Source organism: Trichosurus vulpecula, chromosome 6 (genome assembly GCF_011100635.1).
Source record: "Trichosurus vulpecula isolate mTriVul1 chromosome 6, mTriVul1.pri, whole genome shotgun sequence".
NCBI lineage: Eukaryota > Metazoa > Chordata > Mammalia > Diprotodontia > Phalangeridae > Trichosurus > Trichosurus vulpecula.
This window is the reverse complement of record NC_050578.1, coordinates 226,488,068-227,617,199: the sequence shown is the minus strand read 5'-3', so window position 1 is coordinate 227,617,199 and position 1,129,132 is coordinate 226,488,068. Positions and strand designations below refer to the sequence as shown.

Genomic DNA, 1,129,132 nt, shown 5'->3' with positions numbered 1-1,129,132 from the left:
ATTAATTAGGATGCCTGCGATGTTCAGTGCAAAATGTAGAAGTCAAGATAAAATGAATAGGAAGTTTGGAAGAGGACTAGGGTTCGGGAGAAAGCTGAGGGTTCTGTGTTTGGGGCTTGCTGAAATTTGAGATTTGTCTGGGCTATCCAGTTGGAAATGTCTAATGATAGTGATGCAGGCCTGGAGCTCAGGAGAGCTATCAGGGCTGGGTATGTACATTCGAGAGTCATCTACATGGAGATGATAATTGAACCAATGGAAGTAGATGAGGTCATCAAGAGAAAGAGGGCTTAGAATAGAGTTTAGGGATTCACACATAGTCAGAGGTTGGGACATGGATACGTATATTATAGTAGATAGGCTTCAAACCTCACCACAGACACTTACTGTCTGGGTAACCTTGAGTAAGTCATTTGCCATTTACCCTCTATGCCTCAGTTTCCTCATCTGTAAAACGAGGAGATTGGACTCAGTGGTTTCCAAGATGCCTCTCAGCTCTAAATCTATGATTCAGCAAAGGACAGTGAAGAATTACATAGGAGTATAATCAAGACAGAGTCATATTATGAAACCTCAGAAAGAAGAATATATCCAGGAAGTGAGAGTGACCAACAGTTTCAAAAGCTACAGAGAGGTCCGGAAGGATGAAGACTGGGAAAAAGCAGTTGGATGGGGTGCAGTTTCAGAAAATGCCGCTACCCTGGGAGAGAAGGAAGTAAATCTCATGCAGGGCTGAAGTTGGCCGAGCTCTAGCGTGTCCAACAATGCTTCTCAGGTACTCCTTGTCACCATCTCATGGAGTCAGCTCTCTCTCAGATAGGCTGCAGCCCTTGAAGTCACTGACCATCTTGCTAGGTCAGCCTATTTCCCCCTTCAATCTAAGACTGAGCTTCCTATTGGTCTCTGGAGGGCCAGGGTCCTCTATTGTCTGAGTCTCAGGTCTATTCCCTTTCACTCCTGTCTATAACTACTGTCATGGCAGCCACCTGTCCTACTGATTTGGCTGGTGCACCTCTGGGAGCTCTGCGCACCAGAGCTTTGGGTTCTCTCTAACTCTTCTTTCCTGAACTTGCCTTTATACCTTCCTTGTGGCCCTTCTGTGATGGATCAGCTTATCAGAGATTCCCCAAAACAGAGTCCACACTCCCACCCCACCCTCCCTACCATTTCCGTGACCACCACCCTTATTCAGGCTCTTTAGCCCAAACTATTGTTATGGCCTCCTCATAAATCTCCACACTTCCTGTGTTCTTTCCACTCCTACCCATTCTATTCACATTGCTAGACTGGTTTCTTGGTGGACAGATATGACTGCATCACTCCACAGCTCAACAACCTTCAATGGCTCTCATTTGCCTATCAAATAGAGACCAGACTCCTAATCTTAGTCTGACATTCAAAACTCTCCACAGGATGGCTCCTGGCTACCCTTCCAGATTTTTTCACACTATTCCCCCTCCCATATTCTATAATCCAGTCAAATTGGGTTATTTACTATCCCAAAAATACCACCCATGCTTTTATAATTCTATTTTCTTTGAAACAGAAGTCCTTACCCATCCTTACCCTCTCCCATCCCCATTCCCTGTCCTTTAAGGGCAGGTAGGTGGTGCAGTGGGTAGAGTGCTGTGCCTGGAGTCAGGAAGACACATCTTCTGGAGTTCAAATCTGGCCCCAGACACTTGTTAGCTGTGTGACCCTGGGCAAGTCACTTCACCCTGTTCACCTCAGTTTCTTATCTGTAAAACGAGCTGGAGAAGGAAATGGCAAACCATTCCAGTATCTTTGCTGAGAAAATCCCAAATGCAGTCACAAAGAATCAGACATGATTGGAACAACTCAACAACAACAGTCCCCACCCTCATCTTGCCTACTAACATCCTACCCGTATTTGAGGTCAAGGTCAAATGAAGAAGAGCAAATCCATGAACCATCCTAAGGGAAGGAGGATCGCTGGGCTGTAGGGTATGAAGGAGAGGGAAAAGTCAAGGCTGACATCAAGTTTTCTATCTTGGGAGATTAGGAAGAACCATGACGCCATGAGTAGAAACTTCCATACAGGAAGTGAGAAATGTTCACTATCTGCAGGAGTCACTCAAACGCCATCATCAGCTGCATTCCCACAGTCCTGCCACAGACGTTTGGTGACCTTGTAAGGCGGCATCTCGTGCAATTTCTCCGGGAAATATATATAATTTCAGAAGTCACAACCAAGGCCTCCTGATCTTGTGAGATAGGCTTTCTTTATGATCTTATTAAGTCTCTGTGTAAGCATGGCTGCTTTAATAAGCATTTATATGATGCTTTAAGTTCTGCAAAATATTTTACAAGCATCGGCCGTTTTGATCTTCACAACAACCCTGTGGGGGAGGTGCTATTATCACCACCACCACCGCCCCCCCCCCCCCCCGCCCATTTTACAGATGAAGAAACTAAAGGTGAGAAAGGTTTAGTGATTTGCTCAGGGTCACACAGCCAGTAACAATATAAGGCAGGATTTGAATTCAGGTCTTCCGTATACCACCAACAGCAGTCTATCCACTGTGCCACCTAGCTGTTCAAGTCATACATCACATTATTGGATCACAGAGTTCTAAATTGGTGACGACGTTCAGTCGTTTTTCAGCAATGATGATAACAATATTTATGTAGCAATTTAAAGTTTGAAAAGCACTTACATGTGCTGTCTTATTTAGGTACTATTCTTCTCCCCATTTTACAAATGAGAAGCTAAGGTACAGGAAACTTGTGACTTGTAAGTGTCTGAGTACCATAGTAAGTGTGGTCGTAATTACTGGCCAAGCCCAGTACACTTTCTACTACACTCCCTAGTGGCCTGTTGCAAGGTAAAGAATGCTTTCATGTTCTAAATGACCTCCCATTCCATTGTTAGACAGCTAATTGTTAATAAGCTATTTAGGGGTAGCTAGGTGGCCCAGTGGATAGTGTACCAGCCCCGGAGTCAGGAGGACCTGAGTTCAAATACAGCCTCAGACACTTAACACTTACTAGCTGTGTGACACTGGGCAAATCCCTTTCTCTCCTTTCTGTCTCTCTCTCAGAGCATTTAGTTAAGAGTTGGAAGAAATTTTAGAGGCCATTGAATCCAACTACTCTTACTTTACAGATAAAGAAAGAGTAAAATAAGTAAGTAAATAAAGAGTAAATAAGTAGTGGCCAAGCTGGGATTCAAACCCAGGTGGTCTGACTCCAGGTCTTGCACCCTTTCTATCCCACCACACTGCTTCATGCCTCATGGTAAGTCAAAATTTACCTCCATGTAACTTCCAAAGAAGAAGCGGCCAGTCAAACAATTGCTGAATATAGTGAGAATGTACTTTAGAGTTCAGAAAAGCAGATTTTCTGCCACCCCTGCCTTGATTTCTCAGATAGGGATCAGTCAGCCCAGGCAGAGCTGCCCTGTTGCATTATTGAGGCTATGGGCATCAAGGTTTAGAGAGATAAGTAACTATTATTAAGGCCAGGATGTAAGATGTTAATGTGGGGAGTACAGCACAGGAAGTGGAACGAAAATATTTGCTGTAGAAATCGAGACTTTGAGGAGTTTCCCCTTGGGTGAGATCTGGGACTCTTGGTTGATCTGTGCTATCTTGCTCCCAATGGGAGAGCTCCTTCTCTCTGTGTCGTCTGGTATATATTCTTGTATTTCTACTTTCTCTGATTTCTGTTTTACCATTGCCTTGGATCAATGGTTTTCTTTGCTTAAAAAAAAAGTAGCAGGTGGACAATGTATAAAGTTAAGTCGTACCTGGATTAATATTTTTCTCTATGATTACAATAGATTATATAAAGTATTTACTATGTGCTAAATAATAGGGATTCAAATGCAATCTGCCACTTAACACTGGGCCTAGTACATAGGAGGTGCTTAATAAATGTTGATTGATATAAAAAAGTAAGACAGTCTCTGAACTCAAGAAGCTTACATTTTAATGGGGGGAAGACAATATAAAAAAGAATTTAAAGATGGAAAAGTCTGGTGAGTCGGGAACTGAGCCAGGGTAGAGGTGAGCATGGCCAGTCTGGGAACTTCTTTAAATGGAGGTCCAGGGAGGAACTTAGCAATCAGAGGAGGCCAAAGCATGAGGTGGAGGCTAAAAAAGGGGAGGATGATAAAACTGAAACTCCTAAATATGATGAATAAGAAGTAAAGTGTTTTTTTTTTTTAAGTTTGAGAAATATCCATCATTTTTGCTTAATTTATAAACTGTTAAAAAAAAAAGAATGAATAAATCTGGCCAACTAGACGGAAATCTTTGACAAACACTAGGAGGAACTGCTGACCTCAGAGCTGCTGGCAAGTGTTCTGGCTGTTGCTTATCTGTAAATAGGCTACAGTTTGTTCCCTGGGTACCTCTCCAAGTCAGCTTCCATTTTATACGGTGAGTAAGTAATTTGAAAAGTTTTTTTATTCTTGTTTTCTTATTCTTTTTCTTTTTTCCTTTTTTTTCCTTATTCTTGTTTTCTTCCTTTTTTCTTTTTTTCTTTTTCTTTTTTTTAATTTTTGTTTGCTTCTCTTTTTGTATATTTATTTTTTCTTTTTTTTCTTTTTTCCCTTCTTTTTACAAAAGCTTGTGTCAAGGGCTGACTTCAATAGATAATTTGAAAAGTTTTACCGAACACTGTTTTCAGGGCTGGATTTCTAAGGATACATTTTTCCCCTTTGCCCAACACCAGCAATCTGTACTTTCCTTGACTATACAACAGTGCCTCCCAATCACCAAATTTAAATTTTCTACCTTAACCCCAGTGCAGGCTGTAATGGATAAGGATGTTTCCTTTTGTTTTTCTAAAAGGCCATGGTTGTTTTGAAGGCAAGGTTATCAGGTGTAAGCACTTCAAGGCTTTGCTCTGACTCTGACATCTGGTCTTTTCTTTTTTTAGATAATTAGTTTTATTGATGTTTTATTTTTACATTAAATACATTTACAGATTGCTCTGACTTCCTAAGAGGTCTCTTGTAACAAAGAAAAATAGTTAAGTAAAACTAATTATAGTCACTTCATCTGAAAGTACGTGAAACAGTTCACATCTATAGTCCTATGGTACCCCACCCCCCCATTTAAAAAAATTATCAGAAATCTATTTTCTTTCCTTCCCATTTTCTACCGCATGGCAGGGCAGGGGCAGGGGTGGGGGCACGGTGGGGGGGGGGGGGGAGGAGGGGAGTGGAGAAGGAAAGAAGAAAAGCAACTTTCTTGTAACAAATATCTATAGTCAAGCAAAATAAATTCCCCCCAATGGCTGTACACAAATATAGATGTGTCTTATCCTACACCCTAGATCCATCACTGACCTGTAATAGATAATAAGTTTCATCATCAGTCCTTTGGAATCATGAATTGTATCATAGAACTTTCAAAGTTGTTTTGCTGTTGTTACTGCGTAATTTGTCTCCTGGTTCTGCTCATTCCATCCCTCATTAGTTTATTGTCGTTGCCATTCAGACATTTTCATTTTTGTCCAACTCTTCATGACCCCATTTGGGGTTTTCTTCTCAGAGACACTGGAGAGGTTTGCCATTGCCTTCTCCAGCTCATTTTACAGATGAGGGAACTGAGGCAAACAGGGAGAAGTGACTTGTCCAGGGTCACACAGCTAGTAAGTATCTGAGGTCAGATTTTAACTCAGAGAGATATGTCTTCCTAACTCTGGGTCTGATGATCTAGACACTGCACCACCTCGCTGCCCCATCAGTTTATAGAAGTCCTCAAAGCTGTTCATTTTTATAGTATTGGTGTTATAGCATAAGTTGCCCTTCTGGCTTGGCTCACTTCACTCACACCATTTTATACAGAAGTCTTTTGTTTTTGAAGCCACCTATATCCTCATCTCTCACAGCACAACAGTACACCATAACCTATTCAGTCATTCCTCAACTATCGAACTTCCTTTTAGCTTCCAGTTTTTTCACACACACACAAAAAGTAATTACAAATATGTTTGTATTTAAAAGACTTTTCTTTTTCTTTTATCTCTTTCTGTATTGGCCTAGCAGTGATATAGCCAGGTCATAGGACACAAATAATTCAGTAGCTTTTCACATATAATTCCAATTGCTTTCCATTTGGGCTGCTAGGCCTAATCACAGGTCTACCAACAGTGCATCAATATGCCCATTTTCTCACTGCCCCTCCATTTATCATTTTCAATCTTTTTGTCTTCACCACCACTCTGATCGGTATGAAAAGAAAAATCTCAGAATTGTATCATTTTCATTTACTAATTAATAGTAATTTGGAACATTTTTTTATATGGCTATAAATAGCCTAGGTTTCTTCCTTGCTAACTGTTCATCTACTTAGACCATTTATCAACTGGGGAATGGCTCTTCTTAATCTTGGAAACAAGACCTTTATCAGAGAAATTTGCTGCAAAGATATCTCCCTCCCCTCCAGTTAATTATTTTCTTTTTAATCTTAGTTGTGTTAGATTTGTTTGTACAATTTTTAAAAAAATTTCAGGTAATAAAGTTATCCATTTTATCTTCTATGATTCTATTTATTGTTTAGTCAAGAAATTTTTTCCTAGCCATAGATCTGATAGGTAATTTTTTCTATGTTTCTCTAATTTACTTATGGTGTGAACTTTTTTTTAATCTAGATTACATATCCATTTGAAGCATATTTTTGTGTAAGGTATAAAATATTGGTCTAAATCTAATTTCTTTTGCATTGCTGCTCAATTTTTCCATCAGTCACTAGTTCCTTCTTACCACAGTAGCTAGGATCTTTGCATTTATCAAATAGACACTCTCATGCTTCTATGTGTTGTATGCCTAATCCTTCCCACCAAAAGAATTCATTTGGAGGACAAAAGGTCAAGAATATCAAAGTAATCAACATCTGGGCAATTTTCTTAAATAATTTCTTGGAAATATGATGTCCAGGTTCTTTTTTTATCACAGATTTCAGCTAATCCTATGACTCTTTTACTATCTCTCCTTGATTTATTTTCCAGGTCAATTGCTTTTTGATATGTCATCTTACATTTTCCCCCAGTTTCTCATTCTTTTCATTTTGTATTAAGAAATCTTGTTGCTTCCTGGGGTCATTAATTTCCATTTGGTCCATTCTGATTTTTAGGAAGTTTGTTACTAGAGTAAGGTTTTGTCTCTCTTCTGTCCATCTGCCGATCTTTTTTTTTTTCTATTCTCTCCTCCATAGCTCCCATTTCTTTTATGATATCTTTTTTAAACTCTTGTATCATTTCTTCAAGAATTCTAACTGTTCTTTGTACATAATGTTTTTGTTTTATTTGAGGTTTTGACTTTAAGCATTTTTGGATTATTCTCTTCTGGCCTGTTCCTTGGTCTTCCCTGGCATTATAAAAATCTTTTTTTTGTTTGTTTGCTTATTCATTTTGTCGCTGAGGCCTCAGGAGTAGAGTTCTGGGTCTCCCCTCCTTTTGAGATCAAATCAAACTGAAAAACTTTTTTTCTTACTCAGGTGGTCATGTTACAAGTCTATTCCTTTGCAACAGACACCAACATCCTCTCCTGTGATAAGTCTTAGCTGAAACTCTTTCCTTTTGGATGAAGAAAGAGAGAAAGGATTTTTCTTTAAATACTCAGTTAATTCTCAGATACTTTCATTTGGTATGAGAGACCTCAAGACTTTCCCTTGGTAACTGAAGTGAGTTTTACTTAAGTCTATTGGGAGATTTCTTCCTGCTGAGGCCGGTGAGGATTTAAAAACCAAATAAACTGCCAGCCTGAGTTGAGGGGTCCTTTACTTTATACTGAGGTATTTCCTTAGCGAAGGTTCTTTGTTTTTGTTTTTAATCTTACAATGTCAAGTTTTACCTCAGTCCTTCAGGGTCTCAGCTGTCAGCAGAGACCTTTAATCTTTTATTTTTCCTTTCGATTTTCTCTGTGAGGAGATTTCTTCCAGCTGAAAGTGTGAAGTCTTTTACTTTCATCCCTAGAAGGATCTGAATCTTATCTACTGCTTGTCTGAGGGGTGAGTTGTTTATTAATCAGATTGTTTAATGGTGGGCAGCTAGGTGGCTCAGTGGACAGAATGCTGGGCCTGGAGTTAGGAAGACCTGAAGTGAAATCTGGCTTCAGACACTTAGTAGTTGTGTGACCCTGGGCAAGTTACTTCACCCTGTTTGCCTCAGTTTCCTCATCCGTAAAATGAGCTGGAGAAGAAAATGGCAAACCGCTCCAGTATTTTTGCCAAGAAAAGGGTCATGAAGAGTCAGACATGACTGAAATGACTGGACAGCAGCAGAGCTGAGTTGTTCTCTTTCCTCCTATTCAATCACCTTTGGTCTTTTCATAGTTGTCCATTCCTAGTTGTATCAATATGAGTTCTGAGCATCTCTCTAATAATGGGCTCAATGCATGAAGTGACTAGATGTTCTAATACTCGGCAGTCTTCCTCTTCCTTCCTTCCATTGTTGCACAGAGGTGATTCTTTCAAGCTCGGAATAAATTAAAGATGCTTCAACATTTTCAAGCTTTATTATATTTTCATTCCTTTCACACACTCTACAACATACTGTCCTTCTTCCCCTTTTTGCACACAGTATTCCCCATCTTCCATCTCCATGACCTTGCCCAGGCTACTGCTCCATGCCTGGAATGCACTCGCTCTTCATCTCCACCTCTTAGAATCAATCTCCACTTTCCTTCTTAGGTCGCCCCAGTAGCCTCCTTCTACATGAAGCTTTCCTGCTAAATTAGCGTGTAATAGAGGTTTGAGAACTGACATCACAGGAACTACCATTCCCCCCCCCTACCCCCACCCCCAATCTCTTCAGGACTATCATAGTCTTTGAGATGGAAAGTGTAATTGAGTCACACCCTTTTCCTAAAGAGAAACACATTGTTTGGGAGCGACCTACTGAGAGGAAGTGGTGGAGACCTCAACAGCGACCCAGCCCCTTCTGGGACTTAAACTAAGCAAGAAAGAATTGGCAGCAGCAGGGAGGCTGAGGTAAGGCAGAGAAAGGAGAGATTGAGGAGGTTCATCAGCCTCAAAAGGCATATTAGAGCAGAAGACTCAGGCTGAAGGACCCGTTGTACCTACCTATTCAAGGACTGAGGAAAGTTCCAAGAAAAGGTCTGTTTTTTCACCTACTTCCCCTATGAATGCCTAACTATAATAGATACTCTAATGTTCTCTCATTTCTTTACTCTAACATTTCCAGTAACCTGAATTTTTGTCGCATCTATAAAGAGGACTAGGGCTTTTGTACCAGAAGCGAGTGAGACACGCCACAGAGTAAAAGTTTTAAATGGAGAATTTATTAGCCGGCGGCCATTGGGGTCTTGCTACCCAAATCAATGGCTCAGTGTTGGGGTGAAGGTGTGGCTTTTATAGGACATACTGGGGTACAGTGGTTAATTATCTCCTGGAACCTACAGGCCAGGTCACAGGGTGGGGGGAACAGGAACAAAGGGTCCTGACTGATCAAAAGATTCTGATAGGTTATCGTTAAGTGGGATAATCTTATTGACATTCCTTGGTGGAGTAACGGAGCCCCAGGGATATCTACTAGACAGAAAGGGTCTGCTGGGTTATCCTTCAGTGGGATGGTCCTATCTATTGACATTCCTTGGAGGAGTCACAGAGCCCCAGGAATATCCGCTAAATGCCGAAGAGATCTGAGTCCATTCTTTCTGGGGGTGCTTGTCAGTATCTAGGGGGTTTCTCAGGTGTTCCTAACAGTAACTGAAAGGGATTTTTCCAGTATTACAGGGCTAGCTTGAGGTAAATATAATTTTAAATTCAGGAAGAGCATCAAAATTCTGCCTAAATATTAGGAATTTTCCGAAACTGGGAGCTCTAGGCTATTGTAATTGTGCTCCTAACTTTTTATTTAATATATAAACTTAATTAAGCAGCATAGAAGGGGACCCTGTGGCCCAGAGGGGCCATTATATTGCCCCAGGCTTAAAAATGAGCCAATTTTTATAACAGCATTTGGCTGATTGAATCTCCTGAGACAAAAAGGAGATAATGAGGAGAGGATGGCAGTAACATGGTGAGCATAGACATCCGGCAGACAATTGCATTGCCTGAGTCAACATCCTACAATTGCTGATTTTATAAATGATGAATTGCCATGTGCTGAGTACAGCACTCACTGATTATACAAATACAAAAGTGAGACGGCCCCTGCCTTCAAGGAACTTGCATTCTAACTGGGAAGACAACTGCTAGTGAACCTCTTCTCCCCTATTGCCTTGGTTTTTTGATCCAGATCTCATTTCATTTGCTACTGGGAACACCTGATGAGGAAACTCCCTGCTTTGATAAGGATGGGTGGCAGCTGTCCTGCAAATTAGTCTTAAGAGTTGTGTAGGGGACTGGAAGGTTAAAGGACTTACTCCAGGAGGAGTCAGAGGCAACCTAGGTCTTTCCAACTTAACAGTCAACCCTCTAGGCCAGGGGTAGGGAATCTGCTGCCTCAAAGCCACATGTGGCCCTCTATGCCCTCAAACTATTTGGATTCAGTCAAAGGGCTGGACTTGAGGGCCTAGAGGGCCACCTGTGGGCTTGAAGCCAAAGGTTCCCCTGTTTTGGCCACCCCACCATGTGACTTCTCTTATTTTGTATGTGAATATTCTCTACATAAGGGCAGCGAGATAGTGCAGTGGATAGAGTACTGGGCCTGGAGTCAGGAATACCTGAGTTCAAATCTGGACTTCAGATACTTCCTAGCTGTGTGACCCCGGGCAAGTCACTTAACCCTATTTGCTCCAGCTTCCCTATCTGTAACATGAGCAGAGAAGGAAATGGCTAAACCACTCCAGGATCTTTACCAAGAACACCCCTAATCGGGTCACGAAGAGATACGACTGAATAACAACAATTCTGTATATACTTATACATGTGCGTGTCTCCCCAGTAGAATTCAAACTCCTAGAGGTTAAGACTTTTCATTCATATGTTTGCGATACCCAATGGAGAGCATATGGCATATGGTAGGCTTAAAAAAAACTGCAGGGGCAGCTAGGTGGCACAGTGAGTAGCCCTGGAGTCTGGAGGACCTGAGTTCAAATACGACCTCAGACACTTGACACACTAGCTGTGTGGCAAGTCACTTAACCCCAATTGCCTTGCTTTCCCCCCTCCAAAAAGGGAAAAAAAAATTTAAAACTTACGGAGTTTTTTTTTTTCAGATCCACGGGATAGGTTCTTAATAAATGTTTGATTTGTACTATTTTTCTGCCAGCAATCGAAAGATCCAAAGTTCACAGCTGATACTGGCTTCCTCTCTAGCAGCTGCAGTGGAGTGTTGCTTCTGAGGACCAAGGGTCTGGATTCCAATCCTAACTCTCTGCTTCTTTTGTGACCTTGGGCAAGTCCCTTAGAGTCTCTTGGACTGTTTCCTCATCTGTAAAATGAGATGTTTGTGCTGGATTACCTGTAAGGTGCTTTCCATTTCAAAATCTATGTTCTGATAAGGCCTCCTCAAATGAAGTTCCTTCCAGTTCTAAAAACCTTTGAACTTTAAGAGGCGGGAGGGGCGCTTTCTCCTGTCACCTGAGGACCTGGTGGGGAGGATGGACTTGATGAAAAAGGTGCGTGGCGGGGAGCGGCGGCACCTTTTCCCGTTTTCTACTGGATAAAGAACGCCCAGAAGCTTGGGGCGGGGGAGGGGTGGGGTGAGGAGTAGCCTTGGCGTCTTTCCCTTTTACCTGGTAACTGGGTGGAGAGGGCGGAGAGGGAGGGGGAGGAGCTACGGCGCCTCTCTCGTTACCTGGCAACTGGGTGGAGAGGGCGGAGAGGGAGGGGGAGGAGCTACGGCGCCTCTCTCGTTACTTAGCAACTGGATGGAGAGGGCGGAGAGGGAGGGGGAGGAGCTACGGCGCCTCTCTCGTTACCTGGCAACTGGGTGGAGAGGGCGGAGAGGGAGGGGGAGGAGCTACGGCGCCTCTCTCGTTACTTAGCAACTGGATGGAGAGGGCGGAGAGGGAGGGGGAGGAGCTACGGCGCCTCTCTCGTTACCTGGCAACTGGGTGGAGAGGGCGGAGAGGGAGGGGGAGGAGCTACGGCGCCTCTCTCGTTACCTGGCAACTGGATGGACAGGGCGGAGAGGGAGGGGGAGGAGCTACGGCGCCTTACCCGTTACCAAGCAACCGTCTGGGTAGGGGGCGGGGCTGGCGCGCCACGGTACGTCACTGAGGCGCGACGGGGCTGAGGTGGAGCTGCCGCCGCCGCTACGGCCGCCGCCGCCGTCGGAGCTTTCGGTCTCGGAGCTGCCGCCTGCGGGTTTGGCGGGGCTGGTGCGGGCGGCGGGACGGTCCCTAAGCGCCGTCTACCCCGCGGGGACCGCGATGCCGTGAAGCCGAAGTGAGTGCGGGGCACGGGAGCCGAGCCACCGGACGGGCGGCAACGTCCTTTCCCGGGGGAAGGGCCGAGGTCCAGGCTGAGGCTGGGGGGGTCCGAGCCGGGGGTGCGTCGTTGTTCTAAGATCCTCATCGTTACGGCTTTCCCCAAACCAAAACCCATTCGGGGAGCCGCGGCGGTGACCCACTTCGTTGTACTGGGTCCTTCGTTGTAAGAACCTCCCCCGCCAGATGAGGGGGAGCCTAGTCCTCTCGCCCCTCCCCCCTTTGGTTCTCCGCCTCCCTGCCCGGTAAGTAAAAGAGGAGTCCGGAGGAATGAGTAGCGGTCCCGTTGTCCTAGGGCGGGGCGAAGAGCCACGATTCCGCTTCGATCCGTGATCGATGACACTCGGGGAGCAGAGGAACGGCCTAGGGCAGGCTCAGGACCACGGCTTCTGGTGCCCCACCCCGCCCCTCTCTGCGAATGCGGCCCAGCCTAGGGTCGTAGATTTCGAGTTGGAAGAGACTTTAAGGGCTTTCTAGAACTGACGTTTCATTCCCGAATTGTACAGACGAGAACACCGAGTCTCAGGAAGTGGCTTGCCCTCTGGTCACAGAGCTAGTAAGTAAGTCAGGATTTGAACTCGGGTCTCTCTGATTCCAAGTCACTTATAACGTGCTGAGCCCTTTCATTTCAAGAAGAAAATCCAGCAAAAGTTTGGTGTTTTTTTCCCCCATAAAACTTCTCATCAGGGGAATCCTCCCAGCGAATAAATGTGCTATAAAATAACCTTAATACATATTTAGTCATTTATCTCATGTCACAAAAGATGGAGTTCTTGTTACTAATGACATGTACATTTTTTTAAAGGTATTTGTCCCCATGCACATGTGATTCCCCTATTACTGTGTCAAATACCTTTGGTTACAAACCTGGAGGAGACCGGTATACCCCACTTCTTTTCCCCCCATCTCACTGGCAGCTTTATTTCTTCCACTCTTCTCTTTTGTTCTTGGTGAGCTCCTTCCCTTCACCATGTCATTTTATGGGTTAGTCTCACTGCTGTAGCCAAAGAAGAGGGACTGCCACACCACCCCTCTAAAAAGAGGTGCTCTCACCATATGGAGCTTGAAGTAACAGTGGTTCTTTTATTTCCTCAGATAAGTCACAGAAGAATTTCTTTTCCAGAGATGCTGACTCTTAGTTTCAGAGTTGTTCCAGGGACTTCCTACTATTGCATTTCAGTTTCTAGATCCTTTTCTTCTAGATGAATGTATATTTACAAAATATATTCTTTGCCATTTGATGTCCCATATTTTACGTGTTTTACTACTACATCCTGCTCTCAGAGGCTTTGTAGCATATGAACAGTAATCACCCCACAAAATGAATGGTGTTTTCACGGGCTAGATGATATTATAGCAGCGTACCCAGCTTACTTTGTATAAGTTTTATAAAGTACTTTCTTCACAAGTCTTCTAAGGTATATAATATGATCATTATCCCCTTTTTACAGAGGAAATAAAAAGCTCAGAGGGGTAACATCTGCCATAGTTACATAGTTAGGAAGTATGGGAACCATGGATAGCTCACGGGCTTTGGGATAAGGAATATCTGAGAATCTGACCTCAAACACTTAACTTGCTTTGACACCCTGGGCAAGTCTTGTAATACAATTCAGTAAGCATTTATCACCTGCTGTATACCAGGCACTCTGCTGTGTGCTAGGCTTCAGGTTCCTCCTCTGCAAAATGGGGCTGATAATCATACCTACTTCACAGGGATGTTGTGATAATCTAATGAGATACTATTTATAAAGTACTTCGCCATCCTTAAAGTGTGATATGCATGTGATCTATAACATTAATGTCATATTTGGATTTCAGCAAAGATTTTGACAAAGTTTCTCCTTTCCTTCTGAACAAAGTTAAATGCTATGTTTTCGATGCGAGGTAGTACATCTAAGTGCATTTGGAAACCGATTGAATGACTGGACCTCCCATGTAGTGATAAATGGATTGGTGCCAGTGTAGAGGTCTCTAGTGCAGTTTGAAAGGCCTCTGCCCTTGACCCTGTCCTGTTGAACATTTTTTGTCAGTGCCTTAGAGCAAGGGTTAGAGGGCATGCTAATTAGATTGGTGGAAGACACACAACTGAGAAAGATAGGATAGGATCCATATCAGTCACAGATGTGACACTGATCCAAGTAAAGAGAAGTTCATGTAATCCTAGGCCTATCAGTAGAGACTCCAAGTACAGAATTGGAGGGGGCGGATAGTCCTGTTGTCTTCTGCCCTGGTCAGACCACATCTGAACCATCATGTTCACTTCTGGACACAACTTCTGTTCTTTAGGAAGAACATGGATTGAGATTACCCAGAGGAGGGTGAGAAATTGGAGGGGATGCCGTGAAGAAAATGGAATGTTTCACATAGAGAAGAATAGGTATCGGAAGAAGCATAGTATAGCTGTCTTCAGGTATTTAAAGGGCTATCTTGTTGAGGGAGGAGTTATGTTGTTTTTCTTGGCTTCAGGGGACCCAACTAAGGGCAGAAATTAGAGAGGCAAATTTGAGCTTGGTGTAAGGGAAAACTTGCTAACAGTGAGAGCTCTCTAAAAGCAGAATGCACTGCCTGAGGAGGTAACAGATTCTCATTTGCTAGAGGTCTTTGGGCAAAAACTTGAATGGCCACATCAATCGGTGGTGCGGGAGAACAGGAGATGCTGAAAGGGGCTTCAGGGACCACTTAGTCCAGTCCTCTCATTTTACAGATCAGGAAACTGAGGCCCTGGAAGCTCGAGGGACTTGCTCCAGGTCACACAGATAGTAAACATCAGAGGTGGAATTGGAATCCAGGTCCCCTGACTCCAGAGGCAGCTCTCTTTCCACCAGCCTTTGGAGTCCAACCCATGGCTTCAAAACTAGGTCGTGCCAACCTTATTTCTTTTATTGACAATGTTAATACACATATATAATGATAGTAACTATTTTACCTTAGGGTGATATTGTGCATATATTAGTGTCTAGACCACAGCAAAACATTTGCTCAAGTATCTTATGCCTCCTTATGAACAAGATGGAGAGATGTGAGCTAGACTTTTGAGTGGATTCAGAAAGGCTTTAATGAGGAGACACAGAATGGTCTTAATGGTTTGATTTTATCTTGAGGGAAGTCATTAGGAGAGGGCCTCAGGGATCTTCCTTTGGCCCCATATTTAACATTTTTATTAGTAACTTGGATGAAGGTATAGACAAAATGCTTGTCAAATTTAGATGACACAAAGCTAAAAGACATAGCAAACATGGGTGTGGTCAGGAGCCAAAAAAGAACTTGATAGTCTGGAACAACAATCTGATTCTAATATGATGACATTTAACAGACTTTTATATGGCCCACTACACAGATGGAGAATGTGTGGTTAGAAAGGAGTGAAAATGGATAAATATAAATATAATTACATTGAGTTGGGATGTACATGTAAGAAATACCAAGATCTGGGGGGTTAGGGCACTATAAGCTCAATCTAGATCAATAGGGTGTTAGAGTGGCCAAAAAAAATGCCCGCATCCTAGAATACAGAGAGGGGGATTGGGTCCAGAATGAGAGTGTCAATGGGCTTCCTGCAGTCTTGGCCCTCAGCACTACATTTTAGAAAGGACATTGGCATCATCAGGGAGGGTTGCTAGGACAGGATGGGGACTGGACCTCACAGCATATGAGGAGTGGTTGAAGAACCTGGAACAGAGAAGACGAATGAGGAAATAGGCCTTTGTGCAAGGTTTCCCCCATCCTGGTTTGTTCCCACCTTTGGTTCTTGGAATTCCTAATTTACTTCAGAGCTCAGTTCACTGTCTGCATGAACCATCTCCTGATTTCCCAGCTGCTTGTGTCACATACCCCCACATTACTTTGTGTTTTGCACATACTTATATATGTGCACATTATCTCCCCCCTCTTTGAGGGCAGAGCCCCCATTTTTCATTTTTGTCTTTCTCCCCCCAGCACCTAGGCACAGGCTCTTAATCAATGCTTGTTGGCAACTGATTGATTGCTAGACGAGATGGCTGACATGTCAGAAAGTGGACTTGTTGAACAAAGAGCAGGGAGTGTGGATGCTGCTGAGAGGCAGCTTTCATCTCTGTGTTTCCTCTCACTTGAAGTCTTGAGATCCTACAACTGGAAAGGATTCGAGAGATTATCAAGTCCAGCCCCATCATTTTGCAGAGGTAAAGTGGCCTATCCTATGTTAGAGTCACAGAGTTCTCAGACCCCTGATACTTGTGTGACCCTGGACAAGTCACTTACCCTCTCTCAGCCTAGGCTTCCTCATCTATAAAATAGAGACAGTAATAGGGCCTGCCTCACACAATTGTGAGAAACCGGTGGGATTGATACAAGTAAAGCACTTTGTAAACCCATAATTAGTAGTATTAATCATTTCCCAGAATTTATTATTAAGTGCCTTCCATGTGCCAGGTTTTTTGCAGGGGAGGATATAATATTCAAGTTCTTGCTCTCAAGAAGTTTACATTCTTTTCAGATGAGCCAGTCCAGGGTAGCTGTAAGATAAATAACACAAAAATTTGAGAGACGCTCACCCCTGGGAAAGACTGCTTGAATGAGATAACACTTGAACTGAGCCTTGAAAGGGGATAAGGGTTCCTTGAGGGTGAAGTGAAGAGGGAGAGCACTCCATGCAGGGGATACAGCTTGTGCACAGCCAAGGAGGCAGGAGATGTGGGCCGGTTTAACTGGAAGTAATGTGTAGCCATACTGGCTGAAGATAGGCTGGTGTTGAGTTGTAAAGGGTTTGACTTGTCAAATAAAGTTTCTATTTTTAGCCTAAATGCAATTGGGGAGCCACTGGGGCTTCTTGGAATGAGTAACATGATCAGAGCTGTCGTGTGGAGGGTGGGTTGAGGAGGGCAGAGACTATTCAGGGAGACCAATGCAGAAGCTGTTGTAGTAGTCTAGGTGAGAGGCTGATTGTGGGGTGAGAAGAGGGTGATGCCAGAGACTTCAATGGAATGGGCTGGACAAGACTGAGAATAAGTACACAGGTAGTCCCCTCAAAGTCTTAATTTTATTATTTCTGTCACTAATGTTTTCAGGTGTGATTTGACAATGAAAGCAGTTGATTTAATGGTCATTTCTGTGTTCAGACATTTTCTTTGGCTATAAATTTGTTGATGATGTAATCTAAAGTTGAATATGAGAAAACTTTTGATTTGAGAAATTATTAATCTGTTTTTTATTTTGTAGCTGTTTTTAGAATGTTAATTTTGTGAAATGGATTACTTAATTTTTTCAATGGAAATTTTATCACTATTCCTTGGCATGGTTCTGCTGTTTTTATTGAATATTTAAATTACAGCATTACTTTGTTACGAAATGAATATATTAGTACATGTACTGAAATTTCTTCTACCTACCACCCACTAATAAATGTGGAATTTTGAAATTCTTAGTATTTAATGTGGGTTTCTAAACAATAGTTGCAGTCATTTCAATAAATACTTTTTGTGGTTTTTGAAATCATTGGAATGTTTATACAGTTATTCTGTTGACAGTTTTGTTTTTAATAAGACTTTTTTTTAAAAAGTACTTTGGAGCCTTTTGACAAAGCTATAGGATCATTTGTAGGGAACGTGTAATTAGGACACCCTGGATCTCTCTTGGGGTAGGTAGTCTTTGGAGAGGCATCTCAGCCTAATGGAGGGAGCACAGGTAGGCCTCAAAGACTGGAAGACCCAGATTCCTATTCCCCTCCAGACCTCTCCTGGCTGTGTGACCCTTGGCGAGTTCCTTAGTGTCTCTGAGCTGGACTGTGGTTGTGAGTCGTGCTTCCTACGTCATGGCCACAACCTGCTTGAGAAGAGGTTCTTGTTTTTAACAGGGTTAACATTTAGTAGACTAAAAGTTCTAAATTAAAGTAACAGCTCACGTGGATGATGATATGCAATTCTTACATACATCTAAGAACACATCTTTCAGTCTATAGTACTGGAAAGATTCAACAAAAATCACTGGGGAATGATTGCCTAGTGGTAATAGACGGAGACTAGATAGCCAGTATTGAATTTGCTTTTTAGATTTTTACTTATTTTTACATTTATAGCGCTTTCCTCACAACTACTTTGTGAGATAGGTAGTTGAAAATATTATTCCCACTTTACAGATGAGAAAACTAAGGTTCTAGTTTTTAAGCTTGCAGTTAGTATAGGATGGTAGGGTAGAACCTGTAGACTAGCATCATTAGGATCTGGAAGAGACCTTAGAAATCATCTTCCTAGTCCATCTTCCTGTCAAAAGCCAGGATCCCATCTTCAGCATGATTGTCGGCCAACCTTGCTTGAATATGTCCAGTGATTGGAAACTTAAACTTTTTCCTCAAAGTTCATTCAATTTTTGCACAGATCTAATTACTTAGAGTATTTTCCATTGAGCCATTAACTGCCTCCTTTTAATTTCCATTCTACTGATCCTAGTTCTCTTCTCTACATGAAAACCTTTCCCATACTGGGAGACTTGGCCTCTCAGCACTAAATTCCCTCTTTCTCAGACTGTCTCCAGGTCTTTCTTCTGATATTCCCTACGTGACCTAAGTTGAAACCTATTGTTCTGCTCTAGGTTTCTAAAATAGGGCACCCCAAAATTGAACACATAGCTCTAGGTATGGCTTCCTAGTCACAATACATTGGGAATATTGTCTCCCTTATAGATCTGGACAGTATACTTCTGTTAATACAGTCTGAGTTAGCACTGTTCATTTGATAGTCTCATTGCACTGTTTTGATCAAATACAACTCCCATTTCTTTTATTCATGAACTGTGCCTACACCAGATTGCCCTCCCCCTTTACCACAGAAATGGAGGACTTTTCATTTACGCATTACATTTCATCCTCCCCTCCTAGCATCATGTAGAATCTTCATTCTGTCATCCAACATGTTAGCCAGCTCTTCCAGCATTGTGGTTTCATGCTTCCATCCAACTCTGATAAAAATATTGAAAAGACAGGACCAAGTAGTACCACCACACTGTAGATTTCCCTCTATATTAGCAGCAGTCGTTATACAGCTTTGGGATACAGTTCAGTTAGTGATTTAGTTACCCCACACCTAGTGTGCTTTCCACTAGGCTATACCATCTCTCCTCTTGTACTTCACTCCATTTGTTCAGTTGATCAAAACATCTAACTACATACACTTTGCTAGTTTTGGCTTCCTTCCAAAGCTGGTTTTTAAAACAGCCTGGGACTTTCTCAACAACTTCCGCTCCTTTGTCTTTAGGAATAGGATATCTTGGCCTCGCATTCAGTGCAGATTAGTGCTTTTCTGAGCTTTAGGGCAATAAAATTTAGAAAATTTTCTAATACCCGCAATATTAACAGTCTTTATAAATGTTCCTGATTAATCAGACTATGCCATACAGGATGTTTGAAAAAATACTTCTTCTAATACATTTTAAGTTATAAATGTAATTCTGCTTGGCAAAACTGGAAAACTCAGTAAGGCCCCCCAAAAATGGTTGTGATATAGCCATTTGCAGGAACGTACTGGGCCTTCCTTATTGAAAAGAGTTTGGCAGTTCTACATCAGGCTAGAGGGACAAAACAACTTTCTTTAAAAAAAAAAAAAAGATCAAAGCAATTAGATCTTTTTTTCTTTAATTGTTCAAATACTTCTGATTTTTTAAGAAGGGAGGAAATAGTTTTAAGTATGAAAATTCTAAAGTTCAAGTATCTCATCCTGCAAGAAAGAATATAACTTCTAGTTGTATGGAGTAGGTCACAGGCCAGCAAAAGGCATGGGTGTGGTCCCTGGTGACCTGTGAGCCTCAGGTCATTTTCTTACCAGTATCCTAAATACTTGATACCCTATGACCTGTGAGCTTCAGGTCATTTTCTTACCAGCATCCTAAATACTTGATACCCTAGTCTTGAGTTGTTTAGAATATGAGTAACTGTTAGTGATATCACTGACATCACCTTTGTGATTGTAAGACTATATTTTTAAAATATACATTTAGTAATGAGCTTTAAAAAAAACTGTCTTGACTTTTAAAAGTCAGTTCCTTGTGTTCTTGGATTCATTCTGGTTATTAAAGTGATAACCCAGTTAAGTAGTCACTCCTATAGGTTTAGAAAGATTTTCAGGAGGACATCTAAATTATGAAAGCTTTAGGCCACTGAAAAAGCTGGAAAAGCTTGATTTTCTTTGCTTATACAAGCAAAGTGGAAGTAGGAAGAGGTACAGGAATCTGAAAGAAGTGCTAGATTTGGAGTGAATATGGGGTCCAGCCCCATCCTTGCCAAAGATCTTAACCGCTTAAGGCCTCAGTTTCCTTATCTGTTTATTAAAACAAAACAAAAGCAAAAACAAAACCCTCCTGTATTATAAGGATCAAATGAGATAATTTTATAAGTACTTTGTAAACTAGTTAGCACTATATACATGTCAAGCGTGCTATCCTATTTCTTACTTGTGTAAGACCACATTTTACACGTGAAAATAAAATGAGCAAAAAACATTTCAAGGAAAATATCTAGGATTCAGCTCATTTTGAAGAAAGCCTGTTGGTTTCAGTGATACTATATTTGGTCCTCTAAGTACAGCATGCTCCAAATGTAACTGTGATTAAACCATTGAATTAGAAGATGGTTCATCTCTCACTGATTTCGCAAATGCCTGCTTCACTTAGCTTTGGCAAGTATGAGTTTTTAGCTTTCTGGTGAACCTGAGGAATTCATCTGAAAATGGCAAACATAAATCATTGGTTTTAAAGAGATGGTAGATTTATTTAAGTCAAATCCATTCCAGTTTTGTGTATATGTCATTCTAATTCTGAAGAACTACTGAACACTGAAAATAAAAACATTTCTAGTTTTTGTTTCATAGGAAGGATTGTTTTTATTCTTATAGAGGATAAAAAAACTGAATTTCCATATATGCAGATCAAATTCAACATGTCCTAAACAAATATATGTTATCTTTCCCCCAAAACCCATCCTTCTTCCAAACTTAATGATTTCTTTCCAAAGCACTACCATCCTTCCAATTTCCCAGTTTCGCAGCCTCTGCGTTACCTTTGACTCAATTCTTTCTAAAATACCCAGACCCATAGATCCATAATATCCATCCATACCCAAATATCCGTATGTTCCACAACTTGCCATATCTTGCTATTTCTATCTACCATATTTCTCAGGTTTGTCAGGTCAGCCAGGCTCTAAAGTCTGACCCCTTGAATTGGACCCATTGAGGCAGGGATAGCTCTACCCCCACTGCCCCCAGGAAGAAGTTTCTGGAGACCTTCACCGCTTACCCCAAAGATTTTGAGTCCCATTTGTTTGAAGTGGGAATGATGGACCTGGATCCCTAAAAGGAAAAGATCATGTCTTTGAAGACAGTCCAGTCCCTGAATTTTCCATTACATTTCAGCAGCCCAGATCACTGGTGCTTCTATCCAAGGCTCTTGGTCCACCTAGATCACCTGATTAGCTTACTTGATGTTCCTTTCACTGCTCACTTGGCCCACCCTAGACTCCCGTGCATGTACCACCATTCCTTAATCCCATCAAGATCACCTAATAAGCCTACTTGATAGTCCTGCCACTGCTGCACCTGGCCCACCCCAGACTGCTTGCCACTCCTTAACCCCATCCAGATCCTTCACTGTCCCCTTTAGTGTATAAGCATCACCTCCATTAAGTTGCAGGTTCACTAGGAACCCTGCCCACTTCTATTGGCATTACTATAAACCTTGCCACTTGACTGGAAGACAGTTTGAGTATGTGAATGCATTCCAAGGGATGCTGCCCTGAACCCTGATATTTCAGAGTTCCCAGCAACCCCAAACCTTGTCATCACTACTCATGCAATCACAGCTTTAGTCCAGGTCCTCATTACCTCTCCCCTGGACTCTTGCAGTGGCCTCCTACTTATTCTCCCTGCCTTAAGTCTTTCCCCACTCTGGTCTAGCCTCCACACAGCAACCACAATGATTTTCCTTAAGTGTAGGTCCCAACATTGTCCCTACTCAACAAACACCATTGGTCCTTTTGCCTTTAGGATCAAATATAAACATTCTGTTTGACTTTTAAAGCCTGTATAAACAGGCCCCAATCTATGCTTCCAGCCTCATTATATATTACTGTCCTTCTTGCAGTCTTTAAGCTAAACTGGCCTTCTAGCTCACACTTGATACTCCCATCTATCTGTGTACCTTTGTGTTGGTCTTCCCTTGTGTCTCCTAACCTCCATCTTGTAGAATCTCTTCCTTCTAGACTGGGCTCAAGCATTACCTTCAACCAAAGCTCTCCCTGACCTCCCCCCAACTCTTAATGCCCTCTCTCCCCCTTACCTAATGAGAGAGAGAGAGAGAGAGAGAGAGAGAGAGAGAGAGAGAGAGCGTGTGCCCAGTGAGGACATGAGCTTTCATTTTGGTTTTCCTATCCCCCTCCCCTTGCACTGTGCCTGTCACATATCAGGGGCCTAATAAATGCTGCTTGATTGATTGATTACATAAAGGTAACTTTTACGTATGTGTACTTCACAGAAACGTCAAATGCGAACGAAACACCACCCTTACTGGATTTTGAATTTCATTCACCATGGGACAGCAAATTTCCGATCAGACGCAAATGGTGATAAACAAGTTGCCTGAAAAAGTTACCAAACACATCTCTCTGTTTCGAGAAAGTGGTTCTCTTACCTATGAGGAATTTCTGGGGAGAGTAGCTGAACTGAATGATGTGTAAGATTCCATTTTTTTATTTGGTTTTCCTCTTAGTATTTATGCTCCCGTGTAATGGCTATATGATAGATCATCCAAGATGCTCTTTTCTGAAGACCAAAAGCATTGTTTAATTGCAACATGTTTAATATCATTAATTAATAAATGTGATGTAATGTGCAAAACACTCTACCTAGTGATGGAAGAAAAATTCAGTGAGATCTGGGAAAGCTGTGGCATGTGGGAGAAAGGGCATTGATAATAATCTAGAGCTAGAAAGGATTGTAGAGGTGAGTCATGGAGTCCAAGCCCTGACGTGAGGCCCAGAGGGGTTGTGGGACTTGTCCTAAGATCCCACAGCCCATCAGTGGTAGTGCTAGGCTTCCCTTGGCTCCATACCCAGCATACTGCCCTGCACTGGATAGGGTCCCCGGGACCTGGGGAAGCACTTAACCTCCTGGGCCTTGGCAGCTTCTGCTTAGAAACCAGGGCTTGGGGTTGGATTATTGGGTTACAGTGTCTCTTCTGGCTCCAGATCCTATAAACTTAATTAGTTCATTAGGTGGCATAGGAGGTGCTGCCTCAACTCACAAAGAACTTGAAGAAATTGAAATAGACCATGTGTATATGAATAGACTTGAAATAGATTTTGTATGCAAGCATATCAATATATGCAAATTAGTATTAGCATAAACTGACTTGTATTGGTTGAGTTTCTTAATTAAGAGTTTCCCTATTCCAACAAAATCATAAGTCTGATTTTAAAAATAAAGAATAGGGGGCAGCTAGGTGGCTCAGTGAATAGAGCACCAGCCCTGGAGTCAGGAGGACCTGAGTTCAATTGCAGCCTCAGACACTTGACATTTACTAGCTGTGTGACCTTGGGCAAGTCACTTAACCCCAATTGCCCTGCCTTTCTCTCTCCAAAGGAAAAATAAAAATAAAAACAAAGAATAAACGTAGTACCAAATACAAATACCAAAGGAGTAGCAGCTAGTTAGTGCAAAAGCCCACAAAGAGGCCTCTGTGCATTAACCAACTCAGCTGGTTCTGCCAGATCCCCATACATATACATTTGTTTGCTGGCTTGCCACTTTGGTAGATATGCTTTAAGAAATATCGGTAAGGGGCAGCTAAGTGGCATAGTAGATAGAGCACTGCCCCTAGAGTCAGGAGGACTTGAGTTCAAATTCAACCTCAGACACTTGACATGTACTAGCTGTATGACCCCGGGTGAGTCATTATCTGATTACCTCTCACCAAAAAAAAAAAAAAATCAATAAAATAAGACCTGACGTCATAATTTCCATATAAATTATTTTCTAGCTAACAGAAATTATTCCTTTTAAACACCAAATTCTTTTTGGGTGGAAAATCTTCCTAAAATAAGTAATAGTCTTCCATGCTTTTTAAAAGGAGGGTATTCTGAACATGAGGTGTCATGATTATGAATGTCAAATGTATTGACCTTCAGGAGCTATTGAGGTTTTCAAGACTATTAACCTATATGCTAGATGGCCCTAGACTGAATTTTACCATTTTTCTCTTCTCAAGCATGTAGGTGCTATCAGCTGACCCACATTGCTGTAATTGTTCCTTGTTCATGCCTCTACCAGAACCTGACTTTTAAATTTGCTGCATCTCATCCTCTATGACACAGAAAAATAGCTAAGTTTCATGGAATTGTGCCTAAAATGGAGAGGTGATCTGGGGGCCTCTCCCATGCGTCAAGTTTGGGATTAACATCCCTTTTGACTGCTTAGAACTCCCCCTACTCCACCTTTTTTGCCTTCCTTTCCCATGTCTTGCCTATTTCCTGTATAGTTGAGGTTGCCAGATAGTAAATTCCTTTGCAAATGTAGGCATATTTATCAGATATAAAGAAAGAATACTTTAGAAATCAAACTCTCTAAGGAGGCTACTTTTAAGTCCCAAAGACCTTTAAGCTTTAATTTTTATGTTGTCCAAAGTAGTGGTAATTAGAGCACTTCACAAGAGTCTGGGAATTTTCCACGAATTGGAATGTCTTTTTATCTACAATGCTTAAAGAAAAGGCCTCCCAAAGGGTGTATCCTGCTTGCTGAAAGTAATCCATTATAGGTGCAGTCTTTTAGAACCTTAGAAGGGATATATGTAAATCCCTTCCGGTGTGTAGAAAGCCTTGCCCTTGGGGCACAAAGGAAAAAAAAGACAAAATAAGTGGTATATAGTCTTCTGGAAATGTTCATCAGCTGAACTGACTGCTTATGATGTGGGTGACATCCACTGAGAAGTGGCTTGGTTTTCTGGAGCAGAGGAAGGCTGGTCACATAAAGCCCATTTCCAAGGTTGTCTAAGGACTGACTGTAAGGTTAAACCAATGAAGGCAACTCTAGCTGGATGCCAGGCCAGCCTTCTTTTCCACTGACAGGCTATGTTACCTGGGCCTGGCTCCTTACTTTTGATGGCCTCATTTCTCTTGTCTGTGAGGTACTTAAGAATGCCACCGACTATGTGATGCCTAGGGATTGCTAAAGAGTAGATGAAATTGTGGAGGGCCTTTCAGGGTATTTCTTTTTGTAAGTAAGTACTTTTTAGGTTAAGACCTGCCCTTTCAGTTGGTGCTGGAGGCATATTCAGCCTCATAATAAAAGTCTTATACTTTTCACTTCTCACTGTAGGGCATCCTAGTACAGTGGATGGAGAATTGGCCTTGAAGCCAGACAGACTCAGGTTCAAGTCCCATCTAGGACCCATCCTGACTATGTGACCCTGGGCAAGTCACATAACCTCTCAGTGCTCTGGGAAGTTTCTTAAGACCATAAGTTGCTGGCCTGTATTAGTGGTTTTCTTATTGGAGAATTTCATGTACCAGTGAAATCACAGCTCCAGTCTCTGTCTCATCCCCTGTTTGCACGTTAAAGTACCATAACCAGCAGAGATGGGCATAGTTTTAAAAAGCTGCTCCAAATGAGTTTGTTTTGCTGGCTCTAACCTCTAGTAAGGATACAAACGAACTGAAAAAGCCAAGGCAGGTCCTGGCTCCTTCTGGGTGTGATGAAGTCAGAGGTTTGGGTTGGGGTTTCTTGGCTTTGTTGGAAACACTGCTCAAGGCTGAGGGGGAGGAAGTACATTTTCTCAACTGAAAGCAGTATGTACAACCTGGGAATGTGAAGAGTTAAACTTTTTGGTTGTTTTTTAAAAGTCATATTTGAACTTCTTGAGCTTTTAAAGTCTTTACTAGAATAGCTGTAGGCGATTTTTAAAGTGGAGCACCTCCACTGCTCAGTGAGCACCAGGGGCTCCCTGTTTTCTCTGGATCTAAGATAAAAGTCTTTCCCTTCCCCCCTTTCTAGTCTTCACACTTGACTCTCCTCTGCAGGCCTTATGATCCAGCTGCACTAGGCTCCTTGCAGGGCCTCCAGTGCTACATTCATCTCCCCTCCTCGTGCCTTTGCATGGGGGCTGCCCCCTTGCCAGAATTGTTCTGCCCCCTCACCCCTACTTTGAGGTTTCCATGGCTTCCTTCACCATTCAGATCCAAGCCCACCTTTGGCAGGAGGCCTTATCTCTGCAAAGGACCTGCAAAGGTTTGCAGCTGGTCCCCTTAGCTGATTGTGTCTTCCCTTCTAGTTACCCTGTAATACGTCTTGTTATTTTCATGCCGCCTCTTTGAGGGCAAGAACTAGCATGCCTCCCTCTATCTCCCCAGTACTTAGCACAGTGCCTGACTTACAGCAAACACTCAGTAAGTGCTTATAAATGGACTGATGGATTTTAAAAAACAATCAGGGTTAGGTACAATTAAAAAGAATTTACAGAAGTTATTCCCCTTTGCATTTTGATAGCAAAATTCTTTCTTTTCAGAACTGCAAAAGTAGCTTCTGGCCAAGAAAAGCACCTTCTGTTCGAGGTACAGCCAGGATCGGATTCCTCTGCCTTGTGGAAGGTGCTCGTACGAGTGGTATGTACCAAGGTGAGAGTAACTTTAAAGCAGGCTTACAGAGTACAGTTTGGGCTGCTATTAAGGCCATTCCAGTTCATTACTTGGGCATTTTTCATACTGTACCAACAGAACTTGCGCCAATGCCTTGGTGGTACATCAAGGACCTCATTGTCCTTCCATAGTACTTTAGGCTTGGCTTCCTTTTCTTTGCTTGAATCCCCAAATGTAATCATTCTAGTAGGTAAAAAACTGACTCCAAAACTTTACTTAAACTAAATTATTTACCGTTTCTTAATTTTACCATATTTAAATCCTTAAACTAAATCATTATCTGCCTCCCCTGGCTTAGTCATTGTTAAATTGCCTTCATAAGGCACCTCTGCCAAAAAAGACTCTTTAATCCCAGCATTTGCAAAAAAAAAATCTAGGTAGTCTTGTTATCTTCCACAGGGAGGTAAGATTAGGAGGTTTTCTCTCAAAAGACGGATTATAGTGAACATTCAAACAACATGCCATGTATTTTTAATATGTTGGTCCCTGTAAAAGTTTAAATGCAAGAAACTTGCTTTGGGTAATTTAATCTGAATTGAAAAGCTTTATCCAATTCCCTATTTCAGCCTCAGTAATAATAAACTTTAGAGAAGACCTCAAAGGACAAAGATGAAGGAGTGGTGGTGATTCCTAACTTGGGCAGATGCCCATAGCTAGGAACCCTATTCATTCCTAACTGACAAGGGTATAATCTTAATTGCAACTGTCAGAAATTTATCTGGCATCTTGACAGTGCTGTCGCCGTGATGTCTGTTGAGGAGCAGCTGACCTTTGCAGCATTAGGTTCACGATGTGATCACTGCTTACAATTACATTAGGGAATGTGCAGAACACAATTTAATGCCTTTCAGCTGGATTTGTCCATGTGGAAAATTGGATTGGCTGATGAGGAAAGTCCAGCGTTTTGAGGAAAAAATACTGTTTGACAGTATTATTATTTATTGTTGTTTATCAGCCCAGGTACCATTATGACTTCGTGGACTATGAAGATGTTACAAGCCCTGGTAACAGACTTGCTAACAGGACTCAAAATAGCTTACAAGTTTATCCCAGAACACATTATTGTCTCCTAAACACTAGTATTTTACACCAACTATTTTTTCCCCTTTTTTGGTCTCTGATGGATTCAGGTATTGAGGTTTTTAAATTCATAAAGAATTCATGATTTATGTGTAGCATCCAGAATGATTGTGGCCCTTTCTGGCCATTGCGGATATTTTTTTGGCAAAGAAATGAGACAGAGAAGACATCACTCTAAAAGCACACTTAAGGTCAGCATACAACTCTCCTTCTCCAGAGAACTTTTACTCTGCATTCAAGACTTGTTGAGAGTCTCTTTGGAAGCATATAGAGGTGAATTTTTAGGACACTGTAATGCTAGTTTCTAAGTTCATTCATTTCATACATACCTTCATTCTAGGGCATGTGCGTTGTTCAGAGAGAACTAGCTCCTCCGATGTGAGGGCTTGCTGAGTCCTCTTCAGGACTGCTTATCCATCTTTGGTGTCCACCTGTCATTCAGCTGTGGCTCCAAGAAGCTGTAGCATGTTCAGTGGCCACACCTTGCTAAAACAGATAGTTTTACCCTCAGCCAGGTTGAGGGTAGCAGACAGGCCTTGAATTTGTCCTTGAGTTAGGCGGGGTGTCTACCCCAAACAAGTGAAGACTTCCCCTGCGGAATAAGTGGGTGAGAACTGTTTGTTCCAGCGGCCACGAGGGCAGGTGAAGCAAGCGCTGTGAAGCCCTCAGAGTCGGTCAGGCACAGAAAATGCCACGGTCTTCCACTGCGTCCTGGGCCGTCACCAATATTCCTGACTTTTGTTTTGCCACTGGACTTTGATGACTCTGGAAGAGAGAGTGAGGCTAACAGCTTGGTGCAGCCTTACCTCCCTTACATCCAGTTCATAGGCAAGTCAAGATATCACCCTGTGATGTCACAAACAACAGCTTTCCCTCCAAGCAGTTGAATCAGGGTGAAGCCTGCCTGCAGTTGTCTCAGTTTATGCTGTCTAAAATTCCTTTCCGCTCCTGATTTTATTTCTACCAAATAAACCAAAACTTTCTACCAAAGTGAGGAAAAATGGCAATTTATGATCTCAGAACATTTTCAGCGTGAAATTTATGTCGTTTGAATACACTGCTTTTTCAGTATATGCTTCTCTTTAGCAAACACTAAAGCATATGCTCTTACGTTAGATCTTTAGTTTTAAATATAAGTAACCACTTGCTTTTGACCCCATATCCGTTATCAATACATATTTCTGCAATTAGTCAGAAGTTGGTCTTGAAAAATACATGACTAGTGAAGAAAACTGGCAGTCAAGTCTAGTGTGGGCCTTCATTTGAGTCATTCTATTGATTTGAGAGATTTCTTGTATTCCCAAATCAGGTAGAATGTATGAGAACTCACAACTTTTGTATTAACACTGGGCTTCTTAACCTGTATTGTGTCATGGACCTTTCTGGCATTTTGGAGAAACCTGTGAATCCCTTCTCAGAATGCGTAAACTAAAGTACATAAGATTACAAAGGAAACCAATTATGTTAAAATTCAGAGTGTTTAAAAACATTTTTAAAAGGTCATGGACCCCAGGTTAAGATTCCCCGATCTAATGAATGTCCCTCCTAGAAGAGGAAATGGAGACGCAGAGAGGGGAAGTTACTTGCTATAGTCGTGCATGAGTAATAGTAGAGCTGAGATCGAGTGTTGACATGGTCTTTATGTTTTTAGATTAACAAAAGCAGTGGAATTGTAGAAGCTTCAAGAATCATGAATTTGTATCAGTTTATCCAGCTTTATAAAGATATCACAAGTCAAGCAGCAGGGGTGCTGGCACAAGGCCCTACTACTTCCGAAGGAACTGCCGAAAGCTTGTCGTCGGTGTCTTCCTGTCAGGCCAGCATTTGGATGGGAAGGTATTTTCCTGCCTTGGGGCACATTGGGAAAGGGTTAAATCTCTGAAAGACTGAAAAAGACCTTTTTTCAACTGTGGCTGTTGTTTTACCTTCATTCAACAGGCATTGGTTAAGTGCCTTCTGTATGCCAGTTACTGTTAGGTGATATGGTCAAAAAGATAAAATCAAGTAGTTCCTGCCCTGAAGGAGGTGACAATGTTACTTCTGTTGTTGGTCCACCCAGATTGACAGGATATTCTGAACTAAAAATTGGGACATGTGATTTGACAAAGTGGATTCTTTTTGTAAAACCACCTTCCAGTCTGGAGTGTGTGCTCTCTATAAAAATAGCCATAGTCAGTGTCCAGAGGTTCCTTATCCTGCTCAGGGCATATCTGGTGCAAGGTGTTCGGTTCTGGGTGCCATGTTTTGAGAAGGACTTTGACAAGCTGGCACGTGTGTGAAGGAGGGCAGTCAACAGGGTAAGAAGACTGTGGAACAGAGCCTGGGCTGGGAGAAGGAACCAGGGATAATGTATGAGGGCCTTGAAGGCTCTCCACCTAATTTAAGGGTATTCCTGTGTCAGAAAAGCCCCATGTTTTGCCTGACCCCAGTGCACAAAACCAAGAGGAGCAGGAGAAGTTGTAGGGGCACATGCTTCTTAGTGTGGGGCCACACTTAGACTCTGAAGCCTTCAAGTTGTTCTGGACCAGGAGCAGGGAGCAGGTTCTTGTGGGACTAGATGACCCCTTCAGGGTCTAAGAGCCTGCTCCAGGACTCTTCTCCTTGTAGAACTAATGGGAAAAGCCCTTCAGGAAGTTACATAACAACGTGTAGCATTTTAGGGTTTGCAGCACTTTTTACATTGTCTCATTTGGTCCTCACAACAAGCCTGGGAGGTAGGTGCTGTTATCTCCATTTTACAGATGGTGAAACTCAGGCTTAGAGAGGGTAACTGTCCAAGATCACGCAGCTAAGTGTCTAAGGCTGGACTTGAATGCAGACCTTTCAGACTCCAAATCTGGTAGTCTTCATTGCTGCCTTTAATATAGTAGAAGTACTTAAGGGAGAGCATCCTTACTCATCCAAAAAGGTCCTTGGATCAGGCTTTAAAGGAGCTTGTCAGAGGACACACCTAATTGTAGGATGGTCCTTGGAAATTCTCACGGAAATGGGCAGGGAGCCAGGGCACAGAGTTGCATTGACTCCATTCCTGGGGAAATAGAATCAGCCCCAGTTTGTTTTGGCTTGTGTTTGGGTTTGGGTTGGCCAGTGCTTACATATGCAGGTCTGTTCTGGAACGGCTCGTGGAGGACAGAAACTGTTTCATGTCTTTCTTTGGCCCCAGACCCCTAGAAGGTGCTGAATAAGTACTTGGGGACTGATATCATTGATATCCTGGAGAGATGGTTACTCTTTTAAAGCTTTCTTTGCCTTCTGTCTTATGCTTCTAGGGAGAAAAAGTCTTCCCAGGTTGCCACTTGACAACTTTCCAAACTTCGGTTTGTAAATGCCTGGAAATGACTTATGTGGGCTCAGACCCACTGAGGTCCTGCCTTATTGTTGCCCAGAGGAAACCAAGGAACAGAAGTCATCACTGACAGGACCTCTTACTGCAAAGTTCAATTAACATTTCTCCTCTCATGGCTTTATTTTAGCATCTTTTATGGGTCTGTTCCTTGAGTGACTTATTTTCAAATAATACCCCTAGGGAAATTTGAACTGGGAGGCCGTGAGTAACATAGAATGTTTCCCTACAGCATGGCCCCATTCATCACATCCTGTTTACATTATAGAAGCTCACTTAGCATTAAGGTTTTGGCTCTACTAGCGTTACTGCAATGCCAGATGTATTTTAAAAACATTGTAGGCAGTGTTTAGGAAGGGCCTTATCTTTCTGGCATTTTAAAAGGGTCATTCTGTCAAAGACAGGTGTCTGCTGTGAACCACATGTGAATATTCATATTGAGTTTTTTGCTCCATTTATATTTTTTTCTTGTGACCATCAAGGGAAGTGGGTGGGGTGGGAAAAAGAATGTCTTTCTTAGTAGTAGATGAGCACTTTTGACTGCCCAGAGATATTAGTCAGTAAACATGAATTATATACCTACCATGTTCCAAGATAGTGAACTGGGTACTGAGAATTCAGAGACAAAAGAAAAACTGATATAAGACATTTGAGGGAAAAACTAATACACGAAACCTAGGCCTAAAGAGGGCCTAGAGGTTTTGCGCAGAAAACGGCTCTTGATCTTGGAGGAAACTGGGGGTCCATCTGGGAGGAGCTGACAGAGTATATTCCAGGTCTGGGGAATAGGGGGTAACCGTGTGGTGCAGGAGGTGGAGGAGCATATGAGAAACCCAAGGCCAGTTTGTCTGAGCCCTAGTGTTTGTGAAGGGTGTCGTGGGGAGGTAGCAAGGGGCCAGGTGGTGGTTTGAAAGCCAGAAGCTTTATATTTGATCCTAGAGGTAATAGGAAGCCACTGGAGTTTACTGAGTAGGGTAGGGAAGGGGGTCACATGACAAGGCTTTTCATCAGTGTGGGGAGAGCCTGGAGACAGCAAGGCCAGTTGAGAGGCTAGTGCAGCGGTGAGGGCAAAAGGCAAAAAAGGGTGGGTGTGGAGAGATGTGAGAGGTGTTGGGGAGGAAACCAATTGGGGTCAAGGATATCCTTGAGATAAGGAACCCAGATGACTGAAAAGACAGTGGTGCTTTCCCCAGAAAGCTTATTTGGAAAGGGTGGGTTTTGTAGAAAAGGTAAGGAGTTCTACCCACTGACCTCAACCTTCCATGTGGAGTGACAGCACTCCCTTCTGACCTCTATTTCTTAGGATTCCTAGCTTCCTTCTAGGCTCTGCTCTGGTTCCTTTTCCAATGCCAAGCCTTTCTTTATCTCTCCATTTTGGTTGAACTCTCTGGCAAATCTATTTACTTATCTATGTACGTATCATATCCCTCCCTCCATAGAGTATTCTCTCTGATTGTAGGCTGTGGAGTTTTTTTTTCCTTTGTGTTAGTCGTTCAGCAAACATTTATTAAATGCCTATTGTGTGGGAGGCAAGTCCCCCCAAAATGAAAGAAGCAGCCCCCTTCTCCAGGAGTTTTCTTACCCCAGTGTTGGTTGAAATTTGATCTTTGATCACTTGGTTATAATCTTACTCTTCTGTCTCATACCTGAAGGTCTTATCTTCCCAAAGAAACTAGGCTCCTTGAGGCCTGGAACCAGCACTTGGAATAGTACAGTAACATTGGTCTCAAATTTTAGTAGGAGGTCAAAGTGAAAGTGTTTTCTTCCTTGTCTCCTGTCAGGGTGGGGGTGAGGCAGGGACTGAATAAACTGATTAGGAAATAATTGGCTGGATTTTTCCTCCTCACTACACAAACGTCTAAGAAATCAACCTTTTTTAGTATTCATCTAAGGTACCAACGGCAAAATGTGCATGTCTGATTTTGTAGACAACCTGCTTTGTGTAGTGTGCCGGTGGGCAGGTAGTTTAAAATAACAGTGTAAATAGTCTAAACTTGACACATAACCAGAGGCAAGCACATCCTTGTGCCAACAGCTCTTTGTCCGTGTTACAGAGTGAAGCAGCTGACCGATGAGGAGGAATGTTGTATTTGCATGGATGGGCGAGCCGACCTCATTCTGCCCTGTGCCCACAGCTTTTGTCAGAAGTGCATTGATAAATGGTAAGAGATTAACATAACTGCTAGAGTTATTGTGACCGCTGAATGAAACAATAGATGTGAAAGCACTGTGTTCATTTGAGTTACTGAGACAGGTGAGAGATTGTAAGGACCCTTAGGGACCATTGGAAAACTGCCAGTTTTACAAATAAGGAATATCAGAGAGAAGGGTGGGGAGAGGTGGCCAAAGTTCCACAGTGGAAGAGGACAAGGAGCTTTGTTATTAATAAGTATTTTGGACCTCTTTTGTAACAATATTATGTAGTTGATAAGAGGCTTCTGGTTATTTTCACAGTCTCAACTTGAAAAATTTGACCACTGATAAGTGTAAGAGAACATTGGGGTCAGGACACCTGGCTTCTAGTCCCACTTCGGATTCTGTCTTTATGACCTTGGACAGTGACTTCTAAGTCTCAGTTCCCTTATCTGTAAGATGAAGGAGTTGGACTAAATGATCTCTAAAGAACCTTTTGTCTCTAAGTATTCTGTGGTAAACTTATTTTGAAATTATTTCTCTTTCTGGTAAGGAAAGAGCCCTTCGTATTTGATCCATATTTAGAACCAGAGGGCTTCTCCACCCCACCCTACCCCCAGGCTTTCTGACTTCCATTTGAGAAGGGTGGGTGGGGTACTAGGGTCATTGGATGATCTCTGAAAGTAAGAAGATGGGGATTGCCCCACCTCTGCCAAGTCAGAGCCCCATGGCCTTTTTCGAGTCACTCCTTTAATTTCCCCATCTACAAAAGGAGGAGGTCCCTTCCTGCTCCAGTTCTTTGCTTCTGTCTACTTCACCCGTATATCAAAGGTTTCTCTGGCTTAAATGTGGATTTCTTCTGGGGACCTAGAAGAGGTTTTGATATTAAGGAAAGGAGCTACCATTTGAAGTACGTTCGTTGTTTAGTCTTTTTTCTTGTTGGCTTCTCCTGCAGGAGTGATCGACACAGGAACTGTCCTATCTGCCGCCTACAGATGAGTGGGGTCAATGATTCTTGGGTTGTATCTGATGCACCTACAGAAGATGACATGGCTAACTATATACTTAACATGGCTGATGAGGCAGGCCAGCCTCACATGCCATGAAACTGGAGACTTTTCTTGGTAACCTGGGTTATAAATCCCATTTGGAGATGGAGTAGAGAATAGGGGCATCAGTGTCATGAACACATGAAAATCGATTCCTCCCTTCACCCCATCTCTGTATTTGCCACTCTTTCCCACAATTTATTCCATCCCTTTTGATAAATTTCATGAATCTTTGTTTTGTTTTGATCGGAATCTAAATTACTGTTTTAAATCTTTGTACATGAGCCAGTCTTACATTGGTAGGTATCCCGGTAGGTCTGTGGTGTTCCCTGAGAATGCTTTGGCTGCTAGTTAGAGAAGCATCGCTTGGAGAAACTTCTGAACACTGGGTTTAGGTAGGCAGGTTAGGTTTTGATCAATCCTTAGCGTTCAGTAGTCATAGCTTTCTGACACACAGACTGAACCCAATTTAAAACAACTGAAAATAGAAAATAAATCCAAGTGCTCGTTACTACTAAGCTAGTCATTTTACTGGAATTTAAAGGGTTGTTGTTGCCCCCTGCTGGTTAATTGTGAGTGACTCCATTAAATGATCTCTGCATGAAGTAACCACAAATGCTTCCTGATCAAGCAGTTTGTGATTCAGAGATAATAGATGATAAAACCTATATATTTCAAAGGGAATAAGAAATCTAGAGCTTCTGAAAATATTTTTGCCACAAATATTTTGTGGGGAACTCACTGTGGGTTGCTTGATGGTTTCTGACACCCCTTGTGCAAAATCCTGGGGTTTGATAGGGACATTTTTCTTAATAGAAAAGCTCCAAATTCTATACTTTCAAACTCTACATACTGGAAGCAAATCTCTACTAAATGACAAATTACTCAGTATTGACCATGGTGCTTTTTAGTTTCATGATTTGGTAGCATCTTCCTGAGATTGCAGAATGCTCACACTTAGGAAGTTAAAAGGACAAGAAACCACTGGTCCTGCTTCTCCCTCGTAAATGTAGGACCTTCCTGAAACAGAGAGGAAGTTCTGACTACTTGGATTAGAATATTCAGAAAGAAAGGAGTAAGAATGCAGTCATAGGCAGTGTCCTAATAGCAATTCAGCCTCCTTTGCGAAAGAGGAAAATGCTCACAAAGAAAAGCATTTGTTTTGTCTTGACTCTTAGCAGTCAGCACTCATGAAAGTTTTCTTTAAAAACAAATATATTGAAACCTCCAAGGAAGCCATTCTGACCCATTTAGTTAAAGTTGCAAACATACAAATTACCATAAGCACTGGGGCAGATGATTTATGTTGCTATTTCAGGGAGTGGCTGCAGGATCACGTGTGTAAATAGAAAGTTCTTCGATTTTTTTAGCAAGTGTGCAAATAAATTTAATGATCCATTCATAGAAAAAAAACTTGTTCCTTTCTTATTGGTGTTATTTTACCCTCAGCTGTAGGGAAAGGTTCTGGGGAGCGGCTTACACAGATTCTGCCCCTTTTCAGATTTGTGACTCAATTACTAGGCTGATGGATGTTTGTGGGCTGAGTACCCTAGAGCCAAATCTGAATTTGTTTTCTGAATTTGACTTGTAGAAGTGGTCTTTGTAAACCTAATTCAAGCTACTTTTTAATATAATCACATTACATATACTATATAATACTTTGGCCTTGTTTAAAAATAGAATTTCCGAGAAAACCAAATAGTTGCTCTCTCAGTTTTAAAGTGAACCATAGAAAACACATTCAACAGTGGTGCCTGGACATTATTTGGATTTCAGTGGCCCCCATTGAGTGTGTGTCTGGAAGTGAGTGCCTGGCTTGAGAAATTAGGCAGGCTGTGGTTCTAGGGCATTCACATCTTCAAACATACTTCATCGAATTATGAGATGCCTCCTTTCCCCACTCCCATTTTGTTGTAATTGCATTAAAGGCCAGGACGTTTGTTAGGAATCTGTGAAAGGGACTACAATTGTAAGGATGAGGGTGGTAATGAGAACCACAGCCATAGAATGGGATGAAACCTGCACGGGTTTGCAGGCCCCACTCCCCAACTCCTTCAGTAAAATTCCTTGTGTCTTACTAGGCAGCGAGTGAAGGGGATTGATGATCGTGATAAGTGATCTAGTGGTTTCAGTTTTCAAAGCGCTCTATGTACATTATCTCATTGGAGCCTTAAAACAGCCCTGCAAGGCAGCTCCTCTAAGTTATTACCCTTATCACGGGGATGCTGAGGTTCAGAGAGGGGTCACACAGCTAGTGTCTGAGGCAGGACTGGAATCAAGTCTTCCCGAGTCCGCATGCAGGACTCTCTCCAGTGTCACACTGACAGCATCCCCTCAGCAGAAGCACTTTCTTTGGCCGACTTTCACTGTGCCATCTCTGCAGGCTGGCCTTACACCATTTTGTTCCACATATCTGTCTCTGTCAGGGAGTTAATGACCAGCCAGGATCACTGAGGAAATCTGATATTAACAAAACCTCTCCCATTTTGCAAAATGTGTTCCACCCCAAACACTGACCGACTGCCATGCAGCAGCATCACATGTTGTCACTAACCTCATCAAAATAAATGGGAAACTGACAACCCCATTTCTTTGCTGACTACTAAGCTTTGCAATTCTTCCTTTGCATGTGAATGAAATAGTTTCTACTGTAGGATAAACTAATGCCCAAAGTTGTAATTTTGCTCAAAGGTGAAGATCTTATACTCTTAAATCTTTTGTAACTAGAAAGTACTAAAATGCACTTGCTGTGCCAAGAGGTAGGGACTGTGGAGTAACTTGTGCCTTCCAAAGCTGGTGATCATCTCTCATGCACTCACTCTAAGGGACTGGGTTTGTTAATTGACAAAATGTCCTTTTCTTAAATGCACTAAAAGGGTCTCACAATCTATTGATAACTATACAATTTTAATGTGCTAGGATGACTTTGCATATGAGCTGCTTGCTTTCTTCTACACTTAGATGCAAATAGGGGAGCTGTTTAAAATAGAAATGCTTACTTATTAAAGTGACTTTCCTAAACTTCCCAAAAGGAAAGTCACATCTGAGTTTGCAGCTAGGACAGATGGATAAATTGTGCAATAAATAATTTGGGGGGGGAGGGCCAGAAAAGTCAGCTTTTGACAATTGTTTTTTCTTACAATTGTGTGGTTTACTATTGTTATTATGTGATGTAATTGGTTGGATCTGTGGATTAACTATAAATTGGTATTCCTTAGAGGGCTATTATTTATATACTGTACATTGGGTTCTAGTGGCATTTCTAACTGATTTATGACCTTTTCTCGCTACTGTTTTTAAAAAATCAATTAAATTCACTTGCGCCGGTTTTTGAACCAGCCTTCCCCGTGCCCAGATTGCTTGGGGTGATAAGTAAGGTACTGACAGCAGGTGGTGAACCAGCTGCTGCTTACCACCCCTGTCCCTGTTGTGAGTGGTTCTAAGTGGTATTGGTGAATAATTGGAGCACTGGGGTGGATCAGGCTTATTTCAAACAATTCAAGTTCCAATTTTGATTTTCTTAAGCCACATTTACTACATTTACCAAAGAATGGGGAGAAAACCATTTAAAACACAGCGAGAATTAGCTAACCATCTGTGTGGTGGGCACGGAAGTAGAGGTATCTGTGAATGAAAACACAAGGGCAATCTCTTGTACAAGATTGTGGCTTTTGATCATATTTGTGGAAAGTAGTAAAGATAACCGCTACACTATGCCTTGTTGTTGTGTTTGATTTGGGTACCTTGTATATCTTTTCAGAATGACTAGGAACTAGGGTGAAAACAAAGATTCACACTTCTGGAGTGGGAAAGATTCAACTATCTCTGATTTGCTCAGCATAGGGAAACAAGGGCATGGGAATTCAGATCTCTTCTGATGAAGATTAAAGTTAGGTGCCTTTAAGGGAGGATCACACATCTGACAAGTGTCAGAGGTTGTCATGTCTTTCTCAAGTCAGAAAAACTCATTGTCTCTGGAGACTCAGCTTTGCTGGTGTACTCTAAGTTGTAAAGCTAGGTGCGTGGAGATCATTGCAGAGGAGCAACCTGTGATGTTTTTGTGAAGAGGTGTAACGGGTTGAAAACCATCGATTCAAAGCTGGAAGTCTTGATGGCCATTTCATCCAGGACCCCAGTGGAAGGCCCTCTCCTGATTTTTAGGGTACAACTTTTCTCCTGCTACAACACTTATCCTGGGTGCTTCTAGAAGGGAAAAACAAAAACAAAACCGCAAAGGACCAGATTCTATGTAGTTAATATTCTTTTTAATGTAGTTACCACTGTCCTTTAAAACATTGTTCAAGTAGAGTGGATTGCTGACATTATCTCATTACCCTCAGTTATGTCCATAAGATGAATGAAAAAGATGAACATGATTTTTACTCAAACAGCAAGAAGTCAAAGACAAGGCCAGTCCAAAAGGATGCCGCCTTGCCGCTGGATCCCCAAGAGTAGAAGGTAAAGGGCAGAAAGAATGGTGGGTGACTCAGGAGGCAGTGCATTGTGTTCATAAGGCAATAGAATTTGTAGCAAAAAGGAAAATGTGTTACTAAGGCTGGTTAGGTTAGGGAAGAGAGGATAAATCTCCAGAGCTGTCTTTGAGAAGGCCACACCTTGGAAAAGCAGCATATTATTGTGCTGCCAACCCAGCCGACGCAGATTTGGCAGTCACCAGAACAAAAACCAGTAAATGCCACTGGACAGAAGCACGCTGGTACCAGGAACACTGGGGAGTGACAAAGGGCTGTGTAAATGATCCAATCTAGAACAGCCCCAGCAGAGCAGATGAAACAAGTACTCCCAGGCATGTTGGAGGAAAGTGCAAGGGAAAAGAAGAGAAAGCAGCTAGCCATTCCCAGCAGAGGCTCTGTGACCCTGGTGAAAAACCAGACACTGGTGATTGCCTTTGGCTACTAGTGAAAAACCAGAAGGCCACTGCCAATGGGCCCTGTCCTCTGACCCTGCTTACAGTGGATATTTTCCAAGCTTGTCTTCCAAGGTTAAGAAGAGCATTCACCTGCTGCATTCCATTAATTTAGGGTAATGCTTCCTTCTAGTCTTAGCTTCTCCCCCGCACACACTTTATTAAGGAGAAAATAAGGGAGCTCTAACAACGTTGATATCTGCAGACATGTTCACATGATTGAGCAACTGTCTCAACAAACTTTAATTCCATTTCTTTTAAACAGGATGCCTCTAAACACCTAAAATCACACTGTGCAATAGTTATATACATTAGTGCAAATGCATACAATTGGGGCTTTCCTAAGAACGTTACAGGCCAAAGTGGGCAAGGAGTTTTGACTCAGGAAATTATTTTGCTGCAAAAACCAACAGCTTCCATATTTCCATGGCCAGAGAAAGTAACAAGAAGGATCTGAAATCTAGTAACCATTTTTGTACACAAACATAGGTTCCACTAAATTCGTAACAGCTTCTCCAGGTCTCTATGCACCTACAGAAATACAGGGGACCTTACTTGCAAGCTCAAGCCACTCTAGTTACCATATGCACGTGACATTAAAACATTGGCAGGGAGTAAGTTGGGAGAGTTTAAATTCAGATCTCTATTCTAAGAATCACTTCACTACCCTTTACTAGCCCAGTTAATTGTCCCTCCTTGTCTAATCACTGAGGTCACCAGCTAAAAGATCTCTGGTTGGTTACATGAGGGGAAATATATCCTTTGTTGTTTAGGGAGATGGTGATAAACCCAGATCTTTATTGTTTAAAAAGAAAAAAAAGGGACGGAGGATCCTGGTTTTTTCTCACATATGAATTACAGAATACAAAAGTAATACTGGAGAGGGAGGCAGTATGGTGTAGAGAACGGTCCTAATCCTGACTCACAAGCCCTCCCTGTGGGATGTTGGCCACCACCTCTCCCCAGCCGACCTCACAGGTTCCCTTTAGCTCCAGGGTTAGGCCTTTACATTTCCCCTTGTTTTCCTAAGTGGAACTAAGTTTTCTGGTTTTAGGTCTCTCAGAGCCAAATCCTTGCTCCCAGAAAGACATTGTTCATTGGTGAAAAGGGGCTTTCAGAAAGCAAGCCCATATATTTCATGGAGGCAGCATAGTGTTGTGCAAGGACTATTTATTGACCAGGCTCCATGCTGTGACCTTCAGCAAGTCCTTACCTCCCCTAGTCCTCAGTATCCTCATCTCTACAATGAGAGGGTTGGATGAGATCATCCCTATGGTACGTACCTGTTCTGTGATCCTATACATGAATGTTCACAATGGTGCATGGAAATCTGAACAAAAGTGATTAGTAAAAACACCTTTTAAAAAATAAAGCAAACCTAGACATCCTGGTGTCAAAACTTAGTGGATGTATGTATCTCTTACTCCACCCTCCATTTAGGGCCAGAGAGTTGATTGGCAATATGGTGTGGCCTCTCACAATGGAAAGTACAATTCCTTTCATGCAAGTACTGGCCATCTTCCAAGAAGTGTCTGGAAAACTAAGAAAAAAGTACAAAGCAGCCCAGCTCCCCAAGGCAGCCTCCAGGCCCCACTGCACACAGACAGTGCAGTGTTTTGACGTCTTGGGTCCAGGTAGAATGAGGAAGATGGAGGTCAAAGTGAGAGGCCCCTGAGCAGCATCCCAAGCCTCCGCTTCCAGGGAGGCCCTATTGGTCCTAAGCAGGCTCCCCTTCACCAGCATCCACCACAGCAGGCCAGGTTAAAACCAGCCAATTCCAGGGGCATGTTCCAACAGCGAACCTAGTTAAACAAAGTTGTAATCTCTTCCGATTTCATGGCATCAGATAGAAAGCTCAGCTCATTGCACAAGGTCTCATATCTAAAAGCCATTCGGATCTGGGCAACGTTTGTCTTTCGAATATCATTTCCTTCAGGTCCTTCTTTATAATAATTTGGTCCCAAAAATTTTTGCTTTTCCTGCGGACAAAGTAAAACACACAAACACAGATTAAGCCCAAAGCACTTGCAAAGTCAATTCAACGAACGTCAAGTCCCCACTACTCTATAAGGCACTATATCAGGGGCTGGGGATACAAGGACAAAGACAAAAAAAAACCTGCCTCTAAGCAGCATAGAGTCTGCTTTCTCCTGTATCCTATATGACACAGACGTTAGTACATCCATCCTGGCATCAAAACTTAATGGAATTTTGTGCCTGCTTCACCTGGCATTCAGGGTCACAAGAATGGAATGGCCAAAGATGGTGGATACAGATACGTCCTGGAGGCAGCTTGAGCTGCAGCTATTCTGACAATGATGGTGATAAACTAATAAATACTATTTCTATCCTGTTTTAAAGTTTGCAAAGTGCTCGATATATATTTTGTATGTCATATCACCCTATTAGATGGTACGATATGATAAAATAAACATCAAGCGCCAACTATGTGCCAGGCACTGTGCTAAGCAGTGGGGATATACATAAGAAAAAGCCAGTCCCTGCCCTCAAGGAGCATATAACCTAATGGAGGACGACAATGTACAAAAGGAAGCTGAAAAGGGTGAGGTTCTCTGGAGAAGGTTCCAGGGGGCATGATGATGATGACCATATAAAATAGGAAGGGCCTTGAGATCTGGAACTGTCTTACTGACACTCTGAATCTCCGCTATCATCCAGCCCAGTGCCTTTTACACAGGAGGTGCTGAAAAGATTATCATTAAAGGTAAACCTTGTCTAAAGAGAACATGGTGGCAGAGACCTCGATTGAAGGAAACACTTGGGAGCTAAGGCAAGGGGCTGCTGCTGAGGATGGTGTGGAGCTTCTTCACCCTCCTGATAAACACTCACATCAGACTAGTCAGTCCCAGAGATCAGCAGGCTGTATGCCCCCTGCCCCCCAAGCTGGTCAGAAAGGCCTGCGGGAGCCCAGGCAGCTGACCATCTTCATGACTTAGTGGTGAAAAGGCTGCATATGGGGTCAGGAATACCTGGGTCTAAATCCTGCCTGAAAAATCTAGCTCTGAGATCTTCAGCAAGTTCCTTCTTGTCTCTGAGCCCCAGTTCCATCTATAAAATGGGCTGACTATCCCAGCACTTCAGGTGAGGCTCATGAATGTAAACTACTTTGCAAGTTTGAACATGCTGTATGAATGACAGATATTGTTATCTCCAGGACATGGAGCACAAGCCCACACTTCCTTCCACTGCCGGGATCCACACCAAGCATTCCAGAGGGCTTGAAACTTTCCTGTGATTTGCCCTCCCCAGTCCCCCTCCCAGCTGGCAGACCCCACTCACTTTGTGGGACAGCCCACTCTGGAGCACACTGTTTCGAGCGATCTCACACAGGTCACACGTGCTGAGCTTCCACACTTGGGCTGCAATTGCATATTCTTCCATGAGGGCTTCCTGTAGAAACACCCCACCAATCAATCCCCCAAGAAAAATCACATTCGTCAGGCTGTGGAGCCTGTGGGAGAGCCTGAAGCCAAAACTCAAGTCAGAAAGACTTTGCTGGAACCATTGAAGCTCCTGAAGAGAAACTGGGAAAGGAAGCCTTCTGGCTTCCAGACTCACAAAGGCCTTACTTAATTCCATGGCTTCCTGAAATTCAATTAAATCCATCAATATTTATTAGGCACCTACAGTATGCCAGGTGAGAAGCAGCATGGTATAATGAAAACAGATGGCCTGGGAGTCAGGAAGTAAGATCTGAGTTCAAATTTCATTTCTGAGACATCTTGGCTGTGTAACCCTGGGCCTGTGGCAGCTTTCTAAAGCTTTGTTTAAGCTGCAGAACATGGAGAGAGGGAGCCCCCTTGGCAACCAAACACTGCTCGTTGCTGAGAATACGAAGCCACTTTTCTACTGAGGGGTGGGGATGGGAATGGAAGGGAGAGGCCTTAGGTTGAGGAATCACCAGCCATATGGCTCCTTACGTACTGGACTTGGAATCCGCTTCCCTGCTGTCAAAACCAGGGCAAAAAGTGGCCTTTCAAATTATACCAATGGCCTAACTGCCAAATCCAACAGCCTTTTCTCAGTTCTGACCTTCCTTGACTTCTCTGAAGCGCTTTACACTATTGACCCCCCTCTCCTCCTGAATATTCTCTCTTCCTTGGGTCCTCATCCCACTGATCTCTCCTGGTTCTAGCCCTGCCTCCTTGCCTCTTCTTACTTGCCTTACCATGGGTGTCCCCCAAGGCCTGGCACACAGTAGGCACTGAATAAACAATAAAGTTCATCCTCAATAGTTTAAGCCTTACTATAACTACTACGGGAAGGAGCTGAGACAATCGGGGGGGGGGGCACACACAAGTATTTATTTGACATCTACTATGTGCCAGGCACTGTGCTAAGTCAGAACTTTACAAATATTATATCATTTGAACCTTACAACAACCCTGGGAGATAGGTACTATCATTATCTCCGCTTTACAATTGAGGAAACTGAGGCTGAGAGAGGTTAAGTAATTCGCCCAGAGTCACCCAGCTAGGAAGCATCGGAGGCCACATCTGAACTTGGGTCTTCCTGGCTCCGGGTCTAGTGCTCTCTGTCCATTGTGCGGCCTCAGGGAATGAGCTGTCACTGCCTGGGTCTGGGGAATCTGGCCAGGGGTGAGAAGCCCCTTGCCCAGTGCTCACTCACCTTGGTATAATGGAACTGCATGGGGTCATCCGTGGAGAGGGAGACATGGAGTCCCTTGTGCAGAAATTCTCGCAGAGGGTTTTTGGAATATTCTAAGAACAAGCTGTTGTTGCTCAGGGGAGACATGGCGATGGGGATCTGGGCAAGGTAATAGAGGTACTGCAAGACCGGACTCTGGGGAAAAACAGAAGAGGGATCTGTCATCGTTAATCAAGGCAATTCCAGATAACAGGAAAAGAAGGATTTCATCAGTGGAAACAAAGCCTTGACTTGCTGTGTCTGGGCAGTGTTTGTTTCAAAAGGATATGTGAGGTCCCCGTCACACCTCAGGTATGTGACTCCATGGGAACTGGGAGGCTCCAGCCCAGAGCCCTCACTGCTGGGGGGGTCCTCTCAGTCCCCACCCTCCATGTGCCTGAATGTCTGGGTCAGCCTCCCTTCAACCACAGCACCTGCCGCCTGAACCAACATAAACATTTTGTTCCTTGGTTCCTGGGGATTTCCCAGCTCGCTCTGGATGTAGCCCTTTTAACCTCTGTCCGAAGGGCATACATAAGAGGAAGCCCTCCCCAACGCCAAGCTTCCCAACAGGGGCCTTCATTGACTGCTGAGTTGTCCCAGTTCCAGGGGAGGAAGGGTTCAATAAAAGGTCCTTGCAACATATCCCAGGAGCACAGTTCAGCCCCTGTGGCTTTGATTATCTGTGGCAAGATCAGCAGCCTTAGACCATCATCTTGTGGGGCCAGACTGGAATTCCAGTCATCAAGGTGAAGGATCTCACTATAGACATCATCCCACTTAGCCCTGGAATGCCATTGACCATTGTCACCAAAGCCCAGGTCCCTTGCACAGCTAAACTCTGCTGAGCCTCATGGGAAGTAAGCAGATAAATAGGAAAAATTCAGAGAAACTTGAGAAAACTTATATAAACTGATGCAGAGCAGTTAGCAGATCCAGAACCCTGTCCATAGTGACCACGAGAAATGAAAACTCTGTGGTCAGCACAGTGACCCTGCCTGACTTCAGAGACCTGGCCATGAAGCAAACCACCCTTCTCTCAGAAGAGAGGTGGTCAACCATGAGGGTGGAATGAGGCCCACGTTGCCAAACACAACCTCTACGTTTCTGTGTTTTGCTTAGCTGTATCTCTCTGTTACATGGGAGAGTTTGATTGGGGGTGAAAAGGGTAGTTATCAATAACATTTTTTTAATTGTCCAAAAAAAAAGAAATGGAAATTGTTGAGACAAGAGGTCACATGGGGCCAGACCCACGAGTGGGCAAGGGTTAGGAGAAGAGAGAAATTTGAGTAACATGTACAAGTGGCCCATGGATCACAGGATCTTCGAGTTAGAGCTGAAAGGGATGTTAGAGATCATTGAATCCAACTCCCTCTTTTTACAGATGAAGAAACTGAGGCCCAGAGAGGTCAAGGGACTTGCCTAGCAGTCACATGTTTGGTAGGGGTTTGAGGCATTGATCAGACTCAGATCTTCTTGATCCCAAGTCCAGCAATTTTATCCACTATGTCATACAGACAGACAAAGCCCATTCACAGGGTATCCACAACCACTAAACATGGACCAGCTCAGACTTAGGATCCCAACTGGAGACACCCCTCAGGTTATCAGGACTGACTGTCTGCCAGCAGTCCCTCTGACACTATCCTCCTTCCTCCCATATCAACCCAAACTTTCCAGAGCTGGTGAGGACCTTAGGGTGTGCTCAAGACACCCCCAAGAAGAATGGCTTCCCAAGGGGCACAACCAAGAAGCTCTGAACATTGAAAAGGCAAGGTTGGCCTCGCTGCTGACCTGCTTAGCATCAGCCAAGGGCACAGGCACCTACCTTCTTAAGCAGCAGTCCGTGGGAGATATTGTCGGCAGTCAGGAAGGCAGAGACCAGATGGGTGATGGAACCAGCCTCCCCACAGTGAGGCCTGAACAAGAAGGTGCTCATTCCCCGCTCCCTGTGGGACAGAAGATGGGGCTAATTCAGCAGGAGCTACGTAGGACCAGAGGGGCAGTGGGGCCCTTCAGCTCCAGCTTTCTGTTACTCCCCACATGGGAAATTGCCCCATCTTCAGGAAAAGGAGGAGAATGGGGGCCAGTCACTGAACCTAGGGTGTTAGGAGAGACCTCAGAGGGCATCTAGTCCACTCCATACCTGGACACAAAGCCCTTGTACAGTGTTATTGACAAGTGGTCCAGAAAAGTACATGTTTCTTCTAACAGAATACAAGCTCCTTGAGGGCAGGGACTGTATTTTTGCCTATATTTTGTCTTCCCAGTGCATGGCACATGTTAAGGGCTCAAATTCTTGTTGCCCTGCCTGCCCTCTGTCCAGCACCCTGCAGACTAGCACTGATGTCTCTGAAGTCTATCACCGGGCCACCCTCTCTGCCATCAACACCAGCTCATCCTAGCTCTTCTCATCTCGACTCAAGACCCTTCTCCTCCCACCCCACCCCCAAATCTTTAATCCTCCTGTGCTTTGCCTACATGCCCTCTCCAGGCTCTCCAAGGATGTCCCAGGCAGCAGGTTGTTGTGTTTGTCCTTCGTTCTTGAAGATGACCATGATATCAGGGAAATGATGCCATGACTTGCACTTGCATTTGATTTGAGTGAGGGAGGGCTATGCAAGGTCACCAGCCTCACTTTCTCCTCTAGAACCATCTGGGTCCAGTGGCCTAATATTCACCAGGACCCCTGGAGATGACCCAGGATGCACCAGGAGACCCTGCCCTTTTAGGCTAAGGTCTTTTCAGGTGCTCACTATGAGTGAGGTAACACCCATTCAATGAATAGGCCTCTTTAAGAAGTTAATCAAGGGATGGCCCCTTTAATCAAAAACTCAAAAAAAAATCAAACTGGGAGGGGAAGACCCTCAGGGTTCCTGGCCAAAAGAGAAACAGTTACTATTTAGTATTTACATTCACTCTGTGCAAGGAGGGCCAGGACCTATGGCCCAATCTATGAGCTCCAGAGTGAGGTGGGTTTAAGGCTTGGTTTTTGAGAAAGAAATCTAGCCAGTAAACCCAAAGTAAAGGAGGCAGCTCAGGCAGCAACAAAGGGGTGAACAGCAAGGTCCTGTGTCCTACAGGAGCCTGGCTCAGGGCATCAGGAGATGTTGCCTGGCCATGCCCCAGGGACTTGCTCTCAGCCTGCCTCATCCTTCCCCCCTGGTCTGGGGAGAAGAGGTCCTGACAACCCTGGCCTTAGCTCAGACATCCTCCACCCAATTAGGTCAGGGTGCTTCTCTGCCGACTTGTCTGCAGATTTCCCACAAAGATAGAACACAGGCCTCAAAGGTCTGTGCTTGGGCTATTTTGTTCATCAAATACGCACAGTAATTAAGTTGGAGAGCTCCTGTGGGAAGAGGCTGACCTTTTAGAGCCAACAGGGACCAACCACTGACTTCGGGAGAGCCAGGTATAAAGAAGAGAGGGAGGAAGGGAAAAAAGGCAAAAAATTGTTTTCCTGAGGACCAGGTGTGACAGAGGGAGAGAGGAAAGAATAGAAGAAAGCATGCCCATGTCTTCCCCATCCTTAAAAACCCTGCTTTGATCTGTCCATCCATCCCTGCTAGCTAGTATCCTCTCTGTCCCCTCTTTTTCATGGCTAAACTCCTTGAGAAAGCTGTCTATAATTGGGGCCTCCACTTCCCATCCTCTTCCCCTCTTCTAAACCCTCTGAAGTCTGGCTTCCAACTTCATCATTCAAATGAAACTGCTCTCTCCTAAATCACCAAGGATTTCTTAATTGCCATGGTTAGAGGGTCAGCCTAGGAGCAAGGGGAGAGCAAGGTTAGGGATTAGGACTTGGAAAGAACAGAAGGCAGAGTTCTAAGTGTTTAACTGGGAGCAAAGGGCAGGCATGGGGCATGGTCCATCTGGAGAGACTTGTGTTAGGGTCTAAACCTGGGAGAGGAGGGTTAGGGTTGGCAACGTTTAACTCTGTGAGTAGGGGAGGGTGGAATGTAAACTCCTTGTGGGCAGGGACTGTTCATGAACAACGTGAATCATTTTTGTCCTTGTATCCCCAGCCCTTAGCATAATGCTGGCACACAGTAGGCACTTTAATAAGTGCTCATTGATTTTTGGAGGAAAATGGAGGCTGGGAAGAGAACAAGGTTAGTCAGGCCCAGGGATGGGTTAAATTATGAGCAAAGGTGGTTAGAAGACAAAGTTAGGGGTTAGGCCCAAGAGGGAACGGAGTCAGAGGATGAGGTTAAAGCTTAGGAAGGGAAGAAGAAAAACCAGAGGTCAGGGTAGGAAAGTTGAGAGAGCGATAGATCTGGAGTCAGAAGACTTGGGTCAGAGTCCCACCTCTCTCACTTATTAGCTATGTGACTTTGGATAAAGTAATTCCACTCTGTGGGCCTCAGTTTCCTCATCTGTAAAATGAGGAAGTTGGAGTAGATGACCTCTAAGGTCCCTTCAAGCTCCAGCTGGACAGCCGAGGATGATCTTAGGTCAAGGGGCAATGCCCCGGGGACCTACTTGCGGAGGTTGTTGAGCACCATGATGTTGGCATACATGTAGTACAGGTAGTAGCTGTAGGGCGGGTTCTGCTCACTAGTCCAGATGTCTGGGTTAGGGCTCTTGTCAGAGAACATGTGGTCACTATGTTTGGACTCATCATCCACGCTGTCAAAGCCTGTCACCTAGTGGGGGAAAGAATAAATCCTGAACACCAAACACTAAGAAGGAAGAAGGAAAGCCAGGACGTGTCTCAGAGTTTAGACTCCCCCATGGTCTAACTTCCCAACCAGTGGTTTCCTCTGCTAAAGGGTTACCCCCAAGCCCTAGGAGAAGCCCAAAAGAGCCACCCAAGCTGCAGAGCCGGGAGCCATTGTTTGTTGGTGTGGGCATTGAAGGCAAAGCCCTCCATATCTCTCTCCCTCTCTCTCTCTTCCTCTTCCTTTTTCTCCTTCCCTACACCTCACCATCCCACCTCTCTATCTCTTGTCTCTGTCTGTCTCTCCCCTTGTTTTCCTCCCTCCCCCACCCCACACACTTCTTCCTATCTTCATTTCTCTTTCTCTGTATCCTACTCCCAGGCCCATGATGCCAGCCATAATCTGGCTGAAACATAATTTGTAGCTGCCGTATTTACTGAATGACGTCTTTTGTTGCTGGTGCTTGAATTAAAGTCATTGAGCTAGCATTGTCTATCTCTAAGAAAGAAAAGGAATCCTGAGCTTTTTCAGGAGGAAACTCTGAGCAGACATTTTCCTGTGCATCAGTGGCCCTTGAAAACAAAGTTTCACATTCCTGCATCCCACCCCCTCCTCTTTTGGGCCAGCAGCCACATAGGAAGGTCTGCAAAACAAATGGAAACCCAGTAAACACATGTATTTCTTTCATGTGAACACTAGGGGGCGACCATAGCACTAGCCAATTTTTCATCTTTAGCGAGCTAAGGGTTCAGAATGGCGCTGTTTCTTTAGAAGAATGTGGATCCTTCACTCCTGGGGCATGGACCAGCCAGAATGGTGGGAGAGAGAGCAGCAGGCCAGAGTTGGGGGGGGGGGACCACTAGAGTGTGTGATGGCCATTAGCTTTATTCCTTGGTCTGGGAACCAAGTGTGGGCAAGAAGGGGGATGGCCCAGTATCAGGATGACCCCATGGTCCCTGACTCTTTGAGAGGAGCCCCGCAGCAGAATGCCCTGACTTACGTATTTGAGGAAGAGGTGAAGTTCCTTGTGATCCCTGGGGTTGATCGTGGCTTCGAAAAGAGGCAAGAAGATGTTCTCCAGCATCTTCCCAAAGCTTGGAAGCAGCTTTTTGGATCTAAATATGTCGCTGGGTGACAGAAAAAGACACGAGTCTGGACTCTGCTACCCACTGCCCTTTACCTGGGGCAGAAGAGAATGCTTGAGTAACCAACCAGCCACCTGCCCAGCAGCCAAGACCCATCTCTGAATGTGGGGTGGGAGCTACCTCAAGGCTCATCTAAGCCAAGAACAAGAATCCCCTCTAGAATATTCCCTGACAAGTGGTTGTCCCCCCAGTGAAGGAAAGCTCACTACTGCCTGAAGCAGTCACTCTCTTCTGACCATCTGTGATTGGTAGGAAGGTTTTCCCATCACCAACCCCAAATCTTAATCTCTACAACTTTCCACTTATGTATCTGTATCTCCAGCACCTAGGACAGCGACAGGCCTATACTGAGCACTTAAAAATGTTTGTTGATTGACTGACTGAAGTCTATTAAAGAAAAATGGCTCTGTGTGTGTGGCAACCTCCTCAGGAATCAAGATGAGGACACTCCTGGCAGCCTCATCTCTACCTGCCCTGAGATTCCTCTCCTCCTAACCTGCTACCTTGGGGAGCACTTCTGACCTCTAATTGCCATTCGGTCTCTACTCACCTTCATGTGACCTCTCCCTGCTTAATTTCTCCCTTATCCTTTGCCCTTTTCTGATCTCTGCTTCTCCCCATCCCTAGTTGTCCTCAACTTTGCAATCTAGCAGCTTGACTCCCCCAAGCCAACAGGCCTTCTCCATCCCTGGGAGTACAAATGGAATCCTGGTAGGTGGCCCCAGGTCCCTGTACATTCCTCTGCCTCCAAACCACTGACTTATTCTGGGAAACTCAATCTAGTCTTTGATGTTTAGCAATCACAAATTACGGGACTCCTCCCACAGGATCTTTGAGGGAAGCATCCCTAAAGAAAAATCCAAAATGTCCCCACCCAACAGACACCTGCTTTCTCCAAGGAAAATCACTGGTATGGAGGAGAGGGATCTACGGTGTCACCTGGGAACCATCATGTGAGTGAACAAAAAATCCAAAAAGAGTCTGTAGCAAAATAAATAAGATGATAATAGATCGTAGAATCACAGACCTAGAGTTGGAAAAGATGTTTGAGGTCATTTAATACAACTCACTCATTTTACAGTTGAGGAAACTGAGGCCCAGGAAGTTTGAGTGAGTTGTCCAATGTCATACAGATAATAAAGATTTTTTTAATAAGCATTTGAACCCACGTGCTCTGACTTCACAACCACACTAGGGATCATCCTCACACCAACCCTAGGTAGGGAAGAAGCCTTAAGGCCAGAGCTAGAAGAATGAAGTACACAACCAAAGCTTAGGCATGAAGAGGAAGGGGAAAATGAAAGAGGAGAACATAGTGACAGATGAAGGAGAACCCTGTGGTGGCAGTAAGAGGAGAGTGTGGAAGGAAGGGAGGGATAATCACAACTGGAGGAGTGGAATGCTGGGGTGAGAGATGGGGAAGCCCAGGGAGCAGGGCCCTCACTTACTAGATTCTGGGGACCTGGATGATCCAGCGCATGTTTGGGGAGTAGACCTTGTGATTGATGAACCACCTGGCCAGGTTGAGCCATTCCAGGGGGGAGCGCCCATAGATGGAGAGGCGAGGTTCTGTATACTGGTATTTGCTCTCTTCCAGCTCCCGAGCCACTTCCTGTGGCCAAAAAAGAGTTTCTGGGTCAATTCAAGAGCATCCTTAGCTTTGAGCGGCACCTAGATGGAGCTAGGCGGATGGACTATAGTATCTATGTCATGGGATCCCTGACCTAAGAGGAATCTAAAGAGGCTGACTCATCCAACCCCCTGCCACCCAACCATCTTAAGGGCTTTTTTGGTTGGTGTTTGGTTGTTTCAGTCATGTATGACTATGACCCCATTTGGGGTCTTCTTGGCAAAGATATTGGAGTGGTTTGCTACTTCCTTCTCCAACTCATTTTAGAGATGAGGAAACTGAGGCAAACAGGATTAAGTGACTTTCCCAGCGTCACACAGGTAGGAAGTACCTGAGCCTGGATTTGAACTCACAAAGATGAGTCTTCCTGGCTCCAGCCCAGTATTCTATACTGTACCACCTTTCTCATCTATCTAAGCTAAACTATCTATCTAAGCTTAGGTTTAGATTAGGTTAGATACCTTTCCTGTGCTGAAAAATCACCTAATATGGAGATTCCAAAGCTCCCTTAGCCACTTAATCTAATATGCAGAAGTACTTTGTTAGAGCAAACCTAGGTGCTTCACACTGTAGCTTGGTTCATCTGCTCTCTTCTCAGTGATATTGGACTAAAGCATCATCAAAAGCTTCCCTGGGCACCCCTAGCTAGGGCACAGCTGCAGCTTTGGGAGTGGGCACAGCAACTCCTGGGGATCAGAAGTCTCAGACCCAACTACAAACTGTAGCCAGAAAGGTTCTGAAGGGGAAAGAGACCCATACTGGGAGTTACCAAGTCTGTGATCTGGTTCTGGATCTGCCATTGCTGTACCAGACTTATTGTGTGATGCTGGGCAGGCCAATTCATCTCTCTAAACCTTGCTATTATAGGGGTCTGCACTTGGTATCCTCTAGGGCTGCTTCTGGCTCCAAATCCTGTGCTTTTATGAGGAGGTTGGACAAGAACACTCTGAAGAACTCTCCTATCTCTGATGTTATGCATCTGTGGGCCCAAGCTCTAGTCTGGGTTTCCATGATCTCTGACTGGCGATAACCTGGCCTCCCGCTTTTCTTCTTCATTTGACTGGTAAACACAATGTTGTTTGCCCTTCATTTTCGAAGACAACCAAAGACATCACGAAGGTGATATCCTGACATGCATGTGAATTAAGTTGACTGGTAATCAGAACAGAGATCACAAATGGAGCTGTGATAGGTGGGTAGGGCATTTGGCAATTGAAATCAGCCCATCCTCCCACCCTAGGCTAGGAAGAGGGGGAATGGAGAGAAGAGGTCTGGCCATGCCAAGGCTGGCCCATCTTCCAGACCCCAATCCTCTCCCACTCTAATCTGTAACCATCGTGAGGGGGAAGGGCAGGTGGTAATAGAACAGGGAGGTTCCTGACCTTGACCATCCGTGCAAAGTATTCTCCACCTAAGTAGTTTTCAGTTTTTAAATACAGGTCCCGAAGCTCGCTGGCTCCCACTGGGTTGTACTTGGAGTTGAACTTGTCAAACCTATGGAAGGTCTGCCGGCCCTGGAAAGAAGAGCCCCAGTGAGTGCACACTATGGATGCACAGGGAGCCTTAGATTGAGGGTGGGGAGAGGGAGGGAGATGCCCTTTAAAAATAAAATCAAAAGGTCAGAGAAGCTTATTCCTTCCCTACCACTCCAGTGGGGCCAACTGTGAACGTGGGGATCACAAGTCATATGAGATAGTAAATATTGTGGTGCCAAGCCAATGTGGGCCTCTCTGTAATTGCCACCATGTCTGCTGGCAGTACCTGGGTGGATCAACTTACCGCGTGGACATCCAACGAGTCCACGGTGAGGTCGTAGGGGTCCATGTGAAGACCATCAAACACCTGCCTGAGCGTAATCTTCCTGCCCCTCTTCTCAGTGACAATCCTGTCGGGCTCCGTCTGGTATGTGTGTTTGATGAAGCGTAGCAGGTGTTTCTGGTTCATGCAGGCTGCAGCATGGATGTGAGTGTCCACCTGAAGGCACAGCCCAACCCCCTCTCCATCAGATTAGCAGGAGGCAGGAGTAACCCGCTGCCTTGTCCACTGACTGCTTGGAATCTCTGAGATGGAAGGAATCATCTAAACCAGAGGGGCTCTCTCATTCCTTTGGACAAACTCACAGAGCATTTTGTCTGTACCCTATATATATTCATTATCATATTTCCCTTGTATTATTCATGTGCATGTCATTTTCCCTAACCACTTTCTTTCTTTTCCTTTCCCTCTCTTTTCTTTCTCTTACCTTCCCTTCCTTTCCCATTCTATCTGATCCCATCCTATCTTCTTTCTTCACACAACACATGGTAATAAGTCAGATTACAGTTTTTGACTTTTAAGCACTGCCTTTTGCCAGTTATTCACAGATATAAAGCATTATCTTAGGATCGAAGATTTTTACGTCATTTAGCCCTTGGACCTTATTATCCAGAAAAGGAAACTGAGGCTAAGAGGTAAAGCTATTTACCCAATCCACAATCAGTAAGCAGCAGAGCCAAGTCTCCTGGTTCCAAATTCAGGGCTCATTCCAATATACCATGATACCTCTTCTCAAATGAATAAACAGCTTATTAATTCATGGTGACCTTGTTTGGCCTCTCCAATAAACCACCGTCCCTCAGAATTCTACATAGGTAGAATTCTTAGCTCACAGGGCCATTTTCCCAGGGAGGCCAAGTAACAGAGAACACAGGACACAAAGGTATAACTTCCACCTGGTCCTGACTCCCATTTCACTTAGTGATACATAGAGAATCACTCCTTCATTTCACAGATGAAGTGATCTACCCAAGATCACACAGGGCACAACCATCAGAGCTGGGATTTGAGCCCAGGTCTCCTGACTTCCGAGTTAGTGCTCTCTGAAATTCCTTCCACCTCCAGATCTATGTTAAGTCTTGACAAATCTAACTCTGAAACCTCTCTCTCATCCATCCCTTCCTATCCACTTCTTCTCCCACCACTATGGTTTAGAGCAGACACTCATGATTTCTTGCCAAACCTAGTATATGTCCCAGATGGGCTCCCTGCCTTTCCCTTCCAATTAATCCCATATAATTCTCCCAGATTACTTAGTCTTTTTCTCACCTTTATTCAGATCTATGATTTTAGGAATGTGGGGAGTTCCAGGTATGGAAACTCCCTCCACTGGTGCATATTGGCAATTTATCTGTAATTGTGGTCTGAGAGATCACCATATCTTAATGCCCAGCCTGGTGCACTAAGAAGTGACTTTACCAAGGTCATGCAGCCAGTATTATCAGAGGCAGTGATGTGAACTCAGGTCTTCCTAATTCTAGGGTGGGCATCCTATTCATTGTGCCATATGCTTCCTTGGAGTGGCAGAGCCATATAATTTTAGGATTGGAAGACACTTGGAGAGGCAGCAGAATATCCTAAAAAACAAAGCATTTTCTCTAAAGTCAGAGGACCTGAGTTAAAATCTGGCTTCTGTTTGTACCTGAGTGACCCAATGGTGGAAGGTGGTAGGGTTATCCTCCACTACCTTCCATTAATGGGTAGACATTCCCCATCCCATTTATTATGGGCTGGTCACTCAGCTTCCCAGGACCTCAGTTTCCATTTCTGTAAAATGAGAGGGTTGGATTGGTTGGCCACAGAGGTCCCTTCCATCTCTACACCATCATCTAGCTCAGCTCCTCTTTATAGATGGAGAAACTGAGCCCTGGAAGGGGAAATAGCTTCTTGAAACACAGTTCTAATCATGTCATCCTCTTGCTTAAATGACTTCCTATTCTTTACTGAATAAAGTCCGACCTCTTTGTCCTGTCATTCAAGGCCCACCACGATTTCTTCCCTGTTTCCTTTTCTAATCATCTCCCATTACTATGTTTGACATATCCTATGTTTCGGCCAAGTTGGACTTAGTCACCTCCTGAGATTACCATGCTTTCCTGACTGAGCCCCAGCTGTCCAATTCCTACCATCCTTCAAGGCCCAGTCCTAACACCACCTCCTCTATGAAGCCCTCCCCCACCCCTTTCTCTGGACTCCCATAGCACTTGACAGCTTTCTTACTGGATATTCACATTCTACCTTGAAATGCACTTATTTTATATATACATATATATGTGTATATATATTTGCCATCTCTCTCCTTAAATGACTATGACCCCAACATGGGCAAGGCCTGATTCTGATCATTTCTTGTATTACCCACAGTGATCACCAGAGAGCCTGACATAGAATGGGCTTCTTCTCTCTTCTCCCTTCTTATCTTTCTCAATTATCTAGTCAAGTTCTATCTCCCACTGTCTCCATCAGTCTTTAGCCCAACACATGCCCATTTTCATCATCCAAAACTGTTGGGACAGCTAGAAATGTGAGACACCCAATGGAAAAGGCTATAGGCAGTAGCCAAACACATACCACCCACTCCCAAGACACATACATACACGTACCCACATACATGCATACATACACTCACATACATATACACTCCGCTACCCCATACCAACTTCTGTTAATGGGGTAGACCTCTACCAAAAACCATCAGTAAGTATTATATGTAATGGGGATAAGCTAGGAGCATTTCCAATAAGATCGGAGGTGAAACAAGGATGTCCATTATCACCGCTGTTATTCCATATGCTACTAGAAACGTTAGCTTTAGCAATAAGAGAAGAAAAAAATTGAAGGAATTAGAATAGGCAAAAAAGATTCAAAGCTATCACTCTTTGCAGATGACGTGATGATATACTTAGAGAATCCTAATAAAACAAGTAACAAACTACTTGAAATAATAAACAACTTTAGCAAAGTTGCAGGATAGAAAATAAACCCATGTAAATCCTCAGCATTTTTGTATATTACTAACAAAGCCCAACAGCAAGGGATAGAAAGAGAAATTCCATTTAAAGTTACTGCAGACACTATAAAATATTTGAGAGTCTACCATTAATGGGGTAGAGACTCCTCATCCCATTTACTACGGGCTAGTCATTTAAACTCTTTGATCTTTAATATCCCCATCTTTAAAAGGAGGGTAACAGCACTTTTGTTACTAGCCTCATAGAGCTGGCATGAGATTCAAGTGAAGAGAAACTTTAAACAAGTTTTAAACAAGGCTTTTGCAAGTTTTAGTCTATTGTAAAAATGTCACTACTTGTTGATATCACCCATCCCAGTGCTCACAACTGAGCAAGGGATTGTTCTGTTTGGGGCTGGTGGGACCCAGAGCAGGGAACTGTTACTGAGGTTCCTACACAACAGAAGGTGCTCCTTGGCTCAGAGAACACGGGAGCCTGGCCCCATCACACCCATATAACTGCTCTCTTCAAAGCCGCCAACGACACCCTGTTACCAGATCCAAAGTCCTTTGCAGTCCTCATGGTCACTGACCTTTCTGTTGAATGTGACACCACTGATCACCCCTTCCCTGACCCCCCCACCCACCACCTCTCCTTCACCTCCCAGGATATCACACTCTCCTGGTTCTCCTCCTACCTCCTTTCTGTGTGTTCTCTTCTTTTCTCTTACCCAGTCCTCTCTGCCTCCTTCAACCCTCCCCTGTCTTCAGCTAGCACCTCCATGCTGATGACTCCTAAAGTGAAACCTCCAGTCATGACTGCTCTCCCTAGTTGCAAACTTCCATTTCCAGTTATCTTTTGGACAGCTCCACCTGAAAGGATGGTAAGTTTGATGTTTCCCAACAGCACAATGGGGAAAAGAGCCCTGGATTTGGACTGATCAGATCTGATTTTGAATCCTAGCTTGGGTCCCTACTACCCAAATGGCTTTGGGCAAGTACCTTGACTTCTCTAGTCTCAGATTGCTCATCCTGGAAAGGGAGCATTGAGCTGGACGATGCCCAAGTCCAGTGATCTTAAGCATGAATAAATATTGCAAACTTTAATGTCTTTTTTTTTGAGGGGGGAGGGCTAAAATTTTAAAAATACTACCCTTACCTTTAAAATAAACAGGCCACTGAGGAGAACATGAGGAAGAGAAGCAGAAGGAAGACAAAGCATGTCATATCATGAGTGGGCTCTGAGTATCACCACAATTAGTGGGAAACCTGATTTCCTGTTTCAGAGGAAAGCTCCTCTCTCTACTTCCTCTTTTCCCTTCTGATACACAAGAATTTTCTTCACCTGACATCATCCTTTGAGAGCCACAAACTCATTACAGACCTGATGCTGCCAATGAGGAAGATGAGGCAAGCTGTGGATATGAGCCCCAATAATAAACAAGAGAGCCAGGAGTGACCACATCACCCATCACTCCTCCATCAGCCCTCTGCCCAAGACTCACCTTCCTCACGTTATAGAAGTCCCGGTGAGGGTTACTCTTCAATTCTTTGAACTCGGACATTTCATTCAACATCTCGTGTAGGCTGAATTTGGATTCCAAAAAGTTAAGTCGCCGGTGACAGTAGGTTTTCCTGTAGAATAATATTAATACTAATAAATGATGATGATGATGGTGATGATGATAGAATCACAGATTCAGAACTGGAAGGTACCTTAGAACCCATATTATGTAATCCCCTCATTTTACAGATAAGGAAGAATATTAGTAGCAATAATAATTTTAATGAAATACAGGGCCCATCATCCCAAGGCAATTATAGAAAGATTAGTACTACCTCATCAAAAGGGAGGCATCTGGGTGATGCAACGGGTGACAGTCAGGACTGGAATCAGGAAGCCCTGAGTACAAATTCAGCCTCAGACACTTACTAGCCGTGTAACCTGGGGCAAGTCACTTAATCCTGTCTACCTCAGTTTCTTCACCTGTAAAATGGGGGGTAAATAGTGCCCAGCTCACAGGGCTATTGAAAGGATCAAGTGACATACTTGTTAAGTGCTTAGCACAGTGCCTGGCACATAGTAGGTGCTCAATAAATGTTTGTTCCCTTCTCCCTCTTCTTTTATGGCATGATAAACAAGCTGAAAACTTATAGAATCCCCCTCCCCCTTCACAGTGCAACAGGAAAGGCTGAGAGTGGGTACACACCACTGGGCTTGTTGAAGGCAACCAATTATTGGTTAACCTCTAGATGGGGCCCATGAGATAACTGAGATCCAAGAGCAGAACCAAAAGGCTTGGGTGACATCCACATAAAATCAACCAACAACCTGCTGACAAGGAAGTAGGTGGCATGGTGGATAGAGTGCCAGGCCTGGAGTCAGGAACACATGCATTCAAATCCGGCCTCAGACACTTACTTAGCTGAGTGACCCTGGACAAGTCATTTAATCCCCATTTGCCTGTTTCCTCATCTATAAAATGAGGATAATGATAGCACCTACCTCCCAGGGTGGTTGTGAGGATAAGATAATAGTTATATAGTGCTTAGCACAGTGCCTGTCACAGAGTAAGCACTATGTAAATGTTAACTATTATAGTATTTTAGTAACGGCTCAGACATGCTGATGGGTGGACAGAAATGGAAGGTCTTAGAAAGCAATACAGGACCAGATCATTATGACCAGAAATTGCCAAAACTTTGTCATTAAGGAGCCTGGACTTATTCACTCAAGTAAACTTTGTAAGGAAAGAGTAGAAACTGGGCTGTGTATCACTAGTTTCCAAAAATTGAGCCTCTACCAAAATGCCTAGAAAGTTGCCAGAATTATTCAGCAGGTGCTCACCATCCTTTGTAGATTAACAGATGACAGCTCCCCACACTACAAACACAATCTTGGAAATATCCCTGAGAACACAACATATGAACTCTACTGGAATCTGAGAATCATCACAAGCCACAACTGTTGTCCACAGTTGTCTGGATGTAACACTGATCTGTAAAAATTCAAGAACAGCATTTCTAATGGAGATCACCGTGCTGAGTAATCATAACCTCCCCAACTACAGGGAGACTGATTTACAATGTGGAACGAACAGCTCTCAAAATACAGAGATCTAGTAGAAGGAATTAAAACCAGGTAGGAACAGGATAAGGTCTCCCTTATCGTCATCACCCTTTCTGCTACTAAAGGGCCCAAAATGCTTTCAGTGAGCCTACAGAAGATGAGTATTACACCTCAACATTTTACTCAGTTAAAAGAGCAATTATTTTATCCACCTAGGCAATAAGCTGCCAAATGTTAAACAAAAAAGAATAAACGTGGAATAGTGACCTGTTTCTTTCTCAACTCAATCGAATATAAGATGAGAACAATGATAGGGATAAAAACTTGATTTGTGATTTCATTAGTGTATGCAATTCTCCCTCTTCTAATGTGACTCTGGATCTTTTCCTCAACTTAGGATCTTTTTTTCCCTTAATAGTATTTTTTTCCAATTACATGTAAAGATAGTTTTCAACATCCATTTTTGTAAAATTTTAAGTTCCAAATCTTTCTCCCTCCCTCCTTTCCCTCCCCTCCCCCCAAGACAGCGAGCAATCTAATATAGGTTATACATATACAATCATGTTAAATATATTTCCACTTTAGTCATGTTGTGAAAAAAAGAATCAGAACAAAAGAAAAAACCACAAGAAAGAAAAAACAAAAAAAAAGTGAAAATAGTATGCTTCAATCTGTATTCAGACTCCATAGTTCTTTCTTTGGATGTGGTCAGCATTTTCCATCACGAGTCCCTTGGAATTGTCTTGGACCATTGTATTGCTAAGAAGAGCTAAGTGTATCATAGCTAATCATCGCATAATGTTGCTTTTGCTGTGTACAATGTTCTCCTGGCTCTGCTCACTTCACTCATCATCAGTTCATATAAGTCTTTCCAGATTTTTCTGAAGTCCGCCTGCTCATCATTTCTTATAGCACATAGTATATTCCATTACATTCATATACCACAACTTGTTCAGCCATTCCCCAATTGATGGGCATGCCCTCAATTTCCAATCCTTTGCCACCACAAAAAGAGCTACTATGAATATTTTTGTACTTGTGGGTCCTTTTCTCCTTTTGTGATTGCAACTTAGAATCTTAAAGATTTGTCTAGAGCACTAAATTAACTAATTAAACAAACTAGAGGTTAAATGACTTGCCCAGAATCTCACAGCCAGTACAAGACTTAGACCCAGGTCCTCCTGGCTTACCCACAATGCCATGCAGCCTCACAAGAATCATAACAAAACCAACAGCAACATACGTTGGACCATCTGTGATGAGGGCCAGGATATGACTGAGGTCCACTGTGTAGGTCTCCAGATCTGGGTATGGCAGGCTTCTGGGCTCATTGCATTTCAGCATCTGCTCATTGTCGTACACAAAGAGGATACCACCCTGCATCCTGAGCATGTAGCCCAGGTTTGGGGGCGTGTTGTCCAGACAGTAGGGATTTTCATGCGGCTCTGGGGGTGGGTGGAAATCTGTAAAACATAACTGAGGTCACAGAAAGGCACAAAAAAGGGTACATAGGTATTGAGCCACCAGGCATGATGCTCCTGAAGATGAGGTATTTGATTCCTCTCTGTCCCATGACCATCTAGATTTAATCTTCCAAGCTGACTGTGCTTTCAGGCTACCCTACCAAGAACCAAGTATATGAAAGTCCCATTTGCAGTATCCATGGATAGGTCGGGAAAACATAGTGAAAAGAACAATAGAGATGGAGTCATGAGACCTGGATTTGAGTCTTACCCCTCTCACTTAGCAACTGGTTTCATTCATTTATTCACTCCATTCATTCATTCATTTGCTCAACAAGCATTTATTAAACATCTGCTATATTCCAGGGTAGGTGCTGGGGATATAAAGCCAAAAACACAATAGTCCTTGTCCTCAAAAATATAATATCCCTTGCCCTCAAGGGTTTCTACTCCATTAGAGAAACAACATGGAACCTAGGTAAGTAAATATAAGGTATATGCAAAACAAATAGAAAGGAACTGGGAGGGAACAGAGACTAGCAACTAAAGACCCTAGGAGAGGCCTCGTGTAATGCCATGTTAGCTGAGGTCTGACAGAATTCCCTGAGGTGGGGGAAAGAAGGGAGAACTTTCCAAGCATGGCGAAGGGAGGCACACCTGTGTAAAGGCACAAAAACAGTGGCTTGGGGCCAGTCCCTTCAATTCTTACGGCCTCAGTGTCCTCATTTGTAAGTAAACAATTGCCCTACCCTTCCCCTAAGCACCAACTGTGTACAAGAGATCACATAACTTGAGATTAGGAAAGAAATGTAGAACTGATTCCTGCTGGTTGTGGGCCAGCAACGTTCCCTCCAAATGGGAAGGCAGGGGCCACATCACTGCTGGCCTGCCATGGACTGTCACTGGCCAAAAGACATCAGAAACCAGACCTAAAGAGTGCTATCCTGAAATTTTTTTCAAAGAAAAGAAACGAGGCAAATGGCGGGGGTGGAGGGAGGGGGGAAGAATTACTGGGTAGAAAATCTCACCCCAATCTACAAGATGTTCTCCTAAATTAGATTATAGGATCATAAATCTAGAGCTGGGGGTCCTGGGGTCACCTAGCCCAGCCCCCTCTTTTGACAGATAAGGTGACTTGAGCATCATCACACACATGGTAGCAAGTAGAGGAGCAAAGATCTGAAGGCGGAATCCAGAATTCCTTCCACTGCCCAAGAATGGAAAAGGCTGCCCTCACAGGTGGTGAGCTCCCCATCACCAGAAATGGTTAAGCAAACAGAGCATGACCGCTTTTCAAGGATGCTGGAGAGGGGACCGTCTATTCTGAGTAGTGGGGGAGGGTGAAACTAAATGATATCAGAGGGCCCTTCCAAGTCTGAGATTCTAGAAGTGTCTAAAGAATAGATAAGAGCTATAAGGACTCCAAAAAGCGTTCTGGCTTCCAATATTAACAACAGCAATGATGTTAGCTAGCATTTACATAATGCCTGCTACGTGCCAGGCACTGTGCCAAGCCCTTTACTACAAGTATTATTTCCTTTGAATCCTCACAACAACCCTGGGAGGTAGATGCTAGTATTATCACCAGGAAACTGAGGCAAACAGAGGTTAAGTGACTTGCCCAGGGTCACGTATCTAGTATGTGTCTAAGGCCAGATTTGAACTGAGGTCTTCCTGATTCTGAACCTGGTGCTCCACCCACCATGCCACCAGGCTGCCTCTAGGACAAAGACTCCCAACCACTCTTTTGTGGCAGACTGGTGAAGCCTACAGATCCCTTCTTAGAATGATGCTTTTAAATGCATAAAATAAAATACTTAGCATTATGAAGGAAACTAAAAGTTAGTGAAAATACAGATGTAGGGTTGTTTTTGCTTTTTCCCCCCAACCCCATCCAAGTTCACAGAATCCCTGACATCTATCCACAGAACCCTCAGGGTCCATGGACCCCCTGGTAAGAATCCTTGCTCTGGGATGACCTTTCATTCTGGCTAATGGCGGCCTGTGAATTTTGCTTAGGTTATCAGAAGAAAAGGCCTCACTTCATGCTTCATCCTTCTAGGGTGAGTTCCCCACCCTTGTGACCTAGGCCTCCCTGAGTCCCAACTCTCAGCACATTCTGGCATTTCCTGGCCAGTGGAAGCACATTCTGTAAGCATACCTGGGCTTACCATCTGCCTTCCAAAAAGCACAACATGCTTCTGCTATATCATTGAATTGATCTTTCCAACATTCCTGAACAGAACCAAGTGGGTCGTTCCTTACAGGAAAACAAAAGCCCAAGGAGGCTTGAACTGTGGGTTTGAAGGCTAAGACCTGGGTTCAAATGCTACCTCTCTTACTCCCTACCTAGAATAGTTAATTAGTTAGACCTACGACCTTCTGCTGGACCTTGGCCGAGCCCCCAAGTCTCACTGAGACTCAGTTTCCTCATCTATAAAATGAAGAGGTTAGACAAGATCAGGGGTGGGGAACCTGTGGCCTCGAGGCCACATATGGCCCCCTAGGTCCTCAAGTGCAGCCCTTTGACTGAGTCCAAGTTTTATAGAACAAATCCCCCTAATAAAAGGATTTATTCTGTGAAGTTTGGATTCAGTCAAAGAGCTGCACAAGTCCAAGTTTTACAGAATAAATCCCCTTAATAAAAGGATTTATTCTGTGAAGTTTGGAATCAGTCAAAGGGCCACGCTTGAGGACCTAGAGGGTCATACATGGCCTCGAGGCCACAGGTTCCCACCCCTGGATAGATAGTCTCTAAATTCTCTCCCATCTCTATGATTCTCAGGCTGTCACCAACCTTCAGAATTAAAACCTAGGTCTCCTGCTCCTCCATTCACTAGTTTACATGAACTACTGCCCAAGGTAAACAGCCTATGGACAGGTAAGGAGCCTGAGCCCCAGGTCATCATGCTGGCCTGCACAGGCCCATGCCAACAGCACACAGCTGGGCAGAACCAAGTGGCTTCCTGAAATCCTCCTGGGCGGAAGCTGGCACTGAGCTGCCTGCCACCAGGGCACTACACCATTCCACCGGGCACGAGTTCAACCAACCCATAAAAGAGCTCTTAAGAGAGATGTTTTAGAAAAGGCTTGCCCCTGCCCTCGATTTTTCCATTTAAGTTATTTAGTCTCAAATCTCTAATTGGAATCCTGGGATCATCGAAGAAGCAACTCAATACCTCCCCCAGAGAGCCTTCCCTGTCCACCCAGCTCACACCAATCTGTCTTTTCTGGCCCTGAGAGCCAAAGAGAGGTGCCGATGGGCTCATTTCTGTGCTCATTTGGATGCTCAATCATCTACTGTCTTTTATTTTTATTTAAATGTTTCCTAAGTGGATGTTGTGGCTCCCAAGCAGTGAGTTTCCCAAGGGCAGAGACAAGGGTTTATAAGGCTCCATATCCCAACACTGAACCCAGAACAGGGCTAGCCACATCCTGGGCACTTAACAAATACTTGTTGAGTAAATAGAAATTCAGAAGCTACAGCAGGTAACTTGGTACAGGGGGAAGGGCAGTGTCTCTGGAGTCATGGGACCTGAGCTCTAACCCACTGCTTCCTTGCAAATCTCTTAACCTCTTGTGATCTCAGTTTCTGCATGAATAAAATAAAGGTTGGACCCAATGGCCCCCAGGGTCCTTTCCAGATCTAGGAGTCCTATAGGGAAATATTATTGAAGGGAATCAACTCTGGCTGGTGAAAGGGTCTCACAAAGTCAGCTTCCCTTCAAATAGCCTACGCTCTGACCTAGCTGGACTACCCACCATTTCTCCTGCTTGTCCTGCTCTTTCCTACCTCTGGGCATTTGCCAATGCTGCCTGAATGTCTGGAATGCCTTCCTTCTCCCTTTGGGGAGTTGGTGCAGCATATAGTGATGGGCCTGTAATCATGAAGACCTGAGTTCAAATTTGATCTCAGATACTTACTAACTGTATGACCCTGGGCAAGTCACTTAAACTCAGTTTGCCTCTGCTTCCTCAACTGTGAAATGGGGATAATTAACATCACTGACCTCACAGGGCTGTTGTAAAGACAGAACGAGATAATATTTGTAAAGCTCTTGGCCCAGTGCCCAGTACACTGTTGTTATTGTGCATCCTTCATTCTCCAAGGGGACTGATGGCATCAGGAGGCTGATGTCTTGACTTGGAAGTGAATTGGGTTTAAGTGAGGCAGGACTGTGCAGAGTCACCAGCCTCACTATCTCCTCCAGAGTCATCAGAGTCCAGCGGCAAGACGTAGGTCAGGACAACTGGCAATGGTCCTGGATGTAGTGGGTGACCTTGGTCAACACCCATTCAGTGATTAAAGGCTAGGCACATAGTAGGTGCTATGCAGATGCTTCTTCCCTTCTCCTTCCCTTCAGAAGTTTGCACTGAAATCTCACCCTCTTTCAAGGCTCAGACTCCAATGTTATCTTTTCCATGAAGCCTGCCCTGTTCCCCTCAGCTGCAAAGGTCTCTGCTTCCTCTGATTTCTCCTAGCATTTGGGGTGGACTTCTATCTGTACTTGTATTCTGGTATGATAAGAATTATCGTATAGTATTAACATCTTATATTATATTATGTTAGGCATTGTATTATATGAGGCAGTCAGAGGTTAAATAATTTGCCCAAGGTCACACAGCTAATAAGTTTCTGAGGCAGGATTTGAACTCGGGTGTTCCTGACTCTAAGCCCAGCACTGACAACACTGCCTTGCCATCTACTGGTATGTCTTAGGCTATCTGTATACATGTCATCTTATTTCCCCTACTGGAGTCTAAGCTCCCTGAGGGCAGATGTTGTTGTTGTAAAGCCCATTTTAGTCGTGTCTGACTTTCTGTGACCCCATTTGAGGTTTTCTTGGCAGGGATACTGGAGTGGTTTGACATTTCCTTTTTTTTTTTTTGCAGATGAGGAAACTGAGGCAAAGAGGGCTAAGTAACTTGGCCAGGGTCACACAGCTGGTAAGTGTCTGAGGCCAGATTTGAACTCAGGAAGAGGAGTCTCCCTGACGCCAGGCCCAGCTCTATCCACTGCACCACTTCACTGCCTGAGGGCAGATACTACGTCTTATTCATCTTTGTATCTCCTGCAATTCCCAGCACACACACAAAAAAGTGTTTAATAAATACTGAATTGATCTTCTTGAAGCAGCTCTGGCCATAGCGGGATCCTTCCCTCCCTCCCAAAACAGTCAGTCATACCTGGAAATACCTCATCCCCAGGGCCCCACTTCTCAGCCCTCTGAGGGCATAGGTACTGGGCAGTGGTCCTTGGGAAGCGGTGGTAGGCAAGCCTCGAATACTTCTCCCGAATCATCAGGGCCTTGGCCAGGCTCTTGGCAGCCTGCTCGTAATCCTCCACAGTGATCTACAGGGAGGGAGCAGAGAGCGAGGGCATGATGGGAAAAGCAATGGCAGGACCTTACAGGTAGGTCCCTAAGGAAGGGAGAGGGTGGCACCTTTGGGGTGGGGCACCAAGGTGGGAGCTGGAGCTGGAGAGATGTTTTTAGGATAGGTCTAGGTATCAGACCGAAAAATGGCCATCCTAACACCAGAGTAAAGATCAGCAATGCAGGGGGGAAGCCTGCTAGGGGAGACTGTGGCAAAGAGACAGGGCATGCACGTGGACATGGACACAGACAATGCTATATGAAACACAGAGGGGACACAGCCAGTCCCAGAGGGATCCTTATCATTTTCCCCATAACCTTCCTTCAGTCCCAAGGACCATTTCCTTTTGTTTTGGGGGGTGGGGAAGGTAATAAGCTTCTGAATTTCAGTGATTTGAGTGACATTCACCAGGGTGAGAAGTGATACGTAATGGTTAAAATCCAGGATTTGATATCCTGAGACCTGGGCAGGAATTCTGCCTCAGACACTGACTAGCTGTGTGGCCACGGACAAGTCACTCAATTTCTCTTGAGCTCCTATTTCTTCAACTGTAGGATGGGGCTCCTAATAACCACACTAAAAACCTTGTGGTGATGTTGAAGACAAATCTGAGCTATCATAATCTCAATGCTTTTTCCCACTGACCAGATGACATCAGAAGAGAAGAGGAAGAGATTCCTTTCTTAGGCATGAAAGTGACACTTTGCTATTGTGCAAATGAGTGACCACAAGACATCAGCAAGATAATGCCCTACATCTGTCCTACATCTGTCCTCTGTCAGCCTTGAAACTATGTTTATGAGCCTTGAAATAATTTTTTTCCCACTAACCTAAGGTGCCCTTATTTTCTGCCTGAAGGATGCTACCAATGTAGTAAGGAGCACAGGACAAAATTCCCAGGGGCCTCTCAATGAATTCTCAAACCAGTTAACAACAGAGAAGCCTTAGGTCTCCAAAGCATGTATTCCTTCTTTAAGAAAGGAACTAGGAAATATGCAAGCATCAGATAACATTTTAAAAATATACACAATTGTTTGTATTCTAACATGCAGAAAATGCCAGAAAAAGAATCATTGATGAGTCAATGGATTGCCTAATATTAGGCCATGAACTTGTTTAGAACAAAGGTCAGAGTCAATACTTAATCAAATAAAAAAAATGGTTCAATTAAGGCCACTCAAACCTGAGCTATTGATGCAAATAAATAAATAACAGGAAAAGGCTAAAAGAACAGATATTGACACAACCTCTCAACCATGTCTTTATCGCCATGTCTTTATAGACTATCCAGTGAAGAGTCCAAATGGTCAAGAGATTCCCTACTGGTGGTGAGGTCCTCAAAGTGTTCCTTTTTGTAGATGACAATGGGCTGAATGCATCGAGCTCTGGAACACTTCAGAGACTCCTCCAATCCATAATCATTAAAAAAAAAGTTTGAGCTAAGTATTGTAGTAGCAATTAGATTTGAAGATCTTTCCCATGTGACCTGTTTCTGTCACAGGAAGCCTAAGTTATGTATGGTGGGAGGAGCTTCCTGACAGGAAAAGGAAGTTATGTCACAGAAAATGCTGAGAGAGAAAGATGAGAAATGTCTACTAATGGTTGCTAATGGCTGCCCTCGTGATTGTTAGAACTGAACAGGCTGACTTAGCTGTCCTGTGAGTTTGTTTTGGGGAAGACCCCTGCAGGAGGTCTTTGGGAGAGGTTTTGGGATGGCCAGGCTCCAGGCTGTGATATGGTGTTTTAAGTTCTTTGCTGTTATGATAAAGTGGGCTGACTAGCTGTGGGAGCTGAACATTTGGTTATGGGATATGGTTTTCAGGTGTCTGAATAAATGTTATATTTCTTTTTCCTTCTTTACGGAGAGTCTCTCATACTTTGCGATATAGAATTACATAGGCATATTCATGATTTTCATTGATGTTGTGTTTATTGCCTTACTGTTTCAACTATCCACATAGGAAAAACCAAGTGGATGAAGAACGTGCCTATTGTCCAGCCTAGAATGTACAGCTAGATGGTCAGGACCATAGAGCCGAGCCATTCATAAATAGATGTGTACTGGGTACATATGTACATTGGCTATAGCTATATACCAATATATACATGCATATTCATATATACATATATTAATATGTCAGTCAACAACCATCTATTAAATGCCTATTAAGTACCAGGCACTGTACTAAACACTGGGATACAAAACAAACCAAAGGAGAGTCCCTGACCTCAAGAAGCTCATAGTCTAACTGGGGAGACAAAAAGAAAACAAATCTATACAAACAAGCTATATGCAAAATAAATAAGAGACAATTAAAAGAAGGAAGGCATTAGAATTCAAAGAGGTTGGGAAAGGCTTCATATAGAAGTTGGGATTTTAGTTGAAACTTGAAGGTAGCCAGCAGGCAGAGATGAGGACAGCATTCTAGGCCTGGGGAAAAGTGTATGTAGATATATATGTGTATCTGTCTATATACATATATGTGTATGAAAACACAATGTGTATGGGCACATGTTCCGTGTACACATATATGTGTGTACATGGGTATGTTCACGCATGTATGTGCATTATATATTTATCATGAACAGACCTTTCAGATGGACAATTAGTTGTGCATATAAAATTTGCCTAACATATAGACATATTAGTGAGGTAAATAACTGGAAGCAACAGAGCAGGTTAGATTACATTTGGGAAATTGAGCAGTGCTCTCAATTATCCCAAGCTTCTCTCCAAAATAAAGACCCATTTAAAAAAACACATCAGTATTCTTCTGAGGAAGCTTCCTGGCTACAAATCAGAGAATACTGCAGTCTCTGAGGAATTCAAATTGTGGGTTGCCCAAGAGGCGATGGAGAGATGTATGGTAGGGATGAGTAAGCTGCACCATAGTCTCAATAAAGAATTGTGCAGAAGCGGCCTGAAGGATATATCCCCAGAAGAGCCAATAAGTGGAAATGGGAGTGGGCTTGTTATGGAGATAATTAGCAGATGGCCCTTGGGCTTTGCTCCTGCTTGTTATCCACACAAAGTCAAGAGGAAGGCACCCAGCATCATGAGTGGATTTGCTGTAGAGGATATAGAAGTGACTTCAGACAATAGCTCCACAGAACAAGAAGGCATGAATGCACTTGTGGGCTGTACAACTGGAGGGGGTACACAATGATGGAATCATATCCGCCAAGGTGGGAGCAAATAAACATGAAGTATCTCATTTGGATCCAAAAATCTACTGCACAAAGTATGGGCTGGTAAGCTGGCACACTAGATGAAAAAGACCTGGTGGTGTTAGTGAGCCATGAGCTCCTTTTGAGTCAACAGGATGAAACAGAGGCCAAAAACTCCAAAGGGAAGGACCTCCCCTGGCACTAGTGAGCAGCCATAGGCTCAGGCCTGCTCTTTGTAGGGCCAAATGAGGCAAGAATGCATCACCGACCGGAATGCAGGCTGAGGTTTGGAGCCAGAGCCAGCAGCCATTAGCAGCCTTAATGAACAGCGTTGTCTCCAAGCTGCTCAGCAGTGCCAGGAACAACAAATAGTTCTTGAGGATGCCAAGGGAGCCCACCACACTCAGCATTCCAGATAACTGTCTGAGAGTCCCAAGCACAGCTGAGCTGGAAGAAACACTATGTTCTCTGGGGGCAGGGACACCAGGGTCCGGGCCAAGGGTCCTGCCTCAAACATTCCCATGTTGGCTCTGGGACACCTTGATTCTGGTGAAAAAAATGTCAACAGGCTTTCTGTCTTGCTGTTATCCTTCAAGCCCTGCCTACCTATCAATCTATATTCTCCTTTCTCTGCTACCCATGCTAAGGCAGAATAAAGAAGGGGACTAAGCCTGAGAAGAAATCAGGTCCTCAGGAGGAAGCCAGACATGGCTACCTGTGGCAGGAAGGGGCCACACTATAAGCCTTGGGCAATGTGATGTGACTCTGACCTGCTGATGATGTGTATTTTTAAGAGAGAGGTCTTTGCACAATTAAGACATTGACCAATCAGGTGAAATGAATACATTTAGAATGACTAAGCTGAAGTGGCAAGGTCTGGGTACAACTCAGCCCATTAACTTTCCCCCAAGATACTATCTCTCATTCTACATGGGCTTTCCTGAGATTTAGCACTTGGCATACCAGAGTTCCTGAGTTGGAATGTCTGGGCACTGGACTTCACAGTGGGAGATTTTCCCAGCATTTTGCTCCTTGGAGTAGAAAGAAGACCATTAACAGAGGATCACTCAGAGTCTTGGAGGCTGCTTTGTGGATAATCTTGATTGTCAATATCTAGAGTTTCTAAGAGATCAAGAGTTGCTGATTCAAGCATCCAGGAGCCAAGCTTGCTGGAGGGAGAGGTTTTCCTCAGCAGCCTGTTTCATGGAGGAAGAAAAGGACCAACAGTAGAGGAGAGTCCAGTAGCTGGCAGACTGATATCATCAAGAGAGTGAATGGGGGGAAGAGAGACAAGAGTCATGGAGCCCGCCACCCTTGCTACTGCCATGAGCTGCTCATCTGAGATGAATAAGGGGCATTTGTTCAATAGCCCCCCAAAATGTCCCTCTTCCAGATAAGAGTAAGAGACTAGAATTTATCTGGTTCACAGATTCTTCTGAATCTTTTTTTCGGGCAGCTAGGTGGCACAGTGGATAGAGCACTGGACCTGGAGTCAGGAAGACGTAAGTTCAAATTCAACCTCAGACAACACTTATTATATGTATGACTCTGAGCAAATTACTGAACCTCCGTGTGCCTTGATTTCTCAACTATGAGGATAATAACAGAGTTGTTATGAGGAGCAAATGAGATAATATTTGCTTGGCACAGTGCCTGGCAGAGTAGGTACTACATAATGCTTATTCTTTTCCCTTTTGTGTCTTATACATTTCAGTGGTAGATGAAAGAAAGGCTGTCCCCATACTCAATACCCATATTATATACCAAGTACTGTGTGAGAGTCAGGGACCCATTATGCATATTTCAGGTAAAACTAAACATGGGCAATTATTTCCCAGAGAAAACTCTGAAAGGGGAGTGTGAGCAAAAGAAGAGATAATGATCTCTCTGGGGTCCATATTATGCCCAGTCCGCATGAACCCAGTGTCCTTGGGGTGGACCCCCGGGAACTAGGAGAGATTTTTTTTTTACATCACTGTCACTTTCCAATGACTTTCACACCCCAGCCTCTTCGAGAGATCCCTCCCGTATATAAAAAACAAGCACAGCTGAGGAAAACAAATCATCCCCTGGACAATGTCTGGAAAGGTCTAGCCCGGTCTTGCGCTCAGAGTCCACCACCTCTCTGCTGAGAAGTGGGAGGCCTGCAGGCCTCTGAAGACACTGCTGCTCACCCCATTGATCCCAGATCTGAAGGTCATCAGTGTGATTTTCTTTTACGTTGTCATGTGGGCATGACAGCCCTGATGACTTCCAAGGCTCTCCTGTACTGACACCCAACCACCAATAACCAGTCGTTATTTGGCTGGGCTCTAAACTAGCCCATCCCCAGAAAGGAGACCTCATGGCTTCCTGATGAAGGCACTCTGTCATCCTTTCGGTAGGCACCATGTTGCTCTAAATGCAGTAGGCTTATTCTTTCCCTCCATCCAGCCAATTGTCTAGTTTTGGTGCCTCTGATCCAGGGCCTCTCTCTTTCCTGTCCCCCCCTCCAATCCAGAGTGAGAGAAGGAGCAGTCTAAGACTTCTCTCCCTGCCCTCTGGGAGGCTGCTGGATCTCTGCGGCCAGGCTCAAACCCCCTCAGTAAGGCACTGGTCCCTGAACTGAGTTGTCTCCAGGCCCATGTCAATAATCACAGTAAGAGCTAGCATTTATATAGACTTTAAAGTCTGCAAAGCACTTTCCACATATTATCTCATTAGATACAGAAGGGACATCAGAAGCTGTCTGGCCCAAGTCCATCATTTTGTAAATGAGGAAATGAAGGCTCAGAGAGGAAGCCTGACTTGCCCATGGTCGCATAGGTAGGAAGTGGTAAAGCTGGGATTTGACCCTATAAAGTAATATGTGTATTAAGTGACTGACTATATCCAGGGCTGGGAGGAACCTCGAAGCTACCTAGTCCACACTCCTTATTGTACAGCCCAAGATCCGAGGCCTTGGAAGGTTAAATGATTTATTTTACCCAAAGTCACTCGGGTAGTAAATGTCAGAGCCAGACTTGAACTCAGCTCCTTGGACCCCAGAGCTGGTAATCCTTCCACTGAAGTACCCTGTCTGCCTTTTCCTGGGTGTAAGAGCCTCCCCCACATGCCTGGGGGCCAAGGGCTGGAGCTGGGGCAGAGTACAGTGCTGTGCACCGCACCGCTGGGTTTAATTCCAGAGGGAGGAACAGAAAGAAAGAAGGGGGAGCTCTTACCCCCGCACAGTAATCTCCGCTGATGGTGACGCGCTGAAACTCCGGCATAACAAATGACCCAGGGGCTGCCTGGGAAGCGGCTCCTGCGGGGACTGGCGTCGGGGGCGACATGGCAGGGCTGGACGATGGCGGGCCCTTCCAGTCTTGCTGGGTTGGCATTTGCAGAGACAGAGACTGGGATCGAATCATCTTGAAGCTCTTCTTTCTAGGAGCCAATGATAAAAGAAAGCAGTTAATTAAATCCAGGGAAAAGCTGGCCAGAGGGGCAGGTTTTCTCTGCAGGGACACAGAGTCTTCATTAATGCTGAAGACTGGGTCATTTTGAACAGATTAATCACTGGCACTGGCCGGACCATTAACAAGCTGAGAAATTATGGTACCTACGCTAGCAATTTCCATCCTGTTGTGTGTGACACCGGGACGCACTGACTCCATGACCTCTTCCATCCCAGACATTCAAAAGGAACCTGGGTCAGTAATGGGTACCAACCTCCACCCAGGTGAATCCCATGTCATCCCTCACCTAGACTATTGCAACAGCTTCCTAACGGGTCTTCCCACCCAAATCTCTCCCCACGCTAATCCAGCTTCCACACACCTACCAAAATGATTTTCCAAAAACATCATCATGACACAGTGCTAGACTTGGAGTTAGGAAGACTGGAGTTCAAATTGTGCCTTGGATACTTCCTAGCAGTGGGACCCTGGGCAAGTCACTTAATCAGCCTCATTTTCTTCATCTGTAAAAGAAGGGGGTTGGACTAAATGGCCTTCCTTGGACTAATGGTGCCTTCCCAGAGCCAAATCAATGATCCTTATCATTCATCAATGGACTTTTGAGAAGGGCTTCTTGACTATTATTGGGAGATTCTTCTTAAGAAAAGGGAAGGCCAGCCACAGTATGCAATGACTGACTTTGATGGACTTAGCCCTTCTCAGCAATGCAAGGACCTAAAACAACTCCAAAAGACTCATGATAGAAAATGCCATCCACATCCAGAGAAAGAAATATGGAGTCCGAATGCAGAACGAAGCAGACTATTTTCTTTTTTGTTTTGTTTTATGTTTTTCTTTCTCATCGTTACTCCCATTCATCCTAATTCTTCTATACAGCATGACTAATGTGAAAATATATTTAATAGGAACGTATATGTAAAGCCTATATTGGATTGCATGCCATCTTGGCAGGGAGGAGGGGAGGGCAGGGGAGAAAATTTACAACTTATGGAAGTGAATGTTGAAAACTAAAAATAAATAAATTAACTTATTGAAAAAAAAGAAAAGGGAAGGCTTGAGAAAATGCTAGAGGAAAAATCTCAAGACCGAGAATCGTGGGGGCTGGGCGCGAAGCCAACCTCCACCATTTACTGTCTATGTGATCTTGGGGGCCAGGCCCACCTTCGCTGAGCCTCACTTATACAATTCTTGCCTATCTTCACTGACACCCTCCTCTGATGGATCACAGTGGAGACTCTGGGTTCTCAAAGCCCTACTAACCTCCTAGACAAGTCTTTTCATTAATGGGCCATGTAAATGTTGGCCAAGGAAAGATAGTACAGAAAAATTCCTCACCAGAAGGTTGGCTACCAGATGATATTTTTCTTCCATCACAAGACCATATAAAGGTCATCTACTAAGGAATGTTTATGGACAGAATACCCCCTTCTTAAAAGGCAGCATAGCAATAATAATAAAAGCTGGCACTTATGTAGTGCTTAATCAATATTCTCATCTCATTCGATCCTCACACCAAGCTGTTAGGCTGGTTCGACTATCCCCATTTTACAGATAAGGAAACTGAAAGAGGTTAAGTGATTTGCCCAAGGTGATACAATTAATATACAAGGGAGCATTTGAACTGAGGTCTTCCCGACTTCCAGTCTAGCACTGCATTCACAGCGGGGGCCATCTCCAGCCATCCTGACCTATATCTTGCCACTAGACCCAGATGGCTCTGGAGGATAAAGTGAGGCCGGTGGCTTTGCACAGCCCTGCCTCGCTTAAATCCAATTCACTTGCAAGTCCTGGCATCACCTTCCTGATGTCATGGTCCTTTCCAAGAACGAAGGACAAACAACAACCATTCACCGTGCTACCTAGCTGCTTCAAGTTACATAGCAGATAGACCCAGAGTCAGATACTTACCAGCTTTGTGACTCCGGACAAGTCACTTAGCCTTAGTTTCTTCATCTGTAAAATGGAGATGATAATAGTGCTTATCTCATTGGGTTATTATGAAGCAGGGAAAGCCCTTTGTAAATGTTAAAGAATTACATAAATACAAACTATTCTTAATACTTGCAATGAAAAATCATATCACATAGTCTTGGAACTGCTAAGGAAAAGTATCTTGTCAGCCCACTGAGGGCACAGTGGGGTTGTGGTATTTCCTTCAGTGACCGCTCGGCTGGCTTGGGTTCACACCCCACACACACACTGAGCTTCCCACTGGAGCCGTGTTCGGTTCTGGGACATTCTTACTGAGAGGAATATTGGTTCCTTGAGACCATTTTCTCCACATTGCAAAATACAGTGATGCTCAACTCGAAGCATCCAGTTGGACCTGAGGCTATGAAGGGAGTGAAAGAAACCACTCATCCCTGCTATGTCATCTCCTGGCCTGGCTTCTATTTTTAGAAGGCTTTTTTCACTGCTGCCCTGGCTAGAGAAACCCACTCATTCTCCACAAGCATCTCGACTGACACTGCCTGGACCAGCAGGAAGTTCAGAGAGAGCACAGAAGATCAGGAGGCTGTCCCTTAGTTCCATGAGCACGATGCCGGTGCTGAGGGAGGCGGCAGCCAAGCACAGGCCACTCGGTATGCAGGGTACTACGCCGTGACTGAGTTCTCTCTCTGTGGCAGGCAGTTCTTGCCCCAGAAGGGCAAGTGCCCAGAAGGGACTCGCCTAGGAGAGTCCCAAGATGGCTTCAGTCTCCATCAGGATGGATGTTAGCAGTGCTAGCTGGCCGGGAAGAATAGCCCCTGCCACCAAGGTCTTGGACTCTGCATACTCTGTACATGTATAGAAACAACAGAAGGTCTAGGCTGTCAATGCTCAGCCAAGCCAAGATGTTTTCCTGGTCAGATAGCCTAGAGATTCTCCACCAATGGAAAAGAAATAGGAGCCAGCACCATGCCAGGGTAAACCATGAGAGTCAGAGTCAGGTGCCAGGCCTGCTACTGACTCACTGATTAACCTCACCTTGCAGAGGCTCGGCCTCCTCTTCTAGAAAATGGGGATACAGTGGCACTTACCTCAAAGGATGGTTCTAAGCACCAAACAGGATAATGTCAGCAAAACACTTGGTAAATGCATGATTTTTCACTGTTAGCCTTACCAGACAAAGAACAAGAACAAGAACAAGGACTCTCAACCTGGGGTCCCCTAGTTTGGTTGTTTACACTGTGATAACTGCATTTCAGTATAATTGGTTTTGTTTGGAATCCAATGTATTTTATTTTGTGCATTTAAAAATATTATTCTGAGAAAAGGTCTGTCCATAGGCTTCCCCAGATTGCCAGAGGGGTCACAAGCAAGGTTAAGAAGACCCAAACTAGCCCATGTTGTGACATTAGGGTTACAAGTATGTTCAGATTGCATAACAGCAGACTGCTTCTTTCTTCCTCTTTCATTCTTCTTTATCACAAGGGATGGCTCTTTGGGAAGAGAGATTAGACTCATAGCTTCCCTGAGGGCAGAGACTGTCTTTTGCCTTTTTTGGCATCCCCAATTTAGCATAGTGCCTGGCACTTGGTAGGCCTTAACAAATGTTTGCTGATATTTGATTGGGTGAGTGAATTGGGGAACAGAAGCAGTGGGAAATGTGGGTGATGTAAAAACAAAAGATTTCCAAAAAAAAATTATTTTCTTAAAAGTGTGCCATTGGGGGGCCACGGCCAATACGTTTTGCTTAAATAGTTGTATTTATAACGAGTTTTGTTTTTCCTTTTCTTTTTTCCCCCCAGAGGGTGAAGGTAGAGAAAATAAATGCTAATTAAAAATTGAATTTAATGTTAAAACATGTTTAAGTGTGTTCAGATCCCAGTTAGAAGCACTGATGGAAAAGAGAATTTACAGCTCCCTCCTATCCCCTCCCCCTCTGCCAAGTAAAGATATCGACAATTAGGGGGCAAATCGAACCCTGGGCCTGACTTCACCTGGTTTGTGCTCTGGTCACTGCTGCTATGTGCAATACACAGACTAATATCCCCCGGAGAGCTATTGTGGCTTCAACAAACCAAGGGGATGAACCAAAATTCAGCAGTTGAACAACAGTTTGTTCATCATTTCACCTGGCAATAACATAGGGCCATAATCTGCTCTGAATCCACAATGTTAAAAAAAAAATTCATTTATTAAGGACCTACCAGATGTGTGCCAAGTACTATACTAGGTGCCGGGGATACAAAAGCAAAAATCAGACAGTCCCTGCCTTCAAGGAGTTTACATTCCACAGTCCAAGTGAACAGCTGTGTGGGGCCTAGAGAAGTCTAGTTGCCATCAATACACTTCAGAGTAACGGAAACACCAATGAAGGCCCTGGAGAAGACATGACAAAGCGTGTCTTCTTCCTCAAGGCCGAGAGGTGAGGGCCTTCTAGGACAGAATATTGTATACATTGTCAGACAAGATTTAGGGATGGAACAAGGAAATGACTTCAGGAACATCAATAAAATGAATTTTTCAAAAACATGTCAGATTCAATCCCTGAGCCTACCTAGGTTGTTCCCCCAGCTACCTGATTTCCACTTCTTCCTTTCCACCTCCCTCTTCTCTATGTCTTTCTCTCCCTTAGTGTTTCTCCCCACCCTGCCTTTTTCTTAAATCTCCTTCACTCCCCTTGTAGTGTAAGGGTTGCTTCTCTAAGTATAGGAGCTTTCACGTTTGCACTTCGAGGCACTCATTTTGGCCTAGACAGAGACTTTTTGGCTTCATTGCTATGTGTTGGCTATTTCCCAGGTCAGTTAGGCTGCCAAGTGGGAACGCCTTGCCTACACAGACCTTACCGTGCATCTGAGTCAGAGGGAAGAGTTAGCTTAATGGGTCACCATCAGGGTTTTCCTGGCTCAGTGCCCTCATCCCTGAACCAGGCATGGATGCCTGGACAGGCCTTCCCTCAGTCCTGGAGACTGATCAGCCCACGCTCCTCCTAAGGATCTAGGAAGTTTGCACCAGATCTACCATCCTGAGTCTCAGGCTCCTTATACTTCATCAGTACTGGAGTCCAAGTCCCACTCCGATGATTCAAGCATGATCCGGGGCAAGGATGCTAAATCAGACCTTCATGGGGCCAATATTCACTCCATAACCCCAGAAGGAGATAACCAGGAAAACTGACAGTCATACCCTTTCATCCCACTCCCCAGCACCACCTCCTAAAAAACAACACTTTTGAGAGGACTCAGTGGTCTCGCTCAGAGCCTAGCTTTTCTACCTCCTGTTTGGTCTTCATTTAAGGAACCAGTTATTTCTCAATAGTAATTATGACTTGGGGCTTCCCACTGGACTTACAAAAAAATGTGTTGTTGCCATTCACTCATTTACTGGAATGGTCTTCCATTTCCTTCCCCAGGTTTTCTTGACAAAGATATTGGAGTAGTTTGCTACTTCCTTCTCCAGCTCGTTTTAGAGATGAGGTAACTGAGGCAAACAGGGTTAAGTGATTTGCCCAGGGCCACACAACTAGGAAGTGTCTTGAGATGGGAATTGAAGCCAGATCTTCCTGACACCAAACCCAGAGCACATGGAAAGAAAGTCCTGCTGCAAATACCAGGGCTCCCCAGAATTGTGAGAGTAGATGCTGTAGGAAAAGACTCCTAACAAACAAGTTCGAGAGGCTTAAGAACACAAGGACCACCCACAATTCCTGAGGGATGATAGACTCAAGATGCAGAATGAGACCCTCATCTCTGGACATGGCCAATTTGGAAATGTGTTTGCCTTGACCAAACACACTTATCATAAATGCAGGTTTTCTTTTTTAATTTTCTCAATTAGAAATAAATGCTTATTAATTTTAAAATGTAGTAATATTATATCATATTACTATATGTTATTACAAAATGTTATAAATATATTACCATATATTATTATATAATACATAAGTATAATATAGAAAATATAGTAATATGAGGGGTTTTTTTAAGCCTTTAGAGTCAGGAAACCTGGATCAATCCTATCTCATCCATCTTACTCTCACGAAGCCTGCTTCACAGAATTGCTGAGGGGACAAAATGAGAGAAAGGATTATAAACCATGTAAATCACCTTGCAATTTACAAATATTATTTTATTTTATCCTATCCTAACAACAACTTTGGGAGGTAGGTGCTATTATCCCCATTTTACAGACAAGGAAACTGAGACGGACAGAGGTTAAGTGGCTTACCCAGGGTCACACGGATTAATTAAGTATCAGAGGTAGAATTGGAACCCAGGTCTAAACTGACTTTAGGTTCAGCACAATGGTCTTGTGCATTTTCTATAATATTCTAAGTTTGCAAAATAAAATCTTCAATAACCAATGAAATCATATATTCAGTACAAAGGTATTTAAATAACATGTATGCATATATGTGCACATATGGATATGTATATACATATATACACAAACATGTACTCAAAATCTTAGTGTAGTTTTAAGCCTTAATAGCTTAAAGCTTTAGAGACATCCTGACTATGTGTGGGCATATAGATTTGATATATTTGCATATATGTATAGATTGGACTTAGGAGTAGTACAGAAGAAGTTCCCAGTAAAGCTATGAAAACAGATTAGCACCTTTCATTCATCTTATAGTCTTAAAGAATTGCCTGGGATACTTTTTCTGGCATATAATTTTATTTGCTTATTTATAAGTTAGGTGAAAATTTTCACCATGAAATATAGTGTTTTGTAGAAATAGAGATGATTTATGAAATGCAAGCTAATATTCAACATAACTCCTATTTCAGATGATTTCCCCTCTTTTAAAATGATGAATATGCATACCTTATTCAGTTTTAAGGCAACAACCTTAAAAAAGAATCCTAAGACAGATTTTATGCCCAAAGCAACACCATCCTGTAAATTTTTTTTATTTTAAATGAGAAAAACCTTCAACGATTTTCCCCACCCCAAGATATTTACTCAAGTCCAAAAGGATCAATACAATCTCTTCTGTCATTCCTCAATACAACAAGATGTATTTCTTCTCTTTATCTTCAAGTATCTGATCATTTTTAATGTTTTGTCTCAAGATCTGCTTTCCAAGATAAGTGGTAGCTATACTTGTAGAGGTTAGAAGGAGGATTTGAAACCAGGTCATCCTGACTCCAGGGCCTGTTCTTTACTCACTATGCCATGCCTAATGCCATGACCTAAGGCTATATATTGGAAAAGCCAGAAATGAGCATGACTAGACTAATTTCTGGGGCTAAGATCATTTTCTTTTTGATTTCAGCATTTTATGCATCTTTGACGTGCTCAGTGCAAGTTCTGCTTTCCCAGAAGTGGTTTAATACTTGGGTTTCATGAATTTGCTTTTGCTAGGAAAAAAAAAGAAGCTGTTTCCTGGTGCCCACCCTCTGTTCTTAGCTAAGCTTGTCCATGAGAAGAGGGGAGGTCATCTAACCCAGCCCTCTTAGCTTACAAATGAGGAAGTTGAGGCCCAGGGAAGCAAAAGATTTGCCCAAGGTCACACAGATAGTAAGCATTTTTGTTGTTGTTCAGTCATTTCAGTTGTGTCCAACTTTTCATGATCCCATTTGGGGTTTTCTTGGCAAAGATACTGGAATGGTTTGCATTTCCTTCTCCAGCTCATTTTACAGATGAGAAAACTGAGGCAAATCGGGCTGAGTGACCTGAGCAGGGTCACACAGCTAGTAAGTGTCTGAGAACAGATTCAAACCCAGGAAGATGAGCCTTCCTGACTCCAGGCCTGGCACTCTATCCACTGTGCTTCCTAGCTGCCCTAGTCCCAATCCTAATTACCACTAGCCTGCTAAGTGACCTTTGGTTGAATCTAGAGTCAGAAGACCTGGGTTCAAATCCTGCCTCTGATTCTAGTTATCTATGTAAGCCTGGGAAGTCTCTTAACCTCTCTAGCCTCATCTATAAAATGAGAGTTGGACTAGAACACCTGAGATCCCTTCAAGCTAGAAATCTATGATTCTTCCAGCCTGTGAATTTTTCTGTGGGCCTCAGTTTCCCTTTCTGTAAATTAAGAATATTGCACTAAACAATTTTCGAAGTCCCATCCAACACCAACATCCTCTGACTCTAAACATCACAGATCCTAAGAATTAAGAGAGACATTTTCCCCCCAACCTCTCACTTCCCCATGTGAAATATCCTGGGAGAGGGGGGAAGGCTTGAATAGCAAAGCCCCAGACTCCGGATGTTTGGGCACTAGGAGGCCCGCGTTTTATTATTTTCTATCTGGAATGTGAAGAAGATGCCAGGAACAGAGGAGAAGCTGGGGAGAGAATGTCCCAGAATAAAGTGTTGGACATCCAGACAAAGAAGGCTTCCCTTTGCCTCAGTATGTAGCAAAGGAGAGAGTAGAAAAAGAGTAACTATTACGAGTTACTGTAGTCTGAGAAATGTATACACTCATAGACAGTGTGTGGGAGGAGCCTCAGAGCAGCTTTGTAAATTTCCCTCTTTAGGGATGGGGCGCTATGGATACAGAATGCTTCCTACTCTGTCAGACACAGTTGTCTCGTTGGTCAGTTTTGCTCAAATTTTCTTCATTGCAAGGAAGGGTTCGATGGGGCCACGGGGTTCAGAGATACTGCCTAGGTGACCCTGGGCAAGTCTGTCTGGCCTCAGTTTCCTCATCTGTAAAATGCAGAAATTGAATTCAATGACCTCTACAGTCTCTTAAGGTTCTAAATCTAAGATCTTATGACCTTGTCCTTTCCGCCTGCATGGTCTGTCGGTTTTGTCTTGAGTGGTAATAATAGAGTAGAGAAGAGAAAGGAGAAAAATAGAAACACTGTAATGTTAAGCTTCATTTATTCCTTAAGCAAGGAAATGATGGCTGCTCCTTGGGGATGGCTGGCATTAATGTTTACCCAGAGCGATGGCATTAATGTTTACCCAGAGCAATAGCATTACAAGGGCAGCTAGGTGGTGCAGTGAATAGTGCCAGGCCTGGAGTCAGGAAGACTCATCTTCCTGAGTTCAAATGTGGCCTTAGACACTTTAGTAGCTGTATGATCCTGGGCAAGTCGCTTTACCCTGTTTGCCTCAGTTTCCTTATCTGTAAAATGATCTGGAGAAAGAAATAGCAAACCACTCCAGTATCTCTGCCAAGAAAACCCCCAATGGGGTCACCAAGAGTCTGAAATGAGCTGCCCCAAAATGCCCATGGCCAGTAGGCTGGCTCAACTGGGGAGTCCTCTCATCTGAAGGACTGAAAGGCACAACAAGGTCAGAGTGGAGTGAATCTGAGGAGGGATGCTAAGAACCACAGAAAGGGCTTATTTGAGTATATTGGGGAAAGAAGGGAGAGGGTAGATGGGAAAATGAGAGGAAGGCAACATGAGTGAAAGGATCTGGGTTCAAATCTTGGCTCTGACACTTGACTATTTCAAGCTAGAAATCTATGACCCTTCAAGCCTACAAATTCCTCTGTGGGCCTCAGTTTCCCTTTCTGTAAATTAAGAATATTGCACTAAATGATTTCTGAAGTCCCATCCAACACCAACATGCTCTGATTCTAAACACCAAGGATCCTAAGAATTAACAGAGACATTTTTTTCAATGTATCCCTGAGCTAGTCACTTAATCCCTTGGGGGTCTCAGTTTCCTTACCTGTAAAATTACCTCGTTCTTACTTGGGAAAACAGAACCCTAGATTTAGAGCCGGAACTGACCTCTAAGGTCATATAATGCAACCCCCTCACTTTACAGTTAAAGAAATCAAAGCCCAGAGAAATGAATGAACTTATGCATGGTTTAAAGATTTGAACCCAGGTCTTGTGCCTCTCCACTGCATTGAGCTGCCTTAAATATGTACATATTATTTCCCTCCATCTAATGCAAGCTCCTTGCAGGCAGGGACTATTTTCTCTTTCTCTTTGAAGCAAGCCCCAGTACCTAGCATATAGTCAGCACTTTAAAGATGCTTTCTGCCTGGAAGATCCACTGGAGGATAGAATGCTAGGGTTGGGGTAGGTAACCTCTACATTCTCCTCCAGCTTTAAATCCAAGATCCTATGCTGAAGCATGGTGAGGAAGCAGATTCAGAGGGACAGTGACCTGTCCACAGTCACCCAGCTAAGGGTACAGCCAAGACTGGAATTCACTTCCCTGATTCCTAGTTCCAACACCCTTCCCATTCCACCACACTTCCAATCAGCTATAAAAGCAGCAGGGAGAATAAAGATTTTAGGTCATTTCAACCAGATTTAAAATTAACGAGTGTTGCTCATTCCAAAATAAATCCAAAGCCTTGAGTCTGGGGCCAGTCTGTTTTTAAAGGCTCCAGTACCTAGATAACAGGACCGAGTAGATCGGCAGGAGTTTCTCTGCCAATGAGAAGAGGCCACAGACCCACCTTTTGGCCGTCTCCACGGACTTCTGCTCAGCCAGCTCCTTCTCCAGCTCTCGCTCTTTGGCCTCTTTCTGCCCAATGGGGCAGTCCTCGGGCACAGTGAACAGTGATAAGGCATCTTTGCTGTCTTCCTCCCGGAGCACCTTGGCAAACACCTTTTCGGCCAACAGTCGCACCTGCTCATCCACCTCCGAAATGTTCAGCTTGGGGAACTGTCGAGGCATCTCAGCTAACAGAGAGAACAAGAAATTGATCTTCATTAGGTGGAGGGCAGCACTGGTTATTTGCAGGGGGATCCAAGCAAGATCTTGACCCCCTCCAATCTCATGGAAGCTCAGCAGGAGGGGCCCAGGCTGGAAGCTTGCTCCCCAAACACAACTAGCAGCCTGATGCCCAGAAGCCAACCCTGGGAATAGATTGCTTTGACGCATATGGCTTGGTTATACTTCTCTCATGGTGACATGTGAACCAGATTCCCCTGCATTTTAGCTGATCCTTCATTGTGTTGTTCCAAATAGCATAAACACAAACTCTGGGAGTGTGAGTGGATGGAGGAAAGCTATAGACATTTGCTTAACATTTTTTTCATGCAAAAGGAAAATGGCAGTGTTCCCTGGAATTGGTTGGCCAACCCACTCCTCCCTTGGTTAGGTCTGCTATTTCCACATTCGAAATACCCAGCCTATGTCTCTAGCCCTGGACATCTCTCCATATCACCTGAAGTTTTAGGCACACATATTCAGCTAACTATAATGTATCTCCACCTGCATTTCACTTCATTTCCACATGAGTACCTACTATTCTAAGATTCTATGCTATGCTAGGATACAAAAGACAAACCCAAAGTCATCCCCACCCTTAAGGAGTGTACATTCTATTGGGGAGAACAATACGTAAATATATACATAATAAGTTTCTATGTGTCTATATAGGCTTGGCTGGGAACTGGACCAGGAAGCTGGGTAGTGCAGTGGATAGAGTGCCATCTTCCTGAGTTCAAATCTGGCCTCAGACATTTACTACCTGTGTGACCCTGGGCAAGTCACTTGCTCTTTGCCTCAGTTTCCTCATCTGTAAAATGAGCTGGAGAAGGAAATGGCAAACCACTCCAGTATCTTTGCCAAAAAAACCCCAAAAGGGGTCACAAAGAGTTGGACACAACTGAATAGGAACGGGACCTGTGATTTTATTGGCATAGGGAACTCCCAGGTATGAAAACTTCCTGCATTGGTGCAGGCAAGCATCTACTCGGAAACTTATAGTCTTAGAGAATTTCCTTAAGCCCTGAGAGGGTATCTTTCAGAGATGAGACTTGTACCCAGGCCATCCCGGCTCTGAAGCTAGCTCTATCCACTACACCAGGGGGCCTGTCATTAGTGTGTATATGTGTGTATGTGTCTATCTATATAGACACTCAAATGGTAATTTACATAGATGCCCTATAAATGTCAGCTTTTATTATGTATTTAATCATACTCTAATTTGCATTATATTGATCATCTTATCTCCCTGTGATGATTCAGAAAAACTTCTGGGTTTTCTGGCCTTGGCCTTTCTAATCACAGGCCTCCTATGTGATAACCCCTCCCTCGCCAGGTAGCTAGGTGATATCACAAAGTACAGACCAGGGAGTCAGGAAATCTGAGTTCAAATTCTGCCTCAGACACTTATGAGGTGTATGAACCTGGGCAAAGCATGTAACTATTCTCAGCCCCAGTTTTCCCATCTGTAAATTGGGGACAAGAATAACACCTTTTTGATAGAGTTGTTGAGAGACTCAAAGGAGACAGTATATGTAAAGCACTTTGCAAACTTTAAAATGCTTTATAAATGCTAGTTACTCTTATTGGTGTTGTCCTGTCCCTTTTCTGGAACTGCCCCGTATCTTCCTAGCTGACCCCTATTTCACTATGACATCAGAGACAGGAAACCAGTCAGATTCCAAGATGATAGCTCTGGAGATGGAAGGGAACCCGGAAGCCATCTGGTCCAACTCCTTGACTTTACAGATAAGAAGCCTGAGGTCCATAGAGACCAAATGACAATCCCAGCTTCACTCAGATAAATGTCAGAGGGAGGATTTGAATCCAACTCCTCTGAATGCAGAGTCATTCCTCTTTCCCACTGTACCATACTTCTTCTAAGGGTGCCATGACAATCAAATGAGATGGTGATAATATGAGTACCAGATGAACTAGAGTAAGACTCCCTCCCCTCTCCCTCTAAAACTCCTGGTGCTCTGCCACAGGGCGGAGGGACCCTATTTCATGGGACTGACCCAGAGGTGCTCACAGCAAACTGGCACAAGCTGGGTATCAGGTTCAGAGGGCTGGAATCCACACATCAGATATATTTGGACATCTCCAGTTGTCCTGATCTATATCTGGCCACTAGACCCAGATGGCTCCGGAAGAGAAAGTGAGGCTGGTGACTTTGCACAGCCCTGCCTCACTTAAATCCAATTCATTTGCAAGTCATGGCATCACCTGGTGTCGTGGTCTTCTTCAAGAATGAAGAACAACGGCTTGCATAGACTTCTATTTGTGTTTGTTGCCTCCCCCATTAGAATGTAAGCTCCTTGAGGGCTGCAACTATTTCATTTTGCTTTTATATATAATCTCAGTGACTAACTTAAGTCCTGCCACAGAACAGGCACTGAGTAAGTGCTTTGCTAACTGACTGATTGATCATCCATCCCCTTCCTCCTCCTGCCATGGCCTCGAGGTCATCTCACCCTAAGTCCCTCAGTGAAAGAATCCAGCCCTTCTGGGTATTCAGTGGTGTCCTCGCTCCCTCATTCCTGCCCTTCTCCAATTCTTACCAGTACCTCGAGGCAAGGGCCTTCCCTTGTGGGAGATCAAATGGACCTATAAGAAACCTATTGCTTTTAGCATCACTAGCTGGTTTTGTTTCTTCGGGCAAATCTTCAGGTCTTCCTAAGGCAGCTCCCATGAACTACGATACTCACCTTCCTGTGTATGCTCTTTGTGGGGCATACACTAGGCTTACTTTACTATGTGTCTCCCAATGCCTAGCACAAAACACTGTATACAGTAATTGAGTAATAAATGTTTCTTAAACTGAAAACCCAAAACTGACTTCATCAATCAGAATTTTAATGTGGAAGAGACCATAGAGCTCATCTGGTCCAAGGGTTCTTAACCTTTGTTGGGTCCTTGACCTCTTTGGCAGACTGAGGAAACCTACAGGTCCCTTCTCTGAATAGTGCTGGTTGCCCACATTCATAATTGAAAGAAATGCTGGGAAAAACTTTCATGGATAATCTTGCAGATAGGATGTGATTGTGTGGGAATATTGCCATGATGTAAGAAACAATGAGTTGGGTGATTTTGAAAAAACACAGAAAGACTCGGACCTATGAAGGAAGATGATATCCACCTCCAGACAGCAGAGGACAACTGGAAATAAGCATAGTATCGCCTTACATATATGTGTATGAGGGTATATGTGTAAATAGGTGGATGTTTATAGATATCTCTGTGTGTGTATATATAGCTCTCTCTGTGTGTATATATGTGTGTGCATGTGTGTGTGTGTGCATTTAATTGTAGCCTTGGGGAGGGGGTGGATAAAGTAAAAAGCGCATAGCAGAGAACAAAAGAAAACCAACAAGAAAGCAAAGAAAAGCTGGGCAGCTTTGAAAGCAATGTGTAGTATTTATTTTCTTGAAATGGAAATTTATTGTTTTGTATTGAATCCTCTCATGTTCTGTTGTGTACATGGCAATGTTCATTTTTATTTTCTCATGTTGTATTTAAGTTTATAATGAATAAAATTTATGAAAAAAGAAATACTAAATTTCACTTAGAGGCTAATTAAAATTAAAATGTAATGTTTTGCCCATATGAGGTCATGAAATTTATCCACAGACCCCTTGGGGTCCCCAGCATCCCACGTTAAGAATCCTTGATATAGTCCAGCCCTTTTATCTGACCAATGAGGAAAGAGTAACTCAGAGATGAAATATCCTGCTAAATGGATTTCAGTTTCCCCAGACTCAAAGATTTGAAGATCCCATGATCCTGTGATATTTCCCAGATGCAAAACCTTCCTGATTATAGGAATAATTCCTCTGTTGCAAACCCAGGTAATTTTCCACTGTCATCACGGCACCATTGCAGAGACAGTATTAAATTAATAGAATGGGAAGGAAGAGAGGAGGGATTTCAATACAGGGCTGGTTGCTAGGAAACCTGAGTTCTAGCCTCAGCTCCATGATTAACTTGCTGCGTGACCTTCAACAAGTGGCCTTGCTTCCCTGGGCCTCAGTTTCCCATACTGTTAAATCCCACAAAGGGATTTGAATTAGATGATCTCCAAGTTCTGATATTCTGTAATGCCCTAAAAGCCCAAGTGTCAGAAGTGAGTTAATGATGCACCAATGATCATACCTCAAAATATAGACCCTAAAAAATGACTCTTGTGATTTCCACAAACATTAGGTCCTCAGAGAGCAAGTGTTTGCCACCTTACTTTAGGGAAAGGTATCGCAAAGAGCTTAAGTGGTTTGCTTCAGATCACAGTAGGTCTAAAGAACACCCAAACCTGTAGTGATGATTACTGCCCAAGACAGCATGGTCCCCTGAGAACACAGGAAGTGTGATCAGGAGTGCCATGGAGCCCCAAGGAGGGAGCAGAAGGCAGCCAAGGCAGGAGGAAGGGGGTCTGGGTTCTGCTTTTAACTAACTAGATGATCTTAGGAAAGTCACTTCCTCTCTTGGGGAAACCCCTCTTGAGCTTCAGTTTTCTATGTCAAAAGACAAGGGTTGGGACTAGAGTCCAGTGGAATCGATTCCAAATTAACTTGGAAAACCACAAATTAACATTATCTATGCCGTGCTACATTTTTTATTTATTTTGTTAAACATTTCCCAATTACATTTTAATCTCCTTTGGGCAGCACTCCAGAGGCTAAGTTTGACACCTCTTTACTAGAAGATCTCAGAGGTCCCTTTCCCACCCTGACAGAAACAAGAGATTTAGATGGGGGAGGCAGGGGAAAACAGAGGCAGCATGCAAGCAAAAAATGATAGTAGAATGAATTCATTCTATCTCTGAATGAACAAAGCAGTCCCAATAGATGCTACTGGCGGAGAATACTTGGGGTTTGCAGATTAGCCAATTTATTTAGAAAAGGGGAGAGGAAGGAGCCATTAAAGGCAAAGAGAAAAAGACAAGGGGAGGTAGGATCAAGGTGGGGGGGGGGGCACCACATTCGTAGTGAGGAAAGTGGACCTTAAGTGGGAAATGAGTTATCTGCCTAGAAGGTCAGAAGGCTGCCTGACCACCGGTCTACTGCGTTGCTGGGGTCAGTACAGGAACAAGAAAGAAATAAGCAAACATTACCTAAATTTACATTCTAGGTCTCTTGACTTTTCCTTCATTTGCAAAACAAACCTATCTTACAGAATGAGGTACCCCTCTCCCTCCTTTCCCAGGTACCTCAGGGGCTGATTAAGCAATGGCTAGGCTGTGGGGAGGAGGCTGATGGGCAAAGGGAATCTTGTCCCCAGGTGGGCCACAGAAGCAGAATGGGATGGGAGAAGGAAGAGAGAAAAGGTTCTCTGGGAAGCAAAAGAGGCAGAGTTAGCTATTTGTCTTTGCATGTCTAAGGGGCATTTGGGAGCCCTAAATTCAGTTGGTTCTGAAGAGGAAGCTGGGAATCTAAGGGGAATAACATCAAAACATAGGGAAGACAAAGGCGGAGAGGACAAGTCCAGATGATAGAACCGTACAAGGGAGAAAACTCTAGATGTGCTGAGGCGGAGTGGTTCCAGGGCAGGATGCTGAGGATGGGAGCTAATGACACAAAAGGAAGGAAAGGGAAGACTTTAGCTTGGAGAATAAAAGAAACATAATGAATTCAAATCTAGCCTCAGACACTTTCCAGTTGTGTGAACCTGGGCAAGCCCCTTAACCTCTGTCTGCCGCAGGTTTCCTCATCTGTAAATTAGTTACGATAATAGCATTTACCTCCCAAGGGTGTTGTGAGGCTCCAATGAGATATTTGTAAATCATTTAGAGCAATGCCTGGTATACAGTGAGTGCTATGTAAATGTTAGCTATTATTATTATCTGTCACATGGAAGGAAGATTAAAACTGGGATGAGTGCCTAAAAGTGACAAGTCAGCACATTCCACCTGCATATAAGGAAACACTTAACAATTAGGTAGGGATAGGGATAAACTATAAGGAACTCCCAGATGAGGAAAGTCTCTCTACCAATGCAAATGGGCACCTTCTCTGCAACTTCTAGTCTCAGAGAGATGTCTAGAGCACTGAGTGGTTAAGTGACTTACCCAGGACCACACAGCCACTGTGTGTCAGCAGGGGGACTTGGCTGTCTCATGAGACAGTAACCTCCCAATCACTAAATATATTCAAGGGAAGACCAGGTGCCTATTTGTCAGGGGCACTGCAGAGGGGTCTTTGCTCAGGTTCAGATGACTTGTGATGTACTCTTCCGATTCTGAGCTGATTCTGAGGTGTGCTAGCACCAGTTCGAACCCAGCTCAAATCCAGCTGGCACTCTTTGTTACATTTTTGAGTATTATTTATATCTCTGAAATTAGTGAAAACTAAAAACCAGGGCTTGATTTATTGTTTTTGATTGTCTAGACTTAAGAAAGGGATGGAAAAGACATTAGTACAGATTAAATTCAAAAGTGTGTCTTGTGTGTATTAAGTGTTAAGCATTTCCCGGCACAGCCCTGTCTCTAGTTCATCACATGACTTTCTTTCCACAAGTCTCTCTCTGGGCCTTTTTCCTCATCTTTTAAATGAAAATGGGCTGAATGATTTCCAAAATCCTTCAAGGGATATTACTCAGAACATTTCCAATCCTTATTAATAAAACACAATAAACTGTTTTGAAAAGAACAGATTGGTTTTCAGAGAGCTTTTGATTAAAAAAAATGAAAATCAGAATCTAGGATCTCAATTTCAGGAGGCTCTGTGGCAGTTTGGGGCTTGATAAAATCAGAACAATGTAATCAGCAAGCAGAAGCATTGGGAACCCTCACCTTGGTCAGTCAACCAATTAGCAAGCATTTATTAAGCACCTCCTGTGTACCAGGCACCACACTGGGTGTGGTGGGTGCTGGGCATACAAAAACCGAAATGAAATGAGGGTTTACAACACTTCTGGGGACCACATGTATACCTATAACTAGCTACCAGATAATCTGAGGGAAGGCACGAGCGTACAAAGGAATCAGGAAAGACTTCATAGGGAAAATGATTCTTGAGTTGGGGTCTTCAAAGGAAATGGCAAGTTTTAAGTGGTGGGGATTCTAGCAGTAATAAGGAACCATCAAAACTTACTGAGGAGGAAAGGACAAACTTGGGCAAGATTTAGGAAAATCATTTCAGCAGCTGAGTGGACATTTAGATGGAAAAGGGGAGAGCTTGAAACAAGGAGACCACTTAATTGGGAGACTTTTGCAAAAGTCCAGACAAGAGGGGATAAAGCCTTGATTAGGGGGTAGCTGTTTGAGTGGAGAAAAGAAGAGCCATGCAAGAGATGTTGTGGGCATAGAAATGACAAGATTTGGCAGTTGAGTGATTCCATGGTGGGAAGGTCAGTGAGGAGTTGGGGGTAACACCAAAGTGATGGCGGTGCCCTCAGCAGAAACAGGAAGCTCCAGATAGGACAGGGCTTGGGGAAGAAGATAATGTGTTCTGTTTTGACATGTTGGGTTTAAGACATCTAGGGGACATCCTGTTTGAAATGTCTAGTAGGCAGCTGGTGAAGAGGGAAGGAACCCCAGGGGAAGAGACTAAAGGGCATGAAATATAGTCATTAGCATAGAGTTGGTTATTAAAGCCCTGGATCTGATGAGCTCCCAAAGAGAGAAAGTATAGAAAGAAAAGAGGGCCCAGGATAGTCTTGATACATACTCACAGTAGCCATGGTTGGTGGGCTTCCCATGGATGATGATGGAGCAAAGATCAGAAAAGTAGTCAGAGAGGAAGGAGGAGACCCAAGGGAGGGCAGTGTCCAAAAATCCCAAAACCAACCGGCAGAAAAGAAAGACCATTCTAGAGATGACCAAGAATGTCAAGTGTTGCAGAGACGTGGAGAAGGATGAGGATTGAGGAAGGGCTGTCAGATGTAGCAAACAGATCTTTGGCAACTCTGGAGAGAGCAATTTCACCAAAGTGAAAGGGCAGAAGCCAGATTGCAAGAGCTGAAAAGTGAGTGAGAAGAGAGGAAATATAGTCACTGAAGGCAAGAGAGGTTCTTCAAGGAGTTTGGCTGGAAAAAGAGAGATCTAGAAAGATAGCTGAGGGGGTGATAGCGTCTAGGCATGGGTTTTTAAGTATGGGTGAGAATTCAGCTTGTTTGTAAGCCCCAGAGGACTTAACTGAACTCTGGCATTGGGCCAAGCCCCCAGGGAGGAAGGTTGGCCCCCCACTTACAATTCTGGAGCCATGAACAAATCCGTACTGTCACTGCCATTTGGGCTCCATTGACCATCCTTCTAACTTTGCACACCAAAATATCCTTCTCTGATGAGAAGGGGGTCAGTGTAGCCCAGGGCTTGGCAAGTAGTGAGTACTTACCTAATACCTTTTCATTCATTCTTTCAGGGAAGGTACTGATAGAAGAACTAAAAATTAGAGAGAAGGAATAATTGTGGGGGGAAACTGAAGGGGAAGAATGGAGGGGATGGGCTCAAAGGGAGAGGTAGAGGGGATGGTCTGGTCAAAGAGAAGGGCCACCTCTGGGTGGTGGGATGGGCTCAAAGGTAGAGGTAGAGAGGATGGTCTGGGCAAAGAGAAGGGCCACCTCTGGGTGATGGGATGGGCTCAAAGATAGAGGTAGAGAGGATGGTCTGGGCACAGAGAGGGGCCACCTCTCTTTGAGACTAGAGTGAAGGAGGAGAAAGGGGGATAACACCAAGGAGAAGAAGTTCATATTGAATGAACAGCCTCTATTTTCTCAATAAAGAATGAGACAACATCTTCAGCTATGAGTGAGGGGAGAATTGATGTGAGAAGCTTGAGGAGAGAAGGTATGAAATGTCCACAATGATTCTGACCTCCCTACAGCAAGGAGGATTTGGCATGAGTGGCTGCCATATTTGTAAGAGAAGTAGGTGATACTGAGGGATCCTCAGGGACCCCAAAGGGGCAGCCTCTAAGCCCCACCTTGAGTGAGAGCTGGCTCTTGTCCTATCCTGCCCATTCACTGACAATCTTTCTATTGAGTTTTGACATCATGCCAGTCTCAACACACTTGCTGAGCACCCAACAGCCAACCCCAAATTTTAGATGCCAGGAGAAAGTCTTTTCAGCTTTCAAGGAAAGCAAACAAAAAGAAACTGAAAAGGCAGATCATCACTATGGTACTGGTAGAGCCTGAGGCAGCCAGGTGGTGCAGTGATTAGAGTACTAGGCCTGACATTGAGAAGACTTGAGTTCAAATCCAGCCTTAGACACTATACTAGCTGTGAGATCCTGGGCAAGTCATTTAACTTCTGTCTGTCTCAGTTTCCTCAATTATAAAATGGGGATAATTATAGTACCCATCTCACAGAGTTGTTGTAAGGAGGATCAGATGAGATAATATTTGTAAAGGGCTTAGCAGAACACAGTGCCTGTCACATAGTAGGCATTATCTAAATGCTTATTCCCCTCCCTTCCCCTGAGAGGCAACCTCAAGTCCATGCAGGTCATGCTGGGGTCTCCAAGGATCCCTCTGGAAGGTGGCAATCTGCCCAAGACATTTCCTGAACCATATTATGGCCGGCAAAACCCCCTTGGTCAGCAGCTGGCCTCCCCCCAATCCTCCCTGTTTGCACTCATCTCCTCCCCCCTGGAACAGAGCCTCAGCCTGAGCTAAATCAAGGGATGTGATGTCAATGGATCCAAGAGGGAAGTCCCCACTCCAACTGGTGCTGCCTGTGAAAGAGATATCTTCTATTCAAGTTATAGTCAACAAGCATTTATTAAGCCCTTACTATGTGCTGGCTCATAGGATCATAGGCTTAGAGGAAGAAGGAGCCCCAAAGGCCCTCTAGTCCACCTACTTATTTTAGAGGAGGAAACCAAGTCAATTAACAAGAGAGGTTCATTGACTTGCCCAAAGTCATGTGGGTGGCAAATAGCAAACAGGATTTAACCCCAGGGCCAGTGTTCTCCACAGTAGCATGTCGATTCCCTTCGCCCACCAACAAGCATCAGCAGGCAGAATTAAGGCACTTCTTGTAGTTCCTAGCACAATTCGCTAAAAAATCCAGGCACCCCAATAAAAGATCCAGGGGCCCTGAGGATCCCTCCGGTGCCTGGGACTTCTGGAACCCTGCACTGGGCACAACTATGGAAATGACTTTCCACCGTCAGGGGCTCTGGCTTTTGCCATCCATGACTCATGCATCCGTCTCCACCCCATCCCCCCCTTCAGATCCTGGGAATAAAGAACCCATTCCTCCCATTACCATGTGGCATTTTTAGCTACATTATGGATGAGGAGGTACTGTGCCAAATCCAGCTACCATGAGCTATAAAAAGAGTTTATGTTTTAGTTTCCTTAAGTCAACCACAGAATCTAGAGCATCTTTTCTCCTAATCTTGTCTCTGAGATGTACTATGTATATGAGTCTAGGCAAGCCACTCTGGGCCTCAGTTTCCTCATCTGGAAATGAGGGAGCTGGACCAGACAGTCTCTGAGACCCCTTTCAACTCTAGATTTCAACTCTATATACAGTTTATGAACTGTATACAGTACATGACTATGGATAAGCAATGGAGAATTAATTCTGTAACAAAGACAATTGTATTGTCTAGTTAGTATCTTCTGTCCGTAGGTCTCTACTAATAAGAATGGTGGCCAGACACGGCGGATGTGGATAACATACGTGTTAGATCTGCTACCGGAAGAGGCTGAAGCTAACGGATTCCTTCAGTTTGGGAGTTCTGAGCTTCTGTAGGGCTACAGCTGATTGACTGGGGGTCTGTGCTAAGTCTGGCACTAATAGAGCCAGCCACGAAGAACAGCAGGGTTACCAGGCCGTGTAAGGAGAGTGAACCAGCCCAGGTCAGAAGAACAGAGTAGGTTAAAGCTCCCATGCCAATCAGCATTGCGAGTCTGGCCCTTACAGTCTAGGCGAGATGGGGAGACCCAGTCTCCAAATCCTAAGTTTGTGCAATTATGTAACACTTTATATACCAAGTATCTCCTTTGGTCTTAGAGAGCCAGGAAGGACTTGAGAGGCCGTATGAGACAATCAAAACTGAGGCACAGAAACGTTATGTTATTGACACAGGGTGACACAGCTCATAAATGTTGGAGTTAGGATCCGAAACCAGGTTGTCCCGACTCCACATCCAGCTGCCTCCCAGACTGAGACCCAGAGACTTGAAGTGGCTTTTCTAAAGTCTTGCAGAGTTAGAGTGAAAGCCACAATTTCAAGCTCAGCCTCCTAACTAAATTTAATAATAATACTAACCCTTACATAATGCCTACTCTGTTTCAGGCACTGTGCTAAGCACTTAACAAATATCATCTGATCTTCCCAACAACCCTGGGAGGTAGGTGCTATTATGATATTATTTTACAGATAAGGAAACTGAGGTCACAGTATCTGAGGCTAGATTTTAACTCAGGTCTTCCTGACTCCTGTTCCAGTCAGTACTCTATTCACTTCGACACCTAGCTGCCCCAAAACTGGTCCTGACTCCAGGACCAGTGCTCTTTCCACAAAACCACAATGCCAAAAAAAAAAACCCCACAATGCCTCTCTTCATAATATCTACATCAGGAAGATAAGACACGTATCATTATCCCCATTATACAGATGAGAAAATTGAGATTCAGAGAGCTTAAGGGACTATATGTGGTCACAGAGCTAGGAAATGGCAGAGCTAGAATTCAAACTCAAGCCCCGTGGCTCTTGATGCAGGGGTCTTTTTACTCCCTATTCACCTCTCAGGCACCAGAGCATTCAAAGCACTCATAGCCACTCCTTTAGAAATCAAGAAACTCAAGCATAGTAACACTTTCAACACACCTGAGATTCACCCCCACCCACACACACAAAACCAGTGGCCAACGAAGAGTATGAGTCTGCACCCAGTTGCTGACCTCAGAGGGTCAAGTTCTAACGAGGACAGCTCATTCTGTAACCTCCAGAGAAGTTAAATCCCTTCCTATTTGCTCACTCCTGTCTCTTGATGACTTATTGGCCAGCAATCGGGAAGGAGGTTTCAGTGGATTGTTGATGCTACTTTATCTCAGCTTCATGTATGACACAGGCCATTCTTTGAGAGCCAATGCTCCTGAGAAAAGACCTAGAATGAACCTCATTTCCTGCAGTTCTTCATTTTAAACTCCAGTGTGGCAGCCCAGTTTAGTACAAAGAAAATTAGAGCATGGGTGAAGAGGATCTGGATTCAAACCCTCCCCGTGTGACTCTAGGACGAACCACTTTATTTCTCAGTACCTCAATTTCCTTGTAAAATGAGGAGGCTAGACTAAATGACCCCTGGCCAAGCTGCCACAGAGCCATGATCTCTAAGGTCCCCCCATCCTAGTGAACTTTCAATCCCAATGACCTCTTTGCAAGTCTCTAACCCCGATAGCAGACAATTCCACAGAACTCTTCATACATTCTCCTATTCTTTGCATACGTTATTTCTGAAACCCTCCCTATCCATCCGAAATTGTAACTAAATTGAACCAACCTGAAGAGTGAGCGCTGCCTGGTGGCCAGGAATCCATGACCAGTCAATCTCAGCAAAGCAGCCCAGAGACTTGTTCTGGGTCCCACTGCTACTGGCCAGAAGACCAGAGGCAAGCAGAGCCTGAGAAAGCCAGAGCAGAACAGACCCTCAGAGAGAGGAGGCCGGAACACAAAGCACCGTGGGTAGGCAAAAACACCTTATTGGACTCAGTGGGAGGCCCCTGCTTTGTATATTTGTGTAAGAATGAGCGATGGCAGGAAGAGTCCTGTATGGAAATTCTCCAATTAAATTCGAATGAAATATTTGTAGGGCTCCTCAGGTCCGGTAGGTGCTGTGACCAGAGGCTGTGACCAGGGAAAAAACTTCCCCAACCACTCACTCTCCAGGCTTCTTTTTTTATTCCCAGTCCCACCCCACCCCACTGCACCCTCCCCCTCTTCACTGGCCTCCAATAAAACATGTTAGTAATGTCCCAGCCCAGCCAACCCTATAATAAAATGTGCCTACCAAGCCGGAGGGGAGAGAAGTGCCCAATGCCTCTAAGGCCTAAACACCTCCTGGAAGCTTTTGAAACACAGAACAGAGCAACAGCTCAGCTTTCTCTGCTGATTTCACACTGGAGTCTTTAGGCTTAAATACAGAGCCTGAATCACAGATGGTGGGGGGAGGAGGATCTCTAGAAGAATTTGTCCAACATGGTCCAGAGTTTGGGTCTTAGAAAGCTCACTCCTCTGCCCCTCTCCCCTGCTGCCAGTAAGTCCTGGACCACAGCGATGCTTAATGACTGCGGCACCTCCCTCAGAGGTACTGGGGGTGCTGGGGCTTCCCTTTCAAAAAGGGAACTCAGAGACACTGAACTCATCTCTCCTCTTGCTCCACACTGTGAGGGAGGTGTGGATTCCTTATTGCCCAATCAACTGAAACCCAGAGAGAGCCAGGCGGAAAGTGGGCCACGGTGAGGCCTGGTGCTACTGCCCCCACCCTATGCCAGCATGCCCCCATTCCTGCCGTCATTACAGCCGCACAGGTCTGCCCCGGCTTCTCTCCTCCAGTGGGATTTGATTTAGCTCAGGGTTTCATGACTTCCAGTGAGTCCCCCTCCCTCTCCCTGAGGCTCCCTGCCAGCACTTTCTGGTCTCTGAGAAGCTTTCCCTGAACCCTTCTTTAAACCCTTATATACACAGTAATGAGCTAATGCTTCCAACCCTCTTAGGTCTCCTGGTCTTTGGATCAGTTCAAGGCAGAGGCACCAATTGCCTTCCCTGAAGCAGAAGCCAGACTATTCCCTCTGGTCTCTCCAGCAGCACAGGCTTAGTGCCAAAATCCAGCCTGGCCACCTATATTTCTTCCCTTTCTTTTCTTGGACTGGATCAGGAGAGTCAAAATGGCATTGTGGATAGGGCATTGGACTTAGACTTAAGAAGGCCTGGGTTCAAATTACACCTCAGATACTTCCTAGCTATATGACTCTGAGCAAGTCACAGAACCCCTCTGTGCCTCAGTTTCCTCACCTGTAAAATGAGGGGATTGAAATCAACAGTCTCTAAGATAGCCTATAACCTTAAATCTATGATCCCATGACCCATTATTTTATTGGTACGGGGAATTCTCAGTGAGAAAATTCCCCATCTCAATGCAAATCAACTACCTCTCTCCAATTTAGTTATAGATGTTTGCCCCTATTAACCGAAAGGTTCTGTCTCAGGCTCACTTTCCTTCTCACTTTATATTATCTCACTTGGTGATCTCATCAGCTCTAATGGGAAGGGAAGATGGACTTATATAACACCTACTATGCACCAGACACTGTACTAAGAACTTTATAACATCTCATCAGTTATTATCTCTATACAGATGATTCTCAAATCTATATATCCAAGACAAATTGTCTCTCCTGACCTACCATTTTGGTCATCTTAAAATGAATGTCCTGTAGGCACCTCAAACTTGAACATGGAGGAAACATAACTCATTCTTTCCCCCCAAATCTTCCCCCTTCATAACTTCTCATTTTCCACAGAAGACACCACCATCATTATAGTTAGTTACTCAGGTTTGGAACCTCCATGTCAACCCCAACTTCACAAACACTCCAAATATCCAATCTTATTTTTACCTTCACGACATCGGTCTTATACATGCCTTCTCTCCACTAAAACAGCCATACAGTCTTAGTATGGGTCCTCATCACTTGCTGGTTGGGCTCCCTGCTTCCACTCTCTCTCCACTTCAATCTATCCTCCACTCAGCTGCCAAAGAGATTTTCCTAAAGCAAAACCCCAAGTTTGACCATGTCACCACTTCCTCCCCTCAATAAACTCCAATGCTTCCCTAATATCTCCAGGATCAAATATAAAGTCTTTTATTTGACATTTAAAGCTCTTATTAACTTGGCCGGTGACTACCTTTCCAATTTTCTTAAACTCCACTCTCCTCCACATACTCTGCTGATCCAGGGATTCTAGCCTCCTTCAGGTTTCTCAAACAAAATATTCCATCTCTGAACTCTGACATTTTCACTGGCTATCCCCCATGCCTGGAATGCTCTCCCTTCTTGTCCCCAACTCCTGGCTTCCTTCAAGACTCAGCTCAAATGCTACCTTCTTCAAGATACTTTTTCCATCCCTCTCCATTGGTAACATCTTCCCACTGAGATTACTTCCTGTTTACACTGTACAATGCACAGTGTCCTCACATTAGAATGTGAGCTCTCTGAGGGAAGGGACCTTTTTTTGGCCTTTATTTGTATCCCCTGTCCCTAGCACAGAGCTTGGCACATAGTAAGCACTTAATAAACATTTGTTGACTGGTTAAATGATTTGCTCAGAGTCAAACAACCAGCAAAAATGTGTCAGAGTTGGAACTCAAACTCAGGTCTTCCCGACTTAGTGGCAAGCTCTCTTTCCACTGCACAACACTGCCTCCCATTTTTCCTTAATATAACTCAGCTCTCTGATTCAAATCACCCTTCTTGTGCTTATAACCCTGATCTTCACTTGCCCTTGAAGCAGAGAACTGGCTTGAAAGAACAAAGGAGAGGCACCGTAAAGTACCCTGCTGGCATAAATGACTGCAGGGTCTGTGTTCTAACAACCCAGCGGCCAGCTGGTTCTGTGGTGTGCAGCTGGCATCCAAGACAGCAGCCAGTGGGGAAGGGGAGGAAATGCAGGAAAGGGAGGTGTCAGGTGTTTACGAAGGAAGCCCCAGCCTCAGCACTGCCTGAAGCCTGAGTCACTTCCCTGTGTCCAATCAGGAGGCCTCTTTTCAGGCCTCACATAATCATTTTTGAAAACATGCAGCAGGATTAGAGGGCGTATATGTGATCCTCATGCCTCTGCCTTGCTTCATCCACCAGGAGATTACTGTCATCGGGCTCTCCCAGCTGTTTCAGAAACAGTTTGATTTGCAGACAACAGGCAGCTGGGAAGTGGGGGAGGGGGAGGTGTTCTATTTATTCACTCAATAATTTAAAATGATGCATCGTCATAGAAGGAGGCCATCCAGCTCTACCCCCTCATTTTACAGATAAGGAAAATAAGGCTCAGGAAAGTTGAATGACTTGTCTAAGATCAGAGAGTAAAGTGGCAGAGCCAGGATTTGAATTTAGATCCTGTGGCTCCAAGGGAAGCCCTCTTTCTACTGCCTGTCAGTCAGTAAACATTTATTAAGCACCCACTATATGCCAGGCACTGCCCCGTTTTTTAGTAATTCAACTCAATAACTACTTATTAGGTGCCAGGCACTGTGATAAGCCCTGTCCTACAAAGGTACTTTTTGGTAATTCAATTCGATAACTATTTATTAAGTGCCTACTATGTGCCAGGCACTGTGATAAGCCCTGTCCAACAAAGGTACTTTTTGGTAATTCAATTCGATAACTATTTATTAAGTGCCTATTAGGTGCCAGGCACTGCGGGAATCATTGAAGATACAAAAAGAGGCAAGAGACAGTCCCTGCCCTCAAGGACCTTACAATCTAATGAGAGACAACATGCAAACAAATATATACAAAGTAGGCTGTAGACAATATAAATAGGAAATAATTAACAAAGAGAAGACACTGGAATTAAAAGGGGTTGGGGCTTTCGGTAGGAGGTGAGATTTTAGTTGAGACTTAAAGGAAGCCAGGAAGGTCAGTTGTCAGAGTGGAGGAGTGAGAGCATTGCAGGCATGGGGGACAGGCACAGAAAATGCCCTAAGCCAAGAGAGGGAGAGTCTTGTTTGTGGAACTGCTTGGGGGCCAGTACCATTGGATCAAAGAATATGTGTTGGGGAAAAATGGTATCAGAAGACTGGAAAGGGGCCAGGTTATCATTGGGTAAGGACAACAGGAGGTCTGGGGGAGGAATTGATTCTCCCTTTTCCTGATGTTGGGATTGCTGGACGGAACCCAAGATCAGACAATAGTCCTTTAATCATGTCCAACTCTTCATGACCCCATTTGAGGTTTTCTTGGCAGAGATACTGAAGTGTTTCGCCATTTCCTTCTCCAGCTCATTTTACAGATGAGGAAACTGAGGCAAACAAGGTTAAGTGACTTGCCCAGGGTCACACAATAGTGTCTGAGCCTGGATTTGAACTCAGGTCTTCTCCAGCTCATTTTACAGATGCAGAAACTGAGGTAAAACAGGGTTAAGTGACTTGCCCAGGGTCATACAACTAGTAAATGTCTGAGACTGGATTTGAACTCAAGTCTTCCTGACTCCCAGTCCTGTGCTCTATCCACTGAGCCACCTAGCAGCCCCTTCAGATACCTAGAAACCTGAAGAAACGTAATTTCAGCTTTTCAAGTCATCAGTGCAGGAAATAAAGCCCTAGATTTGGAGTCAGAAGACATGGCTTTTAATTCTGGCTCTAACACTTTTTGTGTGACCTTGGCCAAGTCACCTAACCATTTCTAGGCTTCAATTTCCTCTACTATAACATGAGGAGGTCCCTTCCAGCTATAAATTGGATTCTCTCATCCTTAATACCCACTGTATAGCCTTAGTCTAGCCTCTAGACCCTTCCCCTCTCTGGGTCTCCATTTCCCAGGATTTTCCCAGAATGCAGTCCATGGAGTTACCAATCAGTAGATAAGCCTTTATTCTAATTAACATGTTTGTAAAGAACAGGAAAGATTCACAGCTAAGGTAACAGCCACCGAACTGTAAGAGCATTTCAGCCTCGCAGCCAGGCAGTAAGCAGCAATGTTGAAAAAAAAAATACAGTATTAGAATAATGCCCATGTGTCTGAATTTAAAAGGCAAATGTCCCTGCCTGTGGTCCTGGATTCTTTTTCTGCCCCTCAAGAGAGCACAGAAAGCCAGGAGCTACAAAATGCAGAAAAAGGTATCCCAGAGACCTGCTTTCCACATCTCTCCTTTTTAAGTCCCCACCCACCCTCCTCAGTTTCAGAAGCTGTTACTTATGACAGGGGGCGCCAAATAATTACAGGACTTAAGGGTTTGCCAAGCACATTCCATCTGCTCTCTCACTTGGTCCCCACAATGGTACCCATTTTACAGATAAGGAAATTGAGGCTAGGAGAAGATACATATTTTGCCCAGGTCACTCAACTATTAAGTGTCTGAGGAAGGATTTGAACTTAGGTCTTCCTGATTCTAAATCCAACATTTGATCCACCACTCCTGAGAAGTGGCTGGCTGTCCTCCATGCCCTCCCTCTTCATCTCCACTTCTTGGCTTCCCTGGCTTCCTTCGAGTTCCAACTAAAATCCCATCTTCTACAGCAGCAGTGTTAAAATCAAATAGAAACAGATCCTTGCGGCAACACAATGACTTAGAAAAGCACAAATGAACATTATCTATGTTGTATTGCATTTTTATTTATTTTCTTAAACATTTCCCAATAACATTTTAATCTGGTTGTGCCACACTTGGGAGTCTTGCTGGCTGAATTTGACATCTCTGTAGAGTCTACAGGAAGCCCTTTCCCATTCCCCCCTAATTGGAGGGATTTTCCTCTGTTGATTATGTCCAGGTCATCCCATAGGGAGCTTGTTTGTACATAGGTATTTCATGTCGCCTCCCCCATTAGATTGTGAGCTCCTTGAGGGCAAGGCACTGCTCTTTTTTTTGTACCCCCAGTGGTTAGCTCAGTACCTTGCACAAAATAGGTGCTCAATAAGTATTTATTGACTGAGACGGAGCAGCCCCAAAGTTCTGCATCTTCATTCATTCATTCATCCTATCCATTCATTCATTCAATCCATTCATTCATTCACCCTATCCATTCATTCATTCATTCGCTCATTCACTAAACAATGATTTACTAAATTCCTGCTATTGTGCCAGGTGATGGGGACACAAACATTGTCCCTTGAAGAAGCTTCTGTGTAGAAGGAGAAGTAAAAACAAACACATCCAAGCAAATCCGAAGCCGCTTAGGGGACATAACAACAGGGAGGATCAGGATCCATCTTCCAGCTGAGTCCATGATTCCCCATTTTGATAATAAATCTATCTATTAAAGGATCACAGGTTTAAAGCTTGAAGAGATCTTGGAGGACACTTTATTTCACAGAGGAGGAAACAGACCCAGAGTGGTTAGGTTCCTTAGTCGAGGGATGCAATGGATAGCACACTGGGCCTGGAGTCAGGAAGACATGAGTTCAAATCCAGCCTCAGACACTTACTAGCCTTGTGATCCTGGGCAAGTCATTTAACCTATCTGCCTCAGTTTTTTCCATTGTAAAATAGGTATTATAATAGACAATATTTGTGAAGCCCCTGGCACATACTAGGTCCAGTAAATAACTTGCTGGGTTGGGATTCAAACTCCAGATCTCTCTTTATACTGTGCCACCTTTCAGGCCATGGACATGGGCTAATCTGCACCTCCCACTTTGTCACTAGCAAGGCCATTCTGATGGGGGGTGAGGAGAGGACAGGGACAGAAGGAAGTTACAGTAAACAATAGCTACCTTACTGCTTCCATATGCCGTTGTTGAGTTGCTTCAGTTGTGCCTGACTCTTTGTGACCCCATTTAGGGTTTTCTTGGCAGAGATACTGGAGTGGTTTACCATTTCCTTCTCCAGCTCATTTTACAGATGAGGAAACTGAGGTGAATAGGGTGAAGCGACTTGCCTGAGGTCACACAGCTAGTGTCTGAATCTGGATTTGAATTCAGGCCTTCTTGACTCCAGGCCTGGTACTGTGTCACAGCAAAGGAAGAAATATACCCTGAATGTGTCCCAAGTGCCACCTTGATTGCGCCTTCCCCAGTATGGCAGATAAGAGATCTATTGCCATTCTCATCCCCTAACCTACCCTCCCTCTGGGGTGAATAGGGTTAATATATAACCTCTCCTAGAAAAAAGGGGGAAGCTCCTCACTTCTCCCATATGTCCATATCATATGGGCCACAGGCTTAGGTACACAGCTGTCACTCTGGCCTCTGAAGCCCCAGAATGCCCTGGTAAGAGGACAAAGAAACAATTTTTAAGAATGAAGAAAAAATAAGTAGAAGCTGCTCTTCTCCTGAAAACGCCCCTTCTGGGACCACGCTTCTGGATCCAGGAATTTCACTCAAAAGCAAACAGCCATGTTTCTATCACCCATTAGGTAAAGGAAGGAGGGAGAGAGGAAAGGGACAGGAGCCATCCTTCCCTCTATATCACACCCCAGTAGGAAAATGGGGGATGGTGGGGTGAGGGAGAGCACATGAACCTTACTCTCATCAGAACTGGATCAAAGAGGGAATAATATACATACTCAGTTGAGTGTAGAAATCTATCTTACTGGACAGGAAAGAGAAAGGGAAAGGGATAAGGGGGGGGCAGTGATAGAAGGGAGGGCAGTTTGGGGGAAATAAAAGTCAGAAGCAAAACACGAGAGTGGACAGGGTAAAAGGAGAGAGAGTAGGATAAATGGGGAAAATAGGATGGAGGGAAATACATAGTTGGTAACCATTACTGTGAAAAAAATTTACAGCGAGTTTCTCTGATAAAGACTTCATTTCTCAAACACATAGAAAACTGAGTCAAATTTATAGAAATAAGAACCAATCCTCCATTGATAAATGGTCAAAGGATAGGAACAAGCAGCTTTCAGACAAAGTAATCAAAACTATCCATAGTCATATAAAAATGCTCTAAATCACTGTTGATGAGAGAAATGCAAATTAAAACAACTCTGAGCTACTACCTCACACCTGTCAGATTGGCTAATCTGACAGAAAAGGAAAATGACAAACGCTGGAGGGGATGTGGGAAAATTACAACACTAATGTACTATTGGCAAAGTTGTATACTGATTCAACCATTCTGGAGAGCAATTTGGAACTATGCCCAAAGGACTATAAAACCATGCATACCCTTGGACCAAGCAATACCACTACTAGGCCTGTATCCCAAAGAGATAAAAAACAAAAAGGAAAAGGACCTATGTGTACAAAAACATTTATAGCAGCTCTTTTCTAAGGGCAGAGAACTGGAAATTGAGGAGATATCCATCAATTGGGGAATGGCTGAACAAGTTGTTGTGTATGATTGCGACGGAATACTACTGGGCTTTAAGAAATGATTAGCAGGATGCTTTCAGAAAAACCTGGAAAGACTTAAATGAATTGATGCAAAGTGAAAGAAGCAGAACCAGGAGAACATTGTACACAGTAGCAGCAATATTGTATGATGATCTACTATGAATAACTTAGCTATTCTCAGCAATACAATGATCCAAGACAGTTCCGTAGGACTTATGATGAAATGTGCTATCCATCTCCAGAGAAAGCCTTAATGCAGATCAAAGATACTTTTTCTTTACTTTCTTTATTTTTCTTGGTCTTTTTTGTCTGTTTTCTTTCACAGAATGACTTACATGGAAATGTGTTTTTCATGACTATAAGTATGTAACCTATGTCAAATTGCATGCCTTCTCGATGGGGGGGAGGAAGAGAGAGAATTTGGAACTCAAAATTTGAAAGAAAAAAAAAGAATGCTAAAATTGTTTTTATGTGTAATTGTGGATTCTCCACAACTTTCCTTGGATCCATCACACATACACATATATACACATATATGTATATGTAAATATGTGTGTGTGCATATATAGAAATAATATATGTGTGTATGTATGTGTATATATATACACATGCATTATATATATACATAAACACACACACATATATACATATACACACACACACACATACACACACACACACACATATATATATACACACACATATATCTTGACTCCCAAGGCTAAAATCCTAGTTCAGGCCCTCAACATCCCTTGCTAGGACTACTGAAATACCCTTCCTCTTGTCCCCTTGGTCCCCTTTTCCCTTCTCTTTTCTGTGAACAAGCTCTTCCCTCCCAATAGAAACATAAAGCCATTAAGGGTTTGGGGGCTTTTTTGCTGTTATTTTTGCCTGTGTATGATGCCTAGTATATCAGAAGTGCTTAATTAAATATTTGTTGAATGACTAAATGATAGATCTCAGCCATTAAGTTTTGCCCAGTAGAATTTTGTACTGTCTCATTAGCCAACCAAGGTAACTTTCCTTGCCCCAAGGAGGAAGGAACACTAGGGCAAAAGGATGTGAGGAGATTACCACAGGGAGAGGTAGGCATTGAGACAAAGTGAACGGAGTGCTGGACTTGGAATGAGGAAGTCTGAGCTTCAAAATCTGACTGATCTTTTCTAGCTCAGTGGCAATGGCAGAGCCATACTAACTGAGCCTCAATTCATCTGTAAAACAGAATAATCACTATAGCAGCTCCTTTTCTGACCATTCAGCAATAGGCCGAACCTCCATTTATCCATCTGTAATTTGGGGATGAGGGGGCAGCTAGGTGGTGCAGTGGATAGAGCTCCAGTCCTGGAATCAGCAAGACTCATCTTCCTGAGTTCAAATCCAGCCTCAAACTCTAACTAGCTGTGTGACCCTTGATAAGTCACTTCACCCTGTTTGCCTCAGTTTCCTCATTTGTAAAATCAGCTGGAGAAGGAAACAGCAAACCATTCCAGTATCTCTGCCAAGAAAACCCCCAATGGGGTCACAGTGAGTCGGACACATCTGAAAACTGACTGAACAAAAAATTGGGGATGGTAATAACTAGTACCTACTTACCTCTTGGGGTTGTTGTGAGGCTGACACATGGTGACGATGAATGTAAAGAATTTTACAAATATAAGTGTTATATTGTTAATAGCACCTAAGGGATACATCTCTCCTAAAGAGACAAGCATGCCCATATTAGGCACTAGGGTTGCAAAGACAAAAGTGAGGCTGTCCCCTGCCCTCAAGGAGCTCACGCAATACAGAAGCATGCAAACATCTCCAGTGAAGGAGAGTTCAGCACCTAACAGGGAAGCTCATTGCACTGTTGGACAGCTCTTACTTGTTATAACTTGGGAAATGAGATGTTGCAGAGCAGGCAGCCATTCATTTTACAGAATAGGAGACAGAGAGGGCAAGAGATTTGACTGAGAGGGGCAGAGCAGCCAGATGTTGGGAGAAGCACAGCTGTCAGGAACCCAAGAGGTAACAGAGAGAAATTCAGTCTAAAGGGGAAGGGGAAGAGTGGGAAATCAGTTTCAAAGGATTAGGAATCACCTCTTAGAGCTCTCACAAAGAGCTAGTAAATAAGTTTTAACAGGGATCTCGTAGACTTAGACAGACTGAGAAAACAGACAGTGGGTAAGTCACAGGAAGTGACTACACTACTGTACCCCTCCCTTATCTAGGGAAGCTGCTGCTTGGGAATGAGGCAGAAAGGAACTGCCTAACATCATCCAGGTCCTGAAAGCTGGGTGTCAGAATGACCCAGACACCCCATCATTTTTAGAAAGGCACCCTGCCCCCGCCTCACCAACACTACGCTGGTCCCACCCAGGGTCAAGCGCCTTCTTCACTGTCCTTCCTAGCCTGAGTATGTCAGTTATGCCTAGCCCCATGCACACCACAGGGTGACTCCTGACAAAGGCACTCAGCAGCACATTTTAATAACTTAATTACCTCCCAGCATTAACACTTGAAGGGCAAGGGAGGAATTTATCCTCCAGTGAACTCAACTGCCTCATCTCTATTTCAAATGAATACCACACATTTATTAAGTGTGTACTATGTGTCAGGAAGCCTGCCAGCTCACAGGAAAAGAGTATTGGATTTGAAGTCTGAGTATTTGGGTTCCGGTCCCACTGTGGTCAGTTACTACCTAAGTAACTGGGCAAATACCATTAAGCCTCTAGCTGGGCCTCAGACTCAGTACTAAGTTGGGGGGGGGGGGTGGCAGGGAGGCGAAGCAGAGAGGGGTCAACCAACTGGCCATTAAGGATCTAGGATCTGGGGCAGCTAGATGGTGCAGTGAGTAGAGCACCAGTCCTGGAGTCAGGAAGACCTGAGTTCAAATATAGCCTCAGACACTTGACACGTGTACTAGCTGTGTGACCTTGGGCAAGTCACTTAACCCCAATTGCCCTGCCAAAAAACAAAACAAAAAAAAAAAAGAGAGATCTAGGATCCGTCACATGGAGATAACCTAAAGCTAGTCATCTCATCTTCAAGGATATAGTATCAGACAGGATCCACAAAGACTCTCAGTAGTTCGGAAAACCCCTCCCAAGGCCTCGGTTTCTCTTCGTTTCCCCAAACTTGCTTAATGGTAAGCAGAGGCCAGGCTTCCAATCACACCAGGGGTTCTGCAGCTTGTAAAAAGCAAGACTTAGCCAACAACAGCTCAAGGCCAGCTTCCTCAGGCTTTCAGGGCCAGCTTCCTCTGGCTCTCAGAATTCCCACTTAATTCAGTCACAGCCAGAGTGGGAGTCAATGAGCTAGAGAGGGCTGTGGGCAAAAAAGGCCAACGAGATATTCAAAGCTGTGAATCTTTGACTGTCCAGGATGTGTAAGAGGAAGGTGAAGGACTCTACCCACACTAACACCCAAGTAAAGAGGAGGCCATTTGGTCCATGACCCGGCCTTTGGGTAGGCTTACATCTACACCATCTCAATTCGGCCTCTTCTAATACAACTCCAAACTTGAGCTTATTCAAATCAGACCCCAGATCTCACAGGCTTTACGCAAGGTATGGATGAGTGCTCCCTGCACCTGGCAGACCTCTCTGGGGGTCTAAATGTTACTTAGCCCCAGACCCCGCAGGTGCAGCGGCCTGCGGAGGGAAAGGGGCGGGGCGCGTCTGGCCGCAGGATCCCGGCTAAAACCGCCTAGGCTGAGGGAAGGGCTTGGGGATCAGAGGGGAAGAGGAAGGAACCTCTACTTTGCGGGGCCGCCCCGCACCCAAACCCTGACCTCAGGCATCTCCAACCTGGGTTGCCACCCCACTCACTGCCACCCCACTCACTGCCAGCCGGGACTGTGGGACTAGCCAAGAGAGCTGTGATACCAGAGGGTCCTTCAGCCTTCTATCGGACAGAGCTGCTCAGCCTCAAGGTCGGCCCCCCTTCTCCTTTCTCCCACCCCGCATCCCGCACCGCCTTCCTTCCTCGGTTCTACCCCCCCACCCCAGGCACCATCACTTACCGGGCTCCCACGACTGGGCCATGCCGTCTGATCAGAGGAAGGCGGGAGGCAGTGCGGGCCGAAGGAGGAGAAAAACCAGAAAGGGGAGGAGAAGAAGGTGGAGAAGAAAAAGGAGGAGGAGGAAGAAGAGGGGGAGGAGGAGGAGGGGAAGTGGAGCGGAGCCGCCCCGGCCGGAGGCAACGACTCCAGCCTCGGCTCTAGCCCTGGACCCCGCCCCGCCCCAGTCCAGCGCCCCACTCCCGGCCCGGGGCTGCTCAGTCCAAAGCCCCCAGCCCCCAACCAGGTGCCGCTCTCCCCTTCCTGGCCTCGGGGCTGCACCTTGTCCCACGGCTCCCCGGCCACCCGGCGCCACGCACCACCCCCCATCAAATAGCCGAGTGTGGATAATAAGAAGGGAGCCCAAAGCCTGGCCGGGCTCCGGGGCGCCCAGCCTGGCAGTGCGCCAGTTCAGCAGCGAGGGCGCGGAGGAGGAGAGTGGCCTGAGCCGGCCCTGCCAAGCCGCTCAGCGCCCCTGCCCTTGCCTCTGCTCCCGTCTGGAGATCCCGGCCGCACCTCTGGGCCCCGGCACTGCGCGCCCTCCCCGCAGCTCTTTCCCGCCCAGCCCCCGCTTCGAGCCTGGGCCGCAGAAGTGCACCCCTGCTTTTCGCCCACTACCTCCCCAGTCCCTTTGGCCGCCCGATAGGCCCTGGGCACCCTACCTGCGCCCTGGAGGGTGAGGACTCTGCGCGCTACGCAAAGCTGGCTTGGCTGTGTGGCCTTTCCCTCCCCTGCGGCGGCTACCTGGGCTGGGAACCCGGGCCCTGCCAACAGGAAATATGAGAGTGTGCCCGAGGGTGTCCAGAATTCCTCCTTGTCCCTCTGCTGGAAAGAGGCTCTCACTGCGTCCCGGAGCGGCCGTCCCGGGCCCCTGGCGCCCCTACCTCGGCGCCCCTGACTTCCGACGTCGAGCCCCTGAGGCCCGAAGAGCCCTACCGGGTCCGGAAAAATCAGGGCTATAGAAGTGAGTTCAGACCCCTTCCTTCTATACTACACTTCCCACTTTTCACCTTCACCCACTCTTCGACCCTTCTTCTGGAGATTTTTCCCAAGGGGTGACTCCTGGGAAGATCCCAGACAGGGCATGTTGAAAGCACCCTGGGCAGAACCCGTGCTCCTGCCATCTGGGTCAGTGCCACAAAGCTGCAATTGTCTTATAAAAACAAGATGCCACCTGTTAAGAAGGGATATAAAACTGGGCTTTGGTACAGTTGGATGAATTACGAACCAGAAAAAAAGGATATTGATTCTACTGTGGTACTGGGGAAATCGAGGAGAACCCTGCCCCCAGCCCCTAACTAGAAACCCAGTTTGCATAAGAAAAACAGACTTAGTTCCTGCCGTTTCGAGTTCAGCAAGTGTCCTTGGGCCCCAAGAGGGAATGTAAGCTAATTGACTAGAGGAAAAGCCTGATGTTAGCAGTCTGCCTTTGTTTCACTGAGTGGGCTCAGAGATGTCTCTATCTTGTGTCAACAGACCAAGCTGAAGAATCCCTTGGTCTGTCTATGGCCATTAAGGATGAAAGCCTCAGCCCTAGACATTATCTTGAATTATATGACTTTTGCCTTATCTTCAGCCTACCATGTTGTGGGAAGTTATGGCAAGTTGGACCAAGAGATCCTGGGTTGTAATTTCAGTTGACACTTTGTCAGCTATCTGATATGTTGTATTTACAATCTATTCAGGAGGTTCCTTTTATTATATCACGGTCATAAAAAGTGAAATAACACAGGCTTGCCGAGTCTGCAAAATAACATATGTAAACTTCAAGAGATAATTAACCACTGCACCTGTATTTTCTGTATAACCTACTTCTTTACCCCAACCCGGGGTCATTCTGATTTGGGTTGATCCCCGAATGGACGCCGGTTAATAAATTCTCCATTTAAAACTTATACTCTGTGGAGTGTCTCACTCGCTCTCGGTATAACGCTACTAGTCCAGGGACCCCAACCTCCCTCTGCAAAGGAAGAGCCCTCTGGCAGGTAAAGAATTCACATTTCTCCTTTAGATCCTCAAGTACAGGCTTCCCACAAAACTACTCTTGGCACTCTTCCCTAATCCCTCCACATTCTCCCTGGGAAAATTCATCCAGCCCATTGCTTCATCTTCGGCCACTTGACTCCCAAATCTCTCTCCACCCCTATCTATCCAGTGTCCCATCTCCAGGCCCACATCTCCAACTGCTTGTTGGATATAAACTTGGCATGAGCCATGTGTCCTTCCTTCACCTGAACTCAGCATGTTCAAACTGACCTCACAACTCCCCTTTATGCCTCCAAACCTATCCTTCCTCCCAAGATGCCTAGTGCTGTTGACGATCCCAGGCTTGAAACTGGCGAGAGTCTAACTCCAATATTCATCATTGCCACTCACGTCTAATCATTTGCCAAAGTCTAACCCATCAGTTCACTCCTCACTTTCTTTCATTCCTCATTTCATCCTACAAAACACTGACTTTGGGGATTCACCAGTAAACATAGTTGTAAAGATAAAATGGTGTATAGGAAAGAAAACTGGATTTGGAATCAGGATGTGTGGATTTGAATCCAAACTCTTCCACTATGTGACCTTGGGCAAACCACCTAACTCTAGGGACATCGGTTTCCTCACCTATAAAAGAAGAGGGTTGGTAAGTGAATTGTAAAAAGGTCCCTTTCAACCCATTTTCAATCCATTATCCTATAATCTAGGGCTTGCAGTCTAAGAGGAAATAAATTCTCCTGGGGGTTAAAACTGAAGAGAAAGAAAGCTGAATCATCTGGTTAATGAGAAAATTTAATTTTGTTTCCATCCTTTTGGCTGAAAACTCTTCCACGATATCTTGGGCTACACTTCCGCCTTCATTCAATGAGCAATTAGTAAAGGTGCACTATATACAATAAAAGCCTGTACTTAATGAAGTGATAGAAGATGAAGATAGGACATCATCTGGGCTTGCTCAACAGCTCAGCCATAGGAGAGTGTGCCTCTTTCTAACCCAAGGAGAAATTCTCTTAAGTCTCTAGAGTGGTAATTGGTGCCAGAGATGTGTGAATTGCAAAACTGCTTGAAAGATCCCAAGTTTTCCATAAAAGACCTGTCTTTGAAATATCAACATTCCACTGTTGTGTAGCAGTGAAGCATGGAACACAACAGTCTTTGAAGAATTAAAAATGACTGCCACACAGAAGGCTCACAGTGTGAACGGGTCGCAATATGCCTCATGTTCTATAAGTCTTAGCACTGATGAGAGAAATAATTATCTCTCTCATGTTAATAATTAATTATTTGAATTAGGACCAGGATTTTTTCAGAAGCCCATGGGTTGTTCAGTCTCTGAAGAATGTTGCTGATAATGAGATTGACTTAACTTTCTCCTCCAAATTGTTCAGACCCCAGCCAGGTGGAGAAACCCGTTGTGCTCTACACAAGTTTGGGTGGGGATAAATTCTTGGATTAGATTGCCCAAGGCAATCTAAGGCAACTTAGAAGTAAATGCCATAATCAAAGTCCACCTCATTGTAATATTCACTCTTCTCATTAATTGTTAACCAATTAGAGTTGATTACCACCCTCAAGAACACCTACTTTTCCAAGGGCATATGAACCATAAGCCCACCACCGTGATTCACCTTTGGCATTCAAGAGTATCACTGACTCATTTTATTAGTAATGTGCTAGCATTGTTAATAAAATGATTAATTACCCGGAAATGATGTCTCTCAGACTTTTTAAATGTTACACTACTAAAGCTTAGAATTGCCCAGAGACATTTGGGATACCCTATGGGTACTTCAAAGAAGAAGAGGAATAAAAGATGCCATCAAGGAAATTGTATGATAGGGAAGAAAGATGGCCTAGTTGTGTGTCAAGGACCTAGGGGATGACAAGTGAATACATATTCTGCTCCACTCCAAGGAGAGAGTAAGGAAGGTCTTCCTGCATATTGAGTAGATTCTCTGTGGCAAAACATGTACAATTCTGCAAGATGGGCAGGTAGAAATGGTGTGTGATCTACATTATGGGAAGGATCCATGTTAAGGGAAAATACTGTAAATTTTGTATTTATTTATCTGTGAATATACTGTATCTCCCAAATAGGATGTAAGTTTCCTGAAGAAAGAAATGTCTCTCTCTTTCTCTTTGTCTTCCCCTTTCCAGGGACTAGCCCAGTTCCTGGTGCTTCATAAATACTTGTTGATTGGTTCTGAATCCACATCTAAGAGTCCAATGTAAGTCATTCAAGCATATTTATTCAGCACCTACTTTGTGCAGGATTCTGAGCCATGGTCTAACTTGGAGTTACAAAATCTACAAAATGGAAATGATACTGGTAATTAGCACCTATTTCTCAGGGTTGTCGTGAAGATCAAGGTCATGGAGCTTCCGATGGGATCTGATGTTCAGAATGACAATCGGGTGGCTTGCAAGTTCATTGACCATCCATTTCACAGCTCTCCCAACGATGCATTAACATACCTGTTTTCCCACAGCCTCTCCAGCATTAGTCATTTTTCTTTTTTGAAAACTTTACCCATTTGATGGGTGTGAAGTAGAACCTTGGAGTAGTTTTAATTTTCATTTTTTCTAATTGTTAGTGATTTGAAAGGATTTTCCACATGGCTTGCATTTCTTCCTTTGAAAACTGCCAATTCATACCCTTTGACCATTTGTCAATTAGAGAATGGTTCTTAAAGCTCCTTATCCGTCAAAGAAACATTAAGTTATGTTCTAACTAAGGTGTGTTGACACCCTCCAGGGGTGGGGAACCTGCGGCCTCGAGAACAAATGTGGCCCTCTAGGTCCTCAAGTGCAGCCCTTTGACTGAATCCAAACTTCACAGAACAAATTCCCTTAATAAAAGGATTTGTTCTGTAAAACTTGGACTCAGTCAAAAAGCTGCACCTAAGGACCTAGAAGGCCACAAGAGGCCTTGAGGCCGCAGGTTCTCCACCCCTGTAACCCATCCTCCAAAGTCTAGATCAAATACTACCTCCCCCAAGAAGCTTTCCAAAGGCCTGAATTTGGGTCAAATCCCAGCTTAGCTACTTATTGCCTATGGCTTTGTGTCTCCATAAATATATGGTTGATTGAAAGCGCCAGCTACAAGGCTTGGTACTAGGTACCAACTAACTTTTGGGAGGCCTTGATTTCCCTGGTTGTAAAATGATAAGATTGGCTAGATGAGCTCCAGGGTCTGAATCCTACTACTATTCCGTGATCCTTCCTTGAGACCCTTTCCCATCTCCTCTCTCCACACAGCTGTAAATGGTCTCTTCCTTGTTAAGCGCTGGGTATTCTCCTTGTACTTCACAACTTAACAGATCCACAGTTTTTACAGTGTAAATTCAATTTGGTAGTTCATCCAGAGTTGGTGAGGATGAAAAATTTGTCTTCCCAGTGAGGAAGCTCTCCTAATTCAGCTAGGCAGGTCCTAGGACCATGAACAAAAGGCAGTCACTGGGTCCCCTTCCTACTTTCCTTACAGAGAATGCCAAAATAGGTTAGGGATCGGTGATCTTGCTAGTGTGGGAATCTTCTCCACCAGAGTGTTTCTAAGTTCTAGGGAATTGGCTGGAGCACTGAGAAGTTAAGTGACCTGCCCCGGATTACACAGTCTCTATCATAGGTGTCTCTTGAACCTAGTTCTTCCATAATCCAAATACAGTACATGCTGCTGGGGCAGCTGATCCTCCTCCTCCTCCCTACTACTACCACTTCTACCACCACCACCACCACCACCACCACCACCAGCACCACCACCACCACTACTACTACTACTACCACCACCACCACCACCACCACCACTACTGTTACTATTACTACTACTACTACCACCACCACCACCACCAGCACCACCAACACCACTACTACTACTACCACCACCACCACCACCACCACCACCACCACCACCACCACCACCACTTCTACTACTACTACTAATAATAATCAACCACAACAACAGGAACTCACAGGTTGAGTTACCTTCTGAAAATTGAAAGATTCTTTTAATAATCCCAAGCTTCCCATGAAAGCATTTTAAGATTTGCAAAGCAGTTTACAAACATTATCTCATTTTATCCTCCCAACAACCCCAGGAGACACCCGTAAATTATGTGGGCCACACCCACACACCCCTTACACTAATACAAACTTGGATTTGATATCAGGTAAACCTGGGTTCCAAACCAGCCTTAGACATTTACTACTCAGGTGACCCTGGCCAAGTCATTTAACCTCAGTTTGCCTCAGTTTCCTCATCTACAAAATGGAAATGATACTGGTAATTAGCACCTATTTCTCAGGGTTGTCGTGAAGATCAAATGAGATGGTAATTGTAAAGCCCTCAGCACAGTGGTTGGCACACAGCAGGCACTATATCCTTGTGAGCTGTTATCATTATTCCTAGTCATGTGATCCTGGCCCAGTCTTAACCTCTCAGAACCTTAGTTTCCTCATCATTAAAGGCAGGATGCTAACGTCACCTGTCACCTACCTCACAGGTTTGCCCTCAGGATAAAGGGAGATGACGGACACTTGTGTTCATTATTATTGTCATAACTGTCATCATCTCATTCTTATTTTTTTGCTAGAGGTCAAACAGAATAGTCCTGGGACAAGTTGGCTTTCTGCTTTTCTTCCTTATATTTAATGTTCCATGGGCTATTGCACAGATGCATAAATGTGTTGGGACACGAGCTCATCTTCTGTAGGTTCACTGAAAGCTTCCTCTGTACGGCCTCAGCGGCAGGGCAGTGGCAGGGCAACATTGACAGGATGCACCTCGTCCTGTTCCCACGCACTTTGGATCACCTATTTCTAAAGCTTTGGAGTCCGTGTAGATAGGAGAATATGACCACTGGAGATGATGACATCTATCCAAAACATTGCTTTTGAATTTTTGTGAATCTATATTATGATGGGGCAACTGTGAACAACTGTTCTGTCTGTGAAGATGATTTGATTCTAGTACGATGTATTGCTTGAACCCTCTGCGGTATTTTTCCAGAGGTTTAGAGCTGGAAGGAACCTTACAAGCTAGTGAATCCAACTCTCTTATTTTACAGAGAAAGAAACTGAGGCCCAGAGAGGTAAAGTGACTTGTCCAAGGTCACATAGCCTATAAGCGTGAGACAGGATTTGAACTTGGGTCTTCTGAACTCCAGGCCTAGTGGGCTAAGTGCTCCCTCTAGAGCAGGGATTCTGAAATTCTTACCACAGTCCCCTTCGGCAGTCTGGTGAAGCTTAGTCCTGCTTGGGTTTGTTGCCTACATGCCTAACTGAAGGAAATGCTAAATTTCGGTTAGAGGTTAGTAAAAGTAAAGATGTAATTTTTTTCCCATCAAGTTCATGGACCCCTAGAAATCTATCCAGGATCCCTAGGTTCCTAGTATCTACTTTAGGAGTTATTTCATATATGAATATATACATGTGCGCATATACATATGTAATATTAATAAAACTACTCTCTATATGTGTAGATATACATATGTGCATACATATATATGTACATACACATATCTTCCAGGGCCTAAAACAGGGTTTGACACACAATAGGTGCTTAATCTGGACTGCTAGATTGAATTTTTTTCAGTTCTAACAATAGAATGTGAAATTGGAGAATGGAGGAGGAAATGCTCTCAGCTCCCCCTCTTCTATCCTAAAAGAGTCTCCAGTTTTCCCCTCAGTCCAAACATTGAGGCAACCATCCGCTGCCTCCACTGTCAATTATGAATAAACATTGACATTCTCATGGAAGGAAAGAGGTCAAGCTTGAAGTACATCCTGAAACCTGACCATCCATCTCCCCCATAAGCCTGCTGTCCTTCGAGGTCAGTATTTGGCAGCCAGTGAGTCTCACCATCCACCCCCACCCCCGTTTTCTCCATTTTCCTCATTAACACCTTGCTCACTCAGTTATACACAATTCTGCAGCCCTTTTCTCTTTTTTCTGAAATTCCTAGGGTGACCTAGAGCCTGCCCAGATAACACAACTGGGCAATAGCCTAGGGGCTTGCGGAGAGGGAGGGGCTGCTTGGAAAGCCAGCTGCTTCCTCCAGTTTATGTATGAGAATGAGCTACAGGAGGTAAGACAGCCTGCAGTTATGGATTAGGGAGGGAGGGCAGAGAGATGGATGAAATCCATAAAACCAAATCCTCATTTCTACCTTATGTTTCCAATTTAGACTCCTAGGACCTTAGCCCTAAAAAGGATCTTGCAGTCCAACTTCCTCATTTTATGGAGGAGGGCGAGGGAAAGGACTTAGCCAGGGTCACCCTGCCAAGGCTGATCACTGATCCAGGCTTTCACTGGAGCTACTGAAAGAAATTTCTCCCATCTTTTGATTCTGCCCTTGTACGGAAGAGCTATGAGAAGCAGTGTCCAAGAGGCAGGGGACAGGAGGGTCTTGGGAGGGGCTGGTCACTGAAAGTAGCCTGGCCTTTGAGGCATAGACTGCCCATCAGGGGCATGACTAGGAGGCTTTTTCACTTAAGGCAAAACTTGTTGAGGGTGGCGATGGTGGCCGCAGAGAAGAGATTGGGGTTTTGGGGGTGCTGACAAGCTCAGAGAATAGCCCCAGTATAAGTGCAATGGGAGGGGGTAGGGGAGTAGTCCATCCCCCATGCCCCTCCACTCCTGTCTTCCCATAGCCTGTGACTCATTCCCTCATCCTTTCCTGTGGCCCACCTTCCCTTCCTTGGTAATGGGGACAAAGGCTAATGGATCATCAGGGGGTTAAGTGATCTCTGTGGTCTCTGAACTGCTGCAGGGAGGAAACATCCCCTAGTGATGCCTCTGCAGCTCCCAGTACTCTTCACTCATCATTAAGGACCCTCTCAGCTCTAACATTGTGAGTCTAAGATCAAGGGATGGGGGAGTGTGTTGGTAACCAAAAATGGGCTCCTTAGCACTTAGTCAACAAGTGCCCTTGAATAGTTTGGCTTTTTCCCCTGAACTGACTGAATGCTGGATTAAAGTAAGCTTGGTGGCCCCTTCACCTTGCTTCCCTTGATTAGGCAGATCAAAAGAACCTGTGCTTTCCCGGTCAACCCCTTCACCTTGCTTAAGCAGATTGAAAGAACCTGTGCTTCCCCGGCATGCCGGCTACACCCCGCAGAAGCTGCTAGCCGGATGGTTAAAAACAGCTTCTGTAGGAGCCAGAGGCAGCTATACCCGAAGCTGAAGCAGGAGCTGTCGGTAGCAGAGCTGACCTATGTGTGGACCGAGGAGTGCTGAGCAAGGACTTGAGGCCAGTGAGTAATCTTTTTACCGTAGAGGGAAAGCATGTATATGATTTTGCTTTATACCATCATGCTTCTCTGTGCCCTCCTGGTTACTCTTGTGAGGCGGACTTATTGGGCCTGGAAGCTTTTGATCAATATATCAAAATGGGGATGCTGGTTTGTGGGTTTGTTACTGTGGAGCTTAAATATATGCTTTGATTCTTCTGCCTCCTACTTTGAGAATTCCTTATATCCTGCAGTTCCAAACCTTTCAGACATATATATGATCCTCTGTGAAATTATAAATTCTGCCTTCATACTACAGGGAGCTAAATATTTCGGGGAGAGAGATTGCAGCCTAATTCCCAGGATATGTAAAGAAAGTGTTGAAAGCCAGATCATGAGGCTTGGAATCATTTTCTGACTGTTATTTTGACCTGTGTGACCTTAGACAAGTCATCTGTCCTCCTAAAGCATCACTGATTCTGTGGATTGGAGTGGGACTGGTTTAGATTGAAACAGCTGTCTTCAAAGTTACCAGCAAGCTCTTAACTGCTAATTCTAGTAGCCTTTTCTAAGTCCTCATCCTACCTGACCTTTCTATGAGCTTGTCTCTTCCCTTGGTTTCCATAGTAGTGCCCTCTCCTAGTTGCCCTCCTACCTGTCTGACTGATCCATTGAAGTCTTCATCATGGCTGTTGTATAGCAGCCCTTTTTGTGGTGGCAAAGAACTAGAAACTAAGAGGATGCCCACCAATTAAGGAACAAATTATGGTACCTGAATGAAATGATGGAGAAGATAGTTTCAGAGAAGCCTGAGAAGGCTTGAAGGGAAGTGAGAGAATCAAGAGAACAATTTTCACAATAATGCACGTTGTAATAACAAACTGCTTTGAAAGACTTAAGGACTCTGAGCAACCACAGTTCCACAGAACTCATGATAAAGCATGCTCCCTAATCTCCAGATGAAGACATATATTTTTGCAACATGAGCAACGTGGGAATCAGTTTTGCTTGACTATGCATATTTGTTACAAGGGTTTTGTTTTGCCCCGCCACGGGGGCATAGAGGTTGGAGGAAGTAAAATAGATTTTCGTTCATTGAAAAAAATTACTTTAATCTTTAAAAAGTTCTCTGGATTTGAACTGAGATTATCTAAATTCCAAGATAAAGGCTAAGGCAGGGGTGGGGAACCTGTGGCCCTCTAGATCCTCAAGTGTAGCCCTTTGACTGAATCCAAACTGGGACTTTGTTCTGTGAAGTTTGGATTCAGTCAAAGGGCTGAACTCGAGGACCTAGAGGGCCTCAAGGCTGCCACTTCCCAGCTGTGGGAGCTTGAGGAAGTGACTTCCTTTCTCAGTTTCTGCACCTGTAAAAGAAGGCCTAAAGCACTTTACCCCCGATTTCACATGTTGGCTGGGATCAAATGAGATGATTTGTGTACATGTTTCCTGATACCATCAGTGTTGGTATTGAAAAAATCAGAAGTCAAAAATGCAAATAAAGAGCCTGGCTTAAGGAATGAAGTAGGTCTTGAAACTGCTTCTGGGACACTGTCAGCACACCCCTCCCTTGCACCAGTCTACCTCACCTGACAGAGACCATCTTAGGACCAAACTCACGAGCCAGTCTCTCTGGGCAGCATCACATTTAATCAAGGTCAGGTCCCCTGACCTTGGGGACTCATGCAGGAGCAGAGCATCAGGAGGCCTGGGTTCCTGGTTCTGCCATTAATTTACTGCTCCCTTGGGCAAATGCCTTCCACTGTTTGGGACTCAGTTTCCCAAAATGAAGGGGATGAATTAAATCAGGGATTCTTTACCTGGGGATTACAGACTCTCCATGGATAGATTTCAGGAAGTCTGAAAAAAAATTAATCTTCATTTTCACTAACCTCTGAAATTTAGCATTTCCTACAAGTATTTTAAAAGATTTATTTTGAGAAGGAATCCATAGGCTTCTCCAGACAGCCAAAGGGGTCCATGTTCAACGACAACCAAAAAAAAAAAAAAACTGGTGACAAGCCCCTGAGCTAAATGATGTTTAGGGACCCTCTCAACTCTGACAGTCTGAGCCAAGGATTCAGCTCAGTGTGCCTAAATGTGTCTCTTTGGCTGTGTGTGTGTCTGGTACAGTTGGCCTCCCCTTTTCTAGCCCCATTTGCATTCGTGTACTTTTGGGCAACAAACCAATCCTATTTTTAAACTCTGTGCTTGAGAAGCAAAATACCCAGGTAGAACCAGCTCCCTACACTGGCACTGAGACCAACAAATCCACAGTATGTGTATGTGTGTGGCCTTTGAGGGAAAGCTTTTCAGATTCACATCTCCACATCAGATGCAGGGGTAGGTGTTTGTCCTCATCCTAGGAGTGACCAGCAGTCAGAAGGGAACCTCTGAGAGAGGGAGGAGCAGTCTTGGTCTGTGCTGTGAAGGGAAAGGGAGCTGGCAGCAGTGGCAGCAGGAATGGGGTGCAGGGCCCTCCTGGGTGAGGAGAAGAAGGTGGGGGTAGGGGAGAATACTGAATGCTGACTCCAGGTTCTTAAAAGGAAAAGGGTGCCACTCTACCACTGAGAGTCGGACCTGCAGAGAAGGAGCTGGCACTAAGGCGGGGGTGGGGGTGGGGATCATGGCTATTTGGGAGGAAGGAGAGACCAGGGAACAGTTCTACTGAGGCTCCTGAGTAGAAAGACTATGAGTTCTAGGTTCTCAACTTAGTTCTGTAGCTGTCTTACCCTGTGAGTTCAAATAGGATTAGAGTGGAGGACTGCAGAATGGGATTTCCCCATGGGCCAAATGGAATATCAAGCACAAAAGAAGTGGAGGAATGTATGTGATAAGCTTTGAATATATTGCATACCAGATTAGTGTATCTACCCAATTCATGAATATAGTTGTCAGTTCATTTCTACTTGGGTGTGGCCTTTGATTTATTTTTTTCCCTGTTACCTGTGATCTAAAGACTGAGGCTGATCAATTTGAAAAAAGAAAATTAAAAAGTCTGCAATTCTTCTTATAGCCTACTGAGGAGCTCCCCCCTGACTCTGTGATCAATCAGCTTCTAGGAAGTCCCATCATGAGGCCCAATCGGAAGTTGCCAGCTCATGAATATGCTTTAGCCAGGAGCCAAAGCCTATTTCCCCCATAGAAAGGGTCCTGAGCACATTCCCAGCTCCATTGGAAATGACCCAATCCTCCCTACTGTATTTCTGATGTAAATGTACTTCTCCTTCCATTTGGCCCTCTGGAAAGTGAATTTCCAAAGCATAAATTAATAACAATAACAGCTCCCATTTCCATAATACTTTAAGATTTACAATGTACTTTCCTCACAACAACCCTGTGAGAAAGAACGGGTAAACCACTCCAGTATCTTTGCCAAGAAGACCCCAAATGTTTATCTGGGAGGTAAACAGGGCATATTAGCAGCCCCATTTTACAGATGAGGAAACCAAGGCATGAAATGACTTGTCCTAAGTCACCCAGCTAGTGAGCTTCCAGGACTCAAACTTGGGTCTTTAGACTCCGTGACTTCCCATGACATCATGCAAACCAATTCAAGTTAATGAAGTTTAGTGGAAATTTTTTTTTTAAGTTTTGAGGCAATGTGGAACAGTAGAAAAAACATCACATTTGGAGTTGAGCAGCAGCATAGAGAGGACACTGGATTTGGAGTTAGGAATACCTGGGTTCATATCCAGCCTCAGGAGTTTATTAGCTATGATGGTTTTGTTGTCATTATCGTCTTCAGGTCATTTGGGGTTTTCTGGGTGGAGATACTGAAATGATTTGCCATTTCATTCTCCAGCTCATTTTACAGATAAGGAAACTGAGGCAAGCAGGGTGACATGACTTGCCCAGGGTCACACAGCCAGTGAGTGTCTGAGGCTAGATTTGAACTCTGAAAGCTGTCTTCCTGACTCCAGTCCCAGCACTCTGTACACGATGGTGCCACCTAGCTATGCGGTCAGGGTCAAATCCGTTTCCTCATCTGTAAAATGAAATCAAACATGGTTTCTAAGGTCCCTTCCAGCTCTAAAACTAATTCTATAACTTAGGCTTGAATATAATACCAGCTTTGCCACTCTCTACCTCTGCTACCATTTGCCTGCTCTGGTCCTCAGTTTTCTCATCTGCAAAATGAGAAGATTGGAATCGATCGGACTGATACCCCTTTTGGTTTCTTTCCCCGGTGCCCTGGACTAGGAATCAGACCTCAGTTACAATCTCAGCTCTGAAGCTCACTAGTTGAGTGACTCTGGGTCTCAATATCTTTCTTTCTAAATGAAGGAGCTGGACTAGCTGACCTCTCAGGTATTTGACAGCTCTGATGTCTGGTGAGTCTGTGATCCTGTGTCCTCCCGCTGGGGCAGAGACCTGTCTTACAAACCAACAAAGCATCCCCTGAGCAGGTAACACACCAGAGTGGGACAAGGTCCATTTGGCTCCAGGTGTTCCCAGCTCCATGTAGTAGGATGATGTATGACTTGCCAGTCAATCCTGAGCCAAGAGTAGATGCAGGCAGCTGACACCTGAGTTATCCCAGAGCTGCCTCCTGCATTATTCTAGCCTACAGATGAATCCACTTCTTTTGTGACTCAAAGTCTGGCAGGGCCTCGGGAGGAGGAGGCCACTGCTAATCTTCGTTGTTGGCAGGTAAAGAAATAAGACGGCCAAAATGATTTGTCCAAGGGCAATACAAAGAGAAAGGGGCAGAACTAGAGGTCAAACCTAGATTTTGTTTTTGTTCAATCATTTTCAGTCATATCTATCTCTTCATGACCCCATTTGAGGTTTTCTTGGTGAAGATACTGAAGTGGTTTGCCATTTCCTTCTCCAGCTCATTTTACAGATAAGGAAACTGAGGCACACAGGGTTAAGTGACTTGCCCAAGGTCACACAGCTAGTAAGTACCTGAGGCTAGCTTTGACTTAGGTCTTCCAGACTCCAAGCCTACTGCGCCACCTAGCTGCTCCTATCTAGATTACATAGAGGTAGAAAGGTCTTTAGAGATCCTCTAATCCAGCTATCTCTTAATCCAGTGTTTTTGTTTTTTTTTTTTCCAGTTAGGCTTCTTTATATTGCATCAAGATATACCTCCCTGGAGCTTCATATTCTTCCTAATTTGAAGCTGTATGGGATCTAAGAGGTTATCCAATTCAACAGTTGAAGAAAGTGAGGTTAAGTGATTTACTTAATATCATACCCTGATAGTCTGCCACAGGTACTAGATTCAGACTCCAGATTGGCTGTCTCCAAATCTGCCATGTTCCCTTCACTGTATTTGGTTGCCCCCATGGGGGCCCAGCAGAAATTCCCTTTTTGACAATGGGTAAGTGGCTACATATCAGTTTGCTCTTCGGGAATAGGGGTGTCTGGAAAGATAGGGGCATTAAAACTAGAACACAGAGCAAGACCTAAAAACAAAAGCCCGTTTGTTAGGAAGAGAGAAAAGAATAACGCTCCCAGGAAAGAAGATAAACTATTTTGGGGAACGGGGTGGTGTGGAGGAGGAAGTTGGAATCCAAGCACGTAGAAAGATGGGTGAATTGTGTTAAATGGATAATTTCATGGACATAGCCATTCCTAAAGGATTTGGCATCTCGGGCTCCAGTCCCTAAGGAAGGAATTATATATTTCATCCACATTACTTTCATCCACAAAGCATAAACAGGAGCAGAGACCAAAATAAGTAGGTTTATCACCAAGCTCAGAGGGCCTCAGCTTAGGTCTTGCCATCTGCTTGATAGAAGGATGAATGGATGGATGGATGGCTGTGTACACACAACACATTGTATATCTGCTCCTTGAAAACAGAAGGGCTATGAAATTCATAAGAAGATTGCTCTTGCCCAGACACCGACATTCTGCCTATTATAAAACACTCCAAGTTTATAGGAATAGAACTGATATGAAAGAAATTGAATCAATGTCACATATGTGATAGAAAGACTACTTGAAGGAGAGTCAGAAGACACAGGTTCAGACTCTGGCTCTGGCATTTGGTATGTTCATGGGCAACTCATTGAACATCTTTAAACCTTCAGTTCCTCATAGATAAAATGGGGGTGGTACCCCTTGTGGTGCCTATATCCCAGGGCCATTGCAGAGAAAACTATAAGAGAGGATTCTGGGAAGATGGCAGGGTAGGTCAGAAAATTCCAAGCTCTCCAGATTTCCCCCACAAACAAGAAAAAATAGCACCTCAGGGCAAATGTAGAGCAGTAAAAATAAACAAGAGTTGGGGCAGAATAGATGCTCCTGGGACTACTGGAAGAAAAATCCCAGGACTGAGGTTTGGTCCCTGTGAAGAATAAACACCTCCAGGCTAGTTCTGCTGAAACGGCAGGCCTTGGGCCCTGGGGCTAGCTGGGTTGGGAGGTACCCTGGGCCCTAGCCACAGGAATTTTCACCTCCTAGACAGTGTGGAGAGTTGGGCATCTGAGCAGGGAAAGACTGAGAGAACTTCTGCTGATAACAGACACCAGACCCAGCTGTGCCATGGAGACAGGGCCCTGGGTGAGAAGGAAGCACACACCCAGTAAGTACAGAAGCAGTGGGTCAGGACTTCACTGGCTATGGACACTTAGAGTTCTTGGTTTCAGTTCCAGGCCAGGGGGGAGAACTGAAGGATGACCTGAAGCCAGAGGCACCATTTTCCATACCCCAGGACTAGAGGTGATTACAAGTTGCTATAAAAAAAAAATGAGCAGTCAGAGGAGAAAGAACCCCAAAATAGAAAGTTACTATGGGAATAGAGAAGACTAGGGTTTATCCTCAGACAAGGATACTGAAATTAAAAAAAAAAAGCCTCTCTTACCCCAAAGAGTAATGTCAAATGGTCAACTGCCCAAAAAGAATTCATAGAACTCAAAAAAGGTTTAAAAAAATCAAATGAGAGGGGGCGGAGCCAAGATGGCAGCTGGAAAGCAAGGACTTGCATGAGCTCCCACCAGGTCCCTCCAAAAAAGGGCTCTGAACAAATTCTAGAACTGCAGAACCCACAAAATAGCATAGGGAAGCAAGGCTTCAGCCCAGGACAGCCTGGATGGTCACTGGGTAAGGTCTATTACACGAAGCTGGGAGCAGAGCTGAGCAGAGCCCAGCCTGGGTTGCGCCCAGACCAACCAGACCAGGAGCCAGGCAGAACAGTCTCTAGCGCCCTGAATCAGTGAGCTGTGGCAGTTAGCAGACTTCTCAACCCACAAACACCAAAGACAACAGAGAAGGTTAGTGGGTAAAGCTGCAGGGACAGAGTGAAAGGAGTTCGCAGTTTGGCCACTGCCCCCGGGGGTAGCAGAGGTGGTGCAGCTCTGAGGACAGAACTACAGCTGCAGTTGCTTCCAGCCCCAGGCCCACCTGGTGGGAGGAATTAAGTGGCAGAGCAGGAGTGCAGAGCCTGCTTAAGATCTGAGTTGCAGTCCTGGTTGGTGGTTCTTGGAGAAGAAGGAGCTCTGGTATGGCAGAGCTTTCTGTGTAGAAATAGCTCTGAAAACAACAGCACAGCCCCTCAAGCTTGGGACAAAGTACTCTCTACTCTACAAGCAGTCATAACCCCATGAAAAACTCAAGAGTCAAGTAGTTGGCTGGGAACATGAATGGGGCAGCAAAAACGGACTCGGATTCAGACAAAGACTTTGGAATCCTTCTTTGGTGACAAAGAAGACCAAAACATACAGCCAGAAGAAGTCAACAAAGTTAAAGAACCTACATCAAAAGCCTCCAAGAAAAACATGAACTGGTCCCAGGCCATGGAAGAGCTCAAAAAGGATTTGGAAAAGCAAGTTAGAGAAGTAGAGGAAAAATTGGGAAGAGAAATGAGAGTGATGAGAGAAAATCATGAAAAACAAATCAATGACTTACTAAAGGAGACCCCAAAAAATACTGAGGAAAATAACAGCTTAAAAAATAGACTAACTCAAATGGCAAAAGAGCTCCAAAAAGCCAATGAAGAGAAGAATGTCTTGAAAGGCAGAATTAGCCAAACGGAAAAGGAAGTCCAAAAGACCACTGAAGAAAATACCACCTTAAAAATTAGATTGGAACAAGTGGAAGCTAGTGACTTTATGAGAAAACAAGATATTATAAAACAGAACCAAAGGAATGAAAAAATGGAAGACAATGTGAAATGTCTCACTGGAAAAAAACACTGACCTGGAGAATAGATCCAGGAGAGATAATTTAAAAATGATTGGACTACCTGAAAGTCATGATCAAAAAAAGAGCCTAGATATCATCTTTCAAGAAATTATCAAGGAGAACTGCCCTGATATTCTAGAGCCAGAGGGTAAAATAGAAATTGAAAGAATCACCTCCTGAAAAAGATGCCAAAAAGAAAACTCCTAGGAATATTGTCACCAAATTCCAGAGCTCCCAGATCAAGGAGAAAATACTGCAAGCATCCAGAAAGAAACAATTTGAGTATTATGGAAACATAATCAGAATAACAAGATCTGGCAGCTTCTACATTAAGGGATCAAAGGGCTTGGAATATGATATTCCAGAGGTCAATGGAGCTAGGATTAAAACCAAGAATCACCTATCCGGCAAAACTGAGTATCATGCTCCAAGGCAAAATATGGATTTTCAATAAAATAGAGGACTTTCAAGCTTTCTCAGTGAGAAGACCAGAGCTGAATAGAAAATTTGACTTTTAAATGCAAGAATCAAGAGAAGCATGAAAAGGTAATCAAGAAAGAGAAATCATAAGGGAATTACTAAAGTGGAACTGTTTTGTTTACATTCCCACATGGAAAGATGATGTGTATAATTCATGAGACCTCAATATTAGGGTAGCTGAAGGGAATATACATATATATATATATATATATATATATATATATATATATATATATAGACAGAGGGCATAGGGTGAGTTGAATATGAAGATATGATATCTAAAAAAAATAAAATAAAATTAAGGAATGAGGGAGAAATATATTGAGAGAGGGAGAAAGGGAGAGATAGAATGGGGTAAATTATCTCACATAAAAGTGTCAAGAAAAAGCAGTTCTGTTGGGAGGGAAGAGGGGGCAAGTGAGGGGTAATGAGTGAATATTGCTCTCATTGGATTTGACCTGAGAAGGGAATAACATACACACTCAATTGGGTATCTTACCCCACAGGAAAGAAGGAGGAAGGAGATAAAAAGGGGGGACGATAGAAGGGAGGGCAGATAGGGGGAGGAGGTAATCAAAAGCAAACACTTTTTAAAAAGGACAGAGTCAAGGGAGAAAATTGGATAAAAGGGGATAGGATAGGAAGGAGCAAAATATAGTTAGTCTTTTACAACATGACTATTGTGGAAGGGTTTTGCATAATGATACACATGTGGGCTATGTTGAATTGCTTGCCTTCTTAGGGAGGGTGGATGGGGAGGGAAGAAGGGGAGAGAATTTGGAACTCAAAGTTTTGAAAGCAGATGTTCAAAAAAAAAGTTTTTGCATGCAACTAGGAAATAAGATATACAGGCAATGAGGCATAGAAATCTATCTTGCCCTACAAGAAAGTAAGGGAAAAGGGGATAGGGGGGAGTGGGGTGACAGAAGGGAGGGCTGACTGGGGAACAGGGCAATCAGAATATATGCCCTCTTGGAGTCAGGTGGAGGGTAGAAATGGGGAGAAAATTTGTAATTCAAACTCTTGTGGAAATCAATGCTGAAAACTAAAAATATTAAATAAATAAATAATGATTTGAAAACAAAAAAAAAAATCAAATGAGAGAGATTGAGGAAATTTTTTTTAAAAAATTAAGAACAATCCAAAAGAAAACCAAGAAGATTATGAAAAGAAAGTTAATCAACTGGGAAAGGAGATCCAGAATCTTAAGAAAGAAAATGACTCCTTGAAAATTAGAATTGGGGAAGGGGAAGCCGGTAAAGTTATATGAGATGAAGAAATAATAAAACAAAATATAAAAAATTAAAAAATAGAAGAGACTGTGAAACATCTTATAAGAGAAACAAATGATCTGGAGATCAGATCAAGAAGAGAAAACATAAGAATAAACAGACTACCTGAAAGCTATGATCAAAAAAATATTCTTGATACAATAATACAAGAAATAATTAAAGAAAAATTGTCCTGAAATGTTACAACAAGAGAGGAAAGTAGAAATAGAAAAAATCCACTGATCACCACCTTGAAGATATCCTATGAAGAGCACCTACAACAACATCATAGCTAAATTCCACAACCCCCAGCTCAAGGAGAAAATGTTACAAGAAACAAGAAAAAAAAACCAATTCAAATATGGTGAAGCCACAATTAGAATTACACAAGACCTAGCAGTGGCTGCACTGAAAGACTGCAAGGTCTTGGAACACTATATATTGAAGAGCAAAAGAACTGGGGTTGCATCTGAAAATATTATACCCCAGAAATTTAAGCATAATCCTGAACCAAAAAAAGAAAACAACAAACAAACCACAATTCAATGAATTACCAGACTTTCTGGATTTTATTGCAAAAAGACCAGAACTTAATAGAAAATCTGACATACAAGATCCAAGAGAAATATAAGCTAAACATCAAAGACAAGTAAAGTAGACAAGAAGACGAGAAGTAAAGTAGAATAACTCCTCTACTTTACTTCTTGTCTCCTCTACTTAGAGGGATAGGAAATAAGAGATACACACAAACATTAAATAAAGATCAGGAGTAGAATTTATCAAGGAAAAAAAAGCAGGGTTGATAATCGTGATCTCACACAAAATTAAAGCTAAAATAGATTTAATCAAAAGAGAAAAATAGGGAAACTACACTATGTGTCAGCCACATTAATCAATATTGTTTTAGACTATTTAAAATAACTAGACAGTATAAGGTTGGAATATTGCTGTGGTGTAGGAAATGATGAGTTAACGGGCTTAGAAAAATATGGAAAAACTTGGACATGTGAAGGAAGATGTTATCCACCCTCAGAGAAAGAGGACAAATATAATACAGTCTTAACTTGATGCATATGAATGTATATTTGTATATATGTGTATGATTATATATATGTATTTGTATGTGTATGTATGTCTATATGTTTGTATGTATAGGTGAGAGTGTGTGTATGTATATATGTGTATCCATCTATCTATGAATGCGTGTGTGTGTGTGTGTGTGTGTGTGTGTGTGTGTGTGTGTGTATCCTCACTTAATTGTAATCTTCTTGGGGGGGAAGGGGTAGGAAGGGGAGAAAAAAAAGCAAAAAGTGCACAGCAGAGAACAAAATAAAACCCACAAGGAAGTAAAGAAAAGATGGACAGCTCTGAACACATGTATGGTATTTATTATATAGGCTTTTTTGAAATGGAAATTTATTGCTTCATATTTTGAATATCCTCTCTTATGTTCTGCTGTGCACATGGCAATGTTTTTTTTCCCCTTTCTTATTTTGTATTTAAGTTTTAGTATTTAAGTTGGTTTCTTTTTTCTTTTCTTATTTTGCATTTAAGTTTAAAATTTTAAAAATTTACCAAAAAAAGAGAAGACTCTTCATAAGATATCAGGCATTGAATTGCAGGCCTGTTGACCATAACATGCCAACTCCTAGAATAAATAAAAAGCCTCTGACAAAATTAAATAAATTAATTAAATAGCACTAATTTATATTAAACATACATACACACACACAAAAGTAAGGCATAAATGGGTATTTATTTAATATGGTAAATAGTTATCTATAAAAAACAAAATCTAGCATTATTTTTCATGGTAAAACATGGGTAGTTTTTCCAATAACCTCAGGAGTAAATTATGGTAGTCCTTGTTGCTACTAATATTTTATAGAGTTCTAAAAATGCTAGCTGTAGCAGTAAGACAGAATAAATTAGTGGAATAAACACAGGCAAAATTTGAAGATGATCTGGTTGTTTATTTAGAAAATACCAGAGACTGAACAACAACAAAAAACTAACAGGAAAAGGTAGAAAATATGTTCCATTTAAAATGACTACAAAATGTATAAATGTTCTGGTAGTTGAACTACTAAAAACACTCACAGCTTTTATGAATACATCTACAAAACACTCTTTACAAATCGGCTCAGCAAGCTTCTTTGGCTCCCATTTAAAGCCCTTCACAACCTGGCTACAATCTACCTTCCTTGGTTTGTTACACATTATTTCTCTTCACATACTCTCCTGTCCGGCCAAATTGGAATATTGCTGTTCTGTACATGTGACGCTCCATCTCCCACCGCTATGACTTTGCACAGGCTGTTCCCCAAGCCTGGGACGCATTCTGAGAATGCCCCTTAGAATCCCTTGCTACCTTGAAACTCAAGCAATCATCTCCTACATGAGGCTTTTTCTCATTCCCCCAGCTGCTAATGCTTCCCCTCTCAAATACTTTGTATTTCCATTGTATGAATGTTTACTTTATATACACACTTATATGATACATACTATTTCTCCCATACAATGAAAGATCCTTTAGAATGGGAAGCTTCACTTTTACCTGCATATCCACACAACCTAGCAGGGTGCCTAACGTACAGTAGGCCCCTAATAAATTGCTTGTTGTGGTATATGAATGTAATGGAATACTATTGTACCATAAGAAATGATAAAAGGAACATGTTCAGAGACACCTGGAAAGACTTATATGAACTGATGCAGATGTGAGAAAAACCAGTACAATAATTTGTATAATAATAGCAACATTGTAAAAACAAATGGAACTCTGAGTAATGTAATGACTAGCCATGATTCCAGAAGTCCAATAATGAAGCATATTACCCATCTCCTGGCAGAGAGGTGATGGACATAGGGTAAAAAGTGAGAGAGTTTTTTTGAACATGGCCAATTTGGGAATTTGTTTTGCTTAACTATGCATATTTGTTACAAGTTTTGTTTTTTGTTTCTTTCTTTCCAGTGGAGCATGGGAGGTGGTAGAGAAAGAAAATCCATTTTTCATTCATTAAAAATGTAAATTTAATTTTAAAATTTAATGCTTGTTGATTGAGAAACTTGCAGCAATAAAGGAAGACAAATAAATGGGGAGATAGTCATTGTTCCAGATGAACAATTAGATGCACAGATCCAATATAATAAGAACTACTCCCCAAATTAATTTACAGGTCTAGTGCCATACCAATCAAATTACCAAGAACTAGACAAAATAATGACAAAATTTATCTGGAGGGACAACAGATTAATAATAGCACCTGCCTCATAGGGTTGTTGTGAGAATCAAATGAGATTATGTATGTGAAGAGCTTTACAACATTAAATTGCTGTATAAAATGTTAGCTATGCTTCTAATGCTGAAGCTCCTGAGCCCCCACTGGTAGGCCTACAACTAACAATCAGCCACTAGCCTCAATTAGTGTTAAATAATGGCCCTAATTTAGATAGTAAGAACAGTGGGTATAAAATATTTCATCCCAAAGCCTGGGGTACACCCTCCTAAAAATACACAAAGGATCCATGGGAAGTTGTGTGTATGTAAAAACTTGGAACACAATTGTAGTGAAGAACACATGTGGCAAAGGATTAACTCACAATTCATGGAACTAGAAACCCTCTATCCTTTCTTAGAGTCCTTAAGTAACTCCTTGTAGGTGTAGTTATCTGATGGTCTCTGAGGGTCTATGTCTTTATAGAGTTCAGAACTGGCATACTTCTCTACCGTGAGGCATCATGCTCACCGAAGCCATTTGTCCTTAATGTTTTCTTTGCTCCTAGTGTGGATGATTCCTCTGCCATTTGCTGCTGCAATGACAGTGAATACTGTTAATGCCTTTGCAAATGTAGACCTCCAGACCTTTAGAAACTCATGAGATTGGTGTCTGAACATTTTCATGTTGGGATACTAGTTTGCTTAAAATCAGAAAAGAGCAAACACAAAAAAATAGAGAAAACCATATGCTCATGGTTGCTGTGGCCAGGTGGGAGACAGGACATTCCCCATTGTCCTTTCTGGAGAGGCAATTCAAAGTAGTCCTGGTGGAAAGTAGCATAGGTGGAAAGGAAAAATTGTGCCCCTTTTACGTATTTACCAAGTTCCAGTTCAACAGCCTCTGTGTCATCAGTTCTGGCTCAGCAGCCAATTAGAGGACTTTTGGTCATCATACATTACAGGGCCCATGAGTCAAATGTGGACAGAAGTAGCCTGTCCAAATTTTTCGTGGTAGATTGAAACCAGATAGATTTTGCCTGCTCTGTAGAGCAAATTCCAGCTTGCTGCCATGCCTATTATATATCTGTAGAAGCATTTTTTTTTGTAGTAGCAAAGAACTGAAACTGATGGGTGGTTGCCTGTCACTTGGGGAACGGCTAGACATATTTTCATATATAATTAAAATGGGACATTATTGTACAGTAAGAAAGGGCAAATACAAAGAACTCAGGAGAACTTGTATGAACTGATGTGGAGCAAAGTAGGCAGTCCTAGGAAAACAATGTATGCAAGGAACACAATAAAGAAAAACAACATTGAAAGTTATCAGCGTGCTGGTCAATGCAATGACTAATTGTGACAGTACTGAAATGTTAGCAAAGTACAGCTCCACCCTCTAATTGCAGAGATGGTGAAACTGTAGGTACAGAACGAATTATATATTGTTAGACTTGCCAAACATAATGGTTGGTTTTCGTTAACTGTACTTTGTTACAAAGGAAGATTTGTATAGATAATAAATGTAAAACATTTCAAATCTTCAAGGTACTATGTAAATGTCAGTTATTACTATTACTAATTGGCATGCTAACGCTTGTTCATTAATGACATTTTATCTACTATCTCCTTGTCTTTGCACAGGCCATCACCCTTGTCTCAGATGCGTGTCCTCCTTACCTCTGCCTGTTAGAATCCCTAGATTCCTTTAAGGTACAACTTGGGTACCTCCTTCTATATGAAGCCTTTGTTAATTTCACCCAGTTATCACTTTCTCCTTTTTGAATTTACTTTGGGTAGCTCTGAATATGCTTAATATTTACTTATCAGTGTAGATGTATCAGTATAATTTCCTTGAGGTCAGAGACTTCTTTGTTTTTGCCTTTGTACCTCTTTGTACCAAGCACAAGGAATTACTGGATTGAACTGGCAGTCATGATTAGAACCTAACTCTGTTGACTTATAGGATCAACTAGGTATTCACTTTTTTAATTAAAAAAATCTAATTTTTTTGCCTCCTTAATTGGGGGGAGGGGAGGGACAGTGGGAGAGAGTTTGGAGTTTTTTTTAAAAAAAGAGTGTTAAAAGTTGTTTTTACTTGCAATTGGGGAGGATATTATATAAATAATAAATATATAAACGCAATAATGCAAAAAAACCCCAACAACCTAGCATTTTTTGAGTCTGATTAATCTAAGCTACCTTATTAGCCATCTGTGAAGGGAATTCCCTGTGGCCATTCAAGAGTCATCATAGACAGAGTGTTTCTCCTGTGCGGAGAGTACAGGCTATAACTATGTGTAGGGTAAATAAGGAAGTAAGTCATAGTCTCTGCCCTTGATGCATACATTCTAGGTTGAAAGACTCATTTTTGCATTCTCAGACAAAAAGAGGGAAGTATGTGTCATGAACCAAGCATCAAAATCACACAGTCATCACATTGATCAGAGTTCTGATGTATTTCATCATTCTTTTCGTTCACGTTATGGTGGTGATTGGCTAAATTGTTCTTAGTCCTACTTGCTTGGCATCAGTTCACACGAGTCTTCCCAGGTTTCTGCGAATTCTTAACATTTGTCATTTCTCATGGAACAAGAACATTCCTTTAATCAAGGAATCAGCAAAGATTAATCTGAGCCACTGGCATTAGCATCATAAACACTCAGGATCCCTATGAGTCTATCTGTAAGAAATGGGAGGAGGAGTTTTGTTTCCACAGAACTGAAGGTGTACTTCCTCCCCCTCCCCCACCCAAGCTTTAGCAGAAACCAGACCTTGAGGTCGGTCAGGTGAGAGGTGAGAGGCTTGTACGCATGCGCATGCTTTTTGAGAAGGCAGGGGAATTAGAGAGGCCAAACCGCTTGAACCAGTTCAAGCTTATCTAGGGTCTGGTCTTGATCAAGAATCCAGGCCTACTGATTTGCATAATTTGCATATGTTAAAGAGGGAAAGTAGGGGAAGTAAAAAATGTAGTTTAATTCTAAGACAAGGAACATCTAATTAACTTCACTTTTGCTTCTGTATCCTTATTATCCTACCTGTATAAACTGTATAACCTAGGAAAACTATGTAAAAAATAAAGATTGTAAACTAACCATAACTCTAGCAGAAGTGGAGGGAATGGTTACCCCTGCTCCTACAGCTGTATGGGTGTAAGTATTCCTGTGAGTACCACACTTGCTCTCTTGAGGAGTGTAATAAAATGCCTTCTTCTGGCCACTCTGGTCCTGAGTTCTGTGGGTGAGAATGGGCAAATCACATAGATCTTCCTTAAGGTTAAGAGAAGGGAAGCAATGAGCAGTAGGGCTTACTTCTGCACCTTGCCTTGGGGTGTCCTGTGATCCCCACTGCGGTGTTTAGAGGGCTACCACTCAGAATTCCCTTGGGGAACCCTGTGGTCTGCACAGCCTTCTTAAGGGGACATCATTTGGGTCTTACGGCCCTGGGACTTTGTGATCTTACTGCCGTTCTAAGGGGCCATCACTTAGGTCCTCCTTAGGGTCTGACCCTAGGAAACCCTGGGATCCCCACAGATTAAGGGGGGTGGCTACCACTTGGTCCTCCTCTGGGAGTCCTGTGGTCTGCACAGCCTTCCTTAGGGATTATCGCAGGGTTCTTCCTCAGGACTTTGGCACTGCCTAGGAAATCCGGTGATCCCCAAAACCACATTTCTCACAATTTGGGGAAGTCTAGTAATCCCCAAAATCGTGTTTCTCACATACCCAATATGGCAAATCTTTAATAAACTCTGTTTTTCTTTGGCTGAGAAGGCTTGAGTAGAATTCATTTGGCAGGACCCAGCATGTCGGTATTTTGGGGTCTCAAGCATCCCTTAACCATATGCTAGGTGTGGGGGATACAAAGACAAAACAGAATAGTCCCTGTCCTCAAGGAGCTTGTGCTAATCAATTGGAATAGGGACTGGACCTGGGATTTTATTAGTTTGGAAACTCCCTCCACCAGTGCAGATCAGCGCCTTCTCTGCAACTTATTGCCTCAGAGAGTTTCCTAGAGCACTGAGAGACTTAATGACTTTCCCAGGGACACACAGCCGGTATTGAAAGGTCGACAAGCATTTATTAACCACTAACTGTATGCAGGATTCTTTGCTAATTGCTGGGGAGGGAAATGAAGGTGCCTAGCTCTGGGACATGATTTTGAAGTGCAGAAGTCGGGAATGGGGAGGTATGAAGGCTCGCTTGGGCCGTTCTACCAAATGGAGGTCCTAAGATAAACTAACCAATGGGAAAAGGGGGAAGGCCTCAAAGACGAATATTAGAGGTTGAGGAGGCCATAGGGATGGTTGGATATCCCAGGGAGGGGAGGCCCCAGGGGCTGAGGGAGGTTCAGGATGAAAACTTGGTTTTGAAGTCTGGAAGTCAGAAACAGGGCTGGGACGGGGGGAGGGGAGAGAGAGAGACAGAGACAGAGAATGAGAGAGGAGGTGGGAAGGTGGGATTCATGTCAAGGAAAGATAAATGGAGATGAGTTTTTGAGACAGCCACCAAAAGGACTCTTGAGATCATTGATGTGAAGCTATCTGTAATCATTAAGCTTTCTCTTAAAGTTATTTGTACATCAGTTTAAGATCCTGTCCATTACTAAGCACAATGCCTTACACATGTAAGAAATGCTCACTGGATTGAACTGAACTGCTTAGACTGACAAAATGGAATTGGGCATGTGTTGTTAGTGGGAGGGAGGAGATATTTTGGTCACAGAAGCAAGAGCCCATAGGTCACATGAGGGGGTGGCAAGCAGGATAGCAGGACAATTGACATGAAACAGAGGGAACAGAGGGACCATGGAGGGGAGGGGATAGGAGGAGAGAGAGAGAGAGAGACAGAGAGAGAAGATGGAAGGGGAGGGAGAGAGAGAGAAAAGGGAAGAGGGAGAGAGGGAGGGAGAGAGGGAGGGAGAAAGGCAGGGGGAAGAAGGAGGGGGAGAGAGAGGAGAAAAAACAGGGAGAGAGAATATTGGAAAGGTTATATAATACATGCCAGACTGAGAGGTTTAGATTGGTAGGTAGGCAACAGGAAACCTTTGCACCTTGCGTGATTAAAAATAGTGTTTCCAGTCAATGATTCTGGCAACACATATTTGAAGGACTGGAGCCAAGAGTGACTGGAGTCAAGGAGACCAGTTAGCAGAGTGGTGTGATATTTGAGGGACATGAAAGAGTGATGGACTAGAGTCAAGATCGAGGAAAAGCTGTGTAAATGAACAAATGGAGCAGATGTACTTAGGTCTAAAGCAACCTTGTAATGAAAGACAGATCATAGGAATAGGAACTACAGACTTTTAGGACTAGAAAGAACCTTGTTGCTGTTCAGTCATTTTTAAGTTGCATTTGATTCTTGGTGACCCCATTTGGGGTTTTCTTGGCAAAGATACTAGAATGGTTTGCCATTTCTTTCTCCAGTTCATTTTATGGATGAGGAAACTAAGGCAAACAGGGTTAAGTGACTTGCCCAAGATCACACAGCTAGTGTCTGAGACCAGATTTGAACTCAGGTCTTTCTGACTCTGGGCCTGTCACTCCATCCACTGTGCCACCTAGCTGCCCTTGGAAAGGATCTCTAATCCAAAATTCTTAGTTTTATGGCTGAAGAAACTGAGAACCAGAGAGAAGAAATTTGCCTGAGGTCATTCATCTGGAATTTGAGCTCAGGTGTTGGGTTCCTTCCCCCACACTGCAATGAACTAGGCAATACACTAGACAAGCATATACTCCATGACACACCTGACAAGTCACCATCCAACCTTTGCCTGAAGAATTCCAGTGAGGGGAAGCCTCCCTACGTCCCAAGGCAGTCCATCCCACATCTGAATAGGAATTCCACCATTAAGAAGTTTTTTTCCCTTTTCCACACATCCAGCCTAATCCTACTTCTCCTTGACTTTCACCCACTGTTCCTATGTCTTCCCTCTGAATTCAAACCATACAAGCCAAATCCCCTTCCATATCACAACCCTTCAAATACTCGAAGACGTGTTCCCTGATCCTTGTTCTCTTCACTAAGTTAAACAGTTAGAATTGGTCAGCATAGACCTGGAAGGGACCTTTGAGGCCTTCTAGTCCAACCCGCTCATTTTACAGATGAAGAAACTGAGGCCCAGATCAGTTAAGTGATTTGTCTGAGGTCATACAAATAGTAAGCATTAGAGATGGAACTTGAACCTTCCCTGACTTTAGAACATTCATCCCATTGTACTGCCCTCGTTCAACTGACCCTTATAGGTCATGATCTTGAAGGTCTTCCCTCATCCTCCACTGAAGGCTTTATAGTCTGTTGGTGTCCTTCCCTCATACCCGAAACTGACCACAACACTCCAGATATGGCCTGGCCTCAGCAGAAGACAGCAGGACTCTTACCTCCCTGGCGACGGCCATTCTGCCACTCTTAGACTCTTTGTTGTGAAATTATAGGAGAGCTTCTCAAATATTTCTTTTCTACTTTATGCTTTTGTAAACAGAAGCCAATGGGTTGTCTCATCTCCCAGTGTAATAATAGACAGTGTTGTTGAGGGTACTCAATTGGTCTATTGACCCAAGAGATGGAATCCTTATGATTAGCACTAGAATCCAATTTAGATCCTCATATTACAAGAAATTTAATAATGTTGTTGTTCAGTCCTTATGACCCTATTTGGGGTTTTCTTGGCAAAAATACCAGAGTAGTTTGCCATTTCCTTCTCCAGCTCCTTTTACAGATAAGGAAACTGAGGCAAAAAGTGAAATGGCTTGCTCAGGGTCACACAGCTAGTAAGTTTCTGAGGCTAGATTTGAACTCATGAATATGAGTCTTCCATCATCTAGCTGCCTGTGTTTGTAACATGCTTTGTATCCATTCACTCATCTGATCCTTGTGATAGCCCTGTGTGCTACGCAGTACAAGTACTTTTATTATGCCATTCACAGCATGGGAAAACTTTACTAGAAAGAAAACAAAGCTGCCCCCAAGACCTGATTGGCTCCAGCTTTCCAGATGCAGCTTCCTAGTTTTCTATAGCCATACAAAATCCCAGCCAGAGAGAGGATTCTGGGAAGATGGCAGAGTAAGTCAGAAAATTCCAAGCTCTCCAGATTTCTTCCACAAACAAGACAGAATAGCACCTCAGGGTGAATGTAGAACAGCAAAAATAAGCAAGAGTTTGCTTCTGATTCTTCTCTACAACATGACTAATGTAGAAATATGTCTAATATGACTGTACATGTATAGCCTATATCAGATTGCATGCCATCTTGGGAAGGGGAGAGGCCAGGGAAGGGAGAGGGAGAAAATTTAGAATTCAAAATCTTATAATAGTGAATGTTGAAAACTAAAGACTAATTAATTAGTTAGAAAAAGAAACAAGAGTTGGGTCAGAACAGTAGTCCTCCTGGGACAGCTGGAGAATATCTGAAGAAAGATCCCAGGATGGAGGTTCAGCCACAGGAGAACTGAGTTCTTAGTCTTTGTTCCAAGTCAGAGAGGAGAACTAAAGGTCATAGCCACTGGAGGGTTCTCAGGGAGCAAGAGCATTCCTAGCATAGTGTGCTGGGGGGCCCTAGCTGTGGTTTGAAGTGGGAAAGGAGTGCAGGGATTGGGCCCAGCACAAAGCTCAAAAAATAACATCAAGAAGAACTTGAGGCCAGAGGCACCGTCCCCCATACCCTAAGATTAGAGGTGATTATAATAACAAGCTGCTAAAAAAAACTTTTTTAAATGAGCAGGCAAAGGATAAAGAACCCAATCATAGACAGTTACTATGAGAATAAAGAAGACTGGGCTTTGTCTTCAGATGAGTCTACTGAAGCAAAAAAAGTTAAAAAAAAAAAAAGAACTCATAGAAGAACTCAAAAAAGACCAAAAGTAAAATAAAAGAGATTGAAGGAAAAATTTTTTTTAAAAGTAAGAGTAGGGGCAGCTACGTGGCATAGTGAGTAGAACACCAGCCCTGGAGTCAGGAGGACCTGAGTTCAAATCCAGCCTCAGACACTTGACACATTTACTAGCTGTGTGACTTTGAGCAAGTCACTTAACCCCAATTGCCCTGCCCCCCCCCCAAAAAAGCACGGATAGTAATTACGATCTCAAAGTTTAAGCTAAAATCAGATTTAATCAAAAGAGAAAAATAGGGAAACTATACTATGTGTCAGTCATATTAATCAAGTTTTAGACCATATAAAATAACTAGACAGTATAAAAAAATAAGCCTATACTTGCCAAAACAGACACAAGAACTATATGAATATAAACACAAAACACCTTTTATATAAAGTTAGAGATAAATAATTGAAGTAATATATATTGAGCATGGGTAGGTAAAGCTTATATAATTTTAATAACTGACAATTTTACCTAACTAATCTATTTATGTAATGCCATCCCAAGTAAATTACTAAAAAATTATCTTACTGATTCAGGAAAAAATAATAATAGGTTCCATTTGGGACCAGAGGATCAGGAACTTTAAAGATACTTGGGAAAAAGATTTGAAGGAACTAAATTCAGTAGTATCAGACCTTAAACCATATTATAAGGTGAGAACAGTGTTAAAGTATAAAATGATGATTTGGGTTATTTTGAATTAAAATTTTCCTGTATAAATAAAATCTATGTAGCCAAGGATAGAAGGAATGCAGAAAATTGGGGGAAAAAAAACTCATAGACAATCTCCCAGATAGAATGTGATTGGGTAGGAATATTGTGGTGGTGTAGGAAGTGATGAGTTGGTAGAATTAGAAAGATATGGAAAGACTTAAACATATGAAGGAAGATGCTGTCCACCTTCAGAGAAACAGATGACAAGTGGAAATAAACATAATATGGTCTTATGCATATATGTTTGAGTGTATATGTGTATGTTTATGGATAGCTATATACGTGTGTGTGTGTGTGTGTGTGTGTGTGTGTGTGTATAAATATATATCCGCACTTAATTGTAGCCTTCTTAGAGCCTGGGGGCGGGGGCAGGGGAGAGAGGAAAGGGAAAAAAATAAAGTAAAAAATGCACAGCAGAGCTCGAAAGAAAACACACAAAGAAGCAAAGAAAAGATGGACAGCTTTGAAATTACTGTGTAGTATTCATTATGTAGGTTTTCTTGAAATGGAAATGTATTGCTTTATACTGAATCCTCTCTTATGCTCTGGCAATGGTTTTGTTTTTTTTTTTCTTATTTTGTATTTAAGTTCAAAATAAATTTTAAAACTTTAAAAAAGAGAGAAAGACAAAAAAAAGTCCCAGCCATATGGGAATCTGGGCCCCCAGATTTGGTGGGTTCTTAAGGCCACATGAATTACCATATTCTGCCCTGATACATTTCCAGATAGAGACAAGGAGGTCCATGTCCCAAAAAGTTAACCACCATTGTATCCTTGTACCATACTTACTGTGTTAGAGCAAAGTGAACTTCCTTTGTTAAATGTTCGATGACTATAGTGCTTCATTTTGTCCACATATTGAACCTCAAACTAAGGAGTGGACATTAGAGCCAGGCCTCGAACATATGACTTGTTGGTGTCATAAGCAAGTTTTGAACCCAAATTACTCCCTCAAAGTCTGTTGTTCTTTCCATGACTTCAAAGTATCTCTCTCTGTGTCTTTAAAAAAAAAGGCAAAAAAAAAATGCCCTGAAGAGAAATGGATTAGGGAATAAACATGGGTTTTGTGTATGATTGTTCCTGCTGTTAAATGCTGTTTTTCTTGTTAGAGGTGATGGTTCATGTCAGTCGGCCCTGGTGATTAAGTGTGTGTCCTGAGTGATGAACCACCTCAGCAGATCACTGTTGCTAAGGAAACCTGGAGGCACTACCAAGGACCTGCCATCTGGATTATTTTGCAGAAGCCATAGTGCCTGACAGGTCATCTCCTCCCCACAGATCTGCAAGGAAAGAAAAGGCCTTAGGAATGACGCAGGGCTCCAAGTCTTGAAACAGTGATTGGGGGAAACCAAAGCCAACAGGAAATGGGGCTTTTACAACCTCAGAGGGGTGGCCCTAAGATGGGAAAGGAAAGAACAGTTTATACTACACCTGCTTAATGCTCTAGAATTTACTGGCTTTTACTGATCTAACTGAGTTGCATGTTTAGAATTATAACAACAGCTGACATTTACACAGCCGTGTAATGCTGTCAAGGCACTTCCTACATTGTATATTATCTCACCTGAGCCTCACAACAATGCTGTGGGAGTAAAGTAGAGGTGTTATTTAACCCCATTTTCCTGATGAAGAAACAGGCTGAAGTAATTTGCCCAGTCACACAGCTCATATATGTCAGAGGCAGGAATTGAACTTGGTTCTTGACTCTAAGCTAGGGTTTCTTAACCTTGAATCTATGAATTTTAAAAAAATATATTTTTATAACTACATTTCAATGTAATTGGTTTCCTTTGCAATCCCTTATTTTAAAAAAAAGTTATTCCAAGGAGTCCGTAGGCTTCACCAGACAGTCAAGGAGTCTAGGATACAAAAATCATTAAGAACCCCTACCATCTCTAATCTCAGGGCTATGTTCACTAACCCAAACTGCCCCTCAATTATGACTTTGATCAAAGGTGATAATGGGAAGAAAAGGGGTGGGAGAAGAGGCTCAGAGAGATTGAATGATTATACTCCAAGGATAGATAAGGCAAGATCTGATAAAATAAGGGAAAGCCATGGGGTTGTGTTGGTGTTCCATCACTCCATCCATGGTTCCACATGGTCTTTGGACCATACAAACATACTAGATCACTCATTTAGTACATCTATTGTAATAATATCAGGGGATTTAAATTTCCCCTTTATCATTATTACATCCTCAAGATTTAAACGTCAGGTGTCACAAACACATACTGCTCTGACTTGGAAAAGCTAAAAGGCAGAAATGAGATCACTGGTCCTGTACTCACAACAATATGACAGTGCCTGGAACTCCCTTGATGAGGTTACCACTTATAATACTAACTATGCCTGGAAGAACATTAGCCACGCTAGAAAATAATACCAGTGGCATCAATTGGTCCATTCAGGTAGCCTGGTGCAGTGGAGAAAGTTAGAAGACCTGTATTTAAATCCTTGCTCTAGTACTCACTAGCTACATGAGCATAAATTCACTTAAATTCACCACTCCTCAGTTCTCTCTTCCATAAGAAGAATGTCATTGTAATGTGAGTAGTAGGCAAATACATATTTAGAAAACTCTCTGGGTGTTATTAAAAAAAAAAACTACTAAACTCTATATGAGCAAACCTCCCTCAACAGCATCTCTGTTGTCGCAGTGGAAAGAGAGTCAGAGCTGGAGGATACCTACAGCAAGTCATAAAGTTGTTGTGACACAACACAAAGTGATACATAAACAAAACAGGGTGCAGTGGGAGGAGAGGTAGGTTAGAGGGTATGGGTTCAAAGCCCAATTCTCCTGCTTACTATGTGACCTTACTACCTGTATAAGCAACTAGGTGGTTCAATGGTTAGAGCTCCAGACCTGGAGCGAGGAAGACCTGAGTTCAAATCCAGCCACGGAAAGCTGTGTGACCTAGCTGTGTGACCCTGGGCAAGTCACTTAACCCTGTTTGCCTCAGTTTCCTCATCCACAAAATGAGCTGGAGAAGGAAATAGCAAACCATTTCAGTATCTTTGCCAAGAAAACCCCAAATGGGTTCACCAAGAGTTGGATGCTACTGAACAACAACGACCTCTCTGAGCCTCCAGAGTCAGGAAACCCTGGGTTCTAGTTCCTTCTCTGACACATACTGGCTGGGTGTCCCCAGGAAAGTCACTTATTCTTTCCAGTCAATTCTTTAAGAATAAGTTGTAGACATGATTAATATGGTAATATGTTTTATATGCTTGAACATGTATAACCTATATCAAATTGCTTATCATCTTAGGGAGGAGGGAAATGAAAGAGGGAGGAGAAAATTTGGGACTCAGATTTTTAAAAAAAATGAATGTTAAAAAGTTGTCTTCACATGTAATTAGAGAAAAAACAAAATATTATTCAATTTTTTTTAAAAAAGAGTAAGTTGTAGAACAAACAGTTGTTGATCTGCTTTTGTTGGGGGAATTTCCAGATTAGGAGTTTTCTACTCTGATGAGAGCAAGGAAACTGTTTCCCTTCCCTTCTATTACCCCTTTCTTCCCCCAAAAGTCATGTGACCAAAAACCCTTGTTTCCAACCTCACTGGGTTATTGTGAATAAAGGCACTTGGAAACAAACCTGAAAAGTGCTTTAGGAATTAGTTGTCATTTTTGTTATCGCTGGCTATGTGCCCCTCTACACAAGTCACTTAACTTTTGTGTGCCTCAGTTTACTCATCTGTAAAATTGGGATAATAATAGATATAGGACTCAACTCATAGGATTGCTGTGGAGAGAGGACTTGGCAAACCTTAGGGTGCTTCAGAAGCATCAATCAGTGTTATTATTCATTCATTCAAAAATATTTTAATGAGAAATGACTGTGCAAGGTCTCAGGCTCAGGCAGAAGGGGAAAAAACGATCTGATTGCTGCCCTTGAGGCTGAAAGGCAGCAAGACTGAGATTCACATGAACTTGAACTCCAGTTCAAAGTACTAGGTGGCATTTAGCATCATCGAGTTCAGTGGAAAGAATACTGTTCTTGGAGCCAGAAGTTCTGAGTTTCACTCCATATTCCAGCATTACAAACTACGTGCCTCTAAGCTTTAGTTTCCTCATCTACAAAATAAGGATCCTTTCTTTCCCTACCTCCAAGGAAAATGCTTTGTTTCAAATTCTATGGGAATGCAAGTTATTATAGATGTAAATTTCTGTCTGATAAGTATCTTAAGATAAGTACAGACAAAGCCCCATAAGTATTCAGAGGAGGAGAGACTTGTTTTGGCTGGGAGAAATCTGAGATTTCATGGAGGGGATGACATTTGAGCAGGGTGGTAAGGTGGTAAGGATCCCATCTTCTCTCTTTTGTCTCATAACTTATGATGGATGAGGATTGATGGGGGAGAGGAAAACGTCATACACCTCCATTTTCCTGCTGTGTTCATGTACCCCAAACTCTACCTCAGGTCTGCCACTCTAGCTCCTGCTTGGGGTCTTTGAGCTTCTGATCAGTAAGATTTCACAAGTCTCTTACCCCAAACCCATGCTCATGTTACCCCACAATGGTCATACCAAAGCACCTCATAGAACAACATCTCTCCCCATTTCACCTCTACTTCTGAGGATAATAATCAAATTTACACTACCATCCCCGGAAAGGGCGTGCCAACCAACTATTGTCTGACTTCACTCGCCATCCGCCATCCCCGTGAATAACCTGATTACAACATGCCTCCCTGGCCATCTTCCCTTATATGTGTTATCTTCCCCTATTCAAATGTAAGCTCTTTGAGGACAAGGACCATCTTGCTTTTTCTGTTTGTATTCTCAGCTCCTAGCAATGCCTGAAATGGCAAATGAAAAGACTTTTTCATTCATTCACTCTTTTTTTCTTCCTTTATCCTTTCTTCTTTTTCTTCTTCCTTCCTTCCTTTCTTTCTTTTTTCTTTTTTCTTTCTTTTCTTCCTTCCCTCCTTCTTTCTTTTTTCCTGCTTCCTTCCTTTCTTCCTTTCTTTCTTTCTTTCTTTCTTTCTTTCTTTCTTTCTTTCTTTCTTCCTTCCTTCCTTCCTTCCTTCCTTCCTTTCTTTCTTTCTTTCTTTCTTTCTTTCTCAAATCAAACCAAACAGCTGAGATATCTTTAAATATGTTTGGAATCTAGACCTGGTGTTCTCAAACCAGGGTTGATATAGCACAATCTCAGATGACTTTTATCATGGATGCTACCTGAGACTGTGTTAGGAAGGTCTTATCAGCATAGACTTGCCTATATTAGTAGTCTGACCTGTAGCCATCAATGAGACAACAAGCAACAAGCATAGTGAAAGCACACAAGATGCCCAGAAAAAGAGAAATTCAAATGTGTATGTACATGCTCATGAACACACACACACACACACACACACACACACACACACACACACACGCACACACACACACACACACACACACGCACACACACACCCCTCACCTGAGTCTGATTCATTTTCCAAGAATCTTGTACCTAAAACCCCCACAGACCTCCCCTGTGGTCACCAATCTATTACCGTTGGTATTTTGTATCATACCTTTTTTCTCCTTTAATTCTCTACTATCCTCCAACCTCCTTCATCTTTGATAACAGGGTCCCCCAGCTGAGCTGGGAGCAGCTGGTTACTATTCTATTCCGTGCCATTGACTCAGCTCTCTGGCCACAACTTGGGTGCTGGATACTGGCAGCATTACTATCTTATGGTCCTTTATATCTCTGTTCCAGGGAAAGTAATTAATGCCACCTTCAAGTATGAAATACAAGGGATGGGTTGTATCTTCCATGTTTGTAGCGTATAGGTCATGCAGTGCTAGGTTTAGTTCCTTAACAAACTGGTGGGTGGGCCCAGAATGTCTATTGTCTAAAGTCCAGGATGGTCTGCATATGGGGAGGAGTGTGTGTGTGTGTGTGTGTGTGTGTGTGTGTGTGTGCTCCTGAGAGAGAAAAAGAGAGAGAGAGAGAGAGAGAGACAGAGACAGAGACAGAGACAGAGACAGAGACAGAGACAGAGTGATCTTGTGTCTAAGGTCACACAGTTGGGCATCTGTTATCATTGATTTCCCTGTAGCCTTTCTTAAAGCTAGGTAGCACAGTGGATAGAGCACTAGAGTTGGAGTCAGAAAGACCTGAGCAAGTCACTTGACCTCTCTCAGACTCAGTTTCCTCACCTGTAAAATGGGGATAATAGCACCCACTTCACAGGGTTGTTGTAAGAATCAAATGAGATAACATATGTAAAGTGCTTTGCAAACCTTAATATGCCGTGTAAATTCCAGCTATTACTCTCCCCATGCACACATTAATGTTTGTCAGGGGGCCTGGTTCCCCCTCTCTAGTATTCCTAGATCACCAAGACTGGCATTCGTTGAGGTGCTAGCATATTCTCTGGCACCTAGGATCATAGATACAGAACAAGAAGGAAAGGTGGCATTTCCCCTGTTGGTTGAGAACAAACCCCAAACTTAAAAAAGATTTTTTGAAAGAATTTTATTAAGTCATTTGATAGAGGAAAGAGTCAGAAAAAGGTGTGGCTCCCTCTCAAGTCTCTGTGAGTTTTATATTGTATAGAGTTCAAACAAGGGTACAAGCTGAGTAGCTTGCTTGAGATATATGCCAGCAATTAAGTGTAAACATTCAATAAAATTTGGATGAAGTCAAAACAAAAGTGTTTTGAATGGACCCTAGATCTGGGTGGGGTTCAAGAATTCCTTGCAGAGACCTTCCTTCAGGATCTTTGAGGTCAACATGACCCGCTCCTCCAGTCAAGTAAAGCTAGGTTTAAGCCATACTAACAAATAATAAAATATTCTCCCCACCTCCAATTCTCACAGTAATAACTAGAATGACCCATCCTCATATGGGTAGGGTTGAGAGATGAGTATGAAGTATGGAAGATTTCAGATTGCCAAGAGAAGAGGGAAAAACAATGGTATGATTTGGCTCCCCCCTACTTTCTCTGATATCCTCCTTCATGCCAGACCTCTCTTTCTGCTCCTCTGAAGCAAATTCGGTCATGTCACAGCCACCATTCCTGCTGCCGTTAGTCTATGACCCCAAAGTTAAGAGATGAACAATATAACCTCGTCAGGGCCTTCCATTTAAATCTTCCCTTTTCCTGTTTTTCCACCTTCCTCCTTAGTCCCAGCTGCATTTAAAATATAGCAGCAGCTTATAGGGGCCATTCCAAATGGGATCCAACCATCTCCCTCCTCATTCTCCTCACTTTCTGGGATCATGACAATGATATCTGGCCGGGACACTGTACATTTCTCCTAAAGAGTTCAGAATCGATTTACACATATTTCCTTTGTCTTTTTAACAGTCATGGAGACAAAAAAAGGATGAGGTTAGTCTTCCTGTTTTACGGAAAAATGGAGGCCCCCAAAATGAAGCAATTTATGTGTCAGCCATGGTATGGATTCTAAGGTCACATGTAGTAATTTTGTACAAATGAGTCCTCAGAAATAAAGACAGGGGCCATACAAATGTTAGCCCTAGACTCTGCAGGAAATCTGGTTTCCAGCCATGTTTGAGCCCATTCACTTCTCTGTAATATAAGGCAGGGAAGACTAGCTGAAATCTAAGGTTCCTCCTGACTCTAATGTTTTGTGTTTTAAATAACCAGGGCCAGTGGGGGAGGGGAGAAGACTGGGGAGAAAGGAAGAAAATACACCTGTGAAATCACAGCCCAATTCTTTTTGTCAAAGTCTAGAACAAAAGCCCATTTCTGTTCAAGTCAGGAAAGTAGGGGATCATCAATAAATAAATAAACAAATTAATTAATTAATCTTGAGGCCCAAGAAAGTAAAGTGATTTGTCCAAGGTCATGCTGGTAGTAAATATTGGAGACAGAACGGAATCGAGGTCCTCTTATTCCAGAACCCTAATAGCAGAACCTCTTTCCATGGCACCGTGTTAGATGAGACCAAGAGCTCATCCTGAGGTGATGGACTAGTCAAAAGCCCAAGTCTAGGCAAGGAATTAGGTTTGAGGCACAAGAATCAGGCTTAAGAACTGGCCAGAGAAATCAGCAGGTAGATCTGGTTGATAGTAACTACCAGACATGGAAAGTTGAGCCCTTAGGTCTTTAAGCACATGTTGCTGAGAAACTCCTTTAAGAAGGCTCTCAGAGTTCATTTGACCAAACCCTGGGTGAGATGACTCATTGTGTTTCTCTGATAAGCATGCTGGAGGTAGAGATATCATTAGACTTCAGGGCTTCCCCCAATGAACTCTTCACATTCTCTACAGGGCAGATAACAGCCCAGTGAACTTTTCACATTCTCTACAGGGCAGATAACAGTCACAGCAACTACCACTTACTCCCTGTATGATCTTGATTAAGCTACTCGGCCTCTCTGAGTCAGTTTCCTGATATATAGAATAAAGGAGTTGGATAAGTTGGCTTCCATGGTCCCTTCTCCATCCAAATCTATGACCCTATGACCTTCAGATGTTTCCAGTTTTTCTGGTTCCAATTCATCATTACCCATAGAGCCAAACTTCCCATTCATATCAGTAAATCAACAAGTATTTATTAAGTACCTATTGTGTGTCAGGTGGGACAACTAAGTGACTCAGTGGATAGAGCACCAGGCCTGGAGTCAGGAAGACCTGAGTTCAAATCCAGCCTCATACACTTGCTAGCTGTGTGACTTCAGGCGAGTCACTTAGACTTGTTTGCCTCAGTTTCCTCACCTGTAAAATGAGCTGGAGAAGAAAATGGCAAACCATTCCAGTATCTTTGCCAAGAAAACCCCATATGACATCACAAAGAATTGGACACAACTCAAATGACTAAACCATATGTGTCAGGTACTGTGCTAGGCAACAGGGACACAGGTACAAAGAATGAAGCAATCCCTGCTCTCAGAGAGTTTACATTCTGATGGAGGAGACTGCAAGTACATATAAAAAATATATGCAGCATAAATATAAGGTTTATAAATTATACATAAATATATGCACATATACATGCATATATATATGTATACACATATATGTTAAATGTAAGGTAGTTTGGGAGGGCAGAAGGGAGTGCCTTCCAGAAAGGTTTCACTTTACTGATATATGTATGTATGCATGTATGTATATACACACATATACACGGTATATATATATAACATATGTATGTGTGTTTGTATGTGTATATACGTGTATTGTGCATAGATAGATGGTAATTAAAGTGAGGTAGTTTGGAGGGAGTACTTTGTGGGGAAGGGCCTTCCAGAAAGGCTTCACTTTACTCCAGCCTAGTCTAGAGGTGAGTCAAACTAGCAGTGTCCCAGAACACAGCACATGAAGGGGGTGAGCCAATGAAGAACATTGTACAATATAACTTTTTGGAGCATTGAATCAAACCAACGGTAGAAGATCCTGCTCTCCCTGGCTTTGGCAGGGTGGGGGGTTGCTTTTGTGAGTGGTCAAGTCACACGTGTTACAATGAAGGTGCAAAGCATCCCAGGAGATTAACAGCCACGACTTTTTTCAGACCTTTTTGGGGGTCCATTCGATGCCAGAAATCTTTCCCTTCCATCAGATCTAATCTACGTCTATGCAAGTCCCATCCATTGCTCCAAATCTAATCTCCCTTGTAATCCACCATGCTTCAGATATTTAAGACAGCTATTACGCTCCCCGACCCAGTATTTTCTTCTCTAGGCTAATTATTATCTTCAGTATTTTCAATCAATTCTTTTTGGGTGTGGGCGCGTGGTAATTGGGGTTAAGTAACTTGCCCAGGGTCACACAGCTAGTGTCTGAGGTCGTATTTGAACTCAGGTCCTCTTGACTCCACTGTGCCACCTAGCTGCCCTTTGATCAATTCTTAAATAAAATCTCACCCCACCCTTTCTTCCTTTCAAAGAGTAAATAAACGGACCTTGAGGGACACAACTAATTTCCATAAGGACCAGAAAGGTGAATCACAAAACTTGAGGGCTTAATCTGGATGCACGTATTTCACAGACCAGGGAAAGGAGAAACTAAGGAGGGAGTAGAGACTTGTCCAGGGGCGTATAATCAATGGGGAGGCGAACTAAGGCTGAACACCAGGTCTCCTCACTATTTCTTGTCCTCGTTTGTTTATTTGACCAATGGCATTATGGGTGATGTCTTGACTTGCTTGTGAATTGCATTTAAGTGAGGCGGAGCTTCACAAAATCATTCTAGCCCACAGCAAATTGCGAGGTGGGAGCTTTCCTTGTCCCCCTTGGTCCTGTCTTTTAGTAAGAAAGGAGCCAGAGCACCAGCTGCTTACTACTCTGGGGAGAAACAAGACTTCAAGAGGTCTCTCTTCCTCTTTCAGGAATCTGGACTCCCTCCATTTCTCTAACTATAGGAGCCAGTCCTTTGGCTTTCCTGAACTCCAGGAGTTCTCCCAGCTCTGATATTCCAGGTTTTAAGGTTTCTTCCTGCTCTAACCCTGTGTACATCTGCTGATAACAGGGTCAAATGGTCCATGTAGTGCCCACTGTTGGAAGACATAGGTGATTACACAGAGTAGGTAGGTAGTACCAGCGATGGATCATGGAGGGGACACATAGGGTCGCCGATTATCCTATGCAAGTTTTCAAGGGATTCCTTCCTCTTCCTGGGCTTCACTTTCCCTATCTCTAAAATGGGGAGAGTCCTTTTAAATGATGTCCAAGGGTCTTTGAAGCTCTGAAGTTCTGTGAATGGACAAAACCCCAGCCCATGAAGGGGACAGAAGGAAGAAGAGGCAATAAATCCATGGAGAGCTTCCCAGGTTGGGCAGGGTTAGTTTCCTAAAGGATGCAAATATGTATATACCTCATTGTCTTCTTCATAAGCTTTATTCATTCCAGCTTCTAAGACTTGGTCACCCTCTTCTCCCCAGCTGGGCTGGCTTCCCAGCTCCTCCTCACCTGCCCACTAAGTCTACCCATTCTTCAAAGCTCAAGTCTCCCCCACCTCCCAAACACTCCCCGAATTCCAAATAGGAGGGACAGCACAGTAACAACGTGTCAGGGAAAGAGTCCTGGATTGGGAGTTGGAAGTCCTTGGGGCCACAAGGGGCTGCAGTTCACATAAGGTGTAGAAAGTATTTTGCAAACTTTAAAGCACTTTTTAAGTGATCATTGTTGTTAGGCAGCACCCAATACAGTGCTTGGCACATGGTAGGCATAAATACTTGGTTTTAAACTATTAACGATTTTTGTTACTATCGTTTATTAGCTCTGTGACTCTAGACAAATGACTTCCCCTTTAAACATCAGTGCCTTTATCCATAAAATGGGTACAACTCTGCTTTCCCTGTCCTGTCCTCACTTCAGCTACAAGAGAATGTTCTGCTGCCTCCCTGTGGCCAGCCAGGAGCTCCAAAAAGCTGCTCTCTTCCCAGAATGAGCAAGACCTTCTTTCCTTCCATCCTTCTTTCCTCCCTTCCTTCCTTCCTTCCTTCCTTCCTTCCTTCCTTCCTTCCTTCCTTCCTTCATCCCTCCCTTCCTTCCTTTCTTCCTTCCTTCCTTCCTTCCTTCCTTCCTTCCTTCCTACCTTACTTTCTTTCTTTCTTCCTTCCTTCCTTCCTTCCTTCCTTGCTTTCTTTCTTTTTTTCTTGCTTTCTTTCTTTCTTTCTTCCTTCCTTCCTTCCTTCCTTTCTTTACTTCTTTCTTTCCTTCTTTCTTCCTTCCTTTCTTTTTTTCTTTCTTTCTTTCTTTCTTTCTTTCTTTCTTCCTTCCTTCCTTCCTTTCTTACTTCTTTCTTTCTTTATTTCTTCCTTTTTTCTTTCTTCCTTTTCTTCCTCTTCTTCCTTCCTTCTTCCTTCCTTTCATTCTTTCTTCCTTCCTTTCTTACTTTCTTCCTCTCTTTCTTTCTTTCTATTTTTTTTTCAAACCTAAAACCAGAACAGCCTGGGAAAGACCTGATAGGAGGTGAACTGGCCTAGAGGATTTTCAGAGGCCCTGCTAAATAGGAAGCTACCATTTCCCAAACTAGCAACCCTGGTCCAGAGAGTGAGTGTTTCTTAACCACAGAACCTTTGGCTTGGATGTGGCATGAGAGTCACCATGGTCAGCTCTTGGGCTCATTTTCTGACCTCTCTCTATTCTCCAGAGGTAGGGTCATATTTTCATGCTGGGTAGCTCCAGGCCAGTCATCTCAAAGACACTGGAGAACATTTGGATTTTCTGTCTCCACACTCAGCCTTGTTTTCATGGACCACCCATACTGAGTCACACTCAACTCTCCCAGCCATACTGGCTTGGTTCAGTTTCATGGAAAGTTACAGGGAAATTCTCCCTATAAAATTGCATGGAAAGTTACATAATTTCACTGTGGGAAAACTACAACCCTCAGGAAGACATTGCTTGGCAACATCACTACCCAGGGCACTGCCTGCCTGATATTCTCCTGTCCTAAGCTGCCACACTCCCAGGTGAGCCAGCTCTCAAAGCACCCTGGGTGAATTGGAGAACTTTCTTCCCATTTCACAGAAGAGAAAGGTGAGATGTCATAGAAAGTAGACTTGGGAATTATCTGCCTTTCAGTCAGATCTTCCCATTTGTCCTACCAGGCTAAACTGTTCTTGGAAAACTTTACCAAGTGATTCTTATCTTAGTGGTTTCCAAAAGAATTCAAGGCTGCTTATAATCCTTTATTAATAATCCTGGGAGTACAGAGTGGCAGCTGGTATAATGAGTTAAAGTCTTATTTCCAATACATCCTGGCTGTGTGGTCTCAGGCAAATCACTTAAGCTCTCAGTTTCCTGGGCAATTCTCTAAGACTGGAAAATAAAGACCATGTGTTAATCTACCTACATTGGTAGGGAGAGTTTCTCATTGAGAGATTCTTATGTCAATGAAATCACAGGTCTGGAGAAAGAGAGAGAGAGAGAGAGAGAGAGAGAGAGAGAGAGAGAGAAAGAAGGAAAGAAAGAAAGAGAGAGAGAGAGAAAGAAAGAAAGAAAGAAAGAAAAAGAAAGGAAGGAAGGAAGGAAGGAAGAAAGGAAGGAAGGAAGGAAGGAAGGAGGGAGGGAGGGAAAAAGGAAGGAAAAGGAAGAGAGAAGAGAAAGAAGGAAGGAAGAAGGAAAAAAAAAGTGGAAAGAAGGCAGAAAGATAGAAGCAAGCAAGAAAGAAAGCTCTGTGCTCTACAGCTTTGAGCCGTTTCAACCTCATTGATTCATTTGATCATCACAATGACTCTGTGAGATGGATAAAGAAGCTATTTTATTTCCATTTTTCAAATGAAGAAAGTGAGGCTCAGCCTTGCCCAGGTAGACTTGCCTATTGTCACACACATCATCAATGGCAGATCCAAATTTGAACTCAAGATTTCAGACTCTAGATCCAGTGATCTTTCCACTCCTGCTATAACATCATCATTGAAATCAAATGAGACACTCTAACCCCTGCATGCCCTCGGGGCCATGTAGTGGCAGTAGAAGAGCCTTGGCAGGAATTAATAGGAGGACCTGGGTTTTAGTCCCTGTTTTTTCAGGACCTGATAAGCTCAGTGAGGGATGAGACTCGATGTTCTTTGAAGTTCATCCAGCATTCTATGATTTTGAAACAATGAAAGTCTCAAAATCCTATCACATCTGTTTCTATGGTGGAATCCATGGACTCATGGTGATCCATGGGAGCACCAGCCTGCTTCCCATTCCACCCAAGCTGGAGATGAAAGATGATAATTATCTAAACCTTGGTGTGTGAATCTAAACTTGGCATCTTTAAACATTGCTTAGCGCTGACCACAGGTCCTCTGGCTCAGTCTTAGAGGAAGGGGTGGGGGGGCATGCATCAACTGATGAGAACCAAGGCTATAATTTCCTTGGAAATTTAAGGGCCCAAAGCTTCCAAACAACCTCTAAATTGGGGATTGGGGTCCCTCACACAAAGTTTTTTTTTAATTTTTTTTTCAATGAACTAAGAATCTAATTTCTTCTTCATCTTACCTTACCTCCTCCCCATTGGAAAAAGAAAAAGGAAATGTTGTAGCGAATATACTGAGTCAAATCAAATTCTTCCATTGGCCGTATGTCTTGCTGTGCACTCTGTGTCCATCACCTCTCTGTCAGGAGATAGGTAGTATGCTTTACTATCCAGTTTCTGGAATCATGATGGCTCATTGCATTGATCAGAGTTCTTATGTCTTCCAAAATTGTTTGTCTTCCCAATGTTGTTACTGTTTAAATCCTTCTGTTTCTTCTCACTTCACCCTGCATCAGTTCATACAAGCCTTCCCAGGTTTCTCTGGAATCATCCATTTTGTCATTTCTTATTGGACAGTCACTCCTAAATAGGTGGATACCCTCTTAGTTTCCAGGGTTTTGCTACTATAAAAAAGTTTCCATAAATATTTTTGTACATATGGGTTATTTTCCTCTTTCTGTGATTTGTGGAGTATAGTCCAGATAGTTGCATTCCCAGTTTAGTAACTTTGGGGGCATACTTCTCATCCCTCATATATACTCCAGATAGCCTCCTGAGTCCCCACCCCAGGCACAGAGAAAAGCTGGAAGCTCAGACCCAGCACTCCAGTCTCCCCTTTGGCTACAAATGTGTCCCTGCTCGTTGGACTCCAAACCCCTCTAGGATGCTCCCACGCAGCCCTTTCCACAGACGTCCCTCTACTTATAATTCTGTTTTTCTTTTATTGTTGTTTATTGTTCAGTCGTTTCAGTCATTTGACTTTTTGTGACCCCATTTGTGGTTTTCTTAGCAAAGATACGGGAGTTGTTTGCCATTTCCTTCTCCAGCTCATTTTACAGATGAGGAAACTGAGGCAAACAGGGTGAAGTGACTTGCCCAAGGTCACACAGCTAAGTATCTGAGGCCAGATTTAATTCAGGAAGATGAGTCTTTCTCACTCCTGGCCTGACACTCTACGCACTATGGCGCCACCTAGCGCTCTTTTCCTTCATTTCAATCCTTCAAAGGAATGCTTGGTGATGAAGCCCCGAAGGAGACCTCAGACTTTTTAGCTGTGAGCAGTACCAAGCTGCGCTCATCCCTGAGGCGTGTATTGTGCCAGGCTTGTGAACTTGAGATTGCGAACATGGAATGGCATCTTTTAAAAATGCATTTGTTGCTAGGGAGGCTAGTAAGCGTATGAAGTCAAATTTGAACTCTGATCTTGCTTGTCCAGGAGTCTGCACCACCTCTGCTGCACAGCATCTGCTACACCCCCGAGCTGCCTCAAATTAGTCACAAGGAATCAATGTCTGGGTCTCAATGACTCTTGAAACAAATGGCAGTGTTACTACTTTTCAGGCGTTGCTACAATCAGTTTTGTTTTCTAGAGAGTTTTTCAAGTATTTGTATTTATGTATAAAGATTTGTGTGTAAAGCGTCTTTATAAACTTTGAAGCATTGTCTAAATTCATTATCAACAAGTTCCTTAACTTTATCAACCTCAGTTTCCTTACCTGTAAAAGGCGATTAATAATAGCACCTACCTCACAGAGTAGGCAGCTGGGTGGTGCAGTGGATAGAGCACTGACCCTGGAGTCATGGGAACCTAAGTTCAAAATCTGTCCTCAGATACTTACTAGCTGGGTGACCCTGGGCAAGCCAACCCTGTTTGCCTCAGTTCCTCATTTGTAAAATGATCTGGAGAAGGAATGGCAAACCACTCCAGCATCTTTCCCAAGAAAACCCTAAATGGGGTCATGAAGAGTTGAACATGAGTGAAATCACTCAACTACACCACCACCACTACAAATGAGATGACACATACAAAGGGTGTTACAAGCCTTAAAGCTCTATGTAAATGTGAGCTGTTATTATTATTTGGTCCTTTCCAGTTCTGATCTCCTGTGAACCTTTCAGCATTCGGTGGTCGCCCAGATTGGCAGGTTGCAGGGACGAGTGATGCAGCCTGGGGACCTTAGAGATCTGGTCTTGCCTGATGCCTCAGAAGTCAAGATGATGGTCAAAATCAGCTGGTGTGCCTGGAAGTTGGGTCTGCTGGCTCCCTTAAGTCACCAAACACAGGGAGAGACAAAGCAAGCTTTCGCTCTCCCGAGAGAAGCAAGCTTTCAGCCTTGCCTTTCCCACAGCAATTATCACACTCTAGCCCCCAGTGGCGGAAAGCTGGGAGTTGAAGGAGTCCCTCTCTGGAGAGTTCCAGAGATGGAGGGGTGCTTAGTCTCTAAAGTTCCCTAAGTCCCTGGGGTTATGGAAGAAAGCCATAAGAAAGAGCGGGCAGCAATTTTCTCCCTGAGAAAAGCAGAGCTGTCTCTTCCTCAGAGACTTGCAGGAAATGAGCCAGCCCCTCTTGTCTGGCATCCCATCATAGGGTCGCTCTGGCCCCAGGATCAGGAACTTCTGGAACAGCATCCCACCAAGGGTTGTTGTTGTTGGAAAGTGCTAGTCTTTTGGAGGTTGGAATAAGGAATAGAGTTGGGGGGCAGCGGGGGGGGGTGGTGCTGTGACATTATTGGAATAAGAAAGAAACAAGCATTTATCTAGCACCTATTCTCATTTGACCCTCAAAACAACCTTGTGAGATAGGTGCTATTATTCTCCCCATTTCACAGTTGAAGAAACTGAGGCTGCTAGAAATTAAGTGACTTTCCCAAGGTCACGCAGCTAGTATCTGAGGTCGGATTTGAACCCAGGTATTCCTAAACTCCAGGTTCTATCTACTGCACCATCCTGCTACCTTTTCTTTAGTCATTTTCACTTCCTATTTATATGTAAAAAAAGAGATCAGTGTCTGGCCACAGAGGCAGAAAGCTCTGGTTCCAGATCCTGCCTCCGACACAGACCATCTCGTTGACTGACCACTGATTGGTTGACCATGAGCTCTGCGACCCTGGGCAGGTCACAACCCCTCGGAGCCCCAGGCAGTTCTCTTAGGCTTTAGGTTACTGGTCCACTTGCCAGGTCTGCATGGGTAGAAAGTTTCCACACCAATAAAAACCTCAGGTACAGAATGCTCCCTAACCCTCTCTCCCCCTAAAAAAAACGTCCCAAGATGCAACTAGCAAGCCCAACCAGATGTTTCATGTCCATGGGAACCAAGTCCTAGTGGGACCTCCTGGAGTTGACCTGCCCCAAGGAAGTCTTCCTCCCTCACCCCACTCCCCAAACTCCCCCGAGAGGCCTGTGGTGGCCTCTGGCAGCTGGACTCTGTTTGTGAGGTGTCGGGGTAAACTTGAATCATGTGTGATGGTTCTCTGTCTTCCTTCCCACGTTGGGAAAGAGGGAGGAGAAACATGCAGGACTTCAGCAATATTAGCAGAGCACCAAAAGACTCCTGCTGTCATAGGCTCTGAGATTGAGAACCACAAGGAACCTTAGAGGCCCTGGATTCTAGCCCTCTCATTCTAGAGATGAGGAAACAGGTCCAGAAAGGCCAAATTACTTGTCTAGGGTTACAGAGTTAGTTATTGTCAGAGGCAAGATTTGAACTGATGTCTTTAAGTCCAGTAAGGCAGCTAGGTAGCACCATAGTGTACAGAGCTGCAGGCCTGGAGTCAGGAAGACTCATTTTCCCGAGTTTAAATATGGCCTCAGACACTTACTAGCTGTGTGACCTTGGGCAAGTCACTTCACCCTGTTTGCCTCAGTTTCCTCATCTGTAAAATGAGTTGGAGAAGGAAATGGCAAACCACTCAAGTATCTTTGCCAAGAAAAGCCCAAATGGGTCACAAAGAGTCAGACACGATTGAAATGACTGAACCACCACTACAAATGACAACTTTCAAATCTGATGCCCTATCTACCAGGCAATCCTGCCTGACTGAGAATGATCGTGAGGCATTTATTAAGCACCTTCTATGTATCAGGCAAAATGCTTTACACATATCATCTCATCTGATGCTCACAACAGCTCTGGGAGATAGGTGCTATTGTTATCACTATGTTAGGCAACTGAGGCAGACAGAGGTTGAGTGACTTGCCCAAGGCTACACAGCTACTAAGTGTGTGAGGTTGGATTTGAGTTAGTGTTCCTGACTCTAGGCCCTGTTCTCTATCCACTATACCAGCTAGCTGCCTAAGGTTAAGGAGAATGAGTTAAGAAACTTAATCCAGCTTTCCCACATAGGCTAACCCCCTGAATCAGTTTGGGATTGTTTTAGGGTTAAAGATGTCACTCCTTTTTAAAATCCCAATCTTTTTTTTAATTTAATTTTTTTTTATTTATTTGAAGTTATACATGTACAATCACGTTAAACATATTTCCTCATTAGTCAGGTTATTTTCAACATTCGCTTTTATAAGATTTTGAGTTCTAAATTTCTCCCCCTCCCCCCTCCCCAAGACAGCAAGCAATCTGATACAGGCTATACATGTACAATCATATTACACATATTTCCACATTAGTCATGTTGTGAAAGAAGAATCAGAATGAAAGGGAAAAGCCACAAGAAAGAAAAAACAAAAAAAAGAAAAGAAATCTGCTTTGATCTGCGTTCAGACTCCATAGTTATTTCTCTGTATGTGGGTAGCATTTTTCGTCGTGAGTCCCCCAGAATTGTCTTAGATCCTTATATTGCAGAGAACAGCTAAGTCTAGCAAAGCTGGCCTTCACACCATGTTGCTGTTACTGTGTACAATGTTCTCCTGGATCTGCTCACTTTATTCAGCATCAGTTCATGTAGGTTAAGAATGTCACTCCTATTGCCTAGAGAGAATGATGACTGTTGGAATACAGATGTAAAGCTGCAGTGGACATACCTCAGAGGCCTTCTAGTCCAGCCCCTTTATTAAAAAATTATTAATATTTTTTCAGCTTATTAATACGGTATTTATTTGTCTTCCCCTCTGTCAAACCCTGAGCCCATGGCTTTCCCCAGGGCTGCCTGGTAAGATGGAGGGGCAGGGGGATACACCGGCTGAAAGAGACATGTTAGGACCAGGAGGACAAGGAGGAACATTCAGAAAGGTTGGGGGACAGAAATGGCTCCATCATATGATGAAGAGGATGAGGAAGGCCACCATCAGGCAAAAGAGCCCCATGGCCTCAGACAGGGCAAAGCCCAGGATGGCGTAGGAAAAGAGGTGTTGCTTCAGGGAAGGGATCCTGGCATAACCAATGATGAGACTTCCAAGCATAGTTCCAATCCCAGTTCCAGAGCCGGCCACCCCCGCAGTGGCAGCCCCAGCCCCAATGAACTTTGCTGCTGTGTCAATGTCCCTTGAGACGGCGCTAGTTTGGAAACCACATATGGGGATAAGTGAGGTCAAGGGACCTGAAGCTGCCAAAATGCTGAGGTTCTTATCTGTCTGAACCTCTGGCCATCTCAGTACCACTGCAGTTAACGGTGTACTCAGCAGCTGAGAGCTGCTCCTCACAAGGGCAGAGGTAGAGATGAACTGGGCGCAGGTGTACATTCTCAGTGGGTGAGGGGCAAAGCTGAAGAGCTGCCGGCAGAGCAGAGGAGACAGAGAGGGGGAGGGGCAATTTATTAATATTTTTGACATCACCTTAATTTCCAAATATATTCATTCTTCCCTTGCCCCTACCCATCAAGCCACTCCCTGCTACAGTGAGTAGAAAAGAGAGAGGGAAAGAAAGCAATTTAGCAAAACCAACGAATGCCTCAAGTGTGTCTGACAGTATCAGTAATATCCATACCCAGAGTCCCCCACCTCCCTGCTCACTTGCAAAAAAGAGAGATTCATTTCCTCAACTTTCCTGGGGTAATCTTTAACTACATCATCCCACAGGGAAATTGTAGATGGACAGTGATGGATTTGGATTCAGGAAGACTCAAGTTTAAATTTGACCTTAAACATTTCTTAGCTGGGTGACCTTGGGCAAGTCATTTGTCCTGCCTGCCTCAGTTTCCTCATCTGTAAAGTGAGGATAATAATAGCACCTACCTCCTAGGGTAGTTGTGAGGATAAAATGACATAATATATGAGGAGGGATATATTAATGTTAGTTATTGTCATCATCATCGTCATTATTAGCTGCCAACAAAGAAAGCAAGGCTTGTAACATTTAAGGGAGTTGCCATCTCGAAAGCTCCAGTTTATATGCCCAAAGGGCTATAAAACTGTGCATACCCTTTGATCCAACAAGACCACTACTGTGTCTGTATCCCAAAGAGATCAAAGAAAAGGGAAAATGAGCCATATGTACAAAAATACTTATAGCAGCTCTTGTTGTGGTGGCCAAGAGTTGGAAATTGTGGGGATGCCCATCAATCAGGGAATGGCTGAACAAGTTGTGGTATATGACTGTAGTGGAATATACTATGTGCTATAAGAAATGACAAGGGAGATGGCTTCAGTAAAAACTTGGGAAGATCTCTACAAGCTGAATGAAGCGAGCAGGACCAGGAGAACACTGTACACAATGATAGCAACATTGTACGATGATCAGCTGTGAATGACTTAGCTACTCTGATCAGGATGAAGATCCAAGACAATTCCGAAGGACACATGATAGAAAAAGCTCTCTGCTTCCAGAGAGAGAACTGATGAACTGAGGATAGATTGAAGCAAAAATTTTTATTTTATTTTTCTTCCTTTTTTTCAACATGGCTAATATGGAAATGGGCTTTGCATGACTTCACGTGTATAACCAGCATCATATTGCTTGCCTTCTTAATGGGTGAGGGAGAGACTGGAGGGACGGAGAGATTTTGGAACTCAGAACTAGAAAAAAATGTTAAAAATTAATAATAAAAATAAAGTCTCAGTTCATGAGATAACTCATGAGAGGTCTTCTAGTCCAGAGCTTCATAAACTGTGGGTTGCAACCACAGTTTAAGAAGTTCTGTTGGGGTCAAGAGTGGAAAAAGTTTAAGAAGCCTCATCCAGATTAAATCTAGCTACCTATGGACCCAAATCCTGCTTTCTACCCGATATTGGAGCAGGTGTCAAGCCATTTAGTCTCTGAGCAAGTTGTTGCCTGCTAATTACCAATTACTAGCTGTTATACTGACTTTCCCCTCTGATGGTCAGAGAAGTTATGGGACTTGCCCAAGGTCATACAGAGAATTAGCATCACAGGTAGGATTTGAACCCAGGTCCTCTGAGCCCAAGCCAGTGCTTATTCCACTGTGCCATACTGTCCTATAATCCAGTAAAGGGTTCTGCTTTGTCCAGATCCTTTGTTGCCCAAGACCATATGGATGTCTTAATGGACTGCCTTAGCCAGGATACTCCACTTGAATAGTATAACTCCCTTGAAATTCATTATGTTTACAAACCACCAGACCACCGGAGGGGCAGGAGTGAAAATCCAGAGGCTCACAGTTCTGCAGAATTCAGGGATGTCCAGAGAGAACATCGAGGACACCTTGGGATGGCCATGCCTGCAAGAGTCAGCCACTTTTCACTTCAGAGACACCTGCCCCCACAGGGGAATTGGGGTCTTGCAAGGCAGAAAGAACTCAGAGTGTTTGCGAGACACGAGCAGGAGGAGAAGGAGGAGGAGGAGGAAAAGGAGGAGGAGGAAGAGGAGAGGGAGGAGGAGAAAGGGAGAATGACAATCTGAGGGGGATGAGTGAGAATGAGAAGTAAGGATACTCTCATGATCTTCCTGTCCTCTGACCTCATTTGGCACTTTGTACCACTGTGCTGGCCTGGCCTGGCCTAGTTTATCCTAGGCAAGTCTAGTTTATCTATTCTGTGCCATCCTATGCTATCCTATGCTATGCTATGCTATCCTATCTACGCTATCTTATCTCTTCTCATCCTGTCCTATGCCATCTTATGCCATCTTGTGCCATGTTACCCTATCAGATCCCATGCCACGCTATCCTATTCTATCCTATCCTATGCCATGCTATGCTAGGTTATACAATCCTGTGCTATGCCATTCTATACTATCCTGTTACCCCATCCTATCCTTTCCTATTCTGAATTATGGTTGCTGTACCGTACTATATACTGGTGAATGTGTCAAAGGCAGCCAATGAGTATCTGCATGCTCAACTAAAAAGACCTACGTTTCCAAGCTTCTCGCTTACTGGAGAGAAGTGATAAACTCTAGGTACAGAATGAGATGTGCATTTGCAGATATCACCAATCAAGTACAAATTTGTTTTGTTTGACTATAATCACTTATTATAATGGATGGCTTTTATTGGAGGAAGATAATGCATAGAAAAGAAGAAAAAATGAAACCCAAAAGAGCAACCATAATACACAATGAGAGCAGTAGTGACATCAGAGCGGGGCACAGACAAGAGGAGTACACTCTTGGTATGAGGGTGTTAAAGCTGACGTATAACTCTTTAAAAATAAACTGTACATTGTGGATTTGGGGTTTTATATACAATCATTTGTATGTTCACATTTCTCACAGAGTTTTGAGGACCAAATGAGATATAAATGTAAATCTCTTTGCAAACCTTAAATCACTGTATAAACACTATTATTTTTTAAACTAATTAATTAATTAATTAATTTTTCATTTTCAACATTAACTTCCATAAGCTTTTGAGTTTTAAATTTTCTCCACCTCCTTCCTCTCCCCCCTTCCCAAGATGGTGTGCAATCTGATATAAGCTCTGCATATACATTCTTATTAAATATATTTTCACATTAGTCATGTAAAGAAGAATTAGAATGAATGGGAGGAACCATGAGAAAGAAAAAACAAAACAAAAAAAGAAAGCATAAATAGTATGCTTCAATCTGTATTTAGACTCCATAGTTCTTTTCTGGATGTGGGTAGCATTTTCCATCATGAGTCTTTTGGAGTTGTCTTAGATCCTTGCATTGCTGAGAAGAGCTAAATCTATCGAAGTTAGTCATCGCACAATGTGGCTGTTACTGTGTACAATGTTTTCTTGGTTCTGCTCACTTCACTCAGCATCAGCTCATAGAGATCTTCCCAGGTTTTTCTGAAATCTGCCTGTTTGTCATTTCTTATAGCACAATATTATTCCATTACATTTATATACCACAACTTGTTCAGCCATTCCCCAACTGATGGGCATTCCCTTGATTTCCAATTCTTTGCTACTACAAAAAGAGCCACTATAAATATTTTTGTGTGGGGGACCTTTTCTCGTTTGTATGATGTCTTTGAGATACCACCCCAGAGGTGGTACTGATGGATCACAGGAATGCTAACTATTATCGTGGCTATTGTTATTATGCGGGTTTGTCATGTGGCTCAGACGAGGTAATGTATGTAAAGTTACAAACCTTGAAATACTATACAAATGTGCATGATTGCATAACTACATCCTCCCTGTTAGACCATGAGATCTGTGAAGGCAGAAGAGCACATCTTCTTTACCTCTGTATTTTCCCTAGAACCCCCTAGCAAAGTATTCTGTATATAAAAGGATATGATAAATAATTGTTGAATTAGTAATGGCAATTAAAAAATGAAAGATCACATGGTATAGAGAATGTAGAGCTGCCCTAAGAGCCAGAAAGACTTGAGTTCAAATATTGCCTTTAACACATAATGATTGTGGCCTTCAACAAATCACTTAATATCTTCTCAGTGTTCTAGGCAACCTTCTCAGACTGTAAGTAGAAGAAAAGATATGGATTTGCATTGGCAGAAGGACTCCTATCATCCCTTTATCAATGAATCACAGGTTCAGTCCCTATTCCTAACAACAATAATAACCTATTTGTGTTACACTTTTTGGCTTACAAAACATTTTCTCCATTATAACCTTGAAAGGTAGATAGTGTAAGCAGTATTGCCATTTTCCAGGTAAAGAAACTGAGACTCAGACAAATTAAGTGATTTGTCCAAGATTCTGAAGCTAGGGATCCAAACCTGATTCTCCAGATTCCAGATCCTGGATAGATGGATGGATGAATGGATGGATGGATGAATGGATGAATGGATGGATGGATGAATGGATGAATGGATGGATGGATGGATGAATGGATGGATGGATGGATGGATGGATGGATGGATGGATGGATGCTGCTATAAAAACGATATCAGAAAAAGGCAATGTTTACAATGAGAGGAAAAAAGTACATACTGTATCTAGGTGGCCTGTGAGCTACAACCTGAAGCCTACAGAACCCGGGACCATAGAATCATAGTAAATCTAATGGTCTCATTTTACAGGTGAGGACCTGACACCAAGAGAAGCTGGCAAGTGACTTGCCTAGGAGTGCATAGCTGGAATGATGTACTGGTGACAGGACAGTTGGAGACAGTCTCCTGTGAACACAAGCAAGATAATAAGATATCCTCCCCAGAGGAGAATCAGGTATTTTGTTCTGGGAAGGACAGAGGGAATAAGCATGGCCTGCATTCCTAATACCTTCCCAGTATGTTTGGGTGAGTTTTTTAAAAATTAAATTTATGTTTTCAATTAACAAAAATCCACTTTCTTTCCTCCTCCCCCCCCCCCCCAATGAAAAAGAAAGGAATACAAAACCTTTGTAATGAATATGCATGTTTTTGTTCAGTTGTTCCAGTTGTGTCCAACACTTTGTGATCCCTTTTGGGATTTTCTTGGCAAAGATACTGGAGCAGTTTGCCATTTCCTTTTCCAGCTCATTTTACAGGGGAGGAAACTGAGGCCAAAAGGGTTAAATGACTTACCCAGGCTCACACAGCTAGTCAGTGTCTGAGGCCAGATTTGAACTCAGAAAGATGAGAGCTCAGTGCTCTATCCACTGTGCCACCTAGCTGCCCATAAATGCGCACAGTCAAGCAAAATTAATTCCCACATTGGCCATGTCTCAAAAACATATGTTTTAATCTACATCCTAAATCCATCACCGCTCTTTTAGGAGGTAGGTAGCATGTTTCATCATGAATCCTCTGGAATTGTGGTTGGTTATTGCATCGGTCAGAGTTCTTTCAAAATTGTTTGTCAAAGTCTTTTGAAGTTGTTTATCTTTCCAATGTTGTTATCCCATAAATTGTTCTTCTGGTTCTTGTTTCATTCTGCATGAGTTCATATAAGTCTTCTCAGCTGTCTCTGAAACTGTTACTTTTGTTGTTTCTTACATCACAATAATATTCGACTATATCCACATACACCTATATGCTCAGCCATTCCCCAAATGATGGGCACCTTCATAGAATCTTGTTCTTTGCCACCACAAAAGAGCCACTATAAATATGTTTATACATATGAGTCTTTTTCCTCTTTCATCTCTTTGGGGTATAAACATATTAGTGCTATTGCTGGGTCCAACTAGATGACAACTTAATAAATCTAGGTGCAGATTATTCTCATTACTCATTAACCAGTCAGAGTTGATTTCCACCCTCAAGTAGAAACCCTTTTCCAATGGCTTTATAAGTATCGAAGGTTCCACAGGTTAGGTCTCTTTGCTCGCCGAGAGGAACAAATGAGCTTATTTTACTGATTATTTGCTAGCTGTAATAAATAAAATCAATTATAATTTACTCAGAAACTTTGTTTCTTGGAAATTTTCAGCCACCACAAAAGGTATTCTCTTCCTTGCTCCTCTGTTTATGATCACATCTTTCATGTCAAAGTCATGTACCCATTTAGAGCTTATCTTGTATGAAATTCTAGACTATACTTTCCCAACAGCTTTCCTGTTTTCCCAGTAGTTTTTTCAAATAGTATGTTCTTACCCCCTAATAGCTGGCATCTTTGGGTATATCAAAAACTAAGCTACCATGCTTATTTCACCCCTAAATGATGTGTACCTAATCTGTTCTACTAAGTAACTTCTCTATTTCTTTTCCAGTGGCAAATAATTTTGATGATTACCACTTTATAATATGGGGCAGCTAGGGGGTGCAGTGGATAAAGTGCCCTGCTCATCTTCCTGAGTTTAAATATGGTCTCAGACACTTACTAGTTGTATGACCCTGGGCAAGTCACTTAACCCTGTTTGCCCCAGTTTCCTTATCTGTGAAATGAGCCGGAGAAGGAAATGGCAAACCACTCCAATATCTTTGCCAAGAAAACCCCAAATGGGGTCACAAAGAGTCAGACACAATTGTGAAACAATAATAACCACAACACCTTATACTCCAGTTTGAGATCTGTCCCCTTCCTTCCCCACTTTTGCCCTCTTTCCCTTGAGATTCTTGACCCTTCATCTCTCCTCACGTTAGAAGCCATCTTTGCCACCATGCTTCAGCAGCCTTCTAACCTGGAAGATCCCTTTGTCCATGGGACCCCTTTCCTTTGATTGATCATCTCTTCTTAGAACCTCCTTGAAGGAAGGGACCCTCAGGCCAGCCATATTCACTACTTCATTCCTCTCTAGGCCCTGCTCCTAACTCTCTGAACTTTTCTGCCATCCTTCCCACCCATGTCCCCTCGATTTTTAGCTTCCTTTGTGTACTATCTTCCCTCATTAGACTATAAGCTCCTTGAGGGCAGGAGCTCTTTCACTTTTTGCTTCTATTTGTATCCCTAAAGCTTAGTGCAGTGCCTGGCACTTGTAAACACTTAATAAATATTTTTTGGCTTGACTCCAGAAGAATTTTGTCTATATTTTTTCTAGGTCTATAAAACAATCTTTTAAGAGTTTGACTGTAGAAGTTTATTTATGGCTTGTTCAATTTCCTTTTCTGAGGTTCTCTTTTATTTCTTGTTTTGATAATCTGGGCAGTTTATATTTTTGCAAATATTTATACATTTCATTTAGACTATCAGTTTCATTGATATATGTTAGCAAAATATTATCTAATAATTTCCTTCATTTCTTCTTGTATTATACATTACCTTTTTCATTTTTGATACTGCTATTTTGATTTACCTCTTTTTTTAAAAAAAATCAAATTAGTTAATAGTTTATTTGTTTTCCCAAAAAATCAGCTTCTTGTTTTATTTATTAATTTAATGGGGTTTTTTTACCTTCAATTTTGTTCATTTCTTCATTGATTTTCAGGATTTCTATTTCAGGGGAATTTTAATTGGGGAGGGTATAATTTGTTGGTTGTCTAGGTTTTGGGGTTACACGCTAATTTGTTGGTCTGTTCTTCCTCTCTTTTATTGATGAAAATGTTTAGAGATAAATTTTCTCCTAAGAACTATTCTGGCTGTATCCCAGAATTTTTGGTATTTTGTCTCATTGTCATTATTATCTTTAATGAAATTATATATTGTTTCTAGGATATGTTCTTTGACCTACCCTTTTTTTAGGATTAACTTACTTAATCTCCAATTCATTTTTAATCCTTTCTTCTGGGGCCCCTTTATTGAATATACTTTTATTTTACTATAGTTCATAAAAGATGTGTTTAACGTTTGTGTGACCTTTTCAGGGAAGCCTGGCTGACCCTGTATTATTGGTCAAAAACAAAAACAACAGGTCTTTAGGACATTCCAGTGTTTCAGTGAGACAGAAAAGTTTCCTGATGATAACTTTATAGCTAGAAAAGTCCCCAGGGATCATCCAGCCCAAACTCACTTTGGAAATGAGGAAACAGACCACACAGATAGATAGTAAGGGGCAGAGGCAGGGGCTCCCGTTCAGGTCCCCTGACTCCAAATCCAGAACTCATTTTGCTATACTAGGTGTCCTCAGAACAACAGCTTACATTCATATGGTGCCTTCCCTGCACCAACCCCTTAACTTGGACAATGCAAGTATTATTAAGACCATTTTACAGATGAAGAAACTGAGGTCCCGATGGGTCAAATGATTTGCCCAAAGTCACATAGTCAACAAGTATCAGACATGGGCCATGAAGCCAAGGAATCCTGTCTGTCAAACAGATAAATAATGGCTCCTCTCCCAGAGCAGGGAGCTTATCCAGGGCTCCTCCTCACTTGGTCCAGGAACAAGGAGCCTAGCCCTCTGGACACTGTGCCCATAACACTGAAACTAATCATTGATGAGGACTGAAACTTGGGAAAGAGGGACTTCCTGCTCAGCTTCTCGGGGTAGGACAAGGTGACCTCCTGGCTCCTTTCCATCACCAAGATTCTGGAGCTCTGTGAAAGATCAGAAACACCAGCTGGATCTGAAATGAGAGTGAAGCGAGTGAAAGTTTTTTGATTCTCTGATGATAATCATGAGGCTTTTTTGCTAAACAAGTGAGAGGCTAAGACAAAGTTCTTGCTATTCCTGAAGTCTTTGAAGACTGTCCCCTCCCCTGCAAAATGCCCTCTGCTCTATGATCCCTGCTTTTTTTTAAATCCACCGCTTCTATCAAAGCCCAGTTTACAGGGTGTCCCTTCAGGGATGACTTCCCCAGGAAGATATAAAGATATATTCTCTCTCTCTCTCTCTCTCTCTCTCTCTCTCTCTCTCTCTCTCTCTCTCTCTCTCTCTCTCTCTTCCTCCTCCTCCTCCTCCTCCTCCTCCTCCTTCTTCTTCTTCTTCTTCTTCTTCTTCTTCTTCGTCTTCTTCTTCCCCTCTCTACCTCTATCTCTCTTTTTCTGTCTCTCTTTCTCTCTCTCTGTCTCTCTCCTTTTACTCTCTACCTCTCTCTCTCTCTCTCTCTGACCTTCTCCATCTCTCTTTCTCTCTGTGTCTCTGTCTCTGTCTCTCTGTCTGCAACACCAATACCTATAGAAGCTTTATCTGTACCTCCATCCGGTTATTCAAGTCCAGTCTATTCCACAGATTCCATCATCTCTTCTCTACCTAGTTCCTAGTTTCCACTCCTGATCCAGGATGACCAGTTCTCTGGTTTCTTAAGGAAGAAATAGTTTCCCCAAGTTCTTCTCTATTCCTAGTCTGATGCTCCCTCCCCTAGCTCTGGTAGCAAGGATCCTCTGGTGTCTGGCTTCTTATGCTCCTCTTCTTCTCACCTGCCTTTCCTTGCCTCCTTTCGGCCTCCCACCCAGGTGCCCAGGTCCTGATTTTCCTCTACTATCTTAGCAGATAGCAGAACATTTAGTTCTCTGAACAAGCTCTTATCTGCTAATTACCAGTTACTAATTGCTTTGTTGGATTCCCTCTTTGAAGCTTCATCTGTGGAACAGATATAGATTAACACAGCCAGGTGACATCATAGGTGAAAAGCCAACATTGGATAAGTGTGCTTGGGGCCCAGATGTCACTGAGTATTCTGGGAGAAAGAAGGGGTGTGTGTGTGTGTGTGTGTGTGTGTGTGTGTGTGTGTGTGTGGCTTAGAGGAGCTGAACAGCAGGTGGGACTCAGGATCCTAAGTAGGAATCACTGAGAAGCTTGGACCAGTGGAAAGGCCTGGAAGCTCTGCTGTTGCGGGGAGGCTAAGGCTGGTAGATTGCTTGAGTTTGGGAGTTCTGAGCTGCAGCAGGGCTAAAGCTGATCGGGCCTGAACAAAGTCTGGCACCACTATGGGGAGTGACCCAGGGAAGCCACCAAGATGCCCAAGGAACTGGTCCAGGGTGGAAAAACCAAGCATGTTAAAGTTCTGGGATGATCTGTCCATATTGGGATGGGGCCCCAGAGTGGCCGATGTACTTCCAGCTCAAGTAAGATAGGAACACTCAATCTCAAAAACAAACAAACCAAAGCAGTGAAAAACCAGAGAATGTGGGTGGGGGTGTCCTGTGATGAATGAAAAGAACAGATGGGAAGGCCACTGTGGTTTTTTTCTCCGTCTCTCCCACTCTGAATCAGTTACTTAGTAGTCCTTCATACCACTTCCATGACTGTGTTCCTTGGCACTCCCATGTCCCCCAACCAGATATGTAATGGCCAGTTTGCACTGGCGAAAAGCTACAGCTCCTTCCATGATTTTTAAAAATAAATTTTATGGGTAACTTTTTATATCACCTTCATTTCTGAAAATATCCTTCCCCCTATGTGTTACCTGGCAAGCCATCCCTTGGAATAAAGAATAAAAAAGAAAGAGGAAAAACCAGTTCACCAAAATCGACCAAGACATCGGTAGAGTCTGATAATATATCCAACATCCCACATCTGTTATCTCCCACTCTTGAAAAGAAGGGTGCCTCCTTTTTTTCTTTTTAGATAGTATTTTCTCCAATTACATATAAAGACAGTTTTTTAACATTCATTTAAAAAATTGAGTTCCAAATTTTCTCTCTCTATCTCTTATCTCTCCCTCCCTAAGACAGCAAGCAATTTGACATAGGTTATATCTGTACAATCATGTAAAACATATTTCCATATTAGTCATGTTGTGAGAGAAGAAAATGACCAAAAGCAAAAAACATAGAAAAAAGAAAGCGAAAAATAGTCTGCTTCAATCTGCAGACAGATTCCATCAGTTGTTTCTCTGGATGTGGAGAGCATTCTCCATCATGAGTCTTTTGGAATGGTCTTGAATCATTGTATTGCTGAGAAGAGCTAAGTCGATCATAGTTGATCTTCATCCAATGTTGCTGTTGCTGTGTACAATGTTCTCCTGGTTCTGCTCATTTCATCTTGTATCAGTTCATGTAAGCCTTTCCAAGTTTTTCTGAAACCTGCCTGCTTGTCATTTCTTATAGCACAATAGTATTCCATTACATTCATATGCCACAATTTGTTCAGCCACTCCCCAGTTGGTGGACATCCCCCCAATTTCCAATTCTTTGGCATGACAAAAAGAGCTGCTATGAATATTTTTGTACATGGGTCACTTTCCCTTTTCTTTGATCTCTTTGGGATACAGAACTGGTAGTGATGTTGTTGGGACAAGGGGTATGCACAGTTTAATATCCCTTTAAGCATAACTCCAAATTGCTCTCCACGATGGTTGGATTAGTTCATAACTCCACCGACAGTACATTAGTGTCCAATTTTCCCATATCCTCTCCAACATTTATCATTTTTATAAGGGTTCCTTTTTGATTCACCAACACACGCCCCATACTTGATTACTGGTAATTATTTTTGTTGTTTTCAAAAAGGAAGATTAGGAAGGATTTATCTTTGAGGCAGAAGCTCTAGAGACATGTTAATTCCATTCAACAAGAATTTATTAAATGTCTACTATGCATCAGGCACTGTTAGACATTGGAGATACAAGACAAGAATAACACTTCTACTTCTCTCTTAGAGCTTATATTCTTTTGGGTATGCAGGGAGAGAGGAATGACAAAATGTACACAGATAATTCATTAAAATATGTAGAAAATAAGTACCAGGTAATTTGAGGAGACAGGGAGAACACTAATGATTAGACTACTCAGGAAGGGCTTCTTACAAAGGATACACTTGAGATGAGGCTTGATGGGAGCTAAGGGCTCCAAGAGGTGAGAAGGGAGAACATTTCAAGCAGGGGAACAGAAAATAGAAAATTCTTTGACTGAAACATAGATGAATGAGAGAGAATAATAGGAAAGAGAAATTGGAGTCAGATTGTGAAAGGCTCTAAATGTCAAACATGCCAATTCATGCCTGTAACTTCTGCCAAGATTCACCCCATCCTTCAGAGTCTAGCTCCTTTTATAATCTTCCCAGATCAGCCAGTCAACAAACATTTATTAAGCACTTACTATATATCAGGCACTGTGCTAAAAACTCTGTTCTCAGGATCTCACAGTCTAATGGGAGAGACAACATGCAAACAAATATGTACAAACAAGATAGATACAAGATTAATTGGAGACAATCTAGAGAGGGAGGCATGAAGATTAAGAAGGACTAGAAATGGCTTCTTGTAGATGGTGGGTGGATTTGCAGGGTTTGAAGGATGCCAGGAAGCCAAGAGACTGAGGTGGGAGGAGTTCTTAAGAGGGGGCTGAGTCATTGAAAAATCACAAAATCAGAAGATGGATTGCCTTGCGTGAGAAAGAGACCAGTATCACTATATAACAGTATGTTGGGGGGCAGGGAGAGGGACGATAAAGTTTAAGAAGAATAGAAAGTTAGAAAGAGACCAGATTATGAAAGGCTTTAAAAGCCAAGTAGAGCTTTTAAAAAAAATTTGGTCCTAGAGGTAATAGGGAGCCACTGGAGTTTAGTAAGTAGGGAGATAACAAGGTCAGACAAATTCTCCCCTTTTGCTTTAGGAAGATCAATATGACAGAACAGGTGAATAGAGGTTGGACTACAGAGCAGAGGAACTTGAAGAACAACCATCAGGCTATTATAATAGTCTAGGTGTGAAGGGACAAGAGCCTGCACCAGGATGTTGGCAGAGTCAGAGAAGAGAAGGGTACATATATGAGAGTCATTATGAAGGTAGAATTGACATTAGGTAGAATCCTAAAAATTGATGGCAAAAAATTGAAATCCTCATTAAGAGTTCTGGTCAGTCAGAGTCCAGTAAATCATGGCTTTATTTTCATCAACTTGTCCTTTATGAGAGGGGTACATATGTGAGAGACATTATGAAGGTAGAAGTAACAGGACTTCACAAGTGATTGAATATGGGAATTGAGGATGACATCTAGGCTGTGAGTCTGAGTGACTAGGAATATGGTGGTATCTTCTACTACAAGATGTCTATGAGCTATCCAGTTCAAGATAACCAATGGGCTGGAAACTGAGGGGATGCCCATCGATTGGGAAATGGCTGAACAAATTGTGGTATATGAATGTAATGGATTTCAGGAAAACCTCAGATGACTTGTATGAACTGATACAAAGTGAAGTGAGCAGAACCAGGAGAACATTGTACACAGTAACATCAACATTATGTAATGATCATCTATGACTGACTTATCTCTTCTCAGCAATACAATGATCCAAAGCAATTCCAAAAGACTTACGATGGAAAATTCTATCCACATCTGATGGAGTCTGAATGCAGATCTAAGCATACTGTTTTTACTTTCTTTGTTTTTTCCTTTTGTTCTCTTTCTTTTTCCACAATATGATTAATGTTGAAATATGTTTTATATGATTGCACATGTATCATCTATATGAGGTTATTTGTTATCTTGGGGAGGGAGAAGAGGAGGGAGGGAGAAAAAATTGGAACTCAAAATCTTATAGGAAAATGAATGTTAAAAATTATCTTTATATGTAATTAGAGAAAATAAAATACTATTTTAAAAAGATATCCAATTGGCAGCTGGAATGCAAGACTGAAGATCAGAAGAGAGGTTAGGGCTAGATAAATGTGAAAATCATTTGCACAAAGATGATAATTGAATCCATGGGAACTGGTGAGATCACCAAGTGCAATAATATAGAGGGAGGAGAAGAAGGTCTAAAACAGAGCTTTAGGAGCATTTGGTTTAAAAAAAACAGTGTTATCTTTTATCTTTATCTCACCTTTTCTGAATATGTCTGTTTCAAGATGTCCTATTAGCCATCAGAGATGCAAGTCTGAAGGCCAGGATAGAGGTTAAGTCTGGATAGTTAGATCTATGAATCATCATCTCTCTCCCTTTCTCTGAATTTCAATAGCAGTTTATCAGTACTGTTGCCCAGCCATTTCCAGCCTAATCCATTATGGACCCTGAACGAACCCCTTGACTAGATCCTATCTTCAGTGTCTAGTTTCCCACCCACCTGAATACTCTGAAAGAGCTTCAGCTGTGGACAGCTCCTGCCCTCAACAGCTATGAGTGTTTCTCCCATAGAAAGCAGTTGCGTTTGGGCAGCTGTACATGCCCTTCCTCTAGCTTGGGTGGCCTACGCATCTGGCCCCAGTGTCACATAATCACGGCACAGACCCAGGTCCCGGGGCCCCACTCACAGCGCACCACTCAGTCCTTCCATTTTCTTCTAGCCCATTTTCAGCAGCATTTTCCCACGAGCATGAAACAAACTTCTCTGTTATGACTTCCCCCCTCCCTGCTCTAAGCCCCATAAGTATTTAAATCACCACCAAAATGATGTGGAACAACTGATTTGTTTAGGAGCCATGAAGTCCAATGAAGCATCCAGTGGAAGGTGAATCATTTAAGCCACACACATTGTTCCCAGCACTTTGTGAGGGGCAAGGGTGCCCCTGGGAGTCCCCTCTGCACCACAACAGCTGGGAAGCCCAATGAATGCTCTTTCTGCCTTGGCCATATCCAGCCCCAAGGTGGTGTATCAGTGATTTATCATTTCCTGAAGAAGAAGGCATTCCTATCAAATGCAACCGTTTATGGTACAAAGTTACCTCAGTTGCAAAATGGAAATGACACCTACATCATGCGGTTGTTGCGAAGCTCAAACAAGATACAATTTGTAAAAAGCTCTTAGCACAGTGTCTGGCAATAGTAGGTGCTGTATAAATGCTTATTCCCCATTCCTTCACGTACTTAAATGTAGCCTCTGAATCCATTGCTCTTTCTGCTACACCACAGAACAAAGAACTGTGGGCCAAAAATCCTGGGCAGTAGTCCTGGCTTTGCTGCTCACTGACAGTGCTACCTTAGGAAAATCATTTTAATCTTTCTGTGTCTCAGTTTCTTTCTCTGTAAAAATGGACATAATAGTTGATGCGCTACTTACTTCACAAGTTGTGAGGATCAAATAGAGATGGCAGCATCTTATAAACATTTCTTTCAGTGGAGACATTATTTCATTGATACAGGGAATTCCCAGTAAGGAAGTTCCCTCTGCCTATGCAGATTGGCAATTATTCTGCAATAGTCTGAAAATTCCCTAAGAGGTCAAATGATTTGTCCAGAGTTACTCTGCTAGTATGTGTCAGAGGTGGAAATTGAACTCGGGTCTCTCTGATTCCAAGGTCAGCACTTTAATGCATTACTGCATGCTGTCTCCATTTTTGTAAACATAAAGTGGTCTATAAATGCACGTTGTTGTTAGTATCATTAGCTGTGACAATCACACTAGAGACAGCTATCTAGAGAAGGTCACACAATAAATGAACTCATTTTAGGACTAGAGCAAAGACCTTATCAGGTTTTACCTCATCACATGGAAGGGTTTTGGAGTCCCCTTTTCCAAATTCTTAAAACAAAATTTTTAAAAAATTAAGATTTAAAGATATCACGTTGCTTTAAGTATGACTCAACCGGATAACCGGAGGATAGATCCAATGACCTCTCAAGGGCTGTTCTGCTTCCAAGAGTTCATGACCCACTGTGAGCCATGGACTTGATCTGTGATGTAGAATGACCAAGGCTTTGCGAGCTTTATTTCCATTAACCCAACTGGAAACCTGGATGGTGCTCAGGATTTTGCTGAAAACCAGATGCTGTAACTGGTCTCAGGTTTCCTAGATAAACACATTGCAAAAATATTCACCTACCCATGAAATGTTCTCCACAGCACAGCAGTGTAAAAATCAACTTTCCAGAAGAGACACAATGTAATAGTTGTTTCCTATGTGGCTGCCCACAAGCTTCCTACTCCTAGGATTACAATATTGCTCAAGATACTAGATTTACTCTCCATCTCTCTCCATTCCCCAAGCTGTAGCTTCCTCATCTGTAAAGAGGGCAATTATTGGATTTGCAACTACATTTTGAAAGGGTTCTCCTAGATTATTCCAGTACATACAACACAAATTCCAATGACCAAATTGCAAAGATATTAAGTGTAGACTGCCATGATGGACTGAATCTTTGATGCCCAAGGTCCAGAGGTGGGAAACCTGAGGCCTCGAGGCCACATGTGGCCCTCTACATCCTCAAGTGCAGCCTTTTGACTGAATCCAAACTTCACAGAACAAGGCCACAGGTTCTCCACCCTTGCCCAAGGAAATTCTCAACACTTTGGCTAGAATAACTACTAACTTACAAAGGCATAGCAACGTTGAGGACTGTGATGAGTACCTAACTTATGAAATTATAAATTCCTGAGTTTTTGAAGTGAAAACAAAACAGATTTAGTTAGCTTTCTAATATAAGCCATGAGGAACTCTGAATAGAAGAATATAAAAGAAAAAACGCCTTCCCACGTAGATGATGCATCTTTTGTCTAAAATAACAGATGAAACAAAAGACAAAAACGCCTACTTTTCAAAGTCTTACTTATCTTTCTGCTACCTTGGGCTTCCACAGGCTATTGTTATAGCTTATATTTGTTTTTGCCTATACTAAAGTTGACACTTAGGTTATAACTGCTAACTGTCTCCACTTAAAACATAAGAGCTCTAGCTAGGAAGGGCCTCACAGAAGAGCAATTCTCAAAGGGTGGTCCAAGGACCCCGTTGATTCCCTGAGACTATTTCAGGGGGCCTGTGAGGTCAAAATTATTTTCATAATAATACTAAGATGTTCTTTGCCTATTAAAATACTCTTCCTTTCTCCAATTCCATATCTGTGTGAGGCCAAATTTTCTTCGTATAGTTTAACCAAAACAACATATCCCAATGAATTGAATGCAGAAGCAGATATGAGAATCCAGCTGTCTTCTATTAAACCAGACAGTAAAGAGATTAGCAAAATATGTCAAACAATGGCACTTTTCTCAATTTTTTTGGAAAATATAGTTATTTTCATAAAAAATATGTTATTTATTTTAATGTAATGGGTTTATTATTATTTTAAATGAACTAATTCCTTTTTAAAATTATCTGTTTTAATTTCTAATGCAATAAATATTGATGAAGCCCAAATAAACAAAAATGCTTGGGGCCTTCAAATAATTTTAAAAGTTAAAGGGTTCTCTACATGTACAAAAATATTTATAGCAGCTCTATTTGTGGTGGCAAAGAACTGGAAATTGAAGGGATGTCCCTCAATTGGGGAATGGCTGAACAAATTGTAGTATATGAATGTAATGGAATACCATTGTGCTATAAGAAATGATGAGAGAAAAAAAAAAGAAATGATGAGCAGGAGGACTTCAGAAAAACCTGGAAAGATTTATAGGAACTGATGCTGAGTGAGGGGAGAAGAACCAGGAGAACGCTGTACACAGTTACAGCCACATTGTATGATGACAAACTTTGATAGACTTGGCTCTTGTCAGCAATGCAAGGTTCTAAGACAACTCCAAAAGGCTCACGATGGAAAATGTTATCTACATCCAGAGAAAGAATTACAGAGTCTGGAAGCAGATTCAAGCATATTATTTGCTCTCTCTCTCTCTCTCTCTCTCTCTCTCTCTTGTTTTGTTTTGTTTCTTATTTCTCGTGGTTCATTCCATTGGTTATAGTTCTTCTTTGCAACATGACTAGTGTGAAAATACATTTAATGTGAATGTATATGTAGAATCTACATTAGGTTGCATGCCATCTTGGGGAGTGTGGAGGTGAGGAAGGGGGAGAAAATTTGGAACTCAAAAGCTTGTGGAACTGAATGTTGTAAACTAAAAATAAATAGATTTTTTTTAAAAAAAAGAATTAAAGGAGTTCTGAGAACAAAAAAGTTTTAGAATCACTCATCTAACCTTTTTTAAAAATAATGTTTTATTTTTCCCCAATTATATGTAAAGACAATTTTTAACATTCAATTTTTTAAAATTTTGAGCTCCAAAATTTCTCCTTCCCTCCCTCACTTTCTCCCTCTGTAAGATGGTAATCAATTTGATATAGGTTACGTATGTACAATCATGTAAAATATAGTTTCATATTAATCATTTTGTGAAAGAAAAAACAGACCAAAAGAAAAAAAACATAAAAAAATAAAGTAAAACCAGTCTGCTTCAATCTGCATTCAGACTCTATCAGTTCTTTTTCTGGAACTGGACAGTGTTTTTCATCATGAGTCCTTTGGGATTGTCTTGTACACTAATCTAATATAATGCCCTCACATGTAGATCCTCTTGGCATAAAAGTCTCAGCCAACTCAAATTCATAGAATCACAGAATCTCAGAGTTGGGAGGGACCTCCAAGACCAACTAGTTCAAGCCCTGCCTGAACCCTTCTACCTAGGAAAGGCCAAATGACCATTTGGGGGGATGTTGTTGAGATTTGGAGGTTTAGATATCCATCAGCTGTTTTCCAGTCTCCTCTGGCTCTAAGATTCTGTGATTCTTTGCTAGGTGGTCCTTCAAGTCTCCTCCTGTTATGACTTTCTGTGATTCTCTCTCCCCTTATCTCTGTCCATAGGTTTCTTAGGATCTAGGAATGGAAGGGACCTCAGAGATCCTCCAGTCTGAGCTCCTCATTTTCTCCCCACTAAGTTTATTCTCCATCAAGGACACTATTGTGGCATGCTGCCCATGACCTTGGTCAGAGCTCAATCAGGAAAAAGAATCTGCTATAGAGAATAACATTACAAGATGGACTACAGAGCAAACACGAATCCTGCCAGGAGTCATTTATATTTCTATTGGAAAGAGAAGGAGGGGGAAGTGTCTCTTGGTGTATGTGTGTGTGTGTGTGTGTGTGTGTGTGTGTGTGTGTGTGTGTGTGTGTATGTGTGTGTGTGTGTGTATGGAGAGTTCAGATGGCCATAGACACTTCAGAAAGTTCAATTCTCTGGTTACATTCCTTGTAAAATATTTCTACTTGGGGTTAAAAGAAGGATCGTTATGTTGGAATGGGGGGTGGGACTTTTCAAGGTATTGAACTTGAAAGATAAACACACAGCAGATAAATGAGCTTCCTCTTGCTTCTTGATACCACCTACCACTTTCTTCTTTGGCCCTGAAGATTTCTGGCCTGGAGTGGCAATCCTTTCCAGGGACAGTCACAGCTGCTCCAGACCTTGTAGAGAGCACAAGGAAGCTGCCCCTTGAGCTGACAAACAGAGAGGGTACCATAATAAAATTAGTGCTAAAGAGCGTCATCTTTGGGAATCCAAGTGAAAGAATGGAGGTAATATGACCTGGTAGTAAGAACAGGGGACACACAGTTTGAAGACTTGGGTTCTAGTCCTTGTTCTCACAGGCTCACAATGTATCCTTGGGAAAATCATATCCTTTCTTTGGGCTTTAATTCATCATCTTTAAAATAGTTCAACGATTTCTAAAAAAATCTCTTCTTTAGACACTCCATGCCTCTCTAGCATACTGGGTATCTGTAGGACCTGCCTTTAGGTAAGGGCATGGCCACCAGGAATTATGCATGTAAAACCTTTTGGGGGGGGGCACAGAGGGACAGAGACTAAATGGGCAAGTCCTAGAAGCAAAAGGACATAGTAACCAAGTTTTTGACAAGCCCAAGAGCAAAACTATTTGGCAAATATTGTTTTTAAAAAAACCCTGAAAAATAATTTGGTAGAAAATGGGTTTTTAAAAATCTTCTACTATACCTCATTTAGCTCCAAGTGGACCTACTTTAATTATGAAAATATCTTATCATTAAAAAAATAGATCAGAATAGAAAGATATGGATGCAGTTCTGGTTAGGGGGAGAATTCAAAATCTGACAAGGTAATTAAAAAAGGCAAAACAGACCATATAAATTACTTAAAGATTTTTGCACAAACAAAACCAATGCAACTAGCTTAAGAGATACTACAATACGGAATAAAAATCTTTGCTACCAATGCCTTTGAGATCTAAGTTTTGTAGGGAAATTGACACAAGATCAAGAGTCATTCCCCAATAGATAAGTGGTCAAAGGAGATGAATAAACAATTTTCAAATGCAGACGTAAACAGCAGTTATATGAGAAAATAACCTAAATCACTAATAATTAGAGAAATTCAAATTAAAAGAATGCCGAGGTATCCCCCCACACTTTCAACTTGGCAAAGATGACAGAAATAGTTGGTGTTGTAAGGTCTGTGAGAAGACAAGCTTACTAATTTCCTGTTGGTGGAGTAGTAAAATGGTCGAACCATTCTGAAAATCGATTGGGTATTAGACAAGAAACATTACTAAACTATTCAATGAATGATTCCACTTGTGAGTATATATACCCCAAGGAGGTCACTGACTGAAAGAAATTTCCCATGTGTGTTCAAAATAGTCAAAACATCTAATAAACTGAAAATCAAAGCATCTAATAAAACTGGAAGCAAAGTATGTGCTCATCCATTGAGGACTGACTCAACAAACTGATATGTAAATGTCATAGAATCTTAAGAAATTATGAATGGGAAGACTTGTATTAACTTATTCAGAAGAAAATAAGCAGAATCAGCTGAAATACATACATAGGGGCTAGAAGTAGGTAATTGAAAACAACACTAGAGGACAACAGAAATCAGATCAAATATCATGATCAATATTCCTTAAGAGTCAGTTCCATGGGGTTGCCAAGGTAAAGAAGGGGGAAACGTGATCTTTAGGGTCCACATAGCTCCTACCTCTTGGCTGCTTCCCCCAGCATGCATATTCTTTCCCAGATGTAGTGGCATTCCTTTTCTCTCCCATTCCACTACAAGGTGTAGAGAAATCAATCAATTAATCAATAACCATTTATAAAGCACCTACTATGTGCCAGGCACTATGCTAAGTGCACAAGTCAAGGCATAATAACCGGCCAGCCACTGTGGCCTAACCCTATGAACTGGATTTACCTCTCCTATCTAGTGAGCCAATTCAATATTAGGGAAGTAACCTAAAATGGCAGAAGCCAAAGTTGCAAGCAGAAGTAGTGTTGAGATTCTGGTACAGACACAGTTTGAGAAAAGGAAGCCAAGGAGCCCCAAGCCACTAGGCTGACCAGGTTGTAGGGAGGGAGGGAGTAACCAGAGACAGATACTAAGGACACCAAGCCTAGGGATGAATCAGGAAAGATACCAACATTAGGTTGCAGGGTCTCAGCCTACACCAAGCTCTCTTGCAGCCACCCTAAGTTATTACAGAAGTAGGGGCTTTTCTTGTCTGGACCTTTTGGCTTTAGGTCAAAATTGCCCCTCCCCACCCCCACGCCTAGTAGGCACCTGTCCCTTTGAATCAGCTGGAGTCCCCTGGGTTCCTGCCCAAGGAGCTTCTGATGAACACAAGATTTAGCCCCTGAGCTAAATCTGCCACCATCATGACAGTTGCTCATGGACACATGGACACAAAAACCCTGGGGTAGAGTAGCTGCTCTATGGACCCATGGCCTCCCAGCAGCGCTGGCCCTCTAATGTCTGCATTAGTATCACATTGGTATAAACATGGTTCATATGCATTATGATTCGTAAGCACTCATTTATTCAGCAAATATTTATTAAGTCCCTTCTAAGTGCCAGGCATTGTACTGCTTTGGGAATTCGAAGACAAAACCAAAACAACCCCTGTCTTCAAAGGGCTTTCATTCTATTCAGGTGTCTCCTTCCCTCCCTGCCCCCACCCCCACCCCAGACCTGCACAGTTCTTGCTGGACAAGTTTGATGTTAGTTCTGCAAATACCCTTCCCGACCAGGCTCTTGATACCCTACCAAGTACCCTACTAAATGAGTGCTTAGCAGATAACTGCACCTCCATCCTCTCCTCCCTCCTAGCCCCTCATTCATGCTGGCCTAGGTCCAAGCTCAATGGCAATTCCTCAAAGAGAGAAGCACTCCATGTACTTTGCGGGGTAGGGTCATCTTTGAAGGCTCCTCCTCAGAAGTCTCACTCCCTACAAAAGAGTTGAGCATCTCCCCACTTCACATTCTTGAGACTCAGTTTCCTCATATTGTACATTGAGTTCCTTTTTTGTTCTTTCTTCCCGTTTTAGGAGAGTTAGTCAAGAGTGAAACCAAAGCTCTAAGTAAATTTTTCCTGGGGGCCCCAGGCTGGGGGTTAATGAGCCAAAGAGTCAGAGCAAAGGGAGCCCAATTTTTCCCTTTAGATGCAAGGTGGCTGCCCTAGGACTAAATCCATCCAGACAGTGTATGTGTCCAGAGAAAGAGGAAGAAGGTATATTGCCCCAGCGCCTTGGGCCCAACACCAGCTTCTTAATGTTAGCATACACAGAAGGGCCTGTTGTTTCCCTCATTGGGATGACAACCCCTTGAAGGCTGGGACAGTTTCGTTTTTTCTTTGTATCCCTGGCGCTTAGCACAGAGTCTGAAATATCATATTTAATAAATGCTACCCTGAAGGACTTCTCTAAGGTTTTTTAGCTATAAAATCCTATGTATCCATGCTTCTCCTTTACTAGTCCAGAAGCCAGCAGACCTTCTGCCCCTTACAGGCCTTGGGTGGAACAGAGTTTAGTCAAAGATTCTGGTGACAATCAGTCTTCCCTCTAAGCAAAACTGTACCCTCAGGAGCTATTGGAAATCCTGCCCCAGGAACCTGCCTGCAATTCTCCCACATGAACACAAAAGGGAGCCAAAGCACATGATTTCTGAATCCAACAAAAGGGGTGAAATACTAAGTAAAACATGTTTTTAATACCCTACATTTCTATTTCATCAGCTCCATCACTACTCAGGGTCACCCTTGAATCCACCACCACCATTCTTTGTGGGAAGGGAAGGTTCTGGCCATTCTTGAGGAGTCCAGAATTAAAGATTGTCTACTTCTCATTGGGACACAATTGGACCTTTCTTGGAGCATTCTCTGCCCATAGGCTTATAGAACTGGAAGGGACCTTAGAAGTCACTTAGTCTAACCCTCTCATCTAACAAGCAAGGAAACTGAGGTCCAGAGGGCTAAAGGTGTCCAAGATCACCAAGATAGCAACTCAGCTGAAATTTGAACGCAAGTCATTTAACTCCAAATACAAGGCTCTTTATACTTTGCCACACTGAGTTTTTGCCTGATAATTATTTGATAAAGTAGCTTTCATTTATTTATTCATTCATTCATCTTTAAAAAGGAAACTCAGGGACATCTACTCTTGTCAGGACCCTGAGGGGGATACAGAGATGAATACAGCATTGTCCATAATTAATTGTAAGTTCTAACTTGCAGTGTAGTTGGGAGGGTGACATTCAAATAACTGTGCTAGAAGGCAGAATGGGATGAGAGGTGCAAAGTCTCAGTCTTCAAAGAAAGGAGATAATACTTCTGGTTGGGAAACAAGGAAAGCTTCATGGGCAAGCCATGAAGTTGGGCCTTGAGGAATGAGAAATAAGGCAGAGATAGTGGAAGGAGAAGCATTCCAGGAAGAGCCTAAACAAATGGAAAGAAGTGGTAACTCATCAGGCGTGTTCAGAAAAAAGAAAGCTGTCTAGCTCAGCTGGTGTACAGGGTATGCAAAGCAGGGATAAGAAAGGAAAAGCAGATTAGGACCATATCTTGAAGGGCCTTGAATGCCAGGCAAAGGGTGGCCTTGATCCTGAAAAGGGATTAAGAAGAAAGAGAAGAGCAGATAGAGCTTGAGTGCCTGGGTGATGGCAGCAGAAGGAGTGATGAAGATATGTAGCCTAAGTCCAACAATTAGATGCCCAAGTCATCCAACCCACGTATTTGGGTTCAGTCAAAACAGCAAAGGGACCCCAGTACCGGTCATGGAAACTGTTCCTGGGAGATGAGGCCAGGAAGCTGGCAAGCCCAACCTGCAGATGTGAGTTATTAGGCCTCCATGATGGGCTTTATTTGAATTGGATGTCACTGTTCCTGTCCAGATCATGACTTGGCCAACAAAGCCAGGGCAGGTTTATCCAGACTGAATGCTTGACCCTGGTTTCTGGGCCTCTTCTGCCCAGCTGGCCAGGCCAGCAGTGATCAGCAGCTGGGGAATGGCAAACACAACTTTACCATTGGCAGAGAAGAGGGCCCTCCTGGGCAAAGACACAAGTTCTCTCAGGCCCTGACCTGCAGAATTAAGCTACATTCCCCAGAAATGAACTGGGCTGCGCTTCCATTAAATTCTGCAGAGGGGCCAGAGCTTAAATCACTTCCATTCAGTGGTCAAGGGAAAGTCGGTTTGCTACACCCCCAAGTACTTTCTCTCCTGGAATGGTGCTCACATCATTTTGGCTCCCCTGAGTAGTGTTTCCAGGAAGTAAGACAGCAAGGAAGATCAAGAAGAATCATCGGGCTGGAAGAAATTTTAGCAATTGCCTGGTCCAGACTCCTCATTTACAGAAAAAGAACCTGACCCCCAGAGAGGTGAACTGACTAAGAATTAGTAGCAGAGCAGGGAGAGGAACCCAGGTCCTCTGACTCCCAGGCCATGGCTCTTTCCATTAGAAGCAAATGTTGAGGTTAAGCTAGCAATGAACGGAACATCCACGTGGAAATGTTTCATAGGTATTTGGAGCTTCAGAATTTCCACTTGGCCGAAAGGACAGGAGTAGAGGAGATAGGGAGGGAAAGGGAGGGAATGATGGATTTGGAGTTGGAGGTCTTAGATTGGAATCCTCCGGGGGGGGGAGAGGGAGACAGAGAGAGAGAGAGAGAGAGAGAGAGAGAGAGAGAGAGAGAGAGAGAGAGGACAGATGGAAAGAGAAAGACGGGAAGGGAGAGATGGGAAGAGAAAGACAGAGAAGAGACAGAAAGAGAAATGGAGAGACAGAGAAGAAAGAGAGAAAGAGAAAAAGGGAGAGAGAGGGGGAAGAGAGACAGAGATATGGGGAAAGAGAGACACAAAGAGAGAAAGAGAGAGACAGAGAGAAAGAAAAACAGGGAGAGACAGACAGAAGAGAGAAAGAGAAACAGAGAGAGAGGGGGGAGGGAGGGAGACACACACACACACACACAGAGAGAGAGAGAGAGAGAGAGAGAGAGAGAGAGAGAGAGAGAGAGAGAGAGATCTCAGCCAGTTCCCCAAAGTTTCTGGTGTAGCAAGGTGCAGATAGGAACATTATAGAGACTGCTATCTCCTCTCAGGTCAGTTTCTTCCCAGAACCTTTTCCTTCAGCAACCCGAAGTGAGGTTGGTACATCCATTTTCTCTCTCAAAACTGGAAGCCAGAAATATCTGAAGCAAGTGCAGAGTTCAAAGAGACTTGAGCCCAAAGAAGGTCCAAAGAAAACTGAAGAGCTCTCCTCTTTCTTTCTTTATCTCTTTCTTTCTTTCTTCCTTTCTTCCTTCCTTTCTTCCTTCCTTTCTTCCTTTCTTTCTTTCCTATCTTTCTCTCTCTGTCTCTATCTCTCTGTCTCTTCTCTCTCTGTCTCTGTCTCTGTATCTCTCTCTCTCTCTCTCTCCCTGCTCGTTCTCTCTTCCCCCCTTATTTTGCTCATCCCAGCCACTTAATGCAGGCATGGGGCATTGATCTCCACCAATAAGGAAAGGGTTCCATACCAATGGGCTTTGAGCCTGGGGTTACTCTGACCCTGAACAGGTCCCCTAACCTCTCTGAGCCTCAGTTCACTTACCTGTCACATGACGGGGCTGGATCAGAGGGCCTCTTAGAGGTCCTTTCCAGCTTTAGCTCTCAGATCAGGTAGTCGCATGAAATTTTCAGAGGAATGGGGTCACTCTTCACTCCACAGGGAGAAAGTCTAGGTGAAAAGCACTCTGGCTAAGAAGGCTCCTTCCCCCTTGTGCCCAAGAACCCCTTGTTTTCCCAGTACAAGAAACTAGTGAAACCATGGTGACTGTCACCAAAGTTGAGCTCCTGGCCCTTCCTCCCAAATCTATGTATCTTCCTCCAGTCCCTTCTCTCTTCATTCTGAGAAGGGAATATTTAATTGCTCTGTTATTCACAAATATCATTCTATGGTCTTGTCCTTCCAGTGCAAAACATTAACCTAATTCTCTGTTCTAAGGGCTGGCTCTCTGGAGAAAGGAGAGGAAGAGAAAGGGACACAGTGACATTTAACCCATTATAAAAACAAAAGAGCACAATAAAAATTTACTTTAAAAAACATTGCCCTGTGTGGTCTGCAATATCAACTCTTCCCTTTATCCCACTCCCTCAGTATACTTTCCCGATGAGCTCTAGGCCTACAGAAGCAGAATGGCATAATAGAGGAAGGGCCGGCCTTCAAGTCAGGAAGGCCTAGGTTCGGGTCCTGCCTCAGCACATTCACTGGGGGGCTCTGGGCCAGTCACGTAACCTCTTCGTGCCCCCATCCCCAAACCCCACAGTTCTCTAAGACTAAAATGAATAGAGGAATTGCTGCTATGCCAGGTGGAAGAAGCTTCTACACTGATGAAATCACTGTTCTGAACCTCTTCCTCACCTCCCACCCCCATACGGGTGTACATACATCCACATTTGTACAAAATATACTTGTACTGATATCACCAACCTGAAAGAGATATTGGAAACTTTACAAACCTCATTTAACAGAGGAAGAAATTAAGGCCCAGAAAAGGGAAAGGACTGGCCCAAGGTCACCCAGCAAGTTAGTGGTGAACCTGGGACTAAAGCCCAGGCTTTCTGACTCTCTGTTCCTCACTCTTTCCACTACATAACATTCTCTCTCTGTTGAAGGAGACCTTTCTCTGGTGGAACAGTCCTTATCAGACAAATACTTTCATGAATAATTGCCCTGTTCAAGAAACTAGTTATGAAATTGCAAATGTACCATGTGATCCTGCAACATGCCCTTGGGAGAGATGCCTGCTGCTCCCCCTCCTGACCTGCCAGTGTCAGAGCTGACCATGTGGCTATACCAGGACTGGCCTGGTTGTCCATCCCTGCAGTATGCCTGGAGCAATTGGTGTTCCCTAAGTGGCCCTCTGACCCCGGAGCTCCTCTCACCAAACAGAGCAGGGATGGGATGGAGGCCCTGATGATGAAGCTGAGTTGCCCAGAAGATTTCACACCAGGGGGCTGACAGCCAGCTGAATTCCATCCCCATAAAAATGTACTTTTATAGCCAGAGCAGATTCAGCCCTCTGGATGAAGCCCATGGAAAAACAGGCCCAAGCAGCCAAGATTCCCTCCTGCCCTGGGGCTCACACTGGAGCAGCAGGGGAGAGTGCACCCCAGAAACAATCCAGCACTTTCATGTAGCTCTGTGATGCTCCCTCCCTTGCCCTCCTGGAAGGAATCATCCCCGCAGCATTGGGCAGCTAGTTCGGGGGCACTAGTGGACCCTGGGGTGATTCCTCTGGGCTGCATCCTCCTCCTCCAGAGCCTTTTTCTGAGCAGTTAGCTCTCTTCCCCCTTGCCACATTCTGTTATTTGCGGTCAAGCTTCTGGGTTACAACTGGGGGTCCATGGCAGAGCGAACAGTAAATCTACCCTCCTCCCTGCCCCCATCCTCATCCCCAAGCCCATCATCTTCGGCCAAGTTCAGCTGCACAAACTCAAGGCTAACATTCCTGAAGATGCCTTTTGTAGCATCTGGGGAAAACAAATGACATCAGAACAAACTCTCAAGCCTCCCAAACAGGCCAAAGGGTGGCTTTCTGATAATGAATCTGTGCAGTGGGTGAAGCTTCTATTGGATCTTGCGTGAAGAAACCCTGCTTAGAGTGGAATGGAGCAAAAGTCTCAGGCTTTTTTTAACTCCAGGAAAACTGGGCAGCCATGGAGCACTTGCCCCATATGGAATCTGGTACTGAGGCAGGCCCAGGGTGATGATGATAGTCTAGGGATGGGGGTTGGAAGGAGAGGGAGGCAACCTGCATTTATTAAGTATCTACTATGGGCCTGGCAGGAACAGGGGTGTCAGGAGAACAAGGCAAGAGGGGGAACCAATGGAAGAGATTTCATTGGTGTGGGCAGTAGGTATATAGCAGACATGCTGTACACTGCTGGAGACACTGACTGGGAGAATTATTGCTTGGGGATGTCTCTGGGCCCCATAGGATCATAGATTTAGGGCTAGAAGGAACCTTGAAAGGTATCTAATCCAACCTCCACGTTTTGGAGGCGATGAATGAAAGTGGAGTCTAGAGAGATTTTGTGACTTGGCCAAAGTTAATAGGTAATAAGAGAAAGAGCAGATTTGAACCCACATCCTCTGATTCTAAATTCAGCTGCTTCCTCTATACCACTTTGGCTCCCACATCCAGTCTATCTCTTGGTACTTTCTGGCTGGGCCTATGTAATTTTTTTTTAAAGTAAACTCAGTGGAAAAAAAAACAGTCAATTTGGTGGAAAAATAACCATTGCTTGAAGACTTGTGTGGAAAGATGTGGGTTTGTTTGTTTTTTTTTAGTGGACGGCGAGGTTAATATGAGCCAACTATGTGACATGGCATCCAGAAAAGATGTGTAGTGCCAGACTGCATTGACAGTCATGGTAACCAGACCAAGGGAAGGGGGAGTCCTATTGTATCTCATCCAGATCAGACCTTATCTGGCGCAGTTTTCTGTTCTGGGTGCCGTATTTTAGGAAGGAGACTAAAAAATAGGAGTTCATCCAGAGTCAGGCATCCAGGATGATAAGAGGACTGGCTGATGCCAGAAGGGCATCAGCTGAAGGAACTGGTAAGTTTAGGCTAGAGAAAAAGAGACTGGGGAGGTGGGGGAACATAATAACTCTCTTCAAGCATTTAAAGGGTTGTCATGTAGTAGAAAGATTAGCTTTGTTCTGCTTGGCCCCAGAGGGTACAACAATGAGTGGAAGATGTAGAAAGATAGATTTTATCTTACTGTAAAGAAAAACTTCCTGACAATTACAGCTGAATGGACTAACTTGGGAGGTGATGAGCTTCCCTTCCTTGGAGATTTCAGGCATCAATTAGATGATCCCTTCTTTTAGAAGGTATTTCTGCTCAGCTCCAGGTTGCGCTAGATGGTTTGGGTCCTTTCCAATTTTGAGATTTTGCAATACATCTGTGCCACTACATACTTCTATAATAACAATAATAATATAATGCAATACTAATAACGTAATGTAACTTACAGTTCCATAGCACTTAGAGGTTAATAGAACGCTTGCCTCACAACAGCCATGTGAGATATGTAGTACAAGAATTCTTTACTCCATTTTACAGATGGGGAAACTGAGGCCCTGAAAGTTGAAGTGACTTGTCCAAGTCACGGCAGCTGGGATTCAGACACCAGTCTTTGTTTGCCAAGTCCACTATGCTCCTCTTTCCACCGTGCTCTATACTTTATACTTTCCAAAGTGCTTTCATATATATTATCTCATTGGATCGTCAGACTCCTGGGGGGTGGGGCAAGACAATCTGCAGTAGTAACAGTGCTGGCATTGAGGAGCGAAAAACAAGAGGCTTGTGGGTAATGGGATCAGGGTAGAAAGCAGGCAGGAGCCAGAGGCAAAGAGACAAAATCAAAATTCAGAAGTCTAGACCACGAAGCGATGTTGAAGTCCACAGGGCAAAGCCTGCAAGAGTGATCTACAGTCAGGAAAAATCCAGGAAACCAGGTGTCCAAACAGATTCAAGGTCACAGAAGAGAGTTATTTTCCACCCTAATTCTCTCACTGTGGTGAACCTGCAGCTTTTGTACCCTAGTGTTTGGGTTAAACCCAATTCTTTGATCTCCTGAAGAGCTTCAGTTGTGGATAACCCCCCACTCTCTTTCCCACATTGGAAAACCACTGTATCCTCATGGTGGGTGGCTTCCATTTTTCTCTTGCCTCAGATCCTGGTGGTTTGGCTTGATTGGTTCCATGCCCAAAAGAAATCCCCACTGAAACAAAATGGGAAAAAGCTACCCATCTCTAATTTAAAAGTTACAATGAGAAGGAATCACTGATAGAAGAAGTCCATTCCACTTTGAGATAGCCATAAATGCTGGAAAACTTTTCTTATGTTAGCCATAAATTGACCTCTTTGTAGCCTCCATCCATTGTTCCTGGTGTTGCCTTCTGGGACCAAACAGAAAATGCATTACTCCTCTTCCATGGAATAACCCTTCAAATACTTGGAGACAGTTGCCATGTCTCTCCACTCCTGCCTCATACCTGCCAAGTCTTCCCTACTCTAACCATCTCCAGTTCCTTCAGCCTCTTTGCTGTTCCTCAAACAAGACACTCCATCTTCCAACTCTGTGTATTTCCAGTGGCTGTCTCCCATGCCAGGAATTCTCTGCTTCCCCATCTCTGCCTCCTACCTGGCTTCCTTCAAGTCTCAGCTAAAATCTCACCTTCTGCAAGAACCTTTTCCTGGTTCTTCTTAATCTTAGTACTTTCCTTTTGAGATTATCTCCAATTTATCCTGTTTATATGCTGTTTGGACATAGTTATTTGCATGTTGTGTCCTCCATTAGACAGCAAACTTCTTGAGATCAGGGACTGGGTTTGGGGTGGGGTTTGTTTGTTTGTTTTGCCTTTCTCTGACTTAACAACGGCAAGCAAAAAATGAAAGAAAAAAATTAATTTTCTGAAAGGACCATATGAATACCTAAAAGAAATAAAGGAAAGGGTTAAAATGAAATAAAAGTTCTCAAGAGAAGAATTGGAAGGAGAATAAATAGTTTTGAAGAGAAAAGTGGTAACTCTTGCCCAACTAAAAATAGAATAATCCAAACAGAAATTAACAATCTTATAAGACAGAAAGAAATATTAGACTAAAACATTGAAAAAATAGAAGAAAATGCATGAAAGCTGATTTCAAAAGCAACTTACTTGGAAAACAATTCAAATAATTTAAGAATCATTCGACTCCCTGAAAATTATAATTAAAAAAACCCTGGATACCATATTTAAAGACATTATAGCTGAAAATTTCACCCTTATTAAAACCAGAGAGCACAATAAAAATAGAAAGAATACATCAATCACATCCTGAAAGGAGCCCTAAAAAGTTTCTAAGGATGTCATAGTCAAAATCCAGAACACTTTTGTCAAAGAAACCATATTACAAGCATCCAGAAAGAATGTCAGGTACCAGACAGGATCACACAAGACCTCACAGCTACAGCCATAAACAAAATACAATATTCCAAAAGGCAAAAGATATAGGTGAGCAACCAAGAATAACCCTGCCAAACTGAATATAGTACTAAATAGGGGGAAATGGACCTTTTAAAGATACAGTAGAGAGCTCTCAAGCATTTTTAATGAACTTTTTAAAAGGAACTTTGAAATACAAACATGAGGTCAAACACATTCAGAAAAGAGTATATTTGAGCAATTGGAAAGGAGCTGTATGATGATAGAGTGTTAATATTATCTGGAGGCCAAGAACAGAATTCCAATATCTTCAAAAGGAAAGTTAAATGAGAAAAACAGAAGACTTGAGAGTATATTGGTTCTGTTCCAAGGGTCTGAAAGGGGGAAAGAGAAGAAAAATAACATAAAAAAGGAAAGGGAAGGAAAAAATAAAATCTAAGGAACTCTAGATGTCTCTCAGACAGTCGGGGAATGGCTAAACAAATTGCAACAGATGAATATAAAGGAATATTATTGCACGGTGAGGAAATACAAAAGAGGTGGGTCTTTTTTTGGAGGGGGGAGGCAATCAAGGTTAAGTGACTTGCCCAGGTTCACACAGCTAGTAAATATCTGAGGCTGGTTTTGAACTCAGGTCCTCCTGACTCCAGGGCCAGTGCTGTATCCACCTAGCTTCCCCAAAAGAGATTATTTTAGAAAATTCTAGGTAGTATGAATTGATGCAGAATGAAATGAGCAGTACTAAAAGAACAACTTATATGACAGCAGCATTGTAAAGAAAAACAACTCTGAAAGACTTAGAACTCTTACCAATGCAATAACAAACCATTTTTTTAAAGAAATGTGATGAACCACATTAACTGCCTCCTGACAGAGAGGTGATGGATTCAAGTTGCAAGAAAGAGATAAATATTTTGTGGCATGGCCACTGTGTGGATTCATTTTACTTGGTTATGTTTATTTGTTACAAGGTTCCCCCCACCCTTTTCTCTTGGTATTTAATGGCGGGGGGAGATAAAGAAGGGCAAAGAAGTAAGCAGTAGTGATGCCAAAAAAGAGGACCACTGAAATATTTTGTAAATGCGTGTAACGGAAGAGAAGAAAATTCAGAAGGAAGTACAAATGTACAAGACAATTTTGAAAGTAACATTTGGAATTCATTGTACCCTTTTTAAAAAAGCAAGCACTCCGAAGTGTTAATTCATGTTTTCAAATATATTTGTTCCTTTTTATGTTCTGCTATGCATATGGAAATGCTTTTTTGGTGTTTAAATTCCTAATAAAAAAATTAAAAACAAAAGAAACTAAAAACAAAAAGCAGTTGATTACTGTGACTGTCTTTCTTTCCACAACCCTTCCAATATGGATCATTCACATCTTTCGTCATTTTTGCCAATTTCCTAGGTATAAGGTTATTGTTTGTGTGGATTTTCACTTTTCTTATAATTAATTTTTTTGGTGGGGAGGATTCTTTCATATTGTTTTTAATCCTTTGCAGTTCGTTTATACCCTTTGTCCATGCATCTATTAGGACAAAACTTTTTGTTCCAATAAAACATTAAAAAAATACAGGGTAGGGGCAAAGATCTGACTTAGAAATAATTTGTATAAAAAATCTGGTTGTTCTAGTACATCACAAGAGGTTTTTGCATATGTTTTGATTTGTTTTGTGTTATTTTGTTTGTGTGGACTTGACATTTCACCAGTGTGGGGAACTCTAGGCATGGAAGCAGATCAGCATCTCATCTCTAACTTAGTGCTTTAGAGAGTTGCCTTAGCAAGGCCAGCCCCCTCTTCAGTACTATATACTGACTCACCAGTGTTGAGATATGAATATTTATTCCAAGGGGGACACAGTGCCCTGTGCTTCTGAAGGCCTTCTGAGGCATATTTGGGGGTTGGCAAATGTGCTGTTTTTAGTCAAGCTGGACTGATCTCGAATAACTTATTGAAACTGCATTTGCTCCTGTTTCCCTGCAGGCTTCCCGGGAAGTTCAAGGAAGGAAGGGGAAAGGAGTTGAAGGGAGAGGGGGAGTTTGGGTAAATGAATCCTTGCTTAAGGTCCTTTTTGTTTCTTGTAGTGCGGTCAGTACAAAATGCCCAAGTTTGCTTTTCGGCAGCTGCTGTTTTTCCTTCTTGTTGAAGTCTTAATACAGAGTATCAAAAGATCCAAGTGTCATGATGAAGAGAGACCAGTCTCTCCTAGAGGATTTCTGGGATGTGCATTTAAGTAACTTAATTGTTCATGGTCTTGGCAAATGGGATCATTTTCTGATAATATTTAGACTCTGATGTAAGTGTGAACCAGCAAATGACCTTTAAAGTACCAGCAAGAGCAAGATGTTGTGTTTAAAAGCTTCCAATTCTCCCTTGGAGAATTTGCAGACTTTTACCCTTTTCATCACTGGCTAAATGAGACTCTCCAAGAGTACTGCCAACTCATGGAACTTAACCCCAGACTCTCCCAATTGGAAGAGGTCATTGAGTCCAATCTGTGTCTAGACAAGAATGCCCTCTACCATGCACCCAACAAGTGGTCATCTCACCTTTGTCTGAAGATGTCCAGTGAGGCAGAACCCAGTACTTCTGACCATGTCAACTTCCCAACTCAATGAACTCCTGTGATTCCCTATTACTTCCAGAATCAAATAAAAACTCCTCCATTTGACCTTCACAAACTGACCCCTTCCTGCCTGTTCATTCTTCTTATACTTTCGACCCCTCTACATACTTTGCTGTTTTTCTAAAATTATGCTTCTCATGTCTTCTGCGCTGGCTGTCTTCTGTGCCTGGAATGCTCTGTCCTCTCACCTTCTTTGGGCTTCCTTCAAAACTCAGCTCAAATCACACCTTCTTCAAGAGGTATTTCCCAGTTCTCTCAGACGCTAATGACTTCCCCCTTACAGACCATCTTCTATCTGCTCTGTGTATCTACATCTATATCTATATATGTGTGTATTATTTGTATTTATCTAGCTATTTACATGTTATTCCCCCCCCCCATTAGAAGGTAAACTCCTTGAGGGCAGGAACTACTTTTTGCCTTCCTTTGTATCTCCAGCCTTTAGCACAATGCCTGGCACATGGTAAGCATTTAGTAATGCTTGTTGACTATGAATGAGTGAATGAATTCCCTTGGTAGTTCATGCAACTAATTATCCCAATTATTAGGAAGTTTTCTTATATCCAACCTAAATCTAACTCACTGTAACTTCTCATTGCTTCTAGTCCTCCTATCTAGGAGTAAGCAGGAAAAAGAAATCTAATCTCTCTTCCATACTATGGCCACTTTTCAGATAATTGAAGACTGATGAGGGTTTCCCCTAAATCTTCTCTTCACCTTGCTAAATATCTCCCAACTAGTTTCTTCAACCTATATACTTATTGAATGATTTGGAGGTCCCTCCGTACCCATTGTTGCCTTATAGATGCTCTTTATTTTTTTCTCTCTTTTTAAATTTATTTAGTATTTTACTTTTCCCCAGTTACATGTAAAAACAATTTTTAACATTCATTTTTAAGACTTTGAGTTCCTAATTCTCTCCCTTCCTCCCTCCCCACCTTACCCCCATTGAGAAGGCAAGCAATTTGATATAGGTTATACATGTGTAGTCACGCAAAACATTTCCATAATAGTCATGTTGTAAAAGACCTCAAGAAAAATGAAGAAAAAAAATACGCTTCAATCTGTATTCAGACACCATCAGCTCTTTCTCTGGGGATGGAGAGCATTTTTCAGCCTAAGTCCTTCGAAGTTGTCTTGGATCGTTGTATTGCTAAGAATAGCTAAGTCATTCACGGCTGATCACCTTACAACATTGCTGTTACTTTGTACATAGAACATTTCACTTTGTATCAGCTCATATGAGTCTTTCCAGGGTATTTCAGGATTTCTTATAGCACAATAATGTTCCATCATAATCACATACCACAGTTTGTTCAGCCATTCTCCAACTGATGGGCATCCCCTCAAGTTCCAATTCTTTGCTTCCAGAAAAGAGCCATGATAAATATTTTTGTACACATAGGTCCTTTTCCTTTTGTCTTTTTTATCTCTTTTGGGATACAGACCTAGTAGTGGCATGGCCAGGTCAAAGGGTGCTCATGGTTTTATGGTCCTTTGGCCATAGTATGGATGCTCTTTAGACTTACAAAACAATAGAGCTGGAAGGGACATCAGACATCCCTCAAGTCCCATTCCTTCTTTTCACAAAGGTCAAAACTGTGATTTGTCCAAGATTAAATGGAAAGCCAGGGCTTGAACCCAGGCCATAGACAGAAAGATGGATAGGACCTCCCAGGTCATCTAGTTCTTCCCATGCAGCACTTCCCCTCTATCCCATACTATATCCAAATGACCCTGATTTCATGGGATTTAGAACTGAAAAGGACCTGTCTAATCTTACCCCCTTGGTTTACAGGTGAGGAAACAGAAGCTCAGAGAGATGAAGTGATTTTCAAGGACACATAGCTAGCATGTAGCAGAAATGGAATTTGAATCCAGGTCCTCTGACTTCAGGTTCAGCATTCTTTCTAATGCAGTAATCTGTCTCTCCTAATCTTCAGTGAGTATGCTTTCCAATATTCTATACTACCCGCTATAGCTCTTCAGAGCCTCTTAGAACAGACACATTGAACAATGGAAGGAAGCCCTGGCCAGATTAAAATGTAATTGGGAAATATTTAACAAAATAAATAAAATATAATAGAACATAAATAATGTTAATATGTGGTTTTCTAAGTCAATATGCTGCCCACAAGCATCCTTATGTAGGTCTTAGCACCCCTTCCCTTTCTATTTGAGTTGGACACTACTGTCTTAGGATATTTGTGGTGGGGATTTAGGCCAATGGAATTCTTTTTCTTAGAGGCATAAATGGTGAGAATCAGTGAAAACGTCTTAGAGCCAACATAAACAAGTCGACAGCCACTTGCTGTAGGACAGTAAAGTAGAAAACCACTTATCCTACATGCCCAAACCAACAATAACAGAATTCTTCCAATAGGTAGTTACTAGAAAATGGTCATCAGCTTTGGCTAACATTTCAGGGCCTTTATGTTATCAACTGTGCTATTGACTGCAGACTAGAAACTCATTTTCTGCAACCTTACGTAAGGCATTTAGCCTTTCTGGGCCTCAGTTTCTTCATCTGTATATGTAGAGATAGGACTAGGTGATTGCTAGGGTCCCTTATAGCCCTGCATCCTATGAGTCATTCCTGCTTCACTTACCCATGGTAAACTTAAAACTCCATGAAATATCATACAAGATGTTCACTGGTCTATGCCCCCAAAGCTCCTTTGGGTAAAAGGAGAGACAAAGGTAAGGACAACAACTGTTTCATATGACCAATAGTTGTCCTCAGAGACTGAGAAGATGACAACCCCCATTTTCATTTGGGAGAAGCTACCATTTATTTCAAAATGACTGAGCATGGTCATGTCTGTGACTTCTGCTCCCAGGGAGGCTGGGCTGGCAGATTGCTTGAGTTGGGGTGTTCTGGGCTGAGCAAAAGCTAAAAAACGTTTCCACAGTAAGTCCAGTACCAACATAGTGAGCCCCGGAGTGGAAGGTCACCAGGCTGCCTAAAGAGGGGTGGACTGGCCCAAGGTGCAAAAATGGAGCAAGTTAAGGATTCTATGCTGATAAGCATTGGGATTGGTGCAACATTTGTGTTTCCAGCTGGGGCAAGATAGGGAGACCCAGTCTCAGAAAACAAACCAACCAACCATGATTTCATCAGTCCTCTCTCCACCAATGTAGACAAAACCCCCTGCAAACCTTAGTAAAAGGTACCTCAAGAGTTGCTGAGGCCAAAAGATTTTGTTTCTTCTCATAATGAGTTTCTCCACATTTAAGCTGGGTTTAGGGCTGACATATTATCCTTTGCTGAGCCTGTAAAAATATGCACATTTGTAAAATACTCAAATTCTTCTAGGATCTAGGGTCCCTGAAGTACCCTCTACAATGATACAGGTCATAACCTAACTTCAGTTTGGTAGATGGTCTTTGAGGATGGGAGACAGCAAAGAGAAATATTCATAAGAAAGGAATGGTTGATAGATATGATTAGATACTCCCCCCTTGCAATGATAGTGAAATTAATGAAAAAAAGCCATAAAATACTGATTAAGGAGTCATTAGGTGCAAAGCACCAGGCTAAATGGCAGAGACACAAGTACAAAAGCAAGACTATACTTACTCTCATCTTAATAAGGAGACACAACATGGAAAGGTTTCAACTACTAGTCAACTGGAAAGGCCTCATCGGTCCCTAGCGGGCAGTAGACTACTATCTACTAATGCATATTCCTTACCGTCATTTCCGCTTTAAAAAAAAGTATCCATTTCTGTGCTGTACCATTTGATAGTGCCTGCCCTCAATCAGCTTATCGGCAATACTTTTCCTAGAGCAATTTCAAGGATTATCATTCCCATCTTACAGAAGAGGGAAGTAAAGCTTAGGTGAATTCATGACCACATGTCTAGTGAGTATCAGAGCTTGGATTTGAGGTCAAGTCTTCTGACTTTTTCCACTAGAGCAGATTTCCTAAACGAATCAATAACCTTGTACAAATAAGGACAAATCAAGTGTTATAGGGACAAACTGGTGATTTCAACAATACAGGAAGCTTCCAGGTGAGGAACCTCACTTTACCAATGCAAGTCAGCACCTTCTCTGCAACTTAAGCTTTTAGAGAGTTGCCTAAAGCAGTGGTGACAATTGTCGAGGGCCACTTATTGATTTGGAAAACCACAAATTAACATTATCTATGTAATATTATATTTTTGGAGGGCAATTAAGTGGAACAGTGGATAGAGTGCCAGGCTTAGAGTCAGGAAGCACTCCTTTCTCTGAGTTCAAATCTGGCCTCAGAAATGTATTAGCTGTGTGACCTTGGGCAAGTGGCTTAACCCTGTTTGCCTCAGTTTCTTCATCTGCAAAACGATCTGGAGCAGGAAATGGCAAACCACTCCAGTGTCTTTGCCAAGAAAACCCCAAATGGGGTCATGAAGAGTTGGACACGACTGAACAACAACGAAAATATTGTACTGTATTTTTGTTTTGTTAAGCATTTCCCAATTACATTTTAATCTGTTTCAGCTGCAGTGGGGAGTTTTACGGGCCCTGCAGCAAGTTTTACACCTCTGGAGAACCCTGAGAAGCAAAGTAACTTGCCTAGGGTCAAACAGATAGTATGTTAACAAGCATTTATCAAGCACTTACTGTGTGCCATGAACGGAATTAAGTGTAGGAGATACAAAGAAATGAAAAAACACAGTCTGTGACCTCAAGGAGCTCACCTTTCAATGGGGGAGACAAAAAATAATGTACATACAAGATATATACTGTACAAAGGGGGCAGAGAATGGGAAAGGCCTCTTACAGAGGGTGGGGTTTAAGCTGAGGCTTGAAGGAAGCTGGGACAGCTAGGTGCTATCAGTGGATAGAACACAGGGCCTGGAGTCAGGAGGGCCTGAGTTCAAATCCAGCCTCAGACACTACCTGTGTGACCCTGGACAAGTCGCTTCGCCCTGTTTGCCTCAGTTTCCTCATCTGTAACATAAGCTGGAGAATAAAATGTCAAGATGCTCTAGTATCTCTGCCAAGAAAACCCCACATGGGGTTTTGAAGAGTCAGACAGGACTGAAATGACTAAACAACTGATTATGTATGGTCAGACTTTTACTTTGGGAAAATCAAAGACAGGACTTGATCCCAGGTCTTCCTGGATACACGGACTTAAGTTCAAGGAAAGTAATGACAGTAGTGAGTGTGACAAAAAATAAGTTATAAAGGCAATCAAGACTAGAAAAATAGATTAATTTTCTGACAAGGAAAGAAATTTTGAAGAATCAAAGGAGAGACAAACAAAATTGGAAAAGGACCATTAAACTCACAAAACAAAACCTTTACTTAAATAGCTGACAAAAATCAACAAACAATAAGCTAACTTCATTTTTTACAGACAGAATTTACCTAGATAAAAATTACAGAGGAATTCACAGTAAATGGAGAGGAAAATTAGAAAATTATTAGAAGCTTGTATACCTGAGTGCACAACAAAAAGGATGAATGCCTACAAAATATTATATTCTTAAATTAGCGGAACAGAAAATAGAGAATCTAAACAAGTGGATCTCACAAAGAGAAAATGAAGAAGCTATAAATTAACTCCCAAAGAAAAAAACCTCCTGGTCCAGACAGATTTATAAGTAAATTCTGTGAAATATTTATATAGCGTATAAGCCTAAATCTACACAAACTATTTTCAAAAATGGAAAATGTCAAACTCCTCCTGTCGGATAAATACGGCCTCATATAAAATGAATCATAGGATCATAGATTTAGAACTGGAAGAGAACCTTAGAGATCATCTAGTTGAACCAACTCATTTTAAATAAGAGTAAATTGAGGCCCAGAAAGTTAAGTCACTTGTCCAGAGTTATGAGATTGTAGGTGGCAAAGTCCATATTCAAATCCATATTCAAATCTTCTGACTATAAAATCTAATGCTCTTTTTACTATACCAGGGCTTTCCAATTCCAGCCTGAAACATTCCATAAGCTGCTGTTGTTGTTCTTCATCCTTCATTCTCTAAAAGGACCTATGACCTTAGGGAAAGGTAGGGTAAAGAGTCCTGTGTTTGGAATTAGTAGAGGGCTTCGGTAGCATTGGGAGAAAGGGGTGTGTGGTCGAAGTACAATGCTCTGGGAGAGTAACCAATAAATAGCCCTAAGGTCAAAGTCAGAAATCTATGAGCAGATCCAAGGGGCTCCAGAAGAGAACAGAAATGTGGCCTGGGTCCAGGAGCAACAAGTCCAAAGCCAGGGCAGTGAGAGTCCAGGAGAGGGTGTGTATCAGGAAGGGAATTCACATTGAACTAAGTCAAGAAAACACCGATGGATAGGAGAGATCATACGATGGAGATTTAGAACTGAAAAGGACCTTAGAGGTCATTGAATCCACCTCCTTCATTTTATAGTAGAGGAAATGGAAGAAAAGGAATGCTAAGGGACCTGCCTAGGGTCAATACAGTTAGCAAATACCTCAGGTGAGATTGGAACTCAGGTCTTTCTAACTCCACAACTAATGATTTGTGCCATTCAAAGAATCAGCCTAAGGACTTTTATAAGTAAGGCAGGTAATACATTTACAGAAAAGAGAACTGAAACTCAGAAATTTGTCCACATTCACATAGCCAATAGGCAATATAAAGGGAATTTAAACATAGATCTTCCTAAATTTAGGTCCAGCACTCTACTACATCACACAGTCTCTTCAAAGCCAAAGCAAACTACACTCCCCATACAACATTTCGAAGCAGGGTATCCCTTCTTTAGGAGTTGGCACTTTGTTCATCTTACAAAGAACTTCCTAGGGTCATAGATTTAGAACTGGTAGGGGCCTTAGAGGCCATCAAGTCCAACCCCCTCATTTTACAGATGATAAACCTGAGCCTCAGAGAGGTTAAAGTGACTTGTGTAGGGGCACACAGCTAGTAATGCCCAAAGCAAAATTTTAACTCAGTCTTTCCTGATTTAAAGTCCAGTACTGTATCTACTACCACATACTGCTTCTCTGTCACCTCCATCACTCAATGGTCCCTGGATGACCAAACACATCACCATGATACCCTCCCCCTTCTCTCTCTCTCTCTCTCTCTCTCTCTCTCTCTCTCTCTCTCTCTCTCTCTCTCTCTCTCTCTCTCTCCCCCATCCCCAGAATTAGAAGGGAATGTTGTCTCCCTTAGAATCAGCACTTCATACATCAAGGATTTGTCATGTCATTGCTATGGTCAGTCCCTCCATCAATGTAGAATGCAACCCTTCCCTCCATGCCTCAGTACACAAATCTCATGAATTTCTGTGGCAATAATAATAAGAATAGGAATCTATTACCTATGTTATGTTTGAAAATTAAGGCAAACTACTGCTAGGTCTATATCCCAATGAGATTTTTTTAAAAAGTAAAAGGGACCTATATGTGCAAAAATATTTATAGCAGCTCTTTTTGTGGTAAGAAAGAATTGGAAATTGAGGGGATGCCCATCAAGCTGTGGTATATGATTGTGATGGAATATTATTGTGCTATAAGAAATGACAAGTAGGCAGATTTTAGAAAAAATCTAAACTTACACAAACTAATGCAAAGTTAAGTGAGCAGAACCAGAATATTGTACATAGCAACAGCAATATTGTATAATGAACTATGAATGACTTAACTATTCTCAGCAACACAGCAATCCAAGACAATCTCGAAGCACTCATGATGAAACATGCTATTTGCCTCCATAGAAAGAATATTGTCCGAATACAGGCTGAAGCATACCATTTTCTCCTTCCTTCCTTCCTTTCTTTTTCTTTCTTTCTCTTTCTTTCTTTCTTTCTTTCTCTCTTCCTTCCTTCCCTCCCTCCTTTCTTTTTTCTTTCTTTCTTTCTTTCTTTCTTTCTTTCTTTCTTTCTTTCTTTCTTTCTTTCTTTCTTTCTTTCTTTCTTTCTTTCTTTCTTCCTTCCTCTCTCTCTTTCTTTTTTTAGTCTTCCTGTACAAAATGTCAAATATGGAAATGTTTTACATGATTGCTAATATATAATCTGCATCAGATTGCTTACTGTCTTAGGGAGAGAGGAAGGGGCGGGGAGGAAGGATAGAATTTGTAACTCAAAACTTTAAAAAATTGTTTTAACATGTAATTGGGAGAAAATATTATAAAAAATGTTTAAAGAAAATTAAGGTAGACTAAGAGACAAAGTGCAAGGCAGTTAGGTGGCAAAGTGGGTAGTGTGCTGGGCCTGGAGTCAGAAAGACTCATCTTCCTGAGTTCCAATCCAGCCTCAGACACTTACTAGCTGTGGGATCCCAGGCAAGTCACTTAACCCTGTCAGTTCCTCATCTGTAAAATGAGCTGGAGAAGGAAGTGACAAACTCCAGTATCTCTTCCAAGAAAACCCCAAATGGAGTCCTGAGGAGTCAGACATGACTGAAACAACTGAATGAGAGATGAAGTTCTGGGCGTGATCAATTTATTAGTTAGGCTAGCAGTGACCAATAAACTGGATCTATGGCCTCTCAATAACCAAACACCTTGAGCGAGGGCTAACAGGGTCTTTTATAACAATCAGCAAGATGACAGAGGAAAATCTCAAGCAACATAGGGGTCTTCTTCTTCTGACTGGCTAGCGATAATATAGTCAGAATTGATTTTTTATCATTTGGACCTCATCTTCTGAAACTTCCTTAAATGCAGCCAAGACATGTGATTGAATCGCAAGTCAAAGGTTCCCAGGTGATAGGAGTTGCTACCATAGTTTAAACTGATGACCTTTTGGGTTAGTCAGGTTTTTCTGTCAGGGTTACAAAGGTGGAGGTAATTGTAGGACAAACACTTGACCTTTACTCAAGTTTTTCCAGGATGTGGGTGGTGGGTGAAGTTTACTCTAGAAGGAGCCCTGAAAAGGAATATTAAATCTAGCTTGATTGAGTCTTAGCAAAAGAGACTTAAAATCCATTTTCAATTTTACACCTGGTGGTCAGCCTTTTGACTGGGAACTTCTTCAAACCTGGCTAAGCTTATCCTCAAATACTTCCTCATTGGACTCATCCTCAAAGCCTTTTCACCTTGATAGAAACTATAGAAGTTTGAGCTTCATGGCCATCACCTTGGAGAACCTGGGAATTCTATCTGCACCAGGATGAGATACGAGACCAAAACATTGCATTTACCTGAGATGTCATGGTTATAAAACATTTTACATCCGCCTTCTCTTGTGATCTGCACAACAATCCTGTGAGGTGGGGGGTGCTAGTGTTCCTGCTGTTTGCAGAGAAGGAAACTGAAACTCAGAGGGGAATAATGGGCCGAAGGTCACACAAGCTAATAAATATTGGAGCTAGTACATGAATTCTAATGACTCCCATGCTCATTACTCTCCCTCACTGCTCCTTCACCTCAGGACTCAGCTGCTCCCAGAGTGGGAGTAGGGAATAGGAGTTGGGAGGGGCTGCTCAGTGGGCAGCTAGGGGGCAAAGAGCCAGCAATTCTCATCTTCCTGAGTTCAGCCTCAGATATTTACTAGCTGTGTGACCCTGGGCCAGTAACTTCACCCTGTTTGCCTCAGATTCCTCATCTGTAAAATGAGCTGGAGAAGGAAATGGCAGACCACTCCAGTATCTTTGCCAAGAAAACCCTAAATGGGGTCATGAAGAGTTAGATACAACTAACAACAACAGGGGCAGTGAGCCCCTACTTTAAATATTTTTCACTTGGAAGGAATCCATAAAATTTGAGTTTGAAGGAACCTCATAAATCATCTAATCCAGCTGCTACCTGAGCAGAAATTTCTTTAACAACATCCCCAACAATTGGCCGTCCAGCAATGGAGTGAAGAGGAAAAAATGCCAGAAGACCTGGGTTCAAATTCCAGCTCCACCACTTACTACCTATGTGAAGCTGAGTAGGTCAATTAACCTCCCTGGGCCTCAGTTCCTTCATCTGTAAAATGTGGGCATTGGATTGGGTATATATCTTACTTTAGATATTAAACTATGTATCTTTATCTATTGACTATATATCATACATATATATTAAACTATATTATGTGTAATATATTAAACTGTATGTCGAACCTTAGATATTAAGCTACATGTCTTTTATGTATTAAGTTTAGATATTAAGCTATATAACTAGATATTCTTTCTCCAAAGTTTTGACCTTATGACTTCTTGAAGACCACTGGTGCTTGGGGAGCTCCCTCCTGAAACAGCTCAACCCATTTTGCTTAGCTCCAACTATTAGGAAGATTTTCCTCTTAATTGAGTCAAAATCTACTTCTTCAGTCTCAGTTGTGCCATCCTGGGCCGAACAAAACAAATCTAATCCCACTCCCAGGTGACATTCTTCCAAATATGAGAAGACTGTCATGTCCTTTCTGTGGTTCCTCTTCTCCAGAATGACTATCCCCTTTCCCTGAACAGATCTGCCAGGGGCTTTAAGTTCCTTCATCCTGTTCACCCTTAGAATGCATTGCCCATTTGTTTCCCAAATGGGATGCCCAGATTTGAACACAATATTCCAGAAATGGTCTGACAAGAGCAGGGTGCATCAGGATTTAAACATCCTACACTCTGGGCAGTATGCCAATTTGAATGCAACCTAAAAACAAATTTTATGAGATAGCTGGATAAAGTAGTAGCATCAGGAATACCTGTGTTTGAATCCTTCCTCAGACATCTAGCAGCTGCGTAACTCATGGCAAGTCACGTAACCTCTCTTAGACTCAATTTCCTTATCTGTAAAATGGGGATAATAATGGCATTTACCCCATAGGGTTTTTTGAAGATCAAATGAGATGAATGTATACAGCATTTTGCAAACTTTAAAGCACTATATCAATGTTAGCTACTCTTATCTTGGCTGTTGTGCCACAATGCTGATTTATTTAAAGATTTCAGTCTACTAAAACCCATGGGTATTTACTTTTTTCTTTTAAATTTAATATTGTATTTATTTTCCCAATCACATGTAAGTAATTTTAATGTTCTTTTTTTCAAATTTTGAGTTCCAAATTCTCTCCCTCCATCCCCTCCCCACCCCTGCATTGAGAAGGCATGCAATCTGCTGTAGGTTATACATGCATAGTCATGCAAAACACATTTCCTTGTAAGTTCTCAGAGGTATTTTTACATGAACTTCTATCTAACCAAGTCTCTCGTCCTACTGAACAATCTTTCTACTCTACTCTTATTCACTATCTAGCTTGTTACCTGGAACAATTGCTTCAAACCTTTCATTGTTTACTCTCATCTCCAATGCATCTTCCCACACTAACTTTAAATGACCTAGCCTGTTATTTCACTGAAAAGACCGAGACCAGCTGATAGGAATCCTATCAGCACCTGTCCTGTCTCGCTCTAACCTTCTTAGCAGCAGCCTGTGCTTTCTCCTCTTCTCATCCCATCACAGAAGAAGAAATATCCCAATTCCTCTCCTGGTCCTCCTTCCTCTTGTGATTCAGGACGTTTTTCAGAGGAGACAAGAATTCCTCTCCCCTATCATTCCCTGTCTTCTCATCCCCATCCAGCTCAGTCCTATGCCATCATAATCCATATCCTCTGCTTCCCTCCTTTTTGATTTAATCCTCTGCTCTGTTGTTAATGACCTTTCCTTCATCCTAAACATCATCCTCTCATGTCTTTCCATCTTCTTGCATTCTCAGAAACCTGGCTTCCTCCAGAAGGAGCAACTGCATCCCTGCTCACCCACTCTGGCATCAAGAGCTGCTCTGATGCTCCCTGTTTCACGGGTCAGAAGCAGAATAAACAAAATCTTCGGTTCTTGCGGTCACTCCCAACCCTGCCTCTCCCACCATCACTCAGCAATCCTGCCTCCTTGGAGTTCAACCCCATTTGTCTTGATTACCAGATCCAGATTCTTCCTGTAGTCAGTTACTGGCCACGAGATCATCCCCACTCCTTTCTCAAAGAGTTCAGCCCTTGGCTCAAAGACTTATTCTCCTTCCCCAAGTCAGACTTCAATATATGCATTGAGATCCCCTCAAATGCACTGGATTTCCAGTTCATCACCCTCCTCAACTCTTATGGTTTATATCTTTATTGCACCTGAGCAAGCCCCAGGGATGGGTATACTATGGGGTTCACCATCACCATATCAGTGTCTCTGTTGTAACAACAAACTCTGAAATTCTTCTCTCCAATCACACTCTCCTATTGTTCCATCTCTTCTCTTGAATCACTCTTCCTCAATTCATTTTCCATCTTCATTATGATTTCTCATCCCTGGATTACTCCCTATACTTCTAGGCCATTGCCTTGCTGCGGCTTCATTCTCATTCTTTCCCAGTATCAGTTCTATCATTAATCAATTACAGCACGCCCTCAAGGCTCTCTCTTCAAGGCCCATTCACAGTGGCAGGTTGGGTCCCCTAAAAGTCAGGGTTCCAGGGGTAGGCTTGAGGGCTTGTATGGTTTCTAATACCATCACTCATGGTGTGCTCTCTAATATTGATCAATGCATTGATAGCAAGCAGCTTTTAGAAATGATTTTTTTGCTGAAAAGACATAGCAAGGATAAGAGGTATTAAAACACCCCCATAAATGAGGAGGCACATTGTCTCCTTACACACACACACTTATCTGAGGCATAGTGAGATACACGTAGGGACCAAGCAGTTCCTCCCAACTCCTGGCCCTGGGCATCCCCACCAAGTTCACCTTAGAGCATTGTGTTAAGGGTAGATGAATTGCTCCCTTACTTTTCTAGGCTGGTTATTTGAAGGATGCTTCAAGAGTGCCTCAGCTGATGAGTCAATCCCCCACTCAGCTGGCTCAAGCAGGTCTCTTGGCTGCTATATGGACTGCTGTGGCTGTTATCACATAATACTAACTTTGACTAATCATGACTGTAATTGGCTTCCAAAATTCCACCTGTTGGATTTGCAGCAGGCAGAGAGTCTTGTCTAAATTCTTGTATAAGTAAACTACCAGGAAAGGCATGAGTCAAGGACCAAGCTCTCATTGTCCAGTCCCCCTATCATATAGATACATACCGTATATATTATGCACCGTATTCTACCTTTGAATCTCTTGTCCCTTTGTCCTACCAGCCCCCATACCTTGAGAAACCGCAAACCATCTACTTTCTCTCATTCTACTCTCATACTCCTAGATACAGCTGGAGGAGATCATTCAAACACGCTGATTGCATCCACTACAAATTATATTTAATTGCTACTGGACTCAAACTGCAGCATGGAAGTCCTGTTATTTTTCCCTGATCAACTCCCAGGGTTTTTTCTTTCCTGGACTTGTTTCTTTTCTCTTTCTCGGTGATTTTAACAATTCCTTAAATTAAAATTTCTATGCAGATCTTCTCCAGACTGAAATTGCTAAATATCTCCACTTGGGGGCGTCATTGACATCTCAAAGTCAACATATTCAAAATGAGATCATTCTCTTACCCAATCTCCCAAGCCTACACACTCTTCCAAATTTTCCTGTTTCTGTCAAAAGTACTACCCTTGTCCCAGGTTCATAACCTCAGACACATCCTTCACTCTTTCTTCTCCCTGAACCTTCACAGTCAATTATCTGCCAATTCTTGTTAATTCAATACCTAAAAGAACTCTCCCATCTACTCCCTTTTCCCCACTCCCAATTTTGAGTAATTTCCCTCATCTCTCACCTGAGCTGTTGTTATTCAATTATGTCTGACTCTTCATGCCCTGTGGACCCAGTTCTTACTAATTCAACTCCTAAAAGAACTCTCCTATTTATTCCCTCTTCCCCACTCCCAAGACTACTATCCAATTTTGAGTAATTTCCCTCATCTCTCACCTAAGCTGTTGTTATTCAGTCATGTATGACTCTTCATGACCTGTGGACCATACTGTCTATGGGTTTTCTTGGGAAAGATACAGGAGCAATTTGCCATTTCCTTCTCCAGTGGATTAAGGCAAAGAGGGGTTAAATGACTTACCCAGGGTCACAAAGCTAGTGAGTGTCTGAGGTCGAATTTGAACTCATGTCTTCCTGAACTCCAAGCCCAGTGCTCTATCCACTTAGCCACCTAGCTGCCTCTTCTGAGCTGTCATAATAGTCTCCGGATTATGCTTCCTGCCTTCACATAGCTGCCAAAATAATCTTCTTAAGGCATAAGCTTGATCACATGACTCCTCTGCTCAAAAGCCTTTATCGACTCCCTGTTACCCCTCAGACAAAATATAAATTCATACTTCTGGCAAATACATCCTTCTACTACTCCTTCCTGGCATTTCCTCACACTGTTCCTCTTCACGTACTTCTTCTTTCAGCCAGATAGTTGTACCCTGGACTTAGCTTTCCACTCCTTCCTCAAATTGCCTTGGATTTTATTCATCCACAGGTTGTATTCCCTTGATAAAATTGAGGGCAGGGACTGTCTCATCTTTGTATTTGTATCACCAGAGCCTAGACCAGGGCTTTACAGTAGCAGGCACTTAATAAATATGTGTTCAATTGGATTGAAATTATGATTCTTTCATTTGACCTAAACAAGAAAACACAGGAAAACAGCAGGTGGCAGCAACGTTTTAAAAACAAAACCACTTGGGTTCTAGTGAAAAAAAAAGGCACGTTATGGAACAATCCTCTCATCTCAGAGGCTGCCAGCTGGTCCTGGTAGAAAGTATGCAAGGCCCTCAGTGATGGGCCAAGTTCATTAGTCGGGAGAGTTCATCACTGGAAGAGTCCCCAATGACCTAAAAATGACTGGAAAGGGAAGGAATTTCCTCCCTCCCCTTCATCGCACCTTCATTGCTCTCCATAAGACTGGGTCACAAAGTTTTAGAATCATAGGCCCATAATTCTGGAACTGGAAAGGACCTCAAAGGTCATCAAGGCCAGTCATTTTACAGATGAGGAAACTGAGGCCCAGGGACTTGTCAAGAGTAACACAACTAATAAATGTATGAAGCAGAATTCAAATCTAGGTCTTCCTGACTCCAAATCCAATATTCTACTCATTATACAACTAACTTCTTCCCTAGAGAAGTTATTTTAGGATACTGGGAATAGCCTATTCATTAGCCAAAAAAATACAGGGCCTTAGATAAATCAATTGGCATCTCCTTCCCTTCTATATAGAGATGGTGAAGTATGGCTATGGGACGTTGTATATACTGTCAGATTGGATCGATGTGTCAGTTCCTTTAGTTGAATGTTTATCCCCATCTATTTCATTCTTTGGTACAAGGCATGGCACAGTGGGTAGGAGAGGGAGAGGGATATATTCATAAATGAAGATGATGTAAAAAAATACCTAGGAAAATTTTTAATTACAAATAATCAGCCAGCGGGGGGCCTTAGGATTTAAGCTGGGGTTCTTTGAGGGATAGAAGAAAAGGGTAATAGTTCTTTCTCCTATACAAGGGCAGTTAAGCCAAGAGCTGCAGAGGTAGAATCTGTTTCTCTGTCAATAAAATGGGATTTAAGGACCATGTTTTTTTTTTTAAAAAAAACAACTAAGCCTATATATCATCTCCCCCAAAAGTTACTGAAGTAAATAACCTATTATGCTTAATATCCACAGCCCAACAGGAAAAAGAATCATGAGATGTTAAAAGGAAGATCCCTCAGAGATCATCTGGAGTCCAACCCCCTCATTTTAAGGGATGAAGAAATTGAGGCCCAGAAAGGGGATGTTTCTTCCAAGCACTGGAACCCAAGTTTCTTGTGCAGAGCATCATTACACCATGAGAAGTAATTCACGGTTGGGCTGGTCTCAGTTACCTCTTTTCCAGTGGGCCAGCTATGTCCTCAATGAGCCCAAACTCAAATACCTATTTAAACAGTTACTTAATTACTCAAGAAGCATTGAAGTACCTACTATGTGCCAGGCATTGGGGACATAAATTCAAAGAACAAAGACATTCCTACTCTCTATGAGCTTGTATTCTAATAGAGGAGACAACAATTGCTCATAGAAGTTTGTGCAGAATACATACACACGGGATATGCCAATTTTCTTCCTTTTCTCTTTAAGAGTATGTAAACTGGATCAAAAAATCAGCTACCAGAATGTGCTTAATTCTTCAAATCAAAGATTTTCTTCCCCTCAAGTTATGGAGCAATGGCCCTGCAGTGATGTTAAGAAGACACAGAACTTCAATGAGGTTACTTGATCTCCCACTTGGATGAAAAGCCCATATTTGTTAGAAGGGTTGGTTAGAAAAGAACAATGTATTGATTAGTTCAGGGGCAATTTTCTCCATTTTTCTCCAAGATGCTTGGAGAATGAAAGGCGTAACACCATTCTATTTGCTCCAGGACCCAAAATAACCCTCCTTTGAGGTAAACAAAGGCTAGTTCTGTAACTGGAGATTCTCAACTCAGACCCAAAGACATGCTCTTTCTCCTTCTGAGAGCAAGTGCCAAGGACCAAGGTCTTCCACGCTGAGAACTCTTTAAGCTGAAAGAGCCTTTCAAAAATATCTTGTGAAGAAAACATTCTAGAATTCCTCTGCATGCAATAAACAACATCTATTTGAGCAATTAGGGACTGATGTTCCAGAACTCTTATCAACATTTTATGTCCCCCACGACTCAAAAATGATGTGAAATCAGAGCAGAAAATTGACAGCACCAGGAAACTATTTGGATAACTAACTGTCTGGAGTTACCATTACTGGCTTTAATCGTGACCTAGTGGCTCTTGGGTCCTGAAGCAGCCAGAAAAGGGGCTGCTCCATGCCAAAGCATTCATTAGCATCCCCTTTTGGTTATCTATTTCTGAAGAAAAAGTTTCGCTCTGGGTCCTCCTGGAACTTTTTCTAGAGAGTCTTATCAGTGTCCCCAGATTTTTAAGGCATCCATCAGAAATTGTGATTGTGTGCACAATTTCTATTTTCAATTAAGAAGCATGTTGTGGGGAAGAAGTCAGATTGCCCTTGTCTCTCACTGCCTAACTATGGAAGAAAGAGAAATGTATTTTTTTTCCATTTTCTAGGTTAGGTAGGTAGACAAGCATTTATTAAACATTTTCTATGTGTCAGGGACTGTGCTAAAATAAAAAAGTTTTTAAAAAGTTTAAAAGTTGCTGGCTTTCCCTACCATATGAAGTACAGCTGGCCTTTTCACCAATCACCCATCTTTAACCTGGTGGACCAGAAATCTTGGTGGGGGATCTTGGTTTTCTGAGAGTACAGATTGAGGAAGAGGTATGGACATTTGAATCTCCCTCTCTCTTGTCTCTAAACAGAGCAACATAAGTCAGTGCTCTCTTCTGGAAAGAAAGAGGAATTAAAAGTGACTGCAGACTTCTTGGAAGTTGCTCATAGTCTAGAATTGTGCCTTTCCCCCAGCACATTGGGTGGACCCTGTGTGGTGAAATGAGACATGCATCACTGGAGGGAATGTCCACATCACTGAGATCACAGATCCATTGGATTCTTTTTTTATTTCGTATTCACTTATATGTGTACATGTGTTTCCTCCTACAGAATGTATCGGCACCTCCTGGCACAATGACTGGTTCATAGAAAGTCCTTAATAAATATGCGATGAAAGAAAAACAGTGAAATGCAGAAAAGATGAATTGTGCCTTTATTGTTTTTGGACCATAAGATATGACCAATACGAGAAATTAGAGAAGTATAGGATGGTATAGTATGCAATTCTTATGAAGGTATAGATTTAGATTAAATGTCACCAACATACTCTTCTGAGACCGAAGAGCTGTCTAGGCAGTTCAGCAGGGCTCCAGGGGCATAGAATTGGTAAAGAGTGGAAATAAGTAGAAGTAGGAAAATGGCATACAAAATGAATATAACAATGAAACTCCAGGCTACCTATTTAACAATCTGCAAGCATGGCCCCAGAGAAGAGTTGAGAAAATGTACCTCCTTCTCTTGTTTGGAGAATGGGGGAGGGGGGGTATGTAAAAGACATGGTTGGTGGGCTGGTTGGTTTTTCTGCTCTCCTTTTTTTCTGCTTTTTGTTTTTATTCATTGTTACAAGGCATGCTAGCTAGGCAGAGGAAGGGTGGGAATATATTTGGAAATGAAGTTGATACCAAAACAAATGATATCAATAATTTTCTTTAATTGTGCCCTTGCCTTGTGGGTGGGTCCATCTGGATAATGGGTATATAAGGCAATAGTAGGTAACGGAGCTGAATCTATTCAAGGTTAAGTGTGGCTGGGTGAATAGCTCTTACACGATGGAGTACTCTCCAAATTTAACATTGAGCATTTTCAAAAGTTTCTTTTCTTTCTTTCTTTTAATTGGAAAGATGATGGCAGAGAATTCGGGCAAATCATTTTCTTTGGCAGGCTAATCATTTCTTTTTTTTTTCTCTGAAGGGGCAGAAAGCATAATGAACAGAGGAGGCAAGAGTTAGGTAACTTCACCTGGCAGCTGCCTACAGTGGCTCAGATCATGGGCTGTTCCACAGGGATCCTGTGGATGGCAATCAGAATCCCTTTCTGATTTTCAGACAATCACAATTTAGATAAAATGAGAAAATCATGACTTCTAACCCTGCACAGCATCATATATCAAATGCAAATATAAAACCTAACTATGTGAATTTGTATATATGAAATATGGAAACTCTAAGACTATTCATCTGACCTCTAGAGAAAAAAATGTGTAAATTGTTCACTCAAGTAAGGGATAAATATATTGCTCATTTACAAAGGGACTAGGCAGGCTCAAATGGCTCACATCCTACCTCAGTGTGGCTTCACCTCTTTGGGCCTCAGTTTCCAGATCTGTAAAGTAAGGGGGTTGCACTAGATGGTCTCTGAGGTCTAATTCTGAATGTAGGATCTTATGAACATTTCTCCAATCAGAATGTCTCTCACAGTGACCCCTAACCAGGAATTTTTGTACCCCATGGCAAGTAGTATAAATCCTGCAAAAAAGGGCAAATGGCATGAAGCATGCCCTTATTTGGAAGGGGGAGGGGGCAAAACACCAGCTTAGAGTGGAGGAAGACAGGGATCTCAGGACACCAGTGCAAGGTCATTGCTCAGGAGGCTGCCACAGAACCAGGTAGAGAGCAAAGCACCACGGACAAGAAACTCACCCCAGTTTGCCTACCGGTATTTTCCTAATTTAAAGAATCATTTTCACTAGGTGCTATAATTGCTTAAGGACCGCATGTGTTGTCAATGTCTTCTAAAATCAAGGCCCTGAGGCAAAACTCTGGTTGCCAGACCATAGTTATGGCTCTGTCCACATACTCTTCGACTCTGTCAGCTGGATAACCAACAAGATGCTTCTATAAGACCAGCAGGTGGAGATCAATTCCAGCTTAATCCATGGAAGAATTTTCTAACAATCAAAGTTGCCCCCGAATGGAATGGATTTACCTTGTAATGTAATGAGCACCTTGTCTTTGCATGTGTTATATAGAGGCTAGGTGAATGCCTACTGGGGAGAACCTGGAGTTCCAGATGGGACCTGATCATTTCTGAGATCTCTTCTAGTTCTGAGAATCTATGAATCTACCTCTGTATGAGACTCAAGGTTCTTCTTCCCCACCCCTCATCCCCAGATGATTTTCCATTGTTCAGGACTTAGTGACCTTGGACAAGTCACTTAATGTCCCTAAGCCTTGGTTTCCTCATCTGTAAAAGAAAGGAGTTAGACAAAATGACCTCTGAGGTCCCTTCCAGCTCTAGATCAATGAACCTATGAGGAAGAGATACTAACTTCTAGGTTCTGCTCTTCCTAGCCAACTCATTTTACTTCCTCATCTAGAAAATGAGGGGGTTTAGATTATACATCATGTTAATGTTCTGGTTATTTGTACCCATGTTAAAGTTCCTTCCAGCTCTAAATCTATGAAAACCAAAAGCCCTGCCACTATTGTGTCTGGGTGACTTTGTAGGTTTAGGGTGTTCTCCAGGGCCAACACTAGCAACAGCAGGGAGCTGTGCCTTAGACGAGGAGAAGTCTGAGAGACAGGCCTTTCCCTCCCACGCCAAGCCTTGAAGTCTTTAGTGTATGTGCTAACTATATTTGGTCATCCGAACCAAAGTAAGAGCTCAGGCAGGGTACTCAAGTGAGGGAAAATAAAGTGACTTTTGATTTATGAGGTCTGCTGCAAACAAGGACCAACTGGCTGCCTTTATTATAAATGTGCTGTGTGAAGGGTGAACAGCTCCTAAGCAATGGTTACTCCTTAGGTAAATGCAGAGAACAGTTTCAAATAGGCTTTCTCTCATTCCCATAGGAAATCATAAAACATTTTCCAGAATCTTACCCAGGTGGCCTTGACATCACCAGGACCTTTTTAGGTATTTTTTACTCCAAGGCTCCAAATTGCAGTTTCAACCTAGGCTTCAGCCACTGTAGATGAACTGGATGAAAATAATGACACCCCCTCCCTTGGCCATTCAGACTTTTGAGTTGAACTAGGCTGCTCATTTCTCAAGACATCACTTGGTCACCTGCTTTAGGATTAAAGCCTAATGGGGAGGGTGCAAAATGAGCTAACCTTAGACCATGACCTCACTGTTAGGATCAAAACTAACCACAGGATTTTAGAAAGAAAGGGACCTTAGAGATCATCTAATCTAAACATATCATTTGAAAGATGAGAAAAGGAAGACCCAGACATTGGTAGTGACTGGTCCAAGGTCCCACAGGTATTAAGTGGCACTAATCTAAGTTTGATTACAAATTCAGTACTATTTCTACTCTGCCATACTATTATATACTTCCTCCCCACAAAAGTGCTTTATAAACATAATGTGATAAATAAAATGTAAGTTATTATTAGCAGTCAGTAGCATGTTTTAATCTTCAAGTACATACAGAATTCTCCCTTCATCTTAGCGGTCTGTTATTAGGGCTTAAATATGAGCTGAGCTAGTTAATTCTGAAAGCAATAAGTGATTTATTTGGAGCATTTTCCTCCATTGAAGGAAATATGCTTCAGATGTCTGGGGGTAGGGCATGGAGTGGAAGCTGAGGCAACAGGAGAAGGACAGTAGTAAGGAAGGAGAACAATCAGGGATCCTACCAGGCCAGGGTTTTCAGGCCAAAGCAGTAAGGAGGAGCCCTTTACAATTCTTTGAGAGGAAGCACTTAGGTCTTGTTTTTGTCTTTTAGTCATGTCCACAACCCCTTTTGGGGGTTTTCTTGGCAGAGACATTGGAGAGGTTTTCCACATGAGGAAACTGAGGCAAACAGGGTTAAGTGACTTGCCCAGGGTCACACAACTAATAAGTATCTGAGGCTGGATTTGAACCCAGGGAGATGAGTCTTCCTGACTCCAGGCCTGGCACACTGCACCACCAAATGACTGGAAAAGTGGAGCACACTGGAAAGCAACTAAACAACAACCCCAGGCCTCCCTGAATCATTATACAAAATTCTCTGACTCCAAATCCAGCAATCTCTACTCTTCGATTACCTTTTTTAGACTTATACTTTTAAGAACCGAATGGTACCCTGCCATAGGAGTAGCATGTTTGATTCATGGGATCCATAAATGGCCAGTAAATTAATTTGACTAAGAGGGGCTGAGGCAAAAAAAGACTTAAGTCTATTTGCCCTCCATGGTGACAAGATCATAGCTTCAGAACTGGAAGGGGATCTTAAAGTTATTTTACAGATGAGGAAACGGAGTCTCATAGAGGTTAATTGACGTGCCTGAGGTCACAAAGGTCACTTGACAGAGCTGGGATTTGAATCCAGATCCTCTGATTCCAAATGCAGAGGCAGTTCCCTGGTATCAAGTGCCTCCCAGGTACTAGACTCTGTTTCCCACCTCCCATGCCCTCTCAACTAGGAATCTAATTGTTCCTTGTCTCCCCAATTATCAGCCTGAGTGAGATGGTAAGAAAGAGACCGGGGAGAGAGACAGAGAAAAAGGGGTTGAGATCTTGGCAAGGGCCACTGTAGTAACCAGACAGCAAGATCCTAGGGATAGAGAATCCAGCAGCCAAATGGAAACGTTTCTTTTTCCAGAGATCACCTTTCTTTATCCCCAAATTACCTAAAGGTTGTTTTTCTTTTCTTTACCAACCTAGAAAGGTTTCTGAGGATCTTTTAAGACCAATTACGTTTCGGGCCATCAGTGAAAGGCAGGGAAAGCTCTCAAGGTCGGTGGGTAGTTCTGGGCAGGGATAGGGCAGGGTCCCGAGGGTGAAGGTGGCTGGGTACGGGTTGGGGACTTGGGACCCCCCAGGTCTGGGGTCATTGGTTCCCCTTATCCACCCACTTGCTCCGCCACGGGTAGGGGCAGGAACTTGGCGATTTTCCCCTCCAAGCCTTCTTAAATTTTCTCGGTCACCTATCCCCGGTCACACAATAGAGAACGGAAGGCCTGCTTCCATTCTGGAGACTCAGGCAGCACTCTGAAGTTAAAATCCCAAAGGAAAATGAAAAGATGAAAAAAGGAACAGGGAGATAGAGGGAGAGAGAAAGAGTAAAGAAGAAAGGAGGAAGAGGAGTCGGAAAGAGGAGGATCAGGAGGAAGGCAATGGAGCAGACAAAGAGAGAGAAGACAAGGCATGGGGGGGGGGGGGCAGCTACTGCCAGGTGTTTCTGGGGGACCCCGCGCTGCTCCCAGGCACGTCCCATCCTGTCCCATACCCTCCCGCCCCTGGCCGGCCGAAGCAGCTGCTCAGCACAGCGTGGGGCCGCTGAGTCACTGTCCCAGCGTCGGGAGCTGCTGCACAGGGCTTGGGGAAGCCGGCCTCGGTTGGCATCCGTGAACTTCTTTCCTCCTTTCTTTTCCTGGTTAAAGTTGTGTGCTGACTCCCACGTACGAGGCTGGATCAAACCGCACGTACCGCATGACGGCTCGGGCTAAGGTGTCCGCCCCGCGGCCACCAGCAGGCGGCGCTGCAGCCCCGTGCAAGCCAAGCTTCCGCGGGGCTTGGCTCGGCCCGTTTGGGGGGCGGGGGATGTTCTGTTTTCTGCAGCTGCGCTTTCCCGGAGGTACGCGGTCAGGACGCACAAATCCGGTGCCTTCTAAGTTTTCCTGTGACCCCCGGCCCGGGAAAACCCCTCACTTAGAGATCCTTGACAACCACTGCCCCCTCTCTCTTGGTCACTTCTCTTGGTTCTGGGAGGGCTAGGTCCCTCAATCCGGGCTCTGTTGCGCAATGGTGAGTCTGCTTCGCGTCTGGCCTCTCCCCAAAGACTTGCCGCGCAGCAGCACACCCCACCCGAGTAGTCCAAGTTGTGACAAAGGACCGTGACCTTGGGCGCCTCTAAGGCGCCCGGATCCAAACCACGGAAGGAGCACGTGCCGGGGAGTGGGGAGCGAGAGGAGAGGGCGCCCTGGATTGATCCTTGACCTTGTGATCCTATGAGCCATTATGATTTCTGGGCTGGGCAAAATGAGGCTTTTGGGGCAGCGTGTCACTTGACCCTCGCAACAGCTCAGGGTCAAACCCCGAGAAAACCAAGTACCAAATGTACCAGGAAAAATATTTCTACCTAATCCATGGAAGGGGGAATTGGGAAAAGGATCTCCACTTACACCCCTCCACTACCACCCAAGTCCAGTTCTCTACAAAGACAATTGAGTCCAGAACCACGTACGTCAGTATTGTAACTGTTTATTAGTTTTGCTATTCGCCATATCACCACCCCTTTTAAGAAAATATAATATACAGAGACCGGGAATTTTCTTTTTCCACTAGGACGGAATGCCATACATTCACACTTTCTCTCTCAACACACTCATTCATTTCACACACACCCCCAACATGGCTGTGAGAGGGTTATACCAGGCTGAGACCAATCTGTGACATTCTCATATTAAAATTAACACAAGGGGGGGAGATATACACTATTTTAAAATGCCCTTATACAATATAATACAATATATAACGTACAAAAATAACTCTGAATTTACAAAAAAAAAAAACCTGACAGCAAGATAAATATCAGATAGTTACCTCTCTATGAAAATGCATTTTAAAAAGCCACCATTGCACTTTTCCTCTGTTATGAAAAGATCAAGTAGTTCCGAGACTCCGGCCCGACAGCGGGGAGAAGAAGCCGGCAGACTCTCAGTTTGGGCCCCTTCGGTAAGTCCAAGTTCCCTAGATCTTCGTTCTTCACACGGCGCAAGTCCCAGGCATCTTTCTCCCAGCCCTAGCCTTGTCTGAGTGATTCCACCCTAGGCCCTGCCTGGGTCCCCGGAGCTTGGATGCAGGTTGGGGTCCCGGTGAAGCCGAGGGCGTGAAGGCAAAATGCAACCGCGGTCAGTTCCCACTTGGAGAGGACACATTCCTCCCCAAAGAAAGGGATGAGGGAGACTGCGGGAGCTCCTCTAGTGGACCTTTCGCCTCCTGCCTCCGAGTTCTCCATCCCGCAGGACTGGCCCTCTCCCCGCTCTCACGGAGGCCGGCCGGCCGGCGCCCATTGGGTGCAGTGCTGTGGTTTCGCCGCGGCTACCGCCCCCTACGTCCAGAGGAAGGCGGCCCCTCGAAGTGGCGCCGGGCGCAATCGGCTCGCAACGCAGGCTGGCTCGCTGAGCTGCCAGAGGCGCGGCTGCCACTACTGCTGCTGTAGCCGTCCTGAGGAGGAGGAGGAGGATGAGGAGTAAAAGGATGAGAGTGTCCTGGCAGAAGAGCCCTCCGCAAGCGAGCGCCGACGTCGGCGCCCGTAGCCCTGGGGGCTGATTTTGTTGGGGGGCGCCGAATTGTCCTTATCTTTGTCCGTGAGCTGATAGATCTGGTGCGCCAGGTTCTGCAGGGTGCATGTTCCAAAACGGCAGCCAATGCGTAGGCTCTGGAAGTGCGGGAAACTGTTCATACTCTGGCGGTAGCGCTTGACGCGTATGCGTGCTGCGTCCAGACTGCTGCGGGACAGGAGGGATGGAGAGGAGTTAGACAACCCGAAGGGTCCCTAGGACCTGGATGAGTTAGACCGGAATCTTAGCCTAACTAGGGGAGCCTGGGCGAGGAACAGTGACTATGTTGCTCCGTCGAGGCACCTTTCTTAGCCCAAGCCCCTCCTCAGCTCTGGACTCGAGTTGGGGCCGGGGGTCGGGGGTCGGGGAGTAGCACCTCCGGAGAGGAAAGAGATTCCCCAGGAGGAACCCAAAAAGTTACCTGGGCTGTGGATTGCGGGAAGCACCCTTCACGTCCTGGGTCCGAATAAATGTCTGGACAGGACCAGCCTTCACTTCGGCTGGGCTAGCGAGGAGATTGCCCGGCACTCGTAATTCCCTCTTTCCCCGGCTCAGAGCCCATTTGTTCCATCTGGAAAGTAACCAACAGCAACGCCATTAGTACGGTATGGAACGAATCCCAGCGCCCTCTCCCCTTGGTGAGTGGTAGCATCAACCCTTTTCTCCTGCACCCTGAATTAACGGAGGATTCCCCCCTACAAAGTGTCTTTTAGCTCCTGACCCAACTACTTGGCTAGAGAACGTTGTCTGGACTCACTTCTTTCTGAACTCTGAAGCTAAATCGAGCCGCGCAGTGTCCGCCCCCAGGAAGGCGAAGGAGCCCAGGTAAATTAGGGCGACTGGTACCAGCTGCATTCCGGCGGCGATCCGGTCACCCTGGGATGAAAGAGAACCGAGAAAGTCAGTGTCTGGCTGTAGTCGTGGCTTCGGCCCTAGCCCCTTCCTTGACCCCGCAGCCGCGCCAGCCCCGGCTGGCTGAGCGCCGAAGACCAGTGGCCCCAGAAGTGTCCTAACCAAGTCCCCGCTCTTGTTTGCTCAATCGCTTATCGCACCAGGGCAGATAAAGGCGCCTGCAGGCTTTGCATCCGTCAGCCGGCTGAACTGGACAGGCTGAACAGGGAGGGGGTAGGTTCCCTCACCTCACGGGGCAGCACTCCCGCAATTCTGAGCTTCGGACTCACTTTGAAACTTTTCTAGGAGCTTATTCTTATGGGATAGAAGAGGGAGACTTTCCCTTGGAAGGGGTCCCGTGCTCAGAGTAGCCCCCGAAGCTCCTTCTCAAGGCATGGCTCCCTTGGACTAGATGAAGATTCAATCTCCCCCCGTCGCCCATTCTAACTACCCTTCACCTCCACTCCCCCACCCCCGCCCCCTGGCCAGATCTCGGCTCCAGCAGCTTCAGAAGGGTTGTCTGGAAGAGGCACAGGGAAAGTTGGGGCGGGGACCTGAGTTTTCCAATCAGTGACTTTGGAGATAATTAAAGCCCATTCCCCCTACCCGAACTCCACTGCCACTACTCCAAGCCCGAAGGTCCACCCTTACCTGCTGCTGAAGGTAATCCAATGAGAGAGTCAAAGATCCCCACCCCCGATGACAGAAGTGCTATTAAGAGGCGGAGGTAGGAGACGAAGAGAAGGCGCAGGAGCAGCAGGAAGTCTTTAGGTCCCCAGTTAAACCTCTGAAATGTCCTGCGCTTGCCTCCTACTTTTATAGGAGCTCAGCGGGGGCGGGGCTTGCTGGGGGTTCCTCTGCGGCCGCCGCTGGCGCTGCTGCTAGTACAATCATTTTCCTCTCTTCCTTTTGCGCCCTGCGTCGAGGGCGCCAACACTCGTACGTTTCTTGCCTCAGGGCCCCCCAGTGTAAGGCGAACGAGCTATCCCTCTGGGTTACGGTACGGTGGGCAGCAACGGGACGTTCACCCAGTGCTTCCACAGCACCCAGACTGTAAGAATTATCACTGATGGCTGCCGGGGCTGCGCGTGCCCTCTCTCTCCCCACCAAATCATCTCCTTTTGGAGACCCTGCCTACTCTGATGCCCCGGCGAGATCCTCGCCCCCAGCCAAGGCGACAGGGCTAGCCCACAGGAGTCAAGGGTTCAAGGTCGCTGGGACTCTCCTTGGGTCTCTCTTTCCTCCCACCTGCAAGGCTCCTGCTCTAGGAAGCTGCCGCCTAGGGAAGCACTTGAACTCGGCCTCAGGCGTGGTAATGAGGGGAAGGGATGGGAGTGAGGGAGGTTTGCCAGAACTATCTAACAAATGTCTGAGACACCGGAGTTCTGGAAAAGATCAGATGGGTTTGGCAATGGGCGCGAGATCAGGAAAGCTTGAGCAGGAGATTTTTCTAGGGGGAGAGCTTGTTGAAATTTCAGATGTTTCACTCTAGTGTGTAAATCCAAGAGAGAGAGAACTCCCTGCCTTTGTATATATTAAACTTGTGCTGTCATTGTTCTGGTTTTCTTTTCTTTTGAACGTTTAGGAAGGAACTCGTTGGCCTCTGGCCAAGAAACTCCTGACTTCTGTTGGAACCCCAAAGCCACCCCTCAAGGTAAGGGCGAGATGGGCAGCAAAGCGAATACCGCATTGCCTGGGCTAGGACCTCTTTCTGACGGCTGGGGCTGGGGTTGGGTCTTTGTGAGGACGCGAAGATCGTAGCCAGGGAGTTGAGTACTTTTGCAGACCACTGTAAGTCTTTATAAAACCTCTAAAGGCTGCCTCCTGATGTAATGGAAAGGAAGACCGGGCTCCAAGGCCAACTCCAGTACTTCTCAGCTCAGTGACCTTAGGCAAGTCATTCGCCTCTCTGAATCCCTACTTTCCTCTTCTAGAAAATGGTGGTGATATTAATAGTGGCATCCTCTTCTTGTCTGTGAACTCTAAAGTACTATTTATATACTTGTGTACTCCTGGTTCCTCACTTTGCTTTATTTCTATCTTCTGCAGATGCTTTAGATAGGAATCTCCGACTCCTCACCTCCTCTCTCTGGCTGCCTGCCCATCAGGGCTTCTGAGCTCTCTGGTTGAACAGGTGCCTCTGTGGTCCAGAGCTCTGGGAGCCTGGGCCACTCCCGACCCCTCCAGGAGTGGCCAGCCAGCTTGTGGCGGCCGCTTTCCAGACCTCCTTTCATGTCCCTTGCTTCTAAGGTGTGAATGGAAAGGCCAGCTGGATTGAGGTTACGTCAGCGGAATCACCTTGGAGTGAGTCACTTGCGCCCGGAGCAAGATTTGCGGTGGCTGTGGGAAGGTTGGGATGTCCCCCAAACCCTCGCCCTCCCGAGCTAGCTAGGCTCAGCGGCAGCCTCAGGATTCCCGCCGCAGCAAAGATAGAGTGGCTTCCCGGGTGCACCCGAGGCGAGGGCTCTCTGGGCTGTCGACTTATTAGCTTGGACCTGACTCAGAAACGCGCAGCTGTGCAGGTGGGGCAGGGACAATACTCACGGTTCAAATATTTATTGACTGCCTACTATGTGTTAGGCGACTTCGTCCCTTTAGCTTTTGTCTCTTTGCTCATTTTCCTCCCTTTTAAAAATATCTTTCACTTCCTTTCGCTGTATCCCTCCTGCTTTCCTTTCTCTCTCTCTCTCTCTCTCTCTCTCTCTCTCTCTCTCTCTCTCTCTCTCTCTCTCTCTCTCTCCCTCTCCCCCCCCCTTCGCTCTTCCTCCCCCCCCTCCTCTTTCTCATCACAGTACCCAGAGCTTAGCACAGTAACTGGCACATAGACTTTTAATAAACATTTATTGAACTGAATTATAGAATGTTAGAGTAGGAAAAAAAACATAGAAATCATCTAGCCCACCCTTCCCCCCACCTATTTTACGGAGGAGGAAACTGCAGCTCGAGGAGGTGAGGTGCCGAGCCAGGATCCGAGCCTAAGAATAGCGATTGACTCCAAATCTCTTTGTCAGTTCCCTATTTCTTTTTCCTGCTTGCATCTGTTTGTCTCATTGCTCCAGAACAGGTTACTTTCATTTGTCCCCTTCGGTTGTCTCTGTTCTGTCGTCACCCTTGGGAAAGGAAACTTTTCCTTTGGGGAACGAGGTGCCTGGACATAGGCAAATCTGACTGCCCCAGGAAGAAGGGTGGTCCTATCCCCATGTTCCAAGGAGGTTGCTCCTTTGCTTTGCTAGTGAGGAGCGGGTAACACTTAGGGTTGAGCTGTCAAAAGCCCACCTCCCAACCCCACTCCCCCCACCCGCGGTCCAGAACTCTTCACTCGCTTTCAAACCCTCCACACAAGGGAGTGGGCGAGAGCGTCCAGCTCGCCTCGACTTAGAGCGAGTGCGACAGAGAAGGTTTGTGGCCAGAGGTCGTGTGAGCTCTCTTGGAGTTAGAAGAGTCCCAGCTCTGAAACGCGTTGGGCGATCTTGGGCTAGTCGTTCCATCTTTTCAGGTATCAGTTTCCTCATCAATAAAATGGGGATAACAGTGCTTGCCCTGGTTGGGAGACAGCGCTTTTTAATTAGGATACAAGGACGTAAACTATTTTTCTGCCCCCAGCCCCCGAAAGGGGAAGGAGTGGGGGGCGGGGAGAATGAGGTCTTTTAGGATAAATTACGCTTTTAAGTGAGAGCTTCCCCTCCCTTTCCCGCCAAGAGAGCCAGGCTCCGGTTGAGGCTCAGGGCAGGCACCCGCTTCCCGCCCCACTCCCCAGCAGGGGGTCGGCCGTCCGGGAATGCCAAACAGCAAAACTGAAACTTGGCAAGTTTCTTATCAGTCCAGGTGCACTTGGCTGCTCCTGGGACTTTAGATCTAACGCTAGGAAAACACTTCGCCCGCCCCGCCCGGTCCCCGTCCTGCCCTCCGTCCTCTAATTCAGATGCTTTCCTGCTCCGAAGAGCAAACCAGCTCTCTCTGGTTTGTTTGCGGGAGCTCCCGCTGCCTTCTGGAGTGAGCGCGTGTTTTCCAAAACGCCCTGGAATTTACCTTGGCAAAACAGGCGCACCGTGTGGGATCTATTCCTCTGTGGACATTCAACGAGTTTAACCACTTCATATCCCTCCTGTTCTAGGGAATCTATGATAGACAGTTTGTTTTGTTTTGTTTTTTTGTTCACATCCCGACTGAAATACTCCTTGGTAGAATTCAGATCTTTGTTTTTCACGTGTACCTGCTTTCATCCATTCAGATTTCTCTGGGTGTGAATTCAGATTGAGGAAAAAGTCTCACCTGAGACTGCCCAGGGCTTGGGAAGTGCAAAAAAGGAAGACAGGTAAGAAGGAAGGAAAAGTTGGAACCCAAAGAATGTTTTTCAGATTCGCGTAAAGAGCCAACCGCTAGTTTATATATATCAGACCGTCAAGCAAATTTAAGAAGAAATCCCAAGAAGATTCCGCCTCCCCCACATCTGTGGGGTGGGGTTGGAAAAATATTTATATTTAAATTATAAGTTCCATGAGAGCAGACCCCTGAATTTTATCTTAATGTTATTTTTGTCTCCTTTAGTGCCCACGAAAAGACTTCCTATTGGTAGTAATAAATGCTTGTTGAATTGACTTACTCTAATCAGCTAAGAAAAGAGCCTTGGATTGTAAGACCCCAAAGGCTCAACAAATCGGGGGGACAAGTTGCAACAAGTATGTATATTTAACCCTACTAAGAAGAGGGAGGAAAAGTAGCTACAAATAAGTATTTGGCCTAGACCTGTTATTTCAAGCATTTCACAAACACTAGGTATGGAAAGGCCTATCTTCAGGGCAGATTAGAAACTCCTTAGGTTTATAACCTTTGGAATTAGAGTTACTCCAGGACATTAAGAGGTAAAATGACTTGCCCATGATTCTGGGGCCAATGTGTATTAGCAACATTATTTGAACCCAGATATGTGTGAGAGGCAGGCTCTCTACCACTATAGCAGGCTGTGACATCTGTATCTAAATCTATCCATAACTATACTGACATCTAGATCTAGGCTATATTATCTATATCTATCCATACCTCTCTGTGTATGTATGTAGACACAATATAACTATACACACACACACACACACACACATATGTATACACATACTACCTGCGAAACTTTTAGAGGTGCCCTGAATGCTTCCAGGGGTAGGGAACCTTTGGCCTTAAGGCCCCGTATGACCCTCTAGATCCTCAAGTTCAGTCCTTTGACTGAATTCACAGAACATTCTGTGAAGCTTGGATTCAGTCAAAGGGCCACACTTGAGGACCTAGAGGGCCATATGAGGCCTTGAAGCTGCAAGTTCCCCATTCTTGGAACTATCCCTTTTCTCTTGGTTCCCAGACACACAGAAAGAAAAAAAAAATCTGGCCAGCACTTTTCCCTCTGTCTACTGTTAAATGGAGAATAGATGAAGGGCTGAACAGCTGTTTGCGACACTCTACATTTTCTCTAGGCTTCTCTGGATTATAAAAATATTCTTGGTCACTTCCTTAAGCTGGTTTCCAATTAAATATCGAGAACACACCCTGCAGAGAAAATTAGGCTAAATAATCCAATATTTGAACTATGTATATGAAAAGCAGAGAACAGAACATTTGCTTCTTTGAAAAAGAAGCATTTGATGTCTATTGGCTCCTCTTTTAACTTGCCCTATGACCTGGGTAGGATTTATACTAACTTTTAGGAGGCTGTTTGAAAGGTAGTATATTCAAATAATTCTATATAAAGCTCTGATGGACTTTTTAAAACTGACACTGGTCAAAGGTAGGATAGTGGATAGAGACTGGATGCCAAAAGAAACCAGCACCTCTCTGCAATTCTTTTAGAGTAGCCTAGAGCATGGAGAGTTTAAGTGACTTCCCTAAGGGCATGCCAGCCGAAATGTCAGAAGCACAAATTGAATCTGATTTTTCCTCATCTGGATCTTAAAGGCACAATAATACACACACCAGAACCATAGGGTGAAAAAAAAACCCCAAGCATTCCACTTTATATCCCCTAGTTACAATCCCCTTTCTCAAAACCCATTAAGAAGCTTACTTCCAAAGTCTGATTCACCCCATCAGTTCAGTGGACAAGGGTGGTTCTCTGAAAGTCCTGCCTAAAACAAATGGAGATCTCAAGAATTTGTCTTATTTGCTTGTGACAAAGGATTACAGAGACTTGTTCGTAATTAAACTAGATAAGGAGCCACCCTGAAAGCTTAAAGGAGACATTGTAGTTTTTTAGGACAAGTACAAGCATGGTCATTGTTGATATAACAGGCAGTCAACATGAACATATGAAATTCCTTACCCAAACAGCATAAACCAAGTGCAGATGGGGTTATAGTAAATGAGTGGATCCAGTGGACGATATAGCTTACTGAAAGGAGGGAAAGCCATTGGAGTATGCATCCCCTTCTCTTAGGATTCATTTAGGGAGAGTAACTTCCATCAGGCTATCCAAATCCACCAAATAGGCTGTCAGGGATAGTGTACTGGGCTGAATGATTTATTGATTTGACCCACTGGGGCTTTTCTTATGTGCTCTTGTCCTGAGTGTTTTCTATATGTTCATGTGTACATACAGGTGTATATTTATGTGTATGTGTATGTGCATGTGCGTGTGTATAGCAGCTAGGTGGCACAGTAGATAGAACTTCAGGCCTGGAATTAGGAAGACCTGAGTTCATATTGTGCCTCAGACACTTAGTATCGATGTGACCCTGGTCAAGTCACTTAACCTGTTTGTCTCAGTTTCCTCATCTACCTCCCAGGCTTATTGTGAGGATCAAAACAGGTAATATTTGTAATGCTCTTAGCACCTACTTCCCAGGCTTGTTGTGCAGATTGAATGAAGTAATTGTAAAGTATTTAGCACAGTGCCTGGCACATAGGAAGCCATATATAATATATATATATTATATATATATTACTACTACTACATAAATCTGATGAATTAGAGGTGAGGCTAACCAAGGCAGGATTGATTGCAGTGACTTTGCAAAAAACAGGTCTCAGCCTAGTACCTTCTGCCGTGTAAACCTCAGCTTACTAATTTGTTGAGCAGAGACAAACCACAGGAAGTACTTTCAATGATTTTAGAGAACTAGCCACTTTACCCACAAAAGGCAGCAGCTCTGCAGCAGCGGGAAGTTGGCAAGCCTCCCTTCTTTCTTTATCTCTTTGCCATTTCCGCCCTGAGACAAGGAAGGAGATGCCTTGGATCCTGAAGACTGTTGCCTCTTTCATCCTTTGCTGGGCCCTCGGGTTTCTCCCCGAGGCTCGGGGGAAACAAATCTGCATTTGTTCAGGCAGTGAAAGGTGGTGGTGTTTTTGTTGATCTCGGGGGATTTTCTGGCCTCCGGCCAACTCGACTAATCAGGCTGTGTTGTCAGACTCTTATCAGCCTCGGCCTCCAGGCAGCTGTTGGCTGGGGAGCAAAGGGCGAAGTTACTTTATTTGTATATGAAATACTTGTTATGTACCCGGAATGTGCCCTCATATTAGGTACATATGTGTATATTATGCATATATTCCGCATGCTGAAACCAGATTCTGCAAATTGTCATATAGGGCTTGTTAGAGGACCTTAATTGGTGGAGAGGGTAGTAAAACAAGTATTTTTTTTTTAAATGACACTTTTGAATTCATAAGCACTTGAGTTAGAAATAATAAGATTAAATGAAATATTCTTAATAGTGTCTTTTACAAAACAATTAAATATTAGGAGAGACTTAGAAAGGACATCATGGAAATCTTTAGAGTTGGAAGACACCACAGTGGTCATTTAGTCCAATCCACACATTGAATAAAAAAACCATCTACAGCATACACACCCAGCAAGTAAATGATTATGTAGCTTTTTGCTTGGAGACCTCTACTCAAAGGGAACCCGCTCTCTCCTAAGGCAGTCATCCCACTTTTGGATAGCTTTAATTGTCGGGAAAATTTACCTGACAAGCCTAAATCTGCAGCTTCTACCATTTACTCCGAGTTCAGAGAGTATCACTTTCTTCAAATATTTGTTATGTGGAAAACGAAGCAGACATGCTCTGTAAGCATCAAATGACCGAAGCAGAAGCTGTGGGTGGAAGTTACAGAGAGAGGGGTGGGGGTGGTGGCAGAGTCCAGCTCAATTTGTGGAATGAGGAAGAGAACCATAGTGAGCTGTCGAAGAAACCGTACGCCAGCGGAGCCAGGATAAGTGAGCTCTGTGCGCTCTGCCCCGGGGAACTCTTAGGAGGAGTGGAGGTTTGGAGTAGGTGATCCTTAAAGTCTCTTTCAAGTCTGAGAGGGAGGCTTTAAGGAAAGGCTTTCACTGATTTGGGAATAAATTAAATCAAGTCGTACCCTGCACTTGGTCAGACTCAGTCTGACAATTGCAAACTCTGCAAGTGGCAAGGTTTGGCTTAAACATCCGAGTGGCCTCAGGCTTGTCGAACTCAAACTGTTGGCTGGTGATAATGAGGAAGGGAGAAGTCCGAGACCTCAGATTGTCGGAGTTTTAAATCTGCAACCCGACTAAACCGTACCCCAAATATTCTGACGACCCCTGTCCCTTTTCTCCCAGGGAGCTAGGATCTGATGGAAGCCCCCAGGACAGAAAAATGGCCCGAAAGCAGAGGCCAGAGGCGCATGACCGAGGGTTCAATGGAGGGCGAATGGGGTGGTGGGAGGTGTGAGCTGTCCGTCCCAGGTGGCCTGCACTCGCCCCCCTAGAAGCAGGCGGGCACCCCAGTGCTGTCCGGCGCTCTGGCACGGCCGGGGACCTGTGGCAGCTCGCGGGGCCTCCCCTTGCAGCCCGGGCCCGGAACGGCGCAACCCCCCACTCCGCTCCGAGGTCTCGGAAAGCTTGACCGCGCAACGTAAACAGGAAACGAGCTGCAAAAGTCCTGGCAGGGCAGATTCCAGGGCACTAGCAGTGGAGTTTTCGGGAGCCGCCCCCCATCCCTCTCGGGTCTCGCTCCACAAGTGGGCCAAGGGAAGGAAAGGCCTGTGCGAGCCGCAGCTGCTCCCGGCCTGGGCGCGGGCGGAGGAGGGGGGGAGGGGAGGGGCGTCTGGAGCGGGCGGGGGAGGAGCACAGACGGCAGGGGGAGGGGTGGGGCCGCCGGGGTTGAGGCTGCGTAGCTCCAGGGAAGCTCTGGGAAGCCGAGGGGAGGGAGGAACCGGGAGGAGGAGCGAGTCTCGCGCGGCGCGGCGCGGCGCCCGGCGCAGGCGCAGAGCGCGCCTCGGTTGTCAAACATGGCTGAAGTGCCGCCGCTGCCGCCGCTGCTGCTACCGCCGGTAGAGGGAAAATGCTGAGCGCTCCCGGGCCGGGCGGGCGGCGGCGGCGGCGAGGGCGGCGACGGGGACTGGGTCCCGCTTTCCGGGCGCGGGGACGGCGGCGGCGATGGCGCGCCTGGCGGACTACTTCATCGTGGTGGGCTATGACCACGAGAAGACAGGTAAGGGCGTGGGGCCGGCGCGGGGCGGGCGGGCGCCGCCCCCGGCCCCTCCCCGCCTCCTCCCCTCGGCCGCCGCCCCCGCCCCCGTCCCGGGCAGAGGCGGGGGAACCGGCGCCCGGCCCAACGGCCCCGCAGGAGCACCCACCCGCGTCCCGCTGCGCCGAGCTGGGGAGGGCCGGGGGGCTCCACCTGACCGGCCCCGCATTGGGCCCTTCCCGAACGGGCCGAGGGCCGGGTCGGGGCGCAGGACTGGCTGGCTGGGCCCGGGGCTGCGCTGACCAGCTGGGGAGAGGAGGGCACAGCCTGCCCCGCCCTGCAGGGAGGGATGGAGGGAAGGATGGAAAGCAGGGGTTAGGCCAGGCCAGGTCCCAGCCTCGTACGAGGATGGGGCTGGGGGGGCGGGGGCGGGGCGGTGCTTCCCCTGCTCCTGAGAAGGAACTAGGAGATTGTGGTGGGATGGGGGCGGGCCCGGAGGGAGGTCGACTTCTCCTGGAAAAACCCGTGCCCTAAGTCCCGACTGAGTGATGATGAAGGATGCTGGGGGGTGGGGCCTTTGCTCCCTGGAAGTTCTGATGGAGCCTTGTTGCAGCTTTATCCTTCACTCTTGGGGGGCCTCGTGTAACCACTTGTGGGGAACACAGGATGGGAAGCGGTTTAAGAATGGTGGGGGGGAGTGCGGGGGGGGGGGTTACCTAGCTTAGCTAACAAACATTCCCCAGAAATGACCCCGTCCAATTCTTTCAGAACAAGGGGAAGAGGTTTCCAGAGTGAAACAATTTGAGTATCATTGAGAAGGGATAGTCAGTTGGACACTTGAACTTTTAAATGTATGTTTTCTTTGTTCTCATTTGGGAAAATATCAAACTTTTTTTTCTTTGTAAAGAATACCTTCCTAAGCATATAGCCCAGTGATTTTTTAATTCTTTTTTCTCATGTTTATACAATTTAGGGATTTTGTGATGAATCTCTTGTTTATTTTTGTGCATTTATGTCCATAAAAATACAGCAGTAACAAGTGGAACACAGAAAGCTCTTCTATTTTAGCATGATAAATAGTAGAAAAGAAACGTTACCATCTGACACCTTCCTCCCACATTTTACAGATGAGGAAACTAAGTCGAAAAGAGTTTGTAACTTGGCTTGTGGTCACCCTTAACAGGTTAAAAAGAGTATCTATCTCAGGTTATTACTTTTCTCATTGAGCTGTTTGTCCCTTGGTGTAATTTCCTTGTCAGAGCTTTCCCATTACTTCCTTGGTGGCTTTGTGGCTAGGGGGTTGGATTTGGAAGCTGGAAGACCTGAGTCCAAATCCTACTTTAGGTTCTGTACCAGCTGTGTGACCCAGGTCAAGTCATTTAATTTCTCTCTCAGTTTTTTCATTTGTAAAATGAGGATGATAATAGCATCTACCTCACAGGACCAAATGACATACCATGTGCTAAGCACTTTGCAAACCTTAAACGGGCCATAGAAATGGTAGTTATTGTTATTATTATTGGTGTTTTTAGGGAGGGAAGGCAGGGCAGTTGGGGTGAAGTGACTTGCCCAAAGTCACACGGCTAATAATTGTGTCAAGTGTCTGAGGTCAGATTTGAACTCAGGTCCTCCTGACTTCAGGGCCGGTGCTCTACTCATGGGGCCACCTAGCTGCCCCAATGGTAGTTATTATTAAGAACAATGATAGTCTTTCACCACTCCTGGTTTTCCTGACCTTTATAAGAATGTTCCCTCCTCCTTAAAAAGAAGGGCTAACCTAGTTTGCAACTGGGGAGAGGGGGAAGGAAATAACCATTTATTAAGCAACTACTATGTGCCAGGCACTGTCAACTTGGTACAGTTTGAATATGGAAGTGCTTCAGTGATAAGATAACATAAAGTGGCATCAATTTCTTTTAGCCACTTTGTGTTATCTTTCAGCAACTTAAATTCAAGCTCAAATTGGTTGTATAGTATGGAATCTTGACGTTGAACTAAATACTCCCCCTCCCCCATTATTGGTCAACTAGTTGTCTATATTTGAGATTACTTTTTCAATAATACTTAAATTTCAGTAACATGCTATTTTAGAAGGTTTAAAAATATGCTTTCTTGCCATGAAAATCCAATCCATTTGTTAAATTATTAGGAAATTATGGATCTTTTAATAAATAAACTTTAATTTTAAAGACACCCCTTTTCCCTAAGACTTTATTGCCTCAATGTTTCTAATTGCTAACCACACTTTAAAGGTTACTGTTAATGATTATATGTCAAGAGACCTTGATACATAAAGATTCTTCTGCAATTGATAACTTAGATTTTCCTAGAATTATCAATTACATTGAGATGTATCCCTCTCTCTTTAAATGAAACTCAGGTTCCCCTTTTTAAGGTTCAAATAGACCCTTTTAAGAAATTCTGTACCTTAGAGTATCAAGCATAGCAGTACTTTATGCAGGTTGGCTGTGTTTTTTTTTTTTTTTGGTGGCAGTTAAAAGCCCCCTTGAAAAAAAGGGGAATCAAGATCTCTCCTGGATGGCAGATGTGGTTTAGTTGTTGAATAGTTTTATTAATTAGAATACACTTTTAGTAAGAATCTTATTTCATGTAATATAAGGGTTACATATACTATTTCTTTTGTTTCTTATGATTTTCTTGAGTGTAAAAGCTACTATAGTTTTTATTAAAGTTTTGCATTGTACTTTTGACAATATTTTGATTGCTTTAAAATATTTGTCATTACTAATATAGATTTATTCAATTTGATGTAAAGAAATTGGTATCTTATAGAGGGAGAAAGCATCAAAATTGCTTAAATGGAATAGTTCATCCTTGGTTTTTTGTTCTTGAAAGATATTTATCCAGTATTTGAATGAAAGTTAAGACACGAATTTATGACATTTCTAATGATAAGCTATGCTTTTGAGGGGATAGTTTCCGAATGTTTGTTTACACCAATTATTTTGACTCAATTTTTTTTTCATTGTCCAGTGATTTTTACTGTAAGAATAATTTTTCTCATAATTTCCTTGAATTTTATCCAGAGTAAATGATGCCTGGCTTAGTTAATTAGTGGGATATTACTCATCAAAGAGCATTTGTAGGATTTTAGGTTTTAGAATTTAGTTTGGGTAAATGTTGCTCCTTCTACTGAAGTCCTGTTCTGGCTCATAGTGATCTTGAATTCAAGGGCTGTATGGAAGGTCCTCTCAAATTGGTAAGACTTCAAGTCTGTTCCTGTAGTTCCAGCATCAGCCTAACTAAATTCAGGAAGTTGGCCTCAGCAAATGATGACACTGTCTACTAAGTCATGAAGGAGTTTTGGTTGAGTATGTTGTGGAAATCACAGAAGTATCAAGGTTGAAGAAGATGAAGTACTTAAAGAGAGAAGAATAATTAATTCAGGTAAGTTGCAGGAGTGGGTAACCTGTGGCTTCGTGGCCACAAGTAGCCTTCTAGGTCCTTGGGTGAGGCCTTTTGACTGAGTCCAAGTTTTATAGAACAGATCCTTTTATTAAGGGGATTTGTTCTGTGAAGTTTGGATTCAGGAAAAGGACTGAACTTGAGGACCTAGAGGCCACATGTGGTCCTGAGGCCGAAGGTTCCCCACCCCTGGATGGTATGGCAACAATATTCAGATTTTTATAAAAAATCAACCCCTGGTTTTCATTAGCCATTGCAGCTGAGCAGTAACTTTAAATATAATGCTTATAATTGTTATGTATCACAATTTTCTGTGTATTTTCAAATTTCTGATCAGTTGCTATTACCTTATTATCAAATGGCCATAATAGTACCTCACAGGGGTATTGTGAGGCTTAAATGAGGTAGTGAAGGTGAAATCTTTTGTAAACTGTAAAGTGCCATTGTACATTGTTGTTATTCTCAATAAAGTCTATATAGTGAAATTTGAGTTTCCAATCCGTTTTTATCTCAAAGTACTTGGGACCTCTTCCATTATTGTTCAGTTGTCAACTACTGAAGAGTAATATATGGTTCATTTGTGATGCTATCAATTGTTATAGAACATAGGATAATTACATATTTTTAAACATGAAAGCCAACCTGACATTGATGAGTAATTACATACAAAGCATGACAGAGGTAACTTAGATTCCAGTGGTATCAAAGTCAAATAGAAACGGATCCCTGTGAGCAGCATACTGACTTAGAATACCACAAATAAACATTTTCTATGTTGTATTTTTATTTATTTTGTTAAATACTTCCCAATTACAGTTTAATCAGCTTCCTTGGAGTGCCACCCACTTGACTACTTGTAACCTGTTGGTCCAGAGTTTGACTCTCTGACTTAGACATATGTAGGTACCACTGACAGAAAGTGGGCATGGGAATCTATTTGGTGGTGGTGGGCAGGGCTTGGGGTTGCCTCAAGAGCTCAATTCTATCCATGTTAGTTTTGAGGTAAGTAGAGTCCTTTAGGTGGAAATTTCCATTAGGACACTGATCGAGGACAGGTTAGGGTTGGAGATAGAGGTTTTTGAACTGTTTTAAGCACTTACTGTATGTAGGTTTTATTTCTAGGCTCTGGGAAAGGTAAACTGTTTACATAGTCCTGCCCTCCTAGAGTTTAGACTAGGGTATAAAAAATACATGGATAGCTGAGATGTATAGCATTAGAATAATTGGGTTCTTAGCTGAAAGAATCCTTACAGATGTGGAAACTAAGACCCAGAGAGGTCACACAGGTAGTAAGTAGAAGAGGCATAATTCAGATCCTGGTCCTTTGATTCTAAATATAGTGTTCTTTTCAGTACCCCATATATAATCCAATGTGATGAACATTTATTAAGCTCCTCCTACATGTACTTCACCACTATGTGAGGTGGGGATGGGTAGAAGAATGGTAATGATGAGGGATTAGAGAAGACTTCATGGAAGAGGTGGCATTTGAGTTGAGTTTTAGGTCTGGGTAAAAATTCAACAGGCAAAGAGGGGAAGGGAGATCATTTCAGAAACAATTTGAACAAAAACACCAGAAAGGGGTCAAAAAGTACAGTTGTCTAGTCTGACCAAAGTGGAGAGTGCTTGGAGGAAAGAGATGTGAAAGAAAGATAGAAAGGTAGGGTGTCTCCAGAGTATGCCAAGCAAAGCTTCCTGCGTGTTTAATTATCCTCTTCTTTTGCTCCATTCCCTGAGAAAACTTTGCTTGCTCTCTGTTTGTGTCCTTCTTCCCATATCCTCCTGTCCCCCGTGGGAGCTTACTCCTTGAAAATTTCTTCCCTTTCTCATTTATTTTTTCTGGCTTCCTCCTTATTGCTTAACAGTATGGCCAATAGCTCCCTCATCCTTGAAAAACATTCTTAAAAAACCTTCACTGGCCCTGCCATTCTCTTAAAATGCTGCCCTGGGAGTCTCTTCTCTTTCTCCACCTAAAACTTCCAGGAAGCATGATCTGTAGAAGAGATGACAGATACGCTGCCAACACTCCCAAGTGCAGCTGGAACCAGATTAGAATGTAACTGGAAAATTTTTAATAACTTAAGTTAAAAAACAATAAAGCATAAATAACATTGCATTTTAAACCCGCGTCAGTATACAGCCACAGGGATCCTTACTTACAGATCATCGGTCCTCATTTCTATTTGAGTTGGATACTGTAATTCATTGATTTACCTTTACTGGCTCATTTCTTCTACTTCCTCACTGTGAACTCTCTCTGATGGGCTTCTGATGCCACTTCTCTATAGAAACTGCTTTTTCTAAGGTTATCAGTGATTTCATAACTTATAAACCATAGGATCATATATTTAGATCAGAAACTTCAGATAATTTAGTATTCCTCTCTCCCCCTTCTCCTGCCATATTTTTTTAATAGATGAGGAAACTGAGGCAAAGAGGTTAGAAGTTAGGTGACTTCTTTAGAGTCATACAAATAAGTGCTAAGGGAGAATTTGAACTTAAGCCCTTTTACTCTAAACTCAACATTCTTTCTACAGCAAACTGCCAGTTCAATGAGTGACCTTTTCAGTTTTCGTCCTCTGTATTTTTTGATGCTTGATCACCGACATATTTAGATATTCTCCTGAATATGTGCTCCTTCTTTGGCTTCTGTGACACTGCTTTCCCGGGTCCCTTCCCACCTGATTATTAGTTTCCTTTGATGGATCGTCTGTCTCTCCTTCCAAGTTTGGACTCTACTTCAAAGTGTCTGTCCCTCCTCTAGCTATTGCCTCCAAATTTGTCTTAGGCTCTTTTCTCTAAGTTCTCTTCTTTGTCTCATGTCCGGATCTATATATATTCTGCTCTAGTCCTGCATCAGCTGCATGCTGTAATCTCTACCTAGATGGCCTGTCAACACTTTGAACTCCACATGTACAAAACTAAACTCATATTCATTTCCCAAATCTTCCCTTCCTACCAACATCCCTATTTTTGTTGAGGGCACCAGCCTTCTTCTGGTCATCCAGATTTTAAAGCTCCCAGTTAGCTTTGACTCTTCTGTCCCTTTTCCATCCAGTCAGTTGCCACATCCTGTCGATTCTATCTGCATCCATACCCTTTTCTGTACTCAAATGGCCATTAGCCTAGTTTAGGGCCTCATTATGTCTCACTCAGACTGTTAGAATAGCTTCCTAGTTGTTCTCCCAGCTTGCCATCTCCCCTGCTAATATCCTAGGAAGCCTTTCCCAATTTCTCTGAATTCTAGTCCCTTACCTCTGATGATTACTTCCAGTTTTTCCTGTATGTAGCTTGTTTGCACACGATTGTTTGCTTGTTGTCTCCCCTTTTAGGTTGTGAGTTCCTTTGTGTCAGGGTCTGCTTTTTGCCTTTCTTTGTATTCTGGGTGCTTAGTATATTCCTGTCCCAAAATAAGCACTTACTGTTTAACTGCTTGACCTGTTCTATCCCTCATATAGCTTTGCACGTTGTCTTTCTGTGGCACACATTTCACTACGTCACTTCTCTGATCAGAAACCTCCAGTGGTCCCCTGTTGCTGTAAGGATAAACTCCAGCCTTATTAAGGCTCTTGACAGTCTGGCTCCAGTGCACCTCTAGCTTTATTCTCATTACTACTCTTCCGACTTAGCTGCCCATTGCCTGATACATGTACAGCAACACAGGCTGCCTGCTATGCAATGTACACTGTTCCTTCCTCATCTCCACCTTTGAGAATCTTTCTCTTCCTTAACTGTTAGTGCCCTTCCTCTCAAACTATCGTATATTTAACTACTTTGTATGTATTTGTATTTCTTTTCTTTCAATTTATTCAGCACATATATACACACACATATTTTTTAATCTCTCTATCTCTCTAATCTCTTTGCAGTTTCCATGTTAGAATGTAAGTTCCTTGTGAAGAAATTCACTGCGTTTGTATCTGGAGCCCCTAGCACAACATTTACACAGCAGTGCTTAATAAATAATTTTGATGGACTCCTTGATGACCTTCCTTCAAAGAGTGGTTCAATTGCTTCCTCCTCCTTGAAGCTTTCCCTAATTCCTCTAGTTTTATTGTTCTGTCTTTCTCTTCTTACGTTTTCCTCGATGATCTTTCCTTTGACCTCTACTTTCTGCCTTCTGTTATGTTAGTTTGTGTACAGGTTGTATCTCTCAATAACATACGAATTGTTTGAGGTTAGGAACTGTTTCCCTGGTGCTTAGCCCAGTGCTTTGTGTGTATTAGGAGCTTAATAAATGTTTGTTAGTTTGAATTGGACTTCTTAGGGAAACTAATTACTGAACATTTGTTAGCAGGGATGAGACTTGAACATATTTATGTATAAAGCCGGCTTCTCTTTAAAAAATAAGATTTATTGATCTCTTTGTTTCTCCATCAGTCATTTCTAGATGTGCATACCTGCCTGCATAAGATAAGTACCCAATGAGCACTCATCTCACAAGGGAAAAACTGTTAGGTAAAACCAACCAGTACAGTGGCTGACATGCAACTTCTGTACCCAATAGCCCCCACCTCTTTACTGAAAATAAATCAGTGCATTTCACCATCTGTTCTCTGTGGCCAAGACTGGTCAACATAATCATGCGGAGCTCAGTTTTGTTTTAGTGTTCTTTTCACATCCGGCTTTGTATTTACTGTGTATATTGTTATCTTCATTCTGCTCACTTCACTTGCCTTAGTTCAGACAAATCTAAGGGAAAATATTCTGACAGCAGTGTGAAGAATGGAGCTGGTGGGGAGAAAGTAGAGGTGGGTTAATGGAAAGATTTGGAGACAGAAACCATGGTTTGGAATGTCAGTTCTGCTGCTCACTGCAGTGTAATACTAGGCAAGGCTCTTCATCCTTCTTGGCTTTCTTTTCCTCTTCTGCAAAATTCAGAGTTGAACAAGATGGTTTTTTAAGGCCCCTTCCAACATCATTTCTTCTGAAGCTATTGGAGCCAGAACGTGGTAATTGAAGACTTGTATTAGAGGAGAGGCAGTATAGGAGGTGGTCTTAGGTGAAAGATGTTGGCATCAAAAAGAACTGGAAACTGAGTGGCTGTGAGAAGTGAAGGAGTGAGAAGAATGAAAAAAGAAACAGGGAGATTGGGTAGTGCCAATGCCATAGATAGAGACAGATAGTGAAGCTGGAAGAGGAGCAGGTTTAGAAGGAAAGATAAATTCACTTTGGATATGGCAGGTGTGAGGTGCTAGTGAGCATCTAGATAAAGCGATATTGTAGACAGTTGGAGAAGCAGGCCAGGAGCTCAGAAGGGAGGTGAGGTGTGTGTGTGTGCGCGCGCGCGCACATGCAAGAGCATACACTGCCTGTCTAAGTTAACTGTGTACAGGTGGTAGTTGAATCACTGAATATGCATTACAATTTTTTCCTAGCAAATACAGTACAAGAATAGGAGAATCAAGGACAACCTTAGGGGATATCTCTTAAAGAAGAAGTGGAAACAGAAAAAAGGGTTAGCAAAGAGAACCAGAGAAGATAGTGTCACAGGAACTAAGGGAGAAGATAGTTGCAAGGAGGAGGGAGTAGTTTTCAAGTGTGAGATGAAAGTTTTAATATCCCAAAGAGAAAACATTTCACGGATGAGGAGCCTGGTGCCCAGACAGATGAAGGGATTTGCTGAGTTGCTCCTGACAGCTAGTTAGTAGGAGAAGTTGGGTAAGAACCAAATTTCCTTGCTTTTAGTCATGCTCTTTAGAGGGCACTTACCCTTGCATTCTGAGAGTCCATGAGATTGTTGATGGTTTTTGTTGAAGTGATATTTAGACCAGCAGTCTTCTAACTTTTAAAATTTCATACCCAGGCATCAGCAAGGTTTTTTGAGCATGCATCACCAGTTTGTCTATTTATTTATTTACAAATGACACATGTATGTTGTTCTATTAATAAGTTGTTGTTTGTCCTTTGTTTTCCAAGAGGACCAGTGACATCATGGGTGATGACTTGCATGTGAATTGTATTTAAGTGAAGCAGGTTTGCACAAAGTCATCAGCCTCACTCTCTCTTCTTGAGTCATTGAAGTCCAGTGGCAGGACAGAAGTCAAGATGACTGGCTATGGATCAGGATGCAGTGGATGACCTTGGGGCCTTTGATGCCTGACCAAGCTCCAAGCACCCCGTAGCATCTCCTTCAGTCACCTTCATGGCCCTTGGAACAAATTGTTCTCATCTGCTCATTCTGCTGGGAAAGTCTTCATGTGCTTGGGATAGACATTCCCCTACCTCACAGACAGGGATGAGGCCTGTCAGTTACCTTCAACCTGATTTGGCTCATCTGTTGAGACTGTTTGCCAAGGTGTAGCTGCTGTGCACGCTACAGCTTCTTGGAGCCACAGGTGAGAGTTGGATGAATCAGGGAGACACCAAAGGTGGATGAGCAACCCTCACACCAGAGATGCTCATCCTCCTGAACACCCCATACACATTGTAATAAGTTATATACACTATGAGAGGGTTGAGGTGGAGCATTGTCTTTAGAGGTCAGGGTGAAGTCATCCTTATTTTCTTGGGCAAGAGAAGAGCCCAAATAGGCATCAAAGACTCTCTTCCCTATTAAATATGGCGTTGTCCTCCACCCCCACCCCCCCCACACACACACTTTGGCCCTAAGTTGTAGAAGACATATACCTTCCACAAGGATGAAGCTCTGAAATAGTCCCTGCTTCTAGGGAAGTCAGGTTTACCTGCCTGCCCCCTTGTAGGCTGTCTCTCTGTCCACCGGGTGTGGAGTGTGTGTGAGAGGGATGTTTACTAATGTGAGATGCCCAGGAAGCACTCATACCATCCATGCACCCCCAGTGCTGGTGTCTTAGAAGGGTTCCTGCTCCCCAAGGAAGCAGTGTCTGCCTGTCCCTATTGCAGTCTGGACTTTCTGAAGGCCTAAGTGTACCCCTTGTGCTTACTTTCTGAAGGGTAGAGCTAGGTGTGTGGGAGGCACACATGCCATCCATTCCTGCTTCTCCTCCTCCTTCCCCTGCCCTCATCTCCCACCATGACACCCAGGTCTGAGAGAAGCAAAGTCTGCCTTCCATCTTTCTCAGTTTCCCCCATCCCTAGCTGTGTACTCTGGTGCTTAGGTGGGAATGAGGAAAAGGGTCAGGGCCAGGAGAACAGCTGCTTGCCTATTATATCCATTTGTGTTGCTTACAGATGAAAGGGGCAGTGAAATAACTTTTGGCTAGGAAAGGACTTTATATTATTTAAGTTTACTCTCCAGAGGCCAGATTTTTATTCTGAATGTATTATCTGAGAAACTTCTCGTGGACTTCAGGGGACAAGAAGGTTGTTCGAGTATTTGGAACAGAAAAGAGAAATGACATTTTCAGAAAAAATTAAGCCTAACGCTAGGATGCACTGGAGAAGTAGTTGCTGTTTCACATAGAATATAATTACTGCCTTCATTATCAACAGCATTTGATGGACGGTGGTGACATGTTTTGGGTCCAGCGCAGTGTTGTATGGGTGAGACTGGAACAAATAGTTGTTTTGGGTTTTTTTTTTTTGGTAACTTTCACAGCATTACAAATTCACTAATACTCTTTTTAAATACTCAGGAGAGGAACGTAATACATACTTTTAAATTTTCCTTTAGGAAAATGTTACACATCAGAAAACTCAGATTGGTTCTGCTTCAATTTATGAATATCTCTCCTTTATTTAAAAACTACTTCTTATAGCAGACCCCCCAAATTGTTAGATTAAGAGAACGTGTACATTTTGGTGTGCTTTAACCTATAAACATTTTCTTTATTTGTATCCTAATAGTTCAAATATTTATTTTAATGAATATTTGTTTTACAGACAGAGTTCCTTAAAATGAAACTTGGTTTGGGCTAAACAGTCATTTATTTTGGAGCAATTAGGAGGAAGAAAGAGAGAGGGAGGGAGGGAGGAAGGGGGGGAGGGAGGGAGGAAGGGGGGGAGGGAGAGAGAGAGAGAGAGAGAGAGAGAGAGAGAGAGTGTGTGAGAGAGTGAGAGTGAGTGAGAGTGTCTCTTCTTGACCTCAAGCTACTTTTCTGTTGAATTGGAAGTCCAATAGCAATTCAGTAGCTAATGGGGAACATCTATAAACACCTACAGATTGTCTTGATGGTTCAAAATGGAAACTGTTGGCAGTTTTTTTTTGGGTGGGGAGGGAGATATGTGGCATGCTAACCTGTTAATGGAACTGTTTCTATAGCCAGAGGAACTCAACTGCAGCGTGTGATATATCCCTGAAGAATTCTTTTTCTACAAGTAAGAAGTTCCTTTGTAGAAAATTAGTGTTAAAGAATCAATGGAAAAAAAGTTTTGCTGTGTTTGAAGTTCCATGTTTTTGGAATTATATCCGTGAGCAAAATTTGTATAGGAGTTGGAAAATTCTAAATCTTGCAAAAACTTGGAGAGGTAACAAAACAACATTATTTTAGATTGCCTAAAAAACTGTTGCAGGGCAGATAGGTGATGCAGTACATAGAGCACTGCACCTAGAGTCAAAAAGACTGAACTTTCTGAGCTCAGATTCCACTCAGACACTTCCTAGCTGTGTGACCCTGAGCAAGTCATTTCACCTTGTTTGCCTCAGTTTCCTTATCTGTAAAATGAGCTGGAGAAGGAAATGGCAAACCACTCCAGTATCTTTACCAAGAAAACCCCGAATGCATCACAGAGAGTTGGGAAACGACTGAAATGACTGAACAACCAAAAAACTGTTGGCAAAAATAGGTCTTTGAGTATAAATATTTTGGATGTTCACATGTATAAATCTTCTATAGTATGTATGTGTGGCCTGTACATTTCATTGTATATTTGAAGCATAATTTGAAGCAACAAATCATTAAAATGTTACAAGTTCAATAAGTGTTTTTTGCTTTAACCCATCCTGGTGTAGGATTACTGTTTTTTTTTAAGTGGTACTATCTAAATCAGGTTGCTTCCACAGAAAAAAGTTGAGCCATGTTAATAAAAAGGCTGTTTAATTTAGTTTTTTAAGTGAAAAATATAAAATGTTCTGTTTACCTTTTAAATTAATATTAAAATTAAAATTTACCTTTTAAATCAAGAACAGAAAGCAGCAAGCTTTATTCAATAAATATAGCACATATCATCATTAAATAGATCTGTGATCTCATCTTTTTTGGTATTCCATTATGATGTTGCAGATTGCAATCAATCCATGACCTTTTACGCTATCTCGTTCTTGTCAGTGTCTTACCAGGAAGTCCATCCAACATGCTGGATCTTGATGACTGGCTTATTTTGGTCATACATTTCTTTGATGATATTTTTTATATTGTTTCTTACATGCACCTGCTTATGCCTGCTTCATGTCTCTCTGGTGCTTTTTGGGTGACCTGAAATTTTGATTCTTTGTACATGGTAGTGTGCCATTATTCCAGTCATTTAACACAATGAGATGAATGGTGATGTTAAAAAGATGGTTTTTTGTTTGTTTCAGTGAAAGTTGATATTGTTGAAAGTATGGTTCAGTTTTAAAAATTCTATCCGCCCTTCTATTTCTGGGCCTAACTCTTTGCCCATCTACAATGTCTGTTCAAAAAAGTATGTGCCAGCTCATAATACGGTGAAAAATCAGAAACAATTCTTGCCCTCAAGGAGCTTACATTCTAATGGGAAAGACAACACACATAAGTCAGGCATATAAAACAAACATGGAGTGGATGGAAGATAACTTTACAGGGATGTCACTAGCAATAGAAGGGAACCTTAAAAGGACTCCTGGGGGAGATTTCTTTTAATCTGAGTTGTAAAAAGAAGCTAGAGATTCTAATAGTTGAGGGAGAACATTCCAGGTAGAGAAAGCAAACAGTACAAAGAAATCCGGAGTGATGTGTAACAAACAGCCAAATAGGCCAAGATGGTTGGGTCAGTGAATGTATGGGGAAGAGTAATGTTTAGGTTTTTGTGTTTGCACCCTATGTATCAATTGCCCAGGCTTTAATCTGGTTTTCTGAGCCTGTCATTTTTTCTGGATTCTGCTGCTTGTCTGCCTTATTGTTTGTTCTTGTCCTTCTGTTTCCATACTTGATCTAGAACCAAAGATGTGTGTGTGTACCTTTGCTACACTCCTGCATAACTGTTCTGCTTTGTTCTGACCCTTAGCTTGTCCCAATCTTCATGTGTGTGTGGACCCATTCTCAGACTGATTTGTGTGCTATTGACACCTGGTCTGCCTCTTCTGTCTGGCAGAACTTCACACTTTGCCAAACTATTTTGGGCCCTACCTTTACTTTTTGCGCTTATATTTGCTTGCTGACATTATCCTGTGGATAATGTTCCAATACTATGCTATTATCTAGAAATGTACTTATTCAGTTGAAATTCAAGGAAGTAATAAAACATAGATCACATTTTTCCTTCTGTGATGTTGAAAAGAATAGAAATTCTCTGAAACTTTTAATTCATTGATAGTAAGAAATAAGACTTTAAACAATATTGCTTCCTTCTTGATAATAATCTGAATAAGTAATAATACTAATTCTGTTAATGAACTTAGGAAATTAATTAAAACAAGTATTTAAAAATGATTGGTTTGGGATTCTGATATATTTATGCTGATTAAACTTAATTTGTATCTATTGAATGTATTGAAGTTGTCTGTTTTCAGTTTTTAAAAAAATATATTTTATTTTGACGCAACAGGTCCTTTCCAGTCAGCACGCAAACACCCTTATAAATTATCTTTCTTTAAAAATATCTTTTCAAACAAAAACTATCTTTTCAGTTGTTAACAGAAAATAAGGATGTAACCTTTAGTGTTAGATAATTTGTTTAGTAGTCATTTACTAAGTGTATAGGTAAAAGATGCATAAGAGTTTAGATAAATTCATGGGTGATAAAGCCATAATAGTTTAAGGGAAATGAAGGCTATTTGGAGAGAATGTCACCTGCCTTAAATTTTTTTTTATTCTGAATGTAAACATCAAAAAATATATTTTCACAGATGTAGCAGAACACGTTAAAAAATCTCCATTTTATAACATTTGATTTAAAAAATATATAATAAACCCTACATGTTATTTTCAAAACTTCTTGTTTATTATCTTTGCTTCCTTTTGAATTTCCTTCTCTTATCTTCTGTGCATATTTAATAGTGTTTACCCATGGCCTATCTCATTTTCTTTTGGCATTATAGTTGCTAACTTTCACAGTCCCCCATTAACCAAGAGAAAGGAAGACCAAAAAAAACCCAACAACCAAAAAACTCCTTACAACAAATAAGCCCAATTAAATAAAGTGAACATGTACACTAGCCAAAAATGTATGTCTTTATACCTCAGGTCCATCATCTCTGTGAAGTAGTGGGTAACATGCTTCATCATAGGTCCTCCAGAGATAATGGTTGGTCATTGCTTTGATCAGAGTTCTTAAGCCTTTCAAAATTGTCTTGTTGTCCTTTAATAAAATCGTCTTTCACAGTTTTTTGGGATGCAATATTATTCCCTTACATTTATATACTACAGTTCGTTAGGCCTTTTTGCAGTTAACCAGGAGGTGCAGTGGATAGAATACTGGTCCTGGAGTCATGAAGACCTAAGTTACTGGCTGTGTAACCCTGGGCAATTCACACCCTGGCACATTGTAGATACTTGTTCCTTTCCCTTCTTCCCTACTTTTTAAAACAATCCTTCAGGATCAGAAATTTGTTTTGCTTGTAACTATTCCCTCTGCAGTATAGTATTATCTTCCCTTTTAACCTAGTGTTGCCCACCCCTGTCTTGCTTGTTTCCTTTTCTAGTTTGATGTATTTCTATACCACATGTGTTCAGCTCCCTTTATCCATTTCTGATGAGAGTGAGGTTAATTAATACTGTTAAATAAGAATCCAGTTCCTTTCTGTTAACAGGACGACTATCAGGACCCCTATATAAGTATCTCTCTTTCCCAAGGACACAAAAATAAGGACACAGTTTCCTTGGGTTAATCCCTAATGACTGGACCTATAGGAAGATGTACAATTGACCCAAATTGCAGGGGTGATAGCCCCTAGTGAGAACTATACATAGGCTAGAATAATTAAGCTTGAAGGTTAAAATTTAGAAAGACAAACAGACTGTCCTATAGTATTTCTTTCGGGACCAGTATTAGTAGCACATTCAGATGAATGGGTCAGATCTCACCCAGGATAGCAAAACTATATTCCCAAAGCTAGTTGGGGTAGCCCCAAACACTGACAGAGAGTTTCCTGGTTTGCACAGCCCTGTATCTTACCTGTGAGACGGCACAGAATTCTAGCATGGCCTCTCATTGAGGCTGAGTTGGGCAGGTAATTCAGATCTCCAGCATCAGTAGCACACTGCTGCTAATTATGACTAACTACTGCTAATGGACTCCCTTGGGAGTGGCAGATGATAAGAGCACTTCCCTTTTGGCTGCCTAAGTGCTTACTCCTATGGCACTAGTTTGTTCCTTGCCTGTTCTCAGCCTTTCTGTTTTACAGTTGACTCTGTAGGTCATGATTGTTCTGGTTCTAAAACTTATAAAAAGTTCCTTCATATTTCCTTTCAGTATCATTCAGTTCAACAGATGTTTCTTAAGTACTTTCTTTGTACAGTATGCTAGACTAGGTTTCAGGCTTGCACAAATAAAATAGTTCTTGCTCCCAGGGAGCTTATGCTGTACTAGGGGATTATACCGTGCACATATATAGATAAGGAAGTGCTTGATACATAGAGGAGGGGAAGAGGATTTACAACTGTTAACGATAATTTCATCCTCCAAACAGTGGAGCACCAGGAAGTGGAAATTCTATTATGAAATTGTTTCTCTTCAACCAGGAGGACTATGGGAACCTTGGCTAAAGGTTATCTTACACTTCGTGGGAAAGGATAGGAAACGTGGGCAGGCACCCTAGATCTTGGGAGAACATACTTCAAAAGATTCAGACTCTAAATTGTAAGATCTTTTGGACTAAATCCCCAGGAGAAGTAGACTGAAGCAGAATTGGAGGCAGGGAGGAGGAAGCGTGTGCTCAGGAATGAACTTCTAGAGACTCTAAAACAATTCTGATGAGGAGGAAGAAGAGGGGAAGTTGTTTGAAGAGACTGATGTAGCTGTGTCAGCCAGCCTATAGTGTCCATATTCTTGTATGGAAGATGGAATGGCCGGTGCAGGTGGGGGGGAATACAAAAGCATGGATGGTATGATCCTGGAAGATAGCATCAGGAATGCTTACGTTCAGGATAAGCTGAAGCTAGAAAAATTAGTTTGTGTAATAATAATAATAATAATGATGGGAATAATAGCATTTATACCAGGCCAACTATGTGCCGGGAACTGTGAAAAACTAAGGATAACCATGTTAAGGAAAATAGGAGAGCCAAAATGACAGAATTTCTGCTTGAGGTAAATAGGATGGTTACAACAAAGAGAAGACAATGCTGCTTAAACAAATGAGCTTTGAACTAGAAAATGGGGACTAAAGGTGGCTAATAGGGACTTGATACCTAAGATAAATTAAGGAGTACCTCACTGCCCTTTATGGAAAGAACTGGGGAGGTAGCCTGGGGCCATGGAAAGTGGGCTGGATTTGAGGGTAGAAGACTTGGTTTCACATTGTAGTCTGCCACTTATTACCTGTGTAACCTTGGGCAAGTTACTTGACTTCCCTGGGCCTCAGTTTTCTCAACTGTAAAATGAGGGTTTTGGACTAGGTAATCTCAAAGATCTCTTGAAATTCTGGACTTATGGTCCTATGATCTGTGATCCTACGTCTACTATTAGTGACCTTTGAAGGATGAAGGAGGGGAGATAATGCAGAACTGGAAAGTGGCCCTTGTCCAGCTTTTCAAGAGAGAGGAGAATGAGGTTGGCAAATTCCAAAGGTGCTCTGGACTTTGATTCCTAGCAAATTTTAGAAACTGCTATTAAGGGAATAGTTAGTGATAGTTAGAAAATAAAGCAGTCACTTCAAGAGCCAAAAAGAACAGGTCATGCCAAACTAACCAAATTTCCATTTTTGACGTGGAAACTGGACTGGCAGAAAAGGGGTATGTTATTGATAAAATACATGGAGTAAAGCATTTGACCAAGTCTTTTGTACAGTGTATTCTTAGACAAGATCCAAAAATGTGAACTGGATAGCAGTACAGTTAGGTAGATTTTGAACTTGGTGAATTCCCCTTGGTGACAGTTGGTTAGTAATTGGCATTGGTGGTAAGAGATTAAGAGCCCCCTTCACTACTTTCCTCAATGATGACTGCAGGAACAAATCTTGAAGCCAGGATGGTGGTGTGATGAGTACTGCTTTTCACAGAGCTTTTGGGTCCTGGGCTGTCTCCACTGGGGTCAGAGGGGAGTAGTTTGACTTGCTTGGCATATGCTGCCTCCTGTTTCTTCTTCTGGAGGGCCTACCTAGTGGATGGCAATTGATCTGCAGTTGGTAGAGATGGCTGGTTTCCTCTCTATAGTAGTTGCTTCCTAGGATGATGGCTGTGGGAGCTAGGCTGGAAGCAGGCTGAGGGGCACTTCCATTCATTCCCAGGACTTTCAAACTTTTATGTGCCCTTTGTGGCAGTTGGTCAGAGATTGGTGTGGGTGGTGATGAAGAAGGTAGAACCTTTCTCTGTCGGGATTTGGTTGTTAGAAAAGATGTTTTAAGAAAATAATGTCCAGGACATTATGCTGATAATTCTGTTATTGCACTCTGTTCTCATCAGACTTCATTTGTAGTATTGTGTTCAGTTCTGAGCTCCACATTTTAGTAAGCATTGATAAGAGAGTATCGAGAGGGGCTTGACCAGGTTGGTGAAGGGCCTTGTGATTATGCTATTATGAGAATCACTTGAAGGAATTGGGGATGTTTTATCTAGAGAAGATATGACTTAGGAGGAATGAAATCCCTGTCTTTCAGTATTGAAGGACTCTCTAGAGGAAGAGTTATTGGGTTTAATCCATTTGGCCCCAGAAGGCAGAACCTGGAGCAATGAGTAGAAGCTGCAGAGAGGCAGATTTCAGTTTGGGGAGCACTGTCCAAATGTGGGATCGGCTCTCCCAAAAGATTGTGAGCTCCCCTCCTTGAAGGCCTTCAACTAGGGAAGATGCCTATTCATTGGGTATGTTATGGAGTCCTTTTGTGAGTGGGTTAAATCAGATAACAACTGATAACCTTATGCCTCTCACATTCTTCTGTGATTCTTCTGTGGTGACAGATGGGGAGAACTAGGAATCATGAGTAGAAGTTGCAAAGAGATTAGGTCTGATGTAAGAAAGCCTTCTTATGGTTTTAGATAGTTCTTATCACAAATGGCTAGGGTAGCCTCTAGAGGAGGTGGGTTCTCAGGCAGAGACTATGTTTCCATTTGTCAGATATGCTGTAAAGGAGATTCTTGAGGTGTGGACTGGCTAGATGACTTCTCAGTTCCCTTTTAATTCTGAAATTCTTTGTGTAATTCAGAATAAAGGGCCTTTTACAGAAAGGGACATTCAGCAAATGTCAGCATTGTCCTTTAGTCTAGCATATTTTCTTTATGTTTTAAAAACAAAAAACAAAACCAAAAAAACTAAGGTAAAATGTGGGTCAGATTTTGGTTATATTAATATAGTAAAGAAAAATAATTATAAGCTGTTCTGGAACTTTCAAGTTCTGGAACTTCCTGTTTCACATAAATATGCTCCAAATAAAACTCATTAAAATATAAGATGGAAAAACATTGGAAATTCAGATTTTGTATTTAAAGAAAACATTGAATTTTTCAATGGTAAGCTTGGTGCAAAGTAAATCTTTCATGATTTGGTAGCACCTGTTTATGTCTGCAAATGGATATTCCATTTTCTTAGATTAATAAAATTCTAGTATCATTTAAAGAAAAGAATCAAGTATCCAAACAACTGTAGAAAAATAGGATAGTATGAAAATTAATTTGCAGTGGAAAATTTGGAAATGTGTTTGGGAACGGAGTGAGTTGTACTAATACTTGACATAATTGTCCCACACAAGCCTGGGGAATTTGAAAAGAATGCTGGCTTGTTTTTCTTTGAGACAGATGCTGTGCTAAATAATTATGTCCTTGCTTTTAAACATCTTATAAACCAAAATATATACAGAATTAATTATAGCAAAGGAAGCTGATTAAATAGAAAAAGGCAGAAATGAGGAAGAAAGAAGTACACAAGTTAGAGCTTTGAAAGTGGTGTAATTTTTTTCTTCACATAACCAGATTCCAGAAAAACAAAAACCAAAACAATCTTTTTAATGATGTGGAGATTACATGAAGGCCCAGTCTGGGCAGGCACATATCTAAAGATTTTTGGAGCTAAAAGTAACTTTAGAGCTAGACTAATAGAAATTGGCAGAGGAATTATTTAAGGCCTACAAAGATGAAATGAGTTAAGTTTTATACAGTAAATTGTGACACTTTTTTTGTCCTTTTTTTTCATACCTGTGATTTTATTGATTAGGGAACTCTGAGTGTGAAAACTAGCCCCATCAGTGCACAGCAACCCATTTATAACTCGGTTTCTTTTATTAGGAAGTTGTCTGGGACACTGCAAGTTTAAGTGACTTGCTCCTGTCCACAGGTCTGGTATGTGTCAGAGGTAGGACTCGAGCACAGGTTCACCTGACACCGGCATTGGTCCCCAACTCACTCTAAACATAATAACAACAGTAATAATAATGATACAATTCAGGATGGCATACTTGTTGGCATCTCCATTCACAGTATCTGGATGGTAGTTTTGTTTTTTTTTTTTTCACCTTTAGGCTAAAGGCCCCAGAGACAATTGAGTTTGTCTTTTGGACTTTTGGAGAACATCCAAAGCTGAGGGTTCCCTCCCACCTTCTAGAGGTTAAAATAAAGGGATTGCAATGAAACAGAGGCCATTTTTAACATCAGATACATTTGTAGCGTACCCAAGTCAGTTTGGTAACATGACTTGTATGACATCCATGCTTTCAACATTGTGTTAGCTGGAGATCGATAATAGAGGGGTGGGGGTGAGGAGATAATCATGGGTTGGCCTTTGCAAAGGGATCCGGAGTGATCAGAAAGTGAGATTGGAGTGGGGGTGGTAGACTGAGATGGGTGGAATATGATCAGGAAGATGAAGAGTTAGTTTGATAGGAGTGAGGCAGATGGAAGGATATCTGGGAGAGGAATTTCATATGAAAGGTCATGAGGATATAAAGACTGTGAGATCATGACCATGACTGTGCCTGTATTTGACTAAGATAGAGAGAGGATGAAGCTCATGGGATTTGAGAAGTTTGATGAACTGGGCAACCAGGATGTTTGAGGAGACAGGAGCATGCCCTGCAGTATGAGGGTAGCATGGTGTGGTGAGTGGGTAAAGAACCAGTTTTGGAGTCAGCAGCACCTGTATTCATGCCCTGTCTTTCCAATTCATTTTTCAGGAAGCTGTCAAAGTGATACGTCTAAAGCATGGAACTAACCATTCCACTCTCCAACTTGATAAACTGCAGTGATTCCCTGTCACATCTAGGATCAAATACAAATTTCTCTCTTTGGCATTTAAAGCCCTAAGCCTTTCACACAACCTGGATTCAAGCTACCATTTCAGCCTTACTACATAAGTTACTCCCCTTCAGGTTTTCTGTAGTACAGCCAATCTGGCTTTCTTGTCCCATCTGTGTGCTGTTGTGGAGGCTGTCCTCCTGTGACGCCTACCTCACCTCTGCTTCTTAGAATCCCTAATTTCCTTCAAAGTTCAGCTCAGTTGCTACCTTCTATATGAGACTTTTTCTGATTCCCTCAGTCCCCCAGCTGCTAGTGCTTCCTCTTTCCCCTCTAATACTTTATATTTATTTTATGTGTAAATACATATATATAGAATGTCTTGAAAGAGAGTGCACTTTTAGACTTTTATAGCTTTAAATTGTGCCTGTATATGTTTATATGTGTATGTGTGCATATATATATCCACTATATATATGTGTATGTATATATATATATATATATATATCCACTGTATATATGTGTATATGTATGTATGTATGAGCGAATCTAAAAGGAGGTGAGGTTATTGAGATATGGTAGCACAGAGGAGTAGTGGTTATGCTTACAGTTCCTCCTGGTCTAGTTATTGCCAGGTGGTTCCTCTTGAGAGAAGGTGAGTCCAGTGTTAGAGAATGTGACCAGGGGTGTTACCCTTTGGATGGAAGCAGGTTAAATGTAAGAAAATAGAAGTGAGATAACAGGTTGGCTACAAAGGGCAGTTTGTTAACTATATAAGGAGGTTATGGAGGACATAGTAGAAGGAGAGAGGGCAAGAAAGGGGAAACTGAGGTAGACTCAATGAAGGAGGTAGGGAATGTATCTAATGCTCTAAGTCTGTGATCCCGTGATCCCAGATGAGTATAAAAATATATAGGACAACAGTTGTTACAATTCAGTAAGACCTCAATTTAATGGGAGTACTTTTATTTAAATGCACGTTGGATCTAGATACATTTATTCTAGAAAAAATACACATTGTTAAAACCCAGTTTTCTAATTAAAATTTAATTTTTTGATGTTTTATAATCTTAAAAAACCTGATATTTTGGTTGACATGGCTTGTTTTGATGTAGCATTTTTACAAGTGTTGTATAAAATAATTTTATTAAGTTTCAAAATATTATTGAGCTGTTATTCATTTTTCAGGAAGTACAAAAGGTGAGAAATTCTGTAGTGACTATCAGGTCATCAGCTATGAAGTACCTCTGCATGTTTTTAGAAATTTTACCAGCTGTTTTAATCCAGAAATAACAAAGGGAAATTTTGTTCTGTGTTGATTATGTCCTGAGGCAAATATTTTCTTTTTATGTTGTGTGAAGGGAAATCAAGGAACATTATTTAATCTTCAGTGAAATGATCTGTGATCATTTGTATTGTCAGATACAATTAAAATAGTTATTTAGGTGAAATTCAATCAAAGGAAAATATAGGTAATTGAGTTACTCACTAGTCATCCTAGTACAATGTAGGCTCCTTGAGGGCAGGGACTGTTTTCATTTTTTTTTTATTTTCCTGGGCACCTGGCACAGTGCCTGGAACATTGTAGCCTCCCAATAAATGCTTGCTGAATGAAAGTGAACAGATTATGGGATAGAACTTCTGTTGCAGGATTAGTACCCCAACAAAATGGTATAGGTGAATCTCTTTTCTAGTCATTGTCACCATTGTCCAATTTAGCACCAAATAAAAAAGATTTTGGTGTATTTCTTAGATTTAGAATAAGGGAACAAATAGCTAGTATTCCTATCGACAGGAAAATATGTGACCTTTCTTGAACAGTGCTAGCTAGACTAGTCCTTGGACCTTTTTTCAAGTCTCTTCTGACCTTGAAGTATGTCTTTCCCGTGATTAAAAAAAAAAGATCATCGAGTGTGTGACATGAAGAAGTAATAACATTTTCTTTATACTGAGCCGGCAGGTGGTTCTGTGAGTGGTGGAACTGGAGTTAAAAAGACCTCCCTCAGTTTAAATTTTCCTCAGACACTTTAGCTGTGTCGCTGTGGGCAAGTCACTTAACCTTTGTCTCTCAGTTTCCTCATCTGTAAGATGGAGATAAGAGCACCTACTTTACAGAGTTATTGTGAATATCAAATGGGACAATATTTAAAGGACTTTGCTAATCTTAAAGTGTTTTATACACACACACACACACACACACACACATATATGCCAACTCTTGTTATTTAATTTACTTAGTTTTAAAAAAAATTCCAACAAATCTGCAAATTCCAGGAATAAACTTTTATTGTTTAGCAAATTTGCTTCAAATTTATGGTGGGTTTTTTGACTATGAAACATGTTAACTTCTTTTAGCTTAAATATCTGTAGAATTACTTTGGTAATAATATAAAAATACGTTCTATTCTATTTCCTTGGCATCACACATTTTTTCCAAGCTTCTTTTAATGGAATATTTTATAAAGTTGATTGCTTTTTATTTTTCAGCTAGCACTTGCCTATGTTCTTTCATAACTGTGGAATAGTTATTAGGTGAAATCCAATCAAAGAAAATATAAGTAATTGAATTATGTAGGCCCTAGTCTCCCCAGTACAATGTAGGCTCCTTGAAGGCAGGGATTATTTCATTTTTGTTTTAATTTCCTTTAGATTTAGACTTTACCAGCTGTTTTAATCCAGACATAACAAAGGGAAATTTTGTTCTCTGTTGTTTATGTCCTGAGGCAAATATTTTCTTTTTATGTTGTGTGAAGGGAAATCAGGGAATATTATTTAATCTTCAGTGAAATGATCTGTGCTCTAGGGACTTCCCAATGAGGAAATGACCTTTACTACTGCAGAGCAGCCCTTGCTGTGAAACTTAGTTTCAGGTGGCTGCCTGGGGCACTGAGACGGTGAGAGACTTATCCAAGGTCACACAGCTAGTGTGTCAATTAGTCAATCAACAAATATTTATTGAGCTCCTATGTTCCAGGTGCACTTGGGATACTAAAAAGGGCAAAAGATAGGCCCTGCCCTCAAGGAGTTGAACTTGAACCAGTATCTGATTCCAGGCAGGCTCATATAGATGAAATTTCCTAAACGTTATTACTGTGGTAACAATTTCTAAAACCATAGCTCCTTACTCATATTTCTTGATACAGGTGATTATGAGGCTTGCAACATGTTGTAGGTGTTACATTTTTTATGAGTGCTTATAGACATGTGTTTTGTCCTGACATTCAAAACCCAGAATAATTCCACATTATATTATTTTCATTAAAAGAAAGCTGTCAATCAACGTGCACTAACACAGTGTTTGGGGATCTACGATTTGGTCCAAACATTCTAAAAATGATTTGGAATGATTTTTTTAAAAAGTGACTAAAGTAGTTATACCCTTGGATCCCACCGCTAAGCATTGGCCACAAGGAGGTCAAACACTGAAAGAAAGGTCCCATAGATACCAGAATATTTCTAAACAACTTTAGAGTTGCTTAGAACTGGAAACAAAATACCTGCCCTCAATTAGGCAGTGGCTGTTTTGCCATTTATGTTGTGGGATGGTAATGGATTATTACTGTTTTATAAGAAATAACAGGAAGAATTCAGAGGCACATGGAGGTATTCATATGAACTGATATAGAGGCAAATAGAATTCTGAGAGGAATATACACAATGACTATGTCAGTGTTAGTGGAAGGAATAAAAAACCAAATTTGAACACCATGTATTAAGTACGCTTGGCTCTGGAAAAGAAATGAGATAATGTACCCTCTTCCTTGCTTTGCTGAGGTAGGAGGTCTTTGAGCATGGAACATTGCATATGCCATCCTGTTCAGTTGAAGTGGTAGGAGAAGGAGGGGGAAGGGAATAAGCATTTATATAGTACCTGCTATGTCATTTAAGAGATTGTTTTGTTGAACTGCTCTCCTTCATTTCTTTTTAAAATTTTTTTGTGTGTTTGTATGTAGCATCTCTTCTGGGCTAGACTCCTAACTCTTCATAGGTTGGATTCTGGAGTTGGGGAGGGAGAGGCAATTACCCCCAGTTTCCAGGGTTGGTCTGCACTCCTAAAACTAGCTCACAATGGTTTTGTAAGAACAGTAGTCACAAAACACTCCTCCTCTTACCCCTCCCTCTGGCAAATCTGGGCACACTCTCCACACATGTATACAGCGTCAAGGGTAAGGGTAGGCATAGATTACTATAACAGAGGGGCTCCACACTTGGGGAACACATTTGGTCCAGGAAAACTCACACCTCTGGCACTGAAAGCCCTTATGTCTTTTTCTTCTTGTGGAAGCCTAATGTTGTTCCCCCAGGTATAATAGCTCTGTTGGACAGCTCAGTCAGGATTCTCCAGACTGGTTGTTCTCCCTAGCATAACTCCCATTGGCCAGGGCTGGCTCTCAGTTCATAGACCTTATGTTCCCCAAAGCTGTTTCTTGCCTTGACTGATTGCTTACAATCTCTTTTGCTTTTTAAGGTCACCAGGGGCCTGGCCCAATCCTTTGGCCAGTGAGTGGCTAGGTGCCCTTTAATTCAGTCAAGCTTGACTGAAGACCTTTTTTTAACACTTTATGAAGGGGGTAGCAAAGTATAAATTCTTTCTACTTCATTAAGATCTCAAAACCTCTTTGTCTTTAGTACTTGCTCCTTACATTCTATAATTTTATTAGCCAAGCTTTGGGGAAATCAGTTAGTCATGTATTTCCTGATCAACTTGGACCCGCCCTCCCTATGTTTGTTAGAAGGAGTATTTTGCTGGATGGGAGGGGGAGGACATATTTAGAGATGAATTTGATTTAAAAGTAATAGATAACATTATTTTAAGAAAGTTAAAACCATCAATCGCACTAAAATTTTCTGTTGATGTGGCATTGATCTTAATAGGTTGGCAAAGTAACAACTCTTTCCTAACTTCAGCTTCTAGCATTTCATGTAATCAAAGGAGCATCTTTAACTATGCCCATTGCTTCATTTACCTGTGATGCAAAATACAAAGATTTTAGTTTCTTAATCACAAAGTCTTCTGACATAAGAGCTGTTCTTTATTTTTAAAAATTATTTATTTAGCATTTTATTTTCCCCAGTTATGTGTAAAAACAATTTTTAACATTTGTTTTTTAAAATTTTATGTTCTCTCATAGACATTTTATTGTAGTTTGTCAGGAATCCAGTGTTATATATCACTTCAAGTTTCTGATTTCGAAAATAACTTTTATGTTGAAATGGTAGCATTTTATAATTGTGTTAAAAAGAAAAAACTTTCCTGTTCTAAAAAGATGTTTAGCCCAACCCATTATTTTAACATTTGACTACATTGACTTTATCCTCATGCTAATTATATTGTTTTCATTCCTGAATTTCATTTGCTGCTGGAAGATTTTTTTAAAAAAGTTAACTTTTTTTCTTCTCAATGGCAGTAACTGTTCTGTATTGGGTAATTAGTAATTTTTTTAATCATTTAGTGTTAGATTATTTTGGATGCTGTTTCAGAAGGGTTATTGTGATATTTTACATCTCCATTTCAGGATATGTTTATGTTAACCATTGAAATAAATGAGCCTCTATAGGCATATTGAGTAGGTGAAATAATATTGTACTTAGATGACCTTTAACATTCCTTGCAAATTTTAAGACTGTGATTATACATTGGACATGGATAGCATTTTGTTGGCTATTTAGCTGTGGCATCAGTTTTAGACATTGGCTTCCTTGGTAGTCAGGAAAAAGAAAAAACACAACAAATCCTGTAATCAGCTGATCATCACGCTGCTATTACTTTCATAATATAGAGTTTAATAAATGTTTAAAAATAACACATGAAAGAGGTTCATTTGTTTTTTTTTTTTGGAAAATGGAAAACTCAATGTTTTTATGTCAATTACAGCTTAATTTTACAGTTACGGCTTAAGCCAAAGTTTCCTGTATTTCATCCTTTTCCCAGTAGTGTCTCTAGGATCATTAGGGCAAAATTTATTGATTTTATATTCATAGAATGTTAGAGATGAGAGAACTTTAGGACTTGTCTGGTCCAATCCCTTTATTTATAGATGTGAAAATTGAGGCTCAGAGAGGGGAAGTTCCTGGAAGTTTCCAGGTTCATAGGGCTTGTGATTTGGACCCAAGTGCTCTGAATCCAAATCCAGGGTTCTTTCTACTATTTTATGTTGCCACTATTGGGTAATCACTTGACTTTATAGATAAAGGTTCTGAGGGTGGAGAGAGGAAGTTACTTGCTCAATTAATTATTTCCACCTCCATTCCCATCTCACCTCCAAAAGCATTTCTTATCTGCCTTTGTGACATTTAGTATAAGAATAAAAATAAGATGTGATTTATTTCCCAAGTAGAGTATATCAATGCAGTTGAAGCAAGCAACTGCTATGGCATTGTATGCCGTGTATGGTGTGGCTGTAGTTATAGAAAAAACACTGGATTAGGAGTGAGGAAGTCTAGATTTTAGATCCAGTTCCACTATGTAAGATATAATTCTGGGTAGTTAACCACTGTCTAATTGGATATACTTTAGTCTGAAAGTTTTGTCAGTTGATGGTTTCAGGTTATGTGAAATTAGTTAATCTTTTTTTTTTAATTCTAGCCTAATTTTTTATACTGGAAAAATGGGTGGATGGAAAATTTCAGTTGTTTAGACTATGATATTCAATTGGATGGACAATCTCAGAAAGTTGGTTGATAAGTACATATATCTTGGACTGATACTATATGTGGACAATGAATTGGCACTGGAATTATAAGAAAAGAGAGTAGAAAGGATTCCCTTTGAGAAATTGCTAAGGGTTTTTAATGACCTCAAGCTTTTAATTGAGACAGGCCCCTCTTTTTTAGCATAAGTATTTTTCTTGATGATGCGTATGGCTTTGAATGCTGCAGTCTCCAAGAATTAAAAGTTGAAGGTCATCAGAGAGACAACAGAGAGCTGTATAGTTGGCATGAGTAGGCTGTACCACTCTATTTAATAAGAATTGCACTGGAGTTGTGTAGAAAATGACATTAAAGAGCTGTATACCTAAAAGAGAAAGTGGAACTCATGCAGAGAGTGAGGGACAACTGATAAACAGATCTCTTGCCCTGTTGGTACATACTTACTGTCAAAAGATCCACACCATGGGTTCTTAACCTGCAGTCTAAGAACCTTTTTCTTTAAATTTTGATAATTGTACTTCAATATGATTGATTTCCTTTTATAATCCTATGGTGTGTTGTGTTTTTTTTTTTGCTTTAAAAACATCATTTTGAGAAGTGGGCCCATCAGTTTCAGCAGACTACCAAAGAGGTCTCTGACAAAAACAGTCCAGAAGTTCTGCACAAGAGGAAATTCTCCAGTACGTTGAATAGATACTCCCCAATCCTAAGGGATTTATAGGAGGACAAGGACAAGAATCTAATAGGATGAGAGGGATGGATGAGTTGTGATCTTCATTGTTCAAGAGACTGTCTATATTAATGAGATCACAGACCCATTGAAGTATCCTTAACGCAGTAATATGTTTTGAAATTTGACTAGTAAGTTATTGTAAAATAAGACGTAGCTGAACATTGTCCCAGCATTTTTGAGGATATGGCTTCTGAGCTTCTTACCCACTCCTTTTACAAATTAGTATTTTCTTTAAGAACTGTGGGAAACTTTGCTTCCTCCTACAAGGGTAATGCTTAAGAGAGATGCTTCAGATTGGGGCTGGAGTTATCAGTGTTAAAATACTCAGATAAAATACATGGATACTTAGAAAATGTAGGAAAAGTCTGCAGGAATTGCTTCTAAAATGCAAGTGTGTATTGCAGATCTGTTAAGGAGATACTGTAAAGGCATATGATATATGTATTTTAGGGGAGGAATAGTGAACTACCATAGAGCCTAGTGTAGACCAGTGATGCCCAGGGTTTGTTGTGTTGCACAGTTCCCAAAAAAGAGAACTTGAGAAAGGAGGGAGAGAAGAGTAAAAAGTTTGGCCTAGAGTCAAGGGAAGGGGTTCAGAGGGGATCATATAGGACCATAAATTTTGGAAGAGATGTTAATGAACTCCCTCATTTTGTTGATGATGAAACTGAGGCCCAGAGAGGTGAATGATTTTCAGGTGCTTATTGTGTTCAAAGCTGTGACTTGTATGATTTCTCTGGTAGCACAGGTAGTGATTTGCAGAGTGGAGAATGGAAGTTGGATCTGTGAGTTCCAAATCTAGTGTTCTTTCTAGTACACCATTTCTTTCCATTAGTTCTAGTTCTTTTCATTGTAGGCGGTTGAGAATAATGCTTTTCCCTGTTCCACATGTGCTTGTTCTTTTGTTCAACAACCATTTATTGAATTCTTACTGTGTGCATGGTACAGTTCTGGTCACTGTGAGAGGAGATAGAAGTAACAGAATCCTAGAATTTAGAGCTGAAAGGGACCTTTATGGATCATTTAGTTCAATCCCTCATTTTATGGATAAAGAAATTTAATCTAGAAAGTCTACAAAGTCCCTTGATCTTAGCTAAGATCAGAGATGGTGATATTCCTGATGTTGCCGTCACCCACAAATGCATCACTTCCATATTCGTGAACTCTTAAGTTCCCTGTTCTGATCGCAAACTGTTCCCATTTCCCTTCTCTCTGCCTTGCAACCCCAGGCCTTCACTGTAACCTCCTCACCTCACTGTTCTTTGTCCTCACTGTAACTTTCAGTTTCTCAGAAGGTGTGATTTTAGTTGAGTTGAGAAGGAAACCAAGAAATCTAGGAAGTAGAGATGAAGAAGAAGAGAGTTCTAGGCATGGAGTCAACCAGTGAAAGCACTTGAAGGCTGCAGATGTGGTGGTATGTTTGAGGAACAGCAAGAGCAGTGTCACTGGATAACAGAGATGGGAAAGGTTGTAAGGGGCCAAGTTATAAAGGGCTTTTAAAGTCAAGAAGTTTTCATATTTGATCCTGTATGCAAGGGAGCCACCGGAGTTGATTGACTCAGCGTATTGACGTGATCAGATTTGTGCATTGGAAAGATCAGATTTGACAGCTCAAATTAGGCAGCTGATGGCATAGTAGGTAGCCTCTGGCTTAGAGTCAAGAAGACCTATTTTAAATTTGACCTCAGATACTTTCTAGCTTTGTAACTGTGGGCAGTTCACTTAACCTTTATTTGCTTCAGTTTCTTCATCTGTAAAGTGGGTATAATAATAGCACTATCTCCCAGGGTGGTTGTGAGTATCAGAGAGTAACTGTAAAGCACTTAGCATAGTGCCAGGAAAACAGTAGGTGCTGTACACACGTTAGTTGTTATTTTTGTTGTAGTTGTCATCTCAGCGGAAGATGGACTGGAATGGGGAGAGACTTGAGTCAGGGAAACCAACCAATGGGTTATTTCAGAAGTCCAGGAGTGAGGTAATGAGGGCTTGTACCAACATGGTAGCACTGTCAGAGGAGAGAGGAGGGCCATATGTATGTTACAGCAGTAAATTGACTTGTCTTTGCACCTGATCAAATATGAGGGGTTAGAGAGAATGAGGAGTTGAAGATGACACCTAGATTGTGAGCCTGGATGACTGGGGGATGGTGGTACCCTCCATAGTAATTTATGGATGCCATCTCCCCTTCCCTCTTTCTCCCCATTCAGTGAATTCCAGCTGCTCACTATCTCCTCCTGGATCAACGATAAAATCCCCTTTGATGTTTAAAACCCTTTATAACCTGGCCCTGTTCTATCTTTCAAGTCTCTTTATACCTTACTTCTTCCTAGGTACTCTGCAATCCAATGACATTGGAGTCCTTGCTGTTCTTTGAATAAGGCACTCTGTCTCCCTACTCTGTGTATTTTCAAAGGAATCCTCTCCCTTCTCATCTTTTCCTCCTGGCTTCCCTCAAGACCCCCATAAAATCCCACCTTCTACAAGAAACATTTCTTCATCCTCTTCAATGCTAAGGCCTTCCTTCTGTTGATTATCTCCAATTTGTCCTATATGTGTCTTGTATTTACACAGTTGTTTTTTATGTCATTTTCCTTATTAGACTGTGAACTCCTCGAGACCAAGGACTGATGGTTTTTCCCCCCTCCTATTTCCTATTCTTTGTATTCCCAGGGTTCAGTATAGCCATTGGCACATAATAGGTACTTAATAAATACTAGTTGACTGACATAGAGATATGAGATGTGTATGTTTGAGACTTTGTTCTGTTTATAAGATGGTATTAGTTCTTAATCATAGTTCTTATTTTGTTAGAGCTAAGCAAGGGTCAGAATTATAATACTTGAAACACATAGATATGTGGACCCCTTGTAATAACTTGATGACCCTTTTTTAAGGACAGTTGGCCCATAAACGGGCAACCATACTGTCCTACCTTTGCCTCACATTGTCTTTAAGGACATTATTTTTCTAGGGACCAAAAGGAGTGAGGCTGGGCCAATGGTAGGCTAATGCTGGAGACCAGTGAGGACTAGCTAGAAAGCTTATAACCTCCAAATTCAGAGTCTAGTGGAGAGGTCACTTGTCTAGAGGGGTGTTGGGGTGGTGGTAAAGACTCATAGTACCTGAAAGAGGTTGTTTAATTCTTTAAAACTTATGAGATTAATTATTTTAAACCTGTGCTAAGCTCCTTTATTACTTTGACATTGCTTGTACAGTTTATTTTGTAGATTCTATTTTATTTTTCAGTTGTAAAACACTTATTTTTTTCCCTTCCCCTTTCCCCCTTTTCAACTGGGAAAAAAGGAAATGCAAAACCCTCATAATAAATAACAGAACAAATTCCCATATTAACCATGCCCCAAAATGTGGGTGTTTTTTTTCTTCATTTTAGTCCATTACCTCTTCGTCAAGTGGTAGTTTGAATACTTCATCTTTCATCTGGAATAATGGTTGGTCATTATGTTGATCAGAGTTCTTAAGTTTATTAGAGTTGTTTGTCTTTATAATATTGATGTTAGACTTAGAGTATTAATTGTTCTCTTAGTTCTGCTCATTTTACTTACCATGAGTTCGTACAGATCTTCCTGGGTTTCTCTGAAACGATTCCTTGTAGCACAATAGTGTTCCATTTCATTTAGGTACCATAATTTATTTAATCATTCCCTAGTTGATGGGCACGCCTTAGTTTCCAGTTCTTTGCTTCTATAAAAAGAGCTGCTGTACACATTTTTGTACATAAGAGTCCTTTCTCTCTTTATTTGATCTTTTGGATACATAGGCCTGGGAATGGTATCACTGGGCTAAACTGTTCTTATACAATTTGGTAACTTTTTGAGCATAATTCCAGTTTGCTTTCCAGAATATCTGTACCAATTCACAACTTTACCAACATCATATCAGTGTACCTGTTTTCCCACAGCTGCTCTAGCATTTGCCATTTTCTTTTTCTGTCAACTTTGCCAATTTTATGGATGGGAGGTATTATAACATACTTGTTTTTGTTCAGTCGTTTCAGTTGTATGTGACTCTTTGTGACCCCATTTGGAGTTTTCTTGGCAAAGATACTGGGATGGTTTGCCATATCTGTCTCTAGCTCATTTTACACATGAGGAAACTGAGGGAAACAGGGTGAAGTGACTTGTCCAGGGTCACACAGCTAGTAAGTGTCTAAGGCCAGATTTAAACTCAGGAAGATGAGTCTTCCTCATTCCAGGCCTGACACTATCTACTAGCTGCCTCATTATAACATCAGAGTATTTAATTTGTATTTATCTAATTACTAGTGATTTAGAGCATTTTTTTTCATAGTGTTATAGATAGTTTAGATTTATTCTCTTGAGAACTGTGTATTCATATCTTTTAACCAATTATCAGTTGGGGAATGGTTCTTATTTTTGTTGAATTGAATCGGTTTCTTATATGTCTTAGAAAAATGAGACTTTTATAGGAGTAACTTGCTTCAAAGATAATTTCCCTTCTAATTTTAGCTGCATTGATTTTGTTTGTGCCTTTTAATTTTATGTAATAAAATTGTCCATTTTCTCTTTTGTGATCCTCTCTCTTCCTTGTTTGGTCACAACCTCTTACCTTATCTATATTTCTGAAAGGTAATTTCTTCCATATTCCTCTAATTTTCTTTATGATATGACTGAAGTTATGTATCTATTTGGAACTTAACTTGGTATATGGTATTGGATGTTGCTCAAAATCTAATTTTTTCCAAACTGCTATCTAGTTTCCCAGCAGTTCTTGCCAGATGGTTAAGTCCTTAACTCGGTAGCTAGGGTCTTTACGTTTAATGAACATTAAGATGCTATGTCTGTTTTCTTCTGTGTTGGGTATCTAAACTAATCCACTTATTGAACTCATTCTTTTTTAGCCAGTCCCAACCATAATTATTTGTGTTTTGTCCAGAGGGCTGAGGAACTACCGAGGCTTCATTAAAGGAGTAAAATGGTTAGACTTGCACTTTTGGAATAGCATTTTGACATTTTTTGTGGAAATTGGATTGAAGAGAAGAGATGAATTAAGAGGCAGTTGCAGTGGGCCAGAGAAGCGGTGATGAGGTTTTGGATTCAGATGGTTAAGGTGTAGGTAAAGTAAAGATGTGTACAAGAGATTGAGGAGATGGAATTAATAAAACATAAGAAGTAAGAGGGAGAAGGAGAAAGGGAGAGAGGGTGAGGAAGCGGGAGGGAGGGAGAGAGAGAGAGGGAGAGCGTGTCAAAGATTATTACTATGTTGAAAACTTAGATACTTGGAAAGAATGGTGATACCCTCAATAGAAATAAGAAATTTAAGAATAAAATACCGTCCGTCTCTAAGTCCAAGATCCTCACCTCTCTAAAATGGAGATTATACCTGCACTGTTACAGGATCAATATGAAGAGTGGGTTAGAAAATACATATGGAAGCACTTTGAGAACAGTTGTTGTTTGTGCTTCATTATTGAAGAGGATCAGTGATATCATGGGGTGATGTCTTGACTTGGATGCACATGAATTGGATTTAAGTGAGGCAGAGTTGCACAAAGTTATCAGCCTCACTCTGTCTTCCAGAATCATCAAAGTACAGTGGCAAAACAAAAGTCAAGGCAACTGGCTATGGCCTAGGATGAGATGGATGACCTTGAAGTCTTCAATTCCTGACCAAGCTCTAACCATTCCACAGTGCTTGCTTTAGCCACTTTCATGACACTTGGAACCAGTTGTTCTAATCTACCCATTCTGCTAGAAAATTTGAGTACAATAAAGTTGTATGCAATGTGATGGAGACAGAGTGCTCCATTGTGTTTGGCAAGCAGAATGTTTGGAATCAGGAAAACTATATTTGACTGTCTCCTCAAACACTTGTTGGCTGTGTGGTTGTGGCAAAGTCACTTAACATCTCTCAGCCTCAGTTTTCTCATATAGAAAAGAGGAATAATGAATAATAGCATTTACCTCCTAGGGTTGTGGTGAGAATCAACTGAGGTAATATATGTAAAGGAATTTTCAAACATTAAAGTGCCATTTAAATGTTTATTATTATTAACTAGCAGTAATAAGGTGGCATCATTTCTTTTACCAGTCACTTAAAATCACTCTATTTTTTGGGTGGTTTTTTTTTTTTTTTTTTTGCATTCTAGTCAATTTATGGAATTCTTATTTGTGGTTTATTTAGGAGCATAGCCATAGGTTTTTTGCCCTCTAGTGGTAAAATAGAGATATTTCACCTTTTGGCTGATGTGGTGCCTAAAAACCACTGACTTGGGGAAGGTTTTGGGTGTGTGAGTTGTTGGGCTGGTTCATTTACTGTTTTTGTGTGTTATTTGTCTTCCCACTTAATTACTGTTACCATTTCGTGCAGTGAGAAAACTTGAGAAAAATTAAGCCTAATAGGAAAAGAAGAGTGTTGGTTTCCTTTTAGTAAATCATGTTAGCTAAACTCATAGAAGCAGCTCTTACTTGAATTTAAAATTATTATACTCATAAAATATTTTGGTCCCTAGAAAAATAATGTCCTTAAAGACAATGTGAGGCAAAGGTAGGACAGTATGGTTGCCAGTTTATGGGCCAACTGTCCTTAAAATAAAGGTCATCAAGTTATTACAAGGAGTCCACATACCTATAAGTGTTTCAAGCATTATAATTCTGACCTTTGCTTAGCTCTAACAAAATAAGAACTATGATGAAGAACTAATACCTTCTTATAAACAGAACAAAGTCTCAGACATACACATTATACACTATTTTCCTGCCTCTAATTCACAGTTAGTTAGGCATTCTGTTTATCTACTTATTTCTTGATGTTTTTCTTTTATCCACTGAAGTTATTAATAGTTTGTGCCATGTATTTTCATGTTGCTAGTTATAAGTAAAACATCAAGTTAGGATTTGCTGATTTGGGTGTCATTTTGTATTCGCATACTCATTATAAGGAATTCAGGGTCTGACCTATCAAATACATAACTACTTTTCATAGATGTCTAATTATAGGCAACTGTATATCCCACGTAAGGTTATTCACACCAATAACACTATGGTAGCTTAATTGACTGAGTGACCCATTTTGTTGTTGTTCATTTGTTCAGTCATGTCCAATTGTTTGTGACTCTATGGACCGTAGGACACCAGGCCCTTCTATCCTCCACCATCTCCCAAAGTCTGTACAAGCTCATGTCTGTTGCTTCCATGTCAGTATCCATTTCATCCTCTGCCATCACCCTTCTCTTTTTTGCCTTCAGTCTTTCCCAACTTCAGGGTCTTTTCCAACGAGTCCTGTTTTTTCATTATGTGGTCATGGCATTTAAGCTTCAGCTTTAGTATTTGTCTTTCCAATGAGTAGTCTGAATTAATTTCTTTAAGTATTGACTGATTTGATCTCTTTGAGAATCCAAGAGACTCTCTTTTTTTTCCTTTTTTTGGGGTGGAGGGGAGGCAGGGCAACTGGGGTTAAGTGACTTGTGTAAGGTCGCACAGCTAGTAAGTGTGTCAAGTGTCTGAGTCCAGGTTTGAACTCAGGTCCTCCTGACTCCAGAGCCGGTGCTCTACTCACTGTGCCACCTAGCTGCCCCAGAGTCCAAGAGACTCTCAAAAGTCTTCTCCAGCATCACAATTCAAAAGCATCAATTTTGCAATGCTCAGCTTTCCTTATATTCCAAATCTCATAACTGTACATTACTACTGGAAAAACCATAACTAGACCTTTGTTGGCAAGGTGTTGTCTCATGGTCTTAATTTTTTTAATGTTAAGCTTCAAGCTAGCTTTTACACTTTCCTCTTTCACCCTTATCAAGAGGCTTCTTAATTCTTCACTTTCTGCCTTCAGAGTGGTATTGTCTGCATATCTAAGATTGTTGATATTTCTTCCCGCTTAATTCTGGCTTTTGTTTCACCTAGACTGGCATTTTGCATGATGTACTCTGCATATAAGTTAGATAAATAAAGTGACAACATACAGCCTTGTTGTGCTCCTTTTCCAGTCTTAACCAATCAGTTATTCCATGTTCGTTTCTAACTTTTGTTTCCTGACCTGCATATAGGTTCCTCAGAAGACAATTAAGATGATCTGGTAATCTCATCTCTTTGAGGACTTAGCTCATTCTGTTGTGATTCACACAGTCAAAGACTTTAGTATAGCTAATGAAGCAGAAATAGATGTTTTTTTTTGGAATTCTCCCTTGCTTTCTCCATAATCCCTCAAATGTTGGCAATTTGGTCTCTAGTTCCCCTGCCTCTTCAAAAACCAGCCTGCATTTCTGGTAATTCTGTGCTCACGTATTGCTGAAGCCTTGCTTGTAGAATCTTAAGCATATCCTTGCTGGTGTGTGAAGTGAATGCAGTTTATTCAGTAATTTGAACATTCTTTGGCATTGCCCTTCTTTGGGACTGGGAGGTAAATTGATCTTTTCTAGTCCAGTGGCCACTATTGTGCTTTCCAAATTTGCTGGCATATTGAGTATAGCACTTTAACAGAATCATGTTTTAGGATTTTAAGTAGTTCTGCTGGAATTTCACCACCTCCACTGGCCTTATTGTTAGTGACACTTCCTATGGTCCACTTAACTTCCTTCTCCAGATGTATGGTTTTAGATCATTAGCCTCACCATTGTAGAAATCGATGATGTGAAGATTTTTCTTGTATAATTCTTCTGTGTATTCTTTCCACTTCTTCTTAATCTCTTCTACTTATGTTAGGTCCCTACCATCTTTGTCTTTTATCATGCCCATTTTTGCATGAAACATTGCCTTGATAGCTATAATTTTCTTGAAGAGATCTGTCTTTCCTATTTTGTTATTTTCTTCTATTTCTTTGCATTGCTTATTTAAAAAAAAAACCTCCTTATCTTTCCTTGTTGTTCTTCGGAATTCTGCATTGAGTTGAATATCTCTTTCCCTTTTGCTTTCCTTTTAAAAGTAAAGTCTTATCAGACAGCTATTTTGCTTCCTTGCTCTTCTCTTTCTTTGGGATTTTTTTTTTGTTTGTTACTGTCTTCTGTACAGTATTGTGAGTACTCTTTATACCAGATTTAGTCCCTTAAATCTATTTACCACTTTCACTTTATATTCATAAGGGATATTATTTAGATCATACCTATATGGTCTTATGGTTTTCCATACTTTCTTCAGTTTGTCTGAATTTTGCAATAAGAAGCTTATGATCTGAGCCACAGTTAGCTCCAGGTCTTGTTATAACTGTGTATGTAGAGCTTCTCTGCCTTTGGCTGCTAAGTATACAATCAATCTGATTTTGATATTGAGCATATGGGGAATGTCCATGTGCAGAATTGCCTTTTGGATTGTTGAAAAAGAGTGTTTGCTATGACCAGCAAGTTATCTTGACAAAACTCTAGTAGTATCTGCTTAATTTTGTACTCCAAGGCCAAACTGGTCTGTACTTTAAGCTATCTTTTGATTTTCTACTTTAGCATCCCAGTCCTGTATGATGAATATGACATCTTTTTTTGGTGTTATTGTCTGTTGGCATTCATGTGTCTTCTGGAGCTTCTGCAAAACTCCCCCAAAATTCCCATTTAATTTCTTATGCTGATCCATGTTATATTGAAACTGGGATGGGCAAAGTGATGATATGGAGGGGATAACTGCATTTCGTGGCATTTGATTAGTCCAGGAAATTGTCTCAAGTCGTTGGCATAGCTTTCTAGTCCCCTGAAGCATAAGAACCCAACCTATGGGAAGTTGGTACTTCTTAGGTTTGGAGTAGGAGAGGATCCATGGCTGCCTCAACGGATGTTGTATCCTTAGTGATCCTTTTTATAGTTGAGTAAACTTTTCTTTGGTAAACAATATTTTGTGGTCCATGACTGTCTCATTTCTTTTTGGTCTCTGAGTCTGGAATAGCCTGAGGGAGTTCTGGCTTAGAACAAGAGGTGTAGACAATATTCACACACACAAACACAAAAATTGTTGTAAACACTAAAAATCATTACTCATGATTTGTAAGTTCATTATGTACATATTTGATTGGATTATCCAATATAATTTATGAAGTTCTTCACATTCAACAAGCATTTACTGAACACTTCCTTTGTGTAGCTAAGCCATTTAGTGGCTTAGCTAGTCTCTTAGCTAGCCACTGAGGGAATTTCTTGTTTGATTCCTTAAACACTTATTAAACTCCTACTATATGTAAGTCATGGTGCTGCATGAGAGGAACAAAGGTATATTCTGTTTTGCATGTGATTCTTGTCTATCTGTAGGCGTAGATTAAGTCAAGTCAACAAGCATTTATTCAGCGTTTTACCATGTGCCAGATGCTGTGCAAAAAGATAATTCCTGCTCTAAGAGAACTTACATTCTAATAGGAAAAGGCAACATATAGAACTGAACAAGGGATAGGGGAGGCACATGGATGGAGGGCATGGTGGCCAAGTCTAGAGAGTGAATATGGCTGGTCTGGGCCCTTCTTCAAAATGGAGGTTCCAAGAATAACTTGCTAATGGGATAATGTAGTTGAGGCCCCTAAATTTTAGGAGAGTACATTTCAGAGGATGTAGCATTCCTTGGAATAAAATTATTCGTTAGAAGTCAGCCCAAGAGATTATTATTCTGTTCATCAAAAGAAAGGAATTTTTTTTTCTTTATGAGGTAATAGAAAATCATAGTGTCTTCTGAAGGCCCCTCAAATCTACTTTGGATTACAAATTGGTTGGGCTCCTTTTACACTTGTAAGCATGTGAACCATAAATTTTTACTAGGTTATGAAAATCTTAACAGTCCTTATCTGGTGCATTTACCATTTTAATGCATTTTATTAACCAATAAACCTTAAACACCTGTTATGTGCCAGGTACTGTGCTAACATATAGGGATGCAAAAAGAGACAAAAGATAGTCCAGTATGACTTGATGTACCTGGAAGAAATCAGTAGCAGTGCTATGGACAAGCTATTTTTTTAAATTTAAATTCTTATTTTCTGTCAATCTTATTTCTCTTTAATCCTGTCATTAATTTTATCCCCTGAATTAATGAACATGCAATATTGAACTACTGAAACACTTTTTCAGAGCTCTACTTATAACCGTTATTTTTTTATTTTAATGAATGAGTTACATTTTCTTGGTCTTCTCTGCAATTTTAAAGTAAATTACTTTGTAGTTCTCTTCCAGATTCTTTACTAAATATGATTATGAAAAAATGTTCACGTTCCCCAAGTAAATCTTTTGAAAAATAGGAGATTATGCTGGAAAATGGCAGAGCCCTTATACTCCTACAGCAATTTTTAAACGAAAATTCATTTCCATAGAAATGAATGGACTTCTTTCATTATTTTGCTAAATAGATGAAATAGGACAACCTTTTGTAAAATGATTTCCTACACTTTGTTTTAGTGAACGAATAGTTTTTACTTTCCTCATCCTGTAAAGTTGGCTTCTATTGGTCTCATTACAGATGCTTATTTTGTAAAGTTCTAATTGGCCAATAAATTGTCTGAACCTTGTAATATCTGACTTCTGAAAGAAAAATGGAAACAAAATGTTTTAAATTCTCTTTTGCTGAACATATTTTATGCATATTATATTGGCTAGGAATATTTTATATTGGTAGGAAATCTTTTTATGGGCAACTAGGTGGTGCAGTGGTTAGAGTGCCAGGACTACAGTCAGGACTCATCTTTCTTAATTCAAATCTGGTCTCAGACACTTACTAGCCATGTGACCCTGGACAAATCACTTCACCCTGTTTACCTCCATTTCTTCATCTGTAAAAGGATCTGGAGAAGGAAATGGCAAACCACTCCAGTATCTTTGGCAAAATAAATCCCAAATGGGATCATGGAGAGTCAGGCATGACTGAAAAAAAAAATGACTGAACACCAGCGAAAGGTGACACAAAGCTGAATGCTGTAGCTAATAGTTTGAATGAAAAAAAAAAAGGGGATTCAAAATCACATTGAGAGTTTGCAGTGTGATGGCTTGAACCAAATTTAATAAGGATAAATGTAAAACCCTTCTCATGGATTAAACACACATACATCATGTAACAGGGAAGACATAGCCTAGTTTAATTTATTTCAACAAATGTTTATTAACAGTAATTCACATGAAAAAGACTTGGAGTTTTAGTCGCTTGCAAGCTTGTTGTAAGCCAGAAGTGTGCTGTAGCTGCCAAGGATACTGCTGGGGTATTAGGCTGCATTAATAGAAGTCGTGTCCTGGAACAAGGGAGGTAAGAGGCCCTGTAACTTTCCCTGTTTGTACTCCTCTGTCTTGTGCTCAGTTGTGGTGCCTGAATTTTAAATGTTCCTTGGACAAGCTAGTGTGGGTGCATGGGAAGACATTCCAGATAATAAAGGGGCATATATGCCGTTTTAAAAGAAAGTATTCAAAAAACATGTATTAAAAAAGGTAGTAGGCATTTTCTGTGGCTCCATTTAGCAAAATTAGGATTAATGGGTGGAAGTTGTAGGAAAGGCAGACTTCAAAATAATGAAGACTTTTCTAACAATCACTGTAGGTTTATTTTTTTAATATTCTATAGTTATTTTTAATTCAATTTTATTTTATTCTCAGTTCTGTATTCTCTCTTTCTTCTCCTTCTCCAACCCATTGAAAAGGCAAGAAAAATTAAACCCATTATAAATCTGTATAGTCAAAACAAATTCCTATATTAACTGTATCGGGGAAAAAAGATAGTTTTCAGTTTGTATTCTGAATCCATCAGTTCTCTGTCTGGCGGTGGATAGCATATTTCATCATGAGTTCGTCGGGATTTTCGTCATGAGTCTTTTGGAATCAGGTTTACTTTTAAGGTAGTGAGTTCCCTGTCACTGGTAGTGTTTAGGCAGAGAATGTGTGGCCTCCATTAGTGATACTGTATTTGTGATTTGGGTGAGAGTTTAAACTAGTTGGTTTTCCAAGGTCCCTACTAATCTGAGATTTTATGAATGTAATAATACTTGAAAGGTGTTACTACTGATTGGTACCACCCTTTGATATGAATGGCGCTAATGAAATTTCCGTGTATTTGTATAACTGGTTACTTTTCTGACCTCCAAATTATGCTAGAAGCCAACAGGATTGTTTTTAGGTTTTAGTGTCAGCCTGCTATTTGGGTTGTAGTCTCAAAAATGTGGCAGGTGGCCAGCAAATACATAATTAAGTTCCTTGTATTATTCAGTAAATTTCTTGGCAGTATTAAATGTGAGCATCAAGTTTGCCAGATGTGTAAAACATTTAAAAAGAAAGCTCTGGGAAGAGTGTATTATACATTCTTGGTTAACTTTTGTGATTTGGGTCTAATGCCAAAAAAGAATATCAGTTTTTTCTGATTTTTTAAAAAAATGATGAATTATTTATGTAACATAGTTCTAGAAAGCCTGGACTTCCCATGAAGACCTAATACTTCTATAGTTTAGCTGCTTATCTCCTAAAATATTCAATATTCAGTTGGCATTTATTTAAAACCTAGTGTTTGTGAAGAACTGTACTTGGCAAGGAATAGGGATAATATGTTTTTTAAGTAGTCACTGCCATCAAGACACTTGTTTAGTGTACACAGATGATGGTTGATACAAGTTACATTATATTCAGAGCAATAGAGATATCAAACAGATTGATATATTTGTGGGTGAAGATCACTGTTAGCTGAAGATATCAGGAAAGGCGTCATAGAGGTCTTAAAGGAAAAAAAGAGATTTCAACAAAGATGTCAGGGAGACCATTATAGGTTTTTGCAAAGGCTTGGGGACAAGACAGAACGAGATGAGATCAGGGAGTGATGAGCAGCCCAGTTTGTGTGGATCATCGAGTCTTTGGAGAGAAATATTGTAAGATATGGCTGAAAGGCTAAGTTGGAGTCTGATTGAAGACCTTGAATGTCAGGCTAAGGAATCTGTTCTTGATTCATTGGACAGCAAGGAACTGCTGGGAGTTTTTGAGTAGAGGAAAGTGATCAGGCATGTGCATTAGGATGATTTTTTTGGAAGTGGTGTGAAATAATTGCTGTTTTCTAATTTTCCCACGTATGACAGTGATTTTATTCCTTTTGTCTCATAGCTTAGAGGGAGAACATGATAGAAAAATGTTAGTATGTTGGACTTGGGCTCTGAAGAGCTACATTTGAATCTAGCTTGTCTTATCTCTGTGATTTAGTCTCTCTGCTGAAGTGAAACTCCTTCCCCCTGTATTCTCATTCCTATCCACTTCAGCTCCTGCTTCATAGTCCATAACCACCTTGGCTCTTCTATCACATCATACTGTCTGCAATTCCCACTCAGCTGTTAATAAACTTCCCCATATCTCACATTTCTTCATTGCATCCTTTGCATCCCCCCAGTGCTCACAGAAACCAGATTCCTGCTAGAAGGGACACTGTATCCTTGACTATTTTCTCTCTAATTAGATTGGTTACCCTCCTCCAATGCCTCCCAGTACATCCTGGGCCAAAAGAAGAAGCAGGCATGCTTGTTGCACCTTACCAATTTTAGATTATCCCAACTCATCAAACTCTTCTCCTTTGAGTTTTACCACATGCATCTGTATTAGCCAGTAACTTACTGGCCTCCAAATCCTTCTCTCTTCTTTTCTAAAGGAAATTCCTTATCTGACATATAGTCTTCTCCACCTGAATATTTACATTACTACTTTAGAATTTCAACCTACAGCTTGATATCCATCCAACTCCCAATTCATCAATCCCATTAACTTCCATGACCTACATTTCTCTTCTGTTTCAACCACTCACAGGGTGCTCACAACCTTATAACTCATCATTAACCCCAACTATGTTTCCTCCATGACCTTCAACTCTGAAATTCTTTCCTCTGATCATAATCCCCTATCCTTCCATTTCTCCACTCATCAAGTGGCGAAGTAGATAGAGCATTGGGTCTGGAGTCAGAAAGACCTGAGTTAAAATGTGTCTCTAGATACTTACTAGCCGTGTGACCCTGGGCAAGTTATTTAATCTCTGTTTGCCTCAGTTTCCTCAACTGTAAAATAGGGGAAATAATAGCACCTCACTCCCAGGATTGTTGAGAGGATCAAATGAGATAAGATTTGTAAAGTGTTTAGTTCATTGCCTTGTACACAGTAGGCATGTAATCAATGTGTTTTTTTCTTTTTTCCTAAAGACAGAACATGCAGAGTTCTACTTGTGCATATTCTATTTTTAAAGACAGCTAGGTGTTGCAGTGGATAGAGTACTGGGCCTGGAGTTAGGAAAACATGAGTTCAAATCTGGCCTCAGATATTTTATTGGCTGTATAACCCAGGACAAGTAATTTAACCTCCCTCTGCCTTTTTTTTTTTCAGCTGTGAAATGGGGATAATAACAGTATCTATCTTACAGAATTATGAGAATCAAATGAGATAGCATTTGTAAAGTTCTTACAAGTGGCTCGCACATAGTAGGTGCTTAATAAATGCTTGTTCTTTCCCCCATCTTCTCTTTAAACATTTACTCTTCCTTCTCGTTTCATCCTCTGCTCCTACCCTCTTGGATCATCACTTCAGCCTCGTTTTCCTTCCTTTTCAGTCGTAAGCTCATGATTACTCAATTTAACTCCCATTGATTCACTACCCGTCTAGGATCTGCTACCGTGTTTACACATTTCCAGTTCCCCAATCTTGATTTAAACTCCTCATTTGCCTACTTTCACTGCCAAATATTGCTGGAGAAAAGTTGCTTATATCTTCTCCTGTCTGGCCATTTCCATTGTAAAATCCTGTAATTAATACCTTCATAACATCTCTCCTATATCTCGACTTCCCTCTTCTAACACTTCCACCATTATGGTGCAGGCTCTCATCACCTCCACAACCTGCTAGTTCGGCTCCTTGCCTAAGTGTCTCCGCACTTCAGTCCGTCTTCCACTCACCTGTCAAATGTTCCTTAAGCACAAGTCTCACCACGCCACTCCCCTATTCAGTAAATTGCTGTGCTTCCCACTTACCTTCAGGATCAAATATAGAATCCTCTGGCTTTTAAAGCCCTTCATAGCCTGGCCCCTTCCTCTTTTTTTCAGCCTTTTTCCCCCCTTTGAGGCAATTGGAGTTAAGTGACTTGCCCAGGGTCACAGAGCTAGAAAGTGTCAGATGTTGGATTTGAACTCAGGTCTTCATGACCCCAGGGCTGGGGCTCTAAACACTGCGCCACCTAGCTGACCTTCTCTTCAGTCTTTTATACTTTATTCCTTTTACGCCCACATACTCTGATCCAGTAACATGGTCTCCTTCTGATTTCTTGCAAAAGACACTAGCATCTTCAGACTTTGGTCATTTTTACTAGCTGTCCCCTATTCTTGGAACACTGCCCCTCTGAGCTCATCTCTTCTTCCTGGCTTCCTTGAAGTGTCAGCTAAAGTTCCACCTTTTGCAAGAAGCCTTTCCTAGTCTTCCTTAATGCTTCCCCTTGAGACTGCCTTCAGTTGAATTTGTACAAAATTGTTTGCATGATTTCTCTCCCGTTAGTCTATGAGCTTTTCGAGGGCAGGGACTAGGCTTTTTTTATTTTGTTTTGTTTTTATGCCTTTCTTTGTTTTCTCAGTGCTTAGTATAGTTCCTGGCACATAGCAGGCACTTAATAAATGCTTGTTGACTGACTCTTTTGCTGAATCATTAATCCATTGCCCTAAAATATTTAACATCTAAATATCTAAAGGTAGATGTTCCCCAAGACCCCTTTTTCCTATACTGTCTCTTAGGTCATTAACTCCCATGGTTATAATTGATCCAATCTAAGCAGATGAGTCCCAGATCTGTATATTGAGCCCTGACATCCGTTCTAGTCCTGAATTATAAACTGCTTGCCTGGGCACTTTTAACTGGATAGTACATTGGCATCTTAAACTCAGAAGCCTCATCTCTTCTCTTAAGTGGCTTAATTTGCTCCCCTAATTGCCTCTAGGCTGGTTTTCCAAAATGTGGAATGTGTTTCCCATGGGGGAGAGGAAAGAGGAGATCAGAGAAGCAGTGACTAAAATTACAGGGTATATATTTTTTTAGGACAACTACTGCACAAATTGTATCCACTTTTTTCAGTGAAAACAAAATTCACAGCAAAGTCAGTATTCCAATTAGCAGCAATGCCTGCAGTGCAACAATCATTTGATATGTTATATCTAAACCAGATCAAACTTAAGTTTGGACAGATAGACTTTAAATTCTTTGAAGCCAGGGGCCAGGGCATATGCATCTTTGTATGCCCTGCAGAACATAAGATAACGGATAACATTCATTCAATAAATACTACTTGGTTGATTGATGAGAAATTATATTTCATCCTTGTCAAAAAATATTCAAGAAATGAGATTTATAAGATGTGCTTTTCAAACATTGAATTAAAGGATTGCTTTAATTGTTAAAATTTGCAAGATTATCTTCTAACTTAAAATCTTTATTGCTTGAGAATTTTTATATATTTGCATTGTAGATGTTAGTTTAAGGTTTTAGAAAAATGCTTTTTAGTAAAGCAAGTAGTAGAAACATAACAAGCTTGCATTTAAAGAGGAAAAATAAAGAGTTAACATAGCTCAGACACAGTACTATCAATAGTTTGCAAGTAAAGAAACAGTTTATCATATTTCTCATTAATTTGGAATGTAAAATGCACGAACAGTTCACTTCTGGAATTTAAAGGGCATGAAAGAGATGGCATTTTGACCCAAAATGGGACAAAGATTTATGCAAGAAAGTTGATGAAGAGACTGGGGTTTAGGAACTGATATTTCTATAAACAATGCTTAAAGTGGAAGAGTAATTTCTGCAATGGGATTGCCAAGGAAAAAGCATTGGATTTCTTACATGCTCTTAACTTAAAGGGAATTATTCTTTTGTGTTGTGAGAGCTAGCAGGGAATAATGGATAGGGAGACAGCCTGGAAGGCAGAAAGACCTGCTTTCAGGTCCTGCTTCTGACACTTTGGGACCCTGGGCAAACCACTTACTCTCTCAGTGGCTGAGGTAGCTCTTTAAGGCTGTAAGTTGTAGAAAGGGTAGAAGGAATTGCATTGGTAGAGGGAGTTCCTCATCTGGGAGTTAGTTCCCTATACTAATGAAATTACAGATCCAGTTCCTGGCCTTATTTGTTGTTAAAATTCTTTAGTTAGTTCATTTAACATATATGTTGCATCACCTGTTGGTTATCCTCATGTTCATTGGCCATTTAAAAATTTAAAAATCTTTTTGGGGTTCTTTCTAACTTTTACCCTTATAGGACTGGCCTTACTTCATGGTCAAGTAGTGTCTGTTGAAAGAATGAAAATTAACTTTAAATCTTAATATTAAGCATTGATAAAGTGAATCACATAACCCAGAAAGAGCAATTGTGGCATTACTGGACTTGGTGTCAGAAAAACCTGGGTTCAAAATCTGACTCTCCTACTTACTGGCTCTATTACCATGTGCAAATCATGGAGCTTCCCTGAGCCTCCGAGACTGCTGTAAGGCTTCATTACCTAAGTTGTAGAATGGCTGTGGTCTCAATCTGTGTAAACAGTTCCCACACCAAGGAAATCATATAACAAAACGGGGTATGATTGCCCAGTAAGATGCATTTTATGTTCTCTTTTTGCTGCTGCACACCAGGAAAAAAAAGGGAGTAGTTTTTACATGTATCCCTTGATCCTATGCTTTTCCCATTGCCATGCTGCTATTCCTCTGGCAGTGCCCAGTTACTCTCAATTTTCACCAAATGTCCAGCTAAACTTTTCTATAGTGTTAGGGAAAGTTGGACCATGTGCTATTGACATGTATGGTGCAGGTGAATCACAAATACAGGTGCTTCTTAGTTTTTGCTGGTGCAGGTTTATAACACTAAACAGTCTCTCCCAATATTCCCATTAAGTTCCCATCCCTTTCTCTTGGCCCTGATCCTTGAGATTAAGCATCTTTTACCTAGTCTACCCTACAATCCTGGGTCAAGCTATTTCCTCTGGTGCCCCCCTCTTACCCTCTTTTAGTATCTGGGATAAGTATGTATATCCCTTTTTGGAGTTTCATTAGACTCTTTCTCATTGGCTATTACATAATAAGACACTTTGCAGTCTCCTTCCACACTAACCTGATAGTGTCTGGTCTTCTTGGTTTTCTGTGAAGAATTCTATTTTCCTCCTCTCCCTGGCCTTTTAAAATAGACTCTTCTAGGGGCAGCTAGGTGGCACAGTGAGTAGAGCACTGGCCCTGGAGTCAGGAGGACCTGAGCAAATCCAGCCTCAGACACTTGGCACACTTACTAGCTGTGTGACCTTGAGCAAGTCACTTTACCCTAATTGCCCTGCCTTCTCCCCTGCAAAAAAAAAAAAAAAGAAAAAAAGAAAATAGACTCTTCTAAAATCTATCCTGTAAGGACCTGCACTTTCTGATTAGTGCATCTTGGATATTCTGTTCATTCTCTTGTCTCTCCCTTCAACCCTTTAAATTTTAGTAACTTCCCTTTAGTTCTCCACAGCTGTCTGCTGTCTCTGCTGCCCCCTCCCCTACTTCACCCTTATGTGTTTATTCATTCTACAACTTCTCTGACATATAATGTTGCCTTTTTCTTCTCAGGGCCACCACCCAATTTCAGGTCAGCATTAACTCTTCCATGGTTTATTTTAAACCATTCCCTTCCTCTCTCTAATCCATACTGTGTACTGCCAAATAATTCTCCTAAGGCACAAGATTGATCATGACACTCCCTTGCTCAAAAAACTTCAATGGTTTTCTCTTGCTAGTAATATTAAATACAGTGCCCTCAAGCAGGCATTTAAGGTCCTTTGCAGTCTGATTTCTTTCTCCCTTTCCACCTTATATTGTATTATTTCCAGAATTGGAAATATCATCATCTATCTCCATGCCCTTCACACAAGTTCTCTTTCTCTGGAATTTGTTTCCTCTTCATTTCTCTTTCATGATTTTTATCTTCTTTCAATGCTCAGCTTAGGTGCCACCTCTTCTGGAAAATCTTCCTTGAATTCCTTCCCTCTCACAACTGAAAGTTTTCTCTCCTTTTCCAGATAGTCCTAGCATACTCTGTCTGGATTTCTTCTTTATTTCCATTGCTCCTTACCACATATAATACAGTATATGTGCAGCCTGCTAAGTTATATGTATATGTGAACAGGCACACATCATAGATGAGGACTTATTGGGGAGAAATGCTGTAAGGATATCAGTCAAGAAGAAATGTAAGACTGCGAAAAAAAGGTGAGATGGTTGGTAACTTGGTCAGATCTAAGGATAACTAATGGACAGCCTGAGTGCTGCATTAGTATCTATGCAATGTCAAAAGAACAAGAGGAAGCTTCCTAATATATTAACTGAGCCCTCTGTGGCAGATTTGTGAGGTGATACGGACAAGAGTCTAACAGAACAGGCAGGCATGCATGGAATATGTTCTGCGTTACTGAAGGAAGTACATTGATAAGGTCACAAATAGGTTAGAGTTTTGGGTTTTATGTGTGTGTGTGCGTGAGCACATCTGTATTCTAGAATGTCAGGGCAATTTTCCGTGATAATTTCTTCACATATATGATATCTAGGTTCTTTTTTTGACCATGGCTTTCAGGTAGTCCAATAATTCTTAAATTATCTCTCCTTGATCTGTTTTCCAGGTCACTTGTTTTTCCAATGAGAGTTCATGAGAGTTCACTTTTCTTCTATTTTTTCATTCTTTTGACTTCGTTTTGTTTCTTGATGTCTCATGGAATCATCAGCATCCACTTGCCTATTACTAATTTTAAGGAATTATTTCTAAAGTAAGCATTTATACCCCTCCCCCATTTGAGCAATTCTGCTTTAAAAAAATTAAACTAATTAATTTTTAGTTTTCAACATTCACTTTTATAAGACTTTAAGTTCTAGATTTTTCTCCCTCCCTTACCACTCTCCTCCCCAAGATGGCATGTCATCTGATATAGGCTAAACATGTACAATCATATTAAACATATTTCCTCATTAGTCATGTTGTGAAAGAAGAATCAGAATAAAAGGAGAAAACTGCAAGAAAGCGAAAAAGAGAGAGAAAAATAGTATACTTTGATCTGTATTGAGACTCCATAGTTCTTTCTCTGGATGTGGCTAGCATTTTCTTTCATGAGTCTTTTGGAATTATATCCTTGCATTGCTGAGGAGAGCTTAGTCTATCAAAGTTGGTCATTGCACAATGTTACTGTTACTGTATACAATGTTCTCCTGCTTCTGCTCACTTCATTCAGTATTAGTTCATGTAGGTCTTTCCAGGTTTTTCTGAAACCCACCTTCTCATCATTTTTTTATGTAACGGTAGTATTACATTACATTCATGTACCACAACTGGTTCAGCCATTCCCCAATTGATAAGCATCCCCACAGTTTCCATTCTTTGCCACCTCAAAAAGAGCTGCTATAAATATTTTTGTACATGTGTATCCTTTTCCCCTTTTTGTGATCTCTTTGGGACACAGATCTAGTAGTGGTATTGCTAGATCAAAGGGTATGCACAGTTTTATAGCCCTTTGGGCATAGTTCCAAATTGCTCTCCAGAATGGTTGGACCAGTTCACAACTCCACCAACAATGCATTAGTGTTCCAATTTTCCCGCCTCTTCTCTAACATTTGTCATTTTCCTGTTTTGTCATGTTAGCCAATCTGATAGGAGTGATGTGGTACCTCAGAGTTGTTTTAATTTGCATTTCTCTAATCAATAGTGATTTAGAGCATTTTTTCATATGACTATAGGTAGCTTTAATTTCTTGATCCAAAAACTGCCATCAGTTCTACTTTTTGAAGAGTTCTTCAGTAGATTTTTGTGCCTCTTTTACCACTTGTCCTATTCTGTTTTTTAAGGTGTTGTTTTCTTCAGTATTTTTTTGTGCCTCCTTTACCAAGCTAGTGACTCTTTTTTCATGATTTTCTGGCATCATTCTCACTTGTTTTCCCCTCTACCACTATTATTTGATTTTTAAAATCCTTTTTGAGGTCTCCTAGGAATTCTTTTTGGGCCTGAAACGAATTCACATTTTTAGATCAGTTCAAAAATTTTTTTTTTGAGGCTTTGGATGTAGCAGTTTTGACTTTGTTATTTTAATGACTATGCTGTCTTCTTGTGATTCCTTCTGTTTTCCCAAGTATTCACCAGCCATTTATTTAATGGTCTGTTTTAGAGTTATGTTGAGAACTAATGCCAAGGTCATTAGTCTACAATTTTTGAAATATGCTTTTTAACAATTTTCAAAAAATGAGACATTTGCACAAATCTATTTTCTTAAGTCAAGGATTACTTACAATTATAAAACTAATTATGTAGTTAAAACATTATGGGGGGACAGAGCCAAGATTGTGACTGGAAAGCAAGGACTTGCTTAAGCTCTCCTCCAGGTCCCTCCAAACACCTGTAAAAAATGGGTCTGAACAAATTCTAGAGCTGCAGAACCCACGAAATAACAGAGGGAAGCAGGGCTCCAGCCCAGGAAAGCCTGGGTGGTCACTGGGAAGGGTCTATCACACAGAGCTGGGAGCAGAGTGGAGCACAGGCCAGCCTAGGTCGCGCCAGGACCAACCAGACCAGGAGCCGGGTGGAACAGGTGGTAGGGCCCTGAATCATTGAGTTGTGGCAGTTATCAGACTTCTCAACCTACAGACACCAAACACAATGGAGCAGGTTTGTGGGAAAAACTGCTGGATTGGAGTGAAAGGAGTTTGCAGTCGTCCCTAGCCCCTGGGGGCGTGGAAGTGATGCAGCTCTGGGGTTACTTCCAGAGCTCCAGCTGCAGTTGCTTCCAGGCCCAAGCCCACCTGGTGGGAGGAATTAAGCAGCAGATCAGAGCAGGAGTGCAGAGCCTGCTTGGATCTGGGTTGCAGTCTGGGTTGGTGGTTCTTGGGGGAAGAGGAACACTGGTGTGGCAGAACTTGCTGTGTAGAAGTAGCTCTGAAAACAACAGCACATCCCCTAAAGCTTGGGGCAAAGTATTCTCTACTGTACAAGCAGTCATTCCTTGACAAAAAGCTCAAGGGTCAGTTACTTGGCTGGAAACATGAACAGGCAGCGAAAATGCTCTCAGATTCAGACTTTGGAATCTTTCTTTGGTGACAAAGAAGATCCAAACATACAGCCAGAAGAAGTCAACAAAGTCAAAGAGCCTACTTCAAAAGCCTCCAAGAAAAACATGAACTGGTCTCAGGCCAGGGAAGAGCTCAAAAAGGATTTGGAAAAGCAAGTTAGAGAAGTAGAGGAAAAATTGGGAAGAGAAATGAGAGTGATGAGAGAAAACCATGAAAGACAAGTGAATGACTTACTAAAGGAGAACCAAAAAAATACTGAAGAAAATAACACCTTAAAAATAGGCTAACTCAAATAGCAAAAGAGCTCCAAAAAACCAATGAGGAGAAGAATGCCTTGAAAGGCAGAATTACCCAAATGGAAAAGGAGATCCAAAAGACCACTGAAGAAAATACTATCTTAAAAATTAGAATGGAGCAAGTGGAAGCTAGTGACTTTATGAGAAATCAAGGTATTATAAAACAGAACCAAAGGAATGAAGACAATGTGAAATATCTCATTGGAAAAACCACTGACCTGGAAAGTAGATCCGGGAGAGAGAATTTTTTTTTTAATTTAAATTTATTTATTTAACATATTTGGTTTTCAGCATTGATTTTCACAACAGTTTGAATTACAAATTTTCTCCCCATTTCTACCCTCCCCCCCATTCCAAGATGGCATATATTCTGGTTGCCCTGTTCCCCAGTCAGCCCTCCCCTCTATCACCACCGTCTCCTCTCATCCCCTTTTCCCTTCCTTTCTTGTAGGGCAAGAAAAATTTCTACGCCCCATTGCCTGTGTATCTTATTTTTTAGTTGCATGCAAAAACATTTTTTTTGTTTTTGAACATCTGTTTTTAAAACTTTGAGTTCCACATTCTCTCCCCTCTTCCCTTCCCACCCACCCTCCCTAAGAAGTCGAGCACTTCAACCTAGGCCACGCATGTATCATTATGTATAACCCTTCTATAATACTCATGTTGTGAAAGGCTAACTACATTTTGCTCCTTCCCAACCCATCCCACTTTATTGAATTTTCTCCCTTGACCCTGTCCCCTTTCCAAAGTGTTTGTTTTGATTACCTCCACTCCCATCTGCCCTCCCCTCCATTATCCCCCCCCTTTTATTTTTTTTATCTTCCTCCCTCTTCTTTCCTGTGGGGTAAGATACCCAACTGAGTATGTATGGTGTTCCCTCCTCAGGCCAAATCTGATGAGAGCAAGGTTCACTCATTCCCCCCTCACCTGCCCTCTCCCCTCCTTCCACAGAACTTCTTCCTCTTGCCACCTTTATGCGAGATAATCCACCCCATTCTATCTCTCCCTATCTCCCTCTCTCAGTATGTTGCTCTCTCATTCCTTAATTTCATTTTCTTTTAGATATCTTCCCTTCATCTTCAACTCACCCTGTGTCTGCTCTCTCTGTTTTACATATATATATATATATATAAATAAAAACACACACACATATATATACACATACATACACATGCATACATATACACATAGATACATACATACATACACATTCACTTATACATATACATAAACATATATATGCATATTCCCTTCAACTACCCTAATACTGAGGTCTCATGAATCATACACATCATCTTTCCATGTAGGAATGTAAACAAAACAGTTCAACTTTAGTAAGTCCCTTGCAATTTCTGTTTCTTGATTTCCTTTTCATGCTTCTCTTGATTCTTGTGTTTGAAAGTCAAATTTTCTATTCAGTTCTGGTCTTTTCACTGAGAAAGCTTGAAAGTCCTCTATTTTATTGAAAGTCCATATTTTGCCTTGGAACATGGTACTCAGTTTTGCTGGGTAGGTGATTCTAGGTTTTAATCCTAGCTCCATTGACCTCCAGAATATCGCATTCCAAGCCCTTCGATCTCTTAATGTAGAAGCTGCCAGATCTTGGATTATTCTGATTGGGTTTCCACAATACTCAAATTGTTTCTTTCTGGCTGCTTGCAGTATTTTCTCCTTGATCTGGGAGCTCTGGAATTTGGCGACAATATTCCTAGGAGATTTCTTTTTGGGATCCATTTGAGGAGGTGATCGATGGATTCTTTCAATTTGTATTTTGCCCTGTGGCTCTAGAATATCAGGGCAGTTCTCCTTCATAATTTCTTGAAAGATGATATCTAGGCTCTTTTTTTGATCATGGCTTTCAGGTAGTCCAATAATTTTTAAATTATCTCTCCTGGATCTATTTTCCAGGTCAGTGGTTTTTCCAAGGAGATATTTCACATTGTCTTCCATTTTTTCATTCCTTTGGTTCTGTTTTATAATATCCTGATTTCTCATAAAGTCACTAGCTTCCACTTGCTCCAATGTAATTTTTAAAGTAGTATTTTCTTCAGTGGTCTTTTGGACCTCCTTTTCTATTTGGCTAATTCTGCCTTTCAAGGCATTCTTCTCCTCATTGGCTTTTTGGAGCTGTTTTGCCATTTGAGTTAGTCTGTTTTTTAAGGTGTTGTTTTCTTCAGTGTATTTTTCAGTATTTTTTTGGGTCTCCTTTAGCAAGTCATTGACTTGTTTTTCATGGTTTTCTCGCATCCTTCTCATTTCTCTTCCCAATTTTTCCTCTACTTCTCTAACTTGCTTTTCCAACTCCTTTTTGAGCTCTTCCATGGCCTGGGACCAGTTCCTGTTTTTCTTGGAGGTTTCTGTTGTAGGCTCTTTTACTTTATTAATTTCTTCTGTCTGTATGTTTTGGTCTTCTTTGTCAGCAAAGAAAGAATGCAAAGTCTGAGACTGAATCTGGGTGCCTTTTCGCTGCCTGGCCATGTTCCCAGCCAACTAACTTGACCCTTGAGTTTTTCAGTGGGGTATGACTGCTTGTAGATTACACAGTTCTATGTTCCACGTTTGGGGGGGGAGGTGCCAGCTCTGCCACACCACCACTGCTCCTTCCCCAAGAACCCCCAACCCGAACTGGGCTTAGATCTTCAGCAGGCTGTGCACCCCTGCTGTGATCCGCCACTTAATTCCTCCCACCAGGTGGGCCTGGAGCCGGAAGTAACAACACCTGTAGCTGCTCCACCTCCGCTGCCCCTGGGGCTGGAAGCCAAACCGCAAACTCCTTCCACTCCCGCAGCTTTTCCCACTAACCTTCTCCGCAGTCTTTGGTGTTTGTGGGTTGAGAAGTCTCGTAACTGCCGCAGCTCACTGAATCAGGGCACTAGGGCCCCCTCCGCCCGGCTTCTGGTCTGGATGGTCCACGCCGCTCAGGCTCTGCTCCACTCCGTTCCCAGCTCCCAGCTCCCAGCTCCGTGTGGTATAGACCTCACCCAGAGACCATCCAGGCTGTCCTGGGCTGGAGCCCTGCTTCCCTCTGCTGTTTTGTGGGTTCTGCCATTCTAGAATTGGTTCAGAGCCATTTTTTATAAGTTTTTGGAGGGTCTCCGTACGGAGCTCACACTATTCCCTGCTTACCAGCTGCCATCTTCCAGGAGAGAGAATTTAAAAATGATTGGACTACCTGAAAGCCATGATCAAAAAACGAGCCTAGACATTATCTTTCAAGAAATTATCAAGGAGAACTGCCCTGATATTCTAGAGCCAGAGGGTAAAGTAGAAATTGAAAGAATCCACTGATAGCCTCTTGAAAAAGATCCCAAAAAGAAAACTCCTAGGAATATTGTCGCCAAATTCCAGAGCTCCCAGATCAAGGAGAAAATACTGCAAGTAGCCAGAAAGAAACAATTTGAGTATTGTGGAAACACAATCAGGATAAGACAGGATCTAGCAGCTTCCACATTAAGGGATCAAAGGGCTTGGAATATGATATTCCGGAGGTCAAAAGAGTTAGGATTAAAACCAAGAATCACCTGCCCAGCAAAACTGAGTATAATGCTCCAAGGCAAAATATGGACTTTAAATAAAATAGAGAAAATAGAGGACTTTCAAGCTTTCTCAATGAAAAGACCAGAGCTGAGTAGAAAATTTGACTTTCAAACATAAGAATCAAGAGAAGCATGAAAAGGTAAACAAGAAAGAGAAATCATAAGGGACTTACTAAAGTGGAACTGTTTTGCTTATATTCCTACATGGAAAGATGATGTGTGTAATTCACAAGACCTTTCTCAGTATTAGCGTAGTTGAAGGGAATATACATATACTTAAACAGAGGGCACAGGATGAGTTGAATATGAAGGGATGATGTCTAAAAAAATAAAATTAAGCGATGAGAGAGGAATATATTGAGAGAGGGAGAAAGGGAGAGATAGAATGGGGTAAATTATCTCACATAAAAGTGGCAAGAAAAAGCAGTTCATTGGAAGGGAAGAGGGGGCAGGTGAGGGGGAATGAGTGAATCTTGCTCTCATCAGAATTGACTTGAGGAGGGAATAACATACACACTCAATTGGCTATCTTACCCCACATGAAAGTAGGGGGGAGGGGATTAAAAAGGGGGGACGATAGAAGGGAGGGCAGATGGGGGAAGAAGAAATCAAAAGCAAGCACTTTTGAAAAGGGACAGGGTCAAGGGAGAAAATTGAATAAAGGAGGACAGGATAGGAAGGAGCAAAATATTTAGTCTTTCACAGCATGACTATTTATGGGAGTGTTTTGTATAATGATACATGCGTGGCCTATGTTGAGTTGCTTGCCTTCTTAGGGAGAGTAAGTGGGGAGGGAAGAGGGGAGAGAATTTGGAACTCAAAGTTTTAAAGGCAGATGGTCAAAAAAAAAGTCATTTTTGCTTGCAACTGAGAAAGAAGGTATACAGGCAGTGGGGCATAGAAATCTATTTTGCCCTACCAGAAAGTAAGGGGAAAAGGGATGGGCAGAGGGGGAAGTGGGGTGATAGAAGGGAGGGCTGATTGAAGAATGGGACAATCAGAATATATGCCTTCTTAGAGTGGGGGGAGGGTAGAAATGGGGAGAAAATTTGTAACTCAAAATCTTGTGGAAATCAATGCTGAAAACTAAAAAATATTGAGTAATAAAATATGGAAGTAAAAATAAAGAAAGTAAGAAAAAATATTATATAGTTAAACTTTTTTTTCTGTAGCCTGTAAATAGTCATAAGAACCTGTATAAGTAAACTATGCATAAACATGCTTAATAAATATTTACTGAATTGCTTGTTGAAAGTTAGTCATAAGTGGTTTGTTGAATTGTTTTAGAAATAGTTATTTTGCTAGTTGGTATTTTACGTTATAATTATAAATTTGCCTTGAATTTCTTTTACAGGGTCTGCAGAAGGAATGGGAAAAATAATCCAGAGGTTTCCACAGAAGGATTGGGATGACACACCTTTTCCACAAGGAATCGAATTGGTAAGATGTTGCTTTATCACATTTTTTTTTGTAGGGGGCAAGGCAGGGCAGTTGGGGTTAAGTGACTTGCCCAAGTTCACCAGCTAGTAAGTGTGTCAAGTGTCTGAGGCCAGATTTGAACTCAGGTCTTCCTGACTCCAGGGCTGGTGCTCTACTCACTGAGCCACCTAGCTGCCCCTCATTTTTTTTCTTTACAATAATCTAAGTCTCTGTCATTACATCTAGTGTTAATTAATTTGATCTTTCAGTTGTAGCAAACTTCATGTTACTGTGATAATTTAAAAAATGTAGTTTCATCCGTATGTATATCCTTTCTGCAGATAAAGATTGTAACATCTCCATAATGTGGTAGATACTCTTCACAAGTAGTTGTGTTTCCACATTTCAGCACCTAGTGGTTAACTTTCTGGTGGAGAGTCCTCATTTCAGGAGTTTGTTAGGACAGCAGCTCCTGGGTTCCTGTTTGTAGCTCTTCTAGGTGCAGAACCTGTCAAACTTTGTGCTACTCTAGAACTGCCTTTGAGAAACCTGTGTCCTTTGCATATCAGAGGAGGCACTGGAGAAGAGATTTGTTGGAGGATACTCCTAGTATTAATGCTAAAAATACCAAAAAAATTCATTCAGGGTCTTCTTTTGCTGCCTTGTTTTCATCACAAATTTCCCTGTAGCAAATCAAAAGCATTATAAATTGTTCCTGGTCCTTCTCTTTTTGAAACAAACTTTGTATTCGGCTGCCATGTCCTCAACATTAACAGGTTTACAGAAATACTAAATCTCAGAATTAAAAGAGAACTTAGAGGTTATCCAATCCAACCTGTGCCTGAACTACATTCCTCTCTACAGTGTACCTGACAAGTGGGCATTCACTTTCCAGTTGAACTCTCCCCACGGAAAGGAAGCAGATTGTCCTATACTATATCAGGCCATTCTGTAGTATTGTGTTCAGTTCTATGTGCCATGTTTTAGGAATGACTAATAACCTGGAGAATGTCCAGGAAAGGATAACAAGGAATGTGAGGAGCTTCTGTATCTTGCTATGTGAGGAGCTCTTTGTTGAAGGCCCTGGGACTCTTTCTCCTGAGAAGAGAAGATTTTTTTGGTGGGGCATGATAGCTGTCTTCAGATGTTTGAAGGGTTTGCATATATGGTAGAAGAGATATAATAATACTTGTTCTTCTTGACTCTAGAGGCCAGAAATAGGAGCAGTGTGTAGAAATGGAAAAGAGGCAGATTTAAGCTTAATGTAAAGACAAAATTCCTAATACATAGAGTTATTCAGTAGTGGAATGGGTTTCCTTAGGAGGTGAAAGGTTTTCCTTTATCGAAATGTTAAGAAGTGGGTTGTGGCGTAGATGACCAAACTCAGGTTCTTAGAGAGTTCGAAGGGCCTTTATAGACCATCTAGTCTAATTCAGTCCTTGAAAACAATTCCCTCTACACCATACCCTAAAAACTGGTTATCTAGACCCCTGAGACTCCATTGAGTCCAAGGAAGTGACTAAAATGTCACTACTCTTTAACTCCTAAGTCCCACTAGTAGGTATATACTCCAGAGAGTTTGTTGACAGACAATAAAATCCCTCATACACCAAAATAATCATAGCAGCACTTTTTTTGTGATAGCAAAGAACAAGAAGCAAAGTAGGTACCTGTTGATTAAGAAAATAATTAAACAAACTGTAGTATATTAATATAACAGAATATCACTGGGGAATAAGACATGACAAATAAGAAAAATTCAGAGAATTATGGAATAATATATGTGAACTAATGTGAGGCAGATAGAACCAGGAAAACAATCTACATAATGAAAATGACAGTGTAAATGGAAAGAACAAAAAAGTGAAACTGGATCCTGGGTAATTATAATGACTAGTAGTGGCCCTGAATAAGAGGTGAGCAAGTACACTTCCCTCCTCTCTTTGTAGAGATGGGGGACTAGGGGTGTAGAACATTTCACATATTTCCCAACATAGTTGATGTGTTGGTTGGTTTTACTGTATTTCTTTCCTTTTTAAACTTTTTTTCATGGAGGAGGAAGAAGTTATAGAGGGTGAAAATGAGGGTGAGGCGAAATGAAAACTATCAATAAAATTAATTTTTTTTTAAAAAAAGGAAAATGGTGGAGTATGATTTTTGATTTGTGCTCTTCTGATTGGTTTTCTTTTTCCTTCTTGTTCTCACCTTCTTACCTTTTCTGCCATGGCACAACACACAAGCAGTCAGTACAGTTTAATAGTCTGCAATTTCATATTGCCTGACTTTCCCTTCTTTACTTTTGCATGTGACTCCCTCTGTGTGTGACTTTCTGCTGAGCCTTGTTGGAATATAGAAAATATGTGTTGCTATGTTCAGTTTTTGAAACCTGTCCAAAGCATCTATGGCTGTACTTAGTGCCCCAAAGGGTCACCTTCAATTCTAGCTGCAGTGGTATGGAACACTTGCCAAATGATATACTACATAATGACACAATGCAATCACTGTTGCTTTTCTTTAGAAACTGCTGTGCTAATGTATTAGAACTCTTCCTTTCAGCTGTTCAGGCTGTCAGGAGTAGGGATATTTGCTGCTGGGGAAGGGCAGTGAAGGAGGAGTCATTGAAGTTGAGCTCTCTATAATTAGGTAAAAGCCTTCCACAATCAATAATTTTTACTTTGGCAATACTGCCTGAAGCCTGAGCTCTGCGAATATTAGTTAATTGCTATCATATTGATAGGAGGCCAGGAATTTGGGGTTCTAGGTTAGACTATTCCACCAACTAGCTATATGACCCAGGACACATGTCAGAGACTCAAAGGATTTAAAGCTGAAAGGCATCTTTTGGTTTATATATTCAGGGTTTTGTAATTTATTTTGTGTCATAGACCCCTTTGGCAGTATGGTGAAGCTTTTTTTAGATCCCTCTCAGAATAATATTTTAAAATGCATAAAACAAAAATATATAGGGCTGTAAAGGAAACCAGTTACTTTGAATAGTTATCAAAATATTACAAAAATGTTCATGGTCCTTAAGTTAAGAACCCATCATCTAGTCCAGTCTTCACATTTTACAAATGAAGAAACAGAGGCCCAGAAAAGTTGCCTCTGGGGAAAATGTCTTCCCTCTCTGGTTCTTAGTTTCCTCAATCTATAATATGAAGGATTTTGATTAAATGATCCATAAAGTCCATTCTGTATCTAACACTGTGATTATAAAATATTTTATTTATATATTTTTAAATTTTGTTTGTCTGATGTTGATTTTTCTATAGTTTATCTACCAATCTAAATTATCTGGTATCTGTTGTCAAAATAATGTAATTTTTAATCCCTGAGGTTATTGAAGCCCCAGTTTCTTAGCTAAATGAGTTATTTATCGCTAAATGTTGTGTTTCTGCTTGACTGCAAATAGTATTCTGTAAGGCCTCTATTAATTTGAGGGTTGCTTCTTTTCTGAATGTTCTGTGAAGTAATAAACATATCTATGGAATGCTATACAACCTTTTGTTTCTTTTACAGACCCTCTCCGTTCCCATGAGGGCTGAGACTATTTCGTTTGTGTCTTTCTATCCCTGGCATGTAGGACAGTACCTTTAAATACTTATTCATTGATTTTTTATTTGAATCTAGATCTAGAATTGGAAAAGAACACATAAAGTACTAGTCCAGTTCCTACCCACATCATAAAGCCCATCTACAGTATTGACAGCAAGCAGTCCTGCAGCCTGTGTGCGAGGATTTTCAGAAGGAGGGAGCTTGTTGCTCCCAGCAGCATCCCATTCCATTTGTGATGACTCTAATGAGGAGCTTTTCCAGACTTGGAACTGAAGCACATTTCCTTATAACATTTGCTTTTGGTTCAGTTCTGACCGCCTTCCATCAGGAAAAACAAATCTCGTCCTTTTTCCTGGAATGCCGATCTTTCTAATATTTGATGATTGCTAACATGTCTCTCTCAAGCTAAACAGCTTCAGTTCCTGAAGAGTTTATATTTAGTGGTAATAAGGATACACTGGAATTTATTGAATAGTTGAGTGACATGGTCAGAGGTGCTTTTGGAATATCACTATCAGCTGAGTGGAGGATATATTGGAGAGGTGAGAGTTTTGAGGCAAGGGAAGCAATTGGGGGCTTTTATATAGATCAGGTAATGGGGGTCTTAAGTGAAGTGGGGCCCATATGGGTGAAAAGAAAAGGATGTATGTGAAAGGTGTTGTGGAGGTAGAACTGACAAGATTTGGCAACAGTCTGGATATGGGGAATGAGGATGTTGTTGTCCAGTCATTCAGTTGTGTCTGGCTCTTGATGACCCATGGACCAACTGTCCATGGGGTTTTCTTGGCAAAGAGACTGGAGCAGTTTGCCATTTCCTACTCAAGTTGAGGCAGAGTGAAAGTGGAAGATGATATTTATGTTGTTAACTTGAGTGACTGGAAAGGTGGTGGTGCCCTTAGCAGTAATACGTAAATTCAAAAGAGGAGTGGGTTTGGGAGAAAAGATAATGAGTTTGATGTTGGATATGTTGAGTTTGAGAAGCCCATCGATTTTCCCATTTGAAGTGTTTAACAGGCAGAGGGCTAGAGTTCAGTATGGTCTCTAAGGTCCTTTACAACCCTGAATCTATAATCCAGAGACCCATCATGTTTTAGATATCTTTAGATGTCTGTCCTTGGGCTCCAGAAATAGAGTGTGTTATTTGAAGAATGGAATGGCAGGACTATGGCCTACTTCACCCTGGACAGTGTATTTCTAGGACCCTAGTGTTGGTTGCCAAATAATAGGTGCTTAGTCTATGTCTATTGAATTGAATTAAAGCCTTCTCTTTCATAGTCCTTAACTTATTTGCTCATTCAAAGAGGACCCAAAGTAGAAATTTAAATTTCTGTGCCCCAAAAGAAATTCTCTTTAATTCACTAGCTAGTGAAATTCTATCCTTTAGATTCAGGATTATTTTTTTGTTACTAAAATAGATACTTCCCATGGAGACACAACACTTTATTTTATTATTAATTGCTTATACCTTAGTAGGAATAAAGGATTTGATAACAGCTGATGTAAGGGGGAAGAACAACTTGTGTGAACTTCTACCTAAAGGGGATAGCTAGATTACATTTTAACAGTTTTCCCTAAAGTCAGCCCTTACATTCAAATAATTTTGGCAGGTTGAAATTATTTTTAAATGACACTTCTCCATCTCCATACAGTATATACCTGGTGTTAAAAAATTCAATATTAAATGTAAATTATATCAGTTCTCTATAGTTAAGCTGTAGGATCCAATATGAAATAGGCACGGTGAAACAGCATTTTATCCTATCACCTACCTGCCAGGGATAGAGACTATATCTGTCCCCAAGGAACTAATAAGGGGACACAATGAATATAAAGGGAACAGTGGCTTATGGAAGGTGTTTTGGTCTGGAAAATCACAAAGCTGGATGTGGAGCCATTGCCAGTAGGGCAGTCTGTTGACCACCAGCCTTTTGGGGAAAGTTGGGTTGTAGTTGTTAGTAGTGTTGATTTGATTACTGCTGAATAGTTGCTTCACTGTATTGATAGAGGGGTTTTTCCTTACCAGGAGTTTCCTATACCAATGAAATCCCAGGTTCTGACCAAAAATCTGTCTTGAAATATGAAGATGATAGGTGGATGATCTTGGTCAGACTACATCTGGAATATTGTGTTCTGTTCTTCACATCATGTTTTAGAAGGGACTGTGGTAATCTGGAGAGGAGGATCCACTGGAGGGCAATCAGAAGTCAAATTTGTATCATATGAGGAATGGTTGAAGGAACTAGGAATAGTTGGCCTATAGAACAAAAGAAGAGAGTGGGAGGAGGGGAGAGAGGCACCGTAGTATCTGGAGAATGATGGAGAATGGGTGTCAAATACTTGAAAGGCTCTAGATTGACTTGATGACCATGAGATTCCTTCCAGCTCTGAAATTCTGTGATTCTGAAGAGAAATGATTTTTAGGCTTTCAAGTTCTAAATGTAACTTTTTAATTTGCCATTTTCCCCCATAGTAATTACCTTATGCTTTTGCTTTAGTTGTCCTTTACCAAGAAATAGTGAACTTTAATTTGGTTGCATTTTAAAAATAAAAATATGAAAATAAGTTCAACCTTACATAATGACTGCTCTTCCAATTGGAAGTTATTTTTATTTTTTTTTTTGTATATTTTAGTCATACAAGGAAACCACAGACAGCCATACAAATAAATGTGAGTTAATTTTAGGGTCAGCATTCAAAGAACAGTAGAATAATAGTATTGCAGAGTCATTCTATGGCTTGTAGTCTTATTTCTGGACTATGGGAACAAATGTTTTCTGGGGCCAAGTCTTGAAGCATCAGCAAAATATTGTTGTTTTACCATTAGTTAGTGTTTAGATGTCTTGAGCTCTGAGACATTTTCTGAACCCAGCAGTTCTTCTTAGTATAATGGGGGAAAGGGGAAAAAGAGGTGATAAGGACATAATGAGTTAGAAGATAAATAGCAGGCCTCTCCTGGACTGCTTTGACTAGAATATACTGAGCATCCTGGCTCCTCAGTGTTTCATGGCGCTAGAGCTCCATGGGATAGATACACTTTAGCCAGAGCAGAACAAGACGGCCTGCTGTTTTCCATCATTACCAGTCCTATTACATTAAAATATTACACATTAATTTTATATAATTTGAAATTTTATAATCTGGTTTGTCAAAGATTCCAGTGTACATGTAAAATACTGTGCTAGACGCTAAGGGAGCGATGAAGTCTGGATAAGACAGAATTCTTCTCCTCATGCAACTTATAGTTTGATAGAGTGTGACACCAGATCTTAATAGTTAATATTTCTATAGGGCTTCAGTGCTTGCAAAACTCATTCTCTCTAAAAGTCTATGATGTAGGGAGTGTAAAGTGTATTATCCCCATTTTACAGATGCAGAAATTAAGGCTCTAGTACTGGAGAGGGTGGTCAGGAGGCAGTGTCTTTAGAGGAGAGCCAGGTTTCTGAGACCACAAGGATATTAAAGGAATATGAGAGGAAGAGGCCTAATATAAAGGTCAGTGTGTAAAAAACAAAACAGAATGAGGGTCCCACAAAGAACAGTGGAAAAGGTAGCTAGAGGTGGATTGGATTGACATGAAGGGGCATAAGGAAGTAGGTAGCGGTAACCAGGAATGGCAGCTTTGATCTAGGCAACCATGAACTCAGAATCACAGAGTTTGTCATGCTTTTTTTTTTCCAGTAGCAATGGTGAGGTTAATTTGATCATTATTCCTTGAGCAAGATTTGGAATGACAGAGGTGGAGGTGAGGGAGTATGAGTGGCATTCTTTGCTGGCTAGGCTCTAGTGTCCCTGATGGGATGAAGTTTAAATTGGGGCCAGCTGGGGTTTTGAGGTGAAGTTTGACTTGCCCTTCAATTAGAAGTTTAGCCAGTTGTGACCCAGGGCAAATATCCAAGTGTATTGGGTGGGGAGGGCAGGATCTCTAGAGGTCCTGAGAATTGTTGCTCCAGGTAGCGTGAGGTAGGCAGAGATAGGATAATGGGAAGATGCCTGTACTGGCTAGGTCATGGTGGCATAGCTGAATGGAATTTGGCAGCAACTGAATGATCAGACTCAAAGTTGATCATTAATAAGTCAGTATCACCTTGGTGAAAGGGTATGTAGCTCAGTATTTTTATCAGTGACTTGGGTAAAAGTACAAAAGCACACTTGTCAAATTTGCAGATGAGGATTACCTAGGTTTGCAATCTTAGGGTCATCCTTAACTCCTCCTCTCATGCCACATGTCTAATCTGTTGCCAGATGTTATTACTTGTACCATGAAAGCATATCCTATTTCCTCTCCACTTAGACAGCTATCACTCCAGTTCATTCCCTCATCCCTTTCCACCTGGACTATAACAATAACCTTCAACTTGATCTTCGTGCCTCAAGTCTCTCACTGCTCCAATCCATCCTCCACCCAGCTGCCAAAATAGCCCTACTCAGTACACTCCAGTGGCTCCTCATAACCTCTGGCATCCAATATAAAGTCTTTTATTTGACATTTAAAGTTGTCTATAACCTAGGCCCTTCCTCCCTTTCCCATCCTCTTATATGTCACCCCTCTCTACACACTTCAGCTGCACTATCTTACTTCCTGTTCTTTGGACACAACATTCCTTCTCCCATCTCTGGGCCTTTGTACTGGCTGGGTCTCTTACCTTAAATGCTCTCCTTCCTCACCTCCCCTTTGTAATTTTCCTGTTTTTGTTTAAGTCTCACTTCAAACCTCATCTTCTACAAGAGGACTTTTCCAGTCAGGCCCTCAGCTATTGGTTTTTCTCTTCTGAAATAGCTTCCCATCTATTCTGTATGTCTTGTATGTACATAGTTATTTTCGTGTTGTGCCTCCATTACAATGTGATTTCTTTTAAGGGAGGGACTATTTTTTGCCATTCTTTGCATTTCCATGGCCTACCACTATGTAATGGTGTTAGAAATTCTTTTTGATTGGTTTTCTTATCTGTAAAATGAAGAGTTTGGATGAGATGATATCCAATGTCCTTTCCCGCTCTAAATCTTTGATTCTATGTGGATAGCAAGTTAGGCTTCTTATTGCCTGCTTCGGTGAGTGGGAGTAAGATTAGTAAATGTTTGTGAACTGAATTTAAATACATCAGTTAGTTAATGGCAGTTAGAGAGACAGATTTCATAGGATTGCAGATTTAGAGCTCAAAGGAACCTTAGAGGCCATGAAGTCCAGTCCCTCCATTTTACAATTGAGGGAACTAATGCCTAGAAAGGGTAAGTGACTTGCCCAAAGTCACACAGCTGGGAACCCAAGTCTTCCTTATTCTGGGTTCATTGTCACAGCCACTCGGCCATGCTGCCCCTTTTTTTAGTTCAGTATAAGGAAGAAATTTCTAACAATTAGAGTTGTCCAAAAATGCAGTGGGGTGCTCTAAAAGTAGTAAAGTTCCTATATTCTGAAGTGTTTAGGAAGAAGATAGAAAGGACTTTCCTTCTGGGATTTCACAGATCCCAGTTGTCATTTACACACTTTGAACAAATCACTTTACGTCACCAGGCCTGAGTTTTCTCATTTGTAAAATGAAGTTAGACTAGATGACATCTACAATTCCTTCTCCTGTCGTCTGATGAAGGAATTACTGCACTGGTCACAAGATTAGACTCGGTGGCCACCAAGGTATCTTCCAATTCTTTTTTGTTCCTATAACTCTACTTGGTTATTTCTTTTTTTTTTTTTTGGAGAAACAAAGTAAATTTATTTTACAAACCTTGCAAGATTTGGGCACACCTCCATAATGGAGGAGGCGAGGTAAAAGGGAACCTGCCTTAATTTATACTCTTAATGAAAAAGATCCCCACCCACCCCTATCACTTCTCACCATTGGCTGAGAGGTGGACTTACAGTCTAGGTGCGAAAACTACAGAGAGGACCAAGGTTGATCCGGTCCTTTCATGTTTTTCCCTATCAGAACTCAACTGCCAGAGTGGCATCTGAAAGTCTAGGAGAAGAAATGGGGTGGGGTGGGGAGGAGAGACCTTCCTGGAGCAGAGAACAGATAGCTCACAGGAAGTTCATTATCTTCTAACATCTGAGAGAGAGGGGGAAGGGGTGCCCACAGTTCCAGGCCCTGACCTTCCAAAATCACAAAGCCAAATCCCAAAACCTCTCCTACTCCCTTAGACGTACCCTGTGAAGTCTTCACAATTATCCATCCCATTCAGTCCCCTCTCTGATTTCTTACGATTTTGAAGACTACACACATCATTGCTGATATAAATTGTCCATCAACTTATCTTCCCATCATGCTTGCGTCCCCATTACCCTTTTCTAAGGTTTCCATTCCTCAAAATCTCCGACGCATTGACAAATCAAAGGGGGCAGTCCCCTTTGTAAATAAAGATACAGAGACCCAAAGGAAAACAATGATGTAATTGTCCCTTTAAGATTCAAAAAGTCTTTTCCTGTATAGTTGTCTGGCAGGGAGCACCAAAAGTCTTCTGGTCCTTGGCATTTGCTCTCAGCACAGCATCCCAGCACCTTCCTCTTATCTTCTTATAGGAACCAGCTTTCTGTCCATCCTCCTACAAAAGTCACCTTAGCACAATTTTAAGTTACCATTTCTAATCCTTATAACCCTGATCATTTTACAGACTCAAAATTGGAACCTTGACCAGTTGTTCTGTTTAAGAAATTCACATCAGAACGCAGTTTCTTATATTTTACATTCACTCATTATTAATTTCCTCACCAGGAGGATGATATTTTGCTTAAGGAATTAACAGGCTCCAGTACATACATAAACACATTAAATAACTAATTTTTATCACAGTACATACAATATCATAAACTTTTGTCATGCCATATTTCTTTGATGGCATTTACGGAATAAGCCACAAGCCATTCTTCTTTTAACATTATTAATTGTAGCAAAACCCGAGACAAGCTTGATATTAACCGAATAGCAAAATAATATTCTCACAAGCCCTTGACCTAATTGTCTCCATACCATTACCGAGAAAAAAAACCTAAACACTACTCCCAGTCCTATAGTAATCTAAGATGTTCCATAATCAATATTTTAATAGATTTTTTACTGTACTTACAAAAGCTTCTGATTATAGAAATTTGCCACCAGGAGAGTAGGGACTCAGAGTAAGGGGACCATATTTTCCCCAGCTTCCTATCAACTCCAGTGTCAAACTGCAAACTGCATTGAGCCAGGCCTAGTCTGCCAGGCTTTAGTTAAGAGCATCAAGTCAGGAGGGACCCACCTCAGCACATGCTGAACAGTTGCCCTCTCAACTTTGCCAAGAAATCATACCTACAGCTCATGCCTGCCCTCCCACAGGGCTGCTGGCATCTTGGGTCAGCCTTCCTGGATACTCACAACTGGAGTTAGACTCAGAAAAACAGTCAGTTAACAGTCTCATTAAGTATTTGAATGGCAAGTTCCAATGAATATAATCTCACATTGCTTTAGGAACATCCTTAAAACTAGCTTTAAATAGCTTGCATGCATTTCCTCCCTTATTCATAAAGTCTTCCCATTAAGATCATAAGTTATTGCTCTAACACATTTTCATCAATTTCTCCTCTATTTTTCTATTCTTCTCTAATTATGCCTGATCTGAAAGAATTGAACCATATAACTTTATCTTTATGTTTTAGACGATGGAATGAATTCAAATCCCAAGACTTCTATAGATGAGCATTAATTCTCCAAGTACAAGGTTCTCACCCAGAACTTGGAAAACTCACAGTAGGTCTGAACTGCAACCAGTTAGCTTACAGGTGGAAATTCAGCAGGCCTTCTGAAAATTATACAAAAAGATTTTACAAAGCATTTTTCAAAAGTATTTTCCCTTCTTTAAAACAGTTTAAAATTGAAGAAAAATTATTTGGACAGCTCTAAAATGAGATGTGTCTCTCTCCTTTTTAAAGCAAAATAACCTTTAGACATTGGGATTCATTCACAAATTCCCAAAGTGCCATCACAAATTAGTCTGTAAACCTCCAGATTAACATACCTAAATATCTTTAGATGATACAAGCTTGAAAATTATACCGCTATATTTTCCAAAGTATTGTAACAACTCAATTCTTTGTTATTACAAAATTTCTAGATATCACAAAAATTCTTTAGTCAAAAAGGTGTTGTAATGGGGAGAACGCTTAATTTCTATATATTACATACCCAATTAAATTAGCTTTATCACGGTAACAAAGTTTACCAGGACTTTAAAAGCTTTGTCCATAGGAATTCCTCTAACCCTGAAAACTTTTGAACAAGATTGAATATCCAAAAGTCCTTGGTTCAGTTAACAACCTCAATTTCTTAATTAAGTACAATTCTTAATATAACAACATCTAGATTATAAGAGGAATTATTTCAATCACTAGTGGTAACATTGTAATTTCTAAGGCCCAATACTCTTAGCATTGTAAAAGAAAAGATTACTGTTTATAAAACCACATTTTTAACTGTTCACAATGTATCCTGAATTGACAGAGATTACAAGAGGACCCAACAAGGCCTTTGTATAAATACTTGATTTATAGCAAAAACAATTTCAATTGAAAGACAAAACTTGGAAGTTATAATTTCTTAGATTACAGCAATTGTCCAACTTCTTAATCTAATGCAACTCTTAACAAAATTTATCCTGTAGAAATGTAGTAATGCCCTAAACATTGTTATGTATGTAAAATTTGAACTGCTAATTTCAGTCTAGATAAATACATTTCTAAACCAAATATGACAGTTTAAAATTACCAAATTTTCATCACATCCATATATCAAACTCAGATTAAAATCACATAATGGTCTTCTCAAATTACACAATCTAAGAGAATTTTAGAAATACAATATAATTTTAGAAATATAGAAACAATAAATTTCAGATGACATCAATTGCATTTCCAGATTATCACATATAGGAATTGTTGATCCTATTACTTCTGGTATTTCTGTATTGCTACGTTAATATATAAATACATGCATAACATATATTAATACATTAATATCTTAAATACACTTTATTTATTTAGCTGTATATTCTTTAGCACCCACTACCTCTGGCCCAAGTATTAGGAATATTTGCCTGGCCATGAATGAACTTATAAAAGAAAAGAAAAACTCTATTTGTACCCCGCTTTCTCCAAGCTTCATCTTATGCATTCCAATCCCTGACTCTAATTCTTCAGTTTTTACAAAAAGGTTTGAATTAACAAAAGGCCTAAGGAATTTTAAGGTTATTTCTTTAGAAAGAAAAAGTTCCTTTATTGAGGATAGATTTCCTTCATTTTGTGTGATAATTTTGAGCAGGCCCCTACTTTTTCGTTTAAGTAAATACTGAACTGTGAATAAATTCTTAGACTCTCTTAAATCATTACAATGATTTACAGCCTCTGTGAACAGTGAGGTAGAGAGCAGGAAATTCCCTTTATGTTTTAGTGTATTATGTTGCAATAAAATGTGGGTTACTAAGTAACACTGAAAATCAGATTTTGATTAACCTTTTAAAATTTTTTTTTAAAAAAGATTATGAATTACATGACTTAGCATTTAAATTCCCAGATGAACACGTTTGGTATTCTGTTCTGTCAAGCATGAGATTTGGGGCAGGAAATTCTTTGAATTACTTCTGAGACCCCAATCTGTTGTTGGTTCTTTTTTTTTCCTCCACTTAATAGTATTTTATTTTTTTCCAATTACATGTAAAAGTTTTCAGCATTCACTTTTATAAGATTTTGAGTTCCAAATTTTTTGCCTTCCCTCTCTTTCCCAAGACAGCAAGCAATCCGATATAGGTTATACATGTACAATCATATTAATAATATTTTCACATTCGTCATGTTGTGAAAGAAGAATCGAAAAAAAGGGAAAAACCATGAGAAAGAAAAAACAAAAAACCAACAACAACAAAAAGGGAAAATAGTGTGCTTTGATCTGCATTTAGACTCTATAGTTCTTTCTTTGGATGTGGACAGCATTTTCTATCATGAGTCTTTTAGAATTGTCTTGGGATCATTGTATTGCTGAGAAGAGCTAAGTCTATCACAGCTGATCACTGAACGATGTTGCTGTTGCTGTGTACTATGTTCTCCTGTTCTGCTCACTTCACTCAGCATCAGTTCATGTAAGTCTTTCCAGGTTTTTCTGAAACCCTCCAGCTCATCATTTCTCATGGAACCATAGTATTCCATTACATTCATGTACCACAACTGGTTCAGCCATTCCCCAGTTGATAGGCATCCCCTCAATTTCCAGTTCTTGGCCATCACAAAAAGAGCTGCTGTAAATATTTTTGTACATGTGGATCCTTTTCCCTTTTTATGGTCTCTCTGGGATACAGATCTAGTAGTGGTATTGCTGGATCAAAGGGTATGCACAGTTTTATAGCCCTTTGGGCATAGTTCCAAATTGCTCTCCAGAATGGTTAGATCATTTCACAACTCCACCAACACTGCATTAGTGTTCCAGTTTTCCCACATCTTCTCCAGCATTTATCATTTTCCTTTCTGTCATATTAGCCAATCTGATAGATGTGAGGTAGTACCTCAGAGTTGTTCTGTTGTTGGTTCTTACATAAATTGACTGGTTGTTAGACATGATCAGATTTTGATAATTATTTTTACAAATGAAGTAATATTAGATATCTAAAATTCTTGGCATATTTCTTAATTGTTACAATCTATCTTTTTTAATACTTCATCTTAGAAGCTAATGTTCCAACAGCTAGTATAGTATATGATGGATACATGCAAAAGAATGAATTGTTTACATTCTTTTTTTGTGGAAGGCAATAATGATAAATCATACTTCTTTAGTGCATAACAGTCTACAAAGTGCTTTTTTCACAGCAATGATTTGAGACAGGGTAATGTTAAGTTATACTCTCTGTTTACTTCTAGTTGTTACCTGAGACTTATGAAAGTTAAGTAGCTTGCCTGCAGCAATAAATATGGAGTGTCAGATCTGGGACTCAAGTCTTTTGGTTTTGGTTTTTGTGTTCTCTCTCCCTCTACCCTCCTTTCCCCAAACACTACACCGCTTTTCACTGCTAGATAGCCTTAAGGGAAAAAAATCTTCGAAAAGTCAAGTGGCATTACCCCCTGATACAATGGACAGCACTGACCCCAGAGGCTGAGGATTTGGATTCAGATTTCATCTCTGACATTCACTGTGTGCTTGACCTTGGAAGTTACCTCCCCTCCCTGGACCTCAGTCTAGTCATTTGTTGTAAAATGAAGGGGCTGAAATAGATGGGTTTTATTTTTGTTGTTGTTGTATTATCCTGTGATTTTATGGGTTAGTCTACAGGTAGGAATGACATTGCAGTAGAATTCTGAGGTGAAAATCATTCTCAAATGTACACATATACATGTGTGGTATGATTTGGTTCCTTTTTCATCATGGCCTCATTTCATTTTGTCAGCTTCTCTTGTATGAGTTCCCAGATTCCTTTGAGTCTTGGCTATAGTTGATTATATTTATTTCATGATAGAAAGCTACAGATAAATTACGGATGAATTTTCTTAAGCATTGCTTAGGATGTTTTCCATACTGAAAGCTGAATTATATGTAATTATACCTAAAACAGAGACTCTTCAATTGTACTGGTCTCTCAGTTGGTCTATGCCGAGTCTCCTAGGTGGTGGTATGTATATAATTTTGCTTTTAAACTGAATTGGTCATTTATTTTTAATGCTTTTCATTGATGTCTTGTTAAACATAATACATTTCTTCTCATTATTTGTTATTTTGGGTTAGTGCTGTGAGTAGTAGGTGGTTTTAATCCCTCAAAGTAATTTTTGGATGGAAAAAGTTGTAGAGCTGTTGACTTAAATCTTACTCTACTATAGACATTTTCCTTGAGTGATGTTGTGATGTAAGGAATAGTTTCCAGTCGTATTAATATAAGACTCTTTGAGCAGGTGATTTTTTTTTCTGTAACTGTGATTTCATTTGTAGAGAGAGCTCTGAGGAGGACCTTCCTCCAACAAGGCAGACTGGTCTCTGTTTTGCACACAGTTGTTTGGGGGCACTCTGAGGTTAATTGGCTTGCCTTTGTCTTGACAGTCACACAGTCAGTATATCTCAGTGGCAGAACTTGACCTCAAATTTTCCTAACAGTTCTCAAAATATGCTCCCTTTTGACAGTCTTTGAGTCAAACATGATCTTCAAGAAGAAAAATATTTACCATCATTTCTAACAATGATCTAATGATAACAATTCTAAAATTTTGTTGTTTCATCATTGTGATCAACAAAGAATTGATAAAGAACCTATATACATATGATACTGTGCTAGGCTTTGTATAGTCCCAGTTAAAAACATAGGGATCTATGAGTATAGGTATCACCATTCTGTATCAGATCTGTGATCCAAGGAGCATGTGATCTGGGACAGATATGATCTTCTGGATATCTGCCTTAAAGGTTATAACCTTTGTATATCCTAATTTTTATACATGATATCCATGAAACTCATCAAATTCTCCTCTATTTAGCCACACTATGGGCCTCATCATATTTGAATGCAGTTTTAGGTAGAAGAGATGTTAACTTTGTTCTACTTCAAGTCAGTAGGCATTTACAAAATACCTACTATGTGTAAGTGCTCTATAAAAAAAAGATATGGTCCATCCTTGTTATTAAGGAGACTTATATTTTGATATATTGTGATTCAATGTTTTGAATTTATATTTTGGGGGTGTCAGAATATGTGGTATGTATACTGATAAATGTAACAGAAAGTAATGTGTGGTAGGGTTGTAGGAGAAAACCAGATAAGGTGCTCCAGGAATCTTGGAGGAGAGAAAAAGCAAAATAAAACAAAACATTTTCCACTAAGGGAATCATAAAAGGCTTCATGAAGGAAATGGGTTCTACATTTGACCCCCAAGGTCGGAAGTAGGGGCCATGGATGGAAGATGCAGGGAGACAGATTTAGATTTGTTATGAGGAGAAATTTCCTAATAGAGCCATCCCCAAAGTAGAGAAGGCCATTTTAGGAGGTGATAAATGGCTGTTCATTGGAGATTTTCAAATAGAGGCAGGATAACTGCTTCTTGAGGAGTTGAGGGAATGTAAATATGGTCATACTGTTATGGATTTAGAACTGGAAGGGATCTTAAAGTCAATCAGTAGAGACATATTTTTAAGTACTTACTATTAAGTGCCAGGCACTGTGCTAAGTGCTAGGGATCTAAAGACAAAGAAAAAATAGTCCCTGCTCTCGAAGAGCTTATTATTATGATGCCTCCATTCGAATGTACACAACATATACACAAAAAGGTGTATACAAGATATACAAGGAGACAGGACCAGAGGGATTAAGGTACATAGCCAAGGCTCCACAGGAGGCAAGCGGCAAGTGAGTCTGAGATGCAGACTCAGGTCTTCTGACACCAAATACAGTAAGTGCCTTTCTGTTGAACCATATTCCTTCCTGTGTGTGTTGGACTTAGATGATCTTTGAGGTCTCTTCAGTATTTTCCCTTTCTGACCACTACCACCACATTACTTACCATGATTTGTCCTCACAAAGTTAACAGACACTTTGAAGACAAGTCCAAAACATACCTGACTATGGATCCTTTCTCTGATATCCCGAAGAAGTAGTCTTCCTATCTCTGCTCAAAGACCTCCAGTAATCTGAACTTATGAAGGAGAAAGTTTACCTTTAGATTGTTCTTGTTAGGGTGCTTGTCTTTATGCCAAACTTTAATCTTCCTCTTTGCAATTTTCACTCAGTGCTCCTAGTTCTGCCTTCACATCGGCCAAGTAGAACAAATCAAATACCATTCTCATGCTGGCTCTTCAGAGACTTTGGAGATAGCTATTGTGTCTCCTCTAAGTCTTCTCTTTTTCTGGCTGCAGTTCTTCAAAGCATTCCTAACATGACATAACCATGAGGCCTTCAGTATCCTTTATAACCTGGTTCTGGTCACTTTTTAGCTTATCTGTGTCCTTCCTTAAATGTGGCACCCAGAAATTACTCTGACCAAGGCAGAGGACAGTTGGACTCTCACCCCTCTAGTCCTAGACACTAGGTCTCTCTTAATTCAGCATAAGAGTTCACTGACTTTTTTTTGGCTGCCATATCACATTCTTGACCTGTAGTGAACTCATGGTCCACACCCCCAACGCCCATTTTTTCCAGATGAACTGCTCTTTAACCACATCGTCTCCATCTTGTATTTAAAAAGTGAATTTCTGGAATCCAGATGTAAAACTTTACATTTATCTTTATTAAAATTAATATAATTCATAATTCAGTTCAGCAAGCATTTATTAAGTGCCTACTGTGTTCAAGGCCCTTACAAAGACAAAAAGATATAAGAACAAAAATTAAATAGTCCTTGTGAATTCTGCTGAGGAGGATGCTAGACTATATAAATAGATGGGACTTAACACAAGGCATTTGAATGTGGGGGAGTGAACATTAGCATCTGGGGAAATTGGGCCAGTCTTCAGGGAAGTGGTGGTATTGGAACTGATACTTGAAGGAAGATAAAGATTCTACAAGGTGGTTCTTAGGCAGGAAATATATTCCAGGCAGAGGGGAATGGTTCATGCTAATGCACTGGGGGACATTCAGTGTTGAGCTTAGGTCCCAGCTAGGTTCAGTTTGGATGGAATGTAGACTTTGTGAAGGGAAACAATTGAAGGTTGTTGTAGTCGTCATCATAGCATTAAACACTTACTTTCTGCCAGGCATTGTGCTAAGCAGTGGATGTTCAAAGAAGGGCAAAAACAGTCCCTTCCCTCAAGGAGCTTGTAATGGGGGAGACAGCATACATTCAGAATAAATAGAAGGTAATCTCAGAGGGAAGTACTAATATTAAGAGGAAAAGCCTCCTGCAGAAGGTAGGATTTGAGTTAAGGCTTGAAGGAAGATCTAGTAGGTGAAGGTAAGAAGGGAGAGCATTCCAGGCATGGGGAACAGAGCAGAGCCAGTGAAAAGGGACAGAGTTGGGAGAGTCTGTGCAAGGAACAGGATCATCAGAGGAAAAAGAAAATTGGATAGATAGGAAAGGTCCAGGTTGTGAAGGGCTTTAAATGCTAAAAACAGATCTTATATTTGATCGTAGAGAATGACTACAGTTTATTTAGTAGGGAGATTTCATGGTCAGACCTGCACTCTAGAAAGACCTCTTTGGCAGCTGAGTGGAGAATGGACTGGAGTGGCAAGAAACTTGAGGTAGAAAGACCAGCCAGTAGGCTATTGCAGTATTCTGGATGTGAGGCAGTGAGGGCCTGTACCAGAGTGGGGGATGTGGATAATGAACATGTGTAGGACAGATGTTGTGAAGGTGACAAGACTCAGCAATAGGCTGGGTGGGTGGAGTGAGTGAGAATGAGGAATCTAGGACAACACTGGATAACCGGGAGGGTGGTGCCTTGGTAGTAGCAGGAAGGTTTGGAAAAGGGGAGGATTTGGGGAGAAAGATAGTGATATCTCATTAGGACATGTTGAGCCTAAGATGTCTAGGTGACATCTAGCTTGAGATGTCCAGTAGATGATCTGCCTTTGAGATAAGGATGGAAAGGTAGATTGTATAGGATCTGAAATGCTAGTTTATATTTTCTCTTAGAGGCAGGGAGTGACATGATCATATCTCTGCCTTAGGATAAGTATTTTGGCAACTATATGGATAATGCATTGGATTGGGAAGAGACTTGAAAGCAGGGAGACTAATGAACTATTTAAAAAGTTCACAGATGAGGGGTCATGAAGATCTGAACTAGGGTGTTGTCATTGTGAGTATAAAGAAGAGGGCATGTAGGAGAAATGTGTGAAGGTAGAATCCTTGAGATTTGGTAATGGAGTGGGTATGGAAGTTGATGAAAAGGTCAAACCTGGCTCGTACATTATGCAGCTGGGTGACTGAGAAGACAGTGGTGTCTTCAACAGAAATGTGATATTTGGAAGGGCATGGGGGGGGGTGGTGGTAGTGGTAAAATGAGGGAAAAAGATAAGTCCTGGTTTGGATATGTTGAGTTTGAGATGTTGATGAAGCACGTAGACAGATGTCTAGTGGGCAGTTGGTGATTTTGAACTGAAGTACTGGAGAGAGCCGGGGTTATATTGATTTTGGAGTCATCCATGTAGAAATGCTAATCGACTCTTTGGTGGCTGATGAGATCCCTATTACAGTAGAGAATGTAGAGAATGAAAGAGGAAGGAAGGAAAGAAGCATTTATTAAGCATCTACTTTGTGCCAGGCACTATGCTAAGTGCTTCACAAGTATGTTCTCATTTGATCCTCAAAACAATTCTGAGAGGTAGGTGCAATTTTTAGCCTTGTTATACATTTGGTAGACAGAGGTTAAGCTATTTGGCCCGAGTCACACAGGTAGGAAGTGCCTGAGTGTTTGAATTCAGGTCTTTCTGACTCCAGGCAGTACCTTGGCCACCTTGCTGCCTTTAGAGAAAGGGGAGGGACAGTGACAGAGTCTCAAACTACTTGTTATCCTTGAAATCTTGATTTATATTTTCCTTTGCTGAACTAGGATAACATTTATTTGAAAACTCACTTCTTTATTGTCTTACAATTTGACTTTTTCATGTATGTATATTGGAATCTTCCTTGAGTCCAGATTCTATATCTTATCATATCCTCTAGCAGTTAGTACAGTGCCAGGCCCTGAGTGGGTACTCCAAAAACTTGTTAGACAAGTGAAATTTGCACCTAGTGTCTTTGGCATTTCTCTGATATATGTGCCTTATTGCTAATGTGTTGAGCGTCCCACTGTTAAAATATAACCCCTTTTGGAAGACAAGGGATATTTATGTCATGTGGATACACTACACTTGGATGCTCATTAAATATTAAAAAAACTTGCTCGTGATAATTTAAAGTTATTTTCTTAAAGTGGGTTTAAGGTCAGAGAAACAGCTGTGAAAATTACACTTCTGTTGCTTCACAGCATTATCTTTGTGGGCCTTCCAATTTTTATATGCTTAGAAGATGAGCCAAAATAAGCATTCCCAGCTACTGTCAGTGTGGAGTGAATTTAGCTATGTAATAATATAATTTGTAATATTTATATCTTCATAATCTTCCTACAACTTACATTCATGTATTTTTAATGGTTTATTAAAATACATGCAGAATAGCTTAAAATAGTGTAAAGAAATAATCTATATTTTATCTTTTCTAAAGTCAATACCCCATTAAAATTTTATAGCTATATGTAAAATTGTGAGTATCTGCTGGGGTTGTGCTGGATTTGCTGTCAGGAAGACCTAAGTTTAAGTTCTGCCAAAGATCCCTGCTAGCCTTATATAAGTAGCCATCTCCTCTCTCTCTGAACTCTGCCTTTTCATTGACTGTCTCCCTGTTGAATGCTTTCCCTTCTGGTTTGTGTTCTCTAGCTTCCCTGGCTTCCTTCAAGACTGGGCTGAAATCTGACCTATTGCAAGAAACCTGTCCCAACCTCTTATTATGCTCATGCCTTTCCTCTGAGTTACCTCCAATTTACCCTGTCTATATATTGCATGTTCATAGTAGTTTTCATGTTGTCTACTCTATTACAGTGTGAGCTCCTTGATAGTAGGGACAGTTATTGCCCTTTTTCGTATCCCCATGGCCTAGGACAGTGCCTGGAACATAGTAAGCTCTTATTAAACACCTATTTTGTTGTTGTTTATGCTGAGTAAGTAATTTAACCTCTCTCAGCCTCAATTTCCTCATCTGTAAAATAGGATTAATAATAACAAAATTTACTGGGTTTGTTGGAAGGACCAAATGAGATAATCCATGTAAAGTTATTTATAAACCTTAAAGTGCTCCATAAATGTTAACTGTTATTATTAAGAAAATCACAACAGAGTATCTGTGTACATTTAAGTATAAGTGAAATCGATAGAACTATCTTTTAAATTTTAGAGAATACGACTTGGCAAACATTTATCCAGTACCCACTGGGCAGAGAGAACTGGGCTAAATGCTCAGGGAACTCCAAAATGTAAATAACATACATCTCTTGCCCTTTTTTGAGCTGATTGTCAAGGAGAAGGATAACACATACATGGAAAACTATAATAAGTTTATATTGGCTCATATTGGTAGCACAGCTACATTGCTTCTTTAGGCAGATATCAGAAGAGTCTGCTAACTTGGTCACAAATTTATTTTAGCAAATAGTTTTATCTACAGGATGGCAAAAGCATATGAAATTTTATTTATGAGATGTTGACTTTGGAGATTCAGTGGTAGTTAGGTAATTCTAAGGGGAATGAAATAGCACATTTTAGAGGAGTTAAGAACGTTTTGGTCAGGGATGACAGAAGTAAAATACAGCTTAAAGAACTACCATTTTAATTGTCAGAGCTTTTCTCTGATATTTTTCTTTTTTAGATCCAGATCAGTAAATTCATCATTGCAGGGAACTTCCGGTATGGGAACTCCTTCCATTAATTCAGATCAGCTCTTCTATAGATTAGTCAGTGATAATTGCATGAGACAGTGAGATGATGTCAATAAATTAACTACAATTAAAAAAATATACTAAATATAAGGTATCAGGATACAAAGATAAAAGAGACAGCATGTGTACATATTAAGTGTATTTAAATAAATGCAAGGTAGTTTTGGGAGGAGAGTATCAACAATTGGGGGACGCAGGAAAGGCTTTGGGTAGAAGGTGGTGGTGAGGAGGAAATGCATTGGCAAAGGGACCAGCCTGTTCAAAGTATTGGAGATAAGTGGTGAAGTGGGGTGTTTGAGGAACAGCAAGAAGGCCATTTGTTTGGATCATGAAGAGGAGTAATGTATAGTCAATCTAAACCTGAAAAGTGGGGCAGAGCCAAGATGGCGGCTGGAAAGCAGGGACTTGTGTGAACTCCCCTCCAGGTCCCTCCAAAAATCTATAAAAATGGCTCTGAACAAATTCTAGAACTGCAGAACCCACAAAATAGAAGAGGGAAGCAGGGATCCAGCCCATGACAGCCTGGAAGGTCCCTGGGTGAGGTCTATCACACAGAGAGGAGGGGAACAGAGCTCAGCGTGGGCGGTGGCAGGACCAACCAGACCAGGAGCTGGGCAGAACAGGCCCTAGCACCCTGAGTCAGTGAGCTGTGTCAGTTACCAGACTTCTTAACCCACAAACACCAAAGACAACAGAGAAGGTTAGTGGGAAAAGCTGCAGGGGATGGAGATTGGGGTTCAGCCACCGCTCCAGGGGCAGCGGGGGTGGTGCAGCTACAGAACTACAGCTGCAGTTGCTTCTGGCCCCAGGCCCACCTGGTGGGAGGAATTAAGTGGCGGATCAGAGCAGGAGTGCAGAGCCTGCTTAAGATTTGCATCAGGTCCAAGTTGGCGGTTCTTGGGGAAGGAGGAGTGCTGGTGTGGCAGAGCTGGCTGTATAGAAAAAGCTCTGAAATCAATGGCACATCCCCTCAAGCTTGGAACAAAGTACTCTTTGCTCTACAAGCAGTCATACCCCCAAGAAAAACTCAAAGGTCAAGTAAGTTGGCTGGGAACATGGCCAGACAGCGAAAACGGACTCAGATTTAGTCTCAGACTTTGGAATCTTTCTTTGGTGACAAAGAAGACCAAAACATACAGCCAGAAGAAGTCAACACGACCTGGTCTCAGGCCATGGAAGAGCTCAAAAAGGAGTAGGAAGAACAAGTTAGAGAAGTAGAGGAAAAATTGGGATGAGAAATGAGAATGATGCAAGAAAACCATGAAAAACAAGTCAATGACTTGCTAAAGGAGACCCAAAAAAAATACTGGAAAAAATATTGAAGAAAACAACACCTTAAAAAATAGACTAACTCAAATGGCAAAAGAGCTCCAAAAAGCCAATGAAGAGAAGAATGTCTTGAAAGGCAGAATTACCCAAATGGAAAAGGAGGTCCAAAAGACCACTGAAGAAAATACTACCTTAAAAATTAGATTGGAGCAAGTGGAAGCTAGTGACTTTATGAGAAATCAAGATATTATAAAACAGAACCAAAGGAATGAAAAAATGGAAGACAATGCGAAATATCTCATTGGATAAACCACTGACCTGGAAAATAGATCCAGGAGAGAGAATTTAAAAATTATTGGACTACTTGAAAGCCATGATCAGAAAAAGAGCCTAGATATCATCTTTCAAGAAATTATCAAGGAGAACTGCCCTGATATTCTAGAGCCAGAGGGTAAAATAGAAATTGAAAGAATCCACAGAAAGAATCCTCCTCAAAAAGATCCCTAAAAGAAAACTCCTAGGAATATTGTCGCCAAATTCCAGAGCTCCCAGATCAAGGAGAAAATACTGCAAGCAGCCAGAAAGAAACAATTTGAGTATTGTGGAAACACAATCAGGATAAGACAAGATCTAGCAGCTTCTACATTAAGGCACTGAAGGGCTTGGAATATGATATTCAGAGGTCAGTGGAGCTAGGATTAAAACCAAGAATCACTTACCCAGCAAAACTGAGTATCATGTTCCAAGGCAAAATATGGATTTTCAATAAAATAGAGAACTTTGAAGCTTTCTCAGTGAAAAGACCAGAGCTGAATAGAAAATTTGACTTTCAAACACAAGAATCAAGAGAAGCATGAAAAGGTAAACAAGAAAGAGAAATCATAAGGGACTTACTAAAGTAGAACTGTTTTGTTTACATTCCTACATAGAAAGATGATCTGTATGATTCATGAGACCTCCGTATCATAGTAGCTGAAAGGAATATGCGTATATGTGTGCGTGTATGTGTGTGTGTGTATGCATATATATACATATGTGTGTGCCCATATATGTAGTTGTGTGTGTGTGTGTATATATATATACACACACACACACACACACGTATATATATATATGTGTATAGACAGAGGGCACAGGGTGAGTTGAATACGAAAGGGTGGTATCTAAAAAAAGAAAATCAAATTAAGGGATAAGAGAGGAATATATTGAGAGAGGGAGAAAGGTAGAGATAGAATGGGGTAAATTATCTCACATAAAAGTGGCAAGAAAAAGCAGTTCTCTAGGAAGGGAAGAGGGGGCAGGTGAGGGGGAATGAGTGAATCTTGCTCTCATCAGAGTTGACCTGAGGAGGGAATACCATACACACTCATTTGGGTATCTTACCCCACAGGAAAGAAGGAGGAAGAAGATAAGAAAGAGGGGACGATAGAAGGGGGACAGACAGGGGGAGGAGGCAATCAAAAACAAACACTTTCAAAAAGGGACAGTGTCAAGGGAGAAAATTCAGTAAAGGGGGATAGGTTAGGAAGGAGCAAAACGTAGTTAACGTAGTATTGTGGAAGGGTTTTACATAATGATACGCATGTGGCCTATGTTGACTTGCTTGCCTTAGGGAGGGTGGGTGGGGAGGGAAGAGGGGAGAGAATTTGGAACTCAAAGTTTTAAAAACAGACGTTCAAAAACAACAAAAAAAAGTTTTTGCATGCAGCTAGGAAATAAGATACACAGGCAATGGGGCGTAGAAATTTATCTTGCCTTACAAGAGAAGAAGGGAAAGGGGGATGGGAAGGGAGTGGGGTGACAGATGGGAGGGCTGATTGGAGAATGGGGCAACCAGAATATACACCATCTTGGAGTGGGCAGGAGGGTAGAAATGGGGAGAAAATTTGTAATTCAAACTCTTGTGAAAATCAGTGCTGAAAACTAAATATGTATTAAATAAATTAAATATAAACCTGAAAAGTTAGGTAGTAAAGGGCTTAAAATGCTAAACAGAGGAGTATGTATTTGACCCTAGAGTTGGTAGGGAACTGCTGACATTTGCATAGAAAAGTGATGTGGCCTTTGAATAACTCTGAGGTGGAGATGCCACCACCTTGGACTCTTTGTCTACAGTATAGGAAATATTGGTGTAGAATATTAGGGGAACCAATAGTAGTAAGTTGTATAATGCTTTATGCTTTACAAATCTATTTAATACAGTGTCTCATTTGATCATCATAACCATTCTGAAGGAAGTTGTAGAGACACTTATATGTAGCGACATACATTTATGCTCCCCATGAGCATAAAGAGACAGCATTTGAGTGACTTGTTCAAGATAATATAGCAAATGACTGCTGCCCCTACTAATGGGAAATTGGGAGGATTCTAATTACATCTTGGTTTATGAGTAAAATTTTTCCAGTTACTATATCTCTGTCTTTTCTGATTCTTCCTCCTCCCCCTCCCCCTCCCCCTCCCCCTCCCCCTCCCCCTCCCCCTCCCCCTCCCCCTTCTTCTTCTTCTTCTTCTTCTTCTTCTTCTTCTTCTTCTTCTTCTTCTTCTTCTTCTTCTTCTGCAGGGGGGAAGGCAGGGCAATTGGGGTTAAGTGACTTACCCAAGGTCACACAGTATGTCAAGTGTCTGAGGTCAAATTTGAACTCAGGTCTTCCTGACTCCAGGGCTGGTTCTCTACTCACTGCGCCACCTAGCTGCCCCTACCTTTTTCTTCTTAAAGTAGAATTTTGAGAGCTCTTAAGGGTTTGAATTTGAGAGTAGTTGCCCTTTTAATATCGCAGTTTTAAGTATAAGTCTAGTTCTTGCTTACCATAATTCTCAACAATAATAATAATAATAACAAATTAATACCTTAAAAAATAAGAAATCTTAAACCCTTTCTCCCAGAATGTTTTTTCCCTTATTTTTAAAGATTAAAATAGCTACGATTTCATAAAAATCTTTTTTCCAGCATGTTAATTACAATTGTTTCTGGGTTAAGACAGATATGACCTAGTAGTCTGCAATTCAAAGCTATAACTTGTTTTATTGAATACATGAAAACTATTTTCTGAAAGTGTGTTGTTTGTGGAGGATAGATTTTTTCTGTTGCTAATTACAGAGGTAGTTAAGGTTCCATAAAGATATTAGGTCATGTAGTCTGCTCACAGAGTATTATATGTTGAGTCCCTACAAAATCTTTAATAGTCTCTCATTCAATCTAGTCATTGAACATCATAGTTACTACGTGAATGTAATATATTCAAATCATTGTTTGCCTAGGATAGTAGCACTATATTTTAAAGACTTTTATGGGACTTGAACCATTAAGGAATATAGTTACCTCCTGCTTTTACCTGCTAAAAAGGTATTTACCTTTTTTAATGACCAAAAACTTATTAATATGTTTAATGAAGTAGGGTGGCTTCTAGTGGTGCTTATATTGATATGGGAATCACTAGTATCATTGCTAGGCACAAAATTTTCGAGTGAGAAGTACATTGACAAAATGATGTTAGAAAGTTTATATGTAATGAAATCAAAGTTCTCTTTTTTGTGTGAATTTAAATTTTATTCTGGAATTGGAGATCTTTCCAAGTCTTGGTAGAAGTATTATTGTGGTGGTTTGTCAAAGCTGCTCAACTTTCATCATGTTGACTCACAGAATATCATAGTTGGAAGGGACCTCAGACACCATTTAATCTGATCTGTGCCTGAACTAGAATTTCTACAGCTTACACAAAAAATGGTTACTTATCATTTTTGACTTGAAGACCTCTAGTAAGAGGGAGCCCACCATGTTCCTAGGCAGGGATAGCTCTTTTAGGAAGTTTGTTTGTTTATTTGCATGAGGCTTCAATTTTCAACTTCCATCTCTTTCTGCCAGTTCTTTCTGGGGCAAGAAGAACAAGTTTGTTATGTCTTTTATATGAGAGCCTTTTAATTACTCTTAGTTAGTTTTCATATCATAGGATCATAGATAAGGGCTGGATGTGACCTCAGAGTTCATCTACTCCAAGTTTCTAGTTTCTTAGATGAGGAAATTGAAGCCCAGAAAGGTTAATTGACATCCCTGAGGTCTCATGTTTAGAACGTGGCAGAGCTGAGATTCTAATCCATGATCTCCATATCTAGCATTTTGCTCAGAACTCCACAATCTCCGCTAAGCCTTCTTGTCTCTAGACTAAAGTTCCCTAGTTCTTCCACCTATCTTTATGTGATATGATGTTGAGGCCTTTTGCCACTCCAGATATTCTTCACTGGATACTCTTCAGTTTACCAGTGTCCTTCTAAAAACTTTACACACAGAACTGAACCTAATACTCCAGATATATTCTGACCAAAGTAAAAGAAGGTGTGATAATCACTTCTTTATTCCTGGAAGCTGTGCCTTTCTGAGTAGAGTAAAGGTAACATTTACTTTTTAGTTGCCAAATCACTTTTGACTCCTATTGATCTTGTAGTCCCCTAAAAACCCAATATCTTTTCCACAGGACCTGCTTCCTAGTTGCCACATCTATCCCCACCTTGTACTTGTGAAGCTAATTTATTTTAACCCAAGTCTAAGACTTCACATTAATCCTTGTTAAATTTCATCTTAGTAAATTTGGCTTAATGTTCTAATCTGTCATGATTAGTCAATAACTATTTATTAACATATCCAAAACTGAACTTAGTATCTTTTCCCTAAATGCTTCCTCCTTCCAAACTTCCCTATTACTGTTGATGGCACTATTATCCTTCCAGTCCTCCAGGCTCACAACATAGGTGTCATCCTTGGTTCTTCAATACCACTCACCCCTCCTATATTCAACCTGTTGCCAAGGCCTGTAGATTTCACCTTTGCAACATCTCTCAAATACACTCCCTTCTCTCCTCTAATAGTGCCACCACCCTGGCATAAGTTCTCATCTCCTCACACTTGGATTATTGCAGTAGCCTGCTGGTTGGTCTACTTGTCCCAAGTTTGGTTCCCCCTCTACCTCCCACTCCCAGTCCATTCTCTATTCAGCCACCAAAGTGATTTTCCTAAAGCAAAATTCCAAACTATGTCACCCCACCCCCACTCCTACCTCCTTAACTTAGTGGCTCCCTGGCACATCCAAGATCAAATACAGAATCAAGGTCCTTCACAACTTAGCACCCTCACTCACCCAACTTAGCACATCTAGTCCCACCCCTAACCCCCTTTGATCCGGTGACACTGGCTTTATTTCTCTTCTTAGAACAAGGTACTCCATTTCTCAGCTCTGGGCATTTTCTCTGGTTGACCCCCATGCCTGGTCTCATCTCTTCCTTCTGGCTTCCTTCAAGTCCCAGCTAACACTCTACCTTCTGCAGGAAGCTTTTCACAACCTTTTAATTATTATGCTTTCCCTCTGTTGTTTATTTCCTACTTATCCTATATACAGTTTATTTGTACATGTGTTTGTGTGTTGTCTTTTCCATTAGATTGTGAGCAGGGACTGTCTTTTGCCTTTCTTTGTATCCCCAGCTCTTAGCACAATGTCTGGAATTTGTAGACTTTTAATAAATACTTATTGAGTTGCTAACTAACTTGTAAAGTAACAGGGTCTGAATTTGAATCTAGGTGTCTTGGCTCCCAGTGCAGAGTTCTTTCCGTTACACAATGTTGCTTCCTTAGTGCCTGAATGCCATAGTCATCAGTAATGGGATTTGTAATCATATTCTAATGTGTTAGGTCAAATTGGGAAGAGTTGCTATATACTGCAGCTCATATGATCAGTGTTTGAGGCCTGGTATTTAATAAAAACTGTCAAAGACTAAAATAAAAATAATTTTTGAGAAACACAGTTTTGTGATTCAAAAGAAAGTTTTGAAATAAGTACCTTTCAAATCCCCTCTGATACTTGCTGTGTGACTCTTGGCAAATCTCTTCACCTCTTTGTAATAACTCTGGCCACTCTCTAGAACATCTTTGCTAAGTTACCATTTGATCATGTGCTGCTTTGGTGGAGGCAGTTCCTATACTGCCAGCTATTTGTCTGTTGTCAGTGACAACTTACTTTTAGCTCTGATTATAGGAACTGTTATATAAATATTTGCGTGTATATGTGTTCAGAGTGCTGGCTTTTCTCCTTGAACTGAGTGAATGATATATGTATGTTTGATTGAAGTAAGATTGTAAACCCCTTAAAGTTGCTTTCCTCAGAAGAGGAAATCAAACAACCTGTGCTGGCAGTTCTTCTGTGTGCTGGTGTTGTTGGTCTTTCACCCCCACAATAGCTGCTAGCAACATTGTTGTTACAATATGAAATGAGTATATGTGGATATAGCTGATATTTTCATTGAATAACAAGGACTATGTCAAATCTTTCCTTACTCTTTTTTCCACTAAGAAAAAAATTTTTGAATTCTGCTTTCTGGTATGTAACATGGTATGTAACAACCTGGAAAATACCTAGCTACGCTGAGAAATTAGCTATAATTTTTGCCATTCTTACCTGATTATTTGTGGTTGATGGGTTTGTAAATAAGCAACATAACCATTTAGCCTGTTGCTGCTTGTCAAACAACTTTTTAAAGGAAGAATGTGAATGGAGGTTAGGTGGTTTTTATCATCTAGGTATTTTTTATTCCACTGAAGCACACAGTAACAGGAGACTGAACCCTCCCAAATATCATGTTGTATTAGCAAAATGTCTTTAATATGAGGCACTGACAGGCACTCATTTCTTGACCTAAATCATTTCAAATTACATGTAAAACACATTATTTGTGAGAATTTTCTGTAACCTGGTGGGTCACCCACAGAGTATATGGAACTATTTGAATTTGAGGCAGTTTCTCACATATGCACCTATACAATGCAAGGAGAACAAGAAAGGGTGGAGATGTGTACAGTCAGACATCTGTAATTTGGTGTTGAGACAAGTGAGTACAAGTACAAAAATGCCATTCTATTTCTAAACTAATCCTCAACCTAAGTAATTATTTCATTGATACTAGGTGCTCAGCTTTGAGCTTATAAGGAAAGGCATATTCTGTGTACCTTGTGACAGCAAGGGCAATTTTGTTGATAATGAGAAGGTATTCAGGAGGATGAAAAGAGATTAGGGTTTATCCTTTTAATAAAATTTCTATCTATAAGCATGGAGGGAGAGCTTTAGGCAAGTCCCTGCTTTTTAGCTGCCATCTTGGCTCAGCCCCCAGAAGTAGCATCTTTCAAAGTAGCTTTAGTAAGCTAAAGATCCTAGTTATTGTTAAGTGCCAAATGGTTATGGCACATAGAATCACAAGATTTTAGTTAGTTAGAAGGGCCCTGAAATGTAATCCCATGACCCAAATGGTTAAGTGGTTGGTTACCTAGATGCATTCTGAAGACTTATGTTCATTCAAAACACTGCTGCTTAAGGCATTTAAGACCTTAGAATCTGCCCATTCAGGTGCCTTTTCACCATAGTGAAATTAAAATTAATTGCTGGTTTGAGCATAGTTACAAAGACTCTTTATCAGAATGCTTGAAAAAACAGTGAAAGTCCTACAGAATAGATGATGAAACATACCTCTTTTCTCATTGCAGAACACATTGCCTGAATTTGGATTTTGGAAATAAAATAAAATTGAATCCAAATAAAACAAAAACCCAAACACTTTGCATACTTTGGTCCCTATAACAGTCCTTTGAAGTATGTGCTATTATCTCCATTTTAAAGATGGAGAAACTGAGGCACTTAAGTGACTTGACTTATGTTAAACCAGCTGCTAATTGTCTGAGGCAGGATTTCAACCCATGTCTTCATGACTCCAAACCGAGAGCTTATCTATTATGTAACACTTCCTCTCAACTTAAAATCCATGTGATTATAGGATCATGTACTTAGAACTAGAGGAGATCTTCTGGTCAAAAGTGCTTTACAGATGAGACCCAGAGAGGTTAAGTGGCATTTCCAAGGTTATAAAAATAGTAAGTAAATGAGGCAGGATTTGAACCCAGGTATTCTGACCACAAAGCCAGTGCTTTGTCCACTGTACCAGAAAAGTCATAGCTAAAGCAGAAATTTTATATTGAATCTGTCTTCCCCTTATTTTGTAGTATTAGAAAGTTGATTTTCACTAATCATTTCAATTATTACATCTTTAATCTCTTTCTCCAGCTGTGACACTTGACCCTTTTCATAGTTCTTTATTAACAGTTATCATAGGACAGCTCCTCTTAGGTGTTAAAAATATGTCAAAACTCGAGCTCATTGTTGTTCCAAGTGACTCCACTTCTCAACAATCTCATATTTAATATTTCACTGAGTTCTGTCACTTTTTCCCTTAAAATATTTCTTGCCTTCACCCTTCTCTCTTTCCATAGTCCAAGCTCTTATCATCTTGTGCCTGGATTATAGTGACAGACTTAGCTTCCTCTATTCTTCTCATCTCGTCTTTTCTGCATACAGCCATAGGACTCATTTTCATAAAATGTGGCTTTTGTAATATTATTCTCTGTTCAGAAGCCTACATTCTGCTGCTGTAAGTTACCCAATCTTCTGACATGAAACTTTCTTGAATGTTAATAGGAACATAAACCAGAAAACCTCTACATTCTTTCACTGTCTGACTCCATTCCTTCTTTATGGAATGTTGTCAAAGGCCTGTAGATGGCGAAGTGCATAAAAGGTCTTATCCTCTGCCCTGCACCTGCAGTTAATCATCACACCATATTTTCTGATATTTTCAATATTGAGTATAAATATCTAAATGGATGTATCACCTTAATATTAAAGATCATATCATAAAAAATTAGAAGAGAAACAGATCATATACCTTTCACAGCCAAGGAAGGAGAAGTATTCTTATCTAAATAAGAAATAGAGGCAGTTCCAAAAGGTAAAACAGATAACTTTTATTACATAAAAACAAAAAGCTTCTGCACAAGCAAAATTAATGCACCTTAGATAAGGGAAAAGGAGTAATGGGAGAAAATATCTTTGTCTGAAATTTCTCTGATAAGGGTTTGTTTTCCAAGAGACAGACTCAACTTACATATATGTGTGTGTATGTATGTATAAGTGTATTATCATACAAACACACACACACTATTCTCCAGTAGATACGCGATCAAAAGATATGAACACAAAATTCTCATAATATGAGTTGCTAGGTATTAACAGCCATATGAAAAAATGCTCCAAATCACTAATAATAACAATTATAGAAATGCAAATCAAAACAGCCCTGAGGTTTTATCGCACACTCTGTAAATTGGCAAAGGTGACAAAAGATGAGAATAGTCAATGCTGGAAGGATTGTGGGAAGATAGGCACACCACTGCAGTGTTTTGGAGCACTTTTTGTGATTGCAAAGAATTAGAAACAAAGTAGATGTTCATTGATTGGGGAATGGATAAAGTACATGAGTGTAATAATGTAAAGTACATAGTATTAATAAATGGTAAGAAATGATGAATATGATGAATGCATAGAAACATGCAGAGTGAAGTAAGCAGAGTGAAGAAGACTATATTTGTATATTATATTATATATCTATACATAACAGGTACAATAATTACAACAAAAAGAACAACCTCAAAAAATCTGATGTGAATGTGGCAGAATTACAAAGAACAAACGTGGCTCCAAAGAAGAGCTATGAGAGGATATTCCCCTCCCACTGTTTTGCAGATGTGGGAGGTGTACAAGTTTGATACACAGCATGTGTTTCCAAACTTTTTTGATGTATCATTTGGTTTAGCTGATTTTTTTTCTTTCTTTGACCTCTTTTTTTTTCCTTTAAAAAATATTGTTTGTTATATGGGATGATCCACTAGAAGGTGAAAGGGGATGGTTGAAAAGTAGTTCTAGTAAAGTTATTACCAGGGGAGGAAAAAGTACTGCTATGACATACCCAGATTACCACTGACACCGTTCTGTACAGCCCAGGAAAAGAATTCTGTGTTTGTATGATCTGTAACTATATCAGAGGTCTTGGAGACCCTTTTCACCTGACTCCAAATCTGCCATATGGGAAACAGGGCCCGGAAGTTGCTATCACCTGAACTTGCCAGCTGTCATACTCCCTCCATTGGGCTAAGAGCCCTGTTTGGCTGCTAGCAGAACCCCACTCCCACCCCAGCTCTTTGAGGAAGGATCTTGCATGACAATAACTGTAGCTATTGCATCACCAAGAGAAATTTGGCACAAATGGTGAGATGGCTTCATCAGCAGACATTAGGGGAGAGACTAAAAAAATGAGGAAATGTAAGAAAATCCCGGATTCAAGGAAGATTCCTTTTTGGGGTACATCTTACATGTTCTTTAATCCTTTAGGCCTTATTCTGAATTCTTGGAATGGGTCTTTGCAATCATTTCCCATAGTTTAGGTTATGTAGAATATTGGAAATAAGGGTTCATATTGAAAGGCACCATAGAGATCCCCTGTGTGCCCCATTTTGTAATCCAACCAATTCATTTTAATAATGAAGAGACTCAAGAGGTCAGCTGGCCCTATGTTATTTTGTTGTTTAGTCATTACTGTCTGACTCTTTATGACCCCATCTGGGTTTTCTTGACAAAGATACTGGAATGGTTTGTCATTTCCTTCTCCAGCTTATTTTATAGATAGGGAAACTGAGGCAAACAGGGTTAAGTGACTTTCCCAGGGTCACACAGCTAGTAAATGTCTGAGACCAGAGTTGAACTCATGAAGTCTTCCTGACTTCAGACCAGGCACTCAATCCACTATGCCACCTAGCTGCCATGTCCTGTTTTATAATCCTATCCAATGTGAGAGCTGGGAACACACACGCACGTCTATGTGTGTACACACATGCACACACAGGCACACATAAATGCACACAATATATGAATTCTCAGATACTCTCAGAATTAATTCTTTTATACTATGATGAAAAGATCATTCAATATTTTTATTTCTGGGACTTATAAGTATCCATTATTTTTCCTGTAATTATCTAAGTTCAGCTCAACAACAGGAATTTATGAAAATGATCAACTTTTCTTTTTCGATAAGATGTTTTCTCTTTGGAATTGATGTCAAAGTAATATCTTTGTGTTCAAAGTATTTTAGAGAATTATCTGTTCATGTCAAAAAGCAGAATTTAGGCAAGAAGATGGTAATTAGCCTATTCAAAACAACCAACACACTTGTAATTTCATTTACACAGCATTGACCTCTCTATGATATACTTGTTATATAATTGACAGTGACAATAGGTGTTTTCTTAATATAGTAATGTTGTAATGTGGATACTTAATTATGATGTGGATGTGACCCCTACGCTCTTGAATGGTTTGTTTTTAGAGCAGTCTCTTTCAGGTTTTACCAAGCAGGAAAGCCTTTGTGCTTCAGCTTGGCAATTGACTGTTCAGCTATCATCTGAGAATCCACCTGGCTAAGTTTGGAAATGTTCATCACCAGATTGGATGCAATGAATTTTTTGGCCATAACTCTTAAAGACCATGTACTTAGTTGTAGAGGAATCTGTGCTGGTGGAGGGAGTACTCACATCAGTGAAACCACAGATCCTTGAAATACTAAAGTTTCTTAAACACTATAAAGGAGAGATCCAAAAATTTAGGGTGGCTTTATAATTCATAAAAATATTATTCAAGTAAAATCCTAGCAACACCCCCATCCCCAAACGAGAACAGATTGTTCTTCAAAACTAAATGTATGAGTAAACATGAGGGCAGTTACACTTATTTCTTTAGCCCAGGACATAAAATTAAATTAAGACCATAAGTCAATTTCCCCTTGCTCTCAAAGAATGTAGGACTAAAGTATAATTTTAAAAGACAAACTTTTCACTATTAAAAAATTTATTCAGCCTGCGGAATGTTCTATAGAGATATTTGTGGCTTTAGTAAGTATGGAGCTAGTTACCTAATTTCTTTCACTGATTTGAAAGAATGGAAAATGTAATCCCAACTAGTCATATTTTGGAAAATGGAACTTTTATTGGAGTAGGGACTAATGCTGTTGTTTTGTCTTCAAAGCTTTTTAAATCTCAAGTGAGCTTCTTCGTTGATAGAGTAAAATTCTGTGATGTAAATTATTTAATTGTCAACTAATAAGTACTGAGAACGTACTCAGGGTAGAATATTGATCATTTGAATAAATTTAAAAAAAAATTATAGTTCACATTTATATACTACTTTAATTAAGCTTTCTTTATAAAGTGCTTTCCTTACAATGATTATGTGAGATTGTCAAAGATAGGATCCTTGTTTCATTGTCCATCAAATTTTTGAAGACATCTATCATGCCCCTCATAAGTCATAATAATACCTAGCATTCACATAGTGTTGTAAGGTTTGCAAAGCACTCTCCAAATGTTGATCCTCACAACATCCCTTTCGAGGAAGGTGCTATTGTTATCTCCATCTTACAGATGAGAAAATGACACAGAGAAGTTAAGTGACTTGCCCTGGGTCTCTGGCAGATGAAAGATGAAAGGACTGAGGAAACTAAAGTTTGAGCATATTGACATATACGCGATGTCAGGCAATTGCCCAACAAACAGGGAGGAGATCGCCTCAGTTTAGACTTGGCTCCTGAATACATGGGGAGACAGATTTTTATACATTAAAAATAACAAAATGAGATCAATTATTTAAAAGGAAACAATACAAAATTAGACAGTCTGATTTCTAAATATATGAAAGATTAGGGACCTTTCCAAGTTGACCCTTGACAAGGCACTGAACTTCTCTCAACCGGTTTCCTCTTCTGTAAAATGAGGAAAACAGGAGCACCAACCTCCCAGGGCTGTCGTGAGGATCAAATGAGATAACATATGTACGGCTCTTGGCAACCTGACAGTGCTCTATAAATGCTATTCCTGTTGTTGTTGTTGTCATCAGTTATTATTTTTATTACTGTCATTAGATGTGATCTGACCAGGAGAGAGTAGGGTGGGACTACCTACTAATTCCTGAAAGCTAAACATCTTTTTAAAAGACTAACAGACAAATTTTATTCATATCTTTGTTTTTATGTTACCTGCAGTTCAGTATACATCCTTCTCTCCCTCTTCTACAGATCCATCCTCTATACTGAAAAATTTTAAAAAGGGAGAAAAACATTTTAGGAAAACTAACCAATATTTTTAAAAATCTGACATCATATGCCGTGTTCCTGACCTCTGCAAAGAAAAGTGGGAAAAATGTTCCTCATATTCCCACTATCCTTATGGTCATATAGTGATACAGCCTTAGAATCATCCTCTACTCATTACTTTTACTCATACACTTATCCTATAGGTTGCCACACTTTGTCATTTCTGTCTCCACAGCAGCTTTCCCAGCAACCTTTTCCTTCTGTGATGTAGCCACACTCATCTCTGCCTCATGCACAACATTGTCTCCTATGTCCATGCCTTTGCTCTAGCCGTTCCCCTTGTGTGACATTCCTCCTCACCTCTGCCTTCTAGATCACCTCTTCTCTGTCATCTACAGGTCAAGAACCACTTGAAGCCTTTCTTGATCAACTGGCAGTGCCCTTTCTTCTAAACTATCTTGGATTTAGACTCTTTTAATTCATGCTCTTTATAATTATTTTGTATATACTTATGTATGTACTTGTTGTCTTACACCTTTAGAATGTTAGGTCATTTAAAAGATGAGCTATTTCATTTTTCTGTTTGTGTCCCCAGTGCCTAGTAAAGTGCTTGGCACCAGGAAGTATTGGATTGCGGATAATTAATTGATTGCTCACATATGTCTGCCCTCCATTCACATAGCCACCACCTTAATTTAGGCCCTCATCACCTTTTGTCTAAATTAAGGATTAAGGTGGTGGCTGTTTGGGTGTATCAGTAGGTGTGTGTGGTATGTATGTGTCTGTGTGTGTATATGTATGCGCTCACATATATATATGTATATACACACACAGGCATACATATATAATTTATTTTCATCTTTTTTTACAAGCCACTAATATTCCATTATATTAATGTATCACAACTTGTATAGCCATTCTCCAGTCGATGGGCATCTACTTTGTTTCTAGTCCTTTGATAATACAAAAAAGAGTGCTATGAATATTTTTCATTATATGGGGCCTTTCTTTTTACCATTGACATCCTTGGGAGGATACACTTGGCAGTGGAATCTCTGGTTCAAAAGGCATGGACTATTTAGTCGCTTTCTTTATGTAATTCTAAATTTCTTTCCAGAAGGATTGAAAAATTCACAGCACTACCAGTAGTATATTAAAGTGTCTGTTTTTCCACAACTCCTTTAATCTTTACTATTCCCATCTTTTATATATGCTTGTCTTAAAGCAGCCTAACATTGCTGTAGCTTTTTGGCTACCATACCACACTGTTAACTCATATTGAGTTTATAGTCCACTAAAGCCCCCAAATCTTGTTCAGATACTGCTATCAGTCTTCCCTTGCTCCATCTTATACTCCTGCACTTGAGAAGTTTAACATTTGTAACCCACATGTAAAACTTTACTCATTAGATTCAGCCCAATGATCTGGCCCAGGGGTGGGGCACTTGTGGCCTTGAGGCCACATGTAGCCCTGCAGGTCCTCAAGTATGGCCCTTTGACTGAGTTCAAGTTTTACAGAACAAATCCTTTAATTAAGGAGATTTGTTCTATGAAGTTTGGATTCAATCAAAAGGCCACACTTGAGGATCTAGAGGGCCACAAGTGGCCTTAAGGCCTTAGGTTCCTCACCCCTCTATCCTGGCAGGGTGACTTCTGACTGTCAGTCAGTGATCCTCCCCATCTTTTATCATAAGCAGATTTGGTAAACATGCCACCTATATACCTTTATCCATATTCTCCATAAAAATTTTAAATAGCCTAAAGTTCTAAGCACTGATCTCTGGGGCATTCCATTGGAGATCTTCTTTCAAGTTGAAAATGAACTATGAGTCTTGCCCTTCACCCGTTCTAAATGTATCTTGTTGCCTAATAATCCACTCCATGTATTCTCTGAACTTCCCCCAAAGTAGATCTGTCTTAAAGCAGAAGAGGCTGCCTTAGGCACGGTGTTCCCCCACTTGTGGGCCTTTCGTGTGTGAATGGCTTTGCATATTAGTTGGATTAGAAAACTACTGTGGGACCCTTGAATCCTCAAATTCTGGAATTCTGTGATTCTCTATTTTCCTAAGAGGAGCATGACAGACTTTATGAAATTCTTTGCTAAAATCCAAGTAAATAATATCTACAACATTACTCTTATCTTCTAGTTTAGCTACCCTTTCAAAAAAGGAAATAAATGCTAGATTTGCAGCTGGAAGGGAGCTCAGAAGCCATTTAGTCCAGCCCTTCTCCTAGAGAGATAGGAAACAAGGCCCAAAGAGGTTTGGTGACTTGCCGATGGGCACACAGATAGTAAATTGCAGAGTTGAGCCTTGGGCCTCTGCCTCCAGAGACAGCTCTCTTTCTGCTGCACCAGATTGTCTGACTTAGAGTTGGAAGTGACCTTAGATGTCCTCTGGTCCTATTCCCACCTGTTACAGATAGAGGATCTGGCCTGGCGAAGGGCACCCCACTAATGAAGCCAGGGTTTTAACAAGTCCTCTGACTAGATCCAGAACTTTCCCCACTCCACTGCACCATTCTTTTCATTAACCATTCTAGAATTTTGTCAGCAATTTAAGTCAAACTCACTGACCTAGAATTTATTTGCAGACTCTATTCTCTGTCCTTTTTTGAAAATCAGAACATCAATTTCTCTTCCCTTACCTTGTGGCATCTTTCTTTTCCTTCATAAGTTTTTAGAGATCATGGGCAATGCCTCAGGACCTTAGGATCTAGTTCATTTGGGTCAGATGACTTGAACTTATCAGTGGCATTTAGGTCCCATTTAGGTGTTGTCAAGTCCTGTCCTGTCTAACATCTCTCATAGACACTCCCTTCTCTCCTCTGACGTTGCTGCCAGCCTCATAATGTCATCACCTCATACCTGGATTATTGCAATAGTTTTCTGGTTGATCCTACAGCCTCAGGTCTCTCCCCACTGCAGTCTGTTTTCTACTCAGCTATCAAATTGATCTTCCTAAAGTGTAAGTCTGACTAAGTCACCCCTCAGTCCCATTCATTCAACTCCACTGGTTCCTTTTTGCCTCCATGATCAAGTATAAAGGCCTCTGTTTAGCTTTTCAAGCCCTACATAACCTGACCCCTTCCTCCATTTTCATACTTCTTATTCCTTGCGTTTACATACTTGAGTTTACATACTCTGCAATCCAGTGACACCAGCCTCTTTGCTGTTCCTCTCACAAAACACTTCATCTTCTTACTGGAGCCATTTCCTCTGGCTGTTTACCATGCCCGGAACTCTCCTTCCTCTTAGTTTTATGGCTTCCCTGGCTTCCATCAAGTCTCGGCTAAAACCCTGCTTTTTGCAAGAAGCCTTTCTCAGTGCTCTGTAATCTTAGTGCCTTTACTCTGTTGATTACCTTCAGTTTATCCTGTACTTAGCTTGTTTGTATATAATTGTTTTCATTTTGTCTCCCCCAATAGATTGTAAGCTCTTTGAAAGAAATAACTAACTCCCTTTTGCCTTTTATTCCCAGTGCTTAGGATAGTGGCTGGCACATGGTAAGCACTATGTAAATGTTAACTATTATTCTTATCTCACAGTGGCTGTTAGAATTTGAACTCAGGTCCATCTCACTCTAGAGTAATCATTCTTTCCATTGTGCTGTCGATAGAGTTTATTTGGCACATGGAATTTACTTCATGATGTTTCTAACAGATTTCCCCGGGGAGGGCAGGGTATGTGGGGAAGAATTCTGCCATAAGTTAATGCCAAAGCAAATCTGGGAGACTCCAGTGGAACTGTTCTTTGCCTAAGATACCGGTTCTTCAGTAAACACGTCATTAGAGTCAGTAAGTCTAGTGAGTCTTTATTGATGGATGTAGGCCAGTGTATAGTGAATACATATTATTAGATTCTGTGAAACTATAAAAATTAAGCATCACATTCAAGCATGTGCATATCAGAATGTTTCCTGTTGATGACATGAAGTATGAGTAGGCTTCTCAAATTGGATGCTTGACAACCTTTTACATAGAAAACTGGGAGGGACCACTGAGTTTTCTGTGAGTCTTTTCAAAATTCCTAGCTATTGTCTCCAAGATGATTTCACCCCAATTCCAGAAGGTTTAACTCACCAGTGATTGTGAATTCGGATACATGGTCTCTCCATTTCTTCTTCTGTCCTTATTTGGTCTCTTGCCTTCCTATTACGTGCCTGTGCTTGTTTTCAACTCAGTGTTTACAAATAATTGCTTTAAAATATTCAAAAGTCTCCATCTTTATGGTCATTCATTATTCCCCTATTTAGTGAAAAGGCCAACATATAATTTTCTTTTTCTGCTTTTTCCTTTTCTACTACTGAACACAGTTAAACAAATTTTTTTCTTTTTAAATGTTTTTATTGATGCCTTTTGTCTTTTACATTATCATAGTTTTCCCTAGTATCCTTTTCTCTATCTTTCCAAGAAAGCCATTCTATATAGCAAATAGTATTTTTAAAGATTTAAAAAAAAAAGAAAAGAAAAAAATCAGCACAAATAACCTATACATTTGGACCTCCCATCCCCATGAAGGGAGTAATTTAGGTATCCTCTTATGTCTCTTCATTTAAGCCATACTTGATCTTTATAATTTTGTTATATTCACTTTTGATTTTTTTATGTGTGTGGTGTTGACTACAACAATGATTACATTGTTGTAGTATCATGTGTATTATTTTTCAGGCTCTGCTTACTTCGCTCTGCATCGTTTCATGTAGGTCTTCCTTTGCTTCTCTACATTCATCATGTTCATAATTTCTTACAACACAGTAATATTCCATTACATTCATGTATCACAGACAGTCAGTGGGTATCTACTTTGTTTTTAATTCTTTGCTATTACAAAATGCCTGCTATAAATATTTTGAGGCATATAGCAACTTTTCTCTTATTAATGGCTTCCTTGACATATAATCCCAGTCATTCATTCAATCAATCAATCAGTTAACTGATTGATTAAGTAATAAGTAAACTTATTAAGTTTATATATAAGTAATATAAGTACATAAGTAATGAGCAAACTTATTAAGTGCCTACTATGTACCAAGCACTATGCTAACCACTGGGGATACTAAAAGAGGCAAAAGATAGTTTTTATCATCAAGGAACTCACAATCTAATAGGGGAGAAAACTTGCAAACAAATATATACAAAGCAACCTATGTATAGGTTAAGCAGGAAATAATTAAAAGAGAGAAAGCACTGGAATTACGAGAGGTTAGGGAAGGCTTCCTATAGAAGATGGGATTTTAATTGGGACTTGAAGGAATCCAAAGAGATTAATACCCAGTAATGGAATCTCTGGTTCAAAGGGTATAGACATTTTAATCACTTTATTTGCATAATTCCAAAATTGCTTTCCAAAATGTTTATGCCAATGTACAGCTTTGCTCACAATGCATTGGTGTGCCTGCCATTCGATAACTCCTTCAAAATTCACTGTTGCCATTTTTAGGGTCATCTTTGCCAATTTTCAGTGGTCAAGATGAAACCTCAAGGTTGTTTTGATTTGCGTTTATCTTATTAATTGTTTGGAATATTCATGTGGTTGTGAATACTTTGTATTTCTTCTTTTGAGAACTTTTTGTTCATATCCTTTGACCACTTAACTATTGAGGAATGGCTATTAGTTATATATGTATATATTTGTTAATTATTTCTATATCTTGCATACTAAACCCTTAAAAGAATATTTTTTTTCTATATCCTATTCATAGGTATTATAACTCCACAAGCTACTGGTTTAATTATGAGGGTAATTCAGTACATTTACTTAAAATAGTGGTTTTGATTCAGGCTGAACTGGATATAGATAGTTGTAAAATCACTGAGAGGTGAAACATCTCCAGTGAATATTTGAGAAATACTTTTGCCTCCCTATTAGAAGAGTAATCAAGATTTACAAATCTTGTAAATGCCAAACTGAAGAATTTGTATTTTATCCTAAAGGCTAGAATAGGGAGCCACTGACAATTATTTGGAAGTAGAGTGACATAGTAAGTTCTTTTCTTAAATAAGATTATTTTGACAACTCTGTGAAAGATATATTAGGATTGGAAAAGGCTAGAAGCAGTGAGAAAGAAGAGGTTTTTGAAGTAGGTGAGAGGATTGATGATGTAAGTCTGAACTAGGATGGTAGCTTTGTGATTGAAAAGAACAGAATGGAAGGCAGAGACATAGTAGAGGAAGAATTGATGTGATTTAGCAACTGCTTGAATAGAACTGAAGGACAGCAAGGAGTTGAAGATGAATTTAAGGTTGTGATCCAGGATGACTGGTAGAATGATGGTACTCACAACAGAAATAAGGAGGTTTGGAGGAGAGGCGACTTGTGGTTAAAGAGAAGGAATATAACAGATTCTATTTTGAACACATTTAGACAAATCTTTGCCACAGTTTTATAGAGAATTGGTCTCTTACCCTCTTGATTTATATCCTTAACTAAAAGATAAATATTAATGGCAGTTAGACATAATTCAGAAAGGAATTAGGACCTGTTTCATCATGTAATCTGATGAAATGTCTCATTTAAACTGGTTGGAGAGATGCTTGATGAGGTTGGCTTATTTCCTATTCTGTCCAAGTGTTGTCAGAATGATTGGTATCAAATTTAGCAGTTATAAGCAATTGCCCAGATTGCTATCAATTTCTGAACCTTGGAACACAATTAATGAACATTTAAGTGATTATTCCTGCTCTATTTTTCAGTAATTGACATGTATTTACAGTAATATATAGTCATTGATTTCTAAAAATTTCCTTAAAGAACTCCAATCCTTTACTAATACCAAAATTCTGTGAACAGAAGTCTTTAGGAGTTTGCACTGTGTGTGAAAAGATTGAGATACTAAAATAAGTGTCATTTTTTATCCTCACCACTTCTAGAAGAAGAAAAGAAAATTCTTTCCCAGTTTTTAGGAGAGATCTATGCATACCCAAAGCCCTCACCCTGCACTAGCTCTACTGTCCTCCTTTCCCCATCTTGATCCCTTGTTGTACCAGTTCAGCTCTACACTATTTTCTTCTTTTGAGTTCCTTGCCACCAATCATATTGCCAGTCTTGCCTTGGTAGCCTCTGCCTTTGATCACCCTCACCATCTGCTGCCTTTCCTCCTATGAAAGTGCTGCTTAATGAGGGTAGAAAAAAATCACAAAACCGTGCCAAATGGATTCACTACAAATTTATATTTCATAATTTCAACTGAGTCCTCACAGCTGTTAGGCAGTCCTCCTTCGCTTTACTTATCAACTCACTATCCCACTTTACACAGCAGCTCTTCCAAATGTTTTTGTTGCTTCTCAGACCTGCCAAGGCATCTCAACCCTCTCAACTGAGAACCTTGCCTCATTTTGCAGGAAAAAGTTGTGGCCATTCACTGTGTACTCCTTCTTTCCGATTCCTCATCTCACTCATATTCCTTCAACTACTATCTCTTTCTTCAGCCCTGTCTCATATGAAGAGTTGACCTTACCAAGCCCTACCTCTCTACCTGTACAAGGAATCCAATTCTGCTCTGTCTCCTCCCAATAGATTTCCCCCTCTGTCATCTCCACTGTATCACTTGTCTTCAGTCTCTCCTTTCATCATATATTTCTCAGGCCTTTTGTGGGCAGTCTCCTTGAAAAGATTGCTTATAATGGGTGCCTCCTCTTGCTTTCCTTTCAGTCTCTTCCTAAATTTCTACAGTCTGGTTTCTGACCTCATCAATCACATTTTCAGTCTAAACTGCTCTCTCTAAATTTATCAGTCATCTTTTAATTGACAAATCTAATAGCCCTTTCACATTCCTCATATGTCTTGACTTCTTTGCAGCTTTTGACACTGTTGATCACCCTTTTCTTCTTGACACTCTCTTCTCTCTAAGTTTTTGGAAACTTGCTTTCTGTGGTTCTCTTCCTACCTATCTGACTCTTCCAGCTTAGTCTCTTTTCCTGGATGTTCATCTAGATCATGATCACTGACCATGAGTGTCCCCCAAGGCTCTGTTCTGTGGCTTCTTCTACTCCTTCTATATCATTTCACTTGGTGAACTCATCCATTTTCATGGATTCAGTTATCATCTTTATGCTTATGATTCTCAAAATCTAATTATCTAGCTCTAACCTCTCTGCCCATTTCTAGCCTCATATCTCTAAATCCCTATGTTGGACATCTTAAACTCAACATGGCCAAAACTGACCTTATTACCTTGCTCCCCAATCTCTCCTCACTTCCATATTTCCCTATCACCATTGAGGATACCGCATTCTCCCGGTCACCTAAGATCCTAATGGTGTCATTCTCTACTCCTTTCTCTCCCTCACTCCCTATATCCAATCTGCTGCCAAGGCCTGTCAGTTTTACTTTTGTAACATCCCTTGCATATGACTTCTCTCTTCTGCCACTCCTGCCAGCCTGGTGCAGGCCCTCATCATCTCACTCCTGGACTATTGCAATATCATGCTTCTTCTGCATGTCATAAATCTTTCCCCACTCCAATCCATTCTCCACTCAGCTGTCAAAGTGATCTTTCTACAGTGCAGGTCTGACTATGTCATCCATATGTCATCACTCCATGATCTTCAGTGACTCCCTGTCACCTCCAGGATCAAATGATAAAATCCTCTGTTTTGGCATTCAAAAATCTTCTACCCCTACTCCACCTCCCTTCCAGTCTTCTTATGCCCTCAACCCTTTATCTTTCAGGCAAGTAACCCTGCCCTCCTTCTGTTCCTCCCGTAAGACCCTCATCTCCTGACTAGGGCTGTTTTCACTGGCTGTCCCTCATGTCTTGAATGCTCTACCTCCTCATCTCAGCTTCATGGCTTCTTTGACTTTTCTTCAAACACCTGCTAAAGTTCCATATTCCATAGGAAGCCTTTCCCAATCCCTCTTAATTTTAGTGCCTTCCCTCTCTTAATTAACTCCAGTTTATCCTGTATATACCTTGTTTTTACATAGTCATTTTCATATTTCTCTTCCATTAGATCATGAACTCCCTGATAGCAGGGACTGTCTTTTGTGTCTCTTTTTTTTTTTAATCTGCAGCATTTACCACAGTATCTGGCACGTAACTGGAGATTAATAAATGTATACTGACCTGGTGACTGGAGATAGTTAAGGAAGGTTTAAGGGATAAATTGAAGAATGTAGAGAAAAAGGGGATATATTTATATCCCGCAACAATATTTGCCTCCCCCAACAGTATTTGAAGAAGAGGTTGTGGTGTACATGTCTCTATATTGTATATAGCGCCCAAGTTGGTGCCTTGTTCCCAGTAAATATTTACACAGTGAGTGCATGGATGACTGTCCTGTCCTTATTTGTGGGTCAGACTGTTAATTTTCCCCCCTATTGCTGATGAGAGCAGAAAAGCCTTGTGTTAGAATGTGTAGATTTTATGAATCATGTTTAGTTGAAATGTGTAACAGAAACCACCTGCTCCAGAGAGAATAGCAGGAATTGAACACGCAAGGCTCTGCTAACCCATAGGCAAATATTTGATTGTGAAAGTCATTCGTGCTTTTGTTTGCTGAGAAAACCCAGATCTCATCATTAAATTACATTCGTCTGTTGTTGATGAAGCTGCTTTTTAAACAGTATAAATTTGACTTATTAAACATTATTCATAATTGTCCTTTTAGGTTATAATTAGCTAACTAATAGACAAACACTACTTTTATTTGCCTATTTTATGTTAGGTAGTTGAGATTAATTTATATAAATTGCAGAGGATTAAATGCTAGACTTGGAGTAATGAAAACCTGAGTACAATTCTTGCCTCAGATATTTGCTAACTTTGTTACTCTGAGTATATCACTCTTTGTCTCTTTTTCCTCATTTTCTTCATCTGTAAAATGGAGTTAATAGTAACACATATTACACAGGGCTATTATGAGGATCAAATGAAATAACACATAAAGTGCTTGGCAAACCTTAAAGTGCTATATAAATATAGAGTATTTTTATTATAAAGATAGATAAATGGAAACTAGGACCACTTTACACTTTTTATGTGTTTTTTAAAAAAGATTTGCAGCCTATTAGAACCCTAAAAAACTACTAAAATATTGCTATTTATGTATTTCTTGCTTTTGAATTTTGATATCTTCATCATCATCATAGCTAGCAAATATTTAGCAATTAAATCAGTAATGAGACATGTAAAAAACCAAATCTATCTAAAGATTTTGTATGTGCAGATTAAATTACAGTTGAATACCAGAAATCAAGCTTTGGATCTGTCTGCAGAGAATCAGAATTTGAATCCAAGCTTTGCCACTTACTGCTTGTATTACTTTAAGCAAGCCTGTCTGGGCCTTAATTTCACTGTCCGTGAAATTAGGGAGCTGCGTTAGATTAATTATGAAGTCCCTTCCAGCCTTAAATCTATGATCTCTGATTCAATTTCATGAAACATCTCCCAGCTGTTAGATGTGTAGAAAACCATGGTATCCTTGTCCCTGGAGAGAAAAGAATGGTGGATTTCTCTCAAAGCTTTCCAAGTTCTATTATACATAAAAGGAAATGCACTCAGTTTGAGAAGTTTAAAAGATAACTAACTAACTAACTAACTAACTAACTAACCTTTTCTCGGTAGTCTCTTAAATATATCTAGGCATAGAGAGAGACATAAATCATTTATTAAATAAAGATAATTTATTAAGCTTTTGTAGTATGTTAAATTAAGCATTTACAGCATTCTAAATACTAGGGATACTGATGCAAGCAAGCAAGACAGTTTGTGCTAAGGAGCCATTACTCCAAGTCTCAATAAAAATACTCTATATTTATACTTTAACCACTTTAAGGTTTGCAAAGCACTTTATGTGTTATTTCATTTGATCCTCATAATAGCCCTGTGTAATATGTGTTACTATTAACTCCATTTTACAGATGAAGAAAATAAGGAAAAAGAGACAAAGAGTGATATACTCAGAGTAACAAAGTTAGCAAATATCTGAGGCAAGAATTGTACTCAGGTTTTCATTACTCCAAGTCTAGCATTTAATCCTCTGCAATTTATATAATTTAATCTCGACTACCTATAGAGGAATCCAGCACATAAAGAGGGGCTTGAAAGGAGGGGAGCTATTCCAGGTGCATGTTGCAGGGATCCTTAGAAAGATGATAGAATGATTCATTTGAAAGAATGAATTGGTTTGTAAAAGTTAAGATTTTGGGTAAATGTATATTTTGGTCTTTCAGTGGATCTGTGGCCTTGTCAATTATTGGTATTCCTATCCTCGCTATCACTTTTGCAGCCCTTTTGTTAGTTTACGAAGCATTTCACATATATTACCTCATGTGATACCACAGAGTCTTCTTATCTTCAATTTTACACGTGGGAAATCTCAATTCAAAAATGTCAGAAGTAGGATTTCAATTCGAGTCTTTCTGACTGAGTTTCATTCCCTACCCACGGTACCATTCTGAGATTCTCTTATCCTGGTCTCCCTCCTGAGCTCTAGCCTTGAATCACCATTTACTTACTGGGCAATTCCAGTTGAGTGTCCCAGAAGCATCTCACATTCAACATGATCAAAGCAGAATTTATAATCTTTCCTCTTCCCCAGCCCCACCCCTATTTGCCCTTCTTCTTAACTTCCTTATTTCTGTCAAGGGCACCACTATTCTTCCAGTCACCCGATTTCACAACCTTGGATTTATCCTCAACTCTTCCCTTACCCTTGTGCCCCATGTCCATTCATTTGCCAAATCTTATCAATTCTATCTCTGCAGCATCTTTACTCCACATCTACCACCTTAATATAGTAATTATATCAATATCATTAAGAAACACACAATCACTTACATCTGCTGAAATCTTTATCACCTCTCACCAGAATTAATGAAATAGTGTCCCAATTGGTTTACCTGCCTCCACTCTCTTCTCTCTAGTGTGTCCTCCATATAGCTGCCAAATTGGTATTTCTGTAACACAGACCTAATCACATCATTATCCTGCTCAGGAAGCTCATGTGGCACCCTACTTCTTGCAGGGTCATATACCAAATCCTTTGTTTAGCATATAATGGTCCTCACTATCTGTTTCCAGCCTACTTCTCCAGGCTTATTAGTCTTTATTCTTCATATAAATTTCAATCTAACCAAATTGGTTTTCTTGCTATTTATTCCATATACACAGTATCTCATCACCCATGTCTTTGCACAGGCTATCCCTGTTGCCTAGAATGCCCTCCTTTTTCAACTCTGCCTTTTAGAATTCCTGGCTTACTTAAAAGCTCAATTTAAATGCTACCTTCTGCATGTAGCCTTTCCTGATCCTCTCAGTTTCTCTTGCCCTGCCATCCCAAAATTGTTATTTACTTAGTTTGCATATATTTTGTCTTTATCTCTTCATGCACATATTGTTTCTCCAGATAACATATAAGTTCCTTGACAAGTACAAGGACTATTCAGTTTTTCACGTATGGCCCCAGTGACATACTTAACATATCTCTGTTATCCAAAGACTTATCTATATAGGTTCAGATAGGCTCTTCTCCAGGTTTGCTGTAGGGTGGTGCCACTTCTCAGAGGCTAGGAAATGTTATGGAGGGAGAGAGAGCCCTCTTACTGATGAATGTGCAGGTCCTTGAAGTGGCACCGTACTTTCTTATTATTGCCTGGTTTTGGTTTTTGTTTTGGTCTTAGCCAACATGAAATAGCAAATTAAATTTACAATCTACTGATAAAAAAGTTCTCATTAATTTCCACAACCTCAAATAGGTTAGAACAAGGTTAAATGTTGCTCAGAGAATTAAGGTCTTCATTAGTTTATTTATTATTTTTGCTTTAAAAAAGTTATGCACACTATACTTTTTAAGTGAGTTATAAAACATTGGCAAATGTACTGTCAATAGCATTTTTCAAAAAGAAAAAGAAGCTTCTTTGGTATTTTCATCAATTCTTATTTTATGCAGAAACTAATAACATATTTTTTGTTTCTAAGACTGACATGTTTGTTTGACTTAATTTCATTTATCACTTTCTCCTTTCTCTCACTCCCTGCCAGATTTGGTTTCTAAAGACTTTGGGGGCAGTTTTTCCTTGATTAAGAATGTTATTTCATTATTGAAAATATTTGGTCTCTGGAAATAGTGATTTTTAAAGGATAAGTGGTAGAAAGCCAAATGCCATTGTGAAGGAATGTAATTTCAATGACATTTTTAATTCTTTTACTCAACTTGAAAAAAAAAAACTGAAATCACTAAACTTTTTAGCGACTATTGGTCATCTTTAGAGGGCAGGGATGGGCAGAACCACTTCAAAAACATATTGACTGATGTGTAATTTAGTTACAAAGTCTCAAATATTTTTCACTGTTGGGCCACAGTTCTCTTTTTTTTTGTATACAGGCAATAAACTGACATTAATATGGCAATATAAGAACGCTTGGAGTTCATTATATTGCCTTTTAATTTGAATTGACCCAAAAGATACTTAGTTGTTTCTTGATATCTCATTAATTCAGTTAGTAAACTTGATTTACCCAAATGTAATTTTAGTAATACCTTTTTGTTATTGGGTGTCTTCCTCCATAATCAGAAAAGAGTAGGTATTTTATAGATGAGGGCTGATCAACAAGAGTCTTTAGGACCTTAGTCCTATCTTTAAAGTATACTTCAAAACTCCTTTCTGAATTGGTCCTGCACGTAGAAATTTAAATGGCATTATTTTGCCAAGAAATTGATGCTTAAACCTCATTAAAACTTCTAGCCCAGATTAAAGCTAAGATTTGAATCCATTTTTTTAACTGTAAAGTGCGGTGTTCTTTCTGCTCTACTACACTCCTGAAGAGCTCGCCATGAAAAGAGGTAGAATCCACTTCTGTATTGTTGGAACACTTTGCTAGACCATTGCTTCAGGTACTGCTTAATTATTATTACATTTTGGATGAGATCTGTGATTTCATTAGTGTAGGTGAGGAACTTCCCCCAGCCAGATAGGTCAGTACATCTTCTACAACTTAGAGTCTTACAGAGTCGCCTAGGGCACTAGGAACTAAACAGACTTGTTCAGATGGACACGGCCAACTTGTATCAGAGGCAAATCTGGAACCCAAGAGTTCCTGACTGAGGCCAGCTCTCCCATATGCCACGGTCTCTCACTGCTTAGTTAACACAATTAAATTCTTAATGCCTTTCCCATATATACCACATCATGTAGAAACAAAGGCATTAAGAATTTAATTGTGTTATGTGGGATGGTGAAGGGAAGGGAAGGAATGCCAAGGCTCAAACATAGGGAAGCAGTGTAAAGCTAGGCTGGATCCTATCCCCTAGTATCTGTGATAGGCTTTGAAGTTCCTTTTTCAGTAAATCTCAAGTGACCTGGCAATTCCCCCCTTCTGTTTTTAACTTTACAAATCAGTGCTAGTTCAGCTTGGAGGTTTCTTTCAACTGTGAGATGCTGTAATCCTGCAAAGTGTTCTAATAACTATCAACAAAATATCAAGTAAAGAAAGTTAGTAGCAAATGTTAAGTCTAAGTGGCTATTGTTTCACATCATTTGAGAGTGGGAAGGGACTTCAGCTGCTGTCTGATTCCATTCATAGGTGAGAGGAATCCCCAATATAATACACTCTATTATGGGTCATCCAGACTCTGCTCGAAGACCCTCAAGGAGGAAAGCTTCCCGGCCTTGAGACAGGCTAGTCCACTTTTGGACGGCTTTAATTCTCAGGAAGTCTTTCCCCAGTGTTAATCTTAAATTGGCTTGTTTGTGACAACTCCCCAATGTTCCCAGGGCATGAGAGAACAAGTCTAATAATCCCTGAACACCGCTGTCATGTCCCTTCTCCCACCCTCCAAGCTAAATATTCCCAGTTCCTTCAGTCTAGCCTCATAAGACTCAAGGCCCTTCCCCATTCTAGTTGCCCTCTTTTGAACACTTTCCAGCTTATCAGTGTCTTACGCTACAGTGTCCACAACTGAACACCACACTCTACATGAGCTCGGAGAGAGATGGTCGTCTTCCTTCCCCACTTGATAAGTGGTCAAAGGATATGAACATGCGGTTTTCAGAAGAAGACATCAAAGTTATCAATAGTCAGATAAAAAAAGCTCTAAATCACTACTGATTAGGGAAATGCACATCACCACACCTCTGAGGTACCACCTCACATCTACCAGGCTGACTAACATGACAAATACTGGAGGGGATGTGGACAAATAGGGACACTAATGCACTGTTAGGGCAGCTAGGTGGCATAGTGGATAGAGTGCTGGGCCTGGAGTGAGGAAGACTCATCTTCCTGAGTTTGAATCTGGCCTCAGACACTTACTAGCTGTGTGACGTTAGGCAAGTGACTTAACCCTTTTGCCTTAGTTTCCTCATCTGCAAAATGAGCTGGAGAAGGAAATACCAACCCACTCTAGTATCTCTGCCGAGAAAACCCCAAAAAGAGTCACAAAGAGTCAGACGTTACTGAAACAACTCAACAACAACATTAAGGAGCAAACACACTTGGGAAAGTTAAGACAAGGTTGGGGGAAGAGGAAGATCAGACTGCTTGGGCAACTTTAAATAAAAGTCAAGTAGTGTGACAGTAGTTTTGCATAGAGAGCCATAGACTCATCTTCCTGGGTTCAAATCTGGCCTCAGACACTTACTAGCTGTATGACCCTGGGCAAATTACCCTGTTTGCCTCAGTTTCCTCATCTGTAAAACGAGCTGGAGAAAGAAGTAGCAAACTACTTCAATATCTTTGCCAAGAAAACCCCAAATGGGATCATAAAGAGTCAGACATGATTAAGAATGACTGAACAAAAACAACAACAGATGGACCCCTCATGGAGCCGTGGACTGGTTCAGCCATTCCAAAGAACAATTTAGAGCTGTGTTTAAAGGGGTATCAAACTGTGCATACCCTTTGACCTAGAAATACCCCTCCTAGGTCTATATCCCAAAGAGGGGAAAGAAAAGGGAAAAGGACCTATATATACAAAAATATTTGTAGCAGCTTCTTTGTGGTGGCAAAGAATTTGGAAATTGAGGGAATGCCCATCAGTTGGGGAATGGCTGAACAAGTTGTATATGATTGTAATAGAATACTACTTTGCTTTAAGAAATGGCAAGTGGCATGTTCAGAAAAACCTGGGAAGATACATATGAACTGATGCAAAATAAAGTGAGAAGAGCCAGAAAAACATTGTACACAGTAACAACATTGTAATGATAATCAACTTCGAAAGACTTAGCTACTCTGATCAGTACAATGATCCATGACAATTCCAAATTACCGATGATGAAAAATGCTTTCCACCTTCAGAGAGAGAGAGAGAGAGATCTAATGAAATCCGAGTGCACATAGGAGGCTTAATAAATCTTTAATTGAATTGAATTGATTAGCCCAGGAAAGATTCCTTCCACAAGTAAGTAGGGTGATGATGGACAAGGGTGATTAACTCCCATTTAATACATTAGGATAATTATCTGAAGAAACTAGTAACTTTAGTTCTTGGAAGTGTCTGGGAAGAAGAATCCTAAAGGGAGTTTTCAAAGCAAGATTGAATGGTTTTGATTCTCCATAATTTTGCTAAAAGTTGTGAGTGTTGTTCTTTTGATCAAGCAAACTATTAACTGAATTTCTACCTTTGCCTGAGTTCTATTACTATGTCATAGCATATTGTGAAACTTTTTTTGTTCAGAAATACTATAAACTAGAACTTTGGAAATGGCTTGTCCAAGAAAGACTTTCAGGTATAAGATGGCTCTATCTTGTTTGATTTTTTTTTCCCTCTAAGCAGAAATGCTTAGATTAAGATAATCAAAATTAATAAAAATTGTTTCTAGAAGCCTTCTTCCTAAAACAAAGTGTACAGAATTTTCTTCCACAGTGACTTGCTCAGGATTCATAACTAGTGTTTGAGGCAGAATTTGAACTCAGATTTTTCTGACTCCTAAGTCCAGGGTTGAATACTTCGTGACCTAGATTCCTGTGAGTAGGTGATAGTTACTCTTCTCTGCCCTTATCTAGAAATGTGATTCTGTCATCACATTTTAGGAAGAGCGTTGATGAACTAGAGAATATCTATGCTAGAGGAAGGCAACCAGTATATCTCTTTACACAGACATGCATACACATATATACATATATGTACATATACATATATACATGTGTGTGTATATATATTTATTTATGTATACACATACACATATACATGACTTTTTATTTACACCACTGTCATTTCCAAAATATTTTCACTATATGGAGTCTGTTCTTTTAGTTATTTTAATTTAATTAAAACATTTGTGCAAGCCAAAATATTATATTAACCATTTCTGAAAGCATATGCAATGTTACCTAACTGTAGTCCACTGCCTTTCTGTTTAGTAATAGGAAGTGTGTTTCATGTGTGATCCTCTAGTCCCAAGACTGGTCATTACATTAAATTTATATTCTGATTTCTTTTACTGTTGTTTTCATTTACATTATTGTAGACATTGTATGTGTTGATCTCTTTGTTTTGCTTTCATTTTTCATCAGTTCGTACAAGTTTTCATATCTTTTCTGAAGTTTTCCTTCTTATCATTTCTTCTAGCATAGCAATATTACACATGCATATACCACGATTTGTTTAGCCATTCACCAATTGAGTGATACTTTGATTCTTATTCTTTGTGACGAGCAAAATGTAAAGTTAGAAGTGTTTTGTATATGTGAGGCCTTCTTTCTATATCTGATTTCCATGGGATATATACCCAGTAGTGGGATCACTGGACCCAAGGGCTTGAAGATTTCACTTTTCTTGTAAATTCCAAATTGTTTTCCAGAATGGTTAGATTACTTCACAACTTCAACAATAGAGTATTTGTGTATCTCCAGCACTAGGTAATTCCATCGTTTACAAACCCCTTTGCTAGCTTGATGCATATGAGATAAAACCTCAGAAATATTTTAGTTTGAAAATCATCTTTGATTAGTGATTTGGACCATTTTTCATATGGTCGTTGATAGTTTGCATTTCTTCTTTTGAAAACTATAATTTTTAACACTCATCTCTTTGGTTCCTAGTTTAAATATAAGAATTATTATTTAAACTTTAATGAATTTAGCTGGATTTGAAGGTAAGGAGGACAGTTTGATATTTTATTTTTTAGTTCTATAGTATTTTTAGAGAAAAGCTATTAAAATTATTTTCAAATAAATATAATACTACCACTGATGGGACCAGAACCTGCAGAGCAAGGCTAGTTTCTTAGAGAATCTTATAAATGTTTTAATAAGTAGGTAAAGATCTTGTTTAACCAGCATACTCATCAGGCATGAAGCTCTTACTGAAGTGGCTTTTATGAGAGCTCATAAAGAGCTTCATTGTCCCAGAGACTAACTATTCTCTCTGTTAACACTATTCTGAAGTTTGCATAGTAAGCTCCTTTTTATCTATACATAGTACAAAAATCCCTTAGCTCAACAGCTTAAAATGATCACAAATTCCAAATTAATTTGGCTAAACATTTATCAAATTAGCATAAATACAAACCACTCACAGTGAAATTTTTTTAGAGGGAAAAATGTAACCATACATTTAAAAATAATTATTTATGAATATAATAGAATATTACTGTGCTGTAAGAATAACAAATATGAGGAATGCAGAAAAGTATGGAAGGACTTTCATAAACTGATACATAGTGAGTACAACAATGTAAATGGAAAGAATAGCCACAAAATAATTGAAAGTGAATTTAACAGAATTACAAAGAACAAGCCTGATCCCAAGGAAATATGAGAAGATACTTCCACCCTCTCCTTTGTAGTGGTAAGAGGTATATTGGGAGAGGAGTTAAACATTGCATACATTTTCAAATTTTTTGTTGTATTTACTGGTTTTGCTGATTTTTTTCTCAGTTCTTAAAAAAACTATATAGGAAGGAAAAGGGATAAGGGTACTGGGAGAAATTTAGGCAATGTAATAATAAATGATATCAGTAAAATTTATTTTTAAAATAATATGATGTACAAGTAAGGAGTGGGGGAAGAAAAAAGAATGACTAAAAAAAATAGTCATTGGAGAAGAAGTAGGAAGAAGTCCATTCAAGGACTCTAGGACATGTTGGGAACAAAAAGGTCAGAAAGCAAACTTTCTGGTACCAGATTAAGGAGTTTGGTGTTTATTCAGTAGGAAATGGAAGAGCCACAAATCTCTTTCTCTCTCAGCAAGAAAGAGTGATATCATCCATACAGTGCACTAAGAAGATTACTCTACCAGGAATGTTAAACATAATTTTGGAGAAGAGAGAGAATGGAGGCAGAATCAATTGAGAGATATATGTGACAATGAGAGTATCAAGTTTTTCTACAAGCTTTTTACCTGTCTTCCAAATAAAATTGGTTAGAATTTTTAAGTCAAAACTTGATTTTATATATGTATAGTTTATATGAGTGCTTTATGCCAAATAGAAAATTGATTTAAATTTTTATATTTTATTATGCGTGTATAACAGCAGTTAGAGAATATTTTCAGTCATCGTTACATATCATAATATGTAGTTATTTTAATAGTTATTATATGTTGTTAAAATATATGTGATAAGTCTAAATTGTAAATAATTTCGTTATATGTTATGTCTCCAGTTGACCAAACTGAGCTGTGGCTGTCTTTAGATTATGTAGGGTCAGAGAAGGGACTTGACAGGGATAGTTTTCGTAGGTAGAGATGTCACATTTCTTTAATGAATTCTACCAGTTCACCAACTGCTTTGCCATTAGAGTACATTTGATTCTGCTATTACTTGATTTGTAATGTTAAAAGAATATTTCATTTCCTTTGTGTATTAAACTGGATAATTGTTTTCTTTCTTAAGATAGCATGCTTGGTCTTAAGCAGTGGTTAAGTAACAATACTGCAGAGCCTTGAGGGAAGATTATCAGTAAAATTTTTTTTAAATGTGCAGGGAAAAAAGTACAGATTGGTACATAAATAAAGCAATTTTTAAACACTTTGATGGACTATAAATATATATATATATGTGTATATATATATATACACACACATATATATATTTCTTTAAAAGACAATTTTCCTATGATCCTCTTCTCTCTTCGTTGTACCTTGAAATATTTGTGCTTGTTGACGATTTAAGTCTACTTAAAAATTAATTAAAATAGTGCAGTGTTTGCAGGATATTTCCTTGGAATAGCTAGCTAAGTTGTTTTGTTTTGTTTTGTTTTGTTTTTTATAGTAACCTTCCCTCTCTTCCCCTCTGAACCTCAGATGTAGCTAGAAAAGAGGAAGATTCGGGTTTTTGTTTGTTTTTGCTCTAGCAGGTAACTAGCTAGGGAAATAAAGAAAGAGGCCATCTGCTAAATGAGCTATTGTTAACTTTAGATGTAAGGGCTCACTCTTATGCTTCAGTGTTTTAGGTTGTAATCACTTCAAGTACAAGAAGTAAAAGTATTTTTAACACTTTCTCTGTGTTGAAATTCACCTGGGACAAACCATTTTAGGAATTAAGCTTTCTGTTATTGATTTTTCTTGTGAAATAAAGATAATTCTCCTTTCTATTTGAGTCCTTAGTCTTCTTTGCTGGATCTATATCCAAGGGTTCCCACCCCCACCCCCACCCCCCAATCCCCTGCCTAGGTTCTACCTTTGGCCTTCTTTTATTCTCCCTCTATATTATTTAGCTCAAGTTATCTTACCAACTTCCATGGATTCAATTATCAGCTCTATGTTGATAATTCTTTTTTTTTTTTTTGGAACTATGTTGTAAAGGCTTTTTTTAGTAAATTTATTTTTTATCTTTAGTTTAAAACACTCAGTTCCACAAGTTTTTGAGTTCCAAATTTTCTCTCCCTCCCTCTCCTTCCCCTTCCCCGCCAAGATGGCATGTGATCTGATGTAGGTTTTACATATACCTTCACATTGAACTTAGTTACATAATAGTCCAGTTGTAAAGAAGAATTATAGCCAATGGAATGAATCATGAGAAAGAAGAAACGAAACCAAAAAAGAAGGAAAAAAAGAGAGCAAATAGTTTGCCTCAGTCTGCATTCATGCTCCATAAATCTTTCTCTGGATATGCTTAGTTTTTTCCATCATGAGTCTTTTGGAGCTGGAGCCTTGCATTGATGAGAAGAGCCAAGTCTATCAAAGTTAGTCCTTACAGATATTGTGTATGTGTAATCATGTATAATGATCTCCTGGTTCTGCTCCCCTCACTCAGCATCAGTGCATATAAGTCCTTCCAGGTTATAATGAAGTACATCTGCTCCTCATTTCTTATATCAAAATAGTATTCTATTACATTCATATGCCACAATTTGTTTAGTCATTCCCCAATTGATGGGTATCCCCTTGATTTCCAGTTCTTTGCTACCACTAAAAGAGCTACTATAAATATTTTTGTACATAAGGGTCCATTTCCCACTTGTGTGATCTCTTTGGGATACAGCCCTAGAAGTGGTATTGCTGGATCAAAGGGTATGCGCATTTTTGTCGCCCTTTGGGCATAGTTCCAAATTGCTCTCCAGAATGGCTAGATCAGTTCACAACTCCACCGACAATATAACAATGTTCCAATTTTCCCACATCCTCTCCAGCATTTATGATTTTGTTTTGTCAAGTTAGCCAATCTGACAGGAGAGATGTGGTACCTAAGAGTTGTTTTGATTTGCATTTCTCTAATCAGTAATGATTTAGAGCAATTTTTCATATGCCTATAGATATCTTTAATTTCTTCCTCTGAAAACTGTCTGTTCATATCCTTTGACCATTTCTCAATTGGGGAATGACTTGTATTCCTATAAATTTGACTTAGTTCCCTGTATATTTAAGATATGAGGCCTTTATCAGAGACACTGGTTGTAAAGATTCCCAATTTTCTGCTTCCCTCCTAATCTTTGTTGCATTGGCTTTGTTTGTACAAAAACTTTTCAGTTTAACATAATCAAAGTTATCCATTTTGTATTTTGTAGCACTCTCTATCTCTTGTTGGGTCATGAATTCTTTCCTTTCCCATAAATCTGACAGGTAAACTATTCCTTGCTCTCCCAAATTGCTTATAGTATCAGCCTTTATTTCTAAATCATGAACCCATTTTGACTTTGGTATATATGGTGTAAGAAATATGGTATATGCCCAGTTTCTGCCATGCCATTTTCCAATTTTCCCACCAGTTTTTGTGAAATAATGAATTCTTAGTCCAGAAGCTGGATTCTTTGATTTTATCAAAGAGTATTGATGTCAATATTTCTCAGATTTATTTATCCAGCCCTAACCTCCAGTCTCATATCTCCGAATGCCTATTGGACATCTCAAACTGGATATACTAAAGACATCTTAAACTTATCATGTCCAAAACTAAACTCATACTTCCCTCATACCTCTTCCTCCTTCATAACTTTTCCTATTATTGTTGAGAGCACCGTCATCCTCCTAGTCACACAGGCTTGCAACCTGTTGTTTTCAACTCTTCACTCTCTCCTACCACCACCTTTCCGCCCTCACCCCCCATTCAATCTTGTTGCCAAGGCCTGTTGATTCTGTCTTCTTAACATATCTCATAAATGCCTCGTTCTTTTCTCTGACACTACCACTAGCCTGGTGTTTGCCCTTGTTACCTCACATCCAAATGACTGCAGTAGCCTGAATGTCCCAGTCTCAAATCTCTTGCCATTCCACTCTGTCAGATTGATCTTCCTAAGGTGCAGATCTCACCATGTCACTTGTCCTATTCAGTAAATTCCGGTGGTTCTCTGTTTCCTCCAGAATCAAATATAAAATCCTCTGTTTGGTTTTTAAAGCCGTTTACAATCTGGCCTCATTATTCCTTTCTAGTCTTATACCTTGCTCCTGGACTCTACCATCCAGTGATACTGGCCTCCTTGCAGTATCCAGTTGTTGTATTTCGTTTTGTTTGACAAAATTTGATTGCAAAAATAAATATAGCAATGATAGCTTACATTTATATAATACTTTATCATTTCTGATATGGTTTTCCCACAAAAATCTTGTGATGAAAGTAATGCAAGTATATTCATTTTACATATTGAGAAAGTGGACCTGTGATTTTATCAGTATAAGGAACTCTCCCTACCAATTCAAATCCTTCTACTTTCTCTTCAATTTATAGTCTTAGGGGGTTATCTAGATCAGTGCTTCTTAAACTGTGGGTCATGACCCCATGTGGAGTAGCATAACTGAATGTGAGGGTTGAGAAAAATTTGGCAATAATAAAAGGTTTCTGAACTGCAACAACCAAAACCTAATTCAAAGTCAAATGCATAATGAATCTGAGGCATGTCTGGCTGCACTTGCTTATGTTACATCTCACAACTTCACTGCAGCCTTGGTTCTGAACACAAAACATACACACTTTGCACTGCACATGCCATCAAGCCATGTAACACCAACGAACACTGCCAGAAAGAAACACGTTGGCTCAGATTTGAGACTATCGCATGTTATGAATTGCATTGTTTTTACTGTACATACAAAATCATTAAATGAATTTTGGCTTGGGATTAGCACAGAATTTCCATCAATTTCTGAAATGGCCCTAAACGTACTTCTGCCATTTTTTTACCACATATTTATGCAAAGCGGTGTTCTCAATATTGACGATTATAAAATCAAAATATCAATCAACTCTGTGAAAAACATTGAAGATGTTCTGTGTCCTGCAGTATCAAATATTCCACCAAAATTTAATTCTTTATGTAAAAATAAACAAGCACATCCATCTCATTAGTATACAAATTTGCTTTCGTCTTTAATAAATAGTAAAATTATATGTATACCAAAGAATTGTTTTAAAATAAGTTTCTTTATGATTAGTTATCAGTAAATTTTTTATTTGTGTACCTATTTTATATACTTGTATACCTGGAGTCACATAAAAATTTCTTGGGCGAAAAGAGGTCTCAAATGGAAAAAATTTAAGAAGCCCTGGTCTAGATCATGGGTATCAAACTCAGATAGAAAATGGGCCCTGCAAGCTATACATTCACTTAGAAAACTGTATGTTAACATTATCTATGTTCTATGATATTTTATTTTGTTTAATATTTCCCAATTATATTTTAATCTGGTTTGGGAGTACTAAAACCCAGTGGACACCTTTGATCCAGAGCACAGAGTCACATATCTAGTGGTATGAATATGAGACTTGAATCCTAGTTTTCCTAGTTTTAAGGCCAGTTTTTTTTTTTTTATATACATGCAACACTGCCTCTCAGGTTATCTAACTTTGATTATTTTGTTCTTTCCAGCATACCATATTGCCTCATAGCATTCAATATATTTTCTACATGTGTATATACATGAATATATGTGTATATGAATGCATGTACATACAGATATTATTATTACCTGTTCTAATTCACTCATTTTTAGGTATTAGCAAACTGAAGCCCAGAGAGGTGAACTGATTTCTCTAAGATCTACGCTGGTAATAGAACAAGGTCTATTGAATTTCATTTTACTGTGGTTCCCTATACCATACTTATAACATTCTTGAATAACTTCGTACATTTTTTTTCAAATTTACTTTTCTTCCATTTCTCTCTCTCTCTCTCTCTCTCTCTCTCCCCCTCCCTCCCTCCCTCCCTCTCTCTCTCTCTCTCTCTTTTATTTTTAGTGGGAGATTCGATCTGATAGATAAAGGCAAGGGTATTTTTTTTGGAAAGGTGGATGAGAAACAGAGTTCTTTAATAGGTCCCCCAATGACCTATAAGCTTTTCTGGCCTCTTATTTGACATGCAAGGCTGGACTTAATTCCCCTTGGACATATATTTTCTAATCATATTTTAAAGTGGCAAATAATGAAAACAGAATTATTTATTTCATTTTAATTTATATGAATGTATATGTATATATGTATGTATACACATACACACAAGGATTTATATCTCTTTTAAAGAAGGACGTAGAGAATGGGGATTTGACCTATAATCACCTATAGATGTGCGCTTAAAACCATTGGGATGTCTGACAGCTTGACTTTTTACATTTTTGTCTTTGTTTTACTCTAGTCCCTGTTGTAATCTGGAATGCAGCATGAACTTCCGGGAAGAACAAAAGTGTTACTTTAAAAGTGCCTGAATAGGAATAGAGTCATCAGTCAGTGACTAAGGAAAGCTGAATTCACCGTAGCAAGTTGTTGAAAGTTTCCAATGTCCTGTCCTACAGTGAAACAAGCATTTGGCTTTGGGGATTGTGGGAGAGGTGAAAGGAAAGGTGAATTCTAATAATGAATCCCGGCAGGAACTGAAGGAGGCTTTGTTTGTTTCTCTTACTTGTTTTGTAATGAGATCATTTGTTTCAATGAATAAGTAAGCTGGAGTGACATGAAGAATTGCACGTTGCTATTGATATGAAAAAATACCAACATTCTTTTCATTTATCATGAATTCCAGAGTGAGAAGACTTGACCAGAAATGTCACATTCTTTTCTACATGTAATGTTAGTTTTTTTAGAGGACATAAAATCCTAGCTTTTCAGAAATCCCGTTACTGCTGTATAGTTATAATCATAAAAGTGGTTTGCACAAAGAATAGATTTCCTAAACCTATTTAATTCAATAATCATTTATTGAGCATCTACTCTGTACTAGAAGGATATAAGGATGTAGGAGGAATAATATATACAAAAATAAATATAATCTAAGCTGAATCAAGAAGAAGAAAACAGTAACCACATGAGAAATTAGAAGAGGCTTCCTGGAGAAGGGACCGTCTGAACTAGATCTCAGAAGAAGCTAAGGATTCTAAGCAGAGATGAGGAGGAAGTGCAGTCTAGGCATGAGAGACAGCTGGTGCAAGGGCACGGAGTCAAGAGCTAGAATTTCAAGTTTGGGGACAGCTAGTGGGCCAGTTTGTCTGGAACATAGAGTAGTACGTAAATAGAAGAAATACTAAATTTGGAAAGATCAGTTAGTTAGAAACATATACTAAAGGCTGAGGAGTTTGTAGGTTATCCTAGAGACACTGGGAACTATTGAGCAGAGGAATGGCATGGTCAGACCTGTGTTTTAAGAATATTATTTTGACAGTTGCATGAAATACAGATTGAAGAGGAAGTATACTAAAGAGGCTATCTAGATGGCATAATAAATAGAGTGCCAGACCTGGAGTCAGGAAGACTCATCTTCCTGAATTCAACTCAGGCCTCAGGCACTTCCTAGCTGTGTGACCCTGGGCAAGTCACTTCACCCTGTTTGCCTCAATTTCCTTATCTTTAAAATGAGCTGGAGAAAGGGCAAACCACTCCAGTATCTTTGCCACGAAAACCCCAAATAGGGTCACGGAGAATTGGAGACGACTGAAATGACTGAACAACAACAACAACATGCTAGAAAAGAGACTGAAGACCAATTAGGAGGCTATTGCAATAGCCAGAGAGAGATAATGAAGGTGTACATTAGGGAATGGCTGCATGCGTGTAAAGGAAAGGAATGAGAGGAATGATGCAGAGGCAGATTGGATAAGACTTGGCAGCTGACTGAATATGGGAGGGGAAGGAGTGAAGAGATCCCAGGTGACTGGAAGGACAGTGATTCCCCCAACAGAATTTCAGAATTTGAAGGGAAATAAGATGAGTTTTCTACCAATACTGCAGATTCAGGAGATTTTACCTTCAGATAGTTGGTGATAGGCATCTGAATTTTAGGAGAGATATTACAGTTTGACATATAAATTTGGAATATATAAATATATTTAAAGTATATAATACATATGTATATTGTAGATATAAATTTGAGTATCTAAATCTGTACAAAAATGATAATTTGACCTATTGGAGTTAATGATAGGGAGAGAAATAGAGGCAGAAACATACAGAGACACACAGGTAAGAGAATTAAGAGAAAATTGGAGAAAGAAATGGCAAACCATTCTAGTATCTTTGCCAAATGAGGTCATGAAGAGTCAGACATGAGTAAAATGACTGAACAACAGTCCCATAGGAGCCAAGGGAGGAAAGAGATCTAAGACAAAGACCAAATGAGACTGACAAAAGACTGTAAGATTTTCCATTTCAGAGATCATTGATATCTTTGGAGACAGTTTTAGTTGAGTGCTTGTATCAGAAGCCACGTTGTAAGAAATTGGGAAGTGGGAGGTGAGGAGATGAAAGTAATAAGCACAGAAAGTTTTTCTTGGAGTTTGACTGTGAAAAGATATAAGCTAATGGTTTAAAGGGGTTGCAGGATCAAGTGAAGATTTTTTAAGAATTAGCAGGGAGCCTTTAGGCCTGTTTATAGGCAGCAGGGAAGGAGCCAGTGAATAAAGAGAGATTGTAGATGTTGTAGATGATAAAGGCATACAGGAAGGGATGGGATCAAGAGTGCATCTAGAGGAATTGGCACTGGCAAAGAGTTGCTTCTCCAGTCACTAGATAAATAAGGAAAGAATGAAGTACAATTTAGTGGGGATTTGAGGTAAAGAGTAGGGGTTAAGAAGGAGCTTATGATGGATAACCTCTGTTTTCTCAGTAAGGCAGTTTCTTGGATCAGAAGGGAGGAAGATACCTGAAAGAGCCCCAGGAACAGGGCCAGTGAGTGATGTGTTGGAGCCTTACTTCAGAGAAGAGGAGAATTCACCCCACCCTAGAGGACAAAACACTACAACAGGCAATTGCCCATATAACACTTAGAAGTTATTTTGTTTTGTTTTGTTTTTCTCCTAGGATATTACATTAAGCTTTGGCAGAAAGACATCTATGTAATTTAGTCATAAAAAGAGTTTGGGTCTTGAATATAGGTAATTGCTTCAGCCTGGACATTAATGCACCCAAAGATTGAATTAGCTTTTCGGACCATCACAGCAAATACTGATACTGAGCTTGCAGTCTTGCTCCTGAGACCTCCAGATCTTTTTCGGGTGAATTACTGTCTAGTAATCCCTTCTCTAGCTTTTATTGATGAAGCAAAACATACACTATTTCTTTCACTCCTTCTTACTGTGGGAGCAGAAAAATACCATGTTGAATTTGTCATTTTTTAAAATAAGCTTTTCAAACAGCTGAGCTCATATATTTTCACGTTGGTTTTGTCACTTCTATTCCTTTTGTAATTCCCTTATTCAAAGAGCTCCAATAGGTTAGGGTGGCTTTGCTTCTTACAGTGAGGGTCTTTTTGTGTGTTCTTTTGTTAATGTTACTAGATCTTTATGGAATTTTTCAAAAGTTTTGGTAATCTGTTTTACTGAGGATTGAAATTATAATTACATAGTGGTATCTGTCAGATTCTCTGTTTTATTTTCCATTTTCTTTCCTAAGTTTAAAGAGGAAAAGCCCAGATGTGTTTTGGTAAGAAAAAGTTCAATCTTGTCATGCATGGAATGTGACATTTTAGTTCATGGCTAGTTTCACTTATACTCTGTTTCTTGAAATTTGACACTTTTAATTTTGTAGTGACTCAATCAACTTTTATGGCATACAAATTCAAATTTGAATTGAGATGAAAATTTTTATTTGTTTCTTCTTTGAAGAATGGTAGGTTTTGCCTTTTTTAACAGTAAAAGCAAAACATCTGTGACAGTGTAAAATGATTTTTGTGTTTTGTTTATTTGTATTTAAAATCTGACCACAGTTATTTGCCCTACTGCCTGAGAAGAAACTGTAAGAGAAAGCTGAAGGATTGTTGGCATAACATCTGACTTGAGTGTTTAAACATGTATGGGTAAAAAAGTAATGCATTTTATAGTACAAGAAAGAAACAACCTCATTATTTTAGTTTAGTGGCCTGTATGATGAGCATAGCCTGCATCAAATGTTCTAATTTTCTGTTTACTTCACATTCTTTCAATACTCCTAAACAAAAGTGATGATTATAAAATGTGTGTTGTCAGGAAGGGGCTATCTTACACCTGAATTAAATACCCAGAAGTAACATTGTATTATGTTCTGGGCATACATTCTTCCAACTCTCACTTGCATGGATGAGTTTGGTTACTAGCAAGTGACTGACTGCTCCCATCAGGGTTCTAGGGTTAACCCTGGGAAATTGGGTTTCTAATACTAGCATTCATGAGCTTCCATCTGGTGTGCTCTTTACTACTGATTAATTAGTTCCTATCAATTAGCTTTTACACTAAGAAGGTATAGCAAGGTCAGAAGTTATAAAAATCACCCCCACCAACCAGAGGAGCATTCTCTCCATTTGGTCACTGGAGGGTGTGGGCTCCAACCCAAAGGCCAAAGGGACTGAGGCCTGCATGTAAGCGAACACATGTGGCCAAAGGGAGCGCCTTGAGATGTTTGGCGCAGGGAGTCTTTTTCTCCTTAAAATTCCTGCCAAGTCCACTTCTGGAGGTGGCAGTGCCAAAGGATTGCTTGTGTGCTTAGCTGGCCTAGCTCCTTGCTGTACTCTATTTCCTGGCTGTCAGATCATTCCATTCCTCAGCCAGGTTAAGCTGGTTGTTTCTCATTGCAGGCTCCTCTCCTCTCTACCTCATGGGCTCTGGTTTCTGAAAACGTCTCTGGAGACTTTTTCAATTTTTCAAATCTCACAAAATCATAACCTGGTCAATTTGGTTTTGGATACTCCTTCACTTAACAATCAGGAAAGAAGAAACCCAGCAGACAAAGGTATCATGTATGTGGAGACACCTGGTGGCTAGATGGGGAGATGAGGCAGCCCAGCAGCAAACTGATTGGGCAGCTGAAAGCAAGAGATCTTTGGCTAGAACTTTTTGTATGAACACTCATCTGTGGCTCAGCCAATTAAAAGATTTTGCATCACTACATGGTATGCTCACAGGATACTTGCTCCTTCTCTGAAAAGGGAAAAGGGTTATTACACATGCCTGGAAGCAGGCTCACCAAAGTTCCATGTGTTGGATTATAAGCAGGCAGAGAATATTGCATATCCTTTGTATACCTCATCAGGAAGGGTAAATCTCTGCATGCTCTAAGGACTAAGCCCTCATTGACTAGTCTTGCATTATACAGAGTTTAACAGTAAATTTTTGTACTTATAAATATATATTTGTATGTATGTGTTATATATAAATTCATATTTATACACTTGATATACTCAACATTTTTACTAAATTAAAATGAAAGCTCTACTTTATTTTTTATATTAATGTATATAAATATTAAATGCAAAAACATTTTTTAGAGTTTTTGTTAAGATTATATCAAATATATAATTGATATATATTGAATATATACATATATATATGCATCTAGGCAAACATTAGTTTGTATGTATTTTCAATTTATACTACATTAATGGCCCAATTAGAATATACATGATTACCTTCCTGATTTCCCAGCTGCTAGTACCTTTTCCTACCTAAAAGTACTTCATATTTGTTTTAAATAAATTTTGTAGATATACACCATGTGTATAATCTTCCTAAATAGAATGTGATCTTCTTGAATGGAGGACTCCACTGATAATGATTGCAGCCCACAAATGCACCCTCCTCCCAAGTGACCAATGTCATGTCCTCTCATAAGTCCTCCACAGAAGGTCCACCGAGTGGTGTGTGGGGACCTTCAACATTTCTTGACCTTTCCTAGGTACTCTAGGAACATGTGAGCTGACCACAAGTTATCTTTTACTGTCACCATATGGCAGGCCCCTCTTTCTCTCTGGTCATACATCCCTCTTATGATATCCCTTACATCACTTCTCTGAGCAGTTCTTAGAAACATGTTGCCAACTGACCATGAAAAGTGTTAGCCTTGGGGTGACCTGGAATTTTAATTTTTCAACAAGTGTGGCATCCTATGATTGGCAGCCATATAACATCACCAAAAGAATGCTGTTATTAAAAGGATGGGCCCTAAAGGGCTATAAAACTGTGGATACCTTTGACCCTGCAATACTACTACTAGGTCAGTATCCCAAGGAGATCAAAGAAAAAGGAAAGGGACCTCTGTGTACAAAAATATTTATAGCAGCTCTTTTTGTGGTGGGAAAGAATTGGAAAATGAAGCGATGCCCATTAATTGGGGAATGACTGAGCAAGTTGTGGTATATGATTGTGAGGGAATACTATTGTGCTGTAAGAAATGACGAGTAGGATGGTTTAAAAAAAAACCTGGGAGGACTTACATGAATTGATGCAAAGTGAAGTGAGCAGAACCAAGAGAACATTGTACATAGCAGCAGCAACAGTGTAATAATGATCAATTGTGAAAGACTTACCACTCTGATCAGTACCATGATCCAAGACAGTTCCAAAGGACCCATGATGAAAACAGCTGTCTAGACCTCCTGAGAGAGAACTAAGGAACTCTGAGTGCAGATTGAAGCATACTCTTTTTTTCATTTACTTTCTTTTCTTTCTTTTTATTATTGTTGTTGTTTTCAACATGGCTAATATGGAAATATGTTTTCCATTACTTCACGTGTATAGCTGATATATTGCTTGCCTTCTCAGTGGGTGGGAGATAGGAGGGAGAGGGAGAATTTGAGACTCAAAATTTTTTTAAAATGTTAAAGTAAAAGTAAAAAAAATTAAAACTAGATTAGATGGGCATTTGTCTGCAGGGAGAAGAGTGGGGGTGAGGGAGTTTGGATCATTAAAAGCACTTTGTTTTTTCCCCAAAGGCAGTCCATCCCCTTCTCCTCCTGTTTCAATTTTAAATCTAGCTCATTGTCCATTTGCACTTTTTGTCCAAAATACCTGTCCAAAGGATCCAGCACCATGGATTGTCTGAGGGATGCAAAATATAGTGAAAAGTGTGTGGTGTAGTTTTTCCTTTGTTCTCTAAATGGACCATGAGATCCAGAAGATGATGTCATGACTTGCAAATGAATTAGATTTAAGTGAGGGAGGGCTGTGCAAAGTCACCAGCCTCACTTTGCCCACAAGAGCTATTTGGTTCCAGTGGCCAGATACAGATCAGGACAACTGGAGAATGACCCAGCTCATTTGTAAAATGAGAATATTGGACTTGGTGACCTTTAAGGTCAATTCCATCTCTTAGTTCATGAATTGCATATCATAGGCTGAATAATAGATGTCCTTTATCTCCTTGAGTTTTACCAGTTAGATAATATGATCATACTCGTCCTAAAGATAATGGACACCATTAAGGAATGGCTATAATCAATGAGTGTTCTTGGGCTTGATGGGACCAGAGTAATGTTATATCTCAACAGGAGCCTTGCATTGAGTAGGCATATTTGTGGAATGTGTAAACTTTAAAACATCCTGTAAATATGAGTAGTTTGTTATGTATATTATTTGATCTTCCTAATAACCTAGTGAATAAAATTGTATCAGTAACCTTACCTCTTTCGTGCAGATAAGAAAGCTGAGCTACAGTGTTTTACATGGTTAGTAAATGGTAAAGATGATGCTTAGCCCAGCTAGTCTGGTCCAAGTCCAGGGTTCCTTCCCCTGTGTACAAGATGCTTGTTTTATGTTGCTAATTAAAGTTTGCTGTGACTCATTTATCTGTCTATAACAATTTTATCTGTAAGATTTGAACAAAGCTCAAAGTTGCAAGGTGTACTAATTAAAATTGCAATAAAAATGTCAAAATAAGCTTTTAATTGGGGACTGCAATCAGTATGATTGAGCATATGGAAGAGGATAAAAGGATTGAATTCTGAGTTCTTAATCTGATTAAATCAGGACAAATTACCCTTGCTTTAAAGTAAATTCATAATATTTATGCATTTTGCTAATAATTCAATAAATATATGCAGTGTCATGATAGTTTCTGAATAGTTGAAGAAAAATTTGTGAGATTTCCTCCTTGCAGTTTTAATCTTGGCATGTTTGTAAGTGACTAGGATGAATGAGGAGGGAAATGTTGTTTTATTTTTTCCTACATCTGGAAGAGTGAATTCACATCTGGTTCACGGATTTCCTCCATGGAGATAATCCAAATTCAGTGTCAAGACTAGAGCAAACATTTATGGGTGTTCAGAATTTTGTGTGGAATTCGAAATATTTTGTTTAGAAGCAATGGGCAAAACAATTGACTCAGATGTTTGTGTTCATGTGTTCTAATTTTAGATATATTTCTCCATATTTAAAAGTAAAAAGTTATGTACTTCATATCATACCAAGGGAATTATAAACACTTGCTGAACAAATCCTTTTAGGTGCTCCTACCCCCAAAAATATCCCATGAAAGAAGCTATAAATTTACTTTGTTTCTTTTCACTCTTCAAGTCTTTATCATTGTAGAAGTTCCCAAACTGTTCTTTTAAAAATGTACATCAAAGTATGCTTCTAGCACATAGTTTTTGGCAAGATGAATTGTCTCGATATAATTATTAACTCTCTTCATAAACTACATTAATCATTTTAAAATTTATTGTAATCTAAACCCATGTAAAATGATATTCACAAGTTTTGCATTTTAGAATGTGTCATTCGTTATTCTGCATCTTTCCCATCACTGTAATGGCTAACAAATGTATTTGTGTCTGAAAAGGGTCCCTTGAGCAACTAAAGTAAAAACATGTGTGTGCCCAATCCCAGGAGTGTGCAAACTAAAAATAGCATTATTAAACTTTTTCTGAATTACTGGTTTTATAGAGTTAGGTTGCCAAACCAAATTACTGGTCATGTGAAGTAAGCCTGCCATGGTGAGGTAAATGGGTGTGGGTTAAAAATGTCTTACTTTAGAAAAAATGCCAAAATTTTTAAACATTGTTACATTTTGGCTTGATTCTTACCATTTTACCATTATGTTCTTGTTGTCATTTCACATTTTGTTTTATGTATAAGAGCACACTTGGATATTTTCTGTGACCTCTAACTTTCTTGGTGTGGGCACTCCTTCACTTGCTTCATACCTTTTCATCGTTCACAACTCTTGTCTGTTTTCTCCCAAGTTCCCTACATTGGATTCACTTATTATATACTAGGGAACCTCTGTAGTTCTTTTTTTTTTTTTTTTTTTTGCCTTTTGGCAGGGCAGTTGGGGTTAAGTGACTTGCCCAAGGTCACACAGCTAGTACATGTGTCAAGTGTCTGAGGCCGGATTTGAACTCAGGTCCTCCTGACTCCAGGGCCGGTGCTCTATTGACTGTGCCACCTAGCTGCCCCTGTAGTTCTTTTAATATCTTTATCTTACTAATATAAAATTTGGATTTTTCACCTTCTGTTTCATTCTTGTCATAGCCCTCACCCACCTCCTTAAGTCATCATACATGTTCTGGTTGTTTGTAATGTTGGTAATCTTTGATAACGTGCTATAGCTCCTGTACCAAACGTTGAACTTTTCACTGCTGTTTGAACTGCTTGTAGTTTAAATTCCTATGATTTTTTCCCATAATATGCAGTCACTTAGAATGACCTTTGGCCCTGTGCAAAACCATATGATCAAGTTAATTCATATTATCTAGAACTGGAAAACACATTGAAGGTCATCTAGTCCACCCCTGAAAAAGACTGAGAGAGGGCACATGGTTTCTCCAAGGTTGCCCAGCACTAAGGAGCTGATCCAGGTTTAAGCCCAGGTGCTCTTTCCACTCTGCCGTGTGGTCTTATATCATACCCTGCTAGCTCACATGGGTTGCCACAACTTGACATTTGAAGCATAAATTTAGCTTTAAACTTTTTGTGGAGTTTTCTACAGTTGAAGAAAGAAGCATTTTACATGTATGTTATGTATAAGAGTTCTGTCAGCTATTATTTGCATTTCAGCCAATTTTTCAACATTCTTCTACCATTTAGGTCGTTTGACAGTCCTCATAAAAATGCCCCCCTTTAAGGTGGGTGACTGTGTTATTGTGTCTAATAACAATCAGATAAGCATTTCTTAACTAATGAATACCTTATAATGAAATAAACATTTCTTTACTCTTAGAAATTGTTATCCTGTTACTTTCATTATGATATTTTAAAGTTGCAAATGGCTTTGGAAAGCATTTCTGTGGCACGACAAATGAGTTCATTTCAATGTAGGGAACTGACTTGGGACAGGTGCGGAATGTTTAATTAGACCCAGGTGGTATCTAAGCTAGCAAATGGACTGAATTTGGTTAATTCAGGTGGTAAAGACTGTCAGCTTTCAAAATGGAGAAGAGGAATTAAGTAGGGGAAGTGAGAGCATGTAGGGAAAGACATATACTAAAGAGGCATTGTGACCAGCAATAAGGCTACAATGGTGATGATAACCAATTAGCCCCAGAAGCTGTGCTGCCCACTCACAGCTAAATCACAGCTATGTTCTATAATGTTCTAAAATAGCTCAGTCCTAGACTCTATAAGGTCTATTTCATTTTCATTCTTCAACTACAGTTCTTTTTGAAAACCCCAACTGCTGTCTCAGGTAGCTAGTGTGAGAAATTCTTTGATAGAGTATCCTTTCTTACTACCCTTTTTTCTTTGCCTTTGGAGGATCTTGCCATACTGTGTATGCTCTCTGCTTTTCCTTTGTCTTTCATTACTTGTTAATTCTCTCTCTCTCTCTCTCTCTCCTTCTCTCTCTCTGCCCTTTCCTTTTCTCTTCCAACTCTTGATGTTGGTTAAACTACTCTAATTCCCTCTTTTCATGTCATTTGACAGCTTAAAACAACCACAACACACTAATCAAGGCAGATTGGTTTAATAGTGCTACTTGTATCAAGACAACTAGGAACTATATATATATATATATATATATATATATATATATATATATATATATATATATATATATATGTATATTTATATATATACATATAATACTTAAGTTCTGACATTAATGTTGGATATACAGATATATAGCAGCTCTCCATATAAGCAGCTCTACTGTTGGCTGTCAGTGTCCTCAATAGAGTTATCAACCTTTATAGACTTGAGAAAAGTTGTAACATCAAACAGATAACATCAAACAGATGTAAGCTTTTATTATCTGTGTTGGAACTAAGTAGAATCAATCAGCCTACCTATTCTAGGCTTATCTCCTTATATTCCCCAGATGAACCTTCCAGCCAGAATGGAATGAGTTCATACTGTCTTATTCATACATGTCATGCTTTCCTGTTTTCTTACCGTTCAGTGTTCTTGACATTTTCCTACTTTACCCTTCCTCTCTATTTGTCTAAATCCTATCCATCATTTAGAGACTAGCTCAAATCTTATCTCTAATATAAAACCTTGTCTCACCATTCTAGCCTCTGATGATCTCTTCTTTCTGGGTTAGGGGGACTTATATTAGAGACAATAAAGCCTCACCCCCACCCCCTCCGCCCCACAAAGGCCTTATAGTTCTTGTTACCTCCTCTGTGCTTTGTGCTTCAAAAATTTAGATGGTTGTTATGATGCACTCTGCTAGAATAGCAAGCAGATGTGGAAGCAGTTGTCCGCTACAGTTCTATGCTGATGTCTCTTCATCTTGTGCATGAGACTGCTTTATAGGTAAGTATGTAATGACTGTGGCCTTTTGAATGGATTCTACCTTACACTGAATTTGACTCCACAGTGAATAGTTCTTAGAAGCGTATCCTACATGAAAAATTCCTAGAAATCACTGAATGTGACCCTTTGAGAACACCACTTTTAAAATGAGGAAGGTAGATTAGATGCCTATTTAGGTCTTTTCCAATTCCAAATCTATGATCCTGGTCCAAATGCTGTTACAGATGAGAAAATTGAAATCCAGAGAGGGGAAGTGAGTTGTCCAGGAACCCACAACAACCACACATCATTATTTGAATTGTAGGGGATATGTGTTTGTGTGGTGTTTCATTTGAGTTTTTTCTTTGTTATTGTTTTTTCTTATCCTTTTTCTTATCTATTTATTTTATTTCCTTAAAGGAAGGAAAGGGGTTTGTTAAGACGTATCATTTGGCTTCCTTTTTCACAGGAAGAAGTGTCTATCTATCAGTGTACCTTCAAGTTGATATAGCCAGAACTAAGTCAGGATGTTAGCTGCCTGTCTATTAATACAGGATAAAGGCATTTCTACCAGTCAAAGTCACATAGTACAAACAGTTGTTTCTGGATCACTAAAAAGACTAAACTAAGCACCAGAAGTAACTGTTTTTAAAATTCCCAAATGTCTGAGTCATATCCTGTGACATATACATTTATGTTGACTTGTAGTAGAGTTACCTCCTGTGAATATGTGAAAATTGTATAACTTTTATGAGATTATGAGTACAACCTTAGAGATAACTTTAAGTGGTCCACTGGATATTAAAATCAAGTGAGGCCTAAACCAGGAAGACCTGTGCTCATTTAAAGTATTCTCTACTGTTACAGAGGATGATCTATCCAAAGTCCAAATAAAAGAGGTATTGAGTATTCGTAGTGACATTACTCAAGTGTTCATATTCGTAAATGACATCTTGCTCATTTTATTTAGCTACAGAATGTCACAAAGCTATCCTCAGTCATAGCTATGATAATTTTAGCATAATAGGCTTAACTACCTACAGCGAAACAACAACAACCACAAAAAACTAAGCGGATAAAGAACATAGATTGACTTGTATATTGCAGTTTAATGGGCAGCTCATAAGTCAAGAAGCATACTTATCTTAGATAAGAGTTCAGACATTCTTAGCGAAGCATTCATTCTGGAGCTTGCAGTTAAGCTGAGGTAGAAACAAGAAGGGTGGTATAAAGGGAACGAATGGGAGAGACATTTTAGAGGCCAAATTTATTTTACAGTTTGATTCAATATAAGGGATAAGGTAGAGGGAAGAGTCAAAAATAACACTGAGATTTTTAACTTCAGTTACTGGAAGGTGGTGTTGTCTTTGACAGAAACAAGAAAGTTGTGAAGAGGGATGAGTGTTGGGGAAATAGAATTAATTCTGCTTTGGTCCTCTGAATTTCAGATGACAGTGGGACTGTAGGCAGAGATGCTCAGCAGGTAGCAGGTGTTTGCAAAAGCAGCAGGTAGTTTGGGAAAGAGATTAAGACTAGGTATATATATTTGGGAGTCATCTGCATAGAAATTATAATTGAACTCATGAGAGCTGATAAGATCATCAAGGAAAAGAGCAGAGATGAGAGGAAAGGAGAGGTATCAGGCAAATTTAGTGTGGAGTTCCATATCCAATGACATTAGGATCTGTTAGAGTGGTATATTGATACAGCCAAAAACAGCGTAGAAGAATATAGCAATTCAGTCAGGCATAGAGTTGTACGTGGCCTTCCTTGTCTGCTTTGTCCCATGCAGCAGTATGGTATGGGTAACGGCCTATCCAGATGAGCAGTGGGATATGCCTTCTGGTCAAAAGCACAGTTAGTGGGGGCCTGAGTTTACATAAAGTTTTCAGATAAGGCAGTGGGTTGGTGGGATGAGAGAACCTGAGGTAGTATCAAAAGGAAGTTTCTAAAAATGAACCAGAAAGACTTACTCAGGATGAAGAAGGAAGACTTATAACTATTGTCTGTTAGCACGCTTGCTGGAGATTTCCAGCCACCATTTCTAAATAGAACTGGGTACAGTACAAGTCTTAAGTGTATCAGAGTTATATAACAGGAGACAGCTCATTTTACAGAGGAGGAAACTGAGGCAAACAGGATGAAGTGATTTGCTCAGGGTCACACAGCTAGTTAGTGTCTGAGGCCGGATTTGAACTCGTGAAGATGAGTCTTCCTGATTCCAAGCCCAGTGCTCTCATTCACTCTGCCACCTAGCTGCCCCAGATTGACTTCATAGAGAGGTTCTATCTCCTGCCTCTGTCTGCCTTTTCCTAAGCTATTCCCTGTGTAGAAAATGCTCGGTCTCCTCCCATCTGCCTCTCGGAATCCATAGCTACTCAAAGCTCTGCTCAAATACTCCCTCCTAGAGGAGGAGACCCTCAGGTTTTAAAACTTCCCCCCAAATACTTTGCTTATATTTTATATTGACATATATGTACATATTGTTTTTCTTTAGTAGAATGTAAGCTTTTTGAGAGAAGAGACTGTTTTTGGTTTTGTTCCTGGAGAGATAAACAGCATCACAAGGTGATAGAGAAGGCTTCAGAGACAGATCAAGGCCTGCCTCCAATGCATATTGGCCCTGTGACTTGGGCAATGCCTTGTACATATCAGAAACTTAATAAATACTTGTTGAATAAAACTGATTGTCCTCTAGCTTGCATTTGATGTTTATTACACTCAGTGCTGAATACAACACCCTAGAAGTCATCCCACTGTCAGGTAGTTTGAGATTATCACTTGGTGGGAATGCCATTCTGCACATTGGCCTTTTGTGGTAGCCATGCTGTTGACTGGTGCTGAGCTGACAGTTAAGTAATAAACAACAACAAATGATACATTGAAAGCCTAGTTTTTACTGAACACTGTTAGACAATGGGAAGAAACAAGTTTAGCTAAAATATGGTTCTTGCCCTGCCCCTTCCCCCACCCCCATCCCCACCTTGAAGGTAGCAGTAACACTAGCTATAAGAGAAAGTATGAAAGAAATTCATTAAGACTTTGCAAAATAAAGTGCCATATGAGACCTAAGGGGGAAGATTATTATCAACTGGGTGTTTCAGAGAAGGCTTTTTAGAGATGGTATGGTATGATTTGAGTTGGGCTTAGATGGGTAGGAATCCAAGAGATGAAAGAGATAGAGAAATCACTCTAGGACCTAAGAGGCAGTATGAGCAGGAGAGGCAGTATCGTATATTAGAAAGAACACTGGATCTGAAATCCTTAAGGTGCGAAGTTTGTGTTTTTGGTAGCCTCTCCTTTTTCTAGAATTTTCTATGCCCAACTTTGTGTGCTAGAAACTTCCCTGCCTAAGGCTAATTCAGTAATTGATTATATCAGAGATCACAAACCAACCAGATGTACCTAAGAGAAACCCAGCCCCTCCTATAAAACCTTTGGTCCCCTGATTGCTAAGCTGCCTAGTTGTGTGGACAGTTTGTCTTTTCAGTGAAAAGCTCTGAACTAAAGCTAGAATATCTTATCATATATATTATTATGCTGAGAGATCTTTTATTTATCTAATCATTTTCCAGGCTTGACATTTCCATAGTGTCCCTTATGTCAGTCTATTCCTTTTACCCCACTCACATGGGCACCACCCTAGTTTAGGTTATTATCTCTTCTCATTTATACTATTTCAGTAGCTTCCTAATTTCTAAGAAATTTCTAGATTGTTTCTAATCTTCCTTTATAGTTCATCCGAAAGCTGCCAAAATAATATTTTCTTTTTTTTTTAATTTGGGATATTGACTTGTGTAGCAATCTAAAATACCCAAAACACAACTTCAATATTTTAATTTATTAGGCAAATAACATTTCAAAATTGTGATGAATTCAATTATATAATGCATGATGTAAATAGTAATAAAGGCCTACATTATGTGTACTGCTTTTCTCAACACAGCTCTCTTGCAGGCCAACTCTGCATAAACACGGTATTAAGTGCAAAATAGCTCTGTGGTACCTTCAACTGTTTGGAAAAATTAGAGGGCTGACATACAATAAACCTCTTACAGGTAGGCACCTAAATGTTCTGATGATAATTTTCTTATACCAGTTGTTTCTGCATATGTTTTCATCAGATAATCTAATGTGGATGATATATGTGATTTGCCAGGGCAGGAAAAACCCAGCACAATTTCAGAATGAGTACAGTTAAACATATCATTCTCTTAGGAAGTGCTATCAGCATAGTCTTTGCAACTAGTCCAAAGCATATACTTAAGGAATTTTTAAAAACTGTGATGTTGATATGTTTAATTCTCGTGCCATACAGTTTTCTAGTGAAGACAGCATTGTGCTTTATACAATAATAGAAACCTCAAAATAATCACCAGAAAGCTACTAATACTAAGACTTAAAGGAGAATAAAGTAGAATGGTCCACAGAGATAAGGTGAAATCTACCATGTTGGAATTAGAACTGGAAAAAGCGGCCTGGTCTGGAAAACAAGCCAAAATCACCATCAGAAGAAGGAAATACACTATGGTCCAAAGATGTATGCTTAATGTTTTGTCTTAACCCTGTGTTGGTAAGCAAAATGGGCTCCTTAGCACTTAGTTCAACCAAGTACCCTTGAATAGTTTGGCTTTTGTTCCCTTTGAGTAATTTAGTGTATTTCATTGAGCCTTACTAGGTGCTAAGCCCCAGGCCCAAACCCCTATTAGGTGTAAAACCTTAGTGGGTGTGGATTGGCAACTAAGGTGGGGCCCAAGGTGGGGCTAACTCCAGGGAGGGCCTAGTTTACATGTCTGGGAGAGCAGAGGCTCTTAGACCACGTGGGTTTAAGTCCCCTCTTTGTGACGATTCTAGGTCATGTGGGTGAGTCACATGTGTGACTCAGCCCTGACGCTGGAAAAGATATAAAACCAGGGGTTGGCCTCCTCTTCCTTGGACCTCTCACCCACAGCCGTGGTGGCGTGTGTGACTCTGGGCCAGCCCTTGTTCTGAGCTCCCGGGCTGAACCTAGATGTTGGTAACTATGAATCTGTATTTGGTCTGTCTGTTGATGTTTGTAATTTGTTTGTAATTTGCTCTGAAGTTCAGTGTGCTGGTCTCTTCCCCTGAACTAAGTGAATGATATTTGTATGCTGAATTAAAGTAAGCTTGTTAACCCCTTCACCTTGCTTTCCTTAGTTAAGCAGATCAAAAGAACCTGTGCTGTTGGCAGCTTTCTGGGTTCTGGCTGTGAGTGGATCTTATACCCCCACAGAAGCTACTAGATGGATTGTTGAAACAAACTCTCAGCCTTTAGTGTGAAAATTGGTCTTCAGTTTAGTCCAGCCAGAAGAAATTGACTGTGCAATTTTCCGTCATCTTTATTGTACAGACTGTGTATGTTCTAGAGAGTTCCTTCAGTGCTAGACTGTTGTACTTCTTGTCCCACCAATTTGAGGGCTTACAGATTCCATAGTGTCATCAATAAGAACAGGCAATGCTTCTTCATCATAATTAGATGTGTTATTTGCTATCATTATACTGAAGTCTAGAAGAAGATTCCAGGTATCTTTAGTGATTGTTAATGATGTTCCAACAAAACTTGTCTAGGTCTACGAATTTAAATATCCTATTAAGTACTAAATTACAGGAGGCTGTGGCCAATTCTAGATCTAAAGTGAACTGGTAAAAATCATTAAATCACCCTGACTCTTTAAACTCTTGGACTATCTTGGGTATCTGGGCCTTTAGCATTTTTATGTTGTCACGTCCTCATTCTGTCATAAGCTCTATCCATGAACTCCTGCTTTGAGAATTCACACTGTGTTGCTGCTCTGAACTTCCAAGCAAGATTAGTATACCGATCCTCACTGGATGAAGTGCTGGGTCATCACAAAAATGCTGTACATCATCTATACGAATTTTATTTCCATCTTGAGCATCTTTAAACAGGAATTGGCCTCTTTGTATCTATTGTAACTCTTCTAACTTCCTTCGGTCTAGTGATCCTTTAACACTTTTTTTCCTTTTTAAAAATCTTTTAATTGTTTTAGACTCAAAGGCCAGAACACAAATACAGAATAGAGAAAAGAAACAAAAACATATAATAAACTTAAATATTGGAACTGAAATACAAAGTAGGAAAGAAAATGCATGTCATGTGCATAGCAGAACGTAAGAGAAGATTCAAAATATGTAAAAATAAATTTTCATTTCAAGAAACCCTGTATGATAAATACTACATATTGTGTTGAGAACGGTCCATCTTTTCTTTGCTTTTTCTTTTCTTTTGTTCTCTGCTGTGCACTTTTTAACTTTGTCCTTTTTTTCCCTTCCCTCCCCCGCCCCCCGAAGGCTACAATTAAGTTTGGATGTTTCTCTATAGCTGTATATGTATGTGTGTGTGTGTGTGTGTGTGTGTGTATGTACACACACACATACATATATACATACATATATAGACATATACTTTCCCAAACAAATTCTACTCCTGATTATTGTTTTTATGTTTGTGCATATCTCCTGTTTCCTATCCCTCCTGCCTCCATAACACTTTCTTGTATAAGTATAAAGCTCAGGATTTTGGGAGGGGGGAGTTTTCTGTTGCAGCATCTTCCAAGACAGACAACTCACTGTCTTTTTTCACTAGATTATGTGAAGATTATAAACTGACAGACTTTATTCTTCTGCAATGATTTCAACTTGTTCATGTTGGCATTCTCCAGGCCTCTCTCTCCTTTGCCTCCTCCCCACCACCTGTGCCCCTTAAGCCACATGGCATGAAATGGAGTCTTTTAAACAAAGATTCTTTTATATAAATTTTACTTTCACCCCTTGGACAGTATTGTATCTCTTTACATTTTTTTTAACCCTACTAGACCTCTCAAACTGATTGGTGATCTTTATCTTAACGGGAGTCTCTCTGGAAACCTCTCATGGTTTGACAATGTTATATTGAGATATGCTATCAAGGATTCTCTATAGGATATCAGGGTAGACAATGAAATGAGCTGTTTGCTATATTCTGCCTTCCACCACCTTTCTACTGAGAGAATAATACATAGTGGTTACAGCTTTGCCTTGTGTGCCATTCTTGGTCCTGCTGTCTAGTAGACCAAATCTAAACCTCTTTTGCCACTTTATCTGCCTTTCATAATGTGTCCCTGCAATAATTATTCAATTTTAATCATCATCCTTAATCCTTTAATAATCATTCTTATTTCTACCTCTGCTCTGGGCTTGTCAGGCCAGGGTTTTACCAATTCACATTATGTTACATTCATTCATACCTTTGGATCATTGCGTTACTTCTCAAAGCCAAAATGCTTCACTTACTCCTTGTCTACCATTCTCTCTTTTTCAGATTGTACATATCTTTCAAAGTCCCATGAAACCTTCTCTGGGACTCTCCCTTCTTTGGAAGTTTCCTGCCTCACCTCACTTAGCACTTAATTATCTTTTCATGTGTATCAAACGTCTGAGCGCAGGAAACTTTGCCTCCATGGCTCTCAAGTACACATGGCATATATTATAGTATTAGATACATCTATATGTTAATATACCTTAGAAATATTCTGGTCCGAACCCCTCCCACTATTTCACGATAAGGAAAAGAGGGCCCATGGAGGGTAGGTCACTTGGCCAGGGTTTCACAGGTAGCAATTCACAGAGTCTGTATTTTAACCTCAGTTGTCTGGTTCCAAATCCAGCGCGCTTTCTTTCTTTCTTTCTCCCGGCTCTACAGTGAATGGACAGCAGCTGCAGCCACAGCGTCCTAGCTGCTCTCACAGCACAGGCTGCTATGGAGAGGAGGTGAAGGCAGCTCCAAATAATCTTTTCTTAATTTTTTTCATATTACAATTTTGTCTTATCTTCCCCCTACCACCCCCCACAGCCACTGGAAGAAAAAAGAAAAAAGAAAGCCTTGTAACAAATACATATAGTTAAGCAAAATAAATCCCCCCATTCGCTATTTTAAGAAAATGTATTTTTCATTCTGCACTCTGAGTCCTTCATTTCTCTATCAGGAGGAGGTCAGCATTCTTCATCACTGATCTTCTGGAATCACTGCTAAAATAACCTTCCTGAAGCATATATCACTACCATATTGAAGAAAATTCAGAGGCTTTCTTTTGTTACCTCTTGAATAAAACACAGACTCCTCAGCCTGGCATTTAAAGTCCTTCATGCCTGGCCCAAGCCTACCTTTCTATGCTTTCCCCCCAAGTTTTCCCCCATGCCTGAAATACATTCTCTTCACCTCCACCTCTTAGACGCCTTAGATTTCTTCATGGCTCAATTTAGGTATCTTTCCAGATCCTCTTAGTTGTTACTGTTCTCACAATTTTCAAATTACCATGTACTTGGTCCTCTGTGTAAAATAATAGTCAATTCCTTTACGGCAAGATCTTTTTTAAAAATTTTCTCTCTATATGCCCGGATGATGCCATCTGCTTAATAAGTGTCGAATGAATGAATCTGTTGGTATTTAAATGTCATTTTATTCTATTCGTTCTATTCTGTTTTATTCATAATCATAAACTGTCAAGATTATAGGATCCTAATCTTATCCAGTGTGTTTTCTCTTCTACCCAGTTCTGCTATTTGTAAATTTTAAAGCATGCCATTTATGTCTTTATCTAAGTCATTGACTCATATCACTGAAGTATTTCAGTGGATTCTTCCTTCCAAGTCAATATCAAATCTCTAAGTGTAGTCACTTAGAGTCCAGCCAGTCAATCAGGCCTGAATCCACCTAATTGTGCTATGGTTTAGAAACATCCTTGCATCTTGTCCACACCAACAACATGACTTTTTTGGATACGACGTATAAATTTACCTGTCAGATCTATGGATACGTTTATGACCAAACAAGAGATAGAGAGTAATACAGGAAGCAAAATAGCTTGATTACATAAAATTAAAAGGGACAGCTAGGTGACACAGTGAATAGAGGGCTGGGCCTAGAGTCAGGAAGACCTGAGTTCAAATCCAACCTCAGATACTAGCAGCGTGATCCTGGGGAAGTCACCTAATCCTATTTGCCTTAGTTTCTGCATCTATCAAATGAACTGGAGAAGGAAATGTCAAGCCACTCAAGTATCTTTGCCAAGAAAATCCCAAATGGTGTCATAGAGAGTCAGACATGACTGAAATGAATTGACAGCAACAGCAACAACAGAAGTTAATAAGTTTTTACGCAACCAAAACCAATTCAGCCAAAATTAGAAGGAAAATGGAAAAGCGAGGGAAAAGATTTTACAGCAAGTTTCTCAAATAAAGACCTTGTTTCTCAAATATATAGGAAACGGAGCTATCCAGTAGGATAGAATACAAATTCTTTAGCCTGCTGCATAAGGCCTTTTACTCTCTGGTTCCTACCTTGTTTCATGCCATTCCCTTTTAGAAAGTCTGCATTCTGACCAAATTGAATTACCAGTTGTTCCTGGAACTTAACACTCCTCTTCTCTCTCCATGTATTTACAGAATGTTTCACTATATTCATTTGAAGTACCTTTCCTCCTCCTCCCTGCCTCTAAAAGTTCCTTGTCTTTCTTTACGGTTCAGCTCAGGAATTAATTTTTTGTAAATCTTTCCGTGATCCTCCCAGTTATTACTATTTTCTCCCTCCTCAATTTCTTTTGTACTATTTTTATTTGTATATATGTAGAATCTTTCCCCGCGCCCACCTTGTAGAATGGAAGCTGCTTGAGGGCAGAGACCGTTTAGTCTTTCTGTCTCCAACATCAAGCACATAGTAGATATTTAATAAATGTTGAACTTAAAAATGTCTCCTTTTGTAAGAAATTAGTATAGAGGAAGAGGGAGAAGTCTCTATTTTTATCCTCTTTTCATCATCCCCTTACATGGAAAGTATATTTGTTTGTAATTCAACACGCTGTTGTACATTAAGATGTAGAAGAATGATAGAGGCCTAGATTTAGAGGTAGGAGAGATCTCAGAGGTCATCTAGTCCAGCAATTGCGGCCCAGAAGAATGAAGTGATGTGCCCAAGGCCATACAGGTAATAAATGGCAGAGATTTGAACCTGGATCTCATGACTCTACTATCTAACACAGCCTCTCCAAACACTATAGAAAGACAAGCGTGATGGAAAAGACTAGTCTGTTTGGGACAGAAAACAAACATTGGTAAGGAATGCTTGGCCAAGTATGGAAGGTTTATATTCTGTTGATAAAATAAACAATACATTTTTTTGTATGGATGCACAATATGACACTTATTCTTTTGTTGCTGACCACATCCCTCCATTCAGAAAACCAAGACATTTCAAAACAGAAGCTGTGTGGCTGAGTTTCCAAGATATTTAGTATTCTCAACCACAAGTGTTTGCCAAATACTGTTCTTGGAAGAGGGAATCTTTTTTTTTTTAGGTTCACATGGCTTCCTGCTAAATGTCTGGTCCACAGATAGCCGAAGAACAGCCACAGAGATTCTATTCTCGTCATAATTTTACTTTATGGTGTTTCCCTTGTTTTTCAAATGTGTGCTATTCTTTTTGAAGGGCTTCAGTGTGTTTTTACGATGCTGATTGCTAGCTGAATGGGTTTTCACTGTCCTGTTGGCTGTCTTCAAATCAAGTGACTTTTTTTAAATAGGAATTTGCACCAACAGTGCTGTCATTTATAGTCATGCCGTTACGTATGACTCTTATGGTAGGTGAGTCACGTTGAGTCAGCAGTCATATACTAAGCATTTTGTCAGCACCAGCCACTGTGCTAGTGGGTATGGGCATACAAAGGAAGAAACAGGCCCTGGTCTCAGGGAACTCACCATTTCATGTTGGAGACAACATGCAAAAATAACTGTGTACAAATGACAAACGCTGAGCAAATGAGACACACTCTCAGAGGGAAGGCACTAAGTTTAAGGAAGACTGAGGAAGGTTTCAGAGCATGAGAGACAGTCAGCTAGGGAAAATGCACTGAGTCAGAAAATGGAGTATATTGTAAGAGGAACATCCAGGACGCCAGTCGCGCTGGATTGTAGAGGAGTGTGTGGAGGGGAATGAGGTGTGAGAAACTAGATAGATGGGAAGGAGCCAGGTTATCAAAGGCTTTAAAAACTAGAGGGTTTTGTATTTGATCTTAGAGATAACAGAGAGCCATTAGATTTGATGGAATGGAAGTAACATGGTCACATATGTCAGGAAGATCAATTACAATGCTGAGTAGAAAATGGACTGAAGCAGGGAGAGACTTGAGGAAGGAGACAAACCAGAAGGTTAATACTGTTTCACATGCCGTATCAGCATGAAGTGATGAGGAAGTATACAAAATATTAGCTGTCCAGACAATTTTATATATAATATATAGATAAAAACTTTAAACACAACAAAAAGATCATTAGGCCTGTGCTTACTACAAGGATACTGACAAGAAGAGCAGCCAAATAGATATTCCTGGATCAATTTCCCAGAAAGCCATCCTGTGGTGTTTCAGAATCCATTAAGAAGATACCTATCCATATCTCTACAAAGATGCCCCTTTTGAATTTGATGACCCTGATTTAGTTCAGTTCAGCAAGCATTTGTTATCTATTGCTTCAGTATACTGCGCTGGGCTTTATGTAAGGCCATCTCTGATGACATAACTACAACAGGTAACTACTTGTTGAAGATGTTCTTTCTCCTGGTTTGTGGTAGTAAAAATGTCAGGAATTATGACAATGTGAGATAAGAACCTTGTACTCTGATGTTGTATCCCGTGGCACTACAAAGGGAATGATGACGATGATGAATATGATAGCTATCATTTATATAGTACTTTAGGGCTTCCAGAGCACTTATTTTACCTCATTTGATCCTTTCACGAGAATCTACCTGTGAAGTCGTGTTATTATTATCCCCGTTTTACAGAGAGGTAACTAGCTGAGAAAGGTAAAGTGATTTGCCTAGGGTTACACAGATATAGAATGTCTGGAGCAAAATTTGCACTTAAGTCTGTGGCTGATTTCAGTCCAACATTCCATCCATTGGGCCACATAGCTGCCTCAGAATTAAAGCTGTCTCAGGGATTAAAAATGGACTTTAGACAACTACAAAATAAATAATCCACATATATATCATTGAGAGTTTTTGTTGATTAGTGAGTATCCCTATAGGATGACCTCTTTTAAAGGATTTTCCTACTGGAGGAAAAAAGTATCATTGTTTGGGGAGATATCTGGTAGAATTTAATTTGAGTAATTTATTGTATGTCTTCTGCCAATCAGTTAGCATTTAGTACTAGATTCCTTGGTGGCTACCAACTGATCTGTGCACTGTGGAGGGATACAGAGAAGTATATTAATAAGTCATTGCCTTTCAGGATCTTGGAGCCATGATATTTATATACATGATGCAGTTGAGGGGCAATATAATGATAAAGTTTAATGTTCTAGTTTCAAAATATCTGGTGCATGTAGTAATTTCTGTGAATTGCTGGGAAGAGAAGAGAACAAAAAAGAAAGGATTGCTCCCTCTGCCCCACCATATCTTATGACTAAAGTAGATAATGATATGGAACTGCCTTGGAAAGTACCAAGCACTTTACCAATAGACAGTGTGGATGGGACTCCCAAGACCTTGCCCTTATTCCTCACCCCTAAGAAGCTTACTCTTAACTCTTGTCTCACAAATGAACATAGTCTCTATTCAGACTGTGACAAAGACTTTTGTAATGAAGCCTGCATTTTTGTCATTGTACAGGTATACATCACTTTAGATCGCTTCTTGAAATGTGTGTAAATCAATCAAACAGGCACTTATTAGACATGCATAATGTACTAGGGCATAAAAAGACAAAAAAATCCCTGCCCTCAAGATACTTAAATTTGTGTGTGTGTGTGTGTGTGTGTGTGTGTGTGTGTGTGTGTGTGTATACAACATAAAATACGCAAATAGGAATAATACAAGGAAAATTGAGGAAGGAGAGCTCTGGTTAACTAGGCATACTGCACAAGGCTTCCTGGAGGAGATGGCTCCTGAACTGATTCTTGAAGGCGAGGAGACAAGAATTCTGAGAGGTGGAAATGAGGAAAGAGTATATGCTAGGCATGAAGAGATAGCCCGTGTTAATGCATGGAATGAGAAGATGCAATTGTGAGTTCCCAGAACAGCTAGTAGTGGTACAGTTCTTCTACAAGTAGTTACTAAAGGGGAATAATTAGAAACAAGCCTGGAAAGATAGCCAAATTTTAAGTCCTTAAATATCCCTCCAAGAAGTTTGTATTTTATCCTTGAGGCAGTAAGGAGCCAGTGAAGGTTATATCAAAGCAAATGTTAGACACTACCCTTCATAACTTCATCATAGTAAGTATAATTTTCCTAGTGAGGCATATACCTGTGTCTCTTGTAAATTCACTGAATCATGGTCAATCCAAATAGGCTTTTGCCAGACCTGGCTCCATTCCTAGCACTAAAAAAACCTTTTCCCGAATGGCTTGGTAACAGTAATGATGACCAGAGAGATCTCTTCCTTTTTTCTCTTTTGTACATTACTCCCAGTGCCCATTTTACCTCTTTTATGCCTCTTCCTAGGCAACAAAATATGGCACAGTCCAAAGAACAGTGCCTTTAGACTCAGAAGATCCAGGTTCAAGACCTTTACCTGTCACACACTAGTCCGATTTTAAACAAGTCATTTAGCCTTCCTTAGCCTCCCTTTCTGAGTCTGGAAAAGAGGGGGAAATGCCTGTACTCCTTTCCCTAGAGCATGAGGTTTAAATGAGGTAAGCACAAGAAGCAAAGATCTCTTATCATTACTTTATTTGCTTTAGGCATTCAAATTAAACAAGTACTTATTAAGTTCCATTTGGGTGCCTAACCTCTGCTATGCTGAGAGGAGTAAGAAGCTGTAGTCACACCTCAGACCTCACATATGCAGCCCACAAAATTGGAAGATTTTTTTGGTTTGTTTCACATTACCCCCTTTCACTGGATAATGCCTTTTTGGGGTTTCCATTCCCTACTGTGCTGACAGGTGTACTTTGTGATTCTAGGGGATGCTACTTTGAGTCAGGAGAACTTGGCTTTCAGGCCTGGTTCTGCCACTGGCTCAGTGAGTGACTTTAGACATGACTATCTTCTCTTTGCTTCATTTTTCTTGTTGGTAAAATTGGAAGCATGCTTATGTGACCCCTGAAGCCCCTTCCAAATCTGAAATTTACTCTTGAATTCCAGTGGAACATTGCACTTCTGCCATTTACTCAACACCACAATAATGCCTTTCATTGAAGTATAAATTCAGAGAGCCATAAAAGGCTAAATGTTGAAATTTACCTCCTCCTTCTACTTTACTGGACTGTACACTTCATAAGACTAGGTACTATTTCCAGTCTCTCTCTTTGTGAAATAATTCAGTTTGACAGACATTTAAATTAAGTGCCTACTATATGCCTGTATCCCCAATATACTCCTATTTCCACAGACATGATTTTCTTCTCAGGTCCTCCTTTCTGCCTAGGAAGGTTTCAAAAAAACCCCAAAACTTCAGATTTCAAGTTTGGTGATAAAAAAAAATGATTAGTTTTATGAACTAAATTATCTCTGAACAGAAGAACTATAGAAAATACAATGACCCAAAGTGATAAATGCATGAAAATACTGAGATCTTTCTTAAGTTCTCTAAACAACAAAGCAGTATTTATTAAAAATATTATTAAATAATTATTTAAATTATTAAAGAATAGCTGATTTATCCATGAGATTTATCTTATAATACTAAGAATTTAGGAAGGGACCTTAAAGATCATTTAGTTAAGCACCTTTCATATTGTAGAGAAGTAAACTGAGGTCCAGAGAAGAGAAAGGGGTTTTTCCAAGGTCACACAGGTCATTAAAGTAAGAGTTGGAAAAAGGACCCAGGTCTCCTGACTGCCTAGTCTAGTGCTGTTTCCCCTCTACCCTCTCACCTCCAGGCTATAAGCAATTTCATTATTTCGTATTTACATAGTGACCTTCACCCAAGTATCATAAAGCTCTTTACAATAATTTTCTTTTCAAATGGCACATGAGGTAGAGGGCAGGTATTTTAGATTTGAGTAACTGATTGTTTGTGACTTTCTCAAGGTTACTGTGGTAGCACAGCCAGGAATGTAATAAGGCCTGATTAATTTTAAAGTGGTTGAAAATGAGTGTTTATCAGAAAATTATAAGTTTTCACTTATCTCAATAATGATATAATAAAAATAATGATTATTTGCCTAAATGTAATTTAATTCAAGGATTTCATTACTGAACATATTTTAAAATACAATAATATGATGTAGAATATTGTAATTTGTAAGTATTTCTGACTTTTAAAGTTTTTGATTCACATATCTCCACTTTGGAAAAATCAGGGTGTCACTATTCAAATATTTTAAAAATATTGAATACTAAGTGTTAGTATCTTTCAGTGTGTTACAATCAGTTTAACTTATTTGGAATAATTGGAGGTTAGGAGAAATTCTGTGATGGTTATCCGGTTTAATATAGAAATGGTTCAGTACTGCAAAATAACCTAAAGACTGACTGGAGGCAACTCGAAATAAAGATAAAATTAACTTGTTCAGGTATCTCGTTCGGATCTTAGTAAGGGACATTTTTCCTCTCCAATTTTACATGACCATTTTGGTTGGGACATTTTGTTCAACTATGTAATACTGCTACTATCAGATAGGAGTAATTTCTCCGCTCTTCCACACTTGGCACCTCCCGCCCCCCCCCCCCCCATCTTTGTGGTCTTTGCTTTGTTCTGGATGCCAGATATTTGTATCATCTGACCTTATTCAACTGTGTTGTTAAATCTTAAACAACTATGGGGAGATGTGTTGGATTTTTTTTTATTTCATCTTAACATTTTGCTGACATGGAACTCCAACAACATGTACTGTATATTTTATCTATGTTATTAATATATGATGGTGAGGCAGAGCCAAGATGGCAGCTGGAAAGCAGGGACTTGCATGAGCTCCCCCCCCAGGTCCCTCCAAAAACCTATGAAAAATGGCTCTGAACAAATTCAAGAGCTGCAGAACCCATAGAATAGCAGAGGGAAGCAGGGCTCCAGCCCATAACAGCCTGGATGGTCGCTGGGTAAGGTCTATTGCACGGAGCTGGGAGCGGAACAGAGCCCAGTGTGGGCTGCGCCCAGACCAACCAGACCAGGAGCTGGGCAGAACAGGCCCTACCATCCTGAATCAGTGAGCTGTGGCAGTTACCAGACTTCTCAACGCACAAACACCAAAGACAACAGAGAAGGTTAGTGGGAGAAGCTGCAGGGACAGAGTGGAAGGAGTTTGCAGTTAGGCCACGGCCCTAGGGGCAGCAGAGGTGGTGCAGCTCTGAGGACAGAGCTCCAGCTGCAGTTGCTTCTGGCCCCAGGCCCACCTGGTGGGAAGAATGAAGTGGCGGATCAGAGCAGGAGTGCAGAGCCTGCTTAGATCTGAGCCGTGGTCCAGGTTGGTGGTTGTTGGGGGAGGAGGAGCACTGGTGTGGCAGAGCTTGCTGTGTAGAAATACCTCTGAAAACAGCAGCGCAACCCCTCAAGCTTGGGACAAAGTACTCTCTACTCTATAAGCAGTAATACCCCGACAAAAACTCAGGGGTCAAGTAGTTGGCTGGTAACATGGCCAGGCAGTGAAAATGGATTCAAACTCAGACTTTGGAATCTTTCTTTGGTGACAAAGAAGACCAAAACATACAGCCAAAAGAAGTCAACAAAGTCAAAGAGCCTACATCAAAAGCCTCCAAGAAAAACATGAACTGGTCTCAGGCCATGGAAGAGCTCAAAAAGGATTTGAAAAAGCAAGTTAGAGAAGAAGAGGAAAAATTGGGAAGAGAAATGAGAGTGATGCAAGAATACCATGAAAAACAAGTGAATGACTTACTAAAGGAGACCCAAAAGAATACTGAAGAAAACAACACCTTAAAAAATAGACTAACTCAAATGGCAAAAGAGCTCCAAAAAGCCAATGAGGAGAAGAATGCCTTGAAAGGCAGAATTAGCCAAATAGAAAAGGAGGTCCAAAAGACCACTGAAGAAAATACTACCTTAAAAATTAGATTGGAGCAAGTGGAAGCTAGTGACTTTATGAGAAATCAAGATATTATAGAACAGAACCAAAGGAATGAAAAAATGGAAGACAGTGTGAAATATCTCATTGGAAAAACCATTGACCCAGAAAATAGATCCAGGAGGGAGAATTTAAAAATGATTGTACTACCTGAAAGCCATGATCGAAAAAAGAGCCTAGATATCATCTTTCAAGAAATTATCAAGGAGAACTGCTCTGATACTCTAGAGACAGAGGGTAAAATAGAAATTGAAAGAATCCACCAATTGCCTCCTGAAAAAGTTGCCAAAAAGAAAACTCCTAGGAATGTTGTCACCAAATTCTAGAGCTCCCAGATCAAGGAGAAAATACTGCAAGCAGCCAGAAAGAAACAATTTGAGTATTGTGGAAACACAATCAGGATAAGACAAGATCTAGCAGTTTCTACATTATGGGATTGAAGAGCTTGGAATATGATATTCCAGGTCAATGGAGCTAGGATTAAAACCAAGAATCACCTACCCAGCAAAACTGAGTATCATGTTCCAAGGTTAAATATGGCTTTTCAATAAAATAGAGGACTTTCCAACTTTCTCAGTGAAAAGACCAGAGCTGAATAGAAAATTTTATTTTCAAACACAAGAATCAAGAGAAGCATGAAAAGGTAATCAAGAAAGAGAAATCATAAGGGACTTACTGAAGTTGAATTGTTTTGTTTATATTCCTACATGGAAAGATGATGTGTATAATTCACGAGACCTCAGTATTAGGGTAGCTGAAGGGAATATACATATATGTATGTAGACAGAGGGCACAGGGTGAGTTGAATATGAAGGGATGATATCTAAAAAAAATCAAATTAAAGGAAGAAAGAGGAATATATTGAGAGAGGAAAAAAAGGAGAGATAGAATGGGGTAAATTATATCACATAAAAATGGCAAGAAAAAACAGTTCTGTTGGGAGGGAAGAGGGGGCAGGTGAGGGGGAATGAGTGAATCTTGCTCTCATCGGATCTGACCTGAGGAGGGAATAACATATACACTCAATTGAGTATCTTACCCCACAGGAAAGAAGGAGGAAGGAGATTAAAAAAGGGGGGGACAATAGAAGGGAGGGCAGATATGGGGAGCAGGTAATCAAAAGCAAACACTTTTCAAAAGGAACAGGGTCAAGGGAGAAAATTGGATAAAGGGGGATAGGATAGGAAGGAGCAAAATATAGTTAGTCTTTCACAACATGAGTATTGTGGAAGGGTTTTGCATAATGATACACATGTGGCCTATGCTGAATTGCTTGCCTTCCTAGGGAGGGTGGGTGGGGAGGGAAGAGGGGAGAGAATTTGCAACTCAAAGTTTTAACAGCAGATGTTCAAAAAAAAGTTGTTTTTGCATGCAACTAGGAAATAAGATACAGGCAATGGGGCATAAAAAAATCTATCTTGCCCTACAAGAAAGTAAGGGAAAAGGGGATGGGGGGAGTGGGGTGACAGAAGGGCTGACTGGGGAACGGGGCAATCAGAATATACACCATCTTGGAGTGGGGGGAGGGTAGAAATGGGGAGAAAATTTGTAATTCAAACTCTTGTAAAAATTAATGCTGAAAACTAAAAATATTAAATAAATAATGATTTAAAAAATATATATGATGGTGTAACTTTTACTGTTTATTAATCTTGAACTGGTTTTGAATTTAATTTTTTTTAATGCAATTATTTTACCATTAACTATACCTTGAAAGGCTTTTTTTGGTGGCAAAGAATTAGAAACTGAGGGGATGCCTATCAGTTGGATAATGGCTAAACAAGTTGTGGTGTATGAATATAATGGAATATTATTGTGCTAGAAGAAATAATGAGCAGACAGGTTTCAGAAAACCTGGAAAGACTTAATGAACTGATGCAAAGTGAAGTGAGCAGAACCAGAAGAACATTTTAGCTAGTAACAGCAACATTATGTGATGATCAACTGTGAATGGCTTAGCTATTCTCAGCAATACAGTGATCCAAGACAATTCCAAAGGACTCATGATGAAAAATCCTGTCCACCTCCAGAGAAAAAACTGATGGCATCTAAATGCAGATCAAAGCATAACATTTTTCACTTTCTTAATTTTTTATGGTTTTTTTCCTCTTTTGGTTTGTTTCTTCTTTCATAACATGACTAATATGGAAATATGTTATATATGATTATACCTATATAACATATATAAAATTGCTTACCATCTTGGAGAGGAAGGGAGAAAATTTGGAACTCAAAATTTTTTAAAAATGAATGTTCAAAATTGTCTGTATATATATGCTATATATAATGCTTTATATGCTATGTATAAAAGAAAAGTACTTTATTTACAAAACCCCATGACCCCATGACACAGTTTCTGCTGTAGTATCATCCATTTTCTGCCTCACCTCCATCTTGATTTGTTGCAATCTTTCTTTTATAGAGGCCCAATTCAGGTGCCACCACCTACATGAAGCTTCCCTGGATTGTATCCCATCATTACCTCCTCCCTCTCTCTCTCTCTCTCTCTCTCTCTCTCTCTCTCTCTCTCTCTCCCCTTTTCTCTCTCTCCGTCTCTCTCTCTCTCTCCTTCTCTCCCCCCCCCATATTTTTCATTGCTCTCTGCCTGGATTTGTCATTTTACATTTAATTAATTTTCCTTTGTATCATAGTTATTTGTGCATCACATTTGTCTTCACAACCCACTGTGTCTAGAACAGTACATTTTCTAGAGCACTAGAGGGCATCAAATAAATGTTTAGTGAATTAAAACAAGTTCTCTACCCATCTCTCTCTTTGGATATTTTAGTATCACTTGATTGCCAAGAATCTGGCTGCATTCCAGAACTGCTTTATTGAACACCCTGTATTGCCATTTATAGTTAAATGTGGCATTAAAGGGATGTTGATGCAACTGATTAAAAAGCTAGATATCATTGCTATGCAGGTACACTGCTCACATTCTTTATGAAGCCTAGCTACAGGCTTCAGGGAAAAAGTGGCAGACAGATAACCCTGGCATCAGACAGTCTGGAATAGGGTGAGTCCCTGCGGAAAGGCATAGCACAGTCTAAGAGGCAGAGTTGTAAATGGTCCTACATTTCAAAAACCAACTTCTGTAGTCATGAGATAAATAAGGGCTTTATGTGTGTGTACTTTGGAAAGGTCTGTTGGTCTTCACAAACACATATATAGACAACTAATTCTGTTGCTTATCAGTAACCCATATCAGTAGTAGTTCTAGTATTTATATAAGCAATTTCAGATCTTTAATAATTGTAAAAAAAATAGTATATGAGTATTTGAAGAACAGTTTCAGAGACTTGTAAAACTGTTTTTTTCAGAATACTGCAATGTGATGTAAAAAAGAACACTTGTCCAAGAGTCCTGAGACCTGGGGTCTGGGCCCTGCTCTGCTGCTCTGTCTCTGACTGAGAACAACTCCCTTTCCTTCTCAAAGCTTGTTTTTTAAAGCTAAAAGGAAAGAGATTAGACTAGATTGCATAAGAATCCTTCAGCTCTGAGAATTTGTGGTCTGTAATTCTTGCTTTGCTTGATTTTTATGTCTCCTAACTTTGAAATTAGGTGAGATGAGCAAGCCTACCTAAGCTGACATGAATATTGTACTGTCATAGAACTTGAGGCATTGGATAATTTGTGGTTAACTTATGGCAACATGGCACACTTGATTCGAAGTCAGAAACCCCTCCTGTCTTCACGCTCTGCCACTTGCTAGGTCTGTGCCCACGAGACAGTCACCTAACTGCTCCCAACCTGTTCCCTTGCTGTGTAAGGACAAGCATATGTGTGATACTTATCTCACAGGCTTATTGTGAGGACCAGTTGACATAGTTTATGTAAAGCTCTTGACAAACCTTAAAGTGTTATAGAAATATAAACTACTACTATTATGTTATTATGTTAGAGGGCTGTGATTTCATCAATGTGCACACTCCCTCTATCAAGGCGTATCATGTCAGCAAAACTTAAAAGTTGTGTCAGGCTCAGAGAGGTTGTGACTTTCCCTTGGTTGCACATTAGTATCAGAGACAGTATCTGCACCCATGTCTTTCTGATTTTAAGTTTAGCACACTCTCCATTATATTACTGAGCTGTTGTTTCTACTGCTACCTTATTCTGATCATTTTCAATAGAATTCAGATGGAAATAGTCCTACGACAAATCACTATCCTGTTACTATTCTTTTATAGTTGATGTTCTACAAACAGCAACATATGAGAGGATAAAATGACTACTTTTTAATTAAATAAAAATATTGGGATATAGGCTTATCTTCTGTAGAAACATTAAAAGCATCTGTGGGACAACTTCCATTATTATTATCAATGTCAATAGTCGTATAATTTGGTTTGTTGTCTATAGGAGAATATGGACACAAATCTTGCAAGATGAGAAAGTGTGGATTGGGTTGTAATATGCACCAGTGGAGGGAGAGTACCACATAGATGAGATCACAAATTCATTGACAGATACTTTTGAAAATTAGGGTTTGTGTGACCTTGGACATCATCACTTCTCTGGGCCTCAGTTTCCTCATTTGTAAAAGAAGTAGGTTGGACTAGAAAATTTTAATAGCTTATTTATAAAGTGCTTTATAGTTTAGAAGGGCTTTGTGGTCTGTGAGGCCCTTTTCAATTCTAAGGTTCTGTTCTACCTCTTTTTTATTAACGTAGAACCTTGGGACACATCTCCCTCTGATGGCCACAGACGGAAGTAGGATGCTTCAGACCGATTCTCTTAACTTCTTTCCAACGTCTTTGGTAAAAGAGTACCTAAACCCTACACTTATTCTTTCCAGAATCCTACTATGGTGGTGATAGGTTATAAGAAATGCGCATATACTAGGTCTGGTCTGGAGGGAAGAAGAAAAGGTGTTTGATAGCTGCTTTTCAAGAAGGGATAGGAGGTCATCTAACAATATCTATGATGGAACAATGATGACATTCTGATCTGATGTGGCTCTCCTAGTACTAGAAGACCCATAACTTTCCCAGGAAACTGCAGAGATACTACTGATGTGTAGCCAGTTTTCTTGAAATCACTTCGCTCGGATTTTCATATCTGTGAAGAATATAAACATTTTATTACAACATTTTTTTCCAGTTCTACCAGAGGCCGTTTACCTCATTGGGGATAGATTTGAAGACCACAAATAGAATTATAATTTTAATTTTTAAATATTTAACAAACGGTTTAAGATTATCATAATTTTTAGTGCAAATATGTTAAGCTGAGTGTGTTTATTTAGCTACACAAAATTGAAAGAACTACCTTAAGACTTTCTTCCAGTAGAGAAACAAAACTCCCTAAAACCCATGTGAAATGGACAGCTTTCCCTGGGCCAAATTCTTTCTTGCTTCATTAATTGTATCACCTTCTTTTTACAAACCACAAAAATGTATCCTGTATCACCTGTCAAGTATGGAAATTCCCTGAAATGAAAATGCTAAGTTATTTGTTCATTGAACAAGCATCTCTTAAATGCTTCTTTATTGGCTTTAAGGATAGGGCTAGGCACTCTTAGGGATACAGTGTTTATGACTGTTCCTACAACCTCGGAGTTTATCATCTAGAACAGGCTGTCCAACCTTAGGTTTTTATTGAAACAATAGACGATATATTTTGATTTGCCATTTTAGTGAGAGCTCTGTGGTAGCCCAGCTTCCTTTACTAAAGCATTTATGAAAATTTCTATGCTTGTAGGCAGGCCGCATAAATCACACTGCAGGCTGCATGCAGCCTGCAGGCCACATTTTGGACAGCCTTGATCTAGAACAGAATAATATAATCAAATGTCACTGACAGAAGGTTATTTCATATTATAGATGAAGAAACTGAGGTTTGGAGAGAGGACCTGCTGTTTAGAATATTCTTAAGTGCACCTTCTTTCCATTAAATTATCACTGTGCAGGACTGCCATCTAAGAGCTGGAAGATAAATAGGTACACTTCAAAGATTAAAAAGACAGTGTTCATTAAAACATGGAGGGACAGAGCTTATGAGTGGCTAAAATCATCTGGAAATAATAGTACCTCAAGAAACAGTGATTTGATCTTTGTGAGTATCCTTTATGCCAATAAAGCTCATGACCTTCCCATGCCTAAGCTAGAGTGCCTTCATCAGTGTGGCTGTCACCAAAAAGAAAGTTGTCACTTAGTGACCAGCATTCCTAACATAATTAGTCTTGTCATCAGACAATAGACATGTTGCTGATCTACCATTGAGCTTATGTTCTGCTGGCATAGCCAAAGAAAATTCAGGATGACTTCCATCAGAGGAGCACTTCAGTGGAGGTGTTTGGAATTCAATTTAAGTTCAACAGATGTTTATTAAATACCTACTGTGTTCAAAATCCTCTGTTAGACAAAAATGAGAGTCCTTGCCCTCTAAAAGTTTATATTCTACTAAAGGAATGAAACATGTACATGAAGAAGTATGATACAGTGGAAAGGACACTGGTTTATAGTAACAGATCTTGGTGCTGCTGCTTGTTACCTCTAGGACCTTGGGAAAATAGCTTAAACCCCTTTGGGCCTTAATTTCCTTATCTGTGACATGAAGCAGTTGGATTAGATGACCTGCATGATTCTTTCCAACTCAAGATCTATGATTGTAGGTATAATACAAGGTAAACTGGCAAGTTGAGAGATTAGCTACTAGTCCATTTTATCTGGAATATAGTATGTATGTTCTTGCTTCACTTAAAGCCAAAAGATGTGAGTCACAGCTGAGTGGAAGGATGGCTGACAAGTTCACCTCCTAGAGGCAAATAAAGGAGTTGGTGGAATAGGTTTCGTCATGTGCCCTAAGACAATAAGAAACATAATTTCATGAAACAATTGGTTATCTCTGCTTTCAGTATTCATGATGAGCATAAGAGATCATTATGAATTTGAATGCAACTTATGAGGCAGTATCTTTTGTTGAAGATTAGAAGGTAAAGAAATTCTATGAGAAATTCCCCAGAATCCTGCAAACTAAATCAACACATTGATTTTTGGTGACTTTAATTCGAAGGCAGGCATAAGGGAGTATGGTTAAAAAAATTCTTGGAAAATATAGCTAAGGATTAAGAAACAAGAGTCCAAAAATGTGTAGAGTACTTAGGAAACTAATGCTTCTATATTGAAATAGTATATTACAGTTCAGTGGTATATGCAAATCAGGTATTTATTGAGCCAACTATAGTGTTCAAGATGTTGTCAACCTCAGCTTTCTAGGAACTAACAATTTGGTTGGGAAAAATACCTAAGGAACAATGTAAGGAGATGCATGAAGAGATGTCAGAGATAGGTCCTTTCTTGGCTGGAATAATCAGAGAAGACTTCTTGGAGGAGGCAGCGATTAATCTAGGTTCAAAAAAAGGATGTAAAATTCAAGACATTGATAAATGAATGAATAAGCATTTGTTAAATTCTTACTGTATGCCAAACACTGCATTAAAGTCTGGGGATACAAATAAAAAACCAAAGATAGTCCTTGCCCTCAAGGAGCTCATATTTTTATGGGGGAGATAACACACATAGGAGAGTTGCACTTTGGTCTTCAAGTGAGAGGAATGGTGAGTGAAGCCTTTGGGGAGTAGATTGACACAATCCATCTGGGAACAATTGCAAAGTTGTTTTGATCACAATTCATGGCTCCAGAACTGGAGGGCAAGAGGACTGGGCAGCAAGGCAGTGGGTGAGTTTGTTACAGAGGTGACCAGAAAATAGGGAGTGAAGTGAAGTATCGTGGTCTAGTCTTTCCTGAAATTATGGTCTGGAAGATAGGTATACTCTTCAGAACCTGCTTTACATATATTTCCTGTCTAGATTGTAAGCTGTTAAGGGCAAGAAGTGTGTCTAATTCACCTTTGTATACCCAGCACTTGTCACAGAGTAAATGCTTAATAAATTTTTGTTGTTAATTCATACTTAAGATTCTGGATATGGGGCTTTCTTTCTATATTACTGTTTTCATAGCTTGGTCTTCCTGAAAGGGAACAACCAAACTTTTTAATTGTATCAACATCATATGGATCAGTTAACACAAAGGCCAGATTTCAGTTTAGTTAGGTAAGTTTCGCACCTCTGGGAATTGTCATCATGTTGGAAATAGAAATAAGAGCCACAGCAAGAAGTGACTTTACATACTTCATATACATTCTCATAATCGTCATTTGAGCTTCATAAATGTCCTGAGACAAATACTACATGTATTATTACATTAAACTCATTTGCATTCTATTAAAATCTTTTGTAAGCAGGGAAGCTGAGGTTTAGAGAGGTTAAAGGACTTGTCCCTAAGGTAACACAGCTGATAATTGTCAGAACTGGAACTTGAACTCACGTCTTCCTGTTCCAAAGCTGTCACGTGAACCCTTGCCTTGTAAGAACAAGAATAAGTAATATGTGGTGTTGGTTTGACCATATTTTAGTAGGTATACCAGTAAGTACATAGCGCTTATTTGAAGCTGTTACATTATTGTTTTATTTGTCAGGGAGGATGAAACATAAACTGGAAATCATCTCCCCTTTCTGCTTTTTGTTGCTCACATTTTTGAAGTTGTTTGAAAACACAGACATGTGAGGCATCTATAAATCCAGGAAGAGATGTTAATTATCAAGTACTATCCAGTGATTACTGACTACTGCACTCTAATAATAATAAAGTTTAATTTTTATGACAGATTTCTTCCCCTGCCTCCCCCTTTGAGACATAAAGGATTGTTTGGTTTTTGTTGTTGTTGTTTGTTAATTAGTTGTGGTTGCAGTTACTCTATGGGAGCATTTCTGAGTTATTCATCACATAAATGGGGCAAATAATAGTACTTTATTATGGAGGGAACTGAAAAATGATTGAAATGTATTTAAAAGTACTGCAAGATTGTATGGAGCCAAAAGAGAAAGAAAGTGACTGAGAGTAGTCATTCTGTAAGTGAAGGAGAAGACCAATCACAGGCTTGGCAGAGAGACACACCATAGCAGCTCAAGCTGCTGTAGAATATTGCTGGAGATCTCTCTCTACCAAAAGTAGAGATATATGATAGATAGATATATACAGATGGACGGACAGATGGACAGATAGATGGATAGATGGATGGACGGACAGAGACAGACAGATAGGTAGATAGATAGAGAGATAGATAGATAATTTGTTAAGTGCTTACTATCTGCCAGGCACTGTGCTATGTGGTGGGGATTTAAAAAACAAGAAAACAAAACAGTCCCTACTCTTAAGAAGCTTATATTCTAATTGAGGAATATGAAACTAAAAGGAAGAATGGGTGTGGGGGGGGGTTGAAGGGGTGAAGACAAGGCAGCCAATAAGAAAGGAGGTGGAACAGATTGCAGAGTCAGCTAGAAATGAAGTGAGCAACATGGCTGGGGTTCCTTATGATATAGTGGTTCCAGGCAGTGAAATCAGTATCAATCAGTAAGTAGGTCTGGGAAAGGTGAGGAGAGTACAGGAAAGAAAGGTGCAAGGCAACAGAGGTAGAACAGAGTAGAGAATGAGCTAGAAGTAAAGAGAAGCTAATAATTTATTCAGTTATAATTTCATCCTTTAAAAGATAAAAGGACCAAAAAGGGGACATTCTGTTCTGGAATGGTTATCACTAAAGGAGGTAGAAATGATGGGAGCCCTGTAAGGGAGAAGTTCCTGACTCTTTCATCTTAGAGTTGATAATAGAGGACAGGAAATTTGAATATAGTCTAACTTGAACCCTAGATTTTTGGAAATCCAAAAACAGAAATTAAGATTAAAGATAAAATGGTTCAGGGGAAGTCAGTCCAGGAGAAAGGGGAGATGCCAAAAATGCTAAAAAATGAAATTCTGAATACTCAAAGGGAAACGATTCCAATGAAGATGAAGAAGAAAACGATATAAATGCCTGGGGAGATCGCCAACCAACCTAGATTTTAAAAATAAATATACATGAAATAAAAACAACAAGTAACAGGATAAATATAAAATATAAAATAATGTCAGGAAAACTAAAGTTCAGGATAAGCTGGATCTGATGAGCGAAGCTAATGACAACAAAAATGTTTTGCTTTTTGAAGCAGTATTGGGGAGGGGAAGGAAGATCAAAGAAGGGATTACACTTTTGGCTTGGGTGGATTTGACAATAATAACTGACAACAGGGAGAAAGCAAAACTTCTCAGTTCTTATTTTGCTTCTGTTTTTTCTATAAAAGAGAATGACCTTTACACTGGAAATGATAGAACAAAAATGACTAACAGGGAATGGATACCCAGGTAAGAGGATATCTTTTTACCTTTGATGAAGTCAAGTCACTTGGCCCAAGTAAAGTACATCCTTAGGTACTGAAAGAACTGGCATATGTGAGTGCTGATCGTCTATTAGTGATGTTTGAAAGATAATGGAAAACAGGAGAGTTACAACAAGATCAGAAAAGAGAAGAGAATCTGCAAACTACAGACCAGTGAATTTTACTGCATTTCCTAGAGAATATTTCTAGAATGGACCATTAAAGAGATGGTTATTGGACATCTAGAAAGAGAAACAGTGATTACAAAGAGCCAGTATGTCTTTGAGAGGAACAGAGTATTTCCTTATTTGACAGGATTACTAAATTAGTAGATGAAAGAAATGCTGTGGAGATAGTTTACCTAGATTTTAGCAAAACTTTTGATAAAGTAATTAATATCTTTCTTTTAGAAAAGATAGATATGGATTAGATAATAATATGATCCAGCAAGATTCACAAGTCAGGAAGCTTACTATGTTCCAGTCAGTATTCTGAGCACTGAGAATACAAGTAAATGCAAAAGAACGACAAATCCCCAACTGGAAAGGCAGCTCATAAAAGGAAGCTGAAGAACAGGGAGAGGGGATAAGGTTTCTGCACAGGGCCATGGTGGGGAAGTCCAGAAAATCAAAAAAGAGCTGGGAGGAATGAAGGATAGCTATCCTGGTCCTTTCCTCAAAATCAAGCTTTTGGAAAGAACTCAATAATGGGAGAAGGGGATCTTCCAGCATCAGAAGGCAGCTGAGGCATCATGGTCAATTCCAGAGAGTCAAATGTGCAGAGAGGAGAGAAGTGAAGAACTGGTTGAATGACTGGTCTCTAAGAGTAAGAATGTTGTTAATTCAAAGAGTTAATAGCAAAAGTTATTACAATTCACTGTCATTGTGACAGGAGGTCTCCAGTAGAATACCTGAAGTATCTGGTTTTTGGCCTGGTACTATTTAACATTCTTATCCCTGGCTTTAGATAAAGGCATAGACAGTATGCACATCACATTTGCAGATGACTTCAGACTGGGAGGGTTAGCTAACGTACTACATGCAGGAGTCTGGAACAAAGAGGATCTTGACATGCTAGACCTTTGGGCCAAATCTAATAAGACTAAAATTCAGTAGGTATAAATGGAAAGCCTTGTACTTAGATACAGAAAAATCACCTTTGTGATTAAAAGATGATGGAGGTATATAGTTAGATAGCAGTTGTGAAAAAATATTTGGGGGTTTTAGTAGACTGTAAGCTCTCTTTGGGGTTTGTGTATATACACATGCACATATATGCTATATATGTATATACACATATATATTCCATATATGTATGCATGCCATATATTTACTATCAGTAAACCTCATATCTGATCAAAACCAGTTATGATCTGGATATATAAAAACCTAAATTTATGTAGAAAAGTCCAAATATTTGCTTGTCTTTTTTCTATTAAGTATCATTGATCTGAAGGGGGAGCAATTACCTGGAGGTCACATGTAAGCAAAGAAAAAATAAATTAACTTTATGTAGTGTTATTTTATACATACGTACTTATACAGGGATTCAGTTGAATGTTATATCCAGAAAGATTAAAGTGAAGAGAGGGGGAGAAACAAAAAAGAGGACTGACTTTTTTCTTTCATTGCTATAGTTTGCGAATAAGGAGTTTATAATACCTGTCTAATTATCCATTTTTTTTAACCTCTGAATTTGGTTTTTACTTCCTCCCTCTAAGAACTGACCTCTTAAAGTAATCATTGATGTCCTAATTGCTAAATCTTGTAATAGTCATATTTTAGTCTTCTTCCTTATTGAAATTTCTATAGCATTTAATAATGTTGACTACACTTTAAAAAACAATTCTCCCTTTGGTTTCTCTGCTACAATTACTGGGGTAAGGTGGGGCAAGGTGGGAGGATAGACGGGAATTGGGATGAGGGGATTTTTTTAAATCATATTATAAAATACTATATTTAAGAATACAAAAACAGTAGTATAAAGTGAAAATTCGTATTGCAATATGAAATGAGATGTTATTTCGTTTTTCTTTTTTTGAAGGGGGAAGGCAGGGCAGTTGGGGTTAAGTGACTTGCCCAAGGTCACACAGCTAATATTTCATTTATTTCAATGAATCTCATTAGTGAGGGTATTCCATATATTTTTGCAGATTGCAGACTATCCATATCTTTTTGTAAACCCATCACAGAAGATCTCTCCAATGTGCTAGTAGTTTACCTTTTGAGTCTTTTATTTTAAGAAAGTTGTCATAAACCAAAGAGATACTGCAAAACTTTTTTTCTGCATGAGGAAGGGATTGGAAAATTCTGGAGGATGAGGAGAGCTTTAGCCCCCTTCAACTTTTTTATGTTCTTACAAGGCCTTTGCTGTGGTACAAGTGGGCCAGCTAAATAGCATGGCAAAATGGATCTGGGTATACAGGGACAAGATAAAGACCCTACTCTATATGGAACACCACATGAAACACTATATGGAATAACTTTGAGATAGAAATCACTTGAAAATTGAACTATTATAATGTTTATTGCTATCATTTAATATTTAGCACCTGTTGAGTGAATTACTGTATTTTTTGGTCCTTTGATAAAACTACATAAAGAAAGTCCAATGCAAATAGTCTTATCCTTCTAAAGTTGATGCTCATAAATTGTAAGACTGTCATAGATATACCATGCACACAAGTGTGTGCATAATAAAACACAAAAAAACTTTTCCTTTTTTATTTTGAATTTTTTGTATTTTTATTTTCAATTTCAATTCTTTCCTTTCCTACACTCCTTCCTCTAACCATCGAGAAGGAAAGAAATAAAATGCCCATTATACATATGAAGTCATACAAAACAGATTTCCACATTAGCCATGTTTTTGGGGGGTGGGAGGGAGGCAAAAGAAAGAGGAAAAAAATATGCTTCGATCTGGACTCAGAGTCCATCGGTTCTCTTATCTAGAGGTGGAGAGCATTTTTCATCCTGAGTAATAGGCATCATTTTCATTTTTTTTAATTTAATATTTTTAGTTTTCAGCATTAATTTTCACAAGAGTTTGAATTACAAATTTTCTCCCCGTTTCTACCCTCCACCCCGCTCCAAGATGGCATATATTCTGATTGCCCCTTTCCCCAGTCAGCCCTCCCTTCTGTCACCCCACTCCTCCCCATCCCCTTTTCCCTTACTTTCTTGTAGGGCAAGATAAATTTCTATGCCCCATTGCCTGTGTATCTTATTTTCTAGTTGCATGCAAAAACTTTTTTTTTTCTTTATTTGTTTTTGAACATCTGTTTTTAAAACTTTGAGTTCCAAATTCTCTCCCCTCTTCCCTCCCCACCCACACTCCCTAAGAAGGCAAGCAATTCAGCATAGGGCACATGTATATCATCATGCAAAACCCTTCCACAATACTCATGTTGTGATAGACTAACTATATTTTGCTCCTTCCTGTCCTATCCCGCTTTATTCAGTTTTCTCCCTTGACCCTGTCGCTTTTTGAAAACGTTTGTTTTTCATTACCTCCTCCCCCATCTGCCCTTCCTTCTATTGTTCCCCCCCCCCTTTTTATCTCCTTCCTCCTTCTTTCCTGTGGGGTAAGATACTCAATTGAGTGTGTATGGTATTCCCTCCTCAGGTCAAATCTGATGAGAGCAAGATTCACTCATTCCCCCTCACCTGCCCCCTCTTCCCTCCCAACAGAACTGCTTTTTCTTGCCACTTTTATGTGAGACAATTTACCCCATTCTATCTCTCCCTTTCTTCCTCTCTCAATATATTCCTCTTTCTTCCCTTAGTTTGATTTTTCTTTTAGATATCATCCCTTCATATTCAACTCACCCTGTGCCCTCTGTGTGTGTGTATATATATATATATACACACACACACACACACACACACACACACACACACACACACACATATACATATACATATATATGTATATTCCCTTCAACTACCCTAATACTGAGGTCTCATGAATTATACACATCATCTTTCCATGTAGGAATATAAATAAAACAGTTCAACTTTAGTAAGTCCCTTATGATTTCTCTTTCTTGATTACCTTTTCATGCTTCTCTTGATTCTTGTGTTTGAAAGTAAAATTTTCTATTCAGCTCTGGTCTTTTCACTGAGAAAGTTGGAAAGTCCTCTATTTTATTGAAAAGCCATATTTAACCTTGGAACATGATACTCAGTTTTGCTGGGTAGGTGATTCTTGGTTTTAATCCTAGCTCCATTGACCTGGAATATCATATTCCAAGCTCTTCAATCCCATAATGTAGAAACTGCTAGATCTTGTCTTATCCTGATTGTGTTTCCACAATACTCAAATTGTTTCTTTCTGGCTGCTTGCAGTATTTTCTCCTTGATCTGGGAGCTCTAGAATTTGGTGACAATATTCCTAGGAGTTTTCTTTTTGGCATCTTTTTCAGGAGGCAATTGGTGGATTCTTTCAATTTCTATTTTACCCTCTGTCTCTAGAGTATCAGAGCAGTTCTCCTTGATAATTTCTTGAAAGATGATATCTAGGCTCTTTTTTCGATCATGGCTTTCAGGTAGTACAATCATTTTTAAATTCTCCCTCCTGGATCTATTTTCTGGGTCAATGGTTTTTCCAATGAGATATTTCACACTGTCTTCCATTTTTTCATTCCTTTGGTTCTGTTCTATAATATCTTGATTTCTCATAAAGTCACTAGCTTCCACTTGCTCCATTCTAATTTTTAAGGTAGTATTTTCTTCAGTGGTCTTTTGGACCTCCTTTTCTATTTGGCTAATTCTGCCTTTCAAGGCATTCTTCTCCTCATTGGCTTTTTGGAGCTCTTTTGCCATTTGAGTTAGTCTATTTTTTAAGGTGTTGTTTTCTTCAGTATTCTTTTGGGTCTCCTTTAGTAAGTCATTCACTTGTTTTTCATGGTATTCTTGCATCACTCTCATTTCTCTTCCCAATTTTTCCTCTTCTTCTCTAACTTGCTTTTTCAAATCCTTTTTGAGCTCTTCCATGGCCTGAGACCAGTTCATGTTTTTCTTGGAGGCTTTTGATGTAGGCTCTTTGACTTTGTTGACTTCTTTTGGCTGTTTGTTTTGGTCTTCTTTGTCACCAAAGAAAGATTCCAAAGTCTGAGTTTGAATCCGTTTTCACTGCCTGGCCATGTTACCAGCCAACTACTTGACCCCTGAGTTTTTGTCAGGGTATTACTGCTTATAGAGTAGAGAGTACTTTGTCCCAAGCTTGAGGGGTTGCGCTGCTGTTTTCAGAGGCATTTCTACACAGCAAGCTTTGCCACACCAGTGCTCCTCCTCCCCCAACAACCGCCAACCTGGACTGAGACTCAGATCTTAAGCAGGCTCTGCACTCCTGCTCTGATCCGCCACTTCATTCTTCCCACCAGGTGGGCCCGGGGCCAGAAGCAACTGCGGTTGTAGTTCTGTCCTCGGAGCTGTACCACCTCTGCTGCCCCTGGAGCCATGGCTGAACCGCAAACTCCTTCCACTCTGTCCCTGCAGCTTCTCCCACCAACCTTCTCTGTTGTCTTTGGTGTTTGTGGGTTGAGAAGTCTGGTAACTGCCACAGCTCACTGATTCAGGGTGCTAGGGCATGTTCTGCCCGGCTCCCTGTCTGGTTGGTCTGGGCACAGCACACACTGGGCTCTGCTCTGCTCCATTCCCAGCTCCGTATGTGATAGACCTTACCCAGCGACTATCCAAGCTATCCTGTGCTGGAGCTCTGCTTCCCTCTCTTATTCTGTGGGTTCTGCAGCTCTCAAATTTGTTCAGAGCCATTTTTTATAGGTTTTTGGAGTGACCTGGGGGGAAGCTCACAGAAGTCCCTGCTTTCCAATGGGCATCATTTTCAAAGGCAGGGATGAGAATCATAGAATGGAAAAAAAAAAACTCTTAAGGTTTTATTTTATTTTTCCTTTTTGATGAGAGATGATCTTGTCAAACTCCTTCATTTTACAGATGAGGAAATGATACCTTAAGAGGTTGTGGTTTGCCTAATAAGTTACAGAGGTGGACCACAAGTTCCTTTAACAAGTGAATTCCTCCCACAGAGGGGAGGTGGGAAGCCACTGACCAGAAAAATTATTTGTAAAAGTTTTTGAAGGTTAAAGAGGAACTTTTATCTAGGTTCCTAGTTCCAGTAGGTCTCAGAAAAGGGCCTGAATAAAACAGCTGGCTTAGCTTCTTCATATGTGTATCTGGCTATAGAAGTAAAATTTAGTACCAGGATAGTAAGGTCAAAATATTACAGAAAAATGCTAGAGCTATGTAATGTATGCTAATATCCATGTGAAACCCAGTATCTTGTGATATTGCCCCACCCCACCCCCCACGGAGGAAACGACGTAATTTCATTCACCTGAATCTTCTGATAAGTGCCTGCTGGAGTTTGTACTACCCAGGTGCTTCATTTCTTAATTATCCTGATGGACAAACCACGGTTTGAAATATAGATTGCAACTTTACTGTAAGGGAGATTTAATGCCCAGGTGCTTGAAGGCTTGTCACTTCACTCTTCCCATCCATCCTTTCTTCAATGTGCTTCTTGTTCAGCTTGCCCTGCTCTTGTTGCTCACAAGAGAGAAATACTTTTTAAAATTGATGATGGGAGGAGGGAATCAGTTGAGTAAATTAAACAAATTTCTGCAGCCTAAAGTGACTTATTCCTTAGTCCTTTAACCAGAGTTAAAGAGTTCTCCATCTAATCAAATCAATTAAAGGTTTAGTTCTGCCTAAGCGTGAAAGGTCCTTGTGTACATGGACTATCCTCCAAATTTCATGTAAACTCCTTGAGGGCAGGGACTCTATCATTTTTGTCTTAGTATCCCAGGTTCCTAGAACAGTGCTTGGCATGTAGTAGGCATTTAATAAGTGCTTGTCAAGTGACTAATTGAATAGTATAGAGCAGATTCTACCTCTTGCCCTCCCCCCCACCACGTGTCTCATCCCCCTACTCCCCACACACATAGCACGCTCCTTTTTTAAAGGCAACACTACTGTAGAAATTCCCAAGAAACTACAGTTGATGCCATTGCACAGATATGTCCAACTGCGCATTGTTTTGCAATTAGAACATGTTGTTCTGTTTGCAGTTGCTTTTTCAAGCAGTAGTGAGAAACAACTTAAGCAGATAGCAATCTCTTGTTACTGCTTCTAACAATAATATTTAGCAGCCAGTGGATATTCTGCAAGTGTATTTCTCAGAAGAGCTGTGTTAAGTAAACAAACACTAAATACTCTGAATGACTGATAAATGATAGAATGAAAAGACAGTCAGCTGCCCATATCAGAGTAAAACATTGTTTATATATCATGGTAAATAATACTCCTCTTGTTTAGACAGGTCTTATCAAAGACAGTGTTAACATTTCATACCAAACATTTTTATAAAGCTCACGAGAACTAAAACTAACAAATTTTGAACAAGGCTGCCTCTAATCATATTTCATCAGTTTGTATTCGTTGTATGTTTTGATCTATTTCCAGATCAGAAGTTATAATACTGTTTCAAAGGAGGGAAGATCATAACTTATGCAGTATTTGAACCAGCCGACATTTACAATGATAACTCTATTTGTGGAATACAGACTAGGTTCTTTTTGCCATTGAATTCTCAGCAGTAGGGCATGCCTTGACTTCACTTCATACAAATAATTCTATCTTTCTAAGTCATTTTGCCATATAGAAAAGAGTTCAAAACAATGAGTATTTCTCTTTAGAGGGTGTGAGTAGTGTACACACCCAATACTGGAAGGTGAAACTTGACTAAATACTTTTGAATTGATGTAGACTGGGCATAGCCCTATTAAATGATTATTTGGAAAGAAGCCTTTTACACTTCACTTATGCAGAACTCTGTGCTCTGGTGTTATGAGGGTTTCATAAGGCATAGCCAGTGCCCTCAGAGAGCTTACCCTATGTTAGGTAGGCTCCATGTTGTGTGTAAAGACTTGCCAGTACTTGTCCTTGCCCTCTGGGAGCTTATAATAGTTTGGAAAATGAAACTAATCTAGGTAAGACAGCATGGTGTGGTGAAAAGACACTGAACTAGGATGTGGGAGATAGGGATGTGAATTCCAACTCAGCTATTAACTATGTCTGTGACCTTGGACAAGTCTGGAAAATGAGGGTGGGTAGATTAGATGATCTCTAAGGTCTTCTAGCTCTGAGCCTTAAGAAATTTTTGTTCTTAGCACATTATTTCTTACAATAGTACCTTTCTAATGAGAATATATTTTGTAATTTTTTTATTGTTTCATTTATTTATCAGATATTTATTAATAGTCTATATGCCAAGGGATTGGACTCTGTTGTAGGAGCAATACTGTACAATGTACAGGGAATATAGGAAAGAGAAGACATGGGCAAATAAGTACAATCCATTGGCCGCAAAAACCTATTTCTTCCGTGATGAATCAGCTTAGATAAGAAGCACATACCGCTTTTCAGTAACCTGAGCACTGATGAATGAATTTAGGCTATGTGTTTAAATTGCTCTTAATGTGTTATCTCATTTAGGAGACATTTTATCTTATGAAAGCATCTAATATGATTCAGGTCTACTCAGCATCTACTTCTGTTTGAGAAGTTATTCCTTGTCTTGTGGGTTTAGAAATCTTTCCTTTAGGGACTATGTATTTTGTAAATATACTCTTTTTGCCTCGAAGATACAGCAGAATTCATGTATAGAGAATCCTCAAATTCTATGTTTTTGTAATGGTACCTAGCCAATTCTCAAGTCAGTAAATACAAGACTCCCTTCTTCCTTGAGATGTATTGAGGCAGTTTACAAAGATAAGAATTCAATAGTTGAATTGTCAGCACTCTTGGTGTAATTATTTATTATGATATTCCATATGTATAATGAGCTAGATTAGAAGAACTGTGATTATTTTGCATGTGTTAAAAAATTCTAGTAGAGTGGCGTGGGGATTAAAAGTGGAAAAGCCCCAAACTAGGAATTCCAAATTGTCTTTGTCCAGGAATTTAGTAAAATTCCTATCTTTATAATTTACCGGAAGGAAAGGTGACACAAAGTCATGAAAGGAAACCCACCTTACTTCCCATGTGCAAATATTGATTTTGAACATATTCTTCAGAAAAGGGAATTTTTATGACTAACAGGAAATTTCTATCTTTTAAATATTTTCTGTAGCTACTTCCTGAAGTTATTATGCAGGTATGTTTTCTTTTCCTGAAATACACTAAGTTTTGAGAAGTGAGCAGATTTGGGACACGTAGAAGAATTAAAAATGTCTTTACACATCATATCTATGGTTTCACATGAAATATATACATAAAGCTTCTATTATGCATTTCTCTCTTGACTTAAAATTGTTCATTTCGTTTTGCATGTTAAAATTGTTTTTAATTAAAAATGCCTACCTAATAAACTTGAACTTTATTATAAAATGATGCAATGATGCAGTCATGTAAAATTATGCTTAGCAGTTCTTACCATGCATTTATTTCTACCTAAGTTGTAGCTTGGTTTCAAAAGAAGCCCTCAACAAAGTCTGTTGTGCTCTTCTAAATGTGGCTATAATATAATCTGTTACAAAGTCACTATATATTGCAAATAGTTTTGATCTGCCAGATAACTTCAAAAAAGAACCAATCATAGGCTAAGGCTTTCTTGTCAAAAATAAAAATAAACCTTTGACTAAAATGCTATTATTTGCCAGAAAAACACTGGAGAACTAAGTGGACAGGTAAACCAAGTGAATATTGCATGTGCTTTCTTACTTTTGAGAGTATGTCTAGTTTAGGGTTCATTGTAGTATTTAGTTGTTAAAGAGGTACATTTATCCTGTCACCTCCTTTGTAGGATTTAGAGCTGAAAAGAACCTGAGAAATCATGTGACCCAATTCTCTTATCTTATAGATAAGGAAATTGAGGCACAGAAAGATAGATAAAGTTGTAAGTAGCGGAGCTGAGATTCCCTGAATCCAAATTCTCTTTCAAGTACACCCTAATAGCTGAGTTTTGAAATTTACTTTTCAGTTATTTGAAAATATGTTTTTACCTTTCTTTGCCTCTCCACTGCTATTTACCCTTCCCTCACCCCTAAAACATGAACCGTGTAGCCTGGTAATTAATTCATAAAAATATCTAGGTTAAGTAAGTTGTGAGGAAATTAAACATGTTTTTGACAACATTCCAAACATAAATGACTTTCATATTTCTTATTTTGTATTATTTGTATGTATTTGGGCTCCTTTCTTTTGGAACAGGTAATAAAAGGTTGCCTAAATAGAAAAACAATTTTAGTATTTTTAATGAGCACTTTGAAGATGCCAGTGCTGAGATTTTGTTTATACAAAAAACATTTTTTTTTGTTTAATGCTATTTCTTAGTCTTGCAACTATGGCATTTGCATTGGAGATTCTTTTGGTAATAACTCCTGCTTAAAGTGTTTGCAGATTAACAGCTGACCCAAGATGGGAATAGAGATTAAGAGGTTTAAATGTAAGTGTCATTCTCACCACTAGTTCATGTGGACTGATATAATGCCTGGGAGAAAGGTGTGTAGGAGGAAGAAGACCTTTTCAGAAAGAACATTGGGAGAAGCACAAGCCAGGATGAGATTGCCCAAAGTGGGCAGGGCTAGGAGAGTACTTTAGTGGAAATACCAAAGGGAGGAGAGAAGGGAGAGAGAAGCTAGGATTCCTTTAAACTGCTGAGTGAATTGTTTGTGGTAGGTAGCAGCTAGGTAAGTAACTATTAGTTTTAATAAGAAGCCAAAGGGAATAGATATAGAGAAAAAGTTTTGCTTCTTCAGAGATCACGGGGTGCTGGAAGAAATAGTTTGGCCTTTTAGACTAGAGGATAGAAATAGGAGACAGACCTTCTCTGTTTGGCATTTAAAGATTTTCACAAAACCTTTCTTTACAGACTTATTTCATATTATCTGCTCTTACATAGTCTATTTTCCAGTCAAACTGGCCTATTTTCCATTCCTTGTACATGCCTTTTATGCAGGCTGTTCCCCATGCCTGGAATGCTCTCCCTCTTCCCTTGCATGCCTTAGAATCTCAGCCCCACTCAAGGCTCATTTCAAGTGCCACTTTCTGCTTGAAGTCATTTCTGATGCCCACAAACCTTTCCTACTACTTTGTCTATATTCGTCCTTTCTTTGTCTGTCTACCTCTTGTTTTCTCCCAGTAGAATATAAACTCCATGAGGTTGGCGACTGCTTTCATTTTTGTCTTTATAACCCCAGCTCTTGGCTGGTGCCTGGCATATAATAGGTGCTTCATAAATACTTGTTTAATTCAATTAAATTGATATACTAGCAAGCTAAAAATCTAACCTAGAAGACAGGACTATGGAAGAAAAGGAGAGTGAAAACAGGCTGAGGAGCCTGAAGGCAGAGCCCCAGTGCTGCCCATAATGGGTGGAACTTTCAGGTACTTCAGGGAAATTCTCATGGCAATAAAATATCAATATGCTTGGACAAAAAGAACAAAGTACATTTTTATAGCTTTGGATAAAATTACACCCCGAATACTATATTCCATGATGACCTGGCACTTGGGAATTGTTCAGCCTTGTATTAATGAGTGTATTCTCCTAAGCACAAGTGCTCACATTCCATTAGAGAGGAGTGAGTCACTCCATTACTAATCTCCTAATCTCAATTAGAATAGTAAGATTTTTTTCAGCTGATAGGTTTCTTGAATGTCTTTGCCTGTACTGCCAAATAAGGTATTGTACTAGTTTTCTGAAAAATATTAAATTTTTTCTCATTTAAATAAAATTGTTCACTTACATAAAACATAACCTAGTGTTTACATAAAACATCTAGTATCTGAGCTCACAAATTAGATAAATAAACTTGTTTTCATAGAATATTTTATGGAGCAGCAACAATTTTAAAATACGTTAATAAACCACAGAAGAAACTCTTATTTATAAACACATTTCTTATGAAATATGCAAATATTAATGTATATCATTAACTAAAGAAAAAGAATGTCCACCAGTAAGCTACTGTTCTACATTTATAGCTACCATAGTCTCAATTTTATAACAACAGTATATTGCTAATTGTGTCTCTTCAACTCAGGGATTTACATAAAGTCTTTGCTTTAAAATATTCTGCTGCATCTTTATTAGATTCCTTGATATGGCATTTTCTAAGTAGACATCAGTTTTGCCACATTGTTTGAAGTTATTCTCCAGATTCTTTATCTTCAGTAATACCATATCTACTTTATAGCACCAGCCCTTGCTCTGTCATGGTCCATTCTTCGTGCAGATGCGTGCCATTAATCACAAGGGAGTTGACTGCCGATAGATTAAGGCCAAATCCATCCTTTTGCTTAGAAAAACAACTCAGAGCTCATGCTGTCCTTTTGGTGGGTTATAGAATCATAGAATGTTAAATCTAGAAGCATCCTAGGGAATATCTGACCCAGTTTGCTCACTTCACAGATGAGGAAATAGAAGCACAGAAAGAAGTAACTTGTCCCAAATGATTGGGTTTGGAAGTACCAGAGCCATGACAAGACATTGGTCTTCTGGCTAGCTAATTCAGTGTATATTCCATTATACCACACTGTGGTAGTTTCGTTGTAAGCTATAAAGGGTGAGAGGGCCTTGGTGTGGCACTTGGTATGGCATGTAAGTGATGGATGAAATCACTCAGGAATGTCTATGTGGTATCTTTACAGCTTTGAGTCTTTGCCCTTTAGGCGGCTGCATGCTACTGTTCTCTGTTCTGCAGACCTTTCATTTCAGTGACTCCTTGGCCCTGAACTTATAATGTTCTGTAGCATGTGCTGATAGTAACATCACAGAATCTCAGAGTGCCAGAGGTGGAAGGAACTCAGTGACCCAACATTCACTAAGTGATCATCCAGTTCTCTCTTAAAGATGTCAACATAGGGGTAACTTACCACTTCCATTTTACTTTGGGTTAGCTCTGGTTATTAGTAAGTTCTTCTCTACGATAAGCTTACATTCGCTTCTTTGCAACTTCTACCAGCTGCTCCTAGATTTGCCTGTGAACTGACGAACAAATCTAATTCATCTTCCAGGTGCTATGTATGCCCCAGTATCCTCCCTACCTACGTCTTCTCTTCTCCAACATACCCAGTTACTTCAACTGATGCTTATATGGTAAAACTTGGGGTTCTTGACCATCCTGGTTTCTGTTCTCTAAATGGGAGGGGGAAAGAGAAGGGAATAAGCATTTATATAGAGACTGTTATGTGTCAGACACTGTGCTAAACGCTTCATAAGTTTTATTTTATTCAATCTCATTTGCTTTTCAGTTTATTGTTGCCCTTCCTAAAATTTGGCCCTGAGAACTGAACATAGTATTCCAGATATTACCTGACCAGTGCAGAGTATCATGAGACTATCACCCCCTTTTTCCCAGAAAATGTCTCTCTCAATGTAGCCTAAGTTTACGTTAGCTTTCTTGGCTGCACTATCACACTATCAATTTAAATTGACCCCAGATCTTTTTCAGATGAACTCCTGAAGAATTATGCATCCTTTATGTCTGAAGGGCACTCCACTAGACCAGAATCCAAGTTGACATTAAATTATTAATGACTACTCTTTGTGTCATAACCATTCGTGGATTTATTTCTGGATCCATCCAGTCACACTATCAGGTTACCCACATTTCTTCATCCATTTCACAAAGTAACATTAGAATTTTTATCCTATGTTTTACTAAAATTGAGGTATATTATACCTGTACCATTCTTTGAATTACCTGTTTAGTAACCTGTTCTAGCCCACCCTCCTCACCCTACCAGAAAAGGAAATGAAGTTAGTCTGGCATGACCTGTTATTGGTGAAGCTATGATGAATCTTTGTGCTTAACTATTTCCTTTTGTAGATGTTCACTAATCATTCCTTTAATAATACATTCTAAAAATTAGTTTTTGACCAACATCTTACACTATTTAATATATTAAATTTAAAAAGGATATGTGATCTGAATATAAAGATCATACCATAAAAAATAGAAGAGAACAAGATCAGGTACCTTTCAAAGCTAAGACTGGGGGAGAAATCTAAACTAAGCAAGGGACAGAGCTGATCTCAAAAGAGAAAACATCTAATTTAAATGAAATAAAATAAAACTTTTAATAAAATGTAAAACTTTTGCATAAACAAAATCAGTGTAACTCAGATACGAAGGAAAAGCTTTGGGTAAAAAATCTTTGCATCATGTATCTCCAATATAGGTCTGATATCCAAGGTTTACAGAGAATTAACATAATTATGTAAGATGGGGGACTACTCCCGAAGAATGTCAGGGTGGGTCAAAGAACATGAATAAATGATTCTCAAAAGAATTGCAAACAATTAACAACCTTATGTGAAAGAGTGTTCCAAATCAGTAATAAAAAAAGAAATGCAAATCAAAGCCAACAAATTTGAGAAGGATGACAAAAATGAAAATAATATTGGAGGGGTTCTGATGTGCCTAGAGAGGCATATCAGTATGCTATTAGATCTGTGACTTTTTCAACCATTTTGGAAAACAATTTGTAATTTTGCTAAAAATGTGACTAGAATGTCTTTATCCTTCGACACAGAGAATCACTGCTTCGCATACAACCCAAGGTTGCCAAAGGCAAATCCAAAAGGTCACAAACACAAATGTTCATGACAGCATTTTTGTGTATGTGTGGTAACATAGAACTGTCACCGAGATCGCTGTTCATTGATTGGAGAAGGGCTAAACAAATTGTGGTACATGCATGTAATGAAATATTACTGCACTATAAAATGATGAATGTGAAGACTTCAGAAAAGAATGGGAACTGACTCAGAGATGTCATCAGAACCCAGAATATATCTATCTATATCTATATCTCTGTCTATATTACCACTACCACAATGTAAATGGAAAGAACAAAAGAGAGGAAAGAAGAGACAGGGAGACAGAGAAAGAGAGAGAAACAGAATGTTTGTAATAATGATGACCAAGAAGCTTGGTCTGAAGCTGGAATAAGAAAAAGCCCTCCTTTCCTCATTGGAGAAGTGGGAAATCTGTGACTATAGAACATTACAAATATTGTCAGACTTACTGGTTGTTTTATTCTTTGTTGCAAGGAATGGTCTTCAGGAGGCTTGGGAAGTGGCAGGGGGGAGGGAGGATATATATTCACAAATAAAGATGACATAAAAACAAAAGATATGAGTACAATTTTTTTTTTAAATAAAGCATTCTAGAATTTGACTAGGATTTGACGTCAAACTCACCAGCCTTTAGTTTTCAGACTTAGGATCATGGATATAAGGCTGGAAGGGGTTGCTAAGAGGCCATTGAGTATAGCCCTCTCTTTTTTATAAATGAAGAAAAAGGCCCAGGGAGGTTAATTGACTTGCCCAGGGTAACCCAGGTAGCAAGTGTCAGCAGAAGAATTTGAATCCAGGGCCTATGACTCCAGAACCAGTGCTCTTTCTATTACAGTAACACACTATATTCCATTCTCTTTTCTTTTCTTGAGAAAGAGAAATCCTTCATTAAGACAGCATTTGTCCTACTGTAGTTTTTTGGTTCTCCCTTCTATTCTCCATGTTTTTTTCAAAGATTACTGACAGTTCAGCAATTATATCTTGCACTTCTTCCAGTATATGGTTCACTTGGGCCAGGTGGCTAGAACTCATCTCTGTCTTACTTATTATGGGCATCAGTTCTCTGTTAGCCATTTTTATTCTGTCCTTTTCAGCCCACAGAGAATTTGATTCGACAGAAAAACCCCAGAAGCAAACAAGAACCGAGCAGCGATTTTCTTCTCCGGACTGTCCACTAATTTCCCGCCTGCCCTGAGCAGCAACCTGACCTCTCTTACTGTCTCGTCTGATAGTGGGTTGCCAAAAGAGGGAGCGATTTTATTGCTCTTTCTTCTTTCAAGGGGTTTTGGCTATTAGAATTTACCTGCTATCCATTGTCCTTGGATTTGAATGGCACTTTCAGAGATACGTTGTGGTGGAATTGAAACACTAGATTTGGAGTTAGAAGACTGGACATCAGTTTAGCACTTTCATTTACTGCCTAGGTGATCTTGAGTTCCATGAGCCTCAGCTTCCTCCTCTGTAAAAGCAGTGGTCCATCTGAGGTAATAACATGTTGAAAGGGCTCTTGGCCACTTCTGTAATCTATAATTCCTGCATCACTCTGTTCTCTGTTTCTTGATTCCATCCTGTCCATACCATCTGACTCTCCTTCCCTGCCTATGTCCCTCAGTCTGCCCTTTATAGATATTCTTCCCCTTCTTCTACACCCTGCTCAGGTGCTACCCAAGCTCCCCGTATCTTCTCTGATTCCAAAGTAGCTAACTTACTCTTTCCTTTTAGGACTTGTAGTATGGTATAATGTTAGGAGTTGTAGCACCTTCTGAAAGTTCCCACAATTCTTGGTACCCTCATGAGAAACAAAGATGACTTTATTAATGGAAATGACACTAAAGAAGGTGTGTTGCCGTCTGCCTGCATTTGCCTCCTGAAGTATCCTGGGCCTTTCCATCCAGATTTGTGACTGAAGCCTCTTATTTCCTTTGTCTCCCTCCATTAGAATGTGAACTCCTTGAGGGCAAGGACTATAACTTAGCACAGGGTTTCCATACATACTAAGTACTTAAATGCTTTATTCATTCATTCATTGCTATGAAGAAAGTGTTCAAGATATATAGATGTGAGGCTTTCAAGTTGTTATAAGTTTTCACTTGTTTCATTTCTTAATTTGAAACATTTTCCAACTTTTTTTATACCTTGTCATGTCCACTTTCTTACTGGAATAACTGAATTTCAAGGTATTATGTCGAATTACTTTGGATACTCTTATTAGATTATTTGTATAATTTCTCTTCTTCATCCCTTGCAATGTATTGATGCTAAACTGCAGATTTTCTTAATGGTAGTCTCTTTGCTTATGCTCATCATGAGTATTGAAAGAAGAGGTGACCAGGTTTCCTAAGGAATGATGTTGCTTGTTGCCTTTGGCTCCTGGTGGAAACCAGCTTCACCAGCTCCTTCATTTGCATTTTGTAGGAGAGCTTTTGAGCCACTTTTCCATTTAGATAGAACTTTCATGGTTTCTGATTTCAGTCATAGAGAGAATGTTACTTTGACTGTGATTTAGTTAGTTGTTCAGTTGTTCTAGTCATGTCTAACTCTTTGTGAACCCATTTGGAGTCTTCTTGGCAAAGATACTGGAGTAGTTTGTCATTTCCTTTTCCAGCTCATTTTACAGTTGAAGAAACTGAGGCAAACAAGGTTAAGTGACTTGCCCATGGTCACACAGCTAGTAAGTAACTAAGGTCAGATTTGAACTCAGGAAGATGAGTCTTCATGACTTCAGGCCCAATTCTCTGTCCCCTACTTCACCTAGCAGCACTATATAATTACTACAGAACTATATAAACTTTTTGGTCATTGGACAAAGATTTCACATTGAGGATCAACATTTAAAGTAATCTTTATAATTAGTATAAAAGCTTTTTGTGACACAGGTACTGTTTCTCACTCGCTGCTCATTTTTACTGACGAAGTACAAAGGGACAATGAAGATATTTTTGCCTATTTTAGAGGCTCTGCAGCAAAAGACTTTGTCAACTAGTGACCACACTGCTAATTATGACCTTCTTAGTTCTTAGGTAGGCCGGTCCTTACATAGCAGATAACCTTTTACTGTCACCTTATCAAAGCTTTTCTGACTTGGGAAACTTGTGCTTTGCTTTCATAGCCTTCAGTCAATTAACAAGCATTTACTAAGTGCCTACTATGTGACTAGAATTGGTGCTACAAAGACAAAAATGAAACAGTGCTTACCCTTCAGGATCTTACATCTCAGAGTCACTGTTACCATATTCCCTTCCTCCCATTTTAGGTGCAGAAATTTTATTTTTCCTTGCACAATTCAGTTCTCCACTATTAAGATGAATGACAAATTTTAGTTTTCTACTATCATATGAGAACATTGAGACAATTTGCAAAAATCTTACATAAATTAACTAAATGCACAGATTTACAATTATGTAAATGGAATTTTTTTTTCAGCTCAAGATTTACTAACTTATCCCCATGACATTGAAGGAAAATAGTGAGTTGTGGAAAAACAACAACAAAAAAGCCCTGGCCCCCGTGGTTTAGATTTAAAATATCTCTCTGACAAATTGTCACATTCATTCACGAGTTCTTATTGGTCTCAGCAGAGAAACTCTGGAATAGATTCTGAAAAGCTGAACTTTGGATTCCCCATGCATACCTGATGCTCTGCATAAGAAATTGTACAGCTGACAAGTCTCAACCAGACAGAGAACCATGTTATATTACCAGCTCAATTCTTTACAGACAAATTAATCCTTAGCATTACTTGCCACTTGAAGTAACTTGTATCAGGATTTAGATCAAAGATATGTACAAGTTTACTAAAATGTACACCAAGGGAACATTTAATTTGAATATGAGGCCAAGTCATTATTGGTTAAAAAAACTAAGAAGTGTTGATATTTGTTTAATATTAAATACAAACTTCACCAAAGACAGGGGTTTTGTTTTTGTTTTTCCCTAAAGAAGGCTTATTTGGATTTCATGAGGCCTAACGTGAGGTCTATAGTTGCCACGGCAAATTTATGAATTTGAATAATCGTGCAAATGCTATACATCTGCTGTCTGTCCATTTAGGATCATTTGTAGTAAACATTTTCCTAGGGAAAAAGCATAATATTTTATGTATAAAAGCAATTTTATTTTTTTTAACATTTTTAACATCCATGACATCTTTTTTGATAATGAGGTACCCCATCAAAATGCTGTTCTCAGTGACAATGAAGGGTGTGAGATTTTTTGAGATAGTTAGTTTTGACTGTATAGTTTTCACCATTTTAAGTCCTGCACCTGTGATAGCATATTTCTTCCTGTTTGCCAATAAAGTCATTAGGGGAAAAATCATGTTTTTATCCTGTTTGCTCAATCCTTATCATTCTGTTCACAATCTTTCAGTGACCCTTCTCTTTACCAGCTGTCTAAACATTCTTTCATATCCCTAGCAGAATCTTATGTACAGTTTCAAGAACTGTGTCATCCATTTCTTCTTCAAATATTGCACCCTTGACACATCTTTTAGGGAAAAATCTGTTTAATGCTATGGTATTTAAAGACTGCGTCCTATGATGAGTGACAATTTTGTGTGTGCGTTATGTGTGTTTTGTTTTTTGTAATGATCAGTTGGATCTTCTGTATCTAAAGAAATGATTTTGTCACTCAAAAACTCTGTCTAAAAGGGCCTTGAGAGAGAGAGTAGTGTAATACCTAAAGACATGGAAAAACCCTTGGTACAAGTCACATCTGTAGCTGTAGCAAAATATAGGGGAAGGACCTCATAGAGAGGTGCTCTGGGATACAATGACAGTATAAACTGAAACTTACACTCAAAGGAGGTTGAGGAAGCTATAACATTCAGTTATCTTTCCATATCATTCACCTTTATAAACAGTTTTAGATGAATTAGCAAATTTGAAGAGGATATAAAGCTTAAATCAATTTTTGTCCTTCTAAAAATTATTTCTGAAGCAAAGCTCTACTGCATAATGGAAAATCTTCTTTTATTCTACTGAACAAATGAGCTTGGTATCTTAAAATATGTTACTTGTATAGGCATGACTGATTTTGCCTCCATACCTTGCATACTTCCAAAGTAAACCACAAATGCATAGACTGTAAGGCTCTTACAGAAGTCCTAGCAGCAAAAATCCAGATCCAGTTTCCCAGCCCACATAACTCCTACCCTATTATAATATGGCAAGTTTTAATTTTTTTCTAGGAAAAACTCTAAATTATGTCACCACAATTTTCCCTGAAATTTCCCTTGACTCATTCTTACTGAAGATTTTATGAGCTACTCCTTATGTATTATAGAAAAGACAAAAATATATCCATTAAGGTGAGGAGTCATGGTCTGTGATGGCTAATATTCTGGTATTGGAGGCAGGATGTTCATTTTTACCATTGAAAGAAGGAATTTTGGCACAAACTTTTTTTAATTTGCAAATTCTTATATTTTTATTTTAAAACTTGTGAAATACATAGGACAACTGAAAAAACTTTGTTGGACTATAAAGGTAAGAAAATGGGTGAAGCTCTTGGGAAACCGAATGTGGATATGATATACAAAACACTTGTAGAATGATAGACAAATTTATCATTAACTTGTAAGGCTATTTGTCTTATTTGTCTTCCTCTTGAATTTATAGTATATAAAACATATTTCATGCTTTTTTATTTTATTTTTAGAAGCAGTATTGATGCAGATAAATAGTGCTGAAATATTAGCTCTATTTTCTTATATGAAGTTATTTTATGATATCTATTAAATATACCTTCAGTAAAATACAATCATTTACAGCTGTATAAATACATTCAGCTTTCCTCTTTTTAAAAAGTCAATAAAGTTTGTGCAATTTGAACAGTTTAAAATATATCCTCTATGGACTTCATTGAAAACTTGAGAATTCATTGAAAAAAAAAAGGAGTTGGCAATGTGCCACCATGGCTCAGGGTGTATCTTTGAGCTCCATGAGTCTATTAGCTCAATGGTCAACTTACCCAAGGGGCCATTAGCCTCTGAGACAGTTTATGCTCTCAAGCTCAAATAAAACTGATTGATATCAAGTAATTCCTTTACAGGGAGAGATATGAGTGAATCATGTCTTCTATGTAAGACTCCTGGAAAACTGAGTGAATAATTAGAAGTTTAATGAACACAAAACAAAGCAAAGGGAATAAGGTGGTGTTAAAAGCTTGCCATGATGAACTCTCCCTCATTAACCACAATCTAGTACACTAGAATTACTCAACAAGGTCCAAATATGTGCTGTGTTATAAAATGAGAATTCTTTGAAAGGGGAAAAATATGTGTAGTGTACATAATGTTTAGATATACACCTACGGAAAAAAAAAAAGATTGTAGATAGACTTCATCTGAGCTAGATTTGTGGAGGCAAACGGGGAGGAAGGAACATGTTCTTTCTGTTCATTCTTCTTTCCTTCCTCCCCTCTCCTCTCTTTCCTTTTTTCTTCCTTCCCCTTTTCTCTCCTTTCTGTCCCTTGCCTCCTTGATTCCCATCATTTAGGATGAACCTTTAGGATTTCATCACCGTAGGTAGCTCCTGGGCCGCAAGGTGGTGCAATGGATAAAATGCCAGACCTGGAATCAGGAAGACTCATCTTTCTGAGTTTAAATCTAGCGTCAGACACTTACTAGCTGTGTGACCCTGAACAAATCACTTAAACTCTCTCTGTTTCTGCTTTGTCAGCTTGAAATGGGGACCTCAACAGCACCTGCCTCAGAGTTGTTGTAAGGATCAAATGAGATATTTGTAAAGCATTGAGCACAGTGCCTGGCACAGAGTAGGTACTTAATAAATATTTTTTCCCTTCCCATATTCCCCCTATCCGTCATGCCACACTGTTTCACTTCTGTATTTAAACTCATCTAGTAATTTGGGACACGTTTGGACTTGGAATATATTGATGGAATCTATGGAGGTCTGAGGAATGGAATCATCCAAAGATAAAGGGGTTTGAGGGCAGGGAGACCTGGCAGTGAAATAGAAGAAATTGTCTTTTTATATTAACAACCATCACATGAAGGAGTACAGCCTAGGCAGCCGGGTGGCCCAGTGGAAAAAGCACTGGGTCTGGAGTCAGGAAGATGAGTTTAAATCCAGTTTGGTTTGTTAGCTGTGTGACTGCTTGACCTCTGCCTCAATTTCCTCATCTGTAAAATGGGCATAATAATAGCATCTGCCTCCCTGGGTGGTGAGGCTTCAATGAAGTCACGTTTATAAGGCGTTTAACTAATTAACTGAACTGCTGTGTGCTTGGCACGTTGTAAGCGCTATACAGTGCTTGCTATTGTGATCATTATGATTTTTGTTTGAAAGAGTGTTGGATTTGAAGTCAGAGGACCTGGATTCAGACTTGATTCTGCCACCAGAGCCTCAGTTCCATCGTCTATAAGATGAAAAGACTGTGCTAGACAGTATCTGAAATTCCTTCTAGCTCTAATATATTTTGATCCTAATTTTTATAAAAGCCAAAATAACCTTGTGACTCAAAATCACAACCCTCTGGGCCCGTGTGCTTTCTGGTCTGCTAATACTGACTCAGCTCACATCATGCCAGGGCTTTGGCCAGCCTGGGACTGGGAAACTCACTACCAAGGAGGCCGCCCTTTTCCAATAGCTCTAATTTTTAACAAGTTTTTCCATCTCTCCTGACTAAATTTGGCCCTATCACCTTCTAATCACCATTCCCATCTCTTCCTTCTGGGCCAGTCAGAACAGTGAAAGAAGCTTCAGATTGGGAATGAAAGAATCTGAGTTCCAATCCTGCCTCTGCACTTTCATATCTTTGTGATCTTGGGCAGATCACTTTGCTTCTCAAGGTCTCTTTTAAAAAAAAATTATAAAATAAGGGGATGGCATGAGGTGACCTCTGAGGTCCATCTCATCTCTAAATCGCAGATCCTATAGGCTTGACTCTCATGTGAGAACTTTGTAAATACTTGAAGACTGTGTCCTCACCTCTCTCTCCCCCAATTCTTCTCTTCTCCAAGCTAAACATCCCAGCTGTTGTTTTTTAACTGTTCCTCATTGGCATGAAAGCAGGTTCCTTTACCAATCTTTCTTTGGGTGTTATCCAGTCAATCAAAATCCATCTTAAAATGTAGTGCCCACAGTATTCTACCTGTCATCTGAGTAAAGTACGGCAGCAGTGGACTATTACTATCATGATAGCCTTCCAGCATTTGTACAGTGTACAGCAGTCACATCTCCCTTTAGTCATCTGTTCTCTATCCTGAATATTCTCTAACTGCTCCAACTCTTGGTTTCCATACCCCTTTATCTTTTGGTTTTCTTCCTTTTGATGGCCTCTTATATAGTATAATTCCTTTTAAAATGTAGTGTCCATATTATAACACTTTCCAGATTCCGTCTAATTAGCACAGAGTAAGGAATGATTATTACTTTCTATGATCTGGGTACTTTATTTCTATAAAATAGAAAATTCTTCTGCAGTCTAAGATTGCTTTAATTTTTCTGGAAACTATATCATTGACTCACGTAAGCCTGTTGTCACCTAAATCGCTAATTTTTTGTTTTTATATGGGCTGCTTTTTCCCCATCTTGTACTTCCTTCATTGATTTTTGAACTTATATGTAGGATTTTACATTTATTCTTATTTAGATTTGCAAGCTGAATGTTATTTGGGGACTTCCTTTGTTCATCTTTTCAGATTGTTTGTATTATATTGCGTAGCCCATAGTAGAAGCTTTATAAACATTATATTGACTTACATAAAGCTGCCATTGGTATGCTATAACCTACACCTTTACAAGGGTGGTATTGAGCTCTGCCATGAGCTGATGTTTCCTAGGTTTTCTTCTTTCTGGTTTGGGAAGAGTGGGAGGATTTCTGAGCCATCAAGGCAGAAAAAAGCCCATAAGATAACTTAGTTTATCCTGCCTGGGCTTGGGGGGGGGGTGCAAAATAGAGTTTTTCTTTATCTGAAAGCATGTGAATGCTTTCTCACAAGTAGAAAGTTTTTTTGTGTTTGGACAGAACTCTTCTAACTTTAAAAATATAGATCTTTATTTTAAGTAGCAGATAGTTATAGCTATTGAGCCCTACTTTAAGATTAAGAAAAATTAGAGATGATTAGAGCTGTATTACTAATTTATTGAGCTACCTGCAAAAGTGTTATATTAGTTAGTTGCAAATTTTCATTTCATAACTATAGCACATTGTATAACTCCAAAGAAAAATGTGGCAGTATTTTCGTTTTATAAAGAAGTGGAGAGTACCAGTGGCAGCTTCTACTCATTTTAGAAATAGGCTCTTGCCTTTGTTCTCTATAGGTTAATGCTGGGTAAAAGTGAAGAGAGGTGCTAATGGGAGTGTGTGATCAGGAATGCCAATAAAGAGAAGTAGATGGGGCATAAGGTTGCTGAGTTGTAAGGAAAGTGCTTTGTAAACTTCATAGCACTTTATAAATGTGAGCTGTTATTAGTGGGAATAGAAAGTAACTTGTGTTAGGGTATGGTTGCGCTAATGAGATCAGAGAATGAGATAGTACTCCAAAATAACTTCCAATTCTATTTTCTGGCACACATATTTTGAGAAACATTGCTAGATTATTCTTTTCTTTATGCTGAGCTGAAAATTAAATTTGTGAGCCTCAGAGTGAACTTTAGACAATCTTCTTTTTTCAACTTGATGCCCTTTGCTATTTTTATTGCAATTACTCATGAATAGCCTTTATTCCAAAACCACCCAGTTCTATCCTTTTTTTCCTTCATTCTCAGATAACAAAAAAACCTTCTCTTTCTTTTTTGCCTTCCCTCAGAATGGTATCTATGGAAAATTCAGGCTGTCCTTATAAAGCAATATACATATTCATGAACATACCAGATGTTATGAGTTTCTAAGTGAAATTTGAATTATTTCATGATGTAAGAGATAAATATAGGTCAAGTGGATAGTAAAGCCTAGGCCATTAATAACTGAGTTAAAGAGTATTTTGTATAAAAAATTTTTACTAAACTATTTCACAGAAATATAAGGAGAGATGGACATATACACATATGTCATATATGTATACACATATATGAAATTATATATCTTCACATATATGTACATATAGACATGCATGTATGTGCTCATATCTGTCTCTATGTAGATACAGAAGTAGAGATACATAGATATAACAATAAGTGTATTAAGCTTAAAACTGCACTGAAACTTTTGGAATACTCTATATGTCTCTTTAGTAATTACATAATATTAATTTTTCATTATTCTTTTGACATTACATTAAACTGCTTTTTTTCTTTTCCCCAATTAGTTTTGTCAGCCTGGAGGATGGCAATTGTCCAGAGAGAGGAAGCAGCCAACATTCTTCGTGGTTGTCCTGACAGATATTGACTCAGATCGGCATTATTGTTCGTGTCTAACTTTCTATGAGGCAGACATTAACCTCCAGGTAAAGTACCTCAATAGCAAAAATTCAACCCAATTTAATTGAATTAAAACAAGCATTTGTTAAATTCCTGCTATATAAAAGGCATTATGAACACAAAGATGAAAAACAACGGTACCTGCCCTCCGGGAAGTGACATGGGTGATGAGTTATATGATGAGCGCACTGTTTTTATTGTTGTTCGGTTGTTCAGGTATGTCAGACTCCATGTGACCCCATGGAGTTTGTTGATGGGATTTTCTTGGCAAAGATCCTGGAGTGGTTTGCCATTTCCTTCTCCATCATGTCCCCATTTTATAGATGAGGAACTTAGGCAGATAGGGGCTAAGTGACTTACCCTTAGGACCCAGGACTGCGACCCAGATCTAAGTATAGGCAATGCAACAGAGTCCTGCTCTGGTGCCAACAAAGGAACCCCTGTAAATCTCCTTCTGACCCGTTGTCCAGTCTCCTTGTTGTCTGTCAGCCAAGAGGTCTGGAAACTGCCCCTGCTACCACTGATTCACTTGCCCCAAGGCTGCTCCTGGCTTGCTGGGGCCCAGTCTTCCCTGGCACAGCCTTTGCTGAACTGTACTCCCCTCTCACCCTGGTGCAGCTAAACTTTCCTGCCAGCCTTCTAAGTTGTCTTGGGCTGGAAGATTGTTTTACTCCATCTTTTTGTGGTTCTGCCTCTCTAGAATTTGTTCAGAGTTATTATTTAAAGGTATTTGGAGGGGTTTGGGGGAGAGCTCAGGCAAGTCCTTGCCTTGACTCTGCCATCTTGGCTTTGCCTCCCTGGTGGTCCGTTTTTCAGTGGACAAGTGATCTATAGATGTGAAGAAATAGTTATCAAAAGAGTATTTGTAAACTATTAATAACCATAGAAAAGATTGCTCCAAAGCACTAATAATAAGAGAAATAAAAATCCACCAACTTTGAAGTTTTACCCCAAACTAGTAAAGATGACAAAAGATGGGAATAACGAACGTTGGAAGGACTGTGGAAAGGTATGTGCACATGTAGGCTGTCGGTGGAGCTGTGTGCTGGTCTCACCCCACCATTTCTGGAGAGCAGTTTGGAAGGGTCCTAGGAAACTGATTAAAATGATGATATTCTTGATATCACTGCTAAGCATGTACCCCAAGGAGGTCAGCGACAGAAAGTCCCTGTATACCCCACAACACATTTAACAACACTGCTGTAGCAGCGAAGAACTAGAAACAAATTAGATGTCCATCAACTAAAGAATATCTGAATTAATTGTGGTACATGACTATAATGGAATATGAAAAAGTCAAAGACGCATGAGAGAACATATGAATCAGTGCAAACCAAGTCAAAAGGCCTGTGGTGAGGTCCAGAAAAGTCAGACTTGGCAGACCACCTATCCTAGGCATTTTTGCCTGGAAGAATACTGAGAAAAAAACTGCACCTGGAAAAGCTGCAGGAAGACTGCAGAGCCAAGTTGGAGTCAGGAGAGCTGAGGTGTGTCGCTGGAGACAGTGTGCTCCCAGGGGACTGAAAGTCAGGAGCTTTGGAGTTCCCAACTTTGGCTGATAACTTATCATAAGCGAGGTGGAGAGGCAAAGCTGCCAACAAGGAAAATTATATTTGTCTGCATTTGGTTCCCAAATAATGCAAAGAAGTTGATGTTTTCAAAGTGTCTCCAGGAAATGCATGTTGTTAAAGCACCAGTAGAGTAGCCATATATAATTCTCAACCCAAAGACACTTTTAATTTCAATTTTGTGCTTGACATACTATGTGATGAAATTTTATGAGTGTTTCTTTGTCTCTTGCACATGACAGCAATCAAGTTTATTGTAAATATAAATTCTCAGCAATTCCTATTGCAATCAGATGCCTCTCAGAACACTTGACAAACCCTTGGTGATTAATTTTCACAATGAGCTTTGAGGCTAAATTACTCTCCTTATTTCATAAATAGTAACCAGAGGATAAGTGATTTCCTTGGAGTATCCAAGAAAACAGAGTTTAAAAACTGCTTGAATTCCATAGTCTAGGTTGGTGAGAGGTGGGTGATATTTCTATATCTGCTGTCTTTGTGATACTTACTAAATACCCTTTTTGTGAAAGCTTAAAAAAAAGAAGTGACGTGAGAAGGCACCTCTTTCCCTGTTCTGCAGAGTTTGGAGACCATACGTGTGGCACACTAAATATAACATCAGACCTTCTCAATACGCGCATTAGTTTTCCTAAACTGTTTATTTTCTCTCTTTCTCTTTGTTATAAGGGATATAGTTCTCTGCAAGATGGGGGGGAGAATATTATAAAATATAAGTGATGTAAAAACAAAAGATAGCAATAAAATTTTTTTAAGGGCAAACCATAAAAAGTTTAAAGTCTTCTTACATATGATTGTTCTTTTTCCATATAACAGTGGTGTTTAAGTGTGAATTTGGGGGTTAAGGAGCCAATTTGCCTGTTAAGTGTTGTCAGGCATCAGACCCAAGCTGGAATTTCCAGGCAGTTATGTCCAGGCGCCTGGTCTGAAATCTGGAACAAACAGTTTGAAAAGCTAATAATAAACATGATTTGGACAGAATTTGAACCAGATGACCTCTGTGGTCCTTGCAGTTCTGTGATCTTGTGATTCTCCAATTCTGACTTAGAAATCAAAGATATTCCCTCATAGATCATCTTGGTTTTAAGATGTTTGCTTTTCTGGCATGAACCATTTATCACTGTCCTTAAAAATCTGTTTTTCTTTTATTTTTGGACAATCTAATGAACTCAAAAATAGATACTTGAATTCTCATTTAGTTTGAATTACTTCATACCACGTATGCTATGACACACTAGTTGGAAGCCAAGGAAGGACCACCTAGGGACAGATATAATTCAAAATACAGTTGTGCAACTTTAAGAAGATATATTGTCTTTCTGATATACAGTTATACTGTCAGTAATCACAAGAAATACTTTGGCATTAAATGTGTCCATAACCTTTCCAGAATGATCTATCTAGGAAATCTGATCCCAAATTTTCTTTACTAAATAATAAAAGCTGAGTTATTTGATACACAAAAAATGTTATTGTTATAGCTTATAAAAAAGAACTTCTTGGTGTTTCAGTTACTTTAAAAATCTTGTTTTAAAGAAAGTATCTTAATACTTGTTACAAACCTAGACCTGATTGTGCAGTTGATATTTTAAGACATGAGCCTAAAATGTATTAATATTTAAAAAAAATAGATAGTGTTAACATGACTGTTTTCTGCTAAAAGCCAGTACTCTTAGCAAATTGAGCAATATGAGCCAATAAATTTAACACTAACAGCACAAAGATTTTGGGAAAACAGATTTCAAAGGGCTCAGAATGGGTAGGACCATATGGCCCAAAATTCAACAGGTCATATCAGCACAGGTGAGAGGAGATGTTCTCCGTAATGATATTCTAAAGACACAAACCACTTCTAGTGAGAAGGAAAAGAGGGAGTTGTTTAAAGAGCGTGGATATATAGGACGTGCAGCAATCAAATCGTATTTTTAAAATCTATGTACTGAAGAGGAATTGAAGCAAGGGCAGATAATGGAGAATGAATACCAAAGTGTTGCACAATCCTGAGAAAATCGTGACAGGTGTACGACAGATAAGAGTGTGAGCTGAGACTGATGAGGAAACCTCAGAATCACAAAAAGTATTGTTTTGTTTAAAGCTCTATTGGGAAAAGCAGTATTAAAGAAGGAATAGATCTGCTTCTCCAGTTGGGATGGGGGTGTGGTGGAGAAAGACAGAGAAAATGCAGAAATATTCTAGTCTTATTTTGCATCTATTTTCTCTGCCCAGGATAATAATTTTTGAATCAGAAAGGACAAAATTAAATTGTCTAATTACAGTATTGATAGCCACGATAAGAAATGAAATAGCAAGAGAGCCCCACATTGCCCATGTTGAGTTTGTCACCATTTTCAGATCATCTGCATTGTAGGGTACTGTAAAAGACCAGGAGATTCAATCTTTGTTTTGATGATTTTTGAAAGATAATAATAATAGCTCGCATGCATATTGCACTCAAAGTTTTGCAAAGTGCTTTACATATTTTCTTTCATTTAGTCTTTACAAGCATCTCCATTTTACAGATGAAGAAACTGAGAATGGCAGCTGTTAAGTGAGTTTCTTAGAGTCCCGGAGCTAGTAAGTGTCAGAGAAAGGATTTGGACTCCTGACCTCAAGTCCAGCACTCTATCCACCATGACACCTTGCTGCTTATCATGGAGAATAGGAGAGACCAGCAGACTGGAGAAGGATAAATGTTGTTCCAATTTTTTTAAAAATGGAGAGAATATGTAAACTGTAGGCCAGTTAGTTTGACTTCAGTTTCTGTAAAATTCTTGAACATACTATTTGAGAAGTAATTAGTAATTTCTAGAAGAGGAAGCAATGGCTTTAAAAAGCCAACTTGCTTTCACCAAGAACAGGTCATGCCAAACTAACCTCATTTCCTTTTTGACAGGCTTACTAGATTGCTATATTTGTATAGACATGTAGACACATTAAGCTTATTTATATTTCAGTAAAGCACTTAACTAATTCTGTGATGTTATTCTTGTGGAAAAGTTAGAGACAGAGGTGAGAGATATTTAATAGTATCATTAAGGAGGATCCAAAACAGGTTGAATGTGCAGACTTTAAGATTACTCATTAATGATTGGAAAGAGTTCCTTTTATGGAGGCTGCCAAAGATCTGTGTTTTTCTGTGTAGTTTAAAATTTCTATCAGTGACTTGAATAATAGCATAGATAACACGCATATAAAATTTACCACTGTCAAAAAGCCAGGAGAGTTAGCTAAGAAATTGGATGGAAGGCTAGAACAATAGACTAAATCTAATAAAATGAAATGTAATCAAAATAAATGTAAAATCAAGATGTAAAGTTCAAAATTTCAACTTAGTAAATACAAGATAGGTTGATATGTCTAGATAACAACCTGAAAAAGATTTGAAGTTTTTTGTGGACTACAAGCTCATAATGAATTAACAATATGATATTGTTGATAGCCAAAAAAAAAAAAAGCTGTTGCAATTGTAGCTGTATTAAGAATAGTATTATGCTAAGACTGTGGAGTGATATTATCATTCTATTCTGCCCTGGTCAAACCAGGGAGTTGGTGCAGAGTTGGGCTCCCAGGACAATCAAGGGCTTTGAAATCATGCTATATGAGAATGAGTTAAAGCAAATGGGGAAGGTTAACCTAAAGCACAGAAGACTTGGGGGTAGGGATAGTAGGATATATAGTACCTATTATGGAAAAAAGAGAATTGTACTCATTCTGCTTTGACCTACAAGTAAGTAGAAGCAGGGGTTGGAAATATCAGAGAATGAAGAGAGAGTCCTGAGCCTTGTGGACAGCCAGTGAAAATTCTGGGAGTCAGAAGATGGCATGTCATAAGCAAAGTAGGGCATGGAAACCAGTGATACTACATCTCTGTGTACACAGGAGAAGAGGCAGTGTAATTTAAGTATAAACATGAGACTGAAAAAGTAGGAAGGGGCAAGATTATTGAGGGCTTAGAAACCAAATAGAGGGCTTTATACTTTATACTGGAGGCAATAGGGAACCAACACAATTAATTAAATAGGGAGGGTGACATAGTCAGGCTTACTCTTAAGGAAGATCAGTTTGGCAAGGGAAGAAAGAAGACATAAAATGATTCCCCTCCCCCTGTCTTGTCCTTATTTCTTTTTCTCCTTCTACCCTCAGTCCCTTAGTTTAAACAAAAAATTTTTATGGCGTCATTTTTTTTAGATCGTTCTTTATTTTGGTCTTCATTTTTCTTCCTTTCTGTGTTTTGAATTCTATTATCCAATTCATGTTCTATGCTCTTACTTATTCCATAATTCTTTCTTTTTTTCCCCATGAAGATAAGAGTTTCTGAGTGAGGTAATGCCCATTCAGTGAATAGGCCTCTTTAAGAAGTGAGTCAAGGGATGGCCCCTTTAATTAGAAAAAAAGAAAAAAAAATCAAGCTGGGAGGGGAAGACTCTCAGGGTTGCCATTCCAAAGAGAAACAGTTACCATTGACATTAACTCTAAGCCAGGAGGGCCCAAAATACAGTCATTAAGTGGACTTAGCCTAAAATGGCCAGGGTCTCCCATTGCATTCTAGGCCATCTGCAGTCATCCTGATGAATATCTGGTCACTGGATCCAGATGGCTCTGGAGGAGAAAGTGAGTCTGGTGACCTTCCACAGCACTCCTTCACTCAAATCAAAGTCAACTGTGTCATATCATCATTTCCCTGATGCCATGGTCCTCTTTGAAAACAAAGAACAAACACAAGAGTTTCTGAAATACATTTTAATGTATCCCATCCCCTTTCTCTGTCATTGCATTTTAAGTGTTACTCTCCCTTTTCTTCCTGCCATACCTCACTCTTAGAAATACCAGTTCATAAAGAAATCAGTGTTAAAGGAAAGAGCATTGTGTTGTAGGAAACACTCTGTGTCCCATCTCATGATGGTCAGTCTTACCTCCTGTTCTAACCATGCTCATTCACCACTTTTTTTTTTTGAGGGGGGAAGGCAGGGCAATTGTGGTTAAGTGACTTGCCCAAGGTCACACAGCTAGTAAGTGTGTCAAGTGTCTGAGGCTAGACTTGAACTCAGTTCCTCCTGACCCCAGGGCCGCATTCACCACTTCTAAGGCCTAACTTGGCCTATCTCTCTTTTTGTCTCCTACCCTATTCCATTGATAGTGCTTGTTGCTCTTGCCCAACTACATCTGCTCTCCATGGATTGGATAGTATACATTTTCATTTTTGAATTTACTTTTTCATTACTTAACAAAAATCTACTTTCTCTCTCTCCCATTTTTTGCCCTCCAATTGGAAAAAACAAAAACAAAATTCATGTAATAAATATGTATAGTCAAGCCAAACATCTCCCCCGTCACATGTCCAAATAATATATCTCAGTCTGTACATTGAGCTTTATCATCGTTCCTTTGGATTTGTGGTTGATCATTGCATTCGTCAGGGCCCTTAAGTTTTTCACAGTTATTTACCAGATTATTTCCCCATCATTTCTCTCTTCTCCTAGTCCCAGCTCACTTTTATGTTTTCTCCTCTCCTGTCCCCCCCTCTCACCTCTCCCCCTTCCCTCCTCCCTCCCCTCTGCCCCCTCCCCTCTTCTCTTCTCTTCTCTTCTCTTCTCTTCTCTTCTCTTCTCTTCTCTTCTCTTCTCTTCTCTTCTCTTCTCTTCTCTTCTCTTCTCTTCTCTTCTCTTCTCTTCTCTTCTCTTCTCTTCTCTTCTCTTCTCAAGATCATCAAGACATAACAAAGCCATACCCAGGCCTTTTGTCTCATTTGACTCCCTCTATGACTCCCTGATGATATTGGGACTTTGGGAGATACTTGTATCATCTCCTTCTATTAGAATGTAGATACTCTTTACCAAGATGTCAGAGTAGCAGGAAGCAGTATAATGAACTTTCTGCCTCCCCCTCCCAATTCCTCTTGTATGAAGCTGAATTCTTTTGGGAAGTCTAAGAAAAAGTCACATTGAATCATTTTTCCAGGCCAGGTCAGTCTAGAGAGATGGAGATCTGTGAACAAGGGGTATGGTGTCTGGCCAGGAATGACTGCCATATTGGTCGTTCTGTCACTCAAGGAGAGGCTGTGTACCAGGCAAGAGAAAGTCACAGACCAATATCAGGGCATTGTGACAGGCTTGGGTATCACCTGACTTCCTCTAGACCTCAAAACCATGCTTCTTTTTTCATGCTGGCTTATCTTGGAGCTTCCTTCTGCACCTGGAACTTCCTGCCTCTGGAACAGCCTACCATCCCAGCCCGCTCACCTTGAACTGTTCTCCACAAAGCCTACCTTCACCCCTTCTCAGATTGGTGAAGTTCCCCTTTGATCCTCCAATTTATGAAGGAGCCAGGGTTGGCTCTTGGGCCCCCTACTTCAGGTTTTTAGCTCTATTTTGTGAGTTGTGTTTCCCTATTAGAATGTAAGCTCCTTGAGGGCAGGCGCCATCTTTCTTTTTGCTTTGGATTGATGTTCTATAGAACTAATCCATTAGTACTTTTTATCTTGAACAGAGACTGAAGAGGAACACTGATGAGTCCAGAGTTGAACAGATCCTATTTTACTGTTGGTTTGCCTTCACACTTGGGTTTTAGAATTTGTGTACAAGAAAAGATGCATCATGAATGGAGAGACATTTTAGAACCATTTTGTAATTTAGATCTGATAGCTAGACTTTTTATAGAAGGTTTTTTCTTATCCTTAAGTTGGAGTTGGCTTACTCTGGAGGCTGAAGCTAGCAGTATGATGATTAAAGGTTACAATATTGTTTTGGAACTGCTGCCTGTCACATGGCTTGAGGTATTATGTACTATATTTATTTATAGGTATAGAGTGATTACTGAGGATCCCATAAATATAACTACAGCTAACTTTTTGACATTCTAGTTCTTAAAAGAGGAATGATGTATTACAGAATTACTCCAGAAAATATAAATCAATACTATATGTTTGAATTACAATTTACAAGTAAATGCTAATAAAATGCCATTCAGTTTTGGAAAATCATAGTTTTAAAGGAACTTTTGGCACATATTTTTATTCAGTGTGACTTGGTACATCTTTTAATTAAGATGTCATACTTGGTTAGAAAGATTTATTAAATAAAAATGCTAGAATCCTGCAAAGACAGGTTTATTACAAACATTCTAACTCATTCATCTTATTTTTAAAAAAAAGATTGCCCCTCCTTATTAATTCAGACATCTGCTGAAAAATGACTAGTTCAACCCCAACTACATGGTTTTCTCTGATTCCATAATATTGTCAGGAGGTGACCCTGGGGTCTTCAAAATCAGTGAAGTTCTAGTATGTTCTACTAAGTTGACAATATTTTGAGTGTGAAACTTGCAGTAGTCTGCAAGGAGCAGCGTAAGTATGAAAATGCTCAGTAACAGAAGGTAGCCTAATAGATGATGAATTCTTGGCCATAATAATTCACAAAGTCCTCATAATAAGTCATAGAAGGATCACTATTGAAGTCTTTGGATATCATATTCAGGCTGATTATATTATGGATCTCCAAAGTATTGACATAATTCTAGCTTAAACCTATGTCTTCATATTCATAAATCCATTAGTTAATCATTAATTATTTCAACCTTATCTTATGTTGCAAAATATGAGGAGCAATTAAACCAGTCAGCCACAGTGACCTATTGATGAAGTAAATGTCTTCTACACTGAATCTGCCATAAGGACATAATTTGTGACATTTTATATTCCATAAATTTATTCCTATAAGCATAATTTACAAAGAAAAATATCTTAATAACTTGCTTGCAGAGTTAACTTTTAGTTCAGAGTGCAGCAGCCTCATAGCCTACCTCCAACAATCCTTGAATAAGAGCCTGGAAATATTGAATAAGTGGCAGAATGTTAGGACTGAAGGAGGACTTTAAAGGTAATCTAGTCTAACCCCATAATTTTACAGAATTTAAAATGTATTTTTAGGTTGGTTGAATTCTGAACTAGGTAAGTTCAGAGCACTCATGTCTAACTGAATGCTAGCTAGCCCAAAATATTCATTTGTCATGTATTCCACATATTTGTTTTTCTTAATAAAAATAAGTGAGATATTTGTTGTAAATAATAGATGTCTAGGGAAAGACAAAGAAATACGGGGGAAGAGGGAGAAGTGTGTGGATTTGCAACCAGCTTTGATAACTAGTGATAATTTTATTTCCAACATTGGAAAATTATAATTTTCTAATATTGGAGCTTTTTTTCACATGAGTATTGGTAGCTTGGATTTCTTCTTTTGAAAAATTGCTTATTTGTGTCTTTTGTCCGTTTATCAATTAGAGAACATCTTTTATTCTTTTTTTTACTTTAAATAGTATTTTATTTATTCTAATTACATGTAAAAACAATTTTTAACATTCATTTTTTATTAAATTTTGAGTTCCAAATTTTCTCCCTCGCTTTCTTTCCTCCCCCCTCTCTAAGACAATAAGCAATTTGATATAGGTTATATATATATATACAAGCATGTGAAACATTTCCAAATTAGTCATGTTGTGAAAGAAACAGAACAAAAGAAAAAACACACAAAAAAGTGAAAATAAGTATGCTTTGTTGACCTGCATTCAGACTCCCATCAGTTCTTTCTCTGGATGTGGATGGTATTTTCTGTCATGAGTCTGTGTACTATGTTCTCCTGGTTCTGCTCTCTTCACTCTGCATCAGTTCGTGTAAGACTTTCTAAGTTTTTCTGAACTCCTCCTGCTCATCATTTCTTATAGCACAGTTGTACTCTATTACATTCATATACCACAACTTGTTCAGCCAGAGAATGTCTTTTATTCTTATAAATTTAAATGTTTCTTATATATCTTGAAAGTGATTCCATAAAACCTTTTTAATTTCATGTAATCAAAATTGACCATGTTATCTTCTGTAATCTTTCTAATCCTTGTTTCCTCATTAGTGTCTTCTGCTCTCCCTAGATCAGAAAGGTAATTTCACGTTACCTTTAATTTATGATATTACCCTTTATGACTAAGTTATGTATCCATTTAGAGCTTATCTTGGCATATAGTGTGATGTGTAGGTCTATATCTAGTTTCTGCCAAAAATCATTCCCATTTTCTTAGCAGTTTTTGTCAAATAGTGAATTCTTGCCCCAGTACCTGAAGTGTTTGGGTTTATCAAACACTAGAATATTGTGCTTACTTGCTTCTATGTTTCATGCAGCTAATCTATTCTATTGATTGATTTCTCTATTCCTGAACCAGTACCAAATCAGTTTAATGGTTACTATTTCATAGTGAAGTGTGAGATCTGGTCCTAAGACCCCTTCTTTCTCACTTTTTTTTTCAATATTCCCTTATTTCTCACCATTACCACCGTGACTACCACGTCCCCTCAGACACTAATGGAAACAGCCTAGGACCATGAACCCAAGAGCCTTGGGGATAGCAATGCTTCCAGCTCAGGGCTCTCAGCCATCATTCTGGGAAACAAGCCCTGTGGAGATGCACCTTCTCCTGCAGATGCAACAGCCAAAACCACTGAAAATAAAGAGAGGAAAGTTCCTGTCACTAAAGTCTTTGGCATTGTCAAATGGCTTCCCATCAGAGATGACGTCACAGAAAAATTGTTACCATCTGCTTTGCCACTGCACTCTGTTGAATATGGGAAAACTGAAACTGTCCATGTGTTGTCTGTTCTCTTAAAATGTAAGCTCCTTAAGGGCAGGAACTGTCTCATTTTTGGTTTGTGTCCTTAACACATAGAATAGTGCTTTGCACATAGTAAATGTTTAATAAAAACTTCATTCATTCATTCATTCACTCACTATTTTCCTTGGGATTCTTGACTTTTTGCTACTCCAGATGAGTTTCATTATTATATTTTTCTAGCTCTATAAAGTAATTCTTCAATAATTTTGGGTAGTGTTGTCATTTTATTATATTGGTTCAGCCTATCCATTTCTCTAATTATTTAAGTCTGTATTTCCATGAAGAATATTTTGAATGTTTCTTTCTTCTGTACATGTCTTTATAAAAATCTGAGTTTCTGAGTTCTCAGGGTATTCTTATTGATCTCCAAACTAATGAGAGCTCGAAGGAATTAGGACAGCCAGTTGTTAATTGTGGGAATTGAGTGAACCACACTGATTCCATCTTTTTTTTTTTTTTTTTTTTTTTTTGCTTTTTGGCAGGGCAATTGGGGTTAAGTGACTTGCCCAAGGTCACACAGCTAGTACTAGTGTCAAGTGTCTGAGGCCGGATTTGAACTCAGGTCCTCCTGACTCCAGGGCTGGTGCTCTACTCACTGCGCCACCTAGCTGCCCCTGATTCCATCTTTTGACTCAAATCTAGAGTTAACTTAGTTCCCTTTCTATTCAATTATAGGTCTAATACAAATTCGATCTTGTGAGAAAACTTTATTTAGTTTTGGGAATTGGGAGAAAATCTTGTTGTATTGTTTGAACCTGACCTTATGTGGCTGGGAAGCTGGACCACCCCACCTGCTGTTTTGAGACCCTTAACTAAGAACCTAGATAATGCTGACTAGAAGCCCAATCAGATCAAAAGATTGACGTAGGGAATACATCTCAAGCAGCTCATATATCTCATCTGAAAACTGGCCCAGTACTAATCAATTAGTTATTGTTTCCATGTACCTTTGATTGAATACAGAAACCTGGGGGATTTTAGGGAATTACACCTGTTCACTCTCCCCCTCCCAATTTGGAATGTCCCTAATCTTTCCTCCAATTAGACATCTAATGTTATATTGTTTCCCTTTCATTAATTGGCCTTATTTCATTAAAGGTTTTAATATATAAAAGTCTCATTTGGGTTCCAGACCTAACCTGAGGACATCTGATCCTGGTTTGTTAAGCAGTTGCAAATCAACATGCTCAGAAGATCAAACCTTTCTTTCTTCAGTCATTTCATCTTTTACCTGCCACACTAACAAGCATTTATTAAAGACCTACTCTTTGCTATGTATTAGGAATACAAAGACAAAAGGAAAACCAGTACCTGGCTTGAAAGAGCTTATATTCTATTATTTCTTTAGACAGTTCCCTCCTTTACCTTCTTATCGGGGTTATTATTATTATCATTATTGTGGGAGGTTTTTTTTTTTGCTTATATATTTGAAATTTAATTCCCTAAGAGTTCCTCATCCTCTTTGGCCAGCTTCTCCTACAAAATACTAGTCCACAAGATTAATCCTTTCCCTGAACACTTTACAATCTGTTTTCCTCATGTAACATTTATGTCAGACTTTCCATAGCTTCCCTATCTTTTACCATCAGTTCTATGATGGAGTAGTCATTTGCTCCCAAAGTTCCTGTCATTTTTTAGCAAATCTATTTTGTTTGTAAGAATCAGATATAGAATAGCAGTTCCCGCTTATTACTTCCTCTACCTTTAGAAGGATGAAGTTACCATTAAGACAAGACATACCTTTATCATCAGTTAGAGTATACTCACAGATGCCTATGTAGTTAAAGCCTCTAATCACTTCACATAATACTTCTATATCACGTTTGTGATGTTTCCCACATTCCTCATCTCATTCTTTCACCTAGCCAAGCGGTCAGCAGTATATGTCTGCAAATCTCAACTTCCGTTTTTGCTTCCATTGAACTTCACCCAAACAGGAAAACTATGCACAAATACTACAACAACACTACAATTTTATCAATGCCAAAGTGAAGCCAAATTTTATTTAATTATTTAATTATCATGACCCATGTTAGTTTCAGAGAAGAGATGAGAAAATGCATCTTTTATCTTTTCCTTGGACAATTACTGGGGACAGTGGCTGCAGAATGTTGCATAAAATATCAGTCACAGTTCCTGTTTCGGATGGTTTGGCTTAACTCTTTATTTTTGTTACCAGGAAAGGTTCCCTAACTGAATTGGTAGTGGAGTATGTCTGGAAATGACAATAGTGGGCAAAAATAAAAGTCTTCAATAAAACTTTAATTAAAAGTAAAATAAACGGTTAGGACTAGGTGATCTCACAGGTTCTGTCTAGCTCTAACACGGTGAGTCTATGAAAACTAAAAGACTACTCCTTGAACTTAAACTGAGATAATTCAGGAAACTATTACTATTGTGTGATGCGATGAAACTTTATATTTGCAGTAACCAACAAAAAAATATAACCCATGGGAATATGGAGAAAATTTCCAGTCACATACATGGCTTATTTTCTAGTCAGTGCTCTGAGTTTTTTTAGAGGGATGTAGGCATCAGAAAACTCAATAGCACCATGTATTTCCTTCAAAGATAACTGTGATATTTCTAAAGAGAGAGAAGATATTATGTCAGAGGTGTCAGTTACTCTACAAGCAGGCTACATGTGGCCCATACATTCCCAAGTACTGTCCCAATTTTAAAATGTAATTGGGAAATATTTAATGAAATGCATTAAATGCAATAAAACATGGATGATGTCAATATTTTGTTTTCTAAGTAAATTATGTACCCATAGGGATCCTTATATATATTTTAGTGGTCCCCATTTCTATTGGAGTTTGGCACCATCCTATTTTGATCAGTTTGGCATTTAGAGAAATAATAAATTATTGCCAGAGTACCGTATTGCCTTCTCATGGACCAAACCCATGTTACATCATAGGCTGTAGTGTGTATTTTTGTCATAGAGTACATTCTGCTTGGAAACAGAGAATGGGAATTTATCTTTAAACTTGGAACATCTTATTCTCCTGGGGTGAATATTCTCAATTAAGAATAAAAACATCTCATGATTCACAGCAGGCCTACAAAATGAGAATCCACATCTGTAATGAGAAGTGATAAAGATAAAAATGGAAATGTTTTCTCCTTACTAGTTTATGGGAGTGGGTATTTTCTATTTCCTGTTATTGACTGCTCCATTGAGTGTGTATTTCATGGAAAAGGGAGACTTCTAGAACAAATTTTAAGTGCTTTATTTTGCATTGTTATTAAAGTAGGTTAATTGCCATTTATTTTAAATTGCTATCTGTTTTAGCTGACTTCTAATAGTACTCTTGGGTGTTTTTCACAATGTGGATATCTTTATGTTTTCCAGGAATTTCCATCATTCCTTTGTCATTTTGAATTCATTAATAAGCATATGAATCATATGATTCATTATTTGTAGACACCTATTGGTACATTAATGTTCTTCAGATTTTGGTATTTTCAGGGATTCTAGAAGCCATTAATTTCAACAGATGCTTTGTAATGAAGTTAAATTCCTAGAAATCGTTATATATCATATACCTCTTCCTGAAAATTAAATGTAAATTAATATTTCATTTTGGAAGTTTATTCTTATTCATCAAGAATTTCTCAGTTTGATAAAATTTACAGCTGCAAGGGAACTCAGACATTTTTTCTAACCCTGTTACTTTACAAATGAAGAAACTGAGGTCACAGTGACTCAAGGTCACAGTGGTAGTAAGGAGCAGAATCTGTCTTTAGAGATTAAATCCAGTGTTATTTGCACATTCCACCAATAGGACCATACCATCTTAGTTCAAGCCCTCATCACCTCTTAACTGGACTACTATATAGTCAAGCAAAACCTAACATGACATGACATGACAACATAACATACATAGTTAAGCAAAACAAATTCCACATTTGGATATTGCCCACGTACAACAATGTCTTCCTCATTCTGAATCTTGAGTCCATCATCTCTCTGTCAAGAGGTAAGCAGTGTGCTTCATCTTCAGTCCTTTGGAATTGTGATTGGTCAGTGCCCTCATCAGAGCTCTTAAGTCTTTTGAAGTTGTTTGAACAGTATTTTATTATTTTATAAATTGTTCTCTTGGTTCTGCTCATTTCACTCTTCGTCTGTACATACAGTTATTCCAAGGTTTCTCTGAAACTATTCATTTTGCTATTCTTGCTACACCATGGTATTTCATTACATTTACATGCCCTCATTTGTTCCACCATTTCCCAGTTGATGGCATCCTATTAACTTCCAGTATGTTGCCATTATAAAAAGTGTTACTATGTGTATTTTTGCATGTGGGTCCTTTTCTACTTTATTTGATCTCTTTGTAGCATACCTGGGTCAGAGTGTCTACACAGTTTAGTGCTTTGGGCATAGTTGTGAATTGCTTTCAAAAATGGTTGGACCAATGCATAGCTCCACCAGCAGCACATGAATGCTTATTTTTCCCTCAACTCTTCTAACGTTGGTCATTGTCCTATTTTGCCATCTTTTCCAATTGGATTAATACATGATGAAATTTAAGTTACTTTAAATTTCATTTTCTACTTATTAGTGTTGTGGTGCATTTTTTTTCATGTGCCTATTCACACCCTTTAACCATTTAGCAATTGAGGAATAGCTTTCATTCTTATGAATTTAAATCAGTTGATTATATCTATAAATGTCATTATTATTGTTGTTATTTTTATATGTCTTGGAAATTAGTCCTTTATCAGACAAATTTGCTGCAAAGGTTTTTTCCCAGTTAACTATTTCCCTTCCAATTTTAGCTGTTTAGTTTTGTTTATGGAAAAATTAATTTTACATAATTAAAATTAGCCCTTTTATTTTCTGTGATTTCTTCTATCCCTTTTTTGGTCATGAACTCTTCTCCGATAGATCTGAAAGTTAAATTCTTCCTTACTCGTCTAATTTCTTTATAATGTGACTTTTAATATATGTTATAAATATGTTTAGAATTTATCCATATATATGGTATAAAGCATTGTCTAAATCTTATTTCTTCCACACTGCTTTCTAATTTTCCCAGTAACTTTTGTTAAATAGTGATTCATTACCCCATCAGGTCATTACCTCAGTAGGCAGATGGTAGTGTATTCTGCCCCTTGCAGGAGGTATTCAGTCAGGTTTGGATGACCACTTGTTGCGTATGTTATAGTCATGGGTTCTAGCAGGTACATGTTGTATTAGATGGCATTTAGAATCCCATCCAGTTCTCAAATGCTGTGATTCTGTAGCTACTTCCCCTCTGAGTAAGGATAAAGAACAGGAATCCCTATTGTGTAAGATGCTAGAATGTTCTGTAACAGTATCTAGTGATTGTCCATCCTATCTCTACGTTTCAAGCTTTCCTTGCTTCAGCACCTGCTGTTGCCACAGCTCAGGAGTCCACTGGAAAGGTAAGGTGGGGTGAGAACTGAGGGAGGAGAAAGAGCAGGAGACCAAGAATGCAGTCTTTGCTGTTCACTCGTTTTCCTTTAACTTTCTGTGGGACTTACTTTTTTTGGACTTCTCATTTTTTTCTTTTGATTGTAGTTTTTTTTACTTCATTTGACACATTATTTTTTTTAAGGTTTTTGAGGTGGAAGTATAGAAAACTGGGGTTATGCACAACCTTTCACTGCCTTCTCATCTCAGGAGCCATAATCCTCATCCATATAGAATCTCCCCTCCTATGCCCTAATTCACCATGTCAGAGGGACAAATTTGAATCACCATGCAAACTATCGGTATATTCTCTTAACTTTGTTCTGCCCGTTAATAAGCCTGAGCCAATACAAGCTGGATTTCTTATCAGAGTAAGAGCAGCTAGAAGTGGCACAGTGGGTAAAAGAGCTAGACTTGGAGTCAGAAAGATCTGAGTTCAAATCTAGCTCCAGATTCTTACTAGCTGTGTGACCTCAGGCAAGTCACTTAACCTCTCTCAACCTTAGTTTCCTTACCTGTAAAATAGGGATGATAATAATAGCACCCAGCTAACCAGGTTGTTGTAAGAATCAACTTAGATAGTATATGTACTTTGATTTGCTATGCAAGTGCTGGCTATCATCATCATCATGATCATCATTGTTCATTTAGCCTCCATTCAACAAATGGAGAAATTATTACTTTGTTCTATATTCCAGGTACTGCCCACTCTCTCCCAACAAGCACTTGTAAAATGTAGGATCATAACTCTCCCTTTGCAACAAAATGAAATAGCGTATGTGAAAATGCTCAAAAATTGTTCAACACTTCTTAAACTGTGTGTCGCAACCCCATATGGGGCCATGAAAAATTTGGCAACAGTAAAAGGTTTCTGAATGCACAAGGACCAAAAATTAAGTAAAAATCAAACGTGTAATGAATCCCAAGGTTTTTCTGGCAGCACTTCCCTGTGTTGCATCTTGCAGCTTCACTGTAGCCTTGATTCTGAACACAAAGCATGCACACTTTGCACTGTTCATGCCCTCAAGCCACGCAGCACCAACAATCACTGCTGAAATGGGAAAAGTGGAAAAAGCTTAAGAAGCCCTGGTATAGAGAGTGACACAAATGTTATTGTTAATGTATTATTACTGCAAGCTTTTAATGAGTAAGGACACTCTTTTTAGCTTAACATTTATGTAGTGTCTAAAACTGTGTTATGGAGACATTAAGAACTCAACAAACATTTGTTGATTTTGTCAATCATACATATCCTCTGTTGGTTTTATTTTTTAAAATTGTTTAACTATACGTGCCAAAGATTTGGGGACACGAGTGAAGCTTAGAACGGGCAAAATCCACAGAATATCTATTGTCCTTAAATCACCTGAGCTTCATAGTTTATGTTTTCCTTTGCTGATACAAAATAATTATTGGCACAGATGCCATCCATACTATTAACAACCAATCTAGTAGGTCTGCCTGGAACTTTCTGAGAGATGAAAATACTGTACAGTCAAGTCCATGTGAAAGATGAGACCAGAAAACCAGAGCAGTTAGCTTCTCATTCATCCTATTCTGTTTCTAAGAATGATGACTTTTCAAGTAATAGTGTTAATTTTAATTGACTGACCTCTAAGGTGCTGTTCAACTCTGAATCTTCTGACCTTGTAAGAGTGACTATTTTAAATAAACACTATAAAACATACAGATAAATCTTATAATTCTGACAGGGTTTCTATTTATGTAATGATAGTGTAGTAGGTCCTTTTTTCTCCAACTTTATGTCTAGTTAAATGGAATTTGAGGGTTTTATGAACAGTGAATTAAGTATCCCCTATTTTGATTTTTTAAGTGAGCTGTAATTTCACCTGTCATGGTTTTCCATTATATCCTCTATTCACCTGAGTAGATAACTGATAACCTTGATGAATTGCTATTGCCAGAAAAATTCGTCAGATCACACAGTCAGTCATCCTTTGGTAATGAGCTTCTTCACACTTAGCTTAGGCTATTCCTTGCAGTCTGTTCCCTGAACAGACTGAAGTGTTTCTGTCTTCATGGGACCTTGGCATGGTCTAAAACTGACAACTCAGAGTCCTCACCAAACCTTTGTAGGACCATAGATTTAGAACTGGAACTGGAAGGAACCTCAGAAGCTATATATAGGCAAAGCTCTTTGCTTAAAAGATGAGAAAATGAAGAAGTTGGGAGAACCAGTGATTTGGCCAAGGTAACAACATTAACAACACAATAAATATTAAGTGTCAGAGTTCTATGACTTCATTTAGTCTTTTCCCCCCTTTAAAAAAAAAACTGCACCAGGCTACCTTTCTTTAAGTAACTTTCTTCCTAACTTCCACTTTAAAATTGCCTTTGTGGAGTTAAGAGAACGCTGGAACTTTGTCACATTTTCTTAGTTGGTGCAGGTTTAAGTCTTTTTATGATCTGTACCATTGACTGCAAAACAAGGACAGTACTTCTATTTGTTGATTGCTCTGTCTTCTGTTTTCTAGGGAACAAAACAAGAAGACATTGAAGGTGAAGAGGAGGTGACTGGCTTAATTCAGCCTGCGGAAGTATTTGCTCCCAAAAGCTTGGTGTTGGTGTCCAGATTAGATTATCCAGAAATTTTCAGGGTAAAGAACCTCACAGCTGTCACACATGATCTGTGCTAGTTTGCAAATCTGTTTTTAATGAATGTTGATGACAACCTTATTGGATTTTAAATGTCTCAATACAGGTTTAAGAATTTCTCAATAACGTGAATAGAACTGAATACTGAATAGAACCTTTGTCTGATGATGGAAAACTCGATAAGTTAATGTGGTTATTCTAAACTCCTGAGGATCTAATTTCATGATATGCTCTAAAAGTATATGACATAGGATTTTTTTTTGCAAAGAAATATTTACTTTTTAAAGTATTGCAAACAAACGTGACATTTGGAAGAATGTAATGAGCGTGAAGATGGGCTCTCAAGTACAAGTAAAACAAGGAGGCTGTTGGAGGTTTTGACTTGTTCTACCAGCACCAAATGTAGCACAAAGCTTACACAGTGGGGTTGCAAGAGTTTTCTTTCCTTGGACCCTGAGTATTTTTCATATCACCAGTTATTTCTGTTCATAAAATATTCAGAATTAAATAACGATGACATGATACGTGGATTAGGGAAATAATTCATATACCACAGAAATTAAATGACAATAGAGAACTAAGAAATGTTGATTTGTCAGGATTGCAGAATTGTGGACAGATACAGGAAAAAAGCAAAGGAAAACAAAAAAATCTATAAAAATTTATTTTTAAAAAGTTGAAAAAAGTTCCTAAGCATAATATTTTATCACCATTTCTACTTGTCATTGCAACTCTGTCCCAGCTCTTAGGGGAAGTCTTTTCTCATCCTAACCTGAAACATGCCGATAACTCTCTTGTTTTCCATCGGAGGGGAAGGTTGGGACTATGATTTCATTGATATAGGGATTTCCTGATGAAGAAACTCTCTTTCTAGAGTCGGATGAGCAAATGCTCTTCAGTTTACAGACTGAGAGAGTTGCCTGAGTTACTGAGAGTACCTTGTCTAAGGTCACATAGTAAGGAGCCAGAAGCAGATTTTGAACTGAGGTCTTACTGATTCTGAGACTGCTTCTCTGTATAAATGCTACTGTATCTGCGCTAAATAATGATTGAAACAGATTTAATATTCTTGTGGAACAAATTTGTGGAATTTATAAAATTTAAAACAAAAGGAAGTTTTAAAATATTTGCTTTTTAAAAACTTGGGGGGATTTTTGAGGTATGTAAAAGAAACCTAGCAATTTTCCCCACGTTTAATAAAAAAAATTAAAATTAAACAGAAAAATCTATATACAAAATTTCTGTTATAGAGTAAGATTTCATAAAATATATGACATTTCCTTCATGAAATTCATTATATATTCACAATAAAATAGACTTATTAGGCACAAGAAAAACTAGAGTTTTTCACATGTGATAGAGAAGTAGCTCTTGTGCCTCTGTGTTCATTATCTGCCCTTGTTCTATTTGCAGGCTTGCCTGGGCCTGATCTACACTGTACATGTGGATAGTCTGAATTTCTCCTTGGAGAGTTTCATTGCAAACCTCTGTGCATGCCTTGTCCCAGCGGCTGGGGGTTCTCAGGTAAATGCAAGAAAAAGGGAGATGGAGAATGGAATATTTTTCCAGTTAATTTAATTTATGAAGAAAGAAAAAAAAATTCTTGGAATATTTTTCTTAAAAAAGGGATCATAGTTCAGTTAAGTACTGTCCCCATGGTCTGCCTTGCAAAAAGAGCAAAAATTCCATCCTTTACTTAGGTCATAAGGTTAATTTTGGTGGTGGATTTCCTTTACAGCAGGCATAATAACAAATTAGGTTTTGTGTAACTTGAACTCTACCTTAAATTTAATTTTAAATATGCACATATACATAATTCTAGCAGAGCAGGATTCTCCAATTTTTCTGTCCATTTTACTTTTCTTACTTCATCCTTAGCTTCTTGTTCTAATTAGACTCTTAATAATAATTTTTGTAAAAATAAAATCTATAATCATGATCCTTTCTCACATTGTTGCTTAATAATATTTTCAAAAAGTCCCTCTATAATTTATAAATAGGGATGTGGAAGTAAAAGGAGGAAAAAATACAGGGGATAGGATGGAAGAAAATATGTAATTAAGTCATAACCACAAATCAAATGAACTCACCCATAAAACAGAAAAGGATAACAGAATTTGTTAGAAAACAGAATCCCATGGTGTGTCATTTACAAACAGCACATTTGGAACACAACGTTTTACAGAGATGAAATGAGGAGCTATAGCAAAATCTTTTACATTTTTACTGAACTTTAAAAAAAGCAAAGATAGCAATCATGATCTCAAATAATGTTACAGTAAATATAGAAAAGACTAAGAAGAGGTAACCAGGGAAGTCAAACTAAATTTTACTACTAAAAGATAAGATAAAGAATACCAACAATTAACAAAGATGAACATAATAACATAGTATCTAAATACTTTTAAAAAGGTAACTAAATTTTAGGGAGAAGTTAACATTATAATAGTGGGGGACCTTAATGTATTCCTTTCAGACCTCGACAGTACTAACCGAAAGATAAGAAATAAATTAAGGACCTAAATAGAACTTCAGAAAAAGTAGAGATGATAACTGTCTAATGATTATTGAATGGGAATAGGAAAGAAATTACATATTCCTCAGCTGACTCTTCCACCTTTACAATTTACAATATATTGGGGCATAAAGACTCCACCAATAAATGTAGAAAAGCAGAAATACTGAAGACATTATTTAATGATCATACTACAATAAGAATTACATTCAATAAAATGTCCTTAAAGAAATAATTTAAATGTAAACAATTTACAATATATTGGGGCATAAAGACTCCACCAATAAATGTAGAAAAGCAGAAATACTGAACACATTATTTACTGATCATACTACAATAAGAATTACATTCAATAAAATGTCCTTAAAGAAATAATTTAAATGTAATTAGAGACTAAATAACATAATTCTAAAGAAACTTTGAGTCAATGAAAAAATATAGAAACAACAGAAAATTCCATCTTGACAAAAATTAGGACACATGCAAAAACTTATGATATGCAGCTAAAGGAGTTCTGAGAAGAAGATGTAAATCTCTAAATACTTTTATCAACAAAAGAAAGAACAAATCAGTAAACTGACCACAAAACTTAAAAAAACTTAGACAAATCATAGACTTCCAACTAAATAACAAAGTAGAAATTCTGAAAATTGAAGAGATTTATAAAATTGAAAACAAAAAGACATTTGAGTTGATAAACTGGGGGCTTATTTTAAAAACTAACAAAATAAAGTTAGTTAACCCGATTTAAAAAGAGAAAGGAAAAGCAAATTGTACATATCAAAAATAAAAAAAAGAGAATTTGCAACAGTTGAAGAGGAAATAAAGGAAATTATCAGAAACTCTTTTACATATTTATCATCAGTTAGTCATCTAATATTACTAAGTTCCTAGAGCAAGCCAGACACACTGTGCTACATGCTGAGGATACAAAGAAAGGCAAAAAAACAAAACAAAACAAAAACAACAACAACAACAAAAAAAAACACCACAAAAGTCTCAGCCCCTGCTCTAAAGGAGCTCAGGGTCTAAATGGGAGAGACAACATGCAGATGACATTGTACAGATGTAGGATAAATTGGGGGTAATCTCAGAGGCAAGGCATTCATATTAAGGACAACTGGAAAAGACATCTTCCAGGAGGTGGGGCTTTACCTGAGATTTTGAAGGAGCCAGGAAAGCTAAGAGGCAAAGATGAGGAGATGATAGCCAGTTAATATGCTTGGTGTTCAAAGAGAAACAAAGAGTGTTATTGAATTGCATGGTAAGGAGTTAGGTATAAGAAGACTAGACAGGTAGGAGGGGGCCACCTGGCTTTGAAGGACTTTAATAAGATTTTATATTTGCTTGTAGAGATAATAGGGAGCCCTTTGAGTTTGTTTTTTAATAGGTGGTGTGAATTTTTTTTCTGGATTGTTGTTGAAGAATATTAAAGGACATTCCTCAAAGGGAGAAGAGAGTGAGATATATACATTACTTTATAAAATATTTTTTTAAAATTTTTAAATAAAAACATATATTATTTATCTCCTGGAGTACTGTGGGCAGCATCAATTTGTCATTGTGGTCTGTCCCTTATAGCCTCCTCTTTGCCTTCTTTTCCCCATTTTCCACCCTCCTCATCCCATCATCTTAACCTGCCCCCTCTTTTTCAACAGAACACATGCTGGCTGAGCCTACAGTCAGGGTTGGATTGAGCCTTGAAGGGAACCTGATTTTGGGAGACTTTTCTTTGATTAACTTTACTGTTTTTATAATCTAATGAAGTTTTTTGGAAAACCATATGCATCTTCTGTTCTTACTTTTTTCCTAAAATATCATACAAATATACAGAAATGAGGATTTTTAACAATAGATGATACTAACTTAGTTCTTTAAGCATTTAAATATGTTCATTTTCTACTAAGTTCTGTTTGCTCTCATCTGCTTTTGTGAACTGAGTCTTAGTCATATAGTTGTAAACCCTGGGAGGGCAGGGGTTGTTTCATTTCTGTGGTTCCATGCTAAACTCTGAGCTTAGTGCCTGGCACGTACAAAGCACTTTAAAAATGCTGGCTAATGCATTCATAAACACTGCCCTTGCTGCTTTAGTTGAAGCAGCCTAATGAGTGGCCTAGCATAAGGCAGAGCAGCTCCAGGGGCCTATTCCTGTCTAGTGAGTTACTTTAGTTTCTGCAAAACAGCTTGAACTAAAATTCTAAAAGTTGAAATTTCCTTGTGTACAACAGTAAAACTATATTCTTAAAGTTGAAATGTGAAACCCTAAATATGACAGGCCATGTGTTTGCAGTTATTTTCTTCTGTTTACTCTAGATAAAAGGAGTAATTTTTTTTTCCTACAGAAGCTATTTTCCTTGGGAGCAGGAGACAGACAGCTGATACAGACTCCTTTACATGATAGTCTTCCTGTCACAGGCACCAGTGTGGCTCTCCTGTTTCAACAGTTAGGTATGTCTATTCTGGGTTTCATAATGGTCTCTTAAGGAAGATGATGAGAAACTTTTCATTTTAGGTGAGATCACCTGTCATGAATCCAAGAAAGCTTATAGATTTTTTTTCTTTTAAATATGTTTTAGTCCTAATTTTATCTGCTTTCCTCCTTTCAGATTTTTGTTGGGGCTTAATTATGTAGTATGTTAGTTTTGTCATTCAATCATAAGTCAAATTAAGCTAAATGTATTGTAATTTTTATTATGATATGATATGTCCTCATATGATATATCCTTGTGTTTCAGCAATCTGGCTAGCAGCTGTTGTGGGGGGCGAAAGACCAACACAAGCCCAACAACAAGCACACTACCAGCACGCTGCAAAAGCTCAGGTTCTTTTCATCTGCTTTACTAAGGAAAGAAACGTTAAGGGGTTGACAAGTTTACTTTAATCCAGCATACAAACACCATTCACTTAGTTCAGGGGAAAAAGCCAGCACCCTGAACTTCGGTGCACAATACAAACAAATTACAAACATCAACAGACAGACCAAATACAATTCATAGTTACCAACATCTAGGTTCAGCCTGGGAGCTCATAACAAGGGCTGGCCCAGAGTCACGCACGCCACCACTGCTGTGGGTAAGAGCTCCGAAAAACAGAAAGCCAACTCCTTGTTTTATATCTTTTTCAGGGTCAAGGGTGAGTCACACATGCAACTCACCCACGTGACCTACAATCGTCACAGCGACTCACCCACTTGACCTAGAATCATCACAAAGAGGCCACTTAAACCCACGTGGTCTAAAAGCCTCTGATGTCCCAAACATGTCACTCAAACTCATGTGTAAACTAGTCCCTCCCCTGAGGCAAGGAGGTCACCAAGGATTCCCAAATCTAATCAAGGAAACAAAGGCCAAACTCTTCGAAGGCACTTGGTTGAACTGTGTGCTAAGAGCCCATTTTGTTTACCTGAGGAGGCACCAAACTTTATTTTTCCCTTTTCTCAGAAACTAAGTCAGCAAGCTTCTGAAACCTACTGCATGCCATACCCCCTTCTGTTTCCAACAACTGGAGCTGCCTGGCAGCTAGAGTGCCTACACAGCCCTGCTTTGTCCTACAGCCTATCTCAGTTCTGGGAAGGTATAGCCAGAACCTGATTTCTTACAGATAATACAGTCTAGCCTACAATCCTAGTTCCTCAGTTGGTACTATAGTTTTGTACTGTACTTTTCCCCTAGAGGCTTTCTTCTTGAAACACTATTTTATAGGCATTCAAGGCAATGTTTAAGGAAAGGGACTGGGATTTGGACAGATGAGGAACAGTCAGAGTAGTGTGAATGACTCTGAGCTAACTGTTTGGGAGGAATGGTGAAGAGAGATTCTGGTGCCTTTCAGATAGAATATATGTTCCTCTAGTCGGCATTAAAAACTCTTCACAAACTGGCTCCAAGCTGTATCCCCAGTCTTCCCCACTGTCTCGTACAGCCAAACCGTCCTTTAGTGTTCCTCACATACCATGTTCCCTCTCTTGTTGATGTCCGGCCTACTGGCTGCCACCTCTTGGAATCCCCAGCTCCCGTCAAAGCTCAGGCCAAGTGCCATTTCCTCCAGGAAGACATTCCTGCCCCACCCCTTCAATGCCACTAGTGCCTCCTCTGCAGAGTCACCTTTTATTTATTTTACACATACATAGTGTCCCTACTAACTCAGTTTGCTCGTCTGTAAAAGGAGAGGGTTGGACAAGATGGCCTTTGAGTTCCTTTATTCCTTCAGGTATATGATATAAGCTTCTGCATGGAATCTCATATGAGTGTAAACAGCAAGGACTATTTCATCTTGAACTTTGTATCTTTACCTGGCACATTTCTTGGCAAATAGCAGGTGCTTACTAAATAAAGGCTTGTTGATTGATAGGGAAGGTGGTCATACTGTGGAGGGCCTTGAATGCCAGGGCAGAACTGTTTAGATTTTGTTCTCATAGATCTTTATTAGACTAATAGATAGATAATAGATCATTAAACAGATAAGAGACAATAGATTAATCTTTATTCTCTACTCAGTGGGAAGTTATTACAAGTTCTTGAGCAGGTTGAAATTATCATTTTAGGGAAAGAATCTAGAAATAAGAAATAAATTGGCATAAGGAGAGAGAGATACCAGGTGGAAGGTTTATGCAGTGGTCCAGGTAAAAGGTGTGGAGATCATGGGCTTTTTCTACCTGTTCATTTCAACTGAAGGCTATGGTTTGTTGATTTCAATTTGTCAATAGTAACAGGATGCAACCAAATAAAAATATGCTTCTTTCAGTTATAACAAAACCACATCTTTATCATTTTAAAGTCTGTATTTATCAACACTGAAGAAAAGGAGATGTGTTTTGGGTCTGAAAATGGAAATTGATGCATGTGTTAATTTTTCTGTCATCAGACCAACCTTCTACTCCTGCAACAGTCATAAATTGTTTGTAGGAACATTTTAAAATGTGCCCCAAATAGCAAAAGAACAAGTAGTACAATTTTAAATGAAGGACAGAAGTTTAAAAATGTGTTGAACATAAGTCTTAATCTTGGTTCATTGAGCTCAAAAGGAAATAAAAACAATCAATTTTTGAGCTTCTCGGAGATCGCATTTAACATCATTTGATGTCACACTGGCTCATATTTCTCCTTTGAAAAGCCTGATGTGCTACTTTAGAATCGCATATGCTTTACTCAAAATAAAATGCTCAGATAAGATCTTGTCTTCAACAGTTTCACAAATGTCAAAGTATGCTCTTTGTGCGTTCTCTTTTTTTTTAATTAATTGAGAGAGTAGGCTTCTGGCCCACCAAAATACTAGCATTGCCAAGGAAATATGTGTCTCAGTAAGACCATAGGGCCAACAGTTGTGTTTTATTTATATTTTCAAGGCCATTCAAAGATAAAATTCATAATTGGCAGCTAGTGGCAGTGAAATACAAACATTTGTAGTTTTCTTTTCATCTTGTATAGTGGTTCATATGCATTTACAACTTGGAAAAAAATGTCTTAAATTGCCCAGGAATCTGTTTTTTTAAACAGAAAATTTATCATAATCTTTATCTAACCATAAAGAAAATGAAGTGCTTCCAAAAATTAAATTGTTTTACTTCTCTGACTAATATTGAATAAATGAAACAGCAGAAAATTGTCTTGATTTACTTAAGAATATCATGGAAGAAAATAAAACTGTGTTGCCTGAAAATATTTTTGTTAATGATAATAGGTTTTGAAAAATATTTATCCTGATTACAATAATTTTAAATTGTTTTATTTAAAACTATTTTGAAATTAACTGAATTGTTTTATTAAGAAAATTTTATCTTCTTGTATCTTGCAGTTTAAAAGTTAAAACTTATTGATGTACTTTTGCGTGGTAATTATTTTCCACTAAACACTCTCATGCCCAATACCTTTACCAACTAGCAAACAAAGACAATTAATTTTAACCGATCAAATAACAGCAACTAGTACGGGTAATGTATATAACATTCTGTATCTTTAGGGCAGTGCTACCCAATAGAAAGAAAGAAAAATTTTCAGCTTTATACATCTGGAATTGGCATTGGGTATTCTATTTTTTCAGACTTCTATTGCTATTTTCTATTGCCTTTACTTACATTATTGTATTCATTTTGTATATGATTTTCCTCAATTTGGTTTGTTCAGTTTGTATCAGTTCAGTTTCTCTTGGCTTCTCTGAATTGCTCATATTCTTCCCTGTGGTATAGGAATATTCTTTTCTACTTACATACCAGTTTGTTTAGTCATTTCTCAGTTGATGGACATCTACTTTGTTTACAATTTTTAGCTATCATAAAAAGTGCTACTATGAATTTTTTGGTTTACATAGAACTTTTCTTTCTGTCACTGTTCGAACAGTCTTCTACATTTTTACACGTAACTGTGAATTGTTTTCAATAATAGCAATAACTAGCATTTATGTAGTGCCTGCTATCTGCTAGGCACTGTGCTAAGTACTGTGCACTTATTGTCTCATTTGATCATCACAACAGCCCTGGGAGGTAGATGTTATTATTGACATTTTACAGATTAGGAAATTGAGGCCAACAGAGGTTAAGTCACTTGCCAGTGTCACACAGTTAGCAAGTGTCTGAGGCCGAATTTGAATTCAGGTCTTTCTATCTCCAGGGCTAACATTCTAATCTACTATGTCACCTTGCACACCAATTCATAGCTCCAACAACAGAGCATTTTATCACCTTTGCTAATTTGATCTACATGAGAAGATATTTCATGTGTTTTTTTTTATTATTTCTAATTTAATTTATTTAATATATTTAGTTTTCAGCATTGCTTTTCACAAGAGTTTGAATTACAAATTTTCTCCCTATTTCTACCCTCCCCCCCACTCCAAGATGGCGTGTATTCTGGTTGCCCCGTTCCCCAGTCAGCCCTCCATTCTGTCACCCCATTCCCCTCCCATCCTCCTTTCCCTTCTTCTCTTGTAGGGCAAGATAAATTTCTACACCCCATTGCCTGTGTATCTTATTTCCTAGTTGCATGCAAAAACTTTTTTTTTGTTTGTTTTTGAACATCTGTTTGTAAAACTTTGAGTTCCAATTCTCTCCCCTCTCCCCTCTTCCCTCCCCGCCCACACTTCCTAAGAAGGCAAGCAATTTAACATAGGCCACATGCATATCATCATGTAAAATCCTTCCACAATGCTCATGTTGTGAAAGACTAACTATGTTTTGCTCCTTCTTAACCTATCCCCCTTTATTGAATTTTCTCCCTTGACCCTATCCCTTTTCAAAAGTGTTTGTTTTTGATTACCTCCCCCCCATCTGCCCTCCCTTCTATCGTCCCCCCTTTTTTATCTTCTTCCTCCTTCTTTCCTGTGGGGTAAGATACCCAATTGAGTGTGCATGCTATTCCCTCCTTAGGTCAAATCTGATGAGAGCAAGATTCACTCATTCCCCCTCTCCTGCCCCCTCTTCCCTCCCAACAGAACTGCTTTTTCTTGCCACTTTTGTGTGAGATAATTTACCCCATTCTATCTCTCCCTTTCTCCCTCTCTCAATATATTCCTCTCTTATCCCTTAATTTGATTTCATTTTTTTAGATATTATCCCTTCATATTCAGCTCACCCTGTGCCCTTTGTTTTTATATATATATATATATATATATATACACCTACATATATACATACACACACATATGTGTATATATATATACACACATACATATATGCATATTTCTTTCAGCTACTCTGATACTGAGGTCTCATGAATCATACACATCATCTTTCCATGTAGGAATGTGAACAAAACAGTTCAACTTTTGTAAGTCCCTTATGATTTCTCTTTCTTGTTTACCTTTTCATGCTTCTCTTGATTCTTGTGTTTTAAAGTCAAATTTTCTATTCAGCTCTGGTCTTTTCACTGAAAAAGCTTGAAAGTCCTCTATTTTATTGAAAGTCCATATTTTGCCCTGGAATCTCATGTGTTTTAATTTGCAATTCTCTTATTAGTAATTTGGGACTTTTTCATGTATTTCAAAATAATATTTTGCATTTTTCTTTTGAAAATTGTTCCTGTCCTTTGAACATTTATAAATTAGAGAATGGGTCCTAGACTTAGATATCTGTATCAATTCTTTATAGATTTTGAAAGTCAGAATTTTGTCAGCAGTGTTTGATGTAAAGATTATTTTTCTCACTTCATATTTTCTCTTTTCCCAGCTGCATTGATTTCATTCATGCAAATAGTTTTAAATTTTAGATAATTAAATTTTTCTTATTTTTTTTTCAATTTCTTCAGTCCCTTGTCTGATTATAAATGATTGGCCTCCATCTCCCTGGTTGTGATAGATGCAACCTTCTATTCTCCCCTTTTGTTTTATGATATGTTTTATGATATGACTTGATAATACTTGCTGAAAGTTTTCACCATTACAAATAAGGAGATCCAGTGCAAGGTCCAGGTTGAAGACAATTCACTTCGTGCTAGCTGCATCAAAATCTAATCTTTTGCAGAGCCTCCTGGATGAGGGTTGTATCCTCTCCTTGTCGTTTCTCAGAAGTCTTTGGTTTTTTCATCTACACAGGAAAGATAAAGGGGATGAAGAATGTATTCTGCCTAAAGTATGACATTCAGTTGAAAAGACAACCTATGGAGCTGGTCCATCAGTATGTATCTCTGAAATAATCAATACAAATGAACGAGTTGTGCCCAGAATTAAACAATAGGGGAAGAATAGACTAGATTTCCTTGAGGAAATTATAAAACTCTTTTAATAACCTCAAATTCTATTGAAAATAAACCCTCCCCAAAGGACCAGGATTTCTAGAAATGTGACCAACAATATGATGGACTGGACACTTTCTTTGATACTGCTAACTTCTCATGCCTTTCCAAAATAGGAATCATTTTTAAGAGTTAAAGCAGTTTCAACTATTCCTATAGTTTAAGACTTCAAAAACCCTAATGAGGCAGAAACTCAATAAACTAACAGCAAAAAAAAAAAAAAAAAGAAAATCCTGAATCCCAAACATACTCACTTAGCTCCCTTTGCCCCACCAGAAACCACAGCCTGTCAGGACTGCACAAGCTGATCCATAGGCTTGAAATAGAACTCAACCCCAACCCCACCCCAACCCCCACTCCCTCTCCCTGAATCTCAGAAAAACCCAGAGGCAGAAGCTTTCTCTGGCTGGGATAACAGCATAGCAGCACTCCATTGCTACAGTAGAGCTCAGCCTGACAATGAAAGAACAGAGAGAACTGGGGCAGGATGCTAACATGTGTGGAACCCTTCATAGGTCATTAGGAAAAAGGAGTGGTATCCAGCTGTGGCCATCTCACCAAAATTCACTTGAGGCAGAGACCAAGGCCAGTAAAATATGAATTCCCCAGAGTTGAAGGAGGCTGAGACAGTTTTGAGGTCCACACCCAGAAAAACTGCCATCTAAGGGAGGGAGTTGGAAAGGGAGCAAAAGGGGATTATAATATAATAAATGATCAAAGATATCAAGAAGAAGAAAACTCAGTTAAAGAATTTATATATAAGCAGATAAACCAATAGGGAAAATATATATGTGGGTATGAAAAGCAGCTCATCTTTATTAGAAAAGAAAACATAGAGTATAGGTGGCAAATCAGTAAGATTTAAAGAAATCAGGAAATTCTTGAGGATATGAAGCGAAGACTGGTCAAACAACTGTGAGCCAGGGGGCTGGAAGGAGGAAGTGGAGACTGGCAGAGCTGGGGAGGGAGTATCGGTAATAGTGGAGTATAATGAAGTGTCTCTTTCCCTCCTTTTCTTTTCTCCAAAGCCACATTCTGAATATTTCCAAACAGATATTTCTATTACGACTGTTACTACAGTTCTGTATTTTAAAATAAAAAATCAAATGAAAATATGGTTAACAAAAAATGAATTCACCATGGGCCATGATAAAAGACCTATGGCTTTTTGCATTGTTGGTATGTCTGTTTCTTCGTTGAAACCCTTTCCAAGTCTCATAACTGCTGTTAAGGAGTGCCACACATACCATACTATTATAACCTTGAGATGTTCCTTAATGCTGGGGTTCTTCCCCTTTTTTTTGGACCTCTTTGCCATTTTAGTGTAGCCTATGGACCTCATCCTTAGAACAATGTTTTTAAAGGCATAAGATAAAATACACAGGATAATAAATGAAACCAATTATGTTGAAATATAGTTATAAAAGCTCTAAGTCCAAATATTTTAAAAAGTTCAAGGACTCCTTGAAATTTATCCATGATCCCCTTAGGGGTCTGTGGACCCCAAGATAAGAAGTACTAATGTTCCAGTGGGTCTCATCTCCACTGATAAGAAGCTCCAGTAGATGGAAGTTAATTAATCCATCTTCTACCACTTTAATGTTCTTACTTACAAAGTCTTGTTGCATTGATCTGGGCCAGGCCAGCAGGGGAGACTTTCCATGAGAGTGTGTGACTTTCATCTACGTGGAAGTTAAAAGACATGTAGGAACTGGGCTTGCACCTGGTGGTCTGGTACTTTGCAAGTGCTTCTTGCCATGAGATCTGTATTGGGCTCATTGTCTCAGGAAACTATTTGCCCTAAAGGCAATAGCCTTCAAAAGGGAAGATACTAATAACAGAAGGAAATAAAACAACAAAATCCAAGAGGTACTAATAGAAAGGAAAATCTCATTCCAAATTACTACAAAATACTTTGGGATCAGTCTACCAAAGCATAAGGAGTACATGTATACATTCAATTATAAAGTATTCCTTAAACAAATAGAGAACTTGAATACCTAGAGAAATAGGAACATTCAGCGCTCATGGCTGAACCATAACTATTTAATAGAAATAACAATACTAGCAAAGCTAATTTATACTTTAAATGCCATATCAATCAAATTGCCAAAGAGATTCTTTACAGAACTTGAAAAATATCAACAAAATTAATTTTTTAAAACAAGATATAAAATATCAAGAGAAATGATGAAGATAAGTAGGGGCAGGGCGGAAATAGCACATCCATCTCAAGCTATATTGTAAATCAGAAGTCATCAAAACCATCTAATATTGATTAAAAAATAGAGATGTAGGTCAATGGAACAGATTAGATAAGGGAGAATCAGAAACAGTGGAAGGTAATAATCCGTTGTTTGATAATCCAGAAACAAATTACTTAGGTAAGAACTCCCCTTTTGGTATAAAAAAGACTCAAAAAATTGAATAGCTATGTGGCAAAAATTGGCCTTAGACCAATATTTTACATCATATTCCATAACACGGTTAAATAGCTATATAGCTAATTTTGAAGATCATACTTTTGAAAAAAATTAGAAGCAGATCATAAAATTTTCATAGCTATAGGTGGGAGATGTATTCTTAAACAAAGGATAGAAGCAATGATGAAATTTCAAATAGATAACTTTGATTACATGAAACTAAAAAATTTCTGCACAAGCAAATTTAATGCACCAAAAAAAAGAATTGAATGAAATGGGAAATTTTTGTGTCAAGTTTCTCTGATAAGGATTTGGATTGCTGCCATCCTCCTAACATTCCTGATTTCCCACCCACTGAAATCCAGCTCAGCCAGTGGCAAGCAGCCAGTTATTGATTGTTATACTTTCATTTTAACCCTTAGTCTGGCCCAGTAAAGCTAAAGCACACTTTACTTTATGCCAGAAAACATTTCCTAGTGGAAGAACTTGATTATTGTGAAAGGAAAGACGCTTAGTGTTGTTAGGACTGAAGGACTAAAACCAACTGCTGTTCCCAAAGCCCCTGGATGTATTCAACTTAAAGGATTATGAAATAAGAATTAATTGGATCTCTTGACTGATAGGGCACAGGAGACACAAATAATGGCTTAGCATTTGGAGCTTGGATTACCAGAGGTGTGGTGAGTGTATTGAAGGAAGAGAAAGAAAGCCATAAGGAGATTAGTGGTGGCAAAACCAAAAATTAGGATTATTCAGATTGTAGTGTACTGCTAATAGGTGGACACCATTAGAAATTCATCTTGGGTCTTACATCTCATCTCTGGCTCTGGGGACTTCCCTCTGATTAGAGAATGGAGAGCTTCCTCCAGAAACTTTCTTTAAGGAGGGAAACCAGACTAGCCATCTCTTCCTTTTCCACCTGGCTGCACTCCTCTGGACTTCATCAGCATGTCCCCCTGTACTGGATACATTCCCTTTCCTACTTGCAGCTTCGATTGGTGTGTTGTCTTTCCCCATTAGAATGTAAACTCCTTGAGATCAGAGCTGTTTTTCAAGAAATCAAAAAATGAAAACTGCACAAGACAAAAATAAATCATCCCATCTTTTTGAAAAAAGAAAACTTAGTTTAAGGACAATAATAGTATGAGAACAAGCACAATAGCCTACAAAATATCTTTTCCCAGACCTAAGGCAGAAGTATGTTTTCAAAGATGTGTGCTAGCCATTGAGAAAAATAATAAAATTTGAATACTTGAATATCAATTTTGGAGAATTATAGAATATTGAGTTATAAAATATAGTATATTTTATCTGAAGATCCTCTCCAGTGTGATTTAAAAAAATTCCCTACAAAACTAGCTCAACCTACCTCTTTGCCCAATCCAGAAGGCTGTTCTTTGACTATTTGAAACTACCATCTTATTTGGCAGCGTGACAGCTAATGTATTCCTTCTGCATAACCCAAGTGTAACTAGCTTTCTTCGTCTCCAAATAAGAAATAAACCCAAAACAGACAAACAAAAAACTGGATGCATCATGCCTGATACATCCCACCACGTTCCATGACTGTATCTTCTAATGGTTCTGACATGGTCGCGCCATTATGTACCTCCCAAATGACATAACAATAGTATTACATCTAATAAATGTGTGCAATTCATTGAAAAAAAATTTTAAAAGAAGAGAAGGAAGAGGAAGAGAAATAATAGCAGCATTTCCCAACTTCTGTTGAGTTTGCCAGGTTGGGGCCCCAGAGGCCAGCTACTACTACAGTTATCTCTTCCACATCAGGAGGTTAGGGGTTGTAGCACCCTGGCAATCTGGAAAATTCACGTAAAAATTTTTGGCCCTCTCTTCATACCAGAGAGGAAGTCTGAATTATTATGATATTAAAATACAAAACATGTTGATATTAAACAATGCTGTACATATAGTTTATGCATTTCTGAGTTCCTAAACTTTTTCTGTGTCTTCTGTGGCTTTGGCAAAATTCCCAGAAAAATCTCATTTAATTTCTTATGCTGACCTTTGATATATCAACACTACAATGGGGAAGTCATGATGTGGAAGGGATAACTGTACTCTCATATAACATATAAGACAGTTAATACAAAACCTTCTAAGAACCTGGTTCGCTCCTTCCCACAAATACGCACAGCATCCATGGGAGGAGTGGGTTTAAACTTAGACCGTAATAGTACTGAGGTACACATGTAAGAAATAAGTGTAATAAGGCTTAGCTCACATTACCTGCTCTGGAAGTCCTTTCTGCATAAAGACTTCATGCAGAACCCTTGTTGTTGATATTGTTTGTCCTTTGTTCTTGAAGAGGACCAATGACATTGTGAGCATGATGTTTTACTTGCTCTGGAATTGAATTTGAGTGAGGCAGAGCTGCTGAAAAGTCATCACTCATCAGCCTCTAGCCTCGGTCTCCTCCAGTGTCATTGGAGTTAAGTGGCACAAAGGTCAAAGTGACAAAATCAGGATGCAGTGGGCAACCTTAGCCTTTCTAAATTAAGATCTTTCTCAGGTCTCAGTGTGCCTGAGGCCATGCCCATTCAATGACTAAGGGCTAGGTAAAAATTGAAACAACAGATGGCCCAATTGACCATCCCAAAGATATCAGTCAGGAAGAGGAAGACCTCAGAGTTTCTTGCCAGAACTGAAAACAATTTTTCTCTCATTTTAGGCCATCAAAAACTAAACTATGGGCCATAATAGATGCTTGGACCAGGCCTATTATTGGCCATTCAATGAAACCAGAATGATTTGAGTTTGAAGTCTTAGTCAAGGAGCTTTTTTAAAGCCTGTTTTTCCACGCCTGTCATCTTGACCTTTGTCATTGTGCTCCCAGTGATTCAGGAAGAGAAACAGATGCCGAGGACTTCGAGCAGCCCTGCCTCACTCAAATCCAGTTCACAGGCAAGTCAAGACATCATGCTTGAGTTATCACTGGTCCTCTTCAAGAACAAAGGATGAACAACTTGAGAGCAGAAACTGTCTTTCTTTTTCAGACTTTTATTCCCAACACTTAGCAGCACATTACCTGGCACCTATTAGGTGCTTACTAAATGAGTATTGGCTAAGTTCTTGGTCAGGCTATAAAATTTACTTTCATCCTTGTATACCTCATTGATTGTAATTTCTAAAAATGAAAGTTAACTAGCCTATCAAATTAACTAAAGTCAATAGGACTATTTAGTTTGAAAAGAGCTTAGACCACCGCCTATAAAATTAAGTTCTTAAAAAACTGAATTATTATGAGTTTGAGCTATTTGAAAGAAGTTGGTTACTCAAAAGGATCTGTGATCTCACCAGATTGAGAGTTCCCTCCTGTGATGCCTTTTCCACCCATTCATGCCAAAACTATCCTGTATTCCTCTTGCTCACGTCCTTCCAAAAGTTCTCCATAGAAGATCTGTCTGGTGTGAGGGAGGCCTTTTGCCCAACACTGCAAAGATATCAGTGAAGAACTCTGGTTTATAACTGTCATCCTTCATTCTTGTCACATGACCAGGCTATTTTCTATTCCTGTTGCACAATTCTTTACTTCTATTCTTTTTCCTTTTCAGAGTTCCCTAGTGGAGTATATGTTACATCTTGCTCATGCTTACCATGCGCCTTTCCTTTGCCTTCTGTGTGATACTTTAGTGGGCTGTATGAGATATTAAGGGAGGACCAGTGTCCCTGGTGTGAGGACTTGCCAAGCCCTTTTCAGGGGTGCTTATCTGTCTATGGTGTCCAACCAGTCACCCAATTCTCACCTGTGGCTCCAACTCTGCCACACTTAAGTCCAGTTAGTGTGCAAGTCAGGATAGCACTCCATGATGTCATTTCTCCTTTTCAAAAATGAAGGACAAACAACATACTCTTAGCTCTTTTAAGGCAGTCATGTTACATATCTCACTGCCAAATGGTAATAGTAATAAAATGCCAATATTTAAAAAGTGGACTTTTGCTTTTATGGGATGTGTTAGATCAGTAAAAGAGCTTTGCAACTTTCCAAAAGCAACCTATGCTGGTCTCATTCCCCTGTTCAACTCCAAGCACAGCTTATTGTCCACTTGGATTTTCTGTCCCAGATATACATGCTTTGGACAAACTATGCAAATGCAAGTTGAATTCTGAGCAATAGACATCTTCATCCACTTGGTCTTTACTCTGTGGATGGATAAACCAAACTTTGGGGGAGCTTTATATACTTAGCACAATAACATCTGCCAACAAAAGTATCTTGGTTGTCCTCACCATCTGTAGGTCCAACTGGACTTGGACAATCTCCATCAAGTGGCAATACCTTTAGCGCACATACTTCTTCCTGTTTTATCCCTGGTGGTGTTTATTGTCACATGGTCATTGAATATGATTATTTATATTGTTAAGTACTCCAAAGAATCTTGAATAGTCTTGATATGTGGGTGGAAGACATTATAAAAGAGCTTATGAGTTATTACTTGGTTCTACCAAATCAAATGCTTTTCTTAATTATCAAGAAACAGTAAGCACAATGAGATCTTATATTCTCTATATCTTTCAATTAATTGTGAAGTGTTGAAGATATATAAAGATGTAATCCATTTTTAAATGTCACTTTGTGAGAGCCTGCTTATTCCCAACTAATACCCTCAGCAAGGAGACCCTTAATTTATTTATAGTTGGTTACCATAAAGATTTTGTATAGCTGGAAGATTGGTAGTTACTGATATGTTTTTAATAAGGTCAGAGATTTTTTTTTTCCATACCTTTGCTGGTTTCTCCTTCTTTAGAAACCTTGTATGTTGATCCTTCACTGTCTTTATAATTGTATTGTTCAGAGATAGAGCCAAGATGGAATAGAGATAGGAAACAGTACAATTAGCTCAAAGCTCTTCCAAACAGATCTAGGAAATGGACCAGAATAAATCCTAATGGGAAATCTAGAAAAAAATCAAAGAGTCATTTATCCAGCTCAGTTCAGGATAGGGAGATAGTAGGAAGTCTACAGACACTAGGGTTGGGGTTGGGCCTGGAGCACCATGTATGTAAGTCCTCCAGCACCCAGGGAGAGTGTGTTCACTGGACCAGGAAGAGGTCTAGACCCATAACCAAGCCCTACTATGGCAATGCAGTAGGGATAGGTGTAAACTGGCAATTTTGTTGTCCATTGCCTAGTTCTGGATCATGGGTCCAGAGAGTACAAAAAAGAGGACCTCTGCACAGGGGTGGCATCTTTGGGTAGGGAGGCCCTGGACAATGTTTCAAGAAAGAGGAAGTTTAGAAGCCAGCAGCAGAGGTATGACTCAGACCCCAGGTACAAGGTCTAATTTTCAGCATCTAGGCCAGCCTGCAGCAGAATAACCAGGGCAGAAATCTCAGACCAAAAGGGAGCCTGTCATTTCTGCCACTCTGAAGAAACAGAGCTTTCCAGCTAGCTGTTAGGGGCTGAATCCAGTAGTAGTCTACTATTGCTCAGACAGAAACCTGTGTCAAGAACTCAGAGCTCAAACTGGGGTAGGGGTAGCAGGAGCAGCAATCAGATTCTGTCTTGATCAGAACACTTCAGGAGCACTGAAAGCTTATAGGTCCCCAGACTGCCATGAAATCCTGAAATGACATAACACTCAGTACCCCAAGAAACCATCAACAGGACCCCCTCAGACCTTTTGTTCCAATAGGCTAGAAGAATGAACAAACAAAATTAGAATCTCACCATAAAGAGCTAGTATGATAGCAGGGAAGCTCAAGACACAACTCAGAATAACTCCAAAGCATATATCAGCAAAGCCTCAGAGAAAAAATGTAGTTTGCACACAAACTCAACTAGAATTCCTAGGAGAAATGAAACAAGAATTCTTTTTTAAAGACTAAAAAATATTTTTTATAAATGGCATGAGAAAGTTTGAGGAAAAAATTGGAAAATAAATAAGAACATGAAAGAAAGAATCGGAAAGGGAATTGACAGCCTGATATAAGAAGCACAGAATCTTGCACAAGCAACAAAACTCCCTAAAAATTAGAATGGATAAAATAGAAACTAATGATTCCATGAGGCAACAAGAAATATTAAAACAAAGTCAAAAGACTTTTTAAAAGAATAGAAGATATCTTATCCAAAAACAACTGACCTAAATAGCAGATCAAAGGAAAAAACAATACAAAAAACTAAGAATCATTGAACTGTCTGAATGCCATGACCAAAAAAAATTTTTTAAAAGGGTGTAGACATCCCTCTATTACAAGAAATTTTAAACAAAACAAAACACCAACTGCGCAGATCTCCTAGAACCAGTAGGCTAAGTAGAAACAGAATCCACTGGTCCTCTCCTGAAAAATAATTCCAAAATGAAAACTCTCATGAATATCATAGCCAAAATCCAGAGTTTACAGGTCAAAGGAAAATACTGCAAACAGCCAGAAAGAAAGAATTCAAGAATTAATGAGCCACAGTTAGAATCACACACAATTTATCAGTCAACACTCTAAAAGAGTGGAGAACTCAATAATAACCTACCAAGCAAAATGGATTATAATGCTACAGGGAGAAAATGACCTTTGATGAAAATAGAAGACAAGTATTCCTGATTAAAAAAAAAAACAACAAAGCCTTGTAGAAACTTTGAAGTTCAAACAAAGTTTAAATCTTCTCTATAAGCACATTGAGAGTGTTAGGGTCCGACTCTGATAGTTCTATTCTATTTTTATTTTGTTTTTCTTCCTTCATTTTTCATCCTTAATGCCCTTGGGATGATTTTTTTTTGCTGGATTCTTAGCAGACTTTTGAAAAAATTGATTTTACCCTTCACTGCTTCTTTCTAGTTTATGAAACAATGCTGCTCACAATTGTAAAATTTTACAAATGAGTTTATATTTAACCCAGTTTAGCATCCATCTCTCTTTGGAAGGAAGTCAGCCATTTGTTGACAAAGACATTTTGCAGGCTCCTTTGGCCTCCCTATTGTGACAATTTATATAGGTTAAACTTTTTAAATGAATTATTGTAGTCATTGCCTATGTCATTTTTGTTGTCTGTTTCTCATTTTTAAAAAATTCAGTTATTTGTTCAAATAGTTAAGGGTTAAGTCATTTTAATTGTACACCATACCTTTTTTTTCACTTTTGAGTGAGTTCTTTGTCTTTGTTGTATTTCATTTTATTTCTTCAGGATAAAGAACTAACGTCAAAAATAAAAGGCAGAAAGACTGATTGTTTTCTGCTCTGACCTTTATTTTACATTGTAGTGTATCCTAGTTTTTAACTGTGAATTAGGTATTTTAAAAATTGAATGATGAGAAAGGTTTATTGTTGATTCTGTAAGATAGATTTGTCTTCCTTCTTGCTGACTCCCCTCCCTCAAACTTCTTTTTCTTTTCTCCTTTTACTATACTCCCCCTTTTATTGGCACTGAACAATCTGAATTTTTAGGGAAAACCTTATTGGAAGATGTGTGTCCCATTTCTCTATAGTGGAGCTAATAAATATGAGTGATTCTGGCTCCTGTTGGGAGTATATCAAGAGTTTTGGTCAGAGCTGGTACAGATAAGATTCAAAAATAAATGAGCCTGCAAAGAAATGTTGACTTGCCTTTTCTATACAAACAGCTTCCCGTTGCTGGAGGTGATGGAGTAGAGGCTAAAAAACCAATTATTGAGGAGAATCACACTTCTTTTAGTGTTTAACTTGATTCAGTTCAATTAATTTCAATTGTGATATTCCTATTTACACACAGGTAGTAACTTAGTGGAATTACACCTCATATCTGAGACTTCATACTATAAACTCAGCACTCTGGGGAGACAGTTTAGGAAGAGTGAGTCAGATGGAGGCCCTGGCCTTAATTCCTACTTCTGCTGCTTATGACTTGTGAGGTCTTAAGCAAGTCTCGGTTTCCCAGTCTGTAAAATGAGAGGTTTGGACTATCGAAGTCCCATTCGCTTCTAGATTAATGATCCTATGAACAAACATTTATAAAGCACTTGCTGTGTGCTAGGCATGAGTAATACAACAACAGAAACAAAATAGTCTCCTTAATAAAAGTAGTTCTAATAGGTAACATTTATGTAGCACTTACTATGTGCCAGGCACCGTATTAAGATATCTCGGGTGATCTTCATAGCAACCGTTATTTGTCCTTATTTTATAGTTGAGGAAATTGAGGCAAACAGAGCTTAAGCGACTTGCTCAGGGTCTCACAGTTAGGAAATATCTGAGGCTAAATTGGAACTCATGTCTTCCTGACTCCTGGCCCTTCACTCTATCCATTGTGCCACCTCACTACCTAAAGGAGCTTCTATTCTACTGAAGAAATGCATCATGTTTCTAAGTCAGTATTACAAAGCAGAGAGAGAGCTGCACAGTCACTTGAAGAGGCAGCTGTTAGAAAAAGCCTTGCTCAAGTAACATTTCAGTTGAACCTTGAAGGAAATGAAGCATTCCAAGAGGTGGAGGTGAGAACGAAGGGTTACCAGAATAAGAGCCAGCAGGCCAATTTTATTAGACCAAAGAATGTGCAACGATTAATAATGTGAAATGACTGCAAAGGTAGGGTGGACTCAAGATTGTGTTTGACCTCAAAGGTCACAATTGACTCTTAAGAATTCCGATTCCAAGATGGCGGCTGGAAAGCAGGGACTTGCCTAAAGCTCTCCCCCAAGACCCTGAGAACACCTATAAAAATGGCTCTGAACAAATTGTAGAATTACAGAACCCACAAAATAGCAGTGGGAAGCAGGGCTCCAGCCCAGAACAGCCTGGATGGTCGCTTGGTAAGGTCTATCGCACACAGAGCTGGGAGCAGAGTGGAGCACATCCCAGTGTGGACCGTGCCAGGACCAACCAGACAGGGAGCCGGGCAGAACAGGCCCTAGCACCCTGAATCCGTGAGCTGTAGCAGTTACCAGACTTCTCAACCCACAAAAACCAAAGACAACAGAGAAGGTTAGTGGGAAAAACTCAGGGACAGAGTGAAAGGAGTTCGCAGTTCAGCCACAGCCCCAGGGGCAGCAGAGGTGGTGCAGCTCTGAGGCTGCTTACAGAGCTCCAGCTGCAGATGCTTCTGGCCCCAGGCCCACATGGTGGGAGGAATTAAGTGGCAGATTAGAGCAGGAGTGCAGAGCCTGCTTAGATCTGAGTCACTGCCTGGGTTGGCAGTTCTTGGGGGAAGCAGAGCTTGCTGTGTAGAAATAGCTCTGAAAGCAACAGCACAGCCCCTCAAGCTTGGGACAAAGTACTCTTTATAAGCAGTCATACCCCAATGAAAAGCTCAAGGGTTAAGCAGTTGGCTGGGAACATGAACAGGCAGTGAAAACGGACTCAAATTTAGACTCAGACTTTGGAATCTTTCTTTGGTAACAAGAACACCAAAACATACAGCCAGAAGAAGTCAACAAAGTCAAAGAGCCTACATCAAAAGCCTCCAAGAAACACATGAACTGGTCTCAGGCCATGGAAGAGCTCAAAAAGGATTTGGAAAAATCAAGTTAGAGAAGTAGAGGAAAAATTGGGAAGAGAAATGAGAGTGATGAGAGAAAACCATGAAAAACAAGTCAGTGACTTGCTAAAGGAGACCCAAAAAAAATACTGAAGGAAATAACACCTTAAAAAATAGACTAACTCAAATGGCGAAAGAGCTCCAAAAAGCCAATGAGGAGAAGAATGCCTTGAAAGGCATAATTAGCCAAATGGAAAAGGAGGTCCAAAAGACCACTGAGGAAAATACTACCTTAAAAATTAGATTGGAGCAAGTGGAAGCTAGTGACTTGATGAGAAATCAAGATATTATAAAACAGAACCAAAGGAATGAAAAATGGAAAACAATGTGAAATAGCTCATTGGAAAAACCACTGACCTGGAAAATAGATCCATGAGAGATAATTTAAAAATTATTGGACTACCTGAAAGCCATGATCAAAAAAGAGCCTAGATATCATCTTTCAAGAAATTATCAAGGAGAACTCCCCTGATATTCTAGTGCCAGAGGGTAAAGTAGAAATTGAAAGAATCCACAGATCACCTCCTCAAAAGAAAACTCCTAGGAATACTGTCACCAAATTCCAGAGCTCCCAAGTCAAGGAGAAAATACTGCAAGCAGCCAGAAAGAAACAATTTGAGTATTGTGGAAAAACAATCAGGATAACACAGGATCTAGCAGCTTCTACATTAAGGGATCAAAGGGCTTGGAGTATGATATTCCGGAGGTCAATGGAGCTAGGATTAAAACCAAGAATCACGTACCCAGCAAAACTGAGTATCATGCTCCAAGGCAGAATGTGGATCTTCAATAAAATAGAGGACTTTCAAGCTTTCTCAGTGAAAAGACCATAGCTGAAGAGAAAATTTGACTTTCAAACACAAGAATCAAGAGAAGCATGAAAAGGTAAACAAGAAAGAAATCATAAGGGACTTACTAAAGTTGAATTGTTTTGTTTACATTCCTACATGGAAAGATGATGTGTATAATTCATGAGACCTCAGGATTAAGGTAACTGAAGGGAATACATATATATAGAGACAGAGGGCACAGGGTGGGTTGAATATGAAGGGATAATATCTAAAAAAAATCAAATGAAGGGATGAGGGAGGAATATATTGAGAGAGGGAGAAAAGGAGAGATAGAATGGGATAAATTATCTTGCCTGAAAGTGGCAAGAAAAAGCAGTCCGTTGGAAGGGAAGAGAGGGGGAATGAGTGAATCTTGCTCTCATAAGATTTGACTTGAGGAGGGAATAACATACACACTCAACTGGGTATCTTACCCCACAGGAAAGAAGGAGGAAGGAGATTAAAAGGGGGGGACGATAGAAGGGAGGGCAGATGGGGGACGAGCTAATCAAAAGCAAACACTTTTGAAAAGGGACAGAGTCAAGGGAGAAAATTGAATAACGGGGGACTGGATAGGAAGGAGCAAAATATAGTTAGTCTTTCACAACATGAGTATTGTCGAAGGGTTTTGCATAATGATACACGTGTGACTTATGTTGAATTGCTTTCCTTCTTAGGGAGGGTGGGTGGGGAGGGAAGAGGGGAGAGAATTTAGAACTCAAAGTTTTAACAGCAGATATTCAAAAAAAAAGTTGTTTTTGCATGCAACTGGGAAATAAGATATACAGGCAATGGGACATAGTAATCTATCTTGCCCGACAAGAAAGTAAGGGAAGGGGGGATGGGGGGAGTGGGGTGACAGAAGGGAGGACTTAATGGGGAACAGGGCAATCAATATATGCCATCTTGGAGCGGGGGAGGGTAGAGATGGAGAGAAAATGTGTAATTGAAAATCTTGTGGAAATCCAATCTTGAAAACTAAAAATACTAAATAAATAATAAAGTATTAAAGAAAATAAAGTACGAAAGGTTTAAAATTTTTTAAAAAAGAGTGAATTTCAATGCTTCTTGTATAATAGGACAGTTAATTTGTTGATGGTTACATCCCAAAACACCCTATGATCTGGAGTACCTTTTTACCTGGGTATCCTTAGATTGCAAAAGCAAGCCCTAAGCAGGTTTTACCGTGGACTACTCCTGTCATGCATCCCACGGGACAGTCTTAGATCAGTCCTAGTATTTCAAGGCACTTCCCAAGTCTGTGATTACACCATCACCCACAGTCAGAGCATAAATTATGCTAGATAGAAACATACCCTCAGAACATACACTTATTTATAAGTTTATTTATATGGTATGATGCAATTGCTAGGGAGGTTAAGATATACCAGGGACAGACCTTAGCTCTGTTCAGCCCAGAGAAATGTCTGCCTCAGAGATCTTGAGGAGGAGTGGGGTGACAGAAGGGAGGGCTGACTGGGGAATGGGGCAATCAGAATATATGTCATCTTGAAGTGGGTGGGAGGGTAGAAATGGGGAGAAAATTTGTAATTCAAACTCTTGTGGAAATCAATGCTGAAAACTAAAAATATCAAATAAATAATAATTTAAAAATAATAATAAAAAAGAATTCCCTGATTCCTATGGCATCTCATTGTTGTACTGTGGTAACTTATTAAGTGACTTTTGGCAAGTTATTTAACCTCTGTTTATCTCAGTTTCTTTATCAAATTGGAGGGTTGGATTAGATAATTTCTAATGTTCCTAATTGCTTTAATTATATAACCTACTTGGGGCGGAGCCAAGATGGCCGCATGAAGGCAGCCTCTTACCGGAGCTCTCTCACAAGGTCTGTCAGATTCCCATAAAAAAGTGAATTTGAGCAGATTTGAGAGAGTCAGAAACCGCGAGCAGTCTGCGTGGGGCAAATTTCCGAGCCGGGAGAGTCTGAAAGGCCAGAGGAACGAACCTGCAGGCGCGGAGAGTGCTCGGTGCGGAGCTGCTCCAGACCAAGGCGGAAGCGGCTGGCCGGGAAATCCACGTGGGAGACGAGCTGGGAGAAAGCTGGGCGCCCGAAACCGGCAGAGATCCCCAGGCCTCCCAACACAGGACGGCAGTCTCTGGGAGCGACGAGAGGCAGCGCAACGCCAACAGCCGCGAAAACACCCAGTTCTGACACTTGCAAAACCCAGGATCTCGGCCTCTTGAACTTCCGGAAGACTCAATGGCTAGGTAAGCGGCTCTAACCCCTCCCCCCCTCACCCAGAGAATTCCTCGGGAAAAAAAAAAAAAAAAAACTGAAACAGAGGAGAGAGTAGCGGGGCTTCACAGGACAAATACTAGAAGCTCATTAGTCCCAGAGGGGAAGAGTCGGCAGGGGGCCAAGCCAGGAGCCCAGACGTAACCTTGCTCCCCCAGGGGAAGCGCCAGTCATCAGCTCAAACAACAAACAGCTGAGACCATTGCTGAAAAGCAAGTGCTGGAGAGCACCCATAGGGAGTGAGACGCCAGGGAGCCAGACCCCTCCCCCACACCTCAGGAAACTGAAGGTTATAATTTTAGACTCACAACCCCCAGAATAAGAAAGCTGGGACAGAAAGCCCTGAGACTCACAGATAGAAATTCGTTCTAACGCCAGCAAAAGGCAATCCAACATGAAGAAGAACACAAAAAAACCGAGGACAATAGATTCTTTTTATGGAGACAGGCAGGATCAAAATATCGACTTAGAAGAAGATAGCAATGACACGGTAGATACATCAGATACCTCAAAAGCTAATATGATCTGGTCTCCAGCCCAAAAAGCACTGCTGGAGGAGCTAAAAGAGGATTTTAAAAACCAAATTAGGGAGCTAAAAGAAAATATGGAAAAAATGGAAAAAAGGGAGAAAAAATCCACTGACGAAATCAAGTCCCTAAAGAATAAGATTGGCGAAATGGCTATGGAGATTCAGAATCTAGAGAGAGAAAAGGACACCCTGAGAGGTGAAATCAACCAATTGAAAATGGAGGCTCAAAAGCAAAATGTAAACACTAACTCATTTAAAATTAGACTTGAGCAAGTGGAAGCTAATGAATCTATGAGACATCAAGAAGTAATAAAACAAAATGTAAAGAATGAAAAAATAGAAAAAAATGTGAAATATCTGATTGGCAAAACAACTGACCTGGAAAATAGATCCAGGAGAGACAATTTGAGAGTTATTGGTCTACCGGAAATCCACGATGAAAAAAGGAGCCTTGACAGTATCTTCGAAGAAATTATCAAAGACAACTGCCCAGAAGTCCTAGAACCAGAGGGCAAAATAGTCATTGAAAGAATTCACCGATCACCCCCTGAAAGAGATCCCAAACTGAAAACACCAAGAAATATTATAGCCAAATTTCAGAGCTATAAACTTAAGGAGAAAATACTGCAAGCAGCCAAAAAGAAGCAATTCAAATATCGTGGAACTACAGTCAGGATCACGCAGGATCTCTCAGCTTCCACATTAAAAGACAGGAGAAATTGGAATATGATATTCCGAAGGGCAAAGGAGTTGGGACTACAACCAAGGATCAACTACCCAGCAAAACTAAGCATAATTTTCCAGGCAAGGCGATGGACATTCAATGAAATAGGGGAATTCCAGACCTTCCTGATGAAAAGGCCAGAACTCAATGGAAAATTTGATCTCCAAATACAAACCTCAAGAGAGACATAAAAAGGTAACCGGGGGAAAAACCCCACAAACTTCATTAACCAATAAGCTTAGGTTGTTTACATCTTTATGTGGGATTATATCATCTTATGTATGTTTTTTATGTATATATATATATACATATACATATATAAGTCATTCTTGTGAATGGTACAACTATTGTGACAAATGAAAGGGATATACATAGGTTGTGAATGCCTGTATAAATTAACTGATGTAAAGATATAAAATATAAATAAGAGATATAAAGGGAGGGCTATGAGGGAAGTGGTAAGAAGGTTGTAGAAAAGGGTAAATTACACCAAAGGAAGTGGCAAAAAAACATATTATAGTAGAGGGAAAGAAGGGAGGGAGAAGAGCAGTATTTGAGCTTTACTGTCATCTGATCTAGTTCAAGAAGGGAATAACATACTCTGATAAGTTTCGAAATCTATCTTGTCCTACGGGAAGTGGGAGGGAAAGGGGGGAAAAAGGGAGGGGGGAGGGCAGAAGGAAGAGGAGAAGTAGCAAGTGGGTAACGGTAAGATAAGGGAGGGGAATAAAGAGGGAGGGTTAACTGAGGAAAGCGGCGGTCAAAAGCAAAACTTTGTTGGGGAGGAGAAGGGGAAAGGGAGAAATAAAAGCATAAACAGGGGGAATTAGGATGGAGGAAAAGACACAGATAGAAATCATAACCCTGAACGTGCAGGGGATGAACATTCTCACAAAACAGAAGCAGATAGCAGAATGGATTAAAAACCATAATCCTACAATATGCTGTTTACAAGAAACACATCTGAAACAGGGGGATACACATAGGGTTAAGGTAAAAGGCTGGAGTAAAATATATTGTGCCTCAGCTAAAGTAAAAAAAGCAGGTGTAGCAATCCTAATCTCAGACAAAGCAAAAGTAAAGATAGATCTAATTAGAAGAGATAAGGAAGGACATTATATCCTGCTAAAAGGCACCATAAACAATGAAGCAATATCATTGCTTAACATATATGCACCAAGTGGTAAGGCATACAAATTCTTAGAGGAGAGGTTAAGGGAGTTACAGGAAGAAATAGACAGCAAAACTATAATATTGGGAGACCTCAACCTCCCCCTTTCTGAACTTGATAAATCTAACCTCAAAATAAATAAGAAAAAAGTTAAGGAGGTAAACAGAATTTTAGAAAAGGCACATATGATAGACCTGTGGAGAAAACTGAATGGGGATAAAAAGGAATATACTTTCTTCTCAAAAGTACATGGCACATACTCAAAAATTGACCATGTACTTGGGCATAAAAACCTCACAATCCAGTGCAGAAAAGCAGAAGTAGTCAATGCATCCTTTTCAGATCATGATGCAATAAGAATCATTTTTAATAAAGCACCATGGAAAAATAAGCTAAAAACTAATTGGAAACTAAATAATTTAATTCTAAAGAGTGAGTGGGCCAAAGATCAAATCAGAGAAACAATCAATAATTTCATTCAAGAGAATGACAATAATGAAACAACATACCAAAACTTATGGGATGCAGCAAAAGCTGTTCTTAGGGGAAGTTTTATATCTCTAAATGCCTACATGAATAAAATAGGGAAAGAGGAGATCAATGATATGGGCATACAGCTGAAAAAGCTAGAAAAAGAGCAAATTGAAAACCCCCAATTAAATACCAAATTAGAAATACTGAAAATCAAAGGAGAGATTAATAAAATTGAAACCAAGAAAACTATTGAATTAATAAATAAAACAAAGAGCTGGTTTTATGAAAAAACCAATAAAATTGACAAACCTTTGGCCAATTTGATTAAAAAAAAGAAAGAAGAAAATCAAATTACCAGTATAAAAAATGAAAAAGGTGAGGTCACCTCTAATGAAGAGGAAATCAAAACAATAATTAGGAATTATTTTGCCCAACTGTATGCCCATAAATTTGACAACCTTAGAGATATGGATGAATATCTACAAAAACATAAACTGCCCAGACTAACAGAGAAGGAAGTGAAATTTCTTAATGACCCCATATCAGAAAAAGAAATTGAGCAGGCCATCAACGAACTCCCTAGGAAAAAATCTCCAGGGCCAGATGGTTTTACATGTGAATTCTATCAAACATTTAAAGAACAACTAATTCCAATACTTTGCAGACTATTTGGGAAAATAGGGGAAGAAGGAGTCCTACCAAATTCTTTTTATGACACAAATATGGTACTAATACCTAAACCAGGTAGAGTTAAAACAGAGAAAGAAAATTATAGACCAATTTCTCTAATGAATATTGATGCAAAAATTTTAAATAAAATATTAGCAAAAAGATTGCAGCAACTCATTACGAGAATAATACACCATGACCAGGTAGGATTTATTCCAGGAATGCAAGGCTGGTTCAATATTAGGAAAACTATTAGCATAATTGATCATATCAACAACAAAACTAGCAAAAACCATATGATCATCTCAATAGACGCAGAAAAAGCCTTTGACAAAGTACAACACCCATTCCTATTAAAAACACTAGAAAGCATAGGAATAAGGGGAACCTTCCTCAAAATTATAAATAGCATCTACCTAAAACCATCAACAAGCATTATTTGTAATGGGGATAAACTAGATGCATTCCCAATAAGATCAGGGGTGAAACAAGGATGTCCATTATCACCCCTATTATTCAATTTGGTTCTAGAAACATTAGCTGTAGCAATAAGAGAAGAAAAAGAAATTGAAGGAATTAGAATAGGAAAAGAAGAAACTAAATTATCACTTTTTGCAGATGATATGATGATTTATCTAGAGAATCCTAGAGAATCAAGTAAAAAACTACTTGAAATAATAAACAACTTTAGCAAAGTTGCAGGATATAAAATAAACCCACATAAATCCTCAGCATTCCTATACATTACTGACAAAGCCCAACAGCAAGAGATAGAAAGAGAAATTCCATTCAAAGTTACTGAAGGCACTATAAAATATTTGGGAGTCTATTTGCCAAGACAAACCCAGGGCCTATATGAACATAACTATGAAACACTTTTCACGCGAATAAAATCAGATCTAAATAAATGGAGAAATATCAGTTGCTCATGGTTAGGCCGAGCTAATATAATAAAAATGACAATTCTACCTAAATTAATCTATCTATTCAGTGCCATACCAATCGAACTACCAAAATTTTTTTTTACTGAGCTGGACAAAATAATAACAAAATTCATTTGGAAAAACAAGAGGTCTAGAGTATCTAGGATATTAATGAAAAGACATGCTAGGGATGGTGGTTTAGCCACACCAGATATTAAACTGTACTACACAGCAGCAGTCATCAAAACTGCCTGGTACTGGTTAAGAAACAGGGGTGTGGATCAGTGGTATAGGATAGGTACACAAGTAGGTGAAATCAACAAGTTTAGCAATCTACTCTTTGATAAACCCAAAGAAGCCAGTTTCTGGGCTAATAATTCACTATTTCACAAAAACTGTTGGGAAAATTGGAAAATGGTAGGGCAAAAACTGGGCATAGACCAATATCTTACACCATATACCAAAATAAAGTCAAAATGGGTTCATGATTTAGGAGTAAAAGTTGATACTCTAAGTAATTTGGGAAAGCAAGGAATAGTTTACTTATCAGATTTGTGGAAAAGTAAAGAATTCATGACCCAACAAGAGATAGAGAGCATTACAAAATGCAAAGTGGATAATTTTGATTATGTCAAATTGAAATGTTTTTGTACAAAAAAAGCCAATGCAACAAGAATTAGGAGGGAAGCAGAAAATTGGGAGAAAATCTTTGCAACTAGTATCTCTGATAAAGGCCTCATTTCTAAAATATACAGGGAGCTAAGCCAAATATATAGGAATACAAGCCATTCCCCAATTGAGAAATGGTCAAAGGATATGAACAGGCAGTTTTCAGAGGAAGAAATTAAAGCTATCTACAGGCATATGGAAAAATGCTCTGGATCGCTGCTGATTAGAGAAATGCAAATCAAAACAACTCTTAGATACCACATCTCTCCTGTCAGATTGGCTAAAATAACAAATCAGGAGAATGATAAATGCTGGAAAGGATGTGGGGAAATTGGAACATTGTTGCATTGCTGGTGGAGTTGCGAGCTGATCCAGCCATTTTGGAGGGCGGTGTGGAACTATGCCCAAAGGGCTATAGAAATGTTCATACCCTTTGACCCAGTAATACCACTTCTAGGGTTGTATCCCAAAGAAATCACGCAAGCGGGAAAAGGACCCATATGTACAAGAATATTTATAGCAGCTCTCTTTGTGGTAGCCAAGAATTGGAAAGCAAAGGGATGCCCATCAATTGGGGAATGGCTGAACAAGCTGTGGTATATGAAGGTGATGGAATACTATTGTGCCATAAGAAATGGGGATGATGCAGACTTCATAACAACCTGGAAAAACCTACACGACATAATGCTGAGTGAGCGGAGCAGAGCCAGGAGAACGTTGTGCACAGCCACAGATATGTGGATTCCGTGAGGACCAACCCTGACATACTGCGCTTCTCTCAGCAACCTAAAGGGGCAAGGACAACTCCAGGGGACTCACGATGGAGAATGCTATCTTCATTCAGAGAAAGAACTGCGAAGTTTGAATACAGACTGAGGCACACTACTACATGCTCGCCTTTTCTGCTTCTCTTTTGTTTTTGGTTTTGGGTTTTTTTTTTTTGTTTTTTTTTTTTGGTTCTGTTTCTTCTTTCTCATGATTCATTCCATTGGTCAAAATTCTTCTCCACGACTTGACTAGAGCATAAATTAATTCAATGCGAAGTTATACATGACAGTTATATGAGACTTCATGCCGTCTTGGGGAGGGAGGGGGGAGGGAGGGGAGAAAAACTGGAACTCAAAACTATGTAGAACCGTGTGTGGTAAACTAAAAATAAATTAAAAAAAAAACAAAAAAAAAAAAAAAAATTATATAACCTACTTAAAAAAAATGCAAAGCACAGTCAGTCAAAAGGCCACACTTGAGGACCTAGCGGGCCACATGGATTTGTTCTGTGAAGTTTGGATTCAGTCAAAGTGCCATACTTGAGGACCTAGAGGGTCTCGAGGCCACAGGTTCCCCACCCCTGGTCTAACCTAACCCTTTATTTTACAGATGAGGAAATTGAGTCTCAGAGAGGGTAAATGCTGTGCCTTTCCAATTAAACATTTCCTAAAGGGCAGGACCCTCTTCCATATAACCTGTCTTGTCCCCAGAAAGTAGTACAGTACCCTACAGTAAATATATTGTTGGTGGCAATAATGGTAGCTAAATATGTTTATTAAGATAGTTTTGCAGGTATTTTGACCAGAGGGCCATAATAAGAGTATAAGGACACAAGCCATTATCATGACAAACAGATAAGCATAATTAGTGCAATTTATAATCTACTATAAGCAAGGCTTTGAAAAGTTCATGAATTAAGCCTTTTTTGATGGTTCTATTTTAGTTTTTGTCTACATTTTAATTATAAATTATAATTAAATAAAGCATTTTGATTTCTTGTTTTTTAGATTTTACATGCGTTGATTATTGGTAGCACATTGTAACTCAGTTACCAGATTATGTACACCTTTAATGTCAAATTGTTCAGGTCTCCACTTAATTCCCTTCTTTAAATAGGGCAGTCTATCTTCTTATTAGGGAAAATGGTCCATATTTTCATATACAAAATTATCTTTTTGTCATTTCCAACAAGGAACATACTTACCCTCAAAAAAACTTCTGGAAAACTGAAAATAATTTTTTGTTTCCTTAAGCATGAATTTGACCTAGACTGTATCAGCTGTGCTTTTCAGAGCTGTTTTTCCTGTACATGTCAGTAACACAGCTGATGGAAGGGGGGGAAGCATTCCTATTCCTAAAGGGAATGGATCCAGATGGCAATTGTATGAAGTTGAGAAGACCTTGAATCTTGGAAAGTAGTGATCAATAACAGGAAGCAAATAAAATTGAGATATAATTGAGAGCCCTCCTGTCTTAAAGTCAGAAGGCTTTATATGTAATACTTATATTTCAGCATTAATAGAAAAAAGCAAAACTAACAATAAAGAGTAGAATCCTATGGTTCTTCATCTCTGCTTTTTTGGTCAGTCTGTTATGGATGGATGTGTGTGAGTGCCACATTAAATTTAACTTGAATTTGAAAATTTAAGGATTCTAATATCATTTTAACTGAAGAAGTGAAGGGAAAAACAATGACAAAAACTCTTGTATTATCATTATCAACTTGCATACTTAAGGTAGTGAGTAATGCCCATTACTTCACTGAAATAGCTTTAGAAACCATGTGAATTATCATTGGCTTTTTGAGATGTGGGGAGGGTTTTCATTTTTAATCGTCCAGTACAGGCTTTCCTTATATATTACCCTAACCAACTTTGCTTCACAATAACATAATTAATTCATTATAACCAAACCTCACTACAACATCACAAAACTTTTTTGTAATGTCATTTAACCATCTACCCATTTAGAATATTGTTCCTAAGGTAGTATATGACAGCCCTTTAAATATTTAAACATAGAAATTCTCCTATAAATCTTCTCTCAGCCTTACATCTCCAATTTCTTTCATCAGTACATATACTATGTAGCTATAAAAGGGTCTGAAATTATTCTGGGTTTCTCCAGGGGGTGGAAATTAGTGTGAGGCAGATTTTGATTCAGTGGAAGAGAGAGCTCTCTCATACTTCAAGGTGTAAAGCAATGGATTTTTTTCCTCCCCATCGATAACTTCTTTTACATTGTAGTTAGACTAGTTGACACCTCTACTGGTAATGTATTAGAACTAACTGTATTGCTACCAATCTTCCAGTATTAACTTTTTAAATCTTTTTTCTTCATTTTCCAATTTCATGTGAGTTAGGCAATACTTCACTTATTTTAATATGCCTTTCTCTTATTAGAGATTTGGAGAATTTTTCACAGGTTTGCTTATAGTTTTTACTTCTTCTTTGGAAAACTATTTGGTAACATCCTTCGACCATTTATCATCTGGGGAATGGTTCTTAATCTTACATATTCGTACAAATTCCTTATAGATTTTTGGTTTCACATTTTTAGCAGAGATGTTTAATCCAAATAATCTCCCTACTCATGTCTTTTTTTTTATTGTTGCACCATTCATTTTGTTCTTGTAAGAGTCTTATTTATATAAAAAAACTTTTCTGTTTTCCTTTTCATATTCTCTTGGCTGGTTATGAATCATCCACTAAATATAATTGTGAAATACATATACATATCTTTCTATCTACACACATATACATATAAAATATATGCCTATTTTGGAATTTATTGTGACATATTGTAGCATGTTATTCTAAAACAATTTTCTGCCATATTCCTTCCCATTTTCCAGGTTTCTCAGCAATTTTTGTCACATGAGGGGCCCCCCTTCTAGTCATTTCTCTTCTTGGATTCATTTAACCTGGGGGTACTCAACTTGTTAGCTTGTAGAGCTTGATTATCCACTCATCTACTTCCCTTTTTTTCTAGTCAATACCAGATAGTTTCAACAATTGCTGCTGTATAATATTAACAACAGCTACCCAGAGTCTCCACACCAACACTCTTCCAGTGAGTAAGAGCTCCAAACAAAATGCTAACCTCTGAGTTCATATACCCTTCTTAGGATCTGAAGGCTCCACATCTAATCAGCAAAAGGGTGTGGGCCTGGGACTTAGCACCTTGCAAGACTTAATCAAAGGCACTTGATTACTTTAGCATTCTTTTTTTTTTTTAAATTTAAATTTATTTATTTAACATATTTGGTTTTCAGCATTGATTTTCACGACAGTTTGAATTACAAAGTTTCTCCCCATTTCTACCCTCTCCCCCACTCCAAGATGGCATATATTCTGGTTGCCCTGTTCCCCAGTCAGCCCTCCCCTCTATCACACCCCTCCCCTCTCATCCCCTTTTCCCTTCCTTTCTTGTAGGGCAAGATAAATTTCTACGCCCCATTGCCTGTGTATCTTGTTTTTTAGTTGCATGCAAAAACTTTTTTTTTGTTGTTTTTTGAACATCTGTTTTCAAAACTTTGAGTTCCAAATTTTCTTCCCTCTTCCCTTCCCACCCACCCTCCCTAAGAAGTCAAGCAATTCAACCTAGGCCACACGTGTATCATTATGTATAACCCTTCCACAATACTCATGTTGTGAAAAACTAACTACATTTTGCTCCTTCCCCACCCATCCCGCTTTATTGAATTTTCTCCCTTGACCCTGTCCCCTTTCCAAAGTGTTTTTTTCATTACCTCCACCCCCATCTGCCCTCCCCTCCATCATCCCCCCCTTTTATTTTTTTTATCTTCCTCCCTCTTCTTTCCTGTGGGGTAAGATACTCAATTGAGTATGTATGGTGTTCCCTCCTCAGGCCAAATCTGATGAGAGCAAGGTTCACTCATTCCCCCCTCACCTGCCCTCTCCCCTCCTCCCACAGAACTTCTTCCTCTTGCCACCTGTATGTGAGATAATTCACCCCATTCTATCTCTCCCTATCTCCCTCTCTCAGTATTTTGCTCTCTCATCCCTTAATTTCATTTTATTTCTTTTAGATATCTTCCCTTCATCTTCAACTCACCCTGTGTCTGCTCTCTCTCTTTTACATATACACACACACACACACACACACACACACACACACACATATATATATATATACACATACATACATATACACATAGATATATACATACATACACATTCACTTCTATATATACATAAACATATATATATATATATGCATATTCCCTTCATCTACCCTAATACTGAGGTCTCATGAATCATACACATCATCTTTCCATGTAGGAATGTAAACAAAACAGTTCAACTTTAGTAAGTCCCTTGCAATTTCTGTTTCTTGATTACCTTTTCATGCTTCTCTTGATTCTTGTGTTTGAAAGTCAAATTTTCTATTCAATTCTGGTCTTTTCACTGAGAAATCTTGAAAGTCCTCTATTTTATTTAAAGTCCATATTTTGCCTTGGAACATGATACTCAGTTTTGCTGGGTAGGTGATTCTACGTTTTAATCCTAGCTCCATTGACCTCCGGAATATCGCATTCCAAGCCCTTCGATCTCTTAATGTAGAAGCTGTCAGATCTTGGATTATTCTGATTGTGTTTCCACAATACTCAAATTGTTTCTTTCTGGCTGCTTGCAGTATTTTCTCCTTGATCTGGGAGCTCTGGAATTTGGCGACAATATTACTAGGAGATTTCTTTTTGGGATCCATTTGAGGAGGTGATCGATGGATTCTTTCAATTTGTATTTTGCCCTGTGGCTCTAGAATATCAGGGCAGTTCTCCTTGATAATTTCTTGAAAGATGGTATCTAGACTCTTTTTTTTGATCATGGCTTTCAGGTAGTCCAATAATTTTTAAATTCTCTCTCCTGGATCTATTTTCCAGGTCAGTGGTTTTTCCAAGGAGATATTTCACATTGTCTTCCATTTTTTCATTCCTTTGGTTCTATTTTATAATATCCTGATTTCTCATAAAGTCACTAGCTTCCACTTGCTCCAATCTAATTTTTAAAGTAGTATTTTCTTCAGTGGTCTTTTGGAGGTCCTTTTCCATTTGGCTAATTCTGCCTTTCAAGGCATTCTTCTCCTCATTGGCTTTTTGGGGCTCTTTTGCCATTTGAGTTAATCTATTTTTTAAGGTGTTGTTTTCTTCAGTGTATTTTTCAGTATTTTTTTGGGTCTCCTTTAGCAAGTCATTGACTTGTTTTTCATGGTTTTCTCGCATCCTTCTCATTTCTCTTCCCAATTTTTCCTCTACTTCTCTAACTTGCTTTTCTAAATCCTTTTTGAGCTCTTCCATGGCCTGGGACCAGTTCATGTTTTTCTTGGAGGCTTTTGTTGTAGGCTCTATGACTTTGTTTTCTTCTTTAGGCTGTATGTTTTGGTCTTTTTTGTCACCAAGGAAAGAATCTAAAGTCTGAGACTGAATCTGGGTGTGCTTTTGCTGCCTGGCCATATTCCCAACCAACTAACTTGACCCTTGAGTTTTTCAGTGGGGTATGACTGCTTGTAGATTACAGAGTTCTATGTTCCACACGTTTGGGGGGGAGGTGCTAGCTCTGTCACCCCAGCACTCCTCCTTCCCCAAGAACCCCCAGCCCGTACTGGGCTTAGATCTTCAGCAGGCTCTTCACTCCTGCTCTGATCCGCCACTTAATTCCTCCCACCAGGTGGGCCTGGAGCCGGAAGTAACAGCAGCTGTAGCTGTCCCACCTCCGCTGCCCCTGGGGCTGGAAGCCGAGCCCTGAACTCCTTCCACTCCCGCAGCTTTTCCACTAACCTTCTCCGCAGTCTTTGGTGTTTGTGGGTTGAGGGGGTCTGGTAACTGCCGCAGCTCACATATTCAGGGCGCTAGGGGCCCGACTCCAAGTTTGGTTGTTCCATGCCGCTCAGGCTGGGCTCTGTTCCACTCCGTTCCCAGCTCCCAGCTCCCAGCTCCCAGCTCTGTGTGGAATAGACCTCACCCAGAGACCATCCGGGCTGTCCTGGGCTGGAGCCCTGCTTCCCTCTGCTGTTCTGTGGGTTCTGCCGTTCTAGAATTGGTTCAGAGCCATTTTTTATAGGTTTTTGGAGGGACTCGGTACGGAGCTCATTCTAGTCCCTGCTTACAAGCTGCCATCTTGGCTCCGCCCCCCTACTTTAGCATTCTAAAAGAGAAAACCATAGAAAAAAAAAGTCCCACCCTGCTTAACATTATAATTCTGTAAAGTATTTCCTTGGTAATTGGATTGGCAAAGTACTCTATATGTGAGTTCACTTAAATAGTATTGTCCTTTTTATCATATTGGTGTAACAAGCCATGAACATTGTTTCTAGACCTATTAAGTTTTTATTTCTGTAGTGTGTTTTGTAATTTTATTTGTATAATTCTAGTGTGTGCCCCATTAGATTAACTTTCAGATATTTCATTCATTCTTGTAGTTATTTAAATGGAATTTCTTTTTCTATGTATTTCTCCTTATTTTTATTAGAAATGTACAGAAATCTGTTGATTTTGTAGGTTCATATAATATTATTACCCTCTTCATTGATTCCACTAGGTTAATTTTTAAATTTCATAGGATTTTGGAGTTTGAAGAGACAATAAAGATCATCTAGTTTAATCTCCTTACTTTGCAGAAAACGAAACTGACAACCTTAGAGGTTAATTGAATTGACCAAGGTCACACAGGTACAAGTCACAGAGCAGGTATTCAGACCCATAACTTCTTATTCCCAGTCTTGCATTGTTTTCTTTATTCAGTAATACCTCTACTAGAATCTCATGTAGTGAAACAGATATTTGAGGATGAAAATTCAACTTCCACACATTTCCAGCTTCCTTCATGACTTTATACCTGGAACAGTTTTTTATCTTTACTATCTCATATCATCATAAAATACATAAATACTATTTGACTGGAAATATTGAGGATTTGTAGCCTTGCTTAGGTTGTCTCATGTATTTATATCTTACTAAGTTGTGGGTGGTAAAGGATTTATACTGAGTGTTTTAACACATGTCTTAGTAGAGCACTGGACGTGAAGTCAGGAAGACTGAGTTCAAATCCAGCCTCAGACCCCTACTAGCCGTGTGACCTTGGCAAGTCACTTACTATATTTGTCTTCAGTTCCCTGAATTGTAACATGAAGATAATAATAGCACCTACCTCCCAGAGTTGTTGTGAGGATCAGATGAGATAATAGTTGTAAAGCCCTTTAACACAGTGCCTGGCACATAGGAAACCCCCCAGAAATGCTTGATATCATTATGATTATTTGTAAATGTAAATATTTGTAGGTTGATTCATTAATCCTAAATTTTGACAATGAAAACTAAAACAGGAGCTAGGCAAGAATAGTAAGGCCTAACTGATTGGGATCTCTGCTCATCTTCCCAGTTTTTTGTTTGTCTTTTACTTATGGAAAAAGATCTTTTAGACCTGAAGGCTGCACACCCTGTGAAGAAGAACAAACCAAATGCATCAAATATTCTGTCGTACATTAGATTTTAAGAACATGATAGACATACCTTAGTGGGTTTGGGGCTAATGTGTTGCTTTTTTTAAAAAAATTGGGAAATATGGTCCCAAGTTATTGTAGAAGGTTTGACTCTCATGTGTGGTAAACACACAGTCTTTCTTTTTAATTTGACCCTTCTTTGGATGCAGGTTCTTAGACCAGTACTGGGCTGCTCATATGAAATAACATGATATCAGCAGCTTGTTCTTTTCTTTTGTTTGTTGTTGTTGTTTTATTTAAAACCCTTATTATACTAGGTCAAAAGTTCATTACCTGGGGGAAAACTTTACTGGCCCATAGACAGGAAGCAGATAAGGCTGCTGAGGCTTTCCTATTCTTGACTACTTTTCTTTCCTGTGTGTGTATCAGGATAATAGCATTATTCCAGCTCGTGGGTGTTTTCTTCTTTCTAAGGATTGCTGTGGTAGTGAATTGTTTTTCCATTTTTGAGCATTCTGCCTCTGTCAGTGGTCATTACAAGGCCTTCTCTCCCTGATGATTTCCTGTTAATCTTTTTCATTTCTTGTTCTCTATTAAGTTTTTTCTTTTTTACAAAAGTCCTTATTATTTCTTATGTGAATTTTAGTGGATTTTCTTAGGTTTTGAATATAATGCGAAGTGATAATTTTCAGTGTTTATGATATTTTCTTCATTTTAGGAATAGGACTTTATGTGACTCAGTTATTGCAATGTATTTCATACTAAAGTATTATAGGCTCTTATAAGTGGACAGAATCTTAGAGATCATTTAAGTTGCTCATTTTGTCCAAGTACAGAGGCTACTATAGCTGGCCCAGATTACCTGGCAGCAGAGAGAAAGCAGAGTCTGAACCAGACCAAGCTGCTCCCTTTTCTCAGGTTACATTAAATTCAGAGTTGAATTTGGGCATCTAGATAATTTCTTAATGTCCCATTTGTTTTACATTTCCCATTTTATGAAAAATTCTTTTGGTGCAACGTAACTAGCTATTCAAAAGAAATTTTCATTTGAAAATGTAAATTTTTAGTATGTTAGAATAGGAACCATTTCATTCACATCCATCCTTCTCTGTTTCCATTACTCCTTCCTGTTCCTACCACTTAAAATTATGTAATGACTTTTGAAGTGGGATTAGCCTTTGCAGCAGAAATAAAAGATTCTGTGTTCCTGAAAGTGAAGTTTGAAAATACACAAGAAGAAAGAACCAAGGGTTCTGACAATTGTTCTCTTAAGTAGCATCTTTAAAGAGAACATTCTGTTTCTTGGATCAAAATAGTGAGCAGCTTACAACAGTAAGTTTATGGCCATGCAAGGGTCCTGGGATTAGGAACCTCTCAAATTGTCTTTCTACTGAGGAATGAATGCTTGTAGCTATTCTTCATAAACTCAAAGTATCAGAATCTGATGCTTAAAAGCATAAATGTGTTGCTGTTAATGCCATTTTCCCTACAATATTGCTGTCACTAATCTTTCAATTTCCATTTAACTATAATTTTAAAAAAAGTAAAATAAGCCTTTTCTGTCTTATAACACATATAGTAAATATAGTTGGAGAATTTGGGGACCATAAGAAATCAGAACATATATTGTGCCCCAGAAGAAGGAAATAGGAAATTTAATTTTCTAGTACAACCATAGCCACGATTATTTTCTTGACAGTGTCAAATCCCTTCCTTTGTGAACTGAAATAAGCACCCATGGCATCAGTTTTTGCTGGAGCACCATATTTTGGAAATTACTTAGAGAGCATACTGAGGCAGGGGATCTTCAAGGGATCCTGGTCCAACTTAATTTCTCTAAGGACACCATGGAGAGGAAAGGCCTGCTGCAGCAGTTAGGAGCTGAATCTTGAAGGAGGACAAAGTTAGGATAGGCAGAAGTAGAGAGGGAGACCATTCTAGGAATGGGAGACAACAGCTGTTCACCAGTGGTATAGCTTGTGCCTTTCCCAGATCATGCGCTGTTATCATCACCTCTTTGGACGATGGCATTTCCATATTCTCTGCTGGAGACACCATCTCTGTTGATGCTACAGTTTCTTTAACTCTACTGTTTCTTTGGTCACTGCCTTTGACTCAGGACATCATTAAAAAAAATTCATTTAGGATCAAAGGATCATAAATCTACAACTGAAAGGGAATTCACAGCCCTCCTTCATTTTACTGATATGGAAACTGAGATCCTAGGAGACTGAGAATCAGCCCAAGGTCCCACAGGTAGTAAATACCGGAAGGTAGAATTTGAATCCAGTTCCTTTGACTCCAGAGATAGTGCACTTTCTGCTATACTACATCACCTATTGTCTTCCAGTATAGGACACTGTCAGTTTCTGGAAATACGAATCTTCCTTACTAGCTTACAATAAATAAGAAGGGAAGGACAAGTATGCAAATAATCTTGATAAGAGGACAAGTGAAATGAGCACAAAGTAATATAAGAAATTTGTGGGAGAGATAGTTTTGTCTGGGAGTGGCAGGGAAGACTTTATGAAGGAGGTAGCATCTGAATTCGTTCTTCAAAGGAGAGAGAAACTACAACAGATGGTGTGGAGGGAGAACTAGGTGAAGCAGAGTATGTGCCAAAGGCATGGATACTATGTCATCAGAAGAGGGGGCAGTGCTCGGTAGTTTAAGGTCAGAATTCGTCTAAGTTGAAATCTGAATGTGATTCATAAGCTAGTATTAGAAGGCTGAGAAGAAGGTAAAATGCTCTCTTACTTGACCCTAACTCTCAAATCCCATTTTAAAAATACAACAAATTATATATATATAGGAACCTCCCTCTGTGGATTGATTAACTGAGGTATTCTGTATTGAATCAAAAGTTGAAATAACTTTCTAAACTGTCTTCTTGCTCCCCAAATTATCTTAATTGCTTATCAATGTGCTTTGACATTTAAGAAGCATCCCAAATATGCTTTCATTTCAGGATCAAACACTAAAACATCCTAGTCAGTTTCAAACAACTTGCTATGAGAGTTGTTTTCTTTAATAATACCATCACTATCCAGTGGACTTGTAAAATGTGGCCACTGTAGACCATTAAATTTAAATTGCATTTTTACAGCTGCAAGTTTTTTTGAATGGAGACATGCTTTCTTTTTTTTTTAATTGTTTTTACTTATTTTTTTACATTAGTTTTTTAAAACGTTCCTTTTCTTCTCCTACCCAGTAATGTATGCTTTCTAACAAAGGTTTGTGGGGGTTTTTTCAAAAGAGGAAAAAAAAAGTTCAGCCAAACTAACTCTAGGTCTGACCATGAAATATTCCATACCCATAGTTTCCAACCATTATAATAAAAGGACAGAGATGTATTTTCTCATTTGTTCTTCACTTATGCAGTCTGAGGTTTTTATTCTTTTTATTTATATTGTTTTAATCATTGTTAATGTTATTTTCCTTGTTCTGCCTATTTTATTCGTCATCACTTCCCATAAGTCTCCCTATACTTTTCTGAATTCTTCCAAATCATTTCTTATAGCATAGTAATTTCCATTACATTCATGTTCCATAGCTAATCCATTCTTCCAATCAAAGAGAATCTATTTTGTTTATAGTTCTTTACTACTACAAAAAGGTGTGGCTGTACATATTGTGATATATATGGAACTTTTCTGTCTTTGGCCTTCTTTGAATGTATGCCTGGCACTGAGATTTCTGCAGATGGTCATTTTATAGTTACTTTGCTTAGCATAATTCTGGATTGCTCTCAGAGTGGTTTAGCCAGTTCACAGTAGTTTTTACATGTAATTAGGGGGAAAATAGAATATTAAATATCCAAAAAAAATTCAACAAGTAGGACTTCTGTGTCATATGACCAACAAGATGGCAGACTAAATGTTTTCTGTCTTCTTCAGAATCTCTCAAACCTCTTTAAAATAGAAATTATACATAGAGATAAAATAATTTCAGCTATCTTCACTAAGACTCAAAAAACAAAATATGATAAAAATTTTATGAACCAACTGCAGAGAAGGCCAAAATTTCCTAACCCCTAATGAGTATCATGCAACTCCCTCCCCCACATCGCCCAATCTGCTCCAGGCAACAGGGTTGCACAAGCTACCCACAGTCTTAAAAAATAATTTATTTCTACACCCTAACCTCCTTTCCCTCCTCCTGATGCAATGGAGAGCCAAACTAAAACAGCAGAAATTTGCTGTTTTGGCAGTACTCTGTGCCATAGCAAAGCTCTTCAGGATAGTAGAGAAACAGAGGGAAGAAGGTAGTACATATGTGTTAGTTGATAGAACTACACTCTACACTCTGACACCCTTTACCCTCCCCCTAATTTTATGAAGATCCAAAGTCCAAAGGGCAAAAATTTGCTCAAGTTGTGATAGTAACTTCATAGGACTCTGTGCCGGTGGGTTAGAGAACTGAGGAACAGAGGAAATGGGGCCAGACACATGTAGGGAACTATGCAGCATTCCACTAAAAGGCCCAGAATCAAGCTGAGGCCAGTTCTGTGCTCCCAGAAGTCACTTGAGACAGACACTTAAGGTTGGTGAACTGTAAATTGCCCAGCATGGTAGGAGGCTGAGATGATTTGAGATCCAACCGTAAAGGCAACTGCCTTCAGAGGGGAAGGAGTCAGAAACTGAGCAATAGGGAAAAATAAGATTGGGGTCGGAGGGACTAAAATCACTGAATATTTCAGGAAGAAAAAACCTCAAAAGCCTTGAGTATCATCAGATAAACAACAGGAAAGATACTAACAACAAGAAGAAATATGGGTTCTCGATCTAGTAAACAAGTTTAGGCATCTCTGAGTAAATACTACAAAACAAATGAAAATGATTCAAAATCTGATGAGATAGAGCACTCTGTGGATGTTGAAGAGATAATAGAACCACAGCAAAATATTCTTGGATGGTTTGAAACAGAAACAAAAATTGTGACAATATAATCTATGGCCTTCACAGGAATAATTATCAGAATAGAAAAATTTATATCCACAATGGTGTGTTATCAGAGAGGATAAATGATTATAAATGTAAATATGCTGAAGTGAAGAACAGCATATTCTCTTCTCAGAGACGAAGAGAAATAAAAAGCAATAACATTAAAAGAAAGCATGTTCTCCATACAAGCAAAACGTAATGATCTCAAAGACAGAATACATAGAGGCAAATTAAAGATTATATGTCTCCCAGAACCCAAGTTTAAAAACCTGAATACTACAATACAAGAAAACTTTCCAGAAATTCTGAACACAGAAAAGCAAACTGAAAATTGAAAAAATCATAGATCACCTCCAGGAAAAAAAAACCTGACTACAAATTCCAAGACATATAGTAGTTAAATTTAATAACTCCATTCAGAAATAACAAATCCTGCAAGTGACCAGGAGGAAGACCTTCAAAGACAAAGGAGAAAAAAAAATCAAAGTATAAGACTGTTCTGCCACCACCATAAAATGTAAGAGGGAATGAAATAATGTGTTCTAAAGAGCAATGGAGTTCAAGATACAGTGCATAGTGACCTAACCTACAAATCTGAGCCTAACTATAAATTGGAGATGTTGGCAATTCAATGGTACAAAGTCATTTGAAACATTTTTAGAAGAAAACCACATCTAGAGAAACTATATGCTTCATAAACACCTTGAACAACAGAAATACAAGAAGTATAAAGAAATATAGTAACAGAGGACAACAACAAAATAGCAACAGAGAGGTCATTAAGAGATTCCTTTCTAAATGTACTCAGGGAAACAAGGATGAAAGCAGAAGTCAAACACAAAAATGATGGCGGAGAAGCAGGCCTCAAATGTCATAGACTAAACCTCACAATACTTCATCTAAAAGTGAATCAGTGTTTGATTTTTTTTCTTGTTTTTGTTAGCTAAATTATAAAATGGGAGAAGAAATAAAAAGAGTAATCAAAATATATTATGCACAATTATATGCTGACAAAACTGAGAATACCTCCCAAAAATAGAAAATACGTCCAAAAATAGAAAATATAGAAATTAACAGAAAACTGAATAGAGATTTTAAATAACTCAATCTCAGAAAAGTAAATAAATCTAGCTGTGAAAAAAACTATCAAAGGAAGAAAAAACTTTAAGTAGTACTAATGAGTTCACAGGAGAATTATACCAAACTTAAAAAAAAATCACTATTTATACTGTGCAAATATTCTCAAAAACAAGAAAGGAAACACCCTGCTAGAATCCTTTTATAAGACAAAAATAGTCCTAATACCTAAATCAGGGAAGGACAAAACACAAAAGGAAAGCTATAGACCAATATCATTAATGAATATAATTTCAAAAATTTTAAACAGAATCCTGTCAAACAGACCTCAGTGATTTATCCAAGAAATCATTCATCACGATTAAGTTGGATATACCATGGGTACAAGGATGGCTAAACATTAGGAAAACAATCAACATAATTAATCAAAAATATCCATACCCACATGGTTATCTCAGTACATACAGAAAAAGAAAAGTCTTTGATGAAGTACAACACTTATTTATGCAAAAGAAAAAAAAACCTATAAAATATTGGCAGAGAGGAACCTTTTTTAATATCAAAAAATGTACTTAAAACCAAAAGCAAGTATCATATGTGATGGGGATGCACTAGAACTTTTTCCATTAAATAAAGGAGTAAAGCAAGAATGGATGCTCTCCACACTCTTATTCAACGTAGTTATGGAAATACTAGCAATGGCAGTAAGGCAGGAGAAAGAAAATAAAGGCATGAATGTAGATAAAGAGAAAATAAAACTATTCTTATTTGCTGCTGATATGATGGTATACTTGGGAAATCCTAGGGAATCAGCAAAGATACCAATCAAGACAATAAATAGTTACAGGGTTGCGGGCCTTAAAAATCACCTATATTTCTATGTAATAATAAAATCTAAGAAGCAATAATAGAAAAGCAAATCCCATTCCAAATAACTACCAAATGAATAAGGTATCTGGAGATCAGTCTACCAAAGCACACAAACAACTTGTATCGATTCAATTACAAAGGGCTCCTTAAATAAACAACAAATTGAATAGCTGGAGTAATAGTAAATGCTCATGCTAGGCTGCACCAGTATAATAGTGAGAGAGTCTCAGATATTTTCAAGCTATGAGGCCTGAGTCACTTGAGCTTCATCTGCTTCAGCTTCCTCAACTGTAAAATGGGAATCATGATAGCATTTACCTTTCAAGGCTGTTGTGAGGATCAAATGCCATAATATTTGTAAAGCATTTGGCACAGAGCCTGGCACATGGTGGACACTTAATAAATGCTTATTTTCTTCCTCCCTTCCTTCCCTCCTTCCTTCCTTCCTTTCCTCCTTCTTTCCTTTCCTTCTTTCCCTCCTTCCCTCCTTCCTTCCAACATCCTTTTTTCCATATCCTCACACTCTTCTCCTTCAATGAAGAGTATTTACTGTACAAATCATTCCCAAGGCTGCTTCTCTTTGTGGTTCATCTCAACTCTGCAGCTACTTTCTGGGCCTGCTCTGTTTGGCTCAGAATCTTTTTTTCTTTTTTAATTGCTTAAAATTATTTATTGGTTAGTTGGTCTGTTCATTTGTTTACGGTTTACACTCCCAACAAGTTTTAAAAGTACTTTATTGATTGATTGGTTGCTTGCTTGGTTTATTTATGATTTACAGGCCCAATTTCTTGTTCTTGTTGTTCAGTCTTTCAGTCATGTCTGACTCTTTGTGACCCTGTGAAACGTAGAATATTGTCTGTGGGACTTTCTTGGCAAAGTTTTGCCTTTTCCTTCTCCAGTGGATCACTTTTGTCAGAATTCTCCAGTATGAGTTATCCTTCTAGAGTAAACTAAGCTACACAAGGCTCTGCCACAACAAGGCAATGATCCAGGAGGGATACCAATTAGTTATATACAAAAGCATTAGTCATGTTGTTTGGTTTTTATTTTAAAGGCAGTAGAGAGGGATTGAAGGAACCACAATGAAAGTTTTTCAGTGTGAGGTGGAAAGGAAAAGGACCATGTTCTGATCAGAACTGTAATCTGAAATAAAAAAAAAAAGAATTGTAATCTGACAGCTGCATTCAGAATGAATTGGAACAGGAATGATTGCATGGAGAACACTCAGTTAGAAGGCTCCAAGAAAGAGATTCTAAGGTCTTTAACCCAACTGGTGGCTATGGAAAAGGGAAAGTATTTCCATCAATACTTTTTAATGAGGGTGGTTCCATTTTTTCAAAGAGCTCATTTGCATTTGTCCTTATTAAGTCCATATCTGAATCTTATCTCTTTTGTGACCACTACTACTACACATGTTTCAAAACCAAACTCTCTGGGGCAGCTAGGTGGCACGGTGAGTAGAGCACTGGCCCTGGAGTCAGGAGGACCTGAATTCAAATCTGGCCTCAGACACTTGACACACTTACTACTTGTGTGACCTTGGAAAGTCACTTAGCCCAAATTGCCCTGCCTAGCCCCCTCAAAAAAAAAAAAACTCTTATCTTCTGCCTCATTTAATCTGCCAATACCCCAGGCCTCTAAAGAAGGAAGCATCATTATTTTCATGTACTTTTTTTTTAGTAACATTGGTTATCACTATTCAGAAACATATGCTGGATTGTGGAAATTAAGTTCCAGAAAGCATAATAGAGAGTATCCAGACTATAACAAAATAATGACTGTTATGCTGATTTGAAGGATATAGACAAACCCAACTGACCATTTGAAAAAAGCAGCAGATTCATTGGCTTTCTGCCACTTACAGCTGTACTACATATTTTCCCACAATGATTCCAAGAGCACTGATCTCTCCTTCTTGTCATTTTAATCTCTCTGTTCTTTAGTGGTAATGTGTTTGAGGTATGTACGTGCATGTGGTAAAACTGCGTTCTTCTCTTTTCAGGAATCCAAAATGTCCTCAGCCTCTTTTGTGCCGTACTCACAGAAAACAAGGTTCTCTTTCATTCCACCAGTTTCCAGAGACTTAGTGATGCTTGCAGAGCACTAGAGTCTTTAATGTTTCCTCTTAAATATAGGTGAGCTTGTATTAACTGGCCCCAAAATTTATTCTCAGTTTATATATTCTTACTGACTATAAAGTCTGTGAAGGGAGTTCAGCTAAATGGTATAATTAAATCTGAACCACTTACATGTGTCTCACTAAAGGTTATGCAACAAACTGACTCATAATTTTGATCACTGTCACTGAAAATTCTAGGCCACTTTGGAGAAATTATAAAGAAAAATATACACAAAGTGAAAAAGAAAATATACTTAATGTGATTTTTCAAATATTATTCCTAGTTATCCTTATATCCCTATTCTTCCGGCTCAATTATTGGAAGTTCTGAGTTCACCAACACCTTTCATTATTGGAGTTCATTCTATCTTTCGTACTGAAGTCCATGAACTTGTAAGTATTCACTTTTACAATTACTATTGTTATTAAAATATTATGCCGTATCTATTTGTTTTCAGCGATACCTTTAATGTAGTGTTAGGGCGTTCCTAAGTTTAATTCTCAATAAAAAAGTGATAAGAAAGGACGCTAGGATCCACTTGAACTTATAACTCTATTGCCTTACACCAACTAGAATCAGTTCTACTGGAAATAAGTCTATTAATTTAAGTAATTTCTTCTCTCATAGAATAAGTTTATGGTATAATAAAATTGATATCTTGTTATCTATATCACATTTGAGTAAAGATCACAACCTCCATTAGATCCATCAAGAAAGATGGATTTGAAGTTCCTTGGCTAACTTCCTAAAGCTTACTTACTCTAATGCACAAACCCTAGGACGTAGTGAACACTTTGTATGCGCTTGTCGCCTCCCCGCCTGAGAAGAGACGCCTGCCTGTCTTCATTGGAAGTCATTACTATTTGTCAGGAAATAGTGATTTGATTGAATCTTGCAAGTGATATTAACGGAGACGGAGTAGCAATAGCAGATAACAGAGAGAAAGTAGCTCAACTCCTATTTTGCATCTTTCCGGGATTTCGAAGGTTCTGTCAAGACTTTCTTGCTGGAAAAGGGCCCTCGTACCATCTTTATCTTAAAAGTTCTTTGTGAAACTATACAACAGAAAGAGCCAAATTTAAAGCTTTATCTTTGATCAACAAAGATTTCCTTTCAAGATGTAACTTTCATATTAAGTTTGTAAATGATGCAATTATAAAAGCAGGTGGCAAAAAAACTAGGAAGACTAATCAATGTTTTAGAAATGAAAATTCAGAAAGATTTTGATAGGCTCGAATGTGGAGGAAAAACTAATAATGAAACTTATTCTTTGATACTTCACTGGATCCACAATCTCATCAATGCAAGTACTCCCTCCACCAATAGAGACTGCAAGGAGCCTGGCTGGTCATTGAGTGGTGCATACATCTTGTCTCTAGTACTGTACCCTACATCTTTCTGGCTTGGGTGAACCTGCAGAACCTTGGACTCTGTTAGCATAGCCCTCAAGAATCCAGGGTCCTTACCATGCTACAGTGAGACTCCAGAGTAGGACTTTTGTGGAGTATCTTTACATGAGGTTATCAAAATACCAGTTTGATTAATGTTAACCTAAAATACTTGAAAATTCTGTTTTCTTAATTAGGTAAATAGATTCCTTTTCTATCTCATTTATACTGCTCCATGTGCTTATTAGCAGGATATCCAGGATATTGGTCTAATTGATTAGTAATCTTGAATAATGAAGTCCAATTGAATAAATTTTCTAGTACATGAATTTATATTTTTACATTAACATCTGATCAGTTTCAGTTTGGGTTTGTTTTTGTTTCCTCCAGTTAGATGTAATCATTGCTGATTTGGATGGAGGCACTATTAAAATCCCTGAATGTATTCACCTGTCTCCACTCCCAGAACCACTGTTACATCAGACACAAACGGCCCTTTCTCTGGTATGTTATATTTTTAATGGTGATTTTGTTTGCAAAATCAGTGCAGAAATCAAATAGTTGGGAAGGTAATGGCATTGGATACCTCTTTGGTTGAACACTATGGCTTCCAGATTCTGAATTAATATTAGTAGGTGAATAATTGTGTAACACAACATGCCACAGTGGCTAGAATTGCTCTTTGGGATACCTGGATACAAGTCCAGCCTCAGACCCTTACTGTGATCCCAAGCAAACCACTTCTTTCTGAACCATAGGTTCCCCATCTGTCAGCAAGGATAATAATCACATATACCTCACAGGAATACTGTGGGGATCAAATCAGATAATATCCTGTATGTAAACACTCCTCACCCAGCACATCCAGTCTGTTGCCGAGTCTTGTCATTTCAATCTCCACAGTTTTTCTCGTACCTGGCAATTTTCTCTGTTCACATCCTCGTCCAGCCCTAGGCACTTCTCCCCTGGATTCTTGCAGAGGCTGTCTACTTTGTCTTCCTGCCTCAGTCTCTCTCCTCTCCAACTGACTATCCATACAGCTGCCTCAAGCACAAGGCCCACCGTGTTTTTTCTGTACTCTATAAGCTCTCGGGGCTCCAGAGTCCAGTGTAGGCTCCTCTCTTTAACATTTAATTCTCTTCACAGCCTGGCTCCAACTTTGCCTCCTAGCCTTATTGTATACACCTGCCCTCCATCCCCTTCTGTCACATAGTCACAATGGCATTCTTTCTGTCATCCCCTTTGCCAGTCCATCTCCTCCTTCTGTGCCTTTGCCTCAGCTGTCTCTCCTGCCTGCAGGACCCTTCTTCTGTTTCACCTCAGAGAACTTCTATTTTTCTTCCCAGCTCAGCTCCAGCATTACCTTCTCCATGAAGACTATCCTGATCCCTCCAGTGCATGGGGCTCCTCTCCACCCACACTTGAAAAAAATGACTTCTCTGCCTTATGTCTGCACCTCTGTGTGCATGTCTTCTCCCTCAATCAGGTGTGACATCCTTGGGCAGGGGACAGGGTCTGTTGTATTTTTGTCTTGATGTTCCCAGCATCCATCACAGTGCCTGGCATTTAAGAAATGCTAGGTGATGGATTTTGATTTTTTTTCCCCCAATCGTAAAGCACTATGTAAATGTGCTCTTATTTTGTGTCAGTTTTCTTAGCTGTATTTGTCAAGTGTAGGTTCTCTTCTCCCTCACCCTAGAGATGGCTACCATTAGACACAAATAGGTATGTGTATGTAAAATTATTCTCTATGTACTTCTGTTTATCAGTTCTTTCTTTGGATGCAAATAGCATCTTTCATGTTATGTCCTTTATAGTTGATTTGGGTATTTATAATAGAATTATTTTATTCACTCAAAGTTGTTCTTGTTCTCTTGGTTATGCTCATTTCACTGTTCATTATTTTCTGCAAGGCTTTCCATGTTTTTCTAACATCAACCAGCTTACCGTTTCTTATAGCACAGTAATATTTCATCACAATCATATATCACAACTTGTTCAGCCATTCTCCACTTGATGGTCATCCCTACAATTTCCAGTTCTTTGCCACCACAGAGAAAGCTACTATAAACATTTTAGAACATATAGGTTATTTTCCTTTATCCCTGATCATCTTTGGAAATAGACCAAGTAGTGGTATTGCTAGGTCAAAGGGTAGTTTAATAACTCTTTGAACATAATTCCAGATTGCTCTCCAAAATGGTTGAGGACATCTTAACAGAGCTTAGAGAGCTTGATTATTCATTTATCCTTCATGTCAAATGGATTATCATCCTTTATCATCTTTGCTAATTATTTCAGTTTCTGAAACAGGTAATCACTGTGCCCAAAGGGGCAAAGGTTTTGTGTGAGTCGTCTGAGTGACTCAGCTCTTGTTAAATTTTGAAGACTTCTCAGCTAGCAAGATGGTGCCTATTGATGAAATTTCATTATTTTCTCTGTATACAGAAAACTATTTCCACAGTATTGGGACTATTTGTTTATTAAAATATATTTATTTTAGATTTTGCACCCAGATCTAGAAGTGGCAGATTATGCATTTCCTCCACCACGGACAGCTCTATCACACTCAAAAATGCTAGTAAGTTTATCTTTTAATTTTAATTTTTTTGTGATAATTTTTAAAAGATACTTTTTCTTGAAAATATTTAAGGAATTATGATCTCACCTCCCTTAATTTCAACCAGATAACCATCACAGTGTTCTCTCACAGGGCAGCTAGAAGAAAAACACTAGCCTAGGAGTCAGAAGCCCTGACCAATGGCTATAATAGGTTGGGTTGTGATTTTTGGCATGTTATTTTTAAGCCTCAGTTGCTTTCTCTAGATAAATATCTAAGATCTCTGCTAGTTCTAAAATTCCCATGATTATTGCACATATATAATTGTATCAGATTGTTTACTGTCTCAGGAACGGGGGAGGTGAGGGTAGGATAGAATTTGGACCTTAAAACTTAAATGTGGGGGAAAATAAAATACTATTTTTAAAAATTCCATGATTATGAAAATGTAATTTACCAAAAAAGAGTCTTGGTCATCACTTCATTAACATAGGAGAAGTTAGTCATTTCATAGAGGAACTTTGACAGAATCTCTCAGTTTTTTAGATATAATATACTTTTTATTTCTAGAATTAATTTAGGATTGGAAGTTTTTAGTGTTGTTATTGGATACAAGTTGAAGGAAGAGGGGTATTCCTTTAGCCCAGAGACAAGGGAAAGAATGATGGAGCTTCTGTTTAATGGAGAATGGAGGTATAATCAGTGGGTGGAAGATGCCGGGAACCAGAATGGAAGGAGGGGCTATCTCTCCGGACTGTGAGTTGCCATCTTGGAAATGCTGAGCAGAGACTAAACCACCTCTTAGAGCTGCTACATGGGGAACCCTGCATGGGTGGCAGAGGAGACCGGATGATTCCCAGGTCCCTTCCCACTCGTTGATTCTCTTTTTTTGTTGTTCCAATAAACCCTAACGTTTCTCCCTTTTTGTTTTCAGGATAAAGAGGTGCGGGCAGTTTTCCTTAGATTATTTGCACAGCTTTTCCAAGGCTACAGGTCTTGCCTACAGCTTATCAGAATCCATGCAGAGCCAGTCATACACTTTCATAAGGTAACTAACATTAACAAACCTTTCAGCCTGTGAAAAGAAAGTGAATTGCTCCCCTTTTAGAGATAACCAGGGGACAGTTAAATGTAAGATAATACAAGAAACAGGCAGTACAATATAGTGAGGATATTTGACCACAAATCAAGTGGACTTGAGTTCTCATACTTCTGCCATTGGCTACTTGTGATCTTGGTTAAGTGATTCTCTGGACCACAGCTTCCTCTTCTGTAGAACAAGAGAGTTTGGACCGTGATGTGTGGGAAATGATTCATTTGTACTCCTACTCCATTCAATCAGTATTAATCAGTTCAGTGTGATTCTATAAGGGGCAATGATTATTAGCAATTATTAGTCATATACTCATCTAGTAATATATATTTAGTCAGTCATCTAACAATCAGTACAGGAAAAACATGTACCAATACGTATTTTATATAAGTCATACAGAGATAATTAGGTAAAATAAGTCCTTATAGTAGGCCTTTGTAGTAGGCCTTAAACTTTAATCCAGCATTCAGAACCACTTGTTTGCCAGTTATGAAACTCACTTGGGCACCCATAAGAATGCTGCCAAAGGTACCTCTACCCTGTTTTGCTCAAATTTTATGTCCATGCCTGGGTAGCATAATAAGTAAAGTCTCCCAATTTGTACTTCTGGACTACCCTCTCTGATCTGACATGAGAAGGTGAACATCTTATGACCACTTAATCATTGGAGATGACCTTTGCCTTACCCATCTTGTGACACCCCCCCCCCCCCACATACACACACCCAGATGCATCATTTCTGGCCCTCCTAGAGGGTCAAAATCAAGGTCTATCAACCAATGAGATTTTGTATTTTACTGTGCCTCTTTTGTGTGTTTGGGTATCAAGCCCCACAAAAATAAGGCCCTGTGGAAAGGAGGCATCTCAGATCATGAGGAAGATCTGAGGTCCGCTTCAGTAGAGGGAACCACAGACCCTTTAATAAAGTGCTGTTGGCCTGGAGCTCTGCCTCGGTGGTTTTTCTTGCAGATTGCACAATTTTGGACCCCACAGATGTTAATACCAAAAAAATTCAGTAATAGTTACATAGCCATTATGATTTAGAAGGCATTTATGGACTTCACCCCATTCAGTGCTTTCAGCAGCCTTGTGTGGCAGGTTGTGTCACAAGGATCCTCATCTCTATCTTAGCCGTGATCCCTGCAACCCCATCAGCTCGGACGTGTTGTCATTCCATGCCTTAGTGTGCTCCAAAGTTATCAGACCTCTGCAATGGTCAGGACTTACTTCCTTTTCATGGATATTATCCAGTCCTAATTTTTAATAACCATGTTTCCATTTTTAATCATAGTACAATTTTTTTTTCATTTGGTATTTTATTTCAAATAATCATAGCTCACATTCTGTAGCATTTTCGTGTCACTAAGGTGTTTTCCTCTTAAAAACACTGTGTCCTTGAACAGTGCCACAAAAGCCATCATACTTTTTATCTTTTTGGATCCTTATAACAAACGTGCCAGAGAATGGTTCAGCTGGTATGTTCCCCATTTTGCAGGATTACTGAATGAATCATTTATTAAGCATTTACTATGTGGGAAATGCTGTGCTCAGTGCTGGGGATACAAATAGAAAGGCAAGAAAGTCCCTGCTGCTCTCAAAGAGATTATATTCTAATGGAGGTGACATTTATGAAGGTTTCAGGGGCAGGTGAGATGGAAAGGTCTCACAGACCTTAGGTTCAAGCGGCAATGCAGATGGTAATGCCGCTTCTTTCATGACATTTCTACTGATAAAATCATATCAGTTTTTGATGGTGAACCTTTTGACAATACCAAGGATTTTGGTGGCAAGAACTTTCTTTTCAGGGCCTTCAGTAGCTGTGACTGGGCCTTAAGGTGCATCTTTCAGGGATTGCTGCTCAGGATGATGACTGAGGGCACTAGGCTGGAAGCCCTGCTGTTTCCTAAGGCTTTGGAGTGGGTCCCATGCTGGGTCCATCAGGGGGTGAAGGGAGACAGTGGTCAGGGTGGTGGTGGTTATTTGATTCACCTGGCCTCTGCTGCCTCCTGTCTCTCCCTCAGGGGGCCTGGCTACTCCAGCTAGTCTGGCTGGTCTGCCCTATGGGTGGCATTTGGTGAAACTATATTTTATAAAAGGACTTGCCTTTAATCACCTAGCTAGTAAATGGCCATGTCAGGTTCTTCTAACTTTGAGTCCAGTGTTCTTCCACAATACCACACTGCCTCTGAAATAGCATTTTGGGGATCACAACATAATGTGTAGCAACCCTATCAAATGTTCTTTAAAATGGTAGTGCTTTCTCATGAATTGAAGAAATTTGATAGTTTTGTTCTTTATTTTATATTTACATTTTGTCCATGTGTACCTTAGGAAGTTATTAATTGGTCTCTCCATTTCATATTTTTTATTCTACAGACAGCTTTCTTAGGACAGCGTGGTTTGGTTGAAAACGATTTCCTCATTAAAGTGCTTAATGGAATGGCATTTGCAGGCTTTGTGTCAGACAGAGGACCTCCATACAGATCCTGTGATCTCTTTGATGAGGTATGAATTGTCTTAACCTGAGGTCCACAGATTCCCCATTCAATTAGGAATTTTTTTTAAAACCATTGTTCTGAGAAGGGGTTCATAGACTTCACCAGATTTCCAAAGGGGTCTGTGATACAAAAATGGTTAAGAGCCCCTGATCTAATATGTCATATTTTTTTACAGAATGAGTATAACAGGTGAAAAGGGGATTTTTTTCTAAAATCTTCAGTCTAGTAAAAATAATTGCTGTAAGTAAATTAAAAAAATTATTCAGTATCTTGAGAAGGAAGTATATGACACAGTAAATATAAAGCTGCCTCAGTCAGGAAACCCTGGGTTAAAACCCCAACTTGATACCTGCTGGTTATGTGACCAAGTCATCTGGCCTTTCTTCTGACTATAAATTGCAGAGCAGCTTCTAATCTGCGTGGGTGGAGGTAGATTCCTACACCAATGAAATCACAGATCTAGATAAAACAAAATCATAAACCCTGAAGAGTTTTTACTATACATCTTGAGCATAATTTAATTTATTTTCATTTTAATTATCTGGGGAGTTTATATGACTGTTTAGTAATGAAGTATGTATTAGGAGCAATAGACACATGTTGCCATTGGGACTAATGATTTTTCATAAAAATAAATAAAAATTTAAAATTATTTGGTATAATTTTGCTTTAAATTTTAGAGCAATTTTAATACATGACCAGAACTTTTGATTTAGAAGGTCATAATAAAGTGATGATGTTACCAGCCTTTTTGGAGTGAAATTACATATTGGTATGTAATTGGTATGTAACCAACAAACTTCTAGGTGGAATCTCCTAAGCTGGAAGATCTTAGGTTCATCTACGCGGCACCCTTGTTTGTTATTCAGCAATAGCTACAATGCATTCAGTTCTTTCTTATCGAGCTCATTCCTCTAAGAGCTACTGGGGAGCCCTAAATGAAAGGATAGATCCTCTCTCAGGCTCCAGGTTTATCTCTTAAATGGTAACTTGCAACAGACCCAGTACATCATCATAACACTGTTTGATATCAGGATCCCCACTATACTAGGAGATCCAGAGAGCAGCCTCAGGTACATTGGATGGATTCCTTAGACGATTCTTTGGGAAGATATGGATGAGAATCATAACTTTAGAGTTGGAGGAAAGCTCAGCAGCCCATCCATCCTTGGAAGAGAAAATCAGCCACCAGGCATGTGACAAATGGTCATCCAGAAGCCCCCTGCCTCCTGAAGCAGCCCCCTCCTCTTTGTGGGAGGTCTCGTGGTTTACTAGTGATTCTCATTTGTCTTCCCATGACTTTGACCCATCATGGTCCAGGGCAAAGCTTTGAGCCAGGCTCAGATATCTGTCCCTTGCTGCCGGTATGACTGGGGCAAGTCCCTGAATCTCCCTAGGCTTTAGCTTCCTGTTTATAATTCAGTACAGCCCATATCTATTGTATACCTGTTATATACAGGCTATACACTAGGCAGTGAATGGAAATGCAAAGAGAAATAAAACAGGTCCTTCCTTTAAAGAACTTAGATCTGGTAGAGAGGAAATGAGAGATGTATACAAATAAATGTGATATGTTAATATAATATGAAGTAGAGGGCAAAACTGAACAAGGGCTAAAGTTTTATGAAGTTCCTAAGAGGGAGGATTTATTTCTCGCTGAGGAGATCCAAAACATGCCTCTCACCAGTTTCTAAAATAAGTACAAATTTAATTTTGAATGGCCATAGTTTGGAGGAGAAGAGATGAGAATTATAAGATGTTATACTGTTTTTCTGGAAGATTTTGAGGGTTAATGAAAATCTTCACATATTGGGGAAATGTTTAGACCTTTTAAATTCTAAGTGTTACCAGTCTTGTCAGTTTGGGGATAGGCAAGGCTCCTGTGGGCCCCAGAAATATCTTTAACAGGAAGCAATATTCTACATCATTAGAGAATGACCAAAGCCTGAATAACAACCACAATACAAAGTGGGGTAGGCTTTTAGCATCATAGCTTTATGCTTGCATTTAAATTTGTAAATAATATGAAATTTTTGTACATTTTAATAATGTAGCAAATAGATGTTGTGTGTTGAAATTGGGTCATTGGCTTTTGTTTCCTCAGTTGGTAGCCTTTGAAGTGGAGCGAATTAAAGTTGAAGAGAGTAACCCTTTGAAAATGATAAAGCATATCAGAGAACTTGCAGAGCAGCTATTCAAAAACGTAAGTTATATTCACGTCAATTTAGTCAAGTCAGGAATGTTAACGGTAACAAATGGGGTGATTTATTGTGTACAAAATTGAAAAGCAGCCTCCTGGTGATAATCTTTTTGCTCTGGTTTAAAGCTGTGGGACTATAAATTGCATGGTTTTACAGATGGTACTCTACAACCTACACTGAAATAGCTCACATTTTTTAGACTCATTTTCCTGTCAATCACAGCATTATGAAAACTCCTAGTTAAAACCCTTTAGTTTGCCCTTTGTCTCTATTGTACTTAAGTGGATTTGATCTGTGTTTTCGCTTTTCCTGAGAGAGTATTGAGTATGCACATTACATAGGTATCGAACTCATTTTGGAGCCATAACCACATTAATGTAGACTTAGCTTTTTTTTTTCCTTTTATTGCTGTTTTTGGTAATTCATCGATCATCCTATCTACCAACAAATGCCTCCTGCCATGCCTTCCCTCCAGCATACGTTCAGCTCCTTTAATGTTTGGGCAGCCCTATGTCTACTTCAGGAATTCTTTGGTGGGTTAAAACTGCTATATAAGTAGTAGCTTTTTAAACCCACTAGTGATCATCATTTTGAGAGTAAATGTTGTTCATTTCATATACTACTATAGTCTTGAATTTCTTTATTATGGTCTTTGAGATGTTCTAGTTTTAGCGTAGCTCTTCGATGTAGGGGCTACTATACAAAATATAGGGTTTTCATTGTAACAGGTTTAGTCAGACAGCTTGCTCTAAAGTGCTCTGCCATCTGAATTTCAAAGAAATATATGACATAAAGAGATATTTAACATGATGAAAATTATATTCTCAAAAGTTGGGTGTCAAGTTGGATGTCAACATGATGAAAATCAGTTAGTTGGTTGCTATTTAGGCTTCCAGTATAGGTATGTGCCAGGATTTCTAGAACGATATAGGAGGAAATGTGAGTAAGAGAGGAGAGATGACTGGGAGAGTTTCTTAATCTGTCTTAAGCTGTATGGCATCTGGCATCTAGGCAGGACTGGTCCTAGGCCAGACTTAGATAAAGGGAATCGTGGTTACCAGCAGGGCTTAAGTAATGGATAATTGATGCAGGTGTAGAAGATCCTGGTTATTCTTTTTAATTTAATATGTTTTTAAAAAATACGGTACATTTAAAAATTTTATTGATGTCTTATTTTTACATTACCAACATTTACCAATGTATACCTTCCTATATCTCTCCCCAGAGATAAGAGAAGGGAAAAAAAATTTAAACTAAACAGATGAGGTGGGTGGAGCCAAGATAATGGATTAGGGGCAGCCAAACAGCTGAACTCTCCCAACATTCCCTTCCAAACAACTTTAAAATAATACCTCAAATCAAATTTTGGAGTGGCAGAACCAACAAAATGTCAGGGTGAAACATTTTTCCAGCCTAAGAATACTTAATAAGTTGGCAGGAGTGGGGCAGAGCCAGGATGGCAGAGTAAAGGCAAGGACTCTCCTGAGCTCTCCTGAATTCCCCTCCAAACAAAAATAATGCCTCAAAATGAATTCTGAAGTGGGAAAACCAACAAAAGAACAGGATGAAACAATTTTCTAGCCCAAGATAATGTAGAAGGTCAACAAGAAAGGTCTGTCTTACTGGGGTGGGAGTAGAACACAATCCAGTATAGGCAGCACTCTTACAAGCCACCAGCAGACCTTGGGGGTGACAGAATTAGGTACAATGGCTTCCAGAGCTCTCAGCCCACAGATTATAAGGGGGTCAGAAAACTTGTCAGAAGGAGATTATAGGAGACCCTTTGCTGGCATAGGGTGCAAGACTCTGTTGCATTGCCCATGTGGTCCTGGGTCATAGTCCCAGGGTGAGGAGGAGGACTAGAAAGAGACGCTGGTTACACTCCCAGGGTGGAAAAGAATGCTTGTGGTTGCTCACAGACCATGAGAGTATTGACCACACATCTCCTCACCCTGGAAGAACTGAAACTTACAGACCCCCCCCAGGACTAGCTCTGAACACAGTAGCATGAAAAACCTGAAGCCTGGGGCAGTGCCCTCTCCACCCTGGGAGGAGAGCCCAACTTTAATGTAGTTAATAGTCAAGATAAAGGCTGCAAAATGAGCAAACATCAAAAAAGAACCTGACCATACAAAGTCACCATGGTGACTGGGAGGATCAAATCACAGACTCAGAAAATGAAACCAGAGCAGCGGTGTACAAAGCCTCAAAGAAAAGTTGTGAATTGGTCTCAAGCCATGGAAAAGCTCAGAAAGGATTTTTAAAATCAAATAAAGGAAGCAGAGGAAAAGTAGAGAAAAGAAACAAAAGTGATATGAGAAAGAGTCAGCAGCTCAGTAAAGGAGGCACAAAAAAAAAAAACACTGAAGAAAATAACACCTTAAAAAAATAGAGTTGGCCAGATGGTAAAAGAGTCACAAAAATCCACTGAAGGAAAGGATTCCTTAAAAAGAATTGGCCAACTGGAAAAAGAGGTCCAAAAATTCACTGTAGAAAAGAACTCCTTAAAAAGTCAAATTGGCCAAATGGAAAAGGAAGTACAAAAGCTCACTGAAGAAAATAATTCCTTAAAAATTAGAATTGGGCAAGTAGAAGCTAATGACTCCAGGAGAAATCAAGAAACAATAAAACAAAATGCAAAGAATGAAAAAATGGAAGAAATTGTGAGATATCTCACTGGAAAAACAACTGCTATGGAAAATAGATAAAGGAGAGATAATTTAAGAATTATTGGACTACCTGAAAGCCATGATCCAAAAAAAAAAAAAAAAGAGTGTAGGCATCATATTTCAAGAAATTATCGATGAAAACTGCTCCGATATCCTAGAACCAGAGAATAAAATAGAAATCAAAAGAATCCACCAATCATCTCTTGAAAGAGATTACAAAATGAAAACTCCCAGGAATATTATAGCCAAATTCCAGAGCTTCAGGTCAAGAAGAAAATATTGTAAGCAAACAGAAAAAAAAAAAAACAGTTCAAGCATCATGGTGCCACAGTCAGCATAACACAAGATTTAGCAGCTTCTATATTAAAGGATCAGAGGGCTTGAAATTCTAGAACAGAGCTGTCCAAAATGTGGTCCCCAGTGCAATTTATACAGCCCACCTACAAGCATAGAAATTTATATAAATGCTTTAGTAGATGAAGCTGAGCTACTGCAGAGCTCTCACGAAAATGGCAAGTCAAAATATATTGTCTGTTGTTTCAATAAAAACCTACAGTTTGACAGCCCTGTTCTAGAAGGCAGAGGATCTAGGGTTACAACCAAGAACCATATACCCAACAAAACAGTATAATCTTTGGCCAGGGGTGGGGGGGTGGCAGGACGGGAAATGGACATTTCATGAAATAGAAAACTTTCAAGCATTCCTGATGAAAAAACCAGCGGAACAGAAAATTTGACATTCAAACACAAGACTCAAGAGAAGCATAAAAGGGTAAACAGGAAAGAAATTATAAGGGACTTGATAAGATTAAACTGTTTATATCCTACATGGGAAGATGATACTTAGAACTCGTAAGAACCTTTTCTTTATTAGTGCAGTTAGAAGGAATGTACATAGAGGGCTTGGGTATGAGTTGAATGTGATGGGATGATATCCAAAAAAAAAAATAAAATTAAAGGGAGAGAAAGAGGGATACACTGAGAGAAGGGGGAAGGGAGAGGTAGAATGGTATAAATAAAAGAGGCAAAAAGAGCTTTTACAGTGAAGGGGAAGATCGGGTGGGTGGTGGACAACTCTTGAATCTTGTTCTCATTGGAATTGGCTCAAAGAGAGAATAACATACACACTCAGGTATAGAACTCTATCTTACCCTAAAGGAAATAGAAGGGGAGGGGGTTAAGAGAAAGGGTAAGGGACTGATAGAAGGGAGGATAGAGTGGGGGGGAGTTGGTGGTCAGAAGCAAAGCATTTATGAGGAGGGACAGAATAAAAAAAGAGAGAGAAAAGGATAAACTGGGGAAAGCTGGATGGAGGGAAATACACAGTAATCATAACTATGAATGTGAATTGGATGAACATATCCATAAAACTGAAGTGGATAACAGAGTGGATTAAAAACCAGAATCCTACAATATGTTGTTTACAAGAAACATACAGGGTAAATGTAAAGGAATGGAGGAGAATCTCTTATGCTTCAGCTGAAAAAAAATCAGGGGAAGCAATGATGATCTCAGACAAAGCAAGAGCAAAAATAGATCGAATTGGAAAAGATAAGCAGGGAAACTACATTTTGCTAAAAGGTACCATAGACAGTGAAATAATAGCTATACTAAACATACATATATGCACCAAATGGTATAACATCCAAATTCTTAAAGGAAAAGTTAAGTGAGTTACAGGAGGAAATAGACACTACCAAAAAAGTATTTTATAGCTAGAAAAAACAATAACAGTAATTATCAGGAAGACTAAGAGGTCAAAAATATTAAGGGAATTAATGAAAAAAAAATGTTAAGGAAGCTTAGCAATACCAGATCTCAAACTGTGTTATAAAATGGTAATCATCAAAGCAATCAGGTACTGGCTAAGAAATAGAGTGATGGATCAGTGGAATAGATTAGGTGCCCAATACACAGTAGTAAATGAACACAGTAATCTAGCATTTGATAAACCCAAAGATCCAAGCTTTTCGGACAAGAACTTACTACTTGACAAAAACTGATGGGAAGATTGGAAAACAGGTTAGCAGAAACTAGGTATTGACGAACATCTCACACTGTTTACCAGCTTAGGGTCAAAATGGGGATTTGATTTAGACATAAAGGATGATACCATAAGCAAATTAGGGGAGCATAAAATAGTTTACCTCTCAGATCTATGGAAAAGGGAAGAATTTATGACCAAAAAAGTAATAGTGAACTTATGAGATGTAAAATGGATAATTTTGATTATGTTAAATTTAAAAGGATTTGCACAAACAAATCAAATGCAGCCAAGAGCAAATCAGAAATCTGGGATACAATTTTTACAGCAAGTTTCTCTGAAAAGGCCTCATTTCTCAAGAGAACTGAGTCAAATTTACAAGAATATAAGTCATTTCCCAGTTGATAAATGGTCAAAGGATATGAACAGGCAGTTTTCAGATGAAGAAATCAAAGCTAACTATAGATGTACAAAAACAGTGCCCTAAATCACTATTGATTAGAGAAATGTAAATTAAAACAACACTGAGGCACCACCTCACACCTATCAGATTGGCTAATATGAGAGAAAAGGAAAATGAAAAATGTGGAGGGCGTATGGGAAAATTGAGACATTAAAATACTGTTGGTGGAGTTGTGAACCGACCAAGTCTTTTTGGAGACAATTTGGAATTATGCCTAGAAAGCTATAGGTCTGTGCATACCCTTTAACCTAGCATTACCACTACTAGATCTATATCAAAAAGAGATTTTTAAAACGGGGCAGGTATTTATAGCAGGTCTTTTTGTGGGGGCAAAAAATTGGAAATTGAGGGGATGCCCATCAATTAGGGAATGACTGATCAAGTTGTGGCATATGATTGTGATGGAATACTAGTGTGCTGTAAGAAATGATGAGCAGGATGCTTCCAGAAAAACCTTGATTTAACAAGAACTGATGCAGAGTGAAGTGAGCAGAACCAGGAGAACATTGTACACAGTAACAGTTGAATGATGATCAGCTGTGAATGACTTGTTATCCTCAGCAATATGTTGATCCAAGTCAGTTCCAAAGGACTCATGATAAAAAGTGCCATCTGCCTGCAGAGAAAGAACTGATGGAGTCTGAATGCAGATCGAAGCATACTATTTTTCGCTTTCTTTATTTTTTATCTTTTTTTCTCCCTGAACATGACTAAACAGAAATATGTTTTACATGATTGCAGATGTGTAATCTACCTCAAATCGCTTGCTCTCTAAAGTAAGGAGTAGGGGAATGGGAGGGTGAGAGTTTGGAACTTAAAAAAACTTTTAAATGAATGTTAAAAATTGGTTTTGTATGTAATTGAGGAAAAAATAAAGTATTATTCCAAAAATAAAAATTTTGAAAAGGGAGTCAGCAGGAGAAATCTGTTACACTGGGGTGGAGTCCACAACAGGGACTGCAGTGGCAGTGGCAGCGTTAGGAGCTCTCACCCCCAGAGATGGTAAGTGGATCAGACAGCAGGTCAGAAAGAGATGACAGGGCACTCTTTGCTGGCTGGTGCTGATTGGCAGCTCCATTGCCCATTTTCAGTTCTGTGTCCCAGTTCCAGGGTGGAGAAGAGTGCTGGTGGTTGGTCATAAGGGAGCAGAGGCCCTGGTCACAATTCCAAAGGAAAGAGGAGTACTAGTACTTGTGGCTGCAGGGGACCAAGTGCCCTTTCTAGGTAAAGACCAGAGCAGAGATTAGGAGAGCCTAGAGACTATACCTCTCTAAGGATCATATCACCTAGGAAATGATGAGCAGAATGACCTAAGAAAAACCTGGAAAGACTTACATGAGCTGCTGCGTAGTGAAGTGAACAGAACCAGGAGAATGTTGTACACAGTAATAGCAATATTGTTTGATGATCAACTCTGAGTGACTTAGATATTCTCAGCAATACAATGATCCAAGACAATTCCAAAGGACTAATGATGAAGCATACAATCTACCTCCAGAGAAAGGTTTGATATTGTTTAAATGCAGACTGAAGCATGCTATTTTTCACTTTCTTTCATTCTTTTATTCTAGTCTTCTTGTACAAAATGAGTAATGTGGAAATGTTTTACATAATTGCATATGTATTACCTATATCTAATTGCTTACTATCTTAGGGAGAGAGGGAGTGAGGGAGGGAAGGAAGGATAGGATTTGGAACTCAAAACTTTAAAAAAATGTTAAAAATTGTTTTAACATGTATTGGGGGGTGATGTAATATGTATATAATGGTAAAACAAAATCAAAAGAATGAAAAAGTAGAAAATGTGAACTATCTCACCAGAAAAAACAACTGACTTGGAAAATAAATTGAGGAGAGATAACTTGAATTATTTCACTACCTGAAAGTCATCATCAGAGAGAAAGAGCCTAGACATCATATTTCAAGAAATTATCAAGGAAACTATACTCATATCTTAGAAAAAGTAGAAATTGAAAGAATCCCCTTATCTCCTGAAAGAGATCCCAAAATTAAAACTCCCAGGAATACTATAGCCAATTTCCTTGCAGGTCAAGAAGAAAATCTAGGAAGCAGCCAGAAAGAAATAATTCAAATTTCAGGGAGCCAGAGTCAGGCTAACACAGGATTTAATAGTTTCTACCTTAAAGGAGCAGAGGCCTTTGATTATGACATTCCAGAAGGCAAAGGAGCTAGGATTACAACCAAGGATCACCTATCCAGCAAAACTGAGTATGATCCTTCAGAAGAAAAATAAAGGATATTTAATGAAATAGAAGACTTTTAAGCAGTCCTAATGAAAAGACCAGAGCAGATTAGAAAATTTGACATTCAAACACGTATCAAGAGAACCATATAAAGGTAAACATGAAAAAGTAATCATAAAAGGACTCAATCAAGTTAATTTGTTTACCTTCTTCTATGGGAAGATGATAGATGTAACATGATAGATGTAACTTCTAAGAAGTTTTTTCTTTATTAGGGCAGGTAGAAGGAGTTTACATAGAGGGCATGGGTATAAATCAATAAGGTTGGAATGATTTCCAAAAAATATTAAGGAGTGAGAAAGAAGGATGTACTGGGAGAAGGGGGGAGAGGTAAAATGCAGAAGATTTTCTCACATAAAAGAGGCATGCAAGGAAGAGCTTTTACAAAGGAAGGGAAGATAGGAGGAGTGGCAGACAATGCTTCAACCTCATTGTCATTGGAACTGGTGCATGAAAGGATGAATTTACATTTACACTTAGTTGTGTACAGATATGTAACTTACCCAATAGGGAAATAAGTGGGGAAGGTGATAAAAGGGAGGGTGGATGAAGGAGGCAATGGTTAGGAACGAGATAGACTTTTGAGAAGGGTCAGGATTAAAAAATAAAAAGAAGAAACCAAAGAAATGGAATGGAAGAAAATATACAATAATTATAACTGAGTTTGAATGGGATGAGCTCACTCATAAAATGGAAACAGCAGAATTGATTAGAAACTGGAATCCAACAATATGTTTTTTATGAGAGACATAGTTGAAACAGAGGTACATTCAAAGTTGAAATACAGGACTGGAACAGAATCTAATATTCTTCAGCTGAAGTTGAAAATAAGGCAAAGTTAGCAATCATGATCTCAGATAAAGCAAAAGCAAAATACAATATAATTAAAAGAGATAATCAAGGAAAATACATTATGCTAAAAATGTCACAATGAATTAATATACAAAATTTTACAGCATTTCTCTGATAAGTCTCATTTATCAAATATGTAGAGCTTAGAACTGAGTCAAATTTTTAAAAATAAGAGCCATTCCCCAGTTGAGAGATGGTCAAAGAATATAAACAGTTTTCAGAAAAAGAAATCAAAGTTACATATAATCATGTGAAAAATGCCCTAAATCACTATCTATTAGAGAAATGCAATTTAAAACAACTCTGAGGTACCTCACACCTATCAGAAATGACAGGAGTGAAGGAAAAATAGGTATACTAATGAATTGTTGGAGTAGTGAACTGATCTCCATTCTGGAGAACAATTTGGAACTATGCCCAAAAGGCTATAAAACTGTGCATACTCTTTGACCTAGGTCTGTATTCCGAAGAGATCAAAGGAAAAGGCAAAGCACCTATATGTACAAAACTATTTATAGCAGCTCTTTTTCTGGTGTCAAAGAATTGGAAATGGAAAAAGTTGTGGCATATAATTGTGATGGAGTACTATTGTGCTGTAAGAAATGACAAGGGGGGTGGCTTTGGAAAAACCTGGCAAGACCTATATGCACTGATGCAAAGTGAAGTGAGAAAAACTAGGAGATCATTATGTACTGTAACAGCAGTGTTCTAATGATGATCATCTGTGAAAGATTTGGCTACTCTGATCAATACAATGGCCCAAGACAATTCCAAAGGACTCCTGATGAAAATATGCTATCCACCTCCAAAGAGAGAACAGATGAACTTTGAGCGCAAACTGAAGTATAATTTTCTCACTTTTTTTCTTCCTTTTTTAAAAATCACTATTTTTTTTTAAAAAAAATTATGACTTAACACAAAAATGTTTTGCATGGTTTCACATGTATAATTGATATTATATTGCTTGTCTTCTTAGTGGGTGGTGGAGGTTATCGGGAGGGAGGGAGAGAATTTGGAATTCAAAATTTAAAGATAAAAGTGTTAAAAAAATCAAAATTAAAAAAAAGTCTAAGATGAACCAGGTCCTACCTTATATGTAGTTTCATACCCATGCTATCAACTTTCCTTCCCTTCACTCTTTAGCCTGTTAAAATTTTCTTCTCAAATCTGTTTTTCTTTGTAGGAGTGCTTCAGATGTCTCTTTTTAATTGAACATTTATCTTTTCTCTTTAATAACTAAGCTCAGCTTTACAGGATATATTACCTTGGTTTGAATCTTGAGCTCCTTTGTTCTTTGGATTTATTCCCTCTTGCAGTTTCTGTTGAATTCAGTCTAGTATTCAGTCTAATATTATTCAAATTAATTTTCTTTCTTTTATAATTAAAGGGGTTTTTTTGATCACTTGAAGAATTTTTTATTTATCATTAGAATTGTTAAATTTAACTAGCCTTTCCTCACTCAAATCAAAGTCAACTGCAAGTCATGTCATCATTTCCCTAATGTCATGGTCCTGTTCAAGGACAAACACAACAAATTTGACTGCTATGTATCTTAGAGCTTGCCAGCATAGGTTTGTTGTTGCTGTTGTTTCTTTTCTGTAGACAATCTGTGGATTCTTTCAATTGGAGGTTTATTTTCTGTGTTCAGAAATTCTAGACCAGAGGTGGGGGAACCTGCCACAAGTTCTCCTACCTCTGGTCTAGACAATTTTATTATACTATTTCTTGTATTGTGTTATTCAGGTTTTTTAACTTTTCTGTTCTTCTGGGTGACATATAATCCTTAAATTATCTCTACAGATCCTGTCTTCTAGATCAATATGCTTTGCTTGCATAGAGATCTTATTTTCTTTTAATGTGATTGTTTTTTACTTTTTTTCTTCCTGATTATCTTTTATGTCACTGTATTTCCAACCACTTGTTCTCTTTTATATTTCTTTGGTGATGTTTGACACCATGAATTCAAGTTTTTCTATTTTACCAACTATTTCTCCTGTGCAAACCATCAATTCCATTTCATAATTCTTATTGCTTTTTTAAACCATTCAGGAGTATCTTGCTATGGTTCCATGCTCTCGTGGGAATCCACAGAGGCCTCTGTGTCATCAGGTGTGAATTCATTTTCCTGTGTCTTGCAACATTTAGTCATAAATTTTTGCATTTGTTTTAATGATCAGGGGGCCATATTTCCTTCTTGGTTTATCTGTTTGTGCTTAAGGTCTTTAATTGAGTTTTCTTCTTCCTTAGATCTTTTATAATTTCAGTCTTTCTCTTTCCTTATACTTCCCTATTGCTCATTTTCTGACACATTTCTCTTTGATGATGGTTTCCCTGGGGGCTGAACATAAAAGTTGTCCCATCTTGCTCCCATGCTGGGGGATTCACTTTCACAGGACTCAATCTCTGTCCAACATGGCTTCTGGTGGAAAAGAATTGGCCTCAGCTAGATGTCATTCCACCTCTTTTTTTCAAGCCAGTTGGACCCACATACACTGTACCCTAATTCTCTGGCAGAGCACTATTGCACCACACAGAATTGTCACATTGCAGTCCCAGCCAGAACAAACTTTTAGTTCTTGGACTGTGAAGGGAGGAAGAAGAAGAGTTTAGTTCTATTGCAGAGTAGTGGATCAGCTTATATAGCCCTTCCAGAGTGAATTGCCACTGGGAAGGGATGCCGAGTAAAACCATTAGGGATTAGCCTTCTCTGCTCTTAGTTCATTGGATTGTACCTTTATTAGGTTTCTTGGTATCCAAGACCATGAAGAAAACTGATACTGCTCTATATCTTGTGCATAATTCTTATTTTAGAGAGGTTTGAGAGGTCATGATGATCAGAGAAAGTGTCTCCATCTTGTTGGTCAGATGACGAAGCCTGTTTAGTTTGAAAGTTTCAAAATCCTGCTATATCCCATCAGATTCCCCAGCATTAGGAATTGATTTCTCTTTCATCTCTTATCATCATGTTTATGGTTAATAACCATAGAGTTAAGATTGAAAGTAGAAGGAGGCTGAAAGGCTTTAATAGATAATAAGGTAATTGACCAAAGAAAGTTTGAATGAGGTGGGGTTTTTTTTGTTTGTTTTATTTTGTTTCTGCTAAGAGAAGGAAATTAGAAAAACATCTAGGTTTTAATGATATAATGAAGAAAGAATTAAACATCAGATTTTAACAAATGTTCAAAATTCAGCATTACTAGAAAAGGCAAAGCCAAAAATGACTGTAAGAATGTAGCATCATAGTAGTGCCAAAAGATGGAAAATAAAGAACATTTTGAACTGTTGACCTTTGGATAGTGGACCTAAGCCCTTTTGAGCCTTCTGTGCCTTATTGTGTGATGAAAACTTCCTTGCCCTGTTACTTTCTGTCTGAGGGCCTGTCCAAGTGCTAATCCTTCTGAGCAATGACAGGAAACTAAAGCTAATTTTCAAAAGCTAAATTTCAAGGGAAATTTCAGTCTGGAGGTACAGAACCTATCTTTGATATAATTAAGATAACATAAATTGATTTTGGTGCAATGCGCAGCTCCCCTGGGTGCGTTTATGAAGTTGGTTTTGTGAGTACAAAGTTGATTATATGACCAAATTCTTTTTCTTTTTTTTTTTAGTTTAAAAACTTTGTTTTTGTTTTGGTTGTTTGTTTGTTTTGCAGGGGGCAGGCAGGGCAATTGGGGTTAAGTGACTTGCCCGAGGTCACACAGCTAGTAAGTGTGTCAAGTGTCTGAGGTCACATTTGAACTCAGGTCCTTCCTGACTCCAGGGCTGGTGCTCTACTCACTGCACCACCTAGCTGCCCCTAAAAACTTTGTTTTTAATGAACTTTACAGACTTCTACAAAGATGAGCATTTCAATATACAAAAAGCTTAAAACAGGTACTGCATATAAATTCCTGAATTTATATTATATACTGCTTGTTTAAGTTTATATTATATTAACACAATAATACCAACACTACCCTTTTCATATATAGTGCTAACTTTTGTGTATAATTTTATTTAATTATTTTCTTTATAACTAATTAATTTATTTTTAGTTTTCAATGGTCATTTCCATAAAAATTTTGAGTTTTGAATTTTCTTCCCCTTCCCTTTTCTCCCCCTTCCCCTAGACAGTGTGTAATCTGATATAGGCTCTATTTATACATTCATATTAAACATGTTTTCACATTAGTCATAATGTAAAGAAGAATTAGAACTAATGGGAGGAACCAAGAGAAAGAAGAAATAAAACAAAACAGCAAAAGAAAAGGAGAACAAATAGCATGCTTCCATCAGCATTCAGTTGTCTTAGATCCTTACATTGCTGAGAAGAGTTAAGTTTATGTATTAACAATCCAGCTAGCAGCTTCTGTGGGGGCGTAAGATCCCCCCACAGCTGGCACCCAGGAGGCTGCTGGGCAAGCCGGAAAAGCACAGGTTCTTTTTATCTGCTTAAACAAGGAAAGCACGGTGAAGGGGTTGACCAGCTTTCTTTAATCTTTCTTTAATTTCTTTAATCAGTATTCAGTTAGCATACAGACAACATTCATCTAGTTCAGGAGAAAACGCCAACATTCAGTTAGCATTCACTTAGTTCAGGGGAGCAAAGAGGCAAGCATCAACAGACAGGCCAAATACAGATTACAGTTAGCTAGTTCAGGGGAACAAACAACCACCACCCCGAACTTCAGAACTAAATACAAACAAATTACAAATATCAACAGACAGACCCAATACAATTCATAGTTACCAGCATCTGGGCTCAGCCCGAGAGCAAGGGCTGGCCCAGAGTCACGCTCTCCACCACTGCTGCACCAACTGGAAAAGGAAAGAGAGAGCTCTTCAAGCTGTCCTCTCCCCTCTTATAGAGTTTTTGACATCATCAAGCGCAGCCTGAATGACCAGGGCCGATTGGTTCTTGAGTTGGCCTCTCCCCCTAGCATAGACTAGGTTAACACCCAAAAGGGTGTGGCTCTGGAGTCAACACCTCCCCTCAACCAGCCCCGTGACTCATCACACAGGAAGTTCTCTTCTTTCTGGCATAGTTTGGGCTTCCTGCCCTGGAAGAGGTCACACAGGAAGTTCTCTGCTCCCAGGTATGGCCCAGCGAGGCTCAATGAGATAAACTGAGTCACTCAAAGAAAACAAAGGCCACTCTGGCTACAGTCTATCAAAGTCAGCCATCACACAATGTAGCTGTTACTGTGTACAATATTCTCCTGGTTCTGCTCATTTCACTCAGCATCAATTCATGTAAGTCTTTCCAGGTTTCTCTGAAGTCCACCTGCTCATCATTTCTTATAGCACAATAGTATTCCATAATGTTCATATACCACAAGTTGTTCAGCCATTCCCCAATTGATGGGCATCCCCTCAATTTCCAATTCTTGGCCACCACAGAAAGAGCTGCTATAAATATTTTTGTATATGTGGGTCCTTTTCCTATTTTTATGATCTCTTTGAGATACAGACCTAGAAGTGGTATTGCTGGGTCAAAGGGTAAGTTCTATAGCCGTTTGGGCATAGTTTGTGTGTATTTTTTAAAAACTTTTTAGTGATTCTCTTTTCCTTTTTGCATTATCACACATTATCACTATCACAACTCATACATCCCTCACATGTACACCTGCAGCTCAATATATGAACACTTCATGGAAACTGAAAGCCTTATCAGAAGCCTTGCCTTATTGACTTGAAATCTTATTGTAGTTCTCAGGCTAAACTGGATGAAGTCATTAATTCTAAGATGTGTAGGTTTTTAGATTTATTGGACTATATTTTGAGTTTGTTATTCAAAAACTGAGCCAAAAAAAACCTTTCAAAGAGGAAAAAGTGTAAGTGCTGTTTAGTTTCTTGAAAAGACAAATACATCTTTTATGAATCACGTTTATTTAGAGTCTGTTCAGTAATAACAATTCACCAATTCTATAATTTTATCAGTTGTGAATTCATTATACAGTTCTGTCTTTGTAGTGAGGAAAGCTGATAAAATAAGCACGTATAGAAAGTTATTAACCTTAGCATTCTTGTGTTGTATAAATGAATTTCATTTCTTTTTATATTGGCTATATTTGGCTCAGAGGGACTCTTAGTTGTCTGCTGTCTGTATATTATTAGTTCTTTGAACTGTGAAGCAATACTTTCTTCTTCCTAAGGATTATCTTTTTAAATGTCAGTTATATTGAATTAGTAATGTTTTGAATATATGGTTCTCAGTAAACATTTTCATAAGAGGATATGCCATCTTTTATTGACCACGGTCTAGTTATTTCATTAGTTTTCTTCTTAACTGATCCTCCAGCTTCCAAGAATAGCCAACAACAACAGGATAAACTTGTAATTTTTCTCTTTCCCATAAAATTTCTTTAAAACCACATTGGAAGAAAATTTTCAGATTCCAAGCTGCTGGGGCCAGTCGTCCTTATTGAGCAGAGCTGGCCTTCAGTGTAGACTGGCAGCGCTTGTTGAATTGTTACAACTTACAACTTTTTCATTTCTGATTTCAAAAACAGTACAAAAGCTGTCATGGGGGCGGACGTGCCGTTTTAAAAAATAACCTTTTAGGGGGTTTAGTGGGAGTTCTTTTGTTTGTTTTTACTTTTTGGTTCATGTTCATGAACTTTGAAAGGTGACAGCTTCAGATAAATTTAAAGATTAGGAAGTAAGGGTTGGGAATTAAAACAAGTGTTTAACCAAGGGAAGGTAACTTTTAGAAATGACACCGATTGTCTCTCCTGTAATTATGGCATAGCAGGTTTTGGTCTACACAAGTGTTCTACTGAGATCCTTAAGAAATTTTCTGACATTGAGACCCTGGTATACCAAGGGTTCCCTTCTTCTTCCTCTAGACTTAGTCTGATTTAATTTGATTTGTCAATAGCCCCATAACTTGGGTCTATTTGCGTGATTCCAAGTCTTGACTGCTTTGGTCCAAAGCATTACCAAATAAGTATCTTTCTAATAAAGACTGAATGAGGGACTGACTTAGCTGTTAAAAACATTTATTAAACATTTGCCATGTTCAAAACACTATGCTAGATGCTGGAAAAAAAACCACAAAATTTAGATGGGACACAGTTCCTAACCTTATGGAACTTAGTCTAATAGAACACTTTCCTCAAAATAAACTCTGTGATGTAGGTAGTATGCCTTATATTGTCCCCATTTTACAGAGGAGGAGCCTAAAGCTCAGAAAGGTTAAATGATTTGCTGAGGCATAGACGACTAGCGAATGTTGGAGCCAAGACTTAAACATAGGTTCACTCTTCCTTCCTCTCTGCTCAGCTGCCTCTCTTTTTAGAACCAGGCTCAGGATGGCATTGCAAAGCACAGTGAGATAAATTTCATTTTTATGTCCTCTCTGAAGTTCCAACCTCCTACAACCAGTCTTGAGCTTTCTAATCTCACAAGCAAGTTGGAATTGGCCCCAGAGGCAGTAGAAAGGTGACCATCAGGATTCTGTCACTATTATGGATCTAATCTTTGATAAAGCTTTACACTCTAACCCACATAGTCTTGAACAGTGATTCCCAATTGTGACCTTGTATTCCTTTAGGACATTTGCAGAAAAACCACCCTCCGTGATAATCTTCCACGTTTGGATATCCTACAGCAGAACTCTGATGAGACAAAAGATAAGGAGGAAGTGAAGGAAGAAATTGGGAGGATCTGTGAAGATGGGGACAGGGGTGGGGGGGGGAATTGTCCAGAATAGTTTTTTGGGCTCAGAAGAAATAAATTTAAGCCCCCAGAAAAACTGGAATGCCATTCTACCTCCTTCTGTCCCACTTCATTCTTTGTCTTTGAGGAAATGTTAAAGGAGGGATTTTTATCCTGGGATCTATTGACTTTTTATGTCTATATTAGTAACTATTCAACATAATTATTTTTCTTTCTAATCCAATGGATTTTATTTCATGCATTTAAAAACACTTCTTTTAAGAGGCATCTACAGTTTCATCAGACCACCAAGGGGTCCATGATACAAAAAAAGTTAAGAACCCCTGGGCTAAAGGAAATTAGAATGAGTAATAACAGAAAGACTAGATGATTCATTGTCTTCTAGAGAGAGCCTGGCCATTGTCCCTCTTCATATGGAAAACATATAGAAGAGGTTAACTTAAATTTCAGGAATGGAAAGAGAGGTTTGATATATGGAAGAGCCTCCTGCTTTTCCAAGAGGGTCATTAGACAGTGGAGCAGAGTCTTTGGAGTCAAAGAATGTTAGAGCTGGAAAGGATCTTACACATCCCATCCAATGCCCCACCCACCTCCACATACACACATACGTTTTACAGAGGAGGACGCTGCAACCTAGAGAAGAGAAGAGTAAAACAGAAGCCTGATCTTCTGAGTTTTTTTTATCCAGTTCACTACTCTTTCCACCAAACTTCTCCTCCAGATCATGCCCTCTAACCATAGGTGCCCCTCAGAGTTCTGTCCTGTGCCCTCTTCTCCTCCTATACGACTTTGCTTGGTGATCTCTTCAGCTCCCATGGATTTAATTTTCATCTCTGTGCTGATAATTCTCATATCTCACACCTTTTTGCTTTTTCTGTGCTGACCTCAAGTCTCCTATCTCCCACTGCCTTTCAGACATTTCAAACTGGATGTCCAGTAGCCATCTTAAACTCATTATGTCCAAAACAGAATTTATTATCTTCCCCCGAAGTCCTTAGCAAGTATTTAATAAATGTTTATTAACTTGTTGACTGATTAAACTCTTTTCCTTTTTAGAAACTCTGACCATGGTAATATGGAGAAATCCATCTCTTTAAAAAAAGGTGACTAACTAGAGAACCATTTGGAGTTCATTCAGTTCAGTTCAGTGTTTATCAGGCCCTTGTTATGTGAAAAGTCCTTCTAGCTATAAGAATTTAGGATTGGTGATGCTCTAAGCATCTCAGAATTAGAAACTGCACTTCTTAGATGCAAGGTACAAAGGATAATGATAAAGTGACTTACATTTGATCACACGCTAAATTAGCAGCAGTGCAAGGAAAAGAACTCAGATGGTTCTGTTTTTAACTGATTGGTTATTTAATAACACTTTTAAAATTCCTTTTTGGTAAGTAAAGAACTAGCAATGTAATTTGAATGAGCATTTCCCAATTATTGTAGTATAATTGTAAACCAGTGATTCCACTCAGATGTTTATAAATACTTAGCTTGAAGCCTGGCATATTCATTATCACCACCACACCTCCCCTGCTTTTTAAATTCCTCAAAAGTAAATCTTATTGTAGACTTTCTCTTCTTTTCTCAGAGGTTCTTTCTAGGGCTTTTTGAGATTGATCTAATGAGAATTTCTGAATGGTAGTTCACTCTGAGTGAATTTGGTTGGGGAGCTATGTGTTTATATCACCTTAGCTTGGTAATAACAGAAGGAGCTTGACAAGGTACAAGTAGGCAAACATGGGCAGTTGGAGTGAGCTTTATAGAAATGAAGACTCTTTGCTGGCTGGACATATGGCTACTGTAGCCTTTACCAATATGTAAGAGTCTGACGGCTTTGACTTTTGAGCTTCTGATGTCAGCATCTAGTCATATTAGGGCTTCTGGACCACATCTTTAAGATCACTAATATACTCAACACAAAGGAGCATTTATTGCACAGAAATAGAACATTACGATATAACATGAAGACCTACATAAAGGATTTGAATAAACTATAGCTCAGAGCATGCAGGTAATCAAATTTTGTGTTTTATTTGGGAAAACTGTAATGTTTCTTCTTAATTCCATTCACATTAGAGTTCCATCCTAATTTGTTTCACATCTGGAACTGAGCATTCTCAGTCTCTAGTTTATGTAAGTTAAGTCTATTTTCTTAAAATACAAAGAAGGGGAAAATGACAGAACTTGGGCTGCCTTATGTAAATAACATGTGACCTTTAGCCTTATTTCATTCTACAATAAAAAAATATACCAAGTAGATTTTTAAAACATAAGGTAGTATTGTTAAGATATTAGGTAGAAAATGCTATTCCTATTACATTTTTCAAGGAAATTAACTTAACTGCCTGACAAATTGAATTTACACCACTGACATATATGCCTTAGATTCCTATTATGAAGCAAATGGAAAATGCTGCTTCAAGCTGCTTTTTTTCTTTTAAAAATGAAATGTGGAAACCGGGGGCAGAGCCAAGATGGCAGCTTGAAAACAGGGACTTGCTTAACTTCTCCCCCAAACCCCTCCAAACACATGTAAAAAATGACTCTAAACAAATTTTATGGGGCAGCTAGGTGGTGCAGTGAGTAGAGCACTGGCCATGGAATCAGGAGGATCTGAGTTCAAATCCAGCCTCAGACATTTGACACATGTACTAGCTGTGTGACCTTGGGCAAGTCACTTAACCCCAATTGCTCTGCCAAAAAAAAAAAAACAAAGCAACAAATTCTAGAGCTACAGAGCCCATAAAATAACAGAGGGAAACAAGTCTCCAGCCCAAGATAGCCTGGGTGGTCACTGGGAAGGGTCTATCATACCATGCTGGGAGCAGAGCACAGCCCAGCTTGGACTGTGTCTGAAGAGACCAGACTGTAGTAGACCAGACAGAGCAGGCCTTGGGGCCCTGAATCACTGAGCTGTGGGAGTTACCAGGCTTCTCAACCCACAAATGCCAAAGACAACAGAGCAGGTCAGTGGGAAACCTGCTGGATCTGAGTGAGAGAGGTGCGCGTTCCGGCCCCGGGTGTCACGGTGCCAGCAGCAGGAAACTGCTTCCAGAGCTCCAGCAGCAGCTGTTTCCGGAGCCCCTGGCCCACACCACGGGAGGAATCAAGTGGCTGATCAGAGTGGGAGCACAGGGATTGCTTTGCTGGCACTGAGGTGAGGTTCTCTTGCTTTGCCCTGCTTGGATCTGGGTTGTGGTCCTGGTTGGTGGTTCTTGGGGGAGGAGGAGCGCTGGTGTGGCAGAGTTTGTGGTGACTGTGGAGAGGGAGTCCTCCTGGTAGTTATACAGCAGAAGGGAGTGCTTGCACTCACCAGCCAGAGCACAGGCCAGGAGAGGAGCATCATACCACCTCAGAATAAAAGTAGCTCTGAAAACAGCGGCACAAAACCCTTGAAGCTTGGGACAAAGCACTCTCCACTCTGAAAGTAGTCATACTCTGACCAAAAGCTCAAAAGTAAAGTAATTGTCTGGAGAAATGAGCAAGCAGTGTAAAAGGACTCAGACTATAGAATCTTTTTTTGGTGACAAAGAAGATCAAAACATACAGCCAGAAGAAGTCAACAAAGTCAAAGAGCCTACATCAAAAGCCTCCAAGAAAAACATGAACTGGACTCAGGCCATAGAAGAGCACAAAAACTATTTGGAAAAGCAAGTAAGGGAAGTAGAGGAAAAATTGGGAAGAGGAATGAGAGTGATACAAGAAAGTCATGAAAAACAAGTCAACAACTTGCTAAAGGAGACCCAAAATATACTGAAGAAAATAACACCTTCAAAAATAGACTAACCCAAATGTCAGAAAAGCTCCAAAAAGCCAATGAGGAGAAGAATGCCTTAAAAGGTAGAATTAGCTAAATGGAAAAGGAGGTCCAAAAGACCACTGAAGAAAATATTACCTTAAAAATTAGAATGGAGCAAGTGAAAGCTAGTGACTTTATGAGAAATCAAGAAATTATAAAACAGAACCAAAAGAATGAAAAAAATGGAGGACAATGTGAAATATCTCATTGGAAAAACTACTGACCTAGAGAATAGGAGAGATAATTTAAAAATTATTGGACTACCTGAAAGCCATGATCAAAAAAAGAGCCCAGACATCATCTTTCAAGAAATTATCAAGGAAAACTGCCCTGATATTCTAGAGACAGAGGGTAAAATAGAAATTGAAAGAATCCACCGATTACCTCCTGAAAAAGATCCCAAAAAGAAAACTTCTAGGAGCATTGTCGCCAAATTCCAGAGTTCTCAGGTCAAGGAGAAAATATTGCAAGCAGCCAGAAAGAAACGATTTGAATATTGTGGAAATACAATCAGCATAATACAAGATCTCGCACCTTCTACATTAAGGAATCAAAGGGCTTGGAATATGATATTCCAGAGGTCAAAGGAGCTAGAATTAAAACCAAGAATCACCTACCCAGCAAAACTGAGTATAATACTCCAGGGGAAAATGTGGATTTTCAATGAAATAGAGGACTTTCAAACATTCTCAATGAAAAGACCAGAGCTGAATAGAAAATTTGACTTTCAAATACAATAATCAAGAGAAACATGAAAAGGTAAACAGGAAAGAGAAATCATAAGGGACTTACTAAAGTTGAACTGTTTTGTTTACATTCCTACGTGGAAAGATGATGTTTGTAACTCATGAGACCTTTCTCAGTATTAGGGTAGTTGAAGGGAATATACATATATGTAGACAGAGGGCATAGGGTGAGTTGAATATGAAAGGATGATATCTAAAAAATACAATTAAGGGGTGAGAGAGGAATATATTGAGAGAGGGAGAAAGGGAGAGATAGAATGGGGTAAATTATTTCACATAAAAGTGGCAAGACAAAACTGTTTTAATGGAAGGGAAGAGGGGGTAGGTAAAAGGGAATGAGTGAATCTTGCTCTCATCAGATGAAGCTTAAGGAGGGAATAACACACACACACACATTCAATTGGGTATCTTACCCTACAGGAAAGTAGGTGAGAAGGGGATAAGAGTGGAGGGGATGATGCAAGGGAGGGCAGATTGGGGGAGGAGGTAATCTAAAGCAAACACTTTTGAAAAGGGACAGGGTCAAGGGAGAAAAGTCAATAAAGGGGGACAGGATAGGATGGAAGGAAATATAGTTAGTCTTTCACAACATGACTATTATGGAAGTGTCTGGGATAATGATACATGTGTGGCCTATGTTGAATTGCTTGCCTTCTCAAGGAGGGTAGGTGGGGATGGAGGAAAGGAGAGAATTCGGAACTCAAAAGTTCTAAAAAACAAATGTTTTATAAAAAAAAAGTTGTTTTTACATGCAACTGTGAAATAACATATACAGGCAATGCGGTATAGAAATCTATCTTGCCCTACAAGAAAGTTAAGAGGAAAGGAGATAAGGAGGGAGGGAATGGGGTGGTAGAAGGAAAGGCAGACTTCGGATAGGAGCACTCAGAATTTATGCCATCTTAGGGTGGGGGAGGGTAGAAATGGGGAGAAAATTTATAACTCAAAATCTTGTGGAAATCAATGTTGAAAATAAAAATATTAAATTAAAAAATAAAAATAAAAATGAAATGTGTTTTTAGAATATTAGTATTCATTTCAATTCAAAAAGCTTTTATTAAGTGTTAGGCATGGTGGTACGCACTGGGAATACAAAGGAAAAAAATTAGTTCCTGTTCCCAAGTAGCTTAAACACCAATACCAATTAGTAACTTGCCTAGCAAATATCTACACATAAGTTAACTAATTTCAGTGTGTAAAGTATCATTACATTTTTTTCAGTCCTTCTAAATTCCCATCAGGTTCCTTGACAATTAATTGTCAATCGCTTTTCCTCCTATGATTTATATATTTCATTTACTTTTATCTGTCTATCTAGACATACACATGCATATACCTACACACATGCATACATGTGTATGCATGTACATACATACATATAGCTAGATGGTACAGTGGATAGAACACTAGACCTGGAATCAAGAAGATCTGAGTTCAAATCCAGTGATTAGCTTCTGATTCCTGGTCTGTATTGAAGCTTCACCTCTTTAGGAATCCAGTCCTTACTAAGTGTTTGACTTGGAATCAGAAAAGCCTGAATTCAAATCTTACTCATTTACTGTATGAACTTAGTGGGGCAAGTTATTTAACCTCATCTGCCTCAGTTTCCTGATTTATAAAATGGGGATAATAGCACTTACCTCTTAGAGTTCTTATGAGACTAAAGAAAAATATTGTTTGTAAAATGTTTTGAGATTTTTAAGTGCTATTATCATTATCATCTTTATTGTTATTTTTAGAAAGTATATACTTCATTCCTCTGGCTATGCTTTTTTTACTTTGTATAACATCGCTAAGTTCTTTTGAAAATTTCTTCTTATTCATACTTGTCAGTCTTAATTGTATTATAGTATTCTAGTTGCTTCTAATTGTTTGCAATTACTTGTGCTATAATCTTTATTTTTTATAGTTTTAGTATTTTTTCAAGCAATAATCCACCATCTCTTCTGTCACATCCACCCTCTCCATGAGAAAAAAAAAAACAAAAAATAAAGCTCCTGTTACAAACATGTATAATCAGTCAAAGCAAACTCCCTTATGGGCCATGTCCAAAAGAATGTCTCAGTCTACACTCTGAGTCCATCACCTCTCTTTCAGGAGGTGGGCAGCATACTTCACTATGAGTTCTCTCGAATTGTGGTTGGTCATTGTGTGAATCAGAGTCCTTAAGTCTTTCGGAGTGGTTTGCTTTTTCCTCAGAATTGTTTTAGTTAATATTTCTCTTAACTATTAATGGTTAGAGCATGGTAGGGGAAAGATTGTATTTCAGACTCATTCTTCATAGTGGTGGCTGCTAAATGTTGTGTGCTCCTGACTGGCTTCTCTGTCCTTGAATGCCTTCTTTTTGTTGCCTTCAGTATTTTTTCCTTGATCTGGAAGCTCTAGGTGGAAATTTCTGGGTTGACCTTTTGTTCTCTTGGGCTCTTCACTGCTTTCTTGAGGTACTGTTATATTCTATAATCTCAGAGAAGTCTTAGGCTGGGAACCTACAGGTTTTCAGTGCTCCAGATTGTTGTGATTGAGGACAAAGTCTGATCACTGCCTTCTTGGTCTACATTCTTCAAATCTCTACTTGAGTTTGAATCATCACAATACATCTGTTGTCTTGCCCCTTATTGAAAGGAATAGTACACTGCTCTTTTACTCAGCCACTATCAGCTAGCTGGCAAGTTCTGCTGGTCAGAGTGACTGCAGACCACCCTTTGGTCTGGGATTTCTGCCCTGGTTATTCACCTGCAGACTTCAGCCCGGGATAGTGCCTGGACAGCCATGGTTTCTAAATTTTCTAGTCACTCAATACACTTCTTAGGGCCCACAACTGCTTCTTACTCTGAAATATCACCCCTAAACGTAGGCCCCTTCCTCAGTCTTCATTGAATCTCTGTCCCACAACTGAGTTGTGAATAACAGAGCTGCCATTTGGCATGTGTTCCTATATCCTCCCTTCTGGGTCTCTTTATATGGGTCTGGGACCTCTTGCCCTGAGGCCCTGATTAGCTTTTAGTTCCTGTACACTAGCATGTTCTTTGGGGTACACCTCTGGCCAGACCCTGTCCCTAGTATCTCTCTCTCTGCCTTTTTTTTTTTTTTGCCAACTGGAGCTGGGAAAATTATTCATTTGGTGTTTTTCTTAGATTTCCCCATCAGAATTCAGTCTGGGTACATTTTCTAAATCTTTGTGGAGGACTTGCACTTGAGGAGGAAGGCTGTACTTCTTCCTGCTATTCTGTCCACCATCTTGGATCCACAGTGTCAGGAGTTGGGTATCACAGTTCATCATTGGTTCTCTGGAATCATATGGATGATCATTGCATTGATCAGAATTATTAAATTTTCAATTTTTTTGCTGTAGATTCTATAAAATATTTGGGAGTCTATCTGCCAAGACAAACCCAGGGACTACATGAACATAATTATGAAATACTTTTCACGCAAATTAAGTCAGATCTAAATAAATGGAAAAATATCAGTTGCTCATGGTTAGGCCAAGGTAATATAATAAAAATGACAACTTTACCTAAATTAATTTATTTATTCATCCCCATACCAATCAAACTACCAAAAATTATTTTACAGAACTGGATAAAATAATAACAAAATTCATCTGGAAGAACAAGAGGTCTAGAATATCTAAGGAATTAATGAAAAGAAATGCTAGGGAAGGTGTCCTAGCCATACCAGATATTAAACCGTACTATAAAGCAGCAGTCATCAAAACTACCTGGTACTGGCTAAAAACAGAGTTGTGGATCAGTGGAATAGGATAGGTACACAAGATGGAGAAGTCAACAACTATAGCGATCTAATCTTTGATAAACCCAAAGAATCCAGCTTCTGGGCTAAGAATTCACTATTGCACAAAAACTGCTGGGAAAATTGAAAAATGGTAGGGCAGAAACTGGGCATAGACCAATATCTTACACCATATACCAAAATAAAGTCAAAATAGGTTCATGATTTAGGAATAAAGGCTGATACTATAAGCAGTTTGGGAGAGCAAGGAATAGTTTACCTCTCAGATTTATGGAAAAGCAAAGAATTCATGACACAACAAGAGTTAGAGAGCATTACAAAATACAAAGTGGATAATTTTGATTATGTTAAATTGAAATGCTTTTATATAAAAAAGCCCATGCAACAAAGATTAGGAGGGAAGCAGAAAACTGGGAGAAAATCTTTATAACTAGTGTCTCTGATAAAGGCCTCATCTCTAAAATATACAGGGAACTGAGCCAAATTTACAGGAATATAAGTCATTCCCCAATTGAGAAATGGTCAAAGGATATGAACAGACAGTTTTCAGAGGAAGAAATTAAAGGTATCTATAGGAATATGAAAAATTGCTGTAAATCACTACTGATTAGAGAAATGCAAATCAAAACAACTCTTAGGTACCACATCTCTCCTGTCAGATAAATGACAAAACAGGAAAATGATAAATGCTGGAGAAGATGTGGGAAAATTGGAACATTGTTACATTGCTGGTGGAGTTGTGAGCTGATCCAGCCATTCTGGAGAGCAATTTGGAACTATGCCCAAAGGGCTATAAAAATGTTCATACCCTTTGACCCAGCAATGCCACTTCTAGGGTTGTATCCCAAAGAGATCACACAAGTGGGAAAAGGACCCATATGTACAAAAATATTTATAGCGGTTCTATTTGTAGTAGCAAAGAATTGGAAATCAAGGGGATGCCCATCAATTGGGGAATGGCTGAACAAGTTGTGGTATATGAAGGTAATGGAATACTGTTGTGCTATATGAAATGGGGATAATACGGACTTCATAATAACCTGGAAAAACCTACATGATATAATGCTGAATGAGCAGAGCAGAACCAGGAGAACATTATACACAACCACAGATATATGGATTCTGTGATGACGAACCCTGATAGACTTTACTCTTCTCAGCAATACAAGATTCAAAGACAACTCCAAAGGTCTCATGAGGGAGAGAGCTATCTACATCCAGAGAAAGAACTATGGAGTCTGAACTCAGATTGAGGCACACTGTTTGCTCTCTTATTTTTTTCTTTTGTTTTTTTTTCTCTTTTGTTTTTATTTTTGTTTTATTTTTTGGTTTTGTTTCTTCTTTCTCATGATTCATTCCATTGGTCACAATTCTTCTTTACAACTTGACTGTTGTGTAAATAAGTTCAATATAAAGTTATATGTAGAAGATATATTGGATTCCATGCCATCTTGGGGAAGGGGCGGGGGGGGAGAAAATCTGGAACTCAAAATCATGTGGAACTGAGTGTTGTAAACTAAAAATAAAAAATATTAATTAAAAAAAAAAGAAAATTCAAGGGAAAAAAGAAAACTCCAAATTACATAATATACTACTTTATTTTCTAAAAAAAAAAAAAATTCCAAATTTCGTCTTTACAATGTTGTTGTTTATTGTATAAATTGTTGTCCTGGTTCTGCTCTCTTGACTCTGCATCAGTATATACAGGTCATTCTAGATTTCTGTGAAATCATCCATTTTGTCATTTCTTATAGCACAATAATGTTCCATTACATTCATATACCATAATTTGTTCAGCCATCCCCGCACCTGACAGGTATCCTTCCTTATTGCCCTCTTTGTTTTCCTGCTACAAAAAGAACTACTACAAATGTTTTTGTATGTATATGTCTTTTTCCTCTTTCTTTGCTGCCTATCTCAGCCTAGTAGGGGTATTACTGGGTCAAAGGGTCTGCACAATTTAGTAACATTTAGGGCATAGTTCCATATTGATTTCTAGAATAGCTGTACCAGTTCACAGCTCCACCAACCATGATTAATGTGCCAGTTTTCTCCAAGCCCCTCAAATTGTCATTTTCCCTTCTTGGTTTTTTTCATCTTTTTTGACCAATTTGATCTGTATAAGGTACAACCTCAGAGTTGTTTTAATTTGCATTTCTCCAATTACTAGCAACTTAGAACATTCATATGGCTATTGATAGCTTAGATTTCTTCTTCTTAAAATTGCTGCTCGCATCCTGTGACCATTTATCAATTGGGGAATTACTCTTACTCTTCTGATTTTACTCTTCTGATTTTGAATTATATTTCCATATATCTTGGAAATTACACCTTTATCAAAGAATCTTGCTCCAAAGATTTTTTATTTCTCATTTAGCTACATTTGTTTTGTTTGTAGGACACCTTTTGAATTTTACTTAATCAAAATTGTCCATTTTATCAGATTAGCTGGTAAGTTCTGAGCACATGACAAGTGTATAGAGATATAAAGTACCTATTAAAGTCAGAGAGGAAAGTTTATTTCCAGCTTAGAAGGATCACAGATTTCAGGGAATAGGTAGTATTTTAGTTGGGTCTTGAAAGACAGGTAAGATTCCAACCAGGAGAGTCAGAGCAGAGATTCAGTGCTAGACAAAGGACATGATTTAAAGCCAAAACAGAAAACAACAAGTACTGCAGTTTGACTGGACGGTAGGGAATATGAAGAGGAGCAAGAGATAGGACCAGAAAGACATGGTCTCACCTGACTGTAGAAAACCTTGCTCAGAGCCATACTAAAGAGTATCAACTATGTGCTGAAGACAATAGAAAGGGAAAGTTTCTGCGTAGAGGAATGACATGATCTGTTCTCTGTCTAAAGAAGATTCGTCTGAGTGGTGCTAAGGAGGGGAGATAGTCTGAAGGCTATCACAGCAATTCAGATAAATAATGTAATGAGATAACAGCAGAATGGAGAAAGAGGAGATAGTCAAGAAATGCAATGGAGGTAGAGGCTTGGCAAAGAATTGAATATGGGTGGCGAGAAAGAGGTACAAGTGAAATGTAGCAGTAGTGTTTATAACTTTAGAGCCTGAGTGAATGACAATCCACTGACACAACAAAAATAAGTCGAAAGGAAGAGAAAGTTTAGACCTAGGGAGAGGGAAGTAAAGAGGGAAATAATTTTATTTTTAATCATGCTTAATTTGAGGTGCCAGCAGGGGCATCCAAATGGAAATGCCAAGGAGGCCTTTGGAAATTTGTTTTTAATTGTTCTTCATATTAAATGTTTGCTTTTATGCCATCTAGATTACATTTAACATCTATCATTTTGTGGTATTTATCTGCTACCAAAAATATTAAACTAAATAAAATTTTTCTTTCATAATCATTTACTGTAACCAGAGCTCTGTTGTAGGTCAATAAAGGCTACGTCAAAATCCCCAAATCACTCTAAATTTTAAAAAGCACTACTATGATGTTATGCTAGTTGTAGTTGAAAGTCTGCCCAGTAGAATGAGAATTTTGTATATATCATTTCTAGAGTATTAGTCCATATGATATGATTATGAAGTATCTTCAACCTGGAAGATCCTTCCTTTGGGAGGGAAGAAGAACGGCCCTTTCCCTTAGAGAGGATAATCTTCTCCTCTCCACTCCCTACAAAGTAAATTTCCATCCTGATCCATTCATTCATTAAATATTTGTTGGATACTTGCTGTATGCAATGCCATGAGGGAAATTTTAAAATGTATAAAATGCAGACGCTGAACTAAAGGAGTTTACAACCCCAGTTTCCACTTGGGGGAAAATGGAAGCAGTCAGTCAGTCAGTCAACAAGCAATTTATTGAATGTTTACTCTGTGCCTGGTACTGTGCTAAGAATTGCTGGGGATCCGAAGAAAGTAAAAACAAACAACAGCAACAAAAGCCCCTCCTTTCACAGAACTCACATTCTGATGGAGGAGACAACATATAAATAACTGGGTTATTCATTGAGGCAGGTGGGTGGTACCACAGAGTACTGGACCTCAGGTCAGGAAGACTTGAGCTCACATTCAGCCTCAGCCACTTAGTAGCTCTGTGGCCCTGGACAAGTCACTTAACCATTTCTTGTCTTGAGTTTCCTCAGCTTTAAAGTAGGGATAATAATAGCACCTGTAAAGAGCTTACTTAGCACAGTGCTTGGCATATAGTAGGTGCTTAAGAGATGATTATTTTTTTCCTTCTTTCAGCTACCTGCATACAGAATACACAAGATATTTCAAAAATCTTAATGCAGTTTTATGCTAGTCAGGCTATGTACAGTGGGCCATAGAGACACACCAGAAATTTTTGAGTAGAAATGACATGATCAGATCTGGAGCATAATTGATTTAAGGAACATTCATCTTGCAGCTATGTTAAGGATGAGTGATATGGGGAGAGACTTGAGGCCTTTACAGGAATCTAGGTATTAAATGATGAAATGCAGTAGCATCAGAATCAAGAAAGAGGAATTGGAGTCAAGAAATGCGGTGGAGGTTCATTTTCAAGCTACCAATGCTCCAAACAGCACTGAGATTTGGGGGACACTCTGTACACGGTGTAGATTATTATATAATAAAGTTAATTTAAACAGGCATAACAGGGCATCTCAATAGTTGGAATCTTCCCTACAAAAAATGTCCTTATAGAAGAACATATATTTATTTCACCACAGCTTCTGTTAATCAGGTCACTGTTGGCACTCCTTCTGGGGGAATGGCTTTTAGAGCCAATTTACTAGATATACGAGAGTTTCATTGCTTTTGAGTCATGCCACATTTTTTCATTTTTTTATTTAATACTATTTATTTTTTAGTCAGATTTTTTATTTTTAGTTTACAACACTCAGTTCTACATGTTCTTGAGTTTCAAATTTTCTTCCCTTCCCTCCCCTCCCCCCTCACCCACAAGACGGCATGTAGTATGATATAGATTCTATATATACCTTCACATTAAACTTATTTACACAATAGTCAAGTTGTAAAGAAAATTATGACCAATGGAATGAATTATGAGAGAGAAGAAACAAAACTGAAAAAGAAGAGGAAAAAAAGAGAACAAATAATTTGCCTCAATCTCATGCCACAATTTTTAAACAAATTCAACTTAATCATCTACCCTTTTCATCACACATAGTTCCAAATAACATTTATTGTTTCCACAAATCAAATCTACCCTCAAAGAGTGGGATTTTGTCACCATCAAAGTGTTTGTTTTGTTTTATTTAAGGTTCGAAAGGATACTTCCAAAGAGAAATTCCTAAATGCTTTGAGCAAAGGCAGCTCCTTGGGAAGTATGATGGGATGTATGAGTTCTGGTGTATTTGTTAAAAAGCTAATCTTGTTATTTTATGGATATCTTTCACTTTTATTTAAAGGCTAGAGTTAAATTGGAAAAAAAAAGATAGCACAAAGTAACAGTGTATACATATATATATATATACGTATATATATATGTATATGTGTGTGTATATGTATACACATATGAAAGAGGTGGATTTTCAATCAGAGGATCACAGATCAGAGAATCATACTAACGATTTTGAACTGGAAGGAGACTTAAAAGTTTATATTTTGCCTCCCGCATTAGATTGTAAGCTTCTTGAGGACAGTGGCTACCTTTTGCCTCTTTTTGTATCCTTGGCACATTAGGGACACTTAATAAATATTTATTGAATTCAGTTGAATATCCACACCCCTCATTTTATAGATGCCCAAGGTCTCACAGGTAATAAGTATCAGAGGTAGAATTTAAGCCCAGGTGCCCTTACTACATATCCAGTACCTTTTCCTTTGTACCATGCAATACCTAAGGATTAGAGGGCCTAGGGCCTAGGTTCAAATTGGAAATTAAATTTAACAAATATTTATTAAGTATCTACTATGTACAAGGTACTACACTAGGTGCTAGGTATACAAAGAAAAACAAATCAGTTCCTGTCTTCAAAGAGATTACGTTCTATTGAGGAGGCAGGGGAATTTTATTTTACAAAATTCATGCAAAGTAATACCAAGTAACTTCATGAGGTAGAGAGAGCTAATTACTGGAGGACTCAGAAAGGCCTTATTAGGCAGGGAGTACCTGTGCCTTAGAGTAAACTAGGGATTTTGTGTGCTGGAGATGAGAAGGACGTGCACTCCACTTGTCAGAGGCACAGCACAGAGGCAAGAGATGAGGTGTTACATAAGAGGAGCCACAACTAGCAAGCCAGCTTGGCTAGAACAGTGCCTGAAGTGTGGTCATATCAAATAAGACAAGAAAGGCAAATGGGAGGCACAGAGAGATAGGGCAAGGCGGCAAGTTAAAAGCCAAGCTGTCCCCAGGGGGAGGGTGACATGGTCCAGTTTGTATTTTAGGAATATCTATTTAGCTGCTGTACAGAAAAGGAAGTGTAAAGGGAACATCCTGGAGACAGGGTGAGCAGTTAAGAGGTTATTTCTGCAGTCCAGAGGAGAGATGGTGAGGTTATGTTAGTGGATAGAAGGGGAGAGAGAGGCAGGATATGGAGATGCAGAATCAACAGGGTTTGGCAGTTGGTTGGATGTGAGGACTGAGGGAGCATTGGGAGTCACAGATGATTCCAAGGTTGCAAACTCAGTTCCTGAAAGTATGTTGGTGACAACAATAGAAATATGGAAGTTTAGAGGAGATAAGGTTTGAGGAAAATAAGTTCTGTTTTGAATGTGGTGAATTTGAACAAAACATGCAGTTATGTCCTTTCCTGTGGGGTTATACTGAGTTTTTTCAGTGTCTAAGATGCAGTTAGTCCCCACCCCAGCAAGTCTTGCTTGAGTGCTACTGCTATTTGGTATTAAGAGTGTCTCTCCCTGGTGCTGAGAGGTAGAGCAGTGACTCCCTGGGGCTTTGGGGAGGAGAGGAGGTCCCCAGGCCTGGCTGCTTGTTTTGGATCAGGGTTTATTAACAGAGTGGCCAGTAGAAAGCCTCAGGAATTCCTTGCTCTTCTATATTAACCTGTTCCCTGTTGCATTGTCAAGGACGTTATTTCAGTTCCATAGCTATACCTCTCTTCCACTAACACAAAACTGGTTCAACTTTAGGGTTGTGGTGACTGGGCAAGAAATGGTGAGATGCCTACACTAGAGACAGTCTACAACCACACATCTGCATTTGAATATAGGTTTCAAGTTCTTATCATGTGGCCTCTTTTAATTGTATTACTCCAGGAGCCCTCTATGGGGAAAGTGGGATTTACCAGTAAATCTGAAAGCCTTGCCTAGTAGGTTTCCATTCCCAATACAGTTCAACATCAGCAGGTACATGTACATTTATGAACATATAGCTACGGAGTATAGTAGATAGAACATTGGGCTTGGAGTCAGACACCTACCAGCTGTATGACTCAATCTCAGCCTCAGTTTCCTCCATCTGTTAAAAAATGGAGATAATAGCACAAGGTTGTTTTGAGGATCAAATAAGATAATTATGCAAAGCACCTTGTAAACCTCCAATATGTTGTTGTCTTGGAAATGGAGAAATGTATCTCTTTGCAAAAGGTTAGGTATTACTTTATTACTTCATATAAAAATGTAGGTAGTTTGCTGTAAGGCCAGTGCTATCATGGGTGAGACTATCAAAAGCAGTTCTGAGGGACGTGACAATCGTAGAAGCTCCTAGAGATAGCTCCTGTCAAAGCCAGTGGCCTTTTCTCAGCCTTTGTCCTCCTGGACCTCTGCAGCCTTTGACGCCTAGAGCCACACCTTGCTTCTAGGTCCTCCCTCCTTCCTTGGCTTCATTGCCTTGAACAGTTTCCTGCTGGCTTTGACTTTCTTCCAGTTCCTTTTCCTCCTCCCGGCCACTTAAGGGCATCTAGCCCGTGCTCAGCCATTTCCTCTCCTTACCTTCTCATGGATATCTCCTTCAGTGCCTCCTTGCTCTTTGATTATTTTCTTTGCCAGGTGACCCTCTGGGTCTGTGTTACCAGCCCTGACATTTGGCCCATGGTCTAGTTTCTAGCTCCCCTGAAGCTCTTTCACCTGGGTGAAACACATTTCAAACTCAGTATGTCAGAAAAGCTCATTATTCTCCATTCTAAACCATTGCCTCCCCTCTTGACTTCTACTTATGGTAATCCCATTTTCTTTGTCTCACTATCTGATCACTGACAGGCTTCTCTTTGCTGAAGCTACCGGGGCCTTCTTTTCTATTCTGTTTGTTTTGCCTCTGTTCTCTCCTTGCTACCCAGTCTAGGAGACTGCTACTGCCAGATTGATCTTTGTAATGCACTGCTTACATTATGCTGCTCAAAATCCTTCCATGGCTCCCCACTACCAAAAGGTGAAGCAAAACTCCTTTTTTTGGGATTCAAGGATCTCAGCAGATTTAACTTTTTAGCTTTATTTTCCACTGTTTCTCCACATCACCACCACCATCATCATGATTATCATAAGTAACATTGATATAACGCCTTGAGGTTTGCAGAGCACTTTACGTATATTATCCTGTTTGATCCTCACAACTCCCAGCACCCTGGGAAGCAAGTACTGTTGTCATCACTATTTTAAAGATGGGAAAACTGAGGCAAAGTGAGGTTGTTTAACTTGCCCAGGATTATACAGTTAGTAAGTATATGAAGCAGTATTTGAACTTTGGCTTTCCTGACTCCACTATGCCACTCTACATGAACCTCCTTTGCTCCCAAACCAGTCTACTCACTCTTCCCTGAAAAAGCTTTGTATTGTCTCGCCCAGTTAGTTCACACCTTCATTCATAGCTCCCTAGAATGTCTTTCCCCCTCTCAACCCTCTCAGGCTTCCTGCTCCTCAAGTCCCATGTCCATGCCCTTACCACTCTCTGTTGTACAACTGCCCTATAACATGGGGGAGATTTAGAAAGAAACAAGTTCCAGTTTGTACAAAGTCTTAGGGAAAGTTTTAATCGACTTTGAGCTCAACGTGAATCATCATTGTGAAGCCCTAGCCCAAAAGAAGCTAACGTAGTCTGACTACATACATGCTCCAAGGATCTGTGATTTCATCAAAATGGGTTTTCCTCACCATTGCAGACTTCAGTCCCTGCCTTCTTATTGCCCTCACAGATTTCTGTAGTTGGAAAAAAAAAAACTGGCTTATGACTAACCTTCCAGGAAGAAACCTCTCTGAACTTAGCTAGCTTCATCCTTGCATGGCAGATGTATAAGCTATGGTCAGGCCCATCACTGAAGAGGTGCAGCTTTGTACTACCTGCAGGCCAATGACATGACCTTTGAGAACACAGGTTCCCATTCACACAATGGTGAAGCATTAGAGTAGAACTTGGAAATGGAATGAATGAATGAATGAGACCAAGTGAACTAGAAGCAGAAGAACAGTGTCCAGAATAAGGAAAATAATGAAGGAAGTCTGCTGTTCTAGAGAGAGCCCTGGATTGAGAGACAAGAGAACTGGCCTTTGAGTCCCAAGCACAGGCAAGTCCTTTAACGTTTCTGCGGCCAGCTGGAATGTAGTGAAAGGGATGCTCATTTGAAATCAGAGAAGCCGTGTTCAAATCTTGATTCTGTTACTTATTAACTGTGATCTAGGGCGAGTCATTTCATTTTCTGGGCCTCAGTGACTGTATCTGTACCATGGAAGAGTTGGAAGAAAGGTGCCTACCACCTCTAAATATGGTGGTCCTGTGATACAGCTTTGGCTTCCTCAAATGAGGGGCTAATAATTGGTTACCTCACAAGATTGCTGCAAGGAAACTGTAAAGCAAATTATAAATGTATCGTATTATTCAAGTTCCTGCCATACTCTGTATTAGTGCCGTTATTCATAGGATATCATGTTTAGTTCTGGTTGCCACAGTTTAAGGAAGATATTAACAAACTGGGAAACAAAGGTGAATGCAATAGCAAAGAGACTGTCTTATAAATGTAGCTTCCTTTCCGGGGAAAAAGAAAACTGCCCATGTTGTGCCCGGTAGGTAAAACCTCAGTCTTCTCTGTAGGAAAATGCTTTGTCCCCCTCACTGGTAGGCCTTGGAGGACTCAGCTGCATTAGAGGCCAGCACCCTCAGTTCCAAAGGTCACTCTAGTTACAAACTCCTACATCTCTGTACCCAGTGAGCTTATCTTTGATAGTCAGCAGTCACAATCACTGATATTACTGTTATCATTATACTCGTTAATAACTAGCATGTGTATGTATATGTGTGTGTGTGTGTGTGTGTGTATACATACACACACACAGAGCACCTACTATGTTCCAGGCACTGTATTAAGTACTTTACAAATAATAGCTTATTTGATCCTCACAGTGACCCTGTGAAGTAGGTGCTATATTATTTCCATTTTACAGTTGAGGAAACTGAGGCAAACAGCTAAAATGACTTGCTCAGAGTCATACAGCTAGTATCTGAGGCTGGATTTGAACTCAGGTCTTCCTGACTCTAGGCCCGGAACTCTATCCACTACACCATCTAGCTCAAAGCAAAGGTATTTATTAAGATGGTGTAGTATGAAGAATAGCTACAAAACACTTTCCTCATAAACCTGGAACGCAGTGTCCCATAACTATAAAAATGCTAGTGGAACGTAGAGCACCCTGGCTGTGAGACACACATGTACATGGCCAGGTGTCTGAGGGAGAGACACGGGTAGCGTGTGCCAGCAGGTCAAACCACCACTATTACCTTTACCGCCAATGCAGGGGCTTCTGAGCCCCAGAGCCCTAGGAATATCACTGCCCTCCATAGTAGTTATCTCCCCACCTAATTTCTAAAGAGGCCACAGTCAGAAAGTAACACAGTGCTAGGCACTGTGCATTTCACTAGAAACACAAAGTAAAACAAAAGAAAATCAGTCTCTGCTGCACGAAGCTCACAGTCTAATGGTGAAGACAACCCGCAGACGATTATATACACCCAAGATATAATCTTAGAGACAAGGCACTGCTTTTAAGGAAGACTGGAAAAGGCATCTCGGAGAATATGGGACATCAATTGAGATTTGAAGAAAGCCAGGGAAGCCAGGGATCAGAGTCCTAGGCATGAAGGACAGCCAGTGAAAATGCCCTGAGTCCAGAAATGGCGTTATCATGTTTGAGGAGCACCAAGGAGGCCAGGATCACCAGATTTCCAAGTAGGTGAAGCCTTATCTGGCCACTCCTGAAAGCAGTGATCTCTCTGCAATGCATATGTTCTGTTCCATTCACATGGCATTTACCACCTGCTTTCTTAGATAATTGTCATTCATGTGTACGTGCTGTCAGTTGAGAGAGCAGACTATCTTCTACATCTTTGTATATATACACACAGCACCTGGCACAAAGTCTTCAGAGTATTCAGTAAATATTTAGTAAACAAAAGCCATGCCCCTGGCTACCAGTTCGATGCCATGTGCTTGGTGTTGAGCTGAGAGCTGTGCAAATTTTCTCTTTCCTGCCTATGCCTCTGCTGTTCAGTCACTTCCACCCAACCTGTTCCCTCATGAAGCAGCAGTGAAGGACATTAGACAGATGTGAAAGATGATGTGAATCCTGTGAATCACTCAGAGGCATGGCAGCAGCCTTCCTGGAAGCAGATCAGGCTCCTTATGACCCTAGTGCCTAGAACAACTTTTCTTATATCCTGGAAGGGAGTGTGCCCTCATTCCTCTTCTCATTGAGGGGTGAGGCACAGCAGTGTTTTTGAGAGGAAGGAAGAAAATTGCCCAAATTCTATCCAATAGGTGAAACCCCAACATTCTGTCTGTAGGAGAGGGGACTGTCACCCTCATCAATAAACCTTGAAGCCACCTGGGAGTTCAGCTGCATTAGGTTCCCCCCCCCCCCCCGCCAATTTATTGCTACTTTAAAAAATACTCTTCTCTAAGGAGCTTGGTAGCTTCTAGCTAATGCATATCATATTATACTGCCCCTCACTCAGGGCAAGGATTAGCGACCGAGCATAATGACTGCATTGATTCTTAATGTAGTAGTTATTAATGTGCCTCTTGTGAATTTCCAGTTGTTGTTTTTTTTGTATTTTCCTCATCTTCAGCCTTATTTTCCATAGGCTTGAAGACATATTCTCATTTTCTGCCTCCCCAAATCGATCTGTTTCCAAACTTCAGAATGAATGTCTTTCATGACTGGGGAGTGGGGTAGGGGGAAGCCTATCTCCCTCCCTATTACTGCCTTGTTCACAGGGCCACTAGACATTCCCCCTGGAGTACACATAGCAATTTGTAAGTCCTTGTGACGGATCAGGATTATGACTGCAAGAAATATATTGGTCTAGCAGCTCTCTCAGGCAATTCAGTCTGGTCCTTTTGAGGGAATCTCTGCCAAATTCTCTCAAGCTGTCTAAACTTTTTGTCTTTTCTTTGTATTTGAATTCCTGACTGAGGAGAAATTAATTTCCTTTTCTTCAGTGAAAGAAAATATTTTTCCTTAATGAAAAATAAAAATCAGCCTGCATTCGTAGGCTAATGATAATATCATCACCATACATTTATATAGGTTTTCCAGTTTAGAAGAGTTTTCACATTCAGTATCTCATTTAATATTTGTAATTTGTGAAGACAACTTGGTTTAGTCAGTCAACAAGTATCTATTAAGCACTTACTATATGCCAGGCACTATGCTAAGTGCTTGGAATACCACTACAAGCAAAATGCCTGTAAGGAGCTTACAGTCTAATGAGGGAAAATACCACATAAAAGGGAGCTGAAGGAGTGAAGGAGGGAATAGAGCCAAAAGATGAAGAAAGGATGGCTAGCCTGGCCCTCCCCAAAATGGAGGCTGTGGAAGGAGCTCAGCAAGAAGAGGATATCAGAGAGAGAGAGAGAGAGAGAGACGGAGAGACAGAGAGAGATGAAGGTACTTGATGCATGGAGGCAGCAAGTCCGAAGAATCAGAAGAAGAGCCAGGAGAGGAAAGAGCAATGGACTGTGAGTCAGAGGACCTAAATTTGAATCCTGGCCCTAAAACTTACTAGTGATGTGATACTGAACATGGCACAATACCTTTCTAGGTCTCAGTTTCCTCATTTGTAAAATGAGAGCATTAGACTAAATGATTTCTTATGTCTCTGTATCTCTGATCCTTGTAATATAAAACGCCAGTTAAAATTCTTAGTTTACACCAGAAGCTCAAGACCATTCAAAGACTTTCACCGTTCCAGGGGATGACTAGATCATAATTTCTGAAGTTCCTTTGTAGACCAAGTAATTTGTTCTATCTGTGTAACCAATGTGAATGGGGTCCTCTAATTTAACCACAAAAGTTGTCATTTGTTCTTCTGCCCAGTAGAGGGCAGCAGCACAAGGGCTATGACATCACAAGAGCATCAATTTGGAAGAATCTTATTTTTAATTTCCTAAACTCAAATGAATGAATCATGACCAAGCAGAATTCATCTCCAGACTTCATTCCAGTAAAGCCTGCCGGTATACCTGCAAACTCAGCCTAACCGCTAAAAGAATACAGATTCTTGAGTCAGAGGTCCTGGGTTCAAATCCTACCTCCCACACTTACTTGTGTGACTTTAGACAAGTCATCGAACCTCTTTGGGCCTCAGTTCCTCATCTATGTAATTAAGGAAGTTGTACTAAATAGCCTCTGAGGTCCCTTCTAGATCTCTGGATCTGTAGTTTTGTGATCCCATGACCATGTTTTACCTTGACCAGAATGTACCTTTACCCTGGCCATTTAGGGTTGTGGGAGGCATTGAGGCCTAGCAGCAAAAACACTGACTGGCCAGGGAGTCAGAGCACCTGGGCTTGAATTCCAGCTCCTCTGCTTACTGCCTGTGAGATTTTAGTTAAGTTCTTTTCACTCCCTTGTGGACAGGCTCTGAATCCTGGGAAATTCTGTAGTTGAGTGGGTAACAAAGATAATTCAGCATACCGTATTCAGCTTTGAATTGTGTTTTCTGAACTGTATTTTCAGCCTTGAACGCTTTTGGAGCCAGCCTGTACTTCTCAGACTCCCATTCCCCAACATGTCAAATTATCCCTCTAACCCTACACAATCTGCCCCTCCTCCACACTTTCTTCTGGTATTCAGGGCCTCCTAAATCAGAGATGTCCTTGACTCATCATCCTTCCCTGTCCCCTCCCAGTTAGGAAAGCAGCCATTTTGATTTGCTGCATGGGCCCCAATTTAATCTGTTGCCAGGTCATCTTGAGTCTTCCCGTACAACGTCTCACACTCTAATTCAGGTCCTCTTTCTCTCTCATCTGAGTCACTGTTGGTAGCCCCTCTCAGGGCCTTCTCTCCTGCACTTTCTTCAGAGTCGCTTTCCTAAAGCACAGCTTCGATCACATTGTTCCCCAGTTCAGAAGCTTTTTCCTGACTCCCTGTTGCCTGCTGGATAAATGCAGTCTCCTCATCCTGGTGCTGAAGGCCCCTCCACAACCTAGCCTGAGTCCACCTTTGCAGCCTCATTCTATACCGACGTATTCAGCGTTCCCTCGTCTCACTGCACGCTTCTCTTAACTCTTCGCCATTCCCTATGCTGGCTCCATGCACCCTACTGGTGATACCAAGGCAAAAATAACCGCTGCCCCTGAGGAGCTTCCATCTACAGGGAGGAGATCACATGTGCACAGCCAAGTCAGCCAGTCAACCTGCACTTATGAAGTGCCTGCTTTGTCCCAGGCACTGTGCTGAACACCGGTGACAGAGACAGTCACGTGCCTTCCCTCTTCTCGAGGAGCTCAGCCCAGCAGATAGTAATGGCTAGTGTGTTTATAGTGCCTCAGACATTGTCTCATTTTATCCTCACAACTCGTACAATGCTATTATTATCTCCACTTTTTTGGAGGCTAACAGAGGTTAAGTGACTTGCCCAGGGACATACAACTAGCAAGAGTCCGAGGCAGGATTTGAACCCATTTCTTCCTGACTCCATGTCCATGTAAGTAAATACAAGGCAATATGAAGTAATTTAAGAAGGAAGGAATGTTAACAGGTGAGTGGATGAGAAAAGGCATCATTGAGGAGACAGCACACGAGCTGCGCTTGGGGGAAAGAAGGGAGGCTAGGACAGAAAACGATGAGGTGAATGCGTGACAGACCATGATCACTGTGTACAAAGCATCGAGAGGGCCACTTTGCCTGGAACAACTACAGAAAGGGAAGACACTAGAGGCAAGGAGACTAGTTCTGGAGGCTACTGCAGTGGTGCCGGAGATAAATCATGAGGACCCAGACCAAGGAAATAATGGGAAGGGGCAGGTGTGAGACGGGGCGCTGTGGGAGAGGCAGGAATTCAAGATGATTCCAAGGTTGCTGGGATGGCTCTCAGAAGCATTAAAGGGAATCCAGAGGGAGGGATGGCTTTGGGTAAAAATGTAATAAATTCCATTTCAGTCATGTCAAGTTTAAGAAGCTTATGGTCAGTTAACAAGCATTTATTAAGCGCTTATTCTTTGTAAGCACTGAGATACAAAATGGTCCCTGCCCTCCCAGAGCTCCTATTCTCATAGGGGAGACAACACACAAACAAGTATGTACGTAAAAGAGATACGGAATAGAGGGAAAGCCCTGGCGTTGGATTTGAACTGAGTCTTGAAGAAAGCCAGGGAAGCAACCGGAAGCAAGGAGGGAGAGCGTTCTAGCCGTGGGGGACAGCTGGTGGAAAGGCACAGTCGGAAGATGGAGTGAATATTGTTGACTTGAATATATTCGGTTTAACTTTGTCCTTGTAGAGGGCTGTAAATGTGAGTTGCTATTAACTGCTAAATTGAAGTCAGCAATCCAGTAAATAGCATTTATTCATCCTATTATTCATTGTTTACAGAGGCACAGTAGGATGTACAAAGGATTAAAGACATAGACCATGCCTTGAACGAGTTTGAGAATGAATATTTATCTCACGAAAAATTACCCTGAAAGAATTTTCTGGACTTGTAGTCCCTAGGATAATCTTTTTTCCCCTGTTTCCTCCCTTGTCTTCATTTTCTCATTCAACCTGTTCCCTAAATTGTTGTTACATTCAATGAACTGTTGACATAATTTTCCTTAAATTCACTCTTTTTCAGGAAAATCCAAATCCTCACATGGCATTCCAGAAAGTTCCACGCCCCACAGAAGGTTCACACTTACGAGTTCACATACTTCCCTTCCCGAAGATTAATGAGGCCAAGGTTCAGGAGCTGATACAGGAAGGTCTTGCAAAGAACCAGCTTGCACCTCCTACTTCTCGAGTGGAAAAGAAATGTGTTGTGCCAGCAGGCCCACCTGTTGGTATGTGTGTTGGGCTCCTTTTGACTGTTGCTTATGTTGTTATGTTTGTTGACTAGGACTCTATAAGAATTCAAAGCTCTAGCTCACTACTGTATGCTTTTGAGGGTTAAGAAAGGCCGATTTTGGAATTTTTAGTCAATTACATTTTTAATGGATTTGTTACGTAATTATGGTTAGTTCAATTCATTTTTTACAACTGCCTTGGGACAGGTAGAAGGGAAATTTGTCCCCAGTTGAATTTAGTTGGACAGTAGCCTTCATTTATTTCCTTTTTTGTAATCTCTTCTCCTCATTTGCTTCATCAGCATAATTTAGGCCAAATTCTTTCCTCAGATTCATGTGGAAGGTCCCACTGGACTCAGTGGGAGCTGCACGTGTGCATCCAAGAATCTAGCCCCGGCAGCCCTTCCTGTAAGGCAAAAACAAAAGTTGGCAAAGCCCGTGTCCTACTTGCTGTTCCATTACACATGAAAAATTGAAAATGCTTCATTGTACACAGTTGGTATTTCATAGACTTGTAGAATTGCCTGTACCATCTGAAACAGATTTTAATCTTTAAAGATTTAGAGGCTAATTAGTTTTAATCGGCTCACTGAAAGTTTCAAAGGAGGAAAAAACCCTAAGAATGAAGATGAATGAAACTGAAATCCTGGTATAGTGAAAGAACTCTGGATTAGGGATTCAGAAGAAACAGATGTAGTCGCTGTAGAACAAAGAGAAGGCTGGTTGTTGGTAACACTGGCCTGACTTGTTCTTTACGAATCCATGCTGGCTCCTGATGATCAGCACTTCCCTTTATAAGTGCTCACAAACTACCCTTTTAATTATTTGTTCAGAAATTGCAAAGAAGCTCACTAGAGCATGGATGCCTCATTTTAAAAACTCTAAGATTTGCTAATTTCTAATCCTTCATTACCTCTTTCAAGTTCCATAATTTTTCAAAGGTTATTGACAGCATGCATCCCAGCAACTATATCAACAGCTTATTTTTGGTAACTTGGGGTGTATTTTCTATGGATCCATTTCCTCATTTATCTGAGGTTTTACTTGTTTACTATTTCTTTTCTACATGTACTGCCAGTCTGAAGATCTTTCCCCTTAGAAAAAAACAGCAGGATTCTAGGTAGATGATGGAGTAGGTCAGACACTTCCAAGCTCTCCAGATTTCCCCCCACTAACGAGATAAAATAGCACCTCAGGGATAACGTAGAGAGGTAAAAATAAATAAGAGTAGCGGTAAAACAGGGGTCCTCCTGGGACAATCAGAGAAGATCTGAAGAAAAATCCCAGGATGAGGTTTGGTCCCTGTGAAGCCCTCCAGGGTAATTCCAATTAACTAACAAGCAGCAAGCCCTGGGTTAGCTGGGTTGGGAAGCTGCCTCATCCCCAGCCATAGGAAATTTACCCCCGGGACAGCGAGTGGAGTTGGGCATCTGAGCCAGGAAAGATTGAGGGAACCTCTACTGACAAGGAACGCCAGACCCAGCGGTGCTGCGATGATGCGGCCTGAGAAGGAACCAGCACAGGCCTAGTAAGAAGCAGTGGGGCAGGGACACCACTGGCTCTGCACGCTTACTGGAAGCCAGAGGTCTTGGTTTCAGTTCCAGGTCAGAGGGGAGAATTGAAGAAGGACCTGTGGCTGAGGCACCATCCTCCATACCCCAGGGCTAGAGGTGATGATAAGCTGCTACAAATAAATACAAAATAAGCTCCTACAAATAAAAAAAGACCAGAGTTTGTCTTCAGAGGAGAATACTGAAAAAAATAAGCCCTTTTCTAACCCAAAGAGCAATGTCAAATGGTCACCTGCCCAAAAAAAATTCACAGAAGAACTTAACAAAGACTTTAAAAATCAAATGAGAGAGACTGGGGAAAAAAATGGAAGAAAAGTAAATAAAAACAATCCAAGAAAAACAAGATAATGAAAAGAAAGTCAACTAATTAGAAAAGGAGATCCAGAATCTTCAGAAAGAAAACAACTCCTTGAAAATCAGAATTGGACAAGGGGAAGCCAATGAAGTTGTAACAGATCAAGAAATAATAAAATATAAAGAATGAAAAAATAGAAGAGAATGTGAAACATCTCACAAGAAAAACAACTGATCTGGCGAACAGGTCAAGAGGAGGAAACTAGTAATCAGGCTACCCGAAAACTGTGATCAAAAAAAAATCTTGATACAATAATACAAGAAGTAACTATAGAAAATTGTCCTGAAGCATCAGAACCAGAGGGGAAAGTAGAAATAGAGAAATCAACCAATCAACATCTGAAAGAGACCCTAGGAGGGAAACCCACAGGAATAGCACAGTCCAATTCCAAAACCCCCAGCTCTGAGCAACCAGAAAAAAAATAATTTCTTTATGGCAGTGCCACAATTACAGTAAAAAAAAAAAAAAAAAACTTAGCAGTGGTGATGCTGAAAGACTGTAGGTCTTAGAACGCTGTATATTGAAGACCGAAAGAACTGGGCTTCTGGCTGAAAATATCATACCCAGCAAAGCTAAGCATGATCGTGAATGAAAAAAAATGGACATTTAATGAATTGTGAGACTTTCAGAGTTTGTTTTTTAAAAAAAAACTGAACTTAATAGAAGATTTGACATACAAGAGCCAAAAGAAATATAAGGCACATGCCAAAGACTAATTGTAAGGGACTCAGTAAGGACAAACTGTTTACCTTTTTTATGAGAAAAGGTAAAATGTATGTCTAAGATTATTAGTAGTAACTAGATAGTTCATAAGAAAGACTGGGATAGACCTGAGTATGCTATGATTTTAAAAAGTAACCATTTAGAAACAGCTAAAAAAAGTAATTATCTTATACAAATAAGGTGCAAGAGGAAGAACCAACACAGGGGAATTAGATGAAGGAGCAAGGTTGTTATTTCTGGAAACCTTTCATCAGGAATGGGTTCAAGAGGGAAATATATACATATATGTGTGTACACACACACACACACACACACACACACACGCACACACGCACACACACACATATGCACACACACATATATGTATACACACACACACATCTAGAGAAGTATAAAAGTCTTCTAAATTTCTAAATTTAGAAAGAATAAAATGCTAAGGGGATAGGGAGGGGGGAAAAATAAAAACAGTAGCAAAATGGGAATTTAATAATTTTGACTCCTCACCGTTATCCATTATTATAACTAAATTCACTTCAAGTATTAGTCCTATCCCATGTTCTTGATGTGCCTCTTTACCTCAACATGGCTTTTTTTTTTCCAATAAAAAATGCCATTTTTATCATCCTTATCAGAACAGGTTTCACCCAGTTCTAGGGTTTAACACTCTTGATGACATTCTTACAGGATATTCATCGTTAGTTGCCTATCCTTATTTCCATCTTCTGCAGGTCTTTTAAAAAAACTAAGTTGGTCAGTAAATTTCCTATTTATTCAGATTTGTTCTTTTGTCATCTCCCCCCTTTTCTGTCACGTCAGAATCAGTTGTTTATCTTCATAATTTTGTTCTTGACAACATCCCATTCCTTTTTAAATGACATTCCTGATATCATTTCAGTCAGTCCATAGAATCCTTTCTAGCCTTTTTCTAAACTATTAAATTCCCTCACCAAAAATCTAGTATGCAAGACAGACTTTGTGTGGCTTTCCACTTCTTTCATGTTTTCAGAAAGAGATGGTCTTCCTCCTGAGGTTTTGACCATTTCTATTTCATTTGAATTCAATTCACTTAACCTTTATTGAGGACCAGTGCAGATACAAATACAAACCAAACTGTTCATGTTCTAAAAGAGTTTACATTCTATCAGGCAGGTACAAGACATAGACAGAAGAGCAAATAAAAAGTAATTTGAGGACAGATATTTGTAATATTAGAAAAGGCTTCCCAGCACCTAAGCTGGACTTTAAAGGAAATCAGGTACTCCAAGAGCTAGAGATTGGAATGTTGAATTGGGGAACAGTTCCAGTTTGACTAGAATGTAGAGCCCATAAAAGCGAATTAAATAAATCAAGTCTAGAAAGGTAAGTTAGGGCCAAATTGAGGGTGCTTTAAATGCCAGGATAAAGAATTTGCATTTTATGTTAGAGGTAAAAGGAAGCCCAGAAGACTTTCGGGCAGGAAAGTGACATGGTTAGATGTGGCCTCTCCTAGAAAGTAGATTGGATTGGGGAGAATCTGGAAGGAGGAGGACCAGTTAAGAGGCTACTATAATATCAAGAGGAGCATTGAACTATAACTGTGGCCATTTGAGTCAAGAGAAAGGGCTCAGTAGGAAAGAGGATGTGGAGATAGAATCAGCAAGACTTTGTAATTCATTGGATCCAGAGAGTAAGAGAGAGGGAAGAATCAAGGAGGACTCCAAAGTTTTGAAGGCCAGTGGAACTCTAAGGAAAAAGAGGAAAGTTTGGAAGAACACATTTAGGGAGAAGATGCCGCCAGCAGCTGTGGTGCCAAAATGGCCAAATGCCGCGGAGAGTGAAAAGAAAAACACAGGCCAGGCTGGAGAGTAAAGAACAGCTCCTTTTATTTAACTGAGGGACAGGGCTTATATACCTTTTAGGCAAGCAGAATCAACAAATCCATGTGCGAGGCATTTTGCTGTAAACAATATTGGGTTAATAGCCCATGGGTGTTATTTAGCACATGTGTGCTGTGGGGGTTTTTTGAGAGAGCATGTGTGTACCGAGGAGGCTTGAAGAGCCTTCATCCTGAGCAGCATGGGCATGCCGAGGGAGGGATGGAGAGCCCATGTGCCAAGTTATCAGCCTAAGGGGAAGAACAGGCCTCTTGCCTGTATCTTATCCCATAATGGACTTTCTTAGAGCTGGCCCTCTACAAGAAGGTTAGCATCTCTGCATTGGGGAGGGGGTCATCATACCTCTTCTAGAGAACATCCAAAGATTTTGAATACACTATTTGGCAGCCTATTCCATTTGTTACAACTTCAGTTCAGTTCTTCATGTGAAACCAAAATCTGCCTCCTTTAACTTCCATCTGTTGGTTCTGATCTCTGGAGCTAAATAGACTAAATGTAATCTGTCTTTCATGTGACAGTCCTTCAAATATTTTAGAGACAGTGAAATTTCAAATTCACTTAGTGCTTGGAATTCAGTTAATCAACAAGGATTTATTAAATAGTTTATTATGTTATAGGCACTGTACTAAGCACTGGATAAAGAAAGAAAAATCTGAAACGGTCCCTGTCCTCAAGGAGTTAACATTATAATATGGGGGGCAACATATACATAAATAGGTAAATACAAGTTACATACAAAAGAGATAAAAGGTATCACGTCCAGCATAGCAATTCCCCTTATTGATCCTTCCAAGCCTTTTTAACTTCTGAAGTTATCATGAAGAAAAGATATCAGCTGTTCTACTTTTGCAAAGATAAAGAATTCTAACAGATATCTCAATAATCATAATCTCCTATATGTGGCTATTATATTGTCTCTGTGCTATTATTATGATTTTCTTCAGGAGTTTATCAATCAATCTCCTCTAACAGCTAGTTGGGGTTAATATATTAATCTCACAATGTTCCTTCTGTTCCTCCCTCCATTGATCCTCATCCAATTTCTTTCCACTTTGCATCCCTTGGCTGATTCATAAACTTCTCCACAAAGAGTATGTCTTCTTCACATTTGGTGTTATGCTATAGCTGTTTCATCTAATCTGTTTCTTTTAAATAAACATGCTTCTTTTATTATATTCCAGTCATGAATCACATCCTCACCAAAGGCTAACTATGAAATAGGGCAGTTTCTTTTTATTAAGCTCAGTTAATTCACTTAGTTTATTACCCATATTCTGTGTATAGACATCTTAAGTGTTATGAGTATTATTAATTCTTCCCTGAGTCATTAATTTAATAAACATTTTCTAAACTCCTACATATAGAATACTGTGTTAGTATCTGAAAGCAATAATATTTTAGATCATCCTTTTGGGGATGTACTAAGCTATACTGTGGTAACAGGAATGAAAGAGGGGAGGGAACAGGTGCAGTAGAGGTATTGCAGAGGTGAAAAAGAAAAAATTTGATAACTCACTGAATATTGAGGGAGAGAGAGAGGAAGACAGAGAAGGAGGAGAAATACAGAAAGATATGGGCAAGGGAGGGAGAAAGCAGAAAAGAAAGGAGAGTAGAAGGGAGACAGAGAGAAAAAGAGAAAGGGGAGGAAAGGGAAAGAGAGGAAGAGAGATCACATGCACACACACACAAAATTTCAAACTTGAGCTACTGGGTGTATGTTAGTACCACAAACAGAATGAGTGAAATCAGAAGGAGCAAGATTTTAGGTAAAGATAATAAGCTTAGTTTGGGACATATTGAGTTTAAAGTGCCAGTGGGACATGTAAGTAGAATTATCCTAGGCACTTGGAATCATGAGTGCATAGCTCAGAAGAGAAATTAGGACAAGAAATGGAGATTTAGTAGTCATCCATGTTCCTTGTTATTGTCCCCTGTTAATTACTTGATATATTCACTACTATTTTTCCTAGAGCTGTATGCCATTCTCTGATATATCTGATTTAACAGATGTACACAAGCAAGTTTCTCCCTTACCCTCCATTATTAATTTAAAACCTCACCAGAGACTTTTCAGACAACCCCTTTCCCTCAGTTTGATGACCCTAACCTAGTAGATTTCATTTTCCAAAGTCTAAAAGTAGTAGCAAAATGTAAAGATTTTCCTGGACACCTACTTCCTTTAGGAAATTTATAAGTATTTAATTTATTTTATAGATGATTGCTTGATTTCTCTTCTTGTAAAATTGGAAATTAAATTTTCTCAAGGCTTTTCAACTTATATCAAACTTGTAAGAGCATATTTTTATCATTGCCTAACATCACTGCCTTGTCTAAGAGCCAGATAGCCTATAGAGATCTAGTATGTGAGATCTTTGGCACCAATCCTGGGTCACCCTGACACTCACCCAGTGACCACACAGCCAGAAGAGTGACATAGAATAGTGCAATGGGAAATGGCAATGGTCTAGGATCTCAGAAGGCTTCAAGCAATATTCTCTTTGTTTTTGTGTCATTCGAAAGTAATTGACTGATATTTGTATTTCTTTACCAGTTTCAATCATGGATAAGGTGACAACAGTCTTCAACAGTGCTCAAAGACTGGAAGTTGTTAGAAACTGCATCTCCTTCATATTTGAAAATAAAGTATTAGAAACTGAAAAGGTAATTTTTAAAAGTTTATTTACCAAAGTATGTTTTTCCTTGTTTCCATGTTAAATTTACTCATGTTAAATTACCAATGGACCTTTCCTCAAACCCTATCCACTTTTCTTTTGCCAGTTTCATGACCTGTTTTGGTAATTTGAAATGAATATGATTATATATCCAAATTAAAACTACAGAAGACGGTATTGCTGCCAATTAAGTTCCATGTATAAAGTTTTCATTTTATTTAACCTGGCAAGGCCTGGCAATGAAATGTTATTCTCCTTGGACTTTTCAGAAAGTTTTTTCAAAGTTTTGGCATAATCGTCCCTATTGTAAAGGATTTTAGTTGTTCCACAGGAGTGTGTTTTACAGATACCTAAAACTTCACTAGTTATCAAAACCTATTTTCTTTTAATCATTTAGCATAGGATATTTATTAAAATATGTAAATTCTTTTCTGCTTCATTAAACAGAGGATACAGGACACATATTTTAACCTTCAATCTTGTCTAGATGATTCAAGATCATTATGAGTATCAAGTGTTATATTGTGTATTGCACATTGAGCCTTTTCAGACCTATCGAGGTTTGTTTGGGGTAGATGACTCTCTCTCTCTCTCTCTCTCTCTCTCTCTCTCTCTCTCTCTCTCTCTCTCTCTCTCTCTCTCTCTCTCTCCCTCTCTCTCCCTCTCCCCACCCCCATCTCTTTCTCTCTCCGTCCCAAGCTGCTATGCTTGTAGGATTCTTTGGTCCACTTTAGTAGTTTTCTTCTCTCTCTCTCATTACTACTATCAGATTTTCCTTTCTTGCTACTGTCCCTGTTCCTGTCTCTTTTGGTCTTCTCCCAGTCCTCTTTAATTTACTGCTTTTTAATATAATTTGAGGATAGATAGGTGGCACAGTAGATAGAGTTCCAGGCCTGGAGTAAGGAAGATTCATCTTCCAGAGTTCAAATCTGGCCTCATATATTTACTAGTTATGTGACCCTGGACAAGTCACTTAACCCTATTTGCCTCAATTTTTTCATCTACAAAATGAGCTGGAGAAGAAAATGGCAAATCACTTCAGTGTCTTTGCCAAGAAAACCCCAAGATGGGATCATGAAGTGTCAGGCACAATTGAAGTCAACAACAAAATATAATTTGACCTGAGGAACCAAGTAATGAAACTTTTTAGAATTATGCATAAAGTGAAAATAAATGATCTCTCAATGAAAAGTTGAAGAGCTTCCTTAAGAAAAGTACATGAACTTTTGTACATGCACTTTATGACAGATATTTTGGCTTCTCAGAGTCCTTTTTTGCCCATAACTTGGGTATCTGTTCTAAATAGTTGAAGTTTTTGGGTTACTGAAATACTAATATGATCTTTTCCCCAGTAGGTTCATTTGAATTTTTTTCAAATTGGAAAATAATTTTTCTACAGATCAGCAATTGAACTATGGCTAAATATTTGGTCAGTACACTTTGATACTTTAAAAATCCATGATTTTATTGGTATAAGTATTCCTTGCCCTGAATCTAATAATAGCCTTTGCATATTCCATGGACACTGAGCCAGTATGTCAGCACCAAGTTGCCAGTTATCTGTTGACGAGATTCTCTTTAGCTGAGCTGGTCCTGGGCCCATCTTAACAAAGCCTCAGCTGAGGGGGACCCACTAGAGCTTAAGGTCTGCTAGCGTAACTTGTGAGAACCCAAGCTTGCTTTTTAATGAGGCATTAGAAGGAGACTAGCAGAGGCTGACCAATTTCAATTTGTAAAAGCTGTTGCTTTTCAGAGTTTTCTGATTATCTTTGTCCTAGAGAAGCAGCCAAATTTATATAAAAGTCTGACTCATGGTCTTGTAACAGCAGGGAATTATATGACAAACTTTTTCATAAAATTAATACACGAGACCGAAAAAAGTTGATCTTCATTGATTCGAACGGTTGCTTGTAATTCCACTCCTAAAAGTGGATGGGAAATTTTTACTTTAGTTGCTTTAATATAACTTAAAATCAAATGACAATCCTTCTGTTTAATGCCCGCTTCCCACCCCAAAAGCTGTGATTGCAACCATATCGGAAACTCCCTGTTCCAGAGAAGTTTGAACCCTTCCTCTACCAGACACAGATGTAGAATTTGGCCTGTAGCTGTCAGCAGTGATGTGACTTGCTCAAGGTGCACAGTCAGTATGGGCCAGAGGTAGGACTGGAGCCCCAGATCCTCCTAACTCTAAGGCCTCCCCTCCACCTACTCTCTTGATGCCTTTCTTGGGATTCTTCTTTCGAAATCTTTTTCTTTTTTTTTTTGAGATTTTTGAAATTCACTGTATCTCTGGCCATGTTTTCTCTCATGCTGGTTGCTTTTTTCATATTCACACAGAATGCTGGACCAGCAGGACACATTTGCATATTCCTTGCTCCCTGTCATCACTCTCAGCTCCTCCCTCTACCACCATCAGTCAGCAAGCCCTTCTCCTTTGTGGTTCAGTCCATCTCTCTAGATCATAGGCCAGATTCTTGTGGCTATACTCAATGGGTCTGTACATCAACCTTCCTTTCTTTCTCAAGAAGTTCAGGATCTGGCTCAGTCTGCTTCACTCCAACTCCTACCTTCACACTTGGAGATGTCAGTATATAAGTTGTTGTCCCTTTAAACAGCCCAGCCCCCAAGTTCTTCCACCTATTCAGCTCCTATGACATACATCTTAATTCTGTGTCTTGCACTTAGCCCAGTGCCCGGCACATAGTAAGTGCTTAATAAATGTTGATTACTCAATGTCAGCCATATACAGGCAGTGTCCATACATTATGCCTAAAGATCACTCATAGTTCGGTCATGTCTAAGGATTCTCTTCTGATCATTGTCTGCTGTTCTTCCATCTTATCTTCTGCCTCACTTCTCTTACACCAGAAAACTTCAGACCCTTTTCTCCCCTCCTCCCTCCCTCCTAGTCTCTCTTTGATCTAGCCTTGCTTTCTTCCCTTTGTAGTTCTTACTCTGTACATTGACCTCCACTCTTAACTCCCTCATGCTTTCATTGTTCTGCTGTTCACTCTCAGCTCTCAACCCTGGATCCCTCCTGCTGTCCTCCTTCTCCACTTTTACTCGTATGCTGCTGATTGTGACTAGAGGAAGTCACACAACCATACCAAACAAACCCATTATGGATTCATGCTATTTCATCTCAATAGGGCCCTTACTGCTGCAGTGGCAGTCCTTTTGTTATTCTTTGATTTAACTCTCACCCTTAGCCCCACCAATCTCAGCAGATATAACCTACTAATTAGGAAACTTGGGCCATCTATCATGAGTTGTTTTTTTCTCCTATTTTGCACCTGAAAACCCCTGTATATCTTCACCCGTTATCTACTTCTTTCTGCTAGTCTTCGAGAATGAGATACTTGCCTATACTGAAGGCACCCTTTCTACTTCTGCCTGCTATCCCAGCTCCTCCTTTACCTTCTAGAAAGTTTGCCACATCCATCATTCCTTCTCTCTCCTCTTCAGTCTCTCCTCTTCTACCAGGTCCTTTTCTTCTACCTGCAATTATGTGCAAGTCTATCCCATCCTTAAAAAACAAACAAAAAACCTTCCTGTCATTCCCTCAAACTGCCATACCATCTCCTTTTTTCTTCTTCCTTTCACTGTCAGACTCCTAGAAAAATCATCTGTGTCTTTACTTCATCATCCACTCGCTGTTACGTAATCTGACTTCTGACCTCTCCACTCTGCTGAAGCTTTCCTATCTAAGGTGACTTCTTAACAGTTAACTCTGATTATCTTTGCTAAGCCCTAATCCTCCTTTACTCCTTTACTATGCTTTTAACACTATTCAACACCCAACCCCCTTTCTCATAGATGTTTTTCCCTACCTTGGCTTTCGTGACACTGCTGTGGTGTTTTCCCCTCCTCTTACTTTACACATACTTCTCAATCTCCTTTGCTGATCATCATCACCCAGATAGCTTTCCTGACCCTGGAAAGCATATTCATTGCCAGGCTCTCTGTTCTTCCCTCTCAGCAGTCTCATCAGCAGTCTTGGGTTCAATTATTATCTCCATGAAGATGACTCCTGCAAATCTCTTGATTATCCCATAGGTATCTCAAACTCTATCCAAATAGAATCTGTTATCTTTCCTCCAAATGTACCTCTTCTAAACATTCTGAGGCAGCTAGGTGGTACAGTGGGTAGAATGCTGGGCCTAGAATTACAAAGACAAGTTCAAATACCACCTCAGATACTTACTAGCTAGGTGACCTTGGGCAAGTCATTTACGTCTTTTTTCCTCAGTCTCCTCAACTGTAAAATGGGTAAGTACATAATAGTACTTACCTCCCAGGGTTGTTGTGAGGATCAAATAAAATAATATTTATAAAGTGACTAGCACAGTAGCCAGCACAGAGTAGGTGCTACTGTTATTATCATTAAACATTCCCTGTTGATGTTAAAGTCACCACCATTATCCCAGCGACCCAAATTTATAGCTTCAAAGTTATTCTTATCCTATCTTCCATATCCAATAAATTGCCAAATCATGCACCTTCTTTCTTGATCTCTCATATCTTCCCCTTTCTCTCCACTCACATTGCCATCACCCTAGTTCAGAATCTCATTCACTCTTGCCCAGACCCATGTTGATCACCCTCCATCCAGTCATCTCTCTCTACCATCTAGTTTCTACGTAGCTGCCCCAGATAGCTTTTATATGGCAAGGTTCTGACATTGAAAGCCATCGGTCGCTCCCCATTGCCTTTAGGATAAAATATGCGCTTCTTATTCTGGTATTTAAGGTTCTCCATAAACTGGCTTCTACCTACTTTTCCTGCCTTATTTGCTTTTTTATGAATTCTGTTGTAGTCAATTTAGGATACTAGTTGTTCCCCAAACTCAGCACTCTGTCTCTGCCCTCTCTTCATTCACAATGGCTGTCCCCAAAACCTGGAATACATTACCCCATAATCTCAGTTTCTCAGACTCCATGGCTTCTTTTAAGACCCAACTGGTGTGCTGCTTTCTACCCAAAGCCATTACTGTATTCTCCTTCAAATTAACTTTTATTATGTTCATTTGTGCAACATTCTGTCTGTGCATGCACACACACAAATACACCTCTGGTAGACTGTAAGTTTCTTGATTATCCTCCAGGACATAGTTTGGAGTTGTTTGTTTGTTTCTAGGACCTAATAGTGCTTTTTGCATGGGTAGGTATTTAATAAATACTTATTCAATTGAATTGTTTTTTTAAAATAATCTCCTGTGGGATGTGATTCAGATATTTATTTCAGTAGAATTAGTTTTTGGTCATATGAGTAAAGTAAAATTTTCTTATTCTCAGACTCTTCCTGCTGCATTGAGAGCCCTCAAGGGAAAGGCAGCACGACAGTGTCTTACCTATGAATTGGGTTTGCATGTGCAGCAGAACCGGGCCATCCTAGATCATCAGCAGTTTGACTACGTTGTGAGGATGATGAACTGCACTCTACAGGTAATTGGTGCTTTTTCTTTCAGACCTCTCCCCCCTTTTTGGAATAATATTTATTATCTGAGATTTAATTTTTTAAAAAACTATCTGTAAAGTTCTTGGACTTTCCAGGGCCAAAAAAGTAAAGAGCCAACATCCACACCTCTTCTGCCAAATATACTTATTCAGTGTTTGGCATGAATACTAAATTTCTTTTCCATCCATGATGGATATTGGATTATTCTATTAATTCTACAAGCAATGTCTTTGGAAATTAAAAAATTATCTTATAAACTTTATAGTGCATATTGCTTTACAGAGTTGCTTATTCACTTAAAGACAGTTTTATTGGCATCATGATTCTAAGTCTTGGGATTTATAAAAGGTTGGTAGCAGAACAGAAAGTCAGGAGATAGCACAGATGTGAGGATAAATGGATTTTCTGGCACCTATTAACTCAAGTACTAGGTACTTAGGGATGCTACATGTTCCTACAGATAAAGCCAGCCAGGAGCAGTTTTAACTCCCCATTTACAGTCTTGTGTAGACACAACTTTACATCATTCCAGCTGCTCTTACTGTTCAGACAATCAAGTTGTCCCTGTTTATTAAGAAATGGAGGGAATGAAGAAAATAGGTATAACCTCCTCTGTGTGTTTTAATCTTCCCAACATTCCAAAGCCAGTAGTAAATCTGGGGTGGGTATACAGGTTAATGATGAAATGCATTTAGATCAGAAGATGGTGGTGCATTAGGACCACAAGAGCCAAGATTCTCTACAGACACCGCAGTAAAATCACCTACAGAATCCCCCACCCAGCCCAGGGGTGGACAAGACTGCCAGGATTCTGCAGAGGGGGAAAGCAATGCACAAAGTAGCCCCAGAACAATGGGAGAGGGGCTCTTTGGCATCAAGTTGGCCTGGAGTCCACCTGCACCCAGCAAGGAGGTGGGGGAGGGGAGGAGGAAAAGGAACAACCCCAGTTTAATGGCCAGAAAGACCCGCCTACAAAGACCCTGTAGCAAGCAGCCCTAGCAGCAGTTCAGCAGCAGGGGAGAAGAGCCTTATCCAGAGGAGCCCTGAAGCCCTGTAACTAAGAGGGAATCCCTAGAGAGCCAAGGTTCAGAATAGCTGCCAAAGCCCTGGCTAGATCAGCCCAGGTTTGGCCAGACTCAAAACCAGGCAGGACTTCCCCACACCACTTAGGAATGATGGAGCTGAGCTTCATCTAAGCATCCCCACCTTCTCCTCCTTACCCTCTTCCCTCTAACCCAGATACTGGGGCTGCTAAGATGAACAAACAAAAGAAAATACCAAATGCTATTAAAAAATAATTCGGATGTAGAGATATCCTGGGAGTAAACCTGGAGGACAAGAGCCTTTCCGCTACAATTCTTTGTATAGCCTCAGAGTAAAAAATGTCCAGGCTACAAAGATTATAAGATTACCTAGAAGAAGTGAAAGAAGAAATACAAAATGGAATACCAAGGGAGGACAAAATGGCAAGGAAAATTGGCACCTTAGAACACATGATGGAAACTCTCACCCAAGAACTGAATGCCCTGAAAATTTGAATGGATCCAACAGAAAACAATGACTCAATGAAACTATCAAAATAAAAAGATTGAAAAAACAGAAATATAAAAGATATATTACAAAAAAACTGACCTAAGAAGCAGGTCTAGGAGAAATACCTTAGTAATTATCACACTATATGATTTAAAAATATCCTGAATACCTTGTTTCAAGAAATTATAAATGAAACTACCAGAGTTCTTAGAACCAAGTGGCAAAGTGAAAATGGAAAGAATCCACCAGTTATCTACTGAGAGATACTCCAAAATGAAAACTCCAAGAAATGTCATAGCCCAAATCCAGAGATTCCAGGTAAAAGAAAAAAAATGCTACAAACTGCCAAAAAGAAAGAGTTCAAGCAGCAAGGAGCCACAACAAAAACCACCTATTACTTTGCAACTACTACTTTAAAGGAGAGGAAAGCTTTGAATATGGTATTACAAAAGATGAAGGCTTACAACCAAGAATAACCTATCTAGAAAAATTAAATATAATTCTGTAGGGGAAATGGACCTTTAATGAAATAGATTTCCAAAGAAAAGGCCAAGCCTAAATAAACATTTTGGAATGGAAATGCAGGAGCCAAGAGAAACATTGAAAGGTACATACATTTGTTTAATTAGATGGAAATATATGAAACTGAATTCTTTACATGCCAATAAGGAGGAAATAAATTTCTTTCAAGAACCCTAATATCTTTAAGTGTCAGAGAGAAAAGTTAGTAAGACAGAGGACCACTGGGTCATGTTGTTTAGATTATTGTAAATAAAAAAGGAGTTGGGGGTGGAGACTGTACTGGAGAACATCAACAAATGAGAGAAAGAACAATCAATGATTGAGCACACAACAAAAAAAAAACCATTAACTGTAAGTTAACTAACCTCCCCAACTAAGCAACAAGGAAAACATTCTGAAAATTAAAGAAACGATTGATAAAATTGAAAGCCAAAAAAAGAGCAAAAACAAAACATTGAACTTATAAATAAAACAAGGAGCTGATTTTTGAAAAAAGTACTAAAATACTTTAAAGTTAGCTAACCTGATTGTAAAAAGAGAGGAAAACAATTGTTCATGTTAAAGATGAGTAATGGGAGTTCACAAAAATGAAGAAGATATATTAAATTATTTTGTTCAATTGTACACTAATAACATCAATAACTTAAATGACATGTATAAAACGTCCAATACAAAATATCCAAATTAACAAAAGAAGTAGAATATTTAAATAATACCATGTCAGCAAAAAGATTAAACAAGCCCTAAGTGAATGCTCAAATAAAAAAACTCAGGGAAAAATCGATTTGCAAGTAAATTCTATCAAACATTCAAAGAACAATTCCAATATTGTATTAACTGTGTATAATAAAGAAAAAGATGGCACCCTTCAAGTCTCTTTCTATGATGCAAATATTGTCTTAATATCTAAACCTGGAGAAACAAAGCAGGGGAAAAAAAACTCTCATTTTCTCTATGAACATTGAGGCAAAATAAATAAATAACATATTAGCAAATAGACTATATCACATATTAGAAAGATTATACACTATGACCAGATTAGATTAATAGTAGGTCCAGGGTTCATTTAACATAAGTAAAGCTATATAATAAATCATATTATTAATGTAAAAATAAAAGCCATGTCATTATATCAATAAATGCTGAAAAGACTCCAAATTTGTGCATCTCATGTTTCTTGTGAGCTACTCCAATTTTGCTTTGCTCATAGAGTACACTGCCTTCTTTGATGTGGGCACGCCATGCTGCACTGTCCTGTTCCATTGTCTCCTGTGTCTCACAATTGATACCAGAGTTCTTTAGAGAGACCTTGAGTGTCCTTATGTAGCTTCTTCTGACCTCCTCGTGAGTGTTTGCCTTGTGTGAGTTCTCCGTAAAGTAGTCTTTTCAGCAAACAGGTGTTTGGACAACATAGCCCATCGCAGTTGCACTCTCTGCAGTAGTTTGGATGCTTGGCAGTTCAGCTCAAGAAAGGACCTCAGGAACTGGTACCTTGTCTTGCCAGGTGATTTTCAGAATCTTCTTAAGACAATTCAAATGGAAGCAATTCAATCTCCTGGCATGGTGCTGGTATGCTATCCAGGTTTCACAAGCATAGAACAGTGAGGTTAGCACAGTGGCTCTGCAGACCTATAGCTTGGTAGACATCCTCTTCTATGCCACACTTTCTTTCAGAGCCTCCCAAACACTGAGCTAGCTCTGGCAATACATGTGTCAACTTCATTGTCTATGTGTACATCCCTGGAAAGTATACTGCCAAGGTGAGTGAACTTATCTACGGCATTCAGAAGTTCTCCATTTGCTGGTTCCACATATGGATGGTGCAGTGCTGACTGGTGGAGAACTCCTTTCTTGGTGTTGTCAGGCCAAAGTTAGCACAAGTGGCAGAGACTTGATCCATACTATGTTTCATCTCAGCCTCAGAGGCTGCACTGAGTGCACAATTATCTGCAAACAAAAAGTTGTACACCAACTCGCCCTTCACTTTAGTCTTGGTTGTAGCCTTTTCAAGTCAAATAATTTGCCATCAGTATGGTTGATGAACTTGAAAACATTGTCATCCTTGTTAAAGGCGTCCAACAACGTTGCTGAAAGCATCATACTAAAAAGCATTAGGAGAAATCACACAACCCTGATTCACTCCATTGGTGACTGAAAAAGTGTGAGATCATCATCCATTATCTTGAACCTGGGCAAATGTGCCATCACAGAACTACAGTATTCAAAGGAAGAAGTCCAAGCTGCCAACAACCATATGAAAAAATGCTCCAAGTCCCTTAATTAGAAGTGAAATGAAAATTAAAACAACTTTGAAGTTCTACCTCATATCCATCAGACTGGCAAAGATAACAAAATGGAAAAATGACAAATGTTGGGAACATAAGATTTTAGGCTGTGAGGAAACAAGCATTTTCCAACTTTTTTTTTTGAGGCAATCAGGGTTAAGTGACTAGCTCAGAGTCACACAGCTAGTAAGTGTCAAGTGTCTAAGCCCGGATTTGAATTCAGGTCCTCCTGGCTCCAGAGCCAGTGCTCTATCTACTGTGCCACCTAGCTGGTCCACCCCATTCCAACATTTTTGATAGGTATTTGGTCTAGCCATTCTTGAAAGCAATTTAGAACTGTGCCCCCAAAGTTACCAAACTGTGATACCCTTTGACCTAGCCAATACTTTTACTAGATCTGTAACTCAGAGAGATTAAAGAACGAAAAAAAGGATTTAGGTGCACAGAAATTTGTAGCAGATCTTTTGGTATTAGCCAAAGGCTGGAAACTAAGGGACTGCCCTCCTGTTGGAAAATGGCTAAGCAAATGATGGTATGTGGATATAAAGGAATATTACTGTGCTGTAAGAAATGGCAAAATGAACAATTTCAGAGGAAACTGAAAAGCTGTTCTTAAATCGATGCTGGGTGAAGTGGGCAGACCTGGGAGAGCCATATCCAATGATAACATTGTGTAGAAAAATGAGGCAAGGCTTACCGTGTGCCAGGCCATAATAGTAAATGGTAGGGGTACAAAGACAGTCCCTGAGAACACCAAAAAGGGAGTTGGAAAGTAGTGAGGAGAAGGGAATATCCCCAGCATGGAGGCATGGTGTCTAAGTCTAGTAAGTCAGAAGCACAGCTGGGAAAGGAATGAAGATTGGTCAGCCTGAGCCTCTCCACAAAATGGAGGCCCCAGAAGGAATTCACCAATGGGACAAGGGAGCCGTATAGCAGAGGGATGTTCTAGGGTAAGACTGCATGTGAGGCATGGTAATGTCGTCTAGAAAATTAGAAGCACAGTCAAGAGGAGAAAAACAATTTTCCAGAGGCTTCTGATCAGTGTGATAATAAACCAGCAATCCAGGGGACTAAAATGAAACACGCCACCCACCTCCTTACAGAGAGGCAAGAGCCTTGAAATGCAGCATTAGATGTATGATTTTGGCCATGGACAATATAAGCATTTGTTTTGGTGGATAATAAATAGCTGAAAATTAAATAAATAATTTCTTTGTAAAAGAAATTGAATCAGAATCCATAAACCCTAAGTAATGCTGTCCCTGCACAATCAGTTCTCCAATAAAATCAGTGCAAAGGAATCACAGAATAATAGATTTTGAGTTGGAGAAGCCTCAGAAGTCATCTGGTTCAATCTGTGGAAACTGGATTACAGAGAAGGTGAGGGCCCAGAGTCACAGAGGCACAAATTCAGGTCTCTTCCTACCACACAATGGAAAATGCACTTTCCACCAGCACCTCCCAAAAAATATAGAATATAATGGCTCAGTCAGCAAGGATACAAACATCTGCCATGTACAAGTCAAAAAAATTATTTTTATTCAACTTTGCTATGTGTTTTTATGCTTATTTTTGAACATATGATAATACAGACTAAGCCTAACCAAATACAGAGAAGCCCATCCCCCTCAGTTATAAAATCTTTACTCATGGCTGCCTACAAAAGAAAGAAAAATTAAAAATGGCTCTCTGTCTTGTGTGGCCTTCCCCTACTTGAGCGGGGATGGTGACAGAGGGGCAGAAAATGGGTAGGATCAATAGGAATCCTTTTCCAATGACTAAGAATAAATTTTAGAAACTGGATTTTTTTTCTTTTTTTAAAATTTATTTATTTCATTTATTTAATATATTTAGTTTTCAGCATTGATTTTCACAAGAGTTTGAATTACGAATTTTCTCCCCATTTCTACCCTCCTGCCCACTCCAAGATGGCATATATTCTGGTTGCCCAGTTCCCCTGTCAGCCCTCCCTTCTGTCACCCCACTCCCCTCCCATCCCTTTTTCCCTTACTTTCTTGTAGGGCAAGATAAATTTCTATGCCCCATTGCCTGTGTATCTTATTTCCTAGTTGTATGCAAAAACTTTTTTTTTCAACATCTGTTTTTAAAACTTTGAGTTCCAACTTCTCTCCCCTCTTCCCTCCCTACCCACCCTCCCTAAGAAGGCAAGCAATTCAACATAGGCCATATGCTTATCATTATGTAAAACCCTTCCACAATACTCATGTTGTGAAAGACTAACTATATTTTGCTCCTTCCTAACCTATCCCCCTTTATTGAATTTTCTCCCTTGACCCTGCCCCTTTTCGAAAGTGTTTATTTTTGATTGCCTCCTGCCCCTATCTGTCCTTCCATCATGCCCTCTTTTTTATCTTCTTCCTCCTTCTTTCCTGCGGGGTAAGACACCCAATTGAGTGTGTATGTTATTCCCTCCTCAGGTCAAATCTGATGAGAGCAAGGTTCACTCATTCCCCCTCAACCTGCCCCCTCTTCCCTTCCTACAGAACTGCTTTTTCTTGGCACTTTTATGAGAGATAATTTACCCCATTCTATCTCTCCTTTCTCCCTCTCTCAATATATTCCTCTCTCATCCCTTAATTTGATTTTATATTTTTAGATACCATTCCTTCATATTCAACTCACCCTGTGCCCTCTCTCTCTCTCTGTCTCTCTGTCTCTCTCTCTCTCTCTCTCTCTCTCTCTCTCTCTCTCTCTCTCTCTCTCTCTACATACATATGTATATATGTATATATATACACATATATATGTATATATATACACACACACATATGTATGTATGTATGTATGTATGTATCTTCCCTTCAGCTACCCTAATACTGAGGTCTCATGAATTATACACATCATCTTTCCATGTAGGAATATAAACAAAATAGTTCCACTTTAGTAAGTCCCTTATGATTTCTCTTTCTTGTTTATCTTTTCATGCTTCTCTTGATTCTTGTGTTTGAATGTCAAATTTTCTATTCAGCTCTGGTCTTTTCACTGAGAAAGCTTGAAAGTCCTCTATTTTATCGAAAATCCATATTTTGCCTTGGAGCATGATACTCAGTTTTGCTGGGTAGGTGATTCTTGGTTTTAATCCTAGCTCCATTGACCTCCGGAATATTGTATTCCAAACCCTTCGATCCCTTAATGTAGAAGCTGCTTCCACAATACTTAAATTGTTTCTTTCTGGCTGCTTGCAGTATTTTCTCCTTGATCCGGGAGCTCTGGAATTTGGCAACAATATTCCTAGGAGTTTTCTTTTGGGGATCTTTTTTAGGAGGTGATTGGTGGATTCTTTCAATTTCTATTTTACCCTCTGTCTCTAGAATATCAGGGCAGTTCTCCTTGATAATTTCTTGAAAGATGATATCCAGGCTCTTTTTTTGATCGTGGCTTTCTGGTAGGCCAATAATTTTTAAATAATCTCTCCTGGATCTATTTTCCAGGTCAGTGGTTTTTCCAATGAGATATTTCACATTGTCTTCCACTTTTTCATTCCTCTGGTTCTGTTTTGTAATATCTTGATTTCTCATCAAGTCACTAGCTTCCACTTGCTGCAGTCTAATTTTTTCAGGTAGTATTTTCTTCAGTGGTTTTTTGGACCTCCTTTTCCATTTGGCTCATTCTGCCTTTCAAGGCGTTCTTCTCCTCGTTGGCTTTTTGGAGCTCTTTTGCCATTCGAGTCAGTCTGTTTGAGCTCTTCCATGGCCTGAGACCAGTTCATGTTTTTCTGGGAGGCTTTTGATGTAGGCTCTTTGACTTGTTGACTTCTTGCTCATTGAGAGAACAGTGCACGCTGACTGCTCTAGAGGTAGAGGATGGTGGAAGTACACCGTCCCCCATGATGCCGCTTGGGGCAAAGCCTCACTGTCCCTCCCTCCTCACTGTCACTGTCCTCCAGCTCTGGAGTGGCAGAGTAAGTTGGTGGGTATTGAGCAAATGATTCTCAGGATACCATAGAATACTACAGAAAGGGCCCTGGAGTGAAGGGCATGGGGGGTATGAATAAACTGAAAAATATTATAATGAAGAGCAGTTTAGGAGAAACAGCCTAAAACCTGTCATCAAAGAAATATATACAACCAAGAAAAAAATGTACCAATCATGTAGAGACTGAGGGATAATCCAAGGATTTGTAAGCTCCATCAGTATAAACGCAACCATTAAGAAATCTAAAGGAAGACACGGAGTGCCCTGAACACACCCCTTGTGGAAGATTTACATAAAGACATGGACAAGATTCTCTCAGGATGGGGGGAAAGGGGAGAGTAAGCATTTATATAGGACCTGCTGGGTGCCAGGCACTGGGCTAAGGGCTTTACTGATATTGTCTCCCTTGTTCCTCCCAACAACCCTGCAAGGTAGGTGCTATTATTATACCCACTTTACATTTGAGGAAAATGAATTAGTCAGAGGGTAAGTGTCCAGGGTCACACAGCTAATGTGACTCACAACCTAGGAGTCATCCTGGACTCCTCATTGTCTCTCTCCTGCCATATCTAGTCTGTTGCCAAGAGCTGTCTGTTTCACTTTTATAACATCTCTAGAATTCACCTCTGTCTCTCCTCTGACACTGCCATTCTGGTCCTGCCCTCATTACCACATTCCTGGACTATCGTAGTAGCCTGCTACCAGGTCTGCCTGCCTTAAGTCCTTTCCCACACCAATCCATCCTCTATTCAGTTACTAAAGTGATTTTCCTAAAATGTAGGTTGGCTCATGTCATCCCCCAACTCAGTAATCTCCAGTGGTTCCCTATCACCTCTAGGATCAAATACAAAATGCTCTATCTGGCATTCAGAGCCCTCCATGTCTGGCTCCCTTGTACCCTTACAAAGCCCTTCATAACCTAGCCCCCTTCTACCTTACTCCCACAAACCAGACACTCCATCTCGTGGCTCCAGGCATTTTCTCTGGCTGTCTTCCATGATTGGAATGCACTCCCTCCTCAAATATGCCTACTGACCTCCCTGGCTTCCTGTAATTCCGGACCAAAATCTCATCTTTTACTGGAGGCCTTTCCCAAGCTCTTTCCATCAAGGTGTTCTCCCTTTGTTAATAATTTCCTATGTATCCTCTATATAGCTTGCTTTGTATACATTCGTTTGCTCATTGTTTCTCCCATTAGATTGTGAGGTCCTTGAGGGCAGATCTTTTGCTTCTTTTTTGTGTCCCCAACTTAGCATAGTGCGTGGAACATAGTAGACACTTAATAAATGTTGATTGACTAAGTGTCTGAGGTCAGATTTGAATTCAAGTCTTCCTGACCCCAGGCCCAGTGCTCTAACTATTGCATCACCAACTGCATAGATGAATTGTGATCTGCATCATTGGAGGGAGTACTCACATGGATATCCCTAATTGGTGGAATTATGGAATGTATAATGATTTCAGAATTGTTTTCAAATAAAATATTTAAAAACTTGGTTCAAGAAATATTAGGAAGCTACTCTTTTTGTCTTTCTTTTTCACCATCTTTATGACAAAAATTAATACCATGGTCTCAATTTAATGCAAAACCCCTTTACAGTCATTTCCTATGGCAAAGAAATAGTTAAATATTAGTGTTTCAGAAAGTATCCCTGTGGCTATCTACAAAGTAATAATGCTTGCTGAGATGCCAACAAAATAAGTAATTAAGTAGAATGCCTTGTAGATACTACTAAAATAGTAAATAAGACTTGCCATGGACGATAAAATCTTTGCGTTTTCCTCAAGTGCTTTTCACAAATATCTATTCATTGTCGCTTCATTTTGTTTCATTTTATTTTTTTTAACTGGCTTTATACTTCTGGAGTATCATCAAACTAATATCTTGATTTTAACATATTCTCTATCCAGTTACAAAGAGGCCAAACAATTGACCATCTAGTTTTGAGCCATATATTTATCAGTTAAAGGATAAAAGATGGAGAATGAGTTACCTTGTAATAAATATCATTTTATTTGTTAGCTTAAACCACTAGCTATGTGGCTCTTGGTAAATCACTTACCTTCTCTAGGTCTGTTTTCTTATGTATAAAATGAGTGAATTGGACCGAGGGCCCTTCTAATGCTAACATTTTGTTATCTAAGGTCAAGTGTCTGTCCTTTGACTGGCCCTGGTCAACATTTTTTCAATTACTAGAGTTTTATCAGGATACCTGTCAATTTGACTGATGACTTAAAGCTGAAAATCATTGTGGGTGACAGAATTGGATTCCAAAACTTTTTGTGTACAGTTGAAGACAAAGGGCTAAATCTAACTAGATGAATTTTCATAGGGATAAATGTAAAGTCATTGGCTTACATTTAAAAACTCAATTGCCCCCAAAGATAAGGGAGATATTTCTTGAAAGGAAAGAATTCACCTAGGAAAAAACAAACAACCATAGAGGTTTTTATTGACTGTCAGCTTCAGATGAGTCAATAGAATGTTTGTAACTGCCAAAGAAGAGCTCAGGAGGGCTTGGGCTGCATTGAAAAACATAATCTTCAGAATCAGGGAAGTGACAGTCCTTAGGTGCTCTGCCCTTTGGGGCCCACATTTCAGAATATTGCATTCTATGCTAGGTGATCCATTATAAGAAAACTATTGACATACTGGAGCCTCTGCAGAGGAGGGAAGCAAGATCCTGAAAGGATCCAAGAACATGTCATGGGAGGAGAGGTGAAAGAACCTGGGATGTTTAGCCTGAAGAAGAGACTGAGAGGGAACATGATATCTGGAAGAGTGATTAAATTGATTCACTTAGTTCCACTGGGTTTGTTACCATGCAGCCAGTCTTGGCTCAGTCTGAACAAAAACTTCCTGACCACTAGAACTGAACACAAGAATGGGCTCCCTACAGGAAGGGGGGAATTTCTTGACACTGTAAGTGTTCAAGCAGATGCCTGATAACTAAGTATTAAGTACATCACAGAAGGATTTGGTATGTGGGGCAGCGAATTGGACTAGAATGATCAAGGGTCTTTAAGTTTTTTGTGTCATGGACCCCTTTGAAACCCTGAGACCTCTTTTCACAATAATTTTTTTGTAAAAAAAAAAAATCGTAGTTGAAGGAAAGGCTAATCATCGGTTAGAGGTTAGTGAAAGGACCCCAGAAATCTATACACAGGACCCTTGGGGGTCATGGATCCCAGGTTAGAAACTCCTCAACTTTGTGTTCTTTAGGGTCTGGTCCAATTCAGAAATTTAATGATTTTATAAGTGGTGGCGGTGGTGAATATTAATTGTCCTGTTTCTGGCATAGTTTCTATATTATATGATAACTAAAAGATAACATTATTCAAATGCTCCAGAAGATAATTTTTGAGTAAACTTTGTCTAATTGCAAAATTGTCTAGGCCCTAAGTTTTTGTTGCTTTTGCATATCCTTTTTGTGCTTCATAAAAAAAAAGGAAATATGTTTTTGGTTGCTTTCAAATGTACCTCAGTTAAGGGATTTGTACACTCAGAGTACTGAATTATTCCTACAAGTATAAACTATACCCTAGTCTTCGTCTAGCATTCAGGATTATACAGAGGTCTTCTTCAGTTACAATGGGCCCAGAGGTAATATTCTGGGGTTTAATGTGTTATTTATTGGCACCTTGGGACTTTTTAATATTTATGTTCTTGTTACAACAATGTACTTTGTAGGGTTTGACTTGACATTCTGAACATTTTTTTTTACAAAAGCATACAGTTTCATGACAGAAAGGCCAAACATCTGCAGTGGTGTTGTAGAAGAGAAACATGAGTCAGATGAACCAATTTTTAGGTAGTGGTTCAAAAACTTCAGTGATTTTTGCTTTCCATGACCTAGAAATATTCTGCTTTTCCTGCCCTCTGGGAAAAACTAAATAGGATATGATTACCGCCCAAGGGCTATTTCATTTATCAGGATCATTTTATGACAAGTTAATAAAAAGAAATGGTTCACAGAGGCTATGAGTTTTTCTAACACATCCTTGTCATTCAAAAGAACCGATTCCATTTGGTGGAGCCTGTGAGCCTCTGTTGTGTATGATATTTTTTTTAATTGCTAGTATCTTTTTGAACCTCGACTAATGAAAACTATCTTATAAAATAAAATAGTTGCCAGTAACCCACTTTCCATGTTAGCAGCTATAATGTGGAGCCTTTATGTTGTCAAGATTCTAACTGAGTTATTTTGACTATACGGTATAATTGAAAGGCCCAGTAAATAATAAAATGTTAGTATCAGTGTTTATGGACTCTTAACTAGGTGCCAAGGTGTTCACTCAGGATGTGACTTAGAATTTTTTTTAATGCTATATTAGTGTTCTTTTCTTCTTTTGAAATTTCACTGTCACTTTGCATGGATCATCTATCAGCCATCTCCCCTCCCTCCTTGTAAGAAGAGGAAGAGTCGAGCAAAACAAGCCAACATTTTCTGTTTCTAAAATGTGTGCCTCATTCCACATTGCTGGTCCATTTCTTGGCCAAGATGCTTCAAAGCCAATCTTCTGAAGTTATGATTAATCACTACTTTCACCAGAGATATTCAGTCTTTCAAGGCTGTCTTCTTTGCCATTGCTGGCATCTTTATGTAGAATTACTTTTGTGATATGAATCATTTTGCTCTTCATCAGTTCTTACAAAACTTTTTTCCCCCTGAATTCTTCATATTCATTACTTTTTAATGGTACAATAGTATTCTGCTGTATTCATTTCCCTCAGCTTGTTCAGCCATTCCTAGTCAATAGGTTCTCCCTTAGTTTCCAGTTCTTTCCTATTACAAAATATGCTGTTATAAATGTGTTTGTGTACAGACTTTTCCCTCTAGTTTTATATCCTTTGGATATACTGTTGTTAAGATTACTACTGGGCCAAAAGATATGTGCAGTGTAGTAACTTTGGGTATCATTCCAAATTGTTTTCTAGAATAGTTGGAGTAGTTCATGGCTCTGCCATCTGTGCATAGTGTGCCTCTCTTCCCACAGCTTCTGTAATATTTATTGGGCTTTTCCCCCCCATCTTTACCAGTCTTGTGTGTATGAGATGAAACCTCAGTTATTTTAATTTGCATTTTTATTTTTTATTAGTGATTTGGAGCATTTTAAATTGTTTTTAAAAGACTTCTTATTTTGGAAGACTATTAGATAAGATGTGATCTACATACTTCTCATTCTTTTAAAGTAAATGGGGATTTGTTATTGTTTGGTTCAAACATATGGAGTATTTTAAGTTTAAGTTACACTTATCTCTATATGGGCGTCCACAAAAGATTCCTATGTTGAGGGGGAGGCTGTATCTCAAAGGTCTTTGGTGATGCTTCACATTCTTTGATTCTATGATTTACTCATTTTATTTACATTTTCATTTCACTGCTTTCATTGTTACTTCATTTTTTAAAATCTTCATTAATTCTTTGTGGGCAGTCATTGGACTTTTTAATCACCAAAATGAGGGTGCAATAATCAACAAGCATTTATTAAATGTTAGTGTTTATTAAATCAGTCAAGAAGCACTTATTAAATGCCTAGTAAGTGGTAGGTACTGTACTAGTCACTGAGGATACAAATGCAATCACTACTCCCCAGGAGCTTACATTCTGACAGCAAGTACAGATAGAAGTACAGAGTAATACAAAAGGAACAAATACAAAGTCGTTAAATACAAAATAGTTTAGGAGGGAGGGCACTAGCATCTGGGGGGATCAGGAAAGGCTTCATATAGAAGGTGATGCTTGAGTTGCATCTTGAAAGAGGAGAGGAGTACTTGGAGACTGAAGTGAAGAGGGAGTGCATTCCTGAAACAGGGCCAGCCAGTGCAATGATGGGGATATGGAAATGGAGTGCCATGTATTATAAATAGAAGACCAATTTGACTGGATTGCAAAGTACAGGACAGGGAGTAGCATGGAATGAGCAAAGGAAGATAGGCCATGAGGGGTTCTAGAAGCTGAATAGAGGAGTCTGCATTTTATACCAAGAGCAGTAGAGAGCCGCTGGAGTTTATTGATAGAAGAGTGGCATGCGTGAAATAACTAGTGTAATTCTTCTCCTTGCAAAATGTAATATACTTGCTTGTATTGTTAATGCCTAAGAAACTAACAAGAACATGACCTTGAGGAGAAGGTGCACAGACATTTCCTTGTTTGAGGTGGCACTTACTAGCTGAGTGATCATGGGCATCACTTAACTTCTCTTTTGCCTCATTTTCCTAACCAGTAAAATGAGAATAATAATAGTACCCGCCTGGAAGAGTTGTTGTGACCATCAGCTGAGATATTTGTATAAAGCACTTAGCACAATAAAGAACACAAATGGTGCCACATAAATGTGTATTCCCTTCCACCTTCTCTTATTCGTAAGCAGTGGTTAGGACTTACATAGATGGCCATTGGAAAGGTTATGAACAAACAAGAAGTTTGCTTCGGCAGAAATGAGACACCTTGTGAGGAGATAAGAGAGTGTTCAGATGGCTCAAAGCTGGAAAGGCACATAGGGAGGCGGAAGTTACTAAAATATACCTTCTCCTTTATGATCTGTTACAGTGAAGTCAGGGGAGTGTGGTAGAAAGAGCCCTGGAAACTTGGAGCAGTCCATGCCCCCTCCTTGTGCCCCATGGCAAGCTATGCTGCAGCCAGGTGAGCGGTCTCCCAGAGCCAGCTATTAAATTCTCAGTGCAAGCATTTATAGCTCAGAATCAACAAACACTACAAATCAGGACTGATTTATTGATTTATTGATTGTTTAGACCAGGAATAGACAAACTACAGACCATGGTCCAGATCAGGTCTGCCTGTTTTTGTATGGCCTACAAGCTAAGAATGGTTTTTACATTTTTAAATAAAGTTTTATTGTATTTAAAAATATAAAAACCATTTTTTTATTTCTAGTTTTTGTTTAATTTTTAGTTTTAGTTTTAGTTTACAACACACGGTTCTACATAATTTTGAGTTCCAGATTTTCTTCCCTCCCTCTCCTCTCCCTCCCCAACACGGCATGGAATCTCATATAACTACCACGTATAACTTCACATTGAATTAATTTATACACTAGTCAAGTTGTGGAGAAGAATTATGACTAATGGAATGAATCATGAGAAAGAAGAAACAGAACCAAACAAAAAAAAAACCCAAAAACAAAAGAGAAGAAAAAAGGGCGAGCATGAAGTGTGCCTCAATCTGCATTCAAACTTCATAGTTCTTTCTCTGGATGTAGATAGCATTCTCCATCATGAGTCCTTTGGAGTTGTGCCTGCACCTTGTGTTGCTGAGAAGAGTGAAGATTGTCAGGGTTGGTCCTCACAGAATCCATATATCTATGGTTGTGTGTAGTGTTCTCCTCCTGGCTCTGCTCCGCTCACTCAGCATTATGTCGTATAGGTTTTTCCAGGTTGTTATGAAGTCCTCATCATCCCCATTTCTTATGTACATTTGGCCCCACTCTGGACTTTAAGGGAGTAATAGAGAAAATGCTAATAAAGCTGATTAAAAGTATATCCTGTATACATTTTTTCAAACCCCACTTGTTAAACATTTACCAACACAGCCCTACTCCAAATTTCATTAATGGATATGAGTGGTTGTGAGGATTAAGTGAATATTAAAAGGCTTTGTAAACTGGAAAGTATCATACCAACATAGACTCTTGGGATGCAATGATGTCATCGTGGAGTATCAATTAGATTATGCTAGGTAAGGTTTAGGACAATGGCATCAAGGAACCTTTTATACATATGCCCAGGTCACTTTCTTGCTGCTTTGCTTATCTTGCTTCTTAGCACATTTTCTTGCTAACAACTTTAATCCTTGGCACCAGAATCATTCCTTAAATCTGACTTTGTCTCTCTAATTATTTTATTTAATCTCTAAGGCCACTCCTAGATCTTGGTCTCATGATCCTATCTATCTAGGAATAGATTTAGCCCTAAACTGTCCAAGGGTGTGCTTATACTCTTACTGAAAATTACATTATTGTCTGTGTATATATCCTATCTATGGTTTATCCCCATTCTCATTCTACAAACATTTGAGAACAAACTCCTGTTTTATTCTTTTTTTGTATACTCTCAGAGCCCAGTGCAATGTTCTTAATAATTGTTTGTTACATTTAATTAAATTATTAAATGGTGTGAAAAAAAAACTATTTTTCCTTATATCTCTCTACCCCACCTTTTTTATACCTTAGGTCAATCAAAAATATGGTTGAATAGTTTTAAGGCTGCTTTGGGAGCTCAGGTCAGATTACTGTATTTTAGAGCTCTAAAGCAGTCTCAAAACCTGCAGTGACTATGCAGTGGACTTGGCCAAGTTCCTTCCTCTGGCAGCAGTTGTGTTCAGTGTCAAAGAGAACCCAGCAGATGTTCACTGCTAAGGCTTTCATGGTTCAGGTGATTGGAAAGCGCTCCTGTCAGAAGCATCAGGAGCATGGAAAATAATGATTTCGTTGTTCCTTTGTTCCGTTATTTCTGTCAATACCAAAGAGCCAACACAACTCAGAATGACTAAGGACCATGCCCTCTCAGAGTTAGGGGAGCAGCAATATAAGCCTGAGTGTTGGCCAAAAAATAAAATTAAAATTCAGCAGCGATGATTCTTAAAAATAACTTGTTAAAGGTTGTGTGTATTCAAAAATCTTGGCTTTTCCAGAAGTATAGAAGCTCTGAGTAAAATTAAAGAATAGATTAGGAGAGAGGGAAAAGCAGTACTTGAGATCAGAACATCCTAAAACCCTCCACAATAAAGTCATATCACAGTCAAGAAGAGTTTTAAAAGCATCCTAGGAATGCTTACTTAACCAGTCTGAAGGCAGACAGCTCTAGCTACTCAGGGAGTGCAGGATCGTGAGCATTGCCAAGAACTTAGCTATCAGCAGAATGTACACAATAATAGAATAATAGATTGTGATTTTCTTGTATTTTAAAGTTTACCAAGTATTTTCTTCACTACAGCCTTGTAAGGGAGGTAGAGCATGTATTATTCTCCCTGATTTTTCAGATGAGCTAACTTTGCACTCTTAAGATATCAGAGCTGGATCTTAAGGTCAGGCCTTTTGACTCTGAGACTTGATCCCTTTCATCTAAACAGCACATGTGCCCTTTATTAGACTCTAAAGCTTCTTCACGACTTGTACCTGCAGTTTCACTTCATTCACTTATTCAGCAAACACTTGAGAAGATCCCATGCTAGGTGTTATGCACAGTTCTACTGGACATCCTCAATCCCTGTCCTCTGGCATCAATGCATACAAAAGGCCTTTAGAATGTTGGTGTGAAAGAAGTCACTTCCTGAGAGGGGACTCAGCAAAGGCAAAAAGGAGATGGCATTGGCCATCTGCCTTGATAGGTAAAGGTTCTTCCAAGTTCATGACAATAGAAGTGTTTCCAGCTCTTTATAGCACGTAGAAGATTTGGAACTAGGTTTTCTGTCTGTTGAGAGAACTTTTTGTATTGGCATTTCAGTCCTTATATATCCATTATCTTGATCAAACAGCCCTCCTCTTCAAATGAATGTGGTGTTCATTCATTTTTGTTATTAGAATAAAACAATGTCCTAAGACACCTTAGCAGCACAAAAATTTACACACTCTAAAGAGTATTTCCAATTACCATTATCTAAACATACTTTACTTCAGTTTCTAAAATGGGAAGGAGTACCATTTACCTCCAGAGACTTTGAACTAAGAATTATTTTGGAGTGTATCTTCTGGCATCCACTCTCCAGCCCAAGACCCGCCAGTGCAAAACCTACCAGATCTTGCAGAAGAACCACCTATTGATCTGTCATAGCATGTCAGTGATGAAATACAGACCAGTTCTTATATCAGAAGTGAAAATTAGATTGCAAATTCCATTTTATTCCTTCAGTAAACACTATTACTATGTTTTTAGCATTCCACAATCTTAGTAAAGGCTTCGGAAGTAGATCCCAAAATTTCACAGTTGTGAGGGACCTCAGAGGCCAAGCCATACTTGAACAAGAATTCTCTCTACATAACTAACTTGATGACCACAGTAGTTAATTTTAATCCAGTGAAGCCAAAATGGGAGGGACTGAAAATTAGTCATTCAGCCTTTGCTTGAAGAACTCTAGTGAGGGGGAAACCCCCTGCTTTTTAGAGCATCCCATTATGCTTTTAAACACCTATGATTGTAAAGAAGTTTTTCATTAATCAAACCTCAGTGTGCTTCTCTGAAATGTCTACCTATTCCTCCTAATTCTGCTTTCTGGGGCCGAGCAAAACTAATCTGATACAACTTCCACATTACTGTTTTCTGGGGTACTAATGGGTCAAAATTCAAGTCCATGCTTATTTGAAGAAAATCTCTCAGGGTTTGGCTCTATCCAGTATTAACAATCCCATCAATTTCCCAGACTTAGTTCTCCCACAAAATTAGAAAAAAACAAAATGAAGGTACTTTCCACATTGTATCCTTCTACACAGGCCCAGAGCCAATTCAGGAAAACACCAGCTGTAAGCTCCAGATAATAAAATAGTTCAGCAACTTCAGTTAGTTCAAAACAGAGAAACAGTTGGATAAGGACCAAACTTTTCTTCTCACATTACGCTTCTAGAAAAGTGACCTCCAGAGTTATTTTAGCACATGAGCCCACAGGATGCCCTTGAAGAAATACCTGTGGCAGTAGAAGTTCTCTTGAAGCGCGGTCTGCTTCAGGTACAAGTGACCATATGCATATGGTATCACTATAAATGCACTATTACAGTTTTGGGTCAAAAGTTAAATCTTTTAGGTTAAGCTCTAGAATGCACCTATAAAGAGAAGAGTTTGAGATAATTAAAGTGAGAGAATATGTAGATTAGGACATAGATCATCTTTCCTAATGATATCCAGCGGTTGGAGTTGAGAGTGAGCCAGTTGAGAGCTATGTGAAAATAAAAAGCAATTTGTTTTTTCTTAGAGAAATACAAACTACTGAGTTGCTTTTAAAATTAAGAACTGAACATAAAACAGCATTTCATCAAAACAAATAACAAGATAGAAATATCAGTTCCATGTTATGGACAGTTATCTTTTATGCAACCCCCATACCCCAAGCACTACTCCATAAACATCTAGGAACCAATACAGGGTCACTAAAAAGAAGTCATTCTAACTAATTTCATATTGATAGGGCACTAATGCTGCAGACATCATTCCTTTGGACTTCAGAAACATGATATACTTGTGGCATTTATGAAATTGGGACTATTAGGTGGAATTGAAAATGGTTAAATAACCGTGACTTGCTATCAAGCTGGATAGAAAGCTCCAGTATAGTACTACAGGGTCCTTCATACTCAACCCCATAAGGCAGCAGGAAAGATGGCATAAGGAGGAGACCAAGTGAAACCTAACAAAGGCCATGTCAGATCTGGTTTTTGTAGTTTATACTCGCTTTCCTCTTCAACTGCCTTCCCTTGTCCAACAGATTCTTCATGGTCACTGGGCAGAGATGTTATAGAAAAGATTTCTCTCTAACCATAAAAGTTAACTATCTCCAGACTAGCAATTAAACTATTACTATTTCAAGACTCCATATCAAAGATACGTGTGTATACATACATACATGTATACAGAGAGAGAGAAATTGGGTTCTGTTTTCTAATCTTTTCTAAAACACTCTTCTTTTATGGGTAAATTTATCCATTAACATTCAAGGTTAAATTAAAGTTTCCCTTTTTCCCTACTATTAAATCCTGTTTCATTTCTTTAAAAAAAAAGTGCCACCCATAACTCATTTTGCCTGGAATAAATATTCTGATCCCAGTCTCTTCCCTCAAAGACATTCCATCATCTTCCTTGCCCAAGCTAGATCCAGATCTTAGATTCTGCTTTTGCTAATACAATCTCTTCTGCATTTTGTTTGCCCCACTCATGGTTATAAACGTGAGTGATCAAGTGATTGATGATAGTACTGGAAAATAAAAAATAAAATTATCTCTATTTTAGATGGGTTGAGTTTGAATTTCCATATCCAGGCAGAAATGTCCTGTGATAATTGTGGAAACATATATGAAGTTAAAAAAAAAAGAGGTCAGGCTTCAATAAAAATATTTGGAAGTCACCTGTGTATAGGTGGTAGTTGAAATCAGATGTGAAGAGAGAGGGCCAAAGAGAAACCTTTGAGGAATACTCACATTTTTCATTGACAGAACTTGGTTCATAGTCTTCCTTTCCACCCATCCTTGGTCATTATCCTCAGTGATTTTATTATTCACATGACAGTCTTTCTGATAACGTGATCATGCAATTCTGCAACCTCCTCATTACCGCTTACCTCCTTCTCTATTTAAATTCAGCCACATTCAAATATGGTCATGCCTGGTACTTTACCATATCTCAGAATTGCACTGCATCCTAGATTCTGAATTTTGAAATCCCACTCTCCAACTAATAACTTCCTATGCTTTGACATTTCCCACACTCTCACGGACACAAAACCTGCTCTCTATAATGAGTAGTTTGGGGAATATACTGCTATAGTCTCTTTGCTATGGTTTTACTTTAAAATTATGTGCCAATGTTTATTAGTGAAATTGGGCTAGATTTCTTCTTCTGCTTTATCCTTTCACGATTTGAGTATCAGAGCCCTAAGGTATCTCATAAAAACTGTCTAAAACCTGCTCTGACCCTACTCTTCACAGGGTCTAAGTAGTTACTTCCTGAGGATGGGAATGAGTATTTACATGGTACCTGCTGTGTGCCAGGCACAGTGCTAAGTGTTTTTATGAATATTATCTTATCTGAACCTCACAACACCCCACAGGAGCTATTGTTATTACTGTTCCCATTTTACAGTTGGAGAAACTGAAGCAAGCATCAATTAAGCAGCTTGCCCAGGGTCACAGAGCTAGTATCTGAGGTCAGACTTGAGCTCAGGTCTTCTTAACTCCTTCACTCTATCCATTGTGCTGCCTGGCATACCTGCATGCCCAAAAAACAATCCTTCCTAGAATTTACCTGGAGGAATTTAATTCCCTTGTACCACCGCCTCCCCACCCCCAACCAAAGCCTTCTCTGTGACATAAGTGTTTTGAGTCTTTTTGGTGAAAGAAGCTTTATTTTTTTCTTAAGCAATGATGGGCTTTTTCTTTGAGCACATCCTGATTTTACCTTATCTTCCAGGAATTTCAAGTACTTTTTCCTGTGTATCCTCCTCTGATTTCTATGTGGAAAAGCAGGAGAACAAAATTGCTAAGCTGTTAGTTCACTTTCCCGATACACTACGCATAGGGCAGACTCCTGGACTGGAAGACAGGACCCTGCATTCTAATCCGAGCTCTGCCACTGTCTAGATGTGTGACCTTTTGTTAAATTACTTGTCCTCTTTGGCCTCAGTTTCCTCGTCTGTAAAATGAGATTAGGTTAGCTAATTTCTGAGGCCCCTTCCAGCTTTTAAGATTTTAGATCTTATTTGTTTAAGCCTATCTTGAGCCTATTTATTCCTTCAGACATCCCATTCATCATGCACAGCTTCTTGTGGCCATTTAGACAAATATCTCCACAGATACTTTGGCTGTGGTTGTAAATTCCAGAAGGTACTTGTATGTAGTTTATAGAACACAGTGCTAGGCTCAATATGTGCATTGGGAAACAGTATCCTCAAAATAGCATTACTTCATTTCTAAAAAAGATATGTCCCTGTAGACCATGGTAGTGATCAGACTCTTGGCTGAACATTTTCTGATGCATTATTGATAGAAAAGTCATTTTTTAAAATGCAAAACCTGATCTGAAACAGACACTCACTAAAATCAAAACTGATAAGGCCAGAGCTGCATTCCACCACTGGAGAATCTTTAAATGATTTAAATCCAATGGAAGAATTTTTGGCAGTTCTGAGATAGACTTTAAGGGGAAATGGGACTGTGAAAAAACACAGCTGGAATATTTATAGTCTGAAATTTAATTCTTCAAGCATAGGAGCATGTTGGAAGCTGTTTACTGTTGTGAAATTTGGATCTGTCAAGAGTTGTTTTGACCATGTAGCCTTAAAGAATGAAGAGTTATGTAAAAAGGGACGATCTTTTTGGCATTCACAAGTAGAAAGATACAGGTTGCAGAGACCTTCAGGGTTTCCTAGCCAGACTCCACTCTCAGTGAGCTCCTCCCAGCCTGTTGGTGTCAGGCTTAGAGCTGCCAAAGTTGGGGCTTAAGTGGTCTCCCTTACTAATACTCCCCAACCCTGGCAAAAGGCCCCTGAAGTTAACTGGTTTTCCCTCCTCTCTGAAAAATTCCATCTTAATTTCTGGCATAAAACTCCTAACTGATGTGTAACCAAAATGAGGCAAAACTAGGCCAAACTGTGAGGTAAGCACAGGATCTGAATCACCCAAAGGGTTACCCACTTGGACTGAATTATGGATTATTTCAGTCATAAAGGCCTTCCTTCCTTCTTTTCTGCCATCCATGCTTCTTTCCTTCCTTCCACCTTCCTTCCCTTTTTACTTCTTTCCTTCTATCCATCCTTCCTTCCTTCCATCCTTCAACTCTTTAAGGACCTTAATTTTTTTCCGCAAGAAACTGTCATTTGGTTGTGTTCCTTCAATTCTCTAGCTTCAGTGACACTGATAAGAAAATGAAGGGTGTAGTCTAAACTGAAAACTGAAGATCCTTGCCTTGGATTGAGTTGAGGAGGCTAAAGCATGTGAGCTAGAGAGATGTCCTTAGGATCTCTCACCTGGGAATTCTTCTCTTTCTCTTGAATCATGGAAGCTGGGACCTTAGAGGGCATCTAGTCCAACCCATACCCAATAGAGTGATTTCCTCTCAACATTCTTACAAGTAAGAAAGTCTTTGATAAGCTAGAGAAGGATAGTGCAGGATGGTAAAAGAGCTTAAGGTATATTAGCAAGTCTATCCATGCCACTTCCCTACTCAGTAAACTCCAGTGGTTCCCTGTCATTTCTGGGATCAAATCTAGACTCTCCTCAGAATTTAAAGCTCTTCATAATCTGGCCCTAATCTTCACATACCCCCAAGTATGTTGTTGTGGAAAGAATGCTGGACTGTGTGTTCAAAGAACTTGGTTCTAGTCCTGACTTCATCACTTTCTATAAACTATTGAAATGTTTGGGAGTAGGGACTACTCTTTGGGAGTAGGGACTGTTTCTGTCTTTGTCATATCCCCAATACCCAGGACCCCGGTCCATGGTTGGTTTCTCACTGATTAATCAATTTGGACATCCTTCCTCTCTATGGGCTTCTGTTTTCTTTTACAACAAGGGTTTAGATGAAAAGCTTTCTGGGATTCTTTTCAGGGGTGACATTTTCCTTACAGTTATGTGACACTCTCTGTTACTTATGAAGCATCATTGTATGGTAGGGGACAGTGCTAGCTTGGGGTCAGGAAGCCGTGGGTTCAGCTTCTGTCCCTGGCTTCCAAGAACCTTTGAAATCACTGAGGATGACCCCCTCCTTTTACATGAGGAAATTGAACCCAGAGGAGTTGGATAACTTACCTAAGGTCACATTGTAACAGGCCTCACCTCTCTGAGAGTCAGTTCTGCAGAAGGAAACTGTGGTACCCACTCACAAGGTGCTTGTGAGAATCCAGTGAGATGATGTGTGTAAAATGCTGTGTACATTTTAAATGACTCTTGTAGCTGCTCCTGCTCCTGCAACTGCGACAGATGTTGTTTAAAAAGGAGACACAGAAGGTGCCAGGCTCCTTAGAACTCAACAGAAAACGTCTCTCCTCTCAGGATCAAAAGCCCAGGTGCCATTTGAAAGCTGGTAATGGAGCACAAGGCACTTTTCACAGCATGCAGGAGATAAAAGAGAAAAAGAATTAGCTTGAACTTCAAAGAGGCCACAGGTGGCAGGAGTCAGAGGAGATGTACATCTTCTGCCCTCTGGCCTGGTTATTAACCTGCACTGAGTGCTTTGCAAACTGTCTCTAATCTTGGTTCAGCTCTATTTTTTTTTATAATGAAGTTTTTCCCTCCTCTATGAGCTTTTTGGATCACTCTGTTAAATGACTAAGGCTGATTTGGGCTCTCTTGTTTCTGTTAAGGATACTTGCATATATTGCTATTGAGTCACCATTGAAAAATTAAGCTTAACAAAATAAACATAAAAACATTGAGTTTAGTATTTTTACATCAGTAGAAGTTTATAGTTATCCCCCAAGTTGCCCTGTACTGGGGTGAGCTTGCCATGAAACTTAATTGAGATGGCTCAGAATAGACTAGGCTCCCTTGAAAAGTTGAAGGTCTTCAGTGGAAGAGATATCAGGGATGTGGCTGAGGTATGGATTGGACTAACCTAACCACTAAGATTTTGAAAGTCCATAATCTTCTCCAAAATAGTCCAAAGCCTCTAACTTCCCTTTTAGGACAACTGTGCCAAAGTGAATTTCATTAAGTACAGATCTGTCCAGGTCACTACCCTACTCAGCAAACTCTTGTGACTCCCTATTACCTCAAGGACAAAACATGCAGTTCTCTGTCAAGCTTTTAAATACCTTTACATCTTGACCCCAGCCTGTCTTTCTAAAGTAATTTATACATTTATACATTACTCTCCTTCCCGTACTTTGTGACCTAGCCTGGAGATAATCAACAAAGGAAAATTCTTCGAATTAAGGGGGAATGGTAGTAGTATCAGTGTTGTGAAGGTGAAATTGACAGGCCTTGGCAACAGATTGGATGTGAAGGCTGAAAGATGGTGAGGAGTCAGAGATAAAATCTAGGCTGCAAGCCTGAGGGACTGAGAATGGTGTTGCCTTTGACAGTAATAAGGAGGGAGGAGGTAAGTTTTATGTGGAAAAATGATGGATTCAGTTTTTAATATATTGAGTTTAAGATTTCTACTGGACATCCAGTTTGAGGTGTCTGAAAGGTAATTGAAGATGCAAGATTAGAGGTTGGTAGAGAGTTTGGAACAGAATCATTAGATTTGAGATTCATCGGCAGAGAGGTGCTAATTAAATCCATGGGAGCTAAATCTCATAGATCACCGAGTGAAGTAGTATAGAAGGGGAAGAGAGAGTGACCCAAGACAGAACCCTGTGGGATAGCTATGGTTGCACAACATAGTCTGGTGGAGGATCCAGAGAAGGAGACTAAGAACAAGTGATGAGGAAAACTAGGAGAGAATGGTAGCCCTGAAACCTAGAAAGAAGAGAATACCAAGGAGAAGAGGGTGGCCAACAGTGTCAAAAGCTGCAGTGATGTTGAAGAGAAGGAAGATGGAGAAAAGGGCATTAGATTTGATAGCTTCGGTGAAAAGATAAGGTTGGAAGCTAGATTTTAAGGAGTTAAGAGGAGAGCGAAGGGAGAGAAAGGGGAGGTACCTATTGTAGACAACCTTTTCAAGTACTTTAGTCACATAGGACAGAAGAAATATAGGGTGATAGTTAGCAGGGATAGACTAATCAAGTGAGTGTTTTTGCAGGATGAGAGAAACAAGAGTATGTTTGTAGGCAATAGGAAATGAACCCATAGAGAGTGATCATAAGTAATAGACAGTTACGGAAATATTGTATGATAATCAGCTGTGAATAACTTAACTATTCTCAGCAGTACAACGATGCAAAACAATTTTGAAGGACTTATGATGAAAAATGCTCTCCACCTCCAAAGAAAGGACTGGTGGAGTCTGGATGCAGATTAAAGCATGCTTTTTTAACTTTCTTTAGTACTCTTGGATTTTTGGGGTGTGTGTGTGTGTGTGTGTGTGTGCTTTTGCAGTATGGATAATGTGCATATGTTTTCTATGGCTACACATGTATAATCTATATCAAATTGCTTGCCTTCTAAATTAGGGAAGAGGGGAAGGAGGGAGGGAGAGAATTTGGAACTCAAAATTTTTTAAAATGAACATTAAAAATTTTTCTTTATGTATAATTGAGAAAAAAAGCAAAAAATGTAAAGAGAAAAAGAAAATGAATGTTAGAGTAGCAATAACAGAGGAGGCATTGGGATGGAATGGAATTGCTTGAGCAGGTAAAGGTGTTCAGGTTGATAGGGATTAAGTCCACCTCATCTTCTGACACAGGAGTGAAGAATAAGAAAGTGGCAGGTAAAGGGGTTCAGGTTGGTAAGAAGTAAGCCCACCTCATCATCTGACAGGGATGAAGGAGGAGAGAGTGGCAGGTAAAAAGGTTCAGGTTGGTAAGGAGTAAGAGCACTTCATCATCTGACGCAGGGGTGAAGGAGGAGAGAGTGGCAGAAAGCATATGAGTGATATAAAATGAGGAGGGGAGAAGGGGAAGTTCATGGTGAATGGCCTCAATTTTTCCTGTAAAATATGAGGTAACATTCTCAGTTGAGAGGGTGGGAGGAGGAGGAGCCATGGGAGGTTTGGAAGAGCCACTGTGGAGAGTAGGACAGTGGGTTGATAAGGCAGATATAGTAGGATGATTACCTAGCAGCAGTGAGGGTCAAGGTGAGGTTGTATAACACAAATTTGTACTGGACCCAGCCAGAACAGTTGTGTGATTTTCTCCACCTACATTCAGTAGCATGTGAATAGCAGTAAAGGTGTTGAATGGTGAAAGAGATGCAGGGCTGAGGCTTAGCAGGGTGCAGTAAAGTGACAAAAGAAGGTAGAGGCTCAAGAGAAGAGGACAGCGTAGAGTTGGAGTGACTCACCAAGGGGTCAGGATGGGGCAAACAGGAGAGAGTGGCTAGTGAAGACAGATGGCCTGAGAGAGAACTGAGGGGTTGAGGGATTGGAAGTCACGGTGCACACAGAGAGTAGAGTTTGGTAAGGGGAGGCAGAAGAAGAGATGAAAAGCTGATCGATTATGGTCGGATAAGGGAATTTCAGAATTCTTGAACATGAAGGTAGTACATTGTTGTGATGGAAAGATCAAGGGCATGACCATCTTTGCTGGTGGCTGAAGTGGGGTGATAGAGTACATCATGGTAAGTGAATAGGTTGAGGAATTGAGTATTTGAGAGAGAGTCAGTGTGGATATTGAAGTCCCCTAGTAGTGTGAGGACAAAAGGTGGGGAGGAGAGAAAAGTTGTGATTCATCTACCAAACGGATTGAGGCAGGAAAGGGAGTAATATGGGAGATTGGTAGACAATGGCTACCAGGATTTTGATTGGGTGGTAGATATGAACATCATGGACTTCAAAGGAGGAGAAGTTACTGAGAGATAGAAGTAGGAGGAGAATCTGGAAATATCAGTGGGGAAGCAAAGAGTATTCCAACTCCCCACCCTTCACCCAGTGAGCTGAGGGAAATGAGTGAGGGTGCAGCCAGTACTGGAAAGGGTAGCTAGGCAGGCTGTGTCATCAGGAGGGAACCAGGTTGCAGTGATAATTAGTAGACGGAAGGAGTGGGAAAGGAATAGGTGGATTTAGCTAAACTCAGTTCCTAGAACCCCAGTTCTTAAAGTTCTAAGAGAAAGGAGGAGTGGCCAGGAATTGTTGGAGCTAGTAGAGTGACGACAGTTAGGCTGTCAGAAAGCTGTAATGAATCAGACCCAAGGCCTCAATCCAAAAGGCTTCCTGGATGGTAGCTTTTATTTGCCCTCTTCCAAAGAGAGAGAGAGGCTCTTCTCTTCCAAAGATCGCACCCTTGGGCCTTACCCTGTGGTGTGTATGCTTCCCTATGTAGAGTATAAAAATGACTTTATTGCCATATATAGATAGCTTAGAAGATAAGTTTTATACAGGTTAATGATTTCAAGTATATTACTCACTTTAACTTGGTTAACATGATACTCAGGTTAATGCAATCCCCAGGCTTTTTCAGGCTCTCACTCAAGGTTTCACTTCCTGGCAGCTATCTAGCAAACCTTACAGCCCTGATTTTAGGTTCCTCATTTTCTTCCTTTCTACTCAGCATTACTTTTTTTGTCTTCAGTCATCAAGCATTTTTTCTCTCTTCCACCATCTCTCCACGAAAAACAAAAGAAAAACAAAACATATATAATAAATATATATTCAGTCAAAAAATTCCCATGTTGCTTATGTCTGAAAATAATTTGGTATTTCTTCTTATCCCTTATCCAAGCCATAAGCTACCTCTCTTTGCTCCCTTGGACACTAAGGAAGCAAGTTTTGTGTTTGTTAATATTTTATTTTGTTGTGTTGTGTCTTAACAAATTTAAGGTCCATCTACGAGCTGTTTGTGAGCTTGTCTGTAATCACCTGAATACTCACTTGGGTAGCTTCCTCGGATTCCTCCCCATCCATAGAAATCTTCCTGTGCTAGATGGTATCTGTCCTTCCGGCAGCACTCTGAATGACTCCCATGAACTTCTGCTTCTTTCCCTATTGAATTTCTCAGCTTCGGGTTTCCTGTACCATTACTAGGCTCTTAAAAGTTAGCACTGAAAGGAATTATGAGCTCTTCTAGTCCAGTTCTCTCATTCCTCGCTTACCAGATGAGGAAATTGAGGCTCAGCAAAGTGAAGTAGCTTCCTAAGGTCACACAGATGGTAAGTAGTAGCTCCAGGGAAAGGCCAGGGGAAACAGAGAAGTAAGGGTCACTTTCAGTTGGGGATACCTGCTATGCTTCTTGGATGAGGTCTTTTTTTGAGTGGGCCTTGAAGAAAGGGCTGGACTTCAGCCAGCAGAGAGGAGAATCTATTCCAGGCACGTGTAAAGAATGGAGATGGGAGTCAGAATAAGGATGGGGCTGGAGGGTAAGTATGAAAGTAGAACTCTAGTAGTAACTAGAGTTAGGAAAATCAGTTAAGAGGTTATTACAGTAGTCTGGGCAAGAAAAGATGAGAGACTGAACAAGCATGGTTGGAATGTGAATAAAAAGGAGGTAAGCAGATGTGAGAGAGATTGTGGAGGGAAATTCCTAGAACTTGGCAGCTCATTGGTTGTAAAGTGAGGTAGAGGGAAAAGCCAAAGATGACTCCACAGTTATGAGTCCAAGTGACTGGGAAAAGGGTGGTGCCATTCACAAAAATAAGATTATTTCCTTTAAGGGCCTTTAAATTATTTTCTTTCTATTCATACTGCTCATCCCACAGCCTAATGTTGTTTCTCCAGTTTTCTGTTAGATCATGTCTCTGTCCCCTTTTGACTTTGCTTTAAAAGCTTCTGTAATTCTCCTTCATTATGTTGTTCCTACCTCCAGCCTTCTGACCACACTATAACCCTCCCAGGAAGACATATTCAACCCAAGCATAAGTCTCTGACCTTCCTGTTTCTTCTTCAAATATCAACAGACATAAAACTCATACTTACTGCATGGAAATTTATCTACAGTGAAAGGATACCTTGGACTTTTCATCCCAAAATGTTCAAGGAGGAAGTAGTCTTTGGGTCAACTTTTACTCCTTTTGGCCAGAGGCCATTTCAGAACTTAGAAAGCAGTATGATCTTCATGACAAGTTCTCAGCACAATATTTAATATCTTAGAGCTCGTTAGTGCCATGGATAGAGTGCTGGCCTCAAATCCAGCCCAAAACACTTATTCGCTGTGTGACAATGGACAAGTCCCTTAACCCTGCTTGCCTCAGTTTCCTTATCTGTAAAATGATATTAGCATCTATCCCCTAGGATTATCGTGAGGATCAAATGAGATGATAATTATAGAGCGCATAGCACAGTGCCTGGCACACAGTAAGTGCTGTATAAATGTTATTATTAGAAGGTATCAAGTCGGATACCCTTTTCCCTATCTATAAAATAGAGAACTTGAAATACATCCTGTGAGTATGAGACTAGTATTTTACTATGTCACTTTAATTATCATGTTACCAATAACTAACCAATTTTCTTAATTTTTGTTAACATCTTTTACTTTTATATCACCAACATTTCCCATTTATTCCCTGTAACAAAGACTAGAAAAGAGGCGGCAAAGTTTAGCAAAACTGCCTACATATCAACCAAATGTGACATTGTATGCAGTGTCCCATACCAGTGCGCTCCTGCTTCTTTCCCAGGGCCAAGCTTGGTCATGACACACTTACAGAATTCAGTTTCAATTGTTTTGTGGTTGTTCCTTCCATTTGTATTGTTGTAGCCATTGCACGTACTGTTTTCCTGGCTTTGCTGATTCCATTTTGTGTCAATTCGTATAAGCCTCCTCTTGCTTTTCTGTGTTAGGGTGAGGTCAAAGCTACCCTACCATTTAGCTTTGATAACTTCATTAGGTAAGAATGCTTCTCAATCAATTATTTAATCAAAAGCCCTTAGACTAAGTGTGAAAAGTCTTTGAAAGCCATTGGGTGAAATGAAATGAGCAAGACAGGAAGTCAGTTCTAATAGCCTGAGGAAACTTGGTAATCCCCAAGGATCAAGGGTCAGCTATAATTTATCATGTGAGTTGAGAAGGGATAGAATTATAAAAACTGGAACATGTGACTTTCCAGTAAACGCCTAAGGAGGACCTGGGGCGTGGGGGGAGGGAGGCCTTGGCTTCAGTCTCAGGCTCAGCCCCTTACTTGGAGGAGACTTTTCTAGCTTCACAGGGTCCAGAGGATGTTGGATTTCCCATCATTGTCCTAAATGCCATTCCCTGATCAGCTGGCAACAGTGTCTCTATCAATTGCCAAAGACAAACTCAAAACAGATTCACCATGCTTAAAGGGAACTTCTTGAGTACCTCACGAATGGTATAAAAGGACTTCAAGAAACCAGGAGCTGCAAGTGACCCCTTTAGCAAATGTGCTTCAGAAGCTTAAGGCTACTCTCTCCTGGACTCTTTGTGTACTTATAGAACATTGGGTTGCAGATGTTCAGAGGAATGTTTTGTACCAACTGTCCCTTTCTTAAAAAACAAAACCAACCCCTACTTGAAACTGCCTAAGTGATTCTGAACTGATCATCTTGGAAGAAGCACACAGTAGGTGCTCGAGCCAATGTATTATAGAATTACCCCTGACCCTTCAGAGGTTACGCTTAAAATCCTGAGGAGGGAAAGTATCCAAGCTATGGAGACCCAGTATGTCTGTGGGAGTGGGAGTTGCAATAAGGATCCCCAGAGCTGACATGAGCTACATCTATCTTAATCATATTTATTCTTTGTTACATCACAGTAGTATTCCATCACGCACTTATACTTGTTTAGCACTTCTCCAGAAGATGGTAACTAGCTGATTTTTGAAGGAACCATTATAAAAGAGAGAAAAAAGTTTATGGGTCTTTCAGAGAATAAGTAAATAGCTGCTAAAATTCATCTGGAATTAATGCTCATTAAAATTACCTTCTCTCCCCCTCTCCTCCCTTCACCCCCCCCCCAAAGAATTTCTGACATGGATCAAGACACAGAACAGGATAAAAGGGAAAGAGGAATAGCCTCTGACTCAGGCACTCCACTGATGCAGGTTGGTGGGTCTAGAAGAGACAACTGGTATCTGCTTTATAGCAAAGCACTAGGCATATTCTGGAAACATTGTTCAAAAGGATTGTCTCAAATTAGGGAAGAGTTGGCCAAGTAGAATTATCTACTGTGATTACTTTAAGTTTTCATTAGGTCTAATAAACCAGTCAGTATTTTGATCAAGACTCTAATTGAAAGACATTATAAGTATTCTCATTACAGTCATACCATCTGTAAAATGACATTTGTCAAAATTTAACTTTGTCCATGAAATTCAGGTATATGATGTATTATTCATACTCAGTATAAATTACTTAATGTGGGTAAAATAAATCCACACTCCCCCCTCAAAAAAAAAACCTCTAAAATTTGGTCCTACCTTTCACCTCATTGTATCTTCATGTAAGCCACTGCTCTGCTCTGGCCTTGGTGTTTTCATTTGTTGAAAGGATTGGAAGGGAGCAGGTAGCCTCTACAGGTCCTTCTTCTAGCTCTGACATGGCACAATTCCAAAAACTGTCACATGAAGCAAAAAGAGAAACCTCACATTGTAAGAGATTAAAATTATTCAGTGACCTGAATAGACATGAATAAAAGATGTAGATGATCCTTTTTAAAGATTTTAAAATATAGTAGAGGTCATTTCTACACTTGAAATTAGACATGAACAGATTCCTGCTGTGAGTTGCATATTAATTTTATTTCCTCCAGTAAAAACAACATAAATGGTTGAAATAGGATGCCAATGAATATTAGTATCAAAATACATTTGGACCTGAGCTTCATAAATATATTACAGAGGTGCTATTTTGGACACGTAGTTTGGACAGATTCTTTATATGTGTTTTCCCCAATCTGTTTGGACAGTTTCCTTGAATATTTTCTTGAAACTTTGCAGGAATTAATGATAAGGCAGTTTCATTTAAATGTCCCAAATGGCCCATTTTTTTGGTCATTCCTGAGATATGAGTTTATGCTGGGATCACAAGTTGAGATCATAATTTGGAATACAGCTAGCATAAAGCACAACATAGTCGTATTTATTCCCAAAATGTTTTTGGCAGATATAATAATTGTAGTTAAAAGTATAGTGAAATACTTTAAATGAGCATGTAGTATCCCTTCTTCTCTCTCCCTCACTTCCCTCTACCACGATACACACAGTGAACTTGAATTTTGAATTTTAGGTGTTCAATTTTTTTTGTTTTGTTTTTTAGCTTGAGGAGGGAGTGTCTTCCTCTTCTGAAAGTCTCCCATATATTAAGTGAAAATCTTATTCTTTTGAGTCTGGACTAGGTGACATGACTAAGTTGTATAAAGATGGCTAATATAAATGCAAAGTTTTTTTAAATATCACCCTTTTTCTTATTTAAGATGATATTTTCGTGATCACATATTATTAATATTCTTGACATTTTTTCAAGAGGTAGAAAAACTTATTTTAACATAATTCTGTTAGACCTTGGCATTAACAAGGAAAGTCTTTATACTATCTTAATAATGTAATTACTCTGAAGTCTACCACCAAACTCAAGCAAACTAGTTATTTACTTAAAAGTTGTGCTCAAGGAAAACAGATTTGATGTTAGGAATCAGAATCTTAGAGCTCATCACAAAGGCCTAGTCAAGTATTGTCCTTGTTCTTCAGTCATTTCAGTCATATCCAACTCTTCATGACCCATTTGGGGTTTTCTTGGCAGAGATACTGGAGTGGTTTGCCATTTCCTTCTCCAGCTCATTTTACACATGAAGAAACTGAGGCAAACAGGGTTGTGATTTGCCCAGGGTGAATTTGAACCCAGGTCTTCCTGAGCTGAGTAGTATGTCTACTATACCATCTGGTTGCCCATTTGGAAATTATGTAACCCAAACTGAACAGGGATTAAATAACTTATTCTTAACCACAGGCTGGCAGTGTTAGAGATAGGATTGAGACCCACATCTCTCCATTCTCTTTCCATTGTACTATACTGCATATGTGAACATGGGAGAGTGACCACAGGTCTCCCCCACAAACATCCACCCCTAAGAGCCAGAATTGGAGCTGGAGAAACTTGTACTGTATCTCTAAATCTCATGATCTTGTCCCCTCAAAGTTTATTTAGTCCAACTCCTTCTTGATGCATGGATTCTTTTCACAATGTCCCCAAATGTGATCATACAGTCTCAGCTTTAATGTGACCAGTGATTCAGGGAACCTACTACCTCCTCAGCAGCCCATGGCTGAACAGCTCTAATTGTTAGGAAGTCCTTTATTATATTAAGCGGAAGTCTATTCCTGGTGCTGCCCTCTGGGACCAAAGTGTAAGCTTCATCCTTTTTCAGCAGGACAGTCCTAAAGTGTTAAAAGACAATGATCTGATCTCATTCTGTACCTACTTAAATATTTTCTTCTCTAGGCTAAACTTGATAGGCTCTCTCCACTTAGGTAAATGATGTAGTGATGTATCTACCCCTATCCATCCTGGAGTTTGCCAACATAGGTGATGCCTAGACCTGAACACAATTCTAGAGATGCTAATATTGTAGCATGAGACTTTTTGATCTTAAAACACTTCTAAAAGGCTTCTAGAAATTGCTAGCTTCCTTGTAAATTTGTACATAAAATTCATAAAGTACAAAGGGTCTTAGACAAATACAGTATGGCTTATTGGTTATAAACCAATAAATAAAGACATTTGGTTATAAACCCTTGACATGCAATTTTAGAGACCTACTCTAAGCTACAAATCCTTTTTGGGGGGGACACCAAAGTTATTTAAACTGGGTCTGTGCCCCCATCCTTGCTATCTTGATGATGTCAGGATGTCAGGATGGAGTCAGGAGTAAGTCTAACATGTAGCATGGGAGAGAGTGAGGAAAGCAGGCTGATTAAGGTAAAGTGTAGGTAAAGTTAGATTGGTGGAGAAGTTGATGGCATGTTGACCTCAAGACATTAAAACCCACACTGTCCTTGTTTTTTCTGATCTTTTTTGCCTTTTTGTGTCTGTAGAATGAATTTATTGATACTGTTGTGTCTATATATATAGTTGTTGACATCATTCTCTGAGTCCTGCTTTCTTCGTTCTCTTATCATTTCAAGTAAGTCTTCCCATATTTACTGGAATTGTTCTTATTCACCAGTTCTTATATTACAATAATAATCCATTCCATTCATGTACCATAATTCGTTTAGCCATTCCCTAAGCGGTGGAGACTTAATTTGTTTCTAGTTTCTTGCTATTACACTGCTGCTAGGAGGTTTTTTTTTAATATAGAGATCAGTCCTTTTCTTTTCCTGTCAATAACTTCCTTAGCTATCATTCCCATTAGTGATACCATTGGGTTAAAGGATATGGACATTTTTAATAGTAAGTAAATATTGCTTTCCAAAAGATGGGACCAATTGATAACTCCACCAGCAGTGTAATAATATGCCTTTTTGTCCACAGCTGAACCAACATTCCATTTTCTCATCTTATTATTATGGTCCTTTATCTTTGCCAGCTTGATGGTTGTCAGGTAGTATTTGTTTTAATTTGCATATTACTATTTATTAGAGAGTTTGGAGTTTTATGGTTGTTGATAATTTATGTTTCTTTTGAGAACTTCATGTTCATATTCTTTGGCCACTTACCCATTGTCGAATGACGTGGCAGTTTTTAAGCACAGAAGTGTCATGATGAAAGAAGTTTAGAAAATATGTTCTAGTAGAGAAGGTGCCATTAACTTAGACTTCCTAAACAAAATGAAACTTCTTCGCCCCGCCCCAATTTTTGTATAATGGAAAGTCCACTCTCCAAATAATTTTTTTAGTTTCAGATAATGTTTTGAAACAATGGAAATTTTGTGTTAATGAAAAATAAGAAACAACTTATTTGAAAAATCCTACGAATTTTTTGAAATTGTCAAGCTTGTGGCATTTTCTTGAGGAGAATCTTGGGAAAGAGAAACATTAAAAGTGGCTCCTCAAGGGTGTTTGGGTTTATAAGATGAAGTAATTATGGACATTTGGAAATTAAGATTTCTATGCTTACTCTGCAATCATAGAGAGAAAAATTAAAGACAAGCTGCATTGCAAAGTTCAAGTCTTTGCAAGTTTGTAAATTGCCTGGTATGCTTGTGGCACCAATGCTATTATGTAGCAGAAGGACAAGGAGATTAAAGATGTATATTTAGGGACTGATTCTTCAATAGATAACTGAACAAGAATATAATTGCTATATTAATAGACCTGACATTATTTTTTAGACTTTTTCCATTGTTTCTTAACTTAATTAACCAGAATGTTGGTAATGTGGTTTACAAAGTATTTTGTATTTATATTTTGCAATCAGTGTCTGACTGGAGGACAGGTTTTAACATGTACTACAATGTGCAAACACTAAAAATAAATAAATAAATAAATCCTGCTTGTCTAAATGCTTTACAATGGTCGGTCCCTTGCTAACTGGTCACGTATTTTTTAAATCTCCTCTTGTTTAATTTTTTAAATTTGTGAAATATTTTTGGAAATCATTGTGTGAGGCTTTGCCTCACAGCTGGTGTCATTTAAGACTTGGACAGAGTCACAGCAAATGAAGCCCCACTGTGAAATGAAAGTCTGGAGGCATCTTGGCATCCTAACCATTTCCTTGGGAGAAGATTACAGCCCGAATATGTTGAACTTTATTGCCATGGGCCTCATGACAGTCTTCAGAAACATGCATGGCATTCCTGTTAAAGAATCTCAGATGTTCAGAAACAAAGGAGATTGTCTTTGTGTATGCAGCAATGTCCCAAGGAGGAAAGAAAGAAGAAAAAGTGTGTGTGTGTGAGGGGGAAATCATGTGATTTGCTCACTGTGGGTCATTAGACATGGGGAAATAATAGAAGGATTGCAACTTTGGCAAAGGAGTTAAGTACGATGGCTTCCTAAATGTCTCAGATACCGTTTAAGTGGATAATATAAGTAGCAAAGTGATCTCCAGACCAGGGCTGCATTGCCTGTCTGTTCCATGCTGAGCAGTCCTACAGTATCACGGCAATTTCAGGTTTCTGTTTTGAGATTGTCATAAAGGAAGCTAGCATCATTCAAATAAAGGAGTTATACTCTTAGTGATAGTAGTTTTCACAATATATGCTAGAATACAAAAATAGTCCCATTGCTTGTACCCATGTTCCAGTGTGCCCTATATAGATTCCAGGTTCTCGAGGGCAGGAAGCAAATTTTATCCACCCAGACAGCACAGTGCTTTGTACTTTTTTTGGCCCCGACCTGTGATTTAATCAGTGTAAAGAACTCTTAAGTTTAGAAACCTGCTTCACTGATCTAGATTGACAGCTCATCTGTAACAATCTTAGATATTCACCTGGAGCACTAAAAAGGCAGTCCCATGGTCATATATCTAGTATATGTCAGTCAGGTCTTGAATTGAGGTCTTTCTGTCTTCAGAGCTAGTCCTTATCTATTGTAGCGCAGCTAAACATTACATAGGAATTCCTTAATGAATATTTGTTCAGTTGAATTGAATAATCAGCCTCCGATAGAGATGTCTCAAAAGGTAGGACATGACAAAGACATTGGAAATACCCTTCATGAGGGGTCATTAAAGAGACAGAACCAAAATGGCAGAGTGATAGGAATAGTACAAGTATGCTCTGCCCTACAAACTTCTCCTAACAGATCTAGAAAATATACCAGACTAAATCCTGAAAGAGAAATCCAGAAAAAATCATAGTGAGTCATTTATCCAGCTCATGTTAGCGTAGAGAGACAGACAGAGGTCTGCAGACTAAGGATAAGGGTCAGTCTTAAAGCATAGTATATGTAGTGCCCAGGGAAAGGCTGTGTACCAGGGCAAGAGGAGATCACAGATCCAAACCACAGCACTCCAAGACCCATATTGGAGCATCATGATGGAGACAAGTGCCGGTTGGCAGCTTTGTCTCCCAGATCCAGGGCAGACTGAGAAGGGGACTGGTGCAGGGAAACAGTGACTCAGGTGGAGAGGCCCTGGGCTTCAAGTGGAGAAAGTAGGAACTTCGGAAGCCAAAAGCAGTAGTAGTGTTGTACCTCAGACTCCAGGCACAGAGCTCAATCTCTTTTAAAGTATGTAGCTCGGCCTGCATACAAATAACGGAAGCAGGAATCCCAGACCCAAGGGGAGCCTCCAGTTCTGCCACTTTAAACCAATAGAGCTTTCTAGCTGGGTGATAGGGACTGAGTCCAGCAGCAGTGTATTCTTGCTCAGGCCCAAACCCAGCCAGGAACTTACAGAGCTCAGCCCAAGGGAAAAGGCAGTCAGATTTTACCCTGGATCAGACCACTCTGGGAGTACTAAAAGCTTCCAGGTCTCCAGCCTGTCCTTGATATCCTGGAATAACACAACACTCAATATACCAAAAAAGCAGCAACAGAACCAGCCCAGACCCTCCTTTCAGATGTTCTCAGGACATAGCCTTCACATCAAGTCTAAAGTCAGGAAGTAGATTACAAGAATAGACAAACAATAAAGAATCCCTCCATGATGAGCTATTTTGGTGGAACGGATTCTAAAGACACAAACATAAAAGAGAATGGCTATAAAACATCTATAAATAGCATTGTCTCAGAGAAAAACACAGTTTGGGTTCAAACTCAACAAGAATTTCTAGAAGAGATAAAACATGAGGTTTTAAAAAAATTTATAAGTGAAATTAGTACTTGAGGGGAAAAGTGGTAAAGAAATGAAAACTATGGAAGAAAGAATTGGAAAGACAATTAAGAGCTTGGCACAAGAAGTACAAAACCTTGCCTAAGCAACAAACTCCCTGAAAATGAGCGGACCAAATAGAAGTCAGTGACTCCATGGTGCAACAACAAATATTAAAGTCAAAAGACTAAAAGTAAAGTAGAAGAAAATCTACGGTATCTCATAGCAAAAACAATTGACCTGGAAAACAGAAGGAGAAACAATTTGAGAATCATTGGACTCTCTGAATGCCATGTTTCCCCCTGCCCCCCCCCCCAAAAAAAGTGCCTAGATATACTACTATAAGAAATCTTAAAAGAAAACTTCTTTGATGTCTTAGAACCAGAGGGCAAAGTGGAAGTAGAAAGAAAGTACTGGTCACTGCCTGAAAGAAATCCCAAAATGAAAACTATCAGGAACATCATAGCCAAAACCCAAAGCTATAAGCCGCAAGCACTGTTGAAACACAGTCAGGATCACACACAGTTTAGCAGCTGCCACGCTAAAGAAGCAGATAACTTGGCGTATGATATTCCACAAGGCAAAGGATGTGAGCTTACAGACAAGTTTAACTTACCCACCAAAACTGACTATAATGCTACAGGGAGAAGAAAAGCTCCTTAATGAAATAGAGCACTTCCAAGCATTGCTGATGAAAAGTCCAGAGCTTTGGAGAAATTTTGAAGTTCAAACTCAGGAATGAAGAGAAGCATAAAAAGACAAACATCAATGAACAATGACAAAGGACTGAACAAGGATTAACTGCTTGCATTAAAAATAGGGAGATGATAGAGGGGTACTCTCTGAACCCTATCCTCATCAGGGTCCATAAAGGGAATCTAATTAGACAAGGCCTGACTTGATGATCTTAAGAATGGAAAATCGAGAAGAGGAGCACACTTGGGGAGGGGAGAAGGTTAGGGAAAAGTATCTTGCATAATCTGGGAGTACAAGTAGAAATCTATATAAACGAGGCAGGGTGGCGAGGAACAGCTGATATTTGAACCTCACCCTCGTCTGACTGAACTGGTCAAAAGAAGGAAAAATACACACACACACACACACACACACACACACACTCTCACACTCACACACACACACTGAGTTCAGTACGGAAATACTTTTCATTCAAAGGAGAAATAGAAGAGGAAAGGGGAGGAGGCAGGAGAAGGAATTAGAGGGAGGATAGATTGAGGGAGAGATTAGTCCTAGAAAAACAAAATCTAAGGATGTACTAAAATATTTGTGATTCTTTTTGAGGTAGCAAAGAATGGGAATGTCCATAAATTGGGAAATTGATGAATAAGTTATGGCGTGTAAATGTGATGGAATACTATTTTGCTGATCTCTTATCAAGGGAATGAACAACCCCAGTTCCAGAGAACTAATGATGACATATGCTATCCATCTCCTGATACACTGGTGAAGGACTTAGAATGCAGAATGAAACTATTTAAAAAAAAATGTGGCCAATGTGGAAATTTGTTTTGATTGACTATATATTTTTGTAAGCAGTCTTGCTTTTCTTATGTTCTCTATATGGTAGGGAGGGGAGGAAGGGCAGAATTGGGGAGGAGGGTGAGAAGGCAGATCTTGGCTGATTAATTTTTTTAAGAAAATACCCTTGGGGCAACTAGGTGGTGCAGTGAGTAGAGCATGGGCCCTGGAGTTAGGAGGACCTGAGTTCAAATCCAGTCTCAGATACTTGACACACTTAGCTGTGTGATCTTAGGCAAGTCACTTAACCCCAATTGCCCTGCCTTCCCCCCTCAAAAAAAAAATACTTTCCATGTTTATGGCTTCTCCCTCTGATTGAACAGAGTGCCCTGGCCAACCATACCTCAGTCCTTTCCAGGTTGCACTGTGCACTTCCTTTATCATGCCCCAGAGTTACACACACACACCCCCGTACTGTCTTCCTCCATTAGAATATAAGCTACTTGAGGGCAGGGACTATCTTTCTGTTTGTATTTGTATTCTCTCAGGACAATGCCTGGCACATGGTAAGCACTTAATAAACATGTTGATTGATCGCTGACATGAATTGTCCATGATAGGAATCTCAAGTTTTAAGTTTGACATTCATAAATTTATTTAAACCATTAACCACTCTAGGAATAAAAAAAAAAAACCTTTAATTTGGCTCCTTTGTGGGAAATATCAATACCTCTTCTTAGTCTTGAACTTCTCTATAATCCCTAAAGCAATTTGAAATTTTATAACAAGTCTGTCTTCATCATTCCTCTACCATTTGTTCTCACATTGATCATCTTCCCTTTCAGCATACTTTCCAAACTGGAATCTTCCTTTTTAAACTGACTTCATACAGTTGCTTCTCCTAAACTACCACATCTTTGATCATTTTATTTAGAGTTTTTCCTAGTTCCATTATATCCTTTTGGAGGTAAAACTGTAGGAATATTGTGTAGGCTTCCAAGGGTGGGGTAGCCCTTGACTTCTTAGAGGTTGCGGGATAAAAGTTTTCTAATGCTTTTCTGTTACCTTCTTGATGATGCCACTTCGTTATGTGATTGACTTTTTGGGTTCCAGATACACATTGATCTGACATCTTCAGGGAATAATCAACAAACAGGCACTTAGTAAGCACTTAGCCAGGCTCTGTGCTGGGAGTACCAAAAGAAGAACCAAATGGTCCTAGCCTTCAAAGGAAGTAGGTTGGATCAGGAAACACAGAATGTACTCATTAGTGATGAAGCAAACACAAGGTCATGTCAAGGGGAAAGCCCACACAGCTGTGAACTATCTTCATTGAGAGCTAGATCTCTTTCCTAGGTCAACACTGTTACCTCAGAGTTTATAGTCCATTCAGTAGAGTTTGGATTATTTCTCCCAGATCTTGGCCACATGGAAGCTCACTTGCTTTTCTCTTCACATTCATATGGCCTCACAAAATCTCTCTGTTGTTCATTTCCTTCTGCTTGGCTTCTTACTACCAAGAGCTAGAGTGCCATTTGCAAAGCCAAAGATTTTATTGTTTGTTGTTCTATCTTCAAGGTCATATGAAAATATCCCTAAGCTATTTGTGATCAAAAAATGAGTTCTCCCTGCCCCCATACGATGCAGTAACTCAGTTTTTTAAGTAGTCTTTGGTATGGAACTTTGTTAGATGCTCTTTGAACATGTACATAGATTGCACTTATGAGTCTCCTTTCACTCACATAAATATTTGGTCTTCAGAGATCTCTAACCAAAACTGTTTTCCCTATACAGAAGCCTCCATATGTGCTAATTGTTTGGGTGGTCACTGATCCTGCCCATTATTATAGATCCCATCAATTTGCCCAGTGTCATTATAAAACTCACTGTCCTCTAATCTCCTTGATTAACGGTAGGGACCACATTAATCTGTCTCAGCCTAGATTTATTACTGGAAAGAGATCATCTAATCCAATCTGCTGATCTTACAGATGAAACTGAAGGCTAGGAAGGATAAGTAACTTGCAAAAGGTGCCAGAGAGCAAATAAAAGAGCTAGGATTTGATCCGAGACATTCCCAATTTCAAATCCAATTCTGTTTCTAATAGCAATAGCTATAGCTAGCTAACATCTATATGATACTTTAAGGTTTGCAAAGTGCTTTACACATATTATCTCATTTGGATGCTCACAGTAACCCTATGAGGTAGGTACACAGTATTATGATCCCCATTTTACACATGAGGAAACTAAGACTGAAAAAAGTCAAAATTACTTGCTCAGGGTCAAGCAGCTAGTAAGTTCTGGAGCAGGATTCTATTTCAGGTCCACCCAATGCCAAGTCCAGTCTGCTCTTCCCTATGAGGCCTAACTGTCTATACATCATCAGCTAGACCATTTCAGCCATTTATAATGATGTCATAGATTTTGGCCAGTAGTTCTAGAAAATAAATTCTATGTTTCTTCAGAACTCTTGAATACCATTTTATTCTGGTGAAATGCCATCATTAATTTTGTTAAACCTTGACCATCCTATGCATTTACCGTTATTTGAAATTATATCTCCAGTTCTCGGAGGATTTTCTCCAACATCTTCAGTAAAGATACTGAAAGTTGAAGAATCCGTTCAGTCCATCTACTGTCTCCTTTTATCCTTGAGCAGGTCCTTCTGTACTATCTGCAATCATCAGGAGGGTCCATTCATTCTTTAACTGGCTGCACCCTTTTGAGATAGTTAATTAACATATTAGAGATCATCTGGTCAAACTCCATAATTTCCTTTCCTTTTCCATTATTACCAGACCAAAAGATAGCTCAAGTTCATTTCAGATGTAACAACAATATCTTGTTTAAAATGCCAAGTTTAACCCTTAAATTCACAAGTAGACTTAGGTATTTCTTAAAAGTTTATTCCCTCCCCCAAAATATAAATCTCTAATTTTTTTAGAGCAAGAAACTGAGATTGAAAGAGGAAAATTAATTTGCTGTTGGTACCTGGGCCCAAGACTCAGGTTCCCTGCTTCCTAATCCAGTGTTCTTTTGTATTACACCGTGCTACACAACTTCTTTTGAAATCCTTTACAAAGGTACTTTTCAAATGCATATTTTAGCGAAGTGTAGAATCTTCTCAGATAAATACATAGATCTTGAAATTATTTTGAAGTTTGATAACAAACTGTTTAACAACAGTCAGTTCCATATTAAGTTTATCTTTTGGAAATATGTGTCTTAATGAGCATATTTCATAGAGTATACCTCTATAAAAATGACTGCTATTTATTAATATAGCATTTGCCATTTATTAATAAAGCAGTTGCTGAAAATATGATGATTTATGTCATTAGATATAATTTTTTCTAGGACTTTTGTCTAATGTTTTATGAAACTTAACAAAGTAAGCAAGTTAGGCCATCTTTGAGAGCTCTCCCTTTTCTCCTCTTCCTCATCTCCCATGACTTGAATGTATTCCCCAAATATCTCCTCCCTCATCCCTGTCACACAGAGGTGACCCTTCTCCTTGCCTTCTCCATGTACAAGTTATCATCTACTCCAGCAGACTGCCACCTCCTTCATGCCCACTTTCTCACTAATCTCCAGTTTCTCCCTATCTGCTGGCTGTTTCCCTGTGGTCTAGAAACATATATCTTCCCATCCTTAAAAAAGCCTCACTTGATTTAACCATTTCCCACAGCTACTATCGTATATCTCTCCTTCCTTACCTGGCTATACTCTTTCAGGAAGCCATGTACAATCTCTACCTCCAATTTCCTCCTCCTCTCATTCTTTTATAAAACCTCTGTAGTCTGTCTTCTGACCTTATCATTCAACTGAAACAGTTCTCTGCAAAGTTACCAATGACGCCTTAATTGCCAGATCTAATGGCCTTTCCTCAAATTTGTCCTTCTTGAACTTTATTCAGGCTTTGGCAATATCGATGGCTCCTTCCCCTTAACTCTCTCTTTTCTCTAGGTTTTTGTGACATTGCTCTCTCATAATTTTTCTCCTACCTATATAAAGGACTCTTCAGTCTCCTTTTCTGGATCTTTCTCCAGGTCACATCCACTAACCATAGATGTCTCCCAGGGAGTCTGTCTATGGCCCTCCTCTCTTCCATCTATAGCAGGAGTCATCAGACTTTTAATGTAAAAGGCCAAGTAATAAATATTTTAGGCTTTGAAGGCCAAGAAGTAAAATCAAGGATATTCTGTAAGTACCCATATAACTAAAGAAAATAAATTTCCATAAACTTTTACTGATAGAATTCAAAAGAAAATTATGATATATACAAGTTTTTATAATACTAAGTGAGAAGAATAGAATTCTTTTGGGGGGGGAATAATTGGGTTCACAGTTAGTGTTTCGTATCATCAGAATCAATTGCAAATGTTCATCTGTTAATGCTGATATGTAATGATATTTTTCATATTTCATCTTTGAAAATGGCTTTTCACACAGATAGGTACTGCCAAATACTGACATCATTCCATAAACATGATTTTAATTTAATACATTCATCACTTAGGAAATATTTATAGGAATTCTATTAGATTTCTCTTAATATTTGCCTTTTTAAGCCTGTCATTACATTTTAGATAAATCATTTCCATTTGAAAGTTAGGTGGAAGTTCCTCAGTTGCAGAGTTGAGTGGATTTTGAAATATGGAAATTTCTTTTGCACTTGAATTGAGGTCTGAAAAATGATGTTAGAACCTGGAAAAATATGTCTGCTACAAATTGGTTCTTGTTTTAAATTTTGACAGCTCAGGAAGTACATAAATAAACTTGATGTTTATGTCATCAAATTGACTTTACTGCTGTATAAGTTTTGCATGTAGGCAGTATTTTGCCTCATAATTTTAGATTGAATTCATGGAGGATCATTATCAGGACTGCAGAGTCAAAACCATTCAGTGTTCGATAATAGAGGTTGAGGGCAGTTTTGCGCATTTAGAAAAATTTCAGTCTCAGCCCTGAGCTCAAAAACCGTAATAAAACTATTTTTTCTTTCTTCTTTTCTTGTTTTGACATAACAGGTATGCACTTGTAACTTAAAAAAATAATAAAATATCATGATGCAGCGATACATCTGGCACCTGAAACACTTTCAAATAATAACTGTGTTACTGAAATTTGTAGTGGGCCCCACTCCGCCCTTGTAATGCAAAAGCTGCCATAGACAACACAGAAATGAATATGCAGCTATGTGCCAATACAGCTTTATTTGTGGACACTGAAATTAGAATTTCATATGATTTCAAGAGTTACAGAATGTTATTCTTTTGACTTTTTTCAACCATTTAAAAATGTAAAAATCATTCTTAGCTCATGGGAGATAGAAAATCAGGCAGCAAGACAGACTTGGCCCATTGGCCCGTGGTTTGCCGACCCCCACTTTGTTAGCTATATTTTCTTGTTTCCTGTCTCATTAGCTCCCAGAGGTGCAATTGTCATCTCTATGCAGATGATTCTCAGTTCTCTTTGTCCCGCCCAAACCTCTCTCCTGATGTCCAATCTCAAACTCAGCTTGTCCAAAATTAAACTCGTTTTCTTGCAACCAAACCCTCCCCCTTCCCAATTTCTCTCTTTCTGTTAAAGGTACTGCCATTCTCCCAATCTTCATATTGGTCTCCATGCTTCATTTTTCATCACTCCAGTCCATCTGCTTAGGTCTGACCACATCACTCCTCTATTCATAAAACTGTTTGAGCTCTGTATTGCTTCCTGGAACAAGTGTAAAATTCTGTGTTTGGCTTTTAAAGCCCTGTACAAACTGGTCCCTTCCTACCTTCCCAGTCTTCTTAGGCTTTATTCTCCTTCATGTACTTTACCATCTAGGAATGCCGGCCTTCTTGGTGTTCTTCACACATGACACTCCATTTCCTGACTCCTTACCTTTCCCTGCCTCATGTCTGGAATTACCTTCCACCTCACTTCCACCTCCAGTTTTCTTCAAGACTCAGTTCAAATCCTACCTTCTTCAAGAAGGTTCAATTCCAGGTACACACCTCCCCTTCTCTCCTTTCCACCCCCATGCCACACATGGGCACGCACACACAAACACACACACACACACTAATGCCTTCCCTCTGTAATTACCTACCAGTTACATTGTATTTATCTTATATTCACATAATTGTATTGTTATCTGTAGATTCTACCATATTATTTCTCTCATTGGAATGTGATTTCTGTTTTTTCCCCTTAACAATTATTTTATTTAATATTTTAGTCTTCAAGATTGATTTCCACAAGATTTTTATTTACAAATTTTCTCCCCATTTCTACCCTCCCCCCATTCCAAGATGGCATACATTCTGATTGCCCTGTTCCCCAGTCAGCCCTCCCTTCTGTCACCCCACTCTGCCCCCATCCCTTTTCCCCTTACTTTCTTGTAGGGCAGGATAGATTTCTATGCCCCATTCCCTATATATCTTATTTCTCAGTTGCATGCAAAAACAAATTTTTTTTTGAGCATCTGCTTTTAAAATTTTGAGTTCCAAATTCTCTCCCCTCTTCCCTTCCCACCCACCCTCCCTAAGAAGGCAAGCAATTCAACATAGACCACACATATATTATTATGTAAAACACTTCCACAATATTCATGTTGTGAAAGACTAACTATATTTCCCTCCATCCTATGCTGTCCCCCTTTATTTAATTTTCTCCCTTGACCCTGTCCCTTTTCAAAAGTATTTGCTTTTGATTACCTCCTCCCCCTGTCTGCCCTCCCTTCTATCATCCCCATTTTTATCTCCTTCCCCCTACTTCCCTGTGGGGTAAGATACCCGATTGAGTGTGTATGTTATTCCCTCCTCAGGTCAAATCTGATGAGAGCAAGGTTCACTCATTCCCCCTCAACCTGCCCCCTCTTCCCTCCCAACAGAAGTGCTTTTTCTCGCCACTTTTATGTGAGATAATTTACCCCATTCTATCTCTCCCTTTCTCCCTCTCTCAATATATTCCTCTCTCATCCCTTAATTGAATTTTATTTTTGTAGATATCACCCCTTCATATTCAATTCATCCTGTGCCCTCTGTCTATATATATATGTATATTCCCTTCAAGTACCCTAATACTGAGAAAGGTCTCATGAATTACACATATCATCTTTCCATGTAGGAATGTAAACAAAACAGTTCAACTTTAGTAAGTCCCTTATAATTTCTCTTTCTTGATTACCTTTTCATGCTTCTCTTTCTTGTGTTTGAAAGTTGAATTTTCTATTCAGTTCTGGTTTTTTCACTGAGACAGCTTGAAAGTCCTCTATTTTATTTAAAAGTCTGTATTTTGCTTGGAGCATGATACTCAGTTTGGCTGGGTAGGTGATTCTTGGTTTTAATCCTAGCTCCATTGACCTCCAGAATATCATATTCCAAGCCCTTCAATCCCTTAATGTAGAAGCTGCTACATCCTGTGTAATTCCGATTGTGTTTCCACAATAATCAAATTGTTTCTTTCTGGCTGCTTGCTGTATTTTCTCCTTGACCCAGGAACTCTGGAATTTGGCAACAATATTCATAGGAGTTTTCTTTTTGGGATCTTTTTCAAGAGGCGATTGGTGGATTCTTTCAATTTCTGTTTTACCCTCTGGCTCTAGAATATCAGGGGAGTTCTCCTTGATAATTTCTTGAAAGATGATGTCTAGCCTCTTTTTTTGATCATGGCTTTCAAGTAGTCCAATAATTTTTAAATTATCTCTCCTGGATCTATTTTCCAGGTCAATGGTTTTTCCAGTGAGATATTTCACACTGTCTTCCATTTTTTCATTCCTTTGGTTCTGTTTTACAATATTTTAATTTCTCATAAAGTCACTAGCTTCCACTTGCTCCAATCTAATTTTTAAGGTAGTATTTTCTTCAGTGGACTTTTGGACCTCTTTTTCCATTTGGCTAATTCTGCCTTTCAAGGCATTCTTCTCCTCATTGGCTTTTTGGAGCTCTTTTGCCATCTGGGTTAGTCTATTTTTAAGGTGTTATTTTCTTCAGTACTTTTTTGGGTCTCCTTTAGCAAGTCCTTGAGTTGTTTTTCATGGTTTTCTCTCATCACTCTCATTTCTCTTCCCAATTTTTCCTCTACTTCTCTAACTTGCTTTTCCAAATCCTTTTTGAGCTCTTCCATGGCCTGAGATCAATTCATATTTTTCTCAGAGGCTATTGATGTAGGCTCTTTGACTTTGTTGACTTCTTCTGGCTGTGTGTTTTGATCTTCTTTGTCACCAAAAAAAGATTTGATAGTCTGCGTCTGAGTCTGCATCCTTTTTTGCTGCCTGGCCATGTTCCCAGCCAACTACTTGACCTTTGAGCTTTTTGTGAGGGTATGACTGCTTGAAGAGTAGAGAGTAATTTGTCCCAAGCTTGAGGGGCTGCACTGCTGTTTTCAGAGCTACTTCTACTCCACTGTTACCACAAGCTCTGCCACAGCAGCACTCCTCCACCCCCAAGAACTGCTAACCAGGATTGCGACCTAGATCCAAGCAGGGCAAAGCAAGCCCTGCACTCCCGCTCTGGGCTGCTGCTGCTTTATTCTTCCCACTGTGTCAGCCAGAGACCCCAGAAGCAGCTGACTCTGGAGCTCCGCTGCTGCACCACCTCCACCAACCCCAGGGCTGGTGGCCAGACCGCTCTCTAACCAGATCTAGCAGTTTTACCCATTAACCTGCTTCGTGGTCTTTGGTGTTTGTGTGTTGAGAAGTCTGACAACTGCCACAGCTCAATGAATCATGACCCTAAGGCATGTTCCAGCGAACTCCCGTTCTGGTCTGTGCTGGCACAGCCCACACTGGTCTGTGCTCTGCTCCCAGCACCATGTGATAGACTTTCCCAGTGATCATCCAGGCCATCCTTGGCTGGAGCCCAGCTTCCCTCTGCTATTCCGTGGGTTCTGCAGCTCTAGAATTTGTTCAGACCCATTTTTACAGGTGTTTGGAGGGATTTGTGGGAGAACTTAAGAAAGTCCCTGCTTTCCAGCCACCATCTTGGCTCCACCCCTTGTAATGTAATTTCTTTGAGCATAGCGACTGATCACACCTTTCTTTGAATCCCCAGCAAAAAGCACAGTGCTGAACCATAGTGAGCACTTAATAAATGTTTTTTTGATGATGATAATGAAGGTGATTTCTGCAAAAGTTTTCTCTCACACATGGTTAAAACAAAACCAAAAGGTTTCCTAGGAGATCTATCTTTAAAACTTTATGAAAATAAAATTATTTGATGATCAGATGAATTTGGCATGTTTATAATGGAAAAAATAGTAAGCCCTTTATGCAGGCTTTCTCCTTTGAGATGTGAGATGACATGACCTACCCTTTATATCACAGGACAACTCACTATCTGACCTTGGATGATTCATTTGAATTCTGAGATCTTCAGTTGCCTATCTTTTGGACTAGAAGATCCCCAAAATCCCATACAAATCTGCCACACTCAGGATCCAAAGGGACAAGCTGCCTTTACTTACTGGGTTACTCACTGTCAGGGTTAGTGATTCTTCAATCTTGTTGACTTAAATTTACTTAGGTAAATTATGAAAAAATGCCTCTCTATTCCCAAAATCAAAGCAATTCCCTGGGTTTGTACCTTCAGTGTTTGTGGCAGCTGTTCACTGGTCTTAGCTAGAAAGGACTTCAGGACAAAACAATAGAATTCATAAAGGAGCATTCATTTATTTCTGCCAACTAATGTGGGAAAACTTAAAAGGCATAGTCCCTAAAAGAGGCCCAAAGAAATCTCAGTTTGAGGACTCTGAAACCGTTAGCATTTCTTTTGAAATGCCCTCAGTCCCTTCTGAGTGTTTTGTAAATCAGTTTCCAATCTTACATGATATTATTGAGTGCCCCATTGCACTAAAAGCAACTAAAGGAAGTCCCCTTGGCTTTAGTCTTGGGCTGATTAGCAGGCAAATATTCTGTTCTTCAAGGAGTCACGTTGTGTTCAGCATCCTTAAATGCCTTTGATTTTGATGCCTCTCTTCCCTTTAACAATCAGATTCCCAGTGGGAAAAAAGCCATCGACACTAGTAACCTACACTTTCTCTCACTTTTCATTCCTTTCCAATCTGTTTTATGACCTCACCACTCAACTGAAATGACTTTTTCCAAGGTTACCAGAGATATCTTAATTAATAATCACTAAGTCGTTTGCTCAGTACTCATCCTTCTTGAACTCTTTGCAGCATTTGACACTGTTGACCACCCCTTCCTTACCTATAAACACAGTAGAAGCAACTATGCCAACTCTTCTCTGTTTCTGTTTCTGTTTCTCTGTGTCTCATTCTTTCTGTCTGTCTCTGTCTGACTCTGTCTCTCCCCATCTCCTTCCTCACCTTCTTTGCAGAATTGTCATTCATGTCCTGCCCTCGACCGTCGGAATCCCACAAGGCTTTATGCTGGTTCCTCCTCTTCTTTCTCTTTTTACCCTCTCTCTTAAGAATTACATCAGCTCCAATGGGTTTGATTGTCTCTGTGAAGATAATTCCAAGGTTTAAATGCCCATCCCTAATCTCTCTCTTAAATGCCGAGCACATCACCAACTGCTTATATACCTTCTATGTATATCTCAAATTCAATCTATCCAGAAGATAGCTCATTCTCTTCTCCACCACTACCAAAAACCCAATCCATCTCAAACTTCCCTATTTTCTTGAGGGCAAATTATCCTATTGGTCAACTAGGTCTACAACCTAAAAAAGTCATCTTTGACTCTTCATTTTCCCTCAGTTCTCATCGCAAATCAATTGCTATGTTTTGTTGGTTCTTACTTTACATCTCTTGCATTGTTAGTCCTTTTCTTTACATTCTGATAACAACCATCCTAGTTCAGGCCCTCATCCTTTCTCATCTGGACTGTCGTGACAACCTCCTAATCAAACTGTTCTTCTAGTTTCTTCCCTCTCCAATTCAAACTCTGCACAGTTGCCAAATAATCATCCTGAACTACAAGTCTGATTGTATCAGTCCCCTGCTCAAGGACCTTCACAATTCAAGAACCTGTTGTCTCTAGGATCAAATATTAACATCGTAGCATGAAATTTAAAACCCTTCACAGTCTGGCACCAGCATATATTTTTATTGTACATTATTCTCATTCACACACAATGTTCTACCCAAATTGGACAAATTGCTATTCCCCAAATTCCAAATTCCATCTCCCATTTTTATATTTTTGCAAAGGCTATCTATCCTCCATGCCTAAAATGCACTTCCAACTTACTTCTGACTTAGAGTATTTGTCTTTTTATAGAACAAAGATTTTTTTATGAAAAATCGTTAAAGGTCTTTTCCCTTTGTCATCTATTGTCCTTCTTCCAGTTTCATCTTTAAATGTCCTATGATGATTTTCCTTACTTGTATCTCTCATCAAGTATTCCTTAAATTTACTTATTCTCTCCACTGCATCTTGTTTTATGTCGATCTAATTATAATCATCCATTATGCTTCTCTATAAAAGTTTATGTTTTGTTTGTATTCTAACCTGGTTCTGCCCTTAATGACTATACATCTTCACTTGGCAGAGACCAGACATTTGTTGGCTGAATCGGTTCCTAAGCTGTTTTCATCTCTTCCCTTTTTGGTAATTTATTTATATCTATTAATCTTCTTTAGGAAATATTTATAATCTGTGTCTGTATCCATTCCATCAATTTCTCCCTTTTCAGCATCAACAGCCTGTTTAAAAGTTAAGTTAGAGTTATTTTAATTGTATGCAATATCTTTTTCTCATTTTTAAACCTCCAATTTTGTTTTAATTTTATCTTTGAAGTAACAAGCCAGGAGCTGACCACACACAAACAACTAGCTCATTTGAGAATTACTCCCAAAGAGAAAGGAGTTGTTCCTTGCATATTAAAATAGAACCAGCGGTAGCCAAGATGGCGGCTAGAAAGCAGGCACTTGCATGAGCTCTCCCCCAGGTCCCTCCAAAAACCTATAAAAAATGACTGAACAAATTCTAGAACTGCAGAACCCACAGAATAGCAGAGGGAAGCAGGGCTCCAGCCCAGGACAGCCTGGATGGTTGCTGCATAAGGTCTATCACACAGAGCTGGGAGCGGGGTGGAGCAGAGCCCAGCATGGGCTGCATCCAAACCAACCAGAGCAGGAGCCAGGTGGGACAGTCCCTAGCGCCCTGAATCAGTGAGCTGTGGCAGTTACCAGACTTCTCAACCCACAAACACCAAAGACAACAGAGAAGGTTAGTGGGAAAAAATGGCAGGGACAGAGTGAAAGGAGTTCGCGGTTCGGCCACCACTCTAGGGGCAGCAGAGGTGGTGCAGCTCTGAGGACAGAACTACAGCTGCAGTTGCTTCCTGCCCCACGCCCACCTGGTGGGAGGAATTAAGTGGCAGATCTAAGCTGGAGTGCAGAGCCTGCTTAAGATCTGAGTCGCAGTCCAGGTTGGCAGTTCTTGGGGAAAGAGCGCTGGTGTTGCAGAGCAGCCCCTCAAGCTTGGGACAAAGTACTCTCTACAAGCAGTCATACCCTGACGAAAAACTCAGAGGTCAAGTAGTTGGCTGGGAACATGGCCAGGCAGCGAAAACGGACTCAGATTCAGACTCAGACTCTAGAATCTTTTTTTGGTGACAAAGAAGATCAAAACATACAGCCAAAAGAAGTCAACAAAGTCAAAGAGCCTACTTACATCAATAGCCTCCAAGAAAAGCATGAACTGGTCCCAGGCCATGGAAGAGCTCAAAAGGGATTTGGAAAAGCAAGTTAGAGAAGTAGAGAAAAAATTGGGAAGAGAAATGAGAGTGATGCAAGAAAATCATGAAAAACAAGTCAACAACTTGCTAAAGGAGACCCAAAAAATACTGAAGAATATAACACCTTAAAAATAGACTAATTCAAATGGCAAAAGAGCTCCAAAAAGCCAATGAGGAGAAGAATGTTTTGAAAGGCAGAATTAGCCAGATGGAAAAGGAGGTCCAAAAGTCCACTGAAGAAAATACTACCTTAAAAATTAGATTGGAGCAAGTGGAAGCTAGTGACTTTATGAGAAATCAAGATATTATAAAACAGAACTAAAGGAATGAAAAAATGGAAGACAGTGTGAAATATCTCATTGGAAAAACCACTGACCTGGAAAATAGATCCAGGAGAGATAATTTAAAAATTATTGGACTACCTGAAAGCCATGATCAAAAAAGAGCCTAGATATCATCTTTCAAGAAATTACCAAGGAGAACTCCCCTGATATTCTAGAGCCAGAGGGTAAAATAGAAATTGAAAGAATCCACCAATCACCTCCGAATGAAAACTCCTATGAATATTGTTGCCAAATTCCAGAGCTCCCAGATCAAGGAGAATATACAGCAAGCAGCCACAAAGAAACAATTTGAGTATTGTGGAAACACAATCAGAATAACACAGGATCTAGCAGTTTCTACATTAAGGGATTGAAGGGCTTGGAATATGATATTCTGGAGGTCAATGGAGCTAGGATTAAAACCAAGAATCACCTTCCCAGCAAAACTGAGTATCATGCTGCTAGGCAAAATACAGACTTTTCAATAAAATAGAGGACTTTAAAGCTTTCTCAGTGAAAAGACCAGAGCTGAATAGAAAATTTGACTATCAAACACAAGAATCAAGAGAAGCACGAAAAGGTAATCAAGAAAAAGAAATCATAAGGGACTTACTAAAGTTGAACTGTTTTGTTTGCATTCCTACATGGAAAGTGATGTGTATAATTCATGAGACCTCAGTATTAGGGTAGCTGAAGGGAATGTACATATATATATATATATATATATATATATATTTTTATATATATATATATATATATATATATGTATGTATGTATGTATATAGACAGAGAGCACAAGGTGAGTTGAATATGAAGGAATGATAGCTGAAAAAATAAAATCAAATTAAGGAATGAGAGAGGAATATATTGAGGGAGGGAGAAAGGGAGAGATAGAATGGGGTAAATTATCTCACATAAAAGTGGCAAGAAAAAGCACTTCTGTTGGAAAAAAGAGGGGGCAGGTTGAGGGGGAATGAGTGAATCTTGTTCTCATCAGATTTGACCTGAGGAGGGAATAACATGCACACTCAATTGGGTATCTTACCCCACAGGAAAGAAGGAGGAAGGAGATAAAAAGGGGGGACAATAGAAGGGAGGGCAGATAGGGGGAGGAGGTAATCAAAAGCAAACACTTTTCAAAAGGAACAGGGTCAAAGGAGAAAATTGGATAAAGGAGGATAGGATAGGAAGGAGCAAAATATGGTTAGTCTTTCACAACATGAGTATTGTGGAAGGGTTTTGCATAATGATACACATGTGGCCTATGTTGACTTGCTTGCCTTCTTAGGGAGGGTAGGTGGGGAGGGAAGAGGGGAGAGAATTTGGAACTCAAAGTTTTAAAAGCAGATGTTCAAAAAAAAAAGTTATTTTGCATGCAACTGAGAAATAAGATATATAGGGAATAGGGTATAAAAATCTAACTTGCCCTGCAAGAAAGTAAAGGAAAAGGGGGGATGGGGGGAGTGGGGTGACAGAAGGGAAGGCTGACTGGGGAACAAGGCAATCAGAATATATGCCATCCTGGAGTGGGGGGAGGGTAGAAATGGGGAGAAAATGTGTTTTTCAAACTCTTGTGAAAATTAATGCTGAAAACTAAAATTATTAAATAAATAAAATAAAGCCAGCTTCATTTTTTGTTATATATGGTGCTTGCCATGTGTAGTGACTCCAGGATCTTTTCTTGAAGGAAGGATTTATGATATATAAACAAAAAGCTTTTTTACCCACAGTCCTTTGGCTTCTTTTATTTTGTACTTCTATGCCACATTTTCTAATATATTTGTAACTTTCTTCTTCTCTGTTCAAAACCACTGATTATCAAAGTATATGTTGATTTAATTTAGAAGATTTTATCCAGTTCCTTAAAGAATTTCTTTGCCTTCCCATTCTCTTCAGTAGACATTGGGGCATGAGCTATGGTTATTTTAATGTTTGGTCTTTTTATAAATGTTTATCTTGAGCAAGTGCTTATCAATACAAGATGACAAAGTATTGTGGGAAACTCTATTTCTTCCCTATATAAAAACCAACTCTGCCAACTCCTTTATTTGTTTCCTTCAAGGACAGTGACTCGGGCATTTTTCCATTTAGCTGCTATGTCTTTTTGTCTTCTTTTAAGGAATACCTTAGTACCCTGAATTTCAGCATGGATAATCAGCTTCCTATCATATCCTTTTCCAAAGCTGTTTGTAGCCTATACTCATTTTTATCCTTCCTTGGCCTTTTTCTGGATGAACATTCTAAAAGGTGATGAGCTTTTTTCTTTATCAAAAATATTTTTAGATACCTAGTGATTAAAAGCCACAGTACTCCAAAACCATCATCTGGGCCAGAGAGTTAAATGTCAGCTTGATATAAACTTCATTTCTCTTGTATAAACAAACATAAGAAATGTATAAATATATATTTCCTTAGAATTTTTTGAGGACTTTTAAATGTTGTGTACATTAAGAGACTATCATAGTTATGTTGAATTTAGTAACAAAAAAGTAAGGGATTTAAACTATTTTATATGTGCTGCCTTCATGTTTACTCTCGCTAGGGAGAGTTCACATTTTCAATTCTAAGGCAGGGCCTCTCATCCCTTTAAGCCTCTGGCCTGAACTAAAAGCAGCCACCAATAGACTGTAGACTAGTAAGAGATGTACTATAAAGGGGAAGAGATACATTCTGGGACATGTCGTTGCCTTTCTCTACCTGTATAAAAACACTCCCCTTACTTAACTTAGCTACCATACTGGAAGAGATTATGTAAAATAGGGGCATGGGGCCCTAATTCCTATAAGCCACAATCACTTGGCAAGATGAATTACTGAGCTGTGTCTTTTTGTTTTGGTTTGGTTTAACGTGTGTGTCCACGTTTGCCCTAAATTTGCATTATTTGCAAAAACTAGATAATCCAGTGTTCTTTACAAAAGCAAAGTGAATTCCACATAAAACCCTAGAGATTATAATTTTACTTTTGCAAATAATCTACCACGCCCATGAAAAGGCATTATGTTCTCCAGAATGTTTGCAAATAATACATTTCCTTTCACTAGTATGAAGGCAGTCTGTGTCTTTATGAATTGTATGAATTACATATGTCTTGAAATTTTCTTCTAAGTACAGCATTGCTCTAGCCAACTAGCTAATGTAAGCTAAATGGAGACCTTGTGATGTACCAAAAAGAGACCTGAATGTGGAGTCAGGAGAAACTTGAGTTTGAATCCTATGCCTAATACAAATTGTGTGACCTTGGTATAATATATTTTAGTGATAGCAAGTAGCCAACCTTTGAACCCAGGACCTCTTACTCCAACTCAAGCACTGTCTCCACTAGACCACACTGCTTAATAAAGCCTATAGACCTTACCTAGTAGCGCTGTTTTGGGAATCAGACAAGAGAGATAAAGGATAAATAAAACACTTTGCAAACCTTAAAAATACTACATAAAGTATATGTCATTACCTAAGAAACATTGGTAATAACTAGTTTTTCAGAGGTGATACCAGAAATGTTAAAGGAAAGTTTGAGGATTTAGTATGAATTTCTAGTTACATTTCTGAATAGCTAAGCAAAACTTTGGAATTTAGAAAAGGAATGAAGAATCAGAAAAGGAATTGAAATTTAGACAAAGAAGGAGAACCTATAGAGGTTCATCAGAGAGAATAGTTCCATCTGATATGCCAGTAGTGTCATCTACCATCCCGTTTTCTCTGGGATTATCTGATATACATCCAGCCATGACCTGAAGGATGAAGCCTTTTTACAATATTCCTAACAAGTATGAATCCAACTTCCATGAGCATCCCTCTTGACAAAGGAACTCCCATTTAAACTGCCTTCTATCACTGGACACTTTTAATTGTTATTCTTAATATTGGTCTAAAATCAGGCTCCTGATAATGTTTTCTCACTTATCCTGACTCTCCCCTCAGAAGCCACACAGAGTTATCTGAATCCCTTCTCCAGATGACAGCCCTCCACATGTTGGAAAAGACAAATGTCATAGGATCATAGCATATAAAGCTGCAGAGGTCTTCTAATCTAACCCCTTCATTTTAAAGGACTTGCCCTAAGTTACATAAATAGCATGACTGGGATTCCACCCAGGTCTTCTGATTTCAAATCCAGTTGGGGCTTTTTCCTGCTGTTCTATAATTGCACACCCAGTCTCCCATCCGCTTGCTTTTCCCCAGCAAGTCAAACCCCCAGATAAGTTCCTTGGCAAGGCAAATTACCTCCTTCTTCCTAGACCATCATAGATAACTGACCCAGTAGCAAGGGAAGTGGAAAAGGGAAGGAATAGCCCCAGGTACACAGTCTCAATGGCACACATTCTACCCTACCCCCCAGTAGTGCCTTCCTTTAGGTTTCAGGTAGTTCTTTGTCCCAACCCAGAATCTGTAGAGGGTACCCTTTTCAGAATACCGCTGAGATAGGAAAAAATCTAGCATATATTACTACCTCACTTCAAAAGCTCACATGAAATAAAATCTTTATATAGTTTAAATAAAAATAAAATTTTTAAATAAAAATAGTTTCATTCATAGGTTTGATTTATTTCCATTTACCTTTTAGATTTCCATAAAATGGTTAAAGAATTGCAGCCTTACTGTGAATATCTTAGCCACAACACATAAAATTGCTTTTTCCATTTGCTTCCAGTTACTATTAACTGAGTTGGTTTTTTTGGGTTTGGGGTTTGTTTTGATTTGGTTTGTTTTTTTTGCTATTGCAACTTAGCTTTTCTTTTGCTGTTAAATTGATCTACCTTGTGTGAACAACTTCCAGTCTGCTTTTCTAAAATGTAATTTGGCACTGGCATTGAGGAAACTGTGACCTGGAATGTAATAGGGGTTCAGTTAATTCCAAGAATTTTTTAAGCAATCTACTATGCTCTTAAGAATGCTCACTGTCTTTGATGCTGGAGGGTTATAGAAGTATACAAAATGTACCTGCCTTCAGGGAGTGCTTAGTATCTTTTTGGAGACAGATAAGTGTTACACTTGGAAAACAAAATAATAAAGAACTATGCAATAAATTGAAGGGGTGAATTGAGTTTGTAGAGAGAAAAGACCTAATGGGCCAAACTGCAATCCCATTGTCCCTGTTCCTGTTGTTGAACTACCATCCTCCTAGGATGGGTGACTCCCTGGATCACAACCTCAGTGTCAGCCTTGCCTCCGCAGTACAAATATCAAATCTATCGCCAAGCCTTGTTTCTGCCTTCACAAATTCTCTCACGTAGTCCTATATTTCTGCTCACACAGCCCCTACTCTGGTTCAGGTTCTCTTCACCTCATTGCTTCCCTGCCTGTAGTCTGTGATCTAGTGACGCTGGCCATCTTGATGCTCCCTACACATGACATTACCTCTCCTTACTCAACACCGTTTCACTGGCTATCCCTGATGCCTGGAATGTTCTCAGTCCTCATAGCCACCTCCTGAACTCTGGTTTCTTTCAAGATTTAGCTCAAATCCCACCTTCTGCAAGAGGGTTTTCCTGATCCCTTTCACTGCTGGTCTTCCCATTTACTCTGTCTGTAGCTTGTATGTACATAGTTGTTTGCATGTTATTTTCCCCATTAGAATATGAACTTCTTGAGGGGAGGGACCTTATTTTTACTCTGTTTGTATCCCCAACACTTAGCACGTTGCCTGGCACATAATAAGTGCTTAATAAAAGCTTGTTGGTTGACTAATATTAGTTCCTTGAGAGCAAGTACCATTTCATTTTCAATTTTTTATCCCCAGTACCTATTCCATCAGTGCTATTTAATATATCTTTGTTGGACTTAGGAAGTAAGGGAGGAGGGGGAAGGAAGGAGAGAGATGTACTGCTTGTCACCAAGAACAAGAGATCTGGGGAGTATAGAGAGTTGTCTAAAGGAGCTAGAAAAGTGGTGGATCTCAGACCAGTGCGTATTCCCAGCAGAGCCTTTTCAGGACCAGATGTGGCACTAAATCACCACCCCCTTTTACCCCAGCTCTCTGACCCTGGGTTATGCCATGTTGGGTGATGATCACATCTGTCACAAAAGCTTCTCATGGATTCCTTTATCTAGTCCTTTGTATCTCCCTTCTGTTAAACTTCCCTCCTGTATATCCACAGGAAAGAAGTTTAAGGAACCTAGGATTCAGTTCAGCCAGCACTTCGTAAGAACCTACTGTACACACAAGGCATTCACTAAGTACTGGGAGGACAAAGTAAAAAATAATAATAATAACGCTTTTGTCCTTGGGCTGAAGTGGACAGATGGAATGGGAAATGAATGGACAGGTGACAAAATAAGCTCCTAGAAGTCACTTAAGACTAGGGCAGCAGAGCGATGCCACAATTGACTTTTCTCAAAGTTGGTCTTTTGACTGGATATGTCCATAATAATGCTTCTTTTTCTTTGTTTTGTTTAAGGACTGTTCAACCTTAGAAGAATATAACATTGCAGCAGCATTACTGCCTTTGACAAGTGCTTTCTATAGGGTAAGTATGAATGAGATTAAAATAAGTTGGTTCTGATTTGCTTAAACATTTTGCTTTCATTTAACTTAAATTTTATTTAATAAACCTTTATTAAACTCTTATAAGGCCCACTGCCATGATGGGAATTCGAAGATTAAAAAAAACCAAAATATTCTCTACCATCAAGGAGCCAAATCAATAAAAAGGAAGGAGTAATCAGAATACAATTTTTGAAATTTCATGCATGCGTTTTATTATTTTTTCTCTCTAACCTGAGGAAAAGAAGAAAAATATGCCAACCTAGCTTATCTTTGAACTAAACGTATGCTCTTTCTTCATAAAGCTTTAAAAACTTCATATATTTAGCCTTAAATAAACCTCTCTATGTGCTTGTTAATTTTTTCAAAAGGCCAGTTATCTAATTTTCTTTCTTATCTTTAATCTACAAGAATGTTACATGGAAACTTTAACAAAATACAGTCATAGTCATAGAAGTACAATAAGGTTTCTCTTTAATATCAGACTTAAGTCATCAGTTTGTTTCAGTTTTTTTTGTTCATTATTATTATTTATTGGAGCCACACTGAAAATGGACAACTTTCAGCTCTTTACCTTTTTGGAATTTGTTTCTAGAACATAATGTAAATGTCAGCTTAGGTAAATTCCCCCACATAAAAAATCAGAAACCTCTGCAAATATTGAGAATTTCTTTTCCATGCCTTACCCCTTCAGAGAGAAAAGCCAGACTGCTAAGAATCCTGTCAATAGCTCAGTCTGTGTGATAGTGCCAGAGACATGGAAGCTTCTAAGATTTGTCAAGATTTCCACCTCTTTTAGAGAGAATGTGGCCACTTTATGTTTTCCTTCACTTATTCGTGGAAGGGTTTAAATAATTTCAGTTCTTGTTAAACCTGAGTATATCATTCACCTACATCTAATCTTTACCTATTAAGACTTGATTTGAGGTGCAAATATGCAAGAATTTCCACTTGTGACACTATCCACCTAGTCTCTTCTTTGCTCAGTTCTTGGGAGTGTGTTTTCCAATTTACTCCACTGAATTATTGGTTTTCTGAACTGAGATTTTGCTTTTGGACCTGCTTTTTTCAGTTTTAATTTCATTTTTACACAGCAGATAGTTCATGTTCATTCCTGCTTATGCATCTTTAGCTGCAGAGTCTCACTGACAAGCAGAATCTCAGGTCTGGCATGCTTTTGACAACAGAACAATTTTTTTTTTCATTTTCTAGATTACTGCCATCAAATTCCCTCAAAGTCATTAGCCCCCAGTAATCAATGTATTGCCACATGGAATGCTACTCTTTGTATGCTTTTGCCTTTTTTGGTGAACAATGATATTTGACAAAGTCTTTCACGCTGTGTCTATGGATAATATGAAGGCATCCTTGCTAGACATTAGTAAAATTAGATACTAATAATGTTGCCAAAAAAAGAAGAAAAAGAGCCATTCATATATTTCTGTAAATACACAGAAGAAAATAGAAGGAAGTTCAGAAAAGTAGGACAGCTTTGAAAGTTACATGTTTTTGTTATATGCAGTTTTTAAAGAACAAACTTTGCATACTAGAGAGTTGTGGTTTTCCATATAATTCTCTTTTTTCTGGTCTGCTTTATATATGGAAATGTTCTCTTTTGGTGTTGGTTAAATTTAAAATTTTTAAAAATTGGATCAATTTTATAGTTCAGTGGAATTAGAATTGGACAAATGGCTAGGTCCAAAAAAGTCATTATTGGTTCATTGTTCACTTGGAGGGAGATCTCCAAGGGGAGTCCCCCGGAGTTCTGTGCCTAGCCCTGCATCACTTTTATCAGTAACTTGCATAAAGGTGCATATGGCACGCTTATCACATTTTTAGATAACACAAAGCCAAGAGGATTAGCTAGCACAGACTGACAAAGCTAAGATCCAAAAGAAACTTGACAGATAGAACATTGTGTTGAATCTAATACCATGAAATTTAATAACTTAATTTAATAAGGGACAATTGTCTTCCCTTGAATTCAAAAAATCAATCTCGTAAGTCTAAAATGGAGGAATTATAATTTGAAGTTCTTCTAAAAATATCAGGTGATTTAAGTGAACTTTAGGCTCAATATGAATCATGAATATTAATTAATTTTATATTAGCCTATTTTGAGAGGGGATTGTTGCCCCCAGGTGATAATAGTTACATCAACTTAACTGACATTTATTACCTGCTATGTGTCATAAACTATGCTAAGCGCTGGTGACACGAAGAAAGGTAAACAACAAAAAAAACCAAAGAACTCACCATCTAATGTGGACAACCTATAGACAACTAAGTACGAACAAGATATCTACAAAATAAATTGGAGATGATCTCAAAGGTAAGGCACTAAAGTTAAGGAAAACTGAGGAAAGCTTCATGAAGAAGATAAGACTTTAACTGAGACTTGAAAGAAGGCAGGGAAACAAGAAGGTGAAGATGAGGAGGGAACCAGACATGGAGGACAGCAAACAAAAACGCCCAGAGTTGGGAAAGAGAGTGTCTTGTTCTAAGAACAGCAAGAAAGCCAGTGTGACTAGATCTAAGTGTACATGGCGGGGCAGGGGGTATGAAAACCCTAGAAAGGTAGGAAGAAGTCAGGTCACGAAGGACTTTAAAAGTCAAATAGGGGATATATGATCGTGGAGGCAATGGGGAGCTTCTGGAGTTTATCAAACAGGAGAGCAGCCTAATCAGACCTAGCTGGGCAGAGGATGCACTAGAGCGCTGCTGTAATAGTCTAGATATAATGTGAGAGAGGCTTGCACTAGGGTGCTGGAAGTGTCAGAGGAGAGAAGGGGGTAGATGCAAGATGTTAGAAAGGTAATAGCAACAGAATTTAGTAATACATTGGATACGGGAGATGAGAGAGAGTGAAAGGTTGAGAATAAAACCTACATTTTGACCTTGTGTGACTGAGAGGATGATGATACCTTTAGCAATAATAGGGAAGCTGGAAAGAGAGGAAGGTTTGAGGGAAAAGATAATGAGTTCAGTTTTAGAAAAGTTGAGTTTAAGATTTCTACAGGACTTCCAATTCTAGATATCCAGTAGGCAGTTAAATATGTGAGACTGGAGATCAAGCGAGAGGTTAGGGCTGAATAAATGGATTATGAATCATCTGCACAAAGATGATAATTGAATCCATGGGAACTGGTGAGCTCATTGAACAAAATAGTATAAAGGGAGAACTGAAGAGGGCCCAGGACAGAGTCTTGGAGGATACCCACAGTTAACAAGTATAACCTGGTTGAAGATCCAGAAAAGAAGACTGAGAAGGATAGGTCAGACTGGTAGGAAGAGAACCATAAGTGAACAATGTTGTGAAAACCTAGAGAGAAGAGAGTATCAAAAAGGGAGGACTGACAGGGTCAAAGGCTGCAGAGAAGTCGAGAAGGGTAAGGATTGACAAAAGGCCATTAGATTTGGCAACAAAAATCGTTAGTAACTTTGGAGGGTGCAGTCTTAGTTGAATGAGAAGGTTGGAAGCCAGGCCACAGAGAATTAAGACAAGAGTGAGAAGAAAGGAAGTAGAGGCCCTAAGTGTAGACAGCCTTCTCAAGGACTGCAGACAAAAAATGGAGGAGAGATATATGATGATAGTCAGTGGGCATAGATGGATCAGATGAGGATTTTTTGAGGATGAGGGAGATGTAAGAGTATTTTTAGGCAGTCAGAAAGTAGCTTGTAGAAAGAGAGATATTGAAAATAAGTGAGAGAGTGGCAGTGATAGAAGGGGCAATCTGAAGAGGACATGATGGCATAGGATCATTTGTGCATCTAGAGAGGTTTGCCTTCTCAAGGAAAAGGGCCACCTCTTCATGTCAGTCAGTCAGTAGACATTTATTAAATGACTACTATGTACCAGGTACTGTTCTAGGCACTGGCAATACTAAGAAAGGTAGAAGAAAATCTCTGCTGCCAAGGAGCTCACAGTCTAATGGTGGACGCAACATGTAAACACCTGTATAGAAACAGGCTATGTGCGGGATAAATTGGAAATAATCAACCAAGGGAAGACCCTAGAATTAAGGAGGATCAGGAAAGGCTTCATGTAGAAGGCAGGATTTTAGTTGGTTTGAAGGAAGCCAGGAAAGCCAGGAGGTAGAGGAAGCTGGAGCGAATTCTAGGCATGGGGGACAGCCAGAGAAAATGCTCAGATTCAGGAGATATAATATCTTGTTCAAGGGGAAACAGAGGCCAATGTTCCTGGAGAACAGAGGACATGGTGGAGTATAAGAAGACTGGAAAGGTAAAAGAGGGTCTGATTTCAAGGGCTTTGAATGCCAAACAAGGATTTTATATTTGATCCTGAAGGTGGTAGGGAGCTATTGGAGTTTATTGAGTAGAGGGCTGACATGGTCAGATATGAGCTTTAGGAATATTACTTTGACAGCTAAGTGGAGGATAGACTGGAATGGAGAGAAACTTGGAGCAAAGAAACCAACCAACCTGCTATTCCAATAGCCAGTAAGTAAACATCAGGTGCCTACTATGTGCCAGGCCCTGTGTTAAGAGCATGGGATACAAAAAGAGGCAAAAGATAGTCCCTGCCCCTCACAGTCTAATGGGGGAAGATGACGAGTAAACAAATATACAAACAACTTATATTTACAAGAAAGATAAGCAGTAATAAAAAGGAAGAAGTTAGAATTAATAGGTTGGGAAATACTTCTTGTAGAAAATGAGATGTTAGTATAGACTTGAAGTTCAGGTATGGAAAACAGAGAAGATGCCCAGAGCCAAGAGATGGACTGTCTTGTTCATGAAACAGCCTGGAAGAGTGCATGGTGAGATGCTGGGTGGAAGAAGACTGAAAAGGTGGGAAGGCTGAGTTATGGAGAACTTTGAACAACAAACAGAGGATTTTGTATTTGATCCTGGAGACAATAAGGAGCTACCAGAGTTTATTGAGTAGAGGTATGACATGGTTAGAGCTGAGCTTTAGGAAAATCACTTTGGTGGCTAAATGAAAGATGAATTGGAATGAGGAGACTTGAAGCAGGCAGATCCACCAGCAGACTGTTGCTGCAATCCAGGTGTGAGGTGATAAGGGTCTGCACCAGGGTGGTGACAGTATCACAGAAAGAAGGGAACATATTCAAGATGAAATAGACAGACCTTAGCAACAGATTGGATGTGGTGGGGGAGGGTAAGAAGTAATAGAGTCAAGGATAACACATAGATTTTTGAGCCTGGAGGACTAAGAGGATGGTGGTACCCTCTAAATGAAAGAGAAGTTAAGAGGGGTGGAGAGTTTAAAGGGAAAGATAATGAGTTCAGTTTTGGATGTGTCGAGTTTAAGATGTCTATTGGACATCCAGTTTAAGATGTCAGAAAGACAGTTGGAGATGCAAGATTGGATGTCAGCAGAAAGATTAGAGTAGGATAGGCAGATTTGAGAATCATCAGCATAGAGATGGTGCTTCAATCTCTGGAAGCTGATGAGATCACCAAGTAAAGTAGTATAGAGGGAGAAGAGAAGGTGGCCCAAGACAGAACTCTGTGGGACACCTATGTTTATAGGGCATGATATGGATGAGGATCCAACAAAAGACACTGAGAAGGAGCAGTCTGATATGTAGGAGAAGCAAGAGAATGGTGCTCCAAAACCTAGGAGAAGAGGGAGATCAACAGTATCAAAGACTGTGGAGAGAGACCAAGGATTGAGAAAAGCCCATTGGATTTGTCAGCTAAGAGATCACTGGTAACTTTGGAGAGAGCAGTTTCAGTGGAATGAGGAGGTCAGAAGCTGGATTCTAAGGGGTTAAGCAGAGAGAGAGAGGAGAGGAGGAGCTGCCTATTGTAGATGGTCTTCTCAAGGAGTTTGGCTGCAAAAGGCAGAAAGGAAATAGGATGATGTAAAATGGGGGCGAAGGGATCAAGTGAGGGTTTTTTCAGGATGAAACAAATTGATGAAATTTTCATACAGTAGACAAGGAGATATTGAAAATAAGTGATAAAGTGGGGATAACAGAGGAGGCAGTCTGTTGGAGATGAGATGGAATATGGGATCACTTGTGCAGATTAGGGGCAGGACCTTGGTAAGGTAAGGCCACCTCTTCATGTGAGACAAGGGTGAAGGAGATGGTAGTAAAAGGCATCTGAGTGATATGAGATGAGGAAGAGGGGAGAAGAGAATGACCTCAATTTTTTCTGAAAAGTGGGACAAGGTTCTCGCGTGAGAACGTGGGCAGAAAGGGAGCCATGGGAGACTAGAGTAGGGATAAAATGGTCTGGAAGAGCCACTGTGTGATGTGTGGGATAGAGAGTTGATAAAGAAGATATAGAAGGATTGCCTAAGAATAGCGAGGTCCCAGTTACAGTTGGGTAACAAATTTATAGTAGACTTAGAACTTTTTGTGATTTTCTCCACCTACATTCAACAGCATGTAGATAGGAGTGAAGCTGGCAGATAGTGGGAGTTATCCAAAGCAGACACAATCAGTGGTATGATAAGAGGACCAGGGACTCGAGAGGAAGGCAATATAGAACTGAACTGGTTCACCAAATGGTCAAGATGGGGAAAAGAGGAGAGAGTGGCTAGTGCAGGGGACATGACCTGGTACGGAACTGAGGGGGTGACAGATTGGAGGTCACGGTGTGAACAAAGGGTTGGCATGGTTGGGTAAGGGAAAGCAGAGGGAGAGGCAGAAAGCCTATATAGATTGTGGCCACTGAAAGGGATTTTTGAATTCTTAAACATGGAAGTGGTACCTTTGTGGGTGATGGCTGGAGAACTGGGAGCATGGGGGTGCCATCAACAGTAATAGGAAAGGGAGGAAAAGAAAAGGGTTGGGCAGAAGGGAGGAGATGAGTCCAGTTTTGGAGACTGTGAAACAGGGCAAAGGAGGAGATAAGAAGCAAAGGTAATATGACAGGAAGAGGAGGGCAAAAGAGGGAATTCTTGTTGAATGGCTTCCATTTTTGTGTTTTTTCAGTGAAATATGAGACAAGGTTCTCAGCTGAGAGGGTGGGGAAAGGAAACCCGTAGGAGTTTGAGAAGGGATGAAAATTTGGGGACAGGTTGCTGTGGTGAGTGAGACAGTGAATAAATGATTGCCTTGCCACAGAGAGGGCCCAGTTGAGATGAAGGCACATAAATTTGGAGTGGATCCAAGCAGCATGGTTTTGTGATTTTCTCCAGCTGCATTGAGCAGTATGTGATTAGGAGTGAAGACAGTGGATGGTGGCGTGATCCAGGGCTGAGGTTGGCCAGGCTCCACTCTGCTGTACTCTCCTATACTCTGCCCTAGTCAGACAATACCAGGATATTGCATTCAGTTCTAAGTCCTACATTTAAATAAATGACCAAGATACTAGAGATCATGTCATGTCAGGTGTGGTTAAAAGGACAAGCAGCGTTTTGCCTGGACATGATTCTGTGGAACAGAGATTAGACTTGTTTTCACCAGAGTGCAGAATTAATAACAATAGATGCAAATTCCAAAGAAGTCTGACTTAAGAAAAAACTTGCTAACAGAGCTGTCCAGAAGTGAATGGCCAGGCTGTCTCAGCTCAAGAGGTGCTCTAGGGACCTATTCCAGAGGTCTTCCAGCTGGGTGGCTATTTGTCAGGTGTGTTGTAGAGGGCATTCTCGTTGAAGTACTGCAGTCATTCAAAGCTGGATCAGCAGTGTCTGAGGTCCCTTCCAATTGTGATTCATTCACTCATTTGTTGATACTAGTTGTGCTACCATGGGCAAGTCACTTGGTTTCCTCACCTGTAATGTGGGAATAATAACACTCATACAAGTTAACGCAAGGAAAGTTCTTTTTATCAAGCGTCTAATATCACAATCCCTAGAGACAACTTGTTGGCGCAGTGGGTAAAGTGCCAGGTCTGCAGTCAGGAAGACTCATCTTCAAATGCTGCCTCAGACACTTTCTAGCTGTGTGACCTGGGCCAAGTCACTTAACCCTGTGTGTCGCAGTCATCTCATCTGCAAAATGAGCTGGAGAAGGAAATGGCAAACCATGCCAGTATCTCTGCCAAGAAAATTCCAAATGGGGTCACAAAGAGTCAGACACAACTGAAACAATTCAACCACAAAAATCATAGTCCCTACCTTCCAGAACTTATGTGCTTTTATGGAGGTGATACATGTATACAAATGGTCATCATACAAAGTAGAACATAATAACTGTATAGAAAAGGTCTAAATAAAATGTTATGATTCAGGGAAGGAGAGATCACTTCCTACTAAAGGAAAAGCTTCTTGGAAGAGGTAGTATTTGGGCTCTCTGGTCACATGATTCTTAAACCCACTTAACAGAAGAGGTTCAAATGTATTCGTTACCCTTACATGGAATACTTTGCCAAAGTTACTATTTTAATCCAGGCAAAAAGAGATGAAGGGAAATACCTTTCTCTGACCTTCATTCAAGGACGCAGTAGGGTCAGCCTTGAAGAATTCCAAAGTTCATCTAGCTACAGATGAAAAACCAACAAAAATAAGTCATAGAAAGACCCAGAATATCTCACTGACTGCAGTCAAGTATTATGCAGACTTAGGCTCTTAACCAAAAAAGGTCACACTTATTTAAATTGTAGACTCAAAAAACATTTGAAATCATTTTGGGTTGAGAGGTCAACATGAATCTGACTTATTCATTGTGAGCATTGTAGACTAGGAATATTCAGCTTACAGGGTATAGCTAACAGCACTTGAAGTAAATTGTGTGTCATTCAGGAGATAGTGTTTTATGAAATTAGTTGTGATTTAAATGGGAGGCTAAGTAAAGATATGAGATGAGAGAGTTACTTACTTTAAAGCAGGAATTCTTAACCTTTTTATGTTATTGAACCCTGATGAAACCTAAGTACCCCTTCTCAGAATAATGTTTTGTTGCCTACATTCATAACTGAAGGAAATGCTTAATTTTAGAGAAAATAAAGGTATATTTTCCCATCCAAATTCACAGACCCCCACCAAAAGTCTATCCCCAAGACCCCCTTAAAGGCCCATGGACTCCATGTTAAGATTTTATGGCTAAGAAGCTTAAATTTTAAGTCAAAGAAATTTCGTACTTGATAATTTCAGAACTTTGACTTTACACAATCATAACGGATACACAATTGGCAGTTGCCTTCTCTTCCCATTGAAATTCCAGGCTTGACTCTCCCTTCTAATTTAAAAAGCAAAAGCCCAAAGGAAACAAACTTAGGGTTTCTTAATGGAAAATCAGTTGAACCAACACCTGAGAAAATAATTTGTGTAAGTGTAGTTTGCCAAATGTATGTCAACTCAACAGAAAATCAAAAGTGGCCTATAAATTCATATTGCTCTGTTTCCCTATTTTAAGAGAATGCTTCCCTGATGCTCTTAGCCTGCCCTTCCCTCTGAATATTAAATTAGTAGCATTAAAATCTACATCTCTGGGCTTCTTCTCAAATTCTCATTTTTAGTGGTATGGGCAGGACTATGGCATCTAAGATTCCTTTAAACTCTATATTATCTAGGAATAGCCAGCCCATAAAAACTGTGGTGAGCTAGAGGATGGAGTGAATCTTAGGTTGTATCAGAACAGGTTTTTTTGGGGGGGGAGGGCTTTCTTATTTTTTTCTGACTAAAGACACTACTACATCTCAGCAAATGTGCTTTAACAAATTCTCTTCTAGTTGGAGTGCCATTAAGAAAAGTCATGTTCTGTCTAATCAGCTATTTAGGCAGACAAAGATATATCACCAGCCCATCTGTTCTTATACATAAATGACTAAGATGGGGAAGTGCAGTATAGGAGGGCAGCTTGACCATATAGAAAATACCCTGGATTTGGAGACAGAAGACCTAGATTCAAGCCCCAGCTCTTCTGTTTTACCCCCTTTGGGGCCTTAGGCAAGTCATTCTTCCATTCTGAGCCTCTGCTTCCTCTTCCATAAAATGATGGTGTTGAAGTAGATGATTTCTAAGATCCCTTCCAACTTCCAATCCTATCCATATGGCCCCTGACCTCATGGAGCTGACAGGCTGACAGCCTATTCCCAAAGAACTATTACAGATGCCTAAGAGAAGTGCAGAGTATTTGGTTGGGTCTGAGAAAGGAAAGGTCATGTACTAGGGCCATGAGGCAAAGGTATAATCCAATCCAACAAGAATTTGCTGACAGCCCAGTATGTGAAAGGCCCCATGCAAGGCACTGGCAGGGTACAAGCATGAAATATGTTCCCTTCTGTGAAGTAGTTGACATTTTACTGGAAGAGGACACAACCTGTGTGATGAAGGAAGTGGGAGAAGAGGCCTGCGTAGTCAAAGAGAGGAAAAAATTTACAAACATGGCCATGGAGGCTATAAGTAGACCAGCTTGACTGGGGCACAGTACTCATGAAGGATCATAAAGAGAGAGCTGACATAGACCTTAGAGACCATTGCCCTCATTATAGAGTTGAAGAAACTTGCCCAGGAAGGCTAAGCAACTTGCCCACAGTCGCACAGCATCAAAGTGAGACTTGAATTCAGATCCTCAAGGTCCTTTGACCCTAGAGCTGCTGGTCTCAACTGTGCTGTCTCCCTGAAAATAGTGTGAGATAAGGCTGGAAATATAGCATGACCCCAGCTTGGGGAGACCCTTAAATGAATGCCAGACTAGCTTAGGATCATTATAATAATATCACTGCTATATTACCCATCTTTCACAGGATTAGCACACAGTAAAACATGCTTGTTCCTAAATTGCTAACAAATAGACTTTAACCTTTGATGATTCAGGAGTCATTTCAGTATTGATGCCACAGAACTGTCATGACCATCAGCTGTCATACCGTAGCCGAGTGAATGGTCAGTTATAATTGACTGACTGACAATAATTGCTGTTGTGATAACAGCTAACATTTATACAGTGCTCTAAGTTCTACAAAGAATCTCACAAATATCATCTCATTCAATCCTTACAACAACTCTGGGAGGCAAGTGCTATCAGTCTGCCCGTTTTACAGATGAGGAAATGGAGGCTGAGAGGGGTTAACTGACTCACTCTGGGTCACACAGCTAACAAGTGTGTGAGGCCAGATTCGAACTCAGATATCCTGATTCCAGGTCCTGAGCTCTGGTCCCTGTGCAACTTGTCTACCAGAAAAACCAGCTTTTGCTATAAAAACATAATAACAATATTTCACATAGTGTTTTATAATTATAAGATGCTTTAGTTATTTTTCTCATTTGATTTTGCAACAGCCAGAGGAAGTGGGTAATGCAGGTGTTGTTATTTCATTCTCCAGACAGGAAGCTGAGGCTCACGGAGGTGAATGCCTCCTAGTGTTCCATGGCTAAGAAGTGGCAGCAGAGCTGAGCCTGGAGCTTGGGTCCTGTGTCTCCAGGCCCTGGGCTTTTAGGAGAGTATTGCACAAATACAAAAATAAGTGGAACACGAAAAAGTCATCCCTCTGGTTTGTTAAATGTAAAAGAAAAGAAAACCTTCTTTAAAATAGACAAAGAATTTGTTTTTTTCTGGGTCTAATATCTGTATAAATTGTATTTTCTGTGACAGGTCCTAGAGGATAAACATTTCTGGCAAAAAGAATGAAGTATCTTTATTTATTATCTTCCCTAAAAGTTAGCATCAGTCTTTTAAATAAGTCAGTCTGCTTAGCAGAGTGAAGAAAGACCCATGACACTACTGCTGGGTCACATCAGAGTCTGGGCGTGGATGGGTGTTAAGATGTTTATTATGGTGGATACTTCCAGCAAAACCTGAGGCTTGGGGATGCTTCAAAAACCGGACTCCTCTACATTTGGTTCTCTCATCTTCCTTCTTTTATTCCTTTTCTTTTCTTTTTTTCACTTCTTTCTCCTGAGACCTCTACACCATCCTCTTTTCTCTTGGGAATATTCATACAGAAATTCTTCACAAACTGCTGTGTACTTAGATTTTCTTCTCATGATGTTCATTTCTGTTATTTCCCTGGGTAACTGTTTCCGTGGGAGATCACTGACCCTGAAAAATTGGGAATTATCCATAGTAGCTATAGAATCAGAGAATGCCAGATCTAGAAGCAACCTTAGAAACCATCTAGTCCAATGTTCTCATTTTTCAAAAGAAGAAACTGAGGCCCCTGGAGAGGAAGAGACTTTTTTAGACTATATAACTAATGCTTATATTTTATTAAGCAGAGTTTCCATTCACCATTTAAACCAGTGTTTCAGCCTGTCCTATGGAAGTACATGCTCAAACAGGAGTGGAACTGACAATTCTTTTCTGTACATTTTTTCCATCAACACTTATTCATGTAGTACCATATTTTCTCAGCCTAAATATTGTCCCATATTAAAACTAATTGTTGGGAATATCAGTGCATCTCTTTCACACCTGGATAAATCTAATGGAAATATAAAGAAGAAAGTAATTGAGGATTTTTTTTAATTTTTACAAGTTGAACATGATAGACCTAATTTCCAAATCAGAATCATAGAAAGTATACATAGTTCTAGCTTTACATGTTACCTTTACAAAAAAAGAAGTTCATGTTCTAGGACATGAAAATTGATAAATGTGGAAAAGCATAAAATTTTTTTTAAAAAATAAAAGTATAATATTAAAGACATCCTTCATTGACTTCAATGCAATAAATATGTGTATAATGTGTATATGTATCATACACATATATGCATATTATATAAACATATACTAATAAAGAGAATTTAAGGAAAGTTCCAGTCTTTTAGATGTGGTGCTTGGAACTGAATTCAGTAGTCTAGGTGTGACCTGACCAAGACCTTCCTTTTTCTGGACATTATGTTTCTGTCACGTATTTGACCCATAATTGAGTTTGTAGTTCACAGAAATGTCAAGGTATTTTTCATGTGAATCACTGTTGAACCATCCTGTCCTGTTCTTCTACTGCGATTTTTTTTAAGCTGAAGTGTGGGCATTGAATTTTATCTTGGTAGATTTGAGCCAGTTTTCCAGCCTGTGAAGATCTTTTCAGATCCCTAATCTCTCCTATAAAATAGTGACTATTTCTCTTAAAATCCATATTACTTATTTATATCAGCTTCAGAACTACTCGAGTCATTTGCTGCCTTCCAGAACCCACATCACCCTTTCTAGTAGACCCAGGCACTTGGCTCCTGCCTTTTTCTCTCTTCTCCATCCCTGTCTGACTTCATTATCTTAGTTGACGACACTCTGGCATCAGTTCCTCAGCCTCCTTAGCTCTTTTCACCCCAATTCCTTATGAGGCACAATCTAACCATACCCCGCCATCAGTATCTCAAACTTAATGCTATCACAATCTAACCATACCCCGCCATCAGTATCTCAAACTTAATGCTATCTCTGTCTGAGAACAGCCTCCTTATTATTACTTCTCTCTCTTACATGCCTACTGAACCTACTCCAGATTTTCACTAAGACCACTAATTATCTATGTCTCCCACTTGACCCAGCCCCCTCTTAGCTATATTTCTTTCCATGATGTATTTAGTTTAGAAATGAACCCCCAGTGTTCAGCAAGTTCCTCATTACTGCTATATCTGTTGGACAAAGTATAAGAGAGATAATAGAATGTTAATATCTTCTTACGTTGGTAGTAAAGGCTCTGGACTCATGCTTCCAGATCCTACTTGAACTACAGGTTAGGTCCCCAGAAGGGAACTGTTGCTTCTCTCCTTGAAATTCTAGGTTATAACTTGAGAGACTCAGGGGCTTTTCTAATACTGCCATTCATGAGTGCCCTTGGAGTGCTCCATCTTGATTAACAGCTAGCCAGATTTAATTAGCTTTTGGAAAATGGGTAAATAGAAATAGAATAAGTAGAGATAGTAGAAAACACACCCCTACCCTGTCAGCACACTTCTCCCACAGGTACGTACAAAGTCCAGGAGAAAGGAGGTTTGAATTTAGATGACACATGGGGCAAAGTGTTAACTCAGCTCTTGGTTGCTGAAAGTTCTTTTTTCACTTTGTGGGGTCCTGCTGAAGTTCCCCTTTGGTATAACATCTGTTGGACCCCTTGTGGATTCCTGAAGTTGCTTTTCCTCAACATGTCTTATTTGTCTTTGGCTCTGAATTCAAGTGCTGCTATCAACCAGTGCTGTGTCAGGAGCACTGGTAGGATGCCAGGGTGAAATCTGCTTCTTCTAACCTTTCAAAGTCCTCAAGATCATCCTTGAGTTAAGGTAGGGTTGAGAGGATGGAGAGAACATGGAGACTCCTCTCCCCTCCCTCCTCCCCACTCCTTCAGCATTCCTGTGCCAGGGCTTTGCTGGAACCAGTCCACTACTAGAGGCATGCTGCTGATCTTTTTACCTAAGCCCACAGGGTAGGACTGACTCTCCTCTATAAAAATACATTGCCGTCATCCAGCAGCTCAAAAGTACTTCACTGTTCCTTTGAGTGATTGTTCACTCGGCCTTTGATTGTTTGATTCCATAGAGATATCCAGGCCTTGTTCACTTAGATCACACCTTTGATTGATTGATTGATTGTTTCAACCAAGAGGTCTTCTGTAATTATGAGATGGGGGTTAAGTAACAGCAGTCTGACCTATTGCTATCACCTTCAAACTTTTTTAATATGCACAACTCCTATCCCATTTACTGTTGTACAGAGATGTGGATGTTTGACCTTATATTCTATCTTTATCTTGTTTCTCAAAGATATCTTAGTCTTGAAGAGCACATAATATGCCTTCATCCTTCCCCCAGTTTGAGATACCTGCAACAGAATATACTGCCAATAATTTTTTAAAGGTTAACAATCACTTTCATCTCAAAAAACAAGATATGATGGCTTAACAAAGACTTTAAAATACTTTATAGGCAAGTACATTAAATTATTAGTAATTATTCTGTGACCGGTTTTCTTGGACTAGGATGCACTTTTATGTTTTCTATGACTAATAAATTTGCTTTGTAAATCAATCATGTAAGTAAGATGGTGGCAGAACAAATTTAGCCTACTAAAGAAAGTCAACTCCATTCAAGAATCGATCATGCTATTGTATACAGTTGTATCTTGACTATATATTTGCCCATTAGTTCATTAAGGCAGGATTAACAGGACTTGAACTTTGTAGTGCTTTGTTTTTGATTGATTCCAAGCAGTGTACATTTCAGGATAATAGGTTCTTAGTTGGAAGGGAAGTCAGAGGTCATCTAATCCAAACCTCTGATTTCATAGGTGGAGAAACTGAGGCCTAGAAAGGTTAAGTGGAAGGTTAAGGTTCAGAGAGTTCAAGAGGAATGCACTGAAGAATTGCCAAGAGTGAGCCTGGGATTAAAGTCAGGGAGCTTATAAAATATAAGTCATAGATTTGGAACAGGAATGGACCTTAGACATCATTTGGGTATTCAAATTGAGCATAAATTAATTTAGATTCTACATAATGATGTGCACTAAGTACAGATAAGTTTTTGTTACCTTCTGCACCCCGATAGCACTTCAGCTCAGAGCCCAATGCCCAAACTATAATGCATCCTGATACCCACCAACCCAACAGTTTGGCTTTTGGTGATAGTTATATAATGATGGAAAGGAGTGAATGTAATGTGTAGGAGCCACCAATACTGGCCTCTTCCTTCTCTACACACCCCACTATGTCTCAGGAGCAAAGGTAAAAACTCCTGCTTCTCCTTAAAATTGATGGCCCAAGCTCCAAAGGTAATATAGGCATCAAGGAAGCTTGAAAAACATGGCACCTTCACATAAATTGACCATGGGAATAAAAACCTCACTAACAGAGAAAAGCAGAAATATTAAATGCATCTTTTAATGATCATAAAGCAATAAAAATTATAGTCAGTAAGAGGCCTTTGAAGCAAAGATTAAAAATTAATTGGAGATTAAGTAACTTAATCCTAAGAATGAGTTTCTCAGAGAACAAATCATAGAAACAATAACTAATCTCATCAAAGATAATGACGGCAATGAGACAATATATGGAAATTTTGGGGTTGCAACCAAAGTAGTGCTTAGGGAAATTTTTATATTTCTATGTATGTTTATCAATAGAAGAAAGAGCAGATCAATGAATTGGGCATTCAACTAAAAAACCTAGAAAGCTGACAAATTTTAAAAATCCCAACTTAAACACCAAAAGAGAAATTCTAAAAATCAAAAAAGTAATTAATAAATTAGAGCAACAAGGAAGAAATAACCTGTCATATCTGTGGATGGGGAAGAGTTCATGACAAACCAAGTGAGAGAAAGGTTCACAGGAAGTAAAGTGGACAATTTTGATTACATAAATTTAAGAAGTTTTTGCATAAACAAAACCAATTAAGCTAAAATTAGAAGAGAAGCAGGTAAGTGGGGGAAAATGTCTTTTCAGCAAGTTTCTCTGATAAAGGTTTCATTTGTAAGGTATATATAAGAAACCAATTCAAAACTGTAAGGGCCATTCACTAATTGATAAATGGTCAAAGAATATGAATAGGCAGTTTGCAGAGGAAGAAATCAATAGCCATATAAAAATGCTCTAACTCACTAATAATTAGAGATATGCAGATTAAAATAACTCTGAGGTACCACCTTACATCCATAAGATTGGCCAACATGACAGAAAAGGAAAATTACAAATTCTGGAAAGGCTGAGAGAAATCAGGCATATCAATGTACTGTTGGCAGAGTTATGGACTGATCCAGCCATTCTAGAGAACAATTTGGAACATGCCCCCAAAGCTATTAAACTGTGAATACCTTTTGACCCAGCAATACCACTACTAGGTCTATACCCCAAAGAAATCAAAGAATGAGGAAAAGGACTCACATATACAAAAATATTTGTTGCAGCATTTTTCATGGCAACAAAGAATTGGAAACTCATGGTGTGCCCATCAATTGAAAAATGATTGAACAAGTTATGTGTGCATGTGCACTCATGTGAAATTGAGTGTGCATATAAATATATATACAATACGTATGTTTATATATTCATATATATACATATATGTATGTATGTGTGTGTGTGTGTGTGTGTAACTGTAAGGAGCCATTGGGGTGGGAGGGTTGGTAGATGACTTTTGAAAAACCTGGGAAGATTTATATGAGCTGATGCAAAGGAAAGTGAGCAGAACCAAGAGAACAACTTATAAAATAACAATACCGTAAAGACAAACAGTTTTGAAAGACTGATCAATACAATGGAACCAACCACAATTCCAGAGGTCTTATGATAAAATGTGCTATCCACCTCCAGAAAGACAGGTGATAGACTTAAAGTGCAGATAGAAGCATATTTTTTTGAACATAGCTAATAAGAATTCATTTTGCTTGACTATTTGCAAAGGGCTTTGTTTTTCTTACTTTCTCAATAGGTAAGATTGGAGAAGTAACTGGGAGAGAATTTAGAACAGAAAATAAAGTATTTTTTAAAAAGGAAATTTGCACAGATTTATGATTTCTTCCATGAATAAAATTGGAATATTTTTAGATTATTTACCCATACCTTGGCCACCCCTTGCCAGCTTTGATTACCTCACATAACTGAAGTGACCACTTCTTGTGTATTCAGCTCCAATGGCCAAAACTTACAATATTTTGTTAGTGATGAAGGCTAGTTAGATCAGTCCCTCCACCTAAAAGGGGAGGTGCAGAAATAGCTAGAGTGATTGATCAATATCCATTAATACAGCCTCTGATTCCAAAGGAATTCTACTATCTCCTGTGTTTAGCCTTGTCTGTTTACCCTAGAATGATGGCTTTCTAAAAAGCTCCAGTTCCCTTTGTCTATTTCAATGTAAAATCAGTCACTAGATTTGTAGGCTATCTAATGAAAGGGTTATTATTTTCAGGATACAACTAAGTTATGTGGGAGGAGCTATGTGTGTAGCCTCTTTTCCCCCAGCCAGACAAGGACAGAGACCAAAAGGAATCTTTGGATCGAATCCGCATCATTGGATTTCTATACAACTGAATATGTCTACATGGTCTGTGAAACTATACAGTACAAGCAATCCAAATCTGCTCTTAACCAAATGGTGTCTTCCTTAAACCTATTAAAAGATAGAGTGCCACTGTATTCTTTAGCTAGTGGAATACCTAAGGTCTATCATGGTCTAATCAGTATCCACACTGGCTTCCCTAGGGGCATGGAGCCTGAAGATGCTTAGACTGCCCCTTCCACCACTTAATTCAAAGCTTTAAGCAGCAGCACTTAATGATTTGAATCAATCTCCAGTAGCCAGGTACAGAATTAATCTAGGAGATGAAATATTTAAATATAAAAATTCATGATCAGTTAAAGCTCATGGGCCTTCACCATACCTGTCTGGGCTACCCTCTCTGTTTACTATTCCCCACATTCATAGGCTTAAAAACTTACCATAATGTGACTGAACAGTTTATTGAATATAGCATACATTGAAAGGATATAGGTCAAATGCATCTATAAGGAAAAATACTCCCACTATCTCCTAAACCTCTTCCTACTTGCCCTCCTATGTCTTAAGATTTGAGGAGAAGAAGGGGCTCCCAGCTACATATAACAAAGAGAAAAGGATGAGAGTACCTTCATGCATTTTAAGATTATGACCATAAACAAAGGAAAAGAGAGATGGGAGAGACAGCAATGTGAAAGTCTTCTCCCTCCCAGATCACCAGTCCAGTGGGATTCATAATAGCTGGCAATCTCCACAACTTAAAATCTCTCTTCCTGCAGCTCCTGGCCCTTGCTCTGCTACAGGTTCTAGATTTCTCTCATAAACCTGGTGCCTGTTTGTATAGGAAAGATTCCTGGAAGAAAGAGAACTTGGGCTGGAGCTCTAAGAAATTCTATAACCAGGCTTAAAGGAGAGAAAGAGTCATAGCTCATGGTTCCTTCTGGATCATCTAGTTTAAGGCTTCATTTTACAATGGAAGAACCTGTGGTCCAGAAACGTGAGGCTGCTTGCTTCATTAGGCTCACACAGCCAGTAAGTAGCAGAGGCTGGTTTGGAAACCAAGTCCCTTGACTCCAAATCTATTGTTCTTTTTGCTAAACTGTACCACCCCTGTAAACCTTAAAGGCTGAAACAAAGATACTGTGACAAAAAGAAGCATGTTGTATGTGATGTCTTGACTGTCTATCAAAGAATTTCTTGGGAAGATGAGATTTTGGCAAGCCTCAAGGCCAAACTGAAAATTTAGAACTTAATCTGTCAGGCCACAAAGCACCATCTCAGGTGCTTAAACTGGGAAATGGCTTGATGAAAGCAGTGTTTTATAATTCAGCCACAGTAGGTAGGGTGGGTTGAAGTTAAGAGAGATTAGAAGCAGAGAGGCTAGTTAAGAAGACAGTATGGTACACACAGGGCTGTGCTAGCACTAGCTCAAACTGATTGTTAAATTTTCATTGTAAGCATTCACACCTCAGAAATCAACAAAGTCACAAATCAGGGCTTGATTTATTGTTCTGTTGATTGCCAAGACTTAGCAAAGTGATGGAAAAAATGGTAACTATGACTCATTAAACTTAAAAGTATGTCCCATGTACATTTTTTTCAGGGAGCTGGTTGTTAAACATTTACCAGTATACCATGTAGAGATGTATAAAAATAAAGCACCATTTATGGAAATATTCTTCAAAGTTTTCATTCTAGATTGCTTTCCATGTTACTGATTGTACCCAGGTTATGCAATTATGCAGCCTTTATAAGCCAAGATATTGTGTCATTTTAACTTACTTTTCCTAAAACAACTCAAAGTTTACTTTCTGTGGCCTCATCCCCCTGCCTGTGAACTTTGTATGCAACCAAGGTTTTTCTATAAAGTAACTCTGACGGTGCCGATTCCCAAATCTTGGGTTAAAATGTGCCAATTTTCTGCACATCTGAACTCCAGCAGGATTAGTAAGTCATGACAAACGCTTGCTTCTCTCAGGCAAACATAGATCTGAACTCTAAGTGCCCTAGTTCCAGTTTTGCTTTCTCATTAGTTCTGATTATTAAGGAGACACTTGTGTGGAAACCAAAGCTTTGTCTTCTTCCTGAGTCACTAATTTCACAATTGCATATTTAATGACACAAGCCAGGCTCAAGTAAAGAGTTTTATGTTCCAAGCAGAACTGTGTAAAAGCAGTGGGTTTACTCGATCATTTTCCATTAAAAAACAAACCTATTATAGCTTAGAAAAAAGTGGAGTTTTGTCCAAAGACACAATCTGTTATCTTTTCCATCAAGGAAGCTAATTGGAGCTGACATGACTTCTGGGAAATGCATTGCAGCTGACATCTGGGCATGATGCATGCCAAAGTGTTGTCATAAGAAATCAGGTTATCCAGAAATGGAATTTGAAGCCTTTAGGAAGACCAAGTGGGAAAGACAGTCTGTACTATCTCAGCCTATTTAAGATGAATATTCTCCTCATAATGACATTATTTACATACTGTGTATCCCTATTGAAAACCCTAATTGCCTGCATATTTTTATCCTTTCTTTCAAGTCTTCTCCCTTTTAAAAATATTCCTATGGTGGCCAAGAACAGAGTAGAATTTTGTTGTTGTTGTTCAGTCATGTCTGACTGTGACCCCATTTGGAATTTTCTTGGCAAAGATACTAGAGTGATTTGCCATTTCCTTCCCAGCTCACTTGACAGATGAGGACACTGAGGCAAACAGATTAAGTGACTTGCCCAGAGTCACACAGCTAGTAAATGTCTGAGCCCAGATTTGAAGCCAGGAAGACTCATCTTCCTGACTCTAGGCCCAGCATTCTGTCCACTGTGGCACCTAGCTGTCCAGAGAACATAAAGACTAACTCCTCTATCTTTCCTCTCTCACTTTTTTCTTCCCTCCTCTCTACCCACTGCTTGCCACATTCCCTGATTTTGTCATATTTATGACTTTTGTCTCCTCAATCATACTATAAATCCCTTGGATTCACAAGTTATATCTTAAACACTTTACTCCCTGTCGAGGATACTTGGTCTGCAACTTAGTATTAATCTCCTTCCCGATATTTGCAAATCCCTTCTTTAAATCTTCAACAATAGGCCATTGGGTTGAACAGCCTCAGTGTTGTGGACCCTACTACTTAACCCATTCCATTTTTGGACAAGTGTAATAGAAAGTTGTTCCTTGAATTGAGCTGAAACCTGCTCCCCTAGAATTTGTTAAGTTGAACTGTGCTTCTCTCTAACTTTGGTCCTGGTTCTGTCCTGGAACCAAGAAGAACACGTCTAATCCTTCTTCCTTATGATCTTCCAAGTACTTTGACAGCTAACATGTCCCAAACTCACTCTAAATCCCGCACCCCTCTTTCTCTTTTCAAGGTTAAACATATCTAATTCCTCCAACCAATCCTTATATAGTATGGTCTCTAGGATCTCCTCCATCCTGGTCACCCCACCCTCTGAATGTGCTCCAGCTTGTTAGTGTTCCTCCTAAGATGTGTCATGCAGAGCTGAGCACAACGCTCCAGATGTGCGCTAGCATTTTTGGCGACTCTGTCACACAGTTGATTCATATGGAGCTCCTAAACAATAAACACTTATTAGTTGATACCGCAGTAACTGAATATATCCACAGCTAGCACTGCTGTGCATATAACCTTTCACCATGGCAGTCTACCTATCTCTGATCTATCATTGTACCTCATCATACTGCGCCTCAACTGAGAATTTGCTGAAGTCTACATTTGGCCATTCAGCTTCTTTCTCTTTGAGCCCTTCAAGTTTTTCTTTCTGGTCTTGGTAGAAAAGATAGTATCTGCCCAAAAATACTTTGAGAGCAGTTTAAAATCCAATACAAAGCAAAAAAAAAAGTTACCATTGTTGCTATCTTTATTCATTTATCATTTCATTGAGGAAACATTTACTGGGCACCACTAGGTAGGTAGCACCACCCTGTGCTTAGGTGCTGTGGGGGGTGGGAGCAGATAAAGAGTATGATGCAACCTCTGTTTTCAAATAGTTCATTGTTTAGTAGGGGTTGTTAGAGCTATACTCTGATAACTCTAATACTAGGGAGAATGTTATAAGAGTTTATTGATGCCCAGAAATGGGAAAGGCCTCATCCAGATGGGAGATAGTCAAGGAGAACTTCATGAAAGAGGTAGCATTTAACCTCACCTGGAGGAATGAGTAGGATTTCAACAGATAAGGTGAAGAAGAGGAAATTCAGGTCTAGGGAACAGCCAGCAAGCCAAGCCATAGAGGGGAGAAAGCAGAGGAGGTCTAGAGAAAATGAATTGTCTGTATTAGCTGACAGCAGTGTAACTGTAGGAGATTTAAGGAGATGTAAAACCAGAATGGGAGGTTAAAGGGTCTTGACTACCAGGCTAAATTCACTGTTCTTCAGGGGAGGGGTATTGAAGGTTGAACAGAGAAGTGGTTAGATTTATACTTCAGATTGACTTGGCAAAGTATACAGTTTGGATTGGAAGCAGAGAGAGTAGAGGTGGGGAGGTCAGTTAGGAAACCAGAAAAAGGTGAACATCGGGCTCCACATCTCATCTACAATTCCTGCTTTTGGTCACAGAAGTGACCAATTTAAGGACTCTTTCCACCAAGATAGAACCTGGGGCACTTAGAGGTGGAGAATCATTCCACTGAAGTGCTACCTAAAAGTTGGTATCGTAAATTCTGTTGGCTCTGACTAGACCTTGCCTTTTTCTCCTGTTCTTTCTCTGCTATTGTTTAAAAAACAAACAAAGAAGAATTCAAGAGGAGTATATTTCACAACTCTTCTGTGGGTTTCCTGGTTCCCTTTATTGTGCTGATCACAAACACAAATAATGTGAATTAAAGCTTTTGCAAAATGTGTTGGCATTTCATTTTGTTTGGAAGGGTCCTTAATATTTTTTTCACTTCCTGTTGGAGTTCACAGTTGCCCAGCCCTGCCTGTCTTGAGCGCAGAAATTGGATAGAGTTTGTACAGTCTGGTAACAGTGCCTAGCTCAGGGCCAAGCCCAAAGTAGGCACTCACATAAATGTTGGAACCTAGAAAGAAGGACAACTGCAGAGTCTGTGGCTATTTTTAAGGCAAGAGGAAGATCAGCCAAAAAAGAAAAGGAGGATCTGAATAACCACTTCCCTGAAAGAAATCTGTAGACACAGCATCCCGCAGCAGCCTCACCCTGAGTCAGCATTATTGGAATTTTTGAGGAGTCACTAGATGCATGCTGGAGAGCCATGGAGTAGTTACTAAGCTACGGAAAGACTTATTAGTGCAGAAAGTCAGCTAGGCTGTACTATAAATAATGCCTTCAGTGACTCAGCACATTCATTTGAATGTCAGAATACAAACGTTGTCCCTGACCCCTCGAGTTTTTGTACTCCAAATTCCTTGTGAAGCTTTTGCAGCTTTATAGCTACCCCTAATGACCAGCAGGAAGTTTTACATACCACCAGAATCCAATTGATGAAATAATATATTAAATAATCCCACTAGTCTGAAAAAGTTTGGAATTTTGCTTTAAAAAAAAGGAACATTTTCATATTCTTTGGCCCATAGATTCCACTGCTCGGCATAGATGCCATTCCTAGCCTGGTTGAGGGCAGATAAAAAACCAAGTTGGAATTGAAATCAAAATCAATTCAAATAAGAAAAATGAAAATTGAAAAATGTGGTTCCCAAATGACTGTTTTTCTTAAGAGGCATCTGTGTTTATAGAAAATGTCTACAAGTTTTCCCTGCCTCAGACACAATTCTGCTAACAATATTTTTTTTTTCAGTTTTAGTTTAGTTTTTAGGGAAAAATGAGTAGATGGAAACTAAAGGGAAAAAGTTATGTTCAAAAAATTTAATAGTACCATAGCTTCCCTCTCTATCCCTTAAAAAGACATTTTTCATATTGTTTAGTTGCTAAATTACATTAAAATCATGGATAATTATAACAATCATATTTGTGTGTGATTTTTTTAGTTCTCTTTACCTCTTATGAATTTCTGAGGACAGTGGAGACATTTTCCAAGTTTGACCAGGTGTCATTGTAGGGCTCTTCATTTCCTTCTAGCTTTGTGATAGGCATGGTGGTCTACCTTCTAGAACCTGCCCACACCATGAGTGGCAAGAACAGCCCACCCTTATCAGGCCATGAAATAGCCTCTTGGGATTTGGCCCCCATCCCTGTTATAGTATGAAAGGATTTAGAGCCTGAAGCATTTAGAGCAACTGAATTAAAAAAAAAAAACCCAAACTAATAAACTCTTCCTTTCCTGCCGTTTTATCTTTTGACTCTAATAAAGAAAACTTTGGTTATCTCTTTGTTACCTTATCTTACCTAAGAGACAAGTCAATTAAAGAATTGAAAATTGTTACAGGTGTTCCAGTTTAAAAGAAGTTTCTAGAAGTAATTACCTCAGTGTCCCAGAAAGATTTTTTTTAATTTAAAGATATGTACAGTAGATAACTATCTACCTTGCTTACCATGTAGTTCCAGTTACTCCCCCATTTTTAAAAAATTATTTAGAAATTACATGTAGGGCTGACCTCTTACGGAGAAGTGGTCACTCCTAGACAAGCTGCTTCTAAAAAAGCCTCCAAAACTGCCCCACATGCCCCTTATCCAGTTCAATTGCCTTTCAGTGTCTCAATACCTTGCTTTAGTTCCCTGTGGGCTGGTCATTTCCATAATGCCTACAATATGTAAGTGCTCAAGGACACGGGCCTTTGGCCTCTGCTAAACTAGACTGCCCTGAAAAAGTTTACTAGTTTAAATAATAGCACGTTTATGCTAAACAGTTCACTTTTCTCACTTTCCTGTGAGGCAGGTGATGAAAATACTATACCCATTCTTACAGATGGAGAAATCAAGGCTGACCCAGAGAGGGAAGTGACTCAGCCAAGGTTACCCAGCTACTAAGTGGCCAGGCCAAGATTCTACTGTGTTTGCATCAGTTGGGTGTGGTGGCAAAGAGCTCTAAATCTGTGGTCCATGGTCCTGGGCTTGAGACCTAGTACTGACACTGACCAGGCAAACTTGGCTGAGTCATTTCATTTCTATGACCTAAAGTTTTATTCTCTGTAAAATGGGGTTAATCATTATCCACTTCACATGGTTATCATAAGGAAAATGCTTTCTAAACTTTAAAATGCCGTAGAAATGTGAATTATAATTTAAACTGGAAAACTTTTCAGGCTAGTCTAGTCCATATGTAGTCAATCATCATATAAACATGTATTGGCCCACTTTCTTTCCTTAATAAATATAGAATGACCATATTTCTATCTCCTTTTGATTAGTGAGAATCCCATAGGTCCTCAATCGTGATTATTCTTGTTGCCAGGCTTGAAGATAGAAAATAAATAGCATGCTGGTGAATTTGGTGACTTGTCACTGAACCCAGAATTTACTCTGGAAATTTTTCTTTAACCAAATCTCTGGCTCTGGTTTATGATGAGCATCAGGAAATGGATATAGGAGTTATATGGCCCAGTCAAGGACCTGCTTACTTTGTTAGAACAAAACTATATAACAAAAGAATTTGAATGCTGCCACCATGCCCCCCCTTATCCCCCAGCTTATCTTAATGAGATTGGCCTATAACACTAATTCCTTGCTAACCTTTAGCAGCTATTTTATTTGTTCCTTTACTTTCTCATGTGTAAAATGAGAATTCTAAAGGAAGAGACTTCCCTTATGTGGCAGGGTAGTTATAGAACACTGCAAAAAAGAGTTTAAATCCACCCTGGCTGATGCCTTCCTCCTCTCACTTCTTTTGCACGTATTATCTTCATCTTAGCACTTTATTGTATACAAACAGTCCCCAAGTTGAAAAAGCCCATTTATAAGTGGTTTGGGGAACTTGGATTGGTTTTTCCCATGAAACAACATTACAGATGATGGTTAGATTCCCAAACCAACCCACAAAAACATAAATAGCTAGTTGAAATATAGGACTATTTCAAATATATCTAACTACCATTTATATTGGAAAATGCATGCCACGTGCCAACTTGGGATGCCTTATGAGCAGGGACTCCCTGTGTGGGTCCCCACAGGCATGTGGGGAATTACACAAGGCCTGTCTGGGGAAGTTGGGGGAAAGCTAGATGAAGTAACTTTTTGAGTTTCAACATTTGCACAAAAAGAACTGGAAGTGAAAATATAATCAGATGGTGTGCAAAATCAGAAACTCCCAAAAAGCAGATAAAGGGGCTGTTTTGTTGTGTACATGCTGATCTTCTGCAGACTTTGATAACTGTTGCTAAGCATTTACACCATTCCTAGGAGGTTTGAGGGCAGATAAAACCCAAGTTGAAATTGAAATCAAAATCAATTCAAATAAGAAAAATAAAAATTGAAAAATGTTCTCAAGTGGGAGAAGCTTGGGGTAAGAAAGAGAATTTTAGAGGCAAACTAGCCTATGGCCTGTTTATGTGCATCAGAGAGTATCTTTCAGGCAAGATGCTCACTATGGCCTGTTGTCTAAATGTCTCTGTCAGCACAATTTAGCATTTTATTTTAACAGTGTGTCTGTGTGTGTGTAAATAATTCTGTTATATGAGATGCTGTCTGCATCACGTGTGTGTCTGTATGTGTATGTGTTATCTTCCTGATCAGATTGTGTGGTCTTTGTGAGTAGGACCTTATCTTAAGTTTCTTTGGTATCCATAACTCATAATGCTAAGAACATGACAGAATCTCAAGTAGCAGTGGGCTAATTTTTTAAAATTACCATTGGAATTTTAATATTAGGATTAAAATAGTGGTTTATGCAGAATGTTTGCATTGTATTTTCTTGTTACTACATGCTGTTTTAGAGGTGATTTTAGAGAATTGTTATTTAAAGGTAAAGGTTCTCCTTCTACCTTACCCTCTGTGCCTTAGATATCTATGTGGATGAAAAAAATGTATGACTCAGTGGCTGACCCTCTGGGGTTAAGCCTCTGTACACTTAGCCAAACTGTCCTTCAGAAAGGAGACTTAAGTCTGTCACTGGGCCTGAACTTAAGGCCATTCTGGCTTGATGTTAGTACTCCAAGGGCTACTGCAAGGCATCAAGGGAGAGTAACAGTGAGACATAGGAATAACTAACATGTGATAATTCTAAACAGAAACCTTACTGTAAAGGAGCAGTAGGAAGTTAATTTCTAGGGCACTAAAATCAGGGGAAAAGTCTTTCCTTGTAGTACACTGCCCCTTCCAGAAATAATGCACACCTTATTTCCTCTAAATATTTGCAAAAGCTATTTAGGAAGTACTAAGAATTGGTGATGTTCTCAGAACTGCAAATACTGTCCAACTCTGGAGGAGGAAATAGAGGATTTTATAGCCACATAAAAAAGGGCTGAAAAGGATGTCAGTCACCCTCTGGTCAAAGCCATTCATCTTAGGGAAAAGGAAACCAAAACACAAAAAGAAGTGGCATTATTCGCCATGCTTCAAGTTAGCCTGGAGGCCCCCAGAGCTCCCTTCCAACCTCTGAAGCTTTGTTATTCTCTCAGTAAAAAGTTAGTAACTAAACATTCCTTCATCTCTTAAGGACAAGGACAAAAGAAATGATTCCCAAAAATGTAGAGATCCAGGTGGACCTGGAGGATCCCAGAAGCCTCTCCCAAGTTTGACATCTCAACATGCCATGGGTCTGTTTCATGACAGAACAGAGATCTCCCTTTATGTACCTTCTGGTGGATTGTAGAGCTCAAGTGTTTCCAAGAAAAAAATTGAAAAAATTTTTAAATGACTAATATTTGAGTAACTGGAAATGAAAGTATAATCGGATGATGTGCAAAATCAGAAACTCCAAAAAAGCAGATAAAGGAGATATTTTGTTGTGGAAATGCCCATCATCTGCAAGCTTTGATAACTGTTGTATTTGGGGGGTCGTTAGTACAGAGAAAGACCTCAGCATATGGTCAGTCTTTGTATCTGTGAGCCCTGGACCTTCCTTAAAAGTAATTGATTGCAGCCGGCTCATCCAACTTTCTGCACTGAGGTTTTGTTTCTCTGAGGGAGGAGAGCTTTCTTAGATAAGCAAGCCCCAAGTGCCTGGAGCATGCTTGCCTGCAACCCTGAAGGGAGGCCTTTTTTATTTGAATGGCTGCCTCACGTTGACCTTCCTTGGCCTTCACTTGTGTAGCTTTTCTTTCTGAAGTTTTTATGCCCACTTGTGTTTGTTTAACCAGCCCCTGAACATTAAGCCCAGCATTGATGTCGTGTCAAGTAGACCATTCTGTGTTCTCTTTAGAAGCCCTAGGTAGAAGGAAGAGGTGCTGTTTAATACTGAACCTTTAGTAGCTCATAAATCACCTGCAGACTTACTCAAGGTTGGGAAGGGAGGTTATATTCTATCATTATTCTTTCAGTGCTCAGAAACTAACTGTATTATAAAATTCCATGCAGAAAAATTACCTGCTTCTATAGGATACACATACGTACAGACAGACAGACAGACATCACAATTGTGAAACGCGTAGTAAATTTTCAGTCTTCAATAGGAGGCAAAATGCATTTGGGTGTTGTTTCCCATGGATAGAGAAAATCTTCTATACTTAAAGGACTTAGAGTTAGAAAGGACCTTAAAGATAATTTAGGCCATCACCCTAATGAACTGAGGAACGGAAAGGTTAAGTAATTTGTCCAAGGGATACATAGGTGGTAAGTAATAGATGAAAGACTTAAACTAAGGTCATCTGGCTCCTAGTATTCTTTCCACTCTACTATATTATCTATATATTCTATTATTTAATTAATAGAAGGATATAAAGTCAAGATTTTAGCATTCAGGGAATTTGGTTTCTCAAACTAGAATGCTTTTAGGCTCCAATGATAGCCTTATTCACAATTATTTTCAATGTTAACTGAAATTACTGAAACTGAAAAGAAGACCTTGAGTTTTAAGGCCTGAAAATTCCATTTATAAGGAGAAAATATTTATGTGAAACTTTTGTTGTTTTCTTGAGAAATTATATTTAAAGTGAGTTTTATAAAAGGTCTTAATTTTCCGATTTAAAGAGGAAAGGTAATTTTATGGTGTGACAGAAAATTGGATTGTGGCCTATTGCTGTTGCCCTCTGCTAGTAGGGAAAGAGGGCCGAGCAGAGCACACTTGTTCTTACTAAGCATATCAAAGCAGTGCGGTGAGAGAGGAATCATAGGAAGAGGGCATGGAGAGAGAATAAAATTTGTTTTTGGAAAGTTATTTAAGTGATACATATTTGTGACTCACATATCAGAAGCCATAACTGCCACCAAATTTGTATATTACGTATTTTACAAATAAGCATGCTCTTTATGATTGTGTACTCACATCGGATGAGTATATGGCTTTATTCATTGCTGGAAAGTATTGCCTTTGAGGTTGTGTAAAGGCAATCAGTGAATGGGAAGATCTTTCCTGCCCGTTCACTGGGCTTTGGGGGCGGGCCTCTCAGGGTCCTGGGGGGAGTGGCTAAGACTGGAGCCAATGGAAGCCTGTGGTGGGAGGAGCTTGCTGAGCGGGTGGAGCCGAGCTAAGAGGCAGTTGGTGAGAGCAGTTAAGAGCTGAAGGAGAGAGGAAGCAGTCAGCCAGCTGGAACACAGCTTGGAGATTGTGGCAGAAGTGGCGGCGATGGCGGCAGGCGCTACAAAAAAGCAGGACTGACCCTCGTGGAGACCAGAGAGTGCTGAGCAGGGGCTTGAGGCCAGTGGGTGGTCTTCTTGCTGGAGGGCCCTGGCATTGGGGGGGAAGCACCAGTATGGCTTGGCTTGCTGCCATAATGTTTTTCTGTGGCCTCTTGGTCACTATTGTGAGATGGGCATACTGGTCTTGGAAAGTTCTTGCCAGGATGTCAAATTGGGGACACTGGTCCATGGGTCTGCTACTTTTGAGTTTGAATAAATGCTTTAACTCCTCTGCCTTCTACTTAGAGAATTCCTTATATCCTATGATTCTGGACCATTCAGGCATATTCATGGTTATCTTTGAAGTCATGAATTCTGCCTTAATGATATAGGTTGTCACTCACAAAACGGAATAAATGTAATCACAGGGGTTGTGATTCCTGAGAATCTCCACTTTATTCTGGACCACTTCCTGCCAATCCCATCTGTCTAGATTTAGAGTTGTTGGAAGAAAATATTGTCCCTAAAAAATATTGGATCAGGAAACAAAAAACCAGTGTTCAAATCCTATCTCTGCTACCTACTACATGTGTGACTATGGACAAGTCACAGAATCAGAAGAAAACACAGAGATCACCCAGTATAACAACTGCCTGAAGAAGAATCCCTTCTACAACATCCCTGATAACTCAACCATCCAACCTGGACTAGACTTTTAGTAAAAGGCAACCCACGATAAAGGGAGTATACTCATGAGAAGGGTTGAAGAAAAGCCAGCATTTCTAACATATTCCCAAAATATATAGCTTTGTGAAGCAGATTAGAAATTCTGTTTTGCTACAGTAAGGGATTTGAGATTAATTGTGGGTTTGTTTTGGGATTTGAGTTGTTTGTTTTTGTTTTGTTTTGCATCTTAATGATCCTGATGAAATCTGCCTCTAGAATCACCTTTGGCTGGCTAGCTGGTTGGTTGGTTGGTTTTTTTGGGTGGAGAAGGATCTAGACTTGTGATCTCATCAGTGTAAGGAATTCCCAATGAGGAGCCTTCCTCTACTCCAGTAGACCAGCACCTTCTCTGCAGCCTACAGTTTCATTGACTGACTAGGTCTGAGAAGGTGAATGACTTGTCCAGGGTCACAGAGCCAGGACGTGTCAGAGGAAGAACTGGACCCCAGGTCTTGTTGAGTAGCAAACTGGCCGTCTGTAGGAAAAGGACCCACATGTACAGAAATATTTATAGCAGCTCTTTTTGTGGTGGCCAAGAATTGGAAATTGAGGGGATGCCCATTGATTGGGGAATGGCTGAGCATGTTGTGATATATGAGTGCAATGGGATACTGTTGTGCTCTAAGAAATGATGAGCAGGTGGACTTCAGAAAAACCTGAGAAGACTTACATGAACTGAGGCTGAATGAAGTGAGCAGAACCAAGAGAACATTGTACACAGTAACAGCAACATTGTGTGATGACTGACTTTGTTAGACTTAGCTCTTCTGACCAATGCAATAATCTAAGACAATTCTAAAAGACTCATGATGCAAAATGCTATCCATATCCAGAGAAAGAACTATGGAGTCTGAGTGCAGATCAAAGCATACTATTTTCTCTTCTTTTGTTGTTGCTTTTGTTTTTTCTTTCTCATGGTTTCTCTCTTGTTCTGATTCTTCTTTCACAACATAACTAATGTGGAAATATGTTTAATATTTTTTAAAAAGCATCTGTTTCTCATAAAAAAAAGTAATGCTACGTTACCTCAAAAAAATAATAATGTCTTCACCATCCTTGTTATTTACTATGAATAACAGGGCTAGGACGTGAGTGCCAACGGCCTTACTTCTCTTGAGTGTCAGTGGGCTTCTCATGCTGAGCCTCTCTCAGTTACAAAAAGGAGCACTCAGTTTCATGTCAGTGAAAAGGCCAGGTAGTATTTAGGATCAATATGCCACCCAGAACAACTGGGCAGTAGATTTCAGGATCAAATATAATATTTTGGCTTTTATACCCTGACCTCTTCCTACCTTTCCAGTCTGCTTACATCTTATACCCCACACATTTACAATAATGTTTACACTCCACCCCATCTTTCAACTCCATGCTTTTTCACTGATCGTCCTTCTTGCATGGAATGCTTTCCCTCCTCCGTTCCACATCCTGGCTTCACAGGCTTCCCACAAAACTCAGTAAAAATCCCACTTTCTACAAGAAGCCTTTCTTGACCTCTGTCCCCTTAAGGCTAGTGCCTTCTCTCTGAGATTACTTGGAGCATACCCTGAAAATATCTTGTTTATTCTAGTTGTTAACATGTTTTCTCCCTCATTAGGCTATAAGCTCATTGAGGACAGGGACCATGTTTTTTGCCTTTCTTGGAATGTCTAGGAATTAGCCCTGTCGCCTGGCACCTATTAAGTGCTTAGAGAATACTTACTGATTTACTGACTGACTGCGAGGGAAATTAATGACTCACCTAAGGTCAAACAATTAGTAATTCTCTAAGGAGGGATCTGAGCCAAAAATTCACTGACTCTAGATTCATTATTCTCTCCCCTTTATCATGCTCCCCCTCTAGAAAAAAAAAAACATAAATTCATATTAACAGAAGTTGCCTTTTTGAGCTTCACTCTCAAAACAAATCCTTTCAGATATACAATGCTCTACATTTTTTCAGTCTACAAAAAGTCTGCCTACAACTACGTGGTGCTCATTTTTCATGAGAAGTTGGCAAAAATTAACATTCAAACTGCCTTAAGCTCCAGCCCATCACAAGGTCAATCAGCAGCCCAAGGGTCATCTTATAAAAGATCTGGTCAGTCATAAACAAGTCAGACGGAGTCAGCCTCAGGAGTTTTAAATCTAAATTCAGGTTTAGGAAAGAATATTCTAAGAAACAAAAGAACAATTCTTCATGGAGCTATAGAACAGCAAGATCCATGAGGAAGGAAAGGGAGAGAAGGAGCAAAAGGGGAGTCGAGGGGAGGCAAGAGAGGGAAAGTAAGAAAAGTGGGAGGAGGATGAGGGTCCCTCCCCATACTTGCGCTTCAGTCCTGAGGAAATATCTTTAAACAAAGCATATAAGAATCTTCTTTGAGAAGAATGTGTGAGAATGTGTGAGCTGAGGGGACAGAATGAGGAAGCTGGACAGCTTTCTGGCTCTTCCCAAAAAAGTGTTAGGGTGACATCAGAATTTTGTTTTAAATACTTAATTATAGAGTAATGACATATAGAGTGCCATAGTGGATGGATAGGCTGCCTCAGAATCATAAGGACCTGAATTCAAGTCCCTCTTCTGACACTAACTGACTGTGTGACCCTGGGCAAATTTCTTAATGCTTGGGCAGCTCTCTAAGACTACTGTCTAAGTAAGGTGAAGAATAATTCCTGATCTATATTGGTAGAAGAAGTCTCCTCACCAGGAGTTTTATAAATCAATGAAATCAAAGAACTGGATCAAAAAAACCACCAAATCCAAATAACAAACTCAATGATAACTTCCAGACACACACACACACCCCTCTGATGCATTTTAAAATCTGTAATGAGCAATTATTGCGTTTTCTGCTAGTTTAGTTCTGTCTTTAGCTCAGATAATCTAATGCCTAGCATAATGTTTTCTACATTTTAGCCAATTAATGTTGTGGTTAAGTCGAATAATTGAGTTGAATGTATGCAAAAGTAGTACTGTGTACTGTTGTGAAACATTCTTTGGGTAAATTTTGTCAGAGATGGTCCCTTGGATGACTTAAATTGTTTTATTTGTCCACATCCAGAAAAAGAACTATGGAGTCTGAAAGCAGATTGAAGCATATTATTTTCTCTCTCTCTCTCTCTCGTTGTTTGTTTCTTCTTTCTTGTGATTTCTCCCATTGGTTCTAATTCTTCCTTACAACATGACTGATGCGAAAATAAGTTCAGTATGAATGTATATCTAGAGCCTATACCAAATGACGTGCCATCTTGGGGTGGGAGAGGGGAGAGGTGGGGAGAAAATTTGGAACTCAAAATCTTATGGAAGTTAATGTTGAAAACTAAAAATTAATAAATTTAATAATTCTTTTAAAAAATTGTTTTATTTCCACACCGATGGTTGCTTTTGTGTGTGTTCTCACAGAAACTCGCCCCTGGAGTCAGTCAATTTGCTTATACCTGTGTGCAGGACCACCCCATATGGACTAATCAACAGTTTTGGGAGACCACATTTTACAATAATGTGCAAAATCAAGTTCGCTCCCTATACCTCTCAGCCAAGGAAGACAATCATTCAACACACTTGAAGCAAAAGGTGAGAATATAGGAAATGTCTTTGTGGACTAGAACTCAGCCTATAAGTGGAAGAGTATTTAAAAAAAAAAAAACAAAAAACCTCAGTTGCTTTGGGTTTTTTTGCTTGTTGTTTCGGCTAATTTCTGGTGTGATGTTTGTTTTTATGAGCATCTTTGAACAGTTCATAAGCCCAGAATCTTAACAAATGAGAACCCATTGTGCCTCTTTTTGGGAACAGGTATTGGACAACAGAGGTAATTGGCATCCTAAAGCCTCTCCCTTTATGTTTATGCTTTTATGATGTTGACCTTTTATGAACATTCTTAAAGTAACCAACAGACTGTTGACAGGGCACTCCAGGCATGCGGGCATAACGCTGGCAGCACTGTGAATTGGCTTCACCTTTGGGGAGCTTAGTCTGGCAGCGTGTAACAGGAGCTACAAAACTATGTGCCCTTTGACTTAGAAATTCCACTTCGGAACAGATATCCTAAGGATAGAAATCTCAAGGGGAAAAAAGTAATTTGTACAAAGATGGTTTCTAGAAGTGCTATTTATAATCGTGAAAGACTAGAAGGGGAAGCGTCTGAACAAATGAAGGTGCTGGAAGAGGATAGAACGCTTGGGAATTGATGACTAAATTACATGGGTTTTGTCCATTTCTCAGAAGGTCTGCCTACCTGAAATCATGTTTAATGACAAAAAAAGAAGATGTGAATTACAGCCATGCAAAAACTCATCCCTGTAGAGCTTGTTTAACAGAACCAGGGATGAAAGATGAATGGGATTCAGACCTGCCGCAGCCAGATTTGGGGAACCAGCTCTTCCTCGGCTGAGCTCTTTTGAATAAGTTACAAGAAAAGGCCTTTCTGTCCATTGAGGCAATAGTTTTCTATGGTACTGTTTGCTCTTTGAAGGAATCTCTTCAAGTCTGTGGCTTAGCTAACAATTTAAATGGAAATCTTTTCAAATTCTATAAATTGCCATCTTCATCAGCAGAACATATTGGACTGCCCACCCTCCCCCAACCTTCTGTCTTTCTCCTTCCATGACTTCCTTATTCCAGGAGTCCTTTCTCCCATCTCCACCCCCGATTACCACCCATTAAAATCCAACTTATCATTCTTGCTCCAGCTTAGATGTCATTTCTTTTATAGAACTTTCTTTAATTCCCCAGCCAGAAGTTCTGGTTCCCTCATCTATACCACAGTACACTCTGTCTGTATCTCTGCTATGCACCTATGACAGAGTATCCTGTAACATGGTTTTTCATGTATGTGTTCTTTCCTCCCTCCCCATAAAATGTAAGCTCCTTGAAAGACAGAGATGTTTCCCGGGCTGTCTTTGTATCCCCAGGGCCTGCCATAGTGCTGGCACAAAGCTAGAACTCTAAAGAAATCCTTCGTGATAAATTTCTTGCCATCACAGCTATAGCTCAGAGAGTTCCCTTATAGGCTTGTGAGAGCAGAAATTGTGCTTTTTCTTTTACCAAGTCCACAAGTATGTATTGAGCATTCACCATGTGCCAGATACTGTGCTAAGGCCAGAGGCAAGCAGATAACATAATATTCTATGTGACCAGGGTAGGATTGTTGTGATACAGTTTGTTTAATTTCTGTTCAACTGACATTTTAATGCAGTCCTATTTGTATGAAAATAGGAGATAATTTTAAAGAGGCAATCACTTGGCATATTTGATTGAAAGACTCATTGCATTTATATATCGCAGATTGCTGGATGGATCACCTTGGGCAAATACTACACTCTAGGGGCTTAAAGACTGCTTTTTATCAACAATGTGTATTGCAGTTATTCTTCCGTCACCACAGTCCGCTGAACACATGATTGTGACAGTAAGCCTTTACAAGTTTAGTCACTGGAAATTCCCATTTTGGAAACATACACCTAGAATCTTAACTAAACTAACATCATAGGAGTGAGTGGCCCCAGTTGAAAATTATGACTATGGGCCTTCTCATTCAACCAGCTGGTAAATGCTTAATTTATAATCATCTCTCATGTCCCATACTGTAAATGATTGTGCGATAAGTGAAGCAGTAGGTATACATGTTTCTTCATAGACTACTGAAGATGAGTGTCTATGCCACTGCTTTTGAAATCAAATTAGACTATAGTGTTCCAAAGGTAGTCATTTTTAGCATGTAGTAACATTTAAATTGAACTTTTTTCAGTCATTTATGGATCAAACACTAAAGTTTGTGTTTGTATCCTCCCTATTTGTTTTAAATGGCAAAACCCAAATGAACGTGTTCCCATGTTCCACCACACAAAAAATACATTCCATATAATTTAATTCTGATAAAACCTACAAATTCAGTTCTATAGGACATCCCTCTTTTTAGAAAATCATTTTAGCACTTTTTTGTTTGTTTGGGTTTTTTGTTTTGTTTTATTTTTTGGAGGGGGGAAGGCAGGGCAATTGGGGTTAAGTGACTTGCCCAAGGTCACACAGCTAGTAAGTATGTCAGGTATCTGAGGCTGGATTTGAACTCAGGTCCTCCTGACTCCAGGCCCGGTGCTCTATTCACTGGGCCACCTAGCTGCCCCCTATTTTAGCACTATTATATTCAATTGTATAATCCTTACTTCCAAGAAAATATAAGTGTTTTCCATCCCTGCCATCCATTATAACACAAAAAAATTAACACATCAACATTGTTTTAAGGAGCAATAGGCCAATTATTTACTATATTTAATATATTGCAAGTGATACAGTTTACCAATGTAGTTAAGTAAAGTGGAAACCACTTGGTCTGTTAATTGAACTGGTTTCGCTATGCTCTTCATAGAGTTTCATTGAAGTACTGAGAATTAAGAAGATTATTAACTCTCCATTTTATTTTTTTACACAACAGGTTATAGTTATCCAAATTAAGCTATTGAAACATATTCTTCATTTTTTAACAACCTCTGTCTCACTCCTTGGACTATATAAAATGATTAGTGTTTTCTCTTCATTCTAATTACTTTCTTTCATAGGACAAAATTCTGAAAAGCACTGACCAGGAGAAGACTGCAATGGACCTGGCCGCAGAGCAACTGCGGTTGTGGCCCACACTGAGCAAAGAGATGCAGCAAGAGCTGGTGCAAAAGGAGGAAAGTACAGTCTTCAGTCAGGCAATCCACTTTGCAAACCTCATGGTCAACCTGCTGGTACCACTAGACACAAGTAAAAACAAACTCCTGAGAACGTCCGCCACTGGAGACTGGGAGAGTGGAAGCAACAGCATTGTCACAAACAGGTTTGGGAACAAGATAGAGGATGTGGACTTTATTTGGTGATCTTAGGCCAATATCATTTTATTAAAGAGAATGTATAAAATTAAGGACAGCTTTTCCTATAAAATGTCAAGTCTTGGCCTCTTGGTGTCACTTCAGAATGCTTATGTGCCCAGCTTAAAAAGCTTTACTTGATCCTGTTACTCCTTATAAATACTGTCAGTGTCTCATTTCCCTGCCAGATGCTGTGATCTATACCTGTTGTGTCTACCTCTAATCCATCCTTCCCGTTGATCTGCCTTCCTTTAACTTGTCCCTGTGGTGAGATTACTCCCTTCTAAGATTGCCAGTGGCTTCCTTCTTGTCAAATCCAGTGGCTTTGTTTCAAGTCTCCATTGTCTCTGACCTCTGTGCAACATTTGATACCTCTGATTGCATATTCTCTGTCTTGAGTCAATAGCCAATAAACTTTTATTAAGCACCTGCTATGTGCCAGGCACTGTGCTAAGCATTGAAGATACAAATGTAAAAAAAACCAGTAGTTTGCCCTCAGGGAACTTATAATCTAATGGGTGAAGACAACACAGAAAATGAAGCTGAAAAGGGGGGGAAGGGTGGAGGAAAGGAACTCAACATAGGAGAATGGTAGAGAAGTCCCAAAAAAGAATGGCCAGGTGAGAAATTAAATGCCTGAGCTGAGCTCTCTCCTTAAATAAAGATTTGGAATTCATGGCCCCACCCTCCAGTCAGAGAACAAGAGGGGAGTGATAAGGCAGAGTACCAAGACCAGTGGGATCTCGAAGGCCAATGAGGTTTTCCCAATAATGAGCCTCCTGGGGCATGACAGAGAAGTCAAAAAAGTCCCAAAGTAGTGCAGCTGGGTGAGAAATGAGATCTGCCCTCCTCTTTCATATTCTGTGACACCACTTTGTCCTTGTGCTTCTCCTGCCTTTCCAGTTTTGCCTCTGCCAAGTTTTTTTGTCTAGCTCACTTTTCTCCTCTCTCAAGTGGATATCTCCCAGTATTCTTTCCTTCTAATATTCTCCCTTACTGAGCTTATTCAGTCAGTTTCAGTTTACTCTGATTACACAGAGTACATCTCCAGCCTTAACTTTTACAAAACCCTTTCCTATTGGTAATCCATAATCATGGTGCCATCATCTTGGGCTGGAAACCTTGGGATCATCCTTGAGTCTTTTCTTGGCTGTCTCCTCCGGGATAGGAGATCATCACATCCTTGTAATCTTTCATGTGAAAGGCTTCCCAGATTATCACCTTCTTCTTCATCCCAATTGCTATCAGCCTAGTCCTTACCCCTGTATTACTATAATGGATCACTTCCTCACTGCTATCCCCAATTCTAGTCTTTTCCCCTCTGTTCAGTTTTGTATATCATAGAGTGTTTCTTCTAATAATAATATTTTCAATATGTCACCCTACTCATAACCTCAAGTACCTCACACTTTACCTATCTCACATTACCTATCTCATCAAATCTGAATTCTGCCCAATGTTCAAGGCCCTATATAATCAAGTCCAACCCAAATATCTTGCCTTATTTCCTACCACTCTGTTATGCTAATGTCCCCATTGTTCCTACAAATGCAGTGCTTTGCTTTCCCTCTGGTCTCTATCTGTCCATGTCCTGTCAGTCATTCAAAGATTGGTTAGGCCTTCTCCATAAGGGCTCCTCCATTATTTCAGCCCAAGGGATCTCTCCCTTTGCCAAGCACCAGTTATTCTCCCTATCCTATCCTATCCTATCCTATCCTGTCCTGTCCTGTCCTGTCCTATCATCTTTAGCATTTAATTTTTCTGTAATTATTCCTTGTAGTAATGGCTGCCACAGGGAGTTGGTCAGGTGGAAAGGAGCTCCAACTCCCACTTCCCCAGGATCCTTTTCCAGCTGGGTCTGTTGCCCAGGGTGGCCTACCTTTTTTCCTTAATCTCATACCAACCAGCCCTTCCTTGGCCCTCACTATCCACAGGGAGCTCCCCTGAAGAAGGGGACACAGTTTCTCAATTTCATCTCTTTTCATTTCCTGTAGACCAAAGGTTCTTGACCTTCAGGGGGTCCCTGAACTTGAACAGGAAAAAAAATTACATCTTTATCTTCACTAACCTCTTAACTGAAATTTAACATTTCCCTGAATTACTTAAAAAATCTTATTTGTAAAAGGATCCATAGACTTCAGCAGACTGCCAGGGGGTCTAGGAGACAGAAAAGTAAAAGAACTCCTGCTGTCAGTACTGAGATCTGTATAGAAATATTCCTTAGATTTTTTTTCCTGCTAGTAATTATAGAGAAACAGAGTGTGTTTTGAAATAAACAAACAAGGAAAACCATAAGAAGTCTCCAAAGCACAGAAGACTCAATAGCCTGATGTTCATTGTACACACACGTGAAGCTGGGTCTTGACACTTGCAAGCATCCCTCTTCTTTGATCGCATTCTTTCAGATGTCACATTTTCTACTAGAGAGGTAAACAGTTATTCATTAGACAGATGGCAGTTCTGTGTGGCCGTGTAAAGAAAAGAAACAGAATTGCAGCTGTGAAGAAGTCATGTGCCTATAGATGTGAAGATAGCCTTTGAACTTCACATTATTTTGTTAAAATTAGGCACCAGCAATGCAGCAGACATCACATAGAGCAGATGAGAAGTGCCCTACTCTTAAGATATCGATGTTAATATTTGACAGGGGGCCCCATCAAATCTACCTGGGTTAGTCAGCTGGTTAAATGAACCAATAGAGTGGCTCCCCTGTATTGGCAAGTGTTAACAACCATTCCTGTCGTTGGCTTCCTCAGCATTGCAGGAAGTGTTGCCGAGAGCTATGACACAGAGAGTGGCTTTGAGGACTCTGAGAACAGTGATATCGCCAATTCTGTTGTGCGTTTCATAACCCGGTTTATTGATAAAGTTTGCACCGAGAGTGGGGTTACTCAGGATCACATCAAGAGCCTTCACTGCATGATACCAGGTAACAGTGATGCATGTGTTTCAGACTTCTGAATTTTTTAATCACATTTTTTGGTGAGACCTTTTTTTGTTGTAACTGCTTTGGTTCAAAGCAAGACTTATGAGTCATAGATTTAGAACAGGATTCAGAGGCCACTCTGAGATTGCCCCTCAATTTATAGATGGGAAACCTGCAGCCCTAAAGGTTAAGTGACTTGCCCAAGGTCACACAGGTAAGTAAGTAAGCAGGCAAGCTAGGAGCCAGCCTCAGGTCCTCTGACTCCAGGGTCACAACTCTTAGCTGCTCTAATAAATACCTAAGTAATCCATGAATCAAATATTTACTTTTGCCCTATTTTGTGCCAGGCACTGTGCTGGGTACTGGGGTACAAAGACAAAAAAAAACAGCCCTTACCCCTCAAGATGTTTCTTTTCTGTTGGGGAGAGCAAGTGTGAATAAGTCAGTACAAAATATATACAAAGTTAATGCAAGGTGACTTGGGATGGGGGGAGCAGAGGTGAGGGAGGGAGACCCAAACAAGTGAATGTATCAGGAGAGACCTCATCTAAGATGGGGCTTTTGAACTGAGCTTTGAAGAAAGCAGTGTAGTCTAAGCTGTATTGTCTATTTACTATTTAAATACAGGATTTCAGAACTCATTTGTTCATTTCTACTTCATTTGTATCATTTTACCCTAAATGCTCTGAATCCTTCTAGGAATTGTAGCAATGCACATTGAGACCCTGGAGGCTGTTCATCGAGAGAGTAGAAGGCTCCCCCCAATACAGAAGGTAATGTTGCAAAAGGTGTGCTCTCTCCATATGAAAGATTCGTTTGTATTTTGCAGTATTTTTTTTTTCAAAGAGTGGCAGGAGATGATTGGGCCTGGAGGTGGTCATTTAGCTTCATTCCCGGGAATGACTTGTTCTACTCTTTGCTTGACTCGCATGCCATGCTAGCTAGAACAGACCCAACCACAAGGCCAAGCCCAAGACTTAAACTAGACCATGAATTACCAAGATGAGACGCTTATTGAAGGAGCTTGCCTAGCCAAATTGAGGCATTCTTCCCAACCTGCAGTGACGTGGACATCAACAAAACAAATAGTCATTTTAAGCCTTGAGCCCTTCACTCCACCAGAATTCAAGGGCGGTGGCCATACACACCCAGCTTCTTGCAGTTTGGTCAGTGTATTGGTCAGATTCAGAAGTTCACTGAGGTCCAGATGACCACTCATACCCCTGACCCCAAACACCAGGTTTATCATCATACATCCTGGGTCAAAATCAAATATTAAAATACAGCCTTGTGTACTTGTCTTTCACATCACTGTAGTGTGTACTGGGACTCTCCAGGCCTGACTCCCCAACACCTCCCCCAACCTAGCCATCTTGCAAAAACTGCCAATTCCTTATTAGGAGCCCCCTTTCCTGTCCCCTAATTCTAAACCACCCACCTTATCATTTGAGGTCTCATAGCAGGAGGTGCAGTGGATAGAGCGTCAGGCCGGGAGTCAGGAAGACTCATCTTTGTGAGTTCAAATTCAGCCTCAGACACTAAATAACTAGCTGTGTGACCCTGGGCAAGTCACTGAACCCTGTTTGCCTCAGTTCTTCATCTGCAGAATGAGCTAGCAAAGAAAATGGCAAAGCACTCCAGTATCTGTGACAAGAAGACCCCAAATGGGGTCACCGAGTCAGACACGACTGAAATGACTGAACAACAAAGCAACAGCAATTCTAATTGAAGCTTTATTATCCATGTGCAATGACTCAAAAACTGTCTTGTTTCTTGAGTATTTAAATAACCAGAGTTTGGTCGTTGATAATTATTTTTTTTTCTCAGCCTAAGATTCTAAGACCCGCCCTGCTTCCAGGAGAAGAAATAGTTTGTGAAGGCCTCCGTGTGCTACTCGATCCCGATGGAAGAGAGGAAGCCACAGGAGGGCTTCTGGGAGGTCCCCACATCCTCCCCGCAGAAGGAGCTCTGTTTCTTACCACATACAGAATTATATTTAAAGGCACCCCTCATGATCAGCTAGGTATGACTCACAAGATCCAAAAAACATTGCCGTTAAAAAGGTTCTACTGGTCTTGGACTCCATGCCGATATAGTTGAAGCAGTTGGTTGTTGGGGGGTTTTGTTAGCTATTATTTCAGACCAAGAGCTGGTGATTTGTAAAGTCAGACATTTCCCACTGTGCTTTGGCCTGTCATTAGCCAATAATCGATTGTACACTCGTATCATTTGAGGAATCTCAGGTACCTTCCTAACAATAAAGCACAAGTATATTTGTTCAAATGAGCATTCATTCTATTTGCTTAACGAATTACTTCAGGACTAGCAAGACTTGTGGGTGGACCAGGCAGCCAGCCACCTACTTGGTGTGATTAACTGGTTGCCAAAAACACCTACTTTCCTAGAATGCTTCCATTACTATCCTTGAATGAAATTGAAAATCCCCACCATCCATTATGTTACTGACCTTCTGACAGCTCTGGAATCAGTATCTTAGTCTAAAGGAGCAATCTTCTCAATTTTGTCCTATGATGCCACACTTATACAAGGAAAATAGTGGGAAGAGGTCTTTTTTTCCAAGTTCTGCCTGATATTTTTTATTAATTTCTCACTTTTTAAGTTCCTCTCGTTTGGACATATTGAATTAGCTTGAAAGTTCTTTACTAATGATTGAAGATCAAAAAAACTAATAATTGGCCATCAGTCAACAAACATTTATTAAGCTCCTGCTTGTAGCTTCAAGGAGTGACTAACATTTCTATAGTACTTTGCAGTGTGCAGAGCATTTTTTGTACTTTATCCATTGCACTTGATCTTCCCAACGCCCTTGAGAAGGGTACTATAAGCACGATCTTGATTTTACCTTGGAGGAAACTCAGGAGTCGGGAGGAATTGAGTAACTTGACCCAAGACCCACAGCTCCCCAGTGACCCAACTCCAGGCCTCTTCCCACTGCATCGCAGGGGCTTCTGTCAAGATTTCCGGTCCCGGGAATGGCCAGTGCTGCTGCGGGATTGATTGACCAGCAGCTTGAAAAAAAGGCCCCCAGAGAAGACTGATGGAACAGTGGGCGCAGAGTTTGTGCTGCATTTGTCATTACTTATTTCATACCTTCGGATGACATAACAGATATAAAGTGGTTTTAGGCATAAAGCACTCCAAAAATGAGTTACCATTGTTGTAATTATACTGTTGGATGAATTACATTTGCAGCTCTCCACTAGTAACTCTCCATATCCTCTCTCAGGTCTATATTATTCATGTGATACCCTGCCCTTTGCAAATGTGCTTGATAATTCTGAGCCTTATCTAGTAGGACATATTCCTAGAGGCATTTCCCCCCCCCCCCCCCCCCCCCCCCCCCCCCCCCCGCAGTGCAGAATGGCTGGAGTCATCTCTCCTCCCCCAGCCCATTTCTCTTGTGATGCTCAGCAGTGTTATGGAGATGGGTGGCTCAAATTAGATTTGCCATCTGTAATTACCAAATAGACTTTTCTGCTTTACCTAGACAGGGATTGGACCTTTAACTGTGCCCTCATGAGCATGCCCTCTTAGCACCTGTCCCTGACTGGCTCACATGTTCTACTCTCAGTCTGAGATATAAAGCAATCTTTTGGGTAAAGTGATGGTTCATGTTTAGGCTTTGCAGCCTCAGCAGGCCCATCCCCACCATTTTACTCTATGATGCTCTCTTCTAGGGAGAGAACTTTGGAGGGCCTCTTGCATCACATTCATCTCAAGTTTTTGTTGCCTTAGAGTTACTTTTAACCTAGATATTGTCTTTAAACCTTTATATATTTCAAGGACTAGAAAATTATAATTACTAACCATCTCAATTCACAACCATAGCTGTGCCAAATTTACTAGTCAGATTGGAAAGGCAGGATGATATAGCAGAAAGACCGAATGGGTGGGAGTCCCAGGGCCCAACCAAGCTGTGCCAGTAACCTGCAGCATCACTTTGAACAACTACTCTGGTTCTCAGTTTCTCTTCTTATACAACTAGGAGATTGGAGTAGATGGTCAGTATCCCTTCTAACTGTGACATTCCACATTCAATGATAGTGTCATCCTGTTGTTCAGACCCTTTAATGGAGAATATGCTTTATTAAAGGGTGTTAAAAATTATCATAGTCCTGGGTTAGAGCTGCAAAGGTATGTTATGCAGTGGGGAATATAGATGACAGAGAAACAAATGATAACAATCAAATGTTATTTAAACATTTTTAGGCATTTGAATAGACATGGTGTTGACTGTAGATAAAAGGCAGCAGCCTTTCGGGCTGTCTTCCTGACACACGAATATGTGTAAAGGATTTTTACTCCTAAGAGTACACATAAGTTTTGTCTTTTCCTTTATGGTACCATTTCTTTTATGTGCTCTAAAACTTTATTAGGAGTTTAGTAGGCTTTGCTCGTACCTGCGTAGTATTACACTAATGCTTAGGAGATGTTTGATCTTCCAGACTATGATAGATTTCTTACAGAAGGCATAGAATAACCATTTAGCATTTGCCCACAACTGAGCTGAATATTTTTTCTTTTTTCACTTTCTTTTTCCTGTTGTTCCCACTTTTTAGAAAGATTATTTCATTTTTGTCTTTGTAACCTCAGAGCCTAGCACAGTGTCTAGCACATAGTAAATACTTAATAAATGGTTCTTACTGGTTAATTCATTGTAAAAAGAAGTTTTACTTTCTTGAAGTGAAATTGAGATAGAGAAAACTAAATAGAAAGTGGGATTTTAACTGGAACTTGAAAGAAGCCAGGGAAGCCAGGAGGCAGAGATGAGGAGAGAGAGCATTACAGACAGGAGGAGCAGCTAGTGTAATGCCCTGAGTCAGGAGATGAGGAACAAAAAGAGAGTCCGTGTTACTGGATCACAGAGTATATAGGGGTGAGGGAGTTATGTGTAAGAAGACTGGAAAGGCAGAGGATGCTGGGGAGATCATGAAGGGCTTTAAAAGACAAACAGAGGCCTGGAGGTGACAAAGAGTCACTTGAGTAGAGACCTTCACTGTAGAAAGATCACTTTGATTGTTGAGTGGAGAATGGACTGTAATGGAGAGAGACTTGTGGCAAGAAGACCAGTCAGCAGGCCATCCCAGCAGTCCAAGTGTGAGGTGATGGGGCCTCCCTCCTACACGTTTGTGGGTATCAAGTGAGATAATGTATGTTCAAGTACTCTGCTACTACTGTGTTCCGTGTACAAACGTAATCTAAAAAGAATCCTTGCCTCCTGGATTTGTTTGTGCATGTCCTAATGGGAAAACTGTTCCCTGCTACTTATGTCCTCTCCAGTGCCTTACATTTAGCACATCCTTTGACCTCATTTAACTTTACTGTTTAAACTCCTGGAAACCTAAAACTTGAAACCAATGCTAGGCAAAGGAGCATATATGCCTCTTATGAGACTTGGCAGTGGCACGTCCCTGTCTGTGGCTGTCTCAGGACAAGGAGGGTTACTTTTCACAAAAGAATGTCTGTACCTCTGAGAACAAGATTAGTGGGCATTAATATCACGTCTATTTTTGAAAAATCAGATTGTAAAGTATCCCTTATTGCATCCCTACAGAGTTACCCCAGTCACCTGCCTAGCTTGCCTACCCCTCATCCTGACTTGGTCTGAAACTAAACCCTTCATCCCTACTCAGGCAGATATTTTTAGCATTGAATTCTTTATCCTACATGATTAAGCTCTAAAAATACAAGCCCCTCTTTGCTTTACTCTAAGAGTTCTTGACCATTTTTGTGGCATGGCCCCTTGATCAGTCTGATGAAGCCTATGGACCCCTTTACAGAATAATGTTTCTAAGTGAATGAAGCTAATGCTAAATTTAGTTAGAAGTTAGTTTAAAAAAAAAGATGGAATTTTTTTTCCCCTCTGGGTTCACAGTCCCCCTGCAATCTATCCATGGACTCTCAGGTTAAGGTTTAATGTTTTACATAAACATTAAACCTCTGAGGCCTTATTTAATTATTCAGCAAAGCATTTCATGTCCACTAACTAATTTGACGCCCACCATGCCCCTCTGAGGCACGTAGTGCAAGTATTATCCTCATCTTAGCACAATGCCTGGCATGTGGTAGGTGTTTAATAAATGTTTATTGACTGACTGACAAATGTAGAAATTGAGGCCCAGAAAAGGGTAGAGACTCAGCCAAAGTCACTCAGACTCTTTCCATGCCACAGTGGTATGATAGGTACCTGTTGACCTTCAAACTGCTGTTCTTTCAGCCTGATAGTAGCTAAGTTGGGGATTGGAGGGGAATGTTGCCACAATCCCGGAGTGAGATGAGAACTGGTCTGCAAATAATAGATGAGCAGCATTCACTCTTCCTCTAGGCCTTTGTCACTGAGTAAGAGAGTCTCTCACTCAGGTTTCACTCCAGCCATCTCTATATCTTTCTCCAGGGAAGTATCTGAAAACCAGTCGTGTCCCTTGTGAACTAACCCAGAGTCTGTGTTCTGTCTTAGTTGGTGAGCAGACGGTTGTTCGGAGCTTCCCCATAGCATCCATCACCAAGGAGAAGAAGATCACCATCCCAAACCAGCTGCAACAGAACATGCAGGAGGGGATGCAGATCACTTCGGCCTCCTTCCAGGTACCAGAATGGGGAGGCCGTGCTGGGGCTTACAAGGAATCTACCGCTCAGACTACCCAGGTTCAACTCAGTAAACATCTAATGAGGACCTACTATGTCAGCACAATTCTTCCCGCCCCCCCCCCCCACTCCCCCAGTACAGTTGACAAGGGTGAACACGTACACAGACAAGGATGCTGTGGGGTGGAGTAGCACAGGGGCCAAAGAGAGATCCAGAGCACTATAAGAGACTGGAGAAGGGAGAAGACACTTCTAATCTGGCAGGAGGTGGGACAGATGCCACACAGAGAAGGCAACAAGCTGGTATTTATAGAGAGAGCCTTACAAATATCATTTCATTTTTGTCCTCACAACAACCTGGGGAGGTAGGTGTTATGGTGCCCATTTTACAGATGAGAGAACTGTGGCAAACAGAGCTTAAGAGACTTGCCCATGTTCACACAGCTAATAAGCATCTGGGGCTAGATTTGAACTCATGTCTTCCTAGCTTCCTTAAAGTTTCAATGGGCAGAGACCATTGAGAGAGCATTGCAGGTACTCTCAACCAGTCTACATTAATGCATGGAGTCAGGAGAAGAAGGGATGAGGCTGGAGAACAATGAGGAGCCGTTCTGATTTGAATATAAAGCTTGTAAGGAAAATTGTGAGATAAGGCTGAAATGTACTTGAGATCCAGATCGTGACAAGCCTTGAATCCTTTGGGCAATGGGGAGCCATTGGACATTTAAGAATATTACTCTGGAAGCTACATGAAGGTGATATTGGAGAGGTGGGAGACTGGGGGCAGGAAGACCAGTTAATAGGCTGTACAATAGTCCAGTTAAAGGTGACGAAGTCTTGAAACAGGGAACACAGAGAATGAAATTGTTGATGGTGTGGAGGAGCAGAGAGTAATAAAAAGCTTCAGGAAGAGTTCGGGCATATTAAAAGCCAAGCCTTTTGGAAGGTAACCTTGGAGACATTGCAACAAACTCCACTGCCCCGTGGCCATACTCCATATGGGGATAATCATCTTCCTCCTAGTAAGAGACTGTGGTTTCAATTAGAGAAACTATGCAGGGAACTGTGGAGACAAGATCTGGTTTACTCAGAAGAGAACCCTGTTCACAAATAATATGCTGCAAAAGAACCCATTTCCCATGATATTTTTCTTGGGGTAGCCTCTAAGTTTCTCTGACCTCGGAATCCTCAAGATAATATAGTCTGATTAGTATTAGTCAGAGGAAGTTAAAGTGGAAATGAGACCTTAGAAACAATCTACTCCCAGAGGCCTTGACTCAGTCCTAATTCTTCATGGCCACTCCACGACATGTGACACTGCCTCTTCCTTGGATTTTCAAGATTCCTTTTTCCTGTCTGACCACTCTTTCTTAGTCTTCTCATCCAAGTCCCATGCCCTATGCCTAGGTGTGCCCTAGGGTCTTCTCCTGGGCCCTCTTGTTTCTCTGAGTTCTCTATCTTGGTAATCTCTCCAGTTCCCATCACATCATAGATGACTGCCATATCTACCTCTTCAGCTCTCATCTCTTCTGAGCTCTAGTCCTACATCACTAGTGAGATACCTGATGAGCATCTCCGCTTACATTTCCCATAGGTGTCTCTAATTCAGCATATCAAAAATGGAATTCAGTGTCTTTTCCTTTAAATTCAGACTTCTTCCTAACTTCCCTACTTCTGTCAATGACACCACCATCCTTCCACTACCCTGGTTTGCAACTGGAGTCCTCCTTGGTTTCTCATACCCTCTCATTCTATAGATTCAACCAGGTTATGAGACTCATCAATCCTATCTCCAGAACATTTCTTGCATCCATCATCTTTTCCCTACTCCCATATCCACCATCCTAATTGAGGCCATCAACACCTCTTACCTGCCTCAACTGTTTCCTGATTGGTGTCCTCATTCTAGTCTCCCATCTCCAGTACATTTTGCACAACTGCCAAAGTGATATTCCAAAAGCCTTTCCAAGAGGAACCTATGAGTCACCCATTAATTTAGCTTCCAATTTCCTTTTGTCTTCTGGTTTCATTTATAAGAAGAATGTCAAGAATGATATGATTTATTTCTTCCACTAATATGTTCACTCACTGGTCACTGAACAAGGTTCTCACATTCAGAGCACCAATAGCTAAATTAATGTTCACGTAGACACTCTAAAGACAGTGATCCTTAGCCCTCTCTTTCCCATATTCCATAACTGTCATTGTCTCAGTAAAATCAGAATGGAGCCATGCAGGACTAATGACCATTTTGCATTTTTCTTTTTTCTCATGGGTGGCCATGACCGAAGAATTGATCATCCAATGGCAGCTTCTGGTGGTATCTTACTTAGTTCTCATTTGTAGACTTAGGGTCTATGAGACTCTTAGCTCTTACTTAGGCTGATCCGTAGAAACATGTAGGCCCTGCCTGGGACTGTGTTGTAAAGCTCTGTAGCCTTTTAGGCCCCTCCAGAGCTGGTGCTCCCCTGGTATGGTTTTTGAGAAGCCAAGGTCACCTCCCAGCCAAGATGATGCTCTCAAGCTCGATTTCTTGGTGAATATTTTGATTAAAAAGAACCTAATTAATTTAAAAGTGTTATTGGATTCATAGTGACTTTTCTTAATCAACAAATACTAACCGTCTACCTAGTCATGTAAATGCCAAAAAAAAATTTCACCCTTTAAAAAGGGTCATTACATTCAAAAAAAGCTGGAAGCTACTGGACTTAGGTGATCTCTAAAATCCAGCTCTAAATGCTGCGCTGTGCTGAGATTCCAAGAGGAGTCCTGACTTGTCCCAACTAGTTAGTGAAAAAGCCAAACTATCACCCAGGTCTCCTGACTCCCTGCCTAGGAAGTGGGCTTTATGTGCTTTATAGCATGCTTCCACATCACCATCACTGTGGCCAAGGACCCTGAACACCAAGGCAGACCCTCCTAAAGATGGCGATAAAGTGGTAACCAAGGACACTCTTTAGTAAAACTTGGTTTTCCCATTTCCCAAGAGCTGGGAATCTGCTCTTCCCATACACTTTTGGATGCCTGAAGACTCTGAACTGCATTGGTAACAGAGATATTTTCATACTGTCATGGACAGCTGCCATTTGGCTTCTTCTGACCAGTCAGACTGTCAGCTATTCCACAGTGAACAGCATATGGGCCATGCATGTGACTGTGAGGTTTGGCCAGGAGCTCTCTGACCAGTGTCTTATGGCCCATCCGGGGGAGACCCGATGGGCCATGTGTCCAGGTGGAGAGTGTCACTGGGTGAGAGCAAGCTGCTGGCACAATATGGCATACATTTCCTCTAGCCTCTCATGGCTGCCAGGTGGCATAGTAAACTGAACCTGACCTTGGAGTTAAGAAGACTTGGGTTTGACTTCTTCCTCAGGTACTTCCTGCTGTCTGACCCTGGGCAGGGAACTTAACTTCTCTCATCATGAGTTTCCTCATCCGTAAAATGGGGATTATAATGACCACAACATCTATCTCATAAACAGAGGTTTATGAAGATCAAACATAATAATGTGTATAAAATATTTTGCAAACCTTAATGTGCCATATATCTGTCAGTTAATAGCATTAGTTTGTATATTCCATTTCCTAGCACAGTAGGCACTTAGTAAATGTGAATGTAATTGAATTGTAAACTGACAGTGGTGTTAGCTACTTAACCCAATAAAAAAATAATAACTAATTATATATAATTTTTTAAGCTTTGCAAAATGCTTTACACAAGTTATCTCATTTAGTGCTTAGAACAGCCCTCTGTGGTAGATGTTAACTAATGTGATCATCCCCATTTCACAAGAAGTGAAGGCTTGAGAGGTTAAGCAGCTTACGTCTGGTAGCCCAGCATGGGATGTGAGATTGCAGTCCTGTCTCCCAAACCTGCCTTTCTCCCAACATCCTTGATTTTCCTCAGTATAGACATGGCATTCAAGAAATGAGACGACAAAAGAGCAAGGCCAAGCCTTCCCCCTGAACCTTCTGCGAGCAGGCATCTCTGAAACGCCAGCTAACACATCTAATGTGATTGATCTCTCTGGTCTGCAGCTGATCCAAGTGGCTTTTGATGAAGAAGTGAGCCCCGAGGCGGTGGAAATCTTTAAGAAGCAGCTGATGAAGGCCCGCTACCCTCCATCCATCTTCAGCACCTTTGCATTCGCTGCTGGCCAGGCTGTTCCACAGGTCATCTTACCCAAGCAGAAAGAGAAGAACACTTCTTTCCGGTAAGAAGGGAGAGCAGTGAGTGCACTCCTCTCTGTGCTGCTGGGCTTGATTATGGGGTTATTGCCAGGCCTTTAGTCATTTGGTTTTTAAATTAGGTAAGATCATAATAAATCGTAAGAGCTGGAGTTTCTAATTCTAATTAGTTAAATAATAAATATCATCAAAAGTATATTAGTACTGTTGGCCAGGTTCCATATAACGTGTACTAGAGCGGCAGGGGGTACCTTTATAAACACAGAGAAAAGGTATGCTGTGTCCCCTGGAGTTTGTAGACTAGAGGTGTTTGTAGTTGCCATTAATACAGACCATGATAATACACAACTAGTTACCTCTGAAGACTCCGCCATCTTGGGACTCCCATTATCAGTTCTGCCAGACATCATGAAAAAAAGTATAAATATTTTAGGTAATTATAAGCATGACTTTATAGAATATCTATGCTAAAAAGGACCTCAGCTCATCTAGTTCAATGCCCTCACTTTTACAGATGAGGAAACTGAGGCTCATTATAAAGCGCTTGTCCAAAGACGCACAGCTAGCTGCTTAGTGGCTGACATGGAGCTAGAGCCCATAACTGCTGACTCCTAGGCCTGTGCTCCTATCATTGTGCCAGACAGGCCCTGGAATCCCTGTATTCTCCAGCATGCTGAGATCTTACGCAGTTCTGTTGGAGAGCAATGGGAAATAAGGGAAAGGAGAATAGGCCTTGATTGCGGAGAGTCCTGGAGGCAAGGTAGGGAAGTTTTGACTTGATGAAGTAAGCAACAGAGAGTGATTGTATGTTCTAATTGAAAGAGTAAACCTTATGGAATGAAAGCGATGCTTGAATAAGAGCTAATCCAGCTACCATGTGTACAGCGGCTTAGAGAACATGGAACTAGATCAGGGCAACCAATCAAGAAGTTGTTGCGGTGATGTCCTTATGAGGTGAGAAAGGCCTGGTTCAGGCTGGCAGCAAAGGGGTAAAGGAGGAGGTCAGTCTGTGAAATGTTTGTCACTACTAGAATTCAAGTATTTTTTTTCAAATTTTAATGAGTGTTTTATTTGATTTGTGATCTATAGCACTTTTTCAAAAACAATAGTGAAAGGTGCCAAACGAGCAGGGAAAATGACCATTGGTCGCCAGTATTTATTGAAGAGGAGAACAGGAACAATTATGGAAGAGCGAGGAAATCGTCCTGGATGGAATGAAGAGGATGACATCTCTGGTACACGTAACTTCTATTTCATAATTAAATTATGTTTTTATTCCATGTGGGAGACAAGGATCTTATCAGAATCTGGACTCTGGAAAAGGCCCTACAGGTCATCTAGTTTAGATAAGCCTTTTAAATCTAAGAAAAATGAGGCTTAATGAGATTAAATTATTTGCTCAAGATGGCACAGAAAATTGTTGGCAATGCCAAGACTTTACACCCTCGCATAGAATTTAGCAGCCCTCCAGCCATGACTTTCCAAGACCCAGATTTCCTAGAGAAAATTTTGGCTGTTGACCAGAATCCCAGAATTACACTTTCACAGTTCTCCATTGATCAGACAGGTTTTGTTCAGTGGACTCCATGTCTCACATTTCTAGAGCTGCCTTACTATGTCTGTCCACATCAAGTTTCACAAACAGCATCACCAGCCAAACTTGGTGGAAACCTAGAGGAAATCAAGTATTTTTTTGGTATAGAGTGTGTGTACGTGTGTGTGTGTGTGTGTGTGTTTGTGCGCGCGCACACATGCATATGCACGCACACACAAAAGGAGCAGATAACGTGCTCAAATTTGCCCTTCTTGTTGGGTTAGACAGAGCATGCTCTAAGGACTGGGCCCTCAGTGCTGAAGGAGGACAACTTTCTGAAGTTCACTGAAAAGAGAAATATCTGACAGGATCTGTTCACCATGGACAGGAAGGGGACCTTGAGTGAGTTCTTATAGGTGCTACCAACACAAGCCAAGGTCTGGTCAGTCTCCAAGTTTCTCACAATTTTAATCCATTCTCCACTCAGCCACCAAAGGACAGGTCTGACTCTGTTAGTCCCTTACTCAGTAAACTCCGGTGGCTCCCTATTACCTCGAGGATCAATTATAAAGTCCTCCTTTTGGCTTTTCAAGTCCTCCCTACTTTTACAGCTTTCCTGTGCTTTCATCTCTTTCATGGACTCTGTGATCCAGTGACATTGGCCTCCCTGGTGTTCCTTGCACCTTCTTGTCTTGTTCTCCCTCCTTGTCTCTCCCTCCTGGCTTCCTTGAAGTCTCAGCTAAAATCCCCCCTTTAGCAAGAAGTCTTTCCTGGTGCTTCTTAATGCTAGTGCCTTCTCTCTGAGATTACCTACATTTTGCCATTTAAAATATCTTATTCGTACATAGTTGTTTGAGTGTTGTCTCCCCCATTAGAATGCCAGCAGGGATTGTTTTTGCCTTTCTTTGAATCCCCAGTGTTTGGCAAAGCGAAGATACATAGTAGGCACTTAATTAATTCTTGTTGACTCTTTAGCCTTCAAGGTCCTGCATAGCCAGAATATTGACCTAGTGTTGGATTGTTTGCCTATTGGCCAAAGACCAGTTTAGGCAAGTGTAGAGAGGCTAGAAGGATGCCCACTAAGAGATCAGTCTTTATTGGCCATAGAAACTCATCATACATTCTCATGAACATTTGTGTCAGTGTGGGGTGGGCACACACCAGAGAAAACATAGATCCTTGAAATATTACTGTTAGAAGAACAGATGGACCATTTCACCAACACACAAAAATATCAGATGAGAGAAATCTTGGAAGAGCAGAATAGAAAGCAGTGACACATTATAAACAGAATCTATCTGGAAAACAGGCAAGAAGCTACCACCAAAAATCCAACTGGTAACTACTACTTCTCCCTACTCCTGCTTCTAAAATCAGTGAAACCACAAAGAGATGCTTCCAAAACCCACTACTGGAGGAAGCCTTCCAGATAGGCAGGTGAAGAGCATTCAGCTGTTGGAAATAGAACAAGATTGAAGAGTAGGACAGGTAGAAACCATCTTTATTTAATTTTACAGATGAGGAAACTAAGACTCTTAAATTTCATTAATTCAAGAAAAATGGGGGGGAAATCTTATCTCCACATTTTCTGTGGACCAAGATGGTGGTAGATGTAAATAAGCAATAAATTATTACACACAATCTTTTTTATTTAAAATTTTAATTTTTTATATATTGAATGAAATAACTAGAGTTATGTAGGACCTTACCCTAATTTAAAACATGTTAGAGCCCTGAGCACCAGGAAATTAGGGTTCTAGATCCACCTAGGCTGACTTGCTGTAGGACCCTGAGCAAGTACCTTTCCCTGTTTGAGTCTCCATGATACCATCTCTCAAATGAGGGCTTTTAAGGACCTTTGCAGCTCTGATGGGCTGAATATCTACTTAGCTATAACATCTCTATAACATCTCTAGTTCAGTAGCTCATTGCTTTCAAGGAATACTGTCCTTGACAGCACTTAAAAAAAAGAATCATCCTTCCACAGAAAGCCTACAGGCATAGAATTTTCTGTACTCCCAAATGAAAGTAGACCCAGCTTCCATTACAGATATTCTGCTACATTCTTCCTGGGAGGATTCTAAAATAAAATGAATAGCAAAATAAAAAACAGCAATAAAAATAACTTGGATTTGTAAGCCCTGGCCCAGAACCTCAGCTCCAGATTTACATGAACCAGGTTCACTTTGGGCACTTCTCACGTAATCACATTCTTTGGCTCAAGGTTTCCATTGGAAACATTAGAAATTGGTTCATGAGCCCTGGGTTTGGAATCAAAGGACCTAAGTTTACATCCTTGAGTAGTGAAATCAATCTACCATCCAAGGGATGTCAGGGCTGAGTTTGTACAGCAGTTTTGCTGGAGTTGAAGGTCACTAGTGTGAGATTCTGATATATTATTTTCAGCCTCATATCCCATTACAACCTGCCTGGCCTTCATAAACAAACCTAACTAAAATAGGAGGGCTTGGATATCAAGCCAAATTGGAATTATTTTTAAATAACAAGAATTTGTGTAATGGCACTGAGAATATGGGTGAAGTGGTAATAAAATTAGCTCTTAGCATTAATTTTCCTAAATATCCCCCATCATTCCTGAAAAAAAAGTACTTCTTGTAGATGTGTCTGAATATGGTTGTTTTCTATAAAGAGTTACAGCAACAAGAAAAAAATGCTACATTTATGCGTGATATTCTGAGCATCTTTAATTCTAATTTGAATTAAACCCCTCTATAATAAATTAAAGTGTCTCCCAGAAGTTTTTAGGTGCTATTGTTTTAGTTTTCTCCTTTCTTATAAATGTGTTTTTATTATCAAAGTTTCAGATGACAATGAACTACCCACAAGTGCAACCTTGAAGGCTTCTGAAAAATCAACAATGGAACAGTTAGTGGAACGTGCCTGTTTCCGAGACTATCAACGTTTAGGTCTGGGAACCATAAGTGGCAATTCTTCCCGCTCAAAAACCGAGTATTTTAGAATCACTGCTTCAAACCGGATGTATTCTCTCTGCCGCAGGTGAGCACAGTTGTGTCTTTATGTGGCCCCTTCCCTTAGCCTTCTCAGTATGTTCTCATATGAACAGGAGAAGTGTTTACTGAGAAAGTCCAAAAAAAAAAAAAGGCTTCCCCACCATGAGAAAAGCAGGGTTCTGTCCCTCCTTGGAGGAGTCTGTTCTTTCTTTTTTTTTTTTTTTTTTTTTTTTACTGATGAGGAGTCTATTCTTGGCTCATAAATTTCACATCAAGGCAAAGGGTTTTTTTTTCTCCCTAATTTTGCTTTTTTTAAAAACTTCATTATATTACTTTTGGTCAAATATTTCCTTCACAATTTGTTTCCTTCCAGAATTTTTCTTTTGGCAGGTGGGAGGGAGATCAATCTGACTCAAGGTCATAGGGCAAACTTCACAGAAGAACCTAGGACTGAACTAAGGCCTGAAGAAGAGGTAGCACTTTGCTAGATAAGGAAAAGCAATAAAAGCCAATATATAGATATAGATAGATTATATGTGTATATGTATATGTGTGTGTGTGTGTGTAAAGCATTTCTGTGTGCCACACAACCTGGACTTTTTTTCTTATAGTAATATTACATGGTATATGTAATTTAATTTCTGTATTGTTTCCCTGGGTTTTAGATCTTTGGGTCATTTGTGAAAGATAAATTCTATTGAAATTAAATGTATATATATATAAAGAGAGGCATATACAAACCTATATCTATTATCCACAAACTTTCTCACCTCAGATGTTTTTCTTTGCTCTTCATGAATTCATGCTCATAAATTAATTTTAATTCCTCTCTTCTGTTCATATATTTCCTTTTCACATAATAGTTCAGTTTCACAAAAATAACTATGAAACTTGGGAAGTAGTTAGCTGGTGCTCTTTGAGGTCTTGATACAAAATCAAATGTTTGTATTAAACACAATTTGGACTATGTAAAAGGCACAGAAGTTTTATAAAGATCTATGGCTGCATTTTATCTCTGAATATAATTTCATCATTACCTATTTCCCTCACCCCCAAGCCTTGTGTCATCTCTTCCTTATCTGGCAACGGAGCATATTATTTTATTTGTGTACTTTCATTTTGGTGTCAGACTGGTAGGTCAGGGGAAAGCTTTAGGCATAGTCTGACTTGATTTCAGCAAAACATGTGACAAGATTGCCATGCTGTTCTTGTAGGCAAAATGGAGAGATGGGGACTCAACAGTAGTATATATAAGTGGGTTCAGGGGTGGTTGAGTGAATGCCCAGACTGAAAGTGTAATCTTTGATGGCCTCATGTCAAATTGGAGACATTTTTATAGTAAAGTGGCCCCAGCATGTGGCCTTGGCCCAATATGGTTTGACATTTTTATCGATGACTTGGATATAGGTATCGATGGCAAGCTTCTCATGGGTGGGATAATTAACAACATTTTGTATAACAATCTGGTTTTTAAAAGCTTTCCATAGGCTATAATGTGGACTAGATATGAAATTTACTAGAGATAAATTTTACATTTTGGTCCCAAAAAAATCATTTTATAAATGAGTAAGGCATACCTAGCAATAATAAACAATATTAGTCATTAGTCAGTTGCAGGTTCAATGAGTCGACATTGCAAAATGGAAGTCAAAAAAGCTAATGACATCTTGGACTTTGAGAAAGAGTGATGGACAGAGAGGGAAGGAGGAAGAAAGAGAGAGAGAGAGAGAGAGAGAGAGAGAGAGAGAGAGAGACTGGGAGGGGGGGAAGGGATGGGGGAAGAGAAGGAGAGAACAAATATCAATGAGAGATAATGAGAATGAATTTAGTCTGAGTACTGGGTTAAGCCTATCTCACTGTACTCTGCCCTGATCAGACTGTATTGTTCTCTTCAGTTCAGGGCACCACATTTTAGGAACAGCATTAACAAGAAAGAGGGTGACTGGGACAGGGAGGAGTCTTGGGTTCCTGCCATGTAAGGACTGCGTAAAGGGAGCTAAGGTTTTTAACCTGAAGAAGAGAAGACTTAAGAGAGGAATATGTTGGCATTCTTCGACTATCTGAAGGGCTGGTATTGTGGGAAAAATGAGGAGCAGTGCATAGAAGCAGCCAAGAGTCAGATTGAGATTGGATGTTAGGAAAAACTTCCTAATTCTTAGCTATCATTTTCAGTCCTTAATAGCATTTTCACAAAAGGATCAGATGGAGTAGTAATGCATAAATTAATAATGCTTTTATTAGAGTACATTTAATCTTTCATGAAGGGTTGCTCGGGGCCTCAAACAAAACAGAGAGAGCCATACCTTTGATAATACCTTGATGTTACCATCACCCACAAGCATTCTACTTCAGTGTTCACGAACTCTGGAATTCCTTATCTATAGTCATTCCACTTCTCTCTGCCTTAAAACCCCAAACCCTGTTCTTCATTTTCAACGTGTTCCCCAGTCCCTCCACCCCTCAGTTCCCTGCCCTGCCTACATTCTTCTTCCTTCCTAATCTTGACCCACTAGTGAATCAGTTCAGCTCTGCACTCTCCTTGACTCCTTTGCTCTCTTATCATGTTGCCCTGCCAAGCCCCACACTTGGGTTATATGCACCACCCACTACCTTTTGTCCTATTCTCATGCTGCTGAGTGAAGTTGAAGAAAGTCATGAAACTACCAATTGAATCCACTACAAACTGATATTGACATAACTTTACCTGGGCCCTCACTGCTGCAAGGGAATTCTTTTACACCTCCCATTAGGCTCACCATCCTACTCACTACAGTGACTTTTCCAAACATTTTCGTCGTTCTTTAGAGCTCCCCATGGATCTCCCTTCTTCCACTTTCTCAGCTGAGAATATTGCCTCACATTACACTAGAAAAAATTGAGTGTATATGTGTATGTATACACACATACATATATATGTACATGTAAATTCTGTACCCTAAATCTATCATGTCTTTCTAATGGAATGCATTTCTAATGGATGTAACTCATTCATGGGTCCAACAACAGTGTATCAGTGTGTCTGTTTTCCTATAGCTTCTCCAAAATTTATCATTTTCTTTTTATGTCATCTTTGCTAACCTGATGGGTGTTAGGTGGAATCTCAGAATAGCTTTAATTTACATTTCTTTAATTTATAATGATCTGGAGCATTTTTGTCATATGACTGTAGACCACCCCTAAGAACCTTGGACCAAAAGTGTCAAACTCCTGGCCAATACCAGCAAAACTCCCAAGTGCAGCCTGAACCAGACTAAAATGTGATTGGGAAATGTTTAAATAAATAAAAATACAATACAACATAGATAATGTTAATTCATGGTTGTAGGGATTGGTTTCTATTTCTGTTTGACACCTCTGCTTTATATTCTTATAAATTTGAATCAGTTCCTTATATATCTTGGAAATGAAACCTTTATCCAAGCAACTTGCTGCTAAGATTTTCTCCCAGTTAATTGCTTCCCTTTAATCATAGCTTTATTAGACCTATTTGTGCAAAAACTTATATTTTATGTAGTCATTTCATCTTCTGTGTTCCTCTCCGTTTCTCTTGTGATCATGAACTTTTCTCCTCCCGTAGATCTTCTAGGTAGTTTTCTTCTTCTTGTTTATGATGTGATCTTTTTTATGTCTAGGCCCAGTATCTATTTGAAACTTAATTTTGTATGAAGTGTTAGGGATTGATCTAAATCTAATTTCTTCCATGTTGCTATCCAATTTTCCCAGAAGTTTTTGTCAAATATTGAGTCTTTATCATAGTAACTGAGGTCCTTGTGTTTATCAAATACTATCGTAGGGTATTAGAAACATTTATTTCTGTGTGTTATATACATGATCTGCCCCACTGGCCAGTCTTTATATTTTTTGATCAATCCTAAATTGTTTCAATAATTACTGATTTTCTTTGTTCCATTTTCTTTTCATTATTTCTTTTGAGATTCTCAACCATTTTATCTTCCATGTATGAATTTTGTTATTATTTTTTCTAGCTCTACAAAGTAATCCTTTGGTAGTTTGATTGGTATGGCATTGAATAAGTAAATTAATTTAGGTAGAATTTTCGTCCTATCTGTGAGCAATTAGTATTTTTCCCATTATTTAAGCATGTATTTCTGTAACCAGTTGTTTGTAGTTGTATTTATGTAGTTCTAGCATGTGTCTTGGAAGGTAGATTTACATGTATTTTATGCATTCTGTGGTGATTTTAAAGGAATTTCTCTTTCCCTTCTTGCTAGGTTTTATTGACATTACAAGAAATGCTAATGAGTCATGTTTATTTTATCTCCTATAAGTTTGCTAAATTTATTAATTGTTTCAATTAATTTTAGTTGACTTTTTAAAGTTCTTTAAGTACACCATCATATCATCTGCACAAAATGATAATTTTCATTTTTTAATCGGTAGTTATTCCCTCAATTTCTTTTTCTTATCTTATTGTTATTGCAGTCATTTCTAATCCTATGTCCATTAGAAGTGAATGTAATGAGTAGTTAGGCCAGGCTTCGGGACTCTGGGTGTGGCTTCTGCTGCTGAGAAAAGCCAGGTACTACTTCTTCTGTGTGTCCACAACTATAGCTAGCTTCTTCTATTATACTTCAACCCCACTAATGCCACCCATGCCAACTAACTAGGCAAGCCTCATCCAAGCAGCAGGGCCCAGGCAGAACTGGGAAGGCAACAAAACCAGGCCTTCCATCTGAGCAGCAGTTACCGTGAAGCAGCTGTGCCTGGTATAGGATCTATGAACATGGAAAATAGTAGGAGTCATGTAAAGATGCAGGAATATAGGTATCCTTCAAGTATTTATCCTTCAGTTCAACAAATAAATTTATTAAGCACCTGATTGGGGAAGTTTAGATAAGATATCATTCTGGCCCTTATTTTATTTTTGTTTTGTTTTTTTTTCATTCTTGCCCTGATAAAGTTTACATCTAGTAAGGACATATATTTATAAAGCATCTTATCATAGAAAGTAATGTACCTGTATACTAAATTTAGAGTAAAGCTTCAGTGAATTATTGGAGATACTTAAGCAACCCTAAATTCAGTCCACAGTGCTCAGGATACCTGCTTGTAGCCTTCAGAAAGAGGAGGAGAGAAGGAAGTGGAGCACAGAACTGTAACTACTAATTTCAGCACACAGGGCAAGAGGCACCAATTGGGAGACACAGCGTGAATGAGGTCAAAGTCAACTTTGTAATTTGTGATATGAAAATAATACAAATATTTGAGCAAATTCATTTGGCTGGGAAAGTGAATAAATTACTATAATGGCTTAGGGGATAGACTCATTTGGAAGGAACCTGAGGGGTCATCTAATATAACCTAGAGGATTTGGCATCTTTCTACTCCACCAGAAAGACTCCTTCCCACACAGCATATGAGAAGGAAGATAATAGATGGAATATTGCCTTCACTGGGGATAGGGAGTTAGGTAGAAAGATTTCACTGCTTGGAGTGGATTAAAAGCCAGATCCAACAGAATGTAATTTACAAGACACACCTGAAGCAGAGAGACACACAGATTTGAAAGGAAGGGCCTAGAGCAAAATCTATTATGCTTCAGCTGAAGTTAAAAAGCAATAGTAACAATCATGATCTCAGACAAAGCAAAAGCAAAAGTAGACCTAATTAAAAGAGTTAGGCAAAGAAACTACATCTTACTAAAAGGTATCATAGACAATGAAGTAGTATCAATACTAAACGTGTGTGTGTGTGTGTTTATCCAAATTCTTTTTTAAATTAATTAATTTCTTTTTAGTTTTCAATATTCACTTCCATAAGATTTTGAGTTTCAAAATTTCCTCCCCCCCTCTCCTCCCCCTTCCCCAAGATAGTGTGAAATCTGATGTAGGCTCTACTTAAAGCATCCAAATTCTTAAAGGAAAAGTTAAATGAGTTACAGGAGGAAATAGACAGTAAAATTATATAAGTGAGGGAATTCAACTTTCTTCTCTCAGAACTAGATAAATACAACCACAAAATAAACAATAAATAAGTTAAGGAGATGAATAGGATTTTTTAAAAGTTAGATATGATAGATCTCTGGAGAAAATAGAATGGGAGTATAAAGGAATATACCTTTTTCTCAGTGACACATGGCACCTACACAAATGTCGAACACATATTAGGGCATAAAAACCTTACAACCAATTGCAGAAAAGCAGGAATAGAGGGGCAGAGCCAAGATGGCCGCATGAAAACAGCATCTTACCGGAGCTCTCTTACAAGTTCTGTCAGATTCCTATAAAAAAGTGAATTTGAGCAGATTTGAGAGAGTTAGAAGCCGAGAGCAGTCTGAGTGGGGCAGATTTCCAATTCCAGGCCTTTCGATCTGAAAGGCCGAAGGAATGAATCTGTAGGCTTGGAGAGCACTAGGCGTGCAGAGCTGCTCCAGACAGCACCAAAGCGGAAGTGGCCAGGAAAACCCAAGTGGGAGACAGGCTGGGAGAAAGCTGGGTGCCCGAAACCAGTGGAGACCCCCAGGCCTCCCAACACAGGACGGCAGTTTGTGGAAGCGACAAGAGGCAGCACAATGCCACTGGCCGTGAGACATCAACTCCTGAGACTTGCAGCCCAAAGGTATGAAACGCGGATTCTTGAACTTCCAGGAGACATAATGGCCAGGTAAATGGCTCTAATCCCTCCCCTCCCCACGCAGAGAATTCCTTGGAAAAAAAACACTGGAATAGAGGAGACAGAAGTGGGGCTTCAGTGGCCAAGTAGTGGGAGTTCCTGAGTCCCAGAGGGGCAGAGCCAGCAGGGGTCAACACCAGGAGCCCAGACATACTCTTGCTCCCCCAAGGGAAGTGCCAGATACCAACTCAAACAACAAAGAGCTGAGACCATTGCTGAAGAGCAACAGGACTGGAGAGCAACCCTAGGGGAACAGACCTCAGGCAGCCAGACCCCTCCCCCACACCTCAGGAAACTGAAGGCTATAATTCACAAAGCCAACAACTAGACTCACAATCCCCAGAATAAGAAAGCTGGGACAGAGAGCCCTGAGACCCCAAAGCAGAAATTTATTGTAAAGCCAGGAACCAACATGAAGAACACAAAAAAACCGAGGACCATTGATTCTTTTTATGGAGACAGGCATGATCAAAATACCAATTTGGAAGAGGGTAGCAATGACACTATACTCACATCTGATACCTCAAAAGGTAGTGTGAACTGGTCTCAAGCCCAAAAAGCATTACTGGAAGAGCTAAAGGAGGATTTTAAAAAACAAATTAGGGAGGTAAAAGAAAAAATGGGAAAAAACAAATCCACTGACGAAATCAAGTCCCTAAAGAATAAGATTGGTGAAATGGGTAAATTACACCAAATGAGAAGGCACAAAAACACATTTTAGCAGAGGGAAAGAAGAGAGGGAGAAGAGCAGTATTTGATCTTTACTGTCATCTGATCTGGTTCAAGAAGGGAACAACATATGCACCAAGTGGTATGGCATACAGATTCTTAGAGGAGAGGTTAAGGGAGTTACAGGAAGAAATAGACAGCAAAACTATAATATTGGGAAACCTCAACCTTCCCCTTTCTGAACTCAATAAATCTAACCTCAAAATAAATAAGAAAGAAGTTAAGGAAGTGAACAGAATTTTAGAAAAGGCAGATATGATAGACCTCTGGAGAAAACTGAATGGGGATAAAAAGGAATATACTTTCTTCTCAGCGGTACATGGCACGTACTCAAAAATTGACCATGTACTAGGGCACAAAAACCTCACAATCCAGTGCAAAAAGGCAGAAGTAGTCAAAGCATACTTTTCAGATCTGATACAATAAAAATTATTTGTAACAAAGAACTATGGAAAAATAAGCTAAAAATTAATTGGAAACTAAATAATCTAATTCTAAAGAATGAGTGGGCCAAAGAACAAATCAGAGAAACAATTAATAACTTCATTCAAGAGAATGACAATAATGAGACAACATACCAAAACATATGGGTTGCAGCAAAAGCAGTTCTTAGCGGAAGTTTTATATCTCTAAATGCTTACATGAATAAAATAGGGGAAAAGGAGATCAATGATTTGGGCATACAACTGAAAAAGCTAGAAAAAGAACAAATTGAAAATCCCCAATTAAATACCAAATTCGAAATACTGAAAATCAAAGGAGAGATTAATAAGATTGAAACCAAGAAAACTATTAAATTAATAAATAAAACAAAGATCTGGTTTTATGAAAAAACCAATAAAAATGATAAATCTTTGGTCAATTTGATTAAAAAAAAAGAAAGAAGAAAATCAAATTACCAGTATGCAAAATGAAAAGGGTGAGTTCACCTCTAATGAAGAGGAAATCAAAACAATAATTAGGAATTATTTTGCCCAATTGTATGCCCATAAATTTGACAACCTGAGATATTGATGAATATCTACAAAAATGTAAATTGCCCAGGTTAACAGAAAAGGAAGTAAAATTTCTAAATAACCCCATCTCAGAAAAAGAAATTGAGCAAGCCATCAATGAACTCCCTAGGAAAAAATCTCCAGGGCCAGATGATTTTACATGTGAATTCTATCAAACATTTAAAGAACAATTAATTCCTGTACTTTGTAGACTATTTGGGAAAATATGTTAAGAAGGAGTCCTACCAAATTCGTTTTATGGCAGAAATATGGTACTAATACCCAAAACAGGTAGAGTCAAAACAGAGAAAGAAAGTTATAGACCAATTTCCCTAATGAATATTGATGCAAAAATTTTAAATAAAATATTAGCCAAAAGATTGCAGCAACTTATCACGAGAATGATACACTATGACTAGGTAGGATTTATTCCAGGAATGCAAGGCTGGTTCAATATTCGGAAAATGATTAGCATAATTGACCATATCATCAACAAAACTAGCAGAAACCATATGATCATCTCAATAGATGCAGAAAAAGCCTTTGACAAAATACAATACCCATTCCTATTAAAAACACTAGAAAGCATAGGAATAGATGGAACCTTCCTTAAAATTATAAATAGCATCTACCTAAAACCATCAACAAGCATTATTTGTAATGGGGATAAGCTAGATGCATTCCCAATAAGATCAGGGGTGAAACAAGGATGTCCATTATCACCCCTATTATTCAATTTGGTACTAGAAACATTAGCTGTAGCAATAAGAGAAGAAAAAGAAATTGAAGGAATTAGAATAGGCAAAGAAGGAGCTAAATTATCACTTTTTGCAGATATGATGATTTACTTAGAGAATCCTAGAGAATCAAGTAAAAAACTACTTGAAATAATAAACAACTTTAGCAAAGTTGCAGGATATAAAATAAACTCACATAAATCCTCAGCATTCCTATACGTTACTAACAAAGCCCAACAGCAAGAGATAGAAAGAGAAATTCCATTCAAAGTTACTGTAGATGCTATAAAATATTTGGGAGTCTATCTGCCAAGACAAACCGAGGGCCTATATGAACATAATAATGAAACACTTTTCACGCAAATAAAGTCAGATCTAAATAAATGGAAAAATATCAGTTGCTCATGGTTAGGCTGAGGTAATATAATAAAAATGACAATTTTACCTAAATTAATATATCTATTCAGTGCCATACCATTTGAACTACCGAAAAATTATTTTACGGTGCTGGATAAAATAATAACAAAATTCATCTGGAAGAACAAGAGGTCTAGAATATCTAGAGAATTAATGAAAAGAAATGCTAGAGAAGGTGGCCTAGCCATACCAGATATTAAACTGTATCATAGAGCAGCAGTCATCAAAACTACCTGGTACTGGCTAAGAAACAGAGTTGTGGATCAGTGGACTAGGATAGGTACACAAGATGGAGAAGTCAACGACTATAGCAATTAGTCTTTGATAAACCCAAAGAGGCCAGCTTCTGGGCTAAGAATTCACTATTGCACAAAAACTGCTGGGAAAATTGGAAAATGGTAGGGCAGAAACTGGACATAGACCAATATCTTACACCGTATACCAAAATAAAATCCAAATGGGTTCATGATTTAGGAATAAAGGCTGAAACTATAAGCAATTTGGAAGAGCAAGGAATAGTTTACCTATCAGATTTATGAAAAAGAAAAGAATTCATGACCCAACAAGAGATAGAGAGCATTACAAAATGCAAAACGGATAAATTTGATTATGTTAAATTGAAATGTTTTTGTACAAAAAAAAAGCCAATGCAACAAAGATTAGGAGGGAAGCAGAAAATTGGGAGAAAATCTTTACAACTAGTGTCTCTGATAAAGGCTTCATTTCTAAAATATACAAGGAACTGAACCAAATATACAGGAATACAAGTGATTCCCCAATTGAGAAATGGTCAAAGGATATGAACAGACAGTTTTCAGAGGAAGAAATTAAAGATATCTATGGGCATATGAAAAAAATGCTTTAAATCACTACTGATTAGAGAAATGCAAATCAAAACAACTCTTAGATACCACATCTCTCCTGTCAGATTGGCTAAAATAACAAAACAGGAAAATGATGAATGCTGGAGAGGATGTGGGAAAATTGGAACATTGTTACATTGATGGTGGAGTTGTGAACTGATCCAGCCATTTTGGAGAGCAATCTGGAACTATGCCCAAAGGGCTATAAAAATGTTCATACCTTTTGACCCAGCAATACCACTTCTAGGGTTGTATCCCAAAGAGATCACACAAGTGGGAAAAGGACCCATCTGTACAAAAGAATTTATAGCGGCTCTTTTTGTAGTAGCTAAGAATTGGAAATCAAAGGGATGCCCATCAATTGGGGAATGGCTGAACAAGCTGTGGTATACGAAGATAGTGGAATACTATTGTGCTACAAGAAACGGGGATGATACAAACTTCATAACAACCTGGAAAAACCTACACGACATAATGCTGAGTGAGCGGAGCAGAGCCAGGAGAACATTGTACACAACCACAGATATATGGATTCTGTGAGGACTAACCCTGACAGACTTTGCTCTTCTCAGCAACACAATGTGCAAAGACAACTCCAAAGGACCCACAGTGGAGAATGCTACCTACAACCAGAGAAAGAACTATGAAATATGAATGCTGATTGAGGCACACTTCATGCTCACCTTTTTATCCCCCCCCTTTTTTTTCTCTCTTTTGTTTTTGTTTTTGGGTTGGTTTTTTTTTTTTGGTTCTGTTTCTTCTTTCTCATGATTCATTCCATTGGTCATAATTCCTCTCCACAACTTGACTAGTGTGTAAATTAATTCAATGCAAAGTTATACATGGAAGTTATATGGGATTCCGTGCTGTCTTGGAGGGGGGGGACGGAGGGAAGAAAATCTGGAACTCAAAATTATGTAGAACCGTGTGTTGCAAACTAAAAATAAAAAAAAAAGAATTACAAAAAAAAGAAAAGCAGGAATATTAAATACATCCTTTTCAAATAATAATACAATAAAAATTACATTCAATAAAGGACCATGAAAAAATAGATTAAAAATTAATTGGAAACTAAATAATCCTAAAGAATGAATGGGTCAAAGAACAAATCATAGAAATAATCAGTAATTTCATTAAGGAGAGTGACAACAATGAGACAAAGTACCAAAATTTATGGGATACAGCCAGAGCAATATTTAGAAGGAAATTTATGTCTCTAAATGCTTACATCAATAAAATAGAGAATGAACAGATCAATGAATTGGGCAGGCAGTTAAAAAAAGAACCAGAAAAAGAACAAATTTTGAATCCCTAATTAAACACCGAGTTGGAATTCCTGAAAATCAAAGGAGAGGTCAATAAAATTAAAAGTAAGAAAACCATTAAACTAATATATAAAACTAGGAGCTGGTTTTATGGTAGGGAAATGATAAAAATACATAAATTATTGGTTAATTCGATTTTAAAAAGAAGAAAACCAAGTTACCCATATCAAAAATGAAAAGGGTGAATTCACCACCAATGAAGAGGAAATTAAAGCAATTAGTAGGAGCTATTTTGCCCAATTATATGACAATAAATCTGACAATCTAAGTGAAATGGATGAATATTTACAAAAATATAAATTGCCCAGATTAACAGAAAAGGAAATAAAATAGTTAAATAATCCACCTTAGAAAAAGAAATTGAACCATCATTGCGCTCCCTAAGAAAAAATTGGCAGAACCAGATAGATTCACAAGTGAATTGTACCAAACATTTAAAGAACAATTAATTCCAATATTATATAAACCATGTGGGAAAGTAGGCAAAGAAGGAATCCTGCCAAATTTCTTTTATGATACAGACATGGTGCTGATACCTAAACCAGGAAGAGCAAAAACAGAGAAAGAAAACTATAAACCAATTTCCATATATGTATATAGAATATGGATGCAAAAATTTTAAATAAAATACTATCAAGGAGTTTACAGCACTGTATCACAAGGATTATACACTATGACTAGGTGGAATTTATACCAGGAATGCAGCACTGGTTCAATAATTATGAAAACTATCATCATAATTGACCATAACAAAACTAACAAAAATCATACAATTATCTCAATACATGCAGAAAAACCTTTTGTCAGAATCTCACACCTTATCAAGATAAGGTCAAAATGGGTATGTCATTTAGACATAAAGTGTGATACTATAGGCAAATTAGGGAAGCATGAAATAGTTTACATGTCAGATTTATGGATAAGGGAAGAACTTATTACCAAACAAATTTTACAGGATGTAAAATGGATGTAAATGTAAAATAGATGATTTTGGTTACATTAAACTGAAAAGTTTTTGCATGAACAAAACCAATGCAGCCAAGATTAGAAGGAAAGCAGAAAACTAGGGGGAAATTTTTATAGCAAATTTCTCTGATAAAAGCCTCATTTCTCAAATATATGGAGAACTGAGTCAAATTTATGAGAATACAAATCATTCCACAGTTGATAAGTGGTCAAAGGATATGAACAGGCAGTTTTCAGGCAAAGAAATCAAAGCTATCTATAGTCATATGAAAAAGTCCCCTAAATCACTATTGATTAGAAAATTACAAATTAAAACAACTCTAGGGTACCACCTTACACCTATCAGATTATCTAATATGACAGCAAAGGAAAAGGACTAAGGTTGGAGGGGATGTGGGAAAATTGGATACTAATGCACTGTTCATGGAGTTATGAACCGATCCAGCCTGAAGAGCAATTTGGAACTATGCCCAAAGAGCTATAAAACCATGTATACCCTTTGACCCAGCAATACCGGTAGTAGGTCTGTATCTCAAAGAAAATTTTTAAAAAGAAGAAGAAAAGGTCCTTTATCTACAAAAATGCTTATAGCAGCTCCTTTTATGGTGGCAAAGAATTGGAAATTGAGGGGATGCCCATCAATTGGGGAATGGCTGAACAAGTTGTATATGATTGTGGTGGAATATTATTTCATTATAAGAAATGATGAGCAAGATGCTTTCAGAAAAACCTGGAAAGACTTGCATGAAATTATGCGAAGTGAAGTGACAGAACCAAGAAAGCATTGTATGCAGTAATAGCAATATTGTATAATGATCAACTGTGAATGACTTAGCTATTCTTAGCAATTCAAAGATCTAAGACAGTTTTGAAGGACTTAAGATGAAATGCTGACCACCCCAGAGAAAGAACTGATAGAATCTGAATACAAACCAAAGTACACTATTTTTTTTAACTTTCTTTAAGTTTTTATGTTTTTTCCCCATAGGTCTATGTTTTCTTTCACAATGTGACTAATTCAGAACTATGTTTTGCATGACTACACATGTATAACCTATATCAAATTGCTTACCTTTTCAGTGAGAGGGGAAAGGAGTAAGGAAGGGAGAGAATTTGGAACTCAAAAAATTTTTAAATGAATGTTGGAAGAAATAAAATGTTTAAAATTAAAAAATAAAAAAGGACTGCTTGATAAGGAAGGGTAGAAGAGAAGATGGTCCACTTGGAGAAAATAGAGGGAATGAGAAGGCCCATAGAGTGCATGGAGCAAGATGGAAGCAAGATGAGTTGAGATTTCTTAATGGAACAAAGGGAACAAATTGGCTGTAGTCCAGTGTCCACACAACTGCCAAAATCTGCACTTAACCAATGCTTGAAGCTACTCTCCTTACCTCCTTCTACTCTACTCAGGGACTGTGTGTGCTGAATTTTGTTATTGAGTTTTTTGTTGTTGTTATTTCAGACCTGTAATTTAATTGTCTAGGGAGCTTTAAGAATGGAAACTTCCTCTATCAATGTGTATTGGGAATTCTCTTTTATAGTCTTAAGGAGTTGCACAAGACACTGAGTGATCTAACCATAGTCACACAGTCATTATAAAGACGCAGAGATAAGTAAGATATGGTCTTATCCCTCATGGAAAGTATAGTTAAGTGAATAAGACACAAATACAAATGACTATAATATAAAATAGAACATGATAACTGTATGAAAGTAGAACAAAGATCCAAGGGTGAAAAAACCATTCTTTTCTGGGAAGGAAGGTGGGACAGATCCTCCTTCATGGAGGAGACAGTATTTGACCTGAACTTTAAAGAATAGGATGTTTACAGAATGGCATAGTGGAGAGAGTCCTAGATATGCAATCAAAGGACCTGGATTCAAATCCTGGATCTGTCAACGTCTGCTTGTGTGACCTGAAACAAGTCATTCAATTTCTGTTGTCTTCACTTTCATATCTGCAAAATGAGGGACAGGGTTAGATAGCCCTTTCAGCTCTAAGTCCATGATCTTCTGGTTTATATGTAATATATGATTGTATTGACAATTTGGGTTTTTTTAGCAATTTGGAAATGGATTCTCCCACAGTTAATTTGAATTAATAAGATTTTACTACATATTAGAAATCTAGAATAAGGCTACCTATGGTACCCAACCTTCAAAATGCTTTAGAAACATGAGCTTAGAAGCTTGAAAAATGATTTTTGCATCTTTCTTTGTTGAAAGAGGTAACCAGCATATCTATATAGGGGCCTTCCTCATCAGCATCAGAGCTGAGCCACCCACAGACTAGAGAAAGGAGGATAGTCGTGGGTGTGAAATCTCCTTGGGGTTGAGTTTCTAAATTGACTCATAGAAGGAAGTACATTAAATTCCTTGAAACCTGCCCATCTTGTTACACTCACTGAATTGTAAAATAAGATGCTCATCTGTTTTTCTGTTCTCCCTGCCTAGTGTTCTACAATTTTTAACTAATCTGTTTTTAAAATAAGTATCAGTGTTCAGTATTAATAAAATATTTAAACACAATTTGACATTTGAACATATTGTCCTCACACCAGCAATGATTTGTTTTTCATTTTTAATCCTTTAGCCATCTCAGGCAATCATATATCCTGGTGCTAAAGCCTTTGTTTTGTTTTCAGTGATCCAGTGAGCTGCTGGCACTGTGACATGTCATTCTCATAAACCGGACACCAAACCATTAATCTTTACAGTCTTTATTTCAAGTTGAGGAAAAACAGAGCTAAATTAAGAAACAGCACAAGGGGAAAAAACAGGTTCAAACTGCAGACTTCTCACTAGTCAGCTTTGCTTTGAGTCCTCTAAAAACAGAACTTGTGCCACTAAGGGATGCAATTGTCATTGAAAGTGTCCTACTTTTAAAAAAAAAGTTTCTCATTTCAAAATTCATCTTAGAAATAAATGAAGGGAACAAATTGTTGACATAAGCCAGTCTACTCCCCCAAGATATTGCACAGGTTACCATTTAAATTGTGATCCTGTCCTAAAAATGAGATTTTCTGGGGCTTTGAACAATCATTTTGATATTCATATACTTTCTTTCACTCTCCTTCTGTCTTCTCTCCCTCCCACCTCCCAACCCCTCCCTCCCTCTCTCCCTCTCTCCCTCTCTCTCTCTCTCCTTTCTCCCTCTATCTTTTCTTCCCTTTCCCTCTTTCTCCTCCCTCCTTCCTTCCCTCTCCTCTCCCACTCTCACTCCTTCTCCCTTTCCCTCTCACCCTACTTCCCTCTCCCTCCCTCCCTCCTTTCCTCCCTCACTATGGAACTGAAGCTACCCAGGGCTTTTAGTGGTACCTCAAGCTGTCCAGGACAGTAGCTTATCAAGAGTGGCTCGCTGCTATCGGCAAAATCGCCTGCCTGTTGTCTGCTGGAAAAACACCAAAACCAGTACCCTGCTGCTTCGAGCTGGTGGATTCCATGGAAAAGGAGTCGTTGGGCTTTTCAAATCTCCAAATCCTCATTCTACAGGTAAGCGTTCAGTGTAGCCCATACAGGCTGAATGTGTTCATTTCCCTCACCAAGAGAAGCCATGATCAGGGCACAGTATGCTGCTATCCTAGTCCCAGCTCTTCCGTTAATTTTCTGTCTTGGCATGGCCAAGTCACTTTCCCTCTTCAAATCTATTTTTCTTTTTCTAACAGGAGAGAATTGGACTGGATGATCCATAAGGGTCCTCATATCTCCAGCCTTAGTCCTAACCCATGCCTAGGTTTTCCTTGTTTTCTCCCAGGTTCTCAATTTCACCATTCTCACCATTTACTTCTGTCACTTTTTCTTTCTATGTCATACAGTCATTTAGCTGATTAAAGCCTTTTCCAATTTTACCATATTTGTTAACCATAACATGAGCCAAAACTACGCCAACCTTGACTGCTGGTAGTCCATTCTTATTTCAATCGCTTGCTTACTTGGATCTTACTAAAAGAATTTCTCACAAAGTAGTCTTGAAAAAGTACCTGGCAGAACCAAGATGACAGAGTAGCAGGATGAAGAACTGCTGAACTCTTCCAAACATTTCCACAAAGACCTAGAAAATGCACATACCAAGCCCTAATTGGGAATTCAAAGAAAAATGACAGTGTGTCATATTTCTAGTCTGAGAAAATAGACAGGTTTGTGGACCCTGGAGAAGGAGGTCTGGCCAAAGGTATGCTATATGGGGCATTCCAGAAGGCCAAGGCTATGCACCAGGTCAGTTAGAGATCCCAGACCCCCCTAGGAGGATTCTCACTTTCTGCAGGATGCAGGAGCAGACACCTGCTGGCAGTTCTGTCATTTACTACACAATTTCAGGTCACAGATCTAGAACAGACTGAGGGGGGCAGAACATGTATCTAAGGGTAATGTTCTGGGATGAATAGCAGGCTTGGGCCCAAGTCTGTATGCTGGGTGAAGAGTGAGTTCAGAAGCAAATAGTGCTGTGTGGCTCAGACCCAGCAGTTCCACAGTGTCTCATTTCTAGACTCCAGCACAATCTGAAGCCTTCAGGGTCATAACTAGGGTAGGAATGCCAAAGCAAAAAGGAGCCTACATTTCTGTTGCTCTGAATCAGCAGAGCTATCCAAGTGTGTGAAAGTGGCTGAGTGTAGCAGCAATCTAACTGGAACTTCCAACCAGAGGCAAGCTCAGGGGAGTGTGGTGCATTCCCAAACTCAGGTCAGGAATCTGTAGAGCTCAGACCATGAAGGCAGTGATCACACTTTTCCCTGAATCATGTTGCATGAGTTTTCTTCATATTCATTAGCTAAGTACTGCCGATAATCCAACATAAGACAGATAGAAAAATTGCAGTTTATTCATTCAGAGTGAAATACACTCTACCAGCAGTTGATAGACATGTGAAGTTCTTAGAATTCAGCTGGTAATTCATGTAATCAATCTTTATCTGAGGCAAAAAGGACACATACTTGTTACAAAGCAGGTTGGTTGTGTAGAAAGGAAAGGTGTATTTGTTACAACAAAAGAAGATGCTCATCGCTAGTTAAAAGACAAGTATGTCCTGGTTAAACATAGCCATTCACATTAGATCAAAGAGAATCATATGTACCTTGTGAGACAAGGAAAAGAAGAGGAACAGACTTTCCTGGGTCTATGAAAATATTCCTTTCCAATGATAAAACTTTTTTTTGTTAGCAGAAGCATAAAGGAGATATTAAAAGAAATCAGTATGTTGTAAGCTGGTCCTACAGTATATGCTGAAGCAAGATGATGAATATAGAACAAAATGGAGTTAGTTATGTCAGCTCTTAACAGACCACTTTTAGCTATTAAAAATGCACTTTTAACAATCACAAGAGTTTGGGAGCATCAAAAGCTTAGAGATCCAAAGCCTGATCTGTCTCTGAGGTTTTAAAATAACACAACATTCAATACCCCAAGAAAGCAGCAGAAAGACCCAGGAGGAGATAAGCTCAGCCCAGATGTTCCCTCCACAAGTGCAAAGAGCAAAGTTCTAACATAAAGTTCAAAGCCTGGAAGTAAGCCGAAAGAATGAGTAAATTTTTTTAAAATCCCACCATAAAGAACTATTATGATGATGGCATTTCTAGAGACACAAACTTAGAAGAAGAGAATGATTCCAAGAGGTCTACAAGCAATTTCAAATGAAAAATTCAGCTTGGACACAAGTTCCACTAGAATTCATAGAAGAAATGAAACAACAGTTTAAAATAAAACAAAATCAAAAAAAGGATAGTAATTACTAAGTGATTTTAAAAATCAAATGTGATCACTAGAAGAAAAAATTGGAAAGCAGATTACCTTGGGCAAGCCATTCAACCTCTGTAGTCCTCACTTTAATATCATCAAAATTACAAGAAGTGGATTTGGAAAAGGAAATTATAGCTTGGAACAAAAGATACAAAATCTTAGAGAAGAAACAAACTTCCAGAAGTTTAGAATGGACCAAATAAAGCTAAAGACTCCGAGACAACAAGAAGTATTCAAAATCAAAAGACTGAGAAATATGGAAGAAAATGTAAGGTATCTCATAGGAAAAAAAAAACATGACCTGCAAAACAGATCAAAGGGAGAAAATTGACTCTCTGAAATCAATGACCAAAAAAAGAGCCTAGACACCAAATTGCAAGAAATCATGAAAAGAAACTCCCTAGATCTCTTAGAACCAGAGAGTAAATAGAAATAGAAAGGAACAGACTTCTTTGGGTCACTACCAGTCACCTCCAGAAAGAAATTCTGAGAAGAAAATTCCCAAAAATATTGTAGCCAAAATGCAAAGCTTCCAAGTAAAAGAAAAAATATATTACAAAGAGCTAGAAAGAAAGAATGCAAGTACCAAGGAGCCACAGGCAGGATCACACATAAAGAAGCAGAGAGCTTGGAATATGGTATTCCAGAAGGCAAAAGGTATAGGTGTAAACCAAGAATAACTTGCCCAGAAAAACTGAGTATAATCCTACAAGAGTAAAATGAATCTTTAATAAAATAGAAGATTTCCAAGTGCTTCTAATGAAAAGACCAGAGTTGTCTAGAAACTTTGAAATAAAACTTGAGACTCAAGAGAAACAGAAAGGTAACTGTGAGAGAAAAATCATAAAAGATTAAATAAAGATAAATTATTTATATTAGATTAAAGGATGGATTAGTCTTAAAAATAAGTTCTGACTAAGAAGCATTGATTTCAAGGAGAGACTCAAAGGAAAGGATAGGAATCTATTATTGGGTTCTGGGCAAGGGAAAGAGAAGATGAGTAGGTGAGCAGAGGCAGATTACACTAAACCTAGAACAAATCTTGTCCTGAATTCACTTGGTACTCTCTAACCACACTCATGTTCTTTTTAAAGAAGGGGCAAAAAACAAAGAGAAGGAAAAATATAAAAAAATGGAGAGAAATTCACAATTAACAATCATAACTGTGACTGTAAATAGTATGAACTCACCTATAAAATGGGAAAGGATAGCAGAATAATGGATTAGAAAGTGGAATCCAAAAATATGTTGTCTCCAGGAAAAATATTTGAGAAACAAAAGACACACAGAGTTCAAATGAGGAGCTGAAGCAAAATCTAATATGTTTCAGCTAAAGTTAAAAAGGCAAGGGTAGATTGGGCAGTTAGGCAGCACAGTGGGTACAATGTTATGCTTAGAGTCAGGAAGATGAGTTCAAATTGGGCCTCAAGCACTTACTAGCTGTGTGACCCTGGGCAAGTAACTTAACCCTGTTTGCCTAGTTTTCTCATCTGTTAAATGAGCAAACCACTACAGTATCTTTGCCAAGAAAACCCCAAAAGGGGTCATGAAGAGTTGGACACAATTGAAAATGATTAAACAACAACAACAAAGCAACCATGATCTTAGACTAAGCAACAACAAAAATAGACTTAATTAGAAGAGAAACAGGGAAACTACATGTTGCTGAAAGAAATCATAGATAATGAATTATTATAAATCCTAAACATATATGCATCAAATAGCATAAAATCTAAATACTTAAAGGAAAAATTAAATGAATTATAGGGAGAAATGTTGAAATTGTAATAGTGGTGTATCTTAATTTACTCAGACCTAAATAAATCTAAACAAAAACAAAAGTGTGAACCCGAGTAGAATTTTAGAAAAGTAATTAATAATAGACCTAGAGACTATTGAATGGGAATAGAAAAGAAATAAAAGAGTGTGTGTGTGTTTGTATTTCTCACTGTGCATGGTAATCTTCACAAAAAATGGCCATGTAGTAAGGCATAAAACAAGCACATCTTCACAAACAAATGTAGAAAATATAGAAAAGCAAAAATAGCAAACACATCTTCTGTGAACAACATGCAATTAAAAAAAATTATGTTCAGTAAAAGGCCACTGAAATTATTAAAAATTAATTAGAGACTAATTGTAAAGAATGGACTGGCCAAAGAGCAAATCATTTTAAAAAATCATTAACTTCCTTTAAGATAATGACAACAGTGAGACACCAAAATTTTGGGTATTCAGTCAAAACAGCCCTTGGGGAAGATTTATATCTCTAAACAATTTTGTCAACAAAAAGAGAATAGATATTGGTCATGCAGCTAAAGAAAAAAAAAACCTGGAAAACCAGGAAATTAAAAACTCCAATTAAACACCACAATAGAGGTCATAAAAACCAAAAAGATTAAATTTGAAAGCAAAAAGCCCATTGAATTACCAAACTAAAATAGAAACCTTGAAAATCAAGGAAGAGATTAAAAATGAAAGCAAAAACCCATTGAATTAAAAAAATAAATCTTGGAGCTTTTTTTTTTTTAAGCATCAGAGTACATAAACCATTAGCTAACTTGTTAAAAAAAAAAAAGACAGGAAAGAAAGAAGAAAACCAAATTACAAGTATCAAAAATGAAAAGGTAAATTCACAACCAATTAAGAAGAAATAGGAACTATTTCACCTAGTTATTTGCCAATAATAAAGACAATCTAAATGAAATGAATGAATATTTATAAAAATATTAATTGTCAGATTAACAGAGCAAGAAATAAAGGATTTAACCCAATACTAGAGAAAGAAACTAAACGAATTGTAAATGAAATTCCAAAGAAAAATACCCTAGAGCCAAATGGATTTACAAATTCTATCAAATATTTTAAGAACAATTGATTACACTATTACATAAACTGTTCAAATAAGGAAAGAAGCCTTACCAAATTCCTTCTGTGACACAAATATGGTCCTAATATCTAAACTAGGGAGAGTCAAACTAGAGAAAGCAAGCAGTATAGAGATATCCCTAATGAATATTGATCTCCAAAAAATTTTAAATATTAGCAAGGAAACTATAGCAACATATCATATATATGCACTGTTGCCTGATTGGATTTATACTAGGAATGCCGAGATGGTTCAATATCAGGAAAACTATAAACGTAATTGACCTTATAACAAGAATAGCAAATTTCATGTGATCAATAGATACAGAAAAAGATTTTGACAAGATACAATACCTATTCCTGCTTTTTAAAAAAAAAATCACTAGAAAATATAAGAATAAATGGAACTTTCATTAATGTGGTAAGTAGTATTTATCTAAAAGGAAGATCCAGCATTATCTGTAATGGGGATAAACCAGAAGCCTTTCCAGTCAGATCAGTAGTAAAATAAGGATGTCCATAATCATTACTGCTCTTCAAAATAGTGCTAGAAATGCTAGCTATAAGACAAGAAAAAGAAATTTCAAGAAAAGCATAGGCAAAGAAAAAAACATTTTTTTTCAGAAGAAATGATGACTTACTTGGAGAACCCTAAAGAGGCAACTAAAAAAGCTAATCAAAACAATTAACAATTTTATCAAAGTTGCAAGACATAAAATAAATCCCTATAAATTATTAACATTTCATATATTACCAACAAAATCCAGCAGGAAGAAAAATAGAAAAAGAAATTCCATTTAAAATAATTACAAAAAGTGTAAAATCCTTGGGACTTTACAGCCAAGGCACATGGAAAAACTATATGTACAAAACACTGTTTACACAAATGAAAACAGTTTTACATAATTGGGGAAATATTCATTGCTCCTGGGTAGGCCAAGCCAATATAACAAAAATGACCGTATGTCCTAAATTAATTTATTCAGTGCCTTACCAATCTAACTGTCAAAAGGTTACTTAATGTAGAGCTTAAAAAATTAAGAAAAAAATTCACTTGGAAGAACAAAAGATTAAGAATGTCAAGGAAATTTGTAGGTAAAAATGGGAACGAAGTGGGTCTAGCACGATCAGATTTCAGACTACTGCAAAGCAGTATCAAAACAAATTGAAACTGATTAAAAATAGAGAGGCAGATCATTAGAACAGGTTAGGTGCACAGTATACTGAAGCAAACAATCACAGTGTTTTATAAACTGAAAGACCCCAGCTATTTAGAAAAAAACTCACTATTTAACAAAAACTTGGGAAAATTGGAAAGCCATCTGGCAGAAACTAGGTAGAGAACCAACATCTCACATCATAAACCAAGATAAGTTAGAAATGGGTATATGTCTTAGATATAAAGGGTGATATGATAAATAAATTAGAGGAGCAAGAAAGTAATGACATATCTTATCTATAGATGGGGAGAAGTTCATAACCAAACAAGAGAGGTTCACAGGACAATTAGCAGAGTGAGAAAGTGGACAATTTTAATTACATAAAATTAAGAAATTTTTGAACAGCCAATTTAGCTAAAATTAGAAGAGAAGGAAGTGCCTGGGGAGGAGTAGGGGGGAAATCTTTGCAGCAAGTTTCTCTGATCAAGGTCTCGTTTTGGTTATATTTTGGAGGCAGTTGGGGTTAAGTGACCTGCCCAGGGTCCCACAGCTAGTAAATATCTGAGGTCAGATCTGAACTCAGGTCCGCCTGACTCCAGGGCTAGGGCTCTATCTACTGTGCCACCTAGCTGCCCCCAAAGTCTCATTTCTAAGATATATATGGAACTGATCCAAAATTGTAAAAATAAAAGCTATTCTCCACTTGAAAAGTAGTCAAAGGATATGAATTGGTAGGTTTCAAAGGGAGAAATCCAAGCTTTTAATAGCCACATGAAAGTTATTTAAATCACTAGTGATTAGATAAATACAAATTAAAATACCTCTAGGGTGCTACCTTACACCTGTCATATTGGCAATGTAGAACAGAAAAGAGAAATGACAAATGCTAGAAAAGTTGCAGGGAAATAGGTACATTAATACTCTCTTGGTCAAACTATGAATTGTTCTAACCATTCTGGAAAGCAGTTTGAAATTATGCCCTTTGATCCACAATACCACTACCATGTCTTTATGGCCCCAGAGAAATCAAGGAAAGAGGGAAAGGACTCATATGTACAAAAATATTATAACAGCTCTTTTTTTAGTGGAAAAAAATTAGATTATTATTATTATTAGATTATTATTAACTAGCTGAAGAAGGTATGGTATATAAATGTGATGGAATGCCATTATGCCGTAAGAAATGATGGTGGAGATTTCAGAGAAACCTATGCAGACTTATTTGAACTGTTGAGAGAAGTGAGCTGAACTGGGAGAGCAAGTGATAAAATAGCAACAGTAGTGTAAAGACAAACAACTTTGAGAGACTTGGGAACTCTGATCAGAAAATAATTAGCCACAATTACATTGGGCTCATGATGAAGCTCATCTCCTGGACTTGAGTACAGATGGAGACATTGTTTTACCTGGCCACTGCAAGAATTGGTTTTGCTTGACTATACATGTTTGCATCAGGAATTTTGTTTTTCTTGCTTTCTCAGTGGTGGTTGGGATTAGGAGGGAGAAAAGGGAGATCTTTGTTTTCCAAAAAAGTTAATTTAGTTTTTAAAAAGTAATATAAGTACCCATAACACATCTCTAATTTCCATATAAATGAATAAGTGAAGGATGAGATTCTTTCTCTATGTCAGGGTTTCTTAACTTGACATCTATGAATTTGTGTTTTAAAATAGGTTAATAAACTGTATTTCAATATCATTGTTTTCCTCATAATCCTATGTATTCTCTTTGTGTATTTAAAAAAATTACTCTGAGAAAGGATCTTTGGGCTTCACCAGAGGGATCTATGACAAGAAAGGATGAGAAGCTCTGCTCTGACTTATTACCCCCAAAGAAAGAATAAAGCAAGATATGGGCAGCAACTCTGCCTACGAGTCTCCTCCTTGCTACCTAAACTACCTTTAGTCCCCCTAGCATCCTTCCATATTCTTTGACCTTTTCTGATGTCAGCTGCCTCCTTTTGTCCCGTTTGGCTCAGTTAAAGCAAAGGCATCCTCTGCTCCTGGTATAGAATAATTTAAGACCATGTGTATTGAAGTCTGAACATTTTTGTAATTTTAGGTAATTGACCTCTCTAAATTGCTGGCCCTATGAAATTTGCCCAAGCTGTATTGCAGTTATAATAGCATATATGTATGTCTGAGTTACATAACAGCCCTGAGTCATTCCAGGACTCCAGATGAGACTTTAAGCTTGTGATGTTAGCTTTTTTTTGTTTGTTTAAGCCTTTCAATGAAGTGCTGCTTCTTTCATCTAAATACTTTTCACTTTTAAATAGGAAAAAAATCTAAACATTTTTTTTGTTTTCCTCTTTTCTAGTTAAAAAAAGACGGGTGCAAATTATAGACTGAGGCCAGGCTTATGGTGAATAGATAAAGAAAATGCATTAACCCCTCAAGTCATATAAACCAAAAGATTTCCATGTGGATGGGCTCTGTTCTCCCCCTTAAGAGAGATATGAGCAATACTTGATAATGTTTGCAGAGGACAGCAGCTCTTTTACTTATCCACAGAGCCAAGGGAAGGAAGGTATAGGGATTTTAAACACACTTCTTTTTTTCTCAGCTCAGAAAGACATTGGGTATTAGACATTGAAAAATTCAACTACCTTCTATTACAAATGAGGAAACTAACATCTGGACCAGGGAAGTCACTTGCCCAGCTATGCACAGCTAGCAAGTGACAGAACATAGGTCTGTTAACTCCTCATCCAGGGTCCTTTCCACTCCACAGAAAACCAAATCTGTATTCATGTCAAGTACAGTGCTTTCAGATGTGGCACTAGCAATACCAGTTTCTTTGGTCCTTCCAACCACTGTAGGAGCAGCAGCTACATGATCAGGAAATTCAGCAGTTGTATTTGTTAACTTATGTATGTGCCAGGCTTACATGGCAGAGTTGGATTGGAACACAGTCACCTGCATGGGATGGTAGAGCCATTTTCCCCAATGTGACCGATTCTGGTGTGCACAGCCAGATTTGACCAGAGATCCTCACTCTGCTAAATTTATGAGGAATGATGAAATAGAGGAGATTTTCGTAATGAATATAGTGTATATTTCTTGAAATGGGGCTATTTCAAGTAGTTTGGGTGTGTGTGTGTGTGTGTGTGTGTGTGTGTGTGTGTGTGTGCACGCACGCATATATAAACTGGTAACATGAAGCTTAGTTTGACATGAGCGTGAATAAGACCATGAAAAAGTGGCTTACAAGTACTTTGGGCCCAAGTTGTATTGGTATAGTCACTGCTTCTTCCCTTTGACCTTTTATTTCATCTCTCTCTAGCTCCCACCTCCTCTTTGGAAACATCAAGTAGTATAGAACAGGAAAAATACTTGCAAGCTTTACTGAATGCGATTTCAGTTCATCAGAAACTCAGCGGCAGCAACACACTCACTGTCAGGCCAGCGCTTGCTCTGTCTCCAGGTAAGGTCTTCTGAGAGATGACTCTTACTCGGGAAGGAGCGGGATGAGTTGGTTGCTCCTGTCAGTGGGGTATCACTGGGAGATTGCTGGGCTCTGGCTACTTAGAAATGAGGTTGGTTACCTATCCCGGTCAGGAATGACCAGATTTAAATGTCATTTTTTAAAGTTGGAATGAGGGGTGGAAGACTAGTGAAGTAGGAGAAGTTTCATTTTGCTTTAAGTGAGAATCTTTTTTTCAGCTGAAATTTTATGAAGTGATTTCCAAATCCCAAATTGTTAATGATGTTACAGAAATTATAGGGGAATATGTGTCTGCATTATCATATATGTAGTTTCAAATTCCCCAAATTACTGCCCTATCTTATTACCACCTGTATTTTAGAGAATGCCTTGGAGTTCAGTGTGTTTTGGCTAGATCTGGATGAAGCCATTGAGACTTACATTCATGTTCTGTTTCAGTTATCATGTGATGAAACCTGATAGGGTTCATGTAAAGGTAACCCTGATGTGTTAGACATAGGTGCATGTGACTTGAGAAGTTGGTCTACTTGGCATAATCACCTGTTTGAATCAGCCCAGCAGACGCAGAAGATGGCTTTTATTGTAAAGTAACACCATCTAGAAAGCATGCTTGCTTTGCTGCATTCATCATTGAGTTCTTTGATTGCATTGGCTAGACCTAACCCTCCATAATCTTGCAAATGTGTACGTTATCTCTGACAGAGTAATCATGTCTCCTTATTATCTCTAATACAGCTTTGGGTGCTTAAAAAGTACAGTATTTGGCAGCAATTGGACCTGTTATACATGAAGAGAACAGTATGTCATTTGAGTAATGTTAACTTGAACAACGTGATAGTTTTTATTCTTCTTTTTGGCTGACTTTAGGCTCTGAGCGAAAGACTTCAAGAATGTCCACTGTGCTCAAGCAGGTAGTGCCAGGACATTTGGATGTAAATCCATCCAATAGCTTTACCCGAGGAGGTTAGTAAGATTAATTTTATAACTGAGCACTGATGTAATTGAAAACAAAATGCCCCATAAAAAGTGAAAGTGGAACTCATAAGCTCATAGTTAATTGTTTAAGTCTCCATGGAGCACTTTATATCCATTAATTTTTCATGTTTTGTAACCACCTTTTCTTGTAAATTATTGCTTAATGAATTAATAAAATGTTAAGAGGCAAGCTTAAATGCATAATCAAGTGGTATCATAGTAATCCGAGGCTTACAAATCTCTTTTACTTGAGGACATTCAGAAAATCTCAGAGGGAAAAAGGGGACTGCTTGGGGAAATGCAAAAATGACCCAACCTGAAGAATGACTCAACTGGATGAGAGCTCCATAGTGGTCCCAATTTTTAGTCATGGGACCGCCAGGTCCAGCCCTGTAGCTAAGCAGAGACAGCATATGTTGGACCCTGGGGGCTCGTGCTTATCCGGGACAACTGTTGTTACCTCTGAGCTTCTGATTTGGAGGGTTAGGTGTCATTATAAAAGTAAAGTCTGCATGCTGGATTATTTGCTCAATGCCTCCTTCCTCGTAAAGAGCAGCTGATGTTAGGAGGAAGGGAGATAACAGTTTAGAAAAGACCACGTTAACCCCAAGAGTCCCAAAGGGCACCACAGCGTGTACTTCCCCATGAGAGGCAGGGAGAAGAGCACCATTCCATCTCTAGGTGAATCAGGGGAGAGAGCTCCTCATCCAAGCTGCACCCTCCTCCCCTCTGCCTCCTGTCACCCACGTGCAGCTCCTTGGAGCCTGTAATTCGTTTCCATTTTCTTCTCCTTTCTTCCCTTAGTTCAGATCATGGAGAAGTGACTGAAATAGGCCTCCATGTATCACTGAGCACAGACCTGCTGCCCAAGACTATGGCTGAACTTAATTGTCAGTCTATTCGATAATCCTATTGAGGCCTTCCAGGCCCCTTCGACACATAGTGCTACAAAAGTCATCGAACATCATTAGGAAGCAGCTGGTTTCCGGGGTAAAATATTGACCAAGCCATTTGGCAGTGCATGGCAGCCAGTCACCAGACCTGGATCAGACCCTCAGAAGCACTTTTTCCATTCTTATACTGCCATCTTATAACCATGGCTTTTGTGCTTCATAGAGACCCCCCATGGCCTAAAGCCTACATTCACTTGTGGTGACCTCAGTTATAAAAATCCATTTTCTCGGAAAGAACCTAATTTATATCACGCAAAATACAAAAGGACCATCTCTAATTCTGCCTCTCACTTTGGTGCAAATAGGTGCTTGAGGAACAATGTCCCATGTGGGGCCTCACTGGAGCACTTGTAGATGTAAAGACAGGATTATGGGTTCATGCTGCTTACATAAATGCCTGTGTAGTCGTGGCAGAGAGATGCAGCTTATGAGTAAAGGCATTTATTTTTGAAACGGGAGCTCTTATCGCTGTTGTCGTCGTCGTCGTTGTGCTTTTTAATGAATGTGTCTTTGGCTATACCAAATGGTTCCATGGTTTGTTCATCCCAATTTGCTGCTGTGCAGGTCTGATTTATACTGGCCTCCACAAGTGCTCTGACTGCTGGCTGGCATTTCCCTGTCAGCCCAGGAAGCTCTAAAAAGAAGTGGTTATTTTATTGAGGAAATGTGTTTCTGGCTGAATGGAGCCCCCAAGAATCTGGTTCCTTTTGGTATAATTCAACAGTGACGCCTCTCAGTTGCACTGCCCATTTCAAGTTTCATGGAATATTTATGAAATTTGGTACCTTTGAAAAAAACAGGTACTGAAATTTCATTGCACAGGAGTATGGTTCATCTTTTGGTGTGGGATGAGTTGAATCTTGTACTTTTTTTTTACTGTGGTTTCATAATATTTTCTCTTCAATGTTAAATTCCTGGGAAAATTAGTAACCAATTTCTTCCTTCTCATTCTACTGTGACTTTTGCTTCACTGCCTATCCCATGCCTTCTCCCGCCTTTAATTCTACCTACCAGTGTCTGGGCACAGAGATAAATGTTTCATTCAGACAAACCCCAAATCAACAGCTAAGGAAAGAGTCCATAATCAAGGTACAGTTCTCTGTGTTCTGAAACATCCATCATTCTCCACCATGTCCATAACTTGGTATGTTTTCATATGTTCAGAGGGATACTTCTATTTTTTTCCACAACCTTTTGTCATACATATATGTGTGTGTATATATATATATGTATATATATATATACATATATATATAATTTATTTTTATATATATGCATATATAAGGGCAGCAAGAGAGTCAGAAAGGCCTGGGTTCAAGCCCCATCTCTGGCGTCTGCTGGCTATGAGTCCCCAGGTGCCTCTCCAAGACTATATGTTATGAAGCAGTTTCCAGTGTTCATTGACAGAGCACATTTTCTCTCCATGAGATCCCTATACCATGAAATTACAGATCTGAAAAAAAAATTCATACATATTCTAAATTATCAAGTCTACCATTCTGTTTCCCTAAGCTTAAAAATATCCATTAGCATGGCACCTAAAGCAAGCTCAGTACACCACATTTAAGGATACCTCTTTTAGCTGAGCAGATGTGAACTAGAAAGTGTTTTCCTAAGACTTGGTTATGCTTCTCCTATCACAAAAATGCTCTCAAACAGAGAAGCATACAAGGGGTTATGCTGGCTTCTAGCCATGTAGAAACTCAGCCCTTTGTGATGCCTGTCAGAGAGGATCCTTCCAAGAAGAATGCATGCTTTTCTTTGCAAGGGCACTAGAAGTGGCCCAGAATCACTGTCACCCCATCACTGGTAGAAGCATTTGTGTCTGTGTGTGCCTAGCAAGTATTTCTGTTGCTCTAAATGTGTTGCAGTAAGCGTTCTATGATTATATATGAAATAAACCGCATCCCCACTGCCCTGTGATGTGAGATCTGATATAGCATGATTCAGATACCCATCACACCTCCTGGAGTTTGTAGCTTTGTAGAAGCCAATCAATAGCAAATTATCTTGTTCGCTAAATGTGTAATATCCTTGCCTAAAGAGGGAAATTCCTAATGATAATTGATGTGATGAAGACAGAATTAAAATCTACATGGGCTTCTTCAAACATCAAGAGCAGGCATGCTTTTAGAACATATCTGCATCTGACTTTCCTTTTAGATTTGTCTTCTAACCTGGCTTCTGCGAAATGCGGAATTCCAAGCCTTCATTGCTGACTAGGCTTTAAGAAATTGCATGTTAAGAGAAAATAAGGGGAAATTCCATCATTCTCAGAATCTTCATGCTCTCAGACTGTCCGTGGCCTCTGTATGATTGATTCAAGGGTATTGATTTCCAATCTAACATCAGGTTTTTTGTAACTTTTTTATTATACCTGCTAACTGCAGCAGGAAGAATGTTAGTGACATCAGTCCTTAAGTCTTCAGAAAGTATGGGGGAGAAGGTTCCCAGAGAACCCCCACTTTTCCCCAGCCTCCAGCCTGCATAGTATGCCCAATATATGCAGTACTGGTAATGCATGGCTAGCTTTTCTTACAGCAAGCTTTTTACCAGCCTCCAATCCCCAGTCAGACATTTGTATAATTCTGTAACATAAGCTGACACTTTGCTCCTTCTGCTCCCGTGACAAGCCAGCTGCTCTTTGAGCTCCAGGAAAGCTAACTGTAACTCAGCTGTCAGAAGGAGTTAAATAGGTCTGTCAGCTAAAAACTTACCCAAACAAGAGGCCTGAGATTCTAAAAGCCATGGTCCTGTAGAATGCCAGAAATGCTCTGCTGAGTGATGCCCTGATTGTGTGCCTCAGGGGCACCAGCACAGAAGCCTCCTCTGTTGTTGTTAATGACACCAGCTCCTATCTGAAGTGGACCCAGGTTTACAGAGCCCTCTGACACAACAGCACTGGAGAGTGGGTGGTTCAAGTACTAGTGTCTCCATTTTACAAAAAAGGAAACTGAGGCTCAAAGAGGAGGAATAACTGACTTAAAGGGACAAAACTTGTGATCATTAGAATAGGAATTCACCTAGCAAAATGGCTTTCTTCTGTTTCCTCCAAGTACTCTGGTTCATTTTGGAAAACGTTGGTCTTGAGAACAGATTCATCCTGTTTCAGATTCTAGTGTCATTAAGCTAGATGGAATTGATGTTGGTCTCTTCTCTTCAGAAACGGGTACAAAGTGCATGCTTTGGGTTCTGTAGTCATTATGATTTCCAGGTAAGATAATTGCATTCATCCAACCTGTTTTATAATGTTTGTGCCTCTTACAAAGGTGTCTGGGCCAGCCTTCGCTCCAGCAATCGCTTTATCACCTCTCCAGCATCCTTCATTGATGTTGGCGCCCGACTTGCAGGCAAAGATCACCCAGCATCCTTCAGTAACAGTGCCTACTTACAGAATCAGCTCCTGAAGCGCCAAGCTGCCTTGTACATATTTGGCGAAAAATCACAGCTAAGGGTAACATTTCTCTTTATCACTCAGGAAAGTGAGGACAGCTCTTCGGGCTGCTTCTGATTCAGACGCCATTCTTTGTGAGCCTGTTTCTCTAGCCTAGCTTCCCTGCATGCCCCAGGGTGTGACTCTGACCCTGGTGAAACCCCTAGGTACCCCTAACAGCCAACCCCCTCTTCAAATGGTGGGTACCGCTGGCTTAGGGCCTTTGCTTCCTCCACAATAACAGTGGCTGCTCATGTTTCAAGCCCTTCACAACCATTCTTTGTGTTCAGTTTCTGCAAAGCTTTGTGAAGAAGGCAGGGCAAATGGTGTCATCCCCATCTGACAGATGAGGAAAGGTAAAGTGAAAGAGCCCAAAGACGCTGTTAGGGAGTGATAAGTAGGGTTAGAAAATAAACACACTTATATACATATCTACTCATGTGGATTTAGGCCCATGCTTATTTGGGGAGAATGTGAGTATCATTTTTGATAGCTAATATATGTATGGAGACTAACATTATATTGAACCCAGGTCTTCTAACTATAAACCCAGGGCTCTCTGGGGACACAGTAGAGTCTAATTTTGTCAAAAAATGGCTGAGCTGGAATGATATAATGTCAAAGTTTGGAGATGAAGACTATTCTAATTATCATTTGGTGAGGAACATGCCTTACCTTGAAGTCCCTAGTCCAGAAAGCAGTTTTCTGGTAGTAAGCTTGTACATGTAGAATCTGCACCAAGGCTTTGAAATCTAGCCACAGCAGTGACTGTGCTAGGAACAGGATTGGGTACCCTGTGTTGGTGAGGTAACCTTCCTGAATGGGCATGCTGAGCATGCCCCACACTCCAAAGAATTTGGGTCTGCTTGCAGTACCTTCAGTTGTTCAGTGTATGTTTACTGAATAGGTGATACATATCAATTCATTAGTGGGAGCAAAAAACCAACTAATTCATGTTGCACCACCTACCCTACCTGTAGTTGTTCTTGGCCTTAGGCTTCCTGGACATGTTATGGCTAATGCATGCATGCACATGCATGAACACACCTACACACCCAGACTCAGGGCTATGAAGTGGTTTTTAGAATTTGTCTCATTGCTTTAGTCACAAAAATACTTCAAGAACTGAAGTGTGTTTGTGTACATGTGTATACTTATATATCCATTAGCCATGGAAATAAGCAATACTCACAATCCAAAGAATTCAAGATAGACCTAAAGAAAATCAGGCCATGACGCCAAAATAAAATCACTGTTCTAAACATACTTTTTCATCACTTTTGGTTTAGTTTGGTTTCTGTGAGAATCTGTGTTTGTAAGAAGACATCCAGCAGATATCTGTATCCTCAGACCCTTGGGACAAAGAAACAGGAGGAGAAAGTTTTGGTTTTTTTTTTCCTGACCAAGGAAGCTTTTTGAAAACCCTTTGAAAGGCTAATGTGTGTTATATATTCAGGGAGATGCATATACTCGGCTCCTTCATACAGGGTTAATAGCCAGTGAATTGGAGCTCAGAGCCAATGCTGGCGTTGTTGTGCTGTGAATCTGTCAGTCACTAAGAGTCCTCCTTAAAAGAGAATGCCCTATAGCAGCAGTAGGTACAATCCCTAATTGAAGCTCCCATTCATTGACACTGTGCTTTAAATGAATTAATTTTTAAGTAAGAAGTCCTCAAGAAACTTTCAGTCTGAGGTTACATGGAAAGTCATCCCCAAGTAGCCATCAGTCCAAACAGGCCTGGTACACCAGCTGTAACATGGAGCAGAGAGCCAGAGCCAGAGTAGAAGCACCTGTTGATCCCCTTTCCCTGCCTCCCTGGGGCCCTTTTGCCTCATGGGGTCTTCACCCACATGACAGATGAGGAGAAAGGCAGGCTAGTCAGTTGCTAACATCAGTGCAGCCTTATCAGTGGGACACTAGCCTGCCGTGTCATTTCATCAGTGATAGGACAGTCAGGTGGGGGAGCAAACAATAGGTTTTCCCTTTACCCATTGAAACTCAACCCTAACATGTATAAGAAAGCCTAATTTCATCAGTATGACCCAGTCACCATGTGCTAGAGCAGAGTTTGCCATTTGTTCTCTTAGAAAGGCGCCCCACTTACTTAGAATGCCAGCAGTGGCAGCTGGTGAGTTCCCACTGCCCAATCTCAGTCTCACCATTTACCCCAGACAGTCACACTTCAACACATGAAGCCGTCTCCATCGACAGAACTCTTGGGAGAGGCGCGGCATTCCTTGTGAACGTGCCCTGCCGCCCTTCCATAAACATGAGAGCCTGCAGAGTGCCCTGTGTGGCCCAGCACCAGGCTGACAGTGGTTTGCAACTTAGGAAACAGAATGTTGAACTTAACTTTGAAGGCACCAAAATAAAATACTGTTCCTGGAAAACTACACATGTGACCTTATCTGCAATTTTCCTCTTAGAGCAGTAAGGATGATTCCTTGTACTTTGATGTTGGAGGGGTTTTAAAATTAAAATATCTCCTGGCAGATGAGATTGGGAGTCTTGTAAGTCATCTTAAGGGCAAAGTAGTCAGTCTTAAAGTTGAAACTAATTTCCCGTTGTGAAATAACATTATAAATAGGATCTCCATTGGTTCAATATTCCTCCGTGATAAAAATTTTAATGGATGGTGGCTCATAGATTGAGAATTGGAAGGGGCCCTCTAGATAAAGAAAGACTGAGAGCAGAGAGAAGAGGTGACTTGTCCAGCAGCTCACACAGGTAGTTAAGTATCCTAAGTGGGATAATCCAGAGTGTTGGAAACCCTTAGAGTGTCATGAGACAAAGTGTTTCAGATGGAATGGACATCTTGCAGAGGCAGCTTTCTGTTATATGGTTTATAACCTACAATGGGGGACCAGGACTTAAAGCTAAATTCTCCAGTGGTCACACCCACATATCAACTAACCTTTAGCTGCCACATAGGGAGGCAGAAAAAGCCAGGACTCAAGACCAGGAAATCAAGGTTCATGTGGCCAGGGATATCAGGCAGGTGCACGTCTAACTGTGGGAATGTGAGCTATCATTATTGTTATTATTTTCTGTTCCCTGGCTTTCAGAAAATTTGCGCTGCAGGAGCAGTATAATTTGTTTTTGTATTATGTGATACAACACTCTCACTAGCTTGAAGAGGTATAATATCATGTCCTCCCTTAGGATTAACCTAAGGGTGTTTGGACACTCTTGGCTGGCACTACTGGGTTATTAGTATAGCACAACTATCTAAAGGATTCCTTCCTATTTACCTGCATCACCAATTCCTTCTTAAATTTCTAACAGGTTAAACCTAACCAGTTGAAAATAGGCTTAAAGAATAAGCAGTTATAAGCTCAGCCAGTATTTAAGTTTTACTGCATCACTTTTGGGCAGCTAGGTGATGCAGTGAATAATGTACTGGACCTGGAATCAGGAAGACCTGAGCTCAGATCAGGCCTCAGATACTTACTGGGCAAGACTCTGTTTGCCTTAGTTTCCTCATCTGTAAAATGAGCCGGAAAAGGTAATGGCAAGCCACTCTAGTATCTTTGCCAAGAAAACCCCAAGTGGAGTCACAACAAAGTCAGACACGACCGAACCAAGTATACAACAACTCTGTCTTTAGGCCCTCAGAATGATAGTAATTTTCCATATTTGAGTGATATACTAGAGGACACAGGGAAGATGGGGTCACCATACCCTGTACAAGCTTTTGAACGCCCAATTTTACTTGCATGACAGTTGCTATGGAGTAGATGGGATTAGCCACATAGGGCCTCATTTCCTGTGAAGCTCTTCTGCATGCTCAGGGAGGGAGTTTGAGACAATAGGCTAATAGTATTGCTTGGTCTCATCAAGTATGGACAGTGTTGCTAGGAAATTTGCAGTGCCTCTTCTGAATAACCTTTGGCACCTTTGTCCACAGGGTTTCAAATTAGAATTTGCTTTAAACTGTGAGTTTGTTCCTGTTGAATTCAATGACATCCGACAAGTGAAAGCCAGCTTTAAAAAGCTGATGAGGGCTTGTGTCCCCAGCTCTATTCCTACTGATTCTGAAGTGACGTTCCTCAAGGCACTAGGAGACTCCGAATGGTTCCCACAGGTAATTAATTGATGTAGCATGTTCCTTCTGAGTCCTCTCAAGTGTCCAAGTCCTCTCTGTCCAGGAGACTTCTCAGCACTAGGAATAACTGGATACCAAGCTTCAAGGTAAGCTAGTCTGGGGATGTCAATCTTTGAAAAGTGTTTGAGTATCTTTGTGCTAATGCCAAACAAAGAACAAAATCTGGCCATGGCAAGAGATGGGTGTACCCCTCTCCTAATCCCCAGCTTAAGTTACATTTCTATCCCAGGATGCTGCTATAAAGAAAAAAGTTAAAATCATTTTGATAACAAGAAAAAAAGTGGAAATCTGAATGAAATTCAATTCACCAAAAATGTATTAGCCCATACTATGGGCAAGCACTGGAGATACAGGAACAGTTCTGACCTATTATCTCTGTGCAGATCACTCTCAAATCTAAATCTTCAGCCCCAGTTTTTCTCCTGAGCCTCAGACATATTTTTTCAACTAATTCCAAGGCATCTCTAACTGGATATCCTGCCAGTACCTCAAACTCAGTACATCCAAAATTAAACTCATCCTATTTCCCAGACTAGTTTCTCTTCTTGACATCCTTTTTTGTTCATGGTACTCTCTTCCAAGTCACCCAAGACAAAAATGCCACCTTTGACTCTTCCCTTCCATTTATCAGTCACTACCAATTAGTCTCCAAATCCTGTGAATTTAATCTCCACAGTGTCTTGTATGCCTCAGTCTTTCCATTTCAGCTGCCCCATCCTAGCTCAGGCCTTCACTATCTCCCACCCGGCTTATTGCAGTGATCTCCTAACTGGTTTTTTGTCTCCTATTTCTCACCCCTTTGATCCATCCATAAAAAATGGTCTGATGCACATCTCTGATCAGGTTACTTCCCATTGCCTACCAAGTTCCTTATGCTGACATTCAAGGCCTTCCACAAAGTTTCAGCTTACTTTTCCAAGTTTATTTTGTGTTGCTGTCCATCATGTACAAGCCAATTTTAACAACTCACCAAGCCACAAACATTTCTAGCATTTTTCATTCATTTGCCTTTACTCGTATTGTTGTCTAGGCTTTACATGTCCTCCCACATCTGTGTATCCATTAAAATCAGCTGTTGTACAGGAGCCGGACCAATTCCTCTGGGAAGCTTTCATTGATCTCCCTGCTGGAGAGTGATCCTCCTCTCCTTTGACCAACCCTAGTGCTTCATTTATACTTCTTTTATAAATTTACTACATTCTTTATCTTTGTATGCACACACTCACTCAAGCACAAATGCATACGCCCAGAACTTCCTTTTAAGCATGTTGAATTTGTGATGTGGTGACACATGCAAGTTGAAATGCCTTGTGAGTTGTTGTAAATATGGGACCGAAACTCAGGCAGTTCAGGACAGACATGTGAAATTGGGCCTCACCAGCATAAAGGCGTAGTTGAAAGTGAGAAAACAGATAAGTTCTCTAAGCATAGAGCAAAAAGAAGACTGAAAAGAGAACCTTAGAAACATTTACTTTCAGGACAGGAGGAGGAAAGGAAAGGAATGACAAAGATGATTGATAGATATCAATCTATTTGCTTTCCATTGAAGTACACCTTTGGTATAATCCAATGTCAGGGAAGCTGAAAGAAGCTAGAACTTCCAGAAAGGGGGCAGAGAAGGAAATCAGTAGCATCAAATGGTGAAAAGGGCCAAGGATGATGAAGATGGAGAAAAACCCTTTGGATACAGCAGTGATTATCCTTAGGAGGTCAGATTCTAGGAGTTAGAGGGGGGAAATGGAGGGGCTACGGAAGCAGCAAGCATAGTCCACTCACTAAGAGAAGAGAGAGTGTGGAAGGAAAGAAATAAAAAGGTGGTAATTGATGACTTTGAGGAAAGTCCTGGCATTAGTTTGTGAGGTTTTTTGTCCAAAACTATGATTTTAACCATTAGGTGGTATGGGTAGTAAGCTAAATGAAGGAAAACCAAAATAAGATTCACCTATGATATTCAAAAAAGATTATTTAGATCACATTATGTCTGAGAGAGAATTTAACTGCTTTATCATCTTCACTCAAAGCACTTTTTTGTTCCTTCCCTCTCCTGGACAAGAGAGATAACCATAATTTTATCTAAGTTGGGGCAGAGTTGATCATCTTCATGTGTAGAGCTGGCCCTTGGCAACTTTAGGAAATAGAATTTATTTTCAGTACCCTCCACCTCTCCTTTCAGAGCTCCTCTTTCTCTTCCTGGCTCCTCCTTCCTCCTTAGCCCCTTCCCCATACATAATGCACTCAAATATCTAGTGCCTAACCAAGCTGCCCCAAAATTGAGATATCGCTGAAGATCTCCCTCCCAAGCCCTATGCTTTAACCTTCAGATTTATCTTGCCATCTTACTGAACATTCAGGCTCATCTGGCAGTCTCTGGTACCCTTAGTCCCCAACCGTCTAGGCGAGTTAGGCTCCTCCAGTACCTCACTCTCTAGCAAACCAGAATGTTAATAACAAATAACAGACTCTTGGGCTGTCCTCAGAGGAAATTTAACAGAGAACTCATGGACACATGGTGCCTGTTCCAAAAGAATTACAGTAATTGTGGCAAGCAAAAGATGAGCAGGCATGTTGTGTAGATAGATGCTTAGGTGCAGGAGGGCATTCCCCTCCTACTATTCCCTGCTTAGAAGTGACACCAGCAAAGATTTACATGAATGGATACAAAGTGAAGTGAACAGAACCAGGAGAACCTCATACACATTAGTGACAGTATTGTTCAATGAAGAACTGTGAATGATTTAGCTATTCTCAGCAGTACAATAATCCAAGACAATCCCAAAGGACTAATGATGAAGCATACTATCCACCTCCAGATAAAGAACTGAGATTGTTTGAATACAGACTGAAGCATGCTATCTTTCACTTTCTTTTATTCAAGTCTTGTACAAAATGACTAACGTGGAAATGTTTTACATGATTGCACATGTATAACCTATATCTGATTGCCTAGCATCTCACGGAGGGGGGAGGGAAGGCAGAAGAGGGATAGAATTTAGAACTCAAAACTTAAAAAAAACCAAATGTTAAAAAATTGTTTTAACATGTAAAAGGGGAAAATAAAATATATTTTTAAAAAGTGATACCAGCCTTGTTCTTGGGGGCCTCTCCCACCTACTAGAATATGCACATGGTTTTAAAAATGTGGCCAGTCCCTGCTGGTACTGCCAAGAAAAAGTGATGAAGACCTCCGAAATGTTAGATGGAACTCTGTGGCAGATTTATGGGAGGACCCAGGCAAAAGTCACCCTGGATGGGCAGGCACAGAAGAATCGTAGTTATCTGAAGAAATCTCCATATCAATGAGATCACAGATCAGTTTGAGGTTTTTTAAATGTCTCCATGTCTCTGGCCAGCCCACATATATTCCCCTTGAAATCTACCTACTGGGCTCAAGTCATGAGTTTATTATGAGGGTTTTGAGTCAGTTGGTTTGGTATAATCACTGAGAACAAACGGAGAAAGCTTTCTTCCCATTTGATTACATAATAGTTATCATGATTGACTTGAACCATTTTCAGCAACAGTCAGCTAAAGTGAGGGAAACATTTTAAAAAGCACAGTCATTCACTATGTGCAAGACCGCCTTCTTAAGCACAAAGATCATCTCAGACCAGACTCCCTTGCTTTGAAACTCTAGCTTTACCACTTACCAAGGAGTTCTCTGTGGTCAAATTCCATCACAACATTATTACTTGGAAACTTTTAAAAGCAGACATTAAAACAAGGTGCTAAGGCATTTTATCTTGATGTTACTGAAACTCTGCATGTTTGCGGACAGTCCTGGGGTCACACCGTCCAAATGACTCAGCTGTGTTCATGGCACAATTAAATGTTACATCCCAGGTTGACACAAAGTTTCCATGTCCACAGTTGCCAAGCTGTCCTCTGTTTAACCATGGTCTCATTTCTGTCCATTGCTCAGCTCCACAGGTTACTGCTGCTGGCTGTGGTTGTAGCTGAAGTGCTGGAGAGCGGCTCCTCTGTCCTGGTCTGTTTGGAAGATGGCTGGGATATCACCACTCAGGTAAACTGCTTGCATGAATTTTGTCATGTTTTAACTTTTGAATTTACATGTCACTTTAGTTTGTTGCAAAGTTCAGTATATAAATCTTGTCATCAAATGATCACTGTCTTTGTCAAGTGAAGAAATCCTGTTTTGCATGTGCTCTTCCATCCAAATTCTCTGGCTGTGGAATTTCAGCACGTATCTGGCATTTGCAAAACACCAGCACCTGCAGTTATGTTGGGTTGACAAAGGAATAAATACCAACCTTCATTTGGCCATACCCTGATGTCCTTAGGCACAGATTTGCATCATTTCTCTCCATTTCTTGGCAATGGGAACCCTCCTTATTTTTCCTGAAATGGTCAAGAATAGAGAGAGGAGACCATCATTATTGGTGGAACAAGGAGAGTATGAACAAGTTGCATGTGGACTCTTATCAGATTGATTCATTGATTAATAGAATAGAAAAAGCACTAGAATTAAAGGACGAAATTATGGGTTCTGTTCTTGGTTCTGCCACATGATAATAAGCAAGTAACAATCTATCTGAGCCTCAGTTTCCTAAACTGTAAAACTGGGATAATCATAATTTTGAACTATTTCCCGGTAGTACAAATTCACTAGTACAAGATCAGGAAGATATGGTGAGACAGTAGTGAATCCCCAGAAAGAGCCGGGGGCTTTATTGAGCTACAAGAAAGCTAATGTGATCTTGGACTGCACTGAGACGGACAGACCACCACTGGAGCAATGTTCTGTCCAAGGCAGGAAGGATGATGGCAAATGCAAAAGTGTTCTGGGGTGGGTAACAAGGATGGAGAAGGAAATGGAGCTCTTTTCATTCAATTTAACGGACATTTATTAAGTGCATACTATGTCCAAGACACTGCACTGGGTGCTCTGAATAGAAAGACACAAACAGAATGGGGAAGGGAAGGAATATAACATGTACAGAAGCATAGTAGAAGAAAAATTGAGAAAGAGAAAGCAATGACGTCTGGGAAGAATCAGGGAAGGCTTCACAGAGGAGATAGTCCCTGATCAAATGAAAACAAGGATTCCAAGAGGCAGAGATGAAGGCAGATGTTCCAAGCATGGGGGAATAACCCATGTGAAGAGGCAACAGCTACAGGGTCTTAGCCAGAACCTAGTGCTTGTAAAGGGGGTTGGCATGAAAGAAGACTGGAAAGAAAGGTTGGAGCCGGGTTACAAAGAGCCTCAGTATCTAGCTGGAGATACGTGTTCAGGAAGCCACAGATGGTTTTTGAGCAGGAGAGTGACCTATTCAGGCCTGTGCCTTAAGAAGGCCTATGGAGCAGCTGAGCAGAAGGTAGAGTGGAGTGGAAGAGACTGGAAGCTGGGACACCAAATAGAAGGAAATTATAGTAGTGCCAGAAGAGGTGATAAGGGCTTGGATGAGAGTGATGGCTATGTAAGTGATGAAAAAGGAATGAGGAGACAGAATCAACAAGGCTCAGCTGCAAATAAGACACAGCAGGTGAGGGAGAAGGAAGCATCAGCGAGGACTTTGGAGTGATAAAACTAGGTGACCAGGAAGATGGCAGTGCCCTCAACAGAAACATGGAAATTGGAAGAAGAGAAGGGTTGTAGGAGAAGATAATGTGTTTGAGGTGCCTGTGGGATATCCACGGAAATTTCCAGCAGGCAATTGTGGATACAGGGCTGAGGTTCGGAAGAGGGGTTTGACAGGCAGGTTGGGAAGTCATCTGTAGAAAGGAGACTTGAACCAATGGGAGCCAATGAGCTTTCTAATGGAGGGGGAGAGAACAGAGAAGAGAGCCCAGGACAGAACCCTGAGAAATATTCACACTAAGGGACCAGAGATTGGATGACAGGCCCACAAAGGAAGCAGACAGGTAGGAGAACCAGAAGAGACCATGACATATTAGAAAAAAGGATGCCTTCATGTATTTAAAGGATTTATAGGTTCATACATTTAGAGCTAGAAGTCACAGTCATCTGGTCCAACTCCCTTATTTTATGGTTAAGGAAACTGAGTTATAAAGTCATAAAGAGGTTAACTGGCTTATCCAAACTCACAGTTAGTGGAAGAGTCAGGATTTGAATTCTGATCCATTGACTCCAAATCCAGTCCTCTTTCCACTGCAGCATACTGTTTATCATAGCTCAGTGGAATTCTTTTAGTCATAAATTCCTTCTTTCAACATGGATCTTTTCTTCACATTTGGGGCAGAAAAAGGAGAACACTTCCTAACTTTAGAGCTGTCCAAAAGTAAATGGGATGCTTTAGGAGGTAGCAGATACCTGAGGTCTTCCAATAAGTGCTAGATAACATTGGGCATGTTGTGGAGAGAATTCTTGGTCTGGCACAGGGTGCACTAGATGGTTTCTGAGCTCTCTTCCAGCTCTGAGCTTCTCTGATTCTCCGGGTGGTTATGAAATAAATACTTTGTAAGCCATAAAGTGCTTTCTGTAGAAACCTGAGCAGCAGCATCTCGAGGGCAAAGAGAGGGCCTCCAAACCGGATATCTAGGCAGACCTCCCAATGTAGAGATCTGGGCTAAAGGGCAACTTCCTCACTGGGCAACCCATTGTGGCAGAGGAAGTGTGCTATTCTTGGTGTTCCCTCTGCGGGTGAAGTCCCTATCCCTGGGCTTATTAGCTAACCTCTGGTGATACTGATAGTCTTACCCTAAGCAAATATATTATAGGCTACTTTATCCAACTGTGGTTCAAATTTTGTGTTTCCTGAAAGAGAACACTATAGTCCAATTTGATCTTGAGTTTTTACAACTTACTAGAAAAATTCATAAATGAATTTGTTGCAACCAATTTGATCTGCTGGCAATGATGCCTTTGCAGCTTGTTTTGCTTTGTAACTTCCCTTCTGTCACATGGGGATCATCATGGAACTCAGGAGCCTTTTCCAGGATTACTGCTAACGCCCCATCTTCCCTGTCTGCGTCCTAGGTGGCATCCCTCGCCCAGCTGCTCAGCGACCCATTTTACCGGACTCTGGCAGGCTTCCGGATGCTAGTGGAGAAAGAGTGGCTCTCTTTTGGCCATAAATTCAGTCAGAGGAGCAACCTGACCTTCAACTGTCAAGGCAGTGGCTTTGCTCCCATCTTCTTACAGTTCTTGGACTGTGTGCACCAGGTAATCATGATACAGCTGGATTTCTCTTCAAGGGAAGGGGAAGGAAAGAGAAGGGAAGAAGAACTTTGTTAAGGCTCTGTGTTAAGCACTGTACAAATATAATCCTGTGGTACAGGTGCTATTATTACCCCGGCTTTAAAGCTGAGGAAAATGAGGTAGTCAGAGTTTAAGTGACTTGCCCAGGGTCACACAGCTAGTAAATATTGAAAGCTGGATTTGAACTCAGGCCTTCCTGACTCTGGGCCCAGTGCTTTATCCACTGCACCAAGTAACTGCCTCAGTTTATCAGCTCACTGAAGTGTTTGAACTTCTTGAAGAAATTGACAAACTAACTGATACTGGCTAGTTGTAGTTATTGGTAAGAAGAGCAAGCGTCTCTGACATGCATTGATCTTCAATGTCTCCATCAGCAAGAAAAACAAAAGTGTTTTTATGCCACAGAACAGGAACTTGGTCTTCAGAACAAGGCTGATTGGCATTAAACTGTTGGGCTAGGCTCTTTTAAGAAAATGTCTATTGAGTAATTCTGACTGATTGTGTGTAAGCAGCATCTGGGGGAGTTGGTCACCGCCCCCCAAAATAAAAACCCTTTGTCGGCAAAAGGAACATCCATTTTTCATCAAAGGAAACCCAGTCTTCCTGCAAATTGCGTTTTTTGCCAGCCGATCAAGAGCAAACATGCCTTCCACAAAGGCATCCCTGCTGGGCCCCCATGCAGGCAGTAGTGTCTTACAGTGGAAAGAGCCCTGGACTAGAATTCAGGAGACCTGTTCAAATACAGGCCCAGGCTCTAGCTGGCGCTGTGAACTTGGGCAAGTCATTTCCCCTTGTCTGTAAAATAAACGTTGGGCAACTTTATAGACTCAAAGAGGTTAGAACTGAAAGGGACTTTAAAGATCGAACAGATGAGGAAACTGAGGAGAGGAGATGTTCCTAGCCAGGGTCATAGAGGGAATAAAGATAACAACTGGGATTCAAATCCTTGTCTTCTGATTCTCTTTCCACTGTGCTGCTTGCAGGTCTGTTTCTTAAGACTGAATTCAGATACTACTGCACACGTAAAGAAAGATCTGTTTTAAGAAAGAACTTAAGACTGCAAAGTTCTATAGAGCTCAACAGTGGAAAATGTCCCAGATTCCAAGCCTGATTCAATAAAATATGTTAGGCCACAATACAAAAGCAATTGTCATCGCGTATGCCAACATATTTGTCTCCCAAGTACATTAATCATTTTTAGAACCTTGGATGCCCTTTTAAAATGTTATCAAAAAAGGAGGGGGCAGTATGTGACCAGTACATAATAATGAATGAACTAATCATTACCCAGTATGATATATAATAGTTTCTGGAATCCTGGATCCCTGGAAAGCAATCAGTATTAGGATTTGGGTTGTGATGATGGATCTGGTTCAACCCCTTTATAATACAGACAAGGAAAGTGAGACTGAGAAGGAAGGTGACCGGCCCCCAAGGTCACACAGATAGTACATAGCAGACCCTCAGTCTAATGCTGTGGCCCCTCCACTACGCTCTCTCTTTATGTGTTTTGTCTTTGTTATTTCAGTACTTCAGCACCAATACACTAATTGGTGGAGGTGCTTCCTTTAATGGTGTAACTCATAACTCATCCATACCGTGTCATCCACATCCTCCCATACATCACTGACATGGAGATCTCCTTAGTTTAGCAAACGTCTTCTTCTAGGTCTCATTACTGTCATGTGAGTGCCAATGTCCTTTTCTTTCTAACAACTTTTCTTGTTCTGTGGCTAGACACACCCTTGTTTGGCCAGAGATCTCTGTTGTTATCTTTTATGCCACTTCTTACACATAATTTGTCATTTTTAATTTGCTATAGATCATTTATATTCACCATACACCTCTCCCAGGGGACTTAAAATTTTGATTTGTTGGAAATGGTGTTTTCCCTTATTCCCAGCTATGTAGCATCACCAGAAGAACATTGGTGTTGAAAAGAAGGGTCTTTCAGAGAAAAGTTCGATCAGGTCTGCTCTCTTCCAGCTTTTTAATTCTGGGAACATTTGCAGTGTATACCCAAAATATGTGTACTGATAGACAAGTACAGTGAACTTTCTATCCAACTTCCAAATCGTAGTCTGGATGACAGGTATTCTTCACCTACTTGGTTTTTCTTACATAGATTGTTACCATTTTGTGAGTATTTGTAAATTTAATTTTTAATGGTTTATCGTAAACTTAAATGTTAAGTCAGCAATCATTTATTAAGCTTTTACTTTGTACAAACACTATGCTAAGTGCTAGGAATACAAAGAAAGGCAAAAAGAAAAACAGCCCCTCCTCAAGGGGCTTACATTCTGATGGGAAATGCAGTAGATAAAAGGAAGCTAAAAGGTGAAAGGGCAAGAAGTAGGGTGGTAAAGAAGGTTTGGAAAGTTAGGAGAAGAGCCTGAGAGGAATGAGGTGATGAACATGACTGACCTGGTCACTGCTTAAAGGAATCGACCAGTCAGAGGAAGGGGCTGCAAGTATGGAGTGAGAAGGCCATTGTGATGTGGTAGTGAAAGTCACAAGATTCAGGAGAGGAATGAAGCAATGAACATTAAACATGAAACATCAGTAGGACTGATTTAACTTGTTACACTTAAATTCATGTCCTTGTTCTACTTCCTTTGATTCAATAACCTAGTCCAACATTTGTTTCACAGAAGAGGAAACAGAAGAGCAGGGAATTCACATGGCCCACAAGAGGCAGGGCCTTGATTCAAGCCTACTAGGTCTCCTGAGCCCTAAAGTCCACTGCTCTTTCCATTTTCAGAAACCCCCCTAGCTTTTCCAGCTCCCCACTAACTCTCTATCAAGGTGCTTTATTTGCGTGCTTGTTTCCACTTACTTTCCTCTGAGGTGGTCACGGTATGCACTCTTTGGGTTCTACTTTTCTCATTTTGTAATATTTCTTAAAGGACTTTCTTATGTTCATTACAATGTAAATTGCATTATATTATTACCTCAGTTTATTTAATTCCCCTCTCATTACACATTCAGTTTGCTGTAATTACATAGAATACTTAAAAATATGTGAACAGATAGCTTTTTTTAGTTTTTGATAATACCCTTAGTGTATATTCCCAAAAATAGCATTATCGGATCGAATATAACTTTTACTGCAAGACGTCTTTCCCAAAAGATCCTGTTAATGGCAGTGAAGGGGTATGTGTCTGCCTGTTTGTCCACAACCTGCCGACACTGAGTTTTATTGCTTTTAATTCCCCCACCCCCCACCTAAATTTGAAGAGCATCAAATGGTACCAAGAATTGTTTTAATTTGTTGCTCTTTGATTATTAGCAAGGTTGAGCATTTTCTCAAGTGAATATTGACAATTTCTGTTTCCTTATTTTGGAAATTGTGTTTTTTTGACTATCCATTGTAAATTGGGAAAAATCTTCATAAATTTTTAATTCTTCCTTATATATTATCACTCATAATATTTAGAAAGCTAAAAGAATAGGAGTACAGGGATTTTCCCCCAACACAATAAAAAGTGTCTACCTTAAACCAAGAGTCAACATAATATACAATTATTTAAAATTCCAAACATTCCCATCCAAATCAGATAAAAAAACAAAGATACTAACTTTCTCTACTTTTATTTTGCTGAATACTGAGAATTCCAGCAGTTTCAATAAGATGTACAAAAATATTTAAGTGATTAACATAGCAAATGAAGAAATCAAGAAAGCATTATTTTTAGGTGACATGCTAGAATGTCTACAATATCTAGCAGCGTGAATAAAAAAATGAATTGAAATGGTGAGTTTAGCAAGGTCTTAGGACATAAGATTAGCTCACAAAAATCATTCACATTCTTATTTGCAATCAAGGAAGCATTCTTTTAAAAAAAAATCTCCTTTACAATAATGACAAAAACTGTTTAATATTTGAGAACTAATTTAATTAGTCAGTCAATGCATATTTATTACTATGTACTATGTACTATTACATAGTACTTACTCTGTGCCAGGCACCCTACCGAGACTCTGAGAAATACAAAGAAAAAATGAAAAAGTCCTTGCCTTCAAGAAGCTTACAATCTAAGGAGGGAAGAATACACACATATATATGTTATACATATGCACATATGCTCACATGTATTATGTGTGTGTATCATGTACATACAAAGCAGATACAAGACAATCTAGATGAGGGAAAATTCTCACTCCCAAGGGGATCAGGAGAAGACAAACCAAGGAGGCAGAGCATCATGTGTGAGGAACAGTAAGAAGGTCAACATGGCTATGAGCAAAAAGGATTGATGCCCAAGTCTTGAAATGGAGGATGAGGCCAGGTTGTAAAGAGTGTAAATTCCCAACAAACACAGAAGTTTATATTTGATCCTAACGGTGATAGGAACCCTCTAGAATTCTCATAGCCACACCAACACTCTGGCAACTGTGTGGAAGATGTATTTGAGTAGGGGGGGGACCTGAGGCAGGGAAACCAGTTAGGAGGCTGTTGGAACAGTCCAGGCAAGAGGTGATAAGGACCCAAGTCATGGTAGAGCTCACGTCAGTGCAGAAAAGAAAAGACAAACAGAGGTGATGTTGGGGCAGAAACAGTAAGATTTGGTAACTGATTGAATATATGAACCTAGCTGCCTGGGAAGGTGGCAGTAACCTAGACAAAAACAGTGAAGTTTGAAAGAATGATGAGCTTTGGAGATTGTGACATTTTAAAAGTTTGAGAGACATAATTTCTGGGTAATTAATAATTTTATTAGTAATGCTAGCATTTTATTAACAAAAGGAATGGTCATTTGGCAGCAGGCTTAGGGCTTATATGCCCTTCGAAAGTGGGTGGTCCAGAAGGTGGCAATCAAATCTGATTGGTTAACAATTAATGATAGGTGGACATTTTTCTGATGATGGGATGGGAGAATGACTAGGTGTCATTCTTGGACGTAGGGACCTCTACACCCAGGCCACCTACAGCCTTGGGCAACCTAGACAGAGGATTAACCTCTGCCCAAATTAGCTTGAGTAGAACACAATGGGAAGGAATTCATTTTAGATTAAAAGTCTGATCTAGTTGGGTGGAGTAGCAATACCCAGAATGAGGAGAATGTTAATCCTATTTTCCATCAGCCTTGTCCTTCAGAAGGCTGGGCTTTGGACAAAGAAATAGGACAGGAAAAAAAAGCTTGTGTTTCCCCAATTTTAACAATTGGCTTAATATGAGAGAGAAATTTCTCTCAAGATAAAATAATGAGTTCTCTTTTAAGCATGTTGAGTTTGAGATCCCAATGGTAATGCAGTTTAGTATGTCCAATAAGAATTTGTTATGCATAACTGGAGCTCAGGAGCAAGACTGATACTAGATATAAAGATCTGTGAATCATTAGCATTGAGATAATTAAAGCCATGTGAGCTGATGAAGTCATCAAGAGAGAAATTTACTTAAAAATGTATATAAGCTATAAAACTATAATGACTGAAATAAAGGAAGACCTAAATAATTATTGGAGGAACATTCTGTGTTTATGAATAGGTTGGTTTACTATAGTAAAAATGACAATACTCACTAAATTATTTTATATATTTAATGCAAGACCAATAAAATGCCAAAAGTTTTCTTCATAAAATCAATATGAAAGTTATATGGAAAAACAAGTGGGCAAGAATTTCAAAGAACTTATAAAAGTGGTCTAACTCTCCCAGACTTCAGATACATTACAAAATGTTCAAGAATCTCATTTAGGAGGTTCTGTGGCATTCTGGGCCTTGATGCAATTAGTAAAATGCCTCATCTGCACACTCTTGGACACAGTGCTGAATATTCTCCATGATGGAGGCAAACACCTCTTACTATTCATATTAAGGCATATGTTTTAACAATCCGGCTAGCAGCTGTTGTGGGGGTGAAAGACCAACACAAGCCCAACAACAAGAACGCTGCCAGTGCGCTGCAAAAGCCCAGGTTCTTTTGATCTGCTTTAGTAAGGAAAGCAACATTAAGGGGTTGACAAGCTTACTTTAATTCAGCATACAAATATCACTCACATAGCTCAGGGGAAAAAGTCAGCACCCTAACTTCAGAACAAATACAAACAAATTACAAACATCGACAGACAGACCTTGTCTGATTCAAATCCCAATACATAGTTACCAGAGTTTAACAAAGTCCCAACATCCGGGTTTACAAGCTGGAGGGCTCTTAGCTACAGCTGCCCGAGTCTCTGCATCAATACCATCTCGAGTGAGAGCCCTGCGCAAATGGCTCTATCTTCTCTTCTTAAAGCATTTCAGATGTCATCAAACGTCACCTGAATGACCAGAACTTAGGCTCTATGATTGGCTCTGGAGTTAGCACCTCCCCTTAGTTAGCCCCACCTTGGGCCCCACCTTAGTTACCAATCCACACCCACATAGGTTTTACACCTAATAGGGGTTTGGGCGTGGGGCTTAGCACCTAGTAAGACTCAATAAAATACACTGAATTACTCAAAGGAAACAAAAGCCAAACTCTTCAAGGGCACTTGGTTGAACTAAGTGCTAAGAGCCCATTTTGCTTACCAACACAGCATAAACCAGAGCTGTCTGGTCACCAAAGGTGTTTCCCACTACTGTTTCTGTATTGACATAATGCTTCATAGTTACTAAGTGCTTTAAATACATTCATTCATTTGTGCCTCATGGCAGCCCAAAGGAGCTCGATTTTTATTATTTAGTTGTTCTCACTTTTCAAATGAGGAAACTGAAACCCCAAGAGGCCATGTGACTTGCTTTAAAGCCGTAACTAAGAGGTGACAGATCTGTGCTTTTTCTACTAGACCAGGCTTATTATGGCTCTGTTGGTCATTATATTAATATAGAAAATATAGAAAAATCCATTTTGAAAGAGAATTTTTTTTGTTAGGTTGTTTGACTCTGGGATGAAAGACAAGCTGTTCTCCATGTATTTTATATTAGTGGTTTACCAAACACAGTGAAAGAATAGAAATAGCTGCCTTAAGACTTTTCAGCATCATTTCAAATTTCATCACTGTCTCTTTTGCCTTAATAACTCCTATAACCAGAACTTCAGCTGAAGCAAGTAGCAGCCGAGCGGGCAGGCCTCCTTAATCACAGCATTCCAAATGTGCTCGTGTTATTTGCTGACCATCCCCGAGCATTCTGTGGCTTTCAGAGAGCAGCTTGTTTTATGTTAGAGTGGGGCCGTTTTTCCTCTGAGCAACGGAGGCCAAGGAGTGCTGTTGGTAACAAGTGTCCTGTCTGTTCTGACTGACTTCAATCTACGGAGACATTCCATCATCTCCAGCAGGCTGGTCCAAGGAGGAGAATGAATGCCTTGCTGGGCTCCCTTTCTAATGAACTTCAGGGAGATGTCAAAGTCAGGCAGATTTCAGTTGGTCTGTCTGCTACCAGAAGTTAAGCCAACACACCAAAGGTTGCTACCAAAATAATTTCTGAACGAAACAATGACCCATGAAAACATCCCCCTTTGACTGTTTTCTCCACCAATTAACTCTCTCAGACTCATGCTCTGAAGCCTCAGAGCCGTCCAGTGAAGCACCACCTTAGTTTGTCCATGAATTCAAATCAAATTACAAAGAAAACACAGGAGGCTCTGCCTCTTAAATTAGAACCGCCTCATGGCATAAAAAGCTGTTGTTGATGCCAATAGCTCCAGGTGTCAGCTGAATTACAAATGCTAAATCACTGTTTCATAATAGCAACATCTGGCAAGTTTCTCCTCCAAATGACAGTTTGGCTAAAGTGATGTCATTACAGGAAGCTTCGTTTGCTTTCAACAATGGAACTCAAGTCAAAAGGACAATCACCAAACTGCCAAGAGCCAGTCGTTACAGTAGGTGGCTTTTCCTACCTTATCAGGAAATCTGTTTTCTCTGAGTATGTCAGAGTTCTCCCTTGGAGTTCTGACGGATACTTCCAGGACAAATTTGGAGGAAGAAAAAACTACAATACATTTTTGCATTCTAAACTTTAATGAAACTGACTTAAACACAAGCGTGTTGATAGACGTAGTTAGAAAATGCCAGCAATCTGATTAGGGCTGTTCCAAAAAGTGAGGAGGCAATCGACTTCATTCAAGTTTTGAACCCTGTGGTTGGTGTCATGAGGTGTCGGCTAAGCTGTAAAATGAGAGTACAGGTTTGGGCTCTTCTGAGTTGTCGCCAGATGGGATGTAGCCGGTGGAAGTGGGGCAAACGCCGAACCTCTGTCTCACTTTTCAGCTGTCAGCCTACGCAGGCACAGCTAATGCAGACCAAGCTTCATAACAGAGCACTTTCCTTTATTTAGTCCAAGGAGCACAAACTGTAGCAGTGTCATGGCTTCCTGGTCCACAGTTGGAGTCGCAGAATGGTTGAGCTTCAAGGAACTGTCTAGTACAATTCCCTGAATGTACAGAAAGGGAATCCTGGGCCCAGATCTGAGAGAAGACTTGCCCAACGATGCGTAGCTACTAAGTACTAGAGCTGGGATTCAGACCCAGGACCTCAAATTCCAAGTCTACTGCTCTTTCTAATGGACCACATTAATCCTCTACCTTGGATTTTCATCTGGTGTTAGACTCTTTTCTAAAATCATCTGTAGCTTGAAATCTGTGCTTAGCAATAGCATGATAAATCCTTAATGTGAGAATTCCCTTTTAACTAGATGGGCTTCATTAGTTGCCCATATATCCATCATCTTGGCCTCTCACTTTAGGAAAGTATTTAATGGTACACAGTCAGAAGTGATGTAAAATACATAGTTCACCAAGAGCCACTTCATATTCCTTTATTAAAGAACTGAAATATTTGATTTTCCTTCCATATTAGGAGACATCATTGCAATGCTTCAGTCTTTCAAACTCCAGGCCTGACAATTTTCATTGAAACCACATAGAGCTATCTCTGAACTTAATGAAGCCTTGTACTTGTAAGGACACATTAGATTTATAACAAATGGAAAAAAGTATTTTGTTTGTAGTAAGAATTTCAAGGCCTCAAGTCTGATTTCCAGTGGGTGTCAGCTATTGGCTTGTTCGTGCCAACAAAGTGTGGGATATTGTTGCATCCAACAGCGGGAATCTATGGGAAGCCCACCAGCTCATGTGGCAGTGGCTTCTTTCCTAAAGGCAGGCAGACTTGCTCCGAGTGCGATGCCTGTGGCCCCTGGCTCGCCAGGCACCTTGGGATCCTCTCAACTCTTGGGGAGTAGTGAAAGGATAGAGACTAGCTTAATGTGTTGTTGAAGGAGCAGGCGGGACATGGAGTTCTCTGCTATCCAGGGGATTACAGAAGCTCAGTCTCAGTATCACAGGATCAGATCTAGAGCATCTGTCTCTGATACTCAAGCCTGAAGGTGGGTGTGTCTCTGGGCGTTCAGAATTAGATTCCGTCATTTGGAGGCAAACTGTCAACCTGCATGTTGATTATGGATCCTAGAATACTAATGAAGAAAGGAGAATCTAAGAATAATGCTAATTATAGTCATGTTATATGAACTTCTTGCTAATTATGCTGAATTATCATGCAGCTGGGTAATTTGCATGTTATTAAATATATATGTCAAGTTAATTTGAGTGAGTTTTACATGATTAGAACACTAAGCTCTGTTCATGTACGCTCAGTCTTCGTAGTTTGTTGCTCCTCAGGCATGTTCATATTAACAGAATGTGGTCTAGTCTAGAGGTCGTCTTGTATAATACCTTCATTTAACAGAGAAAGAGAGTGAGGCCCAGAAAGGTCAAGTGCATTGTGGCAGAGCTGTGACCAGAAGCTGGATCTTCTGACTCCCAAATCAAGGACTTTTTTCCATTGGTTCTACTGACAACCTAGTATCAGGGATTTATGGCCCAGTTTCTTGAGGCAAGTTTTCCTGTCGATGAAAATTGGGCATCTGGGACAGCTCACTAGACTGATGGCTGACTGGCCAGGTGTGCAGTTGATTAGGGGCCTGACTGTCCTCTTACTGCCTCTTCCTGGATTCCGTGTCTTTTCTAGATAAATTAAGAGCATTTTAGCCATGATCTAGTTAACAAACAGGCTAAAATCATGTTGAAGGAGCCTTTCCTCACCATAGGAAATTAAGGTTCAACTGTGTAAACTATGGCAAACAACATGCAGAAGCAGCATACATGACTTTGAATTCCTATTTCCTTTTGGAGTGATTAACATACTATAAAGCGCCAAGTTTACCTTGGCTTGCAAAATACAATTGAATATATTTGATGCAGGATGCATTTCGGAGATGATCAACTTAAAGAAAGAACAAAGTTGACTTTTACAAATGCTTTTTGAAAATTCCAACTGTAGTGCTAATTTGAAACAGCTTTTTAATAGAGTAAAATTATGATCGGAACTTTATTCATCCATCCAAAGATGTCCTAGATTCCAACAAAAATATATTTTGGCTTAGGCAGAATGAAGTTGGAGTTGTGTGCTTACGCTCTCTCCCTCCTCCTCCCCCTCCCCCTCTCCCCTCTCCCCTCTCCCCTCTCCCCTCCTCCCCTCCCTACTTCTCTCTCTCTCCACTCTTGGTCCTGGACGGATTAGAGAATATCCTAAGTCTGCAGTCAGATGGTCCATTTGAATCCTAGAAACTAACCCCATCTTCTGCTAATGCCAGACTGCCTTCTAAATATGTCTTCAAATATTTAATTTATTCAAATCCCAGAATGCTTAGCAAAAGCTCCTCATTGATTATTCTAAAATTTCTCCACTTTTCTCCAGTCCCCAGTGCCACTCCTACCTCCTCGATCTTAACAGATAATTTTGTCTTCTCTTTTAGAGAAAAAAAAATTAAGGCCAGCTGTGATTCACCTTCTCCCCTCTCCACCTCCTCTGTCTCCTCCTCTATCCCTTTCTTCCTTCCTTCCCCTTTTCTAAGACTAGCCTTTTTCCCATTGCCTTTGACCCTCTCTCCTCCCATCATTCTCTCTTCTCTTTTATCTTCAATCTATTCTCCACTGGCTTCTTCCTCTTTATGTCCAATCATGCACAGGTTCCCTTATCTTGAAAACACCTCCATTTGACCCTGCCAAACACCTCAGAAAGCTCAGCCTTTGGAAAGGCATTTCTCCCACTGTTTGACAAGCTGCCTTCCTGACACTCTTCTCCTTTGGCCCAGGTTCAGTCCTCACAAGCAGCACAGAACACACCTTGTTTCCAGGAAGGTCGAGCTTGTGAGGGAAAAGGACGTTGAGTTTGGAAATGAGGAATTCCCATTCCAAACCCCATCTTGGCCACTGACAAGCCATGTGACCTTGAACTAGTCACCTCTGTCAGCCTCAGTTTCTTCCTTTGTGAAAGCCCAGAGTTGAAGTTATTTCTAATTCCCTTCCAGCTTTAATATTCTAGGAGTCTGATAATGCATAGTAGCCCCTTTGGATATTTAAAGAAAATTGTCATGTCTCCCCTTGGTGGGCCGGACCCCTAAAACCCCCCACCCTGCAGGGCAGATGTGGCCTTTCACACTGCTTGGATGAACCAGGAGTCACTAACTAAAATTCTTTTGCCAAGGTGAAGGCCCACTGGACCTTGCCAGTTTGCCTGCTGCTGTACCCTCCAGACCCCTGAGTACTGCCATCTAACCTACCGCTGTTCCCTGAGGACCCCTAGGGCTTTACATTACCTCAGCAATGCACCCTTAGGACTCAGAGGCTTTTCTTTCTATCCTGCAAATGATCTCCTCCCAAGCTTGTTGTCAGCCCCTTGTGATCAAATGACTGTCTAACTTTTCTGTTTGTATCTACCGTGCTTGACACATTCTGAATGCTTAATAAAGGCTTTCTCATTCAATCACTCATTTCAAGATAAATACTCCTGGTTTTCTGACCACTCACCATGGTTGTCATCCTTTGTTCAATTCAACAGTTGGATATTAAAATCTATCTTACCGCATAGGGAAATAGGAAGGGCAGGTGATAAGAGAAGGTGGGGAGGGGGAACTGGTAGAAGGGAGGGCGGACTGGGGAGGTGGTAGAAGCAAAACACTTTTGAGGAGGGACAGATTGAAAGGCGAGAAAGAGAGAGAAGGATAAACAGGGGAAAAATAGGATGGAGGGAAATACGCAGTAATCCTAACTGTGAATGTGAATGGGTTGAACTCACCCGTAAAACAAAAGCAAATGAAGTGGATTAAAAACCAGAATCGTACAATATGTTGTTTACAAGAAACATACTTGAAGCAGAGAGACACACACAGAGTAAAGGTAAGGAGCTGAAGCAGAATTTATTATGCTTCAACTGAAGTTTAAAAAGCAGAGGTAAGTAGCAATCATGATCTCAGATAAAGCAAAAATAGATCTAATTAAAGGAGATAAGGAAGGAAACTACATTTTACTAAAAGGTGCCATAGACAATGAAGTAACATCAATACTAAACATATGCATCAAGCGGTATAGCATACAAATTTTTAAAGAAATAAAATGAGTTACAGGAGAAAATAGTAAAACTATACTAAGTCGAGGACCTCAACTTTCCCCTCTCAGAACTAGATAAATCTAACCACAAAATAAACAAGAGAGATGTTAAGGAGGTGAATAGAATTTTAGAAAAGTTAGATATGAAAACCCTCTGAGGAAAATTGAATGACATAGAAAGGAATATACCTTTTTCTCTGTACATGGCACCTACCCAAAAAGTGACCAATTCATTAAAGAGGATGACAAGCCCTGAATTCCTGGTATAAATCCCATCTGGTCATAGTGTATGATTGATATATTACTGTAATCTCCTTGCTAGTATTTTATTGAAAATTGTTGCGTTGATATTCATTAGGGAGATTGGTCTATAGTTTTCTTTCTCTGTTTTCACTCTCTATTTTATCGATATAAGCATTTGGAGATACAAATTTTCTCCCATAAATTTTGCTATGTTGTCTCATTGTTATTATTCTCTTTAATGAAATTACTGTTTCTATAATTTGTCCTTTGGCCCACTCATTCTTTAAGATTAGATTGTTTAGTTTCCAATTAATTTTAAATTTATGTTTCCACAGCCCTTTATTGAATATTATTTTTATTGCATTATCATCTGAAAATGATGCATTTAATATTTCTGCTTTTCTGCATTTGGTTGTGAGATTTTAATGTCCTAATCCATGGTCAATTTTTATGTAGGTATGTTTATTATTTTTGTTACTTCATTGTCTATTGTACCTTTTAGCAAAATGTAGTTTCACTGCTTATCTCTCTTAAGTAGATCTATTTTTCTTTTGCTTTGTCTGAAATCATGATGGCTAGCTTTGCCTCATTCACTTTCCCTCCCATCAGCACTCCTTCTCTTATCTCTCTCCTCTAGTACTTCCCTGTAGAGTAAGATAGATTTCTATACCCACTGAGTGTGGTTATTATTCCCTCTTTGAGCCAATTCTAATGAGATTAAGGTTAAAATGTTGCCCACCACCCCAGCCCCATATTACCTTCCACTGTAAAAGCTCTTTAGCATCTCTTTTATGTGAGATAATCTATCCCATTCTACCTCTCTATTCCCCCTTCTTGCAGTGCATCCCTCTTTCTCACTTCTTAATTTTATTTTTTTGGATATCATTCCATCAGAGTCAACTCACATCTGTGCCCTCTATGTGTACTCCTTCTAACTACCCTGATAACAAATAAAGTTCTTAAGAGTTACAAGTGTCATCTTCCTATGTAGGAATGTAAACAGTTTTACCATGTCAAGTCCCTTATAATTTCTCTTTCATGTTTGCTTTTTTGTGCTTCTCTTGAGTCTTGTATTTGAAAGTTAAATTTCCTGTTCAGTTCTGGTCCATTTTTTTCCCCTAAAGGATTATACTCAGTTTTGCTGTGTAGTTGATTCTTGATTGTAATCCTAGCTCTTTTGTCCTCTGGAATATCATATTCTAAGCCCTCTGCTCCTTTAACATGGTAGCTGCTCCATCTTGTGTGATCCTGATTGCAGCTCCACAGTATTTAAATTGTTCCTTTCTAGATGCTTGCAGTATTTTCTCCTTGACCCATGAGCTCTAGAATTTGGCTATAATATTCCTGGGAGTTTTCATTTTGGAATCTCTTTCAGGAAATGATCAGTGGATTCTTTTGATTTCTATTTTACCCTCTAGTTCTAGGATATCAGGATAGATTTCCTTGATAATTTCTTGAAAGATGACGTCTAGGCTCTTTTCTTGCAGTCATGGCTTTTAGGTAGTCCAATAATTTTCACTACCTCTCCTTCATCTATTTCCTAGGTCAGTTGTTCTTCTGATGAGATATTTCACATTTTCTTATGTTTTTTCATTCTTTGAATTTTGTTTAATTGTTTCTTGATGTCTCATAAAGTCATTTGCTTCCACTTGCCCAATTCTAATTTTTAAGGAATTATTTTCTTCAATGAGCTTTTGTACCTCTTTTTCCATTTGCCCAATTGTAACACCAATGCTGCTTGCAGCTGCTATGGAGTTGTGAGGCCAATAACACCAGCACACAGGAGGGCTGCTAGCACAAGTTCTTTGATCTGCTTTTCTAAGGAAAGCAGTTTTAAGGGGTTTACAATCTCACTTTAATTAAACATACATATATCATTCACTTAGTTCAGGGGAAAAAGTCAGAAGCCTGAACTTCAGAGAAAACACAAAGAGAAATTGCAAGCAGAAATTATATAAACAGAACAAGTAACACAAGTCAGCAGCCAAGGCTTCTAACCATCTGTCCACAGCAATACAGACATAGTTACTAGAAGCCAGGGGGCTCTTTAATGGCTACCCAGAGTTTCCACACAAACGTTCTTCCAATGTGTGAGCCCACCAAACCAAAATGCTAACCTCTGAGTATATATATGCTTCTTCTGGGTCAGAGGGCGTCACAACCATGTGACTCAAACTCATGTGACTTAGGCTTTCTTGTGACTTAAGCAGGTGATCAAAGACTCTTGATTCAAACAAAGACAAGACTCAATCAAAGTCACTTGATTGCCTTAGTGCTGAGAAGCACTCCAAAAGAAAAAAAACATCCAAAAAGTCCCACTTTGCTACCTTCTAAGGAGTTCTTTTCTTTATTGAATTTTTGTACATTTTTTCCATTTGGCCAATTCTGCTTTTTAAGGAGTTCTCTTCCGTGGATTTTTGTACCTCTTTTGCTATTTGGCCTATTCTGTTTTTCTAAGGTGTTATTTTCTTCAATATTTTTTGGGCCTCCTTTATTGACTCTTTTTTTATTATTGCATCACTCTCATTTCTTTTCCCAATTTTTCTTCTACCTCTTTTATTTGATTTTTTAAATCCTTTTTGAGCCTTTCCAGGGCCTGAGACCAATGGATATTTTTCTTTGAGGTTTTGCTTTGATTTAACTGTCTTCTTCTGAGTTTGTGTTTTGATCTTCCTTGTCACCATAGTAACTTTCTGTTGTCAGGTTCTTTTTCTGTTATTTGCTCATTTTCCAGCTTATTTTTTGACTTTTAACTATATGTTAAAGTTGTGGTCACTGCTCTCCTGGCCTGTGCTTGACCTACCTACCTCACTGAGTTGTGAGAATCGAAAGTAACAGTCTCATTGGAAAGCACTTATTTTCCATCCATAAAGCCTTATAGAAATGTCCGATTCCATTATCAGCAGAATCCACTGTGATTTCCCTATGCTCATAGACTCTCAGAACTACAGGAGGTCTTAGAAGTTTTCATTCCAACCCTGTCATTTTTCAGAGGAAGAAATTAAATCCTTACACCACTTGTTATCTGTGTGCATCCATAGGTCTGTGCCAGTCATACGACACCAGTCACATTCCACCTCATATTCTAGTCATTTTTTTGTGTATCTTATTTCCTGTTTTCGTTCCTGAAGGACAAACCTTTTATAATGCTTTGTACATAGCAGATGATCAGTAATATTTACTTAAAGATTAAATTAGTTTAGATGAATAAGTCCATTTGGGGGCATATTTGTGTGGAAGTGGTATGAACATACCCAACACCATGATGCCTCAGGTTCTCCTTTGAGATCTTCCATAAAGTGAGATGACAACTTTGTTTTATCACATGAATCTCTCTTTTCTTTGTTTGTTCTAGGTTCACAATCAGTATCCAACAGAATTTGAATTCAATCAGTATTACCTAAAATTCCTGGCTTTCCACTACGTCTCCAATCGTTTTAAAACCTTTCTTCTGAACTCGGACCATGAGCGATTAGAGCATGGTATGTATCTGCGCATAGTCCTTGCTCATCTGTCTATAGCTTTGTGTATTTTTCTTGTGATGAGGCCAGGGGAGTTTTGTAGTGGGGCAATTTCCCTTAAATTAGCCATGTAACAGCTGGACTTTGAGCTGTAGATAGTTCTTCTTCAAGGCAAACATTTCATACTGGAGAATCAGATAAAACTGTCTAAAGCTAACAAATACAAAGTAAGACTACTTGGCATTTCATTACATCAACTTATTTCATGTAACTGTTCATCACTGTGCTTCAAGCAAACTAATCTGTGATAGGAACATCCCTGTGGTTCTTTACCTTGGGGAGGGAGGAAAAGAAACTGTTACAGGATGATTTTTTAATTTTGTTTTTAAAAAAAGGCTTCTGTAATTCACATTCTAATTCTTTGAAATTATACTTAATGGGCTTCCTGTAGCTGCTGTTATTCTGGATCTAATTGTTCTGAAAAACATGTTTTCTGTATATTAACATATGTCTAAATATTTACACTTGAGGGACTTTTGTAGGAAGGAGTAAAAAACCATATATTGGTGGTATCGATTTGACTTGAGCTTAAGTTTAAGCGAAGATGTTCTTCATGGCCTCTGGATTTCCTTGCCTTCCTTAAAGACTCAGCTGAAACCCTTCCTTCTATGAGAAGCCTTTCCTGGTCCCCCTCAATACTAGTAGTACTTTCCCTCTGAGATTGATTGCCTGTGACCTATGGTCTTATCCAGCACTAATTACAGCCCTCTTTATGCCTTTTGAAATAATTTCATGAATAGCTGTGACCAAAAATAATCACCCCTGCCTGGTGGCCAAAATTCTGGTGGTAAGCTTCTCTTTACTTCAGATGACAGCAAATAGCCTATTGCTGTCTATTGCCACCTATTGCAGAACCTTCAAGGTCACCTCTATGTCATAAGTCACAACAGGAGAGGACATTAGTAGAAGAACAAACAGTGTAAATCTAGACTACTTGTTTAATGTGCTGATAAATGCTGTATTTTTTTAAATAATTTTTTTCCCAATTACATGTAAAGAAGATTTTTAACATTCTTTTTTTAAAATCTGAAGATCCAAATTCTCTCCTTCCTTCCTCCGCTCCCTGAGACAGTAAGCAATTTGATATAGGTCATACATGTGCAGTCATGCAAAACATATTTCCATATTAGTCATGTTGTGAAAGAAGATACAGATCCAGAAAAAAAGACTCTTGTCTCACCAGAAGTTGAGTGGTCTGTCACCAAGTTCCCACCCACGTGTCCACCTTAAGTTTTCACTGTTGCCTGAGAGAATGATCATCATGAACATAATCAGAAAGCCTCATTTCGCATTCCCAAGTAGAGCCATTGTAACGAGCCTGATTAAAGCTGGTTACAGCACACGAGACCTTCCAAGAGGAATCTGAGTGGTTGTTTAAACTAACTAAACTGGCCACTGGTTCTGGCAGCCTCCCTGCTTGTTTTCCCTTCACAACTCCTGAACCGCTTAGACACTGTCAGAACTAATGGTGGAGAAAAGCAAAATGACTGTTTACACAGTGTGAATAGAATAGGAGTCCACTACTCCAGTCTTCCTGGTGAGGAGTCCTACCAGGCCATAGGTTCTGCCCTGCAACTGCATCCTAAGACCCTCGGGGGCTTACCATCTGCCCTTCCTCTGCAGCCTCCAGACCCCTAGGCACTTTCATTTGACCTCCTAATGCACCGTAAGGATTCCTGGACCTTATCATCCTCCCTGCTGCAGAACCCTTAGGACTTGTGGGCCTTTCTAGCACCTTTGATGTATTGTCTCTCTCAATTAGAATGGGAATTGCTTGAGCAGAGACCATCTCTGTTTTTCTGTTTATGTCTCCAGAGCTCAGCACAGAGCTTGACATAGAGCTAGTGCTTAATAAATGTTTTTTTTCATTCATTCATTAATTCTGTCATCTTGAAAATGTGGCACATCATGCGAGTGGTGAAGCCATTTGTGAAAACTTATCATCACCATTTAAGAACTATAAAAAGCATTTGTCATTTAAGACCGTTCTGTTGTTTTTTCCCTCAGAAGCCTAGAGCCATAGGATGTCATACCTGGAAGTAACCTTTAGAGATTGCTTAGTATAAGCTGGGGAAATGGCCCCAGAGAATAGAACTAACGCAAAGGGCTAGTGGCAGAAGTGAGACTAGAACCTATATTTCTTATTTAAATGTTTCTTTTTTCCATCTCTGTTACTTCCCACTGTCTCACCCTGCACCCCAACAAAGGAGTCCTCCCCTGTAAGAAATAAAAATAGTCAAGCAAAATCAGACTTTGCATTGGCCATGTCTGACAACGTATGCCTCATTTCACACCACTAGTCCACCGCCTCTCTGCCAAGAGGCAGGAGATTTGCTTAACCATCAGTCTTCTGAGATCCAGATCCATCGTAGTCAGGTTCTGAAGTCTTTACGTGATTGAGGTCATCATGTACATTGTTCTCACGGTTCTACATATTTCATTCTTCTTAGAATTTCTGAACTCCCAGTGCATTCCTCTTTCCACTATACCACCACCTCTCTCAGTCCTATTCCTAATACCTCTAGTGAATCACTCACAGTATGTTTGAGGAATAGCTTTGGCTCTCTGTCCTTGAACATTGTCAAGAATGCAAGAGGCAGAATATGAAAATGTTTAATATGATTACATATACATATATGTATATATAACCTATATCAAACTGCTTACCATGTTAGGGAGGAGGGAGGGAGAAAATTTTGGAACTCAAAATCTTATAAAAAATGAATGTTAAAAATTGTCTTTATACGTAATTGGAAAAAATAAAATACTCTTACAAAAAGAATGTAAGAGTCAGAGACCCCATCCACATAATTATATAATAGAGTATTAAAGACTTGATCATATACTAATAGATGTCAAATTTGTGCCTTGAAAGATTTAACCCCACATGCCCAAACACTTTAAGTATTACTAAAGGTGTTAATAATGTAAAAGGGTGTGTGATCTAGCTGTGATTTTTTCTAAGTTTCCCAATTGGCCTTTTTTCATCTCACCCACCAACAACTACCAGCAAATATCATGTCCTGAAGGGGAGGAGCTTATGTTAGGGTATGAGAGGCAGGATATTGTATCTTCAAATATAGCTCCAATCCCTTCCTCTAAAAGATGACCACAGACAGTTTGGATCGATGCTGTCCCACGTGAAGTACGACATAGTAGGCAGGAACATTCCCTGTTTCTCTACCTGCATTAAGACTCAACGGAGGAACAAGTTCATTCATTATGGCTAAATGAAGTCGTGTCAATCATAGTGTATTTGGTGTAGCTTTCAGGTAATCGAGCAGAGCAGGAATTTTAAAACAAGCTTCAGCCACTCCTTTTTGATAAATGAATAAATTGTTGGTTGACATGAGTCATTTGAACCATACCATAGCAAGAAGTCACTCCTAGATGAGGCACCACTCTTAATTATCAAGGAACCAACATATCTGAAGAGACTCCTGGCTTTTGGTCCCATGTCTCCAGTCCAGTCTGCCCCAACCTGCCCAATCTAGTTGTAGAATTATTCTAGGTAAAATATGATAAGGGGTTACAGCCCATTTTAATTCATTAGAAAATGTAAAACAGTTGCATGGAGCATGCTGAATTGGGCTTCCAACTATGTCTTTGATTATTACCTTTTTTAAGTCCAGTGCTTCAGGATTGAAACCACACCTATTCTCTATCATCTGAAATCACCATGACCATTATTTAAGGCGTATATAAATGGTTAAACAATTAAGAAAACTCTTTAAAATGGTTTCATGTCTGACAAGTACAGACTGGGGAAAAAATTCTAATTATATAGTGAGGTGCAACATATGATTGCACATTGTTCTGATTTTCAACAAAGGGGAAAGAGTGGGGCTTGCATATTATAGGCCAGTGAGCTGACTGCAATTCCTGGCAAACATTGAAGATACAGTATTGGGGGAATGGTGAACATCTAGAAAAGGAAGCAAGGTTCAGAGAGTCAGTATGGCTCTCCAAATCACAGATCATGCCGGACTAACCTCATTTCCTTTTTTTTAACAGGGTTACTAGACTGAAAGATCAGGAAACCACTGTAGATCTAGTCTAGTGTGCCTAGATTTTAGCAAAGCATTTGACAAAGGTTCTCATGCAAATGAACAAGATGGAATAAAGTAGACTAAACTATAGTAGCGTTTAGTAGATGTGGAACGGCTAGAATCAAAGAGCAGTCATTAAGGATCTGATTATCAGGTTGGAAAGAGGTCTTTCATGAAGTACTTCAGGAGTCTAGGCTTAGCCCAGATCAATGACATGAATAGAAATGGAGAAAGCATGCTTCTCAAATTTGGAAATAACCTAAAGCTAAGAAGGATAAAAGTCAGGATCCAAAAAGATTTTTGCAAACTAGAATATGATCCTGAATCAAATAAGGTGAAGTGTAATGATTGAACAAATAATTGAATGAAAAAGCATTTATAAAAACCCATATGGAGGTGGAGTAAGAGTTAGCATTTTTATCCAGCTTACCTAATATACATCCTCTACATACAACAACCTAGGAAACACACTGGACTGAATTCTGACCAGGAAGGCTAAGAAAAATCAGAATAAGGCATTTTTCCTGCCTTATAGCAGTTTGGGAAGATAGAGAGATCTGCAGACACTGGGGCAAGGGCTGCAAGGAACATGGTCCAACGGCGGCAGTAGGGAACACCTGAGTGGAAAGCAAGTGGGCAGAAAGAGAACCAGCACCAGGAGCAGGAACGAGTGCTATCCGGCAGCTGTATTACTCATTAGCCACTTCTAGGTCACAGTTCCAGGGTGAAGAGGTGCAGTTTTGGCAGATACTGCGGTTTAAACACTAGTCAAAAAAAACTAATTTAAGCAATAGCTTCACCAAAACTGCGGTATATGAGACACCCACATTTCTCTCTATTACAAGGAAAATCCAGGAGGGAAAGGTAGAATGAGAAATGTCATTTATAACAACTGCAGATAACATAAAATACTAGGGAGTCTGCCTGCCAAGACACACAAAGGAACTAAAACACAATTAGAAAACGCTCATCACACAAATCAAGATAGATCCAAATAATTGGATAAATAATTGCTCATGAATAGGATGAGCCAATATAATTTAAAAAGACAATGCTACTTAAGTTTACTTATTCAATGCCATACTAGTTAAATGACCAAAGAATTATTTTATAGAGCTAAAAAAAATAAGGACATTCATCTGGAAAAACAAAAAGTCAAGAATATCAAGAGAATCAATGAAGAAAATGGGAAGGAAGGGAGCATAACATTACCAGATCTCAAACTATACTACAAAGCTGGAATTATCAAAATATTTTGGTACTGGGTAAGAAATAGAGGGGTTGATCAGTAGAACAGATTAGGTATACAGTATACAAAATCAAATGAACACAGTGACCTAGTCTTTGATAAACCAAAGATTTCAGCTATTGGGACAAGAACTCACCCTTTGACAAAAACTATTAGGAAAGTAATCTGGCAGATAATAGGCATAAGCCAATATGTCACAGCATATATGAAAATAAGCTCAAAACAGGCTTATAATTTAGACATAAAGGGTACTATCATAAGCAAGTTAGTGGAGCAGAGAAGAAATTACCTGTCAGATCTACGGATTAGGAAGATTGTTACTGTTACCAAACAAGACAGGTTTACAGGAGATAAAATGGATAATTTTGATTACACAAAATTAAAAAATTTTTGCACAAACCAAACCAATGCAGCTAAATTTAGAAGAATAGCAGGAAACTGGGCGGGGGGGGAGGGGCGGGGAGGGAAGGATCTTTGCAGTAAGTTCCTCTGTCTCATTTCTAAGATATAGAGAGCAGAGTCAAATTTACAAGAATAAGAGCCATTCCCCAATTAATAAGTGGTCAAGAGATTTGAATAGGTAGTCTTTAGAGGAAGAAAGCAAACCTGTCCATAACAATGAGAAAAATATGCTCTAAATCAATGAACTAGAGAAATGTGCAAATTAAAACAATTCTGAAGTACCACCTCACACCCATCAGATTGGCTAAGATGACAGAAAAGGAAAATGACAAATGCTGGAGAGAATGTGGGAAAATAGTCACTGCTAATGGAGTTGTGAACTGGTCCAGCTATTCTGGAAAGCACTTCGAAATTGTGCCCAAAATGCACAGTTGACCCAGCAATACAGCTACTAGGTCTATCCTCCAAAGAGATCAAGGAAAGAGGGAAAGGACTCATATATACAAAAACATTCATGACAGCTTTTTGTGGTAACAAAGAATTGGAAACTGAGGGGATGCCCATCAATTTAAAAATGGCTAAACAAGTTATGGTATATGAATGCAGTGGAATTCTGTTGTGGTATAAGAAATAACAAGTAGGGTGGTTTCAGAAAAGCCTGGGAAGCATTATATGAATTGTTGCAAGATAAAGTGAGCAGAACCAGGAGAACAATATACACAATAACAACAATATTGGTGACAATGATCAACTGTGAAAGACTCAGTTACTCTGATCAACATGATGACCTACCACAACTCCAAGGCACCCATGATGTAATATTCTGTCTACCTCCAGAGAGGAAACTGCTAGACTCTTGAGTGCAGACAGAAGCATATTTTCCTTCCTTTATTTCCTTTTTTTTGCTTCTTTAAGAAACATGGCTAATCAGAAATTCGTTTTGCATGACAATACATCTTTATAGTAGGTTTTGTTTTTCTTGCCTTCTCGTTGGGGGCAAGGGAACAATTTGGAACTGGAAAAAAAGTCTCTTAAAAAAAGTACATGCCATTCATTGTGTCAAATGCTGGGGATACAGATACAAATGAGCAATACACTCCTTTGGGGGAAGACAGCACACGGCTGGCAGGGGTGGGGGTGGGAGGTTGTTATACATAGGGTAGATTGGCTGAGAAATAGAATTGGCATGACGGCCTAACTCCAGACAAATTAAGGTGGAAACACCTATAAAAGCCCAGGGCCCTAGTGGCATCGTCAAAGAGGATGAGGAGGATGACAGAATTTGAAAATGGCCAGGTAACTTGATAGGAATAAATGTAAAGTCTTATGCTTGCCCTCATAAAGTCAACTTTACAAGTACAAAATGAAGTAGGCATATCTAGATAGCAATTTACCTAAACACAATCTGGAGTTATTAGTGAACTACAAATTCAAGATGAGTCAACATAGTGATAATGGCAGCCAAGAAAGCTCATGAGATCTTAGTCTAAATTGAGAGAGGTAGAAGGTCTAGGACTAAGTAAGTGATAGTCCTGGTGTTTTTTTTGCTCTAATCAAAGAATACCAGTAGTCATATGTTCAGCTCTGGGTGCCATGTTTTAGAAGGGTATTGATAAGTTGGAGAGTATCTAGAAGAGGGTCACTAGTGTGATGGAGGGCCTTGAAAAAATGTCATATTAGGATTAGTTGAAGGAATTGAGGATGTTTAACCTAGAGGAGGAAAGATTTAAAGACATGATAATTATCTTCAAATATTTGAAAGTGTAACATGCAGGAGCTGAAATAGATTAATTCTGCATGATTCCAGAAGGCAGAACTAGAAACACTAGGTAAAAGGTGCAAGGAATACACTTTTAAGCTTCATTTTAAGAAAAAACTTCCTCATTACAACTATCTCAAAATAGAATGGACTGTTTTAGGGAGGTAAGAATATTCCACTCCAAACAAGGATTAGATGGCCACTTATCAGAAGCATTATAGAGAGAGTTCTTGTTCAGGGTAGATTGGACTAGTGAACTTCTCAGGGCCCTTCCAGCTCTGAGACTTTTGAGTTTCTATGAATGAACAAATGAATGAATGAAAAAGCATTTATTTAGAGCTTTCTGTGTGCCAAGCACAGTGCTAAATGCTAGGGATACAAATGCAATAGCAATCATAGTTTCTGCCCTCAAGGAGTTTATGTTCTAATGAGAAAGATAGCACTCATAGGGGAATGGTGACCAACGGGACTTTGGTCTGGATAGTTAAGGAGATGAGTAAGACCATAGATGAGTAAATTAACATCCCTCATCTAGGATCAGACAGAGTTGATTTGATCATGGTCCCAGAATTGGGGATTTAGGGATGTGGGTGACAGGTGATATGGACATATGGGTATAGCACAAGGTGATTGGAGAGATCTGTGGGGAGGCTGGCCAGAGAGTGAGGAATGAAGTGAAGCATGCCTGGGCTTTCCTAAAGGAGTGATCCTGGAGAAGCAGTCACCCACAGCAGAACAGTGGGGCCGAGGGCTGAGGTTCAGTCAGGCTGTGGTCCAGAGCCAATGATTGAGAACCGGAAGGGTCCTTAGAGGTCATTAAGTCCAACCACCCCATTTTTAAAAAAATCCATTTAATCTATTTTCCTCTCCCTCCCCCACCACCACCATTGGAAGATAAAAGAAAAACAAAGCCAATGTGATAAATATGCACAGTCAAGCAAAACAAATTCCCAAATTGCCTGTGTTCAAAAAATATCTATCTCAGTCTGTGCCCTGAGTCCACCACCTCTTTGTCAAGAGGTAGGTACCATGTTTCATCATCAGTCATCTGGAATCATAATTGGTCATTTAGTTGATTGACATTCTTAAGGCTTTCAGAGTTGTTTGTCTTTGCCATCAATCCTCATTTTACAGATGAGGAAACTGAGGCCAGAGGAATTCAATGACTTGCCCAGGTCACGTAGGTAGGAAGTAAGAGGCTGATCGAATCCTCTTTCTCCACATTCAGTGTTCTTTCTATCATACTCCATATTTTTTCTTATTCCCATTGATCTGTGAAAGCCGTCATTTTCATTTCCATAAAACTCCCTTGGTTATGAGACCTGTGGGCATTTGCTATGGTTTTTTTAAGTTCATTTTGCTGGCGCTTGGCATAGTGGCTGGCACATAGTCGGCGCTTAATAAATATTTATTGATTTATTCCCTATTCCATATAAAATATTCCTCCCTTTTCTGTTGAAATTTTTTTTTCTTACCTCACATTTTTAGCCTAAATTTCATTTTATCTAACTTTCATTTTTTTGTGTTGTTTTTAAGGAACACTGTTTGAAGATAAAGGAGACAAGCATGCCAAAAAGGGAATTTGCATTTGGGAATGTATTGAGAGGATGCACAAGAGGAGTCCCATTTTTTTTAATTACTTATATGCACCAGTGGAAACAGAGGTACTCAGAGAAATCATTCTTGTTTGATTTTTTTTTAACATTGCCCTGGAGTTACTGTTTTGTTGAGTTTAATTAAAATAGCACAAGCTGAATATAATCTGTTTAGACTTTCAGAAAAGTTAAACACCAAAGGCACCTTGGGATGATTTGGAGTAGGGGATAAGGGGAATGTTTTGTCAGGGAAAGAACTTTCCTGATTTAGAAACAGGAAACAAAAGTAGTTTCCCAAGGAATAATGCCAGATCTGGTCTTACTGGACTTTTTAATAAGCCATCTTGAAAGAAGACATGCTCAAGGAAATCCTCCACATTTGTGAAATGATAGTAAGCACTTCCAGGTCATGAGAAGTCAGATAAATAAGCTTGGGGAAGATCTTAAGAAGCTACATAGGTAAAAAAAAAAAAATAAAAAATAAAAAAAATTTTTAAAAAAAGAAGCTACATGGGTGAGATAAAAAGAGGCAGCTGAGCTTCAGTGCTTCTAAATGCAAAATAAAGAAGTAAGGGGAAAGTAAACCAAGCTCCTCTACTCCAAGACAATATCTGAACTCTCCAAAGGGATCTAGGAGTCCTAAACATCACAGACAAGGCTGAGCAGCCAGATGTGGGGCTTTCACCAAGCAGAATAATCCCACATGGATGCAGAATCATGGTGTGTCTGTATATGGAGTCCTAACGGTAGGCCTGGTAGACTCTGGTCAAGGGGCTAGAAGGGGACAGGGAGGGGACAGTCCTATATGAAATCAGACAAAAGATGATGAAGACTTGAGGATAAAAGGAGGAATTCCAGGAGGATTAGGATTGAAATCTGAAAAATTGTGAGCATCCAGGATGAGTTGGAGTTGGGCTGGCTCACTCAGTCCCAGAACTCTGTCATTGGAAGAGCATGAAGCTTGAAAAGGGCAAGGTTAGGATGTATAAAAGGAAGAAAAGGAAGTTTGTATAACTGGAAGTAAACGGTCAGATTCCTTAGCCTTAATCCAGGATGAAAGTCTAAATCATTTCTGAAGAGATTTTAGTGAAGTTATGTAGCAGTGGGGCTATAATGGCTTATTAAGGGAAATGAAGTTGTTTGGCGCATAGCCCTAGTACACGAGGCTGTCCTGGAAGACAGTGGCCATGTGCTTCTGCAGCCCATGTCCCTCGTGCCTCTTGCAAAGATAGAAGAATTCAGGCTTAAAAAGAATAACTCAAAGTGACAGTTCTCATGTTCAGGAATGATTTGCAAGGTAAAAAATAGATAAAGGTATCACTCCTTACCTTCATGAAGAGTCCTTTTGGCTCAACTCATAGGCAGCTCTAAATGTAGGCTCTTAAATAAATTGCTCAGGAAAGTCAGATCACCAGGATTGGCACTGAGAGTATTTCTGCCCAAGGTGATGGTCAAGATGTTCCGTGTTGATTCCTCGCGCTTTCAAAAGAACGGTAATTTTACTACTTAAAGCAAGCTGCCTCACTTCTTGGAGCCCAGCATGCAGGTGTGGGGAGAGCAGATTCCCATCGTGTTGAACAATGTTCCACCTTCAAGGCAGTGGTGTAAATTGTAATGTTCCATTTAAACAGGTACTAAAGCCCAGTATAAATGTGTCCAGCCTCAAGAAATGGGATTATTACATGGAAGAAACACTGTCCACGGGGCCCTCTTATGACTGGACAATGCTCACTACAAAATCCACACCTTCCGAAGACACAGACCAAGCAGACGGAAGCAGGCCACAGAGCCAGAGGAGAATAGTGTGGCCATGCTATGATGATGTCAGTAAGGTGCAGCCAGATGCAATCACTAGCCTCTTCAACGTAAGTCAGCACTCTCCCGTTTCTTAAGTCCCATTTCTTAAGTTGCCTTAAGACACAAGTGCCTGTTTCCTCCTCCAGATAGAAAGCTAGGGATTAGATTCAGCTAGAGCCTTGGGCTTAGGAGCTTTTTTTCTGTGACCTTAGGAAGTCAGTGCAGTTGACCTTGGACCTGAGTTTCTGTTGTTTCCATAAGCAGATGTACACGTTGCTCTTGTTACTCAATGACAGTACTGTAAGAGCCTCAAAGTATGCACAAGAAAACCAGTTTTGCTTAGAAACATTGTCATGGGAAAAAGCGGAGCTGACAAATTTTGGTATCCTGATGTCACTGCTATAATACTAACTGGTCTCTGTTGAAATGAGCAAAAGGGCTACATAGCTGGAACCCAACAAGGCCCCTTTTGTGGCATAATTCTGTGAAACATGTAAGGGTGATTGTTAATGCCCCAAACAAGAACCTACCTTCCTTTGTAAGGAAAAAGGGTTGTAGTGTCTATGATGGCCCAACCAGCTGCCTTTCACTGGAAGACCATTCCCAGATAAACTCAATGCCTACCAAGAAACATTTGGAAATGGAGTAAACTCCAGTTATATGACTGCCTGCCGCTCCTGGTGCTATGTCTATAGACCCTGTGCTGGGAGATTTCTAAGCATGAAATCTAGACCGGTAAGACCAGATTGCATGGGCATGGTCAGATATTGTCACCTCAGACCTATGTGGACATCTCTCAGTCCATCTTTCCCATGCTGGGCCTTTTTCCTGTAGGATTTGTTTTGTTGACTGTAGCAGAGATGTACTAAGAGTGTCAAGTCCCAAGGGTCCATAGTGGTTTGGGAGGAGCATTTTCATCTTTTACCATCTAAGCCCTTTCACTCACTAAAAGGCTTTGAGTTCTTGAAACATCACTTTACACATGTAAGCATTGCATAAGGATAGTTCCACCACCTGGACCCTAGGGACCCTGACTTTGGGGGCCAAGCAAAGACCCTCTTTCATTTCTCTCCCTGGTTGCTATTTAGAAAGAACACAGATATTGGGTTCTAATGCCAGAGCCCCAAACCAGCTCCTCATCTGGCCTTTTCAGTGTCCACTTTCTGCTGTCCATCACAGATTTTGCTATAAATGTGATGCAGCTAATGAATCAGCCTGAAATACTGACCTTCTCCCAAATCCCTTTTCCTTGACAACAGGAAATTGAAAGGTTAGAACACAAATTGAACCAAACCCCAGAAAGGTGGCAGCAGCTATGGGAAAGAGTGAGCGTGAATCTTAAGGAAGATACAAGACAAGACCAAGTAAGTGGGTCCAAACAAGTTCCTTCATGTGTTTACCTTGGTTTTACATCTTCTGGACCATCACTTTTCAGATCTCTACATATGAGGTTTTTGAAAGCAAGGCAGCCTGAGCTCTGGAGGCCATCACAGAGATATTCTAAATAGCCATAGCCTGGCTTCCACACAGAGAGGACCCAAGAGGCACATCTGCATGGGTGTCTCACATTGTCAAGTGTCCTTTTGCAAGCAGATCATCTTTGTTTCACTGATCCCTTCCTGGCTTCAACAGTCATGTGTTACATGCCTATTATGTGTAAGGCAGCACGCTAAAAGTAGGGCAGCCAGGTAGCACAGTAGATAGCGCACTGGCCCTGGGTTCAAATGTAGCCTGGTTGTGTGACCCTTAACCCTGATTGCCTCCACACACAAAAAGTAAAATAAAAAATAAAAGTAATGGGAGAGATACAGGTGTAACTACTAGGAGATGTGGTCATTTCCCTCTAGGAATTTACAGTCTAGCAGGGAATGATTAAACTAGATATGCACATGCAAATGTGCTAATAGATGAGGAGTCTATATGAAGAGTATGACACGCTCTGAGATGAGAGCAGAAGCAGTCACTTCCAGCTGAGGGGGCCCAGGGAAGTCCTTGCCTCATGAAGGAGCTGTCATTTGAGCCAAGCCTTGAAAGATGGGCAGATTTCCTCTCACTCTTAGCTCTCTGCAGGCTGGCTTCCATCCTCCTCATTCAACTCTAAAGTTACTCGTGATCCCTTCATTGACATATCTGACGGCCTTTCCTCAGTCTTCATTCTTCTTGAACTCTGTAGCTTTTGACATGGCCATTCACCTTCTTTTCCTTGAGCTTCTCTTCTCTCTAGGTTTTCAGCACACTGCTCTCTCCTGGTTCTCCTCTCACATGTGTGACCACTTCTCAGCCTCCTTACTTGATCTTCATCCAGGTCATGCCTATTAACTGTAGGTGTCCCCAAGGTTCTGCCCTAGGCCTTCTCTTCTCCCGCTACACTATTTCACTTGGTGATCTCAACTATTATCTCCGTGCAGATGATTCTCTGATTTATGTGTCCAGCCCTAACCTCTCCATTGACCTCCAGTCTCAAATTTCCAGCTGCCTCTTCATCTCATTCTGGTTGTCAGATATACATGTTAAGTTCAACATGTCCAAAACTAAACCCATTATCTTTCTCCCCAAAACCTGATCTCCTTCTGACTTTCCTATTACGGTCAAGGGTCCCAAAGTCCTCTCATGCACCCAGGCTCCCAACCGAGGTGTCATCCTCAGCTCCTCATTTACACCCCCTCATCAGTCAGTCACCAAAGCCTTTCATTTCTACTTTCATAATAGCACTCACATACATTCCCTTTCCTCCTCTGACACTGCTACCCTCTGGCCCGGGCCCTCCTCATCTCCTGCTGCGTGGTCTCCCTGCCCTACCCAGCCACCCTCCACTCTCCTATCAAAGTGATCTAAAGTACAAGGCTGACCTTGTCACACACCCGCATTCAACCCATGCCAATGGTTCCCTTCTCCTTTTAGGATCAAAGATAAAAAGCTTTGTTTACCCATAAGGCCCTCTGTAATCTGGTCCCTTTCACCTTTCCAGTCTTTTTATGCCCTACACCCAGCTATATTTTCTGTGATTCAATGACACTGGCCTCCTTGCTCTATCTCCCAGCTCCAGGTGTTTGGCTGTCCCCATGTCTGGAATGCTCTCCCACCATCTCCACCTCTTACTCTCCCTGGCTTCCTTCAAGTCAAAGCTGAAGTCTCAGCTTCAGCAAGAAGGTCTTCGTAATCCCCTGTAATACCAATGCCTTCCCTCTGATGTTCTCCCAAATTCATCCTTTCTATATCTTGTTTGTTTAGAGTATATTGCATGTTATCTCTCTGTGAGCTCCTTGAGAATAGCAACCGTCCTTTGTCTTTCTTTATACCTCCAGCCCTCAGCACAATGCCTGGCACATAGTAGGTGCTTAATAAATGTCTGTTAACTGACTGACTCTGCTGAGCTTTTAGAAACCTTCACTACCTGTTTCCAAATACATTACTTCCTCAACGACCCTCAGCCTAGCCAATCTAGCCTTAGAATCCAAAAAACCTGTGTGCAAATCCTGCATGTGGCACTTTCCTAGCTACGATCACTTAGTCTCTGTGAGCCTCAGTTTCCATATCTATAAAATGGGAACAATGATACCCACTTCCCTTCATGCGCCTATTGTGAAGCCGCAGTGAGATAACGTGCAGACTTTAAAGTGCCACGTGGCAGTTGTTGTTATTATTGTCTGGTAGATATGACAGGAATATGAAATAACGTGAATACTGACTCTGCAGTCAGGAGTTCTGGGCTAAGAGTCTTGCCTCTGATACTCAGAAGTCGTATGGCCTTTGACAAGTCGCTGAATCTTCTCAGCCTCACTTTCCTAGTCCCTGAGGTCTTGTCTAATTCTAAGTCTACAATCTCATGAGAGGTATAAAAAAAGACAAAACAGGAGGCCGTTGGATGTTCTAAAATGAAGTCATTGGTAACCATCTCGTTGCCTTGCATATAGTAGATACTTGATAGGTATTTGTTGAAATGAATTGAATTCTCTCCACTTGGGATGCAAAAACTACTAATAGGAGTGGGTAACAGCTGCCTGGTGGTGGTACCCTAGGAACGGGATGCATGTCTGTAAACTCAGGTTTTCTGGCAAGCTGTTGAGTTTTAGAAAAGATTTTTTCAAAATACTCTGACTCACTATTAGAAATGCAAATTAAAACAATTCTGAGGTACTACATCATACCTATCAGATTCACTAGTAGGACTGAAAAGGAAAATGACAAATGTTGGAGGAGATGTGGGAAAAAATGAGACATTAATGCACTTGTGGGTAGAGTTGTGAATTGATTCAACCATTCTGTAGAGCAATTTGACCTATGTCCAAAGCACTATAAAACCATGTATACCTTTGACCTAGTAATACCGCTACTACATCTGTATCCCAAAAGGGATTAAAAAAAAAAAAGGAAAAAGACCTATATGTACAAAAATATTTATAGCAGCAACTTTCTGGTGTCAAAAACTTAGAAAATGAGGGGATGCCCATCAATTGAGGAATGGCTGAACAACTGTGGTATATGATTATGATGGAATACTATTGTGCTATAAGAAATGACGAGCAGGAGGCTCTCAGAAAAACTTGAAAAGACTTGCATGAGCTGATGCAAAGTGAAATGTACTGTGTACAAAGTAACAGCAACATTGTAAGAGCTGTGAATGACTTAGGCATCCTCAGCCATATACTGATCCAAGACAACCCAGAAGGACTTATGATGAAAAATGCTATCCACCCCAGACAAAGAACTGATGGTGTCTGAATACAGATTGAAGCATGAGTTTTTTACTTTATTTTTCTTGAGGTTTTTCTGGTCTATGTTTTCTTTCACAACATGACTATTATGGGAATTTTTTGCATGACTACACATGTATAACCTACATCAAAGTGCTCACCTTCTCAATGAGAGGGGGTGGGGAAGGAGGAAGGGAGAAAATTTGGAACTTAAATTTTTAAAAATAAATGTTAAAAATTTTTTTATGTGTAATGGGGAAAATAAATATTAAACAATTTTTAAGTTCACTAGTTGTTTTTAAAAAATGATTTTTCCAGCTTTCTATCCAAGGTGGCCTATGAAATGTGTTTTATGTTTTCAGCCCCAGAGACACCCTTCTAGCTCCTCAGGAATTGTGACTACCAACTTGCACTCCTATCAGAAGAGATCTCTGCTTCATCTTCCTGACAGTGGCCTAGGGGAAGAACAAAATGCCAGCATCCCCCCATCCAATGGAGTGGACCGGAGGGCAGCCACACTCTACAGCCAGTTTGCTTCCAAGAATGATGAGAACAGGTGACATGCAGCAAGAAGGTCTTCGTAATCCCCTGTAATACCAATGCCTTCCCTCTGATGTTCTCCCAAATTCATCCTTTCTATATCTTGTTTATTTAGAGTATATTGCATGTTATCTTGCCACCTAGAGCATGTGTCCCTGTGGTCACCACGTAGGCAAGAAGGATGGTCATCTCTGTGTCCCTTTTCTTCATTCGTCTTTAGAGCTAACTTGATTTGTGGGATTGCCTGCCATCTGCCAGGCAGCAAGTCCTAGGATGCATTTCTTTTTTACTGAGCGTTTGATTAACTTGTGCATAGGTAAAGGTTTAATGTATTTCAGTGGATTGGTGATCTCATTGGTGTGGGCACTCCCTCCAATGAGGTAGGTCACCACCCTTCTACTTTCCTACTCTTTCCCATGTTCTCTATAACTCCTCCCCAGGGGCCAGCTTAGCATCTGGGGTCCTTCCTAGTGGTGTCAGCATTCTGTGAGTCCAGTGCAGCACCAAGACTATGCCTCTGTGCTAAGAACTGGTCAGAATCTCCTTAATGAAGTCCTTGAGGCCACACACCCCACATGTGTTGTCTCCTTCTATTGAACGAATGGTCCTGTGTAATTAGTGTTTAGTCGAGTGCCTGCCACATAGCAAGCACCTTATAAGTGCCTTTTCATTCATCCATCCATCCACTATATATATTATAGTTTGGACAATCTTCATCAACTTGTTGTTTACCACATGAATGGTGAGGATAAATGAAGAGTAGCTGTGAATCTTATTTAGGAGGCTCTTCAGTGTTCCAGGGCTTCTTAAACTTTTTCCACTCATGACCCCTTCAGTGCTTCTTAAACTGTGGATCATAACCTCATATGCAGTCGTGACCTGCAGTTTAAGAACCGCTGGGGCACAATGTCATTTGCAAACAGGAGCATCTAAAGAATATCACTATTTATAGAGAAACAATCTCTCTTCCATTTGCATTCTGACATTCTCTATGACAGTGGAAAATCCCTTTAGTGAACATATATTCCCCAGTTTTGTACTTCACTGAACATTAGTAATGAGTGAGTTATCAAAGTTACCTCTCCTGTTACGTCCATCAAGGAATCTCATACCATCATAATGTTTGCATCAGAAATACCCTTAAACACCTTTTAGAGGAGAGTCTTTAAGACTACATTTTTCCTCTACCAAACCAAATCCTGTAAAAGAACAATATTCACTGTAGAATCTTGTGTTTCCTGACCCTTTCGGCTGATTGGCTAAGGTGTGGTTTGCTATAGAATTTCATTTGCAAAAGATTGCATATTTCCTTCTCATGTTTTTATCAGAGATGTGCTTGTTCTTTGTGTAGATAATTCTGATGACAGTTTCACAAAGATGAAAAAGTAGGTATATAGGTTGGTGATTGTTCATGTCCTCTTTCTATCACCTTTTTTCTATAGTTGATTTTTTTCCCAGTCATTTGGTATGTTCCCCTCTTTTAAATATCTGGAGACTCATCTGTCGATGCTTTCAAAACTATGTTCCTTGTAGCATGTTCCTCCTCGTTATATTATACTTGGTCTAATCCAGCTGTTTTCTTTAGCGCTTTTTCTGTTTAACAGAGCACACTATGGACTCTGATGTTAGAAGAGGTTTTCAGTGTCTAAATGTGGTTGTTCCACTGTCACTGAGGGAGGAAATTGTTGACAGGTCTTTTTCATTCTTGTCTTTCTATTGTCTTCCTTCCAGTTTCATCTTTAAAAAGCTGTAGGATGATCTGTCTTAATTAGACTTCAGGCCAACCATTCTGCAAACTTATTGCTTCTAAAGTTATTTCTCTTTTATGAAGTGATTTTCACTCCTAATCTTCCACAATTCTCATACTTCAGATTTGAAATTTGGTAAATGAGCTTCTATTCTAAGCCTGTGTTGCCCTTGGTTACCACATCTCTCTACCCGGCAGAGAGATCAGATGTTCTGTCCAAGGCTGTTCCTAGAATTTTTTGGCCTCCTTTTGGTGACTATTCTACAGTGGTTAAATTTCCATGAACAATTGTGATTGTCTACATAGATATCAGTTCCTTTATCTATTTCTCATTATAAAAAATCAGTAGATTGTTTTTCATTGTAGGCCATATCTTTTCACCTTATCCTTTTTATTTGGTATTTTGCTCTCTTCTCTAACAAGCTCATGGCCTGTCTGACATAGACAGCTGATTTGGAGATTATTCTCACATTGGTAACCACTTAGTTCCTGTCTGTTAAGATGCAATCAGTTTCATTTTTTGTGATGTTATTCAGTGTTTTATATGTCTCACTTATTCAATAGAAAGTATTCATGACATACAGTTGTGAGGCTTCTGTTGTAGTCTACAAGCTTTTGGCCTTTTTTGTTTCTTTTTCCTGACCTATATTTTCCAATATTTTTTCCACCATCCTCCTTTATTCTTACCTTTACATTGAAGCCACTGAGTATAATGTAAATGTTTATTTAATTAGAAGCACTTATCAAATTCATTTTCAAATTTGGAGTCAGAAGACCTAACAGGGTCATATGCCAGCGTGGTCTTACTAGCTGCATAACCTGGCAGAGGTCCCTTTGCCTCTTTGCAATTCAGTCTCCTCATCTCTAAAATCAGGGGTGACTGAGCTGTACCCACAGTCAAAAGCAGCCAAACAAAGCATAATGCCAGAGCAGAGAATGTCAGCACTTGCAGCTTGGGTTTCCAGGGGAGGGAGAGAGTCTTAGATGTGGCCAAGGCCTTTCTGCTCATCTCCCCAACTTCCATCCTGCCAGGTCTTTTGAGGGGACGCTCTACAAACGAGGAGCTCTGCTGAAAGGCTGGAAGCCCCGCTGGTTTGTGCTGGATGTGACAAAGCATCAGGTAACACTTTGGGCGGGAGAAGAGCACTTCCTTCCAGTCCCCTTCAGTGACTGCTCGTCAGGCTCCGAGTGGCTCCTGGACACTTTTGGGAGTGACCAGAGGATGTGTCTGCCTGCTGCAGGGCACACTTATGCTCACACACGTACATGCATATGCCCATTATTTCTCTTTTTCCTGGTGATGTCGGACCCTCTGCCCATGTCCATGATCATCGGTTTCATAAGATGTTGGGTCTGGTGTGCATCCTTGGAGAGGTCGGTAATGAGATGCCAGCTGTCCTAGAAATAGCAGCCCCATTTCTGTAGGCTTTACAGGGTACACAGCGCTGCCCTCACCACCCTTAGCAGAAGCTATAATTAACCCTCATGGTTATAAGAGGATCAGCATTGACTTGTATGGCTCCAAGCCCTGCCTTGCTCTCTTCCTGTGATCGGCCGGCCTACCTCCTCTGCATGGCCCTACTCTGTACTTTGTCCTGAGATTATGTGTCCCCCACGATGACAAGTCAGAGGAAACATTTGAGGGCAGAGAGAGGGAACAGGCTATTTGAATGGGGAAGAGTGAGTTTCAGTAGGGGGGTGGTGTCCTGTAGTGCAGGGGGTCGAGAATGAAGGACCCCAATGGGGCGGCTGGTCCCTAGAGAGCTGTGGCTTGTATGATGTCACACTCGCCACTCCTGCTGTGCTCTACTGTCCTTAGCAATAGGGACCACGTGTCCAGCTGCCACTAGCACCCACAGCTGTCCTGGGTGACAGGACAGACAGTGGAACAAAGTGGTGAGTCCTAGATGGGGGGTCACAGAGATCAATTCAAGTGCCATGTCAACCACCTTTTGCTTCTCTGGCCTCAGTTCCTTTGTCTTTAGAGAAGGAGCTTGGATCAGACAATCACTGAGACCCCCTCCTGCTCTACTGCTTCTGGCCCCTAGGCCATGCACTCTGCCCTGGGCAGGTGTGGGGGCAGGGCAGCCCCTCCCAAGTCTCTAGCCAGTCCTGTAGCACCCTACAGTCCATGCCATCAGGGAATCCCCCTGAGCACTAGGAATTGTCCTTCCCCAAGGCTGACCATCTATAAAACTAAAGCATTTTTTTTTTACAATCTGATGATAAAGGCATGATACCTACAATGTCATATCACAACATTATGTGAATGTGCCAGGTAACACATCAGAGATCCACAATATTTCATTGTGTGAAAGTGTCCCCATCTCCCAGGTGCCCTGGGGCTCCCTGCTAGGGCCTTGTTGAGACTGCCTCTCCCTCTGCTCCCAGAGTTTGGCAGAGGAATGCAGAGAAGGTGTTTTCACATATGCAGATGGCAGCCCTTTGAAATGGCATGAAAATTCTAGTATCTGCAGAACAGAGGAAGGCACCATCCAACCGCTAACCACAGGAGCAGACTCTGTCATGGTGTGACCATAATTAACCATTTCATGAAATTATACTCACACTCACATTTTTTTGCTGATCATCTTAAGTTCTTGAAAACCCAAGAACACAGGCTTTTCATTAGCCCCACTGATCCCGGGCCAGGAAGGTGGCCGCAGGGAACATAGAGGAAATTCTGGGCCCAGCAGTAAAAGACAACCGTGGGACTAGATGTGAAAAGAAACCAAGGCATAGGGCCCAATATCAATCATAGAGACACCCCTTGCCCACCCAAGTGAATCCCCACATGACACCCCAGGCAGGTGCCCATCCAGCCTGCATTTAGATTGCTGAACCAAGCTGCACCCCTGGCAAAGCTTTAAACAAAACAGAGAATGTTGCCTCCTAACGCTGACTTGGGCTCTTGATATCCTTGGATTCCATATACATGATCTTGGGCACCTTGGAAGGGTGGGATCCTCAGGAAGTGTGGGTGGGTGATGTAGATTCTTGTGCCATGCCATGTTAGAAGTAGGGCCCCAGCGGCGTTCTCCCATGGTGACAGTATCTTAGGACCATAGATGTAAAGAAGGAGGAGACCGTGGAGAACATCTAATCCAGTCCTCTCGTGTTCTAGATCTAGAGAGCTAAAGTTTTGAGCCCCAGGATACGCTGGTAGCAAGTACGAGAAGGGTAGGATTTCAACCCCGGTGCTCTTGATTCCAGAGCCATTGCTCCTCCACTGCGCCACACTGCCCCAGGATCACAGCTTCTTTGCAGAGTCACATACATTTAGACCATCTGATCCTCTAGTTCTGTTCACACATATTTAATTCCTTTCTCTTTATCTCCTGTGTGTTCTAGTTGAGATACTATGATTCTGGTGAGGACACAAGCTGTAAAGGGCACATTGACTTAGCTGAAGTGGAAACCATCATCCCAGCAACCCCAACCATGGGCGCCCCAAAGCATGCCAGCGACAAAGCCTTTTTTGATGTAAGTAAATCATGCCTTTACCAGCTCCTTCCAAAACTAGGAAACATTCTCTCCACATCTTCGTGTTCCCAGGTGACCAGGGGGAGAGCGGGCACTCAGTGGTAACTAGAGAGCAGTGTCACACACCTGCCAGTTTAGGCCTGGGTGGCCCACATGCAGCCTAAAGGCCAGAGGGACTTACTTGGCCCCAAAGTGCAGCCCACTTTATTTAGCAAACAAAAATTTTAGCTAATTAACAAACATTTTTGTCCCCAGGGGCTAGTAGGGCCAAATCACCCACTCTTGATATGGAATGCATCATGGGAACAAACTTGGATTTAATTCCATAAAAGTGAAATGTTAGTAATTCTGTAATTAAACCCACGGAACAGAAGCCCAAGGATTTCTGATCTCCCGGAGTGCTCTCGTGAAAGCAGAGCTGCTCAGCCTGAGCCAGGGGAGCCGTCCCAGCCATCATTGCCTCTGTCCCTTCGTCTCTGCTCTAGGGGCCCTTGGCTTTCTGATGGTTTGAGCAGGTGGCATCTTATTAGAATGTAAGAATGGACATACTTTAAGGGGGATGTAAATGGCCAGTGGCCAGCTCAAGTTCCCTGAGGCATTTCTTCTTCTGTGAAGATACATTTTTCCTAATACACATAGACAGACTTCTTTCATTGGGTTTATATCCCAGTTTTCTTTGACTTGATTGGTTCAAATGAGAGTTTTTGAACCGTGACATTCCCGCCTTCCTTGGACAAAAATGAAATCTACAGATTTCTCTGAAATCACTCACTGCCCTATCAGCGAGTCCACAGAGCAACGATTGGTCCTTATTTTCCTTTGTCTTATGTCTAGGGTTAGTCTCCTCTACACAATAACTCCACTAGTAGAAAATGTTCCCCTGGTCATGTCAGGCTTCCCTAAAGACCAGGCTTCCTGGTACCGGATCTCTTGGGAGAGCCTAGCCCCCACAGCTGGCGCCAAGGGCATAGAGTAGACAGGCAGTCACCGCCATGACTTACAGCAAGACCCTGGTCAGTGCAGCTCTGCTCCTTAGCCCTCTTTGCCCTTCATCCCTACTCCTTCCTGTTCTCGCCAGGGAGTCTTTTTCCAAGGGCAGATACTGGCAGGAGAGCCCAGAGCTCTGGCTCCCTGGGAGCAGCCTCGCGTCCGTCCCTTCGGACCACCCGACAGTATTTCTTCCTTGGAGCGCTGCAAAGAGCAGTATTTATAGAAAGCCACATCAGAGGTGTTGAGGGTAAGAAAGTGACTGTGCCTAGTGTGAGCCAGAGGAATTAGAAGAGTTAGCTGAGCAGAAACGGCCTCTGGGCATGTGCTGCCGACAGCTGACTAAGAGAAAGCAGAGCAGGCTTGACTCTTGCCCTGGCCGAAAGCCTTCGGAGAGTCTTCCTCTTCATCTCTGGTGTTTCTGTTTCATTGTATAGCTGAAGACCAGCAAACGCGTGTATAACTTCTGTGCCCAGGACTCACAAAGTGCCCAGCAGTGGATGGATCGGATCCAGAGCTGTATTTCTGATGCCTGACCAGAGCCCCCTCCAGGACATGGAGCAAGAGGGAGGCCTTTGGCTGCACCAATAGGAAGAGTCACAGGAGAGACTTTGGGGAACACTGGTACCAAGGATATAGCTCTCTCTCCCCTTGAGACAGAATCAGTCTTGAGCCAGCCTCCCTTACTGTGTAGATCTCTAGTCTAACTCGCGTACCCCGGTTGTGTTTGTCACGTGGAGCCTCAGTATGAAGGCAGCCAGGGGCCTGCTTGGGTTTGCACCAAGCTGTACTGATGGGGCAGTGTAGACAGCCCATCCTCCTTATAGAGAAGGCTGAGGCCATGACAGCATTCTGGGGCCAGCCCAGCGGGACCTGATAGCCTGCTGTCACCATTCTGAACACCGTTTGCCTGGGTCGGTCTCTACTTGGCAGAGCTGATGGTTTTACAAACAAAAGTAGAAAACTCTAGTGCCATCCATTCATAGTTGGAGCAGTGATTGCCAGCAGACCTGACGCAGACATTTCACAGGCAACATCCCACAGCCGGCTGCTGGCTCTGCCAGGTGTGGGCTGTTTTCAGAACGTGCTGAGGTTTCCAGATTTGGTGGGACTGAAGGAAGAGACAAACCATGTGACCTTGCCAAGGGATTTGACCTCTGGGGAAATGGGAGAAAAATTAGTCTTCAAATGTATGGACTCTAAAAGAAATTGCTTTCCCAAGGCTGAAAGAAAGAATGCTCATTGTGTGCTCTTCTGCTCACTCTCAACTTATATTCACAAAGTAACACAAGGATAAATGCACTAAACAATAAAGCAAGCATGGGGCCCGGAAATCCTCCCAGTGCAGCCATGTGGGCAGGCAGGAGTGTGCTGCCATGTCCCGCCATGTGCCTCCAAACCAAGCCTGTCTGAAAGAAGGGGACAGGAAAGAGAGGCAAAGGCCCAGGAGGGTCATCACAGGCTGGGGGGTGGAATTGGATACTGAAGGCAACAGTTTTTGCACATAAATTGTAAGAACAATTTTAGATTTTTACATTTGAAAACATTGTGTTCATTAAACTAAAAGCTACAGAGCAGACACCCTTTCCCTTGTCAGCAGGGAGCTAGAGCATCGTGTCTTGTTTGGAAATGTTAATATGTGAAATATCAGACTAATATTTCAAAGAATATGTATATATGATTTAGTACATTCTGATTTTTCAGACATCCTGCTTGTAATTTAATATAAAACTAACCAAACTGATTCACTCATAGGATTTTGGTTGTTCAGTGGGTCCTTTTTCTAAGAAAAACCACTCTCTTCGGGGGTTAAAGAATAAAAGTAAAATGTCCAACTTCAAACTGTATACATACCAGGAAAAAAAAGAGTTGTCTGAATATCTAAGGAATTGGGGGGAGGGTGGGAGACAATAGGAATGAAGGACTTTTCTATCATTTTCAATTTATACACTTCCACCTGTGAAAATGGCCATTGCACATCATTTGTATTTTTCTTTGTATATGAAGTACTTTTTTATGTACTTTGTAAGATATGGACCCCATCATTTCATAGGTTGAAACTGTGCACAACACTCTTTGGTAATGAGGTTATTTTAACAATTTTATGTAGGTGTGACATGACTTTATAACCATCTTGTAATAAACATACTTCTTAAAAAAGCACAATCCCGCCTTTCCTGGGGAATTCAAGGCCAGCCCAGCACTCTCTGTGTTTCACATGCATAGAGTAATGGGGTTAGTAGGTTTAGGAATCAGATGTGGGGCTGACACCCAAGCAGGGAGAGCCTCTTGAGTGGGGAGGCTGTTTTCCCAGCAGCCTATGCATATGCTGACTACCAGACCCATCCAGCTGGCAGCCCCACTAGCACTTCAGCATGTCCAGTCCTGCTGCTTTCCCAATTTCCCAACCATCTATTGGTGTCATCACATCCTGCCAGTAACCCTGATTCAGAACCTCACAGCCATCTGTGACTTCTCCTTACCAGTCTCCCTCCTTTCTGTTTCTGAAGCTCCCTACACCCTAGTCCAGATCTTCATAATTTCTTACCTAGATCACTAATTCAATTAACCACCATTAAAAGCCTACCATGTGGGGCAACTAGGTGGCGCAGTGAGTAGAGCATGGGCCCTGGAGTCAGGAGGACCTGAGTTCAAATCCAGCCTCAGACACTTGACACACTTACTAGCTGTGTGACCTTGGGCAAGTCACTTAACCCCAATTGCCCTGCCTTCCCCCCTCCAAAAACCAAAAAAAAAAAAAGCCTACCATGTGCAAGAGAGGATGGAGGCAATGGGGAAGACATTTGACATGCCAAGCTCTAGAGAAGATGGGGTTGGCAGCATGTAGAGGTTACTACAGACACAGAAATGAAGTTCAGTAACTTGTGCATAATGAAACAACCACAATCTGACCAGAAGAAAAATACAAAGCACTGTGAGAGATCAGAAGAAGGAAAGACCATTTATGACTTAAACTGTGGAAGGAAGAGAGAAAAGATAAGAAAAGGCCTCCTGGTGGCTCATTGGCTTTAGAGCTGGGTGGTACCATAGAGATCATCTAACCAACCCCCCTCATCTTCAAGATGACTTGTCCAAGGCCACACAGTCAGTAAATAGCCGAGCTAAGCTTCAAACCGTATCCTCTGACTGAAAACCCATGACTTTCCACGCTACACCATACCTCACTGCCTCCATTGTGCTGGGTCTTCAACAACAGACAAAATTCCAAGAAGCAGAGATGAAGGAAGGACCTTCTAGGTATAAGCAAAGACCCTGAGAAGGGAAAGCATTAGATGTATACAAGGAACTATTACAGTGACCACCTAGGGGCTCTGTTATCTTCTCTTCCCAATCTATCCTATATACACCAACAGAGTAATTGCCCTGGTTCCAATAATACAAACTCTCTTGCTTAAAAACCTTCAGCAGCTTGTCAATGGAAGGATGAAGTCCAAATACCTGAGCTTGGCATCCAAGGCCCTCTATGACTGGCTTCCAACCTAGCTTTCCAGCTTTATCTTAGTTTATAGAATCTCTGAGGTGCAAGGGCTCCAAGGTCATCTAGTCCACCCTCTACCTCACCAAGAATCCCTTCTCCAGCACAGCCAACTGTGGCAAGGCTTTATACAGATGCTACTGAAGAAGACCCTACCTCCTCTTGAGACAACCTGTTCCGCTTTGGGATAGCACATGTTTTTCCTTACATCAAGCCCTTCAAATACTTGAAAATAACAATCATGCCTCCACCTTAAGTCTTCTCTTCTCCAGGTTAAACATTTCCAGATCCTTCCATCAATCTTCATAGGATAGGATCTATAACAAGAAGGCACTGGTCACTGGGGCAAAAATGATAGGAATCTTGGAGGGGAAAGACTCCACTGTCTTGGAGTTTGCATTGGAGAAGAGGAAAGCCAGAAATGGTCCAATGTGCTCCCAAGGTCTTGGGAGATGAAATTACAAAGAGTTCCAAGAAAATACAGATAGCAATGCATGGACTAGAATTCCACAAGAAACTCTCAAGAATGTAAATCTGAAAACACAAAGAAAAGCCATTCCAGTAAGGAGGAAAAGGGGGAGTTGTCAAAAGATAGAAGACAGAGAGAAAAAGAGAAAATGCAAGCACACACATGTTTGTGCAGGAAGAAGCATCACAAGCATCTATTAACTGCCTGCAAGGCCTGTGGATACAAGTACAAGCAAACAAGCTAACCCCTGCCTTCAAGGAACTTATGTTCCAATAGAAGATGAAATAGAAAGGAGAGCTGGAAATCTGGGAGGGTCTAAAAGGAACAATGCAAATACGAAGGGAACTCCCTAACCAGTTAAGATTTTTTTAAAGACCTGTACAAAATATGGAAGCAAGATTAATTGAGGATAAATACAGAAGAGTGACACCCGCCTGCAAAAGTGTCAGGAATGATAAAGCTAAGAATGTAAGAAGACTGATAAGGAAAGTAAGGACAGCAAAAGGCCAGAAAACTATTGTAGAAAATCAATGGATAGAAAAGATAAAGATGGTTTAAAAAGAAAGGGATAAGATGGTAAAAGTTCAAGTCATGAACTACATGTTAAGGTTTAAAAGATAATGGAGAATAAGAAGAGATAGCAGAGAATTAATTGTCAATATCCCTGCTTTCAAGAAAAGGAAGAGAATGGAACCTGCAAACTCTAAACTAATGAGCTTGACTTTTATTCCAAACAAAATTCTATAACATTTTAAAGGGATGGTTAGTGAACATTTAGAAACAGAAGCAGTGATGAGAAAAGGCCAGCATGACTTCACCGAGAATAGACCGTGCCAAACTCTTTTTTTTTTTTTTGCAAGATTGCTAAGCTGGTAGATAAGAATGCTGTCAATCTATCTAGATTTTAGCAAAGGATTTGGTGAAGTCGCTCATTCTGTTCTTGTGAAAAAATGCAGAGGTGTAAGCTAGATAATTAGGGAGACACAGAACCAATTGAATTGCCGAACTCCGAAGTATTTCAGTGTCTGCTTGGAAAATGGCAGATTGAGTGCTGGGTTTGAAGTGGGGAAGACCTGAATTCAGATTCCCCATCTGACACTAGGTGTGTGATCCTGGGAGAGTCACTTAAATCTCTGCCTCAGGAAACTCCATAGGACTTGTCCGTCAACTTGTAGATGGGTTCCCTCCATATTGAGTTACATAAATTAATTAAATCACAGCTCCTTATTTTTTTCCATCAGTGATGTGAACAGGGATATGTGATTGGCCTTGTACTACTAGGTACTGCTAGCTAGGTGGTGCAGGAGATAAGAACATTGTATTTGGTGTTAGGAAGACCTAAATTCAAATCTTGCCTCATCCACTTATTAGCTGTGCGATCCTGAGTTTTCTCATCTATATAATGGGGATAATAAATAGCACCCACCTCCCATGGGTGTTGTGAGGAGAAAATGAGTTAATTTGTACAATACTTGGTAAACGGGGCAGCTGGGCGGCACAGTGAGTAGAGTGGAGTCAGCAGGACCTGAGTTCAAATCCAGCCTCAGATACTTGACACATTTACTAGCTGTGTGACCTTAGGCAAGTCACTTAACCCCAACTGCCCTGCCTTCCCCCCTGCAAAAAAAAAAAAGTAATACTTGGTAAACCTTAAAATGTTATATAAACATTAGTTATTATTGATTATTACCATTAATATTGTTATTAATGACATGGATAAAGACACAGATGGAACACTGATGAAATTAACAGATGATACAAATCTGGGAAGGAAAGTAACACGCTAGGTAATAGTGTCAGGATCCAAAAAGACCTAGAGGGGTTGAAACAGTGGATCTAATATAATAGGATATAATCTGGTAGGGATAAATGTGGAGTCTCATACTGGGTTCAGAAAACCTTTTTCCCAGGTAGAAGATGTGGGAAATACGATTGCACACTAATTTGAAGAAGATCTGGGATTCTATTTTACTGCAAGCTCAGTATGAGTCAGCATTGTGGTATCTACCCTAGGAGAAGCTAAAGCAACCTCAGGCTGCATTAAGAAGGATGGTGTCCAAGAATGGAGAGGTCATCATCCCACTGTGCTCTGCCCTGGTCAGAATATAAATTTGCAGGATTAGGTTCAGCTCTGAGGAGGGGAGAGGCTGGGGAGGGCCTTGCTTTAAGAAAGATGCTGAGAGACACCAAAGAGTATCCAGATGAGAGCAATCAGGAAAACAGAGTCTCAAGGTCTTGATGGAAGGAAGTAGGAATGTTTAGCTTGGAGAAATGAGTGAGGACTTAGGAAAGACATAATAACTTTCTTGAGGTACTGAAAGGTCCATCCCAGGGAAGAGGAATAAGACTTGTTCTTCTTGGCCCTGGAGGACAGACTAGAAGTGAGGGGGTGGGGCGGGCAGGGGGAATGGCAAAAAGACAGATTTTAGTTGCGGAGTCAGGAAAAACTTCCCAATAATTAGAGCTACCCAACAGAATGGGTTTTCTCTGGAGGTAATGGGTCCCCTCTTCTTGAAGTTCATTAAGCAGAAGCATACCCCCTTTCAGGGATGCTGTAGCAGACATGGAATCCTGAGAACTCTGACCTACATGCCTTTGTTCTGCAGAGACCACTGGCCAGAAGCTCAGCCATGGGAGCCAAGCTCACTCTCTCAGAGTTGCTTAGGCTGGAGCAGCAAATGGCCTCCCACTTTCTTGTGTCGCTCTCTAGAGCTAGCCTTCCAGGGGGGACCATTAGACTATGTTATTCTATTAGTGGCGTGTGCTCACATGGAATTTCACTGGGAAATTCCAGCTGGTTGGGCTTTTGACCCTTTGTTCTGGTTAAGTCCAATCCGCTTGGAACATCAAATTTTTACCTCTCAGTGACCTTTGACCAGAGTTTTCCCATTCATTTTCAAAATAAACAAAAACAGAGAAGTGGAGCCAATATGGTGGAGAAAAGGCAGCAACTCACCTGAGCTCTCCCTAAAACCTCTCTGAACATCTTTAAATAATGCCATGAAACAAACCCTGGAGCAGCAGAACCCCAAAAAGGATAGGGTGAAATAATTTTCCAGCCAAAGACAACTTAGAAGGTCTGCAGGAAAAGTCTGTTGCACCTGGGTGAGAGTGGAGTGCAGTCCAGTATAGGCCACAGCAGCACAGACTCAGCCCCAGGAAACCAGGAGCAGGCCTTGGGAGTCACTGAATCAGCAGTAGCAACATCTGCTTCTGGAGCTCTCAGCCCACAGACAGTAAGGGGGTCAAACAACTGATCAGAAGGAGATTACAGGAGTCTCTTTGCTAGAACTGAGGCAGGACTCTGTTGCTTTGCCCATACTCAGATCCAGGTCACAGTCCTGAGTTGAAGTCCCAAGGCAAGGAGGAGCACTGGCACACCAGAGTTTGTAGCCACACTGGAGCAGGGAGCCTCCTCACAGTTCCAGGGCAGAAAAGAGTGCTTGTGGTCACAGACCAGGGCACAGGCCAGGAGAGTAGTAAACACACCTCTCTTTAGATCATACCACCTTGGAAAAACTGAAAACTTACAGGTCCCTAGAAGTATCTCTGAAAACAGCTGCATAAAACCTCCTGAAGCATGGAACAGTGTGCCCACCACCCTGGAAGCAGAGGCCCACTTTAACAAAGAGTTAAAAGTCAAGAAATAGACTGGAAAAATAACAGAAAAAAAATCTGACCATAGAAAAGTTACCATGGTGACAAGGAAGATCAAAACACACATTCAGTAGAAGACAACAAAGTCAAAGCTCCAACATCCAAAGCCTCCAAGAAAAATATGAATTGGCCTCAGGCTGTGGAAGAATTCAAAAAGGATCTTGAAAATTAAGTAAGAGAGGTAGAAGAAAATTGGGAAGAGAAATGAGAGTGATGCAAGAAAATCATTAAAAAAAATGTCAATAGCTTGGTAAAGGAGACATAAAAAAATACTGAAGAAAATAACACATTAAAAAACAGAAAAGTCCAGATGGTAAAAAGAGGTACAAAGAGCCAAAGAGAAAAAGAATGCCTTGAAAAGCAGAATTGGCCAAATGGAAAAAGAGGCACAAAAATTCACTGAAGAAAAGAACTCCTTAAAAAGTAGAATTGGCCAAATGGAAAAAGAGGTACAAAAGCTCACTGAAGAAAATAATTCCTTAAAAATTAGAATGGAGCAAATGGAAGCTAATGACTATATCAAGAAACAATAAAACAAAACCAAAAGAGTGAAAAAATAGAAGACAACTTGAAATATCTCATAGGCAAAACAACTGACCTGGAAAATATATCCAGGAGAGATAACTTTAAAAGTATTGGACTACCTGAAATCCATGATCAAAAAAAGATCTTAAACATTGTCATTCAAGAAATTATCAAGGAAAGCTGCCCTGATATTCTAGAACCAGAGGGTAAAATGGAAATTGAAAGAATCCACCAATCACCTCCTAAAAGAGATCCCAAAATGAAAACTCCCAGGAATATTATAGCCAAATTCCAGAGCTCCCAGGTCAAGGAGAGACTATTGCAAGCAGCCAGAAAGAAACAATTCAAGTATTGTAAAGCCACAGTCAGGATAACAAGAGATTTAGCAGCTTCTACATTAAAGAACTGGCTCTCTTGGAATATAATATTCCAGAGGGCAAAGGAGCTAGTATTACAACCAAGAATCACCTACCCAGCAAAAATGAGTACAATCCTTCAGGGGAAAAAGTGGATGTTCAATGAAATAGAGAACTTTTAGGCATTCTTGATCAAAAGACCAAAGCTGAATAGAAAATTTCACTTTCAAATACAGGACTCAAGAGAAACATAAAAAGTAAACAGGAAAGGAAAAATATAATGGACTTATTAAGGTTAAACTGTTTACATTTCTATATGGGAAGATGATACTTGTAACTCATAAAAATGTTCTCATTAGGGCAGTTAGGAGTATATATAGACAGAGGGCGAGTATAGACAGGTGTGAGTTGAATATGAAGGAATGATCTCTAAAACAAATTAAAGGGTGAGAAAGAGGAATGCTCCAGGAGAAAGGAAAAGGAAGGGGTAGAATGGAATAAATTTATCTCAAATAAAAGAGGCAAGAAAAAGCTTTTATGGTGGAGGGAAAGATTGGGAGGAAGGAGTGAACCTTACCCTCATCAGAATTGGCTCAAAGAAGGAACAATATACACACTTAATTGAATGTAGAAATCTATCTTACCCCACAAGAAAGTAGGAGAGGAAGGGGATAAGAGAAGGGAGAATGGTGATGGGAGAGCTGATTGGGGAAGCTGGTAGTCGGAAGCAAAACACTTTTGAGGAGGGATGGGGTGAAAGGAGAGAGAGAAAGAATAGAATAAATGGGGGCACAGAAATAGGATAGAGGGAAATACATTTAGCTATCGTAACTGAAAAAAAAAATTTGAAGCAAGTTTCTCTGATAAAAGCCTCATTTCTCAAATATATAGAGAACTCAGTCAAATTTATAAAAGTAGGAGCCACTACTCAATTGATGAATAATCAAGAGATACGAACAATTTTCAGCTGAAGTAACCAAAGCTATCTATAGCCATATGAGAAGGTGCTCTAAATCTCTATTGACTAGAGGAATGCAAATTGAAACAATTCTGAGGTACTACTTCATACCGATTATATTGGCTAACAGGACAGAAAAAGGAGGATGACAAATGTTGGAGGGGATGTGGGGAAAATGAGATATTAAGGTGGTGGATTATTGAACCGATTCAGCCATTCTGTAGGGCAATTTGGGGCTCACAGAACCGGGCATACCCTTTGACCTAACAATGCCACTACTAGATCTATATCCAAAAAGAGATTTTAAAAGGGCGGGGGTGGGGAGGGGAAGGACTTATATGTATGGAAATATTTATCTTTTCTGGTCGCAGGGAGCTGGGAATGGGGGATGCCTATCAATTGGGGAATGACCAAACAAATTGTGTTTTGTGATTGTGATGGAATACTATTGTGCTATAAGAAATAATGAGCAGGATGCTCTCAAAAAACCTGGAAAGACTTACATGAGCTGATGCAAAGTGAAATGTACTGTGTACAAAGTAACAGCAACATTGTAAGATAATCAACTGTGAATGACTTAGCTATTCTCAGCAATACAGTGATCCAAGACAGCTCTGAAGGACTTATAGGGAAAAATGCTGTCCATCCCCAGACAAAGAACTGATGGTGTCGGGATACAGATTGAAGGATAGGGTTTTTTAATTTTATTTTTCTTGAGGGTTTGTTTTTGGTTTATGTTTTTTTTCACAACATAACTAATATGGAAATGTGTTTTGCATGACTACACCTGTATAACCTATATTGATTTGCTCACCTTCTCAATGAGGGGGGTGAAGAAGGAAGAGTTTTAAAAACAAATGTTAAAAATTGTTTTTCCATGTAATTGGGGAAAAATAAAATACAAAAAATTCAATAAGATAAAAAAAAGAAAAGCAAAACTCTCTGTAATGAGGTAAATGTAGAGAATATCCATGGGCCAGAAAGAATAAGAGAACCCCTTGTCCTGTACGTATCCATATAGACCCATGCAACATGAACTCTAGGGTCCTGCTGAGCCTGAAGCATGTCTTCTGCTACTCCATTTTCTCACCGATTTCCCCCAGAAGCCCATCCCAGAGTAGCCTCAGCCTCCCCTGAGCACTGGGGAGCTAGATAGTGGGTAGGGGTCTTATCTGGTCACAGAATCAGAGATGGTTACAGTCAAAAGGGATCATTCAGCCCACTACCCTCATTCCACAGAAGAATAAGAAGCTAAGGCCTGGGGAGAACAAGGGACTTGCCCAAGGTCACATGGCCGGCCAGAATGAGATCTGTCAAGCGTAAAACTCTGTACTAGTTCAACCTTTCCCAAATTAATTGAGCCACAGATGCTTGGAAGTTTGAAAGATACTGATAAAAAGTGTAAGTGCTGTTCAAAGAATATTCATTCAACGGGTACTCATTAAGTATCTTCTGGGTACCAGACATGGTGCTAGGCAGTTGGGATACAAAGACAGAAACAGTCCCTGCTCTCAGGGGATTTACACTCTGCTATAGCTTACATCATCAATGAAATAAATTTCCCCTCAGTAAAAGGAGTTTGGGACATTGGGGATTAAAATAAAAATAAAAACCCAAAATTTTCTGCACATAAAAGAGCTTAGAATTCATCATTTCCTGCCTTGGGAGGACATCCCTGCTGCATCAATACCTTTTCTTGGCAGCCTAGACACACCATGCATGGTTTGAGAAATGTAACTCTAGACCCGTCTTTTGTCTCTTCTTGGCCGTGCCCTTTGGTTGCGATATGAGCCTGGCCATGATGGCATCATTTGCCTGCCCATTTTTTGTCACTGCTCCTCCCCATCCTACTCCCAGCATGGGTGAGCAAGCCAAGCAGGGCAGAGCATCACTAGGTTGATCTTGTCCAAAGCCCTCGTGGAGAGAAGACAGGGATCTGCTGGCAAGCAGGATATCGTTGGCAAGTATTTGTCTAGCGTCTAAACATTCCACTCACTTCTGTCTCAGCCAAGAGTGGCAAGAAGTGCATCTTGCAACCCATTTGGGGGAAGAAAACCAAGGGAGAGCAAAAGACCTTTTCTCGGACAGTTCCAGGCCTACAGCCATGCAGCCGAACTTGGCCCTCACCCAAAGTGAGCCAGTGGACTTTTCCTCTTTGCCCATGAAGGATGCAGGACCCAGGATGCTAGACCCCCTGAGTTAGTCATGTCTCCCTCCTCCCTGGTGGTCAGTCAGCTGTCCCCTGGGGTTCCTACTGCACCTGCCCCACCCTATTCAGTTCACTTGAGACTCAAAGTTTAAATGGTCACTGACCAGAACTGCCTCAATTCAACACAAGCATGTACTTAGCACCTACTATGAACAAAGCCAAGAAAACAAAGGTCCAAGAAAAGTCTTGGTGCTGGTAATACAACTGAATACGGCTGAAGCCACACAAGCCCTGTCTTCAGGGAGCTTCCAGTCTTGCAGGGAGAGAAAGAGAGAGAGAGAGAGAATGAGAATTAAAATAAATCATTGAAATATGAGTCATTCGGTCCAGACTATAATTTCACTGTTGTGAGAGAACTCTCAGTGTAAAAACTCCCTTTACCTGTGCAGGTTGGCAATTGTCTATAACCTAAATATGACAGAAACATAGGAAGTAGACCACAAGAGATGGGCGTGATATTTGCAGGGGTGGGACCACTTCTAATTGAAGGAATCAGGAAAGGCCTACTGGACAAAGTGGCTACTTCTCTCATCAGCCAGGGATATAGAGGGGGAGGGCCTTCTAGGCATGGGGAGAGGGGTCAGGGGAGGGGGACAGAGTTAAGAATGTTGTGTTTATAAAGACAAAAAAGCTGAAAAAGGAAGTTGGGACCAGACTCTAGAGGGCCTTGTATGCCAGACTAAGGACTTTACATCCACTATATGTGAACATCTACATTTTGAGGAATAAAATACACAACTTTCCCCATCATGGTTTCAATATATCGTGAGTCAGCATAAGAAATTAAATGGGAATTTTGGGGGAATTTTGTGGAAGCCTCAGATGACGCACGAAGGCCAGCAGACAACACGGGAAATTTAGTTTAGAAACTTGGAGATGCATAAAATTTATGTATGTTTTTGTATAATATCTTTTAATACCTTGGTAATTCAGACATCTTCTCTGGTACAAAGGGAGGACCAAAAACTTTTATGCCAATTGTCCAGATCGCAGAGGTGCTGTGCCCCCAACCCCCATGATACGGAAGGGGTAACGGTATTAGAATAACACATTCTCTCAACCAGCTTTGAAAGATTCAAAGTTCATAAAAGAGTTTACAAAATATACTAAATAGAGAAAAAATGCTCCATGGACACCATAACCAGGGCTATTAAATACATAAGTCATGATTGAAATAAATATCTTTGGAAGAAAGCGCTCTGGACTACAAGGAGACCTGGGTTCTGGTCCGTCATGCGACCTCCAGCCGTTTAATTTCCCTAGGCCTTGTTTCCTTCACAGAATGAAGGGATGTTACTGTCTAGAGATTTTTCACTGTCTGGAGAAGGGGTTCTTTAACCTAAGGTCCATATTTTTTTATATTTGGTCATGCATTTCAATATTATTTCCTTTGTAACCTTATGTATTTTATTTTATGCATTTGCAAACCGTGTTCTGAGAAGGGTGCCATAGGTTTCACCAGACTTCCTAGGGAGTATCTAACACAAAAAAGATGAAGAACTCCTAATGTAGAGTCCAAAGTTGCTAAATAGGACTAAAAATGACTCAGTGTGAATAAATGGCATGATATGGAAGCCAAGTGAACAAATAAGATCTTTAATTGCATCGATGCAAGGCTGGTGCCCCGAATGAAGGAGGTGATAGACCCTGGTTAGGTCATAGTGTAGAGTGTTAGGTTCAGTTTAGGGGCATCGTATTTTAGAAGGAAAATAATGAGGCAGAGCATGTCCATTCCAGGGCAAACAGGGTGATAAAAAGACCATGCCAGGGTCATCAGCTAAAGAAATGAGGGAGGAAACATGGGGGTGGGGCCTGTCTTTAAATTCTGAAGGGCTACCATGCAGAAGAGGGATCAGATGCAGGGGAGTGCTGGCGCCAGCTCAGACTAGCTCACTGTCAAGTTTTCGGAATGAGCATTTACACCTTGGAAATCAGCAAACCCCACAACCTGGGCTTGATTGGCTCTTTGGTTGTCTGTCTAGACTTAAGAGAAATGGAGAAAAATGTTAATGATGTTCAGTAAACTGAAAAGTATGTCAAGCACACATTTTCCCCTGATGGGTTGTCAAAGATTTACCAGCACAGCCCTGAAAATGCATTCTGCGTGGCCCCAGTGGTCCAAATGAAGATCAATAAGTGAAAACTCATTGGCTCCCTATTGTCTTACATTTAAAACTCTCCAGAATCCAGTATTGCCCTTACCACTCCATTCTTAACTTAGCTACTTTCCTCCATCCCCATGCATTCTGACCAAACTGGCTAGCTCTCAGCGCCCCCACCCCACCCCAACACATCAAGTGCTCTCTTGCCTCCATACTCAATGTCTAGGAAGCATCCTTTTATCTCTCCATGCTGAAAGAATTGCTGCCCATAAATAAAGCCCGGTTCAAATTCTTCCTCCTCTAGGAAGTCTTCCCTCATTCCACTGAGCAATAAGGACCTTTCCCCTCCCCTAACCTGATCTAGCAAACCAGTTTGCTTTGTACCTCTCTAGTATGTCATGTGGTGCTGTGTATGACTATAGTTTTCTGTATTCATGTCTTGTCTCCCTGATAGACTGGAAATTTCATGAGTCAGTCAACAAGTGTTAATTAAGTGCCTACTATGTGCCAGGCACTGTTCTAAGTATGGGGGATACAAAGAAAGGCCAAAAAAAATGCTCCCAAGGAACTCACATTCTAATGAAGACAGGAACCATGTCTTATCTAACCTTGGCATTTCCTACAGTGCTTAGCACAGAGCAGGTTCTTAGTCAATGATAAATCAATGCATGGAGATTAGAGGGAGACATATTTCAGCTTACTATAAGGAAGAACTTTCTAACAATCAGCAATGAAATTGTGAAGAAATGAGCTTCCTGTCACTGGAAGAGATCAGTGATATTATAAAAGAGATTCCTATACTGGGCAGGATAAGAGGTTGGGCTAGGTGACTGGCCTCTAAGGGATCCTCCAAAACTCTCAGATTCTCTAATAGGTCTAAGTTAGGAAGGAAATGTAAGTGAATGGCCCTAGAGTTCAGAACCAATGAAGTAAGACCATCAGAGAGAAAGAGAGAGGACCACTGGTTGGGAGCAGAAGCACGGTCTGAAATGGTGGTGAGGGGAGAACGTGGGGGCAAGAAAGGGCTACTGCCAGGGAAAACACCAAAAGCATCTGACCTCGATCAGTGCCAAGACCATCAACTGCAGAGACCTGACAATGGTGGAACCAAGCTCCCTCCTCTCAGATGAGTCAGACAATCCAAGGCGTTGGGTGGTTATTTTCTAATGGTACTTTGCTCTCACCAGAAGGGTCTCTATTGGTATTGGGGAGTTAATTGGGGGAATAAAGGTAATGCAAACAATTTTAAACCTCTTTTTAAGAAAAGAAAATAGGAGGAGGAGAAAGAAGGGGGAAATGATGGTGAGTGTTACTTATTCCCCAGGAAAAGGAATTTATGTCTAGGGAGGCAGCAGGTACACTGGAAACAGCCGGGACATGGAGTAAGGCAATCGAGGCTGGTTTCCCTGCTTCTCCATTTATTAATCCTGTAACAGGAGACAAGTCACTTAACCTCCCTAAGCCTCCGTTTCCCCATCTGTAACATGGGAGTGATAATATTTGCACAACCTCCCTGGAGAGCTGTTAGAAAGAGAGCACTTTGTAAACTATGAAGTATTATTTAACATTGTCATCATCATCATTATTATTAGGATCCTTCCCAACAAAGTCCTCTTCCTCTGATGTTTCATCATGACATAGAGGTGACTCTGGGTTCTCAAAGGCCATGCCAGTGATGTATGAACTTTGGAAAGTCCTACCAAGCTGGAAGAGCTTCAGGGATGGACTTAGCTATGAGCCATCTGTTGGTCATCCAATGACCAGCCTCGCTAACTGTGGAGAGGCTCATCAGTGATTGCCTGTAGGGAGATGAAGGTTTTGGCTGCAGTCATTCCCAAAGGCCATCTAGTTAAGAAGTGAGAAGTCACAATCTACATAGATATAGGGAGTACCCATCCCAGGGAAATCACAGGTCTTTGAAATATTAAAGTTTTAATACTTTAATTACATCTAGGGTCAGTGACTTCAGCGGTAGAGACGATCTCTTTATCGATATAGGTCATAACCTCTCTATTATTGGGTGAAAAACAGATTAATGGAACCAAATAGAAAAGCCAGTAAAAGAACCAAATTTAAATGAGAAGCTCATAAGCCCAATATTCTAAAATATTTGAGAAATTAGTATTTAAAATTGTAAATTATTAGGCCAGTTGGATAGCAGTTCATATATCAATTGCTATTGATAATAATAGCAATAGAGTGGAACCCTTCACCTATGTCATGGGGGAGTGGAGGGGACAGTGACAAAGTCAGAGAATGTTGGTCATGGTGATGTACCATGTACCATGGTCTCTGTGTTCTCCAAGACCACTGCCGTTAGCTGTGAGGGCCTGACAGGAACCCCCAAACACTGGCTAAATGGTCTCTGACACTATCAGTAATTGGGTCAACACTCTAGTCGGTATGAAGTAACTTCTCTTATGAATCTAAGCATCATGTCTCACATTCTGCTTAGCATTCTCTCCACCATCCTAGAGTCATCTGGACACCGCATGCAGAAATTCCCCTGGCTTGGCTTAAAACCTGGGTTACCTCAGAAATAGATGAAGCCTCCTCAAGAGCATCGGGACAATCAGCTTGACACTGAGGCCAACAGAGCCAGCATCCCTTCTTTGCGGTCTGGCACCTCAAGAAGGCAAGAGAGATATATCGGTAGAAATCAGAAATAGCATTTCTGCCCTTGCTGGGGAGAGCTTCAGGGCAGATGTCACTGACCGCAAAAACAGGGAAACCACAAATACGTGTGAGACGGACCAAAGACAAAAATGCTTTTATTATGTGCCAATAGGACGACTTAACAAAATTGGAAGCAGATTTTGCCAGCTGCAGGCAAGGATTCCATGCTGCTTTTTGACAACAATATCTTTAGTTCCAAGTTACACAACCACAAATTACAGATCAATGCAAGGCAACGGTAAGAAATAGCTTCACTCCTGAGCCCAGGTTAGATGAAATAAGAGCAGAAATTGAGATGGTGCTTGAATCTAAAGAGGGAAAAGCTAAAGAACCTAATACCAACTCCCCTCTCTGCCTCCAAAAAAAAGTGCTGCCTACTCCTGAATCAGATGGCAAAAATAATTCCATTGTCGCAAATGATTTTGAAAAGATGGACAGAAGGGATAGATCATAGGATCATAGACTGAGATCCGGAAAGAATCTTAGAAGTTATCTAGTCCCTTAGTTCATAGATAAAGAAACTGAGGCCCAGAGAGGTTGAATTACTTGCCCAAGATTACATGTGTGAATCAGGACAGAAGTGGGATTTGAACCCAGGCTCTCTGGCTCCAAAATCAGCACTCTTTCTCCTCTATGCCAATGCCTTCCAGAGCCCAGCAAGGCCTCCCTGTTCCCAGCTCTCCCTTCTCTCCCAAGTTGCACTCTGTTCCTGGCCAGAGGCAGCTAAGCCACAGTCTCCTGGGGCTCCAGCCACCCACCTGTGGAGGCCAAGAAGCCACAGACCCTTCTTAGCATCCTTCTCCTTCGCCAATCCCCCCTTCCCGTGTGGGTGTGGGAACAGAGCAGCACTTCCGCTCCCCAAAGAGCCAAAATGAATCCAGCTGGTCCTCTTCCTTCCCTGTGGGCGGGATCTGCCCCTTGGGACCGTTGGTCAGAGTGACAGAATTGACTTTAGAGTCTCTGTGACTGGAGCCCTGGCAGGGGGACAGAGGATCACTACATCTTCCTTCTCTGTCTCTGCACCCTGAGAGCCACTACCCAGGCAAGGGAGGAGGGGCCCATGACTTCTTTGCTGAGCTGCTGGGGACAGGACCAGGAGGTTTCCAGGTGGGAGTATAACGCAATCTGGTCCCACAGAATCCTGGAATCTCAGAGTAAGATGGGACCTCGTGAGCATGTAGTCTAACCCAAACTCAACAAAGACAAATGGTCATCCAACTCCAAAGCCTTATCATGGGAGGGGACCCACCATGCCTCAGCGTGACTCATTCCACCCTGGGCAGCTCTAATGGTTAGAAAGATCCCCTTTCTGCATTTTTTAACTCCCTGTGCCCTGGTTCTGCCTGGTGGACCTCACGCTTATGCAGGATAACCCTTCAAATGCTGGAAGAGTGTCATGTGATCTCCCACCCACCCCCTCTTCTCAGGCTTCTCTTCTCTTAGCTAACCATCCACAGTTTCACACTTTGGTTGGCCTAACTACAGGACAGAAAAAAAACAGTCCATTGCAGCACCTCCTCTGGTGCTGATGCCTGTAATTCTGCCATTAAAGCTTCTAGAGTTTTGAACTTGGCATCAGAAAGACCTGAGTTCAAATTCTGCTGTGGGAATTTATTAGCTGCATGACCCTGGGCAAGTCACTTAATATCTTTCAGCCTCAGTTTCCTTATCTATAAAATGGGGAACAGTTAAAAATGGCATCTACCTCACAGGACTGTTGTGAGGATCAAATGTATCTTTGCAAACCTCAAAGTGTCACATAAACACTGGTTAGCATCTCATGATCATCATCCTCTTAGGCCAAGGTTTATCCCAGGGAAGTTTGTACTATAAGTGTCCTTAGTCACTAACACAGGGAAAGTGAATGAAGCAGATCTGGATAGAGGAATGGGGCAAGAGCTTTGGGTGGAGAGGTTGGGGTCCAGAAGAGTATTCCCACTAAAGAGGAGACAGCACGAGGTCAAAGATGCCAGACTAGCCCTGCTGCCCTGGAGCTCTAGCCGCTGGTCTCTGGTAACCCCAGTTTCAGTCAAAACCTAGTGTTCTGGAAGACCCAAAGAAGAATCAGAAGCCTCCTGGACCCCTCAGAGCTCAAGGCTATGAAACGAGTTGCATGGAAAGTTTCATGAAGAGATTGGCATTTTAGCTGGATCTTAAAGGATTAAGTCCCTGGTGAGGTGAACTCAGCTGCTTCCAATGCAGGAAAAACTACAAGGGGCCAGGAGCTGTCCACAGCTGAACTTCATGCAGAAGATCAGGAAAAGGGAAGGAGCGCCCCAAAGATTAGGGCTCAAAAGGTAAAAAGTTGGTTAAAAAAATCATTGCTGAGAAATCTGGAAAGCAAGTGTGGCAGAAGTTGGGCAGAGACCAATATCTTAACACCATTTACCAAGATAAGGTCAAAATGGATACATGACCTAGATATAAAGAGAGAGATTACAAGAAAATTTGAAAATGAAACATATTACCTATGAGACTTATGGATAGAAGAACAATTTATGAATAAACAAGAGATAGAGAGCAGTGTGGGGTATAAAATGGATAATTTCAATCACATTAAATTTAAACAGGAAGGAAAGCAGAAAATTGGAAGGGGCAGGAATTTTAGACAATTTCTCAGATAAAGGTGTCACATCTCAAATATGTAAAGAACTTTATCAAATCTCTAAGAATACAAGTCATTCCCCAATTAATAAATGGTCAAAGGATATGAACAGGCAGTTTTCTGATGAAGAAATCAAAACTATTTATAGCCATGAAAAAATGCTCCAAATCATTATTGATCAGAGAAATGCAAATTAAAATAACCTCAAGATATCATTTTACACCTATCAGATTGGCTAAAATGATAGAAGGGGGAAGTGACAAATGTTGGAAGGGATATGGAAAAATTGGGACATTAATTCACTGTTGGTGGAACTATGAACCAATCCGATCATCTGGAGAGCGATCTGGAATTATGCCCCAAAAGTTATTAAACTGGGCAGCAAAATACCACTAGGCCTTTTTCCAAGATGATTAGGGAAACAGGAAAAGAATCTACATGTTCTAAACTGTTTATAGCAGCTCTCTTTGCGGTGACAAAGAGATTGAAAATTTCCAAGATGCCCCTCAATTGGGAAATAGCTGTGGTATAGGATGGTGAGGGAATACTGCTGTGCTGTAAAAAATGATGAGCTCGATGGTCTTAGAGAAACATGGATAGACTTACACAAAGTATCGAAGAGTGAAATGAGCAGAACCAAGAGAACACTGTATACAGTAACAGCAACATTGTTTTAAAAACAACTTATGAGCAACTAAGTCATTCTGACTAATATAAATACCCAAATTAACTATAAACAGCCTATGAGAGAAGATGCTATCTGCATCCAGAGAAAGAAGTCGATAAATAGAAGTATGTGTAGAATGATTTTACATATCTATGTACATATTTGTGTCTAATGGTTGCCATCTCTAGGGCAGGAAAGAGGGCAGAAAAAAAGGGGAAAAAAGAAAGTTACATGATAACTTTATCATGTATTTAAAAGGAGTAGTGAGTTGTACGTAATAGATTTGCAGATGATATGCAATCATTTTTTTCTATTCTATATCATAGAAATGTTTGTTTTATTTTTTAAGTTCAAAATATTTTTTAAAAGGGCAAATGTGTAGTCATTCCCCCTAAGGAAGTCAAATGAGGAAATACACCCTGTGTATTTCCTGTGAACCCTATGAGGTAGGTGCCATTTTTACCTCCCATTTTACAGCTAAGGAGCTTGAGTCTGGAGAGCAGGTTTCTTGGATACCCAGCTGACCCTGGACTGCCTTCTCCATTGCAAACCTCCTTCAGTCATTCACTTGGAATGTCAGTGGTTCCAAGCTGACATTGAACTGTTAGTGACTATTCTCTGAGTCAGCTGGTTCTGAATCTAATTATGTTGACATCCTTGTCACCAGGTCAGCATGAGACATTTTATCAAGTGCTTTGCTCAAATTTAGGTAGAGCTACTACATTTCCCTGTGTATGTATATGTATTACATATATGTATATATAATATATAATACATACACATGCATACACAGTATTCTTATATGTACATAAACTTACACATGTGTATACGTATATGTGTCAACATACATCTATGGAAATCAACACATACCGAAAGGTGGGTTCTGGGCCTGTGGTTCCATTGATTTGGGAAACTCCTGGATGACAAAACTCCTTCTACTGATGTCAGGTAACTTATGGTCTTATGGAGATGTCTAGAGAAATGATCAAGCCCAAATAGCAATAGGGGCCATAATCCCTACATAAGGATCCCTGTGGGCTACATTTTGATTTAGGTTTAAAATGTAATATTATTTGTTTTATGGAATTTTTGTAAAATTTATTCTGTTAAATATTTCCTATTTTAATCTGGTTTGGGCCCATTCTGGACTGCATGTGACCCACAAGTCATGTGTTTGATGCATGGCCTGAGAGGTTAAGTGAGTGACTTACCCAGAGTCACTGAGCCCCAATGTATTTCAGAGATGGGACTTGAACACAGGTCTTTCTGGCTCTAAGACCAACTTTCTAATCAATATGCCATAGTACATATATATACATATGTATATGCATATATATCTTTTGTTTTTAATTACATTCATTTCTAAATATATCTATACACACACCCAGCAAGCCATTTTTGTGACAAATATTTTTAAAGAAATGAAAAAAATCAGATTAAAACTAATATTGACCTAACCTGAGAGTGTCTGCGGCATTCTAAATTCATAGTTCACTATCTCTGCAATAAAGGAAAGAAAGTGCTTTTTTTCATTTTTTTCAATTGATAAGCTCTTATTTTCTCTCCCTCCTACCTCACCCCCACTAAAAGAAAAAAGAAAAAGAAAACCTTTGTAATAAGCATGCATAGTCAAGCAAAGCAAGTTTCCACATTGGCTGTGGCCAAAAAAATAGATACATCTCAATTCTGTACCTTGACTCTGTCACCTCTGTGTCAGAAAGTAAATAAATATTAATTGTCATCAAACCCTGAAATAGTGATTGGCCATTACATTGAGGAAAGTTCTTAAATTTTTCAGAGTCATTTGTCCTTACAAGGTTGTTGTTACTATATAAACTGTCCCCCTGGTTCCACTCACCTCATTCCGAGTCAGGTCGTGCAAGAGTTCCCAGGTTTCCTTCAAACTGCCCCTTTTATCATTTCTTATAGCACAATAGTGTTCCTTTACATTCACATACCATAATTTATTTAGCCTTCCCTCAATTGATGAGTATCCCCTTAGTAATTTGCCACTACAAAAAGAACTGCTAAAATTATTTTTTGCATGTATGGGTCCTTTTTCTCTTTCTTCTCTCTTTTTGGGATATAGACCTGGTCATAGTATGCACTACTAGCATGAGTTAAAGGGAATGTATAATGCAGGCAGTTTGGCATTCTCATTCCAAATTGCTTTCCAAGAGCAGTTGCGCCTAGTTGTAGCTCCACCAACTGGACATTCGTGGGCCTATTTTGCCTCAGCCCCTCCAGCATTTAGCATTTCCCTTTCTTTCTCAGCTTCCCTCATGTGATGATGTGAGGCAGAAGGAAAGTACATTTTCTCAACTCTTCTTCAGGGTAAAACTAGGTCATAATAATTCCATAAAATTTAATGTCAGTTTTTTGTCCTTTCCATTTGCATGACTGTAGTCAGGATGTGTGTTGTTTTCCTGGTTCTATTTATTGCACCCTGTATCAGTTCATATAAGTCTTACTGTGATTCCATGAATTCTTCACATTCATCACACTATAATCTCCTACTGCATCCTTGAACCACAAATTTGTTTTCATCATTACTGGATAGATGGACTCCTACTTTGCTTTCTAACATAATTCTGGATTGCTTTCCAGAACAGCTGAGCAACTTAAAACTTATTAGTTCCTCTCCTTTCCCATAACATTTCTAACATTAACTATTTCCTTTTTTTTTGCTACCTTTGCCAATTTTGTGGATGTGACAAAACCTCAGTGTGGTTTTGTTGTGCAAACTAATAGCGAGCATGCTCTTCCATATGATTGTTAATAGTATGCAAGTCTTCTTTTTAGGACTGTTTGTTCGTATCCTTTGATCTGTTATCCTTTGGGGAAGATAACTCTCAAGCATAACCTCTTCTTGCTGAAGCTGTGCTGACTGTAATCAACATTTCCTTTTCTACTTATGCACTAACAATCTCTTTACTAATGACTTCTAGATTTTTGCCAGCAAGTCAAGCTCACTGCCTATAATCTGTAGGCTAGTTCTATTCTCTTCCTTCTTTTGCAAATTGGGATAATACTTGTCCTTCTTCACTCCCATCCAGTACTTCTTTGTTTCAAAATACTTACTCTCACAGTAAGGTGACAATCATATCGATCAGTGGTTCAGATGATCTGAACTCACCAAAGGGCAGCCAAGTGTTCTCAAGCTAGCTCCTGATTTGTGTTGAGTATCTATTCCCTATAAGCTATTTTCATTCTGCTCTTTCTAGGCTAAAGGTCATTCTCATTGGCAGAGAAAGAAAAAACAAAGTAAAAATTGAGAAACAAAAAAAAAATCTGTTAAAAACTGAGAAACCAAAAATCAAAAAAAAAAACAGAAACAAAATAAAAAACCTCTCGACATATCTTTTTAATATCTAAATTGGTCCATAACTTTTCTATAAACCCACATTATTCTCTTCAAAGAGGTGTCATTTTTCCTCCTCTTCAGAATTGTTCCCCTGGATGCTTTATATCTTTAATGTTGGGAATCACTTATCCCCCCTGGGTTTACTTCCCCTTGGCCATGGGATCCTATCTATTCTTCTTCCTAACCCTTTGAAACCTGTTTCCCCCCAGATCTGGAATAATGGATTTGGTTCTGAGCTCTGTGTTTTAGGCAGAACACTACTAAGCTATATAAAGGAGGACAACCAGCATAGTTGTGGCTGTAGGCTCATTCTATATAAGGATTGGTTGAAGGAACTGGGAATATTTAGTCCAGAGAAGAGGATATTCCTGAGTACGGGAGAGCTGCCTTTGAGCTTTTGAAAGGTTGTCATGGAGAAGAAGGAATCTAATTCTGTTTGACCCCCGAGGGCTAAACTGGCTGTATTGGATTACAGGTATAAAGAGAGAGGGAACGCTTACCTGCTATAGCCTCCCACTGTATCTACCATAACCTCATTTTCTTCTACAGATTCCATATCTTTCAATGCCAAAGAAAAGGGGAGATTTGGGTGGCAAAGGTTTATCCCAAAAGATCCTGGAGATTCATTTGGGAGCAAGGGGGCATCACAGGATTGGACATAAACAAATCTTCCATTCCAATTTTCAAAAAAGGGACAAGAATAAAGTTGGCAAACTATAGGCAGTGAGCTTGACTTAAATTCCTGGAAGAAATCTCAAGTGGATCATTAAAGAGGTCAATAAATCAATTGAGAAACATTTCTTAATTTTTTATTTTGTTTTATTTTATTAACAAAAATCCATCTTCCCTGCCTCCAAGCTCCCCCTTCCCACAACAAACATTTATTACACATCTACTATTCACCAGGGACAGTGCTAGAACCTAAAGCTTCAAAGACATGAGTGATGGAGGCCATGCCCTCAAGGAGCTTACATTCTATAAGGCAAGATACCATGTGCATAAAAAAATAGACTCAAACTACCTACCAAAAAAATACAAGGAAATTTGGGAGGGTCCCAGCAGCCAGGGGGAGCAGGACAGGCTTCATGAAGGAGGTGGCATTTGAACTGAGCTTTGAAGAAAACTTGGCATGCAAAGAGGCAGAGGTGGACTAAATATTCACAATAAGATACACATTTTCGGACCTGTCCCATATGGGAATTGGTTTTCTTGACTATGCATATTTGTTGAAGAGTTTTGTTTTTCTTCTTTGCCTGCTGGTGGGGGGAATGAAAGAGGGAAAAAAAAATGCTAGTTAATTGAAAAAATAAAATTTAATTTTAAAAAAGAGGTAGAGATGAGGAGGAAGTACATTCCAACCATGGAATGTGCAAAGTCTCAGGGGTGAAAGATGGAGCATCACATTGAGAAATAACAAGAAGACCAGTTTGGCTGGGGAAGAGAATACATTACAGAGTAGAATGTGTTATGAGATTGGAAAGGTTGGAGCCACATTGCGAAGGGTTTGAAATGCAAGAAAGAATTTGTATTTGATCCTAGAGATAAGAGAGAGCCATTGGAGTTAGATGAACAAGGGAGTGATGTGGGCAGACTTGAGTTTTAGAAACATCATTTTGGCAGGGTATATAGAGGTTGGATCAGAAATGGGACTAATTATTAAAAGGTCGTTGCAGTAATCAAGGGATGAGGTAATAAGGGCCTGAATTAGAGAAGCTGCAGAGAAAGAGATGAATGTAAGACATGTGGAGGAGAAACCCCCAAATCTGATAACTTATTAGATATGTGGGGTGAGAGAGAGAAAGGGTAAGGATCTGGGGATAACTCAAGGTGAGAGGTGAAGGATGATGGTACCCAGAGCAGAAATTCAAGAGTTTAGAAGAGAAGTGTTTTGGAAAAAAGATAATGATCTCACTTTGGACATCTTGAATCTGAGATGCCTTTTGAATATCCAGTCTGTAATATTCAACATGGAATTGATATGTGACTGCTCAGGAAAGAGACTAGGGCTGATGGTAGGTAGGTAGAGATGATCATTGAATCCCTGAGCAACGATGGGACCACTGAGAGAGTATAGACAGAGGAGGGGAAAGGCACCGTGACAAACCCTTGGCGTTCATCCAGCTATGGGGTGTGAAATAAGCGGTCATGGAGAAGGAACAGTCAGATAGGAGGGAAAATGGCGCCACAAAAACCCAGAGAGAGGAAAGAACATCCTGGAGGAGATGGTGATCAACACTGTTAAATGCCGCAATGAGGTCAAGAAAGATGGCAGATGAGAAAGGCCATTGGATCCCTGACAGAGTGGTTGTGAGGGTCAACTGAGATCATATTTGTAGATCCCTTAACAAAATGCCTGGTGTGTAGTTAGTGAGTTGTTTTCTACCATGTCTGACTCTTTGTGACCCCATTGGGGTGTCCTTAGCAGATACTGGAGTGGTTTGTTATTTGCTTCTCCAGCTCATTTTACAAATGAGGAAACTGAGGCAAACAGGGTGAAGCAACTTGCTCAGGGTCACAAATCTATTAAGTGTCCGAGACCAGATTTGAACTCAGGTCTTCCTGACTCTGGGCCTGGCACTCCCCTTCCTTGTGCCATATGGCCAACACTGTCCTGGGATTCAGGAGACCAGGGTCCCAGTCCCAGTAGAAAGCTTCCTGACTCTGGAGTCTCAGAGTCTCAGAGCACTTGAGTTTAAATGCCACCTCTAAGTCTTATTACCTGCATGACCTTAGACAAGTCACTTGTCACTCTTTGTTTCCCCATCAGTAAAAAGAGACTCTCTGATCTCTACGGTTCCATGGGCCCTTTTACATTCCCTGGTCTAAGACTTTAAACTAAGAGCAAGGTAAGATGCAGGCCAGGAGGGGACAATGCTACAATTGCCCAGATGTATAAAACTGTGTTTAAGGTGATCGAAATTGAGCTCAAGTCTTGTACCAGCCCAAGTCAAAAAGGATTTGTTGCTGGCCTTGAAGAAGCTGGGGAGGTCACAGAGTCATTCGCAGGACTTGGTGTTGACAGAAGAACACAAACAGCCCAGCCACCTGGTGTCCAGCTGCCCTGGCTGCCCCCATCCCTTTTCTGGACTGTCCAAGGGGAAGGGCAGGAAAAGGAGAGGAAGGAAGAAAAAAAGCAGGCAGAAGAGGGAGGTGATTGATTGAAAGACAGCAGTGCCCCCAAGCCCTACAGGCTGCTCCCGGACCAGTGGCCCCCCAGACCCCAAGTCAGTTGGACTAATAATTCACTAACCCCCTGCAGAGCTGGGTGTCTGGGGAAGGGTCCTTTGCAAACCTTAGAAACAAACTGTGTCAGAGGTTGAGATATGGTTTGAGGGGCTCGTGGGAAACCCTGTGATGGATAAGAAATCTCCTCCCCACCTTGGGAAAGGAAATTTTCCAGCAAAATTTTACATCCCTGCAAATTTTTATTACCAAAGGTCCATACATCTTAAAATCCATCCCCTAAAAACCTGACTCTCCCATCTCTTCTTTTCCCTGAATTCTACTCCTCCCAACCTGGATCCCTGTCAGCAAGTCTCTATATTGAGTTTGCAAAGAACAGCCTGTACCCTGTGGAGAATTTAGAATCTCGCCTATCTCAAAATAGCCCTCAAAAAACTGCACGTAAATTCATGGAACACGTTGAGTCCTCACCCTTTCAGAACCATAGCCTGTGAGCCCCCATCCTGTGTTTCCCTTTTAACAGGCCAACCAGAAAACATTAAAGCAAAAGCTTTAACTAATTTTATTTATTATATTTATTGTGTATTACTTATTGTAAATATATAATATTTATTATTTGTTGTTGTTCAGTTGTTTCAGTCATGCCAGACTCTCCTTGACCCCATTTGGGATTTTCTTGGCAAAGATACTAGAGCAGTTTGCCATTTCCTTCTCCAGCTCATTTCAAAGATGAGGAAACCAAGGCAAACAGGGTTAAGTAATTTGCACAGGGTCACACAGCTGTGTGAGTGTCTAAGGCTGAATTTGAACTCAGGCCTTCCTGACTCTAGTCCTGGCACTCTATGCACTGTGCCACTTAGCTGCCCCAGAACATTTATTCTATATAGTGATGTATTATTCTATTGTTTCATTAAATTAAACAGAATAGCTAGGTACACAAGAAGGAAAAACCCTCTCTCCTCCACCATAAACACAGTCTCCAAGAGCTTTAGACCCCACTGGAGTGAAGGGAGAGAGGAAACATGAGAAGCCTGGATAACTTGTGTTAATAGAGTTGTCTCCCTGCTAGAATCCCTCTCTGCTCTGTCCCAGCTGCGGCTTTCTGCTTCCTCCAAGAGCTGCTGACATTATCTGCTGGCTTGTTGAGGCCATGTACTATCTCTTGTCCTTTTTATTTAAATAGATTCTGGCAGAACTGATCTGGCATACAGATGGGGAGGACAGAAAAAGGGTGCCTGGCGGTCGAAGTAATAGAAATTAATTTGGAGCACCAAGACCTGCCCCTGGCTAGTTGGGTGACCTCATCTGTAAAGTGAGGCTGTGGCAGAGGGTGAGAAGAGGACATGAGGAAGGACCAGGTGCCCTGCACAGATTACATGATCCTCTGGTGCCGGACAGATCAGATGGAGCAGCACTTTGTACCCAGAGAATAGAATAGCTCAGAGGCAGAGGGTCAGAAGGCTCCCTGGCCCACCCCCCCGATCTCCAGTCACGGCTAGAAAGCAGCAAAGATTAGATTATAAAATAGAGGAAGCCTGGGACAAGGTCAAGGTTCTCCTGATTCAGCTCTGCCCAGGATCCAGTTCCCTAGGGAAGCTTAAATCCCATGCAGGGGCCAATCCCTTACACCTCCCTCTAACCCCCAAAGGACCAGCTGTCCCAGCCTGGGTTTTCAGGGATTTAGGGAGATCAGCACTGGGACAGCATGAGAACTTGGCTAGAGACCTTCTTCCCTTCCCTAGCCCAGCACCATTCCTATGTCTCTGAGCAGGCAGGTGTCTGGGGAGGGGAGCCAGGGCTGGGTGCTTCCAGGAACTGTTGGGCTTCAAGCAGGATGCTGAACCATCGGGGGACCTGGACCAGGTGCTGCCTGTCCGGAGCAGGCCCAAGGTCCGGCTGAACTCCCTGGATGACACAGGGGAGGCGAGAAGAGAAAAAAGAAAGCAATGATAACCATCTAAAGCCTGAAAGCTTCCTAGAAATGAGAGTTTGTGTCTGGCATCCTGGTTCCTTCAGTTATGGTCTTAAACCACCCCCTGCCCCAAGGGCCCTTTCTCTAACTGATTGGTGGATGTGTTTGTGATGAGTAGGCTTTGCAGAAAAACAAACACCATACCCCCTAGGGTATGGCAGCTGGCCAGAAATGGGGGCTGAGCCCATCTTAGGAAAACCTTCACAATCTCTCTTATCCTTCCGGCCCCTGGGGGGGCAGGGGTATGGGTCAAGAGCCCACCAAGCTGGCAAGAGGAGGAAGCTGTGTCTTAGGAGACCCAGGAAGAAGCAAAGGCTTCCAAAGGCTCTGAGATGTTGGTCTGTAGGCCCATCCCCCAGGCCCCAGGACTCTGCTCAGCCTCTCCCGGTGACAGGAAAGCAGCTGGCAAGTCTCCAGTTCCTTCCTGTGGTTGGCACTCGTGTGTCCCTCCTGTCCCAGATATGCCTTAGTGCCTGAGTTCTCTGAAAGCCACGGTAACATAAAGAACCCTGGATTTGGGAGTTTGGGTCCCAGTTCTTGGAAACTGACTAGCTTGTGACCTTGAAGTAACTTTGATGCCTTAAAAGTCTCAGTTCTCTCATCTGAAAAAATGAAAAGCACACTTGTCCTTCTTACTTCACAGGGTCATTCTGAAGAAAGTCCTTTGAAAACCTTAAAGCAAAAGTTCTTAGCCTGGAGTCCTTGGGTCTGTGGAGAGATTTCAGGGGGCCCATGAACTTGGATGGGGGAAAAAAATTACTTCTTCATTTTGATATAATTGGTTTCCTTTGTAAGCTTCTGTATTTTATTTCATGCATTTAAAAATATAATTCTGAGGAGTTCATGGGTTTTACCCGATTGCCCAAGTGGTCCATGACAAAAAAAAAAAAGTTGAGATTTCCTGCCCTAAAGAGATAGAAAAATGTATAGGAGGTCACATGGTGTAGGGACTAGAGCCATCAACACCTGGGTTCCCATTCTGCCTCTGACACTAGAGCTGCATGATCAAAAGCAAGTCATTTAGGTTCTCTGAGCCTCAGTTTACTCATCTATAAGATGGGATAACACATAAGAAAATTGCAGCCCTTTTTTTTGGAGTCAATTAGGTTGTGACTTGCCCAAGGTCACATAGCTACTAAGTGTCTGAAGCCGAATTTTAATTCAGATCCTCCTTGACTCCAGCCACCTAGTTGCCCCTTTTCTTTTCTTTTTTTTTCTTTTTAACTTGGGAGCCTGTTTATAAAAATATTAAAATAAGCTTTCTTTTTTATTGTTAAGCTACAACAACAAAAACATTTTAAATCAAGTAAAAAGTAACAAACTGAACATTAAACGCTTTAATACTTTCCATTAGAAATGTGGTAGGATGAATAGCCTTCTCCAATTATGCCCTGTTACCTCCCTAGGTTGTGATAAAGGACTGCGGAGATCCCTTATGATGAGTTGTCCTCACCCTCTAGCAGCCACAGCCCTGGGACCAGCTACAAACCCAGGAGGGCTCCAAGGAGGTGAGTGGAAAAGCGGCAGAACCAGACATAACAGCCTCAGCTTGGGTCTCTCAGCTCCCTCCCAATGCCAGAGCGCGATGTTAAGAACACACAAGAGGATAGCTGCAGCCAGGGCAGAAATTAGTGCAACAACCCCCATCAGATGTCAAGCAAAGCCTCAAATACAAGGAGTACATACACCATTGTCCTGAAGAATATGCATGGTTCAAGTGGAAAGATTCCCAATAGATGATGGGGTCTTCTCAGGGCTCTGATATGCGGATGACATTGTGCTAAGTGCAATGAGTCTGGGAACACTACAGCGCCACTTCAAGGGAATCCAATGCTGTTCAGAAAGAGCAATACAGAGGGGGAAAACAGGCAAGAATGTGTGTTGATTGGATGATGACATGCAGTTGGATGGATGATCTGATGAGTTAGCCCACAAGCCCATTTATCTTGGTTAGTCACAAACTGTGGACACTTCACTTGGTGATCTCACCAGCTCCCATGGATTCAATTACCTTCTCTATGCAGATGATTCTCAAATCTACCCATCCCGCTCCATGACCTCCAGGCCCCATCTCCAACTGCCTTTCAGACATCTCAAACCAGATGTCCAGGAGACATCTTGAACTCAACATGTCCAAGCCTGAACATCTTTCCCCTAAATGTTCCCCCCACACACACACCTCCTTATTACTGTAGACAGTATCATCATCTTCCCAGTCCTTGGGCTTGAGACCTAGATGTCATCCTGGACTTTCTCTGTCTCTGTCTCTGTCTCTCTCCGTCTCTGTCTCTCTCTCTGTCTCTCTCTTTCTCTGTCTCTCTCTCTCTTTCTCTGTCTCTCTGTCTCTGTCTCTCTCTCTCTGTCTCTCTCGCTCTCTCTCTCTTTCTCTGTCTCTCTCTGTCTCTGTCTCTGTCTCTCCTTCCCTCCTTCCCTTCCTCACTCTCCCTCCTCTCTGTCTTTCTTTGTTTCTGTGTCTGTCTGTCTGTCTCTCTCTCTCTCTCCCTCCCTCCCTTCCTCCCTCCATATCCAACCAGTTGCTAAGGTTTGTTGACTCCAACTTCGCAGCATCTCTCATATACGCCCCCTTCTCTCCTCCGACACAGCCTCTACCCTAGTGTATCATCTCACACCTGGATTACTTCCATAACTTTTCATGGATCTGCCTGCTTCAAGTCTCTCCCCACTCCAATCCATCCTCCATTCAGCCACCAAAATGATTTACCTAAAACGCACTTCCAACCACATCACCCTCCCCTGCCCCCAGTAAACTCCAGTGGCTCCCTATCGTCTCCAGATCAAATACAAAATGCTCTGTTTGCCATTCAAAGCCCTTCACAACCTAGCCCCCTCCTCCCTTTCAATTCTGTCCAGAATCCAACATCAGCTCTGGAGAAGACGTCAAAAATCTTGGAAAGAAAACAACACTGTCCAGTAGAGGACAATTTATACTTTCCAATCCAACAACATGGATCTCCTGGCTGTTCCACGATCGATACACTCCATCTCTCAACTCTGGGCATTCTCTGACTGTCCCCCATGTCTCAAATGCACTCCCTCCTCTGCTATGACTATTGCCCTCCCTGACTTCATTCAAGTCTCAACTAAAATTTTACTTTCTACAAGAACCTTTCTCGACCCCTTAATTCTAGAGCTTTCCTTCTGCTCATTGCTTTCTGTTTATCCTGTCTCTGGCTTGTTTGTACAGATTTCTTTGTTTTCTCCTCCATTAGATTGTAAGTGCCTTGAGGGCAGGGCCTGACTTTTGCCTCTTTTTGTATCCCCAGCAGTAGGGCAGTACCTGGCTCATAGTAGCCACTAGTAAATGCTTTTTGACCAACTGACTGACAGTGAGAGTGGGCTGGTCATGTTGCTCCCTTTGGTGAAGACTTCATTGGTTCTTTGGTGCCTTCAGAATAAAGTTCAAACTCCTTTCCTCTGTTATAAGCCTGGCATCACCCCATCTTTCCTGCTTTATTTCATATTATTCCCCTCTACACACTCTATATGCCAGGAAAACTGAATATTTCACTGTCCAAAACACACACTAGATCTCCTGTCTCCATGTTTTTGCTTAGGCTGCCCTCCTACTCACCGTCACCAGGAAAGCTCCCGAATCAGAATCTCAGAGCTGGAAGGGACTCATCTACACAGGAATCCATCTTCCTCTAGAATATCTTGGGTGATAAGGAACTCACTGCATCTCAAGGTATCCAAAGGGATCTTTTAATGAGAAAATATAGATCATAAACATTTTCTGAAGTTACCAAAAAATGAATAAAGCCATTATAAATTAATGGCATCTCAACAAATTTAGCAGATCAATATCCAATAATATATGTGCACACATGTGAGGCAGCTTGTAGATCTAAAGTTAAAAAGGACCTTAGAGGATGTCTTTCTACAAAAGAGGAAGCTGAGGCAAGTAGGAATTAAGTGACTTGTTCAGGATCTGTGTGCCTAGTAAGTGTCTGAGGCAACATTTGAACCCACATCTTCCTGACTCCAAGTTTAGGGCCCTACCTGTTGCACCACCGAGCTACCACTAAGTAATCTGAGTTTTAGACCCACTGGATTAAGACCATTTAAATTCTATGTACTTCAATGGACTCAAAAGATTTATCTATTAAGTCTATGATTGAAGGAGAGAATTCCTTGCCATCAATTCTTCTTTATTTGTTCTTTTCTGGTAAGGAGATCTAGAACTACCCTCGCCTACCCCTTACTGAACACTCCAGCCCATGTGTAAGCAAAGTCTTCTAGAATTCCAAAAGTGGTGGTGGTTGTTTCTTTTTTTTTTTTAATCAATTTTATTTTCTTCACATCCAAGTTTTCTTTTGGTTCAAGATTTTGTTGCCAAGATGTTATCTATGAAAAAAACTAAGAATGTTTTTGTTTTTCTTGCTTTCTCAGTGGGTGAGGGAAGGGGAGGTAGGAGGAAGAGAATTCAAAACTTGAAAATAAGATAAAATTGAAATAAAGAGATAGAGACAGAGAGACAGAGAGACGGACAGACAGACAGACAGACAAGACAGAGAGAAACTAAATTATGCAGATACCAGGGGAAAAAAGAGAGAATCAGCATCTATTTCAGGGTGCCCACTGGTAGCATGTCTGAAAGGTAATTTTCTAGACTGCCTTCCAGAAGTGCTAAAATAAGCAGCAAGCCGTCAGATATTTCCTTTCAGCCACTGAATGCAATTATGTTGATGGCAGAAATGGATCTGTTTGCAAGAGTAATAAAAACGTCCCCCAAAAATACAAAGAAGGAAATTGCAACAAGCAAAATAAATGCATTCTAAGAAAAAAAAACACCAAACGTTCACATTCAACACAAGGAAGTGCCTACTTAGGATTCTCTCAGCTTTTGAATTTTCTGCCCATGATGACCCGGGGCAGCACGGAGCTGGGGATCAAGGGGATGCGGGGGATCTGGATTCTGGTCTGCTCCTGGCACGTAGTAGGTGATACCCTGAGCTGTTTGCTTTAAATTCTCAGCGCCCCCAAGCATATCTCTTAAGACCACAAATCACAGAGGAGTTACTTGACCTTAGTCCAGCGTCTGGCACCTGGGGGACATGTAATAAATGCTTATTGACGACATCATTTGCATCAGGGGAGGGAGTTTTCCCCACTGGGAGTTCCCCATACTGCTGAAATCACAGGTCAGGACCAACAAAAGTAATTACAGATGACATTGACAGATCTCCTGAAGTTTTTCAAATGCTTTGCTTTCGTGGCAGACACCATTCTATCTGATCCTCACAACAACTCAGTGAGGTAAGCACGACACAAGTTATTCCCATGTTACAGATGAAGAAACAGAGGCTCAGAAAAGTTGACTAAGTTGACACCTAGGATCACAAAGCCAGTAGAGTCAGAGACAGGATTCAAACCCAGGTCTGCTTGACTACCCTTAATAGTGGGGCATGCCCCAGATTATGGGGGATCCTACCCCTCCTCCACCGTCTCTGCCCCAGCCTCCGGCTGAGGGATAGCACCCTACCTTCCACAGCCATCGATGCCTCAAGGCCAACAGCAGCTGCTCCTCCTGCTGTCACTGCCCTGGGCATCCCTTCCCAGCCCCTCCCCACCCCCATCCAGTTCTGGGGAGCCCCCTGAAACCATGGGTCGCCAGAGGCTTCCCCCGCCCCCTTCTGGCCTGAACATTTGTCCTTCTCTTACCTTATCCACCTCCATGATCTCAATCAATCAGTCAATAAGCAATCTGTTGAGCACCGATCATGAACCTGAGCTGTGCTAAGAGGGGAGGAGCTGCAAAGAAAGATGCAGACACTGTCCCTGCCCTCGGGGGCTCCCAGTCTAAGGGTGCAGGACAGCAGGACCACAGCAATGACCATCTAAAGTGTAGAGAGATCAGAAGGAGGGTTACCTGAGAGGAAAAACCCTGGCAGCAGAGGGGGCGCGGCAAGGAAAGGCCTCCTCTGGAAAGGGGGATTTGAGCTGGGACTTGAAGGAGGGGAGGCAGGGGAACATTCCAGGCCTAGGGGAGATACCCAGGGAAAGTCATGGAGGGAGGAGGTTGAATGTGTGTAGGAAGGAGAGCAAGAAGGCAATGTCTCTATTTTGTAGAGGGAAGTAAAGGGTTAAGAAGAGTGGGGGGGGAGGGGAAGATTGTGAAGGATTTTAGTAGCCAAAAACAGGATTTTATATTTGATCCTGAAGGTGATAGGGAACTGTTGTTGGTCAGTTGTGTCCAACTCTCCATGACTCCATTTGGGGTTTTCTTGGCAGAGATATTGGGGTGGTTTGCCATTTCCTTCTGCAGCTCATTTTACAGATGAGGAAACTGAGGCAAACAGAGTGAAGTGACTTGCCCGGGGTCACACAGCTAGGAAGTGTCTGAGGCTGGATTTGAACTCAGGAAGATGAGTCTTCCTGACTCGAGGCCCAGAGCTCTGTACACTATGGCGCCACCTAGCTGCCCAATAGGGAGCTACTGGAGTTTATTGAGTAGGGAAATGACACACTTAGAACCCAACCTTAGGAAAATTCACTTTGGCTGCTCAGCGAAGGATGGATCGGAGCCAGGAGAGCCTTGAGGCAGAGAGACCAGGTAGAAACAAGGCAGCGGCAGCTGCGGAGGAGAGAAGAAGCACCTTCTGCCCTCCCCCAGGAGCCTCCTCTTGTCCTGACTGTCCTTTGGAGGCCCCCAGGAGAGCCGAGCTGATCCAGGTTAAGGGGAGAAGCCCACATCTCGGAGCTGGCTGGGAGGGATCCTCATCCCTGGGGATGCAGCCAGGGGATCTGTGTCCTAAAAGTCTCTGGTCAGCACATGGAAGAGGTTTTCCTGCAGAAACACAGCCCAATAATACAGCTCCTAGAGCAGGGTATCAACCTTTCTCAGTCCATATAATCCCTTGGCTTTCAGCGAACTTCCCCACCCAATCAGAAAGGAAATCCATTCTAGAGATCACCTCTTACACCATTCTCAGTGTGGAAAGTCTTTCCCTTGATAAGTTACAAATTCCTGGAGTTATAGGGATTTGGGGGGATTAGTTACTCTGGAAAGCCAAGTTTTCAAAGAGCTAAGGGTCAACGCTTTCAAGAGAAATGGGATTTTTGGTGGTGTTGTTGGGTTTTTTAAGCCTCTCAGTATGCAAATGTAAGGGAGACTATCCAAGAAGCCCAAATGACACGTCTCCTAGGAAGTGGTAGCAACATACATCAAGGCGTCCATAGTGGGGTGATAGGAAAGCTTTGCTGTGGTTCTCAGGAGCTCTGAGCTTTCAGGAACCAGAATCCTGAAACATCCCTCCATGCTGATGGCCCATTTTTCCTATTGGTGAGTTCCTCTGAGAAGCTCCATTTTGAAGAAGAACCCAGGATAATTACCCTTCTTCCTTTTCCCTTCTCTGCTGCTGGCTCTCTCAACTTTACCATCATACCTCAGCTTCCTTCTTGTTCTGAAAGTTCCCTCAGAGTCTGTTTCCTATCCACCCTGGACCAGGGGTGGGGAACCTGCAGCTGCACTTGAGGACCTAGAAGGTCACACATGGCCTCAAGGCCATGGGTTCCCCACCCATGAAGGACCATCCCCAAATGCTTGTTGACTCACTTTCTGAACCAAAGGCTAGGGAGTATTTGACACCTTCTTGGTATAGAAAGAGCAAGCTGGAGAATGTTTGGCTTCTTGGCCCAAGAACTAGATGATCCCAGAAACTCTAACTCTGAATTTCATCGTTATCAAGATCTAGGTGGGACACTGGAGCCTATAACTGAGTTGTCACTTTCTTCTTGTCTCACCCTGGGTGTCCACCTGGGCTTCTCCTAAGATGTCTTCTGGTGCCTTTTAAAACCTCCCACAGCCTTGGAGACTCATAGACAGCCTTCTGGAGAATCTCATCCCAAAGCAAATATGGAGTCTATGCTGTGAGGACAAGTATCTACACATGCCTACCTTCTTACATAGCCTCCATTATTGTGAGGGGCTCTGACCCCCGAATACCCTCTGGCCTATCCAAGTGAGGTGGGCTGCTGGCTCCAGCATCAAACTGGCCCAGTTTGCTATATAATTTGTTTTTTTAAATAGTTCTTTAGTGTCCACACTAATGTCAGGAGCTACTAGCAGCCACACCCACATTTACTTTTCTTCTAATTGGGCTTGATTTCAATTCAAAAAAAATGTCTTAAGAGGCCCCTGTGTGCAAAACCTAAATCGCCGAGATTATCAAAATTATAAGTAAAATAAAGGTAAATGAACCCTGAATGGGGACCTCCCTTCTACACGGAAAACACTTGGAGGGCATTCACTTAAAAGCATCTATTTTGGCTGCTCAGAGACTTTTTTTGTTTTCTCCCCTGGGTCTTAGCTATACCCTGAGAGGAAGCTGTGACTGTCCTCAATTCCGGACATATTTTATGTCCCCACCATGCAATACGTACCTACTGGATCACAGAGTGATTAATGGAAGGCCCCTGTGTCTACCACTTTTCTCTGTCCTCGCCTTGGAAGTGAGCAATGCAGCCAGTCATTTGCTTGCCTGTTTTTCCTACCCCCAGGTTCCCCTGAGGGCCCCCTACATCCCCCCCTCAACAATCCCAGGAACTGCAAGTGGCCACGGGGGGGCTAAGAGGCTGAAAGGAATGTCAGCCATCCCTGGAATCCCGCTTTCCAGCAGGCCTGGTCTCCAAAAGAGCCCCACATCTTGGCTGCCTGGCCCCTTGGGTCTGTACTCTGACAGGAAATGAATTGGAAGGGTTCAGAGGCGGGTCACGGCCCTGCTCCCCCACTGCCAGCTGCTCTGCTGACCCTCACAGTATGTTTTCAGAAACTCGATCCCCTTGCTTATTATGAAACCCTTTTTTCTTGGTCCTCTGAGAAATCCCTGGCAGAGCTCAGCCCCGCCCCTCCGGAGCCCCTCCTCAGCCTGCAACCCCCCCTTGCTCCACATTCCTCAAAGCTGACCTCAGAGTAGAGACACATGGACATCAGGACTGGAAGGGGTGAATGAGGCCAAGCCTGGGGCCTACCTGGCTCGTGTCCGGGGGAGCCTCCACTGGCTCAGATACTCTCAGTGTCTACTGTGAGCCCAACCAAGATGGGCCCAGCTGAGATACAGGTCCAAGAGCCCCAAACTTCACTGGCCTAGGTCTGCCCCCCAGGTGGAGGGTGCAGGGTGGAGTTCCATGAGGCCTCCAGCATCCCCTCCTCCTCCTGTCCTGAGTCCTCTGAAGCCCCAGGGCTCTGGCCAGCTGGGCCTGGATCCACTGGCCTCCCATGGCCCCGAGGAGTGGTAGAATAGGAAAACACAGTGAACCCCATGCTTGCACTATGCAGCCAGTTTGGAGTCCCTTCTGAGAATGGTGTGGTGGGAAAAGGATGAATTTGGGAGCCAGAGGATCCGGGGCTGAATCCTGTTCTAATTCCTAATTACAAGTTCTTGACTCTCTTTGGGACTCAGTTTCCTTCATCTATCAAAGGGAGGGGAGAATTGGAGGAAATGACCCGTGAGATCCTTGCTAGCTCTAAATTACACAATCCCATCCTCTCTCCCAGCTGGAAGGGTCAATTTGGAACTGGAAAAGATTCCTCTTTACAATCTTCTGGGTAAGTGGTCAGATTCTGTGACTCCTGAGTCAGGCCAGAGCTTACCTGGGGGCCAGAATAGGGGCTGAGCCTTGAAGCCTCACCCTGCCTCCCTCCCACTAAGAAACTACCCGGAGCCAAAGGAGAAGCCCCTGGCAGCCACAGGGCAATCTCATAATTCCTCCTGACCCCAGACCCACATGCCCAGAAAATAGACTCCAAAAAAAGCCAGAGCTTCACTGAGTCAGAGCGCTGGGCACTGGTGCCCATAATCCTGGAGCCCCTCTCCCACCAGAAGGAGCTAACCTGGAGATGGAGAACAGAGAGGACCTTCTGGATTTGATTATTCCTCCATTCTGGCTTTGTTAATCAAATAAGAAACCAGCTGGCCCCTGTTATCAACCTGCAGAAACAGCAGACATCCCATCCAGGGCTCCCCCCCCCCAGGGTTATTGAGTCATTTCGGCCACCAAGCAGAGCCGAGCAGCAGCATCAGTAGACCCTGTCCAGCCCTCCAGCTAGGGCATGCTCTTCTCTGTTGCCCACCTCCTGACCCCCAGGACCGGCAGCCTCCGGACCCTCACCTCTGTGATTGGAGAATCCAGATCCCCAGGCCCTGGGGAAGCTAATTCCCTCCTCTCTGGAGCTCCTGCCCTAGCCTGCTCTCTCCATTAACTGGCCCCAGACCCCAAGTCCAGGCCATGTTCCAGCTTCCTGTCCCATGCAATCATCCACCCAGTCACTTTTCCATCTGCCTGACACTGCACGTACCCCATGTGGCCACCCCCCACCCTGGCTTTCCATTTCCTACTTTGGGCACAGTAATCAAATCCATACTGCCATTGCTTCTGGAAAGGACATGATTCACCATCCCTACAACTCCTCTTCCTTGAGCACCACGCCCCAGATGTACTGCCTCCCTCTAACGTAGGGGCGCTTAATAAAGGTCCATGAACTTGGTTTTTTAATATATATTTTGATAAATGTATTTCAACATAATTGGTTTGCTTTGCAATCTTTATTATATGCATTTAAAAACATTATTCTGAGGAGGCTTCCCCAAACTTCTCAAGGGGTCCATGGGTTTCTCCAGACCAACAAAGAAGTCCATGAGCTGTCCCAGCCCTCCCCCCCCAAGGGGTCCATGGGCTTCTCCAGACCACCCAAGGATTCATGACCCAAGAAAGGTGAAGCACCTCTGCCCTGTTAAAACGTAAATTCCTCGAGGCCAGAAGCTATCTTATCTCTCTTTTTATATTTGTATTTCCAAATAAAAAAGCTGTGCTGGGCGTCCCCAGCACCAGACCTGGCACACAGTGACTGCCTAATAAATGCTTTTTGCATTCGTTCATTCATACTGAGCTAGAAGTGACCTAGTCCCACTCTCTCGTTCTACAGATGAGGAAACTGAGACCCACAGCGACTTGGCCAAGGTCATCAAGTGGTAAACATCAGAGACAAGATTCAAACTCAGGCTCTGTGAATGCAAGTTCAGTTGCTCCACAAGCACTTACTACATTTGCTATGTGCTGAGCTCTAGGTATACAAACTAAAAGCCAACACGGATCTTTTCCACTGGACCCTATTGCTGTGGGTCAGGATGAGGACCAGCCCTGATTCGATTTAAAAAAAAAAAAGTCATCAGGATCAATGCACATTTGGAAGATCCCTGTACTCCCCAAGGAGCAGCCACCTTCCCCGAGACCCCTATCTAGGATCCTCCTAAAGACCCCCATGCCAATAAGTCGGCTACTAGCTATAGCCAAATGAGCATTTTGGGCTGCTGCCCCCTCCACAATTTGGACCACTTGCAATCCTTAATTCCAGGCTTTCCCTAACCTTGTGAGAAGGTGGGGGAAAAAAGCCCAGGCCCTGGAGTGGGAATTGTGGGCTGGAGGCTCTTAGGTTTTCACCTTGTGATTAATTTAACCCTTCCTGGCTCCCTGGGGCCCTCATACCTTGGTTTCACACAACTACTTATTTTATGCCTTTGATGTAAGTATGGGAGTGTGTGTGTGTGTGTGTGTGTGTGTGTGTGTGTGTGTAGGTACTCATTTTCTTGGGACTAGGAGAAGGGTGGATTGGAAATAGGCCCCAAAAAAGGAGTATGACCAGGCCCTAAATGGATCCTGGGCAAAAATAGTCCAGATAGCTTAGGGATAAGATGAATCAGACCTCAACCAGGGTCTGCCAAACACACAGCAGTTGATACAGATGGTAAGAAGAAACTCTATGTATATTGGCTGTGGAGCAAAGAAAGAATGACTGTCCCTGGAAACTGGCCCCAAGCAGGGCCTTAGAAAGAGTCTAGCTAGAGAGGGTCTGATCTTAGAAGCCAGGGCTGAAGACAGCAAGCACGGGTGTTAGATTAACTGCAGAAACACGATAATTTTAGCATGGAGCCGGGCAAGGGGAGAAGGGCACACCTGGAGCCCGGCCAGCTGGCCCTCTTGTTTTTCATGGGGTGAGGTGCAGAGGGACAAAGCAATAGCTCAGATCCTTAGGGTCTCCAAGTTCTACTCTGACCTTTGCCACTAGCCGGTGATGAATGGGCCCTTCCCCAACTACATGGGCTGTAATTGTACCCCTGGGTTCTATCGACTAATTACTTTGGGTCTTCTGTGAGTTTCAGAGCTTGGACTAAGAGGCCACTGGCCAACCTAGAAATAAAACCAATTGCAACTGAAAAATCCCTGCCCAAGTCACACCAAGTCGACTTCATGGCCAAGCTGAGTACCTGTAACTTCCCTGGGTTTCAATACCAGCTCCTGCTCTGAAATACCATAGTAAAATTGGTCTCTCATGTGGAACAGCTCACAGAGCATGCTGCTAATCATCTGCAGAAGGGTTAGGGCATAACTGAGAAGAGCAGGATTTGCTTGCACTTCCAGTGATGGAGTCTCAAGGGGAACCCCTACCCCTACCCCACTCTCCGGTGGATAGAGCACTGGGCCTGGAGTCAGGAAGACCTGAGTTCAAAATTGATCTCAGACACTTACTAGCTGTGTGACCCTGGGCAAGTCACTTAACCTCTGCCTCAGTTTCCTCAACCATAAAATGGATTAACCCTGCCAATGTTATGGTGGGGATCCAATGAACTATTTGTAAAGTGTTTAGCACAATAGTAGGTGCCTAATAAATGCTTGTTCCTTTCCCTCTTCCCTTCCCGATTCCGTTATAAGGAAATGGCAGAAGCAGTCAATGGGGGACTTGGGAAGACCCTGGGTTGAGGGTCCCCTGAGCAGTTTTATCTCACAGCTCTAGGTATCCTCGGAACCCCTCCATCTAAGCCATGGGTTGTGGGTCTAAGGGGAGGAAGTGCCCCCACCCAGAGCTGGTTGTGAAACATTTGACAATCATACAATACCAGACCAGCAGCCTTCCTTGTTTACCATGGAAGTCACTCAAGGCAAACACCAGGCGGAAGAGACCTGTGTCTCTGAACAGAAAGAGAGGGAAGAGCCACAGCCTATTCCCAGCACTGCTGGCTCATCTGAAGAGAAAAACGTGTGACCCCTGGGAGCGGCAAGAGAGAACATCTGACCTGGACGTGGCTGCCCAGGCAGAGGGCTCGGGGAGTCAGAGCTTCTCTGCCCTGACTCTTCCACATGGGAGCCTGGGGGCCAGAATGAAAGCCAGCACTGAAGGAGAAGGGGGTGGGGAGGGGGTGCTGCTCGGTGAGGAGCAGGGAAGCCCTGAAGGAAGGAGGCCAGACAGGAAGTCATACTCTCCCTGGTCTCTTGCTCCAAGCCCAGCAGGGCTTCCCAGGATGGTGACCACAGAGCCACTTTGGTGGTTTTCCTCAATAACTCCTCCTCCTGAAGAAGCCCAGGGGGCTTCTGACTTCCTGCCCTGGGCTCTTTCACTCCCTCACATCCTAGAAGGATCATCCTTAGTGGCCTCACTTCCTATCTCACTCTTTTTTAATGCTCTGCATACTCTTGCTTCCAACCTCTTTGTTCAACTGAAACTGTTCTCTCTAAAGTCGCCAGTGATTTCTTAATTAAGCAAATTCATTGGCCTTTTCCCAATCCTCATCCTTCTCTTCAGTATTTGTATTGTCGATGGCTCTCTCTTCTCTTGGATGCTCTCTCTTCTCTAAGTTTGTACGACACCACACTGTCCTGGTCCTCGGATTGGCTCCTTGGTCCCCTTGGCTGGATCTTTATCTACACCATCCTCATCAACTATGGACATCCCCCAAGCCTCCATCTGGGGCCCTCTTCTTTTTTCTCTCCACTGGAGGATTGAAAAAGAGAGAGGAGTCAAAGATGTCTCTGAAATGTCCAGCCTAGTTGACTAGAAGCCACTACAGCCATTTGAAAAAGGGTCAAGTTCAAAGGGAATGACAATGGGTACAGTGTGGGATGTGTTGAGTTTGGGGTGTCCCATGTAGATGTTGAATGGACAGTTGGTGCTGCCAGCCTGAAACTAGGGGGAGATCAGGGATGGAGACATAAATAAATTTGACTCAGTTGCATAAAGATAATAATTGAAGCCAGGAGTTAATGAAATCACTGAAGGTGATGGTAGAGACAAAAGAAGGTCAAGGACAGAGCGTTGGGGCCATCCATTCAAACGTAGAAGAACCAGGAAAGGAGACAGAGGAGGCCCAGGAGCCCTAGAACTTGGGAAAGGCCATGGAATCCCCAGCCTTGAACAGAGAAAGAAAAAGGAATTAGGTTTGGGGAGGAACAGCTACAAGGTGAGGCCAGGCCCAAATTCTGGGAAGGTAGAAACAACACTCTTGTTGGACTCTCAGAGTCTCCAATTTAGCAGGACCTCAGAGGCCATTGAGCTGACCAAGAATTCCTTCTACAATGTCCCTGAGCATCCAGTCTCTGCTCAAAAGCTTCCATGAAGGGGAAACTCCCCATCCCCTAATCAGGCCCATTCCACTTGGGATCGGTTCTAACTACTGGAAAAACTTCTTTTGAACGGAGCCTAAATCTGCCTCTCCACACCTCCCCTTCATTGCTCCCAATTCTGTCTTCTGGGGCCAGTTGAGACTGATCCTCCAAATACTTGAAGACAGCTAATCTGTCTCCTCTCAGCCTTCCAGTTCCTCCAAATAATCCTTTTGTGCTCTGATCATTCTGGTAAGTATGATGCAGACATGCCCCGGGTTGTCAATGTCCTCTCTAAAAGGACACAATGAAGTCTGACCAGAGGGCACTGTTCTCTCCCTTGTTCTGGACCCTCTGTCTCTCTGAATGTAGCCCAATTCCTATAGCCCAATTCAGGCTGTCAAGGCACGCTCTTGACTCATAACAAGCCTACCAGCCATACAGATACTCTGCCTCCAGCCTCTCCCTTCTCTAAGCCATTCGCCTTTATTGATTCTGTTGTTCATTCAACAAACATTTTACTAGAGGTAATCTGGTGTAGTAAGGACAGGTGCTAGGCTTGGAGTCAATAGGTAAAGAGGAAGAATATGCTAGGTCCTGGGTACAGGCAGTGCAAGGGGACAGTCAGGAGAAGGAGTGTCATGCGCAAGGAATAGCAAGTAACCAAGTATAGTGATTGAGATAGGGAGAGGGAGAGGGGGAGGGGGGACCGGGGGACAGGGGATGGGGACGGAGACGGGCTTTGGGACATGTAGTATGGTGTACTTGGAAGAGTGCTGATTCTGGAGCCAGAGGACCTGGGTTCAAATCCCAGCTCTGCCACTTACTAACTTTGAGCCTTTAATCTCAGCAGATCTGTTTTTTTCATTTGTAAAGGATACTTATTCAGTACCATACCAATTAATCTACCAAAGGATTACTTTATAGAGCTAGAAATAATAATAATAACAGCAGTCATCTGGAAGAATAAAAGGTAAAAAGTATCAAGGAAATCAATGGGGAAAAAAATGGGAAGGAAAGGAGCACAGCAGTACCACATCTCAAGCTATATTACAAAGCTGTAATCATCAAAACAATTTTAGTTCTGAGTAAGAAATAGAGGGGTTGATCAGGGGAACAGAGTGGGTCCAAAACATACAGAAGCAAATGAACACAGTAACCTAGTCTTCAATAACCCCCAGAATGCCAGATATTGGAACAAGAGCTCACTATTCAACAAAAACCACTGGGGAAACTGGAAAGTAGACTGGCAGAAACTACATATAAACTAACATCTCACATCATATACCAAGATAAGCTCAAAATGGGTATGTTATTTAGATATAGAGAGTAACATCATAAGCAAATTAGTGGGGCAGGGAAGAAATTTCCTGTCATATCTATGGATAGAGGACGAATTCATGACCAAACAAGAGATAGAGAGGTTTATAGGAGGCAAAATGGATCATTTTCATTAGATGAAATTTAAAAATTTTTGTATAAACCAATGTAGCTAGAATTAAAAGAAAAGCAGGAAACTGAGGGAAAAATTTTGCAACAAATTTCTTTCTTTTCTCTAAGATATGTAAGGAACTAAATCAAATTTAGAAGAAAAAGATCCATTTCCCCAACTACTAAATAAAGGACATGAATAGGCAGTTTTTGGAGGAAGAAATCCAAGCTATTAACAGCCATTTAAAAAAAAAATACCCTGAATTACTAATAAAAAGTGAGCTGATCCAGCCATTTTGGAGAGTAATTTGGAACTACGCCCAAAGGGCTATAAAAATGTTCATACCCTTTGACCCAGCAATACCACTTCTAGGGTTGTATCCCAAAGAAATCACACAAGCAGGAAAAGGACCCATATGTACAAAAATATTTATAGTGGCTCTTTTTGTGGTAGCTAAGAATTGGAAATCAAAGGGATGCCCATCAATTGGGGAATAGCTGAACAAGCTGTGGTATATGAAGGTAATGGAATACTATTGTGCCATAAGAAATGGGGATGATACGGACTTCCTAACAACCTGGAAAAACCTACACGACATAATGCTGAGTGAGTGGAGCAGAGCCAGGAGAACATTATACACAACCACAAATATATGGATTCCGTGAGGACCAACCCTGACAGACTTCGCTCTTCTCAGCAACACAAGGTGCAAGGACAACTCCAAAGGACTCACGATGGAGAATGCTATCTACATCCAGAGAAAGAACTATGAAGTATGAATGCAGATTGAGGCACACTTCATGGCAGCCTTTTTCCCCCCATTTTTTTTCCTTTTCTCTCTTTTGTTTTTGTTTCTGGGAAGGGTTTGGTTTTTTGGTTTTTTTTTTTTTTTTGGTCCTGTTTCTTCTCTTGCATGATTCATTTCATTGATCACAGTTCTCCTCCATAACTTGACTAGTGCGTAAATTAATTCAATGAGAAGTTATACATGGAAGCTATATGGGATTCCATGCCGTCTAGGGGAGGGAGAAGGGGGAGAGAGGGAAGAAAATCTGGAACTCAAAATTATGTAGAACCGAATGTTGTAAACTAAAAATTAAAATTAAAAAAAAAGAAAAAGAAAAAGAAAAGAAAAGATACTATAGAACAATAAAAAAAGAGAAATGCAAATTTTAAGAACTCTGAGGTACCATCTCCCACCCACCAGATTGGCTAAGATGACAAAAAAGAAAAATGGCAGCTGGAAAGGCTATGAGAAAATAAATATGCTAATGTATTGTGGGTAGAACCAATTCAACCATTCTGGAAAGCAATTTGGAACTATGCCCAAAAAACTTTTAAACTGTGCATACTCCTTGACCCAGCAACACTATTACTAAGTCTATGACCCAAAGAGATCAAAGAAAAAGGAAAAGAGCCCATATATACAAAAATATTTATAGCATCTCTTTTGGTGCTGACAAATAATCAGAAATTTATGTGGATACCCTTCTATTAGAGAATAGCTGAAAAATTATGACGTGAGTGTGATGGAATCATACTATTAGAAGTGAAGGATGGAATGGTTTCAGAAAAACCTGGGAAGAGTTGTATGAACTGATACAAAGTGAAATGAGCAAAATTTATACAGTAAGAGCAATATCGTAAAGATGATCATCTTTGAAAGCCTTAGTAATTCTGATTAAGACAATAAGCCACCACAATCCCAAAGGACTCATGAGGAGACCTACCATCCACCACCCGATAGAGAGTTGATGGACTTAGAATGTAAACTGAAGCATATTTTCTTTTCTTTCTTTTTCCTTTTACCTTTTTTTTTTACTTGACAAATTCAGGAATTTGTTTTTCATGACCATACATACTTGTAATGGGTTTGGTTTCATTTTGTTTGCCTTCTCAATGGGTGGGATAGGCAGAGAGGGCAGGTAAAGAATTTAGAACTGAAAATAAAATTGAATTAAATATAAAATAAAATAAAGGAATTGAACTAGATGGTCTCTGAGGTTCCTTCAAGCTCTAAATTTGTGAACTCATGAGCCATTTTAAGAGGTCAGAAAGAGGCCAGCAAAAGAGTTCTTCAGAGAAAGGGAAGTGAAGCCCTGGAGGAGGGGCTCAGGTCATGGAGCAGGAGTGGGAAGAGGACATCCAGAATCTAACCATTGATGCCAGGCTGGATGCCTGTATCTGGAGGATGTCCAATGAGCATCTCCCAGTAGGTCTGCCCTCCTTGCTGTTCCACCTCCCAGCTTGGTTGTTTTTCACTGGTTGTCCACAGCGCCTGTAATGCTCTTCTATCTCACCTCCACATCCTGGCTTCCTCAACTTCCTTCAAGTCCCAGGTAAAATTCCACCTTCTACAAAAGCCTTTAGCAAACTTCATTAATGCTTTCTTCTTTGATTATCTCCAATTTCTCCTGTTTATAGCTTGTTGCATGTTGTTTCTCCCATTCAACTGTGAGTTTCTTGAGAACAGTGATTGTCTTTTGCCTTTTTTTGGGTCCTTAGTACTTAGCACAGTGCCTGGCATATGGTAGGCACTTAATAAATGTCTATTGACTGCCTACCTAACTGCTTTCACTCTGGAGCATCATGGCTGGGTCCAGAGCCATAAATGTGTTCCCGATGTAAGGTATAGAGCTACAACCCTGTCTGAGCCCATCTCTCCTTCCCAAGGATATCCTACCCATGACCTGAGATGTATCTTAGCATTCCTGGAGACCATGACAAGCAAGGTCCCAGATGCCACACCCCAAGATTTCATGCCACATGACCCAAAAACTACCACTACCCACCCCCTGCTCCACACCCTAGAAATTACAAATGGCAATTTCATGACTCATTAATTGTGTTTCTGCTTTAACTTATAACTTAAATTCCTTAATTCCACTTAGTAAAAAAACAGAATGTTAATAGTAGAAATATCTTTCTTCCATCTAATCTCTAAAAATATTTTGAGTTTCATTTAATGGTACTATTTTAGTCAAGTAGAACATACTTCAAATGCATCTCATAGTCACTTTTAAACATCAAAGTGCACTTCAGTAACTTGCACAGAGCCTCATTCCTTACTTGTAAGGAAAAATTGCAATGTGGATAGAGAAAGAGGGGATTGCTTACTGGATGAAAAGATCCAGAGGTCTGGGTTCTGGATTCTAATCTCAGTTCTGCAATTTATGAGCTTTCTGGCTGTGGGCAAGGCTCTTCTCTTGTCTGGGCCTCACTTTTCTCCCTTGTAAAAGAGGATTTACCCTTTGACCCAGCAATGCCACTAATAGGCATGCACTCTAAAGAGATCGAAGAAAGACTAAGAGCATTCCATGTACAAAAATAATGATAGAAGCCCTTTTTGTGGTGACAAAGAATGCAGCTAAGGGGGTGGCCATCAGCTGGGGAACAGCTGAACAAATAAATTACGGTAGGTTACTGGAATCAAATACTATTTGTGTTGCGCTGTAAGACATGATAAAAAGGGAGAGTTTCAGAGAAATATGGAAAGACTTGTATGAACTGATGCAATGAAGTAAGCAGAACGAGAAGAACTTATAAATCAGAACAATTCTATAATAACGACATTGTAAAGAAATGTTTACATTTGGCTGAGAAAATGGATTTTTGCTGATTGAAAATATATATATATATAATATTTAAAGTAATAATAATAGAAAGTCAGATGTGACATTTTCTGTTCATTTTTACCAGAGCCCTGGAGGCCATGCTTCATCCCAAAGGAGAGGCTCAGTGTCATCCTCAAGTCTGACCAAGCCTCGACTGGGAAGGGTGAGGGTAGAGGCAGCCTTGGTCCCGTCCTCAAGAGAGGCAGGATGAGGACGGGAAGACTTGGGGTCACAGAATCACAGGATCCTAGAGTTGGAAGGAACTTCAATGGTCTTCTAATCCAACCCTTACCTAAATAAGAACTATGACATAACTTTGTTTGAAGACCTCCAGTGGATCAAGTCAACAAGTATTTATTGAGCATCAACTACATGCCAGGAACTGTGCTCATCACTGAGAATATAAGGAAAAGTGAAAAAGATAGTCCCTGCCCTCAAGGAGCTCACAGTCTAATGGGACAGGAGGGGAAGGAAATATGCTAATAACTATGTACAAACAGGATTTAGACAGAAAAAACTGTAGATAATCACCGAAGGAAGGCAGTAGAATTAAGGGGGAGATGGAAAGGCTTCTTGTAGAAGGTAGGATTTTAGCTGGGACTTGGAGAAAGCCAGAGAGAGAAGCCAGGAGGTGGAGGTGAGAAAAGAGAGAATTTCAGACATGGGAGGCAGCTGGTGAAAATGTGTGGAGTTGAGAGATGGAGTGTCTTGTTAGAGGAACAGCAAGTGAGCCAGTGTCACTGGATCTTAGACTACATAGAAGGGAGTTAAGTGTAAGAAGACTGAAAAGGGGGAGGGGGACAGGTTAGGAAGGATTTTGAATGTGAAATAGAGGGTTTTATATTGGATTTTGGAGGTGATAGGGAGCCACTGGAGTTCACTAAGTAAGGAGGTGACATGGTCAGACCAGGCAGCCCTCTACTACCTCCTGAAAAATAGCCCACACCACTCTTAAGGCAGATTTCGTCACTAGGAAGTTTTTCCTTCCATCAAACCCAAGGACTTCTTTTTAAGGTCCACCCATTGTACACCACCCCCTTGCCAAGGGCAAATTAGCCCAAGTCAATTCCTTTTTCAATGCAACAACCCTTCAAATCTTGAAGATATTGATCATATCCTCCCCTAATGAATCTTATGTTCTGCCAATTAAACATTCAAAATTCCTTCACCCATGTGACATGAAGCTTTCCACTATACCTCCTCTAGGCATTTTCTAGCTTCTCAGGGTCCTGGACCTGAGGCACCCAGAATTGAACACAGAGCTCCAGGTGTGGTATGGTCAGGGCACAATACAGAGGAACAATCACTTTTTTATTCCTGAACATTTTAATGCAATTGCAACTGCTCTTTTTGGAAATCATATCACTTTGTCAATTCATACTGAGCTTGCTTTCCACTAAGCCCTCTGAATCTTTTTTACGTGAACTGCTGCCTAGCCATGCCTCCCCTGTCTTATATTTGTGAAATTGATTTTTTTTGACCCCAAAGTTGGACTTTACATTTATCCCTACTTAATTTCGTCTTAATGGATCAGCTCCAATATTCATGTTTCCAAAATCTTTTTTGGATCCTGACTCTATCAGCCAACATGTTAATTCCATGTCATCTGAAAATCTGGCAATCATACCATCTACACCTTATCAGAGTCACTGGGTATGGTAGAGCCCTGGGCATGGAGTCAGGAAGGTCTCAGATGCTTTTTAGCTGTGTGACTGTGACCTCTATCTGCCAGTTTCCTTGACCGTAAAATGGGAATAATACCTTCCACCCAGCATTATAAAGATCAAATGAAATAATATCTGTAAAGTGCTTAGCTCAGTACCTGGCACATAGTAGGTGTTTAATACATGCTTGCTTAAAAAAAAGAAGACCAAACACAGGTCCCTTGGAGACCTCCATCCAAGTTGATATCAAAATATGAATGACTGCTCTTTGGAACTGGCCATCCAATGAGTACATCTCTTCATCTTTTCTGCCAGTATAACATGAGACACTGTTAGGTGCTTTGCCAAAATCTTTGTAAGCTTTCTCCTTGCCTCCTAGTTCAGTAACCTTGTCAAAAAAGGAAACAAGGTTAGTCTGGCGTAACCGGTTCTTAATGAAGCTGTGCTGACTCTGATCACTTCTTTTTCTAGACCTTCACTAGCCCTTCCTTTAATGATATATTGTGGAATGTTGCCAGGAATAGAAATCAAGTTCACTGGCCTGTAATTAACAAAGATCATTCTCTTTCCTTTGTTTGGAAGTCAGGACATTTGCCCTTGTTCAGTTCTGTGGTATTTCTCCTGTTTTTCAGGATCTTTCAAAGACCACTGGCAGGAACACAGCAATCACACCCTCCAGTGCTTTCAGTGTCCTAGGATAGAGTTCCACTGAGCCCATCATAACCTGGCCTCTTCTAGTCTCATACCTTTCACCACCCACATACTCTTTGATCCAGTGACACACGTCTCCTGGCCATTCCTCGAACAAGACACTCCTATCTCCTGACCAGGGTCACTTTCACTGACTGTCCCCCATGCCTTCCCCTCCTCACTCTCCCCTCCTCAGTTCTGGCTCCTAGCTTCTCTGGTCCCCTTCTAGGCATAGCTAAGAAGTCACACCTCCTGCTTTGCCCTGTAACCTTAGAGTCTTTCTTCTGAAATTTATCCTTTTTTTATGTATAGTTGTTTGTATGTTGTTTCTTCCCCCATTAGACTGTGAGCTCCTTGAGAGCAGAGACTTTACTTTAGAGAGGGAATAATTGTGATGTGCCCACTCCAGCCGCCCCTTCCCCGCAACCACACAGAAACACAGTGTCTGGTCATAGGTTTGCCCCCAAGCTTCCCCAGGGTAGTTCTGCCCCACCCCACTCACCCCAACCCAGCTTTCCCACTGTGCCTTTTCTGATTCACAGGAGGCTGAATCTGGTATTGGGGCATAAGCTGCCCCGAGCCCTTGTCCACTTCCTGAACTATGCGATGCCCTCCCCCTCTCTCTATCCCTTCCTTCTGTGTGCCCTTTCCCACCCAGGCGAGCATGAGATGCCCTGATCCCCTCCCTTTAATACCAGGCTGAGGAGTTTGAATTTGGTTTCAGTAGTAATAGAATGCTGCTACTGGCACCTGTGAGCTTTGAATGCCAGAGGTGTGGAAGGCAGTAATGACAGACAAACGTTTTATTGTGAAACTTTACAAGCCTGATTCCCAGTATCCCCCAGAAGGAGTCAGCTACTCTTCCAGCCTGCAGGCAAAGCTGACACTTCCTTCAAAGAGAGTTTTGCAATGGCTCCAGAGTCCTCAAGAGTTCTTCATCATCCTCCCCCCCCCCCAAAAAAATGGCTTTTGCAGAGATGGAGATCCTTTTTTCAATATATTAATTAGTTTTGCTGAGGGGTTTTTTCCTCTTCTTTCTCTAAAAAAAATTCTTTGTTATATGAGATGTTTCTCAGGGAGGGGAGGAATAAGATATAAAAAGACATGAAAACAAAAAAAATCAATAAAAGTCTATTTTTTTAAGTAATCGTAATAGCCCTGGTTACAAACTGATACAAAGCAAAGTAGGCACATACTGGAAAACAAAACACCCCATGATTATAACAACGTACATGGAAAGAACAGGAAAATGGCCTCTGGGCAGTGGGTCATTAGAATGATCCAGCTCTGTGCTGAAGAGGGAAGGGGAAGGCAGGAGGGATTGTGGGTGGAATACATCACATACATTGTTAGCCTCAGATGATGTGTTAATTAGCTTTGTGGATGGCTTTTTTTTCTCTGCCTAATTTTTGGTACACAGGAAGGAAGCATTGATAATCATGGCCATGAAGGTGATGAAAAAACTGAAAGGCAAGCTATGGGGTACAGCAGAAAAAGCACTGGGCCCTGGAGTCCAGGATCCTGGGTTCAAATGCTTACTACCTGTCATTTAATCTCCCTGAGTCTCAGTTTCCATATTTAAAAATTGAAGGGGCCCCTTCTAGCTTTATAGCTATGATCCAATTAACATTTGAAAAGAAGGGAAAAAGAAATCAAATATTCAGTCAGAATATATGGGTTGAAGACCCAGCTCTGACTATCCCTCATTGTGTGACCTGAGGAAAATCATCAGGTTCTCTGATATTTGATGGCCTCATCTGCAGAAGTATAGCTCACATTTCTAGTCAGCAGCTCCTTTGAAGTTAGGAGGGATGATCCCAGGCTGAGATGGTATGGTCAGGTGTCAATAGAAAATAGCTTTGACGTGGCCCTCATGGAATGTCTGAGTGTGAGCAGGGCTGTGTTAGATGGGCCTCAGCCTGCCTGGATGAGTCAGCTGCAAAATGTGGCCCCAGGGGGGTGGCTAAACTAACCCAGGGAGCAGGTTATTTAATACTGCCCATTTCCAAACTGCCCAGCAGGGAAGCAGGTGGCTGCCACAGCAGTAGTTTCAAACAGAAGCCAAAGAGAGTGGACCTGGGCCAAGGCAGGCAAGAAGCTTGATCCGTCAGAGACCACCGGGGGAGGAAGGAAATGCTCGGCCTTGTCCCAGAGCGAGGAAGTGGGTGGAATCAGCAGGAGAACTGGGGCCCTGGGGTTTGCTGCCTGCTGAGGAGTCTGTGGGCTAGGAAGTGGGCAACAAGCAGTGAAACCCAGAGGCCGCTGCTCATATCTGTGCCCATCTGAGATGTATGACGGGAGGCAAGTCAGCTCCCTCTGGACTTCGGTAAAATGAGGAGATTAGAGTAGTTGTCCTTGAAATACCTTCCAAGTCTGATATTAGAACTTCCAAGGTCCCTTCCAGCTCTAACTTTCTACATTATATGTCCTCAAGGGGCCTTCTTGCTCCAGTATTCTGTGTTCTCAAGTTCCTCCTAAACTCTGATGTGCCATGTTCCAAGATCCCTTCCAGCTCTAGCATTTTACAAGTCTTCCTGAAAGCAGACGTGTGGCTTGGGGTTTGGGGACCTAAGTTTTCCTTACACTGTGGAATCAGTCAGCTGTAACTTAGTGTGCTAATCTGTAGGAGCCAGGACAAGGTCATGACTGAGGTGGAGCAGCTGGACCTCTGCCACAGGGTGCTAAGACATGGAAGATGCTAATAGTATTTGTGCTCCTTCAGCAGGTAGAAATAACTGAGTTTAGCACCTAGCACAAGAAAAGTGAGTTAAAACAGGAAGAGGCCAGATAGCATGGCTCCTTCCCCACCCACTTACCCCAGGGTGATCTCTTCTTCAGACCATATCTACCTTGCTTCCTTTCCAATGGCCATCCCACAGCATCCACAGATAATCCCACCCTCAGAGTATGGCCAGCGACCCCCTTCCCATGATGCTTTGTGTCCAAGATCTCCAGGGTTCTCTCCCCCCAACAAAAAAAAAAACACCAGACTTAGTCTTTTAAAATGTATTTGCAAATGCATTTTGTGGCTTTAGGCCTGGATGTCAGAACTGCCTATTGCCTTTCTGAGGAAGGTGAGGAGGAGAATGGATGGGGAGAGGGAAGATAAAGCAAAGATACCCACCCACAGAGGTGGATACACCCACTCTACCTTCTGCAGACTTGCCCCATGTCTTCCCACCTTTCCATATCTGTACACTCTCTTTTCTATGCCTCTAAGACCATCCTGTTTTCCATACCACTTCACTTGTTGACATCCTTCCCACCCGTCAAGACCCAACTCAAATTCCTGTCCCATGAAGACTTCTCTCATCTCGTGAGCTGAAAGTGACGTCTCCCTCCTCTAATCTCATATCACTTGGTGGTCCTCATCATATTTTAATTTTATGATGCTTATCTATGCCTTCTCTCCTCCTGTCTCTTTATTTCCACCTCCTGAACTATGAGATCTTATGAGGGAAGTGTCTTATTTATTTGGAACATCGTCCATTGATGAACGAATGAATGAGAGAGGCTGGGAGCCAAGATCATTAACTCTGGAGGGGAAACATTATCACTCTGTCCCCTTGGCAGGTGGCAGCAGAAAGTTAACAAGGAGATTGGCTAGGGGACCTTGAAGCCTGTCTGTTCTGAGAGCTCAGGTAGAGCATCTGCTCTTATTATAATGAAGGCCTCCTACTCCAGGGGGTCACCCCTGGCAGTAACCAAACTCCCTGGAATTAGGCGGTGAAGCCTGGCCTGGATGGAAACCACGGCCTATTGATTTTTTTCCAACTTCAACAATTTGGGAGGATTCCTCCCTCCTCCAGCTGAGGGGAGGTAGAGGCAAAGGCAATGGGGTTAGAAATGCCAAGATGGATTCCACTTGGCATGAACGGGCAAAGGGAGCTGAGACATGATTTTGGAATGACTTACCTGACTCTACATCCCTATAGCTAGACACTGGGACCAACCCCTGGCCTGAGAACATAGGCAGCCCTAGCTCAGCATTGTCAGTCTTGTTGCTGGTCCCGCTCTCACCCTGGGGTCTCTGACACCCTCAGTAACTACTGCCATGTTTCCCCTTTTGCCCAAGGGTCTGCCTGATCCCCTAATTCCCCATGAGAATGAAACTCCAGCCTCTAAGCCACAGCATCCACATGGCAGAATCCCGATACCTCCTGATGGAGTTACCTGAAAGTGACTTCTTACCTACCTGGCCCTCTGCCAACCACCTGCCCCACCCCTTCTCAGACAGACACCCTAAAGCTGGGGAGGAGATGGTGAAGCGGGAAAATCACTGGAGTTGGTAGAATCTTGGCTCTGATACTAAGTGGGTACACCTTGGGCCAGTGAGCCTCTCTGAGCCTCTGTATAATGCAGATAATGGCATCGATATCCCCTTACCCAAGGAATGGTTATGGAAAATAGCACTTTATTAAGCTTAAAGAGAGAAAGAAATGTGTACGATTACTGGACTCAGTTGAGCTTTGGGCAAATGATAAATCACCCCTCTCTCCCTTCCTTCTTCCAATAGAAGAATAAAACATAAACAAAGAACATCAGAGTGAAGCAAAGCTATTTACTTACAAATGATCTAAGGTAACTAACAAAGAATTTAAACAAGTAGCAAGTCCTCTGGCCAACGAGAGCCACCAGGGATTAAAACGAGCCTGTTCTCAACATTTCTCCACAAGACAAGAGGCACGAAGGAGGTTCCTCGCACAAAATGAGTTTATGAGTTGATTAGCGTTTAAAGCAATCTCCTGATTAAGGACATTTCTGTACCACCTTGCCATGATATTGGAAGACCATGCTGCTCGGTACAGCAATCAAGATGCCTGTTGAAACTGAGTGCCATCCTGAGAACACTCCTCCTCAGCATAGGAGCTGACCGAACAAGACGTCAAGGTCAGTTACCAACCACCATTTATTCCCTTTCTGTCTCTAGATGACGAGTTTCTAGAACCCCACATCTTCATAAAATTCCCATCCTCCCTCCATTCAAGCTGGGAATGCTAAAAGCTGAGCTCCCATGCAGGCTTCCAAAAGATGTAGTTCAGAGACTCCTGGATGTGCCTACCGGTCTATCCTTCAAAATAGGGAATGCACCACTGGGCGTTCAGGGAGGATTAGCACCTCTGGCGTGAGGGCTTACCAAGCCCTTTTCAGGGCTGCTCGTCCACCTTTGGTGTTCACCTTTTACCCAGCTCTCATCTGTGGCTCCAAGAAGCTATAGCATTCGTAGCAGCCACACCCTGGTAAGACTTTTAGCAGCTCAGACTTTCCACCCTTCCCTTTTTCTCCCCTCTCCTTTCCCACTCTTCTCCTTTTCTCTCCCCTCTCCCCCTCCTTTCCCTTCCCCTCTTCTTCCCTCCCCTCCCCTCTCCCCCTTCACTCCCTTCCACCTTTCTTCCCTCCCTGCCTCTTCTACTCTTCTTCCCTCCCCCCCCCTCCTCCTCCTCTCCCATCCCCATCCTTCCTCCAATCTTTCTCCTTTCTCCCTTCCCCAGCCTAGACGATGGTGGAAATGGCCGAGGAGACCACGGGGCTGTGCAGGACATGTTCTCCAAAATGACCACGTACCTGACAGGTAAGCTGACAGCCACCAGTGAAAACTATTAACTTCTGGAAAATCTGAACAAAATGATGAAGTATCCAAAAATGAAAGACATTGCAGTAAACATAAGGAGACGCCTAAAGGCCTTAAACCAGATATCTGCAGCACTCCAGCCTTCTCTGGATCGGATCACTAATTGAGAAGCCAGTAGCTGCTTTTGAGCAGGCAGCTACAAGGTGGATTCATATGCAAAGAAACTAGAAGCAAAGTACAAGAAGTTAGAGAGGCGATGAAAGAATTCTTTAGCACGAAGACTTTAGCTACAAGAATGTTTCATAAGAGCTGAAACGCACCAGATGGAACCTATCAAACCTCTATGCTCCAGCTCCATAAAGGAAAGTGGTGCTGCTGATCCAAGGAGAATCCCAGCCCCCACCTTGGGTGGATGCCTTACATTGCCCCCCACCACGATGTTTTCCTAAAACTGTACCCCCTGGAACTTCATCTTATCATGTGCTTCATTGTGTGCCCTGGACCAAGCTCAGAAATTAGGATCAACCCCATCTAGAGCAGGCACAGATGAGAGGCTGTGGTCTCCGTCTCCTCCCTAAATAATAAATGCTGATTTATGACCGTCAAAAAAATTATTTTAGCAGATGGGCTAAACCAGGTTGAAGATAACCAACAGGCCTCAAACCCATTGGCAAATTAGAAGGATGTTTACCCCAAGCATGTGAGGATTGCCCCTGGCAGAACAGATAGATGAGAACAATTTGTTCCAGTGGCCATGAAGGCAGCTGAAGCAGGCACTGCAGAGCCATCAGAGCTTGGATCTCAAAGACACCAAGGTCATCCACTGCATCTTGGGACATTGCCAGTCATCTTGACTTTTGTCTTGCCACTGGATTCGGATGATTCTAGAAGAGAGAGGGAGGCTTATGACTTGACATAACTCTGCCTCATTTAAATCCAATTTCACTTGCAAGTCAAGACATCACCCCATGACGTCACTGGTCCTCTTTGGAAAGGAAGGACAAACAACAATGCACCACTGCTCCTCATGTGCATATAGCAGTCTGCAGTTTCCAAGGTGCTTTCACAAATATTATTTTATTTAGTCTCTAGCTTCATTCCAATGTTCCAACACTCCCCCTACACCCTACCTGACAGTTCTGGCTCATCCAGGTCTGGCTCATGCCATGGCCAGTTGGTCCTGGAACCTCCCTTTGGTGTTCATCCCCCTGTCCCAAAGCAGCTTTCAGAAGAAAGTCACTAAAAAAATATTAGTCGGAAATGCTTCTTTAAAAGGACAGGTCTGACATTGGGATTTCTAGTATAATGTCTGGCAATTTTACTGATCAAAAGAGAACAGAGAGAAAAACAAAGGAGAGACTCATATATACGAAATCCATTGAGGAAGCAGCTGGAAGAGATGCCGATCTTCGCCAGGGCAGAGATTGGCATCAGCGCCTTATTTTCCAACTGTTCATTTGCATTTGCTCACAAAGAAAGCTTTGAAATTAGTAAGTGGGAAACCCTGAAATCCAAAACTGTTTTGTGATTATTATCAGGGTCCATTGTCTGGTTATGACTTAGCCAAAAGAAATAATGGTTTGGTAATATGCTGATTTCTCACTGAGAGGACTGAGCCCAGAACCAAGATGAGTTGGTCAAAGAAAAAGATCTTGGAGCATTGTAGAAGAGGGACAATTCCTCTCTGAACTGTCCCCTGAAAAGAATTAGTTACTGATCCCTCTTTTGATCCACACAACAACACTGGGAGGTAGGTGCTAATTATCCCCATTTTACAGCTGAGGAGATGGAGGAAAAAGAGGTTAAATGACTTACCCAGGCTCACACAGCTAGGAAGTATCTAAGGCTGGATTTGAACCCACATCTTCCTAACCCCAGAGCTAGCCTTCGATCCACTGCAGCCACCAGCTGCCTGTGAGAAGAAGGGTGTGCCTCAGAAGGAATTATTCCAAAGACAGGCTTTGCTCTGATGGGACACATCAATGTACCTTTTATGGCCTTTATTATCATCGTGGACAAGCTGGAAGAAGGCAACTGGCTATTTTTTTCTCCTTTTTATCTCATTTTTAAAAAATCTTCCCTCAATCTATCTCATTTTTAAAAAACCTAAGCAATAGGTCCAGAGAGGAGCAAGGATCATAGATCAAGGACTAGAAGGTACCATGGAGGCCATCCAAACTAACTCCTTCATTTTACAGATCAGGAAACTGAGGCTTGGAGGAGTAAAGTGCTTAGCACAGTGCCCAGCACATAGTAGGTGCTTAATAAGTGTTCATGATTAATTGATTGAAGTGAAGCAAAGTTATAGAGTGAGAGACAAGATTTGAAGCCAAGTCCTCAGTTTCCGAATCCAGCACCCATTCCATAGCATCTCATGCTGCCTTCCTGGAGCAGCTCTCTTATCCAACTCACAGACAGTTTATAAACTCAGATTTTCATGGTGCAAATCTAGAGATAAAGAGAACTCCTTCCCACCAACACACCCATGTCACACTCACACACACACACACACACACACACACACACAATCACAAAGACCCCCTTAATGGTCCAGTATCATACTGGTCTTGCCAACAAAACAGAAATAAATTACACAGTTGGGCTCTACCAATATACTGTAAGCTCCTTGAGGGCAAGGCATGTTTGAGTTTGCAGCCTCAGCCCCTGGCCCAGTCCCTGGCATTTGCAGGGGCTTACTTTGTGTTTGTACAATTGAATTGGGGAGGCAGAGGGATACAATGGAAAGATGCTAGTTTGGGAGTCAGAGACCCAGGGTGTGCAACCAGATGACCTCTAAGGTCCTTGCCTAAATCTACATCTCTGTGAATTGAATGAGATCCCTCCCTGGGTCCTTGGGTAGCAGAAATTGAAATGATTTTTTTTCACAGATAGAAAAGACAATTTCCATTCTTGCATGAAAGTTAGGGTTGGCAGGGGGACGGCTGGAACGTTCTGGTTCTGTGCAGCTAAAGGTGATCCTTGTAAATACTGTAGAAGTGTGTCTTGGTTAGGTACGGACTGGGCTTCCTTCCAGCTCAGAGAGTGTGTGATTCTGGGGATTAAGCATAGAGGCAGCTGAGTGTGAGGAGACTCAGGGCAGGACATGGGACTCAGGTTGCCTCCCTCCCAGCTCCATAAACGCCGAGGAATTTCCCAGGGGGCTCAAAGCCTAAGTGTCCAGTCCAAGATGTGCCTGTTGGAGGCTCCCCACCCTCTGGCCCAGACTCGCACTGCTGGAACTTGAAGCCAAGAGGCCAGCTCAGGAGCTATTTATATCCCTGATAAAAAAACCCAGCAAAGAAGTTAGGGGTGGAGGAATGCAAAGTTTAGAGCTCATAAGGAACTTCCAGTGTACATAATCTAACCTCTTCGCTCCCACTTGGGGCTCTTCTTTCACCCTGGCCCCACCCTGTACCTGGACTGAGATGCCCTTGTTCTGACCTACTCATAACAGAAGCCTTACCTGCCCCATCCACAGCTACAGCTCTTTCTAGGCACCAGTGATTTTTAGGGTGAGTGAAGTAAGCTGAGGCAATGAGCAGAAGCCCTCCTATCCCAGAAACTCAGAGCTGAAAGGGACCTGAGAGGCACATGGTCTAAACAGGACTCCCCCTCAATACCATCCAGCCCCCAGCAGAAGTCTGATAGTGAGGGGAGCCCACCCCCTCCCCCCAGCAACCTCTTCCACTGTGGGACCCTTCTAATGGCTTAAAAGTCCTACGCTGATGCTAAACCAATCTCCTTACAGCTTCTACCTATCGGTCCTTGTTTTGTTTTCTGGGGCCAAGCAAAAAAATTCTTTATCTGATAGCCCCTGAAATTCTGGAGGACACCCAGAATACCCGTCTTCTCTTCTCCATGCCAAGCATCCTCAGTACCTTCACCTCATCCTTGCCCTGGTCTCCAGTCTCCTCACCATACTGCTCACCCTCCCCCGACACCCTCCATTATATCAGTGCCTCTTTCTTAACTGTGTCACCCTGACCAGAACAGTCCTCGAGATGTAATCAGGACTGGGCAAAGTATGGCATGACTATTGCCTCACTGGTTCTGGACGCTGTCATTACGTTAATTCAGCCTAAGATACCATCACACTGGGTAAAGAGGAGGGGTCCATAACCATATCATACCTTTGACTCACTGAACATGAAGCCCACGAACACTCTCAAGCCTCTGTTTTAAACACTAAGGATCTCTCCAGGGGCCGCCTTCATTCCCATGTGAACCAGCTGGGCCCATTACCTCATTCTCCCTGCCATAGCCCCATGCCACCCAACAGAAGATCCTGGACACCAGGTCTCTATGACCTTCCAAGAGGGTGCTGGTAAATGTTTAACAATTAGCTTTCCAGGGGGAAGGGGAAATGTACACAGGACTTCAGTTTAATCTACATTTTTTAACATTTTCTTCATCACTTTCTTAAGCCTAGACAATCAACAAAATAATAAATCAAACCCTGATTGGTAGGTCTTGCCAATCTCCAAGATGCAAATGCTCACACAGAAAACTGAACAACCACCTCTCCCCACCCTTCCCAAGTTGGCTCCAACGCACCACTGCCTTGAGCCCTTGGCATTATTCTGGGCAAGGCCAAGGTCAGGCTGGACTTCAGTGGCCTGCATTCCCCTTGCTCCTTGACAGTCAGAGAAAGAAAGGAGCCAACAGAGCCTTCACCAGGAAGCAGTTGACTTCATGAGCAAAGACCTGTCCCAGGCAGTAGAGAGTCAAAGCAAGAAGGGGAAATGAGTCCCATGAACCCCACCTGAAAGGAAAGGAAAGGAGAGGAGATTCCGAGAAAACTTTGTTCAGTTATCAAAACTGGACCCTGCACTCTCTGCAGGGGTCACCGTGGGATGGTTGGTTTCTAGAGAGGGAACAAAGGCCCAGCTTGGCTTCCTGGTTCTCCAGCTGTGAGGGAGTGTTCAAGTCATCAGAATACAATTTGTCCGAGAAGGAATGTTCCAAGTCCTAATCAATTTAGATGAAAACTTCCTGGCCCCTGTTCAAGCCAGCCCGTTCCTTCGGCCCCCAGAGCCCAGGCTCCTGCCTCAGCAGGCGCCCAGCCCACACTCGGAGCCTCCCAAGGAGTCAGACTGTCAGGACACAGTGACACACTTAGGAGATAGGGCCTTTCCACCCCCCCTCCTCTTTTTCCTTCTTCTTTACTGTCTTGTCTTTAAGGCAGAAGTAGACCCTGGGCAGGTTACTATTGGGAGGGCCCTTTAAGGATAGTCCTGGGACTTCCAGACTGGGCATAAGCCCTACCTTGACCTGCCAGTGCCCAGAGCTATTTTTGAAGTCTTCAAGCTTCTGAGCCAGAGAGATAAAGAGATGACCAGTCTGTGTGCCCAGAACACCCCAATTTAGGGCCTGTATTTTTCCACTCTGAGCTGGGCTCGAAAGAAGAGAGCCTGTTTCTCATACACCCTATGCCCAAGGGTAAGGATAGGTCCGAAAGGACCTGGGTGAGGTTTCTGAAAGAGGAACTGAGCTTCAGGTGGAGAATTTCTAGGCCCAGGCAGGTGTAGCTCATTCCAACTGGGGGCAGGAAGGCAGGAAGCTGGCTTCTCCCTCTCCCTCAGCATCCCCTCCAGCCCCCTGGGCTCCCTGGTCCTTGCCTTCCAAATCTGCATTCTTAGGTATTCCCCGTCTTCCCCTTCCTTCTTCCTTCCCTCAGACAAAGACCCCTCATAGATTTCCACCCCTTGGACTCACACATCCTGTGTCTTGCATAAAGGCTACTACCGTTTCTTCCCCCACCTAAGTCTGGAAGCCTGTCTCATTGGGATGGGGGTTCATGAGTTCCTGGCTCCATGCAGAAGCACCAACTCTATCCTTTATCTTTCCAAGGCTGAGACCCCCAGAATTATAGACTGTCAGACTGGAAGTCCTCTTGGACAACATCAAGCCCAACTCACACCTTAAAAGAGACCCAGAAAGAAGAAACATGCCCAAGGTCACACATGAATCGAGCAGGAGACCAGGACAGAGGACTCCATGGAGGGGTTAGCTTGTCATGCTGGACATGGAGTCACAACCACCTCGGTTTGAAGCCTGCCTCAGATGTGTACTAGCTGGGTGGCCCTGGGCAAGTCTGTGAGCCTTTCTTTATCCATCTGCAAAAGGAGATAATAATAGTATCTGCCTTACAGAGTTATCGTGAAGATCAAATGGAAAAATGCCTAAGAAATGCTTACAAAGTGTTACATAAACGCTACCTTGTATCATTACTATTCTGCAAGTGCTACATAAATGCTATCTAATAATAGTAGTATTATTAATATCTCCCATCTCCCAGGCCAAAGCTTTTCTCACTGTCCCATCTAGCTCCCTCATTCCACTATCCAGCCTCCTTCAAGCTGTATCTGCAACTCATGCTTCTGTTGTATTCTTTTCCCTTCTAAAACCTGCCTAGCAATTAAATATACCTCTGGTTTTCAGGGTCACTCCAGGACAGCACCCCTGCCCCCTCCCAGAATCCTCCCTGCTCTGCTTGTCCTTAGCCGCCTGACAGAGTCCTCAGAATGTTTCAGGCAGACAGCTATAAACAGCTGATTAAAAAGAACTGCCCCTTCTTGGGAAAAACAAACTCTAACCCATCTCTCTCCCCAGGGGCCTCCCGGGAGGAAGCCAGACTCCAGGGCTGCCAGAAGGAGGCGGCAAGGAGCCATCGACGAGCTAGTCGAGGGTGGCCAACCTGTGCTCAGCTGAATGTTCTTCCTTCCTTCCCTGTGGGGTGGGGGTGGAGTGGGGTGTCTTCAAACAGCTACTGAGTCACACTGTACTTCTTCCTTCTTCACAGGGAAGTCCCGTTAAGGACACCGAGTTAGAAGGGACCTTAGAAGCCATCCAGTCCAACTCCCTTCTTTTATAGACAGGGAAACTGAGGCACAGGGAAGTTAGGTCACTTGCTCAAAGTGATGCAGAAATTAAGCGGCAGAGACAGGATTTTAACGCAGATCATCTGACTCCAAACTCGGGACTCTTTGCACTCCATCCCCTTCAAAAAGATAGACCGGCAATCACAGTAACTAACATATAGATAGCACTTTAAGGTTGGCAAAGCACAATCCTGTTTAAATCCTGTCGCTGGCACTTACAAGCTGTGTGTCCCCAGGAAAGTCACTCAACCTCTCTCAGGCTCAGTTTAGCCATCTGTCAAATAGAGATAACAGCTTCTACCTCGAAGGTTGCTGTGATCATATATACAGAGGACTTTGTGGTGCAGTGGATAGAACACCAGGCCTGGAATCAGGAGGACTTGTCTTGAGTTCAAATCTTCCCTCAGACACTTACTAGCTGTGTGACCCTGGGCAAGTCACTCAACCCTGTTTGCCTCAGTGTCCTCACCTGTAAAATGAGCTTAGAGAAGGACATGGCAAGCCACTCCAGTGTCTTTGCCAAGAAAATTCCAACTAGGGTAATGAAGAGCCAGACAAGACTGAAATGACCAAACCACAACAAACCGTTAGCCATTCTTATTAGCATGAAAAAAGGTTGTTGCCTCAAGCCAGCAAGTTGAGGAAAATGACATAGGTCTCATGTCGCTATGGCAAACCAACAGAAAGCCTATGAAAAGTGAGTCAGATGCTGTCGGCAGGACATTCTGTTCATTCCATCAGAATAAACACACGTGTCTGTGTGTGAAACCCACCCGCCCGGTGCTAACTCTGAACCTCATTAGCACACTATCTGCTCCACAACCCACTAGCCGAGTGAAGACAGGCTGGGGGAGAGGGTGACTGAAGGGGGCTTGGCCTTTCTCTGGCCTCAGCATCCCAGCATGTCCCGAAGCACGTCCTGCTGGGGAGCAGGCCTGTCAGGCCTCCTCACATGATGCATCCAGGCGCCAGCTTCTACCACCCATTTACTTAAAAGCTAACATTCTCCAGACTTGTCACTATCAGCCGGGCCCTGGAGTGAAGACCAAGGGAAGAGTCGTATAAACACAGGCCAGATTGCCAGGACCAGACCTCGAAAAAAAAGCCCAACAAAGAGGTGTTTTGAGGCCCCTCTGGTTCTCAGAACCTGACCTTGTTTGACAAGCAGAGCCCATCAGCAGGCTTCATCCCCCAGAGACCTTCCCAGAGAGCATCCTGAGCTGGGAGACAGGATTCCTGGCTTCTGGTCCTGGTTCTGTACTGTCGGACCCCTGGGAAGTGCCAGGGTCTATTAGATAGTGCCCTGGATTTAGAAACAGAATATTTGGGTCTGAATCTGGGCTCTGCTGTGCCCTAGCTGTATATATGACCTCAGGCATGGGATCTCCAGAGGCCTCTTCTCATCATTCTTAAAATGAGGAACCTGAACTAGATCGTCTCTAAGGCCCCTTCTTCCTCTAAATCTTGTAATCTCATGACTCCAACCTATTCCAACAAGCATTTATTAAACAATAATTCTATGCAAGTTACTGTGTTAGATACAGGAAATGAAAGCAAGCAAGCAATAAGCATTTGTTAGACACTTACTGTATACCTTGCATTGATGTAAGAGCTAGATACAGGAGATAAAAGCACTGGGCATTTATTAATCACTTATTGTGTACCTTGCACTGTTGAAGAGCTAGATACAGGGGGGTACAAGCAATCAGCAAACATCTATTAAGCACTTACTGTGTACCTTGCACTTGTAAGGACTAGGGATACAAAGAAAGGCAAAATCAGTCCCTGCCCTCAAGGAGTTTACAGTCTAATAGGACAAACATGTGCATTACTAAACACATAAAAAATACATACAGATTAGATAAAAGATGATCTTACAGGGGAAGCCTCTAGCAGCAGAAGAGGCTGAGAAAGGCCTAATACAGAAGGTTATCCTTGAGCTGAGACTTGAAGGAAACCAGAGATTCTAAGAGGTAGAACCAGACATTCCAGGTATAGAGAATAGCCAGGGCAAAAGCAGGACCTGGGAAATGGGGCAGCATGTTCAAGGAACCAGCAAGTAGAACAACAGAGGTGGATCATGGACTTCATGGAGGGGAATAAGTATATGAAGATGAGAAACATAGGAAAGGGTCAAGTTGTGAAGAGTTAAGTGCCAAAACAAAATGAAAACTAGGACTTAACTATTCCACAGACTTGAAATCCCCTACTTTGGTACATTTCCTCACTCATTGTCCTCATCTCATTAGATTGTAAGCTCCTTGAGGGCTGGACTGTCTTTCCTTTCATTAATTGTGTCCCCAGCACTTCACACAGTGCCTGATGCATAGTAGGTGTTTAATAAATGCGTACTGGATTTACTTATTATTGATCTCTGACTTTCAGAACCCTCTTCCTTCAAGGCTCCCACTTCCATGAAGACTTCCTTGGCCAACCAAATGAAAGTGTTTTCTCCCTTCCTGAACTTTCCCAGGGCACTTTGCTTGATAATTTTTCTAGCCCTTTTCCTTCTTTTCTGTGTCTCTTATCCATGCACACATAGTATAATTTACCTAGCTTTTAGCAAAATATTTAACCAAGTGTTTTCTACTATCTTTGGATACAGGATGGAGAGATATGGGCTAGAAATGGTGTACCGTGTAAATATTTGTAAATAGTCAAATTTGGACCTAGTTGAATGACCAGACCTAAAGAATTAGTTAATGAGAGAATGAGTCAATGTCAACTTGGAAAGAGATCTTAGTGGAGAGATCTAGGAATTTGTGCTGTAGACCATTTTTATCAATAACCTAAGTGAAAGCGTAGATAGCTTATCACAATTACACATAGCTGAAAGAGATAAGAATTAAGATCCAAAAATATTTCAACACACTAGAATGTTGGGCTAGATCCAATGAGATTAAATTAAATAAGGACAAATGTAAGGTTTTGTACTTGGGTCCAAAAAATGAACTTCCTGAATATGAGATGAGAAAGTATGTCTAGATTGTAATTTGTCTGATAAAAATGTGGGGCTTTTAGTGGATTAAAAGTTCAATAGGAGTCCACAGTGCAATGTGACTGCCCCCCAAAAATACCAGTGTGCTGTTAGGCTTCACTGAGAGAGGTCCAGTATCCAGAACAAAGGAAAAGATAATTTCAGTGTCTTCTGGACTGCTCCAACCACTTTGTGATCTCTGAGTTCAATGGTGGATGTTACATCTTAGTACAGTTGGAGAGTATCCAGAGGAAGATGAACCAGGATAGCTCTGCTCCAGATTGCCAAGGGGACTGTAGATCATGTCACATAAGGTTCAACTGAAGGAATCATGAAGAGAGAAGGCCCAGCTATCTTCAAGGGCATGAAGGGCTGCCATGTGAAAGAAAGATTAGGTTTGTTCTTCTTGGCCCTAGAAGGTAGATCTAGGAGGAGTGCATGGAAACAAGAAGAAAACAAATTTCAGCTGAATGAAAGGAAAAACATCCTAATAATTAGAGCCAGAGAGAAAGAGGGGGAGGGAAGGGAATAAGCATTTATGTAATGCCTACTATGTGCCAGGCACTGTGCTCAGCACTTTATAAATACTATCCTCTTTGGTCCTCACAACAACCCTGTGAGGTCGGTGCAATTATTAGCCCCACTTAACAGATGTGGAACCTGAGACAAACAGAGGTTAAGTGACTTGCCCAGGGTTACGCAGCAATTAAGTGTCTGAGGTCAGATTTGAACTCAGGTGTTCCCAACTCCAGGTCTAATGGTTCCAGCGAGATGGCTAAGCATCTTGCCTAAGATGAACTCTTCTTCTTCATCTCAAAATAATTAAGAAAAGTGCTTGTAATTCGGGAGAAAAATAATTTTTTTAAAAATTGTGGTGAATAAAAAATGGTAAGGTAGAACTGGAATCTATTAAAGAATTTTTCAAGTGCTAAGAGAGCCAAAATACTCAACAAGTATGGTGATATGAGGCGGCAGATTGGCTTTGCAATCAGGGACACATGGTACAACCAAGGTTCCAATATGTAAGGAGTATTGAGAGACCCAGAAAGATATCCCTAACTACCTACAGTTATTTATTTATTTATTTGTTTAACCACTCATTTATTCATTCATTCATTCGTTTATTCATTTATTTTTAGTTTTCAACATTCACTTCTATAAGATTTTGAGTTCCAAATTTTTCCCTCTCCCTCCCCTCCACCCTCCACAAGACAGCATGCAATCTGATATAGGCTATACATGTACAATCATATTACACATATTTCCATATTAGTCATATTGTGAAAGAAGAATCAGAACAAAATGGAAAAACCACAACAAAGAAAGAAAAAAAGAAAATAGTATCCTTCAATCTGCATTCAGACCCCATAGTTCTTTCTCTGGATGTGGATAGCATTTTCCATTATGAGTCTTTTGGAATTGTCTTCGATCATTGTATTGCTGAGAAGACCTAAGTCTATCAAAGTTGGTCATCGCGCAGTGTTGCTGTTACTGTGTACAATGTTCTCCTGGTTCTGTTCACTTCACTCAGCATCAGTTCATGTAAGTCCTTCAAAGTTTCTCTGAAATCCATCTGCTCTTCATTTCTTATAGAACAATAGTATTCCACCATATTCATGTACCAGCCATTCCCCAAATGATGAACATCCCCTCAATTTCCAATTCTTGGCCACCATAAAAAGAGCTGCTATAAATATTTTTGTGCATGTGGGTCCTTTTCCCTTTTTTATGGTCTCTTTGGGATACAGACCTAATAGTGGTATTTTTGGATCAAAGGGTATGCACAGTTTTATAGCCCTTTGGGCATAGTTCCAAATTGTCCTCCAAAATGAGTGGATAAGTTCACAATTCAACCACCAATGTATTAGCATTCCGATTTTCTCACATCTTCTAAAATATTTATTTTTTTGTCATATTGGCCAAATCTGATAGGTGTGAAGGAGTACCTCGAGTTGTTTTAATTTATGTTTCTCTAATCAATAGTGATTTAGAGCATTTTTTCATAAGACTCTACACAGGTTTAATTTCTTCATCTGAAAATTGCCTGTTCATATCCTTTGGCCATTTGTCAATTGGGAAATGACTTGTATTCTTATAAATTTGACTCAGTTCTCTATATATTTGAAAAATGAGGCCTTTATCAGAGACACACAGGCTGCAAAAATTGTTTCCTGGCTTTCTGTTCCCCTTCTAATCTTGGTTGCACTGGCTTTGTTTGTGCAAAAACTTTTCAATTTAACACAATCAAAATTATCCATTTTGCATTTCACAATATTATCTATCTCTTGTTTGGTCATAAATTCTTCCCTTCTCCATAGATCTGACAGGTAAAATATTCCTTGCTCTCCTAATTTGCTTATGGTATCACTCTTTGTGTCCAAGTTGCATACCCATTTTGACTTTATTTTGGTATAGGGTATAAGATATTGGTCTATGCCTAGTTTCTGCCATACTGTCTTCCAGTTTTCTCAGCAGTTTTTGTCAAATAGTGAGTTCTTATCCCAGAAGCTGGAGCCTTGGTTTTAGCAAGTGGTAGATTACTATAGTCGTTGACTACTGTGTCTTGTGTACCTAGCCTATTCCACTGATCTACCACTCTATATTTTAGCCAGTACCAAGTAGTTTTGATGATTGCTGCTTTAAAATACAGTTTTAGATCTGGTACAGCTAGGCAACCTTCCCTTGAATTTCTTTTCATTAATTCCCTTGATATTCTAGACCTTTTGTTCTTCCAGATGAATTTTGCTATTATTTTTCCAAGCTCTATAAATATTTTTGGTAGTTTATAACTACCTATATTAATAAAAGAATATCCAAGATTTTTTTAAAAGGTCTGGGGGAAGATGTAATAATATACTGTTGGTAGAACAGTGAATTTCTCCAACCCTCAAGAGCACTTATTATTTACCAGGCACTGTGACAGGCATAGAAATAACCAAAAAGAAAAGGCAAAATCAGCGCTCACCCTGAGGGAACTCATATTCTAATAGCTAAGGGACATGTGAGTAACTAGATTTACTCAAGAAAAGTAACTGAATTGTTCATATCCTTTGACCCAGCAATTAAGAGTGTTGGTTTAAATCCTCAAGCTGTCGCTTACTTCCTGTGCACCTCTGTACCTCAGTTTCCTCAAATATAAAATGGGAGAAGATTGGACTAGATGCTTTCTAAGTTTCCTTCTATCTCTAAATGTTTGGTCCTATGATCCCACTACCAAGCACATATCCCAAGAAAGTCAAAGACAGAAAGAAAGGTCTCATGGATATCCGAAGTATTCATAGCAGCACTTTTGTGATAGAGAGTGACTACAGACAAAGTGAGTGACCACTGTTTCGGGAAGGGCTCAACAAAATTGTGTATGTAAGTGTAAAGGAACGTTATTGTCCTATAAAAAAAATGAGTAATTCCAAGGAAACATGGGAGGATTATGACTTGACGTAGAGTAAAGAAAGCAAATGAGGAAAATAGTATATACAATGACTAAATTAGTGTAAACAAAAAGAACACTAAATGGAAACCAAATTCTGAATAGTCATCATGACCAATGTTGCTCCTAGAAAACAGTTAATGAAACACACCTCACTCCTTATGATAGAGAGGTAGAGGCAGAGGACACCCACTGGTAAGAATGAAGTATGCAGTCAGATAAGGTCAACGTATCAGCCAGTTTGCTTAATCTTTTTTCTTTGTTACAGAGAAATTGTTCAATGTGTGAGGAGGGTTGGAGGTAATGATGGGGGTATGTGAATAATTGTGATATAAAAACAAAAGGGATTAATCAACTATTAAAATAAAGCAAGAAATGTGCCCAATAAAGTAAAGGATCAATCACAAAAAGGAGAGGAAAGGGAAGAAATCCCTACAAGGAAAATCTTTAAGAAAAATTAAGAGACACTGAAGAAATGCATTTTTTTTTAAAAAAAAAAAGCCCTAATAAAATGTATAAATAGTATGGAGTAAAAGAAAGCCACAAGAAATCTTGGGGGGGCAGAAAGAATCATACTGTGATAACAACTAGACCCCTTCTCCCCAAATGAGGATGAAGTAACTGCAAGAATCCCTCAGAGTCATTGAAAAACTTAATAAGAAAATGGACTCGAATTCAGACTCAGACTTTGGAATCTTTCTTTGGTGACAAAGAAGACCAAAACATACAGCCAGAAGAAGTCAACAAAATCAAAGAGCCTACTTCAAAAGCCTCCAAGAAAAACATGAACTGGTCTCAGGCCATGAAAGAGCTCAAAAAGGATTTGGAAAAGCAAGTTAGAGAAGTAGAGGAAAAATTGGGAAGAGAAATGAGAGTGATGAGAGAAAACCATGAAAAACAAGTCAATGACTGGCTAATGGAGTCCCAAAAAAATACTGAAGAAAATAACACCTTAAAAAATAGACTAACTCAAATGGCAAAAGAGCTCCAAAAAGCCAATGAGGAGAAGAATGTCTTCAAAGGCAAAATTAGCCAAATGGAAAAGGAGGTGCAAAAGACCACTGAAGTAAATACTACCTGAAAAATTAGATTGGAGCAAGTGGAAGCTAGTGACTTGATGAGAAATCAAGATGTTATAAAACAGAACCAAAGGAATGAAAAAATGAAAGACAATGTGAACTATGTCGTTGGAAAAACCACTGACCTGGAAAATAGATCCAGGAGAGATAATTTAAAAATTATTGGACTACTTGAAAGCCATGATCGGAAAAAGAGCCTAGATATCATCTTTCAAGAAATTATCAAGGAGAACTGCCCTGATATTCTAGAGACAGAGGGTAAAATAGAAATTGAAAGAATCCACCAATCGCCTCCTGAAAAAGATCCCAAAAAGAAAACTCCTAGGAACATTGTTGCCAAATTCCAGAGCTCCCAGATCAAGAAGAAAATACTGCAAGTAGCCAGAAAGAAACAATTTGAGAATTGTGGAAACACAATCAGGATAAGACAAGATCTAGCAGCTTCTACATTAAGGGATCGAAGGGCTTAGAATATGATATTCCAGAGGTCAATGGAGCTAAGATTAAAACCAAGAATCACCTACCCAGCAAAACTGAGTATCATGCTCCAAGGCAAAATATGGATTTTCAATAAAATAGAGGACTTGCAAGCTTTCTCAGTGAAAAGACCAGAGCTCAAGAGAAAATTTTACTTTCAAACACAAGAATCAAGAAAAGCATGAAAAGGTGAACAAGAAAAAGATATCATAAGGGACTTACTAAAGTTGAACTGTTTTGTTCACATTCTTACATGGAAAGATGATGTGTATAATTCATGAGACCTTAGTATTAGGGTAGCTGAAGGGAATATACATATATAGAGAGACAGAGGGCACAGGGTGAGTTGAATATGAAGGGATGATGTCTAAGAAAATAAAATAAAATTAAGGGATGAGAGAGGAATATAATGCGAGAGGGAGAAAGGGAGAGATAGAATGGAGTAAATTATCTTGCATAAAAGTGGCAAGAAAAAGCAGTTCTGTAGGAAAGGAAGAGGGAGCAGGTGAGGGGGAATGAGTGAATCTTGCTTTCATCGGATTTGACCTGAGGAGGGAATAACATACACACTCAATTGGCTATCTTGCCCCATAGGAAAGAAAGAGGAAGGAGATTAAAAATGGAAGATGATAGAAGGGAGGGCAGACAGGGGGAGGAGGTAATCAAAAGCACTTTCGAAAAGGGACAGGGTCAAGGGAGAAAATTGAACAAAGGGGGATAGGTTAGGAAGGAGCAAAATATAGTTAGTCTTTCACAACATGAGTATTGTGGAAGGGTTTTACATAATGATACACATGTGGTCTATGTTGAATTGCTTGTCTTCTTAGGGAGGGGGGTGGGGAGGGAAGAGGGGAGAGAATTTGGAACTCAAAGTTTTAAAAAACAGAAGTTCAAAAAAAAAGTTTTTGCATGCAACTAGGAAATAAGATATACAGGCAATGGGGCATAGAAACCTATCTTGCCCTACAAGAAAGGAAGGGAAAAGGGGATGGGGAGGAATGGGGTGACAGAAGGGAGGGCTGACTGGGGAATGGGGCAACCAGAATATATGCCATCTTGGAGTGGGGGGGGAGGGTAGAAATGGGGAGAAAATTTGTAATTCAAACTCTTGTGAAAATCAATGCCGAAAACTAAAAATATTAAATAAATAAATAATCTGGAAAAAAACTTAATAAAAAACTAAAGGAGGCTAAAAGGAGGGAAGCCAGACCTCTTAAAGAATTAAAAAAGAGGAACAGAAGAATTGATGACTTAGGGCAAATGGTGGGAGACTTAATAAAACAGAAATACTCTGAAAAAGTAGCAAAATTAGAAGACTGAGATCTTTACAAATCAAAACAACAGAGAAAGACCATTTGAGAATCATTATTCTCTCATAAAAACATGATGAAATGAGGAGTCTGAGTGACACAAATGTATATTGGTGAATCCATAGGACACTCAGAAAAGAACTCAAATTTAACTCAACTAGTTTATAAAATCATAGATTTAGAGCTGGAAAGGACCTCAGATATCAACAATTATTCTCATTTGAAAGATGAGGAAACTGAAGCCCAGAGAGATCAAGGTTTTTTTCCCCCAGAAATCAGACCTGGATTTGAACCAGGTCCTTTGACTCTACATCTAGCATTCTTTCCATTACACCATGCTATTCCCCAGAGCTTTGCTGTCAAGTAAAGATTCTTGTTGTTGTTTGTCCTTCTTTCTAGAAGAGGACCATGACATCATGGAGGTGATGCCATGACATACAAGTGAATTGGATTTAAGTGAAGGACTGTGCAAAGTCAACAGACTCACTTTCTCCTCCAGAGCCATCTGGGTCCAGTGGCCAGATACACATCCGGATGACTAGAGATGGCCCCCAAAGATTCTTACAAGTATCCAGGAACAGGCAATCAAGTGACTTGCCCAAGTTCACACAAACAATAAATGTAAAAGATAGGATTTGACTCCTCGTCTCCTAGACTCCAGAACTACTGTTCTTTCTCCTGTACTATGCTTAAAAAGCAAAGAAAAAGTCCTGTGCCCCAGGATTACATATTCTAAAACTGTGAGTATATTCTGACATAAAAAGATAACAAATTTCCAATCATTCCTTCACTTAAAAACAGAGGTGAGCAGAGTCTTTAAAAAGCAAGTGTAGTCAACAAAAGAAACTTATTAAAGGTAAATAAGTAATAACTAAATATTAATATGCTGAAAGGAGGAAACAAGATAAATTCTTTAATCCAGTTTACCAAATATTCATTGAAGGAATGTAGAGAGAATAGTTATGGGCAAGTCTCATCAAGGGTGATCAGACTGAAGTCTCCTGAGGAAGGAAGGAGAGGCAGGAAAACAAGAAGTGAATTAGTATTTCTTGAAATCAGGATATCACAGGTAAAGATCATTTTTAAAAAGAGCTGGAGGGATGAAATGAGGAGAAGGGGGCCCCTGAACAACATTCTTATCTGAACTGGTTAAGAGTTATGTGAGAAAATTATATCAGTAAAAGTTAAACCTGGGGATCTAGTGTAATACTGGACTAGGCAGGGAGAGGGTGGTAACTGTAGGTTAGTGTGAAGACTGGGATCAGATTGCTTCAAGCAAAACAAGCTGCAGGAACATTCTGATGCTAGGATTTTTCAAATGGTAATATAAAAAGATCAGATGGAGAGGAAAGCAAACAACTCCAAATGAGTGTTAATAGGCTAAACTTATCTCTTCAAAAAAAGAAAAGAGAGTTAAAGAATGGATTTAAAAACAATATAACAACAACCACAGTACACTTAAAAAGTAAAGGCACATCCAGAACAGGGTAGGAGGAACTGGAATAAAATATGCAGTATGTCCCAAAGTCTTGGTGAAGTTTCAGGCTTTTAAAGCTTGTATTATGCTGAATTTAAAAAAAAAAATATCAGGAGCCAAAATCATGATTTCAGGTAAAGCAACAGTGAAAATAGATAATATCAAAAGTAACAAACAAAAAAACTATACTATGCATAAAATCACTTTAGATAATGAAAAATATTAGTACAAAATATTGTACTAAGGAAGTACCATGATTCAGTGGAAAGCATATAATGTCAGGGGACTTTGGATTCAAATCCTGACTCTGACACTTACTACCTCTGTGACCTTGGATAAGTCTCAGCTTCATTTTTTTAATCTATAAAATGAGAATTGGAGAAGGTGACTTCAAAGATCCCTTCCAACTGTAAATCTGTTAGGATAATATGATCCTAGATTTAGAGTGGAAAGGACCTTTCATGATCCACTGGTACTACAAATGGCATATCATCTAAGTATTTAAAGGAAAAGCTAACTAAAATGTAAAAAGAATTAGATAGTAAGACATAATATTAAGTTACTTTAATATGCCTCTTTCAGACTTTGACAAATCTAACAAAGATAAACAAGAAGGAAATTATGAGACTGAATAAGAAATTGGAAAAAAGAACAACTTTAGATCTGGTGATTTATTGATTGAGAATTTAAAAGAATGCACTTGCTTTCAGCATCACATGATACCTTTACAAAAAATGATTTTGTACTAGGGTATAAAGAATTCTTAAATATGTAAATGTAGAAACATTTAGCATATTCCTTAGACACTACATAGTTTACATTCCTTCCTTAAAAAACAGTAATCAGTCATGGAAATATGAAAAAGATGCAGCTCTAAATGGAGACTAATTAATAACATCCTAAATGATTCCTGAGTCAAATCAAAACAAATAATTTTATTAGAGACCAAAAAGAGACAGTATAATAAAATTTATGGTATATTGATAAAACAATCTTTAAAGGAAAATTTATATCTCTGAGCATTTATATTAACAAAAGAGAAAAGGATAGGATAATTAATTGAGTGTGTAATTTTAAAAATTATAACACAAATTAATCATCCTAACAGTTGGAGCTACCCAAAACTGCTTCATGAGGTACTAGGTTCTTCCTCAATTGTGATCTTCAAGAAAAGGATGACCATTTGTTGGGCATGTTGAAGAGGAAATCCTGTACTCTTGGGTGTACATAGTGTGGGGTTTGAGAGCAAAGAGAGATTCTGTCTGACAGGAAAGTCAAAGGAAGAACCAGAATTTGGTAGCATGTAGGATCTAGAAAAGGAGGAAGAAGGAATCAGAGAGTATCCAGAGCCTTTAAGCCTGAGGGCCTGACACTGCACACCTCAGAAATAGAACCACCACCCTCAATAAAAGCCAAAGGTACTATGCAGAGATATTGAGGGCAAGTAACCATGTCTGCCCCCCATCCAAGGGTATCAGACTCCAAGCCTTTGAGGTTTGCATAGGGATATGGTATGCATGTAAAGTGAAGACAACTAGAGGAAGACCATGAGCATAGTGGGTGAATACTCTATGAAGGATGTATGGGAGGACATGGACAAGAGTCACAGAGGATGAGATGGTGCAGATAGGGAGGCATCATGGTACAGTGAAAGAAGCCCTGGCTCTGGAGTCCAAGCTTCCAGATTCAAGTCATTTAATTTCTTTGGAGTTTAGTATCCTCATCTGTGAAATATAGGGCTTGGAGTTGGACTAAAGGCCTCCAAGGTTCCTTCCTGCTTTAGATCTAGAACTCTATGATTGTGCCGCCACCACCACCACCACCACTGCCACCATGGAGGACCCACGTGGATGAAATCACAAATCCTTCAATGGGACTTAAGTGAAGGAAGTGTTGAAGTAGTCAGGAGGTAAGGAAGGGCTGAGGGTAGGTGGGGAAAGAAGGAAGCACATGAGAAAGAGATCAAAGTACAGAGTGAAGTGAGCAGAGCCAGGAGGATGTTGTACACAGTGACAGCAATATTGTAAGAAGACCAACCATAAATGACTTAGCTCTTCTCAGCAATATAATGATCCAAACCAAATCCAAACAACTCATGATAAAAAATGCTATCCACCTCCAGAGAAAGAACTGATGGAGTCTGAATACAGACTGAAGCATACTGTTTTTTACATTATTTTTCTTGGATTTTTTGATCTGTGTTTTCTTTTGTAATATGGCTAATATGGAAATATATTTTGCATGACTAAACATGTATAATCTATATCAAGTTGCCTGCCTTCTCAAGGGAGAAAATTTGGAACTCAGATTTTTTTTAAAATGAATGTTAAAAATTGTTTTTACATGTAATTGAAAAATAGAAAAGAGAGGAAGGAAGGAAGGAAAGAAAGAAAGAAGGAAGGAAGGAGGGAGGGAAAGAATGAAGGATGGTAGGAAGGAAGGATGGAAGGAAGGAAAGAATGAAGAAAGAAAGAAAGAAAGAAAGAAAGAAAGAAAGAAAGAAAGAAAGAAAGAAAAGAAAGAAAGAAAGAAAGAGAGAGAGAAAGAAAGAAAGAACAGATAGAGTCATCTATCCAGTAAATCGGGGTAGACTTAGCCCAGGTGCAAAGGAGAATGGAAAAGTATCTTGGGTGGGCATCATCTCTCCTCACCCCTGGCCCAGTGGTGTGGTAGTGACTATGTGCTCCACCTTCCCCAAGTCTTAGACAGCTATGATTTCCCCCAGGAGAGCCTTTAAGGCCCAGCTCTGAAGCCTGTTTCTGCCCACCAGCCCCTGAGTGGATATGGTTCCAGCAGGCCTGGTCATGACCCCCTGCCACTGAACTCAGCTCCGGTCAGCTGCTGAGAAGTTTCCCCACAGGCTTGGTTCCTGGTTAACTTCCCTAGACTCTGCTGCCCGGTGATGTCACAGCTTGGGGAATGGAGCTGGCCATAGTCCCAACGGCAGAGGCTATATTTGGAGCTGCGAGAATCTCAGCCCAGCCACTCAGGACGTGAGGCTGGAAGACCATGACTGTGTGTGTGTGTGTGTGTGTGTGTGTGTGTGTGTGTGTGTGTGTGTTTTGTGTGTGTTTGCTTGCACGCCTGCCTCTTGCCTTCTGGGGATGTGACTCAGATGCACATGGTGTCTCTGTAAGCACCCTGGGCTGGCAGCGAGGTTATGTTATGGGCTTCCTGCCAAGACAAATAGTGATTGTTTTGAGTCCATATTACATTTCTCCAGCATGAATAAGTACCCCCTGCAGCCAGTGAGAAAAAGACACTCCAGGAGCAGAGCTGCAAACCTAAGCTGCCCCCTCCATGCAGACAGGCTGCAACAGGAACCCCATTACAACTGGCCTGGCAATGCCCGCGGGCAAATTCCAAGCAGGTCCCAACAGGGTCATGTGGATCCAGGCACTTGGGCCCCACTTGCCACGAGACCAGCTTGGTTCACTAGTTATGGTGGGGACCAGGATTTCCTCCTCCCCCTCTCCACACACACGCTTCTAAAAAAGCCAGGGAGTTAATAGTAATGATAGCCCTTCACACATGCGTGTACAGTACTTACAATTTCTACCACCTTCATATATATGAGAGAGTCCCTCACCACAGTCCCAAGAGGGGACCAGGGCAGGGACCATGAGTCCCATTTTACAGATGAGGAAAAAGTGTGATGTAGTGGAAAGAGAACCAGGCCTGAAGGTAGAAGACTCAGTTTCCAGTGCCAAGCTGGCCTCCTCCTCACTGTGGATGAGCAGGACAGGTCACCTGAAATCTCTGAGCCTCAGTCTCTTCGCTTGCACAAAGGGGTTATGGGGGGTAATCCTACTTGTTACTCTCTGCCTTACAGGGTAATTGTGAGGGAAGAAGGAAGCAATGCCCATAAAGTGCTTTGCAAATCTTAGAATAGTACCTGCTAGCGAGGCTGAGTGTTTTGCCCAAGGTGGCGCTATGCCACAGAACCAGGACTATAACCCAGGTTTTCAAATTCCTGGTTCATTTCTCCACCATGCTGCGCAAAGAGGAGGAGTCTGCATTCTTGACCCACTCTTCCCCTTTTCCTGACCTCAAGAGAGCTTACTGGGAGGCTTACTAAGGCTGAAGCAATTCTGGAAAGGTCCCTGAAATGCCCTGTGAAAGCCCGGGAATGTCACCAGAAGTTTCACCATTGACCCTGGTCTCCTTCTCGGTATGCCCTCCCCTCAGGGTTTCCTGACCCTGATCATTCCTGGTTCTCCTCCTACCTGGTGGGCCGCTCTAACTCAGATTCCTTTGCTGCATCAGCACCCGTAGCACATCTCCCGACTGTGGATGTGCCCCCAGATCTCTGCCCCCTTTGTCTAATTCTCTTTTACTGCCTTCATTAGTTCCTCTGGGCTCAGTTATCTCTATGCTGATGAATCTCAGATCTCTATCTCCAGCCCTGATTTCTCTCCTGAGCTCCAGTCCTCTATCATCAACTGTCTATTGGACGCGTCAAACTAAACTCAATATCCTCCCCCTCCAAGCCACCACTCTTCTGAATTTCCCTGTTATTGATGAAAGCTCCACTACCAACCCCTTACCCAGGCTTGCCACCTGGTCACCCTTGATTCCTCCTTCTTCCTCACCTTCCATATCCACTCCGTTGCCGGATCTTATTATGCCCATCTTTACAGCTTTCACATCCCTCCCTGGGCACCACCCTAACCAGGCCCATCGCCTCTGACCTGCACTTTTACTGATAGCCTCCTACTCTGTCCCCTCTCCAATACACCACCAGCAGCTGTGACACAGTGGATAGACTCGGGGGTCAGGAAGATGAGTTCAAATCTGGCCTCAGACACAAGCTGTGTGACCTTGATCAAGTCATTGAACTTGTCTGCCTCAGTTTCCTCAACTCTAAAGTGGGGATAATAATAGCACTTAGCTCCAAACGTTGCTATGAGGATCAAATGAGATATTAATTTGCAAAATATGATAAATAATAAATTCTCTCTCTCTCTCTGTATGTCTGTCTTTCTGTATCTCTGTATGTCTCCCTCTCTGTCTATCTCTGTCTCTGTCTCTGTCTCTCTCTCTCTCTCCCCATTTTCTGTCTGTCTGTCTCTGTGTATCTGTGTGTGTGTGTCTCCTCTCTGTCTTTCTGTCTCTCTCTCTCTCTCTTTCTGTGACCTAACTCCTAGCATTCAATGCCTTCCATATCTAGCTGCTTGCTTCTGTGAACACTACACTCTGGCCCAGCTTTGCCATTCTCTGTTCTTGCATGGCTCTTTCCCATCTCCGTGGCTTTGTGCAGGTCCCTCCTACCTAGAACAGATTCCTTCTGTTCTGGGTGGGGGAGGGGTACAGTTGGTTTGTTTGTTGACACCCTATATCTCCCAGGCTGAAAGTGTAATGGCTGATCACAGACCCACCCCCACTCCTGATTGTTGTGGAAGCTTTGACCTTCTCTACTTCTGACCTGGGTCAGTTCATCCTTCCTTGGGCAGGTTCACCATGTTGGTATCACACTTAGTACAGACACCTGATGGGTTTTAGCCCTACTTGAGCTCAGAAATCTTAAGCTCAAGTGATCCACCAGCTGCACCGTCCCTGGTCAGTAGCAGAGACACAGAGTATAGGCACATGCCACCACACCCTGTGGGTCCCTACCTGTTAAAGCTCCTCCTCCATGAACGTAATGGAAAATTATTGTATCAGGGACAATGAATAGGAAAAATTCAAAAACCACAAGAAGACTTATAAGAACTGATACAGAAGGAAGAAAATAGAACCAGGAGAACAATATATGTATAGACTACAACGTAAATGAAGATAACACCACAAGACAACAGAATTCACACCAAACTCTTTGACTAGTATTGGTTCCAAATGACTGGAGTTAAAATATAATGCCTTCCCTTCTGCAAAGAAAAGGCAAATGATGTGAGGATAGAGTTATACAGCAGTAGCTGCCAGCCTCAGTCCTTCTATTAGACTAACTATATTTTTATGAGAAGGTACTTTGACAAGGGAATTTAGTTGGGAAGTGCTTCCAAATAAAACTACAATGGGCTGTCTTGAGATTTAGGTAGCTCAGTGGTTAGAGAGAAGTAGACTTAGTGTCAGAAAGACCCAAGTTTGAATCGAGCCTCAGGCATTTACTAGCTGTGTGACCCTGGGCAAATCACTTAACCACTGTCTGCCTTAGTTTCTTCATCTATAAAATGGCCATGATAGTGCCTACCTCCCAGGGCTGTTCTGAGGATCACATGAGATAACACATGAAGCACTTTGCAAACATAGGAATGTGACCAATTATCATTCCTCACCCTCTTTGAAGGATTTCAGGCAGGGGCTGGATGTTGGGTATCTGACTGGGAGAATTCCCTCCTGGCAGACCTTGGAATAGATTAAAGGTTCTTCTTTGTGGCACAGGCCCCTTTTGGCACATGTGAAACCTGCAGATTCCTTCTCAGAATAATTTTTTTAAATTCACAATTAAAGGTATTGCTAAAAAAAAAATCAGTTAAAGTTTAGTGAAAATAAAGATTTGTTCTCATCCGAGTTAATGGACCCCCTGAAATCCATGTAATCCATGAAATCCAAGCCCCCTCAGTCAAGAACCCCCTGGACTAGATGGTCACTAGGGTCCCTCTCAAATTCTGTGAGAATGAATCAGAATGACATTTTAAAGATAAAAAGTTTTGAATCTTGGATCAGACTCCTCTACCAGACAGACTTGGGATTCCTTCCTTCACCACTCTTTCTATTGCCCACCCCAGGTCTGTCAGGCCCCTACCTGTACCCCATGTTTTCATCCCTGCCCCACCCGCATTCTGTGCTGCTGACATGTCATGTCCCCAACCTGTCCCTGCATCCCTCAGTGCTGGAGCCAGGATGGTTGAGAGGTTCCTAAAAAATCTGGGTATGAGTGAGGAGGGGGGGGCACCCCTGATGGGAAGAGGGCAGGGATTCTGGGCTCAAGGAGTCTCTGGGTTATAGACTTCACAGGGCTTTATCAGAACCACTTTGGCCCCTTCCCAGCATCCCTCCCCTTGTCTCCTCCCCAAGCTGCATGCTGGAATGTCACTCCTAGATAACATTGCTCAACATGTGTCTGGCCCCTTCAGATAAACGGAGTTCCTCCAAACCCACCCTGGGCCAGCCTAACAACCAGCCCACCCGGGCTCCTGCTCCCGCTCCTGCTCAAAGCAGCTCTGTTCCTCCAGCACACGACTTACAGAACAGGAAGCCAGGAAGGCTTTGGAGTCACAGAAGGCCCGTCCTTGAAGGCCCTTCCAGGGGTTCTCAGGGGCAGGAAACACCTGAAGCTTCCAAGGACTCGTCCTCCCCACCCCCCACCCCTCACCCCAGCTGGAGGAAAGCAGCTGTTGTCCTCAATCCAATTAAGCTTCCTGGTGCAGAGGCCTGACCCTATCACTCTCCAGTGCTAAAGTTTTCACTGGGTCCCTTTTGCCTAAAAGATAAGGTACAAACTCCTCCAACAGCCTGACCTTCCAAGCTCCGAACTTCCTTTGCCATCCTTAGTTCACCATGGGCTGACTCAAGGCCTAGAAGTACCAGCCAAACGGACCCATTCTCGTCCTGTCTTCTCCTGCCTCCTCCCTTGGCGAAATCTTTCAAGGCCCACCCAGCTCAGGTGCCCCCTTCTCCATGAAGCCTTCCATGATTCTCACTCCCCACCCCCTACCCCCAGAACTCTGTATGGCTCACATTCTATCTTGGAGCACACTTACTTGTAGAGGTGTATTATCCTCTAGTTTCCCCTCTTGTATCCCAGAGCCATCCTGGTGTAGTGGACAGAGCCCTGAACTTGGAGTCACAGATACTCAGTTTGAAACCCAGCATCACCAACATGAAGATCAAGTCCTCGTCAGGCAGGGTAAAACATCTGGATTTGGAATTGAGGAACCCCATTGTTAAATCCCAGATGTTCTGTCTACTAGTTGTGTGACCCTGGATCAACCGCATCACTCTAGTGAATGTCTGAGGCTAGATTTGAACTCAGGTCTTCCTGACTGCCTAGTCCAGCATCTATCCACTGTGCCACCTAGCTGCCATGCTAAATTCCTTAAGGTCAGGAAATGGGTCAGGTTGGTTGTTGTTTTTTTTTAAATCTTTGCATCAGTGCCTAGCAGAGGGCCTTATACATAGTAGACATTTAATGAATGTGTTGGATTGATCCTGCATCAGCAGACAGGGCCTCTCTGAGATGCTTGACCCTCCTCAACCCAACCCCAAGGATGCAGCTGCCCCTTGAGGATGGTGTGAGAATTTTCAAAGATGATCAAAATAAAAAAAGGAAAATGGCAGACACAATGAAGGAAAACTGCCACCCTGATTGCTGCCCTGTTGGTGGAGTTGTGAACTAGTCCAGGTCTCCTGGAAAGAAAGCAATTGAGAACTATATCCAAAGAGCTATTAAACTGTACATACCCTTTGACCCAGACATGCCACTACTAGTTCTGTCTATACCCCAAAGAGATCAAAAAAGGAGGAAAAGGACCCATCAGTATGAAAATATTTGGATCAGCTCTTTCTGTAGTGGTGAAGAATTAGAAACTGAGGGGTTGCCCATCAATCGGGGAATAACTAAAAACATTATGGTATATGAATGTAAGAAAGGATGGTGTTATGACAAGGGGGTGTCCAGCCTTGGCAATGGGAGATTTATCGGGGATAGGACGCGCATCAGTCTCATTTCTTCTTCTGCACCTGCTGGAGAAGCCAGATTCCTCTTCCATCAGAATATGAGCTCCATGAGGTCAGGGAACATAGTTTGTCTTTCTTATCCTCTGTGCTTAGCATGGAGACTGGCATAAATATAGTAGTTAGTTAATAATTGCTTATTAACCGCCTAGCTGACTCTCCCAACTGCCTTCCTGAGTTACTGCCCAGCCCCAACAAGGGCTGGGGACAAAGTCTGAACCCAAGGGTGGCTCAGCTCACAGGACTCAGCTTCTCTCCCTAGCACTGCTCAGCCCTGGGGCCTCTCTGCCTCCTTTTGCCCCTCTGTTCAAGGTTGCCATCTATGCCTAGTCTCTTCCTGCCCTAAATAATAATTTGGGACTCATAGTCATAGAACACTCAGAGCTGGAAGGCACCTTAGGACATCATCTCTTCCCACCCTCCCGTTTTGCTCACAAGGAAGCTGGAACCCGGAAAGATGAAGGGATGGGCCCCAGGTTACCCAACTGGTTAGTGATGAGGTCAGGGCTAGGACCCACCTCCCCTGCTCCTAGACCAGTAGTCATTATTCATTAAAACCACATTAAATAATTAAATTATATTAACATATTATATTATATATCTATAATAATATAATAAATTAAATAATTAAAACCATAACCAGGAGGCTCCATACGTCTTGGCACTTGCCAGTCCTTCCTAGCCAGAGTGCATCTTTCTGGGTCAAGGGACTCTTGGTATCCAACCTCAGAATCACAGAATCAGCGATAGGGAGAGAGGAAGGGAGGGGGGAAGGGAGGGGGGAGAGACAGAGACAGAGAGAGACAGAGACAAAGACACAGAGAGACAGAGACAGACAGACAGAGGGAAGGAGGGAGGAGAGAGAGAGAGAGAGACAGAGAGAGAGAGAGAGACAGAGAGAGAGAGAAAAAATGTAGAATGTCCAGCTTGCTGCTGGGCTGGGTCCAAGGCTACTAAGTGGTCTAAGCCTGACACCCAGTGGCCAAAGAGTGGAGAAACATTCTCCCTGCTGCTTAAGCCATGGATTCTACTCCCAGCCCTGGGGTGAGCTGCTGGGTGACCTCCACCTGCACCTTGCCTACCACCGTCCACCCTGTTCCCCTCCCTCATATCTTGCAGTAGGATGAGTCTTCCCCAGGCTAGGAGCCTGGAGAACTGGTTTCTACTCTGCCACTAACAAACTTTGTGACATTAGCCAAGTCTCTTTTTTTCTGAGCCCCAATTTACTCTGTAGAAAAAGAGGGATGGTCTTCAGAACGTGAGACCCCTCTTCCCATTTGCATTGAAAGATAAGAGACCTAGAGCCGGAAGGGATCTGGCCCAACGTCCTCATTTACAGGTGAAGAAACTGAGGCCCAGAGAAGGGACCTGAGTTGGCCAAGATCACTCAGGTGTTTAGTGGCAGGAGCAAGAAGCCCAGCTCTCTTGGGTCCTCCTTCCATGCAGTGTGTCTATGCCGTCCATCTTCCTTGGGACTGTGATTCTCATACTTGAACACAGTATCATCCCTCCATCCCCCCCCCATCTTCCCTTCTCCAGGCTAAATATCCCCCAAGGCCTTTCCAGCTCTAACATTCTGTATTACTCTCTCTTTGATCCTCGAGGTAGCAAACAGCCCTCCATCCCAAAGAGAACAGCAGAGCCAAGAGGAGTCCAGGAATCTGGCCTAAAAACAGAATAAGAAATGCAAAAGAACATACTTTGGGTTCAGAGGGATCTGAGGGTTTTGAGAGATTGCCTTCCATAGAAATTCATAAACCTGGAGTAGAATGGAGGTGTTCAGAAGTAGGGGGAATGGGGCCCAGCAATGACCAGGGCTGCCAAGTGTTCCTAGAAAGGTGGGAATGAGAAGAGATCAGAATTAAGAGAGAATAAGATGAGCCGAGAAGTCTGAAGGCAGGCAGCTGGATGAAGATGAAAGGAGGCCAGTAAGGCTGGTCCTAGCCTTTCTCTGCATCTCTTCCATGCTTGCGTAATCTGAGTGCTTCAGGAATGGGGGGAAATGATGAGAAGTCCCAAAGGTTGGAATGGAACCCCTGAGGTGGTGACTGTGGGATGGGGGATGAGACTCTGAGGGGGAAGACAATGGGTGTGAGACACCTGGTGCAAGACTGAAGTTTTCAGTGGGCAGCCCTGGTGGTGATGACTGTGTCCACAGGCAAGAGTTCAGGTTTATGGAAAACAGTGAGTACGGCACCTGTAGCCCAATGCCTACCTGCTAGCATTTCAATGTGAAGTTAGAGAACAGTCTGAACTTTGCCGGGCTCCATCAGTCAAGACTCTGGGCTCCAGAAATGAGAATCCTAATGGGGGTGGCTAGGACAAAGTGGGGGTGGTTGTTCCTTGGGATCAACCATAGGATAGCAGAGGTTTAGCTCCCTCTCTGATACCTGTTGCTGGCAAATAGTTTCTTTGTGCTTTCCTCTACTTTTCTAAAAAGTGAGTGTTATCTCCTGATTTTTTTTTTGCCTCCTACAAAACATGATCAGTCATAAGTGATCTGTGACTACCCCGTTAATTAATTGCATGTGAAGGGGGTGGGAACAGGGAGGAGTCCAATGGAGGACACCAACAACTACCTTGCTATACACAGAACTAAAATAGGTCAGAGGTTTAAACCTCTGTCCAGAATGCCAGGGTTTCTCTAGCTGGGAGCTGAGCTGACTATGAGAGAACTTTATGGTTTTGATTTTATTAGTAACCTTTATAAACTCCGAAATAGCAGAGATAGATGAATCACATGACTCAGGTCTGAGGAAGCTGAACTGACTCACTGCTGAACCAGATTCTGGTAGCTTAGAGCACAGGTGTTTCACAGAAGCTCTGCTTAAGTAAGGGGGAGGAGTAGAGATATGAACCATATGCCTCTTGGGCCACCCAGTGGGAGGAGAAAGGTGTGATCTCTAAAGGATCTGTCCTGATAACATTGCCAAGGTAGCACTCAGCTAGAAGATAGGATGACTCTTTGATCTCTTCACTTTCTGCCCTAAGTGTCCATTCCTTGCCAGACAGTGACACCTGCTGGTTATACTTGTTACCTCCAACCTGCCTAACTGTGAGTTCTCTGCCCTTTGCAGAAAAACAGACTCACAGAATATGCAGCTTCGACAGACCAAGTTCAATATCCAGCACCCAGTAGAAAAAAATAGTGAATTTAGAATCCAAAGACCTACATTTGCTCAGTTCCTGGCTCCTCCTTTCTCTGTGGCTCAGTGGGAAAGTCACTGAAGCTGGCTGAGCCCCATTTCCTTCCTCTGTCCATCAGCTCAGAAGGTCCCCAGCGGTGTGCTCCCAGGATCTGAGCTTGGTCCTAGGTGGCTTATCATTTTCATCAATGACAGACATGGATAAATGCAAAGAGGGCATGCTCATCAACTTGACAGGTGACCCAGAGCTGGGAGGAAGAACTAAATACACCGGATTCAATTCACTTCACTTCAACTGGCATTTCTATTAAGTCCTTAATGGGAAAGGCACTGTGCCAAATAGTGGAGATTCAAAGGCAAAAAAAAACCCTACTGCCTTCAAAGAGATCACTGGGGTAAAACAACAGGGATCAAGACAGAAACGTGTTCTGGTAATTCATAATGGGATCACGGTGACCCTGAGCTCTTGACAGCTATTTCAATGGAGTGCAAACATTGGCAAATCCTACAAGGTGGGAAAGGCATTGGATACAGGTCCAATGACGGACTATGAGTTTGTTGTTGGAGGACTTGGCCCTGCTAAGTGTGGAGAGACTTAGCGGCAGAGGAATGGCCAGCAGGTTTCGTTTTGGGTTGGTTTTTTTTTTTAATGGCAATTCCCCAAACCATCTATTGAGTCATGGAGGTGTGGGATGTTTCAAGTCAAAGCAACTAGCATTTATTAAGCGCTTACCATGTGCCAGGTATAGTGCTAAGCCCTGGGGATACAAAGACAAATAAAAAGAAAGACAATTCCTGTCCTCAAGGACCTTACATTTTAATGAGGGAAGACAACACATAAACACATAAATGAGCTAAAGGGGGTAGAAGGGAGGGCCATGATGGTAAAGTCAGAGAGTGGAGTTGGGAGACGAATGAAGTATGGTAGACCTGAGTCTTTCCTCAAAATGGAAGTTCCAGTAGGAACTCACCAATTGGAAAAGGAGGCTGGGGGGGGGGGGCGGTAAAGGGAAGCTCCAGAGTGAGGAGGCCACAGAGGCAGAGGGTGGGAAGGCAGCTGAGGCACAGGAGCAGAGTCCAGAGTCGGAAACAGAGCTAGAAGAGATGGTGCTCTCATGGATGGAATCACGGCTCTTAAGACTATTGAAGAAGGGCCACTTTTCTCCCCTATCAAAATGGTTTCAGTGGCTCAGAGGGAAGCATGCTGGTCTGGAATTAGGAAGACCCAAGTTCAAATCCTGCCTCAAATACTTGCTAGCTGTGTGATTCTGGCTAAGTCACTTAAACACTCTGTTTCTTAATCTGCAAAACAGGGATAAGAATAGCACCTACCTCACAGGGCTTGTTATGAGGATCAAATAAAACGAGGTAATGCTTTGCAAACCTAAAGCATCACGCAAATGCTAGCTATTGTGTTGTATGCAACTTTTCAGCAGCAGATACATATTGAATTCAACCTGAGTAAAATACAGGTAACTCTTAACCTAGAGCCTGGTCTGAAATATCCCTGAACCCTGGACCCAGACTCCAGTCCCAGTCCCTCAGACCCTGAAGGATCTAGGTTGGCTTGTGGATTTGGGTTAGAACAAGGATTTGAGTTAAATGGTATAAAAATCCCAGAGCAATGCGGATCTCCAAGGCCCACCCGGAATGAGAAATAACCTCCAAGTCTAGAATTCACCTGAATCAAGAACTAAATCAAATGAATCAATCCCAGGCTCCCGGAGGTGGAGGCAAGAAAAGATAAAAGACTATTGACTCGGCTTCATTCTCAATACAAACCCATCCTGGCCAACCCTACAGAATGAGGTGGGGAGAATGCTTACCTGAGACTCAGATGGCAGACTTAGCGATCAAGGAGAATGACCCAAAGGCGATTTTCAAAGATGGTGCTCACAGCCCAGTAATTAAATGCTCAACTTTAGAGGCAAGCCACTCACACTTTGTATCCTCCTCCAGTCTCATGACTTTAACTCAGGGGTCGGCAAACTATGGTCCAAGAGCCAAATCCAGCCTGCCACCTAATTTTTACAGCTACATAAGCTTAGAGAAACTGTTGTCACAAGCTGTACAAAAATAGGCGGTTGTCTGGAATTGGCCCTCATGATTACCAATCCCTGCTAGGTTACGAGAGCTCACATAGTACAATTCCTTCATTTTACCGAAGAATCTTACACACCAGTGTATGTTGGCATGGCCTTACGAGGTCTTCTCAGCTCCCCCAGACCTCAAATGGATGGAGAAGCTTGGCTCTGAAACCCCAAGTAAGCAAGTTTTAGCATTTCTAGTTGCCCCTGTTATGAGTTTGGGGGGTTTTAAGGTTTAATGTTGGGTAGATCCTTCATATGTTTCATTCCAAGCAGCATTTTCTGATGTAACAGTATTGTGGAGTGTGACTGGCTGATGGCCTGTGTTAGCATGTGTATTTAATAATCTACAAAATGACTTTTTGTGGATTGATTGATTGATTACATCAGTTAGAATTTATTAAGCATTCTCTACATGCCAGGAACCATGCAAGATATTAGAAGTAATTTCAAGCAAATCCAGGTCTATTTCAGCGTTCATAATAACTTCAATATAATAAATGTTTATAGTGTCTGTGCGAAAATCCTCAATTAATACTTATTTACATATCATGACCCTGTGATTCATCCTGTAAAAACAAAAAGACACCTTAGGTAATGATGACAAGCAAGATAGAGGAATACCAGGACTTACCACATGCTCTGCCCCTGCTCCCTACAGACTACTGGGCCTTTCCATCCACCCTGCAGCTGACCTCCCTATCTCCCTCAACTAGAATGTGACCTCCTTGAAAGGAGGGTGTGTCCTGTTTTTCTATTTGTATTCTTAGGTTGTAGTACAGTATTTGAAACACAGTAAGCCCTTACTAAAAGTTTTTTCATTACATGATGCCTCCATCATATTCATTGTTTATTGTCCTTCGCTGTGTAGTTCAAGGGAAAACCATTGAGTCTCGAAAGTTTACTCAGCTTATATCATCAGTGTCACATGTACGTCAATATCCCTTTCCAAGTCATGGTCCAAGGTGATGTAGAAAGGCCCTACCCATAGCTCCTTCATTTAAATAAAGTACACTGATCCCACAGTCTCTGAGAGTAAGTTCCCCTTCAAGGGCAAATATAAGCTGCAGTTAGAAATAACAAATGGTTAATTCTGGGAAATCCAAAGGATAATAACTCTAGAAGCAGAGGGTCAAGAAAGACCACAATCACGATCCAAATGGATTTGCTCAAAGGAAAGTCTTCCACTGACATGGACTGGCTTAAAAGAATAAGGGAGACTGTATGGATGTGGGTTCGAGTGTTTCTTGGCACAAACCCACATCACTTTCCCAGCTTATATTCCCTCTGGGACTCAGTTTCCCTACATATAAAACTAAGTCCCATCCAGTTTCAATGATCTAGCTGCTCTTGAATTTTAGTCACCTGACCCGGGTGCTCTGCATCCTTGGGTAGTAGAAGAATTGAGGGATTTGATTGCTGAGCCATGGTTGGAATATTTTAAAGATTATGGAAGACAGGAGAGGCACCATAAAATGAGAGAAGGGTAAATGTCCCAATTTTCAGAAAAGGGGGGAAAAAAGTCTGCAAATTATAAGTCAATGAGCATGACTTTGAAAAAAAGTCAAGGAAAGGTCATGCCAACCTAGCTTTACTTTTTTTTAACAAGGTGACTAAATTGGCAAGTAAAGGAAATGCCTGAATTTTAGCATAGCATTTGGTAAAGTATCTCATGCTATTCTTATGGGAAAACTGAAAGATATAAACTAGATCATAAAACAGACATACTCAGAATTGAATGGATGGCTGGACTCAAAGAGTTGGAGGGCTTCAATGGAGTGTCCCATGGATCTATGCTTGTTCCTGTTCAGTTTGACATTTTTATCAAACCATGACCACCACCTTGACCACCATCTGCCCTCAAACCTTGATGGAGATAGCCCAGACCCCTGAGCCCAAGAGCCTTGGGAGCAGCAGTGTCCCCCAAATCACTGGACCTAGACTTCCAGCCAACCCCTGCAACCATCATTAAGGGCAGAAATCTTTATGGAGAAGGGGCCCGCCTTCCTCATCACCAACAGCAACAACTGCCTACCAGCTGATACTGACAGATAAGCACAAGAGACCAGAGAATGGCGGCACCCTCCATCCATACAACTGGTCCTGCTTTCAGCCTAACCCTTGCAACCATCATCTGGGGTAGTGGCTCCTGTGGAGAAGGATCAGTCATCCCCACCAAATGCTAAAACCAATCACAATTCACAGGTCAGGCAAGCCAGCCTAGCTAAGGCAGCAAGGCACTCAAAAGGAGAGACAGGAGGCAACATGTGCTAAGCAAGGCAAATCTTCATCCCCACCACCTTGACTACCATTTCCCCTCAGACCATGATGTAGACAGCCCAGGACCCTAAGCCTGAGAGCACTTGGAATACCATTGCTTTCAGCCCAGTGCCCTCAGCCCTGGAAGCAACCACTGCTCTGGCAGGGGCTACTGCCACAGGTATCAAAGATCCAGTGATTTTATCACTGGAAATAACACGAAAGAAAATCCCTTGCCATCTGCTCTGCTGCTGTAGCCTAAAGACCTTGGGACCTTTCCACCTGACTTCCACGTGTACTATCTTCCACATTAGGATGTGAGCTCCCCGAGGACAGGGACTGTCCTGCTTTTCTGTTTATATCTCCAGCACTCACACAATACTTTGCCTATACTAAGTGCTTAATAAGTTAATTCAGTCCGCACAAAGCAGCAGATAGCCAGCTTCAAAGCCGGTAAGATCTGGGTTCAAGTTCCTCCTGGCACATACTGGGCAAATCGCTCAACCTCAGTGATCCAGGCAATGCTGAGACTAAGATGCATTGAAGGTGCCAACCTGCATCCGTAGAGGGAGTTCCCTATACCAATGAAGCCACAAGTCTATTCTCTAGCCCTAGCAGAGACTCGGGACAAAGGTCTAGATGAAATGCTCATCAAATATGCAGATGACCTAAAACTGGAAGGGACAGCTAATGCTAACTGGACAATGGTCAGGATCCAGTAAGACCCTGACAGGCTAGAGTCACAGAGCTGAATCTAACAAGATGAAATGCCAAAGGAAATAAATGTCGAGTCATACTTGGCTCCACAAAATCAACTTCACAAATACAGAAAGGGGGAGGCACGGTAGGGTAGATGTTTGCATATTTTTTCAGATGTTTATCTGAAAAAGATGACAATGTTAGCGAAATGCAAACTCGGTGTGAGTCAGCAGTATGAGGATGGCTGGAGCCTAAAAAAGCTTATGACAGCTTGGGCTGCATCTAAAGCAGCACAGCCCCCAGCCATGAAGAGGTGGTAGGTCCTCAGTTCTCTGCCTTGTCAGACGTCCAGAGTCTCGTGTTATATTATGAGTACCAGAGATCAGGGATACAAAGTTGGAGAGCATCCAGATGAGGGCAAGGAGGGTGAAGGGCCAGAATGGTTCATGCCAGGGAATCTGTTGCAGAAACTGGCAGCATTTCGCCTGGAGAAGAGTTGAGAGGATAAGGTAGCTGTCTTTGGGTATTTGCAGAGCCATTATATGGAAGGATTATACTTGTTTTCTTTGGCCCCCACTTTGTCCAAGGTTGGGGCCTCTGTTTGCAGAAGTGGGGACAGGCTCTTTTCTCATTGGCTCATCCCTATTAATAGTCAGAAGCAATAAGTAGAAGTTGGAGAAGGGCAAATTTAAGCTTCCTCTCAGGAAAAACTTCTTGATGACTAAAGCCGCCTTGAGAGGTGGCGAGTTCCCCCTCATTTGAGATCATTCAAACAGTCTGGACAACCACTTTGGGGTTATGGTGAGGATTCCTTTCTTGTATGGGTTTGACCAAAGGGCTGCTGAGGTCCCTTCAACCCTCAGTTTTTGTGATCTGTGACCATCATCTATAGTACAAGCCACTGAGGATCTCTGCACCCCATAGGTTGACACCGGATTAGACTCAGGTTCCCAGATAAACAATGGACCAACCAACCCAGGCTCTGAGGAGAACAAAAAAAATAAGGAAAATAATTTCCCCAGGCATTAGGACTCTCTCCCTCAGATATTCCTAGAGCTGTTTGATCCCTCCTTCACTCCCTCACCCTCTGTAGTCATGCTTTATCCCCACCTCCATTGTTACTGCACTAGCTGGCCCCCATGCCTGGAATGTTCTCATCCCTACTTCCTAGAATTCTGGCTTCCTTGAAGACAGCTCAAGCACCTTCTCTTCCTGGCATGCCCCTCTCCCCTCACCTATTAGCACCTTCCCCACTAAGGTTCTGTTGGTCTGAGCACGGGTGTGTTTTTTCTTGTCTTCTTCCCCAGATTCCAAGTTCGCTTTCCACTACTAACCTCTCTTACAGACATTGATGGCTTTCCATCTATTTTGTATTTATCTTATATGTTTTGACTTATGTCTATGTTGTCTTCCCCCATTCTAATGTGAACTCCTTGAGGGCAGGGGCTGGTTTTGCTTTTTCTTTGTACCTCCAGCATTTAACAAATGGTTTTTGATTTATCCCTCCAAGATGTATCCCCCCTGAAGACAGCGACTTTGGGGGAATGACGGAGGACCTTTATGTCCCTAAGCTATTGTAGAGCTCCTTATATCCAATAGGTTATTTTAAAATATTTGAATTTTTGCTGAAATGAGAAGTAGAAATCTATAGGACCTGAACACAAGGGTGGACTTATGACTTAGAAACACCCTCTCCCTGGACCGAGGCCTCCAAATGCATCCACTGCTTCCTCAGTTTTAAGGAGAAGTTACTTGGACCAGGTTGGAGCCTATGGATAACCAGGCCCCAAGAAAAGATCAAACTGGGTAGCTGGACAGACATTCAAAATGGTGGGATCTGACTTATTTCCTATGAAAGCCAGAGCAAGCTTTAACTCCTTACCTGTATGCGGTTCATGCTCCTAGAAAGTCTCAAGCCTCAAGTAAAACACATTTTGTTCCACTCAACACAACTGGCCTGCGTGCCTGTTGCAGCTTATGACTATGGAGAGAGATGCCAGTGAGGAAAGGGCCCATCCCCACTTCTGCCAAGCCAGAGGCCCTAAGCTTGGGCAGTTTCAGCAGACATAGCAAAGGTAGCTAGACAGCCTGGCTCCTTCCTAATCTTTCCGGCCGTATACACCTTGCTCCCCACCTCACTGAGGCCTAGCCATCCTGGCCTACTCTCTGTTCTTCACGTAGTCCATCAACCATGAATGGTCTGGCCTTTGTCCTTGGCTGTCTGCCATGTACTCTCTTTTGGCCTCCACCTCTTGGAAACCCCCATGGCCTTCATTACTCAGCTCGAAGGACACTTGGATGAAGCTTTACTGGTCCCCCAGCTGCTTGTACAATCCTTCCCTAAAACTCCCTTATAATCAGTTTGTATATATTATGTACGTAGGTAGGCATGTTTATGTTGTCTCAAGAATTATTTCACTTTTATCTGTGTATTCCTAGCACTTAGCACAGTGCCCGAAATATAGCTTGATTGATTTGGGAACAGGACTGAGAAAAAAAATTTTTTTTTAATTTCACAGGGGATAAAATGGGACATGAGGAAATAAACAGAACCAAAAGGAAAGTGTACTCTCACCTCCGTGGCTGGAGGAAATGAAGTTTGAAACAAGACGATAGGGCCCTCACCTCTGTATGTGCGCACACGCATACATGTATGTGTTTGGGAAGTAAGGGAGGGGGCAAAAAGAAAAGGAAAATCTTATCCCTGGAAGTGAATTTAATATAGAATATGCCAAGACTTGATGTGTTGGTTGGTTTTGATAAGCAGCTTTTTTTTATTCTTTCTGACAAGGGATTGCTCAGTGGTAGGGGAGAAAGAGGGATGCATCTGGAAATGAAGCTGATTTAAAAAGAGGTAGAAGTGGGAAAAAAATTAGAGAAAGAAAGCAAATTCAAAACACACAGGAAGAAAAGCCAAATATGTGAGTTCTTTACAGATCCTGCAATGGATCTCATGAAGATGGGGGAAGAGAGGGACAATGGAGAAAAGGTGGGGGAGGAATGGACACTCCCAGCAGTACAGCAGCAGCTCTTGACCTTTTAAGTATTAGGAGCGTGGTGGATAAAGCGCTGGGCCTGGAGTCAGGAAGATCTGAGCTCAAATATGGCCTCAGACACTTACTGTGTGACCCTGGGCAAGTCACTTTACCAATTTGCCTCAGTTTCCTCACCCGTAAAATAAGCTGGAGAAGGAAATGGCAAACAACTCCAGAATCTTTGCCAAAGAATACCCCAAATGGAGTCACGAAGAGATGGACACAACCGAGTATCAAAAAAATCAGTGGACCCCCCCAATCCTATGAGAGTTGGGGTCACAATGGCTCTTTTGGGGTGGGGGGGAGATAAAAGATCAAAATAATGTAATTGTGTATATGCATTCCTGATGCACCAAATCTAATCTCTGGGTTTCAAATGCGGATCCCCAGCTCCCAGTTCCCTTGCTGCCAAGGGTCCAAGCAGTCATGAGCAGACCCAGACATCTTTATGAGAAGTGGAAGGTTTCACCAGCTGGGCTCTGAGTCTGCTCTGGCTCTTCCCTCCCAAAAAAAACCTCTCCAAACTGTTTAATCTGTGGATCAAAAGTCAAAAAGAAAGCCCAGAGGCATAGAAAGACACAAGACGTGTGAGGGAGAAACGTCTTTATAAGTTTTCTCATGTGACCTGATCCAACCACTCTGACAAGCCCATCATCCATCCATTATCTCCCCCATACTAACGGCTCAGAAACCAAAGGCAAGAAAACCTTTCCTCTAAGCATCGGTTTTGCTCAGTTACTGAGTTTACCACACAGTGTGCTGTTCTGTTGTTTGGGTTTTTTTTTTTTTTGGAGTAACTTCCACAAAACTGAGCATATGCATATATTTCTTTATTGAGAAACACACCGTACTTTCCCCCACTGTTTTATTAATGTGGACAGTTCTAAATTCAGGTCATTCATGTATTTTTCCTGTTCTTATTTGGTCTGTTTTCCTAAAAAATGATACAAAACACTTCAAAATATTTTAGGAAAATTAGCAAAAAGTTAGGCAAGTTGAACATGGCCAATCTTGGAGTGTTCAGACAATAAGACTGCTTGTAAATTACAACACACACTCCCACTGCACCTTCAGACCTAACAGAACACAAAAGTATGTTAACCTTTTCATTACCTGTGTTTTCTGACCTCTTTCTCCATTAAACAATCACACTGCTAGCCATTTAGGAACCAATGGCCCACAGCAAGCAGAATCCAGATACTGCTGTGGTCTGTGGGCACTCTGCCACAAAGAGCACTTTACTTCAAACATCAGGAAGAATACTGATGAGGATGGAGAATGGCACTGAGTTCATGCGTACAAGGCCTGGCTGTAGGACCTGGAGAGTCTGAATGTAAAGAGAAGTCTTGGGGAGGAGGGAAGGCCCATGGCTGAAGGGCCATCAGTGGGAAGATGGATTAGACCAGATGATGCAAGTTTCAAAGAAGCAAATTAAAGCTTGATATCAAGAAAAACTTCCTGACCAACAGAGCGGCCCCAGACTGGGCTAAGCGGGCAGCCTTGGAAGCCAGCTGGCTGGCCCTCCCTTAGAGGCACTTCAGCCAAGTCTGGGGGACCCCCTGTTGGGGAGATAGCAGACGCTATCCTTTCCAAGGAGAGGCTGAACCAGATGACCATGGAGCATTCACCCAATTATTCCAATTATGAATTGAATTAACTCATTTTCATGTTGTCCATAATCCACAAAAATCCACTGGAATTAAATGGTTTTTAACATGATGCTACTTTTTCCTCTATGGTAACTAGGGTATTTAGAATACTACACACTGCATATGACAGATGTCCGCTGAAGATCTCTGGCACTGATATTTAACTGAAAATTACTTAACCACTTGGCCAGGGTTGAGATGAAGTTAAGAATACTCCTTGTGGGAGCCAAGCGAGGTGGAAGCAGCTGGCCAAAGGCAGATTCTCAAGAGCCAACGATGGGGCTGAGCCTTTGGGGCCATGGTCTGTTTGCTTCAGGAGAGAGAGGGCATTTCATCAGGGAGCAGGGGCCTTCCCCATCCCTTCCTTTAAGAGCACAAAGCAAGGTGTTTTCCTTGAAGATAAGCATTTTTTCATCCAGCGCTTTATACTTCTTTAGAAAGTCTAGGTTCCTTATTAGTGATTTGTTATACTGGAGTCACATGTGGAATCCTTAATCGAATTAAGAGAAAATTATCTGTCCTCTTTCACATCTGCAGATCTTATAGGCAGAGTTTAGGATGACTCTAAAAGGCTGACGCTAGGCCTCAGTCCATACCTGTAAAATACATTACTGAATAAACAAAGTAATAATACTGATAAATATCTGGATAGAAGAAGCAGAAACCCAAACTGTTATCTGCAAATTTTCAAGAACCCTAATGGGAAGTAACTTTTAAAAATAAGAAAATAAAATTTACAAAGGCAGGAGGAAGTGAACATTAAATAAACTTATGCTTCAATTAACTGCCAAAGGCAACATGATTAAAAATTCATAATGGCATTTAACTGATTAATGTCTTTTACTCAGATAAGAGGCAGTAACTTACAGGATTATATCCCTTTCAATTGTAGCTACATTTGTCTAAAATAATATGAATCTGCATGCATGACATTTCAGAATGGTTTAATATTATTAATATCCATCTTCCACTAACACACTCCTCTAGTGCTTCAGCATGGTGTGAAAACAAGCCTCGGTTCTTGAAGGCTCCACCAGTGAAACACGAGCTCTAGCGTGTCCTATGATGCTGAGAAGATTTCAAGCCCGGGACCAGCCTGAGTGTGGAGAAGCTCAGTCCCTGAAGACTGGCCACAAGGTGATGGGATTTTTAGAGCGCTCACAAGAAAAGATGATTCAGCTGTTTTCATGCAAACATCTGCACTGAGGCCAGGGTGGAAGCAGGAGGGCCCAAGCCACTGAAATCCCATCTCATCCGAACCACCATGGTGATGTCTGCGGGTGAGGGTATTTGACGTCTGACCAGGACACTTTATCCATTTAATGTTAGGTGGGGAAGGAGAACGTTAGTAGAAATGAATGCTGAATTCTCTCCTTAAGCCATTATAAGCTTCCGAAGTTGGTTCCATGAAATATCCCCAGATGGCTGCACCACTTTGAGAATATGTGTTACCCCCCATGGGGTTACTTATGCTTTTAAATTATATTCAAAAGGTGTTGTTCTGATATTGTTTTCTCACTATCTGAACCCAAAACAAGTATGGAAAGGCTTCCTAAAATGCACAAGACAACCTGTGAAGCCAAGCAGCCTCTTTAACCTAGTTCTTAGGGACAAGAACTAGACCTGCAATTCCAGTGGCACAGGGAACTCCCATGTGAGGAAAGTCCCTCTACCAATGCAGGTCAGCACCTTCTTGGCAAATTATAGCCTGAGAGAGCAAAGAGAGGCCCATGACCAATCTATCAGTATGTGAACCTTCCTGGCTTCGAGACCTGTGTTCTACCCACTACATCACATTATCTGTCTCTCATCTCTTGTTCTTATCTAATGTCATCTTCAGCACCACTCAATATACAGTGGGTCCTAGGAAGTCCACGGGACAGTGACAGGCCACCATTTGTAACCACTGAGTTGGCTGCCAGGCTGATACAGACCATTCTCTATTACCCACTTACAGAGAGTCTGGATCACCCACTGCCCATTTTTAATTCCAAATTAGCTTGCTCCCAAGGTCATCTTCTCTGCAGCCTAGCTGCTGGGTTTTTAGGGAACACAAAGCAATGGTGGGCAGCAGTAGAGAATGTCCATTAACACAGGCCAGCCTACAGTTGGCTGGGAATTCAGGGAAAGTGAATATTAGACTCAAGAGGAAGAAGACACACATGACAGCGTATCTGTTTCTTGGGAAGGAAAGGGAAGGAACTCAGGAAAATTCCACATGGCCAACGATATTCTGAAGGGGCAACCAGGAAGTCACAATTCCCAATCGCCCCATGAGAGCATCACTTGGTCAGTGGTCAGTATGAATGGTATATGCTTGGACAGCTTCCTGGCCAGGGAGATTCCTACATTGCCAAGAGCAAAGAGGACGTATTACAAAAACAAAGGTGTATCTGGAGACTGTACACTGCTGTAGCTCCCCTCCACTTGGGTAGAAAAATGAGAGCTGTCTCTATGGGGGGGGGGGGGGAGCAGGAAGGGGAGACAAAGACCAATAAACAAACGGGGTGGACATCTGTGACGCTGCTTCAGAGACGGCCCTCGTGCAGAGAGGTGCATAAAATAGCATCTCCTTTTTCATGCTGGCCCAGCCGGCAGCACTCAGGGGGTGACCGCGGCAGGGCCACACACTGCAATGTCTTTGGCACAAAGCTCCCCAGCTCCACCTGACCTCTGGCTCCAGGGGCGGGTGGCGTCTGCCCTGGGAGTCACTCTGTGCTCTTCTTCCCTTTCCAGCTCTTCTCTCTCTCTTCGAGTTCTGCTTGAGTGAAGGCTGCCGGTCCCCAGTTTGTAATTAAGTGAGGATTTTTTGAACCTGAAAAACAAACATGCCTATATGCTAGCTTTTATATCAGACGTGTACGGTACACATACATGTTACAGGCACTACATTCCATTATCACAGTGCCTGGAAACAAAATGAAAACTTATACTTTGTCCGCTATCTATATCTACAATTTCAGACTGTGGAAGGTTGTACTTCTTTCTGATCAGCAGGCCATTTCTCCCAATTAAGAGGCTGGCTCCCAGGAAAAGTCAAAACACAATTACCACAAATAGCTTTGGTTTCTAATCCTTCTGGCCAAAAGCACACTCTAGAAGAGGGGCTAACCTAGAATCCATAAACTTGATTTTTTCATCTCTTTATAAGCATCTTTCAGCATAATGTCTCCTTTGCAACCATTGCATTTTATCTCACGCATGTGAAGACACTATTCTGAGAAATGTATGGACTCTATGACACAGGATAGGAAAGGATCCTTGCTGCAGAATCACACAGAGACAAACAGGGGACTAAAAGCCCAGGTGAACTTGGTGCTGACTTCACAGAGCCCTTACCTGGTTCTATCAATCGAATGAGCCCCTCATGCTGGGCCACCTTATCCTTCCAGCTCCTGGTCTTGCTGGCTGCCATCTCTAGCTTCTTTTTGACTCCCTGAAATAAAGAGTTTGGACTTTGATTAGACAGAGGAGTTTTCCAAGTTTACATGTGCATAGTCATTACGCTAACAAAAAAAGCGATCTGAAAAAGCAATCCAGAATCTGGGAACTTTCAGATTTTCCTGGCATCAAACCAACATGACGAGGTACAAAGAAGCCTTCCTCAAACACAACTCTTCTCCGACCACTAGAGAATCCTCCAGTCTAAGACTCAGAGGTCACCTCGTCCAACAATCTACCTCCAGACTCCCCAGCTTCAGTCTGAATGGTTATCTCCAGTTTTCCAAGAAGGCCATTAATCCTTGCCCTTTCCAGACTGAAAACACTCCTTTGTTGAGACAATAAAAGCAGGTAAAATTCAGTTCATGTGACTTCAATCTCAATGAAACAACAGGTGCCTGCTGAAAAAGCTTAATACCTCTGAATTAGCAGCACGAAAAAAAGAGCAGGAGTTGGAAGAGGAATAGCAGTTAACATGTATGCACAATGCTTCAAGATTTAGCCCCATATGTATCCCCTTTACGTTTATGCTATATATATTTTCTATGTGTACTTCCCATCTCTCCCATTAGAATGTAACCTCCTTGTGAATGGGGATTGCTTTCGATCTTGGTACTTGCATCCCTAGCATGATGCCTGGCACATAGTAGGCACTCACTAAATGCTTGTTGAGTGATTTCTAGGAATTTAAATGTGAAAGGGAAAAGGGATCTGGAAAAATAGAAAGGTTAAGGGAATGGTCGGGCTAAGTGAAGGCTTTCAAGAAAAAGGGACACCTATCGTTATTAGCCCTATACCCCAAAAAGATCAGAGGAAGAAGAAAAAAAAAACCCACATACACAAAAAGTACTTACAACAGCTCTTTTTGTTATAGCAATGAAGGGGAAACTAAGGGGGCATTCAACAATTGGGGGATAGCTGAGCAAATTATAATACAAGAATGAAATTATTATTGTACCACGAGAAATAATGAAAGGGAGGGTCTCAAGGAAAGCTGATGCAGCAGGAAAGGAGCAGAGCAAGAGGAACAATTTATACCATCACAAAAACATTAAGAAAATATTCTTGGAAAGACTTAAGAACTCTGATCCATGCAAAGATCAACCACAATTCCAGAGGCCCAGTAATGGAAATGTCTCCTACCTCCTGGCAGAAGGGCAAAGGACCAAATGGACAGAATGAGGCATCCATTTTTGGACACAGACAATGTGTGAATTTGTCTTGCTCAGCTACGTTTATTTGTTAACAGGTATTGGGTTTTTTCCCTTTCTAAGAATAACTTAGGGGGGAGGTAAGTGCTATCAACAGTCCTGTCAAAAAAAATAAAAATAAAAGTTCACTGAAGCCTCTAGAAAATGCACAGACGGAAAGAACAACAATAAAACAAAAGAATGTTGCACAATTACAAACAAACAGCACGGGTCAGAAGACACTCCAACTCCAAGCCCTTCACAGAGATGGGAGGTCCACAAGGATTGTCCATTGCACATATTTTCAGACTTTCACAAGGTATTGATCAGTTCTGCTGATTTTTTCCCTCTTCTTTCTTTTCTTTTTCCCTTTAAAAATACTATGTGCAAATGATGCATACCCTTTGATTTAGCAACACTGCTACTAGGTCTGTATCTCAAAGAGATTTAAAAAAAAAAGGGGAGGGCCCTATTGTGCAAAAATATTTATAGCAGCTCTTTTTGTGGTAGCAAAGAACTGGAAATTGAGATGATGTCCATTAACCGGGGAATGGCTGAATGAGTTGTGGCCCGTGATTGTAATGGAATACTGTTGTGCTGCAAGAAATGATGAGCAGGCTGATATCCGAAAAACTCGGAAAGACTTACATGAACAGATGCAAAACAAAGTGAGCAGAACCAGGAAGCACTGCACACCGGGAACAGCCATATTATAAGACTGATCAACTATGAATGACTGTGCAATTCTGTGCAATTCTCAGCAATTCCAAAGGAGTCATTATGGAAAATGTTATATCCACATCCAGAGAAAGAGCTGATGGAGTCTGAATGCAGATTGAAGCATACTATCTTTCACTTTTTTTGTGTGATTTTTTTTTCTTTTGGTCTGTTTCTCCTTTTACAACATGATGAATATGGAAATGTTTTACATAATTGTACATTTTTAACCTATATCAAAGTATTTACCATCTTAGGGAGGGCAGAGGAGAAGGCAGCAGGGAAGGAGAAAATATGGAACTCAATTTTTTTTTAAATGTTTAAAATTGTCTTTACATGTAATTGGGGAAAAATAAAATACTAGTAAGAAATAAAAAAATACTACGTATTACATAGGATGACATATGGGGAGAAGTAGGAACACCAAGGACATTACAGTGATATAAGGAACAAAAGCCTTTAATAAAAGCTTATTTAAAAGGACAGTGAACACAAAGGAGCAGATAAAAGTTCAGATGGAAGCACAGACAAACAGGACAGTGGTAAAGGTATGACATTGAATTACATGCTCTCTTAAAAAGCGAGCTATACGGAAAAAGATTTTCTTTACCACTTTGCACATCTTTTTTTGATATTCATTACATTCAGAATAAAAAATACTTTTTCAAAATAAAAAAGGAAGCCCTAAATGTTTGCAGCAACAGAAGAGCCTTTTATTCACCAATCTAAGGATTAAACCTCAATCTAGTATAAGAATCTTATCCCAAGGCACCCTCTTTTTCTACCTTTTTTATTTTTCCCCCCAGTTTTCAGGCTCTTCCTTACAAACTGTGCCTCGCACTGCTGTCCTCCAGCCCCCGAAAAGGTGGGAGCTCACCTCGTACTGCTCGAGTGCCTGCTTCCTCTCCAATTCCAGCTGCTCCAGCTGCTCCATGGCTTCCTGGAGGGCACGCTCCTTGAGCATCCTCTGGTTTTCCAGCTCCTGCTTCTCGGCCTCGGTGGTCTGGATGGCCTGCTGCTGCTCCAAGTGCCACCTCTCTAGCTCAGCTCTCTTAGAAGACTCTTCTTCCAGCAACCTGTGGAGGGGAGAAGTGGGGGTCAAACAGAGAAAAGGCCACTCCAGCTCACCACATCTACTGCCAGGCACCAACTTACTATTCATGAAAGACCTGCCAGATGTGATGACAACCTCATCAAACACAGCCAAAGAACTTGTGGGAGGAGGGTGGTGACAAAAGTGGGGAAAGAGGAATAGGAATGTCTTCTAGGCACTCAGGCAAAGCTCCCAGTCACTGTGGGATGAAAAAGCAAATGAGCATGCACTACAGGGAATGTGGTAAGCTGTCAGGCAGCAAAGGTCTCCAGGCATTGAAGGGTAAGGAGTCCATTACCATTAGGGACAGGAAACTACATGCACACACAGAGAATAGAACCTGATATGGAGAGTCAGGAATCACCGCTTGATAGGTCAGATACAAAATCTGTAATTCCCCTAAAATAAACAGAAAGGAAATTGACAGGAAATTACAGGATCTCCGAGTTGGACGGGATCATCAGTGTTCCTGTAATCTAACTTCCCGGCCCATGCAGGCATCCGCTCTTACATCCATCCCCAGCGGGGAGTGGAGCAGCCTCCGAGTGAATAATTCCATCAGCAGGAAGCTGTCTGGCCAGTGCCCAGCATGGTGTCTGGCACACAGTAGGTGCTTCATAAATACATGTTAATCTGATTTGACTTGCCAGGCAATGATTCTATTTCTGAACAACTTTTGCCGTAAGAAAGTCTGTGCTTGCATTAAGCCTCTTAATCACTCCCACCTTGGCCCTAGCGCTCTCTCTCTCTCTCTGGGCCAAGCTGGGCCACCCCTTCTCGTATCTGGCACCTGCTCCAGAGGGTCACTGGGTAGAATATACATGTGGAGTCCTGCTGTGACATTTCTCTGAAGTCTTTCAGGCACCCCCACCCCTACTCTCCAAAGTTCCTCATCTGCTCCTCCTACTGCATGGCTCTGAGCCTTCTTCTGGATGCCTTCTGGCTCTCCAATGTTCTCTCAGAAACACGGTGCCCAGAAGGACACTCCAGGAGTGCTCGGTCCAGGCTAGAGGACATGAGCCCTGCCGTCCCCTCTCTCACTCTGGACCCTGCATCTCGAGATCAAATTAACTGGCACACACTGAGCTTGCAAGTCAATAAAACTTTGAGGTCTTTTTTCATGTGAATTACTTTAACCCATCCTGGAGTTAGATATCTTATTTGGCAGCCTTGCAAATGGCAGCTTAACCACTCAACAAAGGCAATTAGGATAAAAATAAGCCCAGCTACAAGGGTGGGGGGGGGGAAGCTTATTTCCTTGATTTTTATCATCACCACCATCAACAAAGAGCATTTATTGCATTCAGCATGATGCCTTTGTTGCAGGAGCCCAAACCAAGCTGATAACAAATGCTCATCATCCATCCTCTGATATGCACAGGTGGAGGGAAAGCTCATTCAGCTGTTTCATTGGTCTACACATTTTACACGGACACAACAGTTAGACAATGAACCGTGCCCAAAATTCAAAAGAAAGTGAACTGGACTGTATGTGGGAAACAGCAAAGCATTTCCAAAGACCCCAACCTTCTCCCTGAAACAAAAACCCAACTTTTTAAGACCAATATTCTTAAGTTATTGCCATGTGGCTTCCAATTATGTGATAGGACAATGCTTTGAAGAATCAAAACTGCAGATCGCCAAAGGACAAAAGAGAGACAGAGAGTTTTCAGAAATGGGCTGCAGCATGTTACCGAGGACGGAGCGGGTGCAAGAAGTACCATTCAGATTAGCATCAAAGAAATGGAAGCCCAGGAAAGTTGGTTCAGTCACATACAGAAAGCAAAGGCTAACAGGTTAACAGCCCTGATACCCACACGATCTTAAAAGACCTAAAGGAAGGCCCCCAATATGTTGAGCAGACCCTCTGTAAGGAGGACATGGATAAGAAATGCACAGGATGAGAAGGCCTGAAGAAGGTACCAATCAGTTTAATCGAGAAGGTCCCCAAACCGAAAAGACCATGGTGCACTTAAGTACTGACAATGTCTGAGCACACGGCCAAGAAGAAATATTTGCTGGATTATGTGGACCCGAAGTCTTAGTTCCTGCGTAGATCATGTTGGACCAGAAAATATTTTCAAGCTTATTACATGCGTATGACTACATTTTTAATGAAAATCTTTTTTTATATTTTATTTTTAAATTTCATTTTGATTTTCTGTTCCAAATTTTCTCTCTCTCTCCCTCCCTCACCCACTGAAATGACAAGAAATGTGATACCCATTATAAAAAATAAGGAATACATCCATCATCTTCAAACAGGGACCACACTAATCCCTTCTGTATCACTCCAATTTTAGTACAGGTACTGATGAAGCCAACACAGATGGATACGTTTTTCTGCTGTTTCCTCATTTTTCCAGCCTATTTCTTGATGTTTAACTCTATGCTAAAGTTGGGCTCTGCTCCCAGAGTGGAGGGGGCATTTTTCCAAGCTTCAGGTTTTTTGTGTGGCTGTTTCAGAGATGATTCTGGGGACGGGTAAGTTTTCAGTTCTTCCAAGGTAGTATGATCTAGGGAGAGGTCTGTTTAATACTCTCCTGGCCTGTGCTCTGGTCTGTGAGTGACCACAAGCACTCTTTTCCACCCTGGATCTGTGACCAGGGTCCTAGCTCCTCTGTAGCCATAAATTCTGGTATGTTCCTCCTCACCCTGGAACTGAGGTGCATGCCTGCGACCCAGATCTAAATATGGGTCATGCAACACAGTCCTATTGTGCCAGCAAAGGGACCCCTGTAATCTCCTTCTGACTAGTAGTCTGACCCCTTCTGTGGGCTGAGAGGTCTGGAAACCACCACTGCCGCCAGTCACCCCCAAGGCCTACTGCTGGTTTGCCGGGGTGCGGACTATGCTCAAATCTCACCCTGGTACAACAGACCTTTCCTGCTGACCTTCTAACTTGTCTTGGGCTAGTGAATTGTTTTGCCCCATCCTTTTGTGGGTTCTGCACTTGAGTTTTTTCTTTTGAGACATTATTTAAACTTTTTTGGAAGGTTTTTAGAGAGAGCTCAGGCGAGTCTCTGCCTCTTCTCCACCATCATGTGACTACGTTTTTCAAAGAGAAGCCATCTATTAGAATATTATGGCACTGGCTAACCAAAACCTGCCTCCTCTAATTTGTAACCTATACATCGTAAACACACTTGCCTTCTAATAAGGGAACACTTTGTCTTCTACAGAAGAGGCCAGCTCCTTCTACAAGATGCAATAAAGTTAGAAAGATTTTGTTTACATTTAACTTTCCTTCCAACTTTATGGCTTTTTCTTGCAAGTGCAACCTACAGTCCACAAATATCATGTAGTTTAAACAAAAAAAGTCTTAAAATAAATTATAAGCTTGGCCTTGTAAGTTATGATTAACTTATTACATTAGAGAATAATCAGCTTAAAGAACTTCACCAGTCACCTAATCCAGGCCCCTGCTTTCAGGAAGACCACCCAAGACAGCATGGCGGAAGGCAGGCCTGGATCTCAGACCTCTAGTCATGGCTCCTCCATTACTGCAATATTCCCCCTCTGGGAACTCAGTTTCTTCCATATGTCAAATGAAAGAGTCAAACTAGATGACCTAGAGAATAATATTAAAATTCCATAAAGGGAATTCCCGCAATCAACTTTCTGAAGCAACCTTAACAACCAAGGAATCTTCTCAATCTTCTCTTGTCTCTGTTGTGTTGTTTTATTTTGCTTTGTTTGCCAGACATTTCCCAATTACATTTTAATCTGGTTTGGGCCTCACTTTAGGTCCCTACACCACACCCCATCCTCCTTCTCCAGAGGGTGACGTCTCTGCTAGAGAAGAATCACCTTCTACCTTGAAAGTGATGATGTTTTTACTACTTAGCACAGAATTTTCTAGAAGTTTGACTCTTAGAAAGGGAAGGGAAATATAAGGTGATGGCTGAAAGGGGTGGAAGGTTCAAGTGAAGTGAAATGGTTTTCAATCCCTACACAATCTTGCTAAAACTTGGCCCCAGAACTGGATACAAGACTCTACGTGTATACAGGACAGGTCTCAAGTCTCTAGTGCAGATTTCAGCCCAAGAAACAACATCACCTCCTCCTTCCCAAGCACTATCTGCCTTAAGAATGACCAAAATGGCCACAGTTCTCCTCGATGCCACTGTCTAGAGGCAGCCTTTTGCCCAGAGTTCAGCTGAAGCCAGCCTGGCCTCCCAGGGAATAAAGCTCCCTGAGGCATACACATTTCATCCATGACTTCAGCCCCAACATCAGACCTCTCTGGGCAGTTATGAACTTAGGATGTGGGAGCTTGAAGCATATAATATGAACTGATAAATAATTTAAGGAGAGGAGACATACATCCAAGGCACAGTCACGCTTCAGCAGAGGGCTGCTAGAATACTTCAGAAGATTCCCGGTTCCCTCCACGGTCCCAGATCAAAGCCCTGCCCTACCCCTCTGAAAGAGGCTTCGTGCCCCACCTTCTGGTGATGAGCCCCCTTTTATTTGGGTGAGTTTGGTAAGACACATCCCACAGTCTATAGAGGAGCTGAGCCTATACGAGCACCAGAAGCCTAGAGGCCACCAGCAGAAGCTTTAAGAAGCCAGCCTCACCTCCAAGACCCATTGTAGTGGCTAAAAGCAGACTGGTTGTTGGGGGCTGTTTGGTCTGAATCTATAATTTCACTAGTGGAAGAAACTCCCTCAGCTGAAACTTTCTTCACTGATACAAAAAAGCAACTTATTAGTAATTTATAGTCTGTGAGAGTTGCTTCAGAGAACTAAAAGTGCACGTGTGTATTCACGTGAATGGGCAGAGGCTGGAAGGAGATTCCAAAGAGATAATGGATGACCTGTTAGTGCAACTCCTGCGTTAAAAGAGACTTCTCATTTAAATCAGTTTTGGATTTGTGCCCATTTTTTTATCGGGCTGATGAGAAAACTTATCAGAGCATTTAGTAAAAGGAGCCAGCACCTGGCCTGAAGCTTCCGAACGGTCTCTTCATCTTGCCGAGCTTGCTTCTCATCTTCCAGGGCTTCCTGTAGCCTTAGGTACATGTCCTCGAGCTCTCTGACCCTCTGCAGATATTGCTCCAGTTCAGATGACTTCTGGGCAACCTGTTCCTCCATCTGCTGCCGGATCTAATGGTATAAAGTAAGAAAATGTGAAAGTTCCACCCTAGAAGACAGGGCCTCGCCGACAAGAGCCACCCCTAGAATCCCACCCCGCCTGTCCCCCGTCATGATCCAACCACCACTGGGCAGCCATTCAAAAAGGGATATCCCACTCTAATCTAAAAACTGAGAATTCAGAATCAAATATAATGTAAGTACTCTAATATGCCCAGCCCTCTAAAAACTTTCCCTCCCATAATCAAGAATATTTTCCCTCTAGAATCTCCTTCCCTTCTCCTTCTACATTGAAAAGCAATGAGGGATTACCAGTAAAGGGTTAAGTGGAATGACCTTGGTCCTTTCTAAGGCAAGCAAAGAGTTAAAGGGTAAAGCTTGGCCAACTAACCACTCTGTGTTTTAGGAGGGGTCGAGGAGAGGATGAGGAGCCTACTTAGCCCTGCTTTCTCAGTCCCTGCTGTCTGCCTGCCTCTCTCTCTCTCTCTCTCTCTCCCCCTTCCATCCCTTGGGGCTCCCCTAGACTAGAGTCATGAGGCTATCACTCCCCATCCTGGTACACCTCCAGACTCTGGCAGTGAAGTGTGACAAGAGCCCCTCAAATGCAAATCTGAGGTACTACCTCATACCTATTAGATTGGCTAACAGGATAGAAAAGGAAAATGACAAAGGTGGAGGGGATGTGGGAAAAATTAAACATGAATGCACCTTTGGTGGAGTTGTGAACTGATTCAACCATTCTTTAGAGCAACTTGGAACCATGCCCAAAGAACTATAGAACCTGCATACGCAGCTTAGGTGGAGCCAAGATGGCAGCTGGAAAGCAGGGACGTGCCTAAAGCTCTCCCCCAGGACCCTCCAAACACCTGTAAAAAATGGCTCTGAACAAATTCTAGAACTGCAGAACCCACAAGATAGCAGAGGGAAGCAGGGCTCCAGCCCAGAACAGCCCGGATGGTTGCTGGGTAAGGTCTATCACACGGAGCTGGGAGCGGAGCACAGCAGAGCCCAGCGTGGGGTGCGCCTGAACCAACCAGACCCGGGAGCCAGGCAGAGCAGGCCCTAGCACCCTGAATCAGTCAGCTGTGGCAGTTACCAGACTTCTCAACCCACAAATGCCAAAGACAACAGAAGAGGTTAGTGAGAAAAAACTGTGGGGACAGAATGAAAGGAGTTCACGGTTTGGCCACCAGGCCCAGGGGCAGCAGAGATGGTGTGGCTACAGAACTACAACTGCAGTTGCTTCCAGCCCCAGGCCCACCTGGTGGGAGGAATTAAGTGGCAGATCAGAGCAGGAGTGCAGAGCCTGCTCAGATCTGAGTCACAATCCAGGTTGGTGGTTCTTGGGGGAGGAGGAGCACTGGTGTGGGAAAGCTTGCTCTGTAGAAAAAGCTCTGAAAACAACAGTGCAGCCCCTCAAGCTTGGGACAAAGTACTCTACACTCTACAAGCAGTCATACCCGACGAAAAACTCAAGGGTCAAGTAGTTGGCTGGGAACACGGCCAGGCAGCAAAAACGGACTCAGATTCAGACTCAGACTTTGGAATCTTTCTTTGGTGACAAAGAAGACCAAAACAGACAGCCAGAAGAAGTCAACAAAGTCAAAGAGCTTACATCAAAAGCCTCCAAGAAAAACATGAACTGGTCTCATGCCATGGAAAAGCTCAAAAAGGATTTGGAAAAGCAACTTAGAGAAGTAGAGGAAAAATTGGGAAGAGAAATGAGAATGATGTGAGAAAACCATGAAAAACAAGTCAATGACTGGCTAAAGGAGACCCAGAAAAACAGTGAAGAAAATAACACCTTAAAAAATAGACTAACTCAAATGGCAAAAGAGCTCCAAAAAGCCAATGAGGAAAAGAATGTCTTGAAAGGCAGAATTAGCCAAATAGAAAAGGAGGTCCAAAACACCACTGAAGAAAATACTACCTTAAAAATTAGATTGGAGCAAGTGGAAACTAGTGACTTTATGAAAAATCAAGATATTATAAAACAGAACCAAAGGAATGAAAAAATGGAAGATAATGTGAAATATCTCATTGGAAAAACCACCAACCTGGAAAACAGATCCAGGAGAGAGAATTTTAAAATTACTGGACTACCTGAAAGCCATGCTCAAAAAAAGAGCATAGATATCATCTTTCAAGAAATTATCAAGGAGAACTGCCCTGATATTCTAGAGACAGAGGGTAAAATAGAAATTGAAAGAATCCACCAATCGCCTCCTGAAAAAGATCCCAAAAAGAAGAGTCCTAGGAACATTGTTGCCAAATTCCAGAGCTCCCAGATCAAGGAGAAAATGCTGCAAGCAGCCAGAAAGAAACAATTTGAGTATTGTGGAAACACAATTAGGATAACACAAAATCTGGCAGCTTCTACACTAAGGGATCGAAGGGCTTAGAATGTGATATTCCAGAGGTCAATCGAGCTAGGATTAAAACCAAGAATCACCTACCCAGCAAAACTGAGTACCATGCTCCAAGGCAAAATATGGATTTTCAATAAAATAGGGGACTTTCAAACTGTCTCAGTGAAAAGACCAGAGCTCAAGAGAAAATTTGACTTTCAAACACAAGAATCAAGAGAAGCATGAAAAGGTAAACAAGAAAGAGAAATCATAAGGGACTTACTAAAGTTGAACTGTTTTGTTTACATTCCTACGTGGAAAGATGATGTGTATAATTCATGAGACCTTAGTATTAGGGTAGCTGAAGGGAATATACATATATAGAGAGACAGAGGGCACAGGGTGAGTTGAATATGAAGGGATGATATCTAAGAAAATAAAATCAAATTAAGGGATGAGAGAGGAATATAATGAAAGAGGGAGAAAGGGAGAGATAGAAAGGGTAAATTATCTCACATAAAAGTGGCAAGAAAAAGCAGTTTGTTGGAAGGGAAGAGGGGCAGGTGAGGGGGAATGAGTGAATCTTGCTCTCATCAGATTTGACCTGAGGAGGGAATAACATACACACTCAATTGGGTATCTTACCCCACAGCAAAGAAGGAGGAAGGAGATTTTAAAAAAGGGGGATGACAGAAGGGAGGGCAGATGGGGGAGGAGGTAATCAAAAGCAAACACTTTCGAAAAGGGACAGGGTCAAGGGAGAAAATTGAACAAAGGGGGATAGGATAGGAAGGAGCAAAATATAGTTAGTCTTTTACAACATGAGTATTGTGGAAGGGTTTTACATAATGATACACATGTGGCCTATATTGAATTGCTTGCCTTCTTAGGGAGGGTAGGTGGGGAGGGAAGAAGGCAGAGAATTTGGAACTCAAAGTTTTAAAAAACAGGTGTTCAAAAAAAAATTTTTTGCATGTAACTAGGAAATAAGATATACAGGCAATGGGGCATAGAAATCTATCTTGCCCTACAAGAAAGTAAGGGAAAGGGGGATGGGGGGGAGGAGTGGGGTGACAGAAGAGATGGCTGACTTGGGAACAGGGCAATCAAAATATATGCCATCTTGGAGTGGGGGGAGGGTAGAAATGGGGAGAAAATTTGTAATTCAAACTTTTGTGAAAATCAATGCTGAAAACTAAAAATATTAAATAAATAAACAAATAAATACATAAGAATTTAAAAAAAAAACCTGCATACCCTTTGACCTAGCAATACCACTACTAGGTCTGTATCCCAAAAGAGATTTAGAAAAAAAAAGGAAAAGGAGCTATATGTACAAAAATATTTATAGCAGCTCTTTCCTGGGGGCCAAGAATTGGAAATTGAGGGGATATCCATCAATTAGGGAACGGCTGAACAAGTTGTGGTACATGATTGTGATGGAATACTATTGTGCTATGAAAAATGATGAGCCAGATGCTCCCGGAAAAGCCTGGAGAGACTTGTATGAGCTGATGCAAAGTGAAATGTACTGTGTACAAAGGAACAACACTATTGTAAGAGGATCAGCTGTGAATGACTTTGGTATTCTCAGCAACACAATGATCCAAGACAACTCTGAAGGACTTAGGCTGAAAAATGCTGTCCATCCCCAGAGAGAGAACTGATGGTGTCTAAATACAGATTGAAGCATGTGTTTTTTACTTTCTTTATTTCTCTTGAGGCCTTTTTGGTATATGTGTTCTTTCACAACATGACTATTATGGAAATGTTTTGCACGCCTACACATACATAACCTATATTGAATTGCTTGCCTTCTCAATGTGGCGGTGGGGAGGAAGAGTGGGGAGGAAGGGGGAGAATTTGGACCTCAAAGTTTTAAAAACAAATGTTAAAAAGTTTTTACATTTAAGTGGGGAGAAATAAAATACTAAATAAAAAAATCTTTTGAAAGAAAGATAACAGCCTCTCAGCCGTCTGTGAACTCCTCCCTCACCCTGACCTTCTTTTCCCCTACATACATCTCCAGTCACAGCCTCTTTTATTCCAAACAATGAGAAACTGCTTTGGGGAAGAAGATATGTTAGGAGGCCTCTATTTCTGAGTAATCCTGGTTGGGTCAATGTTCCTTAGTGAGAGGATGAGACATTCCAATGAGAATGGAGGTAACGATGACCTAGATGTTCACATGATTGCACTAACCCACACCCTTTTCATTTGGAAAAGAAAATATTTGGGGAGGGGGAAGGAGGGAGAAGAAGGAAAATAAGGCGTAATAGTCATCAAATTTTAGAGTTAAAAAGGATCTTGGAAATGATCTAGTCAAGCCCCTTCATTGAAACCTGGAAAGGTGAGGTCACTTGTCAGGACGCAGTCAGGACTTGTTCCCTTTCCATGGTTTCACGCTGCTGGGTGGAAGAAAAAAAATGCTTTTTCATTCCCCAGATGAGATTCTTACTAGTTTCTCTCTTTCCAGCTCCAGGCTAAACCTGTCCTGTAGTTCCACTTGAGTCTGAAGACGTTTCTTCTCCTCTTCTGCAGCACGAGATGCAGCTTCTTCTAGCTTCTGTATAGTTTGGCAGAAATAACACAGAACCAAAAAAATGAGCTGTCCACTTACATACAATTTGGAGAACAGTAACACCATACACACTGTCTCTAATGAACCACTTAAATACACTGTAGAACATTCAAGCAACCTCATGAATCACTGGGCTTCAATGTTCTAAATTCAAAAAAATATAGAAATTCATTCTCTTTCAACTTCTATTTAAGAACTGTGTTTAATGCACATTCTTCCTATTCTAACAGACAGATCTGCTGATCATGACATCAAGTCCTTTACAATCTGAGTAAATGACACTAAATATTAATCATCAGTAAAAGCATAACATTCTTCTAAGAATAGCCCTATGCAGCTACTGTGTTGGAAGAAAGGGAAAAGCAGCTTCCTTGAAGATGAAATTACCTCATATGTAAGTTCTTAGGCTAATACTGTAAACTGGCAGGTAGCAGGCAATGCTGCCTTGCAAATTAACTTTTTAAAAAGTTAACAAGCCACAGGATTTTTAATCTTCAAACCTTCTATCTCTAAGAGGATCATAGATATGAAAGCCAACCCAACCAATACTTTTAAATACTCACCTGGCATAAAATTATTATCCAACCTAAGAAAGTGGCTGTAAGTACTCTAATTGGATCATCCCTCTGCAGAGGATATAGACTATAACTTCACAAGTGTGGTCAGACATTCATGTAGGAATGAATGAATGAATGAATATTTATTAATTATGTGACTATAACGTGCCAGGTACTGTGCTAGGTGCTGAGAATACAAAGACAAAAGGCAGCTGAGGGCCAGCCGCAGGCGGGGTGGGCAGCACGCAGCCCCCCGCCCCCCCCCCGGCTGCCCCCCTCCCTCCCACCACCACCCCCGGTGCATCCCGCCCCGCCTGCACCTTGTACACATCCCCGTAGGTGCCAGCCCCCACCCGCTGCAGCAGCTCGAAGTGCTCCCGGGGATCCTGCAGCGACACGTCCCGCAGCAGCGACATGGCCCCGGTGGCGGTGGCCGGCCGGCCCACCCGGTATATTCTCATGGGAGAGACAATACATATGAGGGAACGGTGGCCAATGATGGGAGGTTTTTCCCCCAGAAAGTCACAGGAATGGTGAGTAGAGCCACAGGATGCTCCACTGTCATGCCCCTCCTAGAAGCAACAGTAGCACTGATTGATCATTCCTTGGGCTAGATATGAAAACGGCACAGAAGAGGATGTATGCATAAGCAGAACTTCTTAAAAGCTGCTTGATGGCTCTCTGACATGGCCAGAGTTACCATTTTCCAGTGTCTCCCCACCAATCAGATGGTGAACTCAACCAGAGAAGCTCAGAGATCATCTGGTCCAGCCCACACCTGAACAAGACTCCCCCTCCAACATTCCCAACAAGCCATTACCTGACTGCCTGAAGAAGACCCCTCCTCCCTCATGAGGCAGCTCACTCCCTTTCTGAACAGCTCTAGTGGTTAGGAAGCTTTTCTCTCCAGAAAGCTACGTCACATCTAAATCTGTCTGTTCTTAGCTCCTACCCATTGGCTCTAGAGGGCAGAACTAATAAAAAAAAACAAAATGGGTTTATTTTCCCTTCAGTGTGAGAGAAGACACTTATCTTGCTCCAAGTATGCTAAATATCCCCATTTTCTTTAACCAATCCTATAGGGCAAATGTCTTCCCAACTGAATACAAGCACTCCAATTGTACTCTGAGCAAGGCAAAGTACACTGAAACTTATCCCCTTCCTAGTTCTGTCCATTAGGCTTCTCTCAATAAAGCCCAAGTCTGCATTTGCCTTTTTAGTGATTCCTATTAAGCTTATAATCCACTGAAAAGCCCAAACCTTCTTAGATGAACTTCAGTCTGGCCAAACCAGCCAAACAAGTGAAGCAGAAGGCTTCATGAGGCTACATGAGATGCCAGACCTACTTTCCTTTTCTAAGCTAGTTATCATCACGTTAAAAGACGCAAAGTTCTGACAATGGCTTCCTGGCACAATTCATTGTTAAAATGTGCCTACTCTTATGAAGATATTCTTCCTTTATAGGTAATACATTTACTTTAAAAACGTTATTTCTACAGAAAAATCACCTTGAAGTCTATGGTCTAAAGGCTCCTTATACACCAAAACATTTACAGCAGCACCTTTTGTAGTAGCGAACATATGGAAAACAAAGTAGTTTCCCAATGATTGGGAAATGGCTAACAAGCTGTGATTTGGAATGAAATGGAAAAGCAACTAAAAATTTATTATGTGCAAAGCACTGTGGGCATAAAAAGAACATGGAGACAGATCTTACTCTCAGGGAACTCACATTCTAATTGGGGAAGACAACACATAAAGGAAGGCTCATGCTCATGCTCACAGCAGATGGAAAGGCCAGAAAGACCTTGGGTAGGTAAAGCTGCAGTGAAAATGGCAAGGCCCAAGGGGGAGCCACGGCAAAGCAAATGGTCCCTACCAAGAGGACAGTGAGGAGAGTTCAACACTCAGAATAGAACAAGGCTCTGGGATATCTCCGGCAGATTTAAGGGTGACAATGTCCAAGTCAATATGCAAATGGAAAGAATAATAAACCACCTAAAACTGAATGCTGTGAAATTATAATTACCAAGCCTGGCTCCGAAAAAGAGATAGGAGAATGTGTCTGCTTCCCTTCTTCGCAGAGACTATGTGTATGGTACACGTCTATTTTTTATTCTTGTTAGAAGGGACGACTGGATGAGGGATGGACGTCCAAAAGTGGAGAGTAATATAAAAACAAAAGACAGCAATAGATATTTTTAAAGACCATCTATGTTTAACTAAGGAAGCACAGCACAGGGCTGAGAATCCTGGGCACTGAATTAAAGACCTGGATTTGATTTCTAGCCATGACACTGACGCCAGCCAAGTCATTTATCCTCTCTGTATCCATATTTCCTCGCCTAGAAAACAAAGATAATAATTCTTCAATTTTCAAACTTCAAAGCACTATATTAATATGGGGTATTAATTAAACACAGAATATGAGAGTTTGAAGGGATCCCAGAGGCCATTAGTCCCACCCAGAACTGAATAAGAATTCTTCTTGGACAAGACCAGCTGGCTCTTCACTAAGCGCTCTCATTTACTCTGTGTGTGTGTGTGTGTGTGTGTGTCTGTCTGTCTGCTGTTCAGTTATTTCAGTCATGTCAGACTCTTCCTGACCCCATTTGGGGTTTCTTGGCAAAGATACTGGAGTGGTTTGTCATTTCCTTCTCCAGCTCATTTTACAGATGAAGAAACTGAGGCAAACAGGGTAAAGTGACTTGCCCAGGGTCACACAGCCATTAAGTGTCTGAGGCCAGATTTGAATCTGGAAGATGAACGAGTCTTCCTGAATCTAGGCCTGATATTCTATGCACTATGGTGCCACCTAAGCTGCTCAGTGTGTGTACTTATTTTTATTTCCTTACGCCAAGCACAAGAAATTTTAACTGGTGCCCCATTAATCATTGAAAGCATCTAATGAAGAACGAACCAAGAAGCTCATTCTGAAACAAAAAATGGACCAGACTAAGGTGGCCTCCTGCTCCAAAAGGTGACCACACTACGAGCCCGAAGTTTGTTTAGTGTTTGTTGTTCTATTAACACAGATTCAGAAAAACAACATTACCGTTAAGCTATTTTTCCATTTTGTCTTGCTTTTTCTCAGTCCCACAACTTCCTCAAAACTTTCCCCATAAAGTGAAAAGCAACATGAGTGATAAAGTAAAGCAACAGGTTTTAAAGTTCAGAAACAGGTTGTTTTTTTCTCTTCACGTCTACGAATAATGAAATAATGATGTACATCCCAACCACAAGCACGTGAGCAAAAACCAAGAGCGAGGCCTGTTTAGAAAGTACTCTGGTGTTACCACTTATATCACCAACCATCTACACTATAAAAATTTTTCCCAAAGATGTTTAAATATAGAAAGTGATATCACAACACCTGGAGGCCCTGAAGGAGACTGAGCAGAATACAAGATACTACGACAAACGTCTCTGCCCTCTCTCAATCAAATAATTGAGAAAATAAAGTTCTTTGGTTTTCTTCTTTCATTGTCATAGCAAAGTAGAAAATTAGAGCTACGGCAAATACAAACTACCTTTTTTCTCAAACTCCATTCTCTCCTCTACTGTCCTTCCAAGGTTCCCTTTTCTAGCAAACAAAAACAGCAATGTTGTTGCTAATATTAATTTGCTTTCTCATAGCAGAAAGGAATCCTTGCTCTCTAAGACCATTTTCTTTTGTCTTTGGTTTCATTTTAAGGACACATATCCCCAGCCAGCTGGTCTTGTCCAAGAAGAATTTTTATTCAGTTCTGGGTGGGACTAATGGCTTCTGGGATCCCTTCAAACTCTCATTTTCTGTGAAGCCCAACTACCCTTTGCAAGCTAACACTATATTTGCCATTTCCTTTCCTGTACATGTAAAACTACCAAGGTGTCATCCAGTTTAACTGAAGAAACACCAAGGAGTCTATGTGCCAAGCCATGTGCTGAATATCGGAGAAATGATAAATGAAAAATTATAAGGGTCCTTCCTCTCAAAGAGCATAAAATTTAACGGAGGATGAGGGAGAGGGAAGGGAAAATACAGCATGGATACAAGATAAGCATCATATAAGGTAATATGTAATATTATAAGGACAAAGGAATGATCCAGATAGAATGCTCTGAGAAAACTCAAGGAGGGAAATTTTGTTCCTGATAATGATTTTCAAAGAAGGCTTCATGGAGGAAGTGGGGCCTGACCTGAGCCTTAAAAGAACATTTCAACAGGCAGAGACAGTGAAGAGGTCATGTATTCCAGGCATGGAGGGTGCTTTGCCCAACTGCAAGAAAGGAAGAGAAGGCTGGAGAAGAGTGAGCAGCAAGTACTTGTGTATGTAGGATATAAGGGGGACTGGTGTAAAATAAGGCTGGAAAAGTAAACTGGCACCAGATGGCAGAGGGCCAAGTGCCAGGCAGAGAAGTTTGTATTTCATCCTTACGGCCACAGAAAGTGCCACAGAAGACTTCTGAGCAGGGCTGAAAGTGCCCTTGGAAGCAAAAAAAAAGCTACTGGTTGTGTCATGACTGCCCTGGAAGGGAAATGCTGCTTATAAACCACTTCTGCTGCTCACGGACGGCAGGGCCCTGAAGCAGAAACAGCTATCAGAACAAGTAAAGCCATCCCAGGCAGAGAGCATCCTCCTCTTCTGTGGTCACTGGCAGAGCAACAACAGAAAGATGACTGATATGTTCTCTATCCACAAATGCAACTTCTCCGCCTCAGAGATACAGAATGTGCATGAGGCAGCTAAACTGTACAGAAACATGAAGCTGTGGCTGCTTGGGTGATGATGAGAGCTAGAGAGCTGTTGTCAAAATTCACAAATTGTTTCGGGTTCTAGTTTTCATATGTGTGGGCTCGAAAGAGTTAAGTTCACAATTACAGGAAGGGAGCGGCCATGGCTGGTGAGCAGTTTGAAAAAGATCTGAGGGTTTTCATAGATGGTGGCAGCCCAGTAATAAGGAGGTGACAGCCCCCTTGTGCCCACCAGTGGTAAGCATTCTGTTCTTAATAAACCGGTTTAATGAGGATGCTGAAAAGCTAGCCTGTCCCCATAGGAAGGCAAACCAGGATGGTGAAGACCCTCAAATCCATGTTATATGACGAGTGACTAAAGGCCTGGAGAAGAGGAAACTTCAGCTGGAATATGAGATCCGTTTTCGAGTATTTGAAGGAAATCAGAATATTAGAACGGATATATAGAAAGAGGATAAGACCTGTTCTGTTTCGTGTATATGTTGTTTCCTTCATTAGAACACAAGCTCCTTGAACGTCAGGGGCTGTTTCTGCTTTTTGTTTATATCTCCAGTACTTACCACAGTTCCTGGTATATATAGTTAATAGATGTCTGCTGACTAATTTATTGGCCTCAAAGGATATAACCAGGAACCATGGCTTTCGGTGGCCACGTAAGTTCTGTTTGGGGAATATTGAGTTTGACAAGACAACCAATAGTAAGTTAGTCAGGGATGCAGACCTAGGACTGAGAAGTTCCAAAAAGGGGGAGGAACCAAGATGGCAGAGTAAAGGCAGGGACTCACCTGAGCTCTCCCAAATTTCCCTCTGAACACTAAAATAATGCCTCAAAATGAATTCTGGAATGGCAGAACCAGTGAAAGGATGGTAAAGAAATTTTCTAGCCCAAGACAAGTTAGGTCAGAACAAAAGGTTTGTCTCACTGGGGTGACAATGGAGCACAATCCAGCAACAGGCCCTGGGGGTGGCTTAATCAACAGCAGTGCCCTCCAGAGCTCTCAGGCCACAATCAATCATATCCGACTCTTTGTGACCTCATTTGGGGTCTTCTTGGCAAAGATATTGGAGTGGTTGCTGTTTTTTTTTTCCAGCTTATTTTACAGATGAGGAAACTAGGCAAAGAGGGTTAAGTGACTTGCCCAGGGTCACACAGCAAGTAAGTGTGTAAGGCTGTATTTGAACTCAGAAAGATGACTTTTCCTGGCCTTCCAGGCCTAGCAGTCTATCCACTGAACCACCTCACTGAGATAATCACTTAGATTTCTCTAAAAGCATCCATTTTAACAGTCTGATTCTTTAGGATTGCTTAGTTGTTCAACTAAGCAATTAAATTCTCAGTCAAATTTTATGAAATTAAAATAAGTGTGATCCCATGATATTTATTAAAGCATTATGCTTTTCAGAACAGCTTCCCTGGAGCCCTAGAGGGTTGTTAGTTTGACGTTTTTTAAACCAAAACTTTAAGATTGTTATGGACTCTACACCAATTTCCCAATACTTCTCCCTAATGCCCTAAATCTGCCACTTTGACTCTGGGCAAGTCGCCTAGTCTCTTAATGTCCTCACCTGTAAAATGAGAGAGCTGAACTAAATCATCCCTAAAATCTCTCTCAACTCTAAAACTCCAATGATCCTAAAGACAAGGAACTGCCACACACGGACTATAGCTCCTTGCACCTTTCTACCCCAAATTACGGCTCAATTTATTTTGTATGTATTCCATGTTTTCTTATGTATGTGCATGTTCTCTCCCCTAATGGAACAGAAGCTCTTGAGGGCAGGGGCTGTTTGACTTCTGGATCCCCAGGGCCACGTACAGCGTCCAGTCCACAGCAGGCGTCTTTTAAATGCTCATTGACCGAGTATACAACATGGTGAACTCTACATGGACGGTGTCACAGGTCCTAAGAAGTGCATGTGTTTTATATCAAGGAAGCTGTAGTCGTAAGCAGCTGGCTCTTATATTGAAATATTAAGGGCCCAGGGAAAGAAAAAGTTGATGCTGGAAAATCAGATAAGAATGGGGAAAAATGTGATGGTGTCTACAAGGCCAACAGGATGAAGTCAAGAGAACCTCTTCAGCAGAGAGACTTCTAAAGGAAATTAAAGAAAAAAGCCCCCTCTGTAGTGGAGGTGAGGAGTTGGAAGCTGAGAAAAAGAAGACAAATATTACATCAACAGACACCACTCTCTGGACAACCTAAATGAAGGCCCAACACATTAGCGTGCACGTCGATAATTCTTTCTAAGTTACTGAAAGATGAACTAGAAACAAGAAATGTATTTATTCATGGCACAGTATAGTCTCCACCCAAAATCAGCCCCAGGAACTTTTTTTCTAAATGACATATCAGACACAAAGCCTTCCTCTTTCGGGCAGCCTTTCCCAGTCTCCCTAGCTGCTGAAGCTTTACCCTTCCATGTACCCAATCTATCTCATACGAACCTAGTTATTTATAGGCTGACTCATTAAAAGGTAAGCTTCCTGAGGGAAGAGACATTTTTTTATCTTTCTTTGTATCTCTAGTACTTAGCCCAGCACCCAGCACAGAGTACAGGTTAAATAAAAACTTTTCACCTCCCCAAGGTCAACCTTTCAGGTCAATAACATGGTCTTACTATGCAAAGATCCTTAACTTTTGGAATGTTTGACAGCTGCCTTTGCACAGTGGTCTGTGTGTGTCTGCTGTAGGCAAGGTTGACCAGCAAGCCCTCTTGGCAATTCTCCCTATCCTAAGAAGAAGCCTTGGGCCCAGGGAAGGGAAATGATTCGCCCAATGTCATGAAGCTAACGAATGATGATAGAGCCAGGTTCTGGCCCAGGCCCCACCCCAAGTCCAGGACCCCACTGATCAAACAGGCACAGCAGTGCAGGCACACTCCCACCTTTCTCACTTGCTCCAGTTCCTGCTGCTTGTTCTCATTGGCAACCTGGAGCTCCTTCATTTGCCTCTCCAGCTCCTCCTGCTCCGCCAGCATCTTCTTCCTCAGCTCCTTCCGTCTCTGACGGGCTTCTTTGTGAGGAGGTGGACTGCCCAGCTTCAGCAAGTGCACAGTAGAATGAATGGCTGGAAAAGGAAAAAGAGAAATGGAATAATCATTACTCTCTGCTACACTAAACACTTTAATTGTGCCTGGTAATATCTCTTATTAACTGTTTCCCCCAGAGTTATTCTAAAAACTCTAAGAATCTAAGGCATTCCTTTGTTCCCTTAACCCTGGGAAAGTAGGTCAGCAGATGCCCTGATCCCAGCATGGGCAGCAACAGGAACTCTCTGACCTCTCATTGGCTCTCCTATATTTAGCATTTTCTTCCGTTTGTGCTCCCTTCATATACTCCTGCCAAGGATGAAAACTACACAGCATCTTCAACAGCATGCAATCCTCTCTGATTCTATAGAGAATGTTCACATTCCTTTATACTGCCATCAATTCTATGCTTCAGAATCTGCTTTCTCTTCTAAAAAGAAACATTCTGTTTTCTCTTCTTTGGACTGGGAATGACAGAAGTGGTGAAGAAGGAACTGAAACCCAAAATAAATGTGACAGGGTACAGCAATCTACTCCCCTGGTACCCTGTTGACTATCTCCTCACTTTAACCTTTCAAAGTAACCTTCCCTGGCTACCTTTCCCTTCTATGCATTGTTCCCTCTAGAATGAAAGCTGCTTGAGGGAGCTATCTTGTTTTCGTATCTGTGTCCCGGTATTTAGCATAGTGTTTGGTATAAAGCATTAAAAATGCTTTTTCATTCATTTATTCATAAAAGAGTACCTAACAACACTCAATGCCTGGTTCAAGTCACCAGACTGAAAGGCATTATATCTTACAGCACTGGAAGTCCAAGCAGAGGTGACTATAAGGCATCCCTGGTCTTTGAGACTCTAAGAGTGAAAAAAGCAAAGAGCGCAATCTATAAACTAAAAGCAAATAAAACTGACTTCCAATTTTGCTTTGACTAGATAAAGCCCATCCAGAAGAGGACGACGAGGCTGATGAGACCGGAGAACTTGCAGTACAAATGCCACCTGAGGGATCGGAGAAGGAGGACATTGAGGAGGGAACACGCATCCCTCCAAAGCATCTGACGGGCAGAAGACGGATGAGATTTGTTCTGCTGGGCCCCAGAAGGCAGAACAGGGAACGATGGGTGGAAGCTACAGAGGCAGATTTAAACTTGATGCAAAGAAAGCAGTCCAAAGATGGAGTGGGCTGTCTCAGGAGGTAGTAGCTCCCCTCACTAAAGGCTTTTAAGTGGAAGTTGGATGGCCACTTGTCAGCAATGCTGAGAAAGATATTCTTTCTGTTTTGTTTTGAGGAGGCAATCAGGGTTAAGTGACTTGCAAAGGGTCACACAGTGTCTGAGGTCATATTTGAACTCAGATCTTTCTAACTTCAGGGCCAGTGCTCTATTCACCGAACCACCTCTCTGTCCCTGAGAAAGAGATTCTTAATCAGCTCCCTTTTGAGTAGGAAGGCTGCTGAGGTCTCTTCCAACTCTGAAATTATGGGATTCTGCATCAGAATTAGCCACAGTACCCTCTCCCCTTTCAAAAAAATCATAAGCTTCTTTTTGTAGGATTCATGTAGGTGCCTAGCAGGGAAATCCTGGTAGAAACAATGGTAAGAAGTTGGGAAAAACTGAGGGAGGCTTCCTGGGTTTCACCCCTCAGGGTGACATGCCCCACAACTGTTTATCACCTAGGCATCACCGCCAGTTTTCACTCAAGCCTTCCTCACTCTCTCATAACAGCCCAGAATTTTGTAACTGAAACAGGAAACCAAGGAATGGAAAAACCAGAATCTTCCTCTCCCATCAAGTCTCAGAAGAAGGCAGTCAGCTGATTCAGATAAATAAACCTCACCGACACCTGCCAGAAGGTCTTCAAATAATGCGACACTGGAAGTTATTCAACATGTACCCACTTGTACTCTCAAGGGATTCAGTCCAAATTTTTCAAAGACCTTAAGGTAACAAGTATTCCCAATGTAAAGCATTCTTGCATCTTTTTGCTTTCCTTATTGCTGTGAGCTCAAACTAGACCCTTCTTTCTGCTTAGGTGACCAAGGAGGAGAATGCCACATCCTTTGCAGATGATGAGAAATCTCTGGGTGAATTCCTCCCTCAGTACAATTTCCCCAAATATATTATGTAAAAGAGACCGAGGGAAAATAAATCGAAGCTCTAAGTCCCAGCTCGCTCTTCTCATCCATTTTCTCCCACGTGGAAGCTCAGACTTGTGTGTGTGTGTGTCTACTCTGCATCTCCCTCACGCCAGGCACAGGGCTCTCCACCCCACAGGTACTTCATCAACGTCTGTTGAATGAATTCCCAAACCAAGCTCTCCTCTGAGCTCTGACCAGTATCTGCAACTACCTGTTGGGCATCTCCATCCCAACGTCTCATCGACATTTCAGAAATCATTATGTACAAGATATCATTCCCCAAGAACTTGCTCCTTTCTCTCAACCTCGCCATTTCTGCTGAGGCCACCACCACTCTCCCAGATACCCAGGCTCAAAATGTGGTATCAGCTTTGACTCCTTCCACCCCCCTCACCCCTGATGCCCAGTGCAGGGGGCTGCCAAATCCTATCAATGCTACCTCTACAGACATCTTTAGCATCTCACTCCTTCCACCTACATTAGAACCATAATTCAGTGCCTCTTGCCTAGAATTACATGACCAAAAAGCTTGAAGGGGCCCTAGAGACTATCTAATCCAACCCCCCCCCCCTTTTTTTACAGGAAATAGAGACGATAAGTGACCTGGCTAGAGTGACACAGTCCAGATCCCTGGACTCCAAATCCAGTGCTCCTTCCCCTCCCCATCTTCCTTCCAGGCTATCTGAATGGACGTTCAGCTGATTTCCCTGCCTCAAGCCTTCCCCTTTCTCCAGCCCCTTCCTCACCTAGCTTGCTAAGTTACTTCCTAATACAAAGATGCTGGATCAGCTCACCTCTCTGATCCAAGAATGGTTTCTCATTTCCTAGAGAAAAAAGACAAAATTTCTTCACCAGCCTGATGTCCAAACTCTCCTCCACGCACTCTCTATTCTAACAGAAGGAAGACTGATCCCCTGATACCATTCTGTCCTCTCTCTATGTCTGCCAGATTAAATCCTCCTTATCTCAGCTACAACTTCCTCCAGGAGGTCTTCCCCCAGATCCAGCCAGACTCTCGACAATCCCTTCTTCCCCGATCTTCCCCAATCTCTCCTCCCTCTCCATTTCACCTCTCTAGCCCATATGTAAGATGCACCCCCTCCTCACCTGTCTCTGGGCACTCCCAGTTGCTCCTGGACTGCTGGCTGACTGATCAGCTCTCCAAGGTTCAGCTCTGATTTCCCCAACAGTTAGTGCCCACCCCCTATTTCATGCATCTCCTGTAGGCAGATATTCATGTGACCTGGCTGTATCCCCCAAAAGAATATAAGCTTCTTGAAGGCAGGGATTATCTCCTTTTATATTTGCATCCCCAGCATCTGGCATATAGTGGGTGTTTAATAAATGCTTACTGACTGATCACAGATCTAATTTATATTCTAGTTGTTTCTGTATATAGTTTGACCATCAATTAAACTGTTAAGTTCTTTGATGACAAATACTGTCCCAGAATCGAAAACGGGCCTCAGAGGCTACCCAGTCCCACCACAAGCATTTCCTCAATAACCTACAAAAGAAGGCATCCAGCCTTTGCTTCAGGGCTGCCAGAGAGGAAACCACCACCACCATGCTTGCGGAGCTCCTACGGTAAGAAAGTATTTCCTGACCATACATCTGAGCCTCCCTCTTTGTGACTCCCACCCCCTTTGCTGCCATACTGCTGCCCTCTGGGGCCAACGTGAAAGAGAAGCATCAGTTTTCGACATGACAGCGTGACAAATACTCAAGGACAGATAACTCGGAAATCTTTATACCCCTGGCTCCAGCACACTTGACAAAAGTGAACTGCTGATCTGACCACTAAAATTTGCCATCTTCCATAAGAGAATATTCTCAGAAGAACATAAACTGAGGCAAATTACTGGAGTGATCTTACCTTGAATCCACTCCTGTTTCTTCTTCTTATCTGAGGCACTGATTTCAAATGTCTTATCTAAACATTTTATTAGGAAAAGACATTTCTTTCCGTCTTTGTCAGGTAAGGACTAGAATGGAAAACAAATTATTAGTTCTTTTAAAACCTATCTTGGAATATTTATGACATAACTCCTAAAAATCTGGCCTGAAATTCTGAGGTACAATGAAAACAATGTCAATAAACACCTTGGTTTCCTCAAAGGACATCACTGACTTATAGAACATATCGGGCTGCTAGGTGCCATAGTGTGTAGAGCGCCAGGCCTTGAGTCAGGAAGACTCCCCTCCCTGAGTTCAAATCCAGCCTCAGACATTTACTGGCTATGTGACCCTGAGCAAGTCACTTCACCCTCTTTGCCTCAGTTTCCTCATCTGTAAAATGAGCTGGAGAAGTGTGTTGGTAAACAAAATGGGCTCTTAGCACTCAGTTCAACCAAGTGCCCTTGAAGAGTTTGGCCTTTGTTTCCTTGATTAGATTTGGGTGTCCGTGGTGACCTCCTTGCCTCAGGAGAGGGCCTAGTTTACACATGAGTTTGAGTGACATGTTTGGGACATCAGAGGCTTTTAGACCACATGGGTTTAAGTCGCCTCTTTGTGACGATTCTAGGTCACATGGGTGAGTCGCATGTGTGACTCACCCTTGACCCTTAAAAAGATATAAAACCAGGGGTTGGCTTTCTATTTTTCGGAGCTCTTACCCACAGCAGTGGTGGCGCATGTAACTCTGGGCCAGCCCTTGTTATGAGCTCCCGGGCTGAACCTAGATGTTGGTAACTACGAATCTGTATTGGGTCTGTCTGTCGATGTTTGTAATTTGTTTGGATTTGCTCCAAAGTTCAGGGTGCTGGCTTTTTCCCCTGAACTAAGTGAATGGTGTTTGTATGCTGAATTAAAGTAAGCTTGTCAACCCCTTAACGTTGCTTTCCTTAGTGAAGCAGATAAAAAGAACCTGGGCTTTTGCAGCGTGCTGGTAGCGTGCCTGTTGTTGGGCTTGTGCCGGTCTTTCACCCCCACAACAGCTGCTAGCTGGATTGTTGAAACAAGAAGGAAATGGGAAACCACTCCAACATCTTTGCCAAGAAAACCCCAGATGGAGACATGAAGAATTGGACATGGCAGTAATGACGAAACAACAACACAGAACATTTCAGATCCCAAATCAGACACTAAATATCTCATAGTGTTCAATGACTTTTGAGAGAGAAAAGGAATGTTGGCAAATATCTAGTCCAACCCCATCATCGTGCTTGTTGTTCAATCATTTTCATCATGTCTGACTCTTTGTGATCCCGTTGGGGGTTTTCTTGGCAGACACTGGAGTAGTTTACCATTTCCTCCTCCAGCTCATTTTACAAATGAGGAAACTGAGGCAAGCAGGGGTAAGTGACTTGCCCAGGGTCACACAGCCAGGACGTGTCTGAGGCCAGATTTGGACGCGGGTCTTCCTGACTCCAGGCCTGGCGCTTCTCGCACTGCACCACCTGGCTGTGCCCCCGTCATTATACACTTAGGAAAACAAGGGCCAGAGCGGGGCAGTGACTTATTTAAAGTCACCCAGCCTATGGCAGAGCTAGAACAAGGGCCAAGTCAGGAGATGGGAATCTCTTGACTCAAGTCCAGACTCCTTCCACAACCCTACTATATTTGCCTATACATTTTTTTTGAGGGGGAAAGGCAGGGCAATTGGGGTTAAGTGACTTGCCCAAGGTCACACAGCTAGTAAGTGTGTCAATACCTGTACGTTTTTGAAAAAAGAAAACTTTGCATTTTCCCAATGTCCCATTTTCAAGAGGCAAATGCAGATCCAGAATGAGGATAATTTCAGCCCCGGGGGAAGCACCTAGTAAGTCATCCCAACAGAACACTAATAAAAGAAACAGAAACTTTACCTCTACACAGCAGCTGTCATCCAGCATTATATCTCCTTTCTTATCCTTTAGATCCTCACTTACATAATAAGAAATGATGTTGGGTTTCAGCACAAACCAACGTTCAGTCCAATTTTTCCTTCTATGGCCCTTCTTCATCATGTAACCCTAAAAGAAATGAGAGCTGATGTCAGTGTTTCTGGAGAACCAGCTGCTTTCTTCTTTAGTTATCGGAGTTGGCACACTATCCGACCATCTGGTGCTCGTCAACTGAATCGCACTTGTAGTAAATTATCCACCTTACTTACCTAAAATAGTTAGGAGAGGGTGGATGGGGGGGCTTCTGGCACAGGCTCAAACCCACACTCCTAAGCCCAGCTTTCAAGATCCTCATGATCTAAACCCTAGCATTCACCTCTCATCCTGGAGAGGTCAATGTCCCTACCCTGTCGCTCAATTATCCTAATATGCATTTCTGCCTTTTCTACCATACCTCAGCCTAGACAGCCCGCCCTCCCTGGCAGAATCCTGCCCAACCCTCAATTCCTAGATTAACTGCCACTTCTTATGGCGCTAACAAAGTGTACCAACTAGACAATAAATGTCTGTTGAATCTGATTCCTACAAAAGATAGTCTGCATCATTCATTTGACCATACATTACCTTTGCATGTATATGTGACCAGTCTCTCCAGTTAGTTGGTTATCAATCAATAAACATTTATTAAGCATTTACTATGTGCCAAACACTGTGCTGGGGTCACAGAGATGAAAGTGAGACAGTCTGTGCTCTCAAGGAGTTCACATTCTGCCAGGGGAGACAATAGGTACATAAAAGAAGTACTGAGTACCTGGGGCAGGGAGAATTGGGAAAAGTTTCATGTAGGCATCAGTATTTGAACTGAAAACTGAAGGAAATGAGGGATTTGAAGAGGCAGAAGTGAGGAAGGAGAGCCTTCCAGGTACAGGGGCTAGTTTTTGCACAGGGACAAGAGATGATTTGTCACAGGTGACTAACAGTAAGTGAAGCAGTTTGGCTGGATCTTGGACTGCATGGAAGGGAATGATGCATAATAAGGCAAATTAGAGCCAGATTGTGAAGGGTTTTTAATGCAAAAAAAAAAAAAAGAATCTGTGAGAGCTTAGAGCCTCGAGTAGCCCTGGAGTGAACAGAACAGCAGCAATGCTGGTCAGACGTGTGCTTCAGGAATGTCCCACTGGCAGCTGTGTAGAAGATGGACTGGAGACGGGGGAAGGCAGTCAGAAGACTACAGGAGGCATGTGAGGAAGACCTGAAGGAGGGCACTGGCTATGTGAGTGCAGAGAAAGGGCTGTGTGTGAAAAGTGCCGAGAAAGGACATGCCAAGCAAATAAGAGGGAGAAGTTAAGGCTGACTCCAAGGCTATGAACCTGAGTGACCCCCAGGATGGAGGTGCGCTCATCTGCAAAAAAGAAATTCAGCAGATGAGTGAATCTGGAGGGAAAGCTAATGAGTCTGCTTTGGAAAAGGCTTCTTTGGGGGGCTCTCACGATATCCAGCTGCAAGTGTCCAAAGGGCTGTTGATGTAAAACTGGAGCTCAGGGGGGCCAAAGTGGGATTATATAGACATGGGAACCATCTACAGAGAGCTAATTATTAAATCCATGAGATGACTTGGTGGCTGAGAAAGAGGGTAGAGAAAAAAGAAAAACGTCTGGAACAATGCTCAGAGGTAAAACCACAGTTGGGGAGGGATGTGATCTAGTATTTTTCAAAGATGTCAAAATCTATGAAAACATTAAGAGCCAAGAGTTAACCTTATTTAATTAACATGCAGATGCTAAGTTAGATTCAGAGCTTTAAATAGATAGGAAGTCCTCAAGTTACAAAAAGTATGCATCCCCAAATCCGAAAGTCCTAGAACAGTATTGTAGATACCTGAATCTTTTTTTTTCTAATGATGATGAAGTAAATTAAAAGAAATTCATTAGGCAAGAGAAAGTACAAATTTCAGAAAATCCTGATTTGGGATAACATGAACATAGGAAATCTGATGGGTCCAAGAAAAGCAGTACAAATTATATGAAAAAATAATGTAGATGTGAAGTTTCACGGGAGGGATGTTGTACAGATGTCCTTGAAAAGTAGGGTGCACATTTCTCTTCAAACACACATACTTTAAAAATAGTATTTAAACCCCTCTAACATGAAAACCTACCATAATACTAAGGAAATAAACTTTAAGCCCATGAAAAATAAACTTAAAAGGTTCTAAGGTAGAAGGAAAGTCAAATCACTTTTACCTGTTTCAGCACATCTAATATAAGTTCGTTAAAAACTTCATTAATTGCCATAGACACTGTCTGCCGATCCATGCCTTTGCTAAACTGTCCACTTCCAATAAGTTCAATTAATTCCCATGCAGACAGGCCCTCTCGATTGGCATCAAAGTTGATTTTGTAATGTTCAAATTCTTCTTGCTGCCAAACGCCCCCCATTGCTTCAGTAAGCTTCTTAAGCAGGTATTCAATCTGTACAAAAAAAGTAAAAAATGTCATGTAAGAGTAACATACCTGGGCAGGTAGGCAGCTCAGTGGATAAAGCATTGGAATCACAAGGACCTGAGTTCAAATCCAACCTCGGACACTTACTAGCTATGTGACCCTGGGCAAGTCACTTAACCCCGACTGCCTGGCCAAAAATAATGTATCATATTTAAAACAAATGTAAACGGCGTTGTTTAGGAGAAATATCATTTAACCTCAGTGTTCTCGGCAACTCTCTAAGACCAGAAATTCCAGCTTCCATCAGTAGAGGGAGTTTCCTCATTTGGGAGGCCTCTCTGTCAATAAAATGCTAAGTCCAGTGCATATCCTGATTCTGTGTTGCTTCAACAGTCCTGGTAGGTTTAAGGAATATTCATTAACGGTGTCAGCAAGGCACAAAATTAAATGTTTTCCAATTTTTAACTAAAAATAAGTAGACAGCATAATACACAATGTTTGACACATTGAAAAAAAGTCAGCAGCACCAACTGTGCTGATTTGGGATAAGAACTACATGAAACTGATAACTCTCGATGAACATATAAATATTTAGCACTAACCAAATGCAGGAGAACAAATAAAGGTGATCTAGTATTTTTCAGATCTGTCGAAACCTATTTAAATATTATTAAGAGCCAAATGTTAACCTTATTTAATTAACATACAGACACTAAGTTAGATTCAGGATCTTAAATAGGCAGGAAGTCCCTGAGTTACAAAAGTAATGCAACCCCAAATCCAAAAGTTATTTGTAAATTTGCTGTTTGAAATTCAAGAGAGTTTTTCCTCTAGAAATGATATTATAAATGAGAGTTGAGTTTCCAGTCCAACCCAGGGGTTTTTCTAATTAATCTATTTAATTCAGCTATCCATTTAAAAAGAAAATGTTGAAAATAATACTACTGTAATGCTTAGTAATGAAACAATAAAGGAAAAACATCAAATAAGAGCTTTACGTTTCTATCAGATGTTGCTGCTAAGCAACCTAAATCAGGAGTCCAGGACATGAGGCCTTTCCAGAAGGTTCCCTACAGGAACATTCACCGCTTAAGAGATGAATCTTAGACAGTGAATCTTTAATATATTTGATTTCACTTTCAAACACAGGGTGTCTCTTGCCTTTAACTCAGTGTAAGATTAGCATGACTCTTAGAGTGAGAGCAAGAACAGACTTGGAACGGACTGGCTCTTGGGACACTTACTGTGTAGCATGCCCTGAGCTAAATGTTGGGAAAACAAAGAAAGGCAAAAACCAAATCCTGCCCTCAGAAAGCTTACTCTAATAGGGAGACACAACATGTAAACAACTAGGGGCATACAAAATATAAACAGGGGCTGGCACCAGCAGCTGGGTGGGGAGTGGGAAAGAGCCAGTGAAGAATCATGAAAGGTTTCCAAAAGAACACAGGATTTGAGCTGAGTCTCAACAGAAGCCAGGGAGACTAAGAGGCATTGGAAGGAGCAAATCATGCCAGGCATAGGACAGCCATTGCAAAGATACAGGGAGGAGAGGTGAAGGGTACAGCAAGGAGGCCCGTGTAGCTGGACTGTAGTTTATGGAAGACAGTAAAGTATGAGAAAGCTGGAAAGGTAGAAGAGTTTTAAATGGCAAATATGTTTGATCTTACAGGTAACAGGAAGCCACTAGAGCTCATCACCTTGGCTGCTGAATGAAGAATGGGCAGGAGTGGGGAGAGACTTGGGGCAGGGAGACCATGGCAAGGGTTATCACAGTAGTCCAAGTGAAAGGGGATGAAACATGCCTGTATAAGGAGAAAGAAGGGAATGGACAGGAGAGAGAAGGGGATGGGCAGAAGACTTGTGGTGATGGTAAAGAAAGAGGAAAAGATTTGGCAACAAACTGGATATGGAGGGTGAATGAAAATAAGGAATGGAGGAAGACACCAAGGTTGCAAACCTAGGGATACCGGGATGGGGGGGGGGGGGGAGGTGTGGCTTGAGCTTGGGAAATTCAGAAGAGGAAAGGGTTAGGGGAAAGCCAATGAGTTCTAATTTGGACCTGTTAAATTCTAGGTGCCTATAAGACATCAAGATGTCCAAAAGGAAATTAGTGACGTGGGATTAGAGTCCAAAAGAATGACCAGGACTAGACATAGAGATCTATGAATCATGTACACCGAGGTGGTAACCAAATCCACAGGAGCCAATGACAGAGGAAAAAGAGACCTACAACAAAGCCTTGGGGGACATCTACAGATGAAGAACCAACGAAGGAGAATGAGACAGTATGATCAGACAGATAAAAGAAAAATCAAAAGAAAAAACTCACAAAAACCTCAAGGAGTATCCAGGAAGAGGTGGCAGAGATGGGCCAGACCAGCTTCCTTGCCATCTGCCATCTCAATGGCTTTGCCTGCATTGTCACTCATGTCAAAAATGCACTCTTCCTTCCACAGAAACCTTAAGATCCCTAGTCTCTTTCAAAGTTCAGCAAAAGTACCACCTTCCACACCTTTCAGGGGGCACGCCTTCCCACCAATATGTGCCCCTTCTATTTGAGTTATCTTGGATTCATTTTGTATCCATTTCTACATGTACATGGCATCTCGAAACAAAAGGCAGGGGCTATTTCATTTCTGTCTCTGCAAACACCTAGGCAGAGTGCTTAACACAAAGTAGGCACTTAATGAAATGCTTACTGATTGGCCAATGTACTCCCTCATTTTTACCTCTTAAAAACCTAGCTTCCTTCAAGGCACAACCAGGTGCCCCTGGTGACGAGGAGTTTTCTTGATGCCCCTAATTGCCGGAGCTCAATAACACCTCTATTTCTAGAGTATTTATATACCGCCCCCTTCTCAAAAAGTCAATGCTCCTTGAGGGCTTTTTTGTATCCCTTGTATATAATAAGCATGAAACAAATAGTTATTAAGTTGCATTGGCCATGATTCGGTTTGGAGGATGGAACAAATCTGGAGAAGTAAAGATAGCAGGAAGAAGAGGAAGGAGAAATAGGACAGGTAAGAAATTTCCAGAAGGTAACTAACTGGGCAGGTGTTAAAAGAGAGGAAGCGGAGGTGTTTAAGCTTGGTACAAGTACAATTTCCTGGTGAAAAGAAAGGTGAGATCTAGCCTGTCCTCTTTTAACAGCCCAGAAAGTCAAAGTGACTTGCCCAGGTCCCACAAAGGAGTGAGTGGAATCCAGCCCCTCCTCTAGAATGCTTTCCCTTACACTGTGCTTGCTTTCTCTCTACATCTGCTATAAAGGAGGCAACAAGGGACAGTGAGGAAGAATCCCAGAGTTCAGAGAGCTCCAGCTGCCCCTGGGACAAGGGCAGCACAAACGGTGGGGGAAAGAGGGAAAGCGGAAGGCGGAAAAGCCTCATGGGGACATGAAGGGGAGCAGTGGCCCCTAATTACAAACTGGGCTAGTGCCCTGGTGTAAAATAAAGAGCCTGGAGAAGAATCAAGAGACCTGGGCTCTTGGCCCAGCCCTGCCACTAACAAGCTTCCTATCTTTGAGGATATCAATTTCCTCCACTGCCAAATGAAAAAACTGGACTAGATTCTCTCCAAGGTCCCTTCCGGCTTCATGACCTCCATCCTAAACTGTATCAATTACACTCAGTATCTTATCCAAGTCCAAAAAATCACTAACTTCAGGATCTCTTGATGCGTTCAAACGTTCCTACTTGTCATTACTGAGTAATATTAAGAAACAGCCCGTGTGCCTCTATGGACTCCTGCTAAACACCAACATTCTGAGAGCTCATTCAGTTTCAGGAAGCAGCTTACTTCCTATTTCCATTCAGGTTTCACCCAAAATAACAAAGAATGAAAATTCCAGTTGCATGTGATGTTAGATAGCTAAAGCTTTATCGCCTTTTATAGTTGAAAAGCCTGTTACCAAGGTTGGGCTTAATAGTCAGATTTTCTTTAAGGATCTTTCAAAATTATATCAGTTTAATTTGGATAGCATCTTCCAACTCAGTTCTTCTGAACATCAGACACATGTCCTGCTTTATTCCTGACTCACTGAACAGCTGGCACCAAATATATTGGGGTAATGGCAAAAACAGTGGTCCCAGAATCAGAGAAACCAAGTTCAAATCCCACCTCATACCCATATGAGCTCTGTGACCTTGAACAAGTCACTTAAGTTCCAGGGGTTTCTGGCTTTTTGTCAGTAAAAGGAGGAGGGGGTGACAAGGTGGTCTCCGAGGTCCCTTCCAACCCTGTCTCCACGACCCATGGCAATACCTACTTTCTGTGGCAAACACAGATTTCCAGGAGTGTCTCTGAAGGATGGGTCAACGGACTAGAATTCAGAAGTAAATCAACAAGCATTAATTCCAAGAATAACCTTGGCCAAATCACTCCACCTCTTTCAGTCTCAGTCTCCTCTTCTGTATTGTACCACCCATCCCACATTATTTGTTGTAAGAAACAAATAACAGAATGCAGGCTAAAATGTCTTGTAAGTGTAAGTGCTACGGTCACATATTACTATATTAAAATAAAACAAGTTGTCCGATGCAAGAGGTGAGAATACCTTAACATTGGAATTTAGTCAATTAACCTTTACTTAATATCCAGGGTGATGGATAATACTGGGTGATAGAAAACTGAGTCCCCAAAGAACTAAAAAATTTTTATTATAATTAGATTTTCTATAATTTTTATCTATAGAAATTATCTGGAATAATCGAGATGCGCAAGCACAAGTCTACACAAAACAGAGAGGAAAAGATGGGAGGAGCAGGCAATCATTGAACATCACTCATTTAAACTGGTCAAAGATGTGAAGATTGCACTCACACAGTTGGGTACGGAAATGCATTTCACTCAACAGAGAAACAGGAGAGAAAAAAGAGAGGAGAAAAAGAGGGAGGGCAGATTAAGGGGGGGATTAGTCCTAAGGATTAACAAAGTACAAAAATATTTATAGCAGCTATTTTTGCAGTGGGAAAAATGAGGAAATTGAGGGGGTGCTCATCAATTGGGGAATGTGTGAATGAGTTATGGTACATGAATATGACGGGATACTACTGTGCTATAAGAAATTACGAAGATGGTTTCAGAGAAACCTGGGAAGACTTAAGTGAACTGGTACAATGAAGTGGACAGAACCAAGACCAATATCTATACAATAAACTACAATGTTACAAAGACAAATTTGAAAGACTTAGACCTAGTAATGCAATGACTGACCACAAGAGGACTCATGATAAAACACGCTACTCACTGCCTGAGGGAAAGATGATGGGACTCAGCACAGCAGGACATTCATAGAGAAATGATGGGACTCAGCGCAGCGGGACATTCATAGAGAGATGATGGGACTCAGTGTGGGGGGACATTCATAGAAAGATGATGGGACTCAGAGCAGGGGGGACAATGATAGAAAGATGATGTGATTCAGTGCAGGGGGGACGTAGTTTTTTTGGACGTGGACAACGAATGGAATTTGTTTTGCTTGACTATAAGTGTCTATAACAGGGATTCTGTTTTTCTTTCTTTTTCAGTAGGGGAGGAGAGGGAGAGAGAAGAACTTCAATTGACTGAAAAAATTAAATTTAATATTAAAAAATGAAGGGGCAAAAAAGGGAAGGAAAAAAAGCAGAGGAGTTGTCAGAGACAAAAGAAGTACCAAAATAATAAAGGGTCAAAGATGCACGATGAGGAAAAAAATATCAGGCATCAGGGGTTGCTTAAAACTACTAACTGCTACAAAGAAGTCAAAGAGAATTCAATTCAAATGTTAATTAAGCTTTACTTAATTAGTAGAAGCAAGGCACTGTATTAAAAAAAAACAAACCTGGGAACTCAAAAAGAAGAACCCAGAGTTCCTTGCTCTCAAGAACTGGGAGATAGCACATGTAGCCAAATAATTGTACTGTAAGGGTCCTAACACACAGCACAGAAAAGGCAATGCTAGGACATGAGGCTGAAAAGACTGGTGGCAGTCAGATGTAGACAAGCTTCTAGACCAAGGTGAGTTTGGTTTTCTCCCAGAAGTAAAGGAGAGAGCTCATAAGTAAAACATTTACAGTGTATCTCCTCCATTATAAGAATAAACACCTTGGGAGCAGGGGCATCCCCAGCACTTAGTATAGTGCTGCTATACAGCAAGACCTTAATAAATGCTTGTTGAATGAGTGATTTAGAAATAAAAGGAAGACATATGGCAGCTTAAGGGCAAAGCTGGGGCATGTGAGATGTTTTTAAAGGGCAGGATGGGTATGTCTATAGGGAACAGATGAGCCAGGAGAATAAAGACAGAAAATATTCAATTTGGTGATCAGAAGCAGCATTCTTCACATCAATTTGTAAGGAGTAACAGCATTTCAAAGAGAGGCACCACCAATTAAATTCTCTTTATCTTTCATATGGCTTAACTTTTATCTACCTCTACATGGCTGACATGGGCTGGTGCAGTGGATAAAGCATCAGGCTTGGAGTGAGGAAGATTCATCTCTTGAGTGCGAGTCTGGCCTCAGACACTTCCTCACTGTGTGACCCTGGGCAAGTCACTTAAGCCTGCCTGCCTTAGTTCCTCATCTGTAAAATGAGCTGGAGAAGGAAATAGCAAACCACTCCAGTATCTTTGCCAAGAAAACCCCAAATGGGGTCAGGAAGAGTCAGACACGACTGAAATGATTCAACAACAACACACAGCTGACTTTTCTCAAGACCTGTTTTCTGTGCAGAGGTCCAGTCCCACATCTACAACTGCCTCTTAGACCCCTCCATGTGGATGTCCCATTATCAATCTCAAATTCAATGTATCTACAACCAAATGAATTCCCCTCCTCACAAAGCAAAGACTGACTTCTGACCTTGAGTCCTACTTTCCCTATTTTATTGAATGAGGTCATCATTCCTTCGGTCAACCAAGATTTTTAAAAGTCCGTTGAATGTGACTCTTTTAAAAAGGAAACGGTTGCTTCCAAATATAAAACCTCATTGTGGGGCTGTTAAAATGACAATGTAGCCCTTGGTCTAGAGATGTGGAGAGGGCAGGGAATTTCCATGACCAAAAACCTCATAAGATTAGGCCTCAAGTAGGCAGCACTTATCAATAATTTACAATGAGATCTGCGTATCTTCTTCTCAAGGTTTTCCCCTCTGAGATCACTTTCTCATTGTCTCTAGCATGCTCATGCTCATTCTTTTAAAAACAATCATACAGCGGCATATCTTAAAATAATACATAAAAACAGGATCAAACACCACATGTGCCTGGGCAGGCTGGCTCGGTGACGCAGGAGATCGGGGACGCTGTGGATCAGAAGACGAGAAACAGAAGCCACTGTTTTAGGGCCTCCCCTCAAACCCTCTCCTCACATGCTCACATTTCTGCAGAGACTCCAGGGTCAAGGCAAAGCGCCCGACAAGCACCCAATGATGGGGCATACCCCATCCAGGCCCCAGAAGGGAAAGGGAGAGACTGCCGTCCACAGCTGTTTGCATGGGCTCCCCACTTAGACTGTGAACTCCTTGACCACAGGGACTCTGTGTGCTTCCCTTTTTTCTAACAGTGCTTAGCACAATGCCTCGCACATAGTGTTTAATAAATGCTAGATTACTCACTATGTTATCAGTAAGCACTATTATCCTAGAATTCCAGCCACAGAAGTGACTGCAGAAGTCCCCAAGTTATCTAAGCTTGGAAGCCAGGCCCAAACTACAGCTCTCCTAATTAGCAGCTCTGGGGCCCTAGGCGCAGCACCTTGCATAATTCTCATCTGCAAAATAAAGATGGAAGACAGCCTCCCTCACAGGGTTGTTGGGAGGAAAAAAAAAATCAAGAGCACTTTGCAAACCCTCAGCCTCTGCAGCTCATTATCGTCATCTGAAGCATACATCTTATTTATTACTCCTGGTGTCTTTTCATGTTACCTAAGAGGCATAATTTCACATTAGTTTTATGTGGACAGGCACAAGGCTCAGGGAATATTAAAAGTTCATCTAATATGTTTCTAAGGGTAGCAAAGTGGCCCAGTGGATAGAGCACTGGGCTTGGAATCAGGAAGACTAATCTTCCTGAATTCAAATCTGGATTCAGACACCTACTAGCTGTGTGACCCTGGGCAAGTCACTTAACCCTGTTTGCCTCAGTTTCCTCATCTGTAAAATGAACTGGAGAAGGAAATGGCAAATCACTTCAGTATCTTTGCCAAGAAAACCCCAAATGGGGTAGAGAAGAGTCAGACATGAGTAAAAAATGACTCAACAACAATATATTTCTGGTGATGAGTTTGTATTCTGGAAAGACACAAATATAATCTTGCTTATTCCACAGAATATTCAGATCCATTTTTTTGCTTAGTGTTATACTCTTCCATGAAGCTCTTCTGGTAGCAATAGAATAGTATGTAAACTTAACTCTAATTCTAATCTAGAGAAAATTATCAGTGATTTAAGGCCAATATTCTATAGGTAAATACTTACCTTCCTCCTCCCCCTCAAAAAAATAAAAACAAAAACAAAAATCCAGGAAATACTGACGGTGTGATTCTGAGAGATGTTCCTCCCTTTGTAAAGCATTAGCTTCTCTTGAAATGGCCCCAAGATGTCCCTAAGTGACCAGACTAACTCCATCCACTACTTATAGACTCTGGGCAACCCCTGGTTCAGATGCAAGTCCAGGTGGTGGAAGGAGGAGACTGCCCCCCAAGGCATCCAAGAAGGCTTTCTGTACCTCTCCAGGGTGTCCAGTAAAGCAAAGCTGTCCTACCAGCTCTGGATAACAACAAAGCCAAGAACACGTCTCCAGACACATCCTGCCTCTGGTAACTGAAGTCTCCCTGCCCAGGGCTAGGCCCTAGAGACAGAAACAGAATGAAACAGTCCTTACAGGCCAGGAGTGCCCTTTAAGATAGGGACTCCAAGGCACAGGGGAGGAGGGAGCACAGCCCAGAAAGCCAGTGCAGAGGCCTCAGGACCAGAGATGGAAAATCAGGGAGGAAGACCAGAGAGAAGGCCAGTTTGGCTGCAGACTGCAGAATGGGGAGTTCTGTCCAGGGAAGCCAGAAAGATGGGGAGGGCCAGGTTATGAAGGAGGTTAGAATGATAAACAGAGGAGTTTCTATTTTATTCTAGAGGCAAGAGGAAGGCACCAGAGTTTACAGAGAAAGGCAGTGATACGGTTGGGTCCGTGCTTAGAACAAAATCATTCCTGAAGAAGATGTAATTAAGTGGAGAGAGATGAGGGGAGGAGAAATTAGAGACTGATGCAAAAAGCTTTCAAGGCCAAAGGTGATTCAGGCCTGAACTAAAGTGATACCTGCATGAGCAGAAAGAAAGAGGTGGATACAAGAGGTACTGTAGAAACAAGATTTGCCAAATGACTGGCTATATGGAGCAAAGTTGAAAGTAACGCTAAGGTTGCCGATCTGGGAGATCAGAAGCATGGAACCTCCAAAAGAAGCAGGGAGGTTCAGAAGAGGCACAGGCATTTCATAACACAAAATAGAAGAGGGGTGAGGTGGGAATGGGGAGAAAGACAACGGCCCTGTTCTGGATGTGGTGAATCAGAAATATCACTGGGACATGGAGTTTGAAATGTAAAACAGTCAATTGGTGATGCCAGACTGAAGCTCAAGGACAGACTGGGACCAGATATGTAGAGAGAGGGGTCGTCTGCGCAGAAATGATCATTGAACCCATGGGAGCTGTCTTCATCTTTCCAAAAATAAGTCTACAATAACAGGGCTATTTGCGGTAACCTGTCCATTTCCAAGACAGGTTAATAACGGAACACACGTGCTCATACAGTGACCCACAAGTCTTCCCACGGGAAATGACTTCACTTGAGTATCTACTGAATAATATTCCAATTTTGGAATGCCTGGAAATCCTATTTTCTTCCAATTTCTAGAAAAACATAAATTATCAAATAAATCTGATATACTTAATATATACTTATAAAACTCGATTTTTAAACTATCACAGATCTCTTAGCATTACAGGTAGGGTTTTTTTTGTTGTTTGTGTTTTCTTACCACCTTTAGGTAGATGTTTCTTAAGCTGTCCCTTACTAACATTCATGGGATCATAAGATTTAAAGTTCAAAAGTTCCTTTGCCCTTTGTTTTACAGATCAGGAAACGTGACCCATAGATATTAAATAAAATAATTTAAACAAAGGTCACATAAAATATAAATATCAAATCTGGATTTGAACATAGGTTCTCGAGTCTAAATTCAGCATTCTATATACAGTACTATTTCACCCCAATTCATTAAAATAATTTTCTTTGGCAAAAAAAAAAAAACCAGCATACATCCCACTTCCCATTTCCCCATTTAGGTACACATACAATTCAACCAATATTTATTAAAAGCCCATACCTCACACCAAATACTTTTGTTATTAACACAGTAAGATACTAAATGTCGAAGAATCTCTTGCTCTAATGTATGATTATCTTTCTTGGTTCCCCCAAGTTAAGTTCAGAAATCTACGCTTTTTAAATAGCTAACCCCCATAACACTAACAGACTCATAGCAGCTTGAAGTCAAAGGAGCTGAGTTCGACTCTATCACTCACTCCCCATGTGGCAACAAGCTGGTCATTTATTCTCTCATGGCCTCAGTTTCATGACTGGTTAAATTGGGAGTTGGTGAGGGCGGGCAGGAGGGGGAATAGCTCGCTGGCCTCGAAAGTCATTTCCATCTGTCCCTCATGACTCTAAGAACAGTGACGGTGTTAGGAATGCTGTGCATCCTGGCTGTCTCGTTTTCCTAGTCCTCATTCTGCTTCAAGGGACAACAAAAAGACTCATCCTCTGTCCATCAATTGGGGAATGGCTGAACAAGCTGTGGTATATGAAGGTAATGGAATACTCTTGTGCTATAAGAAATGGGGATGATAAGGACTTCTTAACAACCTGGAAAAACCTACACGACATAATGCTGAGTGAGCGGAGCAGAGCCAGGAGAACATTATACACACCCACAGATATATGGATTCAGTGAGGACTAACCCTGACAGACTTTGCTCTTCTCAGCAACACAATGTGCAAAGACAACTCCAAAGGACTCACGATGGAGAATACTATCTACATCCAGAGAAAGAACTATGAAGTATGAATGCATATCGAGGCACACTTCATGCTCGCCTTTTTCTCCCCCCCGCCTTTTTTTCCTCTCTCTTGTATTTGTTTTTGGGTTGTGGGTTTTGGTTTTTTTTGGTTCTGTTTCTTCTTTCTCATGATTCATTCCATTGGTCATGGTTCTTCTCCACAACTTGACTAGTGTGTAAATTAATTCAATGCGAAGTTATACGTGGAAGTTATATGGGATTCCATGCCATCTTGGGGGGGGGGGGGAGGGAGAGAAGAAAATCTGGAACTCAAAATTATGCAGAACCGAGTGTTGCAAACTAAATAGAAAAAGAAAAAAGAAAAATAAAAAAGACTCATCCTCCAAAATATGTTTGCAACTGACAAGTGCCTCAAAAATAGAGGAGACGTAATGTGGCATGGGATTTCTCAGAGCTATGTGGTTGTTCTGGCATTACAACGTTGGGCAGACAGCTGGGAAAATCCAATTCTCCTTTGCATTTCGTCAAAGACCGAGAACTTCATGGACAGACACTCTACCACCATCCTAACTTTGAGACACAGGAAAACACATGAAATTTCATGACTTCCCTGGAAGACACAATCGCAGATGCTCAAGCAGAGGTGTCAAACACTGGCCACTCCACACGGCACACAACATTCCCACGTGCCCCAAACCAGATTCAAATGCAATTAGGAAATACTTGACAAATGAAATGAAAATGCAATAGAACATAGACAATGTGAGTGTGTGATTTTCTAAGGCAATATGTGGTCCACAGGGGTCCTTAGGCATGGTTTAGTGGCCCCTGTTTCTATTTGGGTTTGACTGGCCTTGAGCAGCACTGACAGGTTAAGTGACCTGCCCAGGGTCATACAATCTAGTAGATGTGTGAGGTGAGACCTGAACCTAGGTCTTTATTAATCCAATGCCAGCTGTCTTTCCAGCAAGCAATACTGCCTCTCTTTATAATACATATTTCAGCAAAACATCATGCTGGAACTTAAAACACTAAGTGATAGGCCCATATTCAATAGATTATGACAGCCTTGAAAGAAATTTCCCTCTGATAATCCTCGCTGACTTCTGTACAACAGTCGACATGTAAGTAGGCAGAAAGCTATGTCTGCTAAATATGCCTTGTCTTGCAGAAAGCCATTTTGGGCATCAGAGATGGATTTTTCTATAATTGCAGCAATTCAGAAGAGGAAGAAAAAGAGTCCCACCCTGCTTGCCAACCTACAGAAGAATTTAGCTTTCCCACAGCATTCCATTTTGGCCTTCCCCGGTGAAAGACTATCTGCAATTAGATGAGGCAGATGCCTGGCTAAATACTGCATTTCTTACCAATAAAGTCTAGTCCAGAGGCTGTTTTCCTCCATATCCATTTTAAACCACAATGTTTCTAATTTGTGTCTACCAAAATGCCCTATAGTTTTTGTTTTTTGTTGTTTGTTTAAAAAAAAAAAAAAAAAGGTCAGGCCTGAGTCAAGAGATCTGGGTTCTGCCGCCAAACTTGATGCGTAACCTGACGAAATTAATTTAACCCCTCCGAATAATCAATTTCCTTCTCTGTGACATGGTACCCATTCCATCTATAACATTCTATTACTCTATCATAATAAGAAAGCTCATTTATACACGTTTTTCAAAATTACCTCTTACCTCTTCAGGCACAATAATTAAGGGGTATTTGTCCTCGGATAAAAAGTTGAAAATAACCCACACTTTAAATGAGTCTTCTTCACTGATGAGCAAGGGACTTTTGGTGAGATTTTTTTTGACACAAAGCGTCCAACACATCCTATTAAATTCAATCTTGTCAAAGTTTCCTTGAACCTAAAAAGGAAGGAAAAGTACAAAACATTTAAAACAAGGACCGCCAAAAATAAGTGCAGGTATACATCCCAGTACTGGTGCTTTGACCAAGATCACACATGATGATATACTCCTGTGAAATAACCAAACCCCGATGTAAAGTTAAACCCCTCTGCCCCCATAACATTACACTGTTCATTCATATAAAACGTTGATCCTATTGAACTAACTACCCTGTGTCCTCATGTGCCTAAAGTCATGTTTTGGAGAACCAATTAATGGCAAGCATCAGAGGGATGGCTGTAGTCATTAAAAACAAGCAGAGCAGAAAAGGAGAGCTTAGAAACTTTGTTAGGCCCTCCTGGTGACAGGACAGATATATTAACACCACAACATGGGACCTGGAACTGATTCTTCCTAGTTATGCAAGAACTCCCAGAATGACAGCCAATGTCATAAAAGGGGGTCAGGTTGAGAAAACGGTCTGAATCCACCCATTTCCCAACTGATTAATAAACAAGAACCCAAGTTTAAAAAACCAAAGACTACCACCCTCCCTGGACTTATCCACCACCACCCCCACACCAAAAGGATCTGACGTGCTCTGTTTATCTCCATGTCCAACTTTCTAACCCCCCAATTTTTTCTCCTTTACATAATTGGAATAAGAGGGCCACTGTCAACACTATCAGTATGAACCTCTCTGACATTTTCATCATTTTATATAATAAATTCTAGCAAAGTTTCACAATTTATATTATCTACAGAACTTTTCTTAATAAACCAACAAACATTTACAGAGCACATTTGGGGTCCCTGCCCACAGGAAACTACCTTAGTTGTGGAACAAAGGCGTAAATGCATGAGAAATTAAATAACCATACAAATATTACATAACACAAAACAATCCCCAAACCGTCACAAAGCACTCCATAATTAATTACCGAAGGAGAATATGTGCTATGAAATCACGATGAACAGGGAAGTTCTGATTAAGCATCACTGAGGCCACGGGCTTAACGCTGAAAGAAAGCTGGTGCAGACTAGAAAGCAAACTGAATTTGGGGTCAGAGACTCTGGATCCAAATGCCAGCTTGGCTCTTCACCACCTTTAAAAATGTGGCTAAGTTTCTTCACCTCTCCGGGCTTCAATCTGCTCCTCTGTAAAATGAGGAGCCTGGACTACAGATGAACTCAAAGGTCCCTCCCAACTCCATGATTATCTAATGAAGAAAAGGTGCTTAGAGGCTAGGAATGTGCAGTGTGCCACAAGAGTGGTTATAGAATACAAAAGCAGTTAGAGAAAGTCAAGAAAGCCTTCCAAGGAAGCAGCATCTGCACTGGCCTCAGAGGTAGATAACACTTCAATAAATACAGATGGAGGAGTGGAATGGCACTACGAGCCAGATAGGATGGAACAGCATGACAAAGGTGCAAACAGAAAAGCAAAGAAGATGTTCAAAAAATGGAAAGTGGCCCAAATCTATAGCCCAAAGTGCCTATAGATTTCTGGGGAAAACAGAAATCAGTACAGCAGAAACAAACAATAAGCTCCAAATGTATGCTCAACCAAAATATTAAATGTTCACATCATTTTTTAAAAAAGTATACTTTGTAATAATGGCTATAGGGAAAATTTTTAACCAAGTGAGAAAGAGGTTAACTGTAAAAGATAACCAATCTGAATTACTTAAAATTTAAAAGCTTTTGCATAAACAAGATTAATGCAGAAGATAAATTCTCAAGTAGGAAAAAAATACATCTGCAACGAAAACCAAAAAAAAAAAAAAGTCTGATAACCAAAATATATAAGGGATGGATACAAATATAAGCCCATCCCTCAATGGCCAAAGGATACAAACAAGTTTCCAAAAGAAGAATTTTAAGTGACCAACAATCATATGAACAACTAATCCAAATCATTACTAAAAGAAATGTTTTACCTCCCACTCCCCAAAATGGCAAGGATAAAAGACAAAAATAATCAATCTTGGAGAAGCTACAGAAGAAGGGGCATTAAACACACTCTTGGTAGGACTGTGAATTTGTCCAAAAGTTCTGGAAAACAAATTTTGGAGAACCAAATGTAGGGATTTTTCTTGCACTGTTCCAAACTGTTCATACTCTTTGACTAAGCAATTCCACTTCTGGCATATATCCCCAAGGAGGCCGATGACAGAAAAGAAAGAAAAGCCCTCATAATAACAAAATACTCTTATTAATGTTTTTTATGATGATAAAAAATTGGGAAACAAAGTGGGTGACCATCAATAGGGGAATGGCTGAACAATTTTAAGCATAAATGTAACAAAATATTATTGTGCCAAATACAGCTATGGCTGCCATAGAGGCAGGGAAGCAGTATGCACAGAAACAGGTGTTCAGTCTCATCTCCCCACGGCTCGCTCCCCTGGGATGATGACTTGGGGGGGGGGGGGACAGGGTCTTGCTGGAAGGATCAGCCAAGGAGACACCACAAGAACTGCTTCTGGCATTATGGCTACCGGGACAGGGTTAGAAGGGCTGCTACCATTCCCAGGTCTCTTGAATGTAAATGCCTTTCAGCTGCAGCTGTTCTGGTGAGAGTTATGGTAAAGAAGGTAGACCCTTTCTCTACAGTGGTTGCTCCTCTCAATGATGGCCCTGGGGCCTAGGATGGAAGCAGGACTGATAGAAGGTCTGGGGAACATTGCTACTCCCAAGGCTGCTGGGTTCAGGGTCCTGGCCTAGCTCCCTCAGAGTCTGAGAGGAGGCAGCAGGCGAGGAGACAGGCTTACCTGCAGCATGCTGCCTTCCATCTCTCTCTCAGGGTGCCTGGCTACTTCAAAAGTGTAACTCTGAAGTCAGTTTTCAACACCAAATAATATTGTACAGCACATTAAATTCAGTTATGTGCCCTTGGCATTATGCTATCACTAAACTAGAAAGGCAAGGAGGCCAAGACAACAAAATCAGACATAGCACTACAAATGAGGTGAGAGATACATGCATTTACGTAAGTATGTACATGTATGTGTGTATATGCATTTTTCACATTTTCACATTTAAAAATATACTTAGGGGGAAATACAATCCTGTCTGCAAACACCTAAGAAAACTGTCATGACAGAGAAATTAAATTTGTTCTGTGTCTCCTGTACGTTAAAGGAGAACCAAAGTCTTAGGAAGGCAGAGTCTGGCTAAAAAAAAAAAACAAGAATTAGTGCAGTCAAAAAATGAAAGAGGCCTTGTACAAGTGAGTTTCTACACCTAGTCTATTTGGATCAACTGGAAGCTGTCAAAGTGTGTGTGCATGCAGGGTAGGAAGAATCAGATGATTTCTGAGTCCTAACTCTAAAAATTGATGATTCCACTAATTTTCTGAACAAATTACTGTTTAACAAGACCAGAACATCATGTACTGGTGTGAACAGTGAAGCCTGGTTTTACACTGAACTTTGAAAGATTCATTTTTCTTATTTTCTTTTTTTATGCTCTAATCAGGGGTGGGAAACCTGTGGCCTCAAGGCCACATGTGGCCCTCTGGGTCCTCAAATGCAGTCCTTTGAATCCAAACTAGAAGGACCTAGAGGGCCACATGTGGCCTCGAGGCTGCAGGTTCCCCACTCCAGAAACCCTTACACATCTCAATGGAAGTTAAAATAAAATATCTTTTCAAAAGTTTGAAGCATCATCTATTAAGTTTTGTGATTCAGTCATTCACACTAATTCACGCCTTCTGCTCTGAGTCCCTTACTTAAGTTGCCCGTAAGTGTGGAATTCCTTTTCCTCCTTTTGTTTAAACTGGGGGTATGAGGGCTAACACTGTTCTAAAGGAAATAGCTGGAAACAAGGCCAGGCCGAATCTCCTCCCTGTAGGTTTTAGGTTCTAAAGCAGCTCAAATCTTGTTCCTCACTGTGTCTATATCTTTAAAGTCACTAAGAATCAGAGAAAAGTGAAAGGACCTTAGAAGGAAGATGAGGAGAAGAAAAGGCAATGAATAGTCAGAGGACCCAAACTCAAGCCCCATCCCTGCTACTTAACCTGTGTCTTTGGGTGAATCACTAAATCCTATTATCTTTAACTCAACTTAAAGACCAGGCAGAAGAAATGACTAACCCACAGTCACACAGATTTGGGACTAGATCCTGACTCACAGAATGACAATCGGACTTGGAAGGAGCCTTGATTTCCAACTAATCTAATGCAAGCACAAATAAACAATCTCTGACTACAACACACAGGACAAGTGATTATCTTGAAGACCTCCTCCAGAGGCTGGCCCTTCCCCATCCTGACTGTGCTGCCCTGCTCACTCTGGAATTTATTCATGTTCTTCCTAGAACACAAGGTCCAGAACTGACCACAGAACTCCTGATGTTGTCTGACCAGGGCAGCATACAAGGGGACCACCACCTCCTTATTCTTCAAACTTATGCCCTTCAACATAACCCAAAAACATAAGATTTCTAGCTGACTTCTCATGCTCTTGATGTGTATCAAGGTTGTCCTTTTTTGTTGTTTAGTAATCTTCAGTCATGTCTGACTCTTCCTGACCCCATTTGAGGTTTTCTTGGCAGAGATTCTGGAGTGGCTTGCCCTTTCCTCCTCCAGCTCACTTTATAGGTGAGGAAACTGAGGCAAATGTAGTTAAGTGACTTAACCAGGGTCACACAACTCGTAAGCCCACTGGCCAGCGTCAAGGTTACAATTCACTAAAGCTCAGTATGATCCTCATTCTACTATGACGTCATACTCACATATAACCCAGGAGGCCACAGGTTCCCCACCCCTGAAACCCTTACATATCTCAACGGATGTTAAAATAAAATACATGACTTGAGTATGACATCAGACTCATGCATAACCTCTCTGGACTGGTTTGCTCATTTGTAAAATGGGAGGCAGTCTACATGATCTCAAAGGTTCTCTACAGCGCTTGCAATCTTTAGAATTCTATGGACCTAGAGCCTCCCTTGAATGTGACTATGTAGCATTTGCTCCTAACTAACAATCAGTGAAAAAGCTCATACCTGCTCACAGCGTCTGAAGACACTGACATAAAGATCATCTAGAAATGTATGCTCTTGAGCACCCCCAGAAGCTTTTCACCCAGAAGCACAATTAGAATGTTAAAATGCACATTTGGATGTCAATTAATAGGTTTTAATTCTGACTACTTGTTAAATTAAAATGGGTATCCAAAGGCACTTAATGATGTTCCAGACTTGCTCCCATCTTCATTGCAATGCTCCAAAATTTGTTTCCGATCTATAAACTCTAGACTTTAAGGCTCATGAAGGATTTGATCATCCCACTAAGAGGCAGAACCTGGACATGAACCCAGTTCTGAGTTCAAAGCCAAAGTTCTTTCTGGCTCCACATCATAAAGCCTCCCAAATTTCAACGTCTCCTTTACTTCATGTTGCAAATTCAAAAGGTCAAAGAACAGCTTTAGAAAGCAAAAGGAGGCATGGCATAAAGGACAGAAAGCTAGCCTCAAAGCCAGAAGTCCTGGGTTCAAATCCTGCTTCTGACTCATCCTGGCTGAGTGACCTTGGGGGAGTCACTCAAATTCTCTGTGCTCGGGGTACCTCTCTATAAACCACTATTGGTTCACTGAGTCTACTAGCCTGGGAGTTCCCTATACCAGTGAAATCACGGGTCCATTCTCTACCCCCTACAAACAGGTCGCATGGTTAAATTGTAGGGGCACACCCAGTCAAGGGTGGTTATCACACTTCACTTACCAGGTTAATTTCTGGGATGCTTAAAGGACAGGGGGAAAAAAACTGGCAAATGCCCTTTATGTAGGGCAGGGTTTTTATGCTTAAAAAGCCTTCACAAAAGCCCAAAGACATCCCTTCTCAAATGTTCTTTCTCAATAACATGAACTCCCAGAGGTTAAACTCTCATCTCTATGTAGATAACTTCCAGGCTGAGCCCTTCTCTCCACTCACACAACTAGCCACCCCCTTAGTTCAGGCCTTCATCACCTCTCGCCCAGATCACTGCAACAGCCTCCGTCCCTTACCCACTCTGGTCCATCCAACACACAGCTCCCAAAGAAATGCTATGAAGTGAGGATCTGATGAGGCCACTCCCCTACTTAACCGACTGCACAAGCTCTCTACTGCCTCTTGAATCAAATAGAAACTTCTTTGTTTAACTTTTAAAGTACTACAGAATCTGGTCCTCAATGATCTTCCCAGCTTCACTGGACATTTCTCCCCCTCTCCTCCTCAGCGATACAGCCACACTGGCTTGCTCTCTGTTCCTCGGTCACAAAAGTCCATCTGCAATAACCATGGCCTTTCCCAATGCCTGGAATGTATTCCCTCTTGACTCCCTGCAAACTAGATTTAAGCCTCATCACTACACTGAAATTACTCTCTACAAAATTATCAGCTATTTCTTAATCATTAAATTTGATGGTCTTGTCTCAATCCCCATCTTTCCTGACATCTCTGCAGCATAACACTGTTTACCAACTTTTCCTCCTGAATACTCTCCTCTGTTATCACCTCTATCCAAACAGGTCCCAGCCCTATAATATCCAACCAAGTCTCTTTCCAGATCTCCACTCCAGCTGCCCACAGGAGATCTCCACCTGCAGTATCACAGGCACCCCAAACTTAGAACTCATCTTCCCTCAAAACCTACCTCCTCTTTTTTTATTTTCCTATTTATGTCAAGGGTACCACTATGTTGCAAACTCAGCTCACCAATCCCACAAGGCTCACAACCTTGGGGTCATCCCGACTCCTCATTCCCCCCATCTCACAGCCAAACCCAGTCAAACTGAGACCTGCTTAGCTTAAAGGGGCAAAATCTCCCACTGCATCCAGGGCCATCTCCAGGCTTCCTGATCTATATTCTGCCATTGGACTAACATAGCTGTGGAGGAGAAAGTGAGGCTGGAGGCTTTGCACAGCCCTGCCTCATTTAAATCCAATTCACTTGCATGTTACGGCATCACCTCCCTCATGGTACGGTCCTCTTTAAGAATGAAGGACAAACAGGGGACTCACGATGGAGAATGCTATCTTCATTCAGAGAAAGAACTGCGAAGTTTGAATACAGACTGAGGCACACTACTACATGCTCGCCTTTTCTGCTTCTCTTTTGTTTTTTTTTTTTTGGTTCTGTTTCTTCTTTCTCATGATTCATTCCATTGGTCAAAATTCTTCTCCACGACTTGACTAGAGCATAAATTAATTCAATGCGAAGTTATACATGACAGTTATATGAGACTTCATGCCGTCTTGGGGAGGGAGGGGGGAGGGAGGGGAGAAAAACTGGAACTCAAAACTATGTAGAACCGTGTGTGGTAAACTAAAAATAAATAAAAAATAAATTTAAAAAAAAAAAAAAAAAAAAGAATGAAGGACAAACAACAACAAATCCAATGAGCCTTTGAATCTTATTGATTCTACTTCGACATCTCTCCCGGCCTTCTCTCCACTCACATGGTCACACCACAATGGCTCATTTTGTGTATATGTTGTCCCCTTACGGAATATAAAAGTTTCTTAAGGGCAGTGACTGCCCTCTGACCATCTGAGCAGTCTTCCCAACATGTTAATCTAGAAGACAGTCACTGATTGCTACTTTAGCTCTTTCATAATAGGAAAAACAAACCAATTATTCTGAAAGAGGCTAATTAGATGTTCCGGTTTTAACAAGGATGTAAAGGCTTAATTCTTATTCCTTATTTTCTTTGGGTAATTGACAACAGCATTAAACTTTACAACACCATTTCCAGTCACTAGCAGACTTTTTTTCCATCTAATTCTCAAACCTAAGCACTAATTTTTGCTCAATCTAAATCCATGCCATGGAAACCTTGGCTGCTTTTCTGTGGCTGGAAGAGCTGGCAAAACTCCACTCCAGGTGGCTAAGCAATAACAAACAAGCTCTCACTGTTTATCCCATCCTAGCTCCTTTCGTGAATAGCTTTCCTCTAAATTTAGTGATATATACTGGCTTATTTTGGAAACGTTGAAGAAGTACTGCACTTACTCTTCTAGTTATAATTAAGGCTTTGATTGAGTGAAACCGAACTGAAACAAGGAACATTTCAGGCTTGGCCCCTAATGATATTAACACAACATTGGCATTACCAAGGAAATAAACCAAACTAGTTGACACCCATTGAGTGTATGGGGTATACTGAGGAAGAGGGGTAATTCTTCTTAAGGAATTTATAAGAAGCCATTATTGGGGAGGGAGAGTATGAGTTTAAGAGAAGACTTTGGGAGGATGTGATCCATACTTACAGATATTTAAGGGCTGATATCCTAACAACTTTAGGGTGGACATAGCACTGTCCTCACAGCCCAGCTAGAGAGATTATGCAAGTGTTATCACCCATCTCACAGATGAGGAAACTGAAGCTCTGAAAGCTAGAATAACCTGCTCACAGACACACAGCAAAGTAAGGGTCTTTCTTTTTTTAATCAAATTAATGGTCCATTTTATTGTTTTTACAAAACACACACACAGAGACACACACACTTCTAGTTCCACTTGTTAATTCAATTTTTTTTTTTTACTTTCAATTTTGTTAACCTCTTCTTGATTTTGAAGATATCTATTTTGGTGTTTCATTGAGAGTTTTAAATTTGCTGGTTTTTCTAGATTTTTTTTTTAGTTGCATGTCCAATTCCTGTCTTGTCTTTTCTTTTAAGCCCCTTTTCAAGATCCAACCACTTTAGTTGGTTTTAAGACAAATTCTTCCCTTAATCTACCCTCCCTCTTATTCTCCACTCTCCCTTCTCCCCTTTGCCTCCTATTTCCCTGCTAAATTAAATGTATTTCTGTACATGGGTGTGGCTGTTCAGAAGAGAGTAAGGTTCAGGTGGCAGCCACACCCCAATCCTTTCCTCTTTGTTTGTATACACTTCTGCTGGATTATATGAGATAACTTTCTCTATCTTTCCCTTCCCCCAGCCCACTTCCACCCTCCAGTGGTAATCCTATTCCCCACCCTTTCCATTCTTATTTTAAGATTATCAAAACATAAAAAAACTATTCCCAAAGGCTCACTCCAAGACTGGTGATGAGGACAGGGTTATAAGGTTTTGAGACTTAAATACACACACATACATACACATGTGTGTGTATATACATATATATGTATATGTGTGTATACACACACACATACCATCTCCCCATCTCAGAATGTAAACAATTTATCTTTGTTTAGCCCCTTATGACTATTAGTTCATGTTAGTTTTTTGATGTTTCTTGACTCTTGTGTTTATATTTCAAAGTTTCTACACAGCTCTGATCTTTTAATCAAAAATACCTAGAAATCCTCTATTTCACTAAAAGTACTTTTTCCCTATTCCTTTTACTCAGCTTTTCTGAGTAAATCATTCTTGGTTGTATGCCTCCATCCTTAGCCTTTTAGAATATCTTGTTACAAACTCTATTCCTTCAGAGTGATGGCTGCTATCTCCTGGATAATCCTGATTGTGACTCCTCAATATTTCTTTCTTTCTGACTGCTTGCACCATTTTTTCTTTGACCCGGAAGCTCTGGATTTTGGCTGGGGATTTTTCCTGGGGATTTTCATTCAGGGGTTTCATTCAGGAGGTAAATGGTAGATTCTTTCTTATTTTCCCTTTACACTCTGGTTCTAAAAGAGCTAGGCAATTTTCTTTTGTTCAATTATTAGAGTCCTCTAATTGAGTCTCCCTGACCTTATTTAAGGTTTTTTTGGCAGAGATACTGCAGTGGTTTGCCATTTCTTCCTCCAGCTCATTTTATAGATGAAGCAACTGAAGCAAATAGGGTTAAATGACTTCCCCAGGGTCACACAACTACAAGTGTCTCAGCCAGGATTTGAACTCATCAAGATGAGCCTTCCTGACTCCAGGCCTGGTGCTCTGTGTACTATGGCGCCACCTAGTTGCCCTATTTTCCATTAAGATCTCTTAAAATATACTATCTATGCTCTTTTTTTGTTCATGGATTCTAGGTGGTCCAATTGAACTCTCCTAAAATCTTCTCACTAGATGAGGCAAGCCTTTCATTATGGCTAGGCCCAAATCTCAAGGTTATTCTTAACCTAGCCTAGCACTCCATTGTCTGGCTCATTTCCACCCTTGATCCTATCAAAGTGTCTATGCCCAAATCTGTTACCCTTAAACTAGTCTAGCTCTACATAGCCTGTTATCTCCAGGTAGCCTTCAGCTACTTCCTGCTCTTAATCCCACCATTCTCTTGGTTCCTGGAGTCCCAGTACCATCAAGCTCCTCCTTAGACTCCTCCTCAAGACCCTCCCTAAACCTCTCCTCCCATCACCCCAGGACCACCCTAGATCCCTCCCACAATCTTTCTCTTATATAAAGTTTCATCTTGCCTCCATGAAGGTGCTCAGATTCAATCTACCTCAGACTGAATCTGGCCCACTTGTGAAAACAAGTGTCACAAATGGTGAGATTTCTCAAGCATCAACCCAATATGGCGAATCAGTAATTAACTTTGTTTCTCTTTGGCTGTGAGAAGGCTTGAGTTGAATTCATTTGAGCAGGACAGTGTGTTGGTATTTTGGGGTCTCAAGCACCCCTAAAAATATATGGTTTCCTGACTTCATCACAACGATTCTTAAATTATCTCTCCTCAGTCTGTTTTTCAAGTCAGTTGTTTTTGCTATGAGATATCTTATATTTTCATCTTAGGGCTAATTTTTTGTTGTTTCATAGAGTAGTTAGTTTCTATTTAGTCCATTTTAATTTCCAGGGGGTTTGGTGCCTGGGTAAGATTTTATACCTCTTGTTTCATACTATTCGTTTCCTTTCCAAATTTTTCCTCCATAGTTCTCATTTCTTTTCTCATTTTTTTCCTCTAGTGTTCATTTGATTTTAAAAATCATTTTTAGGTTTTTCTTAAACTCTTCATTTCCTCCAGAAATTCTAGCTGAACTTTTGCCCAAGATGAGTTTTACTTGGAGGTTTTGTTTTCAGATGTTTTGTAGTCATTCTCTTTTCTAGATCTGTCTTGGGTGTTCCTGTCACAATAACAGCTCTTTATGATGGGATTCTTTTTGTTGTTGTTTGTTTATTCTTCCAGCCTATTTCCTGACTTTGGATTTGAGGCTAGGGCCATGCCCTGTGTGTTTCTGGATGGAGTGTCTGGGCTGATGTTGTCTCCTCTTTGGTCCTGCTGCTTTACGGGGGTATTGAGTGTTTGGAGTGTTTTTTTTTCCAGGCTCTCAGGGACAGCTCAGGATGTGAATCTACATGCTTTGAGTGGGCTGATCCAAGGCAAAATCTGATCACTGAAGCAAAGGAGATGGGACCACAACCAAGAATCATCTACCTGGCAAAATTAAGCATAATACTTCAAGGGGAAAAATGATTATTCAATGAGATAGAAAGAGTTCAAGTTTTCATAAGAAGACCAGAATTGAACAAAAAATTTGATCTCCAATATTAAGAACAAAGAGAAGCCTAAAAAGGTAAAAAGGGGAAAAGAAAACATGAGAGATCCATTCAATGAAGCTGAACTGTTTACATTCCTACATGAGAAGATGATATTTGTAATTCTTAAAAATTGTACCACTAATAGTACAACTAGAAGGAATATATATATATACACATATATATATGTATATATATATACATATATATGTATATATATATATGTAGAAAGAGAGAGAGGGGGTATGGGTATAAGGTGAATTTGAGGAAATGACATTAAAACAATAATTAAGGGATAAGAAAGAGGAATACATTGGGTGCAGAAGGAAGGGAGAGGTAGAATGGGGTAAATTATTTCACATAAAGAAGCACAAAAAACCTATTACAGCGGAGGGAAAGATGGGAGGGTAGACAATGGGCATTCCTTGAACCTTACTCTCATCAGTAATGGCTCAAAGAGGGAATAATATACACAATCAGTTGAATGTAGAAATACATCTCACTAGACAGGAAAGTAGAAGAGGGGGAGATTAAGTAAAGAGGTGAGGGGGGGACTAACAGAAGAGAAGGCAGATGGGGGGGAGGCATTAGACAGAAGCAAAACACTGTCGAGGAGGGAAAGGGTGAAAGGAGAGAGAGGACAAACAGGAAGAAAAATAGGGATGAAGGGAAATACACAGTAATCCTAACTAAATGGAAATTGGAGGAACTCTCTTATAAAACAGAAGCAGATAGCAGAGGGGAGAAAAAACCAGAATCCTACAATATATTCTTTACAAGAAACACAAGTGAAGCAAAAGACACACAGAGTAAAGGTATGGGGCTGGAGCACAATCTATTATGCTTCAGATGGAGTAAAAAAAAAAAGCAGGGGTAATCCTGACCTCAGACAAAGCAGATGCAAAAACAGACCTAATTAAAAGAAATAAGGAAAGAAACTATCTTGCTAAAAGGTGCCACAGACAATGAAGTAATATAAATACTAAACATATATGATCTAAGTGGTATAGCATCCAAATTCTTAAAGGACAAGTTAAGTGAGTTATACGCTCTTGACCAAACAAGAGATAGAGAGCATTATGAAACGCAAGACAGATAATTTTGATTATATTAAATTAAAAGGCTTTTGTACAAACAAAACCAATACAAGAAGGAAAGCAAAAATCTGGGAAACAATCTTTACAGCAAATGTGTCTGAGAAAGGCTTCATTTCTCAAATAGATAAAGAACTGAGTCAAATTTATAAGAATACAGGTCATTCCCCAATTGATAAATGGTCAAAAAATATGAACAGGCAGTTTTCTGATGATGAAATCAAAGCTAAATAGGTATATGAAGAAGTGCTCTAAATCACTTTTGATTAGAGAAATGCAAATTAAAACAACTCTGAAGTACCACCTCACACCTATCAGACTGGCTAATAAGACAAAAAAGGAAAATGATAAATGTCGGAGAAGATATGGGAAAATTGGGACATTAATGCACTGTTGGAGGAATTGTGAATTGATCCAACATTCTGGAGAGCAATTTGAAACTATGTCCAAAGGGCTATAAAACTGTGCATACCTTTGATCCTGCAATACCACTACTAGATCTGTATCCCAAAGAGATCACAAAAAGGGGAAAAGGATCCACGTGTACAAAAATATTTATAGCAGCTCTTTCTGTGGTGGCAAAGAATGAAAATTGTGGGGATGCTTATCAGCTGGGGAATGGCTGAACAAGTTGTGGTATATGAATGTAATGGAATGCTACTGCGCAGTAAGAAATGATGAACAGGCAGATTGCAGAAAAACCTGGAAAGACTTGTACAAACTGATACAAAATAACATGAGCAGAACCAAGAGAACATTGTACGCAATATCAGCAACATTGTGTGATGATCAACTATGAATGATTCAGCTCTTCTCAGCAACACAATGATCCAATGATTTGTACTCGTACAAAGGACTCACAAAGGAAAATGCCAGATAAAACTGATGGATTCTGAATGCAGATCAAAGTACACGTTTTTCACTTACTTTATTCTTTTTGGTGGTGTTTTTTCTTTTGATCTATTTCTTCTTTCACAACTGTGACTAATATGGAGATATGTTTTAATGCTAGCACATGTATAACCTGTATCAAATTGCCTACCATTTCAGGAAGAAGGAAAGGGAGGGAGAAAAATCTGGAACTCAAAATCTTGTAAAAGTGAATGCTAAAAATTGTCTTGACGTAACTGGGGAGGGGAAAAATAAAATACTATTTTTAAAAAAGAAAACAAGAAAAAAGTCTGATCACTGCCCTTTTGGTGTGAGCTTTGCAAGTTCCTCACCTGGTTTTAGGTGTGCACAACACCCCTGTGGGCTTGCTCCTGATGGGACTCAGCCTCTATCAGTCAGCTGGAAAGCTCTTATGGTTCAGAGTGACAGAACCACAAGCTCCCTTCTGATCTGGGATTTCTGTCCTGATTATTCACCTGCAGGTGTCAAACTGGAGTAGGGGTTGTTATTGAGACCTACCTCATCTCCTGGGTTCAAAGCCACACAGCTGATGCTTGATTCTGAACTTGCTCCTCACTCCCAACAAACTGACCTAAGGACCTTACAGTGGAACATGACCCCCAAGTGCAAGTCCCTTCCTCAGTTTGCCCTTGATCTAGAACCCACAACTGGATGCTGAACCAAAGAGCTACCCATCCATACCTGACTTTTGCCTCTTTTGTTATCTCCAGCACTTAGCCATCTGACACATAGTAGGTACTTATTTACTGAATGATAGTAAATGGTAAAGCCAGCATCAAAAAATCACTTTTTACTTAAAGCAGAAGGAAATTCATAAGGAGTCACAGATAAGCAGAGAATGAACACATTAAATTTTAATTATGTCCTCCCCCCAAAAAAAAGTATGTAGTAGGAAAAAACAACTGTTTTAGTTTCACAGACAATTTCCTTTGTTATTATTCTTTGCATATGGAAATGTTTGCTTTTCTATGTTTATTAAGTTCATAACTAAAAATATTATTTTTAAGAACCAGAATAAATGTAGGTGGTAGAGCCAGATAAAGTTCTAAAAGACCACCTGACCAAAAACCAAAATTTGACATAATCTAAGGAAATTTCAATAAATTATCACAGTAATAACGTATAACATTATACATTAATAATATATATATAATATGTATAACGTATATATGCAACATATGTATATGTAATGTATAATATGTATGATGTATATATAATAATAATGTATAATAATAATCTTCATGTGAACATGATCCATTCCAAAAGATCTACTTTATTGTCAGAAATCTTGGTGCCACGGATAACAGATAATACATAAGGTACAAGGACTGCTTATGTTCACATCACCTTCTAACCCTGTCCTTCAGTCACCTTGCCAGACAGAGCCACCAACTCTGCTGCCACTTTTGCTTCTTCCCTCCATTCATCCAACCAACATTAATTGTTTAGTGAGTGTAAGGCAAAATATTCAACCTCAGAGGAGATTCATTCTCTGTCCTCACGAAGCCTATAAATCTTAAAGGACAGTAAGACAATGATAATTATAATACACAAACACACTTAAATATATTCAAGATTAGAAAAACGCTCCGAGGTCCAAGAAGTAAAGTGATCAAGGGAGACTGCATGAAAGAGATAGCATCTGAGCTGAGCTTTAAAGGATGTTTGGAAATTCGGCAGTCGAAGAGCAGGAGGGCGAGTGATCCAGGCAGGAGGATCCAGGACAAAGGCACAGAGGCCTCCAGGAGGGCTCCTGGTTCCTTCCAGAAGCAGAAAATAGAGCTGTTTGGGGGAAAGGTGTCCAATGAAAGAAAGGTGGGGTGGCACTAGAATGTAGGAGGAGGCCAGGTAGGGAAGGTCTGAAATTTACCCCAGAGGCAACAAGGAACCACTGAAGATTTTTAGTGAAGCAGTGGCATGACTTAATTTTAGTACAGGAGAGATTATTCTAGCAGCAGTATTGAAGAACAGTTTGGATGGGGGAAGAGCGAATGAAGAAAGGAAGGCCTGTCAAAATGCTATTTCTATAGTGGAGACATTGGCTGGTCTTGAGGATGTACACTAGTATAGCAACGGGGAGACTAGAGGAGAGGGGAGGGATGTAGATCCGGCCTGCAGTTCCCATCACCTCACTAGCCGCTGCTCCCATCAGTCTCCTCAGCCTCCAATGTTGCTGTCATTTTTCTTGGCCCCAGGTGCTTCCTCTGCTGCCACTACAACAGCCAGTCTCTTCATCTACCGTTAACACCATGACCCAACCAACACCCACACACATCACCTGGCCACCATAAATTACTATTTTTCAGTATGGGGGACAGGACCACTTCAGCGTAGCGCTCCATCATGTTCCCCTCCTATGTTCCTTCAAAGTATGGAGGTTACCCTGGTTTCTTGAATGCTCCATCCATGGAATACAAGTTCCAAAAGCTTCTACCACACTAGAAAGGCTTCAAGTACTGTCTCAGCAACAGATTTCTATCTGCTTTCTTTGGACTAGCCCAGCTAAGGACAGATAGGTTCATCACCGAGAGCCTGGTTACTGGCGGATGAATTCTCTGACCATATCAACCCATAAAACAAACAAACAAAAAAAATCCACAATCACCCTTAGACCTAAGCAATGAATTCTGCAGTAATGGTGGCAGAGTGAAAAAAAGGTAGGAGAGAACGAAAAGCATCCGGGTTTTTAGACCACCTATAAGCATTAACTTGGCTATTGGTACTCTAAATGTGAGATTCCTATCCAGAGGCCAAAGAGACATGCTACTGGAGGAAATAAATCATATCAATCTTGACATTGTTACTAAAAATCAAAGCAGAAGACAAAAGGAAATTGCAGCTAAATGGTGCTCACGGGTTCTCCTTGGAGAAGTCAAAAAAAAAAAAAAAAGGAATAAGTGTACTATTTTACCCTGACTAGAGGAAATAAGAAACATTTTATGAGAAACCTGGCTATCTCATATTGTAGTTCTTATGATCAGCAACTGCAAAAAGACCACCATGAAAATAACTGCAGCTCATATCTGTTGCACAGGATGAGGTGATGAAGAAATCCTATGAAGAATTCAATAAAATGGTCCAAATTAAATCAACATGTTTTAGCAAAGGTGGGCCTAGGGGAAGACAGTGAAAACATTGGAAAATAAGGTTCAAAAATAAGAGTAAAAGGTTTTTAGTAATACACAGAAGCCTCATACATATATATTCATTTGTAGATACGTACATATATGTATATATGTACATATGTGTATATACATATGGATATGTGTGTGTGTGTGTATATACACACACACACATATATATATATCAATATTTCCTGCAAGAAGAGAGGAAGCCCTAGGCATGGAAAATGCCAAATAACTTCACAAAAACAAGACATATTTTAGAAAACAGAAAAAGAAATCACATCCAAATAACAATCTATGTACAATCAACTTTTTATTGCAAACATCAAAAACCAAATTATATGCAGGAATTTGAGGCAACTCCAACCTGATCTATTTTTAAAACCTACTGATGCCAAAAAAAGAGTAGTAACTGTTTAGTAATAAAAAAAAGAAGTAACTAGAATAAAAGGACACCAAAATGAACTATAATCATTTCCTAGGAATGCTTTACTAATGTAAATCAATCACCACGAAGAGGAGACTGATGGAACCAACAAACCAAATCAGACAAACAAATATTTGTTCCCCTTGAGAAGTCAACAGCAACGGTGGCTTAAACTATAAATTCATTTTTAAGGTCTTACAGATGAATATGGAAGATCATTTCATAAAACAAGAAAAGAAACAGAAGGAAAAACGAGTTTAAAGTTTAGAGAGAGGCTCAACTAAATCAGATCAGCACAAGGACATTTAAGGATGAAAATGGTAGAAGGAGAAACAAAACAATAGAAAAGGTGCCAAGGTTCCCATTTTTCTCCATAAATGACAACAGAAACATCATATTGTAACTCTAACATTAACATCCCCGACGGGGCAGGAGGAAGGAAAAAGTGAACTGATGATAATACCTAGACTAAGTATAGCCAGAAGAGGTCTCTACAAAAAGAAGAACACAACTTTGGGGATCAATCCTCAAAATATCAGAAAAAGGCGAGAATATCTTAGGCTTGGAAAAAATTATATACTCTGTTATAACTTACTCTTCCACATTCCCAACAACTGAAAAAATACCAATATGTTACCAACTCACACGCCTACTTTCTCATCACTACAAAATCTTTATGAAATTAACACACATGTAGACAACCTTGATGAAGGTATGGGAAGCAAACAGCCAAGTTTTCACAAGGGGTATTCTGGACCATAAATCTTTACAGTCACACAACCAACCAAAAGGTGTAGAAATGATCTTGCTTTACCACTAGTTTAAGAAGTTGATTAAGTAAAGCCAATTCTTGCCTCTCCTCAAACACGGTGGAAAACAGCAAGGCTGACATCAAAATCGAACAAAATTCCTTTCAGGATGAAACAGAGGCAGCTCTACTCAGCAATGCTCTGGCTTTTAATTCTAAGTAAGGCTTAACCAGGAAGACACACACTCGTCAAAGGTGCTTGCCATCATCAGGGAGGATGTCCAGCACAAAGTCAAAATGGAATCGGGATTCTCTAGAGACAGTGAGGCCCTCCACGTGCTCCTGTGTATATATGACACTGTGTCACTTGCAGCCAGTCCTGAACACTGAAGTGCCTCCCGTGCCATATAAAAGGGTGATTTATCTGCTATGAACCTGCCTGCCTTTCCTAGATCCTAACACAGTCTTCTCCCTCTGCCTCGTCTCTGATTCCCCTCTCTCAAGTCTGCCAGGAACTCCCACTTGAAGCACACAGAGACTGAACTGAAGGAGAGAACACTGGCCTCAGAGTCTTGTTTTTTTGACCACACTTTCAAATCAGGAACGCTTACACCCAGGTTTCCAGACTTCAACATCCAAAGCCTTGTTACAGAATAACTTGTTCCCTAATTTGCCAATCATCTGTACTCAGAAATTGTTCAAGTTTTAAATTTTAGAGAAACATAAGTTTGAATTCTTGGTTTAAATTTCAGTATGGAATCCCTAACCCTCAAATAGAAAATAAATATTCAAGCAAAAGGCCTCATTCATACTCTATTTCCACTTGGATGGTATGATAGTTATGCTTTCCAATTTTTCTTATGAAGAGAAAACTAGGAAATAACAATTATTAACACTGGCCCAATTAACTTCAACAGTGAAATCCAAAGACAAAGATGCTCACTAAATAACTACCAAATGGATGCCACACAATCCCTTTCAATAAATTGTAACTAAAAGGCATCAGAGTATAGTGGATAAAAAGCCAGCCTCATGATAAGGACAATATAGGCCCAAGCCTTGCCTCCAACACATAAAGGCCATGTGACCACGATCACTTCTCAGGTCCTAGGCAGCTCTGGAAGGGTGCCACTCTTATAGAAGGTGCTAATCTTCACTAGTAGAGGAAATATTTCACCAAGAGCTCCTAAAATCGATGAAATCACAGAGCCAGGGAAGAATAAAAATTGGAATTCACCAAAGCTATACATTATATAATTCTATGTAGCTATAATATAATGGACAGCTGGTCAAGAGGCATGTTACTTCTTGATCATGGGCATAAATATTAATTTGGTCACTGGTTTACAGAACTCTTCTTCTAAAGGTGCAATCCTTTTTTTACCTAAAGGCACTAGAACCCTGAGGGCTCCCTCTGTTACATCCCCAGCAGGAGGGAGCCCTGACTGCCCCCAGAGCACAGGGTCTCCTCCAAACTACCCTTAGGGAACCACCCAGGGAGCTGCTTTATCCTGGGCCACACATCAGGCGGTCCTCCTTCTGGGATCCCCAGAACCCGGTTCCTCGGTTGGTGTAGGACATAAGCCTGCCTGCCTGCCTCTCCGGGATCAGGACACACTCTTCTCACTCTGTCCAGGCTCCAAGTCTTCTCTTTCTAAGGACTCCTCCTTGAAGAGAACAGAGACCAAGTGTCTCTCTTGCCAACACTGCCTCAAAGGCACCATTGAAAAACAGCAGCTCAATGAAAGAACTGTAAGCAAGGACAGGCTACAGAGGTGAGAAACTGGCCTCCTACCTTTTCCAAAATGAACTTGTTTAAATACGGCATGTAGCCCTGATTGGAGACAGGCCCCTCGTCGTCATCCCGAAAGTGTTCTTCCAGGGCCACGGGGTCATGTGGAACCTTCAGCACCGTACACAGATTGTGAGACAGCACCTAAAAGGACAAAGATCTTAGAGACAGCAAACCACAATACTCATTTGCAATAGTACCCCCACCACCACCACCACCATGAGCTCCTCTCCCTGGGATATCCAGTAAAACAAAAGAGGGTACATGGAAAGGGACCGCCGGCAGCCCCTTGGCGCCTGCCCTTTGGCAGCCTCAAACAGGCCTGCACTGGGAAGGAGAAAGGCAGAGAACATGTTCTGTGGACCACAGGGAGAGCTCCAGAGTCTGCTGTCAGCCCTGTCACTAACTAGCTACAAGACCCTGCAAAGACATTTCAGCCTTTTGGGACTTTGTTCTCCATCTGTAAAATGGGGAGGGGGAGTTCATATCCTCTCAGGTCCCTCCCAGCTCTAAAATTCTGTTTAGTCATTGCAATTCAACTAAATTCAACAAACTTCTATTAAGTGCCAAACCTGCAAACCTGCCCTCTGTTCTGTGGCTACAACTCAAAGAGTCTACACAAAAATAAAAGAACTTGGGTACACAAATAAGTGTATACAGAAAAAAAAGGGTAAAAAGTGTGAAGGAGAGGCGAAGCAGAAACACGAAAAGTGATGGATGCTAAGGTGAGAGAGAGCAAAAAAATAATCCACACGAATTTATTTCTGCTGGCACTAAAAAAATCCACCATGTCGAAAACAATTTGTTGAAAACATATTTTATATGGCTCTGAACTCGGAAGAAAAGTAAGGGTCATCGGGCCATGGGCAAACATGCTGGGACATCAAGCTGAGTGCACTTAATTGACCTGAGACCTTCCTTCACCTCTCAGACATTTACTGGTTTTGTGACCCAGAGCATGTCACCTGACCTCACCACCTCTCACTTTCCTCATCCATAAAATAGGAAAGGTTGGACTCACCGGCCTCAAAGGTCCCTGCCAGCTCTAAATCTATGATCCCATTTTAAATCACATCAACTTCACACACACATCTTTGAATGCACTAAACAAATTAAGTCTAAATCTTCCCGCTGAGACAGCCAACCTTAGGTTAAAGTTCACCTCACTTCTGAAAACAAAAGTAACCACAGACATTCGACATTCGGGAGATGGTTTTAAAGGATGAAAAGCAAAGCCCAGCAAAGTCAGAGGCTAGGAGAGATTAGCACAGGAGGGGAACTTTCCTTTTCCTCCAAGTTTCTGGTAAGGGTTTGCTTTGAATATCTTTATTTTTTTATCCATAAAAAGAACATGTGCAAATCCCCACTCTGCATTTATGTTTTTCTTACAGTGTACAGAAAAGGGACCTCCCTGAGAGTCTTTCCTACATGCTCAAATGGTTTTAAGGAAGTAGGCAAAGTAAAGGAAGTAAATACAAAAGAGATTCTAAATGCAGTAGGGAAAACTTAGCAAAACCACGCAAAGCAACAAGGAGCCATTTCTAAGGAATAAGACCAAACCAGAGGAAGGAAAATCTCAAGCTTAAAGACTGGGCCCTGCCCTGTGGGCCCCCTCTCCTCCCCAACCCTATTCCAAGCAGCTTCGATTCCCTTCCCCCCAACCTTATTCCACATAAAAATGAAGAACTCTACTCAGGCTGGGCTCTGGCTCTGAGAGCCTTCTAAAACTCCCCATTCAAAAATGTTTGGGAATTTACCCAACACATTGCATTTACCCAGTAAAAAGAATCATGTGTATAGAAGCTTTCCTATGCTTCTCAAGTCAGGACAAATGGAGTAGCAACGAAAGCATAAATAAGGAAGATGAGAAGAAATTGTTAAGAGAAGGGAAAAACAAAGTTGCATCCCATACTCTGGAAGTCTTTATTCTTCATAACACTTAAAAACACAAACTGTATCTAAAAAGTTTTTATCTCATTTAAGAATTATGATGACTTTTTGAGGACCAGATGATCAGCACTCTAAGTAACACTATCTTTATGGTTTATAAAGTACTTTCTATACATTATAAAGTTGAATCCTTACAAAGTAAAATCCTTCCTGGGAGGAGGGGCAGGCAGAGATGGTTACTACCATTTTACACAGAAGACATCATCTCAGACAATCAGAGAAATGGCTCAAGGTCACACACGCAGCTAGTCCAGGGCAGAATTTGAACCACCATTCATGCCTCCAAACCCTCATCTCTTCTTACCATAGCAGGATGCCCGTATTGAGTTCATAGTACTAGGCATCACTGCGGGTGGGTGGGGGAGCAGGACTCCATGTTACATCCTGCTTCACTTTTGTACTTGGAATGCTGTACAACCCTTCCTATAAAAAGGTGACAGTTACAGTCTTTCAGCAGTAATGGTGATGGATCTGCATAGATTCCTCCACATTTTCTCTTACTTTATAACATGTAATCAACGGCATGATAACGGACCCAGTCTGTGGCCATTAACAGGGCCAGGCTACCCCGTTCCCCTAGAAACTGATGCTAACGGCTTTGGTGAGCATGATGCTCTATACAACAAAGCTGCGTGGTAGCTGCTTTACTGAAAGCACAAGCCTTAGAGGAAAACCACTGTTAAGCTTAGCAGTGACCCTACTTTACAGATGGGGAAGTAAAGGCCAAAGATCACAAATTCTTCATTTAAAAGAAAAAACTGACCATATCTTTAATCAGGACACTTGATAGCTCTCCTTTTAAAAAAAGAAAAAGCTGAATATGTATAACAAACGCCTTCCATAAAATGTGTTAAGCGGCCAAACAACTGTGAAGCATTTTTTCTGCTTTCCCATTATCAAATATTGAATTATTGCTACCACATTAAAAGACATATTTCTAGGCAAGAAACCCATCTCTCCAGTTCATCTGTTGAATTCTGCAGTGGCTTCTAATTAATGATATAAGTCGCTGCTAAGATCTTCTTAGCCTCTGACTGTTCTGGGGTTTGCTTTTCATCCTTTAAGCACTGCAAGTAAGATCTATCATGAAATTAAATCAGGACTTTCCAACAGATTAAAAGAACAGACAATTTTCAGCCCTGTGGAAAAAAACGCTCCAAATAACTGATAAGTAAAGAAGTACAGTCAAAAAGACTATCATGGGGCAGCTAGGTGGCGCAGTGAGTAGAGCACCGGCCCTGGAGTCAGGAGGACCTGAGTTCAAATCCGGCCTCAGACACTTGACACATGTACTAGCTGTGTGACCTTGGGCAAGTCACTTAACCCCGATTGCCCTGCCAAAAAGCAAAAAAAAAAAAAAAAAAAAAGACTATCAGATTTTAACTCACACTTACCAGACTGGCAAAGATGACCAAAAATGTGAAGTGCTAATTGTTAGAAGGTTTGCAGGAAATCAATCACATTAATGTGCTATTAGAAGATATAAGAAATAGCCCAACAAGTCTGGAAAATAATTTGGAACTATGGGCAAAAAGTTATTAAACTGTTCATACCCTTTGACCTAGCAATATAACTACTAGCCCCAGAGATAGCCAGAGATGAAAGAAAGTAGAAAGGGACCCAGATGTTGAAAAATATTTATAGCAAGGTTTTGGGAGTGGCAAAGAATCAGAAATTAAATGAGTACGCATCATTTGGGAAATGGCCTAAGAAATTATGCTATAAAAGTACCACGTAACACTACTGTACTAAAAGAAGTGACAAATAGGATAGTTTCAGAGAATTCTGGGAAGATGTGTATGAAATGGCGCAGTAAGGGGAGGAGAACCAGAATAATTTATAAAACACTAAAAATGAACAATTTTGAAAGATTTAAGAACTCTGATCAACATGAAGACGAACAATTCCAAAGGGCCTATGATGATGCATGCTACCCACCTCCTGACAGAGAAGTGATAGACTCAAGGTGTCCAATGAAACATAAACTGGTGGATACAGCAAATGTGTGAATTTGTTTTAGGTATGCTAACTTGTTACAGGGATTATAGGGTTTTTTTTGGGGGGGGAGGAGATCTGGGTGAAAGAGAACTACGGATAGCATTCCCCCCAAAAAAGGGGGGGTGTCATTGAAGCATTTTTTTTAACATGCACAGGAGAAAGTTCGGAAGTAAATACAGAAAACCTGCTGTGAAAGTAGCAGGTTGAATAATGTAATTTTTATAAAAACAAGTTGCATGTAATAGGAAATCACAGTTTCACATGTAATCCTCTTTCTTTTTTGCTTTTCTATGGTGTTTATTAAATTCTGAATACAAAAAAATTTTTTAAGTTTCAAGGAAAGTGAAAGGAATGTGCTCTATTGACTCATAGAGTAAAAATAATATTCCCAAATCTACATTACCATAACAGTCAAAATACCAGTTCTTCACAGAACCAGATACCATCTTAACAAAATCTATATGCAAAATGCAAGTAGCACCAACAAAAATATCTAAGACCAAAAGTCATTCCCCAATAAATAATTGATAAAAAGGTACGAGCAAACAGACCTCAAAAGAAGAATCACTAATTAGGAACAACCACATAAAAGAGTGCTCCAAATCACTAATGAGAGAAAAGTATATCAAAACAACTCTTAGGTTTTTCCTCACACCCAGTAAACTAGCAAAGAGAAAAAAAAAAAAAGAATTGTCAATGTTGGGAGAGTTATGGGAAAACATGATGCATATAATTAGTCAAACCACCATACAAATTTGGAATTATTTCAAGAAAGTGACTAAACCCTTTGGTCCAAATATCCCACTACTAGGTATATAATCCCAAGGTCAATAATAAAAAGAAAGGCCCCACTTACAACAAAACATTTATAACTTTTTTTTTTATTTTTTTTATAGTGGTAAAGAACTGGAAACAAAGTAGATACCTATTGATTGGGGAATAGTTAAAACAAACTGTAGTACAAGAATGCAATGGAATATTACCATATTATCAAAAAACAAACATAATGAACACAGTGAATAATGGAAGGATTTATATGAACTAATGCAAAGTGAAGTAAGCAGAACCAGGAAAACAACTGATACAACTATACTGAAAGGCAGAAAGAGCTCTGGATTTGGAATCAAAGGATCCTGGTTCTGCCACTTACCATCTGTGTGACCTTGGGCAAATCACTTAACCTCTGTGGGACTGAGTTTCCTCATCTGTAAATGATGGGGTTTGACTAGATAGCTGCTAAGGCCCCTTCTAGCTCTGAATCTGCGATCCTGTGATCAAATGTAAATGGAAACAACAGTAAAACTAGCCAAGACTGAATGTTGTAAAAATAATCTAACTTCCCCTCCCCCTCCAAAAAAGAAATACGAAAAAGTACCTTCTTCTCCTCTTTCTTCTGAGGGTTTGGGGGAGAAGAAAAGGAGAGATAGAACAGAACACTACAGGCCTCTATATAACGTCAGTTTGGTTTTGGGTTTGGTTTTTTTTTTCCAATATATTGGCTAGTTTTACTGAACTGTTTCTTTCCTTCTTTATTCTTTGCTATAGGGATGGCTCTCTAGGAGAGGTGGGGGAGGGATACAATGGAAAATATAAAAAATGTAATGTAAAGGTAACATAATGTAAATGTAAATGTGACGTAAAAATGAAAATGTAAAAAAAATTTTTTTCAATGGATAAGAATGTCAAGCGGGTATAAGGGGGAAAAAAAGTTGATGAAGAAGAACTTGTGTATCCAGGTTTTCAAATCTATTATAAAATGATTATCTTCAAAACTCTCTATTCCTGTGAAAAAGTAGGAAAGTAAATCAATGGACTACAACAGAGACCAAATAAATGTAAAAGATGAGTGTTTGACAAGCTTGTAGAAAATAAAACTGGAGAATAGATTCAAGAAACTATTAAAAAATATTTAAAGGTAACACCCAGTCCCCAGCGAGCAAGTACGAATGATTTTCCAAAGACCATACATATGCTGTAAAAGGCACTTGAAAAAAAGTTCAACTTCACTAACACCCAAAGAATTAAAAACTTGAGTTACTAACCAATCAGCCAATAAGAATTATGGACCTACTATGTGCTACACATTAAGCTAAGCACTGGGGATATAAAGAAAGGTAAAAGTAGTCCCAGCTCTCAAAGAGCTGACAGACTAATGAGGAAGACAATATGAAAACAACTTTGTAGGGACAAAATCTATACAGGATAAAATGGAGATAATCAACAGAGGTAAGACATTCAGGGGGATCAGGAAAGGCTTCTTGTTGAAGGTGGCATTTTAGTTGGGACTTGAGGGAAGCCAGAAGCCTGAGATGAGGAGGGATAGAATTCCAAGCACAGGGGACAGCCAGTGCCAATGCCAGGAGTTGGGAGGTGGAGTCTTAAACGAGGAACAGCCAGGAGGCTAGTGTCACCAGATTACAAAGTACAAGGGTGTGAGCAAGGTGTAAGCAGACTGGAAAGGAAGGAAGGAGCCAAATCATCAAGGACTTTCAATGCCAAATCAGATTTTCTATTTGATCCTGGAGGTGATGGGAAGCCATTGGAGTTTACTGAAGAGGGGAGGTGACATGGTCAGATTTGCCCTTTAGGAAGATTGATTTGACAGTAGAATAAAAGAGGGACTGAAGTCGGGAGAGACTTGAGGCAAGAAGACCAAGGAGCAGGCTAAAGCAATAATCCAGTTTGAGATGATAACGGTGATAGGCGACATCAAAGGCAACCCAGAAGTCAAGAAGGATGAGATTCGAGAAAGGGCCATTAGATTTGACAATCGAAAGATCACTGGTAACTTCGAAGAAAACAGTTTCATTTGAATGAAGAGGTCAGAAGCCAGACTTTTAAGAGTTAAGAACAAAATGAGAGGAAATTAAGTGAAGGCTTCTATTGTAGACAGCCTTCTCATGCCCATCAAACTGGAAAAATAATTGAAAGCAATAAACAATGCTCAGAGGATTGTAGGGAAATGAGTACGAAAATACCCTGATAAAATTTTTTAAAAACTGGTGCAATCTTTTTGGGAAGTAATTTGGCTGAAAGAAAATAATTACAAAATTACAAAAATAATAACACCCCATAACAAAGTCCTGGGGAAGGGGGAGGGAGGTACTTACCTAGAAATAACTATGACATAACAACAAAATGCGCCAATAAAACTAATTACAACAAAAAATGTTTTAATAAACAGATGCTTTGCCACAATACTTGCGTCACTGTAAATATAGCTGGAAAGTGTAACACACAATGCACAGAAGGATCCAGTCAAGGATACTTTGTTATTGTGAGAAACCTATTACATTCAGCAACACAGGAATGGTTAAATAAATTTCTGAACATTCGAATATGGAATACTATGATGCAAGATTGCATCATATGATGCAAAATATAAGGCCAAAAAAATCCAGAAAGACCTTTATGAAGCCACAAAGTTTAAATCGTAGAACCAGAAGATCTCTCAAAGTGCTCACTCTTGCAGAAACAGAAAGGAACAGAAATTAAGGCACAAACCAAACTGGTAGAGATAAAGGAAGTAACTCACAAGTTTTAAGGGACTTTTGCTAAAATTCATTTATTCAAATAAAAAGAGCTGTAAAATGAAGCAGTTTTATTGATGTTGGTCAGGATAGAGTGCCAGTCTCAAAGCAAAGAAGACCCCATGTCAGACAGTACTCCCTCTGGCACTAGTTATATGACCCCAAGCAAATCATTGAACCTCTCAGCATTTTAGGCACTTCTGAGTTGCAAAGAAGGTACCAACCTAAATTGGCAAAGTGAGCTCATTCACCTGTGCCAGTGAAATCACAGGTCCTGGCCTTACTTTACCATCAAAAAACAAACAAAAAACCTGTGGCTTGAAAAGCAGTATTTCAACATAGCTAAGGGCTTGAGTTTCTGATGTTAAATCCTCCCAAAAAGTGTTTCAAAATAACAAAGTCAAAGAATTCAGCCTTCTAAAAATGTTAAGATCCCATGGACTTTGCGACTGGCCCAATGGACAAATAACATGTTTTTCTTTACACCAAATAACCAGGTTTTACCAATGCAAAAAATGAAGGGCTTACTGCAGTTGACTGACACAGTACTTGATCACAGAACAAGTCTTTCTTTTTAGGTATGAACATTTTCTAAGAGTTTTAGAAAGCATGAAGCTAACAGCAAATCATTGGAAAATTCCTCCTAACAATGAACCACTATGACCAATTTCCTACAGTCGTTCTACACAGACAGGAGTATTGTCTCCCTGGGAGTCCTGCCCCATTCCACAAGGAGTCACTTTTCCCTTTCCTGACAATATCCTTACTCCTAACTCTCCTTCTCTTCGGTCTTTCCTTTTATGTTCAGACGATCTGATAGACTATTCTGTTGCAGCTCATGACTCAGTAATCTCAGATCACTGACTCCTTCCTCTCTCTCAAGTCTAATTAACTCATCCTTTACGAGTTCTCTCCCCAGTCTCAATCCTTTCCACTGCTACCACCTACAATAAGGGGCGCTTTACAATTTACAAAGTAGTGAACCTAAATTATCTCATGTCAGCCTTACAAGCACTCTGTGAAGTAGAAAGCATGAGTATTTTACAGATAAGGAACTTAGGAAATGACTTGATCAAAGTCACAGGACTAATGAGTGGCAGGCAGAGTGCCTGGCTTCCTGGATGGCCTGGCAAGACTGAGATCAAATCCCACCTTCCTTCTGCAAAAAGTCTTTCCTAGTTGGCCCTCCCAACCCCACTCCCCAAGTGCCTTCTCTAAGAGATTACCTTCTAGTTACACGTTCTACATCTTCTATGGACCTCAGCTATCTCCAGCTGCTTTGAGCTTTCTTTGTACACCCCATGCTCAGCACAGTAATTGCCTGGCACATACAAAGGGCTTAATAAACACTTGTTGTCTCACTCAAACCCACATCTTCAGCCCATGGACTAAATCCATTGCTCTTTCTTGTATGGGAGCAGCTTCTCGGGTCCACGTCATTTTGTTCCTAAACTAGGGGCTCCTAACTTGTCTTTGGCCTCTTAGCCCATCCTCTCTCAAATTCATCCTCATTCGAGAATTCTACAACCAAACTCATCATTTTAGAGCCGGAAGGAAATCTTAGAAACCTTCTACTCTGACCCCCTAGTTTTACAGGTAAGGAAACTGAGGCCCAGAAGATAGTCACAGGACTACTAAGCATCAGAGGTGGGATTTGAGTCCAGGAGCTCCAATGCCGTTGGAGCGACCTCTCCCTCACTTCTTCAAACGCTGTTATTTTTTTTTTAAGGGGGGAAGTCAGCGCAATTGGGGTTAAGCAACTTGCCCAAGGTCACACAGCTAGTGTGTCAAATGTCTGAGGCCGAATTTGAACTGAGGGCCTCCTGACTCCAGGGCCAGTGCTCTATTCACTGCACCACCTAACTGCCCTTCAAACATCATTTTAAATGTTATTCCTTTGCTTAGAGGTATGGCAATAAGGCAGAGTGGATGGTACATTCACTCACTTCTCTCCACCTCCACCCATCTCTACCTTCATAAAATCTACCCATCCTTCCAAACCCCGCTAGAATACTAACTTCTCCTTAAGCCTTCTTCAGCTAAAAGTGCTATCTCCTTTCTGTGAACTCTTACATATTCTGGACCACTGGTGTGCAACTTAATGTCTTTGTTGTCGCTATTAAGTCATTTTTCAGTCCTGAAAGACTCTTCATGACCCCAACCATTGGAGTGGTTTGCCATTTCCTTCTCCAGTTCATCTTACACATGAGGAAACTGAGGCAAAAACTTGCCCAGTGTCACTACTAGCAAGTGTCTGAGGACAGATCTGAACCCTAGCCACTGCACCACCTAATTGCCCCAATAATGCCTTGTGTTGTAGTTAAAATTTGTGTCTTATCCCTAACTAGTTTTTATAACCCTTGCAACACTTGGCATGTGGTTTGTACTCGACATTTATTGATGGATATTGAGAGATTGTGTATCTCAATTGCTTTTTCCCCTCTACTAATATAAGATCATGATTCTTTTCCCTAGAAATTCACTCATCTGCCTAGCTCTATTTACCCATCCTTCCTCAGGGACCAGCTCCTGTCCCACCTCACTAAGCTTTCCCGCCTGATACCCACTGTACAAATAGTCTAAACCACACAATAATTACATAGCTTTGTTATTTCATATTGAACGGATGGATGGTTTGTCTTCACAACTGAACTGTAAGAGGAGCAACCTTGTCTTTTTTCTTTATGCCCCCAGGGCCAATCCCACCATCACCACCATCCTGAATACAGAGCAGAGGCACCTTCAGCTGATACAGCCAGTTGAAGCCTGGAGGAAGCCAAGGTAGAACGCCGATCCTTGAGACATGTGTATGCCACACTATTCAGGTGGTGTCCATCTCCTAAAGTGCTGTTTTTGGTACTTCCATAATTAAACTCTCCTGGATAAGGTTCAATCTAAATTCATTTTCTCAAATGTATAAGATGGCTTCTTTTTTTTCCTTTAATATTTTATTTTTTCCAATTACATGTAAAAACAATTTTTTAATATTCATTTTAAAAAATATTGAGTTCCAAATTTTCTCCTTCCCTTTCTTCCCTCCCCCCTCATTGTGAAGGCAAGCAATATAATACAGGTTTTACATGTGCAAAAAAAATTCATTTTCTCCTAAAATCCACTCTTAGAGTGACTATTGTAAAGCAGAGACCTTCTTCATCATCTTTACCCTTTCACTCCAACCTCTCCCTTACTCTGAAATCTAGTTTAAAGTTGTCAGATTATATCACAAAATCTGCTGGGAAAGGATACATGTAGACACCCAAAGTGAGAAAACTCTTCATGGTACTCCTAGCAAGAGGAAATTGAAAATTCACTATATTTCATTTTATAGCTATTCCTTCCTCCTCAAAACCCCAAATAGCTCTCCATTACACAGTCAATTAATCCAATCAAAATTCCCCAGTCTAACATTCACAGGCTTCCCTTATTTATGCAACCTCTGCAAGTCAAGATTCAACTTTTCCAGAAAATCTTTCCCAAATGATCACTCCCTTAGTTTTCATTTCTTCAGTATTTAAGAATTTTTTGTACTATACCTATATTTTTTTCTTTAAAACCCTTTGCATATATTATTCAAGACTCAAATACTTGTAATTGTTCTTTTTTTAATTACATATATATATATATATATACATATATGAAAAGACAATTGAACTTGGAATTAAAGACCTTATTTTGAGTCTCAGCAGCACCACTTTTTAATTACTTGACTTTGGGCAAATCACATCCCTTCTCAGGGAAATGAAGGTGTTACCCTAGATAATCTTTAAAGTCCTTTTCAGCTCTAATTTAACATTCCATGATTCTAATTTTTTTTTTCCACTCAACTTCACTGTAAGCTTAGGGACAAGACAGAGGCTGTTTTCTAGTTCCTCGCTACATGCACATTAAGAGCTCTGCAGTGGGCTTCCCGTGTTGGATTTACACCACTTAGCTTCCTATGAATTACAGGAGGACATCTGCTGTCCCCATCTCCGTACAACCCACTTTCTCCTTAATCAACCAGGAACCTGGTTCTTCAACAGAATCTTCGGTTCCTAGGAACACTATTTTATCACATCCCATCAAGGCAGACCGTAAACCTTCTGACGCTCAGGAACCTAGTAACCTGTCTTTGAGAATTACCGTAGTCAGAAAAGTCATCCCCCGGCAGACAACCTGCGGAGGAGGCTCTCCGAACTTAGCTAAGCTTGTCATCTCACAAACGTTCAGTCAATTCACTGCCGGGCTCATCCCTGAGGCCTTGCTGATCAGGTAGAACCCACCAGAATTTGTGATCATATGGTACGGCATTCAGGAACCCAGAGTCACGTCCACACCCTAAGGCATTGCCCTGAAACTCTTCTCTGAACATCCCTTCTTCATGAAATCTTCAGGTCTTTTCTTTGTCCTCAATTCCCTTGACTTCTCTTCAGGACCTGATTCTTCTGGACACCTCTTCTTTTTAAAGGATTGTTTTCCCTCAGGTTTCATGTAACGCCTTCCTTTGATATCAGTGAGGTGAGAGGTGTTACAGACACACACAGCAATTTCCATCTATCAGACTCCTATGTTACATCTTCTTCCTACTTAATAAATGAACTTCAAACGCAAAGAGGAAAGTGGCTTTACCCAAGTCCACAGTTAACAGCAAACTCAAAACAAATCCAGTTTTGCTAACTTGCAATCAAGAGATCTTACCACGACTTGACCAATGTTCCTTGCATGTTTATTAAACTAGAGTTGAAATCGTTCAAGGCATCCACACGGACCTGAGCTCCATCTCTGAGGAGCAAAAACTGCTTTTGCCTGTAATAGAATGGCCAGCATTGTGGTTCTCCATCTTGCCTTTCTCCTCTTTTCTGCGAGCCCTTCTATCAATGACCCATGGCTGATACCTTTGCAAAAGCTGTCATCCCCCCAAGCCTTCAGGGAAACCCCCTTTTCATCTCCACATCCCAAAATCCCTCTTTCCTCCAAGCTGAGCTCAGTGTCATCTTCCATGTGAGCCCTTTCCTGATCCCGGGAGCCCTCAGTGTTCCCCCACATTACTTCGTATTTATTTTGTAGATTTCTTGAATATATTTACATGCATGTTGTCTCACCTAAAGTTCTTCAAAGGCAGGAGTGGCTCCATTTGTGTCTGTGTGTCCCTCAATCTAGCACCATGCCTGGGGCAGAGGCGCCATTGAATAAATACTCACTGGCTGATTGCATCATCCTTCCCAAGCAAAGCTCCCTCTCCCTAGGCAAAGACAGATCTCAAGTGCAAAGCAGACCACTATGAAAGTCACTGAAACCAAGAAAACAAAGAGTGCTCGCTGATTTGGAAAGGAAAGTCCAGGAACGATATGGGGGGGGGGGGGGACGACAGGGAGGGTCACCACGGGAAGTACCCAAGAGTTCCGCAGTATGGGAAGTCCCTCCACCTACACAGATCGCATCCTGACTATGACAGAGAATCTTAGGGCCCAAAGAGGTTTGAGTGACTAGCCCATGGCAGTGGGTGTCAAAAATGGAATATGAACTCAGGTCTTCTGACTTAAGATGAGAAAGCTTTCCATTAAACCAAGATATCTCTATGGAATGGTATTGCATGTAAGTCAAAGAATGAAAAAAATGAAAAAAATCAAATGTTTTCCCTTAAAGCCCTTGATGTATTGTGTTGCCCTTTATAACAAGAGGATCATATCTCTCAGAAAAAGTGCTGCACGCGCTCCTTATGGTTTTTACAACAGCAGTGATAAATCCTAATTCAGCTACTTAGTCTTACTCTCTCAGGCCTCAGTTTCCTCGTCTGTAAAGTGAGGAAAACACACCGTATCACTAGTTGCTAAGGTACTTTCCAGCTCTAAATCTACGATGCTATGAGTTGAATTATTCATGGCCCAGAGTCCCTAGAAATCAATATATAAAACGACAAAGCATAAAGTTACTGGATACAAAACCTGTGCTTCACTAGCACTGCGGATGTCATTTAGCTGAATTTAATTTAGGTGAACCACACTGAGAAAGGAATGAAATGTCTGGTTCAGGGCTTCAGCGGGATGACAAAGACTTCTACTTTAAAAATAACAGAATAAAAGCAAATTGCATGCTTCTAAAAATAGCAACAGGTCAGCAAAGAGCCAACTAGTTTGATTCAAAACAGTATTACATGTAATTCATACTAAAACCATAACCACAAGCAGCAAAGCTGTAACTGTGTTCACAAAAGTACCACTCAATTTTGCTATATTTAACTGAAATGAGAGGCACCATGACATAGTAACTCCAACCTTGGAGTCAGGGAGTACAGGGTTCAAATTCTGCCTCTGCCTCTCACTAGCTATGTAAAGACTGCCCCATTCCACTCTCTGAGCCCTGAAAATGCAGATAAGGACTTGATCCACAATGACAGAGGGAGCTTCCAAACAAAAAGTTCTCTACATGGATGAAATCGGAGCTCCAGGACAAAAACAAAACCCTGAAATCAAACTCTCTACATAATATGGATTAAGATATACTAAATGTATTATCAGTTTTAAGGCTTTCTCCTTACGGGATACAGAGCCTTCAAAACTGCAGGTAAAGCAATAGACAAACTGTCTACATAATTTAAATTTAAATGTCAGCAAAGGCATTCTTAGTCAATCAGTCAATAAACATTTATTAAGCTCCTACTATGTGCCAGGCAAGGTACTAAGCAAGAGGGATACAAAGGAAGGTAAAATTCAGTCCCTGCTCTCAAGAAGCTTATGGTGTAATGGAGAAAGCAACATGCAAACAACTATGTACAAAGATATTTGTCCTATGGTATAAATTGGAAATAATCAACAGAGGAAAGGCTTCCTGTAGAAGGTGGGATCTTAGCTAAGCCTTGAAGGAAGTCAGGGAAGCCTGGAAGCAGAGACAGGAGGGGGAGCATTCAGGCAGGGAGGAAACCCAGTGAACTGCAGGACCCAGGAGATGATGAGTGATTTGTTAGCAAGGGTTCCAATATCACGGGATCGAAGAGCACCGGGGGTGTAAGATGTAAGAGGCTGGAAAGGTGGGAGAGGGGGCAGGTTATGAAGGACTTTGAACACCATACAAGATTTTACATTTGATACTGAAAGTGATGGGGAGACACTGGAATTTACTGAATAGGAAGACAGAAAGGGTGACGTAGCCAGACTTCCCTTTAGGAAGACAACTTCAGACAGGTGAGTGGAGGCGGGGCTAATCTAGGGTGAGATTTGTGGCTGGGAAACCAACCAGCAGGAGATTACAACGACCCAGGTATGAGGTAATGCAGGTCTGCACCGGGGCAGGGGCAGTGACAGAAGGAAGGTGGTGTGTGCAAGAAAATGTAATGGAGCTAAAATCTTTGCCAAAGACTGGATACGGAGGGAGAGGAAGGTGAACACGGCATCTTATAAGCTTGAGTGATGGAGAGGATGGTGATATCCTCAACAGTAACAGGGAAGTTTTGAAGGGGTGAGGTAGCATGGGATGTCAATGGGACATCCAGTTTGAGATGTCGAACAGGCGGCTGGAGATCCTAGCCTGGAGGTCAGCAGAAAAAACAAGCATTTATTAATAAAGGGTGCCAGGCACCATGCTAAGCACTCTACAAATATTTGATCCTCACAACAAGACTGGTAGTAGGTGTTATCATTAACTCCATTTTGTACTTCTAGAAACTGAGGCAGCCTGGAGGGTTTGAGTGACTTGCCCAGGGTCATACGGCTAGTATCTGAGATTGGACTTAACTTCAGGTCTTTCTGACTCCAGGCCCGGCATGCTTTCCATCATACCTCCTCGCTGCCTCGGACAACACCACCAAATGAAAGAGAGGAGGGCCCAGAGGAGGACCCTGTGAGACATCCACAATTAGTGAGCGGAATCTGGATAAGATCCTGCAAAGGAGACGAGGAGGCTGAGAGTCAGAAGAAAGGAGCATCACAAAAACTTAGAGACAAGACAGTACTAAAGAGAAAGAGGCCAACAAGGAGGAAAACCGAGAAAAGGCCGTAAGATGCGGCAATTCAGAGAGCATGAGGAACGTTGCAGAGACTGTTCCAAGTGAAGGATAAGACTGGAAGCCAGACAGCAGAGAGTTAAGAAGAGAATGAAGGGAAAGGAAGTGGAGGCAGCCATTGTACATGGCCTCCTCAAGCCACAAAAGGGAAGAGAGATATGGGCAGTAGCTATCGGGGATGGAGGGACCACGTAAAGGTTTTTTGAGGATGGGGGAGATATGGGCGTGTTTGTAGGCAGCGGGGAAGCAGCCAAGAGACAAGGAAAGAATGGGGAAGATAGAAGTGGCAATCAGCCGGATAAGATGGGATGGAATGGGATCACTTGTGCAGGTAGAAAGGTGTGCCTTGGCAAGGAGAAGGGGACACCTCATCATGTGAGACAGGTAGTGGAGAAAATAGTGGCGGAAAGTATCTAGGTGATGTGAAGAGGGGAGAAGGGGAAGTTCTAGGCAAAAGGCTAGATTCTAGGCTGAGAAGGTGGCAGGGAAGAGAAGCCCTGGGAGGTCTGAAAAGGTTTGGAAGAGCTGCTGTGGCAAGAGGAACAGGAGTTAATTAGGGAGGTTATAAAAGGATTGCCTTGCAGCATGGAGGGCCCAAGAGGTTATGTACATAAATCTGCAGTGGACCCAGTCAGCATTACTTCTGATTTTTCCAGCTTTATTCATGTGTGAATAAGTAAAAACAGCAGACAGTGGGTTTTGTGCACCATTCTCTTCATCTATTTCCACTGACAGATCTTAGCCCAGAAGCTATAGCGGTTTTTTAAGAGGCAGTTTTAATGCTGTTTCATACACACACAGATGAAGGAGGTTTCATATCAAGGTATGCCTCGCTTTAGGAAAACCAAATATAGGTACAGGCAACCACAGCAAGACAAAAGGGACACAGTGAAAATTTAGGGGAAAGTAAGTGTAACCAGAATGGCCTTTGTTTTCTTTGAGTGACTCAATTTATCCCAGTGAGCTTTACTAGGTGCTAAGCCCCAGGCCCAAACCCCATTAGGTGTTAATGTAATCCATGTGGATGTGAACCTCCCAGGGTCCTAAGGGGAGGGGCTAACTCAAGAACCAATCACCAGAGCCTGAGCTCTGGTGATTCAGATGATGTTTGATGTCTGAAGCCCTAGAAGAAGGGAGGACAGAGCCATTTGTGCCGGGCTCTGGAGATGGTGTTGATGAGGAGACTCCGGGCAGCTGTAGCTAAGGAGCCCTCCAGCTTGTAAACCCGGATGCTGAAACTTTGTTGAACTCTGGTAACTATGTGTTGGGACTTGAATCAGGCAAAGTCTGTTGATGTTTGTAATTTATTTGCATTTTGTTTTGAAGTTCAGGGTGCTGGATTTTTCCCCTGAACTAAGTGAATGATATTTGAATGCTGAATTAAAAGTAAGCTCATCAACCCCTTCACCTTGCTTTCCTTAATTAAGCAGATCAGAAGAACCTGTGCTGTTGGCAGCTTTCTGGGTGCTGGCTATGGGTGAATCTTATACCCCCACAGAAGCTGCCAGCCAGATTGTTGAGACAGTACGTGAATGGGGAAAATTTCTACCAAATTTTAATTGAGTCCAATTATTCAAACATTTAGGTTTTTGCTAAGTGCTCTGTCCCTGCAGTAAAATAAATAGGAGGTAATCTGAGAAGGGAGAGAACACTAGCCATGGGGGAGGAGAGGGATCTGGGAAGACTTCACGATGGGAGGCACCTGAGAAAAGGCTACAAGAAAGATAAAGTTTCTGAAAAGTGCCAGGAGGGAGCACCTTCAGGCACGGCATACGGTGTGTGGGAAAACATACTGAAGATGGAATGCCAAATTTAGGGACTATCCAGTAGTCCTGTTTGACCAGAATAGACTATATGGGAATATGAAATGGAGCTAAAATGCCTCAAAAGGCAAGTTGGAGTCAGATTATGTAAGACCCTAAAAACCAGCCAGAAGAGTTAGTATTTTAACCTGGGAGAAGCAGGGAGCCATTGAGCCAGTGGATAGGAGACCAATCCATGAGGAAGTATTTTGTCAGGGATATAGAAAATAGACTGGAGTCAGGAAGACCAATTAGAAGGCTAGTCCAGTGGTCCAGACAGGAAGAAGATCCTGAACTCAGATAATGTACTTGTGAGTGGAGAAAAGGCTATGGAAGAGATCCCATGAAGGAAGAATCTATAGGCCTTGGCAACCAATTGCATATGGAGAATAGAGGAGAGGGAAGCATCAAAGATGACCCCAAGGTTTTAAATTTGGTGATAGGAGAGGATGACATGCCAGCCACGTAACAAACAAGTCTGAAAAGGATGAGTTTAGAGGAAAGACTACGGGCTCCATTTTGGACATGCAGAATCTGACTTGCCAAAACACAAAGCAGGAAATAAAGACCCAGGAGGAAGCTGGTCATTCAAGACTAAAATTCTGGAGACATTAGGGTTGGATATACAATAGAAATCTGGAAGGCACAGAAGTTTAGAGCTGGGAGGCCTCCACAGCAACCTCCTAAGACATTCTATTCCATTTACTTCAAGCCTAACTCTGACCCTGCAAAGTACACCTATCGTTTCTAATTCTGCCCTCTGCAGCTGAGCAAAACAAATCTGATCCCTCTTCTTTGGGATGCCCCTTCAGATACAAGAAGACTTGGTTAGCTTGTCCCCTCAAGGTCATCTTTTCTCCAAATTAAACAAGCCCATTTCTTTCAAACGGCATGATCTCATAGCCTTCACCATTCCAGCAGCCCTCCCCAGGATAGTCTCTAATCAGTTTATTGGTGTCCTTTCTAAAATGTGGCCCTCAGAAGTAAATGCAATATCCCAGGTATGGTCTGACTGGGGCTGAGAACCAGTGGTTGACTCTTGACTGGTGAATGAATTTGCTCTTACTGCACCAGCAGGCTGCCCTAGCTTTTCTGGCTGCATCACTGCTGAATGCCTTCTGGGTCTGCTTCACATAATGGTGAGGATCCCTAATGATGCTAAATATTCAGTCTTTAAAAGGAGATTTACTTCTTATAACAGCAAAAAAAAAAAAAAAAAAAAAAAGGTCATACAGTGTGCCTTTACAGAAAAAAAAACCTGACTTTAATAAACATACATCAGAACTTCCACATATGTCTAAGTGCATCTCACCCCTTTCATTTTTTGTTTGTCCTTCATTCTCAACGAGGACCTTGAGCTCAGGAAAGTGATGTCAAGACTTTCAAGTGAATTGGATTTAAATGAGACAGGGCTGTGCAAGGTCACAAGCCTCATTCTGTCCTCCAGAGCCATCTGGGACCAGTGACCAGATATAGACCAGGACGACTAGAGATGGCTTCCAGTATTCATCTAGGACACAATGCTGCCATTACTCAAAACATGCCTAGAATACTTCCTTGGGAATCACCTTCAAGGCCACCCAAAGCAGTCCCATTACCTTTCATTCAAACAGCCTTAGCCTTTATAATTAGCACCATTTTGTATCAAATAGGTTTTAGTTATTTACAAAAATCAGATCTAAGGATGTTTGGAAATATGATTTTACTCCCTTTCCGGCTTCCTACACACCCTCTTGGGTGGGTTGGCATTCTCTGATTTGCACAACATAGCTACTTCTGTTACAGCTGGAACTCGTGGAAATTTGGAACTCAAAAGACAATATTCAAGCCTCCTGGGTAAAGTATTTCTTTAAGGATGAAGATTTACCATCATCAGCAACATTCGAAATAACAAGAAGCAGAAGCAAAAAGCAATGCCAAAATAGGATTTCCAAGACATTTTAATAATGATGTCAGCACTGGAATAAATGCCTTCCTCTGGGACAACACTGATTTGGTATTGTAGGGTTCTGATGCAGTTTGTTAAAAAAAAAAAAAAATCACTACTCCCCTCCCCATCCAGTAGAATATAAGCTCCTTGAGGAGCATACTTATTTTCTCCACACATGCCAGCCTGGAGCATAGTGCCTTGCCATAGAACCAGAACTGCACTCTCTGGTGACTACATATTCATTTTTTTAAGCCAAAGGCATAAGAAATTCAGGGGGCCTTGGCAAGAGGCACATAACAAATGCATGTCTGTCTTTTTTTTCCCCATGTTTGGTTTTACCTTGCTAAAAAGGGTTTTACTTTGTTTCTTTTTTTGTATGCTTGTTTCATTATTTGTCTTCACGGATATAAGTTTAGAATAAAATAATTTCGAGAATTAACTTTAGGAAAAGTTTTTTAAAATGTGTCTGGAAATTCACATGGAAGGTTCTTCTTCTTTCTTCCTATCTTAGACTTCTGAAATATCTGCCTGCCTATTCCTCCAGCCTTGTTCATTTCACTCAATACACAGGCAATCCTTTATAGCCCGACTCATAGACAGGGCACGAAAAAATGCTTTTGGCAAAGTTAAAAGCTACAGCCAAATCACGGTGGGAAGGGGAAGATCTTGATCAGGGCTGCTCAAGGTAAGAAATACTTTACCTAGAAGGGTTAAATACTATCTTTTGAGTTCCAAATTTCCACTAGTTCCAGCCTTAACAGAGAAGTAGTTATGTCGTGCAAATGAGAGAATGCCAACCCACCGAGAGGGTGTGTAAGAACTCGGAAAAGGGAGTAAAAGCGAACTTCCAAAAATAGGCGTCGCCAACCAAGCGAATCCCCACCCGCGTAGAGGCTATTCAAACCTGCTCTTAACTCCTTCATTTCTGAGGTGTACCGACAACAGCTGGGAAGAAGAGGAAGCCAGGGGTGGAAGAGGGAACTAACCAGAACTGGGGCACCGGAGTTCTTCTGGTCAAGTCCTGGCTCTGCCTTCCCCCGCCCTCACCAGCCGTACAACCTCGGCCAGCTTCTGTGGAGCTGGCCACACGCACACGAAAGCAGAACCTGTGCAGACTGAAACGCTTGCACACGCGCACGCACATTCGCCATACTGAAATTTACACACACAGCCCGTGCAGATTAAAACACGCGCGCGCACACAAACCCCAGATTGAAAAACACACACAAAACCACAACCTGTGCTGACTGAAACACACACACACACACCAGATGGAAAAACACACCCAAAACCAGAACCTTTACATATACACGTACACACATACACACACACACACAACCAGAACCTTTGAAGACTGAAACAGACGCACAAACCCAGAACCTTCTCTCTCTCACACACACACACACCAGATTGAAAAAACACACTCGATTAAAATACACATACACACCCCAAATTGAAACACACATCCCTCTCCTCCAGCCTAGTCTCAGCTCCCCCAGCCTCAGTTTACCCACTTTTTCAAAGCGGGGGGGACTGGCCCAGACCCTCCCACGTGCTGGGCGGCTCGGCCCAGCCATTCCCCAGCAGCGCGGGCGCAGTCTGGAGTCTGCAGCCGGGGGTGGGGGAAACCTCTCCGGGCCTCAGTTTCCTCCTTGTTAAAAAGAGGAGGGGATCCCGGACTAGGCGGCCTCGGGGCCACGGCGCTAAGACGCCGCCAAGGTTAAAAGCTCGGGGAGGCCGAGTGCCAGCCGGTCTCCCCCTCTTCCGCCCCCGCCGGGCAGACTGACAGACCTCCCTGGTGGGGTCGGGGTCCGAGGCGCCCACCTTGAGCTGAGACTTGGAGACTTTGCCGCTGCGGTCCAGGTCAAGCGCGGTGAAGGCGTGCCAGATGGCCTTGAGCAGCTCCTCCTTGAGGCCCCCCATGGTGTGGCCGTGGCCCCCAGATCCCCAACCAGCGCAGAGCAGCCCAGCCGCCTCCGACACCGCCCCCGGGGACCCGGGCTGCACAGCCGCCGCCGCCCGCCGGCTTGCTCGCTCCCCAGCCCGCCCGGTCACCTGACCTTCGCCCCGCCCCCCCCCTTGGAGCTGGGGCGCAGACAGGGGCGTGCGGAGGCGCCGGGGGCGGAGTCTGGGTCGACTTTCAGGGGCCCGAGCTTGACTCCGCCCACCGCTCCCCGGAGCGAAGCCTTCGGCGCGCGCGCGCTGCACGCTGGCCCGGGCTCCCTGAGGCCCCGCCCCCTCCCGCCTCCCTTGGGCCGGACCTCGGAAAGCGTCCCAGCATCCCAGCAGGAGCGCCCTGGCGGGGGGAGGAGGAAAGAGGGGGCTTCGACCCTCTCCAACCAGGGGAACCCTAGAGGCAGTCCAGGAAGCCTTGGGACCCCTTTGGCAGTGTGCGGAAACCCCGTAAAACCTGGAATGGGTTGGAAGAGTGCGAGAGGCAGAAGCCAGCCTCATTTTCTTCCCCTGGAAAGTGGGGACATCGTAATAGCACCTGTCTCGCAGGGTCATTGTGAGGATCCCATGAAATAACAGTTGCAAAGCGTGCCCCTCGTACTAGAAGGGGTTTAATAAATGTTTCCTTCCTTTAAAGAATGCTTCTAAATTGGTTTAATAAAATACATAGGATTTCAAGAGAAACCAATTATAACGAAGTTGTTATCAAAATATTTTTTAAACAGTTCACGAACCTCAGGTTAAGGACTCCTACTTTGCACAAAGATGTCCAGTAACGGCAACCCACTACCTCCTGGAGGCCCCTGATGCTTTTAGATAGCTGGAAGGGTTTTTAGCACAGTTTGGATTTTTGTTTTTTCCTGTTGTTTTGGTTTTTCTTTTCGTGATATGGAGCCTCAATCTGCCTGTCTGCAACGTCCCCCCATTTGTCCCTCTGGTGCCCAGAAGAAAAAGTATAATCCCTCTTCCCCAAAGGTCATAGGATCATGGATTTAAAGTTTAAGTGCCATCTAGTCAACGAATCCATTTCTTTTTACAGATGAGGACGCTGAGGCCTGGTGAGCTTATGGGTCTTACCTAAATTCTGAATCTCCCCAGGCCCCCAGCACACAGGACAGTGTTAGAACTCCCAAAGATGTCCAGAGATTTCCCCCAGACAGTCTCTAGGGTTGCATAGGGCCCAACAAATTAACATTTGTTGAAGCTGAAATAAAAGATTGCTTTTTTTTTTCCTGTGTGAATTCTATAAATGTTTAGCGATTTCCTAGGGCTGATTTCACCATGGTGTAAGCAGAATTGTTGAACCCGGAGTCAAAAAGCATTGGGCATCCAGTCCTAAGTCTGATATTCATTAGTTGTATAACTTAACCTTAGGTCTCAGCTCATCTTAAGGCTTTCTATAAATATCAAGTCCTATTTTATTCTGTTTAGCATTTAAACCTCCTTAACAGTAATCGAAGCCATCCAAAGATGAAATAGAGTTGCTTCTAGATGGAGCGAGTCTTCACTGGGGGTCTTCAAGAGGAGGATTCCTGGCCACTTGTTGGGGATTTTGAAGAAAGGATTCTTGTGCTGAAGATGCCACCTGGGGATCCTTCCAATGGTTTGAAAGTTCAGCAAGAAAATATTTGAGTGCCCTTTGACCCCAAGATCCCAGTGCCAAAGCTACATCCCCAGGAGGTCACAGACAGAGGGTTCCCATATCCACTTCCATATTCACAGCAGCATTTTGAAAACAAAGTGAATGTCCATCAAAAGGGGCATGACCAAACAAATTGTGGTGTATGAATGGAATGAATATTACCAGGAGGAATTCTGAGAATATGAAATTAGCAGAATAAAGGATGCAGAACAGTAAAGCAATATACATGACTGCAACAACATAAGTGAAAAAAAGGAAAATGAAACGAAGCTGAATATTTATAATGATGGATATTAGCCCTGGAGAAGAGGTGAGGAGGTACACCTTCCACCTTTCGCCGGAGAGGTGAGAGGCTATGGGTGCACAATGTTGTATACGTTGTCAGGGACAATCGATGAGTGCTCGGTTTTGCCTAACTGGTTTTTTTTTTTATTCCTTTACAAGAGAATGGGGGTGGGGAAAGGGGAAAATGTGATGAAAAAGATAAAGTCGTAGATTTTTTTAAAAAACATAATGGAATGCTGATAAATATAGTTACGCCAAGCAGGGAAGAGATATAGGGGGAGGAATGGGCAAAGTATAAATTTGGGCAGACTAGGGAAGGTTTTATAAAAGAGGCTAGTTTTCAGGGTTTTGAAGAAACCGTCATTTTTGACCACAACTCTCAAAGTCCTTTTCTTTCATAACCTCCTACTGTTATTGAAAAGGATGTGATGCTCATAGCCCCGGGAAAGTTACATATGTTTTCTATTGAGTATCATTTCAGGCCTCTTGTGCTTCTGTAAAATGAGATGCAAGGAGAGTCAGATGAAGGATGAAGCCTGGAGAGAGCCTCAGAGGTCATCTAGGAAATTCATCAGATAAAGAAACCGGTCAAGAGAAGGGAAGGAACTTAGCCAGGGTCACACAGGAAATAGTAGGGCTAGGCTTCCAACCCATGTCTCCTGACTCTGACTGAGCCTAGGGTTCCTCATGTCGTGGCATACTGCCTTTCATAAAACCATTGATCGATGGTACTAGAAGCGACTTGAGGGTCCAATGGGATGAGTCCAACTGGTTCATTGATCTAGAAGAAGAAATTGATGATCGCTCCAACCATCCTGTGTGTCAGGAGGTAGCTGGATGAAGAAGCAGATAGAGCCCTGGACCTAGAATGAGGATGACCTGAGCTCAAATCTGGCTTCAGACACTTACTAGCAGTGTGGCCCTGGGCAAGTCACTTAACTTCTGTCTGTCTCAGTTTCCTCAGAGGTAAAACGGAGATAATAGCACCTCCCTCCCAGGATTGTTGTGAAGATAAAATAATAGTACTTTGCAGACCTTAAATACTGGGTATTCTAACAGCACCCAGCACAGGGTACAGCATGAGCAAGCATTCAATCAGTATTTGAAGACACTTACTAACTGTGTGATCCTGGGCAAGTCACTGAATTCTGTTTGCCTCAGTTTCCTTATCTGTAAAATGAGCTGGAGAAGGAAATGGCAAACTGCTCCAGTATCTTTGCTAAGAAAACCCCAAGTGGGTCATGAAGAGTCGAACACTCCTGAAATCACTGAACAACAGCAAATGAAGATGATGATGATGATGGTAATGATGATTGTAGTTCCAGATTCCCAATGTGGTGGAAAGATCGTTGTACAAGGAGTCAGAAGGGCTGCAGTTCAGAACTGGATATTTATTAGTTCTGTGTCTTTGAGCCTCAGAAAAATAAAAAGGTAAAAAAAAACCTGCCCTGACACCTTCACAAGGTTGCTATGACGACCAAATGAAATAATATTTGGGAAACTGGAAAGAACTATATGTATATGAAGCAGGGAATCAAAGGATCTGCAGTCAACCAAACTCACTCGTAGTTCTCCCCCCAGCCTGCTAGTTAACTCATTACCATGTTTAGCCTCATCATCATACAAGAGTTCTACAAATTCTTGGGTAATCCAGGAGTACGTTTGGGTATTCATAAATGGCTAAAATTTAAACCTCTCTCACTATCAGTTAAAGTCAGAGCCCCTACCCTGGTTCACTAGATATTATTCATTCATTGAGGATAGGACCTGGGTGAGGAAACTCTCTACCAATGCAGGTCATTCTCTTCAAGTTAAAGTCTTAGAAAGTTGCCTAGAATATTGAGAGGTTAAATAACTTGCCTGGGATCATAGAACAGGGAAGAGATAGGACTTCATTCCAGGTCATTTGGACTCTCTATCCACCTTACCATAATTCTTCTCCAGGCCCAGGCAACCTTACTGCGTTCAGACATGGAAAAGATTGACAGATTTATTTAATAGACTAGAAGAAAAATGTTCCCTGTAAGTGGTGGGCTTTCAAGACTGTGGCAATAGAGAAGAGAGAACCCCAGACCCCTCAGGGTACCCTACAATCTTGAGAAGCTAATGTCTCCAACACAGCTTTGGGAAAGTAAACCAGAGAGTACTCACTACACATATATAAGGTGAGAATAACCCAATGAAGTAGAATTGCTGCCTTCTCTGAACTGAGCCCAGAAAATCTAAATAATAGGCAGAATATAGCTAATATCACTGATTTCCAAAGAAGTAATGTTTGGTTTTCTTTTGGAATTGTTTCTTAAACGTAATGCCTTTATTAAATTCCTTAAATCTTTCAAAGAAAAGGCATGAAGAAAAAAGTAATGAAAATGAGAAAGGAAGAGTGGTAAAGGCAAAGGAGGATAGCTTCAAAAAGCAAGAATAAGAATGGGAACAAGTTGGGGGAGGAAAGGAAAGAAGAAAACCGTGATATGAAAGAGTCAGGTAAAATGGAGAGCTGGAGAGAAGATGGGAAACATGAGTGGGAGTTGGGAATGAAGGAGAAGGAATGAGAGAGACAGACAGAGACAGAGACAGAAAGACAGAGAGAGAGAGAGAGAGAGAGAGAAACTTTTTGTTTTCATCACATGGCCCAGAAGATCAGTGCCAATCTGCTACCATCTCTACCAAGTTTTAATATTTCCTTTACCATCAGTGTCCCTTCCCTCTCCAAATCCCTCATCCCTCTGACTTTGCCCTCACCTGTGAACTTACCACATTACCTATACATCAATACATTAATTATACATAATGCATAAGTATTTACATATATGTATTACTCCTCCCCTATTGGATTCTAAGCTCTTTGAGGGTAGGGATTGTGTGTATTTTCATCTTTGTTTTCCCTGTGCCTTACACATAGTAGGAGTTTTAATAAATATCGGTTTTATTGAATAGAATTCAATACCCATGCTTCTTCCTTTTCAGCTCCTTCACACATCAACAAATTAGAAGAAATAAACATTTTTAAACTCTGACTCTTGCTTGCCAACACTGGTGTTCATGGTCACAATTAATAGCAAATTTCCAGTCTGAAAAATAGGGTGAGGGGAATGGAGGGAGCTGGGAGACAATGGAAAGAAACCCAAATATGGGATCAAAAGACCAAGGTTCAAAGCCAGTACTCTCATTCACAGCAGGTATGATCTTAGATTAATTATTTATTTATCATCTGAGCGTTTTTCTTCATCTGAACCTACATTATTCCTTTTGCTGGGTGCTAGGAGAATCAAATGAAATTATTTATGTAAAACATTATAGAAATAACAGCTACTTTTATGATTGCCAGCCTCAGTGATGGCTAAGATCCCTTGTGGCCCTAACCAGCAGCTGACCTTCCTTCTCCTCTGTCTCTGGAGGCTCTAAGGAGATATTTCAAGACCTGTGTTTGGATGACCAGGGATGATGACCAGAGTGTCCAGAGCCCGCTCTGTCCCACCATTTTCACAATCCTTACAGAACAGCAACTCAGGCAAGCTAGGCCTGCCAAACATGCCAGTTAACTCTTGAGTCTTTATCTTCTAAAAGGTCATTACTGTCCCTTATCATTGCTTGTGATCTGGCAACAGGAAGCTAAGGCTGCTGTAGGACTGCTTAACTGTCTTGGCAAAGATCCCAACACCCTACTCCCTCGATGTACCCACCCTCCACCCCAACATCTCCTTTTATCAACAAACACAGGTTAAAAAAACATTTGTGGACTCAATAACAAAGTTCTGAAGAGGAAGAAAAAATGTATACTCCTGCCTCCATCAGCTGAATTCAATTAATTTAATTTAACAGACTTTTACTGAAGCATGAATCCCTAACCTTGGCCTGACCAAGTAAGCTGAATGAAATGGCTTTTCTGAATCAGGGGCACAACAGGCTCTATAAAAAAAAAAAAGTTTAGAAAGTCAAGTCCTGAGTCAGGAGATGGGAGTGTCTTGGGTGAAGAACAGCCTGGAAGCCAGAGTTACTGGATCTCAGACTAGATAGAGGAGAGTAAGTTGTAAGAAGACCAGAAAAGTAGGAAGGTTCCAGATTAAAAAGGGTTTTAAAAGTCAGAGAATTTTATACTTGATCCTAGAGGTTTAATAGGAAGCCACTGAAGTTTATTCAATAGTGAGGGTGACATGATCAGACCCAACCTTAGGAATGACTAAGCTTTTTTCTTCCCTTTGATCTATTAATGCCACTACCGGATATCTATCCCAAGGAAGTCAAAGGTAGAAAAGGAAGATCCCACATATATCAAAATATTCATAGCATCTCTTTTTGTGGTAGCAAAAAACTAGAAACAAAATATGTTCCCATCAACTATGGAATAGCAGAACCAATTGTGGAATGTGAGCGTAACAGAATATTATTTTACTGGAAAAAAACCAACAAATATGAGGACATTTTAATTGCCTAATTATTACTCATTGGAGACGCATGGGAAGACTTGCAGCAACTGATGCAGGGTGCAAAAGCAGAAATGGAGAGAGAAATAGGCACAATGCAAATGGAAACAACATTAAAGGACATCAGATTTGTTGTTGAGTCACGTCTGACACTTCATGACCCCATTTGGAGTTTTCTTGGCAAAGATACTAGAATGGTTTGCCATTTCTTTCTCCAGTTCATTTTACAGATGAGGAAACTGAGGCAAACAGGGATAAGTGACTTGTCTAGGGTCACATAGCCAGATTTGAACTCGAGAAAATGAGGCTTCCTAACTCCAAGCCAGGCACTCCAAGGACTGTACCACCTGGCTTCCCTAAAAGACACCAGAATCTAGATTAAATGCAATTACCAGCCTTGATTCCAGAGGAACTGGTGATGAAACAGATTTCCTTCCTCTTGGAAGAGAGGTTGTGAACTACAGGTGTAGCATGTCACATAAGCCATCAGATACACTAATTATGTTGATCGATTTTGCACTTTTGTTTGTTTTTCTTTGCTTATAGGGTGGTGGGGTGGAAGGTGGCGTGAGGTGATAATGGGAAATGAATATGGTATAAAAAACAAGAATCATCAAGATGTTAAATAAATGTGAAGGACAATTGAAATAAGTGATACATCACATGTCTATAACACTTTAAGGTATATGAACAGTTAAGCTTGTATAGTATACAAACAATTAATATAGTATAAATACTATTATCCCTCTTTGCAAAAAATGCTTGCTCCTTGGAAGAAGGCAAATCTGGACACCATACTAAAAATCACCTTGCCAATGAAGGTCCCTATAGTCAAAGCTATGGTTTTTCCAAGAATAACATATGGCTGGGAGAGTTGGACAATCAGGAGAGCCGAGTGCCACAGAATCAATGCTTTTGAATTTGCAGTGCTGGGGAAGACTTTTGAGAGTCCCTTGGACAGCAACAGGATCAAATTAGTCAACGTTTAAAGAAATTAATTCAGATATTCACTGGAAAGCCAAATACTGAAGTTGAAGCTTAATCCTTGGGCCACCTAATGAAAAGATGGGACTCATTGGAAACGATCTTGATGTTGGGAAACATTGAAGGCAAAAGGAGAAAGGGTTAGAAGAGGATGAGATGGTTAGATAGTGTCATGGAAATGATGAACATCAACCTGGACAGACTTCAAGAGACAGTGGAATATGGAAGGCCTTGGAATGCTATAGTCCATGGGGTCACAAAGAGTCAGACATGACTGAACAAATGAATAACATCAGCAGATGACATATTATTGCTCGATAATTACTGAACTGATCATAATATGTATTCCTAGGACTTTATGGCACATCCTTTTTTATTCTTCAACCAAGATATTCTTTTCTTGTGTTTATAAATTTTTTTCTTTAGAAATACAGTGTCAATGCTTTGCATAAAAGTATATAAACATATCCAAAGGGGTCTCTAGTGTTCTCATCCTTTGGAAATAGATACGTGATACCTTCTATTAAGAAAGTTGGGATCGAGGTTCCTCCTGAGCGGAAGCTGGTGAAGTACATTGCTAATAATTCACATACCACTGTAAAACTTTGGAGCCAATAATCACTGGACCTTATCCAGCCTGGCCACTGTCCAGTTTTGCAGAAAGGCTAGAGTTTCAATGAACCTTCCTTAATATAACTGTTCAATTGTCTATTACATCAATGATGTGCAAGTTTTCTGTTTCTTGTTTGACCCAACTTTCATTTTCATTGTATGGGACTCCTTGTGACCACATATAGAAATATTCCACAATCACCTTCTTTGGTGGTTCTTTTGTTTGTCATTATTATTACTAATAATAATTATTATATATACATTTGGGTGATTGTTGGTATTGGTTGAAGTAGTTATTATCATTACTATATATACATTTGGGTCATTTTTGGTATTGGTTGAAGTCAGGAGACCTTGTGGATTCTTAGCTCTGAAACTTATTAACGGTGTGACCTTGGGATAATCTTTTGCCTAGCAACCAATGATTGGCTGAGTTCTAGACTACCATCTATATATTCCAGCCTCTGGGGAAGCAAGCAAAATGACTGTGAATGAATATAATGAGGGTACGGTGGTTGGTGGCATGCTCTACATTCTTGTCCTGTATTGACATATGACTGAGATCAGAGTAGACCAGGAACGTGGAAGCTGAGTGGAAGGAGCAGGATTGTCCCAGGAATCTCCAAACCTGGATTTTACATCACAACTCTGTCATTTACTGCCTGGGTAAGCTCTCTGGCCCTCAGGTTCTCCATCAGTAAAAAACAGGGGTAATAATCTTGTTCCAGGACAAGGATGTTTGTTGTGAGGCTTAAATGAGATGATGTATGTTAATTGCTATATAGAGGTAAGGGAGTATGATGATCATTAAGGGAAGCTCCCAAAACTAGAAAGATAATTAAAATTTAGGGTTCTGAGTCACAGAGTCAGAAGTAGCAAGTACCTACTTAAGTCTTTCCCATCTAACTCATACCTGCCTAAGAATCCTTTCTAAGAAATCCACAAGCTGGATAGCTTTCTCTTGAAGACTTCTAATGTGAATGGAACTCCCTAGCCTTCTGAGAGTCACAGACCCCTTTGGCAGCCTGAGGAAGCATGTGGGCATCATCTCAAAATAATATGTGTTGCCTACATTCATAATTGAAGGAAATGTTAAGTTTCAGTTAGAAGTTAGTGAAAATCAAGACCCATCCAAATTCATGAACCTCCTGAAATCTATCCCCAGGCCCCCAGGTTAAGAACCCTGGAACTAGGGCGTGCCCACTACCTCAAAACTGTTCATTACACTTTGGAATTGCCTTCATCATTATGAAGTTTAATAAATTAATTACATGTTTTTGCTTCTCTCTCACTCACCCTTCTTTTTGTGTATGTAGTGAGAGATAGAAATCTGAGTCACCACCTCCCTGGCCTTTCTGATGAGATCACAGGGCAGGGATCTTTACCAAAGAGGGGAGCTTGCCAGGGAGCCAGGCCTATGCCATGACCCCAGCCAGGTTACAGTAATCTTATGATGGGTCCCCAATTACTGCTTCAAAATGGTGAGTACCTGAAGCTCAGCAGTGAACCTGAATCCATGTGAGCCCCAAACCCATCTGTTCTGGAGTCTAGGATTCGTGTGTATAGGTCCTAGCTTCTTAGCTTTTCAGCACTTTCTGAGGGCAGGGACCAGGCTATCTATTTTACCTTGAGTATTTAGGGCTTATTCTGTTCAGAGCAGAATGCTCAAGACCAGGATTAATACAGAGTTTAGATTAGACCCAATTTCTGCCTTCATGGAATATATAGTCTTTATTTTTCTTACTTTCTACTCATCTTTATCGGGAGAAAAAAGGCTGACCAAAAGTGAGAGTTTCCTGTGGCTTACAGTTTCTTTCTTTTTTTTTTGACACTTTTAAAAAAATATGCAGTTCCAAATTCTCTCTCTCCTAGCCCCTCCCCGACCCATTCAAGAGGCAAGCAATGATACCCTTTATACATGTGAAGTCATGCAAAACATTTCCGTATTAGCCGTATTGCAAAAAAAAAAAAAAGAAAAGAAAAAAAAGGAAGAAAAATAAAATGAAAAAAATAGAGTATTTAGTCTTATAAGGAAAACATGTACACATACTTTTTTTTACATCAGTCATGTAGGGCACAGGATAGTCCCAGCATCAGGGAACACTGGATGTAGCCCTGGCTGAAGGGGAGCTAAGTTACTGCACAGGGTGACCTTGGGAAAGAAGAACACTAGACATCAGGAACTGGGGGACATGAAGTCCCTCTTATATCTCTCTTGCCTAAATGTCCTCAGTTCCTTCCACATATTCTTGTATGGCATGATCTCAAGGACTCTCACAATCCTCCTTTCTGTCACAAACTCCAACATCAAGAATCATTCCAAGATGGTCCCAACCCCCAAGAATTCCATCGTTCCTCCTGGACCCCAGCAACAGGTTTCTCCTTGTTGGATATTCCTCCTTGTGGTGTTAACAGCTCCCCCTCATTGCCTCCTCCACTTTTTGAAAAACAAAATTGTCGTTAAGGCAAAAGTCAAATTATTGGTTGCTCTGTTTTCTGGTAGAGTTTGTTCCAAGGGATGTCTAGGTAATTGAAGTGCCCCATCACTATTGTATGGGAGACCCCTTAAGGGTCTCTCAGCTCCAATCTACTCATCACAAAGCTGACAAAGAGATTTTCCTAAAGCACAGTTTTGACCATTTCACTCTCCTCTTCTCAATAAACTCCAGTGGCCCCTTATTTCCTACAGGATCCAAAATTAATTCCTCTATATGACATTAAAAGCTCTTCACAACCTGGCCCCACCTTACCTTTCTGGAAATATCACAACTTCCTTCCTTCACGTACTCTCTGATCTAGGCAAATTGGCTTCCTATTCTTCACATAGCACTCCATATCCAGTGTCCACCCTCCATGACTGGAATGCTATCCCTACTCCTCTCTGCTCTTGAGAATTCCTACTCAGCTCAGTGAGAATGAAGGCTTTTGTTGATGCCACCACCCATGAAGTGCTAATGTCTTTGTTTGGGGTTTGTTTGTTTGTTTTTTAACTTATATATACACATATCTATGTATAATGGTAGACATCTCTTCGGTGGGGAGTGGGGAAAAGAGGAAAGAGAAAAGGAAAAAAAAAGAAATTTACATGATAATTTCATTATAGGTTTAAAAGGAATAGCAAGTTGTACATAATAGATTTGCAGTTTCATGTGCAATCTTCTTTTGTTATTATACTATGTTATGGAAATGCTTGTTTTATTCCATAAATTAAAAATTAAATAAATAAAAAAAATTTTTTTTAAGAGAATGAAGGCTTTTACTGATGTCACCGGCCATGAGGTGCTGATGCCTTTCCTTATCTCCCCCATAACTTTGTGTTTATTTTGTATATATTATGAATATATTCATACACATACTCTAAAACGCAAACTCCTTGGGGGGAGGTATTTTTTCACTTTTGCTTTTCCATCCTTAGCACCTAGCCTAGTGAATTACGCATAGTAGCTGATAAATGCTTGTTGACTGACTTTGCTCTGAATTTGTGATCTAGTTGCCCAACCTTTCATCTCTTTCTTCCTTCTGCCAGGTGATCTGCAATATGCCACCATGAGAATATCGCTTCTCCATCACCCCCTGTTGATCTTCATTCAAAGGTTCTCCCTCATGCTTCCCCCGCTAGTCCCCAGACTTCCTCACGTGATTATATCTCATTAAGATGCACTGCTACTCTGCTACTCATGATCCTTATATGTTTTGTTCCTGTTGATCGTTATACCCTTCCAACCCCATATTCCAGTGATGAGTCTCATCGTCCCATCAATTCTAAGTGATACCTAAGAGACAGAATTTGCCTCCTTGATTTAGGACCTCTAGGTCACCTTCTTCATGGCCCATCTCTTGTGTGTCTGTGTATAGGCCTCTGTATCTGTGCCTTTGAGTCAGGATTTGGATTTCTAATTCCCTTCTTGGATTTTTGACTCCTGGGAAGTACTGGGTGTCTCTACTACCATGCTTCCTAGGTTGTAGCTACTCTGTCTGGTATCTATTTGGATTGTTGTTATTGTTAAGTCATTCAGTCATGAACAACCCTTCGTGACCCTGTGGAGCATAGTATGTCAATATTGTTCTCTTGGCAAAGATTCTGGAGTGGTTTGCCATTTCCTTCTCTGGCAGATTAAGGCAAACAGAGATGAAGTGACTTGCCCAGGGTGACATAGCTAGTAAGTGTCCGAGGCTGGATTTGAACTCAGGTTTTCTTGACTCCAGATCCAGCACTCTTTCCACTGAGCCTCCTAGCTGGGTAGACATATATAAAGGATTTTACCTCTCCTTTTTCAATTAAGACCCTTTTGAGTAGATTTGTAAAACTCCAGGGAAATATATTTTCATTGGCACTTGTTACCTACAGTCCATCACTGTTTAAGCGCCCCTTATTCCAATATGTAGCCTCTAGATACTCCCCCAAACAAGTTACCCTGGATTCTGGGCACTATGTGGTACAGGAAATACTTGAATCACTTACTCCACTAATGCTTCTATTTTTAAGTAAGCCCCCCAATACATTTACTTTTAGCCCCCAAAAGACATTATTCAATAAGTTCAATTATTTGTACATATCTATTTAATCAAACAGGATAGTGAGTAAAGTAACAAGAAAATATTCCCCATACATAACAGCACACTCTACCAAAAGTGGCCAAATCACCAGCAGAGAACGGTAGACATCTAGAAAACATGTGTGGCCAGGGAACATACATGGAAGGTATACATATAAGGAACACCTATGAACAGGGACCATATATGAAAGGACACATGCCAGGAACCATGTAGTCAGAGTAAAGATCTGGAGGGGGCACATGTGGTTTGGGTGCATGTGTAGCCAGGGTAGTTTATGCCTCTGGTCATACAGAAGTTCAAATGTTTTCTAATGACATCATCATGCTGTCCTCTACTGGTTGCCACATTATGTTCCCTGGGAGTCTTGTGCCTCTGCTGCTCTTTGTTTCCATCTACAGGGTATGGGCTCTTCAGGGCTATCTTCAAGGTCCTCTGCCCCCCCTACTAAGGTGCAGTGACTAGAAAGCCTCTCCCTGACAAGGGCAGACTGACTGACTCTCTTTTTAGTGCCCTTAAGGTCTTCAGTTTCTCACCTAGGACTCCATCATCCTCAGCAACAAGCTTTGGTTTCCTTCTGGCAATATTGTTTGTCTCTGCATGAATCACCAGGAGTAGGAAGAAGTAATCAGGTTCAACAAGTTTGAGAAGCCTCCTGTGACAGGGCCTCCTAGGCCCTTGGGCACAGCCTTTTAACTGAGTCCAAATTTTACAGAACAAATCTTTTTATTAAGGACACTTGTTCTGTGAAGTTTGGATTTAGTGAAAGGAACACACTTGAGGACCTAGAGGGCCACATGTGACTTTGAGGCTGCAGGTTTTCCACCCCTGGCCAAGACTATGACTAGAAAGGTAGAAGAGAAAATTACCTTGCCTTTTGGGCTTAACTTTGTTTCTGAGCTTTGTTCCCTCCTGTTTATGTGCATGGGAAAATGAAAAGGCTTTGGAGTCTATAAACTAAGGATTCCTAGAACCCCAGCATGTTCTGGAAGCTTCTGAGTAAGTAGGCTTTAAATGGATGATAACTAGGTGTAGGCTAACCTTCAGAGGTCAAAAGTGAAATTCGTAGGGAATGCTTACCATAAGCTAGAGTGAGGTCCCCCACAAAGATTCAAGCCCAGGCACTAGGAGGTTCAATCCAAAGAAAAGATTTATCCCGTGGGCATTGACTAGCTTGGATGACCCTACTCTGTATCCTTACGAGCTTGGTGCCTGAGCCACAAAATCTCCTGATGGAAATAGGAAAGCCTTTTAGACAAAACTGAAAAGATGGGTTATTCCACAAAGGAAAAGAGCCAGAAGGATTCCCCTCAATTCCATGTAGGGAAGGGGGAGGAGGCAAAGGTTGCTGCTTTTCTAAAGGAACAACAAAAAAATTAAATTCAGGCTTAGTTCTAAAAGAGCATGACAGAGTCCATTCTCCTCTGAAGGAAGAGGTTGCATGATCTGCTCCACAGTACACTGACATCATTAGAAGACAGAAGCAGCTTCCATTTTTGTGCGCTAGCCAAGTGTTCCCTAGGTGTGTCCATTGGGGCAGCCAGGTGGCACAGGAGAAAGAGCACTAGTCCTGGAGTCAGGAAGAGTCATCTTCCTGAGTTCAAATCCGGCCTCAGACACTTACCAGCTGTATGATCCTGGGTAAGCCACTTTACCCAATTTGCCTCAGTTCTCTCATCTGTCAAATGAGCTGTAGGAGAAAATGCCAAACTACTCCAGTATCTTTGCCAAGAAACCCCAAATGGGGTCGCAAAGAGTCAGACATGACTGAAAGAACCAAACAACAATACATGTCCATTCTTCCTGTCAGTGGTACCCACGTACTACGGTTTTGGTATGAGCCCTTAGAATACCTTGAACCTGAAGCAACCGTCTCTGAGGGACCTACCCTATGAGTAGGGGTTAGAGGAGTGGGATGGCATCAAATGTTACAGATCCACAATGCTATTGCCTGGAAACAGAGGTAGATGAGATGGTTCATCCGTTCTTTTCAGCCTAATATTTAAGGAGACAGTCGTAAGCTGCGCCGATTCCATCTAGCATTCTTTGCTTTAAATTGTTCATGTCCCTCTAGCACAGAGAACCATGAAGCAGCTTTAGGATTGGGGCCGTGACTAATCAATCAACCAAAAGGCATTTATTCAGTACTTACAGTATCCATCGTGCTAGTGCACATTCCTTGGAGGAGAATGGACTCTACCAGGCTCTTTTAGTTCAAAGCCTGAATATACAAAGATAAAAGCATAACAGTCCTTACCCTCAAGAAGCTTTTGTTCTATGGAGGAGACAATATGTATATACATATACAGGTAAATACAAAATAGATACAAGGTAATTTGGGGAAGGAGGGTACTAGAAGCTGATGAGATCAGAAAAGTTCTCATACAGAAGATGGCACTTGAATTGAGACCTACGGGAGATTAGGATTTTTAAGATGTGGAGGTAAGAAGACAAATGGAATGCCACGTGGTAGGAACAGTGAGAAACTAAACCATAGGGTACAACACCAAGGGGATTAGTGTATAATAAGTCTGGAAAGGTAGATTGAGGCCAGATTGCAAAAGCCCCCTAAAGGCCAAAAAGAGAAGTTTATATTTGATTCTAGTGGTGATAAGTAGGAAGTCACTGGGGTTTCTTGAAGTGACAGGGTCAGTCTTCTGCTTTAGGAAAATCACTGTGGAGGCTGGGTGGAGGATAGATTGGGAAGGGGAGAGACTTGGCCAGTTAGGTCCTAGTAACATATCAGGTCATGAGAGTCTGAACTAGGGGTTCAAATAGAGAGGAGGGGATGTTGTGGAAGTAGAAACAAGACTTGACAATGGGTTAGATATGTGTGATGATGAAGGAAACATGATGAGAGTCAGTGATGACACTGAGATTGCAAACCTGGTGGTGCCTTTGGCAGAAATTACAAAGTTTGAAAGGAAGGGTGGGTCTGGGGGGAAAGACAATGAGTTCTGTTTGAGACATGGTGAACGTAAGATGTCTCTATGACATCTGGTTCAGATCATCCAATAAATTGTGATACGGGACAGGAGAAATACCGGTGATGGGAGCCATCTACTTAGAGATGTTCATTAAATCCATGCTACCTGCTAGGCAGGCCAATGGTCTGGAAGTTTATTTCGTTACCTTGGCAGCTTTCCCCTAGCAGGAGAGCAAGTGAAGAGTCCTTGAAAGAGAAAACAAACCGTTAATTCATTTTTAGTCACTCTCTCTCCACCAATCACTGGTACTTTTGCTCTTGGGTTACAACGTCAAGGAACGAAGGCACAAAACCCACTTTCTCCTGCTTGACCTCTCATGTCCTCAAGTTCCATCTCTCTAAAATGAGGGTTTTGAACTAGATAATCATGGAGGTCCTTTCCAGATATAAGGACCAGGACCCTTACATCTCATTCTTCCCTCCTACTTTACAAGATCTGCCGCAGGCCCAGGAGATTAAGCAAGAAAAGGAAGTGGTTCCTCCAAAGCAGGAAATTCTGCCCAAAGGTCACCCAAGTTCTCTGAGATTTGGGGCCCACCAAAGTGTCGGAGAAACTCTTGGGAATTCCAAGTGCTTTGGCCCCTTGCCATTTTCATTTTCACTAAAGTCTCTTTTGTTCTTTTGTTTGTTTTAATTAAGCAAACAAAAAAAACCCAACCCTGTAGCCCAAGTTTCAATGGTTCTAGACCTTCAGAGTCAAGTTCAAATCTTGAGGCATTTTCAATAGCATTTTATCTCTTTTGTTCACTTTTGCTCCCACTCAATTTAAAAGACTGACTTCATTTGGGTATAAATATTGTTTCATGTATAATTTCAGGTATTGTTTCCCTTCTCAATGGGTAGAGGAGGGACTGGAGGGAGGGACAGAATTTGGAACTAAAAGTAAAATTTAAAAAAAAAATATTCAGTTGCTGAAATTGCTATCAGACCCTGGCAAGGAACAGCACCAAAATACTGGAGTATTTCATGGGGACTAATACGAATAATAAAACATAACAACAACCCGTGTTCCCAAATGAGTATAAACTAATCCCCATTCCCCCAAAGTAGTTTGGGAAATGAATTTCTCCACCACCACCCCACTGCTGGAGGCATATGCAAGATTTCTCTTTGCAGCTAGAATAAGAGAGTTGAAATCTTCAGTCCTGGCAGCCTTGGCCTCTTTGCCGGAAAACCGTTCCTGATCATATCTGTTACCCACTACTTGCTGGTCTCCACACAGTTTCTCATTTGTCTCTCTACCCGGTATGGCCCCAGGCCAGTATTGGAGAGCTTAACCAGCAAGGATGTGCTGGTAAATGTTTAACAACTAATTCTCCAAAATGAAAACTACATTGGACACATTTTTTTAGTTTAATTTGCATTGATAATATTTCTCCATTGCTTTCTTAAGTCTAGATGATCAAAAAAACAATAAATCAAACCCTGATTTTCTCATACTGAAAATGTAACAATCTACTCCAAGCTGACAGATGCGTCAATTAATCTCCAACTCTCGGTCTCCTTCTCCATTCCACCCAACATAATCGATCTAGGTGCTAACATACATTCTTTGAAGTTATTATGTGCAGCCCTTTGACTGTTTGTGAAGTTTGGATTCAGTCAAAGGGCCACACTTGAGGACCTAGAGGGCCACTTGTGGCCTCAAGGCCACAGGTTCCCCCACTCCTGGTTTAGGTTTTTTGTACACTATCTCTTTTGATCCTCACAACTCTTCAGGAATCCTTCCCTGATACTCAGTGTTCCCTCTCCCCTTAATTGGATTCTACTTCTGCCTTCCACTTGGGATCAATCAATATAGTTCACGTTTCTACGGTGTTTTAGGCCTGACAGTGTTATAGGCAGGCAGCCTATTTCTAAAAACTCTTTCTCCACAAAAGCCATGGTTGGTGTAAATGTGATTATCCCCATGTATACAAATAAGGAAGCTGAGGCGGAAAGGAATTAAGCCACATGGTCACATAGCCAGCACGAGTCAGAATTGGGATTCAGACCAGATCTCCGGACTCCCAGACCGGCTCTCCTACCATATGAGACTTTTAGTCCTATTTTAGGCAGCTATGTGGTTCAGTGGATAGCACCCATGAGATAGGAGAGTAATAGCTGTTGTTCAGTTGTGTCTGACTCTTTGTCACCCTGTAAACAATAAAATGCCAATACTCTCCATGGGGGTTTCTTGGCAAAGATTCTGGAATGGTTTGACATTTCCTTCTCCAGTAGATAAAGGTTAACAGAAGTTAAGTGACTTGCCCAGGGTCACACAGCTATTACGTGTCTGAGGTCATATTTGAACTCAGGTCTTCCTGACACTCTATCCACTGCACCACCTAGCTGCCCCATTCTCCCTCCTTACCTCCACCTTCTAGAATCTCTAGTGTCTTGCAAAGCTCAATTCAGGTGCAACTTTTGTGCCAAAAGCCTTTTCTGATCTTCCCAGATGCTGCTGCCTCCCCCTAACAAAATTATCTTCTCTGTCTCCTCTCTCTCTGTCGCTCCCTTTCTCTGCAGCTCTTTTCTCTCCTCTTTTTCTCTCTCTCTCTCTGTGTCTGTCTGTCTGTCTCCCTGTCTCTGTCTCTGTCTCTCTGTGTCTGTCTGTCTGTCTCTCTCTCTCTCTCTCTCTCCCTTCCCCCCTTCCCCTCCCCCCCCCCATGACCCATTCATTTCCTCAGCACACCCTGGGACTAACTAATACCACAGCAGAAAAAAGGAGCAGAAAGAGGAAGAGTACAAAGTCTGTAAAAACCACAGCGTGGGTGGATGAAACTTCATGGTTTTCTCAGTTAGTTTCATTCATTCCAAATCTAATAGTAGCTTTTCACCTTGGGCAAATACATTCATTTTCTTCTCTGAGCACTTCTTCTGTGATCCTCTCTATTCCTCACACGTGATGCTTCATTTCCTACCTCTGTGCATTTGCTCTGACAGGCGCACACGCCCGGAATGCCCTAGTTCCCTCCCTCTGCCTCACAGAGTCCCTCTGTGTCTTTCGGATGCAGCTTTTTCAAGCACTATCTTCTTAATGGAGTCTTTTCTGATCCCTCTAACTGCCGGTACCCTTCCTCTAAAATTCCCTTCACTATTTTGTCTTCATTTATATTCATCCAATATATTTGTACATGTTCTCGTTGGTCTCCACCATTAGAATGTAGGCTCATTGCATATAGGAATTTGTTTGTTCTCTGTACTGGTACCCCAGCACCTAGCTCAGTATCAGGCACACAGTAGGTGCTTGGTAAATATTTGTTGATTGATGATCAGTCTCATTCAACTAGACCTAGCCTTGGGCATTTGTAAGTTGACCTGTAGGGACCAAGTTCTACAGTCAGAAGACCTGAGTCCAAATTCAACTCCTAAAGCTTGTGTGACTATATGTAAGCCCTGGGCCTCAGTTTCTTCATCTGTAAAATGGAGGGGTTGGACTAGAAGGCCTTCTCTCTGAGGCCCCTTCTAGCTCAACCTCTGTGATTTCAAGGTCTCCTCCCTTTGCATTCTGAGAATCCCAAGCATTCCCATTAATTTAACTCAACAAGCATTTATTCAGTATTTACTATGTGCCAAGCACCATGCTAGTTCCTAAGGTACAAAAACAAATACGAAACACTTCCTGCCCTTTTTTTGCGGGGGCAGGTGTCTAAATATGTGCGGAGATAATAAAAGAGAGGGGGTAAACAGGGCGAGGGAGAGATGACACAAAGCGCCCTGAGACAATCTGAGCAGGGAGAACATACATGGAGATCAGGGAGGACTCCATGGAGGTGGTGACAACCTGAGTTTAGCCTTGAAGGAAGATTAGGGGTTCTGAAAGGCAGAAATGAGACCAGCTCACAAAAAGGATCACCAGAGGATCTTCCTTCAAATGAGATTCATTGTTCTTCCTCACTCCTCTCCCACCCCATCCCCATGCCCAGCTTCAATCTTATTTCACAAGTGGGTCCTTGTCCATTTCAGCCATGGTTGGGCTTCCAGAGCGGACAACAATCTCACCAAACACCCAAGAAGCAGGAATTCAGGATCAGGACTGCGTTAGCATATATGTCTGGACAAGGTACTGTCATCTTCATTTTACAGAGGAGGAAACTGGGACTCTGAATGGTGAAGAGATTTATCCAAGGCCACCCAACTAATGAGGGGTAGAACCAAGACCAGAAGACCAGGGCTCCCAACCCCAAATCCGGGGCTCTTCTGGATTCACCAGACCTCCCTCTTTCAGGGGAGGTTAAGACTCATGGAAGACAGACCAATATAAGGCAAATTAGAGTGGGGGAAGTTTGACCCAAGGGCAAGGCAGCACACTGCCCAGTGACCGGCTCCCATAGTTCCACATGCCCTTCCTTGAGCTCCAGGTCAACTGGGAGGGTAGAAAGTGTCCAAGGGTGTTACTGCACCATAAGAAATGACAATAGAGGAGGAGAATGAGGAGAATTATTTTATAAGACCCGCAAAAATATAAAATGATGTTGAAATGACTAATGTAGAAATATGTTTTACATGATTGCACATGTATAACCTATATCCGATTGCTTGCCATCTTGGGGAGGTGGGAAGGGAGGGAGGGGGGTATGGAATTTGGAACTCAAAATCTTTCAAAAAATGAATGTTGAAAATTCTTTACATGTAATTGGAAAAAATAAAATACTATTAAATTTTTTTAAATTCCACTAAGAGACTTTAGAACTTTGATCAACACACTGACCAATTTTAACAACAGAAGACTGATAGTGAAATATGTCTCCCTCCTCTTGGCAGAGAGGTGAGGAATGAATTGAATAGTAGCATTTGTTTTTTGTTGTTGTTGAGTTGTTTTAAGTTATATAAGCTTCTGATATTAAACCATCTGATACTGGGCTGGAAATACTGTTATTCCTAAGGCCCTTGGGCTTAGAGTCCATCAGGATGTGAGGAAAGATGGCAGCCATTGGGATGGTGTTCATGATGCGACCTGCCTGACTCACATTGCCTCCTGTCTCTCTCTCCTTCAGGCTGCCTTGATGCCCTAACTAGGTTGGCTTGCCTTTCCTAGGAGAAGCAGTTAGTGGGGATGGCCGACTCCTTCTCCACAGGTGCTGTCTCCCCAGATAATGGTTGTAAGGGCTGGGCTAGCAGCAGGTACCGTGGAGTGATGGGGTTGGGCAAGGGGGCAGAAGGAGGGTGCTGCCACCCCCAGGGCTATTGAACCTATCTACACATTTGTGGTAGTTAGATAGTAAAGAGATGGTAGAAGATAGTAAAAGTTGGCCTTGGTGATGATGAGGAAGGTGGGACCCTTCTCCAAAATAATTTCTCCCCTTAGTGGTGGTTGTGGGGCAATGGAGTGCACATTTCAGACATGACTAATGTGCTCATTTGTTTTGCTTGATTGTATTTATCTGTTACAAGGTGGGGACCATTGAGAGGGGGAAAATCATTGGGAGATGATGAAGATTTTTTTTAAAGAGCATCAGTAAAATATTTTAAGACAAAAATAAAAAGAGAATGTCCCAGGCCTCAACAGAGTCCGACGTCAAAGTCTCCAAAAGTCCAAAGCTGCAGAGGAAACTCCCAGACTACTGAAATAGACTCCTCCAGGGCAGTGGTCTATAGGGGGAAGCCTCTTGTGCACCCCCCTGAATGTGCAGATGTGTGGGTAGACCCAGAATGAAACCTGGGGGGTAGTGAGGCATGAAGCATTTGCATGAGTAACATGGAAAAAACATCCACCTTGGGTGAGTGTCGTGAAATGAAGAAGTGCCCTTGCTTGCATTGAGAAAGATTTCACAAGAAAATTTACTTGTGCTGTTGGAGTTTTCTTGAGGATGAGAAAGCTGAGGGACCACGGAGAATCTTCCCCAAGTTCTTGGGACTTGAATGCTATAGGAGCTCCCACACACAGACATCAAATAAATAATATCTAACTACAGTGTCTACTATGTGCTGCTAAACATTTTACTGTTATCACATTTAATCCTCACAACAATCTTGGGAGGTAGAGGCTAGCTATTATTATCCCCATTTTACAGATAAGGAAACTGAGGCAGATTAAGTTATTTAAGTGGTTAAGTGACTTGCCCAGGGTCACACAACTAGCAAGTGCCTGAGGCTGGATATTAACTCGGCTCTTCCAGACTCTAGTCCCTAGCTGCGAAGCAGGGGTCACTGGGACAGGCTCAGGCCATAATCTTCTAAAGGTCTCTACCTACCCCCACCCTCTTCCCCTTCTCTCTACTCTTAAGGCCTCAGGCACAAGTCCCAGTTTGGAGGTGATGGGATTAGCGTGTGGGGGTTTTTCGAGGGGGTCACAGTTCCACTTGGCTTACTTTCTCTGAAAAGCTCAAAAACTTTAAAATGCAAACTGCTAATAGAATTCTTCTGATGTTTTGAGCTCCCAGGCAATCTGAATTGCCAAGCCTTGATGGTGATTTCCCATCCGGCTGAATTTAGTAAAATCAAATATCCAGGGGTTTCTTTTCCTCTCACACTTCCTAAGGCAAAACACAAAGTCGGGATGCCACGAAATATCTTATCTATCAATCTTATTTTCATTATTAGAAAAAGTGAACAATTAATGGGCGAACTGTTTGAATATCAAAGCAGACTACAGCGATTAACCCTTGTCACCCACTGCTTCCCCCAAAAACACAACTAAGAGAAACTGAGAGTGGAGGAGATTCACCTTCCTTTCTGTGATTTCCCCAAGAAGCCAGAATTCAGTCATTCTCTGATGGATTATCCTATTAAGTCAGGCTTGAGCCAAGGGGAAAAAAAAATGGCTAAGAGGTTTCTAAGAAGAGACTTCCATGTGTCTATGCTCCCTTTAGCACCGTGCCTTCTCTTAATACAGTGCCCAGCACATCGTAGGCACTCAATAAATATTTATTGATTGATTGGCACTGCCACAATCTATCTCCAATTCTTTTCTCTGTCTCCAGAGTGTTTTTAAACTTTCTGTCCCAGAATGTCCACCCTCCAGTCCTGATTCTTCAATAAGCGTCCTCTCTTCTCTTGCTTGGAAGAAATACAATTCCCAGGATCTTTAGCATCATGTGCCACCTTGGAGACTATTTGTCCAGCCTTGCCAGGGGAGGTGTGACACATGCATAAGTCACACCAGGAAAAATCCCACAGTGGGGCTGCGTTACTTAATGAACAGACCCAGTGGAAGCCAGCCAATCAGAACCTTTCGGATGCTGCTGAGCCCCAATTCATCTGACATTCTAACAGCTGGACCTGTATGTACATTCATTTTTTTTTTTAATTTCTGCATGTACATTCCTAGATATGGCTAATACTGGAATTTGTTTTGCTTGCTTATGTATATTTGTTACAAGGGTTTGTTGTTTCATTTCCAATTTGGCAGAGAGAGAAAAAAATAAATGTTGATTATTGAAAAAAAAAGTTTTTAAAAATAAAAAGATGAGCCTTTGTTTCAAGAAGTTTGGGACCACTAAAGGCCCCAAGAGGCTTCTTTACTCTCTTACAGTCAATACTTCCTATATAATGTGGTGGAAAGAGCATTAGCCTCCAAGTCAGGAGATTTGAGTTTCATTCTTGACTCCGACAGCTATGTGACCTCATGACAAAGTCACTTAATTTCTCTGATGCTCAGTTTCTTCCTCCCAAAAGTGAAGATAAGAATGCTTCTACTACCCAGTGAAGAAATCCTGTCTATTACTCAAATCACAGGTCCAGAGGAAAATCAGAAGCAAGCTACCCACTTCCTAAGTTTACAAAGAAAGTGCTATAGAAATGTGAGTTATTATTATTATCATTTAATTTCCTTTACTCCTGTCGATTCATTCCATTCAATTTAACAAGCATTTATTGGATCTCTATTAAGTGTCAGGCACTGTGCTAAGCGTTAAGGATACAAAGAAAGACAAAAATACAGTCCCTGATTACAAGGAGCTCACAGTCTAATGGGGGAGAGAGCATGCAAAAACATATATGTACATATACATACATACAAAATATATACTGTTTAAATGGAAGGGAATCTCAGAGGGGAAGGCACTGGCTGTGGGAGGGAGGGAAAGACCCGTTGTAGAAGATGGGATGGCACATCCAGACTAAGAACTATGGAGTCTGAATGTAGATCAAAGCATACTATTTTCTCTTTTTTTTTCTTTCTTGTGGTTTTTCCTTTTTGTTCTGATCCTTCTTTCACAACATGACTAATGTGGAAATATGTTTAATATGATTGTTCAGTACAGCCTATATCAGATTGCTTGCCATCTTGGGGAAGGGGGAGGGAGAGGGAAAAATATTGGAAACTCAAAATCTTATAAAAGTGAATGTTGAAAACTGTCCTTACATGTAATTGGAAAAAATAAAACACCATGAAGTGGAAGGAAAAAAAGAAGATGGGGTTCGAGCTGAGGCTTGAAGGTGTAATGTTAATGGGATATGAAGATCTTTCCCTACGGAGCCCATTAAGGGAAAGTTGCTTAGGGGAGGCTTGCTTGTAAGAAGGCTTTCACACCTTTTGATATTAAGTTGATTAGGCACTGAGTCACCAGGGTTGTGATGCCTTCTGGCTCTGAGAAGTGTATATATACCCTGAGTTGGTATTTTGCTTTGGGGGTTTGCTACGAAAAGGATCTTTTGATTTCCTGGTCGAGACTCTAAGTAGCTATATGTTCAGAGCTCCCCTACAGCTTAGATGTAAAGGCTCTCTTGATCCAGTGGTGTATGTAAAGTGTATCAATATTGCTTTGATCAGGAGGTTAGAGCCCTGTCTGTTGGTCTTTATGCTAATTTCTCTGCTTGTATTTTCTCTGATGTTCAGGGTGCTGACTTTTCCCCTGAACAAGTGAATGTAATTAAAAGTAGGATCGTTAACTCCTTTTTGAGCAGTCTTTCCTAGAAAAGCAGATCAGAGAACCTACGCTAGCAGGCCATCCTGGGTGTGCCAGGGTGCTTGATATTACAGAAGGAAAATAGGAATCAGAGAGAGGGAGTTCTGGGCATGGGGGACAGCGGGTGAAGAGACAGAGGGAATTGGGACAGCTGGGAATACACAGGCAAAAAAACAGTCTCTGCCCTCAAGGAGCTTATATTCCACTGAGCCAGGGAAAGCAGAGCACCAGATAATGTCAAAACCTTTAAGAAGAGTTAGAGGGGAGAGGAAGCATTTAAATGGGAGTCAGAAAACAGAACCACAGCTCTGTTACTGGTTGTGACCCAAGGCCAAAGTCTTTCCCCTTTTTGGAGCTGTATCCCGTCTGTAAAATGAAGGCATTTTGATGAAATGAATCCTCCAGCTCTGGCATTTTATGACCCTAATATCTGGTCTGAATCAATGTCACAAGGACAGACTTTTAGCCGTGGACATTGCTGGACTGGAATGGGGTCTACCTTTCTGGGAGCTAAAGCCTCATCCATCCCACTTGAGTTAAGGACGGCCCTTCCCCTCTTTGGGAGGGCATATTCAGTCAGTCACTAGACCCTCCTGATTCTCCCTTCCTCCTCCCCCTCATATCCATCCCTTCCTCTTCGTTCCTGCTGCCCCTCTTCTAGTTCAGGCCTTTCTCACCTTTATCTCACCCAGACCATTGGAATGGCCTCCTGATTGCCTCTCTGCTTCCTGCCTCTCCCCTCTCCATTATACCCAGGACACCTGCAGTCACGCTAATCTTCCTAAAATCCAGTTTTGATCAGCTTCATCTGGGCAATCCCTATCCAGAAAAGAGTTCCTCACTTGGATACTTACAAATGAGCTATGATTTCCTCAATGCGGGAACCCCTTTCCACTCACCTGTCACAGATCCCACCTTGACTCCAAGATTTCTCATCTCATGACTCTTGCCCTGGTTTGAAAGACAGTGTGGAACAGTGGATAGAAAGCTGCAAGATGCTAACACTTAGGAACTGGCTGACCATTTATTCCTGGAAGCCTCCATTTCTTGATCTGTAAAAATGAAATAGGGCAAGCATCTACATTACCGGAATCTCCTGTGGGTCAAATGCGATGACACAGGTAAAGTGCTTCTTTGTTGTAGTTATATTCATTATTGTCATTAGATTATCACTAACTGTGTGACCTGGGGTAAGTCACTTCATGTGAATCAGTCTGGATTTCCTCATCTGTAGAATGGAGATCATAATGGCACCCATTATCGAATAAGACAACATGTCTAAGGGGCCTGACTGGTCATAATGCATTATATGAATGCTAGCTATTATGATAATTGATTAAGCATATATTAAAGACCTAGGCCTATTCCAGGCACTGTACTAGAAGCAAAAACTGATTACAGACAAAAATAAAACAGCCCCTCTCCTCAAGGAGCTTACATTCTGCAGAGAGAAACATGATCCTATGTACACAAATAAGTTAATAGAAAATATACAAGTATTGAGCCTCAAATTTTAACCATTGAGTGGCAAAGGAAAAGGGTGGCCTCAAACTGTCCTCTGGGTCTGTCTCATCTTCCAGTGGCGGTGGAGGTGACCCAGGACCAGAGGGATGAATGAGTTCTGGGCTGGGTTCCCAGTTCCCTACATCAAGCCCCAGTGAGCCAACCACATTCATTCTGCATTTGCTTTGTCCCAGTTCTGGGGCCCTACCCCCTCCTGGGGTCCTCCCCTTGGGCCTCACCACGACACCCTTCTCCATCTGCAGACATGTAATTTTTGGACAAGGCCAATGCAGGAATTTGTTCTGTGTCACAACGCATATTTGTTACAAGGGTTTCGCCTTTTCTTTTTTAAGTGTGTGGGGCTGGGAGAGGTAGAAGAAGGGACAGAAAATTTATTTTTGTTCATTAAAAAAACAAAAGTTTTTGTTTGGGTGCTTTTAAAGGTGAACCTCTGTTTCAAGGAGAAACATGGGGTCATTAAAACCCCTAAACAATTTCCCAAAGGGGTAATTCAACCTCTTTCTTCCTGTTTAGCTCTGGGTTCTGCTCATTCTCTCCTTGCAGGGTCTATTCAAGATATATGATTATAATAACAACTAATAATAATTACCATTTATCTATCATTTTGAGGTTTGAAAACACTTTACATATACCTCATGTGGTCTTCATAACAACTCCAGGAGGGAGGTACTCTTAATATTCTCATTTTACAGATGAGGAAAGTGAGCCTGAAAGAAGTTAAGTGACTCACCCTATATTGCACAGCTAGTATTGGTATATGGGTCAGGTTCAAAGTCAGGTTTTCCCTACTCCAAGTCCTGAAGCCTATCCACCAAGCCACTTAGCCAATGGACAAGGTCTCTGGACTGATCATCCAACAGCATGACCCAGCCTGGATGAAAATTATTCTTTATCCACTTGGTTTTTCCTGTGTGGATGATTGGTTTGAGTGATTTTATTTTTACCTCGTTTAGAAAGCTCTATGGCTTGATGCAACCAGAACAATGTTATCCACAAAGACAGTTAGTCAGTCAATAAACATTTATCAAGCCCCTACTATGTACTAGTCACTGTGGCAAGTACTGGGGAGACAAAAGACAGTCCCTGCCCTCAAGAAGCTCACAATCTAAGGAGGAATCTCTGGATGATCTCACTATCTATAAGGAAATTAAGGAAATGCATTCATTTTTAATGAATATATGTGAGTTTGTTCTAGCTCCCCAACAAAACTGAGAGCTCCTGAGGGCAGGGACTAAGTCTTATCCTTCTCCTTATCCCCCAGAACTCAGGCCAGCAAAGGACTGAGCTTCGCTGAGGCAAATCTTTCCACTGGAATCCTAGTCTTTCTCCGGAATTTCTACCCACAAATTCACATACTGCTCATGACCCTGGGGAGGGCTGAGCCTTGTGGGAAGAATACTTTAGTATTTGTGGTGAGTCTTGGCATCTCTGAATGGGAGGAACCACAAAAGAACAGAGTATGATTTCTCACCTTTGTTGAAAGGGAAATGCCGTCATGAGCCTGTTCACAGAGCGTTTACATAAAACGTTATTTACGGTTGGGCCTGGAGGTTACTACTCTGGCTGGATTTTCCAGAAGTATGTTTACTGTTCCCCCCTCCCATCGCCAGGTCCCTGGGGGTTAATGGGATGCTCTGACCTTCTCTGACCACAGAAGTATTGACTGCCCCCATCTCCTCTCCTCTGAATTGCTTGAAGAGCCAGGGCCAATCTCTCACAAGCTCTGGGAGCCTAATTGGACAAAGAGGAAAAGGGCAGGAGTTTTTAAAAAGCAAGGAGTTCGTATGGGGAGTGGGCAGAGAGCCATAAGGCAACTTCCCTCTCCCACTCCCCAACATGCATAGACACACATTCCTCCACCTAGACTCAGGGGCCAACTCTGATGCCCTGGTACTTTTCTCAGACCTCTTATACTATTTTTTCTTAAAGACTAGGATTCTTTTGGCCACCAGGTGTTGCTACAAGCTGCGATAGTATCTAGACCAGAAAGCCAAACCGAAGTTGATTTTTGGTTTCCAGGGCACTCTAGCTCCTTGACGCGTTTTGTAGACTTGGTAACTCAAGAAGGAGCCAAACAAATAAGAAAGTGGGATAGAGCCTGGAGTCCTCGGCTCATTGTGGGGAGGGGAGGAGACCCCAGATCTCAGAGGCTCTGCCAGAGGAGCCCAAGATTCAGCAGCTCTTACCCATCTATCTATACAAGGTGCCAGGGCTTCAAGGAATGAGGACCTGGCAATGGTTCACTCTCTGAGAACCTGGCCAAAGTTCGTCATTGGAGACTTGATCACCTGGGGAGGAATTTGTTTGGATCTGTTTTGTTTTTATGGACACAGCAACTTATAAAGATTGTCCGCTGAGACACTGAGGGGAAGTGATTTTCAAGGGGAAAGAGGGAAACCCCCTCCCCTATCCCCACCTCCACCTCATGAAACCAAGGATCCTTCAAGCATCGAAGTAAGTATTTGGAATGTAACTCGTAGAATTTTGCTAGAGGGCCTGTGAGTGGAAGGGACCCTCTCTCCTAGACTCTTTTATGTGTGGGGAGGAATTCCAGAGGAATTGGTTAATAACTTACTAATTGTTCATGGTCCCAAGCAGGTTGTGAAGTTACAGACACCAGGAGATTAATTAGGAATAAACTACGATTCAAATTAGCTTCCTTTTGCTTGCTTAGCAAATGTCCAGCGGTTAAAAGGACCCCGAGTTTAGAGCTGGTTGGGGGTCATCTGCTCCAACACCTTCATCTTATAGGGGAGGAAAGTGAGCCCCACAGAAGAGACTCACCCAAGAACATGCAGACAGGAAAGCATGCTCCCCAGGAAAGGGGGGACATTTTTGTAACTTATGTTCTAAGGAAGTGTTCTGGTGGGATGAGGGGGAATCAGAGACAGGTAGGGAAGGGTAAAGCTGGGCTTAGGCTCAGAGGGTCCTTGGGGGTCATCCCATCCACCAGCTTCATTTTGCAGATGATGAAACTGAAGCCCAGGGAGGGTGACTTGCCCAAGGTCACACAGAGATCAAATCCTAGCTCCGGTCATCTTTGTAGCCTTGGACAAGTCAAGTTCCCCTTTGGGCCCTTGGTTTGTTCTTCTATAAAAGATAAGGGGACTGGACTAGATGACCTCCTAGGTCTGTTCAGATTTTCAGTGTGATCATGTCAAGCCCCAGAAACCACCAAGAAAAACGCTACAGATTAAGGTTTGATTTATTGTTTGGGGTAATGAGGGGAAGGGAATAAGCATTTATTAAGTATCTGTTATGTACCAGGAAAGCACCTTAAAATATTATCTCATTTGATTTTCCCCCCATTCCAATAACCCTGGTGCTATTTTTATGTCCATCTTATAGCTGAAGAGAACGAGGCAGAGGTTAAGTAACTTGGCCTCGGTGACACAGCTAGGAAGTGTCTCAGGACAGATTTGAATTCAAGTCTTCCTGACTCCAGGCCCTGGACTCTATCCTCTGTCACTCACCTGATGATTGATGATCTGGACTTAAGAAAATATAACTACGAATTAAACTTAAAGGCATTTGTATATACCTTCCTGTATATACACCCGAGATCTGGATTGTTATACATTTACCAGCACACTCGGGCTTCCAATCTGCAATCTATGATCTGACAATCCCCTTTGATGTTGTTCAGTCGTGTCTGACTCTTCGTGATCCCATTTGGGGTTTTCTTGGCAGAGATACTGGAGCGCTTTGCCATTTCCTTCTCCAGCTCATTTTACAGATGAGGAAACTGAGGCAAACAGGGTAAAGTGTCTTGCCCAGGGCCATACCGCTAGTGTCTGAAGTTGGATTTGAACCCAGGTCCTCCTTATTCCAGGCTTGGCACTCCATCAACTATACTACCTAGCTGCCCAACATCCCATTACTGTGAACTTCCCTAGAGATCCCAAAATTACTGGCATACAGAGAACTGTGGCAGGGCCCTACAGAGGATGCACTTTTTTTTTCTGCTTGAAGAAACAACCTAATAATGTATGAGGCACTTTCCTGCTCCAGTTCTATGACAGGCATGTTCCACCTCAGGGATAACTGATAACCTCATGGTCAATTGTCCAAAAAAGCTTGGGGAAGCCCCTGTTCTCTAGGGTAACGGAGACTGATGACTGGGTGTTTCTATAACTCTTAAAGATTTTCAGAGTCCTTGACCTGCATGAGTTTGGGTCTCGTCCCATCCATGAGGTAAGCACAGCTATTAGGACCTTCACCACTAAGATCGCCGTCCACACTCGGCACCTTTGTGTATTTATTGTCTCCCCTATTAGAATGAAAGCTCGGATGGAGGGGATTATTTTTGCTTTTATTTAGTATCCCCAGCCCTTAGCTTAGTGTCTGGAACATAGTAAGCACTTAATAAGTACTTTCTGATTGATTGATTGGTTGGTTGGTTATAATAAATATTATTAGCCTCAGGAAGACCTGAGTTCAAATCCAGCCTCAGACACTTACCAGCTGCGAGACCCTGGGCAAGTCACTTGTTTGCCTCAGTTTCCTCCTCCGTAAAATGGGGCCAATAACAGCACCTACTTCCCAAGGTTGTTGTGAGGATTGAATGAGATGATCCTAAGTAAACTTACTTAGTTTGCTTCGTGCCTGTCACATAGAAAGTGCTATATGTTAGCTATTATGATTAATATTAATTATTGTCCAGATGCTCATGAAGCTCATAGAGCTCAAAGAGCTTTATGTCTCGCCGGCGGACGCACAGCTAGTGTCTGAGGTAAGACTCAAGCCTAGGTCTTCCTGATTCCAAGTTCAGTGCTCTATGGAGAATATCATCAGGAGGAAAGAAAGGAAAAAAGATGGTAAGAAATTGGAGAGAACTCAGCACCCTGCGGAGGTGGACAAGGAGAAAAACATGACAGAGTTGGGAACCAGAGGGAAAGGGCATCCTGGCTGGGAAGAACAGGAAGCCCTGGATTCGCCTCCTTCTCCTCGCACTCACTAGTCGTGTGAACACTAAATTCTTTGAACCCCAACTTACACATCTACCAAACGGGGATGATGATACGTCTAGTACAGTTGTTCTTAATCTTTTTGTTTTTATTTTTTGGTGTCATAGACCCCTTAGCCAGTCTGGCAAAATCTTTGGACCTCTTCTCAGAATGTTTTTAAATAATTGAAGGAAATGCTAAAATGTCAGTTGGAGGTTAGTGAAAATAAATGTGTAATTTTTTTCCCCACGTTACAAATTATAATTTAAGTTAAAAAAAAAGACTAACTTTACTAGGGTGAGATAGAACTAGGATAAGAAAAAGAGTTTACTGTATGCTTGGCGAAACCTCAGTTTGGGGCTTTAGCAGATGTGTGGAAACTTTGAAAATTTTCTTCCTCCTTTCTAAATGTTTTTCTTCTGTACTTTCCCAAGTAAGTACTTTTTGAGCCTTAAGTCAGATGAACTGTTCCACCTGAGGCAGTGCGTGCAAGGATCTTCTTTTCGTGGTATCTTTTGTTTAGGTGCTAAGGTATTGGCCATGCTTATACTTGTGCCAGATAATTCATCCCAATGTCTATTTTCTGTAGGTACTTGGTCTTGACTTTTCTTGATCTGTCTGAAGAAGTCTCAGAGTATCTTTTCTTTCCTGAACAACTTTATCTAAAGCATCCATAGATTCTGACATTTTCTAATCACTCTGGACTTGGCATTGGCAACAGTTATCTTTTGTACATGTCTTTTAAAAATCTAAGTTAGTTGGTAAGTTCTCTCTGCACCCACGTGGGTCTCTCATGGTGTCAAACTCAAATAGGAAAGGGGGTCACTAAACCCCATGTGTCTTTATGGGCAATGTGTTGGCTTAGGTTTAAAATGTAGTATTTTCTGTGTTTCATTATATTTTTATTTTGTTAGCTATTTCCCATTTACAGTTTAATTTGGTCTGGGCCACATAGTTGACATCTCTGTCCAGACCACTTCTCCTTTTTTTCTTAGAATTGTTTCTCAGTTTCATTCCTGAGAACTCACCATTCCTCCTGGGTTGGCTTCCTCTTGTAGAATTTTAGGTCATGGTTTCCTACCTATCTTTTCTGAATCCTTTGGAAACAACTCTCTCCAAATCTAGGAAGTCTATCAGGCTATGCCCAGATTTCCTCTCCTTCTCTATCACAAATTCTAAGATGAATTAGTTACTTCTCCCTAGGACACCCAAGTACAAAATGAGGGAGCCACAACAAGACAACAGAATCACAGAATTTCAGAGTTGGAAGGGATCTTAGACATCATCTAGTCTTGAAGTGAAAAAAAAATCCTTTCTACAATGTGCCTGGCAAGTGGTCATTCAGTTTGATTAAAGACTTCAAATGAGGTCTCCCCTTATGGTAGCTCATCTGAAAACAATCTGAGGGTCTAAGTGGACTGTAAGTCTCAATATGCACATCAATATGTGATATGACAATAAAGAGAGCTAATGCAATCTTTGGCTGCAATAAGAATTCAGAATTAAAAAGTTGGTTGCATTGACACACCCCTGCCATCATCGGAGCACGCAGAGTATTGCATCTGGCTCTAAGTGCCACATTTTAGGAAGCACATGTGTAATAGGAGAGTGAAGGATCTCAAGATCATGCTGTGTGGGAATGAAGAAACTGGGGATGTTCTCCTGGAGACCAGGGATACGCTAAGCCAGGGGTGGGGAACCTCCAGCTTCAAGGCCACATGTGGCCCTCTAGGTCCTCAAATTCAGCCCTTTGACTGAATCCAAACTTCACAGAACAAAATGTTCTTGAGGACTTGGGGAACTGAATAAGGAATATGATTTAGGTCTGGGTTGGATTCGGAGGCCTCTGAGCTCTAATTCTGAAAATCTGTGAGTCTGTGGTTATTTTTTTGGCATGACTGTGCACAGCAACTTGATATCTGTTGTAGAAACAGGCCTCTTTCACCATGATTGATTGTTTATATACTGAAGGAGGGCCTGGAATCACATCTGGGCAGGAAGTTGAGACTTTCTGTGGTAGTCGCCGTGTCTCCTGTAAACTACTTTCACTGATTTGCATAGCCGTGCCAAGACTCAGATATGAATGGATTTGAGCAGTGGTCCCCAGGACTGTTGATTCTTGATAAATTACTCTCTGGGAATTCCATGGAAAATTTTGGTTTCTTTCTTTAAAAAAAAAAAAAAAAGGTTTATTGACATTCTATTTTTTTATACTGCTCTCACTTTCCCGTCCCCACTAATAAAAGAACCCCTCACTTGTAACAAAGAACTGTCCAAACAAATCAATGTGAGACCTGTCAAATATGCATCTCCTTCTGAGCCTGTCTTTTACCACCTGCCTATAGGAGGTTTGTTTCACCATCAATCCTCTCAAGTCATGATTGGTCACCAAATTGATCAGAGTTCTTCCGTGTGCAAATCTTCCTGCTGGCTGCCTACTTTGCTCAGTCTCTGTTTTTACATGGCTTCCCAAGCTTCCCTGAATTTTTCAGACTCACCGTGTCTCTTGGCACGACAGTATTCCATTATATTCACACACCAGGTTGTTCAGTCATTCCCACTTGAGCATCTTCTGTGAATCAGATAACTCTGTTCACATTTAATCGTTGGATTCCAATTTATTTTACAATGAATACTTAATTTCTTTGCATAGGATGTGAAGGCACGGAAGGTTCCCAAACTGATGAAAGAACCAGAGGAAGGCCTCTAGTGCATTGGGGCAGGTAAGATTCGGAGCTAGAAAGGACTCTCAAGGTCATTCAGTCCAACAGCTTTGTTTTGCAGGCCAGAACACACGGAGCTTCTGAAGTCACACAGATTCGGCAGCAAAGATTCAAATCCGTCTTCTGTCTCTAACTCTAGTTCTTTCTCCATTATACCCTAGGCTGCATCTGCATTGACGTACGCACGTGGAAGAAGCAAGTCACGGATGGGTTGGGATTTGCATGGAGATGTAGCAGAGGTAATGGAGAGCCCAGGCTTTGGAATCAGAACTGGGTTCAAATCCTGGTTCTACTATTTGCTACCCATGTGACCTTGGAGATGTTAGATAACCATGGAGGTTGCTACATGGTGTAGTGAATAGAGCTCTGGGCCTGCAGTCAGGAAGACCTGAATTCGAATCTAGCCTCACTAAATATGAACTGTAAAATGGGGATAATGATGAGATATTTGTAAAGTGACTGCCACATAGTAGAGGTTTAATAAATGTTACTTTCTTCCCTTCTGTAAAATGGCCAGGGTGGGGAGGGGGGAGTTTTAATTGGATGGCTAATCAAAATTCCCTTTCAGCTCTAAATCTATGATCTTCTGATTCAAAGCCATTAAGATCAAAGACCCAAGTTTCAAAATAGTTTAAAATACCCATTAAAGTGTCTATGGCCATTCCAGCTCAACAGATAAGTGGTCCTTAAAATAAAAAGTACCTTTAAGGGGACGAGGATTTATGATTCAAGTGGGGCACTTGGAATTCAAAATGCTATTAGTTGGCTGGTTGGTTGAAAGTCTTGCTGCTTCTCATATTTTCATCAAGGACAGTCTTGACACATACGTAGATCATCCTGATTTTTATAAAAAAAAGGTAGACCTATGGGTCACAGGGCAGCTAGGTGGCACAGTAGATGGAGCACTTGGCCTGGAATCAGGAAGACTCCCAACTTCCTGAGTTCAAATCTGGACTCAGACACACTCGTTGTCTAGCTTGCCTCAGTTTCCTCATCTATAAAATGAGTTGGAGAAGAAAATGGCAAACCACTGCACTATCTTTGCCGAGAAAATCCCAAAAGGGATCACAAAAGTCTGAAATGACTGATTGACGTGCCACCATCTGGCACAACCAGACCTATTGATTTTGGTAGCCTTACGGAAGAGAAGACTGGAAAAGAGACAGAAGCAAGGAAAGCAATGGGAAGGTTACTGTATTAGTTCAGGCTAGAGGTTATGAGGGTCTAAAATAGGGTGAGTGTAAAGGGGAACGGAATTGAGACACGTTATAAAGGCAGGACTGTTGGGATGTGTTGGCAGAGAAGTGAAATGGGGACTGAGGGAGGGGCGTGAAAGATGATTCAAAGGTTATTAAATTGAAGCAATTAGCAGGACAGTGGTGCAGCAGGAATAAGTGGGTGGCAAAGATCTGGAAATTTAGGGGATGCCCAACTGGGACCCGAATGGCTAAACAAGTTGTGGTATGTGATTGTGATGGAATACTACTGTGCTTTAAAAGACAATTTTAGTAAAACATGGAAAGATTTGCATGAAATGATAAAAAGTGCAATGAGCAGAACCAAGAGAATATTACATATACAGTAACAGCAGTATTGTTTGAAGAATAATTGTGAACAACCCAAGTTATTCTGAGTATTATAAATACTCAAACCAACTACAAAGGACCTATGAAGGAAGATGCTATCCACCTCCAGAGAAAGAACCAATAGAAGTATGCATAGTATGGTTTTACATACACTTACAAATGTGTCAAATGGTAGCCTTCTCTAGCGCATGGTGGGGAGGGAGACAGTTTGTAACTTAAAATGCAACCAAGTAAACAAATTTAATTTTTAAAAATAGAATAAGAAAGTTGGGAAAGGTTTAATGAGGAAGCAGGTAAGCTTAGTTTTAGACATGCTGAATTTGAGGTAATAGGGTTTTTGGGTAATGTCCAACACAAAGCTGGAGATGTAAGCCTGGAGTTTAGAAAAAAAAAATTAAAAAAAAATAAGAGATTAGGCCTAGAAGTACAGATTTAGGTACCATCTTTGTAGAGGTCTTAACTAAGTCCAGGGGAAGAGGATTAGATCACCAAGAGAGTATATACCTTAAAGAGATGGCCCGGGGAACCCTGGAGAGCATCCATCCAAAGGGCAGTTACCAACAGCACCAAAAGCTACAAGACTGAGAAAAAGGCCATTTAGTTATTAAATATACCCAGCAATCTTTGATGGAAATTTCAGTAGAGTGATATCACATTGCAAAGGTTTGAGGTTCAAATGATCAGACCCAGGTCAAATGTATTTGAACGTATACCAACGGAAAAAGTATAACAGTACAAAAGTGTACTAGAGGGATCCTAGGACTGTCCAGAGTCTTTGAGTACAAGCCTCAGCTTTCACAAGCCCCTGGAGACTCAACTGCTTTTACCTGTAAAGTTTCTCTTTGGCTTGTCCAGCTCCAGGTCTATCATTCTATGGATGAGATAACCTCAAAAGAAAACCAATGTAAGTCAAACAAACATTTCTTTAAAAGTATTTGAGGACCAGATTCCTTTTTCTTGTTTAAACACATTCTCCCTGACTGTGGGGAATCTCCTTCCACCTGCCTCACTTTTGATCAGCATTTCAGTTTGCACATCCAAATTCTGAAACCATTAAGTCTGATATCAAGTCCAACCTTTTTCCAACTTAAAAGATCTCTTTCTAATGGTTTGGATGCAACAAGAAAGTCAGAAGTGGTAACCAGAATGTTCCCAAACTGAAGCTACAGAAAAGAATTGCAACCTCTTCAGTAGACAGGAAGTAAAACATTTAGTATATCAAAAGTCACATAAAAACAGTTTCAAACATTTACAGTTGTGATTAAAAATCCTCTTGACTCCCAAGAATCCCAAGAACCTAAGATTTCTGAATTAAGGACCATAAACTGAATGGTTGCAATTATTCTGGTCAACAAAAATTTTTCTAGGGTTAAAGAAAATCATATAAGCTTTGAGAATCGAACCCTTTATGAACTGATGAAGTGCCCATTGAAGCCAAAATGCTAAAATCATCTCTGTTCCCATCAATATTTCCAGTGTAGCAATGGTCTTCAAACTTGTCATGGCATGGCACAAAATATTATTTATGGCATTTAACAATTTACAAAGTGCTTGCCACCCAAAATCTCTTTGAGGAAGATAAGGCATTAAGTATCATTTCTATTTTATGACTAGAGATAATATAATTAATAATTACGAATAGAGATTTTATACTTTTACAGGAAACTGGGGCCAAAGGTCAAATGATCCGTGCCGGGTTACACAGACATTAAACGAAAGTTCTAGGACACAAGTCCAGACTTTCTTCTCTAGTATAGTTCTCCTTCAAATGATACCATACTCTAGCTATACAAAATGCAAGATCCAACTCAACAGAGCACAACGGCATTCAGAGACAATTACTAATCTCCGAATGACTTTTAACATGCTCATCAACACTAATAAAAATATAAGTCGAACCCAGACAAATGTAAACATTTAAAACCAAAATTAATGACAAACAAACCAGTAATAGTCAATTCTATTTGGGGCAAGATCCACTAAATCCACTAACAGTCTGTATTATTAGTTCAAAAGGCTAATTTACAGTCAAACTATGTTTCACGAAGAACTCAGAATAGTGAGAAGTCATTTGGGTATTTCAGATTGTAGGTCTGTACAGTATCAGCAAAAATCAATTTATATACATGAATGTCAAAGAAACAGGCAAAACATTTAAAAACAGACTAACAGTACAGCCCAGTACAAATGCTTGGAAGGAGGGAAAAGGAAAAGAAGAAAACATCTTAAAAATTGGAGAGTAAGCAGGAAGGCCATTATTGGGAAGAATTACAAAACCAGTAATAATTATACTACATTAATACAGAGTTCCAAAAAGAGACAAAGGTGCATCTTTCTAATGCACTAGCTTCCAAGAAAAAAAAGGGGAAAAAAGCTGCTTTTTCCTTAGCAGCTTATATTGTATCACATAATTGTTTCAACAGAAAGCCTATTAACAATGATTGTTTTAATGCTACAATTTTACAGCAAAGACAAAACTAAGATAGCAGCAAATTCACAAGGCAAATACTCCCACAGGACCATCCTCCCATGGTTTCTGTAATGCCTACAAAGTGCTCCCAGTTGGATATACAAGTAAAATTCACAATTAAACAACAAAAGTTTGACACCAGGTAGGGTGGTTGGTGCTGAGTCATCTCAACACTTGTTTTCCTTCTTAAAAAGGCAAAATCTGATTTGCAGTAAGGCCATACAGTCCTCCTGACCGGTGTAAGGGAGAGATCGATGCCTTCTATCATACAATGTGACGGCAATTTCAAAGCAGCACACCACAATAGTGGTTAACCCTGGGACAGCTGGTGAAACCGAACTGAGGGTGCGGGTCTCAGCAAATGCACCACAAGACCTGGTACCAAGTCCAAGATAAATACCAATGGTCAAAATACAGCTTCCAACTGTAATTCACCAGTAAAACCCATCGAAGGGACTTCAGTAAAACTATAGACACGGAAGATGGATCTTTGCAGCTTCTTGTCACAGGTTCAGTTCAGTATATGGTCAGGCTGACGGAACGGTTCATCTTCTTCCCAATGAGCCGGGCTGTTCTGTTGCCTTGCGTGCTGGACCGTGTGGCCATTCTGTCTGTGAACAGAGCTCGCTCCTCTGCAGCTGCTTTCGCCATCTGTGCTTTCTTCAGTTCTCTATGAGGAGAAAGAATGAATGAGGAGGCAGGAATTCAAATGCTATCTTTAGCAAATTCATTCAAATGAGGACAAAATTCTGAGGAGCAAATGGCGGAAAATGCAGGTCTTAATTTACCACCATTATCCCTAGGTGAAAACATGAAGACAGGCTTAACATTTTTAAGCTGTTTGCTTCACACTTATTCAAGCACCTCTTGACAGAGCTCTGGAATTCCAGAGTTGGAAATGCACCGCAGCAGTCAAATCATCCCAATCCCCACCCAATTTGGGGCTTCCTTTTAAAATCCCTCCAACAAGTACTTGCCTGCATCATCATTTTGGATAAATCCTAAAGATGCCTGCAACAATTCTGGTCTCAATCAAGGACATGCAAAACACACTGTGCTCTACGCAATTCACAGCCTGAAATCTGTTGTCATAGCTTTCACACGCATCCTGCCGGCTGACCTGTGAATGCTGATTAGGCTCACACCCTGTATGTCTCAAGTGAACGACTCAAGACAAATCAATTCCCTTTAAAAGAATGCCATTCCTGTGAGACAAAGGTTCGCTCAGGGGTGGGGAACCTGCGGCCAGGGGACCACACGTGGCCCTCTAGGTCCTCCAGATCATAAGGGAGGCCCTTTGATTGAATCCAAACTCCACAAAACAAATTCCCCCTTAATACAAGGATTTGTTCTGTAAAACTTGGATTCAGTCAAAGGGCCGCACCCAAGGACCCAGAAGGCCATTTGCAGGTTCTCCGCCTCTGGAGACAGCTGGCAATTGCCAAACCCTGTTTCTCATAGGTAACTAGAGAGCCATTAAGGCAATACTGCCGAGCGGTTTTTGCTCCTACTTCTCTCGTGGAAAGCACGTCTGTCTTCACAAAATACCTCTTTAATGCCTTGCATTAGCGTAGGGGTGACCCCAAGTCCTCACAGACAGCCACGGAAGGTCTTCCAGCTTTGAATACGGCTCTGCGGCCTGCTGTTTGAGAGGCAGCGTAGCCAACACCAGAGAGTCCGTTATTAAAAGTTAACTTCCACGGTGTCTTTTCAGCCAGATAACTCATAAGACTGACAAAAACACAAAATTCTTTAGCCAGTCCTATAGAGTCTCTTTCTCCTTCTGTTTCAAGGAGGCAAAGCACGGAAAGGGCCCTTTCAGAACCATCACCCTCACGCAGAGCAGCCGAAGCACAGCCATCACTGAAAGAGGGAAGGGGAGGCTAGAAACAGGAGGAGAAAGAGACGGCCGAGCAGCCACTTAAGAGTGAATCAGAGGAAGACCTCTGGGATGTGGGGCGGCTCCTCTGCAGAAGACTGCTGGAAAGGTGCAATCATGAGAAAGCATGGAAGAAGGTGCTGGGATCTGCTTCAGTGGGCGGGACACCAACACCTACGCGCCAACGACGTAGCATGGTAGCAAAGCTCTCTCCCACTGAACAACGGTTTAGAATGATGGCCGTGAAGTCTAGATTATATGCTTGTAGTACAGAGCTCAGACCAATGGTACTATTTCTGGTCTTAATACAGCCTGCACTTTTCCCTCCAAGCTAGCTTTCTTATACAACCTGAGCTTGACCTACCAACCTAGAAGTCTTTCAACATTTACCCATTTGTTTTTATTTTCAAAGAGAACATTAAGGGAATACAGCCTATATTTGGACCAAAGGAGTTTATTCTCCTCAGCTGCTCTGTAACACAGTATTATGGAGGCAAAAAAAAAATAAAGAAAGGTCTCAAATACACCAAAATATTCATAGCAGCAAAGAATTGTAACTGAAGCAGTGCTCATTCAAGGGAGGAATGGCTAAATAAATTATGGTCACGAATGCAGCAGAATAGTAGTGCACTGTAGAAAAAAACAAAAAACAAAAACAAAAACGATTACTCTGAACAATGCAGGGAAGTTTGGGAAAAGTTAAATGAATTGATCCAGAGATAAAGGAAGTGGAGCTAGGACAACAATCTACACAATGATCACAGCCACCTAGGTGGGAAGACCAAAAAGGAACTGTGTGATCGTAAGGGCCAAGGTTGGCCCCAGAAAAGAGAAAAAGTATCTCTCTTCTTGGCAGAGTTGGGAGACCATAGCTGTGGAACACTGGCTACACTGCCAGATTCCATCAGCAGTTTGGTTAGTTCTGCTGAACTGGTTTCCGCCTTTAAAATCTGTTACAAGGAATGTCGAGGGATCCGTTCAGAAAGGAGTGACACAAAACACAAAGTATACAAACTCATCCCAAAGCAAAAACAGAGGCTCCCAATGCTGTGACAACACCCAAGGACTTACTTCTGCAGGAGGGAGTTCTTGAATTTTTCTGCATTCAGCTCTATGCGTAACTGCTCCGCACTCTTCCTGGAGGCAGAGAGTAACACTGAGTGCTTGACCAGTGCCACCGCTGATGGTCTCCTCTCAGGGTCAGGATGAATCATGACCTTTTTCAACGAAAAGGAAGAGACCCACAACTGAATGGAACAGGAAATGGAAGATGCCTTGGTGATCACCCCGGTGAACAGAGCAGGACAAGGCAGAACTACCGAGAATATTCAACACTCACTTTCAACAAATCTGTCAGTTCTTGTGAAAGAACTTGTGGTATCCGGGGCAGCTTTCCTTGTCTTATTTCATGCCACTGGTCTCCGTTTGTGGGGAGCGGTTCAGCGCCAGCAGCACACACCACGGTGAGGGCCAGAGCAAAAATATCTGCCTTTGGCAAGTGAGTGTAGTTCTAAAAGTCAGAGAAGAATATGGTCTCAGAAGGGAATGCTCTCAACTCAAATCAAGACCAACTTTGTTTACGTATGGGACACAACAAAAATGCTGCTAGGGGCCACAGGTTCAGAGTATTAAGGCAGGGATCTCAGACTTGGGCTGGACTAGCCTCTCTCTAAGTAACAAGAGATTGGCCAGAACCTTAGACAAAACACATGGTCACCTAGCCACAGAGGTCAAAGAAAGGATACATATAAACATATTTTAGTAGGTTTTTTTTTTACAGTAGCAGGAAGGAAGGGAAGAAGGAAGAGAAAAAGAGAAAAAGAGAAAAAGGAAGGAAGGGAGGGAGGGAGGAAGGAAGGAAGAAAAGAAGGGAGAAAGAGAAAAAGGAAAGAAAGAAAAACTAAAAGAGTGCCCACCTATTATTAGGGAATGACTAAACAAACTACGGCATATGAATGTAATGGAATACTACTGTGCCATAAGAAATGATTAAATGGACAGTTTCAGAGGAAACAGTGAGGAAATGCTAAGAGTTGATGCAGAGTTAAATGAGAAGAACTAGGAGAACTATTTATGCCATAACAACAGCATTTTAAGGAAAAACAACTCTGAAAGACTCTAGTAACTCTGATCGATGCAATGATAAAACCCTAAATCCAGAGAACTAAAAATGAAACACGCCATTTTACCTCCTGCCAGAGAAGTGATGAATTAAAAATGCGGAATTAATCTGAAGTTTTTGAGGTTACAATGTTTTGTTGGACTGACAGTTTCTAAAAATTTTATTATTTTATTATTATATTTATGGCAAGGAGGAAGGAGAGGTAATAAATGTATTTCTGAAATACATCATAATAAATAAATAAATATCAAAGGGTTGAGAAAGGAGAGAGAGCTCAACAGTCCTTTCATTACGCCTTAAACAATACTAATTTCTCAGAAGTTTTTCCTTATACAGCGACTGAACCAAAACCTGCTTCCCCGTAGTACTTCTCCCTGCTGCGGCCAAGCATAACAAGTCTAACCTGTTCTTCCTTGTGAAAATGCTCCAATATTTTACAACTGATAAGATCACTTCCTAAGTCTTCTAATCGCCAGGCATTTCAATATAGACATACCTAGCTTCGTATTACTCAATGGTTTCAGAGAAACCCAGCATTACGTAAAACACTGGAGGGCAGTTAGTTCCCCCAAGCTCTACAATGTTACTCTAGGGTTTGGTTATAGGGTCATAAATGATATTACTACAAGGTTGACAAGGCTGGGACAATATTATCTAAGCCACAATGTCTTTCACATAGTTGGCACAGACTGGTTTGTTGAATTTAATTAAACAAACATCATTAAGCACCTATTATGTGCGAGGGAAGAACAAAGACAAAAAAGCAAAACAACCTCTACCCTCAAGGAGTTTTCATTTTACCAGGAGATGCCCTGTAGGAAACCACAAAGGCCCACAATTAGTACTGGCTGTAACTTAGTCTGATTCAGCACTGGCAGCTCAAGTTACCTCTTGTAAGACTTCATTGGCAAGGAAACGGCTATCACCTTCTTCTACCTGAGGACTAGATATCCTAGTTACATGCCCAAGATCACCTAGGGAAAACAAAAGTCAAGTCAAACAAAACAGAAGCTTGTTTTATTATACTAATACAAAGAATAATCTTCTATTATCTTACCTATCTTAAAAATAACTTTATTGGCTGTCCAATCATCTTCATCCCCTTCCTCAGCTGTACCTGGGATTGACACCCTAGATATGAAAATATTACCTGCCGAAGGAAAAAAAACTGTAAGTAGAAATAAAAATTCCGTTTAAAAAAATTACATAATACAAGTTTCAAAGTTTAGTCAAACTCCATTAATTTCAGACTAACTGGAGTATTAAGGGTAGACCTGAATTAACGACAGCCTACACAGGCACAGGACTTTATTAACTTCTTATTAAACAGTTGCTTGTTTGAGACCTATGACTACCATCTCATTTTGCAGATGAGGAGGGACCTGAGCAAGGTTCAGGTGTTAAGTGACTTATGTGACACAGCTGTAAGTGGCAGAGCCAAGGCTTGGCCCTAGTAAGTGCCAATTTACCACTACATGTAGAAACAAAAGGTGAATAATTCAAATTAGAAGTCTAAACTAAGGTGACCTGTTATAAACGTCCCTTTATGTTTCTAGAAATGCAAGATCGACAGGCACAAACACACACAGATGCAAGATGCATGATTTCTAGACCTTGCCAAAGACACACATTCTTCCTTGCTCTTTAGTCATAGCTTCCCAATGAGCTTGAGTCTCTAAAGCAGAATTACCTACTTGTGTACCACAGTAGGGCACTGGGCCTGGAGTCAGAAAGAAATGAGTTCAAATGTGGATTCAGACACTTTACCACCTGGGTGACCCTGGGTCAGTCACTTAATCCCGATTTGCCTCAGTTCCTCACATATAAAATGGGGAAAGAAATGGCAAACCGCTCCAGCATCTCTTGGAAAGAAAAGCCATGGACACAGTCCATGGGGTCACATACAGTCAGATACGACTGAACAACAATAATGCCACAAGGTAAGGTGTGGGTTCTGAGGATTATCTAATCAATACATACACCTGCTTACATTGATCAAGGAAGCCAATACCATGTACAATAAACTTGTAAAGCACAATATTGGAGCAGAATCCTTTGGGTCCCAGCTCTGTCATTACCTGTGTAACCTGGTGTGCTGCCCCTTTTCAGGACCTATTTCCGTGCCTGTAATTCTATAATAACTTATACTGTTCTAGAAAAAGGATGGAGTCAGTCTCTGCCCCTCATAATCTCATCTTGAAAAGCAAGCCCCAAGTAGCATTTCTAGCAACAGCAGTGAAACTACCACCACCTTCTAAGACTTTAAACAGTATCTTAAAGGACCACAGACTGCACTTTTCTCCATGAATATTCATTTCTCTCAGTATCTCAGCCACCTAAGGACTGGGAAAAAGTTACATATTCATTTTAAATTGCCCCTGAAGTCAGGATGTATGTTTATTATAAAGTAGTTAAAAACTTTCAATAAAATACTCAAAATAAACTCATGTAGGTTTAATGAAAATAAGCACAGGCAATCCCAAAACTAAGTGCTCCCAGTACTATAATTTCTAAAATAACCTATATTCTGAGCCAAGAACTGTAAGACATTTTTAATTGCCCAATACTTTTCCAACTTTAATAGAATAAGTTGTTCGAACTTTTAAATAAATGTAGTAAGTATAAAGCACTTTGCAAACTTTAAAGTGCTACATAAATGTTAGCTATTAAGTGACATCCAAAGCTATTTAACAGTATTTTAAGGATTGGTGACATTACTGGTGTACACCGGTGATTTCACTAACATGGGCAGTGCCCTGCAGCCCTTCATAGACATCTCTGGGAGTCACCATAGGTGAAAACATTCATGGCCTGGTGGCCAGCCCTCTGGTGATGAGTCTATCTTCCCGGTTTATTAGGCCCTGCTGGCACAGGTTTTTGAAAATCCAGGGGCACCTCCCTACCATGATGATGCTTTAGAGGAGGACCCATCAGAAGCGAGGCACCTAAAGCTAACCAAAGAAAATCTGCTCTGAAGCTACATAGGTCTTTTCATCTAAGATCAGGTAATGTGGCCTCCAAAAGAACAAAACTTTTACACTGTACTCACTGGGCTTAATATCCATGTGTACCAATGACATTGAATGAATATATTTCAAGCCACGAGCAACTTGTATGAGGAGATCTTTAAGTTCTGTTTCCGAAAAATAATTCATGCTTCTGTAGTTTTCACTTATGGCATCCCCTAAGCTTCCACCTGACAAAGAAAAGACAAATTAGCTTTTCCCTTCTGAAATATTTGGAATCAAATCCCTTGATTTTTAGAGTAAAGCTATGCTTATTTAATTAAGCACAAAGTATGTTTTGAAAACTTCTTCCTTGTAATTAACTCTCATAGAATCATTCAAATCAGAAGTAAGACAATATTGTATTACACCTTGGTCCCTGGCCTTTATGAGATCCCAACCTAATGGAACATCTTCTCCATGTTCTCTGTGACTGGAACAGATGCCAGCTCTGGAGTCAGAATCCTCAATTCCTCTTAGCTAGCCCGTTTAACTATCTGCCCCATTCCTTTTGTTCCAGGGAGACTATACAATTGTTTCCTGGCCCTGATACTCAGCTTGAGCCCTCCATAGATATTTATACCAAAGCTATGTAAATTTTTTACACAGGCCAAATGATATCTTTGCCTGACACCTTCAGTCAGCAATGATCTTTCACTATTCTTGCAAAATCCTAAGAGTACTTGCTTTGCCCTGTTCACATCTCATTGCCCCTACTGGATTAAAAGCATCTGGAAGGTCGAGAATCATGACTTACTTCAATTTTATGTCCCTGGCTTCTCCCCTAGTACACTGCAGATTCAGAATTTAATGAACATTTGTCGCATTCAATCATTCAACAAGCATTTATTAAGTGGCACCTACTGAGTGGCAGGGCCTGGGCTAAGGCCTGGGGATACAGTCCCTGCCCTCAAGAGCCCCCCACATCCTAATGGGGAAACAATATGCAAACAGATATTTACGTAGATATACATGCAGTGTGAATGAGAGGGAGTATCGGAGGGAAGGCATTAACATTAGGGGGAATTTTTGCAGAAGGTAGGATTTGAGGTGGTTCTTGAAGGAAGCCAGAAGGCTGAGGTAAAAAGAGAAAGAATTCCCAGCATCCGGTATAGCCAGTGAAATGGCACGAATTTGGGAGATGGGGGGGTCTTGTTCAATGAAGCGCAAAGAGGCCAGCATCAACAGATCATAGAGTACATGAAAGGAAGTGAAACATAAGAAAACTGGAAAGGAAGGGAGCAAACTGAAGGACTTTAAAAGCCAAACAGAGTATTTTGTCTTTGATCTTAAAGGCAGTATGATACTTCTTCAGTTTATTGCCTAGGGTGGTGATATGGTCTGACCTAGGCTTTAGATGTGGCAGCTGAATGCAGAATGAACTGGAATGAGGAGACTTGAGGCAGGAAGCCCGATCAAATGTTATTAAATGGTTAAAGCCTGAGGAGATAAGGGCCTACATTCGGTGGGAAGAATGAGTTGTGTTTGAGATGCCTATAGGCATCCAGTCTGAGGTGCCCAACAGGCAGTAGGTAATATAAGACTAGAGGTCAGGGAGAGATTAAAGTTGGATAAATAGATCTGAGGATCACCCGATTAGAAATAATTGAACTCAAAAGTAGCTGATAAGATCACCAAATACGATAATGATGAAGAAGAAGGCAAAAAAAGCCCAGGTTAGAGTCTTTGGGTGACATCCACTTTGGCAGGCATGACCTGGGGGAGGATCCAGCAAAGAGATCCAGAAGGAGCAGTCAGACAGGTAGAAGGAGAACCAGGACAGAGCAACGTCACAAAAACCTAGAGAAGAAAGTACCAAAAAGAGAGCCATCTGCAGTGTCACAAGTTGGAAAGAGGTTAAGAAGGATGAGGATCAAGAATATACCACTAGATTTGGTCATCAGAAGATCAAAGGTGACTTTGGAAAGCGCAGCTTCAAGTAGCATGAGGCCAAAAGCCAGACTGCAAAAGGTTTACAAAAGAGTAAGAGTAGAAGAAGGTGAGGCACCAATTGTAGAGGGCTTTATACAGAAGAGTTTAGCCATGAAAGGGAGGCGAGACAACTGAATTCCTATCTTCTAAATCCTAATTGGAAAGTTAAGTCTCCAACAGATCAAGAAAAACTCTTGGCTCACACAGCTTGACTTAATTCAATAAACTTCCAAGTTTTATTATGTTCAAGGCCTTATTGCTAAGTGTTGGGGAAATGAGGACCAATTGAAAACAGCCCCTCTCCTCAAGGAACTTACAGTCCACTTGGGGGGATGCTATACTCACACAAGTAAATAAGAATGTGAGGAGAGAGAGCTCTCCCACCTAGAGGTCAGGAAAGACTTCCTCTGAACAGGTGAGCAGCGCTTTAAATGGCAAGCCACTGAAAATTCACAGGCACGGAAAGATAAGGTCAGACTTCTTTTTTAGGTGGATTATTTTGGCAGCTCTGAGGAAGATAAACTGAAGAGAGATCCTGGAAGCATGGAGACTAACTAGGAAACTATTACAATAGCCCACGGGGTAGCGGCCATGTGAGTGGAGAGAAAAGGCATCTGCGGATGCTGCGGAGGTAAAATGTGTAACCACGGCAACTGACCAGACATAGGGAAGAGGCGGTGAGGGAGGGAAGGGTCAGGAACTGAGTTTGTACACCTGGCTGACTGGGAAGATAGTCATGGTCTTAAGAGAAGCAGTGAAGTTGGGGGGGCAAGGGACAGAGTGGGGGAGTTATAAGTACTACTTTGGACATGCTGAGTTTGAATTGCCTATAGGACAACCTAGAAGAAGACTACTAGGCATCAGGCAATACAAGAAAGGAGATCAAAAAAGATGAGGTTTGGATATATAAATCTGTGAGTCATCTGGCAAAGAGATGATACATGAACCCATAGGAGCTGTCAAGAAGAAAAGCCCCAGAATCTTAGGGGATGTATAGTTAAGGGGTGAGATGGAAGATAATGATTCATCAACAGAGATAGAACAGATAGGTAGAATGAGAAACACAAAAAGTAACATAAGACAAGCAGAAGAGAAATGAACTAGGAGGGAATGGTCAACAGTATCAAAAACTACAGAGAGCTCAGGAAGGAAGAGGACCAAGACCAGGCCATCAGCTTTAGTAATTATGAGATCTTTGATAATTTCGGAGAGCCATTTCAAGTCAGTGGAATTAGAAGCTAGATTACATGCATCTGAGATGCAAACAGTGAGAAAGTAGAATATATACATGTAGATAGTTTTCTCTGATATAATGACTTTCTTTGAGAATACTTTTCACGTATTTTTCCCTATCAAAAACAAAAAACAAAAAAAAATTGCTTCGTGTTACCTATGCTGCACAGCGCAAAAGCATGATATAGGTTTTGTTTGTATTGAAGAGGTGACTAGGTGCCTGTTACTTTTCCTATTTTAATTAGAAAATTGCTGTGGTGCTTTCTACTTAATAAAGCAGCAAGACAGTGAAAAGAGCATAAGGAGGCGCCATTCTGCACTCGCAGCTCACGGGCCATGTGAACCTCAAAGTGCGGCTGGCTGGAAATATACTCAACTTATTAAAAAAAAGCTTGGTGGAGGTTTTAGCTGGAAGTAAAATGGATTCTTTCTAGCCTTGTTAGTTTCTCTTTACACAGGCAACTGATGATAAACGCCTATTAAACTCAATTGACATAGAAAACACATCAATAAAGTTAAGACTTTAAGTGACTTTAGGAATAATTACTTTCAGTATTCACTTTGTTTAGAATAACAGTATCAACAACAGCTGACACTCATTCAGAGCTTTACAGTTTACAATAAAGCCTTTCACAGTCATAATCTCTTAACTCTAAAAAGAACCACAGAAAATAAGCAGCACAAGGAGGATTCCACATTTTAAAGAAAAAGGAGACACCTAAAGTGACTCAGCAAATAGCAGTTAGGACTAGAATGCTGGTGTTTGAACTCTTAAGTCTGTTGCTGCTTCACTCATGCTTCCTCATCTGGGAAGAAATAGGAAAACAAAATGTTTTAAAAACAATCCCCCCCCCAAAAGTCTGGCTTACCATTACAATATTCATTCTGTATCAGCATGTGATCATCTTCCGCCCATGCAGAGAAGTATCGAACCACATGAGAATGTTGTCCAAGTACTGCATGGGCATAGACTTCTCTTAAAGCATTCTGTCTGTTTATAAGAAGTTTGGAGATCAGTACCAACATGAACCAGGCAACTTCACCCCATCATAGATCATCTGATAAACTATCAGTCTCTATTCCTTCAGGGACCTTTTACATGGGACAGAGGTTTGGTTAAGGGACAATAGCCCCTTCGAGTCCTACAATGCAGGAAAGCTTAGCGGTGAACTTGATTAAGAGGTAAGGGCATAAATACCTCTGAGAAGGGTTTGATATCCAAGACATAAAGAGAACTAATAAAAATATGTAAGACCAAGACAGTTCTCAAGAGTGTTGGAAACTGTTAACAACCATAAGAAAGTGACTATTATGGATACGTTTAGCATGGCTACACATGCATAACCTATATGGAATTGCTTGCCTTCTCAAAGGGGGTTGGGAGGGGGGAAGGAAGGAGAGAATTTTTACATGTAACTGGGGAAAAATTAAATACTAAATAAATAAAAAATAACCATATGAAAGAGTTTCTAAATCACTTGTAAGTAATAAGAGAAATGCAAATCAAGACAACCCTGAGGGTTTCACCTCACCCCCAGCAAACTGGTAAAGATGATAAAAGAAGGGCTAGTCAATGCTAAAGGGCTTGTGCAAAGACAGACACATTAATGGCCTAGTTAGTAAAGATATGTACTGATACAATTCTGGAAAGTAATTTGGAATTATGTAAATAAAACTGCTAAAACAAACTGTCCATACCATTTGATCACACTCTCTCTCTCTCTCTCTCTCTCTCTCTCACACACACACACACACACACACACACACACACACACACACACACGTCCCACATAAAAGAAAATTTTATGGCAGTACTTTTTATGGTAGCAAAGAATTAGAAACAAAGTAGATGTCCTTCAGTTGCTGAATGGATAAACAAACTGTGGCATATGAGTGTGATGGAATATTTCTGTGCTTTAAGAAGTGATGTAGGCCAGGGCTGTCCAAATTGCGGCCCACAAGGCCGCAATGCGATTTTATGCCACTTTAGTGATTTTATGTGGCCCGCCTGTGTTTACTACAGGCTTGGAAACTGACATAAATGCTTTAACTAAAACATCTGTGTTATTTCTGTGCTTGTGGTGGACGTGGACACAGGCGGGCCTCAAGGGGGCGCACAGCCCATGTTTTGGACAGCCCTGATGTAGGTAATGAATACAGAGACACATGGGAAGATCTATATGAACTGATGCAGAAAGAAGTAAGCAGAGCCAGGAAAACAACATATACAATGACTACAACAATACAAATGTTAATAACATCATAAAACAAATGAAAGTGAAGGTTACAAAATTACAAAGAATAAGCATGGCCTCAAAGAGGAGGCAAGAGAAGACACACCCCCCAATTTCTTTGCAGAGATGGGAGGTCCAGTTTGAAGCATTGCATCTAATGTTAGATTTGTGTGTTAATTTCTTTTGGTCAGCTTTTTTTCTCATCTTCTTTTAAAAAAACTATTTGTTATAAGAGACAGCTTTGTGGGAAGGGAAGGAGAAGGGACAAAGGAAATGTGGGCTGGGTAAAAACAAAAGATACCCACAGAAATACTATTTTGTAAAGGTAAGGGCAGTAAAATCATGCATCAAATTCAGGCTAGACTTCAAATACTCCCAAGTCCAAATAAAAGCAAGCAAAATTGACCAGAACAACATTTTTTCTAACTTTAAATAACCGTTCCAATTTCAACGCCTTTTAAGTTTAGAATCTGAATGCCGCCAGAACTCAAGAATTTAACAAGCTACCTCTGACAAAGGAGCATAGAAACAAAGATTAGGGTTAAAAAAAATACTCACTCATCGACAGAACCAGCCAATGGCTTCTTTGATCGCTTTATGGCGTAGATACAGCCATCTAGCCTCTTTACACACTTAAATACTGAACCAAATTCTCCTGATCCAATCTTCTCTAGTTCATGAAATTCACTTTCATATCTTGATTTCATGTTACTTTCCGTAATTGTAATTCTCTGTAACAACAAAAAATTTGACTGTTTCAAAAGTATAAAAGTCAAGTCGACAGAAGGCACAAAGGAGGAGGAGGCTATGTGACAACATACCTTGGCAGGCCTGGTAGTCTCATCTTCAAGCTCCCCATCACTCGCTTCCATGTCTTCATCACAGGAACTGAAATAAGAATTGGAGCTCTCGTCACCAAATATACTGGGAAGACATATTCCAACCCCTGCTCTTAACTTTATCTGGCAAGTATATTCAGATTACTAGTGGGATTTTAATAGGACGATGCGGCAAAAACATAACCAAGCATTTCTCCTTCAAAGGTTTTTAAGGTGAGGTTACTAATCAACTTAGTTCAGGGTAAAGACCTTCACCCCACATTTGTTTTCCAGATTCTATGACTATCAAATATTGTATTTGTCCCAGACCAATGACCTGGACCATAATTCCCTAACCCTACTACAACTATCTCCAAAGGCCCTTCTAAGTTAACTCTCCCAATCTAGAATTTAATAATAGAACCTGGGTTGGAAGAAGCCCCCTCATCTAACAGCTATAACCCCTTCACTTGACAATAAACACTTCCTTGAAAGTGTCTCAATTCTGCTTGAATACTTCCAATGAAGAGGGTCTCAGTACCTCATGAAGCAGTCTGTATTATTAACAGCACTCCACCTCTCTAACTTTCCCCTATTATAACAGTATTCAGTACCACCTCTTATTTCCAGGCTCTAAACACCTTCCTCCAAGATGAACAGGCAATCTTTTATTTCTTTCTGCTCTACAAAGGTCCCTTTTCAACAGGAAATAGCGCCCTCAACATTTAGAGCTAAACACACTTCTACCTCTTAAGAACCTCTAGAACACAACATAGTCTAGAAACTCACTGTAAATAGGAGCATTAAATACAAATTTTTATTTCAATCAAACGTATAAAAAGCAAGACTTGAAAATAAGACTGGATAACAGTATCAAGGGACATACTCATTCCAGTGTGTTCTCTTCCTTCGACGACACTGTCCCGAAGAATGAAGCAACATTGAATCTGGAGTGAAGGGATTAATATTCACTTGAGGGGTTTGTCTCACATCAAATCCTTGCTTTTCTGATCTTCCTGAGCTCATGAACAGAGAACCACCTCGGATTTTAACAGAGCTGGAATCTATTCCTCGAGCTTTGGACAGCAAACTCTAGATTGTAACAAGGAAATTTTGTCAGTATCTAAGATGATCAACAAAGTGCTCCCCCACTCCCACTTGGCCAATTTAGTTTGCTTGAAGAGTAGGAACTAGTTAATACTGCTAAATCTGCTGATAGCAAAACAAAAAACAATACAAAACAAACAAACAAGTAGACAAAAAAAAAACCATAAGCCTGTCTAGTTCCTAGACAAACAAGGCTGTATACCTGGGCTCAGGATTTCTCAAGTTTGGCCTACTTTCTGTAAAAGTAAACTAGTTAAAAGAGAGTTCCTCTGAAGTCATACATAAAAGGAAGCTGAAATGAGCCCTTCATTTTTCAGCAAAAGTTTATTTTTCAGTAAAAACTGAGCTCAAAAGAAGAAATCCAGCTGGCTGGCGGTGAGCTCCTAAACGAACCCTTTCGATGCCTAAAGCAATGGATAGGAGGGACAGGCAGCCAGAAACCTCCTCCTCCTGGTGACTGTTTCCCTCCCCCAACCCTCTCAGACTCCAGGAGATGTGGGATGGGCCAAGCTAGCCAATAACAGGGACAACTTGGAGGCTCATACTACCACCATCTTTACAGCTGCAAAAACAAGGAAGCAAACCCAAAGACGAACGTAAGCAATTCAGCTTTTATAATGTTAAATATTTGTTAACTTCTTTCTGGAATCATTTAAAATTTCAAAAGACTAACTTTCACACTGGCTGGACAAAGGAGACATCCATTCATTTTACAAACGTTTACTAAACGACTATGATAGGTATTACATTGCCTGCACTGGGTTAAAGAGAAATACTGGGGCGCTAAAATAAAGGTTTTGAAGTTAGAAGGCATCATTATGTAGAGTTTAGTTTGGAAGCTCTGACATTCTATGTGCATACATATGTACATATACATGTATGTATCTTTAAATATATACTATATGTATACAGATATACATATTTTACACTCTGATACATAAATGTCACCTCTTCTGTCTTAAAAAGTAAAACAGAAAACAAGTTTTGTCCTACAGGCCTGAAAAGATTCTGCCAACTCAATGTGTAAAAAACATTTAATGTCTTCGTTTTCTTTTCTCAGGAGGCAGGGCTCACTGGGAGATGGGGAAGACTGAAATAACACATGTCAAGACAAAAGGCATCTTCGACAAAACGCATTAAAAAAAAAACACAAAAATTTGGCTATGGCTACACAGTATCCTTACGTACCCTAAACTTACAACTGCAGAACGCAGCACAACCTATTAAATTAAAACTGAAAACACACAAAGGTAAAACTTAATTTAAAACTCCGAGTCTTCAGTATTCCAACTGACAAAACGTAGAGGGGCTGTGTCTGCTCCCAGGACACACGGTAGGACGTAGGGGGTTTATCGAAATCTAGACAGACAGACAGACACACAGACAGACACACACACACACACACACACACACACACACACACACACACATCCTTCCCAAATTTTACAAAGCCACACTTCTTTTTAAAACTGCTCATCTACAGCATCGGTCCCGTCCCGCTGACCGCCCGTAGGGGCCGGGTCTGCTCCCCCCGCCCGGGGCGGCCCTAGCCCTCCCACCCCCGCGACCACCTTCCCAAAGCCCCGGGGCCCGGCCGGGGGTTGGGGGGGGGGGCGGCTCTCCGCGGTTACATAACCCTAACGGCCACTGGCGAGGGCAGGCCCCGGTGCGCGGTGCCAAGTGCGGGCGCCGCAGCTGCGAGGTTATGTAAGCTCCCCCGCCCCGCCCCTGCCCCTGAGGCCCGAGCACCCCGGGGGACCCTCCCCCGACCTCACCTTCGGGGTGTGCGGCGTGTCGAAGAGCCGCAGCTTGCGGAAAGTCTTGTGCGGCGGCGTGCCCGGGTAGTCGGGCACCGGCGAGCAGGAGCCGTCACGGCGCGGGCGGCCGCGCGGGGAGCGGTCCCCGCGGAGCGGCGACAAGGGGCTGCCCAGGTAGTAGGGGGCGGCGGCGGCGGCAGGGGACTTGACCGGGGACGACGAGCCGAAGCCCTCCTCCTCCCACGAGTCGCCCTCGGCGCCGCCCGTGCCTCCTTCGTCGGCCGGCGGCATCTCCTCCTCCTGCGGGTCCGGGGCTGGGAGCCGGCCTGGGCCGCGCCTCTGGCCGCCCGGCTCGCTCTCGGGCTCGGCGGCCGGCCCCGGGGCTGCCGGGCTGCGGGCGGGCGGCAGCGGTGAGTCTGGCTCCTGGAAGGCCGAGTCCTCCCCGGTGCTGTGGCCGCTGCCCTCGTCCTCCTCCTCTTCTTCCTCCTCCTCCTCGCAGTCGCTGCCCGGGGAGAAGATGAGCTTCTGCCGCAGCGCGCAGGAGCCTCCGGGCCGGCCGCGGGGCGGCGGCGCCTGGAGCCGGCTCTGGAAGCTCATGGGGACACCGAGCTGGGGCCGAGGGGGCGGGACCGCCACGTGCGGCCCGAGGAGCTCCGCAGGGGCGGCGGCGGCCCGGGCAGCTCCGGCTTCCGCGCCTCTGCGGGACGTCACCGCGGCCACTGGTGCTGAGCGGGGGAGGGGGCGAGGAGCGGGGTCGCGGCTCCGAGGCGGCGGCGGCGGCAGCTGCTAGGGCAGGCTAGTCCAAGCTGCTGGAGTCCGGGACGATCTGCCAGCGAGGTTCGGGATCCGCGGCTTCCCGCGACCGTTAGTCACGTGAACGCCCAACCCACCAATCCCCGCCCAGTTTGGGGTTTGAAAAAAAAGGAGGGCGCTACGTTCCCCGCGGGGGGAGGGAACGTGCTACGCGATTTTGGCGCGAAACTTGTGGCTCCGCCCTTCCCCGCCCCCACCTCCACCCCTCTCTACACGTAGTTGAAGACACACAAACATACACACATCCGCCCAGGGGGAGAGGAGCAGGGAGGAGAGAGGGCGTGGCTAGCAGTGCTGGCCTATGGGGAGGAGAGACCGCAGCGGGACCGAGGTTGTTGAGGGTCCCACCCCACAAAAGGGTGGGGGGAAAGGGAAAAGAGAAAGAATAGGGAGGAGGAGCGGGGCAAAATGGGAGGTGGGGAGAGAAAAAGAATGAGAGGGAGAAGGGGAAAAGAATTGGTAGGTGAGAAGGAGGGTCAAAGTGAGGAGGGGGAGAGTATCGGAAGGGAAGAAAACAGGAGAGGAGGAGAAAAGTAGGGGGAGGGGAGAATGGGAGGGAAAGAAGAAGAGGAGGAGAAAAGTGGGGGTGGGGGAGAATAGGAGGGGAGAAGGAGAAAAGTGGGAGGGAAGAGGAGGAGGAGAAGGGGGAAAAGGGGCAGGGGGGTGAGAAGAAGAGGGGAAGGGGGCGAGGCGCAGCCCGGAATTCTTGGGGTCAATGAAGAAGGGTTTTCCCCTCGGGTGCTTTCCCTGAGCTGTGAGGACTGCTCGGGCGTGAGCGCCTGCCTGCTGCTGCTGCTGCAGCTGCACCCTGCACAGCCTTCCTGGCGGGTGGGGGGCTGGCTCTGCGGAAGCTTGGGGGTGGGGAGAACCGCAGTCCCCCCGCGGTGACTCCGCAGGGCCCCTTGCTGCAGGCAGGCAGGCAAAACTCCGTCTAGCAGCTGAGTAAACACGCGTGTCCAAAGTCCACGTCTAGGCAGAGCTTGCTGGGGGTGGGCGGCCAGCCGGGAATGCCACCGAGAACGTGCCTGCTGGGCCCCAAATGGGGTTGAGTGGAGTCACCCTTCGCCGTCTGGTCACGTATGAGCTCTTCAGCACCCTGACCCTGACCTTAGGCAAAGCCTGATCCGGTCCAGTTGTGGGTCAAACAGGCGCCAGAGGCCGGTGGGTGACTGGGGACCGCAGACAGAATGGTCCCAAGCGTTAAGGGCGCAGAGCAGACACACTTCGGTCTGCAATTTATTTAGACGGAGGGGTTAGAACTGGAGCCCGGACTGGCAGCTCCGCCTGGGGGACAGCTGGAATCCAACGGGCCCCGCACGAATCCCGTCCTTTTGTCGCTTTCCAAAGGGGACACCATCGAATTAAGTTTCTAGTTTGAAAGATGTCCACACTCTGGAAATAACTCTCACCTCCCGAGTCCAATCCCATTCTAAAGGCTCAGAGAGGGGAGGGGTTAACAGAATAAAAGATGAACCTAGTAATCATTCCCTTATTTCACTTATCTACCGCCTTTTGTTGTCCGTTAGTAATTTTTCCTTTCCACTCCCACTGTTTCAGTTATCACCTCTCTGCAGATGTCTACCAAATATATCCCCAGCCCCGAGCTCCTTTTCTCCCCGAGCTCCAATCCCTCTTCTAACTGACTTCAAGACATCCACAGAGAAGGCATAAAATGCTACCCTTTGTACATATGAAGTATATAATTCTGCTAAAATGTATGACCATCCTCCAGTCACCAGGATCTAAACCTTTGAATGACTTTGAACTCTTCCTTCTTCCTCATCCCCAACTTTATAGCATCTCACCCACCCATCCTTTTTTTTTTTTACTCCCACATGCACTTCTCTGGTTGGGGGCCTCATCTCTTTCAAGTAATAACCTCTCCAATGGTTATACATGGCTTCTCTTTCAAATCCATCCATCCATTGCATAATGTTAAAATAATCTTCCCCAGTTCTCAGGTTAGAGACCGTGTCACTCCCATACTCAGAAACTTTCAGTGCCTTCCTACAGCATAAAAACCACAGGTTCCCAGATGTAGGGAAGGGAGGGAGCCCAGAAGCCATCTACTCCCACCCCCTTATTTTACAGAGGAGGAGACAAGCTGTGACTTGGCCAAGGTCACACTCGTGCTCAGCATGTGCACAGTTCCTCCAACTGTACCACCACCCTTCTTTCCTTGCCAGTCTATGCCCTTGGTATAGAAGACCTTTCACAATATGGCTCCAAGCAGTCTCCAGCCTTTGATCTCTTCTGTATTTCCACTAGTCATTTCCTAATTCTGTCCTGACCTCTTCAATTTTCCTGCATTCACACCAGCTGTGCCTACTGGAATACAGTTCCTCCTCAGCCCCACATGAAAAATTTCTCTTCCTTGACCAGCTCAGGCGTCACCTCCATGAAGCCTTCTCTAATTCCGCCCCCTCACCCCTAAGCAGTGGTGTCTAACTCAAACAGAAAAGGGCACTAATGTGTGCATAAGGAACCCTGCAGACGGAATATTGACTTACTTTGAAAATGTTATGTTATCTATGTTTTATCATATTTTTATTGATCTCGTTAAATCTATCCCAATTACTTTTTAATCTGATTTGGACAGTACTCAGGAATATTGACCCTATGTTTGCCTCCTCTGCTCTAGGGTCCTAGTGACCTCTCTTTTCTTCCTCAAATTACTCCTAGCCCTCTGGATTGCACCTTTCCTCCTATCACATTAAGCTTTGTAACATTCCTTTAGATTCATCTCATCCCCCGTATTAATTGTCAGGTCCTTGACAACATGGATTGTGCCGTTTTTCATTCTTCTATCTCCCTTGGTGCCAAGCACAAAACCCAAAACATCGGAAATAATAAATCACTAATACATTGAATGTGTGTGTCTTGTCTTCCCAATCAGACTGTAAGCTCCAGCAGGGCAGGAATTCTCTTTCTTACACATAAGGAGTTGCTAAAAAAAAAATTGCTGATAGGTAGTTAACAATAATTCATACTTTACATCTTATTTGAGCCTCACCACCGTCCTATGAGGTAGATTGCAGAGGAGTGTGTTACTGTTGCTTTTATTAAGTCCGGTCTGATTCTTTGTGACCCCATTTGGGGTTTTTTTGTAAAGATACTACAGTGGATTACCATTTCCTTCTCCAGCTCATTTTACAAATGAGGAAACAGAGACAAACAGGGTTAAGTAATTTGCCCAAGGTCACATAGCCAGACTTGACTTCAGGCAGGTCTTCCTGACTCCAGCCCCCAAGATTTATCCACTGTGTCACCTAGCTGCAGAGGAGTGTAACTAAATTCAAATCCATCACCAGACATTTAGTGGACCGACTGAGCTGTCTCCCTCAGTTTCTTCATCAATAAAATGGAGATGATAAAAACACCTTCCTCCCAAAGGGAAGGAGGTAATATTTGTCAAATCTTAATGAGATTTATAAAGGCTCGCTAATAATAATAATAATTGAGTAGTACGAGGCCAATGAAAGGGATCGGGGTACCATCTGCCCCTTCCATATTGCCTTCCTCTTGGAGCCCAAGGGGGTGATCCCAGAGAGCATATGCTACCAGGCAAAAACATTGAACGTCCCCTTTCTGTCAGGTCAGAACCAAACTGTCAGTGCCACACCTCTAACTCTTTTTTTACCCCAGGTGAAAATATGCCTAGCTGAAACTGTGGTCGTATTATTATCCCTGTTCTAGAGATGAGGAAGATAAAGCTCGAGAAAAAGATATAAAATGGTTTTATCCAGGGTCCCATTAGTAACGATGGCTAGAAAACTAGAATCCTGGTCTTCTGAATACCCAAATCTGTCAAGTCTTTTTTCCATTCTACCATGGGAGAGCATCATATCTAGCATGTGAAGTCTACCGTTTGTCTGCCTTGAGACTTTAGCAGTGAAGCTGCCTTTTTTTCCCCCTAAGTAAAAGTGCTCAGATAAGAGAAACTATCCCCAAGAACACAGCACATCCTGTGTGCTGGCTGGGGCACAGGAGGGTATTGTAGCTTAATAGGCAGCAGATACAGTTAACCTTTTAAATGGCCAATCCCGGCTTCCTCTGCCTTTGGCTGTTTAAAGGGAACAACAGGGCGTCTCACACAGCCTCCTAAAGCTGGAGAGAACAGTTCACACCCACCAGCCCCAGGGCCTGGTTCCCTTCCCCACCCACTAATGTTGCTCAATGTGGTGTTGCTAGGGAATTTTTGCCAAATCCATACACTTTTTGATAATGTTGCAATAACCGAAGAGAGGGCAAGTTTTCTTGCTGCTAGTGGTTGGGAAAGCAAACTTAACCTGTTTGTCTCCTTTAAGAAACAGGACTGAGAGTGAAAAGGCCTTTTGTGGGGCCAGAAATTCCTCTGTTCCCAACAGAGGTGGATTCTTGCCTGGACAACTTAGTCTCAGATTCATAAGCCAAGTCAACTTCTGGTTTTGAAGTTTTTTTGTTTTAGGGTGGTTTTGGGTTTTGTTGTTTGTTTTTTTTAAAAGAACAGATAGTGAGTTTCTGTTCATGTCTGCATCAAATTTCACTTTGAGAGTGGAAGTACCTGTAAGGCTTGGCCTCCCCTTTTTCTAGAGCTTTATTTTTATTATTTTACTCTGGACCTGTGATTTCACTGGTCCCTGCTGAGGAAGCTCTTTCTACCAATGATGATGGACAACCCTTCTATACTTTAGCAGGCCTGCCCAAAGTCTTAGAGAGTAATCTGGGGCAGTGAAAACTTACAGTGACTTGGCCTGGGCTATGTATAGTCAGGTTGTGTTAGAGACAGGACTTGAACCCTGGTCATCCTGATTCAGGGGTCGACTCCCTAACCTCTCCCAGTGCTCTAAGTCACAGAATCACAGAATGCTGGAGTTGGAATATGCCTTAAAGATCTCCCAGCCTTTTTGTTCGATGCCCTCACTTTGTAGAGGAGGAAATGTGGAAAACAAAGGGAGACTAGATTTTAGCCTCAAGTAAGGACTCTTTTCTAACTGTACTTTTAATTCTGGGGTACATGAGCAACAACTAGGCTCTCCTGCGATTTGGAATTTGAAAAGGCAGTCAAATTGTGCATTCCTTTTGACTCAGCAATACTACTACTAGGTCTGTATCCCAAAGAGATTTTAAAAAGGGGGTGGGGGAGCACTTATGGGTGCAAAAATATTTATAGCAGCTCTTTTTTGTAGTGGCAAAGCATTGGAAATTGAAGGGGATGCCTATCAAATGGGGAATGGCTGAAGAAGTTGTGGTATATGATTGTAATAGAATACTACAGTGCTATAAGAAATGATGAGCAGGCTGATTTCAGAAAAACCTGGAAAGACTTAACATGAAGTGGTACAAAGTGAAGTGAGCAGAACCGGGAGAACACTGTACTCAGTAACAGCAACATTGTACGATGACTAATGGTGACTGTCTTAGCTCTTCTCAGCAATCCAGTGATCGGAGACAATTCCAAAGGACTCAAACGATTTAAAATGCTATCCAGACTGATGGAGTCTGAACGCAGATTAAAGCATACTATTTACCACCTTCTTTATTTTTTCCTGTTTTTTTTTCTTTTGGTCTGTTTCTTCTTTCACAACATGGCTATTAAGGAAATATGTTTTGCATGATGGCACACATATAACCTATATCAAATTGCTTACCATTTTAAGGAGGGAAGGGAAGAAGAGAGAAAAATTAGGAAGTCAAAATTTTTTTAAATGAATGCTAAAAATTTTCTGTACATGTAATTGAAAAAGCTAAAATCTGGAAGGCAAAAACTTTTTTAATGCTAAAAACTGTCTTTACATGTAATTGAAAAAGCTAACATACTATTTATTATTGAAAGGCCTAGAAGTGCAGCATCCACTCCTACTCATGGAAGTTTTAACTTGCTTCATTTTTGCTGCCTGGACTGATTGCTCCTGTCTAAGGCAGCCTTGGTGGCCCTCTGCTTCCCAGGGCTCACTGTATTGGTGCCAGACTCAACATAGAAAACTGAATTCAAGCTATCCACCAGCCACAGCCCCTCCAGCATCAGGAGCTACAAACACCCGACTGGAGCAGTTTTTCCTAAGTCTATTGATAATTGGTTTTCTTCCTCTGATAAATTGTTATTCATATCCTTTGACCATTTATCCATTGGGGAATACAAAATAGTTTGAGGAGAGAGAGAAAGCACTACCGGTTGTGGGTGATCAGATAGGCTCCTGGCTAGATGGATAGGCTCCCCCTGGGAACTGAGCTTGCCCAAGGCCGTAGCAGGTAGATCAATAACAGAGGTGTGATTAGAAATCAAGTCTTCCTAACTGCAAAGACCTGCTCCCACCCCTGACCTTAGCCCCAGCCTGCCCCAGCCTGCTGGCCATACTATCAAATGCAATTTTGACTTCTGTCTGCTTCTGTTTTTCCACCACAAGAATTCTCCAGTTCCTCATCACTCCTTTAGGCACGTGCCACCCAATAGCTAGTGCCCCAGCTTTCACACACACCCCCCCAGCACCACCACCCCTAATTTGTGATATCACTGGCAGTTCAGACTACTCCGAGGCTCTCTTTGCCCAGTTTCTCAGACCCATGGTTTGTTCCACATACCACTCACTTTTATTTTTTGGAGGTATTTTGGATAATAATAAACACTATAATTTATATTGGGCTTTAAAGTTTGCAAAATGCTTTATACATATAAACTTACCTGTTTCTCACCACAACCTTGAAAGGTAGGCCATTATGATCCCGATTTTACAGATGGGGAAACTGAGGCTGGAAAAGGTCACGTGACTTGCCCCAAGCCATACCACTGGTAAGATGGGATTTGAACTTTTGAACTCAAGGCTTTATCTACTGCACTATCTAGATTGTGGGGAATCTGACTTCTGTGTAGTCAGGGGTTCTTAACCTTTTTTTGTGGCATGGACCCTTTTGACAGTCTGGTGATGCCTACTCACAGAATGATGTTTTTAAATGCATAAAATTAAATACACAACATCACAAGGAAAATAATTGAAATGCAATTATCAAGGGGCAGCTAGGTGGTGCAGTGGACAAAGCATCAGGCCTGGAGTCAGGAAGATCTGAGTTCAAACCTGGGCTGAGACGCTTACTAGCTGTGTGACCCTGGGTAAGTCACTTAATTGCTATTTGCCTCAGTTCCTCATCTGTAAAATAGGGACACACTGGAGAAGCAAATGGCAAACCACTCTGGTGTCTTTGCCAAGAAAATTCCGTGGTCAGACGTGACTGAGTGACCAAACAACAACATAATTATCAAAAAACATATTTTTTAAAATTCATAGACTCCAGGTTAAGATTCTTTTATCTAGATTCATGGTGTCAAATTCAATAGAAACAGGGCCCTGACATCATTCATCCCAGCTGGTCAGCATATTGACTTAGAAAACCACATATTAACACTTCCTATGTTCTATTGTATTTTTATTCATTTTGTTAAATATTTCCCAGTTACATGCACTCTGGCACCTCTGATCTAGATGGACGGGAGTGATACTGAGCCAAGTTCATTTTATCCCTCCAAAGTCCCAGAAACAATTTACCTTTTACCTAGCACCAATCTTAAGTACAGTTTTTCCTTCCAGCTCACCAGTTGTTATCTCCATCCATGACTGGCCCTTCCTGGAGGGAGCACACAGTCCTTCAACCAATGAAGATCCAATTCTTCTCTCCCAGGTTAATTCTGACCCTGGTATTCCCCTGAAAAAGCTTCACTGGATCCCACTTGCCCAGTTCTACTTTTTAAGGAATTATTTTCTTCAGTGAGCTTTTGTACCTCTTTTTCCATTTGGCCAGTTCTACTTTTTAAGGAGTTATCTTCTTCAGTGGATTTGTATACATCTTTTTCCATTTTTCGTGCTTTCTTTACCAAGCTGTTGCCTCTTTTTCAATGATTTCTTGCATCATTTTCACTTCTTTTCTCAATTTTTCCTCTGCCTCTCTTATTTGATTTTTTGGGGGGAGACAATCAGGGTTAAATGACTTGCCCGGGGTCACATAGCTAGTAAGTATCTGAGGTTGTATGTGAATTCAGGTCCTCCTGACTCCTTATTTGATTATTAAAAATCCTTTTTGAGCCCTTCCAGGAATTTTTTTTTTGGCCTGAAACCAATTCACATTTTTTTGAGGCTTTGCCTATAGCCGTTTTGATATCGTTGTCCCACTCTGAGTTTGTGTTTTGATCTTCCCTGTCACCATAGTAACTTTCTGCGGTCATGTTTTTTTTCTCATTTTTTCCAGTTTATTTTCTGACTTTTAGCGTTGTGTTTAAGTTGTCCTCTGCTCCTGGGGTGGAGGAGGCACTGCCCTAAGCTTCAGTTTTTTTGTGCTGCTGTTTTCAGAACTAGCTCTGGAGGTCTGGGGGTCATTTTTGTCTTTGTATTTCCAGCACCTAGCAGAGAAACACAAGTGATGGAAAAATAAAGACATCAGCAAAAATTGATTTTCAAAGAGTTTATATTCTGCCCAAAGTGCATTCTTTACCACAGCATGGTCAGCAGGTAATGCAAGCATTATCAGCTCAGAGGGATTTGTCCAAATTCACCTAGTGGCATTGCTGGCTTTCGAACCCAAGTCTTCTGAGCCCTTCCTGTGGTAGCTCTGTGCTCAAAGACCAACTGGCTGAAGCAGGAAGTGACTCAGAGGCCCCTCTGAGGGCTGGTGGCTGGTAGGAAGGGGGGGGGGTGAAGTAGGGGGAGCCTCTGGGAGGCTCCAGAATGGGGGAAGGGAAACCAGGATCTGTGGCCACAGCCCTGTCTCCTGCCAGAGGAAGGAGGCAAAACAAGTCAGCCACTGCAGGTACATGATACATGTCGAATTCCTTTTAAGGGAATAGAAAAAGCAAAGCCCACATGGGATGAGTTATAAGATGACTCACACTTAGGTAGCCCTCTGTGATTACAAAGCCTTTCATTTATCAATGCTTATTGACAGACATATCAAGCTACAGTCCCAAATGGTGACAGAGATGCTTATTTGATTAGCGTGGCTTCTAGCTATCATCCTGTATTCTTCCTTTCCTGGCTACTTGTGTGGCCTTGGACAAGTCACTTAGCCCTCGGAGCCTCAGGTCCCTCATCTGTAAAATGAGGGGACAGGATTGGGTGACCTCGAAGATCCCTCCCAGTTCTATATCTATGATTTATGTATGTTCTCACCTGACTTGTCCATAGTCAGTGGTAAACGGATGAACTGGGATTTAAATCAGGTTTCTAACACCAGTAGTTGCCACAACAAAGTCACTCTCTTTCTGTTTTGGTCTAGGACCAGCAGCTCTGAGACACACCCTTGGAGGATGTTTAAAAGTTGTCATGGATGTGAGAAGACAAAACAGGTCCATATGAGGTCACCGTCGTTCAAAGTAGCCCTCTGACTTGTTTCTCAGCTATCTGGGCTTCCTAGGGGGATTACACAGGCTCCTTATCTTCGGCAACTTGTTAGACCTTCACCAGCTCAGACCAATGGGCTGTGATGCTGAATCTAGGACTTTTCCCAAGAGAAAATTCTGACCATGTCATACTTAGATAAGGAGGTGAGAGCTGGTCAGACAGATTGCAAACCCCAGGTCTCTGAGAAGAATTAGCTGGGGAGAGCCGAAGCCCAGCCAGCATTTCATTCGTTTGTGTTTAAAGGGCTTTGCTTCTTTTTGTCTTTTACCTCACAATTATTTTCTGATGCCTCTTCACTTCTACACTGAATCTTCCTCTGTAATAAAGAAAAACAATTAACAAAATGATTCAGTGTGACACCCCGTGGGCCTTAAATGCTGAGACAATACAAAGCTTCTGAGGAAGAATAACCTTGGGCAACTGGGTGGCATAATAGAGTGCTGGAGCTAGAGTCAGGAAGACCTGAGTTCAAATCCTTACTCAGACACACTTACTAGCTATGTGACCCTGCCTAAGTCACTTACTTTTTTTCAGCCTTAGTTTCCCTTTTTTAAAAAAAAAGTATTTTATTTATATATTTTTGCTACATTTTGAGTTCCAAGCTGTCTCCCTCCCTCCCTCCCAACCCCCCACTAGAGAAGACCAATGTTTGACACAAACATATATGTAAAACTATAAATAGATAGTTCCATATATCAATACTTTCTCTGGAGATGGATAGCATCTTCCTTCCTGGGTCCTTTGTGGTTGATTTGAATATTAATATTACCGAGAATAACTTAGTCATTTATAGTCACCCTTTGAACAACATTGCTGTTACCCTATACAACGTTCTCTTGATTCTTCTTGCATCATCTATCTATTGATCTATCGCTTGATCACTCGATCGATCCGTTTCTGTCTAGCCATCTCCCTTTCTACATCTTGATACTCATTTGTATCTCTATATCTGTCTCTCTATGGCAGACCTATCTACACCTCTCATTGTTTCATGCAAGTCTTTCCATGTTTTCCTAAAACCAACCTGCCCAACATTTCTTACAGCATAGTAGTATTCCATCATAATCATAAACCACAATTGACCCAGCCATACTCAGCCTCAGTGTCCTCATCTGTAAAATCGGGACAATAATAGCATCTACCTCCCAGGGTTGTTGTGAGGATCACAAGATAATATTTGCAAAGTACATACTTTACAAACCTCGAAGCACAATGTAAATGCTAGCTGTTATTATTATTACACCTTAGTAATATTATATACTATATAATCATATTATTTTATTAGTAATAGTATATATTATATAATGATATTATTTATATATAATATTATATTAATATATAATTATTATATTATTATATTATATATAATATCATATATTAATAATTATATATTATATACAATACATATATAATTATATATTATCTATTATATACATTAATAATTATATATTAATAATATAATTAATAATATGTATTATTATATATTATATACATTATTATATTATTATATACTATTAATATAATATATTAATATAGTATTATATAATATAATATATAATATATTAATATTATAACATATAATACAATACTAATATGTATTATATGGTAATATTATTTTATTAGTAATATGTTATATAGTAATATTATGTTATTAATATTATACTTTAGTAATATCATTTTATTAGTAATACATCATATAGTAATATTATTTTATTAGTATTATATTTTAGTAATATCATTTTATTAGTAATACATCATATAGTAATATTATTTTATTAGTATTATACTTTAGTAATATCATTTTATTAGTAATACATCACATAGTAATATTATTTTATTAGTATTATACTTTAGTAATATCATTTTATTAGTAATACATCATATAGTAATATTATTTTATTAGTATTATACTTTAGTAATATCATTTTATTAGTAATACATCACATAGTAATATTATTTTATTAGTATTATACTTTAGTAATATCATTTTATTAGTAATACATCATATAGTAATATTATTTTATTAGTATTATACTTTAGTAATATCATTTTATTAGTAATACATCACATAGTAATATTATTTTATTAGTAATATAATGCCTTAGTAATATTATTTTGGCAGGAAAGATGAAATGGAGAAGGGAGAGACTGCAGATAGAGATACCAGTGAGGAGATTACTACAGTAGTCCCGGGGAATGGGCCCAAGTTTGGGTTAATAGAGAGGAGATGATTGAAGAGGTGTCACATTGGATGTGAAGGAGCAGGAAGGACCACAAATAACATCCAAGTTCCGAACCTGGGTAATTTAGCCAGCCATCACTAACTGAAATACGGAGATTGGGAAGAATGGCGGACAAAATGATGAATCTAGATTTAGGTATGTTGAGTTTGCGGGGTTGGCCGGGCGTTCAGACTGAGCTGCACTGTAGGCATCGGGAGATCCACGATTGGTGGATCAATTTAGAAATCACCTGCGTGGAGTTGAAAATTGAACCAATGCAAACAAGCGAGATCACCAAAGGGAGAGAAGGGCCAGAGCCTTGGGAGACACCCAGACTTAGGAAGCAAGAGCAGGATACTGAATTGGCAAGAGAGACTGAGAAACAGGCAGAGAGGAGAAGAACCAGGGGAGAACAATGTCTCGGAAGCCAAAGGATCATAAAATCTAAAGCAGGAAGGAAGCTTTGAGACCATCGAGTCCAATCCCCTGGTTTTACGCAGTAGATCAGAAAGGTACTTTACTTGAAGTCGCACTGGTAGTGAGTACCAGAGCCAGTATTATCAACTGGCTCCTGGAAGTCTGAATCTAGGTTTGAGCTGGTTCTTTCTAACATTATACTTTAGGATGTGACGCGATGACAGATTTCACTTTTAATGGAGGTAGGGAAAGTCCAGAGCATTCACCAATAGGAGAGGCAAGCTTGAGAATTATAGAAAGTGAAGTGTTAGAAAGGTCTTTGCAAATCAGAATTAATCTCCGTCATTTTAAAGATCATCAGCCATGCATAGGAAATTAATTGGAGAACCAAAGGAATTTCCTACTTAAAACTCAACACTGTAAAAAGCAGTTGTCTATTTAAATCAGGTTTGTTCAGTTTATCTTAGCACAAAAAGTCCTGATGACTCCTTTTGGATGAGTCAAAATGCTGTAAAAGGCCCCAGGAGAGGAGAGGGGGATGGGGGAAGGGGTTAGTCAGTCATCCATCTCAAGCTGGCCTTTTGTGTTTGAGCCGGGCTAAATTTTGATAACTCAGGCTAAGCCAGTTTAAAGTATTGTAAACAGCAGCCTTGTTGTTTAGAGGTGATCTCATACTGGAGCAGGCTGGGGGAGGGGAGGAAGCCCAGAGTCTGGGACGTAGAGCAGGGCTGTCTGTACTTCCACCCTTGAAAAAAGTGAGAGACAAGAGACAAGAGACAGGAACAGAGATAGAGACAGAGAGAAACAGATAGAGAGACAGAGACAGAAAGAGATCGAAACTGAGACAAACAGAAACAGACACAAAGACAGGTTGAAACAGAGAGACAGAGACAGGGAGAAACAGGTAGAGGGACAGAGACAGAAACGGAAACAGAGAGACAGACAGGGAGGAACAGAGACAGACTGAGCTAGCCCTGCAAATTCAGTAGCATATCCTGTAGCTCAGATTTGTGAGTATGAAGGAGGAGGAAGGAGGTTGGGACAGTCCCACACACCAACTGGATATAAGGACAGAGCAGCCTTTTGGGTTTTCAAAGCATAACTCTCTATAAAATCTATTTTAAGAAAGGAAGAGAGGGGTGGGAAAGGGGCCTCTGGAGAACTGACCTGGGTCCAAATACTAGCTCTGCCACTTGCTGAATAACATTAGACAAATCACTTTCTCGTCTATACCATTTATTTTTTTTAATTCTCTTGATTTTAAAAATCTTAATAATAGGGAGAAATCTCTTTGGGTAGGGGAGATGGGAGGGAAATATTTGGGGAAAAAAAGTAATGTAAAAACAAAATGTTGATAAAAAAAATTAAACCGAGTTTTTCAGAGAGAAGAGTAATAGGTCAAAGCTGCACAATCCCAGAAACTCAAAGTTGGGAGATCTCACCAGCACAGAATCACTCATCCCTTCCCAATTCCTTCCTCCTTCCCCTTTCATAGGAAAAACTAAGGCTTCAGGGAAATAATAATTACCTCTCAGATGTGTGCGTCTGAGAAAGTGCTCTCTCTTCCATTATCTCGCTAGATCCTCACTCTAGCCCAGGGAGGAGAGACAGGGCAAGATCATTGACTTTGTTTTTCAGAGAGGGGGAAGCAAAAGCAAACACCAGGAATATATTTTGAGTAGCCGTAGGATTAGCAGTGACTCTTGGAGGCAGCCATAGGGTGGGTGGGGTTGGGGGGAGGTGAGAGGAGAAGGAATCACACAAAAGTCATTTAATCCAACCTGTCCGTACCTGATTTAGAATATATTACCAACGACCAGTCATCCAGCTCCCACTTGGATGACTCTAGTGAAGGGGAGCTCCTTCTAGCCAGAGGTAGCTCAAACCACTAAAAGTTCTAGTCGTCTGCAAGTTTTTCCTTTTCATTAAGAAATTTAGGCAGCCTAAAAGTGCCTCTCTGGAATTTGCTCCCCTCCTTGCTAGTTCATCCCTCTGGGGCCAAGCGCACCAATTGAATTTCTCTTCCATAGGACATCTCTTCAAATATTTGAAGAGAACTTCTGTGTCCAACCGGAGAATTTTACAGAATCACAGAATTTGAGAGTTGGAAAGATCTTATAGCAGCCATAAAATTTCAACCCAGATATAAAAGAAATCCATACTACAAAATAGCAGACAAGTCTACAACATCTCGTCTTCAGGATGGGCATCCCTTCTTCTAATGGGTCCTAGTTTGGCGTGATCTCACGTCTCTTCACCATTCTGGGTACCCTTCCTCTGCTCACTCTCCAGTTTGTCAAGGTCCTGTTTACAAAGTGGCTCAGTACTATGTCCAAAAATGTTCATCAAATTCTGCGTTTAAAGTCTAAGAGGTGGGTAGCATGTTTCAGCTTCCATCCTCTGGAATCATGGTCCAGCCTTGTGCTGATGAGTGTTCTTAAATCTTTCAAAACTGAATTTCTTGTCTGTCTAAACTCTTAGATCTTCTGATGTCCCAGTTTCAAGCCCCACTACCAGGGCCTTGGTTATGGGGATGAGCTTTTACAAATGGAATATTTACTACAATACGTCCTCTCCCAGTGCCCAGAGATCACTTCTCCCCTCATTCCAAACTTCCTGAGAGAAGAGAACTGGAGAAGAGAAAGTTCAGGGCTAATAAGAAAAAACTGCGTTCAAGTTCTTGCAGGACCCAAATTAAGAGCTAATTCTGACAGGTCCTACTAAGATAAAAAAGACCTCAAGGTCAGATGTAGGCATGGACAGTTCAAGGATCAGCCTCCCTAGATTTGGAAAGGTTCACCTCCAGACTGGTTACACAGTGTTGAATATTTCAGCTCCAGAAATTACTCAATCATACAAAAGTTGCAGTCTGTATCTATAAAGGGAGCATTCACACCAATGAAACTGCCAGTCCTTAAAGCGGGGCTAGGGGAGTGGGGAGGGGCATGGGGGCGGGGAGTGGGAAGAGAAGCACAAATGTCAAACCACTTCAGTTTTCCAAGGACTCCAAACTTGAGTAGGGAAGTTCAAATAACAATAAGAAAAATGATCTCTGGAATTTTCAGATCTGTCAACTTGCTTGATCCCTACAAAAGCCCTGTGAGGGAGGCAGAGCAGGAATGGTTATATCCATTTTATAGAGGGGAAAATTGGGGAAACTTCCCAAATTAATCACAAAGCTAGTAAGCAAGAGGAGCCAGAGTTCGCCTCTTGACTTCTAGGCAAGTGAGCTTTCCACCGCAGCAGAACTGTTTTTCCAGAGTTAAACTCAACTGGTAAATCCACATCTCCCTCTATCAATGGCAAAGGAGAAAAGCCTGTAATCCTAATTATCAGTCAGTTCTCAGTAAATAGCAATCAAATAATTCTGTATTGAGCAATGACAACCTTGGGCAAGTCCCTTCACATTCTGGGACTGTTTTCTCAACAGTAAAGCAAAGGTAGAATGGGGCTGGATGGTCTCTGAGAGTTCTTACAGTTCCACCATCCAACAGGTCTACAATTTGGACTTGATTTGTAATCCATCCAACTGAGTTAATGCCATCTAGATAAGTCATTTTCTGTTGCAATTGTACTAATGGCTCCCATAACTATAGTGGTTCATAATTTATAAACTTCTACAAAGATTATTATTATTACCACTTCACAGCTAAGGGAACTGGTCTTTCCTGTGCTCCTCTATTTTACAGAGTTGTCTGGTCAGTTGAGTTGTGAATGAAGATACATCTAAGAACATTAGTGCTGAGTCAGATGCTTCACTCCTGCTTGTGCTTGCTTCTTTTAAATTAAATTTTCTTATTTTTCTTTTAATTCTTACAAGCATTTATTTTCTATTACTCCCACCCTGCAAAAAAAAAACACAATAAAAAAGAAAACCCTCATAACAAATATGCACAGTTCAGCCAAAAAGATTCCTATCTTGCCCAGAAATGTGTGTTTTATTCTTATTCTTGAGCCTATTAGCTCTCCGGCAGAATGATTAGTCTTTGGTTCTCTGAAATCATGGTTGGTCACTGTGTTGATCCCAATTCTTAAGTCTTTCAAAGTTGTTTGTTTTCACAATGAAGTTGGAATAAATTAATAATTTTAATAAATTGTTCTCCTGGTTCTGCTCTGGTTACTCTATAACACTTCTTACACATCTGGAATGCCAGAGTATTGAAAGGACCTGCAGCTATGACCTTTGTGTAATTGTGGAGAAGAAAGCTGCCTAGGACTGGAGTAAATGTCTCAAATCTCTAAGGACAGAAAAGGAAAATTCTGCAGACTATAGACCAATGGCCTTGAGCTCTCTTGCTAGAAAAGATCTACAACAGATTTGGTTGTTAAGCACTAAAAATGATCCAACACTGGGTTCAGGGAGGAGTCATGCCTGAGTATAGCCCTTTAACATGTTGTTCAGTTGTTTTAGTCGTGTGTGATTCTTTGTGACTCCACTTGGAGTTTTCCTGGCAAAGATACTGGAGTGGTTTGCCATTTCCTTCTCCAGCTCATTTTAAAGATGAGGAACCAAGTTGAGTGACTTGCCCAGGGTCACGCAGCTAATAAGTGTCTGAGGCTGGATTTGAACTCATGAAGAAGAAAGTCTTCCTAATTCCAAACCCAGTGCTCTAATCCACTGTGCCATTTAACTGCCCCATCTTGTACATAAGAAGGCTTTAATAAACGTTTGTTGAATTGAACTCAGTAATTGCTGGTTCAAAGAGTGTTAGTTCTTCCACTGCAGGCCAAGTGAAAAAAGCCTCTCTCTGAGCTTTGGGGCGTTAAGGGTGGAAATCTACCTCATTTGCAATAAACACAGCCTGGACTTCTCCCTGAATCAATCAAAGTGTGAAAAAGGCTCAGACCTCTATCCTGTCATCAAAGGTGTAAGCCAGGTGTGAACAAAGGAAATGTATTGGGATTGTTTGAAGAGAATCAATCATGCCCTTTGGGCTTTAGATAAAACAGCCAGCTGGTTCAGAATACAGCTTTCTGGTGGTGGGTCAACATAGAATTGGCTCATCTTTCATTGGGTCCTTGGAAGAAAATCACTGTTGGGGATGGGGGGTAGAGGAAGGAGAGTCTCATTGATCAGAACAATGGTTCTCAAAATTTTTCGTCTCAGGACCCCTTTAATGCTCTTAAAAATTGAGGACACCAAAGACTTTTGCTTATGTGGATTCTATCTGTTAATATTCACCATATTAGAAATGAAAACATCTTAGTATTCTTTTAAAAATAGTTTTGACCTTATGGATCCCCTGAAAGAGTCTCTGGGATCTTCAGGGGTCCCCAGACCACACTTTGGGAATCTTTGAACCAGAGCAAGATTTGGGACTTCCCACTTTGACAGAGAGAGCCACCTTTTGGGGAAAGGTGGTACAAAATAGAATGTAAATTCCTTCTATTCAAATCAATTCCACTCAGGGTAGGATGTAGCCTTTATTCAGATATTTCCAATGGATCTATGCCTCATCAAAGTGGGTATTCCCTCCAGTGATCCTGACCACAACCTGCCCACACCTCACCATTCTGCCACAACTCTTGTCCAAATATCTTCCCATAAATTTGACGAAGGAATGAATGGCAATGCTAACGAGACTGAAATATTTGAGTAAATGTCAGATCCTACACTCAGGTGAATATCTTTAATTTACTAGTATCGGATAGAGAACTTGGTTAAAAAAAAAAAAAACAATAAGACACTTTAAGCTCGTATATCTAAAACTGGGTGTAGGCAGATATAATTGTGAGCTAGGTCCTTCTGTGACTTTGACTCTTTTCCATGAGAAGAGATTCCACCTGACTGGTCTCCAGCTTAGGTCCTTCAGGTGTTCTTTCCTGGCCTATCAAAATCTTAGGAAAGACTTTAGAACCGGAGTTCTCAACCTTCCTTGTGGCACGGGCCCCTTTGGCCAACTGGGAAAGCCTTGTTGTTACTGCTGCTATTGTTGGTCCTTTGCTGTTGAAGGGGACCAAGGGACCCCTTCTCAGAATTATGTTTTTAAGTGTACAAAATAAAATACAGGATGTCCCAAAAGTCCTAGTGCAGTTTTAAATCTTAGTAGCTTAAAACACCACAAATAGAGCTTCTATAATTATTTTATCTATCTATCCATCCATCTGTCTAGCTATCTATTTAGTTCTTTTTCCTGTTTCTTTGATCTCTTTGGGGGAATAGATTTAGTAATGGCATCACTGAGTCAAAAAGTATGAACAGTTTAGTAACTTTGGGGGCATAGTTCCAAATTGCTTTCCAGAGCAGCTGGACCCAACTTTATATGATTCCTTCTCTCCATGCATTCACACATATAGCTATCTCCCTAAGTCACTACCAATCTTCCCTTGGTGATTGCTCTTTCCCAGATGGGGCAAGGTGCTTCCTCTTCCTCCCTTTCTCCCTATCTCTGTCAAGTTGTGGGATACAAATTCTGTCTCTCTTCATTTCTTCTCTTCTCTCCCCCCCCTTTCTCTCTCTCTTCTCTTTCTCCTCATCTCTGTCTCTCTCTCACACCTACACTCACCTCTCCCCCCCCCCTCCAGTTTCACCTGTCTGTCTCTCACACATACACTCTCTTCTCTCTCTCTCTCCCTCTCCCTCTCTCTCCCTCTCCCTCTCTCTCCCTCTCCCTCTCTCTCCCTCTCCCTCTCTCTCCCTCCCTCTCTCCCTCTCCCTCTCTCCCCCCCTCCCCCCCCCTCTTCTTTTCTCTTTCTCTCCTTATCTGTTTCCCTTTCACACATACACATCCTTTCTCTCTCTCTCTCTCTCTCTCTCTCTCTCTCTCTCTCTCTCTCTCTCTCTCCTGACTACATCTCTTGCTGCTCCTCTCCCCACTCTCTTAGGGAGCAGGGAGGAGAGGGGTGGTCTTTTGCTTGTGAGGAGCTCTTTACTAAAGTGACATCTTTGCTTTGTTTGGCTTATAAAAGAAAACCTTCACAGGGAGCAAGTGTTGTTTGGGAATGAGGTGGCAGACAGTTTGGTTGGTGGGGGAGGGTGGAAGAAAAGAAGAGTGTAGCTAGGGATTTTGAGGGACAGCTTGCTGACTATGGATAGGATCGTAAACATGAAGCTGGCAGGGAGTAGAGTGTATAATCAATCAATAAACATTTATTAAGCACCTACTCTCTGCCAGACACTAAGTCCCTGCCCTCAGAATTGAAGGACTGGATTAAAGTCAAGAGGACCTAAATTCAAATCCTATCTCCTATTTATTAGCTCTGTGGTCCTGGACAAGTCATTTAACCTGTTTCCCGATCTATAGAATGAGAGGATTGGGGCAACTAGAGGGGCACCATGGATAGAACACTGAGCCTGGAGTCAGGAAGATGTGTGTTCAAATCTAGCCTCGGACATTTACTAGCTGGGTGACCCTGGGCGAGTCATTTCACCCTGTTTGTCTCAGCTCCTCATGTGTAAAATGAGCTAGAAAAGGAAATGGCAAACCACTCCAGTATCTTTGCTAAGAAAACTCCAAATGTAGCCATGAAGAGTTGAGTTGAAACAACTGAACAAGGACCCTTCCAACTCTATGATCCTAATCCCCCCAACCACCTCCTTTTCAGATGGGGAAACTGAGGCCCAGGGAAGTTAAGTGGCTAATTATAGTCACACAAGTAGTTTGTGGCAGAGGTAGGATTTGAACTCAGATGCTCTGACTCCAGAAACCCTCCAGATGTTGGATGATAGGAGTTACGTCCTTGAGCTTGGACTAAGGACATTTGAGTCTACAGCCTAGATCTTGTTCTGTGGATTCAGCCAAGTTCCCTTCTGATTTCTAGACCTCAATTTCCTTTTCCATAAAATGATGGGGTTAGACTCCATGGTCTCTTTGATTTCTAACAGTCTGTGTTCTCGGGTTCCTTCTTTGGGGTCTCCTAGGACACAGAGTTAGAAGAGGCCTAGAGTAAGCAGTGCAGTATCTTCATTTTACAGAAATCCAGAGAAGTTAGGTGACTTGACCAAGGTCACACAGAACTCAAACCTAGATCCTCTGATTCCAATTCAGTGTTCTTCCTCTTTTTCCATCTGGCCTCCATCTCTGTTTTCGCATATTCCACTTTTCTATGAGTGTTCCCAGCTTGAAACTCCTACTTTCTGAGATACCTTCCAGTTCGAAGGTTTTGTGACTTTGGGATCCCTGAGTCATGAATGGGAGGGACTGAATTCTGTGACAATGACTTTTGCAGTTACTGAATCTCTGATCCCTTCCAAATGAGCAGCTTCTTTCTGCCCTCTCCCATCCGATGTGGGCCTGGCTCCTTGGGCTCTTTCTTCTCTTCCTCTCATTTTCCCTCCCACCCCAAAACTGCTTCTCCCCAGGAACAATACCTCCTCCTTTGGGCCAAGGGAAACCTAGACAACTCTGAGGTTCCATGTCACACCCCTCAGATTGGCAAAGAGATCAAAAAAGAAAAATGACAAATGTTGGAAGGGGCTTAAGAAAAATAGGCTTTGGGAAAACTGATATGTTAATGTCCTGAGGGTGGAGCAGCGAGCTAGTTCAGCTATTCTGGAACGTAGTTTGATACTATATCCCAAAAGTTTTGTGTTTTATATATGTGTATACATGTGTGTAAATATACATACATATACATATATACATGCATATATATATATATATATATGTTGAGCTTAAGATGTATCTGGAATATTTAGTCCAATAGTCAGTTGGTGGTGTAGGACTAAAATTCACGGAGAGGCTGGGGCTGTATATGTAGATCTCTGAGTCATCTTCGTGGAGATTATAATTAAACCCATGTGAGCTGATGAGGTCACCAAGAGAGAATGCATAGAGAGGGAAAAGAAAAGGGCTCAGGATAGACCTTTAAGAAACACCTACAATTTAAGTGGGGTGAGAGAATCAGCGAAGGAGATTGAGGAAAAACAGGCAGACGGAGTCAGGAGAAGAACCAGGAAACAGTAGGGTCATGAAAACCCAAATACAAACTTACTATCTCACTTTGGCCTCTAGAATAAAACACAAACAGCTTAGGGTCCAAAAAGCCCCTCAACCTACCTTTTTAAAAATTTCATATTTCTCCTTTTCATTCATCCTATGTTTCAGCCATACTGTACATAGTTCCCCAAACTTACCATTTCATTGACAACCTCCAAGCCTTTGCTCTGAATCGTCTTTTTTTTTTTTTGTATGCCCAACACTATCAATTAAAACAATCAAACTCAGTGTTCTGGAGGATTGATGTCTGGGGCCCTTCCATCTCCACAGGCTGTGACTGCTGTGAGCAAGCCAGAAGACAGTCTCTATCAATCTGATTTCTCTCTCTCTCTCTCTCTCTCTCTCTCCACACACACACACACACACACACACACACACACACACACACACACACACTCACACACACACACAGAGGATATTTTCATCTATCTGTGCTTGATAAGCTTAGATCGCCCAGCTCCACCATCCTCTGCCTTTTAAGCCAACAATTTAGAAGGCAAAAAAAAATGTAAAAGAAATAATATTCCCCTGGGAATCAAAAAAAACTTGGGCCCTCATCCTGGTTCTGCCAATTAAAAGTCAATAAAGGTTAATTTTTAAAAATTAATTGATATCTGTTGGGTTTTTTTTTTCTATTATTTACCTTTAAGACTCTAAGTTGCAGAGAGGTTGCTTTGATAGAGGGAGCTTCCTCATCTGGGAGTTCTCAAAACTAATCTTTGTCCTTATCACTTTCATTTCCCAATATTCCAATAGAAAGTTCTTTAGTACAGGGACTGTTTTTTTTATTTGCATGTTTTTTTGTCTTTCTCTCACAGTGCCATGTGCTAATATTTTAGTCTGGCATATAGTAGGTGTTTAATAAATGCCTGTTAATTGATTGATTGATTTGACTATGAGCTAACCTGTGCAACCTCTCATCAGCTTGTAGCCTTTGGCCACCTCCAACTCATACTTCAATCTAGTCCGGCAAAATGTTGGAAAATATGCCCGCCTTCTTTAGAACAGACTTTAAGCAGCCCATAATTCTGATTTTTTTTTTCTCATGGACAATTCTACCCAAGATGTCTCTTTTCCTTAATACTGTCCAAACTCCAGTCCTTATCTGCCCACTTTGATCTTGGAGGATTATAGCCTCAGAGGGACAGCTGCAAGAAATTTGAGAGCAAATTGTGTTTCATTGTAAAACTGAGTTTATCCAGCTGCCTAGTTGGACACCATTCAAAATGCTATGCAATCTTTAGCTTCTATAGCTAATCCCACACCCCTCCCTCCAAAAACTCTTAATTACAATATGTTTTACCACCTACACAGTAAACAGAAGTCACTCTTCACTTGTTTTCTACCTGAGAATTCTCAGGATTACGGAAGATAAATAGAAAGAAACTAGTCAAGTCACCCTATTTGTCCAGCCCTTAGGACTGACCTCCAAGCTCAGAGTTGGACCTTGCTCAAACTGTAATTGTGCAATAGCTGGGAATCAGAACAACAGACACCAAAAAGTGCAAGGCCTCGTAGCCAATGAGGGGTGGCAATTTGTATTACTGAAAGCACCTTTTAAAGGAAAGCAGGATGGTTAACTTTGGGTTCTGATTTGCTACACGGACTAAAGGTTGAGTCTCGAGATCATGAAAACAGAAGTCAAATATAACAGGTATGAAATGAAAACTTGATTTAGAATCTGAACAGAATCTTAGAAATATGTTTGTGGGCAAAGAGTTCCCAAAGCCCAGAGCAATGCACTCCTTAGAGAAGCAAATTCTCCTTGCGAGTGTTTCAATCTAAAAACCTCAGTTTTAATTTAGGTTTATTTTAATGCACATGGAATCCCAAAAGTCCTAGTGCAATTTTTGAGCTACTAAAATTTTAATAACTTAAAGCTGCAATCAGAGTTTGGTTCACTGTGTATGTCATTGGAGGCTCAACTTTGCCAAGTTTAGAGAGGCCTTCTCACTGTTCCTCATCCTTGGCATTCTGTCTCCTGTCTAGCTGGATGCACTCCTTCCACCTCTCTGGTTCAAAAAAGTGAGCTGGTGCCCTACCTTCTACATGAAGCCTTTCCTTATCTCCTCCCCCCCCCACCCCCGCCCATCCCACCCCTACCTGCTAGTGCCCTCCCTCCCTGACTATCTTGGTATTTATTCTATGTAGAATTTTATATAAATATATGTATATATATGTGTGTGTGTGTGTGTGTGTGTGTGTGTGTGTGTATATATATATATATACACATCCATATACATGCATATGTATAGACATATACACACATATCCGTGTATATATGTATATAAACGTGTTATCTCCCCCAATAGAACAGAAGTTCCTTGAGGGCAGGGTGGGTTTGGAGCAAATGTGACCTTTAAAATGATGATGTGATTAGTACTCAGAGGTAGATATTGTTTCTACTTTAGGAAGTACTTCCCAGCTAGCAAGACTGTCCAAGAATTGAATGCCTGTGAGCTTCCTGCCATTGGAGGAATTTAAGCAAATAATAGTAACTGGAATTTAGATGTAGTGTTTTAAGTTTTTGAGGCACTTTGCAGACATTTTTTCCTATGAGCCTCATGACAAACCTATGAGGCAGGTACAACAGGTATCATTTTCTCCATTTTACAGATGAGAAAAATGAGGCCCAGAGAGGTTAAGTCATGGAGAAGCAGGATTTAAATCCAACTCTTCCTGACTCCAAGTCCAGAACTCAATCTACCATACTACAACCTGTAAGCAAAACTCAATGGTCACCTCACAGAGATTTATGCATTGGCCAAGAAGTTGGTTTAAAACATCAGGGGTGGGGAACTGAGGCCACATGTGGCCTTCTAGGTCCTCAAGTGGGGTCCTTTGACAGAGTCCAAGTTTTACAGAATAAATCCTTTAATGAAGGGGATTTGTTCTGTGAAGTTTGGATTCAGTCAAAGGGCTGTACCTGAGGATCTAGAGGGCCACTGTGGCCTTGAGGCTGAAGGTCCCCCACTCCTCTAATTACCCTCTCACCTGTCTGTTGGTATATTAGGCTGCGAGCCCCATGAGAACAAGGATCATTATCTTATCTAAACTTTGTGTCTCTTCCCCCCCATAAAGTGGTGCTCTGCAGTTAGTAGGCACCAAAAACAAAACAAAAAAGCAACTATGTATTGAACCAAAGACTGAACAAATAAATGATCTATCATCCTATTGATATCTCTCTACCAACTTCCTCTGACCATGAACAGTTTAAAAATGCTTGAAATTTGCCCCATCACATTTTCCTTGTTCAAGAAAAGCCCAGCTAGGAGTTGCGAACTGATCTAACCATTCTGGGGAGCAACTTGGAACTATGCCCAAAGGACTATAAAGCTATGCATCCCCTTTGATCCAGCAATACCACTGCTAGGGCAGTATCCCAAAGAGATGGTAAAAATGAGAAAAGGGCCCATACGTACAAAAATATTTATAGCAGCTCTTTTTGTGGTGGGAAAGAATTAGAAATTGAGGGGATGCCCATCCATTGGGGAATGGCTGAATAAGCTGTGGTATATGATTGTAAAAGTATACTGTTGTTCCATGAGAAATGATGAGCAGGTAGACTTCAGAAAAACCTGGAAAGATTTACATGAACTGATGCTGAGTGAAGTGAGCAGAACCAGGAGAACATTGCACACAGTAACAGCAACATTGTGTGATGACCAGCGTTGATAGACTTAGCTCTTCTCAGCAATACGATGATCTGAAAATTCCAAAAGACTCATGATGAAAAATGCTATTCACATCCAGAGAAAGAAACTATGGAGTCTGAATGTAGATCGAAGCATACTATTTTCTCCCTTTTTTTTTTTCTCATGGTTTTTCCTTTTTGTTCTGATTTTTCTTTCACAACACGACTAATGTAGAAGTGTGTTTAATATTATTATATATATATTATATATATATAATATTATATATATATTATAATATATATTATATATATATTACATTGAATGCCATCTTGGGGAGGAGGGAAGGGAGAGAGGGAGAAAAAAATTTGGAACTCAAAATCTTATAACAGTGAATGTTGAAAACTATCTTTACATGTCACTGGAAAAAATAAAATACTATTAAGTGGGGGGAAAAAGAAAGAAAAGCCCAGCTCCAATTAGGAACAAACCAGAAGACCGCCAATGAAACATATGACCCTCCTCTTGGCAGAGGGATAGCAGACACAAGATACGGGAGACATACATTTTTGAACACAGCCACTATTCGGATTCATTTTGTCTGACGGTCGATCTGTTATGTTTTTCTTTTTCCTTTCTTTCTAATAGTTAATGGTTGTGGGAGGGGTGAGAAATCAGAGGAGAGGAGGAGTTAGTTCATGGTGATGACAAAAATAAAGAGAACCATTGAAACTTTTTTTTTTTTAATACATGTAACAGAACAGGATGAAGTCCGGAAGGAAACACAGGCAAGCTGAAAAGTTTCAAAAGTGACATTTAGAATTTATTATATACTTTTTTTTTTTAAAGCAAGCCGTGCTTAAAAAAAAGGCAAGCCATGTGAAATGGAGATTCATGGTTTCATATAAAATGTCCTTTTTATGTCCTCTGTGTGTGGAAATAGGGCAGCTGGAGGATACAGTGGATAAAGTGCCAGGCCTGGAGTCAGGAAGACTCATCTTTCCGAGTTTGAATCTGACTTCAGACACCTAGTAGTTGAATGACCCTGGGTAAGTCCCTTAACCCTGTTTGCCTCAGTTTCCTCATCTGTAAAATGAGTTGGAGAAGAAAGTGGCAAGCCACTCCAGTACCTTTGCCAAGAAAACCCCAAATGGAGTAACAGAGTCTGAAGTGACTGAACAACAACAAGTTTGTGGAAATGCTCTTTTGGGGGGAGATTTGAGCTCCAAATGAAAAAATAAAAAGAGAAGCCCAACTCTCTATCATAATATGTGTGCCTATGGGAAAACATGATTTGATTCATAGTACAAGGATAAGAGTTCTGTGGACATAGTCTTTTAAATAGGATGCCCTGCTTCTGAGAGGCTCCTGAACGTTACAGAAAACCCACATAAAACATATCAAGTTTCAGAATGCTGATCAATGCCGGTGCTGATCAGGACATTAAGGTCCAGTGGTGACACATGCCTCTCTCCTCTGGGAAAAAGAATGTCGAGAACACTGCCTCCAAAGCCCCCCTTTAAAAACACAAAAATGTATGATGCCCTAAGGTCAAAGTCAAAGGGTCAGGATTTGAATCTGGACTCCGCTAATTTCTACCTGCGTGACCTTAGACAAATTACTTGCCTTCTCTGGAGTTCAGTTTCTTTATAATATAAGGAGGTTGGAGTAAACGATTTCTATGAGGCTCTTTCCAGATCTGAATCTATGACATGAAGATTGAGCAGCTCTGAAGGAATATTCCAGTGTTTGGATACCCTGCTGGGTTTTTGATTTGCTGATGGAACAAGCCGCATTGCCTGATTAGCATGTGAATTCCCACAGTGTTCTTGCAGGCTTTTCAGGCGACTTCAGTCCTGTTCCCCTGCATTCAGCTTTATGGGGGAGAAAATCTTGGTCCCAAACACAGCACCTGACACAATGCTCAATCAGCCAATCAGCATGCCTTCATTAATCACTCACTAAGTGCCAGGTACTGGGGAGAGAAAGAAAAAACAAAAACAGTCCCTGCCCTCGGGGAGCTTATATTCTAACGCTGGGGACCTCATGTATCTAAATAGGCACATGAAAGATACATATGGAGTAGATGGACGGTGACGGTAAAGGGAGAGGGTGGGAGGGAGGGGGAAACAGGGAAAGGTCTCCTGTAAAAGAGAGGATTTGAGCTGAGTCTTGAAGGATTGGAAGAGGCCAGGTTGGGGAGGTGCAGCATTCTAGGCACGGGTGATAACCGATATAAGGGCTTGGGGATGGGTGATGTCACCCTGAAGCCCGACTGCACTAAGACTTTTGGGATGCCCCATATCAAGGGAAAGCACCCATCTCAGAGCTCTTGTGGGAGGATGCTTGCCCAGTCCTGGAGGCCTGAGATGGACCATCTCCCAGGGATGGACCTGCCTGACCAAGTAGCCCTTATGACTCCTACCTCAGAAATGGTGGGAGACAGAGCAAGGAAGGGAAGAGAGTGACGAATTTGGAGGCAGATGCCCTTCTTTCCAAATCTGGCTCTGCCACTTTCTACTAGGTGTGATTTTGGGCAAGTCACTTCGAGTTTCTGGGACTCAGTTTCCTTATCTGTAAAATCACAGTCATAGCCAATGTTTACATGAGGCTTTGGCACTTACAAATTGCTTTATGGATATTATCTCAGGTGGTCCTCAGAACCTCATTTTTACACCCCAGTCATCCTCATCTCACAGCTATATGTCTGAGGGAGGATTTGAAGTCAGGCCTTCTTGATTCCAAGTGGAGCACTCCATCACCAGACTGGGTGAGAGGCTCTACAGTGAAGGGGTGGACACAGGGCCTAGTAAAGTCCTTTCCACCTCTGAGTCTAAGATGCTGTGACCACTAGATGGGGGGAGGGGGCGGGGCGTTGGGAGGCAGACAAGCCCTTTAAAGCTAATGATGAGACTTACAGCTAGCTGCTTCTGAGCCATGCTTCCGTGACTGATCCCCAGATAACATCTCCATTAAGATCAGAGGGACTTTCAGCTTCTAACTTCAGCTCCTCCTCCATGGCGATTAGATGATGCTTTGGTCTGCTAGAGAAGAACCATTTTATTTCCAACCTAACCCCTATTTTAGGGAGAAAAAAAAATACTGTAAGCTCTGGGAGATGCCCTGTTGGCAAAGTGAGCTGGGAATAGTTCCCCTACAGAAAGACAGAAAGGCACACAACTCCATAACACTGCCCTTTCCATAAAGTCAGCTGGGTCTTATCCCAGGTGCCGACCCTTACAGTGCCCAGGGCTGGTAGTTACTGTGGCTTCCTCTCCCTTCAGCGGAACTGTGGAAGTCCCTCAACCTTTTTGGGCTTCCGTTTACTCATCTGTAAAATAAGCGAGTTGGAGTATATTCATTCATTTTTAATAAGCATTAATAATAATAGTTGACATTTATATAGCACTTATTATGTACAAACCAACTGTGTTAAATGCTTTACAATTATCTCATTCGATCCTCACAACAACCCAGAGAAATAGGTACTATTATTCCCCCCTCCATTTTACAGAGGAGGAAACTGAGGCAAACAGGGTTAAGTGACTTGCCCAGGGTCACACAGCTAGTAAGTGTCTAAGGGTCAGGTCTTCCCGACTCTGGGTCTAGTGCTCTATTCACTTTGCCACCTATCTGTGCCTACCCCCACCCCCACCTCTGCACCAGCCCTACTCTAGATGGTGGGAATACAGATAATAAGGCATTATTTTTTCTTGAGCAAACCTCATTCTACCGAATGACTTTTAAGGTTCCTGCCAGTTTTAGATCTATGGTCCTATGAATAGCAAGGAGAGCTGCTGACACTCTCTTTGGGAGACTGAGGCTAAAGGAGATTAAGCTCCTGGGGGCGGGGACTGTCTTTTGTCTTTCTTTGTATCCCTGGCACTTAGCATGGTGCCAGGAACACAGTAGGCGCTTAATAAATGCTAGATGACTCATTAATTCGTCTTTGCCATTCTGGGATACCGTCACTCTCCCTACTACCCCACAATCCAGCTGGGTTCGATTCCAGATGGAAACAACCTGATGCTTCCAAGAAGGGGTCCAGGACCAAAGATGGAGCATACAGCTCAAACCCATACAAACACAAGCGACTCAGTGAGAATAGCCTCCGAGGAGCCGCCTCAGTGAGGCAGGCTGACATCTATGTGAAGCTGGAGTGACCATTTAATTCCCAAGGGATTACTGAGGGGAAAAGTCAGCTGCCACTTTGAGGGAACCTAGCTTTTCCCTCGTGGGGTAGGAGGGAGATGAGTCTTGGGACGAAGGTGCCACACTTAACCAGAGCTTTAGAGATGGAAGTTCATTTTACAGATGGGGAAACTGGACCCCAGAGACAGAAGGGGCACAGACAAGGTGGCAGAACTTTGGATCCATTAATACCCACAGTACCTTCAATGCACTAACTTTTTAGCCCCACAGCTGACCTCAAGGGGAGTCATGCAATACTGAAGCAGGATGGGCCCTCAGGAGCATCTATTCCCTCATAAATTCATATATTCCCTATATAATAAACTCATATATTCCCTATAAAAGGTAGGGGGTGAGTAGGACTGATTTTCTTGGACTAAAAAGTGTTTCTCTGACAGAAGTTAGTGGCCAAGTTTTCAGTCTCTTACAGAATCCATTATATCAGGTCTCCCTCCAGCTCAGCCAAGTTCCACCTTCCTGTTGAAAAGGAATTGGGAGTTTATTGCTTTAATAGCTCCCAAGAATGTCAGACCAGTATTAGTAAGGCATATTTCTCCTTCTCTAGGGGCAAGTCACAAGCCCAATGGCAGGGGGAAAGAAAACCTTTTAGTGCCCAAATACATTACAGGGGCCTCACTACTCCAGGCAGTTAGTGTTGCAAGCCCCCTCCTCCCCTTTCACTTCTGTTTTAAACAAGTCCCTAAAAATCAGTGCAAATTGTTTCCTTCAAGAATGCTGGCAAAACACTCCCTCCTGGGGCTCACCAAGCCCATATAGGAAAACATGGGGAAACATCAGCTGTGAAAAATTTGTCCAAGTGTTGAGCGGCAACCACCCAAGAGAAGGCTCGTCAACTTTGGGATTTGGTAGCACATTAAGAGGTGACGGCCTTGGGAGTGAAGAGTGAATTGCAAGTGATCCATTAGAGGTTCCTTGCATGTAGCCCCTATGTCCTCCCTGCCTTTGCCCACAATCTAAAGGCAAGACCTGCCATAAGCCATTTGTGGGGGGACCCTCCAGGCAGGCAGGTCCATGGGCCTGAGCTGGTGCAGCCGCAAAAGCTTCCTTGATAAGGAAGATGGGGGCGGGGGTCTCCTCTGACTCAGCACCCTTCTTTTCTCCCTGGAGAGTCCACCCTTGAGCCCCAGTGTCCAGTAAAGGAAGAGGAAGGGGCTTGTGAGTCCTGTGATCTCCCATTAGAGTGCAGACTTGAGCAATAGTACTCCTGGTTTTGGTAGGAATTCTGCTACTCAGGCCTACAATGCTATTTTATCTTAAATGTTTCCTTTTAGTAGAAACTTCAAAGAAAAACAGATAAGAGACAGCATTTATATTCAATAATAAAAAAACCAAAACAAAACAGGAAAGTTTTCTTTTTAACTATACAAATTGAAATGAAACATTCCCACAACTGGGCTTCTGAACTGTACAAAGAACAGTACAATGCTGGAATTAGGGAGTGAGGAGGAAATGCCCTTTTGGCCTGAATTTCTACTGAAGCAGAATCTGAATCATTGATCTGTAAAAAACTCTTCTCAAGGCTGAGCTTCATTCTGTTGCAAGAGGCCTCCAAAGAGTCCTGGTGGTTGTCTCCATTATATTTCTGGTCTGTTTTTCCTCAGCAATTTATTCACCCAATTTAATAAAAGTAAATTATCATTTATTGAACTACTAGATTCAATTAAAAATGAGCTACAGGATAAATAAACTTTGGAACAAGGATATAACACATGTTAAACAAAAATAAATAGGTTACACTGAACTCATCCCAGAGTCAATTCACTTCAGATGATGACCCTGCTTTCTTCCCTGGACACTGTGGTCATATTTTTCTTGATCATAATTGGAATTTTTAAAAACCAAACCGAACCAAAAACAAACTCATAAGGTAGAACCTTTAAGGAAACCAAAGCATTGGATTTTAACCTTTTAATTCTGAACAACCAAAGCTTTTCGGTTTTTACATAATCTAATTAAAGCTAATGGAATTAGCTGAATAGGCTGTATTTAACAGGGACAGGGAAGACAACAGTCATCCAGCTAACTGGGACAGAAATCAAAATGGAGAAATATAGAACCCAAATCCGCAGGGGCCCTACTAACTGAGGAAGATATTTAAAGGCTTTGCATCCTTTCATCACTTGAAATGGCTTCTGGAATTATGATTGTAAGGACCTTTCAGACATCTGAAAGTGTCTGAACAGCCTTGATCTTGTACTTAAAAGTTAAAATTCATCCTGGGGCAGAATTCTACAGCTGCACCGGCCATGCAGGTAGATTTCAGTAGTCTGAAAGTTGATAAAAGAGTAACAACAGGAAAATCTACCATCTAGTCCTAATTTCCTATTTCTGCATACACAAGGGGTCAGGTTGGAAACCAAGAGTTGCGATTTGCAGAGTTGGAAGGGACCTTGGTGGTCACCGAGTCCAACCAGTCTATTGTTTCAAGGGTCAAGCGTGAGACGTTGTCCACTTGTGCATAAAAATCTGTGCAGAGGATCAGGGAATGGGAAAGTTCCGAGCATTCTCGGACTCTGGCTGCAGGGGTCTCTGTTGTCTGACAAGAAAATGTTCTCTGCTGGATGGTTCCAAGGTCCAGGTTAATCATCCAAGCCTGGTGTCTCTCCTTGCTGGATTCTGGAGGCTATTCTGATGGCTTCTTCCAAAGACTGCTGCTCTCCAAGCTGCAACATGAATATGTGAGAAACATAAAGAGATTCACTCCACAAAAATTTTTGACAAAATAAGTATCATAGGCCAGGAGCCAAATCTTTCCCACTCTCACTTGGAAAACCTGGCTTGGTGGAATCTAATATGCTCTCCCTCTTACACGACTTTGTATAGACTTTTTATTTAATTTTCAAAAATAAAAGCACTGTTTTATCATTCATTTTTTAAACATTTGAGTTCTGCTTAAAGTTTTAAAACCAAATGTTAAAAAATGTTTTTTACATGTAATTGAGGGAAAAATAAAATCCTAAATAAAAAGTTTTTAAAAATTGAGTTCTAGATTCTCTCCCTCCCAACCCCTTCCCTCCCCATTGAGAAGGTAAGCAATATATCAGTTTGTATATACTTTTTGTTGACTAATTTGTGCCTTCTTATCTGCCTCTTATCTCCCAGAGGGCAGGGATATTCATTTTTTGCCCATGGGTCTCTAGCTCCTACAGCATATTAAACACTTAATAAATGTTCTTTTTATTTGACTTTGAATGAATAGGCATAGTCAGAGATATCCACCTAAGTGATATGAGGGGAAAAGAAGGTAGGAACAAATTAAGTCTAGTTTCTGCAGGTGTTTGATAAAGTCTTTATACCAAAGGGGCCAAAGGAAATTCCTTAGTTTGGAAGCTCAAGATAAAGACACTCCATAGGCCTCTTCTCCTAAGGAGTTATCCACACAAGACACGGCTTTCATTTTCTTGAACTATATTCTAATGATCATTTCAAGTTAAACGCCTATAAGAGCATTTTTTAAGGGCATCTTTATTTCACATCTCTCCAATATGGGGCGTGCTGCCACCTCTTCACACCAGGAGCCCTTCTGGACTTCCATAATGATTCCCAGCATTCCCAATTGAAAGAGAAGAGGTTGGTGCCTCTCTTGGGGGCAGCCATCACATTCTGCCTTGTAGTACAGTTCTACTGTGTATCTGCCTTATCTCCCCACTCAACTATTTACTCCTTCTGGGTAGGGGGCCTTGTCTTAGCCCCAATTTCTGCATCCACATGAGGCTTCAACAAAATGTTTCCTGAATTGCCTGGGATTGCGTAATGAGTCTTTGAGGACTAAGCAGTCAGCTGTCCTTGCTGTGAAAGGGCACCTCTCTTCCAGGAGGTGAGTGACCTGGGGCTAGAGTGACCTGAGCCTCAGCTTCCACCTCTATAAAACGGAAACAATATGACCTGCATTATCTACCTCATAGGGCTGTTGTGAGAACAAAAGGAGATGTGTTCAAGGTGCTTTGTGACCATAAAGCAATCTCTAAATGTAAAATTTTATTTATTACAAAATGGCAGTATTGTTTAGCTTTTATTCTGAGAGTGGTGATGACTAGCTGAGGGCACACAGTGGGAAGTGTCTGTAAAACTGTTTAGTGACGGTGGAGAGGAAAGCAAAGGCTTCAGGGAAGGAGGAAAGGGAAAGTTGTGGGGTGGGGAGGTGACAGAGAGAGACAGAGAGGGAGAGAGGGAAAGGGAGAGAGAGACAGAGAGAGATAGATAGAGAGAGAGAGAGAGAGAGAGAGAGAGAGAGAGAGAGAGAGAGAGAGAGAGAGAGAAAGGGAGGGAGGAGAGGGGGAAGGGGAGAGGGAGGGAGAAGATCAATAAAACAGTAAAAGGCAAGTCAAAAGGCTAGTCCTAACACAACGAGTAGTATTTATCATACAGGCTCTCTTGAAATGAAAATTTATCACTACACATTTTGAATCCTCTCATGTTCTGCTATGCCTATGACATGCTTCCCCCCCCTTTTCTTACTTTGTATTTAAATTTCAGTATTTAAGTTTATGTTATTTTTTTTCCTTTTCTCTATTCTGTATTTGAGTTCTGGTGTTTGAGGTTAAAATTTAAAAAAAAAAAAAAGGCTAGTTCTACCAGGAAGCTGCGTCCCTTCTGAGGGGCAGGTGCTCTATTTCTCCACCACAATATATCACCTTAGCTACATTTTTACCCCTCAATCACTCGGTCCGTTTCCATCTACCTCTGTCTGCCTCTCTCTCAGGTTTACAAGCATTTCCTTTCTTCAATGTTGTTGGTTACTCTCAGGATTCATTTGACGCTCCCCAAGACTGTAGATATAAAGGCGGAGAAGGTCTTTGCAATAATCTGCTACATCCTCTCATTCTGACAGAAAAGGAAACTCAAGCCTCTCTTTAGTTTTCCGAAGTGACTTGCCCAAGACGCTACCGCTGGCAGGTAACAGAGCCAAGATAAGAACCTGAGTCTTCTGCTTCAGCTCTGGTGGGTAGTCTTTTCACGACCCTGTACCGTGGTCTACTGATTAGGTATGAGGTACGTTTATTTTACAAAGGCCTTTGAGAAACATTTCAGAGACTTTAAAGACCATGGTGGCCTGTGGGAAGAAGTGTAGCCATGCAGGCATATACTTGTACATGCAGCAGGTTATGCTCCTGGGAAAGGCTCTCTTAAGTTGAATCATATTTTCCCTCAGAAACAAACACAGAAGAGGCCTGGTTCCAAGCCAAGGGCACCAGGTCCAATCAGCCATCCTCTCCACAGTTTACAGAGATTAAGGAGGACAATAGAGGAAGCGGCACCTAACATCTAAGGTGACAGTCTTGGAACACAGAACACAATAGTCTTGGCCAAGGAAGCACAGAATCATAGGCTGAGAAGGAATCACCAATGCTATCTTGCCTAACCTGCAGCCAACGTGGTCATTCCTTCCTAGTTTTGACCTTATTTGTCTTGCTGTAAAGCAAAAGGCGAGGAGATGCTCTTGTTCACCAGATCACAGAATTTGGAAGGGAGATTTTGACAAGCAACTATGGGTAGAATTTTGGGGAAACTGGGGGTCACATGGTGACCTTTTGTAATGGCAAGCAAAGTGGGACTTTTTGTCATTTTTTCTTTTTTGGAGTGCTTCTCAGCACTAAGGCAATCAAATGCCTTTGATGACCTGCTTAAGTCACATGAGTTTGAGTCACACGGTTGTGACTCCCTCTGACCCTGAAGGAGGTTAGCATTTTGCTTGGGGGCTCACTCATTGGAAGAATGTTCATGTGATTTGGCCAGATGAGACTCTGGGTTGATGTTAAGGAGCCCTTCGGCTTTGAAAACACAGATGCTGGTGCTTTTCTCTCTGGTAACTATGTATATGTTGCTATGGACAGACAGTAAGAAGCCCTGTCTGCTGATTTGTGTTATTTTCTCTGTTTATATAATTTCTGCTTGTGTTTTCTCTGCATTTCAGGGTGCTGACCTTTTCCCTGAACTAAGTGAATGATATATGTATGTTTAATTAAAGTGAGATTCTAAACCCCTTAAAGTTGCTTTCCTTAGAAAAGCAGACCAAAGAATCTGTGCTAGCAGCCCTCCTGTGTCCTGGTGTTATTGGCCTTATGTTTCCACGGCAGCTGCAAGCAGCATTGTTGTTACACCTTCCGGGATACAGAGCTGTGAATGTCTTGTCCATTCCTTTTCTGTATATTCCTCTGAAACAAGTGCAGGAATTCCTGCTTGAGATGTTGATATTCGTGCTAACAGCTCCATGAGTGTTGGGTTGGCCAATGTGTGTGCATCTCAGTGCTGCCCGCTTACCATGAGGACCAGAAACGGCCCCCTGGGTACTGTACTGTACTGGTAGAGTGGGGAGTCACAGGTGGCCAAACTTGCTACATGCTTAAGCTTACCTGCACCGCAATTTGTGTTCCATTGGACGTGGCCACTAATGTCAACGGTCGAGCTTCTGTCGTCACCAAATGATGCCCGTGTGGCTGATGCCCCATTTCTGAGGAGGCTGTGTGGAATGCTGCTAAGTCCTGGGCCACTATTGCAACCTGCGATACAGAAGCCAGAGACTGTGAGGTTCATCCTCAGACCTCAGGGTGTTCAGGCCAATTTAAGAGACTGAGCACATTTCCCCAATCTTCAGAAGAGCCTGTCTTCAGTTGTTGGCAAGCCTTCTCTGCCCCTAAATTTTGCTGCCCCCAAGTGGCTAGTTAGGAGGCAGCCAGGTTGGCCCACAAGCACAAAGAAGTCAATATTCCTAAACATCTATTTATTCTTGGGTCTGGGTAAAGGTTGGGCAACATCTTTTCTTCTATTCAAACCCATAATTATTTAAAAATGCCTTTTTGTGTAATTAGGACATTTTTACTGGACCAGTATATTATAGTATGATATCTAAGCGTTATAACGCTCAAGTTTGGATACTGTACATTCACTTTGCTTTTCCCCTCCAAATGTCAAGGAAAGGGTATTGGATGTGCTTGTCCCAGGAGTCACAAGACTGCCTTTCCTACATAGCTGGTGAGTGGACAAAAGGCATCGACCCTTTGTCCTGCAGCAACCCAAGGAGGGGCTGGATAAAAAGAACTCATCCAACCAAACACAGAGAAGTCACAGAGCTCAGCTGCCGCTGCTCAGTACCCTGGGCTTCATTCCACTAACAAGCCCTTATTTTCTAACCCACTAGAAAATTCAAGATGGGATATTCACAGGTTCTGCTCCAGTAGAATGAAAAACCATCTGTACGCTGCTGGGTGGCCATGTTTTCCAAAGCCTCCATTAGAGAATGTCTGAAAACAGGCTGCCTTGGCCTCTTTTTAAAAGGTGGAATCAGGAAAGGGCTGGATGACCCCATCCTCTGGGCACCTAGAGCTGTCCACAGCAAAGCTCAGCCCTGGAGCGGCAGGTATCACAAAAAGGCTTCAGTCCAGATAAGATCAGAGCACTTCAGGAAGGATTTCAACATTTCCCCAGCAGATATCTGCCTCTGTGCTTAAGATTCTGTTAAGAGTTTACTGAAACTATTTCAGGACATCTAATGATAAGATCAATCCAGGATCCTTGAATTTTTGAATATGGAAGTGGATATATAGCAGTGGTAGGGGGAGGGGCAGAGGAAAGGGAGCACCAAACCTTAAATGACATTCCCAGTGACATTACTGATCCCTGATACTTTTTCTTCTAGATGCTCTAACCAAGAAAGCACACTGGATTTGGAGTCAGGAGACATGGGATTAAATCCAGGCTCTGCCACTTACTACCTCTGTGACTGTAGGCAAATCTCAGTGCCCTTATCCATAAAATGAGGAGACTGGAGTAAATGGCTGAAGGTCCCCGTAACTCTAAATTCAGGATTCTGTGGTCCATGCTTCTTGAAACAAGATTTTAGATAGTGTCTACTGTGGGGTGTCAGTTAATGGTCACAAGACCTGCTGGAATTTCTGCATCTCTGCCTACTACAGGGTACCCATGGGAAAAGCATGAGGGGACCATGGGAAAGATGAGAGATAGGCTGGTTGGGGCCACTCTAAAGACAGCCAGAGGGAAGAGATGACATCCTTGCTCCTCAGGATCGACCCCATCATTAAATGGGCTGAGAGAGTTACAATAAGCTACCACATAAACTCCTTTCAGAGAGTTACAGTAGAATCTGCTATTGCCAGATGACCACTGGGCGGTCCTTGGAGGGCAATGTTGCCCAGCGTCGATGCCTCAGCTTAGACTACAGAATGTCAGGGCTGCACAGGGCCTTGGAAGGCACCCAGTCCTACTGTTCATTTTATAGACAAGGAGACCGAGCCCCAGAGAAGGGAAGAGCCTAGCCTAAATCTCTTACCCAGCTAGGAAAGGGCAGAACCAGGATTAGAACCTGCATCATCCGACTCCCAAGGTGTTGCTTTTTCCATGATACTGCACTTTCTCCCAAGCTGGCTCTGGACATTTTTTCAAGTTCATACGTATGCATATACAAAGGCATTTACCTGCTGTCCTTCCGTACCCTCAGCAGTAACCATGGCTACAGAGTGTGTTCCTGCTGAAGAGATGACCGCATCATGAGTGGGGACTGTGATCGGGGTGCCATCTTGCGTCACCATTGTGATGGTGTTGCCAATGGCTTGCATGTCTGCCTGAGATATGTTGACCTGAAATGAAACATTTTTTTCTTTAAAAATAAATCAGAAATGCTTCTAGTACATCTGGTCGTTTGAGCCCAACCCTTCAGTGAATAAACTGACAATGAGTGAACTGAATATTCCTCTGCACACTAAAAAATACTTTTAGGCCACCAAGAAACCCAGCCTGAAATAGTTTGGGGCCAGTGAGTTCAAACACACTTTGCTTGGACACCAGATCTAAGGGTAGTTTGTTTGCCTAGCAAGTCCGGTCCAGGAAACTGAAAAATACTTTATATTACAAAAACTATTTTAGGTTCATGAAAGACTCTCACTGATACCTGCTACAAGCACATGCTGCTAAGGTAAATGTGAGATATCACCAGGGGACAGCAACAGCGTACTTCTCCCTAACAGAATCACGATGGGCTGGTGAAGCCCCCAAATGATGGTAAACAAATACTAATTCAAGCCACTGACCTGGAACTGGGAGTGACCTAAGAGATCATGGGGCCCAACCTCCTGTGAGAGGGAAAGTAACATGCTGAAGGTCATGGGACAGAGCTTTTGGGGACTATCCTGACCTGCTTCTTCATCCTGGGGCCCCGCTCCCTTACATACACCAAGGGAGAAAGAAAGGAAGTCAGTGGCAGAGGGAGAAATACATACTCTATAAGTCAAGCCAAATGGTCTCTTTCCTGTTCCTCATACATGATACCCCATCTCTTGCTTGCTGTGTCCCATGTTTGGAATGCACTCCCTCACCATCCCCACTTCAGTATCTCTATTTCCTTGAAAGCCCAGGTCACATGCTACCTTCTTTCTACAGAAACTTCTTCTGTTTCCCTCATGGCTAGTCCCTCCCTCCCACTAGATTATCTTCTATGGATATTGCATATACCACACACGTTTCCTCCCTCAGCTAGACTGTAAGCACCTTCAGGCCAGGTACTGTTTTATTTTGGTCTCTGTAGTCTTAGTGCCTGGCATACAACAGGCACTTAATAAATCCTTAATAACTGAATGAATGAGGGTTAACTGCACCACACTATCAAAGTGAGGGGGCACACTCCTCCTTTCTATCAACCATTGATTTTCCAGGGCATATAGCAAGGATGTCTGCGTGGAAGTTTCTGTGGCATCAAAATAAAACGTATGGAGAAAATAGTTCAACTACTAGGCTGACAAGGAGACAGAGAAACGAAGAACAGCATTAACTATGGGGCTGAGCCGTCCCTTCCAGGGTTCAGTTCTTCCATCTACAAACATTAGCACTTGCCCATTTTTTAAAATGAAATTTAATTACTTCCATCTCACCAAAAAAAATTCTATTTTCTCTCCTTCCCAAACCCTTCCCTACCATAAATTGAAAAAGAAATCAAAGCCCTGTCACAAATATCGCTGAGAGCTCATGGCCTAGCAGTGAAGACAAGATAGCTGATCGTATCTAGAATATGATGTACAGTTCTTGGGTGCCATATTTTAGAAGGGTCTGGAATGTGTCCACAGAAGGGTGATCAGGATAGGGAGGGAATAAAGAGTCTTTGAACCGTGCCAGATAAAGCTTGGTTGAAGGCATTAAGAATGTTTATAGTCCAGGGAAGAACGGTTAGACTTACACTGATTGACCCAATAATTAGGCTTGATGGGTGGAAAATGTAGGCAGGCATATTTCAACTTAACACTTTCTAATATTCAGTGATGTATGAAAAAGGAATGGATGGCCAGGATGAGTGGTGAGGTTTTTGTCACCAGAAATGCTGAAATAGTGTCTGTCTGATTTTTTGTCAGTGACACTGTAGACAGAATTTATAATCTTGGTAGTAGATGGACTAGATGAACTAGCTCCAAGATCTTTCTGACTTGGAAATTCCATGACAAATATGCAGTCACCAATTAGTGAAGAATATAAAATACATGAAATAAGACTCCAGGGTTAGAGTGCACATTATCAACTAGAGATCCCAAAGTTCTTGCAGATCCCTTCCAGGTGCCACCAGTCACATTGTATAGCCTTCTGCCCTTTGGGTCAGACAAAGATATAAAACAGATAGTCGAGTGTTTAGAAAGAAAATAAAAGAATATATAAATTTAAATACGTAATTATGTAAACATATATTTATAATATAATTTGTATGTAACATATAAAACTATATAAATTTAAATACATATAAAGAAAATAAAGAATAGCAGTAGTACAAAAACAGGGGCACTATAAACTTATACAAACATGATATTTTGGAGAGGAAGGAAATCTAGGTATTCAGAGGTTTCCTGGAGGAGGTAGAAATTGAGTCAGACTTAGAAGAAAGGCAAGGCTTCTTAGGGAGGGTGAGTGGGGAGGGAAGAGGGGAGAGAATTTGGAACTCAAAGTTTTAAAAACAAATGTCCAAAAAAAAAAAAGTTTTTGCATGCAACTAGGAAATAAGATACACAGGCAATGGGGCATAGAAATTTGTCTTGCCCTACAAGAAAGTAAGGGAAAAGGGGATGTGAGGGGAGTGGGGTGACAGAAGAGAGGGCTGACTGGGGAACAGGGCAACCAGAATGTATGCCATCTTGGGTGGGAGGGAGGGTAGAAATGGGGAGAAAATTTGTAATTCAAACTCTTGTGAAAATCAATGCTGAAAACTGAATATATTAAATAAATTAAATAAATAAATTAAAAAAAAAAAAAAGAAGGAAAGGCAAGGGTGAGTCCTTCTCTCTGATTTTCTTTCTTTTGTTTCCATGGAAATCTCTGGGCCTAGAACTCACTATTCCTCAACCATACTTTTCAGATGCCTTACAGGTCACAACGTATACGTGATCAAATACCATCTCAGATCTGCCTCAGCAATTCTTTGTGTAGTCATGTTATGAAATCCACTTTGGGGGCTTTTCAAACCAAATGTAATTGGCTTGGATAAAAGTGTCAAATATTTGTGTGAGAGATCTCTCTGTTCCAAACTGCACTTTTGGGTATTATATCAAGAGGTAAGTTTTCTCTATGGAAAGTATTTTTGGAGTGCTAAAAGTCATCATACTCAGCTTAAATTTGGAGGAAAGGGTAGAAAGCAAGTTGGAGTAAAAGAAGCAAGGCTTCTGGATTTAGGTGTCTGAGAACATCTTCTGTATAGTTTACTGAGTGAGCTGACCAAACCTTTGGCTGGGCCACCAGCTTGAGAGAACCGTCCTGTTAGGGTTAGCTGTGACGGAGAGTGATATAACAACCTTTAGTATTTCTGGGTGTCCCTGACTGGGTCAGACACTTGATTCACTTGTAACTTTGAATAAAATGAGGGCTTAATAAAGGACGATGAGGATAAATGGTGGATAAGTCCTTTCTTTTAAAAAAAGTTTCTTAGTAGGACAAATACCACGATTATCAGTAGCAACATTTATTGAGCATTTACTACTTAGAGCAGAGCTCTAATGTCAGTGGAATGGTTCTGAATTTTTCTGGTTATGATAAATTTATTGATAGAGGAAAAGCAAAGCATCAGTTCAAACTTCCAAGGATAAATTTTGAAAGAGACCTAGGTCATCTGAATAATCTTTTAAAAAAATTCATTCTAAATTCTAAGAAGGCAAGCGCAATGATTGTTTATTTAATGTAGTGAGAAGACTCGTTTTACATCAAATTCACGATACGATGGTTTGTTAATGCTGAGGCAGCTAGGTAGATAAGGGACGGAGCACGGAGTCTGAAATCGGGAGTATGAGTTCAAATCTGGCCTCAGATGCTGATACGCTGTATGATCCTATCTCACACTCCCTGTTGTGAGGATCGAGTGAGATAACCTATGTGAAGCACTTAAAGACCGTAAAGTGCTACATAAATATGAGCTATTATTATTACTGTTTATATTCTGTATTACACTTTTTAGTACTGTTTGTATCACCAAGGTACATTCATATCTGTTTTATAGAAGTTGCAACACAATTTTACTATTTTAAATAACTGCTAATGTTTATAACTGTCATATGCTTGGCATCCGTGTCTATGATTCTGTATCTTTTATGAACCACGTAGTCCCTAATTATCCCACTACCCTGACAGGGAAACAATCTGCTTTATGACAATCTACTTTACAGGGACCTGCTTTACAATCACACCTCCATGGGCGCATCACAAAAAGTGGCAGCTGTATTCTTGTCTGCGGTCTAAGGAGATGAGAAGCAAAGAGGAGTTGAGAATGTTTTGGAGGGAGAGTTATGAGGTCTGATGCAAGCAGGCAGGGACATTTTGCAGGCTCCTTGTATTCACCTTCCTAATTCTGCACATGGCTCAGAGCCTTGGAGTCGTCTTTGACTCCTTCTCTCCATCACCTACTCCCCAGCTTCCCCAACGTCCGATGCTGTTGACCCTTTGTGGTACCTCTCGCCTTCATCCCTCCTTCCTATTCATTACCACCCTAGCTCAGGCCCTAACCATCCCGTATTTGTGCTACAGCAGCAACTTCCTAAAAGTCTCTCTACTTTATGGGTCACTTCCATATTAATGTTTCTAAAACTATGTTTTAATCTAGTCACTCAGCAGTTCAAAAATATTCAGAGGTTCCCTGCTGCCTATAGGACAAATGTCAAATTTCCTTAGCTTGATAATCAGGGGCTTCAACAGTCTGGCCAAACTTACAATTCCAGTTCCATCTCCCACCATTCTCTGAAGCAACATCCTCCAGGATTTTCAGTTGACTTTTATTATGGCGGACACTTACATGTTGGGTCCCATCCTGGGATATGAGTGTGACTTGCTGGCTCAATCCAGATTGAGTTACTGTAGCTACTTGTGCAGACACAACATCCTCCCCTTCTACGCCTGTAACGTATGTTATCTGGGGACCTTTGAGGACATCCTCACCTTGACCTGTTAAAGAAAAATATATACAAATTAGAATTAAGGGGGAAAAGACAAAAGATCTTTGTGTTATTTGTTAAATTACTAACCACAAAGAGCCCATTCTTAGTGATTCTTTACAACATCCCATCCCCCAAATTTAACACCATCAAATCCAACAAATTGTTCCAAGTTCTTGGGTCTATTTTCTCCTCACTGTTAAAGAGTGTGTGTTTTGGGGGAGGTGAAGAAGACATATGTAAATAAAGTTTCCAAGTTATTTCCAAAAATAACCAAAAGTAAATATGAATTTAGTTATATACTCACTTTATTCATTCTACTGGCTTAGAAAACAGTAAAAAAAATGCCCAGAGATAATGATTCACCGTATTACAATACTAACCAACAACCCTGCATGGTCTGTAAATACAATAAAATCGTGCTAACAGTATTCATTAACACAAGTGACCTCCGGCCCTCAGGGAAGGACGCTAGCTGGCCATTGTGTAAAGGTGTACTATCTGAGCTCAAGTTAATCATTTAGTAAAAGCCAAAGAGGCTCTTACTATAGTTCTTAAATAACCATAGTGCACTCCAGGGTCCCTGCTGTAATTACACCACTCAGGAGGAGCCAAATTGGGCAATCATGTCAGAGCCTTCTCCTTTCCCATCCTCCACTCTCTAATCCTCATGAAAGGTAGAAACAGGGCAAGTGAGATCTTTATTCCAATTTAAAAAGGAAATGGAAGGTAACCAACAATGGTATAAGCTGTTGCCTGAAGTCTGTGGATGCTGAGCACAGGGTTAAGAACGTCCAGGGTCATCAACTTAATCTCTAGGGGACACAGTTAACCTTTTCCCCTTCTATCAACTTCTTGTTAATGCATGCCAATGGTCACAAGGGCTCCAAGGGAGAGAGTGTACACAATATTAACAAATCTTACCTCATTTCCCTTCCACAACTAAGATAAATACACCATTCTATTCACTTCCTTCTTTTTAAAGGTTGTTTTTTTTTTTTAAATTTAAGTCCCCCATCCAGCTAGAAATCACTGAGGAATATGGTGTGAAATTTGAGGGGGTAGGGAGGAGGGATTCCCACAATATTTTTCCACGTGTAACTCTGAAAAGTCTACTGTGTCCAAAAAAGAAAAGTCTGAATAGTTATTAACCCATTAATCCACTGCTTCTGCCGTCTCCCCACCTCTGTCTCCTCCCATGACCCAGAGGTGTTTTGTAAACTTCAATAGTAATACCTCCCATTTACACAACCCTGTGACACACACAAATCCTGATCCTGGCTCTGGCTCCTGGGGAAGTCAGAGCCCCTTTGAGTTTCCATTTCCTCACCTGTACAATGGGTGTAACAGCACAGGACTGCTGCATGATGAAAGTACTTTGTAACCCTTAAATACTATAAATGTGTATTATCATTATTAGTCAGTAGTTTCCTCATATTTTCTCAAGAATGAACCCAGTAACTTATTCTCAAGGAATGCCCCCTCTCTGACTCTCTAAACTGCCAAGTTGGCCAACCAAAGTCACAGGTGCAACTAGAAAGGAAAACCAATACCAAGACAGCTTCTGCTCAGAGCGCTTCCAAGCAAGACGGACAGAAGGTCACCTAACTGACCAGGAGCAAAACCAGACTTTTGGAAAGGCGCCCGAGAAGACTCTGAACAAAAGCCTGCAAGGAGTCTGCCCCTTAAGGGGCCCCTCCTGCCCAGTGCCTGGCTCCCTGGCACAACCACCCACCTGGTGGGGGCTCGAAGAAGGCTTCTTGCTCCTCCTCGATCGGTTCTGTGTCGTTGTGAGCTGTCCGCTTGTGCATTGCTAAGGTGGAGATCTGCTTGTAGGTCTTCCCACAGTGATTGCAGTTGTATGGTTTGGAGTGAGTGTGAACAACATGGTGTTTGTACAAGCTGGAATATTCTGTGAAACGTTTATCACACCCAGGGACTGTACAAACATATGGCTTCTCCCCTGAGGAAAAGACAACACAAACACACACACAAAACCAACATGTCACATGTTAAGTTACAAAAGTTAAAAGGATGGGTATGGACAGCAATCACCTTCCCACCAGAGACAACAATAGAAGAAGGATGAGAACGGCCACATACTCCTTTTCCAGATGGTTCTAGCTCAGTGCTTTGGCTTTCCAGCTAGATTCTACCTTCTTTGGCACTTTCCCCATATCTCCAAAGAAAATGACTATTTAACCTTTTATTTTTATTTAAAAAAGAAAAAAAAATAGCAAGACATTAGATTCTGATGAATTTAAGTCATAACTTTAGTGAAGTTTTAATTTACTGCTTTTTGTAACTAGACAAGCTATTAACACCCTGAACCCTATTTACTATCATAAAAGAAATAGCCATCATTACTATGAATAACGCGTCCTGGGAGGCAGAGTAGCTGAGTGGTTAGGGAGTTGGGAGTTAAGGAGTCTAAAAACACTGGGTTCAAGTTCCACATCTCACACATACTGTTTGTGGGAAACTGGGCAAGTCACTGAATCTTCTCAGGGCCCAGGGCAACTCTCTAAACTGTGAGCTACAAAAGAGCTATCTATCTACACCAAGGAAGGAAATTTCTTCCTTAGGGACTTCCTACATCAGAAGTGTCAAGCACTTAGCCTGAACTAAATTAAAATGCAATCTGGAAATATTAAACAAAATAAACAATATATGATATACTACATATATTGCATCTATATGTACATACACACATATATATATGTGTATATATATCCAATAAAACATGATGGTAATTTGAGGTTTTCTTTTAAAATTTTTTTTAAAATTTATTTTTTTCTCATTTACATGTACATAGAAATTTTCAACATTCTTTTTTGTAAACTTTGAGTTCCATATTCTCTCCCTCTCTTCCTCTCTCCTTGAGAAAGCAAACTATTTGACACGCATTATAAGTGTGCAAATTTATGGTTTTCTAAGTCAATATGTGGCTTGCATGGATCTTTACATATGGTTTAGAGCCCCCCATTTCTATCTGAGTTTGCCACCGCTGCCCTACACAGATGAATCACAGGTTTGGACCAAAAAAAAAAAAAAATCAGCTCACTAAAACGCAGGAAAGGAGGATAATAAAATACTCTTTAATATAGCTGGCCACTTCAGGGCAAGGAATCAAGCATGGATGTCTTTTAGTGACTTCACCTGACCTTTTGTGACCACTCCAAATACACTGCATACCCAGAACTGTAAGCAGCACCAAAGAAGGCTAACACACTGCTTGTGCCGTCTTGTTGGGAGGTAAGATTTATACACATGAAGCCTGAGCATTATGGCGGGGATGGGGATGAAGTAGGCAGGGGGGCTTCCAGGGAAAAGAAACTGATGAACTGAGCTTCACAGGAGGACTAGTAGAAACAAAGACCCCAACCTCAGAGACTGATTACCTGTGTGTATCCTCACATGATTCTTATAATTTGTTGCACTGGCGAATGCCCTCCCACATCCTGGCTCCGTACAGTAATAGGGTCTTTCTCCTGTATGTGTCCTAATGTGCACTTTTCTGATGTTTGATGTAGTAAAGGACCTGCCACATCCTTCAAAGGGACACTTAAAGGGTCGTTCACCTGCAAACAAGAGGAGGGTAAATTAAACAGTCAGGAAGGGGCATCAACATGGTGCTGTCAGACGTAGAGCTGCACTGTAGGTTTTTGCTCAAACTTTTTTTCTGTTCCAATGGAAGGTTTACTAGGTGGGAGGGAGGGCAGTAAAGCTGGAAATGATTGATATAAATCAAAAGGCATCAATAAAACACCTTTTAAAAATAAAAAGTAGAATCAAAATCCATAATTTGCAGCTTTGCTATTTGGATTTCTCTCACTTGAGCAAAACTTTCTACATAAAGTTTATTTTTCTTTCCAAGTTTAAGGGGACAAAGAAAAGTTTCTGAATGGAAATAAGAACTCACGTCACTAACTACATGAAAGTCTCAGAAGGGATTATCACGTGTACATTTTAACGACAGACTGGAAAGGAGGCATAATTAAGACAGATTTGAGAATAAGTCCATTAAGTTAGAACCTTCTTAGGACCACCTTTTATCAATCATGGAAATTTTGGTTGATTAGGAAAATGAGGCTCCTTATGTTTTGTGGTATTATCATATAGAAAAAAGAATGATCCTTTCTTCATTACGCTGACATTAACTACAAGAAAAACTGCTCAGTCTGCTTGTCTCTAAGAATTCCTCAGTATGAGGGATAGGCAAAAGGACCAAGTCAATTGTCTTTCAAACACGAAAAAGAAACTTAGGCTTCCCTTTTAATTTTCAAATGTCTACAGATGCAATTCCAGAAAAGGGAAGAGACAGTTCAAATATCACAAGAAATTTTACGGTGAAAAAAAAAAAGATCCTGGAATATAGATCAAAAGATCCGAGTGTTAGTGATTATTTTCCCTTGGATTTAAGGCAAAATAACTTCACGGACTGTGGAAAAACATCAGATTTCTGAAGTCTGCCTTTTTGACCAAAGCACCTTATTCTGATTACGTTGTGTGTTAAAAAAAAAAAAACAAACCCTTCACATCTAGGATTTGAATATATGAGTCTGGCTTCTTTATAGTGTATCTATTACCTTTGCTACATTTATAATAATAAAAACAGCTTTCAATTTACAAAGTGCTTTTCTCATTCACAACCCCACAAGGTCAGGGCTGGAATTACTATTATCCCCATTTTAGAGATGAGCAAACTCAGAGAAGAAGTGATTTGCCCAAAGTCACCCAGGAAGCAGTTGGCAAGGCCAGGTCTCCAGTCCGGGGCTTCTGGCTCTAAGCTCAAGGGCCTTCCCTCCACAATAAGACACTGCTTCTCTATTTACAATAAATTTCAGAAAGCATTCTGGAGAACAAGAACTGAGGCCTCTGTGACACTGAAAACGGCTTCGCATACATGAAAATATTTTCAGATTTTAAATATTCACATGAACACATAGGGTTTTAGGAAGAAGAGGGAGTTATAGCTTTCCTGGGTCATGGGTTGCAAATGTATGCCAGTGATCACAAGGGCTCCCAAGCAAGAGTGTGGATAATATTAACGATGCTTGCCTCATCTCCCTTCCACAACTAAGATGAATACATCATTCTATTCATTTCCTTCTTTTTAAAGGTTTGTTGTTTTATTTTTTTGTTTTTGTCAAAAATAATGAGTGACTTTAACAGATGCACAGCAGTCATCCTTGCTGAGGGAAAGTCTTGAAGGCTGTGCTTTGGCCCTAATGAGTCAAATCCCTTTTCTGTAATTGGCAGAAAAGAAATCCAGCAGGATTTTGTATTCTTTCAGTGAACTGTATGAATGCAAAGAAAACTGTTTGCAAAAACCTTTTTTTCGGGGGGGGGAGAAATATCTATTTTTATTAAGGATACCCTCAATATGAATATAGCTCATTCTCATACAAATTTTAGGGAGATGAGAAAGCAGGAATATGGGTTAATAGTTGTTTTGGTATAAAAGACAGTATCCATGATGTTTTTTTTTACTCAAAGTTTAGTAGTTTCCCCTCTTTTCAATTATCTTGAGAACTGATCCTCAGTGTTAACAAAATGTCATCAGGCTAACAGAATTCTCCTCTGTGAACTCAATCTGGTCCAATTATTATTCCTGACTTCAGTCTTCATCTGGCAAGTTGGCTACTAAATTGTTAAGCTTCTTAAAAATGTGATGGTTTTACTTTTGATAAAAATAGATCCTAGGTAGGCTGGCAAATCTGTTCTATTTTTTCCTATTTGTTGTCCTTCCTATTTCCTCTAGAGGATAAATGCTTTTGGGACGAGCCACCCTGGTAGGGGCTCACAACTGGGACTTTGCAGACTCATTCCCTGTCTACAACACTATTCATTGTTATGCGAAGAGGTACTGCTCATAACCTTCTGCCATCCTCTTCCATGGTATATTGTAAATGAATTTATATTCTAAATCAGTGTTAGTTTTGTTGGCTAATGAGGTTTCTGGGTTCTTTGGGGGGCTCTTTGTTGTAATGACTGCTTTAAATTAATTGTCTTTGGGAAATGGTGACAATAAATATCAATATACTTTCCTTATCTATTTTTATAGCTTCCGTGAAAAAGTTAAGTTGGAGTCAACGTATTACACACCATATCTTCTCATCTTCATCTTTTCACATAATTTGTTTTGATTTTGACTTTTGGTTGAACTAGTCAGCGGTCTTACTGGATCTAGAGAATTGATTTAGAAATGGCTCCCACATCAGTAACTAGTCATTTCCTGTTTAATAAGACATAGTCCATTCTTTGTTTTGTTTGGTTTTTTGGTGCTTGGTATGTCCAGTGCCCTCTGACTCTCCTGAAGAAAGTCTTCACAATATGCAGATTTCTATATTTACTCCCTCTGTGTACTCAGGTTTCTCAGAAATCTACAAGTGTTTTGACAATTTCATTTTTAAATTTTTGAACTATTTTTTCCAAGAGATTATTCGCTGGCCTTCCTGGTGCTTGTCTTTGCACTGAAAAAAACAAGCTGCCAAGTACATACACGCACACGCACACACATATGTAGATAAAGATCTTCTCAAGCTCTAAATTTCTTTCTTTCTTCCTCTTGTACAACAGAGATGGGTGCATACTCTGCAGTTGCTATCATGGTGGTCTTTTTGCCTAAGCTAAGACAAGCCATGACAACCAAGTGTCCCATGACAGGATCCATCTTCTTGTTTTGGGGCACACAATAAAACCATCCATGCCAACCCTTCTACAAAAGCCATTCTCTGACCCTTCACTGGGTATGGAGGTGACATTGGGTTGTTGAAAGCCACACGTTCTAGCAGGGTCTATCAAGATGGAAAGGCTGTTCTAAATTAGGCCTGCACAACATACAGCCCACGCACCACTCACAGCCCATGCTTTTGCAGCCCGCCAAAAATGTTACAGGATGTAAGACAGGCCTGCACAACATAGCGCCCACAGCCATATGTTGTGTAGGCCTGTTCTAAATTAAGAGTTCTTAACCTGGAGTTAGTGAACTTGGTTTTTATAAAAAAAATTTTAATTACTGTATTTTAATATAATTTGTTTCCTTTATATACTATGGATTTTGTTTTATGCATTTAAAAGTATTATTCTGGGAAAGGATAGGCTTTCCCCAGACTGCCTATAGGGTCGATGATACAAAAAAAGGTTAAGAACCCCTAAATTACACTAAGTGGTAGAATGGCTCAAACATTCTCCTCAAAGAGCTGGGATTATCTTGAGGGGAAATACTCAGTTTTTAATGGCCAGGGGGAAAAAATGGCTGGTGAATCCTCTATGGAGCTCTTTTAGAGGCAACAGAAGTCTCAGTGCCTGTGGGTAAAATTGTCCCATGATGTTTAAAATATCCCTGCTGACATGCACAGTATAAATGAAATCAGGACCTGTACTGTGTGACTGAAGCAAGAGATCCTAACAACACCAGTTATCAGCAACTTCCGAGACTCCTGGAGCTGAGGAACAGGGCCAACAGCTGTCTTTTGACTTTTAGTTCAACAAAGTTGATGTAGGATAAATCAAGACTGAGGAGGCTAAGAAGGGGTAAGGCATAGTCACCTGTGGGCAAGGTGGAAGAAGGAAGGCTGAGGTAACCAAGGGGCACTGTACCTGTTCAGTCCATCCACGCACTGCAGAGGCCCCAGGGTATAGGCCAGAGAACAAGAGGTTTGGAAATTGAGGTCGTTTGGGTTGCTATTCTGCCCCTGGCACTAACAAGCCACCTTACCCACGCAAAAGAGGAAGGGGCTGGATTCAATGATCCCTGAGAGCTAACATCCTATGAGCTTATCCACAATGCCAGTACCTGTATGAGTTCGAATGTGTTTCTGTAGGTCGCCCGATGTTTTAAAAGACTTCGTACAATTATCTTCTGAACACCGATATGGCTTTTCTCCTGTGTGGGTTCTGAAATGACTTTTTAATCCGTAACCTTGAAAAAAAGAAATTTAAACACAAACCCTCAGGATTCAATCACTGAATAAAACAGATGAAAAGCCATTTAATTTTTATTAGTATGTGAATAGCTCAGTAGACTACTGAAATGAATATCTAACTGAGAGAGGGTCACTGGAATAACCTTCTCACAGGAAATTTTAAAGTTTTAAAATTAGCATTCCTAATGTGGTAGATTCTATTTGTGACAGTACAAGGTGACCTTTTCAATCACAGACAAGAAAGAGACTTTTATGCATGCATACAGGAACAGGAGCTGGGTAAAAAAATCTTTTTCAAGTTTTCATTTTCTCTCCTTATCTAAAAGGAGGCAGGCAGAGCAATGGGGGAATGAAGGAGAGCAGAAAATGGAACAGAGGGAAAGGGTTAAAGAGAAGAGGGGATAGAGAAGTGGGGACAGGGCAGAGGGGTCAACAAGCCACTTAAGATGAGGACTTTTACTCCTCTTTTATGGATACGAAATTAAAAGCATGATTGCTTGCTGCCCCAAGGCCTGCCTCTGCTAACACAAGTGGGCAAAGGACAGAGAATGCTGTTTTTTCACCTGTGGCAAAGGCCTTCCCACAGCCACGATGCTCACACTGGTACGGCCGGTCCCCTGTGTGCGACCTTTCATGGACCTGTTAAAATAGGGCTGTCAGTCTGTCTCCCCTTGGAAATTCCCACTATGAAAACATGTCCCCTCGCTGCAGATTTGGGTTTTTTTAAAAACAGAAACCGTCCTCCACCCCTTCCCTCACACACCTCTCAACAGGCACTTCACAGTTCATCTAGTAAGAAACACACATTGCCTTAGGTTCCCAGCATGAGCCTTTACCCTGTGTGTGCCATTTGTCTAACACATACTGTGTGTTTTCAGGCTCAAAGCACTATGGGGGGTGGGGATACAAAGACACATTAAGGCTCAGTCCCTGCCCTTACAAGCTATTGAGGGAGATAAACCACAGACAAACAAGTCTACGTATGACCGAATGTGAAAGGTTAATGAAAGGTGTGGAACCAATGGGAGTTCTAGAGGAAAGAGACTGATTTTTCCATTGAAGCCTTGAAGTGCCTCCTGGGGACCCCTGGGGAAGGGCAAACACAGATAAGAGGCAGTCCCAGAGTTCACAAACTTAGGGAAGAGAAGACAGAATCACAAATAATACAAGAAAGAATGTGGTAGCTGCATGAAAGGTGTGACCATGGTGAACACAGGAGGCAAAGATCACAGCTGCCTATGGAATCTCAAGGCCACAGACCTCGGCCTTCAAGGACAGGTGGCATTTCAACAGGCAGAGAACCAGGGCAGAGGAAGGGAGGGCCTGGGGCATGCTACATACAGAGAACAGCATCAAGTCCAGGAGATGGGAAAGCGTACGGTGGATCCAGGGATGGCAAAGGGTCCGGTTAGATTGGAGCACTAAAGGATTGGGGCAAGACTAGCACCAAAATGTGCTGGGCCTTGGGTTTGGTCTTTATTAGATGGGTGACAAGGTGGGAATGAAGTCTTCTGAGTAGGAACATAACTTAAATCATCAAATTAATAATAATAACTAACCTTTACATAGTACCTATTATGTGTCAGGCACTGTGCTAAGTGTTTTACAATTATTATCTCATTTGGCCCTCTGAGGGGTAGATGCTATTACCATCTCTAGTTCACCAATGGGGAAACTGAGGCAAACACAGGTTAAGTGACTTGCCCAGGGTCCCACAGCTGACAAGTGTCTGAGGCTGTGTTTGAATTCAGGTCTTCCCACCTCCATCTCGGGGTCTTCTATCTCCTGTATCACCTAGCTAGTGCTGATTTTTTTCCACGGCGGAGATTCCCCACCACTGGTGGAGATCACAAGCCTTAATAAGAAGGATTCAGGACTACTAGAAAAGGGTCATGAGCTGAGGACCTGGACAGCCACCTGGGCTGTGACCACAAAAATGGGAGAACATCCCTGAAGGTGCTGGACTGCCTGCGACAGAAGCATCTCAGGTGGAGATGTGGCCACCTTGAGGGGCGGAATGAGAGGCATGGGCACAGAGACTGGACTAAACATCGTTACAAGGGAGGGGTCTGCCCAGCAGTGGGAAGTGCCACCCACGCTAAGGATGTCAGAGTAAGAGTCTGAAAGCCAAGGGCAAGGTCACCTTGAGGTGGTGAGCCGTCGTGTAGAGCTTCCCACATCCATCATAGTTACACCGAAAGGCCTTTTCTCCACTTTGTTGTGATTTAGCAGCGACTCTTGTCCCATGTCCGTGTAACACAATCTGGAGGAAAAGACATCATAGGAATGACTGAAGTGACAATTTTTGAAATAAAAAACGAAAAGTAGCCTCAGATTCTGACTCTATCTCACAATAAATAAAGTTAATGTTAATATTATGGGGGATGTCTGAACGTATGATTGCATCAGTTTGGGGACTGGTCTCCCCCACAGCCAGATGGGCAGCTGATCTTTGCTTATAACCCTAGAGCTGTTTGGCACACTGACAGAGTAAATGATTTGCTTGGGATCATGCAGCTAGGATGTGCCAGAGACAGAAGCTGAACCAGGTCTTCATTCTCTCCTGCCTTTCACTAGTTAGCTCCGTTGGTTAAAACACCATGCAAAGGAGGAGAAGGCGATGGATTCGATCTCCCTACGGCCTCTTTGATTTTGCTCTATTCCTCGGTCCAATCCTCGGCCAACAATTCTATAATTGGTCCTGGGGGTACCAGGTACAAGGGTGACCAGATAAGTGGCCAGGGAGATTCCCTTCCCTTCCCTCCTTGTCCTTTCCCAGAACAAAACTCCTTTGCTTGGTCACAAGGGCCATAACCTGAAGCTTAGACTGTGTCTTTATAAATTTTTGTATCATGTAGAGCTTAGCATAGCACCTGGCACGCAGTAAGTATTTAACAAACGCTTTCTTTCCCTTTTGTCCTTTCTTTTGCCTCTTTTCTTTTGTTTCTTTCTTTCCTTCCTTCCTTCTTTCTTCCTTTTCTAGATGTGAAGCTGGAAGGAGACTCAGAAGCCTTCTGGTCCAACCCCAGTCCTGTATATTGACTTCTAATTCATTGAGGAAAAGTCAAGGTCCTCATTCACAGAAACCATATCCCTACTCTAACATTTATAAGCCAAATTAGGCAAACCAAACTTTCGGATCAACATGAACAAAATAGGCAATCTCAGTAAGGCTTACTTCCGGAAAATTTCTGTGGCTGATTCCCTCCTATGCTCCCAAAATGCTGATGGTCACTGGTTTCAATTACATTTTGCTATATTATGGACCCCTACTTTAAAAGAAAATTAAAATGAAAAAAATAATTTTAAAAACTCCTCCTCTGTGACCTATAATCAATACTTTGAGCACATGGATATATTTAAGTGGATGGCTTTAGAGTGGCTACATCTCAGCGGGTGAGATAAAGTAAGCTTTGTAATATCTGTTCTCTCTCACCGAGTCTAAAGCCACAAACAGCTGTACACTCTGTACATGTCAGAAGAATGAAAAAATTCCAGGCCTTGAAACCAAAGAGCCCAGTGTGGTACAACATTCACAACTGGAAAGGATGGATCCCCAAAGCTAGCCCTAGTCCAGCCCATCTCTGGACGAGCATTTCTTGTACATCATACACTGCAGCAGATGTCAAATAGCCTTTGCTAGAAGATCTCCAAGGAGAGGGACCAGCTGACCAATCCACTTTATTTTTTTTACATTTTTTTTTTTTATTGCAGGGGGGAAGGCAGGGCAATTGGGGCTAAGTGACTTGCCCAAGGTCACACAGCTAGTAAGTGTGTCAAGTGTCTGAGGCCGCATTTGAACTCAGGTCCTCCTGACTCCAGGGCCAGTGCTCTACTCACTGCACCACCTAGCTGCCCTGATCAATCCACTTTTAAACAGCTCTAACTGCTAGTGAGTTTTTTATCTTCTGTGAATCATAAATTTGCTTTTCTGCAGTTTCTACTGATTATTCCTGGTTCTGCTCTCTGGGTCAAAGGGGGAGCAAATCTGAACCCTCCCACCTTAGAGGGCCCTTGAATTACCAGAAGACAGGTAATTCATTACATGGACCTGCAATTCTTCTCTTTGCTGGCTAAATATTCCCAGTTCCTTTGACTGATCTTCACATGGCCTGAATTGGAGGCCCTTCACCATAATGGTTGCCTTGTTCTGGAGACTTTCTGACTTGTCAACATCCTTTTAAAAATGCAGCATCCAGAATTGAGAATAACACTCCAAATGTGGTCTGACCTGGGGAGATGACTACCTCCTACCATAGTCCTGGATCCAAAGCCTCTCGAATGGCGGTCTGAGATTGCACTAAATTTCTTAGCTCCAATATCACAGAGTCTGCAGCCTACTAAAACTCCCAGAATAAACTACTTTCCAGCTATGTTTTCTTCATCTAGTACTTGTGAAGTTGATTTTTTTAAACCCAAGCATAAAACTTCACATTTACACTTATCAAATTTTGTTGGATTTGATTTGTCCCAATGTTCTAGAGAACCTGTCTAAATGTTTTAAAATCCTGACTCGGTCACATAATGTTTAAGTTGTTCTTTTCAGCTCTGGGCCATGTTTAAATTTGTTAAGAATGCCATTCGAGTTTGTATCTCTAATAAATAATGCTAAATGGAAAAAGGACAATTGCAGAAGCCACAAATAAGAGGAATCTGTTCTAAAACCAGTAACATTTTAAGGAAGGTCCAAGAAATTAAGAGTTTCTTCAACGTGATTTCTGGGCTCAGCCATAGACTGCTAAGGTGTGAGGGCCGGCTGATCATCAACCTAAAAGTTACAGACTCTGCTATTTAACCAGGGCCCACTAAGCCTTGAAGGAACAATGAAACCGCTTCTTCATGGTGCTGGGCAGGGCAAGAAGAACTGGACATATTGCCAAGAAGGGACAAACGAATTTCAAGCCAAGATCATTGCAAATTTCCATACCTGCATTTTCTTTTCCTGCTCATTTTCACCAATTATCCCAGCACCAGTTACACTGTCACTTCCATCAATAGACACCTAGAAATAAAGGAAAGAAAATAGGTGATTTTTAAACTAAGAAAGCAAGGCAACTTCTAAGATGTACAGTTTGTGGGCCCTCTGAATATACTATTCCATTCTTATTTATGCTTCATATTCCATTATGGGGTTCTAATCACATTATTTCAACTAGGCAAGTATTAATTGAGTTCCTACTACATGTAGGGCCCTATTCGGGAAGGAATGTGAAATCCTAAGATAAAATAAAATAAACCCTGACCTTACAAAGCTTATGCTATATAGGAACAGGTATAAATGAAAACAATATGAAATATTAAAATGTAATCATTTTAAAATTAAATGAATATTATATATTATAATAAATAATAATTAAATAAAATTAAAATATAAAATACCCAAGAAAAAGGAAGCACCATGGAGCAAACAGAAGGGAGAAATCACTTCAGTACAGAGCCATCAAGGAAGGCCAAACTAGAATCCTGGAGGGATTTTAGGTTTCCCTCTGTCTGTGTATCCCTATCTGTTTACCCTCCTTCTAATCATTCTCAAACTCACTTATTTTATTCAGACACTAGGAATGATGTCCCTTGGACACTGATTTTTAATTTAAACAGTTAAATATAATAAATACTTATTTAATATCTATGGTGTCCAAAGTACCATATTCTGGAGAGCAACAAATTGAGATTATACATAGTCACAGGGGCAGAGATCCTAAGGACACACAAGTATTAAAAATCAGAACTGGAATCCGAACCCAGGTCCTCAGGATCTCAATCCGGTGCCCTTCTGGTCCTTGGGGAACTTACGGTCTAGTAGAGGTGAAAAAATACTGACAAAGGTATAGCGCCCAATCACAGCGAGTGAATCAGAGAGTTACAAAATGGAGAGAGGCGGACGACAGAGAAGTTACAAACTGGAGCACTATCTGAAGCCTGAGGGGACATCAGGGAAACTTTTCTTTCTTGAGGTAGTATATGATTTAGATTTTAAAGAATAAAGAGGAATTCACTGGATGAAAGTGGTGAAGGAGGGTTTTCCAGGATCAGGGTGTACTGTGAACCCAGGTTCCCAGGCATAAGAGGCCTGAGTATGTCTGGAGACGTGTTTGGCTAACACAGAGCGTGGGGAGGGGGATGGGGGAGAGGGGGATGGGGAGAAATAAAGCTGGAAAGGGAGCACAGACCTGGTTTGCGGAGGTAGGTTCTTATTTAGAAAACAAAACAAAAAACCCTGAAAAGGGAGACAGCAAGTTTTCTTAACATACTAGTCTTGGCACAGATTACATCTTCCTCCAGATCTGGCTCGTGTAAAACCTGAGTGCAGCCTATAAATCTGTGGTTTTTTTCAGTATATGCTGTTATTTTTTTTCTTTTCAAAAAAATCTCATTTTAGGGGTGCAGGGATTACTCAGCGGTGCTAATTCAGGCTAATGTGATGAAGCTGATGGCTCCCACATTCCAAACGGATCCCATACCTTTGCAGCATATTGTTCCAAAGCACTTATGGTATCAGGGTCAATGGTGGCGTCCCCTGTATGCAGGCCCGCCACGGTACCATCTGACTGAATTGCCAAGATGGTGTCAGACTGGGGGACCTGTACAGTGTGGTGGATATAGGCAGTGGTACCATCCTCCAACTGGACGGCCTGGAGTGCGCTCTGGTCATAACTGTCTGAGATACAAGATTAAAATACTGTTAGAAGAGATGACAAGAATCCGGCAAACAATAAATAATGACCACTACATCTTAGAGAGACACAGGATAGCGACAGAACGTGAACACACAGGTCACAATAACATGGAGTGGGCCTAGCAAAGATCACACACACACACACACACACACACACACACACACACACACACACACTATCTGCTGACCTTCTTTCTACCTGTAATTAAGCAAATCTTACTAACATTATTTATCTCTTCTAGCACAGGCATAAATAATTTCAGCTAATCTTTGGGACGGCACAATACTAAGTGACCTTCCAGAGTTATGTTTTCTAACTGAACTCATTTCAAATGAAGGGAGAACACTATAAAAGTGGCAAAGGTGGAGGAAAAAATGATGATAAAGTGCAAAATCAACAGTTATTTCTCAAATCACAATTTCTATCTTTAGAAAGGTACATGGTGACTTTAATTCTGATCCATTCATTAATTCATTCAGTAAGCAAGCAGATAAGAGTCCCTGTATACTCTGCCTCAGTCAGGCCATATATGGAGCATTATGCTTAGGAACTAGGGACCACAGTTTTGGAAGGACACTGATGACCTGGAGAATGTCCAGGGCAACCAACACGGTGAAAGGCCTCTGCTCTGTCACATAGGAAGGGGATGAAAGACCTGGGGATGTGTGGCCTGGGGAAGACTCAGGGACAGGATAAATGTCCTCGAGCATCTGAAAGGTTTTTATGTGCAAGTTCAGGACCAGGCTTGATCTGCTTGGCTCCAGAGGCCAGAAGGAGGAACAATGGGATGAATATACAACTACACAAATTTAGGCTTGATATTTAAAAAAATTCTTAGCAATTAGAGCGACCCAAAATTCAAATGTTCTGCCTCAGGAGGTGGTTGGTTACCCCTCTTTGGAGGTCTTCAAGCAAAAGGTGGATGACCTTGTGGGATATGTTGTAGTAGGGATTGTTCTCCAAGTATGAGAAGGATTAAATGGCCACTAAGGATCTTCCAACTCTGAAATCCTCTGTTTGTTGTGCACCCACGATGTGTACAGCACTAGCTTAAGTGTTCTGGAGTATATAATGATGAGCCCACTGTGCTTACAGTCTAATGGAGGGTCCCATAGGAACACAAATATTATAATACAAACTAGAATGTCACCAGATTGTAAGCTGCTTGATGGCAGGAGCTAGGACATTTTTCTCTTTGGTATTGCCAGTACTAAGCAGGTACCCTGCACATAGTAGGTGATTAATGAACATTTCTTAAGTGTAATTGACAAATAAATGCTTTAAAGGTCACATCGATGACAAAATAAACCTGCCAAGGCACAGGACCACCATGTTCTCCTGTGCTCCAAGCCTCCCATGATCCCTCTGGGATGAAGAGCACAGCCCTTAGGTTGGACCTGAAAGTCTTCTACAACCTCCAGATGACCTTTCCTACACTCTGAAGGCCGGCTATGGCACAGACCACCAGCTCTTCTTTGAACTCAGTATTTTGTCTCCTCCCATTTCTTCTAGGAGCTTGCCTTTGGGCACGCTGTGCCCTGTTTCTGGAAGGTCCTTCCTTACCAATGACCTTTAGAATTCTTAGCTTTCTTCAAAACTTAACTCAGGTGCTCCAAACCATGGGAAGCATTCCTGAGCCCCCTAGTTGTTACTGCCTTCTTTCTTTTCAAATTCTTTTCTATTTGCTACTATCCTCCAGTAGAATATAAGCTTCTTGAGGGCAGGGGTCAAGTTCTTGATTGGAGATGAGAATCTCCACATCATCTTACTTATAAAGATAAAATACAAACGCCTTACTCTGAGCCACCAACATCTAGTCCTTTTTCAGACTTCTTTCACACTCAGTCTCTGCTTGAATGCTTTTAGGGATCCTAAGCTCATCAGCCCATTCCACCGCTGGAAAGCTTGTTAAAAAAGTTCTTCCTTACACTGAACGTACACTGTCCCTTTCCAAGGCCCATGCTCTGCAGCTGCACAGAATGCACTGGCCTCCTTCAATATGACAGTCCTCCAAATAATTCACTCAAATAGTAAGTCTATCCCAAGTCTCCCTTTCTCCTTTAGTTGTACCCCACATGTTCCAAAAATTATTTTACCTTTGGAAGTGTGATGAATAAAAGCCGTAGTTCCATCTTCCAACTGAACTGCCTGTCCATCTTCTAGACGCAAACTGTCCCCTGCTCCAGAAGAAATATTTAAAGTTAGGTTTCAATTTTCCCATTCTGATAATCTTCTTGACAAAAGAATACCAAACATACTCTACTTGCAAGGTCCTTCATATTTAAATTATGTTAGTAAATGCCAAGGAGAAGTAATTAAAGCCAATTAGCATCATGACATAATTACTGAAAAGCTATCTACCCATTGGTAGGGGATAAGTTATAGAACCCTCTGAAACAGACAAATATCTAAGCCTTTTTTGGGGAACAAAACGTATTTGGGACAGCTGTTCACTTTCTATCCACAGTCACAAAGCACCATCTATTTTATTCAACCAGGAATGGGGGAGACCTCAATCTGGGGTTGCCCAATATGCAGTGGTATCTCACACCTACTCATTTTATTAACGACAAGGACAGGGTGACCTTGGCTCATGCAGGCGTGGTAGGAGAGTGCCTAGAAGAATTATCTGACCATCAGGAGAGTGCCATGATTGTTTTTTAAACACTTACTACTCTTAGGTAAGGGTAGATGTTGGACATAGGCAGCAGAACCGTCCTCTAGTTGAATGACCTGGCCATCCATGAGTTTTCCATCTGAAACACAAGATTCAGGTACTGATAAGCAAAGCTTATCTTGTTCTTGTCTCCAGAGTTCTGATCAGTCCACAACATATTTGGTAGGGGTGTGGAACGAGAGACTGGGGGACACGGCCAATGCAGTAATCTGCTTTGCCAGACTATGCTATTTGTCACAAGAGGGTTTTTTTGTTTTTGTTTGTTTTCTGTTTGGGGGGTTTGTTTATGTGGGGGGAGTAGGTGGGAAGGAGAGAAAAGGATTTTTGTTTGTTGAAATAAATGAAAGGTAGGAAGGAGCAAACCTTTCCTTTGCTAACTCTCTTCTCCAATCTTTAGCTCCAACAGGCTCTCAGAGGCAGGAACATGTGAGCAGTTCCTGGGATGGAAGGGGCCAGCCTCTAGTGACCCCGATGGGGCTAACGGAACACTTAAGGCCTTCTATTTACCCCTACATAATAGAGGGAAGAAGCTTCCCTTGGTGGATTTCTATGAATACTCATTTGGTTTTGGAGGATTTGAGGGGGGCTAGGCTCTCACTGTTTGGGAGGTACAAAATAGACATCGTCTTTAGTCTTCAGTACCACGAAAACTAGGCTCGTTGGCAAATTGCACACACTTTCAGGCTCAAGTTTGCCTGTCATATTTTTAGGGATAATCTTAAAAAAAATCCTACAATCTGAGATATGTGAGTGATACCCAGGACCTTGAAGGTTGGAAGGAGCTTTAGAGATTACCCTGCCTTACCTCCTCATAAATGTCTGGAGGGCAGAGTTCCTGAAATCTGGTTTTGTGAAATCCTAACACGTCTTCAAGTTGTAACAATTTTTTTTCAAAACAAAACTTATTTTTAATCCACTCCAGTTTAAAACATAAGTATATGCCATGCAGAACTACTGGGGAGCAAGAGATATGTGCATGAAAATATTAATGATAATAATATTAATGACAATAAGAAGCTAATATTTATATAGTTTCAAGATTTGTATGGTACTTTACACATTATTACATTTAATCTGCAAAAAAATCACCCTTTGAGGTAGGTGGTGTTACTGTGCACATTTTCCAGATATGGAAGCTGACATAGATGGAAGTGACTTGCCCAGGGTCACACAGCTAGTGAGTGTAGAACTCAAGCTTCCCTAATTCCAAGCTCCTGCCAAAAGGGCAATGACCCTCCAAGGCCAGCAGCACTCCCTGATGGAGGCCAACCAGCACTGGTGGTGACTCAGCCACAGAGGCTATCCCTACCTTTGGAATTGTGTTGAATGTAAGCTGTGGAGCCATCTGCCAGGGTCACCGCTTGCAGGCTGACACCCTCCATGTTTTCCAGATTGTCACCATCTAGGAAAAACAACAGCCACGTCAAAGTGCTCGCCTTCTTAAGAAGGGGTGAGGGAGAGAATTTGGAAGTCAATAATTAGAAAAAAATGAATGTTAAAAATTGGTTTTTACATGTGATTGAGAAAAAAAAACCACGCCATTCTTTAAAAAAAAATAAACAAATCCCAACAATTTCCAGTCATTTCATTTTGGAGAATATCAGGGGGAACTGGGTCTACAGATCTCACCAAGGACACACCAAAATAAATGGACCAGGCCACAAGCTCTTGAGCTCAATCCACTGTTTGATTATAATGGGCAGAGCTCTGGGAAGTTTCCTGGGATGTTCCCATCCAGAACCATGGAAAGTTGCTTTGAAAGGCTTAAGTTTGCTCCGAAACTCAAGGGAACCTTGAGTTGCACACCTCTGAGTAAACAATGATGGCTCCCGTTTAAGGACTGGCCAAAAATTATGTTCTGCAATCTTTGTCCACTTAGAGAAGTCTCTCTCAACAGAGAGCTCCCCTAAACAACCTCCAATGACATGACTATAAACACCCTAACAATCAGGGGACCTCATAGAACCCACTGCAACTTGGAGGTGCTGAGGACTGGTGCATAACACTTTAAACAACTATTTTAGAATAAGTAGTATCTTCCTTCCTTCCCCCCACACCCCCCAAAAAAACCCCATTATACCTGGAAATGTGTTCAGGTCTCCACATTCTTATTCTGCACTTTAACGATCAAACTGCCTATCTCTTTGCTCCAGGTCTGTGTTTCTGTTCAGTACTGGCCGTGTTACTGAGTTGCATTAGATGTTAAATAGCAAGACTACTCACCTGCCACAGTTACTGCCTCGGTCAGGCAAAGAGTGACGTGCTGAGCCTCCATCCCCCCTCCAGGAAACTCAGTCATTCCCTGAGAATCTCGATTTATCTGGGCTAGTAACATGGTTTACCTTGAAATAAAACAGAGTCACCTCAGAACCAAAAGAAGGAAAGTATATACACCAACACATCTTTCCTCCAGATTTATAAAAACCGTCACATCTGAAATGATGCTTACCCACAGTTCTGCTTAGTATGCAAAGCCAAGAGGATGAGCCCCAAGTCCCAGGTCATATTCTTTTGGAGCATTCAAACAAAACCCAGTGATCTTGTAAATAAAATCTTGAGCACAACAGGTTTATAGAGGTTTTCAGCTTCCCTTTCACACTCACTAGGTTATCAAGGCAGGGCTAAGTCTTCAGGAGCCTCTTCTACAGTACAACTTGGGGAGGTCCCAAGAACTCTCCCCTAGAACCTTCCTCACCAGCCTCCTCCCATGGCTGGATTCACCCTGGTAGAATCAGTCATTCCTCTGCACTTAAGTCCCCCAAGCATCCTTGGTCTTTGGTCAAACAGATGGTGCCTTCTTGGCTTGGAGACTCAGCATGCCTGGCTAACTTAGGGTCTGAGGGGAGGCAGAGATGTTGGCCCCAGCCCTCCATGAGGATGGGAGAGAACAAGAGTTGGGCAGCCCGGCCACCTTTTCCACTGCTCCTCACCACTACTGCGGCTCCATAACTGGAGAAGAATGGATCATGGTAAACAATAACAATGATGATGATGAACGTAATGGTCAAAATTGGAACTTCCCCTCTAAACTTTTCCTAAAAGTTTCCTAAAAAACCCTAAATTCTAAAAATTTCCATATTTCTGTTAACGGGACTATCCCTGCCCCCCACCCCTGGCGGGCAGTCTGGTCAGAAATTGTTGGGTGGGCCTCCATCACACCTTTCCAGATCATGGAGTCTCTCTGTGCTCCTTTCCACACACCACAGGTTGTGTCCCCGTTTCTCCTGTGGCTCCTATCACCTCCAGGGTCAAATACAAACTCCTCTGTTTACCATTCAAAGCTCTTCACAATCGGGTCCCAATTTCCACTTCCAGGGTTATTACTTCTGTTCCCTTTCATGAATTCTCCCATCCTACCAACCTGGCTCTGCTACTCTTCCTCACAAGTGACACTCTGTCTCCCACCTTTTCACTGACCATCTTCTCTTCATCCTTCGAACGAACTCCCTCCTCCACCTCTGCCACTTAAAACAAGTTTTCTTCCAAGTTCACCTCAAGTTCCACCACCTACATGAAGCCTTTTCTGATCCTCCCTCCTCCAACTTCTAGTTACCGCCCCCCATACTTGCATTTATTTTGTACATCCTTATTATACACTGTCTTTCATGATGCAATAAAAGCTTCCTGAGGGCAGGGATGGTTTCATTTTTGTTTCTGCATCCACAGTACCTAACAGTGTTTGGCACTGAACAGGAATCCAATAGAGCATGTTGACTGTAGGAAATGAAAACTAAGAGGAACTCAAAGAAATATGAGAAGACCTGTATGTGAGGTCCCTATGACCCTGCAATCCTATGAGCTAATGCGGAGTGAAGTGAGTCAAAAGGATAACAGTGATTACAATAATATAAATGGAGGAAAAACACAACTAAATTCTAAGTAATTGTAATGACCTCATTTAATCTCAAAGGACAAATAATAAATCACACCTTCCTGCTCTCAGGAGGAAGAAGGGAGACTACAGGTACAGAATGCTGGCTGCATTCACTTAGATGTGGTCATTGTGCTGGTTGGTTTTGCTTTGACTATTTTTTCTTTGTTACTGGAAGAGTTCTGTGGCAGGGGAGTGCAGACCTGTGTCTGGAAATGACTGACACAAAAATAAAAAAGATCAATAAAACTTTAAAAAAAAACACAGTAAAAAAAGATATTTACCAAGTACAAACTACTTATTTTAATAAAATCGCTGTTGTTCAGCCCTTTCAGTTGTGTATGACTCTGTGACCCCATCTGGGATTTTCTAGGCAGAGATACTGGAGGGGTTTGCCATTTCTTTCTCCAGCTCATTTTACAGATAAGGAAACTGAGGCAAACTGGGCTAAGTGACTTGCCCAGGGTCACACAGCTAGTGTCTAAGGACAGATTTGAACTTAGATCTTCCTGATTCCAGGCCTGGCACTGGATCCACTGTGCCACCTAGTTTTAACAAAATGAGAAACTACTAAACAATTTTTTTTTTTTAAGTAAAGGAAGGGAATACGGTTCTCACAATCAAAATGCCTTTCTCTCATCTATTCTGCTCAAACTCTACTGGTCTTTCTTAGTATTTATTTATTTAATATTTTTAGTTTTCAACATTGATTTTCACAAGAGTTTGAATTTCAAATTTTCTCCCCATTTCTACCCCCCCACACTTCAAGATGGTATATATTCTGATTGCCCCATTCTCCAGTCAGCCCTCCTTTCTGTCACCCCACTCCCACCCATCCCCATTTCCTTACTTTCTTGTAGGGCAAGATAGATTTCTATGCCCCATTGCCTGTATATCTTATTTCCTAGTTGCATGAAAAAACTTTTTTTTTTTTAACATCTGCTTTTAAAACTTTGAGTTCCAAATTCTCTCCCCTCCCCACCCACCCTCCCTAAGAAGTCAAGCAATTCAACATAGGCCACATGTGTATCATTATGTAAAACCCTTCCACAATATTCTACTGGTCTTTCAAGATTCATCTCGGATGCTTCTTTTTTTAGGCCTCTTCTTTCCTGATAGCAGCCTTCCTCACCCCAAGCCAAAAGTTTCCTTTTCCTCTTCTGAATAGAACTTTGAACCAATCCTTTGAAATTACTCCATTTTATCTTGTTCTCATCTATCTATCTGTCCATTTGTCTTGTGTATCTGTCTGTCTATTTATCTCATCCATCCATCTCCAGATCCACCCCTTCCCACCACCCTGTGGGACTGGGTCTGATCAGGCAACCTTAGTGCCATCCTCCACTCTCGCCTACATACCCCTCATACCCCACACTTATCAGTCTTGCAATTTCTTTCTCCAGAACATCTCTAGTGGAAGTCCTTTCTCTCCATTCTCTCAGGTGCCCCTCTGGTACAAGCCCTCATCACCTTACACCTGGGACTGTCGCAGCTGCCTTCAGTGAAAGCCAGAGGCTCTCTATCATCTCTAGAATTAAATGTAAACTACTTGGCATTTAAAGCTCTCTACAATGTGGCCTATTCCTGTCTTTCTAGGCTTCTAACATTGCTCCACAGCCCAGCCATACCGACCTACTTGCTTTTCCTCACAAGCTATGTTTCATCTCCAGTCTCTGTACCTTTGCCCTGGCTGTACCCCATGCCTGGAATGCCCTTCCTCCTCACCTCCACCTCTCAGACTCTCTGGTGTTCTTCAAGACTCAGATCTAACCCCACCTTCTTCAGGAAGTCCCCCCAGGTGCTAGTACCTTTCAGCTAAGATTTCGTTGCATCTACTGTGCATATGTACATTCCTATTTCTGTACATATCTCCACCTTGGAATATAAGTTCCTTGAGGGCAAGGACTGTTTATGCTTTTTCTTCCTCTCTCTCCAGCTTTAGCCCAGTATCTGACTGGGCTTAATAAATGTTTATTAATTGACTTTATTATATTATATTAATATATTATTAATATATTAATTATTATATTTTTATGTTATATAATATCATATATACTATATATAATATAGTATAACATACAATATATATTATATAATTAATATATTAATATATTATTAATTGACAATTATAATTGAGGGTCACAAATTCAGAGAGAAAATGGATCTCAGAGGTCATCTCTCTGACCTTGTCACAGATTACATAAGTAAGGGTCAGGCAAGTTTAAGTCCTACTCATCTGCGGGAACTAGGCAAAATAGAGGGAGCAGAGCCAGGAATGCAAAGCAGGTTCTTCCATAGCAAAGCATTAGCCCTCAGCTGTTAAATGAATGACTAAAATAAAAACAAGTTAAGATGGAAATATTTTGCAACTGCTTATGTCCTGTCAGCCACAAGACCTCAACTGTTTGGGTTAATGCTGCCCCACCTAGTATGGAACTTCAAGAAGCACATACTCTGATTTAAGCTATCCCCCGACAAATGTCGAGGAAAATGTAGAGCAGGGAAGAGCCATCTTGTGCCTCTTGGCAATTTTCCTCTTCAAGAGGGGCCCTGTGTTCAGTTTTGGAGGAAAAGTTGCAGAAGTGAGACAGATAAAAATGGAGTGAAGTTATTTACTAGCAAGTACAATTCTACTTAAACCTTCATTTTGGAGCAAATCTAAGCACTGAGTCATAAAAAATAAATTGCTCATTTGCAGCAAGATTTGATGCATTACAATTTCTAATGTATTTTTTGAGACACACACCCCACAAAAATGGTATTTTGGAAGCCATTTGGTGGCCAGGATGGCTGCTAGGGCTCAATTCAAAATGACCAGACTTTTAAGAATGCTGTTTCCAACACTGGTTTCAAAATCCATTTCAAATTCATTTGCAGTTATTTTCTGAAAATTGTCTTAAAACTCCTGGCCTACAGTCATACCAATCGCGTAAAAACTCCTGGCCTACAGTCATACCAATCCCGTATTTGGTTTACATCCCTAGTAATGGAACTGTAGCAAAAATGGTAACAATTTTAATTTAATTTAATAGATGAAACATCTCTCTCCAACCACAGCCCAATTCAGCTACATTGTTATCAAAGTACCATTTGGACCAGCATGAAGACTGAGGAGCAAAGTCAGAGATAATGACTCCTTCATGAAGTTAGTCAGGTTTGTACCAGGCAACTTAGGGTTCAGACCAACGACTCATTTCGACTGGACTGGCAAACATAGTGTCCCTAAGACAGAAAGAAGAATGGAAAATAAAAATGGAAGGATTTCTATTTTCAAACTTAATAAGAATATAAAATCATCACAGTAGTCAGAGGACAGGGCTGAGGACTGCACCTTACCCCTGAAGCAGAAACATAACTAAGGACAATCTGGAGGAATTCCCTAGGGAGAATTTGTGCAAAGACAGAAGAAAATCACGCAGGATGAAAAGGCAAGGACAAAAGTTTTGATCTGTGCTACTGGAGGGAAGGGAATCATGCATATAAGGATCTAAATGAGGAAAACATTATTTTGGAGACAGTGATCATTTTTATTTGGTCTATGTTGGTTCATTGATGAAGAGAGTCTTATTGGGCCTACTGTTAATCCAACATTGCCAGTATAGATTCACATCAGAGTCCTATGCGTTTTCATTGTGATTGGCTCGCTGGGGTAATTTTTAAATTATTGTTGTAAAACCCGAATCTTCTCACTTCTCCCTAGCGATTCTCACACTCAAGTTCACATGTCTGTAGAAAGGTCATTCTTGGTTGAAGACCCCATTTAGTGCTGACCAGGCAAACCACTAGGACTCACTAACAAGGCTTCTAATAGAACCAAACAACAGGAAGGTGTGACAAAATCTTTCCTAATCCCTCATAAACCAATGGAAAACCACTGACTCCCAGGCTCTGGAGTCACAGAAGAAAGAAAACTCTCATAGTGCAGAGAGAATGGAAGGAGGATGCTGCTAGAGTATTTCTACAGGCATCTCCCCATCTCCTCTCCCCAGGTGTCCTTCGGCACAGCTCGCCAAGGCCTCTGTCATCACTGCCTGGCTCCTGCTCGCAGGTGTTGCTCCTCTGGGGCTGCTCAAGGCTCCAGGTGACCTCGGGCGCTCCAGCCCTCAGGGTAGAGCTGGAGCATTCAGGCTAGGGTTATGGACAGGTGAGCATTCCAATCTGCAGCCTTTTTTTCAAACAGACCCAGAGGGGCCCCACAGGCAGCTAGCCTGCCTGAAGAACTTCACCCCTCTGCCAGGAGCAAGGGTCTCTAGCCCTTACTCCAATCTGAGTTAGGGGGAAGGGCTTTTATTGTTTCCCTGCCTCCTTCTGAGAACTCATGCTGTGGTTTTCTGAGGCTTCGGATAAACACACACAACCCTCTTCACTGGCCTGCCATAAAAATGATGTTGCAGTTCTGAGAAACCTCATGAAGGTGATAAAACACCACAGGCTGAGTATGACTACTGAATCCTCTGCTGGCATCCCCACCATTCCGGCAGGGTCTCGGACCTCCCCCCCATTATTATTGCATTATATTATATTTTTACATTATAACATATTACATATATTAATTGCTCACATCTATAAACGGACTGACCACTTACAAAGTGCCTTCTTCCTAACAGCCCTGTTAATAATTGTGTGAGGTAAATAAAATGTGAATACTTCACAGGGAAAATATGTATAAATATATAGATATATCTATATCTATACTAAGAAATATTTAAAAATCAAGAATAGGGAAGTGGAAAAATTCTGAGGCCATGAGAATCTGATGGCTCAGCCTCTGGGAAAGTTTACCTTGAAACTTTTTGTTCTTTCTTCTGGTTCTGGTTTAAAGATTTGCTTAATAAGAACAGGGTCATAATGACCTGTTTTTCTCTACTGTAAAGAAGGGAGAGGGTCTCTCCCTCCCTCTTTCCTATTCTCCTTCATTAGATTTATAGATGTCATTAACTAAGGGAATGGGAATTGGAATTTCTGTGCCTCAATTTCCCGGTTCTTTGTCTAGCTTTCATGCTCAGATTGTAAGCCCACCTCCCAGCCAATGGTGAGAAGGGTCAGAGGTGGGCGGGAATTCTCTTGTGTTAGGTATAATTATGGGTGCTTTGCTCCTTGTAAAGCGCCTCCCTTGCTGGATTTGTTCTAGCACAGGATGCCCAATTCTTGAGAATTGAATAAAATTTATTTCTGTTCCCACCCTGAGATGGCTCCTTATTATAAATTTAATTGGTGAGGGTCTTTTCATCCCACACAATATTCATATCCTTTTTTCAGAGGGGGATCCAGAGAGACACCCAAAGATCACTCATCTCATTAACAGCAAAGGCAGAGACTGTAGGAAGGTCTTCCTTCGGAAGATAAGTCTCTCTGTGCCACCACTCTGCCACCTCATCCTGGGCATCCCCTCAAACAGGGATCATAATTGGTCAACTCTCATCCTGGGTCATTCTTGTACACATCCTCTCTCTTCCTTAACTCGCAAGATTAGAAAAATATAGAGCTGAAGGGTCATGTGCAGATCCACGACACCAGGCAGGCTTAACAACTTTTTAAACAATTTTAAAATTCTAATAATCATATTTTAATTCTATAACAACTGTATCAAAAAATTTTCATTTGAATTTTTTCAATGAACAAAAATTTATTTTCTCTCCTCATCACTAACCCTCTCCTCTGTTGAAAAAGGAAAAAAAGAAGTATCCAAACCCTTGTAACAAATACATATTGCCAGCAAAACAAATTCCTGCATCAGTCAGAGCCAAAAAAAATCTCTGTCTCCTTCTGTAGCCCGAGTCCATTACTTCTGCATGCAGAGATGGGTGAAATGCTTCACCATTGGTCCTTGGGCATCATGGCCGTCCACCTCACATAGGCTAGCGAGAGCGCACCTTTCCACAACCTGTTACTCACTTCAATGTTTTACAGCTTTTACGACCAGCAAATCCTCTCTTATATCCAACTTAATCATGATAATGTACATGTGTGTGTAGCACTACAGATGTCTTTCCTCACACAGGAACTGAGGAATCAGTTTCTTAATATGGTGAAACAAGGACAAGGACAAATTCATTCATTTGGGAGCAACTGCTGCTCCCATGAAGTGTTAGGAAAAATCTCTAAGTACATTTAAATATATAAAGGTACAGAGTAGAAGTTCCTTCATCACCCAGACGAAACCGAAGTCAGAGGAGCAAAGGAGAATACATTAGCAGAAGTGGTAGTAAGTTTCTATAGACTTTACTAGATTTGAACACCAGAGAATAAGCTGTGGGAAAGGAACCGTGCAACCTAATTTTCAGGTAAGGAGTGGGTTTATTTATTTATTTATTTGGGGCAGGGCCCTTTAACTAGTGGATGAAAAATTAGAACCAGAAGCTTGTGTAAGATTCTAGGATCCTTCAGAAAAGGGATGCTTGAAATGGGCTGGCAGTTAGAAATGGGAAGCTGGAACCTGCTGCCTGGAAATGGCAGTTGGGACCTGCACGACAGTCTGGGAGGAGAAGTGGAGGCAGGGGCTGAGACCTGGGAACTGGGAACTGCGCTCCAAGCTCCCATCAGAGGAAAGACAATTTTGGATCAAGAAGCTTGAAGACAAATGCTGATGGGTGAGAAAGGAATATCCTGGACCACGAGGCAAGAGAAGAAACCTAGGGCTTTGAAGGGAAAATTCTATAATGAGCAGGTTGGTAAGCACTTCTCCATGTAGAAGGTAAGTTCCTTGAAGGCAGGGACTGTGTCCTCTTTGTCTTTTTATCAGTGTCGAGCACATACTAGACATAGTAGCTAATCTTAACCAGACTACAATACAGCTCATACCACCATATAACCCATTATAGTTAACCAATCAATCTCTTAATACTTAGGAAGCACCTACGCGCCAGGTGCTAGGGATACAAGTTACAACCCTATTCACAAAGAGCTGACATTCCAATGAAGGGGACAAGTACATATACCAATATATGCAACATAAATACATAGTGAAGAAATACAGACATATACAAAGTAGTTAAACATAAGGTAGTTTGGGAGGGAAAACAGTAGCAGCTGGGAATCAGAAAAGTCTTCATGCACAAGACAGTGCTTAAGTTGCATCTTAAACGAACAGTGTTTCCCTCAGAGGTGAAGGTAAGGAGGAACCACATTCCAGGCACGGTGTTTGGCCAAGAGATGGAGTGCCACGAGCGAAGAGCAGAGAAGGTGGGAGTAATGCCCAGTGGGGCTGGAAAGGTAGGTTGGGGGGGCAGTTTGTATAGGGCTCTAAAAGCTGAATGGAGGAGTTTACATTCGATCCTAGGTGCAACTGGAACCCACCAGAATTGGATGCATAGAACTGCATGGTCAGATCTGTACATAAGGAAAATTACTTTGGCAGAAGTACACAGGATGGACAATCCCACTCCTCCTTCTTGATCCTCTATTCCACTCACCTAGGTAGATGTTTCAAACCTTTTCTTCTCTCCTCAACATTCCCATGCTTGCTGACTTTGCTGAAGACTTCATCACATCCTTCACAGAAAAAACTGAGGCCATTCACCAAAAGCTCCATCTTCATTCCTATACACATACTCTCTAATTCAGTTGGTTTTTTCTTCCTGTCCCCCATCTGGCTCTGTTTCTACCACTTATAAGTATGCTCTTGTACCCCCCTTCTTAATTCTCTTTCTTGATCCTATCATGCTTAACAGCTATTAGTCCTATACCTCATCTCCCCTTCTCAGCCAAACTTGCTTGAAAAGGCTCTACTTTTCAATCAATGCCACCCTTCCTTCTTCTTTCACTCTTTTAACACCCCCATCCTGCCCGAATCTTGCTTCCAACCTCATCCTTCAACTGAAACTGTTCCGTCCAAAGTCACCAGCAATCTCTTACTTGCCAAATCTATGGCTTCTTCTTGCTGACCTCTCTGCAGCAGATCACCCTACTGACCACCTTCTCTTCCTGGACATTCTGGGTTTTCATGACTTTACTTTTTCCTTGATTCTCCTTCTACTTGTCTAATTGCTCTTTCCCAGTATCTTGCTACATCTTCATCCATGACCTGCCCACTAACTGTCGGTGTCACCAAAGCCTTTGCCCTGAGCCTTCTTTCCTCTCTATTCACTTGATAATCTCATCAGCTCCCATGAGTTCAATCATCAATCATCTTTAAGTAGATGATTCTCAATATCCAGCCCTAGTCTCTGTCCTGGGTGCCAGTCCCACACCACCAAATGACTTTTAGACATTTCAATGGATATCCCACAGGCATCTCACACTCAACAAGTCTAAAACACATTCCCCCCTCCCCCCACCCAAAACCCTACCCTCATTTGAACCACTCTATTACTGTTGAGGGGGCCCCATTCTAGTCACTCAGGTTGGCAGCCTCAATTATTCTTGCTCACTCCACAAAGCCAATGAGCTGTCACAAATCTTGGAAGTTCTTTCTCTACAACATCTCTCTCCTATGTTCCCTTCTCTGCATTTGGACACACAGCTGCCACCTTACTTTAGGCTTCACCACTTCTCACCTGTACTGCACTACAATAGCTTTCTAATTGTCTCAAGTCTCCTCCACGGCCAAAACCAATGACCTAAAACCATCAAGTCATCCCTTCCCATCTCAATAAATACCAGTGGCTCCCTACCAATCAAATATAATCTTTTTTTTTTTTTTTTGGCACTCAAAAGCTCTGTCGTTTTACTTTGTGTTCTCCCTACATGAACGCTACCATCCAGCCACAAGGGTCTAATTGCTTTTCTTGCACAGCACATGTCCATCTCTGATATCCACGTCTTTGCATGGAATGCTCACCCTCCCAACCTCTGATTCTTAGAATCTCTGCCCTCCTTGGAGGCTTGATTCAAATGCCGTCTGACGCTCCAGAGAGCCTTTCCTGGTCCTCCCAACAGTTAGCGCCATCCCCTCTAAGGTTACCTATAAATTTAGCCTATGTAAAGTATTCTGAAAACCTTAAAGTGCTATATAAATGCTCATCATTATAATTAGCCTGTACTAATTTTGTATGTTCTGATGTATATATGTTGTCTTCTCCATTAAAATAGAAACTCCTCAAGGGCAGGAACTGTTTGTTTTTTTCTTTGTATCCCCAGCCCTTAGCATGGTTCCTGGCACTTTATAAAAGCTTATTGGTTCAGCTCAAAAGAAAAATTACACCCAAGGGTGCCTGGGGCAGGGAATGAGGTGATTTGCCCGAGGTCGTGTCAGAGGCAGATGGTCTGACTCCAGTCAGTGCTCCTTCCCCAGTACAGACTGAAGGAGAATAAAGCCAAAACAGGGGGTATGGCCTGGGACCGCAGGGCAGGGTGGATGGCCTGAGTGAGGACAAAAGGCATTTTTAGAAGACAGAAGAGATATGGAAGGACAGGGGATTATGATCGGCAGGGGAATTTCAGAGTTCAGCATCACTGAGGTAACCCAACTAGTGGTGATGAGATCCAAAGTATGACCATCCCTGTCAGTGGGTGTCTGAGGTAGAACGGAAATGAATATGTGGGTTACTAACTAACTGGGCAGCCAGGTTGTTCAGGAGACCATCAATCTCAAGTAACTGAGTGGGTGGGCGGGTGGGGATTGGAGGGGAGATGAAGACTGTAATGAATTCCTTTATGGATCCATCCTAAAGTTGATCCTAAGATCAACTTCAGAACTGGAAAGGCCCTCAGAGGTCATCTAGTCCAACCCCCTCATTTCACAGATGAAGAAACTGGGTCCCATTAGGGTAAAGGATTGGCTTGAGTTTAAAAAGGTATTAACTTCCCAAAATGACCTCAGGGAATAACAACAAACCTCAAAGGATTTTGAGTGACAGTAGCAGAGGAAGGGGGTGCAGTGACATTAAGAGTTAAAAGTTCCTCATCCTCCTCCTGATCCAGTATGAGGCCACCTGCTACTAGAGAAGGTCACGTGACCTAGGACTATACTATCTCCCAGGAGTCTAGTGAATGCAAGATGGAAGAAGCATGACAGGATCAGATCTAGGTTGAAAGGGACTAGGGAAGAACAGTAATTAAATGAACAGGGAATGAGAGAGGACATGGTAGCAGAATGGAATTTGTACCTCATGGCAGCAAAAACCCAATGAATTGTTAAGATTAGTAGATGAGATGAATGTAAAATCTGCTAGCCATGGGATGAGAATTAGCAGTTGACTACATCCTCCAGGGTCCTGTGGCAATAGTTAACTAAACGTTAGAGAAGGGGTAGTGGTGAGGCATGGTTTTCTTTAATAGCAAAGGAAGGCTCTAAGGCAGTTTAGGGTCTAACTGCAAATGGAGCAGCCTACTGCCACCTACCAGGCACTCAAGGGTAATGGAGGTACTCCCTCCACATCCCTCCACAGATGGCAGCAGACTCCAGGAGGAGAGGGCTCCAAATCCCATCCCTAGAGGGGTAGAAGCTGAAACTACATTAGTGGTGAAAAGGCAAAGAGCAAGTGTCGGAATAAGAGCCTTGGAATCATTGGCAGTTCCCTTCTCCCGGGGTTCTGCAAGTTTACTAGGAGTCAACAGCGTGACAGTCAAAAACACTGAGGTACTGGGCTTCGCCAAGATGTAGTTTCCTGACTTTGGGAGGTCAGAGTCTTGCTGTATTATATGCCCCAGTTGGACCACAGCTATATTTTTGTGTTTGATTATAGACATCCTCCTTTGGGAAAGTCACTGACACGCTGGAGAGCATCAGGACAGCTAAGATGATGAGGGGGCCTGGACAATATGTCATACAAGGAGCAGTTAAAGAACCTGGAGGTGTTTAGCCTGGAGAAACTTCGAGGAGGACATAATAATAATCATTAATTACATGAAGAATTGTCACAAGGAAAAGAGATGAGATGTTTCTGCTTGGCTCCAGAGCGTAAGACTAAGAGCGATGGGCAAAAACTGCAGAGACAGCTTTAGATTAAATGCCTCCCCCCTCCCAAAAAAAAGTCTATCAATCTGAGCTATCAAAAGTGGAATGGGATATCTCAGGAGGACTTTCACTTGCAGTCTTCAAGAGTAGGCCAAACGTCCACTTTCAGGGGGATGTTGTAGAGGGAAAGCCAGTTCAGGTTGTAGCAGATGGCCTTTCAAGTCTCTTGTGATCCTGAGTCTATAAATCGGTCCCTGAGCTAGGGATTCCATTACAGACACATTAAAAAAAAGACTCCATTAAAATGATTTTCCTTTAATTTTAGTCTTACTGCTCCAACAAGAATTTCAAAAACAAGTTGTTATTAAATAACACATTTCTCAGCACATTTCCTTGAGTTTTCTGAATCAACATGAAACATAAAGGTAATGTAATCCAACCTCATTTTTTTCCAGGCAAGGAAACAGGAAAAGAAAAGAAGTAAACTGTCCCAAAAGTTCCAGCAATGTGGTAGTAGAGCCTGGAAGAGAGTCATAGGCTCTCCAACTCCTTAGTCCAGGGGCTTCTCATTTTTTCAAGGTAAACACCTTCGACTGTGGCCCACACATGGGCATCAGGTCCTCAAGTTTTGGGGGAAAAAGTAATCCAGCACGCACTGCCTTTCAACATGACCACAACCCATGCCACAGATGTATGGAGTAGAAAGGGCCATTTCTGGTCATCTAGTCCAGAAGAGAAAATGAATGCTTCATCTGCTCACTTGTAAAACGCATCAATTTAGTACCCTCAAAAATAGCTTGGCCACAGAATGCCCGTCCTGCTGACACAAAAACCTTTCTATGGCTCACATGTTCACATTAAATTTTGCTCCATTCAAGACACACTAAGCATGGTGCAGAGGTGGCCTGGATCAGGATGTTGGGAAGAGTTGGGTCCAAGTCTTGCCTCTTGACACATATGAGCTGTGTGGTTTCACCTCAGTACCCAGGCAACTCTGTACGACTAGAAGCTGTGGAGCAAATGCTGATCTTCACTGGGGATGGGAGCTTCCTCACCACAAGTCCTCTACACCAGTGATGTCACAGGTGTGGACCTTGACAGGTACATGCCTCACTGGAGAAGCAACAGAGCCAGCAGACCCAAATGCAAGTCCTACTACATGACTCCGGACAAGTCACTCGACTTCTTTCTCTGCTTTAGACCAGGTGTCACACCTGCCCCCTGCAGGTACCAGCAAAACTAAGGAGTGTGCCCCCAAACCAGATTAAAATGTTACTGGGAAATGTTGAACAAAATGAACAAAAATACAAAACATATTAATTTGTAGTTTTCTAAGTTTATATGTGGCAAGCAAATTTCTATTTATTTGAGTCTGACCCTACCACTCTAAACCACTCTCTGTAAGTTGCAGGGAAGGTAGAAATAGATTCCCTATACATTGAATCCATGGATCCTATCCCTAGAACACATACAGCACTGGCATTATGCTATATATATAGGGACACCAAGAAAATTCCCACCCTCAAAGAGCTTAAATTTTATTGTAAATCTGGAATTTGTAGGGTATTCTTCAATGTATATAAGATCATAAAAATAAATACAACAAAGAAATACCATGGGAACAGAAGTGGTAGAGACATTGAGAGGTCACCTTTACAGGAAAAAGCCAAATCAATGTATTTCATCAGATAGCTCCCACCCTCATCTTTATGTCTACTTTGGATGAATGGATTGGGAGAGAGAAGTTCTAGTCCCTAAAGTCATTAACTAGCATGCTGCCAATGGCAAGACAATTACTTTTCTGGGCCTTTAAACCTGGAGGGTACCAGACTAGATTACTAAAATTTTCTAACTTTTTTAATTTCAAAGTTTTCTTGATAAAAATCAGAACCTCCCTCTCCTATTCTGGTTTTTCATTCACTTAATAAGGCATACCCCGGGCTAAGAGTTCACTACTTTGTTTCCTTATACCACCGGGACTCTAACCTGCCTTCCAGGTTTTATTTCTCCACCCTTTTGCTCTTCAAGGAAAGAGGAATGATTCCCATTCTTTCTATATAGTGGATGTTTATCTGCATAACACAGTTTTAATTCAATCATTCTCCCATCAAAAAAAAAAAGCCAAGAGCAATGGAGAAACAAAGGGAAAAAAAAAACCAAAAAACCACTCCCTGCCCTAATTTACAAAACAAAAAGGAAACACTGACCCTCCTACCCTCATTTACATTTTACTGAGGGGTTACATGCACAGATAAATAAGTCAATGCAAAAAATATACAAAATAAAAATAAGCTGGAGGTAATCTGGAGAGTCAATAAAGGCCTTGTAGAAGACAGTATTAGAACCAAGTACAAAATTTTTAGTATGCTTGCAATTGAAGCCTGGCCCCTTACCTTGCTCTTCACTATCTGTTTCTCTCACACAGCTAACCTTTCTTCAAATTTGATGTACCTGGGCTTCTCAACATAAACCTCTTCTCCCAGCTTAGAATAACCTTTCTCCTTTACATCTATGTCCCAATATTATCTTCAGGACCCAGTTCACAATCTAACCCCTTGATCAATGTCAACTTTTAAGCAATTTATTGTCTGTATCATTTTGCATTATGCTGCATAAAGATGATTTTCCCTGTGTATGTATTATCTCCTTAACTAGAGTGTAAGCTTACCCACAGCCGGGTCCTATCTTTGAATCCCTCTGCATCTAACATATAAATATTAAATGATTACTACAAAATAGAAAATATCTCACATTTAAATTTTTACAGTTGGTTGCTGTGATGTGGTGGATTTGAAGAGGAAAGACTTGATTAATTACTAGTTTTGACCTTTGGTCCATTCTAACAACTAGAGTCTATCCTCATCTTTAAAATGGGGATGGGCCTGAAACTACCTGTCTCAGCTAGTTGTAGTAAGGATCAAAAGGTATAATGTAAGACATAAGGCACTTTATGTTGACTAGTATAATCCACATCTTTCATTTCTCATTTGACCCTCACCTCAACCAAAAGGTAGAAACACATGGATAACGTCCATTCCCACGGCATAGGTAACTCACGTCGTTTTCCTCGAAACCCTGAGGTAGGCAGGTCCAAATAATATTAAGCCCATCTTAAAGATGGGACTACTGACAAGGTAGTCAATTGCCCACAAAAACACAGCAAGACAGGCAGCTAAAATAGACTCAGAACCAAAGCATTCTGACTCCAACTCCTGCCCTGTTGTATACACTATTGCTCAAAGAGCCTTCGGACGATGAATCTAAAAGGTGAGGGTGGTTACATGACTGACCCCAAATCACAGAGTTGATAAGGGACCTTATCTCCTGACTCCTATTCAAATCCACGTGCACAGATTTTTCAAAATGTTCTCATTTCCACGATCTCAGATATGTCACAACCTAGTTTATGGAACTCCTGGAGACCATCTCCATACTTCAAATTCGAATGCCCAGCACACGTACACACAAAAAACTTATTTTAAAATGTAAAAAAAAAAAGAATCCCAACCTTTACAACAAAAATGTCATTCCAACTTACAATGCTGCCATTTCAAATGAATGAACATTTGAGAAAACCAGAGTCGGGGCAGAGCGAGGGCAAGAGTGGCAAAGTTTTAAGGCAGCCCCCGTTCCCCGGCTTCCTTCTAAAGATTCCTTTTGTTAAAGAAGGCGAGCTCGGCGACGGTCCCGGGCCTGTCCCCTGCGCTCGGAAGGGCGACAGCGGCAAAGTTTGCAAACACTTTATTTCGCCAGGACCACACGGGCAGCGCGCGCTCAGGGCACCCGGCCCGGCCCCTGGGGCCGGGTAACCGCGGGCCCCGTGGCTAATGCCTCCGGGACACCGGCACGGGCGCGCTCCGGTCATTACGGTGATTATCAACAGCCCCATGGAGCGCGTGCAGGGCCACTCCGAACAGCGGCAGAGCGCCCCACTCACCCACCCACCGGGGAGCCCGATCCCTGGCGTCCCCCCGGAGCCCGGCCTTGACAGCCCCAGGGTCACGGCCCGCATGGGCAGCCACCGCCGCCGCGGGCGGGAAGCGCGGCCCAAAGGCCTCGGGGCGACATTCGGGCTCCCGCGGCGGCAGCGGCTCCGGCTCCGGCACGGGCTCCCCCCGGGGCGCGAGCCCGCCCGCTCGCTCGTTCTCGCGCCCTCCCCGGCGGGAGGGCGGCCGTCCCTCGGGGCCGGGAGGAGGGGCGGGGGGAGGGCGCGAGAGCGGCCCGCGGACGAGGAGGGAGTCCCACGGAGCTGCACCCGCCGCCGCGAGTTATTAATAAACTCCGCTTCTGCCCCAGGCCGCCGCCCTCTGCGCCCGGCCCCCAGGGCCCAGCTCCGGAGCCGGGGGCCCGAGGCCGGAGCCCTAGCCGGCGCCGCTGCGCTGAGGGCGGCGGCCGGGTGGAGAATAATGCACACTGGGTAAAAACACATTTATATACGAACCTCCGAGAAAATTTTCCAACAATTCCTTCGTCCGACCACCATGCACCAGGACAGGAAACAGCCGCCCCGGCCCCAGGGCCCCGCAACACGCATAGAGCCCCCGAGGCCCGCCCCCAGACTCCATTGGGCCACCGCCCCGTCATTCACGGAGCCATTCGTGATTACCATTGGTCAAAACCCCTAGGACCGGGAAGAAGGCGGCCTCTTCTGCGCCCTTCCCCGTGACGTGGCCACTTTCAGGCTTGGGCGCTTGCCGCTGAGTGGCTGGCCAAGGGTGCGGAACACAGACTCCACAGGCTGATTGGCTGGGAGAGCGGTCTGTTCCCGTCGGACTACACCTCTCCCGAGTGTGAATTATGCCGGTTCTGGGGCCTCAGCGGGAGGCGCCATTTTGTAGTGAGGGAGAGAGGCTGGCACTTGAGATTAGCGGGGAAGGGTGAAGCGGCGGCGGTCGCCATTTTCCCCGTGGACTTGCCGGCAGCGGCTTCTCCGCTTCCCGGGGGCCGAGCCCTCGGGGCCCGCGCTCTCGCGAAGATGGCGCCGGGCCGAGCGGAACGCGGAGAGGAGCTGGGAGCCGGGCCGACCGCTCCCCGGAACTCCCAGGGGGCTCTGGCCCGAGGCGAGTCAGGCTGAGCGGAGGCCGCTCCCTCCCCGCCGGCCCGTCTCCGCCTTTCTCGGAGCGCGTGCCCCGGCCCGGGACCTCCTGCCTCTGGAAACGAGCGGTGGGTGACCCTCGCGAGGCGCCGCCGCTGGGGCAGAGAGCCGGAGGGAGGAGGGTTCCTTTTCCCTGGGGGCCTGGCAGGGTCGGGGTACTGGTGGGGGACCCAACCGGGTGGCAGCCCCAGAAGCGGGACTGTCCACAAACATACCGGCCCCGGGTGGGATAGGGATAAATAACAATAATAATTAATAATAATCAGTAATAACCAACGTCCGTAAACTCGTAGAAGGCTTTACCTGAGTTACTTCACTCATGGCCCCTGTGAGGTAGGCCGATGAACGAATGAACGAACGAATGAATGAATGAATAAATGCGGCATTTACTAAGCGTTTACGAGGTGCAAAGCACTGCCCTAAGTACTGGGGATACGAATAGAGCTCCCAGGCTAACGGAGGAGACCACGCTTAGGCAAGGATTAAGCTTGGAGTCAGTTGAGGAGGTCCCTTGTTAATGTCACCCTAATTTAATGTCATTTCCACAGATAAAATCACGTCCATTTCTGATGTTATTGATGGCATTATAAAATTATGTCTATTTCGGATGTTATTGATGGCATTATAAAATTATGTCTATTTCGGATGCTATTGATAGCATTATATCCTTTCTACGGTGCAAGATACTCTGGCTGAGGAGCCGCTTAATCTGAAAAAAATAAAAATAAGCGGATACTTCACGGGATGGTTGTTAGGAAAGTACTTTAGGAACTTCTAAAAGGATATAGGACTGGGGACTGTTGAGAACTCAAGAGGAAGCAAAGGTGTCTCAGTTTTTTTGGGTACTTTTAGGTGGGTGTAAGAAAGGGGGCTTTTAGGAGAATTCAGGAAAGAAAGCAAAAGTGTCTTGAGTTCTTTGGGCACTTTTTGGGGGGTGTTAGAAAGTGTACTATTATGAGAATTCACAAGAGGAAGGGAAGGTGTCTGAGAGAGTGATGACTTAGTATTTCTGTACAGTTTTAGTGTCTACAAGCCCATTCCTTACAACTGTGAGGTAGACTGTGTCTTGTTTGTCCTCATTTTACAGAGAAAGAAACAGTTGCTAAAGAGGTCTTGTTAATCACTTAGGGTAACGTAGAAAGTTTTAAATCCAAGTTTCCCATAGCTAAGTCCCTCAGGGTGGGTGTACTTGAGGATAAGGGTTGCATTGGAGCTGGACCATGAGAATGTCGGCTTTCAGCTGATGAAAGTAATCCAGGTCCAGGAAACTGGGCGTGGGGGGTGGACTGTGCAATCTGACTTCAGTTTAAGGGCTTGTGAAGGGGGAGTGTAAAACTTGGTACTCACCCTTCAGAAATAACTTGGGAAATTAACCCAGTTGTGAAACAGTGCAGCTTACAAAGCCCTTTCAGATACATGACCTCATTTGGTCTCGTATCCACTTCTCCGGGAAGTCTTTACTGACCCCTGCCAGTTGGTGATATCATTTCCATACTAGGACATCACATAGCACCTTGTTCTTGATAACTTTCCTATTATATGCATGTATTATAGCCTGTGTTAGGTGGTTAGCTCTTAGTGCCTCCAGGTGCCTACGTAGGCATTTGACCAAAGATGTTTGATGTTAAATTGTTGAATCTCTTCAACCCTGAAGTTGGTAGAAGGGAGATTAAAGGTCTACCCTTTCATTGGCGAGGACACCACAAATGGTTCTCCACATTTCAGGAGTGATTATTGGTTAAAAAAAAAAGTCTTGTGGTGGGAAGCTGTTTTGCAGTGAAGGAAATAACCTCCAGGGTTAAGTAACTTCCCTAAAGTCATTTAACAGTCACTGCAGAGTCAGAACTAGAACCTGGAACAGGATCTTTATTCTCAGAAGCCCAGGATTGGAAGAGACCATAGATGCCATTGAATCCCAGCCAAACATCAATTAGTGAGCTCCTACACCAGTGGAAGCATTCAGCCTCCACTCAAAGTGTGATATTATGATAATTTAATATCTTCTGATTGCGTTTTCTTGAATAGGTAATTGTTAACTTTTCCTCATATCTGCCTAGAACATGCCAGACCTCTGCAGCTTCTACCCATTACTCTTTGTTCTCTCCTTGACCAAACAGAACAAGTCTGATACTTTCTTCCACTTGATAGCCTTTCACATTTTAAAAAAATTTCATATCTACAAGCAGGTCAGCTCCTACCAGTGCTAGGCACTGTCCTAAGAGCTGAGAGAAAGGCAGAAGATAGTCTCTGCTCTCAAGGAGCTCAGTCTAACAGTGACAGCCATTTAATCTTCAGATAACTACTCAGTTTCTTCCTGGATCATTCTATTCAGATATTGAAAGGATCGATATCGTAATCTTTTCTCTGTGAAAGTGGGTGGGTAGGTCATAGACCAATACTTAACTAGACTAGTGACTTAATTTGTTCCACCTGTAATCCCAATTTCTGGGTCTTTAGAGAAATATATTAATGTTTTCAACTTAACTATAACAGGAGGTTTTTAATATGCCTGCACAGTTGATGATATAGTTTAGATTACTTAGTATTAGATTACTTATCAATTTTATGGCTTTCTCCAGAATGTTTTGTAAGCTAGATTCCTGTAGAAGTCAAAGGTGCAAGGGATTCTGGAAGGTAAGCAAAGCTAGAAGAGAGCTGGTAAGAATGGTCAAGGTGAGGGAAGAGAGTAGTGAAGCACTGTAATCAATGAAAAGTAATGCCATTGTGGTTAAACAGGAAAGAATCTTAGTTCCAGGAGTGGAAGGGTTTTGAAGTTTTGAGTAATAAGGACATTTAGGATTTATATATGCTGACAGGTGCCTGTATATTTAGAGAAATGTTACTTTGTGACTTGGAGTCACAAGCTTTCAAGTATTATTAACTGTTGGCTGTTCCAGGAGAAAAGTTGTTCAGGGCATGTCCTGGTTTGTTAGCCTCCAGACTGCATTCCACAGTAGAGAAAAAGCCATTTTCTTAAATGAGAGGCTCACCTTGTTCCCATTGAGACAAAAAGCATAAAATTACCTGCACAAGAAGGAACGGGCTTTTGAAAGAAGCCCAGAGATGGTACACTGGAGCTTCATTTTCTGGCAAGTCAGATATAATGTGTATGTATTTCATGATGTACTTAATCCTCTGCACTGTATGTTTTGTGAAATGTGGGAGAAACCAGGTCTCAGTGGACTGAGAAATTCTTACTAGAATGTCAGCTCCTGGAGGACAAGGACAAGGTCTTGTTCTTTGTGCCCCCAGAGACCAGCTTGAATGGAACAGCTTTGTGGGGAACAAAATTGGAGAACCACGTAAGGGGCTAGATTCTGTCAAAAAGACTTTTAATGATGCCACAATTAAAACAAGGGAAATTATAATTGTGCCTGCAGATGTTTGGAAGCATGTATGGAGATGATGGGACTTGGAAATAGGAAGAGGGAAAACAATGGAAGGTTCCAGAAGGTCAGATGCATCATGCCTGTTTATCACCCTCTTACCTACTAGTGGATAGGATGCCTAAGGCATGAGTTCCTCAAAGAATTGAACATCTCAAACTATAAAGATAAGAGGCTTTAATAAATGCCTCTTGAAAGCCCTTCACATTCTTGTAAGATCTAAGTATTCTCAGCCTCTTCAGCAGTAAGTCTTTCTATAGTCCCATAGCTCCCCTGGTCTGTTTACTAGAGACATACTCCAGCTTGTCACTGCCCTTCCTATAATGTGGCTCTGTGAACTAACATTACTCCAGATAGGATTCTTAAGATTAGCGCCTCCTGTATTTCTGTTAATGCAGGCAGAGAACATTATTTTATTTGAGCACATTTTGTGTGTGTATAAAATTTATGAATTATGTACATTTACCATTCTACTAATATATGCACTATAAAACACATTTTAAAAGATTTTTAAATGGGTTATTGTGTATATCAATGGTGTAAAAACCTTTTTACTAAGTTATTACAAAAATATTTTTAGTGAGAACAAGGTGATTGCTTCATTATTTTTGAAATCTTATTTTAATACTGTGATACATTGATTCAGAGGTTTTATTCCAAGATTTTAATGGCTGTACAGCTGAAAAAGATCACACAAAAATATTTAATGTCAACTGGATGTAACCAGACTCTCACCTGTGGGTGGCCGGAGCCGAACAGAGCAGGCTAGAGACAGGAGAGTCAGGAATTGAACAGAAGTTAAATTTCAAAGTGAGGGAAAAGGCTTGCAAGTGAGGAGGCAGATATGAGCTGGGGCCGTGCTCCTAGTAGGGGGACCTGAGGTAGTGTGAGGAGCTCTCAGTACCTACACCTGTGGCTATGTAATGAGCTGTAGCCCTGACAATGAGGGGTAACGGCAGCAGTGAGACAAGTTTGATTCGTAGCAGGGATTCGCGATGCAACAGAGTTACTTGTCCAAGCTCGGAGAATACCTGGTGCTGGTCAGAGCAATACAATAGTTGTGTGATTTTTGCCAGAGGGTGAGCACAGAGGATTGTTGTTATGCCAAGCTCAGGGCACAGCTTGCTTGCTGGGCTTTAACTCTGGAAAACAGGGTGTCTTCTAATACCTTGTCAGTAGATACAGCAAAGTTTAATCTCAATCATCTTTCCCATCTCTAATCTTCACCTCCTTATAGGTTCCTTTCCCTTTACTGCCTTCTAATATGCCTGTCTCCTTCATCCTTAGAAAAACTTCACTTGACTCCGCCATCTCAGCCATTGTTCTTATTTCTCTCAGCCAGAATTCTAGTAGAAGTTATCTGTATTTCCTCTCTTTTCCACCCTTTTTCAGTCTGGTTTAAGACGTCATTTAACTGAAACTGCTCTCTCCAGTGTTACAGATGATCTCTTAATTGCCACATCTTACGGCCTTCTTTCATTCTTCATCCTCATTCACTGTTGTATGTGACAGTTTATTGTCCACTTTCTCATGAGTACTCTGTTTGCTGGCAACTCTACTTTGCGCTGGTTCTTTTTGTACCTGCCTACTCCTTCTTAGTCTCCATCATCTGCATCGCATAATTCTGTATCTGGAATGTTCCCCAAGACTCTGACCTGGGCCTTCTCTATATATACTCTCTTGATGACCTGATTTAACACCCATGATGGGGTTTAATTAGCATCTTTATACAGGGGACTCATGGATTTGTATAGCCGGATCATAGTAGTCTCTCTCCCAAATTTCAGTTGCATATTTCAAATGGCTATCCCAGAGACATGAAACATGGCCAGAATAGAACTCATCTTTCCTTTCAATACCCGTCTTCTTCCAAACTTCAGTTTTCTTTCAGAGGCACTATCGTTCTTCCATAGTCTCCTCGGCATTTTCCTGGACTCCTTACTTTCCCTTATTCCCCATATTCAGTCCTTGCAAATTCTCTACTTCTCCATCTTTCCCATTCCCTGCCCCTTCTCTGGTCACAAAGTACAACCTTCACCAGTCCTTTATCACCTTTAGCAAAGATGCTTACAATGGCTTGCTAATTTGGTCCAAAGTGATTTTCCTTAAACACAGATTTGGTCAAGTCACTTACTCAATAAACTATTGCCTCTAGTATCAAACCCACTTCAGTAGATTGTAAGCTCCTTGAAAATAGTTGTTCCTTTGTCTTAATATTCTCAGTACCCAGAACATTGCCTGATGAAGAGTAGGCCCTTCATAAATTCTTGCTGGTTGATGTATAGCTCTATGTGAAAAAGTGCATTATTCACTATGTATAAATTCTGGTATTCATTTTTCAAATTCATTTACCAATATGTAAAGGTTTTTAACTGAAATGTGTCTAATAAAGTTGCATTTTACTTGGTATCAGTTATTATATACTAATTGTGTTATGTTTTGAACAAATGGTTTAAGACCTACTGGAACTTAGGAGTTTTTTAAACAAGCTAGAAAATTGTTTCTAAAGTTAAAGCATGTAGAGATTTTTATAGGCAACAGCTACATTTTGAAGGTATCTTATGTTTTGCCTCATACTATCAGCTAATATCACCAATGCACAAGATACACTTAGGGTGAGTTTGTCAGCAGTTATGAATAGAAATCCATATTAAAATAAGCTGCCTGATAATTTCAGATTATTTTTGCCCAACTTTTTGTAAGTTATGATTGTTGTTTTACCGAAATGTGGTTGACAAAAAATTGAAAGTACAGCTTTCAGCTGTACCCTTTTCTTTTTCATTTGTATTCACTTATTAATATTTTCTTCAATTTGTAATTTTTTTGCATAGATCTTTTTAAGCGAGCTGTCCATTTTGTAATTGTTAGTTTAAACTTGATAATATCTATAAATGAGCTGGGCACATGTATACTATAATACAATACGTCACAATACATTGAAAATAAAGTGCTACTTTCAATCTATGTTAGGGACAAATGATTACTTTTATATAGGGCCTTGTTTGCAGACACTTTATATATGTACATATATATATATATGTGTGTGTGTGCGTGCGTGTGTATGTATATATCATTTGAGCCTCACAGCAGTCTTATGATATAGGTGCCATCACCCCCATTTTTCAGAGTGGGGGGGACCAAGGCTGAGAAAGGTTAAGTAACTTCCGCAGGATCACATAGCTACATAGTTTGGGAGGTAGGGATCGACCTCAAGTTTTCTTGAGTCCATTGCTCCATCTCAATCCACTGGCCTGCCTGAGGGAATTCCTTCCTGTTCTTCTCTTGGAGATTTCTCGCACACTGTTCTTACATGATGTGACCAGCCAGCAGAAAGAGTAGAGGTACCAGTGTCAATCTGTATGCTAAACATTGTTCAGTTTTTCTTGTTAGGTAAAAAGAACAATTAGAAATTAAGTGTTTTCATACTCAGTGGATGATCTTGTACAAACCTTATATTGAAAATTACATTGGTCAAAGGCACAATTGCCCCTTGCATCATATGTAGTTTCTGCCCCATACAAGGCGCTCTGGCAGGACTGGAGAAGGGACAGAGCAGGGAGAGGTAAAGCAGGCAAACTAATAAACCAGGTTAGGTCAGAAGAGGAGGTAAGGTCCTGACTTTGGGGAGGAGGATGGATTGGAGAAGTCAAAGTTAGAAGGGGATTACAGTAGCAATAAATACTGAGAACCTAGAACGGTGGAGGGCCAACATTGAGAAACATGGATCAGAGGTTACTGGATAATAGAAAAAATAGGGTAACAGGTTTGACTACGAGTGGTGGTGGCACTAATGGAAGAAATAAGGAAGTCAAGAACTGGTTTTGGAGGGAAATGTTGAGTTTGAAATACCACCAGGACTGAAGTTACCCAGTAGGCAGTTGAGTCGTTTCAGTTGCATCCATCTTCATGACCCCTTTTGGGGTTTTCTTGGACAAATGGGGTCACGAGTTCTCCTAAAGAACGGGTCTGACCATCTCAACCTTCTCCCCCTATTCACTGAACTATAGTTGTTCCTGACTACCTCCAGGATCAAATAGAGAATCCTGCTGGGTATTCAAAGTCTCTTTACTTTGGTCCTCAACTACCTTTACAATCTTCTTAGATTTCTCCAAACCCCAACTCTGCCCTCTAGTGACACCAGCCTCCTTGCCTTTCTTCACCCCTACTCCTAACTGTGCATTTTCATTGATCCCCCATGCCTGAAATTCTTTCTCATCTCTTATCTCCTGACTTCCTTCAAGCTGCAGGTAAAACTCCACTTTCTTTACCTTTCGTGATTCTCTTAATGTAAGTGCCTTCCCTCTGCGGATTATTTTCAATTTAACCTCCATATATCTTGTTTCTATGTTGTCGCCCCCTGCCATTAGACTGTGACTACCGGAGAGCGACAAATCATTTTTTGCCCAACTCTTAGAATGTGCTTGCATCAATTTTCTCTTCTACCACTCTGGTTCAGATACTACTGAACTCTATCCCAGTCTTTCCCCAAAGTGAAGTTGGAACAGCTTGGCCTAATGTCCCAGACCACCCATAACCTGGTCCTATGTACCTCCCACTTTTACTCGCCTCCCATCAGTAGCTCAAGCTAGACTGGCCTACTCGTTCCCTGTCCCCTGATCTGAGTGTTACATTTTCTCAGCCTTTTCCAACCTGTTTAAATCTTTGAATAACCTAAAAATACCTCCCAGAAACAATGTCATATAACCTGTGGTTTTACAGGAAAAGAAGAGAGGGGAACAGACACTTTATATAGGACTTACTATATGCCAAGGCACATATTTCTCTCATTTGAGTCTCCCAACAACTCTGGAAGATACTGATTACCCCCTTTTACAGATGAAGAAATGAGGCCAACAGATTGATTTGCTCTGGGTCACCCAAGCTAGTGAGCGAGACTGAATTTGAACTCATCTTCCTAACTCCAGGCCTGGTGGTCTATCAACTGTACCACCCTGAATAAAGCCAAGAACACAGACTATTGAGATGACTTCCTGTTCAACAGAAACTGCTGGAAAAACTGAAGCCATTTTGAAGAAAACAGATTTAGCCCCATTTTTGACAATTTACGCCACAGTAAGTCCCAAATGAATATGCACATAAATTTAAAATGTCCCATCAGAATGGAGAAAGTTCAGAAAGAAATGCCTATCTCAATTATGGCTAATGGTAGAAATCTGAACCTGAGACAGAGGTGATTAAAAAAAAACATGAACAAATGAGAGAAGGCACTGTGAGGTATAAAATGGGTAATTTTGATTACATTACACCAAGTTTTTGTACAACTGAAACATTGCCAGGATCAGAAGAAAGCAGAAAACTTGGGGGCGGGGGTTCATAGACAGTTCAAAGGTCTCATATCTCAAATATTAAAGGACTTTTCTTAAATCTGTAAGAATGAGTCAACCCCCAATTGATAAATGGTCAAAGTATATGAAGTTTTCTGATGAAATCACAATTTACAGTGATGAAAAATGCACTAAATAATTGATTAGAGAAATACAAATTAAAACCTTGAAATACCATTTTACACCTATCAGATTAGCTAAAATGATAGAAGGGGAAAGCAACAAATGTTGGAAGAGATGGGGAAAAATTGTTGGGGGATCTGTGAACTGATCCAACTGTTTGGACAAAGATTTAGAATTATGCCCAGAGTTAATAAACATCCTACATACCCTCTGACCCAGCCACTATTAGGTCTGTTTGCTGAGATGATTAGGGAAAAAGGGAAAGAACCTGTATGTTCTAAAATATAGCAGCTCTCTCTGTGGTGGTAAAGAGCTGGAAATTGTGGGGGTACCCATTACCTGGGGAATGACTAAACAAGTTGGGGTATATGTGCTATTAAGAAATGACAACCAGGGATGATTTCAGAAAAACCTGGAAAGGCTTGCACAAAATGATGAGCAAAATGAGAACCAAGAGAACATATATAGTGAAAATACTGTTTTAAGAACAACTTTGAGTGAACAAGTCATTCTATTATAAATACCCAAATTAACTATTAAGATAGTAACACACCCAGAGAAAGAAATGACATTTATACACATATTTGTGTATAAGGGTGGCCATCTGAAGGGGTAAAAGGGGAAAAGGGTACATAATTTTCTTGTATATTTAAAAGGAATAGAAGGTTGTACATGATAGATGTGCAGTTTCAGGTGCAATCCTATTTTTTCTATTCTACTTTGTTATGGGCATGCTTGTTTTATTTAAGTTAAAAAAAATAAAAATAAAGAGGAATGGGGTAAAAAAAAAAAAAAAGACATTACCCAGGAGAAAAGTGGTCAAAGAATACAAACTTGCAATTTTCAAAAGAATAGAAATAAAAGCTATATGAAAGTTGTAGATAGCGTTAAGATTTGGTTTCAGGATTGACAGATGGCAAGCAAAGGGTATGTTTTAGAGGTTGTGGGAGTAGTAGGCACACCAATACACTGCTGGTCCAGCTGTTTTAAAAAACAATTCAGAACCATGCTGGAAAAGTCACCATATGCACCCTTAGACCCAGCCATGCAATTAGAGGCATTCACTGCAGTAAGGTCATACACAGAGGGAACGTTCATACAAGTACTGAAGCCCCCATAGCAGCACTTTTTATGGTGGCAAACAGCTGGAAAGGCAGTTTGGGAAAAAGCTGGCATGGGAATGCAGTTAATTGTGCAACAACAAATAGGTATACAGTTAGATGTATGTGAACCCCAAGAAGAGTGAGATAAGCAGAAACAGAACAATTTACACAGTGCTAACTTGGAAAGACTGAAAACTGAAAGACAACTCTGGCTGATGGTGACTGATTTCAGGCAACCAAAGCTGATGACAGGGTGTGTACCTCCTTCAACTCAACAGAAAGATGATGGTCAGAAACATCATAAGTGTGGAAGACGTTGGCAACATTTATTTTTTAAATTCAATTTTATTTTCAGTTCCAAGTTATCTCCTCTACCCCAGCCCATGGAGAAGGCAAGAAAATTAAAACCCATTACAAGTATGTATAGACATGCAAAACAAATTTCTGTATTAGCCACATTGCAAGAAAAATAGCAGAAAATATGCTCCATCTGTGCTCATGAATCCATCAGTTTTCTGACTCATGAGTCAGTCTTATTTTTTATTGTAGTGAGAGAATCAGGGGTAATGGGAGTCGTGAGTGCTTCAAGTAGTTTGCAAACCTCACAACCCTGTGAAGTACCTATTAGCTGAGATCAAACTGTAACATAGCTAGTAAGGGTATGACGGACAATTTGAACTCAGGACCATCTGATTTTTTTTCCACTGTGCCACTAGCCACCTCATTTGTAACTGAAATGGCACTTCATAGAAAACTTGTCTTTTCTGTTCAGTCACTACCTTTTGTTACTCCAAGAGGGCATCTAATCTAACACTTCATTTTCAGAACAGGGAAGTTGGGGACACTGATGTTACGACAGGCCCAGACTCCAAAGTCAATGTTTTTCCACTTGACTGTGCCACACTGCCTCTAAAATGTTTTCTTCTCAGCTTCTGGCATTCAAGATTAAGAAAAATTGTCTGTTTTTAATCATTGGTATTCCAAGAATGGGTTTTTGGTTGTCACCAATTTATTCTTCAAAAGAGCAATTGATTCAACAATAACTGGTTAATAAATGGGTCTCTCCTACTCTTGTGAAAGCCTTCATTTCTCTGCTCTGATCCTGGTTAGATTGTGGATAAGACAACTGGAACAATCTGATCTGAAGTCCTCCTTCCCTTTTGCAGGAACCTGTCAGAACTTGTATCCGTCAGAGATCAGGGATGCCTCTACAATAGAATGAGGCATTGGGAATCCTTAGGTTGTAACCTGGGTCTAAGTAAATTTTTGTAAGAATTCAATTCACACCTAATACTGCTTCTTTTTTTTTGGAAGAAACAGAATGCTAACATGAAATAGAATGAAAAGGTTTGTGACTATGGGAAGACACAACAAGCTTAAGTTCAAGGGGGCTGGTATAAGAACTATACCTTGGTTTACTTAAATTCCCCTCCAAGGATAATAGTGGGACTGGCCTTAGGGAGGGTCAGCCTTTGGTGAGTCAGAGAGGGACAGTTTAACCTGGCACTCAAGACTCTTTTACCAACAAGTGAAGCTCTGTCTATGGCAAGGGTAGGAGCCAGAATTCACCAGGTTTGTCAACAAAGAGTCATAGGATTTTTTTTCTCCAAACTTTTTAATAACTAATTAAATGAACAGACCAACAATTGTGTACATAATTCATTTTTCTGTATCTTCCTGAGAACACGATTATCTCTTTTACCCTCAACATTAAATACAATTGCCAATGCCTTTTCTTCATGCTTGCTCCAATGGGTGGCCAGCACACGAAGCTCAAAAGAGCCATGCCTTAGGCCTACAGTTGGCCACCACTGCTCTAGGGTTCTGGTCTTCATGAGGTGAGCATAGAAGCCACCATCTTGATAACGTGTGGAGATTAGCAGCCAACATTTTATATATAACCTGTAGAGAAACAAATTTATTTCTTTTATTTAGTACTAGGAATATACATTTCTACAAAATGGATGACTTTTGTTCCCAAGGATGTATGAGTGGTATTTTTGCCTGAACATTTAATACCATCCAAGATAAAAATGTCAAGCCTCTACATTTTTAGTACATCCATTAAAAAAAAAGGAAATAACAATAAAACTGTTATTCCACCTATTCATAGTTTAAGATTTTAAGAAACAAGGATCAAACTCTTTAAAAACATGGCAATATGGATACAAGGTATATAAACTAGAGATAATTAGTTATACTTAAGAATGAAGTTTTCCTTGAAGTTAAGTATGTCTACTCGCTAAGATACTAGAGGTCATCACTATTTTACAATAAATAAAGCCTTAGTAAATTGCCAAATGATGTCTCTTCCTATTTATTTCCTAAACAGTCCTTGGGAATAGGATTCCATTGTATTTTAAGTTCAGTTTAGTGTTGAAAAACTACCCTGAATTTAACAATAAGCCTCAGTCATTGCTTCCAAGCTTCTCACACACCACCCATTTATTTCTTCAAGTTAAAGTACCTTAGCAAAAGAGAACTTTAATACTGACATGAAAATAATAAACCTTTATTAAAGATGGCCTTTTCCAATGACAGATTAGTAATGTGAAAATTAAAACTGTCTACTTAATAACGAAAGCTAAAACAGGAAGCCAAAAATAGAATATTGGAATCGAGGGTAAGAGTTTTGAAGGGATAGGAATTAGAGGTGGCAATAGGTGGTTTTTCTATAACCTCGTTCAAGTATTTCCGCTCCTACATATAACACCAAAAACATAGAACTGTTTCAGGTTTTATTTTAATGATTATAGGTCCATGACAGGTTGAAGCACCGGGATGATGCTATCAGATTCACATGAGGATAGCTAACTATACAAATCGATGGGAAACAAGGACTGTGGCATGGTGACACACTTGATCTCAACGTTAAGAAAAAACACATAAATCAGTATCAACTATACTGACTTTGAGATGGCCAGCTGAGTCTTGGAACTAGAAGGTCAAATGCCCAAATGTAAGTAATGGGACTGAGGGATGCCTTCTGACAACCTATGTTTAACTGCTTGCCCTTCAAGAAAACCACATATTCTGAAAAGCAGACTTAATTATTAACATACAAGAAATACACAAAGACATACCATTTTTCTGAAGTTTTGCATTTTTTGAGTATCAATATGTGCAGGCTTCATTGTTACATTTGTAATCAATTCTCTAGACTGTTTGAGACCCAACAGTATTTAAATTAAAATAGCTTAGAATCCAATAATACAACACTTTGATACGTGTGTGTGTGTGTGTGTGTGTGTGTGTGTGTGTGTGTGTGTGTAATATATAAAAACAACCCAAATCGAAAAATACTTAAGATCAATGATCACCGCAAGATAAGAAACTAAGGATTTCTTTTGGAGGTGTCAATAGGTTGAGGGATGGCAAACCAACCTCTATGCACCGTCTTGCTGCTGGCTTGTTTTGGGAGTGGTATCAATAGTGGTCCCAGAGAGCTGTGCCTACTGACTCGGTTACTGACACAGAGATACTGTGATAGGCACAGAGACACACGTGGTAGGTTAAATGCAAAAACAAAAGGAGATCAAGCACGTAGCACTATTACCAGGTGCAAAAGTCAATATAACAGAAGTTTTAAAAATTAGAAAAAAACCGCATCAGATCAAGCCATATCAGCCGAATTAAGTTCTTTTAATAGATTGCATATATAGATGTTCATCCACACACTTCAATCAACTCTTTAAGAGCAGAACTTAGGTCCAATTTACATGCTTCAGAGAAGATAACCTTTCTCATTTTTACATTAAGGTCTTATATCCAAATTTCCACTTGTACATTGAGAGCCTTAAGAAAAAACAAAGGACACAGAGGGTGTTGCCATTTTTTTTAGCAGCAATGAAGTATCACTAACCCCTTTTTACATACCGAATTCAAGTCACTGTCAGAGGTGAGTGCACCACAGTCACCAGGTACAAAACTGCTAGTTCATTTTTAAATTAATAACGTGAAATTACCCTAGCCCCCCGCCCCATTACATCCCTTCTTTTTATAAACAGCAAACATTTTGCTATTTTATACATAGGCTAGCAGGCTTGTTTCAATATGAAAGTGCTAATTCATTTACAGATTTGTATCAGTTATGTAGTGCTACAATAAGTGTCCAATAATCTATATAGGAACAATCTTTGATAAATGGAAATGATGAAGATTAAGTAAGGCTATCAGATTACCTTATTTACATTAAAAGAATAAAGACCCAATGGGGGAAGGGATGGGAAAGGGAAGGAAACTGGGCAAAATATTCATAAATGTAAAAATTACATCTACCTTTGAGCTTGTACTGTAAATGAGACATTTTAAATAGTCCTGCAGCCCATGCCTATATTTTCCTCAGAAAAAGAAAAGCTGCCTTATGACATCCCCTCGTTTGTTTGCAGATCTCCACAGTGTGTCATTTGAAGCTCCAAAGTCAGGTTCTTCTTTTCTTCCAAAAAAAAAATTAAAACAACCCTCCCACCCCCAAACAAAACAAAAACCACCCAGCCCTCCCCCCACCCCAACCAATACCCCTCTGGTTTACTTTCCAGTGCCAGGTTGCATGATCAGGTCCCACTTGCTGGGTTTTCTGTCCAATCTATTGATCAATTAGTTTAGAGTGAGCTGTAGAGAACACAAACCAGTTCTGGAACCACTACTGGGAGGAACACAAGCTCTTTACTACAATCACACGGTAGCAGGAAAGAAAGGGATAGTTCAATTCATCCCAGGGGCTGGACCTCCAAAATTGAATGAACTTGGCACAACTGGAGCATTGAATTTGTATCCTCCATGTTTCTCAATCATTTTGGATTCTGGAAGACAAAACATTTATTTTAGCTAAAATTTTTGAAAGCAAGCATTCATTACTACATAAAGAGGCAAAGTGGCACAGTTATCTTTTGTCTGTATATAAATACATAGTTCAGTTTGACAAGAGACTTCTCAGGTAAAGAAACCTTGACTTAACAAACTCGCTTTAGCTCCTCACATGCTTCTGCTATTACAAAAAAGTCAATCTATTCTAAGACACTATGGCATAATGGACAGGGCACCGGAGTCAAAAAACATGGGCACATATTTCTGCTGTCAAGGTATCAGAAGACACTGTGTTTTCCAGAGCTAAGGCCTAGGAAGCTAGTAAGAACACATCCTTTGTGCTCACTCTCTGGATGTTCTCAGCCACAGCAAGGTCACTCTGAATCACACTTGTCTCACTGTTGCCATTCCCCCTCATTGTCAGGGCTACAGCTCACAGGTGTAAGTAGTGAGATCTCCCCACACCGCACTGCCTTAGGTCCCTCCCATCAGGAACAGGGCCCCCAGCACATTGTCTAATCTCTGTCCTCACTCTGAAATGAAACTTGTTTGATTCCTGACTCTCCTATCCCTAGCCTGCTTTGTTTGGCTCCGGGCCGTTCTGGTCTGGTTGACATGGCTTACTTACAAGGTGTATAACCTTGAACATGGCACATCTCGTCTCTGGGACTCAGTTTCCTCATTATAAATAGATAAAGAGTTTGTACTAAACTCTATATACTTCATGCTGTTAGTAATGCTCTTCAAAACTATTATGGATTTTCTGATTTTTGCTTTTTAAGAGCTTAAAGGCTGTCTTGTTCGGACTGCAATGTCTAAACCCTTAAATCTTTCCTAGTATGAAAAGGGAAAATACAGCACATAACCCCAATAAAAGCCTAGAGTAGCAAAAGCCAAGTAGAGCAAGTAGTGTGAAGGAGAAAAAAGACAGTGGGGCAGCTAGGTGGCGCAGTGAATAGAGCATCGGCCCTGGAGTCAGGAGGACCTGAGTTCAAATTTGGCCTCAGACACCTGACATAGGTACTAGCTGTGTGACCTTGGGCAAGTCACTTAACCCCAACTGCCCTTCCTTCCCCCCTGCAAAAAAAAGAAATAAAAAGAAAATAAGACAGGTTTTTTTTCCACCATTAGAAGCAGATTATGTAATTTCTGATAAAAATGGAGGACGTTTATCATTGCATGACCTCTCTTGGCCTCAGAATCCTTAACTGGTGAAAGACCACTAGTCCACTGTCAGTAAGATAAGTACTCGCAGTCTGTGCCTTTGCTCATGAGACAGACCAAAGCTCCTTCCCCTTTTCAGTTCTCTTCCAGAGATTTGCTACTGAGTCTCTACAACCTAATAACTGATTTCTGGCCCTATCCAGTGATGTCATTGTTGTGGGGAAACTCCCTTTCCAAATGTCTAACGGCCTTGAGGAGTGACTAGTAAAATGCTACAGGCATGATTGGAAACTGCATTTCTGATTCTGAGCCCAATCATCTGTCATCCATCCAATGCATCAGCTGCCCTAAACTGAACAAGAAAATACATTATCAACTAGTTCAACTCCTTCAGTGTGACATGCACAAGCACTAGAGACGCTGTTCAGGTGTTTTTCAGTCATGTCCAACTCTTCATGGCCCCATCTTGGGTTTTCTTGACAAAGATCCTGGTGGTGTTTGACATTTCCTTCTACAGCTTATTTTATAGATGAGGAAACTGAGGCAAACGTGGTGATGTGACATGCCCAGGGTCACACAGCTAGGAAGCGTCAGATTTGAACTCAGAAGATGAGGCTTTCTGGCTCCAGGCCCAATTCTGAGCCTTATAGTGCCACCTGGCTGCCTTGCCCTGGGGACACAAGGACAAAATGGAACAGTTCCTAGCCTCAAGAAAGGGGAGATGTTGACAAATAAATGTAGGAGAAGAAAAATGTAAGACAGAGTACTAGAGAGTTCAGAGAAGTGGCCCCTGAGATCAGTATTGAAGCAAAACAGGAAAGGTAAATGACAGCACAATGGGAAAGCCTTATGTATCAGGCAAAACAGTTTTATCTGCAGGCAACAATGCATCATTCAAAGTTTTTGAGCAAGGAATTCTATGAGAGCTGTACATCTGGAAAAGGATCTCAGTACCTGAACAGAAATGGGTTGGCTGAAAAACAAAAAAGCATCAAAAGAACTTTTTTATAAGAGGACAGATTAGAGAAGAGAGGCAGAAAACCCACAGAGGGACAGACGTGGAGGCAGAAGCAGCACAATTCTAGGCACCAGGGGTGAAGGGGAGCTTAGATTCAAAGAAGACTCCAAGGTCAAGAGGCAGAGTTTTAGGGAAGAAGAAAATGACATAGGTTTTGGGGATGAGGATGATTTTCTTATGCAACACTGAGGAGGAGATAGAAGACAATGACTAGAATCAGGAGAGAACAGGGAAATAAATACAAATATGGGATTCATCACCACAGACACACTTCTATGGAAACAACATTTAAAGGAAAAAAGTATAGATGAAGAAAAGATCCAGGATAGAGCCTTGGAGGACATCCAAAATGAGGGGGCAGGAGGTGAAGCAAGCAAACGTGACTTCAAAGGAAAGGTCAAACAGGTAGGAGGAACAGCGGGGGGTCAAGGAAGCTAAAGGAACAAGAATAAGAATTACAAGCTGCAGAGGCCAAAGATAACTGCAGATAAAGGGCCTGATGGAACAGTAAGGAGATCTATTTGGAAGGGCTGAGAAAAGGAGGGTAAAGGGGAGGGAGGGGGGACAGTATAGGAATTCTCTAAGTTACATAAAGGTTGAAGCCAGTGGGAAAATTCAGTAGAGACTGAAGATGAAAGGAAATAACCAATAGCTGGGCCAAGTAAAGGGGTGGAACTTGGCAGGAAGACCATGCGATGCCTTCTTCGTTGACAGGAGGAAAGGTGAAGATGCAAAGGGCCGGAGGTGAAGGGAAGGAGAAAAGGTTCCCACCAGAGGGGCTCTATTATTTCAGTGAAATAGGAGGCAAAAGCAGTCTGGGGGTGGGGGTGGGGGTGGCAGGGTGCACAGGGAAAGAAGGGTACTGAAAAACATTCTTAAGAGCACAAATGGAAATAAATATAGCGTTCCCTTCCATAGTTTCTGTCAACAAAATATTTTCTAAAACTTGAAAAGTTACATGTGCATTTATATTATCATTATAATCATTATTATAGGATCAGGTTACATGTTAACATTGTGATTTTAATATATTTTCCCAAGATCTTACCAATGCACCTTTACCTGTGTCTGAAAATTAATAGTTTGCTTCCATATGATGGGACTTAGCACCCGTCAGAGATATGAACAGAAAGCAATTTGGTGATTGTACACTCAGTGAATTCACAAGTCTAATCAAAGGATAAGGACGATTGCTTTAACATTACAGATCTATTAACAGGGATAAATTACATGAAGCATGTGGTCTGTAAGAAACAATGTAGGTATACATTTGGATCAGAAGGTTTATAAACTTCAAAAATATGCAAAAGTATCTAGGGCACTCAAAAAGGAATAAAGCATATGGAAGTACCGTGGGCTGCTCGTCTCTGGTCAGCCAGAGTTGCTATGTCTTGTAACTGTTTTCTTTGTTCTTCATTAAGACCGTGAGTCAGAGCTTGGTACCACACAGGATTACGACTCTGAATAGCTTTTTAAAAAAAAAGAAAAGAGAAGAGAAAAAATTATCACCACAATCATACTAAATGACGTTTCAAAAGTATCGAGGTTGGAGTCAGTGTTTGAAGCATTCTTCTTGTTCTCCTGTTCAAGAGAACAATGTGGAAGAGTTCCATTCTGCCCCTCCTATATAACTTCCCTCATTTCTCCTCCAGGAAAGCATTTCAATAAAACCTCAGAATATTCATTTACACTATGAATTATAATTAAAACAGAAACCTTCAGCATCCAAAGCTATATGGAATGGTCCCCTCTAACTAATACATAAATGACCATTTCAGACCAGCACAACTGGCATTGTGTGCAGAACAAGGTGATTTATATTTCAGTGGAATAGTTATGATTTAGCTGCTTTGGACCTACAGGAACAACATTCTCAACCTGCTTGAAGACCCACAGAGATGATATACATTACACCTTACTGAAGCAACCCATCACATTGTCATACAGCTAGTAAAGGTCTTTTTATTGAGACCAAATTTATCCAAGCATTAAATACCTGGTGCTCTCTGGACAGTCAAAAAAATTAAATTAAAATTTAAAACTAGTTCACAAATTTCCAGTTAAATCAAGAAATTCCTACCACAAAATTACCTATTTTTAGGATGGACTAACTAGTATAGAAATTGTGCTCATTCTGTGAACAAATAGAGTAAGTAACAACCAGAGTCATATTGGAATTACTTACTCTGAAATATAGCTTTAAATATCTGATACTCGTCAACAGGGTTCTCTTCATCATCAATGATTGTGGAATAGCCTTCCAGGGCAGTTTCCTCTGCATCATCTTCTTCCCACTCTTCATCATCTCCATCTTCTCCTGCCTGCTTAGCCAGAATCTCTAAATATTCTTGCCCATCCTCATCAATATCATCTTCATCACTTCCAAGCTCTTCTGTCAAAGAACAGGAATGTTTTTACACTTGGGAAGATCATTTTAAATAACAAAATGACAACACATTCGCAAGAATAAGTACACTGTTAGTTCCACAACTCAAGAATTTCCAGGAAGAATGTTCGTGGCACCATTAATTATTCTTAAAGCCCATTTTAGAAGCAGATTTACAAGCAGATTATTAATGACAACACCAAAAGAAAATTTAAATCCTAATGTGGTTTAAAAAAAACAACTGCTTAAAAGTTTCTGCAGGGCTGAAGGTGATTTACCACTAGAAGGGACTTGAATACCTTGTGTTGATTCTTCTTTCATTTTATATTAAAAAAAAAGTTGGGAGTTGGAAAGGAAGGTCCCCCACACACTGAGACAATATAATTAAGGCCCCTTAACTTCAAATTCAACTCTTTTCACAATAATATTGTGTGTTACCTAGTACCTTCATGGTGCTTAGATATAAAGTATTCCTAGAAACTAAAAATAACTATGCCAAAAGCTAACATTCAGACCGTAATGAAAGCATGTTGGGAGTGTTACATACAATTCTAAAATATAAACAGTCTAAATCATCTTTACTGATGAGGAAATTAGGGGTCAGAAGTGAGGGAGACAAACCCAAAGTCACACAGAGCTCAGGAAGCAGCATTTTCCAAGTACAGAAAAACAAAGGAGCAGAATTAGCCTGCAGCAAATTTTTATTCCAGGCCAAAAATTTCCCTACCACAAAGTCTTTCCTTTTAAAAATATTTAAATTTCGAAAAATGACTTCTCCATGAAGTATTCCTTCTTCTCCCCCAAATTACCATCTAACTCACTGTTGCACATCAGAAATTCCTACAATGACACAAGATGGATGAGAAGAACAAAAAGCTAACATGCTAAGGCTGTGTCACATCTATCGTATCAAAAAAGGACTGAGTTTATGTGTGACAAAGACTAGCCAATTGTTTTTAAATAAAAAGAAACCTCAGTTCTAGGTCAACCCCCTCAATTTATTAAATTTGAACCAGGACCCCCTACTGTCTCCCCACTATGGTGGCATTAAAATAGTCTTTTCCAAAGGTCCAAACAGTCTTTTTTCACCAACCAGGTCACTACTACCAGGACATGTGTGCATCTAAGAGGTGAAAAGCAGTACCCACGGTCCACTTGATTTACCTTTGAATGGCAGGTGTACTGGAATGTTAGTATGGAGGAGGGTTGCTGAGAGAGGTTGTTACAACTAATCCAACCTGAAGAGAAATGCATTTAGTAAACACTCTGTTATCCGGCACTCGATGAATCAGAAATCTCAACTAGTGCTTCTGGCCTTGCTCAGGACAAATACTATGGAGGCTCATGACCATGATGATCCTATGGCAATGGGTCTTTCAAGGGTCTCCTTAATGCCCAAGGAGATTCCATCCCATGCATGTGAAGCAGTCTCAGCTAACAACCAGATTATCTGACGAATGAGAAAATAACCAAACTCCAGTCTCCCCAACTATGCCAGATAAGAGAGAGTTTACTGTACATTTCATTTCTTAAAAAACCGACTAGGTTATTTGTTGGCTGAATTTGTGTTTTCAAATCCCCAAGTGTCTGATTTTCATGGCAAAAATATATCCTGAGCCTAGGTCCTCAAAAAAAAAAAAATACTATCTTGATCCAAATATAGGTGAGATTTTCCTTGAAATCTAGAGCTACACAACCATTCACTAAAAATGTATTTATTACTCTTTTGTCCAAGCCTAATTTCTTCCCATAGGAGTGATTAAACACAAACCATTAAAGATGGAAGGATCTTGGAGAACATTTCAAGCCACAAGATGGGGTGGGGTGGTCAGAGAGGATACAGATCTTGCCCCAAAGTCCTCAGTCAGGTTCCTGACCTATAACAGTCAGTACCCTTTCCAACATACACACCAGACAAGATCACACAAAAATGTGACAGCACCAAAATGGAGCCTGGGTCTTCTGATTTCCAACTCTTTCCCTGATAAAAGGTAAGCATGGTGCAAGTTGGGAACTCCACCATTTCATTCCCCTTACCTGTTTCTTCATCATCATCAGCTTCATCATCTTCATCACTATCATTTTCATGCTCTGCATGACAAGCATATGCTCTTTTTAACCCATTAAATAAAAGGATAAAAGCTGGAAGAATTTGTCCCGAAACCTGATTTAAAACTTGCGGTATTTGTTCCAAGTCAATAAGAGCACACAAGCCTAGAACACACATCTTTCTATCGTGAAGCCTAAAAACAAAAACAGAAGTTTAGTGGAAAAAAAGGCATTCACAAAATTTAGATGAGATGCAATTCACCTTATTAAGTCACTCACCCCAAGAAACAATCAACATCATTAAGCCACTGAGTAATAAAGTGATTTGTGACAGGTTCAACGTTGTTGGGGAACCGAAGGTTCTCTAAGGTGTTGAGGAGCAGGTGGGGATTGTAATAAAGAGCTGCAATGGCAACCTGGAGACACATTGTTCGGAGTTCACTCGTTTTCACCTCTCTGGTCAGTCTCTCCAATGCAGCCTCCACAAACAAGGGGATACACTGTAAAGCATTAAAAAGCAATGTATTTCACAATGCCAGCAAGGACTACATCCACACCCACTACACAAAGTACTGTCCTGACCAAATTTTACAATACAATGCAGAGCCCTGCTAGCTGCCGGAAACCTTTACTAGATAGTTTAACTCTGAAAGTAATTACTGGCCTTATCAGTTCTCAATTAATCAGAAGAATATCAATATTCAAGGCAATGCTGAACAAGGACTTATCTTGTGAGGAGTGGGAGCCCCCCACATTCTAAGAGTTTCCAAAAGTCACCATTAATGACAGAAGTATTGTCCTACAAGCAAGGAATAATTTTTGTGAGGAAAAAATTCTTTTGAATTCAACATAATATCCAATTTTTCCAAAAGGATGGAAAGTGACTACTTTCATAACTTTAAATACATGTCTGGTATTTCCTCCCTGGTATGATCAAAAACCAATTGCAGATGGTATTACATGACTGACCTGGTCAATGCCACGCCCTTTGCATTGCAAAATGATCACTTCCAACAACTTGGCTGCATGACATTCTGCATCTTCTCCAGCTACGCCTGTCAAAACCTATCAAAGTACAAGATGAAACTAGAATGGAGCTTCTTAAAATGAGGTCAGTGTAGGGTGGACTCCCCCCAGCCAACTCGCAGAGTGGCCGCTCTTCCCCTGAGTAAAGGCTTGGGGCAACCAAAGACAGCAGCAATACATTCATAGAAAAAGCTGGTACTATTTAGTTATCAAATACTATTTACAATATACTAAACGTATTTGTGTCCATTAAAAATGCTCCCTCCTATACTGTAAAGCAGGGAACTGTCTTGGAGATTTTTGCACAGTGCCTATACTTGGTGCCAATAAATCACAAGATTTAGCAAATGTCACCTCATCCCACATTCCCTTCAGGAAACCGAAAATGATGTTATTTACAGCTTAGCACAAAGAATGTCTCGCAAATGAATGATGCACAGTATGCCTGGAATGTTTAAGATCTCCACTACATATAGATTACTCTTTGCATGAAAGGACGCTGCTTCTCAAAGAGTCACTATTGAGCTGACCTCCCAACACGCAATACCTACAGGTTTGTTAAACTCCTTTAAAAATTTAATGGCATTTCGATTTAGGGGGGAGGGGAGGGAAGGGAAGAAAATCCGAAACTAAAATGGTGGGCACTTTAAATACTATTATTCTCCTCTTATAAGACTGCACCCAATATAAAGAACCTGAGGTTCAACGTGGCAGAAGCACCTAACAGTAAAGAAGGTGCCTCCTTCCAACACTTCAATATGCCATATATATGTTCCTAGTTCTTGTCCCACAAGTCTTTTCATTCTACGAGTTCAAAGGAAATAAGTTAAAGGGCTGGATGCTCTCCCCACCAGCATGCCATACAATCCCGAGTGAATTGGACAGGGGGCAGGCACCAGCTGAGGACCAGAGCAGGAACACTGTTTCGCTGATTCTGTGTGAACTGGTACCAATAATCACTAAGTTAGTGCTACCTACCTTTTTGCACATGCTGTATATCATTTCAAGATATTTGGTGTCCGACAAAAGAGTATCTGTGTCCACAGTTACGTAATTATGGAGAAGAGGCATCATATCTGTGTTAAATAAAAATCACCAGTTATACATATGATTTGTTTCACTGTTAACAAAGATTTAGTGTTCAGCCCCGCTGGAACAAGAGCAGCCTAGCTTAGAGGAATTCATTTTTAATAAAAACTCCTCATGCTAATGGAACACTTTATGAAACCAACCCTGTGCAATATGAACTACTTGAACCCAGATTTACTGAATTGGTCCTTTTTACTAAGTTACTCTGCTTCTAATTAAGTAATCTCTACAAGGCTAAATTAGTGGAATCAAGGCATGCAAGGGCAAAGAATTTTACTTTCCCAGAGTACTGATTCTGAGTGAAACAAAGAAATTTATTTTTTCAATTTCCCCTGTCTAAGAAAACCTGGTCTGGTGACCAAAACAATTGATATTACAAAGAAGCAAGAAAGCCAGAGTATTTCAAAGTTGACCTCTTACCTGTAAAGTAATCAAATCCATCCTGCTGAAAGACTTCAAATACAAGAGGCAAAAGTTGCCACATTTGTGGAGAGACTTGCTGACAGGTCAAACTGTGAGCTAAGGAAAAGATTTCCTCATAGAACTCTGAAATACAATGAATTGTGAAGGAGTTACTCTTTCTTCACATAAAACTGGATTTGTCTGACATCAAACCCCTTATCCCACACAAACGCATATATATCTATATATGTACCTAAAACATGCTGTTGTAAAACAGTACCAATGACTTGCAAACAGATGCCTTCCAGCTGCTGTGTTATCTGAAAGAGAACAGATAAATGAAATTACAACATCAGAACCCACTAGATGACTAAGTTTCTTTCTCCAAAATATCTAGAGTATCACAACTTCAAAACAGATTCACTCTTTATCCTGAGACTGCACCCAGTAAGCACTGAATGTATGACAATACAAAAGGATAATGTAACATGTATACAAGCTCAGAATTAGGAAATAGTATTTAAAATACTAGAAAAGATGAACTCAGTATTATCACTTCACAATTTAAGTTCTTAACCAATGAGAAGAAAAGAAAATGTATGCAAATGTTGAAGTTTAAGAGATACCCAAGAGCTCTGTTTCACCAGCTACGATAACATGAAGGACTCTTAACTGCATCTGCCAGCGGGAAGAAAGCAGGCCACAAGCTGCTGATTCATGTTTAACATTTTGGGGATCCAGATAGCTACTGAATGTTATTTGGTTTATTTTCCTTCTAAATTTTGTCACACTAGCTCCTTAACTAAATGCTGGTACACTCGTTGAAGATATATATGAAGGCACTGCCTTTGATGAATTCATTCAAGGAGCCTAGCCCAAAGAAACTAAATCCCAGAAAAGGACAAATGGGGAAAAGTAAAAGACCACCTAGGTCAAAAAGATTTGCCCGTGTTCTTTTTCCACCAAATCATGGAAGATGTTCAAGGTTACCTTTGGAGAAGTGCTCATGGGCAATAAGCTTCTTACCTCTTTGTGATCTTCCACCACACTAAGAAGTGTATCAATTGTATTTAAGATTCCCATAGCTGTTACTGCTTTATCATCACTTCCTTCTTCATCTGGCCCAGTCTGGATCACCTGGTTAAATGTCATGGCCTGGAACAGTAGAATATGTCTGATTACCAACACAAAACATCACCTTTCTGAAATAGCTGCCATTAACGATTTAATATCTTCAATTACGGAAGGCTATTAAAACAAAATAGCTTTTTGAAATCAGCCTTAATCTATCCAACAATAGGCAACTTTGAGAAGGGTAAATTCATTTTCAAAGAAAAGTCACTAAAGGTCTGAATTAACTGAAATATTCCAACTTGGACAGATTCATAGTCACTTCCTATCTAAGAGATACAATATTTCCCCATCTAATATGAAGTAACAGCCACTAGGCCTAGAATATTTGAAGAACTGGTGTTTCAAAACACCACTGACCAGCAAGATATTTAGTGGCAAATATTTAAATTCTCCCAAGCAAACCCCTCTATCTTTGCAAGTATCAGGACTCCCATGCTCTTAGAAATACAAGTCCAAAGTAGGAACCTGAGGAAGAGACTGTCGAAAGGAGTGAAGGATCTAGGCATGTTGGTTTTTTTGGCTCTGTTTTTAATTTATAGCTTTTCTGAAGCATGGAGCTTACTTAGGTTGCAAAAGCACGATTTCCGGCAAGCATGTGACTGGGAAACCCCATAGCAGATAATACCTACGGAAATCGTCTACCTCACTGTCCCAATGAGCACACTAGAACGCAACCGCCACGTACAACAAAATCAAGGGACATTCACAAGCGGGAAGGCACTCAGGAGTCACCGGACCAGACATTTAAAGCACACAACACGCAGGAGTGCGCCACTTACGAGGTGCTGTGTCATCTCCACAGCAATAGGAGTAACCTCTTCACTGTACTCGCAAATCATTTTCTGAATCACATTGGTCAGATCATCGTTTTCTGTCTCTCTTATGATATGAAGAAGAGCTTGCATTACAGGCCTGATGAACGGGGTAATGTATTCCTTAGCTGCGAGATAAGAAAGAGCTCCCATTACTTACATACTACTTTTTGACTCCGGGCCTTCAGAAAAGGCCTCTGAGAAGCATCTTCACCTCCAGATTAAAGATGGGACACTGAGAAAGGGCCACCCAGCTCAGAAGTGCAGACACCAAAAATCACACCCATCACATCTTCTGGCTCTACAGACTTGTCAGTGGCTGTTGCCTTCTCACTGCCCGAGAAGAGGAAAGGGCAGCCCTGGATCATACGGAAGCTCAGCTACTACATCCCATGGCCCTGAGTCACAGCTTTAGACTTCCATTTGAGCTATTCTATCTCTATGCATAATTCCTTATACATACACATGCAATTATGGCAAGATTTATATGAACTGAATGAAGTGATAGAGAGTGAAGCAAACAAAATGAGGACCACATACACAAAGTGCAGTTACAACAAGATAAATGTACAGACAACTACAACGCCCCCCCCCGAAATACTGGTGTGTCATTACGACCAAACTCATCCCATAAGGAGGTATGAAAGCACTCAAAGTGGAACACTGCTGAGACTGTCAGAAGCCAGTGAATGTGCTGGTTAGTTTCACACAATTTTAAAATTCTCTTTCTTTTTTTTCTTTGGTACTAGATAGGGATGACCCTCTGGGGTGGGGGAGGGATACAGTTGGAAACAAAGGGTAAATGTGCAAACCAAAGCAATAAATACATATCTAAAGACATCAATAAGAAACAATTTAATGCAGAAATTTAAATTTACAGAGATTTCTTCCACATAATTTTATTTCATAAGGTTTTACCTTTCTCCTGATTGCTTATCAGAACTTGAAGGGCAATAGCAGCTTCCACTTTCACAGGCATCTCTCTGTCATCAATCAGACACCGTCTGGTCAGTTCCAAGGCTGTCTGCAGGTTCTGATCACTCTTAAACTTCACTTCACAGAAATAATGAAGCACCCAGCAAGCCTTTAAAAGATGTGGTTAACAAGTAAAAATGCCTCATTTCAACCAACAGAACGATAAGCTGATCATAATCAAGTGTTAGTAAACACTCAAGTTTTATATGTCTGGGAGTTCGGAGGCTGACCAGTGGTAGGTTTGTCCAAAAAGACGTCACTAGGCCAGTACTATGATCCCAAATTTCTCTCTGGCTGCAGGATTATGTGTGGGCAGCAGCATCTGAATGCAAAACGCAAACAAACGGTACTACCAGACACAGATGGACACTATGCACACAAGGCTGCAGCCATTTAGGAAATCTATGTTAAACAGAAAACCCAAACAACACACACATAATTAAGCTCTAAAAATGAACATATGAAGAAAAGCATGTTTTAAAATACGCTTACCCTTGCTCTCATGTAGCCTAGTTCGCTGCTGAAGAGGGGGAATACATGATTTTGCAACATGTACTCCATCTGGTCTTTGTAGATCTTTTTCTGTTGATACAGAAGGATGATTATTTCTTGCTGAAGTAATTAATCTCTAATTGATTAGGTTTTTTCCTCAAAAAGCTGATCTAAGGCTAAAACTAAAACTGTATATCACAATGACAGAAAAAAGCCTATACTACTCTTCCTAGTCATCCACTGGGTTTGGTACTAAAATCTAACTCCTCCGGGTTAATATTTTATTTAGAAGACTACATACAATTCTGAAAGCCCATTACAACTCATTCTTCCAACCACAGCCTGAAACCCAAATAGACTTTACATGTGCATTCCTATATATGTGCGTGTGTGCACATGTATACACAAAATCAATCACCTGGGCTTATTAATGCAAATCACACAGTTTAAAAAAAGTGTTTCACTTTGAAATTTTTTCGGTCGAGACCTCTGATTTCACCTGTGAAAAGAAATCTAGATATGCAACTCATTACACAGAGGGAGCTAGCCACAGCACTGTGAGCCTCAGTGCCAACAAGCCCACAACCAGCTTGTGTCAAGACCAGGACCTGAACTCACATCTCCTGTTCCACGGCTTGCTTTTTATCCCCATCATGCTGCCTCTCATTCTACATATTGCAAGAATATAATAGAGAGATGTAAAATGGGCCCAACAAATAATAGAAGCCCACTATGAAAATGTGTTCTCCCAAATCAGGTTGCAGTTTTTGAAAATACCATATTATAAAAACACACGAATTTACAATTCAATGAATTCTTTTCCAAGGCAAAGAATTCTTTTGTAATTCAAATATTCACTCTGGAATTTCTATCTGCTTTGCAAGCTCACAGCTACTCTGTGTTTTAACTAACAGTAAGGCACTCCAACTACAAAGGTCTGATTTTCCTCGAATGCCAATGGTATATGCATATATCCATGATGCATCAATTAACCAAAACCAACTGGGTGTTCATTCACCATGACTAGACACACAAAGAAGAGAGCCGCCATGCCCCCGCCCCCACCCCCACCCCCCAGCTCTCTATACCTTTAGCAGGATTTCAGCCAAAGAACCGATCATATGCAGAGCACCATCTTTTTTCCGAGGATCAGCATTTGGCTCTGTAAGAATCTGATAGCAGAATCCCATTGTTTTCTGCAAGACCTAGATTAAAGACAAAGGCCAACATGCTGAGCACTCAAAACGAAGACTTTATTTTCTACCAGGAAACTTGATTGGATTCATGGATTCATGATGTTAACTTACACAACAGACAACAATGTAAGGAATTCAATAAGGAGTTAAAAGTACTAAATTTGTAAAGCAGTTCTTTTTGGACATATTTTAGAGCAACCAATCAATGGCTGTGAACGGGCACTTTGCCCCAAGGAATTAACTTACCTCTTTTCTCTTACTACAGGCTGTAAACAACAGTGTCTGGGCAGCAGTAGTGGGGGAAATGAAGTCTTCAAACACATCTATAGGACAAATTGTATTGTAAACCTTAGACCATCGTAAATTACAATAATTCCCAGCATTTAACACAATTACTGAAAATGTCATTTATAAAACATTATTGCACTTGTGAACCTGGTTTACCATTTCTCCCTATAACCACATAAAGAACAGAGATACTACACAGATGCACCCTCGAACTCCCCAATTCCTCAACCTCCTTCAATCAATCCTGTAAACTACTCTCCACTCCACAGAGGCACGGTCACACCCTTGAGCTCATCATTACAGAAAAATGTTTCATTTCCCTAATTAGATTTTTGGTCATTCGCCTCTCTGATCATGATCTCCTACTATTATTCTTCACCCTCAATTAGATCATCAGGAGTTTCTCAGGCCATTTCCCCTATTCTTACTTTACTTTCCAAATCAACCCAATAGTTAAAACATTTCAAAGCTATACTATCCTCCAATCTCACATTTCCTGCCCCTTTGTCTTGTTGCTCAACATAAGTCCTGGAGATCCTAACAAGTGTCACCTTTACTCCTACCCACAGCTGAAGAACACAGGTAGAGGCAGTCTCACTGACTGGGTACTCTTTGAATTCCTTTTACCGAACTTTAGGCAGTCCCTTTATTTCCCTCTAACTGATGCTCTATTTCACTCCCCACAGAAGCTATTCCAAATTTTCCCAACCCCCCCCCAATCTTCTTATACCTCTTCCTACCCCACACTCTCAGCTAAGGACCTTGACACTTCCCTGAAAAAAAACCAGGCCATTCAAAGTAAAGTCTTTCTGGGGTACATTGCGATTGTACTCTAGGACCTTTTAAATTTATTTCTTCCATTAATAAAACTCTATCACTGACCTGGAAGCCCAGTTCTAGAGTTTCTTTGTCTGAATACTCGCATGTTTGGCTTGAGTGTTGTTTCTGGACTAACTTAAAATGCAGACACTGAACTTTCTCTACAGCTCTATCAAGAAGAGCCAACTACTTATGCTACAGAAGAGCACCATGTGAGGATAGCCAGAATAGCCTCTCATGATGCTAATTTTGCACCAGAAACATGTATATTCACTTAGTAAGCAATTAATACGGGCTTGAAAGAGAGGGAACCATGGAATAAAGCATACCTAAAGGCAGAAACCTGACACTCCAAGTCTACTGACCTAAAGCTAGAATGCAATTTTTAAAAATGTCCAAGTCCTTACCAAACTTCATGCGTATATATTCATAAGGATCTTCTTGCCAGAGCTCCTCATCAGCATCTGTATAGCACATCAATGGAAAAATAACATCTTGGATAATGCCCTGTAATTTAAAAGTTAAAAGTGACCATTTTGACTTCAATGGCTACTATTCTTTAAACTCTCTATAATAGGTAAATCCTATTAAAAAGAATGCATTTGTCTCAATGAGTCATTAGTTATCTGCCCAATGAATTAACCTCATCCTTTCAACACCTTACAAATTTATGAGGATGGCAGGCAAATATTGGATACTTCAAGAACTCAGTGGTACTTTATGTGATTTTAGTCCACACTCATCAAATTAGTTATTATTAGTTATAGAAATATTGGGAAAATTGGGAAATGAATCTGATGGGAAGTTTTGCCTACAAGTTCTTTCCTGTCATTAAATAACTGGCTACCATTATTGGGTCACAGATTATATGTCCTCTCTATTTCCATATGCATACACAAACACCGCCCCCATATTTCTGTAACTACAACTGCCAATCTTTAGAAAGAGAATCTTTACTTGTATGTGAGGTTTCAGGTTCTTCCAGGTGACAGCGTGGGACACTCCTTGATTGATGTAGTTCAGGGTCTGCTGTAGAACTCGAGGAGCCATATATTGTTTTTCTTTGTATTGGTACAGCACCTTCAGTAATACCTATGAAGTGAAAATTTAAAGGCTCAATATATGGGACAACAATTAAGACAGAAAGAAGTATTTACCAATAAAAGCATAATACCGAAGCCAGAAACTAAAACACTAATATTGCTTGTATCATAATTTGTGACATCTTTCAGATGAAGACAAATATTTGGATATAGCCAAAGAAGGAATGTGTTTTGCTTGATGATGCATATTTTCAAGAAGGATTCTGGTTTTTTCCCTCAATTGGGAAAGTAGAAGGAGTAAGGAGAAAAAATAAATTCCTGTTCACTAAAATAAAAAAATAAAAAATAATGAAGTTAGGGGGAAGAGTGGGTTTATTAGATAGTATATTTAAAAACATCATTTATTAGATCAGAGCCTAAATTTATGAATACATTTTAAATGTGGCCATAAAGAGCAACTGCTACTGGAACATTTCAATTTGTTCACTACTATGTTAACAGAAGACGGTGGTTTGTAAAAGGTAAACAGAGTAAAATATTTCATGATTATATAAATTAGAGAAGAGTAAGGTTAAAAATTTAGATTATCGGGGTAATTGAGCAAAGGAAATCAGAAAACTAAGAGAAGCCTAATGTAAATAAATCCATAAAAAATGGTGAACTGCCTACTGTAAAAGATTTCTATACTTCATTTCCAAAGTGTGAATATTCCCTTCACCAATGCAGTCCCTTCAAATCTTTAGTGGATGATATTTATGAACTGCTGTAGCCAAAAGAATTCATGGCCTGGTCAGTCAAGCAGCAGTCATTAATTATCTACTCTGTGCCAGGCACTGTGCCAAGTTCCTGGGATACAAAGAAAAAAGACAGTCCCTGCTCTCAGGGAGCTCACACTTCTAATGGAAGTGACAACATGCAAACAATGATGTACGATCAAGCTATATCTTGGGTAAATTGAGATAATCAACAAAGGAAGGTATTAGCATTAAGGAGGAATCAGGAAAGGCTTCTTAAAGAAGGTGAGAAGACTTTAGCTAAGTCTTGAAGGAAGACTGGAGGCAGAAATGAGGAGAAAGAGTTCACTGTAGGGGGATAGCCAGTTAAAATGCACACATCAAGAGCTGGATTGTCTTTTGTGAGGCATACTCAGGAGGCCAGTGTCACTAGATTGCAGAAGGCATGGCAGTAAGGTGGAAGAGGACTGGAAAGGTAGGAGGGGATTGGGTTATGAAAGGCTCTGAACGCTAAACAGAGCATTGTGTATTTGATTCGAGGTGACAGGGAAGCCCTGAAGGGTAGTAAAGAGAGGGCTGACATAATCAAACATGGTGGCTAGCCTTCTGATATTGAGCCTCTCTATATTTATTAGTTAGATTGGTGTTCAAATGATAGATTATGGTTTCAAGGTCCAAACACAAAGCCTTTCCAGCCTGCAAATTATCACAAGGGCTGAAGCTTGTCTAACAATGCAGTCAAATCCAAATGCCATGAGGACGTATCGGAGTAGTTTAACTCTGCTAATATCTGAGATAAGGGCTTTTTACCTGCTGGACACCAACAGCAAATGCTTTTAGGAAGACTTCAGCAAATTCGTTATACTCCTTTGAAACATTGCCAGGGCTTCCATACCTAGAACAAAGTAAGAATCTCCAATAATCTTTTACTATGCTTTTAAAAAGTTCCATCTTAGGAGGCTTTGGCGGGCAGAACTTTTTAATTACTGGTCATAAGGAAAAAGCTTACCTTTCAAAAAGCCTTGCCAAAATATGTAAAGCCCACTTCTTGCACTTCCACCATGGTAATTCTGGCCGATCATCCTCTTCAACTTGAAGTGTTTCCTTTTAGAAGAAATGTTATTGACCATAATGATTTTTTAAAAATTACATTAAGTAGCTCTATTATGCTATGATGATAGCTGTAGAAATCAAAATTACCTCCCAATGTACTAATCTTCCATTTAAATAAAGCAAGCTAGGAGCGATAAATACTTCAATGAATAAACTTCCAGTGCTTTTTGCAAATTATGATGATTTGTACTATAAAACTTCCACAGACAAGGTGGTGGCCACTTGAGACAAAATTAGCCTTTGGGTAAATCTAAAAAGAAACACCATTCCTCCAATTATTACTAACAATCATTTTAAAATTTGAAATTCCATAAGGAACTCTATTCAACCAATAAATAAATAATGCTTTGAATTCTTACTTCATTAAAAAAAAAATCCAAATTGCCAGAGCATGCAAATATCAGAACCAAAAGAGCCAAACAGCAATAACTGTAGAAATATGCCACTTAAAATATGGTTTGGGCCCTTTCCTTGAGGACAGGATGGGTAGGAAGCTTCAGAGTTAGGAAGTCCTGATCAAATCCTGCTCGAGACACATCCTAGCTAAATGAACAGAGATAATCATTTAACTTCTTAGTGCCCCAGACAATCATCTAAGAGGAATAATGGCAGAAGTTTGGATCTTTGTCAGTGAACCCCATGAGGAGTTCTCTACGCTGAGCAAATCTAAGACCTTTACAAATTCTTCTCAAAAAGCCCCTTTCCTTAGAGTCAGTAGATCAGATAGCAGCTCTCTGGACAAAGGTAAAGACAGAGGTCCACCAAAGCCCACAGGTGCTCCAAAGAAATACTTTTCACCTCTAGTTTACTCGTTTGAATTTGGGAAATATGAGCACAGTTCCTGTCTAATCTTCTAGAGTAGCAAGCACATAAAGCATGCAGACCCAAAGAAACAGCAAGGAAAAACCCACCGGCATGGAACAAGGCCAGCCCCGAAATCAGGACCCAGGTTCTCTCCATTCAGCTTTAGTGCTGCCTCTAGGCATTAAAACCCTGTTGGCACTAATCTTTTATTAACTCAATCTGATATTCTCCAAGAACTCATTCTGGGACTACTGTCTGCAGTCTATACCACAGAGCAATGACACCAATGGCTGAAATTTGCTCACCCATGAAACAAAACCTCAGGCAAGCCAAAACTCTAATGATGACCTGACCCTGATAGATGATCTCTGTAATTTCAGGAAACAGCTAGAGATAGGAAGCTGAAGGAGCCTTTGCTCCACCTGGCAGTGACACAAGGCCTGACCTGAGAATTACCCCACTATGGAGTACGCCTCAGGTTCTTCTAAGACAGCTTCTCTTACATATCACTTGTGGTTGGTGACATTCTGATGAGGTGGAGCAATGGATAAAATTGTTGTGTGAGGTTAAAGACCAGAAAAATATCCTTAATTGCTGATTTAGAACATTAAAATCTTTAATCAAGTTCAAACCACCAACAGAAAGGAGACAGATATTAGCACACTATCTTTTCCCACATGCAAGACCATCCTCTCCAAATGATCTGAATCAGAACCCAAACAGCTTCCTTTCTTCTAATTGCCTTAAACTGGCTCAAGATCAACAAAGAAGAAACTGCTATCTCGGGGTCCAACCAACCACAATGTAGCATGAAGACACCGGCAGTATGGATAGCACCCAGCTCCAAACTTTCCTAGGGAACACAGCCCTTTCATACACATCAAAATGGAAGCATTTTGGAAAAAAGCTGATGAAATGTTTCTTGGAATTCAAACCCCAACAAAAGCCTAAGCTGACAGCTCCCCACCCCATCCCCCCAGAGGGCACATACTTACAGGAGGCACATCCCTGTTTACAACCGTTTTTAGAATTTCTATCCATTCGGTCAAATTCGCTTGATTTATCAGCTCCAGTGGAAGAGTATACTTTAAAAGGGGAAAAAAAAAGGTCCAACTTTTCTTTAAACTGCACCAAAATGTTCAATTACCAATTAAAATACTTTGGGGTTTGTTTTTTTTTTGGAATTTTCTGTTTCCTACTAGTAAAAATGTCACTCATTACGTCTAACTTATTCTAGGTAACTGGTCCTATCGTATAATAACTTAATCTGGGAAGTGGCTCTTACAGTGACTTCAGACTGCCTTTCTGTGAATAAAAAATGTGAGCAAGTTACTAACAGGCCCTTTGGGAGGTGTCCAAGGGAGGCCAGATCCTTCACTGAAGACTTATGGATAATCATGGCCAAGACTCCTAAGGAGGACATGCGCATCAATGAAATGATGGGTCTAGAGTACCTGAACAAGGGCGTAGAAGATCTTGAATATTTGTTTCTGAATAAGGACTGACTGATCAGACTGATCAGGAAGAAGCTGAATAAAACGATCCTTCAAAACTGGCAGGAAGTGCTGCATTGCTGCTACCAATGGACTCCGTTCCTCTGGCTTCTTGTACCTTTGGGTTCAAATGCAAAAAGAATCCATAAGAATTTAAAGTCACAATCATATGTAAAAACAACAAAAAAGACTTCATATCTAATGAGACAGAAACACCATCCTTAAAAGAAAAAAAAAGAAAAAGAAACACCATCCTTAAGAACACCTAAGGAAAACCAATGTTGTTTCAAAACACAAGGGCAATAGCAAGGACACACCTATGCTGACAGTCAATTCCAATAGTAGTTGACCTGTGACATAAAAAATTTATGGTGTATTTTTATCCTTTAGACATTTCATTCAATGTCATTTGGATAAAGGTTTACAAGTTCTCAGTGGACCTGACCAAGGACATGTAACTAGTGATTTGGCAGAACCAGATCTCAAAACACTTCTGACCACAAATCCAGAGCTTTCTGCCAAAACGCCACGGTAATCCCTTTCTCATCAGTAAAATACTATCTTTTAACTTTACAAAGAAAAAACCAGAAGTTTAATAAAATTTGGTGACTGACCCAAGTCACTAGATAGCTTATCTCACTAGAAGTACTTGTGTACTTTTTTAAAAAAAGTACTCTTTTAAAAAAATTTAAGGATAACAGCTTTGAAGAAATCCTACACTGTAAGTAAATTTCACTTCCTTTTATTTTCTGGCTTTTTTCCTAAGCAGCTACAGTACATACAGCTAAACAAATGCAAAACAGGACATTTTTGATATGATAAAGATTTTCAAAAAGCTGCCTCCTATAGACTGAGCAAAGCAAAATTGGACAAAAACAAACGAACAAAAATAAAGGTACCAAACCAGATTAAAATTAGAACATCGGATCACCAAACCAGCACTCAAGAAAAAGCTATTAAAATAAGGTGACTGGTAAAGAAGACTAATCAATGACATAAGCCATGACTAACAGCAAGGAGACTATTTAAGTATGCAAACTGAATTAGCTAATGTATACACCTTGTTACATTCAGTAAGGCTGATCCTTGAGACAACACAACTCAGAAAAACACCTTTCTCTGGCAAGTCAATTTACAATTTTTATAATGCATGTTTGATATTCTAAAAGTACATAACAGGGGCAGCTAGCTGGTGCAGTGAGTAGAGCACTGGCCCTGGCATCAGGAGGACCTGACTTCAAATCAGGCCTCAGACACTTGATATTTACTAGCTGTGTAACCTTGGGCAATTCACTTAACCCCAATTGCCTTGCCTTCCCCCCTCCAAAAAAATAAAATAAAATAAAAGTACATAACAAAAAGATCTACATTATCAGTCTTTAAATTAGATAAGACTTATAACACATGAAAGATTGAAATTCCCTTTGAGCAACATAATTCTCTGTCCTAGAAAATGAAGTCATTTCCATTTCTAGGTGACACTGATTTTTATACTATGTGAATGCAAATTCTGGCTATGGAGAAATCCTTGAAATGATGTTTACAATCTAATCAATGAGACGCTAATAAGATGATTTGTACATACTTTATCCCTTCCACCTAGCCACTTTCCCCATTGAAATTTCAATCAGGTCAGCATAAGAAATTAAATGGGAATTTTGGGGAACTTTTCTGGAAGCTGTAGATGACTCTTGAAGGCCAGCAGATGACACAGAGCTTATGAACAAAAATTTAACTCAAATTTTAGAAGAAGGTACTGTAAACACCCCATAAAAGAAAAAGAACAATTCGGACTTCTTCTCTGGTATGAAGAGAGGGCTTAAAAATTTTATACAGATTTTTCAGATCTCAGGGGCTCTAGTTCCCATGATGTGGAAAGGATTAACTGTAATGTTAACATGCTAATATTCTTAGTAAAAATTTCACATAGTGTTCAAGATCCCATGTTGTAATCATGTCATATGGGCCTATAAAACAAAGACTAACCCAGTGCAAGAAACAAGACCCGTAAGTTCTGTAAACTTCTAAGTTCTATGAGAGCTCGCAAATTAATTTATGAACAACAAATGGTCTGAAGAGTTTGACTCTTGTGACCTGAAATAAACTATACGTGGTTTTTTAAAAACTAGGACCCTCTTCAGACTCCTACCCCTCTTTCCATTTGATTCCAATCTGATCTCCATTTCCCTAATATAAATTGCTTCTCTACTCATCACTAAACCCTTCTTTTCACTATCCTACAAACATGTAACAGTTATTCCCACTGCCATCCAACTATACTTTCTTCTGCCTGGCGATGCCCATTGGTCTTATTCATCTAAACATCAAATCCTATTCCTTCTTCAATCAACCAAGAATTTACTGAGCCTCTCTCTTTGGAGGCCATTTTTCTGTGCATCCTTCATGCAACGTTGACACCTGCCTTTCCTCAACCCATCACACTTAAGCTGAACTTCACGTCACAAATTGAAGAAGCATTTATTAAGGTTTCATTATGTGCTAGGCACTGGAGACACAAAAGCAAAAGTGAACATTCTATGGGGAGACATATTTAGGAATCTAGGCAGAAGAAATACTGGTAGGGAACAGCCTTAGCACGTTGTGGGTGGGTGGCTGCGTTCAAGCAGAAGGTGGCTGCCGAGCTGAGCAAGTCTTAAAAGAAATCAAGGATTCTAAAAGGTGATGCTGAGGAGGCAGGGTACGTGAGCAGGAGGGACAGCCAGGGCAAAAGCAGGGACACAGGAGATGAAGTGTCAAGTGGGAACAAGAAGGAGTCTGATGGAGTGAATAATATAGGATTAGTAGGAATAGATTATGTTGTAGTTTGAACGGTGGAGTGGAAGTAATGCCACAACAAACAAAATGGTTCTAGGTTCAAGTTTAGTTACTAAGGAAGGGGCAAGAATCACAAGCTATGCATCACAGGATTACAAATGGAAAATACCAAATCACGTTCAACACTGAATTCAGTAATTCAAAAGTAAGTGTCTTAATGTATTTCAAAAATGCTACGAAGGCTTAGGTCTCCCCTTTGAATTCTCTTGTGTAGACATTCACAGATTTTCTCCAAATATCTCCACCACAGTTTGAGAACAACATACGTACTCATAGTTTTTCACCAGCTGATAGAGGCAAAGAAGGATTCCGAGCCAGCAAGCGCTGTTATCAGACTGGAGATAAAAACCAATCTTGTCCACAACTGCAGTCCAGCGGCTTGGGTAATCATGTTTGATTATGTGATGAATACACGTAGTAAGCTGTACCCTGAAAGTCAAGTAAGACACATAAATGGAAAAAAAAGCTATGGAGTATTTAATTATTATACATTTTATTAATCTGACTTACATGTAATTTCAAATCATGATTTAGTCTTGAGGGATGCAGAAGTCTGCAGGTAACTGACACAGTCACTGTTGACTCATTTCCTTTTATGGGTCAGTGGATAGAGCCAGGGCCAAGGACACTAACCATCTTGGGCTATCAGGGACTAGCCGTCTGATTTAAGTCACTTCTACTCTTGGAATCCTTTTTCCTCACCTATAAAACTGTCCTTCCTATTTCATAGGGCTGTTGGGATGTGTGAAAGCACATGCAAGACCCTGAGGCATGCGGTGATGGAAAAGGCCACAATCCCTCCCCTTCAAAGCTAGTACTGAGGGAAAGAGACACATAGAATATGATTAAGTGCAAAGGCAAAGTAAAGAGTAGCATTAGGATCCTCAAATGAAATGTACAAGGAAAAGATAATCATTATAAAAATGTAAGGTATTATCATCGAACAAGGTTTCCTGGTTGCCCTTAAGTCTTAGTGTCTGAGGAGGACCATCCCAGGACAGTACAGAGGTTCTCTGTACTTTTACAATCAGGAAGTTGCCACTAAGCAATTACCTGACACTGAGAATATGTTTGGCTTGACTCCACCTATTTTACAAGGTTTTGCAGTTTTTTCTTTCCAACAGAGGCAGTGAATAGAAACATACTTGTTAACTCTCTTAATAATTCCTTATAATGATCACCCCTACCCTAACCTCACTAACTGCCTAACATTATAGATAAAAAAAAAAAGACCATGCACAGAATTCCTTAGTAAAAATGACTTAACAGATACATTTGCTGAATAGTAAAAGAAGTTTTCAGCTTACAACCATAATTATTGCACTGGTTTCTGGGGCTCTGCTATTTAAATGTCAAAATATGAGGGTTTTTTTTTAACAGACCAAGTCAGAGCAAATATGCTATCACTGAAACAAGGAATAACATTTTTAAAATACCTGATAAGTTCAGGGGAGTGAATAATAGCTTCTACAATGTTTTCACGGATACAATGTCGATCTTCCTCTGGAATTGTATAAGGAGGGATTTCCCCTGGTGTGGTGTCCCTATCAGGCCAATATTGAGTTATCATATTTTTCAAATAGATAACACCTGAAAGACATCAGAACAGTTATGTACATGATTAGCCCCCTTATGTGTTGTTTATATATCACTGAAGAACTTAAAGAAGTGCTTTCAGACTACCCTTGATTTTTTTAAGCAAAAAATAGCTTCACTATGACTATTTCAGAAACTAAGTACAATTCAGATACTGGCTTTCTGCGATGTTGACAGTATAGCCTAAAGAAAATGTTATGAATACATAATTCTTTTAAGATCAAGATTTTGAGGTATTAGATCAGGAAAAAAAATCATTTCTCCTTACTGAGGGCAAATGGCAATTAGCAAGACTGCTCTAAATTTTAGGTAATTTATTATATAAAGTGTTCTTCAATGCTTTCAACATAGTACCAAATAACAAAATCACTTCATATGCCACATGGCTTTAATAATCAATCAAGATTATTTCACTCAAACCATTTAAGAAATTATTTTATACCATAATGCCTTATAGCCCTAAATGCAAACTTGGTTCAAAAGTCACTTAGAATACCAACACATTTAAAAGTAGTTTTCACTGTTTGGTAGATTACAGACCACACTTTCTTGTGAGCAGTCAGAATGCTGAAGTTGCCTGTATGCTAGTCACCAAACTTAGCTAAAAATGATGATATAGCAGAACATAGAGACTTAGTGGTGCTCTTTAGATACACAAAAAAAGACGTTAATTACAAATGCAAATGCAAGTTATCAGAAAGAATCAGACACTGATTACTGAAAAGCACTAGTTCTATGATTTATAATTTATTAATGTGTTTATGGAGAGGCCTGACCTGTTTCAAAATAGATTCAAAAGCCAACCTATCTTCTGACTCTTCTAATGGTAAGTGATACAGTTGGAGCTAATTATTGCCACTTTTCCTTCTATTTGCAACTCAAATACTATGCACATTTTAATAAAACTGTCAAAAAGAACAGACAAGGTATTCTGGTGTTTTTCACCAAGAACTAATTTTCTGATATAAGTAGATTCAATTTCGCTGCAAGTGAAATCCCAAGTCTCTGAAATTCAGTCACATCTGAAAAGCCGAGGAGAGCCCTAACTTTCATCACAAATTGTGACCTACATTCCACGGCTCAAGATTTGAAATGACCCTTATTAGTCATCCAAAAGAATAAATATATGTGATAAAGTCCACAGGCAGCACCAAAAATCAGCTGAGAATGCTAAGCTTCAATCCTTTATGCTACAAGAAAATGGAGACTGTGAACCAAGTTCACATTTCTTCCACTCTAAAAACCGTTCTTATGTGTAAAACAAGGTTGAGAATAAAAATTGGTAAAACAACATCAAACTCTATAAAGTTTCAACAATAAGTAAGTATTCCTTAAACCTTGGTTATTCAAATTAATCATCCTTCACAGGCTGCAATCAAGAACAAAAACATACATAAAGGAAGAGACTCCTTGGACGACACATTCTAAACTTATCAATACATTGTAAGCTCACATTTATTAAGGAGAAATGTTTTAATTTTCTGGAATTATACCCTTTTCTCTAGGCATAAATTAAGGCATTTAAGTTGAAGTGACGTCCTTCCCACTGGGCCTCTGATAACACAGGCATTCATGACCCAGGATACTGGAACTTAGCCCAACAGGCAGAAAACCCACTAAATGACATGCCATTGGGTAAGTCAATTCAATTGTGAACATTTAAAATAACATTTGCACATTCAAAAGACAAAGGTCTCTGCAAACTTGCCTGCCTGTCTCACGGGTAAATCCAGCTGCTCGGACATGGTGATTTGTAGCAGAGTTGAAACAAAGTTCACAGACTTGTGAGCCTATAAAGCAAAGGAGATGATGACATTTTAAAGCTTCTACAACTGAGTAAGATATAAGCATGCTTATGGTGGTTAGTTCAACTAAATAAATGTTAAGGAACACCAATTAAGTACTTCTTAGCCTTTAAAAATCTGCACCCCCACCTTTCTAGACTGTTGGAAAAGGACACTCCTCTTCCCCTCCCAACATCACCCTACTCAAGCCAAATGGGTGTGTTGTGCTCATTGTCTCCTCAATACATCATATATTCCTACTTTCATGCCTTACTCATGCCATCTGCTCCATCAAAAATGGATCTCACTCATCTCTGACTGGCTTGTTTCAGGGTACAAATTAAAAAATCACACCTCCTTAGAACCTTCCCTAATGAAACCACTCAGGTATGATCTCTCTCTTTGAAAAATTAGTTCCTTCAGCCCTTACATACTACACACATGTGGACATGTCTTATGTTCCTAAAGGAGATGAAAGAACTGCTAATCTCACCACTTTACAGTTAATTTACAATTTGTATTTGAAGTTGTACCGAATGAAAGTAGTTACACAAACAGTTTCTAGATATTAAATTTTGATAAATTTAACTGTCATTGAAAAGGATATAGAAAATGTTAGGAATGGCCTGAAAGTTATTATGCACCCTTTCATCTAGACATCCCTTGTTAGGCAAAAAGCCCAGAGATTGAAAGAACGAATACGTACATAACTAATTATGTAACTAATAAATAATTAACACTTTTTTAGTGGCAAAGAACTGGAAACAAAGGTGAGGAAGAGCTAAACGAAGCAGCACATGAATGTGACAAAACATGGCACTGCTGCAAAAAATAATATGAAGAACAGAGGGATGCATGGAAAGACAGGAATTGATGCAGAGCCAAGGAAAAATGTGACTACATCAATGTAAGTATAAGGAACAACAGCAAAAACCTAAGACTGATGTGAAATTACACTCAGCTGGGCCCAGAAAAGTGAGGTAAGAAGGCCCCTCCCTCCTTTCTTTGCAGAGGTGCTAAGATTATGGGAGTGGAACACAATCAAGTGGATTTCATTGATTCGTTGGTTGTTTTTGCTTAACTATTTTTTCTTCATTCTTTGTCATAGGGATGGTTCCCTAGGAAGGAAAAATGGGATTGAGCAATGAAAGTGATATAAAATAGTATCAATAATAGCTAAAATTAAAACAGCTCTTACTACTTGCTAGGCACTGTGCTAAGTGCATTTATGATGAGGGGAATAGTTGTAGAAAACCTGGGAAGCCTTACATGAACTGATACAAAGTGAACTAAACAGATTTAAGTGAACATTATACACAGTAACTGCAATATTGCCTCTGATCAAGACAATGATCCAAGATAATTCCAAAGGACTCACAATGAAAAAGATTATCCACTGAGTGCAATTTGAAGCATAATTTTCACTTTTTCTTGCAAAATAGCTAATACAGAAATATTTTGTATGATTCGACATGTACAACTGATATATTGCTTGCCTTCTCAGTGGAGAGGGAGGAGCTAGAAAGAAATGAGAACACAAAATTTTTTAAAATGAATGCTAAGAAATAATTTTAAAAAATTATTTAGTAGATCAGTGGATGAGGTTAGGTACACAAGACACAGTAGTCATGGACAGAAACGCGCAATTTGACAAAAAATGCTGGGAAATCTAGAAAATACTATGGCAGAAATTGGGCACAGACCAATCTCTCACACCATAAACCAAAATAAAGTCAAAATGGATAGGTTCATGATTTTTAGATACAAAGGCTGATACCATAAGCTATCTGGGAGAGCAAGGAATAGTTTACCTGTCAGATTTATGGGGAAGGGAAAAATTTATGACCAAACAAGAGATAGAGAGCATTATGAAAAGCAAAATGGATAATTTTGATTACACTAAATTGAAAAGTTCTTCTACAAACAAAGCCCAGGCAACCAAGGTTAGGAGAGAAGCAGAAAATTGGGAAAAAATTTTTACAACCAGTGTCTCTGATAAAGGCCTCATTTCTAAAATATACAGAGAACTGAGTCAAATTTATAAGAATACAAGTCATTCCCCAATTGATAAACGGTCAAAGGATATGAACAGGCAGCTTTCAGAGGAAGAAAATAAAGATTTCGATATTATAGTCATATGAAAAAATGCTCTAAATCACTATTGATCAGAGAAATGTAAATCAAAACAACTCTCCTATAAGATTGGCTAACACAACTAAACAGGAAAATGATAAATGCTGGAGAAGATGTGGGAAAATACGAACACTGTTACATTGTTGGGGGAGTTGTGAACTGATCCAGCCATTCTGGAGGGCAATTTGGAAATATGCCCAAAGGGCTATAAAAATGTGCATACCTATCTTTGACCCAGCAATACCACTTCTCTGGCTGTATCCCACAAGTGGGAAAGGGACGCGTATGTACTAAAATATTTGTAGCAGCTCTTTAAGAATTGGAAATTAATGGGATGCCCATCAATTGGAGTATGGCTGAACAAGTTGTGATATATGAATGTAATGGAATACTACTGTGCTACGAGAAAGGGAACAGATACAGACTTCAAAATCACCTGGAAAGACCTACATGATCTGATGCTGAGTGAGCGGAGCAGAGCCAGGGGAACACTGTACACAGCCACAGACATGTTGATTCTGTGATGACTAACCTTGATAAACCTGGCTTTTCTCAGCAAACAAAGACAGCTCCAAAGGACTCATGATGGAGAGAACTATCTATATTAGATTGCATGCCATCTTGGGGTACGGGGAGGGGAGGGAGGAGGAGAAAATTTGGAACTTAAAATCTTATGGAAGTGAATGCTGAAAATTGAAAATTAATTAAAGTTTTAAGGAATTTATTTAATTTGATATTCACAATAACTCTTGGAGGTTAGCACTATTATTATCACTCCCATTTTACAGATGAGGAAGTCAAAGCACGTGTATTAAGTGACTTGTTTAGGTTCAGAGCTAGGTAATATCTGAAGCTAGATTTGAATTCAGATCTCCAGGCCAGCCACTTTATCCACTGTATCACCTACCGGCACCCACAAAATATATCAATAATTTTTGGTACAAATTATGGCGTCAACTCCTGGGCTTTTGTTGGAAGTAAGGATAGGGATTGTGATCTCACTAGTAAAGGAAACTCTCTAAGTAAGTAGCCTTTTTCTACCAAGGAAAGTCAATACATTCTATAATTTGTAGTCTAAATACTGAGAAGTTAATTGCCTTTTTCTTTTTCTCAGGGAAATCCAGTCACTGTCCGTCCATTCTATCCAACGACCAGGATACCCCTTGCGTTTTACTGGTAGTACCATACACTCTTCAAATACACAAAGGAAGAGCTTGTAACCCAAATACCAACAGGGTCTTTAGTGAACAGTGTGTCAGAGGGCTTCATGTACTAAGTAAAAACACCCCACAGTAAGGCCGTGCTAGGCTGTGAAATACATAAGGCAAATTTCCCCTAGAACTAAACCCCAAAAATGTATTTTCTTTTTAAAAAAAGATAAAATCATTAAACTGAATCTTCCTAATTGCTGATTTGAATGAGGTTTTGTGCCTCATTGTATATAGAATGTCATAAACTTTGGATAATAAAATTACAAACACAGAAATTCTGAAAGAGTTTTTATATATTTCTAACACCAGCTTACAGGCTTTATTTTAAACAAAAGCATTTTAGTTAATTGTTCTATGACTGCTGTGGCTGTTTTGAAAATACCAATTACCTGCGGTCTTTCTCCAGCTAACTGGGACAGATCAAAACCCAGTGGCAAATGCTGGTTTCACTGAAGGTTAGAGTCCTGGTTTGGGGATGATCTGTGTTAAAGTTGCAGTACTGGCATAGTTCTTAGTTGGATCTGTCTGAACTGAATGCTATTTTTAGAAAAGCAGAGACAGGAAATTGTTGGTCTCTTTACAGCCCAGTGATGAATTTCAACCTATACATAAAGGCAATTCAGGCTTCATATACCCAAATGGAACAGCCAATTCAAAAAGAAAAAAATTTTCAAGAGACCTGTATGTTTATGTATTCATAAACAATGGAGATAAACAAAACTTGTCCTAGACAACTCATTTAGTCCAATGGGGGTACTGGTCTTCTGTCTTACCATCCAAATCAATCACCCTGAGTTCTCCTTAATGTCACTATTTCTACCAATCGAACAAAAATAAGCCCATGTATGAGGGTACTAAAAAAAATTAAATAGCAAAACTTAGGGATTAATAAACTCTGCTTCCTTCATTAGGCATATTTTCAAACACGTTCTTTTAAGTAGGCAAATTTCATATGGATATGGTCCGTGTCCTCAAGAGGGAGGAGGTCATTGGAAGCCAGACATCATGGTAGCTATAAGTGAGGGAGGTCATAATGGCAGAATGCCATAGCAGCTGGTCTAAGTCTAGATTCAGTATACGCTACCAAATATGGCACTGAATAAAGGCCAAAGCCCTTCTGCCACTTCAAATTGGCTCCCAAAATTGGCCAGAGAGGAAAGCAAAGGTAACACGTATTTGAGAAAGGTACTTCACAGAACACAAAATTTTAGAGTTGAGATCATCCATTTGAACTCTTTTCATTTTAGTCCCAGGGGTCCTCTGGGATTTATAAATGGCAGCAAAAGTGAGGTATGAACTAAGGTCTTCATAACCATTTAAACCATTTAAAGCTGCCCCTTCCTATCAGCCTGGAGTGAACAGAAAATCAAGACAGAAATGCATCTTGATGACTAAAATTTATCTTTCAGTTCCCATGCTGCCCCCTCCGCCCCGCCCCTTGGGCTCACAAGCTCTCATCACCATTCACAACTTCTGGAACTCCATTTCCAAAGTTGAGCTCCAGCTCAGTAACTAGGGTCATCTATCAGGCTACTTGCAATTAAAACACTCAGCTTTACCTAACTCAGATACCTAATTCTAGGTCAGTAATTTTAACACTATGGACTTTGGCTCCACCAATCCCAGGGTCAGCTGTCATGTATCTTCACCAATTCTGCTCCCAGGTCTCTGAGAACTTCTGGAAAACGTCACAAATTCATTCATGCTAAACTTTGAAGTCATTTCGACTCCCTACATCCCAGCCCCTCCATAAAAGTTGTTTCAAATCATTTCCACAAAAAGGCCCCAAATCCTTCCCTATCCACTACTTAGAAAAACACCCTATCCACCCTTTTTAAACATCTCCTTTCCAAGACTAAACCCTCCAAATGAGCTCATGAACGTCCCATAATTCTTATATTTACTTAGCTTCCACCTACAAAGACATTAAGATTTCTCCCATTAATTTAGTCTAACGTGATGATACTTTCTGACCCAGAATTCCCAATACAAAACATATATCACAGGGGGAAAAAAAATGACAAAAAGGCCCTATCCACGCTTAAATTATTTACTGCAGCACTTTTTATAGTAGCAAAAAATTGGAAACAAAGTAAATGCCTACTGACAGGGAACGGCTAAACAAGCCATGGTACGTGAATGTAACAAAACATTTTTGTGTTGTAACAAATGATAAACACAGTGAATATAGAAAAGCATGGGAAGACTTAAACAAATTGATGCAAAGAAATCAGAACCAGGAAAACAATATACACAATGAATACAGCAAGTAAATAGAAATGTAAAGATTAAGAAATCTAAGCTGAATGTTGTGAAATTATAGCAATCAAACTTGGCCCCAAAGAACATGACAAAAATGAGGTTCAATAAGAAACTCCAGGGGTGATCAATGGCTGAATGCTCTCTAAGTGTCTTATTTCATTCCAATATGTTGGTTAGTTTTGCTTAACTTCTTCCTTTTCCTTTTATTTCTTATTATATGTTATAAAGGATGGCTGAGGGGTGGGAGTTGGGAGGATAAGTAGGGATATACTGGAAAATGTAGGTCATGTAAAAAAATCCAATGACATGTCAATAAAAATTCATTTAAATTGCTAGCTCAGACCTCCTAAAAATGGCAAATATACAAAGTCCCCCAAGGTTTAGTCTTAGGCCCTTCTGGGGTCTACACTATTCCCCCTATTCTCATAGCTTCAAGTAACTGCTAAGGATAATTCCCTAGTCACCTCTCTCAAGCTACCATATCTAACACTCAACCTGTCTTTCCCCCCCAAACAAGCTTCCCTACTGAATTATCTCTATTTCTGTCGAGGGTATTCTCCCAGGCATAAAACTGTAAGGTCATTTTTCACTCCCTCCCTCCTTCTACATCCAGCAACAAACATGTATTATTATGTATGATGAGATGCAAGGCACTGACAATATAAAGGTATAAAAAAAATGGGAATGAAGAGGGAATAAGAATGATCATGATCATGTTTTTTACTAACCCATCTGAATTAGTTTTAATCAACCAATAAGCATTTTGTAAGTATCTACTACTTTGTCGGGCATAATGCTAGATTTTGTGGTATTCCTACTATCTCAAGAAGCTTAGATTTTAGCAGGGGAGATAACATGTACATATATAAAATAAATACAAAATAGGGAATGAGGACGCTAGGAGGTAAGGATCAGACAAGGTTTTCATGTCTAACGCTGGTGCTTGGCCTAAATCCTGAAGAAATTAAGGGATTCCATGAATACCTCAATGCAAGGAACACTGAAGCAGGAGAGTGTGTCAGAAACAGAGAAGGCCAATTTATTGGACTTTTGCTAGAGTGTGGGAAGAAGAGTACTATATAAGAAGCTTGAAAGGTAGCTGGGATCCAGGTGGCAAAAGGCTTTAAAAGCCAAACAAAAGAATTAAAATTTGACTCTAGAGACAATAGGGAGCTATGGGAGTTTAATGAGTAGAAGAGTTCCCCATTCAGATATGCACTAAGGAAAATCACTTTGGCAGGAAAATCAAATTCTTTAAGAGGCCATAATATTAACAAAATAATCAAAATTTAAAAGCGCTATGATTATTGATGATTATTATTCCCATAAGGGGGTCCCCAAAGAAAAAACATAAGAAGACATCACTCCTGGTTGTTTAAAGAGGTGGCAGACTATGGCTGGGGAAGAAAGACTGCATATAATATGAATTTGGATACGTTGATAGGTCACTAAGTGATAAACTGTATCTAGACAGAAGATACCCCAGGACAGAGTTTTGGGTATAGCAAGGGAGTATACCCCTTCTTTAGGGGGTGTTCTTTGCATGACAGTCCAGCAAAGGAAACTAAGAAAGCCCAAGAAGAAATGTAGGCAAACTGGGAGAGAACAAGGACTCAAAGACCTCAGAGAGGAAGAGACTTCAAGAGTTTCATGAATTAATGAAATAACCTTTCTTCTTAAGCACTTAAGTGTGCTAAGGACTGGGGATACAAAGAGAAAAGTCAGTCATATTTTAATGGAGGAAACACATGGGGAGGTTTTGGGTTTTTTTAAGTCAGATAAAAAGGTTTCATGGTCCTTGGGATATAGTAGCAAAATAAATGGTAATGCATCTTCTTTAATATTATTTCTACTGTTAAAAACCATATGTTTCTTACGTTGAACCATTTGATAGTGCCAAGGGCTTTTGTGGCAGCTTTATTCTCCTGGTCTTCTGAAGCAACACCAACAGCAGATCCCAATCTCCACAGGAATTGCTTCCTTGGATAATGGCTGTGGGATCTAGACTATAAGGACAGCTGGAGGGTGAGCATACTGCCACTCCTGGGGCTGCTGGGCTTACCTGCCTAACACTGGCATCTGCTGTTGGTGGCTAGGAAAGTGGGCCCCTTCTCCGTAATGACTGTGGCCTTCATTGATGGCTGACAGGAATGTAAAGCACAGTAGTAAAGTGCTGAGACTACAAATAGCAAAGTAAAAGTCAGCAAGCCCTCAACGATCTTATGTTCTGATGGGGAAGGAATTTTTGTATAAAAGGCTCCAAATCAGATGGAAACGTCCCATGGGCAAAGCAGAGGGTAAAACATCTAATAAAAATGGATTTCACTTGGTAATCGGTTGCTCATGTTGAATTATTTCACAGTGCCAAGGACTTTGGTGGTAAAAATTTCTTTTCTGGGTCTTCAAACTCTTGGGCTTTGCTGACCACTGGTGGCAGCTGGTCAGCAGTGTGTGCAGGTTGTTAGGAAGGTGGGCTCCTTCTCCAAAGTAAAAGCAGGGTTGGTAGTCTTGGGGCACTACTACCTCCAAGGTTCTGGACTCAGGGTCCTGGGCCATCTCCACTAAGACCCAAGGGAAGGTAGTGAGATGTGCCTGGTACAAGTCTCCTCTTGTCTCTTCCTGGGGCTGCCTTGCTACTTCAGCTATGCTGGCTCACCTACCCTGTGGATCAACAATATCAAAGCTGTAGAGGCCAAAAAGGATGGGGAATGAGAAAAGGTTTCAATCAATGATAAATTGTATGCGACTATTTACATGTTATCTCCCATTAGAATGTAATCTCCTTGAACAGGGATTTCTCTGGCTTTTCTTTGTAGTCCCAGACTTAGCCCCCTTTCTGGAACAAAGTTCTTAATAGACTGTTGCTGACTGATTGGCTGAAAAAGGAAAGCAAGAACCCAACCATTGATAATTACTATGGAGATAGAGAAGATCTGGCTTCATATTCAGAGGAAGATAATGGAGCTAAAAAGTCACTCCTTTTTCAATGAGAAAGGTCAAATGGTCCCAAGCACAAAAAGACTTCTTGGGAAGAACTTAAAAGGACTTTAAAAATCAAGTAAGAGAGAGAGCAAGGAAAAATTAGGAAAAAAAAAAAAGCAATACAAGAAAATCAAGAAAACTATGAAAAGCCAACCAACAAGAAATAGAGAATCAAAAATTTAGGGAAGAGAATAATTCCTTGAAAACTAGAATTGGGCAAAGGGAAACTAATGATGTTCTAAGACACCATGAAATCATAAAACAAAATTAAAAGCATGAAAAATAGAGAAAGTGAAACATCTCATCAGAAAAACAACTGATCTGGAGAACAGATCGAGGAGTTGGACTACCTGAAAACTGCAATAAAAAAATCCTGATTCAATATTTCTTTTTTTTTTTTTGGCAGGGCAGTTGGGGTTAAGTGACTTGCCCAAGGTCACACAGCTAATACATGTGTCAAGTGTCTGAGGCTACATTTGAACTCAGGTCCTCCTGATTCCAGGGCTGATACTCTACTCACTGTACCACCTAGCTGCCCCAACATTCAATATTTCAAGAAATTATCAAGGAAAATTGATCTAAGGTTCTAGAATAAAGCAAAGCAGAAATAGAAAAAAAAATCCCACACCTGATAGAGATCCCAGAAGGAAAACTTACAGGAATACTCACAGCCAAAAACCTCCCAGGTTCAGGAGGAAATATTGCGAGCAACAAGAAAAAAACAATTTAAATACCATGGAGCTACAATAAAGATTACACAAGATCTAGTGGCTACAACGTTGAAGGACTACAGGTCTTGGGATACGATACGTTATAAAGCAAAAAAAGAGCTGGGATTATGACCAAAGGTAACTTACCCAGCAAAGTATAATCCTGAAAGGAAAAAATGGATATTTAACAAAGTCAAAGACTTTCAGGTTTTTGTGACAAAAACCCCAGAACTTAAGGGAAAATTCAATATATAACATCCAAGAGAAAAATACAAGGTAAACACTAAAGGCCAATATAAGGGACTCAATACAGTCAAATTGTTTACTTTGTATATGTGAAAATATTAGCAGTACTCTTATAATTGTCATCATTATTTGGATAGTTTGAAAGAAAGGTATGGGCTGAGCTAACTATGATGAGGTGATTCTAAAAAAATAAACCTGTAAAGACAGATAAAAAAGAGTAGTTATTTCATGCAAATGAGGCATAAAAGGAAAAAGTGCTACAGAAGAAGCTAGTAGGGGGGAGGGCAGGTAGTGCTGGAACCCTCTCATTGGGAATAAGAGGGCAAGGGAATGGTGGGGGAGGAGGGATTCTTATAGGGGTAGGTAGGTGAAGAAATAGGAGGGCAAGGTAGAGGGTAGAAGTAAAGCAGAGGAGTGAGGAGGGATAGGGTAAATAGGGTGAGGATAGTGAGGAAAAATAGGGAGGAACATACACAAGTAACTGTAGCTTAGAATGTGAATGGGATGAATTTACCCATAAAACAGCAGATTAAAATTTGAATTTAACAACATGTTGCTTTCAGGAAACATTATAAAAATGAGAGATACACACAAAGATAAAATAAAGGGCAGAAGCAGAATTTAGTATGTAAAAAAAAACAGGGATAGTAATCATGATCTCAGACAAAGTTAAAATAGAGTTAATCAAAAGTGAAAAGCAGAGAAACTACACTATTTGTCAGCAATAATATTGTCTTAGACCATTCAAAATACCTAGACATATAAAAAAACCTGAGCAGATACCTGCCAAAACAGACACAGGAATTGTATGATGAAATACTTTTATACAAATAAACTCAGATCTAAATAATTGAAGCAATTTGTTGTTCATGGGTAGGTAGAGCCAATATAATTTTTAAAACGACAATTTTACCTAACTAACCTATTTATTCAATGTCATCCCAATTAAATTATTAAAAAATTATTTTATTGAATTAGAAAAAATTTAAAAAGTTCATTTGGAAGAACAAAACGTCAGGAACTTCAAAGAAACCAGGAAAAAATGTAAAGGAAGTAGATTCAGCAGTATCAGACCTTAAACTATAAGGCAAGAGCACTGCTGAAGTATAAGAAGGCTAATTTCAATTATCTTAAAATAAAATTTTCTTGTATAAATAATATTCTATTTAGCCAAGAACAGAAGGAATGCAGAAAATTGGGGGGAAAACTTTCATAGATAATCTCTCAGATAGGATGTGACTAGGTTGGAATTAGGAAATGAGCTGGTTGATTCAGAAAAACACTCAAAGACTTGGACTTAGGAAGGAAGATACTATCCACTTTCAGGGAAAAAAGATGAAAGAGGGAAATAAGCATATTACTGTCTTAAGTGTATGAGTGTGTATGTGTATGTTTATAGATCTATGCATCTGCATATATATCCACACTTAGTTGTAGCCTTCTTCAGGATGGGTTGGGGCAGGGAGAGGAAAAGCTAAAGTAAAAAGTACACAGCAGAGAACAAAAGAAAATCAACAAGGCAGCAAAAACAAGCTGGGCAGCTTTGAAAACAATATAGTACTTATTATATAGGTTTTCAGGGCAGCTAGGTGGCACCGTGAATAGAGCACCAACCCTGGAGTCAGGAGGACCTGAGTTCAAATATGGCCTCAGACATTTGACCAACTTAACTAGATGTGTGACCTTGGGCAAGTCACTTAACCCCAATTGCCCAGCCCTCCCCCTCCAATAAATAAATATATGAATAAATAAATAAATAAATGAGGTGTTATGTAGGTTTTCCTGAAATGGAAGTTTATTGTTTTATAGTGAATCTTCACTGGTCTGCTGTTTACACGGAAATGTTTTTTACTCCCTTTTCTCATTTTGTATTTTAAGGTTGAAATTTTAAAATTTGCCAAAAAAAAAAGGAAAGAAAAAGAAAGTGAGGTGAGACAATAATTTGGGGTTAAAAACAGGGTCTAAGGAGAGTTTATTCATGATGTAAGAGAATGGGACCCTTTTGTAGTTATGAGGGAAGAAACCAGTCCACAAAAGATCAGATGATTAAAAAGGATTGATAAAATGATAATGGGGGAAATCCGCTGGAGAACACAAGAGCAAGGGATGGGATCAAAGACGTGTAAATTGAAGGCTTTGGCTTAATAAGGGCTACCTCTCTATCTGAGACTGGAGTAAAGGAAGGAAAAATCAGGGAATGATCACAAATCACAAAGAGTTAAAAGGTAAAAAGAAAAAAGGTGGGGGAGGAGAGAGGAAACTCCCAGTGAAAAGCCTCCATTTTCTCAGTAAAGAATAAGGTGAGAGGGGCAGCCAGGTGGCGCAGTGAGTAGAGCACTGGCCCTGGAGTCAGGAGGGCCTGAATTCAAATTTGAATTCTCACACTTGACACACTAGCTGTGTGACCTTGGGCAAGTCACTTAATCCCAATTGCCTGACCTTCCCCTCTCAAAAAAAAAAAAAAGAATACGGTGAGGTCTTTAGTTGGGGGTGGGCTAGGAAGGGGTAGTGTGGTGTGAGACATTTCAAGAAATAAAAGGTTTCAACAGCCACAGTGGGGAATTGAATAGAGAACCAGGGAGTAATAAAAGGATTGCTGTGCTGTAGTATTAGCTGATAAATAACAAATGTGTAGTGGACACAGCCATCATTTTCCAGTTTTGTTCAACGACACCTTAGGTTTCAGCTAGGGGAGGAAAAATGGGAAAGCAGTAGGTTTGCTAGGGACATAAGGAATTTGTTCAACTGAACTGAACAGCTTGAGGTAAATGGCCCAGATGAAGCAGCATAATGAATAAAGCACTGAACTTGGGAGTCAGGAAGGCCTGGGTTCAAATTCTGCCACAAACACTACTTGTGTGACATTGGGAAATCACTTAGGCAATCTGAGTCTGTTTTCTCATTTGTAAAATAGGAGAATTCTCCCCACACACAAAAAAAGTAAAATAGTAGGAGAACTGGGTTTGATGGCATCTAAGGCCCCTTTCAGCTCTAAATCTATGATCCTATGAAGCACTAGAGGGAGAGAAGAAACTGACTTAGCCATCTTGAAGCTTGTTCTCAAAGATCACTATTTCTAATCTCAGGATTTCTCCCTCCTCAAAAGCCAAGAGAGCCTGGAGAACTCCAAACACTCAGCAAGCCATTTATTTACTTTAGGGCAATGACAAAACCCTGGATATATAGCAAGATGCTAAGGACAAAGCTTTACTTAATGTTTTACCAGAATTTCTTTGTTTCATAATACTCTCTTATCAAGTACAAGCCATTCAGAGTTTCTTGTCAATTATTTAGGCAGTAGTTTTTTATGCTAAAATTTAATTCAAAACTCTGAAAAAATTAATGCCTTTTAGTTACCATAGCCTTCAAAGGAAAATCATAACTCATACTAGAAAGGGAGAACTGTAATATTAGGACCTTAGATTTACACAGCACTTTCTGTCAAAAGATTTTCACATCTGATCTCATTTTATTCTCGTAGCTAACACGTGATAGGGAGGTTAATCCACGTTAGCCCTCAGTTAACTACAAAGTTAGAACTGAGACTCTACCACCAAATCCTGTTGCCATGGGGTGGGGGTGGGGGTGGGAGGGAACAGAAGAAGCTGGGAACACCTCCTTTTCTAGAACATATTATTAATCTGATATTTAAGCAAAGCTTTCTCAAAGCAGTCTCCTAAACATGCTGTGTCACTGGATGACCTTACTGTTTAACAGCCAAAGAATTCAAGGACTTTCCTTATCTATCAAAATCAGTAGTATCCACTATGCTATATTCCAACATTAGGAATGTTTTCTTCTAAGAATATAAACTATTATAGCTTATAAAATATACTCTACCTTCAAAAACATTTTATTGTATGCATGGTATGCTAGCTTTTCTAACAGAAAAAGGGTCTATTTCAAAAGAAATCACACCACTTAACAAATATGTAGCACCACAAAGTGAAACTACCCAAATGCTGCCTGGGGTGGGGTGGGTGTAGATTAAAAGTTTAATTCAAAACAAAGCTTGGCTAAGAAGTTTATGATATAATTTTTATGCAAGGTCATAATCATATCCATGAGTTCCACTTAAAAATATCACTTTATCTTCTTTGGTTTACTTTTTTGGGGGGAGGGAGTATCATTCTCTTTTAATACATTAACTGAAGAAAATGGCAGGAAGAGGGTGATTGTATATAGGTTCCTAGGTTTCTTAATTACAGCAGATTTTTCAGTGTTTAATAACACTTCAGTTAGACAACTTTGGAGTTCCAATTCTAGCTCTGCCATTAATTTCATGCAAGTCCCTGCTCCTTTCTGGTCCTAGTTCCCTCCCTGTAAAATGTGGGAGATGGAAAAGATGATCCAAGGATTCCCTTACAGCTTGAAATCCCACATAATGCATACTAGCTTTTTGCTAAAGGGACTGGGTGACAAATTGAGCATAAACTAGACCACCTCAAGTTTTAAAACAATGAAATCAATCAATAAGGACTCAAATTAAGTACTTACCAAACATTCTGCTAGCTTCACTGAAAAGAAAACATGCCATACTAAACATACTTAATTTTTTAACAATGGATCAGGGTAGGTTTTTCCAACCAGGGATCAAATGTTTTATTAAGACATCATTTACCTAAATTTGTTCCTTGTCCAATGAGATTATTATCCCCATTTTACGCAGGGAAACTGAAGGATTAGGGACCAACCCACTACACCACTTACAAGCATCTGAGACAGGGTTAGAATTGAGGTCTTCCGGATTCCTTCAGTGCTCCATCCAATGCACTATGCAATCTAACTGCCTCTATAATGTAAATTACATGGATGTGGAACCAAATAAATAGCTGAACTCCAAAAGTCATCTGGCACAAGCCCCTTATTTTACAAATGAGAAAACCTGAGAGCCAGAACTTATCCAACAGCACGCAAGTGGATGCTTGGAAGACCTGGGCTGTTGAATCCAGGCCCCTATCACCACAAATTCAGCTGCCTCCTGGTTATGGATGGATAGATCTCAAGTGTAATGTCCCAGGAATCTTTGTTTGGCCCTGTGCTGTTTAGCATTTTTATCAATTGCTTAAAAATGTCCAGATAACACAAAGCTGGAAAGAAAAGCAGGGTGACAGCAAACATAGATCACCAAGCTAGACCACTGGGCCTACACAAACAACACTACATTAATAAGGATAAGTGAAAAAAGTCTTACACATAGGGTTTTTAAAAACTGAAACCATGGGGCAGCTAGATGGTGCAGTGAGTAGAGCACTGGCCCTGGAGTCAGGAGGACCTGAGTTCAAATCTGGCCTCAGAAACTTGACTAAATGTGACTTGACTAAATGACTAGCTGTGGGACCTTAGGCAAGTCACTTAACCCCAACTGCACTGCCTTCCCCCCTCCAAAAAAAAAATTGAATTCAGAAGTACAATAAGAGCATTAGTAATGATAATAAAAACAACCACCAGAACTATTCAGAGTAGAACAGGCTGCCTCATAAGATAAGAAAGGTAAGGAAAGTTAAGGTAAGAAAGGTTAGGAAATTTTTCTTTACCTATTTATTGGTAAATAAAAGTAGACAGTAAAAAGGGCAGGGTAAAAAAAGCCTGGAATGTCAAGCTAAGTTTCAAGGTATCTAGTACAATGAATTTAACATGTGCCACACAAAATCGCTAGGATGGCAGTTTGATTAAATGACTGCATTCCTAAGCTTTCCTATCAGGTGAGTCTCTTAAGATGTGGGCACCTTTATACTTTTGTTTTTTAAAACACTTCAGAACTCCAAATCCTGCTTAAAATCTGGTTTCCCTTTTCTTAATGATAATATGCTCTCTTCCTAACCCATACCCCAACTGTCTACAGACAGACATATGGAATTTTCCCAAGAATGGTGTTGAGTTTTCACCTACCTTCCTCCCCTTCAATACACAGTTAACCTTGTCTAGCTCCCTTTGTGACCAAGAACACTTTTGTGAGATAGCTGGCTTGGGTTAGGAATGTCGTCTGTTGCAATTTAAGTATTCTGTGCTATGAAAAACCAGCCCTCAAAAGATCAAACTTGTCACTTTAACCTTGTTTGAGTATTAGAGCCATTATTAAATATGACAGCTGCCTAAATAGCTCAATTGAAACAAACATTTACACAATTTTTTTTAAAAACTAAGTTTATGGCATACACTGGATAAAGTGATGTTTAAAAAAAACTTTAAAATTAAACTGCACCCCAACCCCTATATATTTATTTGCAGAGGTAAGAGACAGGATACCATGGGTGTAGAATACTGCATATATCACTTTTCCCACTAGTTTTGCTGAACTTTTTTTTCTTATTTTAAGAAATGTCTCTCTGAGGGAGGGGGGAGCACTACAATGGAAAATTAGGTGATGCTTTCCACATTTCCTTTTCAAACTGTTTTCTACTACTGTGAAAAAAGCTTGCTAAACCAAATTATTTATCGGTGAAAAGTGATTGAAACTATTTCTTCTTGGCAGATTCAATGATCTTACCAAACTGACTCCTGCAACTTTTCCTCTTACAAGCATGTGCTCAAGTCAAGCTGTGCCCTATGCCTGGTACTCCCATCATCTCCACCTCACCTAGCTGAAGTCTTGACCATCATTCCAAGTCCAGCCCCAAGACTATTTTCTCCTGAGGTCTCTTACAGCATTATGTCGGTACCACACACTCTTGGGCACTAATCATATTCAATTTTATTACACTGATCGATCAATCAATCAACAACAGTCTCTTAATGCAGTGTGCAGTAGGAACTTGAGATAAAGACAAAAATCCAACAGGTTCTGCTTTATATCCATTTCTATAAGGATTAGGTTTCCTATTAGATTGTAAACATTTGCAAAGAGGTCCAGAGCAGTTAGGACTGGCTGGCGGGCTGGATCCAAGCACCACCTTTGATACTAGTTATAGGAAGACAATTACTCACAATCTCTGAACCTCAGTTTCGTCCTCTGTAAAGTGGAGATATTAAGACCAGTAGTAAATACACCTCATAAAATTGTTGTAAGGTTCAAATGAGATCAAAGAATGTTATTTTAAAATGTCAGTAATTTTTTATCCATCCCCTGAAGAAATTAATTTCTTCAACTCTGTATTCAAATTCAGACAGTGCCTTGCCCTTAGCAAGTATACCTAATAGTTCATGTCAATAAAGCCCTCCTCACTCACCTAAGAGCCCTGTGGCATAGGTATCATGCAATTACTGGCCCCATTTTTTTTTGATCTGTGATTTCATCAGTGTGAGGAATAAAGGAAAAAGTACACAGAAGTTAAATGACGTGTGTGGTCACAGAGCTGATAAACGCAGCCTAGCAGGGCTTTTCTTCTGTGTCCAGTATTTACTACAATATAACTGCATTTGTCTCTCATCATAATATTACCATTAAAGGAGGAAAAAAGTATCAGTCATGCTAAGTCAGCTTTTCAATATCTTCAAATAAGAATCTGCAGGAATAAAATTCCCATCCTGCTCACCTACTTTCTAATCACGTTAAACGGTGATTTCATCTGCACGTGGGATAACAATAAATTGCAAAATATTGTCACTTCACAGATTAACCCTCCTTATTCTTCTAAAAGTAAATAATAGACTGGGCAGCTCTTCAAGGGCAGGGAATATTTACTTTTTATCTTTGTATCTCCTATACCTGGCTGAATTAAAAAGTTGACAGTAAACCTCTTCTCCCTCCACCCTTTTTATCACTCCCACCTAAAGAAAGCTGTTCTTTGTGTAGCGTTTATTAATAGGGACCTGTAAATATAAAGGTGGGCATCTAGATGGTTCAGTGGATAGAACTCTGGGCCTGGAGTCAGGAAGACCTGAGTTCAGATCTGGCCTCAGACAGACATTCACTAGCTGTGTGACCCTGGGCAAGTCATTTAAATTCTTGCCTTAATCCACTAGAGAAGGAAATGGCAAACCACTCCAATATCTTTACCAAGAAAAAAGCATGGTCCACAGGGTTATAGAGTCAGATATAACTCAACAACAGAAAAACAACACAAAAGGAATGAATATAGAAACTATTCTATATGCTACCATTCAAGTTATGTTACCATTCGATCTTTATAAAGAAAAACCATATGCACATTCATAAAGACATTAAAATGATGCACCAGTCATCTGTAAGTTAGTCTTTCAAAGGATCATAGGATTCAGAGCTAGAATTCTCGGAACTGGTCCAGACCTCTTATTTTACACATAGGGAAACTGAAGCCCAGAGACTAAGTGACTTGCCCAAGGTCACAAAGGTCCCTAAGCATCAAAGCCAGAATTTAAGCTCAAATTCTAGGGCACCAAATCCAGCACTTTCTACTTGAACACACTAGCACAGTGTAGCATATTCAACCACTAAGTGCCACAATGATATGTGGGGAAATGTGCTAGGCACAGGGGACACAAAAATAAAAAAGTTCCTGAACCTTAAAGGAGCTTACAAAATCAGCAAGGTGTTGCAGTGGATAGAGCACCAGGCCTGGAATCAGGAAGACTCATCTTCCTGATTCAAATGTGGCCCCAGCCACTTACTAGCTGTGTGAGCCAGGGCAAGTCACTCAACCCTGTTTGCCTCAGTTTCTTCATCTGTAAAATGAGCTAGAGAAGGAAATGGCAAATCACTCCAGTGTCTCTGCCAAGAAAACTCCAAATGGGGTCATGAAGAGTCATACACAACTAAAAACAATTAAGCAACAACAAAATCTATTCTTTATACTTAACCTGTGAAATGAAGATATTTTGAAATTTATAGTAAATGCTTAACAAATGCCTTTCATTCATTCCTTCAGGTAAGTTCAATGAAGGCTTGGCCTTATAAGCAGCCCAGTGCCTTCCATAGAGATGGTATTTAAATAAATCAAAATTTGTTTAATTTAACCTTCAACTAACTCGGAAGAATGCAAAAGTTATTTCATCCTCTTGTAGAATCACAGACAACCAATCTCTATTAAGAACTACTATTGGCCAGGTATTTTGTAGATGCGGGGGATAGAAAGAAACTTACATTTTATCATGTGATATATATATATATATATAAATACACACACAGAAAAGAAATACAAGATATTTAAAGAAGGGTAACCAGAGGGGCTAGATTAGGTAAAGCTCCATGTAATAGGTATCCCTTCAGCTGAATTTTGAAGGAAACAAGGGATTTTAAAAGGGAGAGGCGAGGTGAGACTGGCATGGGAGAAAGCTAGTCAAAGCATGGAGATGGGAGATGAGGTATCAGAAAACAAGGAGTTTGGGGTCAGATTTTAAAGATCACCAAGTTAAAAATTCAATCCGAAAAAATATTAAGTGCTTACTACATGCAAGGCACTAGGCTGGGCTAAGATTAGTGGAAACCTATGTGTACCAGCTTCCTATTTGGTGTTCTTTCCATCAAACCACTGCTGCTTTATAGTCCTGTTCTCTTCCATCACCAATACATATATGATCATAAAAGTGGTTTTAAAAATATTTTAGTATAGGCACAGACAATGACTAAGTATAGCTTTATCCTGTAGAGAAAATGCCATACAGCAATTGCATTTTTCTTTTAACAAAATTAATGAAAAATGACATCAATAGAATGTAACACTATGCTACAGTTGACAGTTTCTATCCTTCTTTCCCAAAACAGGATTTGTCCAAAACAAAATTTCACTTCCTCATTCCTACTATATTTAAGCCTCTATAAAGATTTATCTAAGTGTTTCCTAAATCATTATCTTTCCAGTTCATGAACTAATTAACCAAAATCATGGGAAGCTGCCTAGAAAAGGTTAAAAAGCAGAGGAGTAGGACTGGTAGAGTAGATAAGCTCTGACAGACAAGAAAACACATTCTACCAGTTTTCCAGGTGGAAAAAACAAAGAGTAAATTGGCATAAACTCTCAAAAAGATGCAAACCTTAAATGTCAACTGGGTCACAAAATCTAGGCAGGTTGCCAAAAATTCTTTGACAAAGATGAGGATTCAGCAGTGTTCAAAATATTCAAAAGCCACTGAGAGGCAGCATATTACAATGGAAAGCTGACTAGACTTAAAAAAAGACCAGGGTCTTAGTTCTATGATCCTAGTCAGTCTCTTCTCTGAGCCTCAGTCTTCCTCATTTTATAGCCAATTTTATACTTGCCTCCCCAAGATCCCTCTCAGTCTGCCTCCAATTCACAGGATCATTTGAAAAAAATCTTTACAAAATGCGAAGTATCATGTAAATGTCAACTGTTAGCATTACTAGACATAAGCACAGTTAGTTATCTTTGTTTGGCCAGCAGTTCCTAGGACTGAGTTTTGTGCAAACTAAAAGTGAATGGAACTTACTGAATATTTATGAGTTCAACAGAAATGTTAGCTCCAGGAGGAGCTTAAGAGACTTCCATTTGTGTTGCAATATCCCCAAACCCTGAATTCAGTGCCAGACCCTCAGTAGGCAGTTGGAAGAGATCTCCAAAGACCATCTAGTTCACCCCCCTTATTGTACACATAAGGAAACTGAGGACAGCAAAGTGATCTGAAAGAGGATCTGAACTAGGTCACAGGACTTCCAATCCAGCCCTCAGTGGGCTTTGCCCTTTCTTCTTGTTCAGTGTCTACCTCACAGGCTGGCTGCAGCCACCTCTCCAGCCCCATTCACAGTCTTTGAGATCCAGCCATACCTGCCTTCTTACAGTTCTCCACACAGGACACTCCATTTGCTATCTCCAAACACCTGCATATGAGCTGTCCCCCAAGCCTAGAATGTTCTCATCTGTCTCTTCAAATCTGTGGTTTCCTCCAAAATTTGTTCAAGCACCACCTTCTACATGTTGCCTTTCCCTGTTCTTCCCCAATTGCTATTCCCTTCCCGTACAGCTCTCTATGCTTGTTGTCTCCCCAAAGAGAATACATATGGAAAACAAGGGCCGTTTTGCTTGTCCTGTTGTGCCTAGTGCACAGCTTAGTGCCTGACAAAGAGGGAAATTAATGTTTGTTGGGTGATTAAGGGTCTCAGTATCTCTATGATAAATAAATTAAATTTGATAGACTGTATTAGCTATCTATCTAGTCTACCTTTTCCCCTTCTTCTCATTAAATTGGTAAATCCACAGGATTTTTAACCATTACAGTATAATGAGCCAAAGAGTTTTTTAAAGGACAAAAATCAGCTCTTTAAAGTTTTATAGTACTCTAAAGGGATGTAGAAAAAGAAACATACTAACCCCAACATTTGTATATCACAAAGTGAAAACCAATTAATAATCATATTCAGAACAGAAAATTCCTTCCATCTCACAGCTTTCCTTGCCCAAGGTGACTTTGAGGTATTCAGAATACGAAGAAGCAATCCTGAGCCTTTGTATGACAGCATTCAATTTAATTCAAACTAACTTACACACGAGTTAACAAGGTTGGAAAATGAACATCAGGATCTAATATTAAAATAGAAACTACTTCAGCACTGCAAACTAAAATGCTTTGCTTGAAAGACGAAGCTTCTTGAGGTCAAAAATCTCTAATGCTCTCTATGGTATCTAGTATATCACAATGCAATAAGTCTCTCAGCTTCCTCTAGAGTTGGCAGGTGCCTCAGAAAAAGATGGGGTTGAAGGAAGGAAATGTGAAGTGCTGCTGTCTTCTTCAGGGTGTAATAGGAGATTCAATGATGCTCTGACCCATATTAACACTGACAGATATCAAAAATCCTACTATCATGTAAGGGTAATACTTGTGCCACCTACCTTCTAGGTTTGTTGTCAGCTGCCTATCGGGCATCTACAACTGGATGTCCTACAGTCATCTCAAACTCAACATCCAGTACTCACCGATGAGTCAGTACAAATGATTCACCAGAGGCCACACAATCATTGAAATAAAGAATTCTACCTAAGGTAGTATTCCTTTGAAAGAGAAACAGTGAAAGAGAACAAAACAAAACTCTTCGAATACAGTAAACACGCATCACACACAGTGCCCTATGTTTAAGGAATGCTGGTTTATGAATGTTCAGAAGTTTAATAACAGGAAGACAACGTGAGAGCAGCTGCATCAAAATTCACAAGATTGGCCACACGGACGTGGTCCCGTTAGTGCTACATAAAGGTATTACTGAATGTCATCAACATGATTCCCAGGTGTTAATTCATTTAAAAAGAGAGATGGGACTATGAGGCAACAAACCCAATGCAGTGCCTTTCAAAGCCCTTTGACCCTAGCAACCCTGTAGATCTGGTAGAGCAGGAATCACTCCCATTCTACCGATGGGGGAAACAGACAGAATCACTGCCCAAGGTCACGAAGCCAATCAGCGGTGGGGCTACTGACCGGAGCCCAGGTCCCCCCAACCCAGCACGTTGGGATCCTAAGACGGTGAAGCTGTTCGGGGCAGGGCCGGTCAGAGGTCATCGGGTCCGTCCAGAAGCAACAGAATGCACACCTGTAGAGTTGCAGCCTGCCGGCTGCGCCTGGCCCCGCTTTCCATCCCCACCCAGCATCCCAGGCAGGGATGCAGCCCCCCGGCAGGGGCAGGGCGGGATGTACCCCTGCTCCGCCCCGGCCCGGCCCCTTCCCCGGAGACGTCGCTGGACTAGTGTTCCAACGTGGCCCCGGACCCCCGGGGTGGGGGGGGGGCAGGAGGAGTCGGGGACTGAGAGGCCCCGCCCGGGCCGACCTCGGAGTGTCCGAGCCATGTGTCCGGGCGGCCCAAGCGGCCCCGCCTCAGGGGGAGCCCTCCCCGCCACCGCCTCCCCGCCGCCGCCTCCTCAGGCCCCAGGCCCGGCCCGGGCCCAGGCGTCTCCTCTCTGGTCCGCGCCGGCCTCGGCGCCCCTCCCCCCCACCCCCGCCACCTGCGGCCGCAGCCACGGGCCGGCGGCGCCCCCTCGGCCCTCCCCGGAGGGGCCTCGGCCGCAGCCCACAGCCCGACTCCCCGCCCGGCCCCGCGGGGCCGCCCGCTCCGTACCTCATTGAGCTGGCGCTCGGCGGCCTCCCGCAGGGCTGGGTCCATGGTGCCCCGCAGGGCCTCGATGATCGTGTTGGGGTCCATGGCCGGCGAGCCGGGGGCAGGGGGAGCGCTCGGGGTCGTGCTGGGCCGCGAGTAGCGCCGCTTGCTGCGCACATGGACCCGCCGCGCTCCGCAGCGGCAACCGGCGCGAAAGGAAAGAGAAGCGCCAAGGCCCCGGATAGAGCCTCTTCTCCGAGGCGGGGAGGCGGGAGGCGCGCGGGCCACTTCCGCTCGGCGCGCCCGCGCGGGGCGCCCTGGGAGCTGTAGTCCCCCAGCTCCCCCGGGCGACGACCCACGTGGCTTGGGAGCACCGCCCTGCCCCAGGGTAGGCGGGCGCTCAGTCTCGGAGAGAGAAGGGCTGCGTGGAATCTAGTGGGGGAGGGCACGCGCTCTCCCACTTTTTCCTTCGGCACATAATAGGCTGTTCAAAGACACCTTGATTCTCGTGGAGAGAGTACTGGACCTATACTTCGACCCGAGTTCAAATGTAGCCTCAGACTGTAGCAGTCTGAACCCCGGGCAAGTGTCTGCCTCAGTTTCCTCATCTGTAATTTGGGAATTATAGTAGCCTCGACCTCCCAAGGTGGTTGTAATCATCAAATGAAATAATATTCATAAAGTAGTTTGCAAATCTTAAACCACTCCATCAATGTTATTACTATTATCTTTACATTGACAGATATAGATATATTATTGCGGCAGCTAGGTGGCGCAGTGAGTTGAGCACCTGCCCTGGGGTAAGGAGGACCTGAGTTCAAATGCAGCCTCAGACACTTGACACACTTACTAACTGTGTGACCTTGGGCAAGTCACTCGATCCCAATTGCCCTTCCTTCCGCCCCCCCCCCCCCAAAAAAGGATAATGCTCTTATTATGTAGAGACAATACTTACTACCCAGCTTCTTAGGTTTTGTTGTTTATCATCTCCAACTGGATGTCCTATTGACATCTCAAACTCAAGGTGTCCAAATTAGATCTCATTTATCCTTTTTCCCCTCCTCTCTTGCTGTCTTTATTTCCTTAGAGAACTAATATCCTCCTCTCCATCCCCTCCCCCACCTCCAGCCCCTCACATCCAATCAGCTTTCAAGTCTTCTCAGTTTTACCTCCTGTCCATTTACACAACCACCATCCTAGTTCAAGCCACAAAGACGGACCACACTATGAGAATTTTGCTATTATCTTGCTACAGAGTTCCCCTATTAAATAGGCCAGAAAGGTCTATTCTCCACCAGAAGTAAATGTGACATTTTTTTTTAAAGAAAATCAGGGCTCATAAGCCCTGGTATAGTTTGAAATTTCAGACAGCCAAGCAAAACTTTTTAAAGAGACATTTAACTTTTGTTCATATAGGAAAAAAAATAATTCGCCTCCCGGTAGAAGGAGACCGGTACTCACCATTGCTGGGTTCCCTATAATAACCCATCTTTAAGAGCAGCTCAGTAATAGAAAGGCCTGTAAGCTCCTTGTGTAGATTCTCTGTGGAAGCTGTTTGGGAAAAATATAGATGAAAATATTACAAAATGAAAAGGTAGGGAAAAAAATGCTGACTTGCTCAAGTGAAGGAAATAACTGTAAACAGGATCCCATCTCCATGGAGTGCTTGTTAACTTGACATTGAAATATCTGAGTGAAATATCACAAGGGTAGCTTCTATCAATAACCATTTTGTTTTACTTCTCTGTCTCCCTCTGGGTTGGGAAAACAAAGACAAAGCAAAACTTTATCCGTTTTGTCCTTCATTCTCTTTTTTTTTTTTTGGAAGGGGGAAGGCAGGGCAATTGAGGTTAAGTGACTTGCCCAAGGTCACACAGTGTGTCAAGTGTCTGGGGTTGGATTTGAATTCAGGTCCTCCTGACTCCAGGGCCGGTGCCTCTGTCCTTCATTCTCAAAGAGGACCAGGACATCAGGAAGGTGATGCCAGGACTTGCAAGTCAATTGGATTGAAGTGAGGGAGAGCTGTGCAGAGTCACCAGCCTCACTCTTTCCTCTAGTGCCATCTGGATCCAGTGGCCAGAGATAGATCAGGATGACTGAAAATGGCACTCTCAGGAAGCTCGCGTTCCTTTGAGGAGAAACACGATGTAAATAGAAAATTCAATACAAAAAAAATATAGATATATATCTGCATGTAGATATATATCTATATCTATCGATATATCTGTATCTCTATGTATATATACATATATGTGTATATACACACATGTCTGATGGGGGAGGGGTGTATTACTGAAGTGGGGGGTTGGGAATAGTGATAGTTTTCCTGAAGGAGCTTAGAATTTGAGATGAACTTTGGAAGAAGCTAAGAATTCTAAGAGATAGAGATAAGACCGAAAGCCTAGGGAATAGCTTGGTGAAAGACAATAGAATATGTATGGGGCAGGCTGACAGGCTACAATATAGAATATTTAAAGGTGAAGAGTGTAAAATAAGCCTGGAAATGTAGGCTAAGACTAGATTGCGAAGGGCTTTAAAGATCAAACAAATGAGTTCGATCTTAGAAACAAGAGTTAGCCACAGGAGCTTACTGAGCAGTAGAGGGACCTGTGCTTGAGGGAAATCAGTTCGGCAGCTATATGAAGGGTGGATTGGAGAAGGAAGAATTTCCTAATTCTTCTGCTATTGCAAATGGTGATGAGGGCCTGAGCTGGCTCAGTGGCTATCTATGTAAGTGGGAAAGAGGAGGGTGGGGGTGATATGAGGGGAACAATTGACATGTTAATGTACAAACCGATTACTACAAAGAGTGAAGTAGAGAAGGGGAGGAAGTGTGAACCTGGGTGACCAGGAGGAAAGTGCTGGCTCTCAGAAATAAGGAAGACAGAAAGACGGAAGAAGTGGGATTATGTGCTCTGAAGAATAAAAATGATTTGTCATGGGGCAGCTAGGTGGTAGGCTACATATGTGTTAGGAAGAACTAATCTCTTTGGACTTAGGTGAGAGAAGCCCTAGAGATATGAAACTCCCTTAGGAAAAAAATAATCGAAAATTGGGGGGCATTTCTCCCCTTTTTTCCTGGCTCTTTCTCCCTCCTTGCTTTCCTTCAAATTCCTTATCTTTCCTGATCCCTCCAGCAGCTAGTACCTTCCTCCTCAAATTGCATCCATTTAACACCACAGACCCACTGCTGGGCCCCTGGGATCTGTAAAATATTTGCCTTCTCTCTCTAAAAGGGTCCCAACTCTAAACTCCTGTGGGAGCACCCAGTTCAGTCCTGAGAGAGACTGCCCTACAAAGGGAAGGGTAAAGCTCTTTTTTCTCAAATTTTCTAGCTCTTTAAACTCCCACTCTGGAACCCCTGGGGAAAAATCACTTCAAGCTCAAGTTGGGCTCACGTCTCCAGTTTTCACAGAAAGCAGGGAATAGAAAACTACTCCATTCACAAAGTCGATCAGGTATTTCAGAACAGCTATTTATTTCTTCCATACAGAAGAAATGTTTAAAGCATAAAAGACAAACACCTGTTCCCAAAGGCTTGAATACAAAACAGTAACTTAGAACTCCTATTATGCCCTCCCAGGAGGGTGACCCTTAAAATATTAAAACCCGAAGCACTTAGTGGGGTTCTACCATGAGAATTTCTCCACATCAGCATTTGCCCGGTCAGAATGATTCCCTCAAGGTCCACATGCTCTGGCCAACCAGGACAGAGGTTGTGCTTTTCCTTCCGTCATTCAGGAATAGCCAAGGAGCCCAGCTCGGTTCTGGCCCTGCTGCAATCCAGCCTCTGCCAATGACCTTTGATGTACGTTGTCTTCCCTTCTTAGATTATAAACTCCTCAAAAGCAGAGACTGTTTCAGCTTCTTGTTCCTGTATCCCTGGCACCTAGATAGTCCCAAGAACGTATCATCATAAATGCTTGTTCACTTATGGAGTGATTGACAGGGAACCATCTGTGTCTTGTTATCCAAGTGAGTAACTACTTCTCTGAGACTCTGTTTCCTCCTCTGTTAAAGGGAATTGGACTAGATGACCTCGGTCTAGCTGGGTGGGATTGTGGAATCAGGAAGTCCTGGGTCCAAATCTGGCCCACAGATACACCTTGATGCTGTGTGACCTTGGGCAAGTCATTTAACATCTGCTTGCCTCAGTTTCTTCATAGCAATTATCTCCCAGGTTTGTTGTGAGGATCAAATAAGATAATATTTGTAGAGTGCCTAACACACAGTAGGTGCGATATAAATGGTACCTGTTAGTAGGGCAGCTAGGTGGCTCAGTGGTTAGAGCACTGGGTCTGGAGTAAAACCTAAGTTCAAATGCAGCCTCAGACACTCACTAGTGTGTGACTCTGGGCAAATCATTTTTACCCTGTTTGCCTCAGTTTCCTCATCTGTCAAGTGAGCTGGAGAAGAAAATGGCAAACCACTCTAGTATCTTTGCCAAGAAAACCCCAAAAAGGGTCACGTAGAGTCAGACACAGCCGAAACGACCAGAGCGAAACGACAAAAAGCTGTTATTAGCCTATGAAATCCTATGGGAGCTAGTCTGATGTATTTTGTGGAAATGGTGCTACTCTTGCCCTACCAAACCCAGAAGGTGACCCAAATGATTAGCCAGACCCCGTTCCTCTTAGCAGGGACCAAATGTGAATTCAGTTGCTTATATTCATCAGGGTAGGTCTGTACTAGTTCCTGTGGGGTTGTCATTGTTTGTCCTACTTTGGTCCTCTTGACATCAGCAGGGTGATGCTGCGACTTGCAAGTGAATAGAAGTGAGGCAGGGCTGTATGTATAAAGTCACCAGCCTCACTCTCCTCCAGAGCCATCTGGTCCCAGTTGCAAAACATGGATCAGGACAACTGGAGATGGCCCTGGATGTAGTAGGAGGCCTTGGCCTTTTCTAGCTAAGGTCTTTCCCAGGTCTCAGTCTGGTTGAGGTAAGGCCCATTCAGTGACTAAGGCTAGGTAAGAAATGAGGCAGAGAAGGGCCTCTTTTACCTAGTCAAAAAAAAAAAAAAAGAAACCAGTCTGGGAAGGAAAGACCCTCAGGGTTTCTGGAAGGAACTTACGAAAGGAAAGAATAACACAGTTGCTTCCAGCATGATTATAAAAGGACTTCAGGAAAGTATGTGGAACACTTGTTCCTTCACTGAGTCATCCGAAAGGCAGTGGGATGGGGAAGGGCCATTTCCATCCTCATAGGATCCTAGAATCTCAGAGCAAGCAAGACCTCATAGATCAAATAGTTTAACCTCCTGTCCAGTACAGAAATCCCCCTCTACAGTCCGTCTCACACCATTCAAACTTTCCCCCAGCCACAACCAAACCATACAAAAGAGCGGCATTAAGCTTAAACTAGTAATATCTTTGCCCTTCTGGAATTTGAACATCATTCCTGCCCTGATGCTCATAACATAAAGGAAATAGCCCCAAGACCCATAAATAAAAACCATCCAACACTTGCAAGGGTATATTTGCATTGATCAGTTGCCCAGGGAGAGTCTTCAGGGTGGCCCTCCCACTGCTTCTATCATTAGCCTATATCTAGATATGCATGACCTTTTGACCACAACAGAGTAACAGGAGCCATTTAAAAGTGGATTCCCCTTCTAGGTCTTCAGTGAGTGACAGGAAAAGACATTTTCCATAGAGAAATACTTTCTTTTCCAAATGGATTTGAGTGACTGTGGTGGGTCCTGGAGTCAAATGAAATCAGCCTCCTCTTGTCCCTTTGAGCCTTCCCGCCTCCTCCCAGACTTTGCCTCTATCAGTCTTCCCTTTCTTTTAAGGAATCTTCAATCTCTCCCTCCCCTCAGGCTCCTTAAACTTTAATTTAAGGGTTCCCTTTATCTAAAATAAGGAAACAAAAAATCCTTGCCTGGCTCCCTGCCTATCTCCCTCTTCCTCTTCACCACCAGACTTTAAGAAAGATTAGTCTTCTCTTGATGCAACTACTTCTCATAACCAACTTTCTTCACCTTCTCTTGCAAGTTTGCCGTGTCCTTAACTACTCTGCTGAAACTAAGGTCTCTAAGGTCTTTCCAGGGTCGTAAATACCCTTCAAACACCGCCCTTTTTTTGACCTTCTGCATCATTTGACATTGTTCATCTTAATAGCCTCCTTTCTTTTGGCTTCAGTCAATCAGTGAACATTTATTAAGTTCCTGTTATGTGCCTGGCACTGTGCTAAGTGTTGGGGATATGAAAAGAAGAGAAGAGGAGAGGAGAGGACAAGACAGGAAAGGAGAGAAAAGGAAAGAAAGAAAAAGAAAAAAAAACCCTGCCCTTAAGGAGCTCAAGGTCTAATGGAAGAGATAACACACAAAAAACTGTATACTAACGAGATATAGATTGTAAAGATTGGAGATAAACAATAGAGGGAAGGCCCTGGCTTTAAGGGGGAATGAAGAAGGGCTTCTTGCCCAAGGTGGAATTTTAGTTGGAGCTTGAAGAAAACCAGAGGAGTCAAGAGACTGAGATGAGGAGGGAGATTTGCTGAGATGGGAGACCAGAGTTGGGAGATGGACTGTCTTGTGTGAGGAACAGCAAAGAGGCCAGTGTCGCTGGATGGAAGAGTACATAATGGGCGTGCACAAAGTGTAAGATGACTGGAGAGCTAAGATTATTAAGGGCTTTTGAATGTCAAACAAGGGATTTTATATTTAATCTTGGAGGAGGTGATAGGAAGCAACTGGAGCTTATTGAATGGGGAGGGCAGGAGGTAACATGGGCAGATGTGCCTTAGGAAGATCAGCTTGATAGCTGAGTGGAAGATGGGCTGGAGAAGGCTTCATGAAAACAACACTCTGCTGTTTTTTCTTCTATCTCTGCTCTGCCTTCTTTGGTAGCTTTTGTTCCTCCTCTCACCCACTAAATGCAGGGATCCACTAAAACTCTGTCTTTGGCCCTCTTCTCTTTCTGCTCTCTCTCCCCTGGAAATCTCATTCATCCCTATAACTTTAACTAGGTACATAGATGATATGTTGTTTGTCCTTGATTCTCAAAGAGGACCAATGACGTCAGGAGGGTGATATCTTGACTGGAGAGTGAATCGAGTTTAAGTGAGGCAGAGCTGTGTAAATTCATCAGCCTCATTCTCTCTCCTCCAGAGTCATCAGAGTCCAGTGATAAGACATAATTCAATATGACTGGCTCTGGCAGCAGTGCAGTGGGAGGCCTTGGCCTTTTTAACCTAAGGACTTTCTCAGGTCTCAAGTTTGTCCGGGAAGTGACTAGACAAGGCCTCCTGACTAATTTGCCTAGGAGCAATACTCAATTTCTCTATGCCTTGACCAGAATAGGGTAATGATCAGATTAAGAGAAGGAAGAAATCCGGTAATTCAATCAATACAAGTATCTCTTGAGTTCCACCTTTGCACTAGGTTGAAAGAAGAATCCTTGAAAGTCGTAGCTAAAGAACTATTGAACGGTTATGATCATTTATTTCCACTTACTATGTGCCAGGCACCCTGGTAAGCACAAGATAATCTCTACCTTAGACAATGTAAATGTAATGAGGAGAGACAGCTTACAAACTTCCAGGAACAAAGGAAAAGGGGAAAAAACTTTCCAGGTTCCAGGAGAGCAGAAAAACGGTAGGAATGATGAGGTGGGGAAAAAGGTTAGATACTTGGTCTGGGAGTCTGGTGAAGTGGTGGAAGTTCATAGAGTGAGTCAAGCCAGGAGTGTAGGGATGATGGTTAGGACCCTTCGTGGTGGTCCAGCCTAAGAACTCATCCTTCAGTAGAGTGAGCCTCAAAGTGGAGGCTTCTCCAGGGTGAGAAAGTAGCTTATGAGGAAGAGAAGTCCAATACTGACTAATCTTTAACTTTTCTATCCCTCTTTCTCCACATCAAAATCAATTTTAAAAACACCATTCACTAGGTCCTGTTGATTCTGTAGCCCCAAAGCCTCTTACTCCCATACCTTCCTTACATCCCCACTTCTACCGCCACAGTTCAAACTCTCATTGGTTCAAATCCTCCATCTGGACTCTTGGAAATACCATCTGACACTCTCTCTGACTTACATCTTCTTTCCAAGCCATTAGTTTAAAAAATTATTTATTTAGTATTTCATTTCCCCTAATTACATGTAAAAACAATTTTAACTTTTTTTTTTTATTTCGAGTTCCAAGTTCTCTCCCTCCCTTCCTGCACTCTCTCCTCTCTTCCAAACCATTATACCCATTACACATCTTATACACCTCACCAGACCAATCATCTTAATGCACAACTCTGATGGTGTCACTCCAACTGAAAGCAAACAGTGTGACTAATATGGAAATATATTTTGCATGATTACAATGTATGACCTATATCAAATTGCTTTGCCATCTCAGGGAGGGGAAAGGAATAGGAGGGAGAGAATTTGGAACTCAAATTTTTTTTTAACAATGTTACAATTTGTTTTTACATGTAATTGGCAAAAAATTATAAAAAAAAGAAAACAAACAATGGCTTCCTGTTGCCTGTAAGATTAAATATGATTGCGTTGCACTAATATTCAAGGACTAGGTGGCCCAGTAGACAGAGTGCCAGGCCTGGAGTTGGGGAGACCTGAGTTCAAATCTGGCCTCAGATACTTACTATCTATGTGACCCTGGGCAAGTCACTTAACCCTGTTTGCCTCAGTTTCCTCATCTGTAAAATGAACTAGAGAAGAAAATGCTCTGCTCTGATTTCTAATAGCTGTTGCTGTTGTTCCTTCATTTTGGAAGAGGACCAGTGACATCACAGGGTGATTTCTTGACTCTCAGGTGCATTGGATTTAAGTGACAAAGCAGAGTTGCACAGGGTTGTTAGCCTCACTCTCTTTTCCTGAGTCATCAAAATCCAGTGAAAAGCCAAAAGTCAGGAAAACTGGCCTTGGTTTGGGGATGCAGTGGATGACCTTGGAATCTTTGATGTCTGACCAAGCGCTAAGCCAGGGGTGGAGAACCTGCAGCCTTGAGGCCATATGTGGCCCTCTAGGTCCTCAAGTGTGGACCTTTGACTGAATCCAAACTTCATAGAACAAACTCCCTTAATAAAAGGATTTGTTTTGTAAAACTTGGACTCGGTCAAAAGGCTGCACCCAAGGACCTAGAAGGCCACATGTGGCCTCGAGGCCGCAGGTTCCCCATCCCTGCTCTAAGCACTCTACGATGCCTGCTTCAGCCACCTTCATGGCTGTTTGAACAAATTGTTCTCATCTATCCATTCTGCCAGGGGAAGTCTTCACATGCGTGGGATAGACATCCCCCTAAGTCACCCACAGGTTTGAGGCCTGTTTTTTACCCTCAACCTGGTTTAGCTCGTTTGCTGAGATGGTTTTACCAGGGTGTGGCTGAAAGGTGTTCTCCAAAGATGGATGAGCATTGCTGGGAAGCCCTTACACCGGAGATGCTAGTCCTCCCTGGACACCCCATACACCTCATAGTCATATAACCTCTGTTTGCTTTAATGCACTAGAGAAGGAAATGATAAAACACTCCAGCATCTCTGCCAAGAAAACATCAAATGGAGTCTTGAAGAGTGGAACATGACTGGAAAGTGACTGAACAACAAAAGCAACCTCCAGAGGTTGTAAGAAAAGTGCTACCAGATCCAAGTCATCTTTGCATTCCTCCCAACCCTGGTTAAACCCATTGCACAAAGCTGTCTCTCAATAAATATTGAATTAAAGCTAGTTCCCTTTCTATATGGCAAAGTGACCCAACATAGTTAACTCTCAACTTCCTCTCAGAGGTACAGAAGTCTTAGCTACCACGGTTTCAACGATGATTATCCCTCGGCAAATAATTCTCAGATTTATTTGTCCAGCCCTAACCTCTCTTCTGACCCCCAGTCTTAGGTCGCCAGAAGTCTATTGGACATTTCAAATATCTCCCCTAGTAAACTCAATATTGGAAAATCTCAACGTCTTGGAACAGCCAATCACCCTCTGCCCCTCTGATTGGAGGGTGGAGCCATTTAACTCCTCCATCCAAGGAGGGGGGACAGGACAGACATCTCCTGAGTACCTCACTCCCTCCTACTTTTCAGCTTTCTTTCATGTGCTGCCTTCATCCATTAGACTGTAAGCACCTTCAGGGAAGGGACTGTCTTTCTTTTTCATATTTGTACCCCAGTACGCAGTGTTTAGCACGTAGGAGGATCTTAATAAATGTTTGTTGACCAATATTGACAGCAACTACTCTGTGAGGTAACAAAGCTGGAAACCTAATGGGTGCCCATCAACTGAGGAATGTTTAAAAAAAACCCTGTGAAAGTAGGCAGCTAGGTGGCACAGTGGGTAGAAAGCATTGGGCCTGTAGTCAGGAAGATCTGAGTTCAAATCCAGACTCAGATGCTTACTAGCTGTGTGACCCTGGGCCAGTCACTTAACTTCTATCTGCCTCAATTTCTTCAACTGTAAAAAGAGGAGAATAAGGCACCTGCCTCCCAGGGGTGAATTGAGATAATATTTGTAAAGTGCTTAGCGTAGTATCTGTCGCATAGTAGATGTCGCACTTAATAGATGACTCATTCCTTTCCCCTTCTCTTCTATGCAACCTATTCTGGCCAGACCATATCCGGACCTTTATGTTAACTCTTGGGGACCACATTTTAGGAAGGAAGTTGACAAGCTGGAGCATGTCCAGGTGAAGCATATAGAAGAGAGAAATGCATTTCAGGCATGGGAAGAGTATGAGCAGAGGCACGTAAGCAGATGCGATGTTGAGTTTGGTGAACTGGAAGATGAGCATTCCTAGTGAGATGACAAGGAAGTACACCTGGAGAAAGCAAAATGCAGCCAGATTTTGGAAGAGCTTTCTTCTCCTCAATTCGATTCGCTTTGGTGAGCATTTAAGTACACTATACGAAAAGCATGATGTATGAGGTATGCCAGGAGCTGAGGTTACAAAAGTCATCGTAAAAGCTGTCCTCATAGAACATAAGTGGCACAAGTAGAGGGTGGGGAGATGGGGCCTTGTGGGTGCCGGAACATAGATACCTATTTGTTTGTCTAAGCTGAAAGAGGCAAGGCTGGGGTAGGGGGTGGAGGAAGTGGGGAGCCAGGACTAAGTCACCTATGTGGATCTAGCACAGTAGGGGAAGGAGTAAAGTCACTTAACCTCATTGAGACTCAGTTTCCTCACCTGTAAAATTGGAGAGGAGGGGAGAGGTTGGACTAAATCACCCCTAGGCCTGTTCCAACACCAGATGGGCGATATTATGAAACTCCAAAAGAACAATACAGTTGCAGAGATAAGACAAGCCTGCACAATACAGTTGCAGAGATAAGACAAGCCTGCGTCAGCCAGCATCCAACAATGGGAGGCCAGAAAAGGTAAGCCTCAAGCTGGTAGAACAGACAATGGGGCCATTGTTCAGAGGATGCTGCTGGTCTGCGAAAGTCTCCCTGGTCCCTTCTAGTGCTGGCTGAGATACGGACTTTGGGAGTTATGCCCAAGGGCCATATGGATCAAGCTGTGGGAGCGAATAACATCACTAAGGGAGAGATTATGGAGAAAGGAGAAAAGAGAACCTGACAGAAGACTGATATTTCAAGGTTGAGATGATGGGGAGGGAGAAAAAGAAAGAGAGGCAGAAAGGGAACAGTTAAAGGGAGAGGGAGAAAACCCAAAGGATTCTCTCCAGATTCCTGGACGTTTCCCTCCGTTACTCTTGGTCTTCTACAGCTTGAGGGAGGAAGAGTCAACTTCCTCCTTGTCTCCTCACTTCTCCTAGACCCTCCCTCTGCATCTTCAAACCATCCCACCCAGCAAGTGGTGGGCAAGCTCTTAACAAAACAGCTAAAGAGTGAGGGGGACTTGGAACCCAACCCCTGCTCTTCCAACTTAGGAAAGCCATACCTCCCACAACCTCACTTTTCTGAGCAACAAATGGAGGGGACTAGACTGTATGGCCTCTGTAGTCCCTTCCAGCTTTAAATATGTGATCTCTGACTAAATTCTGGTTTACGAATGAGTAAACTGAGGCGAATGGAGCCAAAGTGAATTCACCAGCTCCAGGTCAACCTCCTTCCTTTCTCATGGAGGACCTGGCTCCTGTCTTCCTCTACCCTCATACTTGGAGAGGTCCATATACATTAAAAAATTTTTGTTTTAAAAATTCTGTACTAAGCAAAAATCAAATAAAATGGGCATTTCCATATATGTTAAGTAGAACAGAAAAAGAGGATTTTAATGATAATGTGGATCTTTATTGTATACAACCTGTTTTTCTTTTTAAAGATATAATAAATTCATCATGTAATATCCAAAGCTATCCTACTTGTCTGTGATTCTTTCTGGTTTTCTTTTCTGTTCTCTTCTGTCATTTAAAAAAATATTTCTTTTTTTTTTTTTGACTAGCATTTTTTAAAATTTTTTTCAGTTTCTTTGTTTTTATTTTTTTTAATATTTATTTTTATTTTTAGTTTACAACAGATGGTTCTATATAATTTTGAGTTCCAGATTTTCTCCCCTCCCTCCCCAAGATGGCATGGAATCTCATATAACTACCACGAATAACTTCGCATTGAATTAATTTATACACTAGTCAAGTTGTGGAGAAGAATTATGACCAATGGAATGAGTCATGAGATAAAAAATTATTTCAAATACCCTCTTCTCTCTCTCTCTCTCTCTCTCTGTCTCTCTTTTTGGTGAGGCTATCCTATATTTAGCCCCACTTTCCCTCCCATTCAACCCCAAATTGGGAAAAAGAAAAGTTTGTAGCAAGTATATATAGTTAACCAAAATAAATTCCCAAATTGGCCTTGGCTGAAAATGTATTTCTTATTTGGCATCTTGAGTCAATCATCTTTTTGCCAGGAGGAGAGTAGCACATTCTATCATCAGTCTTCTGGAGTCCTGGCTGGTCATTGAAGGGATCTGATTTCTTAAGCCTTTCAAAGTTGTTTTTCTTTACAATATAGTGGTTGTAGAAACTGTTCTCCTGCTTCTGTTCATTTCACTCTGCATGAGTCCATATAAGTCTTCCCAGGTTTCTCTGAAAATACCCCTTTCACTACTTCTTATGATATAAGAATATTCCATTATTATTCCTGTTCCACAATTTGATTAGCAATCCTGCCCTTGGTAAAATATCCCTTTAGTTTCTAGTTCTTTGCTGCAACAAAAATGGCCAGTATAAATATTTTTGAATGTATGAGTCCTTTTCCTTTTGATTTGATATCTTTAGCTTATAGGTCTAGTGATGGGGTATTTGAATCTTAGTGACCTTTTAGGGGATGGTTCCAAATTGCTTTCCAGAATGGCCAGACCAGTTCACAAACATCACCTATGGGCTTTAACAATTTCCATTTTTCCTTTTAGGTGTATACACACACACACACACACACACACACACACACACATACGTATATACACATACAGACAACGTATTTAGATATATACATATTATATACATATAAATGTGTATATATATTTTATGTGTGTGTATATGTATGTATGTACATATACATGTGTATATGTACATACATATATATGTGTGTATACATATACATACTTCCCTCTTTAAACCAATTCTGAAGAAACTGAAGGTCAAGCATTGCCCACCAACCCCTATTTTCCTCTCCGTTGTAAAAGCTTTTCCTTGTGTGTTGCTTTTATGTGAGAAAAATTTCCCCATTCTATCCCTCCCTTCCCCCTTCTCTCAGTACATCTCTCTTTCTTAACCCTTCATTTTTTGGGAGGAGATTATTCCAACATAGTCAACTCATACTTGTGCCCTCTGTCTATGTAAACTCATTTTAATTGTCCTAATAATGATAAAGTTCCTAGGAATTACATGGATCATCTTCCATAGGAATGTAAACAGTTTAACTTTGAAGCCCTTATGAATACTCTTTCATGCTTGCCTTTTTATGCTTCTCTTGAGTCTTGTGATTGAATGTCAGATTTTCTATTCACCTCTGGTGTTTTCATCAGCAATGCCCAAAAGTCTTCTATTTCATTAAATATCCATTTTTCCCTCAAAGGATTACACCAGAGTTGGAGTGGCCTCAAGGTGGCCCTCTAGGTCCTCAAGTTAGGCCCTTTGACTGAATCCAAACTTCACAGAACAAATCCCCTTAATGAAAGGATTTTTTTCTGTAAAACTTGGACTCAGTCAAAAAGTTGCACCCAAGGACCTAGAAGGCCACATGTGACCTTGAGGCCAGCCCACCTCTGGGTTACACTCAGTTTTCCTGGGTAATTTTGGTTGTAATCCTATCTACTTTGTCTCCTAGAATATCACACTCTAAACCCTCTGCTTCTTTAATGTGAAAGCTGTTAAATCTTGTGTTGTCCTGATCTGGCTTCACGATATTTGAATTGTTTCTTTATGGCTGCTTAAAGTATTTGCTCTTTGACCTGGGAGCTCTGGAATTTGGCTATAATATTAGTGGGAGTTTTTATTTTGGTATCTCTTTCAGGAAGTAATTAGTGGATTCTTTCCATTTCTATTTTATCCTCTGGATCTAAGATATCATGGCAGTTTTCTTTGATAAGTTCTTAAAATATGATGTTTAAGCTCTTTCTTTGCTTATGGCTTTCAGGTAGTCCAATAATTCTTAATTTATCTCTCAATCTATTTTCCATATATTTTAATCCCACATTTTCTTCTGTTTTTTTTTCTCATTCTTTTGACTTTATTTTATTGTTTCTTCATGTCTCATGGTGTCATTAGTTTCTACTTGCCCAGTTCTACTTTTTAAGGAATTATTTTCCTCAGTGAGATTTTGTACTTCTTTTTTTCCACTTGGCCAATTCCACTTTTTAGGGAGTTCTTTTATTCAATGAATTTTTGTACCTCTTTTACCATTTGGCCAATTCTATTTTTAAGGTATTATTTTCATCTTTTTTGTGCCTCTTTTACCAAGTTCTTAATTCTCTTTTTATGATTTTCATAAATGTTTGTCAAATTGAACAGAAGGTGCTTAATAAATATCTACTGAATTGCATTGACCTCTGTATCTGCAGGGTGCCATAGGAAATGAAGAGATGCCTTTGAAGACAAGAAAACTGTGGTATTCAAGTTCTATCTCAGATATATACTGGCAATATGACACTGGGCAGACAATTTAACTTCTAAGTGCCTTCCCCATATCATGCTGCCTTCCCCTAGCTCTTTTTAACTCACCTTTTTGTATTGTCTTTCTTCCTCGAATATAAGCTTTTCGAAGGCAGGGATGATCTTACTTCCTGGTATTTGTATCCTCGGCACTGAGCACAGTGCCTAACACATAGTAGGTGCTTTAAAATTGCCATTATTTTTCTTTCTGTCTCTCTATCTATCCATCCATCCATTCATCCATCTATCTGTCTGCCTATCCACCCATCCATCCATCTATCTGTCCATTTGTCTATCTAAGTTGCAAAAAAAAAAAAAAAAAAGCGATGACCTGCATTGGTATATGGATTTTCCTCAGAAGGGAGTTAACCTATATCAATGAAATCACAGGCCCAGTCCCTATCCCCCCTATATCTCCCATTCTTTCAGAGGGAAGGAAAGAAGGAAATTGGCATTTATTAAACACCTACCATGTGCCAGGCACTGTGCTAAGCACTTTAAAAATATCTCATTTGATCTTCACAACAACTCTGAAAACTAAAGCAAACAGAGGTCAAGAGACTTACCATAGGTCACACAGCTGGGAAGTAGCTTAGGTTAGATTTGAACTCAGGTCTTTCTGATTCCAGCATACTACCTAGCCATACCATCTAACTGCTACTGCTAGTGTTTTCTCTCCTCTGAGATTACTTTATATTTTTTGAGGGGGACCAAACCTGTAATTTCATCTGTGTAGGGAACTCTCAGTCAAGAAAGTCCTTCTGCCAATGCTCTGCAACTTATGGTCTTAGAAGGTTGCTTGGGAGACTTGCCAGATTCATCCATCAGTATATGTCAGAGAAAAGACTTGGACTTGGGTCTTCCTTTCTCTAAGGTCAGCTCTCTAACCACTAATCCAGACTGCCTCGACTTTGTGTTGAATCTCTATATATCCTGTAGTTATTAATTTGTAGACTGTTATTAATTATTATTTTATTTTTATTATTATATTTATTTCTATTATTTATAATACATTTATTTCTATTATTAATATTATTATTAATTATTTATCTGTTTTTTCATCCCTATATGATGTAAGCTCCTTGAAGGCAGACAGTACTTCATCCTTGTCTTTGTATCTTCAGTGCCTGGTCAATATAAATAAAAATAAATAAATAAATGAATGAATGAATGAATGAATAAATAACATGTCAATCCTACCTGTATTAATTTGCTCATTCAAAATCATATCAAACTACCAAAGTATTACTTTATAGTATAGGTATAGATATATACACACATACACGCATACACTATATGCATATGTAAATATATATATTTATAAATCTAATTTATAAAGGTAGAAA

General features: G+C 40.8%; 9 protein-coding genes, 1 non-coding gene and 1 pseudogene across 24 annotated transcripts; 2 read left to right on the top strand and 9 right to left on the bottom strand.

Moving 5' to 3' along the window:
* The first annotated feature begins 4,279 nt into the window (after nucleotides 1-4,279).
* On the top strand, nucleotides 4,280-38,341 carry RNF141 (ring finger protein 141). 5 transcript variants are annotated; one of them, XM_036765634.1, is made up of 6 exons: nucleotides 4,280-4,403; nucleotides 22,868-23,065; nucleotides 26,891-26,999; nucleotides 29,752-29,936; nucleotides 33,498-33,605; nucleotides 34,532-38,341. In XM_036765634.1, exons 2-6 carry the CDS (start codon nucleotides 22,923-22,925, stop codon nucleotides 34,680-34,682), a joined length of 696 nt encoding a protein of 231 aa, XP_036621529.1. In that variant the 5' UTR covers nucleotides 4,280-4,403; nucleotides 22,868-22,922; the 3' UTR covers nucleotides 34,683-38,341. The 5 variants fall into 5 exon arrangements, with proteins under 5 accessions (XP_036621529.1, XP_036621531.1, XP_036621532.1 ...); XM_036765636.1 differs by lacking the exon at nucleotides 4,280-4,403 and adding an exon at nucleotides 12,147-12,329; XM_036765637.1 differs by lacking the exon at nucleotides 4,280-4,403 and adding an exon at nucleotides 12,157-12,926.
* Nucleotides 38,342-38,873: 532 nt separating this feature from the next.
* AMPD3 (adenosine monophosphate deaminase 3) lies at nucleotides 38,874-109,301 on the bottom strand. Of its 3 annotated transcripts, none has more exons than XM_036764294.1 (15): nucleotides 109,135-109,301; nucleotides 83,243-83,468; nucleotides 72,697-72,901; nucleotides 66,140-66,305; nucleotides 60,733-60,952; nucleotides 57,925-58,054; nucleotides 53,434-53,628; nucleotides 53,037-53,168; nucleotides 51,473-51,636; nucleotides 49,880-50,006; nucleotides 48,701-48,864; nucleotides 46,047-46,167; nucleotides 44,201-44,374; nucleotides 42,850-42,960; nucleotides 38,874-41,528 (listed from the first exon to the last, which is right to left on the bottom strand). In XM_036764294.1, exons 2-15 carry the CDS (start codon nucleotides 83,461-83,463, stop codon nucleotides 41,352-41,354), a joined length of 2,307 nt encoding a protein of 768 aa, XP_036620189.1. In that variant the 5' UTR covers nucleotides 83,464-83,468; nucleotides 109,135-109,301; the 3' UTR covers nucleotides 38,874-41,351. The 3 variants fall into 3 exon arrangements, with proteins under 3 accessions (XP_036620189.1, XP_036620188.1, XP_036620187.1); XM_036764293.1 differs by lacking the exon at nucleotides 109,135-109,301 and adding an exon at nucleotides 108,437-108,489; XM_036764292.1 differs by lacking the exon at nucleotides 109,135-109,301 and adding an exon at nucleotides 95,949-96,038.
* A 48,938-nt stretch (nucleotides 109,302-158,239) lies between these two features.
* Nucleotides 158,240-158,727, bottom strand: LOC118855279 (ATP synthase F(0) complex subunit C2, mitochondrial-like). Its single transcript, XM_036765359.1, has one exon. The coding sequence runs from the start codon at nucleotides 158,663-158,665 to the stop codon at nucleotides 158,240-158,242; it is 426 nt and encodes a 141-aa protein (XP_036621254.1). The 5' UTR covers nucleotides 158,666-158,727.
* Nucleotides 158,728-215,483: 56,756 nt separating this feature from the next.
* ADM (adrenomedullin) lies at nucleotides 215,484-218,244 on the bottom strand. 2 transcript variants are annotated; one of them, XM_036762529.1, is made up of 4 exons: nucleotides 218,125-218,244; nucleotides 217,340-217,458; nucleotides 217,004-217,153; nucleotides 215,484-216,750 (listed from the first exon to the last, which is right to left on the bottom strand). In XM_036762529.1, the coding sequence occupies exons 2-4, from the start codon at nucleotides 217,435-217,437 to the stop codon at nucleotides 216,447-216,449; spliced, it is 552 nt and encodes a 183-aa protein (XP_036618424.1). In that variant the 5' UTR covers nucleotides 217,438-217,458; nucleotides 218,125-218,244; the 3' UTR covers nucleotides 215,484-216,446. The 2 variants fall into 2 exon arrangements, with proteins under 2 accessions (XP_036618424.1, XP_036618425.1); XM_036762530.1 differs by having other exon boundaries at nucleotides 215,484-216,747.
* An 8,455-nt stretch (nucleotides 218,245-226,699) lies between these two features.
* SBF2 (SET binding factor 2) lies at nucleotides 226,700-736,180 on the top strand. 2 transcript variants are annotated; one of them, XM_036762803.1, is made up of 41 exons: nucleotides 226,700-226,910; nucleotides 283,262-283,347; nucleotides 407,946-408,083; nucleotides 427,239-427,361; nucleotides 428,773-428,883; nucleotides 432,217-432,322; nucleotides 475,857-475,989; nucleotides 476,258-476,366; nucleotides 477,753-477,866; nucleotides 479,866-479,943; nucleotides 480,857-480,970; nucleotides 483,392-483,520; nucleotides 485,618-485,716; nucleotides 525,874-526,078; nucleotides 533,156-533,265; nucleotides 538,574-538,723; nucleotides 597,814-597,882; nucleotides 631,397-631,567; nucleotides 634,549-634,811; nucleotides 637,599-637,771; nucleotides 638,468-638,541; nucleotides 639,596-639,791; nucleotides 644,247-644,374; nucleotides 648,413-648,588; nucleotides 649,652-649,797; nucleotides 652,916-653,114; nucleotides 669,029-669,225; nucleotides 678,780-678,920; nucleotides 679,809-679,904; nucleotides 684,139-684,323; nucleotides 688,210-688,386; nucleotides 692,327-692,428; nucleotides 695,363-695,548; nucleotides 711,553-711,679; nucleotides 720,714-720,841; nucleotides 722,404-722,637; nucleotides 723,829-723,933; nucleotides 727,626-727,819; nucleotides 730,583-730,670; nucleotides 732,902-733,033; nucleotides 734,458-736,180. In XM_036762803.1, exons 1-41 carry the CDS (start codon nucleotides 226,856-226,858, stop codon nucleotides 734,554-734,556), a joined length of 5,646 nt encoding a protein of 1,881 aa, XP_036618698.1. In that variant the 5' UTR covers nucleotides 226,700-226,855; the 3' UTR covers nucleotides 734,557-736,180. The 2 variants fall into 2 exon arrangements, with proteins under 2 accessions (XP_036618698.1, XP_036618697.1); XM_036762802.1 differs by lacking the exon at nucleotides 679,809-679,904.
* On the bottom strand, nucleotides 361,178-363,054 carry LOC118853245 (annotated as a pseudogene).
* Nucleotides 736,181-827,964: 91,784 nt separating the features above from the next.
* On the bottom strand, nucleotides 827,965-915,628 carry SWAP70 (switching B cell complex subunit SWAP70). Its single transcript, XM_036763898.1, has 12 exons — nucleotides 915,406-915,628; nucleotides 894,397-894,537; nucleotides 874,734-874,907; nucleotides 861,796-862,023; nucleotides 859,535-859,681; nucleotides 857,605-857,713; nucleotides 853,450-853,631; nucleotides 845,149-845,256; nucleotides 840,188-840,354; nucleotides 835,030-835,228; nucleotides 832,144-832,240; nucleotides 827,965-831,619 (listed from the first exon to the last, which is right to left on the bottom strand). The coding sequence occupies exons 1-12, from the start codon at nucleotides 915,502-915,504 to the stop codon at nucleotides 831,513-831,515; spliced, it is 1,758 nt and encodes a 585-aa protein (XP_036619793.1). The 5' UTR covers nucleotides 915,505-915,628; the 3' UTR covers nucleotides 827,965-831,512.
* A 35,698-nt stretch (nucleotides 915,629-951,326) lies between these two features.
* WEE1 (WEE1 G2 checkpoint kinase) lies at nucleotides 951,327-970,003 on the bottom strand. The gene is made up of 11 exons (XM_036765367.1): nucleotides 969,207-970,003; nucleotides 967,211-967,416; nucleotides 966,328-966,394; nucleotides 966,065-966,237; nucleotides 964,142-964,263; nucleotides 960,152-960,298; nucleotides 958,160-958,252; nucleotides 957,991-958,076; nucleotides 956,320-956,490; nucleotides 956,052-956,197; nucleotides 951,327-953,771 (listed from the first exon to the last, which is right to left on the bottom strand). Exons 1-11 carry the CDS (start codon nucleotides 969,783-969,785, stop codon nucleotides 953,618-953,620), a joined length of 1,944 nt encoding a protein of 647 aa, XP_036621262.1. The 5' UTR covers nucleotides 969,786-970,003; the 3' UTR covers nucleotides 951,327-953,617.
* A 30,402-nt stretch (nucleotides 970,004-1,000,405) lies between these two features.
* ZNF143 (zinc finger protein 143) lies at nucleotides 1,000,406-1,048,723 on the bottom strand. Of its 6 annotated transcripts, XM_036764006.1 has the most exons (17): nucleotides 1,036,435-1,036,541; nucleotides 1,033,406-1,033,566; nucleotides 1,031,700-1,031,818; nucleotides 1,030,786-1,030,878; nucleotides 1,029,472-1,029,555; nucleotides 1,028,896-1,028,979; nucleotides 1,026,584-1,026,780; nucleotides 1,025,050-1,025,124; nucleotides 1,022,266-1,022,385; nucleotides 1,020,686-1,020,761; nucleotides 1,019,993-1,020,118; nucleotides 1,015,593-1,015,772; nucleotides 1,013,927-1,014,154; nucleotides 1,012,053-1,012,201; nucleotides 1,007,221-1,007,382; nucleotides 1,005,142-1,005,288; nucleotides 1,000,406-1,001,451 (listed from the first exon to the last, which is right to left on the bottom strand). In XM_036764006.1, the coding sequence occupies exons 3-17, from the start codon at nucleotides 1,031,809-1,031,811 to the stop codon at nucleotides 1,001,368-1,001,370; spliced, it is 1,917 nt and encodes a 638-aa protein (XP_036619901.1). In that variant the 5' UTR covers nucleotides 1,031,812-1,031,818; nucleotides 1,033,406-1,033,566; nucleotides 1,036,435-1,036,541; the 3' UTR covers nucleotides 1,000,406-1,001,367. The 6 variants fall into 6 exon arrangements, with proteins under 6 accessions (XP_036619901.1, XP_036619906.1, XP_036619905.1 ...); XM_036764011.1 differs by lacking the exons at nucleotides 1,033,406-1,033,566; nucleotides 1,036,435-1,036,541 and adding an exon at nucleotides 1,048,626-1,048,723; XM_036764010.1 differs by lacking the exons at nucleotides 1,033,406-1,033,566; nucleotides 1,036,435-1,036,541 and adding an exon at nucleotides 1,048,626-1,048,687 and having other exon boundaries at nucleotides 1,028,896-1,028,976.
* A 10,818-nt stretch (nucleotides 1,048,724-1,059,541) lies between these two features.
* On the bottom strand, nucleotides 1,059,542-1,113,039 carry IPO7 (importin 7). 2 transcript variants are annotated; one of them, XM_036762352.1, is made up of 25 exons: nucleotides 1,112,758-1,113,039; nucleotides 1,090,219-1,090,300; nucleotides 1,088,351-1,088,504; nucleotides 1,087,185-1,087,343; nucleotides 1,084,041-1,084,197; nucleotides 1,083,582-1,083,671; nucleotides 1,081,679-1,081,773; nucleotides 1,081,480-1,081,564; nucleotides 1,079,850-1,079,984; nucleotides 1,079,300-1,079,399; nucleotides 1,078,032-1,078,108; nucleotides 1,077,678-1,077,794; nucleotides 1,076,590-1,076,679; nucleotides 1,076,041-1,076,206; nucleotides 1,075,090-1,075,250; nucleotides 1,074,203-1,074,331; nucleotides 1,073,430-1,073,496; nucleotides 1,073,195-1,073,320; nucleotides 1,072,664-1,072,761; nucleotides 1,071,629-1,071,724; nucleotides 1,070,939-1,071,159; nucleotides 1,070,648-1,070,853; nucleotides 1,068,410-1,068,616; nucleotides 1,067,576-1,067,692; nucleotides 1,059,542-1,064,038 (listed from the first exon to the last, which is right to left on the bottom strand). In XM_036762352.1, the coding sequence occupies exons 1-25, from the start codon at nucleotides 1,112,839-1,112,841 to the stop codon at nucleotides 1,063,941-1,063,943; spliced, it is 3,117 nt and encodes a 1,038-aa protein (XP_036618247.1). In that variant the 5' UTR covers nucleotides 1,112,842-1,113,039; the 3' UTR covers nucleotides 1,059,542-1,063,940. The 2 variants fall into 2 exon arrangements, with proteins under 2 accessions (XP_036618247.1, XP_036618248.1); XM_036762353.1 differs by having other exon boundaries at nucleotides 1,063,758-1,064,038; nucleotides 1,068,410-1,068,613; nucleotides 1,112,758-1,112,991.
* On the bottom strand, nucleotides 1,076,302-1,076,484 carry LOC118855574. The gene has a single exon (XR_005010749.1). It is a non-coding gene; the product is annotated as a small nucleolar RNA SNORA23 (small nucleolar RNA).
* Nucleotides 1,113,040-1,129,132: the final 16,093 nt, after the last annotated feature.

Bases quoted from the DNA above. Each gene is read 5' to 3' on its own strand.
- LOC118855279 (XM_036765359.1), bottom strand. From the start codon at position 158,665: ATGTACACCTGCGCCCAGTTCATCTCTACCTCTGCCCTTGTGAGGAGC.
- RNF141 (XM_036765634.1), top strand. From the start codon at position 22,923: ATGGGACAGCAAATTTCCGATCAGACGCAAATGGTGATAAACAAGTTG. The intron at 23,066-26,890 runs GTAAGATTCCAT...CTTTCTTTTCAG, and splicing joins GTAGCTGAACTGAATGATGT to AACTGCAAAAGTAGCTTCTG. The intron at 33,606-34,531 runs GTAAGAGATTAA...CTTCTCCTGCAG, and splicing joins CAGAAGTGCATTGATAAATG to GAGTGATCGACACAGGAACT.
- AMPD3 (XM_036764292.1), bottom strand. From the start codon at position 95,985: ATGGATTCCTGGCCACCAGGCAGCGCTCACTCTTCAG. The intron at 46,168-48,700 runs GTAGGTCCCCGG...TCTGTCCCACAG, and splicing joins GTGCTCAACAACCTCCGCAA to GGAGCGGGGAATGAGCACCT. The intron at 42,961-44,200 runs GTGAGTGAGCAC...GTGTTTCTACAG, and splicing joins TGCAGTTCCATTATACCAAG to GAAGCCCTCATGGAAGAATA.
- SBF2 (XM_036762803.1), top strand. From the start codon at position 226,856: ATGGCGCGCCTGGCGGACTACTTCATCGTGGTGGGCTATGACCACGAG. The intron at 695,549-711,552 runs GTAATCATGATA...TGTTTGTTCTAG, and splicing joins TCTTGGACTGTGTGCACCAG to GTTCACAATCAGTATCCAAC. The intron at 727,820-730,582 runs GTGACATGCAGC...CCATCCTGCCAG, and splicing joins TCCAAGAATGATGAGAACAG to GTCTTTTGAGGGGACGCTCT.
- ZNF143 (XM_036764011.1), bottom strand. From the start codon at position 1,031,811: ATGTTACTAGCCCAGATAAATCGAGATTCTCAGGGAATGACTGAGTTT. The intron at 1,020,762-1,022,265 runs GTGACCTTGCCC...CTATTTTAACAG, and splicing joins CGACGGCTCACCACCTCAAG to GTCCATGAAAGGTCGCACAC. The intron at 1,007,383-1,012,052 runs GTAAGTGTCCGC...GTTTCATTTCAG, and splicing joins CCCAGGATGGGACCCAACAT to GTCAACATATCTCAGGCAGA.
- ADM (XM_036762529.1), bottom strand. From the start codon at position 217,437: ATGCAGCTGGTACCAGTCGCCCTAATTTACCTGGGCTCCTTCGCCTTC. The intron at 217,154-217,339 runs GTGAGTCCAGAC...GTTACTTTCCAG, and splicing joins GCTTCAGAGTTCAGAAAGAA to ATGGAACAAATGGGCTCTGA. The intron at 216,751-217,003 runs GTAACTTTTTGG...CCTGTCCCGCAG, and splicing joins TCCCGCAATCCACAGCCCAG to CAGTCTGGACGCAGCACGCA.
- SWAP70 (XM_036763898.1), bottom strand. From the start codon at position 915,504: ATGGGGGGCCTCAAGGAGGAGCTGCTCAAGGCCATCTGGCACGCCTTC. The intron at 894,538-915,405 runs GTGGGCGCCTCG...TTGTCCTTTTAG, and splicing joins TCTCCAAGTCTCAGCTCAAG to GTGCTGTCTCACAATCTGTG. The intron at 874,908-894,396 runs GTAGGAGGCCAG...CTTCCTTTTTAG, and splicing joins ACAAGTTCATTTTGGAAAAG to GTTCAAGGAAACTTTGACAA.
- IPO7 (XM_036762352.1), bottom strand. From the start codon at position 1,112,841: ATGGACCCCAACACGATCATCGAGGCCCTGCGGGGCACCATGGACCCA. The intron at 1,078,109-1,079,299 runs GTAAGGACTTGG...TTTGTCCTATAG, and splicing joins ATATATACGCATGAAGTTTG to ATGTGTTTGAAGACTTCATT. The intron at 1,073,497-1,074,202 runs GTAAGAAGCTTA...GTTCTCTTTCAG, and splicing joins TGGTGGAAGATCACAAAGAG to ATAACACAGCAGCTGGAAGG.
- WEE1 (XM_036765367.1), bottom strand. From the start codon at position 969,785: ATGAGCTTCCAGAGCCGGCTCCAGGCGCCGCCGCCCCGCGGCCGGCCC. The intron at 967,417-969,206 runs GTGAGGTCGGGG...GTTACAATCTAG, and splicing joins ACACGCCGCACACCCCGAAG to AGTTTGCTGTCCAAAGCTCG. The intron at 958,077-958,159 runs GTAAGATAATAG...TGTTTTCCCTAG, and splicing joins TAAAGTTATTTTTAAGATAG to GTGATCTTGGGCATGTAACT.